The sequence below is a fragment of the Lithobates pipiens genome, unplaced genomic scaffold, assembly GCF_037356315.1.
Source record: "Lithobates pipiens isolate NorthernLeopardFrog02 unplaced genomic scaffold, aLitPip1_a1.2 Scaffold_18, whole genome shotgun sequence".
Taxonomy (NCBI): domain Eukaryota; kingdom Metazoa; phylum Chordata; class Amphibia; order Anura; family Ranidae; genus Lithobates; species Lithobates pipiens.
Genome location: NW_027507758.1, coordinates 131797085 through 132776701, shown reverse-complemented (window position 1 = coordinate 132776701; position 979617 = coordinate 131797085). Strand labels below are relative to the sequence as shown.

The 979617-nt window shown below is 42.5% G+C and overlaps 6 protein-coding genes, 1 long non-coding RNA gene, 1 other non-coding gene and 1 pseudogene across 9 annotated transcripts; 2 read left to right on the top strand and 7 right to left on the bottom strand.

Annotated features, from left to right (window-relative positions):
* Positions 1-6109: 6109 nt before the first annotated feature.
* KIF26B (kinesin family member 26B) lies at positions 6110-530265 on the bottom strand. The gene is made up of 15 exons (XM_077486139.1): positions 529685-530265; positions 513379-513780; positions 315969-316505; positions 268016-268179; positions 187352-187535; positions 106986-107192; positions 84548-84641; positions 80458-80720; positions 74339-74522; positions 67800-67959; positions 46063-46225; positions 41983-45328; positions 18114-18316; positions 7956-8106; positions 6110-7038 (listed from the first exon to the last, which is right to left on the bottom strand). The coding sequence occupies exons 1-15, from the start codon at positions 529745-529747 to the stop codon at positions 6890-6892; spliced, it is 6270 nt and encodes a 2089-aa protein (XP_077342265.1). The 5' UTR covers positions 529748-530265; the 3' UTR covers positions 6110-6889.
* Positions 530266-565517: 35252 nt separating this feature from the next.
* DRC8 (dynein regulatory complex subunit 8) lies at positions 565518-590459 on the bottom strand. The gene is made up of 7 exons (XM_077486137.1): positions 590387-590459; positions 579662-579746; positions 575307-575379; positions 572088-572167; positions 566379-566421; positions 565858-565924; positions 565518-565757 (listed from the first exon to the last, which is right to left on the bottom strand). Exons 1-7 carry the CDS (start codon positions 590409-590411, stop codon positions 565645-565647), a joined length of 486 nt encoding a protein of 161 aa, XP_077342263.1. The 5' UTR covers positions 590412-590459; the 3' UTR covers positions 565518-565644.
* Positions 590460-689017: 98558 nt separating this feature from the next.
* Positions 689018-704788, top strand: HNRNPU (heterogeneous nuclear ribonucleoprotein U). The gene is made up of 14 exons (XM_077486136.1): positions 689018-689711; positions 693621-693717; positions 693808-693881; positions 695828-695967; positions 696045-696144; positions 696751-696863; positions 697475-697738; positions 697821-697940; positions 700036-700158; positions 700758-700926; positions 702040-702315; positions 702435-702625; positions 702738-702812; positions 703110-704788. The coding sequence occupies exons 1-14, from the start codon at positions 689165-689167 to the stop codon at positions 703161-703163; spliced, it is 2343 nt and encodes a 780-aa protein (XP_077342262.1). The 5' UTR covers positions 689018-689164; the 3' UTR covers positions 703164-704788.
* A 31555-nt stretch (positions 704789-736343) lies between these two features.
* COX20 (cytochrome c oxidase assembly factor COX20) lies at positions 736344-753072 on the bottom strand. Its single transcript, XM_077486135.1, has 4 exons — positions 752915-753072; positions 751157-751271; positions 740151-740214; positions 736344-736837 (listed from the first exon to the last, which is right to left on the bottom strand). Exons 1-4 carry the CDS (start codon positions 752948-752950, stop codon positions 736696-736698), a joined length of 357 nt encoding a protein of 118 aa, XP_077342261.1. The 5' UTR covers positions 752951-753072; the 3' UTR covers positions 736344-736695.
* Positions 753073-773366: 20294 nt separating this feature from the next.
* DESI2 (desumoylating isopeptidase 2) lies at positions 773367-794525 on the bottom strand. Its single transcript, XM_077486134.1, has 5 exons — positions 794198-794525; positions 787368-787440; positions 780415-780508; positions 777421-777562; positions 773367-774019 (listed from the first exon to the last, which is right to left on the bottom strand). The coding sequence occupies exons 1-5, from the start codon at positions 794234-794236 to the stop codon at positions 773789-773791; spliced, it is 579 nt and encodes a 192-aa protein (XP_077342260.1). The 5' UTR covers positions 794237-794525; the 3' UTR covers positions 773367-773788.
* A 2655-nt stretch (positions 794526-797180) lies between these two features.
* LOC143990682 (U6 spliceosomal RNA) lies at positions 797181-797287 on the bottom strand. The gene has a single exon (XR_013277404.1). It is a non-coding gene; the product is annotated as a U6 spliceosomal RNA (small nuclear RNA).
* Positions 797288-802060: 4773 nt separating this feature from the next.
* Positions 802061-827626, top strand: LOC143990082 (uncharacterized). Its single transcript, XR_013277141.1, has 3 exons — positions 802061-802163; positions 802269-802427; positions 827521-827626. It is a non-coding gene; the product is annotated as an uncharacterized LOC143990082 (long non-coding RNA).
* A 35781-nt stretch (positions 827627-863407) lies between these two features.
* Positions 863408-901020, bottom strand: TTLL2 (tubulin tyrosine ligase like 2). Of its 2 annotated transcripts, XM_077486132.1 has the most exons (4): positions 900933-901020; positions 884253-884359; positions 881295-881392; positions 863408-865290 (listed from the first exon to the last, which is right to left on the bottom strand). In XM_077486132.1, exon 4 carries the CDS (start codon positions 865256-865258, stop codon positions 863549-863551), a length of 1710 nt encoding a protein of 569 aa, XP_077342258.1. In that variant the 5' UTR covers positions 865259-865290; positions 881295-881392; positions 884253-884359; positions 900933-901020; the 3' UTR covers positions 863408-863548. The 2 variants fall into 2 exon arrangements, with proteins under 2 accessions (XP_077342258.1, XP_077342259.1); XM_077486133.1 differs by lacking the exon at positions 884253-884359 and having other exon boundaries at positions 900933-900985.
* Positions 901021-945130: 44110 nt separating this feature from the next.
* LOC143986688 (inner centromere protein A-like) lies at positions 945131-962695 on the bottom strand (annotated as a pseudogene).
* Positions 962696-979617: the final 16922 nt, after the last annotated feature.

The window sequence follows — 979617 nt, the reverse complement described above, 5'->3', positions numbered from 1 at the left end:
GTGCGCAACATTGTCAGGAAGTTTACAGCCCATGGCACTGTAGCTAATCTTCCTGGATGTGAAAGAAAAAAGAAAAATTGATCAAAGAATGCAAAGAAGGATTGTTCGAAAGGTGGATAAAGAACCTCAATCAACTTCTAAACAAATTCAAGCTGACCTTCAGGCACAGGGTACACAGGGTGTCCGCTTGCACTATACGTTGCCATCTGAATAAAAAGAGATCCTATGGTAGAAGACCCAGGAGGAGCTCACTGCTGACACAGAAACATAAAAAAACTGATTGGAGTTTGCCAAAACATATCTGAGGAAGCCAAAAACCTTTTGGAGAAATGTGCTGTGGACAGACAAAACAAAATTACATCTTTTGGTGAAACTCATCATTCTGCTGTTTTCAGAAAAAGAAATGAGGCCTTCAAAGAAAAGAATACAGTCCCTACAGTCAAACATGTGGAGGTCCACTGATGTTTTGGGGTTGCTTTGCTGCTCCAGGCACTGGATGTCTTGACCGTGTGCATGGCATTATAAAAATCTGAAGACTACCAAAGAATTATAGGGTGCTAGGTAGGGCCCAGTGTCAGAAAGTTGGGTCTGAGGTCATGGGTCTTACAGCAGGACAATGACCTAAAGCACACGTCAAAAAGCACACAAAAATGGTTTAAGACAAAGCACTGGAGAGTGTAAAACTGGAGGGCATTAAGTCCAGATCTAAATCCCATAGAGCACCTGTGGAAAGATCCCAAAACAGCAGTTGGAACCTTTCCCATCTGAGAGACCTGGAGCAGTTGGCAAAAGAAGAGTGGTCCAAAATTCCAGTAGAGGGGTATAAAAATCTCAGGGAGGGTTACAGGAAGCAATTGATTTCAGTTAGATTTTCCAAGGGTTGTGCTTCCAAATATTAAAGTGAGGGTGCTAGTAATTTTGTCCAATCAATTTTTGGAGTTTTGCATGGAATGTGTCAGATTTGGCTTTTTGTTTCTCCACTTTTTTGTGTCCTACCAATAAAAACAAAAGAAATAAACAGGAGAATGCCGAAACTTTTGTAATTGCAACAATTTTCTGTCTGAAGTGGGCCATTATCTGACAGAAAAGCAGGGGTGCCAATATTTTTGGCCCTCACTGTAGTAAATGTTTTAGCTAAAAAAGTATACCGTTTATACTGTTAACCAATCTGTAAAAGTGTAATTCTAGAATACAGTTTATCATTATGGGCACTATACATAAAAATCCTAAATTAAGCTCAAAATGTAATCATGATAAAAAAAAAAAAAAAAAAAAAATTAAATAACTAATCTCCTAAAAAATATTAAACCTCAGACTATCATTCAACATGCAGTACATGCATTGTTCTGAAAAAAAGGTTATTTATTTAATCTAACCATTACGTTTTTTTATTTTTTTTTTACTCCGTTATATACAGAAGGCCATGAAAGCAGTGTGCACAATGAAATATCAAAATGATAAGGAAGGTAATGTTAAAAAAAAACATATAAGGCATATGTGAGCTGATATTCCTTCCTCCTATGGGAAGAACCAAAGTTTCTTTCACTTTATCTGATGCTATTTCAGAAGGACAGCAGTTTTGCACCTACTGCGTCACACATCTCATGGCCAATGGCCATTTTGCATGTGTGCAGATGTGGGTGTGAGAGGCATACCATGTCATTCACATATGTGTATTGGAAGCAACCCCATATTTTAAAATAGGAACGTTTAAATGCAGGGACCAATATCATTTCCAAAATCATTTTTTTTTTAAGACCAGAACTTCAACAGAAAAAAAATTGCTGTTATCCGGCCATCTTAATTCTAAGGGCATGTCATGGCTGGTTGGACAGATTAAAACAAGATATAAGGAAAATAAAACAGCAACAAAAAAGATCATGAACTGTATCAAAGAGAGATCATGGTGGAAAGATCAGCAGCGTGTAATTCTTTAATACCATTATGTGATGAAACTGGATTATTCTATAAAAATCTAACCAGCACACACCCTTACCACCAAAAGCAATTTTTATAAATGAGAAGCTTTTGTGCAGAGAAGAGGCCAAGTTACTCTTTTGATCTATGTCAACACATCTGAAAGGCAAGAGGCCAGACTTCTGATGTCTTTCTGATAAATTCTAATAAGAGCGAGAGAGAGATCTACAAATCTCTATATTTAAAAATAAAAAATATTGGAATAGCAATCTTGTACTTTACATTAAATATGAACTCAAAATATGAACCCACAGAAAATGCATTATACTAAATAACATAAAGCCCTTTACCTTTCAGAAGAAATAATAAACAGATTAATAGCTTCATATTTGAGGCCTGGTCCAATAAAAACAATGGATTAGCTGTTTGGGTTATTTTAAAAGGGGCGGGAATAAAAAAGAAAAAAGCATTCATACTCACCTAGATGAATAGAAGAATTGATACGATGCTGCAGCTGTCCCCCCCCCCCTTCCCGCTGGCTCTACACTGAGAACTGAGCGATCAAACACAGCTGAACGCTCAGTTCTCCAGTCCGCTCTGAGAAAAGAGTGGTGACTGTTAGTCACCGCTCAGTGCTCTGCCTTTCCAGCACTCACTGAAGAGCCATACTGTAGAGGGGGCGGGAGCAGTTGGCTCAGGCTCTCAGTGGCAAGCTGAGAGACTGAGCCAGCTGCCAGTAACACATCTGGATGGATCCCAACAATATTGTCGGGATCCCTGCAGAGCCTGGAACGTCTCTCTGTCGCCAGCCAACAGTGGACTTTAGCCCACTGTCGGCTGAATCTGGGTCACAGGAGTGCAGAACTAAGTGTGACCCAAAGGAGAAGTATGGCCAAACAGGAGAGGTATGACCAAAAGAACGTTGGCCATACTTCTCCTTATATATATATATATATATATATATATTTCACAATGAATCCATGCATTACTAATGCCCACAGGATTAAAGTTAAATTTCCCCAAAAATGCTTTGTCACAATTTAGCTCTTGGTTTGTAGCATGGCATCTACCTCTGAGCAAGATTACTACCATATGATTATTAAGTGGGTGATAACAGCAAAGGTTGGCCCTAATAAGGCGTATATGTCATCATTCAACCAAGAGAAATCTGCTACCATGGCGGTAACTCCTGGAAAGCTTTATATGCATATGTCTTTGAACAATGCTATATGAAAGAAACAGCACCAGCATGTTCACTTTCTACAGATAACTATTGTAGCAACAAGAAGTCCAAGTGAACTGGATTATTGAGGGTGATGGGTTTAGCTGAAGAAACATTCAGAATCTGGGAACATTTTTACCATAATGTGGGCTTTGGCTGATCACATGTTTTAAAATAAAAGGGACTCTTACATTGCACTAGCTTGATATTTAAGCAATACTAAAAATGGATGTTGGCTATTTTGATCAAGCAGTAGCTTTCTAAACCCACAATAATGTTGAAGCAGCACTCCACCATTTTTTTTATTTACTTTTGGCAGAATGCCTAAACACTTCTTAGATAACAAAATAACCAGCATCCCAAAAAAATAGGTAAAAGGAACAAAGCCTAAGTCCAGGAGCATCAATTATGAACATGAAAAACTTGACAATCTAGATTTCTTTTTTTGAAATGTTAGAAGCAGCTGAGAGTCTAAAAGCTAGACTGTGCTGGTTAGAAAGATATGAAATTCTCCATCTTAAAAGAATTCTTGATTTTGACAGAAACCAGCAGTGTTCAGGATAGAGTCAACACTGGATAACGTACTTACTTAAGCTCTACTTCATGTAAGCTATGTGAGCAGAAAATGGAAAGCTTTTTGATCTTGGACGTGGGCCGGTGCTTTCATTAAGAAAGATTCACAGTAAAAGTGAAAGCAGAGATCCAGTTTCTAGTTGCAGATGATAAATAGTGTTTGAAATCAAGCATATATGAATTGTAAGTATACATTAACTTCAGATAGATGAGTAAAGTATCAGTAAAGCCTTTCTCTTCTATATACAGTGTTCATATACATGTACCAATTGCAAAATTGTGGGGGCCAAACAATATTGTGCTGAAAGCATCGATTAAAAGTACAATTACAAAGAACTACAGTAATGTTCTGCAGTATATTTGCTTATATATTGGAAGTGACTACAAGCAAAAGTTTCACAGTTCACAAAAAGTTTAAGGTAACTGAATTAAAACAATAACAGTATTAAAACACTTGCAGTACAGTGGTTTATGAGCTTATGTAAAGCAGTTATATAGTATGAAATATTGTGTTTGAGGATGTTCTGTACTAGTAAGAGCCTACCCAGGTTTCTTAATCACAAATAGTGCTGCTGAACTGAGCTCTTTTCTGTTTTAGAAAAATAGACGTGTGATGCCAGAAAAAGGCCTGGTAGTGCATCAAGCTTGCCCTTCTATCTAGCATTTGGGGGTGTGCTGCTTTTAGATTTATGCCAAACATGTTTAAGTTATTTTTAAATATTTTGTTAATCTATTGAGAATAATGAGAATAATGTAGCTATGATATAATGAAACTGTAAATAGTACTCCAATTTTGACTTTATTTAGTAAAGAATGTTAGCTCTTAAAAGCACTAACCCATACCAATCAATTAGAATTAGAACTAACAGTCCATCATGTGATCATTCTGATTGGTCACACTAAGCCCTTGTACACACGATCGGAGATTCCGACGGAATGTGTCCGATCGGAGCGTTTTGTCGGATATTCCGACTGTGTGTGGTATGCATCGGACTGTTTCCGTCTGAATATCAGTCGGACCAAATTTTACAACTTGCCGGAAATATTTTCAGACAAAATGCTCCGATCGGACATACTCCGATCATGTGTAGAGAATTCCGACCGGACAAAGTGCCACGCATGCTCAGATCAAATTCCTACATCAAAGCTATTGGCTACTAGCCTGAACGTAGTCCCATCGTAACGAAATTACGTCATCACGTTCTGAAAGATTGGATTTTCTGACGACTTTGTCCGACCGTGTGTATGCAACAGTTTCGGACAAGATCCGTCGGACAAAATCCGACGGACAAAATCTGACGGATTTGGTTGTCGGAATCTCCGACCGTGTGTACAAGGGCTAAGAATTAACACTCTGTGTTCAACAAGATTCTGCTATACTGGTAGCAGTGATTAGCAGTCATGATAGGTTTTACTGTAAAGGAAACATATAGTGGTTTGTACATATGTATTTATTTTAGGTAGATATCAAATATTTCAACTTAGTCATAGAAGCGGCTGCTCCCTCATCTGACATTACAGTCCAAAATTTCAATCAGACAAACCAGCCTAAAAAGGTGCCAGTTTTTGCTGTGCTGTCTTGTTTGTTAAAGCGTAGAGCTCTGAGAATCCTTTATTACTTATTAAACATGTATTAAAAACTCATCAACTTTGAACAATTCAAATGAAATAAAATAATTACAGTTTCCCTTTAAAGTCCAGCCTACTCAAAAATCTGAAGTTGCATGGTGAAAATAGTGCATATGGCTTTCTCAACAGGGTGGCCAGATATTGTGCAGACTTAGACAGGTCCCTGATTTCCCATGACTTCTTGGCTTAATATCAGCTGGCTGCAAAGCTCAGAGGTTGTAGGCTTTCCAGATTTTCTCCAAATGTTATTATACTCCTATAGTTGCATAAGAAGCAGTATATTACTGCATAGAATATGGTCTCTGGATAAGAATGAAACTATTTCCTACAGAGAACCTCTTCTAAAAGGTAAATTACATGACTTCCCTCAGATGGTAACACCACCGTCACCTCTCACTAATGCTGAGAAAGTAACCAGAATAGAATAATATAAAATATGTATAAAGCAGAAATGAATACATTTGAGATATTATGCATGCATGCACTATTTTGGACTTACAATTTCAAAGTGTTTGCGTTAAAAAATACTTTAAATTTGCTTTAGGTGTGTCACTGTGTATGTTATGGCAACACAATTCTGCCAGCCAATTTTTCATATTTTTTTAATTCAAAATGTTTTTTCTTAGTTTCACAATGCATATTTATCCTTTTTATTTACATTATGCTATAATCATTATTATTGTGCCCTGAATTTTAGAAGATTTAAATTCTGCAACTAGATGCCTAATACAGTTATTTATAAATGAATAAAGAAAAACAAGACTGATAAACTTTTCTTTTCTTTAATACTGTATAGAGCTGTGCCCATCATACATTTAATACTGTATACCTAAACATGCATATACAAGCTGTATATCATCTGTAACTGTGACACAAATCTTTACCAGGTATTGACCATGTGAATCCTTTGCACTGAGAGTCCACATGTTTAACAGACAGTTCACGCGTAGTCATAAGCTATACTGATCAGAAAACATTGCAACAAACACAAGTACTTAAAACAGCAAGTCAGAGTTCAGATAATACACAATGGGGAGAACAAGCTGCAAATACACCTAAAAAATGTGTTTTTCAGATTTTTTTTTCTTTTCTGTGACTAGCACCATCTGTACACAAGAAAATATGAACATAAATGTTTGGATATTAAAGATTTAAAAGGCACTTAGTCTCACTGGATTCTTCTCCTTTGTACAGTACTTCTGAAGGTCCTTCTTTCTTCATACTTCACTGCTCAGAGGAAAAGTTTAGTTCTGCTACCAGTCCTTATATACAAAAATTAACCTCTAAAGTTTCTCAAAGTGCTCTCTTCAATGTTCTACTTGTCCTTAACTTTTTATTAAAAAAAAAAAAAAACATTTGCGAATGTGCTCAGCCTCAACAAAAACTCCTTCTTGACCCCTCTTTACACATTCTCCGTCAAATTTCAACATGACATTGTCCACCGTCTTGTATTCCAAAGTCTTTGGGTGTTTTGGAAGGGTGAAAATAATTATGGGAAAAGTTTCTTTAATTGCATTTATTTTTTAACTTCAGTTCTACCATCCAGTTTTACCGGCGTCTTGAAGTAATATCAAAACAGGTGATCATCATGAGATGAGCCTTGCAGAAGTTGACTCTGTTTTCCAAACGTTCTGTCACACATTCCAGTGCCTCTAAATATTCTATGGAGTCCACTTCATAGGTTTGTTCCAAATCAACTGAACAAAAGAAAGTGTGAGTTAAAAAAACATCAAACATGTTCTTGATTTGTTTACTTCTAAAAATATATTTTATAGAGGAAACTTATTCTTGATCAATCATTGAAAAAAAGACCACAAAAGGTCCAAGGCAAGAAAGGCTATCAGGCCAGAGGTATCAGCAATCTGAGAATTCTGTACACAAAACTGTACTGATTTACCCACATGTAGGTATCTGCATCTAAAAATACATTTTTAGTCCTCCTCAGTATATGTCAATCTGAATGATGAAGGCTAAAAAGATATTTATTTCTATTTTACCACCAGTGTGACCCAAGGGTGCATTACATAATTTGTATCCATAGGCAAAACTTTTTTTATTTTTTTATAAAGAAGAAAAAATTAATAAAACCCCTGTTATTTGTTATCTGTATTGACACTGGGGGGATTCACACTCTGTATTTGTGGTCTGGTGGCCATTGTTGGCTAGAAAGTGAGTTAGAAAATCCAAACTGTTACTAGTGTAAGAGGGGAGGTGACATCTTCCCAACTAAAAAAATCTGTTCTACAGCCTGATTATCTCATCAACTGAATGAACCATTGGCTTTTGATCCCATATGCCTCACGCAAAGTAAATATTTTTACCTACACTTCACCACTGCAACAGCAATATATTACAAAAAATGTAAATGCAAATATTTGTTTTGAATTATGAGAAATACAGCCTATAGTTATAAACGAGTGCTATTAAGTACTTAACGCTTCCCTAAAAATCTGGAAGCTTTGCCTTGTTTTGTTCTTAATTGATTTACCTGGAGGCACTCTTTGAGCTTCTAATGCCAATCATGTTGTTTTCATGTGCTCCATAAATATCTCTATCTATCCATACTGCGAGTCATAGTTAATGAAATAATTGTATAAAAATAAAATGTTCTTACATTCACTGAGCCATTTATTTGGATCCAGCATCAGGTATTGTTTTGTGGTCTCCAGTTCCTTCATAAGCCACTCGTATTTGGCCTTGACCTCTGCGATTCTCTGCTGGCGGTGTTCTAAGATCTTCAGCTTTGAACTAAATCTTGCAACCATCTAACAGGAAAAAAAAAACATTGCTCTTAAAAATTAAAATGTTGCCCTTACCAAAAAAGCCTTTACTTGGAAGTTTATTAGGGGACACAGGATGATTCGGAGACAACTGTGTTTTACTGCCAAATACAGGAGTATTTTGACACTGGGGAACAAAAAAGTGACCAGGCTGGTATAACTCCTTCCATTCCTAGCATGTTTCCGTTTTCTAACAAGCAATGCTGAGACCAAAACATAAACACAGAGGTTTAGGGCCTGTCTCTCAATAAACTTTCAAGAAAGGGATTTTACAGCGAGTACAAAAATCCAAAATTCTTTCTTATTGTTTAAGAACAGGTTTCAAAGACAAATGGAACATTTGAAAATGTCCACCTGAGGGGTGGGTAACACAACAAAAAATTGTTAACAGCTACAACTACAATAAGAAAAAACTGGGGACTGCCTGTAGCTTAAACATCTGCCTGAGGGACCCAAAGCTGATATCACATAAGGTCTGAACAACCACTTTGTCTTCTCTTCATACGTTCTTCAGGTTTTACAAAGTGGCAACCTTGCAAAGCTGGGAACAATTGCCTGAAGCAGAGAAGTTCCAGAAGAACTCACAGATCAAGTAAGGTGTTCTTTGAAAGAAAAGAGTGTAACCTGATCCTTAAGACAACAGGCTTGAAAGATGGTTTTTCTGAACCACCAAAAATGGTGAAATGAAAAGCTGGTTCTCCTTTAGCATCAGTCTTTCAAATGGAAGCAGTAGCTGCAAGGTAAACACACACACAGCTCAAACAAGGCAATGAAGTTGAATCCCCTTCTGATGTCCCAAGGCCACACAGAGGGACAGAAATACAAAGTCCTGGCTGAGGTGAAAGGCCAAGACCACCCTGGGAAAGAAGTAGACTCTAGGACTGAATACCACTTTGTCCTTGTGTAAGATGAGAAAACATTCTTTACAGGACAAAGCCAACGTTTCAGACACATACTTTACAGAAGTGATTGTGTCAAGGAATGAAACCTTGTGAGTGATCATGGAAAGGGGAATATACCTGATAGGTTCAAAGAGTGGTTTCTAAAGTCCCGAGAAGCAAATTCAAATCACACAGGGACTCAGGTAGGCACACAGAGGGAGCAACTTGAAAAACACCCTGTAGGTCTTAATCAAAGATTGGGAGGCTAGCAGTCTCTGGAACAAGACTGCAAGCACTGCAATCTGACTCTTGATATTACTCAGGGCCAACTGTTGATTCCGGTCTGTTTGTACCATGGAGTACCATGGAGTATTTTCTGGGATGAAAGGTTATTAACTCACACTAGGCAAATATGCCTTTCCTGTATGACGGTAAACTTTGTAGGAAGTAGACTTCATGGCTTTTAATATTGTGGGAATCGCCAAGTTAGACAGGCCCCCTGTTCCTCAGGATTTGGGTTTGAACAGCCATGCTATTAAAGAAAATGACCATGGCGCAGGATGGTAAACTGGTCCTAGGATGCATTCAGTCTGGAAAAGCCCATGAGGAATCTGCCAGGAGTCTGATCAAGTGCAATTACCACATCCATTTGGGCCAGTCTGGAGCAATAAGATTCACTGGAATGCCCTCCATTTTCATCTTATGGAGCAGATGAGGAAAGCGCTTCACAAGGGAAAAGGCATAGATCAAATTGTACTGAACCATTGGAACCACCAGCGAACCCACTGCTTTCACCAGAGGATCTCTGCACCTGGAGACAAACCTTTACAGTTTGATGCTGAATCTGGAGCCCAGGATGTCCATGTCTGGCTTTCCCTACCTCTTACACAGGTTCAAGTGCTATCAGTGGAAGTAGTCTGCCTGACAATTTTTCAATGCCTGGAATGGGAATGGAGGACAAGGCTGCCCAGGACAAAAAGTTGCTGCAAGTTCTGCCCTGGACAAAAAGTTTTCTATTTTTCTTGCTGTGTCAAGACTTCTGGTTCCCCCCTAATGGTTGATAGACACCACTGCTGTGGTACTGTCCAACTGGATTCTGCTAAGACCCTCCTTTTGATATGTCCAAGATAACAAAGACAACCAAACTGCTTAAAACTCCAGAATCTTGATTGGGATTTGGGATTCCTTAAGCCTAAGTTAAGTTGCACCAATACAGTGTCTAGAACTTCTCCCCAGCCTATCAAGCTGGTGTCCATTTGATGAACTTCCAAGAGATCAGAAGGAAGAATTTCCCCAACGCAAGAGCTGGCTTACTGAGCCAGCAGGCCTGGTCAATGGTGTCAGGTGAATTAGATTGTCCAAAGGCTGAACCAATTTGTCCCTCAATGAAAGGATGTTAAGATGCAGGGGCTTAGAGTGAAACCGGGCCAGGGACTGCCTCAAAAGAAGCTACTACCAACACAAGCACAGGGGCAAGAACTTTGCTGACTAGGTGGGGTGCGGATAACAAAATGAATGGCAGGGTCACTAATTTGCTGGAAAACAGGGGCATGCAAGTTTACTTCCTTAAGTTTTACAGAGGCCATAATGTCTCCTTGATGGAGTATGGCTATGCCAAACCAACTGAATTGCAAGCAGAATTTGTAGGACCAAATGATGGCCTTGACATCCAAGATGGGATTGATTATTTTGGTTTTGGAACTGTGAAAATGGTGGATAAAACCCCTGAAATCTTTCTGATAACCCTTTGCTAAAGAAGAACCACTAGAAAAACACTCCAGCATCTCAAATGCTGTCTGTCCAAGTGGGGGCATTCCTTCATGTCGAAGTGATGTCTGCAGATTTGGGGAATTCAGGGGCCCAGGGCTTGGGGTGAAACTAGGCTCTGGGCTTGGCCTGGGGGTTGGGGTGGGCTGTTCTGAAGCCCAACATTTCAATCAAGGAGTTCCCCAGATCTTTACTGACAGGAGATTTATACAGGAAACACAAAGGGAGACATCCACTAGCCCATTTACACAGCAACGCAAGGCTGTTTGTATGAACTCTTAAATACTCTACAAATAGAAGATCAGTGTGGAGGAAAGCTGGATCTCTTCTGATGATTTTAATTCATTCTCTTAAAGCATGATAGACTAACTCATGGGCATAGAAGATAGCAGTGCAGGGCCTTACAGGGAGAATACAATTTTGGAGAGAGTGTAATTGTTAAATACTGGCACATCCTCTACAGGAATTTTCAATGCTTTATTAGGATGGGCTACTCAGGGATAACTTTTTGGAACAGCTCATTTCTTGATAAAGGTCTCCTATTGGTATTGGACTACAAATGTTAGGGTGGTGTAAACAGCTTTTCAGGAGTTTCTTAGTCAGTCACCTAAGAATAGCACATGCACAGGAAAGGTTTTAGTAGCCTATGGGTTTCTAGACTGGTAGCAGCACTAGAGAAAGCTACACGCTGCTCTTCCATTGTTAATTTTGTACACACTGCATTAATAAGAGTCAACTTTTTAGACTCTTCATCAGATAGACCCTACACATCTGAAGGCTCCGAAGCTGCTAAGGCTGCAGGCAGGTAAGATAATGATTCTGTAGAACAGGGGTCTCAAACTCAAATTGGCAGATGGCCACATGATAAGTTTTCATATCCCATGGGGGCCGCATGCAAACTTTAAAAACTTCAAAAACAATAAAAACTATACCAGCAATAATATACTATACTATAACCAGCACTGGTGTCAGCAGACACATTATTAAACCCAGCACTGATGTCAGAAAACACATTAATAAACCCAGCATTACCCCCACACTCCATAAATACCCCCCACACTGCATAAATACCCTCCCCACTCCATAAATACCCCCCACACTGCATAAATACCCCCCACACTGCATAAATACCCTCCACACTGCATAAATACCCCCCACACTGCATAAATACCCTCCACACTGCATAAATACCCCCATAAATACCCCCACACTCCATAAATACCCCCCACAAATACCCCCACACTCTATAAATACCCCCACACACACAAATTTCTACCCCAGTCATCCCACTAAGGACTTGCCTCAGTGTGATGGCTCCCTCACCTCTCCTCAAGTCAGCTCCTAGTTTCAACATGGGGCACCCAGCAAAGGACACAATCTCCGGCCCTGAGGTGGTAGCAGGACCCTACATCCAGAGCTTTGATCGATCTCCAGTGCCTAGGTGGGTGGGGCAATGGGCGGATCCTTCCTCCGCCCCTTCCTCCACTCTGTTCTCTCTCTGGGCTGCAGCAGCATGCAGCAGAGGAGGACACAGGAGGCGGAGATGGAGACAAAGCTCTTCGACGCCTCCCCCTCTGCGGTGCAATGCCGTCCAGGATCGGCCCTGCCTGTGGGCCATTTATAACCGGGTCGGTACTTTGAGAACACTGCTGTAGAGTAAGGTATGCTTATGACCTTAGCTATCAGAGTCAGTAAAAAGTTGCCTTTTGGTAAAATTCTCCTGGGTTAAAAACTAAGGAGGGACCACACTTGAGGGAGATAAGGAGGACTCAAAGGAATGCAAGGACTCAAACATGGGACAATGTTCAAGCCTTTCAGTGTTTGGTTCTTAAAGGAGAATGCAAACTAAAAAGATAACCAAGGGTTTAAATAGGGGCTTCAGATGAAAAACACTGTGGTATGAGTACAAAAAACATCAATTGAAGCATAAAAGCACATAGAAACATTACAGCTGGCTATTGAGCCAAAATGATAGAGAATACTGCAGGCCAATGTGGAACTATTAGTGGATCATTTGTTGGAGGGACCCAAAACAATGGCACTGCTCCTATAGTGTTTGAGATTGGACATGTTGCACCTCAAACCTGGACAAGCCTCTTACAAGATAAAACTCTAAGGACTAATAAACTGACTTCTGGAAGCAGAAGAAGCTCAAATGGCCACAAGGCGGCAGCAAGGACTAACCAAAAGTGAGACCGCATGTCTCTTGTGACAAAGAGCAGTTGTAGGAAGATGCTACCTAATGCTTAATGGTGGTAAAAAGCTCAGTGTATGACTGACATTCCTCCTAGAGATGCAGCACCTAATTCCTTCATTTTTTAACCCCTTCTGAAGAAACCAACAGTAAAAAGGAATAATAATTGTGCCCAATAGTCCTAATAAACAACTGTATCTCCAGTGGAGGTCTGGAAAGTGCCGCAAGCTTAATCCAGAGCCTGAAGGTCCCTTTCAAGTTAGGCCCTGCAATAGTCCATTCTAGTGGGGTCTGGGTATAGCCTTCAAAGCTATTGTTGAGTATGCACTGATCTGGGTATCTGCAAAAAGAGACCAGCTCAAGCTACATGTAGCTGAAGTCTTGATTGAAGAAAGCAATAATCTTGAAAAAAGAAAAAAAGGCCTAGTAAAATGTTAAACTTTTCTCAGTAGAGGAAGAAATTCAAAAATAATAATACATTATTTTCCTAGTATTCTATGGTGATGCCATCCAGCAATTCACTACAGCATACTGCATAAGCCGTGGGCAAGCCTGTAAGGTGTGCAACTGATACAACACAAATCCTCAGTAAAGAAAAAACATTCATCCTCCTAGGACACTAGCAAAACACTGCACTGTTGGGGGTGGTTATACCAGGCTGGTCACTGTTTTTTGTTTGTCCAAATCCTCCTATAGGTGGCAGTATAACCCAATTGTCTCCCTTGTCCCTAAATGAACAAGAAAGTATATTATGGAAAATATACAGGTATACAATAAGTACCCTCATTTCCACAAAGAAGAGACACTTTAACAATGTACCCAACATAATCATATTAAAAATTCTAGACTAGAGAGGAATATAGAAGTTAAAACATATATAAAGGAAGATACATCATTTATCACTTTTGTTTATCGTAAAAGCATTCTAGTGTATGGATGCAACACTATATATCTTGCCTAGGGTACATAGGCAACAAATAGCCATCTAGTGAAAACTTAACCTTTTGTTAATAATTGCCCTAGCAATGTTGCAAGAAATTAAATAATATGTAATCCCAACATTTCAGATCTCTGATATGTGACTGCTGTACCATGAACTTGTATGAGGAACTATAAACTATGCTGTTCTCTTTGTATTGCTTCCTTTATGAGAAATACCCTGTGTCCCTGCCAGTCTCTCTACTTTCCTATTAAAAACTGACTACACTAGGCATAAGAGCAAAGTGTGTGCTGGAAACTCAGCGTACTCTCCTCCAATGATCAGACTTCTGCTTACACGCCCCCACTGCACAGCTATTCAATGGGAAGATCAGTGTACTGCTGCTTCTACCCCACCTGTACTCTAAACTCCTTATGCAGTTGAGACCATAAGGTATGTGATCACTTTTAAAAAAGAGGAAAAGGGTATTTATCATTTTTTTTATATGTATACACAAATGTTTTGCCTTTCATTTCTATTTCAACCACTTGCTTACTGGGCACTTAAACACCCTTCCTGCCCAGACCAATTTTCAGCTTTCGGTGCTCTCACACTTTGAATGACAATTACTCAGTCATGCAACACTGTACCCAAATGAATTTTTTGTCCTTTTTTCCCCACAAATAGAGCTTTCTTTTGGTGGTATTTGATCACCTCTGGGGTTTTTATTTTTTGTGCTATAAATGAAAAAAGACCGAAAATTTTGAAAACAAAAACGCATATTTCTTTGTTTCTGTGACAGAATTATGCAAATTATGAATTTTTCTTCAGAAATTTTGGCCACAATTTATACTGCTACATATCTTTGGTAAAAATAACCCAAATTAGTGGATATTATTTGGTCTTTGTGAAAGTTAGAGAGTCTACAAGCTGTGGTGCGAATCGCACAAAATCGATCACATCTGATGTACTGGTGGTCTATCTCGCTTCTTGTGACCCGAACAAGTCAGGAAAGTACAAATACCCCCCAAATGACCCCTTTTTGGAAAGTAGACATTCCAAGGTATTTAGTAAGAGGCATGGTGAGCTTTTTGATGTTATCATTTTTTTCCCACAATTCTTTGCAAAATTAAGATTTTTCATTTTTTTTTCTCCACAAAATTGTCATTGTAATAGGTTATTTCTCTCACATGGCATGTGTATACCACAAATGACACCCCCCAAAAAATTCTGCTACTCTTCCTGAGTATTACAATACCACATGTGTGGGCCTTTTTCACAGCCTGGCCACATAGAGAGGCCCAACATGCAGGGAGCGCCATCACGTGTTCTAGGAGCATAAATTACACATCTAACTTGTTGACTATTTATTACACTTTTGAAGCACCAGGACAATGACACGTGACACTGATGACAGATGGCACTGATACGTGGCAATGATGACACTTATACGTGGCACTGATGACAGATGGCACTAATATGTGGCACTGATGACAGATGGCACTAATACGTGGCACTGATGACACGTGGCACTTATACGTGGCACTGATGACACATGGCACTAATACGTGGCACTGAAGACACGTGGCACTAATACGTGCCACCGATGACAGATGGCACTAATACATGGCACCGATGACACGTGACACTGATGACAGATGGCACTGATAAGTGGCATTGATGACACGGGACACTGACAACAGATGGCACGTGACACTAATGACAAATGGCACTGATACGTGGCACTGATGACAGATGGCACTAATACGTGGCACTGATGACCGATGGCACTATGTGGCACTGATGACACGTGGCACTGATGACAGATGGCACTAATATGTGGCACTGATGACAGATGGCACTAATACGTGGCACTGATGACACGTGGCACTTATACGTGGCACTGATGACACATGGCACTAATACGTGGCACTGAAGACACGTGGCACTAATACGTGCCACCGATGACAGATGGCACTAATACATGGCACCGATGACACGTGACACTGATGACAGATGGCACTGATAAGTGGCATTGATGACACGGGACACTGACAACAGATGGCACGTGACACTAATGACAAATGGCACTGATACGTGGCACTGATGACAGATGGCACTAATACGTGGCACTGATGACCGATGGCACTATGTGGCACTGATGACACGTGGCACTGATGACAGATGGCACTTATATGTGGCACTGATGACAGATGGCACTGGGGACAAATGACACTGGGGGCAGGTGGCACTGGGGGAAGGTGGCACTGGGGTGGATGGCACTGGGGGCAGGTAGCACTGGGGGCAGGTAGCACTGGGATGAATGGCACTGGGGTGGATGGCACTAGGGTGGATGGCACTGGGGGAGGATGGCACTGCTGGGGGAGGATGGCACTTTTTTTTTTTTACTTTTTTTTTTTATCAACTCAAATCAGAACGGCTGCCGCTGCAGCCGTTCATCTCTCCCCTTTCACACTCTGTCTGTGTGAGGAGGGAGAGCGGCGCTGAGAGATGATCTCATATGTTTACATATGAGATCATCTCCCATTGGACACGCCGATCACGCTGTAAACGGCCGCTGTGATTGGCCGTTTACAGCGATCTGTGTTTGCCTGCCCCCGGGGGACACGGGCGAACACAGAACTTCCGCGATGCGCGCCCGCGGCGGCGCGCATTGCGGAAGTAAACATTAGGACATCCAGGGACGGCCTCCCGGACGAAAGCGCCCGCTCTACGGCCGTCATTCGGGTATAGGGCGGGCGCGAGGTGGTTAAACTGAATGGGTTGTTATGCAGAGTGAGGGTTTACATCAACTTTAATCTAATGCTACTAGGCATTTGAAAATATTACATTTACTTTAGCCTTAGCCCACAAATATGCATCAAATTTTCCATAACTTCATAGCAAGAGACCCATCACTTTATAGCAAGAGACTCAATGCCAAAATTATTGAAAATGGAGCAATAATTACTTGATGAAAATATTGTTATTAAATGAATAAAACATAATTTAACCCCTTTTCATGCCTGAGAGATTTGAAGTACCTTTCCAGAAGCTTGTTGACGTTGAAAAACAAATAAACATGTTGTGCCCAGTCACATCTAAGCAATGTGATGTTGCTTAACGCTCAGAAAAAGTAGAGGTGCTGCTTTGGGGAGTGATCACATTTTTTGCCCCAATATACCTTGCACGTAACACACATTTTCACTTTCATAGTAAGCAGCTTTCTATTTGCTAAAATGCTTCATCCTAAAATGCATGATCACGTGTAAATTCAGGCTTACAGCCCAGCCCTTTAAAAGTTAACTGAACTCAAAACTGTGAAGATTTGCTAATACAGCCACCACATCTAAGGACTTCAGTATATTACATTTTTATGTTTGTTTTTAGATACGCAAAGTTGTATGTTTTTAGTTCTCAAGCAAAGGGGGCTTGAATAAACAGAAGTTCACTAATAACATAAAGTCACATGTTTCTCCTATTTCTGCTGGCATTCTCATTACTGGTAAATCGTAAGACTATACTCACCCTGGACATCACTATATTAAATAATTATCCGCAAAGTTCTGGCACAGAATAGCACCAACAAAAATTATTTACTTTTAGAGCAAATATTGTATTTTTACACATACCAGTGTATTTCTGACAAGAAAGCACTTGTAGCCTAATGACATACTACAAGCAGACGGTGGTGAAATTGTTTTTGTTATTTAGTCACTGTTACTAGTGTTTCATTGCAACTCATTCTTGTATGACAAAACAGTAACTGCTGCATAGAAGAATAATATTGCTGGAAAATTCCCATTATGGATAGTACAACTATCAGTAGTTGTACAACAATATTGACTGTCAGCTTTATCTCTCTAGAGGCTTCCCCTTTTTTTTTGCATTATGAAATGTATTTAGGTAGTATTTAGGGAGGGAACTGTTAATCTAACACATAACTATGTTCTTGGGCGTGCAATATTCCATTCTGGAAGTGTTACATGTACAGTAGTTCCAGCCTGGAACCATTCTTGCCGTTTAGTAGCATTCCTACTGATAGGAAAATCTATTACATGTAAACTGATGTTAAGGATGTTGTAGATTTGAAAGTTGGGGATTTCACCAAAAGATATTTCAAATGGTATACTGAAGGAATGGGAGCATAAACATACCCTGATATGTATGTATCACCACCCAAGATATACATTTCCCCAGGTGCTTCTTTAATTGAACAAAAACAATTTACCTTGCAGTCTTCACCACGACGCCGCTGGAGCCTCTCTACATCATCTATTTCGTACACCTTTATTTCAAATGGTTCTCCCAGGCTCCGCTGACCATTACATAACGGACCATCTACCCAGCGCACTCCAGGGCTGTTGGCTGGTTTTCTAACCGGAGAGGTGGCATCAAGTGATAATGCTGGAATAAGTCGACGCCTCTGAGATCCTATTACAGAGGAAAATAATCCATTAATATTTTTTCAATGGATTGCTTGCATCATCTGCAGACATTTTCACTAAAACTAATAACCTAGTAAAAAGGTTTTATATTTAGATTGAGAGCATGGCAGCAAAGTGGTTAGCACTGGCAGCAGAATGGTTGAAGGACAACAAAATCCAAGAACAAAAACTGAATATATTGCTGCCTACCAGTCCTTGTGGTGGCTGCATTCACTTTCTTTTTCAGGCGAAGAATATTTTTGCTAGAAATGCAGTATTCTTGTCACTTCCTGTGAGCTGAACTAGTAGTGTTATTTTCCTTTTGTGAACTAATCATTTCTCTATCCCCATAACACAGTTGAATACTGTCTGCTATACTTTATTTGCACTGACAGTTAATTTTTCTATGACAAGCTTTCAGAGGTCTACCCCTTCTTCTGGGTCCAAGTAGAAGGCGATCATTAAGCTTCACCTTTTTTTAATAAGCTCAGTGAAGATTCACTTTACTAAGTGAACAGTCTCATAACTCTAGATGAAGTGTCATTTTGCAATCCTTTAATATATATATATATATATATATATATATATATATATATATATATAAACAAAAAAAACAGAGAACAAAACTAAATACATTGTACTGCCCCTACACAAAATTGTGGACACATTCTGGCATACAGGCTGGTGTAAAAAGGCCTTTAGTAAATCAACCCCACTGCATGCTCAAGCTGCATGTAAATTTACAACAGCCCTCAAAATTTTCACTTGCCTGTCCGCATTAGGCTGAGGTTGAGTGTCGAGCTGCATTGGAGGGGGGGTGGGCATGGATGGCAGGTAGGGTAGCATGGGAGTGGATTCTCCTCCAAGCTTCCGCCCCTGTCACTCTCTTAGCAGGGCCTGGCATACAGCGGGAGTCGGCAAAGAACTAGATGAGGTGGTGGCCGGGAGGGGGGTTTGGCGGGAGCTGCCAAGTTTACTTTTCTTATTAACAATCTGGTTATTGGTTGCTCTGACCACCTAGCAATCAATAGCCAGCTTGTTAATAGGAAAAGTTAACTTTTGGCAGCTTCCACTCCCCTGTCCAGTGCTGTGATCTGCTGTAAGTCTCTCTGCATCCTAAATCAGTGAAAATTACAATCATTTAATTTATTTTAATGCTATATTTAATATAGCATTAAAATATTTATTTAACAAGGCAGTAATGATGTGTACAGTGCCTATATAGCCAATTATACTTTATCCTTATTTTATCACAGTCAGATCAATGAAATATGTTAATATTGTTAAAGTTGTTTTTGCTAATATTTATTTTTGTAAGTTAATTCTTCATAAAATATTTAATAGTGTAATTTCTTGAGATCATATACAAGGGCATGTATAGGGGCGGGGCAGGGTAGAGGTTGGGTGGGGCAACTGGTGGTAAGTAACTCTTAAGGCCTGGCTAGTAGCTCAGGACTTGAAATTGTGAGCCCTGTTTACAATGTACAGTGCCTTGCGAAAGTATTCGGCCCCCTTGAACTTTTCAACCTTGTCACATTTCAGGCTTCAAACATAAAGATATAAAAATTTTATTTTTTGTGAAGAATCACCAACAAGTGGGACACAATTGTGAAGTGGAATGAAATCTATTGGATTTTTGAAACTTTTTTAACTAATAAAAAAATGAAAAGTAGGGCGTGCAAAATTATTCGGCCCCCTTGCGTTAATACTTTGTAGAGCCACCTTTTGCTGCGATTACAGCTGCAAGTCGCTTGGGGTATGTCTCTATCAGTTTTGCACATCGAGAGACTGAAATTCTTGCCCATTCTTCCTTGCAAAACAGCTCGAGGTTGGATGGAGAGCGTTTGTGAACAGCAGTTTTCAGCTCTTTCCACAGATTCTGGATTGGATTCAGGTCTGGACTTTGACTTGGCCATTCTAACACCTGGATACGTTTATTTGTGAACCATTCCTTTGTAGATTTTGCTGTATGTTTGGGATCATTGTCTTGTTGGAAGATAAATCTCCGTCCCAGTTTCAGATTTGCAGACTCCAACAGGTTTTCATCCAGAATGGTCCTGTATTTGGTTGCATCCATCTTCCCCTCAATTTTAACCATCTTCCCTGTCCCTACTGAAGAAAAGCAGGCCCAAACCATGATGCTGCTACCACCATGTTTGACAGTGGGGATGGTGTGTTGAGGGTGATGAGCTGTGTTGCTTTTACGCCAAACATATCGTTTTGCATTGTGGGCAAAAAGTTCGATTTTGGTTTCATCTGGCCAGAGCACCTTCTTCCACATGTTTGGTGTGTCTCCCAGGTGGCTTGTGGCAAACTTTAGACGAGACTTTTTATGGATATCTTTGAGAAATGGCTTTCTTCTTGCCACTCTTCCATAAAGGCCAGATTTGTGCAGTGTACAACTGATTGTTGTCCTATGGACAGACTCTCCCACCTCAGCTGTAGTTCTCTGCAGTTCATCCACAGTGATCATTGGCCTCTTGGCTGCATCTCTGATCAGTCTTCTCCTTGTCTGAGCTGAAAGTTTAAAGGGACGGCCAGGTCTTGGTAGATTTGCAGTGGTCTGATACTCCTTCCATTTCAAAATGATCGCTTGCACAGTGCTCCTTGGGATGTTTAACGCTTGGGAAATCTTTTTGTATCCAAATCTGGCTTTAAACTTCTCCACAACAGTATTACGGACCTGCCTGATGTGTTCCTTGGTCTTCATGATGCTCTCTGCGCTTTCAACAGAACCCTGAGACTATCACAGAGCAGGTGCATTTATACAGAAACTTGATTACACACAGGTGGATTCTATTTATCACCATCAGTCATTTAGGACAACATTGGATCATTCAGAGATCCTCGCTGAACTTCTGGAGTGAGTTTGCTGCACTGAAAGTAAAGGGGCCAAATAATTTTGCACACACCACTTTTCAGTTTTTTATTTGCTAAAAAAGTTTAACTTATCCAATAGATTTCGTTCCACTTCACAATTGTGTCCCACTTGTTGGTGATTCTTCACAAAAAAATTTAAATTTTATATCCTTATGTTTGAAGCCTGAAATGTGGCAAAAGGTTGAGAAGTTCAAGGGGCCGAATACTTTCGCAAGGCACTGTATGTTTTTATTTAAAAGTCATCAGCTACAAACACTGTAGCTGCTGACTTTTAATAATGATACGTACCTGTTCAGGGAGCCCACAATGTCAGCCCCCCCAAGGTCAGTCCATCCATCGGATTGGGTGCAGGAATGGCCATTGTAACAAAGGGAAACCGGCAGTGGAGCCTTCTGGATTCCCAGAAGATTTCTACTGCACATGCGTGAGTCGCGTGTCGCTTTCTCTATGGCTCCGTCACACACACTGGTCCCAGAAGGCAGCGGGGGAGAAGGAGGAGGGCTCGCTGCAGAAAAAGACATGACATACTGCACCGTGGCCAGGCTAGGACGGAAGTAAACTATGTACTTCTAAAACGTTTAGAAAGAAAAAAATATATAGATATCCAAAAACGAGGCGTGGAGGGGTGGTCTTTAGTTTAAGACCACCGTTAGTTTAAGACCACCTTGTAAAAGTGGGTGGAACTCCACTTTAAGAAAGACATGGATTGAGTACTATCAAATGATTTCTTCTCAAAACCCACCAACACAATTTAAATGTAGGTCACATATCTCATATCAATGCAAATAGCTTCCATTAATTTAATGCTCATTACATTAAATTTAAATTTTTACTTATTAAAGTCAGAATGCTTTTCTTTCACTTCTGCAGGAACATTGCAATCTGCAGGCTATAGTACAATCAATATTACACTTATTTATTTACAAATGAACAACTATTTCATTCATTGCATTTTAAATTGGATCAATCAATGGTAATGAACCAATTAAGCTTGTATTATTAGTTTACTTTATTGCCTTTGTAAGTTTACTTATGGCAGAGCTTGCATGCTATGTTTGCTAAACTAGTCTAAACTCTTGTAACAGAATATCCTATGCTAGATATTGACATACATTTAAATATATATATACTTTATGCTATTCTTATGTTCTTTAAAATACTGGTTGGGCATTAAATAAACTGTGCAGAAAAATACTAACCATATTTCTGAGCCCAAGCGCTCAACAAAGCAAGAAGTGACAAGACCTAGCACAAGGAAACAAGAGCTCCCCACTTCTTGTGGTTTTACTAAGTGGGAAGACGCTTAAAGTATATTTTTATGACACTGTGACTGACATGATCAGCATTACTTAGCTGAAAGATTGAATCAGTTCCCTATTTGTAAATTCCTTTTGGATTCTTCTCATCACTCCCTGATGTTTGTGGTTTACATGACAAACAATTGATAAGCTTAGCTAGAGAGACACAGGTAACAAGGAAACAGTGTTTGGTATAATGCCACATAACAAGACAGAACTTGTCTCCTCGCAGAGAAGAAACATGAGCCACCACTGACTGTTACACGTGGGGGGCCAATATAAATTACTGGCTGCGTTTTAAAGTGCTTGAAAAGTGATATTATTCAAACGGATGCAGTGCCAACTGAACACATGCAGAGCCATAAAATAGGATGGCAACAGTGACAGTGAGAAAAATGTTTACCTCAATAGAGTAAACTGGACAATGCATGGCTCACAGAGGACTAACATTTATGAATTTGATTACTAGAATACAATAACTACAGGAGTCATTTCTGAGAATATTACAGGCTACAAGGATGTTCCACAACCACAGGAAAGCGTATAACTTCTAATTTCTACTGTATAGCACTGGGTGCATTATCCCTTATAACAGTCATCAACTCTGTCCTCAGGGCCCACTAACATGCCAGGTTTTATGTATTACCTTAGGGAGATGCAGACTAGAATACTGTAATCACTGAGCAGCAAATTATTTCACCTGTGATGTATTTCAGTTATCTTTTAAACCTGGCCTGTTAGTGGGCCCTGTGGACAGGGTTGTTGACCACTGCCTTATACTACACCTTTAAAGCCAAACTTGAGAAATACAGCTAAATACACATGATGGAGCCGGATGTGATGTACTTTACTCTTAAAAGGAAGGTACCTTCAGCTGGAACTGAGGGTGTTATACCTGCTGACAACCCAGGACGACACAGAACCCTTCAGAAATGATTTATGTCGGCCATGCAGTAGATAAAACACACTCAAGTGTGAAAATATCTCCTTTGGTACAGAGGCCATCAAACTAAAGAGATCCACATGTCAATGCATAGTCTCTAGGGGGGAGGAAGTGCACATCTAACTCAAAATGACTCAACATGAGATCCCTTGGTGAGGGAACCAGACTGAGGCCCTGGGTATGACAACACCTTAGCAAGTGGGGTCCCTCTGGGATGATGGTAAAAAAGACCACACAACGCATCTGAGGACAATGATGAGTTATGCCAGGGACCTCCTGGTTCATAGAAACCATCTGAATGTCTTGCCCTGAGCACAGGCCTGCAGCAATAAAGGCTGAGGCTGAAAAAGGCTGAGAGCCAATAAGAGAAGTGGAAGTGATGTTAGAAGTCCTACAGACCCCTAATAGAGAAGATGGAATGTAGAGTCTAAATACACATAGGTATAGACATTTTTAGAGCAGAACAGCCAACTGGTGACCGATACAGTTCATCCAGAAAGTATTCATGGGACTTCACTTTTTCCACATTTTGTTATGTTACAGCCTTATTCCAAAATGGATTAAATTCATTATTTTCCTCAAAATTCTACAAAAAATACCCCATAATGACAATGTGAAAGAAGTTTGTTTGAAATCTTTGCAAATTTATTAAAAACTAAAAAACTAAAAAATCACACCCCTCACATTTTTGTAAATATTTTATTTGATCTTTTCATGTGACAACACTGAAGAAATTACACTTTGCTACAATGTAAAGTAGTGCGTGTACAGCTTTTATAACAGTGTCAATTTGCTGTCCCCTCAAAATAACTCAACACAGAGCTATTAATGTCTAAATCACTGGCAACAAAAGTATACCTAAGTGAAAATGTCTAAATTGGGTCCAAAGTGTCAATATTTTGTGTGGCCACCATTATATTCCAGCACTGCCTTAACACTCTTGGGGATAGAGTTTACCGGAGCTTCACAGGTTGCCACTGGAGTCCTCTTCCACTCCTCCATGACGACATCACGGAGCTGATGGATGTTAGAGACCTTGGGCTCCTCCATCTTCCGCTTGAGGATGCCCCACAGATGCTCAATAGGGTTTAGGTCTGGAGACATGCTTTACCCTCAGCTTCTTTATCAAGGCAGTGGTTGTCACTCATGCAGCCCCAGTCCATGACACTCCCAATACCAGGCTTGAATGTAGGCAAGACTCACTTGTCTTTGTACATCTCACCTGGTTGCTGACACACACGCTTGACACCATCGGAACCAGATACGTCTATCTTGGTCTCATCAGACCAAAGGACATGGTTCCAGTAATCCATGTCCTTAGTCTTCTTGTCTTCAGAAAACTGTTTGTGGGATTTCTTGTGCATCATCTTTATAAGAGGCTTCCTTCTGGGATGACAGCCATGCAGACCAATTTGATGCAGTTTGCGCCATATGGTCTGTGCACTGACAGGTTGACCCTCCACCCCTTCAATCTCTGAAGCAATGCTGGCAACACTCATATGTCTATTTCCCAAAGACAACCTCTGGATATGACGCTGAGCATGTGCACTCAACTTCTTTGGTCGATCATGGCGAAGCCTGTTCTGAGAGGATGTCCTGTTAAACCGCTGTATGGTCTTGGTCACCGTGCGGCAACTCAGTTTCAGGGTCTAGGCAATCTTCTTATAGCCTAGGTCATCTTTATGTAGAGCAACGATTATTTTTTTCAGATCCTCAGAGAGTTCTTTGCCATGAAATGCCATGTTGAACTTCCAGTGACCAGTATGAGAGAGTGAGAGCAATAACACCAAATGTAACACACCATCTCCCCATCCACACATTAGACCTTGTAACACTAATGCCGCGTACACACGACTGGACTTTTTGACGGACTTGGTCCAGCGGACAATCCGACGGACTTTGTAGCTGAGGTCCGCCGGACTTTCAGGAACGGATTTGGCCACACACGATCACTCCAAAAGTCAGACGGATTTGAACGCGATGACGTAGAATAAGGAAGTTCATAGCCAGTAGCCAATAGCTGCCCTAGCATCGGTTTTAGTCCATCGTACTAGCACACAGACGAACGGATTGTCCGCTAAAAGCAGAGTCTGGCGGACAAATTTGAAGCCAGTCTTATTTCTAGGTCCGCCGGACTTTTTAGAAGAAAAAGTCAGTTGGAGCCCACACACAATCAAATTGTCAGACGGACTCTGGTCTGCCAGACCAAGTCCGCTGTACAGTCTGATCGTGTGTACGCGGCATAACGAGTCACATGTCACCGGGGAGGGAAAATGGCTAATTGGGCCCAATTTGGACATTTTCACTTAGGGGTGTACTCACTTTTGTTGCTAGTGGTTTAGACATTAATGGATTTTTTTGTGTTATTTTGAGGGGAGAGAAAATTTACACTGTTATACAAGCTGTACACTCACTACTTTACATTGTAGCAAAGTGTAATTTCTTCAGTATTGTCACGTGAAAATATATAATAAAATATTTACAAACGTGAGGGGTGTACTCACTTTTGTGAGATACTGTAAGTATTCACAGCCTTTGCCATGATGCCTAAAATTGAGCTCAGTTGCATCCAATATCCACTGATCATCCTTGAGATGTTTCTACAACTTGATAGTCGACATTTGGTAAATTGAGTTGATTGGACATAATTTGGAAAGGCACACACCTGTCTAAATAAGGTCCCAAAGTTAACAGTGCTTGCCTGAGCACAAACCAAGCCATGAAGTCCAAGGAATTGTCTGTAGACCTCCGAGACAACATTGTATCAAGGCACAGATCTGGGAAAGGGTACAGAAAATTGTTTGTGACATTGAAGGTTCCAATGAGCACAGTGGACTCCATCATCCGTAAATAGAAGTAGTTTGGAACCATCAAACCACCCAGCCAAACTGAGCGATGGGGGGAGAAGGGCCTTAGTCAGGGAGGTGACCAAGAACTTGTTGGTCACTCTGTCAGAGATGCAGCATAGAGTAGGGGAAGGTTATAACCCTTGTCAGATTTTTTTTTTGCCAGCTGTGTTCTATTGCAGAGATTTCCCTTCACATCAAGTCCCATAGCCAAACAGAAAGTGAGAGGAAATCACTGCATATAAAGGGAATTCCTTGGGGACCCCCGGGTCGTCAGAACTAGTGTCCCCATTGGAAGATTTCCCCTCTATTACTTTTCTGCGGACAACCGAAAATGTGGGTTTTTCTTTTACTTTCACTTTCAATGAGAATGGTAAACATGGTAATTAGAGAGGTGGAATCTCCTTAATGGGGGTACAGACAGCAATGAAAACTGACAGGTATTTTAATCCTTCTCCATTCTATCCAAAACCCCCCAAAAAATGTTGCCTTTAGTTAAACTTTAAGTATGCTGGCTACAACTAAGTCGCAAATATGCTGAAAGTATGCGGAAAATCTGTATCTGGATGTATTCTAATACCCGAATACAGCTTACAAAATAAGTAAAAAACATTTTTCAGTTTTCTGAAGGGAGTATACTGATATCAGATTGGTGTCTATTGGTTAGTGAGCATGGCAACATTTTATTGATTCTTGCAAGCCTGTAAGTTTAATAAGTAACTTTAGATGAAGTTAAGCCTGGATAGGACACTGACAAAAAGCCCATCATCTTTCATTATGTGCATCAGCTCAGTAAAGCTTGCGCAGGATAAGCTGTCATCACATCCATCAGTCCCATGTAGACACTTAACACTGCTATGCAAAACATAAATGAACAGAAGAAGAGTGCAGGAAACGTGAGAGCATTCCAAGCACAGGCTCAAACATAAAGAAACAATTAGATCTTTCAATAGCTGTGTCATCCTGCCGCTAGCACACTGTCAACTTATGTGGGATAAAGGAAACAGCTCATGGGGAAGACCAGAGTGATCTTATGGATAATGAAAATGTCCTATTCCTTCTCTTAAATTGATTGGATGATCTTTTCCAAACCAAAGATTGATGATCATCTTCTGCAATAAAATAAAATCCCCTGTGGATGTTGTTATGGTAGGTCAAGCATGCACATTCTACACATCTGCACTCGGGCTGACCTCGCCCGTTTTATTGAAATGGCTCTATCAATAAGTGTAGAGCATCAGCATTTCATTTATTTCACCAATTCAATTACGGGAGCTGTTAATGACAGATATAAGCATTCACACAAGAGATGCGCCTAAAGTTTGACCTTAAATCCAGAGCGTAGACATGTGGTCAGTCAGATTTTTATCAGACTAATATATTCTAGAGTGATGTCACTGAGCTCCTTTACTTTACATGACAGTTACACAAAAACACAGAAAAATTTGAAGATGGTATACATACTGTATATGGCTGGGGTTTACACCAAAATAAGGGTGGTAATACATATACAATGTAGATTTGGATAAAATATTATATCATTTTCATAGGTTACCTCTAGGATGCATGTGTCAGTTAGTAAATATACTGCTTAAATTATCTGATATATACTTACGTTTCCAGTTAGCCTATTACTTAAAATTCTGCCCGCATGCACATTTCCAACCACTGCAGGTATCAGCACTTCTCTGTGTGTTTAATACCTGCTCCCCCACCATGTGCTGTATTTTTGTAATTACATAGGAGGCGGTGGAAGGAACTACAGCACATGGCAGGAGGAGTATAATGAGTATTATTATTTGAATATATCAAATACAGTTATTATCACATACAGTTATCAAAATAAAATGTGTTTTTCACAAAAGTGGTCCTTTATATGTCAGTTGATATATCAGACAGTATACACAATTCCAAGAGCATTATTAGCATTTTTACCATATAGAGTCAATCTGGCTAGGACTCCACAGGCAGTTTTTTTTTTATCTTAGAGACTGAAAAAGTCTGGTGCAGAAATCAATCTCTGCAGGAGACTGTTGAACCATTGCTAGGACATTTTCATGAGATTAATCTCATAGGGTACAGCTGAATGGGAAAAAAAATCGCCCAAGAATCTCCTAAATGAAAGATCATTCTGTGATTAATCTCCCACTCCTATTCCAGTCTGTGGAGGAGCAGGGATAAGATTAATCATTAATAGTTTCGGCTATGCAAATAAATTGTGACACTATGTAATAGTGGGAGATTAAGGCTCCATGCACACTGGAGCTGATAAACTGCAGTTTATTGGAGTTTGGGCGTTTTTTGTAAAAGCCCATAAACTCCACTCTATGTTAGGCTATGTGTCCATGCACACATGGACGTTTTTCAGCTTTAATGAGCAGTGGAGTTTATGGGCTTTTTTTCTGAACGCCAGAAATTCGCGTTCAAAGTGCAGTTTTTCATCGCCAAAAAACGACAAACGCTGATAAACGCTCATAAACGCTTATAAACGCTCATAAACGTGCGTTAATTAGTGTTCGGCATTCTATTTTTTCAATGCATTGTGGGAGTTTGGAATGTACTGTGGGATTTTTGGAGTGTCCTCTGTGTATTTTTATTGAAAACGCCCATAAACGCTCACGCTAATAAACGCTCCTAAACGCTCATAAACGCTAGTACAAAACGCTGTTAAAAGCAAGTTTTTCAACCAGCGTTTTCTGCCAGCAATCTGGCGTCCAGAAAAAGCTTTTTTGAGCTTCAGTGTGCATGAAGCCTAATAGCTGAATCGTGCTCCTAAAAATAATGTAACAGCTAATATTAAATGTAATGTGACACAAACAAAAAGATCAATCCCATGATATTTAAGTAATAAAATTAAGATACCAATGATCACCTATATAGCACTGGCTTCAAGCTAGTGATGGGGCAAATCATATCGGCCTGATTTGCCCCATCACTATGGAGCATTTAGGCTCAGTTTCGCAGTGGAGCAGATGCATGTTTTGACATTCCTGCCAAATGAAGACAAGGTCAACAATTTCAGATCATGTCTTAGCCCTTGTACACACGGTCGGAGATTCCGACAACCAAATCTGCCGGAGTAATTCCGACGGATTAATTCCGGAAGAGGTCTGGAAGTGATGTTGCATACACACGGTCGAACTAAGTTGTCGGAAAATCCAATTGTACATAACGTGATGATGTTATTTCGTTACGATGGGACTACGTTCAGGCTAGTAGCCAATAGCTTTGGTCTAGGAATTTGATCTGAGCATGTGTGGCACTTTGTCCGTCAGAGTAGGCTACACATGATCGGAGTATGTCCGATAGGAGCATTTTGTTGGAAAATTTTACCGGCAAGTTGGAAAACTTGGTCTGTCGGATACTCCGACAGAAACAGTCTGATGCAGCCCACACACAGTCGGAATATCCGACAAAACGGTCCGATAAGAAAAAATTCCGACGGAATCTCTGACCGTGTGAACAAGGGCTCAGACTATATACTAGCTTTTATATATCTGCCTCATTGTTTCTATGCTTGCAGATGTTCTAATATTGTTAGTGATGCAGCCCATCATAGTGCTAGTTTATTACAAATGTTTCACTGGGTTACAAACAGAGCAGGAGCACTTAAAGCTGTCTACGCACATTTGGGGGCCTGCTCTTCATACATCTTGTCAACTTGATTTTATTTAAAGTGACAAAATCATAACTCTGGAACTTGCAGATGTCTGAAAGTATCACAGGGGGTCTTAGCTCAGCTGTGGCACTTAATACAACTCATTATGTGTGTTAAAAAAGGACTAATTTTCAGCCGCTTACAAACCACTATTATCAGTGATATTATCATTGATTTGTGCTTGTGCGTGATTGAATGATTGTCAGCACAATTTTAACTCATTCCTTAAGACATGTAAAAAAAAAATAAAACACTTAATTATATCATCATAAAGCGATCATAAAGTGATTTTTCACTTAACGTAGTGAATAATGAAACTGTGCTTCACTTTCATCATCCAATTATTTGAGCAAAAACGCAAGTTACTTGCATAGAGTTAGGTGTTCTTTGCACAGTGAATTTTCACTTGGCTTTGCCTTATTGACTAAGCTATGTGAACATTCGTCTTGTGAAGTGAAAATTTACATCCCAAAATGAACTTGCTCTACTCTTTGGCATATCACCTGTCCCTGAGGTTTAGCAACAGGTAATTTAACATACAATTCAACAAGTATGGCACAATTACAACAGCACTGATTTAGACAAAAATACTGTGTGGGGCAAAACCAAACATGAGCAAGCTGGGGGATCATGTGCAAAACCATAGCATTTAAAAGAGAAAGGCTTGAAATTCAATGAAAAAAAGTAAAAATTCAAAAGTAATAAAAAGGTTTTCATGGGTTAGTTCCTGTCAGAAAAACAAATTGGTCCAGATGATAGAAAAATCAAATATATTTTTAATGCTAGAAACCCTATTGAAGTGTGTCATTTTCTAGAGTTAATACAATACCGGTGCTAAAGTTATTCCAGACATGAGTGTGAGTGAGCCTGTATGACAATTCAAAAGACAGTCCCATGGGGGGGTCATTGAACAGCATGAATGTAATGAACTAAAGAGTTGGCCTAATTGTGCTGTGATTTATTTTGATCCAGCTGAACCAACCCACATTATTGTTAATGTAATCCTTGTGGATTTAGGTGGCATCTTAGTTCAGAAACAATATGCTGGGGATTATTACAGACCTATTTAATATGCAAGTAGGGCACTTACTCATGCAGGTAGATAATACTCCCAGAGTAAAAAAAAGGAGCTTTAGCACACATATTTACGCACATTATAGAGTTGAGTTTACAATGAAGACAGACACAATCCAGGAGGAGGAGGTGATATACTCTCCTTATTCTAAATCACCTGCCAAAATTGGGAAGTGGGTTCCTCTTCATTTCCCATTAATAATATACCAACATGAGCCTGCAATTCAATTTTCAAGATTATGCTTATGCTCCAAATCACATCAAAAGTGCCCATGGGAACATATGTGTTTCAAACTGTCCAACATCTTCAATCACTTTAAAAGTATCAATGGGAGCATCCATCCACAATACCACCTGGGCAGCAAATGTCAGTGGTTGTGGATTACTTTTCACAGTGTGAGGTAGTGAGTTTCACAAGACCAGTGTTTCTCAACTCCAGTTCTCAAGGCGCCCCAACAGGTCATGTTTTCAGGCTTTCCTTTATTTTGCACAGGTAATTTGATCAGTTTCACTGCTTTAGTAATTACCACAGCTGTTTCATCTGAGGGAAATCCTGAAAACATGATGTGTTGGGGCGCCTTGAGGACTGGAGTTCAGAAACACTGTGCTAGACAACGTCTTATGCACCGATAGGGCTAGGTCCTGCAGAAACTTTTTGCGGTCATAAGCCTAGGATGAAGTTTCCAGGCATTGTAGGCCACCCTTCTAATGCTACAGTTGATAAGGGCAGGAAGTTTCATGGCAAGCAATCTGCAGGTCAAAAACACTCCTGTAAGCCTAGTGTCCTCCAACAAGAAAATAAATTATCGTTCCAAAGGGACCATTCTTTCAACCTATCTCTTTCCTATGAACTGGAACGATACACTGTGCAAGAGAAGTAAGGTACCAAAGTTGTTTTGGATGACCCAAAGTAATACACAATAATTTAGAACTATAATCTTTCTGAAACCGATGCACCAATAACTACATCAGAACCAACAAGAACCATGTATGCAGCTGATCAAGTCACCAGAATACCTTAAAGGATTTTTTATTGATAAGAGTTTTATTTTTGACATGTTATTTGTTTCTGTGTATGATTAGTATAATAGGAATCTATATTAATATTATTCACATTCACTGTCAAGGCACCTTTGATTTAAGGAAGTAAAGAATTGGAGAATTTTATTTGGTTAGCAATATGTAAAACATATTTTCTGATATTTACACTAAACAGCATTAACTGCTAGTTGTCCTGCAGAATGCCCTGGTATCCTGTGAACCTGGTCCATTCTGTAATAGAAATCCCAGATTCTATAGTTAGCCCTGGCCCTTCCATCTCTTGTGCTTTACTATTAACTATAGAGACTTCAGCTACTTTCACACTGGGCATGCTGGCGGTAAAGCAGCGCTATATTTAGCGGTGCTTTACCGTTGTTTTAGCGACGCTTTTCGGCCGATAGCGGGGCAGTTTTAACCCCCGCTAGTGGCCGAAAGAGGGTTAAAACCGCCCGCAAAACGCCGATGCAGTGGCGCTTTGCAGGCGGATTTGGAGCGCTGCCCCATTGTTTTCAATGGGAAGGGGCACATTAGGAGTGGTAAATACACCGCTCCTACAGTGCTCCAAAGATGCGGCTTGCAGAACATTTTTCAGCGTCCTGCAAGCGCACCGCTCCAGTGTAAAAGCCCTCGGGCTTTCACACTGGAGAGACAGCAGCGGCTGTTTGAGGGTGCTTTGCAGGCGCTATTTTTAGCACTCTAGCGCCTGCAAAGCGCCTCAGTGTGAAAGGAGCCTTCCTTTCACAAAAGTTGGCCACTGTTTCCATTACAGAGCTACACAGGAACTGTACAAAAAAATGGGTTGTGTCGGTAAGTACCAGTTTACATTTGTGTTAGTGGCTATGAATTTACATTGAACATTAAAAGAATCCTTGAAATTCAGTGTGCATTTCTCGACTGCCTCCAAGCTGGGAATATTGCTGAACTATGCTTATCACATCTGACAGAAGCTGTTTCTGGACACAATACCCATAAATAAACTGGACAAGGTTTCATGACCTGAAATGAGCATATCTTTACTGACATATTCTTTGGAGCCCTATGAATTGTGGGTCTTAGGATACAAGACTCAGGGGTGCTGAACATCAATAACAATGATGTGATCCTTTCATACAGCTTGCCCTTTTTATGATTAGCTGTAATGAAAGAAATCCAATTTTTAAAAGCATAGGTTATGGGAGTTGTCTCCTTTAACCCCTGATCATCATACTGCCACGGGGCATCATTCTCATAGCTGAACTATCCTCTGCAATCACCTGATATGGGAACTAAATTACTTTGAAATAAAAGATAAGATAAGAGTTCTTCATATGATATAACAGGCCCCTTGTGGCTGCTAATATTGGAAACACGCTACAAAAAAAAGACAAAAAGAACTATATTGTTTCTGCTAGCTGCAACTGACTGATGTATTTCCTATCATAGTAATTAAAAGCAAACATAAAGGCTACACTACCACAAGCTATTTATAAGGCAACTCCAAACTAATCTAGGAAGCCAACAAAGTGATAGGAATGTTCTCTGAAACTAGATTTGTCTTGAAGTTCCCAAACCTCCCTGGGAATCTTTGGGGTTGATTTAATATAGGTAAATATGCTGTTCACTTTGCAAGGGATTTGTCACATTTCAAGGGAATTTCCCTTGGGTCGGTGAATAAGGTGGCTCTGCTGACTTTAATCATCCAATCATGTGCAAGGAAAATGCTGTTTTTTTTTGCTAGCACATAATTGGGTATTCCTTGCGCAGTGAATTTGTAATACTCTTATTAGGTTAAGGAAAAAATCCTCTGCAAAGTGAACACTCCTTATTATTATTATTAATATTATTTACCTTTAGTAAATCAACACTATTGACCTCAGTGAGCTGTTTTCATTCCCCTCTTTGCTAGGTGGAGGCGCATCTGTATGGAAATCTTGAGGTCAAATGGTCCTGGAATCTCTCCATTATTGTAAAGCCCTGAACATTAAGCAGAGCTATACTTACTTTTTATACTGTATAAAATATCACTGTAACAAAATTGCTAAACTAACCTAAAACAATTTTTATGGATTTTCTAACTTAGAATGTATATCGTGCCAAAATGTTCTTTTCTAGCTTTAGAGAAGGGAAGGATTTGAACTACTGTCAGTTTTTAACTTCTAATTGGCTCAGTTAAAGAGATTTATCCTCACTTTTTTATCCTGCTGATGTCTTACTAGACAGGGACACAGAAATAAAAACCTGGCATGGATTATGCTCCCCTCCCCCTACTCTATTAAAGAAAATAATTTTCGAAACTTCGGATAGCATTGGAAAACTGAAGGGGTTTAAGCCTTTCATACTCTAACGAAAACTAAGAAAAAGGTATTGGCTTGATATACAGCCTAAGCAATCTTTGGTAAGTGAATCAAAACAGGTGTACAGATGGGTAATCTATCCTTGCTGAAACAATGCTACATCAGCCACTGTAGCTAAGCTCCACATAGGCTCGAAAACTAGATGAAAATCTGATACATGAACATATACCTCCGAATGAAAGGGTCCTTTACCCAAGAGGTTAAAGTGTTGTTGAAAAGTCAAGCATGACTTATGTTTCTGAATAAAAGTTGTATCAAAGTGTCTCCGTCAGTGCTCAAATTTGCACAATAATAATGGGTCACTCATACCATAGTTGGGCTACATAAGACTACCTGTGCTTAACACTATACATTTTTCAGTAGGCTTTTAGAATATAGTATTCCAGAAACATATTCTGGACAAAGTGACAGTTATCTGCTTGAGGCCTTGCCAAGGACATATTCGTTTATTAGACATCTCACCTACCATTCAGAGGAGGGAAGTTTCTCCTCTTTTCTGCATGTCAATCATGAAACCTTTAGCCTTGTCATGTGATTTGTGTTGTCACCTATTGAGCTACAGGGCCATCAGAAAACAACAGGAAATTCCCTATGCAGCCAAGCTTGATGTATGAACTGCAGGACACTCACTCAGTTTTTGTCTCTCTCTTTCTATCAGACACTGGGTCACGCTTACTCCAAAACACAAACTCCACTTGTATACGGCTGTCTCTGATTCACAAGGATTTATCGGTCTCTCTCTCTCTGACACATAGATGACCACTATTACAACACGTCTCGCTCACATACGGCACTGTTACTGAATAGTTAAGAACAGTTTAAAGCATGCCCTAGACATGGAGAGGCTCCAAGGCCTACAGTATAAGGACTTGCTCAATAGTAAAAAACAAAATGTAGTGCCTGCTCTTTGGCAAATCATGAATTAATAATAAGGGAAGTAAATTCATCTCTGGCTTTGTGATAATCAAAATGACAACTCCATACAAGAAAAATATAAAAATGCATGCAGACAGTATAAGTAATACTGAAATATCCTCAATATTGACTTCATGGTACATAATCTAAAATACGGTAATTCATGTTTTGGGTTCCCCTCCATAGGTTAAGAACCTCTAAGGCAGATAATAATCAGAAGAACCTTTTGCAACCAATGAATCTACTATAGAGATTCTCTGTTGCAATCCCCAGAAATGTAATGGCCTTAAGCTATACTGATTTCCACAGAAGGAAAGCCTTTCTGTGCTATTGCCTTTCATATTTTAAATGAAAAATGACCTACAAATTTTTAAATCATAATGTGTGCAGAGTACAGTATCCCTTCAGCCAGCATAATCAATTTTATTGCCTAATTACCGTTCCAAGGCTACTTTCTCATACCCCCTTTTCTTGTACGATATTGATTACTAATATAGCATACAGCTCCAATTTTATGGTTGCCATCTGGTGTTCTAATCAATTTCTCTACTGGTGATGTCAGCAACAGTGCTCATGGGTGTGATACACTACCATGCCTGTCCTCTTGCACATAATAATAAACTAAGCAGGTATTTTATGAAACCACTGTGCCCTGACAAATATATATATGTATGCATTTTCATTACATTAAGCATTTTAAATGACCATAGACCATAGCCACTTTTTAAGCGACCAGTTAGCAGATCATTACATTATTTCCTATTTCCAAGATAACAACCATACCAGCTTCTTCAAAAATAACAGCAAAATTCAGCAAAATTAACTTTACTTAAGCTACATCAGTGTAAGATTCTCATTGATTGCTACAGGTACTATATTTTGCACTGTGTTCCCTATGCTGCATTGAATAAGCCTAATTAACACTAACATCCTACAAGCTTAGCATAGGTTGTGTGCCATTTTGCTGTACTTATCTCTACATTGGCAATAAAGAACAGTGAGGATCAAATGGAAGTTTCCATCTGGTGTCCAAGGCTAACTGTTCTGCCTAATTATATACTGCCTAATTATCATCAAAGTGTTTTGAAACTAAGGCATCATTTGAACAGCATGCATCAATTGATCATTAGATGTCAATTTACAACCCTCTCGCTGCCAGACCAAATCATGCATTTTCTGAAATGAGTCTACTTATAGAATTAAATTGTATATTCATGATTTTGTACATCCCAACTATGCTTGCAAAGTTTTATGGAAAGCCATACTTGTAATTAAAATGTTATATTAACATGTTATAATAAACTCCAAGCAATTTTCCCTTTTTTGAGGAAGCGTTAGAACCTTTTCACAGGCTTTTACTGCACTCATTGTTTTTGTTTGAATACATGTCTCATTGGTATAAAGTAAGAGGGACAGGAATAATGGAATGTCTCACCAATAGGGACAGAAATGGTAACAAAACACATTATGTAGTACAGTGGGGAAAGGTTAGAACCTTGGTCTGTTTTTATTGCTGCATGGACCTCCAGGTTTCCGGAGACCCCTATTCACATTCTTTTTTTTTTCTAGTGTCATAGGTGGTTACTGAGGGGAATCTCCCCAAGATCAATAAAAACCTGATTCCCATCCTTATTCTATTCAAAATTATTTTTAAAATCCTGGCTTTAAATAGGAAAGAAAAGCCTGTGTTAAATGTTTACCAAAATATAAATCTAGCTTTAATTGTGTAAACTTAAATAATCAATATCTTACAAACTATTATTATTTCTTCAGTTTAGGAACTGAATTCCAGGTATGCTGAATTGCAGCTTGGACCAATGTAAGCATGCATGTACCATACCTGGCTGATCCCTTTTGAAGCTGGAAATCACTGAAGCACTATTACGACAGTGATAGCCGCTAGCCTCCAGGTCCCGTGCTGAGCATATGACATCACCACCCCACTTTGTAAAATCAGAGAATGCTTTGCATTCACTGAAAAAATGCAAAGTGTTCTCTGAATGGTGTCCATGCCAAGGGAGCAACCTTCTGTTTTTACAAAACAGAAGGCCAGCCCCCCAGCATGGGGACTGGAAGCTAGCAGCGATTAGTGTAGTAGCATTAGAATCTCCTGCTGACAGCAGTGTGTCGGGGCAGAGATGGGTTAATGGTTAGTAGGACCCAGTGGCTACCGGCACTCTAACAATCAGCTGTTACATTTAGCAGTGGTAATAATACCACTGCTAAATGTTTAATTTCACACTGCAGCTGGAGGTTCGTATGGCTGAACACCCATTTATTTGACTGTTTGCAAAGTGTTCTCCTTGGACAGTACAAAGTGAATAAATCTCCATCATATTATTTCCCCTGCTGGTCAAAGGTTCATAGCCTATTGTTTTAAGCTATTTTCTCTATTGTGAATAAGCAATTTTTCTCTTCTACACTGCTGAAAATTAGGCGAGACAACTTAACCACTTGCAGCAAAATCACATATCTGTACATCATTCTGCTTCCATTGGCTCTACTGGGGTGATGCCTGCAGCGGTACTTTTTTTTTAGAGCCAACAGTCGGCTTTCTTGTAATAACAATGGATGTGGCCAAGCAGCTGCTCGAATTGTTATCACAAGCAGCGGGAGGTGACACCCCCCCACCACATTCTACCGTTTCATCCAGGCTCTCCCATCCCACTGGGAGGCTCTAGTAACCAGCCATCTACCAGCTGGCCGGAGATCAAAACAAAGCCGGAATTGAATCTAGTAACCCAGAAACGGCAGTATTCAAAACAGCCAAACTTGGCGTTTTGGATGCTTTTAAGGGCAAAGGAGGGATTTGGGGTTTTATAGACCCCAGATCCCTAAAAAAAAAATGACCTGACACGTGACTATTGCTGTCACAAGGGATGTTTACATTCTTTGTTACAGTAATAAAAGTATTCAAAAAATAAAAATTAAAGAGACAGTGTAAAAATATAAAAAAGTGTTTAGGGATGGGGGGGGCAGTTAGAGGGGAGTTGGTTACCTTACTACTGGGAATGCATAAAGATAAAAAAACTTTCAGAAATATGGATAATTAATGTAACCTTGTTCTACTGTTGTATCTGATGTCCAGGAGGTGGAGACAAGGGCTCTGGCTGGGACGTTCAACTACAAAAATGGCAAGTCCTCATAAAGTAAAAGCTGGCAACTCGGAGTGCTCTTGCAAAGTAAATCCTTTACTGGCTACACGTGTAAAAACACAATACAGTAGAAACAAATGCATTTCGGCTATGCCGCCTTCCTCATAGCATACCTGTATGCTATGAAGAAGATTGCATAGCCAAAATGCACTAGCATCTACTGTATTGTAGTTTTATACATGTAGCCAATAATTGGATTTTTCCTACAGCTTACCTGTAAAATACTTTTCTTGGAATACATCATGGGACACAGAGCAGCCATAATAATTACTATGTGGGTTATACACCACCTATAGGTGAATGGACACTGGCAGATTAATCAAACAGGAAGTCCTCCCGCATATAACCCCTCCTACACAGGAAGTACCTCAGTTTTGTAGCAAAGCAATGAATATCTCAAAAAAGAGGGGAGGGACCTCTGTGTCCCAGGATGTACTTTAAGAAAAGAGTTTTCAGGTAAGCTGTAGGAAAATTCCAATTTTCTTTATCGTACATCCTGGGACACAGAGCGGCCCTAATTACTATGTGAGATGTCCTAAAGCAATACCCCTGAGGGGAGGGAGACACACAGATCACAGAAACTGCCACCTGAGAAGGACTTATTCTGCCACCTGTAATATACTGTGGCCAAAGCAGTATCCTCCGTAGCTTTGATATCCATTTGGTAAAATGTTGTGAATGTATTTACCAAAGACTATGTAGTGGGCTTAAAAAAACTGAGCCACTGACCCCTGATGGCGGATGGCCTAAGATGCCCCCACACACCTGGTAGTGACTGATCTCTGCAAAAAGGGGTGTGGACCTTGCCCTTTCAAGCCACAGGCTTGAATAATTAACTGGCAGATCCAATGAAAAAAAATGGTTAACTTGGATGCCTCCTGCCCTTCCTGGGCCCTGCTGGCAGGACAATCCAGGATTCCTGACCTGTACTGACAATTCCAGTAAATCCTGACCGCCTAAACTACCTCCAGAGTATGCAGCGATCTTCTACATCACTGCCCATTGGTAGATGTGGACACTGCCAGCTCACTGAACCTGAGAGCGGTGCACCTGCCTCCCCCGGCTGCCTCTCTTTTCTGGAACCATTTAACTGGTACAACATAGTAACTATATTAGCCAAACTAATGCACAGTCCTCCAAGAAAGCAGCCTAAAACAAGGTTGGTTAAACGTTATGTAACCCCTTAGGTATGTAAGTATGCAGGTATCCAGGTATGCCGTTATGTAGGTACCTAGGTATGCTTGCAAACATGCAGATATACAAGTATTCTTGCCATTCATGCATTTATGTATGCAGTTCAAGGCAAATAAGCACATATATATGTATCCCAAGGCAAATAAGCACATATGTATGTAATCCTAGGCAAATAAGCACATATGTATACAGTTTAATGTAAATAAGCACATACAGTATCTCACAAAAGTGAGTACACCCTCACATTTTTGTAAATATTTTATTATATCTATTCATGTGACAACACTTACGAAATTAAACTTTGCTACAATGTAAAGTAGTGAATGTACAGCTTGTATGACAGTGTAAATTTGCTGTCCCCTCAAAATAACTCAACACACAGCCATTAATGTCTAAACTGCTGGCAACAAAAGTGAGTACAAGTGAAAATGTCCAAAGTGGGCCCAAAGTGTCAATATTTTGTGTGGCCACCATTATTTTCCAGCACTGCCTTAACCCTCTTGGGCATGGAGTTCACCAGAGATTCACAATTTGCCACTGGAGTACTCTTACACTCCTCCAAATCCTCACGGACTTGGTGGATGTTAGAGACCTTGCGCTCCTTCACCTTCATATATGGAAGCCCCACAGATGCTCAATAGGGTTTAGGTCTGGAGACGTGCTTGGCCAGTCCATCAGCTTCTTTAGCAGGGTAGGTGGTCGTCTTTGAGATGTGTTTGGGGTGGTTATCATATTGGAATACTGCCCTGTGGTCCAGTCTCTGAAGGGAGGGGGATCATGCTCTGCTTCAGTATGTCACTGTACATGTTGGCATTCATGGTTCCCTTAATGAACTGTAGCTCCCAAGTGTCAGCAGCACTCATGCAGCCCCAGGCAATGACACTCTCACCACCATGCTTGACTGTAGGCAAGACACAATTGTCTTTGTACTCCTCACCTGGTTGCTGGCCCACACACACTTGACACCATCTGAACCAAATACGTTTATATAGGTCTCATTAGACCACAGGACATGGTTCCAATAATCCATGTCCTTAGTCTGCTTGTCTTCCGCAAACTGTTTGCAGGCTTTCTTGTGCATCATCTTTAGAAGATGCTTCCTTCTGGGATGACAGCTACGCAGACCAATTTGATGCAGTGTGTGGCGTATGGCCTGAGCACTGACAGGCTGACCCTCCACCTCTTCAACCTCTGCAGCAATGCTGGCAGCACTTATATGTCTATTTCCCAAAGACAACCTCTGGATATGAAGCTGAGAAATCAACTTCTTTGGTCGACCATGACAAGGCCTGTTCTGAGTGGAACCTGTCCTGTTAAACTGCTGTATGGTCTTGGCCACCATTCTGCAGCTCAGTTTCAGAGTCTTGGAACTCTTTTTATAGCAATCTTTATGTAGAGCAACATTTTTTTTTTCAGATCCTCAGAGAGTTCTTTGTCATGAGGTGCCATGTTGAACTTCCAGTGACCAGTATGAGAGAGTAAGAGCGATAACACCAAATTTAACACACCTGCTCCCCATTCACACCTGAGACCTTTAACACTAACGAGTCACATGACACCAGGGAGGGAAAATGGTTGATTGGGTGAATGTGGACATTTTTACTTAGGGGTGCACTCACTTTTGTTGCCAACAAGTTAGACATTAATTGCTATGTGTTGAGTTATTTTGAGGGGGCAGCAAATTTACTGTTATACAAGCTATACACTCACTACTAGTGTAATTTCTTCAGTGTTGTCACATGAAAAGATATAATAAAATATTTACAAAAATGTGAGGGGTGTATTAACTTTGTGAGATACTGTAAGTATACAGTTTAATGTAAATAAGCACATATGTATACAGTTTATTGCAACTAAGCACATATGTATGCAGTTCAAACTAAGCATATATAAGTCCATGATTCTTAATATAACCCTCAAGACCTCCAAAGGCACATGTATCACATCAGTGACCACCACCTTACAGACACTGGCAAAAAAACTGAGGTACTTTCTGTGTAGGAGGGGTCATACAGGGGAGGGCTTCCTGCTTGATTAATCTGCCAGTGTACATTCACCTCTAGGTGGCGTATAAACCATATAGTAATTATTATGGCTGCTCTCTGTCCCACGATGTACAATAACGGAAAAGGGATTTACTTTGTCAAGCACTCTTAGTTGCCAGCCTTTACTTAATTAAGAAAAAATTCTCAGACTTTAGAACCACTTCTGAACCACGTAAGATAAGAAAACCATGCGAAGCAACGCATCAGCATCTGTCAAAAAACCCATGAAATTAGCAGTTTCCATTAACCAATGAGTCATTTTTTTTTTAGACTAGCAAATTAATAACATACCTGTATTAGACCGTTTTTTTGAGGACTTAAGACTCCGGCACCTTCCACTGACAGAACTACTGTTTTCACTCATGGAGTCTTGTGCAGAGGAACCACTTCCTGTGGCTTCACTGTCCCTCATCATGCTCTCATAACCACTGCTGCCTCCACTGTGGTAAAACAGGGCTGTTTTGCCCATTGCAGGTGGCAACTCCCCACTAAGAACACTGCTGTTATCACTTCCATGACCACTGCTGCAACGGTGGGGTTTTCGTGGGGGAGTGATTTTACTGTATGGGGAGGGCAGTGTGTGTACAGTGGGCTTCTCTGCATGGTGAGTTACACGTTCATCTGAGTCTGAATTTCCACGTGAATGCACACTTCGACCACCTGTGCTTCCCTGGAGTAGCTCTGAGATCCTGCCATTAACAGCTCTTAAAGGCAGCTTGGAAACAAGCCCAGAGCCTCTGTTTCTGCTAAGAGATTGTGTAGACCAAGACATATTTTTACCATTTGGAGGTAGGCTTGAACTTCTTCCAACAGACTGAGGAAGTGACTTGGTTGAGAAGCTGAGTGTTTTGGTTGCAGATGCTGAAAGGCTACGAGCTTTAGGACTAGCAAGTAGTAGTTTACTTACTGCTGATATTTTTGAAGGGCTACATTTAGGTGAAGTACCAGCAGACTGTGGGGTGTTAGTTGGAGATGACATCACATTTCGATTTAAACTTCTCCCAGATCTTGGCAATGTGCTGTCTTTACTAAAGACCATTCTGGAACTGACTGATGAAAGACTTCCAGCTCTTTCTAAAGATAGACATTCATAATGACTTCCACTGGATGTCCCTAATGAGTTTGCCCTACTAGCCAACTGCTCAAGTTTGGCACTAAATAACTTGCTACTACTGTTGCTTCTGGTGTCCATGCTAAATCCAGACAATTTTCCACTAAGTTCATCTGGAAGACTAGGAAGGGAAGAGAGAGATTGTTTTGAAGGGCTGCTTGCAGCGTGCTGGGGACTTGCTCTATTCCGATGATCTAGGCTTGACTTCCTCACTGGAGGCAGGGGTGGAATTCCTTTGGGACGAGTGAGAACACAATGTTTTGGAGATGCAACTCTTCTTTCTAAAGTAGATCTGGATGTTTGTAGTGAAGGGACAGAATTGATCTCTGCATCTTGTTCCTCCAGCTTATACAATCTTTCTAAACCTCTAGGGAGGCTACCGGTCAGTGAATAGTCAGTTACATGGGTGAGACTTTGTGTGGAAAATGTCATTTCACATCCATCTACAATTCTTCTAAGGTTCTCAGAGATTGGTGAGAGAATTGCTTCTCCACTGCTGCTGCTTAATCTGTCTTGGGCATTTTGTGTTTTATGCACATCATGGTCAGTTACACAATTAGCAACTTCAGGCATTTGTCCTCCATCTGTTGAATTAATGTTTTCTCCCTTGATACCATCTTCACGTTTTAGCCATGGATCATCAAATACAGCTTTCACTTTACAATCAACATCATTGTTTTTTACAGAGTATGCAGACTTGTCAGGTAGATTTAATCTTTGCAGGGATTCATTAGTCTCTTGAGTTTTAAAGGGACTCACTGCAATGCAGGGGTAAACAGTGATGTTTGTTTTCATTGGATCATAGTTTTCACAGCTACCAAGAGTTGAAGTGTTTGATATAGTAACTGTGGTTTTCCCTACTGCAGAAATTTTGCAGCCCTTTATAGGGGATACATTATTCTGAACGGTTTCTGCCATTTCAGACTGAATGAGCACATTGTCCACTCCTGGCTTCTGTCTGTTTGAACACATCACACTGATATTCTGTAAAGCGCTTGTAAATTCTGAAATAGGAGGGTCAGCCATTGCTTCTCCATGGCCATAACATGCTTGAGCAATAAAACTGTGGCATGATTGTTCTCCATCACTACCTGTGCTCATTTCACTCAACCAGGAACTTATGGAAGACCGTCTGCTACTCCCTTCCTGACATTTCTCATCTGTTCCAGACTTAGGAAGGGGTAAGAATTGTGTGATGCTGACCTCAGAAACTGGTGCAGAATTAGAATAGCATTCTAGGTCCTCACTTATGCTACTTATAATACTTACAGGTCTTGACCCAGAAGCTAAAGCCTGCACTGAACAATCACTGTTAAAACTGATTATACTTGTAGGGCGGCCATTGTTCAGGACTCCACTAATTGTTAATTCTTCAACTAACGTGAAAACCAACTCATCCTCTCCATTCAGCTCTAGAGGTTGTTGCACGGTGACCATGGTTGTACTGATGACTTCCTTTTTGGAATCTTCAGAACCATATGTCTGTTGATCTTCAAGTGCACACTCTGCAGAAAAGCTACTTGAATTAGACAGAGATCTCTTCATGATTTGTGGACTCATTCCTACAGGAGGAGTTCGAATTTCTGGTTGTGGGAGAGATTCTAAAAGTGATCCTGCATCTTTATTTATAGGTGGTGCTGAAGTTGGTAAGACACCCTTCTGTGTATAAACTTTACACCTTTGGGAAGGAGAGTTGGGCGGCTTGTATTCTGAAGTCTTAGCTAAACTGGCTATTCCTAGTCTCGGTGATCCCATTGATCTTGGTTTTCCTTCTACAAATCCACAACTGTTGAGGCTTTCCCTGCTTCCTTGCAAACTGGAATTCTGAACCATCTGGGATGATCCAGAGTGCAGTGCACAGCTACCCGTAACACTCCTAGGAGATAATGGTGTAGATGTGTCAGTGACATGCCCGGCGGGAACGGGTGAGTGGTTTCTTTGCGTTTTGTATGCTGTTCCAGTATTATTTTCTCTCACCTCCTTGTCAGACTGTATACTTTCACACATGCTTTCTTCAATATTTTCATCTATTAGGTTTTTTGGTTGAGCCACTGGACACAAACCTTTGGCTGTTTGCTCTCCACTATACTGTGCAGGAACTTCTTCAAAAGGGAAACTATTTATTTCCTCACTACCATCTATACAGTCCAATCTTTCCTGCAGTTCTGCAAAAGTATTGCACTTTAAACAATCCCTTTCTGGTTTGCTAGGAGCTACTTCATGTACTTCCTCTACCTTTGCCTCATTCTTTGTCTTCTGCAAAACTGGAACTATTGGAACAAAGTCAGGTGGTCCCTCATTATCAGTGAGCTCTTTGTCAGATAAAGCTGTTCCATTGGGACCAACATAAATAACTGTATCACATGACTGTTCACTGCTTGAAGAGTAATCTGGGTCACTGGATAAACTAAGCAGGGGGAAATCAGGATCAACTACATTTCTTGAATGGAACGGTCTCAACTGAGTTGGCCTGCGCATTCGGCCTTCTTCACAGGAACTCTCTCCTCCAGATGAACTTGAAGTATACTGTAAAATAGGGATTCCACATACATGACAATTATATTACCTGAAAACATGCTAATATTCATATTTATAAACATCCGTATTGCTACATTGGTAAACAGGTATTTAACTGCTTTTAATAGCTCATCATTTTATGGAACTAGACCTTTAAAAAGTTATCTATAACATAATCTACTAATATTGCACTCATTAGAACCTGTAAAAATGTATCTATACATGCGTATACACTTGAGAGAGTTCAAGTATGAATATCTGTTCTAAAATAAATGAATTTCTTATAGAAATAAATCTATATATGCGTATACACTTGAGAAAGTTCAAGTATGAATATCTGTTCTAAAATAAATAATTTCACATAGAAATGTATCATCAATGTCACAATTCTGGGTCACTTAAACATGCTTTTAGTGCTTCTAGTAAAAGTTAATGCAGATGTGTCCTAGATCATGAAGTCATGGGGCTGAAAATGGAAGGAGCTGTTTTAAGTTAGCTGTGTGATATCTGCAACTGTTGACAAATATTTCAAATATTTTACAATCTATTGTGCACAGCAAGAATATAACCTAGCCTAATTCTAAGTCTATAGTCCTTCAATCTACCTTACACATGATAACAAATGACGCCAATCTCATGCAAACCAAAACCTTGACTGTCTACCCAATCTGTTACATTAATGAACACTTCCTCACACATATTTATCTTAATAGTGGCCACTGATTTATCTCACAAGTCCTTACCTTGGTTTTCTTTTTCTTCATTCTTAGCACTCGGGAAGCAATCTGGATAGTGGACAGCGTCTCAGCGTAGTTTCCTGCAGCAGCTGAAATGTGAGCTATCATTGTTGTGCGGCAGTTCATGTTCCCCAGGGACTCCCGAAGAAGCATTGTGAGCTTGCTCTCTCTACAGAAACAAAATGAATTAAGGCTGCATTAGTGAAACATGTTTCACTTCTACTGTCATGATATGACTTCAGAGCCCTGAAGTTTTTTCCCTTTTCCTAATGGCATGCTAATCAGCTTCATGCTGCAGACGCACATGGCACCCCATCTAAGGGATGAGAAATATAAAGGACAGGTCAATTACGTTTTTTTTTTTTTTTTTTTAATAAAATGGAATCAATGCCTGACCATATGACTTGATACTGTATTTTATCGCTGTAAAAAAAAAAACTACTAGCAACTCAACTCTTAGTGTAATTTATTGCTGGCAGCTTTGCTTTATAAAGCAGCCAATATTTTATGTTATGCCACACAATTTTTTCATTTTATTAATGTACATTACTGATATCTGTATGCCCTGCCATTATCAACACTTCAGATCCTTTTTTTTCACCTTGCATTAGAAAACTAACAGTTGGAGACTGATTGTGTGCTGTAGGTAACATACATTTCTTATCTTTTTATAGATCAGTCTTTTTTCTTAAAGTGATTGTATTTTTTTTAATATACCAAACATGCTTAGAGTTGCACAGAGTGGCCTTGATCCTTCTATTCTGAGGTCCCTGCTGGCACTCCCGGCTATTCCTCTTCTCAATGGTAGCACACCCGTGGGCTTCCTGCTTCCTATGGTGGCACACCTGTGTGGTTGACCCTGAGTTGTGTTGCCTGGGTCCATAGACACAGATGCCTCTCACTGCCTCAGCAAAGCCTATGAGTGTGGGGAGAACCACTACAGATGGGCACAGCGCTAAATTGAGTGAGGACTCAGGTAAGTATAAGGGGGGTGAGGAGGCGATACAGGTACTTGAACATTTTTTTACGTTAATGTATGGAAATGCATTAGGACAAAAAAGTTTAGGCTTTAGAACCACTTTAAATACTGTACATAGCAAAGGAATGAGTAAAATAACAAAAATAAATGAGTCTTTTAAGTAAGATGTGTTTAAGGCATTCACTTTATGTGCTATAATTACTTAATACCCAATTACACGGCAACATAAAGTAGCACATGAGCTCATTTGGGGTCTCAGTTCAAAGTCTGTCTATGTTGCACTGAAATGCACAGTGAACAGTTTGGTCAAAATATTTGGGACCCATTCACACTTTGCATAAGCACATTCACACTAAAGTAGTATTAAACCATAATCATTTTAGCTTAACACATTAAGCACAGTAAAAAAACCTTTTCCAGTATACTATTTGTTAAAATTCTTACCCCCCTCCAGTTTACACCTTTCAATGCTACTGGCTCCTTTGCTCTCAGTTCTGCTTCCCTGAACTTCTAGTCTTCACATGAAAGTTTTTACAGTACACAGTGCAGTCTCCATCCAGTTTGTTGACTTGGAGAAGGGGGTGGGGTAAAGTAGGCAGGAGCAAAGGAGTACCTTGGCATCCTAGGCTAAGGGGTTGTGTGTTTCTATTGATGCATACAGTGTAGGGAGACACAACTCTAGTCCCTGCATGCAAATGTGGCTCCATAGGATGGTACAAGAGAAAAGGAGCCATCTAAAAAAGGAAACCTGGGGCAGCAGTTTACTATAATCTGTTCAAATGTGAAATGAAGATGCTGCAACAGGAACATTCTTGCCTGCTTTTATACTGTAGGTGCAAAGTGTATTACTGAACTGTACCACAGCCCAGCCTATTTCTGTTTTACATGGGGAGCAATGCAGTTCATCAAGGCAAAATGAGCTGCTTATTTCTGATTGTCTCCTCTTCCTTATGCAATTTACCCACACCACAAAGAAGTAAGATGTTGTCTACTGAAATTCTTCATGTATCTGGATGAAATAAAAGGATGTGTTTAAACCAAGAATGCAGGATCTTTATTTGGATACCAAAATTTACCTGCCTGGTGTGTATTAAGAAAAATTATTTTTGAGCACCTAGATTTTATTAGACAATAGGAAGTGGAGCAGGCACAAATAGGGAGAATTGTATTTTATTTTTTAATACGAGCCACCTAATGTTCTGACTCAATATAAGGTGTATATGCTTTTTAAAATAAGTTAAATATCTAAGGCTGGATTCACAGCAGGGGCCTGATGCATCCCCATTCACCATTTCAGCCCAAATTTTTTGGCTGAATTCGGACCTGAAACTGACCAAAAGATGCACAGAACTCCTGTCCAAATTAGCACCTGAGCCACAGCGGAGATATGTGAACTGGCTCCATTGAGATCTGGTCAAAATCTCCTGCTATTGCGAACTGGATGCGGGGAAGCCACATCCAATTCGCAATAGTGTGAACCCAGCTTGATACTTAAAATCTGGTACAAATTTTTAGAATTTTAGAAATAGACCCAAAGCATAATAGTTCCACCTCTGTGCTTGACTGTAGGGATAGTGTTCTTAGGGACATAGTCAGCAATTTTCTTCCTCCAAACACGGCGAGTAGAGTTAATGCCAAAGAGCTGAATTTTGCTCTCTTCCGACCACAGCACTTTCTCCCAGTCCTTCTCTGAATCAGTTAGATGTTCATTGGCAAACATCAGATGGGCCTGTACATGTACCTTCTTGTTCCGTGTTTGGAGGAAGAAAAAAAATCCTGACTATGACCCTAAGAACGCCATCCCTACAGTCAAGCATGGAGGTAAAAACTGTTTGCTTTGGGGCTGATTCTCTGCTAAGGGTACAAGCCGCATTGCGGATTGTGCATTGTCGCATTGAGGGGCCAAAGGACTGGATCATGTATTGTAAAATCTTGGATGAGAACCTTCATCTGTCAGACAGAACATGGGTCATAGATGGGTCTTCCAGCATGACAATGACTCAAAACATTACATTGAGGTCATGGAGTGGCCTAGCCAGTCTCCAGACCTTTATCTTACAGAAAATGTATGAGCTGAAACTTTGCGTTACCAAGCAACAGCCAAGAAACCTTAAGGATTTAGATACCGATCTGTAAAGAAGAATGGACAAAAATCCCTCAGCAGATTGTGGGTGCTATGCAGGGCTCTTGCAGGCTCTGTGTGTAAGCTGTTTGGCCATACAGCCAAGCCAAGCAGCTACACAATAACAGGAAACATCAATGAATTACCACAGAGCTCAGCAGCGGCGTGGTAGTACATTGAGAACTACAAGCCGACAGCTGCAAAGGCTGCCAGACCTTGTAGCTTTTAATTCATAGAACTGTGAATCAGTGACACATTCTTTGAAGATTCTCACAGAGAGCGGGGGAGAAGATCTGCCTGCCGCCTGTGACATTGGGGGGCCGGAAAAAGGTACAGACGACATTGGATTTGCAACATGCTGCATGTTACACCTTGAATATGGGTGTAACAGGTAACATGTTACAAAAGATGAACTTATCCTTTAAGTGTGGTATATTGGATTTTGGGTTGGCCTTCATATTTATTGCATTCAATTAAAATGGACCTATCAATAAAATGTATATTACACATAAATCAACAGTAAACATTGAGCATTAAAATACCTCTTGCTTGCCATATACAGAATACACTGATCAGCGCTGCAACTATTGGATGAAAGTGCTGATTGGATGCAAGTTTTTCAGCATAAAAATTTTACAGAAGCCTAAAGACTGGCTCCTGCTAAACAGTCAGCGGTACACACAGACCTAAAGTCAGCCATTTCCTGCTGAACCAGACGATTTTCAGTCCATGTATGCCCTTTTTAAGATCACTTGGTTTCTGGATACCAGGCTACCACTTTTCATTGGAGACTTCAGAAAGATTTTCTCTGCCTTGAACAAGACAGGCACTATCTAGAATACTTGCAATAAGATAAGGAAATATTCTGGACAAAACCAGGAAGCAGATCTTGCATGTGAAATAAAGAAATATGGACCCCTCGTATGCATATAATGCATAAATCCAAGTTATATATATCGTATAAACAAGGTTAGTTTATAAATATAATCTGATAACATTATTATGCCTATCCCTTTGACATGTACATCTCTAAAGCCCCATACACACGATCAGAAATTCTGCCAGCAAAAGTCGGATGTGAGCTTTTGGTCAGAAATTCCGACCGTGTGTATGCTCCATTGGACTTTTGCTGGCAGAATTCCAGCTGGGAAAAGATTGAGCTGGTTCTCTATTTTTCGGTCAGAAAAAGTTCAGATCGGAAATTCCGATCGTCTGTACAAATTCGCTAAATTCCTACGCATGCTCGGAAACAATTTGACTCATGCTCGGAAGCGTGGAACTTCATTTTCTTGGCTCGTCACAGTGTTGTACGTCACCGCGTTCTTGACGGTCGAAAGTTCAGAGAGCTTTTGTGTGACCATGTATGCAAGCCAAGCTTGAGCGGAATTCCGTTGAAAAAAACATCCAAGTTTTTTCCGACGGAAAATACGTTTGTGTGTACAGCCATTAAACCTTCTATTTTAAATTAAATCTATTAATCAAACTAACATTCTCAGCTCTTTCAAATGTTTATTCTATGTGCCTTGTAAACTATGACAAGCTCAAATGACCATACTTGTTAACGGAATCTGATGTGCATAAACACGGATTAGGTTTTCAATGCATTAATGACTTTAGAACCAATACTTTTGTATATTCTATAAAAGATACACAAGCATTTAGCCATAATACTAGTTCTGAACAATACTTGTCCCTTTTATCACAAGACAATTCATACTACATTTAAACCCTGCTCTGTTGATAAAAGCTGGTTTATAATGAATATACATTTTCTATTAAATCCACTAGGGAAGTTTTATTAAGAAACCATTAATTACACTTATCAGCATCTCTGTAGCTATTTAGGCACTAAATGCAGCTCGTACTTCTTCCATGTTATCTCTTGCTTTGTTCCTCACAATGAAGAATCTCAAAATTCATTATCACATGGCATTGTTAATTAGATGGCTTCGGAAATGGGCACTTGCACATCAACTCTACAGTAAGAATTATGTATACCTTTTGTACAAGAATGTCTGCTCTCGGTGCTGTTAATATAATAGCATATACTGCACCTGGCAACAATTTTCACATTGTTACTTGTGTTGTATATATGGTGCCGTCATTAGTCAGATAAGAACCATCAGGCCTAATTTTTATAAATCAATATCTTGCTATAGTTTGGACCTGAATAGAAGAGAATTAGCTGTGTCAAAGTGTATTTTAAACCCAAAACAAAAACATAATATATTGCAGCTTTGCAGTCCTTAGATGTGGTGACTGCATTGTTTTGTGTTTTTTTTCAGTATTTTTTTTTTCAGTGGACAGCCTTCCCAGAAGAGTTGAAGCTATTATAGCTGCAAAGGGTGGGCCAACTCAATATTGAACCCTATGGAATAAGACTGGGGTGCCATTAAAGTTAATTTGTGTGTAAAGGCAGGTGCCCCAATACTTTTGGTAATATAGTGTACTTCCTTCCCTAGGGGGACAATGCTCACTAACTTTGCTGCATTCATGGAGGAGCAGTGTTGTCACCCTAGGATATGACTACAGAACACCTCCTACTTTCTCCATAACACAGGGGGAGGTCTCCTGTAGGTTAAAGAAGAGAACTGTGAAAGCTAATAACACTTTCCCAGATTTCAGTTCAGTGCACAGGAAGTAACAAGGTAACAAGATATCTGTCAAAAAGTAAAATAAAAGGAGTTCAAATTAAAAAATGTATCTACAATTTTTTTTTTTTTTTAGTTTGGATTGGGTATAGGATAGTAAAAACCCATCTGGATTTTTTTTCTGCCTTTTTCCCATTGGGGAAATGTTCCTTTATTTGGTATCTCAAGACACAATGAGAAGTGAGAGCAGGGAGAAGAGGAGAAATCCTCCTGGGACACATCACAGGAGATTGCCTGTCCCCTCCGGGAGCGCAGCGCGACTCACGCATGCGCCGTGCATGCCAGGCCGTGAAGCCGAAAGCTGTCACGGCCGGGTGCCCAGAGTGGCAATGGAGGTGCCGGCAGAGAGGAAGGGAGAAGAGCGGTACTCCGTTTGGCCGCATTGCTGGACCGTGGAACAGGTAAGTGTCCGTTTATTAAAAGTCAGCAACTACACTTTTTGTAGCTGCTGACTTAATAAACATAAAAAGCCTGGAACACCCCTTTAAGTCACTAAAGCTATAGAGGATTTTTTTTTTTTTAACTAAACTTAAAATTTATGTTTCAAATTGCTAAATGCTCATGTAATCTATAGGTAAAGGAAAAAGGCTAAAGCTTTCTGGAGAATTCAGCTGCCTTCACAACGTGGGTCATACTTCATTACAGGTTAAGTCACTAAAGCTATAGAGGAGATATAGGAGCTCTGCTTATATTTACTGTCCCTTATAACAAAGACGCAACAATAACATATATACAACATATGTACATAAGAACATGTTATTGCAGATCACTAATTAACATTATACACAATATACAAAGTATGATGTGTTCACAATTAAACTTTTCCAATTAAAAAAACCCTATCCAGGAGACCACACATTTTTTTCAGTAAAAATAGTACATATTTTGCTAGAGGTCACAGAAGACATTCAGACCATTGTACTAAATTATAAGCCAAGAAAAAACAGATGCATTCTAGATTTGCAATGAAATCAGATCAATGTCCACAGGGATTTAAGACACACAGATATTTATTTACTAAAGGCTAATTCACTTTGACACTCAAGTGCATTGCAAGCGCACTTGGAAGTGCAGTTGCTGTAGATCTGATGCAAGGCATGCAAGGAAAATAAAACAATTGCATTTTTGCTTGTACATGATTGGATGATAGAAATCAGCAGAGCTTCCACTCACATCTACAGCGACTGCTTCCAAGTGCACTTGCAGTGCATAGTGAATTTGCCTTTAGTAAATCAACCCCACAGACCTATATTCTCAAAATGTACTTCAATTGAAAAATCATTAAAGCTTTGTTAAATTTTATTTTTAAGCAATAAATGATACAACAGATAAGAAAAAATTTTTTTTTAGGAACATGTTATAGTAAAATCCATTTATTTACGCTAGCATCTGTACAAATGATATTATATACTGGTGTATATCATTTTAATAAATATATTTTTATATAGCGAAAATAAAATTTTCTACACTAATATTGTTGCCAGTTGCCTCAGAAAGGATTCCAATTGGGAAAGCTCTGCCAATTAGCAACAGGTTGCAGGTTCAATGGTTTTTCACTCTCTATCAACCCACTTCCTGCTGGTATGGGCATTTTACATAACCTTTACTACATTTGGTCATGGCTACAAAGCTAGGGGTGATGACTAAAATAATGTACAATGATTTTGTTTAATTTAACCACTTCAGACCCAGGCCAATTCTGACATTTCTCTCCTACATGTAAAATTCCTAATTTTTTTGCTAGAAAATTACATAGAACCCCCAAACATTATATATGTTTTTTTAGCAAAGACCCCAGAGAATACAATGGCAGTCATTGCAACTTTTTATCTCGCACGGTATTTGCGCAGCAATTTTTTGAACGCGTTTTTTTCAGAAAAAAAACAGTTTCATGCTTAAAAAAAAAAAAACAGTAAAGTTAGCCCAATTTTTTTGCATAATGTGAAAGAGGAGGATACGCCGAGTAAATAGATACCCAACATGTCACACTTCAAAATTGCACGCGCTCGTGGAATGGCGCCAAACTTTGGCATTTAAAAATCCCCATAGGCGACATTTTAAATTTTTTTACTGATTACATGTTTTGGGTTACAGAGGAGGTCTAGGGCTAGAATTATTGCTCTCGCTCTAACGTTCGCGGCGATACCTCACATGTGTGGTTTGAACACCGTTTTCATATGTGGGCGGGACTTACGTATGCGTTTCGCTTCTGTGTGCGAGCTCACGGGGACAGGGGCGCTTAAAAATTTTTTTTTTTTATTGTTAATTTTATTTTTATTTGTTTAGTTTTACACTTAAAAAATAAATAAAAAAAACTGATGACTTTTATTCCTATTACAAGGAATGTAAACATCCCTTGTAATAGGAATATGGCACGATCAGACCTATTTACAGTGAAATATGGGGTCAATAAGACCCCATATCTCACCTCTAGGCTGGTATAAAAAAAAAAAAAAAACGATCATGGCTCCCTAGCCAGATCGGCGCCGTTAATTTGAATACCGAGGCCGGGCGTGACGTCATAACATCGCGCCCGGCCTCCGAACGATCATAGAGACTCCGGGGACAATCTAGTCCGCCGGAAATCTCTATGATCACATGCTGGGGCCGGCGGATACTGTGACCGACTCACCGATGGAAACAGTGAGTCGGTAGAAGCACCGGAGGGCAGCGGGAGGGGGGGCGTCCCCTCCCGCCGCCCGTAAGAACGATCAAGCGGCGGAACAGCCGCTATGATCGTTCTTATGGTGTAGGGAATCGCCGGCTGAAAACGGCAATATCTGAATGATGTCTGTGGACTCAGGCATCATTTAGATATAACCAGTGAAACCCCATGACGTCAATAGACGTAGTGCGGGTCTCAAGTGGTTAATAAACAAAAAGAAAATGGCCAATTACTGCTGCCCTGTAGGCACCACGGTTATTTTAATGCTCATTCCCATGTCTGTTGGGGAAGAGGGGAAGGGGCATTACTCCAATAATTTCCCAACAATTTATATTTTAAAGCTAAAAGGCTCAATTCCCAAAGCTATAACACAATATATTCAAATGTGTTTAACCCCTTTAGCTCTCCCTAACACCTGTACACTCCGTATAGACCACAACCATTTTTTTATTTTTGCTATTAACCTGTTTATTAGGCAATAACTTTGTCATTACTTGGCATAAGGTAATACATATACTGTTTTTTAAGAGAAAAAAAAAATATTTTTGTGATAATCTTGTAAAAATGTTTTTTATGCAACCCTTAAGACAAAAAGTAACAAAGCTAACTCAAAGCTAACACTTTTTTTGATCAGTGATAGTTCAAAATAAAGTAGTTTTACTGTAGATAAATAGTACATATTTTATTTTATAATTTGTCCTTTTTAAAAAGACAATACAATTAGGATTTTGGTACAAAGCATTTGCAAGTTATTTACAAATTTAGCATTTAAAAAAAAAAAGTGACATTAATAAAAATTATTGAACAACATAAATGAAAAGGGTTCAAATATCAATGATTAAAGTCAGGGGTAGAGAACCTTTTTGGCTGAGAGAGTCACATATTTTAAAATGTAATTCCGTGAGAGCCATACAATATGTTTAAAACATTTTTTTTTTTTTATCGATTAATCTACTCATTTCAATTATAACTGTAATATCCAAATCATCTCCCCCACTGTAATATCCACATCTCCCCTACGATTGTCTGCTTGCTTACCACTACACAGGCAGGCAGATCCAGGAGCAGTTGAGGTGGGTGATGATGATGTCAGTGCGCCGCTCACCTAGGCTGCCACCGGGTGTACCAAGATGGCCGCAGCTCCGGAGCTAGGCCGAAGCTGCGGCCGTTCCTATGGGCTCAATCCATGGATCGGCACACCACACAATCCGCAGATTGAGAGGTGAGAGCCAGATGCAGCCATCAAAAGAGCCACATCTGGCTCGTGAGCCATAGGTTCCCTACCCCTGATTAAAGTGTTACTAAAAGATTTTTTTTTTTAGTTTTGAATACAGTAGAGAGGGATTAGGACACCTGCCAAATTTTGTTTATGCTGTCTCTACCCATTTCAGGGATATTCACCATCTCTATTTGTCTTGTTCGCCATTATCGATGCATGTGACAATAAAAGAAAATCCCACATTTTAGGCTAAATAGAGGGGAAATCTTTCAATGAGTACACTAGTTCTGGTGAATCTGGTGACACCCCTGGATTTCCTCACTTTGGAAGGATTTACTCTCACTTTCTGTTTTGGTTATGAGACAGGAAGTGAAGGGAAGCCTTCAGAATGTGACGTAGATAACCCTCCCTTACTCTATCCGTAACTAAGGATCAGCTCAGGCATGTTCACAAGTCCACACAACCGCTCCTGCCAGGAAGCTGATACTCTGAAGTGTTGATCACAGACAGTGAGACACTCCCGATCCATGGCTGCACAGATCGGTAATTGTCTCCCTTCCTGTGAATAGCGCTGTGGAGTGTCAGATTCCTGGCAGGCACGAGCATGTGCACTTGCGAACACGCCTGAGCTCATCCTTCTCCAAAATGTAAAAAAAGTTTTAAGAATTAAATAATTAAGGCTAATTCGTGCAAAGGCTACACCTACCAGTAATTTAATCCGCTGTGAATTACAGCAGCAGAAATCTTTTGATTCCTACTACTGCTCTGAGTGGCTAGGCGCGACTGTTGCCCCATTCCCTATAATGACAGGTTACTGACAGCTGTAACTATTTCCGGCTGTCCACACTGACTGTGCTACAATTATCCTGTGTACTTTGATCATTTTTTTAGGGTGTGTGTAGCATATCCAATGTTGAATTCTACAGTTGAATTCTAGTCAAGGCACTGTGCCTGCTGTTATAGAAACCAACATTAAGATGCATTTAAGAACAGAAAAACAGAAAGAGAAAATAGAAAGGAAGGAAAGAAAGGTTAAGTAAGGTAAAGGTAAAGAAGAGCACAGGTGCACAAAACGACATACCTGCATGCGATTCCGTCATTGGCGGCTACCCACCACGGGAGCATGCCCGTGGGTCCTGTGGACTCGATATCCGCCAGTGGCCCACGATTGTGATACGGAGAGGAAGAACGGGGAGATTCCCTGTTTTCCCTAGCAACATGACAGGGATCTACTGCTCCCAGTGATAGGGAGCAGTAATCTCTGTCATGTTCTAGTGAGCCCATCCCTCCTACAGTTAGAACACACTGAGGAAACCCACTTAACCCCTTGATTGCCCCCTAGTGTTTAACCTTCCCTGCCAGTGACATTTACACAATAATCAGTGCATTTTTATAGCACTGATCGCTGTATAAATGCCAATGGTCCCAAAATAGTGTCAAAAGTGTCCGGACTGTCTGCTGCAATGTTGCAGTCACGATAAAAATTGCAGATCGCCGCCATTACTAATAAAAAAAATAATAATAAGAATGACATAAATCTATCCCCTATTTTGTAGACGTGATAACTTTTGTGCAAACCAATCAATCAATCAGAGATGAGCATTTCAATGCACAGAGGTGTACCACGGGTGTAACACGGTCATTCAGGAGTGGATTTGTATGATTAAAGTGGACACTGTAGTACTTGGAAATATTGTTTACAAACAGATTTATTAGTATATGTTTCTGGACCAGTAAAAGTGAGGGTGCTACCTTCAGCTTCATTGCACTTATTGTGATTGACACAGAGAGTATATTGTGGAAACGCTAGTCACAGTAGGAGTGTGGTATTATCACCATTACTATATTTGTGGTCATTTTTGTGGCTGAATTATAATAATTGTAAAAGATTTTGAAATGTATTCATTGACAAACACATTTGTATTTTATTAAATACACATATACTTTTAACTTTTATTGTTTAAAATATGTTTTGTCACGATAGAGCAGCGCTACACCCAATTATTATTATCATTGTTTTATGGATGTGGTAGGTGGTAGCAGTAGCATATAAATTATAGGTCAGGTGTGTTGGTAGCGCAGGAAGTCTTCAAAATACTTTTTCTCCTAAAACCTTTTCTTCTTCATGGGCTATATCTCCTATGTACTATTCAGAACTCACTATTGTATTGGAATGCATTATTTATATTGTCTCATGATTGTATTACTGTATGCACTGTACTTTTGCTGTTCATTTGATGGGCCTTTGTTCAATCTGTATGGCTCTGCAAATGAGAGTTTCTTGAAATAATAAAAAAAGCACACTTAAAAAATAAATAAAAAAATAGGGAAGTGTAAAATGCAACAATCCTGTGCAAGGGGCAGTTATATATGGAATCATTATTAGAATATAGTGACCTGAAATCAGATTAGTTAGCACTAATACTTCTGTCCTGTGTAGTTGACTTGATTGGGTATTTGTAACCTTCAGAGGTTTTTAGAAACAGAGTGTCCCGGCCAGGACAGATGCATAAATAGATGTGACTGTGCCTCATACATTCGCTATCACGCTGAGTGACTCCTGGAGCGGCAGATACATCAAACAACCTCTTTTTTATGGTATGTGCTGAACGCTATAGTTCAAATATATTAATAGTAAAAAGGTCAGGCCTGAGCATGTAGGCTCTTTACATAATAATCTAGAGTGGGTGACTGGGGACAAATAAAAGGCAAATTTATTAAATTTATTCTTTAGTTCTGTGTATACAAAGGAGCATGGGGGAGCTCAAGTCCATAATGGGGATGGTATTGACACAGTCCGAAATGATCTACAATGGCTCAAAAGTGATAGGGTCTAGAAATATTTAGACAGACTAAAGGTTGATAAAGCACCTGGACCAGATGGCATCCACCCACAGATCCTAAAATAATTGAGCTCTGTCATTTCAAAGCCATTGTTTCTAATTTTTAGGGACTCATTAATGACGGGAATGGTACCACTGGATTGGTGTAGGGCCAATGTTGTGCCTATATTTAAAAAGGGAACAAAGTCTTTACCAAGTAACTACAGACCTGTTAGTTTAACTTCTATACTCAGAAAGAGACTGGAGAGTTTAATAAAAGACCACATAGATGAGTTCTTACGGGAAAAAAATATTTTAGGTGAAGACAGAAGTTGTCAAACAAATCTGATTTCCTTTTATGAAGAGGTAAGTAAAACCTTGGACAGAGGGGTGGCTGTGGACGTGGTATACTTGGATTTTGCAAAAGCATTTGACACAGTTCCCCACTCACAGCTAATTTTTTAAGGTAAAGTCTACAGGCTTGAAAATATCAGTTTGTAAATGGATAGAAAACTGGCTAAAAGACAGAATTCACATAATAGTGGTTATGAATGGTCTAAGGTTATCAGTGGTGTACCCCAAGGTTCAGTGTTGGGACACTTACTTTTAAATATCTTTATAAATGATATAGGGTCTGGGATTAAAAGTAACATTTCAGACTTTGCATATGACACCAAACTATGCGGTGGAATAACATCCTTACAGGATATCTCAAATTTACAAGCCAACCTCAATGCACTGTCTAATTGGGCAACTATGTGGCAGATGAGGTTTAATGTTCATAAATGTAAAGTTATGCACTTGGGGCCTAAGAATATGAATGCATCATATATACTAGGGGGAGTACAACTGGGGGAATCTGTAGTGGAGAAGGATCTGGGAGTTTTGGTAGATCATAAGCTCAATAGTAACAATGCCAAGCTACGGTTTCCAAAGCGAGCAGTCCTTTCTTGTATTAAGAGAGCTCTGGACTCGAGAGAGAGATATAATTTTGCCCCTGTACAAATCATTAGTAAGGCCTCATTTGGAAGAGCATGGAGAAGCTCAGCTATGAGAAAAGATTAGAGGAACTGAATTTATTCTCTCTTGAGAAGAGGAGATTAAGGGGGGATATGATCAACATGTACAAATATATAAGGGGTCCATATAGTGAACTTGGTATTGTGTTATTAACTTTATGGTCAACACAGAGGACAAGGGGGCACTCTTTACGCCTAGAGGAAAAGAGATTTCATCTCCAAATACGGAGCTGTGAAAATGTGGAATAGACTCCCTCCAGAGGTGGTTCTGGTCAGCTCAGTGGATTGCTTTAAGAAAGGCCTGGATTATTTCCTAAATGCACATAATATAACTGGGTACTAACATTTATAGGTAAAGTTGATCCAAAAGAACTGTCAATGACAATCAACACTGCGCTAACCCCAAAAATTACACATAAAAAAAGCTGCCAACACAATCACGAGGATATACAGTAGTGAAAAAAATTCCAAATGTTAAATTATAGTGTAGCGCTATATAAAATGAATTTAAACCACTTAGTGATGTGACAATAATATGTAAGTATCAAGATTACATAACATACAAGAGTGCTTGCCCAAACTACCCAACAATTGCATGAATAATAAAAAATAGTGAAAAAATTATAATGAACCCAAAAAAATTAAAATGTGAAAACAGTCCAAAGAATTTGTTATTCAATTCAATTAAGTCCAATCCACACGTGAGAGGGAAAGAGCCATCCACCTTCGTCCTATGAAGACCACATGCAGGCACCCCGTGGCATATCCGTCACCAAATGAGATGTAGGCTTACCAGATAGAATGGATCCAAACGAATATACATTCGAAGGATCAATCAAAACTTCAGAATACTCTCATATAGAGTTGTCCAACGTAAAAAGGCTCTCCTGGAAATTCTCAATCAAATATTCAAACGATGGGAAAATCTTCCACTTTAAACCTCAACGCCCATTATAGAACTCATACAGGAAGAAAATGAGGGCCACAATAGTGTAAATCCGTTTTAAAAAATTTAATAGAATAAGTAATGAACTTACATGGATCCAAATGAATAAAGCGCTTTTATCATAAAAACAGAGCTGCAGTAGGAGTCCCTGAGAATTTCCAGGAGAGCCTTTTTACGTTGGACAACTCTATATGAGAGTATTCTGAAGTTTTGATTGATCCTTCGAATGTATATTCGTTTGGATCCATTCTATCTGGTAAGCCTACATCTCATTTGGTGACGGATATGCCACGGGGTGCCTGCATGTGGTCTTCATAGGACGAAGGTGGATGGCTCTTTCCCTCTCACGTGTGGATTGGACTTAATTGAATTGAATAAAAAATTCTTTGGACTGTTTTCACATTTTAATTTTTTTGGGTTCATTATAATTTTTTCACTATTTTTTATTATTCATGCAATTGTTGGGTAGTTTGGGCAAGCACTCTTGTATGTTATGTAATCTTGATACTTACATATTATTGTCACATCACTAAGTGGTTTAAATTCATTTTATATAGCGCTACACTATAATTTAACATAGGTAAAGTTGATCCAGGGAAAATCCGATTTTTGCCTCTTTGGGGTCAGGAATTAGTTTTTTCCCCCTGCTGTAGCAAATTGGATCATGCTTTGCTGGGGTTTTTCGCCTTCCCTTGGATCAACTCTGTGTATAGGATTGGGTATATGGGATTGTTTGATATTATTTTTTGATTTTTTATGGTTGAACTAGATGGACTTGGGTCTTTTTTCAACCTTACTAACTATGTAACTATGTCTGTTACTGACACTGTTACTGACAACCCAATATATATAACACTTAGTATGCTCGCTTAATTATACCCCTGAGGAAGGAGATACACACATGTGCTCCGAAACGTGTCGGGCGCAAGAATTACTGGTTTACTACTTGTACTAGTTTGTGATGCCAGCACTGTAAATTTGTTCTATTGCATCCTTTTTATGTTTTTTTTTATTTTGTACTTATCATATTGAATAAACATTTTTCAAACTAGATTACTGCAATTTTTCCCAAATTATTTCTGTGCCTTAAAAGTCCACCACAAGGGGATTTTGTTTCTTTTCTTACTCATTATATTTGGATGTTTCTTTAATTACTGCTGCACTGGGGTTGAGTAGCTTCTTAACCTGCTTGAGTAAGTCAATAATCCCTATAGTATTATCAGTAATTTAATTAAATCCACCCACCCACTTATATATATTTTAATGTCACATTATCTGTAGGCTTAATTAATTTGTTTTATTACTCCTTGCTATACAGACCATTTAACTGTTTGATTACATAAGTTTGCTGCAACCGCCGAGCCCTGGACAGCTGTCCATTATCTTGCCAGTTAAAAGCAACTGTGATCTATACATTGTAAGCTCAGATCCTATTGATCTATCCCTTAATTTGTATGCAGTCAATGTTGTTCTGTTGCACTTAAGTATGGCTATACCTCTGTTTATGGCTAAATTCACCATTATGGGACCGCTTGTCCAATTTGTGTCACATCTTTGTATTGTTAAATAATATTGCATGTGTCCCCATAGTTGTGGTTTGCTCCATCTACGCTTGAGTTATGGTGTTTCCAGTCTTTTGCATGAAGGGTGATGGACAGTCAGCTTGTTATACCAGAGTACTTTTTTATCGATGTACATCATTTATTGTAAGATTATGCGCGTAACATGTAGAGCCGAGCTACAGCATGCCCTAACCAACTTACACCAAGCCTGATAGAATACTAAAATCGTCTTACCCAGGATGCTTCTATGATTGTTCAGGACAAAAATTCTATGGTGTAATTGTTGGTGTGACCTTTAGCATTTAGGCAATATTTATATTGCAGTTTTTTAATAATGTTTGTGTGTAGTTTCTATTTCTTTTTTAAATGAACATTTTGTAATAAAGATGTCTAGTTTTTAACGTTATGTATCTCAGTGCGTATAAAGTCCAATATCAAATTGTCTATATAGTATTCCGCCTTCATGGGTTTTTACCTTTCCAACACACCGTGCAAAACGACACTTGAGCATTTAAAAACTAGAATATTCTTTGCTAAAAGAATTAAATGCACACATTTCGGTTGTGTTGAACTGACTTTAATCAGAAAGCTGCGAGTGCATACTAATGAATTCAGACTCTCCTGCAGCCTCTCACAGCATGACACTGATGAAGAAAAATGAGCACTTTTCATATTCTCCCTGTGCGTATTTTTTTCTAATTTTTCAGAAGCTGCTCAGGCTACATTCACAGAGCTGTCATAGGCGACAAATGAAGCTGTTTGTTTTTATTTCTTCTTTAACAAGATAAAACACTGTGTATGTTAAAAAAATAAATAAAAAAAAATGTAAAAACAAAATTGGATTTTTGCAGATCATGATATTAGCTCATGCAATATAAAATCATTTAATGCATATATATGTTATGAATTAATTCATGAAAAACAGATCTGGGAAATAAAATGAAGGACAATAAAAGGAGATCTATTATTTAAAACACAGTAAACTGTAGTGTTGGATGTTTTATAAATATTTCAATTTATGAGATATTGAATCAAGTTGAGGTAAACCCTTTTTAAGGGATTTGATTAATCTGAAATTAATCTGAGTTACTATGAAAGTAAACTAGGACCACGAATGTGCCACAAATATTTAATAAAGTGGAGAAATTACATGTACTTAAAGAAAAAGGGATCAAAAAATGTTGTTTTGAATATTTTCCTGTCTGGAAAACTGAACATAATTTCTGCCTGCTTGTACCACCCCTCTTTGAGGTATGGGAGCTGCGCATTAACTTGATAGAATCTAGTTGGTGTTTATTTTTTTATTTTTTACATCCAGGCTCAAAGCACCTCCTACCTACCACTGAAAGGCACAGAGGTTCTTGCAAGCATTGTACAGGTCTAGAGGTTTGCAGCAACCAGACAGATACAAATACAAACCTCTAAGATGGATTTGTTTCTTTTGGGTAGAGGTATTACTTTGCTATATTTACCATTAAGGTGTATGTACAGTTACTTGTGAAAGTATACACCCCCATTGGTGTATTTCCTGTTTTGTCGCATTACAACCTGAAATGAAAGTGGAGTTCCACCCAAAAATGGAACTTCCACTTTAAGTGTTGGGGATCCCTTGACATGCCACATTTGGCATGTTATTTGCTTTGGGGGGGTGGAGTGGGTACCCTGTTTTTAGAGGCACCCAGCTCCCACTTCCTCTCTAGCACCACGACGCCGGATGGAAGATCACCTTCCCCTTCCCTCCCTGCAGTCTTCTGGGACACATCACAGATCCCAGAAGATTGCCTGACCAATCACAGCGCACAGTGTGGCTCGCACATGCGCAGTGTGCGCCCGGCTGTGAAGTCACGGCCAGGCGCCCACAGTTAGAATGCCAGCACCATGGAGAGGAGGGCGAGAGGAGTGGGGCTTTGTGGGCCCGCATTGCTGGACCATGGAACAGGTGAGTGTCTGATTAGGTCAGCAGCTACACTTTTTGTAACTGCTGACTTTTAAATGGGTGGAACTCCGATTTAAAATGGATTTTAGTTTCTCTGTACCATGTGATGTACACAACATGCCTACAACTTTGAAGGTGCAAAATTTTTTTTATTATGAGAAAACACAATAGTTAAGACAAAAAAAAGCAGATCTTGAGTATTCATCCTTTAGCCATGAAACTCCAAAATAAGATGTTAAACCAGGGCTCGACAAAACCCGGGCGCCAGGTCGCATTTGCGACTAGAATTAGCGAACTGGCGCCTGGGGCAGCCCAGCTGGGGGTATGCTGTCTCCGCGGACCCCCCCGGCGCGATCGCATCGGGCCGTGCCGCCGGTGGCCGGAAATTTAGCCCCCGGCTTTGAGGCCTTCTACGATCCTATGGTTCCTTCTGGAATCTTCCTTCCCTTTACTCAGAACCCCTAAAAATTATATATATATATATATTATTCTAACAACCTAAAGAATAAAATGGTGGTCGTTGCAATACTGTCTGTCACACCGTATTTGCACAGCGGACTTACAAGCGCACTTTTTTGGGGAAAATGTATTTAATAAAAAAATAAAATAAGACAACAGTAAAGTTAGCCCAATTTTTTTTAATATTGTGAAAGATAATGTTGCGTCGAGTAAATCGATACCAAACATGTCATGCTTCAAAATTGCGCCCGCTCATGTAATGGCGACAAACTTTTACCCTTTAAAATCTCCATAGGCGCCGTTTAAAAAATTCTATAGGTTGCACTTTTTAAGTTACAGAGAAGGTCTGGGGCTAGAATTATTGCTCTCACTCTACCGATCGCAGCGATACCTCACATGTGTGATTTGAACACCGCTTTCATATATGCGTTCGCTTCTGCACGCAAGCTTGGCAGGACAGGGCGCGTTTAAAATATTTTTTTTTTATTTTAACTTTTATTTTTATTTTTTTCACTGTTCTTTAAAAAAAAAAAAAAAATGTGTGTCACTTTTATTCCTATTACAAGGAATGTAAAAATCCCTTGTAATAGAAAAAAGCATGACAGGTCCTCTTGTATATGAGATCTAGGGTCAGAGAGACCTCACATCTCATATTTACACTAAAATGCAATTTAAAAAAAATTTGTCATTTGAAAAAAATAAATAAAATGTCCCTCTAAGAGCTATGGGCAATGACTTGGAGACAGGTGAGGGGCTTGGGGCTACCTTCCCCTCACTCGTCTCCATGTCAGGCCAGGGACAGGTCCAGATCTCCATCACGGACCCGGCTCCTAACTTTTTTAGCTGGCTCCTAGATTCCAAGCAAATTTGTCAACCCCTGTGTTAAACCAATTAACTTTAGAAAAACAATAATTAGATCATTACAGAAGGTCCACCTGTGTACAATCAAAATATCACATGATGTCAATATAAATACAATACACCCATTCTGAAAGGCCACTGAGTATGCAACACCACTAAGCAAACATCATGAAGACCAAAAAGTTTTCCAAATGGGTCATACACAAAGTTGTGGTGAAGTATAGATTAGGGTCTTAAAAAGATGTCTCTTTACCTAAAGCCCAACTCCAGCAAAAGTGCTGCGGCAGCACTGCATTTGCTGATTTAGGTCAAGGGGATTTGTGAGACCTCTTTCACACTGGGGTGGGTTTTAGGCGCTTTTGCGCTGGAAATAGCCTCTGCTAAGCGCCTGAAAATTGCACTTGCAGGACGGGAAAAAAAGTCCTGCAAGCAGCATCTTTGGGGAGGGTTGGACACCCCGGTCCATTGGAATGAATGCAGAAGCGCCGCTTAAACAGCGGTAAAATGGAGCTAAAACGAGCATTGCTTTAGCTCTAACGTGGCCATGACACCAGTGTGAAAGGAGTCTTAGAGAAGATTTACTTCCCTGATCTTCTGCTTCGCTGTGCTGCTAGACCAGTCCCCACAGCATCTTCTCCTTTACACGCCACCAGTCTACGGTCCAGATGTCATCAACACTAATGCAAGTTTCATAGCTCCGTGTTGGATGTGATGATGCTCACAGACAGTCCACTATTTGAGTATAAGGGGGGGTCCTCTGCCAGGGGTGCGGAGGATCAGGTAAGTTAAAGTGCTTCTCCTTTCCCCTCAACAAGGTTCAGAGTTGGGCTTTAACTTTGAACATCCCAATGAGCACCATTACATCCATTATGACAAAAGGAAAAAAAGCCCTTTTAATTCAAAAAAAAGTTTTTAATGCAACAAAACAGGAAAAACACCAAGAGATGAACATTTTTGCAAGACACTTTAAACCCTAACAATTATCCTGTAAGTAAACCATAACTTTGACACATTAGGAGAAGGATCCTTGTTTTCAGGAAAAAAAAACCTATTAGCTAAGAGCCAATAGATTTGAAAATCAGTTACCATACATGCTTGAAAGTAAACATCCTTATAGTATTATTAAAGTGGATTTAATTGAAAAAGTAAAAAACTGTGAGCAGAACACACATGCTTTACAAGTCATGTTAGAAAGTATATATCAGTTGCTCAACACGTGGCCCATTGGCTCTTTGTGTGAGTCTACCACCAGTTGCACACCAGAGGGTAGCAGAACAGCGGTGCTGTATTCCAGCACTTGACACTGAAAAAAACTCTACTGTCAGGCAGAATGATCTACTCCTCACAATATAAGTAAAATCCCAATATCAAGAAGCCATGTCGTTACTTATTACTTTTTTCTCTTTTTACATTTGCATAAACAAGCATTATTGTAAAGTCCCAGTCTCAATAGGGAGAGAGAATGGTGTGAGAGTGTGTAACAGGTTAGTAACCCCCAATGCCAGAAGGTTGCATTTCTCTGTCACTGACCAGCAATGTAGAGAGGGGGAGAGGGGGTGTTTAAACAACACTGCTACTGGCATGCAATTTAAGGGTGGGGGGAAGGGTTAAAAAAAACACTGCCACTGAACAGCAACTAGGGGTGTTAAATATCACTGCACTTTGGAGGCGGGGATAACAGCACTACCACTGACCATCAATTGAAGTTGGGGGATTTAAAGCGGAGGTCCACCCTAAAATGGACCTCCGCTCATCGGAATCCCCCCCCCCTCCGGCGCCACAATCGGCACCTTTCAGGGGGGAGGGGGGTGCAGTTACCTGGATAATCCAGGTAACTGCACCCACTTCCGGGCTAGCTCTCTGCGGAACGAGCGTAGGTTACGCCCCCGTTCCGCAAGCGCCCGCCCCCTTCAGCAAGTGCCCCGCTGCCTGCTGGGAAACACACAGCTCCCAGAGGCAGCGGGGACCGTCCGGATTGCGCCGCGCGGCTCGCGCATGCGCAGTAGGGAACCGGGAAATGAAGCCGAAAGGCTCCATTTCCTGATTCCCATACCCAAGATGGCGGCGGGACCCGGCAGCCGAGCGAGCGATCGGCTTCGGGTGCCGACATCGCGGGCGCGCTGGACAGGTAAGTGTCACTATTTAAAAGTCAGCAGCTGCAGTATTTGTAGCTGCTGGCTTTTAAAAAAAAAAAAAAAAAACGCGGAGTCCCGGTGGACTCCCGCTTTAATAGCACTGCAAATGAGCACCAGTGCAAAAGGGGGTGTTGACATTATTGCCACAATGTGGGGGGGGCATTTAATAGTACTGTCACTGACCACTCTAGGTCAAGATAATTTTGGGTGTTATTATAAAGTATGATTTCCATATTTTCAGTTTTTAAAAAAAAAGTAGGTACAATTTGTTTCCTAAGATATATTTTAAAAATTTCAAATATGATTAGGGTCAAGCAATGTTTTTGATATGCAGTATATGTAGAGAAAGGCTGATTAAGTTGCTTACTTGTAAGGTATGTGTTTGCTGCCATTCACCAGTGCTAGAATGACATTGCCAAGAGCAGACAGTGAGAGACACAAGCTTGTGTTTCCATCTCTATTCTTGCTCTGCACCTTCACGCAGCTTCCCAAATCAATAAGATGCAATCGACTCCGGCCTCCTGACACTGCAGAGAGAATGGAAAATTAGTTATGTTTCAAAAACTGTAGATTGGTTTTGCTATGTTTGATAACTGTATTTCCTAAAAGTTTTTCTCTTTTTATACTATTTGACAAATATGCATTTAGATTTAATTTAAGCCTCAAATAATTTCAGTAGAACAATGTATAGCTTACCATATTGCGCAAATTTCAACCTCAGTTTCTCAGGTCAAATTTGTTCCCTCCCATGCCTCACTATTGATCCACAAGTATAAAAGGTAGATTCAATCACTAAAACTGTCTAAAAAGTCATATCAGCAGTTTGATTAACTTAAAATGACATCATGTTACTAGCTTAGGTTGGTAGGTATGAATACATCTAGAAAATTATATTTAGTTTGCTAAATCACTGTATATAATAAAGAATTGCAATTTTTAAACAAAATACTTGTTTTCTACTTTATCCATTCTTTATTGCATCTAAGTTTTTATTTATTACAGCCTCTTGGAAGTCAAATCCAATCTATGTGCATGTACTCCAGTGATATCTGCTAAGTATTTCTCAGAGTGTGTTTTCAGATGGTAACAAAATGAAATCATGTCTGTTTAAGATTTGTTGAAATAACCACTTCTCCAGTCTAGCCTAGATGACAACCCAGGAGATGAGTTGAGAAAAGAGTGTCTGCTTGGAGGAACTACCAGGTATAATTTTAATGAGAGCTTCAGATTATAAACTTTGAAAATAACTTTAGGGCCCTTTCACACGGGCTGTCCGATCAGGTGGACCCTCCAGTCTCATCTATGGAGCAGCAGATGTCAGTGGACACATGTTTGCTAACACCTGCCGCCATTGGAATTCGATCCTGTCCGCCAAAAACATACAGATGGCGGTCCATTTCCATCTGATTTCCCCACAGAGGAGAGCAGGGTGTGTGTCTGAAGTGGACATGGTCCCTTCATCCACCTGCTCAGTAGGGGTCAGCGGAGCGATCCCCTGTTGAGCAAGCAGATTCTGATAAGTGGAGGCACTCGTGTAAAAGGGGCCTTAAAATGACAAAACATAACACTTATATTTTAGGTATTGGGTTTACATACAATATAGCTTGAGAAAAAAGATAGCATAATAAATGTAGAGAATGTTGCTCGTCAAGCGTAATCACAAATATAGGATTGTCACAGAATGAACTGTACACAATTTGCACCATACAAATATCAAAATTGGACCACACACGAGACAATATACATAACCATCTATCTATCCACATACAAATTAGCATCAGCATAATTTCTTACATACGTAATTTGCCCTGAGGGTTAAATATGCCATAAATATTTCTATGTCTTACTGCAGTCTCATTAGATTGTAAAATTTTGAAAAAAATACAAGATATTACCTTGACTGATAATAATAGAGTGTTTTTTAATTACATGGTACACAAAAGATGGAATGGCCATTACATTACACTAGGTTCCTAATAATTCTCAATGAGATATCTGATTGGCTATAAAAAAATCACAATATATCATTACATTTAGCACTCCATATAATTACCCTCATTACTATGGTATTAAATAAGCTTTGCATTGTTAAAATGCCTTGGTGTGGATATACAAGAAACTTTGGTAGTTTAACCACTTTCAGACCGGACCATTTTGCTGGTAAATGACCAGAGGTCTTTTTATACTTTGGCACTGCGCTGCTTTAACTGGTAATTGCGCGGTCATGCAATGTTGTACCCAAACAAAATTTGCGTCCTTTTCTTCCCACAAATAGAGCTTTCTTTTGATGGTATTTGATTGCCTCTGCGATTTTTATTTTTTGCGATATAAACGTAAAAAGACCGCAAATTTTGAAAAAAAATGATATTTTCTACTTTTTGTTATTAGAAAAATCCAATAAACTCAATTTTAGTCATACATTTAAGCCAAAATGTATTCAGCCACATGTCTTTGGTAAAAAAAAAGTCAATAATTGTATATTTATTGGTTTGCGCAAAAGTTGTCACATCTACAAACTAAGGTACGTTTTCTGGAATTTACGCAGCTTTTAGTTTACGACTGCCTATCTCATTTCTTGAGGTGCTAAAATGGCAGGGCAGTACAAAACCCCCCCAAATGACCCCATTTTGGAAAGTAGACCCCCTAAGGAAATTGATAAGAGGCATGTTGAGCCCATTGAATATTTTTTTTTTTTTTTACACAAAGTTGTCACTAAATGATATATTGCTCACACATGCTATGGGCATATGTGAAATGACACCCCAAAATAAATTCTGCTGCTTCTCTTGAGTACGGGGATACCACATATGTGGGACTTTTTGGGAGCCTAGCCGCGTACGGGGCCCCGAAAACCAAGCACCGCCTTCAGGCTTTCTAAGGGCGTAAATTTTTGAGTTCACTTCTCACTACCTATTACAGTTTTGAAGGCCATAAAATGCCAAGATGGCACAAAACCCCCACAAATGACCCCATTTTAGAAAGTAGACACCCCAAGCTATTTGCTGAGAGGCATGTTGAGTTCATGGAATATTTTATATTTTGCCACAAGTTGCGGGAAAATTACAAACTTTTTTTTTTTTTTTTTTTTTCAAAGTTGTCACTAAATGATATATTGCTCATGCATGCCATGGGCATATGTGAAATGACACCCCAAAATAAATTCTGCTGCTTCTCCTGAGTACGGAGATACCACATATGTGGGACTTTTTGGGAGCCTAGCCGCGTACGGGGCCCCGAAAACCAAGCACCGCCTTCAGGCTTTCTAAGGGCGTAAATTTTTGAGTTCACTTCTCACTACCTATTACAGTTTTGAAGGCCATAAAATGCCAAGATGGCACAAAACCCCCACAAATGACCCCATTTTAGAAAGTAGACACCCCAAGCTATTTGCTGAGAGGCATGTTGAGTCCATGGAATATTTTATATTTTGCCACAAGTTGCGGGAAAATTACAAACTTTTTTTTTTTTTTTTCACAAAGTTGTCACTAAATGATATATTGCTCACGCATGCCATGGGCATATGTGAAATGACACCCCAAAATAAATTCTGCTGCTTCTCCTGAGTACGGGGATACCACATATGTGGGACTTTTTGGGAGCCTAGCCGCGTACGGGGCCCCGAAAACCAAGCACCGCCTTCAGGCTTTCTAAGGGCGTTACAGTTTTGAAGGCCATAAAATGCCAAGATGGCACAAACCCCCCCCAAATGACCCCATTTTGGAAAGTAGACACCCCTAAATTTAGGGGTACACTAGTGAGACTAGGTAATAAATGGCGGGTGCCCTGAAACTATAAAAAAATAACTAACCAACCAGCGTCACCTGTAACAGTTATATGGTGATCACTGGTGAAAGGGTTAACTAGGGGGCAATCAGGGGGCTTTATGCGGTAGTATATGGGGGTCCCTGGTGCTATAAAAAGCTGCGGCGAACCTAAATACCTACCTGCCTAACTAGCGTCACCTGTGACACTAATACAGCGATCAGAAAAACGATCGCTTATTAGGCTGGGTTCACACTGGAGCGATGCGGGAACGCCACGAATGCTCGGCGGGTTCCCGCATCGCATGCCTCCCGGTGGCAGTTCACACTGCCCTATGCGAACTGCTGGGAGTGTCAGTGAAATGTTAATGACACCCCCAGATCAGTTCGCATATCGCAGTGCGATCTGCAAACTTGGATCGCATGGTGTGAACACCCATGCGATCCGATTCTGCTGCGGACCAAAAAAAGGGTCCCGTGCGAGTTTGCGGCGGGTGCGGCGGGTGCGACACGAATTCAGCCATACTATCTGTATAGCTGAACTCGAATCGCACAGAGATCGGATGTGATTTGCACTGCAGTGCGGTGCGAATCACATCCGTTCTCATAAACCGCTGCAATGTGAACCCAGCCTTAGTGACACTGGCGACGGGGGGTGATCACGGGGTTAAACCTTTATTGGGGGGGTTAGGGGGGTACCTTAGAACTAAAGGGGGCTAACCCTAACTGCCCTAACAGTTATTAGTCACAAATGACACCCGCCGGGTGATCAGGGGGTTAAACCTTTATTAGGTAATAAATGGCGGGTGCCCTGAAACTATAAAAAAATAACTAACCAACCAGCGTCACCTGTAACAGTTATATGGTGATCACAGGTGAAAGGGTTAACTAGGGGGCAATCAGGGGGCTTTATGCGGTAGTATATGGGGGTCCCTGGCGCTATAAAAAGCTGCGGCGAACCTAAATACCTACCTGCCTAACTAGCGTCACCTGTGACACTAATACGGCGATCAGAAAAATGATCGCTTATTAGGCTGGGTTCACACTGGAGCGATGCGGAAACGCCGCAAATCCGCGGCGGGTTCCCGCATCGCATGCCTCCCGGCGGCAGTTCACACTGCCCTATGCGAACTGCTGGGAGTGTCAGTGAAATGTTACTGACACCCCCAGATCAGTTCGCATATCGCAGTGCGATCTGCAAACTCGGATCGCATGGTGTGAACACCCATGCGATCCGATTCTGCTGCGGGCCAAAAAAAGGGTCCCGTGCGAATTTGCGGCGGGTGTGGCGGGTGCGGCGAATGGCTGAACTCGAATCGCACAGAGATCGGATGTGATTTGCACTGCAGTGCGGTGCGAATCACATTCGTTCTCATAAACCGCTGCAATGTGAACCCAGCCTTAGTGACACTGGCGACGGGGGGTGATCACGGGGTTAAACCTTTATTGGGGGGGTTAGGGGGGTACATTAGAACTAAAGGGGGCTAACCCTAACTGCCCTAACAGTTATTACAGTCACAAATTACACCAATGCAAAAAAAAAAAAAAAAAAAATGACATTGGTGTCACTGTGACTGGGGGGCAGGGGTAATTGGGGGGGTGATCGGGGGGGGGGTGTGAGTGTGCCTGGCATGTTCTACTGTGTGTGTAGAGTGTTGGTGCAACTCACCGATCCGCTCTCCTCCGTGTCGGAACGAAAAATACCGACACGGAGGAGAGAATACATCACTTCCTCTCCTGTGTTTACATTACAGGAGAGGAAGTGATGTCACGGGGGATTCCTATTCGTCGGGAGCGATCGCGAGGGGGTGGCCATGAATGAATGGCCGCCCCCTCGTCCCGGATCGCTCCCGGACGAAAACCGACCGCCGCAGGCACCGGGCGGGGGCCCGATCGGGCCCCCGACCCGCGGGAGGCAAGGGACGTACATGTACGCCAATATGCCTGCCCGTGCCATGCTGTCGACGTACATCGTCGTGCGGCGGTCGGCAACTGGTTAATAAGTCCAAAATCAACTAAGTCCACTTATGCTGTTGTTGAGCTTTCAGCAGCAAAGGCAAATAAACAAAACAATATATGTAACAAAGAATTAAATGAAAATATATTCTCATTGGTAAGGAAAGCAAATCTCAGCATTTCTCATTTGAATACAATTAATCCTATATTTTTTCCATCAACTTCATTCTTGCTTCTTTCAGTAAACCACATTATTTATGCTAATGTTTGACTTCTGTCACTTAAAAAAAGACTCTGTTTTCCTATCGTACATAAATTGTCTGAAATGACCCAATCAGCTTCTAACTGAAGCTAGTTCAATTAAACTTTGGCAAAAAACAAACATAAAAAAAACCCTGAAAGCTGATTGGTTTCTATGCAGAGTTGCACAAGATTTTGCACACTACAGTTTTAGTAAATCAACCCTATAGTGTTGTATATCTGGGCACAGCTATGTGTTAAATTAGTGATAATTAAATATTGAAATAAGTAATTATTGTGAAAACAGCATTTAATTGAAAAGGATGTTGCAGAAAAAATGCTAATGACATAAAATAAAATAGATCTAATGCACACCACATTTGTATGGTAAAGGAGAATGAGGCTTAGGTCCATGTGATCACTAAACGCCAAAGACTCATTAGTATATAAAGCCAAGCAAGAAAACATTTTTAAAAACACTAAAATAAAATAAAAATATTAAAAAAGGGGCAGACTTGATGGACCACTAGGTATTTTCTGTTGTCACTCTTCTATGTCTCCACGTATATGTTTCTATGTTTACTATTATGCTTCCGCACTCTTGTTTCAGAACAAGCAGTATGGATGACTCTGACCATAGACAATAGACCCTGAATTGAAAGCAACAGCAGGCAAATGACCACATTCAGAAACTTGATCAGACCACAGGTATATAAAGTCCAGTATGTACAGCAATATACTACACCTTTGACTTATTTTGCAATGGATTTTTCACAGCTGCTATTTAGGAAAGGTGTCGTTTTTTTTTTACCTAGATATGTATGTATCATTACCAGTAATAATATAAAACTGTAATTACATAGGGTTATGACAACAAAGCCAAACATATCAGATGGATATCAGGTGAAAATTAGTTCTTATAAAATAGTAGAGATAGACTTCTACTTACTGCCTCCTTTTCCACTCTTTTCCATCCGATACTGATAAATGTGCAATGTAAATAGCATATGAGAATTTCTGTGGTCATCTTCATCACAGTCCCGTTGGCTACTTTTGCGTGAGGCAATGGCTGCGTCCAGGAAAAAGGCAGCTTTCTCAGCTGTGGGGGCCCTCAACTCACTCTGGTTCTGCAGCTGAAAATGTAAAAATTTAATTTTTATAGTATACGACAATTACATTAATGTAGGAGATAGAGGCACCACATCTTTTATATGCACCAGCACATATGTCAGAGAACCCTTAGTTAATGGCTCACGTATGATGTTCTCATCTACAGTGGTTAAAGTAGTTCTAAGGGCAGAAGGTTTTCTCTGCATTAAGGTAAAAAAAAACACTTTTGTGTGCTCCCCCCACCAGCTCCAATTATACTTACCTAATATTTAAAATAGGATTGTGGAGGGAGGGTGAATAAGATTATAATGGGGAAGACAGATCAGGCAGGGGACAGTGATAAGAAGGTTCCCATGCTACAAATAACCATTGGAAATGGTACAATTTGTACTAAAATAAAACAAAAATATGCAAAATACATGTGCAAAATGTAACAATGAATTAAAGTGTTTTTTTTCACCAATGCAAGAAGTCTGACAAGCAAAATAGGTGAGTTAGAAGCTTTGGTGCACAAAGTGAGTGTGAAAGAGGACCAAGTTGATGGGAAGTGTGATGACGATGAGGAATTATGGGTGGAACTGTTCATGGGTGTGCGTACTACAAATGTCATCATTGGAGTTTGTTATAGACCTTCCAGTGTTAATGAGGAGGTGGAGACTCTGCTCCTTATAGAGATATAAAGGGCTGAAAGGGCTGGGACAGTGTTAATAATGAGGGATTTTAACAACCTGGAAATTGAATAGAGTAATGGCACTGCTGGAACAGTTAAAGGTCAGAAATATAGTAACCTATTACAAGACAGGTTTATGGTCCAGTTCATAGAGGTCTCAGTTAGGAATGATGCTCTGCTGGGCCTGGTAATCTCAAACCATGCAGAGCTTATTACTAATGCTCCTATAAAAGAATATCTGGGTAGCAGTGACCATAACATGATTTCATTTAATGTTATCGGTAAACAACAAACACTTACTGGAAAGATAAAAACACCTAACTTTAAGAGAGCAACATTTCCAAGGATGAGGGCTACTCTCCAAGTGTTAGACTGGGAGGGAATAATGACATTGATGGATACAGGGAATTCTTCAAAAAGACTGTGTGTGAACACACTGCAAAGTAAATTCCTATGGGCAATAAGTTTAAAAGGCTCATGCCAAAGTTGAAAAAGCTATAAATAATAATAAGAGCTGTTAAAAAATATAAAAATAAAAGGAACACTATCATCTTTTAAATGTTACAAGAAATACAACAGAATATGTAAAAAGGAAATCAAACGAGCGACAGATTGCAAAGGACAGTAGGACAAACCCCCAAAAAATCTTCACATATATTAATAGTAAAAAGGTCAGTTCTGAGCATGTAAGCCTTTTACAAAATAATCCAGAGTGGGTGACTGGGGACAAAGAGAAGAAACATTTTTTAAATACCTTCTGCAGCTCTGTGTATACAAAGGAGCATGAGGGAGTTCATGTCCATAATGGGGATGGTATTGACACAGCCCCAAATGATCCACAATGGCTCAAAATTGATATGGACCAGATGGCATACACCCACGGATCCTAAAATAATTGAGCTCAAACATTTCAAAGCTATTGTTTCCATTTTTAGGGACTCTTTAATCACTAAGATAGTATCACGGGATTCGCATAAGACCGATGTGGTGCCTATTTTTAAAAAGGGATCAAAGCCTTTACCAAGTAACTATAGACCTGTTAGTTTAACTTTTATAGTTGGGAAGATACTGGAGAGTTTAATAAATATATAATAAAAGACCACATAGATGAGTTCTTATTGGAAAAAAAATTAAGCAACAGACAGCATGGATTAATGAAAGACAGAAGTTGCAAGACAAATCTGATTTTTTTTGGAGGAGTTACCGTAAGTAAAACCTGATGTCTCCAACTTACAGGCCAACCTCAATGCATTGTTTAATTGGGCAACTATGTGGTAAAAGAGGTTTAATATTGATAAATGTAAATGTATGCACTTAGGAGCTAAGAATATGCATGCATCATACATACTAGGGGGAGTACAGCTGCGGGAGAAGGATTTGGTGTTCTAGTACCCTGTTTCCCCGAAAATAAGACCTAGCGTGATTGTCGGTGATGGCTGCAATATAAGCCCTACCCCCCAAACAAGCCCTAGTTAAAGTCTTTGTAGGTCTTATTTTCAGGGTAGGGCTTATTTTCAGGGAAACAGGGTAGGGCTTATTTGGGGGGTAGGGCTTATATTGCAGCCATCACCGACAATCACGCTAGGTCTTATTTTCGGGGAAACAGGGTATATCATACACTTAGTAATGTCATGCAATGACAAGTTGCAGTTTCCGAGCATAATCCTTTCTTGTATTAAGAGAGGTATGGACTCAAGAGAGAGAGAGAGATAATTTTGCCCCTGTACAAATCATTAGTAATAACTCATCTGAAATATGCAGTTCAGTTTTGGGCACAGTTCTCAAAAAAAGATATTGGGGAACTGGAAAAAGTGCAGAGAAGAGCAACTAAACTTATAAGAGGCATGGAGGAACTAAGCTATGAGGAAGGATTAGAGGAATTGAATTTATCCTCTCTTGAGAAGAGGTGATTGAGGGGGATATGATCAACATGTAATGTATAAATACATAATTGGTCCAAATAGTGAAATTTGTGTTGAGTTATTCACTTTAAGGTCATCACAGAGCACAAGGGAGTACACTTTACATTTAGAGGAAAAGAGATTTAATCTTCAAATACTGAGGGGCAGTAAGAGCTGTGAAAATGTGCAATAGACTCCCTCAAGAGCTGGTTCTCTCCAGCTCAGTGGATTGCTTTACAGAAGACCTGGATTCTTTCCCAAATGTACATAATATAACTGGATATTAATATTTATGGGTAAAGTTGATTCAGAGAACATACTATTGCCTCTTGGGGGGTCAGAAACTATTTTTTTCCCCTGCTGGAGTAAACTGGATCATGCTTGGCTGTTTTTCTTGCCTTCCTCTGGATCAACTGTGGGTATAGGATTGTAAATTTTTTCCCTTTTATTGGTTAAACTAGATGGATGTCTGTTTTTTTTTAACCAGACTAACTATGTAACAATGTAACTGTACCTGAACCTGATTTCAATCAAGTGCTGTGCCTGAGTGTCTCTTTTTGCTCTCTCCCTCCTCAAAAGGCAGATCAATAATGCCGGGAGCCATGGGCTCCTGCTGCTGTCAATCAAATCCTGTGTCAAAGGAGCAGGGGTTGGGGCCGAGCCACGCTGTCTTTGTCCATGGGATCTATGTCTATATGTCTATGGTTGGGATCAAGCCTGCAGTATTGCCACCATAAGATGCCGCTTCCTATGGTGGCAATACTGCAGGCTAGGTAACTCTAGAAGAGGAAGATTGGGGCTACTTTGTGCAAAACCATTGCACAGAGCAGGTAAGTATAATATATATATATATATATATATCAATTTTTTTTTTAACACTTCCCTACTTGCCCATTGTCATATGATGTCCGCAGATAGGATCTCCCATCCTGGGCGGGCGTCATATGATGTCCTCGGCTTCCTGGCAGTATAGGGGGTGCACACATGCCCCACATCACCGAGGAGCCAATGCGCATGCCTGGTGGCCCCCCGATGTCCGATGGACACTCGCAATCACTCGTTACAGAGCAGGACCATGGATCTGTGTGTGGAAACACACAGATCCACGTCCTGTCAGAAGAGAGGAGAGACAGATCGTGTGTTCCTAGTATATAGGAACACCGATTAGTCTCCTCCGCTAGTCAGTCCCCTCCCCCTACAATTAGAATCACTACCTAGGTAAAACGTTTAACCGCTTGATCGCCCCCTAATGTTAACTCCTTCCCTGCCAGTGACATTTATACAGTAAGCAGTGCATTTATATAGCACTGATCGCTGTATAAATGTGAATGGTCCAAAAATAGTGTCAAAAGTGTCCAATATGTCCGCCACAATGTCAAAGTCACGATAAAAATTGCAGATCACCGCCATTACTAGTAAAAAAAATAATAATAATAAAAATGCCATAAGTCTATCCCCTATTTTGTAGGCGCTATAACTTTTGCGCAAACCAATTAATATACGCCTATTGCGATTTTTCTTTTACCAAAAATATGTAGAAGACTACACATCTTTCCTTTTCATTTTTCTTCTCTCAATTCCTTCTTTCTACCCCTTTTATATATTCTTCTTTAGCAGATCTTCCCTACCTATTTACTTCCAAATCTTTCCTTTGGAAAAGAAAATTATCCTACATAACTTTATCACCAAATCATTATTCTAGTCAATCAATATTTTTTTTATTAAAGGATCTCTAAATCCAAGAGTAAAAATGAATATACTGCAGCTTAAAAGTCCTTAGATGTAGTGGCTGCATGTAATTGCTTTTTTTAGGTTAAGAACATTTTCAGCAAAAAATACCTTTTGATCTTGCCAAAAATTCAATGTCCTTGTGACTTTTTGTGAACTGAATTGAATGTTATCTTTATTCTGTAAACTTCTAAGCTCCCCACTACCCAATGTACTGGAGTGGAACAAAGGCAGACATTTTTAGAGTCCAGACTAGTGACACCCATGGTGCAATCCATAGACACAGTGGAGTGAGTGAGTGTAGCTACCCAGGGAAATGCAAAGTGTTATTTGCAGAATTACCAGGTTAAAAAGCCTGACAAACAACAAATGCCTCATATCCAAGGTTTGGTAAGCTGCAATATATTACATTTTAGATTTTAGGTTTAGATACCTTTAAGTATAGGGACTGATTACTCACTGATGCCAGTAGCATCTATCATGTCTTTACTTAACATTTATAGACTTTGTTTTTGAAATATACACTGCTGTGACTTTTATTTTTTTTCTTGCTTGACTTTATGCAGTCACAGACACCTAAGTCCACCTTCCTTCACCATAAAAATGCTGTGCTAAATGTCATGCATGAAGGCTAGTTTTGCTATAGTTCACAAGACATCACCCTCTTGACATTGGTTACAATAAAAAGGCCATTGCATTTTAAGTAAAACTCACACAATGGCTTCCTCTGTTATTGGCCAGCATTAGGTCTATTTTTTATTGCCCTCAGCATTTTTTTCTGCAACATCTTTTTGAAGTTCAAACAAGGGTGGTTTGCCCATAAGTCCCTGTAGGATATTGTGCATGATTCTGACTCTCTTAATTGCTTACTATTATTAAATGATTTAACACAATTATAATTCAACATATTAAAAAATATATAATTAATTTCCATGACAGGTGATCTCTCAATAGATATGAAACCCCAGATAATTGATAATGTAGCAGAAAAACTCAAATCAAAATGAACTGTGCTATATTTTACAATGTGCTGCATTAGACAATTCTTTGTGCTAGACTACTTTTACAGTTCCAATTTCATACTTGAAGACAACAGCATTATTATCCGAGTGAATAATACAACACCATAAAGTAGGTCCTATTCATTCTGTGGCATACAGAATTTCAGACAACACATTAATTTATTGCTCTGTATGTTCAATATTTAGCTATTTGCATGTATGATCTTCAAATTCAAGAATTAAATTAGAGACAAACAAATGCGTCCTGTCCACAAAGTATAATAAGAAAAATGTATGCAGGGAAGTGGGGGGGCAATGCTTAAAAGTTCTTTTACTATGTAGCCTTTTCTTTTAAGTTAGCTAATAAAGGGTGTCATGTAAACTTCAAACTTTCTGCAGTGGCTTACACAGTACAAGACACTACTACTACTATGCACCCTGAAGAGGTATAACTTTTTGACTCCCAGTTTTCATGACATGTCTGTAAATGAGATTCCTTATCAACCCAAGTAACCTCTTCCTTTGCTACTGCCAGAACACTTTATCTAGTCAAAGAAAGGTATACATGGTCACCCTGCAGTGAAGGTGGTGATGGATGATGTGTACAGCTAGAAATCCGGTTGGTATAAGTATGTTATTAAGGGAAGGTGCTGCTTACCTGCATTCCACATATTGGGTCCTCACACAGGTAGACCCCTGGTGACTGACCATCTTGTAGACTTCCTGTAGCCACTTCTGACAGCAGGTCCCTCAGGTTTTCTTCCTTTCCCCACACTTCCACAGCTGATACTCTGACTGAGAACCGAGCTCCAGTCTTTTCTTTCCGTTCATTAATCAGCTTAAAGAGCCAGGAAATAGCGCAAGGGATGATGCCAAGATTCTGCATGGAATCATCTTTGCCAATCATAGTATATGACTTCCCTTCAAAGAACCAGGTACAAACAGAAAACCATATGAGTGTGAGAGCATCAGTTTACACAACTTACATTATTATTGAAAATTAAAACCATTTTTAAAATGCACAAAGATGGCATCATTCTAAAGCTACCATTCTTATCCTTTCACAATACGTTTTATTGAAAAAGAATAAAACAAAAATAAGAACAGTACATAATATAGTAGGTTACAGAAAATGTAAAGAACACTATAGATTGAAGAGTGGTCGCTATTCAATTAGACTTAAGTATGGGCGAAACACAGTGATACATATAATATTTCAAGAGAATTACCATAGCATCAAATGATAACATCTGTGGGCGAAATGTGGTAGTTAGGTCAGTTTGGTTTCCAGATACATAAATGACCAAAGAATATTTATTCATTTTAGTTTCAGAGTCTGTTATATAACTTGGGTGGTCAGGAATAAACCGATAATAATAAGGGGTTCCAAAGGCTTTTAACCTTCCGTAATTGGAGGTGATTGGGAGTTTAGGACTCTAAAGGGTTCTGAGGAGATGAAGTTGAGCCAAGGTTTCCACCTCCTGTGGAACTGTGCAATGTTTTCTCTTTTAATTGCGATAGTTTCTTCCATTTCATAGATGTAGCTGATTTTTGTCAGCCAATCTCTGATAGATGGAATGTTGCGAGAGTTCCAATGGAGGGGAACCAGGCTTTTCACTGCGTTTAGCAGATGTCTGATGAGAGTACCATGCTTATCCTATGGCTGCACAACCTAGGGTGTCACTGATCCAGAACATGTATGCCGTTTAAGACTTCTGACTTCATTAAAGTGGTTGTTAATCCACTGTAAAGACTTTATATAATCCTCCTTGTCTCCTAAGGATAGGTGCTGCTGTGTCTGTGTTTTATTTAAAAAAATGACAATTATACCTAATTTCAGAGCGCCTATCAGCATTCATGTGACCCGCTGGATCTCTCCTCTCCCCATCTAACAGATGTAGTGGGCAGGGATGAGATTCCCCCGCTGACGACAGCCAGGAGGGGAGGAGGAGGGAGGTCGAGTCACGTGGAGAGTCGATTGGCACCCTAAAATGAGGTATAATCATCCTTTTTTTTAATAAAACACAGACAAAGGAGCACCTATCCTTAGGAGACAAGGAGGATTATATAAAGTATGAAATGTTATTTCAGCAGCAGGAGGGTTCGCGTCATGACACAGGAGCCAACAAGCAGGGAGGGGGGAGAGGAGGACAGGAGAGCTGTGGATGATGGAGGCATGTAAACTGACCACAGTGCCAGAGCTCAGCAGCCATAATACACCGTAGTCCGCTTACAAAGGGGAGGGCAGAAACTGGCAGGATCAACAGGGTATTTCAGGTGTTACAGGGGGCCAAATTTCACAGCATAAGCACTGTGCTATATAAAATGCTTTAAGGGAACAGGATCCAATGTCTTTTTAGGTTAACAAACACTTTAACTGCACCTATTCAGGGACTATGTAGTTAAGCCATAGGATAAGTATCTCAACCAGGGATGAATCAAATACAAACAAATTTTTACAAAAGTCAAAGGTTAGCCTACACTGATATTGGCTCCATTGTACACGAATGTCTGTGGATGAGGCATAAGTCTGTAAACTTCATAAATATTATATATATATATATATATATATATATATATATATATATATATATATATATAGTAAATTATAAGTCATTTTACTTTTCACTGGCACTTTTTCTTTTATACTAAGAATTTATCATTGAGCTTGCATATGATCAAAATTGTGTGCACATGAACACATTTTGCTAGTTGAAACAAACTTCAAAAGAATATAATAAAACAACAAAAAACAAATAAAAAGCAATGTTAAAACAGGATTTCACACCGGCACAACATCCAAGTATTCATTTGACTTTTAATCAATTATAGCTGAATGTGTTATTATAGGAACTCTATGAACACATCAAACCTTTGAAAGCAAGACGTTGTATTTTGGAATCAGGTTTTTCAAGTGAAGTAAACATAATTGAACTTTTGCAGTAGGGTATCCTAACAGTAGCAAGCACCAATCTTTATAACTATTAAACGCTAATTAATGTTTATTTAATGAATAACAATTATTTAATGTTTCCCCCCTCCATGTTTCTTTATGCTACATTTATCAATGAGAAGACATGAAAAAGCTAAAGAGAGAAGGGGGAGGGAATGTTTTTTTTAAAGCTGCAAGTTTATATTCACAGTTCCTTAAATTTGCAACTACTATATGTTTTAGACATGTCTTTTAATGGTATGTTTGTAGAAAAATAAAAATTATCGTATTTTTAGATCAATGGATCTGTGATTCATGGGTACCTCAATAGTAGGCTAATGCAAACATGTTTTTCCCCTTCCCTCTTTTGTTGTCTTCCTGCCCTCTCATTGATATACATCTAGGATGTGGTACATTAATAAATTATACCCCACACCAATGAATATTTATTATACTGATTAATTTGTCTTGCATGTAGAAAAGTACTTTAACATAGGGTGACACTATGAAAGTACAAATAATAAAGTGCCATCGTCCCGAAAATAGTTTAACTGAACATTGAAATACTACACAGAATGGACTTTGTAGGCACCCAAGTAAAAGATCTACAAAATATTAGTAGTATTTTCTTATTTTATTAAAAAATGGATATATAAAAAAACTGAGGTACAGTTATTACAATAACATGTAAAATAGAATAAATGATTAGTATACCCTGTAAATATAGAGAATGACATCACATAATAACTAATGTAGCCACACTCATGACAATGAGCCAGATAGGTTCTTCAAACACTGCCTGATGTAAATATCCAATAAGTTGTGTGTCCAAATCTAGAACCAGGTACATCAATTTTTTTTCAGAAGCTCGACATGTTACGCGTGGATTACGCTTCCTCGGGAGCAGCAATTTTCATAATGATAAGAGGCTAATAACGCACAGTAAGTGCCACGCAGCCTGAGCAATTGCACAGGATTTTCAGCATGAAAGTAGGCAGTAACATAACCTCAAAGAACAAAGAAAGCTGGACTTCAAAAAAGCTTTCGTAGTAAAAATATCCATCAGGATAGGTAGTTTGTCCTGTCAATATATTATAGGCAGGCAGGGAAAAATAAAAGACCCATCCAGAGGTGAAGTGCCTTATCAACAGATATCAGCTTCCCAGCACAGCATTAAGCCATAGTAGTCCGGGTGAAATTGGCAACTGCCGGTTTAAAAAACGAAAATTTTTTAGTCCGCATTGGCGTCTCATACAGTGCAGTTGCCGATTTCACCTGGACTACTATGGCTTAATGCCATGATGTAATGCTGATATCTGTTGAAAAGGCACTTCACCTCTGGATGGGTCTTTTATTTTTCCCTGGCTGCCTATAATATAAATTGCTGCTCCTGAGGAAGCGTAATCCACGCGTAACACGTCGAGCTTTTTAAAAAAATTTGATATACCCGGATCTAGATTTGGACACACAACTTATTGGATATTTACCTCAGGCAGTGTTCTAAGAACCTATCTGGCTCATTGTCATGAGTGTGGTTACATTAGTTATTATATGATGTCATTCTCTATATGTACAGGGTATACTAATAATTAATTCTATTTTACATGTTATTGTAATAACTGTACCTCAGTTTTTTTATATATCCATTTTTTAATAAAATAAGAAAATACTACTAATATTTTTCTAGATCTTTTACTTGGGTGCCTACAAAGTCCATTCCGTGTAGTATTTCAATCTTCAATGTTACTGATTATTGCTCATCTGTAAAGGAACATATTTAAATTATGCTTAAAGATACAATGTAATCAACACTAACCAAGCTTTGAATGACCAAAACAGAACACACATCCATCGGCTCCATTCACTACAGACTGGATGACTTCAGCCACTGTTCCGGCACACACCTCAGCCTGCATTAAGACAAGTTTAATAAAGACATGTAAGCAGAAGAATTGCATATTACCCTAAAAATGTCAGAATTTCTCATTTTTATCTCATACTTCTCCTTCATGAGTATTCAAAATGTTTAAATTACTTTACATGTGTCATTATATATTCCCATAGCAGTTAGAATTAAAATGCCCTATTCTTCAACCACACAAATTCTGGAGTGCTGACATTGTGGCTCATTATTTAACTTTAACGCTGTTCAGTTTTCAGACCAATTTGCAAGTTTTTTCTTTATCTTGACACAGAAAGTCTTTCCTTGGACAATTTTTAATAAGCGTGCAGTATGCATCCGGTTTTAGGATGTTAAGCAAGCTGACCCTTGACTTCATTAGTAGTGAATACATTGAGTTTTATTCATATACATTAACACTAGGTGAACAGTGATTTTCCCTCTGAAATCTCATACATAACCTCAATAAGGGTTCACTCTCTATAAATACTAGACACAGGCACTAATACATACCATGAGTAGACAACCAGTAAGAACAAAATTTGGCATTGTAAAGATCCTTTGCTAAGCGTTTTCTTATTTTGTGTAACAAGATAAAACTATTATATACTGTATGTAACTTCAAATTTCCATGAGCAAATGTGGAATCATTGTGGAAAATGGCATAACAATTAGAATTTTTAGCTACAATACCATTGCAAAGTCTGTGAAATTCGCTCTGTCTAATTGAATTCTGTCCCAACTACCAAAATTTACTAAGTTAATACGGAGCTTCAGATATATATTTTTTTCTCTTTTGGATAGGATAGGGAAGGTTTAGAACCTCTGTCAGATTTTTACTGATATCTATATCCCTGATGGGAGAATATTACTTAGCAGTGGAAACTTAATAGAGACTCAAATCCTTCACAGCCAAAACTTTCATTGGGGTTTCACTTTACCTGTCTAAAGTAGTTTGCTATATTTTTTATTTTTTGTGCAAGCTTACAGTGAGGGGAAAAAGTATTTGATCCCCTGCTGATTTTGTATGTTTGCCTACTGACAAAGAAATGATTAGGCTATAATGTAAATGGTAGTTTTATTTTAACACTGAGAGACAGAATGACAACAAAAATATCCAGAAAAACACATTTCAAAAAAGTTATAAATTGATTTACATTTTAATGAGTGAAACAAGTATTTGATTAACTATCAATCAGCAAGATTTCTGGCTCCCAGGTGTCTTCTATACAGGTAACAAACTGAGAATAGGAGCACTCTCTTAAAGGGATCAGATTCCAATCTCTCTGCCATGGTCAAGACCAAAGAGCTGTCCAAGGATGTCAGGGACAAGATTGTAGACCTGCACAAGGCTGGAATTGGCTACAAGACCATCGCCAAGCAGCTTGGTGAAAGGTTGACAACAGTTGGTGCGATTATTCGCAAATTGAAGAAACACCAAATTACCGTCAATCTCCTTCGGTCTGGGGCTCCATGCAAGATCTCACCTTGTGGAGCTTCAATGATCAATAAGGAATCAGCTCAGAATTACACAGGAGAATCGTGTCAATGATCTCAAGGCAGCTGGGACCATAGTCACCAAGAAAACAATTGTCAAAACACTACTGCATGAAGGACTGAAATCCTGCAGTGCCCGCAAGGTCCCCCTGCTCAAGAAAGCACTTGTACAGGTCCGTCTAAAGTTTTTTTTTTATATTCTTTATTTTATTATTTAATACAGTTATACAAATGTCTATCCTTTAAAACAATACATCTTAAACAGTTGTATTTAATATTACATTTGACATAACTTTCCTTTCCCCCTCACCCTCCCCCCCTTGTCCCAAAAAAAAATAAAAAAAATCACATCTACCCCACCCCTTCTCTCACACCCCTCCCTCTCTGTCCACGTTACCCTCTAGCATTGAAAAATATCTCTCCATTTTCAAAAATGCAAGCCATTGTTGCCATAACCTTTGGTGTTTTTCCCTTGTTTCTTCTATCGTGTGTATCGACTCTTCTATGACTCTTATCCGCTCAACCCTCCTAACCCACTCTTTTATTGTCGGAACCTGCTGGGTTTTCCAGTGATGCGGGATCAGAGCCTCAGCTGCATTTAATAAATATGGGGTTAATGTTCATTTATATTGTACGGCCCCTTTCTCTGAGTCGTGGAACAAGCATACCCATGGGTGTTTTTCAATCCTTTCCCCTGTTATCAAAAATATTATTTCTATTATTTTATCCCAAAAGGGTATTATTTTAGGGCATTCCCACCACAGAAGTTTGAAAGTCCCCAGTGCCGTGCAACCCCTCCAGGAGGTAGGCGATGGCATCTTCTCTAATCCTCTGTAACCTTTGAGAGGTCATATACCACCTAGCTAATAGGACATTTTGATCGTTTGTACATCTTTTGGTAGCGAGTGGGTCATTCTAATTATTTTATTCCTATGATCATCATTTCTTAGTGGGCCTATCTCCCGTTCCCATTTTTCAAGGTAGGCAGGGTACTCATAATCTGCCTCCTGCCTTAATATTTTGTATATTTTTGATATTCTTCTCTCTAGGCTTTGCGGTGACTTCAACAATTTCTCTAGTGGTCTAAGATGTGTCATGCCTCGTAGGGGCTGTGACAAACCTTGTGCAAAGTGTAACATTTGAATATGTCTCCATCTATCTAGTGGTTTGTGCCCTCATCCCTGTGGAATTTGCCTGTAAGTGCATATACTATTCCCTTTCATCACATCGTGTAGTGTTATTTCCTCCCTATTTGCCCACCTACTAAAATACAGACGCTCCTCCTTCCCTGGTGGAAAATAATTTGTATCTAAAAGTGACATTAATGGGGAATTATAATTCCATTTGTGTCTCTTATTTATTTTATCCCAAATTTTTAATGTGTTCATTGTTAAAGTGCTCTTGCTTACTCCTAGATCTCGAAACTGAGATGGTATCCATATCATCTTACCCAAGTCCGTCCTGCTCAACATAATTTCTAACTCTGCCCAACTCTTCTCTTTCTTATTATGGAGCCAATCAATTAGTCTAGAGATCACTATTGCTTCATAGTATTTTGTAAATTCTGGCAATGCTACTCCTCCTCTAGCTTTGTCTTTCACCAGAATGCTATAAGAGATGCGAGGGCTTTTGAGAGCCCAAATAAACTTCACCACCATAGACTTTAATTTACTAAAATAGCTCTGAGGGAGGGGGACTGGTACCATTTGAAATGTATAAATTGCCATAGGCAATATGAACATTTTAATTGCGTTTATCTTACCCATCCATGTGAGTGCTTTATACCGCATGCTATTCAGATGATCTTTAATTTTATTAACCTCCCTGGCGGTAATCCCGAGTCTGGCTCGGGTTGGGATTTTACTAACAGGAGCGGTAACCCCGAGCCAGACTTGGGATCGCATCGCTGGATGCAGGGAGGATACAGGGAGTTACTTACCTTGTCCCCTGGATCCAGCGATGTCCTCCGCGCTGTGTGATCGAGCTGTCCTCCGCTCGATTCACAGTGCCGAATGCCGTCAAGCTCCGTTCCCTGCGACATTACGGCGCATGGGAGCGGAGAACGGCGGCAAATTCAAAAAAGTAAAAAGACACAAAACACACACAGCACTGTAATCTTACAGATTACAGTACTGTATTAAAAAATACACACCCCCTTTGTCCCTAGTGGTCTGTGCAGTGCCCTGCATGCACTTTTATATTATAAATACTGTTTTTTCTGCCTGAAATTTGGAGATTGTCCATAGCAACCAAAACGTGTCCCTTTTTCAGTGTTTTAGGATTTGATTACATTATTGAATAATTTTTATTATTATTTATTATATTATAAACTTTATCATACCCGGGATGTCTGCTAGACTCTGGTTTGAACAGATTTAAGAGAGTTATTCCTACGAATTACAGGACTACAATATAAAACGCCAAATTTCCATGCAAAATAATTGTACCGCTTTCAGCACCTAAAACCAGACTGTATCATAGCGCCAGGGAGGTTAAGGAGGGGTATATAGTTAGCTTTGTATAAATTGGTCGTTTGGGCTGTCAATTTTATGCCCAAATAACTCAATTCTCTTTTACACCCCTTAAACGGGAGATGGGCTGAGATTGCTCTCTGCTCTGCTTCTGGCAAATTCAGGTTCAAAATCTCTGACTTAGACATATTTGTTTTCAAATTAGATAATCGCCCATACTGCTCTAATTCTCTAAGAAATGATGGAATGGTTGTTCTAGGATTGGATATATATAATAATAAGTCATCCGCAAATGTGGACGCTTTATATTCTCTACCTCCATCCTGAATACCCTGAAGGCCCGCCTGAAGTTTGCTAATGAACATCTGAATGATTCAGAAGAGAACTGGGTGAAAGTGTTGTGGTCAGATGAGAACAAAATCGAGCTCTTTGGCATAAACTCAACTTAATGTGTTTATAGGAGGGGGAATGCTGCCTATGACCCCAAGAACACCACTCCCCAGCATCAAACATGGAGGTGGAAACATTATGCTTTGGGGGTGTTTTTCTGCTAAGGGGACAGGACAACTTCACCGCATCAAAGAGACGATAGACAGGGCCATGTACTGCCTAATCTCTAATCTCAGCCAGGGCATTGAAAAAGGGTTGTGGATGGGTATTCTAGCATGACAATGACCCAAAACACACGGCCAAGGCAACAAATTATGGCTCAAGAAGAAGCACATTACAGAATACAGAACACTTTATTAATCCCAAAGGGAAATTGTTACATTGCCCTAGCAGACCTTAATCCCATATAAAATATGTGGAGGGAGCTAAAGGTTCGAGTTACCAAACGTCAGCACCAAAACCTTGATGACTTGGAGAGGATCTACAAAGAGGAGTGCAACAAAATCCCTCGAGATGTGTGCAAACCTGGTGGCTAACTACAAGAAACGTCTGACCTCTGTAATTGCCAACAAGGGTTTTGCCACCAAGTACTAATCCATGTTTTGTGAAGGGGTCAAATACTTTGTTACTCATTAACTAGTTGCCAACCAGCCGCCGCAGTTGTACTGTGGCAGGTTGGCACGGCTGCGCGAATCACCGCCATTGTTTGTCAGCCACTTTAGGAAGCTATAGGGGGCGTGCGCCCGCAGCTCCTCTGTGCGTGGCCGCGATGTCTGCCGGCCACCCGTGATTGCTCTTCAGAGATCCAGAATGGGGATCTGTCAATGTAAACAGACAGATCCCCATTCTGACAGGGGTGTAGAGAGAGATATGATGTTCCTAGTGATCAGGAACAGCGATCTCTCTCGTCTTCTAGTCCACTGCCCTAGGAAAATGCCATAAATCTATCCCCTGTTTTGTAGATGCTATAACTTTCCTGCAAATCAATCAATATACGCTTATTGCGATTTTGTTACCAAAAATACGTAGAAGAATAAATATTCAAAATTGATGAAAGTAAAAAAATATAGTTTTTTTTTTCAAAATTGATGCAGTTTTTTTGTTTATAGGGCAAAATATCAAAACCACAGAGGTGGTCAAATACCACCAAAAGAAAGCTCTATTTGTGAGAAAAAAAGGACCTAAATTATGTTTGGGTACAACGTCGCACGACCGTGCAATTGTCAGTTAAAGCAAAGCAGTACCGTTTTTCAAAAAACGGCCTGGTCATTAAGGGGGCAAATCCTTTCGGTCCTTAAGTGGTTAAAATGCAAATCACTTTATAACTTTTTTGAAATGCGTTTTTCTGGATATTTTTGTTGTTGTTCTGTCTCTCACTGTTAAAATAAACCTACCATTAAAATGATAAACTGATAATTTCTTTGTCAGTGGGCAAACGTACAAAATCAGCAGGGGATCAAATAAATGTTTCCCTTGCTGTAACTAGTACACTTTATTACGCATTCATTTTTGTAACAGTACTGTAGTTTATAGAAAACAACATGTTTCCTACTGAGTATCAATAAGAGGTATGGTGGAACAAACATTGTTCATCGGTTAACTGATATAACAGGAAAATTCAACCCATTAGGCATCAGTAATCATCAATGTCATGTCGTTTATTTATGAGGTGAAAGTAGTGAACACTGGTGCTATCGCAACCTAGCAGTCAAGGTGTGAGAGAGGTTATTGATAATGATCCTGGTTTGTAAAAGAGAGCGAATGGTTCAATTTCTTATGCATTCAATTATGGAATTGAATGCTGTATGGAATGTGAAATCCTTTCTATGAACATCAATCTATCCATTCTTCGTACTTACGAACCAATGTATATATCTATTTGAAAAAGGGTTGGGAAAGCACATTGGGCTTTATTTACTAAAGCTGGCGAATACAAAATTAGGCTTACTTTTGCATAGAAACCAAGCAAAACCATCTAAAAATATTGACGCTTTACCGCCGATGGCTCTGATGCCCCAGTGTGAAAGGGGTCTTAGATTTAGGTCTAGGTATTTCATTCCTCAAGGTTTAGGGCTTTTAATAAAGGCATAAGAAGATATTGGGGTTCATTTACTAAAAAAAAATAGGCCAGTGGTTCTTAACTTTTTTGATTCATGGACCCCTTTAAGAATCTAATGAAAGCTAGGGACCCCTCCCCAGAAATTTTCACATAAACATAACTTTGCATGTAGTGGATATATGTACTTTATTTTATTGAACGTTTGAATAAAGTAAACAGTCTTAACAAAAAAAAACTGATTCCTTGTCATGCAAAAAATAATAGCCACTGATTACAAAAATATAATATAATTATCTTGTGCAAATGAAACAAAATGATTTTCATTCCGCTCAAATCTACTACTACGACTAGAAAATGTGAAATAGCATTTGCTATTATGTAGTGGCACATGATTGTGCAGAGAACAATGATACAAATTTAAATCGTAAACATGGGCCAACAAGTCGAGACGATTAACGGTTAGTGCTATAAGTAGTGGAAGGGTGCGTTTTCTTTGATTTCTTTTAATGGAAAACCATTGATTGGGACAAGGGAGGGGGGGGCTGTATAGGAAATGTAGATGTTATTTTTAATCTGACCCTCACGGATACCCTGAAACCCATCCATGCACCTCTTAGGGGTCCATGAACCCTATGTTAAGAACCCCTGAAATAGGCTGTTCACTTTGCAAGGAAATTTGCACTCTCCAAAGGAAAATACCCTAAGTTTAGTGAATGAGGTGAAGCTCTGCTGACTTCCATTATGTTTTTATTTACTTGCACATGATTGGGTATGCTTTGTAAAGCGAACTTTCCCCACAATCACTAAGCTAAGGAAAAATGCCTGTACAAAGATCAAATTTCCTTGCAAACTGTACAGCCTATTTTCCTTTAGTAAATCAACCCCATTAGCTTTATGTCCATGAGGAGTGCAGGCAACTGAAAGAGGTGGAACAGGAGAGGAACTGAATTCACATCTCATATTTCTGATGCATTAGAAACCAAACTGATTGTTGTTTAATCTCTCAATCAACATTAAATCGTTTTAATCCTCATGCTGCTAGCCTTAGTAAATAGATACTGTAGGAAGGTATATTATATTTACTTGTTTTCAAACGATTTTACATTTATTTAGTTGCTTCCTGGTTTCTGGTCCAGACCAAAATTATGTCAAATGTCCCAGGAGTTATCATGGGCACTTTTTCTTTCATTTGGAGGAGGCAAGCAGGAGATTCTCAGTTAAGCAAATCTCCCTGCCTGCATGCTTGATCTGGGGGGGGGGGGAAGGATTCCAGGAAGCAAATGCTAAATGAGTTATCTTCCCTTACCCCAGATAGCCGCTGCTAGAAATGCAGAGGGAATTTTTCAAAGTGATTTCTCAACACAAAAAAGCATGGATACATGAAGGGATGGAAGAGTTTGCTTTAAATATTAAAAGTAAATCAATAAGTGTTTTAAGTTTGTGGTGCATAGAAACAGTTGAGTTCCGCTTTAAAGCAGGTGCTGATCTCTATAGTCTCCTGCTGTTTCCATCTTGCGGCTAACGTGCCATCATCCACAGCACCTTCCCAGTCAAACGGATGTTCTCTTCCAGTGGCTCCTACAGCCTGATCGTAGAGACCAATGCCTCGACCCTGCCGAGCTTTGCGCAAGGTTTCCACCAGGATACATGATTTTACAATTTCACCAAATGTGAGTGCCCCCTTTCATTCATCTCTCGCTTCAATACGTTTTAGACTAATTGCACTTAGATGGTGGTGCTTCCCACTACTCTTTGTATACACAGATCCTAAGGTTTCCAATCCTTTCTTCGGACAGCTGCAGCCTGAATCTTATGCTGAGTACACACAGTCGGATTTTCCGACGGAAAATGTTCGATGGGAGCTTTTTGTCGGAAATTCCAACCGTGTGTAGGCTCCATTCGAAATTTTCCATCGGAATTTCCGACACACAAAATTTGAGATCTGGATCTCAAATTTTCCAAGAAAAAAAAATCAGTTGTCGGAAATTCCGATTGTGTGTACACAATTCTGACGCACAAAGTTCCACGCATGCTCTGAATCAAGCAGAAAAGCTGCACTGGCTATTGAACTTCAATTTTCTTGGCTCGTCGTACGTCACCGCATTCTTGACGTTTGGAATTTACGACAACATTGTGTGACCATGTGTATGCAAGACAAGTTTGAGCCAACATCCGTCGGAAAAAATCCCACGGATTTTGTTGTCGGAATGTGCGATCGTGTGTACGCGGCATTAGTGTTTTTATGATACTGTCTACCAACACATTGTTGTTGCGTTTAAATTTTTCCCCCCCAATAAATAAGCCCCCCCACTCTACTCCGCGCCATAATTTATTTGTTTTTTTGCCTGTTATTTAAGTTCACTTAAAAACAATAGTTTCTACCTTCATTTTAAATGGGCTTATTTGATAAGGTGATGGAATGGTCAATGCAAATACAGGAACCCAAGAAAGCCAATTAGATAATTTCACTGAAGTCAAACTATTTGGTATAAATTACTGCACTTTGCATACAGCAAAAACACTTTTCAAACCCTTTTAGGCTAGCCAAACATACATAGATTTCTTTCATTCAGCCAAACAAGAGAAATCAAATACAGGCCTTACACAAAGCGAATTCCGAACGATCAATCAACTGATAAAAGGAAGAGGTGATTGCGTAAATATGCAAGTGTACTATCATTTGGGTTCCAGATTCGCACTTCCAAACACTTTTTTTATGCCAGTATAGGAAGTGACGCAATGTAGTGTGACCTTGCACACACCCTTACTGTACAAAATCTGTACGCAATGTTTCCCAACAGAGCATTCTTTCCTCACAGCGCACAACTCATGCGAAGAAAAATGCTAAACAGCATGGGTGGAGGAATCTCCCCTGCAGACTACTGTATTCAGATAGTCTGTACCTGCAACCCTCTGAATACCCAAACAGTGACTGTATCTGATTGGATGCAATCTTTATTTGGATGACAATTTTCTACTGGGCTCCTTTGATTTTTAGGTTGATGTTTAGCAAGTAAAGTTAGTGCAGACAGGGAAACCCACAACTCAAATTTTGGCTAATTTGGCATGAATTGTCTGAAATGTAAACTACGTATTGCGAGCTTTAGATACAATTAATGAGATACTTCATAACCATTCTTAAAATAAATAATCTTAGGTTACTGAAAAGTATGTTACAACTGTATGTTCTGCAAAACTGCAGTTTGCTATTGCTGGGTTAACTAGTTTTCTAGTAAAGCCGCCAAGCACATAATAAAATGTGTTTTCCAATTTCTCAGTGCTCTATAAACATTTTAACTTGTGATAACAAAATGATCAATTTCAAATTTCGAAAGAGTCATGCCTTACTTGAAGAATCAATGAATTCATAACTCTGAGAAAGAAGTATGTAATAACATAGTGAGTACATCTTAAATTAAATTACTGATGATATGCCTTGGAACAGAAAATACATCAATGTAGAAGAATGTAAACCAAGGATTCTGATTTTACTCAGAGGGATTCCTAGTTCCAAGCTAACAAAAGACTTATATTTGGCGTGTAAAAATCTAGTTATAGTTTATCAGTAAACTAAGTGAGAAAATCATAAATGTTTTTATTTTTTCCCACAAGGTCACCATAAGTAAAAAGATGCAGTGATTGTATGATGGAAGATTTGCTTTGTTCTGCCTGGAAAAAATATCAATACATCCAGAGTGTATGTTCATATGGGAGTTGGAATCTATTTTACCAAAGGCTGTTGATAAGTTACAATCTCTGGCATCATGGGAAGGATGCTATTGCCAGAGGAAGCTGAACAGTGAAGAGGGACTGAAATGTTAATGCATGTTAACACTGAAGGCAAAACTTCCCTGTACTGTGTTTGCGTGGATTAGACTTTGGGCTTTAATAAAATTCAATTACAGCTGGCTGTATGTGCGCAGAGCTCTCCAGTGTGCCACGTTGGCAGAATGAACTTATATAGCATTCAACAAATGGTAGTAGGTTGCACCCTGTCATTAGGAGACCTTTATTTATGCATGTTATTCATGCAGAAACCAGATAAAAATACAATATGACAAAGGGCATTCCATGTATTTTTTTTTCCAATAATATAAACCACCTAAATGAAGGTTTGTTCAGTAAAAACTACCTTTGTCAATTATCTTATGTCTTGCGACCACTTTGCCATCAAAGCACACCAATACTTCCTGCGACAAAGTTATTTACCGTTATTTGAAAGGTGGTACACAAATCATATGAAATGTACAGAGAATCAAGCAACTATTCAGACCTTCATTTTAAAGTGGTTCTAAAGCCTCAAGGTCTTTTTTACCTTAATGCATTCTATACAATCCAGCGACATGCATGAGAGCAGCGGCTTTCGCCACTGTCTCCCTCCTCATTGGGCAGATTGATAGCAGCGAGGGCCATTGAGGAGGATTGGGGCTGCTTTGTGCAATTCTATTGCACAGAGCAGGGGTCTCCAAACTTTCTAAACAAAGGGCCAATTTACTGTTCTTCCTGCTTTAGGGCAGGCGGATTGTGGCAAGCAAGGGTAGAAAATGCCCTAGTGTCAGTGGGAGTAAACTATGCCCTATCCTTGGTTTTAGTGGGAGGAATAGTGCCTCACTGCAGGTATGAGTGGGAGGAATAATGCCCCAATGATGGTATCAATGGGAGGAATGGTGTTAGTTGGAGGAAAAAGTGTCCCGAGGGCTGGATTAAGGCAAGCACAGGGCCCCCAGGCCACAGTTTGGAGACCACTGGCACAGAGCAGGTAAGTATAGACATGCTTGTTATTAAAAAAAAAAATCTTTACAACCACTTTAAAGTGATTGTAAACAATCACCTTGAAGAAAAAAACATTCAGTTTAAAAAAAAAAATCTAAATACATTTTTTCTCTTTTTTATAAGTGATCACATGTTCTCAGCTGCCTAGGGGTTGGAGGGAGGAGAAGCAGCAGCACAAAGGGCTTTCCAGTGAATGGCTGTGCAGCGGAAGACGCGTGGGGGGGGGGGGGGGGGTGTCAGGAAAAGTCTGATCATTGGTTGGAGGAGGGTATACTGAGTTTCCAGCACAGCAAGATAACTGACCACAGTGTGTTCACCTGCTTAGCGTGGTCAGTATTAAATAGGAAAGCAATACAAAGAGAACAGGATACTTTCTCATACAAGTAGCAAGTAGCAGGCACATATCAGGAATAAGTGTTGGGGTAACAAACGCTTTAAGGATTTGAATGTAGTAAAGCGAAATATGATATGTGTAATATGTTATCAAATAAGCTTGAAAATGCAAAATTGCTATGTCGTACAGTGCAACACTATGATCATCACAAAGCTGCATCATCAGAGGAATACAACTATTCCATCACAGCTTTGTACGGCTTAAGCTGTAAATTGGTAATAGACTGTGTGAAAATATGAAGATGGTAAATCATATCTAGCAATAAGAAATAATGAAAAAGCCATCTGCAACTCACCAATTCACTATTGTAATCTGAATTCACTGTGTTTGGGCAAAGATGCACAAATATTACGCTATATCTAACAGATAAACTAGTATTAATACATTAGTTATTTTCTCTTCTTCCAGTTTTTCCTCCACGTTTAATTTTTTTTTAAATATTCAACATATGCATTATAGCTAACAGATATCTCCTCAATGGCATTTATTTGCCATGTTATTATCAAAAGGGCTACATATGTTTTTTTTTACCTTTATTTGTGTAACAATCTAAAGATGAAGAATTACAATGAATGATAAGTAACAGGTGTGAACAGGACCTTAGGTCCTCACTGTTAACCACTTCTGGACCAGCCCCCGCAGTGCTACTGCGGCCGGTTGGCTAGGCTGGGCAAATCAACGTTACCTTACGTCGCTTCACGTTTTGGCTACTAGGGGCAAGCACACTCACGATGTGATGACCGTTGGGCACCCTCGTGACACCTTGGACACCTCATGACAGAGTGAGAATCAGGATCTGTGTGTGTAAACACACAAATCCCAGTTTTCTCAGGGGAGAAGAGACAGATCGTGTGTTCATACTTTGTATGGACACCGGTCTATCTCTCCTCCTAGTCTCACCCCCCACAGTTAGAACACAGTGAGGGAACACAGTTAACCCCCTCGATCGCCCCCTAGTGTTAACCTCCTCCCTGCCAGTGACATTTATACAGCAATCAGTGCATTTTTATAGCACTGATCGCTGTATAATTGTCAATGGTCCCAAAAAATGTGTTAAAAGTGTCCAATTTGTCCGCCGCAATATTGCAGTCCCGATAAAAATCACAGTTCAGTGCTATTACTAGTAAAAAAAAAAATAATAATAAAAATGCCATAAATCTATCCCCTATTTTGTAGACGCTATAACTTTTGCGCAAACCAATCAATATACACTTATTGCGATTTTATTTACCAAAAATATGTAGAAGGATACATATCATCCTAAACTGAGAAAGAAAACTTGTTTTTGTTTTTTTTAAATTTGGGATATTTATTATAGCAAAAAATAAAAGATATTGGGGGTTATTTACTAAAGGAAAATCCACTTTGCACTGCAAGTGCACTTGGAAGTGCAGTCGCTCTAAATCTAAGGGGTAGATCAGAAACAAAGGGAGGCTCTGCTGATTTTATCATCCAAACATGTGGAAGCTAAAATGCTGTTTTTTTATTTTCCTTGCATGTCCCCCTCGGATCTACAGCGACTTTTCTTCCAAGTGCACTTGCAGTTCAAAGTGGATTTGCCTTTTGCAAATAACCCCCATTGTGTTTTTTCAAAATTGTCGCTCTTCTTTTGTTTATAGCGCAAAAAATAATAATCAAAGAGGTGATCAAATACCACCAAAAGAAAGCTATATTTGTGGGGAAAAAGGATGTAAATTTTGTTTGGGTACAGCGTCGCATGACCATGCAATTGTCAGTTAAAGCGACGCAGTGCCGTATCGCAAAAAATGGCCTGGTCATTGAGCAGCCAACTCTTCTGGGGGTGAAGTTGTTTTTTGTTTAATAAATGTTTATTAAAGATAAACAACAAACATATACTGTTAAATCCACATACAGCACCCAGTCCCATACACCAGGGGACAGGATCAGTGATTAGCATCAGAGCATCGGGGGTGAAGTTGTTAATGTATTTTACATTAATTAAACAGTTGTATTAAACAGTTGTTATACATGGTTAAAAAAGAAAAACACATACTCAAATTAATTCCGAACCCAGGAAGTCTGATCATATTAGTGTATTTTTGATTTTTTTACTCTTGGACACTTGCAGGGATATCTTCTATTTCTTTTCTATATATCAAAACCTCCCTGATGTGATAAAAGGCAAAAGAAACTAAACACAGTAGACTTTTTAAAACATTATTAGCATGCAAAATGCATGTAATGAAAAAAATCGCTGGTACAGTTACAAGCACTTTTAGATTCTGTATTTCACGAATATACTTGCATGTGTGCATATTCACTTTTTTGCACAGCTGTATAGTGTATTTCATACCTCGCATAAGCCTGTATTATAGTGGGGTTAAAAACACACGCTGCCCATCCGTCTTGGTGGTACTGCTTTTTGTTCAATGCCCTTAAAAGGAAATTCTGAATAGAAAAGCACCACCAAAGGGAGGAAAGCAACCAGCAGAGGGAGAATTTGGTTCAATGCTCCTCTTCACATATGTTTGCTGAAGTGAAAAAAGAAAAAAAATCTGCAGCGTCTGCATTTTCCCCCCCAGACTTGCGTTCATGATACAATCAACACAGAGGCACATCAATGACACTTTCTGCACATGGAATGCTGAGGTTGCTCCATTACAATTCATGAATTTCTCCCAGAGATAATCAGCTCCATTACTAGACAGCTTTGGTGGCAGCAAATTTTATCTAGCTGCGGTATGGCACTGCATACTAGAAGCTCATATTTATATATATATAAATATTAATTTATATATATTTATATATATATATATATATATATATATATATATATATATATATATATATATATATATATATATATATATATATATATATATATATATATAAAATGTATGGACTTTTCTTGTGTTTAAAGGTATGAATTTAAATTTCAAAAAAATTAACTGTAATTTAAAATGCAGGAAGAAAACAGCAGCTTTGAATTCGTATCAGCTTAGCAGAAAATACAGGTAACCACTGTACTGATTTTGCATTAACAGCCAACAGAAACCTGGCATGACAGGGGCAGTTGTAAAGATTTAGATACCTCCAATTAAAGAGATTTTATAAATTACTTTATGGCAGCCCATTTGTTGAAACTAGAGGTGCACCAAATGGAAATTTTGGTTCCCGAAACCAAAAATCCAGGAAGCACTTTCTACCGACAATGACAGTTGTTAAAAAAATATATATTTTTATATACAATTGTATTATTTTCAACTTTTTAATTAATATCATGAATTTAAATTAATATTAATTTATTGTCGGCCATTATCGGCACATTTAGTGCAAGAAAAGCTCAATAAAAATGCATCACTTTAAATTCTATGTATGTCTTCACACTGGTCCCTTGTGCTTCCGCTGTGGTGTAAAAAATCTTGATTGCTGCATTTTTTTCAGTAAAAAAAACAACCGAAAACGAATTGAAAACGCGGCAAGAATGCATCGCTAACACACTTGTTTTACGTTTTTGATGTGGTTTTTGAGTCACATGACCAATGAAAATCCCCATAATCACAGTAAAATCATGGTAAAATCATGACAAAATGGAGTCAGATTTTTGCAGCCATTATCGGCACCTTTTTCTCTATTGGCAAAATGCTGAAAACACAATTTTTTCCTGATGTGTTTCAGATGCCGAAATTTCAGTGCATCTAGTTGAAACACTGCCTCTTTAGTGCTGGGAACTGGAAGTATTTGATTGGCCTAAATGAGTGTCTGTTTCTCCCACAAAATGCAATGGTTTCTTCTGCATGCTCGTACACCCTGTACATCTTCCCCCCTTAGAAAAAAAAAGCTTGAAAACCTCTACAAGGTAATACAACTATTAAACACCCCGATAAAGGGGGAAATGTTGATTTGATTGATAACTCTGAATATAAGTATGTGAATTTTAGACAATAGAGTGTGATTCCCACCAAATTTATCAAAGTATTTTATTAATTGGTAGATAAAGTATATGAAGGCAGAGTCATATCTAAAGATGTGCATGGCTTTATTTGCAGTAAATATCTGAAGGTCCCCACCTTCTATAGCTTACCCAAAATACACAAAAATCCATTCTGCCACTGGGACAACTGATTCTTTCCGGCAATGGTAACATAATGGAAAACTTGAGCAGAGTTTAAAATGCCTATTTACAACCACTGTGCTATCATTGACATATTTTGTGCTATCATTGACATATTTCTATTAAATTTTTGCATATTATAGATGAATTAAGCATTCCGGATAATTCCTTTCTTGTTACAATTGACTGGAGGCCCTGTACAGCTCCATCCCTCACAGTCAGGGGTTGGATCTGTACAGAGGTTTTTCTCACAGAGACCCACACAAGATTGGTCCTTCAATTAATTAATTCTGGGTGGATTGGAATACATCCTGAATCACAATTGTTTCATGCTTAATGGTTCCCACTACTTCGTAGTGATAGGAACATGTTGTGCCACATCCTATGCCACCTTGTACCTGGGGGAGTGGGAACGCGACTTCCTCTCTTCGTCAAATACATGTGCCACATAGGCGTAGCACAGGTATATTGATGATGTCTTCATAGTCTGGGAGGGGCCTGAGACTACTCTTTTAGAATGTCTCCAAAAAATTTACAACAAATTTAACATACCGTATATACTTGAGTATAAGCCGAGATTTTCAGCCCCTTTTTTTAGGCTGAAAGTGCCCCCCTCGGCTTATTACTCGAGTCACCGCCGTCTGCCTACCCGATCAGCGTGTCGTGCAGACAGACGGCGGCCATTCCACTATTCAAAAGCCGCGCCTCCCTGTCTGTGATAGGCGGAACACTCAATTTCCCAGCAGTCAGTGGTCCGCCTATCACGGACATCCGCTCATCCTCATACTACGGACGAGGATGAGAGGATGTCCGTGATAGGCGGAACACTGACTGCTGGGAAATTGAGTGTTCTCTATCACAGACGGAGGCGCGGCTTTTGAACAGTGGAATGGCCGCCGTCTGTCACAGACGAGGAGGAGAGGTGCGGCGATCCTGGCATGGCCGCCGTATGTTTTTTGGCACACAGAGGCTGCAGAAGGACAAATAGGCTGCAGATTGGCACACGGAGGCATGCACAGGACACAGGTAGGCTGCAATGGACACAGGGATGGTCACAGGGATGGACACAGGGATAGACACAGGGATGGACACAGGGATGGACACAGTGATGGACACAGGGATGGACACAGGGAGGTATACAGCTGCAGATGGGCATTGTTGACCCTCTTTTCCACTCTTTTAAGCTGTAACAGTAGCTGCTGCATGTCTCACCCTCGGCTTATACACGAGTCAATAAGTTTTCCCATTTTTTTTGTGGTAAATTAGGGCCTTGGCTTATATTCGGATCGACCTATACTCAAGTATATATGGTAATTTATGATCAGGAATGTATTATTTTCTTGGATGTACAGATCAAGTGAGACCCCAACCGTAAACTCGCTAGCACATTGTTCCACAAAAATATGTCCAAAAATAGCATCTTACATGCGTCTATCTTTCACCCCGTACCACTCAAAATTCCATACCGTACAGCCAGCATCTCGGGTTGTGTAAAAATTGCTCCAATTAAATTCTGTTTAAAGAAGAAGCCAATAAGTTGCAAATAAGACTTTTGAACAGGGGCTACAGTAAAACCTGCCATACGGAAGGCATTCAATAGGGCAGTTCAAGAATTACGCCAGGATTTTTTGCTTTATAAATGAAAACCTGTAGGACAAGCAAACAAGAAAACCAACTCGAGTCGTTCCACAGTACTTGAACCAACATGCACAAATACTACAAATTTTAAACAAACATTGATCTATATTAATTGGTGAACCTATAGTGAAAGTTCTACGTCCTCTATAACTTTCAAAAGAGCCACGGAAGGACAAATTGGTCCAGAGTGAATTAAAAAAAGAAGTAGAAAGGAATCATTGTCCCATTACGGGGACCTACTCGTGTGGACGATGCTCACATCCCCTGATAGACCAATGAAAAACCTTTACTCCCTAATGGAGAACAATGTATATCCAAATATTCTGTTAATTGTCAAACCAAAGTAATTGTATATTTCCTATCTTGTTAATGTGGGGCATTTTACGTGGGAAAAAATAAAGAAGAGTTCTGGCGACGTATGTATAAATGTATATAGCATGCAGACAGGGAACGGTTATCTTCTGATAGGGAGCCTTGCAAAAGTATTCACCCCCCGACTTTTGTAATCTGTAACCTATTTTGTTACATTACAGCCTTTAGTTAAATTTTTTTTAATCTGAATTATATGTGATGGATCAGAACACAATAGTGTAAGTTACTGAAGTAAAATTTGAAAAATACATATGTAAAACTATTTTTCATAAATAAAAAAACGATAATTGGCATGTGCGTATGTATTCACCCCCTTTGTCAGGGAAGCCCATGAAAAGGTCTGATACAACCAATTAACATCAGAAGTCACATAATTAGTGAAATGATGTCTACCTGTGTGCAATCTAAGTCTCACATGATCTGTAACATATACATACCCTTTTGAAAGGCCCTAGAGGCTGCAACACCTAAGAGGCACCACTAACCAAACACTGCCATGAAGACTAAGGAACTAGCCAAACAAGTAAGGGACAATGATGTTGAGTACAAGTCAGAGTTAGGTTATAAAAAAACATCCAAATCTTTGATGATCCCTAGGAGCAACATCAAATCCATAACCAAATGGAAAGAACATGGCACAACAGCAAACCTGCCAAGAGACGGCCGCACACCAAAACTCACGGACCATGTTAATTCCAGGTTGTGAGGCAACAAAACATGAAAAATGCCAAGGGGGTGAATACTTTTGTAAGGCACCGTACATTTGCTGCCCTTGAATGACTGCATATCCTAAAGTGGTGGGTTGGGAGAACAAAATTTTCCTCCAATGGGAGCAAAAATAGATTTTTAGGCTACAGATCACTGTTTACTGGGTTTAACTAATCTATCTTGTTTGGCCCATTTCTAAAAGGGTTTTTGTCCCAGGGACAATCAACTAATATGAAATATTGTCATTTTGCATCGGTCCCTGATGATGCTGCGGAAATGGATGTGTGTTTTTTGTTATTGGAATACAGGTTTAAATATTTTCCGAATTGTGATTATTTTTGTTGTGCACAGTCATACTGTTGTCATTGTTTAAAAAAAAAAGTGCCATTTCAATATATACTATGTTTTTATTTCATAATTATTTTGTTTTTGCAGGCCTTCTCTCTTGGTTGTCTGTCCCCTCGGGCGGTGGTGACAACTTTTTTTTTGGGCTTCCGAGGATGGCAAGAGGAAAGTGGGTTTGGGTTCCCCCTTTTTCATGTCTCTCCAGCATGGTTTTGGGCTTGCATGCCCACTTCTGATCATTGGCGGGCACTTTGCTGTGCTGGGCCACTGCTGTGCTGTGGTTCTGTGCACCTGCGATTTCATCGTGCTGCATAGGTGGCGGCAGTGGCCAGAGGTTTCCCCCCCTGGAAGCCGAGGGGGCCATGTGGAGGACACCATCAGGCACACTTGCTTGCTGGTGTGATGGCAGTGTGCTATGAAACACACAATTGCAAGGGCTTCATTGTGGGTCTGACTGGCCCAAATGTTGTAACTTTCTGGAGATAGACATGTGATTTATGTTAGCACTTCATTTTGTGTGCTTTATCCATTATTTTTGTGTCTAGGTCCATGGGGATCTGTTTGGCTCCATAGAAGGAATCACGGTTCCACTCAGTGTATATATCTACCTTTTAAATGATTACCCTTGAGGTTTATTGCTGCAGGTGTGCGCTCCTAGTCCTCTCCCACAGCACACATCCATGTGGCCTCTTGTAATACCCAAGAAACTTGTCCTGCTGGCCCTGTAGCCAGAATTATTGGGGTGAACCCCTGGATTTTTTTTAAGTTGCTTTGGTTAAGGTTCACTTCCCCTGTGTTATAAAGTAACTATATGGTAAACACAAAATGTTTATTAAAGCTTTGTACTGAATGTGATCTAATTGCTGTAATATTAATATCATGTGTCTTTAAATTTAGATGAACTTGTCCCCGATAAAGATTGTGATTCATCTAATATGAAATGCATTGGGGTTTTTCTGGCAGGATTACCATTAGGAATTTCATTGTAAATAGTCAATACCTGCTTCATTTAGGTTATCAACTTTTTTTTGTCATATTTGGGATATAATGACACCAGAGCTCAAATTTTAAACAATATGTTGGTTTTAATTTCTGTAATAATAAAATGTTCATAACATTTTTGATACCCTCTGCATTTGCTTGCTTTATTTCTTGCTGCTTGCCCTTGGAGGGATTTATTTAATTGCTTTGTGTGTTTACTGGTGCAAACAAAACCTCCTTCTTCTCTATCTCTATGTGGCTTTTCTTTTTCCGTGGCTAAGTGGTTAACACTCCTGCCTGGAAGCACTATGGTCATTTGTTTGAATCCCAACCACAGCACAACCTGCCTGGAATTTGCATGGTCACCCTGTACCTGTGTGGGTTTCCTCCCACACTCCAAAGACATGCTGGTAGATTACTTACCCCCTGTCTAAATTGGGCCTAATATATGTATAAATGTGAGTTGGGGACCCTAAACTATAAGCTCCTTGAGAGCAGGGACTGATGTGAATGTACAATATATATATATATATAAATATATATATTATATATATATATATATATATATATATATATATATATATATATATATATATATATATATATATATATATATGTATGTATATAAAATCAAAAGCAGTGTGCAAATTGATGGTGTTGCATAAGTACCAACAATAAATTAAACATTTGCTTTAAAGTATGCTATTCAGTGCAAGGGTCTGAATAGGCCCTAAAAAGCAACTGTCACAAGAGAGACATACCATTTGTGCCCCTTTCGTGCTACTACTTTGAAATATGAAGATGAATTGCTCTATTATACCTCCAGCTGCAGAAGTCATTAAAGTCTTGTTTTAAAGTTGTACTGCTTGTTAAGAACATTAAAACAAAACTTGAATGTTCATTGTCTAACCACAGGGTTACTTTAGGTGCCATATCACATTAGCAACTTTGTTGCATAGATTTGTAGAAGCTATAGATCTCCTTGCTTGTAGTAAACTGCACTGGATAGCATCAATGACTCCTGAAGTTGGCAATTCTATAGCTACCTTCAAACACTGGAAAGGATACTGTATAATTCTTTATGACAAAGCTGCAGCAAGGCTATATCAATGACTGCAGTTTATTTTTTTCCTAACACCTATAGTGATGTTGAACCTTCTGTAGTGACTACAAATTGCTGATTCAAAAAAGTTTGTGTGCACCTAGTTTTACAGCAGTAAAATAACTAAGAATATTTGCTATGAACGCTTTTAACATTTTTCAGGTAGTTTGCACACAGGCTGGTATACTAATAGCAAAAGGACTATGAATATACAGTACTACAGATACAAGTCCTATCCAACCTAAAAGGACAACTTGTATGCCCACTGGCATTAGGCAGGCACTTCAAGGGATTCCAAAAAAAGTTTAAGGCTTCACTAACCTACACTGGCAGCTCCTAAACTTGAGTTTAGGAGCTTTTGGCTTTTTTTTGCCAAAGCTCCTAAACTCAACTCCATAAAAGCCTATATGTCCATGTACACACAGGCTTTTAGCAGAGTTTAGGAGCTGCCGTGTTTAGGTGACATTTAGGTGACACTCTTGAATGTGGAAGAATCACGATTAGGGCAGGAACATTTTGACCACTGGAAGTGGGAAAATGTAGGCCATTGTACATGAAGCCTAACTCTGACTTAATCTGGGAGCTCCCAAGCACTTTGTTCTGCATTGATGGGTTTTAGTGAAAAGGAGACATGACATGAAAAAAGAGAATATAAAACAAACTGGTGGATAGGGCAGGATTGTTTTTTATTTTTTAATTCTAACTATTTTTTTAAAGCTAATGTTTGTATTTTTTGAAGCTAATGGGATCTCTTTAGATCCTGAATCACTGGGCAGGTGGTAACATACTGGTAAAATAGGCTGAAGATAAAAATACCTTCTTTTTTGAGAAACAAGTGATGTGGACAACTCTGAAGTGCCTTAACTAGTTGGCTAGTATTTTGAAAGGAAACCTGGTGTTTCAGGCTTACATCCTCTAGGAAGCGGGGCTGCACATTTCTTAACTGTTAAGAACAAGGTCAGAATACAGCAAGGCACAGCAGGATATAAGTTATTTGCCACAAACCTTGAAAAAAGCTAGTTTTTCTCAGCTCTATTTATCAAACTCAAAAAGATAATATATATATATAATACTGTACATACAAAATATACAAAATGAAACACCTATCAGTCAAATCAATGCAAAAGCTAAACATATTCCAAAGTATTTTGTTCAACCTAACACACTGACATATGTATGTTTTATTTCTCCCGGGGAATTGTTTGAATTAGACTTATTAAAAAATATGAGTGCATATTTTTTACTTTTGATGGGCATTAAATTTACATGACAGCGCAATTTCTATTTAAGGAAGTACAAAAGAACCAATTGTAAACTAGGACATACAAATCTGCAAAGCAAATTTCTAAAAATGTCCTATAAGTAGCAACAGCATTGTAGCCACATTAGAGTGCACAGGTCGTAGAGTGTGCTGGATAGAAGTTAGAGAAACAACCACAATTTCCTACACGCACTGCCAATGTCTGTGAAGGATGCATTCACAATCAATATTGAAAACAGACATTTTACTTTATATTGACATTCAAAGCATAATATGCATTTTGCTTACCTGTGAAGCATCTTGAGGGAATACGGCATCAAAAGCGAACATTTTAGGTGGTATCTGAGTTCCTCTCTTTTGGAATGCATTCTGTGCTCCACATGACAATGGGTCATACAATGTAATCTGTTTCTTCCTTGGGTCAGCTTTTAGGAAAGAACTGGACTCTGTTGACTCTCCCACAAGAGTGGAACAAATACGCACCATAACCTTTACCTGTGTAAAGATAAAAACAATTATGTTTTTTGATACTAATCACTTTACATAATAATAGCTGAGTTTGATGTGTTCCAACCATACGCATACAAATTAAAAGATTAAATTGATTACCTTTAAAAAAAAGACACATGCAAAATATTCTATAAATACTATGCTTGTGTCAAAGTTTACCTAATACATAGTTTGCAAGTATACAAGACATAAGCCTGTTTTTATGTATATACGATGTAAAACTTTAGACGCAGATTTTAAATATCTTTTATTGCTGATAAATTGACATATACAGCCGATGTAAAGAGCATCTAGGATGTGCATTGTATTCTAGCTCATACTCTTCTACAGTGAGATTGCTTTTCCTTCAGGATGAATAGGTAACAGGAAGCTTCTGTACAGTACTCCATTGGCTAGAAAGATGACTGAAGCATCCATTCAGCCAACCAGGGGCCTCAGCAACTTTACCAGCTTGCCAGCTGATCTAGGATATACTTAGCACGGAGAAGGGAATCTATTTGGATTTGACTATTTAAATATATAGTCAGTTTTGAAATGACCTAATAATTCCTTGGTCTTTGATTTCACAGGTTTGCACACCCATGTACGTTAATGGTTCGCAACCCTTTTTCCTATGTATATACACTTGGAGGCAGCCATATTTGCTTATTACATACTTAAGTTCTGCTTTCCAATTTGCTGTGCTACACAATAGTTCTGAAAATATGTACAGTACATCCGCACACTCCTTATCTCCCAACAGGAGGCAAGACGTATAAGAAAAAACGCATTGGTTCTTGCACGGCTATGTTCAATCTCCAAGGTCTTGAATAAACAGCCTTTATGCTATAACATTATCAACCCTTAATGAACATCTCCCATGATAATGATAAACAGTGGTTACCAAGCCAGTGCTCAACCCCAGTTGTGATTCTGCATTAAACAAACTAACATTCCAGTCCTGTGACTTTTCTAAATTCTTTCTGCCAGTGCATTATTATTATATAGGAGCCTCAGGCAAGTATTGAAGATTTTAAATTACTTAAGGAAAAAATTATAACTACTTAAAGTGTCAATAGCAAGTACATAAATGCTTGAACCTACAATAGGTCAAACTGAAAAAAAGAAAATCAAACAAGGAGGTACGTATAATACATTATACAGTATAGTTGTTTCGTATTGTACAGTATATTTTAAATTGTCCATATCTAATAATTAAGCCAATGAAAACAATTATATCTGTCTTATCTTATAAGGAATATGACAGGTATAACTTTAGCAGTCAGTCAAGAAACAATCTTGACTATTATATGTAGCACACTCTACATAGGTAGATGCTAGATTCTTTTTTTGTGAGTATAGGCAAATTTAAGCAGGCCTACCTGGAAGCTAGGCTTGTTTATTTTGGTTTGTGTGGGCTGGGAGTGGCTCAGAGTTATCAGCTGGTCACTCACAGACAGCCTCACTGAGATCTCCCTTTTTCTTCTAGAGGATTCTAGAAAGAGAGGAGGAGAGGAGAGGTGGAGCTGCCTGGGGTGTATTAAGGAACGCTGACCATTTTCCAACCTGGATTGGCAGGGGGCAGGCCTCCTTAAATACCCAGTCATCCCAGCTGGGGACGAGTTGATGGGTGAAAGAACTGAGGACGGAGTACTAGGTTGTCGAAGCCTTTGAGCAAGCTGCCCAGTCTGGGGGGAAGTGACCTGGGGCTGGATGCAGGAAGGAGCCTGGGGCTGGATGCAGGACGGAGCCCTCCAGGAAATCGTGGAGGCTCTGAACAGGAGGCACAGAAGGAGCAAGTAAGGACAGCAGGAACTAGTACTGCTGAGCAAGTCTTCGGGAGGGAACCACCGATTGCAGCCAGGAGGGCTGGTGAGTGACATGTGCAGTCAGGACTGGGGAGGCATGACTAAGAGGACTAGGAGCATGCAGTCAGAGATGGGTGAAAAGCCAGTAGTGTGGACTGCAATGTCATGGGCAGTGAAGTCGGGCAGCATCAGCCAGGAGGGCTGGCAGGGCCTGAAGAGGACTCACTGGGAGCAGTAGTCCACCTATAGGACACCTAGCACAAAATACTTTCTATTTTCTGCTACACCATAGGGGTCCGAGGTCTCTGCCTGCAAAGGGCAAGTTACTTGGGCCTGGCTGAGTCAGTGTCGTGCCTAACCACTTGCTAGCTGTTCCTGCAAGCAAGAGATGTTCAGGAGGAGATTGGAAAAGTGTTGTGTACATAGTTGTCCCAATGGATTGATATACAATCCTCTAATTGATATACAATCCATCTAATCGATTAATATGCAAATAGCTGGGCATCTCATAATCCCCTTACCCTATCCAAGTTAGATTCCCTAATAAAAATAACAAAAAACAAGCACATGGACTGTTTTCTGCCCGAGAGTGACTGAGGAGTGAACGCCGGGCTGGGCAGGGTGACAGGGGGGCAACATCACTTAGAAGCCCCTACGGGGGTTCCGCTACATTTATATTCAACAGTTCTAGATAAAATTTGATAGGTTGCATACTTTGCTGATCTTCAATGTCATTGCACTGTTACTGTTAGTATTATAGTAAACCTATCATAAATTTGAACAATTCAAAATGACCATATGGGGGAAATATAAAAACAGATGGATCCTTCAGTGAAAATCAACAATTGTATTTTTCTTCAATGTATTATGTCCACAACATACACTTTGACTTTGTGAAAAGAAGAACTGAGGGCCTGACCCATTCATTTTTTTTTTAACACCATCCCTTTCTTTGCATTCAACTGTCAGGTGGAAACCCTGGCTGATAGCTGAATATGCCTGACTGGGATGAGTCATTGGTTGTTAGGATGCCAGCGGGTGCTGACTCCCTAACAACATGGAGCCCTGAGCAGAAAGCTGTTACTAGTGGTAGCAATACAGCTGGTAAATGTTTCACTTAACACTTCTGCAGCAAATTTGCTCAGCCAAACATCCATTTGTTCGGCATCTGCATAAACTGTACACAATGCTGAAAAGACCCTCATTTTAGTTCCCTTTGTGGTAGAATGTTCCTAGCCTATAGTGTTAGGTTATTTTGCTCTACTGGTGAATGATCTTTTTTTTTTTTTTTTTTTGTAAAATCTTTTTTATTGAGTTTTTCAATAGCATAGAAAATTGCCCACACCTGGGCCAACAGTACCCACGCAGGGGCAAACTCTCCACTACGGCTACAACCGCAGCAGGGCATAACAGGTAACACAACATGATCGGTCTGCCTCTGAGGCAACAACAGGCCTCAACCAGGCAGACCGATAAAAAAACAAAACTAAACGTATCTAAGCCCCCATGGAGGGGAGGGTTAACAGCAGGAGAATCCGTGCTCAAAAGCAAAAGTACACGATGTCAAAGCATAGACGTACAAGTAATACCTGGGTCAGTCTATTACCATATCAGGACCTTAATGGTGGTCTAAGGGACTGGTGAATGATCTTTAACTCTTATGATCATATGTTCTTATGGATATTTTTCTCTTGGGATAAAAAGTTAGGGCATGATACATTCAACTGTCAAAAGGTAACAAAACAGAAATTGACATTACACATATATTACAAACATTACAGGTATTATTTGTTACGTTTGTGCGAATGAGATGTTTCAGGGCATGTAGCCAACACTAGGGACCTAATTTTAAAGTTACTGAGCACCAGCAACTTAGACAGAGATAACCTGTGAGGCAGATACACTATACGGCCAAAAAACGTAGGGTACCTGACCATTACACCTATTATATGGCGAAAGGTATGGTAAAGGTATGAAAACCTTGTAGCAACAGTTCACAAAAGACCAATTTCTGCTCCAGCATGAGTGAGCCCCTGTGCAGAAAGACAGGTAAATACCTGGTTTGCTGAGTTGGGTGCGTAGGGACCCAAGTGATCTGCACAGAGGTCCCACAAATTGTGTGTGTGAGGTCAACTCCATATTAGTGTAGCTATATTTAAATATAAATTATACAAGCACACAAAAGTGGGAACATACTGTGTTTCCCTGAAAATAAGACCTACCTCGAAAAATCGGACCTAGCATTGTTTTCCTGGAGCGCTGCAATATAAGCCCTGCCCCAAAAATAAGCCCTAGTTTAAAATGCTTGTAAAATCCTATAGTTCACTCTATTACAGTACTATATAATGTACAATGTGTGTGTTTCTGTAATATAATCGTGGGGAAGAGAGCTCCAGCGGGTCACAGAAGCACAGAGCGGCACTATAACAAAGGTATTTGGCACAATTATATTACAGAAACACACACATTGTACATTATGGTAAATTATAGGATTTTACAAGCATTTTAACTCACTTCAGACAGGGGATTCCTGACAAGCAGGGAAAGAGAGGGGAGAGAAGACAGCACATTACATAGTAAGACCTACCAAGAAAATAAGCCCTACTGTGTCTTTTGTTGCCAAAATTAATATAAGACCCGGGCTTATTTTTTGGGGAACAAAAGTATTTCTAAAACCATATTTTCAGTATTTCAAAGATAAATGGTGGTGGATGAAAATTTTAAGCTTAGGCTCCATGCACACTGGAGCTCATAAACTGCAGTTTATTGGAGTTTGGGCGTTTTTTTTTAAAAGCCCATAAACTCCACTCTGTGTTAGCCTATGTGTCCATGCACACGTGGATGTTTTTTAGCTTTAATGAGCAGTGGAGTTTATGGGCTTTTTTCTGAATGCCAGAAATTTGCTGTTTTTCACCGCCAAAAAACGTCAATAAACGCCCATAAACGCTCATAAACACGCGTTAATTAGTGTTCAGCGTTCTATTTTTTCAATGCATTGTGGGAGTTTGGAATGCACTGTGGGATTTTTGGAGTGTCCTCTGTGTATTTTTATTAAAAACACCCATAAACTCTAATGCTCTTAAACGCTCACACGCTCAACGTACAAAACGCTGTTAAAAGCAGGTTTTTCAACCAGCGTTTTCTGCCAGCAATCTGGCATCCAGAAAAAGCTTTTTTGAGCTTCAGTGTGCATGGAGCCTAATCTTATCTTCTATAGGTTACAATCACACAAGGCATGGACAGCATACAACTACAGAAGATGATGTCTTAGCATAATTTTACTTGAGGAAACTGCATGGCCAGGCATTCCAGTAGACAACTATACTGGCTTCCAGGCCTGAATACTGCTGCTGAGTGGGCTTTGTAGATTATACAAGTGCTGACTAGCAAGTCCAGAGGCGTGCAAGAGATAATAATTTGCTCCCCGTGATGATATATTCTTGGAAGCAGCTAAATGAATTTATCATAGAGTAATCATTCAATGCAAGCATGATGAAAACAAATAAATTGGATTGCAGTGACTAAGTCATTATCAGGAAGCAGTGGATAGAAACAAACAGGCTTGTAGAATGGAGAAAGTGAAGAGCATTCACGGAAAACCATAAGATGTAATCTCTGTTTGTATTAGGAATTGCATAGATGGCAACACTCAAAATCCCAGATTTATATGTGCAGCGATCTGGACATCTGCCATGGTTCAGTGCTTGCAATAAATCAGCATTGTAGGTAAACCTCAAGCTGTCTAAATAAAAAAGATGGCAGAAAGATGGTAGAAATACATACTTAAATCTGTGCCCTTGAACTCCATATTATTCTGAATAAATCCCTTTTTTTTTAACTGATCTCTTTTAGTTTATGTCAGTGGTCTCCAAACTGTTGCCCGGGGGCCAGATGCAGCCCTTTGCGTGCCACTGATACAAGGCACTATTCCTCCCACTGACACCAACAATAGGGCACCATTCCTCTCACTGACACCAGCAATGCGGCACTATTGTTCTCACTGATGCCAAAGATGGGGCATTATTCCTTACCCTGATACCAACAACGGGTCACTATTTCTCCCACTGGTTCCAAATATGAGGCATTGTTTACTCCCAGGGCATTTTCTGCTCACACTGGCTACCGCAAAGTCTGAAGGACAGTAAACTGGCCCTATGTTTGGAAAGTTTGGAGACCCCTGGTCTATGTGAACATCAAAATCTTAATATAGAAATGCTCTTTACATGTTTCATGTAAATGATCAAACTACCCTACTCAGCTCTTCTTTTACAGGTCCACTAAAGGTGTCACTTTTTTTGGCATCATGAAATGTAGTGGTCTATTTATTAAAAAAATATTTAAAAAAATGCGTGTGTATTTAGATCTGCGTACCCACTCCTCAATGCGAGTCAAATTTTGACATGTGGCTGTGTAACCGCTCCATCTGCATCCACTTCTATAGGCTACTCAGGGCACATGCAGGCACAATAACAAACATGGTCTGCACTCAGAACAGGTATCAACACCCGTCTGAATGAAGTCCAGTTCTTTTCCATCACAAAATGTCCTTGAACTTTTGAGTTCTAAAGCTGGCTAATATATTGTATCAAGTTGGATTTTGCTGCGTTGATTCGTTTTTGCCTAGTTATTAAAATAAATTGTGGAGTCACTGTCTGAGAGACTTCTGAATGAATAAAGTATCGTGAGTTTTACTAACTCCCCCTTTTGTGGCAAGAAAAATCATGCTTGACCTTACTTTAATTACAACGGTCCAAGAAAAAGATTTGTGCTGTTCTGAAGAGAGATTGAAGGTGTCTTTGCACAGAGTGCTAACACCCACGAAAAGTTCCTTTATAATGAGAGACCTTATGTTTTGATTGGTAGGTAAATAATACTGTATGTGCATATATATATATATTATCTACATCTCTCTCTCTCTATATATATACATATATATATATATACATATATATATATATATATATATATATATATATATATATATATATATATCTCCCTATCTATATATATATATATATATATATATATATATATATATATATATACATATACATATATATATATATATATATACATATACATACACACACACACACACACTCAGCTATAACTTTATGACCAGCCACCTAATATTAACCTCATGCCGACCAACGCACGTTGTTGTACGTCACCACAATGATGTCTGCCAGGGGCCCAAGATTGTGTCACGGAGCGGCAGAACAGCAGATGCCTATGTAAACAAGGCAATCTGCCTAGTGACATGACAGAGATTTACTGCTCCCTGTCATCAGGAGCAGTGATCACTGTCATGTCAGTGGTAGCCTAGCCCCCCCACAATTAGAATCACTCCCTAGGACACACTTAACACCTTGATACTATAACTTTTGCGCAAACGAATCCATAACACTTACTGCGATTTTTTTTACCAAAAATATGTAGAAAAACACATATCGGCCTAAACTGAGAAAGAAATCTGTTTTTTTTATATATTTGTTGGGGATATTTATTATAGCAAAAAGTAAGAAATATTGCTTTTTTTTCAAAATTGTCGCTCTTTTTTTGTTTATAGCGCAAAAAATAAAAAACACAGAGGTGATCAAATACCACCATAAGAAAGCTCTATTTGTGGGAAAAATAGGATGTCAATTGTGAGTTAAAGCGACGCAGTGCCGTATCGCAAAAAGTTCTCTGGTTAGGAAGGGGGTAAATCCTTCCCAGGCTGAAGTGGTTAAGTAGGTCAGTAGGTCCTCCTTTTGCTGCCAAATCATCCCATTTTGCTGTCAAACCAGCCCTGACCTGTTGAGGCATGGACATCACTAGACCTCTGACCGCTGGGGTATCTAGCACTAAACCATCAGCAGCAGATCCTTTAAGTCATGTAAATTGTGAAGTGGGGCCTTTGTGAATCAGACTTTTTTTTTCCCCAGCACATCCCAGAAATGCTCGACTGGATTAAGATCTAGAGAATTTAAAGGCCAAGCCAACACCTTCAGGTAGGTAGCATGTGTCCCTCAAACCATTCTTGAACCATTTTTGCAGTGTAACAGGGCACATTATCTTGCAGAAAGAGACCACGCCATTAGGGAATGCTGTTTCCATAAAGTTGTGTACTTAATTAGGTAGGCAGCATGTGTCATAATAACATTCCCATTAATGGCAGGACTATAGGTTTTGCAGCAGAACATTGCCCAAAGCATCACACTGCATCCACCAGTTTGCCTTCTTCCCATAGTGCATCCTGGTTCCATCTCTTCCGCAGGTAAGCTACGTACACGCAACCAGACATGTAATATGTGATTTTCAGACCAGGCCATTTTATTCCATTACTCTCTAGTCCAGTTCTGATGCTCATGTGTCTATTGTAGGTGCCTTTGGCTGTGGACATGGGTCAGTATAGACACTCTAAATGGTTTATATAGAACAAACTGCAATGCCCATGTTTACTTGCTGCCTAATATATCCCACCGACTTTCAGATGCAATTGTATCCAGCCTTTATTCCAGTGACCCAAGATGGGGAGTGTGCTGAAAAAAAATCATTTTCTTAGTAATATAAAAGTACATAAACAGTATAGCTTCTCCATTTTCATGCAGTATATTAGAGTCTGCCATATCTAAATGTGTCAGGTTGATTGCACATTAACAAGTTAATTGAGGAAAAAAAAAAATATTTAGCATAGACACCGTGAACTGTATTGCTTGCAGATTTTTCATATCTTTACCTTTATTAATGTTTTTACTCACACCTTCTGTTGCATGTCACACTTCTTTTTGTCTGGATGTTTAAGTTGAAGCCTTTTATCGTTTAATGAACAATGGTATAGTAAGCGCTTTACAAAGAAAACAGCCATTTAAATTATCTCGTATCCCCCTAAAGCTGAACTACAGGCATATACAGTATAATAGACACAAAAAGTCAGGTAGATTTTTTGATTTTTAGTCAGACAGGTAGTTTTTGAATACATTTAGTGTAAATACCAGACTGTGTCTTGGTATCTGGCTCTTGCAGTTCCTGTATAGCAAAGCTCACACTGGGAGTGGGAGAAAAAACACAGTGAAGCGCGTGCTCGTGCGCTAACAAGAGGCATGCTGACAGAAGAATAAAGCAGAGTGACAGAGAAATAAGTTCATCAGTCTGCTGCTTCTCCTTTCATTGTCCATTTACAGGCTGGGGGAGAAACAAGACCTGTAAGTATCTGTTTCAGCCAAGGAAGCTGCCATCTTTGCCTCTGTTTAATCTACAATTGCCATGGTGCTGCACATGTGACCAGTTATGCCACCATCTATTGGATGGTTTGACAGTTTGGTCGAGAGCACAACCAATGGGAGTGTTACATTTTCGGCATGTGCCGAAAATGAAACAGTTTTATGGATGGGTTTACGTCCGCTTTAACTGCAGCACAAAAAAAACAGTTGTCCTCTTCTGCAAGGCTGGGCAGACAGAAATACAAAGCATTTGGCAGGACAACAGCTCCCATATATGTATTTCAGATGTATATTTAGTTATGTGCCTGGGGTTTAAATTTAGGGACCTCACCATCTGATGCCTTTGGGTCAATAAAATTTGAAATCAAACTAATAGTGGACTGTGAACCTCCCCGACCACCTTCTCTTCCTTTCCCTCTCCTCTCCCTTTCTTTATTCTCCACTACTTACCATATTCTTCAAATCTATTTTCCTCCTCTGCTTTTCAGCTTATGGTTCATTACATTTTTTCATTTTATGTTCCTTTGAAATAAGGAACACATCCAATAACAATCTTATGTTATTTTGAAATGTTTCTGTTATAAGGCCGATAAACCTCCCCTGCATTTATATATTTGAATGATGTGCACTCTAATAACTGCTGTAACATATCAAGGTATTTTTTTTTTCTGGATACCTATTGAAGTGCATTACTCAAAGTTCTATGTTTGCACTTGAAATAAATAAAAAGATTGAACACAAAAAAATGGCAAGTAACTTATTGATTTATACCTCTCAAAAACATGCACATGCCAAATGTAATTCACTACGAGCACGTAAAACAAATTTGCCCTGCAGTCCCTTGGAGTGAAAGAATGTTCATAATCATCTGATTATTGTAATTTTCATAAAAATCAGGTAACTTCTCAGTGCTGTCAGGCTTATGAGATGTGTATCATGTGGTAGGGTTTAAGATAGAAAAACAGTGATTATTCGTGGAAAGGCTGCACTTTGCAAAATCAAAATTAGGTAAGAGCCCCATGTGATTTCCAAGCCACTGTTTGCAGACGACTGTTAATTATTTTGTGGGAGATTTACTAAATCTGGAGCACTCAGAATCTGGTACAGCTGTGCACGGTAGCCAATCAGGTTCTAACTTCAGCTTGCTTTTTTATCATTAAGCTTTGACAATAGAACCTGGAAGCTGATTGGTTTCTGTGCAGAGTTGCACCAGATTTTGCACTCTTCAATTTTAGTAAATCCCCCCCTTTATGTCCATCGGATGTAAGTAAGACAACAAGAAACAGTTAAAGCAGAGCTCCACCACCCAAAAGGGGAAATTCCATTTTGCCTCCAAACCCCCCCCCCCCCCACCATATTTGTCACCTTTCCGCGGGGAGGGTGGTACCTGCTTCCACTTCTGGCTGATCTCGCTGCGGTGAACTTGGCCAGAAGTTTGCCCCCCCCTCCTCCTTCCCCTGCCGCCGGACCATTCAAAAAGTGCAGCACGCTTTACACATGTGCAGTAGGGAATTGGCTGTGAAGCTGCAAGGCCTTCATTGAGATGGCGGCGGCAACACCCGAGAGCCCATTGAAAAATTGGCTGGGGTGACGACAGCACTGGATTCGTGGACAGGTAAGTAAGTGTCCTAATATTAAAAGTCAGTAGCTACAGTATTTGTAGCAACTGACTTAATTTTTTCTGAAGGAGCCTGGAGCTCCGCTTTAATAAGAAAAGTGTTATTGATATTTATTAACGCAATGGTACTGACAGATTCCGGATGCACTATATAAACTATTATTATGTGAAAATCCCTATTATTATGTGAATAAATCTTTCATAGATTAAATCCATGAAAGACTCTGCTGCCAGAAACATTGCATATACATAAGCTCCCTGTATCAAGGTATCACTCAATGTATGATTCATATTGGCCTTGTAAAAATGCATTAACTGGTCACTTCTAAGTATTTCTCACTCCTTTTTTTACTGTCACAAACATTTACATGGCACATATTAAACCAGCTGTTTGCTGCTTGGAAATGATTGTATAGCTGCACATTTTAATATCTGGTTTTGCAGCACATATTCATTCATGCGTGACTTAACCAATGCCAGGAATTTACAGCCCCAGAGCATCCGCTTCAAATGGTTTTTAAAGAGAACATTATAAAGATCAAACACAATTTACGGGTTTAACATAGTTACATCGCTTTATGAAACATGACAGCAGCAACTCAACAATGTTCTAATTAGTCATGTCAAGAATATTTCATTCTACCTTAAAGGCATAGGTTCATTCACAAATCTCACTTAAACCCTTGACATAAACATTGTGCATATGAATAATCACTCTCCACAAGCATACTGCAGGATGAACAGAAGCTGTATGGTACTGGCAAAAGAGACATCTAGATCACTACAGTCAATTCCATCAGTCTTGATGGTCAGTGGGTTTGAAGGAAAATTCTCTTTACTACTACTGTTTACTTTGCAAGGATAGTTGCAATTCTTCCCAGGGCTTAGTGAATGTGTTGACATTTAACTTTGAAAAAATATCCAATCATGTGCAAGGAAAAAAAAAGAATTTTGATTGGATGGTGGTCTGCCGTGCTTTACTTCATTTACTAAGCCCTAGGGAAAATTCCCTTGCAAGGTGCAACTGCACTTGCAAAGTGATCAGTCTATTTACTTTTATTAAATCAGCTGCAGTAAGGCAGGACATAGACAGGTAATTTTTTTCAGCCAGTGGGCTGTTTGAACTAAAATTAACAGATTTCCCCATCCACACAAGTGAGGTGAGGTGGATGGAAGAATCCTCCTCAATGGGCTATTGTATTTTGATATTGGGGAGTACACTGCTGTCAAAATACACTGATCAGTGCAGCACTCAACTGGCTGCACTTGCTGATCAAATTAAAAATTTCCAACACCCTTGTTTGACAGAAGTCGCCAGAATTTCCCACTGAACTTCTGTTAAGCGGGAAACAGCCATCGATGGACCGAAATGTAGCTAGTCCCTGCTGAACCGGACAAATTTCAATACATCTATGGCCAGCTTAAGTAATATAGAATAGCAAATACATATTTCAGGATTCTAAACCTTAGAATAACTATAATTCATTGTGTATATGAAAATCAGTTTAGATATCTAATTTAAAAAATCGTATGTTACTTTACAATAGCTATGATGTGGCTTTTGGTAGTTACTTTGATGTGGGACCAGGGCACAATTTACCTGAAACAGACCCTTTGCCGGTAACTCCTTGCTCAGCCTCAATGGGACAGCTAACCTCACCTGTCCATTGCCAAGACCTGTCCATTCTTCCAAAAATATTTTGTACCTCTTGACTCAGAATGCCCTAACTCCACTCAAAGTTGAATGCTGTTTATATACAAAGCCATTCCCAAACCCAACCTGCCTATTTAACTTCTAGATACTACTCTCTTCCCGCACATAGAGCCAACAAGCCAGCTAAATATTACAAATGCCCTGTGTCACTCACTGTGGACTTTTCATTCCTTAACATACTCTAACAAAGGAATCTACCTTTCCCCTGGAGACCATAATTAAACTGAACTTTGCATAAATGTAAAGCAACACCTAATCTCAGCTTGGGATGCATTTATAGACCCTGGGCATCCCCCACCATTCCACTAGTGATGGACGAACTTCCGACGGGACGTTTCGCGAAAGCGAAATGCGAACGGACCCAAACGTTCGCGAAACCGAACGTTCGCCGCGGGCCCCATTGACTTCAATGGGAGGCGAACTTTGCAAACCTTCATGTCGAATTTGCGGCCACGTGGTAATTATTAGGGGGTAAAACGTAGTCCCACCATCTGGACAATGACATAATACATGTATGAGGTGAATTTGGGATCGATAACTACAAGCATTTTTATTTTATTTGGGAAATTGTTCTAACAATTCAGGACTATGGAGCTAATGAAGGCAATGGAGGAGAGGGAAGGTCAGGGACCAGGGTAGGCAAAGAAGAGGGTGCAGGAGATGATCACCAGCAGCGTGACATACCGGAATGACACATGCACCGTGATAGAGGCATCTGACAGCAGCACCGTAATACAGAGCACTGACAGCAGCACCGTGACATACAGCGCTGACAGCAGCACCGTGACATACAGCGCTGACAGCAGCACCGTGACATACAGCGCTGACAGCAGCACCGTGACATACAGCGCTGACAGCAGCACCGTGACATACAGCGCTGACAGCAGCACCGTGACATACAGCGCTGACAGCAGCACCGTGACATACAGCGCTGACAGCAGCACCGTGACATACAGCGCTGACAGCAGCACCGTGACATACAGCGCTGACAGCAGCACCGTGACATACAGCGCTGACAGCAGCACCGTGACATACAGCACTGACAGCAGCACCGTAAGCAGCCCCAGGAGGAAGTCAGCACAGCACAGGGATGGTGTGATCCCCTCATAATAAGAACCCCCAGGAGGAAGTCAGCACAGCACAGGGATAGTGTGATCCCTTCATAATAAGAACCCCCAGGAGGAAGTCAGCACAGCACAGGGATATCATAAGCAGCCCCAGTAGAAATATGACACCGCTCAACCTCTTCAAAGAGGAGGGTAGGGGCATATAGTACGGTGTGCTTTTTTGGGTCAAGGAAGTGAGCCAAATGAATTAAGAAGGTCTGTGTGCTTGATTAAAAAAATAGTTTATAGACATATACATGGTCTACTGGTCACATGTGTTGAATTCCTCCGAGATCCATGCCTCATTCATTTTTAGAAATGTGAGGTAGTTAACACTGTCGTGAGCTAGGCGAGTACGCTTATCGGTCACAATCCCCCCTGCTGCGCTGAACGTCCTTTCGGACAGGACACTGGATGAGGGGCAAGCCAACAGTTCGATTGCAAATTGGGCAAGCTCTGGCCAGAGGTCAAGCCTGCCCACCCAGTAGTCTAGGGGTTCATCACTCCTCAGAGCGTCCACATCGGCCGTTAACCCAATGTAGTCGGACACCTGACGGTCTAGGCGTTCCCTGATGCTGGATCCGGATGACACCTGTCGATGGGTCGGCTGAAAGAATGACCTCATATCCGAAGTCACCAACACATCTTCAAACCGGCCTCTTCTTGCAGGCGCTGTTGGATTGGTACCCGCAAATCCTTCTCTGGGAGTGGGAATTGCTCCTCTGCCAGCGCACGCAAAAGCAGAATGCAGCATTTCTCGAAGCAAGGCCTGGAAGTGCTGCATTCTGACAGCCCTCTGCGACGGCGGTAACATTTCCGCCATTTTGTGTTTGTACCGGGGGTCTAAGTACGTTGCCACCCAGTACTGGTCCTTGACCCTCATGCTTTTTATACGGGGGTCCCTATTAAAACACTGGAGCATGAAGGCCCCCATTTGCACTAAAGTGGAAGCGGTGTGGTGGCCTGGCTCCTGCTCATCATCCAGGATAATGTCGTCCTCTTCATTCTCCTCTCCCCATCCTCGCACAACAGGGATCCCAGAAAGGTTTAAAGCATGCTCTTCTTGCTCCTGCTCATCCGCCCCGGCACCATCCTCCTCTGACTCCTCATCAGACTCCTGTTGTTGACTTGTCTCAGATAGAGTAGCCCCCCCTGGGAATTCATCCAGCATTGCGACTTCCTCATCTTCCCGCTCCTGCTCCTCCACAGCCTGATCAATGACACGACGCAATGCACGCTCCAGAAAGAAGGCATAAGGTACCATGTCACTGATGGCGCCATGGCTGCGACTGACCAGTTTGGTGATCTCCTCAAATGGCCGCAGAAGTCTGCATGTGTCGCGCATGAGCAGCCACTGGCGCGGTGAAAAAAAACCCAGCTCCCCAGAACCGTTTCTTTCGCAGAGTTCATACAGGTAGACGTTAACTGCACGTTTCTGCTGGAGCAGCCTATCAAGCATATAGAAGGTTGAGTTCCATCGCGTCGGGCAATCGCAAATAAGACGTCTGACCGGCAGATGGTGTCGCCGCTGAATGTCAGCAAGGCGAGCCATGGCCGTGTAAGATCTTCTGAAATGGGCCGAGATTTTCCTTGCCTGCCGCAAGATGTCCTGGACCCCAGGGTATTTGACAAGGAATCGCTGCACGACCAAGTTTAAGACGTGTGCCATGCACGGCACGTGCGTGATTTTGCCCTGTTTCAATGCGCTAAGCAGATTGGCACCGTTGTCACACACCACTTTACCAACTGTCAAATTGAGCGGTGTTAGCCACTCATCTGCCTGTGAACGCAAAGCTGAAAGGAGTGCCGGGCCAGTGTGGCTCTTTGCTTCCAGGCACAACAGACGCAGCACGGCATGGCAACGTCTCACCTGGCATGTGGAATAGGTTCTGGGGAGCTTGGGCGGTGCAGCGGAAGAGACGCTAGCAGCGGAAAAGGAGGAGGCAGCTGAGGAGGAGAGGGAGGAGGATGGAGTAGGAGGAGGAGAAGAAGAGTCAGGCCTGCATGCAATCCGTGGCGGTAAAACCAAATCTACACGGGTGCCACGGGTTACATGCTTGACGGCCGTCAGAAGGTTCACCCAGTGGGCAGTAAAACTGATATACCTTCCCTGCCCGTGTTTGCTAGACCACGTGTCTGTGGTCAGATGTATCTTGGCACCGACACTGTGTGCCAGAGATACATTCACTTGCCGCTGAACATGGCCATATAGCTCTGGGATGCCCTTCTCTGAGAAATACTTCCTTCCTGGGACCTTCCATTGTGGTGTTCCAATGGCCACAAATTTGCGAAAGGCCTCCGAGTCCACCAGTTTATATGGCAGTAGTTGGCGGGCTATGAGTTCTGACAAGCCAGCCGCCAACCGTTGGGCAAGAGGGTTATCCGGCGTCATCATTTTTTTACGCTCAAACATTAGGCCCACGGAAGCCTGCCTTTTTGCAGAAAAATGTGAGCTTGGCGTGATGGAAGGTGGAGTGGAGGACAATTGTGAGGAGAGAGGAGAAGGAGAAGTAGAAGACGAGGCTGGACGGTGAGAGCCTGCAGTGTGGCTTTGTGTGTTCCGTTGCTCCCACTGGGCTCGGTGATGGCTGCTCATGTGCCTTCTTAAGGCGGTCGTCCCTAGGTGAGTATTGGGCTTACCGCGACTAACGCGTTGACTGCAAAGATTGCAGATGGCAACGCTATTGTCAGCAGCGGACACGTTAAAAAAAGCCCACACTGCGGAGCCATGTGCCGGTGTCCTGGGAGCGCCAGATGTGACCGTACATGGTCGATGACTCGCTCCTGATACATTTGCAGTCTGCTTTGTCCCTGCTGTGCAATGTAAGTCATTGCTGCTTCTCCTCCCTATCTGCTGGTCCATATCTCCCTCTGAACTCCCCTCCTCTTCCTCTCTTGTGGGCACCCACGTGACATCACTAGACACGTCATCATCAACGTCACCTTCCCCACCGCTATAAGTAGAGATCTCGGAGTAGGCAGCAACACCGGGGACCAACCTCCTCCTTGGGCTGATCTGGGTACTGTCGTCAGACTGCTGAGTAGCGCTTGTTGCTACCTCCTCTTCCTGATCCAATACCAAGAGTGGCTGCGCATCAGAAATGTCCTCTTGATATGGATCGGAAAATAATTCCAGTGACTCAAGCGGAAGGTATGTGGTGGTGGTGGTGGTGGTCGTGTTGTTGGTGGTAGTGTCTTTGGGGGTGCACATAGCAGAGAGTGAAGAAGAGGGTGCAGATCGAGAGGATGAGGAGGGTGCAGAAGAGTAAGGCTGAGCGAGCCACTCAACCAAGTCTGGTGCATCCTTTAAAGTAATTGAACGCACCTTCTGCAACTTCCCACTTTGGCTCAAGCCTGTTGCTCCTGCCCTACCCCTACCACCCCTGCGGAAGGGCCTGCCTCTTCCTCTGCCTGTCATTTTTTAAATGACCCTGTGACAAAACTCTTAGTCCCTATACCGATGAAGGACTGCTGCAGTATAGGGCAGCAGTCAGCAGTGGTGCACGTCAACCCTATCTATTGTGGACCGATAGCGGTCCTTACAGAACAGCAGACTGTACCGCACTCAAGCCTATGTACCGTAGCACCCTATACCAAGTTACCAGTCCTTATAAGAACTTTTGTGGACCAAGCAGGTTGTGTATTAGTGTTTAGCAGACTGTACGTCAGTCCCTATACCGCTGAAGGACTGCTGCAGTATAGGTGAGCGGTCAGCAGTGGTGCACGTCAACCCTATCTATTGTGGACCTATAGCGGTCCTTACAGAACAGCAGACTGTACCGCACTCAAGCCTATGTACCGTAGCACCCTATACCAAGTTACCAGTCCTTATAAGAACTTTTGTGGAACAAGCAGGTTGTGTGTTAGTGATTAGCAGACTGTACGTCAGTCCCTATACCGCTGAAGGACTGCTGCAGTATAGGGCAGCGGTCAGCAGTGGTGCACGTCAACCCTATCTATTGTGGACCTATAGCGGTCCTTACAGAACAGCAGACTGTACCGCACTCAAGCCTATGTACCGTAGCACCCTATACCAAGTTACCAGTCCTTATAAGAACTTTTGTGGACCAAGCAGGTTGTGTATTAGTGTTTAGCAGACTGTACGTCAGTCCCTATACCGCTGAAGGACTGCTGCAGTATAGGGCAGCGGTCAGCAGTGGTGCACGTCAACCCTATCTATTGTGGACCGATAGCGGTCCTTACAGAACAGCAGACTGTACCGCACTCAAGCCTATGTACCGTAGCACCCTATACCAAGTTACCAGTCCTTATAAGAACTTTTGTGGACCAAGCAGGTTGTGTATTAGTGTTTAGCAGACTGTACGTCAGTCCCTATACCGCTGAAGGACTGCTGCAGTATAGGGCAGCGGTCAGCAGTGGTGCACGTCAACCCTATCTATTGTGGACCGATAGCGGTCCTTACAGAACAGCAGACTGTACCGCACTCAAGCCTATGTACCGTAGCACCCTATACCAAGTTACCAGTCCTTATAAGAACTTTTGTGGAACAAGCAGGTTGTGTGTTAGTGATTAGCAGACTGTACGTCAGTCCCTATACCGCTGAAGGACTGCTGCAGTATAGGGCAGCGGTCAGCAGTGGTGCACGTCAACCCTATCTATTGTGGACCGATAGCGGTCCTTACAGAACAGCAGACTGTACCGCACTCAAGCCTATGTACCGTAGCACCCTATACCAAGTTACCAGTCCTTATAAGAACTTTTGTGGAACAAGTGAGTTGTGAATGTTTAGCAGACTGCAGCAGAAGGGCAGCAGTCAAGTATAATATCCTTTCTATATTTGGAAGAAAGAATATTATACATGTACAAGCCTATTACTGTACCACTGATACCAGTCCTGAAAAGAACCTTTGTGGAACTAATAATAACAGCAAGTCTTTAAAATTACCCTCACTGCCTGACAACACTGCTTCCTTCCTGTCCCTATACAAATTGGCAAAAAAAGAGAACGATTAGTGGTTACTGGAACAGCTCTTTTGTGGACCTTGATAGTAACAGCTAATGATGATGATGATGATGATGATGATGAAAGACTAATCTGGCTGTCCCTGTAGCATACACCGTCCTTTCCCTTTCTCTAAACTAACAAAAGACACTCAGGCTGCTGCAAGAATCAGCAGCACAGCAAACCTATCAACACCTAACACCTATACCAGTCCTGAAAAGAACTTTTGTGTACCAAATAGCTAGTGGTTTATCTCTCCCTACTCCACACAGGAACCTGTCCCTATCGTAACAGAAGAAAGAATGTAAAATGGCCACCGGATCGGGTGTATTTATAGGTTAGGGGGAATGTCCAAGTGTCCATGTGCTGTCATGTCTCAATTGGCTGTCCTGTATCACATGATAAACGTGTCACCAAAGGTTAAAGTTCTTGTATACATTAAACACGTAAGTCCGCCGCGGCGAACGACGGAAAAAGGCGTTCGAACGTGCGGACCGCGAATGTCGGAAATTCGCCGCGAAACGACCGCCGGGCGAAACGTTCGTCCATCACTACATTCCACTATCCAATAGAGTGTCTCAAAAGCAGAGTGTGCCAAGCTCTGAGATCAGAATCTGCTGAAAAAGGCCTTTACAGGGGCTTCTAGGCTGCGCAAAAGATTTTTTTTTTAATTCAATAGAGGCTATACAATGCATAATTCCTACTATTAGGTGTTACTGTCCATTAGGAAATAACATTTTATGACAGATGTTCTTCAAGCTACCACTGTTTGTTTACAGGCATAGCTTTCCAAAACGTATTTCTCCCTCCAATGAATAATAGGCCCATTGGATGGGTCTATATCAATTGTGGGATACCTTACAATTGCTAGAACCCATCTATTTATAATATAGCATTTACGGACTCCATATATTTGTTAACTAAGACACAGCCTGTCTAAGGTTACTGCATTTTGCAAGTGGAACTTTACCCATAACAACTTGATAAAAAAAAAATAATGTTCTTTAGTAAGGAACATACATTTCAAATGAATAGTTATGCTACCAAAATAAGTGTGTGCTGTAAATTGCCTCCAGCATTGTTCCTGTTTCTTTTTGCTGGAGGCCGCCATTTTTCTGAAGCCCAGGCCTCTAGTGGCTCTGATTTTCAGCACAAAGAATAAAAAGCAACTGAACATGTGCAGTGCAGGATGAGACAGTGTACTACTGGATTTTAAACAGTATAAACACTTATTTTTAATGTTTTTACATCAAAACTATAAGCTGTTAAGCTATACCTGCAAAAGGGGCCAGCATGAAGTGATCTAGCAGGACTTATTTTTCTAAATAGTGTTCCACTTCAAAGTATAATGAAAGAAAGAGCTAAAAAAAAATCAACAACACAATATTGTCCTGTTGAGAATTGTGGTATTTTTAAAGAGCTGCAATTCATACAAACACGCCTCAGTGCATCATCTGTTTGGAAGAGGTCAGAGAGATTCTACTACATGAAACTCTATCATTTTATTTTCACTGTAATTAAACCATACACACAGATTTATGTATCAATTGTCTGCCTAGCCACATAAAATTTGCCTTTTATGCCTCCTGTGTATCATTATTCTTTGACTCCAAGGCTACACATTTGTCTAATCCTGTGTAATTAATAGGCTTTAGGTTGATACCACTAACAGATTTTCAAGTCCACTCCAGCATCAGTTAAAGCTTCAGCAGTAATCAGTCTAAGAAAAGAAAAGAAATCGTGTTTCTGGGTCCAGTCTCCATAATGCCAAAAACTAACAGACAGGAAAAAAACAACAAATCCAGGCATTATATTCTGTATTGGGTATGTCAAATTGCCTCAAACCCCCTAAGAATTTTTGCCAATAGTGCATATATACGTGCATATCTTTCCTGCACGTTGTTGATGTTGATGCCTCTCTCCACAAACATGCACAGGCCTCTACTCGTTAGTAATATGGGGGTTACATTTTTTGTTCAACTTACAATTCCGAAAAGCTACTTATATCTTGGCCAGTAACACAGGCTGCTTCATATTGTTTCTGAAGTAGCCAGGGCTACTAGTAACAGCAGTTGGTCAAAAGTAGACTTCTCAACCAAAAAAGCTTGAGATACATCTTTGCAGATATAAGGTCAGTTCCTGGGAGTGCAGCCTCTCCTTCACTTCTTGCACGTGCAGGACATCAGTGACTACTGGAAATATGAGTACTGTGGATATAAACAGTATCAGTTATTAAAAGGCTAACTCCAGGCATGAATGCCTTACCAGGTTTAGCGCAGTCAACATGCCTTAGCCTGATCTATAAACCCCCATTAAGTATGCGCTCTTTATGGTGTTAAAACTGGTCTTCTTAGATGTCAGGCTTAGTACAGCTGCTGCTGTATTTCTGGGACACTCGGATGTAAGTACTGCAGATTTTGGCCACGCCCCCTTCTTCTCCTGGCTAATCACAAAATGAAAACTGAGGCTGTTTATTTTGTGAATAGAAAGTAGTATGTACTAGTGAGGTCCCTATAACCCTCAGTGTTTCTAATTGGACTCTGCTTGATTGTATATATCGTAATGTCTACAACAGCCTCTTTCAACCAGGGTGTCTTTGGGTTTTTTCAGGGATGCCTTGATAAAAATGCCTTAAAAAATTGCCCAAAAATTGTATACAAGCCAGCAGGTGGATCAAGCCTGCCTTTTAGTTATACAAAGCCACAGGTTTTCATTGTGCACCATTGCAACCTTCTAGCCGCCGTCATCCTAAAAACCAATGATGTCATCGGTTGATAAGGAGGATGTTGGGCATGCGCTATATAAAGATGCGATGCGATGCAACTCAACACAACTCAACCTGCACAGCATCCTTGTTTGGCTTTCCCCCATCCCTTTCCGTCAGCACTGGGGTCACATTAGCTTAGTGAGGGAGAGAAACTGTTTAAGAAGAGAAGCGCTGGAGTACTAGTCAGTACCAGTGTGCAAAGGTATGTTTGCTTTGGTAGAATACATCGCCTCTAATTTTGGATGTCCTACATGTGTGGATGTTGATGTTTTATGTAAAACTATTCGTTTTGTTTTTTACATATTAGAATAAGGAGCCTTGAGATGCGCATAATTTTAAAGGGTGCATTCACTACAAAAAGTTTGAGAACAATCTACCCCATACAGTATTTTATTATTTTTATTTATTACTGGTATTTATATAGTGTCAACAATTTACACAGCACTTAACATATATATATATTTAATATATATAAATATATATATAATTTATTTAAGGTCCCCATCTCACATGTATACATACTAAGGCCAATTTAGACAGCAGCCAATAAAACTGTCAGCATATTTTTGGAGTCTGGGAAGAAACTGGAGAAAAGCAATTAAAATACAGTGAAGATATGCAAACTACATGCAGGTAATGCTGAGTTTGGAATTCAGAGTGGAAGGAGTGCTAACCACTAAGCCACTTAGCTGCTCCTAACTAAAAAGTAACAGTGTCAGCTGGTAGTGAGCAATTACAATTATTAATTGACTGTAGCACAGAATAACAGTGAGCAGGACACATGCTGGGCATTATATAGCGACCTGCTATCTGTTCAGACCTGCAATCACAGCCCTTGGCAGAGGAAAGTCTTCCAGCATCACTGTCTCTAAGATTTCTTGTGACTGAATGCTGTAAGTCACAAAGGAAACTGATGCTGGAAGATGCGCAAGTCATGTATTTTAACAGCACCCACCATTCACTTTGCCTAACAACTGCTGCACAAGCCCATAGCAATCTATAGTGAAAGACTTGGTTGGTTGTGTCTGCCCTCCAGGTCAAAGTTTTCCATTCCTCCCCTGGCAGTACTTATGGGGCAGATATTTTTATATAGTCACTATACAGTATCATACTTATTTAAGCTATTGCTTACTATTGCATGTCTGCAAATTAGTTTTTAACAAGCTACAAGCTTCACACAGATCAATTATGCAGAGCCTGAGTTTTTATCCGGTCCAATCTGCAAAGTCCTGTTTTGATGTTTCAAGCTCACAATATGTTCTTACTAAGAGTAACTGTTAATTCCTGCCTTTCCTCCTAAAAAAAATCAAGAAAAGGATGACAAATGAATGATTGTCTTGTGCAATATAATAATAGCTTTGGGAGATAGCTCACTTCAGGTTACATTTTCAATTCTGAAGGGAATTATTGGAATGCTCCAGTAAGTCATATTTCCAAACCGAGAAATGTGGAAACCTACTGTGAAGACTAAATAAGCTCTCTCGTGATAGAAGTAATCAAAGTTTTCTCAAGAAAAGTGATTTACTGATGACAGTACAGATAGACAGGTCTGATGATCTTCCTCAAGGTTTCTGATCACCTGCTGTCATTAATTTTTGACTGCTTCATATCTCAAGGCGGTATAAGAAGTTGCCAATCTCCTTGGAATCAAGCAATATGTGGACATTCGCGTCTTAAAGTGGAAGTCCAGTCATATCCTAACTATATTTAAACCTGCTCCCATTTCTAAGCCTCATCACATGATCGGCTCCCAGTTCCAGCTTCGGTGTAGAGAAGGGACAGCTGACAATGGATGCCCCATAGACGTCACCACATAGGCTTTGCAGCAGGTGTCAATGAATTGTCCTCTTCACTGAAGTTGGAGAGAACATGTGACCATACTGGTGCACCATTAGAATAGGTAAGTATAGACAACTTTCCTTTACAATGTAGTTAGAATAGGCTTAGCATGGGGGTGGGAGAAGGTTTAAAAATAGTTAGGATTTAAATGGACTTCTACCTTGTACACAGGGTCGTTTACAGTCATTTCTAGGCAGTTCAGTTCAGAGGCATTTTTGTAACGCAAAAAAAAATGCATTCATAAGCTGAGTTTACAGGTATTTCAAGCGCCAAATGCGTCTAAACGTGGTAACCTACATTTAGCCGCGTTTTGTTTAGAGGCTTGTCTCATTGTTGGCTATTTGTAAAAAAAAAAAATTTAAACGCTTCTAAAAGAAAATGCGGCTAAACGCAGCATGTAAACACGGCACAGCGGATGTTTTAAATGTCGGTTACTATCTGTCAAATTAAATCGTGCAGGAGATGTTGTAAAAACGTTCCATGTACATGAAGCCTTATATTTTTAACTGTTTGGAAGTTTGAATAACAAAATATTGGGTTACAAGGAGCACATGATAATATCTGAAAACCATATAGAAAATGCAATCCTCACATTAGGGATTCGGACCCATGCTAAGCACCTCATAAACAGAAGGAGTAAAGTAGTAAACTAAGCCAAATAGCTCAGCCTACACCTGCATGGTCAAAATAATTGCTTTCCAGCTCAGGAACCTTTTTTTGCCAAAAAATTCAGCCATAGCCACTTCTGCATTATTTTACTCTCTCTAGTGGGCACCCCTGTCAGAAAAATAATTTGGGCAGCTGTGGGAACACTGCCCCATAAATGGCAAGTAAACAATCTGTTGCATCTGACACCTATGAAAACCTAAGAAGTATGTGCAGAGGCAGAACATAATGGCAGTGGCCTGTACATGGCAGTAGAAGAGGAAAGCAAAAACCCAATATAAATTAGTTTAATGTACTGCTTGTCAAACTTTAGGTCAATATGATTAAGTTATAACATCTTATTCTTTATCCTCGGGGGATGTTATCTAGAGTCTGCTGCACAGAATTTACATTTGCAAACTGCACTTTCCACTCAACCCTGCTGAACAGAAAAGTAGATTCTATGTTCAGAGCACAGCATGTGAAAAGTTACCACTATCAATGAACCCTGAAAGGCAGAGCTGAAATGTTACAATGACTAATGTAAAAATAGCTAAAGCTGCAGACAGAAGAAAGCTTTTCAATGCATAAAGCAGAAATAAAAAATAAAAATAAAAATCAGGAGGGGAAAAGTAGGCAAGTTGAAGTCGTGTCCTCAGATGCATTTATCAAAAAGAAAAACATATAATCCAAACACATAAAATAATGACACATTTTCCAGGCTATAGTAATACATCAAAGTTTTTTAAGGCTCAGTAGACATAAAAGAAAATGATAGCATGGCCTACTGAGACACAAATATTTGGCAGTAAAAAGCTAAAAAATACAATAATACCTTTGAAAATGTTGTGATATTATTTAAAGATCTATATAGACTTGAAAATCTCTAAAGTTGTGTAGCACCCTGATGGTTAGGCAGGGTTGCTAGTAAATTCATTTGCCAGCTATAGGTGCCTTGGCCAATTGATAGGAGATCAATTGATTCCACTCTAATTCTGGAATTTCTCTCTTCTGTCATTAGATGTCCGGGTATCTGATGACATTAGATAAGACAAGGGCATTGCAAGGACAGATTAGGAATAGATGGGGTATCTCAGCTAATGGGTAGGGATCTTTTTGGTTCCCTTGGCCTGCTGGGAAAGCCTATTTATTTGGGTGAGGTCAGGTGATCAGGGTTCTGTACCACCTGGATGGCTGTCTGAGTGGACGTGTGTTGTGCTGCCCTGGCTGCTAGGCCAGAGCTTGAGGCTTATCCCAGGGACATCTGGCTGCTGGCTGTCTGGGGGTCTATCCAGAAGCAAGAGAGCAGCTTAGTTTTGGGACTGCGGCTTACAGTCCAACCATAAGTGACGGTTCTGCTGGATGGTTCTGTCATGGTCAGAGGTAGAGGGGAAGCTGTTATCACTAAGGGACAAACCACCTTATTACCAGGGACGACAGTGAGTGGCTGAAGCAAGAACCGGAGCAGTATTCTCAGCAACCAGGGATGGTGAAGAATTGGGAAACTTCAGCTAGTGTCAAGCCAGGGACCCAGCCAGTGGATCTGACGCTTGCAGAGCAGCCTTCTGTGCCAAAGCCAGGGACCGAGTAGGCCAGTAGGGTGACGCTTGAGGAGTATCTGAGTGCCAAGTTAGGGACCCAGAAGGGAAGCGGGGATGACGCTTGAGGGAGATACTCAGTGAAAAGGTTGGAAGAGCTCAGGAGATCCAGTGGCAGTAGATCAGCAAGTCAGAAGAGACTGGGAGCTCAGTGGAGTGTTAGAAACTGTTATAAGACTGTTGCCATAGAAGACAGCAATCCTACATATGCAGATGTGGTATCCTGCTGGGTACCTTTCCCTGCATGGCCGTCTACCTACAGAAGTCTCCTAGTCCGCTAATTACCATTGCAACTATTTAAGGGTGTCCTGGCCCTAAACCCTATCTCCTACAGTTCTGTTCAAAAGAAAATAAATCTCTTTACGTTCAAGAAGTGTCTGGCGCTCATGAATCTACCTTGCATTAAACCCACCATGCCTTGTAACCCACTCTACACAGAAGGAGGTCAGCTATCCCTAACTGTGGAGGTTCTCATTAGACCAAAGGGGACCTGGGACCTTGCTACAGTTGTAAATACTATTGATCCTGCATCACAATTTTATTTTAACATTTAAAAGTTCACCTTTACAGAAAAATCTGTAAGGTGAACTTACACAGGACCCCCCCCCCCACCACCCCACCCCCAGTCCGGCTGACCTGCAGTGTGGCGATCTACCATTCTAAGCCCCGGTATAGTTGCCTCAGGGGTCCGGGGCTTAAAAATCCCCTCAGCATTCACTATTCTTCTTCCCCGCTGAGAGGACGAGCTCCGCAGTTTCTGATTGGTCGGTCGCTGCCCATGTTATTATTAGGGCACTTATCTATCCAGGCATCCAGCGGGTGCTGGCATTGCCATCTTGGCTAAGGGAAACCAGTAGTAAAGCCTACTGCGAATGCACAAATCACTGTGCGATTTGTGAATGGGTCGGCTGTGGGGGGAGGCCAAATTTCTGGCTCACTTTGCGGCGGCAAACTGACCCGGAAAGGGGAGTGGGTACTTATCAAAATCAGGTACCTGCTCCCCCCCAAACGGTGTCAAATGAGGCAGTGGAGGGGGAGTGAGAAGGCAGACAAGAGGAGGATTTCCCTTTTGGGTGGAACTCCGCTTTAATCTATATCTAATGCAGTTCTTCTGTGTGGGTTATTTTTTTTTTTTTTATCTTTATTTAAGCAAGTGAGAAAAACATAACAGTGCATCAATAGGTACAGATGACTCAGAAAGACTGCAGGTATCCTTACATAGGGCGATTATAAAGAACCAATTGTCTCCTCCAGGGCAAAAGTCCTAGAAGGGTACAATATCACTGTAACATGTACAAATGTAGACCCATCTAGTAACTAGAGGTCGACCGATATGGGTTTTTCTCTGGCCGATGCCGATGCCGATATTTAGAAATCATGGCGGCCGATAGCCGATATATGATGCCGATTTTTTTGGGCCGATATGTTAGGCCGATTTTATTTTATTTATTTATTTATTTTTAATCCCCCTTGATCTAACACACCTTTCCCACTGGGGCGTTTTAAGGCGCTTTTGGGCTAAAAATAGCGCCTGTAAAGTGCCTGTAAAATGGCTCCCCTGCAGTCTGTGTGAAAGACAGAGTGCTTTCACACTGAGGCGATGCGCTGGCAGGATCTTAAAAAAAAGTCCTGCAAGCAGCACGTTTGGAGTGGTGTATACCGCTCATCCACCACTCCTGCCCATTGATATGAATGGGCACCACTGCCGAAGCGCATGCAATGCGATTTGGCAGCGGTGCTTCATGGGCGCATTTAACCTCTTCCTTGGCCGCTAGCTGGGTTATATGTGCCCCACTAGCAGCCAAATAGCACCGCTAAAATGATGGTAAAGAGACGCTAAAACTTGCGTTTTACCATCAACGCCTGCCCGCTCCAGTGTGAAAGCGGCCTTCATACGTGATACAGAAAATTTCTTACACTTAAACATTTATTAAACAAAACAAACCTCCAATCAGTTTACTTGTATGTATGATTTAGATAAAAAAAAAAATATATATATATATATTAAATAAAAACAGGTAGTCAAAACTTTTGGACAAAAAAAAATGGGCTAACTTTACTGTTTTTATTTTATTTTTATTTTTTAAATGGTGTATTTTTTTCCCAAAAAAATGCATTTGAAAGACCTCTGTGCAAATGCCGTGTGACATAAAATATTGCAACAACCGCTATTTTATTCCCTAGGATCTCTGCTAAAAAAATATATATCATTTTTGGGGGGGGTCTAAGTGATTTTCTGGCAGAAAATACAGGATTTTTTACTTGTAAGCAACAAGTGTCAGAAAAGATTTAGTCTTTAAATGGTTAAACTGAGAACTTCTACACACTGAGATGACTTCATTCATTCAGAAGTGTAAACATTGTATCTTTCTGTTCTTTTCTTGGCAGCCTGCCCAGAGTGGAGTAAAGGGTTGCTATGACGACTCAGTCAACTTAGACTGACTTCTATACAGAAGTCATTTCAAAGTCCCGCTGTAGTTCTAAATCGGCTTTTTATCAGCACAAATCGGCCGATGCCGATTATTTAAAAAACGGCAAATATATCGGCCGGCCGATATATCGGTCGACCTCTACTAGTAACTATGTTCACTAAAGACCCAGATCAGGGCCCAGCACTGGGTCCATCAGAGTCTGAAAAAAACAGAAGCTAAAAAATAGAAGCGAGAACCAGAGAATAGGAAAAAGTGGAAAGAGGGCTAGAATGTGAGAGAAAGAAAGAAAGAAAGAAAGAAAGAAAGAAAGAAAGAAAAAGAAAAGCAGGGCCAGAAATTGTAACCAGAGTACCCCCCTCCTAATCCTCCTAATTCTGGGTTTTATACCTCTGCTATTTGCTCAACAGGCTGCTAGATTATCTTCACTGAGTTTGTCATTGTTAAAACTGTTGTGACAGTTACAGCTTCTTGTTTGGCATTCCCTTTTTCTGTCTCTGGTCTAGCCTAAGTTTTACTTGTGTTCTTTCGGGTTGCCCTATCTCTTGTACCCTGTTGCTCTTGGTTATGTCCTGCCATACAGGATCCCATACCATCCTCAGAAGCTCTGGTAAGGACCAGGTCTGGTCTTCTGTTTCACTTCTATTTTACCTCTGTAACTGTATCTACACGTTTACAACTTTCCAAACCTAGTAACTGCAAGCAGTGGGGTCTGGCGGATCATCACACACTTTGCTTGCATTTCAGCTTTTAATCATGCTGTACAACAAATATTCACATTGCTAAATGTGCATAACGCACAAAGTACAGCACTACGACTATAACTCTTAAGTCTCCTAATTAAAAGCATGCAGAACTGCAGTAAAACAGAAATGGAAGAAAAACGACACAGGAAAATGATATTTTTACCGTTGTTTTTTTTAGTTGGGAAACGAGTACTATCCAAGGCATAAGACTGAAGCCAAACTGCATGGACAAAGATCTCATTCAAGAATATGTAATTCAGAATATTTCTGGGCTTCTGTTTAAAAGCCTTCCATATACATATCCTATACCAATCAACAACCTTCAATCAATACTGCCAGACACTTGCAAAGTATATGCCCCATAAACTTTCATTTTTACAAACCCTATTTGATAAAACTTAAGCCTATATAGACCACAGAGAGAGGGATATCACTTTCCTAGACTGTCTGTCTATCTAATAAGTAAAGTTCATACAAACAACCTTTCACTTTGAGCCAACATTCTTATGAAAGAGGCAGTTATGTTACTGTGACCATTTCATTTGACATAAATAATGACTGGAGTGAGCGGTTCTCTTCTGGTTACAGAGCAGAGGTTCAAGTTAGGAAAACCTTTCTGCTTTCCTTCAGAGGCCATGTACTAGACAAGCCAATGCTATGTGAAATACCACTGCATTTATTGCAATTAAAACTCGGAAGGTTTCAAAAACATTTTTAAAATTCCTTTTGTAATCTTAAGATATACAAGAACATTTGTGCAGTCAATTTCTGAGTTCTAATAGACATTTGGTAATGAGTTCTTCCATGAGGCAAGGAAAAGTTCTGGCCAGCCGCACTCCGGAATATAGCCTTTATTATGGAGAATAAAAAATACAAGCCACAGCAGAGAATGGGACAAATGAACTGACGCATTTCACACTTAACAGTGCTTATTAATAGCTTGAGTTCTTCCATCTTTAGAATGAAATATCAATTTGTCATATACTCAATGTATGTTATGTATGTATGCTGCCATCCACTATCTTTGTCCAAAGATAAAAGATTTGTATGCCTCGAGGAATACACGTTTGATCAACACAGAGTAAATATATCTAAAATTGGTCATAAATACTTAAACAGTGGGGTTATACTGATGAAATCCATGAAAGAACCATGTCAATATGAGTAGCAAAAACATTTTTTTTTAAATTATAAGTTTCAAGAGCAGTTAGGGTTATCCTGGAAGCACCACAGAAAACAATTTATCCCCCTGGGACCTTTAATGCAGCATAAGATTTAACATACATGTATTAGTAACAAAAAGAAAAATATACTTTATTATAAAACAAAACAAAAAATTGGAGATGCAATCTCAGTTTCTATTCAAAAGAATTTAACTTCAATCTTCATGCATATACAAGACTGCACAGTTTCAGACAGGAACTCTGTCCTTCATCAAGTTGCATGTGCACTTTATTATATATACAATTTCCGATTTTCCTTTGGGATTAATAAAGTATTCTGTATTCTCTCTCTCTCTCTCTCTCTCTCTCTCTCTCTCTCTCTCTCTATATATATATATATATATATACATATATATACACACACACACATATACAGTGGTGTGAAAAAGTGTTTGCCCCCTTCCTCATTTCCTGTTCCTTTGCATGTTTGTCACACTTAAGTGTTTCGGAACATCAAACCAATTTAAACAATAGTCAAGGACAACACAAGTAAACACAAAATGCAATTTGTAAATGAAGGTGTTTATTATTAAAGGTGAAAAAAAATCAAAACCATCATGGCCCTGTGTGAAAAAGTGATTGCCCCCTAAACCTAATAACTGGTTGGGCCACCCTTAGCAGCAACAACTGCAACCAAGCGTTTGCGATAACGTGCAATGAGGCTTTTACAGCGTCCTGGTGGAATTTTGGCCCACTCATCTTTGCAGAATTTTCCTAATTCAGTTACATTAGAGGGTTTTCGAGCATGGACGGCCTTTTTAAGGTCATACCACAACATCTCAATAGGATTCAGGTCAGGACTTTGGCTAGGCCACTCCAAAGTCTTCATTTTGTTTTTCTTCAGCCATTCAGTGGTGGACTTGCTGGTGTGTTTAGGATCATTGTCCTGCTGCAGAACCCAAATTCGTTTCAGCTTGAGTACACGAACAGATGGTCGGACATTCTCCTTCAGGATCTCTTGGTAGACAGCAGAATTCATAGTTTCTTTTATCATGGCAAGTCTTCCAGGTCCTGAAGCAGCAAAACAGCCCCAGACCATCACACTACCACCACCATATTTTACTTTTGGTATAATGTTCTTTTTATGAAATGCAGTGTTCCTTCTACGCCAGATATACTTGGACACACACCTTCCAAAGAGTTCCACTTTTGTCTCATCGGTCCACAGAATGTTGTCCCAAAAGTCTTGGGGATCATCAAGATGTGTTGTGGAGAAATTGAGACGAGCTTTGATGTTCTTTTTGCTCAGCAGTGGTTTTCTCCTTGGAACTCTGCCATGCAGGCCATTTTTGCCCAGTCTTTTCCTGATGGTGGAGGTATGAACGCTGACCTTAACTGAGGCAAGTGAGGCCTGCAGTTCCTTGGACGTTGTTGTGGGGTCTTTTGTGACCTCTTGGATGAGTCGTCGCTGCGCTCTTGGGGTAATTTTGGGCGGCCGGCCACTCCTGGGAAGGTTCACCACTGTTCCATGTCTTCGCCATTTGTGGATTATGGCTCTCACTGTGGTTCGCTGGATTCCCAAAGCTTTGGAAATGGCTTTATAACCCTTTCCAGACTGATAGATCTCAATTACTTTCTTTCTCAATTGTTCCTGAATTTCTTTGGGTCTCGGCATGATGTGTAGCTTTTAAGGATCTTCTGGTGGACCTTACTGTGTCAAGCAGCTCCTATTTAAGTGATGCCTTGATTGTGAACAGGTGTGGCAATAATCAGGCCTGGGTGTGGCTAGAGAAATTGAACTCAGGTGTGGACAACCACAGTTATAGTATGTTTTAACAAGGGGGGCAATCACTTTTTCACACAGGGCCATGATGGTTTTGATTTTTTTTCACCTTTAATAATAAACACCTTCATTTACAAATTGCATTTTGTGTTTACTTGTGTTGTCCTTGACTATTGTTTAAATTGGTTTGATGTTCCGAAACACTTAAGTGTGACAAACATGCAAAGGAACAGGAAATGAGGAAGGGGGCAAACACTTTTTCACACCACTGTATATATACATATATATATATATATATATATATATATATATATATATATATTTGTATTATTTCTTCAAATAATGCGAATTTAGGAGCATGGGGGATAACATGATTTTTGTCAGAGCTGTTATATGTTTTAAGCATGCGCATGGTGGTTTTTAGAAATGATGTATAATAAAGTATATTTTTCTTTTTGAAACTAATACATTTGTGGTTAATCTCAAAGGGGTTGTAAACCCTTACCATTTTCCACCTTAATGAATTCTATGCATTAAAGTGAAAAACCTCCTGTGCTGCAGCAGACCCCCTTATACTTACCTGAGCCCCGTAATTCCCTTGATGGGAACTAACACACCAGCTCCAGCCGATGTCTCGTGCCCTAATTGGATAGATTGATAGCAGCGCAGCCATTGGCTTCCTCCGCTGTCAATCAAATCCAATGATGCGGGTGCTGGGGGTGGAGCCGAGTCCTGCTGTCTGTGTCTACGGACGCAGCAGCAGGACACATGAGTGGACCCCATCAGAGAGGATCAGGGCCACTCTGTGCAAAACCAACTGCACAGTGGAGGTAAGTATACCATGCTTGCTATTTTTATTTTTTTTAAACCGAACATTTACAACCACTTTAAGCTGCATTAAATGTTCCAAGGGAATAAATTGTTTTCTGTGGTGATGCTAAAGTGTTTTTAACCTTAGCAAAACACTCACTGCCCCCCCCCCCCTCTTGTATGCAGCCATAACATACTGTGTATTTTTTTTTTTTTAATCGATGCCTCTAAATACCTTTTATCAGAGATCTTCGGGCCTGTCATGTGACTCCTGGCCAAGCTATTCCTCTGATCCAGGGCTACAGCGGGAGGGGCGAGGTCTCCCTCTGACATCAGGCAGGGGGGATCACGTGACCACTGTGCTGGCCACTCAGCCCCTCTCACTGTAGCCCTGGATTGGAGGAGGAGGGTCACGTGGCTGGCCTGAAGATATGTGAAAAAGCTATTTAGAGGCTTTGTTTTAGAAAAACACTTACACTGCTTGTTTTGGCTGCATACAAGAGAAGGGACACTTACACTGCTTGCTTTGGCTGCATACAAGAGAAGGGCCAGCAGTGAATGTTTTAAGCGTTTCTACTAATAGTGGCAGGAGAGGGGGGGGGGGGAGACAGGCCCATGGAGCTGACAGGCCCGGTGTCAGGGCTCAGCAGCCATGATAAACCGTGGTCAGATTACAGAGGGGAGGGCAGAACCAGGCTGGATCAGCCTGGTTTTTTACTGCATCCAGAGGGGCAGGTTAGACAGCACAAACACTGAGCTGTTTAACCTGCTATAAGGTCTAAGGCTTTTAAGGGCTCTTTTAAAAAAAAAATTTTATGGTTACAAACACGAAGCAGGGATGAGCAGCCAATACTCTAACATTTCCTTAGGATGATTCTGGAATACCACTTTAAAACACATCAGGCTCCATTCACAAATTAAGAAGAATACAATAAGGATTCTTATTTTCAAAAAGCAATAGTTATTTTCAGCCAATGAGATTGGAAAATGACAGTCACATTGTTAAAATGAAGATCTTTATCCTTGCGTTAAAGCTTTGTGAATTGAGCCTATGGTGTAAATGTTGCTCTTTCAATTATGCAGTTAGATGAAGCTACATATTGCTAAACTGTAGATATATTTTCTAATCTGATAAATCCAATGATTTGCATTTCATAATTATTATCTACACAAGATATATACACTAGACATTTGTTTTCAAATCTCATTAATTTATAATAATTATGTAACAAATTTGCATAGTGGCATATTAGAAAAGCTTATTAAAGGTGCTGCTATAGATAAGTCAAAACTGATTTCTTGCCAGAAATATGTTTCATTGTTCTAAACAAAGGCACCTAATAAATTTGTATTTACAATTATTTATGCTTTATGCACAAGGGAAAATGAAGACACTAAATGCCAAGTAACATGCAAATTTAATGGGCTATAAAAAGCTTTGTTCCTAATTTTAAGTCGGCAAGGTTTTTAAGGTTCAGCTTGTGAAATATAATTATTTGCACCCCACAATCAACCTGATTGACAGACTATATCATTATGCTGATGATATATTGTCTTGGGAATGGGAATATACATTAAAATATATGAATTTTACATGAGTAAAGCATGCACATTATCAGTACCTAAAACATAAAAAAATGCCACAATCTATACTATTCTTAGTGCATTATTGTAATATTTTATTATTATTTTATGTTCCTACTAATATATATATTTCCTGGCCCTACTTCATATCAGCACACAATGTTAACGCCTCCTCTGGGGCCCAAAGGACCACCTCTTCCTAGCTAAATAAAAGACAGCCCTTCTCCCACTGAAGTGTTCTTTTTTTTTTTTTTGGTCATGCTCCAGGCCACCTGTTGATTGCAGTTGGTAAGTACTTTGGTTGCTGTACTTTGGTTTGGTACCGCACTGCCCCTCCATGTTCAGCCTCTCATGGAGTTGGAAGACCCTGAATGTTGGAAGGTACACCCTCCTGAAAATGGGTGCCATTTGTGACGGGCCACGGTCAATGTTGCTTAGATAATATGAATATTCTACAGGTGTGGTATTAGTAAGCTCTGCAATGTCACCATTGGCCTCTCCTTTGGGGCTTTTCCTGTCTTGTATAGGCAGCACTTGTCACAGAGGACAGGGAGACGGGGCGGCACGGGGTAGTGCCCACCAGTCTCCAAGCAGCAGCATAAACAGAGGATCTGGTTTCTCTACTTCTCTCTGCAGTCCTGCCAGTTTTCTCTTGAGGTAAAGGCTTGTTGCTGTTTGCTCTCCTTCTGTGCTCCCGGGGGTTAGACAGTCTGACTGGTTTTGTCTCAGATTCTCTGTCTCCTTTCTGCTTCTGAAAGGGCTGCCTGGGGTCACCTGCTGCTGCTTCAAGAGTAAGTGGTTCAAAGCAGATGGTCCTTAAAGGGACAGTGTATCGTGGAGTAGTATTTCATGCCTGAATAAGTAAAGCGGTTTTTCAAAATTGCTATATTTCCAAAATGGAAATCTGCATATGAAGAGTCATAGAGACAGCATTTATTATATTAGTTATTTTAGTGAGGGATTGCATTGTCCCAATTGGGACATTTTACAGTGGCCATTCCAATGTTGCCTTGGGCCAGGTGTCACTCAGGAGCTCTTCAATTTGCCTTCCTCAGTCAATGGGATGGGCCATCTATGTATCAATGGGTCTTTGCGTCTGCACAAATTACTAAGAGCTGTAGCTTGGACATACTAGTGTGCCTCCTTTGGGGCGTGTCTCTCAGCCCAAGAGATGGAATAATTCTGACATCGGATGCCAGTCTTTCTCCAGTCAGGGGAGACAGGTGCAAGGCCGTTGGATCCTGGTGGAATGTAGAAGCACACACACACACCATCAAGCAATCTTGCCTCTTTTCAGGGCAAGGTAAAGAATGCTATCTGCAAGCTTTAGAGCCGGTTCACACAGGGGCGACTCAGATCCGACTAATCGCCTCAGGTCGGACAACATTTAAAAATCAATGTAAGTGAATGAGAGCCGTCTTAATGCACGCTACTGAAGTCGCTCTGACTTCAGAAAAGGTTCCTGTACTACTTCAATCCGACTTGTAGGCGACTGGTACCCATTGATTTAAATGGAGGTCGTCTACAAGTCGGATCTCCGTCTATACGGAGGCGACTCTGACAGAATTATCAGCTCTGAAGAGGGAACTCCACACCAAATTTATGAAAAAAAATTGGCGTGGGTTCCCCCTCCGAGAGCATACCAGGCCCTTAGGTCTGGTATGGATTCTAAGTGGAACCCCCTATGCCGAAAAAACGGCGTGGGGTCCCCCCCCAGATCCATATCAGACCCTTATCCGAGCACGCTACCCGGCCGGCCAGGAAAGGGGGTGGGGACGAGCGAGCGCCCCCCCCTCCTGAGCCGTACCAGGCCGCGTGCCCTCAACATGGGGGGTGCCTTGGGGAAGGGGGGCCGCGCGCCCCCCCACCCCAAAGCACCTTGTCCCCATGTTGATGAGGACAAGGGCCTCTTCCCGACAACCCTGGCCGTTGGTTGTCGGGGTCTGCAGCGGGAGGCTTATCGGAATCCGGGAGCCCCCTTTATTTAGGCCCCCCACCCTATGTGAATGAGTATGGGGTACAAAATGCAAGTTCACCCAATGTAGAAAGAACTTCAAAGTGGGTACATCTGTTAAGGATGTCTTTAAATTACTAACCCAAAAAACACACTCTCTGAGCATGCCCAGACCAACACAAATGCATTTCACACACCAAAAGCCACAGCAAAAAAACAAAGTCCCTGAGCATGCCCAGAACAACCCAAATGCAGCTAAAACAAAATAAGCCACCTCCTGTCCAAAATGAAACACATCATCCAGCATGCTACAAAATTACAGATGGGACAAACAACCGGGGGGGGGGGGGGGGGGCAAATAAAGAGCCTAACATGGGAAAAAGTTATACAAATACCATTGCAGTATATGGGAACTGATTTGTTAATTTTGCTAGTCCTCACTTGGCTGGCTTATATTCTAGTTATTGGCCTTAAAATGGGTAGGGGGGCCCAGGTCAGGGGTATGATGACGTCAATTTGTGACGAAACGATCGTCGGGTAGATACGTCTACATCTCGTGCTATTTTTATCTACTTGATTTTATATTTTTGCTAGCATTTTTCTTCGTTCAATTTTATGCGACTCGATCGAGTCATTTGTAGCCTTCAACGTCTATCTGGTTGAAAAATAAAGTTCACGTGTTTTAGACTTTATCACACGATTGGGCGTTTTTTTCCTTTTTCATCCATTTGGTGATACGCCAACTTGAAATTTTCGAACTGACCGGAACGGACGACGATCAAGGAACATCCGAAGGTGTGGGTCAGTTTTCACCTTCCTACCCCCAAAGGTGATTCGAATCATCCATTTACACGAGGAGTGTCGGAGGAACGATCTTGTCCGATCCTAATCGTTTGGGAGTTCGTATCTGCGCACACTAATGGTTGCTCTGGTAAGCATTTACTACTTACTTAAATTGTACAGCGAAAGAATTTACGTGGTCAAGCACCTACACCAGTGATACCTGGGACCAACTTTAAAGTCTTATTCACTTACGTTTCACTTAATGAACTTTTATCTTCACATATATGGGGCCTTGTAAATCACTTCACTCATCCAAGGCATGGGACTTGTTTTGATTTGTTTTTCAATCTTGTTGTTTATTTTTTTCACTTAATTATAAGTTTGTGCTTCATAGCAATAAGCTGTAGTTTAAACAACTATTTGCCTTTTTTAAAAAGGAATTTTTTGATCTTTTTGGTTTAATAACCAATTTTAATTTATTGCTTCTTTGTTTATTGCACAATATGCACATTTATATTTTTTACTATTGATGTTTTACTTTTTGGAAACATTACCTTTGAAGTTTTTTTTCCTGATCTATTGCTTCACTGTATTCAGTCACGTGTTATATCTATACACATTAAGCGCTGCACTGTTTTTCATATATTAATAAATAAAAGTTTTTATCTTTATAATAATGATCTCCAAGGCTTAATTCTAAAGTTGTATGCAGTTTCCGGGAAAACTAGAGGCAGTCCCTGCAAGCATTCACAGAGTCACTGAGTACACAGCAGGAAGGCTTCAGTTCCTTACACGTGGACAAGTTGCTACCAGTGTACATGCAAAGGTCAAAAGATGTGAGGAAAGTGGACAATCTTTTCATTTTGCCATCATATTCTTGAGTCACCTTCTATTGGTTTACCAGGGTGACTAAATTGCCATGCAGGAATTAGGTCTTTATGCTCTGGAACAGATGCAAGCTCCTTCAAACTGAGGGGTGGTAGCCTTTGGGGCAGTTATGCCAGGAATTCTGTGGAAGATATATGTGAGACAGCTAGCCCTTCATTCGACTTTACCAACTAGGCATGCAGTCAGCAAGTTCTACAAAGTTTGAGATGAGACATATAAATTATTTTTGTCTTTTGACAGCTTTTCTTTGATTGCCAATGCTTCTTTTCATGTGTTCTCTCCCGCCCATTTATTCTGGTAGTTATAGCTCATTGCGTGCTGACGTGAGGTAGGGCCAGGGATATGGAAAATTGTTATCAAATACCGTAATTTTTCTTTCCTGGCCTATCCTAACATCAGCACAGGACTCCCTCCCTAGTGGCCTGTCGCAGGCTATGTTATTGAACACTTCAGTAGAGGAGGGGTTGTCTTTTATTTATCTAGGAAGAGGTGGTCCTGTGGGCTTCAGAGGAGGCATTAACCCACTGTGTGCAGATGTGAGGATAGGCCAGGAAAGGAAAATTATGGAAAGTAGTTAATAAAAATTTTCCATAAAATAGTATCTATTGAGTAAATATTCAATATTTATGGAATGCCAGCTGCCAAAGGGTGTACCTATATTTGTTTTTCCCCAGTGCTCACTCCTGGTGGTGAAGAAAAGAAGACAAACTGTTAATAAAAAAGAATGCACCCTCAAGTCCTGGAAACACACGCTTGTTGTGCTGATAAACTTTGCATAACTGTAGCAATTTTCAAACCTGCTCTGGATCATTCAAAAACATGACCAAGATCCACCTCTACCACAACTGTTTTTTTCCATAAAAGTTGATCAGAGCAGCAACTGCAGCCCCAGGGTTTGGTTAAATCTAGGAGATCAGGATGGAGGTCAGAAACAGATTTTATGGTCATTAGCCTCTGGTACAAGGAATATGAAAAAATAATCCTTAAAACCAATACTCCATATACAGTATGTGCTGTTAAATAAGGGTTTCTGACTATAATTTCCCATGTTGCATGATGATAAGGACTCTCTAATATCTGATGCCGAAAGAGTTTAACATAGAACTATGGTAAAGCTATAACATCACACATGTGATGCAAGCTGCCCATCCAAGTAATAATGGGCTCTCATTTTTTAAAGATCTTCCTCGGACACTTTCTAAATACCCGTTGACCTGCCAGGAGGGAAATAATGGAAACGCCCCGCTAAGTCTCTCTCATTTTCCAACACTGTCCAACAGGGATGCAGGAGAAATTCAGCTTCCAGCTGTATTTACCATTAAAACAAAGGTTTAAGACATTTAATAGGACAATTTGGATTGAAAATGCCTATTTATCACTTTTAGAGAAAACTAACTACAGGGTTTAGATGGACTTTAAAAGGCTAAATGCATATTAGAACAGACAGCTGCTGGAGCTGGAGCTGCCTGTTCCCAATTGCAATAGAGGGGATGTGGGGAAGGGAAGCTCCAGGATGCATTACAGTGTAAATAGGACACACAGAAAACAACTGTTTTTGTGTGTACTTGGGGTGACAAGCATTTTACAATGCAGTAAAACACCTGTCACCGCAATATTATTGTTATTATACCAGATTTATATAGCGACAACAGTTTGCACAGCGCTTTATAATGTGAGGGCAGACAGCACAGTTACAATACAATTAAAAATAGGAGGAATCAAACGGCTCTGTTCATTAGAGCTTACAATCTAAAAGATTTGTGAATTCACCCTAATGAGCGGAATAGCCAAATACACACTCTCAAGCAAACTATTTGCCTGCTCATTTGCTTTGCTGTGAGCTGTGACATTCCAAACTCTCTGACTGCAGCATTTGCTGACATTGGTGTTGCAGCTCTGATTTTCACCAGTTCTTCTCTAAGTGAGCCTCAGTGCAAATGGCATTAAAAATAGAGTAGTATGCCAAAATGTACAAGCACTAAATTACTCTTCATTGCCAGATTTAGTTTCATTTCATTCATATTTAAAATGATGCTAATGGTAAATAAATGAAATAAAACATCTTTGTTTACAAATAGCAAACATCTAAAACACTAATCAAAACCATCAATCCCCACTGCCAAAATGGGTGCAAAACAATTATATAGAAAAATATCCTTTTTTTCTTGTTTTACACAGGCAAACATGATTTTTCCAGCAACCTTTAACAAACAGCGCCTGATCAATAATGCAGACTTCACCACTGGAGAATAAAAAGGCCTGTCTTACATGTTATGTCTGGGGAAAATGTCAAAATCATTTATCAAGAGCCTAGATGGATATCCTGCAGCTATCTTTTGCTGAAAATATAAAACTTCATTCTGTCCTGCCCAGGGACCGGACAACTCCAACTGAGAAAATCTCCCATCATTGTTCATTTACCCTCCAGCACCAAGTTACACAATCTCAGAGTAAGTAATGCGATACGATAAATGCCTATTATTTTACCAACCATTTCTTTGCCTTTGCTCAGTTTTCAGTCAAAGTCACTAAAAGGCTGGTTATTATACGGTATACTTTCTTGACCACCTAATGGGGGTCTCAGACTTACTGGGGTTGATTTACTAAAGGCAAACTTTGGCTGTTCACTTTGCAAGGGTATTTTCACTTTGTAAGGAAATTTCCCTTAGGCTAGTTTCACATTATTGCTTTTCAGGAACACGCTCACAATCGTGTGTGTTCCTGCCATATTAGGGAAATGTGCTGCTGTATAGCAAAGGCGCAGGGGTGTCATTCTTAATGGCACCACACACATTGGCAAAATGACTGCATTTTCACAAGCGAAACAGCATGGTGCCACAGCACCATGTAATTTTGCGCATCGTGATTTTCTATTACAATATATTTTTATTGTAGAAAATAAGGTAACATGACAACTGGTTACCCAAGCAGGGGGAACAATGCACAGTACATAGCATAAAGACATGGGCTGAGACACATAAAACCAGGTGATTATGAAGAGTACAAAATGTCCACTGTGTGACCTAACGGGGTGAGCTGAAGGTCCATGTAGATTGCCTAAGCCTGGGGCCTAGAGAGAAAGCCCATGTTTCAAGTGCAAAACAACTAGAACCCCAAGCAGGGAGAGATGACATTCAAAGATAACAGTAAATCCATTTATGTTGCAACAACAAAAATGGTGGTTTTGAGGCACAAGCCACGCAATAGCAGATGCGACTTAAGTCCAAGGATTTAGAGACCCGCAGTGGATAGGAAGTAGTGTGGGCAAACGTGAGCCCAAAGTCAGTTGTGAACAGAGGAGTGAAAGATAATAGAAGAGAAACAGAGAGGAGTAGAAGAAAGAAAAGGAAAAAAATATATACGATTAAAATAACGGGGGTGGACAAGGGGAAAGAGAGGGAGAGCGTTGGAGGTGAAGTCTTGCAGGCTAAGCTAATGATATAAAAATAATTATGAAAGGTCCTGAGCATAAGACCACCAGGGTGACCAGACTTTAAGGAATTTGGTGTGAGAATCACGTAAGATGCTTGACATTTTCGTGCATTGTGATTTTCAAAAAGGGTCTGAGACTTCTTTCTTCGCATTTCTGCAGGTAGACCAGCCTACTGAAATGAATGGGCTGCCCTACAAACAGGAAACAGCCTGGAATGAAGTGAACAAAGCTGAGTGAATGTAGTGAAAATTCACATTGCAAAGAATACACAATCACATGCAAGGAAAATGAAAAAAAATAATTATTATTATGATTATGGGAATCAGCAGAGCTTCACCTTCTTTACTATGCATAGGTACAATTCCCTTGCAATGTGAACAGCCCATTGCCTTCAGTACATTAACCTCACTGTGCCAAAACTGATGGATCTAGAGACTATTTTGTGAAAAAAATTATAATATAAAAACAGAGCATTAAATGTGCAATAATGTAAAGATTTTTAAATATTTTAAGGCAGTGCATGGTACCTTCTTTAGAAATACTGCAGAAAGCACAAACAGTACCATGCAAAAAAATTAGCATGCTGTCTGTATGTGTTAAAGTGGTTGTAAACCTATAGCTTGTACTTGTACCTATAGGTACTGTAAATATCTCCTAAGCATGCACCATTTAGAAGATATTTACCATATATTGAGCCGATGATGTTATCAGCGCATGCGCTCGGAAAGGAACAGCCACCCGGGCCGCTCCTTCAGACTCCTGTGCCTGCCACCATGCATACATGAAAGCGGTGTCATCGTGGCACTGGCCAGTCACACAGCTGGAGTCTACGGACCCGGAAGGAAGATGGGCGAAGAGGGAAGTGGCCTCCAGCGATGAGATCGCATTGCTGGTGTGCTTCGTTTTCAGGTAAGTTTCACATAAAGTGCCAGTATGCGATGCATATTAGCACATTATGCCTTTACCTTGCAGGTCTAAAAAATAAAAATAAAAAAGAACCCAGCGGTTTACCACAGCTTTAATATGAGACCGTAAGCAGGTACTTAAAGTAATTGTAAAGTAAATTTAAAAAAATGTGGAATTGCACACAGCGGCCCCAATCCTCCTCTTCTTGGGTCCCCAGCTCCTGGCTCCTCCTCTTCTTGGTGTGCCACCATATGAAGCTGCTAAATATTGTGGCACACCTATCATGAGCCAGGTTGCCTGTGTCCATAGATAGATACATTTCCTGTTATGCGAACAACAGTTTCACCAGACAGGAAGCGAGAGAAAATCTGTAACAGGGCCACAGAAAAAATAAAAAATTGATAGCGGTTCTAGTTTTACACACAAAAAATAAAAAATATTTCCCTCTGTGTTGTATCCAGGGTCATGCCACCAATGAGGGCAATCAAGGTGGCTAAAAAAATCGTTGGAAAACAGCGCTGTCCAAAAATTGCTCAAATAATCAAAAACCTGTGCCAGTGAGGCAAGATTTAAAATAATAATAATAATACAAATAATAATAATAAATAAATTCTTGCCGCAACACAATGTGAGATACCCACAATATACAGAAATCCCAAAAATAAAGCTGCGCTAGAACTTATAAAATACCAGGATAATTCTGTGACAAAATATATCCTGTTTTTAAATACTGAAAAATGTATGTGACTATAAATGGTGCAAAAATTACTCAAAATTAAAACACGTAAAGTCCAAAAAAGGAGGAAGAGAGACACAATGAGATGAATTTCAGTCCATTAAAGTGACTCTATAAAACACCCTTCAGATATATAGCAGGTGCGCCCAGAGAGAGAGGTTCGTCCACCACCAGATTCAGTAAGGCTTACCAGCTGACAAGATCTCTTTTTAGGGAGATCATACAAGCTTGCAAACAAAACAATCGCTCCTGGTCCCTTTAATAGGCTCTGCTGGCGTCTCCAACTCCTGTACCCCTTTCTCAGAGCGTCTCACGTTCCACCATAATAATTTAGTGAGAAAAAAGAGAAAGGCTCCCATAGCGTAACTCCATATAAAATTTTAATCCGAACGTAATAAAATAAAGTAACAAACTCACAGATTTCCAGCTGAATACAAGCGTGTGTATAATCACGAGCCGGCCGGCTCTCTCCTATTTACACTGCCCGCCCTTCCTGGTCAACGTCAGCACGGCGCTCACCCTACGTCGTTTCGTCAAAAATGACTTCTTCCTGGGGTACCCAATCAAGGTGGCTGCCTCAGGCAGCACTCATGGAGACATGGTGGAGGGTGGCACTGAGGACTGAGTGTCTATACAACAGAAGGTTTTGTGTGGGAAAAAAAAGAAGAAAAAAAAAGCTTTGGAGGGCATCTGCCCTTGGCACATCCCTGGTTGTATCTTTCCTCCTCACTTTCTGTCAGGTAAAACATTATCACCAGGACAGGAAGTGAGAGGAAATCTCAAAAACAGACCCTAGACAGCAGTAAAACACAGACAAAAAGTTTAAGGTAGACACCCAGTTTAATGAATTTCACCAGCCGCAGTCTAAGCCCTTGAATGAATGAATAAATGAATGAATGAAATACTTGTATAGCACACAATGGAAACTGAATCGCCTCTAGAAGATTCCGTCGGAATGTGTCCGATCGGAGCGTTTTGTCGGATATTCCGACTGTGTGTGGTCTGCATCGGACTGTTTCCGTCGGAATATCCGTCGGACCACCTTTTCCAACTTACCAGAATTATTTTCCGTCAAAATGCTCCGATCGGACATACTCCGATCATGTGTAGAGAATTCCGATCGGACAAAGTGCCACGCATGCTCAGATCAAATTCCTACACCAAAGCTATTGTCTACTAGCGTGAACATAGTCCCGTCGTAACGAAATAACGTCATCACGTCGGATTTTCCGACAACTTTGTCCGACCGTGTGTATACAACAGTTTCGGACAAAATCCGTCAGACAAAATCCGACGGATTCGGTTGTCGGAATCTCCGACCGTGTGTACAAGGGCTTACTATTCAATCTTGCAGAGTTTTGTTCATACATTTTTAAATATAAGTGTCACCTGCAGTAAAGCTGATGCAATGTTAGCTTTATATATCTAACATAGATCATTAAAATCTGTCATGAACAGCACAATGCAGAATGTAGAAAATCTAACAAATACCTCCTATACAATGTGTTATTGTGCTCCCAATCAGTGCTATCAGTACAATTGCTGTACAAAAACTTCTGACTCTGAACTGCGTGTTTTATTCACAGTCATTCAGAAGAGTTCAGGTATAAGAGGAAGATTCACCGATGCCACATGAGCATGCTGCGTGCTATTTGGTGTATTAAAACTCTCTTCAATCTGAAAAATCAGTAGCCAAATTTCACAGACTCCAGGAAAACACATTACATTCTAACATAAAAGGACCTGAAATGTCTGCTCAGGCTTCAGAGGGGGTGCAAGTCCTTGTTGTCCCTTGCTGGGAGGGTTGGCTTGGAAGGGAACTCATCACAGCTCCTACCATTGCTTAGTATATCTCCATGTGGCTGCAGCCCAACAGTAAAATCATCTGCATATTGTTATTTAAGGTACTTATATAACACTGTTGATTTACACAGTGCTTTACACATACATTGTACATTCACATCGGTCTCTACCCTCCGGGAGATTACAATCTAAGGTCCCTAACTCACATTCATATACTAGGTCAAATTTAGACAGAAGCCAATTAACCTACCAGCATGTGTTTGGTGTCTGGGAGGAGGTCTGGGTACCCAGGAGAAGCCCATGCAGGCACAGGGAGAACATGCAAACTCCAGGTGGGTAGTGATGTGGTTGGGATTTGAACCAGTGACCCTTTTTACTGCTAGGCAAGAGTGCTGCCCCCTACACCACTGAGCCACCCAATATATGCAGTAAAGCATGCTTGTTATACTTACTTTGGAACCTAGGGGGTTAATCCTCCACAAAAAGGCTGTTTGATCCTGTCTCCTCTGATCCTCCCCTTCTTACACAGTCCTCAAGCCATCTCCTGATAAGACAGAACTTTCGGAGTCACTCTGCACATGCTCAGTTTGGTGTGAGTTGCTAGAGAGTTTTGTTTTTTTCTCTTGGGAGGGTGCGTGTGATCGGCACATGGCCAATCAGCACTATCCAGACAAGAGGGTCAGGGGTCCTGCAGCCTAATAGGACAGTCAGAGGAGAATAAAAAAACTCCTCATACAAGCTTTAACCAGACACTGATAGAAGTTACAAGACTGCTATATACTGCTGATAAGAAAGGGTATTAAGCAGTCTATATTTACTAAAATAATTCCATTCCCATGTTCTGTGTACTGTGGGAGACCAGATATAATGAATGCAGGGTCCTGGGTTTAGTTTCAATCCAGAACTACAGGTATTCTTCTGTACTTGCAGAAAATGTACTTAGTTTTAATTAAGAAAATGCAATTAAAAAAAACTTAGTCAGTCACAACATCTAAGGACCTTCTTAGGTTTAGATATACTTCAAATTGTATAAATAAATGTATCTCCATCATATTATGACATTTTATATACCAGCCTATCCAGGCTGAAGCAAATCTGTTTCAGGCAGGTGGTGGGGTGGAGGGGTTGGGGGCATTGGGAGGCTGAGCTGCAGTTTTAAAAAACGGCACTGCTTGTCAAACTTGCCCATTGAGCTCAATGTGGCCACTCCTCAACTGTGTGCATTGCATGTGACTGTGGCATGGTACAGTATAGGGCTAAATCAAACAGGGAGGAAGTGATATAACACCCCCTCATTGCCTGTGTCAAATGCCCTGTGAAAAGCAATCCAAAGATGGATCACTCTTCAGAGGGCGCCACACTCCACTGCAAGTGTGATAGAGTATATACAGTTTATTAGTTCTATCTTCTATTACAAACAAAAGCCTTGCATCTCCATGTTTTAGGCCATAGATGTGTGAAGCCCATCACAGTAGGGTGTGCACCCCAAAGCTCAAACACACATGCCTTTTTCTGCAGCCTCAGCTGCACTGGACAGTGGATGGAAGGGAAGTGCCCTGTGCTGAGTGGCTTCCTGTTCATTCACAAACTGAAGCATAGTAAACACAGTTATGCTTCAGTTATGATTGAACACAGTGAGTGAGTGTGTTCACTATGTTTATTTTAAAAAAGGAAGGAACCAGTAAATTACATATTGATTAGCACTTTGCCCCACTCTCCATCCTAAAAAAAATCCCTCGCAGCAGCCGGGGGAGAGGAGGGAAGCCAGCAGCACTTCGGTTGGGGGTGGGCACACACCTATGTTTTAGGCTTTATTTCTATGGGTGCAGGGGGCCCCGTACAATGTGAATGAGGTGTTTGTTTACGTGTGAACAGCCACCTGGAGCTACATGCAGGCAGCCTATGTTAATGAATGATGGGCCAGTGGATGTACAGACACAACAGAGATTGGCAGACATGTAGGTTGTGGTGAACGCACACTGTTTGCATTCAGGGTCATGCACCTCTCCCTGCATACCTGTCAATCTCAGATGGGTGGGTGTGTCCATAGAGGCGCTGCTTCTCCATTCACTAACATAGAACTCTGTTTAACACAATTCATCTGCAACATAAAATGTGCAAATCTGAACATGGCCAAAACAAAGAAGGTGGCAAATGAATGACAATTAGCAGTTTTATTTTATATTACTGAACAAAAGTCAGCTGTGCACTTGAAATACTGTTTGTTGCTTTTTCAACTCTCTTATTCTGAAAATTTTAATTTAAGCCGTGCCGTTTTCTAAAAAAACAAAGGTTTAATTCACAAAAGCGTAATACTTGCGCTATTTTCATTGAAGCTCATTAATTCCTTTATTTTATTTTTTTTTACATTCAAAAATTGATTTTGCAATTCACTAAAGGCATCACCGCACAAATCAATTTACCACTCATGCATTTGTTTATTGATTTTTGAGATACTGTCTATGAGGTATTGACCAGAAGAGCTTCAGGCTGGTGATAACTAAGTTTAAATGAGGTGACTATTGAGGAATGCAAGAAATGGAGCCGTGGGACGGAGTGATAAAATAATAGATCTTATAGGGGCTCTGTGATTGAAATAATAATTAGAAAGAAAAACATCTTGCAAATGAAGATACCTTATACTAACCCCTATCGCTTGCTGTGGCTCCATCCATTGTAAATCTGAAGACAGATTTTTGTCTTCAGAAAAAAACATATAATATGGGGTCAAACCTTAAAGCCTCGTACACACGGTTCGATTGTTGTATGGCCGAGCATCTGATTTTTGTCAAAAGAGTGTGTGCAGGATTTTATCTAGCATAATAACTATAAGCAAATTGTCGTGTGACAAACACGAACGTAGTGACGTACTACCAGAGTATAAAGAGGAAGTTAATTTCTCAAGCTCCACCCTTTGGGCCCCTTCTGCTAATTTCATGTTAGTAGAAGTTTGGTGAGCGTTGATTCGCACTTTTTTTGTTATTTTTATGGCAAATAACATCTTTAACCACCTGCCATTCGCGCTATAGCCGTAAGATATGGTTTTGGTAAATCTGAAGAGAAAAATCAGCAGAAAATCTAATAGTGTGTATGTGGCCTAAGGCTTGGTTCACACCTGTGTGTTTGCATTCTGTGTGTAGGGCAGCCCTACCCACAGAAACGTGGGGAAAGAAGTCCTCAACTCTTTATTTACAATCGCTCCACACTGAAATGCATGATGCTTTGGCATAGTTTGGTGCAAGCAAAAATGCTCTGTGTTTGCCAGATTTAGGAACCAATGGCACTCCTGCACGTCTGATAAAGAGCAGTGGCTCTACCTGCAGGTCAGAAACGCGTGAGATTTTGTGTGTTCTCAACCTGGTGCAGAATCTGTAGGCCGAAGGTGACGACAGGTCACCATATATCAGGATTGGAAATACTGCAACTTGGGATCTGCTGGGTAAAAACTGGGCCCCTAGATGCTTGCTGGGCCCTTGCAGATAATCCATACCTGCTGAATGCTTGTACTTGGTATACAACTCAAAAGAAGAAAGAAAGAAAGAAAATGAAGTATGGCAGCCAGGAAACTAGCATTTTCAGAAGCAGGACCCTGCCATGTATGTTGTAAATTTTTAATCTTGACTTTTAATTAGAAAACGAGCTCTGTTTACATTTCCATAAGCTTAGTATGCACTTTTGCTTCATTCTGTTCCTGCACAGTTTCAAATAGATGACAATATCCTACTGTTACATGTCCATCAAGTCCAACTTCAAAGAAAACGTTCGGGGTAAAAAGTTGAAAACTTGGAAAAGCAGAGGTGGAAAAACTGGAAATGTGTAGGCAGAGCTGAATAGAGATGTTATATTATATAAACTATACACAGTGCAAAAGATTGTGAAGTTAATAGCATCCAGTTAACCTTTTCCCACTACCTTAATGATGAAGTATGTGTTTAATGGCTAACGAACAAGAAGAACTATTGTTCACAGATTTAACTAGAACACTGTTCCACTGCAAGGATTGGAAAAAGCTGAGAGCTCTCAAAGAGGCCTTTAGGTCTGTGGCTTTGTAAGCAATTTGCCACACTTGTCATCCTTTGTGGATAAAAGCCATTCCCTGAGGAAATTGTTCTAGCAAAATTAGCTGCTGTCCAGGCCAGCAAGCTCATCTTGTCTCAATCAAGGAGGCATAAAGAGGAAAGACAAGCCATGCATGTCTTTCTGTTGGACGATTAGCCTTTTCTCAACGCAGATGCTGGCTTCAGTTGTCAATATGGCATAGAATCTACTATTTATTTACAAAGGATTTTCTGTGCAGCTGTTAAGCACCTATAAAGGGCAAATGTCGAGAGGCATGGTCCTAGATTATTTAGGTAATCTCCAGCTACCCATTAAAATTATTATCTTCTGATTACAGCAACCTAATAAATCATTATTTTCTTTAGGATATTGCACTTTGTATACAGTCATTGGGGTTGATTTGCGAAATTTGGTGCAGCTCAGCATAGAAACCAATCAGTTTGCAGGGTTTTTTTTGTCAAAGTTTAATTCAACAAGCTGAAGTTAGAAGCCGATTGACTACCATGCGCAGCTGCACCAGATTTCGCACAGATTTTGTTAAATCAACCTCATTGTCTTTTGCAATGTCTTATTAAAATATATCTAAAGGCAAAAGGTTTGGATAGTATGGTAAACGGTTAGGGGTTGATTTGCTTAAGGCAAATAGACTGTGCACTTTGCCAAGTGCAGTCGCATTCTGCAAGAGCAGTTGCTCTAGAGCTCAGTGAATGAGCAGAAGCTCTGCTTACTTCCATCATCCAATCATGAGCAAATAAAATTGTTGTTTTTTAAATTTTCCTTGCACGTTATTGGGCATTCTTTGCAAAGTGAAGCTTTACCTCATTTACTAAGCTCTGGAGCAACTGTACGTTTGCATGTGTAGATTGTATTTGCCTTTAGTAAATTAACCCCTTAGAGTCTCCACTACGTTTTTGTCATATGTGCTCCCATTGGGAGATCCTTCCCTCTATTAGTCCTGGTATTCATTATTACTAAGACTAAAAATAAGAGGAAACAATACATTTTAGAACTGTCATGAGAGCGATAGATGAGAAGATATCTTCCAATGGGGACCAATGTCTAAGCCCTTGTACACACGGTCGGACATTCCGACGGAAAATGTCCGATCGGACTGTGTTGTCGGATAATCCGACTGTGTGTGGGCTCCATTGGACTGTTTCCATCGGAATATCCGACGGTCAAAGTTTTAGAGCTGGGCTATAAAACTTTCCGACAACATGATCCGATCGGACTTTGTCCGATTGTGTGTAGAGAATTCCGATCGGACAAAGTGCCACGCATGCTCAGATCAAATTCCTAGACCAAAGCTATTGGCTACTAGCCTGAACGTAGTCCCGTCGTAACGAAATAACGTCATCATGTTCCAAAAGATCGGATTTTCCGACAACTTTGTCCAACCGTGTGTATGCAACACCGGTTTCGAACAAAATCTGTTGGACAAAATCCAACGGATTTTTTTGTCGGATTGTCTGACCGTGTGTACAAGGGCTAATGGGGACCAATGGCGACAACTATCTAAGGTGGCAACTCCCCTCCTTTTGGGTAGATTTTCTCTTACTTCCTGTAGCATCTTCAACACAGGAAGTAAAGGGAACTTCCCCAGCAGAACAGAGCCAGTAATAAAATAACTTGATTGGGTTTTACCATTTCCCTGTTCTATCTAAAGCTGAAAAAGTGTTGGCTATCTATGCACTTTGCCTATATACTGTATGTTGCAACATTCTTTTGCGATATTTGTTGCCACAAAATGATTTCACCATACCAATTTCAATTGGTGCCTAAATGATTAGAGAAAAAGAGCACGAAAAACATTTTTCTAATTGCAAACATTTATTGAGAGGTAGAGGGTAGTCATGGAGGTTGCCATTGAGGCCTTAAGCCCACCGCTATGATAGACAGACTTAAGAGCCGAGTTTAGTACCAGGAGAGGCCAAAGCTTTGCCTTTTAGAAAAGCTCAAGACTTTCATCATGTACGGAAGGTTTGGGGGGCTGCTGCAGGTATGTGTAGACACCTCTGGGTTCATTTGCATTTTATACCTGCAGCAGTTTAACCTCGGGTAACACAGTCTATTAAAATCACAATTTACATCTTAGGTTTTAATGGCTACTGGTTGGTTTCCCCCACTCCAATGCTGAGGTTCCTCTACTTTCTTAGAGGAGGCCATAACTATTGAATCACAGTTTGTCTCCCCAGTTATTTATATAGTCTACATTACAAAGAATCAAACAGAGAAACATGACAACACTGTATTGCGTTGCAATGGGAGCAGCAGTGAAATGCAACATTTTAAAGTTGGTGGGAAAAGTATGAGGGCTGCCACTGCTGACCTCCTAATGAAAAATGTCAGTTGCCTGACTTTTGTGTTGACCTGCTCACTTTAATACTTGTTAAATCATTGGTTCAGAAGAAATGTGCAGAACAGGCATGTCAAAGAAAAGTCAGCAGTCAGAGAAAGTATAAAACTAAGTAGGCCTGTATAAGAGAACTGCCAACAAGCATATTTAGAAGGATGGGTCAAAAATAGCAGCTGTCCTATTTTTCCATTTAAAAGAGGACCAAAACCCCTTTTTGGCCTGATGGCCGTTGTAAATCTTAGGTTCAGAATCCCCCCAATTGAGCTATTATATTCTGACAGTGGGAAGGCTTCACCCGCTGTCAGCTATAACTGGCAGTACTGATTAAGTGAAAATGTTCCAACAGGCTGATTATACAGAAATTGATTGACAGATCAACTTCTGTACAATCAGCCTGCTTATAGATGGATAGAAATTTGGCTTATCCCTGCTGAACCTGCCAAATTTTGATTCATCCATGGCTGGCTTTATTCTACAATGTAGGTGTATTCTGAAGCAAATCTGCCAATATTGCCTCTAGGATTTTGTACTTTTCAGTTCCGTGTTCCTTAATAACCTTGTCTTGTACAGGCTGCCACTTTAATTCAACCCTGCAGGATGTGCCATAGTTGGTCTAAATAACACATTGTGGCACTTAGTACAAAGGTGATGGATTGAACTAATATCACTGTCAATGAAAAGTGAAAATGGTTTACTTGTGAGTTTTTTTCCTTAACAAAGAAAGAAAGAGCTGTGATGTTTTATTATTGTAGAGCAACTTACGAAGAAAAATGGTCATGGTTAACGGGCCACTTGCTCAGTCTATTGTCCCAATAATCTTAAATGCTATCTGTGATACGGCTGTGAAGCAATATTAATAGTCTGCCTATCTCAGTGCTGTGAAGGCTTCTGCTTGTATTTCTGAACAAATCTTCTCGGCTTGTCCCTGGGAGACAATAGTTGCTGACTGTGCCTTCAGGAAAAGGACATTCGATTAATCATTGGTTCGTGGTTATTACCCTAGACATTGGACAAGGGCAGCCACATCCATCTTTTGGACCATATGAACATTGGATATTCCATCCCCTTCATACTGAAAAACATTAGTGTCTCTTGCTCTAAAACAAGAGTTTGAGCTATTCGCCAGTGTGTTGACTTAAATTTCTAGCTACAGCCTCTACAGTACACAAATGTGCCATATATGATAACATGCTACAAGTATTGCATGCTCTGGTTGTGACAATAACACTAATGGTAAAGAAAAACTGGAAAAAGATATGGCATAAATAATTTTTCATGAAACTGGCCACTCACCCGTCATATTTTACAAAAGCTTTATTAGACTTTGAATTGCACCACTGAGTTAATTGTTCAGTATTAGGGTCACCAACCCTTTTTAAAGACAGATGTACAAATGCTATGGCTGAAGTAACACTAAATAGTGTGGGGTCATAATCTGAATATGTCCTATTTAACCTCCCACAATTTACTTGATGATTAAATATTTAAATTGATAAATTCCCACTTGCACTCTTCTGCAACACTAATAGGATCAAACTCAAACTCACCGTTGAAGAATGAAAAATCCCTTTGATTTTGGGGGACATGGCTCACAAAATTGTAGCCTATAACACATTTACTTGAATATATAACCGCCTCACTAAACATTACCTCTAGTGCCCTGGTGCCCAACCTGCGGCCCATTGGTATATGGTGTGTGGCCCTCATACTCCAGTAGTCTGTAGTGGGAACACTGATTAGAAAAATAGCTTTGATTGCTACTAGCCTCATGTAACATGTTCCTAGTTTTGTATTGCTTTCTGCAGCATATCACCATTTAGAAATATTGCATTTCCACAATATTTCTTTTCCTCTATTGGGTCTGCAGTTTCTGACAGTCCTCTCAAGCATTACATATATTGAACATTATATGGATCCCTTTGGTGATGTCAAGGGCCGCATTTGAGACCCCCTTTAGCTGATGAATTGACGCTTCTTTATCATGTTATTCATGTTCGGAATTTCCCCAAAACAGTTACCGTAAACACAAACCTAAACCCTTCCTTAAGTTAAATTGGACTTGAACTCAAAAAAAGAAAACATTTGCTAGGTGTTATAGGGAACATCAAAAAATATTATTTCTACCTAAACAGTATCCTGAAAAAAGTTTTATCTTGAATTCCTCTTGAACAATATCAGTGCACTTCATGATATGTAAGGGGTTCTAGCCCCTCCTGTGCCTAAAGCCTCATAGCTGTATATCGGCACTGTAAGTTCTAAGAAACTGTGTCTCTCTCTTACTCTAGTCTGAAGAGATATGGGTTGAGATTTGGTGATATCATGTTTGTGCTGCCCACTGTTCTTGCCGGAGTCTCTGACATGAGAAAGCAAAACCTTGCCTCTATCAAGATGGTTGCCCAAACAGAGACACAGTGCTGAACAGAGCTTTGTAAGTCATTTATGGGGAAATATCAGCTATAGGCAGACCACTCACAATATTGGTGACTAGTCCATGTCCTCTGCCCGCCATTTGTTGGCCACAGCTTCTAGATTTCAGTTCCTTTTTAAAACTAGCCAATAATTTCAAAATACAGGACAACAGCCATTTTAATGCACAAAGAACATCTTTATCTACTCCTGCCTAGTGAATGAGGTGGAAATCTGCTGACTTCCATCACTTAATACAGTGCAAGCAAAAATGCATTTTCAAAAAAAAAATGTCCATGCAAATGAATGGGTATTCTTTTCAAAGAAAAATTTCACCGCGGTCGCTAAACTCTGGGGAAAACTTCCCCAGCAAAGTGAATGGCCTATTTGCCATTAGTTACCCCAGAGGGTTATACTTGTGTTACATATTCAGGAAACTTCCCATGTTATTTATATTATAATTACAGGCATACCCCACTTTTAAATACACAATGGGGTTTATATGCAGAAGTGAGTCTGATTTTGCCATTTCCAGCTTTAGTAAATAAACCCCATTGTGTACTTAAAAGTGGGGTATGCCTGTATTGTCTACAGGCTATCTGACAGGGATGCCTTTTTCTCTATTTTGTATATAATCAGAGACTAAAAAAAAACAAAAACAACATAAGCAAAAACTGTGACACACACATGACACCTCTCTTAAGGTTGCTGAATCCATAATCATAAGCACATCCCTTCCCCCTGCCGTTTGGCAATATTTGTGTCTATTGTAATCAGGGTCCTTAAAGTGGAAGTAAACCCATCCATTTAACCATTTCAAATAAAAGTTAAATTTTCAGCACGTGTCGGGAATGTAACCCTCCCATTAGTTGTGCTCTCAACCAGACTGTCAAACCATCCAATGGTTAGTGTCATAACTGATCACATGTGCAGTATCATGGCAGTTGTAGATTAAACAGAGGTCAAGATGGCAGCTTTGTTGGCTGAAAACAATAGGGGGGTTTACTTCCACTTTAATATTATACAGTGGGATGAAGGGACATGCCTTATCTCCCCACTACAAAACAAAGTCTCAACTCTCCAACCCCAAAAGGTGTTGAAGACATCATCTTCGTACAACTCTTGCAGATGTATATCCCACCCTCTAAGATGTGCAACCCCCTTAAAGTTCAAGTAAACTCTAACAATGAATTTCTCTTATTTGCTCCATTTTGTCCTGCTAACTATACCACCTAAAGTGTTTCGTTGTATCCATTCAATAAGTGCACAAAATACCTGGTGGATTTTTCCAGATATTTCCCTTTTTTGTGAGCTAATAACTTCCTGTGCTCTTTACCTGTGCACAAGGAGGGGTTATGATGGGGTGGGGGTTAGGAGAGGTCTGTTTTCTTTTAATCACAAATGAATTAGGCAGATCTGACTAAAAATACAGTGTTGTCATGTTAACCTCTTCCAGGCAACGGCATGCATATATGCAGCCTCTTGGTGGGTGGGCTTTAATGCTAAGAGCCCACATAAATGCGGCCCTATGTAAACCCTTTTCTGTGCTGAGATACCAGAGGGGACTGGAAAGCTCCCAATGTAATCACAGTGGTTACATGACCTGAATACCTGCCTCCGCCTCCTAGCATTTGGAAGCTCTTAAAGAGTGGCAGCGGGAAGAGGTTAAAGACAAAGCCAGGGACATGCTATAATTCTGGCACATCAACAGTTCTGTACTTGCAGTATGTTTAAAGTGGAATTCCTGCCTAACACTATTCATAGAAAAAGGCCCCTTTTTGGAAAAAAAAAAAAAAAAGAAAAAGGCCCCTCCTCCCTCCTGCTATCTATCGTGCCTATCATATGTAAAAAAGATCTGTTTGCTTACCTTTGTTCAGCCCACTCTAAATCAGGCTGTGTGATTCTGCAGCCCCGACTCCCCTTTGTCAGGGGAGCTCTGCACAGCAGCTGGGAATTCCGGGAGCATTGACATCACCAATATATTGGTTGTCACTCCCTTCTCTCCCCTGTAGCAGCCAATCACTGACACTGGGGAGATGGAGCTGCAGGATCATGTGATTGGATCAGAGCAGATGGAAAAGGGCAAATATACAGATATTTTTTACACAGGGTAGGCAGGTCAGGTAGCAGGAGGGGGAGGTATAGAGGAAATTGTCTAAGAATAGTTTGTGTTAAGAACGAATTCTACTTTTAAGGAATAAAACATACATAATATACATAAATAAATATAATAAAATAAATAAATATAATATATAAATAAATAATAGATATAAGGAAATAAGTCCATTAGGTGGCAGGCATCTTATTGGACAAAACCCAGCACCCTCAGTACACAGAACATGGAAATGCAATTATTTTACTAAATATAAACTGCTAAATACCTCTAATTAGCAGTATATAGCAGTCTTGTGACTTCTATCAGTGTCTAATTAAAGCGTGTGGGAGGAGTTTTCATTCTACCCTGACTGTCCTATGAGGCTGCAGGACCCCTGACCCTCTGTCTGGACAGTGCTGATCTCATGCACTGTCCCAAGAACAAAAAAAACTCTCAAGCAACACACCAAACTGAGCATGTACAGAGTGACTCCAAAGGCTTAAATCTTAAGTCTTATCAGGAGATGGATTGGGGACAGTGGAAGAAGAGTAGGATCAGAGAAGACAAGATCAAACAGCCTTTTTACACAATTTGGAGGATTAACTACTTACATTGTACAGTGTGTATAACAAGCATGCTTTACTGCATATACAGACATCAAAAGACTTGATTAAAAAAGACCTACAAATGTTTTGTCAGGTAAGGCAGCTATGTATGTATTCCAACTCTGTATTTAGCTGGAGCGCAGCTTTATCTACAGCGGAGAAAACTGGTGTCACTGACCTGGCAATATTTTGGCAGGTAAGAAAGTTCAACAGTAGGTATTAAAACTGTCTGTTTAGGTGTTTGCCCGGAGTTCAGCTTTAAGTGGATTCAGACTGAAAATATAAAGTTAATGCATACATATGCAGCTTAATGAAAAGACAGACTGGAATGTAAAGGTCTGGAGACATGATTCATATTCCTGGCAGCTGGATGAAGCCAGCCATAAATTGTGTGTTGTATCATCTCACACTAGTAGGTTGACATAAGCAGCATAATTAACTTGTTTTCTCTTATTGTGCAGACTGATTCACCCCTTTTCTATGTGGAAGCAAATCATTACGGCACATTCTGAAACCACTCTGATCTAAAGAACAAGTAACAATTTGCTCATGCATTTTTTCAGTGCTAGTACTATAATTAAATGAAATGTCAACTTTTTTACCTTCATATCTGCAGTTCGGTGATAAGGTATTTTTATGAAGATATATATATATTTTTTAAGCCATTAAATAACTGTCTCACTATATGCGTTGAAAAGCCAGCATTTTCATGATAAGTCAACCTATCTCTTATTCCAAAAGGAAATCTGTCAGTGAAATACAGAGGCTGGCAATAGTGAACTACTCTGGCCATAAAAAGGCTTGAATTTTGAGTCAGACGAAATTTGGACCTTAGGTGACCCTATCGTCACCAACAAACTTTGGTCTTTTGAAGCCAGATGGAAAACTTCTGTCCAAACCATGGCTGCATCCAATCAAATGCAACTGTTTGGTCCCATTCACATTTGAGCGTTTTGTTGCTTGAAGCTCCAAAATGCTCATCATCCAAAATCTCATGTATTGCAATGTTGACTGTTCACATATCACTCAGAGGCCTGTAGATCAATGACTGAAGCTACAAAAAGCTACACGTGAGCTATTGTATTTTGAGGCACATTTGGGTGTTATTGGCATATTTATTTGTATTCCCCAAAGAGGAGGGAAAGGTCAGAGGAGGAGGCTCCCCATATTTGAATACAAATAGTCTGTATGATCTTTATCCCAGATAGATCTAAGGATTACTAGGCCTCAGAGGCCTCTAGATCAAAGACTGAAGCTACAAAAAGCTACACATGAGCTACTGTACTTTCAAGGCACATTTGGGTGTTTTTGGCCTCATAGACTTCAATGTAAACACCTGAAAACATTGAGCACAAAGCGTTTTTTCGGGGGGTTTCGGGCATATTTCAGGAAATTTTATTTAAATTCGTTTGCAAATGCAATACATCACAATGAAGACCAAGACAACATTCATAAATTGAGCAAGTAAAAAATAGAGGATAAAACATATTTAAATCTCATACATAACACTACATACAAAGGTGCATATTGTAGATCCTTACCATATCAACCATATATATCATATTTATATTTATTCCCCAAAGAGGAGGGAAAAGTCAGAGAAGCGGAGGCTCCCCATATTTGGATACAAATAGTCTGTATGATCTTTATCCCAGATAGATCTAAAGATTACTAGGCCTCTCTACCTATTCCTTATTTCTCACATCCTTATTCTGACACCCACACATTTTAGGAGTTTTGAGACTATAAGAACTGGTCTCCTCCCAATAGGGCTGTCCATGAGCTAAAACAAAAACACCTGAAGCTTGAATACGCATATAAAACACTTGTACTACTAAAATGTTCATATACACATGAAACAAATACTCAAAAACTCTCCAAAATAAAAGCGCCTAAAATTCGCTCTGCTCAGGTGTGAATGCCGCCTTCAGGTATTATGACAGCCATGGATGTTGCACCTGTCAAACTACAATATCTGGCAGGGAAAATTGCTCCATCCACATAGTTTAGCATGGATAGGGGAACCTAATGATCAATCTTGTTTTTCCAGTGGGGCTGAATGAGACAAATCTTAACATGTATGGCCAGTCTTAGTTGCATACCTGTTATGCCTACCCTCTGATTTCAGTATTTCTTGAGTCACTGACCCAGGCAAAGCATGCAGACAGTGCAGTCAGAACTGTGATGACAGTATACATATTTATTTCTCGATAGGTTTTCTTTAAAGTTATTTTAGCAGTCTTGATGAGATTGACGAGGACTAACAGAAGGGCTGAAATACTGATGTTTTTTGGAGTTAATGTTCTCTTCAGTGATAAACACATTTATCAAGGCTTAAAGAATAACTCCACTTTTGTTGATAAAAAAACATTCCCCTCTGGGTGATCAATGTACATTGCAGGGATATATCAGGAACCATTAACCAGAAACAGAAAGTGCAGTTAAAATCACATCTTTAATGAAATGGCAAAAATTACACAGTTCAGGAGTGTAGTCAAGAACAGAAGCCAGGGTTTGGAAGCCAGAGTGGGTAATCAGACAAACCGGGTCAGGAAACCAGAAGTCAGTGTAGTGAGGAGCCAACAATCAGGCACTGGAATCCAAGGGAATTCAGCCAAGCCAAGTCATACACAGTAACACAAGAAGGAATGCACCTAGAGATCATAGACCACACAAGGGCAAGGAGGAAATTAGCTAAGCTGTTTAATTAGCAAAAAAGGGCTGGCTGTAGGCTGGACTACTGAGGCAGCTTAATGGTAACTAGGTGAGTCACTGTGGTAACAATGAGTGGCTGGTAATTAACTGACGGCTGAGCAGCTTCTGTGCACTGAAAGAGAAGAGCTGCTCATTAGGTAGCAGGAGCCAGTCCTGACAGGATATTAACAAACTTTGTTGCAGAGTCAAACCTTTTTTATTATGAAGAAATAGCTTATTTGTTTGTCAGTGTCCATGTGTAAAGTGAAAATAAATGGGAGTGACTTTATCATTATTGATCAGCTGCTGCACTTGCAGTGCTCTAATGAGGAAAGTGGTAGGCTCTGAATCCCGTGATTTGACTTTGGGAGTATATCACCAAAAATGCATTTTTTGTTGCAGGGGATGCCCAAAATGAGATGTGTATCTTTATGAGACTTCTGGCAAAATCAGTAAGCCAATCGTACAAGCAGGAAATTTAATTTCTGGGGGACCTTCTATACACCATCTCTGTACAGAACACCTCAAGGTTGCCATATTCCATTGAATTTTACAAAACATTATAGTGCTGCAAATTGAAAAGGAAAGGTCATTTTAAATAACATTATAATACAATATGGCTTGTCTTGCGATTGTACACACTATTTGTTTTTATTATTCGCAATATTTTACCCATGAGAGTAGAGTTACCCTTTAAATTCTCACACACAATCCTTATTGAAAGGGAGGGCACCTCACAAGGTTGCTGCCAGATTACCTTCTTAAGCTTGGGCTTTGTAGCATGTGGATGCTTCCTGCATTACCAATCACATTCAATCATTTTTACATCAGGATTTCTGTATGTGAAAGGCAGGTAGACCTTAAATTGATGTGATGAGGGAACATTACTTTTACATCACAAGCAGGATTTCTCAGACAGATGAACAACAAAAGGGAGTAAGGTGGACAGGTGAATTATGGCTATTCATGGATGAAAAGCACCAAGAAGATTGTGCGGTGCTGCCTGTATATATCTCAAGAATTCATTTTATTATGTCAATGGAATATATCCTAAATGCTGCGTACACACAACCAGACTTTGACGGACTTGGTCCGGCAGACAATCCAACGGACTTTGCAACTGAGGCCCACTGGACTTTTAAACAACGCGATCACTCCAAAAGCCCAACGGATTTGAATGTGATGAAGTAGAATAAGGAAGTTCGTAGCCAATAGCTGCCCTAGCGTCGGTTTTAGTCCATTGGACTAGCACACAGACGACTGGATTTTTAGACCGGACTCGAGTCCAGCGGACAGATTTGAAGATAGTTTTATTTCTAGGTTAACCGGATTTTTAGACCAGACTCGAGTCCAGGGGACAGATTTAAAGCAAGTTTTATTTCTAGGTTCGCCGGACTTTTGGGAAGAAAAAGTCCGCTGGAGCGCACACACGATCGAATTGTCCGACGGATTCCAGTCCACCAGACCAAGTCCGTCTAAAAGTCCGGTCGTGTGTATGCGGCATACGTTTTCCTTAATAGAGACATTTTTTGTTCTCTAAGTTTTATCTATATGTGATTTACAGTATAATTTGGAGTATCTGGACACTGCAATGAAGCACTTACTTTATGCTGTAATTAATTTGGCTTTCTATTACAATATATGAAGTCATCTGTAACCTTGTGGTCATACCAAAAGAATTATAATTCCACTGGCATACACTTAAATTGCACTACTCATATACTAGAATGCTGTCACATGTATACTTTAGGCTGGCCAGCAGGTGTCATTATTGCTTGACCCTATAGAGAGAATACTGATTGCAGAAAATTGGTAATAATGAATACGGATAGTAAGAGTCAATGCCTACAGCAGTACTAAAGGCTTTTTAATCAGCAATACTTTGCTCTTGACCAATTTAGCACCGAGCAATAATTGCGATCATTCATTATTTCTCAAAATGCTCATAAACATATTTTAAAGCGGTTTTTAGGCACACTGCTTCCCCAAACTTTTGATCAACCTTTGACAATATACATAGAGAACCTCATTGTAAGTCCTCACAACACCCTAATCAGGACTTCACTGGGAAACAAGTTACAGTTTAAGCGAAGTATACTTCCTAGGGTCTGTCCTCTTCTAAAGCTTTGCTCATTGCATTAATAAAGGCAAAATACACAACAAAGTTTACTAAAATGATTGCAATGTATATACAGTAGGTCTCCCAGTGGAAATTCTATTTTTCTCAACCAAAGTCACACTGTTGCAATTCAGTTTATTCAGTATTGTGATTATGTCCCAATCCCCCCTCCCCCCGCATGGTTTATGTGTGTTTTAGATGCGATTAATTAAAATAAGTCCTTCATGTTGTATCTTTTATGCATTTCATCCCAAACGTATTATTTTGCACCTAACACACAAGTAAAACATCCTTAAAAATCAACACACCAAAAAGTAAACTGCTACTTATCAAGAACCCTCTGCACAGGCAAGGGGTCTGCATACCATTATAGAAATGTGTAGATTATATAAAACATTAAATCATTGGTTATATATTGCTGGGTTCTTGTAAATTAAAAATCTACTTGCACCTCTCCTTATCTTAATAATTATGTGAACAGCAAAAATACAACTAATTTCAGCCTTAATATTAAAATAAAAGCACGTACCTAGCAGTTGATCTCATTTACTGTGGTAGCACAGGCCTTCCTTAGAAGGTGATTACATTATTAGTGTAAATTAGCTTGTTCATGGATCAGAGAATAATGATCATGAAGCGAGGAGCTGTAAGCAGTACGCCTAATTTGAAAGATACAACTGAATGAGTGCAGCGTTTGGCATATAAGTAATAAGGAAAATGAATATGAGAAGGTTTCGCCATAGAATGATGGCTTGAATTGTAGTGTATGGACAAATGATATTGCAGTCAACATTTTGTCATAGCTTAGCAACCAAAGCCGTGCTAAATGTAATTGATTTGCAACACATTTAAAAGCTTTCTAAGCTGACATTTTACATCTTTGGTTTTAAATATTTCAGACAATAACTCTATGTAATTCATTTAAAGCATGGCAATAAGGATATTGCATGGTCCTTTTAAAGACAAAAGCTGGCTTACACGATACAGCAGGTGATACACTAATAAAATGAACCATAGACATACAGTATATAACATGAATGCCCTGTACACACAGTCGAACTTTCTGACGGAAAATGTGCGATTGGATCTTGTTGTCGGAAAATCCGATGGTGTGTGGGCTCCATCTGACTTTTTCCATCGGAATTTCCAAAAAAACAAAGTTTGAGAGCAGGATCTAAAATTTTCCAACAACAAAATCTGATCATTTAAATTCCGATTGTGTGTAGACAATTCCGATGGACAAAGTGCCACGCATGCTCAGAATAAATTACAAGACAAGAGCTATTGGCTACTGCCCTCTTTATAGTCCTGTCATACGTGTTGTACGTCACCGCGTTCTGAACGACCAATTTTTCCGACAACTTTGTGCGACCGTGTGTATGCAAGAAAAGTTTGGGCCAAAATCCGTCTTAAAAAACCCCACGGATTTTGTCGTTGGAATGTCCAACCATGTGTACATGGCATTAAAGAAAAGGAAAGGGTGGTGTTGCTTGTGTAATGCTTCAGCCTGCACTCAAAATATTAATCAGTAATTAAAGTGTATATTAGCTGGTAGTAATCTTGAATGTATTGGCTTGCTGGCCTGATTAAGTGTTGGCAGCATTATATAGAGCAGGTGACTTACTTTCTTTAAGATGTTACTATTTTTGGAATTTACTTTTTTGTTTGTAAAAATAAATAAATCTAATCAATTGTTATTGTCATACTTGTGGTATCTTGGGCTAATATTATCCATTTTCATAGGCGAGCGCAGCCTATTGTATTATGATGTGCACCCCAAAGCTCAGACACACATGTATATATATATACAGTGGTGCATGTTTGTCACACTTAAGTGTTTGGGAACATCAAACCAATTTAAACAATAGTCAAGGACAACACAAGTAAACACAAAATGCAATTTGTAAATGAAGGTGTTTATTATTAAAAGGTGAAAAAAAATCCAAACCATCATGGCCCTGTGTGAAAAAGTGATTGCCCCCTAAACCTAATAACTGGTTGGGCCACCCTTAGCAGCAACAACTGCAACCAAGCGTTTGCGATAACGTGCAATGAGGCTTTTACAGCGTCCTGGAGGAATTTTGGCCCACTCATCTTTGCAGAATTGTCCTAATTCAGTTACATTAGAGGGTTTTCGAGCATGAACGGCCTTTTTAAGGTCATACTACAACATCTCAATAGGATTCAGGTCAGGACTTTGGCTAGGCCACTCCAAAGTCTTCATTTTGTTTTTCTTCAGCCATTCGGTGGTGGACTTGCTGGTGTGTTTAGGATCATTGTCCTGCTGCAGAACCCAAGTTCGTTTCAGCTTGAGTACACGAACAGATGGTCGGACATTCTCCTTCAGGATCTCTTGGTAGACAGCAGAATTCATAGTTCCTTTTATCACGGCAAGTCTTCCAGGTCCTGAAGCAGCAAAACAGCCCCAGACCATCACACTACCACCACCATATTTTACTGTTGGTATAATGTTCTTTTTATGAAATGCAGTGTTCCTTCTACGCCAGATATACTTGGACACACACCTTCCAAAGAGTTCCACTTTTGTCTCATCGGTCCACAGAATGTTGTCCCAAAAGTCTTGGGGATCATCAAGATGTGTTGTGGAGAAATTGAGACGAGCTTTGATGTTCTTTTTGCTCAGCAGTGATTTTCTCCTTGGAACTCTGCCATGCAGGCCATTTTTGCCCAGTCTTTTCCTGATGGTGGAGGCATGAACGCTGACCTTAACTGAGGCAAGTGAGGCCTGCAGTTCCTTGGACGTTGTTGTGGGATCTTTTGTGACCTCTTGGATGAGTCGTCGCTGCGCTCTTGGGGTAATTTTGGGCGGCCGGCCACTCCTGGGAAGGTTCACCACTGTTCCATGTCTTCGCCATTTGTGGATAATGGCTCTCACTGTGGTTCGCTGGATTCCCAAAGCTTTGGAAATGGCTTTATAACCCTTTCCAGACTGATAGACCTCAATTACTTTCTTTCTCAATTGTTCCTGAATTTCTTTGGGTCTCGGCATGATGTGTAGCTTTTAAGGATCTTCTGGTGGACCTTACTGTGTCAAGCAGCTCCTATTTAAGTGATGCCTTGATTGTGAACAGGTGTGGCAATAATCAGGCCTGGGTGTGGCTAGAGAAATTAAACTCAGGTGTGGACAACCACAGTTATAGTATGTTTTAATAAGGGGGGCAATCACTTTTTCACACAGGGCCATGATGGTTTGGATTTTTTTTCACCTTTAATAATAAACACCTTCATTTACAAATTGCATTTTGTGTTTACTTGTGTTGTCCGTGACTATTGTTTAAATTGGTTTGATGTTCCGAAACACTTAAGTGTGACAAACATGCAAAGGAACAGGAAATGAGGAAGGGGGCAAACACTTTTTCACACCACTGTATATATATACATACAGTATGTACACACTTACATATACACACTCTTATACTCTATAAACGTGAGCAAACATTTTAGAATGTATTAAAACATGGACGGTGTCAGAAGGACTAAGGACGGTGTTAGTAGGACTGAGAACGGTGTCAATAGCGCAGTGAACGGTGTCAGTAGGACTGAGGATGGTGTCAGTAGGGCAGTGAACAATGTCAGTAGGGCAGTGGATGGTGTCAGTAGATCAGTGGATGGTGTCAGTAGAGCAGTGGATGGTGTCAGTAGGGCAGTGGATGGTGGCAGTAGAGACGTGGATGTGTCAGTCACACCGCATGGGGCAATAAGCAGTAGCTGGTGTCAGTAGGGCAGTGGATGGTGTCAGTAGAGCAGTAAAGGTTGTCAGTAGAGCAGTGGATGGTGTCAGTAGAAACATGTACATGTCAGTCAGTGGAGCAGTAGACGTGTCACAGGGGCCCAGGCAGCAGGGGCAATCTGCACCTCACGGGCAATAAGGGTGTGTGCATACCTATGTGCATGTGCCTATTGATTTTGTCAGTATGACATACAATTGGCGGTTATGTGTATCTATTTACTATTTTTGTTTTTGATCAACATTTTTGTGGTGCTTATTAGCATCTGGAGGATACTGAACTATTTTTATATATATGGGATTCATATCATCTATGCTTGATACACTACCATCTGAGTCCTTGGGAGATCTTCTTTTACAATTTTTGAGATATTTGACTTGTGTTCATAATGTGGACTGTATTTTATTATTTACAATCCTTATTTTAGATATTAGTCTAGTGTGGGTTTATAGTTACCTGTCATGCCTATTCCACCAGTGATTTTCTAGGGGAACAGTCTGGTCCCGATGCCCTGGGCCAACACCTGGCATTTGTTTATGTACAGTGGATATAAAAAGTCTACACACCCCTGTTAAAATGTCAGGTTTCTGTGATGTAAAAAAATGAGAGAAAGATAAATCATTTCAGAACTTTTTCCACCTTTAATGTGATCTATAAACTGTACAACTCAGCCGAAAAACAGACTGAATTATTTTAGGTGGAGGGAAGTAAAAATAAAAAAATAAAATAATGTTGTTGCATAAGTGTGCACACCCTCTTATAACTGGGGATGTAGCTGTGTTCAGAGTTAAGCGATCACATTCAAAATCATGTTAAATAGGAGTCAGTACACACCTTCCATCATTTACAGTGCCTCTGATTAATCCCAAATAAAGTTCAGTTGTTCTAGTAGGTCTTTCCTGATATTTTCTGAGTCGCATCCTGCAGAAAAAGCCATGGCCCGCAGAGGGCTTCCAAAGCATCAGAGGGATCTCATTGTTAAAAGGTATCAGTCAGGAGAAGGTACAAAAGAATTTCCAAGGCATTAGATATACCATGGAACACAGTGAAGTCAGTCATCAAGTGGAGAAAATATGGCACAACAGTGACATTACCAAGAACTGGATGTACCCCCAAAATTGATGAAAAGACGAGAAGAAAACTGGTCTGCGAGGCTACCAAGAGGCCTTCAGCAACAATAGAGGAGCTGCAGGAATATATGGCAAGTACTGGCTGTGGGGTACTTGTGACAACAATCTCCCATATTCTTCATATGTCTGGGCTATGGGGTAGAGTGGCAAGATGGAAACATTTTCTTACGAAGAAAAACATCCAAGCCTGGCTAAATTGTTCAAAAACACATCTGAAATCTCCCAAAAGCATGTGGGAAAATGTGTTATGGTGTGATGTAACCAAGGTTGAACTTTTTGGCCATAATTCCAAAAGATATGATTGGCCCAAAAACAACACTGCACATCACCAACAGAACACCATACCCACAGTGAAGCATTGTGGTGGCAGCATCATGCACTGTGGCTGTATTTCTTCAGCTGGAACAGGGACCTTAGTCAAGTTAGAGGGATTTATTAACAGTTCCAAATACCAGAACATGAAGAGAAACTTCATCTTTCAGCATGATAACGATCCAAAACATACATCCAAATTAACAACAATCACCAGAAGAAGATTAAAGTTTTGGAATGGCCCAGCCAGAGCCCAGACCTGAATCCGACTGAAAATCTGTGGGCTGATCGGAAAGAGGGCTGTGCACAGGAGATGCCTTTGCAATCTGACAGATTTGGAGTGTTTTTGCAAAAAAAGAAGAGTGGGCAAATATTTTCAAGTCAATATATGCCATGCTGATAGATTCCTACCCAAAAGACCGAGTGTTGTAATAAAATTAAAAGGTACTTCAACAAAGTATTTGTTTAAGGGTGTGCACACTTATGCAACAATATTATTTTATTTTTTTATTTTTACTTCCCTCCACCTAAAAGATTACAGTTTGTTGTTCAATTGAGTTGTACAGTTTATAGGTCAGATTAAAGTTGGAAAAAGTTCTGAAATTAATTTTTTTTTATCTTTGTCTCATTTTGTTACATTACAGAAACCTATTTTTAACATTTTAACAGGGGTGTGTAGACTTTTTATATCCACTGTATAACCACATGGTTTCTTTTGTGAATCTCTGTGAGTATGTGGATTTCCATTGTTATGTATTGCTCGTGTCTTTGTTTGGGGAAATGAGATAAAGTTTATTTGATATGTATATTATTCTTGCAACATTTTTACTGTTATGATATGTTATTTTGAAGGCACCCTACTCCTGAAGACGCTATACACGAAACATGTTAAGAGTGGCTCTACTCACAATGGATTGATTCTGTATGGTTCACATTTGGGTTCTTAGGTCTTGGACCAATATATATGTGCTGATGTTAACACATCGTTTTTGTGGATCGGCTCTAGGAGGGTGTTATATAAACGCCAATTAGATTGTTTTTATGATGATTTTAATTACTGATTATATACACTGATAAAATTCTGTAGTTTTATGTAAACTTTGAAGTTTGTGAACTTCCCATTGAGAGCAATACACCTATGTTCTTTGCCCTATTTTTTGGGATGTGGTGTTCATATCCATGGGTCATCCTCCACTACGTTTGTGCTAATCAATTGTTGTGCTTTATCTATCCATTCATCCATTTGGCATTTGAAAAACTGCTGGATCAATCTGCCAAAAATAGTGGGCTGACTGATCATTTGAATTCACTGATATGAATGAACATTAAAAATGACATTTGACAATAAATGTTACCTTGTCCCCTGAGAACAAAGCATCTAGCCAAGTTCCTAATTTAAAAGTGGATTCATTATTAATGAGATCTGATTGGCTCTGGATGTTATCAGTAAAGGACCACCTTGTGACATATTGAAAGGAGTCTTCTATTAACTTACAATTGACTAGTCAAGGACCAAACACAGCTGTGTAATTGTTTTCTTTGAAAACAGAGGGTTACAAATTGCTAGCATTGCATATTTATGTATATAAACAATCTCAAAAATTCTTAGAACAGTAGACAAGAACTATTGCAATCTGTTAGCTCACCTATGCAGACTATAAAATAATTTCAAGCTGAATTCCAAGCAGATATAAGAGACGCAAATTAATGCAGCTCCGCATCTACTGCGCTATACAAATCCTATATAATAATACAATATAATAATAATTAAAATTATGAAATAAACAAAAGAAAAAATGTTTTCTTAAAAAAAGACAAAAAGAGACAAGGATTTCTGAGGTATATATATATGTTTTTTCAACCAATCAATGAATTTACAGAGATCAACATTAAGTTTTTGTCTAAAATGCATGCATCTTTTTTTTTCTCACAATAAAATATTAAAATCCTGTATTTCTTCCAATTCTGTTTTTATTTTCAATTATTATAAAGCATTACACATAATTAAGCAATCTCATACATAAGAATATATATTACTTACATATATAATAATCACATTTATAATTTTATTTCCTCTTCCCTCCCTCCCTCCCTCCCTCCAAAGAAAAAAAAAAAAAAAAAAAAAAAAGGGAGGAAAAGGGGAAGAATATATATCTGATTTCTCCCCCTCCTCCACTTCTCACTCCTCTCTCCTCCACAAGTCCCTCCCTCCCCCCTCTTCCCTCCTAATTCCTCAGTCCTTTACCAATTTCCTATGCTGACTCCAGGGAGTCCAGACCAAGAGACACCTTTCATATGTATCTAATTCTTGAGCTAAGAGTATCTCCATTCTCTCTATGTTATCCATTTCTAAAGCCCATTCGTTTATCGTAGGGGATTGGGAAGATCGCCAATGTCGCGGTATCACAGTTCTTGCCGCCATCAACCAGTATCCCAGAAGATTCTTTTTAACGTTTTTATATGTTCTTGGTAACATAGAAAGAAGGGTGACTTGTGGTGTATTTGGAATTACCTCCCCAGTGATTGTTGTATATAATTGCATAAGCTTTTCCCAAAATCTGAAAATTAGGGGGCATTCCCACCAGATGTGGAGCAATGTACCCTTGTCTCTATGGCACCGCCAACATATATCTGATTTTTCTGGGTATATACGATGGAGTGTCACTGGGCTCCAATACCATCTTGAGAGCAATTTATAATTCGTCTCTTGTGCTTTAATCGACGGTGATAAACAGTGAGTAAAACTAAATGCCTTCTCCCATTCCCCAAACGCAATCTGAGCGTTGATCTCATTAACCCATTTGTTTATATATTCTGGGGGCTCCGGGTGATTTTTAATAATAAACATCTTATACAGTATTGATATAACATGCTTTGGTTTCTGATCTTGTGTCAAGAGAGTTTCAAGTTCTGTTAAATCTCTACCCAGAGACTTATTTGAATGAATTGTATACCAAAATGATCGCAACTGCCAAAACTCCAGCATTTGCATAGGTGATGGTTGCTGTGTAGAGAATAGATTTAATAAAGACGGAATTGTCCCCTGGCTTAGAATATTGCTCAATCTATAATGGGATTCTCTATTCCATATAAGAAAACTTGTCCTATTTAATGCCGGTGGAAAAAAAGGGTTGCCAAATAAAGGTGTCATAGGTCCTTCATAGGAGGAAAGTTCCAATTTTATAGCTGTTTTTCCCCATATATTCAACACATGGGATGTGAGGGAGGGCATAGACTCTTTCAACTCTTGATTTAAATTGCTATCAGACAGATCTAACCATGGTAACGCCTTTAAATCCAGTTGATTTAACCCTTGTTCTATTTTTACCCATTGTTTGGTTTCCGAGCAATAAAACCAGTCCACCAGTCTAGTCAAAACAGCCGAAACATAATAATAATATAGATCAGGTGCACCCGCGCCTCCTTTCGTTTTAGGTAATGATAATAATTTCTTTTGTAATCTTGTTTTTTTATGTCCCCAAATAAATTTTGTAAAAGCCGATTGCAGAGTGGAGAAAAATGATCGAGGGACACTAATTGGGATAGTTTGAAAAAAATACAGGAACCGCGGTATTATATCCATTTTCAGTATATTAATCCTCCCAAACCATGAATATTGCTTAACATCATATTTTTTTAGATCTTGTAGGGTACGTTGCAGAAGAGGAACATAGTTCATTGAATATAAATACTTTGAGTCCGGGGTGATTTTAACACCTAAATATTTTACAGCTACAGAGCAAATCCTAAACATAAAATTGGCTCTCAACCTTGCAACCTGTTCGGGTACGAGCGACACGTTGAGAATTTCTGATTTTCATACATTTACTTTAAAATTGCTCAATTTTCCAAACCGCTGGAATTCAGCTAACACAGAGGGAATTGCAATGTGTGGATTAGTGATATAAAGTAGTAAATCATCAGCAAACAAAGCCATTTTTATTTCCCTCTGTTTTATCTGTACACCAGAAATAGAGGGGTTCCGTCTAATAGCCGTCGCTAAATATTCCATTACTATAACATAAAGTAAAGGGGATAACGGGCATCCCTGGCGGGTACCATTTTGTATATTAAAACTTGTTGTCAATGAACCATTAATTTTTATTCTGGCTGCCGGTTTAGTATAAAGTGCCATGATCTTATGCAATATATTCGATCCCAATCCAATTTGCATTAAAGAGTGTTTAAGAAAGGGCCATCCCACCCGATCAAATGCCTTTTCTGCATCGACTGAAAGAAGGCATACTGGAATTTTGGCCCTTTGTGCATAGTTCATCAACAAAAAAGTTTTGATCGTGTTATCGCTTGCTTCTCTATTCCGAACGAATCCTACCTGGTCCGTATGTATTAAGCTTGGGAGGAGTGGTTGAAGACGGAGTGCAATCAGTTTAGCATATATCTTTAAATCTATCCCAATCAATGATATAGGTCGATAACTAGAGCAAAGTGTTAAATCCTTTTCTGGTTTGGGGATCAAAGTAATATGAGATTCCAGGGTCTGTATTGGAAATTGGTTCATAGAAGAAATAGAATTAAACACTTGAAGCATAAACGGGGCTATATGCTCTTTAAACGTCTTATAGAATTTTGATGTAAACCCGTCGGGACCTGGGCTCTTATTTGTTGGAGTATTAGCAATTACTTCTAATAGTTCCTCGAGCGAAAATGGAGAATCCAAAGATTCCCTAGTAACACTATCTATTGTCGGAATAGTGTTTTCCCGCACATATTCCCCAATAATATCGTCTCCAGCTCCCTTATCCTCCAATAATGATGATGGAGTTAGATTATAGAGGCCTGAGAAATATTCCCTAAAGGTTTGTTGGAGCTCACGTGGATCCGATGTCAGTTCTCCTGATGATTTTTTTATACTTGGTATAAAAGTCTGTGATTGACGTGGGTGTAACATATCAGCCAACATTTTCCCACACTTATTCTCAAATCTATATCTTCCCACTACCCGTCTTTGTCGGTATGAGCTCTGAGATGATTTGAATAGTTGTAACAAAGATATCCTTGTGGAGAAAATATCGGCTGATATATCTGGAGAATGATGGGCTTTATGTCGAGTTTCCAAAGAATGAAGTTTTAATAACGTATTTTCGATAATTTTAGATTTTTCTTTTTTAAGACGAGAACCATGTTGAATAAATACCCCTCGTATTACTGCCTTTAAGGCCTCCCATTTCAAGGGTAAAGCAGTTTCATCCTGTTCATGGTCGGAGATAAAATTATCAATCGCCTCTGCAATTGCTTTATAACAGTTTTGATCTTGCATAAGTGTATCATTCAAACGCCACAACCAATTAGTACCCTGAATCTGGGGGGGTGCTATTGTTAAAAATACTGGTGAATGGTCGGACCAAATGAATGAACCGATATCTATAGACGGGTTCCATTCCAATATCTTAGGACCAGTTAAAAAAAAATCTATTCTGCTATATGTTTTATGTGCTAAAGAAAAATATGTGTAGTTACGATCTTTAGGGTTAAGGGTCCGCCAGAGATCCATCAACCTATGTTCGTATAGTTTGTTTTTAAGTGCCCTCAGACGAGCATGTGAAATATTTGATCGTTGAGCTGACGTGTCTAGAGAAGGGTCCAAAGCTAGGTTAAAATCTCCTCCCACAATAACCGTACCTTCTGCAAAGTCTGCTAAGAGGCCAAGATAACTCACAATTGTCTTAGTTTGATCATAATTTGGAATATAAAAGTTTGCAATTGTGAAGATTTTATCCCACAATCTAATTTTAAGAAACAGATATCTTCCATCTAAATCAGCTCTATATTCCAAATTCTGAACTGGTAGGTGCTTATGCAAAGCAATAGAGACCCCTCTTGATTTTGAGCTCGACATAGTGCTATGGAACCATTGCGAGTAGTGTTTACGAGAACACACTGGAATATTATCACAAAATCCTGTATTTCTTATATCTTTTCTTTTCCATAGACTATTGCATTTCCATAAGTCTCTACCCATAATTGCTTTTGCTCTATGTGAATATACATATGCTGATCTTGTTGTAACAATACAGGGTAGCTGGCAACTAGACCCATTCTGCAGGAAAAAAAAATCTGCTTCTTCAAGCAGGAAAGGAAATGTCAATCTAAGATATATACAAATTAAAGCAAGAATAAATCATAGTTCATTACTGAATACCTAAATTTGGTGTATCAGCTTATTTAAATCCCTGAGCTCAAACTGCGAGCAGGAAAAGCTGCACAAGGACCCAGTCAGTTGTGCTGCAGTGCCAATGTGCTAGCATGGGATTTGCTGGTAGAAGGAGAGAACAGAGTGACAGAGAGATATACTAATTAGTGTGCTGCTTCTCCTTTCACTGTCTAGTCAAAGACTGGGGAAGGGACACACTGTGTGTGTGTGTGTGTGTGTGTGTTCATGTATTATTTAACTGCAGCAATGAAAATTCCGGTCTTTTGCTCTGCGGGGGATGGCTGTTCAGTGAAGACAATCCATGTACTTCTCAGAACTAGATAGATAGGAAAACAAATCTCTTGGTGCATAAAACAGCTCCCTTACATGTATTTCATCTGTGTTACCTGATTGCATATCGGCAGTCCCTACCAGCATGCCTCTCACATAGCTGTCTCTGTCAACATGTGTAGCCAGTTGTGGGCCACAATAAACTATAAGGTTTTACCGCCCCTTAAAGCACAAATGTAAACAAGCCCTTACTGTCCTGAGCATCCTATAAGAGTGCTTTTACACTTATGTGCTGAGGTTTACAGTGTACCTGCAGCTTTCCTGCAGGTTCGCTGTGCTGAGCCATAGACTGAGCCACAGACTGAGCCATAGACTTCTATTACATCTTGCGGATTTGGTGCACTTTCTGAGAGCGCACCAAAACTCCTGCATTCAGGAGTTTGGTGCTTTTTCAGAAAGTGCAGCAAACTTGCAGGATATAATAGAAGTCAATGGCTCAGAGCAGCTAATCTGCAGGAGAACTGCACTGCACCCACAAGTCATTGTGTAGGCAGCCTATTAACCTCTTTTTTTAAAGTGCTAATATGCGCATTGCAAAAGTGCAGTGTATGTTATGCACTCTGTGCACTGGGATGGCCGGTGGGTAACCCACTGATCACTATCTGGGCTTGCAGAACCTCCATCCCAAAGCATGGTCATGCACTTCCCTGGTTTGAGGTTGCAGGCCACATCAGAAGGCTCTGCAGGCCACATGTGGCCCACGGGCCCACGGGCTATGGGTTGAGCACCCCTGCCTTTGAGAGAGAGCACCTATGTCTGGGACTGGGGAATCCCTGGGGCAGCGCAGCACAGCCCATATCACAACACCTGCACTACTGCCACAGGGAGACTGGAGCTTCCCACCATTGATCATCTGAGGCTTTCGGGTAGAGACTGCTTGTGCATCAAGAGGTCACAGCAGCACCATGGGGACTAGTGAGAGGGCTAATCATCCCCTAGTGGGATATTGACCCAATGCTGATACTGCTAGCAGAGAATGAGTTACTGAGCTACTGAGAGCGATATACCAAATGTACTCAATCCATACTGTACTGGGTATCACACTTATTCCAAACCTAGACTGCACCTATATCAACCTTACACTGCAATATACCAAACCTTTCGGCATTTCCTTTGATATAGCACTACTATTGAGAATTCAGTATTACCTTCAGTGAATTCTTGTGATATTGTATGTTTGTACGCTCAACCTGATATGTCAGAGGTACTGAGGTTCTTGAGGAGATCAAGGCAAAGAACAGAGGACCCATCCTATCAAGGGGCACCTTGGTGGTAGTGTTACACGCACATTACAGCCAATAGAATGCAAGCGTTCCTTTTATAATTACTGACGCTTTTAATCTGATGGACTGATGTGAGGTCATGCAAATTTTAAATGAAAAAAAAAATGGAATTAAGACCCAATGCCATCTGAAAAATCACAGACACTGCAGTCTCTATGATAAGCCTCAAAACTGAATTTGGTGTATTACAATCTAATTACTCTGATTCGTGGATAACTACAATAAAAATGAACAAAAGAGTCATGCAATCTGACATTTTCTATGAGAAATATACAAATGTAGCTGTCTGTGTATGGTAGGAAAGGTGCGTATGGAATGGTTGTATTCTATTGTAAGGTACAATGTCTGAGCTCTGCCATCTTTAATTTCCTTTTACCTGTGCCATCTTTAAAGAAGTCCATACGAAATGTCAGATTTATAATCAGCAGAAATAGAAGGACAAGTTAAAGTGGCCCTAATCCCTGGTATAAAAAGAAAAGATTATATTCAAGTATGTAATCTATTGCTCTCGGCCCCCTCCAAATTCCTTTTTTTTGCTGATATGATCTGACGTCCTGTTAGAGGGTGGCTAAGTTCGTTCTCCATGGTCTCACTGTATGTAGAAATGTAGCTACCCACTCTTGCCCTCTCTCAAAATAGACTAGGGACTATGGGATGTCTAGTATACTTAGAGCAGTACACATAACTGCAGTTGCTACTCGTTCCAAACAAATGGACGTGGGGGGGTTGGGTGAGGAGAGGTTCAAGAGCTTACAGAGGGTGTTACAAGAAGGTAAGAAAACACAGTAAGATGAAATGTCATGGATGTGTATGGACTATTTTGTGAAGAATAAGGGTATCATTCAGTGCCACCTTAAAATCGTAGTAAAGTCTTTTGGAAAAAGGTAAAAAATGTGCCCCCTCCTCCCAAGTTTAAAACATGATATATTGGTATACACCACATTCTAGTGCAGACTTACCCGCAAACGGAGCCCTCCAATGCTGCACTGTCATGGTTCCCTTTGGTCCCTGATGCTTTCATCTTCACCCTTCATCTTCCTTCTGGGTTCTGTATCTTGGGCTTTTTGAATACCCAGGCCACAGTGATGTCACTCCCATGCATGCCAACGGAGCAACATTGTTGCAGCACACAGATCGGGCTGTATATGTGGTCTGAGCTGCCATTGCTCAAATCATGACATTTATGGCCAAAGAGACCCCTAGGGTCTCTTCTGTTATAAAAAATCTTGCCTGTCAAGTTTTTTTTTTTTTACATTTTGAGTTTACTACCCAGAAAAGTTCAATTCTGGAGTTTAAACACGCAGAACAAGGGCATAAGGACTAGCGATGGTTGCATACAACATACTCTCACCAAAGCGGAATTACCTATTAAATATGTAATCACTTACCCTATCATTAGCTGCAATTATGCATTTTTATACATACCATAATGAGCTATAATTATTGAATCCTCAGACCATGAAAAAAGCTTAACACTGTTAACCCAAGTACTTCAATGTACTGCATATGCCCACTCATGACTAATATTTTAATTAAATACCCCCCAACTTCTTATATTCTTCACTGATTCTCAAGGTGAGACCTATTTCTGTAGCTCCCAGTTCCTCCCCCTGCTATAGCCAAAAGTCAAAATTAGTAAGCCAAAGCATGTTGAATGGATACACTAAGCCACTGGGTGACCCTTACCTTTAAGGTTGGATTCACACTATTGTGAATTGGATGTGGACTTCCCCGCATTCAATTTGCATGTCAGGAGATTGTGACCGGCTCTCTATGGAGAATTCCATAGAATTAAAACCCAGTTTAACTTTACAATAAAGAAATCAGCTGACAACAAGCATCCCATGATGTCCAGAGTGTTGAATATCACCATTCTGCTTTAATGTTTGCAAATCTATACCTACTGCATCTCTGGTGCCTTTGTTTAAAAATGATGAAATCTTCTCTGGTTTTAGTAATTCCTGCTCCAATTTCGAAAATCAGGTTAATAATAACACCATATTTTGGGAGCTAACAAAGTTCAGTTGATTTTTGCTAAGCTATTTTAAGCAATGGCATTTCCCTTCCTATGTGTATGCAAAATGATGGCATATCAGGAGATTAGTAAAATGTTCTGCTTGCTCCAGTTTTGGGGATTAACTAGGTTAAGGAACAGTAAGCCTATGTGAGGGAATGGGGAGTTTAAATAAAGGGTTACAGTAAAAATTCAAGTGTTACTAAACCCAGGAACCTGCATTCACTATATCTGGTCTCCCACAGTACACAGAACATGGAAATGCAATTATTTTAGCAAATATAAACTGCTAAATACCTTTCCTCATCAGCAGTATATAGCAGTCTTTTGACTTCTATTAATGTCCAGCCAAGCATTCGTTAAAGTTTGTAGGTGGAGTTTTCATTCTCCTCTGTCTGTCCTATGAGGCTGCAAAACCCCTGACCCTCTGTCTGGACAATGCTGATTGGCCCTATGCTGATCACATGCACCCTCCCAAGAAAAAAAAACTCTCTAGCAATACACTCCAAACTGAGCATGTGCAGAGTGCCCCCAAGGCTCTGTTCGATCAGGAGATGGATTGGGGACTTTGGCAGAAGGGGGGATCAGAGAAGACAGCATCAAACAGCCTTTTTAGAAAATGTGCAGGATTACCCCTTAGGTTCCACAGTGAGTATAACAAGCATGTTTTACTACATATACAGACTGATTTTACTGTTGTGGGTTTAGTAACACTTTAAGGTTAATGGTAAACCATTTGTTTGTGTTATGATTCGGTTAAGCACTAGGGGTTAATATTCTGTGTTAGTTTAGCATTATGTGTAAGGTTAGTTGTTAAAGGTTCATTTGAGAGGTATGTTGAGTGTTAAGGTTTGAGGGAAAAGGTTAAGTGCTAGGATGATGATAAGCATACATGGTAGCTGGGGTGCTTGTTGTGATCAGAGTTGATTCTGAGGGTTGAAAGCCCTACATCCAGTTGTGCCAGGTTCCCATTGCTGATCATGAAAGTACAAGATAATGTGTGCAGTTTTTGGTTGTGATCAATAACCCTTGAATATGCATGTGTCTGTAAATGTATGTCTCAGTTCATTTGTATATGCCCCCTCCTTGCTCATTTAAAATGATGGCGGGTTATATACTTCTCTTCTAACCTCTCTGCCCTGAGAAAGACTAATAACATAGTAACCTGTAATTTAGCCCCTATAGCTGTTTCATTCCATCACTCAGCTAGTGTCGTGGCATCCCCTAGCAAATGTTATGCATGGCAGGGCAATGCTGGCTGAATTAAGGTTTGAGATAATTGGCTAGAATCCTCTAGTGGGAATCAGCTGCACCTGAGCCTGTGCCTTTGTCAGGCTCCCTAGAAATCAATTGAGTGCGGCATAGAAAACCATTTTCAATATCTTGATGATCTGAAGCCATAAAAAAAGAATGCAGCCATGAAATAAGAATACAAAGGATATAGCAATAAAACAAAAAGGAGAGTGTTGGAATACAGCTGTGTTGTTTAATCAATATTGTGCAGCGGGCCATTAGTCACTGTGAGAATATTTTTTATGGTGATGCATTAAGCTTGTCTGTTAAAACCTTAAATTGAGAAATCCGTCTTACTAACAATCCTAAAATGGAGAAAAAAAATCACATGCCGTGTTAACCCACCACTGCTCTGTAATGTGGATGAAGACCAAAAATGTGAAAAAAAATTGCAGACAATAGAAATAGAACATAGGAGTCCAAATACAAGTTCTCTATGGTTCTTGATCAGCAATGTTTCTTAATAAAAATGGCTATCCTGAGTGCACTGATAATTACACCGATTGTGTCTATGGGCTTATTCACAAAACCATTTATGATTGTACACTGCCCAGATCAGTGTATTTCTGTGGTGGGTATGGCCAGGTGCTTACATTCAGCTGCAGCCACTCAACCTGTACAAACCAATGCCAGGCTGACAAGCTCTTCAGCTATCCTCATGTAATCAAATATAGTTACCTACATAGTTAGAGCGATTACCTTTGGTTGAGGACAGATGAGTGACTCTGGATGCAAACAGTCTATGTACAAAGTAGCTCATCTGTCCCTAACCACATGTAACTGCTAATTTTGCGATTGCATGTGAACAGCCGCAGGCAGCAAAAGGGTACTTATTAGGGAAACTGTTAAGCAAGAAGTTTTTGGAAAAGGATAATTTAAACAGAGACTTGTCCCTTAAAGGTGCTCACAGCTTGGTTTTGGTCAAAATTAGATTGAATAAAGGCCAGGAAATAAGCAACAAAGCATTCCCTGGGACTCAGAAGTCTTTGTTCGCACAAAATGAAGAAGGTCTTCCATGCGAACTTGCGGAAGGTATATTTTCTCACTCACTCGAATTAAAGCCAGTGACTGAGAAGCAAAACTCTGGTTTGACCATATTGTGAGTATGCAGCCTAACTTTGGTCTCCAATCTTCAGAAAGGATATGTTTGAACTGGAGAGAGTCCAGAGAAGGGCAACAAAAGTTAATAAGGGGGCTGGAGGACCCCAGTTATGAGGAATGACTACAAACGTTAAACTCATTCTCCCTGGAGAAGAGGCACTTAAGAGGGGATATTATCACAATACAAAAATCCTTGAATGGTGACTCTAGCATTAGGAGGAAACTATTTAACCCAAGATCTCTAAAGAAAATGTGGTGCGAAACCGATCAATCTTAAACAAGAGATTCTTTAATGTTAGAGTGGTAAGGATGTGGAACTTCCTTCCATAGTTGATCATGTCAGCAGGGAGTGTAGATTAATCCAAAAAAACATTTAGATGTGTTTCCTACTGAAAACAATTTACTATGAAGTCTATCTCAAAGTGCAGCTAATCCGCAGAAAAGCCACAGGTGCACTTCACTGCACCCACGGTGCGGGTAAACCTCAGTGCATCAATCATCAATGTCGAAGCAGCCTTAGGCCCCAGTCACACCATCAGACTGGGTCCGCCTGTCTGTTTTTTAGGCGTACCCAATCGGACCCTCCATTCACCTCTATAGAGCGGCAGATGTAAATGGACTTGTCTACCACCAATATGATCTGCTAAAAAAAAACAGAAGGGGATTCATCCCTTTCCATCTGGGCAGATCAGATCAAAGGGCCCATAGAGTAGAGCAGGCTGTGTCTATGTCTGCTCTGCATAGTTGACACTGACCTGTTATCCACCCACTCCACTGATTGTGGCCCACGATCAGTTACCAAGCCGCTTAAATAACCTTCGCTCTACAAAAGGTTGGGCACCCCTGTTGTAGAAAAAAGTGGCATGTAGTTCCGTGAACATGTTGCGCACTCAGATATGGTGGGTAAAAATATGTCAGCCAGAAGGCATGTTGCAAATGCATCCCTATCCCCATACACAAAGTCCAGATGGCCAAAAAAACACCAATTTTAAATTCTAATAAAATCATCTATAGTGCAGAAGACATTAGTGGCACAGGATTATCACAGTGTTGTATAAGTACCAATTCTTGTGCCAAAGTATCCAATTGTTTGCTAATCACTGCGGTTTCTTCAGAGAAGAAGAGGTCCATCTCCTAAGGACACTGGCAAAAACCTGGGGTCTCATGGAGTGGATGGGGTTATATGAGCTGCCCCAGCAAAGTTTTTGCCAGTGTCCAATCACCTCAAGGTAGTACATATAACCCATGGTCAATGAAAATGAAGTCCTGTGTCCTGTATCAATGGACTAAAATAATTTTCATTTCCCATTACTTTATGTGCTGTGATAATGGTCACAAACACTTTTAGCCATCAACATATCAATAAATCAGGCTTTCTGTTTTTTTTTAATCAGGCAGATGGATATCTATCAGATTTTTCAACAAAGGCACATAATAAAATTTTAAACACCTAACATGTCAACATCCAAACCAAACACTTGTACACAGCGGATGACAACAAACGAGATAGCACAGTGGAGCTGATTATTGAAGAAAGTACAAAAAGCTACAAAACCCTCTAATGATACATTATTGCGTGTTCAAAATGAACACAGGTTCGCCATTAGGTCTTTGTGTTCCTTTAGTAATCAACCCCAGCAACTGAATACTCTGAAAAATAATGGAATTCCTTAACTACATCTTCCTTTCTAGCTGCTTAATTTGCTTTTTTAAATGTAATATCAAGAAGTCAGAATAAAATAATGTCCCCTTAAATCATCCATACATTAAAAAATACATCATAAACTTATAACGCAATCACTATTTGTACAAGAAACTTTCCAACATTTGACCCACTTTTTTAAAACAGCCCATAGGCAGCGATTCTATTCTTATACTGCATTGTTGTTAATTCTACACAACTTTCCCAGTAGCAGAAAGCATAATATTACTCTATTTATTTTATACTACATATAGTAATTTCAGTATTTCTTAACGCCCTCCTATTTTTCATTTTCAGATTGTATTCTTCTCCCTTTTTAAAGCAACAAAAAAGGCAGAGCTTCAAAATGACATAGTAAGTAAATACATGGGGTGCAATATAGTATTATAATGTTCCAGAACACAGCAATTTCAGATTTTACAATTCATACTACAGCTGCAAAATGTAAAAGAGTTTCTTCGTACCTTCCCTAATCCAGGAGTGTCTTTTACTTTGTTGACTGCCCTTAGCAGACATGGCGGTGCAGGTGGAGGACAAGTCTGAAGAATGCCGCAGAAGTTGGTTGAGAAAAGTGGAGGTTCGGACACTAATGAAGGAGTTGTCCTTTGCTTCTTCTTTTTGGAGGACAGATTTAATTTCTGAGCCGCCCTGTAAGAATCCAGATTAGATGTTACAAATGAAACGCGAACAGCATCCCTTAAAATATTTATATTTGTAGCCATAATATCAATATGAACTGAAAATATATTATGAGTTATATGGTTAACAAACAACTGTTTATATCTGAAATACCATTGAGCAAACCAACCTATTATCCAACCTATTAATGTCATTGGTTATGTTATTTGTTTCCCTCTAAGTCACATGTGTCAAACACAAGGCCCACGGGCTGAATGTGGCCCGCCAGGACTTTTCATGTGGCCCTAGTACTCACAGCTTTTTTTCAGCCAGAGCGGTGTCGAACTACGTTCCACAACCTCTGACTCACGCCTTCCCCTCTCACCACCATCACTTATAAACACAGAAGTCTTCTGTTTTTACAAGAACATCTCTCCTCTTAGCAGCTCTCACAGATCCCTAAACTCTGCACTCTGTACATAGGGCACCCCTGAAACTGCACTCCCTATTTAGTGCACCCCTGAACCCTGCACTTGGTACATAGCGCACCCCTGAATTTTTAAGCCCTTGTACACACGGTCGGACATTCCGACGGAAAATGTCCGATCGTACCGTGTTGTTGGATAATCCGACCGTGTGTGGGCTTTTCCGACAACATGATCCAATCGGACTTCGTCCGATTGTTTGTAGAGAATTCCAATCGGACAAAGTGCCACGCATGCTCAGATCCTATTCCTAGACCAAAAAAATTGGCTACTAGCCTGAACGTAGTCCCGTCGTAACTAAAAAACGTCATCACGTTACGAACAATCGGATTTTCCGACAACTTTGTCCAACCGTGTGTATGCAACACCAGTTTCGGAGAAAAATCAGTCTGAAAAAATCAGACGGATTTTGTTGTCGGAATGTCCGACCGTGTGTACAAGGGCTAATATACCCTTAAACTACGTAGATGGCTCTTTACTGTAAGAGTGGCAAGGATGTGGAATTCCCTTCCACAGGAGGTGGTCTCAGTGGGGAGCATCGATGGTTTCAAAAAAATATTAGATAAGCACCTGAACGACTGCAACATACAGGGATATATAATGTAATACTGACATATAATCACACATATAGGTTGGACTTGATGGGCTTGTGTCTTTTTTCAACCTCACCTACTATGTAACTATGTAAACCTGTAATTCAATTAAAGCAGAACTACAAGCATAAACTGTAGATATAAATGAAACCTTTTTTAACCAGTTAGGTTTTGCTGCAACTCACAGCTCTTATAATATAACACTGGGGGCTTGCTAAAAGGATAACCTTAGTAGCTTGTTGCTTCTCCTTCACTGTCCAATCACAGGTTTAAATGATCCCTTTGTAAAAAGTACTGCCTAACTACAGGAAAGTAAAGTGAGCTCAATGACCTGTATATGAAGCATGACAGGGTGCCTCAATCACAAGCCTGGCTGAATTCAAAATCGTGGTAGGTTACACAGTTCACACACACACACACACACACACACATACACACACACACACACACACACACACACACACACACACACACAGCTTTTTTCTGAGAAGTTAGCAGATTGTTTAGTCTCTTACTTCACCTAACCTATTATTAACATATTCACTATATTACCAAAAGTATTGGGATGCCTACCTTTACACGCACATGAAGTTTAATGGCATCTCAGTATTAGTGTGTAGGGTTTCATATTGAGTTGGCCCACCCTTTGCAGCTATAACAGCTTCAACTCTTCTGGGAAGGCTGTCCACAAAGTTTAGGAGTTTGTCTATGGGAATGTTTGACCATTCTTCCAGAAGCCCATTTGTGAGGTCAGGCACTGATGTGGACAAGAAGGCCTGGCTCGCAGTCTTCACTCTAATTCATCCCAAAGGTTTTCTATCAGGTTGAGGTCAGGACTCTGTACAGGCCAGTCAAGGTACCCCACTCCAAAACTCACTCGTCCATGTCTTTATGGACCTTGATAGAACACCTTCAGGATAAATTGGAGCGGAGACTGTAAGCCAGGCCTTCTTATCCACATCAGTGACTGACCTCACAAATGCTCTTCTGGAAGAATGGTCAAACATTCCCATAGACACACTCCTAAACCTTGTGGACATCCTTCCTAGAAGAGTTGAAGTTATTATAGCTGCAAAGGGTGGGCCAACTCAATATTGAACCCTACAGACTAATGCCTCGTACACACGTTCCGATTATCGGACCACAAAAGTCGCTTTCGGACAGATCGTGCGATAATCTGATCGTTAGTACGCAGCTTTCGACAGCCGATCGCGACAGTCCGTCCAACCAAATCCGAAGGGACAAACAGGAAAACTTTGGTCGGATGACAGCCCGTCGTACGACAATCGTATAGCCAGTACAGTATACGTCCGATAAATGTCATTCGACAAACACCACGCATGATCGGAAACACGAAAATTGTTACGAAAATTTAGCAAACCTAAAAGTTTAAACCCCCGGAAGTCAGCACAGGGATGGTGGGAACCCTATGGGGAATTTCTATGCTTACAAATTTTATATGAAATACGAAATTTCGTTAACGAATTTCACAATTTCGAATCCAAATTAACAGAATTTTGACTGGTGTTTTGTTCACCAGAGAAAGTCAGCACAGCACAGCACAGGGATGGTGGGAACCCCTCATAATGGGCACAGCGGGTGTACACTCAGACCCGGGAACTCAGCAAATTCATCATAATGAACTTTCATTATTTTTACGAAACGTTAACGAAACGAAAGGTTAAAAACCCAGGAAGTCAGCACAGCACAGGGATGGTGGGAACCCCTCATAATGATAAATTTATCATAACAAACTTTTGTTATTTTAACGAAAATTTTACGAATCTAACGAAAATTCGTATTTCGTACGAATACGAATTGAATTTCATACACGAATTACAAAATACGATTTTTTTTTTATACGAAACTAAATGAAAAAAGTTTTTTGATGGCGCCCATGTCTACTTTCAATACATTGTGGTTGATTATCCTGTGCTCAGAATAAGGTAATGTGAACTGCAGTGTTATTTCAATTCAACTCCATATAAAAGCAAAGAAAATAAAATAAGTTGGCTATTTTAACGCAGAACCCATACACATTTGGTGATTTTAAGCAATGGTTAACCTGTGTTATAAAATATATATATGTAATATACCGGAATCTACGAATCAACCTGTACAACCCATAACAAGTGTTCCACTGTTGTATGCTAGCCCGCTTCATGTTTTATCCATTTAAAGACCCTGTGAAAGAAATATCACCCATTTAACCTTTGCACATGGAAGCTTACTGTTCAGATTAAATATAAATGGAGCACAGTATTCATACTTATTTAATAAAGCAGCACAAGATGCCAGGATAACGTAGCAACCCATAGAACCAATTAGAAATAATCTTTTTAACAGTAGAATTGTTATTGATTTTGTAGATGCAACATGTTGCAGTACATTATAAGGATATACAACAGACCGACCAAGGTCTAAAAAAACAAACCAAAGTTACAAAGTGAAAATAGAATCAGTTTCTATACATTCTATGTTTTACCTTCCTAAACTGCAGTTGTTGCTCACTCCAAACCCCCAACCTCCTTTCCTGCAAGCTAATCCAAAGCAAACTTTAGTTTTGGTTGGATTTGCTCAACATTCCAACCCACAAAGGCTACAGGAGAGGTACTAATTGCTGCCTAGACTAGCATCTGTAGATCAGGAGTAGATAACATTTAGAATTTAGTGGGACATAATTGGGAAATAAGTGTGTTTGTATAGCGGTAGGGACACAGTAATTAACCCTTTCATGACTAAGCCTATTTCTGACATTTGTTGCTTGCAAGTTAAAATCCGTACTTTTTAATAGAAAATTACTTAGAACCCCCAAACATTTTATATATATATATATATATATATATATATATATATTAGCAGAGGCCCTAGAGAATAAAAAGACGGTTGTTGCAATATTTTATGTCCCACTGTATTTGCGCAGCGGTCTTTCAAATGCAATTTTTTAGGAAAAAAATACGCTTTCATGTATTAAAAAAATCTAAACAGTAAAGTTAGCCCAATTTTTTTATAATGTGAAAGATAATGTTACGCCAAGTAAATAGATACCCAACACGTCATGCTCTGAAATTGCTCACACTCGTGGAATGGTGACAAGCTACGGCACCTAAAAATCTCCATAGACGGCGATTTAAAAAAAAAAACGGTTACCAGGTTAGAGCTACAGAGGAGGTCTTGTGCTAGAATGATTGCTCTTGCTCTGACGATCGTGGTAATATTATTATTATTATACAGGATTTATATAGCGCCAACAGTTTGTGCAGCGCTTTACAACATGAGGGCAGGCAGTACACTTACAATACAAATCAATACAGGAGGGACTAGAGGGCCCTGCTCGTTAGAGATTACAATCTAGAAGGGGGGGTCAAGTTGAAACAAAAAGGTAATAACTGTGGGGGATGAGCTGATGGAGAAAATGAAAATACAGTTGTTAGGTGTGGGTAGGATAGGCTTCTCTGAAGAGAAGGGTTTTCAGGGATCGTCTAAAAGCTAATAAAGTAGGAGATAGGCGGACAGATTGGTGTAGGGCATGATTTGAACACTGTTTACATATGCGGGTGCGACTTATGTGTGCGTTTTCTTTGCTGTGCGTGCTCGCGGGGACGAGGGTGCTTTAAAATTTATTTTATTTTATTTTTTTCTTATTTATTTTATTTATTTTTAGTTTTTTTACATTGTCACTTTACTGGCAGCATAAGTCTAATTCCCAAAGACAACCTCTGCATATAAGACGCTGAGCACGTGCACTTTTTGGTCGACCATGGCGAGGCCTGTTCTGAGTGGAACCTGTACTGTTAAACCGCTGTATGGTCTTGGCCACTGTCCTGCAGCTCAGTTTCAGGGTCTTGGCAATCTTCTTATAGCCTAGACCATGTTTATGTAGAGCAACAATTCTTTTTTTCAGATCCTCAGAGAGTTCTTTGCCATGAGGTGCCATGTTGAACTTCCAGTGACCAGTATGAGAGAGTGAGAGCGATAACACCAAATTTAACACCCCTGGTCCCCATTCACACTTGAGACCTTGTTACACTAATGAATAACATGACACGGGAAGGAAAATGGATAATTGGGCCAACTTTGGACATTTTGACTTAGGGGTGTACTCACTTTTGTTGCCAGTGGTTTAGACATTAATGGCTTTGTGTTGAGTTATTTTGAGGGGACAGCAAATGTACACTGATATACAAGCTGTACACTCACTACTTTACATTGTAGCAAAGTGTCATTTCTTCAGTGTTGTCACATAAAAGATATACCATATTTATCGGCGTATAGCACGCACCTTTCCCCCTAAAAACAGAGGATAAACAGTGCCTCAGGCCAGACACCTCACCTCTCCTGATGCTGGGACAGCGCTGCCTGCATAGTCTAAAGTTGAGAAAAAAATCACTGTGTACTGTGCATGGGGAGGGGGGCTGTGTACTAGATGGGGGCTGTATACTGGATGGGGGGCTGTGTAAATTGCAAGGGGAGGGCTGTGTACTGTGCAGGGGGGCTGTGTACTAGATGGGGGCTGTATACTGGATGGGGGGCTGTGTACTGGATGGGGCGGTGTACCGTGCAGGGGGAGGGGGCTGTGTACTGGATGGGGGGCTGTGTACTGGGGAGGGGGGCTGTGTACTGGATGGGGGGCTGTGTACTGGATACAGGGCTGTGTACTGGGGAGGGGGCTGTGTACATTGCAGGGGGAGTGGGCTGTGTACTGGATGGGGGGCTGTGTACTGGGCAGGGGGTCTGTATACTGGATGGGGGGTGTGTACTGTGCAGGGGGAGAGGGGCTGTGTAATGGATGGGGTGATGTGTACTGTGCAGGGGGAGGGGGACTGTGCACTTTAAAGGGGGAAAACATTTTTTCCTTAAACTTCCCTCTTAAAATAGGTGTACGTGTTATACGCCTATAAATACGGTAATAAAATATTTACAAAAATGTTAGGGGAGTACTCACTTTTGTGAGATACTGTATATATCTATATATATAGTTTTATACATATATCACCCTTTTGAACATGATAGATTCTCCCTTTTGCAACTGAAACCTCCCCCCTCCTTGGATTTCTACCTGGTTTTCCTCCCTATCCGTTTACCTTATTCATCCCTCTAATCCATGGCCTTCATTTACCTTCATTTAAGTTTAAGGCCCTCTTGCCTTCAAGTTAAGGTGAATCATTTTCAATACAAATGTGTCTTGCTCCTTCTTTTTTGTATTAGTGTTATACAGTATATGTTATATGGAACCTTTAAGCCCTTGTACACACGGTCGGACATTCTGACGGAAAATGTCTGATCGGACCGTGTTGTCAGATAATCCGACCGTGTGTGGGCTCCATCGGACTGTTTCCGCCGGAATATCCCACCGGCAAAGTTTTAGAGCTGGGCTATAAAATTTTCCGACAACATGGTCCGATCGGACTTTGTCCAATCGTTAGTAGAGAATTCCGATCGGATAAAGTGCCACGCATGCTCAGATCAAATTACAAGACTAAAGCTATTGGCTACTAGCCTGAACGTAGTCCTGTCGTAACGAAATAACGCCATCACGTTCTGAACGATCGTATTTTCCGACAACTTTGTCCGGCTGTGTATATGCAACACCAGTTTCGGACAAAATCCGTAGGACAAAATCCAACGGATTTTATTGTCGGAATGTCCGACCATGTGTACAAGGGCTTACACTAACTGCTGTCTTTATTATTCCATGTACCTTGAAAATTCTTTAAATAAAGAGTTATTGACCTAAAAAATAAAACGTAATTGTGCACCCAAAGGAGCCACTACATGTCATTATGGGTGAGTAGGCCTTCTATGCAATCGTTCATATTTAAAATTATTTATAGCTTGATCTACTACAGAGCCATATTTAAATGTGACACCAAATTAATAAGGTTGGTACCGGTGTCATGGACAGCAAATCACTGCCAACTGTAAAAATAAACTCTTACAAAAGGCACATTGCAATACTCTCACAGGATCTTTATGATTTTAATAAATTCCAAAGTTTAACAACGTATACAGTATGTCATACAAATAATTACTGAACAAATTAACTTAAAATGCTTAAGTGAAAAGCATTTCGATCATTAGGATATTATAGGACAAAGGCAGCCACATATGTTTCTAGATAAGTTTAATCAAATCTGAGTCAAGCATTTGCCAATTACATCCCAGGTTGCCTAGCTACAAACTCAGCAACAGTAAGCAAACAGCTTTGTATTGTTCATAAAAGCCAAAAACTATCTGTCAAGAGACAAAGAAAGTAACATGTACCTGGATTTAAAATACTGTTATGCAGTGCTGTAAATTCCCAGGAGAAAGTCTCGGAAAGTTTTGACACACTGAAAAATGTCTTCCTGGAGACAGCATTGCCACTTGCATGAAAAGCCAGACTCTAAAATGTTGTTATGCATATTTTATAAAGTTATGAAATTTAATTTGCACTTCGGAAACAATGGGACCAAATAATTACATATGCTTAAAGCACAATGACATAAAGCACAGTTGTATAACAGATCATTGTGGTCTTTCGCCAAGATGCTAATTTACAGCATGCAGTGGCAGTATTTCAGGACATGTAAGGATAAATGTGCTCTTGAGTATGCAATAATTCACACATGCAATTCTTTGCAAGGCTTTTTTTCTTGTTAAAATACATTCATAGAAAACAACATACAGTAGCTATAAAACACTGTATATAACAGGAAGTGCCTGAACTAGTTGCTTTATGGCAGGATCACCAGGTATTATTTTAATAACGGGTCAATCCTCTACATTGTATAAGGCTGTGTGAACCTGTCTCTCTGATCCTCCTCTTCTTTAACTGACTCCAACCCATCTACTGGTAGAACACAGAATTAGGAATCAGGCTGCATGTGCTCAGTTTGGTGTGTTTGCTAGAGGGTTTTTTTTTTTTTCTTGGGAGAGTGCATGTGATCAGCACAGGGCCAATCAGCACTGTCCAGATAGAGGATCAGGGGAGAATGAAAACTCCTCTTACAAGCTTTAAGCAGATACGGATAGAAGTCACAAGACTGCTCTAACTGCTGATGAAAAAAGTATTTAGCAGTTTATATTTACTAAAACTATTGCATTTCCATGTTCTGTGTACTGTGGGAGGCCAGATATAGTGAACGCAGGGTCCTGGATTTAGTAAAACTTTAAGAAAACCCCCATTATGTTATTTTCAGATGATCCTTCACCAACATACATAAGTAACTCTGAAAAAGGACAAAATACAGCATTTATTACCACTGTCACTTGAGGGCTTATCATGCAGTTGCAAGAAAAATCTTTGAAAGCTCAAAGGAGACCACCTAAGTGAGTGGCTGTGCACAGTTTGGTACAAAACAACTGAAATCTGCCCAGCCTGTTTTAAAATTGTATTACATTCGGTTTCTAATTATTCAGATTTCTGCACCTTGATATCCAATGCGTAACTCCGTTAGTGGGTATAAATCACTTTAGCACTTTCCGTCTGATGGTCATATGGCTCTTAATTCTACTGAAGATTTTGGTGGTCCTTCATTTGGTCCATTACGTATTTTACAATATAGCTCAGTTCATAGTTTATGCCAAAACACTTTCAGTCTTGTGTATGAAAACTCCAAACTAGATAGGAGAGGACAATTGCTTGGCAGGAGGGATTCCCCTGTCAACACTGTATTTATGGGGGAATCGTGGTTGCAGGAAAGAAATTTACACCGTCTATGGCCTGCCTAATACCACGATCTGACTTTCCGTCAACAAAACTGTGGATTTTTGTTCAAAGGTTGTTGGCTCAAACTTGTCTTGCATACACACGGTCAAACAAATGTTGCCCAACAATTACGAGAGTGGGAACGCAGTGACGTACAAGACGTAGGACGAGCCGAGAAAAAGGAAGTTCAATAGCTAGTGCGACTTCTTCTGCTTATTTCTGAGCATTTGTGAACTTTTGTGCGCCGGACTTGTGTACACGCAATCGGACTTTCCGACAACAACATTTTGTTGGTGGAAAATTTGAGAACCTGCTAGCAAACATTTGTTGGCGGAAAGTCCGACAGCAAATGTTCGATGGAGCACACACACAGTCGGACTTTCCGACAACAAGCTCACATCCAACATTTCTCGTCGGAAAATCCGACCGTGTGTACTTGGCATTAGAGTGCTAAAGTGTAGTTTGTGCTAAATTCCATCCTTTCCCTCTAAGCTATGCCTATAGGCATAAAAGATTTTTCCTGTTCAAAATTTTTGTTGAGGGTTAACACAGGGTACAGAAGTTGAACATTATCTGCAATAATAACAAGAGCTAGTAAGAATTATCATACAAGAGGGTACAAATGACAAATCCGTAAAAGCAGGCTTGGTGGAACAGTGTACACCATTCCCGAGAGCTGGAGGCTTGGTGCAGAGTGTTGTGTTGCACCCCCAGACACCCCATCGGGGGAACAAACTGTGCGGCATAAATTATTTTTTAAAGTTATTTTAGGCATACGTGAAATCCACTGTTTACTCCATATAATATGTATTAAATGCATGTATTTATAAAAGGGATGATTAAGATTTTTACTTCCTTACTGAGCAAAGGATCACTAAACAGGTCACACCCATAAAATCTAAAATAGATTTATAAAATACATTTACTCTAAGAATCTGATCAGCCTATACAGGAATTATCTTCTAACACAAACTAAGCAAATCCAAAAGTACAAATTTCTCCTTTCGTCTAGGATAACCATTCTGGTAACAACATAACATTAATTCTCCCAGGAATACATGAGACTATTTGACATTACTGTAGCATTGCTAATAAAAATACATACTGTACAGTTTAAGCCCTTTTAAACATGCCTCTAAAACTGAACACAACATAATAGTCAAGATCACATTTTAGTTGTTAAATTCTAAACTCTAAAGAAGCGTTTTCACTCATAAGGATTATTATAAGGAATGTACTTACATGATGACTAATCCATCTTTGCCAAATGTGAAGTTAGTTCTGTCCTTCATATTTCACAAGATGCTTTTCAGTCTCTTTAAAATGAACGGTCTGGTATGTTTTTGTCAAGAGGAAAAAGAAGAACAATCCACATAACATTGCAAATTTCCAGGGTGATTCAGGAATATTGTCTTTTGTAGGATTCTGCATCTCTACCATGATGCAGTTTCCACATCAAATAAGCTCCTAAAGCTATTAATTCCCAATACGAGATGCTTAGAAAACTGAGCTATAAGTCTAAATTAATGTGAGCAGTTGGGGTGGTGACAGAGCAAAAAGCATCAAGCTTTCACATCTCTTCAGCAGCCTGAGAACCTGAAAGTGAAATAGTCTAAGTGGAAAATACAAGCCGAAGCAATTAATACATCCCATATTCTCCCTATAGTCTGTCTAATTTGCTAGGTTTATTTTTCTACTGGTACTGTCCAAAAAGATTCTAGTAGGTTTGCATGGCACCTTGCCAGCAGCAGTATAAATATTGTGTTTAGATAAGTGCTAGGCATATGCTGCCTGAGGCTTGAACCACCAAGATTGCCTAACTTGACTGGCTACTCACATCTCCTGATCAATTGCCCTCTAAAGCAAACAAAATAACTCTAGAATGGTCATCAATTGTCTGATACCACCAAATTATGATGACCTAGTACAAGGACTGAGCCATGTAGGGCTCCCCTAGAGGTGATAAAACACACTTCTATTTCATTATAGGTGCACCACTTTAATCTGTTAGTCAAGTGGGAAGATACTGTAAAGATGGTCACTGGCAAATAGCTCACTATACTTGTTCAGTCACTTGCCTGTCTGTGGACATATTCCAGTAGTACACAATGCTGTAATATATAACTATACAAATGCCGACCTCTGGTGATCATTTTCTATGGTTTGACTCTAGATCCGTGGTCTGCAAACTGCGGTCCAGGGGCCAAATGTGGCCCTTTGCCTGCCTTTACCTGGCCCATGGGGCAACATGCCATCTATAGATACCAGTGATGGGGCACCATTCCTTCCACAGGCACCAGTGATAAGGTACTATTTCTCCCACAGACACCAATGATGGCACTATTTATAACTTGAATACCAACAGTGGGGCACCATTGTTTCCAATGATACCAACAATAGGGCACTATTCCTTTCACTAAAACCAATGATGGGGCACTGTTTGCTCTCACCAACGCCACAGCATTTTCTAATCCCACTGGCCACAGTCTGGCCCCTCTAAAGCCTCAAGGACAGTAAACTCGACCTTTGTTCAGAAAGTTTGGAGATCCCTGCTCTTGATCAATGAGATCTCATCTATTATGCAAAACTGGATCTCATTGATTGCTTGGATTGTCCAAGCTAAATTAATCTTTCAGCTAAAAAGGAAGAAGATATATGTTGCTGTTCCATGATTAGCTTCCAAATATATTGTACCTCCCCTCCACTCTGTGCTATAATCAACTTACACTCTGTTTATCCCTGGTCTACAACTTTTTGTGTTCTGCCTCCTCAATCTGCCTTTCTGCTGTACATGTTCAGCCACCATTCTGAATCCTCTTTCTTCCCCATGGTTCATGATTGGCTAATGCATTGCCTATTACACCCACCTGCTCCACAATCAGTTTACAGTCTGTCTCCTCTCCTGATAAGTTTAATGACCAAACGCGACCAAATAATGTGTATCCAGTTAAGAATGATTTGATTGGGTAGTAAAACATATTAGTGAGAGTCCCACAAACATTCAGCCTAAATGAACCCTTTCAAGACAAGCACACATTTGAATTTGAAGAGTGTGAAGAGCATGGACATATCATTCCTTTATGCTATGCCTTGTACTTGATTTTTCTGTATTGTTAAAGAGAACCTATCCCAAAAACAATAATTGTATCATAAAAGACACCACAAGGTAGATACAACTACCATGGCCCTATTACTCTTGTTTGTGCACTGGGTCTCCCACAAAAATTCTGACTTACGGAAAGCAATGGACTAGCATACATCAAAACATTCAATTTTTAATGCTAATTTACTCAAGTGACAAGAGGGTGTGTATATAAAGCAAAGTGGCCTAATAATACATGAACAATACTGTACAAATGAAATAAGTATACACATCAGATGTAGCATAAAGCAAAGAGACACGCATAAATACAAAGTATTAAGCAGTAATACATCAGATAACAGCACAGAGAGAGTGAGAAGCAAAGTCTCCAAAATAGGGATGTTTTGGGGTGCAGGATCCCTTCTTTAGCAAAAACCTATGCAAGGAAGGGTCTTGCACCCCAAAACATTCTTGTTTTTGAGACATAACCTCCCCTCATCCCTCACCCTGTTATATGGGATAATATTGCTTATGTATGATGTGGCTACTTTGCTATATTTATACATGTTTTTGTCCTTTCAGTATATTAGCATTAAAAAAAACTGTATGTATTGATGGTGTGTTAGAACATTGCTTTCTATTTATACAGTTGTGCTCATAAGTTTAAATACCCTGGCAGAATTTATGATTTATTGGCCATTTTTCAGAGAATATGAATAATAACACAAAAACTTTTCTTTCACTGATGGTTAGTGTTCGGCTGAAGCCATTTATTATCAATCAACTGTGTTTATTCTTTTTAAATCATAATCACAACAGAAACTACCCAAATGACCCTGATCAAAAGTTTACATACCCTGGAGAGTTTGGCCTAATAACATGCACACAAGTTGACACAAAGGGGTTTGAATGGCTATTAAAGATAACCATCCTCACCTGTGATCTGTTTGCTTGTAATTAGTGTGTGTATAAAAGGTCAATGAGTTTATGACAAAGGATCTGCGGGAAAAGGTAGTTGAACTGTATAAAACAGGAAAGAGATATAAAAAGATATTCAAGGAATTGAGAATGCCAATCAGCAGTGTTCAAACTCTAATCAAGAAGTGGACAATGAGGGGTATCAATCATATTCTCAGAAAAATGGCCAAGAAATCATAAATTCTGCCAGGGTATGTAAACGTATGAGCATAACTGTATGTATCTTGGAGTAATAAAGAGAACTCCTTTACTGGATATTCAACACACATCTCTTCCTATGTTTCTTATATATAATATATACAGTATATAGGTGTGCAACTGTTGCATTCATTTATTGTAACAAATTCAGACTTTCCACCAAATCAGAGTTCAGACACACCCCAATCTCTCAACGTAAAACAGACACTTGACTAAAGGTTACTTAAAGTGATATTAAGGACTATTTTTTTTGTATTATTAAAATAAAAAATTGGTTATACTTACCTGCTCCTTGCACCTCCTCTTCTGAAGTCCCCTGCCAGCGTTGTCTGCGCCTTCTTCCTGTGGGTGACCCTATAGCAAGCTGTGTGTTATGGGAGCAACTGTGCTCCTGAACTGGGTTGTGTGCATCCATAGACACACACAGTGTGGCTCAGCCTTGGCTCCTACTACCTCCTCACAGGGTTTTACTGACAGCAGCAGGAGCCTATGGCTCCCACTGCTACCTGTGTCTCCTGGCAGTGAAGGGAGAAGAGGTGTATCTGGAACAGCGCTGGATCGCTGACAGGATACAGGTAAGTGTTTCTGGGGGGGGGGGGGCTTTTTAAAAAAATAAGCATAGTACATTAGATTACTATCATTGTTACAAAGCTTGTTTTTAAAAGCAACACCGTTTTTGAACACGTATGGAAAATGCTGCTCTATTAAATGGAGGACCTACAACAGAAAGTCATTTCAAAGTGTTTGCTACTGACATGAACCTGAGTGAAAATGATGCATCTGTATCTACAGTGGTAATAAATCATTTCTATGTGAGGCCAAACAGATTGTATTGAAAATTTTCTGCAGCTTCTGTTTGCATCAAGAACAAACATATAAATGTCACATCATTTGACATACAAAGACAGTGAAAAAGTCTTCTACTGCAGATTTTTTAGTAAGCCAAATGGGTCATTTTGAGGTCAGAACCAAAAGCTCCTGAATAATAGCATGGCATGACTCAGTATCTTAATCCTGGAAGCAGACTAGAAAATTCTACTTAAAGCTTGGCTGATATAGCTGATGTCATTAGCAATACCAAAAAAACATCCTCTTGCACCTAAATCAGAGAATTCAAAGTGTGCCCTTCATTGTCCTTAAAGGGGAAGAAGGAGCAGTTAAGCCTCATCAGGGGCAAATAGGTAGAACATAGAGATCAGGCTTGGTTTTCCAATCAATAAGTTGGAACTATTGGCATTTGCAGTGTGTTTCCTCTATCTCCTCCATACATGAAAAGATGCATGAGGCCACCAATAACTTTAATGTCAAAGATTCACAGCCAAGATACCGAAGGTCAGTATGCCAGCGCATACAGTAGCAAAATGGCACAAAAAAGACAGCTACTAACAGCCATACAGTACAGATTATCCACATGATTCAATAGGTAAGATCAAACCAGTGTGATGTCATAATAATGGGAACATAATAATGAGAACTAAGGTCGTTTTTAACTCTGCAGTCTTCTCTTGCAAAAGTGATCATTATATTCTTGAAGTTTTTATAGATTCACTAAAGTAAAGTTTCTGCTAGAACAAAAGCACCTTTGCAATTTTATATATATATATATATATATATATATATATATATATATATATATATAATATAATATCTTTTTTTTTGGGGGGGGGGGGGTTTGTTGGAAAAGAAATGTGATTTGCACTTAAGCACTAACAAAATTACATAGTATCTATGGATACATACATACATCAGCCATAACATTATGACTACCCACCATATGGTATTGGCTCCACTACACTTCTGAAGGTATGCTGTGGTATCGGGCACCAAGCCACAAGTAGCAGATTGTTTAAGACCTGTAATTTGCGAGATGGGACCTCCATGAATTGGACTTGGTTTTCCAGCACATTCTACAGATTCTCGTTTGGATTTATTATCGGGAGAATTTGGAAGTCACGTCAACACCTTGAACACATTACTTATTTCAAATCATTCTTGAATTCATCAAACCAGGCCACCATCTTCCTGTGCTCTGTGGTCCATTTCATGTTCATGTGCCCATTGCAGGTGCTAATGGCTGTGGGCATGGGTTAGTATGGGCACCCTGACTGGTCTGTGGCTAAGCAGCCCCATACACAGCAAACTGTGATGCACTGTCTGTTGCAACACCTAACTTTACCTTTTTCAGCAAACTTATGATACAGTAGCTCTTTACTGAATCGGACAACATCGCATCGATGAGCCTTGCCTGCCCATGACCATGTCTCTGGTTCCCTGGATTTCCTTCCTTAGACCACTTTTGGTAGGTCCTGGCCAATGCAGACCAGAAACATTCCACAAGCGCTGCTGTTTTGGAGATGCTCTGGCCTAGTAATCTAGCCCAGCCTTTTTCAAGCAGGGTACCCAGGCACCCTTGGGTGCCTTCTGGGTTTTTCAGGGATGCCTTGACAAAATGCCTAACAATTGCTTCAAACTATCCAAAAAGTATGTACAAGCCTGTGGGTAGAGTGAAGACCAGCCACCAGTGTCCTAACAACCATTGATGTCACTGGTTGGTGAAGGAGGACATGCAGATACATCTGCACAGAATCTTTGTTTGACCCTCATCTGTCCCTCTCTGACAGTTCTGGGGTCACGTTAGCTGTGTGGGGGAGAGAAAACGAGGAGGAAGAAATGCGGAACTACTAGTCAGTGCCAGTGTACATAAGTATATTTGCTTTAAAATCATAAATCACCTCTAATGTTTTGTGTCTTAAGTGTGTGGATGCTGCTCCAATACAATATGTAATATTTGTTTAGTTTTAAAAATTTTTAGAAAGGGGGTGCTTTAAAATTGTACATCATTTTAAAGGGTGCCTCGCCTCTAAAAAGGTTGAGAAACACTGATCTGGCCATTACAATTTGGCCTTTGTTGAAGTCTCTTAACCTCCCTGGCGGTATGATTCATTCTGGTTTTAGGTGCTGAAAGCGGTACAATTATTTTGCATGGAAATTTGGCGTTTTATATTGTAGTCCTGTAATTCTTAGGAATAACTCTCTTAAATCTTTTCAAACCAGAGTCTAGCAGACATCCTGGGTATGATAAAGTTTATAATATACCGTATTTTTCGGACTATAAGGCGCACGTAAAAGCCTAAATTTTCTCACAAAATCAACCGTGCGCCTTATAATCCGGTGCGCCTTATATATGACCTGTTGACATCGCTGGAGTTCTTTGGTTAATGCACCCGGAATGATGGCAAGCACCGAATTCGTTTTCTTCACTTGGGCTTTAACAGTATCTGTCAGATGGGCGCGCATGGAGTCACAGATCAATAGGGATGGAGATTCGTGGAAAAAGCCACCCGGTCTCTTACCGTAAACCGACGTACCGTAAACCTCTCTCAGGTTGTTCTACTGCGTGACTGATAGCGATGAGTTTGAAATCCGCTTCGTAAGCATGTCTCTTAACAGGAGCCATTTTTGGGGCAGCGGGTATACCGTAGAAAATGAACGAATGAATGCGCACACCTCCTGACTAAGATGGCCGTAATGCCCAATCCAAGCAGTGCAGCTTCGTGGGCATTACGCCCATCTTAGTCAGGAGGTGTGCGCATTCATTCGTTCATTTTCTATGGTATACCCGCTGCCCCAAAAATGGCTCCTGTTAAGAGACATGCTTATGATGCGGATTTCAAACTGAAGGCTATCAGTCATGCAGTAGAGCATGGAAATAGAGTAGCTGCGAGAGAATTCAACATTAATGAATCAATGGTACGGAAGTGGAGGAAGCAAGAAGATGCCCTGCGCCAGGTAAAGAAGACCAAACTGAGTTTCCGAGGAAACAAAGCAAGATGGCCACAGTTGGAGGACAAAATTGAACAGTGGGTTATTGAACAGAGAACCGCAGGTAGAAGTGTCTCTACTGTCTCTATTCGACTCAAAGCAACAGCGATCGCACGCGACATGGAGATCAACGACTTTCGAGGAGGTCCCTCTTGGTGCTTCCGTTTCATGAAAAGGCGGAATCTCTCTATCCGCACAAGAACCACTATGTCACAGCAACTGCCAAAGGATTACGAAGAAAAGCTGGCCATTTTCCATACCTACTGCAAGAACAAGATCAATGAACAGAAAATCCGACCAGAGCACATCACCAACATGGACGAGGTCCCCCTTACCTTTGATATCCCTGTAAACCGTACTGTCGAGAGAACAGGGACCAGTACGGTATCTATACGCACTACAGGAAACGAGAAGTCATCCTTCACTGTAGTTCTCGGTTGCCAGGCTAATGGCCAGAAACTACCACCCATGGTAATTTTCAAGAGGAAGACTCTGCCAAAAGAAAAGTTTCCGGTTGGCATCATCATCAAGGCTAACCCGAAGGGCTGGATGGACGAGGAGAAGATGAGTGAGTGGCTGAGAGAGGTTTACGTCAAGAGACCGGGTGGCTTTTTCCACGAATCTCCATCCCTATTGGTCTGTGACTCCATGCGCGCCCATCTGACAGATACTGTCAAAGCCCAAGTGAAGAAAACTAATTCGGTGCTTGCCATCATTCCGGGTGGATTAACCAAAGAACTGCAGCCACTAGATATAGGTGTCAACAGGTCATTTAAAGTTAAATTGCGAGCTGCGTGGGAGCATTGGATGACAGAAGGCGAACACACATTCACCAACACAGGGAGGCAACGCCGGGCGAGTTACGCCACTATCTGCCAGTGGATCGTGGATGCCTGGGCGAAGGTATCAGTCACCAGTGTAATCCGAGCTTTCAAGAAGTCCGGAATTATCACTGAACAGCTAAGTACCGGTACCGATGACAGCAACGAGACTGACTCGGATACTGATGAGAATGATGAGAGGGATACGGGCGTGCTTGATGCCGAAATTGCCCAATTGTTAAACTCAGACACTGAAGATGAAGAATTTGATGGATTTGCGGGAGAAGAATAAAGTGAAAAAGTGAGTGTCTGGTTTTGTACGGTATTCACCGGTAACTGAACAGTGTTAAGAGTTATTGAAGAATAAAGTGAAAAAGTGAGTGTCTGGTTTTGTATTTAATTGAACAGTGTTAAGAGTTATTGTTATAGACCATTTTATGGTTATTGCTAAAGAGTTGAATAAAATTTGACTTACAGTACCGCATCCGAGTTGTGTTTCATTAAATGCGCCTTATAATCCAGTGCGCCTTATAGTCCGATGCGCCTTATATATGGAAATATCCATTATATCAGCCGGTCGTTGCTAGTGCGCCTTATAATCCGGTGCGCCTTATCGTCCGAAAAATACGGTAATAAATAATAATAAAAATTATTCAATAATGTAATCAAATCCAAAAACACAGAAATTTGCTCATTTGCAGAATTGTCGCTGTCATTAGATTTAGTGTTTGATGACGAATTTCCCCACAAATCGCTATCGCTCAATTCTGCAAGTGATTCTAATTTATTATCGCTGTTTTCTAGTTGGTCTAAAATCACTTTTGACATAAAGGGACACTTTTTGGTTGCTATGGACAATCTCCAAATTCCAGGCAGAAAAAACAGTATTTATAATATAAAAGTGCATGCAGGGCACTGCACAGACCACTAGGGACAAAGGGGGTGTGTCATTTTTTTATACAGTACTGTAATCTGTAATATTAAGATTACAGTGCTGTGTGTGTTTTGTGTATTTTAACTTTTTTGAATTTGGCGCCGATCTCCGCTCCCGTGCGTCGTAACGGAGGGAACGGAGCTCGGCGGCATTTCGGGCACTGTGTGAATCGAGCGGAGGACTCGATCATACAGCACGGAGGACATCGCTGGATCCAGGGGACAAGGTAAGTAACCTCTCCCTGTATCCAGCGATGCGATCCTGAGTCTGGCTCGGGGGTTAACACTTATGATAGTAAAATACTAACCCGAGCCAGACTCGGGATCACCGCCAGGGAGGTTAAATCCTTGCCCATTTTTTTCTGCTTTAACACTTCAACAATTTTAGGGACAACGTGTTTACTTGCTGCCTAATTATTATACACTATTTTTTGTAAAATGTAATGTAATTAATTTTGCTGTGAAATTCATTATCATCTAAATTCTAAAATCTTTCCAAAAAGATTATGTAGTATTTTTCAGCATGCAATTACGGAATATGAATAAATAAGAACCAGAACTACAGGTGCCTATAGTTGTGAGTTACGAATTAAATGAAACACAAGGAGTGAAAAACATTGTTTCGTGTATCTTGATTTGGCTATAATAACATATTTTGCAGCTGTATATTTATATACCACATGCAATTGCTAAGCATCAGCGTTGAGCAAGGTTATAAACAGAGATGTATAATGCAAAGTCATAAGGTACACATATGGCACTTCTGAACCATTACTTTTTATACACAGTAACGTCTTTAAATTGTGATGTCACTGGACAAAAATGTTTTACGTCTTCAAAAAGTAAATATTATATAAACATTGCTTTGTATAGTTGGAAGGCTTTTAATTGATATGTCATGGGCATGCTGCTTCTCTTGTATAACCAGGAACCTTTTAAGACATCAAATGAGCTGACTCACTTCTATTATTATCCAATGATGAGAATATGGCCTGCTCTACCCCGTTGGCAGTTTATATGAATACATTTAAAATAAACAGCAAGTCATCTAAGGAGGTGTAAAATACATATGCCAAGTGTTGTATTCAGTAAGTTAGTATTGGCAATACGTCTTTAGATTGGATTGAACATTATGGCCTATGAACTGAAAAAAGACTGCAAACCCCCTTACATTAATGTATGGCATTAGTCATTCAGGGTTCACATGCTGCACCTTTTCATGACGGTACAAGGTTTAACAGGATTTCAAGGGTAGATTCTCCCATAAAAAATTAATCACCTTTCAAGGATAACTTCTCACATATTAATAAATTATGTCTTAAGTGTATTGCTTATAACGCATTATCCTTGTAGTTATATTACTTTCATGATTTCTGTCAATGGCATCTACTGGGAATATTAGAATGTCAAATAAAATCTTGTTTATAAAGGAAAAGCCAGTATAATTGTTGCAGAACATTAAAATGCAGGTCAGACAGTAACAGCAGGACTCGTGTTTGGCAGTTGTTTCTCATTTCCACGTTCATTCACAAAAGGGCACAGGGACATTTACTAGGTAATATGATCATTATTCATCTCAGTATAATAATACCTTGTTGTGGCTTTACATATATATATATATATATATATATATATTTCCTTTCCTGACCGGCTGGGCTGCGTGCTTGGATAAGGGTCTGATATGGACCTTGGGGGGGACCCCCACGGCGTTTTTTCGGCGTAGGGCTTCCCCTTTAAGTCCATACCAGGTGACGGGGCCAGCGAGGTGTCAATCTCGCCACCTTCGGCGGCGACATTGACTTTCTTCGTTAGTCCCATCTACCTGGGGCCGCGTTCAAAATGAACGGACTTTCCTCTGAGTGCGGGCAAGTCCGTTCATTTCAAAAGTCCTGCAGACTAGCGCACAGACGGCCGGCAGACAAATTTGAGTCAAAACTTTTCTAAGCCTGCCGGACTTTTGGGGAAAAAAAAATCAGCTGGAGCCCACACACGCCAGATAGTCCGATCGTGTGTACGCGGCATAACAGGTTTTCCTCTAAGATTGCTCTCCATTCATCTTCCCATCAACTCTGACCAGCTTCCCTGTCCCTGCTGAAGAAAAGCATTCCCACAATATGATTCTGCCACCACCATGTTTCATGGTGGGGATGGTGTGTTCAGGGTAATGCGCAGTGTTAGTTTTCCATCACACATTTTGGTCTCATCTGACTAGAGCACCTTCTTCCACATGTCTGCTGTACCCTCCACATGGCTTCTCACAAACTGCTTTCTTTCAACAATGGCTTTCTTCCATAAAGGCCAGATTTGTGGAGTGCACGACTAATAGTTGTCCTGTGGACAGATTCTCCCACCTGAGCTGTGGATCTCTGCAGCTAGGTGTAGATTGAAAATAAAGAGGTCCAAGAACAGAACCTTAGGGGACCCTGACGGGGAAGGGAAGATGAGTGGAGGAAATAAAATTGTAAGTGACTCTGAAGGTATAATATAATATGGATGATATAAAAAGGAGTCATCTAAAGCCGCGTACACACGGGCGGACTGTCTGGCCAACTAAGTCCGTCAGACAATCCGACGGACAGTCCGTCCTACTTTCGAATGAACGGACTTGACCACACACGATGAACAAACAGTCCGTTGAAAGCTTGAGCGATGACGTGTACAGCACGTACGACGGGACTAGAAATAGGACGTCCAATACACAGCAATGCAACCTTCCGCCGTGTAAATCCTTTCTGAGCATGCGCCATACTTAGTCCGTCCAACTAGCCTACTCACAAGCGGACTGTCCGCTGAAACCAAAGTTGGACGGACAATATTACGGAAATTCCGAAATACTTAGTCTGCCAGACTGCACGCTGAAAAAGTCCGCTGAAGCCCACACACGAGCGGACTGTCCGCTGAAATGTGTTTCGGCGGACTAAGTTGGACAGACAGTCCGCCCGTGTGTACGCGGCTTTAGTTGGCAAATCTGGTCATAATTTATTGTACTTTATGTTTCCAATCACATCTCCCATGCTTCACAAAACTTTACCCACATTTGGGTTTCTGGTAACCGACTTTTAAAAGATGATTCCAATAATTCTGCAAATTTTACTTTATTGCTTCTGTTTAAAAATAAAATCTTTTGCGTAATATCTTAAAGGACTCATTTGATACAGATCATACAGCAGCTTTATTCAGTACACTGTGTTCTATAATGGTATGTATATTTGTACTTGCATTTCTGCCAACTGTTAAGGCTTTAAGAGTGTGGACAAATAGAGGATCCCTCTGTCGGGCTAAAGGTAATTACCAATTAAACAGATATTACATGTATGAGGTAGAAGAAAAAAAGGCCACAGCTATCTCGATTCTGACAGACGACATGATCGCCATGCGATACTAAAAATGGAGGTACAGTGTACTTAGGCTTTTTCTACACATACAGCTGTCAGAGCTTGGTTAAGTCAAGGATCAGCCAACCCAGAAAACTCCATAAATGTGCTCTCGGACTCTGCAGTAAATGAGGGATCTTCAATGCAGAATAGCAGAACATAAGACTATTGATAGAATGCAGAAGTTGTCTTCTAGAAGGGATTTATTTCTCTCAAAGAAACCAGACATTCCATACTTCTAAGATACTAGCAGAAAAAATGGAGCATGATAGGAGTGGGAGGGGTTATATCTGGATGATTAACAGCTTTGTTTGCTAGTGTTCAATCTTTTGGGTTATAGGGTTTTATACCGTGTACACACGGTTGGATTTTCCAAGGAGAAATGTTCGATGTGAGCTTGTTGTTGGAAAGTCTGCTCGATCGAACATTTGCTGTCGGAATTTCCACCAACAAATGTTTGATAGCAGGTTCTCTAATTTTCCACCAACAAAACTTGTTGTCGGAAAGCCTGATCATGTGTACACAAGTCCTTCGCACAAAAGTTCACGCATGCTCTGAATCAAGCAGAAGGAGATGCACTGGCTATTGAACTTCCTTTTTCTCGGCTCGTCGTACGTGTTGTACGTCACCGCGTTCTCACGCTCGGAAATTTTTGGCCAACATTTGTGCGACCGCGTGTATGCAAGACAAGTTCGAGCCAACATCCTTCGATCAAAAATCCACGGTTTTGTTGTCGGAAAATCTGATCGTATGTATGCGGCATAAGTGTGTTTACCAGAGGGCTCTCTGTTATTAAGTGACCTATAGATGATGATTTTTTGGATCATTCTTCTAAGAAATAATGCTGATCCTTCCAGTTTCTACCTTCCCCCTGTACTTTGACCATGATATATCAGGAGCCCTGACACCACTGTCAATGTACGTGCCTCCGTCATACGCTGCTATCTGCAGCTCTCCTGTCTCTCTCTGTTCTCCTCCTCCCCTCCCTGCCTGTCATCTCTCACTATCGCTGATCTGTTCCTCTCCCCATGGCTTCAAAATTAACTGATCTATATATCATCCCCTCTGTCAGATAAAAAGCTGAATCCTAGTGCCTGTGCTTTATAAAGAAAAAGCCGATTTCTACCTGTTTTAACAGTGTTTTCCAATGCTCACGTGACTTCAGGCTCTCTGCCTCTCTCCTCCCCGCCTCCCTGGCTGACGTCAGCAGAGGAATCTCGACCTCGCCCACTGGAGATATCAGACGGGGAGAGCTGAGAGCCTGGAGTCATATGATCGCTGGAAGACACTGTTAAAACAGCTAGAATTTTTATTTTTTATAAAGCACAGGAACTAGGATGCAGCTTTTTATCTGACAGAGGGGATGACATAAATATGAGATAGTGGCTTAACAACCACTTTTAAGTTACTATAAATAAAGGTTCTTTCTATAGAACAAGCAACTGATCATCTTATTATTGGCCAAGCCGAGCAAGTCCTCAGCAGTATTGTAAAAGACCTGAACAGAAAGGGTTTGCCTGGTGTTTCTGGAAAAATTCGGGAAAGATCCTGGTCTCCGTGTGCTAGGATTATTACCTGTTAAGAAAGGGCGGTTAGGTGCAGGGCCTCCTCCCTAGACAATTCGAGGACCACAGCTGGGATATTCAAAAGGTGTCTGTGAGAAATGAGGCTTACAGTTGGGTTACTACCTGCTTAGGGACCTTCCAGCTTGGCAAATCTGACCCAAGGTATGCAGTTAACTCTATTAATAGAATTAATCGTTCCTAAATGTGAATGGGCTATTTATTTTATGGTCCTTTTATAAAGGGTTGAAAAGAAATAGTGACATTGCTCCAAGCAACCAGCAAGTTACATTCCTTGCTCCACTTAAAAAAAAAAAACTGAATGTCTGAACACAGATCCACTTTTCTTTGTTTTGTTTTACCAAAGTCAAATCAGGTCTTTTGTTTTGTGGTCCGCAAGTCACATTCAGTGCTGTTTATATATGACTTCCCTTGGAATTCCAACATTTCCCATTGTGCAAGTATTACTAATTTGTCCATAAACTACATTTATGGATTCCATCTTACATCTGTTTATCTTTTGGTGTCTGTGGGGTAAGAAAGAACATATTTGGTGGCATCACATGACTCATTAACCAGCAGTCCATAAATCTGTACACGAGACATAGGGGAATGGTAATTTTGCTACACATAAAAGGTGTTTAGACTCTTCTGTCTGCAGTGAAAATGATAGTGTCTGGAAAGGCTGTGTTTGTCTGTGTTACTGGATGTGCAGATACTTGGTGAATCCAAGCAGTGTCTGAATCACTTATTATAAAAGGTCTGTATTAAAATATAACCGGTGCTCAACATGTAAATTGGGGAGCACACAAGGTAAATTAACCAGAAAATCCATCTCAAATACACATAGCTGTGTGTTTTGAACCCAAAAATACAACAATAATTAATACAAGTAAGCACAGTGGCTTAGAAATGAGCACTTCTGGCTGACAGTACTAAGGACCTCAGTTTTCAATTTCAACCACAACATTACCTGCAATGAGATAGCACGTTCTCCCTGTGCTTGTACAAGTTTTCTCCCACACTCCAAAGACATGCTCATTGGTAAATTGGCCCTAGTATTTGTATAAATTAATGTGAGTTAGCGACTTTAGATTCTAAGTTCCTTGAAAGCAGGCTGCATTGGGTGGGTGTTCAAAATTAAAACAGGTTCACAGGCCTGACCAATACATACATATATATATATATATATATATATATATATATATATATATATATATATATATATATATATATATATATATATACGTTGCGGGTTGCAATAGTTTACTGGGATTATGGCTGAAGACATCAGCCATAACCCCAATATCATTTTTTTGCAGCCAGCACCCCCCACCCCGGCACCCTCCTTACCATTTCCGCTGGTTCGCCTGAGAAACGATCCAACGGTGCAGACGGCCTTGGACGACCGGAGCAACAACATGACGTCACTTTCAGTCCAGGCTGAAAGTAAAGAACTTTTTTTAAAGCAAAAGATACATTTTTTTATATTTTGCTTTTAAAGGTAAAGAAGAGATTTGGGGTCTTTTTGACCCCCAATCCCACCATAATACAGACCTGTCATTCTTATTTCTATTAAACAGGATGTTTACATTACTTGTAATAGGAATAAACGTGATAAAAAAAAATATATGTAAAGCGCCCTCATCCCTCTGTGCTCACGTTCAGAAGGGAACACATACGTAAGTCGCGCATGCATATGTAAACGGTGTCCGGGGGTTCTAAGTAATTTTCTAGCAAAAAATACTGATTTAAACCAGAACAAGCCCGGTCTTCAAGTGGTTAAAACAAAGTACATATATCCCCTTTGCCCTGACCTAAACGAACCCATTCTACCACTCCACAGATGCATACTGTGTGGCCTCCAGTGACAGTTCATATCCTGCCCACTCCTGTGCATTACAGCCCTATAGACATCTATGGGTCTGTGTCCCGACGTCGGAGTAGTGGAGGTGCTACTGCAAAGGTTACTTTTTCTCCAGCCCAGAGTTCTGCTTTTAAGAAACATTTATTGTGACAATACAAAGGCTGCCAGTGCTGACCTCTACTTCTGTCTTACTAAGCCAAAGGTTTAATACTTACCCAGTAACTGATCTGAAACACATATGTAAATTAGCAGTTCTGACTTGATTTTGGCTTTCTAATTGTCATGCTTGTTTTGAGTCAGTGCCTGAAAAACTACTGAAGCCAGAGACAGCCAAGCAATGCCACCCTTCCCATTTTTCTGTAAGTACTGGTTTCCTTTAAGTAGTTCATGTAGACATATACCGTATTTTTCGCTCCATAAGATGCACTTTTTCCCACCAAAAAATGGGGGGGAAATGTCTGTGCGTCTTATGGAGCGAATGCTGACCAGGCCTCTCCCGCATCGCTGCCGCCATGTTACAATACCGGCCGTCTCCTGGGAGCGACGGGTGATCTCCCAGCTGGGCTTGGTCAGGCTGCATTTCATGGGCACTTGTAAATATTTTAGTACACCATTTGGTTCAGAATATTTTTTTTTCTTGTTTTCCTCTTCTAAAACATATGTGCGACTTATGGAGTGAAAAATACGGTAGGTTTATGTGGCTTACATAGCAGCTGCATGATGTAAACAAACATTAGTTACATTTAAATAATATCTCAACCCAAAAACACAGAGGACACTGCAACTTACCAGTTCTTAAATTCTGTGTCTGCATTTATTTAATTTTACTGCAAATAACATCCAGTTTGCTCACTATATTTATAAAGGGTACAATGGTTGTCACACAGGACAGACTTCACATATGTCTTCCTTTATTTATATTCATTAAATTGGAGAAGGGAAGATTAGTAGTTTACAGAAGAAAGGTAACAGTTTAGCTGTATTTCTGGCAAGATCAACAGACATTTTCTGTACTTGCTGAAAATGTTTTAGCCCAAAAAATTTAAATGAATGCAGCCAACTCATCTAAGGACTGGTAAGTTGCAATATTACATTTTTTACCTGATAAAGAAGAGGGATGGAAGGGCACGCTGACTTGCTGCCCAGTTTCAAATGTGACAGAAAGGCTTCAGCTTTGCCTCCTCCCAAGCCACACCCTTCATCTTCGCCTCCTTCCAAGCCCCATCATTTTAATGCATTTCAGCCGCTCACAGGCTTAATTGAAGACCTCTACGATTAAGCCCACAAGCAGATGAAATATGTTATAGGGCCGTGGGTTAGGAGGAGGCAAAGCTGAGGCCTTTCTATCACATTTAAAACTGGACAGGTATTCAGTGTGCACTTCCATCCTTCTTCTTCAGTTGACGATCGGGTGAGAGGGGTCCTTGGGGAGCTGCACCCAGTGGGGTGTGAATCGTCAGGTTGGAGCGGTGCTCTGTGTTTTTTCGGGTCTCAGTGAATGTTACATTTTTTTGTTTTTGTATAGCCTTTAAAATGCTACTATATGCAAAGTAAAAAAGACTGTTTTTCTGAGACCCCCCCCCCCCCCCCCCCAAAAAAAAACACAAATTTGCTATTCATCAATCTGTCCAGTAGATGCTTATTCGGCAAAAGGCCAAGTTGTCCTGCAGAAGTGGCAATAAGGCTCAAGTGCATGGGTGCATGCTTCTTTACAGCTTAAACACGCTGGCGTATTTTGGTGCCCAGGAGCCCCTAGTGCTCTACATAGATGCCCACAGACAGGAATCGATGTAGGAAGCTGTACGCAAGAATGCACTGCTTTACTTCTTATGAGGGCACTCGTGCAGGCTCCCTCCAGAGCCACCCTGTCTGTGTCTATTGACACAGCCAGGACAGCCCCTGCTCCCTCGTCACAGGCTTTGATTGACAGCAATGAAAGCCAATGGCTCCTGCTGCTATGAATTTTCCCAGAGAGTAAGGACAGAGCCAGGTGAGCCTCTGCTCTCATGCACAGCTCTGGATCGGGGATGGGTTTAGGCAAGTATAAGGGGTCCCTTTGAAGATGTCCTTTGATGATGAAATGCATCAGGCGGAGCTTCGTGCTGATGGCACAGCATGCTTACAACCAGGAATCTCTGCAGGTTTGTGACATTTCTACTTGCGCATGTGTATTTTAGTACTGTGAGTGTACAGTATCTCTATCTACAAAATAAATAAGGTATCAGTTTTTAAATTCACTATGGAGAGGCATATTCTTTCTTTCTTTCTTTCTTCACATGTTTACCCATATCTTGAGTCTTTAGTGGTACATTCAGTGATGATCAGGGAGACTTGGAGTCGTAGAGTGACAGCCTTGGAGTGACCATACATGCGGTACATGACTTCTCTTAAGAAAGGGGGTTGTGTCATGTCCATTTGGTAAGTTGGCCCTTTATCACACACTTGGTGATGGTGACTGTTGGTGCTGAATTAATTTAAAGCAGCACTTTAACAACTTAATGCTTTTCAGAGAATGCATTAAGGTGAAAAACCTTTAGGGTTTACAACTCTTTTAAGATATAAAATAAATACTTTAGGCTTTGGAACCTCTTTAAATTCCATTTAAAACTACATATCCATCAAAGACTACCTTGTCCACAGGAAAACAACATGGCTGACAATTTTTTCTACAGAAAAACAGAGCCGTCATCCTACTACAAGAAGTAGGAAAATAATGGATCAACTGTCAGGACCAACAGGTAAAAAATTATGTTGCAGGGGGTACTCGACAAAAACTGCTTTGTTAATTATAGTGACAGACTGGATAACATTTGCTATTTTTTGATTTTTACACTTTAAATTAAAATGTGTCTAAGAAAAGCAAATACATCTAAATTATTGCGATAGAAACATAGACATCTGGAGAAAAAGAAAAAAGATGATCTCGGAACAAGACAAAGTAGTTTAATACACTCTCTTGCCTTTCTTATCTATTGCACCCAATCATGCAGTAAACTTATTAGTACACTTTTGCCAAGAAAGTTATTTATTATTACATAATTCACCCAACACAGAACAAACAAATTTGCAATCTTCTGGAAATGGCACTGAGAACAGTAGAAAACGTACACTTTTCTATTTCATGCTTATTAATAATAGACATCGCAGTGCAGACAATTTATCAGTTGGGAAAGATTCATCTTGGCTGTCTACAGCTTCTAAGAACTGATTTACGAAAAGGAAATGCACAAGAGCAGGGAGAAATTGCTATGAAGATTATTGGCACACTTCTCTTGTGGGTTTGCATGAGCTTGTAGACGTTTGTGCACCCAGCAATCATGAACCCTTAACAACTGATTTAGTAAAGCGCACACTCTTGCTCAATGCATATATACTGAAGTTTTTTAAATTTTTTGGGTGTGTTTTTTTTTTTGTGTCTTCTCTGCAGATCTATCGCATAAAGGAATGGGTCTGTTAAAACTGTACTTTAAAAAATAAAGCACAAAAAATAAAATGGGTTGATAGGCATCAGGATTCCTACTAATGTATGAAAGGTTTATGAACATCCAAATGTCGGTAGGAGGTGTAAAGCTGGTTATGCTGACCATGAGCACTGCAAAAAAAACAAAAAAACGGATCATACTATTGTCACATAATAAGGCCTTCAAGGATTAGCCATTGTGACCCTGTAAGGTCTGTGATAGGAATGGTACAGGGTGCCTTGGTCTGTGGAGTCCAGGAGCAGTACATATAGCCTGCAGCAAACTCAGATGACCCAACTGTCCTCCCTGCAGTGGGATCTCAGACTTACCTACCTCAACCGCTTGTATTTTCGAACATTACCTATTACAGTGCGTATAGTATGTCCTATGAAGACAGTAGGAATCCTAAAACTCAACTCTAAGAACTTTTGTATACAAATGTTGCTGTGGATTTGAAAAAGCCAAGGTCTATTTGAGCTATGGAGGAATCATACATACCTAAGTGGGTTTTTCAAACCCTTTATTTCTGCACTGCATGCTCTTTTACATGTTTTTAGTGTACAACATATGGAATGGATAATTTACTTTGTATATACATGGGAAGTTGGTTGCAATCTTTATAGAAATTCAGAAGTGTGAACTATACTGAGATGTGGATACCTTTTGAAGATACTTGGAATGACTTGGAATGAAAAATCCTTCTTAGCGCTCCTGTTTATGAGGGGCTGGGGACTTGTGCTTGCCATAATCCTGTCTGTACTGTGCTGCCAGATTTAATTATCACTTGTAAACTAGATGAGTAGGGCTGTCTGTCCTAACAAAGGAATTAAAAGATTTCCAGGCCTAGCTGGTCCATTGTATGCTAATGCACTTTAAAAAAAATATTCTCATCTATATATTGCTATTTATTCAAAGCAAACAAACAAAAGCTGCCTCTAGTGTCATGTGTATAATCCTGCTCAAAACAAGCAGCTAAAAAGGTAAGAAATATTTTTTTTAATTATTTTGAGGTTTTCTGTCTAAATGGGAACAAATAGCAAACATATGGGAGAGGGGTTCTAAATTATGACTGCAATAGTGGAAATACACTTAAATTTGATTCTTCATTTTCTACTGCTCACAGCTCTTTGTCGACCTTCCAATAATTGTATGTATTCTGTCAGTACTTACACTGACATGGGGATGTGTTCTTATATGCAGAACACACTCCATGGTGCCCCAGAAGGTTTGTGGAGTAATGAACGCCAAGAATGGACTTTAACCTTTATGGTCCTTTAGGCTGCATTCCCACCTGAGTATTTCAAAGTTGCGCGGTTTTACCACGTTTTACTGTGATTTTGTCATGTTTTTGTTCAGGTCACCAATGTAAAAGGCAGAAAAACACCAGTAATCTCCCCAAAAAAAGAAGCTCATGTTCTTTTTTGAGCTTAGGGCATTTTTTAGGCGTTTTGTTTCAGGTGAAAAAACCTTCAGATGTGAACAGGTGCCATTGAAATGAATGGGATTTTGCTTGTTGGGCGTTTTTCAGGCGTATTATGAGCTGAAAACACTCAGGTGTGAATGCAGCCTTAATGATCTTATTCCGAACAATAGCGCATTCGCCTCGTTTGCGTCTTGTGTTTGTCCTATCTTATCCTCTGCCATTACTGAGAGTTAACTTTTCCATAGTACAAATTCTTATAACATGCCTCTTCCCAGTTGCTTTGTGCCTTTGAATCTAACAACTTATATTCGGCAAATCTAAATATTCTAAGTAGAATTAAAAATGAGCCTCAAAGTTGTTTGCCAGATGTTTCAGTAATACCCCCAGTGGGCAAATTGTCTTTTAAACACAAAGCACATGCTGAGCAAGGTGATAAAAGTCATTTTTATTCTTGTCTCTTCATCTCACATCCAGGTCAGTGATTTTCAATGAGGCTTTCTAAACACAGCAACAGATGGATATGATGTTGTTCACTAGTGCTGAACACGCAGAGGCGGTGTTGACATTACATCCAACAATTTGAAGTATAGGATTTTTTTTTATAAAGTGCTATACTATAAGTCAGAAAGACTTGCCATTGGTTTTGTAAGCTATTACACTGCCTGTTTGTGGTTTCCTGCTCAAAATAAATGACAGAACATGTTGATTTGGTATTTCACATCCTGTGTATTGTTGCACCTAGGCGTAAGAGCTATGTAAAAGCTTTTAATAAGTGCAAAACTTTAGGAAAATGTTGGGCAATGGCAAGATATTTTCACAAAAGTGCACAGAAAAACTGTTTTGTTTGCTATCAATCATTTTCCCATTCAGGCCTTTGCAGAGAATTAAAGCGGTATTAAACCCAAAAACAAAAAATTGAATATACTGCCGAATACCAATCCTTAGACATGGTGGCTGCATTCATTTTCCTTTTAACTTTATTTCACCTGGTGATCGAGCCATTAACACACTTTCTGTCTTATGCCTTGTACACACGATTGGAATTCTTGTCGGAAAAAGCTCTGATGGTTTTCCTGTCGGAATTCCGACGGAACTTCACTCAAACTGTCTTGCCTACACACGATCAAACCAAATTCTGACGGTCAATAACACCGCAACATACAACAAGTTCGACGGCACTATAAAAGGGAAGTTTAATGCTCAAACTCCATCTAAAGTCGGTCAGAAATGCCGACAGAAAAGGACATACACATGGTCAGAAAATCCGATGAAAAGCTCCAATTGGACTGATTCCATAGGAAATTCCGCCCATGTGTACGTGACTTTAGGGTATCTGCATGATGGATAAAGAAGTAAAAGAGGAAACCTCGCAGGTGTGGAAGGGGAAACCAATTTGTTATTTTTTCGATCAGCCTGCTAGCTGATTGAAAAATATGATCCATTTATAGCCAGCCTTACTGATCAGATCAAGGTGAAAAAAGCCCCCCCGCCCCCCAAAAAAATGAATGCAGGCATTGCATCTAAGAATTGGTAAGCTATAATTTAATAATTATTATTATTTATTTATTTTTATTCTGCTTTAAGTCTAAATTATAGTACCGAGAAGCCATGATTGTTTTATGGATCAATTAATGGCAATGACTTGTGGCTATAAAAATCTTAGATTTTCAACTCATAAGACCACACCATATTCAGCATTTTTGTGTTTTACTGAATTGTTGGTAATTATTGTTTATTTTACATGAAATATCAATATAAATTTAAATATTAGTGATCATGTTGAAAATGTATATTTAAAATTTTAGAGGAGAGGCAAAACGTAAAAAGTGTTGATGTTTTACTAAAAGTGTAGACTTAAATATCCACCAAATAAAACAAGGCAAAATTTAAAAAAATTATCCATTTATATATAGCCACCAAATAAAACAAGGCAATAGCATATGATATGAATGTACAGCATATATTTAAAGTGCTGCGTAAATTGACGGTGCTATATAAGTACCTGAAATAAATAAATATATTCAAAAAATCAGACTACAGAATGCAAAAACTTTCATGAAAAACTGGCTGAACTGTTGTATATATTAAAATTTTATGCAAGGTTTTTATGAAAAAGCATCAATATTTAGAATGCTGCATTGTGCCATTTTGGAACAAAAAAATATTTCCTAAATATTATTTAGGAAAAACACTATTATGTCTTTTAACTTAAAGTGGAGGTCTGCCCACTGCTGAAAAAATAAATTTATTAAATCGGACAATTACCTGTTCTGGAGTCCAACAATGTTGGCACCATCAGCTGTCGGGTGCATGCCGCCTCCATTGCGAGTAAAGGAACCCGGCAGTGAAGCCTTACGGCTTTACGACGGGAACCCTACTGCGCATGCGCGAAGCTCCGCTCCTCTCTCCTACTGGCCCGGCTTTAACTGGCTCATCATAAAGTCTAAAAAGGAATCTTTTATAGCTGGCTGAAGGCCACTTTCAGTTCTCTGTAAACAATAATTATCTATGAACTATTACCTTATAGAGAGCCACAGTATGCATCCCCATAATTTCTTACATTTATTGATGTTTGCATTCAAGTTCCCAGCCCCAACCAAGTGCTTTTATTATGAAGAATCTGTCAGAATACACATCAAGGAAAATAAAAGAGCTTGAATTCAGTCTGTATATTGTCCAAAACTATTACAGAGCAACAGATTTAGCAGCTGTATAAGGTATTAATGGAATAAAATTATAAAAGCCCACAAAATTAGTTAAAATATAAACAGCTGCTGAACACTCAAGGCAAATTTACAAAAAAAAAATCCAGGCAATAATATAAGGTATGGTGAGGTTTTAGAGATAAACATAAAGAAAACAATTTGGAAGGATGTCTGAAAATAATTTAATACACATTTACATAAATTATATGCTCACATATATGACTTATGTTTTTATTAGGCCTCGTACACACAGACGTTTTTACAGCGGCGTTTTTGATCTTTGTTTGCAGCTTAAAAATGCCACTCCATGTTATTTAATGGACTCATACACACCATGATGTTTTTGAGCTGTAACAGGCATTGGCGTTACACCCCTTGAGACGTTGTTGCCCCATCATGGGGCGTGGCCTCCAAATTGCATCATTGGGTGGCCCCCCCAATGCCAATATAACGGCGGACCCAGCATTACCCCGGGAGATCACTTCAAGTCAACATCAGAAGAAGAGCAGTAGGAGAAGACCCAGCAAAAGAGCGAGAAGACAATGGAGAAGACCCGGTAAAAGTGTGAGAAGACAGCGGAGAGAGAAGACAGAGCAGAGAGGAGAAGAACCGGCAGAGGGAGCAGACAGCGCAGAGAGGAGAAGAACCGGAGAGGGGAGAAGGACCGGCAGAGGGAGAAGATGTCGCCAGAAGAGGGAGAAGAGCTGGAGCTGCCATAATAAAATACTTTAAAAACCTGCATAGTGTTTTTACTTTTTACACTTTTTTTTTAAATGGGGAGAGGTATGATGTACCCCATACTCATTCATCTAGGGTGGGCGGCCGGGATCTGGGGCCCTTGTTAAAGGGGGGCTTCCAGATTCCAATAAGCCCCTGCCTGCAGACCGAGACAACCAATAGCAAGGGTTGTCGGGAAGAGGCCCTTGCCCTCATCAACATGGGGACAGGGGCTTTGGGGTGGGGGGTACAAAGCACCCACCTCCCCATGTTGAGGGCATGTGGCCTGGTATAGTCCAGGAGGGGGGCACTCGCTCGCCCTCCCCTTTCCTGACCTACTGGGCTGTGTGCTCAGATAAGGGTTTGGTATGGCTTGGGGGTTCCCCTTAAGATCAATACCAGACCAAAGGGAACCTCACGCAAACTTTTTTTTACATTTTGGTGGGGTTCCCCTTCAAGATTCTAAGCACACAAGTCGCACCACAAGTCGGATCATCTTGATCCGACTTCTGGTGTGACTTCTATTCAAATCAATGGGCTCCCATAGGGAACCACTGATTTTGAATAGAGGCAGAGAAACGCGTCTGAAAGTTAGCGCAGCTTAACGCGCATTGATGCTAATGCAAAACGCGGATAAAATCAAATTTTTAATGCCATTTTTTTTTGCCACGGGGTACTAGCTTTACAGCTCATTTTTTAAAATGCTTGTGTGTATGAGGCCTTACAGTTGTGCTCAAAAGTTTCCATGCCCTGTCATAAATCATGAAATTTTGGCATTGATATTGACAATATGTCATGCCAAAAAACTGTCTTTTATTTAAGGATAGTGATCATATGAAGCTATTTATTATCACATAGCTGTTTGGCTCCTTTTTAAACCATAATGATAACAGATATCACCCAAATGACCATAATCAAAAGTTTACATATCCTGGAATGTTTAGCCTGTACAGACACACAATGTGATACAGACACAGGTTAAAATGGCAATTAAAGTTTAATTTCCCACATATGTGGCTATATAAATTGCAAATAGTGTCTGTGTATAAACAGTCAATGAGTTTTTTATCTCTCATGTGGATGCACTGAGCAGGATAGATACTGAGCTATGGGGAGTAGAAAAAAAGACCTGAGTAACAAGTTAATGGAAATTTATAAACATGGGAAAAGATATACAAAGATATCCAAAGCCTTGAAAATGTCAGTAAGTACTGTTCAATCACTTATTAAGAAATGTAACATTTAAGGGCCGGTTCACACAGCGAGGCGCGGTGAGGCGTCTCCGACTTACCTCGCCGCGACCTGCGGGGAGCTCAGCGGCGACTTGCAGAGGACTTCTGTATAGAAGTCAATGCAAGTCGCCCCCGAAGTCGCCCCGAAGTAGTACAGGAACCTTTTTTCTGAGTCGGAGCGACTCGAGTCGCTCCTCTCAGAACGGTTCCATAGTACTGAATGGGGGCGACTTGCGGGAGCGAGGCGAGGCGAGCCGTGTCGCCTCGCCTCGCCTCGCTGTGTGAACCGGCCCTTAGGGAACTCTTGACATCAAGGTCAGGTAGACCAAGGAAGTTTGCAGCAATAACTGCCAGAGGAATTATTCAGGATACAAAGAAAAACCCACAGGTAACCTCAGGAGAAATAGAGGATGCTCTGGAAAAAGAAGGCGTGGTTGTTTTTAAGGAGCACAAAACAATGATACTTGAACAGAAATGAGCCACATGGGCAAGCTGCTAGAAAGGAGCCTTTACTGTGTCAATGCCAGTATTGTGCTCCTTAAAAACAACCATGCTGTCTTTTTACAAGCAGCTTGTATTTCTCCTGAGGTTACTTGTGGGTTTTTCTTTGTATCCTGAACAATTCTTCAGGCAGTTGTGGCTGAAACTTTCTTGGTATACCTGACCCTGGCTTGGTATCAAGAGATCCCCAAAATTTCCACTTGTTAAGAAGTGATTGAACAGTACTGACTGGCATTTTCAAGGCTTTGGATATTTTTTTTATATCCTCCTTGTTAACTTGTTATGCAGGCCTTTTGACAGTTTTTTTCTTCTGCTCTCCATGGCTCAGTATCTATCCTGCTCATTGCATCCACGTGAGAGCTAACAAAGTCATTGACTTTTTATACACAGACACTAGTTGCAATTTAAAAAGCCACATATGTGGGAAATTAACCTTTAATTGCCATTTTAACCTGTGTGTCACCTTGTGTGTCTGTACCAAAGCCAAACATTCCAGGGTATGTAAACGTTTGATCAGGGCCATTTGGGTGATTTCTGTTAACATTATGATTTAAAAAAAGAGTCCAAACAATAAATGTGATAATAAATGACTTCATATGATCACTCTCCTTAAACAAAAGACAGTTTTTTGGCATGATCAGCCATATTGTCAATATCAATGCCAAAATGTCACAATTTCTGAAAGAGTATGCAAACGTTTGAGCACAACTGTATGTGACTATATATTATGGTAAAGATAACTACATTTATAAACAGTTTTCTAAAATGTAGCCAAACCTTTATGTACAAATCAATTTACTAACAAAGAAATGTCGGTTTGTATGTATCTACAGTTTGAAACTCAACACAGGATATTATACATGACAGAATACCAAGTCCTTCGTTTTGCCAAGGCTGGGGCTAGAGCTACTGCTTTTGCAAGAAGAACTTTTTCCTTGGAGTTCAACAGAAATAAAGGAGGACAAAAGGTGACTCAGATGAGTAGTATCCACCCAAAACGTGGGGATTATTCCTTCAACAAATATGTAATCTTTTTATAGCTCTCATCTCTTGGACATTTGCAACACTAAATGAATTGTAAACACATTCTGAACTAGCATATTGTAGGCCAAGGAGCAATATTACGGCTGTTCTGTGAGCATAGCTATGCCATCAATAGTGTGTTTTGAGAAGCAATAGCCATCTCATTGGTCAGTGATGATCGCACAAAGAAGTAAGAGCAGACAGAGGCACACCATGGCTTCGCAAACCTAGTTCATGAACATGTTGTACATACATCTAATTTGTTTTCATAAGCCATTTATGGAAGGAACATGGAACGTAAAACTTCCCAGTCAGCAAGTCTGCACAATGTTCTAATCCACATTTGTATGTGAAGAAGGATTGAGAGATAAGCGCAAAACTGATAACGAGTGTCACAGAAATGATAACACACAAGGACACAGAAAGCAGACAGGCATGGCGTCTGATTTCTTTAAGTGCTGATTAAGTGTAAATCCGGCAGCAAACTACATATGACTTCATGTATTGGACGAGCCAGAGGAACCTATGCCAGAATGGCTGGTAACTGGGAAGAATGTAATCACGCATTTATAACATAGCAGTTACGTGAAAGATAGTTACAATAACAAAAAACAAATATATACATACTGTAATACTGTGGCAGTTTTTTTCATTACTGTGCAAAACAAAAAATTAGGGCTAAGTGATTAGCAATTTCACCTGACAGTACTAGGGTTGTTGGATCGAATCCCAACCATGGTATTACTAGTATGGAGTTTCATGTTCTCCCTGTGCCTGCTTGGCTTTCCCCCCACACTCCAAAGACATGCTGGTAGGTTAATTCGTTCCTGTCTAAATTGGCCTTAGTATTTTTATGTAATAATGTGAGTTAGGGACTTTAGATTGTAAGCTTCTTGAGGGTAGAGACTGATATGAATGTACAATCTGCATAAATTGTCAGCATAAAAAAAAATACCAGTAATAAGTAAATAAGGTAACCAAACTAATCTACATTTGGAGTGGTTTGTGTCCTTCTGATTCTAGCATGTCACAGTTGTCATCTTTAGGGGCGGATTGACACAGGCTGACTTCCACTGACTGCCAATAATCTTATGAGGTCCTCACATTTGTAAATAAGCAGCCTTCTTTGCCTCAAAAACAAAGACAACGTTGCCAAAAGGATATATTTTCTGGTCTAGGCATTTGTATCAAGAGAGATAAAAACTTCAATAAATTGAGACTATATCATATCTAATTTTAATAATTATACATAGTTTCATTCATATTATATATTTCACTAATTTCAATTTCACAAACACTGTAATAGTATCAAAACACTAGTGTTCAATAATAAAATCAAACACAAGATGTCCTTGCGGGACATAACACAACTGAATTACATAACAGAAGGGGTTAACAAGTTAGTCTTGCAAAACCCATCCAATGGGATGAACTCCCTGGTGGTTTGCTCTGAACCCTATGGCGAAGAGGGGGAGGAGAGCAGCTTGTTATGACCATCCTATTTAAGCGACTGGAACACAAGGGAACCTCCTGCTTTTGATAATGTTGCACAGTGAAGATGAAACGCATCGAGCTTGAATCCCTAATATGTCACTTCCAGCATGGACAATAGAATACATGCTGATCTGCAGACAGCGTTATCCTGTCCTAGCAAATAGCCACACGAGGGATGATTATTTGAATCACTTTTCACAGCATTTTAACAAGGACAAATTTAATAGTAAGATGCCAATGTTCAATAAAAGTTTTAAGAATCTTACACGATCGAGTCATCTTTTCATATCTTACATGCCTGCACACCCTAGTCCATGAATGTCACAGTAGGAGGCAAGATATCCCAGCGGGATTACCCAGTGGATATTGTGGTGGGATAGGTCCCCCCCCAAGAGATCTAAAAGCACAGTTGACTCCTCTTTACCATAAGGTAGAGGAGTCCAACCTATGCGCTCAGTGCGGAACCATATAGCCTCACACGAGTAGAGGAGTCCAACCTATCTGGTGAGTGCAGCACCATATAGCCTCACAAGAGTAGAGGAGTCCAACCGATCCGGTGAGTGCGAAACCATATAGCCTCACACGAGTAGAGGAGTCCAACCTATCCGGTGAGTGCGGAACTATATAGCCTCACAAGCGAAGGATTAAAAGTCACAGTTGAAGCACGGAGCACAATAACATTTTAACAATTTAATTTGCACAAGCATAATCACGTGTCACTTTATAATTGCATTTAACAGTCACTATTTTTATTAGTTATAAGTCACTATTTACTAATTTATTAATTTAATCATCAATCGATTTATTAGTCACATGTTAACAGGATTAGAGGTCGACCGATATATCGGCCGGCCGATATTTGCCGTTTTTTAAATAATCGGCATCGGCCGATTGTGTTGATAAAAAGCCGATTCTACAGCGGGACTTTGAAATGACTTCTGTAAGAAGTCAGTGTGAGTTGCCTGAGTCGTCATAGCAACACTTTCCTCCTCTCTGGGCAGACTGCCAAGAAAAGAACTAAATGATACAATGTTTACACTTCTGAATGAATGAAGTCATCTCTGTGTGTAGAAGTTCTCAGTTTAACTATTTAAAGACTAAATCTTTTCTGACACTTGTTGCTTACAAGTAAAAATCCTGTATTTTCTGCCAGAAAATCACTTAGACCCCCCAAAAATTATATATATTTTTTTAGCAGAGATCCTAGGGAATAAAATAGCGGTTGTTGCAATATTTTATGTCACACGGCATTTGCACAGAGGTCTTTCAAATGCATTTTTTTGGGAAAAAAATACACCATTTAAAAAATAAAAATAAAATAAAAACAGTAAAGTTAGCCCATTTTTTTTTTTGTCCAAAAGTTTTGACTACCCGTTTTTATTTAATATATAGGTTTTTTTTTTTTTTTTTAATCTAGATCATACATACAAGTAAACTGATTGGAGGTTTGTTTTGTTTAATAAATGTTTAAAGCGGGAGTCCGCCGGGACTCCGCGTTTTTTTTTTTTTTTTTTTTTAAAAGCCAGCAGCTACAAATACTGCAGCTGCTGACTTTTAAAATAGTGACACTTACCTGTCCAGCGCGCCCGCGATGTCGGCACCCGAAGCCGATCTCTAGATCGACACTCGAGTGCTGCCGCCGCCGCCATCCTGGGTATGGGAATCAGGAAATGGAGCCTTTCGGCTTAATTTCCCGGTTCCCTACTGTGCATGCGCGAGCCGCTCTGCGCAATGAGGACCGTCCCCGCTGCCTCTGGGATCTGTGTGTTTCCCAGCAGGCAGCGGGGCACTTGCGGAAGGGGGCGGGCACTTGCGGAAAGGGGCGTAATGTACGCCCCTTTCCGCAGAGAGCTAGCCCAGGAGTGGGTGCAGTTACCTGGATTATCCAGGTAACTGCACCCCCCTCCCCCCTGAAAGGTGCCAATTGTGGCGCCGGAGGGGGGGAGGAATCCGATAAGTGTAAGAAATTTTCTGTATCACTTATGAAGGCTGCTTTCACACTGGAGCGGGCAGACGTTGATGGTAAAACGCAAGTTTTAGCGGCTCTTTACCATCATTTTAGCGGTGCTATTTGGCTGCTAGTGGGGCACATATAACCCAGCTAGCGGCCAAGGAAGAGGTTAAATGCGCCCATGAAGCACCGCTGCCAAATCGCATTGCATGCGCTTCGGCAGTGGTGCCCATTCATATCAATGGGCAGGAGTGGTGGAGGAGCGGTATACACCACTCCAAACGTGCTGCTTGCAGGACTTTTTTTTTTAAGATCCTGCCAGCGCATCGTCTCAGTGTGAAAGCACTCTGTCTTTCACACAGACTGCAGGGGAGCCATTTTGCAGGCACTTTACAGGCGCTATTTTTAGCCCAAAAGCGCCTTAAAAAACGCCCCAGTGGGAAAGGTGTGTTAGATCAAGGGGGATTAAAAATAAATAAATAAAATAAAATCGGCCTAACATATGGGCCCAAAAAAATCGGCATCATATATCGGCTATCGGCCGCCATGATTTCTAAATATCGGCATCGGCATCGGCCAGAGAAAAACCCATATCGGTCGACCTATAAACAGGATCATATGTTTAATATCTATGTAATATTTATTTGAAAAGGTTCACAAATAATTATTTGTCCAGGCACAGACACAGAGTAATCACATATGGATTAATTGAATTTAATTATTTATAGGGTGGGGTAAGTGCTATTTAGCCAATTTTATCAAAATTGAGACTATAGTCTTCAAAAAAAGCAATGCTGGCATGTAGGCTTTTAAGGAAGAAGAGACAATTGGCCTGATTTACTAATGCTGGGTTCACACCGCTGCGGCAGCGAGAACCGGATGTGATTCGCACCGCACTGCAGTGCAAATCACATCCGATCTCTGTGCGATGCGAGTTCAGCCATACAGATAGTATGGCTGAATTCGCATCGCACCCGCCGCAAACTCGCACGGGACCCTTTTTTTGGTCCGCAGCAGAATCGGATCGCATGGGTGTTCACACCATGCGATCCGATTCCTGTCCGAGTTTGCAGATCGCACTGCGATATGCAAACTGATCTGGGGGTGTCATTAACATTTCACTGACACTCCCAGTAGTCTGCATAGGGCAGTGTGAACTGCCGGCGGGAGGCATGCGATGCGGGAAAACGCTGCGGATTTGCGGCGTTCCCGCATCGCTCCAGTGTGAACCCAGCCTAAAGGAGTTTGAATCTTCACTTAAAAATTATGCGAATATTCAGTTCAATTATCCAATCACGTGAAAAATATTTGCACACAATTGGGTATTTAAGTTAGCAGGAATTTGCTTTTCACATGACAATGAAAATGAATATGCACACAGCAGTTTGAGTGAAGAACTCCTTTACAAAATCAGCTTCAGCTGTGTCTATTCTTCGGTGAAAGCAATCAACTGAAGAAGCAACGCTACAAAATACTACTTTTTTTATAAAAAAAAATTCTCCCTTGGCTTTATACTATGAAACGGTGGACAGATATAAATAGGTACAATATGCACAATCACTTTGCAGCTATTCAACATTAATTAGGAGGAAAGAAACACCACAACAGCGGTGAAGTGTTTGTTGACCAGTCAAAGCCGTTCAATGGCCAGAATCAACTCTCAGCTTTGCAACCCTCATGGATTGGGGAAATCTTTAATTCAAACATAAAGCAACAGGAAGGACTCACCAGCCTAAGAAGGGTGCACCAGCTTAATCCACTATATCAAACAGCGTTTATTGATAAACATATATAAAAAGACCCACAAAGGCTGTATATACATAGGGATGTAGTAAATCCTATGACAGTGTCTCCAGGTACCAGGGTATCCAGATCCTGGAGGTGCCAGGAGAAACTGCCATAGGATTTACTACATGCTTGTGTATATACAGCCCTTGTGAGTATTTTTATAATTTTTTATCAGAAGAACGGTGTTTGAGGTAATGCACTAGGCTAGTGTGCCCTTCGGTTTTTAAGCATTTGCAAAGAACTAATTTAATAATTTACTGAGTACAGTATGAGGCTTCTTAATGTTTTAGTCCTTGCCTGTGTTCTTGTTTAAGCTGGTACCATGACCGCTACTCAAGGTTTCCTGGTTCAGGGTGGCTGCTTTTTCTTGAAGTGTCCTGTGGAGCCCCCTTGCATGCAGAGACTAGAGTTGTGTCTCCCTGTATTGTGTGCATCAACAGAAACACACAACCCTTACAGCCTAGGATGGCAAGACATTCTCTTGTTCCTTCCTCCTTCTCTCCCCTCCCTTCTCCAAAATAATTGACTGACTCCAGACTGCACTGTCCACTGTTAACTCCTTCCTGTAAAGACTGGGGAAGCTTAGGGAAGCAGCACTGAAAAAAGCAGGAGTTATCATCACTGAAAGTTAAAAACTGCAAATGCTGAGGTAAGAATTTTAACAGATAGTTTTTTAGGTAATGTTTATTTGATTGTGCTCAATGTGTTGTGAGTTTAATCATACTTTAAAGTCCAAATTAACTTTTAGTTTATATCAGTTAAATAATTTTTAGGTACATTAAAACAGAAAGTCTTCAAAGTTGTCTTTACAAAACACAGCTGGAATAGAAAGGCCTGCCCCCTCTCAGCATGCGGCAGATAAGGCCCTACTTCTCTCTGTATGGAAACAGTAGCGTCTCTGCAAAGGTCTCAAATGCCACCCTGCTGTGCCAAAGTTAAAGCTCACCAATCAGCAGGGAGACCACTACTTCCGCACAGACCAATGGTCCTTCTTTTCAGGATGCTGACAGGGGACAGGCTTTTCCAGTCATGCTGTGGGTGCTTTCTAAAGAATAAAAACTTTGAATAGAATTTGTTTTGGTACACCTGGACTGTATTTATTATGTTTATTGGCATTTAACACTCACTTTTCTCCCCTAAAAATAGGAGGAAAATCGTGTGTGCATGTTATAAGCCGATATAGGGCTGTCTCGGAGGGGAAGGAGGGAACAAGCGCCGCCGAAATACAGAGCTGCAATCTCCTGTGTACTCAGCTCAGTTCACAGTCACGCCCAGTCCTGCTCCCTGGACGGCTCGACGGCTCCTAGCATTGACGTCCCGGCATTGGACCGAAGTTATGTCCATCAAAGGAGCTGAGCCAAGGGGAGGGACTGGGCGTGACTTCGAGCCGAACTGATTACACAAGAGATCCGGCAATGACAAGGCTGCAGATGGGCACAGATTAGCCTGCAAGTATGGACAAGGCTGTAAGATGGGCACTGATTAGGCTGTAATGATGGGCAAGGCTGCAGATGGGTACTGATTGGGCCTCAATGATGGGCAAGGCTGCAGAGGGGTACTAATTAGGCTGCAATGATGGGCATATGGGCACTGATTAGGCTGTAATGATAGGCAAGGCTGCAGATGGGCACTGATTAGGCTGCAATGATGGGCATATGGGCACTGAGTAGGCTGTAATGATGGGCAAGGCTGCAGATGGGCACTGATTAGGCTGCAATGACAGGCAAGGCTGTAATGATGGGCAAAGCTGCAGATGGGCACTGATCAGGTTGCAATAATGGGCACGGCTGTAGATGGGCACTAATTAGGCTGCAATGATGGGCAAGGCTGCAGATGAGCACTGATTAGGCTGCAATGTTGGGAAAGGCTTCAGATGGACACTGATCAGGCTGCAATGATGGACAAGGTTGCAGATAGGCACTGATCAGGCTACAATGATGGGAAAGGCTGAAAATGGGCACTGATTAGGCTGTAATAATGGGCAAGGCTGCAATGATGGGCACTGATCAGACTGCAGTGATCGGCAATGGTGAGGCTGCAGATGGGCAATGGCAAGGCTGCAGATGGGCACTGATCAGGCTACAAGGATGGGTAATGGTGAGGCTGCATATGGGCACTGATAAAGCTGCATTGATGGGCACTGGCCCTTATTTTGCTTCAAAATTCTTTATTTAAAATGTACGTTTTTTTCCAGAAACGTCCCTCTTAAAATTAAGGTGCGCGTTATATGCCTGTATGTGTTATACGCCGATAAATATGGTAGTTAATTTAACGCAGTTAAAACCAGAGACCTGCATTCACTCTATCTGGTCTCCCACACACAGAACATGGAAATGCAATTTTAGTAACTATAAACTTCTAAATACCTTTTCTCATCAGCAGTATGTGTATATAAACTGGAAAATAATTTCAAGTGTTCTTGAGAAAGGCTGAACTACAATATATTACATTTTTGGTTTTGAGTTTGTTAAAGCTTTAGGCTTTATACTAAAGACGAAAATGTTTTAATTAATGTAGTTTCAGTAAGATTAATGGAAAACAATTGACAACCACTTTATATAATATGTTTGTATACATAGAAGGGTTTTAAAGGGGTTGTAAACCTTCATGTCTTTTCACCTTAATGCATCCTATGCATTAAGGTAAAAAAACACCTGGCAGTGAAGGCCTCCCCCCGTTTTACTTACCTGAGCCTTAGAACTTGAACCGGTGGGGACACGCTGTCTCTCTGCTCAGGGTTCTCGGCAATGATTGGATAGACTGATAGCAGCACAGCCATTGGCTCCCGCTGCTATCAATCAAATCCAATGACACGGGTGCAGGGGGCGGGGCTAAGTCATACATTCAGCGGCTATGGCACCGAATGCTGGACTCGAGAGCGCGCTTGCAAGGTAACCCCCTCTGGAAAGCACTTCTCCTAGGGGGTTATCTGATGCAGGGAGGAGCCCCGAGAGCTGCAGGGGACCCCAGTAGAGGATGTTCAGGGCTGCTCTGTGCAAAACAAGCTGCACAGTGGAGGTAAGTATGATATGTTTGTTATTTTATTTTATTTTTTAAATGAATCCTTACAATCACTTTAAATTCCAGTATGTATCTGTTCACAATTGTCTTGTAACTATTCAAAAGGACATTGTTGACAATAATCCATTAGTATCCTAGCAGGAACTTTTGCCAAACTATCAGTTATTACTACACAGATAAATCTGCAGCAATTTACGCTCAAAGACCATAAAATATTTTGACCTCTACTTTCTGGCTACTGTACAATGGATTGGGCCTAAACACAAGCATCCTCTGCAGCCAACTGGTAAAGTGATTTAGTGCTTTCAATAGGTTTTCATCCATTTACATTTCAAGGATATTTCATTTCTGAAAAGTGCTCCAGAACAACTCTGATCTCTATCAGCATTAATGGTCTCTCTCTGCTTCAGTTTTTGATGGAAATGTAGGGCCCCATGTTGCAAATTCAGTGTGCAGAGTGTAAACAGACCGATAACACTGAGGATCATTTATCAGTTTTACAGCACAGCAAGGCAAAGCACACAAGATATGGTGATACATTAGAGTGTCAATAAACCTAAATGTTTATTTTTTTGTGCTTTATAATATAAAATCATGTCCTCTACTTGTCTGCTGGAGCTTTCATGGATGCATATTTCCATTTATTATGAATACCTGGCTGACCCTGCTGTTTCAATGGACCTCTCTCTCTTCAGTGCCGACCCAATAGCAGCTTCTCTGTTTGCCACTCACCATGCACATGCTCCACCATTTGCCTTTAGCTACCTGTCCACATGATAATAAGCTGACCTTGATTGTGGGGTTGAACTGGGAGGATTGAAGGAACCTTTCTTTACACCAGCTTTTTTCAACAAGGGTGCCCAGGCACCCTGGGGAGCCTTGAGGTTTCTTCAGGGGTGCCTTGGCAAAATGCCTAAAAATTGCCCAAAAATTTTATGGATGAAACCTTCCTTACAAAAAGCCACAGGATTTCATTGTGCAATTTTACGACTTTCTAGCTGCCAGTGTTATAACGACCAATGGCATCATCAATTAATAAGGTGGATGTCAGTCACCTGCATAGCAACCTTGTTTGATCGTCCCCTGCTCTCTCCATCAGCATTGGGGTCACGGGAGGGAGAAGGGAAACATTGGAATACTAGTCAGTAACAGGTTTGCAAAAGTGTATTTGCTTTGGAAGAATAAATCACCTCTAGTGTTGGGTGTCCTATCTGTGTGGATGTTGTTGCATTATGTAAAACTATTAGAATGGTTTCTACATTTTAGAATGAAATGCCTTGAGAATTTCTGTAATTCTTAAAGGGTGCCTTGAGATTGTCCATAATTCTTAACCACTTACAGACCAGACCATTTTGCTGGTCAAAGACCAGACCACTCATTGCGATTCGGCACTGCGTCGCTTTAACTGACAATTGCGCGGTCGTGCGACGTGGCTCCCAAACAAAATTGACGTCCTTTTTTTCCCACAAATAGAGCTTTCTTTTAGTGGTATTTGATCACCCCTGCGGTTTTTATTTTTTGCGCTATAAACAAAAATAGAGCGACAATTTTGAAAAAAACACATTTTTTTTACTTTTTGTTATAATAAATATCCCCCAAAAATATATAAAAAAAACATTTTTTTCCCTCAGTTTAGGCCGATACATATTCTTCTACATATTTTTGGTAAACAAATCGCAATAAGCGATTATTGATTGGTTTAGCGTTTACAAAATAGGGATAGTTTTATGGCATTTTTATTAATAATTTTTTATTATTTTTTTTTTACTAGTAATGGCAGCGATCAGCGATTTTTATTGTGACTGCGACATTGTGGTGGACACATCGGACATTTTTGACACATTTTTGGGACCATCGTCATTTATACAGTAATCACTGCTATATAAATGCAGTGATTCCTGTGTAAATGACACTGGCAGTGAAGGGGTTAACCAGTGGGTGGCAGTGTAGGGGTTAAGTGTTCCTAGGGGTGTGTTACTAACTGTGGGGGGGTTGGGCTTTCATTTAGTGAACACTGATCTCTGCTCCAATCACATGGAGCAGAGATCAGCGCCACTAGTTGCTAGGCAGAATAGAGAAATGCTGTTTACACGGCATTTCCTCAATTCAGCCATCCCGTGAGACGATCGCGGGTCCCGACCGGCACGTGAGAGCCAGTCATATAACTGTAAACTTAATGTTTTTAATAACACTTTGATGGGACTCCTTTTCTATAAGACTGTAGCTTGATTGCAAATTGCTCTTTCTCCCGCTAAAAAGTAGTTATTGAGCAAGCATTCCGCGCCTATAACCGTGACAGTCATTTCCCTCAGTCTACCATCGTTGGAGGTAAATTCCCGTACATGTATTTGCTCAAATGATATCTAAACATATACAAAAATGTATAGTTTAGAATTCTGGCAGTTTCCAGCTCTGCAGTGAAGGCTATAGCCTACTCTTTTTAATAAAGTCGCTCAATAAAATCTTAGCTGTGCTTAAACTTGCTCCCATCCCCATTCTAAGCTTATTTTAATTACTCTGTAAAGGAAAGTTGGCACCGGGAGCACATCATGTTACCGGACTGGAGCACCCTCAGTATAGACAATTATAGTAATTTTTACTGTATAGCAGGAATATGCAATTAGCGGACCTCCAGCTGTTGCAGAACTACAAGTCCCATGAGGCATAGCAAGACCCTGACAGTCACAAGAATGACAGCCAGAGGTAGAGGCATGATGGGTCTTGTAGTTTTGCAACAGCTGGAGGTCTGCTAAATGCATATCCCTGCTCTACAGGATAGTTCGAATAGGCTTAGAATGGGGGAAGGAGCAGGTTTAAATATGGTTAGCATTTGACTGGACTTCCACTTTAGGTGAAGCAAAACATAGCCTATTTAGCCTATTTAGCCATAAATGTTACATAAATGTTAAATTGGACAATATGTACAACCATTGGCGGCTAACTAATGTCCCGTACACACAGTCGGATTTTCCGATCGAAAATGTTTGATTGGAGCTTTTTGTTAGAAATTCTGACCGTGTGTAGGCTCCATCGGACATTTTCCATCGGAATTTCCGTCACACAAAAATTGAGATCTGGATCTCAAATTTTCTGACAACAAATTCCGATCGTGTGTACACAATTCCGACACACAGAGTTCCACGCATGCTTGGAATCAAGCAGAAGATCCGCACTGACTATTGAACTTCATTTTTCTCGGCTCGTCTTTTGTGTGGTACATCATTGCGTTCTTGACGTTCCCAATTTCCGACCAACTTTGTGTGACCATGTGTATGCAAGACAAGTTTGAGCCAACATCCATCTGAAAAATTCCATGGATTTTGTTGTCGGAATGTCGATCAATGTCCAATCGTGTGTACAGGGCATAAGGCTTGTTTCTCCTACAACTAAACGCAGGAATGCTTTTAACATTCACAGCTTAGTAATATAAGTGCTTGTTGTGTTAAAATCATAGACTGGTTAAAGGCCTTGAAACTTTAAAAGCCCCTATGTCTGAAAAAAAGAAAAGAAAAAACTAACCTCTTATGCTATCTGCAGCTAAGAATTTAACCCCTACAAAAATGCTGGTGATTACATTCCTCATAACATAACATTATCAGTATTGAAGTATATCCAAAGCCAAAAGTTATTGTTAATCTTGGATGGATTATGAAAGCGATAAATCCCTGCCAAGCTTTTATTACCTCTATGTCTTAGGCTAGGGAGACACACCCTTTGTATTTGTTCTAGTGACTATTCTCACCAGGGGTAAAATTGGGGAAATAAAAAGACAGACATCTAACAGGGACCCTTGTTGTAACTGTCTTAGCCGCCATTTACATGCCATTTTGGAACTTTTTTTTTTTTGCACTTTCGTATTCGTGTTTGAGCATTTTTGTTTTAGCCAATAGAAAGCTAGCTACAATGGAAATGCACGACTCTGCCCCAAAGAAGCTCCTGTACTTTCTATAGAGACAAGGTTTAAGCAACGCGATGCTCAGGTATGAACGGACATCAGTGAATATAATAAGAATCTTTATGTTGAGCACTGAAGCTCTTTGAGAAACATCCAAAGCAGAAAATTTAGCCTTTATTTGGCTATATCATGTACACAGGATCAATGCTATGTAATGCAATGTTTGCGGTTGAGCTTGGGTAGCTTCTGCTTGTATTTGCCTTGGGAGATGTGCTTCAAATCACTCAACTGTAAATAGGGTCTTGGGGAGGGTCTCCCTCAGTTTTGGAAGATTTAATTTCACTTTCTAATGTACGGTGCCTTGAAAAAGTATTCTTACCCCTTGAAAGTTTCCACATTTTTCCTGTTACAACCAAAAACATAAATGTATTTTATTGGAATTTTATGAGACCAACACAAAGTGGCACATAATTGTGAAGTGGAAGGCAAATGATAAATGGTTTTCAAACTATTTTACAAATAAATATCTGAAAAGCGTGGCATGCATTTGTATTACTGTAGTTGAGTATTACTCAACTTCAAACCTACCAGGACATGGGTGTCCACCTAAACTGACAGGCCGGTCAAGGAGAACACTAATCAGAGAAGCAGTCAAGAGGCCCATGGTAACTCTGGAGGAGCTGCAGAGATCCACAGATCAGGTGGGAGAATCTGTCCACAGGACAACTATTAGTCCTGCACTCCACAAATCTGGCTTTTATGGAAGAGTGGTCATAAAAGGAGCTATTGTTGAAAGAAAGCCATGAGAAGTCCCACTTGAAGTTTGTGAGAAGCCTTGTGGGGACACAGCAAACGTGTGGAAGCCGCTGTGGTCAGATGAGAACAAAATTTAACTTTTTAGCTCAAAAGCAAAACGCTGTGTGTAGCGAAAAACTAACAATGCACATCACCCTGAACACACCATCTCCACCATCAAACATGGTGGAGGCAGCATCATGTTGTGGGGATGCTTTTCTCAGGGACAGGGAAGCTGGTCAGAATTGATGGGAAGATGGATGGAGCCAATTTCAGGGCAAGCGTGTTAGAATGACCCAGTTAAAGTCCAGACCTGTGGCAAGATTTGAAAATTGCTGTTGACAGACACTCTCCATCCAATCTGACAGAGCTTGAGCTATTTTGCAAAGAAGAATGGGCAAAAATGTTACTCTTTAGATGTGCAAAGCAGATAGAAACATACCCAAAAAGACTTGCAGCTGTAATTGCAGCGAAGGGTGGTTCTACAAAGTATCAACTCAGGGGGGCTGAATACAAATGCACACTTTTCACATATTTATTTGTAAAAAAAAATTGAAAACCATTTCTAATTTTCTTTCATTACACAATTATGTACCACTTTGTTTTGGTCTATCAGATAAAATCCCAATAAAATACATTTATGTTTTTGGTTGTAACATGGTTACATTTTGGTAGAAAAATTTGGAAAATTTCAAGGGGTGTGAATACTTTTTCAAGGCACTGTATCTATGGAACACAAAGTGAAGGAATTCACCCCAGTGGCACAGAACCAGTCAAAAAAGAAATGACAGGGGTTTCAAGCCTACTCTATCCAAACGTTTTTATATACTTTACTTTAAATATAGTCAGTGCTTATTGCATTTTTTATCTCTTCTCTAGCTGTACAATATTTTTTCAGTTTGAAATATGACAAACAAATGCTACTTTTCCAAAAAGGCAAAAATAAATAAAAAATCAAGTTGAATAAGATGTCTTACAGAAATTGAGATAGTCCGTTTCCTAAGCAATGGTTTGAAAAGTTCATTCAAATTCCCCTGTCAGTAAATTGAAAATATTAACTGGAATGTAATGTTCTTGGGAAATAAACTCATGGAACCTAGATTAAATAATTCACCTGAGCAGACTCCGCTGGAGGTGACTAATAACTATACAGGCTAAGGGTGGAAAGAAGCACAATGCATGAACATCATTAGTGGAAGCAGCACTGTCAGCCCCTTAGGGGTTCCTGCTTTCACTGAACAGAGAATGGTAAGAATGTAAAGGCGGAGAGGAGCTGCAGATAATGAACCAAAAAGGACAAGACCTGTCAGTGTACCAGACAACAAAACCTCCAAGGTATTTTGGAATATAGTTTCCTTGTCTTACATGACTTTTAGAATGCAAAATGGATATTAGTTACAATGAGCAGAAGACTGATGTCATCACAATTGACACGGCAAGTGTTGCCTAATCATAAACAATTAGTCATGTTCATTTGTAATGTTGTTTGATCAGGGCTACAAAAGATGGCACGCTGTGTCACTAACTATTAGATACCACTGTCCTGCACAATGAAGCAGGTAGAGGGAAGTCCTTGTTGGAAGTAATTTTTTTTTAATTGGTCTAAATCAGGGATATGCAATTAGCGGACCTCCAGCTGTTGCAAAACTACAAGTCCCATCATGCCTCTGTCTCTGGGTGTCATGCTTGTGGCTGTCGGAGTCTTGCTATGCCTCATGGGACTTGTAGTTCTGCAACAGCTGGAGGTCCACTAATTGCATATCCCTGGTCTAAATGATCCCGTAATCCTGTAATGGTTCCTGTAATGGTGTAATCCTGTAATGCTAAATATGATGGAATATGATGGAATATGATGGAATATGATGGAAACATATGTACTAAGGCCTTAAATATGCAGTAAATTTTTGGTCTACACGAATCAAATCAAGATTGACAGTAGATGACTGTAGATGTAGAAACGAATTGCAACATATCTTTTCCATGGAAACTGCTAGCTGACCAAGGGCAGTCATGATGGTCCCCTAATATTCAGCACTGTTTAATGCCATCGCTGTATGCATATAATTGTAAATGGCTGGGACTCCTTGTGATTACTTACCGGTAATTATAAAAGCAAAGTCAATCTAGAAATCTGCAGTCATAGGTGATTTTAGCCATAATTTTATTCTTCAGAACTATAATGCCCCGTACACACGAGCGGATTTTCGGTCTGAAAAAACATGGATGATTTTTCCGAAGGAATTCCGCTCAAGCTTGGCTTGCATTCACATGGTCATACAAAAGTTCTCGACCGTCATGAATGCAGTGACGGACAACACTACGACGAGCTGAGAAAATGAAGTTCAAAGCTTCCGAACATGCGTTGAATTGTTTCCGAGCATGCGTAGGAATATTGCGCGTTGGAATTTGTACAGACGATCGGAATTTCCGATCCGAACTTTTTCCGACCGAAAAATAGAGAACCTGCTCTCAATCTTTTGCTGGCTGGAATTCTGCCAGCAAAAGTACGATGGAGCATACACATGGTCGGAATTTCTGACCAAAAGCTAACATCCAACTTTTGCTGGCAGCATTTCTGATCGTGTGTATGGAGCTTAACACAAAGAATTTTAAAACGTAATAAAACTTTGTGTATTGTGTGTTTAATATTTCAGATGTGCTGGAAATATGAAAGTATTTGTGTCATTTGCAATGTGACTTGCTTGAATTGAAAATATTTTACTATAGTGTCCGGTATTTTTTTCTGCTGCTGAGCACCTGGAATAATTGGCTATTATATTATCCATCACCATCTATACAGCAACTGAACCTCGACTGTAAATTTTACAAGTCATACTGTACCTAAGAAACATGTTCATTCCAGGTACAAGCCTGTTAAAGACCCCAGCAAATAAAAGCTCATTTATAGGGGATATAATGTGCATAGGTGTGCACCCCAAAGCACAAACACATATGCCTTTCTCTGCAGCTTCAACTGCACAGGACAGGGAATAAATGGGAAGTGCTCTGTCCTGAACAGTTTCTTGTTCATTCACAAAGCGTAATAAACACAGTTTACTGAAGTGACCCTCACAGCAGCCTGGGGGAGGGGGGAGGGAAGCCAGCAGCAGTGCGGGCGGGGGCAATTACGGGGGGAAGTCGGGGCAGTAGGGGGGAATCGGCACTGCACATAGTAATGGGTGTGCCAAGGCACACTTGGCACACTCCCTGTGCATGATAATGTGGTTGACAAAGAAATTATAGGATAGAAGACTTGATTCTAGGAACTGAATAACTTTGAAAACCGGGCATAAATGATGGCTGTAGCTGATAGAAACTATACCAAAATTGGGATGTGTGCCACTAGACACAAGCATCCTTACGTTAGGTGATACGTTGTGGGAATTAGGGTATTGCACGAACAGCTTGTGTTAAAATAGCCACACTCTAGTGTCAGTTACCAATAAAATGCACCACGATTCAGACTGCAGAATAGGTATATCTGCATTTATGGGCTTGGGAGCCACTTAGTAAAGGTAAGAGTTAACTGGCAGAAAGAGACTGCTTTGATATGTTATTACAGACAATGACAATACCTGTAAAAATTTGAGATTGTCCATTTGAAAGTTTAGCCCCTTTATCAGTTGTGTGTGAAGGCCTCCTATTAAAAGTGTCAATGTGCAGCATACCACATAACAGTCACTGTTTTGGTTACAATTCGTGGTTAGATCAAAAGAAGAGTTTCTTGGTACTATTTATTCCCATTAATATGTGTCTTCAAAAAGTTCCAGAAATGTTCAGGATAAGTGTAGGATAAGTATCAGAACAAGCAAATAAACTGTAATAAACTTAAAATGCTATTGATATAGATTTAGAGGTAATAGAAATGGATTAGCTAGGGGTGATGTTATTTATATAAAGGAAACAGAATGAACCTTTATGCCATGTTTTTTTCCGACGGATGTTGGCTCAAACTTGTCTTGCATACACACGGTCACACAAAGTTGGTCGGAAATACCGAACGTCAAGAACGTACAACAAGTACGATGAGCGGAGAAAAATTAAGTTCAATAGCCAGTGCTGCTCTTCTGCTTGATTCCAAGCATGTGTGGCACTTTGTGCATCAGAATTGTGTACACACAGGATTGGTATTTGCGCAAACGGATTGTGTCAGAAAATTTTAGAACCAGATCTCAAATTTTGTGCGATGGAAATTCCGATGGAGCCTACACACGGTCTGAATTTCCGACAAATGGCTCCTATCGAGCATTTTCCAGTGGAAAATCCGACCGTGTGTACAAGGCATTAGAATACTGTAAGTAGTGTTATCCTTAGAATATTGTTTCAGGCAGGCAGGAAAATGCCCCCAAAAAATGCAATGTAATATCTTTCAAAATATTGTTCAAATATTTCTGAAATCTATCATTTATACTCTACAATTTAAGAGCACAAAAACATAAAACGATTTCTAAATTTTCCAAATTAAAAACATAAGACAAGGTTGTTAAGGGGTTATTCCTGCGCCTAATCAAAAAAGGAACAACGATCTAATTATTGTACCGCTGCATACACTGGAAATGGGGTACTTGAACCCCTTTTACAGGATGAAAAAATATATGGAAAGTAGTGTTGCGCAGTACTGGATAGGTAGATGTTAACCTGAAAATGTGGTAGATTATGTCCGCATCACAGTAATAGACAGAATAGATGTGCTGTCACCCAGACTGAAAAGGGTGATATATAGGAGGCCAGAATTGGCAAAATGACATAAAAGATGATGCTAAAGTGTGAATAAATCTGTGTGAGTATCCTCTAAATCACAATGTGAATATCATAATACATAAATAATCAACAAAATAAAATAGTGATTCTTGATGCGATTAACAGAAAATCGCATAAACAGTGCCAGTGCTGAACAGTGAATAAAACTATAAAAATGTCTACTACACCATAAAATAAAACCAATATACATAAAGAAAAGTCGCTAAAAAACAGGATTATGTAAAAAGAACTTAATAGTGACTAAGAAATCGCATAAAGTGCCAGTGCCAAGAATTATTGTAGATAAATACGTATAAATATCTTTATACCATATGCTAAATCGTGTAGGTGCGGTGAACATGTATAAACGGGCGACATAAAACAAAGAAATAAGAGCGTGTAAAAACCACACAGAGATAAGATCTCTTAAAAAAATTAAATCAAATAAAATCGCAATCAATGTGCACGGTGATTTAAAACTATATCAACCAAAAAATAATTAAAGGGGTTGCGCAATCACATATATCAGGTTAGTGTCCATTCAAGATGTGCAACAACTGGTGGCGATTATATCCAAAATCGCATGCAACAGAAACGCATATGGTGCTGGTATTTGATTTTTTTGTGCACTATAAGATCACGGTGCAAACGGTGATTGTATTGGTGATGGTGACTATATCCCACGTGGTCCTGTGCGCTCAGGGTATGGATGTCCCCTTACCTTACAGCTGTAAGGTAACAGCGTTTGACATATATATCCTCGGGGTTCCTGGTAATCCTTATCCCTCGAGGTCCTATTCTTGTTGCCCCAAAGACCTGACGTCTCCTGCCTATTGCGCCGTGTTGATCTCCTCAAATGGACGCTCAGCGATACTCAGCATGGGGGGGGGGGGTTGTTAGGTTGCCTCAGCAGTAGATTTATGTGAGGATTAAGCAGATAAGGAAGAGGGGAGCCCCATAGTGTAGTAAGTTTGAACAAAGTTTGAATTTTATTTGAATATACTGAATACAATACTCACAAACATATAGAGCTTTCTTGCAAGGTATAAACGAGCCTCGAGCTCGATTACGTCACTTCCGGTAGCGTCCCGACGCGTGTTCGTCACGGTCACGTGACTTCATCAGGGGATCCCCCATCCCCTGATGAAGTCACGTGACCGTGACGAACACGCGTCGGGACGCTACCGGAAGTGACGTAATCGAGCTCGAGGCTCGTTTATACCTTGCAAGAAAGCTCTATATGTTTGTGAGTATTGTATTCAGTATATTCAAATAAAATTCAAACTTTGTTCAAACTTACTACACTATGGGGCTCCCCTCTTCCTTATCTGCTTAATCCTCACATAAATCTACTGCTGAGGCAACCTAACAACCCCCCCCCCCCATGCTGAGTATCGCTGAGCGTCCATTTGAGGAGATCAACACGGCGCAATAGGCAGGAGACGTCAGGTCTTTGGGGCAACAAGAATAGGACCTCGAGGGATAAGGATTACCAGGAACCCCCGAGGATATATATGTCAAACGCTGTTACCTTACAGCTGTAAGGTAAGGGGACATCCATACCCTGAGCGCACAGGACCACGTGGGATATAGTCACCATCACCAATACAATCACCGTTTGCACCGTGATCTTATAGTGCACAAAAAAATCAAATACCAGCACCATATGCGTTTCTGTTGCATGCGATTTTGGATATAATCGCCACCAGTTGTTGCACATCTTGAATGGACACTAACCTGATATATGTGATTGCGCAACCCCTTTAATTATTTTTTGGTTGATATAGTTTTAAATCACCGTGCACATTGATTGCGATTTTATTTGATTTAATTTTTTTAAGAGATCTTATCTCTGTGTGGTTTTTACACGCTCTTATTTCTTTGTTTTATGTCGCCCGTTTATACATGTTCACCGCACCTACACGATTTAGCATATGGTATAAAGATATTTATACGTATTTATCTACAATAATTCTTGGCACTGGCACTTTATGCGATTTCTTAGTCACTATTAAGTTCTTTTTACATAATCCTGTTTTTTAGCGACTTTTCTTTATGTATATTGGTTTTATTTTATGGTGTAGTAGACATTTTTATAGTTTTATTCACTGTTCAGCACTGGCACTGTTTATGCGATTTTCTGTTAATCGCATCAAGAATCACTATTTTATTTTGTTGATTATTTATGTATTATGATATTCACATTGTGATTTAGAGGATACTCACACAGATTTATTCACACTTTAGCATCATCTTTTATGTCATTTTGCCAATTCTGGCCTCCTATATATCACCCTTTTCAGTCTGGGTGACAGCACATCTATTCTGTCTATTACTGTGATGCGGACATAATCTACCACATTTTCAGGTTAACATCTACCTATCCAGTACTGCGCAACACTACTTTCCATAAAAGACAAGGTTGTTGAGTTAATATGTACCAAATATATTCAGCCACAGAACTAAATGCAATTTTTGTAAAACTGTGAGAAACTATGATACTCAATACCATAAGGGAATTTTACTGTTCAACTTAATGTTTATATTGTTAAATGGTAATATTTATTTTGACCCATACTTGTCCACTGATATGTTATATAATATTAAGGACTGACCATGCAATTGACAAGAATGTTATAAATGGGTTCTAGGACATCAACTCAGTATCCCTTGACGAAGCAGTAAAGCAAAATTTGTGGGGAGGACAGTATTTTTATGGCAGAGTTTTATTGCAAGAAAATAAATTATAGCGGTGAAGTCCTGTCTATGAGGTTTACTATTTTCTATCCCATTTAATTTCTGTTCTGCTAGTGTGTCACATTGTGCAGAATAAGGAAATTATGAGAAAACAGAACTAGAGATAATAGTCTGCTGTGGGTTTTTGTTGCATTTTATTTCTGTTGATATCACCTATAGTTTTATAAAAGCCATCACAGTACTTTGCATTAATGAGAAGAGTTTAGAAGTATATTTAAAGCAGAGCTCCACCCAAAAGGGGAAGCTCCACTTCTCTGCCTCCTCCTCCCTCTGGTGTCCTATTTGGCACTTTTTGGTGGGGAGGAGGGATTGTGAACCTGGTTTTGACAGGTACCCGCTCCCACTCCCAAGTGATCTCGCCATGGCGAGATCACCTGGAAGTTCAGCCTCCCTCCTCCTTTCCCCGCCACTGGGCCATTCACAAAACACAGCACGATTTGTGCATGCACAATAGGGAAAAAGCCGTGAATCCGCAAGGCTTCACTGCCGGTTTCCCGTACAGGCAATGGCGGCGGCAGCACCCGAGAGCCGATGGAAACATCGGCTGGGGTGCCAACATCACTGGACTCCAGGACAGGTAAGTGTCCTAATATTAAAAGTCAGCAGCTACAGTATTTGTAGCTGCTGACTTTTATTTTTTTCTAAAGGAGCCTGGAGCTCCTCTTTATAGAGTAACTCCACTTTCATGGGGAAAAAAATAGAAAATAAAGAAGAAATATTATAGCGCATATAATTGCGACACCAATCATATTGTAATTGAATGATATTAAAAATTACCTTATACGTTGGCAGAATTGCATGGCTGGGCAAAGTAACATACCCGTACGTTACTTTGAATTTCCCACCGTGCATGCGCGAGCCACTGGCAGCATGCACCTGCCGCGAGCTCCGTGACCATGCCCGCGGGACCCGATCACCACTGGGATACCCGCAATCGTGTCACAGAGCTGAAGAATGGGAGATGCCGATATAAACATCATCTCCCTGTTCTGCCTAGTGACAGGACACTGATCTCTTGCTCCCTGTCATTGGGAGCAGCGATCAGTGTTGTGTCACACACAGCCCATCCCCCCAGACAGTTAGAAACACTCCCCCAGGACACACTTAACCTCTCCCTGCCCCTAGTGGTTAACCCCTTCACTGCCAGTGACATTTTTACACTAATCAATGCAATTTTATAGCATTGATCGCTGTATTAATGCCAATGGTCCCATAAATGTGTCAAAATTGTCCGATGTGTCCGCAATAATGTCGCAGTCACGATAAAAAACGCTGATCACCGCCATTACTAGTAAAAAAAAAAATTATTAATAAAAATGCCATAAAACTATCCCCTAGTTTGGAGACGATATAACTTTTGCGCAAACCAATCAATAAACGCTTATTGCGATTTTTTTTACCAAAAATATGTAGAAGAATATGTCTTTTTTATATATTTTTGAGGGATATTTATTATAGCAAAAAGTAAAAAAGAATGCGCTTTTTTCAAAATTGTTGCTATTTTTGGTCTATAGTGCAAAAAATAAAAACAGCAGAGGTGATCAAATACCACCAAAAGAAAGCTCTATTTGTGGGAAAAAAGACGTCAGTTTTGTTTGGGAGCCACGTCACATGACCGCGCAATTGTCACTTAAAGCTCCGCAGTGCAGAATCGCAAAAAGTGCTCTGGTCAGGAAGGGGGTAAATCCTTCTAGGGCTGAAGTGGTTAAATAAAGAATGACTTTAAAGAATATTTTATACAATAATTAATTATACTACAGAGCCATACAGAAACCTTATGATGTTTTTTTCAAGTCTTTAATCTTATGTAACATACTAAAATCCGCCCTGTTAGTGAAAGAGATTAATGGGAAAGTGACATGAATCACATTACATACAAAATAAGCTACCATGGACAACATATTAAGTGGAAACAGATCCTTTCCTTGGGTTGGCGCCACAACTTGTTGAAGATTTTGTTTTGGCATGTTGAATATATGGCTTTGTGGATACGCCCAGCCATACATCCCTTTCTATTGCCAAATTTATATATATATATATATATATATATATATATATATATATATATATATATATATATATATATATATATATTATTATTATTATTTTTTGTTTGTTTTGCTTTTTTGTTTGTTTGTTCGTTTGTTTTTTTATACATATACAAAATGGTACAAAGCATAGAGTAGCACAGAGAATTGGACCCTTCTTGGAACATTTATTTAGTCATACATATGTGAAGGTGATCTAGAGAAAATCAAGTGCCCAATGCAAGAAAAGCAACTTTTCTTAACAGCAATTGTGTAGTAACATTCCAGGAATAAACCAAGCTGATATCTCCCCAAAGAAGCTAGGTCAATGGGTTACATCAGAGATGGTGTCTGATATTGTCTTCCTACTCAAACAGGTTATCTGGAGGTGTGATAATGAATGAGACATTGGAACCTAACTACTAGGCTGGTAAGTGGTGTGAGAGTAAAGAAGGTCAGGAGGTTTTAAGAGGAATAAGAAAAAGGAGAAAAGGTGAGGAGATGAAAAAAGGAGATGAGAGGTGAAAGTTTTGAAAAACATGTGGGGTTGGTGGGAAAGGGATGGGGGAGGAGAATTGGGGGGGCACAGATATGTGAGACAAAGCATTGCTGGCTCAAGTTAGGTAGTCCTGGTGAAGATATATACAAGTTCTCCAGTGAAGAGCCTTATTTTGATATTGATGAAAAAACAAGTTGTACAAAATGATTTGCCTGTTTGATTAGATGCCACCATAAGATTCCCTGTGGTTTTTATGTAATTTACTTGATTTACCGGAGACTAATTGGCAGAGGGTTCGTCTATTTCCAGTAAAGTGGAATGCATGGTTTTGCTGCATTTAGTAGGTGTATGAGAAGAGGTTTGTTATTGCATTTTAGTGGTAGTGGTGTAAGGCACTGGTTCTCAACCCATGGTACCAAGGGCAGGGGGTATGCCGCCCAGAGCTGAGTCAGAATCCTCGCTCTCACTCCTGCTGCGGCTCCCTCTTCTCAAATACACAAGCACGCTGCCCGGCGAGTGACAGTCTGAGCACGCCGCTTTCTGGGCCGCTCAGTTCCCTTGGTTGGGGGGGGGGGGGGGTCGCTTTGGGGGCGGGGGATACAGGCTGGATGACACCATTCCGAGGGCGGCAGCCCATGTTCTGGCATATTCAGTCCAGCCATCGGATACTGTCCGTCCCGTACTGCGAAGGCACAGCGCTTGCGCAGTACGGAGCAGAAGGATCTTCAGAAAATCTCAGAAGATGAACGGCGCCTGCGCCGTGAGTGGAGGTGCTAGCCCCACCATCCAAGTGGACATAGGGCTGACGATATTAGAGGGCCCCTCGTGGGCAAGCTTCGCTTGCCACACTTCGGGCACAGCCTCGCTGCGCTTGGCTCTTTTATATTCTAACTCTATGTCCACTTGGATGGCGGGGCTAGAACCTGGACTCACTGCGCAGGCACCGTTCATCTTCGGCTATTTTCGGAATCTGTGTGTGCTGTGTACTGCACATGCGCAGTACACAGCGGACACTATCCGATGGGGGACACAATATAATAGGACACCGGAGGGTCATGGAGGCAGGGCTCTTGAGCCGGATTGTACCGGTGCCATGATATCGCATTGAGTGAGACTTCTCATTCTCACTGCTGCTGCCTCCTTTAACATTACACAAGCCCACCGTGGCCACCTGGAGAGTAGCAGTCTCAGCAAGCAGCTCTCCGGGTGGTTGTACACTGAATCCTCTGATCGCCGCCCAGGTGCATGGGGGTCTGCACTGAAGGAGAAGGGGATTTCCTGAGGGGAGCTCTGCAATGGAGAGGGGGGATTTCCTGAGGGGGATCTGCACTGATGGAAGGGGGTTATCCTGAGGGGGGGTCTGCACTGATGGAGGGGGGTTATGCTGAGGGGGGTCTGCACTGATGGAGGGGATTATCCTGAGGGAGTCTCGGTTTGTACTGATGGAGGCGGTTATCCTGATGGGGGGGTCGGTCTGTACTGATGCAGGGGGGTCTGCACTGATGGAGTGGGGTGGTTTATCCCAAAGAGGGGTCTGTACTGATGGAGGGGTTATTGTCCTGAGGGGAGGTCTGCACTCATAGAGGGGGGGTCTGCACTGATGGAGTGGAGTGGTTTATCCTGGGGGGCCTGTACTGATGGAAGGTGGTGGTTTATCCTGAGGGGGGTCTGTACTGATGCAGGGGGGATCTGCACTGTGTGGGTATCTCCCGCTGTGTCACAGAAATTGGGTCTGAAATGCCCAGTCGGCCCCTGTAACAAAGTCCCGCCTCCTAGACCTGCTCTAGTGATAGACGGAACACTGATCCAATGCCGGAAAATTGAATCAGTGTGACGTGTACCACAGAAGCCGGGATGTTACAGTGGGCAGTTCAAATTCAAGCTCTGTGACACAGCGGGAGATCGTGATCCAGGCACTGATGAGGCTGCATTTGGTGGGCACTGCACTAATGAGGCTGCATTTGGTGGGCACTGCACTGATAAGGCTGCATTTGGTGGGCACTGCACTGATGAGGCTGCATTTGATGGGCACTGCACTGGTAGATTGCATTTGGTGGGCACTGCACTGGTAGGTTGCATTTGGTGGGCACTGCACTGATGAGGCTGCATTTGGTGGGCACTGCATTGATGAAGCTGCATTTGGTGGACACTGGACTGATAAGGTTGCATTTGGTGGGCATTGCATTGGTGAGGCTGCATTTGGTGGACACTGCACTGATAAGGTTGCATGCGGTGGGCACTGCATTGATGAGGCTGCATTTGGTGGACACTGCACTGGTAGGCTGCATTTTGTGGGCACTGCACTGGTAGGCTTCATTTGGTGGGCACTGCACTGGTAGGCTTCATGTGCATGCAAGTATCTACATGCATGTGTGTTCATTTTGGATTATGTGCGTGTGTCTGCCAGTGGGTTAAATCGGAATTCTGGTTGTGTTTGTGTGTCTGTCAGTGTGTTAATTTAGGATTAAGTGTGTGTGTGTGTCTGCAAGTGTGTTAATTTGCTATTATATGTGTATCTCTGGGTGTGTTAATGTGGGGTTATTGTGTGTCTGCCAGTGTGTTAATTTGGGATTATATGTGTATCTCTGGGTGTGTTAATTTGGGATTTTGCGGGTATTTGTGTGTCTGCAAGTGTGTTAGTTTGGGATTGTGTGGATGTCAATGTGTTAATTTGGGATTGTATGTGTGGGTGTCATGGGTGTCATTGTGTTCATTTGTGATTGTGTGTGTTTATATATCAGTATATACTAGTATATGAGTGTGTATCTATCATTGCAGCATGCACACATACAATGATTTTGCAGATGAACAAAAACCATCACAAACATACAGAAATCATCACAAACCCATACAGCAATCATCACAAACACATACTGGCATTACACACACACACAGAAACCATGACACCCAACAGAAATGACTTTCTCGAGACAGGGGTACTTAAGAAATTCTCTAGACCTGCAAACGTAAAACACCGCAAAAGCTTGAGAAACACTGGTGTTAGGATAAAGGAGGGAGGAAGCAGGGATGTTGCTTAGCTGAATGTCTGTTAACATAAAGGAAATTCCCCCAATTTCCTTTAAGCTCTGTAAAATCAGGCATCCCCAGTGTAGCATGGTCCCCTCATGTTGTTGATATCTTCAGCAAAGGGGTGAGCACTGCAGGAACATTTTATGTAACATTTCTAGGGCCTTGTACTAGTAGAAATTGAATTTAAAGTCAGTCTCTTGTATTTAACTAGAAATGGAGGTTTACAAATTACTTTTTTGCCCTTGTATTATTACTCTCATTGGTTAGTGATGGCAAAGGCTTCCTAAGAAAGCACCTTCGGCAAAGTAGTATTTACAATCTACTTTTCTGCTCTTCTTCGTTTTGTTTATTGGAAGATAAATACTTACCTGCTCTGTGCAGTGGATTTGCACAGGGCAGCACCGACCCTCCTCTTCTCGGGTCCGTCTTCGGTGCTCCTGGCTATCTCCCTCCTGTCGAGTGCCCCCACAGCAAGCAGCTAGCTATAGGGACACCCAAGCTGAGCCACAGCTCCCTGTGTCCATTCAGACATAGAGCAGTGGCCTGGCCCCGCCCCCTTTCTCTACTTCATTGGCTGACTGTATTTGATTGACCACAGCGGGGGGCCAATGGCGCCTCACTGGTGTCTCAGCCAAGTCCCAGGCAGCCAAGACACTCCTGCAACATCGCTAGATCTAGATGGGGCTCAGGTAAGTATTAGGGGGGCTGAGAGGGGCTGCTGCACACAGAAGGCTATTTATCTTAATGCATAGAATGCAATCACTTTAGGATGATTCACTAGGCTAGTTATACCCAGCAACAGCATTCCCTTCAAGTTGCACTGTGAATCCAGAAACATTAGCTGCTGGAGAGGAGTTATGAGGTAGTCAGAAGATCTGCCGTCTCCATTTCATGGTTTTCCATAGGATAAGCTATATTGTGCTAAAAATAAGCCAAGTAACTGCGATTGCCAACTCTTACATAGCAACACAATCAATAGGTCTCAGCCTGCTGCTGCTAAGTCTAACTCCCCCTATTAAAAGACAAGTACTATATATTACATACAGTTTGCCAAGGTAAAAAAGGCACGTCAATCTAGTTCAACCAAACAAAAAAAAAAAAAAAAAAAGATTTTGCATCCTCAGCACACTAAACCTGCTGTTGATCCAGAGAAAGGCAGAAAACTGTTTATATAGCATGGTTCAATTTTCTCTAACAAAAAAAAATCCTTACTGATTCCCAAAGGCAGTTGAAGTTTTTTTTTAATTAATTTTTTTTTTTTAATAACGTCATATGCCCCAGTAAATCATCATTAAAATAATATTCAAATGCAGGCAGATCGGCACGAGTTGAAAGGTATCCTATTATTCCCTAAGCGATCTGCAGGCCCATGGTCTTCACAGAAGACAGTACCGCTAGCTGTCATGGTTACAGATGATCTAGATGGGGCATGAAGAGCGTGTGAGGTTTATTTGTTTTGCCGTTTTCCATTGACGAGAAGGACAGATTCAACTTTGTTTTATTAAACAGAAATAATGTTTTACATGTTTCCGAGCTTTCCTTCGAGAAGCCAGATACAAGGATTTGAGAATACTGTATTCTCCTACAAAAGTTAAGCTTTTCATGAAAATAATTCAAATGAGGATTCTAAATCTAAACGAGGAAAAATTTGTTGCATTTCAGATTTCTTGTGTTCAAAGTATCTTTCTTTTCCAAAACCCCAAAGCCACAGAAACGACATGTTTTAAGCTCAGTTTACAGAACAGCACCACAATGGCAGTAAAGGAAAAAAAATGCAGGCAGACATGAAAAGTATCGGTGCTCTCTGATCATTTGGGGAATGCCTAAATGTCAGGTCCCTTGTCAAAGCAGATAAAAGAAATCCTGGCATATGCATAGTTAAATTGTTCGAAATTGTTAGATTGTTGGCTATTTGAGGATATTTTTTGTTAGTTTATTTGAAACTGCTTACTGTTGTTTTCTATTATTTCTAAATGAAATAGCGGCCGAAATGCGCCACAAATCTGATGGTAAAACGCTGCTAAAAATAGTGTGAAAGGGGTCTCAAGATAGGAGAGAGATGTCTTTTTTCTTCAAGACTTAGCTGTGTGTGTGATCTGATCTCCTTGCTATTCAGGTCTATTTCGGCACACCAGATCATGTATGGGGGGGGGCGGATTTACTAAAACTGGAGAGTGCGAAATCTGGTGCAGCTTCCAGGGTTTTATTATCAAAGCTTAATTCTACAGGCTGAAGTAATACGCCGATTGATCATGCTCAGCTGCACAGGATTCTGAGTGCTCCAGTTTTAGTAAGTCTCCCCCATAATGTATATATACAGTAATATATACTGTACATATATTGCCCACACTCCTTTTTTATTACCACCACTGTGAGCATGTGTAGCATTAAAATGTTACTAAATCCACAACAGCAAAAATCAGTCTGTATATGCAGTAAAGAATGCTTGCTATACTCACTGTGGAACCTAAGGGTTTAATCCTCGGCATTGTGTAAAAAGGCTGTTTGATCCTGGCTTCTCTGATCCTCCCCTCCTTCCACTGTCCCCTGATAATTTCCTGATAACACAACAGTCTATGGAGTCCAGCTGCACATGCTCAGTTTGGTGTGTATTGCTAGCGAGTTTTTCTTTTTTTGGGAGAGCGCAGATCAGCACAGGGCCAATCAGCACAGAGGGTCAGGGGTCTTGAAGTCTCACAGGACAGTCAGAAAACTCCTCCTACAAGCTTTAACCAGTGATTGGCTGAACACTGATAGAAGTCACAAGACTGCTCTAACTGCAGATGATAAAAGGTATTTAGCAGTGTATATTTATATTAAAATAATTGCATTTCCAAGTTCTGTGTACTTTGGGGGACCAGATATAGTAAATGCAGGGTACTGGGTTTAGTAACACTTTAAATCACTTCTCCTGGAGAGAAGCATCAAAGAGAGTTGGTTATACAAGCTGGGGAAATTTGCAGCAGAGGTTTAGCATCAAGGTGGTTGGACATTCTATGTACAGTAGGTAATGAGTTGGGTACAGGCATACCCCACTTTTAAGTACACAATGGGGTTTATTTACTAAAGCTGATTTTGCACTTTCCAGCTTTAGTAAATAAACCCCATTGCGTACTTAAAAGTGGGGTATGCCTGTACCCACCTCATTACCTCTTATCCCGTGTGCTGGAGAAGTTGTCAGAAGTTATTGTGCTGATAACAGGGGAACTGAGCAGGAGAAAGACAATGGACGCAGAGCTTTTGAGAGAGATAAGTAAACACTACAGATATACAGGCATACCCCACTTTTAAGTACACAATGGGGTTTATTTACTAAAGCTGGAAAGTGCAAAATCAGGCTCACTTCTGCATAGAAACTAATGAGCTTCCAGGTTTTATTACCAAAGCTTAATTGAACAAGCTGGGGTTAGAAGCTCATTGGTTTCTTTGCAGAAGTGAGCCTGATTTTGCACTTTCCAGCTTTAGTAAATAAACCCCATTGTGTACTTAAAAGTGGGGTATGTCGATGTCAGTGGAAGTTATAGTGTTAGTGATATTACATCTGGAGCAGCAAGTAAGGAATCAAAGCTCAAGGAACCTGGGTCATATCCTACATTAAGTTCCAGATGTACCATGTTACACCATTGATCCTGAGCTCACCTCATGGAGAGGTGTGGCATGAGCAAAGTGGGATGATAGGGAGAAGCGAATGCCTCCAGACATTCTGTCACGATCACTTTACTCTGGTATCATGATTTTTAGTTAATAACAAGCTTACTATGATTAAATCCATGCATGTTTAAAAGCTGTTCGTTTTTACAACTACATCTGCAGAGAAACTGTTCTATGCCAGAGGCCAGAGGCCAGAACAGAAGCAACATGTTCACAGGTGTCCGGAAATCACTTTAAATGCTATTTATGGGGTGGGCTGCATTTTTTACACACGGAAACTATTTATAGTGTTCTTCAAGATGCCAATTCTTTTCCAGCTCCTTTGGCCTTATTCAACAGAAAAAAAATCACTGTTTAAGTGATAAGAGCTGCTGACAGGTACAATATACATTGCCTGTAAATACCTGCAGTAGCTTTTAGTCCTCTAGGCCCAGCAGGCCTTAAAGTGGAAGTTTAGGCAAAAACTAACTTTAATTCTGCTGTCTGCCGCATCCTAATGCCGCATACACACGATCGGAATTCCGGGCAGAAAAAGACCGATGTGAGCTTTTCATCGGAAAAAGCGACCGTGTGTATGCTCCATCGGAATTTAGCTGTCCGAATTTCCGCCAGCCAAAAATTGATAGCATGTTCTCAATTTTCCCAACGGAAAAACTTTCTATCGGTAATTTCGATCGTTTCTATCGGCAATTCCGACACGCCAAAAATCATGCATGCTCAGATTCAACTACGAGACAGAAGCTATTGGCTACTGGCTATTGAACTTCCTTTTTCTAGTCATGTCATACGTGTTGTACGTCACCGCGTTATAAATGATCGGAATTTGATGTGACCGTGTGTAGGCAAGACAGCTTGAGCCGAATTCTGTCGGAATTCCGTCGGGAAAACCATCAGAGCTTTTTGTGTCGAGAATTCCGATCATGTGTAAGCGGCATTAGACTAATCTATCTAGCCCTGTAAAGCAAAAATCCCTGTACTTACCTGTTTTGCCGCTAATCCAGCCTGGTCTCCAGTGGCGGATGCTGTGTGCAAGAGAGAACTGACAACGGCTGAGAAATGAATAGCGTTACCATGGGGCTTCTATTGTCAGTTGCCTCTCCTGCACACAGCTACACAGTGAAGCTGACAGCTGTGTGGGATCGGACTGGATTGGCTGCAGAACAGGTAATACAGCGATTTTTGCTTTACAGGGCTAGATAGATTAGTCTTAGAATATAGCATAGAGTAGAATAAGCCACATATCTGGTAAGGAAAAAAAGCTAAGCCGCTCCAGGTGAGAATAATCTTTCTCTCCAACCTTCCGGTGCAAGTCCAGTCCGCGATCTGCTGGATGAGAAGTCAATGGAACAAGAAAAGGTTGGCCGCACTTGTAGGTGTGAAGCAATGGTAATGACTTTATTGAGATAAAAATCCATCAAAACGACTTCATATGGCATCATATACATCAATGCAGACCTGGCAGAGGTTAACGCGTTTCACAAATCAGAATTTGCTGATTTGTGAAACTGAACAGGACATTTAAATCGTGCTACTTCACTTGAAGTAGCACGATTTCAAAGTAGTAGTACTACTTCAGGTGCTACTTGAAAGACAAGGCAGAGGACTGGTCAATTCCCAGTACAGTTATGCAAGTTTCTTCATACCTCTAGCTTAGTTGCTCACACAGTGTATGCCCAGACTCCATCCCTCTGCTGAATGAGGAAACAAGATTTGTAACAAGATGTGCACTTTCTAAACAGTGTAGAAAGCTGACGACAGCAGATATACATGTAAAAAACTTATGTAGGAGGATTTGTTTCATCTCTGTGTATCATCTGAGGCTGTTCACTTCACTGGGTATATGTGGGGGTTTACATCCACTTTAACTATTTTCAGGATAAATTTAGTTTTAATTTCTGTCTCTCAACATCACAATTATACAGAGGACAAAGACAATCCAACTGTTCTAATGGTTAATGCAAAATGACAACCAACTATCTACAGGAACAATGTATGCCAGTGTCCTCCTTTCTCCAGAGTACTAAACACTTATCCATCTACCAGATGCTCCAACGGGATAGATAAAAGAAGAAAAATTAGTGCAGCGAAAGGAGAAATACTGCTTTATTCTGCACAGATGTAATGTGACCACACAGTAGATAGATAGGGGAAGGAGCAGTCAGAATGAAGACCCTTGAACTCACAGGCCAAGAAACAGCTGCATCATTTCTTCCCACTATGGCTACTCCAAAGTCTAATCCTTCTGATATTTAACATGTGCCTATATATCTAGGCAAATAAATCATGCATCATATGGAGTCTAGGCAAACCTACTGAATACTCCAATTTATTGATGTTGGCCTCTCTTCAGATACAGGGGGCAGATGACAACCTATGTGGAATGAAGTTACTATGTTCAAAAATAACCCAGCGCACCACTGCATACTTTTCAAAAATTTTCACCATGGCCATGTGGTAATACAGCACATGCACACACAAAATACAATCCAGCCCATTATACAAACATACACAGTAATACAAGCTAGAATATTATACAAAAGCAATAAAACCCCCACACTGCTGTAGTCTTCAGTTGATGGGTTCTCTTTCCTGCTGCACACAAAGGGGGAGAAGGAAAGCTCACACAACACACCGTGTACTGTGATCCCAACAGGTTCTCATTGACAGACATAATGGCCAATCGAAAGCTAGGGGATGTTTACATGCTAGCCAAACAACTTGCTGAAATTCCTCTGGGGCTTATGTGCATTTTAGGCTTCATGTACACCAGGCGTTTTTACAACCTTTCCTGAACAATTTAACTTGACAGATAGTAACCCACGTTTAAAGTGTCCATTTTGCCACATTTACATGCCTCTTTTAGCGAGTTTGCGTTTAGAAGTGTTTTTTTTTTTAAATGGCCAAAAGCAAAAAATGCCTATAAAGGAAACGAGGCTACACGCGGGTTACCACGTTTAGCCGCGTTTGGTGCCTGAACCGTCAGGAACTTCGTTTTTTTCTTTCGAAAAAAAAACGCTGTTAAACGCAACTGCTTAAAAATGGCAATAAACGACTGTGTACATGGTCCCATAGGATAACATTGAATGAGTTCAGAAGCAGTTGAAAAAAGCATCCAACTGCCCCTGAATGTACGTTTAGCAGCGTCCCGTGTACATGAGGCCTAAAGAAGTGTCTGTTAAGCCTTGGTTCACACTGATGCAGTTCTGATATGTTCCAGAACACACGGATTGCATGACAAGTGAAATAACATGAGTTTCGGTGGAGGCCGTTCACATAAAAAGTGGATATAAAAAGTCTACACACCCCTGTTAAAATGTCAGGTTTCTGTAATGTCAAAAAATTAGACAAAGATAAATCATTTCAGAACGTTATCCACCTTTAATGTGACCTATAAACTGTACAACTCAATCGAAAAGCAAACTGAAATCTTTTAAGGTGGGAAGTAAAAATAAAAAAATTTAATAATGTTGTTGCATAAGTGTGCACACCCTCTTATAACTGGGGCTGTAGCTGTGTTCAGAATAAGACCCCTTTCACACCAGCGGCATTTTTCAGGTGCTTTAGCACTATAAATAGCGCCTTTAAAGCGCCTGAAAAAAGCCTCAGCTGCAATCACAGTGTGAAACCCAGAGTGCTTTCCACACTGCGGCGTTGCGCTGGCAGGAAGTCAAAAAAAGTCCTGCAAGCAGCTTCTTTGCAGCGCTGTAGAAGCGATGAATACACTGCTCCTAAAGCGCCCCTGCACACTGAAATCAATGGGCAGCGCCTCTGAACCTCTGGCAAAGCAGCGCTGCAAAAAACGACAGTAAAGTGCCGCTAAAAATAACAGCACTTTACCGACGACGCCTGGGCGCTGGCAGTGTGAAAGTGCCCTTAAGCAATCACATTCACACTCATGTTAAATAGGAGTCAGTACACACCTGCCATTATTTAACCACTTGCTGACCGCCGCATGTACATTTGCGTTGCCGCAAATTGGCGTACCTATACGTCCATTTGAATTTGCTGCCGTGCCGGTGCGCGCCCCTGCTGCATGCTCCGTGATCGTGCCAGTGGGTCCCGTAGACTCGATGTCCGTCGGGTGCCCGTGATCATTTCACGGAGATGCAGAACAGGGAGATGCTTATGTAAACAAGACATTCCCTGTTCTGCCTTGGGACAGGACAGAGATCTACTGCTCCCTGTCATTGGGAGCAGTGATCGCTGTCATGTCACTTGTAGCCCAGCCCCATCACAGTTAAAATCACTCCCTAGGACACCCTTAACCCCTTCATTGCCCCCTAGTGGTTAACCCCTTCCCTGCCAGTGTCATTTGCACAGTAAGCAGTGCATTTTTATCACTGATCCCTGCATAAATGACAATGGTCCCAAAATAGTGTGAAAGGTGTCTGCTCTGTGTGCCATAATGTCACAGTCATGATAAAAATCGTAGATCGCCACCATTACTAAAAAAAAAATAATAATAAAAATGCCATAAAACTATCCCCTATTTTGTAGACGCTATAACGTTTGCGCAAACCAATCAATATAGGGTTATTGTGATTTTTTTTTTACCAAAAATATGTAGAAGAATACATATTGGCCTAAACTGAGGAAAAAATCTGTTTTTTTTTTATATATTGTTAGGGGATATTTATTATAGCAAAAAGTAGAAAATATTTTTTTTTTTTTTTCAAAATTGTCACTATTTTTTTGTTTATAGCACAGAGGTGATCAAATACCACCAAAAGAAAGCTCTATTTTGTGGAAAAAAAGGACATTAATTTTATTTGGATACAACGCCACACAACCGCGCAATTGTCAGTTAAAATGATGCAGTGTCGAATCGCAAAAAATGGCCCGGTCTTTCAGCAGCCACATCTTCCGGGGCTGAAGTGTTTAAAGTGCCTCTGATTTACACCAAATAAAGGTAAGCTTTTCTAGTAAGTTTTTTTGTTACATTTTCTTAGTTGCATCCTACAGAAAAAGATATGGTCCGCAGAGAGCTTCCAAAGCATCAGAGGGATCTCATTGTTAAAAGGTATCAGCCAGGAGAAGGGTACAAAAGAATTTCCAAGGCATTAGATATACCATGGAACACAGTGAAGACAGTCATCATCAAGTGGAGAAAATATGGCACAACAATGACATTACCAAGAACTGGACGTAACTCCAAAATTAATGAAAAGATGAGAAGAAAACTGGTCAGGGAGGCTGTCAAGAGGCCTACAGCAACATTAAAGGAACTGCAGGAATATCTGGCAAGTACTGGCTGTGTGGTACATATGACAACAATCTCCGATATTCTCCATATGTCTGGGCTATGGGGGTTGAGTGGCAAGACGGAAACCTTTTCTTACGAAGAAAAACATCCAAGCCCGGCTAAATTATGCAAAAAACATATCTGAAGTCTCCTAAAAGCATGTGGGAAAATGTGTTTTGGTCTGTTGAAACCAACTTTTTGAACTTTTTGGCCAGAATTTCAAAAGACATGTTTGGCACAAAAACAACACTGCACATCACCAATAGAACACCATACCCACAGTGAAGCATGGTGGTGTCTGTATTTGGAGCTGTATTTCTTTGGAGCTGTATTTCTTCAGCTGGAACAGTCAAAGTAGAGGGAATAATGAACAGTTCCAAATACCAGTCAATATTGGCACAATACCTTCAGGCTTCTGCTAGAAAGCTGAACACGAAGAGGAGCTTTCAGCTTGACAAAGACCCAAAGCATACATCCAAATCAACAAAAGAATGGCTTCACCAGAAGAAGATTAAAGTTTTGGAATGGTCCAGCCAGAGCCCAGACCTGAATCCCATTGAAAATCTGTGGGGTGATCTGAAGAGGGCTGTGCACAGGAGATGCCCTCGTAATCTGACAGATTTGGATGTTTTTTCAAAGAAGAGTGGGCAAATATTGACAAGTCAATACGTGTCATGCTGATAGACTCGTACCCAAAAAGACTGAGAGCTGTATTAAAATCAAAAGGTGCTTCAACAAAGTATTAGTTTAAGGGTATTTTTTTGTTTTTACTTCCCTCCACCTAAAATATTTCAGTTTCTGTTCAGTTTGTTGTACAGTTTATAGCTCACATTAAAGGTGGAAAAAGTTCTGAAATTATTTATTTGTGTCTCATTTTTTTACATCACAAAAGCCTGACATTTTACCAGGAGTGCGTAGACTTTTATATCCATTGTATGCAGTGTGAATCCAATGCGATTTTAAAAAGGGTCCTGTGCGAGTTTAGTGCAGTGTGATGCGATTTGTAGCTCCATAGACTTGAATGGTAACTGTATGCAGATCACCTCCTGTCCTTAGGTAACATAATTCCCGTACATTTTCTACAAGTGTTTGCTTTGTTTCTCACCTCCTATCCCTGGGAGAGAGAAAAATTGCAGCTGTATCCAAATCGCATCAAAACCAGAAAGGAATCGCATCTGAACCACATCAACTCATACTGTAGCTGATTCTTGAAATCGCACAGCAAAACGTATTTAACTCTCACTTCATCAGTGTAAACCTAAGCTAAAGTTACACAGCAGGAGGCCCAGAGCATCTAACCTGGGTGTCAGTACCCAGTAATGCCACTGCTATTTACTACTCACCATTCATAAGCACCATAGCAAAAGATTGTACCATTCCCTCTAGACAAGGAGTTCAGTTGATGGAAATTTGTACCTAATCGGTTGATTTACTGAGTTGCACTGCTGCTGTACTTGGTCATTTATTGTTCATTCTAACAACGCAGCAGGACAGATTTATCAACTTTGCCGCAAAGCACTGATACATTTTATGACACAGAGTTACTATAAAATCTCAGCTTCATTCATAAATTTCCCCCTCTGCTGCTCAACGGAGCTCTGTGCCAATAAAAAACCTCTGACCACCTCTTAGGCAAGTACAATTATAAATCGCTGCCCCAGCTACAAAGGGAGTGATTCCATAGGGTCAAACAGGCAGACTACTGACTACTTTGTCATTTTGACAAATCGCCAGCAACAGGATCACTAACAGCAGAGTCACCCATCTGACTTCAGCCTAAGTGCCAGTTCACACCAGCTCGCTCTGTGAGATCGCATGTGATTCGCACCACACTGCAGTGCAAATCATGCGCAATGTCTGTGCGGTGCGATTTCAGCCATACAGATAGTATGGCTGATATCGCATCGTTTTTGGACCAAACTCAAACTGGATCCTTTTTTGGTCCGCACCAGAATCGGATCGCATGGGTTTTCACACCCATGCGATCTGATTCATGTCCAAACTGTCAGTTTGCAGTGCGGTATGCAAGCTGAAATGGGGGTGTCATTAAGAATGTAGTGACACTCCTGGCAGTTCACATATGGCAATGTGAACTGCTATGCAAGTCGGGTTTGATGCGGGAACCTGCAGTGGATTTGCAGGGTTCCCGAATTGCACACGTGTGACCTTAGGCTGGATTCACACCTATGCATTTTTAGTGCTTTTTGCATTTTGCAGATTTTCACTACAGAATGTGTTCCATAGGAAACCATGTTAAATGGAGTGTAGTAGAAATCTGCAAAATGCAAAAAGCACTAAAAATGCATAGGTGTGAATCCAGCCTATTGACAGCACTAGTTCAGACTTTTCCCAATTTATTTACACCTAGTGATTCTGCCATTAAGGCCTGATTCACGCCTATGCATTTTTAGACCTTTTTTTTTTTTGCAGATTTGTACTACAGTCCATTTAACATGGTTTCCTATGGAGCACGTTCTGTAGTGCAAATCTTCAAAATGCAAAAAGCGCTAAAAATGCATAGGTGTGAATCCAGCCTAAGGGCCGGTTCACACTGCGAGCCGCGGCGAGGCGTCTCCGACTTCCTCGCCGCGACTTGCAGGGGGGGTCAGCGGCGACTTGCAGAGGACTTCTGCATAGAAGTCAATGCAAGTCGCCCCCGAAGTCGCCCCGAAGTAGTACAGGAACCTTTTTTCTGAGTCGGAGCGACTCGAGTCGCTCCTCTCAGAACGGTTCCATAGCACTGTATGGGGGCGACTTGCGGGAGCGAGTTGAGGCGAGCCGTGTCGCCTCGCGCCGCAGTGTGAACCGGCCCTAACACTTACTTTCCTAGGTTAACAAAAGTCACTCACTGTACTAAATCAATGGAAAAGCAATAATGTAATATAGGCAAAGAGCACAAACAATTATCAGCAAACAGGATCCATGGGTATTTTTTGAATGTTTACAAATAACCTCATAAAAACACTTTCAAACTTTCAACAAATTTGACTGCAAGGCCTCGTTCACACCATGGTGCAGAGACGTCAGTTTTTCTGCATGCGTTCTGCAAGGGCACCAAAAAAAAAAAAAAGTTTTCTATGTGCCCTGTTCATACCGCAACATGCTGATTTTTTTCTGTGCAGGAATCTGCAAACCGACATGACAACAACATGTTGTAAACATCCCTTGTAAGGCCTCTTTCACACGGGGCGGATCAGTAATGATCCGCCCCGTGAAGATCCGCTCGCTCAGCGGGGATCGCTCCGTTGTCCCCGCTGAGCTTGCTGCGGACAGGGCGGTCTCCGCACACTGTGCGGGGACCGCCCTGTCAGCTCTCCGCTCTCCTCTATGGGGATCGGACGAGCACGGACCGTATGTCCGTGTTCGTCCGATCCGCTCTGCAGACGGATAGAAAAATAGGATTTTCCTCCGTCTGCAGAATCGGACTGTTGCGGAGGCGGACGAAATCGGGTGTCTGCGGATGCTCATCCGCAGACACCCGCTATCCCATAGGGATGAATGGATGTCCGTATTTCATCCGCAAACAGATGAATGAAATACGGACATACCATCAGCATGTGTGAAAGGGGCCTAATAGAAAAAAAGCATGACAGGACTTCTTAAATATGAGATCTGAGGTCAAAAAGACCTCAGATCTCATATTTACACTAAAATGCAATAAAAAAAATAAAAAATAAAAAAATTGTAATTAAAAAATGGCCCTTTAAGAGCTATGGGCGGAAGTGACGTTTTGACGTAGCTTCTGCCCTGCAATGGTATGGAGACGGGTGGGGGCCATCTTCCCTTCACTTGTCTCCATACCCAATAAGGGAGAAGATCCGATTGCCTCCGCCACTGCTGACAGCTCCGGTAAGCGGCGGAGGGCACCAGAGAGTGGCAGGAGAGCCCCTCTTCTGCTGCCGATAGAAGAGATCTTGCAGCGAATCCATCACAGAGACCACTATTATTGGAAGGTGGACCACCGGCCGAAGAAGAGGATACCGGGGTTATGGCAGCTAGCTGCTGCTGCCATAACAATGATATTCTACTTAAAAGTTAGGTTGTATATTAGTGCGTGCAGAAGTCCATAAGTTAAATAGCTCTTGGTAATATATCTATATCCACAATAAACAATGCTGCATATTCAGGTGAACAGTCTGTGATAGGAGGGCATTTACATATAGAATGTCACATCTTGGAAGGGACTGAGTATATGGTTTTTACCAAAATTACAACATTTTTGCACGCAGGTTTCCTAACTCAAAGCAGCTGGGGTTCTTAATCACATCTGGAATTTCAAGGTCAAAGTATAACTACGAGGGTCCACACGCTCCCCATGAGACGTAAGTGAGTGAGTTTTTTTGGAAAATTACAAGCCTGCAAATCTCTTCTCCCCGGGGTACAGATCTGCTGCACTGTTGTCAGCAAGGAATTACAGTATCCTGAATCTGGAGCTATTTAATTCACTGGCGATAGTGCAGGCAGTGAAGAAGTGTTTTGTCCTTCCATGACTTCAGTATTCTGCTTTGGATCCTTGTCTCCTTTGCATAACCTTGCTCTACAATGACTCAATAAATTGAAATCTTTCTTAATTATAATTAGGAAAAACACTGCTGATTTGTAACGGCCTTGCCTTTAAACATAATGTTTCTTTCTCTAAACGCTGTTGTTATACAGTGATCCTGTCCCTCCTGACCAAAATAATTATTTTCATTTAAAAATTGGATACAATTTCTGTTTGCCTCGGCGAGCGTTACTATGCTAAATCCCACCGGAGTCTTCCATTTCAGATGGAACCATTTCTGCATCTTAAACATGCTCATCATTGTCCATTTCCTTGGCAACAACTTAGGTAAGATTACTGCAATTTTAACATTCAGTCTAAATACTAGTTGTTCACACAAAGACAGAAGGAAACAGTGTGGCATACATTTATTATAATAGTTCAAATATAGTAGCCAACATGCCAGCTGAGATTTATTATTAACAGCAACAACAGCTTCAAATATAAAAGAACACAATAAAAAAAGGTGATTATAAATACAAATAATAGACGTTGCCAGTATAAGGGCTTTTTTACATCAGAACACAGTGTGGGATACCTGCCTTCTGTGTGTTTCCTGCACCGCGTTCAAAACGCGCTGGATGTGCAATCTGCTGCGGGTGTCAATATATTTCTAAATTACAAAACAGTGTAGCACTAAATGTGCCAAGACGGAGGATCACCATTGATATGGTGAACCACTGAGAAAAGTGTGTGAAAATACTATAACAAAAAATGATAGTGTTCAAAAACCTTTTATGCCGCGTACACACGACTGCGCTTTCCGGAAGACTAGGTCTGACGGAATCAGTCCATCGGACAATCGTGTGTAGGCTAATCCGATCGTTTTTCATCTTAAAAATCCGACGGACCTAGAAATAGAACATGTTTCAAATCTGTCCGATGGACTCAATTCCTATCGGGAAAACCATTCGTCTGTATGCTGGTCCGATGTACCAAATACGACGCAAGGGAAGCTATTGGCTACTGGCTATTGAACTTCCTTTTTTAGTCCCATCTTACGTCATCACGTTCAAAACGAACAGACTTAGTCGGTTCGTGTGTGGCCAAGTCTGTTAGTTCGGAAGGTCTGTTGGAACTCTGCCGAAAGTCCGTCGGGAAGACTGTCGTCCAAAATCCGGTTGTGTGTACGCGGCATAAAAGGTAAAAACCACAATGAGGTGTGTGATACCTAAAACATAATAAAGTACAAACACTAAATACAAAGAAATGGAAGTAAACTTCATGAAAAGTGTCCAATCACAAACTGTGATAAAATCTTCCATGGTAAGTGATGAAACAAGTGTAAACGAAAAAGTTTTTCAACTGTGTGGCATATGCAAAGCAAGATGGATATTCATCTGGTAGAGGGTTGTGGTTAAATACTTCTTACAGGACAAGGTGGACTCACCTGTCGTATGACAGTGGGTCAATCGTGCTTATGCCGCGTACACACGGTCGGAGAATCCGTCGGAATGCGTCTTATCGGACCGTGTCGTCAGATAATCCGACTGTGTGTGGTATGCATCGGACTGATTCTGTCCGAATCTCCGTCGGAGCCAATTTTCCAACATGTTGGAAATATTTCCCGACCAACTGGGCCGGTCGGACGTAATCTGATCATGTGTAGAGAATTTTGATCGGACCAAGTGCCACGCATGCTCAGATCAAATTCCTACATCAAAGCTATTGGCTACTAGCCTGAATCTAGTCCCATTGTAACGAAATTACGTCATCACGTTCTGAAAGATCGGATTTTTCGACAACTTAGTCCGACCGTGTGTATGCAACAGTTTCGGACACAATCCGTCAGACTAAATCTGATGGACAAAATCAGACGGATTTGGTTGTGGAAATCTCCGACTGTGTGTACAGGGGCTTAGACTGGCCGAAAGCCAGAAGCTCATTGGTGACACCGGATTGGAGATGGACATAGCCTGTAGAAGTAGATATTGGATCAACCCGCAAGTATGGATCCAGGTATAAAGACCCAATCTCCAGGGCTTAGTTTGTGTCTTCAAGGTAGGTAAAGACTCTGGTCTGGGATCACTAATGTCTCATCTGCACGGTGCTGGCTGCAGTGTTTGGACTTTATGTTTTAGGTATCACACACCTCATTGTGTTTTTTACCTTTAAGAGGTTTTTGAACACTATCATTTTGTGTTATAGTATTTTCACACACTTTTCTGCCTGGTTCCCGTGGTGATCCTCCTTCTTGGCACATTTAGCGCCACACTTTTTTTTTTATTTATCTATTTGGACTTTGTTTGTTTTAGTGTGAACAGATTTTTTATTCATTTAATTTATTCACTTAGTGGTTTAGAGCAGCAATTTCCATAACCTCACATCAATATATCAACATCCCAAAAGTAGATCACAAACACAGTTTGCTTTTACTGAATAGTTTGGTACCGCAGTACCATGCAAATTAGTTCAGCCACTTTTGAGAAGTAGTGCATGCAATCTTTTTTCTGTGATCCAGTGCGATTTCAGTCCATTCAAATGAATGGGCTGAAAAATCTCAGCTTGTTGCACAAGAATGGAGGCCGCCTTCCTGTGGGATTCAATCGGCCCTAAGGGCCAGTTCACACCATAGAAACGCAGTCCGGGTGCTTTTCTGCATGTGTATTTTTGAGTGTTTTTGATGCAGTCCAATTTTCCATCTCTTTTTTCTTAAAGTGGATGTAAACCCTCTCCTATAGCCAGTGAATTGAACAGCCTTAGATGATACACAGAGATGAAAAAAATCTCCTTACATAAGTTTTGTATATGCATATCTGCTGTCTTTAGCTTTCTATATTCTTTAGAATTCTAACGTTGTGTTACAATTTTAACTTCATCCTTCAGCAGTGGGTGGGGAGTCTTGGCATACACTGTGGGACAGCTGATTGGAGGAAAGGCACACCCCCCCCCCTCCACATAGGCAGAGGAATGAAGGAACGTGCAGAGCTGTGCTGTGACAAGACAAGCTCTCTGCTAATCTATTCATAGCACCCACCCCGACACACATTTCTGGCTGATTTTATCTCAGTTGTCAGACATTCTCATGCTGATAACAGAGGAAAGAAACAGTAGAAAGAAACGGGACTTAGGGCTTTGGGGAAAGATAAGTAAACACTACAGATATATGGGCCTAGGTCAAATTTCATGAATAGGGTTTACATCCACTTTAACCTGAGATAAAAATATGTGTGTTCCAATGCGTTTAGGTGCGTTTTTGATTCTTTTTACCATGTTCCAGTACAGTCCAGTCCCATCAAAACGCAGCATGTTCTACTTTTTTATTCTGAAACTGGAATGAATTGGAAATGACCACACTGGTGTAAACTATGCTATTGAAAACCATATAACCTTCTATCCATGTGTTTTTGATGCAGAACAAAAATGCACTGGACTGCATGTGGTGTGAACTGGCCCTGTAGTCCTGAAAATAATTACCATAATCCAAAGCAAAGCTCCCCTCAAAGCTCATCGAGGAAGACGAACTTGTGCCTCGTTGAAATATCAAAATAAATTTCATCATAGAGTGTTCATAAGTGGCACCTCATCTTTTGGATTATACTGATCTTACGCATTGCTGAGCACTTGGGCCCATTTTTCTGTCAGATATGTGTGCAGTGGCAACTACAGGAATTTACACAGTATATATATATTATACATTAATAAATGATGTGCCGAAAATATCCCACAGACAAACAAGACACTGATTTTTTTTATTACACGATACTACCATACTGTATACTACAGCTCCTCACTGTCCAGTATGCAATAAAAACTGTACAAGCCCAAAAATGCCATATCTGCACACCAAGATCTCCAGCATAGTAAAACCCTATTGTTTCGGACATGTATAAAATGAAGTCCCACCTGGGACCTCTGAGGTCTCAAGATGGGTTTCGCTTTGTATATATCTTCTGGTACAATAAATATTTAATATGTTGTAGAGTTTGGTGTTCAGCCTTTTTTGCTTGTGGAATTTTTTTTGGAGCTAGCACAAGCATCTTCTCAGTGTGAGCACCTGACATCCGGGACAAATGAGCCAATGGAAAGTGTTTTTGCCTTCATGGCATACAATAAAAACTGGTTTTGCGATAGCAAGAGGATAGTGTACATAAATCAGCTCTGCTGTGCCAATACTATAGGAAGATTCCTCACAATATCATTGCTGTTTAAGGATTAAAAGGCCAACTTTTTCAACCTCCTAAAAAGTAAAGCTCTCCGTTCGCCTCCACCAACGTTCAGAGGGCCAACTCAGGATGTGTAGAACGAATGTAGAGTAAGGTTATCTGCAACTTATTACTTCGTTTATAGACTTCATATACACTACACTTGAGTTTAGGAGCTTTTGGTGTTTTTTCTGCCAAAGCTCTTAAACTCAACTCCATAAAAGCCTAGGTGCTGCGTTTAGGGGAGGTTCAACCTCCCTTAACCTTCCTCTACTGAATGTGGAAGAATCTAGTTCAGGATAGGAACATTTTGACCGCTGGCCACAAATAGCGGCAAAACCATGGCACGGTTTTGCAGTGTTTTGCGTTTTCCCGTGGCCGGCGGCCAAAGTAGGCTATGTGTATATGAAGCTTTACAGGTTAAGTTTAAACAAAAGTAACAACAAAGTTAATAGCGAATGTTACCTGGCAAAGAAAGATGCAGCCACTGATGTTGTGGATGATTCGCTTGCCACATATGTTGTGTTTGATGCAGGGAAGCTGTATATGGAAGGTTTATCAGCATTGTAGCGGTTTAGTGCTGCCTCTGTTAGTCCCTCACGGGCATTCTCAGTCATCAGCTGGGAGATCTATGAGAAGAAACACAGGCATATTACAATCCTCTACTACAGTGACTACTCCAGTGATTTCAAGCTTCAACGTTGATTGGCCAGGTAAGGCACGTGCAAACTTACAATGGTCCAAGCAGAACCAGTGTTAAGGCCCATACACACTATCGGACTTTTTGACAACTAACATGCAAATTAGCTGTTCTGGAGTAACATCCAACCACGTGTACGCTCCATCGGACAAACTTTTTTGCTTTTTCATCTGACTTTTTTTGGCTGTGCAAAAACGGACAAACTTTTTGACAACATTAGTCCGATCGTGTGTACACAAAACCATCGGACTTTTGTACAAAGTACAAACACGCATGCTCAGAACCAATGCAAAATCAGACAACAATACAGAAGTATGGAGCTGGAGTAACTGAACATCCTCTTTTGAAGTGTCGTCAGTACGTTGAAATGTCACTACGTTCGTGTTTGTTGCCTAAAAAGTCCCATCGCGTGTATGCAATACAAACTTACGGCCAACGCCCTTTGTACAAAAGTCCACGGGAAAGTTTGTACAAATCCGATCGTGTGTATGAGGCTTAACTATGCAAAATAGTCCATACCTAGAATTCAGATTTAACCAACTGAGAACCAGCCTGTAAAAGCCCTTCATCACCAAGCAATTTTTACGTTTTCAGTGCTGTGATAGTTTTGCTTAATTATGCCACACTGTAGCCAAATTAAATTTAGATAATTTTTCAAAACAGAGCTTTCTTTTATTGGTGTTTAATCACCATTGTGTTTTTACTATGTAGAGCACAAAATACTATAATTTTGAAAAAATTACTTACTTTCTGTTACAAATCAGATCAAATACAAATGCCAGGACAGTATGAAAACTCTCTAAAAATAGAGAACGTAGACACCTCAAGTAATCACATTTTTTCCTCAACTTTTTGGAATTGAAAAAGCATGCTGGCATTGAGATATTAGTAATGGTGCACTAGATACAGCACATTGTAAAATGTACAGGTCAGATACTGCAGCGGGCGGAGGTGGCGTGGTTACGGTACAGGTAACATACACTGGAGGAATGGAGATGAACGGATTAATGTGTAGATGTGCAGGATAAGGGAGGTGAACGTTTAACACACAGATCACATACTGAAACAGGATGGAGATCAGATGTACAGTCGAGGAGGGAGGGAAATGAAAGGGTTAAAAAAAATCCCCATTCATAATCCCTTATCACAAATCTGCTGCGGTCTGTGATTTAAAATAGACAATCAATTCATTCATTAGTTCTCACTTCCTCCATTGTGGGAGGAGGAGCATACTCTCCAATGTAAACAGTACTGCTGTTTACATTTGTGATGGCTTTGATTGGTCAAGACAGCAATTACAAGGTACAAAGTCGCTCAGATCCACTCTATACATTGTGTCTGTGATCAGAGCCAATCCGATAACAGCTCAGATCAACGCCATTAATGGGAGCACTGGCCACCCAATGGTGATTTCTGAAGGGCCATTTATTAACTGTATTGCAGAAATAGATGTCCAACACTCTACCAATCGTTAGCACGGGGTGGTAGTGAAATATGGTTAAAGAATAATAATTTGAATTCTCATGAGATAATTGGAAAAAAATGTGTCATGTGATTCAATTATCTCATGAAATGTTCCTTAGTGATCTGAGTTCACACTGTATGATTTTCCCCAAACTCAAATCACTGTCACTGTCCTGCACCTACAAATTTTTTCATCACTATATGTAAAAACGCTCAGTGATTTGACCCTACTAACCTTTATAAAATGTTCCAAAAATGAATTTTTTTCTACCAAAATTCTACTTGTGGCATGGACAGCTTTACTTAAAGCCCATCTTCAGGATAAAGCGGCACTGTAAATAGGTGAAAGGCAGAGAGGGGAGCGGGGAGGACAGAGGAGACAGACACAGAAGAGCAGGTTGCGGATGACGAAGTCACGCAAACAGACCACGGTGTCAGGGTTCAGCAGCCATGATTATCGTGGTCTGTTTGCAGAGGGGAGAGTATAGCCAGGTATTTCAGGTGTAACAGGGGACCAAATTACACAGCACAAGCACTGTGTTTTATAACATGCTTTAAAGGAGCAGAATCTGTGAATTTCTTTTTTTTTGGGTTAACAAACGCTTTAACACATATAAGTTTAACAGAAGCAGAAAATATCAATGGACTTGATGGAACACACAAGATCAATATTTTTCAGGTCAGCCTAGCATGAGCAGGATGTGCAACATCAAAGCAGATATCTGATCAGATACCCAGACTTGGACTGCTTTGTTTGTGGAAATCTCACACTTTTCTATTGAGGGAAAAATATATTTGTTTTTTGTCTATCAACCTGCGTGCAGTCAAATCATTCGATGAAGTGTAATCATTGGACAGAACGCCTCTTCCAAACACTGAATCCTATGCAAAGAATTATTAAGCCTTATGAGATGCACCCTATCAAATTACTTCTATTGACAGTTGCAGCGTTTAGTGATTAAAATGTAATTATCTTCAGACCTACCGGAATGATTGGTATGGTTATGTGTACAGTAAGACTTACCTTGTTATAATATGATTATCTGCTTTCAGCTTTATTGGCAGTCAGTACAATGTGTTCCTTTCCTATAGTAATACAGCTAGGGACTAAACCTTTTAAACCTTTTTAGATGAGAAGGTAAAATGCATCAGTGTGAAAGAAGATGAGTTGTGAAACAATAATGACTTCATTATTAGAGTCATTGCCCTGCTCCTCTCCTCCTGAGATTATAACCTCGGCTGCCTGATCCTGCTGGCATTTCAATACATAGCCGATGTGTAGCACACATTCCCTCCTGTAGGATGTCAAGGCTTACCTGTCACAAGTGCACAGCTATAAATTGCAGCGTTCTAATATACCCGACACTTGAATTTTTCATCAGTGTGGACTTGTTCAGTAAAAAAAAAAAAATACAGCTATTATTTTAGCACAGTTTATCCAACACATTAGTTAAAGCTCAGCTAGAGTAAAGGAGTTATATTTTAGTCTAGCATTAAATAGATAAGAATAATAGCCTTTCTTTAGTTTAAAAGCTAAACTCCAGGTAGCTATGAGACAAAATTCGATGCAGCTCTGTAAAAATAACATCATCATTTTTTATTTTTTTTTATGCAACTAGTGTAAGCAGGGCCGGACTGGGAATAAAAACCAGCCCTGGAAAAAATGTCATACCATCCCCACAGCATTATTATACCAGCCCAACAGCATAACGTCATTATTTTCTTGTTCATGAAAGGGAAAACCATACATTTTAAAGCACATTTTATGAAGAATGTATTATATATAGATATGAAATCACATAGGGCTTATATATATATATATATATATGCAAATTCCAGTTAAAAGCGGTCAATCATTAAGGGGGACCTCAGAAACTCAGAACGTGGGGGGGGGGGGGGGACCACCTTCCGCAGAAAGAATACACTAAGGTAAGGGGGGGTGGGTTACTAATATAAGGGGGAACCCTTTATATCAGTGCCCCTTACATTATCATATTTACTCCCCCTTTCAACAGTGCCCCCCCCCCCCGACTGGCCTGGCGGCGCTGTCACTGACCTCCTCTCAGGTGCACTGTGCAGGGCTCAGTCAGTTGGCTCCAGCACAGTGGCTCTGGTTTTATCCTGTAGTCTCCTCTCCACAGTCCACACAAGTCTGACTTCTCTCAAGACCCCCATCCCAGTAGCGCTCCCACTCTTGGCTCCTCTCCAGACTCCCTCAGAGACTGAAGACATGATACAGGAGATGGTCAAAGACTAAAGACTTGATGCAAGAGCTCAATGCAGCCTCACCAGTGCCCATCATATGCAGCCTCACTGTGCCCACCAATGCAGCCTCACTGTGCCCACCAATGCAGCCTCACTGTGCCCACCAAATGCAGCTTTACTCTGCCCGTGAATTCAGTCTCACTGTGCCCACAAATGCAGCCTCACCGTGCCCACCATTGCAGCCTCACTATGCTCACCATTGCAGCCTCACTGTGCACATCAATGCAGCCTCACTGTGCACATAAATGCAGCCTCACTGTGCTCATCAAATGCAGCTTTACTGTGCCGTGAATGCAGTCTCACTGTGCCCATGAATGCAGCCTCACTGTGCCCATCATTGCAGCCCCTCCTGTGACCCATGTCCCAGTCTGCAGTCCCTGTCTGTGGGAAGGTGTGTTGTTAATGCTCAGTACGGTACCTTGCATGCCAGCAGGATATACATGACGGCCAGCAGCAGGCAGGGTCTGTTCTCATTTTGGATGGGGACAGTGCTCCTTCAAGAGGATCTGTTTGCTGTGAGATGGAGTGGTCTCTAGCCACCTGCACCTTCAGCCATCTTCATTTTGCGGCCCCAGTCAGCCTGTCCTCTGGTCCTGGGGAAGTGGAGAGTACTGGGTGGGAGCTGGAGATAAGGGGGAGCAGAGAGTACTGGCAGGGTTGGAGAACACATGGGTAGGGGCAAAGAGCAGAGGGGAGTGGAGATCACAGGGGTGGGGAGTGGATAGCACTGGGGGGAACTTGAGAGCACTGGGGGGGCCAAAAAGAACAGTGGTGGAGAGCACGGTAGGCTGAGGGCACTGGGGGGGGGCTAAGAGTATGGGGTGGCGAAGAGCACTGGGGGGCAGAAAAACAGGGGTGGAGAGCATGGGGGCTGGAGAGTACTGGGGGGGAACAAAGAGCAGGGGGAGAGCTTGAGAGCACCAGTGGGGACCAGAAAGAACAGGGGTGGAAAGAACGGGAGATTGGAGAGCACTATGGGGGGTGGAGAGCACTGGCAGAGTTGGAGAACACATGGGTGGGGCAAAATGCAGGAGGGAGTGGAAAGTACAGGGGTGGGGAGTAGAGAGTGCTGGGGGAGTCAAAAAGAACAGGAGTGGAGAGCACGGGGAGGTAGAGAGTACTGGGGGGGCTGGAGAGCGATGGGTGGAGCTTAAGAGCACCAGGGGGCCAGAAAGAACAGGGGTGATGAGAATGGGAGGCGAGAGCACTGGGGGGGAGTGGAGAGCACTGGGGGGGCAAAGAATAGGGGGGAGAGCACTGGGGGGGGAAACAGGGGGGGAGCAATGGGGGGAGTGGAGAGCACTGGGGGGGAGAACAGGGGGAAGAGCACTGAGGGGAGTGGAGAGAACTGGGGGGGAAGAACGGGGGGAGAGCACTGGGGGATTGGAGAGCATGAGGGGAAAGAACAGGGGGGAGAGCACTGGGGGATTGGAGAGCACCGGGGGGGCAAAGAACCGGGGGGAGAGCACGGGGGGAGAACAGGGGGGAGAGCACTGGGGGAGTGGAGAGCACTGGGGGGGGAAGAACAGGGGGGAGCACTGTGGGGAGTGGAGAGCACTGGGGGGGATAACGGAGGGGAGAGCACTGGGGGGAGTGAAGAGCATGGGAGGAAAGAACGGGGGGAGAGCACTGGTGGGAGTGGGGAGAACAGGGGGGAGAGCAATGTGGGGAACACTGGGGGGAGAGGAGAGCATGGGGGAAAGAACGGGGGGAGCACTGGGGGGAGTGGAGAGCACTGGGGGGGAAGAACGGGGGGGAGAGCACTAGGGGGGAGAACGGGGGGAGAGCACTGGGCAGAGTGCAGAGCACTAGGGGGAGAAAGAACGGGGGAGAGCACGGGGGGGGTGGAGAGCACTGGGATGGTGGCTAGAGAAGGATGGGGAGAGTTGGAGAGCGGGGGGGCAGAAAGAACAGGGGTAGAGAGAATTGTGGGGGGGGGGGGGCAGAAGAGTGTAGTGGGGGAGGAGAGCATGGGGGGGCAGGGAGCACAAGGTGAACTGGGGGGGCAGTAAAATACGTTGGATAAGAGAATCGGCAGGGGGCTGCATATAGAGTAAATTAGCTTTCTATATTCCTCCATGCAGCCGCAGAATGCTTGATTCTCTTCCTCTCACTCCTGCAAGCATTCAGCGGCTGCATGGAGGAAGGAGGAATATAGAAGGCTCATTTCCTCTATATGCCGATCCTCCTATCCAGGCACTGTGGCAGGTGATACTCATCAGGGCCCATCAGAGCAGCCTCATCAGGGCCCATCAGTGCAGCCTCATCAGGGCCCATCAGTGCAGCCTTATCAGTGCTCATCAGTGCAGCCTCAGCAGGGCCCATCAGTGAAGCCTCATTATCGTACATAGAGGTCGACCGATATGGGTTTTTCTCTGGCCGATGCCGATGCCGATATTTAGAAATCATGGCGGCCGATAGCCGATATATGATGCCGATTTTTTTGGGCCGATATGTTAGGCCGATTTTATTTTACTTATTTATTTTTAATCCCCCTTGATCTAACACACCTTTCCCACTGGGGCGTTTTTTAAGGCGCTTTTGGGCTAAAAATAGCGCCTGTAAAGTGCCTGCAAAATGGCTCCCCTGCAGTCTGTGTGAAAGACAGAGTGCTTTCACACTGAGGCGATGCGCTGGCAGGATCTTAAAAAAAAAGTCCTGCAAGCAGCACGTTTGGAGTGGTGTATACCGCTCCTCCACCACTCCTGCCCATTGATATGAATGGGCACCACTGCCGAAGCGCATGCAATGCGATTTGGCAGCGGTGCTTCATGGGCGCATTTAACCTCTTCCTTGGCCGCTATCTGGGTTATATGTGCCCCACTAGCAGCCAAATAGCACCGCTAAAATGATGGTAAAGAGCCGCTAAAACTTGCGTTTTACCATCAACGTCTGCCCGCTCCAGTGTGAAAGCAGTCTTCATAAGTGATACAGAAAATTTCTTACACTTAAACATTTATTAAACAAAACAAACCTCCAATCAGTTTACTTGTATGTATGATCTAGATAAAAAAAAAAAAAAACCTATATATTAAATAAAAACGGGTAGTCAAAACTTTTGGACAAAAAAATAAAAAAATGGGCTAACTTTACTGTTTTTATTTTATTTTTATTTTTTAAATGGTGTATTTTTTTCCCAAAAAAATGCATTTGAAAGACCTCTGTGCAAATGCCGTGTGACATAAAATATTGCAACAACCGCTATTTTATTCCCTAGGATCTCTGCTAAAAAAATATATATAATTTTTGGGGGGTCTAAGTGATTTTCTGGCAGAAAATACAGGATTTTTACTTGTAAGCAACAAGTGTCAGAAAAGATTTAGTCTTTAAATGGTTAAACTGAGAACTTCTACACACAGAGATGAGTTCATTCATTCAAGTGTAAACATTGTATCATTTTGTTCTTTTCTTGGCAGTCTGCCCAGAGAGGAGGAAAGGGTTGCTATGACGACTCAGGCAACTCACACTGACTTCTTACAGAAGTCATTTCAAAGTCCCGCTGTAGAATCGGCTTTTTATCAGCACAATCGGCCGATGCCGATTATTTAAAAAACGGCAAATATCGGCCGATATATCGGCCGGCCGATATATCGGTCGACCTCTAATCGTACATCAGGGAAGAAGAAAAATTACTTAATTCCAAAATTAAAAAAAAAAAAAAAAACCCAGTGGAGATTAAATACCACCAAAAGAAAGGTCTATCTGTCTCAAAAAAAGATAAAAATGTCCTATACATACAGTGCTGCCTGACCAATTGTAATTCAAAGTGCGACAGCACTGAAAGCTGAAAATTGGCCTGGGCAGGAAGGGGGTGAAAGTGGCCAGTAGGCAAGTGGTTAAATAGAAAGAAAAGCTAAGTTTTGGAGTGCAGCTTATACTTACTTTTGACTGAGAGTGGAGAAGCACCTGGGTCTTCCATGTGGATTAAAAGGAGCAAGTCTGGAGCGGAGCCATTCATTTTGGTTGTCCCTTGTGCTACTCTTTACTGGTTTAGCAAAAATGTTCCTCTTCTGATGACCTCCCCACCAGGGGGCTTAATAGAACTGAGCGAGCAGAGACAGGCAAATGCACTATGTCTGGAGTTAGGCGTAAAGTATTGTGATCGTTGCTCCTAACTTTATTCCTCAGCATGTTTCAAGTATAAAAAGAGAAGTTTAGTTGACCGTGTCAAATGGTCCCTTTCATGACACCGGTTGCATGAATTACAGCCACCAAGGTTTTTTTTTTTAAGCACCTGATTAGAGCCAGAGGCTCTAATAGGCTTCAAAATAGGGTGGGCTCGGGTTGCAGGGTATGTGCTCCAATCCCACCCAGGTGTGTTACACAGTGAATGGATATCCTCAATCTGGCCAGAAGCGGGTGTGAGACCCGTTTTCTGATTGACACATTACAAAAGCGCAAAATTAACCAGTTCCCGACCGGTGCACGACGATGTACGTCGGCAGAATGTCACAGGCAGGCAAACTGGCGTACAGGTACGTCCAGTTGAAATTGCCGCCCGTTCCGGTCCGGACCCCCGTGAGTCTGGTCACAGGATACCTGCGATTGTCTCACGGGGAGGCTGAACGGGGACATGCCGATGTAAACAGCTCCATGTGATTGGAGCAGAGATCAGTGTTCACTAACACACAGCCCAGCCCCCAACAGTTAGTAACACGCCCCTAGGACACACTTAACCCCTACACTGCCACCCCCTGGTTAACCCAGTCACTGCCAGTGTCATTTACACAGGAACCAGTGCATTTGTATAGCACTGATTGCTGTATAAATGACAATGGTCCCAATTATGTGTCAAAAATGTCCGCCGTGTCCGCCATAATGTCGCAGTCACAATAAAAATCGCTGATCGCCGCCATTACTAGTAAAAAATAAATTATTAATAAAAATGCCATAAAACTATCCCCTATTTTGTAAACGCTATAAATTTTGCGCAAACCAATCAATAATCGCTTATTGCGATTTTTTTTACCAAAAATATGTAGAAGAATACGTATCGGCCTAAACTGAGGAAAAAATGTTTTTTTAATATATATTTTTGGGGGATATTTATTATAGTAAAAAGTAAAAAATAATGTGTTTTTTTCAAAATTGTCGCTCTTTTTTTTGATTATAGTGCAAAAAAAAACAAAAAACACAGGAGTGATCAAAGTGGTCTGGTCTTAAGCAAGCAAAATGGTCCGGTCTGAAAGTGGTTAAAAAAACAAAATCAATTTATTTCATTTGTAAATGCCTTTTCAATGCTTTGTACCATTGCTGACAGCTGAAGTGTAAACAAAACAATTGCGGTAGGTATCGGTAATTGGTGTCGGCGAGTACTAAAAAAAAAGTATCCGTACTTGTACTCATTGTAAAAATAATGGTATCGGCGCATCCCACTAAAGTTCATGTTAACAAAAAATAATTGACATCCCCCCCTATAATATCTTGAGGAGGTGGAAAATGAATAGATAACACCCAGATTATAAGAATTAACAGAATATAAGAGAATATTATTTTAAATAAACAAATATTGGGCACTAACAAACCAATGTAAATGTTTCTGTGCTAAAACAAGAAGAAAAATTAAAACAAAAAAATAATAATACTAATATTGTGGTCTCGGGGGGGGGGGGGGGGGGTCAGCAGGCAATTTTCAGGCACACTTTCTTATCTTTTTAATTCTCAGCTTTACAATTGTGATTCCCATCTTATAATTTCTTTTTTCTTTATCATCAATTTACACGGCTCTTTCCGCCATCCCTGTTTTTCCATTCCTCACTTCCCTCCTGGGAGGCAGCAGAAGAGACTGAACAAGTCGGAGTTTGGTTCCTCTAATATCACTAGCATTGATCTTACAGGTCAGTGACCTTTTTCTAGCGTTGTCTCATGTTGTGGAAAGAGAAGCCACTGGACTGTGTCAGCATGTGGGCCATGTAAAGGGCACTAATGATCCAGAAAACAATCTGCCTTCAAGGCACAGTGAAACATGAATCTCTTCAGTTGATACCCACACGCCAAAGTGTCAGACTTACCCTCTTATCAGAGCATATTGACAGAGGTGCGCCATCGCATTACACAAACACACACACACACCGGCACCACTAGCATGTCCTTGTTGGCTTCATCCTGAATTATTTGGCTGGCCAAAATTACATAGAAATTCCAAATTAAATGACTGAATACATTACAATTTTACATTACATCCCTGCAGCTCAAATGTAATAACATGTTGTAGCTATTAAAACTAAAAGGTAGATTTAAAGATCTCTCATAATACACAGAGACTGATATTTTTTTATGTTCTCGGTGGCCCAGATGACCATTGTAAAGGCTTGGAAACAACTCTCTGGGTGTTATTTACAAAAGGAAAAAAAAAAAGCACCGCAAGTGCACTGATGTGAAGTCGCTCTAAATGTAAGGGGTAGATCTGAAATAAGGGGAAGCTCTGCTGATTTTATCATCCAATCATGTGCAAGCTAAAATCCGTTTTTCTATTTTCCTTGCATGTCCCCCTCGGATCTACAGCGACTTTACTTCCAAGTGCATTTGCAGTGCAAATTGGATTTTCCTTTTGCAAATAACCCCCTCTGTGTCTCTTGTGCCAGCAAAGCGGAAAATATCCTGGATCATGATCCAGGACAAGATTGTTAAGCCCCATGTACAGGTTTAGAAATTCTGCCAGGAAAAGTTGGATGTGAGCTCGACCGTGTGTATGCTCCATCAGACTTTTGCTGGCAGAAATCCCGCCAGCAAAAGATTGAGAGCAAGTTCTCTATTTTTCGGTCAGAAAAAGATCCGTGACCTAGCAACAGGGTGCGGCCGCGATCGCCGCACTGTGCGCCCCCACAAAAGTGGCCGCTCCGGGACGCCATCATATGACGTCATCCCAGAACGAGAGCCGCACCGTCCCGCCGTCAAATGAAGGTCATGGCCTACCTGAGTACTGTTGCTGGCCATGTCCATACCTTTATGACTACAGTGTACCCATCTGATGGCTACTTCCAGCAGGATATTGCACAAAGCTCAAATCCTCTCTGGTTTCTTGAACATGACAATGAGTTCACTGTACTCCAATGGCCTTCACAATCACCAGATAGCAATGTGAATGTGCAATGTACAGGGATAGGGACAATTGTATACACTCACTCAGGGTGAACTGGATGGACTGGTGTCTTTATTCAACCTTAGTAACTATGTAACTAAGCAATCCAATAAAGCACCTTCGGTATCTGGTGGAATGGAAGATTTGCATCATGAATGTGCAGCCGACAAATCTGCAGCAACTGCGTGATGCTGTTATGTCAATATGGACCAAAAGCCCATGTGACAGAGTGACAACACAGCAAGAGTACAATTAGAGAACAGGGAGTGTTGTAAGCTTATAACAGGAAGAGCCTGAAGAAGGACCTTCATGACAGTATGTTCTGGTATTATTTAAAGCGGGGTTCCACTGCTTCCAACGTTTTTTTTTTTTTTGGGACATGTAAAAACAAATTAGCGTTTAAATATGTTACTTACATGTTCTGGTTTTTGCTCTTTGCAGATTGCTTTTTCTCAATAAAAGACTGCTTTATAAAAAAGATCTACAACATTTTCATCTTCACCTTTACACAAAATACAGGAACTATCGCACTCGATCCCGCTGACCTGGAGTCCGGCGACCACCCGTTCTGACACATCGGACAGCCAGTGTAAGTTCACCTTACAGATTTTTCTGTAAAGGTGAACTTAGCCTTTAATGAAACATTTAAAAATAAAGAAAATTATTTTTTAAAAGACAGTAACATGTTTTAGCCTATATGAGATTTAAGTGAATAGGCTTACATATACTGTTAGTATGTAAAGTACATAACAATATTAAACAATCTTAAATTAATTATCGCATAATATTATAAATGTAGAATACATTTGTCAAATGACAAAATTTACCAGTAATAATGAGAGCTGTGTAAAAGCTGAAGTAGGGAGTATTGTTAATGCTACAGCCATATCAGATGTAGAACTTCCCTATTCATGGATGCCAATGACATCATGTAAATTAGTTGCCTATATTAAACCGCTATGACAGTACACAGAAAATGACCTTTCAGAGCCAGCTACGATTCTCTAATGCCTTTTGGAGCACTGCTAGGAGGAAACTAACAAGCACACTAAGCATGCTCTGAACCAGATAATATTTCATTACTGCTCAGGAATATCTATATCTTCCCAGATGTTGGCTTCTTTACATAGATGTGCAGTATTTCTTCACAAATATCAAATCTCCAGACCTTGGCAGTAAAGACACTTCTTGATAAAAAAAAACGAATGATTTTGGGTTAGTTTTTCTTTTTAACCACTTCAGCCCCAGAAGGATTTGCCCCCATTTTTTGATATGACACTGCATCGCTTTAACTAACAATTGCGTGCTCATGCGATGCCGTAACCAAACAAAATTAACGTCCTTTTTTTCCCACAAATAGAGATTTCTTTTGGTGGTATTTGATCCCCTCTGCGTTTTTTATTTTTTGTGCTATAAACAAAGAGCGGCAATTTTGAAAAAAAAATTACTTTTTTTTTTACTTTTTGCTATAATACATATCCAAAAAAATATATAAATAAAAAACTAATTTATTCATCAGTTTAGGCCAATATATATTCTTCCACATATTTCTGGTAAAAAAAATCTCAATAGGTGTATATTGATTGGATTGTGCAAAAGTTATCTTGTCTGCCATCTATGGGATGGATTTAGGACTTTTATTTTTTTTGTTTTTACTAGTAATGGTGGCGATTAGCGTGAACGTGTGTGAGTACTTGGCGCACTCTTGCCTATTTGAACTGGATTTAAACTGGATTAAACTTGTATTTCCGGCTCCGGAACTTCCGGTCCTTCACACTCTCTGAGACAAACTGGTGGGTATATAAACATCCGGGTGACATGATAGCCCCTCCCTCACTGATGAAGTCCCATAACATGTACGGGGGAGGCGCTATCTTGCAGACATCACCCGCAGTCATCTCTGGCACATGCTGCCTTACACTGCCGTTTTTATTGATCGCTGTTTCAGCGTCTTTTATGTAACGGCTATCAGAATTTTTATATTGTGGATCATTTCATTAAATGGACTTCGGAGAACACTTAGATTATTTTTATTTCCATTTTATATTGGATCCGGGATCATCTGGTTCCATTGGTTACACTCACCAACTGCCTTCATCCCATCTGTGGATACAAGCTTATATGACCTTCTGTTAGCTCAGAGGTCCACCGTATCTGGTAAGAGTTTGGATTTATTGGTGGAGGATTAATCATCCAGAATACTTTCAATGGATCTGAATAGTGTCTTTCCTCACAAGGTGTCCCTGCCTTCCATTGTTGAAGAACTTTATTATTATCATTAATATTGTTCCTTTCATACATGTTTATGGACTTATACACTGTGCTGCACTAATTTAAATTTTTATATTTAAACTGGCTTCATAGTCCAGAAGATTGCTGAGTGGTCGTCAGTTTCTACCATCTGTGACCTGATCCTGTGCTTGTTACTGTATATACCCAGCCTCTTTGACTCTGCTTGTTCCTGGTTCCTGATACCTGATTGCTGACCTGGCTTGTGACCCGACTCTGCCTTCTGCCTACTTTTCTGTTACCTTCTCTGCTCACTTGATACTGACCCTGGCCTGCCCTGACTCCTCTCTGGATTCATTTCTGTACCTCCGCCGCTTGGTTGTTACCGACTTCTGCCTGCCTGAACACCTGGGACACTGCATTCATCTGCTCTCCAGTTTGGATGCTGTCTGCTGTCCTGCACCTACTGCTGTGTATCTGCATCTGCCAGTCCACCAGTCTGCCTGCTGTTCTCTCCAGGATCTCCTACTAGGCACCCATACCACTCCGTGCCCTGTTATATCCTGTCACCACCTTCAGGAAAAACAGGACAGGAGGTGTAAGCGAAAGCCCTCCCATCAGCTCGGCCTCAACTAGGTACGTGACACTGTGATTGTGTACATTACAGGCCACCCCTCGGACCCCTGTCCAGAGCACTGTGTGCGTTACAGGCCTCCTCTTACCTCCAGTATCCAGAGCACTGTGCTTTATAGGCCTTCCCTGAGACCACCATCCAACACTGTGCAGCATTATAGGCCTCCTCAGACCACGGTCCAGAGCACTGTGCAGCATTACAGGGCTCCTCAGACCACCGTCCAGAGCACTGTGCATTATAGGCCTCCTCAGACCACTAACCAGAGCACGGTGCATTACAGGCCTCCTCAGACCACCGTCCAGAGCACTGTGCATTACAGGCCTCCTCAGACCACCCAGATCAACTAAATCTGTATCTGTGAGTTTGTTCAAACCTTAATACCATATATAATAACATATTAGAATTTTTTACTCCAGGAGTATATAAGAAGTTTGAAAATTCTAGAGAAATAACGCATTACTAACGCATTACAATTTAACTAAACCCATTAGATTTTAGTTCATTAAAATGATTTTAGCCAACTAAAATGTACTGCAGATTTAGTTGACTAAATACAACTAAAGCGGCGTCTGTGTTTAGAAGCATTTAAAAAAAATGAAAAGTGCCTGTAAACGAAACGCGGCTAAAAGCGAGTTACCACGTTTAGCCACGTTTAGAAGTGTTTAGCGCTTGAAATGCCTCTAAACTCAGCTTCTGAACCCATTTTTTTTTTTTGCACTCCAAAAAAAGACTCTAAACTCAACTGCCTAGAAACGACTGTAAGCGACCCTGTGTACATATACTGATAAGATAACATAGAGGAGAGTTCAGGAGCAGTTAAAGAAAATGCCCAACTGCTCCTAAACGTCCGTTTACAAGCAACAGTGTACATAAGGCCTAAAACTAAATCGAAATTTGCTGCCAAAATAAACACTGCCTGGAGGAAGGGCATAGGTCTGGCAGAATCACCAGGTATTTTTGAAAATAAGAAACAAGTTTAGCAGGTGCAGTTTTTTACATTTATGGATTTATTTGTAGGTATATAAGGGATATCAATTTTAAGCATAGCTGTACTTGAAAAAAAAAAAAATACAACTGGCCAAACCCGTCATGGTTTGATGGCTCTCCCATACCAAGTCTTGATTTTCAAGCCTCGTCATCTGTGGCTTTTGTCAATAAATGGATTTAGAGCATGAAATATACTGTATATTATATTTCTGACATGACTCATTTTTACTGTTTTGTTCTTCCAGGTTGAAACACAAGTGCATTTTAATTATGTAAAAAGCAACAAATGTAATTATGAACTGTTTGCACAGCTGTACCACAGGACTTGATCGTGGTTACTTTTATGTTATCATTTTTATATTGTTATCTAGCATTTATGCAAAAGGATTTTTAAAACCTTGTATGTTTTTGAAAAAAGGATCTTGATTTGCAATGTTTATTTAATTCCCTCAAAAAAATATCCAGACCACTCCAGTTAAGGTTTTCTATAATATGTCATTTTGGTGTGAACTACCATCCATCTCTTCTGAAAAGCCAGACTCACCATATCCTGTTCCCGCCAGGTCAGGATTACAAATAAAATAGGAAAAGGACACAGCATGGCCAGCTATGTGCTGCAGTTACCTCTGCTACTTAAATAAATAAAATAAAAAACACTGGATAAAAATGCTGCTAATGGCATTATTTGTGGCAGCTTCTAGTATTTTAGTAGCATTTAGATGCTTTTAGGAGCATTAGCATTTTATTATGCCGTGTACACACGATCAGAATTCCGGCCAGAAAAAGACAGATGAGAGCTTTTGATCGGAAAATGCGACCGCGTGTATGCTCCACTGGAATTTAGCTGTCCGAATTTCCACCAGCCAAAAATTGATAACATGTTCTCAATTTTCCCAACGGAAAAACGTTCTATCGGAAATTCCAATCGTGTGTATGCAATTCCGGCACGCCAAAATTCACGCATGCTCAGATTCAACTACGAGACGGAAGCTATTGGCTACTGGCTATTGAACTTCCTTTTTCTAGTCCCATCCTATGTGTTGTACATCACCGCGCTCTAAACGATCGGAATTTGATGTGACCGTGTGTAGGCAAGACAGCTTGAGCGGAATTCCGTTGAGAAAACCATCAGAGCTTTTTCCGGCGAGAATTCCGATCATGTGTACGCGGCATAAGCGTTTTTGCAGTACATGAAAAAACAAAAAGCAGTTAAGCTTTAGCAGTGTAGCATTTAGCATTTTTTTTCTGCTGGAAAAAAGGCTTCAAAGAACTCTACAAAAACTTTTTTTTTCTGCTCCTTTGATGATCCCTAGAAGCACCCTCAAATCTATCATAACCAAATGGAAAGAACATGGCACAACAGCAAACCTACCAAGAGATGGCCACACACCAAAACTCATGGACCGGGCAAGGAGGGCATTAATCAGAGAGGCAGCACAGAGACCTAAGGTAACCCTGGAGGAGCTGCTGAGTTCCACAGCAGAGACTGGAGTATCTGTACATAGGACGACAATAAGCCGTACGCTACATAGAGTTGGGCTTTATGGCTTAGTGGCCAGAAGTAAGCCATTACTTTCAGCAAAAAACAAAATGGCACATTTTTGAGTTTGTGAAAAGGCATGTGGGAGACTCCCAAAATGTAAGGTGGAAGGTGCTCTGGTCTGATGAGTCTAAAATTGAACTTTTTGGCCATCAAAGAAAACGCTATGTCTGGCGCAAACCCAACACATCACATCAGCCAAAGAACACCATCCCCACAGTGAAACATGGTGGTGGCAGCATCATGCTGAGGGGATGTTTTTCAGCAGGCAGGACTGGAAAACTGGTCAGACTTGAGGGAAAGATGGATGGTGCTAAATACAGTGATATTCTTGAGCAAAGCCTGTACCACTCTGTGTGTGATTTGAGGCTAGGACGGAGGTTCACCTTCCAGCAGGACAATGACTCCAAACACACTACTAAAGCAACACTTGAGTGGTTTAAGAGGGGACATGTAAATTTGTTGGAATGGACTAGTAAAGGCCCAGACCTCAATCCAATATAAAATCTGTGGTCAGACTTAAAGATTTCTGTTCACAAGCGCAAACCATCCAACTTGAAGGAGCTGGAGCAGTTTTGCAAGGAGGAATGGGCAAAACTCCCAGTGGTAAGATTTGGCAAGCTCACAGAGCAGTAATGGCGAACCTTGGCACCCCAGATGTTTTAAAACTACATTTCCCGTGATGCTCAACCACACTGAAGGGTGCATGAGCATCATGGGAAATGTAGTTCCAAAACATCTGAGGTGCCAATGTTCGCCATCACTGTCATAGAGACTTATCCAAAGCAACTTGGGGCTGTGCTAGCTGCAAAAGGTGTTCTTTGCTTCACAATAAAAAAAAACATCTTCAAAGTTGTGGCATGTTCTGTAAATTAAATGATGCAAATCCTGAAACAATCTATGTTAATTCCAGGTTGTGAGACAACAAAACACGACAAATGCCAAGGAAGGTGAATACTTTTGCAAAGCCGCTGTATATATATATATATACACACACATACACATTACTGCATAGTGTATGATTGTTTACAACAGCCTATACATCAGTAATAGTAAAATACTTAAATAATAGATGTTCTTCATGCAGGCGGTTTCCTTCTTCAGTCACCTCAAACTGTATCAGTCAGTCAAGGATGGCAGTATAAAAACAAAAATGCATTTTTCAGGGATGGAATGTGCTTATGACTGCATTCTCATTCCCATGTTTAAACTGGTTCCTAATCACAATGTGGTTAGGCATGAAGAAACGCAACCACCCATAATATCAACATCTTATCACACCTGTGAGAATAACTGAAACCATTTATAATACTATCTGCAAGACTGAAAGATACAGTAACAGTACCTGAATACTGGCATGGTGGCAGCCAGAAATGTAGTTATTAAAAAAAACACCGGAAACCAACAACCAAGCACTGTGTACACACTAGATGAGGACACAGAGACACAAATATAGAGACACACTTATTTTCAGACAAATAAATCGATAAAGTTGCGCTATGGACAGATTTTATAACTATTATAAACCAAAAAAGGGGAGAAAAACTCCTAGACAAATCTTGAAAGGTTAAAGCTGCCTTTGCCTAGATCCTCCCCCTTGTTTAAAGGAGGGGGCGAAGAGTTTTAGAAAATTAAGCTGTGGCGCTAAAACCTATTTCTGTGTGTACAGATACGTGTTTAAAATTATTAGAAAAACCGTACGTGTTTAGAAAAAATTCCTAGACCAAAGCTATTGGCTACTAGCCTGAACGTAGTCCCGTCGTAACGAAATAACGTCATCACGTTCAGAACGATCGGATTTTCCGACAACTTTGTCCAATCGTGTGTATGCAACACCGGTTTCCGACAAAATCCGTCTGACAAAATCCAACGGATTTTGTTGTCGGAATGTCTGACCGTGTGTATAAGGGCTTAGGCCGCGTACACACGGGCGGATTGTCTGTCCAACTTAGTCCGCTGAACCGTGTTTCAGCGGACAATCCGCTCGTGTGTGGGCTTCAGCGGACTTTTTCAGCGGACAGTCTGGCGGACTAAGTCTTTTGGAATTTCCGTAATACAGTCCGTCTAAACTTGGTTTTGTCCGTCCAAACTTGGTTTCAGCGGACAGTCCGCTCGTGTGTAGGCAAGTTGGACGGACTAAGTATGGCGCATGCTCAGAAAGGATTTACACGGCCGAAGGTTGCATTGCAGTGTATTGGACGTCGTTTTTCTAGTCCCGTCGTACGTGCTGTACACGTCATCGCGCAAGCTTTCAGCGGACTGTCTGTTCATCGTGTGTGGTCAAGTCCGTTCATTCAAAATTTGGACGGACTGTCTGTCGGATTGTCTGACGAACTTAGTTGGCCAGACAATCCGCCCGTGTGTACGCGGCCTTAGACCATTTTAACTTGCTCTGATCCTCCCCTGAAGAAGGAATTTTTTTTATAGTTCCAAAACATGTTGGAAATCTCCTGGTGAACTCCCCCTCCGGTTTGGCTCTCAACCCCATCAGACCTACCTTGGGTTCCAGAATATGAGCTAGAGGGTATTGGATCTATCACTGTATTGTCATTGTTTTGGTGATTGTAATCACCATTTTAGTACGTTTGAATAAAATTCTTGGATTTTACTCTAATTTACTCTCATTACCTGGTTGTTAACTGCTCTGAAAGTCCCGCTGGGGCTCTATTCTTTGTTTCAAACAAAATCATCAATGGCCAACTTTAGACATCATAACCAGGTTCTGACCATTTCAATTTCTCCACTGCATTCAAAACGATGGAAATTGGGATTGCAAATCAACAGAATAGCAGCTTGCTGGTAAGGTCATATCTGTTCTCTCCTCCCTGTTCTATTCCTGTATTTGCCAGGACAAAAATTTAATTTGCTATAGAGTTGAGAACGATTACCCTCTTTTTCTGCACTGTTGATAATGGTTGTACCAGGAAGAAAGTAAGAGAAATACCCTGTACACATGGTCGGACATTCCGACCACAAAATCCGTCAGACGGATTTTGTCCGAGACTGGTGTTGCATACACATGGTCGGACAAAATCAGATCGTTCGGAACGTGGTGACGTTCGTTGCGTACGACGGGACTACGTAGAAGCTAGTAGGCAATAGCTTTGGTCTTGTAATTTGATCTGAGCATGAGTGGCACTTTGTCTTTGTCTGTCGTAATTCTCTACAAACGATCGGAAAAAGTCCAATCGGATTTTTTTGTCTGAAAATTTTAGATCCTGCTATCAAATTCGTGTCCAATAGAGCCCACGCATGATCGGATTTTCCGACAATATAATCCGTTCTGACCTTTTCCGTCTGAATTTCTGACCGTGTGTACAGGGCATAAGTCTGAAACAGAGACACAGACATATAAAAATCTGATGGGGTTTTAGCCTTCCTCTACTCTACTAACAATAATATTTTTCTTACTGTCCGTGTTGCTTTTGGAGAATTTCTACTCATTTTCTGTAGAGTAAAATGTAAGCAGCATAGGAAGTCAGCGTAGATCTTTGTAATGAAACCTCAATTTGGGGTAAAAACCTTTTCCCACTCTATTCATGAGGAAATAGGCTCCTCGGGGGTAACAGCACAGATGGATGAATCCATCCTACTGGGCTATTACTTAGCAATCTTGACTGATTCTCCTAACTTGGTGGGTGGCCGGCCATACACAGTTCGAATCTCGGCCGGTTCAGCAGGAACCAGCCAAGATTCGTACCGTTATTGGGCAGGCTGAATGTACCAAGTAGATCGATCGATCAACTTGAGTACAACCAGTCTGTCGGATTTGCTTGCGATTATTGAAAACAGCTGCTATTGCCACTGGCGATAATCACGGTCTTCTCCTAGGGGAGTTTACTTCCCTCGTCTGCCCCTGCCCCCCGGCGTGAGCAGACAATTGCTTGGCAGGAGGGATTCCCCTGTCAGCACTATCTGTGTTGATGGGAGAATTGTGCAAATTGCTTTCCTGCAACTCACAGAAAATTGCTCCGTGTATGGCCTGCCAAAGTCAAGTAGCTGAAAATATAGGTGCCGATAGAAAGATAAAGCAGAATGACATAGAGGTAAAGCCCATCATTGTGCTGCTTCTCCTTTCAATGTCCAGTCATAAACTGGGGCAGCGCAGAGGAATCAAGTTGAATGATGCTGGCCCTTAGACTGAGGACATCTAGTGGCAGAAGAATGTACTGCAGGGCAAAACTGGATTGACACTGAATTTGGAGCAAATGCTGGTTTTGTTATTTTAGCTTTTTGATGTGCTTTTCATTTTTATCTTGTTATTTTAGGCTGGAGTTCTATTTTATTGAGACAAATTGAGGCACAAGTATGAAAACAACAGCTATTAATAAATATAAAAGTTTTGCAAGTTTAATTCAGACTGTTTTATCACATTCTGCAGAGGTTTACTCTTTGCGTTCTTTTATCTCACCTCCAGACAGGGATGTATTTCCTAAAACCTTGTTACAAGAGCCCTGTCTATGCAGAACATCACATCACTGGACTGTTGTGAGCCGACAGCACCGACACATAACTTGCCTATCAGATCTCATTTATCATTCAGTGTGCCCCCATTCTCCTTTCTCTGGTCTAGATTACTCTGAGAGAGTTATACTGATGTGATCCATTTTTTATCCATATTAGTTTCAGAGCACATCCCTACAGGTTCCTGAACAATCTAATGGTAGGCTATGTGTTATCCATGCCAATTATGTCTTGTAGTGTAGCGGCGAAGAGAAGCTAGTCAATGCTAATGTTCTGACAAATGCGTGATGCGTTCCTGCGTTTCTTCTTGGGCTAAAGTCATATTCCTTTTAAAGCCACCCGCACTGTGCTAAGTGCTGCAGGGACCGAATCTGAGTTTCAATACACTGGATTCCCCGAAGGAGCTCCCAGATAAATGGTGTTTTCAAGTACAGCATAAATATTCATATTAGGGAAAGAGAATGTAATAAAGAAAATTGCCTTACTACATGTCTAATTAAAATTCTACCTCTGCATTTTCTATTATTTTAACTTGTGCTTGTTAACTCATCTACGGCACTTCAATTTTACAGAAAATATAGCATTGTGGGACATGAAAATTTCAAATATATGCACCTAGATGCATGCACTGAATGCCATTCATTTAGAAATAATCGCAACAATTTATTTGCATTGATTGGACTCTCCATAATAAGAAAGCAAAAGGTTTAACGTTAAAGATTTCAGTATTGCTCTGTAAATGCCATGTTATATACCCAGGAAGAACATGATGCCGTTCATTTAAAAAACGTTTTTTATACTTGTACCATTTTAACCACTTGCTTACTGGGCGCTTATACCACCTTCCTGCCCAGGCCAATTTTCAACTTTCAGCGCTGTCACTCTTTGAATGACAATTGCTCGGTCATGCAACACTGCACTGAAATTTTTATCATTTTATTCACACATTTAGAGCTTTCTTTTGGTAGTATTTATTCACCACAGGGTTTTAAATTTTTTGCTAAACAAAAAAAGACAGAAAATTTTTAATTTTTTTTTTTTTTTTCATATTTTGTTATAACATTTTGCAAACAGGTGATTTTTCTCCTTCACTGATGTGCGCTGATGGGGTGGCACTGATGGGCACTGATAGGCTGCACTGATGGGCACTGATGAGGCAGCACTGATGGGCACAGATAGATTGCACTGATGGGCACTTATGAGGCAGCACTGATAAGTGGCACTGATGGGCACAGATAGGTTGCACTGATGGGCACTGACGAGGCTGAACGGATGAGTAGCACTGATACGTTGCACTGATAGGAGGCATGGATAGGTGGCACGGATAGGCAGCACTGATGAGTACTGATAGGTGGCACTGATGGTCACTATTAGGCTGCACTGATGCGCAGATAGGTGGCAATGATGCCATTTTAGTTTTAGTCGTATTATAGTCTTTTGACTAAAATATCATTTTACTTTTAGTCAGATTTTAGTTGTCTGAACTGATAGGCACTAATACGTGGCACTGATAGGCGGCACGAAGAGGTGCCACTGATAGGCAGCACTGATGGGCACTATTAGGCTGCACTGATGGGCACTGGTAGGTGGCACTGATGGGCACTATTGGGTGGCACTGGTGGGCACTGATAGGTGGCACTGGTGGGCACTGATATGGGGCACTGGTGGGCGCTGATAAATGGCACTGATTAGTAGCACCTGCAGGCGCTAAGGGGACCAATGTCCCTCTAATCCCTCTAAAAGAAGCTGCGGCTTTTGTTTCTTTCACACTGAAGAAAAGAAAAAAATAATAACAGGCATCTGTTTATTTAATGTAATCAGCAGTGTTAATTTTGACATTAAATTTCAATTTAGTTTTATTCATAGTATTTCAACTAAATTGCCTTTTTCATTTTAGTCATATTTTAGTCTTTTGACTAAAATGCCATTTTAGTTTTAGCCGTATTTTAGTCACCTGAGTTGTTTTAGTTGTAGTCGTATTTTAGACGACAAAAGTCTCTTGTGCCTTTTAGTCGACTAACATCTAATGGGTTTAGTTAAATTTGAATGCATTATTATTTTAGAACTGCCAAACATTATATACTCCTGGAGTAAAAATCTAATAACATGTTATTATTTATGGTATTAAGTTTGAACCTGCACTACAGACACAGATTTAGCCTTAGTCATAGTCTTTTGACTAAAATGCCATTTCAGTTTTAGTCATATTGAAGTCTTTTGACTAAAATTTCATTTTAGTTTTAGTTGGATTTTAGTCGTCTGAATTGTTTTAGTTTTAGTCATATTTTAGTCGACTAAAATAGTATTCATTTAGTCGGCGAAAATATTTTAGTAGACAAAATTAACACTGGTGATCAGCTGTCATTGGCTGACAGCTGATCACGTGGTAAAGGGCCTGCTGTGATTGTCCCTTTAACCGATCTATGATCAGCCGAGACTCACGGACTCGCCAATCACAGAGCACGCCGCCCGCGCACCCCAGGAGGCACACGGGAATCGCAAGAACATCCATGTACAGCCTCCCAGCAATTTAAGCCCGCCCTGTAGCTGTCTTTCGGCTATAGTGCGGGCGGCAAGTGGTTAAAGAAAGAACCTGGAAATGCACCTGATCTTGTATATATATATATATATATATATATATATATATATATATATAATTTGCTATACATATTTTTTTGTAAATGCAGAGATCTGCTCAGTGCTGTATTTGCACATAAACAAACCAGAAACCACAACTTCTACCAAGGTTAAGCAAGAAGACAGTTTCTGCACCCCCAGCTCTGTTGCAAAGTCTTTCCCTACTATTGGAGCTCCAAACCTTGGGGCATTCAGTGCACCATCTAGTGGCTGAAAAAGAGAAACATCACCCAGCTAATTTCCATAGGTGGGAAGTGATGCAAGTTTTTTATATAAATTGTCAAGACTCAAAACGATGACATGCAGAGAAGGAAATGGAGCCAAGCGTGGAATGATAGGTTTTTGAATTCTTGCATTCATGTTGCAATTTTGTGACAATTTTAGACTCCTCAACTTTGGTTGAAAAAACAAGCTGTGGAATACTCCACTACACATTAAAATATATGATCCCTCCAACGACAGGATGCATTGTATATGGTCAGCCTTAGGCTGCTTTCACACTGGGATGTTGGAGGTGTCGGCGGTAAAGCGATGCTATTTTTAGCGGCGGTGTACCGCCGCTAGCGGAGAAGTGAGAGGAGTGGCTCTTTTTCTGCCGGTGATTCCCTGCACAAAAAAATAATCATATCAGCTTCTTCTACCAATCAGCAAGCTGGAGAATGAATGGACCAGCGGTGACCAGTCACCTCAATGACCTTCGAGGCCGGACGCGACATTATGACATCACGTTCGCCCTCAGCAGATGTATACACTGCCGTTTCTTCAGCTGGGAAGCCGAGATCATTTTTTTTTTTTTTTGATCTCATTCTTTTCAACCTAGAGGCGAGATCTGGGGACTTAAAGGGATAGTTCACGTTTCCAAAAAAAAAAATGCCTCTGCAGGTAAGGGATGTTTGTAGATTAAAACAAACTGTGCAGCTCTGACTAAAGATGAATAATACCCTTGCTATAGGTGTAGGCTAGTTAGACACCTTATGAAGCCTGACTGGAATACTCCCAGGGCGTTGCTAAGTAGTCTCAGGGCATTGCTAAGTGAGGCCTAGTCGTCACTGCCCACCTTCACCATCACAGGAGTGAGCTCTTTCTCTCATTCAAACCCCCTCACATAGTCTTTCATTCCCCTGATGCAGTAGCTCTGAGCTCAGCACTTAGCAACATCCTGGGAGTATTTTGGTCAGGCTTTATGAGGTATGTAAATTGCCTACACCTATAGCAAGTGCATTATTCAACTTTAGTCAGAGCTGCACAGTTTGTTTTTATCTTCAGATGCCCTTATCTGCATAGGCAGTTTTGTGGTAGACCCCAGATTTCCCTGTATAGAGGACCTGTCATGCCCTATTCCTATTACAAGGGATATTACACAAGTAAATGCCCAAAAACAGGGTCAAAGATTTTTCCCAATGTCCACCAGTCTCTCACCAATTGAAACCAAAAATCCAATTATATGAATGAGAGTCCATATTATGTTAAGATCCGTATGATTATAAATATAAAAACTGCCGTCCAGTAAAACAAAGGAAAGCGTTTAAAACCAGAAGCTCCATATCCAGGGCTGCCATCAGTGAAGGGCAGAAACCATGTTCCAAAGTCTGTAAAAAAAAGCAAAGGAAGAGGCGCCTTTGGGTGTAGCGATAACATACACTTTATTTATAAAAACGTATTTAATACAGGCAACTCACATTTTGGATGTGATGTATGAGCATTCAGTCACTTTAAAAGCTGAGCATGGATGTGGTCATCTGATAGTCCGTCAATCTGAGGCGCTGTAGCCGCTAGCGGCCACGAAGTGGCACAGACGCCGGCCGTGGAGTGCAATTCAAAGCAGAATGAAGTCTGGAGCGCAGGCGGAGAGAGGGGACATCATGAGGTGGGCAAAATCTCCATTTGGTATTTAAAAATCTCCGCTTGAATTTTTTTTTTAACTGTTTAGAGCTACAGGGGAGTTCTTGGGCTAGAATTATTGCTCTGGCTCCAATGAGGTGGGCGCGACCAGTTTCGTGAGCGTACAGGCTGAGATCGTTTGACAGCCGTGCTCCTTCATCAAGCCTCCTTCTTCAAGCGGCTGTCAAACGATCTCAGCCTGTACACTCACGAAACCAGTCGTGCCCACCTCATTGGAGCCAGAGCAATAATTCTAGCCCAAGAACTCCTCTGCAACTCTGAACAGTTAAAAAAAAATTCAAGCGGAGATTTTTAAGTACCAAATGGAGATTTTTAAGTACCAAAGTTTGGCATCATTCCACGAGTGTGCGCAATTTTAAAGTGCAACATATTAGGTATCCATTTACTCGGCGTAACATCATCTTTCACATTATGCAAAAAACTGGGCTAACTTTAGTGTTTTTTTTTTTTTTTCTAAATGACAAAAAAAAAAAGGCGTTTGAAAAAGTGCTTTGCAAATACTGACATAAATAAGTTGAAACGATCACCATTTTATCCCCTACGGTCTCTACTAAAAAAACATATAATGTTTGGGGGTTCTGAGTAATTTTCTAGCAAACAAAAATATGAATTTTACATGCAGGAGAGAAGTGTCAGAAGTGGCTTGGGAGGCAAGTGGTTAAATGAGAATCATTTTAAAAAAATACTACGTTACATTCAATAATCATATTCCTCTGCTCTCTATGCTGCCATCAAATCAATTATTTATCCAGACTGAATTGAAATCAATAAATCAACTGTCAAACTTCAGCACATCTAACTTCACACGAACACTTCCATTCAGTCATTCATCTAAGTGTCTAGTCCAGTACAATTGTTTTGTAAGAATGCAAATGAGGTAATGTCTACCTAACATTTACCAGCCTATGATGGAGTGCAGTATAAAGCTGATTTTATGGATCTAAGACACTATAATTAACCTAAAATTAAGTTACTTTAGGCCATCCTGTAAAAAAACTTAACCACCTAGTCACTGTGTTCAAGGTACCTCACCTCTAATTTGACAATTCATTGTCTTTAAGCCCTTGTACACACGGTCGGAGATTCCGACGGAATGTGTCCTATCGGACCGTTTTGTCGGATAATCCGGCTGTGTGTGGTCTCCATCGGACTGTTTCCGTCGGAGTATCCGACGGACCAAGTTTTCCAACTTGTCCGTAAAATTTTCCGACAAAATGCTCAGATCGGACATACTCCGATCATGTGTAGCCTACTCCGACGGACAAAGTGCCACGCATGCTCAGATCAAATTCCTAGACCAAAGCTATTGGCTACTAGCCTGAACGTAGTCCCGTCGTAACGAAATAACGTCATCACGTTATGTACAATCGGATTTTCTGACAACTTTGTCCGACCGTGTGTATGCAACAGTTTCGGACAAAATCCATCGCACAAAATCCGTCGGACAAAATCCAACGGATTTGGTTGTCAGAATGTCCGACCGTGTGTACAAGGGCTAAGACCAAGCTTTTTCTGGCACTTTTTATTAACAAGTTTAAATCAGTATTCTTTGCTTGAAAATTACTTGTAACCCCCAAACATTATACATTTTTTTTAACAGAGACACTAGGGAATAAAATGGCGGTCGTTGCAATTTTTTATATCACATAATTTGCGTATTTGCGCAGTGGTTTTGCAAATGCAATTTTCTTGGAAAAAATAAACTTTAATAAATAATTAAAAAAAAACACAATATTTACCAAAATATTTTTGGGAAAATGTGAAAGATGATGTTATGGCAAGTAAATAGATCCCCAACTTGTCACACTTTAAAATTGCGCACACTCGTGGAATAGCGACAAACTACAGTAGCTAAAAATCACCATAGGCGACACTTTGAACGCCTTTACCTGTTTAGAGCTACAGAGGAGGTCTACTGCTGGAATTATTGCTCTCACTCGGTGATACCTCACATGCATGGTGTGAATACCGCTTACATAGGAATGCACAACTTACGTTTGTTTCTGCGCATGTGCACGGAGGGATGGGGGCATTTTACATTTTTTTCTTTTTCTTCTTATTTATTAGACTTTTTTTTGTCACTGTAAACATCCCTTGTAAAAGAAATAGGGATGATAGTTCCTCTTTATGGAGAGATCTGAGGTAAAAAAATCAAATCTCCTTTACCTTTAAAAACAAAAGATCAAAACAAATATTTTGAGATTTTGCTTTAAAAAAAAAAAAATTAATTATTTTCAGCCTGGGCCGGAAGTGACATCATGACGTCGCTCTGGTCCTCCAAGGCCATAGAGGGAATCAAAGAGAATCTACTCTTTCATCACCTCTGGGACTAGCCGGCTGGACAGTTGGATTGTTTCTTGGGTGAGCCAGCCGAAATGGTAAGCCTGAGAAACCCTGGCGAGAGGCAGGAGGGGAAGCCGCTCAGAACTCTTTCATGAGAAAGCCAGCCGCTGGCTGTAAAAAAACAATACTAGGGTTATAGCTGATATCTTTAGCCCTAATGCCGGCGGTAAACCACTTCAAAGCCACAACATATATATATATATATATATATATATATATATATATATATATATATATATATATGTCTTGCGGTCCCGAAGTCAATCATTTTTAAACACATGTATACACTTGCATTACATTACCGCGATATCACGTGAAGGGTCCTCCTGGGTCAGAGCCAAGGGTACAGGTACAGAAAGCTGCCAATAGCTGAAGATCTAGAAGCACTCCAGGTATAGGATATCAAGAGTGAGAGGTATGAACAGGATACAAAAGAGTGAAAGTAAGTTGAACACTACAACAGGCCACTAGACTATTGATGGAATAGTCCTTTTAAAGGCGTATACAGCAATCAAGAGGAGTGCCCATAGCTACAAGCATGTGTACAGCTCACCTAAATAGGTAAAAAGGACAGAGTCTGCTCATACCAGGGCACATGGAATGGCGCAAACACATAAGCAGAAATAGGCAGGCAGCAGGATCAGGAAGGACAAATGGAACAGCAGAAGATGGAGCAGAAACATCAAGAGAGTTGAACACAGGTAGGTTCCTGACATTCACATAGGTCAACACATGGTAAGGGTCTACATGCTCCCGAAGATGTGTAGACAGCACCTTGTTGGATATGGCGTGATGTCCTGATATTATACCTGACCGGATTCATTTCAGATTTGTAGTAAATACACAAGAAAAGGAGTTCCTTTCAGAAGGCATACTTTTTGATGGCTATGATGTACTGTATGTAAATAACATACACACAAAAGACACCCTACCTCGCAGATTATTCTAATGTTAGCTTACAGGCAACAGAAATAGCAGCAATTCAAGGAGATTATATATATTAAAGCAAATCATGCAGAGAACACTTTCAGGTTTTCGGGTATCTTATCTATGTTTTGTCCTGATGGCTGGGAGGATATTGTTCAGATAAATAACTTGGCCCTGAAACATTTCTAACTTTTCTAAGATATTGAAAAACCATTTATTCTGCAACAAAAATTCTGCAAATAAAGTCTTCGCCTTGTAAGCTTTAGAGAGTACTATGATTCTCACAATTCCCAGTCAATCAATCACTTTAGGAATTCAGCAGACAACAAACTGATTTATTCGGAAAACATTATTCTAAAATGTGAATTAATCATTCAACATGAGGTTCACTTCTAACAGACTCCAAGAATGTGGGATGGCAATTTAACCATTCCTAGATGCTTCCTGAAATTCGTTAGTTAAACGAAAATAAAAAGGTGCTCTTAAACAACACTAGCTGAGTAAACTGAAGCAACTGTAACTACTGTACATAGACTGCTGAATAACATACAGTGCCTTGGAAAATAATTCACACCCCTTGACAATTTTCACATTTTGTCATTTACAAGCAAAAACATAAATTTATTTTATTGGGATTTTATGTGATAGACCAACACTAAGTGGCACATAATTGTGAAGTGGAAGGAAAATGATAAATGGTTTTAATTTTTTTTTACAAATAAATATCTGAACAGTGTGGCCTGTATTTGTATTCAGCCCCCCTGAGTCAATACTTTGTTGCATTTACAGCTGCAAGTCTTTTGGGGGATGTCTCTACCAGATTTGCACATTTCGAGAGTGAAATTTTTGCCCATTCTTCTTTGCAAAATAGCTTAGGCTCTGTCAGATTGGATGGAGAGTGTCTGTGAAAAGCAATTTTCAAATCTTGCCACAGATTCTCAATTGGATTTAGGTCTGAAGTTTGAATGGGTCATGCTAACATATGAATATGCTTTGATCTAAACCATTCAATTGTAGCTCTGGCTTTATATTTAGGGTCATTGTCCTGCTGGAAGGTGAACCTTAGCCCCAGTCTCAAGTCTTTTGCAGACTCTAACAGGTTTTCTCCCAAGATTGCCCTGTATTTGGCTCCATCCATCTTCCCATCAAGTCTTACCAGCTTCCCTGTCCTTGCTTGAGAAAAGCATCCCCACAACATGGTGCTACCACCACCATGTTTCATGATGGGGATGGTGTGTTCAGGGTGATGTGCAGTGTTGGTTTTCCACCACACATAGCGTTTTGCTTTTAGGCCAAAAAGTTCAATTTTGGTCTCATCTGACTGGTGTACCTTCTTCCACATGTTTTCTGTGCCCCCCCACATGGCTTCTTGAAAACTGTAAATGGGACTTCTTATGGCTTTCTTTCAACAATGGCTTTCTTCTTCCCACTCTTCCATAAAGGCCAAATTTGTGGAGAGCACGACTAATAGTTGTCATGTGGACAGATTCTCCCACCTGACCTGTGGATATCTGCAGCTCCAAAGTTACCATGGGCCTCTTGTCTACTTCTCTGATTACTTCTCTCCTTGCCTGGTCTGTCAGTTTAGGTTTTCAGATGATGGATTAAACAGTGCTCTGTGAGATGTTAAAAGCTTGGAATATTTTTTTTATAACCTAACCCTGCTTTAAACTTTACAACTTTATCCCTGACCTGTCTGGTGTGTTCCTTGGCCTTTATGATGCTGTTTGTTCACTAAGGTTCTCTAACAAACCTCTGAGGGCTTCACAAAACAGCTGTATTTATACTGAGATTAAATTACACACAGGTAACTAATTAGGTGATTTCTGAAGGCAATTGGTTCCACTAGATTTTAAGCAAGGTGTAGCAGAGTAAAGTGGGCTGAATTCAAATGCACACTACACTTTTCAGATATTTACTTGTAAAAAAAATTTTGAACGCGATTGATCATTTTCCTTCCACTTCACAATTATGTGACACTTTGTGTTGGTCTATAACCTAAGATCCCAATAAAATACATTTACGTTTTTGGTTGTAACATGACAAAATGTGGAAAATTTCAAGGGATATGAATCATTTTTCAAGGCACTGTATCTAATGTTAACAAACTCTAGGTATATAAAACACATTAATGTAACACTATAGTTAAAAAATCATTAAATATACTTTGTGTCCTTCAAGCTGCTTGATTGTTTTTATAAGCGGTGGAAGGGGACACCCCCCTCCCGCAACCTTCCAGTGCTTCTACCGGCTCGCCCGTGCCATCGGTGAGCTGGAGAAGGAATCCACTGGTGTTGGAAGTTCACCATAGAGAATACAGCGGGCCAGATGGTGTCTGGCAGTTTTTTTGACCTTCGGAGACCAGGCCTGACGTTATGATGTCACGTCCAGCCTCAGCAGTTGTAAACATTTTAATAAATTAGTCTTTTGGGATTTTACACTATCTGTCGTTTCCTGCATTTGCATGGTAAATTTGGTCGAGGGGAGATAGGAGCCTGGTCTGATTATCCAGTGAAAATTCTTAATTTGTTCTGAGAACACATCTCCAGCTGATGACCCCTGCAAATATTATTACATCAAGCCTGTTTGACCCACTGTAAAAAAGGGTCCAGGCTCTCTAGTAAGAGTCTAAATTGCTTGAGGTGGCGGTATATGCACGAGGTGGAGGGTCTTCTTGATTCATATGCAATTTCACGAATTTATGTTTTTTGCGGTTTTCTACAATTGGACTATTTTCTGTGAACATGTTATGAGCAATTTTATGTCTAGCGCAACACTGTCGTTGCCTTGGCTGGGAGGCCGAGATCGTTTGTTGCTTGTTTGTTTTTTTTGTTTTTATGTTAGGCTTTCCATCCTAGAGGTGAGATCTGGGGACTTATAGACCCCAGGTCTCACTGTAAAGAGGACCTGTCATGCCCTATTCCTATTACAAGGGATGTTTACATAAAATTTAAAGGGATGCATAAACTATTATTAACATTATAATTAAAAGTAAAATATAATACAATTATATATATATATATATATATATATATATATATATATATATATATTTTTTTTTTTTTTTTTACTGTTCATTTCGGTTTTCAGCCAAGTGCATCCTTAATTTTCGGTTTCGGTCCAGATTTTTCATTTTCGGTGCACCACTATTGTACATGGAATTCCTGGAAGCTACTATGAAGAATGATTTAGGAAGGTATACCAGCTGTATTTAAAAACTACATTTCATTAAATACGTAACCTATTTTTATATCTTCCAGGATTCAGACTTCACATAAGGTATCTGCTCATAAGCAGGTCATTTGGTTTGAGTGAGACAAGCCCTTTCATAATCTTAGTGGGAGATTTATAATCATGTTTTCAGGCACTTAATCTGTAGTAAATGGATGTAGGCTCTCTTTATCTTGGATACGAGTGACTTTTTATAAATTAAGAAAATGTTCCTTATATCATTTTGCTAAAAGAATAAGTCTACAGCATATTACACACTAATCCAAAGGTCTGCATGCTTCAAAAACCCTTGACCCTCTTATTCAGGTTTAGTCAGCCATTAATCCTTGATGCAGAGCCTATGTGCACTAGATCCCTCACTTATTTGATGATTATCTAGCATTAGATTAAAAAAGAAGTGTTGCGAAGCACATAAGTAACACATTGACTAGTAATATTAGTAATATTAGGTAGTAATACTAGTAATATTAGGTAAAGATGAATTTTAATACACATTTAGGTAAAACTCTTTGGTAATTAAACAACAACTAAAATGAATCATCAATGTAATCAATAAATGCATGAATAGCGCTACCCCAACAGGAATCACTTGGTAGATTGTTTTTTTTGCTCTTTTGTCTTAACCCCGAAAACAACCTAGGCCCTACTGACACACCAGGTTAAGCAAATGGATACTGCACTGCGACTGGGAGCACAAATATGGATGCAGCACCTTGAAAAAGTATTCATATCCCTTGACATTTTACACAATGTGTAATGTTACAATAAAAAGCGTAAATTTATTTTATTGGGATTTTATGTGATAGACCAACACAAAGTGGCACATAATTGTGAAGTAGAAAGAAAATGAGAAATGGTTATCAACAAATAAATATCTGAAAGGTGTGGCGTGCATCTGTATTCAGCCACCTTTACGCTAATACCTCTAACTAAAATCTAGTGGAATCAATTGCCTTCAGAATTCACCTAATTAGTAAATAGAGTCCACCAGTGTGTATATAATCTCAGTATAAATACAGCTGTTCTGTGAAGCCCTCAAAGGTTTGTTAGATAACCTTAGTGAACAAACAGCAGCATTAAGGCCAAGGAACACACCAGACAGGTCAGGAGAAGTATAAAGCAGGGTTAGGTTATAAAAAATATCACAAGCTTTGAACATCTCACAGAGTACTGTTCAATCCATTATCTGAAAATGGAAAGAGTATGGCACAACTAAACCTACCAAGTGCAAAGAGAGCATTAATCAGAGAAGCAGCCAAGAGGCCCATGGTAACTCTGGAGGAGCTGTAGAGATCCACAGCTCAGGTGGGAGATTCTGTCCACAAGACAACTATTAGTCCTGCATTCCACAAATCTGGCCTTTATAGAAGAGTGGCAAGAAGAAAGACATTGTTGAAAGAAAGCCTTAAGAAATCCAGTTTGCAGTTTGCAAAAAGCCATATGGGGGACACGGCAAACATGTGGAAGAAAGTGCTCTGGTCAGATTAGACCAAATTGAACTTTTTGGCCTAAAGGCAAAACGCTATGTATGGCGAAAAGCTAACTGCACATCACCCTGAACACACCATTTCCACCATGAAAAATGGTGGTGGCAGCATCATGTTGTGGGGATGCTTTTCTTCAGCAGGGACAGGGAAACTGGTCAGAGTTAATGGGAAGATGGATGGAGCCAAATACAGGGCAAACTTAAAAGAAAAGCTGTTAGAGTCTGCAAAAGACTTGAGACTGGGGCAGAGGTTCACCATAAAGCAGGACAACAACATTAAACATACAGCCAGAGATACAATGGAATGGTTTAGATCAAAGCATATGCATGTATTAGAATGACCCAGTTAAAGTCCAGACCCAAATCCAATTGAGAATCTGTGGCAAGACTTGAAAATTGATGTTCACAGATGCTCTCTATCTAATCTGACAGAGCTTGAGCTATTTTGCAAAGAAGTATGGCCAAAAATGTCACTCTCTAGATGTGTAAAGCTGGTAGAAACATACTTAAAAAGATTTGCAGCTGTAGTTGCAGCAAAAGGGGGTTCTATAAAGTATTGATTCAGTGGGGCTGAATACAAATGCAGACCAAATTGTTCAGATATTTATTGGTAAAACATTTTGAAAACCATGTATCATTTTCCATCCACTATACAATTATGTGCCACTTTGTGTTGGTCTATCACATAAAATCCCAATAAAATACATTTACGATTTTGGTTGTAACATGACAAAATGTGGAAAATTTGATGGGGTATGAATACTTTTTCAAGGCACTGTACCCTGCACACAATTAAGGTTCAGTATCAAAAAGCAAACATCAGACTGGTTAGTGGTAAATGAACCCAATATATCCTCACACGTTGCAGTAAATAGCAGTATGAACATAAATGAGTAAGTAAAGAATTAGGTCAATCACTGTTCACTTGACAATATGTTCATTGGGATATATAGCAGCAGAAAATGGAATTCTATGCAGGTACATAAGAGTAAACCTGGTACGCCACAAAATCAACAATAAGTAAAGGCAATGGAAAACAGTAATGCATCAATGATAATCAGTACTGCGATAATTCCTCTGTAAACAGTAGGCTATAAAATTACCCAAAAAGGCAAAGTTCTTGTGAAGCAGCTATCAAAGTGAGCAGTCTTTAGCCTTAGCTCTTCAGCCAGCTAGCGTTGGGACCCAGTCATTATGGTGGTGCACATGAGTACAGGCCCAGTAAAGTCTGTAAACAATGCATTAATGCAGTAAATAATGCTGCTAGTTAGATGGCCAGTCCCTATGTGCTCAGTTTCTGCTATCAGCAACAGGTTAATGGTAGCAGTGTCCTCTCACCAGTCCTAGCGATACAGCAACAGGGGTCTCATTGTGCAGATGTCAGATCACTTATGGATCTGCCTAAAGTTACTCCTGTGGTCAGCATATGGCTGCAGGCTTGTGGCAGGTTGATGTACACACAAGAGCAGCAATGTGCACACCTCGGTCTCCTCACAGCAAAAAGAGAGTCCCTCAGTATTCAGCCTGTGAAAAATACTGCTCTCTCTCTCTGTTTATGTCCGGCTTCCATTGGGATTTGTAGCTCAATCGTCCATTAACTTCCATAGTCAATTTTCTTTCCCAGACTTCATATCTCATGATTTAATGCTGCCAACCATCAAGTCTTTTGAGCTCCTTCTGCTTGCCAGTTACCCCTGGTGGATAAAGGTGAGGTAGTGTTAACCCATTCAGCTATAGTCCAGAGAGACTGCAGCACAATGTCCTATATTGCTCTCTGTCTCTAGCCAAGCCCCTGGCTACACATGTTTAAATCTAAAGCTAGTTTAAATATCTGAATTTGTCTTTATATTAGTCTGCTGTAATCTCTGTCATAGTAGAACCATGAATAAAAGAGGGAGGGTCAACAGTGTGAAATAATTAGGGTCTAGCGCATTGCATAACCATTTAACACTGGAAGCTTTAATGGCATGATTTTATACTAAAAACCAGATATTAAAAATCAGATCATTCCTGTTTTTTTGTTCATGCTAAGGACTGATTCAACATTTCACATTTCAATATGCATATATTTTTTAACTTTTTTTCCTTAAAAAGAAGGTACCAAGTGTATTAAAATACAGCATAAATGACAAAAAAGGAATGGTATGCTGCTTCCAAAATCACACAGGATAAATGCTACTTCCATAACTGCATGGGATAAATCTATTACATTTTTATGGTAGAGCCACTCCTGAAAAAAATGGCTTTCATGGCTCCAAAGCAACAGACTATATGCATATTTCTGAACCTAGTTTCACAGCAACAATATACATATGTGTCATATGTGTTGGATTTTTTTGCACAGAAATGTCACTTTGAATTGCAGGTTTTGTACAGGATTGTGTTTATTATATTTTATTTTTGTTTGAACATAACAATATGCATTATATATAAGCCGTTAGGAAGTTTACACAGTAGGATTTTTTGTGGATTTTTGTGAATATATAAATATATTATTTTCTGCACTTTTAGTCACTTTTTGCACTAAATGCACCCGTGACACACACCCTTCAAGTATTTAGAGGTTGTAGGTCACCTCTTAATAAGAGCAGCGCCATACCTATCCCCTCCTTTTCACATTTCTTCTAGATTTCCCTTAGGGTGAATTTATTGATAAAGGCTGCAGCTCCTCATTTTTCATGTTCACCATAAGCGCGGGGGTCAATTTTTTTTGTCACAAAAAGAAATTTATATATACAGTATAGTTGCAGAGAGAGATGAATTAATTAAAAGAAAGTTGCACAGTGCAAACTTCCAGTGGAAGTAAATTTGGATTTAATAGATGAACACAGTTATTGCAGTTTTCGTGCACTTGGTTCTCATCCGATTTGATGCTTCCAGATGAGGGTTCTTTGAAGTAATTTCAATCCAGTATATGTCCTGTAGTAGGTTAAAATTGATTCCACACTCATGTGGTCTATAAAAGACCTTTATTTTTGGCTAGGTCAAATCTTAAAGTACAGACGCAAAGTTCCCATGGCCACCAACAGCCATTTTTCATACAACCGTAACACTTCCTTTGGGCACATTTGTACTGATATGTGAAGTACTTTTAAGGAATGAATAGCAGGATTAAGTGGTACCCTGTCACAAAGTTAAAGTATTAGATTTATTATCGACTGTGAAAAATGATAAGATGCTCAGCTAACAGTATTAAGCACTACGCAGAGATGAGTTGGCCTGCTGCTAGTCTGCAATAAATCTGGGAAAATCTGCACTTTGCTGTCGCTGCTAATATGCTTGATGTTTCCTGCATTACTTTCTCCACTGCCTCTACAATTTGTATTACAGAACATTGTTTTTTAGTGTCACTTTTACTGTAACACCTCTTTCTAAAATGACACAACTTTTTTTTAATAGCTGGCTGCAACCCAAAATGGCAAAAAATACATTTTTAAAGTGTATGTATCCCTCACAGTTTGTTTTTCCTTTCTTTTTGCTATCTGTGCCCTGTTTCCCCTTCCCTTCCTAATGGAACAGGAAGTGAAGAGAAATCTTCACAAAGGGATGGGCGGCTCCCTCTTATACAGTTGTCTCTGGAACAGAGGTGTTTCTATTGGAAGATTTATCCTCATTTCTTGTTCTGGCTACAACTCTAAAATTGTGGGTTTGCCCAAAGTTTCTGTTTCAGTGACTGTGGTCTTTTACGACTATATTAAATAATGATGGTGTGTCTTTGTAGTGGTGACACAGACAGCAATAAAAAACAAAGTAAAACTAAAGGCATAACTTTTTTTTTAACTTTTGGATAAGATGGTTTAGAATACATTTTAATTGCTATTTGCCCCCCCCCCCCCCCCGTTAGGGAGATTCACCCTCCCAAATGTTGGGTTATCCCCAGAAAAGTAATAGATGGTAAGATTGTCAATGGGGACACTGGTTCTGGTGATCTGTGAGACCCCAAGGGGTTCCCTTAATTAATTAATGAATTGGCAGGAATTTTCTCTTGCTTCTTGTTTTGGCTATGGGACAGGAAGTCAAGGGAAATCTCTGCAATGGGACACAGATGACTAAAAATAAAATGACAGGAGTTATAACCCTCCCTATGTCCAAAATATAATAAAAAGTTTGCCCACAGTTCTACTTTAACAGCAGGTCTAACTCTTCTCTAATCTAATGTTGGCTATACACTAGTTGAATTATCAGAACAATTGATGGCTTGATGACTTTCATTTGAAAGTTTAAAAGATTTTTTTTGGAGTGGATGGGCTTTCCCAAACAAAAACCATATTCACTGTTAGAAAATAGTTTGTGCAAGAAAAAAATTTCCATCCTGATTTGTAGAACTTTATTTGTCACTGTGGTTGAAAACAAATGTTGTTTTGAACCCATCAACAATTAGGAAGTCGATGACCGTTCCTAAAGTAAGCATTTTCTAATGAAATTCTACTAGTCTATGACCAGCTTAAAGTGTAAGTTCACATTTACAGAAAATCGGTGAGGTGGCCTTACACTGGACCCCCTCCAACCCCTGCCCCCCATCTTCCTGATCTGGGGATTTGAAATGCTCCTAGTTTTCTCTCCTCTCCTTGCAGCGCTGACAGGATGGGCTAGAATGCCTCTTGTCTGTACATGCTAAGAGGTACGGATAGGGATTAAGCCGAACAAGCAGAAAATTGAACCCTTAACATCTTCCCCCTTGATACTTAACTCCTAAAGTATGCCCTCGACACTTCACTCCTTTTCCCATCCCCAACAACTAACCTTTAAGCAAAACTATAAACTATTGCCTATTCTGCACTTCATCCCGCAATGGGTTCCTCTGCGTCAATAACCGGCAATTCCACACCAAGTGCATTTGGCTTTTTGCCACCACAATTAACTGAATCAAAAAAAGACTAGATATCAAAATACAAAGTAGAGGTTTTCTACCGACATACTGTAGATATGAATCCTAGCTCTTGCTGATTATGTGAGTGATTGCCATGGGTTACATCTCCAGCTTATTTATTACACAAACAAATCTAATTATATTGTATATAGATATAAGATGATTATATACTGGCTATCACATAATATAATAAATAAATATATTCATGCTAAAGTATCGATTCATTTAAAAACTTGAGCCCACGCGAATCCTGGGTACAGTGACAGATGCTTCAGGAATCCTGACCAGCGAGGAGACAAATTGCCTATCTTTTGGTCTTGTCCATAGCTGACTGGCTTCTGGTCCAGGCTTTTTGATCTGTTGCATACCTTATTTTATTTGGTGAATCATAAGGATGCCAAATTGGTTCTACTACATTGCCCTATGCTAGGCTGCTTTACATACCAACAAAAATAAGCATCCTACCTATTTCTGTCTACTAAATGGACCATTGCTCAGGCCTGGAAGATACCATTGGTTTTGTTTCAGGGAGTAAAACATTGCATGACTGTTTTAATGGGTAATGAAAAAATGTCCAGTATTTAAAGGACTCCAATTGCAAATTTCTTAACATTTGTAAACCTTGGAATAACTACTCCCCACCTTCTCTACATCCGTCCAGTTAAAGTTGATTACAATGTGATGCCTATGGGGGCCTCAGATTTGTGCCCCCCCCCCCCCCAACTCTACCCCCCGTCTCCTTGCTCTTCCCTCTTGTCCTTTAGTTCTGGTCCTTTTTCAATTCAGCATGTTATACGCCGGGATCTCCGTCCCTGGGGAATTTACTGGATTACGAACACCCTAATGTTGCCCCAGGAGCCTGAACAGTTAGCTGTATATGATTTATTGCATGTTTACTATTGATACTCTGTTTGACTAATATTCTGTGTAATTGTGTTGTCCCCCTGTGTGGGTGAACTTGAACCCATTATCCCTTGAAAATCAAATAATAACTATTGCACAGAATGTAAAAACTTGGCCACAATGGTGTTTTTGAGATGTGCATTGCTTTAGAAAAACATATACTGTATGGTCCTGGCTGACCAAGTCAACACCACATCCCAAGAAAGACAATGAGACTATCAACTTAAAAAAATAGAAAATAGACTATAAAGTTAAGCTGAACACAAAGCAGCACAATCAGTACTGACAAAAATGAATTCTCGAAGAACAGAAGAGCACCCAGCCAGTAACTGCTCTGTCAGTACAGCCGGGATGAATTTCTGCAGTGTCAGGTTTAATTCACCCTGAGCGGCTCAGACGATATATGGAGAGACAAGTAAAGTCGGGACAGTCAGGGAGCTCTCAAAGCAAATTTTTTAGTCTTCATATTTTAAGAACATGTTTTATGACTGCGCTCCCTGCTGTGCTCACAGATAAACATAGCAATAATTCATTATTTATGGGCAAATGTAAATGGCAGATTACTTCATCAATTTAACCATCCCCAGCCAGATGTCTTGAATAGATCAGAATAGTCTTCTAGACTGGGTTTAATTTAAAATTAGACATAGTATCCCATAAGTTAAATATACTACTTTTCAAACTATTAATTGCACTACAGAATGCCAAGGTCCTCAACCATCCTTTGGAATCAATGTATGCAGTGGGAGAGAGTAAATTAAGTAGATATTGGTACATTAAGTAAAATACCTCTGTCTAAACCAAATTCTTTGTCTGTCACAACATGTCATTAACAAATAAATTATCTCTGCATTTGGATAGTGTTATTATATGCAGTCAGGGAACTGGAACATATTAAAACATACTATGGTGATTAGTCTACTACAAATAAACTTTAACTTAGTAGCCCCATACTAAAGTGTACTAGTCCATATCAAGAAATTTATTTCTGCATGCAGTGTAAAGACACAAAGACCAAATATCCAAATCCTTTCTGTGAGAGCTCAACGTCAATTATTAGAGCTTTAAGCCACTAGCTTACTTCTTTTTAAGGGATTTGTTTTGCCCAATTTTATTAAAATAAAATATAAAACCTCAGAAAAAAACAAAATCAATGTGTTTCCTTTGCAGGGGTTTAGGAGGGAACAATGGATCGTCAGCCTCTTGGCTTACATATATATCACCACAACTCTGGCCTTACTCAGCCATTGTCTGTCTTCTACAGACTGTCCTCTCACAAACTCTTGGTACATACAGTTAGCAGCCCCTTGATTCTCTGGTTCTCATGTCTCTCCTTGGTGCAGCCCTCCTAACTCCTTGGCAGAGACCTCTGGGGTGGAGCCCTTGACCATAGTCATGATTCTCCTAAAAGCCCAGAACATACCTGCCCAATTTGTGTGCTCGAGATCCTAAATCCAGGGCCCAGGATTGGAGATTGCATCCCTCCCAAATCTCTATAAAATCTCCGGACTCCAGGGATTTACCAACTGATGAGGAAACTGAAAAGCCATTTTCCTCTCAATGGCACAAGCACCCTGGCGCTCCATCAACCTGTCTGGATAAAAATCCCGAGTAATAATCTCTTTTTCTTTTTTTCTCTTTTTCTCTATTTTGTGACTCAAAGTAAAAAAATTTTAAAAAGGAAAACATTGCTTTGTGTTGTAACAATGCACAAGGTTGAGTCATGGGTTTTTATGGGTTGAGGAAGCTACATAACACACATATCCACCACAGATCGTTCTGCAGAGGGCCACCCCAAGTGTAAACTAGTCCTTAAAGTGTTGTCTATGGACAATTTTGGGTACTATATTTTTTCCCCATTTCACTGGCGAGAGCAATTAGAAAAAATTAACATACAAACTCCCATTCATTTTGTAGCCTCAGTGTGATGCTGCAGCTGTCCCCTGCCAGCTCTAAGACTGAGAACTGGGCAATCACACAACCACCGATATCTTCAGTTCTTGGTCTGCGCTGAGCAGAGAGTAATGGCTCAAGGAAGGAAGGGTGACCCCTGAATGCCGTACATCCATGGTGTCATATAGAGATGAGTGAAGTGGCAAGTGGATCCCCATTTCTAATCTCGGGGGGGGGGGCAAAATGCATTGGGGGTGTGGCCTGATCAGAGTCCAGGCTGAGGTTGCCATGTCACTCATCTCTGTAGCTCACCATGGATGTGTGGCATTCAAGGGTAACCCTTCTTTCCTTGAGCCATTGCAAGAGGCAGGATGGGCTCCATCCCTTGCCAGCACTCTGAGCAGCAGTTGCAGATGCCCTGGTTTGCATACCCCACTTCACTAAACCTGAGTGCCACACTAACCATTTACAGGTCACAGAGAGTAATGCCTGTCAGTCACTGACATCCTGTGCCTCCGATAGACCCTCCCCTGCAGTTACCACTCTCTGTTCTGCCCTTCCAGCATTCACTGGAGTTCCAAGTATGAGAGGAAACAGGAGCAGCTGGCTCAGACTTTCAGTGGTGCACTGACAGGCTGAGTCAGCTGCCGATCTGGCACCTGGGTGGATCCTGAAATTATTGCCGGGATTCTTCCAGAACCTGAAACAGCTCTATGATGTCAGCCGACAGTGGACTTTAGCCCACTGTAAGCTGATTCTCGGTTACAGGAGCACTCCTGTGACTCACAAGAGAAGCATTGCTAAAAATGCTTTGATACTTCTCTTTTAAGGCTTGACATGTTGGTATTTATTTACTAGATGCAATCCTATCTTTTATATTTTTTCAAAAAAACTGGTATTATATTGTGTTTGTGTGCACAAAAACTAGTTTTACTGCATTTTTCAGAAAATATGCATTTTTATAAACAGTTGTGGAAAAATCATGCGACAAAAAAGTTGCAACTGTCACTATTTTATTTATCTCACTGCTTTAAGAAAATATATAATTGTTTAGGAGGTTACAGTAGTTTTCTAGCAAAAAAATGCAGATTTAAAGAGGTTGTAAAGTTAAAAATGTTTTAAGCTATTACCACTCTCTGTTACATACTGATTTCTAATAATTATATGATTTCCTCCAAAAATATTTTATCACCTATTGAATTTGTATGTAATAATCCTGCTGTCCTCCAGGGATTCTTTCCTCTACTTCCGGGTTTGCGGTGTGCGTGCATTAAAGCAAGGTCACGGCAACCACGGAACTACATTTCCAATTATGCTTAGCGGCATTGCGCATGCGCAGTGCCATTTTTTCTATATTTCATCTAATGAAAACGAGCAACGTTTTCTCCTTTAAACACCCCCCAAATTAGGGTGCGGAGTCAAGGCGGGGAAGTGAAGATTAGTGCAAGTTACAAATAAGGCACAGGAGGCGGCGCTGCAGCGTCATAGACATGCCCAATAACCACCAGCCCCTGTGTCTCTGTGATACGTAGAGAGCATCTCCACACAGGGGCGAGCACGATAACTCATCACCAAGCAAAACGGCTCGACTGACGGTGACAAGCTCCATGAAAACAAATAGGAAGTGAGGATTTCAAACAAGGATTAGTGACATTTAGAAGAGAAATCTAAGGAACAGGTAAGTGAACTAGTACTGCATTAGCTTGAAGGAAGCTAGTTAGCAAATAAAAAATGTACCGTATTTATCGACGTATAACACACACTTTTTCCCCTTAAAATCAGGGGAAAATCGTGGGTACGTGTTATACGCCGATCCTCCACCAAAGGCAGCCGAAAGATGACGAGAACGGCCGAAGGCGGCCGGGAACTACCGAGCGCCGCCGAAATACACAGGACATCCGGCTCTGTATCTCGGCGGCGACATTTAAAAAAAAAAAAAAAGCTGCAACTAAAACTGACAAGGCTGCAATTGACACTGACAAGGGTACAACGATGGACAAGGCTGCATGACAAAGCAGCAATGATGGACAAAGCTGCATGACAAAGCTTCAAATGACACTGACAAGGGTGCAATGATGGACAAGGCTGCAGATGGACACTGATAAGGCTGTACTGATGGGCAATTAAATGTACGGTAAGTTTTTTTTTCCTTAAACTTCCCTTCTAAAAGTTTATTTCCTTAAAATTCCCTCCTAAACTTGGGGTGCGTGTTATACACCTGCGCGTGTTATACGCCGATAAATACGGTACTTTTACAACCCCTTTAACATTTAACAATATGTGAAAAATTGCCCCAGTAAGTGTTTAAAAATCAGCTGAGCATTGTAAATGGTAACCATTTAGTGCTCAAATGGAGTTACTTGTAATAAACTTTCAGATTCTGCACACAAAGAATTCTGAATGATATTACTGCATTCATTGATCGGCCCTGGGTTTGATGGTAGAGGCAAGCAGATCAGTATATGCCTCATGATCTAGAATTCACTCTTCAAAAGTGTATATTGCCATCTAAAGAAACAATTATGATTTTATAATTATGTGACAGCAAGATTCAACTATGAGCTCCAGTTAGCACTGAATTATAATAATTTTCACACATTTTACCTTAATAGAACTATATAGAGGAAATTAAGCACTTTAGCCATTCTAAATAAAGCATGACACTAAATATAATGATACAATTTTGTCAACACCCTAGAGCTTCAAAATCCCTATAATTAACTTTCTTTGCACTTAGTCATGTGATTTGGTCATTTACACAATTAGGCTTCCTTAACCTAACAAAAGCAAGTCTTAAACCTCTATCCCAACCAGACTGTGTCCCAAGGGAAAAATATTAAGGTAATTATTTTTTTTTCATAAAGCATGAGAAAAATGTCACAAGGGATCAAATCAGACTATAGTAATTAGAAAGTGAAATATAACAAAAAAAGTGTTACATTTTATATGAGCTCCATTTGCTCTTTTAGGTCCCTTTCGGAGTTTGGATAAAGCAGGGATCATAAATGTGAGAAGTAATTAGCTAATTTACTGTGATACGAAAACTTGACTGATTTCTTGCTCGGGATGAGGTCAGCTGATGCCTTATGACTTAGGAAAAACTGTATATGCAATTTCACGCAGCTAATGTCCCAAGAAAAAATTGAATTATTTAGAAGATATTCTTTTTAAACATGAATAGTTTGGGTTCCCTGTAATTCCTTCTTTAACCCTTTCAATCCAGAGGGTGCCTACGCCTTATATGCTCAGGACAAGTAAATTACCTTGACAATACTCTGCTTTGCATACATAAATCATTTTTTATTTTTTATGGACAAGAATGTTTTTTTTTTTGTAAACTGTTATAGTAAAAACTAAGCTTTGTGTTTTTTTTTATTATACACTGATGATTGCACAAATATGTAAAAAAAATAAAAAAAATAAAAAAAAGGCCTACTTTTTTATTTTTTATTAATTTGCTGTTATTTTTTAATGCTGTAATTGTATCTGTTTTATGTGCAAGCTGAATGCTTTTATTTTTATAATGAAACCTCCAACCAGCATGTGATCACTATGCCATAGCTAACATGGTGATCATGTGATCACTATCACAACTCTGATCGTCAGTGGGGACCCGGAATGTTTAATAACTGTTGACAGCCATCACAATATGTGAACAAGTGCCTCTCAAAAAGAGGACCTTTATAAACATATCCCCGGCAGGCAGCAGGCAGAGATTCACCACTTTGTCAAATAGTATATTAAGCAACTGTGTAACATATATTTGGAGTTGCCCAAATTTGTGTGCAAATTTGAGTAGTGTGGGATAGCTTGCTTTCCACAGTGATGGATGTAGTGATACTGATATACAAGAGGATCTCCCAATAAGGAGATATACCATGTGTTCATGGCCATGCTGCACTGTATCTTGCTTTTGACTATCAATGTAAATATTTGTAAAGCTAGCCATAGTCAGGTAGCTTTACCTCCATTTAAACAAGCAAGGTGGCTGTAAAAAGGCCCTATTTTATGACAGCGATACTTGTCTCAGTCAGAGTACACTAATCAGGGGCTGTAGCCACTGATGGACAAAAGTCTTCCCTAGAAAGTCCCCTTTGAAAGTAATTGATGAAACGATTAGGGACAGCCACACACTGATCAAAATTTGGGCAGTCTCTGCTGAACCAGCTGAATCCATCTATGGCCAAGTGTTTTTCGGGCAAACCAGGCAGAAAACATAACCATATACTTGTCTGCCCCTGCAACAGCAGCACAACTTGGTCTTACAGTAGTTAAATGCTCCTTCCTTCTGGGGCCCACTAAATGAGCAGCGGCACCATGATAAGGACCTCTTCTTACTCCATTCTTCTATCAGCATGCTCTCTGTCAACACATGGGCACTGCAGCAGAGCCTAATTGGCTCCAAGCACTGGCCCCACCTCTCCTAGTCTGAATGATACTACAAAAGGAATCATAGGAGTCTAATATTAAGGCTCCATGCAAACTGGGCTTAAAAAAATGCCAGTTCCCTTGGCAGAAATAAAACGCTCATATAAAATGTTTTTGTACATAGTTTAGATGAGTTTAGGAGAGTTTAGCATTTTTCCGGAAGAACGTTCCACTTAGAAAAGCAAACCAGAAGGGTTTTTTTTCTTGCTTCTAAATGCTGAGCTCAAAATATGCCAGTAAACGTCCTAATGTGCATAGACACATAGGGGGTGATTTACTAAAGGCAAATCCACTTTGCACTACAAGTGCACTTGGAAGTGCAGTCGCTGTAGATCCGAGGGGGACATGCAAGGAAAATAAAAAACAGCATTTTAGCTTGCACATGATTGGATGATAAAATCAGCAGAGCTTCCCCTCATTTCAGATCTACCCCTCAGATTTAAAGCGACTGCACTTCCAAGTGCACTTGTAGTGCAAAGTGGATTTGCCTTTCGGAAATAACCCCCATGGAATAACATCAGCTGCGTCTACAGGCAAAACACAAAACTCCTGTAAAAGCAGCAATTTTTAAGCCAGTGTGCATGGAGCCTCAAACAGATTCAGGTACTTACACAACTGGTATTTCAAAATAAATAGAATTATTTTTACTTGAATGCATTTGCAATCATTTTTGGTTTCAAATGCCTGGAAATTGCTCTCATTTTCATGAGTAAAAGGGAACAATCCTTCAATGACCACACTATTGGAGCAAAGCAGCACAATCCACTTTAAATATCATAGCATATTAGCCCTTGTACACATGATCGGAGATTCCGACGGAATGTGTCCTATTGGACCGTTTTGTCGGATAATCCGACTGTGTGTGGTATGCATCGGACTGTTTCCGTCGGAATATCCGTCGGACCCAATTTACCAACTTGTTGGAAATATTTTCCGACAAACTGGTCCGATCAGACATACTCCGATCATGTGTAGAGAATTTTGATCAGACAAAGTGCCACGCATGCTCAGATCAAATTCCTACATCAAAGCTATTGGCTACTAGCGTGAACGTAGTCCCGTCGTAACGAAATAACGTCATCACGTTCTGAACGATCGGATTTTCCGACAACTTGGTCCGACCGTGTGTATGCAACAGTTTCGGACACAATCCGTCGGACAAAATCCGTCGGACAAAATCCAACGGATTTGGTTGGCAGAATGTCCGACCGTGTGTACAAGGGCTAAGGCTCATACGGGTCACATAATTTATGAAAATCTGAATGGCAATAAACTTGCATGAGTACATGATCATGCTTATTCAACAGATTAAAGAATTATGCGTAGTAACCCATAGCAACCAATTAGTATTTCTTCCTCACTGGTCTGAAAACTGAAACCTGCTATTGATTACTGCAACTTGCCCAACCCTTAATGAGACAGGATTTTTAGAAAACATGCAAAGCAATCATTGTTTTTTTCTTTTACCCACTTCCTTTGAGTGTTCGTTTTCTTATTATACCATTTTTTTTATATCATATTCGTTTTCTGTCTCTAAAATGTTTTTTAGTTTTAACAACTATACAGAAATAAAAACTGTGGGTGGGATCTTCATCCATTATGCTGTTTTTTTGGCTATTTTTTTAGGTTGATGGAACAAGAGTCATAGGTTGGCTTCTACTTCTAAAGCCCTAAAGAAAACATTTTCAAAATGAATATGGTACGTTTTACAGATTTAGACACAAAGCACTGGCAATAAAGAAATCTTACAAAGATACACAATGACTCGTCTAGAAGATGGAAAGGGTTAACTTTGAGGGCACTCAACCATTTCTGACAGGTCTCAGCTGACTGGAGAACACACATATCATAACTGGGGGATGACCACACCAGGAGACATTCAGTCTAGCCAGTATCATTGGTGATTGAGAAAAAATGGTGGATAAATCTCAAGGATAGGAACGAAAGCCATGGGGCTTTAAATAAAAGCATAAGTCACTCAATTGTTGTTTTCTATGCATTTGTGATGTTTTGTGTAACTTTCGATGTTTGAAGGAATCAGGATTATGGGAGGTAATGTAGCAACTATTACAAAAACAGAGAAATGCCTGGCTGCTATCCCCATAAGAACATAATAGACATTCTTTGTAGAACTCCAGTCATAATACATCCTTGACAATTGTACCATGTGTCATTAAACTGTAAAAGGACAGTGACTTTTTTGTGAGATGATTGGTCATGTACCATGATTTAATTCTGATGCACTGTAAGGGACAAGTATTCACAGAGAGGCCAGCCATTTAACTGATGTTCTGCTAATTGGCAACTTTAACCAGGCGTTGGCAAGAAAGTTTAAAGGTATTTTTTTCCAGTAAAAAGACCATTATAGAAAATGTGCCATAGAAGAAAGAAAAATCATGTAATGTGTAACATAAAAGCATAAAATAATACCTACTTGGTAAGGGTAGAGGGTCACACCATTGGCTCTTGACAAAGACCAAGAACCATCAAGATACTGATGAGCTTGAATGGCTACTGAATTTAAGATGTTGCCGTTGTTTGGGCTTGTGGCCATCTGAAGAGTGGCTTTGGCTTGATGTGAAGGAGACCCATTCTTTTTATCTTGGCCATTGGCAAGCCCAAGGCTATTAGGTTTTCCGCTGTGTTTGCTAGCCACAAATCCGGGGTAACTGGGTGCGTTATAAGGGTTTGGCATGTAAACCCAGTCTCTCGGCTGATGGCTCCCCACTTGTCTTGGGCCCACAAGGGCTGGAATATTAGAATGTCCTGAAGGAGATCCAGGTGAAGCTGCATCATATTGTTCAACATTAGTAGACTGTTCTAGGGTTGTCACCATCTGGATAGCTTCCTGTTTCAGCTGGTTTAGGTGCGTGGCACATATATCACAACGGTTGTCTCTCTCATTCCAGGACTTTCGGATGGTGTTTGGTACTTGCAACTTGTCGTGTATGCCCGATGTGATAGATGGGTCCTGAAAATGTAATAAAGGCATATATAAGCAAACACGTACATAAACTCATAAAACTACGAGATAAAATGCCAAGATAAAAGAAATGGTCCTTGGTCAGTTCTGATTAGAGAAATAATACATTTTACTTGATCAAAGGATTTGCCTATATGAATATTATCTTACATACACCTTTATGCTTGACCTAACTCTATTTGTTCTAATGTTAGCAAAGCAAATGACATTTTATTGGCATTTCAGAGAACATATTCATTATGTTAGCTCCCTTCTTAGTCCAAGGTTTCCAAGGTTTTAAGTATACTGCATGCCAGGGTTATTATGATTCTGAAAAGTAGAGATGATAACAAAACCCTAGAAACTTGTATTGTCAGCAATTCTGAAATACTCTGATCCATTCCATATTAAAGCAGTATGTTCCTTATAGTTCCTAAGGCTATGCCAATGCATTTCATCACTCTCTAGTTCAAATCTTGAGGCATATTTATTATGGAACACACTTCCGTCTCTGTGACGTGCATAATAAACGCACAGGATGCACGTTATCTTAAGCAAGCTTGCTGAAGAAACATTGAGGTAAAGGAAAGGAAATACATTTTTTTGATTTATGTCTTATTTATGTAAAAATGATTATAGTACACAAAAATCTACTTTCATTCTCAGTGTTATAATTATTTAATTACAAACACAAAACTTAAAGCGGTATTAAACCCAAAGCCAAAAATATGTTGCGGCTTATCAATCCTTCGATGTGGTGGCTGTATTAGTTTTGTTTTTAGGCTTTTTCCTTCTGTTTTCACCTGGTAGTCTGGCCGGTAACATAATACCTGTTTACTCTGGCGGAAGCAGCAGCCGAGACACCTTTGGACAGCAGCATTGGTAATCGGTGGAGAGGGTAGTCTCTAGCACTAGCAGATTTAGACATACTAATGCCTTGTACACACGGTCGGACATTCCAACCACAAAATCCGTCTGATTTTTTCAGACGGATTTTGTCCAAAACTGGTGTTGCATACACACAGTCGGACAAAGTTGTCGGAAAATCAGATCGTTCGGAACGTGGTGACATTCGTTGAGTACGACGGGACTACTTTGGTCTAGTAATTTGATCTGGGCATGCATGGCACTTTGTCCGTCGGAATTCTCTACAAACGATCGGAAAAAGCCCGATCTGATTTTTTTGTCGGAAAATTTTAGATCCTGCTCTCACATTTCTTCCGTTGGAATTTCCGACGGAAAAAGTCCAATAGAGCCCACACACGATCAGATTTTCCAACAATATAATCCAATCGGACCTTTTCCGTCGGAAATTTCCAACCGTGTTTACAGGGCATAACAAATTAAAGCTGAGCTCCAGCTAACACATTTCAAGCAGTTACAGCAACAGTTTCTTTTTTTTTTTTTCCTTTTGGGATAAAGGTTTTATATAAATAAATAAAAGCTGACTATTGTAAGCACCCCTGTTAACTGTAAATGGTTTGTCTTAACCTTGTAACTGCTACATCTGCAAGACATCTTGGTCTTTTGAAAAACGACAAGCCTACTGACAGGATCACCAGGTAAAAATAAAGGAAAACGCCTAAAAAAAGAAAACAAATGCAGCCGTCACATCTTAGAAATGGTAAGTTTCAGCATAATAAATGTTTTCTTTTGGGCTTAATACCACTTTAGATCATGGATTAATATTTATCATTATAGTTTCTAGATGTGTGTGGTATGATATACAGTATATTTGAAAAATATTCAGACGGCTTTCACACCAAGCTGCCCATAGCATCGGCGGTAAAACGCCGCTATTTTTAGCGGTGCTTTACCATTGGATTTGCAGCATATTTCAGCTGCTAGCGGGGCGCTTTTACCCCGGCTAGCGGCCAAGAAAGAGTTAAAACCACCCGCAATACGCTGCAATAGCGACGTTTTGCCAGCGGTATTGCAGCGCTGCCCCATTGATTTCAATGGGGAGCAGCGGTGGAGGAGCGGTAAACACACCGCTCCTTCACCGCTCCAAAGAAGCTGCTGGCAGGACTTTTCCTGATGTCCTGCCAGCGCCCTCGGGCTTACACACTGGTAGCCAATGGAGCAGCAGTTTAAGGGTGGATTGAAGGCGCTATTTTAAAACGCTATAGTGCCTGCAAAACGGCCTCGATGTGAAAGGGGTCTCAGTTTAATTGGCATTTACTTGAATAAGGTTTTTTTTTTTTGCCATATAAATTATATGTCCATAAAGGGCAATTCAATTCAATGATAGCCAAGGATCTGGTAGTATTTCATTGAAGATGCATTATTCCATATGACAGGAAAGGATATAAACTGATATTGAGAACCTAACATGGACGAGGATAAGAAGGATAAGGCTGTTGAATTGTCCATTGTATACATGTAGCCATAGTTTGTCAAGGGAGCAGAAGTCACCAAGTCAGGTTTTGTCAATCACCGCTAATCCCAGAAAGACAGATTGACACCATTCCCATGGATGTCCCATTTCCTAGATGTTAAATAGAACTCATTATAGTCCTATATCAGTTTATTTTCTGATTTCAGATAAGCAAAATGATTTTTTATTAGGTCTTTAACAATCTACTATGTATGAATCAATATGGCATAAATAGGAAATAGTGCAATTCCATTGTGGCTCCAGCCATTCATAAATGTATTCTATTCAGGCACCTAAATCTAGTGTAGCTAAAAATATTTACACACTATCAAGAGGGCTAAAAACACATAATGTGCGTAATTAAAGCTTAAAAGAAGTAATAAAGTAATATTTACAAATCCACAACACAAAGGAGATATGATCCATCCTGAACTTTCAAAGATGCTTTCAGCCTATGAAAAGGCAAAACTCTTTTTTTTTTCCATTTGGATAGAGCGGGGAGATAATAGACCCTCTGTCAAATTTGTATTGTAGTGTCCCTACTGGGGAGATTCACCCATCTATTCTTGTTCCTGGTGGCTACTGTCACAAAACTGAAAATGAGAGGAAATCCAGAATTTTAGAAATGGGATTGAAGCAAGAGGCTTGGGTGAATCATCTAACAGGGACACATTTCTGGTGACAACTGTCTTGCAGGGTAATTCCCTGTAGGACAGGAAGTAAGAGGAAATCTCCCCCACAGGACATACAAAAAAACAAACAATCAAACAGATATTAAAACCCTCCTCAACTCTATCCAAAACTAAAAGTTTTAGCAATACCCTTTAAGCCAGGGATATGCAATTAAAGGACCTCCAGCTGTTGCAGAACTACAAGTCCCATCATGCCTCTGCCTTTGGGTGTCATGCTTGTGGCTGTCAGAGTTTTGCTATGCCTCATGGGAATTGTAGTTCTGCAACAGCTGGAGGTCTGCTAATTGCATATCCCTGCTTCACGCACTTGCCATCTGCCCCATAGCAGTTTTAATGCTACAGGGCGGTAGCCGTGTGGCAGATTATATATATATATATATATATATATATATATATATATATATACCGTATATACTCGAGTATAAGCCGAGATTTTCAGCCTCTTTTTTGAGGCTGAAAGTGCCCCCTCGGCTTATACTCGAGTCACCGCTGTCTGACTGCTCGATCAGCGTATCGAGCAGACAGACGGCGGACATTAAAATTCAAAAGCCGCGCCTCCTTCTCCGCCTCCGCCTGTGATAGGCGGAACACTGAATTTCCCAGCAGTCAGTGTTCCGCCTATCACGGACATCCGCTCATTCTCATACTACGGACGAGTATGAGAGGATGTCCGTGATAGGCGGAACACAGGCTGCTGGGAAATTGAGTGTTCCGCCTATCACAGGCGGAGGCGGAATTTTGAATTGTAGAATGGCCGCCGAGAAGAGCGGCGATCCATCGGCACGGCACGGGACGGAGGAGGCACGGGACGGAGGAGGCACGGGACGGAGGAGGCACGGCACGGGACGGAGGAGGCACGGGACGGAGGAGGCACGGCACGGGACGGAGGAGGCTCGGGACGACGGTGGCTCGGGACGGAGGCTTGGGACACAGGTAGGCTGGACACACACACAAGGCTGCACGGACACACACACACACACACACACACACACACACACACACACACACACACACACACACACAGGGATGGATGGATGGATGGATACACACACACACACACACACACACAGGGATGGATGGATGGATGGATACACACACACACACACACACACAGGGATGGATGAATACACACACACACACACACACACACACACACAGGGATGGATGGATGGATGGATACACACACAGGGATGGATGGACGGACACACACACAGGGATGGATGGATGGATGGACACACACACAGGGATGGATGGACGGACACACACACAGGGATGGACGGACACACAGGGATGGACATCCATGTCTCACCCTCGGCTTATACACGAGTCAATAAGTTTTCCAGTTTTTTGGGGGTAAATTGGGGGCCTCGGCTTATATTCGGGTCGGCCTATACTCGAGTATATACGGTATATATATATATATAAAATTCCGGACATTCGCCTACGGGGGTGCACACTCAAAGTCCTCTTGCACCCGCCAATCGTTGGCAATACACAGAGAACTGAGATAGACAAGATGTAAACAAGGCACATCTCAGTTCTGACAGGGGGGAAGGAATTGATTCTGTGTTCCTGAAAAGCAGGGACTAGAATCCATTACTTACCCTAGTAAAAGCAGCACAAATTTAACACACAGTTAACCCCTTGATCACCCTAGATGTTAACCTCTTCTCAGCCAGTGTCATTAGTACAATGACAGTGCATATTTTTAGCACTGATCACTGTATAAGTATCACTGGTTCCTGCAAAGTGTCAAATGTGTCAGAATGTCCGTTGCAATATTGCAGACCCGCTATAAGTCGCTGATCACCATCATTACTAGTATAAATTAAAAACAAACAAGTGAATAAAAACTCCATGGATATATCCCATAATTTGTAGGTGCTATAACGTACATGTAAACCAATCAATATGTGCTTATTGGGATTTTTTTTACCAAAAACATGTATCAGAATACATATTGGCCTAAATTTATGAAGAAATGTGATTCTGTAAATATTTTATTGGATATGTTTTTGTTTTGTTTTTTGTAGAAAGTGAATTTTTATTTTTTTCAAAATTGTTGTTTTTTGTGTTAATAGCACACAAAAAAACTCAGTGCTGATCAAATGCCATCAAAAGAAAGCTCTATTTGTGGGGAAAAAATGAAATCAATTTTATTTGGGTACAATGTCACACGACCAATTTTCAGTTAAAGTAGTGCAGTGCTGTATTGAAAAAAAGGCCCCGGTCAAGAAGGTGGGTAAATCTTATGGAGGTCAAGTGGTTAAATAAGCCAGCCTATTTTGTGTCAGGGGTTAATGGACAAGCATTCTCCAATAAATAACTCCAAACCCCTTATTTTTGCAACTAGTAAGGAACAAGACAAACACTTGATAATCACTGGACACAACACAGCGGGCTATAAGTGGCCTACTAACACTAATAAACAAGCTTATGCTAACTTTAGTTTCCAATCGGGACGTCAGTTTAATAAATGCTGACAGGCAAAAGAAGGTTTCACTCAGCCCCTTGACTTGTGTGGTCTGCAGAGCTCTAAGATTACACAGCACTATAAATATATCCCAAGCAACACCAAAAACAACAAGAGGAATAAGCACAAGAGCATTGTTTTTACACTGTAGTCGCTAACCCTAGCAATGTCCTCGGACTGCTAAAACAAGGTGCCATGCTTACAGATGAGCACAAAACACTTCTACATCATCTTTTCTGAATAAAACCTGTTACTGTAAAATCAGACAAGTGGTTAGTTTTAAAGGCAGCACAATAAACAAGTTAGATTGTACCATTGTGGGTCCCTAAATGTAGTAAATAAAGGTCTGCTCTAAAGGATATACTTGGTAATGAATTGTTTCCCATCTATATTTAGTTTCTTATAGAGCTGCACGATTCTGGCCAAAATGAGAATCCCAATTTTTTTGCTTAGCATATTCTTGCAGCGTAAAATCTTTCACATTATACAAAAAATAGGCTAACTTTAATGTTTTTTTTTTAATTAATTAAAGCGTAATCTTTTCACAAAAAATTGCATTTGAATGACTGCTGCGCAAATACAGTGTGACATAAAATATTGCAACAACCACCATTTTATTCTCTAGGGCAGTGGTGGCGAACCTTGGCTCCCCAGATGTTTTGGAACTACATTTCCCATGATGCTCAAGTACACTGCAGAGTGCATGATCATCATAGGAAATGTAGTGCCAAATCATCTGGGGTGCCAAGGTTTGCCATCACTGCTCTCGGGTCTCTACTAAAAAAAAATATATATATATATATAAGGTTTGGGGGTTCTAAGTAATTTTCTAGCAAAAAAAATGATTTTAACTTGAAACAAACAAATGTCAGAAAAAGATTTAGGCCCCTTTCACACTAACGTCCCGTTCAGGCCCGCCTGTCAGTTTTTCAGGCGGACCTGAACGGGTGCTCCATAGAGCTCTATGGAGCGTCGGATGTCAGCGGTGACATGTCCGCTGACATCCGACCCGCTCCGATCCGAAAAAGTGTGACGGAGGAAAAAGCTATTTTTCCATCCGTCTGCGGATCGGATCGGATGACGACGGGCACTGCGGTCCGTCGTCATCCGATCTCCCATAGGGGAGAGCGGCGCTGTGACAGGTCCGTCCCTGCACAGTGTGCGGAGACAGACCTGTCATCTCCCTGCTCAGCGGGGATCGGCGGAGTGATCCCCGCTGAGCAAACGGACATCCACGGGGCGGATCAGAACTGATCCGCCCCGTGTGAAAGGACCCAAAGTGTTTAAGTGGTTAAACTTCCCTCATTTGGTACCGATTCACACTATTGTGATGCGAGAACCCTGCGAATCAAGTGCGGGTTCCCGCATAGCACCCGGAATGCACGGCAGTTCACACTGCCGTATGCGAACTGCTGGGGAGTGTCATTATATGTTAACGATACCCCCATTTCAGCTCGCATATTGCACTGTGAACTGACAGTTCGGACATGAATCGGATCGCATATGTGTGAACATACATGCGATCCAATTCTGGTCCGAACTAAAAAAAGGGTCCTGTGCGTGTTTGCACCGAATGCGGTGCAATATCAGCCATACTATCTGTATGGCTGACATCGCACCCGCACAGACATCACATGTAATATGAATAGCAGTGCGCTGCGCATTTCATGCAATGTCTGCCATCACAATAGTGTGAACCGGCCCTTACACACGAAAGTGTATTCCTTTGCTCTATAGGACAAACCATTACAATGTTTATACTTAAGTTCCACTACTAAAGAATGTTGTGATTCTTGGCAGACTGCATCATTTATTTTTTCCTTTCTTTTGGCTGGTGGCTTTAGCAGAGCAGAGAGAATTCTCTGCATAGAAAGAATCAGGAAATACTTTGTCAAGATCGCAAGGGGGGAAAAATTGCGATAGCGATTCTTAACGATTAATCGTGCAGCTCTAGTTTCTTACACAGTTATATAGTTAGCACGGTTGAAAAAGGACACAAGTCCAACCAGTTCAACCAATAGAAAGGGAAAAAAAATACAATCCTATACCCACAGTTGATCCAGAGGAAGGCAAAAAAACAATACAGCATTTTGAGTAGGAACCAACCAAGATTCGAACCATGTACGGGCAGGCTTTTACGTGCTATTATCGCTAGTGGCAGGTATACCTGCGTGCCATATTCCTTGTCTTCTCCAGGTGGGGGCGGCTTCCCCTGCCTCCCTCTCGGGACAATACAATGGCTCAGCGGGAAGGATTCCCATGTCAACACTATGTTGCAGAAAACAAATTTGCTCGGTGTATGGGCTGCATAAGTTAGGACCCTGTTAAAGCGGACCTTTTCCCCAATCGGCCAAAGTAAATAAAGGCACTGATAGAAATGTTATAAAATTTTATAAAATGGCAATGTAAAAAAAAAAATGTAAATAGATTGGGGAAGGTTTCTTCACTGTTCTGTCCCCAGCAGTGATTTAGTAAGTGGCAGAGGATCTTTTTATCTTTATGTCCTGGAATTCATTGCCGGATTCCCTTAATGACGTAGAGGAAGATCCCATGCCTGCACACTAAGGGCTCTACCAAGGAAAAAAATGGCTTTCCTCGGGTCTTGCATTTTACAGACAGGATCTCCCTGGAAAGCACTGGTGATGAAGCCTTCCAAGGAGGAAAACCAATAATTGGTCCACAATAAAAGGTTAGTATTCAAATAAATCTTTTCTTTTAGAAACCGATTTGAAAACATCATGCTGAGTTGCATGCTGCAGGGATTTAGTTTTTTTGTGGGGAAGGTCCATTTCAAGGCAAACAACTTGACTAATTTCTTTATTAACGAGGCTAAAAAACAATGAGAAGAGATCAGCTGCTTGTAGAAAAAAACAGCAATCACAGCCGTCATTCTCAATACCTTTACTACATTATGAACTGAAATAGCCCTCTTTCACAAAAAATAAAATAAATGCGAGACTGGCAATGTCTGGAGCACTTGTTTAAGGATAAAAGATGGTTCCCAATACATAGATGCTGTAATACTAAAGTCTTTAAGAATGATTTTGGCCAGAAAGGACAAAACGATCCTTAATAAGAGCCGCCAGACCCCCGCCGCCACAGCTAAAGGAGTTTAGGCCCCCCCATCTGCTTATCAGCATGTGGTGTTTGGGGAAGACCGAGTTGAGACATCACATTACACTTGCCTTATCTTTGTCTGGAGCAGGCTACTGAGGAGGAGCCGCTTGTAACAAGTTCCTGACAAGTCTTTTGTTACAACATATGCTGCTTTTTGGAGGAAGATAACCACATCTCCTTTTCCATGTTAATCTTTGTTATTAAAAAGGGGGTTATGGTAGACAAAGAAATGTTTGTGTTGCCAAGTGCTGGACATGTAATAAGCGATGGGCAAAATGTATCAGCGTGGTCTGTCTGCTGGAGTTGAAGTTAAATAAAATATGGAAAAATAAAAGTTACAAGAGGTATGAGTAATACACAAAGTGAGCCATTTACATTTAAACTAGTAAAACTGTGTAAAAAAATATAGTACTTGTTGCTGCTTGTAAAGTTTTCAATTTGGAAAGGATGAATTTAATTTAGATTAGACACACATTTCAATTATCCTATTAAGACGATGTTTATAGCATTTTTAGAATGAGATATTCTGCCTGTTCAAAGCATTTTTAACCCTAAAAAAAGAAGAAGAAAAAAAGATCCTGTTTCTTTAATGCATGTTAAACAGCACAGTGCTTGTGCTGTGTAATTTGTCCCATTGTATGATGTAAAATACCTGGTTGATCCTGCCTGTTCCTGTGTCCCACTGTGTGTGCTGACCACGGTGATCATGGCTGCTGATCCAAGATACCGTGGTCAGTTTACGTGCCTCTGTCATCCTGCTGCTCTCTGCTCTCCCTCTCCCCGCCTGACAGTTCAGAAGCCTGTATGTGAAAGCGATCTCCTCCTCACCCCTCCCCTTCTGCTGCTCTTCCCTGTGGCTTAAAAATACTATTTATAAATAACTGCCATCCCCTCTGTTTTATCAAGATCTAAAGTACTGTGTGTCAGTTGTTTTTTTTTAATTCTAATCCTAAATACCTTCTTATTCTGTTTGAACTTAAACTGCCATGGTGCTGCACATGTGATCAGTTAGGGCACCAGCCATTTGATGGTTTGACAGTTTGGTTGAGGACACAATCAAATCAAACTGTTTTTTGAAACTGGTAAATTGATGGGTTTAGTTCCACTTTACAATTTACAGCTGGGGCTGTGGGCTTCAGCAAAAGGATAGGTAGCCTCCAGCAAGAAGAAACAAGAACACTGCTGGAGGCAATTTATAACACACTCATTTTGGTAGCATATTTATTCATGTAGAATGTATGTTCCTTGCTAAAGAACATTATAAGTTGTTATGGGTAAAGTTCCACTTTAACTTAGCTTGGTGAGTAAGACAAGCTATGTTTTTTTACATTGCAAATGATTAACTAATCATATGCAAGAGACCATAAAAAAAAAATCACGATTTTTCAATTGCACGGAATATCAGACAATTGAAGTAAACCTGGTTTCAGCTAACATAATAAGGGGTGTTACCACAGCACTATGGTGTAAACAGGTCCTAGATTTTTACTTGGTCCTGTCTATTTTTCATCCATGAATATTAAAGTGAAACGAAAAGCACTGCAGGTCCCAGCAGAAACTGCTTTAATGTGCAAGCATACCTAAACAATATGGCACACTTACCTACTTGATGGATATCTACTACTCATCATTGACAGGTCCATGGTCCCCCTTGTCACTCCGTCTTCACTGCCTTTTTTATGGTTCTGGAATTTGCTCTCTTGGCCACTGAGCAGCCACTGGCAAAGTTACCAGGCTACATTCTAGGCATAGTAAAGTTGCCGGTAGTGGGCTGGGAATGTATACTGTACTGTGCGTGAGCTATAGACAGTGTACACAAAGAAAACATTTGCAGGCACCTGTGAAGCAGTTTGTTTGGCAGGGGAGACTTATGATGTATCTGCTACCAAGACAACTGTCAGTTAAAACATTTTTTTAAGTTAAGTTACACTTTAAAATAAACCTTTCCAGAGATAGATATGTGGACTGCTATTGCTGACCTCCTTCTGAAATCGCTAGCTGCCTGGCTGTCACGTTGTCCATCTGGCTACGACACTTTCTGAGTCACTAAAATTGAAAAAATATGCAGACCTCAAAAGACAAAGAAATATAACATTGGTGTTCTTGTTAAGAGGAAAGCATCAGCGGCCTTCATGATTCTTTTTAGGAAAGGTTTTAACTTGTGAATGACATTTATATAGCAAAAAAAAACAAAGCCAACACAGAATTTCCAGCCTCCTGGCAGCACAGTGGCTAAGTGGTTAGCACTTCCACATAGCAGCATTAGGGTCGTTGGTTGAAATCCCAACCATGACACTACCTGCCTGGAGTTTTCATGTTCTCCCTGTGCCTGTGTGGGTTTCCTCCCACAATCCAAAGACATGTTGGCAGGTTAAATGGCTCCTGTCTAAATTGGCCCTAGTATGTGTATGTGTAACTCACGAGTGTGAGTTAGGGACCTTAGATGATAAGCTCCTTGAGGTCAGGAACTGATATGAATATACAATATATATGTAAAGCACTGCATAAATTGACAGTGCTATATAAGTAATGCCCCATACACACAGTCGGACATTCCAACCACAAAATCCGACGGATTTTGGGTGAAACTAGTCTTGCATACACACGGTCGCACAAAGTTGTTGGAAAATCCAATCGTTTGGAATGAGGTGGCGTTTGTAATGTATGACGGGACTACGTAGAGGCCAGTAGCCAATAACTTTCATCTCCAAATATTTTCTGAGCATGCATGGCACTTTGTGCGTCGGAATTCTCTACACACGATTGGAAAAAGTCTGATCAGATTTTGTTGTTGAAAAATTTTAAATCCAGCTCTCAAACTTTTTCCGTCTGAAATTCCGACAGAAAAAGTCTGATAGAGCCCACAAACAATCGGATTTTCCAACAACATAATCCAATCTGACTTTTTCCGTGAAAGTTCTGAACGGGTGTATGGGGCATTACTGTAATAAATAACTGTCCCCCTTGTCTGTTCAAGCTTCTAAAGACAAGACTTGCCCCAGTCCTAGCAGAACTGTCAGTATCTCACAGTCAGTCCCCAAACAAACACCTAGAGAAATGTGACCACTTGTCAATACTTCTCAATTAACCCTCTGTACACTGCTAAAAAATTCTGCGTAAATAGCTTGCATTTATATGTTCTTTTAACAACCACAAAGGAAGTGTCAGCAAGTAAATGTGGAAAGTCAGTTAATAGGATAAGAGATTTTTTGAGGTTACAGCCTCATCGGCCATACTGTTTCCTGTAGAAACAAATGACTTGTATAGGAATGGTGGTAAAATTGACAGCTCTATGTCAATGACACAAAATAATAGTTGTTTGACCTTTGAATTCTTGAAAGACAGACACGCTCTCAGTGCCACTGCAAAACAATTTGCTCCAGGTGCTCTAATTGACATACCAGATTAAAATTTATGTATCCAAACTTTAACAGTTAATCGTCTTGGTGTTTCCAATAGACTGTGTTTATACCAATGTTTGTTATGAGATTACCATGGTGAACAGACAAACTCAAGGATACATAGCATTCAATCTTAGTTATCTTGTCAAATCACTGCCCTCAGTCTAATATTCAGTCCTTTGTAAAGTGCTTATCCAGCAAAAAAAAAAAAATTGTTTTGGATAGAGCAGGGAAGGATTGGAACTCCTGTTGAGATTCCATTTGGAAGATCCATCTTTACTTACAATAATGGTGACAATGGTTTCACCAGACAAGTAAAATTTCCAACAGGCACAAAGGCAGAATAAAACCTCGTGTCTCAAAGTTCCCCTATTCTATTCTATAAAAATTGCTTTCTGTGTTCTAATAGTGTCAATCTCCTGTTTGTTACAGGAGACAATAGCGACATGGAGGTTAGGAGGAACCAATAGGTGTTGTGGGGGGACCAAGAAGATCAACACCCTCAGAAGTGTGGGTTTCCCAGTGGACATTTTCCATGAAAAATGTTATGTGCATTGATGTGTTGGGGTACTTTTCAGTTTACCATCCTTCAGATTTTAGGGGGTCTGGATTGGGGCTAGTGGGAGTAGAAAATGTCCCAGTGGGAGTAAACTATGCCTTAGGCTTGGTGAGCAGTGGGAGTAAATTAAATATATAAAGCATGTGGTCAGCAGAGGAAGAATAGTGCCCCATCATTGGTATCAGTGGGGGGAATACTTCCCTATCATTGGTATCAGTGGGAGAAATAGTGCTCCATCATTGGTATCAGTGGGAGGAATAGTGCTCCATCATTGGTATCAGTGGGATGAATAGTGTCCCATCATTGGTATCAGTGGAAGGAATACTGCGCCATCATTTATATCAGTGGGAGGAATACTGCCTCATCATTGGTATCAGTGGGAAGAACAGTGCTCCATCATTGGTATCAGTGGGAGGAATAGTGCTCCATCATTGGTATCAGTGGGTGGAATAGTGCTCCATCATTGGTATCAGAGGGAGGAATAGTGTCCCATCATTGGTATCAGTGGGAGGAATAGTGCCCCATCATTGGTATCAGTGGGAGGAATACTGCACCATCATTTATATCAGTGGGGGGAATACTGCCTCATCATTGGTATCAGTGGGAGGAACAGTGCTTCATCACTGGAATCAGTGAGAGGAATAGTGCTCTATCATTTATATCAGTGGGAGGAATAGTGTTCCATCATTAGTATAGGTGGGAGGAATATTGCTTCATCATTGGTATCAGTGGGAGGGATAGTGCCCCATCATTTACATTAGTGTGAGGAATAGTGCTCTATCGTTGGTATCAGTGGGAGGAATAATGCTCCATAATTGGTATCAGTGAGAGCAATAGTGCTCCATCAATGGTATCAGTGGGAGGAACAGTTCCCCATCGTTTACATCAGTGTGAGGAATAGTCCTCCATCATTGATATCAGTGGGAGGAAAACTGCCCCATCATTGGTATTAGTGAGAGGGATAGTGCTCCATAATTTGAGGCGTGCAGCAGTGTCAAAAAAAAATATTCTGGAAGTGCACTCCCAACACATTCATTTGACCAGGCTGCCTTAACATGATGCACATCACTGCACAAAAAAATGCATTAACACAATATACAAGGTTACCAAGGTCAGAATGGGCCCTGACATACATGCAATTAAGAACTTCATACTTTCCTAAGTCCTGGTTGTTCCGGGTCACTGCCAAAAATCTTGAAATCAGTGGGTCAACATGAGAGTCAATCAGGCAGCAAAAATGGGTAAAATAATTGTAACCCTAGGAGTGCGCAGCCTACTGCATTAGGTTGTGCACCCCAAAGCTCCAACACACATGCGTGCAGTATACACACACACTCAAATGGCAGAGCCGGTACAGTGGAAGAGAAGTATGGTAGACTTCATTAATGGCATCACTGGTCAGAGGGAGATATTTTTCATCTCCTCCTCGTCACCAAGAGTGATAATGCTAATGCATCTGGGGTGATTAGGGTGTGCCCAGGCACACACCCTGCACATGCCTATGAATGTCCTGTATGTTTCTCTTGCTGTTTACATCTGATTGCGGGATACCTTAATTCAGCATGAGCTACCAGAATACTACGCCCCAAAATGTAATCTTTCACATATACATAATCCTGCTGTAGAAATAATGTATATTTTTCCAAATTATATTTTTAACTAATCTATTTTCAATTTTTAAATGTCACAAGAAACTTTACCCAAGTTATTATTATTATTATCATAATACAGGATTTATATAGCGCCGACAGTTTACGCAGTGCTTTACAACATGAGGGCAAAAAATGAGCAAGCCTCTTAGCAACTGGGATGGCATATGTGAATAATGCCTGTAATGTACAATATATATGGTATGTCAGGAGTCCTGTCACTTTTTTAGATATGAGTCTGTACTGACCAGCAATTTTCTGTCATACTAGTGTGAACCAGCTGCTCATGGCTACATACGTATTTGCCATGCCACCTTTGGCTTATACTAATCACCAATGTCACATTGACTGACAGACATAAAACTTACCTAGTTTAAAAATGGAAACTTAACATATTTGGTGTGTACTTAGAAAACATGTAAAATCCAAGAAGCTACATTATTTACCCAATTGAAAGCAGTCCTGTCGGAGTTTGGCTAAACCCTTCATGATGGACCAGCTAATAAATCAGAAGTCCTAACTTGATTTGGTTCCTAGGGTTCCTCCAGAGGTTGCTAGGGGTTCTATGAACATTGAGCAGTTTCTGCCCCCATAATAAAGTGACTACTGACACCAATGATCTTTTAGAAATATGTGGAGGGGGCATTCCTCCCACTAAATACCAGTTTACCACTCCTCCCACCAAGCATCAGTGGAATGAGGCTGTTCTGCACTGACCACCATTGTAAAGGAGCATGTCAGGTGGCACTTTTCTGTTGACTTCCAATGTAGACAGGCATTTCTATAATGATCACAGTGTAAGGAAATACTAAAATTTTTACTGTCCGCATTTCCTCTGAGGCAAATATTATTATATGGAAAAATAAAATTAAAAAAATACTGCGCTTTGTATCTGGAAATAAAATAGCAGCAACAAAAATTGTGAGCTATAACACAAATAATACCCGTCGGGGCGAGGATACACCTACTTGTCAATGCAAATTTTTATCTGTACCTTTTTTCTGCAGTTCTTTTATTTCATGCACGATTGGCTACCTGACTTAAGTGCATTACTTTCTGATAAAACACTTTCAGGAAGATTTTTACACTATTGGAGCGCCTTGCTTATATTTTTTTAGTTATCGCTGGGCTATCTGGATAATGGAAAATCAGTGCAAGAGGAATGGATTGCGAGACTTGCGCCATCTGCATTTCATCTCCCATTAATACAGCTGAGATATCCTAAAGGCTTTACGACCTTCCATAATAGAGGATCCATCACTTGTGGTAAGAGCACATCTTGACCTTAATGTTGGTGACGTCACAAGGTGGAGGATTTCAATTCAGTTTGATGTTTGTTCATCAGAATATTTGGTGTCTTCACTCAGCTTGTGTTGGTGAATGGGACTTTAAGAGCACCTTTTGGACTTTCTTTATCATTAAGCGCAACTTTTTATAGTTTAAAAAAAATATTATTATATAATTGTCATACACAGCAGTCCTGGGTACCAAATATGCTAAGTAAGCATGTTCCTTAAGCCGAATGTCGGCCGCCATCGGCCGGTTCACTAAAAACTGTCTGACATTCGGCCCGTGTGTATGGCAGCCATTCAGCCAGCTTCTGTCCAATTCTCATGACCAAAAAAGGTATTTGATCCAGGCCATACACCGGGAAATACAAACAAGCAAAACAGGGCAGACACATGGGGGCTCAATCAAGAACAATGCAGGTATCACTGGCTCTATCACAAGCAAGGGACAGAGCGTTTGGCTTGCTTATAACAGGTGACTGACCATATCAATCACCTTGCAGGTGGACACAGACAGGGAGTATGCAATAGTCAAAACCCAGATGCTGGAATGAGGAGCAGGAGCACTTAAGTGATCCTGACACTTAGTCACTGTCTTCTCCCAGCAGGGGGTGGGTTGCGGCAGGGAAGTGAGAAGTACAACAGTGATTCATGCTAGTGGCTTTAGCAGCCACTAGCGTTAAAACCCAACATGCTGTTTGTACCGAAGTTGATCAATTCATCAACTTGGTACAGTCAGCCTGCCCAAACAATTTTTGACTGGGCCGAACCAGCAGAGATTTGAACCGTGTATGGCTGGCCTAAGTGTGGATGAAGAAATCTCAATTGTATTCATGCAGCCATGTTTACAATTTTGCAGGTCTGTCCATGGGTCTAATTACAGCCAATTCAACAGGAGTTAGCCAAAATTGGAGCCATTTATGGCTAGTCTAAACAAACAGTCTTTTACTCCTTTAGTAAATCAACACCTATGTCTATACAAAATGTTTTACCCATGAAGTCATTACTGCTGTTACAATTGATGTCCTTTCTAAATGGCAATCAAATGTCAGCTTGTTTTAATATGTAAGTATAATATTATCATTAATGGTTGAGAACAAAATTTTGACAGTATGTATATTAATATATGGAAATACTTTTTGCAGAGAGGTGTATTTCTTTGTGATCTCTCCAGCCTGTCATATTTCTCAGCTACTCAAGCTTTTTATGCAGTATATTTGAAAGACTAGCTAATGCTCCCACGGACCACATTTTGGCTAAACAATAATGTTAAATAAATTATCCAGATGATAAATGTTTAAAGTTCACTCAATTACTTTCAATGAATGCCCTTGTAAAGCCATCCATCACTTGTAAATCAAAGATATAATTCATAAACAGTGTACTAGCGTTGGCAAGAGGCCCGCACATTCTATTTTTGGCTTTACATTTTCATGGGAGACTGTTTCAGCCAAATTTGGAATTAAATTATAATACAATGCATCCATTAGCTGAACTTTGTGGCATAGACTTTTTTATGGTTTGACTTCTTTATATTCTTAAATACATGTAAAACGCCTACACAGCATTTACAGAGGAAAACGAGACCTATCCGAGATCACATGATGCTTTCAGGGCCATTAAATACAAAAGTTCTATAATAAAGCGCAAAACTTCATGTTCAACATATATGTATACAGTATATTCTATATTCACTGAATTGGCTAGCTTTTGTTCACACATTCTATTAACTTGCGAGTCCTGTGCTAGTTTGGATTTTCCCAGCACAGAGATGCACAGGTGTTGCATGCATCCCCATGCCAGCAGTCCCATAGAGGTCTATTGGGACACACGGCAGCCCGGACACAGCCACTGTGTCCCAATGTGACACCTGTGCAGGTGCACAGCCCCAATGCACCCAGAATAAGTTCGGGGACACATACCTGCATCCACACAGATGTCATATTGGAACATAAAGGGCTGTTTCCATACAGCTGTGTGTCCCATAAGCCCTTGTACACACGGACGGATATTCCGATGGACAATGTCCGATAGGACCGTGTTTGTCGGATAATCCGACAGTGTGTGGGCTCCATCGGACTGTTTCCATCGGAGTATCCGATGGACCAAGTTTTCCAACTTGTCTATAAAATTTTCTGACAACATGCTCCGATCGGACTTTGTCCAATCACGTGTAGAGAATTCCAATCGGACAAAGTGCCACGCATGCTCAGATCAAATTCCTAGACCAAAGCTATTGGCTACTAGCCTGAACGTAGTCCCGTCGTAACGAAATAACGTCATCACGTTAAGTACGATCGGATTTTCTGACAACTTTGTCCGACTGTGTGTATGCTACAGTTTCGGACAAAAATCCGACGGATTTGGTTGTCGAAATGTCCGACCGTGTGTACAAGGGCTAAGACATCTATGAGACTGTTGCTGTATTCTCTCCCTTTGGTAGCAGACTTACCTGCTTACTATCAACATGATAGGCTGTCTTATGTTTGGCCTCAAAAGACAACGCATTTCTGTTTTCAGCACTGAGCCCAAGCAAAAAAGAAGATTGCATTTACTGACTGGCACGCTGAGCCAACACTACACTGAGGAGGTAAGAATGCAAATAACTACCACAGCTGTCTCTGTAAAGCTTGCCATACACACAGGTTTATTTTGTTCAGTCTGCAGGCTGAACGAAAGAAATCTATCAGATTCCTCTATCTATGCTTAACAGTGTGGATGGACAAATCTCCCATCAGCTAATGCATTCTGACAGCACCCGCATGCTGTCAGAATATCAGAATAATGCTTGCATCTGATTGGATGCAAGTGCTGTTTGGCGCACAATATTCCACCCAGGCTTCATCAAAACCGATTGAACAATTGACTATTACAACACTCCAAATTATATAGCACTGACCTGCTCTCTTTCCTTAAATCACTAATAAAACAAGCGAAATATTGTATTTATATGCCTATATAACTAATACTCTATATACTTTACTTTACAGTACTTTACTCTAATGTAAAATAAAGTGTAGTGCTGTGACTGTCAGTGAATGAATATTAAAACAATAAAATTGAATATAATGTACAAAAACAATGACACACAAATATGTCAAATATATGCATAATAATCATAGAAGGAGTCCATAAAAAAGTTCAAATGCATACAAAAAATCAGCTATGCAAGCCGAATGTGTAGGAAAGTGAATGCCACTGGGTAGTGAATCAGAAAATAAGTTCAATGAAGAACCAAATAGAGACAAGATATGCTGAATGATCCACACTGGGAAAAGAACTGATGAGATGCAATCCAATTCTGAAACAGATGGAAAACCACAACAGCAATAAGATCACCTGGGACAGTGTGTCCTCCCCCTGGGGTAAGAGGTAAACACTCTTACTGGAGACTGTGGCCTCACCTGCCAGCGGCAGTGAGTCAATCGAGCTGAAGGAAGCGGGAACTGGAACTCCGATGTTGGTCACTGGGAATCCTGGCAATGTGCACAAACGCTCTTATCCGATGAGGACAAGGGGATCATAAGAAGAAAGAACGCCTCCATATGGTGTAGGTCAAACATATGGATTTATTTAAAAAAGTACAAACATCGAAAGATGTGTACATAAAATCTGTGATCACAGCTAGGCAAGCAGAACTGACGCGTTTCATCCCACTGGATAAAATCAATCCTCTATAACGTGTCCATGCTTTATAATACTCTCTTATTAGTGCATAATAAACACCATAAAATGCTATTGTGCTGTGCAAAAAAAATCAAGTTCTATGAAAGTCTTCACCAAAGTGTTCAGTGATCCACCACTGTCACGCCAGAAAACTCATCAACTTCACATGACCACCCACTACAGGTAAGTCATGTAAAGCTTGTAATCATCAAGAAATCCACAAAGGTACTGGAGGTTCCACCAAGTTTATCACCAATGGGGAATCCCCCTTCCACAACAGCTTTGGAATATCCACCACTCCTCTCACAGGAAAAAAAATACAGGAGTTGAAAGAGGTATATGGGAAACAAGGAGGATTGCCGTAGTGTAAAATCTTAAAAAAATGTATTAAAATAACAAATTAGTGAATCTTACTTACCATTCAATGGTGCAATTGACATGCTAAAAATTCACATGCTAAAATCTCTCGGTAATTGTATAAAATGAATTCCAGCAGTACAACCGCATTCCCTCTTGCATGTCACTCCTAATGATTGCCTCCTCTCGGTCTTGGGTGTACAAACTCGCCACTTCCTGGTGTATGTTGCGTTATGACGTCACTTCCCTAGGCTTCATCATAACCTGACAGTGATGCAAAAAAGACTCCACTTGCCCTTATCTATAGCTGGCTATCGCAGTAAGAAGCATTGGAAGGCTAACAACAGGTATAAACAAGGCCAAGGATAAGGTGTTCAGTGTGCCCCTGTACCTTTAAGAAGGGGGTGGCTCCCTCAGTCCACCTGCTCTCACCTATCCATCAGAATGCATGTGCCTCCACTGTGGGGACACTTATAAATTAGTGTAAGGCCCTAAGGCCTTTCACACATGCGGACAGTATGTCCGTATTTCATCCATCCGTTTGCGGATGAAATACCGACATACATGCATTCCTATGGGATAGCGGGTGTCTGCGGATAAACATCCGCAGACACCCGCTATTGTCCGATTCTGCAGATGGAGGAAAATCCTATTTTTCTATCCGTCTGCAGAGCGGATCGGATGAGCAAGGACAGACGGTCCGTGTTCATCTGATCCCCCATAGAGGAGAGCGGAGAGCTGACAGGGCGGTCCCTGCACAGTGTGCCCGGACCCCCCTGTTATCCGCCGGCTCAGTGTGGACAATGGAGCGATCCCCGCTGAGCAAGCGGATGATCACAGGGCGGATCATTACTGATCCGTCCCGTGTGAAAGGGGCCTTAGGTACCACAGATACCAGGGTGCTGTGGCGAGGCTCTGTGGCTTATAGATGCATTTGTGTGCAGACTAAACCCCTGCTTTTAACGCATACTGTTAGACAGGTATACTTGGTTGTCTGCTGGCTGGTCAGTAAGCTAAGCTTGTTTTTTTCCCTTGGATTTATCCTTGGCTTTGTTTATTCATCAAAGCCTGATTGAACTACTGACTGTTGTCAAGCCAAAGCGCCCCCCCCCCCCTTTTTTTTCCCACCTTCAGCAGGGATTGGCCCACATGTAATCGTAAATGTATGACAACCTTAACAAAAGGCTCTGACAGGTTCTCTTAATGTATAGCAAGAATTAATGAAAAAAAAGCATAGCTCAAACTTTCCTTCCATTACCAAAATGTATGGATTTTCTAAGATATTCTCATGTTGTAATATAGTGATATGAGTGTTTTGCAATAAAATGCTGTACAAGCTTTCCCTGCTCTTGGAAGCCTAAACTTTTCTAATTGGCTGGTGTCTCTAAATATGTATGTAGTATTTAGACAGCACGGCAAACACTATCAATGGAAATTGGAAGGAGCCATTGACAAATAGCATATTGCTAGCACAGAATTTCAGTATGCCAGCCCTATAAATCTGAATGAAGATCCAGCATGCACAAGGCAGTGTAAACAGCACAAGCCTTTTCTGGCATGAAGATAAGGTAAGCAATCCTTTGTGTTTAATAGGTGAAGTAAATGTGTATTTCACACACTGGGGCATCAGCCAAAAGGATTTACCTCTAAGTTCTGTAAAATCTCCACCACCCTACACAAAGCGTAATGCAGTGATTTGAATTCGACTTTACACTACGAATTAGCTAAGCTGTGTTGTACGAGTCATGCGGAAGATATGGAGATGGAATTCAGTGGAAAGCTCTGGCAAGACACTTTGGCTGCGGCAAACTGTGAAAGAGCATTATCTGACAATGTGTTGTGAGCTGATATCTAAATGATGAGGAAGGGAGCACAACTATCTAAACACACATAAACAGCTCAGCGGGACAACACTTCCAGCTCGGAAAGTAACAATTCATTTTCTTTACCTGCAACTCTACGCAAGAAAATATAGAGTACCTTAAGATTATAGAATAAATTCAAAAACTGCAGAAATGATGACTGATACATACTAAGGAATGTATGTCCCACCTATCCAATATTCAGAGATATGCAATTTTTAGATTTAAAGCAGACTGCGCACTAAAAGGAAAGGTCCACTTATTTTTTTCGACCTTCCCCAATGCCAAAACACTGCAACAAAATAAAAAGCTGTAGTCATAAAAGTTATAACATATATTTAGCTTTGGCCCACAGCACCTAGAGGAGGGTGGCATCACGCTCCTTATGGCAAATTCCCAGGGTAAACTGAGTGGTCGTAAGCCTCGTATACACTACTAGATTTTCTTTTCAATAAAAAACTGACCGCTCGGGTTGGAGCCACTGTATTAACAATCCAATGTTAGTACAGCAATCTCCCCTGCTGTACTATTGTGTTCTGACAGGGGGACTGCCCCCCTGCAGAAAACTCGGGTCAGCGCTCTCAGCCATTGGCCAAAAGCACTGACCGGGACCTGGTCGGCAGATCTTTTTCGGTCATGACCCTTTGACGGAAACCGATGCCGCACAACATTCAGCCCATGTGTACCAGGCTTACATCTCATAGCGACAAGCTCCTGCGTCATGAGTGTCCTCACGCAGGATTTGGACTACTTAACAACTTTGCAAAGTAATACCTTGGTCATATAATGTCATTAATTTATTTATTACATGTACTTATATAGTGCCGACAATTTATGCAGTGCTTTACATATATTTTGTACATTCACATCAGTCCCTGCCCTAAAGGAGCTTACAATCCAAGGTTCTTAACTCACATTCATACATACACATTTAGACAGGAGCCAATTAACTTACCAATTATTACATTGTCTGTAAAAAAAAAAAAAAAGGAATAATATACAGTGGTGTGAAAAAGTGTTTGCCCCCTTCCTCATTTCCTGTTCCTTTGCATGTTTGTCACACTTAAGTGTTTCGGAACATCAAACCAATTTAAACAATAGTCAAGGACAACACAAGTAAACACAAAATGCAATTTGTAAATGAAGGTGTTTATTATTAAAGGGGGAAAAAAATCCAAACCATCATGGCCCTGTGTGAAAAAGTGATTGCCCCCCTTGTTAAAACATACTATAACTGTGGTTGTCCACACCTGAGTTCAATTTCTCTAGCCACACCCAGGCCTGATTATTGCCACACCTGTTCACGATCAAGGCATCACTTAAATAGGAGCTGCTTGACACAGTAAGGTCCACCAGAAGATCCTTAAAAGCTACACATCATGCCGAGACCCAAAGAAATTCAGGAACAATTGAGAAAGAGAAAGTAATTGAGATCTATCAGTCTGGAAAGGGTTATAAAGCCATTTCCAAAGCTTTGGGAATCCAGCGAACCACAGTGAGATCCATTATCCACAAATGGCGAAGACATGGAACAGTGGGGAACCTTCCCAGGAGTGGCCGGCTGCCCAAAATTACCCCAAGAGCGCAGCGACGACTCATCCAAGAGGTCACAAAAGACCCCACAACAACGTCCAAGGAACTGCAGGCCTCACTTGCCTCAGTTAAGGTCAGCGTTCATGCCTCCACCATCAGGAAAAGACTGGGCAAAAATGGCCTGCATGGCAGAGTTCCAAGGAGAAAACCACTGCTGAGCAAAAAGAACATCAAAGTTCGTCTCAATTTCTCCACAACACATCTTGATGATCCCCAAGACTTTTGGGACAACATTCTGTGGACCGATGAGACAAAAGTGGAACTCTTTGGAAGGTGTGTGTCCAAGTATATCTGGCGTAGAAGGAACACTGCATTTCATAAAAAGAACATTATACCAACAGTAAAATATGGTGGTGGTAGTGTGATGGTCTGGGGCTGTTTTGCTGCTTCAGGACCTGGAAGACTTGCCGTGATAAAAGGAACTATGAATTCTGCTGTCTACCAAGAGATCCTGAAGGAGAATGTCCGACCATCTGTTCGTGTACTCAAGCTGAAACGAACTTGGGTTCTGCAGCAGGACAATGATCCTAAACACACCAGCAAGTCCACCACCGAATGGCTGAAGAAAAACTAAATGAAGACTTTGGAGTGGCCTAGCCAAAGTCCTGACCTGAATCCTATTGAGATGTTGTGGTATGACCTTAAAAAGGCCGTTCATGCTCGAAAACCCTCTAATGTAACTGAATTAGGACAATTCTGCAAAGATGAGTGGGCCAAAATTCCTCCAGGACGCTGTAAAAGCCTCATTGCACGTTATCGCAAACGTTTGGTTGCAGTTGTTGCTGTTAAGGGTGGCCCAACCAGTTATTAGGTTTAGGGGGCAATCACTTTTTCACACAGGGCCATGATGGTTTGGATTTTTTTTCACCTTTAATAATAAACACCTTCATTTACAAATTGCATTTTGTGTTTACTTGTGTTGTCCTTGACTATTGTTTAAATTGGTTTGATGTTCCGAAACACTTAAGTGTGACAAACATGCAAAGGAACAGGAAATGAGGAAGGGGGCAAACACTTTTTCACACCACTGTATGCAAAAAAGTATTTTTTTTCACTTGGCTAAAGGAACCCTGTGCTCAAGGATATGTAGGGTTTGTTCACATACGTACATACTGTGCATGCGCGAGAACGGACAAGCTGGTCGCTCAGCTGCACCTAATCCTGAAAGATAGTGCTTGTGGGCTTCACATGTCCACAAGCAATATGGAAATTGTCAAGAACGAGCAATATAACATATCTTCCTCTATTAAATCGGCAATCGAACGGCGAGAAACGTGAGTGCTATAAATACGATTTTTAAACAAAAGATATTCATCCAAAAAAAAAAAAGAATTTAACAGGTGGAACTCCGCTTTAACAGACACCTCAGGCTGCAAAATCTCTGCACTTGAGTTTACAGGTCCATCCATCCTCTGCTGGTTATCATGAGGGTTTCATATTTCTCAGTGGAATTTCTTTTTACGGTAACCTTGCTAGAATAAAACGAAGGAGGAAAGGAAGTTTTATTAGTGGAGTTCCTAAGATATATGACAAGAGTACTGAAAACCAATACCCGCTTGCAACCGAAATGTTGTGTTTGGTCATACAAATGTTCGATTCAATGTTGATACTGTCTTATTTTCTTATCAAATGGCTTGTAAACTGTGGCCACAGCAGCAAATGTTTTAGTTTAGAGTTTCAGAACAAAACTAAAAACAGAAAAAACAGAAAAACAAAAAAATATCTAGTTTTTAAAGGGGATTCATGTAACTGGAAATACAAGGCCGACATTTTCCTATGAGCTTTGTTTATACTAATATTTATTTTTATACAAGACAAAACTCATAAAAGCAAAATTCATCCTAGGTTACTATAGTAGCTCCTACTTTTTGCTGCTCTTTATTTATTTTAATTAATGTTTTTAATATATACAAATGCACAATGGTTATTAAGCAACAGTAATACAGCAGTACAACAGACCAATAAAGATCCGAGCAGGGGTGATAAATTACAATACTTTGTAATTTAATATAATGTATAAATCCTATATAATTACCTTATACAATTAAATAATATATCATATATGCAATTCACAGAAGTGATTATAGATTAAAAACAAAACAGTCCCACAATTCTAAATTCATAAAGTAAATAAAAAGAATACATATGCATACATAAGCACCACAAATGTGTCATTTTGCTGAGTGATTTATCAATGTATAAATTAATTAATAATAATCAATAAAAAAAATCATATAAAAGTCCACCGTTATTGTGTATTATGCACAATATAGATGCTTTAATCTAGATGCTTGTGCAGAAGAATGTGCACCAAATGTTAGGCTCAATTCCCACTAAAGCCGACATCTCAGCGTGACTTCGCCACGACTTGCATACGACTTCTTTAACAGAAGTCAATGCAAGTCGTGCCAAAGTTAGAGCAAAAGCAGTGCAGGGTCCTTTTTTTAAGTCAGAGCAACTCAAGTCACTCCTTTTAGAAAGGTTCCCTAGCACTTATAGGGTGCGACTTGTGATGCGACATAGCCTCTAAAAAGTCGGAGCGTACAGTGTGAACTAGGCCTTAATGTTGCCTCTTACCCAACAGAAAGAGTCACATAATGGTAAGGTCATGCATAGCCTTCCCAGATCACTGGGTCATAACACTACAGCAATCCTCCAAGAACACATGGGACAGGTCTCACTCCACAGTAATAGAGCCTTCGCAATCAGCAGGGGATATAAGAGATAAAAACTCTCATAGCGTAGTTTGCCAACCACTCTAATATTTTATTATCTAAGAAAAAATATTAGTCACAAAGGAGGTGTACTCTATAATCCAGTGCACCAGATAGATATCGCCTGTTTAAAATCCAATGCTTATGCCCCCATAAGCATGGACATCCATGGGACAGATATGTTAAGATGGCCGCTCGCCGACATTCGGGCATGATGACGTCACATGGTTACATCTACTGACGAGTTTCGTCACATGGTGCAGTCACTTCCTCATAGGGAATTTCAGCATTCCTGTGCGATTCACATACAATTGATAGGGCCCTTAGTTTGCACTGATACAACAACGTAGTACCCAACTTTGTGTGGAAGTAGCCCTTTTGAATAATTACCCTTCTTGGAGGACATTTCAATCTATCTTTTAGGCCTCATGCACACAGGATTGTTTTTTTTTTCTCCCCAGGATGCCTTTGCTCCTGGCAGGAAAGCCACATTTTGTAAATGTCTTTAGGCACTTTTAGGCGCATTAATCGTATCAAGCGTCTGGGCGTTTATTCATTCCATTGGTCTAAATCGCATCAAGCGTCTGGGCGTTTATTCATTCCATTGGCCAGAGTATTCATTTTCACATTCACATGCAGTTCTGTGCAGTACGATTTCAGCCCCATCCATTTTGAATGAGCTGAAATTGCACTGCACCACAAAAAAAGTAGAGCCTGTACTACACTGTGAAACGTACAGCAACTGCATTGCATGGTACTTTTGTACCATGAGATCCAGTGTGGGCAAACTGCATTTGCAACCTGCGTTTGGTGTTTTCACTGACCCTCGCAAGGGCAGTGCGATCGGAATGCGGTGTGGGAAGCCATACAGGAACGCACCTTTCCTGCACTGTATTCTAGTGTGAACAGGCCCTAAGCCCTTGTACACACGGTCGGACATTCCGACAACAAAATCCGTCGGATTTTGTCCGACGGATTTTGTCCAATACTGGTGTTGCATACACACGGTCAGACAAAGTTGTCGGAAAATCCGATCGTTCGTAACGTGATGACGTTATTTTGTTACGACGGGACTAGCTTTGGTCTAGGAATTTGATCTGAGCATGCGTGGCACTTTGTCCGATCGGAATTCCCTACAAACGATCGGACAAAGTCCGATCGGATAATGTTGTCGGAAAATTTTATAGCCCAACTCTAAAACTTTGTCGGTCGGATATTCCGACGAAAACAGTCCGATGGAGCCCACACACGGTCAGATTATCTGACAACACGGTCCGATCGGACATTTTCCGTCGGAATGTCCGACCGTGTGTACAAGGGCTAACAGTGAACTGCTGCATGTCTTAGCTCTATACTCTTGAACACATTTCCTTTAATCAGTTACAGATATAAAATGTTTCCATTCAGGCAGCATTGCGGCCTTCTTAGGGGAGCTGCTCTCTGAGAAAATGTAATATTATCTTAATTAATGCTTTTATGAGGTGCCTGAAGCATACATATATACCAATCATTAAAGCAATAATACAGCAGTAATACCAGTACAATATGCTATTATCCTGTAAGCATGAGCACAAGTCAGCAGTAACCAATGCATCTATGTTTCCTTTACTCAATGGCCTATTATCCATGAGACTTTTTAAAAGTTTAATAACTCCAGCAGTTAACTCTGGCTTTAATTAGTATAGATCAAAAGCAATGTGTGCTCTTCTGGAACACAATTACAGATGCTTGGGGACTTGTAAGCATTCCAAAACAGTGTGTCTGCTTTTTTATTTTTTTATTTCACAGATAGTAATCCAAAGACCTTACAAATTAAAATGTACAAACCAGTCCTGACAGTTCCAACAGTGGCATTGTATATAATTTTATATAAGTTCTTTATTTAGAGAGAACATCAGTACAAATCACAGTACCAGTGCATGGTAAATCCAGTGCAGGTACATTGGCCAAAGGATTGGTAGAGGATATTGTGCACCTATGAGTGTGTTCAGACAACAAGCCATAACCAACACGTCCATCAATGTGAAATCTATTTCTTAGGAATGTCTCACATCAATGTTACCAAGCTATGACGCGTTTCGAGCCATGTTGTATAATCTTAGCTACCAACAGATACCCGTATATGGTGCCAAATACTCTACAGAGTGCCCTGAGCAATAATGAGGGGAGGCTCAAACTGACTTCCACTTGGAATTTAGAAATTGGGGACCCAAGGTTTTGCTGCTCCCTAGCCTCTGCAAGGTATTTGTCAGCATACGTAATATAAGCATTGCAATCTGTGACGTAATATAAGCTGTGCGATTTAATCACATAATATAACCTGTGCGTTCTGTGTGCACCAATTCTTGGCTCAGCGCCATTTTCTCGATCATCCATGTACTCCCTTGATCTGGTGCTTGCAGACTTTTTTCTGTTTCCCCGCCTGAAGAGCATAGCGAAAGGCACACGTTTCGCAGACATGGCGGCAATCCAACAATGTGTGCCACCTGCGATCGATTCCTAAAGAGGCCTTTGCTGACAGTTTCCAGACACTTTATGAACGTGGTCAAAAGTGTGTTTTGAAAGATGGCGATTATTTTGAAGGCCAATAAAGGTAACTTGTGTCTTTTGTTTTGTTTGTTTTCTGATACCATTCACCAAACTTTTTAGACACACCTCGTAAATGATCTAAACCTATAGCAAGTCATTATTCAACTGTATTCAGAGCTGCACAGTTTGTTTTTATCTACAGTCATTCTTAACCTGCATAGGCTTTTGGTACAGATGAACTAACCCTTTAAAGCAGGGGTCTCCAAACTTTCTAAACAAAGGGCCTCTTTACTGTCCTTCAGACTTCAGGAGGGCCAGATCGTGGCCAGCGGGAGTGTTTGTCATCAGTAGGAGCAAACACACATTTGGGTTAGAGGAATAGTACCCCATCATTGGTGTCATAAGGAGGAATAGTGCCCTATTATTAGTGTCAGTGGTAGAAATGGTGCTCCATTGTTGGCGTTAGATGGCAAAATAGTGTCTCGTATCAGTGGGAGGATTAGTGTCCCAAGGTCTGGATAAAGGCAAGTAAAGGGCCACATCCGGCCCTCGGACCGCAGTTTGGAGACTCCTGCTTTAAAGAATAACTCTACTGTTTTGCTACCTAAACCCCTCCTTTACCCTCCCATTACTATTTGTATACCCTTGTTCACCCCTAGGATGGAGTGGTGGCACGCTTGTCCTCCTCCAAGTTGCCATCCTCTCTATAAAGAAAATATAGGCATGTGCAGTACCATGAGGCATTTTCAGCTTTGAGAACAACAGTGCCTCTACCCAGATATAAATGCATTTAAGCCCCTGTACACACGGTCGGACATTCCGACAACAAAATCCGTCAGATTTTTACCAACGGATTTTGTCCGAAACTGGTGTTGCATACACAGAGTCAGACAAAGTTGTCGGAAAATCCGATCACTCAGAACGTGATGACGTTCGTTAGTTACGACGGGACTACGTTGTCGCTAGTAGCCAATAGCTTTGGTCTCGTAATTTGATCTGAGCATGCGTGGCACTTTGTCCGATCGGAATTCTCTACAAACGATTGGAAAAAGTCCGATTGGATTTTGTTGTTGGAAAATTTGAGGTCCTGCTCTCAAATTTTTCTCAAAAAAGTCCAATAGGGCCCACACACAATCGGCTTTTCCGACAATATAATCCGATGGGACCTTTTCCATTGGAATTTCTGACCGTGTGTACGGGGGCTAAGTGTTTGTGCATGCCTGTACCTTCTTGCTTTAGAAACCTGCTCCTGTATTCACTGATTATAAATAAAACCCCTGTGTTTTCAAGCTTTCACAGTTTTTTTATATATGAAATTTTTTGGAAAATTGGAAGGAGGTAGGTTTGCATTAGGTAACTTGGTAACTTTTTTTCTTTAAGCAAAGCAATCCAGGCAACTGTTTTAATAAAGTATTCATCTAGCATGGTGACACCTAAGGTCAAATCCAACATATCATAAATAGATTTTTTTTTTTTTTTTTTTTTTACTTATTTTCAAAATTCCTTTATAACATTGACTTATGGCTGCCTTTTCTCCTGAGATAAAGCGCATCTTTCCAGCAGGATCATGACATTTCTGACCTCAGAAGAAATGACACCTGGTAAGAGTGTTTAAAATTCAGCAGAGCAATAAACTGAACATATGCTTGGCCAGTTGACAATGTGATGACTATCAGAAAAACGCTTACGAACAATATGGTCTGTAATTAGAAATCGGCATATCGTTTTGTTTTTTTGCTGAGAACTAGACATTTTTAATTGTGTTTTTTTTTTTTACAACATTAAGACAAAACAGTAAAATTGAATCCATGCCACCTATTCAAATAATCAGGTCAAGTTTTTGATCTAGCAAGCAATAAAGTAAAGGATGACTATGTCTGATACCTTCCAAGCAAAGATGAGCATGTTGGCTGCTCTTAAAGTATTTAAAAGGTTCCCTTTTAAAGTCTGTTTACTAATATAGTAGAATTAATTAAAATTGTGTTCATTATTTCACGTTCAATTGCTCCAGTGTGAAAAACGTTTTTTTTTTTTTTTTCAAATAACCTTTTAAATTGTGTGTATAGTCAATTTTTTTTCAAGTTTTTGATTTATTAAGAAAATGGTAAAAAATCCTATTCATTTATTTTTTTTGCTGGCTTCATCCAGTTGTTTTTTTTTTCTTTTCTTTGTGTCATAGAAATGTAACAGGAAATATCTACAAAGTGAAGGGAATTCACTTCTTAGACAGTTGTCAGCAAAACAGGTGTCCCCATTGGAAGATTTACCCTTACCCCTTGTTCTGGTGACAATTATGGATTTCTCATCACTTTGTGTTTCAATAAAAAAAGGTCATCAGGACAAATAGAGGAGGGATAAATTCCCTTGGCATAGATATACAGGCAGCTTTAAAAAAAAAACAGACATAGCGATATTTTAAGGTGTTATTATATATGTGATAATCCTTATAAATTAATGTTTACATATAAATTACCTAAAGGCATGAAGGAAATATAACCTGCGTGCTGAAAAAAATAATATGATTACTATAGAAATGTTTTTGGTGAGTTATTTAAATAAATAATAAGCGACATAGTAAAGAAAATGCTGCATGTGTCTTTTGAGTCTTAAAGGGGTTGTAAAGTTAATTATTATTTTTTTTTTAAATAACAAACATGTTATACTTACCTCCACTGTGCAGCTCGTTTTGCACAGAGTGGCCCCGAACCTGGCCTTCTGGGGTCCCTCGGCGGCTGTCTCGGCTTCCCCCCACAAGAACTTCTCACGTTCATGCGAGCTCCCTCGCATAGTGAGAAGCACTTGCGGGCGCTCTCCCGTGATAATACAGGCAGCGGCTATAGCCGCTCGCTGTAACTCTCGGCCCCGTCCCCAGCGCGCCGCGTCATTGGATGTGATTGACAGCAGCACGAGCCAATGGCTGCGCTGCTTTCAATCCATCCACTTTAGCCAATCAGCTGAGCGGCGAAGAGGATGTCGGAGGCAAGGGTGGGACTTTCGAGGGGTCAGGTAAGTAAAACGGGGGGCCTGGGGGAGCCGGCACTGTCAGATGTTTTTTCACCTTACTGCATAGAATGCACTAAGGTGAAAAAATATTTACCTTTACAACCCCTTTAAGTGTTTGGCATTGTTACAGGATTTATGTGCTGAAATAGGCACACTTTGCAGTATATAAAAACACTAATGGCGCGTACAGACGACCGGACTTTCCGGCAGACTAGGTCCGACGGAATCAGTCCGTCGGAAATTCCAATCGTGTGTGGGCTAATCCGATCATTTTTCATTAAAAAAATCCTGCGGACCTAGAAATAGAACATGTTTCAAATCTGTTCGACGGACTCAATTTCTATCGGGAAAACCATTTGTCTGTATGCTGGTCCGACAGACCAAATACGACGCTATTGGCTACTGGCTATTGAACTTCCTTTTTTTAGTCCTGTCTTACGTCATCACGTTCAAAATGAACTGACTTTCGAACTTAGTCCGTTCGTGTGTGGGCACGTTCGTTCGGAAGTCCGTCGGAACTCCACCGAAAGTCAGTCGGGAAGACCGTCGGACCTTTTCTGCCGGAAAGTCCGGCATAAAGCTCCATTCACACATAGGCATTTTGAATCGAGGGCGGCATCACTGATTCTGCTCACAAATTTCAAAACGCGCTGATAAAATGTCAAATCGCACATCAGCGTGTTCAGATGGCACCTAAGTGCGATTCTGCCATCATTATTGTGCAACTAATCACTCTGCAATCGCGTGTCGCCCAAAACTGCCCAAAAGTGCAGCATAATCTGTCGCGAGACAATCACTGCAGAATCACACCGGGTGTTTAGGTTTTATTGAAATGAATGCCACCTAAACACGCTGATGTGCAATTTGATATTTTAACAGCGTGTTTTGAAATCGTGGACAATCGTCCGCCTGTTTTTTAACATTTATGTGTGAACGGAGCCTTAGTGCCCGTTCACACCACAAAAACATCCTCCAGATGCGCTTACGTGAGTTTTTAATGCATCCTGGTGCATTTTTGATACGTTTATGGTTGCATTCTAGATGCTTATTTTTATTTTTTCCTGTTTTTTTGCACTGTCCTCAAATCATGTGTATTTATTGATGCATTTTTGATGCTTTCCATTATAGTTCTGTGCAGGTAAAAAGCAGCATGTTGTACTTTTTTCCCTGGAATTGAACATACTGGAACTGGAGTGATCTATGCCATTGGAACCCATATAACCTACTTTCCATGAGTTTTAGATGCGAAAAAATAAAAGCACTGCATTGCATGCAGTGTGAATGGGCCCTTAAGGTTTTTGAAATGTTCATTTAAATATTCTTGTATGCCTTTCATAAGTTTGGCCTAATGTTTAATACTTTGTTTATACTTTTATGTTACAAATCAATGCTTCATACAGGGCACACTTGTTATAATGATGTCACAGAACTTTTTAAACTAGAGCACAGTAACAACATAACATTTTCTTTTCAGGTAGCCTTTCTCTTATTTAAAGTCTGTATGGAGCAATATAGAGCAGGGAAAGGGTGGATGGGAAACTGACTCATTCGGCTGTAAAGTAATCTGAGCTGTAACTATTGGGCTCTGTAAACCCCAGCTTTTTTAGCAAAGAGTTAAAGTTTAGTTGGTTAAACATAAAAAGAAGCAAAGAGCTTAACCTACTTCCTAGAATTATTATTATTATTATTATTATTATTATTATTATGAATAAAAAAATTATAATATTAATAAAATAATCATATGTAACATGATATTTCCTGACCAAAAAAAATCTGAACACATTTTTTTTTATATAGGGATAACTATAATAATTTTTTTTGTTATAATTATAATAAATAAACTAAAAAAAAATACATTCACTTTAATATCATTCTAGCCAAAGTGGGTGCTTTGGATGAACTGAGGCTAATTGCGCTTACAAGAGTACTTGATGAGAAAATACTCATTAGTTAAATCATATTATTATGTTTTTCTTGCGTAACACTATAATTAGATATTTAATATTAAACATCATATTTAAATATTTATTTCCGTGCTTAGAAATATTTTTAATAATAGCTGTGCTCATTGTTATTCAGTTATAAATCTATAGAATATATTTTTTTCTCTGTTTAAGCCAACATAAAAGTACATGGATAATATCCAAGGGATATTTTAGAGATAGGTAAATGTGAATTAATACATAAAATGTCTAAGAAGGGAAGAAAATGTAGTACTAGAGAAATGCTAGATGCCTCTAAAGACATTTCTAAATGTGTTGTGCAGTGTGCAGCAGTGCAGAATTCCAGCAGCATGCAGAGCTATGCTGGTATATAATTGCTAGGGATGCTCACACTCCCAGCAGAAAGCACTGGTGATGGATGATAAATTACTTGTTCACAGGCTGCAAATTTGTCATCTTGACAGCGAAGTCTGCTTAGAGGTCACAGCCATCTCCCCGAGCCCTGAAACTCAGCAGTAAAAAAATGCAGCCGCTACAGCAAACTTCAACTTCACCGTGACACTCTGTCCATATGCTTAACATAGGCTTTGTATATTTAATTGCTTCATCATATCGCGCTGACTCGGAGAACTAATGATGCTAAAAATGAAAGCATCATAGCATTATTTAGATATTTCTATTTAAATGTTCTTTTGCTGATTTTATTTCTTGACAGGAACAACAAACAAGAAAATTAATATTTAAGTAAGACAATTAGGACACTAAGGGGTCTATTTATCCCACACCCACCTAACTGTCCCTGAGCCACCCCATCAAATCATTCTCTGCAGCTATTACCTTTTGTACCACCACCCCCTCCCTTTAGAATGTAAGCTCTACGAGCAGGGCCCTCATGTACCTTTTGTATTGTACTGTAATTGTGTTGTCCCCCTATACATTGTAAATCGCTGTGTAAACTGTTGGCGTTTTGTAAATCGTAAATAATAATAATAATTTATAAAAAAGTGCTTTGCGAATGTCATAGCATACACGTAAAAGTCACAAAAAATTTCCGTAACGCTTGTAATATATGTCAAATGACTGTTTCTATTTGGTGCCTCTTACCATGCATATGTAACCTTCCCTAACATTTGATTTTAAGAGAACAAAGCCTTGAGAACATTTGGCCAGAAGAGTTCAACAAAAATTGCCTAGCACCATAAACTGGGAACATTCGAGGAAAACCTCTGTGCTGTGTACAACTATAGCCCCATACACACTATCAGTTTGTCTGCTGAGTTTTTCCTTCAGATTTACCAAAACCATATAATATGAGGTCAAACCTTAGGAGTTTCAATGTGTATGCAATCAGGCAGGCCCTTATACTACATGGTTTTGGCAAACCTGAAGGAAAAACTCAGCAGACAAACTGATAGTGTGTATGGGGCTTTAGAGGTTCTTGTGCTAGGGAATTGCTGCAGGTTTACCTGTTTTTTTAAGGAGATTCACTGAATGGTAGAACTAAAGCGGGCCATAGACTGTTCGATTCTCGGTCGGTTCAGCAAGAAGTCGATAAGATTTAAACCATGTATGGGCAGGCTGATTGTACCCAAGTTGACCAGCATGTCAAATTTTTAATGCAATTATTGCCAGTGGCTATAGCCGCTAGCAATAATCACTGTGTGTTCTCCCAGCAGAGATGACTCTCCCCACTTGCCCGCCAGGAGAACATGAAAGCTCTGCGGGAGCTCTGCTGGAGGGATTCCCCCATCAACACTCACCAGTGGATGCAGGAAAGAAAATTGCATCATCTATGGCCAACTTAATTGTTGTTTGGGCACAAGCTACATTGGAAAGTGTAACATTTAGCAGCTGTATGACTACCACTTTTAATTATTACTGCTCACAGCTCCTGGTTGTTAGGGAGCAACACCAACCAGTGTCCTAACAACCAGTGACTCCTCAAAGTCCACAACATTCAGATGTGAGCTATTTTTTTTATATATATATACTTGCCTTTTTTGTCCACTTTCTGGTTCCTCTGAAGGCACTAGTGATATTGCCTTCCCAGGGGGCATCCATGCAGCTGGAGCTATGTCACTAGTGCCTTCAGAGGAACCAGAAAGTGGACAAAAAAGGCAAGTATATATAAAAAAAAACTAGCTCACATCTGAATGTTGTGGACTTTGAGACTAGCAGCTTCATGGATATTCCATACCTAAGATATGAGATTTCGCAGTATTCCAATACTACGCATGCGTGAGCTACTATACAGATGAAAGCCTTCTCTCTGCATAAGCCAGAGATCTAAATACATCTATGAATTTAAAATCTATATATGGATACGTTTAAAATGTTTTCCTACTGAATATAAAACTGGATTAAATAGAGGTATTTTATATATGCCAGAAGGTCGATATTAAGCAAAATTAACAGGTGAAATGTAGTCTTCAAGCAGAAACCATAGGGTGTTTACCTAAGGCGTTGAAAAATTAAGAGAGAAAATGAATACCAATAATAATCAAAATTGACATCTGTTTGAGATCACTGACCTTCCTTTCTGAACGTTTACAGGGATATTTAATCATTCTAGAAATTCTAGGAGTTGCAATCAGGAAGCCTTCTTAGTTCAGGCATTTCCCATGAAATCACTTGTTGGCAGATTTCTCTCCTGCTGCTTGGCTATTTTAGACTGGCAGGCAAACCAGCTAAAATTACATTCTCACACGTTGGCCTTGCTGTTCCACTTACAACAGAAAGCTTGTTGAGAAAATTTGCACTTTAAAAGTCACCTAGACTTAAAATATCCTGGGGTTGATTTACTAAAATTGGAGAGTGCAAAAACCGGTGCAGATCTACATAAAAACCAGCTTCCAGATATTTTTGTCAAAGCTTAACTGAACAAGGTGAAGTTAGAAGCTGATTGGCTAACATGCACAGCTGCACCAGATTTTGCACTCTCCAGTTTTAGCAAATCAGTCCCATTGTATGATAGTTTTTATATGCAATAAATTGTTGCATGCTTAAATAAGGGTAAAAAATGTAGGCTCTCATTAAGACCTATGCAACCATATCGCTATAGAAAAATGACTAAGTCAAGCCTTATCTGTACAATAACCCTTCTGGGAGTGTGACTGTTTTGGGTCAGTTCTCACTGATTCCCCCTGCTAACCATGTTATTAATGTACCCTTTAATGGGTGGAGGTCAGCAGGCACAACCAGTGAGAGCTGTCAAGAACCCTGGAGATTGATACTCTCAGAAGTCCCTATGGACATCAGCATAAGATTTCTTAGGTCTGGAGTGACACTCTGCATTGCAGCAGGATTCACACCATTCTCTAATGCCCTGTACACACAAGTGAAATTTCCGTCGGAAAAATATTGGATGGTTTTTCAAACGGAATTCCGCTCAAGCTTGTCTTGTATACACACAATCACACAAAAGTTCTCTGAACTTTCGACTGTCAAGAACCCAGTGACGTTCAACATTACGACAAGCCGAGAAAATTAAGTTCAATGCTTCAGAGCATGCGTTGAAATGTTTCCGAGCATGTGTAGGAATTTTGCGTGTCGGAATTGGTACAGACGATCGGAATTTCCGATCTAAACTTATTCCAGCCGAAAAATTGAGAACCTGCTCTCAATCTTTTGCTGGTGGGAATTCCGCCAACAAAAGTCCGATGGAGTATACACACGGTCGGAATTTCTGACCAAAAGCTCACATCCAACTTTTGCTGGCGGAATTTCCGATCGTGTGTACGGGGCATTACAGTTATGGCTCAGCTCAGTGACTTTTGTACAGAGAAAGGGATGCTTTAGGCTAAATTATTATTATTATTATTCAGGATTTATATAGCGCCAACAATTTATGCAGTTCTTTACCATATAAAAGGAGATAATACAGTTACAATGCAATAAAGTACAAGAGGATTAAGAGGGCCCTGCTCAGAAGAGCTTACAATCTAATAGGGTGGGGCAGGTGGTACAAAAGGTTATAACTGTGGGGAATGAGCTGATGGAAGTGGTAGGAGATTCGTTGGAGACATGATAGGCTTCCCTGAAGAGATGAGTTTTCAGGGGTCGCCTGAAGGTAGCAAGAGTAGGGGATAGCCGGACCAGTGGAGGTAGCGAGTTCCAGAGGATGGGAGAGGCTCTGGAGAAATCCTGGACAAGCATGGGAGGAGGAGACGAGAGAGTTTGAGAGTAGGAGGTCTTGAGAAGAGCGAAGGGGACGATTTGGGTGATATTTGGAGACAAGATTGGTGATGTAGCTCGGGGCAGAGTTGTGAATGGCTTTGTATGTTGTGGTTAGTATTTTGAATTTAATTCGCTGGGTGATTGGAAGCCAGTGTAGGGATTGGAGGAGAGGGTTGGCAGACACTGAGCAGTTGGTAAGGTGTATAAGTCTGGCAGCAGCATTCATGATAGACTGAAGAGGGGATAGCCTATGGAGAGGAAGGCCAATGATAAGGGAGTTGCAATAGTCAAGGCGAGAGATAACAGAGAGAGATAAATCTAATTAAAGTGGTTGTAAACCCTTATATACTGTATACCCAGTGAAATGAACAGACTCAGATGATACACAGAGATTAAACAAATCCTCCTACATAGGTTTTACTTGTTTATCTGCAGTCTCTCTTCCTTTCAAAAGTGCAGATTTTGTTAAAAATCTTTCTTCCTCTGTCAGAAGCACAGAGGAGGAGGCGACGAGACTGTAGTTACACTGTGTGAGAGCTGACTGGAGGAAAGCCCCCCTCCACAAAGCAGAAGAACTGGGTTGTGAATAGACAAGCTCCGTTCTGAGCTCCCCCCCGACATAAATGTATCTTGTGTTGTTTAAACTACTCAGAAGTGACTCATGCTGATAACAGAGGAATCAAGCACCAGAGAGAGACGACACCCAGAGCTTTGGAGAGAGATAAGTAAACACTGCAGATATTTGTGCTTTGCTCAGACTCCATGCCTGAGTTTTACAACCACTTTAACCATACATATGGTACCAAATCAGTACTTTAGATTGTACTTTAGAAGTTAGATTTCCCTAAAGCCCATGATTATTCTTCTTGACAATTCACAGAAAAAGTCACAGTGAATGGCTAATTATAAATGGAAGTGCTATCATGCAATCTATCTGTAGAATTCAAGGAATATTATGTGCCTTCGCAGCTCGTCTTTAAGGCATATGTCTGCAGGTTATATCCTCATGAACACAGCAGAAGCCTTTGAACCACGTTGTGTTTGTAACTGGTGAGCAATACCTAAACTGGCTTTTCAATGTGAGCAACACTTTTACACTAGCTCAAAGATAAAAAGGCATGTAAAAGTTCAAAGAAGCATTAAAATAGGGTTTTACCTACACTTCCCTCACTAAATAGCTACTGAACCACCCAGAAATTTAGCAGTTACAAGGACCTACACACGGTTGTGTCCTATTATTTTATGATGACTATATCCCAGAATAGCTGAATTCTTATAGCTAACAAGCCATTAGTTAGCAGCCATTAAAAGTCATTAGTTAGCAGTCATTAAAAAAACAAAAACATATTTAAATTGGTAGCTGTACTTTCAGGTCTTTTTAAATCCACATATAATGTATAGAGTAATAAACGTTATCAGGATTGTAACTTTTTTTTTCTGAAAATTATTTTTAGACATTTTTTAATAAAAATTACATACACAAAATACCACAGGCAGGTCCATAAAAATAAATAAAAAAGAAGATACAAAAAACACATATAGAAAAGAGAGGGAAAAACAGTACAGCTTGCCTGTGGCCAGTACAGCACCCTTTGCCTCATACAAGTATACAGGCTCATCATACCCCCACACAGCCCCCAAGCATGTACTCACAGATTATAGGATCAATTACAATTCTATTCCCTGAGGAGTCTGCAGTGTATGGTTATTAAAGATTGGAGATCAGTCAAGGCAATGACCAGACACATACCATTCCCTCAATCTGAGACCGTGCAAGGAGAGTCAACCCATCAACCCCATACCTTCTTAAATGTATGGTACTCCTCTATTAATATAAGTAGCTTTATAGAGTATCGTAATTCTATTAACCAATACCTTCCAAGATTCAATAGTGGGGGCAGTAGTTTTCTTCCACAAGAGGATTATTTGCTTTCTAGCATAGTACAGCAGGAGAGTAAGCAAGGTGCGTATGGCTCTAGTGGAAGCTAGCTCCTCAACTAAGCCCAACAGACAGGGTTTCACCGAGGGACTAAAGGAGATTGTTGTAACCAACTCAATATATTGAAGTACTTGGGACCAATAGATTTTGATAGCATGACAATCCCAGAAAATATGCATAAAATCTGCTCCGGCAGCAGTACAGCGCCATCAAGATGAGGGGACCGAGCCAAAGATCTTTCTCAACCCAATGTGTCAATTAACTACGATGCAGGAACTTATCATGGATAAGGTGGTCTCTAGCTGATATTAGGCGAGTGAGCGGAGCTTCCCATACCTCCTCCAAATTTTCCTCATCCAGATCCGGTACATCTGTCACCCACTTGGCCCTGCAAGCACTAAGTAGTTTGGTGATATTTATACAGAACTGACAGAGGTTTAACCAGGTCCTTATCTCTCAGCAGGGTCTATAAACCCAGAGGGGAGATTGACACTGTAGTACATCCAAACTGTGAATGATAGGCATGCTGTAGCTGTATGAACCTGAAAAACTGCGTATTTGGCAAATTGAAGGGATTTAAACTCATCAAATGTTCTCAGTTTACCACTAGGTGTAATACCTACAAGTTTCTTAATTCCATATCTAGCCCAAACTATTGGCTCTTCAAACCCAAAAAAGTATGACAAGTTGGGGTTTTTCCACAACGGAGTATGGTGTGATGGAGAATGCAATGCCATAAGTCACTTTCCAGGCTCGCTACACTGAATGCATAGAGATGGTTATACTACGGGGAGATCTATTACCTCTATGGACCAAATGATTTTACTCCTCTATTGCTGCTTCGAGGGCAACAGCTGCATCATCATAAGGACTAGTCAGCCATCTATGTGCAAAAACCAACTGATCACACATGGCTGGGAAATATGGTTATGTGATGACTTTACCTTATACCATAATGGATCCTCAACTAACCACCGTAATGCAACTTTAAAAAGTCCACTGTGTACCAAGCTTTCTAGCCGGAAATCTGACTGCTGTAAAACTGGAAAACGCTCAGAGCTGAGTGATTCTGGGGCTTCCTTCTCAGCCAGATGATAAGGAAAGAGAGAGACTGAGTCACTATAAAGCCCTTTGCTGTACCGATATTTGGAAAGTACAGAACGGTGACCTGTGTTCTGAAAGGCTGAACCACTGCCAGGATACAGTCCATACTGTGCAAAGGACCAGAGTCGCCCCAGGCAACCCATAGTGATCAGACATTTAACCAGAGACACTACTGCTGTTATGTGTCATTGGGTCTGATGAGAGGACATAGTGGCCATGACCTGGCTACCACTAGGGAGACTGAGCCCTTTAGGAACTGACCATACAGCCATCTAGTAGCCTTATCACTGCTTGCAGGCTTGACCGGGACCATTCTCATGTGCACCAATGGTACCATTGTGCCCCAACGCTAGCCAGTTGAAGGAGTTAGGACTAAAGACTGCCACTTTACAGCTGTTACACAGAGACCTTTACCCATTGCTTAATTTAAGAGGTACCTTAATTTAAGAGGGGGCATTGCACTAGAACCTAGGCATTTTTTAGAGTGCACTCTATACCAGTTATAGTATACTTATTCACACCGCAGTTAATATTTATGCACACTGTTTATTGCTGACCTTGCTGATCAATGGGTAATTTCCAGTCCAGTGGAAGTTACCTTGCCATTCTGTGTGCTCAAACCACCATTTCTTTTAACCAATATCAAAACATTGAATTAATTTACCACTAAACGGTCTTGTGTCTATTTCCTGGTACTAATTCATAGGTAAAGGTATCTATACTCGTGGTTGTGTAAGTGTTTGCAGTAACTCCCATTCAACCAAGTGTGTCAGAGGGTTTGAGGCTGTTCTCAGAGTCAAGGCACAGAACAGAAAACCCAAATTACTTCAGGAGTAGAGCTACACAAATATCAGGCTTGCATAGATATGTGGAAACTGCAACTAGCTACATATGAGCTTGGCCTCTACAACTATCTAAGGACAGCAGCTGAAAGGAAAATCCTTGCAAAAAATGTATACAGTTACAAGCTAGACAAGCATATGTTGCTGCAGACAGTAAACAGACAGTAATGGCCAGGAGAGAAAATGTCACCAGATTATCACCCATTGAGCTGATCCTCTGTAAACACAATTTGACAGTCATGTTTGCAGCAGAGGAAATTGTGGAGAAACTATAGAAATGAGCAAGACGTGGTATTTAAACTATGTGCTCAGTATTGCTAACTGTAATGTATTTGGATATTAAAAAATTTTTGTGTGTGTATATATATATATATATATATATATATATATATATATATATATATATTTTTTTTTTTTTTTTTTTTTTTTTTTTTTTAAAGCCAGCACTCATGGGGCTTGGAAGGTTTCAAGGTTTCAACAAGATGCAAGTTCATATTCTCATCTTCCTGAGGATTTTTGTTTTCATTTTGGGTAAGGTAGGAAAGGGTTAAAACCCCTAGCTTTTTTGCTGTGAGTATATACAGTGCATCTGAAAAGTATTCACAGCACTTCACTTTTTCCACATTTTGTTATGTTACAGCGTTTCTCCAAAAGGGATTACATTCATTAATTTCCTCACAATTCTACAAACAATAACCCATAATGACAACTTGAAAGAAATTTGTTTGAAAACTTTGCAAATTTCTTAAAAATAAAAAAACAAAAAAAAATCACATGTACCTAAGTATTCACAGCCTTTGCCATGACACTGAAAATTAAGCTCAGGTGCTTCCACCCATCATCCTTGAGATTTTGGTAAAACTTGATTGGAGTCCACCAGTGGTAAATTTAGTTGATTGGGCATGGTTTGGAAAAGCACACACCTGTCTGTACCTGTATATAAGGTCCCACAGTTAACAGTGCATATGAGAGCACAAACCAAGCCATGAAGTCCAAGGAATTGTCTGCAGACCTCCAAGACAGGATTGTTTTGAGGTACAGATCTAGGAAAGAGTACAGAAAAATGTCTGCAGCATTGAAGGTCCCAATGAGCACAGCGGCTTCCTTCATCCGTAAATTGAAGAAGTTTGGAACCACTGGGACTCTTCCTAGAGCAGGCCGCCTGGCCAAACTGAGTGATCGGGGGAGAAGGGCCTTAGCCAAAAAGGTGATCAAAAACCAGATGGTCACTCTGACAGAGCTTTCCAAAGAACAACCATCTCTGCAGCACTCCACCAATCAGGCCTGTATAGTAGAGTGGCCAGACGGAAGCCACTCCTCAGTAAAAGGCACATGACAGCCGCCTGGAGGACTCTGACATGAGGAAATAAGAAACAAAATGCTCTGGTCTGATGAAACAAAAATTTACCTCTTTGGCTTGAATGGCAAGTGTCATGTCTGGAGGAAACCAGGCACCGCTCATCACCTGGCCAATACCATCCCTACAGTGAAGCGAGGTGGTGGCAGCATCATGCGGTGGAGATGTTTTTCCACAGCAGAAACTGGGAGACTGGTCAGGATCGAGGGAAAGATGACTGCAGCAATGTTCATAGACATCCTTGATGAAAACCTCCTCCAGAGTGCTCTGGACCTCAGACTGCGGCGAAGGTTCATCTTCCAACCGGACAATGATCTTAAGCACACAGCCAAGATAACAAAGGAGTGGCTTCAGGACAACTCTGTAAATGTCCTTCAGTGGCCCAGCCAAAGCCAAGACTTGAACCCGATTGAACATCTATGGAGAGATCTGAAAATGGCTGTGCATCGGCGCTCCCCATCCAACCTGATGGAGCTTGAGAGGTCCTGTAAAGAAGAATAGGAGAAACTGCCCAAAAACAGGTGTGCCAAGCTTGGAGCATCATACTCAAAAAAAGTTGAGGCTGTAAAGGTGCTTCAACAAAGTATTGAGCAAAGGCTGTGAATACTTACGTACATGGGTTTATTTTTTGTTTTTTTAAATAAATTTGCAAAGATTTCAAACAAACTTCTTTCATATTGCCATTATGGGGTATTGTTTGTAAAATTTTGAAGAAAATAATGAATTGAATCAATTTTGAATAATGCTGTAACATAACAAAATGTGGAAAAAGTGAAGTGCTGTGAATACTTTCCGGATGCACCCCACTCCACTATATATATATTTTGCATGCCTAGACTAAATTAAGTTTTGGTTACAGCTGCCCAGTGTTCAATTTTCGAAGCAACAATCCAACGTTTTTCCTGCTGGATTGTTAGAATACAGAAATACAGCAGAAACGATATGTGACAGTTGCACACTGCAGATCTTCTTAACATGAAGCAGCAATCACGATTTGATTTTACGTCCATTTTTTAACACAAAACATAAATCGATACAACCTTCGCCATACATACCAGGGCCTTTGCCTCAATTAACTGTTTATGAGGTGGGAAAGACTTGTGCAGACGCATTTTTGCATCTGTGTGTGAGAGTTGCTGCATTGTTAGAGAGAAGTTTTGGCACAAGGAATCAAAGGCCCTTTCAGTAGGACAAAAACTTCTGGGTTTTCATTTTCAGTTGATTGTGGGTCACGCTGCCCCTGAAGTGGTTAATATGTTACAGTGATACACAGTGGAACCAGTTTGGCCAGAGTGTCCCCACGACCTTGGCTTGGAATCGACAGCCAACTACAATATCTTATTATTTCGCACCTTCTTTGAAGGGAACAGAGGCGAATTGGGCATGCAAGTTGCCGCTCTTATATTCATAAGAAACAACCAAACAGAGGAAGCTGTTCTTCGGCATACGTGTCTGACCTTGGCTTTCTTTTGCCAGCTACAAAGAAAGGCTCATTATGTCCCACCTTCTTTACAGAGCATCCAGCCAACAATAACATGTCAGTCACTGTCGCAAATTTTGTGCAGTTCTCAGCTACTTCATTGTTTTGCTGAGGTTAGGGAGTCACTTTGATTGGTTGCCTTTTATCCCCTGATCTTCAAGACATTAACCGAATAAAACAAAAACCCCAACAAAAAGATAAATTGATATGATCAAGGCAATAGGACAGGTTTACTATTGCAGTTGGCTAAGGAAAATGAAAGCATGAACAGAACATACATCATTGATCTTTCACTGTATAACATAAAATATAGGCCACGCAAACCTTCGGAATTTCTATAGGCTTAAAAAATGGTTGTAAACCCCTTCATATACCTAGTGAATTAACTGGCCTCTTAAGCCGCGTACACACGGGAGGACTGTCTGGCCAACTTAGTCCGTCGAAACACATTTCAGCGGACAGTCCGCTCGTGTGTGGGCTTCAGCGGACTTTTTCAGCGTGCAGTCTGGCGGACTAAGTATTACGGAATTTCCGTAATACTGTCCGTCATACTTTGGTTTCAGCGGACAATCCGCTCGTCAGTAGGCTAGTTCAACGGACTAAGTATGGCGCATGCTCAGAAAGGATTTACACGGCGAAAGGTTGCATTGCTGTGTATTGGACTTCCTATTTCTAGTCCCGTCGTACGTGCTGTACACGTCATCGCGCAAGCTTTCGACGGACTGTTTGTGCATCCGTGTGTGGTCAAGTCCGTTCATTCGAAAGTATGACGGACTGTCCGTCGGATTGTCTGACGGACTAAGTTGGCCAGACAGTCCGCCCATCTGTACGCGGCTTAAGATTAAATAAATCCTCCTACCTAAAGGGGTTGTAAAGTTAAATGTTTTTTCGCCTTAATGCATTCTATGCATTAAGGTGAACAAAACATCTCACAGTGCCGGTGCCCCCAGCCCCCCCCCCCCCCCGTTTTACTTACCTAACCCCTCGAAAGTCCCGCGCTCGCCCCAAACGTCCTCTTCGCCACTCAGCCTGCCCGCTGATTGGCTAGAGTGGATGGATTGAAAGCAGCGCAGCCATTGGCTCGCGCGGGGGGCGGGGCCGTGTGATACAGCAAGAGGCTATAGCACAGGAGCGCGCCCGCAGGTGCTTCTCACCATACGAGGGAGCTCGCATGGACATGAGAAGTACCTGCGGGAGGAAGCAGAGACAGCCGCCGAGGGACCCCAGAAGAGCAGGTTCGGGGCCACTCTGTGCAAAAAGAGCTGCACAGTGGAGGTATGTATAACGTTTGTTATTTAAAAAAAATAAAAAAAATACCTTTACAATCCCTTTAAGTTCTATCTGTCTTTCTGTAGCCCTCTGTTCTCTATATTCATTCAAAGTGTTGAATTTATAAAGCTTGTCTGAGAGCTCAAAAACAGGGAGAAGAGAGCTGAAATTACATTCTGCTGAGGGTGTCAATCTGCTGGTGATCCCTCCCCTGTCACCATTTTTCTCATGGTGTCAGGAAAACTTGTCAGAAGTGATTCATGCTGATAGCAGAAGAATGAAGCAGCAGACAGAAATGATGTTAAGCCCTTATGCACGCGGTCGGACATTTCGACCACAAAATCAATCAGATTTTTTCCGACTGATTTTGTCCGAAACTGGTGTTGCATACACACGGTCGGACAAAGTTGTCGGAAAATCCGATTGTTCGGAACGTGATGACGTTCATTCATTATGATGGGACTACGTTCAGGCTAGTAGCCAATAGCTTTGGTCTCGTAATTTGATCTGAGCATGCGTGGCACTTTGTCCCATCCGAATTCTCTACAAACGATCGGACAAAGTCCGATCGGATCATGCTGTCGGAAAATGTTATATCCAGCTCTCAAACTTTGTTGGTCGGATATTCCGACGGAAAAAGTCAGATGAAGCCCACACACGGTCGGATTATCCGACAATGCGTCCGATCGGACATTTTCCGTCGGAATTTCCGACCGATTTTTCTCCTTCACTGATGTGCGTTGATGAGGTGGCACTGATGGGCACTAATAGGCTCCACTGATGAGGTGGCACTTATGAGCACTGATGAGGCGGCACTAATGGGCACTGATTAGGTGGCACTGATGAGAAGGCACTAATATTGTGCACTTATGGGCACTGATGAGCACTGATAGGCTGCACTGATGAGTGGCACTGGTGGGCATTGATAGGTGGCACTGGTGGGCACTGATAGACGGCATGGATAAGTGGCACTGATGGGCGGCACTAATGGGCACTGAAGAGCATTAATAGGTGGCACTGATGGGCTTTACTGATGGGCATCACTGATAGGTGGCACTGAAAGCCAGCACTGACTGGCATCACTAATGGGCACTGATTTCTGGCTGTGGTGGGCACTGATTGTTGGCACTGGCGGGCATTGATTGCTGCCATTGGTTGGCACTGGTTGCTGGCACTGGTGGCTCTCTAATGTAATCAGTGCACTGATCATCAGCGCCCTGATTACATCTCTCACTGTTCCCTGTGAGGAAATGCCACTGATCGGCTCTCTTCGTCGCACACTGTCAGTGTGAATGAGGCGAGGAATGATGATTACCGGCATTTCCTTGTTTACATGTGACCGGCTGTGATTGGACATTGGCCAATCACATGATTAATTTCCTATTTTCCTTAATTTCCTAGACAAAGATGATGGTTTTGTGCCAGCCAGCAGCCTCCTGAGACATACCATACATATCATACCATACATCCTAGGAGACTTCAGGACAGTCTCCTCCAGTCAGTACATCTCGCGCATGCACAATTGGGGGGGGGGGGGGGGGGGACTGATCAGGAAGTCGCTTTCTGCACTCAAAACGAAGATAGTGGCATGGGACAGAAGATAGCGCACATATTTTTATGATTAGGTTTACATATACAGAATACAGGGGTTGGATAAAAATATGGAACATGATACATTATTTGCAGGTGTGAACGTGATGACATGTGACATTTTGAAAACGGAAGTGATGTAACATTCCTTTGCTTCTCCTGTTTGATGCGCCACCTAGCTAACAGATGGGAAGCATCAATTTCTTCACTCACTGTATGCGCTGCCAATAATACAGAGTCATGTCCGAGCTTACTGAGTTTCAAAGAGGGCAACTTGTTGGTGCCCACATAGCTGGTGCCCCTGTGACTGAAGTTGCCAATTTACAGTATCAAAGAATATGACGGCATATACAGTTTCTGAGAAGCTTAAGCACAGTCAACATGGTCAACCGAACGAAAGAGACACAAAACATGCACAGGATTGTGACAAAATAAGAAAACGACTGCTGCATAAGTTACTGCAGAGCTCAATCTCAGTCTTCCAAAGCCCATGTCCAAAAAAAAACCCCAATAAGTAAAACATTCACGGACGAGCTGCAATTGCCAAACCACTAGTGACCAATATTAATGCTCAGTAGAGGAGAGAGTGGTGCAACACACCCATAAATACTATCGATCAATGGAAGACTGTAATATGGTCTCATGAATTGATCTTTACACTGTTCCCAACCACTGGACATGTTTACATGTGGTGAACTAAGCAGAAAGATCTGTTTCAAGTCTATCTGCACCACTGGCACCAGTTTCCACGTCAGAGTGAAATAGAAACTAGTGTAGGTCTGACGCTAATTAACAGAGGGAATGTGGAAGTTTTCCATATAGAAGACTGCTGCAGATTCCCTCCAGGTGTGATCTGATGTATGGGATGTGAGCTGTCAGCACACAGCTCAAATCACTCTTTCTGCTCATGCAGGGATTACACTACACAAGCAGAACCTGCAAGGGAGCTGAGATGGGCAGAAAGATCGGAGCATGCAGCTCCAGCTCTCATGTTCTCTGTGTTGCCTGTCACAGACACACCAGAACAGAGAGCTGATTGTTCCTAACTAGGCTGGGCATTTATTATACAATTTTCCTTTAGGTTTACCAAAACCATATAATACAAGGTCAAACCTAAACACTTTCAATTTGTATGCAATAAGGCAGCCCTTAGCACTACATAGTTGAAGGTACATCTAAAGGAAATTGAATAACTAAATTGTCTTAAGTATAGCCAGCCTTAGGCACCCCATTTGATAATTCGGAGCAGCATCTGCTCCATTTTTTATGTTTAGAAAAGTAGGGCAATCTGGTACTTGCCCTACTCTTTGCTAATTTCCCCCCTTATTTGAAATTTCTATATAAAGATGATTTCAAAATTAGCATCAGATGTCTGCAAGCCTCACTAAATCTTAAGCCCCGTACACACGAGAGGACTTATGTCCGACAGACTTCCGAAGGAGTTCCGTCGGAGTTCTGCCGGAGTTCCGACAGAGTTCTGACGGACTTTTCGGCTGAGCGGACTTGGCCACACACAATCACACTAAACTCCGACGGATTCGAACGTGATGACGTACGACTGGATTCGAATAAGGAAGTTCATAGCCAGTAGCCAATAGCTGCCCTAGCGTTGGTTTTAGTCCGTCGGAATAGCATACACACGAGCGAATTTTTCGAAGGGACCGGGTCCGGCGGAGTTCCTTCGGAAAAATTTGAAGCATGTTCCATATTCTAAAGTCCTTCGGACTTTGGCGAGTCAAAAGTCCGTTGCAGCCCACATACGATCGAATAGTCTGACGGAATCAGTCCGTCGGACTTTGGATGTTGAAAAGTCCGCTCGTGTGTACGGGGCTTCAGACAACCTTTTACACTTGAGAAATACAGGTGAATATATTAATCTTTTTTCACCTTTGGCTTCCATGCAATGACTCACAAAGTCAAGTTGCAGGAAATGACACACTTTTATAATAGAGTTGAATCATAACTGTTGCAGCTCACACAAATGTAATTTTTACACTTCTAGAAATATAAAAGTGTTATATGAATAAAGCTGTCCACCCATATAGTGAAATAATGAAAGCTGTTCACCCATATAGGTAAAATAATGATAATAGTAATAGTATTTAAACCCAACAAGGCATACACAAACCAAAACTGGACTTAAAGTGAAGATGTGACTACGCTATGAACATTCTGAGCTTTGGAATAAGCTCTCTGTGACCATTTTAGCTGTAGGCACTGTGGATCGATTCATCCTCTAAATTCACATAAGCACACACTTTCGTTGGGCTGCGCTGGGCAACCTTACCCAGCAAATGAATGAGTCCTCGAAGGCTGGAAGGGTAGTAGGGTTAAACTACCAAGAGAGCAACTCAAAGGACCTAAGTGCTTCTGCTGACAAATCTGAAGATGAATTGCTCCACCTGTAGATACGGTGTTCAGAGAGTGTTTGTTTTAAAGCTTATGGTCTTGTTAGGAATATGTAAATAGCTGAATGTCCATATTTTAGCCACAGGTTCATTTTAAAGGCGTTGTAAAGGCAGAAGGTTTTTTATCCTAATGCATTCTATGCATTAGGATAAAAATCTTCTGTGTGTAGCAGCCCCCCCTGCACCCCCTAATTACCTACTGAGCCCCTTCTCTCTCCAGCGATGTCCACCATCCCTTCAGCCACCCAGGACAAACCTCCTGATTGGCTGAGACAGAACAGCAGTGCCATTGGCTCCCGCGGCTGTCAATCAAAGTTAGTCAGCCAATCAGGGGAGAAAGGGGGCTGGGCCAAGCTGGGGCTCCATGTCTGAATAGATACACAGAGCTCTGACTCGGCTTGGGTGCCACTTGTAGCAAGCTGCTGGCTTAGGTGCACTCAAAGGAGGGAGGGGCTAGGAGCAGCAAAGAGGGACCCGAGGCAAAGAGGATACAGGCTGCTCTGTGCAAAACCAACTGCACAGAGGAGGTAAGTATAACATGCTTGTTATTTTTTTTAAAAAGGGCCTTTACAATCACTTTAAGCCTGATATCCAGCAAATTTACTTAACAGTTTTGGATGTTCTTAGAGGCTAGGCCGGAAAACAGACACATACAAGTAAACAGTGATCCTTTTACAACTTCCCTGCATGCCAAAAACACAGGTGCACCTCACATAATATACCAAAATGAATGCCACTGTAAAGACACCATTGGGGAAGATTTACTAAAACTGGAGCACTCGGAATCTGGTGCAGCTTCTAACTTTAGCTTTTTCAATTAAGTGTTGACAATAAAACCTGGAAGATGATTGGTTTCTGTGCTCAGCTGCACCAGATTTAGCATGCTCCAATTTTAGTAAAACACCCTCCATTGTAACCAATGGTGATGACATCTTTAGGAGTCTGTACACAATCGGTTACAGTATATAAAGATGTCATTCAAACGCTATGTTTACCATAGTTCACAACCGAGAACAGCTGGTGTAACGTCCTGTTATAAAAGGGAGTGTTCAGACATTAAAGGAGCAGTTTGGAGTTAAAACATACAAACATACATATTCACCTTAATGCTGCAACACCGGCGTGATGCTGCAGCTGTCCCAAGTTGGCTAAAAGACAAAGAACTGAGCGATCACATTGATTGCTCACCTCTTGGTCTTCAAGGATTGGAGAACAGTGACTGTCGGTCACCGCTCTGCCCCTCCAGCACTCACTGTAGCAAGGGGCTGGGGAGATAGCAGGTGCAGCTGGCTTCGGCTCTCAGTTGTGGGCTGAGAGACGTGGCCAGTTGTCAATCAGGTAGCTGGTTGAATCTTGACAATATGGTTGGAATCCTTCCAGAGCCTGGAATGGCTCTGTGATGTCAGCTGACAGCAGATGAAAGCCAGTTATCAGCTGTTTTAGGGTCGCAGAAGAGCGAAAGAAAGTGCACTCATGTGATCCACAAGAGTATGGCAAAAAGCTTTAGCTATAATAATATTTTTTAATAAGCAACAGCCCCCTTCACGTCTTTGAGTTTATTTGCATCCTATTTATTATGAAGCTTTGTTATTATTCTACTGTATTGGAGAGGAATAATATGATTATTCATATAAATTGATCAAACTTCTTAATCCGCAGGCATCATACATTCTTGTACAGAAGAGAAATGTGTTTTTGATGCCTCGCTCATGCATACTGAAGCAAAGCAGGTGCTCCATCTTGTGACAAATCATAACATGCACAAGGGAATGCATTGTCCCTTTCTTGTGCACTGAAGCTTTTAAGCTTTAGGGATCAAAGAATACATCAGTGGGAAATTCTTGCAGAGAAATTACAAGCTAAGCAAAATTAGGACTTACATGCAAACCTAGGCAACATAATAACACCAAATGTATCTCAGCAAACATCTAATTAGATAACATTGGCATTAAAAAAATCACATTCTTGTTAACCTCAAAAAAAAGTTGTACACTGTCCTTTATATCGACTTTTCCCAAAATGATTCACCTTTCCTGTAGCTAAAAGGATCATCCAGAATCATTTATAATAAGTATACCTACCAATTAAACAAATATGCATATATGACATATGCATCAAAAGACCATATAATTACAAGGGTTCCAATTATTGAGTTAGGCTCTGTTCGGTGCACATGCATTTTTGCGTGCTTTTGTGTGGCACGCAGGCAAGCAGTCACTTCCAGCGCTATGAGGTCTTCTGTAGTGTAGAACAGCGAGGACATCGGTAATTCCAAAAACTGAGCGGATGCTGCCTTCCTCAGACGGGGTAATCACATTGATACCAAACAAAATAGAATGGGAGGTGCACATACCTAGTGCAATAACAAAAGACATTCAATCAATGATAAGATCAATAAAAAATGGATACTCACAAAGTGGCAACTAATAATAAGCCATAAAAACACACAATGGTGAACAGTGTAGACACACACATGTGCTGTATTCACATCATGGGGTAGACAGATGATTCATTTCGGGGCGCACCCCCTTCCTTAGAGGTAAGCTACCACTACTGGTGGTTTAGCCATGAGGAAGTGGATGCGCCCCCGAAATGAGTCAACTGTATACCCCAAGATGTGCATACGGCACATGTGTGTACACACTGCTCAGCATTGTGTGTTTTTTTTTTTGGCTTACTATTACTCACCTTGTGAGTATCCATTTTTTTATTGATCTTATCATTGATTAAATGTCTTTTTGGTAATGCACTAGGTGTGGCTTTCATTCTATCTTGCTTTTGTGTAGCACGTTAAAGGCTGTCTTTTCATTTAAATTGCACAAAAGAAGTGCATCACCCTTTTTTCAATTGTACCGCACCAAAACACATATATTTGGGGTGTTGGGGAGCCATTAAGAATTAATAGCACCGCTGTACGCCTATAAAAAGGATTTGTGTTGTTTGGGCGTTGTGGGAACATGCGTGATTCTGTGTACGTTCCCGCAACACACAAATGTGAATCTAGCCTTAGCGTCCTTTTATTTGCTTTTCTTCAGCAATAGCTTACCATCATTTAGGGTGATATAACTATTGTTCAAAGTAACCTATCTAGGAACAAGGAGTAACATTTTCTTGGTATTTGTAACCTTTCCCAGAATGCATTTTACAGTCATTATTGCCTCCAAAAAGTGACATTCAATGCAGTGCAATATATCTTGCTATGACATTTCCAACATAAAGAATGGTGTTCTAGAGCTGAAAGTGTGGCAGTAACTACAATATACATTGGAACTAAGTTCAGGACTAAATTAAGCTCTTTCTTCTTTTTACATTATACACACCTTGCAATATATAAAATAAAATATAAATGAATGTTTTATTAGCATGTGAGGGCCAGCTCTATTATGTATGATATATACTATAGGTTATACAGCTATTCTACAGTATATACAGTATATAGCTGGCCATACACTGTGCGAAATTCATCCAGTTCCTGATGAACCAGACAAAATTTGTTTCCTGGGAGGCATTGTTTGCCCCTTCCTGTCCAATATCGTTTGATTGAAAAAATCAAAGGAGCCAGGCAGAACATTACCAGCCGATCAACAGCTTCATCAGATTCAGCCACTGTTCAGGTATTCTGAGGGCCACTGGTGTCAGCTGTCAGAATAAAATAGCCCGGCGGGGAGTATTTTTTCATCTGTGCAATTAGTGTGGATGGAGGTATCTGAAAGTTTTCTTGTTCAGCCTGCAGGTATATGCAGGTATATGGCCAGTTTAGGTCTATGTCTCCAAACTGTGGCCTATGGGCTGAATGTGGCCCTTTTCTTACCTTTATCTGGCCCTTGGGGCACTGTTCTTCTCACTGACATGAGACACTATTTCTCCCACTGACACCATGGATGAGGCACTATTCCTTACACTGACACCAACAGTGAAGCACAATTCCTCCCACCGACACCACTGATGGGGTACTAGTCATTTCACTGACACCACTGATAAGGCACCATTCCTTCCACTGACATCAACTATGGGGAACCATTCTTCTCACTGACACCAATGATGGGGCACTATTCCGTCTTCTGACACTGACAGTAGAGCTTTATTCATTCCATTGATATAAACGATTGAGCACTATTCTTCCTACTGACACCAACATTTGGGGCCTAATACCAATGATAGGGCTCCATTCCTCCACCAACTGGGCAGAGGCTCTTTTTAATTTTTTAATCCCACTGACCACCAAACCCGAGATATTGTCTATTTTCACTGATGCTGAGGCTTTTTCTATTCCCACTGGCCGAGTCCAGCCCCCCTAATGTCTGAAGGACAGTAAACTAACCCTGTTTAAAAATTTTGGAGCCCCCTGGTCTATATCAAAAACCCCTCACAATATTGTTCATTACAGAGACAATTAAATGCAATAAAGTGCAATTGAATTATTCACACATGAAAGGGTTTTCTTTAAGAATTTTTTTTTTTATTCAATATCCTAAGAAAATAAACCAAAAGATTCTAGATACCATTGCATTGGTGTAATCATATCCCTTTAATGGTAATACAACTGCCTTGGTTGCAGAGCTTGTACAAGGCAGCTAGAAGAAGCAATAAGCCAAAACTGCATTGGCCAAGCTCTTCCATTCCTATACATACTGTACACTGTAACTCTCGATGCAATTACAATGACGTAATTAGTATTAATGCTGTCAGCTCGCTTTCCAATACAGCTACAGGAATTATTACATTATCCACCACCAGATCACGGGCACTCGGGGACCTTATCTATGTACAAGAGGTCACATCTCTTGGGAGACATTTCACATGCTTGTTCTTTAATGAAAGTTGTAAAATGCAGGATATAAATCAACAAGGCTTACAAAAACCGCCAAGGAAGCAGCAGGATTCTGTTACCCGGGGCAACAACAGTTGCAGAGATTTCCTACTAGCCCTGAAGGAAGATGAATAAAATATAAACAGATGCAATAATTTGATTTTTATTGACACATTCGCAGCCGAATGGCAGCAGCAGAGTAATATACATTTCTCCGTGCTGGTGTCTTAAAACACCTAATTAATACCAAAGGCACAGAAGCCTAATTAGTTTCACAAACAGCAGAATTCATTCTGTAGAATCTCAGCATATTTAACAGCAGCTGACAACAACACATAAACCAACCCGTACATATATGGCAATTACTGTATTTTTTTCTACATACATGATACAATGTTATAATTAGTTCTATTTTTTTTTTTTTTATCAAAATGTTTTTATTTTTATTTGTTGTTGCATAAAGTGACTATACAATTGCACATAGTGTTCAGGTGTTCAAAACTTTTGACACATTCTATGCCTTAAGATAAAAAAAAACCTTCTGTGTACAGCAGCCCCCCTTTTCCCCCCCTGATATTTACCAGAGCCCCATCTCTTAGGTGTCCCCACAGCAAGCTGCTTGCTGTGGGGGACTCAACAGGAGGGAGGGGCCAGGAGCACAAAAGAGGAACCCGAGAAGAGAAGGCTTGGGGGTGCTCTGTGCAAATCCACTGCAACAGAGCAGGTAAGTATAACATGTTTGTTATTTTTATAGAAAAAATTAGACTTTAGTATCACTTTATTTAACCTCCCTGGTGGTGATCCCGAGTCTGGCTCGGGTTGGGATTTCAGTACTATAAGCGGTAACCCCGAGCCAGACTCGGGATCGCATCGCTGGATACAGGGAGAAGTTACTTACCTTGTCCCCTGGATCCAGCGATGTCCTCCTCGCTGTGTGAGCGAGCCGTCCTCCACTCGATTCACACAGTGCCCGAGTGCCGCAGAGTTCTGCTCCCTGCGACGGTGCGGCGCACGGGAGCGGAGATCGGCGCCAAATTCAAAAAAGTAAAAACACACAAAACACACACAGTACTGTAATCTTACAGATTACAGTACTGTATAAAAAATGACACACCCCCTTTGTCCCTAGTGGTCTGTCCAGTGCCCTGCATGCACTTTATATTATAAATACTGTTTTTTCTGCATGGAATTTGGAGATTGTCCATAGCAACCAAAAACTGTCCCTTTATGTCAAAAGTGATTTTAGACCAACTAGAAAACAGTGATAATAAATTATAATCACTTGCAGAATTGAGCGATAGCGATTTGTGGGGAAATTCGTCATCAAACACTAAATCTAATGACAGTGACAATTCTGCAAATGAGCAAATTTCAGTGTTTTTGGATTTGATTACATTATTGAATAATTTTTATTATTATTTATTATCATTATTTATTATATTATAAACTTTATCATACCCGGGATGTCTGCTAGACTCTGGTTTGAACAGATTTAAGAGAATTATTCCTAAGAATTGCAGGCCTACAATATAAAACGGCAAATTTCCATGCAAAATAATTGTACCACTTTCAGCACCTAAAATCAGAAGTAATCATACCGCCAGGGAGGTTAAGCAATATTTCCCATGTACCTGTATAAGTAAACAATTTTTTAAAACAGTCTTAAACTTGATGAATATGCATAAAGAAAATATGTACAAAATAACTATGAATTACCCCTAGGTTCCTTTCACATGAATTTGTCTGTTGATCTCCACAGAGTGAGCAGGTCCGTGTGCAGAATGGAAGTGACAGAGCTGCTCTGCTCTATGGGTGTTCCGGTGTAAACGGACTCCACTGTCCATTTACACCCAACTGCCCTCAGATCCGATCCACCTAGACAAAGGGGGATGAATCCCTTCCTTTTTTTTTTTTTTTTTTTTTTTAAAGGAACGGATCGGGTTGGAAGTAGGTGGGTGTAAATGGACACAATTCCGTTTATGACCAGCTGGTCCATAGGCTTGAATGGAGGGTCTAATCAGGTCCGCCTGAAAAACTGACAGTGGACCTGATTGGACACTTCACGTGAAAGGGGCTTTAGAGAAAATATGCCCTGCCGTACTTTTTGCTATATATGTTGCCATTTACAGGCCCATAGAATTTAATGATGTGATACAAGATTGTATCTGTCATACATTTAAAAACAATATATAAGGGAAGTACAAACTACATGTTTGATTTCAGTAACAAAGACAACAACATCATTATTTGAACAGCAATCCAACAAATGCAGTTTGGAGCACCCTTTGTGATAATACTACACGCTAACAAGGGCTAGAGTTGGTATCAAAATCATTATAGGGAACAATGAAATTGTCAATTCATAACAATAATTAACAATTTTTTAACGTAACTAACTCTAAGTTTATGTCATAACAGTACTAAAATTGTGTATTAAAAGGAATGAAGAAAGGGGAATAGATGTGTCTGGGATGACCATGAAGAAGAACATCAGAAGCTAGTAGTACTAAAAGGAAAAAAGTGACTGATTTACAAATCATGATAGTGAATGGGGAAGGAGGGTATTGATGCTATAAGAGGAAAGAATACTTCAGTAAAAAAATTAAGAGACGGGGATAGATAATTTACAAATTTCACTAATGCAGATCCTCTCTCTCTAAAACTGTGATTTGCATGCCGCTGTACAGAGAATTACAGGAGGCCGGGATCAAGGCGATTTCAGGTTCTTATACACATTCAACTAACATTTAATGATTCTTTTAATAATTAAATTACTGCTTTAAATTGATGTTTTTAAATTTGCCTGGAGTTGTATTCTTATCCTATAAATCTAGAGCTGTGAAATGAAAAAAAAACACAAAATGAAGCTCAAAACACAAACTATACCAGCTTTTGTATATTACGAACTACAAAAGCTACATAAAAATGCTCGAGGCTCTCTTAAAGCATAAACAGGATGACACTAAATAGAGTCCCTTTAATTAACTAACTCTGTAATGTACAATGCACTTTAGCATGAAGACAAATATCATTTAAAAATACTTGTGGTTGGAGGCAATGGTTTCATTATTTTCTACATGTACCATGTGTGTGGTCGGATGAATCAGATACAACAAACATACTATACAGTATTGGCATCATCAGAAGTGAGCTACATGAATACTGGCGTGAATAATGTGCCATTATAACACATGTATGAATTTATCAAAATGATATATATATATATATATATATATATATATATATTTATCAATATGATATATATATATATATAGCACAAGTAATCAAAAAGCTAAATTTATCTATAAATATTTTTTTCTTTTTCGAAAATTTGTATTCAATTTTCAAGTACGAGTACAATACTTTTGAGGTACAAAGAATTAATGTTTTCAGAGGTTATACTGACACATGTAAGATGCATAGGGGTTTATTTACTAAAACCGGAGAGTGCAAAATCTGGTGCAGGTTTGCATAGAAACCAATCAGCTTCCATTTTTTTTTGTCAAAATTAATTGAACAAGCTGATGTTAGAAACTGATTGGCTACCATGCACAGTTGCACCACATTTTGCACTCTCCAGTTTTAGTAAATCAATCCCATAGTATAATTGTAATCTCCAGAAAAAAAAATCTTTCTTGTCTGTAAAACTAAAAAAAATCTCTCATGAGGAGATCCAATACCTCAGTTGTGGAGGATCAGGACCACACTGCATTGTTTATTGTATTGTTTCCACCCAAAGCAGAAGACTGATATGACCAATAAGGTCCACTGTGCAGTGGCATACCAAGTGGGGGCCGGGGCCAACTGCCCCGGGTGACACACATTGGGGGGAATGTCAGGCACTGCGGGGTTGGGTGTGGCTGCCTCCTCCACTCGTCCTACAGACTCCTCCCCTCAGGCTGACCCCCTCCGGCAGCTAAAGAAGAAAGAGGAGGAGAGACCACACACCACAGCAGCCCAGGAATTCTGATATGCTGTAAGTGACTGAGCAATGCACACTGTCCCTACATGCAGATCTAATCTCTCTCTATATACCACCCTAACCTGGCTCTATATATCACCTTAACCTGGCTCTATTTATCACCCTAACCTGGCTCTATATACCACCCTGACCTGACACTATATACCATCCTGACCTGGCTCTATATATCACCGTAACCTGGCACTATATACTGCCCTGACCTGGCTCTATATACCACCCTGACCTGGCACTATATACCACCCTGACCTGGCACTATATACCACCCTGACCTGGCTATAGATCTCATCCTAATCTGCCATTTTATACCACCCTGACCTGGCTCTATATATCACCCTGACCTGGCACTATATACCACCCTGACCTGGCACTATATACCACCCTGACCTGGCTCTATATATCACCCTAACCTGCCACTGTATACAACTCTGACCTGGCTCTATATATCACTCTAACCTGCCACTATATACCACCCTAACCTGGCACTATGTACCACCCTGACAGCACTATATACCACCCTAACCTGGCACTATGTACCACCCTGACAGCACTATATACCACCCTGACCTGGCACTACATACCACCCTAACCTGTCTCTAAATATCACCCTAACCTAGCTCTATATATCACCCTAACCTGTCTCTAAAGCACCCTGACCTGGCACTATATATCACCCTAACCTGGCGCTATATACCACCCTGACCTGACACTATATATCACTCTGACCTGGCACTATATACCACCCTAACCTGGCACCACCCTGACCTGGCTTTATATATCAACCTAACCTGTCTCTATATTTCACACATAAGTCAACAATCTCCTGCTACTCCCAAGAAAAGAACTACAAGCTATTATCCAGGTGGTACAGGGATCCTGCTACTTTGCACAGGATTTTCCCGTCTACCCCGGCCACCTGTTGGCGCTGTGAAGCTTCAGTCGGAACTTACATGCATGTCTGGTGGGACTGTGAGAGGATCCGCCCCTTCTGGACACAGGTTTTTGAATGTTACAATCTCTTGGCTGATACCCCGGTTCCTATCTCTCCAAAAATTGCATTACTCTCTATTCTGCCAGGGTCTATTAAATCACAGAGACAAAGGTTGCTCCGTTTCTTTATGTCCTCCGCTAGGCAGCTGATACCTGCCTATTGGAAGACGACGACCACCCCCCCATTGTCACGGTGGGTATCGATTATGAATGACACCATGAGAATGGAGGAGATGTTGGCACTGGACAATGACACTTACACCAAATTTGTTTCTCAGTGGTCAATCTGGCTCCGCTTCTCTTCTTCTGACACTTTAATGAACCAAATCCTAAACGCATGAGGACGCTGTGGGCTCTCCCTTACCCTACCCCCCCTACCCAAATTCCTTCCCCCCTCCCCCCTTCCTCCCCCTTTTTTCTTCCTCTTCTTCTGCTATTTAGCTTTCCCCTACACTGCCTTGCTCCTCTTTACTTTGCTCCTTTCTCTCCTCTCTTCCTTTCTGTTCTTTCTTTTTTTTATGATCTTGTCTAAAAACTGCATCATGTAGTAACCCATGGGTGCTTCTCCCTACTGTGACCTTAGGGATCGGAGCACAGGCCGTCTTTTCTACTCTCCAAGCCTGCTGTCAGGGACCGGCTGTGGCCGTTTGTCGTTAGCCGGTCTCCTGTAATTGTACCTCAGTTACTGTTTCTGTCTGCATATGCCTCATGATGGTTACTGTTTATTGTTTTTTTTTATTTGACATGTCTTAATAAAAATATTTTCAACACTAACCTGTCTCTATATACCACCTTGACCTGTCTCTATATACCACTTTAACCTGGCACTATATACCACTCTGACCTAACACTATACACCATCCTAACCTGGCATGATATACCACCCTAACCTGGTACTATATCATACTATATCACGTAACCTGCCAGTATACTACTCTAACGTCACCTGACGTTGACATGTGGGCCCCTGCCCACCTGCCGAGGGGTGCCAGATATAGTATCCGCTTCGGTGGCAAATGCTCTAGGTATGCCCCTGCCACTGTAGAACTGATTTATAGCACTGAATGATAGATAGATAGATAGATAGATAGATAGATAGATAGATAGATAGATAGATAGATAGATAGATAGATAATGGTACAAACAAAAGAGGAGGCAAAAGCGAATAGGAAGAAGAAAAAGGAAAGAGGGGATGAAAAAAGAAGTGGAAAGAGGAAATATATTCATGAAGGTGGTTTGTAGTGAGGCTTAACCCTCATTTATCTTATGCTTCATCTAAAAATAATTTTTACCAGGGGTCCCAGAACTGTATGGTCTTTATTTTATTGTTCCTTGTGTGACAGGGGGTTTTTATTTATCGTTAGCCAGGAGAGTTTACGATGGACTATTTCAAATGGGATTGATGAGGACTTCCAGGATCATGCATTAGCTATTTTGGCAGCTGTAAATATGAAAAGCAATCAGCTTTCTAGTGTAGCCAGGTGCCTCCTCAATTGGTTGTTTTAGTACTGTGCTTAATGGAGATTTCCCATGGTTAATTTGAGTTATATATTTTAAACCAAAATCTTTTTGCTTTTGGGCATGTGCCTTTTGTTGACAGGAAGCATTTCCGGAAGGCTCCTGGAACAAAGGAAGCTAATGGCATTGGAACCCTCTACCACTTCAATAATACTTTAATAATTAGCTTCAATATTTAAAGTATTTATGTATGATTTTCATGTAGAAAGAGCTAATTTGTGGCAAATAAGTCAAACTTTTTTTCCAGAACCCTTTCCTATCTATCCTTATATGGTAACTTTTTTAGAGGTTGAAGTATAGTGTAATCTCCAAGATGTGTCCAGGAATTCTACAGCGATTTTTACATGGATTTTTACATGGATGTCACCGATATTACATCTACCTGGTGTCCTGGTGTCCAAGAGATTTGAGGATGTAAGCTGTTTTGTTATAATGATACAATTCAGTATTCGGCATCTGGAATTTATCCTGTAAAACGGAGCTTGACAGAATTCTATGTGCATTACACATAGGTTATACACACGAGACCTTTATTAGTCCACCAAGCAAAATTTTTGGTATTGAGACCTGGAATAAAGGCAGGATTGGGTGGAGATAGGTGCTAATGGACTATGTGCAAATTTCAATTAATGAGTCTGAGAGAAAATAATAAAGATGGACATATAAGATTAAGATGTTTACAGGTTTCGGGTAACATGAAAATTATTAAATTATAGTTCAAGGTGGGTGTGATTTTTGGGAGCAAAATAATTGTGTTGAGATAATTTTGTAAAGTATTTTAATAAGTCAGGCATTCCCAACCCTCCTTATTTTTGGAAGAATAGAAAGTCTATTTGCTCTGGGTCTGTTGTTCCCACTTTTAAATGAAAACGAGGAGATCGGATTTTAGAAGTCCTAGGGTTGGTTTGGCATTTAAACTGGAAGATCATTTTTAGATTTTGAAGTGTACGGTTGTCTAGAAATATATTGAGAGCCTAAGATTTTATATTTTATTTTTAGGCATGAGAGAGACAAGAATTGATATAGGATTTTGCGTAAGCTGGGGATGGTAGTGATTGGGGAAAAATATTAATGTAAGGATATGTTCCTGTCTGTCACAACCAATCCCTCTAATATCTGGGTTCTCTCTAATCATGATCGCTAGGGGTTCTAAAGCTAAAATAAATAAAATTGGGGAAAGCAGCATTTTTGATGTGTTCCTCTATGTACACTGAATCTCTGTGATCTTTAACTGTTAAGTGACAGAATCGCAGAGGGAGCTCAATATAAGGTTTTTAAGATAGAAAGAAATTTTGGTCCAAATCCTAGTTTTTGCGAAGAATAAAACAGGTAATCCCAGGAAATGTATAGGAAGGTCTTTTGAAGATCTAATAAGAGTAATATGCTCCGTCTAACCTCTCCTTCATCTCAATTTGAATGTATAGCTAAAATAAGGTTTAGTACTTTTCTTGTCTGATCTGATGATCTGAAGCTTGGCGGTTTGGGACAAATCCCATCTTATCGAGATGGATATACCGAGGTAAGAGAGAGTTTTTCTTTTAGCCAGTACTTTCATCATAATTTTTCATTTGTTAATGATACGGGATGATAGTTTGTACAATGTCTGTGGTCTTTCCCTAGTTTTGGAATTACATGGATAAATACCATGTTTTCTTGTGAGGGTAGGCTATGGCCATTTATATTACTATTAAAAAGGCAGCAAAGATGAGGAGCTATAAACTACGTATATTTGTTATAATAATGTCTGAAAAAAACATCGGGTCCAGGAGCTTTTGAAGATTACAAGTGTTTTATGGCCACTTTTATCATTTGTAAAATCATCTTCCATTATAGGTCCATGTGTACTGTTGGAAAGTGGAAAGCTGTTCTTTAATTATTTTCTTAAATTCTATACTTTCTGGTAAGCTCTGGATCATCACCCAAGCCGGCTCTCTCAACCACCCTTCTGCATTGAGATTGTAATATTGATATCATTATATATATTTTTTGGCATGTTATTCCAGTTTCTTGGGCAGCTGCTGAGGATAATGTCACACATCACTCCCTCTTCCCACCAGCATGGCCGAGCCGGACATAATTATGGTGCATGCACAGAGCAGTATTCTCTGGGCCATAGGTGCAGCTAGAACCTTCAGAGCCCCAGTGGACGAAACCATGAAGAGCCCCCTGACCACTGGGGACCTTTCCATCAGTCCCAGGACCCTTTCCTTCCGAAACCCAGGCCCCTTCCCGTTAATCCCAGAGTCCTTTACTCCTGTCACTGGGCCCTTTATCAGCCTGGTTCATCTAACGAAACATAAACTCCCATGAAAGTCAAACCACATTCATTCTAATCAAATCACAGCAACAAAAAAAAGGTTTCTGCACAATGTTTTTGTGACTTTAGGAAGATTTGAATGTCATAGACTTCACTGTTAAATCACAAAAGTCGCAAGTAAATTGCAAGCAATGTGGAGCCTTATGTACAGAAGCACCAGCCCCCCCCCCCCATCGTGGAGAAATGCTAGGGCCCAGTGGCAAGTGGGACCTTTGCGACCCTGGTAGTTCTGCCACTGCTCAGGGCTTATGAATAACTAAAGAAGAAGTGCAGCTTTTGGATGCTGACAATGCTAAGGGAATCAGCTATTTAAATAACAGCTGAATATTGTCATCAGTCCAGCAATGATAATTATCAAAGAAATGGCAGGATCACCAGGTAACATCTTTGCAACCACAGACCAGAAAAGTAAACTTTTAGGACTATGCATATTTTTTTGGAACATTACGTACAGTTTTTTTTTTTTTTCAATGTTGCTTGGAGTGATACTTTGATAATAGATTTGTAACGCTGTATTAATAACTTGTTCTAAAAAGAACTCTAGTCAGGACACAAAATTACCAATAAACTTAAAGTATACATTTAACCAGAATGCTTGCCTCATAAAAGTGGAGGCTGAACTAGCAAGAGTCCTTGCCTCTATCCTTTTGTCTGTGGATTCCTTCTTTGGATTGGCAAATTGGCTCTGAGTAATGTTACACACAGGTTGTAATAAATGGTTTTCAATGATTTATTGGACAAGTTAGCCAGATAACGCCAACCCATAATTCATACAGCTGCCTTACATCAATCGCATCTTGGTCCTCAGAGTGCTGCTCCATATCTCTGCATACCTTATTGGCTAAGATGCTTGCATCTTAAGAGGATGTTGTCCATTGTTTCTGAGAATTATCAGTAGTCCCACCACTGTTCATTCTCCAATATATGTCCAGTTCAACACACTCAATCTCACAACAATTGTAACATCTGAAGTAGCTGACCGAGGCTCTCCATATCCAGCTGGAATCTGGCCCACTGCCTTTCCAACTTGATCTCTTTAAAGGAATCAGTTTTTCTCTATTAATTGCCCACTATAAAAGGTTCCCATGACCCTCATTACATACATATTGGTATTACAATCTAGATCTCTTCTGTCGTAATTCAAAGCATTAAAGGCTAAGGCCACATTTAAAATATACTATGCAGTCAAGGGGCCCCATTGTGTTAAAAAAACCACGGTGCAGCTTTGAAATATTGTGTTTATTTTATCCGCTTCCTGCCAGTTGACATATGACGACCTCCTATTTGTGCTCCTCTCATTGTTATGGGAAAGAGAGGGAGGTGTTATATAGTTCGAACACACTCCCTTTCCTAGGGTGACAATGCTGTTCAGTACGGCTGTCAGCTTAAGACAAAAAATGCTTTAGTCCCGGTTCACATCGGTGCGTTCTGCGATATCGCATGTGATTCGCACCGCACTGCAAATCACATGTGATGTCTGTGCTATGCGATTTCAGCCATACAGATAGTATGGCTGAATTCGCATTACATTCGGACAAAACTCACACAGGAGCCTTTTTTTGGTCCGCACCAGAATCGGACTGCATAGGTGTTCACACTCATGTGATCCGAATCATGTCCAAACTGTCCGTTCGCAGTGCGATATGCGAGCTGAAATGGGGTTGTCATTAACATTGTATTGTCATTAACACTCCCAGCAGTTCGCATATGGCAGTGTGAACTGCCTTGCGAGTTAGGTGCGATGTGGGAACCTGCTGTGGATTCGCAGTGTTCCTGCATTGCACCTATGTGAACCGGCCCTTAAAGTGGTTGTAAACACATCCAAAAAAAAACAAAAACTGCAAGACAAAGGCATAATGAGCTAGTATGCATTGCATACTAGCTCATTCTGAAATACTTACCTTGGATTGAAGCTGGTGCAGCGGTCCTCGTACACCACTGTGGCCGGCGACATGTCTCTGGAATGTGACTTCCGGGTTTGCGGGCTCTGGCGCTGGGATTGGCCGGAGCCATGATGACTTCACCGGTCAAGGCACATCAGCTGAAGCAAAGGCATGAACAAGCCATTTCTTCAGTGCGCATGTGCCGATGACGTCGACACATACTGATACATTGGATATCTCCTAAGCCGTACAGGTTTAGGAAATATCCATGGTACCTCCAGGTAAGCCGTATTATAGGTTTACCTGTCGTGAAAAGTTGTTTGTAAGGGTTTATAACCACTTTAAGATCAAATGGCCTGAATATGCATTTTCTTTTAATAAAATATGACGGAAATCAAGATTGCATTTACAAAAAAAAAAAATTGTAATTTGCTAGTATGAAAAGAATTTCATGATTGACTTTTAATTTGTTCCCTTCAAAATGCTTTTTTAAAGAAACGGCTAAATGTAAACTTGTATTCCGTAACAAAATCTGTATTATGTTTTTTTTTTTACAATGCAGCTAAAATCTTCTAAACATCGCGCAGCATCAGCGAAAACAGCCGAAGTGGTTACGTCAAAAGAAATAATACTAACAAGATTTCATGCAGAGGATTAAATAACAAACTGCCTTGCTTCTTAGCACAGTCAATTTGTTTCAAATGCTCAGATAAAATTCTATATTCTCTGCATTCTCCTTCAGTAAACAGAATGATTTACTGCAGCAGCGGCTGAGGGCACAGTGTAACAAGTGGATTCCCTGAGCAGTAAATATCTTACACTTGGGCCAAGGCAAATAATCACAGAGGTTATATGCAGTTCATCGTTTTTATGAATTTGTTTAGGAAAAAAAATATATTTTAAATAATGTTCATTACTAAATAAGTAAAAATTTTTGGGAATTTATCAAAATGTGTGATAGTCTCAACTGAGGCATATTTTCATGGTAGCTAACATAGGCAAGTAGGTAATTTTCATATTGTGTTGTTTTGGGTGTAATTTAAAGCTTAAAGTGATTGTAAACCCTTACAAACCACTTTGACCTACAGGTAAGCCTTAGGCCGCGTACACACGGGCGGACTGTATGGCGTACTTAGTCCGTCATACAATCCGACGGACAGTCCGTCATACTTTCGACTGAACGGACTTGACCACACACGGATGCACAAACAGTCCGTCGAAAGCTTGCGCGATGACGTGTACAGCACATACGACGGGACTAGAAATAGGAAGTCCAATACACAGCAAAGCACCCTTCCGCCGTGTAAATCCTTTCTGAGCATGCGCCATTCTTAGTCCGTCGAACTAGCCTACTGACGAGCGGATTGTCCGCTGAAACCAAAGTACGACGGACAGAATTTCGAAAAATCCGAAATACTTAGTACGCCAGACTGCACGCTGAAAAAGTCCGCTGAAGCCCACACACGAGCGGACTGTCCGCTGAAATGTGTTTCGACGGACTAAGTACGCCATACAGTCCGCCCGTGTGTACGCGGCATTAATCTAGGCTTAAGGCTTACCTGTAGGTCCAAGAAATATCTCCTATACGGTTTAGGAGATATTTACAAAATAGGCGCACTGGGCAGGCCGCAGATCGCGGCGATATGCCGCGAGTGTCGGCTCCCGTGCGCATGCTCGGGAGTGATGTCATCGCTGCTCCGGCGAATCACAGCGCCGGAGCAGCGAGACCCGGAAGTCACTCAGGGATCCATGGCAGCGGCAGACATGAAGACAGAGGACCGCTTCGGGGGCTTCTTTCTCAGGTAAGTTATTCATAATGAGCTAGTATGCTATGCATACTAGCTCATTATGCCTTTGCCTTGCAGGTTGCTTTTTTTTTTTCCCCGCCCATGGGTTTACAACCACTTTAAGTTTAGTTTTACTTAATTAATTAATGAGAAGTGACGCTTGTTCTGGTGGGTGCTGTGTTTGTTGAAATCTTTCGGTGATCTTTCGGTACTTTCGGTGATCTGTTCAGGGAATCCACTTGTTACATTGTGTCCTCGCTGCCACCATTGTTGGTGCTTCCATCTTCACCCAGTCTTCCCTCCGGGTTTGCGGGCTCCAGCTGTTTGAGCGGCCGGGCCGCGTTGATGTCACTCCCACATCATCAGTGGGCTTTTGCACTGTGCTCTGGATTGGCGGCACATTCAGTGTTCTGTCAATTTAGAGCGCAGTGCACCAGTGACATAACTGGCTGCTTCAAATACGACTATCTCCTAAACACCGTAGGTTTAGGAGATATTCACTAAACCTACAGCTAAGGCAGGCCATACACGGTTCGAGTCTTGGAACCATGTATGGGCAGGCTAAATGTACCGAGTTGATTGATCAACTTGGATACAACCAGCATGCAGGGTTTTACCTGTGACTATCACTAGTGGCTGCTATAGCCGCTAGCAATGATCATGGTCTTCTAATGGTCTTCTAATGGTGAGGACTGCAGGCCATTTTCCTTCTCCTGTCTTGATCGGGGAATCAAGACAATTTCTTTTCTGCAACCCGTGGTTGCAGGAAAGTAATTCGATCTGGATACAGTCGGCCTAAGCCTTAATATAGGCTTACTTGTAGGTACAAGTTTAAAAAAAACAGCATTTATTACCACTTTAAATGTAAGTACTGTCCCTGGTGCTGATTAACAAAAATTAAAATCACTAAACTTCAGCTTTAGATGGTTCATTAGCAGTTCTTGAAAATAATCTTGGCAAGATTGCATTGGACTGAATTGACATGGATGATCTGCAACCTTAACTGGAAGACAGACACAGTTCTATTAATAAATATAATGTACTTTGCTTAAAGTGACCTTGTCACAAAACTGAAAAGGAGTAGAACAGTTCCCCTGTAAAAAAGGAGATATTATACTGACTACTCCGAGTCCCAAGCCACTGATCTTAACTTCAAGAAATGAAGTGCCTGCAGAATTCTCTTCATGCGACACTTCCGAGTGTGTCAAATACCTGGTCCCTAGCTAAGCTCTGTGGATCCTTCTGCCAGCCACTATATCACTGCAGGTAACAGTAGAGACCAGTACTGGTGCGAGGATTTTTGACACCCAAGGCGAAACCTAATTTTGTTGAGGACTCCTTCCCTAACTCCACCACCTTTTCCCTGCCCATGTAAACCCCACCTATTTAATGAAGTGTCCATCAAATGCAGCCTCGCCAGTGCCCATTAATGCAGTCTACCAGTGCCCATCAATGAATGTTGGTTGGTTCCATTAATTCGGGAGTTGGGACACAGACACAGTCCTCCGTCATTGCTGCGCCTCTGACACTATGCGCCTCTGACACATCAGCCTGCTGATGCTGAAGACTTAGTTGCTTGCTGCAGAGAGACGAGAGTAGGAAAACCAGTGGTCGGGTGCCCTAGGCAGCAGGGCACCCTAGGCGGCTGCCTAGTTTGCCTAGCGGTAGCACCAGCCCTCGTGCTACCGCTACCTTTCTACAAATGCAGTCCTGTGTGTCATCTCACAAAGAAATATGACCATGTCCAATCACCTGGTCAAACAGAGTCATAGAGACTGAAAGCAAGAGTGCCCATCCCCAGTACCACATGCATCATGTCACGTGTGGACCTCAGCACCCATAAAAGTGCTAGAAAATAGCAAGTAGGTACCTCGTCTGAAAGAAAAAGATGAGCGAAGATAAACAAAAAAAAAGTGGGGGATAAAGTAAACATAGAGTTACTGTGGGTAGAATCCACAAGGAGGGTGGTAGGCCCCAGCAGTGGTATGGAAAGGAAGAGAGGGGAGACCCAGTTCTCCTAAGTTCAGTAAATTGTAAATACTATTAGACATAGGTCAGGCTTAATCGGGATGTACAGTGGATATAAACAGTCTTAGTTTGAGGGTGTGCACACTTATGCAACCATATTCTTTTATTTTTTATTTTTACTTCCCTTCGCCTAAAAGATTTCAGTTTGTTTTTCAATTGAGCTGTGCAGTTTATAGGTCACATTAACCACTTCAACCCCGGAAGATTTGGCTGCTCAATGACCAGGCTATTTTTTTACGATACGGCACTGAGTCGCTTTAACTGACAATTGCGCGGTTGTGCGACGTTGTACCCAAAAAAAAATGTACGTCCTTTTTTCCCACAAATAGAGCTTTCTTTTGGTGGTAATTGATAATCTCTGCGGATTTTATTTTTTTGCGCTATAAACAAAAAAAGAGCGCCAATTTTGCCAAAAACACAATATTTTGTACTTTTTGCTATAATAAATATCCCCAATTTTTTTTATAAAAAGCTATTTTTTTCGTTAGTTTATGCCGATATGTATTCTCCTACATATTTTTGGTAATAAAAATTCTAATAAGCGTATATTGATTGGTTTGCGCAAAACTTATAGCATCTACAAAACAGGGGAAATATTTATGACATTTTTATTTATTTATTTATTTATTTTACTAGTAATGGCAGTGATTACTGTGTAAATGTCACTGGCAGGGAAGGGGTTAACAGTAGGAGCAAGTTAATTGCGTGTCCTAGGGAATGGTTATAACTGTGGGGGGATGGGACTGACTGAGTGAGCAGACCAATAGTTGTTCATACTTAGTATGAACAACAGATCGCTCTCCTCACCCCTGACAGCACAGAGATCTGTCTGTTTACATTGACAGATCTCCGTTCTGTCTCTGTGTGGAGCGATCGCGGGTGCCCTACGGTCTTCGCGCCCCCTAGTGCTCAAAAGGCGAACCAACGTAAGATAACGTAGTTTCGCCCAGGGGAGCCAACCTGCTGCGGTACAACTGCGGTGGCTAGTCGGGAAGGGGTTAAAGGTGGAAAAAATTCTAAAATGATTTATCTTTGTCTCATTTTTTTACATCACAGAAGCCTGACATTTTAACAGGGGTGTGTAGACTTTATATCCACTGTAGAAGCAGAGGGGTTCACAATAGTACAAACATTTCTCCCCCAAGTCCCTCTCTGCTGCAATCAGGTCCTCCATCTCATTGACTTCTCTGGCTTTTGCTAACCAGACGGCAAGCAAGGGTGCTTGAATGTGTTTTCAGAAAATTGGGATACAATTTTTTGCTGCAATCATCAGGAATGGAACAAAAGAGCGTCTACAGATCTTACTTCAGTTTTTATGATGGTGTACCAGAAAGAAGACTGGGTTCCCAAGGAATCTTGTAGTCTGTAAATTTACGATTCCTCCTGTATTGAATTGTATTGTAACTGTACTGTCTCCCTGTACTGTCTGGCACTATATAAATCCTGTATAATAATAATAATAATTTCTGGGTTATGTGGCGTACCTCTGACCAAAAATCTAGAGGCTTTCTACACATCCAGAAAGTATGAAGCTTGTCTCCCACCGCCTCCTTGCATTTCCAACACGTCTCACGTCTGTGCACTGTGAAAACATCTTGTGAATCCAACTGGAAGTATAGTACCATCTAGTCAAGATTTTGAATCCTGACTCCTGGTATATGGATGTAAGTGAAGAGGAGTATTCTCTCAATCTGATTATTAGAGAGGGTGACGCGGGTGTCCCTCTCCCAAAAAAACGCATTATTTTTACTTGTTGCTATAATAAATATCCCCCAATTGTTTTCCTAAGTTTAGGACCGATATGTATCCTTCTACATATTTTTGGTAAAAAAAATTGCAATAAGCGTATATTGATTGGTTTGCGCAAAAGATATAGCGTCTACAAAATAGGGTATAGTTCTATGGCATTTTTATTATTCTTTTTTTATTATTAGCAATGGCAGCGATCTGCGATTTTTATTGAGATTGCGACATTATGGCAGACACATTGGACATACAGCGATCAGTGCTATAAAAATGGCACTGGCAGTGAAGGGGTTAACCACTAGGGGGTGATGAAGGGGTTAAGTGTATCCTAGGAAGTGATTCTAACTGTGGGGGGGATGGGCTTCAAGTAACATGACAGTGATCACAGCTCTCGATGACAGAGAGCAGTGATCCCAGTCATGACACAAGCCAGAACGGGGAAATGCCTTGTTTACATAGGCATGTCCCCCGTTCTGAGGCTCCGTGACACGATCGCTGGGAGACCGGCGGACATCGAGTCTGCTGGCCCCGCGGGCACTGTCACGCTGTACGCACGCACCTGCTATCCCCGGCTCTTTAAGGAGACGTACAGGTACGCCCATTTGTTCACCGCTGCCATTGAGCCGACGTATATCGGCGTGCGGCAGTCGGCAACTGGTTAATATATGAGATTAAAAGGCTGGCAGGCTGCCAAGTCAGGTCTGGAAGGAGAGAAAAGACTGAGCCAAGCCACAAAAATTAAAGTGTTTCTGCTGTAAAATTTGAGGATTATTTACACCACAGTGTCTGTAACCACAGACGTCAGTAAAGGCTTTTTCATTTAAAACTGCTTTTCTACTGTTTATCTACCGTAAGTATACTTGCCAATTAGACACTATGGAGTTGATTTTACTAAAGGCAAATAGACTGCACTTTGCAAAGTGCAGTTGCGCTCTGCAAGTGCAGATGCTCCCAAGCTTAGTAAATGAGCAGAAGCTCTGCTGACTTCCATCATCCAATCATGTGCAAGCAAAAATGCTGTTTTGTTTCATTTTCCTTGCACGTGAATGGGTACTCCTTGCAAAGTGAAGCTTTACCTCATTTACTTAGCTCTGGAGCAACTGCATTTGCAAAGTGCACAGTCTATTTACCTTAGTAAATCAACCCCAAAGTTTCACTTTACAAAGAATACCCAATCACATGCAAGCAAAAAAAATAAAAAAATGAATTTTTTGCTTGCACATGATTGGATGATGGAAGTCATCAGAGTTTCTGCTCATTTGCTAAGCTCTGGCACAATTTCATTTGCAGAGTGCAACTGCACTTTGCAAAGTGCACAGTCTATTTGCCTTTAGTGAATCAATTCCACAAGCTGCTTCAAGGCTCTCTATGGTAAAACCCTCACAGGAAGAGGTGAAGTCATATCACCAGACTGCTACTCATACTATAGCTAAAAGGATAGAAGCTTAAAGTGGCGGGCCACCCTAAAATATAAAAAAGCATTAATATTCTTTAAAAGCATTTTTTTTAAAAAATTTTAAAAAAAATGAACGTACCAGAAACCCCTGTTTCTAGGCAGTTTTCCTAATCTGCCTCTTCCTATTCCGCGGCGCTTCCTCCTCTTCGGTGAGCAGCCCTGTTGCATTCTGGGACATGTGTGTGTCCCAGAACACAACGGGGCCATTCACAAAGCGTCACATGACTCACACATGCAAAGTAAGAAACTGGCAGTGAAGCTACAAGGCTCCACTGCCTGTTTCCCTTCGTTAAGATGGCGGCACCAACAGCCGATCCGATGGATGGATCAGCCTCAGCGGGACCGACATCGCAGGCTTGCTGGACAGGTAAGTGTCCTTATTAAAAGTCAGCAGCTACAGTGTTTGTAGCTGCTGACTTAAAAAAAAAAAAAAAACGCACCCGGAACGCCCCTTTAAGGTAAACATTCCATGGGGCTTGAGTTGGGTCTCTTTCTACACTAGCAGCCTCAAAGTCAACACAGGGAACTAACCAGACCCTAAAACAACTTTTCACCCAATTACTGCGTCTCTCTCAGCCTTGTTGATCAAAAACTTCCCTGACACATATTTTAAGGACACCTATTTTATTTTTTATAACACAGTCAAAATCGTGCTGCCAGATTGTTGCACATATTTTCCAAAAAATTAATTGCATCGTGCAAATAGGTAGCATTGCAGATTCAAAATCTGTTTTTTTTTTTTGCTCTCTTTGAAAGTCTCTATAAACAACATCAGTTGCAGATACACATGGACATATGCTAGTTTGTTCCAAGTGCTCAATAAAAATGCTGGGGTGAGGGACTGAACTAAACATGGGCATATGCTTTGTTCTAATACTTTGCTTCCCTTGTAAATTACTGCAAACTCAGCTGTAAACTTCCATTACATTTATATTAATAAATGTATGCTTTGAATAAAAAGAACATATCAAAGCATTAGATCATACAAAAAATAAATAGAGGATTAAATTATTGTCAGGGGTAGACATTCCGGCGTTTTGACCCTTTGGCAACGGAAACATCTGTGAATAATTACAGCACGTTTGTTTTTTCTTCTCTCGTCATACGGCACTGCACGCCTTGTCACCCTCTGAACCAAACTAGGTTTGGCCCATTAAGAGGAGAGGCAAGGGAGAGGAAATTGTGATGTGTTCAACCATAGCTGCACAATCAATACTTGAAAAAGTGAAAAAAGAAATGAGAGTACTCAATCACAGCAAAAAGGTTTGCAATGTGCCATCAGACAACATAAGCGGACTTCAATCACTCGATCAATAGAAAGGCTCGGAGCTGTGAAGAGAGATGACAGTTCTCCTCTCCGCAAATTTTGTAAATAAGGGAAATTGGTTTAGTTCTGGTTTTCAGGGATTTACCTCTTTGCTGCCATTCACGTATGTGTATGGCAGCGAATAATTGTGACTAGTCATGAATAATAGTCAAAAGAGTCTAGTAATAACCCATGGATGATAAATATTGTAGAGTAAGTCCAAAAAAAAAAAAAGACAGCTGTCCATAAAGTTCAACCAAGAAAACATAGTCCAGAAAGAGTGTACTTGCCATTTGCTGCTGCTGCGCACTCAGGTCCTCCCCTTCCCACCCAGGGGAAGGGCAGGGAGTGGTTGAGTCCAAGCACCTATTCTCTGAGAAATAAAGCCCCAATAAAAGAAATGTAGCAAGTCGGTCAGGTCAGCATTTCAGCAGCCAAGTAGCTTTTTTCAGACAGAGATTTCAGCAATGGCTACTGCAATGCTTTTTTTTTTTCATGACATATTTCCTTTAATATTCATGAAATAACTGCCAAGCTTTGATGATCATCTATGCTGACCCAAGGGCTATAGTTTGCATGAAATATTCACAAAGGAAGACTCCTATATTAAAACATAAAGGACACTTTTATTATAGGCTTTATATAACTTTTGTGATTTATTGCTGAACTCTGGGCACAAAAACTTTCATTTCAATTTAAATATCTGCAAAGGATTCAGGTAAGAATAATCATATTTAGATTATATTTACATATCCTGGAGTTCCGGAGGGCTGATTCACACAAGTGCGTTTTCTTGCTTGTTTTCCACACCACAGGTGAAGGCCCTGTCCTTGCAAGAGTGTTTGGGTTCCAGTGAATTGTTAAGGCCCCTTTCACACTGGGGTGGTGCGGTGCGTCGGCGGTAAAGCACCGCTATTTTTACCGTCGTTTTTTTTGCGGCGGTATGCAGCCACTAGTGGGGTGGTTTTAACCTCCGCTATTAGCCAAAAAAGGGTTAAAACCACCCGCAAAGCGTTGCTGCAGCGGCGCTTTGCTGGCGGTATAGCCGCCCTGCCCCATTGATTTCAATGGGTAGGAGCAGTTTAGGAGCGGTGAATACACCACTTCTTTACTGCTCGATGCGGCTAGCAGGACTTTTTTCACCAGCGCATCACTCCAGTGTGAAAGCCCTCCGGCTTTCACACTGGAGTGAAAGGGGCCGTTTTTTTCAGGCGCTACACAGGCACTATTTTTAGTGCTGTAGCACCTGAAAACCGCCTCGGTCTGAAAGGGGCCTAAAGATTCCACACATGTCCGAGCAAAATACCCAACTTTGATAGATGCACAAAAGGTATTTAGGAAGAGCAAACCTCAGATGGGCTGCAAGCAACATTTTATGTGATATTTATATACGGGTTTTAATAGCCGAACCTCACAGCATGCACAAATGCAAATAAATATCCAAGATAATGTTATGCACATTACAATCTCATTACAAAAAAACAACCAGAAAATGATTTAATGACAAGCATTTGCAAGAAATCTGTTTTGTAAATTTTGACAGTGAAAGATAAGAGAAGGATTTATCTTATATGCGAGAGTATAATTGAACAAAGGCATAAAACAAAATTTGTACACAATAATACTATGAATGACAGATCATACTGTGCAGACACCGACATTGCCAACTTAAACAGTCTTCAAAGGTAGACGAAGGCATGAAATGTTAGTAACAATATAAAACAAAAGAATTTACAATATTGAGTTTCTGCGTCAGTCTTTAGGTAAATTTAGGTCTTAACCCTTTCATGACTAAGCCTATTTTTGGAATTTGGTGTTTACAAGTTAAAATCCATATTTTTTGCTAGAAAATTACTTGGAACCCCCAAACATTATATATATTTTTTTAGCAGAGGCTCTAGAGAATAAAACGGCGATTGTTGCAATATTTTATGTCACACGGTATTTGCGCAGTGGTGTTTTAAACGCAACTTTTTGGGAAAAGGGACACTTTCATGAATAAAAAAAAAACAAAACAGTAAAATTAGCCCAATTTTTTTGCGAAATGTGAAAGATAATGTTACGCCGAGTAAATAGATACCAAACATGTCACACTTTATAATTGCGCGCACTTGTAGATTGACGACAAAGTACGGTACCTAAAAATCTCAATAGGCGACGCTTTAAAAAAAATTTACGGTTACCAGGTTAGCGTTACAGAGGAGGTCTACTGCTAGAATTATTGCTCTCGCTCTGACGATCGCGGCGATACCTCACATGTGTGATTTGAACACCGTTTACATACGCGGGCGCGACTTCCGTATGCGTTTTCTTTGCTTCGCGAGCTCGCGGGGACGGCGGGCGCTTTGAAAAAAATTTTTTATTTTTTTTATTTTTTTTATTTATTTTTTAATGACTAAATTGTTTAAAAAAAAAAAAAAAAAATTTGATCACTTTTATTGCTGTCACAAGGAATGTAAACATGCCTTGTGACAGTAATAGGTAGTGACAGGTACTCTTTATGGAGGGATCGGGGGTCTAAAAGACCCCCCACCCCTCCTTTACACTTCAATGTATTCAGATCGCCGAAAACGGCGATTCTGAATACCGGATATTTTTTTAAAACCGGCGCCATTGGCAGCCGAGTAAACGGGAAGTGACGTCATGACGTCGCTTCCGTGTTTACGATGAGGAGACTGGAACGAAGCCGATTACGGCTTCGTTCCAGTTCCTCCCCAGCAGCCAGAGCCGACGGATCTCTAATCGGTGCTCCCGATCGAGCGGGAGCACCGGTAACAGCGGCGAGAGGCGGCGGGAGGGGGGGACGTCCCCTCCCGCTCCTCCGGCATAACAGCCGAGCGGCTTTTAGCCGCATCGGTTGTTATGCCTGGATAGCCAATCGCCTGCTGTAAAAAACGGTACCGGGATGATGCCTGCAGGTGCGGGCATCATCCCGGTATAACCCCCGGAAGCCGAGTACGCAGATGTGCGTACGCTCGGCGGGAAAGGGTTAACCTGGCCATACATGGACCAAAATTCAAAAGCAGGGCTTGGCCAAATTTCGATCCATGTATGTGCAGGCTGGTTGTACACAAGTCAATCTATTTCACAAAATGAAATATACACTGATAAAATTCTACCTTCGTTCTTTTCAGTACAAGTGCCATATCTATTCTTATCAGTTTAATATCCTGCCAGCACCAGGCCAAGTGATAACATGAGCACATTATCTATGAGCAGCCAAGAATAAATAGAAGTACTCACTTATCTATAGCTAGAAGAAATCTGGTATGTATGGTGAGGTCTACTGTAGAGAAGTAATAAATGGTTCAAAGTAAAAGGGTTTATGGTTAACCTTACAAACAGACTGGAGTGTACTTTTCAGATGACCATCTCAAAGGACAAGAAACGTAGCGGAGGAACATCATCTCCTTAATTATTCCCTTAGGTTCACAAACATGAAACACTTTAAAGTGTATGTAAAGGCAGAGTACATGTTAGCTGTATTTAAAAAAATATAAAAAAAACAAACAAACAAGACTTTAATATCACTTTAATTCAATTCTTTTATTGAAGAGCAATTCTAGGCAATAAGTCAGGCATGTCCAAAGTCCGGCCCGCGGGCCAATAGCGGCCCGCGGTCTGGTTTTGAACGGCCCGCCTGGTTGTTTAAACACATATATCTTTTGTGGCCCCCGGCGATCTCCCAGCGCCGGGGCCACAAAAGATATATAGTCCGGCTGCCTCGGAGGGAGGAGGCGGGACGAGTGCTGTGCACACAGGAGGAGAATTTCCTGTTTACACGGCAGCTGTAATAGGAAGTCCCGTCTCTGCCATTGGATGACTGTGCTGTCCATCAAAGGAGGCGGGACTTTCTCTTAAAGAGGCCGTTGTGTAAACAGGAGATTCTCCTGTAAGATGTCTTTGGCACTCGTCCTGCCCTCCATGGCTGCACTGGTGGTAATGGTAGCTGCATTCCTGGCAATGGTGAGTGAATTCCTAGCAATAGTGGCTGCATTCCTGGCAATGGTGGGTGAAATTCCTGGCAATGGTGGGTGAAATTCCTGGCAATGGTGGCAGCATTCCCGGCAATGGTGGCAGCATTCCCGGCAATGGTGAGTGAATTTCTGGCATTGGTGGGTGCATTCCTGGCAATGGTGGGTGCATTCCTGGCAATGGTGCCTGCATTCCTGGCAATGGTGGCTGCATTCCCAGCAATGGTGAGTGAATTCCCTGGCAATGGTGAGTGAATTCCCTGGCAATGGTGGTTGCATTCCCGGCAATGGTGGCAGCATTCCCGGAAATGGTGAGTGAATTCCCTGGCAATGGTGGGTGAATTCCCTGGCAATGGTGGGTGAATTCCCTGGCAATAGTGGGTGCATCCCTGGCAATGGTGGGCGCTGCATTCCTAGCAATGGTGAGTGAATTCCTAGCAATGGTGAGTGAATTCCTAGCAATGGTGAGTGAATTCCTAGCAATGGTGAGTGAATTCCTAGCAATGGTGGCTGCATTCCTGGCAATGGTGGGTGAAATTCCTGGCAATGGTGGGTGAAATTCCTGGCAATGGTGGCTGCATTCCTGGCAATGGTGGCTGCATTCCCGGCAATGGTGGCTGCATTCCCGGCAATGGTGGCAGCATTCCCGGCAATGGTGAGTGAATTCCTGGCATTGGTGGGTGAATCCCTGGCAATGGTGGGTGAATCCCTGGCAATGGTGAGTGAAATTCCTGGCAATGGTGGGTGAAATTCCTGGCAATGGTGAGTGAATCCCTGGTAATGGTGAGTGAATCCCTGGTAATGGTGGCTGCATTCCCGGCAATGGTGAGTGAATTCCCGGCAATGGTGAGTGAATTCCCGGCAATGGTGAGTGAATTCCCTGGCAATGGTGGGTGAATTCCCTGGCAATGGTGGGTGAATTCCCTGGCAATGGTGGGTGAATTCCCTGGCAATGGTGGGTGCATCCCTGGCAATGGTGGGCGCTGCATTCCTAGCAATGGTGAGCGCTGCATTCCTAGCAATTGTGGGTCTGCAGATAGACACTGACCCTTGTTTTGCTTCACAGTTCTTTATTTAAAATTTTAAGGTTTTTTTTCCTGAAGCTTCCCTCTTAAAGTGAAGGTGCGTGTTATACGTCAATAAATATGGTGTATCCAAATAATACACTTGAGTTCATCTATTCACCACACACAGCCACAAAGGCAAGAGAATTCTTGTTGGGCCATGTATTAGTGCTTGGATGGACACGCTTAGACCGAATTTTAATGGTTCAAAGAATGTCAGGCAAAATGGTCGGCCCTCGCACATGTTCAGTTCATCAAATCTGGCCCTCTTTGAAAAAAGTTTGGACATCCCTGCAATAAGTGAAATTAATGAGTGAAGCCAGCCATAAATGAATTGAAATTCAGCTGGTTCAGCAGGGACCAGTCAAATTTAAATTCTTCTATAGCCGATCGTGTTCAAGAGCAGTTGAACTAACATGCGTGAAGTTAAAGCACTGTACTATGTTACATGGTATTGCACAGAAATGCAGGTGTGCTGCCTTTGGCTGGCCATACACGGTGCAAATTTCTTTCCGGCAGCCCGTAGTTTCAGGAAAGAAATTTGCTTAATTCCCCCATCAACACAGACAGTGTTTTCACCTGCCGAATAATTGTATTCTCCCCACCGGGAAAAGACAGCGATTATTGCTAGCATCTATACCAGCCGCTAGTGATAATTGCAAGTAAAATTTGGCAGGCTGGATTGTATCCAAGTTGATCGGTTGATGAACTTGGTACATTCAGCCTGCCCATATGAGGTTCAGATTCGAACCATGTATGGCCTGCCTCAATGCGCTGGGTAGGGTTGCCACCTCATCCCTTTAAACCCGAACACATATTAATTTAGTCACTAAGTGAGTTTAATTACCACCTTAACCACTTTCAGACCGGACCATTTTGCTGGTAAATGACCAGAGGTCTTTTTACACTTTGGCACTGCGCTGCTTTAACTGGTAATTGCGCGGTCATGCAATGTTGTACCCAAACAAAATTTGCGTCCTTTTCTTCCCACAAATAGAGCTTTCTTTTGATGGTATTTGATTGCCTCTGCGATTTTTATTTTTTGCGATATAAACGTAAAAAGACCGCAAATTTTGAAAAAAAATGATATTTTCTACTTTTTGTTATTAGAAAAATCCAATAAACTCAATTTTAGTCATACATTTAGGCCAAAATGTATTCAGCCACATGTCTTTGGTAAAAAAAAAGTCAATAATTGTATATTTATTGGTTTGCGCAAAAGTTGTCACATCTACAAACTAAGGTACGTTTTCTGGAATTTACGCAGCTTTTAGTTTACGACTGCCTATCTCATTTCTTGAGGTGCTAAAATGGCAGGGCAGTACAAAACCCCCCCAAATGACCCCATTTTGGAAAGTAGACCCCCTAAGGAAATTGATAAGAGGCATGTTGAGCCCATTGAATATTTTATTTTTTTGCCTCAAGCGATTGAATAATGACAAAAAAAAAAATTTTTTTTTTTTTTTACACAAAGTTGTCACTAAATGATATATTGCTCACACATGCTATGGGCGTATGTGAAATGACACCCCAAAATAAATTCTGCTGCTTCTCCTGAGTACGGGGATACCACATATGTGGGACTTTTTGGGAGCCTAGCCGCATACGGGGCCCCGAAAACCAAGCACCGCCTTCAGGCTTTCTAAGGGCGTAAATTTTTGAGTTCACTTCTCACTACCTATTACAGTTTTGAAGGCCATAAAATGCCAAGATGGCACAAAACCCCCACAAATGACCCCATTTTAGAAAGTAGACACCTCAAGCTATTTGCTGAGAGGCATGTTGAGTTCATGGAATATTTTATATTTTGCCACAAGTTGCGGGAAAATTACAAACTTTTTTTTTTTTTTTTTTTTTTTCACAAAGTTGTCACTAAATGATATATTGCTCACACATGCCATGGGCATATGTGAAATGACACCCCAAAATAAATTCTGCTGCTTCTCCTGAGTACGGGGATACCACATATGTGGGACTTTTTGGGAGCCTAGCCGCGTACGGGGCCCCGAAAACCAAGCACCGCCTTCAGGCTTTCTAAGGGCGTAAATATTTGACTTCACTCCTCACTACCTATTACAGTTTTGAAGGCCATAAAATGCCAAGATGGCACAAAACCCCCACAAATGACCCCATTTTAGAAAGTAGACACCCCAAGCTATTTGCTGAGAGGCATGTTGAGTCCATGGAATATTTTATATTTTGCCACAAGTTGCGGGAAAATTACAAACTTTTTTTTTTTTTTTTTTTTTTTTCACAAAGTTGTCACTAAATGATATATTGCTCACGCATGCCATGGGCATATGTGAAATGACACCCCAAAATAAAAATGAGAGTAAAAGTATTCTCGCGCCTACCAATGTGTCCTAAAACTAGTGGGGTTGCAGCAAAACACCGGCAGGGGTATACACCCTCCCCAGATTAAGTAATAATGGTTAAGAAATGGTGTTGCGCTCCGACTACATAAATCTAATTAAATTAACATGTACTCAAATGACAACCAAAACAGTAATAAACTAAAGTGTGGAACTGTATGTTTAAATAAACTCAGAAAATGTGCATAAATATTAAAGTGCAATACACCAGGTCACATTGTGCGCTTGACAACAAACTTGATATGAGAAATCCTCTATAGATAACAGTGAGATAATATTAAGTATATATCCGAATATATAGATGATGTGACAAAAAAAAAAAAAAAAAAAAAAAAAAAAAAACACAACCTGAGTGTCGTTATAAAAGTGCAAAACAGATCAAAGAATGCACAAAATACTAATAATCCATGTGTAGTGTGTCACGTGTCTGAACAAAATACTAATAGTCCATAAGCAGTGAAATGTATGTTTGAGCAAAAATTCCAAAAACAAAAATAAGGTGAACTATAGTTATATAGAGAGCATATCCATTTAATGATAAAATGCGTCCATTTGGTGATCAACAAAGCAGTATCCTGCGTGCTCCAAAGGCAGGGGGTGGATTCCACCAGTGCTCCTATCCGTATAATATCCTCACACTAGGTGCAGTAATTACCTTACCTTACTGCTGTAAGGTAAACAGCATTTCCAAAGTGACGCTTGTTGTCCAATGTAGGTTCAGTAGGTGATGTAATCCTGGACTCTCATTCACCGTGGGCACGTTGTAACATGCAGAGAAAGCAAGGGGAACACTCCAATAGTGAAGTACGTATTCACAATTTATTGGGTATAAAACGAAGGTAAGGTACTCACATTTAAAACAATAATAAAAGCACAACTTAAACGAACGCGTGTCACGTTCGCGCTTCCGGACGTCACTTCCGGTGTCCTTACTGGCCAATTGTGTTCCTACGCGTATCGTCAAATGACTTCATCAGGGAATAACAACTGGGGTAAGGGCGAACGTATAAATAGTGTCAGTAATTAGCAGCCATTTTTGTGAAGTCCATTGTGGCCCCATCTACGGCCATTTTCTCGTGGGCTAATATATATAGAGTAATGGTCAACGGACGTGACAGTGACAGGAAATATGCAAGCCTCACTTGCGATCATTTTGTGGGGGTATTTTTTATTGTAGATTATCATTAACTGTTATAGCCCGCTGGGAAATACCCAGGAAACATTATTCTTATTGGCGCAGCCCCGAAGGTAATAACAGAGCAACCCTTCTCATTAGCGTACCTGCGCAATAACGTTCGTTTCTAAAATGACATCTCGCATAAAACAGCAAAGAGGAAAAGTATAGGCAATACTGGGCGAATATATTAAAATTGAAAGTGATTAAATAAAAACAAAAAAGCTACACTAGTAAAACCATAGTCATAAAATTATTATGTGTAAGAGATATCGGTAATTATATAAAATCTTAAGGTGTGTGGTATAGCATGGCCAATAATTGGGAATCAGCTATTGGCGATATAAATTATCAACAGGTCCATTTAAAAAGCAGTGATGTCTAGGAGGGAGACAGTGATCTAAAACACACTTACGACTATTTACTAGATCACTAGCAGTGTATAAACTGAGTGATATGGGAAAAAGTTAAAAGTTATAGCTAAAATTGTGTATATATGAGATCAACAATATATTGGACTAGGATGTAAGAATTCCATGATAACGGCCATCATAGATGGTCCTAACGGGAGTCATAATCGATCTCCAAGAGTAACACTGAAAACATAAACTGATTAAAAAAAGGGGGGAATAGAATATATATAAAAATAGAATAGAATAAGATAGAATATGTAAAAATATCAGAATCACTCTGATATGAGCGTTGTAGTTTAATATGAGCGGTAGTCATAATCGATCTCCAAGAGTAACACTAAAAACAGAGACTGATTAAAAAAAAAGGGGAATAGAATATATATAAAAATAGAATAGGATAAGATAAAATATATCAAAATATCAGAATCACTCTCAATTTAGGAGAGGACACCGGAAAAGAGATCCAAAATTCACATAATAGTAATTTTGAAAACATCCTAACAAAAGAAGCTTATAAATAATGTAGTCAAAAATCACTGATAAAACAATTAAGGTCAAAATCAATATTGAGTCCCTGGGGCGCAAAAGTGTCTAAAGTGAAAATCCATCTAGACTCTGCCTGACTTAGTGTTCTGACCTTATGGCTCCCTCTCCAATGTCTTTTGTAGGGTTCGATACCCCAAAACATAAGCTGGGTAGGGTCCTTGTTATGGTGTGTGCAAAAGTGCCTGGAAACGCTGTGCTTGTCGAAGCCATTAATGATGTTTTTAACATGCTCTTTTATTCGTACCCTTAAAGGTCTTTTGGTGCGGCCTACGTATTGCAAGCCACAACTGCATTGCAACACGTACACCGCTCCCTCGGTATTACAGCATACGAAATCTTTTATTTCGTACGTGTTCCCAGTGCTTGTAGACGTAAAATTAAATTTCTTTTCAGCTGGGCGTTTTGTTTTTAAGCATGAAAAGCACCTTTTACATGGGAAGAACCCTTTACCAGTGAAGAAAGTCAGGCCTGTGGGTGGGGGGTCGGGGACGTTCTTGACTATCTTGTCCCTTAAAGTCTTTGCCTTTTTGTACACAAATTTCGGGTATTCAGGCAACAATTCCTGTAAGTGTACATCTAAGCGTAGGATGTGCCAGTGTTTTCTGATAATCTTTTCAAATTTCTTGTGTTGAGCGTTGTAGTTTAATATGAGCGGTATCCCATCCATCCCTCGTGCCGGGGTGGTTTTATCTCTAATTAGAGTGGTTCGATCCATATTTTCGACTTCTGTAATTTTCTTTCTAATGTCTTCATTGTCATATCCCTTATTTATGAACCTCTGGCCTATCTTTTCAGCCTGCAGGCGGTAGTCCTTAGTGTTTGTACAGTTTCTGCGTAATCTTATCAGTTGACCCTTAGGAATATTACACAGCCAGTTGGTATGATGGCAGCTACCTCTTGGCAAGTAACTATTCCTATCGACATTTTTGAAATGGGTCTTTGTATATAATTTGTTATTATTTTGTGTCACTTCTAGATCTAGGAAAGATATTGATCCGGTACTCACTTCCCAGGATAGTTTAATGTTTCTGTTATTAATATTTAGTCCTTCCAAGAATCTAACTAGGCTGGTTGTTTCGCCTCTCCAGAGTATCAGAATATCGTCTATATACCTTTTATATATAGCCAGTTCTCTGGGTCTGTTGGTATATACCGCTTCATCTTCCCATTGGGCCATGAATAAACATGCCACACTGGGAGCAAATTTGGCTCCCATCGCCACTCCAGTTCTTTGATGGAAGTACTCACGGTTATGCCAAAAATAACTGTTTTTAAGGCAAAAGTCCAGACATTTGACCAAATATTTACGCTGGGAGCACGACAACGTGCTGTACTTTCTTAGGCCCCATTTTACAGCCTCACAGGCTTGATAGTGTTGGATCACCGTGTACAATGAAGAGACATCAACTGATGCCATAGTCCAGGGTCCTTCCTCTTCAGGTAGTTCTTCTAATATTTGCAATACCTGCTTCGTGTCTCTCAGATAGGCTTCGGTTTTTGTGACCACCGGTTGTAAGAATTTATCTATGTATTCCCCCATTCTAGAGGTGAGGGAGTCAATCCCATTCACTATGGGCCTAAACGGGGGATCAATTTTATCCTTGTGTATTTTTGGTAAGGCGTAAATAATCGGAGTCCTGCATGCCTCTGGAATCAGGTATTTGGCTTCTTTTTTGCTCAGGATATCCTTTTTCAGCCCAAGGTGAACTACCTGTTCAAGTTCTTTCCTACATTTAAACATGGGATTTTTGGTTAGTTTTGTATATGTAGTGTTATCTCCTAGTAGCTTCTTCATATTATCGCAGTACTGTACTTTTGAGAGGATGACAATTCCTCCGCCCTTGTCGGCGGGTCGGATAACGATATCTTTCCGCTTTGATAGTTTCTTAATCCCGTTTTTCATAAACTTTGGATCCTCACGCTTCTTGATTCTTAGGTCCTTGAGATCTTGTAGCACTACCTTTTTGAATACTTCAACATGTTTATTGTTGGAAACCGTTGGGTTGAACACCGATCTATTCCTTAATTCACTATGTGTCACATCCTGATCCGCTACCTGGATGCGTTTTTTGATGGGATTGCTCGCTAGATATTTTTTAATGTTTAATGTCCTAACATATTTTTGTACTCCTAGATACGTCTCAAATTTGTCCATATTCTTAGTGGGAGCGTATTTTAGCCCTTTATCGAGTACACCTATTTCCTCTTGAGATAAGGGCTGCCCACTCAGGTTGAAGATCCCCTCCCCTTTCAGTCTCTTCTTTGTCTGTAATCTTTTTCCGGCCCTCTTTCCTCTCTTCTTGGTGGACTTCTCCTTATGTCCCTGGTATCGTTTGGACGTCTCTGTGGGTGAGTCTCCATACCTCTCCCTAAAAAAGGCCTATTTTGATAGGCGTCCTGATAGTAATTATGGCTTCTCCCGTCTCTATTCTCCTCATAATGGTCCCTTAATGGGGCATAGTGATTATACGTCGGTACCGAATATTGGTCATGAGAGTAGGTATGGCCCTGAGGTGGGCCCCAACTGTCTCTATGGCCATTTCCATAGTTCTGTGGTGGGCTCCTTCCTCGTTGTCCATATGCTCCTTGCGGTGGGCCTCTGTTATCTCTTTGGTCATAGCCCGGTCTGTTGTAGTTATTATTTTGTCCCCTCCTATTAGAATTGTTATTGTTTTTCCAGTATGGTTTTTTACCTCCATTTTGTGGGGTCTGGTTGGGGTGAGGTGGTCTCCTATCACTCCTCTGTGGAGTCGAATAATTATAGTCATTTCGGCTCTCTTCTTGTCTCGGATATCTAGATACCTCCATTTTGTTTATATATTGTTGATCATTTTGTTGTGGTCCCTCTAGCCTGTTTACTTGTAACATGTTCTTCTCAGGCGTGGAAAATGTAGAAATAGGATCAGAGATCCCTCCTTGTCTTTGCCATTTAAAAACATCTTCATTTTTAAAATCATTAATATCTCTAATATATTTCTTACTTTTCCTTGCTTGCACTTCCCTGTCTTTCTTCACAAGGTCTTTATTTAGTTGTGTCATCATAGTTGTGAGTTCCAACTTATCCTTATGTGTCTCCAGTTCTCCCTTTATTTCTCCTATCGTTTGATCTATTCTATTTAGTTTTCTTTGCTTCCTTTTGATTAGGAAGTCCAGTAATTCCAACCCTTTCCCATTAAAAAAGGCGAACCATTCATCAATCGATTCTTGGTCCGTAAGACCGTCATTTGGTGTGACGTCCCATCTTAGACGTCTAGGGACTATCTTGTCCTTTTGGTATTGCTCGAAGGTGGTTATATCCCACCAAAGGCTCACCTTCTTCTCCATGTTATGGGCTAACCTGCGTATTAGGCTCTCCAGGCCACCACTTTTAGTGCCATTCGGGTCTGAGCTATTAAAAACCTGCTCTAAGTTGATTTTCCTTTTTTCCATAAAGGAAAAGACTTCCATTGTGGCAGCAAGAATGAATGGGTATTTAAATCAGAAATGAGAGTAAAAGTATTCTCGCGCCTACCAATGTGTCCTAAAACTAGTGGGGTTGCAGCAAAACACCGGCAGGGGTATACACCCTCCCCAGATTAAGTAATAATGGTTAAGAAATGGTGTTGCGCTCCGACTACATAAATCTAATTAAATTAACATGTACTCAAATGACAACCAAAACAGTAATAAACTAAAGTGTGGAACTGTATGTTTAAATAAACTCAGAAAATGTGCATAAATATTAAAGTGCAATACACCAGGTCACATTGTGCGCTTGACAACAAACTTGATATGAGAAATCCTCTATAGATAACAGTGAGATAATATTAAGTATATATCCGAATATATAGATGATGTGACAAAAAAAAAAAAAAAAAAAAAAAAAAAAAACACAACCTGAGTGTCGTTATAAAAGTGCAAAACAGATCAAAGAATGCACAAAATACTAATAATCCATGTGTAGTGTGTCACGTGTCTGAACAAAATACTAATAGTCCATAAGCAGTGAAATGTATGTTTGAGCAAAAATTCCAAAAACAAAAATAAGGTGAACTATAGTTATATAGAGAGCATATCCATTTAATGATAAAATGCGTCCATTTGGTGATCAACAAAGCAGTATCCTGCGTGCTCCAAAGGCAGGGGGTGGATTCCACCAGTGCTCCTATCCGTATAATATCCTCACACTAGGTGCAGTAATTACCTTACCTTACTGCTGTAAGGTAAACAGCATTTCCAAAGTGACGCTTGTTGTCCAATGTAGGTTCAGTAGGTGATGTAATCCTGGACTCTCATTCACCGTGGGCACGTTGTAACATGCAGAGAAAGCAAGGGGAACACTCCAATAGTGAAGTACGTATTCACAATTTATTGGGTATAAAACGAAGGTAAGGTACTCACATTTAAAACAATAATAAAAGCACAACTTAAACGAACGCGTGTCACGTTCGCGCTTCCGGACGTCACTTCCGGTGTCCTTACTGGCCAATTGTGTTCCTACGCGTATCGTCAAATGACTTCATCAGGGAATAACAACTGGGGTAAGGGCGAACGTATAAATAGTGTCAGTAATTAGCAGCCATTTTTGTGAAGTCCATTGTGGCCCCATCTACGGCCATTTTCTCGTGGGCTAATATATATAGAGTAATGGTCAACGGACGTGACAGTGACAGGAAATATGCAAGCCTCACTTGCGATCATTTTGTGGGGGTATTTTTTATTGTAGATTATCATTAACTGTTATAGCCCGCTGGGAAATACCCAGGAAACATTATTCTTATTGGCGCAGCCCCGAAGGTAATAACAGAGCAACCCTTCTCATTAGCGTACCTGCGCAATAACGTTCGTTTCTAAAATGACATCTCGCATAAAACAGCAAAGAGGAAAAGTATAGGCAATACTGGGCGAATATATTAAAATTGAAAGTGATTAAATAAAAACAAAAAAGCTACACTAGTAAAACCATAGTCATAAAATTATTATGTGTAAGAGATATCGGTAATTATATAAAATCTTAAGGTGTGTGGTATAGCATGGCCAATAATTGGGAATCAGCTATTGGCGATATAAATTATCAACAGGTCCATTTAAAAAGCAGTGATGTCTAGGAGGGAGACAGTGATCTAAAACACACTTACGACTATTTACTAGATCACTAGCAGTGTATAAACTGAGTGATATGGGAAAAAGTTAAAAGTTATAGCTAAAATTGTGTATATATGAGATCAACAATATATTGGACTAGGATGTAAGAATTCCATGATAACGGCCATCATAGATGGTCCTAACGGGAGTCATAATCGATCTCCAAGAGTAACACTGAAAACATAAACTGATTAAAAAAAGGGGGGAATAGAATATATATAAAAATAGAATAGAATAAGATAGAATATGTAAAAATATCAGAATCACTCTGATATGAGCGTTGTAGTTTAATATGAGCGGTAGTCATAATCGATCTCCAAGAGTAACACTAAAAACAGAGACTGATTAAAAAAAAAAGGGGAATAGAATATATATAAAAATAGAATAGGATAAGATAAAATATATCAAAATATCAGAATCACTCTCAATTTAGGAGAGGACACCGGAAAAGAGATCCAAAATTCACATAATAGTAATTTTGAAAACATCCTAACAAAAGAAGCTTATAAATAATGTAGTCAAAAATCACTGATAAAACAATTAAGGTCAAAATCAATATTGAGTCCCTGGGGCGCAAAAGTGTCTAAAGTGAAAATCCATCTAGACTCTGCCTGACTTAGTGTTCTGACCTTATGGCTCCCTCTCCAATGTCTTTTGTAGGGTTCGATACCCCAAAACATAAGCTGGGTAGGGTCCTTGTTATGGTGTGTGCAAAAGTGCCTGGAAACGCTGTGCTTGTCGAAGCCATTAATGATGTTTTTAACATGCTCTTTTATTCGTACCCTTAAAGGTCTTTTGGTGCGGCCTACGTATTGCAAGCCACAACTGCATTGCAACACGTACACCGCTCCCTCGGTATTACAGCATACGAAATCTTTTATTTCGTACGTGTTCCCAGTGCTTGTAGACGTAAAATTAAATTTCTTTTCAGCTGGGCGTTTTGTTTTTAAGCATGAAAAGCACCTTTTACATGGGAAGAACCCTTTACCAGTGAAGAAAGTCAGGCCTGTGGGTGGGGGGTCGGGGACGTTCTTGACTATCTTGTCCCTTAAAGTCTTTGCCTTTTTGTACACAAATTTCGGGTATTCAGGCAACAATTCCTGTAAGTGTACATCTAAGCGTAGGATGTGCCAGTGTTTTCTGATAATCTTTTCAAATTTCTTGTGTTGAGCGTTGTAGTTTAATATGAGCGGTATCCCATCCATCCCTCGTGCCGGGGTGGTTTTATCTCTAATTAGAGTGGTTCGATCCATATTTTCGACTTCTGTAATTTTCTTTCTAATGTCTTCATTGTCATATCCCTTATTTATGAACCTCTGGCCTATCTTTTCAGCCTGCAGGCGGTAGTCCTTAGTGTTTGTACAGTTTCTGCGTAATCTTATCAGTTGACCCTTAGGAATATTACACAGCCAGTTGGTATGATGGCAGCTACCTCTTGGCAAGTAACTATTCCTATCGACATTTTTGAAATGGGTCTTTGTATATAATTTGTTATTATTTTGTGTCACTTCTAGATCTAGGAAAGATATTGATCCGGTACTCACTTCCCAGGATAGTTTAATGTTTCTGTTATTAATATTTAGTCCTTCCAAGAATCTAACTAGGCTGGTTGTTTCGCCTCTCCAGAGTATCAGAATATCGTCTATATACCTTTTATATATAGCCAGTTCTCTGGGTCTGTTGGTATATACCGCTTCATCTTCCCATTGGGCCATGAATAAACATGCCACACTGGGAGCAAATTTGGCTCCCATCGCCACTCCAGTTCTTTGATGGAAGTACTCACGGTTATGCCAAAAATAACTGTTTTTAAGGCAAAAGTCCAGACATTTGACCAAATATTTACGCTGGGAGCACGACAACGTGCTGTACTTTCTTAGGCCCCATTTTACAGCCTCACAGGCTTGATAGTGTTGGATCACCGTGTACAATGAAGAGACATCAACTGATGCCATAGTCCAGGGTCCTTCCTCTTCAGGTAGTTCTTCTAATATTTGCAATACCTGCTTCGTGTCTCTCAGATAGGCTTCGGTTTTTGTGACCACCGGTTGTAAGAATTTATCTATGTATTCCCCCATTCTAGAGGTGAGGGAGTCAATCCCATTCACTATGGGCCTAAACGGGGGATCAATTTTATCCTTGTGTATTTTTGGTAAGGCGTAAATAATCGGAGTCCTGCATGCCTCTGGAATCAGGTATTTGGCTTCTTTTTTGCTCAGGATATCCTTTTTCAGCCCAAGGTGAACTACCTGTTCAAGTTCTTTCCTACATTTAAACATGGGATTTTTGGTTAGTTTTGTATATGTAGTGTTATCTCCTAGTAGCTTCTTCATATTATCGCAGTACTGTACTTTTGAGAGGATGACAATTCCTCCGCCCTTGTCGGCGGGTCGGATAACGATATCTTTCCGCTTTGATAGTTTCTTAATCCCGTTTTTCATAAACTTTGGATCCTCACGCTTCTTGATTCTTAGGTCCTTGAGATCTTGTAGCACTACCTTTTCTCATCAAGAAGCAAGAAGCGTGAGGATCCAAAGTTTATGAAAAACGGGATTAAGAAACTATCAAAGCGGAAAGATATCGTTATCCGACCCGCCGACAAGGGCGGAGGAATTGTCATCCTCTCAAAAGTACAGTACTGCGATAATATGAAGAAGCTACTAGGAGATAACACTACATATACAAAACTAACCAAAAATCCCATGTTTAAATGTAGGAAAGAACTTGAACAGGTAGTTCACCTTGGGCTGAAAAAGGATATCCTGAGCAAAAAAGAAGCCAAATACCTGATTCCAGAGGCATGCAGGACTCCGATTATTTACGCCTTACCAAAAATACACAAGGATAAAATTGATCCCCCGTTTAGGCCCATAGTGAATGGGATTGACTCCCTCACCTCTAGAATGGGGGAATACATAGATAAATTCTTACAACCGGTGGTCACAAAAACCGAAGCCTATCTGAGAGACACGAAGCAGGTATTGCAAATATTAGAAGAACTACCTGAAGAGGAAGGACCCTGGACTATGGCATCAGTTGATGTCTCTTCATTGTACACGGTGATCCAACACTATCAAGCCTGTGAGGCTGTAAAATGGGGCCTAAGAAAGTACAGCACGTTGTCGTGCTCCCAGCGTAAATATTTGGTCAAATGTCTGGACTTTTGCCTTAAAAACAGTTATTTTTGGCATAACCGTGAGTACTTCCATCAAAGAACTGGAGTGGCGATGGGAGCCAAATTTGCTCCCAGTGTGGCATGTTTATTCATGGCCCAATGGGAAGATGAAGCGGTATATACCAACAGACCCAGAGAACTGGCTATATATAAAAGGTATATAGACGATATTCTGATACTCTGGAGAGGCGAAACAACCAGCCTAGTTAGATTCTTGGAAGGACTAAATATTAATAACAGAAACATTAAACTATCCTGGGAAGTGAGTACCGGATCAATATCTTTCCTAGATCTAGAAGTGACACAAAATAATAACAAATTATATACAAAGACCCATTTCAAAAATGTCGATAGGAATAGTTACTTGCCAAGAGGTAGCTGCCATCATACCAACTGGCTGTGTAATATTCCTAAGGGTCAACTGATAAGATTACGCAGAAACTGTACAAACACTAAGGACTACCGCCTGCAGGCTGAAAAGATAGGCCAGAGGTTCATAAATAAGGGATATGACAATGAAGACATTAGAAAGAAAATTACAGAAGTCGAAAATATGGATCGAACCACTCTAATTAGAGATAAAACCACCCCGGCACGAGGGATGGATGGGATACCGCTCATATTAAACTACAACGCTCAACACAAGAAATTTGAAAAGATTATCAGAAAACACTGGCACATCCTACGCTTAGATGTACACTTACAGGAATTGTTGCCTGAATACCCGAAATTTGTGTACAAAAAGGCAAAGACTTTAAGGGACAAGATAGTCAAGAACGTCCCCGACCCCCCACCCACAGGCCTGACTTTCTTCACTGGTAAAGGGTTCTTCCCATGTAAAAGGTGCTTTTCATGCTTAAAAACAAAACGCCCAGCTGAAAAGAAATTTAATTTTACGTCTACAAGCACTGGGAACACGTACGAAATAAAAGATTTCGTATGCTGTAATACCGAGGGAGCGGTGTACGTGTTGCAATGCAGTTGTGGCTTGCAATACGTAGGCCGCACCAAAAGACCTTTAAGGGTACGAATAAAAGAGCATGTTAAAAACATCATTAATGGCTTCGACAAGCACAGCGTTTCCAGGCACTTTTGCACACACCATAACAAGGACCCTACCCAGCTTATGTTTTGGGGTATCGAACCCTACAAAAGACATTGGAGAGGGAGCCATAAGGTCAGAACACTAAGTCAGGCAGAGTCTAGATGGATTTTCACTTTAGACACTTTTGCGCCCCAGGGACTCAATATTGATTTTGACCTTAATTGTTTTATCAGTGATTTTTGACTACATTATTTATAAGCTTCTTTTGTTAGGATGTTTTCAAAATTACTATTATGTGAATTTTGGATCTCTTTTCCGGTGTCCTCTCCTAAATTGAGAGTGATTCTGATATTTTGATATATTTTATCTTATCCTATTCTATTTTTATATATATTCTATTCCCCTTTTTTTTTTAATCAGTCTCTGTTTTTAGTGTTACTCTTGGAGATCGATTATGACTACCGCTCATATTAAACTACAACGCTCATATCAGAGTGATTCTGATATTTTTACATATTCTATCTTATTCTATTCTATTTTTATATATATTCTATTCCCCCCTTTTTTTAATCAGTTTATGTTTTCAGTGTTACTCTTGGAGATCGATTATGACTCCCGTTAGGACCATCTATGATGGCCGTTATCATGGAATTCTTACATCCTAGTCCAATATATTGTTGATCTCATATATACACAATTTTAGCTATAACTTTTAACTTTTTCCCATATCACTCAGTTTATACACTGCTAGTGATCTAGTAAATAGTCGTAAGTGTGTTTTAGATCACTGTCTCCCTCCTAGACATCACTGCTTTTTAAATGGACCTGTTGATAATTTATATCGCCAATAGCTGATTCCCAATTATTGGCCATGCTATACCACACACCTTAAGATTTTATATAATTACCGATATCTCTTACACATAATAATTTTATGACTATGGTTTTACTAGTGTAGCTTTTTTGTTTTTATTTAATCACTTTCAATTTTAATATATTCGCCCAGTATTGCCTATACTTTTCCTCTTTGCTGTTTTATGCGAGATGTCATTTTAGAAACGAACGTTATTGCGCAGGTACGCTAATGAGAAGGGTTGCTCTGTTATTACCTTCGGGGCTGCGCCAATAAGAATAATGTTTCCTGGGTATTTCCCAGCGGGCTATAACAGTTAATGATAATCTACAATAAAAAATACCCCCACAAAATGATCGCAAGTGAGGCTTGCATATTTCCTGTCACTGTCACGTCCGTTGACCATTACTCTATATATATTAGCCCACGAGAAAATGGCCGTAGATGGGGCCACAATGGACTTCACAAAAATGGCTGCTAATTACTGACACTATTTATACGTTCGCCCTTACCCCAGTTGTTATTCCCTGATGAAGTCATTTGACGATACGCGTAGGAACACAATTGGCCAGTAAGGACACCGGAAGTGACGTCCGGAAGCGCGAACGTGACACGCGTTCGTTTAAGTTGTGCTTTTATTATTGTTTTAAATGTGAGTACCTTACCTTCGTTTTATACCCAATAAATTGTGAATACGTACTTCACTATTGGAGTGTTCCCCTTGCTTTCTCTGCATGTTACAACGTGCCCACGGTGAATGAGAGTCCAGGATTACATCACCTACTGAACCTACATTGGACAACAAGCGTCACTTTGGAAATGCTGTTTACCTTACAGCAGTAAGGTAAGGTAATTACTGCACCTAGTGTGAGGATATTATACGGATAGGAGCACTGGTGGAATCCACCCCCTGCCTTTGGAGCACGCAGGATACTGCTTTGTTGATCACCAAATGGACGCATTTTATCATTAAATGGATATGCTCTCTATATAACTATAGTTCACCTTATTTTTGTTTTTGGAATTTTTGCTCAAACATACATTTCACTGCTTATGGACTATTAGTATTTTGTTCAGACACGTGACACACTACACATGGATTATTAGTATTTTGTGCATTCTTTGATCTGTTTTGCACTTTTATAACGACACTCAGGTTGTGTTTTTTTTTTTTTTTTTTTTTTTTTTTTGTCACATCATCTATATATTCGGATATATACTTAATATTATCTCACTGTTATCTATAGAGGATTTCTCATATCAAGTTTGTTGTCAAGCGCACAATGTGACCTGGTGTATTGCACTTTAATATTTATGCACATTTTCTGAGTTTATTTAAACATACAGTTCCACACTTTAGTTTATTACTGTTTTGGTTGTCATTTGAGTACATGTTAATTTAATTAGATTTATGTAGTCGGAGCGCAACACCATTTCTTAACCATTATTACTTAATCTGGGGAGGGTGTATACCCCTGCCGGTGTTTTGCTGCAACCCCACTAGTTTTAGGACACATTGGTAGGCGCGAGAATACTTTTACTCTCATTTCTGATTTAAATACCCATTCATTCTTGCTGCCACAATGGAAGTCTTTTCCTTTATGGAAAAAAGGAAAATCAACTTAGAGCAGGTTTTTAATAGCTCAGACCCGAATGGCACTAAAAGTGGTGGCCTGGAGAGCCTAATACGCAGGTTAGCCCATAACATGGAGAAGAAGGTGAGCCTTTGGTGGGATATAACCACCTTCGAGCAATACCAAAAGGACAAGATAGTCCCTAGACGTCTAAGATGGGACGTCACACCAAATGACAGTCTTACGGACCAAGAATCGATTGATGAATGGTTCGCCTTTTTTAATGGGAAAGGGTTGGAATTACTGGACTTCCTAATCAAAAGGAAGCAAAGAAAACTAAATAGAATAGATCAAACGATAGGAGAAATAAAGGGAGAACTGGAGACACATAAGGATAAGTTGGAACTCACAACTATGATGACACAACTAAATAAAGACCTTGTGAAGAAAGACAGGGAAGTGCAAGCAAGGAAAAGTAAGAAATATATTAGAGATATTAATGATTTTAAAAATGAAGATGTTTTTAAATGGCAAAGACAAGGAGGGATCTCTGATCCTATTTCTACATTTTCCACGCCTGAGAAGAACATGTTACAAGTAAACAGGCTAGAGGGACCACAACAAAATGATCAACAATATATAAACAAAATGGAGGTATCTAGATATCCGAGACAAGAAGAGAGCCGAAATGACTATAATTATTCGACTCCACAGAGGAGTGATAGGAGACCACCTCACCCCAACCAGACCCCACAAAATGGAGGTAAAAAACCATACTGGAAAAACAATAACAATTCTAATAGGAGGGGACAAAATAATAACTACAACAGACCGGGCTATGACCAAAGAGATAACAGAGGCCCACCGCAAGGAGCATATGGACAACGAGGAAGGAGCCCACCACAGAACTATGGAAATGGCCATAGAGACAGTTGGGGCCCACCTCAGGGCCATACCTACTCTCATGACCAATATTCGGTACCGACGTATAATCACTATGCCCCATTAAGGGACCATTATGAGGAGAATAGAGACGGGAGAAGCCATAATTACTATCAGGACGCCTATCAAAATAGGCCTTTTTTAGGGAGAGGTATGGAGACTCACCCACAGAGACGTCCAAACGATACCAGGGACATAAGGAGAAGTCCACCAAGAAGAGAGGAAAGAGGGCCGGAAAAAGATTACAGACAAAGAAGAGACTGAAAGGGGAGGGGATCTTCAACCTGAGTGGGCAGCCCTTATCTCAAGAGGAAATAGGTGTACTCGATAAAGGGCTAAAATACGCTCCCACTAAGAATATGGACAAATTTGAGACGTATCTAGGAGTACAAAAATATGTTAGGACATTAAACATTAAAAAATATCTAGCGAGCAATCCCATCAAAAAACGCATCCAGGTAGCGGATCAGGATGTGACACATAGTGAATTAAGGAATAGATCGGTGTTCAACCCAACGGTTTCCAACAATAAACATGTTGAAGTATTCAAAAAGGTAGTGCTACAAGATCTCAAGGACCTAAGAATCAAGAAGCGTGAGGATCCAAAGTTTATGAAAAACGGGATTAAGAAACTATCAAAGCGGAAAGATATCGTTATCCGACCCGCCGACAAGGGCGGAGGAATTGTCATCCTCTCAAAAGTACAGTACTGCGATAATATGAAGAAGCTACTAGGAGATAACACTACATATACAAAACTAACCAAAAATCCCATGTTTAAATGTAGGAAAGAACTTGAACAGGTAGTTCACCTTGGGCTGAAAAAGGATATCCTGAGCAAAAAAGAAGCCAAATACCTGATTCCAGAGGCATGCAGGACTCCGATTATTTACGCCTTACCAAAAATACACAAGGATAAAATTGATCCCCCGTTTAGGCCCATAGTGAATGGGATTGACTCCCTCACCTCTAGAATGGGGGAATACATAGATAAATTCTTACAACCGGTGGTCACAAAAACCGAAGCCTATCTGAGAGACACGAAGCAGGTATTGCAAATATTAGAAGAACTACCTGAAGAGGAAGGACCCTGGACTATGGCATCAGTTGATGTCTCTTCATTGTACACGGTGATCCAACACTATCAAGCCTGTGAGGCTGTAAAATGGGGCCTAAGAAAGTACAGCACGTTGTCGTGCTCCCAGCGTAAATATTTGGTCAAATGTCTGGACTTTTGCCTTAAAAACAGTTATTTTTGGCATAACCGTGAGTACTTCCATCAAAGAACTGGAGTGGCGATGGGAGCCAAATTTGCTCCCAGTGTGGCATGTTTATTCATGGCCCAATGGGAAGATGAAGCGGTATATACCAACAGACCCAGAGAACTGGCTATATATAAAAGGTATATAGACGATATTCTGATACTCTGGAGAGGCGAAACAACCAGCCTAGTTAGATTCTTGGAAGGACTAAATATTAATAACAGAAACATTAAACTATCCTGGGAAGTGAGTACCGGATCAATATCTTTCCTAGATCTAGAAGTGACACAAAATAATAACAAATTATATACAAAGACCCATTTCAAAAATGTCGATAGGAATAGTTACTTGCCAAGAGGTAGCTGCCATCATACCAACTGGCTGTGTAATATTCCTAAGGGTCAACTGATAAGATTACGCAGAAACTGTACAAACACTAAGGACTACCGCCTGCAGGCTGAAAAGATAGGCCAGAGGTTCATAAATAAGGGATATGACAATGAAGACATTAGAAAGAAAATTACAGAAGTCGAAAATATGGATCGAACCACTCTAATTAGAGATAAAACCACCCCGGCACGAGGGATGGATGGGATACCGCTCATATTAAACTACAACGCTCAACACAAGAAATTTGAAAAGATTATCAGAAAACACTGGCACATCCTACGCTTAGATGTACACTTACAGGAATTGTTGCCTGAATACCCGAAATTTGTGTACAAAAAGGCAAAGACTTTAAGGGACAAGATAGTCAAGAACGTCCCCGACCCCCCACCCACAGGCCTGACTTTCTTCACTGGTAAAGGGTTCTTCCCATGTAAAAGGTGCTTTTCATGCTTAAAAACAAAACGCCCAGCTGAAAAGAAATTTAATTTTACGTCTACAAGCACTGGGAACACGTACGAAATAAAAGATTTCGTATGCTGTAATACCGAGGGAGCGGTGTACGTGTTGCAATGCAGTTGTGGCTTGCAATACGTAGGCCGCACCAAAAGACCTTTAAGGGTACGAATAAAAGAGCATGTTAAAAACATCATTAATGGCTTCGACAAGCACAGCGTTTCCAGGCACTTTTGCACACACCATAACAAGGACCCTACCCAGCTTATGTTTTGGGGTATCGAACCCTACAAAAGACATTGGAGAGGGAGCCATAAGGTCAGAACACTAAGTCAGGCAGAGTCTAGATGGATTTTCACTTTAGACACTTTTGCGCCCCAGGGACTCAATATTGATTTTGACCTTAATTGTTTTATCAGTGATTTTTGACTACATTATTTATAAGCTTCTTTTGTTAGGATGTTTTCAAAATTACTATTATGTGAATTTTGGATCTCTTTTCCGGTGTCCTCTCCTAAATTGAGAGTGATTCTGATATTTTGATATATTTTATCTTATCCTATTCTATTTTTATATATATTCTATTCCCCTTTTTTTTTAATCAGTCTCTGTTTTTAGTGTTACTCTTGGAGATCGATTATGACTACCGCTCATATTAAACTACAACGCTCATATCAGAGTGATTCTGATATTTTTACATATTCTATCTTATTCTATTCTATTTTTATATATATTCTATTCCCCCCTTTTTTTAATCAGTTTATGTTTTCAGTGTTACTCTTGGAGATCGATTATGACTCCCGTTAGGACCATCTATGATGGCCGTTATCATGGAATTCTTACATCCTAGTCCAATATATTGTTGATCTCATATATACACAATTTTAGCTATAACTTTTAACTTTTTCCCATATCACTCAGTTTATACACTGCTAGTGATCTAGTAAATAGTCGTAAGTGTGTTTTAGATCACTGTCTCCCTCCTAGACATCACTGCTTTTTAAATGGACCTGTTGATAATTTATATCGCCAATAGCTGATTCCCAATTATTGGCCATGCTATACCACACACCTTAAGATTTTATATAATTACCGATATCTCTTACACATAATAATTTTATGACTATGGTTTTACTAGTGTAGCTTTTTTGTTTTTATTTAATCACTTTCAATTTTAATATATTCGCCCAGTATTGCCTATACTTTTCCTCTTTGCTGTTTTATGCGAGATGTCATTTTAGAAACGAACGTTATTGCGCAGGTACGCTAATGAGAAGGGTTGCTCTGTTATTACCTTCGGGGCTGCGCCAATAAGAATAATGTTTCCTGGGTATTTCCCAGCGGGCTATAACAGTTAATGATAATCTACAATAAAAAATACCCCCACAAAATGATCGCAAGTGAGGCTTGCATATTTCCTGTCACTGTCACGTCCGTTGACCATTACTCTATATATATTAGCCCACGAGAAAATGGCCGTAGATGGGGCCACAATGGACTTCACAAAAATGGCTGCTAATTACTGACACTATTTATACGTTCGCCCTTACCCCAGTTGTTATTCCCTGATGAAGTCATTTGACGATACGCGTAGGAACACAATTGGCCAGTAAGGACACCGGAAGTGACGTCCGGAAGCGCGAACGTGACACGCGTTCGTTTAAGTTGTGCTTTTATTATTGTTTTAAATGTGAGTACCTTACCTTCGTTTTATACCCAATAAATTGTGAATACGTACTTCACTATTGGAGTGTTCCCCTTGCTTTCTCTGCATGTTACAACGTGCCCACGGTGAATGAGAGTCCAGGATTACATCACCTACTGAACCTACATTGGACAACAAGCGTCACTTTGGAAATGCTGTTTACCTTACAGCAGTAAGGTAAGGTAATTACTGCACCTAGTGTGAGGATATTATACGGATAGGAGCACTGGTGGAATCCACCCCCTGCCTTTGGAGCACGCAGGATACTGCTTTGTTGATCACCAAATGGACGCATTTTATCATTAAATGGATATGCTCTCTATATAACTATAGTTCACCTTATTTTTGTTTTTGGAATTTTTGCTCAAACATACATTTCACTGCTTATGGACTATTAGTATTTTGTTCAGACACGTGACACACTACACATGGATTATTAGTATTTTGTGCATTCTTTGATCTGTTTTGCACTTTTATAACGACACTCAGGTTGTGTTTTTTTTTTTTTTTTTTTTTTTTTTTTTTTTGTCACATCATCTATATATTCGGATATATACTTAATATTATCTCACTGTTATCTATAGAGGATTTCTCATATCAAGTTTGTTGTCAAGCGCACAATGTGACCTGGTGTATTGCACTTTAATATTTATGCACATTTTCTGAGTTTATTTAAACATACAGTTCCACACTTTAGTTTATTACTGTTTTGGTTGTCATTTGAGTACATGTTAATTTAATTAGATTTATGTAGTCGGAGCGCGACACCCCAAAATAAATTCTGCTGCTTCTCCTGAGTACGGGGATACCACATATGTGGGACTTTTTGGGAGCCTAGCCGCGTACGGGGCCCCGAAAACCAAGCACCGCCTTCAGGCTTTCTAAGGGCGTTACAGTTTTGAAGGCCATAAAATGCCAAGATGGCACAAACCCCCCCCAAATGACCCCATTTTGGAAAGTAGACACCCCTAAATTTAGGGGTACACTAGTGAGACTAGGTAATAAATGGCGGGTGCCCTGAAACTATAAAAAAATAACTAACCAACCAGCGTCACCTGTAACAGTTATATGGTGATCACTGGTGAAAGGGTTAACTAGGGGGCAATCAGGGGGCTTTATGCGGTAGTATATGGGGGTCCCTGGCGCTATAAAAAGCTGCGGCGAACCTAAATACCTACCTGCCTAACTAGCGTCACCTGTGACACTAATACAGCGATCAGAAAAACGATCGCTTATTAGGCTGGGTTCACACTGGAGCGATGCGGGAACGCCACGAATGCGCGGCGGGTTCCCGCATCGCATGCCTCCCGGCGGCAGTTCACACTGCCCTATGCGAACTGCTGGGAGTGTCAGTGAAATGTTACTGACACCCCCAGATCAGTTCGCATATCGCAGTGCGATCTGCAAACTCGGATCGCATGGTGTGAACACCCATGCGATCCGATTCTGCTGCGGGCCAAAAAAAGGGTCCCGTGCGAATTTGCGGCGGGTGCGGCGGGTGTGGCGAATGGCTGAACTCGAATCGCACAGAGATCGGATGTGATTTGCACTGCAGTGCGGTGCGAATCACATCCGTTCTCAAACCGCTGCAATCTGAACCCAGCCTTAGTGACACTGGCGACGGGGGGTGATCACGGGGTTAAACCTTTATTGGGGGGGTTAGGGGGGTACCTTAGAACTAAAGGGGGCTAACCCTAACTGTCCTAACAGTTATTAGTCACAAATGACACCCGCCGGGTGATCAGGGGGTTAAACCTTTATTAGGTAATAAATGGCGGGTGCCCTGAAACTATAAAAAAATAACTAACCAACCAGCGTCACCTGTAACAGTTATATGGTGATCACTGGTGAAAGGGTTAACTAGGGGGCAATCAGGGGGCTTTATGCGGTAGTATATGGGGGTCCCTGGCGCTATAAAAAGCTGCGGCGAACCTAAATACCTACCTGCCTAACTAGGGTCACCTGTGACACTAATACGGCGATCAGAAAAATGATCGCTTATTAGGCTGGGTTCACACTGGAGCGATGCGGAAACGCCGCGAATCCGCGGCGGGTTCCCGCATCGCATGCCTCCCGGCGGCAGTTCACACTGCCCTATGCGAACTGCTGGGAGTGTCAGTGAAATGTTACTGACACCCCCAGATCAGTTCGCATATCGCAGTGCGATCTGCAAACTCGGATCGCATGGTGTGAACACCCATGCGATCCGATTCTGCTGCGGGCCAAAAAAAGGGTCCCGTGCGAATTTGCGGCGGGTGCGGCGGGTGTGGCGGGTGCGGCGGGTGCGGCGAATGGCTGAACTCGAATCGCACAGAGATCGGATGTGATTTGCACTGCAGTGCGGTGCGAATCACATTCGTTCTCATAAACCGCTGCAATGTGAACCCAGCCTTAGTGACACTGGCGACGGGGGGTGATCACGGGGTTAAACCTTTATTGGGGGGGTTAGGGGGGTACATTAGAACTAAAGGGGGCTAACTCTAACTGCCCTAACAGTTATTACAGTCACAAATGACACCAATGCAAAAAAAAAAAAAAAAAAAATGACATTGGTGTCACTGTGACTGGGGGGCAGGGGTAATTGGGGGGGTGATCGGGGGGTAAAGGGGGGGTGTGAGTGTGCCTGGCATGTTCTACTGTGTGTGTAGAGTGTTGGTGCAACTCACCGATCCGCTCTCCTCCGTGTCGGAACGGAAAATACCGACACGGAGGAGAGAATACATCACTTCCTCTCCTGTGTTTACATTACAGGAGAGGAAGTGATGTCACGGGGGATTTCCATTCGTCGAGAGCGATCGCGAGGGGGTGGCCATGAATGAATGGCCGCCCCCTCATCCCGGATCGCTCTCGAAGAAATGCCGACCGCCGCAGGCACCGGGGGGGGGCCCGATCGGGCCCCCCACCCGCGGGCAGGCAGGGACTTATATATACGCCCATATGCCTGCCCGTGCCATTCTGCCGACGTATATCGTCGTGCGGCGGTCGGCAAGTGGTTAATCAGCCACAGAACCTGTGTAATTAATATATGTTTGGGTTTAAAGGGATGAGGTGGCAACCCTAGGTTGTGGTATTGTATGCATTGTCAAAATGCAAAAAGGGGAAGGGGCCCTTAAATGCCAATCTCAAAGCTGCTTATACTTATATACTTACCTTACTTCTGTTCCATGGTGCTCTGACCACCTGCGGAAAAAAACCTGCATAGTCTCCAAATCACCATTTGGAGCTCATCAAGAGCTAAGGACTCTCCGTCCTTTCCCATATGTGACAGTGCTTGATAACTAATTGCACCAATGCTGTAATAAGGGGTGAAGGTGAGTAAATCACATGCCCCCCTTACCCAGACATACCAGTTATTTCACTTTACTTCTCATGTAATGGGAACAGCGAGGTAGCAAATTAGAGGTAAGTACAAACATCTGATTGTTGGCTAGAAGACACTTTTTAGGACTGGCATTTTTGTTTTACATGTGGTTTCTATATATGAGTAGCAGCAAGGAAAGTGTTCTACCACCAGAAGCTGCAAGTGCCAAAATCATCAAATAACCAAATGGGCCTACACACTACAGAAACCACTCGATATTTTGAAGTACTGGGCAGCTAGGCAATGCCCCTTATGTGCATCTCAAGATGAGAGATTTCAAGTTTTGAGTGGCATATTTCCTCAACCCTGAAATCCTCTGGACCGTAACATCACTTTTTTGTATGAAGAGGCTTTCCTTTAAAACGGAAACGTTCAAATGTATTTGCACCCTCAATAAATCAATGCAGGATTTTCACGGCATTATGTACACGCTACAGCCTGTCTATCCAAATGTAATAATGGCCATTCAGGATATGGACAGCGGGACCCAGTACTAAGGAAAAAGAGGCGCATTATTTTAATTAAGATTATTAAAGTGATTGTAAAGCTTCTATTATTTTTTGATTAAAATAAAAAACATGTCACACTTACCTGCTCTGTGTAATAGTTTTGCACAGAGCAGCCCTGATCCTCTTCTTCTGAGGTCCTTCATTGGCATTCTTGGCTCCTCCTGCTCAGCAAGTGCCCCCACAGAAAGCAGCTTTCTATAGGGGCACTTATGCTTGCTTGTTTCCGAACCCTGCTGCCTGCGTCTATAGACACAGACAGCGGGGCTCGGGCCGGTCCCACACATTGATTGACAGCAGCAGGAAACAATGGCTCCAGCTACTATCCAACTGCTCAGTGAGGAGGTAGAGAGCTGAGAAAGCCACAGCCAAACCTTTACAGTGCTGGATCAAGATCAGGCTCAGGTAACTATAAGGTGGGTGAGTGTGGATCCTCTGCAACAGAAGGTGTTTACCTTAGATTGTAAAGTCTCGTTTTTTTTTTCCATAAAAATAACAAACATGTTATACTTACCTGCTCTGTTGCAGTGTATTTGCACAGATCAGCTCTAATCCTCTCTTCTGTGCTCCTGGTCCCTCCCTCTTATTGAGTGCCCCCACAGCAAGCAGCTTGCTATGGGGCACCCAAGCTGAGCTGCAGCTCCTTATGTCCATTCAGACACAGAGCTGCGGTTAAGCCCTGCCCCCTCTCTCTCCTGATTGGCTAACTGATAGCAGCGGGAGCCAATGGTGCCGCTTTGTCTCAGCCAATCAGGAGGAACTGAGACACTTGTGGACATTGCTGGACAGAGATACTCAGGTAAGTATGAGGGGCCTGAGGCACACAGAAGGCTTTTTATCTTAATAGATAGAATGCATTAAAGTGGTGTTCCAGCCAAATTTTTTTTTTTTAAAGTCAGCATCTGCAAACATTGTAGCTGCTGACTTTTAATAAGGACACTTACCTGTCCAGGGAGTCCGCGATGTCGACCCCCCGAGGCCAATCTGTCCATCAGATCGGGTGCAGGCACTGCCATTCCACCTAAGGGAAACCGGCAGTAGAGCCTTGCGGCTTCACTGACGGTTTCTGACTGCCTTGCACATGAGTCCCGCGGTTCTTTGTGAATGACCCGCTTGTCTTCTGGGACACACACATGTCTCAGAAGACAATGAGGGGCTCGCCGCAGAAGAGGAGGTGACTTCCTCGGCCACGGCCTGGTTGAATCGGAAGTACTCTTAGACCCCTTTCATACTGCCAGTGTTTTTTAGGCTCTACAGCGCTAAAAATAGCGCCTTTATAGCGCCTGAAAAAAGCAGCTCAATTCACTACAGTGTGAAAGCCCGAGGGCTTTCACACTAGAGCGGTGCGCTGGCAGGGCATCAGAAAAAGTCCTGCAAGCATCTTCTTTGGAGCGGCGAAGGAGCGGTGAACTCATCGCTCCTCCACCGCTGCTCCCCATTTAAATCAATGGAGCAGCGCCACTCTGGCAGCGTTTTGCAAGCAGATTTAACCCTTTTTCGGCTGCTAACGGGGGGGGGGAGTTAACACCGCCCCGATAGTGGCCAAATAGCCCTGCTAAAACGACAGTAAAATGGAGCTAAGAATAGCGCCGCTTTAGCGCAGATGCCCTAGGCAGCGCAGTGTGAAAGGGCTCTTAGTTCTTCCAAAAAAGGTAAGTTAGAAAGAAAAAAAAATATTTAAATATCCAAAAACAAGGGGTGGAGAGGCGATCTTTTGTTTAAGACCACCTCTCAAAATTGAGTGGAACTCCGCTTTAAGATAGAAAACCTTCTGACTTTACAACCCCTATAAAGCATAAAAACAGAATTATGGTAGAGTGATGTGGGAGTGCCATCATCCTGATATTAAGAGTAAAAGGGATACCCTCCAGAAAGAAAAGGGGGGCTATGTTGGGCACAACAGACCCAATGCAAAAAAAGGAATTACGGTTAAAAAAAATAAAAATAAAGCCTTTGCAACCACTTTAATCTAAACCTAGAGACATACTTTACATAAGATGAGTGCAATATATAATACTTATTCAGACTGGAAATAGGAATGTCCTAACGAAATTTAACATGTTATTACGTTGAATAGAAAAATAAAGAATTTTGTATGTCTATCCAATAAAGATTTATTTTTTTTTGCCTCTAGAGCCCGTGTGCCTTGGTTGCTTTTATTTATTTTTTTGCCTCTAGAGCCCGTGTGCCTTGGTTGCTTTTATTTATTTATTTTTTTGCCTCTAGTGCCCATGTGCCTTGGTTGCTTTTACTTCATTTTTTTTTGCTTCTAGAGCCCGTGTGCCTTGGTTGCTTTTATTTTATCTTTTTTTTGCCTCTAGAGCCCGTGTGCCTTGGTTGTTTCTATTTTATTTATTTTTTGCCTCTAGAGCCCATGTGCCTTGGTTGTTTCTAGTTTATTTATTTTTTTGCCTCTAGAGCCCGTGTGCCTAGGTTGCTTTTATTTATTTTTTGCCTCTAGAGTCCGTGTGCCTAGGTTGCTTTTATTTTATTTATTTTTTTGCCTCTAGAGCCCGTGTGCCTTGGTTGCTTTTATTTTATTTATTTTTTTGCCTCTAGAGCCTGTGTGCCTTGGTTGCTTTTATTTTTAATTTTTTTTATGTGTATAAATGGAATTCTTTTCCAATGTTTCAGCAATTAGTATATGTATTTATTTGCAGCAATAGCTGGAGGAGATATGGGAGTGTCAGTAGGAGGGAAGAGAGTAAAACTGTAATTACACCTGTATCACATCGTCAAACCTTCTACAGTGAGCTGCAAAGACAGCAGATTACAGAAAGTGTCATCTGTTGAATAAAAAATGAAAGTATAACTGCACATAATGCATATGTATAGCCCAAAGTTGTTGTTTTTTATTTATTTATTTTTTATCTTGGATAGAGTGAAGACGGGTTGAAACTAGTGATGCATCGAAATTTCGGCTGCCAAAAAAAATGTTTTGCCTTTAGTTATACTTTATTTAAAAAGTCGAATATAATACAATTATTTATAAAAATATATATATTTTTAAAGGGGTTGTAAAGTCAGAAGGTTTTTTTATCTTAATGCATTATATGCATTAAGATAAAAAAAAAAAACTGTGTGCAGCAGTCCCGCTCAGCCCTCCTAATACTTTCCAGAGCCCCATCTCTGTCCAGCAATGTCTCCTAATGTCTCAGCTGTCCGAGACTCTCCCTCCTGATTGGTTGAGACACAGCAGCTGTGCCATTGGCTCCTGCTGCTGTCAATCAATGTCAGTCAGTCAATCAGGAGAGAGAGGGGGCAGGGCCAGGATGGGCCGCAGCTCCGTGTCTGAATGGATACAGGGAGCTGTAACTCGGCTCGGGTGCCCCCATAGCAAGCTGCTTGCTGTGGAGGCTCTCAACAGGAGGGAGGGGCCAGGAGTGCAGAAGAGGCACTCGAGAAGAGGAGGATCCGGGCTGCTCTGTGCAAATCCACTGCAACAGAGCAGGTAAGTATGACATGTTTTTAATTTTTTTCGAAAAAAAAAATAGACTTTACAATTGCCACCAATGTCGGTATCAGCCAAGTGCATCCTTAATTTTCAGTTTTGGTGCACCACTAGTTGAAATCTCTGCTATAATATTTTTATGCTGTCCTTGTACCTTTGGGGTAATCTATCTGTACTTACTGTCTCAGAGGAAGTTAGAAGAAATCTCCCCAAGTGAGCAGATAGTTGTCAGTTGTCACTCTGCCCACTGTAAAATGTTGTACAGTGGAACCTCGGATTGCAAGTAACGCGGTTACGAGCGTTTTGCAATACGAGCTATTTGAAAAAAAAATCCTTTGTGAGCTTTGTCTTGCGAGACGAGCAGGATTCAAGCTGCTGGGGTGGGCACCCATTTGGCCAGAGGTTCAGGGGCACCAGTGATGCTCGGAGACGCTCGGAGACACTCAGTTCTCGAGTTTTCTGAGTGTTTCTGAGTGTCTCTGAGCGTCTCCAAGTGGTCTCCGGCGCCCCTGCACCTCTGGCCACATGCGCTACTGCATAGACAAGCAGTGGCTGTGGAATGGATTATCTGAGCTTCCATTATTTCCTATGGGGAAACTCGCTTAGATACACGAGTGCTTTGGAATCCAAGCATTCTTCTGGAAGGAATTATGGTATTACTCTATTTCCCTTCCTTTCTGGTCACAATGTTCACCAACACAAAAAGAAGGAGGAATCTACATAGCGGTGGCACAGATGGCAATACATTTAACAGAGGGTCTAACCATTCCATACTCTTTACAAAATTAAAAAAATATATATATTTTGCCTAAAGATACACTTTAAACATAATTATGCAGTGGTCTTTTACATAAACAGGCTGATCCTGACACCACTAGAGGATCGTGTTTGCAGATCGGGAACCTGCTCTGCATTCTTGATGATGAGCAATCTTTCTCCCGGGAGCAGGTTTTTCAAAAGATGTACTCAGAGGGCTGCAGGCAGTATTATTGGAAATAGGACATCTCTTCAATAGAGGTAACAACACATCAGACAAGTACAAATGTATCATTTTTAATTATAGCTATACTTTAAAGTGTATTTCCACTTTTCCGTCAAATCTCAGAAAACGCCACTATATGTTTGTTATGTGTTCTCGTTCACACAAAATGCCTTAAAAATATATATATTACTTACCTTTTAGATGTTTCTAAGGTGAAGATGTCATGGCGGATGCTAAGGAGATAGGTCTCATTAACCTCCCTGGCGGTACGATTATTTCAGATTTTAGATGATGAAAACGGTACAATTATTTTGCATGGAAATTTGGCGTTTTATATTGTAGTCCTGTAATTCTTAGGAATAACTCACTTAAATCTGTCCAAACCAGAGTCTAGTAGACATCCCGGGTATGATAAAGTTTGAAAAATGAATCATAAATTATAATATAATAAATAACTATAAATAATTATAACAAATAATAATATAATAATAATGAATGAATGAAATACTTGTATAGCGCACAAAACATAATAAAAAATATTCAATAATGTAATCAAATCAAAAACAGAAATTTGCTCAGTTGCAGAATTGTCACTGTCATTACTTTCAGTGTTTGATGACGAATTTCCCCACACATCATTATCAATTCTGCAAGTGATTCTAATTTATTATCGCTGTTTTCTAGCTGGTCTAAAACCACTTTTGATGTAAAGGGACAGTTTTTATTTGCTATGAACAATCTCCAGTTTCCAGGCAGAAAGAACAGCATTTATAATATAAAACTACATGCAGGGCACTGGACAAACCACTAGGGACAAAAGGCATGTGAAATAATTACATACAGCAATGTAATCTGTAAGATTACAGTATACTGTATGTATTGTGTGTTTCACTTTTTGAATTTGGCGCCGCTCTCCGTCCTTGTGCGTCGCAACACTCACAGGGAACGGAGCTCGGCTCTGCGATGAATCGATGCGGAGGACGAGCCGCTCACACTGAAGGGAGACATTGCAGGATCCAGGGGACAAGGTAAGTAAGCTCTTCCTGGATCCTGCGATGCGATCCCAAGTTTGGCTCGGGGTTACCGCTTTTGGTTCTGAAATTCCACCCCGAGCCCGACTCGGGAATACCGCCAGGGAGGTTAACAATGCAGGAGGGCAGTTTTAAAAATGTTACCCTTTGCTAGTTTACAGCTGATAATGAAGAACTGTGACATCAGTAAAAACAGGGTTAATTCACTATATCTGGTCTCCCACCATACACAGTACATGGAAAAGCAATTATTTTAGTAAATATAAACTGCTAAATTCTTTTTCTCATCAGCAGTATATAGCAGACTTGTGACTTCTATCAGTGACTGGTTAAAGCTTGTGGGAGGAGTTTACATTCTCCTCTGACTGTCCTATGAGGCTGCAGGGCCCCTGACCCTCTGGCTGGACAATGCTGATTGGCCCTGCACACTTCCAAGAGGAAAGAGAAACTCTGTAGCAATACACACCAAACTAAGCATGTGCACAGTGACTCCAAAAGTTCTGTGCTATCAGGAGATGGATTGGGGATAGTGGAAGAAGGGGAGGATCAGAGAAGACAGGATCAAACAACCTTCTTACATAATGGGGAGGATTAACCCCTTAGGTTCCACAGTGAGTATAACAAGCATGCTTTACTGCATATACAGACTGATTTTACTGTTGTGGATTTAGTAACACTTTAAGTTAAATATTACTCCACAGCCCCTCCTTAAACATTTCAAAGTAGGGAGCTCAAGAAGGATATTTAGGCAGGTAAGAGGTACTTAAAAGAGTAACCAGCAATTAAAAAAAAAATTGTGGGTGGGTTATGGTATGTTAATGGGAATATGTAACAAGTATAAAGTAGATGTTATCCCAATTTGCAAATTGAAAATACACTTTAACCACTGGCTGACTGCTCATGTATGAGTACAAAGGCAAAGCGGCTCTCCTGTGCCAGAACGCTTACCTAGGACGTGGCACTCTCAGGTCGGGGGCATGGGCGTGTGTTGCCCCAGCATGATGCTTTTTCTGTGATTAGTCAAGCCGATCAGCGGGTGCCAGCCAATGCATGTCCTCCAGCACCCACTAATCCGTGAGGAGAAAGACAGAACAGAGCTATGTAAACAAGGCAGAGCTTTGTCCTGTCACCAGCAATGTGTTGAATTTCCCCTAGAGCTGCACAATTAAACGTTAAAAAATCGTGCTCTCGATTCAACCCCTCTGACGATCTCTATTGCAGAGTTTGCCGATTCTTTCATATAACAAATGGAGAGACTTATCTGCTCACTCAGCTGTCAAAAGAAAACATCCGGGTAGTCTGCCAAGTTTTTAAAATGAAACATTGTAACTAACTCTTTCTTCTTAGACCCCTTTCACACTGGGTCATATTGCAGGCGCTATTGCGCTAAAAATAGCACCTGCAAACTGACCTGAAACAGCCGCTGCTGTCTCTTCAATGTGAAAGCCCCAAGATCCCTAATTTAGATCAAAGCATACTCATGTGTTAATGGCCCAGTCAAAGTCCAGACCTAAATCCAATTGAAAATCAGTGGCAAGACTCGAAAATTGCTGTTCACAGATGCTCTCCATCCAGTCGGACAGAGCTTGCGTTATTTTGCAAAAAGAAGAATGGGTAAAAATGTCAGGCCGCGTACACACGCGGGGACTGTTCGCCCAACTTTGTCCGTCAAACAGTTTCGGCAAACAGTCCGCTCAAAATTAGCATGGACGGACATGGCCACACACGACGGACGAACAGTTTGCTGAAACCGTGCGCGATGACGTGAACGGCACGTACGACGGGACGAAAAATACGACGTCCTATACACTGCATTATAACTTTCGGCGTGAAAATCCTTTCTGAGCATGCGTGCAACTTTGTTTGACGAACAAGCCTACACACGCGGGGACTGTCCGCTGAAACAAGGTTTCAGCGGACAGTTTTTCGGAATTTCCGAAAAACCTTGTTCAGCGGACTGTTCGCTGAAACTGTCCGCTGAAAGCCCACACACGAGCCCACATACATACACACCAAGTTTCAGCGGACAGTTTCAGCGAACAGTCCCCGCGTGTGTACGCGGCCTCACTCTCTAGATGTGCAAAGCTGGTAGAGACATCCCCAAAAAGACTTGCAGTTGTAATTGCAGCGAAAGGTGGTTCTAACAAAGTATTGACTCAGGGGGGCTGAATACAAATGTACGCCGCACTTTTCACATATTTATTTGTAAAAAATGTTAAAAAACTATTTAGCATTTTGCTTCCATTTCACAATTGTGTGCCACTTTGAGTTGGTCTATCACAGGGATATGCAATAAGCAGACCTCCAGCTGTTGCAAAACTACAAGTCCCATCATGCCTCTGCCTCTGGGTGTCATGCTTGTGGCTGTCAGGGTCTTGCTATGCCTTATGGGACTTGTAGTTCTGCATCAGCTGGAGGTTCACTAATTGCATATCCCTGGTCTATCACATAAAATCCCAATAAAATACATTTACGTATTGGGCTGTAACATGGGGTATGAATACTTTTTCAAGGCACTGTATGTGAGCAAACGTGACACGTAGTCCAAATGAAAGCTAAACTATTAGCTATGTTACTTCTTTGATCCAAGCAGTGTTTTTTCTATATTATTATTTAATAATTTTTATTGTTATTATAAAACATATATTGGGATATTTCGGATTTTTAAATTACAGACCAAACAAATCACCCGACTAGATGATGTAGTTAATACTAATTTAAAAAAGGTAATTAAGCTGAAAAAATGAACGCACACGCACGTGCTTCATTTCAGTGTTAGCAGACAAAAAGCTTTGCAGCTTCCCACATAATTAATCCAATCAGCTGCACATAGTAATTTGCGAGCCTTCTTCAGACAGAATGATATGTGCTGGGAATCAGTGTTCAATGAACTTAAATAGAAGGTCAATCTCCCCCTCGTCTCAATGTTTAAAATTACCAGATTTCTTTTACAAGGTTAACTGGAGATACATAGGGGGGGGGGGGGAAATATATAGCCTCATGCATGCAATTATTTTCCCGTATCTCTCCATCTGCAATCTGTGTAACTTTTAATAGCTTCCCAAACCCATTTCTGGAATTCATAGTCTGGGCGGCACCATGGTAATACAGAAGAGCAGCAAGTGGCTTGCATTGCTTTCTTTAGAGGTGTGAACGTAACTTAGGAAACTTGAGCGTAGCTAATAAAACCATGAAATGACCACAGAGGAATTGTTAGACAGCTTAGAGGAACTCACAATAGGCCCGTAGCCATTTTATATCAATGTTGGCTCTGGGCAAAAATACAAAGTACTTTACCATTACGGTGAAAGCTACAGCGCTATGGTATACACATTAAGAAGAGGTTGTAAGCTTTATAATTAGTAAAAGCCTGACGTTTTGTACTGTCGAAATTTATAGTGGTCTAACTATGGATTCCACCTCTATGCTTTCCAATAACGGTTAACCACTTCAGCCCCGGACCATTTTGCTGGTCAAAGACCAGACCACTTTTTGCGATTCGGCACTGCGTCGCTTTAACTGACCATTGCGCGGTCGTGTGACGTGGCTCCAAAAACAAAATTGGCGTCCTTTTTTTCCCACAAATAGAGCTTTCTTTTGGTGGTATTTGATCACCCCTGCGGTTTTTATTTTTTGCGCTATAAACAAAAATAGACACATTAAAAAAAACACATTATTTTTTACTTTTTTTTATAATAAATATCCCCAAAAATATATATATATATAAAAAAAATTTCCCTCAGTTTAGGCCAATACGTATTCTTCTAATAAGCGATTATTGATTGGTTTACGCAAAAGTTATAGCGTTTACAAAATAGGAGATAGTTTTATGGCATTTTTATTAATAATATTTTTTTTTTACTAGTAATGGCGGTGATCAGCGATTTTTATTGTGACTGCGACATTATGGCGGACACATCGGACATTTTTGACACATTTTTGGGACCATTGTCAGTTATACAGCAATCAGTGCTATATAAATGCAGTGATTCCTGTGTAAATGACACTGGCAGTGAAAGGGTTAACCAGTGGGTGGCAGTGTAGGGGTTAAGTGTTCCTAGGTGTGTGTTACTAACTGTGGGGGGCTGGGCTTTCATTTAGTGAACACTGATCTCTGCTCCAATCACATGGAGCAGAGATCAGCATCACTAGTTGCTAGGCAGAACAGGGAAATGCTGTTTACCGCGGGACCCGCGACCGGACTCACGGGGGTCCCGACCGGCACGTGAGCGCGGCACCGGCGGCGCGCTCGCGATGGCAGGGCTGCATTAAAGATTGGACGTACCTGTACGTATGCCTGCCTGTGTCATTCTGCCGACGTACATGGGTGTGCGCCGGTCGGGAACCCGGTTAAATAAAAGCATGTTAAATGCTCATATACCAAACCTCTTAACACTTTGAGATCGGAATGAGGAACACCTACTTTCAAACATATGTAGGCATAGGAAACGCCCACTGACACATCCCTTTAAAGCAGAATTAACCAAAAAAAGGTTAATTAAATGCACAAGGACTTTTTCTTACCGTTATTATTCTTTTATATTGGCTTTTAAAATTTACAATGCAGCAATTTAGAAAAAGGTTTAGCCCTGGGAAACACATTTTGAAAGATAAATAGTGCATTTTATATACATCTATATAGATCAGACCAAAATGAGGGACAAATGAGGAGGAATGAGGGACAGAGGGACATTGCTCCAAATCAGGGACAGCCCCTCGAAATCAGGGACAGTTGGGAGCTATGATATACTTACCTATCAGCTAATAAGGGTTCCTTCTAGTGTCCAATTGGCACATTAATCAGTGCAAAGAGAGAAAACACTGCGCTACTATTTAACAAAGGTGATAGAGCAGCTAACACTCAAGCAAACAAAGCTAAACTAAATGATACAAGATTAGTGTAGATCTAAACATTATGTACACAAGTGTAAATACAAGTGTGGTACAGCACATAAAACAGCACTGCACAATGTGATAAAATTGACATAAAAGTGCAAAACAATATATGAAAAAGGTGGACAAATTGAAGGACTTGGTTCACATTGAAAAAATTAACTCCAGTGTGTCCTATATTGGAAATAGTCCACATAAGCCCAAATGTGTAGGTGAATGTCCCTGTAGGATAATGCCAAACACAAAGAGAAATCTGGGAAAAGCGATGCCAACAATGGAGGCTAGGACTAGTTGTCTGAAGTCACATTAACATTGACCAATCAAGAAAAAAGGTGGGTACTCTTACTGGTATAGTTGGACACACATGTCATACGACAGTGGGTCATAAAGGCTTGCAATCACGATCTAATGCCGTGTGGGAGCAGTGGTTAGATGGATCCTTACAGAAGGTCCTCTACTCTGTATCCGCAAGCTCCAAGGACTAAATACTCTAAGATGGCCGTATCTGGGACCAGTTCACTTGTTGTTCTCCAATGCTCAGGTTGAGATATAAAAAAGGAGCAGAGGGACCCCAAATGGTGCAGGTCAAAAAACACTCATAGGTTTATTGCAATATGTCATAAATAAAATGACACCAAAAAATATCCATAAAAAGTGATCACGAACAATGGTAAAACAATAGTAAAAGCAATGTGGGGTACAAGAAAGCTGCCTGACGCACTTTTTCGACTCTAGAGGTCTTCAACAGGGGCTTGACAATTGGGCCTGTTGAAGACCTCTATAGTTGAAACGTGCGCTGGGCAGCTTTCTTGTACCCCACATTGCTTTTACTATTGTTTTACCATTGTTCGTGATCACTTTTTAGGGATATTTTTTGGTGTGTCATTTTATTTATTATTATTGTCATTTTACATATTGCAATAAACATATGAGTGTTTTTTTGACCTGCACCATTTGGAGCCCCTCTGTTCCTTTTTTATATCTCAACCTGAGCATTGGAGGATAACAAGTGAACTGGTCCCAGATACGGCCATCTTGGAGTATTTACTCCTTGGAGCTCACGGATACAGAGTCAAGGAGCTTCTGTAAGGATCCATCTAACCACTGCTCCCACACGGCATTAGATCGTGATTGCAAGCCTTTATGACCCACTGTCGTATGACATGTGTGTCCAACTATACCGGTAAGAGTACCCACCTTTTTTCTTGACTGGTCAATGTTGATGTGACTTCAGACAACTAGTCCTAGCCTTCATTGTTGGGATCGCTTTTCCCAGATTTCTCTTTGTGTTTGGCATTATCCTACAGGAACATTCACCTGCAGATTTGGGCTTATGCAGACTATTTCCAATATAGGAATAATTTTTTCAATGTGAACCAAGTCCTTCACTTTGTCCACTTTTTTCATATATTGTTTTGCACTTTTATGTAAATTTTATCACATTGTGCAGTGCTGTTTTATGTGCTGTATCACACATTAATCAGTGCGTCTGCCACACTCAGAACCCTCGCCCAGCCTCAGCAGAAAGCTGTGAACGATCAGGCCCAGCGCACCAGTCAGACCTGGAGGGAGCTAACATTTCACAGTGGTGGACTTTAAGGTTTTGTACTTTATTATTGTTCTACTCATTTAAATTGCCAATTAAACCTGCTAAATACTGCCAGGTCATTGGCAAACCAGGGAGCAAAGGTGGGTTTATAACATAAACAACTATTTTAATTCAATTATATATATAAAATTGGATTCCTTTCATTGTTATTTTAGAGAAGCTCATTATGCAAAGTTCCACAGTGCAAATTCACAGCATCAAGATAATGCTACAAAACTAAATGTATGTATGCATAGGAGGTAGAGATCTTAGACTGTAAGCTCCTGGAGGGCAGGGGCAGATGTGAATGTGCAATATAATTAAAATGTTGTAACTATATAAATTCCTAAAATAAACAAATCCAGGCTTGTTATGGTGCAGGCCCAAAAGAATCCCAGTACTGGCTCATTTAATAACTTGCCAACCGTGCTATAGCCACATGACAGCTGCAGCATGGCCAGCTAGTTCTGGTGAGGTCATCATATGATGGCCTCCTGCTTCTCACACGTCCCCTGGGGCATGCATCTAGAAGAGTCCGTGATCCGTGGGACCCAGCGCATCAGGGATCGGGGTAAAGGGCCAATCATAGAGGCCCTTTACCATGTGATCACTATGTCCAATGATGGAGCGATCACTTTTCAAACAATCTGGGGTCATGCCTGGATTTGCTCTCTCCTCTCCTCACACCAATACAGTGTGTGAGGAGAGGAGAGAGACATTGCAGCAGTGTGAGTTTACACATTGATTCTGTGTGCCCTACAGTGCCCATCAGTGCTACTACAGTGCCACTACATTAGCCATCAGTGCCACTATTGTACCCATAAGTGTCCTACAATTCCACTACTGTGCCATCAGTGCCACTACAGTGCCCATCAGTGCCACTACAGTGCCCATGTGTGCCCTACGGTGCCACTACAGTGCTCATCAGTGCCCTACGGTGTCACTACAGCACTCATTAGTGCCACTACACTGCTCAACAGAAAGTACTCACAAAAGGTGTCTCTCTGGGGTCCTTGCGCCTCTACCAACAATTACTACCCTTCCTGTATTGCTGTGGCCTCGTATTCTAACATGTTCCTGTATACTGACTTTATACAGAATTTCCAAGACTTTCCCAGTGCTACAGTTTGTATCCTTGTCCAGTATCCTTGCTTATCTTTTTCATGTCAGTATATAGTTTTACTTTCAACAGCATTTTCTTTATTGTGGTATTTGATGGCTGTCATGTGTTTAACATCTGTGTTAAGCATACACCTGTGCAAGGAGCAGTGTTTGCCACTGGCCTTGTTGGCACCACCCAGCTCCACAGCTTCAATCAATTATTGGCAAAGGAGTCAGGTGGAAAATTGTCCTCCAAAGCCACTAATTACATATGGTCCGCACTGCTGGTGTTGGAGCAGTACCTCTGATAAGGCACCTGGAAACCATGTACAAAGACAATGCTCAGCAAAACTCAACACTAAACCCAGGTCCTTGCATTCACTATATATGGTTTCCCACAGTACACAGAAAATGGAAATTATTTTAGTAAATATAAACTTCTACATTCTACTCTGTCCTATGAGGATGCAGGACCCCTGACCCTCTGTCTGGACAGTGTTGATTGGCCCTCTGCTGATCGCATGCTCCCAATGAAATAAATAAACTCTCTAATACACACCAAACTGAGCATGTGCTGAGTGACTCCAAAGGTTTTGTCTTATCACAAGATGGATTGGGGGGCTGTGAAAGAAGGGGAGGATCAGAGAAGCCAGGCCCAAAACAGCCTTTTTACACAATGCCGAGCGTTAACCCCTTAGGTTCCACAGTGAGTACAACAAGCATGATTTACTGCATATATAGGCTGATTTTACTGCTGTGGGTTTAGTAACACTTTAAGCCAGAGACACATGGATCAAAATTCAGTTGGTCCAACAGAAACCGTCCAAATTTCGATCAATGTATGGGCTGGCTGGTTGTACACAATTCAATCTATCAATCGACTTGGGTACAACCAGCCTGTCGGGTTTTTCCCAAATAATCAGTGATGCCAGCAACACTGATCATTGTATTCTGATGGTGGGGAAGGTTCCCTACTGTCAAATTACAATATCACAGTGGGATGGATCCCCCATCACATTGAGTGTGTAGATGGAGGGGAATCTGATCTAAATGTATTTTTTTATTTTTTTCAATTTGCTGATTGAACACAAAACTTGTCAATGTATGGGCTGCCCTAGATGTTTCTCTTGGAGCTGCAGAAGTGGCTATGGTAGGCAATCTCACAGTTATATTGACATGAAAAGACCCTAAAAAAAAAACCTTTGGAGTGTGAGCTTCAGGCAGACGCTTCTTATCTTTTCCTTTTAAGAATTCAAGGCTACTGTGCTTCCAAAAGCCCTCTCATTATCACACTCCAAAGGCCTTCCTTTGTAAGCAAGTCTCTCACCTCACAGCCATTCATATAATTACTGACTTCCTATCAGATGCTTGAGATGCACTATATTATCGCCTGGTAACAACATGAAAGCCTGTCCTGCAGACACACTCACACACTCAAATGTATTTCCCATTCTTATTTCTTTGCCTTTGTGGGATATATAGGGGAAACACTTGTAGGCAGAAGTCTAGAAGATGGTATTGTTCAGGTAATGTGCGTAGATTCAATTATGTTTCTCATAATCTGAAATAGACATTCTGCCCATTATTATTCCTGCTCAGAGATATTGATTAACATTCTCATCCTGATTAGTCCTGAATTCATTCAAATTTGTTAATAGAAAAATCATGCAAAGCAGTGATCACAAACTACCAATATAATATATCAGGGCGGACTGCAAATGGTTTGGGGGCAAACACAATCAACTAGCCCAGAGAGATGGGCAACTCTGGCAATCCAGCTGCTTTGAAACTACATGTCCCATGAGGCATTTCAAGACTCTGACAGCTACAGGCATGACTCCTGGAGGCATGATAGGATTTGTAGTTTCACCACCACTGGGGTAAAAAGATTGGTCCCCCATGAACTAGCCCTGTCATGGTTAGGACATAGTTCTTTGGACTTCATAATGTACATCATGCAAAGTGTGCCATAGTGCCTCGTTGACTGCTTGGCATAGTGAGAATTAACTGGGTGGGAATGGTGAGAGGTGTGTATTCCTAAAGGACATAGCTTAGTCAACATTCGCTTTTGACATTCATAGAAGCATAGAAATATGACGCCTGAAAAGGATTAAGTAGTCCATCGAGTCTGCCCATTTTGTTTTGTTTTTTTGTTTTGTTTTTTAGTTCTTGATTTATTTTTTCGTAAACTTTTTTGTTTGAGTATAGATCTATGTTTGTCCCAAGCATGTTTGAAGCCATTTACTGTTGACTGTCTTGTTACCTTTGCTGGAAGTTTATTACAAGCATCAACTATCCTTTCAGTGAAATAATACTTTCTAAAATTTGTTTTGAACTTTCCTTCACTTAGTTTGAGCTCATGTCCCCATGTTCTTGATTTTGGTTTCATATGGAAAAAACTGATCTCCTGAACCTTATTTACCACCTTGATGTATTTAAAGGGGTTGTAAAGGTTCATTTTTTATTTTCTACATAGGTTCCTTTAAGCTAGTGCATTGTTGGTTCACCTACCTTTTCCTTCGATTTTCCTTCTAAATTTTTTTTTTCTTTGCATGAATATCTCACTTCCTTTTTCCCCTCAGTAAACTTCACACCATCATCCGAGCGGTGGTTAGTCAGCCAGAACAGCTTACTGAACAGCTTACTGAGGAGGAACAGGAAGTGAGAAATTCAGACAAAGAAAACAAAGATAAAAAAACATTTAGAAGGGAAATCGAAGGAAAAGATAAGTGAACCAACAATGCACTAGCTTAAAGGAACCTATTTAGAAAATAAAAAATTAACCTTTACAAGGTTTCAATCATGTCTCCCCTTACCCTTCTTTCCTCCAGACTGTACATATAAATTTCCTTAAAGAGGAAGTAAACCCTGATGAGTTGACTTCCTCTTTGATTCCCTGCAAAGGTAAAGCATAATGGACTACTATGCATCGCATACTTGCTCATTATGTGTCACTTACCTGACATAGCAGCCAGCGAAGTCACCGCTGTCCCCCTGTATATGGAGCCTCCATCTTCTTGGTGGGTCTCGCTGCTCCGGCGCTGTCATTCAATGGAGCCACGATGACATCACTCCTGCGCATGTGCACGGGAGCCGCCACTGGCGGCACATCGCTGTTAACAGCGGCGTGCTAAGTGCGCCTGCGCGCCACCTTCTACGGTGCATGCGTCGTAGGCAGCGGTGCCTGTCTTTTGGCAAATATCTCATAAACCGTGTAGGTTTAGGAGATATTTCTTGGACCTACAAGTAAGCCTTAATCTAGGCTTACCTGTATGTCAAAGTGGTTTGTAAGTGTTTACAACCACTTTAAGTCGCTCTCGATATGTTTTATCCCCCAGACCTTTCACCATTTTTGTTTCCCGTCTCTGGACTTGTTCTATCTTATCAATATTCTTGTGTAAGTCATGTCTCCAGAACTGGACACAGTATAGTATGTATATGAGGTTTCATTAAAGATCTATATAAGGGAATCAGAACCTTCTTCTTACTGATGGCGATCAGTCACATGACTCTCAAGAGTGCCAATGTCAGTTGGTGCTAAGAGACTTTCCTCTGTCGGTTACCTATATCATTCCCAGCATGGAACAGTGACAGTAGATCCCCCTTATTAAAAATGTCCAAATGGAGCAGTATCTCCATGCGGGGCTATCTTGTCAAACAGCAACTTACCAGTTATCATTGTCATTTTTACGTCTGGGGTATGATGACTTGGTACACAGTATTTATCAATCACAATTTTTTTTGGGCTGATGAAAAGAGTCAACTGAGAAGGAAAATTGTCATAGTCTCATAATTTTGTTGGCCAGGTTAGGACCAGCAAAACAATAAAATTGTTATGTGTTAAAGAGATGATCTTGGCACTAGGGTGATGCTGTGGACATCAAATGTTTCCTAGCCTACAGGTTCCAGCCATGAAAATCTGGCCTTAATTCTGGCACATAACGTAACAGCCAGCGGCTCACCTAAAACGAGGCAACATAAACATTTGATCTCAGATGGATCCCATTTATTGAGGAAGAGCGGAGGGAAATTTAATTTGCACACCTTTCCTTCAGATCCAAAGAATTCCTCTTGTCATTTGCTATGGCATTAAAATAAAAAATAAACACATCTAAGGATTGGTAAACTGCAATCATTTCCTTTTTGTTTTTCAGTTTTTTGATGGTGGTGCTGTTTATAGGTTAATATGGTTTCTCTGTGTATTTTAAAATGATATTTGATCTGTTTGTTACACCACCCAAAATCTACCATGTCGAAACAAGCACGCTTTTTGATAGCTGTAATAAAAGTCAAGATTTTCTATCAGCATTTTTTGTTTATTTTAGAACTTGTCATCCTTTGACATCTATAGGAACATGGACGCTTGATATCACCAGTATCGGGAACCAAACCCATGTACAAAGGATCCTCTCTAGCAAGTGCTATTGTTAAGGAGATTATTCTTTCCTTGGTAATCTATCACAATAGATATAAGGAAGTCAAGCAATAATTATTTGGGTAAACATTCTTTTTGGCTGCAACTTAAAAAGTTAATCAAAGCCTGGAAAGAGGTAAAATTAAAGGAAATCGTTCTATCAGCGGCGGCACATCTACTGCTGGTCCTGCAGGAACAAGCTGCTTTAAAGAACTCGGCATGAAAAGAAAACCACTTCCACACTTCCTATCTTCAAAGTGCTTTGCTCTTATTGAATATTGTTACCTGGGCATGTGTTTTTCCTTTTCAACTTTAATGTGGTCAGGTGACTGACAGCGCTCAACTTCAACCTACTCATGTGTTGACTGACAAAGCCCAGACTTGTACCTCACTCTGTGTTACCAAGAAAAATATAGTCCATTATTTATAAGGTTCACGTTAAATTATGTAGACTATTAAAATTGACTGCTTTCGAGAGTCACTGCTTTTCAGTTTGTAACCTGCCACAGACGGGGGAATACAATAATGCCATTACTGCAATATTCTGTCATGCTATTCTGTTAAGCTGACAACAGCATTTTTGCTGGTGATTTCTAAATATGCTGAAATACTGTCTGTGTCTAATGAATCCCATCCTATAAACAGCCTGTTGTGTGTGATTTTTAGAGCTGAGCATCTGGCAGGTATGCATACCCACCAATTAATCCAGTTATCAATTAATTCAAGCTAAACTCAAAGAAATTCAAAATTACCCTTACAGTGGGGTTCCCCCTACACCAAAGGGCAGTGCTGGGACATGGTCATCCAGCGCCCAGGGCAAAGATGCCAAGCTGTGCCCCCTTTTCCCTTAGGGTTGGGGTCAGAGTACCCCCTACCCTTGCAATAAACCATTGCGCCAGGGGCAGCCTCCCCTCCTGCCCACCCCTTGTCCCTGCCCTGCCAAAGGGGTTAAATGCTTGTTTTTGTCCAGGGGAGTAATAAAGTGATATTAAAGCCAAATCTATCACTGCTTTAAAATAAAATAAAAATATGGATATACTTACCTGCTCTGTGTAATGATATTGCACAAAGTGTTCCTGTTACCTCCTCTTCTGGAGTCCTCTGCTGATGCCGCGTGCTGTAGGGGCACCCGTGCGGGCTTGGTCCCGAGCCAGGCTGTGTGCGTCCATAGACACACACACAGAATGGCTTAGCCACGCTGCCTCTTTACAAGATTTGACTGACAGCAGCAGGAGCCATTGGCAATGTATTCTATGAAAGCAAAAAGAGGGAGCAGCAGTGCTGCAGCCACGGACAAGATTTGACTGACAGCAGCGGGAGCCATTGGCAGTGTATTCTATGAAAGCAAAAAGAGGGAGCAGTGGTGCTGCAGCCACGGACAATGCTGGATCGTGAGAGGAGACAGGTAAGTGTTTGGGGGGGGAGGGGGGAGTGCAAAAAAAGTAATGGAACGGATTTTACCCTAATGCAGGGAATGCATTCATGTACTTACCTTATCCCTCACTACTCTGGCAGCCTATGTTTCAGCTACTGTTTTTACGTACCAGGTTGTGGACGGACAGATGACATCATCAGCGGCTGCTGCTTCTTCTTTATTCAATCACAGCCCAGGGTGATTTCTAGACCAGGCTGTATTTCTTGGTTGCTATCACAATATGCCCTCTCAGTCTTTTGAGCTAAATGATCTGGAAGACTAAGGGTATTATGTAGTGAAATGAAGATCTGTGGTGCACAGCTCAAGACTAAAGGTAAGCACTGGCCTCTTGCTATTAAATAATATCACATGCAATGTCACATTACAGCTTTGGGTGTTCTTAAACAAGAACTCCAGGTATGGATATTTAATACATAGTTACATTGAGAGCCCATTCACACAGGGGCAACACGACTTGTAGGCGACTTGATCAGGCTACTTGGACACGACTTGACAGCGGCGACTTGGGACGACTTCAAAACGACTTGTGATGACTTCAAGCGCGACTTGGGACGACTTACAAGTCGCCCCAGGCCAGGCGACTTTTGCCGCGGCCAAGCAGAGAATGAGCTCAAGGGGAAACTCCACGGCAAATTTCTGAAAAAAAATTGGCGTGGGTTCCCCCTCCGAGAGCATACCAGGCCCTTAGGTCTGGTATGGATTCCAAGGGGAACCCCCTACGCCGAAAAAACGGCGTGGGGGTCCCCCCCAGACCCTTATCCGAGCACGCTACCCGGCCGGCCAGGAAAGGGGGTGGGGACGAGCGGGCGGCCCCCCCCCTCCTGAGCCGTACCAGGCCGCGTGCCCTCAACATGGGGGGGTGCCTTGGGGGAGGGGGGGCGTGCGGCCCCCCCACCCCAAAGCACCTTGTCCCCATGTTGATGAGGACAAGGGCCTCTTCCCGACAACCCTGGCCGTTGGTTGTCGGGGTCTGCGGGCGGGGGGCTTATCGGAATCCGGGAGCCCCCTTTAATAAGGGGGCCCCCGGATACCGGCCCCCCACCCTATGTGAATGAGTATGGGGTACAATGTACCCCTACCCATTCACCTGTGAAATAAAGTACAATAAAACACACAACACAGAGAAAAAGTATTTTATTGCACAGCCGGGGGTCTTCCGTCTTCGGGGGTCTTCTCGCCGGACTCCTCCGCTATGTGTGTGTAGCTCTTTTGCCAGCGGAGGAGTCCGGCTTTCTTCCTCCCCGCCGCCGGCCTCTTCTCCCGACTTCGGGGGTCTTGTCCCCCTCTTCGGTTCTTCTGCCGGGCCACCGCGCCTGGTCCGGTGGCCCGGTCTTCTGTCGCCGTCTTCCGTTCTTCTGTCGCCGCCTTCGGTTCTTCTGCCGGGCCACCGCGCCTTCTTATAGCTCTTTTACAGGCGGTGGCCCGGTCTTCCGTCGCCGCCGCCGCCGCCGCCTTCCGTTCTTCTCCTTCTTCTTCTCCTGGAGATGTTGACTCGACGAGCTCTCCGGCCACAATGCCAGGGACGCGCTCCGCTGCCTCTTATATAGGGACAATGGGGCGGTGTCACATGGGTTGATGTCACATGGGTTGGTCACATGGGTTGATGTCACATGGTAAGGGGGCGGGGTCACCATGTGACATCAACCCATGTGACCAACCCATGTGACATCAACCCATGTGACACCGCCCCATTGTCCCTATATAAGAGGCAGCGGAGCGCGTCCCTGGCATTGTGGCCGGAGAGCTCGTCGAGTCAACATCTCCAGGAGAAGAAGAAGGAGAAGAACGGAAGGCGGCGGCGGCGGCGGCGGCGGCGACGGAAGACCGGGCCACCGCCTGTAAAAGAGCTATAAGAAGGCGCGGTGGCCCGGCAGAAGAACCGAAGGCGGCGACAGAAGAACGGAAGACGGCGACAGAAGACCGGGCCACCGGACCAGGCGCGGTGGCCCGGCAGAAGAACCGAAGAGGGGGACAAGACCCCCGAAGTCGGGAGAAGAGGCCGGCGGCGGGGAGGAAGAAAGCCGGACTCCTCCGCTGGCAAAAGAGCTACACACACATAGCGGAGGAGTCCGGCGAGAAGACCCCCGAAGACGGAAGACCCCCGGCTGTGCAATAAAATACTTTTTCTCTGTGTTGTGTGTTTTATTGTACTTTATTTCACAGGTGAATGGGTAGGGGTACATTGTACCCCATACTCATTCACATAGGGTGGGGGGCCGGTATCCGGGGGCCCCCTTATTAAAGGGGGCTCCCGGATTCCGATAAGCCCCCCGCCCGCAGACCCCGACAACCAACGGCCAGGGTTGTCGGGAAGAGGCCCTTGTCCTCATCAACATGGGGACAAGGTGCTTTGGGGTGGGGGGGGCCGCACGCCCCCCCTCCCCCAAGGCAACCCCCCATGTTGAGGGCACGCGGCCTGGTACGGCTCAGGAGGGGGGGGCCGCCCGCTCGTCCCCACCCCCTTTCCTGGCCGGCCGGGTAGCGTGCTCGGATAAGGGTCTGGTGTGGATCTGGGGGGGACCCCCACGCCGTTTTTTCGGCGTAGGGGGTTCCCCTTGGAATCCATACCAGACCTAAGGGCCTGGTATGCTCTCGGAGGGGGAACCCACGCCAATTTTTTTTCAGAAATTTGCCGTGGAGTTCCCTCTTGAGAGCTGATAATTCTGTCAAAGTCGCCTCCGTATAGACGGAGATCCGACTTGGAGGCGACCTCCATTGAAATCAATGGGTACCGGTCGCCTACAAGTCGGATAGAAGTAGTACAGGAACCTTTTTTGAAGTCGGAGCGACTTCAGTAGCGTGCATTAACACGGCTCTCATTCACTTACATTGCTTTTTAAATGTTGTCCGACCTGAGGCGACCTGAGGCGACTAGGGGCGACCTGAAGTCGGATCAGGAGTTGCCCCTGTGTGAATGGGCTCTGAACCAGCTTGGACAAATGTAACTATGTATTAGAGCTGCGCGATTCTGGCCAAAATGAGAATCACAATTTTTTTTGCTTAGAATAAAGATCACGATTCTTTCACGATTCTTGCGGTGTAAAATCTTTTCTCATTATACAAAAAAATTTGGGCTAACTTTGCTGTTTTTTTTTTTTTATTATTCATTAACCACTTACAGACCGGACCACTTTTTGCGATTCGGCACTGCGTTGCTTTAACTGACAATTGCGCGGTCGTGCAACGTGGCTCCCAAACAAAATTGACGTTCTTTTTTCCCACAAATAGAGCTATGTTTTGGTGGTATTTGATCACCCCTGCGATTTTTTGCGCTATAAACAAAAATAGAGCGACAATTTTGAAAAAAACACATTATTTTTTACTTTTTGTTATAAAAAATATCCCCCAAAAATATATAAAAAAACATTTTTTTTCCCTCAGTTTAGGCCGATACTTCTTCTTCTATATATTTTTGGTAAAAAAAAATCACAATAAGTGATTATTGATTGGTTTGTGCAAACGTTATAGCGTTTACAAAATAGGGATAGTTTTATGGCATTTTTATTAATAATTTTTTATTATTTTTTTTTTTACTAGTAATGGCGGTGATCAGCGATTTTTATTGTGACTGCGAGATTATGGCGGACACATTGGACATTTTTGACACATTTTTGGGACCATTGTCTATATAAATGCAGTGATTCCTGTGTAAATGACACTGGCAGTGAAGGGGTTAACCAGTGGGTGGCAGTGTAGGGGTTAAGTGTTCCTAGGGGTGTGTTACTAACTGTGGGGGGTTGGGCTTTCATTTAGTGAACACTGATCTCTGCTCCAATCACATGGAGCAGAGATCAGCGTCACTAGTTGCTAGGCAGAATGGAGAAATGCTGTTTACAACGGCATTTCTCCATTCAGCCGTCCCGTGAGACGATCGCGGGTATGCCCATGGCGATCGAGTCCGCGGGACCCGCAACCGGACTCACGGGGGTCCCGACCGGCACGCATGGCAGGGTGGCATTGTAGATTGGACGTACCTGTACGCCAATATGCCTGCCCGTGCCATTCTGCCGACGTACATCGGCGTGCGCTGGTCGAGAACAAGTTAAAGTAATTTTTTTGAAAAAAATTGAATTTGAAAGACCACTGTGCCAATACAGTGTGACATAAAATATTGCAACTACCACCATTTTATTCTCTAGGGTCTCTACTAAAAAAAGTATATTTAATGTTTGGGGGTTCTAAGTAATTTCTAGCAATTTCTAGCAAAAAAAAATATTTTAACTTGAAAACAACTGTCAGAAAAAGGTTTAATGTTTAAGTGGTTAAACGTTCCTAATTTACATACAGAAGTCTATTCCTTTGATGTAAAAGAAAAATTAATACAATGTTTAGAATTAACATTCCACTGACAGAATGTTTTAAAATTGCCCAGACTTTGACTTTTGATGGCAGAGATCAGAGAGAAAATTCTCTGCATACCTAAGATTGGGAAGATCGGGAAACCCTTTTGTCAAGATTGCAATGGGGAAAAAAATCGCGATAGCGATTCTTGACGATTAATCGTGCAGCTCTACTATGTATATACCATACCTGTCTGGTGCCCCTGGAATCTGGAAATGACTGAAGTAGACACTGCTACTCTAGTGATCTGCCCTTGCTCCCAGGTCACACCAAGTGCCTGCCCTGCCGCATTCTGAACACAAGAAGTTGGCCACTCTGCACTGGCACCATTCACAGAATGCTTAGAATTTTCGGAATGAATGCAAAGCATTCTCTGATAGGATGAGTGGAGAGAGTGATGTCACAACCCCACCTCATCCAATTAAGAACGATTTGCATCTATTCTTAAAATGCAATGCACCCATGCTAAGCAGCCAAACTCCTATGTTCACCATGTAGGAGACCAGCTGCTCAGCTCTGTACCCAGAAGTAAGTGGAGATCATTGGAGTAGCTGATGTCTACTTTAGTAAGTTCCAGCTTCCAAAGGCATTGGCCAGGGGTGTTATATACATAATTACATTGGTCCCGACTGTAGTCACTACTACAATCTAATGTTAGACAGCGATCTCCCCTGCTGTTCTATTGTGTTCCGACCAATGCCGCCCAACATTTGGCCTGTGTGTACTAGACTTCAGTGCCAGAAAAAAAGATGCTGATAAGGAATTCGACTGGTCTTAATCTGTATACTTGTTCAAGATCAGTGTCTAAGCATAATAACGCAAAAGGGTCAGCATGATAGCCAGGAAATTAGAATTTTTTTGGAAGAAGTTAGCACTGGCATATTTCTCTGATGAAAAGTTTCCTTTTAAGCTGGACACTTCTCATTCTTATTTATCAGATTCACAAAAATTCCAATGGACTGGACGAGTGGTTGAATGGACTGGTTAAGATCTTTATATTACATAACTGTCAGTAATTTTTGTTGGTCTGTCAGATCAAAATCTGATTGTGATTGGTAAGTTTAGATCCAAATGTAGTGTTACCTATCAAATTGTAGCTATTGGTTTCTTAGTCGATATCAGTTAAACCACAGTATGTATCCACTGCAGTCAGAGGAAATATTAGGATAAAAGTTCTATGTTTTGTTGCTTTTTTGATACAAAATTGATTATCGATCCTTATCCCAGTCTATCACAGCAAACGATCAAAACTTGATATATGTTCACTGCTAAACTTTCTGTCCCAGTTTCCCCTCTAGTTCTTCTGGAAGTTGATTTTGGCATAACATACCATGGTAGACAGCCAAAAGTAAGTGTTAAAATCACTCTAATTAACAGGTCTGTGTTGGCGGTAGGCCAGCATTTTGCTGTTCTAACATCACAGAGGTATTTGCCAGTAAAGGTTATCCAAGCTGACAACTACTACTTGCCAGGATCGTGAAACTGCTTAGGTGAAAAAGAAAAATCAAAGTGTTTTGTTTATGATCCATTTTTATCCTAACATTCACATTGCCCCAAAGTTTCATTGGCACAGTCATATGGATTTGAGAAATTCAAGGCTTTGACAATGTTTTCAATTTACTTAGGAGTCTATTTGTAAAGAAAAAAAATGCAGAGCTATTCATCCTGCAAAACTGCATTCCCACTTATTCTAAATAAAAGAGGGCAAAAACAAATGTTATTCAGCTATTGTCTCTCCAGGTCTAATGTTATTTATTCATAAAGAATACAGCGAATAAGGACAATACCACATTATGGCCACTAGGTAGAGCTGACGATCATAGTAGTACTTACTGTACAAGAATCTCTTTCTAAGTTGTCGCTCACAAGCAGTCTGTGCCCTTCTCCATTCTCTATGTGTCAGATGGGTGCCCAAGCACAGCAGTCTGCTTGCTCTCCACTGAACACCAATGGCATCTTGCTCTGAATGCCTTATCCTCTGACAGCACACAAAGACACTCCCGTCGGAAGCCATGCCACCTGCGCGTTTTACCCACCACAGAGTTTAATCGTAGTGAAGATCTAGTGGCCACAATGCAGCATTTTTATGATTCACTTTATTCTTTATGAATGAATATTTGAATATTTAATAAAAATTGAAAGAGGATCAATCGGTGCCCAATTGTATTCCAAAGCTATTTAGAAAAATTTTGCCTGAAAATGGACTTTAATGACTCTAAACTCAAGAACAAATATGTAATATGTCCTCCTCAACCACCTAAGCCCCGGACCATTTGGCTGCCCAAAGACCAGAGCACTTTTTGCGATTCGGCACTGCGTCGCTTTAACTGACAATTGCGCGGTCGTGCAACGTGGTTCCCAAACAAAATTGACGTCCTTCTTTCCCCACAAATAGAGCTTTCTTTTTTTTTGATCATCTCTGCAGTTTTTATTTTTTGCGCTATAAACAAAAAAAGAGCGACAATTTTGAAAAAAAAACAATATTTTTTACTTTTTACTATAATAAATAACCCCAAAAAATATATTAAAAAAATGTTTTTTCCTTTAGGCCGATATGTATTCTTCTACATATTTTTGGTAAAATAAAATCACAATAAGCATCTATTGATTGGTTTGCGCAAAAGTTATAGCATCTACAAAATAGGGGATAGTTTTATGGCATTTTTATTAATAATTATTTTTTTTTACTGGTAATGGCGGTGATCAGAGATTTTTATTGTGACTGCGACATTATGGCAGACAGATTTTTGGCGCTATTTTGGGACCATTCACATTTACCGTATATACTCGAGTATAGGCCGACCCGAATATAAGCCGAGGCCCCCAATTTACCCCCAAAAAACTGGAAAACTTATTGACTCGTGTATAAGCCGAGGGTGAGACATGGCTGTCCATCCCTGTGTGTCCGTCCATCCCTGTGTGTGTGTCCGTCCATCCATCCCTGTGTGTGTGTCCATCCATCCATCCATCCCTGTGTGTGTGTCCGTCCATCCATCCCTGTGTGTGTATCCATCCATCCATCCATCCCTGTGTGTGTGTGTGTGTGTGTGTGTATTCATCCATCCATCCATCCCTGTGTGTGTGTGTGTGTGTGTGTATCCATCCATCCATCCATCCCTGTGTGTGTGTGTGTGTGTGTGTGTGTGTGTGTGTGTGTGTGTGTGTGTGTGTGTGTGTGTGTCCGTGCAGCCTTGTGTGTGTGTCCAGCCTACCTGTGTCCCAAGCCTCCGTCCCGAGCCGCCGTCGTCCCGAGCCTCCTCCGTCCCGTGCCTCCTCTGTCCCGTGCCTCCTCCGTCCCGTGCCTCCTCCGTCCCGTGTCGTGCCGATGGATCGCCGCTCCAGGATCGCCGCTCTTCTCGGCGGCCATTCTACAATTCAAAAGCCGCGCCTCCGCCTCCGCCTGTGATAGGCGGAACACTCAATTTCCCAGCAGCCTGTGTTCCGCCTATCACGGACATCCTCTCATACTCGTCCGTAGTATGAGAATGAGCGGATGTCCGTGATAGGCGGAACACTGACTGCTGGGAAATTCAGTGTTCCGCCTATCACAGGCGGAGGCGGAGAAGGAGGCGCGGCTTTTGAATTTTAATGTCCGCCGTCTGTCTGCTCGATACGCTGATCGAGCAGTCAGACAGCGGTGACTCGAGTATAAGCCGAGGGGGCACTTTCAGCCTCAAAAAAGAGGCTGAAAATCTCGGCTTATACTCGAGTATATACGGTATACATCGATCAGTGCAATTAAAAATGCAACCAGGACGGGGCACTGCAGGGATTAAGTGTGTCCTAGGGATGTGTTCTAACTGTAGGGGGGATGGACTATATGTGACACAACACTGATCACCGCTCTTGATCACAGGGAGCGGTGATCAGTGTCACTACGCAGAACAGGGAAATGCTTGTTTACATCAGCATTTCCCCGTTCTTCCTCTCCGTGAGACGATCGTGGGTATCCCCGCGGACATCGAGTCTGTGGGAACCGGGATCACACTCATGGAGCTTGCGGCAGAGTGCGGCGGCGTGCGACCATATGGTGGCAAATTTAAAGGGACGTAACTGTATGCCCATTTGCCTGTCCGTGCCACTCTGCCCCGTAAATGTTCGTGCAGCGGTCAGCAACCATTTTCCTGTTCTGCGTAACCACTTCTGCTCCAGAAGATTTTACCCCCTTCATTACCAAGTAATTTTTTGCTATTTAGCACTGCACTACTAATTGAGTGGTCATGCAATGCTGTACTCAAAATCTGATATCATTTTTTTCACACCAATAGTGGTTTCTTTTTGGTGGTATTTAATTACCACTGGATTTTCTTTTATTATTATTATATTAGGGAAAAAAGACAATATTTTTTACTTTCTGCTATAAAACCTGGCGATCCTGTAGCTAGCACAATTCCTGTCCTAGGATGACAATGCTGACTCGCCATACTGTATTTATAGAGAACCAGAATTGTCACTCTAGGACAGGAAATAGGTTAGGACTACAGGACAACTTTCCTCTTCTCCAAAAGACGGAAGGGTGTTCTGTAGTTCACAAAAAAGAACCAGGAACAATGCTAACTGATAACCATCAGTACAAGAGGTTACCAGCGCACAAGATTTTTGGCAGGATCAACACTTTTTTTTCCCTCCTTATTAAACAGATAAAACAAAACATTTATAGTTGTACATTTAACAGAACAAATAAGAGCAGCTCATTGTTAGGGTTTCCATCCACCTTAACTCTACCCAAAAGTCAATTTTTCTTATCCCAGTCAGTCAATTTACATTGGGCCTGTTTCAACACAACTATTCACATGGGTGGATAAAGAAAAAGAAAACACATCAAGCCAGTTCTCTATCATGTACTGAGCAAGCAGCGTGCTGTAAATCATGTATGCACACATTAGTTCTATACTACAGGACGTCTGTACATGTCAGCGGCTTAATAGTGTTGCTGCCTCTGAGAACATATTTGTTCTGTCAGTGCTCCAGATCGAGGGGGTCAGGCTGCTTCCCTGATTAGCTGTGAGTCTTCTGGAGTTAATCTCCCCCGGAGAGCTCACCTCGGTGACAGGCGCTGCCAATAGAAAGCCAATTGAGTACTTAGCCTATATGTATTGGCTCTGATTCAACCCATTTATTTCACTTTATGATTTCCTTCTCCAGCAAAGCACAGAGCTTTTGTGCGACTAGAAGGTATTGCTTGTGCCTCCAAGATCTCTCTTAGAAATCAGATTACAGAAGTCCAAAAAAATAGTGTCTGCAATCAATAACGCTGCAATATAGAGAATCGCTTGTCTTTTCCTATTGATTGCAATCTCCAAGAGGCACATGGGTTTTTCAGGTACGCAATCTCCCGAGACCAAAAGTATGGATGAGCAATAACAAACTTGAAAATAATAGCATCAGAACTTCCGGCTGAACTAAAACCCATCCCTGGGAAAAACTCTGTACTCGTCAGAACCAACAAACACGGTGCAAAATCGCAACAGTAATGGATCACATGACAAGAACCTGCATGACTTATATTTTATATGCATGCAAAGTAAGGAATGAATAAGTGTAAAACATAAAATCAACAAAAAAAACAACGCTGCAATATACCATGTGATGTATAAACACAGTGCAAAAGATATATATAAAAAAAGTTGCGCTGATGTCTCTGTATACATCAAAAAGGGGTGACAATCCCTCACATAAAAATAAATATTTAAAAAAGAGCATAGAAAAAAAAGAAAAAGAAAAAATGAATTAGAATAGTTTCACGGAAGTCCGAAATGATTTAGTCCAATGGCGTGATCAATAAAAAATGACAAGTGCTGCACAAATCCTATAGCAGTGATGGCGAACCTTGGCACCCCAGACGTTTTGGAACTACATTTCCCATGATGCTCATGCACTCTGCAGTGTAGTTGAGCATCATGGGAAATGTAGTTCCAAAACATCTGGGGTGCCAAGGTTCGCCATCACTGTCCTATAGTATGGTGAGCTAGGGTCTGAAGACCTCCACCAAGTGGTCACACGAAGGCTTACCAGAGAGAACTGACCATCCACTACAGATAGGTCTATTGGGCATAAGATACAGTGGTGTGAAAAAGTGTTTGCCCCCTTCCTCATTTCCTGTTCCTTTGCATGTTTGTCACACTTAAGTGTTTCGGAACATCAAACCAATTTAAACAATAGTCAAGGACAACACAAGTAAACACAAAATGCAATTTGTAAATGAAGGTGTTTATTATTAAAGGTGAAAAAAAATCCAAACCATCATGGCCCTGTGTGAAAAAGTGAATGCCCCCTAAACCTAATAACTGGTTGGGCCACCCTTAGCAGCAACAACTGCAACCAAGCGTTTGCGATAATGTGCAATGAGGCTTTTACAGCGTCCTGGAGGAATTTTGGCCCACTTATCTTTGCAGAATTGTCCTAATTCAGTTACATTAGAGGGTTTACGAGCATGAACGGCCTTTTTAAGGTCATACCACAACATCTCAATAGGATTCAGGTCAGGACTTTGGCTAGGCCACTCCAAAGTCTTCATTTTGTTTTTCTTCAGCCATTCGGTGGTGGACTTGCTGGTGTGTTTAGGATCATTGTCCTGCTGCAGAACCCAGGTTCGTTTCAGCTTGAGTACACGAACAGATGGTCGGACATTCTCCTTCAGGATCTCTTGGTAGACAGCAGAATTCATAGTTCCTTTTATCACAGGAAGTCTTCCAGGTCCTGAAGCAGCAAAACAGCCCCAGACCATCACACTACCACCACCATATTTTACTGTTGGTATAATGTTCTTTTTATGAAATGCAGTGTTCCTTCTACGCCAGATATACTTGGACACACACCTTCCAAAGAGTTCCACTTTTGTCTCATCGGTCCACAGAATGTTGTCCCAAAAGTCTTGGGGATCATCAAGATGTGTTGTGGAGAAATTGAGACGAGCTTTGATGTTCTTTTTGCTCAGCAGTGGTTTTCTCCTTGGAACTCTGCCATGCAGGCCATTTTTGCCCAGTCTTTTCCTGATGGTGGAGGCATGAACGCTGACCTTAACTGAGGCAAGTGAGGCCTGCAGTTCCTTGGACGTTGTTATGGGGTCTTTTGTGACCTCTTGGATGAGTCGTCGCTGCGCTCTTGGGGTAATTTTGGGCGGCCAGCCACTCCTGGGAAGGTTCACCACTGTTCCATGTCTTCGCCATTTGTGGATAATGGCTCTCACTGTGGTTCACTGGATTCCCAAAGCTTTGGAAATGGCTTTATAACCCTTTCCAGACTGATAGATCTCAATTACTTTCTTTCTCAATTGTTCCTGAATTTCTTTGGGTCTCGGCATGATGTGTAGCTTTTAAGGATCTTCTGGTGGACCTTACTGTGTCAAGCAGCTCCTATTTAAGTGATGCCTTGATTGTGAACAGGTGTGGCAATAATCAGGCCTGGGTGTGGCTAGAGAAATTGAACTCAGGTGTGGACAACCACAGTTATAGTATGTTTTAACAAGGGGGGCAATCACTTTTTCACACAGGGCCATGATGGTTTGGATTTTTTTTCACCTTTAATAATAAACACCTTAATTTACAAATTGCATTTTGTGTTTACTTGTGTTGTCCTTGACTATTGTTTAAATTGGTTTGATGTTCCGAAACACTTTAGTGTGACAAACATGCAAAGGAACAGGAAATGAGGAAGGGGGCAAACACTTTTTCACACCACTGTATGACAATCTCCTCTGTCTCTCAATGGATAGCAGGGTAGGCGGTTTGTAGTATGCTCTGGTACAAGGATCCTCAGTATATCATTACATTGGAAATATGAACAGAAAACCCTCATAGTGTAATCTGCATGAAGGTAATTAATAAGATAAAAAACATTGCACTTACATGTCCTCCAATGAAAAAAGAGCTTTCAACAGTATAAAACTCTGACATAAAACAGAATTTGCTTCCCACACGCTTCTGGCATCAAAGTAGTGATGTCGGGGCAGATGACGTCAGATATGACAAAACGTACTGGGCAGAACCTGCTGTGAAATCACTATGTCGATGCCGGAAGCGTGTGAGAATCAAATTCTGTTTTAACTGTTGGAAGTTTATACTGTTGAAAGCTCTTTTTTTATTGGAGGACATATGTTGGATCATGCTCTGCTGGGGTTTTTTGCCTTCCTCTGCCTTCCTCTGGATCAACTGTTGGTATAGCATTGGGTATATGGGCTGGTATGATATTTATATATATATATATATATATATATATATATATTTTTTTTTTTTTTTTTTTGGTTGAACTGGATGGACTTGTGTCTTTTTTCAACCTAACTATGTATACTTTATATACACGTAGAAAAATATCCTATACATACTGTGAAATATGTTTTATATGGAATGTCAATCATTTTCCTGCAGAGCCACAAGGAATTGTACTGGGCCAATCATCTGCAGACAGGGCATTCCCCGCCCTGCAGTCGCACATATACAAGAGACATTTTATAATTGCTGCTGGGAGCGGGAAATGCATCAGGTGGGTTTGGACTAGGACCTCAACCTTAATGGTAGGGCAAACTTCTGGGACCTGTGAAGTGTCCCAGAAGATTGCAGGGAGGGAGGGGAGAAGAGAACTTCCACTCAAATCGCCTAGGCGGCCCGATCGGAGGTGGGAGTGGGTACCTGTCAAAACTAGGTACCTGCTCCTCCCCTCCTTTGCCATGCCAAATGTGGCATAGGAGGGGGGAAGAATGCTTAAAGTGGAACTTCCCCTTTTAGGTGGAGCTCCACTTTAAATAAATGGGCTAACTTGATGCAACATATGTAATGCCTGGCAACATTTGATTCCTAGTCTGAACAAGCCCTAAATGATAATAAGAAAATTCATTTTGGTAACGTAGGAACAAAAAGTTCAATTTGAAATCCTCACTCTCCTCTTTCTTCTCTGTGCAGCTTTTTAAGAAAGGATCAGAGCGATGTTCTGCTCTGCAATTTTCCTCATCAGAGCCCTGCAGGTGCAGCAGCTGGTTGATAAAGATTCACTCTACACATGGACACAGACAAACAGCTATTTCTTCAGAATAACAAAAGGTAGGAATCTGCAACAAAGTTTGTTAAAATCTCTGCAATGTACATAGATCACCCAGAGGGGATTTTTTTTCTCAAAAAAGTGGAGTTACTGTTTAAAGTGATTGTAAAGTAATTTTTAATTTTTTTTAAAATAACAAACATGTTATACTTACCTGCCCTGTGCAGTGGATTTGCACAGAGCAGCCTAGATTTTCCTCTTCTATGCTCCTGGCCTCTCCCTCCTGTTGAATGCACCTGAGCCCAGCTGCAGCTCCATGTATCCGTTCAGAGACAGAGCTGTGGTTCAGCCCCACCCCCTATCTCTCCTGATTGGCTAAGCTGACTTTGTCTCAGCCAATCAGGAGGGAGAGTCCCAGACAGCCGAAAGACTTGTGGACATCGGATATAGCTGGGGCTCAGGTAAGTATTAGGGGGGCTGCCATACACACAGAAGGCTTTTTAGCTTAAAGGAGTTGTAAAGGCAGAAGGTTTTTTATCTTAATGTATTCTATGCATTAAGATAAAAACCCTTTTGTTTGTAGCAACCATCCCAGAACCCCCTAATACTTACCTGAGCCTCATCTCTCTCTAGCGATGTCTACGAATGTCTAAGCCGTCCGGGACACTCCTACTGATTGGCTGAGACACAGCAGCGGCGCCATTGGCTCCCGCGGCTGTCAATCAAAGTCAGTCAGCCAAACAAGGGGGAGAGGGGGCGGGGGCGGGCCGACTCAGGACTCTGTGTTTGGATGCACACACGGAGCTGTGACTCGGCTCCAGTGCCCCCCATAGGAAGCTGCTTGCTATGGGGGCACTCAATTGGAGGGAGGGGTCAGGAGTAGTAAAGAGGGACCTGAGAAGAGGAGGACCTGGGCTGCCCTGTGCAAAACCAACTACACAGAGGAGGTAAGTATAATATGTTTAGTATTTAAAAAAAAATAGACTTTACCATCACTTTAATGCATAGAATGCATTAGGATAAAAAACGTTACAAACCCTTTAAGTTCTGCTGGTGGCTAAATAACTACTTAACCGCTTGCCGACCATCCACCATCATTTTACTGCCGAACCGTCGTAGCTATACGTCGGCGCAGCAGGTGCACGCCCACTGCACAGCGGGGGTGCCAATGCTCATGGCTGACAGTTGCGACGACCACTGGCCACGAGCGATCGTGGGCACGAGAAGGACGAGTGTGTGTAAACACACAAATCCCTGTTCTGTTCTGAGAGGCATGACAGATCGTGACTGCCTAATAGCTAGGAACAACGATCCGTCACTGCCTCTAGGTCAGTCCCCTCCCCCTACAGTTAGAAACACAAACAGGGAACACGGTTAACCCCTTGATCACCCCTAGTGTTAAACCCTTCCCTGCCAGTGACATTTTTACAGTAATCAGTGCATTTTGATAGCACCGAGCGCTGTATAAATGCCAATGGTCCCAAAAATGTGTCAAAAGTGTCCGATGTGTCCGCCATAATGTCGCAGTCCCAATATAAAAAAGCAGATTGCTGTCATTAAAAGTAAAAAAATATAATAATAATAAAAATGCCATAAAACTATCCCCTATATTGTAGACGCTATAACTTTTGCGTAAACAAATCAATATACACTTATTGAGATTTTTTTTACCAAAAATATGTAGAAGAATATATATCGGCCTAAACTGAGGGAAAAAACATTTCTATATATATATATTTGGGGGATATTTATTATAGCAAAAAGTAAAAAAAAAATTGTTTTTTTTTAGGGCTGTGGAAATTAAAGATGAATTTCTCGATTAATCGATTCATTTTTTTGATCGATCTAAATTCTTTTGATCGGTACTCACCTCTCCTCCGGCTTCCGTGTCTTCAGGGAGTTCCGTCGGAGATCCTCCCCCCTTCCCCATGTGTCTCCATTTGCTAGCGAAGGGAAGGGGGGAAGAGTCCAGTGACGTTGAAGTTCTGATTGAACGTAGCGCGTACGGGGGAGGAGCTACAAATGACATCACCCGCTGCTTCCCTACGGAACTGACACGATTGTCGGCTTTACATGCTGTGCTTTTATCATCTTTATGTGAGTAGTTTGTGTTTGAACACAAAAATTAAATCTTATACTTAAGCAGTGAGCACTTAGATCTTTTCTTCCTACCCATGACCTGGCGTCCTTGCTGAGATCTAAGGAGACGTGAGAGAAGTTTATGCTCCGTGTTAACCCTTTTGATACCCACTTGCATGAACACCTGTTTGCACAAGGGTCCATGCCATAAGGTGAGAGTGATTAGTTAGACCGGATGTGGAGGGATTGTCACGCTACTGTGAAAAAAAAATTACTTACGTCAGTGCTAGTTTGAATTTAAAACATATTTTTGTGAACTGTGAAGTTAAGTCATGGATTGTGGAAGCGAACTAGTGTTGGGTGATTGTATATAGTAGTTAGATCTGTATGTGCGTTATAATTAATCAAAATTAGTCGATTCATCAATTTAAAAAATCGATTAATTGAACATTTTAATCAGTAACGCCCCTAGTTTTTTTCAAAATTGTCACTCTTTTTTTGTTTATAGTGCAAAAAATAAAAACCGCAGAAGCAGTCAAATAACACCAAAAGAAAGCTCTATATGTGGGAGAAAAAAAAAAGTCAATTTTGTTTGGGTACAACGGCCGCGTAATTGTCAGTTAAAGCAACGCAATGCCGAATCGCAAAAAATGGCCTGGTCGTTCAGCAGCCAAATCTGAGGCTGAAGTGGATAATATGCCCAAAACAGCTATTCATATTTCCTCTATGCCAAGCTCCAAATTGCTAAGCTGGCAACTCTACACATCGGGCATGATCATGTTTCAGCTGAAAAACGCAGAATAGAAAGGTTTCAGAAAAACGTACACTGAGATCATCTTTCAATACATATATTCTTATCAACGCATTGATTGCTGAAGTGCCTCTCACAACCAGTATAAATCGGAAGATATCAGTGTCGGTGGAAATGATAGTGAATTTGCCAGCTATAACAGGGGATTCTGGGAAACAATCTCACATGCTGTAAAATACCGCAAATGCTTTTCCTCCAGTCTCATTTATCATTGTCCTCCCCTGAAAAGGCTGCACAAGCCACTCATTTCCAGCTCCTCTCCAGCTAACCGTCATAATAAACTCCATTTCAGACCACTACAGAGCTGGAAACGCATTTCTTTTACTGTTTCTACTCCTAGAAGCACTCTGACACCCAGTGTGTGTAAATGAATATAAATGAATGTGTAGGCAACATGCTTTATTAACCAATTGTCATCAAACGAATGGAAGATCGTGACGCTTTTTTTACGGTCAGAAAGAAGGTCAATACATTTTCATAAACTGTTTAGAATTTGAAAGCTGATTTAAAAGATGTTTTTATTACCTATTCAAATGTATAGCATTTGCCTACCTAGCTTTGTCTAGTTTCCCATTGGATATGCTTTGCCACATTATATGCAGTGATGGATCTGTTTTTATGTATTTTACTTATTTCTTACAGGTACTTAGCACTGTCAATTTACACAGCGCTTTACACACATATATTAAACATTCACATCAGTCCCTGCCCTCAAGGAGCTTACAATCTAGGGCCCCTAACTCATGTTTACAGTACATATACTAGGGCCAACTTGAGGTTATGAGAAAGTGCTAGCCACAGTGTGAAACGCGTCAACTTTTACTGTACCACGCACGTCTGTGATGTCTTTTGCATGAAGGCTCAGGAAAAGTGAATTGTTGCGGTGAATTCTGAATTTCTTTTGATTGTACATATACTAGGCCCAATTTATACATGTCAGGTCACCTTGAGGCGAGGTGACAGATGCACACCGTAGGGATCAGGAGTGCACCGCAAGGTTGTGGACCCTACGGCTGACTGCTGCGGACGGGAGACAGGTACCACCGGGGTTAGAGCGTAAGATTCCCTGAGGTGCGGAGTCTAAGGCCGCGTACACACGCGCGGACTGTTCGCCCAACTTTGTCCGTCCAACAGTTTCGGCAAACAGTCCTCTCAAACTTAGCATGGACGGACATGCCCACACACAACGAACGAACAGTTTGCTGAAACCGTGCGCGATGACGTGAACGGCACGTACGACGGGACGAAAAATACGACGTCCTATACACTGCATTATAGCTTTCGGCGTGAAAATCCTTTCTGAGCATGCGCGCAACTTTGTTTGACGAACAAGCCTACACACGGGCGGACTGTTCGCTCAAACAAGGTTTCAGCGGACAGTTTTTCGGAATTTCCGAAAAACCTTGTCCGTCCAACTGTCCGCTGAAACTGTCCGCTGAAAGCCCACACACGAGCGGACTGTCCGCCCAAACACTGTTCAGCGGACAAAGTTGGGCAAACAGTCCGCCCGTGTGTACGCGGCCTAAGAGCCAGCAGGTGTTCACCAGAGCCTCGAGTGGTGAGGATGGACTTGGCTGCAACTGGCTCCAGGTCGCGACCCCCAGGGTCCCCCAGCTCACACCCACAGTAGGCAACAGGATAGGGATGGTGAGGGACAAAGCCAAGGTCGGGGCCACAAGCAGACGGGGAAAAGTCAGGGACACGCCAAAGGGTCAGGATCACAGGCAAACAGGGATAGTCAAAGACACGCCAAAGTCAGTAACGGAACAACAGAAGAGCACACGGCAGGTAACAGGAAGCCAAACACACAAAGAAATACACAATGGTTGATCAGCACTGTTGGCTAGCAGTGCACAGGTTAATATAAGGTTCCCTGATAGGGCCTGGGGTGGAGCCATGCTTAGAGGAGAGGTTATAAAAACCACCAGGTGGAAGTGGCTGGCCTCTTAGCCTGAACACATGAGGGGAGGTAAGCAAACAGGAAGATCACTGCATAACCATGACAATACAGCAGCCAGGTAACCTACCAGCCTTTCTTTGGAGTGTGGGAGGAAACCGGAGTATCCAAAGGAAACCCACGAAGGTACAGGGAGAACATGCAAACTCCAGGTAGGTAATACCGTAGTTTTTTGAACTTAGATTTTGATTTCCTTCTTAAACCAGAACTATATTCACCTTCAGGACTTTTTTTTTTCTCAGAAAATAGGTGCAGGTATCCCCTCCCCTAAGTAACACTTTATCTCCGCCCCCTACCCACCTCTGAGCACTGTTCCTTTTCTCTGCCTCCTACCCACCTCCCAGTACCACCCCCATCAGAGAATACAGAACCAAGTATCATTCTGTGGACAGCTAAGTAACTTGTAGGGAATTTGATAATGATAACAAAAGAGGCAGTAAAAATGTATTCCCTGCAGCCAGCAACAATAGTCTCCCCCCCAGCAACAATAGTTCCCCCCAGCAACAATAGACCCTCCCCAACAAAAATAGATTTACCACCAGCAACAACAGATCCTCGCCTGCAGCCAACATCAATGGACTCTCCAGCAGTTAAAGCGGTTGTATAGTCTATTTTTTTTACTTTTACCTGCAGGTAAGCCTACAATAAGGCTTACCTGTAGGTAAAAAAAAAAAATCTCCTAAACCTGCACGGTTTAGGAGATATTCCCCGTGCAATGAGCCGCTGACTGCAGCGACGCATGCGCACAGGGGATTCTCGGCTGAAAGCCCGGCAGATGCCGGACCTTGCCGGAAAGAAGTCTCCCGCACACACGCACGGGAGTGACGACATTGCAGCTCCAGCCACTCACAGTGCTGGAGCCACGATACCCAGAAGACACGCCGAGGCAACATGTCATCTCCCTCGGCGTGGACCAGGTGAGGTACAGACGCCTCGTTCTAAGGTGAGTATTTCATAATGAGCTAGTATGCGGTGCACACTAGCTCATTATGCCTTTTGTCTTACAGGGATATAAAAAAAAGTGTCAGCGGGTATACAACCGCTTTAAAACAATAGAGCCACACCCCCCAATAGCAGATCCCCCCAGCAACACCAAACCCCCCCAATGAGAATAGATAGCCCAGCAGCCAGCATCAATAGACCTTCCAGTACAGCCAAGCACCCCTTGCCAACACCATTCAAAGCTGGAGGTGCCAGAACTACGTTCTCCCAAGTTCCTGCTGAAAAAAAGCCTTGGTCACCTTGGTTCCATCAGTGCGACACCCTGGAGCTGCCCGTTGGCTGCTGACATGTTTGACTGGATAGTTTCTAGATATCGAGCGCCAGTCACTTTCATTGACTGGACAGGGGAGAAGTCACTCTCACGCATGCGCAGGAGTTCCATCGGCTTCGCTGGTTTTCTTACAGTGAACTGCGCATGCGCAACTCACTGTACAGGGGTGAACAGGCAGGTAGATCATTTTAATGCAGAAGAGACAATGAATGTGTCTTCTGCATTAAAAATCCCCACTTTAAAGTAGGTTTAGAGTTAGTAAAGTTTTGCCTTAACTTTCACTTTTAAGTTTAGGTTTTAGCAGGGGGAGGAAAGTAGTTATTGGATAGCTATCTAGAGTTTAGTTGCACTTTAAGATGCATATTTATAAAGTATTGCATGTGAAACTGACAAAACATTAAGGCTCGGTTCACACAGGGGGCGATGCGAGGCGACACGACTTGCCGCGCCGCGACCTGCCGCGACCTCAGCGGCGACTTGCAAATGACTTCTGTATAGAAGTCAATGCAAGTCGCCCCGAGGTCGCCCAAAAGTAGTACAGGAACCTTTTTTCTAAGTCGGAGCGACTCGAGACGCTCCTCTTAGAACGGTTCCGTAGTACAGAACGGGGGCGACTTGTCAGGTCGCGGCACGGCAAGTCGTGTTGCCTCGTGTCGCCCCCTGTGTGAACCGAGCCTTAGGCTGGGTTCACACTGCTGCGGGGGGAGATCCGGATGTGATTCGCACCGCAAATCACATCCGATCTCCGTAGCGATGCGAGTCCAGCCATACAGATAGTATGGCTGAATTCGCATCGCTCCCGCAGCAAACTCGCACGGGACCCTTTTTTTGGTCCGCAACAGAATCGGATCGCATGGGGGTTCACACCATGCGATCCGATTCCTGTGCGAGTCGGCAGATCGCACTGCGATATGCGGACGGATCTGGGGGTGTCATTAACATATCATTGACACTCCCAGCCGTCCGCATAGGGCAGTGTGAACTGCCGGCGGGAGTAATGCGATGCGGGAAAACGCAGCGGATTCGCGGCGTTCCCGCATCGCAGCGGTGTGAACCCGGCCTTAGTGACAGTTCATCTTTCTGGTGCAAGTGTTTTAAATTACAGTGATTGATTCATCAGCAATGAATATTTGATAAATGTGTCGTTAATTGCTTTATGAATATGCTGCTAAATGTTTGTCTAATGGCCACACCTGGAGATGTTTTGGTTAAGCACATGTGAATAATTGTGCCCACTCATTCTTGTTGCCAAAGCTGATCTCACGTGATTAAAAACAGCAAGCCAATCAGTCAAGCCAATTTTAATGTTATTGATAGAATGATGTAAATAATTCTATCAATGTGTGTAATTGTTTAAAAAAAAAATTTGTGTGTGTGTATATATATGTATAAGGGTTGGTTTACTAAAGACAAATAGACTGTGCACTTTTCAAAGCGCAGTTGCACTCCGCAAGTACAGTTGCTCCAGAGATTAGTAAATGAGCAGAAGCTCTGCTGATTTCCATCATCCAATCATGTGCAAGCAAAAATGCATCTGTTTTTAGTTTCCTTGCAGGTGATTGGGTAAACCTTGCAAAGTGAAGCTTTACCTTATTTACTAAGCTCTGGCGCAACTGCACTTTGCAAACTGCACAGTCTATTTGCCTTTAGAAAAATCAACCCCATAATATCACCCAAGATTCACATGTTTTCTATTTTCTAATTGAATCTAATGTAAAGAAATGTGAATCTCGGGCAAAAACATTGATAAAACAGACCTCAATTAGTAGGCAAAATCATTGAAAACCTTGCACTGCTTGTATTTATTGTATGTTATCTCAACTGTTGTTTTACAAGAATACTACGGAAAATGGGGTCATTCATTATAGAGATCCTTCTACTGGTTAAAGGATCACTAAAGATATATATATATATATATATATATATATATATATTTAAATAACAAACATGTTATACTTACCTCCACTGTGCAGCTCGTTTTGCACAGCGTGGCCCTGAACCTGGTCTTCTGGGGTCCCCGACCGGCTGTCTCGGCTTCCCCCTGCAAGGACTCAACACCTTCATGCGAGCTCCCTCACATGGTGTGGAATGCTTGTGGGCACGCTCCCGTGATATAGCCAGCGGCCATAGCCGATCACTGTATCACTCGGCCCCACCCCCCGGCGCGCCGCATCATTGGATGTGATTGACAGTAGTAAAAGCCAATGGCTGCGCTGCTTTCAATCCATCCACTGTAACCAATCAATGGCCAGGCTGAGCAGTGAAGAGGAAGTCAGGGGCGAGCGCGGGACTTTCGAGGGGTCAGGTAAGTAAAACGGGGGGCTGCGGGGGGGCAGTATTGTCAGATGTTTTTTCACCTTAATGCATAGAATGCATTAAGGTGAAAAAACACGTACCTTTACAACCCCTTTAATCTTCAAATCTTTAAAGCCCCATTCTGGGCAATATATGATCTCCTGCCCACCCTCCTTTAAAGCGGTTCTCCACCCTAAAGGGGAAGTTACGCTAATCTGATCCCTCCCCCCCCTCCGGTGCCACAATCGGCACCTTTCAGGGGGGAGGGGGGTGCAGTTACCTGGATAATCCAGGTATCTGCACCCACTTCCGGGACAGACCGCCGCAGACCCCCGCAGATGCCCCTCCCCGTTGTGTTCTGGGAAACATACAGTTCCCAGGACACAGCGGGGACCAGAAGAGACGCGCAGCACGACTCGCGCATGCGCAGTAGGGAACCGGGCAGTGAAGCCGAAACGCTTCACTTCCTGATTCCCTGACAGAGGATGGCGGCAGGGGCAGCAGAGAGACGAGCGAGACGAGCTGCAATATTAGTAGCTGCTGGCTTTTAATATTTTTTTTTTAGGTGCAGAACCGCTTTAACCCAGCCTATAATGCTTTTAGTTGTTCTTATCTGATGTACACACTAATTCTGGAAACATACTTCAACCGGTGTATGGTGCTTCTGCGCCATGTGATCCAGGGTGTTTGGGACCTGCATTTGGGGTGTCGTGAACTGAACATTGACACCCGCTGTAGATCTCAACTGCAGTGCGTTTTGAACATAGTGTAGGAAACACACATAGAACGCGAGATTGCCACACCGTGTTCTGATTAAATGAAGCCTTACAGGCTCACAAGCTAAGCAAACACAAATCTACTTCTGGATTAATCCACAAGTGGAAAAAAAGATTTTTTTTAAAGTAAAATAAAGTGTACATTTTCTTGAAGTCGATACTTGTGTATAAGCAGACTAGGAACTGATTATTATTATTATTATTAGTGGTCAATAACTCCTAGACGGATGACAGGTCTAATATTGGATTAACCTTCAAATTGGCTTCCTCTCAAGCAGTCATTCTGAACCAGGGTCTTGTGGAACCCTAGAGTTCCTCCAGAGGTTTCTAGGAGTTTCTTGAACTGTAGCTGATTGACTTCCCATTTAATGATGTTTACTAAGGTCTGGGGTCAGTGGCACTTGCCAGAACCATCTACATGAACACAAAAATCAGTTTAAAGTGATTACAAAGTCTTGTTTTTTTATTGCAATAAAAATAGCAAACGTTATACTTACCTGCTCTGTCGCAGTGGGTTTGCACAGAGCAGCCCAGATCCTCCTCTTCTCGGGTCCCTTTTCTGTGCTCCTAGCCCTTCCCTCCTGTTGAGTGCCCCCACAGCAAGAAGCTTGCTATGGGGGCACCAAAGCCGAGTTACAGCTCCCTGTGTCCATTCAGACATGGAGCTGAAGGCCCTGCCCCTTCTCTCTCCTGATTGGCTGACTGACTTTGATTGGCAGCAGCAAGAGCCAATGGTACCACTGCTGTGTCTCAGACAATCAGGAGGGAGAGTCCCGGACAGCTAAGACACTCGTGGGCATCACTGGACGGAGATGGGGCTCAGGTAAGTATTAGGGGTGGCGAGGGGGGCTGCTGCACACGAAGGCTTTTTATCTTAATGCATAAAATGCATTAAGATAAAAAACATTTTGACTTTACAACTCCTTTAACTGTCTGTAAGGGTGGCATTTTGACCACTACCATAAGGGGGGCATTCTTCCCACTAGTCATGAATGTAGGAGGCATTTTTCCCACTGATCACCAATAAACAGATTTTTGCTGAGACCGGAATTTTTTTTCAAGGGTTTCTCTGGGGAAAATGGTTGAGAACAGCTATGAAGCTAACAGGTACATGACATTTTCTCCCAAAAAATCTAGTTTCAAACTCATTATTGTGTTATATATATGGGTTTTAGAAAGGTTTTATTAAGTAAATAATTTTTACAGCGGTATAAATAATGAGAAGTGCGAGTTTCTGGTGAATGGTTATAATAGCTCGCTTGTCTGCTGCGCTCGGCTGCCACCCTTGCCCCCGGCCAAATTTCTCCTCTAATACAAATCACAACATAAATATATCTGCTGTTGTGTGAATGGGCCTTTCTGAGAGACCAGGTATGGGAACATGCCTGCAAACATTAAATTTAAAGCGAGAGAGCCCCAAAACCCTCCAGGGCTCCTTTTTTAATCAGAGAAACATAGCTCACACAGGAAGAACTTATATGGCCCGTATTAACTAAGTAGTTATGTTAGTTCATTTACTGCCCTTCCTGCAGAAAGTGCCCATAAAGGCATCTATTATAGCTTCCCAGCTGACAAGCATTCAGCTACCTTCAGCTTGCCCAGACAGCGAGCTGTCCCTTTTATTGCCGAATGCCTTTTTAATTGCATGTCCCTCTTTATGAGCTGCCTTGACCTACAATAAAAGCTTTCTACAGTAAAGCATAATGCCTGAAACTGGAGACACCAAATGACTAACAGCGTTCAGCGCTCAACCACTGTTTATGTTTTCCTTTGGGGTTTTTTGTCTACAACGAGGCAAAGACCAAGTGTACATGCCCATAAATCTGAACAATACAAACAGGCATATTTATGTTTAATTAAGCCTTTGTCGGTCTGGCGGTGACTTTAGGTTCAGGTGATAGCGGGAATTCTGGCATGTAGGACAGGAGTAATTATGAGACAATTAACTTTTTTTTTCCTGCTATTAAAGCACTAAAATAACTAAAATACATACATCAATAAATAAAAATGTTAGGCATAGCATTATACCGCATGTATTTATTTATTTAAAATTAATTAATTTGCTGCAACCACAGTTATGTTGGGACCAAATGCACGCAGTTACGTGCTTACTATTCAGTACCTGTGGTTTCAAAAGGAATGTACAAGGCCCATACTGTCTATGGGGCAATTAAACGACAGCAGATGTTTTTTTCATTACCACTCTTGGGGATAAAAGGTTGTTGACGGGTAGAAAGTCTGAGCCAACAGTCTACTCTTCATCAAAATAAAAGCAATGTCATGCAGGTAAAATAAATACAAACAAGCAGGCTGATATACAGATTATTGTGCTGGCTGTACGTGTGGGCTGAGTGAGAGAAAACTATTAAGCCTCGTACACACTACTAGCTTTTTTTCATTCAACCCCCCCAAAAAAAAAAACCTGACAGTTGTGCTAACCATCAGATGTTAGTACAGCGATCTTCCCTACCCAGGGATGCCCCCTCACCCCTGCCATTGGCTGAGTGGGAGCCGGTCGGCAGACCTTTTCCGGTCATGACCCCTCGACAGGACCGGCTGCCATACACGCCAGAATGGTTGGTGGAATATTTGCTGAAGCCTATTACAATCAAGCAGTAGCAGCCCCCATGCATTGCTTGAATACCCTAAACCAGGGGTAGGCAACCTCAGCCCTACAGCTGTGGTGAAACTACAAGTCTCCTCATGCCGCCACTTCTAGGAGTCATGCCTGTGATTGTTAGGGTCTTGCGATGTCTCATGGGATTTGTAGTTTCAAAACAGCTGGAAGGCCGAGGTTGCCTACCCCTGCCCTAAACACTAATAGGATGCAGTAATCGTTCCGCTGACAATTTTACACCCAGCTCCGTCAAGTTTTCAACTGAAGTTTAGGAGCATTTTGTTGGAAAATTTTACCGGCAAGTTGGAAAAATTGGTTCGTTGGATATTCTGACGAAACAGTCCGATGCAGACCACACACAGTCGGAATATCCGACAAAACGGTCCGATAGGAAACATTCCGATGGAATCTCCGACCGTGTGTACAAGGGCTTAAAGTAACTACTGTATATATCCATTGATTTCATACACAATCCCTTGTCCTGTTATTCATGGTTTTTCTTCCCTGCAAAGAAAAAGGCATAATGTTCTAGTATGCATCATACTCCGGCTGTGTGACTGGCCCGGAGCTACATGACGCCACTCCTGCGCATACGCACGGGAGCCCCCAGTCACTGCTCATGCTTCTGAAGAAATGGCACGGGCGGCCGTTCCTTCAGAGCGCATGCACCGCATACAGTAAATATCTCCTAAATGGCGCACATTTAGGAAATATTTACAATACCTATAGGCAAGCCTTATTCCAGGCTTGCCTATAGGTACAAATATAGGTACAAATAATCCAGGGAGGTTTACAACCTCTTTAAACCTTGTTCACATGATAAGAATATTGGACAAATGATCGTCCGTTATTTGTTTTTGCATGTTAGTCTCGTATCGATTCACGTTTCTTTACCAATAGGTTACTAAAGTTATGAAAATTCTCATGCAACAAAATACAACTTGGGAAGTGATGTAATGTATTGTAATGTATTCTTTCATTTCTGAGCATGCGTGATCTTGGTCACACAATTCACAATTTTTTTTTTTTTACAAATTCCATACAAATTATATGAAAATTGTTGGTTCTGTTATTGTACGAGAAAAATTCTGTGCTTGTCCCTCCAATAATTTTGCATGAACTGTGGTGATCGGCTCTCGATTGCTGTGTATTAATGATCAGATTATCAGACGATCATTCCGAAAACTGCATTTTTCACATCGTGTGTACTAGGCATCATGCACTGAGCAATTATTTAGAATTATTATTATTATTATTATTATTATTATTATTATTATTATTAATTATTTAGAATGTATGGCTCACATCGTCACGAAGGCATGTTCTTACCTACATGTACAAATAAAATAAAATGGGCCGTGTCTTTGTATTGCAGGATCAATTTCCTAAAATATTCAAAGTGACGTACAAAAAACACACAATCCAAACAAGTGAAAAGTTACAAGCCTCTAGCTTTCCCTTCTTGCAGTAAAATGACAATAAACTGAGATATAAACATTACACGGCCAGGTGTCTATAAGGACATTTTCCAGAAAGGAATCGTAAACATTTGCAATACTGCCTAGCCTGTTCAAAGGCATTCATTCCAAGACACACCAAACAATAACAGCTTCAATCTCGTCTTTCACTACCAAGTTCTCCTAAGCGTAACACCTGCAAGAGCTAAACATCTGGGGCTCCGAGCTTACCGTTCCAGCAAGTGTGAAGAGAAGACGTTGTAGATGTCATCCGGTGGAGTTTTATTACACCCTCATGACCTATTCTAACTTTAGGTGGTAAAGGAGGGCAAGGTTAAATTTGCAAATATCTCAGCAAGCCAAGACTCTTCACTGGATGCTTAGCCAAAGTGTCTGTATACCCCTGTGACATTCTCCATAAATGCTTACTTGGACAGTTTCTCTGTTTATCTAAGTAGCATCCTTTGAATTACACGGATAATGTGGGACTTCCTCAAGTGTAAATTGCAAAGGCCAGATGAACACGGCTGTACAGCATGCAGAGCCTGCATAATGACTCTTCCGGGACCCACAGCTAACCCAAACTCCCATTGAGGTGAATTAGAAGATGCTTCTGTACATGGTGTGACAGTGCTAGGTGGTCACCACTGTGTATATCAGGGGTGCCCAACCAGTGGCCTGGGGGCCACATGTGGCCCGTGGAGCCCTCTGATGTGGCCCGCGACCTCCTGCTCTGGGATGGCTGGTTGGCAAGCCCGGATCACAATCCGTCATCCTAGAGCCTCACTGTTGTGAATGAAGCCGGCGATGGAGAAAGCAATCGGCTGTGGAGCAGAGCCACATAAGCCGATGCTTCCTGTAAAGTGCTGGCTCCTGTCACAGGCGGAGTGATACCAAATATGACCATATCTGTTCTGCAGTGGGTACTGGGCTGCTTTTAAATTGATCTGCAGGTGCACCACCTACCTCAAAGGGCCCATAGAGTAGAGTGGGTTGAATCTGTGTCTGCTCTCTATATGCAGAGTGGACACAGACCTGTCATCCACCCGCTCCACTCATTGTGGCCCACGACTGGTTACCAAGTCACTTAAGTGGCCCTCACTCTTCGAAAGCTTGGGTATCCCTGGTGTAAATAAACCTAAAAAGCACACAGGGTTCTCCCAAATTCAGGGGCTCAGGACTGTTCATGCTGAGCAGAGAAAAGTTGGTTTTACAGCTTTCTCTAGGTTTTTAGTATTCCAGGATTGGGTTCCAGAGTCCAGAGACTTCAAAGTGTCTTGGGAGGGTCAAAAAACTCTAAGCCTGGGTCTCACCGGCAGGTGTGTGTGCACAACCCTTATAATCTAAGGCCTGACAGCAGTTCGGGTCTCCACCCTCCCCAGGAGTCTGTTAGGCTGCAAGGGAGCAGCCGGAATTTTGCATGTCTGCACAGTATAGACGAAGTCTGTGGCAGAACAGACAGGAGGTCCCCACCCAGGCCAGGGAGTGGGCCAGGTCAGCAGGAAGCTGAGTGTGCAGAAAGACCTGCGAGGGGTGTAGTGGTTACTTGTAAACACAGGGGGTGTTGGAAGGCAGTCTAAAGGACAATGGTAGAGGCCTAAGCTAAAGGCCTGAGCAGCAGCCCTGCTGAAGCAAGCCAGGAATTGAACATTGACTATGTATTCCAGGTGTTTCTAAACTGTTCCAATCTGTCATGTTCTCGTGATAGCGTTTTTTACAAATCCCTAATAGAATCTAGTTCAATTGCCCATTCTGCTAAAAATGGGATGGTTCTTGATTTCCAGTGGAGGGGAATCACTGCTCTCGCTGCTGAGATAAAATGACAAAGGATATCTCTCTTAATTGTTTTATGGAGGTTGATATTATAGATCGTAATGCTACCTTTGGTGATTTGGGAATTTGTATCGTCGTAATTTTACGATACATATCATATGTTGAGTTTTTATTGCTGTTGTGTCCCTGTAGTTGCAGCCTCTTATGTTGTCCTAGTGACTACTGTAAAAAATGAATAAACTATTGCCCTGGCTAGACCCTAACCATCGTCTAACACGGCACATAAAAGGGCCAGGAGAGTAGTAGGGAACACCAGGTGAAGTGGATACAACTCCTCTCAGGTTAGATCTTCGAGATCCTAATGCACATATATAAAACAAACACAAGAGGGTGCATCATACTCAACAGCAGCTTTTTCTATGGTTTGATAAAGGGGTGCCCCTGTTGCCCTGAAACATGTAGCGACACCCACTCCACTTCCTGTCACCATCACCCAGCCAAAAAAGGTGCTGTCTGGAGCTGCAGCCATCTTGCTACACCCAGAAGCCAGTGTTGTCCTCAATGTGCGCTGACAGTCAATACCGTCAGCGCACATTAATACCCAATGCTACCTCTGTAGTTCTGGCTCCTGTGAACTCAAAAGGAGGCGTCGGGAGTAATACAGAGAGCGGGAAGTGTAGAAGGAGGAGACTTCCAATGACAGCACTGATCACAGACTGAGGGAACACGAAGCTCAAGCACAGGGCTGGATAAGGAGGTGAGATCCAATGATGCATCTGTGAAAGGTAGCAGTATAATGCAGAATGTGGAGGATGGGGGGCAGAGAGCTGGAGCATTGTGTTTAAGGTAGCCGTTTGATCCAGGGGTAGGGGGGCAGAGAGCCGGAGCATTGTGTTTAGGTTGCTGTATAATCCAGGGGTGGGGGGGCAGAGAGCCAGAGCATTGTGCTTAGGTTGCCATATGATCCAGGGGTAAGGGGGTAGAGAGCCGGAGCATTGTGTTTAGGTTGCCGTGTGATCCAGGGATAGGGGGGCAGAGAGCCGGAGCATTGTGTTTAGGTTGCCGTGTGATCCAGGGGTAGGGGGGCAGAGAACCATAGCATTGTGTTTAGGTTGCCGTGTGATCCAGGGATAGGGGGCAGAGAATCGGAGCATTGTGTTTAGGTTGCCGTGTGATCCAGGGATAGGGGGGCAGAGAGCCGAAGCACTGTGTTTAGGTTGCAGTGTGATCCAGGGGTAGGGGGGCAGAGAGTCAGCGCATCGTGTGTGTATAAGGCATGTCAAATTCATATTCGTGTTCAGCAGGATTCAAAATTGTGAGTTTAGTGGTCTGTGAGCTCCAAAATCTAGTCTAGGACACTGACACAAGTTTTCCCTTTAGGCTCAGTTCACATCTATGCAATTTGTGATTGTCTACAGTGCATTCTGCCTTTATACACACATGCTTTTACAGCGATTTTGCCAAGATTTGCGGTTTGCAGTTTCTTTATGCTTTTTTGGCCAATTTGTTGTTGTGAAGAATGCAGATTAGAAAACCCAAAACAAAACTCACTGCAAAATTGCACTCCATGCTTTTCTGCAGCTTCTCCACTGAAGTCTATGGAACCAAAAAAGCAAAAGAAGGACCATTTTGCATTTAAAAAAAGTCCCTGACCTTTTCCAGTCGCTGAAAAAAGCATAGATGTGAACGTCTCCCATAGGAAACCATGTTAAATAGACTATAGTGCCTTTCTTCAAAAAGCACCAAAAAACGCATAGGTATGAACCAAGCCTTTGCTATACCTTAAAAGTTACCATTTCCTTCTGAGTTCATACAAATGCATTCTCATTGCAGTATTTTAGGCCCCTTTCACACTTGTATGGCCTGAAAGTCACGCAACTTTGACGTGACTTGAAGCAATGATTAGTGTAATCTTGAGGTCTATGGACCTCAAATCGCATCAAAGTCGGACCAAAGTAGTGCAGGGACTACTTTGAAGCCGCTGTGACTTGAAGTCGCACAGATATGAACAGTACTCATTGGAGAGCATGGGGTACGACTTGTAGTCCCAAGTCGCACAAATGTGAAAGGGGCCATAATGTGCTTTCCAATAAGTTGTGATACGCGTTCTTGTGCTTTTTCACTACATAACAATGCTCATTATAACACATGGAATGATGCGGGCATGTCATGCACTTCCATTGATTTCAATTAGTCCCTTGACATGTGTTGACATGTGCAGATCTGCATTATGAAAGCATAGGTGTGAACCCAGCCTATAAAAATGTGTCGGAAAGAACGATTTATGTCTAGCAACCAACCATTTTCTACCCTTCACTGTGAAATATATCATAACTACATGAGAAAGAGATGCTGTCTGCTTGGTTTCAAGCTTGAATAGGTCAAGATGAAGCACACAAATGGTAAATGTATATTCTAACATAGCTACAAATGTCCATGTAAAGTCATCATGGCATCTTAATGCTTTAAAGGAACAAGTCTTTTATCATTTTACTAAGGGTGGCTTGATACATTCCCTCCCCATCTGAAGTGATGGTGAAGGTCAAATCTGACAAAGACAAAGGTTCTATCCAAAATGTTGTGTTTTCCTGGGAAATTTGATTCCTTGAAACACTGAAATGCCCTGCAAGCATTGATTTCCCTACATCCGCACTGTTGTCCCCAAAACCAAAGACAGGAATATTATGATTTATTATCTTCAACATGTACCCTCTCATCTGCATGCAATGCCAATGGCAGTTGAAATGGAGATGATAAATTGCTTAGCTAGGAAGAAACAGAATTCCTGTGCAAACATCTTTCATGATCCTATCTGCACACAAAAAAATAAAATAACAAAGAACTATAGATTATAGCCCATTGGTTTACAGTAGCTAGTAAGGCAACGTGGTCTATGTCCCCTACATGTGGGCAAGAGGTAACACAGCATACCTTCCAATCAAAACTGTGACAACAAAACCTTATCTTTTGTCTAGCAGTTTTTGATGTCGGCGTACAAAGAAACTACACTATATTACCAAAAGTATTGGGACGCCTGCCTTTATATGCACATGGACTTTAATGGCAGCCCAATCTTAGTCTGTAGGGTTCAATATTGAGTTGGTCAACCCTTTGCAGCTTTAACAGCTTCAACTCTTCAGGGAAGGCTGTCCACAAGGTTTAGGAGTGTGTCTATGGGAATGTTTGACTATTCTTCCAGAAGTACATTTGTGAGGTCAGGCACGCGAAGGCCTGCCTTGCAGTCTCTGCACCAATTCATCCCAAAGGTGTTCTATTGGGTTGAGGTCAGGACTCCGGGAAGCCAGTCAAGTTTCTCCATCCTAAACTCACCCATCCATGTCTTTATGGACTTTGCTTTGTGCACTGGTCCAAATCATTTGGTGGAGGGGGGATTATGGTGTGGGGTTGTTTTTCAGGGGTTGGGCTTGGTCCCTTAGTTCCAGTGAAGGGAACTCTTAAGGCGTCAGCATATCAAGACATTTTGGACAATTTCATCCTCCCAACTTTGCAGGAACAGTTTGGGGATGGCCCCTTCCTGTACCAACATGGCTTTGCACCAGTGCACACAAGTCACACAAGTAAAAATTGGCCTGGGCAGGAAAGGAGGTAAAAGTGCCTGGTATTGAAGTGGTTAAATACATTAACAAATTGAAGTAAAATCCAGCTAATGCTTTTTAAGCGGTTACAGCAACAGTTTTGTTCTTTTCGGGATATTGGTTTTACATAAACAAATAAATTCTGATCATTGAAAGCACCCCAGTCAGTGGTAAATGGTTTGTCTTAACCCTCTGATTTCTATATCTGCAAGATAGTGTGTTCTGTTGAAAAACAACAGACTTACTGGTTGGATCACCAGGTGAAAATAAAAAGAAGAAAGCCTAAAAAAGAGAACTAATGCAGCCATCACATCTAAGAATTGGTAAACTGTAAAATAAATAATTGCTTTTTGGTTTAATACAGCTTTAGGCATAGACTCGTCCTGCCCTTCTAATACCATTCAATAGAGATCTGTGTGTTTATTCTGTAGGGGATTACAATGTATTCAGATAAAGGTGAACTTTCTGACACTACATCAGCAAGGCTGGTTAGTATTAGCTGCTGAAATAATGATTTCACTATTTGTTCACTATTTGTATAGAATTGCTCTTTCGAGTAAGAGCATAATAATGAACCTTATAAATGAATTTCTTTTATTTGCTACCTATTGGTCTTTTCAGTAAGTGCAAAAAATATCTATTGATCATTTTAGAAATCCGGGGTTCTACCCATCCCGGAGAACACAATGATTACTGCTAGCGGCTTTAGCCGCTGGCTGTACTTGCATATATAAAATCAGACAGGCTGGTTGTACCCATAGATGGAATGAATCGCGGCCGATCCCTGCTGAACTGGCTGAATTTCGATCCATGTATGGCCAGCTTAGGGGCCTGATAGAACTATGTGCACTTCTGCATTTCATCAACAACTGTATTCTATGTTCCCTGTTCAAAGTGCAACACTACCTTAAAGTGGTGGTAAACCCTTACAAACCACTTTGACCTACAGGTAAGCCTAGATAAAGGCTTACCTGTAGGTCCAAGAAATATCTCCTAAGCCTACACGGTTTAGGAGATATTTACTAAAAGACAGTGACAGCTGTCTACGGAGCATGCGCCGTAGACAGCTGCGCGCAGGCGCACTGTCACCGTTAGCGGCATGCCGCTGCTAACGGCGATATGCTGTTAGTGCCGGCCTACATGCGTATGCGTGGGAGTGACGTCATCGCTGCTCCGCCGCTGTGAGTAGCCGGAGCAGCGATACCAGGAAGAAGATGGACGCTCCGGACTACAGGGGACAGCGGTGACATCGATGGCTCCTGTGTCAGGTAAGTGACACATAATGGGCTACTATGCGATGCATAGTAGCCCATTATGCTTTACCTTTGCAGGGAGGCAAAGAGGAAGTAAACCCATTAGGGTTTACTTCCTCTTTCAGGAGCGTTGCAGCACACACACAAGCTGCAATTTTCCACAGCGCACCAGGCTCACCTGAAGTCACCGTCTAGCTTTGCAGTGCATCAGAATAAATCATCATTTGACATTTCAATAAAGGAAAGAAATAAAAACAGTAAACTTTGCTTACAATACAAACCCACATTGGGCCTCCTATGGAGCATTGCATAGCAGTAAAAATCGATGCTGCCACCACCAGAGTAACACAGCAACTTACTTGTTTTTGGTGTCACAGATACACCAGTTGGGTTACATCCTCACTCACCATTAACATACAGCAGCAAAGGTCACCACGCAATGCCCAGTGAAACAGCTGAAGGTCCGGTCCAGGGGGTATCTTACTGACCCATGCTCTCCCAACTGCGGCTGTGCACATATATTGAGATCACGTGTTGAGTTTATCGTCATTGATCATGATCCGCGTTATTCGTGGCCTAGAAGTGACGACATCATGCACGACTAACTGCGCCCCAGTCGACAGTCTGCTACATCTTTCATCGGTATTATATATGCTGTTATCTTCTGTAACAATTTTGAGTCACCTTACGGGATCTGTGATCCACGGACGACCACTCTCCTCCCTTGGATGTCCAGTTGCTTTTGTCAGTTTGACCTTTATAACTTAGAGCCCTTTCACACTGACAGTGCGGGGGCGTCGGCAGTAAAGCGTTGCTAGTTTTAGCGGCGCTTTACCGTTGTTTTAGAGGCTCTTTTCGGCAGGTGCTACCCATTGATTTTAATGGGCTGGGGCGCTTTAGGAGCGGGGTATACCCCGCTCCTAAAGCACCTCAAAGAAGCTGCTTGCAGGACTTTTTTTTACGTCCTGCCAGCGCAGCACCCCAGTGTGAAACCCATTGGGATTGCAGATCAGGCATTTTTCAGGAGCATTTTTCAGGAGCATTTCAGGCACTTTACAGGCGCTATTTTTAGTGCTAAAGAACCTGAAAAACGCCTCCAGTGTGAAAGCGGTCTAATGCTCCGGCAAATATGCCATTGACAGGGGTGGTTTGAGGACAGAGGACTAGAGGACTGAGGTTACCCCGTGGCCTGTCTGGAACTGCTTCCATTTATCTTCCATATGTGACCAGTGCTGGAGGAGACATTATATCTTGTGTGACCTTCCATAATAGGAGGTCCATGCCCTGTGGTAAGAGTACATGCTTAAAATTGGTGGTGGTGAACTCACATGGTGGAGGGATTCTACCTTGATTTTGGAACGCAAGATTTTCTTTCACTTATTATCACTCATTCGGGATTCATTGTTTATGAATGGACTTTGACACTTGGCCTTTTTTTTTTTTTATTGATTTATAGCACAACATATTTATGTACATATTATTTATTGTGAAAAATATCTCACGTTTGTGGTGCAACTTTCAATTTGATTGTGGTATATCACGAGCGCAATATTCTATGGTTGTTTGTTAGTAAAAATCAAAAATCAACAAAAAAAAAAAAAAAAAGGTTTTAGCTTGACATACACTTTAATATGCACTATGTATGTTCAGGAAAAATATAGAGAAAATATAGAATTAGGTCAGCAAAAAATTGAGAGAACTAAATGGGCCATGAATTGTTACTGACTGAAAAAGCTTCCATTTGAGATTTTCATCTCCAAAATCATTACAGTAAATAAATACCAAAATCACAGCCCGAAGAACTTAATATTTCAAATATAAAAGTCATTTAACATCTTTGTTATCTGACACAATATAAATCAATGTAAACTTCTTATCGATTGTTCTATAAAAACTATCTCCATTTCAAGATGTAATTATTATAGAAATGCAGAGCGCAGAAAAGAGGTCTAAAATGATGTGGTGTCCAGATTAATGAAGTCCTCTATTATGTCGGACTCTGATGTTATTATTGATAAAATGTACTACAGCAAAACCTTGGATTGCGAGTATCTTGGTCTGTGAGTGTTTTACAAGACAAGCAAAAATATTTTTTATAAATTTTGACTTGATAAACGAGCGATGTCTTGAAATACGAGTAGTGTCATGTCACAACTGAGTATAAAAGAGAAAAGAGGCGCCTCTAACTGTAGCACATGGTTGATGATTAAAAGTGGCACATCTAAGTATGCAGGCATCCAGGGAAAAGCTGCCCACATACTGTAGACCGTCCTCCGCACCGCCGGCTCTCACCGCTGTCAGTCCAGGAAGACTACCCTGCAGTAGAGCAATCTGAAAGAGAGGCTTGACACGCTTGTGGAGCGCAGAGTGGAAGGGATGACGTAGATGGCGGCGTGGAGGACGGTCTATGTGGACAGCTTTACCCCGGACACCTGCATACTTAGATGTGCCTGATCAACCATGTGAATTGCTAAATGTTGTAACCTTCATTAAATATAACCATATTGCTACACTTAGAGGAGCCTCTCTTCTCTTTTATACTCTGTAGCTCCTGCTGGATTTTTCTTCTAATCCCCTTGTGCAGGCTTCCATTTTAAATGGACATTTTATGGTTATCACAACCTATCACATTGCTATAATTTTTTGATATGGACTATAAACTGAAAGACTTATGAATAAATGGTTGTGGAACGAATCATCTGAGTTTCCATTATTTCTTATTGGGAAATTTGCTTTGACTGATGAGTGCTTTGGATTACAAGCACATTTCCAGAACGAATATTGCTCGCAATCCAAGGTTTTACTGTATTTTATGGTATTTTTGGGTTCATTACCATTTTAATTAAAGGAGGCAGTCTATTCACTGGGTGTTCAAATCCAGTTTCAGAAATGAACCATTTCAGTGTAGGAATTTTATTATCCTATTGGTGCCTCTCTGGGATCAGGAAGGAATTTTTTCCCCTGCTGTAGTAAATTGGATCCTGCTTTTCTGGGGGGGGGGGGGGGGGTTGCCTTCCTCTGGATCAACTGTGGGTATAGGATTGGGTATATGAGATTGTATGATATTTTTTATTTTATTTATTTCTTTTTTTATGGTTGAACTAGATGGACTTGTGTCTTTTTTCAACCTATGTATTTATATGGAAGTGTACAAAATTCATACTACATTTTAATTCCTATTTGATGAATCCACAAAGATAGCATTCTGTTTGCATTGTATTTCCACAGGGAAAATAATTGCTTTAAGGTGAATATATTAATTTTTTCACCCAAACGAAAATAAACATGCATTGCAACATATAAACTAAATCAAGTGGCTGTATGGATTGTATTAAAATTTCCTGCTACAAATCAGACATTATTTCACATCTCAGAATCAACTACCCTTGACCACCATGCTGGATAACTTCACTGGTTCCATTTTACAATATGCATTTGCTACCTCCAGCCACAGAGCCATTCAATCTCCACACCACAACCAAGCTTAGAGGGGGAGTTCAGGTGAGCAGAATTCATCTGAATAGAAGAAATGTTTCAAATGAAATAAAGGAATCTAACTACTGTTACTAGCTAGACATTATGACTACTTTTTGCTGATCAGACCTATTAGCAGACCCTATAAAGTAGAACGGACATAGTATCACTTTCTGCACTTTAATACTACATTTACAGTAGGTCATAGTTAAGTTAGTTGAAAGAAAAAACCCAATGCTAACTGCACAAAATACTCAACTAAAGTCATATGATGAGCCAAGTCCCGAGGCTTCCATTTTCATCCCCGCAGAGGACAAGAATCCTTCATTTGGTTTCCACATCACTGCCTGGGTGAGGAGGAAACTTGCATTTGACTGTCCAGTGGTGGAGTCAGGATCCAGTAGACAGCAGGGACATGATAACATTATAAACAAGCGACTGGTCAGCTGCAGCCCTGGCTCCACTAGTTTTTTATGGTTCCACTAGACTGTAGAAGTGATGTCGGCAAGAAACGCAGATAGCGGAGTCAAGTGGGTATGAAACGGCTCTAAAGGTTCTTTATTGTTTTAATTACTTCTGAATAGGTAAGATTAATATAGTGCCAACAGTTTGTGCAGCGCTTTACAACATGGTAAGAGAGTGGTTGTGGGTAGGGATGAGAGGGGAGTGGTGGGGAGGGATGGCGGGGGTTTAGGGAGGGATATGAGGGAGGTTGTAGGGAGGGATGAGAGGAGGCTGTGGGGAAGAATGAGAGGGGAGTGGTAGGGAGGGATGAACAGGGGGTTATAGTAAGGGATAAGAGGTATTTTTTAGGGGAGGATGAGAGGGAGGTTGTAGAAAGAATGAGAAGAAAAGGGTTGTAGGGAGAGATGAGAGGGGAGTGGTAGGGAGGAACGAGAGGGGGGGTTATAGGGAGGGATAGGAGGGAGGTTGTAGGGAGGGATGAGAGATGGAGTTGTAGGGAGGGATGAGAAAGAAGGGGTTTTCTTGAGAGGGCTGGGGAGGGGGGTTGTAAGGAGAAATAAGAGGGAGGTTGTAGGGAAGGATAAGAGGGGGTTGTAGGAAAGGATAAGAGTGGGTTGTAGGAAAGGATAAGAGTAGGTTGTAGGGAAGGTTAAGAATGGGTTGTAGGGAAGGATGAGGAGGTTGTATGAAGGGATAATAGGCTGGAGTTGTTAAAAGGGAAGAGAAGGAAGAGGTTGTAGAGAGACATGAGAGGAGAGTTGCAGGGAAGGATGAAAGGGGTGGAGAGGGAAGAACGAGAGAGGGGTTGTAGGGAAAGATAAGAGGGGGGTTGTTGGGTGGCATGAGAGGGAGGGGTTTTAGGGAGGGATGCGAGAGAGGTTGTAGGGAGGGAATGTAGGGAGGAATGAGGTGGGGGTTTGTAGGGAGGGATGGGCAGGAGGAGTTGTAGGGAGAGGTGGTAAGTAGGGAAGAGAGGAGGGCTGTAAGGATTGATGAGAGGAGGGTTTTAGAGGGGGGTGAGAGAGGGGTTGTAGGGAGGGGCGAGAAGGAGGTTGTAGGGAGGGATATGAGGGAAGTTTCAGGGAAGGGTGAGAGAAGGATTGTAGGGAAGGATGAGAGGGCGGTTGTAGGGAGGGATAAGAGGGGAGTTGTAGGGAGAGGGAAAGGTTTGTCTTAAGATAGGTGTAAATTGTAAAACAACCAATTCAGTTTAAAATTAAATTGAAAAGCAAAACATTTGTGTATAAATATACAAAAAAAATTATAAATTCATTTTTTGCTTTTTTAGACGTGATCACATTCCCTCTGTTCTCAGCTGCATAAGAACTTCACTCTCCCAGGAGAAGCAGCCGCACACTGATCTCAGTGGAACTCTATGTCAGATCTACCTTGCTCCAGAGACTTTTACATGACTAAATAACTTGAGTGAAATATGTGCTTTTATTCTACCATAAAGGCATACCCCACTTTTAAGTACACAATGGAGTTTATTTACTAAAGCTGGAAAAAATCAGGCTCACTTCTGCATAGAAACCAATGAGCTTCCAGGTTTTATTACCAAAGCTTAATTGAACAAGCTGGGGTTAGAAGCTCATTGGTTTCTTTGCAGAATTGAGCCTGATTTTGCACTTTCCAGCTTTAGTAAATAAACCCCATTGTGTACTTAAAAGTGGGGTATGCCTGTACTTTTATTGTGGCCTGGTTTTGCTTTATATTGTAGGGCTGTACTCACATCTTTGTGTTTCTGGTGAGGCATATTTTTTAGATGACTCTTAGATGCTGTACAGTATAGTATATGCATTACTATTCATCCCTAAGGAGGGTGCTTTTTATTGGAAACCAATGGTGAAGAAACAAACTGAACTAAAATGCACACATGTAGTTAGGGGTTTATACTATGTTTCGAATTGCTATTGCAAGACGTAGAAAAAGAATAGATCAAAGGTTACAGATATTTTTACCACATTATTAAATTCAGCTTTTTTGGAATCTGAAAGAAATGTACACAATATTAACAATAATTGAAGCAAAACAGTATTATAATTTCACCTAGGCATGGAAATAATTCATAAAGTACAAAGTAATCACTTTAATATCTATGTTAAGGGACCGAGATGCACATTGCAAAGATTTACTATTGCTTTTAGCTACCAACCAAATGAAAAGCGCATTTTCAATTACAGCACCAGCCTGGGTGATATATATTTCTGCCTATTCCTAGAGCGAGGTCATGGTGCGTGACTAGAGTTTATGAGGTCATAAACCTCTCTGTATGCAAAATGCCATCATCATCGTCTGAAACAGCTATAGACAGTTAAATACATTCGATAAAAATAGTATATCAGTGTATCGAGATATATATATATATATATATATATATATATATATATATATATATATATATATATATATATATATATATATATATTATTTAAATACATTAAATAAAAATAATATATCAGGTATATATATATATATATATAATATATTATTTAAATACATTAAATAAAAATAATATATCAGGTATATATATATATATATATATATATATATATATATATATATATATATACATATATATATATATATATATATATATATATATATATAAAAAAAAAATGCCATCATCATCGTCTGAAACAGCTATAGACAGTTAAATACATTTGATAAAAATAGTATATCAGTGTATCGATATATAGATATATGATTAAGTCCTATGACGAAACATGTCGGGGGCGTGGCTATCTGGCAACTATCTTTGATACACTGAGCACTGCAACCGAGGCGGAAGGAGGTGTCTAACACGAGGAACAGAACTGGGAGATTGTGGCGCTGTGTTTAAACTGTGAGCTCCTCTGTGAGGTACCTAACAGCAGAAGGACGGGTGAGAGACAGTATCTGTGCTACTAATCTAACCAGTATCCACTGGGACCACCAATGCCTTGGAGTAGAGTGCGCTGTTGCTGAGGATTGTAGTGATTTTGAAGTGCTTTCGTTCAAGTTGTGTCCATGTGAGTGCATTGAGCGGATTTTAATTTTGGAATTAAAGATTTTTTACAGTGTTGCACTATGGGAGGTCTCTGTTTTTCTTTCTGAGGTGCTTTGAGGGGTAGCTCTATTGAAGCCTTAAAGGAGAATATACATTGAGTGCTGAATATCTGCCGTCATCGTTTGAGAGATCTAACGCCCATCTAGCTTCGCACGAGAGTGCTGGGCGCCGCAGCTGGTGAGTGCTCCAACGATGGACACTGATGGTGTGTGTGGTGAAGGCTTTACCATTACTATATGGACACTGATAAAATTTGCACATGAAAAGGATTTGATTTTTCAGATTTTTTCCTATGGACTATTGTTTTTGTTTTAAAGGATATAAACACTTGCATTGTATTATTATTTTGGGATTATCACATTGAGTCTGTTATTCACAAATATATATTTTATTATATCTGGTTCTAGATATGTTTTCGTGAGAAACACAAATTATTGTTTGAGGGGTAACTTTAATGTGATTATTTTTTACACTAGTTTAGCGCTACAAGGTGATATTTTATGGTTATTTGGATGGGCATATATATTATTTAAATACATTAAATAAAAAGAATATATCGAGTGATATATATATATATATATATATATATATATATATATATATATATATATATATATATATATATATAACCAATATATTATTCTTATTTATAATATATATATATATATATATATATATTTATTTATTTATAAAACTATATATTATATATATATATATAGATAGATATACATATATATATATATATATATATATATATATATATACACATACATATATATATATATATACATACATATATATATATATATATATATATATATATATATATATATACATACATATATATATATATATATACATACATATATATATATATATATATATATATATATATATATATATATATATATATATATATATATATGTGTGTGTGTGTAAAAATGTATGACAATATGTATATGTATATGTGTATATATATAATATATAGTTTTATAAACACATATATATATATATATATATAATATTATATGTGTGTGTGTGTGTGTAAAAATGTATGACAATATGTATATGTATATCTATATATATAATATATAGTTTTATAAACACATATGTATATATATATATATATATATATATATATATATATATATATATATATATATATAATATTATATGTGTGTGTGTGTGTAAAAATGTATGACAATATAAATTCTTTGCAGGAAAGCTACATTTTACTTTGCAAATATTAATAACAATCTTAAAATTAGTAACAATTAAAAATAAACATTAACACATATCCTCAAGAATAAATCATGGCAAAACACACAAATACTGTTACGAAAGATAAGTAAATTATACTTATATCTGTTTATGCAAACAGGTTCAGCATGAATCACCTAAAGCTATTTAATGCAGTCATTGGTCAATAATGAAGATATTTAGAAATACATTTACCGTTGAGTTGTCAAGTACAGAAAGATTGTTATCAGACACAAAGGAACCACCGATATTGTCACAGCAACCAATGACCCCGCCAACGTAGGAGCAAAGGTATACATAGGAGGAAATGCAAACCTGCCTTGAAGGCCTCCACCGACATGAGCTGACTTTGGATTTATTCAAGAACTTGTGGTGGGATCATTTCACCACTTCCCTCTATTTCTTTTACAGTAAAACAAGGAATCCTTTATACTTTAGTTTTGTTCTATTTTCCATTTATTTGCAAAGTCAACTTTTCAAAATAAACCAATTCCTGTGCTGCCCACAGCAATCCATCATCTCCCAGCAGTCATTTTTTAATGCAGGTCACAAAGTAAAAGTTTAATCTGCTCATATTTTATCTTCCACGGTTGCTTCTCTACCCAATCTGTCCCTCCCCGTGCCGACCTACCAACATGCTAATAACATTTCCATTGGGGATGATTTCATAAAGGCAAATAGCCTGTCCACATTACAAGTACAGTTGCTATATAGCTTAGTAAATGAAGGGAAGCTCTGCTGACTTCCATCATCCAATTATGTGCAAACATAATTTTGTTTTGTTTTTTTCCTTGCATGTGATTGGGTATTCTTTATAATGTGAAGCGTTAGCTTATTTACTAAGCTCCAGAGCAGCTGCACTTGCAAAGTTCACGTGATCCTGCAGCTGCATTTCATACAGGGTATGCAGAAGAGAGGCACCGAAATTTTGGAAACATATTGGCAAAATGTTCATTCTGTGCGCCTCTAGTATGGTGGGAGGAGGAAGAAAGGAAATGTTTTTAAGAATAGTTATTGTTGGGCTTTATTACGGCATCACCTAAAGTTGATAATCCATCTTGAGGCGGGGACAGGGATTGTGTGGGCTCTCCTGTGTCACAGCCCCTCACTGTCAGTAAAAACAAATTTAGTGTTATGCCCCATACACATGATCGGACTTTCCGACAACAAAACCGTGGATTTTTCTCTTCAGCCAAAGTCCAGAAATTATACAGCTTGTCTGAGCTTCAGAAGGTGGGGGGCAGGGAGCAAAATTTCAACTCTGAAGATCTGATCTTAAAGAGGAACTGCAGTCTGTTCACATAGTTTGTAATAAAAACATCTTTGCCATTATGAAGCTTCCCTCCAACCACTTTGCATATTATTTTACATATACTGCGATTCTGTACTTGCCAAATATGCTGCAGAAATCTCCCTCCACTGAGACTGGCTGCATCCATTTTAACTGTGGGCAGCCGAAGCTGCTGCCTGTTCACTTCCTGGATTTACACAGACACACAGAGGCACACCTCCAGCTCTGACTCACGCCCCCCCTGCTGGCAAACTCTCACCAGAGTTAGAGAGAGAGAGAGAGATGTGCATGATGTCATAAGTCTAAAAAAAATATATTTTACTATCCAAAGTTAAAACAACAAGGGCAGAAGATTTAATAGATAGAAAGATGAAAACATAACTGAAGATTGGAGGGAAAGGACAAATCCCCTACACACAGCACACAGGAACAGAGCTGGGGCTGTCAGTCACAGGCTGTGCACTGGAGCTCCCTCCTCTGTCACCTTTTTACCTCTTGATTTCAGGAAAACTTGTCACAAATGACTCCTGCAGAGAGCAGAGGAATGAGGCAGCAGATAGAAATTACACTAAGTGCTCTGGATTAAGACAAATACACACTATAGTGGGATATGCCTTGCTCATATTTCATGTCAGGGGTTTAAAATCACTGTAACATGGGCACACAGATGATCCAAGCGTGTATGTTAAAGTCCATAGAGGAGGGAGGGGGGGGGGGACAAGCAAAGAACCCTACATGACCCTAAGGAAATAAAACGTGACTGGCTGAAAAAAAAATTTAACTGCTAGTTCCCCCAAAAGTAGTCAGCTGGTGATTTCTGTTACTCACTGACATGATGATTTCCTCCAAAGCAACCAACATCAAAGCATTAAAGGAGAAGTAAAGGCAAAGCTCGTTTGGCCCTACTTTTCCTGTGGGTCCGACCACAAAATCCATCTGATTTTTTCCGACGGATTTTAACCGAAACTTGTGTTGCATACACACGGTCGCACAAAGTTGTCGGAAAATCCGATCGTTCTGAACGCGGTGATGTAGAACATGTACGACGGGACTATAAACGGGCCAGTAGCCAATAGCTTTCGTCTCTTCGTTTTTTCTGAGCATGCGTGGCACTTTGTCCATCGGAATTGTCTACACACGATCGGAATTTATGCGATCAGATTTTGTTGTTGAAAAATTTTAGATCCTGCTCTCAAACTTTGTGCGTCGGAAAATCAGACGGAAAAAGTCAGATGGAGCCCACACATGGTCGAATTTTCCGACAACACGATGATCCGATCACACATTTTCCGTCGGAAAATCCGACTGTGTGTATGGGGCATAAGAGCCAGCGGGTGAGTATAAATGTTTATTTTTGTTTCATTCCCGTACTCTTTTAAATATTTCATGAATTTGGGTCTCACAACAGTAGCTGTTCATTTTGCTATCTTGTTCAGCTCCATCTGTTGCCCAGCAAAGGCTTGTAGGTAAGTTATGCAGAATATCCGATATGTTGACCTGTGGTGCTGCTTTAACAGTTTCTATGAAGCATCTAATCCTCCCAAATGCTGACAAATTACTGCTCCGGGCCATTTAAAATCACATTTCTAATACAGTAATCCTATCTGTATTACAATGAGTCGGGGAGAAATGATTAGGCGCTGGAAATGTTTGCACAGTGTATCAAGGCTCAGCACTTGCTGGCCAGTGTTATTCACAAAAGTCTGGGTGGAAATAAATGCACCAGCATTGTTATTTCTATTCTAGAGCTTACACACTTACTCTCTTGGCCGCTGCTATTTGGGTGATGTTATTCCACAACGCTGTGTGTACAGCCTAATGAAAAACAATAATGTGATCCTCCGTTCTAGAATATCAGCTCCTGCAGGTGTCGGGAGAAACTATACAGAACTAATCTAGGTAAACACAGTCTAGCAAAATAAGATATTGCTATTAAAATGTAACAAAAGAAATCAAATTTCCTTATTGTGCATTTTCCCGCCTATCATGCAAAAATAAAGGGAGTGGGGAAAAGAAAAAACACTGATCTTAATGCGATTCAGTTCACTTTGTGCGCTATACAAATTATTCATTCATTCATCAAAGGCCATCGTTTGCTTTGTGTATTTTAAGAAGCAAAATCGAACAGTTTGTATGCAATGCAATAATGATAATGTATCTGGTTTTAAATTAGGATTATATATTTATAACTCATATAGACACCCACGCTGATAGAGGTATATACAAAACGTAAAAGAAAAATGCAAGCCGTGCAATTTTACTTTGTTGTAATATATGATTAATCTTTTATAGCTGGGACATTTTTTTTTCCAAGGTTGGAGAAGCTCTTATCTTGCAAGGTTCAGGCGACACCAGTATATACATTTTAACTGGAGGCTGGTTTGGGTACCTAGGATGGCTTTATGGAGGCCTGTCTCTGGTTTCACCTCTATGTATACTTAAACTGTAATTTGCAACTACTTGTGTATCAAATTGCCCTCCTGACTGCAACATATATAGGTACACTAATGCTGCGTACACACGATTGGACTTTCCAGCAGACTTGGTCCGACGGACCGGAATCCGTCAGACAATTAGATTGTGTGTGGGCTCCAGCGGACTTTTTTTTCCCCCAAAAGTCAGACGGACTTAGAAATAAAACATGTTTCAAATCTATCCCCAAGTCCAACCGACTAAAAATCGGGAAAACCGTTTGTCTGTGTGTTAGTCTGATGGACCAAATACGACGCAAGGGCAGCTATTGGCTATTGAACTTCCTTGTTTAGTCCCGTTTACGTCATCACTTTCAAAACGAACGCACTTAGTCCAGTCGTGTGTGGCCAAGTCCGTTTGTTCAGAAAGTCCGTCGGACCTCTGCCAAAAGTCCGCCAGGAAGACAGTCGGACCTAATCCATCGAAAAGTCCGGTCGTGTGTACGCGGCATTACAGGTTGAACTAGGGCTGCAACTAATGATTATTTTCATAATCAATTAGTTGGCCGATTATTGTTTCGATTAATCGATTAATCGGATAATAACCTTAAAAAAATTGCGGTGTATAATTTAGTTAATATGTAAAGTTTAAAAAGGCAATTTCTTCATAAATATCTCTATGCAGTGGTAAATATAAATAGCCAGCTATATTAAGGAGCAAAAAAAATAAAAGGCAATTTCATCTTAACCACTTCAGCCCCAGAAGAATTTACCCCCTTCCTGACCAGAGCACTTTTTGCGATTCGGCACTGCGTCGTTTTAACTGACAATTGCGACATGGCTCCCAAACAAAATTGACGTCCTTTTTTCCCCCACAAATAGAGCTTTCTGTTGGTGCTATTTTATCACCTCTGCGGTTTTTATTTTTTGCACTATAAACAAAAGAAAAGCGACAATTTTGAAAAAAACACATTATTTTTTACTTTTTGCTATAATAAATATCCCCAAAAATTTTTTTTTTTCCCTCAGTTTAGGCCGCTACGTATTCTACATATTTTTGATTAAAAAAATTGCAATAAGCATTTATTGATTGGTTTGCGCAAAAGTTATAGCATCTACAAAATAGGGGATAGTTTTATGGCATTTTTATTGATAATTTTTTTTTTTTACTAGTGATGGCGGCGATCAGTGATTTTTATCGTGACTGCGACATTATGGCGGACACAATGGACAATTTTGACACATTTTTGGGATCACTGGCATTAATACAGCAATCAATGCTAAAAAATTGCATTGATTACTGTTAAAATGTCACTGGCAGTGAAGGGGTTAACCACTAGGTGGCGCTGTAGGGGTTAAGTGGGTTCTAGGGAGTGATTCTAACTGTGGGGGGGAGGCGCTGTGTGACATGTCACTGATCAGCGCTCCCGATTACAAGGAGAGCTGATCAGTGACAGTGTCACTAGGCAGAACGGGGGGTGCTTGTTTACATTAGCATCACCCCTTCTTCCTCCCCGTGAGACGATCACGGTTATCCCTGTGGATATCGGGTCCGCGGGACCAGCGATCGCGGTTATGAAGCTCCCGGCGGGCGCACGTGCACACGAGCCACCTCTGAAAGGGCAGCGTACAGGTACGGTAATCTGCCAGTACGTGCCCTTCTGCCGCAGTATATCTGCACGAGGCGGTCGGAAAGCGGTTAAATATCTCTATGCAGTGGTAAATATGAATAACCATCAATATGGTTAGGGAGCAAAATCTCTAATCTACTCTGAGAACAGTGGACCCTTTTTTTGCAACAATGTTATATTGGTCAGGCTGCGCACTGACACCTTCGCAGCCATTGTGCGATTTGCTGGGTACTCAGTGTGCGCCTGTACCTTTAAGAAGGGTTGGGCTCCCTTCAGTCTACCTGCCCTCAACCTACTCATCAGAATGCATGTGCCTCCACTGTGGAGTCACTCATCAGTCAGTGATAGGAACTACAGATACCAGGGTGCCTTGACGTGGCCTGTAGCTTATGCATGTATTTGCAAATGTGTGCAGACTAAACCCCTGTTTTTAATGCATACTGTGAGGTTGATTCGGTTGTCTGCGGGCCGGTTGGTAAGTAAGCTTGGAATTTTTCCTTGGATTTATCCTTGGCCTTATTTATATGTATTTACCCTCCAGCGCTGCTTATTGTTATGGCCAATCATAGGTGGGGGTAGTGGACCCCTTTTTTTCAGAAGAGATATACTGTATATACTATTAGGGGTTGAATCTGGTAAATATCATCAGACTCAGAGATCAAATTTTATATTTAAAAGAAAATAAAAAAATAAAGACTGTTTAGCCGATTTTCAGACAAAACTATAATATATTATATATGAAAGACTCCCCCGTCATAAGCAGGTCAATGCTGGTAAAAGTTTACTTTAAGACCCCTTTCACACTGAGGCGGTTTTCATGCATTTTAGCGCTAGAAATAGCCTCTAAATAGAGCCTGAAAACTGCCTCCCATTAATTTCAGTGTGTCTTTTCACACTGTGGGGGTGCGTTTTACCTGTTTGCTAAATTTTTTAACAAACTATAAAAAAAGTTTTTGTTTTGTTTTTCAAAATTTTCAGTCTTTATTCCTTTATTTAGCAAAAAATAGAAAAACCCAGAGGTACTTAAATAGAACCAAACGAAAGCTCTATTTGTTTAAAAAAAAAAAGATAAAAAATTTTGTTTGGGTACAGTGTTGCGTGACCGCGCAATTGTCATTCATAATGTGACAGCGGTGAAAGCTGAAAATTGGCCTGGGCAGGAAGGGGGTAAATGTGCCCAGTAGGCAAGTGGTTAAAAAAACACACACACCGTAGCTAATAACTGTTTAAGCTTAAGGGGATACAATTATTGTTGCTGCATATAGCAGTGGAATAACGGTGGGTTTGAGATTGGCTCTCACATTAACAGGCAGGGAGGGAGGGAGAGAGGAGGAAAGGGGAAAAAACCCAGAGCAGACAGCGGGATGACGGAGACAGGTAAACTGGCCACGGTATCATGGCTCAGCAGCCATGATTACAGTGGTCAGCACACACAGGCAGGATTAACCAGGTATATTATAACATAGAAAGGGACAAATTACATGGCACAAGCACTGTGCTATAGATAATGCCTTAATGGAACAAGATCTTTGTTTTTTTTGTAGGGTTACAACCACTTTATACCCCTTTCACACTGGGGCGTTTTTCAGGCGTTTTTCAGGCGTTTTAGCGTTAAAAAAAGCGCCTGTAAAGCGCTTGAAAGAAGCCTCATCTGCAATCCCAATGTGAAAACCTGAGTGCCTTCACACTGAGACCCCTTTCACACTGGGGCATTTTTCAGGCACTTTATCTTAAAAAATTTGCACCTATAAAGCACCTGAAAGAAGCCGCAACTGCATTCCCAGTGTGAAAGCCCGAGTGCTTTCACACTGAGGCGCTGTGCTGGCAGGGAGTCAAAAAAAGTCCTGCAAGCAGCTTCTTTGCAGCGCTTTTGGAGCGGTGAATACACCACTCCTAAAGCGCCCCTTCCCATTGAAATCAATGGGAAGCGCCTGCAAAACGCCTGAAAAGCGCCTGCAAAGTGCTTTTGGCAGCGTCGCTTTGTGGGCACTTTTAACCCTTTATTTGGACACTAGCAGGGGTTAAAAGTGCCCCACTAACGCTTGAAAAACGCTGGTAAAGCGCCGCTACTTTAAGCGGCGCTTTACGAGCGTTTTTTGGGCACTGGCAGTGTGAAAGGGCTCTTAAAGCACTCAGGCTTTCACATTGGGACTGCAGATGAGGCTTCTTTCAAGCGCTTTACAGATGCTTTTTTTTAACGCTAAAGCACCTGAAAAACGCATGAAAAACGCCCCAGTGTGAAAGGGGTCTTAGTGTACACTATCGGTTCTCAGTTCCTCCCTCCTCCTATCATTTACTATCAGCCTGTAAACAGTTAACCTAGCCTGACCATCATATCTGCAGAAGAACACCACTGAACATGAACTGTAGTCTTTGAAGCAGCATTGTAAACATTACCCTTTGATAAGATTTGGGTCTGTACAGGGAAACATTTGCTCTGACAACAATTCACCACTCAATACCTACACAGTTGCTATGTACCTGTAAGGTGCCTCTACCAACATGATTGCATGTAAGATAATAGTGAGCTGGTTCACTGGAAAAACATTCTTTGTAAGTCTTGGATGCAATAAACCAGATCTGATTAATGGCTTTTTTTATTTATTTTTTTACTGCCACTAAACCTCCCTCCATGTTAGCCCATGTGTCCATGCACATGAACTGTCAGAGGCATTTGGAGGCATAAGCATTTACGGGCAGTTGAAAAAAAAACGTCCAGGAGCTGTAAAAAACGAAAAACGCTCAAAAACGCTCCTAAACGTCCCTAAACGCTGTAACAACCTGTTAGCCACGTTTGCCGTTTTTAGGTGTTTTTATGTTATAGGGAGTGTTTTTACTGGAAAAAGGCCAAAAAAAAACAGCTAAAGCCAAAAAACGCAAAAAACGCCCATAAACGCTATACAAAAACACAGCTAACACGCCTTTTTTAACGCTGCTTTTTCCAGGCAGCAGGCGTTTTTTAAACATTCTGTGGGCATGAGGCATTTAGCTTCGTACACACGATGAGAACTATACGTGATCTTGCTCTTCTGATTTTTTTTTCAGATGAATATTCTACTAAATAAATGAAAATCATGTTTTTTTTGTCTTGGTATTGTATGAGAAAAATGTATGTGTTGGTCCCTTCGGATAATTTCGGGTGAACTATCATGATCGGCTCTTGAAACCTGTGTATTAACGATCAGCCTATCCTACGATCGATTCGAAAGTGGTATTTTTTGTTCAATGCAAGAGAAGCTTGAATGTTCTCTAATGCTGCGTACACACGATCAAACAATCGGGTGGAAAAGTCCGGCAAACTCAAGTCCGCCGGACAATCCCCCCGTGTGTAGCCTCCGGCGATCTTTTTTGACCCGAAAGTACGGCGGACTTAGAAAGTAGTTTTGCACTCCAATCTTCCCGCCGGACTTGCATTTTGGCGGATAATCCGGCCGTGCGTATGCCAGTCCGCCGTACTTTTGAAATGAGCAGACTTTTCCCGCCCGGAGTAAAGTCCTCTCATTTTGAGCACGTCTCCAGGTAGGCGGGGCCCGCGAAGGATGCGTCGCTGGCCCCGTCACCTGGTATGGATTTAAAGGGGAACCCCAACGCCGAAAAAAATCGGCGTGGGGGTCCCCCCCAGGTCCACATCAGACCCTTGTCCGAGCACGCTACCCGGCCGGCCAGGAAAGGGGGGGACGAGCGAGCGGCCCCCCTCCTGAGCCGTACCAGGCCGCATGCCCTCAACATGGGGGGTGCCTTGGGGAAGGGGGGCCGCGCGGCCCCCCCACCCCAAAGCACCTTGTCCCCATGGCCTCTTCCCGACAACTCTGGCCGTTGGATGTCGGGGTCTGCGGGCGGGGGGCTTATCGGAATCCGGGAGCCCCCTTTAATAAGGATACCGGCCCCCCACCCTATGTGAATGAGTATGGGGTACAATGTACCCCTACCCATTCACCTGTAAAATAAAGTAAAAAAAAACACAACACACAAGATAAAATAGTTTATTGCACAGCTCCGGGGGTCTTCTGTCTTCGGGGGTCTTCTCACCGGACTCCTCCGCTATCTTCTGCTAGCTCTTTTACTAGTGGTGGAGCCCGGCTTTCTTCCTCGCCGCTGCCCTCTTCTTCTGACTTCGGGGGTCTTGTCCCCCTCTTCGGTTCTTCTGCCGGGCCACCGCGCCTTCTTCTAGCTCTTTTACAGGCGGTGGCCCGGTCTTCTGTCGCCGCTGTCGTCGCCGCCTTCTGTTCTTCTCTTCTTCTCTTCAGATGTTGCCTCGTCGCATCCTCCGCTCACAATGGCACGGACGCGACGTGCGGCGACTTATATAGGGACATCGCCGGATGATGTCCCCGCCTATTATGATGTCACAGTCCCAGCATCCTCTGGGACTGTGACACCATAATGGGCGGGGACATCATCCGGTGATGTCCCTATATAATTCGCCGCACGTCGCGTCCGTGCGGACTCTCAAAATGAGCGTACTTTCCTCCACGTGTGTTGGCGAGTCCGTTCATTTCAAAATTACGGCGGATAGTCCGGCGGACTTAGTACGCCGTATTAGTCCGCAGAAAAAGTGCCGTGTGTGGGCAAGTAGCCCGTTCGGAAAGTCCGGCGGACAGTCTGGCGGGAAGTCCGCCGGACTAAGTCTGCCGGATAGTCGGCTACGTGTGTACGCGGCATTAATGTATTTTTCACAGTCTCCTTATACAGCTTCTAAAAATTGACTTCATATTTTGTTACTTTCGAATTCCTATGTCGTGTTCTATATGCGATGCTGCCTTTGCCTTGTTAGATATGCTAACACACACACATATATATATATATATATATATATATATCTATATATATATATATATATTTCAAAAAAAGCTTGGTCAGCTCATATATATATATATATATTATATATTATATATATATATAAATATATATATATATATATATATATATATTAGATATATATATATATATATATATATATATATATATATATATATATATATATATATATTTGTTTATTTAAAAAGCTTGCTAAAAATCTTGTTACCATAACGACCAATCAGTTATGCTAACGTAGTTGCAAACCTGAACAACACAAATGACAGGCGGAAGCTCAATACTTGCTATAGGCAACGAGACATTTTACCTTGGATAGAATGCACTGCTTAATTACCTGTCAAGCGTGCGTGAGCTCAAAGAAAATTACAATACTATCACAATCTGCCAATTAAAATTTGAGAAGAAAGAGTACAGAGTATAATTATATTGGGGGAAAAAAATGCCGGAGTCATTTAATATATAGTTACAAATGCGGAGTAGCACTTTAACATTCCATCATTTGTTTTAATAATCTTGTGCATGTACAGATCATGAAACGATTTCGGGGGAGGGGGGGGGCACACTTCTGAAGAGCTCTCACAGCTGGTTATTTTTTTTTTGTTCTTCATGTCTCTTCATAGACAGGCTTCTTTGTAGAAGTACAAAAATAAAAATAGACATGGAAAGCCTGAACCGGTGCTATTTATTCACGCCGCCGCGCTGCGCACTTTTCTCGCACAGTAGTCTGCGGCAGTTGATCTGTGGGTGTCTTATCCTGGTTTTCAGGATATTGCCTGTTGTAAATCCCAGGCGGCAAGATGCAATATAATTGCCAGTCACTTCACCCCCTCCGCGTTCCCACTGCACAGCACTACGGCTGATATCGTGGAGTCTATTATTGCTGTGGATTACCCACGTGATGTGTGGTGCGGCACACAAGGTGAGATAAGGAATGCGTTATTAAAGGCCAGTGCATAAATCCCCCCCACCCCCACCCCCTCAGAAAAAAAAAAAATTCCCACAAAATTCATAATATATATTTTTTGAATAAAAAAAAAAGGGGGATCTTATTCTTAACCACTTCAGCCCCGGAAGGTTTTACCCCCTGCCTGACCAGAGCACTTTTTTGCAGTTTGGCACTGCATCACTTTTACGGACAATTGCGCGGCCGTGCGACGTGCGATGTGGCTCCCAAACAAAATTCATGTCCTTTTTTCCCCACAAATAGAGCTTTCTTTTGGTGGTATTTGATCACCTCTGCAGTTTTTATTTTTTGCGCTATAAACAAAAAAAGAGCCACAATTTTGAAAAAAACGCATTATTTTTTTACTTTTTGCTATAATAAATATCCCCAAAAAAGATATGAAAAAACATTTTTTTTTCCTCAGTTTAGGCCGATACATATTCCTCTATATATTTTTGGTAAAAAAAATTGCAAGCGTTTATTGATTGGTTTGCGCAAAAGTTATAGCGTCTACAGAATAGTGGATCGTTTTATGGCATTTTTATTGATAATTTTTTTCTTTTACTAGTAATGGCGGCGATCAGCGATTTTTATTGTGACTGCAACATTATGGCGGACACATCGGACACTTTTGGAACGATTTTCAGACCATTCACATTTATACAGCGATCAGTGCAAATAAAAATGCATTGATTACTGTGTAAATGTGACTGGCAGTGAAGCGGTTAAGGTGGCACTGTAGGGGTTAAGTGTGTCCTAGGGAGTGTTTCTAACTGTGGGGGGGGAGGGACTGTGTGTGACACGTCACTGATAACCTCTCCCGAATACAGGGAGCTGTGATCAATGACAGTGACACTAGGAAGAATGGGGAGATGCTTGTTAGCATCTCCCTGTTCTTCCTCGCCTTGAGACGATCGCGGGTATCCCCACGGACATCGAGTTCGTGGGACCCGCCATCACGGTCACGGAGCTCCCGGTGGGCGCCCGCAAGCCGCCTCTTAAAGGGCAAAGTACGGGTACACTAATCTGCCTGTACGTGCCCTTTTGACGCAGTATATCTGCATGAGGCGGTCGGGAAGCGGTTAAAGTATATCTAAAGCTAACATTTTTTTCTATTTTACAGCAGGGAATGTTTTAAAACCTACGTTTTTTTGTTTTCATCTGTCATTAGGGAAATTTCCCCTCATTTCCTGTCTTGTACACTCAACAGGAAGATGAGATGATAGCTTTCCAATGTAAGGAAATCACACGAAAACAAATGTCTTCATAGGAATATTTCTGCTTCATTTCTTTTCTGGATTTACCCTCAAACATGACAAGTATGCATCGGGAACATAGGTCTCATGTACACTGCTGCTGGTAAACGGATGTTTAGGAGCAGTTGGGCATTTTTTTCAACTGCTCCTGAACTCTCCTCTATGTTATCTTATCAGTACATGTACACAGGGTCGTTTATAGTCATTTCTAGGCAGTTGTGTTTAGAGGCTTTTTTTAGAACCCAAAAAAATGCATTCAGAAGCTGTGTTTAGAGGCATTTCAAACGCCAAACGTGGCTAAACGCATCTAAACGCGGCTAAACGTGGCAACTCGCGTTTAGCCGCGTTTCATTTACAGGCATTATTTATTTTTGTCTATTTTTTAAAATAAGCCCTTCTAGACCCAAACACGGCTAAACATGACTAAACGTGGCATGTAAACGCGGCTAAACGGCCGTTCTTAGATGCTGGTTTCTAGCTGTCAAGTTAAATCTTTCAGGAGAGTTTGAACAACGTCCCGTGTACATGAAGTTTACTGAAACCCGCATCGGCAAGTGGTTTACATCAACCACATATATGCAGTCGTGCGCCGTTAAGGCCTACCCGCAAATATGTGTGTAGCCGGCGTCAAGAGGCTAAACAATGCCAGCACAAGCCTCAATGTTTATTCACAGCCTAATACAGTGCCTTCAAATAGTATTCAAACCCCTTGAAATTTTCCACATTTTGTTACAACCAAAAACGTAAATGTATTTTATTGTGATTTTATGTGATAGACCAACACAAAGTGGCACATAATTGTGAAGTAGAAGGAAAATGATAAATGGTTTTATAAATTTTTTACAAATAAATATGTGAAAAGTGTGGAGTGCATTTGTATGCAGCCCCCTTTACTCTAATACCCCTAACTAAAATCTAGTGGAACCAATTGCCTTCAGAAGTCGCCTAATTAGTAGAGTTCTGCTGTATGTAATTTAACCTCAGTATAAATACAGCTGTTCTGTGAAGCTCTCAGAGTTTTGTTAGAGAACCTTAGTGAAGAAACAGCATCATGAAGGCCAAGAAACACACCAGACAGGTCAAGGATCTCATGTTGCAGAGAAGTTTAAAGCAGAGTCAGGTTATATAAAAAATATTGCAAGCTTTGAACATCTTACGGGGCACTGTTCAATCCATCACCCAAAAATGGAAAGAGTATGGCACAACTGCAAACCTACCAAGACATGGCTGTCCACCTAAAATGACAGGCCAGGCAAGGAAAGAATTAATCCAAGAAGTAGCCAAGAGGCCCATGGAAACTCTTGAGGAGCTGCAGAGATCCACAGCTCAGGTGGGAGAATCTGTCCACAGGATAGCTATTAGTTGTGCACTCCACAAATCTGGGCTTTATGGAAGAGTGGCAATAAGAAAGCCATTGTTGAAAGAAAGCCATAAAAAGTCCAGTTTGCACTTTGCGAGAAGCCATGTGGGGAACACAGAAAACATGTGGAAGAAGGTGCTCTGGTCAGATGAGACCAAAATGTAACTTTTTGGCCTAAAAGCAAAACGCTATGTGTGGCAGAAAACTAACACTGTACATCACCCCGAACACACCATCCCCACTGTGAAACATGGTGGTGGCAACATCATGTTGTCGGGATACTTTTCTTCAGCAGGGACAGAGAAGCAGGTCAGAGTTGGTGTGAAGATGGATGGAGCCAAATACAGGGAAATCTTAGGCCGCGTACACACGGGCGGATTGTCTGCCCAACTAAGTTCGTCAGACAATCCGACAGACAGTCCGTCCAAATTTTGAATGAACGGACTTGACCACACACGATGAACAGACAGTCCGCTGAAAACTTGCGCGATGACGTGTACAGCACGTACGACGGGACTAGAAATACGACGTCCAATACACTGCAATGCAACCTTCGGCCGTGTAAATCCTTTCTGAGCATGCGCCATACTTAGTCCGTCCAACTTGCCTACACACGAGCGGACCGTCCGCTGAAACCAAGTTTGGACGGACAAAACCAAGTTTCAGCGGACAAAATTACAGAAATTCCGAAAGACAAAGTCCGTCAGACTGTCCGCTGAAAAAGTCAGCTGAAGCCCACACACGAGCGGATTGTCCGCTGAAACACGGTTCAGCGGACTAAGTTGGGCAGACAATCCGCCCGTGTGTACGCGGCCTTAGAAGAAAACCTGTTAGAGTCTGCAAAAGACTTGAGTCTGCAAAATTTATTTAGTAAAGGTGCCTCAATATATTTTTGTTTTAAAGTGTTACTTAACCCACAACAGTAAAAGCATTCTGTATATGACGTAAAGCATGCTTGTTATACACACTGTGGAATCTAAGGGGTTAATCCTCTGCATTGTGTAAAAAGGCTGTTTGATGATGTATGCACTGATCCTCCCCTTCTTTCACTGTCTCCAAAACATGTTCAGATAAGAAGGAGTTACTGGAGTCAGGCTGCACATGCTCAGTTTTGTGTGTATTGCTAGATAGTTTTTTTCTTGGGAGGATGCATGGGATCAGCACAGGGCTAATCAGCATTGTCCAGATAGAGGGTCAGGGGTCCTGCATTCTGATAGGACAACCAGTACAGTATGAAAAACTCCTCATAAGCTGTAACCAGACACTGATAGAAGTCACAAGAGTGCTATATACTGCTGATGAGAAAAGGTATTTAGCCATTAAAATGTTCTAAAATAATTGCATTTTCCTGTTCTGTGTACTGTGGGAGATCAGATATAATGACTGCAGGGTCCTGGGTTTAGTAACACTTTAAGTCTAATTTATCATGGACATATTCAATTAAGTTTATTTTGATAAATTCCAAAAGTTTGTGACACGCATCTGTTTGGAATGATGTAGAACCCCCTATTACATACATTGTTATAAGTAAAAGGTCAAATATAAAATAGTTAAACCCGAGCAGGTCGGGAGTCGAGTCTAAAACTGTTGAAAAATGTGATGAACTGTGACACATCATGCATGATGTTACAGTGTATAGTACATTACATGGTACAAATCAGCAAACACGGTCTGGTATAGTTGTATCTTTTAATTGCTTATGTGTTGCATTCCTCAGATGTAGTCAGCCAGAGAATGATTCACAAAAGTTCATATTGTTACATCAAATCACAGACAAGTTACAAAAAAAAAAAAAACATGACTTTCTGTAGACTGCAGTGACCTGTCAGTTGTAAATCAAGAAAAGAAGAGGTAAAATCTGGAACAGCTCCAGAAAAAAAGAACAAAGGAAAAAAAATCTTTACTTGTCTATTTATTACTGCAGTGCACATAAAAGACTAGCTCTAGCCAAAAATGTATTTTGTATTGGACTAGATAGGAACAGATTAAGGCCAGCCATGCACGGTTTGACTCTGGACAGGAGGAACCGGCCAAGATTCGAATCATCGATCGATCAACTTGGGTACAAGCAGCCTGATGGATTTGCTTGCGATTATCGCTAGCGGCTGCTATAGCTGCTAGCGATAATCACTGTCTTTTCCCAGCAGGGATGGCTTCCCCCACCCAACACGATTGGTGCCAGGTGAATACACCTGGCTTAACTAATGAGTATTCTCCATATAATGAAATGCCAGTTCTTTGCTGATTGACACTTGAAAAAAATGTATGACAAAAATAATGAAATGTACAGTATACAGTACATGTACCATACGTATACTGCACCTCAGGGCTTTATTTATTTTATTATTTCAGTTACTTATATAGCACCATCAATTTACGCAGCACTTTACATATACATTGTACATTCACATCAGTCCCTACCCTCAAGGAGCTTACAATCTAAGGTCCCTAACTCACATTCATATATACTAGGGCCAATTTAGACAGGATCCAATTAACCTACCAGCATGTCTTTTGGAGTGTGGGAGGAAACTGGAGTACCCGGAGGAAACCCACGCAGGCACAGGGAGAACATGCAAACTCCAGGCAGGTAGTGTCATAGTTGGATGGTAGTGACATGTTCCCGAAGGTGAACTTATCCTTTAACCCTTTTCGCTGCCAGAGCCGTTTTTGCATTTTTTCTTCACACACGCTTAAGAAATAATTTTAAGCCTGAAGATTACATAAAACCCACCAAAACATGATATATACCGTATATACTCGAGTATAAGCCGAGATTTTCAGCCCCTTTTTTTAGGCTGAAAGTGCCCCCCTCGGCTTATACTCGAGTCACCGCCGTCTGTCTACCCGATCAGCGTGTCGTGCAGACAGACGGCGGCCATTCCACTATTCAAAAGCCGCGCCTCCCTGTCTGTGATAGGCGGAACACTCAATTTCCCAGCAGTCAGTGGTCCGCCTATCACGGACATCCGCTCATCCTCATACTACGGACGAGGATGAGAGGATGTCCGTGATAGGCGGAACACAGACTGCTGGGAAATTGAGTGTTCCGCCTATCACAGACGGAGGCGCGGCTTTTGAACAGTGGAATGGCCGCCGTCTGTCACAGACGAGAAGAGGTGCGGCGATCCTGGCATGGCCGCCGTATGTGCAGAAGGACACAGGTAGGCTGGACACACAGGGCGGCTGGACACACAGGGCGGCTGGACACACAGGGATGGACGGACACACAGGGATGGACGGACACACAGGGATGGACGGACACACAGGGATGGACGGACACACAGGGATGGACAGGCATGTCTCACCCTCGGCTTATACACGAGTCAATACGTTTTCCCATTTTTTTTGTGGTAAATTGGGGGCCTCGGCTTATATTCGGATCGACCTATACTCGAGTATATACGGTATACAGAAATCAGACAAACCAGAGAATAAAATAGTGGTAGTTCCAATTTTGTATGTCACAAAATATTACTGCAAAGGTCTATTATCGGAAACACAACATTTCAGTAAAAAACACAAGGTTCATTTAGGAGGGCACAAAACTCAATAAATCACCCAATTTTTTGGGTAAAATACAAAAGAATATAAAAGAATATAAAAAAATAGACACCCGACATGTTAAACCTTAAATTTTCATGTGCCAGTAAAATGGCGACAAACTTCAGTACCCTACATTTTCCATAGGTGAAGCTTTAAAAGCCCCCTATAAGTGATCAGTTTAGCGATACGAAGGAGGAACGATATGTAACATGTATCACAATCAACGTTTAAAGGTGTAGGTGCCCGACGCGTGCGTACGTGTGTGCGTATATGTGAGGGTGGGGGATTTTATGTGCTTGGCTGTGACTTTAATTTATTTTTATTTTTTTATTAATTCATTTTCTTTAACCTCCCTGGCGGTATGATTCAGTCTGGAATTAGGTGCTGAAAGCGGTACAATTATTTTGCACGGAAATCTGGCTTTTATTTTGTAGTCCTGTAATTCTTAGGAATAACGCTCTTAAATCTGTTCAAACCAGAGTCTAGCAGACATCCCGGGTATGATAAAGTTTATAATATAATAAAGAATAATAAAAATTATTCAATAATGTAATAAAATCCTAAAACACTGAAAAATTGACACTTTTTGGTTGCTATGGACAATCTCCAAATTCCAGGCAGTAAAAAACAGTATTTATAACATAAAAGTGCATGCAGGGCACTGCACAGACCACTAGGGACAAAGGGGGTGTGTATTTTTTAATACAGCACTGTAATCTGTAAGATTACAGTGCTGTGTGTGTTTAGTGTGTTTTTACTTTTTTGAATTTGCCGCCGTTCCCCGCTCCCATGCGCCGTAACGTCGCAGGGAACGGAGCTCGGCGGCATTCGGCACTGTGAATCGAGCGGAGGACAGCTCGATCGCACAGCGCGGCGGACATCGCTGGATCCAGGGGACAAGGTGAGTAACGCTCCCTGTGTCCTCCCCTGCATCGAGCGAAGCCATCCCGAGTCTGGCTCGGGGTTACCGCTCCTATCAGTATATTCCTACCCCGAGCCAGACTCGGGATTACCGCTAGGGGGGTTAATCACAAAAGTCCCCTGTGTGATGATTTGTTTTGGTGACAGGTTCTCTTTAATGAAACATTCAGGGTATAAAAGATCCTGCATGTCTTTCTCCCCTGTGCTCCTCTGAATGTAATGAAATGCACATCGCACTGCATTAACATTATTTCCCAACCTTGACGGCCGGGGAAACTGTCAACGAGGACCGAGAAGTGACGTCACGCACATCACTTCCGGGTCAGCAACAAGAAAGGGAGGAGAGCGGACATGTGTTCACTCTCTCCTCCCTCCTCTCTACCCCACGGCATCCGCTATGCCAGTCCTGGGCCTGCAGATGTGCAAACGGTGCCCAGGATACATAGCATGGGGCGCGTGCGGGAGGACATGTTACTGGGGGGGGGGGTGGAAGCATTCGGCCAGCAGCTCAGGTGCCAGGACGCAATTTCTTCTCACCATGGTGACCTGGCACCTCTGATATGTCAAGCCTATGCTAAAAAAAACAAAACAAAAAAAAAGACAACCCAAAGCTAACGATGGTCATGCCTAGATGCCTACAAATGGTTATATGTATCTTCTTGAGGACCCCAGGAGCCCTGAAATCCAGGGCAACTACCAACCACTGAGTGAAAGCTTTTGTTGTCTCCATCCCTTGTTAGTTTTAAGAATGTTTGTTCAATTTTCTAATTGCTATTGGGGTCTTCAACCACAGTGACAAGAACATTCCAAGGAGCAGGACGTACGTGGAGGTTTTCATTTGAGAAAGTCCATTCGTTAGAGGAGCTTAAATTGGTTGTAAACCCTTACAGACCACTTTGACCTACAAGTAAGCCTAGATTAAGGCTTACCTGTAGGTGCAAGAAATAACGAGCAGGGCCCTCTTATCCTTCCTGTATTGATTTGTATTGTAAGTGTACTGTCTGCCCTCATATTGTAAAGCGCTGCGCAAACTGTTGGCGCTATATAAATCCTGAATAATAATAATAACAATATCTCCTAAACCTACACAGTTTAGGAGATATTTGCAAAAGACAGGCGCACTGAGATGCGCAGGCGCACTGAGAGTGACGGCCAATCACAGCGCCAGAGCCATGATACCCGGAAGGAAGATGGACGCTTTGTGGAAGAGGGGACAGCGGTGACATCACTGGCTCCTGTGTCAGGTAAGTGACACATAATGGGCTACTATGCGACGCATTGTAGCCCATTATGCTTTACCTTTGCAGGGAAACAAAGAGGAAGTAAAACCCATCAGGGTTTACTTCCTCTTTAATTGGATGAGTAAATTGTATTTATGCTCCTATTATGTTTTGGCTATTATATGAGAAGCCACTTTAATACGAGCGGTGCAAGATTTGTTTGGTGTTTCTTTTTTGTTTTGTGTCTTTTTTTTATACAATTTGATCATTTTTGATATTTAGTAATTTAGTTGATATAGTTTTTGTTTGTATGTATAACTATAAAAATCAAAATTATTTGATCAAAAAAAAAAGAGAGAGAAAGTCCATTCATCCCAAAATCAATTATTTAAAGCAAATAACATTTTCAAGTACCTTCTACCGCAATTTGTCAAGCCTTCAAATGTACTGAAAATTTTTGTCCAAATTTCTTATGAAAATTGTCACTCTAAATTCTGCTAGTGTGAAAGATTTTGTTCCTTTCCAGATATATATGCAGAAAAAAAAAAAAAATCAAACGCGACATTTGTATTTTTTAAATAAATATATTCATTTGAAATCGTTGTTTTTGTTGTACATGAAGACGGAATCTATGCATTTCAAAAGCTTTCAATAATAAAAAGAATTTGTCTTTAAAAAAAAGGGAGTTAGTCATTTTTTTACATTATCGTTTGAAGTTCTCCACCATCAAGCTAAGCTTATATTTAAACCAGATAAACGCGGTGTATTTATTTACTGCGCTATCAGATGATGTGACAGCGCTTATAGCACAGCACATTACACATACATTTTATTTCCTGGCAGTTTCCCTTTAAATGGATTTTGGCATAAAGATTGTAACCATAGAAACGTCACACACCACTGATTAACCCATTAACTGCAAGGACTTTCCCCATGCTGAGCTGTTCCTTTCTGTTTTTAGACTTTTAATAAGTAATGGCATCATGTTCAATGAGACACATCTAACTGGGGATTCAGCCACAGAAAGTATGCTAGGAATGGTTATATAGTGTTACATGCTAATAGACCAAACATCATAAGAATTTTCTTATTTACTACGTGCATTTAAATAAAATAAAAAAATAAATTTAGCTTAGAACTACACTGTAAGCACGTTGGGGTTCATTCATAAAGCCTCATGCACGCGGCAGAAAAAAAAAACGTTTTTAACCACCCCCAGTCCGCGCTTTTTCTGCCACTTTTGGTTTACGTGTAACAATCAGTATTTTTTGCTAGAATATTAATTTAAAAAAACCCCAAACATTTATATATAGTTTAAAGCAGAGGTCCTAGAGAAATAATTGGTGGGTTTTGCGATTTTTTTATGTCACACGGTATTTGCACAGTGGTTCTTCAAATGCTCATTTTTTTTTTAATGAAAAAATATACCTTTTTTGAATTATAATACAAAAAAACACAATACATAACCCAATAAATAAATGTTATGCCAAGTAATCAGAGACCAAACATGTCACGCTTTAAAATCGTGCACGCCCATGCGACAAACTACGTCAATTTTACTATCAAGGTGACAATTTATAAGCCTTTACAGGTTATCACTTTAGATTTACAGAGGAGGTCTTGTGCTAGAATTACTGGCAAACATCGAATGTTCGCAGTGATACCTCAGATTTGTGGAACGATCTCTGTTTGCGTGTGTGAGGGACTGATGCGTGTTCGCCTTTACACGTGAGCACAGGAGGACGGGGGCACTTAAAAAAAAAAATGTATTGTTATTTTTTTTTTTTTTTTCATTTTTACACTGTTGCCTTAAGAAAAAATGTTATCACTTTTATTGCTGTCACAATTATTATTCTTATTATTATTTAAGGTACTTATATAGCGCCGTCAATTTACGCAGCACTTTACATATACATTGTACATTCACATCAGTCCCTGGCCTCAAGGGGCTTACAATCTAAGGCCCCTAACTCACATTCATATACTAGGGCCAATTTAGACAGAAGCCAATTAACCTACTAGCATGTCTCTGGAGTTGAATGTAAGCATCCTTGTGACAGCAACAGACATGTGACAGGTACTCTTTATGGAGAGATCTGGGGTCTATAAGACCCCAATTTACTCCTCTGCACTTAAAAATCATTCAAAACATTCAAAACACCAATGTCTGTGCTTTTGAATGCTTTAGATTTTAAAAAAATGGCACAGACTGTTTCAGAGTAACCTGGAAAAGTGATGCCATATCATCGCTTCCGGTTTACTACAGGCATACTCCATTTTTAAGTACACAATGGGATTTATTTACTAAAGCTGGAAAGTGCAAAATCAGGCTCACTTCTGCATAGAAACCAATGAGCTTCTAGCCCCAGCTTGCTCAATTAAAGATTTTGATTCCTTGCAAAGGTAAAGCATAATGGACTACTATGCATCGCATAGTAGTCCATAATGTGTCACTTACCTGACACAGGAGCCAGCGAAGTCACCGCTGTCCCCTGTAGTTCCGAGCGTCCAACTTCTTGGTGGGTCTCGCTGCTCCGGCATGCGCATGGGAGCCGACACTCGCGGCATATCGCTGCGATCTGCTGCTTACCCAGTGCGCCTGCGCGCCGCTGTCTACGGGTAAATATCTCCTAAACCGTATAGGTTTAGGAGATATTTCTTGGACCTACAGATAAGCCTTAATCTAGGCTTACCTGTAGGTTAAAGTGGTTTGTAAGGGTTTACAACCACTTTAAGCTTTGGTATTGAAACCTGGAAATTTATTGATCTCTAGGCAGAAGTGAGCCTGATTCTGCACTTTCCAGCTTTAGTAAATAAACCCCATTGGGTACTTAAAAGTGGGGTATGCCTGTATTACAAACAGCCGATCAAAGCCGATCCCGACTATGCTTGGCTATCCAGTCATCCAGTAGCCAGAGTGAGCCACGGAAGGTAACGGGAGGGGCGGGGGTCATCCCCTCCAACTGCGTGTAATAGCAATTGAGCAGCTAGTTAGTTGCTCTAATTGCTATTACAAGAAAGCCAACCGCTGGCTTAAAAAAACTATACCAGGGATGAGGCCTCATCCTGTTACAACCTTTGAATGTCCAGTGATGTATAGGTAGTGGTTAAAGACATCTGGCATTTTTTATGCTTCTAAAAGAAGCTCTAGGTTATTTAATGTGAATACGCAAGCGTATTTTAGAGCAACATTTAGGGTGTAAAAAGAATGCCCCAAACCTGCCTTCAAAGAGGGGCTTCTTAGCATAATCACGCATCTGCGCTTAAATTTATTCCAGTGTCTAAAATAAATGAATATTCTAGCCAATAAAATGAGTTTATCCTCATATGTTTCCGAACACCATACACATGTAAATGCACAAAAGCGCACTTACAAACGTGACATTGGAGGCGTTTTTTTCTGCCATCTTCTGGCAGCATTTATGCTAATGCACATGTAGCCTAGGTATTAAGCAAAAAAGAAGTGTCACTGACCTGATTAGGAAAATCTTCTAATATCTTACTGGCATACTAAGCTTTGGCGAGCTATAAATAAAATACCGGTACTTTCAAAGGTATTTACGGTACTTAACAAAATGCAATTAGGTACAAAACTTGTACATTTCAACCAATCAGCAAAAAGCTTTCTTCTCTCTGGTGTATGCTGAACGATACAGGCAAGTAGCAGGTGTGTCATTAGGGGTTAGCATATTTTTTTGATTAATCCATATTAAAAAATTAGCCCTGATAATCCTTTAATTATTTCTGAAAGGGGGATGAGTTTTGATAAGAAAAATGAATTCAATATCATCAAATTCAGGGCCGGAGTACGACAGAAATTGTAGCGTATACGTCATCAAGGAAAGGCCTGACCAGCTCTTTATATAGGACCAGGCAAAACAGAATATTGTATTGTGATTTTTGGTACAATGGTCCACACTGATGAACTTGCCCTCTTTTAATTTCAAGATGTATTTTTCTTTGGGTTTTCTGCACTTCCAATATTTCTGCTCAATAACTAAATTAACTTTATTGATCAGCACGTTTTATTTCACTTTTTTACACTTTTTTACATCCCTTTTTAAAGACCAAGTATAATTGAATTCACCCAGATGGTGGTGGATTGACATACTGGCCACACTATATGTAAGATTAGCCATACACATATAGGTCTAATAGATTTCTCCATCCATCGTGGATGGAGGAATCTCTCCTTCTGGTAAGCAAGACTGTCAGAATACCCAAACAGTGGCTGCCCATGACAATTTCCCATCCAGCTACTTCAGTTTTTAGAGCGAAGTTTATTGAGCCTGATGGTGTCAAGGCCAGGCACATCTTGAGTTTCCTGCATTTTCTAGCTGTGCATGACAGGCTTAAAGTGACACTAAAGGTTCTTTTTTTTAAATAACAAACATATCATACTTACCTCCACTTTGCACAGAGTGGCCCCGAATCTGCTTTTCTGGGGTCCCTCGGCTCCTCCCCGCATCAGATAACCCCTCCGGAGAAGCGCTCTCCTGGAGGTTACCTTGCGGACACGCTCCTGGGTACGCTCCCGAGTCCACAGATGCCAAATGCAGGACTCGGCCCCGCCCTCCGGCTACCCTGTCATTGGATTTGATTGACAGCAGCAGGAGCCAGTGGCTGTGCTGCTATCAATCTATCCAATCAACAGCAGAGAACCCCCTAGCAGAGAGACAGCGTGTCCCCATAGGACAAGTTTGAGGGTTCAGGTAAGTAAAACGAGGGGGGGGGGATGGGGGCTGGTCACTGACAGGTGTTTTTCACCTTAATGCATAGGATGCATTAAGGTGAAAAAACATGAACCTTTACAACCCCCTTTAAGGGCCATATTTATTACTATATTTCTTCTATTTTCTAATGAAAATGTGTCTGTTTGGTCACAGAGGGGAGAGAATAACCGCTTGCCAACCTCCTCCCGTAGGAGTACCGTGGCAGAGCGTCTCTCCTGCACCAGATCACGTACCTAGTACGTGATCCAGCACTTCCAGGCAGGAAGACATTAGACACAGCACAAGCCGGCCAGCGGGTGCTGGCCACCAGATGTCTGCTGGGACCTGCTGATGGGCAAGGAGAGACACAGAACAGAGCTCTGACTATGTAAACAGGACAGAGCTTTGTTCTGTCACCAGGGATGTGGTGGATTTTGTTTACCTACAAAGCAGGTAATAAAATCCATCACATCCCTTAGTGAAAACAGCACACCTAGTACACAAAAACTTGTGATTGTGCTTGCAGTGCTATTATTTCTTAATGCCATGCTAGTGGGTAGTGGTCACGCGTTTTCCATGCAAAAACAGGCACAAACATGCTTGGCTTAGTGGCTAAAACTGGTACTTTTTGGTGAATTTGTAATTTGAAAGGCAGCCCATTCAAGTCATGGGCCATTGTGTTAAAACACGTGACGTCGCTCAGATGTGAATGCAGCCTTAGGCCGGCCATAGACTGTTCGAATCTCAGCCAGTTCCTGATTGGAGCCGCGTGCGGGCGCGGTGAATGTACCAAGTTGATCGATCGAACAACTTGGGTACAGCCAGCCTTCCGGATCTCGCTGTGATTATTACTAGCGGCTGCTACAGTTGCTAGCAGTATTCAGTGTATTTTCCTGGCAGGGATGGCTTCCCGCGCCGAGAGCAAACAATTGCTCTGAGGCCGGGTTCACATATGTTAGGCCACGGGTTCCTTCCTGGGGTCCGGTGCTTATCTGTTCACCTGTTCAGGTGCAATTCAAAAACAAATTTTTGGCTGAATTCGCACCTGAACAGGACCCTTCTGCAATCAGGACCGCAGCTGCCCTGGACCTGTGTGAACCGGCTCCATTGAGAGCCAGTCACACTCGCCTATCATGCAAATTGGATGTGGCGAAATCCACATCCAATTTGCATATATGTGAACCCAGCCTGAAGAAAGGATTCCCCTGTCAGCACTGTCTGTGTTGATGGGGGAATCAAAGAAAAACAAATTTGCATCATCTATGGTCTGCCTTATGCCGCGTACACACAATCGGAATTCCGGCCAGAAAAAGACCGATGAGAGCTTTTCATCGGAAAATGTGACCATGTGTATGCTCCATCGGAATTTAGCTGTCCGAATTTCCGCCAGCCAAAAATTGATAGCATGTTCTCAAATTTCCCGACGGAAAAACTTTCTATCGGTAATTCCGATCGTGTGCATGCAACACGCCAAAACTCACGCATGCTCAGATTCAACTACGAGACAGAAGCTATTGGCTACTGGCTATTGAACTTCCTTTTTCTAGTCACGTCGTACGTGTTGTACGTCACCGCGTTATAAATGATCGCAATTTGATGTGACTGTGTGTAGGCAAGACAGCTTGAGACGAATTCCATCGGAATTCCGTCAGGAAAACCATCAGAGCTTTTTCCTAAGATATTAAATAGTTTGAATCATCAGAATGACAATGTGAGAACAAATGACAGTATTTTATATTCTGCGTTTGTTTACTCAACTTTAGGATGATCAGTTGTTGTCTTTGATTATTTGTTCTCTAACAATAGCTGATATTTTAGGACTGCAGTTGTCCAGCACTCAAAACGGTCACTTCTATAGATAATCTTTGCTGAAAATGACCGCATACACAGAATGCTTTGCCAGAAAGTGAGAAACTCATTTCAACTGTCATGTCACATTTTCATCAGACAGCAGCCGTCATTGTACTGTTGTTTTATGTTTGTGGAATCTTCATTGAATTATACAAAAAAAAAATCACTGTGTATTGCCAATCATTGACTACCTACAAACAGAACATTGTATCGCAAGTGAACATGTGATGAGAATTTTGCCCATTCTCAACTGAATAAAATGAAAAAATAGCATGTGTTAGTACATACATTTTTTTTTATAGAAAGTAGGGATGCACCGATACCATTATTTTTAAAAGTACGAGTGCTGATACTATTTTTTTAGTACTCGCCAATTACCAATACCTAGCGCAACTGTTTTGTTTTCACTTCAGCTGTAAGCATTGAAAAGTTATTTACAAATGAAATATATAGATAATTTTTTTAATTTTGCGCTTTTTCAACGTGAAATGTGTAAATATAAATTAATATATATGTGTAAAAATATTCACTAACAAAGTAAACAAAAAAAAGTTTTACTTGTTTATCGTTTATAAAATAGAAAAAAAAAAAAGCAGGAAAATAATTAAAGCGGTTTTGTACTCAAAATTGCAACTTAATGTTATTTAAATCCCTTTGGACCATATATGCTAAAATGACCATTAAAAAAAAAAAATTATGCAGTAATTACCTTTTAGTAGTAATTATTATAATGTCTTCCGGGCTTTCCTCCCGTGGGAGTAAGCGTGTTTATCGCCTTTCCCCGGCTTCGCAAAGACCCCTGGGAGCTTTGTTAGATTCTTCCCAAGAATCCGTGGGGGACGCCATCATGCCGAAATCTCGTGAGATTCCGGCGACGCCGCCCGTTGTGATGGCAACCCAAAATTCTACGGCGCTGCTCACTGATATCACTGAGCATACGGGGGATCGAGCAGTGAATGCTGGGAGCACAGCATTCACCGCATCCAGGAAATCATTGCTTGTGGGCTTCAAATGCCCACAATAAAAATGGAAACTGCCGGGAGGAATTTTTATAAGTTTACCTCACGGACGAAATCGGCAAGCAACGGATATGAAAGCTGCAAGAAGTGAGCGATAGCATAATACTTTAAACGTATAGCAATGAGACACAAAAAAAGAAAATTATAGGTCAGCGGAATCCCGCTTTAAATGGAGGAGAATAGGGAGTTAATTAAGGCTGATTAGAGTCAATTAAGGGTTTATAAGGGGTTAAACAGAGGAACATTTGTTCATCCCTTTGATCTGCAGATGAAGAAACAGAAAGATTCAAAAATAAACAAAGTTTCTTTTTATTTTAGTGTTTCAGGCTGAGCAATGTTGTTAATAAACATTGTCGGCTGCTTTTTTTTTGACAGCTCCAATTACCGGACTTCTTTAACACTTCAGCTGTCGACAGGGGAGACCCGCTGACAGCTCAAAGAACCGAGCCGGGGAGTATCGGTTTTAGGTATCAGTGCATTTGCACGAGTACCGATACTTGTACAAATACTTGGTATCGGTGCAACCCTAATAGAAAATGCTACATTTTTGGGTGCAATAAGGAGAGGTACTTTTATTGCCTCCTACATAGTACATTGTTTTTAAAGCACTTGAACTGAATTCAGTAATGTGAACTGGGGTAATTGAAAGACATTTATTTCACTGTCCATAGGCAATGTTCTTCACCAGCAGTTTCAGTAAAGCTGGGCATACATGTTTTTTTTTATTTAACCAGCGGGTTGAAAGAAAAAAAACTGACAGATCCCCACATCAACACAATGATGTATGATCTCTCTTGCTGAGCCATTGTATTCTGATAGGAGGACTCCAACTTGTCACCAAAATACACTGTTCAGCACTTGCAGCCATTGGCTACAAGCGCTGATCGAATGCTGGTAAGATCATTTAACAGAAGCCGATTGTGTACAGCAGAATACGTATACCAAAATCGGCTGGTTCAGCACATGTGTACTGGGCTTAAAGTGATTTTAAAGGCATGTTTTTTTGTTTTTTTGTTTTTAACAAACATGTTATACTCACCTTCCTCCAGGCCCCTCCCTCCTGCTGAGTGCCCCCCAGAGCAAGCAGCTTGCCCTGGGGGCACCTGAGCAGGCTTGCTTCCAAGCGCTGCTCTGCATGTCCATTCATATAGAGCCGTGGCTTAACCCGTCCCCTTTCTCTCCCCATTGGCTCACTGGCTGTGATTGACAGCAGCCGGAGCCAATGGCTTCTGCTGCTGCCTCAGCCAATGAGCAGTGAGAGTCCCCAGAGAGCCGAGGCTGTGTGCACACCACTGGATTGCGATGGGGCTCAGGTAGGTATGGGGGGGGGGGGGGGGGCTGCTGCACAGAGAAGGTTTTTGAGCATTTCCAATCACCTTAAGATGTACACCATTTTAAATGCACACCATATTAAAGCATACACAGAGAACACAGCTTAACTCAAAACAAGCAAGAAAAGTAACTAAAGTTGAGCTTGCCATACGTGCTGAATAACAGAAAATTATGCAGAACCAGAAAAAATCAGTTGATTCCCTCATCCACACTAATCAACATGGATGAAGGGATCTCCAGTGTCGGTTGCTTTATTCAAGTGGCTACCCAAACGTTGATCGCATTTAATATAATGCAATTACTGTTCGGCTGATAATTTTCCACCCAGCTTGGTTTTTCTTGAACAACATGCAGGGTTGAATTTTGGAGGCTGGAATTTTGGCTGATTTAACAGGAATTTCAGCCACGTATGACCAGCTTTAGGCACTAGTTTTCTAAATTGTCTTGTCAAATTTTCTCTTCTTGCCCACCATTTTATCTATGTACTGCTATCATAGACATAACTTGGCCATCTCATCAAGATGCAACTGGCTGCCTTCATTTAATGTCTAAAGCCAATCTAAAGGTTTGTTCTAATCAATCATAAAAAAAATCTGCATATAAGAATTTTTTTTTTTCAAAATTCTCTAAATTTTGCGAAAATAAAACAGCTTTCCATTAATCCTACACAGTCTTACCTAACTATCTTCATAGCTGTTGAAACACACCGCTCGATTACTTCTGCCTTACTTCCTGGTCAGACTTTAGGTCACAACACAGGAAGAAGTTGACCAGCTGAGGGTAGATGATGCAGGGTGTGTGCTAATGAGATCAGCTGGTCCACCCCTTCCTGTGTCATGACCTAAAGCAGGGATCCTCAAACTACGGCCCTCCAGCTGTTGCGGAACTACACATCCCATGAGGCAGTGTAAAACTCTGACATTCACAGACATGACTAGACATGATGGGAATTGTAGTTCTGGAACAACTGGAGGGCCATAGTTTGAAGACCCCTGACCTAAAGTCTGACCAGGAAGTAAGGCAGAAGTAATCGAGCAGTGGTTTAAATAGCTATGAAGACAGTGAGGTAAGCCTGTGTAAAATTAAGGAAAACTGTTTTATTTTTGCAAAAGAAGTACATTAATGCTATATTGGTACATAGGGGAGCTGGAGTTGAGAAAAAAAAGGTGAACAAAGGTGAACTTAGCCTTTAACAAATATATAAATGTGTTAAAGTACATCACCTAATTTTTTATTTCTTCATTATTTATAGAATATCTATATTTTACCATTTATTATGTAAATGAAAGAGAGCGGTGACCAGTGACAGTGTCACTAGGCAGAATGGGGAAATGCTTGTTTACATTAGCATTTCCCCATTCTTAAACTCCGTGAGACGATCACGGGTATCCCCGTGCACATCGAGTCACCAGGACCCGTGATGGCGCTCACGAAGCTCCCGGTGCATGCCTGCAACCCGCTTCTTAAAGGGCAACGTACAGGTATGTCATTCTGCCTGTATGTGCCCTTCAGCCGCAGTATATCTGCGTGAGGTGATCGGGAAGCGGTTAAAGTGGATTTTCTTTGTATCTGAGCACAAGAAACTGAAAACTCCCTAGGACACATTTAACCCCTACAACGCCACCTAGTGGTTAACACCTTCACTGCCAGTCACATTTACACAGTAATCAATGCATTTTTAATTGCGCTGATTGCTGTATAAATGTGAAAAGTCCCAAAATCGTGCCAAAAGTGTCCAATCTGTCCACCATAATGTCGCAGTCATGATAAAAATCGCTGATTGCTGCCATTACTAATAAAAAAAAAATAATAAAAATGCCATAAAACTATCTCCTATTTTGTAAACGCTATAACTTAATCAATAAACGCTTATTGCCTTTTTGTTTTTACCAGAAATATGTAGAAGAATATGTATCGGCCTATACTGAGGATAAAAAAATGTTTGCGATATTTTTGGGGGATATTTATTATAGCAAAAAGTTAAAAATAATGTTTTTTTTCAAAATTGTTGCACAAAAAATAAAAAATGCAAAGTGATCAAATACCACTAAAAGAAATCGCAATTTATGGGGGAAAAAAGGACGTAAATTTTGTTTGGGAGGCACGTCGCACGACCGTGCAATTGTCAGTTAAAGCGATGCAGTGCGGAATCGCAAAAAAACACTCTGGTCTTTGGCCAGCCAAATGGTCCGAGACTTAAGTGGTTAAGGTTTAGATTTACAAAATAGGCTATTCATGGCATAGCAGTAAATCAGCTGGGGGTAGAGCTAAAAAAAAATAGCTGTGAGTGCAGCATCTGCTGGTTATAAGTAATACATATGATATGTTCAACAATATTTCATATTTCACACACAAACACAAGACATTTTAAAGTTCTAAACTTTATAAAGAAAAGATACAAAAGAAAAAAACTTTACATTTCCTCTAAGCAATCTAAAATAATCAAAGCTGGGCTTCATGTGACAGAGGAATGGTAAATTAGGTTTCAGCGAGATATCAAAGATCAAACCTGTTAGCCTTAATTCATGCATGGAGACATCAAGACTGCGGTTGGGATTTTCATCTTGCACAATTATTGCATTCACCAAATGATCTGAAAACACCACCTGCCCACAGTAAGGTTTCCCTAACAACCAATGTTCAAGTCATTTAGCATCACCACTTCATATCCCTGCTTTAATGAAAACGGTCACTTTTACCATTTGCTTACTAACAAATGACAGTGGAAATGTCAGCTCGGAGGTGTCATATTGGAGGCATAATACACGCTTTAAACACATGTTGCAAATATTCTAGATTATAGTGATCCAGCGAGCGGTAACCTTTTCCGCTTTCTTCAGGATGTACATTACTGTAGCGCAATTTATTGTGTATTCTTATTTTACTGTAAATTACCATTTAATAATACCAACACCAAACCCTCTCCGGTCTGCTTTTTAAATATTAATATTTCAATCTATGTAAAACAGGGCTTCTGATTTTCAAGATTTGTAAAGTGGACCTTTTTGGCAAATGACAGGTTTGTATGAATACACTCCTGCCATGCCACAATATACAGCAGCAGTATCATTTTTTTTTTAAACCTATACCTTTTATTATTCAAAAATATTCCTTGATCCATAGGAAAAAGAAATTGCCTGGGCTGAAAATCAACTGAGCAGCCATTGTTGTTGTCGGGGGCTGTAGTCACCCGAATACAATGGCAGGGGAGATTCCTCCATCTGTGTTTAGTGCAAATGAGGCAATCAAATGATTTATTTTGTTCATCCCTGCCGGGGCTAGCTTAAAGCGGTTGTATAGTCCATTTTTTTACTTTAATCTACAGGTAAGCCTATAATAAGGCTTACCTGTAGGTAAAAAGATATTCCCCTCGCAATGAGCCGCTGACTTCAGCGGCACATGCGCACAGGGGATTCTCGGCTGAAAGTCCGACAGATGCCAGACCTTGCCGGGAAGATAACTCCCGCATGCATGGAGTGACGACATCGCGGCTCCGGCCACTCACAGCGCCGGAGTCGCAATACCCAGAAGACATGCCGAGGGAACATGACAGCTCCCTCGGCGTGGACCGAGTGAGATGCCGGCGCCTCGTTCTAAGGTAAGTATTTCATAATGAGCTAGTATGCTGTGCACACTAGCTCATTATGCCTTTTTCCTTGCACTTCCGCTTTAAGGCTGGATTCACACCTATGTATTTTTAGTGCTTTTTGCATTTTGCAGATTTGCACTGCAGTCCATTTAACATGGTTTCCTATGGAACACTTTTTGTAGTGCAAATCTGCAAAATGCAAAAAGCACTAAAACCGCATAGGTGTGAATCCAGCCTAAAAGCTGTATTAAACCCAAAGACAAAAATCGAATATATTTCAGCTTATCAAGCATTAGATGTGGTGGCTGCATTCGTTTTCATTTTTAGGCTTTTTGCTTCCTCTGTTTTCGCCTGGTGATCTGGAGAGTAACACATCTCCTGTATTAGCGTGCCTCCACTTTGGATGAAGGAGCCACAGAGACGCCATGGACAGCAGCAATGTCAGTCTAGGACAGTGATGGCGAACCTTGGCACCCCAGATGTTTTGGAACTACATTTCCCATGTTGCTCAAATAGACAGCAGAGTGCATGAGCATCATGGGTAATGTAGTTACAAAACATCTGAGGTGCCAAGATGCACTAGAACATTAAAGGAGTAAAGTATTAAGGTTTTTCACCATAATGCATTCTATGCATTAAAGTGAAAAACCTTCTGTGCTCTAGCTGCCCCCCCCCCTTTTTTTCTTACTTGAACCCATTCGTTCCAGTGATGAGCATGAGCCCAGTGGCTCCAGCTGCTGTCTCTGTCCTCATTGGATAGATTGATAGCAGTGGGAGCCATTGGCTATCGCTGCTGTCAATTAAATCCAGTGACACGAGAGCGGGGGGGGGCCAGGGCCGAGTCCTGCTGTCTGTGTCAACAAGCGGTTTTCCATGGGGGTACCCAATGAAGAGGAGGGGCCAGGACTGCTACCGCGGTACCTCAGAAGAGGAGGATCAAGGCTACTCTGTGAAAAACCCTTGCACGGAGTTGCTTTCGGATTTAATACCACTTTAAGAGCTTGCATGGCAAGCTTAGAAGCTACTGTGGTGACCTGCATTTTTCAGCACTGGACCAACGCAGGAAATGGCCATGGCCATTCACATTACAACTTTGGTGTGAAGTGATTGGCTATCACGCACAGCTGCACCAGACTCTGTTTTAGTAAATCAGGGTCACAACTATAACACCTATTTACTAAGCAATTTGCGCTCATTCAGTTTCTAACTTGGGTCCCTGAGTTTTAACATTTATCTGGGACCCGTCTATTTATGACTGTCTGGAGGCCCCAAAGGATGCAAGGGATACATTTTTAAAAACTGCAAAAGAACCTGAAACAAAAATGGAATAGCTGCTTGTAGTAGCCTTATTTTACCTTCCTGGAACGTATGAAACCTAATTGGTTACTTTGGGCAACCCCTTCAGTTCTCTTCCCATTTTCTTTTCTCTGGTTGTCATTCATCATTTATTAAACCACATTAGACATCAATATTTTCACCTATATCCATGATCTTACCTTACTGGAATGGGGTCCTGGCAGCAGCAGTTTAAGGGCCTGCCTCTTCAACTCTACTAAACGTGCGTTGCAATTCTCACACCATACGCCTCTGTCAGACCCGGGAGATGATCCTCCACCACTACCAGAGCCAGGAGATCCTGTGCCAAATCCAGGAGATCCACCTAGTGATCCAGGAGAGCTGTTTCCAATTCCAGGGGATGCAGATCCAGGTGACCCTGAGAAGGAGCCGGGGGAGGAGGTTCCAGAGCCAGGGGAAGGAGTACCAGATGAACCCGGTATGGATCCTGCACCTTCGGGAGTAGGCCTGCTACCAGCTCGAGACTCCTCGTAGGCTTTTCTATACCAGCTCTCCGGAGAGAAAGGTGCAGATGATTTTGTGGGGGAGCATACCTCATTGACCTATAAATAAAAAATAAAGGGTATTAGAACTGTTCCATAACTTTCTTATGTGACTACTTACTTGTAGATTGAATGTTCTCTTCTGTACGTAATTTATAAACAGTATACTGCAAGATGAAGAAACATTGGGCTTGATTTACTACAACTGGAGAATGAAAATTTTGTCCAGCTCTGCATAAAAACCAATCAGATTCCAGGTTTTTTGTCAAAGCTTAACTGAACAAGCTGAAGTTAGAAGCTGATTGGCTACCATGCACAGCTGCACCAGATTTTGCACGCTCAAGTTTTAGTAAATCAACCCCACTTGGTCTGTATGATTTGCTATGATAATTATAGCGGACCTTGCACCAAAAAGGTAAAAAAACAAAAAAAAATTAAAAACAAACAAAAAAAAACACACATTAGAAAATAAGTGAAAAATATGTTTAACTTGCACACCCACTACACCTAGGCAAGGGTGACGTCACAAGCCTTCCAACAAGATCTGGGAAATCTTAGGATCTCAATTCTTGTACTACTACGCTTATGTTAGATTTAGGATCCCAAGTTTTCCCACGATCCCGTAAATGCAGGTATGGGCTGGGGTACAAAGTAAGTATATTTTTCTCTTAATGTGACATTTTTTTTATTATTTGATTTCATGTTTTTACACTAATCACACACAGAATACTGGGGACAAGCCAACCTTATGGATAAGCATAACTTGCATTTGAAGGTCCACTTTAAAGGGTAACTCCCCTTTTGTGGGGGGAAAAAAAGTAGCAAATAAAAAAAAAAATGAATATAGCGTATACAATTGCGACACAAGTCATATTGTAATTGAATGTTATTAAAAATTACCTTTCCCTTTTTCAATCTGCAGCTCTGTCATTTTCTGTAAATTGCAATATGGCTACCTGGAGGTTTTCTGTACACAGACTGTGTATAGAACGCCCCCAGATATGTAATTTCCTGCTTGTGTGATTGGCTTACTGATTTTCCCAGACGTCTTCACTAAGGCCCCATTCACGCGGGCTGTCCGATCAGGTCTGCCTGTCAGTTTTTCAGATTGGACACTCCATTCACCCCTATGGAGCGGCGTATGTCAGCGGTGACATATTCACTGACATCTGCCGCTATCCGATCTGATCCTGTCCGCCAAATCCAGATGGATGGTGACCCTATTTTCCATCCTTCTGGCGGATTGGATATGATCAGGTGAAAACAGACAGGCGGACCATTTTCACCAAATTTCCCCATGGGGAGAGCAGGACTGGGTCTATCTTCGCTCTGCACAGTAAGCGGAGTCGGACCTGTCATCCACCTGCTTAACGGGGATTAGTGGAGCAATCCCCCGCTGAGCAAGCAGAGGCGTCTGTGTGAAAGGGGCCTAAGATGCAAGTAAATTTTTGAGCATCCCCTGCAACAAAAATGTAATTTTTGATGAGATACGTTCAAAGGGAAATCACATCTAAAGGGATGGAGACCCTGCAGCTTGCCTCATTAGTGCCCCGCAGGTGCAGCAGCTTACTGATTATTACAAAACCCCATACTGATTCACTGTCCACAAACAGCTATTCTTTCAGAATTACAAAAGGTAGGAATCTGCTAATCTTGTTAAAATCCTTGCAATGTACATAGATCACCCAGAGGGAAATGTTTTTTTTCTCAACAAAAGTGGAGTTACTCTTTAAGGACTTGATTATTTATTAAAATAGAAAAAAACAGGAAAATAGCAGAATTATTGTTTAACCACTTGGGATCCGCGCTATTGCCGAATGACGGCATTAGCGCGGACCTAGATTGCCGGGACTACGTCTATTGACGTCGTCCCGGTTACGAGCGGCCTGCGCGCCCCCTGAGGGGCGCGCGGCGCGCTCTGTGATCGGCGAGTCCGTGAGACTCGCCTGATCACCGATCCATGTAAGGGGTCGATCCCGACCCCTTATCACGTGATCAGCTGTCAGCCAATGACAGCTGATCATGTGATAAAACGGAGCCGGTAATCGGCTAGTATTCCTCCTCGCGCTGACAGCGCGAGGAGAAAAAAAAAAAGCCGATCGCCGGCGGCCGTGTTCGGGACATCAGTCCCGATCACGGCCAGCAATTCAAGCGGACACCTGCCCCCTGCCAGTGCCCACCTGCCACCCGCAGTGCCATCCTGAAATAAAGTAAGTGCCCCCCTGTCAGTGCCACCCAGCAGTGCCCATAGTGCCCACAGTGCCACCCAGCAGTGCCCACAGTGCCACCCAGCAGTGCCCACAGTGCCACCCACAGTGCCACGCAGCAGTGCCACCCACAGTGCCACCCAAAATCTGCCTCAAAGGTGCTGCACCCCAGTGCCGCCCATCAGTGCCCAGCAGTGCCGCCCATCAGTGCCCAGCAGTGCCACCCATCAGTGCCCAGCAGTGCCACCTATCAGAGCCACCTATCAGTGCCCATCAGTCCCATCTATCTGTGGTACCTATCAGTGCCCATCCGTGCCACCCATCCGTGCCACTTATCCGTGCCACCCATCCGTGCCATCTTATCTGTGCCCATCTTTGCCCATCAGTGCCGCCTTATCTGTGCCCATCGGTGCCGCCTTAACTATGCCTATCAGTGCCCACCAGTGCAGCCAATCAGTGCCCACCAATGCAGCCCATCAGTGCCCACCAATGCAGCCCATCAGTGCCCACCAATGCAGCCCATCAGTGCCCACCAATGCAGCCTATCAGTGCCGCCTAATCAGCGCACTTCAATGAAGGAGAAAAATGACCCGTTTGCAAAATTTTATAACAAACTATTAAAACATGATTTTTTTTTTTTTTTTGCATCTTTTTTTGTTTGTTTAGCAAAAAATAAAACTCCGAGCTGTAACTAAATACCACCAAAAGAAAGCTCTATTTGTGGGAAAAAAATGATAAAAATTTCATTTGGGTACAGTGTTGTATGACCGCGTAATTGTCACTCAAAGTGCATCAGCGCTGAAAGCTGAAAATTGGTCTGGGACTGAGGGGGGTTTAAGTGCCCAGTAAGCAAGTGGTTAACCATCTGACATCCGCGCTATGGCCGAATGATGGCCACAGCGTGGATTTGAATTCCCGGGAGGCCATCATATGACGGCCTCCCCTGTGCACGCTCCCTGTGCGTGCCCTGCAGGGCACGCACTGTGATCACCGAGTCACTGAGACTCGGGTGATCACCGATCCTAGTAAGGAGCCAGTCCCGGCCCCTTGCCATGTGATCAGCTGTCAGCCAATGACAGCTGATCACATGATCAAAACAAAAGCTCGGTGATCGTTTTTTTTTTTCTCCTCACGCTGACAGAGGACTAGAAAAAAAAAAGCTGATGACCGGCTCAGCTTAAAGGGACATCGGTCCCGAAATGGAAGAAGCATATATGCCTCATAATTTATACCTGAAAGTGCCCACAAGTGCCACCTATCTATGCCCACCAGTGGTGACAATCAGTGCCACATAGAAGTGCTGCCTATCAGTGTAACCGATCAATGCCCATCACTGCCACCCATCAGTGCCCATCACTGACACCTATCAGTGCCCATCACTGACACCTATCAGTGCCCATCACTGCCGCCTCATCAGCGTACATCAATGATGGACAAAAATTACCCTTTTTAACATTTTATAACAAAATTAAAAAAAAAACATATATTTTTTTTAATTTCGGTCTTTTTAGATTTTGTTAACAAAAAAAAAAAATTGCACAGGTGATGAATTAGCACCAAAATAAAGCTCTATTTGGGGAGAAAAAAGGATAAAAATTTAATCTAGGTACAGTGTTGTATGACCGCGCAATTGTCATTCAAAGTGCATCAGCCCTGAAAGCTGAAAATTGGTCTGGATAGGAGGGGGGTTTAAGTGCCCAGTAAGCAGGTGGTTAATATTTACAAAAAATGAAAAGGAAAACCTGACTGGCTGCTTTTGGCATTTCCGCTTTTTCCTCTGTTCCAGTTTTAATAAATCCACTCCAAAAAGTGTCATTTTATTTTACATTATTTTACATATTTATATTTAAATGCATAATTCATTTATAATTGAACACACACCTACCTAATCTCTATACAACAATTTCATCAGAGCTGGGTTTTGTAAGCATTATACTTGCACATCATAATTACCCTGTGCCTGCATCTGAATGTAATAGCTGTCATAGACTTACATCTCAGTATCTTTTCAAAGTAATCTTATGTCACAACTCCATCATTGTAGATATTCATAACAAATACCACATTACTAATAAAATACTACATCTCCATCATGCATGTAATATATATATATATTTACACAAACTCTCAGTTTCCAATAATTAAACAGCTGTAAATCGGTCCCCACCATTACGAAGACAAAAAAAAAAGACTGCTTTGATACATTTTTTTTCTTTAACCAATGAAATGTTTGTCTCTATGATAAAAAAAGATTAATGAAAATGTTTGTTTCTGACTAAAGTGGTTCCAAACGGTTACCTATACCTAATGAACTCTGACTAGTCTCAGGTGATTAAACATATCCTCCTATATAAGTTGTACCTGTGTAACTACAGCCATCTTCCCCCTACATCCATTCAAAGTGCAGAATACACACAGGATCGCTCCGCTCTGAAAAGCAGGGGGTGGAGAACTGAAGTTACATAAGTGAGGAGAACTCTAATGCCACATACACACGATCGGAATTATGGTCGGAAAAAGGTCTGATGGTTTTCCCAACGGAATTCTGCTCAAGCTGTCTTGCCTACACACGGTCACACCAAATTCCAATCCAAATTTCGAACGCGGTGACGTACAACACGTATGACGGGAGTAGAAAAATGGCTTCTGTCTCGTAGTTGAATCTGAGCATTCGTGAGTTTTTGCGCGTTGGAATAGCATACACACGATCGGAATTTCCGACAGAAAGTTTTTCCGTCTGGAAAATTGAGAACATGCTCAGAAACACGCCAGACACTGCACACCGTCTTACAAAAATGGAAAAGACTATGTACCCCTTTAATTAGGCTAAAGAGATGAGCTGATCTAACGTTAGTAACATTATTATGTTATCCTTGGGAGGCAGATACCAGTATGACAGAGATATGGTTGGCAATGGAGATTTTAACTGGGGATCAAAAAACAAGATGCACTTAGTATGCAAACATTGGGGTTGATTTACTAAAACCTGGCGCAGCTCTACATAGAAACCAATCAAGCTTTTAACTTAAGCTTGTTGAATTAAAGTGTTACCAAACCCACAATAATAAAATCTGTCTGTATATGCAGTAAAGCATGCTTGTTATACTGTGGAACCTAATGGGTTAATCCTCTGCATGGTGTAAAAAGGCTGTTTGATCCTGTATGCACACTATCCTCCCCTTCTTGCACTGTCTCCAAAACATGTCCGGATAAGACAGAAATACTGGAGTCAGGCTGCACATGCTCAGTTTGGTGTGTATTGCTAGAGAGTTTGTATTTTTCTTGGCAGAGTGCATGTGATCAGCACAGGGCCAATCAGAGGTTCAGGGGTCCTACATCTTGATTGATCAGCCAGTGCAGTATGAAAACTCCTCCTACAAAGTTTACCCAGACACTGATAGAAGTCACAAGACTCTTCTTCTGTGTGCTATAAGAGACCTGATATAGTGAATGCAGAGTTCTGGGTTTATTAACACTTCAAGCTTTGACAAAAAAAATAAATAATGGAAGCTGATTGGTCTCTAAGCAGAGCTGCACCCGATTTTGCACTCTCCAATTTTGGTAAATCAACCCCATTGTCAGCCGTCTTGTGAAGTCTCCTCAGCCTATTGACATTATACTGTTGGGACATGAAAGGCAGCTAGTTTTGTAAAGATTATGATTTGCAAACTCCTGCGTAAAATGCAATTTCTAAGGAAAATCCACAAACGATGCCATCATTGCCAGGCCTCTTTCCGTGACCTCAGGCTGTAACAACATTCGGCTTCAAACAAACTGCCAGCAATGAGCACTGTGTCCTTTCATTTGATCTCCAAGCTACGAACAGCAGCAAATGGCTTCTACTGGTTTACAAACAAAATCAGCTTCGCAAACAGACCTGAATGCACGGAGGAAACCACTAGAGTTTAAGTGAGCTAGTAATAGTAAATTACCTGTGCATGATTAAAGCTTCACTTCTAGAGCTCTGACACAAGAGTGTCTCATGAAAGAGTGCCTGAAAATAGACAGGGTCTGAAGTCATAATGGCACATCAATCCTGTTAAGTCGGCAGTGACAGATACGGACGCAATAGGCAACCCTGTAATGCTGTATAATTTTAGACAACCTATTGTAATCCATGGCACAGTTCACCACCTACCATGACTTAACCATTAAAGCGAGCCTTGGTGATAATGCAAGATCTGTTTGTCTAAGGAGAACCTACCCTCTAAATCGTATGTCAAACACAAGGTTTGCGGGCCAAACCTTGCCCTCCAGGCCATATCATGTGGCCCTTGCACCTCTCCTGCAGCTGCGGCAATCCCATCATTTCTGCCCCCACCTTGACTCAGCAGTCGGCAGCAGAGAGGACAGAACTCCTCTGCCAGATCCTGTGCTTCTCTGTGCAGCCACATAGAGGCTTGTTTCTGCCCCCCTTCCCTATCTCAGTAGTCGGCAGCAGAGAAAACAGAACTCCTTTTACAGGTTCTGAGCCTCTCTGTGCAGCTGCAGCACCCCCTCATCACCGCCTTCCCTGGTCTCAGCATTTCAGGACTCCAGCCCTCCTCTGGTCCTACTCCAGACCCTACACTTTTTTCTTCCCTGCTCCACCCCCAGTTTCTTCCCTGCAGCAGCACAAGGTAAGGGGGGTGCACTGTGATGTAAGGGAGGGAGAGGGACTCTTGATTCCTGATGGTGGGGGCTCTTGACATCTGATGCAAGGGGGTAGGGTGCTCTGGACATCTACTCTTACAGTTAGAACCGGCCCTTTGAGGGCAACCATAATGCTCATTGTTCATGTATCCCACAATGAAATTGAGTTTGACACCCCGGCTCTAAATAAAGAACATACCATGAGAAAGAAAGTCCCACTCATATGTCCCAATTAATGGTTCTCCAGCTGGTTTAATTAACTGCTGCCATGTGCTGGTCCTCAAGAGATCACATCCAGCTCAACAATGAATCCATATAATTGATGCTGGTCTGTACACTGTTAATGTCCACCACTGTGAAAAAATACCACCGAATGGCTTCAAGCTTGATCTTCCACCCTTAGAGAACACCAATACGAGGGGTGTTCTCTACGGATGGAAGATCAAGCTGAAGCCATTCAGTGGTATTTTGTCACTGTGGTGCACATTAATAGTGTCAGGACCAGGGTCACTTATATGAACCCCACGAGAAAGCCATGAATAAAAAAAATTCAAAATGGATCACTGTCAATATACCCAAGCAGTGCCTGCATCTTATTGAATGCAGTCACTAATCAACCATCCATTTTTCACCGGGTTCCCATGATTTTCAGGTCACCCACTGCTCAAACAGTGTGGAAAGTGTGTATACTTGTCAAGCCAACTGTTTGGGCAGCTTGACTCATTTCCACAACCAATTGAAAGTGTTACCCCTCCACCATGTATCCCAGGCCCAGCTGCACATCTGCGGGACCAGGATGACAATGGTGGGTGTCATTGGGTAGAGTGGAGGGAGATTAGTAAACATCTGCTTGTTGATTGGACGACTGTTGAAAGAGCATTTGGTAAATTCCAAGTTCGGAGCTGTCATTTCCCTGTCTGTGCTTGATTAGAGGAGTATAGGGGAGACATCAGAGCTCCAATAGACCACCAAAGTTTTACTAAAAAAAACCTGCCACTCCGTATATGCTAATACATAGGGTACCTGGGTAATACATAGACTAAATACATGGCTAATTGGCTAATACATAGGGTAAAGTTCAGTAAAAAAATGTTTGCCAAATTAAAGTAACACATAATCACAAAATAAAATACCTGAAAAAAATATTAAAGCCCCCCACCACTACATACTGTACATACAAATATGAATGTAAAAATGTGCACCTACTTACGACGATGACTGCGCTACACATATTAGATATACCCACTCACGCCAGAGAAAAAACAATAATTCTACAGCCATTATACACAATTATCTCCAAACCAATAACTTTTAAAGATTTTAACTCATCACCTATGAACAATTTAGGTTACCGAAGTTTGTCACCATTTCATGGACGCGCACAATTTTAAGGCTGTTTGGTATCTATTTGCTCGTTGCAACCTCATCTTTTATATTTTAGCAAGCAGTTGTGTAATATATTGTGTTTGAGTGTACTAAAATTAACTTTCGTTTTATGTTTTTTTTTAATGGAAATATGGGTTTGATAAACCATTGCGCTAATATCATGTGATTTATATTCATCAATTTTGTGTTTTCGCTGAACATGTTTTATTTGTTTCGGCTGGTCATCTCTAATGGCGTGTACACACGGCTGGACTTTGACAGCAAAGGTCCGAAGGAATGAATCCGACGGACAATTCGACCATGTGTGGGCTTCATCTGACCTTTTCTGTCGAAAAATCAGACGGACTTTAGATTTAGAACATGTTTCAGATCTTTCCGCCATCCTCGAGTACGGTCGAAAAATCTGTTCGTCTGTACGCTAGTCCGACGGACGAAAACCGACGCTGGGGCAGCTATTGGCTACTGGCTATGAAATTACTTATTCTAGTCCGGTCGTACGTCATCTCGGTCAAATCCATCGGACTTTGGTGTGATTGTGTGTGGCCAAGTCCGTTCGTTCAGAAAGTCCTTCGGACCTAGTCTGCTGGAAAGTCTGGTCGTGTGTACATGGCATAAGTGTGAATCCTGAAGAAGCAAACTTTGCAAAAGTCGTTGATTCAGCTTTAACACCAAGTCTGTAACACTTGCAAGTTGGACATTATCTATCTCTTGCCTTTTATTTGGACCTATATTGGGTCCCCCCCCCCTCTTTTTCTCCTCTCCCCCCTTTTCTTTCCCTTCCCTCCCTTTCCCACCTCCCCTCCCCCCTTTTCTTTTACCACCTCCCTCCACCTTTTTCCCCCCTCCTTAATCCCTCCTTCCTTTTGCCTTTCGCCCACTATATGCCAGTACACTTACATATGTATATTTTATTTGATTACTGTGGAAGATACATTCACCCACTTGCATACATCCCCCATATTTGCCATGGGGGAATGTTTTTGGTGCCTTGGCTGCTGGCCTTGTGTATAGGCCAATGGGTAAGAGGTAGTACACCCATTTCTTCCCCATTTACCGATTGTATTCATTATTAAGCATTTGTTCTTTGTACCTTTGACCCTTATGTATAATTTAATTTTATTCTAGACATTATCCTCCTGATGAAGCAATAGCATTCTGCGAAACATGTAGAGGACCATATGTCCCATGAGAAGCTACTATACCTTCTGTCTCCATTTTTGAAGCACATTAAGTATCAGTAATACATATGACACCCTTGTATTTTTTTTTTATATTGTCTTGTTATGAACATTGAACATGATCTTCTCATTTATGTCTGGATAACCTGTTTTTTATCCTTATGTATAAAACTAAAATTTTTACTCAAATATGTATTTTGTCCTATTGGTACCGAGATGGTCCATTCTCTTGCTTCTTGGAGACTAGTTTGGGGAAGTGTCTCCACCCCCAATTTCTTGCCTTTCTAATGCCTTGTACACGGACATTCCGACAACAAAATCCGTCAGATTTTTTCCGATGGATTTTGGCCTAAACTTGTCTTGCATACAAAATTGTCGGAAAAAAACGATTGTTCAGAACACGGTGACGTAGAACACGTACGTAGGGACTATAAACGGGCCAGTAGCCAATAGCTTTTGTCTTGTAATTTATTCAGAGCATGTGTGGCAGTTTTATCCGTTAGAATTGTCTACACACAATCGGAATTTAAAGGATCAGATTTTTTTTTTTTTTCTGAAAATTTTAGATCCTGCTCTCAAACTTTGTGTGTCGGAAATTCGAATGGAAAAAGTCCGATGGAGCCCACGCGCGATTGGATTTTCCGGCAACAAGATCCGATCGGAAAGTCCAACCGTGTATACAGGGCATAAGAAGTACAGGTATATATGCTATACATATAAAACATCCATCACTACTAGCTTGCTATCATTATTCTGGAGCTTGGCACAGCCCTCCTTCCTAAATCATTTGACATCCTTCAATCTCTCCAATAAAAAAAAAAAGAAAGCACGCCACCAAGCTTTCAATACCCAATACGCATTTGTCTCTCCTGCTTGGCTCCTGCTCTGTCCTTGCAGAACACTGCCAGCTAGGCTGTTTATATATCTGTCTATACAAAGAACATACAGTATAGAGAACACGCCACATACACCACTACACCCGCTCTGTCATCCAGTTGAGCAAAGCATGAAAAATAGCTATTCCTCTGTTATTATTACACCAATAAATCACATTACAGGTAATTTATTAGGACTTGGCTGATAAACGTACTTGTCGAAGATATATCTAATCTGATTTTGTAAAAGTCTATAGCAAAGCCGAGCCTAACAATACTCTGTAATACGGTGCTTGAGGTTTCTGTGAACGTTATCGGGCATCGGTGTATCGATGATTATTCAGATGGTCTACATGTAATTCAAAGCGGCATGTACTGTAGTTATAATGACATCAGACCAAGAATGTGAATGTTGCTCGGCAACTGCTACCATGGCAAACAAAAGTTAGTTTTAGTTTTTTTTTTTCCCTATTTATAGATGTTTTCTTATTTTATATATTTATATATTATAGGTACTTATATATTGCTGTCAATTTACAGGGTGCTTTACATACATATATACATGTATATATACATTTACATCTTTTTATTGTTACTATTTCCATTTTATATGCAATATTGATAATAATACTGTGACGTTACGCAATTCTGTTTATTAAAAGATAAAAAGTTAAAATAATATGGTGCTGTCAGTTTACAGGGTGCTTTACATACGTATATACATGTATATATACATTCACATCTTTTTATTGTTACTATTTCCATTTTATAGGAAAAATTGATAATAATACTGTGACTGTACACAATTCTGTTTATTAAAAGATAAAAAGTTAAAATAATATTTTGCTGTCAGTTTACAGGGAGCTTTAAATATATATATAGATATATATATATATATATATATATCTATATATATACATTCACATCTTTTTATTGTTACTATTTCCATTTTATAAGAAAAATTGATAATAATACTGTGACGTTACGCAATTCTGTTTATTAAAAGATAAAAAGTTAAAACAATATGGTGCTTTGTTTGGATCTATGGACATGCTTACTGTACAAAACCAACCTGGAGCTTTCATTGTTATTAAAAAAAAAGGAACAAAAACGATGTCCTGGCATGAGATTCAACATACAAAAACTTGAAATCGCTGCAATGTATTAATACATTTTTAATTGCATTATTATTTTGTGGACTAAAAGTGAAGAATGTGATTATCACCCCTTTATACGGTGACTTTATAAATAAAAGACTATGCAAGCAATACCTTACACTGCAGCATCATTCCCAGCCCTCTTTCTCTACCGTCATGAACAGCCAACATAAATCTTACTCTGTTCCACATCTACAGTCGCTTGTATGTAGAGATCATGGAGAAATGATACCTTTAATAAGGTATCTATAGCCTGCTCTGTGGCAAAGCAAAGTATTATGTTTTGTGCAGACCCCATGTTCAAACTACATCAGACATTACATGATCGCCTAATGACTTTCTAATGCAACTCATTTAGCTTTCAGTGCATGTAGCAATTCATCTAGATCTGAGATCCTGCAGGAAAAAACAAGAGCTCCTCCTCAATGCAGATCATTTTCCTCAGATATTAAACTGTGGTAATGTTGCTCCATGAACTGTAGCTGAATTCCCTTCAGCAGAAGAGGAGCCTGCTATATGATGCCTGCTGGTGTGTTACTTTGATAGGATGGCACTGGGGAATGTGTACCCGGCTGGCTTTCTCCTGAATCTCCCAGACTCGATTCGTCACGTTAGAGGATGGAGTTTACCGGAGATATTCAGGCTGTCCATCAAGACTGATCTTCTATTCCCCACATAGAAATTTTAGGAAGCTATCACCCTAATCGAATGACCGATTGTCATATGGTGCAGTTATTACTTCATGTAGGCTTTGTTTGGGTACAAAATGAATAATAGGTAAAGAAAACAGCTGCCTATAGAAAAAAAGACCTTCAAGCATAATAAATAGCTCTTTGTCTTTCCTCCAGATGGGAAACGTGCATTTTCGTACTTTTCCTAGACAGTTATTAGATAGAGCAATGCCCAGAAGGCTCTCGGGAAGACATGAATCGATCAATGGACTGACCACCCAAGTTCAGAAGACATGGATCGATCATGGGCTGAACATCCAAGTTCAGAAGACATGGATAAATCAAGGACTAAGCATCCAAGTGCAGACAACATGGATCAATCATGGACTGACCACCCAAGCTCAGAAGACATAGATCAATCATGGAGTGAACATCCAAGTTCAAAAGACAGGGATAAATCATGGACTGAATCCAAGTTCAGATGACATAGATCAATCATGGACTGATCACCCAAGTTCAGAAGACATGGATCGATCATGGACTGACCACCCAAGTTCAAAAGACATAGATCAATAATGGACTGACCACCCAAGTTCAGAAGACATGGATCGTTCACAGACTGAACATCCAAGTTCAGAAGACGTGGATCGATCATGGACTGAACACCCAAGTTCAGAAGACATGAAGACATGGATCAATTGTGGATTTACCACCCAAGTTCAGAAGACATGGATAGATCATGGTATGAACACCCAAGTTCAGAAGACATGAATCAATTGTGGATTTACCACCCAAGTTCAGAAGACATGGATCGATCATCGTCTGAACATCCAAGTTCAGAAGACATGAAGACATGGATCAATTGTGGATTTATCACCCAAGTTCAGAAGACATGGATCGATCATGGTCTGAACATCCAAGTTCAGAAGACAGGGATCAATCATGGACTAAACACCCAAGTTCAGAAGACAAGGATCAATCATGGACTGACCACCCATGTTCAGAAGACATGGATCAATCATGGACTGATCATCCAAGTTCAGAAAACAAAGATCAATCACGGACTGACCACTTAAGTTCAGAAGACATGGATCAATCATAGACTGAACATCCAAGTTCAGAAAACATGGATCGATCAAGGACTGACCACCGAAGTTCAGAAGATGGATCCATCATTAACTAATCGCCGAAGTTCAGAAGACAGGGATCAATCATGGACTGACCACTCAAGTTCAGAAGACATGGATCCATCATGGAGAGACCACCTAAGGTCGGAAGACAGGAACCAATCATGGAGTGACCACCCAAGTTCAGAATTTCAGGAAAGAATCACCAAAGCGTAGAGTGTGACCTTGCACTATGTCAAAATAGAGGATGACTCGAATTACGAGAGTGAAAAAAAAAAGATCTAGTGGTGTGCAGAGTATGACCTCTATATATCATTCATATTTCCTCTTGACGTGGTGATATCTCACACTTTGTGCTGTATAGACAGAGTTATCTCCAGTGCCTGCTCCATACACTGTCACTACACAGACAGTCATTTTTATCCCGGTTATGGACAAGCATGTCTCCTGTTATACATCACATGTCACAGATGACAGCTTATGTGTACTTTAGATCTCAATAGCAATAGGCCAGCAAAGTGTGTGTCACCAAAGGATGAATAGTATGGACTTTCTGGTGAACATATGGGACGTTACAAATATTTGGATGTATTTTGAACAAAGCTCATGATATAAATTGCAGTACATATGCATAGCTGTTTTCTTTTACAGATTTGTTTTGATGTGGATAGTGCACAGTATACAAAAACACAATCAATGCACATGAAAATTCATGTTGTAAAGCACTGTGTAAACTGCCGGCGCTATATAAATCCTGTATAATAATAATAATAATACTAATTACCCCAGGCAGTGAGTCCCTGCCTAGAACACTGGCATTTCCTATTACACACACACACAAAAGCTATAAAATTCAGCATGGTGATCATCTGTAGTCATGTAGATAGGAGGGATATCGAAGTGATGTCAAGGACAATGTGTAGATTCTCCTACAAACATCTTTCCATCTTTATCGCCTTATTACCAATTACCTTATTGCCAATAAGCTGGCAGCTCACCTTGAAAGGATGTCTAGGTCAGCCTTTCTTAACCAGGGTTCCTTGGAAGCCCAGGGCTCCTCTAGAGATTGCCAGGGGTTCCTCCAGCTGTGGCTGGTTGACCTCTCATCTCATGGTGCTAGCTCTGGGGTCAATGCCACTTGGCAGAGCCAGTTTCATGAACCCAATGATCTGTTTAGCTGTCTCAAAGGGTGGCATTCTGACCACCACCACTGTAAGGAGGGCATTTGTCCAACTGACTGTATGGGGACATTCTTCCCACTAGCCACCAATATAAGGGTGGCATTCTTCCCACTTGCCACAAATATAAGGGAGGTATTCTTCCCACTGACCACCACTCTCAGGGGGTCATTCTTCCTGCAGACCATGTCTGTAAGAGGGTCATTTTTTTCTCATAGCCCCCACTATAGGTTGGCATTCTTCCCACTAAACACTATAAAGAAGGAGTTAATTCTTCCCTCTGACCACTATAAGGAGGTAATACTTCCTACTGACTACCACTGTTGGGGGGTCTTCTCACTGACCAAGGGGGGCATTCTTCCTAGAGTTCAAACATGTTAGGAAGACATTCTCGCTGCTGAACATCACTGTAAAGGGTATTCTAACTAGTCAACATCACTGTAAAGGGGGCATTCTTCCTGCTGACCACCACTGAAAGATGGACATTCTTCTATTGTTCCTACTGACCCCCAATGTAAGGGGGAGCATTCTTCCTAGTGACCACCACTGTAAGAGGGACATTTGTCCTAGTGACCACCACTGTAAGAGGGGCATTCTTCCTAGTGACCGCCACTTTAAGGGGGGCATTCTTCCTAGTGACCACCTTTGTAAGAGGGACACTTTTACTAATGACCACCACTGTAAGGGGACATTCTTCCTACTGACCACCTATGTAAGGGGGACATTCTTCCCACTGATCACCAATGTAAGGAGGACATTCTCAATAATCACCAATGTAAGCAGGACATTCTTCCTGGTGATCAGCAATGTAAGGGGGGCATTCTTCCCACTGACCTCCATTGTTGAGGGGGGGGGGGTTTTCTTCCTAGTGATCCCCAATGTAAGGAGGACATTCTCAATAATCAACAATGTAAGGGGCTCATTCTTCCTGATTATCAGCAATGTAAGGGGGACATTCTTCTCACTGACCTCCATTGTTGGGGGGACATTCTTCCCACTGATCATCAATGTAAGGTGGATATTCTTCTAACTGATCACCAATGTAAGGGGGACATTCTTCCCACTGGTCACCAATGTAAGGGGGACATTCTTCTACTGACCTCCATTGTTGGGGGGACATTCTTATAACTGATCACCAATGTAAGGGGGTCATTCTTCCCACTGGTCACCAATGTAATGGGTTCATTCTTCCTGATGATCACCAATGTAAGGGGGACATTCTTCTGACTGACCTGCATTGTTGGGGGGACATTCTTCTAACTGATCACCAATGTAAAGGGGACATTCTTCTAACTGATCACCAATGTAAGGGGAACATTCTTCTGACTGACCTCCATTGTTGGGGGGGACATTCTTCTAACTGATCACCAATGTATTCCCACTGATCACCAATGTAAGGGGGGCATATGTCCAGTGCCCATGAATGAAGCAGTCTTTGTAGGGGTCCCTGTGGGGTGCAGAGGTTGGGAAAGGCTGCTCCAGGTGCTGGGATCCTCTGGACTCCTATCAGGCACTCATCCCCTGGCTCTGATGAGGGTTGTGATTTGACTTACCCCATATTTTCTGCTCCTGGAGGTGACAGCGATCCTGTCCTTATTCCCTGTCACTGAGCTCATGGTGATACATCCAGATGTGCGGAGAGGTAGGGATCAGCCTGGCAGGACTAGAGCTGCTCTCCGATGATCGATCCCTCCTGTGGTCGGCAGATGATTGCGGTGTATAGGAGAACACAAAGCGCACACTTCCAGCGGGCACACATCAATGCTTCATTCACAGGCAGCAGCCTGGTGTGTGTGCGGAGTGTGGGGAGTTGGAGAGAAGCCTGTGCTGGGCTCGGTGTCAGGGAGGAGCCTGGCTGTCCCCTCTATACAGGCACCTCGATGTGTCCGCACAGCCCAGCCGCTCTCCTCTCTGGTGTCGGCAGTGACTTGCTGGGGAAGCTTTCCATCCCCCTCCTCCAGTGTCTGGGCTGGGATGTGCCTTCTCTCTCAGGCGGTGTACAGCACACCTTGACTGACACTTACTGGCGGCCGACTATTTCCTCCTCATGTCTGCTCATTGCCCCATTCTTTCCCGCCTTGTTATGTACATCTGAGAGATGTGCCGCTCATAAAAGAGAAATATTCATGTCTGCTGGAATTGCCGGCTGTTTGATGCATGTTTTATAGGAGGCTGGGTCCTGTATATGAGCTCCGGAGAGAGGCTTGTAATGCACACACTCATTGCCTCATGGAGGAAAGCTATTTACTTCCATATTAAACATGGCTTTGTAGGAGAGACCTCCACCTTTTTACCTTTGTCATCAGTGGAGACCAACAGGTCCATTTCTACTAAAACAATGGGACTAGGTGTTCTATACCAGCCATTTCCAACCTTTATCGGTCGTGGAATCCCAGGACGCCCCATTCTGAATGTAAAACACATAAATGATACCCGTCAATGAGCCCGAGGAGACACACTCAACCGCTTTCATGAAATGAAATTCACATCAGAGTAACACCATAACATCAGAGGTCCGACTATCACATCAGAACCCCCGTCACATCAGAGGTCCAACCATCACATCAGAATGCCCCTCAAATTACAGTCCAATCTTCACACCAGAGCCCCCTTCACCTCAGAGGTACAACCATCACATCAGAATGCCCCTCACATTACAGTCCAATCTTCACACCAGAGCCCCCTTCACTTCAGAGGTACAACCATCACATCAGAATGCCCCTCACATTACAGTCCAATCTTCACACCAGAGCCCCCTTCACTTCAGAGGTACAACCATCACATCAGAATGCCCCTCACATTACAGTCCAATCTTCACACCAGAGCCCCCTTCACTTCAGAGGTACAACCATCACATCAGAATGCCCCTCACATTACAGTCCAATCTTCACACCAGAGCCCCCTTCACTTCAGAGGTCAAACCATCACATCAGAGACCCATTCACCTCAGAGGTCCAACTATCACATCAGAACCCTTGCCACATCAGAGTCCCACCATCACATCAGAGCCCCTTCACTTCAGAGGTCCAACCATCACATCAGAACACCCCTCATATTAGAGTCCAATCTTCACACCAGTGCCCCCTTCACCTCAGAGGTCCAACCATCACATCAGAGCCCCATTCACCTCAGAGGTCCAACTATCACATCAGAACCCTTGCCACATCAGAGTACCACCATCACATCAGAGCCCCCTTCACTTCAGAGGTCCAACCATCACATCAGAACACCCCTCACATTAGAGTCCAATCTTCACACCAGAGCCCCCTTCACCTCAGAGGTCCAACCATCACATCAGAGCCCCATTCACCTCAGAGGTCCAACTATCACATCAGAAACCTTGCCACATCAGAGTCCCACCATCACATCAGAGCCCCCTTCACTTCAGAGGTCCAACCATCATATCAGAACCCCCCTAACATTAGAGTGCCATCTTCACACCAGCGCCCCCTTTAGATCAGAGGTCCAGCAATCACATCAGAGCCCCAGTCACATCATAGTCCCACCATCACATTAGAGGTCCAACCATTACACCAGGTTCCCACCATCACATCAGAGCCCCCTTCACATCAGAGGTCCAACTATCACATCAGACCCCCCCCCCCCCCCACACACACACACACACACACACACACATTCGATTCCCACCATTACATCAGAGATCCAGCCATCACATTAAAGGTCCACCACATCAGTGGTCCAACCATCACATCAGAATCCCACCATCACATCAGAGATCCAGCCATCACATTAAACCATCACATCAGTGGTCCAACCATCACATCAGAATCCCACCATCACATCAGAGATCCAGCCATCACATTAAAGGTCCAACCATCACATCAGAGGTCCAACCATCACATCAGGTTCCCACCATCACATCAGAGCCCCCTTCACATCAGAGGTCCAACTATCACATCAGAACCCCCCCCCCCACACACACACACACACACACACACACACACTCACACACACACTCACACACACATTCACACACCATCACATCAGAGATCCAGCCATCACATTAAAGGTCCAACCATCACATCAGTGATCCAACCATCACATCAGATTCCCACCATCACATCAGAGGTCCAACCATCAAATCAAAGTTTTACCAACCATCACATCAGAGGTCCAACCATCACATCAGAGTCCCACCATTGCATCAGAGCTCCAGTTACATCATAGTCCCACCATCACATCAGAGGTTCATCCATCACATCAGAGCCCCTGTCACAACAGAGGTACAACCATCACATTAACCCCCCTGACGGTATTCCCGAGTCTGGCTCGGGGTGGAATTTTTATACCAAGAGCGGTAACCCCGAGCCAGACTCGGGACTGCATGGCTGGATCCAGGAGGAGGTTTACTTACCTTCTCCCTCGGATCCAGCATTGTCTCCCCGCTGTACGAGCGAGCCGCGTCTCGCTCGATCTATCACGGAGCCGATCTCCGTGCCCTGCGAGCGTTGCGACGCACGGGGACGGAGATCGGCGCCAAATTCAAAAAGTGAAACAGACAGTATACATACAGTATAATGTAATCTTACAGATTACATTGCTGTATGTAAATATTTCACATCCCCTTTGTCCCTAGTGGTCTGCCCAGTGCTCTGCATGCAGTTTTATATAATATAAACTGTTCTTTATGCCTGGAAACTGGAGATTGTCCATAGCAACCAAACTGTCATTTTACATCAAAAATGGTTTTAGACCAGCTAGAAAACAGCGATAATAAATTAGAATCACTCGCAGAATTGAGGGATAGCGATTTGTGTGGAGATCCGTCATCAAATACTGAAAAGTAATGACAGTGACAATTCTGCAACTGAGCAAATTTCAGTGTTTTTGATTTGATTACATTATTGAATATTTTTTATTATTGTTATATTATTATTTGGTACAATTATTTATAGTTATTTATTATATTATAATTTATGATTTCATTTTTCAAACTTTATCATACCCGGAATGTCTGCTAGACTCTGGTTTGGACAGATTTAAGAGAGTTATTCCTAAGAATTACAGGACTACAATATAAAACGCCAAATTTTCATGCAAAATAATTGTACCGCTTTTAGCACCTAAAATCCGAAATAATCGTACCGCCAGGGAGGTTAAAGCCCCCACTTCACATCAGAGTCCCACCATCACACCAGAGCCCCCCTTCACATAAGAGGTCCAACCATCACATCAGAGTCTCAACATCATATCAGAGGTCCAACCATCACCACAGAGTCCCATCATCACATCAGAGGTCCAACCATCACATCAGAATCCCACCATTACATCAGAGGTCCAACCCTCAAATCAAAGTTTCACCATCACATCAGAGGTCCAACCATCAAATCAAAGTTTCACCATCACATCAGAGGTCCAACCATCACATCAGAGTCCCACCATCGCATCAGAGCCCCAGTTACATCATAGTCCCACCATCACATCAGAGGTCCATCTATCACATCAGAGCCCCCGTCACAACAGAGGTACAACCATCACATTAGAGCCCCCACTTAACTTCTAAGTCCCCTTCACATCAGAGTCCCACCATCACATCAGAGCCCCCCTTCACATAAGAGGTCCAACCATGACATCAGAGTCTCAACATCATATCAGAGGTCCAACCATCACCACAGAGTCCCATCATCACATCAGAGGTCCAACCATCACATCAGAGCTCCAACCATAAGATCACAGGTCCAACCATCACCTCAGAGTCCCATCATCATATCAGAGCCCCCGACACACCATATTACATTGAATTTCACAGAAAAATATAGAGGCTACAGGTCGAAAAAGAAAACAAATCTTTAACCACTTGCGGAAATTGTACTGCCCACTTACACCCGCTGTGATTGTAACAATCGATGATTCATGGCCAGGACCTGCTGATTGGCTGTATCCAATCACAGTCCAAAGCCTTGTGTTCACAATCTACACAGAGCTTTCTGTACAGAGGGAACATTCCCTCTGTTTCTTCTCTCTGCAAAGGGAAGTCAAAGCAAAGAGATCTTTAGTAAAAATGAGCACAAGATGTTAACCCCTTCCAAGCCAGCGTCATTAGTACAGTGATGGTGTATAGCATTATCACTCATCACTGTATTAGTGTCACTGATAATGTCAGTGACAGTTAGTTTCCACTCAGTGTCAGTTACTGTCATATTGTCTGCCGCACTATTGCAGTCCCATTATAAGTCGCTGATCACTGCCATTAGTAGTATTAAAAAAAATACAGTATATATCCCACAGTTTATAGACACTATTGGGGAGATTTACTAAAGCTGGAGCACTCAGAATCTGGTGCAGCTGTTCATGGTAGCCAATCAGCTTCTAACTTCAGCCTGTTCAATTAAGCTTTGACAATAAAACTTGGAAGTTGATTGGTTTCTATGCAGAGCAGCACCAGATTTTGCACCAGCCAGTTTTAGTAAATCATCCCCCCAGTCAATATATAATTGGGATTTTTTTTTTCACCAAAGACATGTAGCAGAAAAGATTTCGGTGGATAAGTATTATAGCAGAAAGTGAAAATTATTGTTTTTTTATTTTCAAAATTTTCGATCTATTGTCATTTATATAATAAAAGATTAAAATAACACAGTGGAGATCAAATGGCACCAAAGGAAAGCTCTACTTGCGTTGCATGACCGCGCAATAACCAGTTAAAGCAGCGCAGTGCTAAAAAGCAAAAAATGCTCTGGTCACGAAGGAGGTAAAATCTTCCAGCGCTGAGATGGTTAATAGCATTAAATTACAACATGGCTTGTGCAGTAAGTTTATTTGCAATATTATTAATTTTTATATTTGCTTTTTTTTTTTTTTTCAGGAAAGTGGAGTTATCTTTTAACCACTTCAGCCCCATGAAGAATTTATCCCCTTCCTGACCAGAGCACTTTTGCGATTCAGCACTGAGTCGTTTAACTGACAATTGCACGGTCGTGCGACGTGGCTCCCAAACAAAATCGATGTCCTTTTTTTCCCCACAAATAGAGCTTTCTTTTGGTGGTATTTGATTACCCCTGTGGTTTTTATTTTTGCGCTATAAACAAAAAAATAGCGAAAATTTTGAAAAAAACACATTATTTTTTACATTTTGTTATAATAAATATCCCCCAAAAATATATAAAAAAAAATTTTTTCCCACAGTTTAGGCCAATACGTATTCTTCTACATATTTTTGGTAAAAACAAATCGCAATACACGTTTATTGATTGGTTTGCGCAAAAGTTATAGCGTTTACAAAATAGGGGATAGTTTATGGCATTTTTATTCATTTTATTAATTAATAATTTTTTTTACTAGTAATGGCGGCAATCAGCGATTTGTATCATGACTGCGACATTATGCCAGACACATCGGACCTTTTTGACACATTTTTGGGACCATCGTCATTTATACACAATCAGTGCTATACAAATGCACTGATTCCTGTGTAAATGACACTGGCAGTGAATGGTGTTAACCACTAGGGGGCAGTGTAGGGGTTAAGTGTGCCCTGGGGAGTGTTTCTAACTGTGGGGGGGTGTGGCTACATGGGACACATCACTGATCTCTGCTCCCGATTACAGGGAGCAGAGATCAGTGACACTGTCACTAGGCAGAAGGGGGAGATGCTGTTTACATTGGCATCTCCCCGTTCTTCCTCTCCGTGAGGCGATCGTGGGTACCCCCGCGGGGACCCACAACCCAACTCATGGAGCTTGCCGTGGGCGCGTGCGCCCGCTGGCCGCCTCTTAAAGGACCACGTACAGATACGTTAGTTTGCCTGTACGAGCCCTTCTGCCAACGTATATCGGCGTGAGGCGGTTGGCAAGCAGTTAAGGGATAAAGTGCCAACATTAGTAGTAGATATACTGTACTGATTTACATCCATTATAACATAGATTGCCATTCACCCTAGAAGTGATCTTCTCTGTGGGGGTTTCCTCCACCTCCCTTCCCTGTAGCTGGAGCAGACTAGGTTTGTGTGCAAGAATATGGCGCATTGTTCTCCTAGTGATATGTTAGCTACACATAGCTTTGTTGATCATTATTATGATTGATGAAGGCTATACTGTATGTACATACTGTAGTGATCTCACTGTTTGTATATTATCCACTCGCTGACCGCAAGGCATATGTTGCAGTATGCAAGTGTTTTACCGGGGTTATGGTTGAAGCCATATCAGCCATAACCTTGGTGCTTTTTTTTCAGCCGGGGGCTGGCTTGCTTATGAAAACAGTCTGAGCAGCTCTTCAGCCTCTTCAGCCACTACGCTAGATCGCTTTCAGAAGCAGTTGCTTGCTGCTTGCTTTTGTTTCTCGGGCTTACGTCTTTCACCAGCGCACCTCAGAAACTATCCAACGGTGTGGCCGGCTGGTCACAGAGGTGTACAGAGACCAGATTATCTCTGATTGCCTCTATGGCCTTGGAGGACGGGAGCAACGTCATGAAGTCATTTCCAGTCTAGGGCTAAAGTAAACACCTTTTTCTCTTTTTTTTTACAGCAAAAGATCAAAAATTATTATTTTTTATCTTTTGCTTTTAAAGGTAAAGGAGAGATTTGGGGTCTTTTTTTTTCCCCAGATCTTTCCATAAAGAGGACCTGTCTTTCCTTATTACTATTACAAGGAATGTTTACATTCCTTGTAATAGAAATAAAGTGATTATAAAAAAAAAATAAAGGGACAGTGCAAAAATCAAAAATCAAATAAATAAGAAAAAAAAAGTACAGTGCCCCCATCCCTTCGTGCTCAGATGCAGAAGAAAACTCATACGTATTTTACGCACACATATATAAACGTTGTTAGCACCACACAGGTGAGGTATCGCCGCAAACGTTAGAGTCAGAGCAATAATTCAAGCGCTAGACCTCCTTTGTAACTCTAAACAGGTAACCTGTGAAAAATTTTACAAAAAGAAATTGGGTATATATTGCATTTTTTTTCTCTTTCAATTCATTAAGGTGTATGTTTTTTTTTAAATTGTGAGTGAGCAAGTACCATGTGATATAAAACATTGCAGCGATCACTATTTTATTCCATAGGGTCTTTGCGAAAAAAAAAATATGTATAATGTTTGAGGGTTATAAGTAATTTTCTAGCAAAAATTACTGATTTAAACTTGTAAAAAATAGTGCCAGAAAAGGCCTGGTCATCAAGTGATTATAAATTCATACCCACTGTCCATAGTCTCCTAAAGAAGTGAAAGTAGTTCATTAAATACATCAAGAAAAATCCTGGGTCTACTGAATATTTTGTAAACTTTAAAATCCGTTTTATTGTAAATTTTAGATTGCATACAGTATAATGTAAAGTTAGACCTGGGAAAAGGGTAGCTATGATCCTTAAGTGTTTTCAATAATTGAAGGTGTAGAAACACAAGAACCAGCCTTAGTACAGTGTAATAAAAGCTGAAAAATCGTATATGATTTTCCTCTTTTAAATAGAATTTAAATGTACCTGAAAAGACCCATTGGAAGCAGAACTAAACTCCCCAGTATATTCACCTCCACTTTCCAGCAACACTGTAGTTACATCTCTCAGCGGCTGCTGTCATCAACTCCCAAGGTGCTGGCCTTTTGGCTTTTTTGATCAACTGGTGGGAGAGGATGTCATTCTGCACATCAGCTTTTGCACTCTCCAGTTTTAGTAAATCAACCCCATTGCATGTCTATTCTCCAATAAAAAGCTGCCTGCTTGCAGTTTTCTATGACTTTTTTAAGTCATTTGAGTAAGAAGGTTGGTGGTACATATATAATAATAGCTCATGATATCCATCATTACCCATTTAATATCAATGCACACCACACTTGCTACTGAAGAATTAATACAGCTGGTGGGAGCAAGGACTATGTTCTACAATCCCAGCAAACCTGAGACAGCCTTTCTCAACCTTTTTTCTCAAGAGGAACCCTTGAAGTAATTATCAGATGTCAGGGAACCTTTGCTAAAACTAATTAAATAGGGATCAGTGGGAAAAGCATCCCCCCCCCTTTCAGTGGTCAGATTCCCCCCTTACAAAGCACTAAATAGATTATTGGTGCAATGCCGCTGGCTCGGCCAAGTGGCCTTGGCCTTGGCCCTGGGACTATGCAGGCATCATCATTTTCACCAGCCACAGCTCAAAGAACCCCTAGAAACTTCTGGAGGAACGTTGGTTGAGAATAGTTGACCTAGAAGGGCATTGACAGTGAGATTTATACAGAATGGGATAGCAAAACTTCTCTGCTTCTTCTTCTATCAACAGTGTAACAGTAGCTGCGGCTGCTGCCAAAAAACATGGCACAGTGGACATGACTGCACAGATAAATACATCTATGCACCACAAACCAGCAGGAATGACAGATCCAACGTTGATGAGGCCTAATGATGTCACAGAAGATATTACATGTCATTGGCTAAAACAAAAAATGCATCAAGTATTACAACACATCAAAAACATGCATTGATGTGTGTAAAAATGCATATAAACAAACTACAAAAACTGCAAGAAAAGGATAAACCTGTGCTGCAAGCATCAGGAGGATAAGGGCTTGTTTACACCGCAGTCCCCAAATACAGTGTACAGTTCCACATACATTTGCAATACACGCGAATTGGTGACAGTTCAACTGAATTTGCCACTGGAGATTTCTTTGCCATATTGTGAGATGAACATCGGGAGTCTATTTGTATCAACCTGCTGTATGTGACTCCTATAATGGGGGTTCATATAAATCCGGTGAGTGGACTGTGTGACCAATTGGTGTTGGTGGAGGAAGATCCTAGTCACTTTATTGTTGGATAATGGAATCACATTAGGCTATCGTTTGATGGGAACTAATTGGACTTTATTCACATATATTTCTAATTTTGGCAAAAAGAGAACTGCGCTATTCAAAAATGAAGTGTTAAAAAGGCTGCAACTCAAAGTGATATACAACACCAACAGAACAGTAGAATAAAAGGAGCTGCACTGGTAAAAAATAACAATAAATAAAAAACAGGGGAATAAGTGCATAGACCAAAAGTGTTTAACAAGGAATATCCACACTATCCATTAATAATTAACAAAAAAGTGTATAAGACCTAAAACAGTGTACAACAATATATAAATAATATCAATTCAAACTCAAAAACCACCATTCAACAGTGAAAAAACACAACAAGGTGCTGCAATTAGAAAAACCTGAATATAGGACTTGCATATATGTGAGAAAAAACTTCAATCTGGGTGAATTAATTGATCAAGAGAACAATCGGAAAACAACCTTCCATAAATTAATAAATGGTATAAATAAACCATTCAACCCCTTAACATAATATTTGTGAAAAAATATATATGTATGTAAACAATAAGAAATGTCCACAGTGCATGAAACCAGGTCCTGGTCTCCTTTCCCAGTTGATGCTTTGTAAAGAGAAACGCGTCGGGTGGAGCCAAGGACCAGACATACGGTACAGTCTGCAGAAGCAGCTGTATAAAAGATACTTATATCAACACATCACTTTTTACTATTTTTAAAGAGTTTTTCCTTTTTGTGTGCTACAATTTTTTTTTCGAGTTGCTGTTTTTTATGCACCCCTTTGAATGTTAGCCATGTGTGGGCGTTTTAAATAAAGACACTTTGGACTGTTAAACAATATGGCCCTATATACGTTTTTTTGCCCTATATGGTGGACGGAGGAAGAGATTGGCGCATCTACAGTCATCCAAACAGGGGAACTATTGAGTGCAGTGAGTCGCAAAGCACAGAGCGGGAGAGGGATCGCCGCATACTGGGGAGTGGATAATCCAAGTCGAGGAGTCAAAAGGAAATATCGCCCTGTGTGTAGGGTCCATCCTGATAGAGGGTCCATCCTGATATATGCCCATTTGATCCCTGGATCTGGTAAGCCGCCATTTGGTCACACTATATATATTTGTTTCGGGACCTGATTACCTGAGGAATTGTGTGTGGTGGTTCCAGTGGAAGAAGGAGAGAAAAGAAAAGCTGTTTCCATTGGGTTCACATTGGCTACTTTTTTGCTACTTTAGAAAGTTTCCTTTTTCTCTGATCCTCTGTGTCATATGGACTTGTAACCATAGCCATCGCTGATTCATTTCATTTCAAATTTTTATTTCCATTTTTTATGCATTGTGGACACTTTCATGCACTGTGGACATTTATTATTGTTTACATACGTATATATTTTTTCACAAATATTATGTTAAGGGGTTGAATGGTTTATTTATACCATTTATTAATTTAAGGAAGGTTGTTTTCCGATTGTTCACTTGATCAATTAATTCACTCAGGTTGCGCGATTTTTTTTCTCATAGACCAAAAGTGCAATGTGTATATATACAGGGCTGGACTTACCATTGGGCTTGACTGGGCTCAAGCCCATGGGCCCCACCCAATAGGGGGCCCTGCGGGCCCCGCCGAGATACATAGCCGAGTGTACTCGGATCAGATCTGCTCACAGTCACACCCAGTCCCGCCCTATGATGGACATAACACAGGGACTGGGCTACTCTCAGCTCCGCTCTGGACTGCAAGAGGACCCTTAGCCGCTGAGAGGACCCTTAGCCGCCGAGAGCCGACGAGAGGACCCGAAAGCCACCGAGATACACAGGACTCTGTATCTCAGCGGCACCATTTTTAAACTTCAATACTGCAATGACAAGGCTGCAAATGACAAGGCAGCAAATGACACTGGGGCAAGGCTGCAAATGACAAGGCTACACTGACAAGGCTGCAATGACACTGGACAAGGCTGCAGATGGATGGGCAAGGTTGCAGATAGACACTGATAAGGCTGCATTGATGAGCATTTAAATGTAAGTTTTTTCCTTAAACTTCCCTCCTAAACATTTTTTTCCTTAAAATTCCCTCCTAAACTTGGGGTGCGTGTTATACGCCGGCACGTGTTATACGCCAATAAATACGGTAATGTATAGAAGGTAGGGGCCCCCACCATATATACGTGTATGTCATACAGAAAGTGCCATAATGTTAATGAACACTATGAATCCAAACATAAATGGATTACAAAAAGTCAATAGTGCAGGTAAAAAAGGTAAATGAGCCCAGAACAGTCAACAGTGCTGGTAATGAAGGTTAATTGAGCCCAGAACAATCAGTAGCAATAATATTCAGCACGATGATAATGCTGCGACACCCCGTGATGAATCTTCATGAGGCAGAAAGCAATGTGAATCCACCAACTGAAGGAATGCAGACTTACCAGATTTCCAACTAAAAAGGCTTGTCACCCACTCGGGGGTAGCACAGGACTCCCGGTGCTGCAAGCGGGCCTGCGGCTGAGAGCGATCCACAGGCCCGGCACCTCCCAAAGCTCAAACCCAGACAATCAAAAAATTCCTATGTTGGTATCAGCTAACACACTGAATGAATAATGGTGAGACACGGTCCAGTGAGAATAAACAAAGTTGAGGGTGGATGATCTCATCAAATGCATGTAATCAGTGGTTGGTTAATGATTTGACAGCTGTCCAAAAACAGTCCTCTGGCGCTAGCTGTCACCTGGAAGTTCATGTGCAGCTCAGGATCTCCATTTAGGTGGACATGGCAAGGTCCCTCTTTAGCAAAGAGGAGGAGCTGCTCATTTGCCAGGTACATTTAGGATATGTCACTGCACTATTGACTTTTTGTAATCCATTTATGTTTGAATTCATAGCATTCATTAAAGTGGTTGTAAACCCTTACAAACCACTTTGACCTACAGGTAAGCCTAGATTAAGGCTTACCTGTAGGTCCAAGAAATATCTCCTAAACCTATACGGTTTAGGAGATATTTGCCCGAAGACAAGCACCGCTGTCTACGGCGCATGCGCCGTAGACAGCGGTGCGCAGGCGCACTAAGCGTGGCATCGTCAATGACGAAGATGCCGCGTGATGCCGCGCGTCTCGGCTCCTGTGCGCATGCGCGGGAGTGACGTCATCGCAGCTTCGCCGAATGACAGCGGCGGAGCTGTAAAACCCCATCGAGAAGATGGATGCGCCGGACTACAGGGGACAGCTGGCTCCTGTGTCAGGTAAGTGACACATAATGGACTACTATGCGATGCATAGTAGTCCATTATGCTTTGCCTTTGCAGGGAATGAAAAAGGAAGTAAACTCATCAGGGTTTACTTCCTCTTTAACATTATGGCACTTTCTGTATGACATACACATATATATGCACATTGCACTTTTGGTCTATGCACTTATTCCCCTAATGTTTTTTATTTATCGTTATTTTTTTTACCAGCGCAGCTCCTTTTATTCTACATTTCTAATTTTGGACATTGCACCATAAGTTTATAAGAGTTTATTGGTAAACATTGGTAGCCATTGTGCGATCAATGAGCGATTGGCACATACAGTATGTATATAATTTGCACTGTCACTTTATGGTAGCAACCTGGTTGCAATATATTTTACATTTATTTGAATCCTGTATTCCTTTATTTATTATGTTATATATTTAGGTATTGAGTAGGGTGCGTGGTTCACTACTATTTTCTATTGCACATAAGTTTATATACTTAACAACGAGCAGCTCCTACTATTATCATACAAACACACATTTGCGCACATTTGCGCAGGTAAGGGAATATATATTTTGAGAAAAAGCACAATATTTTGTACTGTTTGCTATAATAAATATCCCTAATTTGTTTTAAAAAAGCTCAATTTTTCCTCAGTTTAGGCCGATATGTATTCTACATATTTTTGGTAATAAAAATCGCAATAAGCATATATTAAATGGTTTGCGCAAAAGTTATAGCGTCTACAAAATAGGGGAAAGATTTATGTCATTTTTATTATTATTATTTTTTTTACTAGTAATGGCACTGATCAGCGATTTTTATTGGGACTGCAACATTATGGCAGACAGATCGGACACTTTTGACACATTTTTGGGACCATTGGCATTTATACAGCGATCAGTGCTATAAAAATGCACTGATTACTGTGTAAGTGTCACTGGCAGGGAAGGGGTTAACAGTAGGGGGTGATCAAGGGGTTAACTGTGTTACCTAGGGAGTGATTCTAACTGTGGTGAGATGGGACCGCCTGAGTGAGGAGAGCGATCCTTATTCATACTTAGTATGAACAACAGATCGCTCTCCTCACCCCTGACAGCACAGAGGTCTGTCTGTTTACATTGACAGAACTCTGTTCTGTCTCTGTGTGGAGCAATCGTGGGTACCCGGCGGGCATCGCGACGAGCATCGGCTCCGTCGTCGTGCCGCAGGCGCGTGCCCCCTAGTCAAAAGGCGAACCGACATACAGCTACATCGGTACACCCAGGGGAGCAAACCTGCCGCAGTATAACTGCAGAAGCTGGTCGGGAAGGGGCTAAGCTGTTTGTAGTTTTTTTTCAGAGTTAGAGTGAGAGTAAGGCCGCGTACACACGGGCGGACTGTTCGCCCAACTTTACGGAAATTCCGTAAGACTTTGTTCGTCAAACAGTCCGCTAAAACTGTCCGCTGAAGCCCGCACACGAGCGGACTGTCCGCTGAAACACTGTTCAGCGGACAGTCCGCTCGTGTGCGGGCTTCAGCGGACAGTTTTAGCGGACTGTTTGACGAACAAAGTCTTACGGAATTTCCGTAAAACTGTTCGCTGAAACTTGGTTTCAGCGGACAGTCCGCCCGTGTGTGGGCCAGTCCACTGTACTTTCGAAATGAGCGGACTGTTCCCGCCGCGCGGCCCCCCCTTCCCCAAGGCACCCCCCATGTTGAGGGCACGCGGCCTGGTACGGCTCAGGAGGGGGGGCGCGCTCGCTCGCCCCCCTTTCCTGGCCGGCCGGGTAGCGTGCTCGGACAAGGGTCTGTTGTGGACTTTGGGGGAACCCCACGCCGATTTTTTTCGGCGTTGGAGTTCCCCTTTAAGTCCATTCCAGGCGGCGGAGCCCGCAACGTCTCCGTCGCGGGCCCCGCCTACCTTGACACGCGCTCGAAATGAGCGGACTGTCCTCCTCTTGTGTGGGCGAGTCCGTTCATTTCAAAAGTTGCGCGGACTTAGTACGACGAACTTAGTCCGCTCAAAAAGTGCCGTGTGTGGGCAAGTTCGTTCATTCAAAAGTTTGAGCGGACTGTTTGACGAACTTAGTTTCGGCAGACAGTCCGCCCGTGTGTACGCGGCCTTAGAGTTAGAGTTTTTAAGCAAAATTATACTCCCACTAAGCTTATGGCTCAAAAATGCTGATAAACTAAGAATAAGGCTCCATGCACACTGGAGCTCAAAAAAGCTGTTTCTGGATGCCAGATTACTGGCAGAAAATTCTGGTTGAAAAACGTTATTTCATCAGTGTTTTGCATTGCTGTTAATGCACGTTCAGCAGTGCTAGCTTTTAGCAGCATTTCTCTGCCTCTATTCAAAATCAATGGTTCCCTATGGGAGCCCATCGATTTGAATAGAAGTCGCAACAGAAGTCGGATTATCATGATCCGACTTGCGGTCCGACGTGTGTACCGAGGGATATGATGGGGCAGTGACATCATACGGGGCGGGGTCACCGGATGACATCACCCGGTTACCACGCCACATGCCAATATAAGTCGTTGCCCACCGTGTACCCGGCATTACAGTGGGAGAGAGCGTCGTGTCAACATTGGAAGAAGAGAAGATGGAAGAAGGCAACCAGGCCATCGTTAGCAAAAGAGTGGGCAGAAGATAGCGGAGGAGTCTGGCAGAAGATACGTGGAGAAGAGGCCAGAGAGCACGAAGAAGAAGGAAGAGACCCCCAAAGTCACAAGAGATCCCCGGAGCTGCCAAATAAAATACTTAAAAAATCTGTGTAGTGTGTTTTATTTTTGACACGTTTCAAGGAGACAATGTACCCCATACTCATTTACATAGGGTGGGGGGCCGGGATCTGGGGGCCCCCTTATTAAAGGGGCTCCCAGATTTTGATGAGCCCCCCACCCGCAGACCCAGACAACCAATGGCCAGGGTTGTCGGGAAGAGGCCCTTGTCCTCATCGACATGGGGACAAGGTGCTTTGGGGTGGGGGGGTGCAGAACTCGTCCCCACCCCCTTTCCTGACCAGCCGGGCTGCGTGCTCGGATAAGGGTCTGGTATGGATTTTGGGGGGCCCATGCCGTTTTTTCAGCGTAGGGGGCTCCCCTTAAAATCCATACCAGACCTTATGGTCTTTTTTCAGCGTTTTTCAGCTTTTATCAGAGTTAGAGCATTTCTACAGCTGAAAAACTCATGTTAAAATCCACTAATTCTATGTTACATAGTTATAGATGACGTTGAAAAAGAACACAAGTCCATCAAGTCCAACCTATGTGTGTGATTATATGTCAGTATTACATTGTATATCCTTGTATGTTGTGGTCGTTCTGGTGCTTATCTAATAGTTTTTTTAAACGATCGATGCTCCCCACTGAAACCACTGCCTGTGGAAGGGAATTCCACATCCTTGCTGCTCTTACAGTAAAGAATCCTCTACGTAGTTTAAGGTTAAAGCTATTTTGTTCTAATTTTAATGAATGACCACGTGTCTTGTTAAACTGCCTTCTGCAAAAAAGTTTTATCCCTATTGTGGGGTCACCAGAATGGTATTTGTAAATTAAAATCATATTCCCCTCTCAAGCGTCTCTTCTCCAGAGAGAATAAGTTCAGTACTCACAATCTTTCCTCATATCTATTATCTTCCAGACCCTTTATTAACTTTGTTGCCCTTCTTTGTACTCACTCCATTTCCAGAACATCCTTCCTGAGGACTGGTGCCCAGAACTGGACAGCACACTCTAGGTGCGGCCGGACCAGAGTCTTGTAGAGTGGGAGAATTATCGTTTTATCTCTGGAGTTGATCCCCTTTTTAATGCATGCCAATATTCTGTTTGCTTTGTTAACAGCAGCTTGGCATTGCATGCCATCTACTAGGACCCCCAGGTACTTTTCCATCCTAGATTCCCCCAGAGGTTCTCCCCCTAGTGTATAGATTGCATTCATATTTGCATTCATATTTTTGCCACCCAAATGCATTATTTTAATTTTTTCTACATTAAACCTCATTTGCCATATAGTTGCCCATCCTATTAATTTGTTAAGATCTGTTTGCAAGGTTTCCACCTCCTGCAGAGAAGTTATTGCCCTGCTCAGCTTAGTATTGTCTGCAAATACAGAGATTGATCTGTTTACCCCATCCTCCAGGTTGTTTATGAACAAAATAAATAGGATTGGTCCCAGCATAGAACCCTGGGGGACCCCACTACCCACCCCTGACCATTCCGAGCACTTCCCATTTATCACCACCCTCTGAACTCACCCTTGTAGCCAGTTTTCAATCCATGTACTCACCCTACGGTCCCTGCCAACGGACCTTATTTTGTACAGTAAATGTTTATGGGGAACTGTGTCAAATACTTTTGCAAAATCCAGATATACCACGTCTACAGGCCTTCCTTTATCTAGATGGCAACTCACCTCCTCATAGAAGTTTAATAGATTGGTTTGGCAAGAATGATTCTTCATGAATCCATGCTGATTACTGCCAATGATACTGTTCTCATTACTAAAATCTTGTATATAGTCCCTTATCATCCCCTCCAAGAGCTTGCATACTATTGATGTTAGGCTAACTGGTCTATAATTCCCAGGGATGTATTTTGGGCCCTTTTTAAATATTGGTGCTACATTGGCTTTTCTCCAATCAGCTGGTACCATTCCAGTCAGTAGACTGTCAGTAAAAATCAGGAACAATGGTTTGGCAATTACTTGACTGAGTTCCCTAAGTACCCTCAGATGCAAGCCATCTGGTCCCGGTGATTTAGTAATGTTAAGTTTCTCAAGTCTAATTTTAATTCTGCCCTCTGTTAACCATGGAGGTGCTTCCTGTGATGTGTCATCAGGATAAACAGTGCAGTTTTGGTTACTGAAGCCCCCTGATCTCGCTCATGAAGGCTGAGGAGAATAATAAATTCCATACTTTCGCCATCTCCCCTTCCTTTGTAACCAGATGTCCTTCCTCATTCTTTATGGGGCTAATATGGTCTGTCCTCCCTTTTTTACTGTTTACAGACTTAAAGAATTTCTTGGGATTTTTTTTGCTCTCCTCCGCTATGTGTCTTTCGTGTTCTATCTTAGCCACCCTAATTACACCCTTACATTTATTGTTGCATTCTTTGTAAAGTCTGAATGCTCATGATAATCCCTCAACCTTGTATTTTTTGAAGACCTTCTCCTTTGCTTTTATATGCATTTTTACATTGGAGTTAAGCCATTTAAGACTTTTGTTCGCTCTTTTAAATTTATTACACAATGGGATGCATTGGCTAATGCCCTTATTTAATATACTCTTAAAGCCAACCCATCTCACCTCTGTGTTCTTTGTTCCTAAGATTTTATCCCAGGTCATGCTTTCTAGCAAGGTTCGTAGATTAGGAAAGTTGGCTCTTTTGAAATTCAGTGTCTTTGTATTTCCCTTATGTTTCCTATTTATACTGAAGCCAATTGACCTGTGATTGCTGCTTCCTAAATTTCCCTGACCACATCCGGGATCAGGTCTGTATTGTTGGTAATAAAATGATCCATTAATGCTTTATTTGTAGTTGGTGCGTCTACCATCTGAACCAAGAAATTGTCCTGCAAGAATTTTAGGAACTGCCGAGCCTTAGACAAATGCGTGGTTTCCTCCACCCAGTCTATGTCTGTATAATTAAAATCCACCATTATGATAACACTTCCCATCCTTGCTGCTAATCCAGCTTGTGATAGGAGATCCGTACCCTCTCCTCCCTCAGGTTAGGGGGCCTATAGCATACTCCCAGTATTATTTTCCCCTTAGATTCATCCCTTTGGAGCTCTACCCATAAGGATTCCACCTCCTCCCTAGCTCCCTCAGTGATGACATCTCTCACATTCACTTGTATATTATTCTTGATATATAGGCATTTTTACCCTGTCTATCCCTGCGATAAAGGGTATACCCTTGAATGGTTGCCAGCCAATCATGAGAGCTGTTTAACCAGGTCTCTGAAATTCCCACAAAATCCTCTTCGTACAACAGTATCTATAGTTCACCCATCTTGTCCACCAGGCTCCTGGCATTGGTGAACATACCGCGTAGTTTAGACCAGTCACATACTATCCTCTTATTGGGTGTTCCCGAGATTGCAACTAGGACTTGTTATTATACTTACCTTGGGTTTATGTGTTTTAGTCAACCTACCACTAATGCCCCCAATACTACCCTCTGAAATAGTGAAAGACTACCCTCTGAAAACCTGCGTTGACTATCTCTAACTCTGGGCCCTTCCCCCCATCACCTAGTTTAAAAACCCCACTAACTTTTTAGCCATCTTTACTCCCAGCTGATCTGCACCCTCCTGATTTAGGGGCAGTCCGTCTCTTCTATAGTACTGGTGTTCGACTGAGAAGTAGGCCCAGTTCTCCATTAACCCAAACCCCTCCTTACTACACCAGCTCCTCAGCCACTTGTTTACTTCCCTTTTCTCCCTCAGCCTGTTTAGTGTGGCTCTATGTACCAGTAGTATTCCTGAGAATACTACTTTGGAGGTCCTTTTCCTCAATTTAGCTCCCAAGTCCCTAAAATTGTTCTTTAGAGCACTCCATCTGCCTCTGACTTTGTGATTGGTGCCAACGTGCACCATGACAGCTGGGTCTTCTCCAGCCCCTCCCAGTAATCTATCCACTAGATCCGTGATGTGCTGAACCCGAACGCCCGGTAGACAACATACAGTTTGACGCTTCAGGTCTTTGTTACAGATTGTCCTCTCTGTCCTTCTAAGAATTGAGTCCCCTACCACCAGAATCTGTCTATCCTTTCCATTCGCTTCCCCCCCCCCCCACTCTCACTGGAGGAGTTCTTCCCTCAGCAGCTAGGAGAGTCCCTCAGCTCCAGTAGTGCTGGTCCCTGACTGGTTTCACCAATATCACTCAATGGAGCGTACTTATTGGGATGCTCCAGCCCTGGATCGGCCTCCCTGGCACTTCCCCCTCCACCCTTCCTGACTGTCACCCATTTACTCTTTCCTAGTGCCTGCACCTCTTTGTCTTCACCCACCTCTGTGCTGGTTCCTTCCGGCACCTGCCGTGTACATTCATGGCTCTCCTTTAGTATAGAGGGTCTTCTCAGTGCTACAGTTGCTTCCCCAGATTCAGAACCTGGGCTTCCAGGGAAACAAAGTGCTTACATTTTGCACAGCAGTATTTGCCTTTGATCGGATGATCTATGAAAGCATACATGCTGCAAGATGTACACCGAGTCACATCTCCACACCCACTGGGCATCGTACCAATTTAATGAGGATTGGGGATAATACCCTGTCCAAATTACCTAACAACTAGCTTCCTGACACTGATACTCAACAAGACAATACACAGGTACTCAACAAGACAAGTGTTATTTTTTTCAGCCAGAAAACGCCCCTGCCAAAAAATGCTGATAACAGCCTTTGTGTGCATGGACACATAGGATAACATGCTGGGGAGTTTACTGACTGCAGAAAATGTCTGAAGCCAAAAACAGCTGCTTTTAAAACAGTGTGCATGAGGCCTCTGGAGTTTTTTTCTGCAGCCAGTAATCTCCCCAGCATGTTATCCTAAGGGATTGATTTACTAAAACTGAAGAGTTCAAAATCTGGTGCAGCTGTGCATGGTATCCAGTCAGCTTCTAACTTACGCTTGTTCAATTAGGCTTTGACAACAAAAAAAAAAAAAATGGAAGCTGATTGGTTTTTATGCAGAGCTTCACCAGATTTTGCAATCTTGAATACCTGCAGTGGTCAAGGAGCAGTGAAGTGCCAGTTTACTAAGGCCCCTTTCACACATGCGGACAGTATGTCCGTATTTCATCCATCCGTTTGCGGATGAAATACGGACATGCATGCATCCCTATGGGACAGCGGGTGTCTGCGGATGAACATCCGCAGACACCCGCTATTGTCCGCCTCTGCAACAGTCCGATTCTGCAGACGGAGGAAAATCCTATTTTTCTATCCGTCTGCAGAGCGGATCGGATGAACACGGACAGTCGGTCCGTGCTCATCCGATCCCCATAGAGGAGAGCGGAGAGCTGACAGGGCGGTCCCTGCACAGTGTGCGGAGACCGCCCTGTCCGCCGCCGGCTCAGCGGGGACAACGGAGCGATCCCCGCTGAGCGAGCGGATCATCACGGGGCGGATCATTACTGAATGGAATGGATACTGAGTGGATGTGTATGGATTATATTTAAAAAATTAGGATGTTGTTGTTTAGTGCTGCTTTAACCACTTCAGCCCCGGAACATTTTGCTGGCCAAAGACCAGACCACTTTTTGCGATTCGGCACTGCGTTGCTTTAACTGACAATTGCACGGTCATGTGACGTGGTTCCCAAACAAAATTGACGTCCTTTTTTTCCCCCAAATAGAGCTTTCTTTTGGTGGTATTTGATCACCTCTGCGGTTATTTTTTGCGCAATAAACAAAAATAGAGCGACAATTTTGAAAAAAACGCATTATTTTTTACTTTTTGTTATAATAAATATCCCCCAAAAATATATAAAAAAATTTTTTTTTCCCTCAGTTTAGGCTGATACGTATTCTTCTACATATTTTTGGTAAAAAAAATCGCAATAAGCGACTATTGATTGGTTTGCGCAAATTATAGCATTTACAAAATAGGGGATAGTTTTATGGCATTTTTATTAATAATGTTTTTTTTACTAGTAATGGCTGCAATCAGCGATTTTTATTGTGACTGCGACATTATGGCAGACACATCAGACACTTTTGACACATTTTTGGGACCATTGTCATTTATACAGCAATCACTGCTATACAAATGCAGTGATTCCTGTGTAAATGATACTGGCAGTGAAGGGGTTAACCAGTGGGTGGCAGTGTAGGGGTTAAGTGTTCCTTGGGGTGTGTTACTAACTGTTGGGGGCTGGGCTTTCATTTAGTGAACACTGATCCAATCACATGGAGTAGAGATCAGCATCACTTGTTGCTAGGCAGAATGGGGAGATGCTGTTTACAAAGGCATCTTTCCGTTCAGCCGCCCCGCGAACCGCGACCGGACTCATGGGGGTCCCGACCAGCACTACATTTGCTATACAAATGCAGTGATTCCTGTGTAAATGACACTGGCAGTGAAGGGGTTAACCAGTGGTTGGCAGTGTAGGGGTTAAGTGTTCCTTGGGGTGTGTTACTAACTGTTAGGGGCTGGGCTTTCATTTAGTGAACACTGATCTCTGCTCCAATCACATGGAGCAGAGATCAGCGTCACTTGTTGCTAGGCAGAACGGGGAGATGCTGTTTACAAAGGCATCTCTCCGTTCAGCCGCCCCGCGACCCGCGACCGGACTCATGGGGGTCCCGACCAGCACTACATTTGCTATACAAATGCAGTGATTCCTGTGTAAATGACACTGGCAGTGAAGGGGTTAACCAGTGGTTGGCAGTGTAGGGGTTAAGTGTTCCTTGGGGTGTGTTACTAACTGTTGGGAGCTGGGCTTTCATTTAGTGAACACTGATCTCTGCTCCAATCGAATGGAGCAGAGATCAGCGTCACTTGTTGCTAGGCAGAATGGGGAGATGCTGTTTACAATGGCATCTCTCCGTTCAGCCGCCCCGCGACCCGTGACCGGACTCATGGGGGTCCCGACCAGCACTGCATTTGCTATACAAATGCAGTGATTCCTGTGTAAATGACACTGGCAGTGAAGGGGTTAACCAGTGGTTGGCAGTGTAGGGGTTAAGTGTTCCTTGGGGTGTGTTACTAACTGTTGGGGGCTGGGCTTTCATTTAGTGAACACTGATCTCTGCTCCAATCACATGGAGCAGAGATCAGCGTCACTTGTTGCTAGGCAGAATGGGGAGATGCTGTTTACAATGGCATCTCTCCGTTCAGCCTCCCCGCGACCGGACTCACGGGGGTCCCAACCAGCACGCTCACGATGGCAGGGTGGCATTAAAGATTGGACGTACCTGTACGTCAATATGCCTGCCCATACCATTCTGCCAACGTACATCGGCGTGCGCTGGTTGGGAACTGGTTAATAATAGTAATTACAGGCAAAATCAATATTTTGCTTTTTAACCACTTGCCAACAGGCTCACACCGATATATGATGGCAAAGGGTACGCAAAACCACGTACCCATATGTCACTCCATCATCAGCGGCTAGGGGGCACACACGCCTGCTGCGGGAGGTCCCGCAAACTCGATGTCTGCCGGTGGCTCACGATCATGGCACGGAGAGAGGCAGAATGGGGAGATGCCTATGAAAACAAGGCATTTCCCTGTTCTGCCTAGCAACATGACAGGGATCTACTGCTCCAAGTGATCGGGAGCAGTGATCTTTGTCATGTTCTAGTGAGCCCACCCCCCCTACAATTAGAACACGCTGAGGGAACACATTTAACCCCCTTCCCTTCCAGTGACATTTACACAGTAATCAGTGCATTTTTATAGCTTTGATCGCTATATAAATGTCAATGGTCCCAAAATAGTGTCAAATGGGTCCGATCTGTCCGCCGCAATGTCGCAGTTATGATAAAAATCGCAGATCACCGCCATTACTAATAAAAAAATAATAATAAAAATTCCATAAATCTATCCCCTATTTTGTAGACGTGATAACTTTTGCGCAAACCAATCAATATACGCTTATTTCGATTTTTTTTTACCAAATTTATGTAGAAGAATATATATCAGCCTAAACTGAGGAAGAAATTAGTTTTTTTACATTTTTTGGGGATATTTATTATAGCAAAAAGTAAAAAAAAAACTTTTCCCATAAGGTTACGTGATGCAGCATCAGTTGATGTACTTTCCAATAATTAGGAACGATCACTGAGCTAAGCAGACTAGGATGGATTCCTCAATCTGTAAAATTCTAAGTGTAACAGGCGGGAGCTCCGCTTCATAGAGTACATGCAATAAAGAGAATATATAGTGCTCTGCAAGGACTATTGTTTATTTAAAAGTATAGAATAAAACGTACAAATGCGACACTGACACCCAGTGTCTGCTATGTAAGCATTCAAATGAAAAACCACATGAATCAGCAATGGCTGCTGGTGACATCACGTGATTCCCTTCCATACACGTTTCGTCCCAAGGGGCTTCTACGAATTGTGGGACTGAATTCCCTTTGTATCATGTTTTAAGATGACTTCTACTAATGATACTTAAGTTTATATGATATGGTTGATTGACACAAATCTAGCTGTGGGCGATAGCTATTGAGCAGACTCAAAGAGGTAGTGGTGCGCTGTACGATGGTGGAATATGCCTATCGGCAAGGGCAATATACTGAATCCACAGTTAGGAGGTGCAGAATAAAGTTTAGGATAAACTAATATAAATAAAAACACAATAAAAATATGAGCCTGTGTGGCATATTAAATAATAATACTTATTAGTGCTAATATAAAGTTTAGAGCATCAATAAATACCGGAAGTGACGTAGACCGAGCCTGCAGCTCGTTTGTACATTGCCTGTATACACTCTGTGTTTGTGAGTATTCTTATATATTTTAAATAAATAAATCTGACTGTTGAAACATCTTACACTATGGAGTATCCTTCCTCCATGTCTGTTTAAACCCACATACACGCTATACCATTGAGGAACCCTTACTGCAATACCCCAGAGAAATCCCTTAAAGGGACCACACCATTTGTCAGGACCTGGGAACTCCACACTAAAGGGAAACTCCGCCAAAGGATCCTAAAGATCTTTATATACGCTGTTACCTTACAGCGGTGAGGTAAGGGGACACCCATCATCAGTATACACGGAACCACGAAGGATATATCCCCCATCACCAGCACCATTGCCCTCTCCATCACAATATTCCCGCATTGTTCACAAATTATTATGTTGAAGGAGTCACACCCCGTGCGATTATAGGAATAATCGCAGCACTTTGCACCTGAAACGGACATTTGTTTAATACACCAGTATTGTTTGTCACAATATTCCTGTATATATTTGAAGGTTTGCCTATGTGCATCACACCAGAGCACTTGCACTTTATGCGATTTTTGTTATCGCAACACGCTGCACTTTGGAATTGATATTGTTTATTTTTACACCGTTTTTTATAGTATTGTATTTATTGATGCTCTAAACTTTATATTAGCACTAATAAGTATTATTATTTAATATGCCACACAGGCTCATATTTTTATTGTGTTTTTATTTATATTAGTTTATCCTAAACTTTATTCTGCACCTCCTAACTGTGGATTCAGTATATTGCCCTTGCCGATAGGCATATTCCACCATCATACAGCGCACCACTACCTCTTTTACTTACTATTCCTCTGGGTTCAGATATTTCCCTCCCAGTGTGTGCAGCAGTACACTATCTACTTTTACCCTGACTTGGCGCAGGAATAATTCTCTTTACTATTGAGCAGACTCATTGCCTCACATAACTATTTGATGTCATTTTTTTATATGTTGTTCCAAATAAAAACATTTTCATCCCTAAAACACTGTTGCCATACCATACTGACAGAAGGTAACACCAGTAGTTGAACCTTGTAGCTTTGTGTGTTACATCCCAACCTCTTGCCTGTTCATTAGTCTATGAGTGAACATCACCCCTTTGTAATGTCCTCTCTAAGCTCCTCGTCCCCATATGTCTGCTTCAACACCTCTTCACTAGACCCTCAATACTGTACTTGAAACATTTGACAGTATTGTTTAATGCAGTAGAGCCTGATTGTCTAACAATTGTTCTTCTACTTTGATTTCTCGTACACAGGAAATTAGTTGAATGGAATTTAATATGAACAAATTAAGGTACTTATTCTAGCAGTACTTAAAGTAACTCTTCCCACCCAAAATACCATGTAAAGTTGCTGCTTGAAGAAAGAACAGGTATCCTCGGGTACCTGCATGAAGGTTTAAAACCTAGGTATTACTTAAAGTGGAAGTAAAGGCCGCTTGGTGATTTTTACCTACAGGTAAACCTATAATAAGGCTTACCTGTAGGTAAAATGAATATCTCCAAAGAGATATTCACCCTGGATGCAGCCAGTTATGGCACCAGCGCATGCTCTCTGAAAGTCTGGCATACCTTGCCGGACCTTCAGAACTTCATGCCGGAACTGTGGGCTCCCATGCGCAGGAGTGACATCATCATGGCTCCGGCCAATCACATAGCCGGAACATGCGAACCCGGAAGAAAGACCAGGGAAGGATGTCAGCCCTCTCAGTGGTGACAGTGCACCGCTGGAAGGCTTCGTTCAAGGGTAAGTATTTCATAATGTGCTAGTATGCAATACAGTTGCCTTACAGGATTTTTTTTTTTTTTTTTAAACTGCTTTAAAAACGGCAGCAAGGTACTCTGGACCAATGAGTCAAAATTTGAATTTTTTGCCTGTAGCAGGAGGCAGTTTGTTTGGGAAGGGCTGGAGAGCAGTAAAGAGTGTCTGTGCAAAAAAGAAGAAAGGCTGGTGCCATGAAAGTCAGCTAAAACATGGTTTTATTATTGCATGTGAACACATGCAATAATAAAACAATGTTTTAGCCGACTTTCATGGCACCATCCTTTCTCCTTTTTTGCATGGACTATATGGAGGTTTACAGAGACTTCACAGGCTGAGTGCTGTGTTCTCAAGGCTCACCAGGCATTGCACAAGAGGTAGTAGCTCGGATGCACCTTTTCCAGTAATGAGTGTCTGCAAGCAACAGTGAAGAATGGTGGAGGTTCCTTGCAAGTTTGGGGCTGCATTTCTAAAAATGGAGTTGGAGAATTGGTCAGGGTCAAAGGTGTCTTCAATACTGAGAAATTTAGGCAGATACTTATCCATCATGCCATACCATCAGGCCAATTTGGTGCAGTGTGTCGCGTATGGCTTGAGCACTGACAAGCTAACCCCCACCCCTTCAATCTCTGCAGCAATGCTGGAAGCACTCATACATTGAGAGCACATGCACTCAACTTCTTTGGTCGTCCATGGCGAGGCCTGTTCTGAGTGGAAACTGTCCTGTTAAATCGCTTTATGGTCTTGGCCACCATGCTGCAGCTCAGTTTCAGGGTCTTGGCAATCTTCTTATAGCCTAGGCCAGTGATGGCGAACCTTGGCACCCCAGATGTTTTGGAACTACATTTCCCATGATGCTTAACTACACTGCAGAGTGCATGAGCATCATGGGAAATGTAGTTCCAAAACATCTGGGGTGCCAAGGTTCGCCATCACTGGCCTAGGCCATCTTTATGTAGAACAACAATTCTTTTTTTCAGATCCTCAGAGAGTTCTTTGCCATGAGGTGCCATGTTGAACTTCCAGTGACCAGTATGAGTGAGAGAGAGCGATAACACCAAATTTAACACACCTGCTCCCCATTCACACTTGAGACCTTGTAACACTAACAAGCCATATGACACCGGGAAGGGAAAATTGCCCAATTTGGACTCACTTTTGTACTCACTTTTGTTGCCAGTGGTTTAGATATTAATGGCTGTGTGTTGAGTTACTTTGAGGGGACAGACCATTTACACTGTTATACAAGCTGTACACTCACTACTTTACATTGTAGCAGTGTCAATTCTGCAGTGTTGTCACATGAAAAGATAAAATTAAATATTTACAAAAATGCGAGGGGTGTACTCACTTTTGTGAGATTATATATATATATATATATATATATATATATATATATATATATATATATTGCACACTCAGTGTCAGAACAAGGGAGGGGGGGGGGCTGAAGGAGCATCTGCGCCTAAATTCATTTTGACTAATTTAAACCTATTTTACTTTAAAATGTTTTAAATATTTTCTTATCTTGAAAGGACACTGACTCATGCATAATAAACCAGAGAAGATGGTTGCATGGTTTTTCTTCTTCACCCTGGGCTCTGTATGATCTTGTCCACACAGTGCAATGGTGTTTGACAAATCATAGCAATGTCTTTCAGGAGATTATGAATTACAGACGAAGAAGACTAATTGAACTGTGGATGCTATTGATTATTGCTAAGATCAAGTTCAACCCTTCTTTCTTCCGGGCTCCCAAGGGTCTCTGTGCTATTTTCTGGGGCTCCACTGACATTTTGCATTGGTGTTTACAACAGAATGGCCTATTGCAAAGGTCATATCCTATAATCTAGGTACAGGATGCCATTTAGGGGCCCTCTGCAATAATCCAGGGCACCCAGACCTACATCGTTAAACCTAAGAAATATGGTATATCACTAGCTTTGTGTTTTTATTGACGCAGATTATATGCAGATGTCCAAATATTTTGATGCAATTATATAAGTGATGAAGAACAATGCACAACCCAAGAATATTTCCAGCCTTTTCCAACAAATAGTAATATTACAAAATCACATTAGCGATTCCATTCTTACCCTTCTCTGAATTGCAAACGCAGCCAGCTCATTTCAACCAGCTATAAACATTGTGCTGTTCCAGGATATCTCATTTTAGAAAAAGAATATTTTACAGGCAGACCTCCAGCCTGTCCCCAGCTTGTGTGGTCTCTGCAAACTGCTTTTACATAGGAAGTACTACTTTTTGTAATAGTTTAATATTTGATTATCTGCCAGTCTGTTAGCTTTGGTGGGGGGAGGTCATATACAAACCAGTGACGGATGGCTTTCTTTGAATCAGTTATGACTCTCATCCAAGCTTCAATGTCTTTTTATTTAGTGTATTATTGCCAGTGATCCTTTAGCCATAGTATATAATCTCAGCAGCAATGTCTATTGGAACAAATGGAAAAAAATGTTAGTCACAAACTGTATATTCCTTTTCTTTTAGACTATTAAATTATTTAAAAAAAAAACACATTTTCCTCTTTTGTCTTTGTCTTTAGCAATTTTTTTTGCTGTGCCAAGCTGGTGTTCAGCAAATTTTCTTCTGAATATATATTTATGTGTTGGATAAACATTACACAGATAGTGAAATGGCAGCGACACACTCAGCATTCCCCTTACAGCATCAGCAGCAAGAAGGGAAATTCACAATTTTCTGAGCATCAGAACACTCTCCAGGGAATGAACATATGTGGCCTTCCAGCAGCAACGGGTTGCATTCCGTAACAGTATAGTCCTTCTTTATGGTGAACATGGTAGCCCAGCACCACCTAGTGCATAATAAATGGCATCACGACCATATTTTATTCATTTTTCATAAAGCAAAGAAAAAAAATCAAAACATTCATATGTGTGTCTTGACAATTCTTTTGCACCTTAGGACAAAACTATTGTTTTTTTTTTCTAGTATTATAAGTTACAAACTTAAGTACCAAACGAAATGCTGCTGATCTTCAACAGCAGAACAGCTCATTTTAGATTGTAACATGCATCTGTCTTTTACTATAAAAATGCAAGTAATGTAATTATTAAAAAAACAAAAAACAAAAAAAAAACACAAATTTAAAATCTGTGCAACACAATGCATGCTTTAGATCTGGAGTAAAAATTTTGCACTAATATAGCTAAAGTAGATTAAAAAAAAATACTCAAAGCAAACCTTCACTGTAAGCATAAACATTGTCCCATTGTCCTTTCTCTGCCATATTAATAAAAAAGAAAACTTATTTATTTTTTTGTTTTCAGCTTCATCCTGCCCCCTTGTCCCCATTTTTGCCTTGTGACATCAGTCCTGCTCCTGGAGCATCTTGTTATATGTACATGAAATAATCTAGGAGACATTTGCTGAGGCTTCGCACAGCACTAGAGGGAGGACCTGACACCGTGTCATCAGGTGGGTAGCTGAAAGAGCCAATAAAAGATTTACAGCTCCCTATAATGTAGAAGAGAAGATGATGGCACAGGACCTGGTGTGTGGTAGCGGATTTTGGGAGTCCAAAAGAACAACGATCAATTTGCTGGGTGTGTGAATTTGTTAATGTATATATCCTTTCTTTTATTTATGTAATTATTTACACAAAAACATACGTATATCAACAAAAGTCCATATACAGTTGTGCTCAAAAGTTTGCATACCCTGGCAGAAATTGTGAAATTGTGTCATTAATATTGAATATATGACTGATCATGCCAAAAAACTGTTTATTTAAGGATAGCAATCACGTGAAGCCATTTATAATCACATCGTTTTTTGGATCCTTTTAAAATCATAATGATAACAGAAGTCACCCACATGGCCCTGATAAAAAAGTTTACATACCCTGGAATGTTTGGTCTTGGTACAGACACAGAAGGTGGCACACACAGGTTGAAATGGCAATTAAAGGTTCATTCCCCACATTTGTGGATTTTTAACCGCTTCCCGACTGCCTCACGTCGATATACGTTGGCAGAAGGGCACGTACAGGCAAAATCACGTACCTGTACCTTGCCCTTTAAGAGGCGGCGGGGGCACTTGCATGCCCGCAGGAAGCTCCGCGACTCGGGCCTCGGATACCCACGATCGCCTCACGGAGAGGAAGAACGGGGAGATGCTATAGTAAACAAGCATCTCCCCGTTCTGCCTAGCAACAAGTGACGCTGATCTCTGCTCCCTGTGATTGCAGCAGAGATCAGTGATGTGTACAACAGCCACGCCCCCCCACAGTTAGCAACACACCCCTAGGACAAACTTAACCCCTACACTGCCACCTCCTGGTTAATCCCTTTACTGCCAGTGTCATTTACACAGGAATCAGTGCATTTGTATAGCACTGATTGCTGTATAAATGACAATGGTCACAATAAAAATCGCTGATCGCCGCCATTTAAAAAAAAATGAATAAAAATGCCATAAAACGATCCCCTAATTCGGAAACGCTATAACTTTTGCGCAAACCAATCAATAATCGCTTATTGCGATTTTTTTTTACCAAACATATGTAGAAGAATATGTATCGGCCTAAACTGAGGAAAAAAAAGAGTTTTTTATATATGTTTTTGGGGAATATTTATTATAGCAAAAAGTAAAAAAGTAATGCGTTTTTTTCATAAATTGACGCTTTTTTTTGTTTATAGCGCAAAAAATAAATACCACAAGGGTGATCAATTACCACCAAAAAAAACCTCTTTTTGTGGGAAAAAAAGGACAGCAATTTTGTTTGGGAGCCACATCGCATGACCGCGCAATTGTCAGTTAAAGCGACGCAGTGCCAAATCGCAAAAAGTGCTCTGGTCAGGAAGGGGGGAAATTCTTCCGGGGCTGAAGTGGTTAAATCACAATTAGCGTCTGTGTATAAATAGTCAATGAGTTTGTTAGCTCTCACATGGATGCACTAAGCAGACTAGACACTGAGACATAAGGAGGTAGAAAAGAACAGTCAAAAGACCTGCGTAACAAGGTAATGGAACTGTACAAAGATGGAAAAGGATATAAGCCTTGAATATGCCAGTCAGTACTGTTCAATCACTTAATAAGAAGTGGAAAATGTGTCGATCTCTTCATACCAAGCCAAGATAAAGTAGATCAACAAAGATTTCAGCCACAACTTCCACAGGAACTGTTCGGAATGCAAATAAAAACCCACAGGTAACTTCAGGTAACCTCAGGAGAAATACAGGCTGCTCTGGAAAAAGATGGTGTCATTGCTTTTAAGGAGCACAATACGATGATACTTGAACAAAAAAGAGCTGCATGGTCAAGTTGCCATAAAGAAACCTTTACTGTACACGTTCCACAAAAAAGCCTGGTTACAATATGCCCAATAACCCCTTGACATGCCTCATTGACTTTTTTGCGGCATTGGCTCAGTAAAGGCTTCCTTCTGGCAGCTCAACCATGCAGCTCTTTTTTGTTCAAGTATCATTATATTGTGCTCCTTAACCACTTCAGCCCCGGAAGATTTTTCCCCCTTAATGACCAGAGCATTTTTTGCGATACGGCACTGCGTCACTTTATCTGAAAATTGCATGGTCATGCGACGTTATACCCAAACAAAATTGACGTTCTTTTTTCCCCCACAAATAGAGCTTTCTTTTGGTGGTATTTTATCACCCCCACGGTTTTTATTTTTTGCGCTATAAACAAAAAAAAGACGAACAATTTTGGAAAAAAAAAACAATTTGTTTTATCTTATTATCTATTCTTATCTATTCTTCTCTATTCTTTATCTTATATCTTATTCTTATCTTTATCTTTTTTATCTTATATCTTTTTGTTATAATAAATATCCCAAAAAAATATAAAAAAACTAATTTCTTCCTCACTTTAGGCTGATATATATTCTACTAAATATTTTTGGTAAAAAAACAAAACAAAAAAAAAACGCAATAAGCGTGATTGGTTTGCGCAAAAGTTATAGTGTCTACAAAATAGGGGATAGATTTATGGCATTTTTATTTTTTATTTTTACAACTAATTGGGGTGATCTGTGATTTTTATTGGGACTGCGACATTGTGAAAGACAGATCGGACACTTTGGACACTATTTTGGGACCATTGAAATTTATACAGCGAACAGAGCTAAAAATAGCCACTGATTACTGTATAAATGTCACTGGCAGGGAAGGGGTTAAACACTAGGGGGCAATCAAGGGGTTAACTGTGCTCCCTCAGTGTGTTCTAACTGTAGGGGGGATGGGCTACCTAGGACATGACAGATATCATTGCTCCCGATGACAAGGAACAGTAGATCCCTGTCATTTCACTAGGCAGAACAGGGAAATGCCTTGTTTACATAGGCAGTTCCCTGTTCTGCCTCTCCTCGATCGCAGCCACAGGCGGACATCGAATCAGCAGGACCCGCAGGCACGCTCCCATGGCGCACGCTTGCTATGCGACTATGACGGAGGGTCGTACGGGTACATCCTTTTGCCCACCCATGCCATTGTGCCGGACGTACAGTACATCGTCGTGTGCTGGCCGGAAAACAACCACTCCATCTATTTGGAGAGCAGCATGTATTTCTCCTCCTTTTCTTTATAGCCTGAGTAATTCTTCTGCCAGTTGTGGCTGCAATCTTTCTTTGTCTACCTGACCTTGGCTTGGTATCAAAAGAGCCCCTAATTTTACACTTCTTAATAAAATTAGGGGCTCTTTCCATCTTTGTAAAGTTTCATTACCTTGTTACGCAGGTCATTGACTGTTCTTTTCTACCTTCTCATGGCTCAGTGTCTAGCCTGCTTAGTGCATCCATGTAAGAGCTAACAAGCTCATTGACTATTTATACACAGACACTAATTTTGATTTAAAAATTCACTCAGGCGCAGTAGGGAACCGGGAAATGAAGCCGAAAGGCTCCACTTCCTGATTCCCATACCCAAGATGGTGGCGGCAGCACCTGAGAGACGATCGAGAGATCGGCTTCGGGTTCTGACATCGCGGGCGCGCTGGGCGGGTAAGTGTCATTATTTTAAAAGTCAGCAGCTGCAGTATTTGTAGCTGCTGGCTTTAAAAAAAAAAAACGGCGGACTCCCGCTTTAAAAAGGATCCAAAAAACAATGCGATAATAAATGGCTTCATGTGATTGCTATCCTTAAAAAGTGATTGTAAGAGTTCATTATTTTTTTTTTTAAATAACAAACATATCATAGTTACCTCCACTGTGCAGCTCGTTTTGCACAGAGTGGCCTCGTACCTCGTCTTCTGGAGTCCCTCGGCAGATCTTGCGGGTCCTCCCCACATCAGATAACCCCCTAGGAGAAGTGCTCTCCAGAGGGGGTTACCTTGTGGGCGGCGCTCCCAAGTCCAGCATTCAGCGTCCATAGCCGCCAAATGTATAAAACGGCCCGTCATTGGATTTGCTTGACAGCAGTGGGAGCCAATGGCTGCACTGCTATCAATCTATCCAATCAAGAACCGAGAACCCTGGGCAGAGAGACAGTGCATCCCCGCCGGGTCAAGTTCCAGGGCACAGGTAAGAAAAATTGGGGAGGGGTTGGGAGGCCGATTACTACCAGGTGTTTTTTCACCTTAATGCAGAGTATGGTGAAAAAACATGGAGGGTTTACAAACCCTTTAAATAAAAGACAGTTTTTTGGCATGATTAGTAATTTTCAAGATTAATGCCAAAATGTCACAATTTCTGCCAGGGTATGCAAACTTTTGAGAACAGCTGTATAAGCAAGTGTCCATCAAATCCACATGTGTAGGTTAAAATAAAAAATAAAACATGATAAAACATGATTGATAAAATACTTGGTGATGGAAAACGAAAAAGCCCAGCAGTTCTCATTTGTTTTCACTGTGGAGGATACAATAACTAGTATCTTCTTTAACCCTAAATGCCTGGAGGAGTACATTATAGAGAGGAGGATTATGAGTCCCAGCAAGCCCAGGATGTTTGCAACCTAAAGCACAACTCACTTCTAACATTTATTGGTTGGGGTCATCGATACTTGGCGAGTGTGGGACCATATGAGGGAGCACATTTGATGATTAAAATTTTGAAGAGTGGAAGAACTCTTATGTATTTCATCCAGTCTTTTTTCAAGTATTTCTAGTTTTTAAAATTTTAACCTACACAAGTTGATTTGATGAACACTTGGTTATATAAGGACTTTTGTTGATATATATTTTTGTGTATGAGCTGGATTTGGGTAGTAAGCAGCGCTGTGTATACAGTATACTCATGTTAGCCCTTGTACATACAATCAGAGAATCCGTCGGAATGTGTCCTATCGGACCGTGTTGTCGGATAATCCGACTGTGTGTGGTATGCATCGGACTGATTCCGTCGGAATATCCGTCGGACCCAATTTTCCAACTTGTTGGAAATATTTTCCGACCAACTGGTCGATCGGACATACTCTGATCATGTGTAGAATTTTGATCGGACCAAGTGCCACGCATGCTCAGATCAAATTCCTACATCAAAGCTATTGGCTACTAGCCTGAACGTAGTCCCATCGTAACGAAATTACATCATCACGTTCTGAATGATCGGATTTTTCGACAATTTAGTCCGACCGTGTGTATGCAACAGTTTTGGACTAGATCCGACGGACAGAATACGACTGACAAAATCTGACGGATTTGGTTGTCGAAATGTCCGACCGTGGGTACAAGGGCTAAGAGTTCTAAGCTTAGTCAAAATGTGATCCAAGGTCATCAAGAAGGGATTCCAAACAAGCTAGCAGGGCAGGAGACATACACACATTTCACAACATGGCAATGTGCAGCGATTGTCCGACCTGCTCCCTGGCCACTGTTCCCCAAGGATCCTGTTTCTGGGGATCTCCCGCCTTAACCCCGGTTGGGACCACCTATGCGTGGCCACCGCTCTATTCCATACCCTGGTACTGACCATAATTCATGGGCTGATTTGTAGGTAACATTGCTAGTGCTCCCTTTCCCTTCTCCCTCAACTCTTTCTCTATTATTTTTTTTTTCTATGGGGAATAGTGGATCCCTATAGACTAAACAATAATTTATCTATTCATTTTTAGTTCATTCATGCATTCAACCCCTGACAATTGGCAAGAGGCCGGGAAACGCGTTGAGTGTTCATTTATGGATGCCAAATACAAGTTTGCCCTAATAACTGTATATTACAACCTGTATCGATTTAATATATCAAGTTGAACATGTATGAATTATTTGTATATATTTGATCACAAATCATGTTCTCTAATCAATCATTCCTTATTAAATCTATTATTATTATATATTGACTCTTAATGATTACATTTTGTATCATAAACATTTCATTGCTATCAGTTTTATTTTTTATTTTTATTATTAACATCTACTATGATGTACCCCTAAGGTATTGCAACATTCAACTCATTTATATTTATTCTATATATCAATATACACACCAACATGCCTCATGTAACGTCCCAACCCCACTTCTTTTGTTCTCTCTTAGCCCTTGTACACACGGTCGGACATTCCGACAACCAAATCCGTCGGATTTTGTCAAACGGATTTTGTCCGAAACTGTTGCATACACACAGTCAGACAAAGTTGTCAGAAAATCCGATCGTACTTAACGTGATGACGTTATTTAGTTAGGGCGGGACTACGTTCAGGCTAGTAGCCAATAGCTTTGGTCTAGGAATTTGATCTGAGCATGCGTGGCACTTTGTCCGATCGGAATTCTCTAAACATGATCGGACAAAGTCCGATTGGATCATGTTGTCGGAAAATTTTATAGCCCAGCTGGAAAACTTGGTCCGTCGGATACACTGGCGGAAACAGTCCAATGGAGCCCACACACTGTCGGATTATCTGACAACACGGTCCTATCGGACATTGTCCATCGGAATGTCCGACCGTGTGTACAAGGGCTAAGATGAAAATTCCCCTCACTTTGAAAGATTGGGTCTCTGAGACAAGAAGTCAAGGGAAATTTCCTCAATTGGTATACAGACAGAAAAAAAGTAGTCTGACAGGGTTGTAATCATCCTCTGCTGTAGCCAAAGTTTTTCCTATACATTAGGTATGCTCTTACATATATCAGCTTATTTCTATCTCTCCCTCTCCCAGTTTTGCTGGTCCCTACTGCATTCCCATGGTCTGCTATGGCCTTACCAGTACCTTTGTAAATAAAATTATGAATAAATGAAAATGAAACGAACACATGTTAAAATGAAATGATATAAAACTTTAATGCAGCCTTGAAATCAATACTTTACTTATTAATACGATACTTTTAAATGATCAACATGGCTATAGGTTTATCACGGTATGCAACACATGTCCTTGAGATACTAATAATCTACCACCATCATTGACACATAGTCCTTGTAAGGAACAATATTCTTGTCTGGGTCAACTGCAGCAGAGATCATTTCCTCCATCTCTTCTTGTGTAAAAGGTTCACCTGCAGTACAGACAATATACAGACAATATAACCTGCTGCTTAATTGTTTACAATATGAAAAGTGCAAATTCAATAGGCTTGAGCTTGACGCATACATTACCTTCCTCTGTCATGTATTTAATTAACTCTTCTTTAGTGAGGAATCTCTTTTTCTTCTCATCTAAAACCTAAAGAAGAAAACATAGTTTTGAAATGGTCTTGTGAGCAAGACTGGCCATACACCTATAGATTATCTGCAGATTTTCTATAGTCAAATGGAAAAAGTGGAACAGATTCCTCCATCTATGCTGAAATGTGTGGATGGAAGAATCTCCCACTGGCCCAAGCTTCCATACCTTGCTAGTCGGCCCTGCTGGCTCTCACAATACCTGAACATTCTGATTGGGTGCAAGCATTGTTTAGGTTGAGAGCCAGCAGGACCGACTAGCAAGATACTGAAGCTTGGCCCAGTGGGAGATTCCTCCATCCACACAGTTTAGCATACATGGAGAAATCTGTTGCACTTTTTCCATCTAACCATAGAAAATCTGCAGATAATCTATAGGTGTTTGGTCAGCTTTAGTCTGACTCATGGCCAACTAACCCTAAAAAAGTAGGACTAAGACAGACAGAATGGCAAACCTCAAATGCTCGTTGAAGGACATCTTCTGCAATTGGCCGATACCTATAGTAAATTTAATAAAAAGAGTAAGAGAATGTTCCAATAAAAATGAATAAAATATGTGTAAAAAAACAAAACAATTTTTTTTGCTATGCACTATTATTAGATTACAGTGAAAAATAATCTGTCTGTTCTCCAGGAACACAGAAAAGGTCATAGGGGTCCTATGAGGATGAGCAATACCATGTGACTCCAGGGTGAAGAAATACAGTGGCAAAAAAAAAGTATGTTAACCCCTTGGAAGTAACTAGTTTTCTGCACTTTGACATAAAATGTGATCTGATCCTCATCCAAGTCACAACAATGATAACACACAAACAATTCTAATTTCTTGTGCCTTTTTTTGAACACACTGATTAACCTCCCTGGCGGTCTGATTATGTCGGTATTTTTGAATGCCAAAGTGGAACATGTTTTGCATTAAAATTTGTTGTTTTATATTGTAGGCCTGTAATTCTTTGGAATAACTCACTTACATCTGTCTAAACAAGAGAGTCTAGTAGACTGGGTATGATAAAGTTTGAAACACAAAATCCTAAATTATAATATAATAAATAATTATAAAAAATAATAATAAATTTTATTCAATAATGTAAGCAAACCAAAAACACTGAAATTTGTCCATACAAGGGCGCAATATTACTAGTCACTGTAATACTAGACACTGCATATTAGGTTAGTAAACATCCCGGGTATGAAAAATTTTGAAACATGGGACTGCACAAAGTCTGATGTCACAATCAGGACAATGGAACCTGGTTTCCTTTCTGATTTTCTTTCCACTGTCATCTCACTTTGAGCAACAAACTACGCACAGCCTTGTAGGTGCAGACTTTTTCTCGGTTGGTGGGATGTAGTCCATGAAGTGACGACCTTCTGGGTGGAAAACACCAACAGCACGATGTCCAGCTTTATTCACAGGCATTGCTGGTGTTTGGTGGTTCACAAAGATATGTTCGGCAACTTTCCAAATTAAGTCAGAATGAATCACAATCTTGTCACTTTTTTGAGCAGAATGTAGGCATTCCACAAGCATTGCACAAGAAGATGCCTGAAGATCTTCTTGTAGTTCTTCTTTTGCCGTTTCCTCATTGCTGGGTAGAATGTCATTGCTTGGTTGACTCTGTTGCCAACTCCCATGGTGTTATTGTAGTCTATCACTACTTGTGGCTTCATGATTTCTTTCCCATCTTTCTTGCGTACCATAACAGTGGAGGTATTATGAACTGTACTCATTAGGCACACATCTTTCTTGTTACGCCATTGCAGTGCCATCATTTTGCCTTTATGCCAAGCAACCATTTCTCCAGTCTTCAGTTTCTTATTGCCAAACATTGGTGGCATGTCATGCCGGTTAGCCCTAATGGTTTCATAGGCATCTGTTTTGTTTTGCAGAAGACGTATAAAAGTTGACGGTTGTTACGCAATAGCCCTGATTTAGCAATGGCTCAATGAGTGAAAGAACAGAAGATGTTGCCATTCCATAGTTGCTTTATTTTGGATTGAATTTTGTTCCTTTTCCAATGTATATGACTGAATTCCAAATGTATCCAGTTGATGATTCGCATAAGATGTATAATTTTACACAAATCATGCTCTCTTTGATGCAATGTATTGTACCCAGCTGAGCCTTCTCTTGTAGGCCATTAGACTTTCATCTATGCTGATATCTCTTTCTGGGGCATAGCGCAGTTGGAAATAATTTAGAATAATTTGAGTTACTTCCCAAATTTTCTTTAGTTTTGGTGCAGGATGAGTAATTTCATCAAATTCTTCGTTGTTTTCGAGGTGTAAATATTTCATGATTAGGGAAAATCTGTACTCTGACATGACTGTGCCAAAGAATGGAGTGGCAAGTAATTTATTAGTTATCCAATACCACTTCTGCAGGGGTTTCCCCACCAATCCCTGAGGTATTATTAGGTCCAGAAATTTCCAAATGTCACTTTTGGTCACTGGTTCCCACTTTCTGCTTCTTGGAAACTTCTGATGCATAGTAGCTAATTGTTGCTCTTTTTACCGGTTTGTCTCAGTAACTATTTTTTCAATAACCTCATCGGTCAGAAATAATTGTAAGTATGCCAAGGGGCTGTCGTGTTCAACGTCTACTTTCATACCAGATGCTCCAGTAAATGGGAATCTTGGAGGCACTGCCTGATCCGTACCACAGTCAATAGAGCACCAAGTCGCAGAATCATCATTGTCATCACTTTCAATGTCTGATGACGAATTTCCCGACTAATCACTATCGCTCAATTCTGCAAGTGATTCTAATTCACTATAGCCATTTCTATCTGCTCTAAAACTGCTTTTGACCTAAAGGGATGCTTTTTGGATGCCATAGACGTTCTCAAGTTTCCAGGCAGAAAGAACAGTAAAAGTGCAAGTCCGGCACTGCACAAAGCACTAGGGACAAAACTGAAGTGAAATGGTTTGATACAGTAACGTAATCCTAACAGATTACAATGTATTGTGTGTATGTTATGTTTTGCACTTTTTTGAATTTCCCACCTGGCTCCGCACCCTTCGTCGTGGCGCTTGCAGAGAAGGGAATGGATTCATCAACTGAAGGACACAGCGGGAGGACATCGGGAGATCGTAGGGACATTTATTTTCTGTATGTGTTTGTTTTCCTTTCTATGAGGTCAAGGTCTGGGCTTTGACTGGGCCAATCCAAAAAGGTGCATTTTCTTTTTCTAAAGCCAGTGTGTGGTGGATTTACTTTGATGGAAAAGAAAACTCGCCGCTCCAGGTGAGATAAGGAAGCCTAATGATCCAGTAGGTGCTCGCCTCGGCTTGCCTCTGCACACAATGAAATTAGAAGAAATGGCTGCACTTGACTGTAGATCGAAAGCCTCTATTTGGACATCCCAAAAATTACAGGCATCAGAATGCTGGGTAGGCGCTTTTCGCACACTTCACCTGCACTTAGTCATTATGTAAGGTGAAGTGTGCGAAATGCGTCTACCCAGAATTCTGATGCCTGTAATTTTTGCAATGTTCAAATAAAGAGGATTTTGATCTACAGTGGTGTGCGGCCATTTCTTCGGATTTACTTTGATGCTTAGGGTCATTTCAGCAGGCATCACCCAACTTCTGCTAAGCTTCATGATGTTCTCTCCACCATAATTCACCATTGGTAAGATTGCCAGTTCCAGCGATGTCTTCAAACCTTTAGCTGTTACTTGCGGGTTCTTCATTACATCTTTGAAGATTCTGTGACGTTGGAATCATCTTAGTTGGGTGCCATCTTCTAGGAAGAGCAGCCACAGTACTAAATGGTCTCCATTTATAGACAATTCATCTGACGGATGCCTAACTTTGAGATTGCTTTGTATCCCTTTCCAGTCTTATGCAGATCAACTACTTTTGATTGTATGTCTTCAGAGAGCTCCATTTTGTGAGGCATGGTTCACATCAGCTGATGCTTCTTATGAACAGCTATCTTAAAACGTTTGAGTGTCTTTTATCATTCAAAGTAGCTCTAAACCACACTAATTAATTTCATCAACTGGACTCCAGGAGTACAAACTACTGGCCCCAATTAGCTTTCATTGAAGTAATTAGTCTATGGGTGCACTTATTTTTTCCTCCAGCACTGTGAATGTTTAACCACTTGCCGACCAGCCGCCATCATTATACTGTGACAGGTTGGCACGGCTGCCCAAATTGCTGTAGGTGTATGTCGGATGCTTTAAGAGCGTTAGGGGGCACGCGTGTGCCCATGGTGTGACGCCGGAGCCGCTGTGCGTGGCCGCGATGTCCGCCGGCCACCTGCAATCGCCCCACAGAAAGCCAGAATGGGGATCAGTGTATGTATATACAGATCCCCATTCTGATAGGGGAGTAGAGAGAGATCTGCTGTTCCTAGTGATCAGAAACAGCGATCTCTCTCCTCCTCCAGTCAGTAAACTCCCCCCCCCCCACAGTTAGAAACACCTCCCTAGGGAACACTTAACCCCTTGATCACCCCACCCCCTAGTGTTAAACCCTTCCCTGCGAGTGGCATTTATACATTATTCAGTGGCTATTTTTTTAGCTCTGATCGCTGTATAAATGTTACTGGTCCCAAAAAAGCGTCAAAAGTGTTCGATCTGTCCGCCGCAATCATGCTAAAAATTTCAGATCACCACCATTACTAGTAATAAATAAATAATAAATAATAAAAATGCCATAAATCTACCCCTATTTTGTAGACACTTTAACTTTTGCGCAAACCAATCAATATATGCTTTTTGCCTAATTGCATATTGGCCTAAACTGATGAAGACATTTTTTTAAAAAATTTGGGGGATATTATAGTAAAAAAGTAAAAGAATATAACTTATTTTTTTTAATTGATACTCTTTTCTTGTTTATAGCGCACAAAATAAAAACCACAGAGGTGATCAAATACCACCAAAAGAAAGCTCTATTTGTGGGGAAAAAAAAGACATCAATTTTGTTTGGGTACAACGTCGCACGACCATGCAATTGACAGTTAAAGCGACGCAGTGCCGTATCACAAAAAATGGCCTGGTCATTAAGCGGGCAAATCCTTCTGGTCCTTAAGTGGTTAATAGGTGTGTTTGATAAAGAGGAGAGAATTGTTTGTGTGTTATCAGCTTGAGAACATTCTGTCTATTGTTGTTACTTAGATGAGGATCAGATCACATTTTATGGCAAATTGCTGCAGAAAACCATACTTTCTCTTTTCTGCCACTGCACACCGAAACCTGGAGGTGTATGGCCTTCTGCGTCTGTGTGCATGAGCCCCTAAGTGACAAAGAAGATAGGTATTACTTTCCTCTGCTACCATCAAAGCTGTTGATCTCTGCTGTATTGTATACAAACTGCTTCCTGAAGAATCTTTCGAATCCGACACTTCTGGGAGTGTTAGATTCCTGTTCTCCTGCTGTGCACAGTGGTTCAATCTGCTGGCCACTAAGGCCAGCTATAGATAGTTTGAATCTCGATTTGAATCATGTGTGGGCACTCTGAATGTACCAAGTTGATTGATTGATCAACATGGGTATAACCAGCCTGCCGCATTCACTTGCGATTATCGATAGCGATACCCTGCACCAAGAGCAGACAATTGCTCAGCAGGAGGGGTTCCCCTGTCAGCACTGGCTGTGTTGATGGGGGAAACGTGCAAATTTATTTCCTGCAACCTGTGGTTGCAGGAAAGTAATTCGCACCGTCTATGGCCTGCCTAAGTAACTACTGCCCAGGCCACTTTATTACACATAGAACCATAAAACGGTGGTCTCTTATCTGCCTACAGTTCAGTGAGAAAATGTGAAACTATTAGCTATCCACTTTCATATATCTACATAATATGACATTTAAAGCCTATTGGAAGGTAAGATAGCAGGACAAAAATAGAGTGTAAAAGAAAGAGAGCTTGCGCTTTGTTCTACGTAGAATTTAGTACAAAGTTAGCATCTAAATAAGAGTACCAGTAAACAGTCCCCAAAACTCACACAGTGACAACCCCTCTACTCTCCATAGTTATGTCCCTAACACTGTCACATGTGCCCTCACACAGTCACCCAAACATCCATTTAAAGGAAATGAGCACAAATGTCTTCTAAAATGGCTGTGTTTTTGTACAAGTATTGACTATTTACTGCCCTCCTATAACAAAAAAGAAAAATAACCTAAAACATAGTATAAGCATCTTCTACCTTCTTTCCAATAATACTTTTGTCATCATTGGTAAGAACTTCTCAAAGCGAATGAAACCTGTAGGCTCTTCTTCCTCTACCTAGGTGATAAAGGGGTAACAAAAGACAATGATAAGAAAAACACAAAATCTATAACAAGGATCTCTTATTGACTAAAGTTGTATGGTGGTAATAACTATTTTAAGCAAATCTATGGTTAACCCAAACAATAAAACTAGGACATGCAAGCAAGGCTGGAGAGCAGTACAAAAATTAGTGTCTGCAGGCAAAAGTGAAGTATGGTGGAAGTTTCTTGCAAGTTTGGGGCTGAATTTCTGCAAATGGGGATGGAGATTCGTTCAGGATCAATGGTGTCCTCAACGCTGAGAAAAACAGATACTTACCCACCATCCCATACCATCAGGAAGGCGTGTGATTGGCTCCAAATTTATTCTGCAGTAGGACAATGACCCCAAACATGCAGCCAATGTCATTAGGAACTATCTTCAGTGTAAAGAAAAACAAAGAGCCCTGGAAATGATATTTTGGCTCCTATAAAGCCAAAGAGACAGAGGGGTTTAAGGCATCCACAGATCTGTATTTAGTTCTCTAAGATGTTTGGAACAACCCACCTGCCGAGGGTGGTCACATCAAATATATTGATTTTATTTGGATTTCTCTTCTGTTTATTTACTTTCCATTTTGTTAATTGATAAAAAATAAATTATTAAAACTTCTATTTCTGAAAGTATTCTTGATATACAGCATTTTGAACACCTGCCGAAAACTCTTGCACAGCGCTGTATGTGCACGCCACATGCACTTTATAACTGCTAACAGGTTTTATTGTTTAACAAAACGGAAAAAATGTTATTATCCAGCACTAATCTAGAATGATAACACCAAGTAGGATCTAAACATATGTTGTAGCTAAATAAAATGTGTTAGTGCCTGTACCTATTTTTCTACCTTTTTTAAAACACATAAGTGAAATTCCATTATTTGCTATGTAGCTGTTGTATATCTAAGCTTTGCGGTTCAGAATCCAGAATCGATCAGAAACGATCAGAATCCATTCACACATATACATTTGATTTACAATGCATGCTACGTAGGTGTAAATGGGCCCTTGGAGTAGATGCACACAGGCAGCATTTAGATCAGCTGGCAAGAATCTGATTCTGAGTCAGCATCTGCACTTTTCTCTGCATGTAGTCTGAAAATGTTATTACAGCTTCTGACCACTAGATGGTAATACATGACTATAATATACTGTTTAACTATACTAATGCTTACAAAAGTAGAGTCAGTATATTGTAATTATCATCATTATACGCACAGTATATACTATATTATATTATCATCCTATATATAGAAGATTTATATAGCGCCAAGAGTTTGCACATCACTTTATAACATCAAGGTAGACAGTATAGTTACAATAAAATTCAATACAGTAGGAACCGGAAGGCCCTAATCCATTAGAGAGTATGTCAATGCAAAAAAAAAAAACACATCCATTCAGTACATCTCTGCAATATATGTACATTTCCCTATGTTTTATTAATTTAAAGCTGAACTCCAGGAATCAGCCAAAATCTACTTTGCAGAGGGGCTGCAGGGATTAAACACTAATTTAGTCTAGGGGTGCTGGGATACCTACCTTATTCCTAGCTCCAACAGGCTCCCTTCATCTATGTGAACATTGCCCTGCTGCCCGTTTAAGGTGCTTTGGGTGGTTGCATGCTTTTGTCCTCCATAAAAAGCAGGGTTAATGACCCTGCGCTGTACATGATGAGGCCAAGGTACTGCTCACAACCTAGCCGAGCCGGGGTCTCCAAACTGCGGCCCTTTTGCTTGCTTTTATCTGGCCCTTGGGGCAATATTCCGCTCACTGACACCAATGACGGACTCTATTCCTCCCACTGACACCAATGAAGGGGCACTATTCATCCCACTGACACAAATGATGGGGCAATATTCCTCCCACTGACACCAATGATGAGGCAATATTCCTCCCACTAACACCAATGACGGGGCACTATTCCTCCCACTGACACCAACAAAAGGGCACTATTTCTTCCACCGACATCAATGACGGACACTATTCCTCCCACTGACACCAATGAAAGGGCACTATTCCTCCCACTGACACCAATGAAGGGTCACTATTCCTCCTACTGACAACAATGACGGGGCACAATTCTTCCCACTGACACCAATGATGGGGCACTATTCCTCCCACTGACACCAATGAAAGAGCACCATTTCTTCCACCGACATCAATGACAGGGCACTATTCCTCCCACTGACACCAATAATGGGGCACAATTCCTCCTACTGACACCAATGAAGGGGCACTATTTCTCCAAATGACAGCAATGATGGGGCACTATTCCTCCCACTGACACCAATGAAGGGCCACTATTCATCCCACTGACACAAATGATGGGGGTAATATTCCTCCCACTGTGTGTGTGGGCTCTGTTCACGATTCTGTGTTGTGGGAACGTGAGTGTTTCCTACAATATGTGACATCGCCTGCTACTTGTGTTGGTGCAATGCAGTGCTATTCAATCTGAACGGCACCCCACCGCACCTTTCCAGCACGCCATTTTGAATGGGCTGCTCAATAAAACACAGGTTAATGTGCAACAAAAAAAAGATTAACCTACTTTAATACAATGCAGCTCAGCGGTTAGGTCAGGGTGAGGTTAAATGTTATAGGAAGGCTAAATCTGGGTTAGATTAAGGCAGGACATACATGGTGCAAATTTCTTTCCTGCAACCACGGGTTGCAGGAAAGAAATTTGCAAGATTTCCCCCATTAACAGAGTGCTGACAGGGGAATTTCTCCTGCCAAGCCATTGTTTGCATTGTCTGAGTGGGGGCAGGCAGGGGGAAGATGTCCCACAAGGAGAAGACAGCGATTATCGCTAGCTCTATAGCAACTTCTAGCAATAATTGCAAGAGAATCCGGCAGGCTGGTTGTACCCAAGTTAATCAAACCAATCAACTTGGTACATTCAGCCTGCCCCTTAATGGTTCGAATCTCAGCCAGTACCTGCTGAACCAGCCGAGATTCAAACTGTGTATGGCCGGCCTAAGGTTTAACATAATCTAGATTTTTTTAGGCTGGATTTTGGCACTAAACCTCTACACCAACTACCTGATTCCTGGCTCTTGCACCAATAATAATAATAATAATAATATTTTGACATCACATCAAAAATCTCTTACCTCTGCAAGCATATCATGAAGTTCTCCTTCTGTTGGGCAACATCCTAATGATCTTATGATTGTTCCAATTTCTCTGTAAATAGCAGTAATGTGTGAATGTAACCATCCAAACGATAGAATCAGACATACTTAGTATTTTGCTTTGGAAAGAGCAGGGAAGGGTTAGAAGCTCTGTTTGTTTGTTTTTTGCTGTCTGCACCCCCAGTATTAGGGGGGTTTCTCCTCGCTTCCCCTCAGCACAGAAAGCGACACGAAATCTCAGAGGAAGTCTGAGGACAAGTAAGGTCTTGCTCATAAGGTTGATAGTGTGATATACTATATAAAGTGTGTAAATAAAATTTTAAAAATCCCAAATTTGTACTCTGGTAAGTGCCACTAACCATTTTGTACTATACTAATGGTTCAAGTTATTTATTGTTATAATTTTTTTCTGTTTTTTTATGTACATAATGTTGCTACACATACAGTAGTTTGTATATCTTTACAGCACTTTCTGTCGAATAGTACGGTAATTATGTCATAATTCTTGTACTTTTTTAGAAAACCCAGACATAGGATTTTATTTGTAAGGGCACTTTCACACTGGGGCATTGAGGCCTTCGCCAGTAAAGTGGCGCTATTTTTAGCGGCGCTTTACAGTCATTTAGCGGAGCTTTTCGGCTGCTAGCGGGATGCTTTTAACCCCCGAAAAAGGGTTAAAAGTGCTAGCAAAGCGCCAGCGAAGTAGCGCCACTTTTCTGGTGCTTTGCTGGCGCTTTGGCCGCGCTGCCCATTGATTTCAAAGGGCAGGGGCGTTTTAGTAGCGGTGTATACACCGCTCCTAAAGCGCCTCAGAAGCTGCTTGCAGAACTTTTTTTGACGTCCTGCCAGCGCACTCCTCTGCCAGCGCATTGGAGTGACAGGAGAGGCGGTTAACAGGCGTATAGCACCTGTAAAGCGCCTCAGTGTGAAAGGCGTCTAAAGTATAAAATTATGGCCCCTTTCACACTGAGGAGCTTCTAGTAAAAGTGCTTTTGAAGAGTTTTTCAGGCGCTTTTGAAGAGCTTTCAATTCATTTCAAAGGAGAGGGGCCTTTTTTTCACTGCCCTTCCAGCGCAATTCCCCAGTGTGAAAGCATTCATTGATTTTAATGGAAATAGGTTTTTGTGAGCTTTTCAGGTCCTTTTTTTTTTTAGCAACAAAGTGCCTCAGTGTGAAAGGGGTCTTAGTATGACCATAAGGTGACAGCAAACTGGAAGAGAAAGAGGTGGTAATTTGCAGAGCAGTGGTTCAAAACCACCAATCCCCAGCATGATAGCTTCCTGTCAGCAGCTATAAATACTGCAGCTACTGACTATTAAAATAAAGACACTTACCTGTCCAGGGTGCCTGCAATGTCCTCACCAGAAGCCGACCTGTCCCTCGGCTCCCTTGTGGAGGCACCGGCATTTTTAGTGAGGGAATCAGAAAGTGAAGCTTTGTTGATTCACAGCTTGGTTCCCTACTGCTCATGCGTGAGTCGCACTGCGCATCCTGACTGGTCCCTGCTGTCTTCTGGGACCTGTGTGTCTCCCAGAAGACAGTGGGTGGGGGACGATCAGTGCTATAAAAATGCAGATTGCAGTATATATGACCCTGGCAGGGAAGGGGTTAACACTAATGGTGATCAAGGGGCTAAATGTGTTCCCTGGGAGGTGTTTCTAACTGTGGGGGAGGGGGACTGATTGATAGTACAGAGAAATTGCTGTTCCTAATCACTAGGAACAGACTATCACACTGTACTCTCCTGACAGAACGGGGATCTGTTTATTTACATTGACAGATCCCCGTTCTGGCTCTCTGCGGAGCCCCCCTGCCATGCAGCGGGTGCATGCGTGCCTGCTAAAGCTGTTAAAGGGACCATCGTACAGCAATGGTGTTTCGCGGGAACAAGCCGACCTGCTGCAGTATAATGTTGGCGGCTGGTTGGCAAGTTGTTAATAAAGCCAGTACTTTTATGCTACACTTAGAAGGCACTGTTTCTCTTTTAATTGTTTGACATACTATACCTCTACAATCCACTACTTATTACACTGTATCCCCTGACACTATTTACACTTTATAATATGCCACTTGAGTTACACTGCATCTTCCAGCACTTATTACGCTATATTATCTAACACTTATTACACTAAGAAAAGGGGCCAACTTATGATCTTGCACACAGTCCCACTACTTTCAGAAGATGTTCTGGTTCTGCCTGCTGTTGGCGGTAAAGAATTTTGACAAGCCTTGTGTGAACAAAGTGTGCCAACAATGTGGCCACAAGTGTGTGTGTGTATGTGTGTGTGTGTGTGAGTCCGTAAGGACTGGAGAGCAGTGACAGCACTCCAGTGCCACTTCATATGAACATGGTGGTAGCCTGCTTGGACCTTGGCTTCTTGTGTACAAGGACTGTAGTGTGTAATATATAATGGCAGTAGAACCTTTTTAGCCATGACCCCTATACAGCACCATGAACCCACATTCACATATTTGCCAGCATGCTGATAGTTTTAGGGCTGGTTCACACTAGCAGATGCGTTAGAACACAGCCACTGGTGTGCAGTAGGATGAAAGCAGTGCCAATGTGCTTTTTGTTTTTTAAAACAAACTTTATTGAAATGTTCCACAGTGACCTTTCTTTGAGCTCTATTAGCCAAAGTGTGGTACAAGGCAGTGGAATGCATTGGGCTGTGGTGGGCTGAAAAAAAGCAGTGCATACAGTACTTATTTTAAGCGCACACCATCACTATACAGTGGTGTGAACCAGCTAGGTAGAAAACAAGGCTTTTTTGCCTTGCCTTGAGGTGGAACTGCGCTGGAATAGTGTCAGGGCTGGCTTAGCCCTTCTTTCTCTGGGCTGGCCGCTCAGCTCTCGGCTAATTGCCAGCTCTCTTCTCTCTCCACAGTTACCAGCTGTTCCCGATGATGCTCGTCTGACCTGCCTACTTAAAGCCTTCCAGCTCACTTCACCTTTGCCTTCGCGTTGGTCACATCACAAGGAATCATCTCCTGCGGTTTGTTTCAAGACTGGCTTGCTGACATCCCTCCTGGCTCCTTATCCTGCTTACAGTTGCTCTACTTGGATCCCTGACTTCAGGCCTGGCTGATTACCCGATCTGGTTATTGAACTTTGGACTGGCTGACTACCCGATCTGGTTACTGGACTCTGGCTATGCTTGACTTTTATAGTTTCAGTAGAAACGGTTGATGGTAGGTTAAATTGGTCCATTTGGTTAAAAGATTTTGAAATTGAGTGAATTACATAGTTGGTGAGGTTGAAAAAAGACACAGGTCCATCAAGTCCAACCTGTGTGTGTTTTTATGTTAATAGTATTGTACACCCTTGTGGTTGTTTAGGTGCCCATCTAATAGTTTTTTGAAATTATCAATGCTCCCCGCTGAAACCACTGCTTATGGAAGAGAATTCCACATTCTTACCACTCTTACAGTAATGAACCCTCTACACAGTTTAAGGTTAAAGTGTTTCTCTTATAATTTTAGTGAATGGCCACATGTCTTTTTATATTACCTTGTGCGGAAAAGTTTTCTCCCTATTGTGGGGTCACCAGTACAGTATTTGCACACTGAATCATATCCCCTATCAAGCGTCTCTTCTCCAGAGAGAATAAGTTCAATGCTTGCAGTCTTTCCCCATAGCTGAGATCTTCTAGTCCCTGGACCCTCTCCAGTTCCAGCACATCCCTCCTGAGGACTAGTTCCCAGAACTGGACGGCATACTCTAGAGAGAGAGAGAGTGACTTGTATAGCGCTACCTATGCGAACTGAATCGCCTCAGGGCGCTTTCTTGCCATCTGCGGCTTTGTGTGGTCCTTTACCCTCTAGGTGCGACCAGACCAGAGACTTGTAGAGTGGGAGAATTATCGTTTTATCATGTGTATGTCTATTGCATGTGTATGTCTAGTATTAGGGTAACTCAATATTAGAAACACAATTTAAAAATGTAATTATATTTTAGGCCCGGGTTACACTGGTGTGACATGCGCTCCAAACTTTGGTCACACCCTATTAAATGCAATGGAACCATTCTAACAGGAGCCACTTGAGTCGCTCCAACTTATAAAAAGGTTCCGGCACTACTTCTGGTGCAACTTCAGCATGACTTGCATTAACTTCTGTTAAATAGGGTCAAAGTCACGATGGGATGTCGACTTCAAAGTTGCGGCAGTGTGAACTGGGCCTTAGGATCCATGTCACTTGTAGTAGTAGCACTAGTTATACATTTATTAATTTTCATCTTACTGTATGAAAACACTCAGGTGATTTTTGCGTTTTTTAATTTAATTTTAATTTGGTGCATATACATGGTCATTCCAAAATTTTAGCCATCTTACCGGACATCTACAGTTTTGTTGTTTTCATGGTCAAACACTTCAAATGATTCAGTGATCTTTTTCTGCAGATCTGTCACAAGTGCTTCTGTAATAGAATAATAGAGAAGAGATATTTAATAAAATAGCAACAGCTTAGTTTTGCGATTGCCAGTTTTTGTGATATTTGAATTCTCATAATAAGGGATCACCATACAATGGGTAGTCTGTTCTAACAGCACATTCAATTAAAATTTTAATAGTATAGCATGCAGCGTTACTGACTCCAACAGCAGGATTTAGTAAAACTATATTACTTAGATTCTCAAAATCCTTTGCAATGTAACTTCCATTTGCCTGCTTTGGTTAAGAAAAAAAAAAAACTGTTTACATAGCTCAACAGCTCAAACTCTTCAATCTGTATTAAAATGTATTAACATTTCCACTTGCAGTGCCACATGAGGAGGTGGTGAGCAGACACAGCTCCTGCCGCACTCTTCACATAAATGACTAATAAAGCCTGCTGCAGCTTCGCGAGACCCCACTCTATTCCCGCTACCTTTTGTGACCCCATGGATCGCTTTGTGGAGCGATCGTACTCCCGAGCGGTGTCCTCCATAATACAACCCCGGGGAATGGTAGCGTGGCAGCCGCTCCCTGTGCAACTGAGACACTCTCCCACGATATCAGGAGCAACTGCCTCTCCTGCAGGTATAGCACAGGCAGTAAGTAGTCACTCTCCTTGGCCCTTCTCTGACTGCACAGGCTCAGAGAATCTCACACATGGAGGAACGGATCTCCTCGCTGGAGGATGAATCCATTGCCAACTCCGCTGTGCTAGCACGCATATCTGCTTCTAACAGGGACACGTTGGATAAACTAGATGATTTGGAAAATCGCTCAAGAAGGAACAATCTGCACCTAATCGGGCTGCACCAGAATCAGTTTTCAATACACAGCTCACGAATCTCTGAGCAACTGAGGCTTTGCATTCCCTGCACCGCATTCCCTGCGATGAGCACATCAAATATGCTCATCGCTTTGGTCAGTATACAGAAAATCGCACCAAACCTCGCCATGTCATTGTCAGATGTCTCAACTATGGTGACAAAAATGCGATTATGCAGAAATTTAGCCATTCACATTCTCTCTCCGTTGATGGCACAAACCCGCTGCTCTTCACAGACTATTCAATGGAAGTAATAAAACAGGAAGGCATTCTCTCCAGTTTGCTCGACACTATACAATAATCAAGTTAAATTCTCCCTAGCCTATCTGACAGTCCTACATATCCAATCACACACAGGGAAACATCTTAGTTTTACCTCCCCAGAACATGCAGGACAGTACATCAATGCCTCTGGCACAGAAATGGAACACATCAACTCTGCTGAGAGCTCTTCTTCAACATCTGCTAATACTTCCTCCACGCCACCTAAACAACAACGCATTCCAACTAAGCCTCCTTACAAGTGTAGCTGCTTTACCCACCATGAAGTCCACTCCGGAAAGGACCTCTGGGACTTTCCATCACTGGAATCACATAGGAGGTGGGTAGTATCACTCCCCTTCTCTCTTCCCCCTTTGAACTCCCTGTTGCATTTTATAGGCTAAACCGTTGCCCTATTCATGTATGGTTGCTAGTTAAGCGTTTATTTCACCACCGATGCACATGGCTATTCATGTCTAAGGTTACCTTTAAGATTAACGCAGTTAGCCAACTCCTTGCTCTCTCTATAGGTTCATTCAAGAGCCTATCCCTTCACCCAGCTTAGAACAGGTCCCCCCTGCCCCCTACCACTCTCTTGACCCCTCCTCTCTATTCCTTACCCACACCCACCCTCCCCCCCTCCCTGAGGCTCACACTTCTCCCCTAGGAGAGGAGCAAGCAACCAGTTGGTAGGTGGAGACTTCAATTCTGTTATGTCCATATAGGCAGACTGCACAAGAGATCTAACCCGCAAGCCTCAAAATTTACTTACCTAACTTCTGACTCTACCCTTTTAGCACAGTCCATCATTTCTATTCATTTTGTAGACTTGTGGGGGCTTTACGCTCGGCGTACAAACAACTAACACTTAATCGCACCCCCCGATAACATACAAATGTAGCTACAAGCTAAACGTAATTTTGACCTATGGGCAGAGCTGCAAGAAGTGACTAAAACATCCTACTCTACTTTACATTTTCACAGGTTTGGTAACAAGGCGGGCAAACTATTGGCTAAGCAATGCTCAGGGCCAAGGCGACCCACCCATATCTCTGTCTTAAACGCGGCTGGCTCCCTGGTTACCTCACCTGTGGAAATTAGTAAATTACTTGCAGACTACTATACAACTTTATATTCCGCAGATTCGACTGACCAAACAACTGCAAAAAGCTTTACTGGCTAAGACCCATTTACTTAAACTTCAATGTGCCCACTTGGAGGCGCTCAATGCTCCCATCTCCGTTGAAGACATCCAGCTGACTATTAAGTCTCTGGCATCTGCCAAAGCCCCAGGCCCAGATGGCTACATGGCTGATTTTTTTAAATTAGCAAACCCTTTCACCCTGAAGCATGTTTTTGCTGCCATGGGGGATAATGGCCTCCATCTCCCTACGGGAACACAGGCACACATTAAACTGATCTCCAAAAAAGGAAAGGACCCCTTACACCCAGGCTCTTACCAACCAATCTCCCTAATCAATGTGGACGTTAAAGTTCTCTCCAAAATAATTGCTTCCCGTCTAGCTCCTTTACTCCGCTCTTTTCTACACCCAGCCCAATCTAGCTTTGTTCCAGGGTGATCCATCACCCTAAACATTCATAGGATACTGATGGTGTTGGTATATGCAAAATCACACCCTGATCAGGATGTCGCTATCATATCACTTGATGTCAAAAAAGCTTTTCGACAACATCCGCTTGTCCTGGTTGGTGTGAGTTATGGATGATTTGGGTTTTTTCGGGTGGTGATGAGTACTGTTCTGCTTTTAGTTAATATTGAGATTTGCACAGTACAATAACATAAAGCTTAAAGGGGTTATAAAGGTTTGCGTTTTTTCACCTTAAAGCATCCTATGCATTAAGGTGAAAAAACATCCAACAATACTGGCCCCCCCAGCCCCCCCTCCCCGTTTTACTTACCTGAGCCCATTCACCTGCTGCGCTCGCCCCTGATCTCCTCTTCACCGCTCAGCCTGGCCGTTGATTGGCTAGAGTGGATGGATTGAAAGCAGCGCAGCCATTGGCTCGCGCTGCTGTCAATCACATCCAATGACGCGGTGATACAGTGAGCGCATTTGTGGGGATAATCAGTTTATATACTTGCAGTATTTACTATGAGCCCAAGCTGCGTGTGTCTAAGCATGCACAGACTACATCACCCATATGCTGAATTTACTAACAAGCATTTTGAATGTCGAGATTGCTCCATTGTCCAAGTGTACACTGGCTATGCTGTGGCAGGTCTACAGTAAATTAAAAACTGTTAACATTTTTAAATGTCCAAACTGCTATCTTTTCCAGGAGATTAACATACAAAATGAAATTCTTAGGCCAGGCCATACATGGGTCGAATTCCGATAGAATTTTCTTTCAAAAATCCTATCTAAGAATTATCGTTCGAATTGCACACCATTAGTGAGCCGCAGCAACGCCCGGTTTTTGTGCGGCCATTGAAGTTGAGTGGTCGGCCATGTTGGAATTTTTTTTAAAAATGAATGATTTTCTAATTAATGATGGGAGAATCGTGTGAGAAATATAGTCGAAAAGGAAATGTTCATAAGCACAAGAATAGAAAATTCCAGAAAGAAAAAAAGATTCCTGACCATGAAAATTATTTTCTGTAGCAACACGAGCTGAAATTGAAGGCTTTGTTAGTCAAATTTTGAAATCAATGGTTGCATCATTAGATCACAAAATGCACAAAATTTCTGATTCTTGAAAGAAAATTTGTTCGGAATTCGACCCATGTATGGTCTGTACTAGTAAACTATACACTTGTGAGTATGTGCAGAAGTCATATACCAACTGGCATACGAGATTACATATGTTGGGGCTTGGAATAGAGGTTCAAGTAATAAATACATGTACATGCACCATCTTTTGGCACCAACTATATACGGGTCATTTTCAGATAAAATGTCACAAGCATGCACTTTATAAGAACGGACAGCATTATTTGGAATGGGGAGAAAGGCAAGTATTAGAAATAGCAGACTGTACTAAGGTGGGTGGTGGGCAGTTAAATACAGTACAAGTTCATCATATGTAAACTTGTGCTTTAAACTGACATTCTCACCAAAAATAGGCTCAATTCATAAAGCTATAACAAGCGTTATTTGTCATATAAAAATTATTTTTCCTTTACTATAGTCTCTGGTCATGTACATATAAAAGTAACCAATACAGTTTTTTTTATAACAAAATAAAAACAATTTTTCCTGAGTTTTTTTTTTTTATTCGCTTTTTCATTTATCAGGATACTGGCTATGAAAACAAAGGCCTCTCATGTATGGCTAACTTTATGTATTAGCAAAGCATTTTAGCACACAGGGGTTGCTTAGCATCTGGCCTTTGTCCTTTTATTTACACACTTCTTTCTCTGACTATGTATGGGTGTTCCAGTACAAAATAATTGACGCATATCAAAAGACAAATTGCAATCAATGTTGTCAAGGCAAACCATAAACAGTTACGTTGTTGCTAATGTTAAATTTCTTAAAATATTCTTCTAATTTGCAAATTAGGTAGTGAATGGCAAAAAAGACAAAATAGGACTGAGTTTTTTTTTAATCCTGTACAGGGGTTGGCTTCATCACACTGGCACAGAGGCCTGTACAGTGTGAATAAGGCGTTTGTTTACATGTGTGAAGCCGCCTGACTGAACACGTTGAATTGGTTTACTGTGAACAGCTGCTCCAGATTCTGTCTGCTAATTTTTTTTTTATATATAAAATTCCTCCTGATGTTTATGTTCCCCCACACACTCGTCCCTGCAGGATTTTTTTTTGGGGGTTGGGGGGGGGGGGGGGGGGTATATGCTATAAGATTGTAAAAGACCTGGGACACTTTTGGTGGCCTGAAAGAGAGTAGTAATGTGGCGCATAGCTCGCCGCAGCAAACAGTGCGCGTGGCTGAATTGTGAGTATTCTGCACGGAATGCCAGGGTCACATAAGTCCTGGGGAGAGGGTTAGTGTTAGCAGGGGGATGGGGAGAGTTGGATATTTGCTGGGGGGGCAGTGGCGGCTGGTGCTCAAAACTTTTCTGGGGGCGCAAACAAACTGAAAAATTCTGGAAAAAAAAACATCAATTGCAGCCTCACTGTGCCCTATAAAATGCAGCCACTGTGCCCATCATATGCAGTCTCTGTGCCAATCATACAGCCACCGTGCCCATCATATGCAGCCTCTGTGCCCATCATACAGCCACTGTGCCCACCATATGCAGCCTTTGTGCCAATCATACAGCCTCTGTGCCCATCATATGCAGCCTGTGCCCATTTGTGCTGGGACAAGAGGGCCAGTGCAAGGGGGAGGGGTGGGGGGGTAGCATATGTGCTGGAGGGGTCCTTTGGGAAGGAAGGGAGATAGTGCTAGGAGGGGTTGTCAGATTTCAAATCCAATCCACACTTCTAGCATATCTTCTCCTTGTCAAAGCACCTCCCCCCCCCCCAGCACATATCCTACTAACCCCTCGATCACTCCACATATTTTCTACCTTGTCCTCCTTTCCAGCCGCTCTTTCCCCCTCCCTCCTGCATCTACAGAGCATAATAAAAACTTTCTACAGACCTGATATCAGTGTGTCCCTGCTCCCCCCTCCTCCTTATGTGTGTACAGAATGGAGAAGGAGGAGGGGAGGAGCTTTGATACACTGACACTTTGCTCTGCTAAACCAAGCTGCTGTCAGGGAGAGGGGAGACATGTCACTCTCGGTGCAATCCGTGTGAATGTCCGTGTGATGTGTCCGGGGCAGGAGAAAACCGTACAGGTGGCAACTCTATGTGCAACTTACCAAGATTGTACACGTGCTGCTGCAAAAAAAAAAAAACCTTTCTTTAAGAATTTGTTGCTGCCACAGCGATAAATTCTTAAAGTGGCGAAAGTAAGAACGACCTGAATTTGCTGCACGTGTCAGTAATGTTACTAACACTGGTGCAAATGCTTGCCTGAATTAGGTTCAGGTAGTTCCTAAGGGAACTACTCCCAAAAATCTGTTGGGGCCAGTTTGAATTCCCCTGACTGATTTTCTTCCACAAGATAAATTTCAGGCAGTGCACCATAGTGTTCTTTTCACAAAAGGCTGTGAGAGGCAGGTAAGTATATTTTACTGCAGAGCACACATCTTCAATATGGGGCCTGCCTTCTGGTAAAAAAAAATTTGAGGTGGGCATGACGAAACACGTTGAGGTCATGGGGCATGCCTCCTGATGCTTCCCCCTGCAGCAGGCTGGAGTGCATGCCAGATAAGACACGCTTTAATTACCTATCAGCTCCATCCATCCAATGCCTGCCAGCTTACCAATGCAGCTGCCTGCACAGACCGCAGCCCAGAAGACCTTTACATACTGTCTGACAGGGCTGTACACATGCGGCAAACATAATGCTTTGGTTCCTGAGCATAGTATTTTTTTACATCAAATAGGGTTTTATTGAAAAAATTTAAAAACACAACATGAATATATACAGTACCGGCGTACACCCAATCATTTTACAAATTGGCCTCCCGTCATCAATCCATTGATACACAGTAGAACTTGCAGATTGCATCACCTAATGATGTACTCCATAAAGATAATGAGGCAACACATATCAGGAAATAAAAACATCAGGCACCATTAAAAATTACAGCCTCCTTTCTTCCAACAGTCTGTTGCCAGGGAATGGGATCGCTAGGGTCCCTTTCCACCCCCTTTCCTCCTTTATAATAGAAGACGATCCAAGATCAGATCAACTGTCGCTAATCCAGGGACAGTCCACCAGCTTGCCGAAATCTTATCAAATTTCATCATACTCCCTCTATGCTGGTAGATATATTTCTCTAATCTGATAGTATCCCCCATTTGGTTTAACCATTCCCCACTTCTAGGGGGTTCCTCCGCCTTCCAGTGCCTCAAAATAAACTTCCTGGCCTGGAATAGAGCCCTGGATATCACTATCCTGGCGGGCTCCTCCTCGGGGACATTGTCTATAATACTCAGTAAGCACAATTTGGGGTATGCCTTCAGCTGAACCTGAAATACACGGTTGATTATATCCAGTACCTCCTTCCAATAAATATGCAATTTGGGACACCTCCACAACATGTGGATCAGATCCCAGTGATCCCTCTTGCATCTAGTACAGGAAGGGTCATCCCTCACCCCCATTCTCACCAACCTAGCTGGTGTGTAGTGTGCACAGAGAAGAATATACAATTGGCACAATCTTTGAGCCACGATTAGGGAACATAAGGGAACTGCTGCAAGTGCCTCCTCCCATTGGTCTTCCTCAAAGGGGCCTATGTCTCTTTCCCACTTGGATATGATCCCTGTAGTATTGTCAGGAAGGAACTTGGTGAGGAGCATGGAATAGCTGCCTGATATGTACCCTTTATATATGGTTACTTCCTTCATGTAATTAAAGATGGGAGTGTGATTCTGTATCCACGTGTCACTATTCGATTGGGCCCTCACCGCATGTTGGAGCTGGCAATAGTAAAACTGCATGGGGGCAGGTACTGTAGATTAAATACCACCTGTAGAGCAGGAAAGGAACGTAATTTACCATCTTTAAATATTTGTGTCAGATGTATAATACCATATTTCTGCCATCTCATGCCATATTGCAATTTTTCCAGTTCCAAGTAGCGCCTGTTTCCCCAAATAGGGCTGTACCTAGTGAAACCTTCCACCTGTTGTAGTGCTCCTTTATACCATACTTTCTGCATCAAATTGTAAGTTTGGATTTAGCAAACCTTAGTGCCTCCAGGCCCTCCGCCACCTCACCCACCGTTGCTATCTGAAGTAGGTGTACTACCGGGTCGACCAAGTTAAGCACTGGAGTCTTCAAAGGGCCCAGCACTCTCGCTATATGTCAGAGTTGTGAGGTCACATAATACAACCATGGATTTGGGAGAGCAAGCCCTTCTGCCTCCTTCAGGCATTGTAGCTGTTCGAGTTTTAATAAAAAAAATTATATCATTTATAATAATATATTATTATAATATATATTATACATTTTTAAAAAATTACTAAAATTTTTAATTAATAATTCTAAATTATTTTAGGGGAACTACCATGGGGGAATTGTGGAGTATGTTTAGAAGTTGTGGCATTAGGATCATTTTGATCAAGTTTATCCTACCCACCGGGGACATTTTTAATTTTGACCACACCTTCACCTGATCTCTGCATCGATTCAGTAGAGGGGATGGATTTAATCTGATATAGTCCAGAGGATTGGGTGTAACCTGAACTCCCAGGTATCTAAATTCCCTGGACACAGGGGTGTCTAATAGAGTCGATTCCTGTGAATCAGGTGTATTGTCCAATCGCATAAGAGATGACTTGGTCCAATTGATCACTAAGCCCGAATAGTGGCCAAAGGTCCGAATCACCTCCATAGCTTCCTGCAGTGACGTATTAGCGTCGCCCAGAAGGAGCATGGTGTCATCTGCATACATCATACATTTTTCTTGTAGCTCTCCATACTGAAAACCTCTGATAGTGTCGTTGGCTCGGATACATGCAACCAACGGCTCTATGGCCAGGGCAAACAGTAAGGGTGATAGGGGGCATCCCTGTCTGGTGCCCCTAAATAGATGGAACTATTGAGACACCCTCCGAGACTCCCTGACGGCTGCTTTCAGTGAGCTATACAATAATTGGACCCATTCTATAAAATTTGTTCCAAACCCAAAACTTGTACATTAAGGCCCACAAATATGACCATTCGATGCTATCAAAGGCCTTATGGGCGTCGAGTGATAGCAATGCCCTGTTTCCCATGTTATCGGCGATAGATTGTAAATTAACAAACAGTCGGCGTAGGTTGATAGCTGTAGATTCTCGAGGCATGAACCCTGCCTGATCTGAGTGAATTATGGACAAGATAGCTTTGTTCATTCTTAAGGCTAAAAAAGTAAAAGCTGACCATTGTAAGCACCCCTGTCACTGGTAAATGGGTTGTCTCATCCCTGTAAACTGATATATCTAAAGAGGTTGTTCTTAAAACAAAAAACAAAAAAAAATCACTGGCAGGATCACTAGATGAAAATAGAAGAAAGTCTAAAAAATAAAAATAATGAATCCATTGCATCTAAAAATTGATAAAGCTGCAATATAACAAATATTTGCTTTTGGGTTTAATACTGCTTTAAAAAAGGCATTAAATAAATGTACCTGACATTTGTAAATCATTTAAAAAAAACAACTAAGAGCAATAATAACATGCTGTAGCCTGGCAGCTGCAGCTTAACCAACAAAAGCCAATAATAATAATAAACAAAAATGCTATAATACCATACAGCAACCTGAAAGCTGCATTTTATTTAACACTAATGTTAAAAAATGCTGCACGCTTACAGTCTATAGCCTCTTTCACACTGGGCGGGAGCGGCGTCAGTGGTAAAATGGTAATATTTTTAGCGTTGTTTTAGTGGCGCTATTCGGTTGCTAGCGGGGTGGTTTTAACCCCTGCTAGCGGCTGAAAAAGGGTTAAAACCACCCGCAAAGCACCGATGCAGCAGCCCTATGCCAGCAGTATAGCCGCGCTGCCCCATTGATTTCAATGGGCAGGAGCGGTGAAGGAGCATTGTATACACATCTCCTTCACCGCTCCAAAGATGCTGCTAGCAGGACTTTTTTGGCATCCTGCCAGCGGACTGCTCCAGTGTGAAAGCCCTCGGCCCTATCCAGGCTCCACGTCTTCGTGACCGCGGGATTCGGGATTCGCCAGATCCCTGGACTGTGACCCCGGCCCAGCCTCTCAGCGAGCCGTCCCCTCCACAGCCCAGTGAGCGAGGAGGGAGAAGTGTAGAGAGCTGTGACTGACCATCTACAGCGATCTGCTCACGGAGCTCTGAAAACCGAGCGATCGGTGGCATCCGATCGCTTGGTTCTCAGTGCGGAGGCGCCGGGGGACAGATGCAAAAAACCTTTACTTCTCTTTTAATAATAGGGCTTGTGCACACGTGTGTAAAGAAAGCTGCACTTTGATCAGTACAGTGTCCATATTGTACAGATCTGAGTGAAATTTTCCATCGACCGTTGCACACAGCTATGTAAGCACAGCTAAGATCTGTAAACCTGTGCTGTGTTCAGACTTGTAAAAACGAAATAGAAAAATATGCGTCCAAGAAAATTTACATGCATAAATATAAATCCTGGCTTTAAAACAAGGCTAGAAGGAACAAAATAGGAACTTTACACATATAAACATACAGACATTTAAGCATGTGCATGTGTAAAAAACGCATGCACTTTTACACACATTTCCCAGCATGCACCTGATGAGTATATTTCATTCCGCCTGCCTACAGGAGCCCACATGACAGCAACTTGGAAAAAAAAACAGAACTCCAAGCTGCTTTCAGAACTTACTTCTACACCAAGTAAGTCAACCAGCAAAGTACAGGTTAAAAAAAATGAACTCCACCTCTCTTTTCTTCTTCTCTTTAAATTTGCAAACTCTCATTCAATGCTAATTTCAGTTCAATCACTTTACATGTGATTTTCTGGTTTATGTATACGTTTCTTTTTTTAAATTCTAGTTTCACTTACCAGCAGCCTCTCTCTCTTCAGCCATAGCTGTTGCCTTCGGTTACCATGGGAACACCACCTTTCAATAGGGGGCGGGTCGCATTCTGCCATCTTTAATTAGGGAAGTCTGCCCTGAATGTGTCTGGTGGTAGAGGGGAGAAAAGCATTCACGCATCCACCCAGTAGGTGGCGGTATATGCACCTAAAATCTATCGCCATAAAGCATTACAGGAAGAACAGGTTCTGCTTGTGCTTGTATCATGTTGTGGAGGTTTTGGCTGCATTTCCTGCAAGTCTCAGCCTCTTGCTTCCCCGAGCAGTCACAGAAACAGCATGTGGGCAGATGCAGGACTTTCCTTGTTCTTCCTTGTTTGATTTACTAAAACCGGTAGAGAGCAAAATCTGGTGCAGCTGTGCATGGTGGCCAATCAGCTTCTAACTTCAGCTTGTTCAGCTAAGCACCAGTTCACATCGGTGCGATTTCACAGGTAACATTGCATGTCAAATCGCAGCCTATTGCCAGCAATAGGAACGTCCCAAATTGGTGTGATGCTGACTTTGCGGCGCCTTGCCGATTTCCAAAAGTACTTTTGCCAACTCCGGTGGCGATTTGCATAGACTTCCTTGCATGAACCCACACAGATGTCCTTCAGGTCGCCCCCAAAGTCGGACAGAAATGCAGCTTTGAAAGTGCGAACAAGGGCTAAAACCTGGAAGCTGGTTTTTGTTCCCACAAATAGAGCTTTATTTTGGTGGTATTTGATCACCTCTGGGATTTTTATTTCCTGCTAAACAAATGAAAAATAGACCGAAAATTTAGAAAAATAAAAAAACCTTTTTTGTTTCTGTTACAAAACTTTGTAAATAAGTTTTCTCCTTCACTGGTGGGCACTGCTAAGGCAGCACTGATGGGCACCGATGGGCACTAATATGCAGCACTGATGGGGCAATGATGGGCAGCACTGATGAGAACTGATAGGCGGCACCGATATGCAGCACTGATGGGTACACATAGGTGGCACTGAAAGGTGGCATGGATGGGCACTGATGGGCGTCACAGATGAGCACTGATGTACTCTAATGGATGGTACTGATGGATGCCAGTGCCAAACAATAATGCCTGCCAATCAGTGATGCCCATTGTGAGCATTTAATGGCATCCCTGGTGGCCATGGGTGGTATAGCTGTTGGTGACTAGTGGTGGGCATCCCTGGTGGTCCAGTGTGGGCATCCTCGAGAGGGATGGGCTGATAATTAACCAGCACAGATCCCCCTGTCAGACGAGCAGCCGATCGTCTCTCCTCTACTCGCGTCTTACAGAAAAGCTCTTCTTGTTTACATCGTGATGGCTGACCACATGGTCAGAGACTCTTTACCTAGATTGTAGTTACGGTATGTTAGAGTGACACACCACCACAACAATCATCGTGATGTGTTCCCCGGGAAGGCGCACAGTGGCTTGTTATCCTGAAAGACATCATATGACGTCCGGTTAGGATAACATAACCACTTTGCCAACGTAATTTTGTTATATGGCAGGTTGGGGGTTAATAAGGCTGTACTGATAAGGCTGCACTGATGAGCTCTATTGGGGACGGATGAGGCAACACTGATGGGCACTAGAGCTGCACGATTCTGGCTAAAATGAGAATCACGATTTTTTTGCTTAGAAGATAGATCACGATTCTCTCATGATTCTTGCGGCGTATCATCTTTCACATTAAAACCAAAAAAAAATTTTACTGTTTCGTTTTTTTTAAATGTTTGAGGGTCCCAAGTAATTTTCTAGCAAAAAATATTGATTTTAACTTAAGAAAGAAGTGTCAGAAAAAGATTTAGAATTTAAGTGGTTAAACTTCCTGCATTTCCATGGTTGAAAGCTTGGCAGACTGCCCAGATTATTTGTTTACACAAGACGTTCTATCCCTTTGATCTAAGTAGTAAGTGTTACTTACAATGTTTCAAGTTCTAAACTTGGCGGGATGTTTTCTTTTGACAGCTGGGTGAGCAGATAATCTCTCCATTTTGTTTATATAAAAGAATTGCCTACTCTTAGCGGGAGAGATCGTCGGGGGGGGGGGGGGGGGGGTGAATCGAGATCGTGTTTTTTTTTAACGATTAATCGTGTAGTTCTAATGGGCACTGATAACCTGTACTGACGAGGAGGCACTGACGAGGAGGCACTGACGAGGTGGCACTGATAAGCTGCATTCATGGAGCTGCACAAATAATCAGTGCCCTGATTTTCAGTGTAAATGTTGTATTCACTGTGCTCTGTCAGATCGGCTCTCCTTTCCTCACAGCCTGTCTCTGAGGAAAGGAGAGACGATAACATTCAAGGTTGTTTACATGTGACCGGCTGTGATTGGACACGGTGGATCACATGGTAAAGGGCCACTGTGATTTGCCCTTTACCCAGATCTGTGACCTACTGTGTCCCTTTGGCTCACACATTCCGATGCATAGGAATTGGAAATGCATTCTTGGGAGGACATGCAGGGGCGTCCTTCCAGAACTGGAGAAATGCGCTGTAGCCGTATTTATTGGCTATAGTGCATTGATCAATTTTCTAGTAAACAAAAATCACTAAAGTTCATTGTAGCACGCGCAAATACAATGGGATTGCTTTATTAAAGGTAAATGGACTGTGCATTGTGCAAATGCAGTAGCTCTGCTGACTTCCATCATCCAATCAGGTGCAAGCAAAAATGCTTTTTTTTTAAAATATTTACCTTGCATGTGATTGGATATTTCTTTGTACAGCTTTACCTCAGTGTGACGCTTTACCTCATACACTAAGCTCTGGAGCAACTACACTTGCAAAGTGCACAGTCTATTTGCCTTTAGTAAATCAACCTCAATATATTACACTTTTTGTGTGTGTTTAAAATATAAGATGAGGTTGCAACAAGTAAATTGATAACCAACCTGCCAAGCCTTAACATTGTGCATACCCATGCAACAGCGACAAACTTTGGTACCCCAAATTGTCCATAGACATCACCTGAGTCATCTTAGTCAAAAGTCCAAGAGAGGGCGTTTTCACTCCTACATACTGTGGGACAATGGAGAAAAATGTAGACATCCTCTAACAGTGTGCAGAGAATGCAGATCACAGCTGCAAAAAGAAACAAAAGAATATGGAGATTTGGAGGCTGAAAGCAATAGAAGGCATACCTCCCAATCTTTTGAGATGGGAACGAGGGACATCTACCAGAAAAAGTATGTAGACATAGAACACGCCCCCTTAAAGGAGAATTATACAAAAAAAAATCATTAGTGAAAAAACCCTCAAGTGCTTTTTTTTTTACCAATACTATTCCTTTATACTGGTTTTTGAAATTTACAAATGCAGCAATTTAGAAATTGGAACAATGGTTTAGCACTGAAAACACTTTTTGAAATATAAGGCTGTTTTCACACTGGGGCATCGGCGGTAAAGCAGCGCACACAGTGTTTTTGCAGAGGTTTTTGGCCACTACCAGGGTGCTTTAATCCCCTGCTAGCGGCCAAAAAAAAGAGTTAAAACGACCCGCAAAGTGCCGCTGCAGCGGTGCTTTGCTGGTGATTCGGTGGCGCTACCCATTCGTTTCAAGCAGTGTACACAACGCTATAAAGATGTTGCTTGCAGGAGTTTTTTTTAACATCCTGCCAGTGCATCGCCTCAGTGTGAAAGCACTCAGGCTTTCACACTGAGACTGCAGGGGAGCCATTTTACAGGTGCTATTTTTAGCCCAAAAGCGCCTGAAAAAGGCCTTAGTGTGAAAGGGGTCTAAAAAGTGCATTTTGTATACAACTATGCAGGGCTTTTTTTTATCGGAGAGTAGGTGCAGGAACTCCCCCCGTCTGAGTCACCCCTTGTCTCTGCCCCCTACCCACCTCTGACCACTGTCCCTTGATTCCACCCCCTACCCACCTACCAGTACTGCCCCTTTTAGAGAATACAGAACCAAGATCCCCACACAATAGACTCCCCCAGCAACAATGGATTCAACCCCAACAGCAATAGATTCCCTGCAGCAACAGTGAACTGCCCACAACAAAATATCACACCCAGTAACAAAATATCCACCCAAGCAACATTAACCCCTCCCCTCCCCCCAGCAGCAACAACAGATCTCCAAGCAGCCAGCATCAATAGATCCTCCAGCAGCCAGTAAAAATAGACCTCTCCCTCAACAGTAGATCCCTTCCAGCAACATAAGCCCCCCCCCCAGCAACAATAGATTCCCCATCAGCAACAATAGACCCTCACACAAAATCAGATCCCCACCAGTGACAATAGATTCCCCCAGCAGCCAACATCAATAGACCCTCCAGCATACCCCACACCCTATGCCACTGATGGCGAACCTTGGCACCCCAGATGTTTTAAAACTACATTTCCCATGATGCTCCACTACACTGCAGTGTGCATGAGCCTCATGGGAAATGTAATTCCAAAACATCTGGGGTGCCAAGGTTCGCCATCACTGCCCTATGCTATTACATACATTCAGTGCTGGAGGTGCCAGAACTGCGTTCCCCCATGTTCCCGCTGAAAAAAAATCCCTGCAACTAGGTAGATCAGACCAAAATGAGGGACAAATAAGGGGCAAAGAGGGACAGTCCTTTGTTTTAAATCAGGGACAGTCCCTTGAAATCAGGGACAGTTGGGAGCTATGTAGAAGGTACTTTGAGTTGCAGGGCAACTGTCAGTTTTTATTGCTGTCTGTGCCCCTGTTAAGTAAATTCACCCTCTCTATTTGTCCTGTTTATTATTAACACTGAAAGTAAAAGTAAAAGAAAATCCCAAACTTTGTCCAGAGAACAGAAATAGAGGGGAAAATCTTCCAATGGGGACACTAGTTCTAGTGACCTGGGGGTCCCCCAAGAGATTCCCCTAATTTTCTGGGATTTCTTCTCATTTCCTGTTTTGGCTATGGAACAGGAAGTTAAGGAAAATCTCCCCAATGGGACAAAGATGACAAAAATAAACCTTACAGGGGCTATAAACCTATCTTACTCTATCCAAAAAAAAAAGCTTTGCCTATAATTCTACTTTAGGATTACATACTTAGATTTTTTTCAAACCAGAATTTAGGGTCACTTTAATATCAGAATCATTCTAGCTGTGGCCACGCTTTTACCAGAAAATGGATTACATAGACTTTCTGCTATGTCATTACACTTATGTTTATCCTGACTTTGAGCCCATTCAGACATCTCTGCAATGCGTTTTCTCGTGAGAGGTAATGCATGTTGCTATAAGGGCTGCCCTATTTTGAATGAAATTCCAATACACCACAACGAAGCAGCATTTTATTCAGTGCAGCACACCGCAACACGCAGATTTTTCACATCTGTGTATTTCAGTTCTCTGAAATGTGTGTGGTTAATGACTCTTACTCTGAATGGTCTAAGGTTATCAGTGGTGTACCCCAAGGTTCAGTGTTGGGACCCTTACTTTTTAACATCTTTATAAATGATATTGGGTCTGGGATCAAAAGTAATATTTCTATCTTTGCAGATGACACCAAGATATGCAGTGGAATAACGTCTTTACAGGATGTCTCCAATTTACAAGCCGACCTCAATGCTCTGTCTAATTGGGCGACTATGTGGCAGATGAGGTTTAATGTTGATAAATGTAAAGTTATGCACTTGGGGCCTAAGAATATGCATGCATCATACATGCTAGGGGGAGTACAACTGGGGGAATCCATAGTGGAGAAGGATCTGGGGGTTTTGGTAGACCATAAGCTCAATAACAACATGCAATGCCAAGCTGCTGTTTGCAAAGCGAGCAAAGTCCTTTCTTGTATTAAGAGAGGTATGGACTCCAGAGAAAGAGATATAATTTTGCCCCTGTTCAAATCATTAGTAAGACCTCACCTGGAATATGCCGTTCAGTTTTGGGCACCAGTTCTCAAAAAGGATATCGGGGAACTGGAGAAAGTGCAGAGAAGGGCAACCAAACTGATAAGAGGCATGGAGGATCTCAGCTATGAGGAGAGATTAGAGGAACTAAATTTATTCACTCTTGAGAAGAGGAGATTAAGGGGGGATATGATCAACATGTTCAAATACATTAGGGGTCCATATAGTGAACTTGGTGTTGAGTTGTTCTCTGTACGGTCAACCCAGAGGACACGGGGGCACTCTTTACATCTAGAGGAAAAGAGATTTCATCTTCAAGTACGGAAAGGTTTCTTCACAGTTAGAGCTGTGAAAATGTGGAATAGACTCCCGCCAGAGGTGGTTCTGGCCAGTTCAGTAGATTGCTTTAAGAAAGGCTTGGATACTTTCCTGATGGTACATAATATAACTAGGTACTAACATAGGTAAAGTTGATCCAGGGAAAATCCGATCGCCTATTGGGGGATCAGGAAGGAATTTTTTTCCCCTGCTGTAGCAAATTGGAGCATGCTCTGCTGGGTTTTTTTTTCGCCTTCCTCTGGATCAATTGTGGGCATAAAATTGGGTATCTGGATTGTACGATTATTTTTTATTTTATTTATTTGTTTTTAAGGTTGAACTGGATGGACTTGTGTCTTTTTTCAACCTGACTAACTATGTAACTATGTAACTATGTAACTATGTGTGCGTGTCTGCTGGTAGGGTCCTTTGGGGTTGCCATTCAAACTGGTGCACGTGGTATCAATTGTTATCACAATGCACAGGTTTGAATAGAGGGTTCATTCACACCAAGGAGATTAATTTAACACATCTATGTTGTGTCATGATTTAATATGTATTGTATTAAGGTAGCCCATTCATTTGAATGTACTGCCCATTGCACCACAACAAACCAAAAATTGCAGCATTTTCCCCAACGCAATGCACAGTAGGGAGTTATCTCATGTCCAGCACTTCATGATGGATGGCAACTCAATGCATCAACACTCACAACTTTTACCATTGTAAGGAGTGCTATCACAACGTAGTGGTGTGAATGCCCAGTAAAGCACTAGTCACACCTATTTGTTGTGGGTGTAACCTACTGAAAAAATAGTGGGGTCGTTTAGAAAGCCTGAATCAAGCTAGTTATACTCCAGTAGAATTACATATGAAAAACTTTACTTTTGGAACGTTTGTTCATTTTTTTTAATGGTCAGTGGCATCAAATCTATGTTTGTTTTGGACCTTAGTGACAAGGAAATTTGAAAGAGCAGCATGGAAAATTGACTTGAAAGGACGAAATTTTAACTGTGAATGTGGTTTTCGTTTGGGAAAAATCACACACATTGTAATGAACATGTGCTAAGCACAAAATAAACCAGTTTAACTACTTGCCTTCTGGGCACTTTCACCTTCTTCCTGCCCAGGACAATTTTCAGTTTTGAGCGATGTCGCATTTTGAATGACAATTGTACAGTCATACAACACTGTACCCAAACAAAAATTTTATAATTTTTTGGAGACAAATAGAGCTTTCTTTTTGGTGATATTTAATTTATTTTTCTCCTTCACTGATGTGCGCTGATGAGGCTGCACTGATGGGCACTGATGAGGTGGCACTGATTGGTAGAGATGAGGCTGCACTGATATGTGGCACTGATGTTGTGCTGATAGGCGGCACTAATAAACATCACTGATGGGCACAGGTTGGCAGAACTTGTGGGCACTGTTGGGGCTGCACTGATAATCAGGATACCGATAATCAGTACCCTGATTATCAGTGTAGATCTCCCTTGTGTGGATTTGCCAGTTATCAACTCTCCTCACACGCTGTAAGCGTAAGGAGAGGACTGCCAATAACCAGCAAATCCTGTTCACACTGTGATCAACTGTGATCTGACACAGCTGGTCACATGCTAAAGAGCCTCTGTGATTGGCTCTATATCCCAATCTGTGATCAGTTGTGCCCGAAGGACACGGCAATCATAGATCTATGTCCATGGGTGCCACGGGGGGTGCGCAGGAAGCGTGATCACAGGATGATGTCCATAGATGCCCTCCAGGCAATGTGAGCCCTCGTCTTTTGGCTATGGCGTGGGTGGAGGGTGGTTAATACATCTGGGATTCCATTCAAGTAGCACATCTGGAGGAATTTTTAGGGGCTTCGAACAAAATTTTTGGTTCAGTGATGGCAAGATCAAATTCTCTCGCAATTGATTTTTCTCTGAACATTAGAACAAAGATCTAACCATGTATGTATAGCCATTGTAAAGCTTTAACTTCATATATTATACTAGTAAACTTGTGATCAGTCACAAATGGTATTATGGGGAACCCTGTCTTTACCCATTAACTAATAGTTCAATGGTATATTTAATAGACCAAAAGGTAGTAAATAAAGGAAGTTCAATGTCAGAGCTCCACAGCAGAGACTAGAGTATCTGTACATAGGACAACAATAAGCCGTACGCTCCATAGAGTTGGGCTTTATGGCTTAGTGGCCAGAAGAAAGCCATTACTTTCAGCAAAAAACAAAATGGCTCATTTGAGTTTGCGAAAGGGCATGTGGGAGACTCCCAAAATGAATGGAGGAAAGTGCTCTGGTCTGATGAGACTAAAATTGAACTTTTTGGCCATCAAAGAAAATGCTATGTCTGGCTCAAACCCAACACATCACATCAGCCAAAGAACACCATCCCCACAGTGAAACATGGTGGTGGCAGCATCATGCTGAGGGGATGTCTTTCAGCAGTTGGCACTGGGAAACTGGTCAGAGTTGAGGGAAAGATGGATGGTGCTAAATACGGGGATATTCTTGAGCAAAACCTGTACTACTCTATGTGTGATTTGAGGCTAGGATGGAGGTTCACCAGCAGGACAATGGCCCAGACACACTGCTAAAGCAGCACTTGAGTGGTTTAAGGGAAAACATGTAAATGTGTTGGAATGGCCTAGTCAAAGCCCAGACCTCAATCCAATAGAAAATCTGTGGTCAACCTTAAAGATTGCTGTTCACCAGCGCAAAACCATCCAACTTGAAGGAGCTGGAGCAGTTTTGCAAGGCGGAATGGGCAAAAATCCCAGTGGTAAGATGTGACAAGCTCATAGAGACTTATCCAAAGCGACTTGGAGCTGTGATAGCCGCAAAAGGTGGCTCTACAAAGTATTGACTTTAGGGGGGTGAATAGTTATGTACATTGACTTTTTCAGTTTTTTTTGTATTTGTTGTTAAAAAAAAAAATCTTTAAAGTTGTGGGCATGTTGTGGGCATGTTTTGTAAATTAAATGTTGCAAATTCTCAAACAATCCATGTTCATTCCAGGTTGTGAAGCAACAAAACAAAAAATTCCAAGGGAAGTGAATACTTTTGCAAGGCACTGTACACTGCTAGTCCCTGCCAGCTCCCAAATGCCTGAAAGAGACTGGCAGCTAAAGTTCCACTTTACCTGCAGGTTTCTGCTTCATATAAGACAAAACCAAAGAAAGATTCAGCTCAACTCACCAGACTGCTTACCAACTGAACTAACCTGTCCAACAGAATGCGCTTAAAACAGGGTTTAAGTTAGCACACATTTGCAAATGCATGCGTAACCCGCAAAGCCCCTTCAAAGCACCCTGTATTACTTGCAGTCCTAACCCTTGTAAACTTATGAGTCTCCACAGGGGCATACTTGCCAAGAGTCCTGATTTTCCTGGGACAATCCTGATTTTGGACCCTCGTCCCAATCAGAGCTAGTCCTGGAGACACAGATGTAAAGGAGGGCTCTGCTGCATAACACAGATGTAAAGGAGGGCTCTGCTGCGCTGGGGACACGGGTGTAAAGGAGGGCTCTGCTGCATAACACAGATGTAAAGGAGGGCTCTGCTACACTGGGGACACAGATGTAAAGGAGGGCTCTGTTGCACTGGGGACACGGATGTAAAGGAGGGCTCTGTTGCACTTGGGCCTCGGATGTAAAGGAGGGCTCTGTTGCACTTGGGCCTCGGATGTAAAGGAGGGCTCTGTTGCACTTGGGCCTCGGATGTAAAGGAGGGCTCTGCTGCGCTGGGGACACGAATGTAAAGGAGGGCTCTGTTGCACTGGGGACACGGATGTAAAGGAGGGCTCTGTTGCACTTGGGCCTCAGATGTAAAGGAGGACTCTGCTGCGCTGGGGACACGAATGTAAAGGAGGACTCTGCTGCACAACACAGATGTAAAAGAGGGCTCTGCTGCATTGGGGACAGGGATATAAAGGAGGACTCTGCTGCACTGGGGACACGGATGTAAAGGAGGGGTCTGTTGCACTGGGGACACAGATGTAAAGGAGGGCTCTGCTGCACTGGGGACACAGATGTAAAGGAGGGCTCTGCTGCACTGGGGACACAGATGTAAAGGAGGGCTCTGCTGCACTGGCGACACAGATGTAAAGGAGGGCTCTGCTGCACTGGCGACACAGATGTAAAGGAGGGCTCTGCTGCACAACACAGATGTAAAGGAGGGCTCTGCTGCACAACACAGATGTAAAGGAGGGCTCTGCTGCACTGGGAACACAGATGTAAAGGAAGGCTCTGTACTGGGGACATGGATGTAAAGGAGGACTCTGCTGCACTGGGGACGCGGATGTCAAGGAGGGCTCTGCTGCACTGGGGACGTGGATGTAAAAGAGGGCACTGCTGCACAACACAGATGTAAAGGAGGGCTCTGCTGCACTGGGGACACAGATATAAAGGAGGATTTTGCTTCACAAGACAGATGTAAAGAAGGGCTCTGCTGCACTGGGTACACTAATGTAAAGGAGGGTTCTGCTGCACAACACAGATGTAAAGAAGGGCACTGCTGCACTAGGTACACTAATGTAAAGGAGGGTTCTGCTGCACAACACAGATGTAAAGGAGGGCCCTGCTGCACTGGGGACACAGATGTAACGGAGGGCTCTGCTACACTGGGTACACAGATGTAAAGGAGGGCTCTGTTGCACTTAGGCCTCGGATGTAAAGGAGGGCTCTGTTGCACTTGGGCCTCGGATGTAAAGGAGGGCTCTGTTGCACTTGGGCCTTGGATGTAAAGGAGGGCTCTGTTGCACTTGGGCCTCAGATGTAAAGGAGGGCTCTGCTGCGCTGGGGACACGAATGTAAAGGAGGGCTCTGTTGCACTGGGGACACGGATGTAAAGGAGGGCTCTGTTGCAATTGGGCCTCAGATGTAAGGGAGGGTTCTGCTGCGCTGGGGACACGAATGTAAAGGAGGACTCTGCTGCACAACACAGATGTAAAAGAGGGCTCTGCTGCATTGGGGACAGGGATGTAAAGGAGGACTCTGCTGCACTGGGGACATGGATGTAAAGGAGGGGTCTGTTGCACTGGGGACACAGATGTAAAGGAGGGCTCTGCTGCACTAGGGACACAGATCTAAAGGAGGGCTCTGCTGCACTGGGGACACAGATGTAAAGGAGGGCTCTGCTGCACTGGGGACACCGATGTAAAGGAGGGCTCTGCTGCACTGGCGACACAGATGTAAAGGAGGGCTCTGCTGCACAACACAGATGTAAAGGAGGGCTCTGCTGCACTGGGAACATGGATTTAAAGGAAGGCTCTGCTGTACTGGGGACATGGATGTAAGGGAGGGCTCTGCTGCACTGGGGACGCGGATGTAAAGGAGGGCACTGTTGCACAACACAGATGTAAAGGAGGGCTCTGCTGCACTGGGGACACAGATGTAAAGGAGGGCTCTGCTGCACTGGGGATGCGGATATAAAGGAGGGACTCCACTGCCTGGGGACACCTGGAGGGCTCTGCTTCACAACACAGATGTAAAGAAGGGCTCTGCTGCACTGAGTACACTAATGTAAAGGAGGGCTCTGCTTCACAACACAGATGTAAAGAAGGGCACTGCTGCACTGGGTACACTAATGTAAAGGAGGGTTCTGCTGCACAACACAGATGTAAAGGAGGGCCCTGCTGCACTGGGGACACAGATGTAAAGGAGGGCTCTGCTGCACTGGGGACACCTGATATAAGGAGGGGCACCACTGCTGGGGACACCAGATGTATGAAGGGGCTCCCCTGCTGGGGACACCAGATGTAAGAAGGGGCTCCGCTGCTGGGGACACCAGATGTAAGAAGGGGCTCTGCTGCTGGGGACACCAGATGTAAGAAGGGGCTCTGCTGCTGGGGACACATGATGTAAAGGAAGGCTCTGCTGCACTGGGGACATGGATGTAAAGGAAGGCTCTGCTGCACTGGGGACACGGATGTAAAGGAGGGCTCTGCTGCACAACACAGATGTAAAGGAGGGCTCTGCTGCACTGGGGACACCTATGTAAAGGAGGGCACTGCTGCACTGGGGACATGGATGTAAATGTAGCGGATGACATTTTTGACAAAATGTCATACGCATGTAAATTTCGTTTTTGCCTTTTTGTAGGGGTTCTGAGGGTTAATTACGTAGGTTGGCCTTGACATCAGTCTGGCTGGGCTGTGTTGGAAGTCCTGCCTGGTCATGTGGACAGTGAGGTGCACATGACAGGCCAGAACCAGGCCTGGTTGGCGTTTTGAGTATCAACCTTCTCAGAACCAATCAGTGGGAGTGCCGAGCCTGCTGGGGAGTCTGGGAAGGGGTACTTAAGATGTGTGGGTCACGTGTTTATAGAAGAGGAGTTTGTGAGATCCGTGTGGTCTGTTCTGGTTTCAGGACTGGGGTAGCCCCGTGAGGGGTCCCGGCCACGGGGTGTTCGACATCCCGCAACATGTTCCTGTTAGAGGCCCCTAATAGACCCGTCTGGTCTGGGGTAGGGATCCGTCTGTTCCAGAGTCTCGGACCCTGCTGGTCCGAGGCGCAGTAACTGAGGGAGGATTCAAGGTGTCCGGGTGTGCTCTCGGATTGGAGAGGCACCACAGCTCCTGGAAGTGACCGGGGGAGAACTCTTCGGAGGAGGAGGGCCAGCAAGTGGCATCCTGGGAAGTGCCTGGTTACTGAGTTGGGAAGGACATTGACAAATTCACGATTTTCCAGTACCATTGAGGAGACAGAGAACGTTCCAGGTACCGAGGAAAAGGTTCCTGTTCAACCTTAGTTACAACTTGTACTTGTTCATAGGATTGTTTCAAATTTTGAGTCAACGTGCTGATTGCCATAATCTCTGGCTAGAGATCTGTTCAGCCTTGAAGTACCCAGCTGCGAGTGGCTACTCTCTGGATGGAATTAGAGACTTTGCTAGTCCTGCAGTTCAAGGTGCCTGAGTTCTTCACCCGTACCCTCTGTTCCCATGAGAGACTGTATTGTTGGATGTTAATACTGCAAAATAAAACCTTTCAAATGGACTTTATTTGTGTCAGTGTTCAAGTCGTTGGGTATCAACCCTGGGAACCCCTAGACGTGGAAGAGCAGGCCAAGAGGAGGTAACTGGTAAGCCCAATAAGTCAAGGCTGCCCTGCAAGGGGTATGGCCGCTACATGTGGGGGCTCACAGTCTGGAATTTACTGTTACCTCACAGGGCCTTAGAACAGAGGGTGAAGAATGTTTTTGAACTGCGCCAAAAAGATCAGCGCCATTTTGAAGAGACTTTCACTGAGGGGCGTAAGCATGGGAGGAGCCTGTATCAAAAGCCCACAAAAATACACAGGAGCCAGTGCCCAGTGGGAGGAGTCTAGGCTGATCTTTTCCCCACACGAGGCACCGCGTGAGTGTGTGTTGCGGAAGGAAGGAGTGAGTCTGTTTTCTTGGAGCTTTGAGGAAAGTCTGAAAATGTGCCAGTGCCTGGACCCAGGATGCCTACAGTGAGAGGTCTGTGGAATGTGCAGATGCCTGGGACGGTGATTATGGATACGGGAATTTGGTTGTTGCCACAGGGGAGGTTCGTCCTGTGCAACATAGGGGAAGTTGAGGCCCTCGGGATGTTGTGTGGAAGATGTGATGGTCTGGTTGCCAATCCCCAACCGTTCTCAAGATGCGCGAAGTGTGGGAAGTGGAGCAGCCTATTGTTCCACCACGGCCTTTCGCTACAATTGGGCCACGGGTGTCGCCACAGAAGAGTCTGTCGGATTTGCCCCAGTGCCGTCTTTCAGGGGTCAGACTACTACGAGTGATCCCGCCCCTTCCGAAGCCCGGGAAACCTTTGCAGAGGTTGCGGATTGTGACTCCGTGGAAGAAGGCCGCCGTCTCAGCATGGGCCGTCCAGGCGGAGGAGCAGAGCAAGAAACCCCACCACCGCAGAGGCAGGCCTGCCTCCTGCACCCCGAGGCCAGATATCTGGGGGAAGGTGTTCCGGTGTAAGCCACGGGATACTACATGTGTCACTACAGAGAATTATGTGCCTGCCGGAGACTCCTCGCCTGATTCGCCAATAGAGACCGGTTCTGATGAGGGGGATGATTGGTACTTTGAGCCGAGGTTACCTTGAGTAAATGTTTTAGACTTTTAAATCTTTTGTGTTAGAATTGGACTGTTGCCGGTGCATGGACACTGCCTGAGGATGACGGGCTATTAAGTTCCTGAGACTTTATATAAGAGGGCGGCAACAGAGTGTGGACTTGATTTCCCCCTCTCATACTGGGTGAAGTTGTGGACATTGTAGAGGAAGTGACATGAGGAAAGTGTACAAGGCTAGTTATAATATGTCACTGGTTGCTAAGGAAGCTGCGGGTGCAAACACCCACTGTGTACATCTTGATGAGAGTCTGGGTGTAATTTCAAAAGTCTTTTTAAATCTGCAGCTTTCATCACAACATCTGGTAATCCTGCTGAACCTGCCGAGATTCGAACTGTCTATGGCTAGCCTAATGCTGGAGTGAGTGCGTGTAGACAAGAAGTTCCTGAAAGAAGCAGCAGGAGATAAGCAGCTCTGGGATGCATAAAAAAAATGGGAAAAAAAAGGTAAAAGAAATATATATTTAAAAAAATGCCAGCTGTTTATGATGCACGCTGCTTTAGCAAACTAAATGGAGTGCAGGTAGGGTTTAGATCTACTTGTTTCTATTTGTCCTATTGAATAAGCCTGCAGGTATTACGTTGTTCACGGTCTCCAGCATTTAAAGAATCATTTACTGAGTTAGTTTTAGAAACACTATAGGCAAATGAATGCTAGTGGTAATTACAGTATATACTTTTTTTTTTTTTATAGAAGCCTGCCCTTTTTAATATCTGCATGTAGCACGACCCCCTAAGAGGCTACTTGAATTTGCCTGCTCATCTGCACTGCCATGACCTGATGAACATTCCAACTCACCTGACACTCTGGGTTCAGACATCTTTGCACCACTTCTAAGCAATAAGTCAGACAACTCTGTGCATTTATATTCTGATAATGTTTACTAGGACAGTTCAAAGAAGATATTGTTACAAAGAGGAGGTAATAGATCTGCTGAGTTTTAGGAAACAGCGCCAACTCAGCAAAGGAATTCCTCCCAATAACACAAGTCAAGATATTTTTAGGTAAAGTATATATTATATACACATATACAGTGGTACTGCTTGCACGTGAAAGGATAAACAAGGCTAAATGGTTATACCGACTCCCTTCTAATAGCAGAAACCTCGCCCAGCCTATAAACCTTAAATACTAATGAGAGATCAGACTTAATGACAATGGTATAAGGGCCCTTGTAGCAATAATGACAGCAATGTTGCAGATCTGATGGTCTTTACCAGCATGTAGGAGCTCGTCCGGTTTATCCAATAATATGTAATAGCAAGCAATAAGCTTTCTTGAAATGGTAAAGACTAAAGGTGTCTATGCACAGTGTTCACGTGTCAGAAACCATGAACCAGACCGAGACAGAAGTACAATTAATTCACACTTGTTTATTAATAAAAAATAAAAAGGTAAATAGAGTAAGCGTAGTCAAAGCATAGCCAGAGTCCAGTAACCGAATCGAGTAGTCAGCCAGGCCAGATTTCAATAACCAGATCGGGTAATCAGCCAGGCCAGAAGTCAGGGATCCAAGTGGAGGAACAGCAAGCAGGATAAGGAGCCAGAAGGGATGTCAGCAAACCAGTCTTTAACCACTTGCTTACTGGGCACTTAAACACCCTTCCTGCCCAGACCAATTTTTAGCTTTCGGTGCTCTCACACTTTGAATGACAATTACTCAGTCATGCAACACTGTACCCAAATGAATTTTTTGTCCTTTTTTTCCCACAAATAGAGCTTTCTTTTGGTGGTATTTGATCACCTCTGAGGTTTTTATTTTTTGCGCTATAAATGAAAAAAGACCGAAAATTTTGAAAAAAAACGCATATTTCTTTGTTTCTGTGACAGAATTATGCAAATTATTAATTTTTCTTCATAAATTTTGGCCACAATTTATACTGCTACATATCTTTGGTAAAAATAACCCAAATTAGTGGATATTATTTGGTCTTTGTGAAAGTTAGAGAGTCTACAAGCTGTGGTGCGAATCGCACAAAATTGATCACTTCTGATGTACTGGTGGCCGATCTTGCTTCTTGTGACCCGAACAAGTCAGGAAAGTACAAATACCCCCCAAATGACCCCTTTTTGGAAAGTAGACATTCCAAGGTATTTAGTAAGAGGCATGGTGAGCTTTTTGATGTTGTCATTTTTTTCCCACAATTCTTTGCAAAATTAAGATTTTTCTTTTTTTTTTTTCTCCACAAAATTGTCATTGTAATAGGTTATTTCTCTCACATGGCATGTGTATACCACAAATGACACCCCCAAAAAAATTCTGCTACTCCTCCTGAGTATTACAATACCACATGTGTGGGACTTTTTCACAGCCTGGCCACATAGAGAGGCCCAACATGCAGGGAGCGCCATTATGTGTTCTAGGAACATAAATTACACATCTAACTTGTTGACTATTTATTACGCTTTTGAAGCACCAGGACAATGACACGTGACACTGATGACAGATGGCACTGATACGTGGCAATGATGACACTTATACGTGGCACTGATGACACGTGGCACTGATGACACTAATATGTGGCACTGATGACAGATGGCACTAATATGTGGCACTGATGACACGTGGCACTTATACGTGGCACTGATGACACGTGGCACTAATACGTGACACTGAAGACACGTGTCACTAATACGTGGCACCGATGACAGATGGCACTAATATGTGGCACTAATACGTGCCACCGATGACAGATGGCACTAATACATGGCACCGATGACGCGTGACACTGATGACAGATGGCACTGATAAGTGGCATTGATGACACGTGACACTGACAACAGATGGCACGTGACACTGGCAGGTGGCACTGATGACAAATGGCACTGATACGTGGCACTGATGACAGATGGCACTAATACGTGGCACTGATGACAGATGGCACTATGTGGCACTGATGACACGTGGCACTGATGACAGATGGCACTTATACGTGGCACTGATGACAGATGGCACTGGGGGAAGGTGGCACTGGGGGCAGGTGGCACTGGGGGCAAATGGCATTGGGGGAAGGTAGCACTGGGGGCAGGTAGCACTGGGATGGATTGCACTGGGGTGGATGGCACTGGGGCGGATGGCACAGGGGCGGATGGCACAGGGGCGGATGGCACAGGGGCGGATGGCACAGGGGCAGATGGCACAGGGGCAGATGGCACTGCTGGGGAGGATGGCACTGCTGGGGGAGAATGACACTTTTTACTTTACTTTTTTTACTTTTTTTTTTTCTTCAGCTCAAGGCAGAACGGCTGCCGCTGCAGCCGTTCATCTCTCCCCTCTCACACTGTCTGTGTGAGGAGGGAGAGCGGCGCTGAGAGATGATCTCATATGTTTACATATGAGATCTTCTCCCATTGGATACTCTGATCACGCTGTAAACGGCCGCTGTGATTGGCCGTTTACAGCGATCTGTGTTTGCCTGTCCCCGGGGGACACGGCGAACACAGAACTTCCGCGATGCGCGCCCGCGGCGGCGCGCATTGCGGAAGTAAACATTAGGACGTCCAGGGACGGCCTCCCGGACGAACGCGCCTGCTCTACGGCCGTCATTCGGCTATAGGGCGTGCGCGAGGTGGTTAAACAGGAACATGGGAGATGGTTTCTTGTGATGTGACCAAGGTAAAGGCGGAGATGAAGTGAGCTGGACAGCTTTAAGTAGGCAGGTCAGACGAGCAGGATCAGCTGGGTAACTGTGAAGAGAGATGAGAGCTGGCAATTAGCCGTCAGCTGAGCAGCCAGCCCAGAGAAGGAAGGGCTAAGCCAGCCCTGACATCAAGATAAAGTATTCCCAAGGTAAAAAGATATGTGCAAATGACAGCAAAGATCCCTGGGATGTGTAGTCCAGGTACAAGGTCCTGCAAAGCAATTATCAGTCTGTAGAAATACTCATCATACAATCCCTTTAGCTTGGCTCACGAATATGATGTCAATTGATAACACTGAGCACTAGACATGCAATGCATACATATACCCGAGAAACACTGTACTTTATAATTGTAGTCCACATTGCTACATACAGATTACAGAAGGTGGTGTCTGCTGCTGACCATGGATGTGAAATCTTTGATTACAAATCAGCAAGATCGGGAGATGATCATCTTATGACTACAGCCAGTTTTACATCTATTATGCAGAGCTTGCACTGTTTTGTGCTATTAGGAAATTATGTAGATTACACTATGAACAGGAACACTGAATTTGCACATGTATAGTTTGGATGCCACCTGATGTTTGTGGTGGGTGTGTATGGTACTTTACATTTTAACACACCCAGCTGCTTATGTAACATACTGATCTTTCCTGCTTATATAACAAAGATCCACCATGCAAATGTAATTACATTTCCACTAATCACGTTAGGCACTGTAGACGTTTTTTATTTTTATTTGTTTTCACACTTTTTTATGTATATATCTAATAAGAACATATGCATATAAGACCTGTCTACAATGAATAAAAATAAAATCAGTTCCAGGCCCCGTTCACATCGGTGTGATTTGACATTTCAAATCGCATGCCAAATCGCAGCCTATTGCCGGCAACAACACTGACCCAATTGGTGCGACGCCGACTTTGCAGCACCGCGCTGATTTCCGAAAGTAGTCCCTGCACTACATTTGGCAACTTCGGGGGCAATTTGAATAGACCAATTTAAATAGACATCTGTGCATGAACCTGCTCAGATGTCTTTCAAATTGCCCCCCCCCCCCCCCGAACTTGCACTGAAATGTGGGTTTGAAATCGTGCGAGTTCAGTTGAACTCGCACGATTTCAAACTCGCATTCAGTGTGAACGTACCCTCAGAGACCTAACCAGCTGATATCTTTGATCCTTATACAGATTTTAAATTCTAATTGTCTACTAGGCTTTTTTTTACACTATTAATTGTGCTGTGTAAATTGTTGTCACTATTAATAAACTTGTAATAAAAAAGCAATAAAAAATAATTATGTAGATTAGGAATTTCAGACTGATTCCCATGTTACAATCCAATAAGAAAAAATAAATAAATAATAAAATGTTATATATACACAGTATCTCACAAAAGTGAGTACACCCCTCACATTTTTGTAAATATTTTAATATTATCTTTTTATATGACAACACTGAAGAAATTACACATTGCTACAATGTAAAGTAGTGAGTGTACAGCTTGTATAACAGTGTAAATTTGCTGTCCCCTCAAAATAACTCAGGCCGCGTACACACGCGGGGACTGTTCGCTCAACTTTGTTCGTCAAACAGTTTCAGCGGACAGTCCGCTCAAAATTAGCATGGACGGACTTGCCCACACACGACTAACGAACAGTCCGCTGAAACCGTGCGCGATGACGTGAACGGCACGTACGACAGGACTAGAAAACGACGTCCTATACACTGCAATGCAACCTTCGGCGTGTAAATTCTTTCTGAGCATGCGCGAGACTTAGTTTGACGAACAAGCCTACACACGGGCGGACTGTCCGCTCAAACCAAGTTTCAGCGGACAGTTTTTCGGAATTTCCGAAAAACTTTGTTCGTCAGACTGTCCGCCGAAACTGTCCGCTGAAGCCCACACACGAGCGGACTGTCCGCCGAAACACTGTTCAGCGGACAAAGTTGAGCGAACAGTCCCCGCGTGTGTACGCGGCCTCATAGCACAGCCATTAATGTCTAAACCGCTGGCAACAAAACTGAGTACACCCCTAAGTGAAAATGTCCAAATTGAGCCCAACTAGCCATTTTCCCTCCCCAGTGTCATGTGATTTGTTAGTTTTACAAGATCTCAGGTGTGAATGGGGACCAGGTGTGTTATATTTGGTGTTATCGCTCCTACTCTCTCATATTGGTCACTGGAAGTTCAACATGGCACCTCATGGCAAAGAACTCTCTGAGGATCTGAAAAAAAAAGTTTGCTCTAAATAAAGATGGCCTAGGCTATAAGAAGATTGCTAAGACTCTGAAACTGAGCTGCAGCACGGTGGCCAAGATCATACAACGGTTTAACAGGACAGGTTCCACTCAGCACAGGCCTTGCCATGGTCGACGAAATAAGTTGAGTGCACATGCTCGGTTGAAGTGGTGGGGGGGGTCAGCTTATCAGTGCTCAGACCATATGCTGCACACTGCATCAAATTGGTCTGCATGGCTGTTGTCCCAGAAGGAAGCCTCTTCTAAGGATGATGCACAAGAAAGCCTGCAAACAGTTTGCTGAAGACAAGCAGAGTAAGGACATGGATTACTGGAACCATATCCTGTGGTCTGATGAGACCAAGATAAACTTATTTGGTTCAGATGGTGTCAATCATGTGTGGCGGCAACAAGGTGAGGAGTACAAAGACAAGTGTGTCTTCCACAGAAGTCAAATCCTATATTATAACGAATACAGCAAGTAGATATCTATGCTCAGTTCACATCATTGATTCCAGTAGCCATATTGGATGACATCTTTAGGATCATAAAAGAAGGAAGTTATAATAGTACCACCAGCAGAACTGCGTGGGTGATGTCTAACAACGGTGTCCTTAACTATACCATGGGCTATGCCCGCTCACCACTCTAGAACTTAGATGGATTTGGCAATGATGCAGATGATGAGAAGACTCCAGCCGGAAATCACTCTCTCTGTATCTTGGCTCTTGATAATGGCGTCCGCCGCACCATGCTGCAACCCACGGGAATCTGAATTACAGGCACATCTGGATGACCTGGAACACCCTCCGGTCCACTGCACCGAAGAAGCAATGCTGTCCGCAGAGATCCCTCTGGGTATAGCTCCTCTGTGTAGTTCACGAATCACCAGCAACTCACACAGACCTCCTGCTGGTAGAGTCAAAATGGCATCCAGAGAGGCTGATCTAGGCCACGCCAGCCCCTTTTATATCCTTTCCCAGCAGTCTGTTCTGTTCACTCAGCATTCTGTTCCTTGTAGTTCAGATCAGTTCTGCTGGCACAGTCACTTCAGCATTCTGATGCTTTGCTCTACATCCTCACACATTTTCTATTGCGCCGAAAAATGATCCTGCAGTCCCAGAAAATAGCGGCCAATTAAGACTTCAACTCTCAGAAACTGGACGCCAATGCAAATGGAAAGCAGTGCAATTCCCGGAAAACATGCCCGTCAGATCACATGCAGTATGTGGGAATAAGGGAAGTCAATGGGGCTCGAACCTGCAAAATCCAAAGTTTATACTGAAGGCTTATATGCAAGTTCTTTGCCATAAAAAGTGTATAGGTCCTGCCCCAGGGGACATGTATCAATTGGAAAAAATGTTTTTAAAACGCATGTTTTTTCAGGAGCAGTATTTTTAATAATGCTTAAAGTGAAACAATAAATATGAAAAATGATTTTAAATATCGTGCCTGGGGGGTTTCTATAGTATACCTGTAAAGTAGCGCAGCTTTCCCGCATTTATTAGAGTACCACAGCAAAATTAAATTTCTAAAGGAAAAAATGTTATTAAAAATTGCTTGTGGCTGTAATGAATTGCCGGTTCCTGGCAATATAGAATAAAAATCAAAGAAAATAACGACATAGGTTCCCCCCACAAGTCCATACCAGGTCCTTCAAGTCTGGTATGGATATTAAGGGGAACTCCATGGCAAAAAAAAAAATGGTGTAGCCCCCCCCCCCCCAAAACCCATACCAGACCTTTATCCAAGCAAGCAGCCTGGCAGGTCAGGAAAGGGAGGGGACAAGCGAGCGCCCCCCAATACATACCAGGCCACATGCCCTCAACATGGGGAGGGTGCTTGGGGGTCCCCCCAAGCACCTTGTCCCCATGTTGCCCCCTTGTGACATCGCTGACCCATCATGCCCGGGCGGTGACGTCACAAAGGGGCGGGGTCTCAGAGTGACGTTATCCACCCCATCACAGCATCGGAGCAGGTTTGTTTTTTGAATGTTCAGCGGTAGCAGCAGAGGAGAAAGACCAGAGGATGGGCCGGGGTCTCCTGCTGACGTCATCTGACAGCCAAGACCCATAGTTATTTCTAAAGGATAAAAAATGTCTTTTAAAATTACTTGCGGCCCTTTGGGTCTTGTATGAATATTCAAAATAAAAAGTTGCGTGGGGGTCCCCCCAAAAATCCATACCAGGCCTTTCAGGTCTGGTATGGATATTAAGGGGAACCCTGTGCCAAAATTTGTAAAAAAAAAATGGTGTGGGGGGCAAGGGCCTCATCCCCACAACCACCGGTCAAGGTCTGCAAGTGGGGGAGGGCTTATTGAAATCTGGAAGCCTCCTTTAAAAAGGGGGGCCCTAGATCCCAGCTCCCTCCTATGTGAATGGGTATCGGATACATTGTACTCCTACCCATTCCCCAAAAATGAAGCAGTGAAATGTGACAAAAACAGCATGTTTTTGACAAATTCTTTATTGTAAAATAGCTCTGAGTGGTCCTCTCCTGGTGCTGTCTCTACTTCCGTCATCTTCTGTCGCCACCACCTACGTGAAAATAATAACCACAAAACACATCAAAAAGTCGCATCACAAACGCAACAGTTGCGTTTCTGGTGTAGTTCCATTGAAATCTATTACCCACAAATCTCATGAAAAAAGGCTGACCAATTCCAAAAATGCACTGCCCGCAAAATGCATAGATGTGAACTAGTACCATAGGAAACCATGTTAAATGGACTGTAGAGTGTTTCTGCAAACTGCAAAACACACTAAAAAATGCATAGGTGTGGGCCTAGGGTCAGGGCCAGTTCACACTAGAGCGATGCAGGAACACTGCAAATCCAGTGCGGGTTCCCACATCGCATACAACTCGCAGGCAGTTCACATTGCCATATGCGAACTGCAGGGAGTGTCAGTAGAAAGCTAATGACCCCCAAATCAGTTTGCATATCGCAGAGCGAATTGCAAATTCAGACAACAACCATGGAATCCAATTCTGCTGCGGACCAAAAAAAAGGGTCCTGTACGTGTTTGGTGCGAATGCTATGCAAATTTAACCATACAATCTGTATGGCCGAGTTTGTATCACACAGACATCGCATGCGATTTGCAGTGCAGGGCAAATCACATCCGATGTCGGACAGCACAGCAGTGTGAACCTAAGGCCCCTTTCACACTTGTGTGACTTGTCCTGCGACTCCTGCGTCCATAGACCTCAAGATTACACTGGCATTACTTCAAATCACATCAAATTTGTGGCGAAAAGCACTGCCAAATTGTGGGACTTTCAGACCGCACACATGTGAAAGGGGCCTTATGGACCTCAAGTTGTATGGAGAGTCGGCCAAGTGTGAAAGGAACCTAGTGAGATTCGTTGATAACACCTTTGAATTAGGCCCCATTTGCACTTGTGCGACCAATGCCTGTGTAATCTTGCAGTATATGGACCTCAAGTCACATCAAATTCAAACCAAAGAGGTGCAGGGACTACCTTAAAGTTGTAACTTGAAGTAGCACAGATATGAATGGTTATCATTGAGAATCATGGGGTACAACTTGTCATGCAACTCGGAGGTCCAAATTTGCTGGAAAAGTTGCCCAACTGTGAAACAAGTTATATATATTTTAATAGAAATATTATATTTTTATTTGCATAGTCCTTACTGATTAACATCAGCAGAACAAATGCAGGAAGTGATGTGTGCACATGGGCCAGAAGCAAATGTGTGGTGATGCCAAACAAATCAATGACACCAATTATAACTACCACATCCACCGCCACACTGAATAAGCACAAGTACATATCTTACACTTACCCGGCAAATGAACAGCACCTCCTCTTTGGTAAAGAGGGACCTCACCATGTCCACCTAGGTGGAGATCCTAGACACAAAGAAGGGAAAAGGGACAAAGGGGGGCAGCAATGGGACTTTATATGAAACAAGACATTGAGGGTCAATTAAATCAGTCAATAAAATAATATTTTATTGGCGATGCACGGGGAGATACTACAATGAGTTAACAATACGTCAATGTTATATACATAAATATATACAGAAAATTATATAATAAAAAATAAAATAAAATAAATAAAAATTATATATGATAGTAACATAGTCAATTCATATTATATAAACATTAATGTATATACTTCATATTATAGTAACATAATTACACATAATTAGTAGCAAATCAATAGTATATCCCAAAGTGCATATACAGTAGAAACCAATAAAATGAATTGATGATTTAAATAAAGAAATCAAACCCATGGGGGAATCTTGGTTATTGGGGCAAAACATCCACTGGTAAAAAGCTTGACACGTTTCGTGGACTGTTTCCACTCATCAGGAGGTGAGTATAGGTGGAGATCCTGACCAGCACAGGAACTTCCGTGTAATTACAATGACTCATTTCCGGGTCAGAAGGTGAAACCATGCTCCTTTGATGGCAGCTGGGAATATGTGATCTCAACCATGATTAGAATTTTTTATTTTTTTTTTATTTGCAGATAGGCGAATCTGTATTTCTACATATGATATTTGAAGGTAAACTTAAGGGAGTTTGATAAGAAATAGTGTCACTGAGATAGCAGAAGCTGAATTACAAAGGCCCAGTTTGAGCCCTGGTTCACACCGACAGCGGGAGGAAATCGTGCAAGTTTAGCTGAACGCACACAATTTCATTCCCATATGTGAGGCTGGATACACACCTATGCAGTTTTAGTGCTTTTTTCATTTTGCAGATTTGTACTACAGTCCATTTAACATAGGTTCCTATGGAACACGTTCTGTAGTGCAAATCTGCAAAATGCAAAAAGCACTAAAAATGCATAGGTGTGAATCCAGCTTCAAGGAGAACAGTTTGCATTTTTTCTCTATGGAACATATCTATAACATGGCAAATGTATTGAAAAAGCACCTGAACACCTCAAAAGTGTGCATGCAGAAAAACATCTTCAACTCAGAAATTGTGGTGAACTGGCTTGCTGAAAATGTATACTGTGCCAGGTTTTTGCCTGTGGACTAGCAACAGCTCTGTGATGTTTAAAGCTTTAAGAAATTACCTTAATTCAAGTGGAACCTGGCTGCTGATGTTTAGCCGAGGCCTCAATAAACCTAGTTCTAGGCAGGGTCGGATTAACATAGGGGCTATTGGAGCTGCAGCTCCAGGCCCCTTTCTCAAGATAGGCCCATTTGCCCAAAAAAAAAAAAAGATTGACTTCGAGGATTGTAGCTCGGCGATCAGGAGTCACAGAGACCCCAAATTTGGAGGGTATTTAGCTAAAGACCAACCCCAGCACTGGTTAAAATATGGCGCTGCTATCATCTATGGTTTCGGAGATACAGGGCTCCTTGCGCCGCCTGTCAGAAGCTACATACAGAGCGGCCAGTTTAAATACATGCTGGAACATTCTGCAGCAGACTGAGGGGATGAATTCACAGTGCTTATAATAATTATTTGTATATTACTTATGATAATTAACCCCTTGCCACCCAGGCCCATTCTGAGACTTCTCTCCTACATGTAAAAGTCATCATTTTTTTATGCTAGAAAATTACTCAAGCATTATATATTGTTTTAGCAGAAACCCTATGGAATAAAATGGTGGTCTTTGCAACTTTTTATGTTGCATGATATTTGCGCAGCAATTTTTCAGACTTTTTTTTGGAAAGAAACAGTTTCATTCATAAAAAACACTAAAGTTAGCATGATTTTTTGTTGTGTACTAAGCGATGTTTTACATTTTTTTTACAGGTTACATGTTCAGAGTTACAGAGGAGGTCTAGTGCTAGAATTATTGCTCTCGCTCTAACGATTGTGGCGTATGTAACCTGTGTGTATCTGGCTCTGATACTAACTAACCAGTGCCTACCCAGGGATTGACTAGTATCTCTCCTCAGCCTGTCCCCACACACCCTCTCACCTGCTGACCTGTGAATGGGGCAATAACTCCCGTAGTGTTATTGTGTTCTGCCAGTGAATACAATGATTAGTGCTGCTAACTATAGCTGGCAGCACTGATTGTTTTGGGGAAAACCTGACAGGCTGGTTGTACTCAAGTCGGTTAATAGGTTGACTTGTGTAAAACCAGCTAGCCCATACATAGATCGACTATGGCTGGTTTCTGCTTAATTGGGGTAATTTCAATCCATGTATGGCCCGCTTAACCACTACGCAGTCCCTAAACATCCTTCAACAAACCTTTAAATTTTTCCTTCCCAAATTACTTCATCCTCCTCTCCTATACATAGTGCCCACTGTCATACTCTCCACACTTCTCTCCTATACATAGTGCCCACTGTCATACTCTCCACACTTCTATACATAGTGCCCACTGTCATACTCTCCACACTTCTCTCCTATACATAGTGCTCATTGTCATACTCTCCACACTTCTCTCCTATACATAGTGCCCACTGTCATACTCTCCACACTTCTATACATAGTGCCCACTGTCATACTCTCCACACTTCTCTCCTATACATAGTGCTCATTGTCATACTCTCCACACTTCTCTCCTATACATAACGCCCGCTGTCATATCCTACACACTCCTCTCCTGTACATACTACTCAATGTCATACCCTCCACACTTCTCTCCTATACATAACACCTGTTGTCATATCCTACACACTCCTCTCCTGTACATGGTGCCCACTGTCATACACTTCTCTCCTGTACATAGTGCCCACTGTCGTACCCTCCACACTCCTCTCCTATACATAGTGCCCACCATCATACCCTCCACACTCCTCTCCTGTACATACTACTCACTGTCATACCCTCCACACTCCTTTCCTATACATAGTGCCCACTGTCATACCTCCAACACTTCTCTCCTATACATAGTGCCCACTGTCATACCCTCCACACTCATCTCCTGTACATACTACTCACTGTCATGCCCTCCATACTCCTCTCCTATACATAGTTCCCACCGTCATACCCTCCCTCCACACTCCTCTCCTGTAATAACTGCTTACTGCCCTACTCTCCACACTTTTCTCCTGTACATATTACTCACTGTCATACCCTCCACACTCTTCTCTTATACATAGTGCCCAATGTCATACCCTCTACACTCCTCTGCTGTACATACTGCCCACTGTCATACTCTTCACACTCCTCTCCTGTACATAGTTCCTTCTGCCATACCCTCTGCACTCCTCTCATGTACATAGTGCCCACTGTTAGACCCCCCACATTACTCTCCCTCGCCTGCACATACTTCCCACTTTTATACCATCCATACTCCTCTCCTATGCCTCTTACCCACAAAAACTGTTCTTTAAAATTATACTGAATATCCTCAATGTTACCAGCTCTAGAATGGGCACTTTTGTCAGTTCAACTAAAGGAAATCTCACAGTCCTCATATTTGATCTGCCCCATTATTCGTACTTATTTAATTTTGTAATTACTATTGTGATGTATAGAGGAACATAGGGGATGTCAGCTACTCTAAATATAGCACTTGTAAAAAAAGCGTCCCTGAAATTATTTTTTAAATGTTGACAACTATGCACTTAGGCACTGCCCAAGGGCCATAGGGTCAGTAGGGGGTCCCATGAGAGGCTCCTGTGATATTAAAGCGGTAGTAAACTTTTCTAACATTACTACTTTTTAGAGACCCTGGGGTAGCTTATGCCATAATGTACAAGTATGCACAGCATATTAGCACATTGGGGTACACTTAAATTGTCAGACTGAGAACCTCTTACAAGAGGACAGACCAGTCCTATACTGCATGAAATAGACTGTGGACTTACTCAGCCCAACAATCAGTTGACCTACCGTGCTGACCCGTCACCTGGTAAATACTCTCTCAATAACCTAATCAGTACCAAGTTAATTTATGACTGTTGACTATTCATGTTCTTGTTCCCACTACAAGTGAAAAACAAAAAAGGAACGACTGGAGTATTGCGTATCAGCATTACCTACAGCAAATGTTTTTTTTTTTTTTTTTTTTTTTTTTTTTATTTATAACTGGAAAAGAAGACCAACCAGGCCACAACAAGTATACAGATAAAATAACCACCATACAGGCACAGTCCAGAACAATGCAATAAAAGAAAGAATAAATCCCAGAATAAAACGTCAACATAAGTATGCCCTGGTACCTATATTCTACGACCAGTAGCCATGGCTCAACGGGGCCTCCCCCCGTTTTTTCAGATGTGTAGAAAACAGTAAGAGCTTGTGTAAAGCCCTGGAGTGCTAAGGGAAGCCAGAATAGAAAAAGAGTAGGAAAGGGGGAGAATAGGGGGAAGAGGGGATGGGGAGGGGGAACTCACGAACATGGGTGTCCTGTTTCCGCTCGGAGAAGGCAGTGCATCCCTACGGTTTATCCTGCTACTAGTAGCCTCATGATTTGGGTCCTATGGGCTCTCTAAGAGCCTGCCCCTCTTGTGAGTATTTAAACATATTCCAGAGCTGCCATGTTTTGGAGTACAACTCTTGTCTATGTTGACTCGTCAGGATCAGGTCTTCCATCTTATTAATATCTTCCACTTTCCTAATCCAGATATCTAGAGTTGGCGGAAGCTGAAACTTCCAAGAAAGGGGGATACAAGCCTTTGCTGCATCCACCAAATGCCGAACCAAGGATTTTTTGTAGGAACGTGTGGGTATATTAGTTGCGTGCAGTAAGAAAAATGCCGGGTCATTGGGGATTATGTGATCAGTGAACTTCTGTGTGATTCGGCGCACCTCCCCCCAGAAATGCTGAAGTCTGGGGCAGGACCAGAAGATATGTAACAGCGTACCTCTTTCCTCCCGGCAGCGCCAGCATACATCTGCCACCGCCGGGAAGAACTTGTTCAGCACCTCCGGGGTTCTGTACCAGCACGTGAGGAGTTTGTAATTCGTCTCCTGTATCTTGGTACAGATAGACGATTTGTGTGTAAACGTGACAATTTTCTGTTTCTGATGATTAGTGAAATTGCAGTTCAAGTCCCTCTCCCATTTGGAAAGGCTAGGAAGTTGGTATTCTGCCGGTGGCTCAGTCAGTATCGCGTATGTCAAGGACAGGGTATGAGCCACTGTCCCCGACTCAGAACATAGTTCCTCCATAGTCGCACAGGGTGGATTCCCGGCGCTCGGTGGCATCAGGGTGTCTAAAAAATGGCGCAATTGAGCCGCTCTCAAGAAATCTAGGCAGTAATGGCCAGTCGAGTCAGTCAGTTCCGTGGTCGTTCTCCACCTGCCCGCAATGCTAAAATGTGAGGCCGTGGAAATCCCAGATTCCCTCACGGAATGCTATGTCACTCGCGCCCGGAGAGAAGCGGGGGCCATCCAAAATTGGGCGGAGTGGCGAATTTTAAGGGAACACGGGGGCCTGGGATGCCAGCTGTCAACATATCCTAACAGTGGTGCCTATAAACGGATGGCGTTTAATGGCCAGCGGCACCTCCATCGTAGCACCATGGAACAACCCGCAGAAGGATTTCACTCTGGGCTTGCTCTATTTGCGTCCACAGTTTAACCTTTTCATGTCGGCACCAATCAACGAGCCTGCCGAGGTGTATCGCCTTGTAATAGACGTGGACATCCGGCATTGCCAGACCCCCGTGTTGTTTTGGAAGTGATAGTATCTTTCTATGTAGTCTGGGTTTTTTCCCAGCCCAAAGGAATGAGATAAATGCAGAGCGTATTTGTGTGAAATAGGACATCAGAATCTGTATCGGGAGAGCTTGAAGTAGATAGAGAAATTTCGGGAGTATCATCATTTTAAGAATGTTACAGCGGCCAAACCAAGAGTGTAGACCGCTGTTCCATTGGTTCAGCAGGGCTCGGATTTTGTGAAGTAGGGGCAGAAAGTTAAGCTGGAAGAGCTGGTTTAGTTTTGAGGGGATATAGGTACCCAGGTATTTCAGGGCCACAGCTGTCCACCTCAAATTAAAACGAGTTTGTAAATTCGCCAGCTGTGGCACAGGTATACCTATGCCCATGGCCTCTGATTTGTTAAAATTTATACGGAGGTTGGAGAGATTGCCGTAAGTTTCGAATTCACGCAGTAAATTAGGGAGTGAGAGGGATGGGCTGGCCAATGTAAACATCAAATCATCTGCGTATGCAGAGGCTTTGTACTGTGTTCCCGCAATTCCGATCCCGACAATGTCTGGGTTGTTCCTAATATGACATAGAAACGGTTCCAGGGTCAGAGCAAACAGCAGGGGGGAGAGTGGGCACCCCTGCCTGGTCCCATTGGTGATCGCAAATGAGTCCGATAGAATGCCGTTCGCTCTGACCCTGGCTGTCGGGTTGGAGTATACCGCGGAGATCCAATGCAACATCCTGCCACCCAGCCCTATATACTCCAGTGTGGAGAGCATAAATTGCCAGCTCTCTCGGTCGAACGCTTTTTCAGCGTCCGTCCCGAGGAGCACGCACGGAATGCATTTATCGTTTGCCACATGAAGCAAGTTCAGGACCTTAATAGTATTGTCCCTTGCTTCTCTGGTCGGAACAAAGCCGACTTGATGCAAGTGAATCAGATATGGCAAATGTTGTTGGAGTCTAATAGCTAAAATTTTTGTAAATAGTTTCAAGTCCGTATTCAGTAAGGAGATGGAACGGTAGCTCCCACACTGCGACGGATCTTTACCGTCTTTCGGTATTACAGATATCTGGGCCTGTACCGTGGAATCATGAAAGCGTGAGCCCGTTCTCAGGACATTGAAGAGGTTAACCATATGGGTACCTAGAGAAGGGAGGAGGGTCTTATAATATGCGGTAGTGAGTCCGTCCGGGCCAGGTGCCTTACCCGTTTTGGTAGCGTCTAGTGCCGACTGAAGTTCCGGTAATGTGATTGGTACTTCTAGTAATTCTATAACTTCTGCTGGTAGGGTTGGCATTAGTGAGGCAGCTATGTATCGAGAGGTAACGGGGGCGTGTTTAGGTTATACAGTGAGTCATAGAATGTTCTGAATTCCTGCGAGATTTTTTGGGGCAGGGAGGTTTTCTGACCCCTTGCAGAGGTTAAATATGGTTTATAGGAAGCTAACTTTTGTTCTTTTAGGGTCCGAGCTAGGATTTTCCCGCATTTATCGCCCGATTCATACATTTTTTTCCGCCAGATTTGAATCATTGCCTTAGCCTTAAAATGAAGTAGGTCGGTGACCTGTCTGCGAGCGGTGTCAAGTTCCGCACCTAATTGCGTAGTGGGTGCGTGTTTGTGGCGCAATTCAAGAGTTTGCACTTTATGTAGCAACGTCTCCAGTTGTGCCGTCCTTTGCTTGTGTATTCTAGAGCCATGTTTGATAAGTACGCCGCGGATCACGGCCTTATGCGCCTCCCATACCACCCCGGGGTCGCTTTCGGTATTCGAGTTAGCCTGAAAGTAGTAGCCGATTTCCCTAGTCACGTCCGCGAGGATCTCTGGATCTTGAAGTAGACTGTCATTTAGTCGCCAGGGCGGTCTCTGTGTTTTATGTATATCCGTTACGGCATATCTTAGGGTGATCGGGGCGTGGTCCGACCAAGTAATCGTCCCTATCGTGGTGTCTTTTACCGCATGTAAATGTCTATGGGGAATTAAAAAGTAATCTATGCGCGAGTACGTCTGATGCGGACCGGAATAAAACGTATAGTCCCTCTCCGCGGGATGAAGAAGACGCCAAGCTGTGCTGCATGCAAGGATGTCGAAATTCGTTTGCACATTTCTCGGGAGGTAGAAGAGAGACCTGTAGAGGTATCCTCCGCAGGTGTAAGGGGTACACTCAGATCTCCTCCCACAATAAGCTGACCTTCCGCGTACCATGTGAGGTGTGCTAGTCTACCTTTTAGGAAGGTATCCTGACGGTCGTTTGGGGTGTAAATGTTCGCCAAAGTCATCACCGCCTCGCCTACCTTCCCCTTCAAAAACAAAAACCGCCCCTCCTTATCAGATTGTATGTCTATGTACGTCCATGGTACTTTAGCCGATATCAAGATAGAAACACCTCTGGACTTAGCCTCAGTATACATGGAGTGGTAGACCGCAGGATAGAATCTATTCTTGAGTAGTGGCAGGGAGTTAGCTCTAAAATGGGTCTCCTGCAGAAATACAATGTCCGCCTTCATACGTTTCATATCATGGAGTAACATACGTCTCTTCTTCGGGATGTTTAGTCCCTTCGCGTTTAGTGAGACCACAATGAGTTCAGCCATGTTCGTGAGTTCGGGGGGGGGATAGGGTAGATCTAAACTAAAAGGGGGGGAGAGTGTAGAAAGAAAAGGAGAGTCAGCAGGTAGGCCTTTTAGTCGGCTCGAAAAAGAGTAGCGAGAAAAAGAATTAGGGCCGAAGAGTGACTAACGGTGCTAAATATAGCTAAAGCGCTCCCCAGTGGATCACCGGGAATCGAGCGTGGTCCTAAGTGGGGTAGTGATTGGACAGGGCCGAGGAGTGAGTCCCCCGATCCCACCCACCACCCCCGGCAATCAGATATGTGATAGTGTTTCATAGCGGCAGTCGTATCTAAGTGTCCATCGAACCTAAAACAGAACGTGTAACATTACAAAGGCTTCTAGGAGAGAACAAAAACATTGATGAGGCAAATCGTATCTCAAACTAGAAAAGATTAGACCCTTAAGCAGTAAGAAAAACAAAAAAGTAAACAGGTCTAAACAAATGTTGATCTTGCACTTTACCCCCAGCCCCAAACCCCGACAATGTATTCAAACAGTGTTCCATCCCCTCCCTCATGTCCTCACCGGAATGATAGCCCCCCATGCAACATGGCGGCTCCCCAGCCCCTCAGGGGCTCCGTAGGTACTCCCAAAGATGATACTTCCCCCAGGTACCAATACACCTCCCCTCCACCCCTCCCCAAGGAACAAACAAGACCTGCCAGCCCTCTACCACCAGTGTCCAGCGGCCAGTCAAAGTTGCAATGGTTTAATCGTAGGGCTTGTAGCAGTACTGTCCCATGCGGGCAAGCTGTTATGAGACTCCATCGCTTGATCAAAACACCCCGCCCCAAATCTTCTGCGGTCGAGGGGAGAGTGTAAGCCAGCCGGCTGAGTGTCAAAAATTATCCGTGAATGCTTGGGCATCCCCCACGGACCGTCACCCCCCCGGTCCCCTGCAGCAACAGGCGACATATCCCGCCACCCTCCAAACCATCAATGGCCCATGCCGCATGCAGGGACAGGTCAGGGCCGAGAGGAATCCCCCGGTGCCCCAGGAAGACCCCAGGTTCCTCGGGGACTCCGCCACTCCCTCCGCCCGTGTACCCTCATGGTGTCAACCAAGGCGGCCCGCAGGGGTGCAGCAGATAGTAGTGCCCCTCCGCCCCCTCAGCCAAACATTCCTCAGTGTCCTGAAGGTGCCAAAATTGTCCCCGTCTGCCGAGCAGGTGCCTTCCCGGACTGGGTTAAGTCAGAAAAACCTGGCCAAAACAATAACGGAAAAAACAATAAAAAGAAACAAAAGAATGGGGGGGTTCCCCGGGGCAGGGGAGGGGGGGAAACGTTCCCTCTTACTCCTTCCCGGGTAGGTGTCATCTGGCTGGGGGGGGGAACGATTAACAGGTAGCGGTGAGGAAACTAGTTTGGGGGATCAGAGTTAGGTCAGGGATCAGGTGCCGTTTGTGGGAGATCTACTCACGGAGTTGTGGATCTTCCCTTGGGGCCAACCGTGGTCTCCTCCTGATTCGCTGAAGTCTAGGTTGCAGCGGGCCCCAGTATGTAGAGAGCCCTGTTCTGCCTGCCGGGTGTGGGAGTATTTGAAGCCAGTCAGGAACGGGGATCTGGTCCACGTCAAGGAACCGGAATAGGCCGGGCAGGTCCGCCGGTGACTGCAGGGTGTATATGTTCCCTTCCTTCCGAAAAATGACGGCTAGGGGGTATCCCCAGCGGTAGGTACAGCCCTTCGCCTTTGCCAAGTCTAATACGGGTCGAAGCAGGGCCCTGCGTCGCAGCGTTGCCCTGGATAGATCAGGGAGGATGGTGACGGGCGCTCCATCCAAATCCATCTGCCCTTGTTCCCACGCCCTTCTCAGGATTTCATCTTTCTGCGGGTAGCGTAGTAATTTGCAAAGCACGTCCCGCGGATGATCCGGGTCAACGTTTCTGGGTCCCAGGGTCCGATGTATCCGTTCAATTTCCACGACACCGGTAGGGTCTTCTAACAGGTTGCGGAAGATCTCCAGCACAGCGGCCTCCATGGCTTCCCCTTCTAAAGATTCGGGCAGACCCCGGAGTCGCAAGTTGTTCCTGCGACTCCGGTCTTCAACATCCTCCAGGTGGAGCTGGAGGGCAATAGCGGTGTCTCGGTGGTGGTCCCGGGCTCTCTCTAATTCTGACACCCGGTGTTCTAATGTAGAAAAAGAGGCTTCCCCCACAGTCACCCTCTCCTTCAAAGCTGACACGTCCTCTCTCACCTCCTGAATATCCCTGCGGTGTGTTTCCTCCAATCGGAGGATGAGGGCCTCGATGTCCGTTCTAGTGGGGAGGGCCTGTATCAAAGTCCTGAGGTCCTGCTCAGCTCGGTCAGGCTCCCGGGAGCTCCCTGATGCCTCCATGGGCGCTGATGTTGGCGGCTGGACGTCTGAGGCTTGGTGTGGGGTCGCCGCGGTAACCCGGTTCGGGCAGTGTTCAGTCCGCTGAATCGGTTTTGCGGGGGCTCCGTTTGGCGTACCTCGTGGTGCCGCCGAGTCCGCGCCTGCTGAGCGCCTCTGTGCTGGGGTAAAACCGTGTCGGTGAATCGCCCCGGAGGAAGCACTGGCTCGTTCTCCCTTAGCGGCGGCTCTTGTCCTGCAGCCTTTGGATGGTTGCATGCCGGATTCAATGGCGGATTACCGTGGGAGGAAAGCCGGGGCCGTGAGCTCACAAAGAATGCAGCCTTACTCCGCCATGTCCAGGCCACGCCCCTCCTAACAGCAAATGTTTATCCTCTCTGTTCATTTTCATTTTTTTTCATTCTTTTACTGTATATCAAGCTGTAATACCCTGTCTCCTATAAATAAAAATTGTTTAAAAAAATAAAAATTGTCAGACTGAGCCCTCCAGTGCTGTGCTGTGATCAATCCGGTGGGGCCCGGGCACTTCCATCTTCACCTGGTCTTCCTTCTGGGTTCTGTGCCTTCGATCACTTGCCTTGGCCAGGCTGCGTTGATGTCATTCCCACACATGCTCATGTGCATCCTCTTTCTCTCATACCTCCCTTTCTCTCTCATCCTCCCTCCCTTACCCCTCACACCTCTTTCATCCCCTTTCTCTCTCTCTCATCCTCCCCCTCTCTCTTTAATTGAATTTGTTATAACAAAAAATAGTTTTCTTTTTTATTTATTTATTGTTTATAAAAGGCCCCACCAAAATCCTCAGCACCAGGCCCGTGATGTTCTTAATCTGGCCCTGGTTCTAGGGCTGGCACATTCAGTCATGACCATGAAAGCTTTGTGGTTTTGCCACTGGAGGGTGCATGATGCTTTCACACAAGCCCTTTGTAACATTCTCCATAATAGGAGGTTGTTGTTTGGCAAAGTGCTGGACAAAGCGAGTGACAGAAGAAATGTCCAGAATGTGGTCACAGTCTAACAAGAGGAAGCACCTATCTTTTTGCTCAAATTGGTCGATCTTCAGAAGGCCAAATCTAATTGGCCAGGCTGAAATTTACCAGATCACGATGCAGGGGCCTCAAAGTTTCTGTGTACATGGAATTCAATCCAGAGCAGGCTGGTAGACATTTGGAAAGTCTTTTGAAGGTGGGCCCATCTAGTGTCTTCCAGTGGGAGCCAGGATAGTCTGCTTTTTGGAGGGTTTGGGTGACAAACATCAAAGACAGCTGGGAGTACAATTACCAAATCCTTTCATTCATGACCAATAGATCTTAAGAAAGAATCACTGCAAGATTACATATAAGATTTATACTGAAACAAGTCCATAGTGTTGGTGCCACTAAAAGAACAAATCTGGGTGTTTCTAGTACCCAAGGCTTCAGTAGCTTTCCCTACTGTCTGGGTTTGAAGAAATTGAATGGGTACATACACAACAAAAGGTTCAAGATTGAGTCCGTTCAAACAGTCATGGCGATAGCTCAGCATGAGGACCAGTTGTCAATCAACCTGCCGGGCGTATACTTCCATATACCAATCAGTGTGTAACACCAGACACATCTGAGATTTGCAGTGACTGGCTGTCACTTCCAGTTTAGGTGTCTGCCTTTTTTTAAATTTGACACGGTACCAAGAAGCTTTTTGAACAATTTGAAGGCAGTAGTGGCAGTAATTCGTCTTTAAGGGTAAGGCCCTGCCATTACTTGGACAATGTTTTGATTGTCACAGGTGTAAACCAGGAGCTGGCAAAGCATCAGAACCTTGTCCTAGAAATCCTTTTCCAAGTTGTCAACTAGTGAGCAAACAGGAAAAGCAGTTAACCCCTTCTTAAGCTATGAAGGATCTTGGAGTAGTTTTTCATACCCAAATATGTCAAGAGGTTTTCCAAAATGGCAAATGAAAATCTACGTATGAAGAGTCATGGCGACAGCATTCATGTCAGCGAGGGATTGCATTTTCCCCATTGGGACATTTTACAGCAGCCATTCCAGTGCTGCCTTGGGCCAGTTGCCACATAGGGAGGCTTTTCAATTTGCCTTCTTATGTCAATATAATGGGCTGCCTATGGATCAGAAAGTCTTTGCGTCTGCACAAATTAGCAAGAACTGGCATTTTTGACACCAGTGTACCTCTTTTGTGGTGTGCCTCTCAGCCCAGGAGATGGAATAATTCTGACGTCGGATGCCAGTCTGCTTCCAGTCTGAAGAGACAAATGTAAGGCAAGTGTAGCCTAATGGAATGCAGATGCTCTGACTGACTGAGGCATTTTTTTTTTCTCTAGCACTGCAAGCCTTTCAGGCTCATTCTCCAAGGGGCCTGAAAAGTTGATGATTGACAACAAGACAACAGTAGCTTATAGTGATGGACGAACTTCCGACGGGACGTTTCGCGAAGCGGCCGATAGTTCGCGAACCGGAACGTTCGCGGCGGGCCCATTGACTTCAATGGGAGGCGAACTTTGCAAACCTACAGGTCAAAATAATTAATAGCTGTGCAAACATAGTCCCACCACATGGCCAATGACATAACACATGTATGAGGTGAATCTGGGATCGACAACTACAAGCATTCTTTTTTTATATGGGAAATTGTTGTGACAATTCAGGACTGTGGAGCGCATGAAGGCAATGGAGGAGAGGGAAGGTCAGGGTAGGCAAAAAAGAGGGTGCAGGAGATGATCACCAGCAGCGTGACATACAGCAATGACACCTGCACCATAATAGAGTCATCTGACACCAGCACCATGATAGAGAGCACTGACATCAGCAGCGTGACATAAAGCACTCACACCAGCACCGTGATATACAGCACTGACAGCAGCACCGTGATAGAGAGCACTGACATCAGCAGCGTGACATACAGCAATGACACCTGCACTGTGATAGAGTCATCTGACACCAGCACCGTGATAGAGAGCACTGACATCAGCAGCGTGACATAAAGCACTAACACCAGCACCGTGATATACAGCACTGACAGCAGCACCGTGATAGAGAGCACTGACATCAGCAGCGTGACATACAGCAATGACACCTGCACCGTGATAGAGTCATCTGACACCAGCACCGTGATAGAGAGAACTGACATCAGCAGCGTGACATAAAGCACTCACACCAGCACCGTGATATACAACACTGACAGCAGCATCGTGATAGAGAGCACTGACATCAGAAGCGTGACATACAGCAATGACACCTGCACCGTGATAGAGTCATCTGACACCAGCACCGTGATAGAGAGCACTGACATCAGCAGCGTGACATAAAGCACTAACACCAGCACCGTGATATACAGCACTGACAGCAGCACCGTGATAGAGAGTACTGACATCAGCACCGTGATATACAGCACTGACACCTGCACCGTAAGCAGCCCCAGGAGGATGTCAGCATAGCACAGGGATGGTGGGAGCCCCTCATAATAAGCAGCCCCAGGCGGAAGTCAGCACAGCACAGGGATGGTGGGAGCCCCTCATAATGAGCATAGCACAGGGATGGTGGGAGCCCCTCATAATATGCACAGCAGAGGTACAGCCTCAGGAGGAAGTCAGCACAGCACAGGGATAGTGGGAGCCCCTCATAATGAGCATAGCACAGGGATGATGGGAGCCCCTCATAATATGCACAGCAGAGGTACAGCCCCAGGAGGAAGTCAGCACAGCACAGGGATGGTGGGAGCCCCTCATAATGAGCATAGCACAGGGATGGTGGGAGCCCCTCATAATATGCACAGCAGAGGTACAGCCCCAGGATTAAGTCACCACAGCACAGGGATGGTGGGAGCCCCTCATAATAAGCAGCCCCAGGAGGAAGTCAGCACAGCACAGGGATGGTGGGAGCCCCTCATAATAAGCAGCCCCAGTAGAAATATGACACCCCTTAACCTCTTCAAACAGGAGGGTACGGGCATATAGTACGGTGTGCTTTTTTTGGACAAGGAATTGAGCCAAATGAAGAAAGGAGGTCTGTGTGCTCGATTAAAAAATCGTTTATAGACATATACATGGTCTACTGGTCACATGTGTTGAATTCCTCCGAGATCCATGCCTCATTCATTTTTAGAAATGTGAGGTAGTTAACACTGTCGTGAGCTAGGCGAGTACGCTTATCGGTCACGATCCCCCCTGCTGCGCTGAACGTCCTTTCGGACAGGACACTGGATGAGGGGCAAGCCAACAGTTCGATTGCAAATTGGGCAAGCTCTGGCCAGAGGTCAAGCCTGCCCACCCAGTAGTCCAGGGGTTCATCACTCCTCAGAGCGTCCACATCGGCCGTTAACCCAATGTAGTCGGACACCTGACGGTCTAGGCGTTCCCTGATGCTGGATCCGGATGACACCTGTCGATGGGTCGGCTAAAAGAATGACCTCATATCCGAAGTCACCAACACATCTTCAAACCGGCCTCTTCTTACATGCTTGACGGCCGTCAGAAGGTTCACCCAGTGGGCAGTAAAAGTGATATACCTTCCCTGCCCTTGTTTGCTAGACCACGTGTCTGTGGTCAGATATATCTTGGCACCGACACTGTGTGCCAGAGATACATTCACTTGCCGCTGAACATGGCCATATAGCTCTGGGATGCCCTTCTCTGAGAAATACTTCCTTCCTGGGACCTTCCATTGTGGTGTTCCAATGGCCACAAATTTTCGAAAGGCCTCTGAGTCCACCAGTTTATATGGCAGTAGCTGGCGGGCTATCAGTTCTGACAAGCCAGCCGTCAACCGTTGGGCAAGAGGGTTATCCGGCTTCATCATTTTTTTACGCTCGAACATTAGGCCCACGGAAGCCTGCCTTTTGCAGAAAAACGTGAGCTTGGCGTGATGGAAGGTGGAGTAGAGGACAATTGTGAGGAGAGAGGAGAAGGAGAAGTAGAAGACGAGGCTGGACGGTGAGAGCCTGGAGTGTGGCTTTGTGTGTTCCGTTGCTCCCACTGGGCTCGGTGATGGCTGCTCATGTGCCTTCTTAAGGCGGTCGTCCCTAGGTGAGTGTTGGGCTTACCGCGACTAATGCGTTGACTGCAAAGATTGCAGATGGCAACGCTATTGTCAGCAGCGGACACGTTAAAAAAAGCCCACACTGTGGAGCCATGTGTCGGTGTCCTGGGAGCGCCAGATGTGACCGTACATGGTCGATGACTCGCTCCTGATACATTTGCCTCCTGTGCAATCTAAGCTCCGCCTGCTTCTCCTCCCTATCTGCTGGTCCATATCTCCCTCTGAACTCCCCTCCTCTTCCTCTCTTGTGGGCACCCACGTGACATCACTAGACACGTCATCATCGACGTCACCTTCCCCACCGCTATAAGTAGAGATCTCGGAGTAGGCAGCAACACCGGGGACCAACCTCCTCCTTGGGCTGATCTGGGTACTGTCGTCAGACTGCTGAGTAGCGGTTGTTGCTACCTCCTCTTCCTGATCCAATACCAAGAGTGGCTGCGCATCAGAAATGTCTTGATATGGATCGGAAAATAATTCCTGTGACTCAAGCGGAAGGTATGTGGTGGTGGTGGTGTTGTTGGTGGTAGTGTCTTTGGGGGTGCACATAGCAGAGAGTGAATAAGAGGGTGCAGATCGAGAGGATGAGGAGGGTGCAGAAGAGTAAGGCTGAGTGAGCCACTCAACCAAGTCTGGTGCGTCCTTTAAAGTAATTGAACGCACCTTCTGCAATTTCCCACTTTGGCTCAAGCCTGTTGCTCCTGCCCTACCCCTACCACCCCTGCGGAAGGGCCTGCCTCTTCCCCTGCCTGTCATTTTTTAAATGACCCTGTGACAAAACTCTCAGTCCCTATACTGATGAAGGACTGCTGCAGTATAGGGCAGCGGTCAGCAGTAGTGCACCTCAACCCTATGTATTGTGGACCTATACCAGTCCTTACAGAATAGCAGACTGTACCTCACTCAACCCTATGTATTGTAGCACCCTACACCAGGTTACCAGTCCTTATAAGGACCTTTGTGGAACAAGTAGGTTGTGTGTGACTGATTAGCAGACTGTACGTCAGTCCCTATACTGATGAAGGACTGCTGCAGTATAGGGCAGCGGTCAGCAGTAGTGCACCTCTACCCTATGTATTGTGGACCTATACCAGTCCTTACGGAATAGCAAACTGTACCTCACTCAACCCTATGTACTATAGCACCCTACACCAGGTTACCAGTCCTTATAAGGACCTTTGTGGAACAAGTAGGTTGTGTGTGACTGATTAGCAGACTGTACGTCAGTCCCTATACCGATGAAGGACTGCTGCAGTATAGGGCAGCGGTCAGCAGTAGTGCACCTCAACCCTATGTATTGTGGACCTATACCAGTCCTTATAGAATAGCAGACTGTACCTCACTCAACCCTATGTACTATAGCACCCTACACCAGGTTACCAGTCCTTATAAGGACCTTTGTGGAACAAGTAGGTTGTGTGTGACTGATTAGCAGACTGTACGTCAGTCCCTATACCGATGAAGGACTGCTGCAGTATAGGGCAGCGGTCAGCAGTAGTGCACCTCAACCCTATGTATTGTGGACCTATACCAGTCCATATAGAATAGCAGACTGTACCTCACTCAACCCTATGTACTATAGCACCCTACCCCGGGTTACCAGTCCTTATAAGGACCTTTGTGGAACAAGTAGGTTGTGTGTGACTAATTAGCAGACTGTACGTCAGTCCCTATACCGATGAAGGACTGCTGCAGTATAGGGCAGCGGTCAGCAGTAGTGCACCTCAACCATATGTATTGTGGACCTATACCAGTCCTTATAGAATAGCAGACTGTACCTCACTGAACACTATGTACTGTAGCACCCTAGACCAAGTTACCAGTCCTTATAAGGACCTTTGTGGAACAAGTAGGTTGTGTGTGACTGATCAGCAGACTGTACGTCAGTCCCTATACCGATGAAGGACTGCTGCAGTATAGGGCAGCGGTCAGCAGTAGTGCACCTCAACCCTATGTATTGTGGACCTATACCAGTCCTTATAGAATAGCAGACTGTACCTCACTCAACCCTATGTACTATAACACCCTACACCAAGTTACCAGTCCTTGGTTTTTCCTGTCTGGAGGTGAAGAGGGAAGGAGAGGACACTGGCGTGGCCTGTTGCTTGTTCGCCGCTTCTCCGCTCCCTGTTGTTTCTCCGCTTTGGTGGGCGGGTTCCAGCCGGCGCTTGTGTGTTCCACTTGTGTGTCCTGTGTCGGGCTGGAGATGAGGAGGGGACGAGGGGAGGACGAGGAAGGAGGAGCCCTATGACGTCTGTTGTCAGCTGAGCGGCCGGCCAGTCGATTCCAGAGCCATCGATCAGGCAGGCAGCCGAAAGGCCGAGTGCCCAAACAGCTGAGCGGCTGAGCATTCAGACAGCTGAGTGGCCGAGTATTCAAAGAGCCGAGCGGCCGAGTATTCAAACGGCCAAGCGGCTGAAATCAGCTACCTGGAGGTGGGGAAGGAAAATGGAGTGACGATGAACAGCTGAATACTATCACTGGCAGAGAAACTGAGTAGCAGAGTGTTTGAATGGCTGAGCTGGTCCTCTCCCTTAGGCTACACAGTTTTGTTGCTCTTGTTTGAACTTGGAAGCTGGTAAGCAGGTGCGGAGACTTGTATTATATATATATTTTTTTTTTTATTCTGCATTTTCCTTACTGTACTTTGCAATTTTTCACATAAACTGGGAACAGTGCAATTTTGGAAGGACTACAGTGTATTTGGCCCAAAATGAACTCCTGCACTATGTTGTAGCTATCCAGGGTATAGATTAATATAACCCTGATTGTATTTTATTTGTATTTCTTCATAGACATTTCGTACATTGCACTTTAGTGCTACGGATATTTATTTTGTGCTTTTAAAATGCTGCCATTGGTACCATTATTACGTCTGAGTTATTCAGTTAAACAGCTGATGAATTATACCAGTTTTTTGGCTCCACCATGTATTGCGGTGATTAAACAGCTGGGACTACTCCGCCACCCACGTTATATCCATAGAAGCTCTCGGCGAAAGTTTGTTTGTTCACAGACTAATCATACCATCCCGACTCTTTGGTCAGCAATACGAACTGTTACTTCACGCATGCGTCAGCGGAGCGCTGGTGATCATCAGTTATGTGGTTTAAACATTTCTATGGCAACATCGCTTGCTGAGTTGAAGGAGAAACGTGGGGTGGATTTTAGTCTGTTGTGACCGGTGCGAAGATGTGTTGCGTTTTCAAGTAGCAAAATTGAACTTTTAAATGCACAATCTATTACAAACAAATCGTGTTTTATTCATGATCATATTCTGGATAAATGTTTGGATTTTATGTTCATTACAGAGACTTGGCATCAGCCAAATATTTTTTCTTCTTTAAACGAGAGCTGTCCTAAAGGGTATAGTTATCTTGAAATAGCCCATAGCACAGGGCGAGGTGGGGGTCTGCTAGTTATCTACCGCAGCCATTTGGAGCTATCTTTGCAATCAGTACCAGATTTAGTGTCATTTGAATGTCTTGCTTTTAAATGTAAAATTCCTTTCCCTGTGTTGTTCATTCTTGTTTATAGGCCACCGAAATGTAGTTCATCATTTACTGCTGAGTTGTCAAATCTTTTAACAACCTTTTGTATATCAAATGTAAATGTTATTATTTTAGGAGATTTAAATATTCATGTTGATACCCCTTCGTGCCATTCCGCAGCTGAATTTCTTCAGCTGCTGGATTGTTTTAATTCAAAACAACTCGTTGATGTCCCCACACATACTAGGGGGCATACCTTGGATCTGGTCATTACGAATTTTGCTCCTTTGACTAATTTGCAGGTGTATGACCTAGGTGTGTCAGACCATATGGCTATTTCAATGGATTTGACATCATCATCCAGTTGTTATAAGCCCAAGCGGGACATTTGTTTTAGAAACTTAAAAAATATAAATCCTGAACTTTTGGCAACGGATTTCAGCATCTATCTACACAATTTTGCTCTGTTGATGATGCAGTGGCTTATTATAATAGCCAGCTTAGCAGTCTGTTGGACTTTTATGCCCCACTTAAAACGAGAGCTGTTACTTTTACTCACTCAGCCCCGTGGTATACAGATGAGCTTCGTAAGATGAAGGCAGTGGGGCGGGTTCTTGAACGGCGTTTTCGAGCCTCTGGCCTCACTATCTATAAACAAATTTACCGGGAGCATCAACATCTATATGCGAAGTCCCTTAAGGAGGCTAGGTCGCAGTTCTATTCTAAAGTTATACGAAATAGTTCAGGAAATTCTAAGCAGCTCTTTTCAACTATAAATCAACTGCTTAAGCCAAATTCGCCATCGACTACTGCTATTTCGGAAGAGCGGTGTAATGAATTCATGGATTTTTTTTAGATCCAAGATTGATCATATCCGTTCCTCTCTGTCTGGTCCTTTGGCTCAAACTGTCCATTTAAACTGTTTTGTGCCCCGACAAATGGATCATTTACCAGAGGTGTCGTTGGAAGAGGTACAGGGTATTGTTAAGCGAATGAAGCCCACAACCTGTTCCTTGGATCCTTTTCCAACTCCACTGGTAAAAACTTATTTTTCAGTTTTAAGTCCATTGATTACTGCTGTTGTTAATTACTCTTTTCGAACTGGCCATGTTCCTTCCATTTTAAAAAGTGCTGTTATTAGACCACTGCTTAGAAAATCCACTTTTGATCCGGAAGTCCTTTCTAATTATAGGCCCATTTCTAATCTTCCCTTTTTATCTAAGGTACTTGAGAAAGCAGTTGCAAGTCATCTTCAGGATCATCTGAAGCATAACAGCCTTTTTGAAAAATTTCAATCAGGCTTTCGTTTTGCTCATAGTATGGAGACCGCTCTTGTTCGGGTTACAAATGATCTTCTTATGTCATCTGATGCCGGTTCTCCGTCTTTACTTATTATGTTGGATTTGTCAGCTGCGTTCGACACTGTCGATCATGGTATTCTTTTAGATAGTCTTCGTTATAATGTTGGACTAAAAAATGTAGCCTTCAGTTGGTTCGAGTCATATCTTACAGATAGGATTGAACAAACTACATTGGGTCATTTTAAATCTAAACCGCATGTGGTTACCTGCGGAGTTCCCCAAGGGTCAGTGCTTGGCCCGATTTTATTTATTCTATATCTTACTCCCTTGGGCCATATTATAAATCGTTATAATATTTCTTTCCATTGTTATGCTGACGATACACAGCTTTATGTAAAAGCTGCAGCTGAAACTCCTTCAGTGCAGTCACCCCTTTCAGTCCTTACCGCCTGTCTGGAGGAGATAAAGAAGTGGATGGAACAACATTTCTTGCAACTAAATAGCTCCAAAACTGAGTTTATTATGATTGGAACATCTCACCAGATTAAATCATCGCTGATAACAAGTATTGCCTTTTCAGGCTCTAAAATTCCAGTTTCGTCTGTTGTCACTAATCTTGGTGTAAAAATGGATTCCCAACTCACTTTTGAAGCTCATATAAATCAAGTATGCAAGACTTCTTTCTACCACCTTCGTAATATCTCTAAACTTCGTCCTATTCTTTCTTTTTCCGATGCTGAAAGGTTGATTCATGCCTTTTTTCCTCCAGGCTGGATTATTGCAACGCACTTCTCATTGGGATTCCGAGAAAGAGCATGCAGAGGTTGCAATACGTTCAAAACTCTGCAGCGAGGATCCTAATGAGAGTGCGGAAGCATGAGCATATCACTCCAATTTTAAAATCTCTTCATTGGCTGCCAGTCTCTACAAGGATTGAGTATAAGGTCTCTCTTCTTGTCCATCAATGCATACATGGACAAGCTCCACCTTATCTTAAGGAACTTCTTAGATTGCAAAATCTACCATGTTCCCTTCGCTCAACTAATTTGAATTGTTTAGAGATTCCAAAAACTAGGTTGAAAACCATGGGAGATAGGGCCTTTTGTGCTGCTGCCCCACGTCTGTGGAATGCTTTGCCTGATAGTTTGAGGGTTTCTCAGTCTACTGAAAATTTTAAAAAGGGGTTGAAGACTTTTCTTTATAGCAAATGTTTTGTAAATTAAGCGGTTTGTTTGTTTTTATTGTAATTATGTAGCACTTTGAGGTCTTTTGATGGAAAGTGCATTATAAATAAAATGTATTATTATTATTATAAGGACCTTTGTGGAACAAGTAGGTTGTGTGTGACTGATTAGCAGACTGTACGTCAGTCCCTATACTGATGAAGGACTGCTGCAGTATAGGGCAGCGGTCAGCAGTAGTGCACCTCAACCCTATGTATTGTGGACCTTTACCAGTCCTTATAGAATAGCAGACTGTACCTCACTCAACCCTATGTACTATAGCACCCTACACCAGGTTACCAGTCCTTATAAGGACCTTTGTGGAACAAGTAGGTTGTGACTGATTAGCAGACTGCAGCAGAAGGGCAGCAGTCAAGTATAATATTCTTTCTATATTTGGAAGAAAGAATATTATACGTGTACAAGCCTATTACCATACCACTGATACCAGTCCTGAAAAGAACCTTTGTGGACCTAATATTGTAACAGCTACTGATTAAACTGACCCTCACTGCCTCACACACAGCTTCCTGCCTGTCCCTATATAAACTGACAAAACAGAGGCTACTGGAACAATAACTTGAATAGCACTTTTGTGGACCTGATAGTAACAGCTAATGACTAAACTGACTGTCCCTGCAGCACACACTGTCCTGTCCCTTTCTCTAAACTGACAAAAGACACTCAGGCTGCTGCAACAATCAGTAGCACAGCAGTGCCTCAAACCTATATCCTGAACTACACCTAACACCTATACCAGTCCTTAAAAGAACTTTTGTGTACCAAATAGCTAGCGATTTGGGTCACTGCAATCTCTCCCTGCTCTACACAGCAACCTCTCCCTATAGTGACAGAAGAAAGAATGTAAAATGGCTGCCGGATCGGTGGATTTATAAGTTAGGGGGAATGTCCAAGTGTCCATGTGCTGTAATGCCTCAATTGGCTGTCCTGTACCCCATGATGGATGTGTCATCATAGGTCAAAGTTCTTTTACACAGAAAACACGGAAGTCCGCCGGGCGAACGGCGGCAATAGTCCGCCGATCGGGCGGACCGCGAACAGTCGAAATTCGCCGCGAAACGACCGCCGGGCGAACCGTTCGGCCATCACTAGTAGCTTACATTTCCCACCAAGGGGGCATCAAGTGTCTTTTTCCTGTTACTTTTCAAAACATAAACTTTTCGCTGGATGGAGAGACGCTTACGGGCAGTTAAACATCAAAGACAGTTACTGGGAAAGGGAAAGCAGGATCCACTAACGGATCAGTTAGGCAAATTATTTTCCAACAATAAGTACCCCGAGTAGCATTGGCTCTATGGTACATTCCAGCGATAGTTCTCATAAAGAGTCCTCTGAACACACAGATTCCGGTATTTATAACAGTGTACAAAGGTGAATTCACAGTGCTATAGGTTTGTTTTCCTCCGGTGTCCTTGATTGTGAAGATTTGGACAGAACACATTTATGCCATACAGGTGCTTTCCACATGCCAAAGAGGCCTTGGCTGTCATTCAGCACCACCAATCCTGTTTCTTGTCAAACAAGATCTTTTATGCCAACATTAACCCCAATCCAGTGAGACTCTTATTAGCCTGGCTATTGAATCAACTGGACTAGAGGTGCAGGGACGCTTGTCCGAGGTGGTTCAGACCTTGGCAAAGACTACAAGACCATGAACGCTACATATGAGGATATGAAGGATGTTTGTTCTGCTAACGCAGAAAAGTTTTCTCTCCTGTGTCCCCAGCTCTAGAGATTTTTACAATCACACGCTTGAGGTTGGTCTGGATACAACTCCATTGAATAAATGCTTCATGCAGGTCGTAATCCATATATGACCACTAAGGAAATTCTTGCTCCCTTCATGGGACCTAGGCTTGGTTCTGAAAGCGCACATACAGGCATCCTTTGCTCCAATAGCTTAATTTCCATTTCGGTGGTAAAACTAGTTCCTCTGACAGCAGTTGCTTCAGACAGAAGGATGTTGGAAGTTGCAGCACTTTTCTGCAAAGATCCCTTTTGTGTCTTTTTTTTTATTTTTATTTTTTTAGTGATACTATGTCCATCTCCAAGTGGTATCCAGTTTCCAGGAAAACCTGGGGCAGTCCTTCCAAGCATTCACATGGAGTTACTGATTATACAGCAGGAAGACTTCAGGTCCTTACACAAGTTGCTAACAGTGTACATGCAAAGACATGAGGAAAGTGGACAATCCTTTTCATTTCACCATCAGGTTCTTGAGTCATCTTCTATTGGTTCACCAGGGTGATTCGATTGACATGCAGGAAGTGGACCTTTCTGCTCAGGAACAGGGACAAGCTCCTTCGAACTGAGAGGTGGCAGCCTTTGGGGCAGTTATGCCAAGATGTCAGTGAAGACTATATGAGAGATGGTTAGCCCTTCATTCAACTTTACAAGCTAGGCATGCAGTCGGCAAGTTCTGCAAAGTTTGGGACGAGACATAAATTATTTTTTTCTTTGGCAGCTTTTCTGCGATTGTCAATGTTTCTGTTCATGTGTTCTCTCCCACCCATTTATTCAGCTAGTTAAATCCCATTGTGTACTGACAAGGTATGGCCAGGAATACGGAAATTTATCAAATGCTTACTGTAATTTTCCTTTTCTGGCCTATCCTCACGTCAGCACAGGACTCCCTCCCAAGTGGCCTATCACAGGCTAGATTATCGAACACGTCAGCGGTGGAGGGGCTGTCTTTTATTCAGGTAGGAAAACGTGGTCATGTGGGCACCAGATGAGGTGTTAACACATTGTGTGCTGACGTGAGGATAGGCCAGTAAAGGAAAATTATGGTAAGTATTTGATAACAATTTTCTCTAGCCAGGGTCAGCTTTTATGCCTATAATCTAGAAATTTTCTGTGTTAATGTGGGGTTGGTTCCCTCTAGTGTTTGCTGGACTCTATGGGCGTCCTTTACTATAGCGCTGCAGCACTAATTAGCGCTAAAACAGTATTCACTATAGCGCTGGTAAAAAAAAATCCTCCCGAAATCGAATTTACTATAGTTCTCTGAAACTAAATGGCGCCCAAACCCTGAGCCCCTGTACACACGGTCGGAGATTTCCACAACCAAATCCGTCGGATTTTGCCCGTCGGATTTTGTCCGTCGGATCTTGTCCGAAACTGTTGCATACACACGGTCGAACAAAGTTGGCGAAAAATCCGATCTTTCAGAACGTGATGACGTAATTTCGTTACGATGGGACTACATTCAGGGCTAGTAGCCAATAGCTTTGATTTAGGAATTTGATCTGAGCATGCGTGGCACTTGGTCCGATCAAAATTCTCTACACATGATCGGAGTATGTCCGATCGGCTCAGTTGGTCGGGGAATATTTCCAACATATTGAAAAATTGGGTCCGACGGATATTCCGACGGAATCAGTCCGATGCATACCACACACAGTCGGATTATCCGACGACACGGTCCCATAGGACACATTCCGACGGATTCTCCGACCATGTGTACAAGGGCTTACTCTGCTAAAATCTGGAGAATTGCACATGGAAATAATGTTTCTAGCAGGGATCCTCAAACTACGGCCCTCCAGCTGTTGCGGAACTACGCATCCCATGAGGCATTGTAAAACTCTGACATTCAGACATGACTAGGCATGATGGGAGTTGTAGTTTCTGAACAACTGGAGGGCCATAGTTTGAAGACCCCTGGTTTACAGCATGATATAATTGCCTAAATAGTACTGAATTATGCGCTATATTCTTTAAAGATAATCTGCGTTTAAACTGTGTGGAAAACTGTGTGAAAAAGTGATTTCAACACTGAAATATCTTTAAAAGTCTGAAAAGAGATAAATTTCCAGTTTTTGTACAACTAGGTGCCAACACAACTGAGCATGCTCAGACCTGCATATAGCTCTCATTTTAGCTTCAATGTCTTTTTTACAGGGCACTATAGTAAATACCAGAATGAGCACTGTTTGAGCCCTTGTACACACGGTCGGACATTCTGATAGAAAATGTCTGATCGGATCGTGTTGTCGGATAATCCGACCACGTGTGGGCTCCATCGGACTGTTTCCGTCTGAATATCCGACAAAGTTTTAGAGCTGGGCTATAAAGTTTTCCGACAACATGATCCGATTGGACTTTGTCCGATCGTTTGTAGAGAATTCTGATCGGACAAAGTGCCACGCATGCACAGATCAAATTCCTAGACCAAAGCTATTGGCTACTAGCCTGAACGTAGTCCCGTCGTAACTAAATAACGTCATCACGTTACGAACAATCGGATTTTCCGACAACTTTGTCCGACCATGTTTATGCAACACCAGTTTCGGACAAAATCCGACGGATTTTGTTGTCGAAATGTGTGTGTACAAGGGCTTAAAGGGGTTGTAAAGGTAGATGTTTTTTCACCTTAATGCATTCTATGCATTTAGGTGAAAAAACATCTGGCAGAGCCGGCGCCCCCAGCCCCCCCCCCCCCCGTTTTACTTACCTCACCCCTCGAAAATCCCGCCACCGCTGTTCCTCTTCACCACTCAGCCTGGCCACTGATTGGCTGGAGTGGATGGATGGAAAGCAGCGCAGCCATTGGCTCGCGCTGCTGTCAATCACATCCACTGACGTGGAGCGCCGGGGGCGGAGCCGTGTGATACAGTGAGCGGCTATAGCCGCCGGCTGTATCACGGGAGCGCGCCTGCAGGTGCTTCTCACCATGTGAGGGAGCTTGCATGAACGTGAGAAGTACCTGCGGGAGGAAGCAGAGACAGCCGCCGAGGGACCCCAGAAAAGCAGGTTCGGGGCCACTCTGTGCAAAACGAGCTGCACAGTGGGGGTAAGTATAACATGTTTGTTATTTAAAAAAAAAAAATTATCTTTACAATCCCTTTAAAGAGCATTTTTTGGGACTGAAAATCTGAGCTATTATAGTCCAATGCAAGTTTTAGCCATTTGTTCTAATGGTAGAATTGTAACATGTTGAGATGAAATGTATCTTTCTCTAAAATACATTTTCCTTTGCAATACTGTTGCTTCTACTTAATATATTGTTTTCTAAGAATGATAGAATCTATTTTTCTCTGTCACTTTCACTAGTTACTCTCCATCTCACAACAATCTTTACCCAAACTGACACAGGTGTCGTTACAAAGCACAAACAATACCATTGCTGATGCAAATTTAAAATAAGTCACAATTTTTGGTGCTCTTATTTCCAAATAATCATAATTTGAGCCCAAAAAATGTGACGCGTGAAATAACATCAGAAATCAAAATGTAATTCCCCAAAATTTGAGGGTAATATCACTATTCTACCAGCAAATATCACAGAACAAATCAAGAAGAATAACACTTGAGTAATGTAATTTCATCACCTGTATGCCCAAAGAAATGCAGTATTTATGTGTAGGAGGCTTTTACGTGGCAGCTTTGTGGCTTAGAGGTTAGAACTCCTGCTTAGCATCCCTGAGCGTCTGGGTTCGATTCCTAAACATGCCACTTCATGTAGAGAAGTTGTCTCATCTCCCATATCCTAAAGCTATGTTGAAATGTAGTATTTATGTGTAGGAGGGTTCCACCACCATTGTAAATCTTGCCAGATACACTATCTAGCCAAAAGTATTGGGACACCTGCACACACATAAGCTTTAACCAGCTAATGACCGAATTGCTCGATAACTGGGAGGACGTACATTGACATCCTCCCAGAATCGCGCGCATCTGGGAATATCCGTGACCACCGGAGGACCCGGCGCATCACGGATAATGCCCATTTACCACGTGATTGCTCCGCCTGGTTCCTCTCTCCCCTCTCTGTACAGTGTGAGCAGAGAGGGGAGAGATCGTGTGCAGCAGAATAACTGTGGGCTGGATCTGTAGTGCCCACAGCACTGATCTGTGCCCATTGCAGCCTCATCCAGTCATCCATCCCTAATCAGCAATGCTCAGTCATCCCATCCATGCCACTAGAGTGCCTAAAGTTTAAAGGTAGTCAAACATGTGGTATCCAATGCAAGTTGGACTGCTGTACTCAGGAGGAGTTGCAAGCTGTACTCAGGAGGAGTAGGAGAATCCATTTTGGGGGTCAATCTTTGGTAGGTACATGCTATGTGTTAGAAATACTGTATAAATGGACAAGTTTGTGTAGAAGAAGAAGAAAAATGCGTTTTTATTTTCTTTACACCTTTTCCAAAAACTTGTAGAACAAAAATGACTCATTATGCCTCATAGATTATACATTGGGTTGTTTTTACCCAAAATGGGGTCATTTTTGGGGCGTTTCCATTTTCCTGGTGCTCCAGGGCCTTCAAAAGTATAAGAGGTTGAAAATATATGTGTAATTTATGCTCCAAGAACACCTGATGGTGCTCCTTGCATGTTGGGCCTCTGTATGTGGCCACGCTGTGTAAGGCTCGATTCACATCTATGCATGTTGCTTTTGAGTGTTTCTGCAGTGCTTTTTGCGGTGCTTCCCACATTTTTGGACACACGTTTTTGCAGTGTTTTTGCCACGTTTTGCGTTTATATTTTTTTTACAGTGTGTTTGCTTAGCAACCATCTATATACAGTGTATAAAAAAACTGAGAAAAAAAAATGCAAAATGCAAATCGCGGAAGTCCCCGACCCTTTCCAAAAACGCAGAGGCACAAACATGCATTGATGTGAACATGTTCCATAGGAACCCATGTTAAAAAATTTCCCTACATTTCTGCAAAATGCAAAATGCATCAAAAAACTCATTAGTGTGAATCAAGCCTAAGTTGACTGTACTGGAACTCACAGCACCGGCATGATGTAGGCCATTGGGATCCATGGTAAACACTGTTCATGCATTTTTGACTCTAATAAAAGCACATTGGACTGCATGCAGTGTGAACCAGCCTTAAGTACATTTTTTCAAACCATGGGATTCCTAAAGGTATTAGGCTGGATTCACACCTATGCATTTTTACTGCTTTTTGCATTTTGCAGATTTGCACTACAGAACGTGTTCCATAGAAAACCATGGTAAATGGGCAGTAGTGCAAATCTGCAAAATGCAAAAAGCACTAAAACTGCATAGGTGCGAATGCAGCCTAAAAGGCAAAGACACTTGCGCACTTGATGCTGGCAGGCTCCATCCACTCCTGGAAGTGCTTTGCTTAACCACATCAATACTGGGCACTTTCGCCCTCTTCCTTCCCAGACCAATTTTCAGCTTTCAGCACTCTCACACTTTCAGTAAGAATTGCGCGGTCATGCTACGCTGTAACCAAATTAAATTTTTATCATTTTGTTCTCACAAATAGAGTTTTATTTTGGTGGTATTTATTCACGACTCTGTTTTTTTATTTTTTGCGATATAAACAAAAAAAGAGTGGAAATTTGGAAAAAAAAACTATATTTTCTTTATTCTATTTTAAAAGAAATCCAATAAAATCTAATTTTGTCATAAATTTAAGCCAAAATTTATTCTGCTACATGTTTTTGGTAAAAAAAAAAACCCGTTAAGTGTATAATAATTGGTTTGTGTGATCGCGGACACATGTAGGCAAATGATCATGTACAGATGTGTGCAGGTGATCACGGACATATGTGTGCAAACGATCATTGGAAACATGTGATTTTAGTGTTATATATGTGGGGGACATATGTTTTGGGGATCATTACTGTGTGGGGACATGTGTGTTTACTTGTGTTCACTGTGTATTTTACATTGTGGGGACATGTGTGTTTTACACTGTGGGGACACTAGATTGTTGATCAGTGAGTAAAAAGCTGTAAAAAAACAGCTCATACTCACTGATCACCAGCTGTCTGCAGAGATCCGCTCTCCTCTCCTCACCGAAAACTTCAGTGTGAGGAAAGGAGAACCAATCGCCTAACAACGGGCTATTTGTTTACATCACATGAGGGCCCGTGATTGGACAGATCTCTGCAGCCACGCATCGGGACAATGTCTCATTGCCTGTGGTTAGCACAGCGCAGTGCCAATTTCCTGACGGGCTCTGCATGTGGGCTGTACCACACACGCTGGAGCTCATCCTTAATGGGCACCGTGGTTGAACAGAAGTTAATCTACAGATCAAGTTCTGTACAACCAGCCTGTCAGGTAAATGTGGGACCTCTGCTGTCAGAATACACCGATCAGTGGCTGCAGCAATTAATCGACAAAAGTTTTCCAGCTTGTTTGATCGATGTAAGTTGATCTAACAATCAACTTCTGTTGAATGGGGACAGCCACACATTTTGGCCTGTCCTTGCTGAACCCAATTTCTATCCTTCTATGGTCAGCCTAAAGAAGAACTGCAGGTATTATACAACAGACTGTGAGCAGGCAGGCTATTTTTGCAGAAGAGACATGCAATATTTATTTTTCAATAAAATACACCTACCTTCCTGCTTGCAGTCTCCTGCGACATGTAAACTGAGCTGCGCATGCACAGCTCAGCTTATATTGCCGTAACAGTCCCTGTGGGCCGGGATGACTGACTCCTACATATTCTCATCCCACACAGGTCAGTGTAGATGCATGCAGGTCAGCACCCAGGAAGAAGATGCCAGCACCGCAGAGGGACCCTCATGGACTTCTGACTGTTAGCGAGTTAAGTATACCTTTATTTCTGCTTTAAGTGTAAAGCTGGCCATACACTGATACATTTTTTTTCTTTCAGAAAAAAAGAATTCCTTTATCCATGCTATACAGCGTGGAGGGCCAAATCTGCAGTGCTGGCTATTGTATGTAATGCTCAAATAGTGGCTACATCTTACTGAATGCAGCAGCTGTTCGGCTGACAATTTTCTGGCCAAACTTCCATTTTTGAATCGAAGGATGTTGTGCGGGAGGGTGCTGACAATGCCAAAATTGGCTCAGTGTATGGCCAGCTTGATGCTTTCAGATACAGTCCCTTGAAAAAGTATTAATACCTTTGACGTACTCTAATGTTGTTTTAGATTTTTTTATAAATTTGTTGTTTTCCTTCTATAACAATAGTTATTAAAGTGAAACTTTGTTATATGCCACACAAGATACCCATCTGTTTATAGGAACACACATTTTCAGTGTATCCGTAATTGACTACTTCTCATATGCATGTTCCATTATTGTTGCTTCAAATATTTGTAAGAAACCCTTTTTTTAAAAGAAAAATAAATGTTTCACATTTTGTCATGCTACAACTAAAAATGAAAATGTATTTTATAGGGATTTTATGTGATAGACAACACAAAGTGGCACATAATTGTGAAGTGGAAGGGAAATTATAAATGTTTTTTAAATAAATATTTGAAAAGTGTGGTATGCATTTGTATTTAGCCTCCTTTACTCTGATATACCTAACTAAAATCTAGTTGAGGCCTAAGGTAACTCTGGAGGAGCTGCAGAGATCCACAGCTTAGGTGGGATAATCTGTCCAAAGGACAACTATTAGTCATGCACTCCACAAATCTGGCCTTTATTGAAGAGTGGCAAGAAGAAAGCCATTGTTGAAAGAAAGTCATAAGAAGTCCTGTTTGCAGTTTGTGAGAAGCCATGTGGAGGACACAGCACACATGAAGGTGCTCTGCTCAGATGAGACCAAAATTAAACTTTTTGGCCTTAAAGCAAAATGCTATGTGTGGCAGAAAACTAACACTGTACATCCCCCTGAAGACACCTTCCCTACCGTGAAACATGGTGGTGGACACATCATGTTGTGGGGATGCTTTTCTTCAGCAGGGACAGGGAAGCTAGTCAGAGTTGATGGGAAGATGGATAGAGCCAAATATAGGGCAATCTTTGAAAAAAAACTGTTATGCCCCATACACACTATCAGATTTTCTGCAGATTTTTTCCTTCAGGTTTACCAAAACCATGTAGTGCAAGGGCCTGCCTGATTGCATACAAATTGAAACTCCTAAGGTTTGACCTCATATTATATGGTTTTGGTAAATATGAAGGAAAAACTCAGCAGAAAAACTGATAGTGTGTATGGGGCTTTAGAGTCTGCAAAAGACTTGAGACTGGGGCGGAGGTTCACCTTCCAGCAGGACAACGACCCTACACAAACAGCCAAAGCTACAATGGAATGGTTTAGATTAAAGAATATTCATGTGTTAGAATGGCCCAGTCGAAGACCAGATCTAAATCCCATTGAGATGGCAAGACTTGAAGGCTACGTTCACATATGCTGTGTGAACTCAGCTGAAAATTGCTGTTCACAGACACTCTCCATCCAATCTGACAGAGCTTGAGCTATTTTGCAAAGAAGAATGTGCAAACGTTTCTCTTGCCAGATGTGCAAAGCTGGTAGAGACATACCCAAAAATGCTTGCCGCTATAATTGCAGTGAAAGGTGGTTCTACGAAGTACTGGGGGGGGGGCTGAATATAAATGCACGCCACACTTTTCAGATATTTATTTGTAAAAAAAAATTGGAAACCATTTATCATTTTCCTTCCACCTCATAATTATGTGCAACTTTGTGTTGATCTATCACATAAAATCCCAATAAAATGCATTTAAGTTTTTGGTTGTAACATGACAAAATGTGAAAAGTTTTAAGGAGTATGAATTTTTTTTCATGACACTGTGTATATTGCTTCTCACAGAGATCACAGTAGTCCTAAGCCCTTGTACACACGGTCGGAGATTCCGACAACCAAATCGGATTTTGTCCGAAACTGTTGTATACACACGGTTGGACAAAGTTGTCGGAAAATCCGATTGTACATAACGTGATGACGTTATTTCGTTGCGACAGGACTACATTCAGGCTAGTAGCCAATAGCTTTGGTCTAGGAATTTGATCTGAGCATGCGTGGCACTTTGTCCGTCGGAGTAGGCTACACATGATCGGAGTATATCCGATCGGAGCATTTTGTCAGAAAATTTTACCGGCAAGTTGGAAAAGTTGGTCCGTCGGATATTCCGACGGAAACAGTCCGATGCAGACCACACACAGTCGGAATATCCGACAAAACGGTCCGATAGGAAAGATTCCGACGGAATCTCCGACCGTGTGTACAAGGGCTTAGACAATACTTTCATCTACGTTTCTCTCCAGAAAGTCAGAACCATCTTTCTGGACTGAGATAACATAGTTATGTTAAGGCTCCATCGTATTTTGCAGAGGTCCCTGCAAAGGCACACGGAAAACAATTGTTATCTATGTGCCCTGTTCGCTTTAGAATGCAGATGACAGGTGTGGAATATATGTGGAAATCTGCAGCAATTCTTATTTTTTCTGCACCATACTTCAGCTCTCTCACTGTGTTTCTATGCACTGCAGCTCTTCTGCGGTGCATAGAAACAAATGAAATGGCACTTTTTTAAAAGTTAGGAAAAATAAAAAAAGATTAACAATGTCTTGCATTTTTACAATGCATTGTTTATTTTTCTTAACTGTATTTAAATGCCACAATGGACTCATTCATACTACATGCACAGTAAGGCCTCGTTCACACCTTCAAATTGGCTAAGCGTGTTTACATGTGAGAAACCCAGCAGGGATCTCTTGTGATTAGCTGTAGGAGGCAGAACCATTGAAAGTGGGAAAATAGAGGTTGTTGACTCCCACAGCTAATCGTGGCATGTCATTGCTATGCAAGGATCATCTGCGAGTGATTGGCCTTGGACACAGACTGCATAGCTTTAAGGCTCGTACACACGATCAGATTTTCCGATGAACGTTTGTCCGTTTTTTGTTGCATGCTAGTCTCATATTGAAAGTGAAGAAGTTACTCCCCATACGAAAATTCTCATATGACAAAATTCAACTGCAGAAGTGACGTAATGTGTTGAATAGTTTTGTATGTATTCTTTTTTGTTTATGAGCATACGTAGTCTTGCTCTTATGATTTTATACCATATTAATTAAACGAAAATTAGACGTGGTGTTCACATACGATTAAAATTTTACAGTCTACACATCCAGCTGTTGTCGAACGAAAAATCTGAATTTGGGGTGAAAGCACAATAATAACGATCAAGATATCAGCAGATCGTTCACCAGACTAAATTTTCGTTACAATTTTCGTATCATGTACACGAACCTTTAATTTGCATATTGTTCCAGTGCATGTACATATACAGCAGCCTCTGCCAGTACAGTGGATCAAAGAATGCCATCTGAATTATTTGATTATTAGCCCTGCAAGTCCATATACAGAAAAATAAAAAATTACATTGTTGCTTGCCTTGTGCAGTGTGCAACACACAGAAGGAACTAAGCATTAATCTCCGGGGGGCTGGGGGAAATGCTGAGCTCATCTCCTCCTGAGTCTTGCAGGTTGCACACATTGGGCAGATAAATATTTGCCTTCTTGACTTGGAATTCATGAGTTCCAACATGGCTCTTTCCTTACAGGCTGCCGCACCTTCCAAATGGTTGTATCCAGTGCAGAAACACCTTAGGTACGCCTATTCACCTCTTCATATTGTGGTAACATAAGGAAAAATGCATTACCATATTGCACAGAGGAATGGCATCTAAAGGCACAGTATAGAAGGTGCCCTGCGACCCACATTGCAGCACACCACAATGCACCCACCATTTACTGTGCTGAGATAATAGAAAAGTGCAGGTCCAGCTTTTATTTAATTGGATGGGCAGCCTTAACACAATGCACATTAGCACTTAAAACACTACACTTTAATGTGCATGCAGACACATACCTCAATGCCAGTGCTTTGCCAACATTCTAGAGGTGCGAAGGGGCCCTTAGTAAATTGGTTCAACTAATTTTTATCCGATACCAAAAAAAAATTTTTGTCTGCACAGCTTTCAAAGATAAAACAACATTTATATGTTTCGGACTTTAAATTTAGTACCATATTGCAATCCAAGTCTAATAATTAAACTGGTTAGCCACTGGCATCTGAAACATTTTGCATTTTGTGACATGTTGCTGTGTGCTTTATGGCAAGTTGTTTGTTGGCTGCCTTTATGCCCTAAGGATAGTGTGTAAAAGGATATGCACTCCCTCCATTTGCCCATCTGTCTCCACCACTTGTTTCTCCACCCTAGCTCTGTTCCATCTGTCACTGTAAAGTGACCTTCTTACCCCAGAATCTCCTACAGGGGAAAATACAAACGTGCTTGGTGGTTTTTATATATATATATATATATATATATATATATATATATATATATATATATATATACATTTTTACTATAAATCATCACAAAATGTCTTTTGTTTTAATATACTATAATAGAGCTAATGACGATCCTTGCTTCTCGTTACATCTATATAAGTTATACAGTATGCTATAATTTGCTTATAGTAGCTTACAGAAAAGAATATACAATGGAATATGTTTATGCATAACTGCTAATTGACTTGAAATGCACTTATAACAAATTATGCCATTTTAAAGGGTGAGAAGGATATGCACACGGACATGAAAAACACAGATTTCAGAGGCGTCTGGCATGTTTCTCTTTAAGGCTGGGTTCACACATGTGCGGTGCGACTTGCAGCTCCCTTTTCACAGATAATTGACAAAGCAGTTCAGCGTTTCACATCAGTTTTTGATCAGGATCAGGTCAGGATTGCATCAGTATCAGATCAGGTTTACATCAGGATTTTATCGTGTTCACAATGGAATGCATCTGCGAATCAGATGCGTTCCCATCGAAGGTAACGTGCTTGTGATTTGCACCGCAATGCCCAGAAAACGCATGCAAAGGTGTGAATCCAGCCTTAGCGTCTGAACACAGCATGTTAGCTAATGTGCCCATGCACATGAAGATGATTAAATTAGCATTTGCATGCTATGCTCAGGGGGAGTAAAAAGAAAAAAAAAATAACCCAAACAAAACATGTTTGCATTTTTTACACATAAATCTAGAATAAATTGATATTATAGCCAATTATTTTACCCAAATACGCTTCAAAACGCCATACACCTGTAAACATGCATAAACGAGAATAATTACGCTTCAAAACTAGCATTTTTTTAAAGCTTTATTTTTCTGCTTCCGGCAGAAAGATTCAGCGTACATAGGAGTATTTTATTAAGCCCTTGTATATGAGGCCTTAGAAAAACATTAAACATTTTAAATAATTGCTGATAAAAAGCTGGAACAATTAAATATTTCAAATGTTTATTTGCAGTATTTTCCCTTTCCATCATTTTTCTATCCTCTTGCAATGTGCATTTGAACTTGCACGGGATCTCAGCCCTTCCAGGAAGAATCAATTTCCTAGCACAGCCACAGTTCCCCCTCCCTCCTGCTCAGGGTTGCCAACCGTCAGTAAATTTACGGACAATTAGTAAAAAAATATGTGATTTTTACAACTGTGTATAAATATCAGGGGCTGATAAATTTGCCATGCTGTGTTGACTTTTTAAGTATAAACCAGGCAAAATACTTGCTATGGGTATTGTCTGTGTTTTCATATTATGTTTATACTGGTTAAGTATCGATTGTTTTAGATTTTAATAGGAGTTCTGTAATTTTTCAGGTTGTTAGTACAAAATGTGCTCTATCAGTAATTTTTTAATGTTTTGTTAGCATAAAAAGCTGTGAGAGTTTGGCAACACTGCTTCTGCCATGTTATAGCCTCTCCTCTATTGGTAGTGTGTTATTACTATCTGTGCTTGCCCAGCTCCTCTGCCCCCCCACACTTAAACTTTATCGTAACTACTGGGGAAGGTTGACGTCATATCCAAAATGGTGGCACCCAGCAACAGTCTCAGGAATTTTAAACATCTACACAAGGAAGAGTTTACAGGTCAATAAGATGCGTAACATATAATAAATGCATAAATAATTCTGCGGGAAAACTGTTGCTGAAATAAATGGGTTGGTGACTTCTCTATAAAGTGGAACTTCATCTGAAAAGGGAAGTTTAGCTTTATCTCTCTCTCCCCCCCCCCCCCCCCCCCCCACACTTTGGGAGTTTTTTCTCTTCTGGGAATTTGGAAGGTATCCAATGCCACTGGGATCACCTAGGCCAGTGATGGCGAACCTTGGCACCCCAGATGTTTTGGAACTACATTTCCCATGATGCTCTGGCACTCTGCAGTGTACTGGAGCATCATGGGAAATGTAGTTCCAAAACATCTGGGGTGCCAAGGTTCGCCATCACTGACCTAGGCCAAGGGTAGGCAACCTTTGAGAGGCAGAGATCTACCTGAACAACATGAAAGAGATCAAAGATCAGTGGGGTTTAGCTCCCTTATTTTTTTAAAGAAATTAACTAGAAAAGCCTAACTAGTAAGGAAATTAGAAAAATATAATAAAAACAAATATCACAAAAAATATAAATTTATAACTACCTTAAAAGTTGACAGTGTCAGTCAGTAGAGCAGTGGAAGGTGTGTAGACAGTGTCAATAGGCCAGAGGATGGTGTCAGTAGAGCAGTGGATGGTGTCAGTAGGAAAGTGGATAGTATCATGCCGCGTACACACGACCGGACTTTCCAGCAGAAAAGATCAGACGGAATCATTTCATCGGATATTCCGATCGTGTGTGGGCTTCATCTGACGAAAAATTCTGACGAACCTAGAAATAGAACATGTTTTAAATCTTTCCTACGGAATCAATTCCTATCCGGAAAAACAGTTCGTCTGTATGCTATTCTGACGGACCCAAAACGAAGCAAGGGCAGCTATTGTCTACAGGCTATTGAACTTCCTTTTTCTAGTCTCGTCGTACGTGTTGTACGTCACCGCGTTCTAAATGAAAATATTTTTACACTATTATTATTTTATTTGTTTACAATTTTTTTATGAGCCCCTTCAAGGGACTTTGGTGAAATATCAAGGGTCTAAACCAGGGGTCTCAAACTGGTGGCCCTCCAGGTGTGAAACTACAAGTCCCATCATGCCTCTGCCTGTGGGAGTCATGCTTGTAACTGTCAGCCTTGCAATGCCTCATGGGACTTGTAGTTTCGCAACAGCTGGAGGGCCGCCAGTTTGAGACCCCAGGTCTAAACAGTCCCTAATGTATCAGTTTTGAGACAAAGAAAGAGACTGAGGACAGAGATTCCCCAGTCCCTTTCTATGCAGTTTCAGCTGCACTGGACAGTGAATGAAAGTGCTCTGTGCTGAGCGGCTTTCTGTTCATTCATAAACCGAAGCATAGCAAATAATTTACTATGCTTCAGCATGAATGGATGCCGTAAGTGATTGGTTTCGATCATTCACTGTGTTTTTTTGGAAAAGGAAGGGGCTGGTAAATTACATATTTATTTGCCCCTTCCCTGCTCTCTATCCTGATCATCCCCTGTAACAGCTGGCAGGAAAGGAAGCTGTCAGGACTGTGGAGGGGGAGGGGGTGGGGGGGGACACAGGGAGCACACAAGGGCACAGGGCAGTGGAAAGGGAAGAGACAGGGACAAGAGGGGTGGCGGGGGTTGGCATTTACTGGCACCGATCTCCTTTTCTCCTGTAGCGACTAAATGCCAGCGGGAGGGAGAGGAGAAGAGGCAGATTTCAGCAGCTGCATGAGGAAAGGGGATAAATGCCTCCCCACCAGTCCAAGTTCAGGGCCCCGACCAACCCCCACCCCCTTCCTTACCAGAACCTCTTGGAACATGTCAGAGGTCCCAGGTGGCTGCAGTTCCATTCACAAAGTGCATGCACAGTAGGGAGCCAGCTGTGAAGACACAAAGAATCATAGCCAGCTTCCCACAGCAAATATGGTGGCGCTGGGACCCAAACACTGGTGAAGAACCAGCACAGGTGAGGACAGCTCTGGATCTCTGGACAGGTAAGCGTCTTTTTAATAAAAGTCAGCAACTGCAAAGAGAAGCACTGTCATAATAGTGGAAGCAAACATAATATCTCTCAGACAGACCTCTGTCCGTGGTTTAGGGCGCAAGGAACAGTGCACTCTGTCTAAATGCCAATCTAATTGTAGTACATTTGGGGCCAGCAGAGCAAACAGACACAGTAGATACAGTATCTCACAAAAGTTAGTACACCCCTCACATTATTGTAAATATTTTATTCTATCTTTTCATATGACAACACTGAAGAAATTACACTTTGCTACAATGTAAAATAGTGAGTGTACAGCTTGTATAACAGTGTAAATGTGCTGTCCCCTCAAAATATCTCAACACACAGACATTAATGTCTAAACCGCAGGCAACAAAAGTGAGTACACCCCTAAGTGAAAATGTCCAAATTGGGCTCAATTAGCCATTTTCCCTTCCTGGTTTCATGTGACTCATTAGTGTTACAAGGTCTCAGGTGTGAATGGGGAGCAGGTGTGTTAAATTTGGTGTTATCACACTTTGGCGGCGTGCCAAATCGACACACCCTCTTACCTCCACCTCAACCCTGGTCACATCATTTTTATTCACCCCCAATATCCCAGACAGTTTGACTTCGCAAATGTCCCACTTCTGGATGGAAAGGTCCCTATTTCGCTATGGTCCATTGGTGGACCCTAAAACTAGAACCCTAAGATCCGTCAGAGACCTACAAGACACCTTTAACAGCTTCCCGACCAGCACGCGCCGATGTACGTCGGCAGAATGGCACAGGCAGGCATACTGACGTACAGGTACGTCCAATATCTAATGCCACCCTGCCATCGAGAGCGCACCGACGGCGGCGTGCTCGCGTGCTGGTCGGGATCCCCTGTGAGTCTGGTCGCAGGTCCCCCGGATTCGATCATCACGGGCATACCCGTGATCGTCTCACGGGGCGGCTGAACGAGGAAATGCCGTTGTAAACAGCATTTCCCCGTTCTGCCTAGCAACTAGTGACGCTGATCTCTGCTCCATGTGATTGGACCAGAGATCAGTGTTCGCTAAATGAAAGCCCAGCCCCCAACAGTTAGTAACACACCCCTAGGAACACTTAACCCCTACACTGCCACCCCCTGGTTAACCCCTTCACTGTCAGTGCCATTTACACAGGAATCACTGCATTTATATAGCAGTGATTACTGTATAAATGACAATGGTCCCAAAAATGTGTCAAAAATGTCCGATGCGTGCGCCATAATGTCGCAGTCACAATAAAAATCGCTGATCACCGCCATTACTAGTAAAAATAAAGTTATTAATAAAAATGCCATAAAACGATCCCCTATATTGTAAACGCTATAACTTTTGCGCAAACCAATCAATCGCTTATTGCGATTTTTTATTTTTTTTTACCAAAAATATTTAGAAGAATACGTATCGGCCTAAACTGAGGGAAAAAAATTTTTTAGATATATTTTTGGGGGATATTTATTATAACAAAAAGTCAAAAATAATGCATTTTTTTCAAAATTGTAGCTCTATTTGTGGGAAAAAAAGGATGTCAATGCCAGTTGTGTTACTGCATTAAAGTGTCAACTCTACAGACCCTGGAAGGCTGTAAGACGGTCTCACCTAGACTGAATTTAGTTACCGACCAACTATATTTGTTGAATTTGAGCCAGAAATACTTGTTTCGCAGCAAAATGTATTTCCCTGTACCCTGTGTTGGAACTTGTGTTCTTTTGAAAAATCTATAAAATTGTTAGTTTTTAAAAAATTTGGTGTTATTGCTCTCACTCTCTCATACTGGTCACTGGAAGTTCAACATGGCACCACATGGCAAAGAACTCTCCGAGGATCTGAAAAAAAGAAATGTTGCTCTACATAAAGATAGTCTAGGCCAGTGATGGTTAACCTTGGCACTCCAGATGTTTCAGAACTACATTTCCCATGATGCTCAGCTACACTACAGAGTGCCTCTGCATCATGGGAAATGTAGTTCTAAAACATCTGGGGTGTCAAGGTTCGCCATCACTGGTCTAGGCTATAAGAAGATTGGCAAGACCCTGAAACTGAGCTGCAGAACTGTGACCCAGACCATACAGTGATTTAACAGGACAGGTTCCACTCAGAACAGGCCTCACCATGCTTGACCAAAGAAGTTGAGTGCACGTGCACTCAATTGGTCTGCATGGCTGTCGTCCCAGAAGGAAGCCTCTTCTAAAGATGATGCACAAGAAAGCCTGCAAAGACAAACTAAGGACATGGATTACTGGAACCATGTTCTGTGGTCTGATGAGACCAAGATAAATGTATTTGGTTCAGATGATGTCAAGCGTGTGTGGCGCCAACCAGGTGAGCAGTACAAAGACAAGTGTGTCTTGTTTGGGGGCTTCAATCTAAGGTAAGTATTTCATAATGAGCTAGTATGTGGTGCATACTAGCTCATTATGCCTTTGCCTTACAGGGTTTTTTTTTTCTTTTTTTTTTAGATGTGCGGGTATACAACCGCTTTAATCGCAAAATAATTAATTTACAAAGGAAGCAAGGGTTTAATACTGAATGTAGCTTTCAAATCACATCTTTCTATTTTGAGGTTAATGTGCAATTATATTTTGTGCCAGAAAATCCAAGACTTGGTTGCTAAGCAACTGTCAAAAGTACAGATGAAATATATTTGCATATATTTTTGAAAGCATAAATAAATAATCACCGGAAAAGGGTTGTACAACAATAATTATATTACTGTCAAACCATTTTTATGATTTGTAAAAGAACCAGTCTTTATTATTTTTAGCTTTTATTTTTTAACCACTACAATACAGGGCACTTTCGCCCCCTTCCTTCCCAGCCCAATTTTCAGCTTTCAGCGCTCTAGCGCTTTCAGTGACAATTGCGCGGTCATGCTACACTGTACCCAAATGAAATTGTTATCATTTTGTTCGCACAAATAGAGCTTTATTTTGGTGTTATTTATTCACGACTCCGTTTTTTTTTTTTGCGATATAAGTGCAAAAATAGCGGAAATTTGGAAAAAAAACAATATTTTCTTTTTTCTATTTGAAAAGAAATCCAATAAAATCAAATTTTGTCATAAATTTAAGCCAAAATGTATTCTGCTACATGTTTTTGGTAAAAAAAATTCCGTTAAGTGTATAATAATTGGTTTGTGTGATCACGGACATATGTACGCAAATGATCATGTACATATGTGTGCAGGTGATCACGTACATATGTGTGCAGATAATCATTGGGACATGTGAGTTTAGTGGGACATATGTGGGGGACATGTTTTTATTATTAGGGACATGTGTTTTTATTATTTGGGGACATGTATGTTTTGGGGACATGTGTGTTTTGGGGACATATGTGGGGACTGTGTTTGTACTGTGTGGTGTGTTGTGTGTTGACACTACACTGATGATCAGTGAGTAAAAAGCTGTAAAAAGCAGCCCATACTCACTGATCATCAGCCGGCTGCAGCGTTCTGCTCTCCTCTCCTCAGCGGTGACTTCCGTGTGAGGAGAGGAGAGCCGATTGCCTAGCAACCGGCTGTTTGTTTACATCACATGACGGCCGTGATTGGACACGGCCGTCATGTGATCAGGAGGGCCAATCACAGAGCCCTCCTGCCGATCTGAGATGTGCCGTGTCCGGGTGACACGAGCACATCGGGATCGCGCCGCTGCGCGAGCGCGCGCGCGCGATCCCGCTACTCCTGAAGGACGTTCCTGAACGGCCTGTCAGGAATAGACGGCTCCCACCCGGCCGTATATATGCATTGGCCGGGTGGGAAGTGGTTAAAGGATGCAGTGGGTGTGTGTGTTTTTTAACAGTTTAGTTTTAAAACTTTGAGGCCTCCTTCACATGGCCATTTAGCTGCATACACTGGTCGCCAGTCCCAAGAATCAACAGATTCTTTCAGCTAGTATGACAGGTGCATGTGAGTAGCGGCAGCCACTCAGCTTGTACAAAGTATTGATAGGCTGACCGCAGCCATCGCCGTTCACATAGTCAGGTCCACAAATATTGGGACATTGACACAGTTCTAATCTTTTTCACTTTATACACCACCACAATGGATTTGAAATAAAACAATGTGCTTTAACTGCAGACTTTCAGCTTTAATTTGAGGGTATTTACATTCAAATCAGGTGAACAGTGTAGGGATAACAACAGTTTGTATATGTACCTCCCACTTTTTAAGGGACCAAATGTAATGGGACAGATTAACAATCATTCATCAAACTTTCACTTTTTATAACTTGGTTGCAAATCCTTTGCAGTCAATTACAGCCTTTAGTCTGGAACGCATAAACATCACCAGACGCTGACTTTCATCCCTGGTGATGCTCTGCCAGGCCTCTACTGCAACTGTCTTCAGTTCCTGCTTGTCCTTGGGGCATTTTCCCTTCAGTTTTGTCTTCAGCAAGTGAAATGCATGCTCAATCGGATTCAGGTCAGGTGATTGATTTGGCCATTGCATAACATTCCACTTCTTTCCCTTAAAAATCTCTTTGGTTGCTTTCACAGTATGCTTCGGGTCATTGTCCATCTGCATCGTGAAGTGACATCCAATGAGTTCTGAAGCATTTTGCTAAATATGGGCAGATAATATTGCCCGAAACACTTCAGAATTCATCCTGCTGCTTTTGCCAGCAGTCACATCATCAAATACAAGAGAACCAGTTCCATTGGCAGCCATACATTCCCACTCCATGACACTACCACCACCATGCTTCACTGATGAGGTGTTATGCTTTGGATCATGAGCAGGTCCTTTCCTTCTCCATACTCTTCTCTTCCCATCACTCTGGTACAAGCTGATCTTGGTCTTTTCTGTCCATAGGATGTTGTTCCAGAACTGTGAAGGCTTTTTTAGATGTTTGGCAAACTTTTATCTGGCCTTCCTGTTTTTGAGGCTCATCAATGACAGCGAACCCTCTGTATTCATTCTGGTGAAGTCTTCTCTTGATTTTTGACTTTGACACACATACACCTACCTCCTGGAGAGTGTTCTTGACCTGGCCAACTGCTGTGAAGGGTGTTTTCTTCACCAGGGAAAGAATTCTTTGGTCATCCACCACAGTTGTTTTCTGTGGTCTTCTGGGTCTTTTGGTGTTGCTAAGCTCACCGCTGCATTCTTTTTTTTAGGGATGTTCCAAACAGTTGATTTTGCCACACCTAATGTTTTTGCTATCTCTCTGGGTTTGTTTTGTTTTTTTCAGTCTAATGATGGCTTGCTTCACTGATAGTGACAGCCCTTTGGAGGTCATATTGAGAGTTGACAGCAACAGATTCCAAATGCAAATAGCACACTTGAAATGAACTTTGGACCTTTTATCTGCTCCTTGTAAATGGGATAATGAGGGAATAACACACACCTGGTCATGGAACAGCTGAGCAGCCAATTGTCCCATTACTTTTGGTCCCTTTAAAAGTGGGAGGCACATATACAAACTGTTGTAATTCCTACACCGTTCACCTGATTTGGATGTAAATACCCTCAAATTAAAGTCTGCAGTTAAAGCACATCTTGTTTGTTTCATTTCAAATCCATTGTGGTGGTGTATAGAGCCAAAAAGCTTAGAATTGTGTCGATGTCCCAATATTTATGGACCTTACTGTATAACCGCAGTAACGGCTTAGTGTGCGGCTACATGCTAACAGTGATGGCTGCTGTCAGCCTATCAATACTGCACACTTCTACAGGCTGAGCGGCCACTATTTGCATATACCTGTCATTCCGGCTGCAAGAATCCACTGATTCCTTATTCTGGAATCTGGTGTATGCGACTAAATGACTGTGTGAAGAAGGCCTTGGGGTCCTTTCACATGGAAAGCATTCGTGAACAGATCCTCTGCTGAATCAGAGCAGAACAGAATGGAAGTCACTTTTGTGACATCCATATCCAGTCAGGTTTTTTCTCCAGTCTACAAACCGGAGCATATGAACCCATAATTAAAGGAAAAGAGTTATAGGGGAGGGAGGTCTATACGTGGAACACTATAACCACGAACCGACCATACATCCCCCAGTAAAATGAAGGACTGTTTTGATACCCAAAGATTATAGCAAAAATAGTTAAAATGATTTTTATTAAACACAATTTAAAGAAAATATATATAAACAACGTTAAAAACTTTGATTGATACACGGTATGATTATAACGTATACATGTAAATTACGGCAGTATTTAGTATCCGATTCGGTCTTTATTCAACTAGTTTCGTGACTTTTCTGTCGCTTCTTCAGGAGACCTTGATATTGTCTAAAATTAAACATACCATGTCAATATTTTGTATCCAAATTAATATTAATACAATTTAAAACATATAGTGTATTACTGTTCAAAGAAAATTGGAGAGTGAGTAGCTCACCACTATGGAAAAACCATATTGCAGAAAAATCTTGGAGCCAGGGCGGTCCCTGCCTACCAGGCTTGACCACCCTTGGGGCGGACACGGGAGATAATAAGAGCCAGCTAAAAAATAGAGAAAAAGGTATTTTGCCAAATAAATAGATAGATAAATAGATAGAGAGCCCATTTTGTCACTGGACATAAGTCCATTATTGCTGATATATGAATACACAGCAGTGACATTAGTGTCCCCAACATTTAATCTCAACATCTACGTACCAATGTATTTAGCAATTTTCAGGCAATACAGTGAGGATGGCCGTGCACAAAATCCATAGGGGTAGAGACGGAATGTAAGTGGTTATATACAGAGAGAAATCCTGTCATCCATCTAATTCAGGATAGGTTTTGTTCTAAACACCTGAATGTTGATCCTGGCAAAAACATAAACCATATCAAGCACTGCCAAGTAAAGGCAAAAAGTGAGGCAGATCAAATTGTGTAAAGGTAGCCAGGAGGTATAGTTACCAAGGTATAGGATTTTGCCTCATTCCCAGTCATCTAGTTCAATCAAGAAACCGTTCTAGCAGGGGATTTGCTAGCCATCCATTACGCCGCTCTAGAAGGACGCCATAATGGCGCCCTTTTAACCTCCAACCCGGCGGCGTCAGAACATCGGCACAAAGCGCCGAGCTATGATGTCGCCCGGTCCGCCGCTCCATGTGCGCATGCGCCACGACGTGGCAACGCGCCCAAGCTTCGGGTCACCGTGGAAACCACCACGTGACTCACTGCTAGCAGACCGGGCCCCTCCCTTTTACGGGAGCGGTCCAGGTCCGCTGGAGAGGCGCGTGCCCGCCCCTAGGAGTTTCCTCCTATGCTCCACAGTCCGCATAGGGATTCCACAGTGTGTAGCCGCTGCACTCACCATTACATAAGAAAGCATGGTCAAGGAATAAGTAAAGAAAAAGCATCATAAACAATAAAACATTTAGACACATACAAAGTGGCATTTGTTTGTTATCTCACCATATTCTTAGACATGTCTGAAAGGAGATATACAGACAATTTAGGAATAGATTAAATTATAGCAACATGGTTATATCATTAAAGAGCTATTAATCCAAATATTGGAAGAGTAAATAGTACCATTAAAAAGTCGCAACAAAATCAATGCAGCTGAGAGATCGATTTGCACAGTCCATTTCTACCAGCAAGAGTGAAAGAAGAAAGAAGGAAAAGAAAAAGGAAAAAAGGCGAAAATAAAAAGGAAAAATTGAAAGAGATAGGGGAGGAAGGAGGGGGGAGGGGGGGGGGAAGAACCGTAAAAGAATATAAATGAGGGAATAGGAACCCATGCAAGGTTATTCTCACTTAAGGAAGTATTTGTATGTTTTAGTTTCATTTAACCCAGGGGGTATTAGAGCGTCTAATCGTTCTATCCAATAAGTTTCCCATCTCAGAGTAGGCAAAATGCACTGTGTTTGGGGTGTCATTAACTTATTATTGACACCCGCTGCAGATTGTTTTTAATGTGGTGTGAATCCCACAGGAGCTCACAGTGCATTCCCATGTGATAATGGTGTGAACTGGCCCTTAATGTTTTCTAATGTTTTTTAGTTTCTACAGTGTTGATATTACTATTTTGCTGTAGTGCACTCCCTAAGGAGCCACAAGTAAACAGGGACCCCCCAACTTGCCCAGCCAGGCACACCGAATCTTCACAGGTACTCCAGAGTCAGAGAACAGTCCGTGTTTTTGTTTTTTTTCAGGGATTATAACTTGGATAGCGATGGGAGATTATGGGATGCCTATTTGACTTCAACAACAACTTCAGGGACAACGTTTCCTATAGTGCTTTGAAAAAGTAAAAAAGTATTCATACTCCTTGAAAGTTTCCATATTTTGTCATGTTACAACCAAAAATGTAAATGTATTTTATTGGGATTGTATCTGATAGACCAACACAAAGTGGCACATAATTGTGAAGTGGAAGAAAAATGATAAATGGTTTTCAAATATTTTTACAAATAAATATGTGAAAAGTGTGGCGTGCATTTGTATAAAGCCCCCCTGAGTCAATACTTTGTAGAACCACCTTTCCTAACAATTACAGCTGAAAGTCTTTTTGGGTTTATCTCTACCAGCTTTGCACGTCTAGAGAGTGAAATTTTTGCTCATTCTTCTTTGCAAAATAGCTCAAGCTCTGTCAGATTGGATGGAGAGCTTCTGTGAACAGCAATTTTCAAGTCTTGCCACAGATTCTCAATTGGATTTAGGTCTGGACTTTGACTGGGAATTCTAAGCCCTTGTACACACGGTCAGAGATTCCGACGGAATGTGTCCGAAATTTGGTAAAATTTTCCGACAAAATGCTCCGATCGGACATACTCCGATCATGTGTAGAGAATTCCGATCGAACAAAGTGCCACGCATGCTCAGATCAAATTCCTACACCAAAGCTATTGGCTACTAGCGTGAATGTAGTCCCGTCGTAACGTAATCACGTCGGATTTTCCGACAACTTTGTCCGACCGTGTGTATGCAACAGTTTCAGGCAAAATCCGTCGGACAAAATACGATGGACAAAATCCGACGGATTTGGTTGTTGGAATCTCCGACCATGTGTACAAGGGCTAACACATGAATATGCTTTGATCTAAACCATTTCATTGAAGCTCTGGCTGTTTAGGGTCATTGTACTGCTGGAAGGTGAACCTCCGCCCCAGTCTCAAGTCTTTTGCAGACTATAGCAGGTTTTCTTCTAAGATTGCCCTGTATTTGGCTCAATCCATCTTCCTATGAACTCTGACCAGCTTCCCTGACCCTGCTAAAGAAGAGCATCCCCACAACAATGTGATGCCACCACCATGTTTCATGGTGGAGATGGTGTGTTCAGGGTGATGTGCGGTGTTAGTTTTCCGCCAAACATAGCGGGGGTGATTTACGAAAGCCATGCGCCATCCATAGAGTCGCATGGCAAAGCGCAAGCACATTTCCATATTTACGAAACAGAGCGCGAATCCCCCATTTACTATAGCGATCTCACTGCACGGGAGAATGCAATCTGTGCACCACTATGGACATGGCGCACTGCATCTCCAATTCAATATTGGCGGTGCCAATAGTATGCGGTGATGTGAGGAAGTTTAGTAACAACTGCCCAAGTAACAAATATGCCCAAATTAGAATGAGAAAGTAACTTTTTCAAAGAAAGCCTGCTGTGCCTGCAAGTACGTTTAGAACTGCGTGAGATCAATGTAAGAAGTGCGTATGTGCAAGCGGCTCTTGTGCTCGTTCACATGCGTTTGTTCACTGCGCGGCCAAAATCTTAGTAAATGTTAAGCAATGTACATGCAATTGCACGGGCTGAACGGGTGCACCTCTAAACGTGAGAATTTTTTTTACGCTGGTTCATCTTTTTGTATTTTTTAAAGGAAATTTGCAGACAGGTCATGTTAGCATGTTATGTTGCCAACATGCACCTTGTAAAAATTATGTAAAAAGACTCTCGCTCCTGTAGCTTCTCCTAAAAGGGCATTTAACCTTCCCCCTAATCCCTTGGATTTCCATGGGCTAACTTTTGCTTTTAAAGGGAAACTCCACACTCCACTCCATTCTCTAAATGCTGTGTGCTGCCTTCACCAATCCAAACCACATCCTTTCTTTATAGCACATCACGGGACACAGGGCCATAGTAGTTACTATGTGGGTTATATAGGCCACCTTTAGGTGATGGACACTGGCATACCCTAAGACAGCAAGTTCACTCCTTATATAACCCCTCCCATTACTGGGAGTAACTCAGTGTTTTTTCGCCAGTGTCTAAGGTGTTGGTCACGAGTAAAGACGTACTGTGCTGAGCTCTGCTGGAGAGACCTTTGCTGGGGCAAGCCGTGCAACCGGATGCATTCAAAGTGTCTTTTCCAGGCCGAATTGAATGGTACCCGGGCCTCGTTTCTGAAGAAACGAGGTTCTGCCTGTAACGCTTCTCTTTTTAGAGAGCTGGATCCCGGGATCCAGTGTTTGGTTTTTTCAGCCATATTTTCCTGGCGGGGTGCTTTACAGGCCAGGGAGTATGGATCCCCTGATAACAAGGGGTCCTGGTTCCTGAAGGTTTTTTAACGGAGCCCACCATAAGTGGTGAAGATTCAGTCTGTTTGGTTTACCACAGAGCCCTGCAGCCGGATAAGGTAAGGGAGATTCTTAAAGTGGTTGTATGCTCAATTTTTTAACTTTTACCTACAGGAAAGCCTATAATAAGGCTTACCTGTAGGTAAAAAAAATATCTCCTAAACCTGTACGGTTTAGGAGATATTCCCCTCGGTATGCGCCGCTGACTGCAGCGGCGCATGCGCACAAGGGGGTTCTCGCCGTGAAAATCCGGCAGCGGACTGAAATCTCCCACGCGCATGCGCGGGAGTGACGATATCGCGGCTCCGGCCACTCACAGCGCCGAAACCGCGATACCCGGAAGAAACGCCGAGGGAGCATGTCAGCTCCCTCGGCGTGGATCGGGCCAGATATCGGGGACTCGTTCTAAGGTAAGTATTTCATAATGAGCTAGTATGTGGTGCATACTAGCTCATTATGCCTTTTGTTTTGCAGGTTTAAAAAAAAAAATAATAATTTGCGGGTTTACTACCGCTTTAAGGAATTTTTCTAATTCTTGTGGGTTTTCTCCTTTAAGTAAATGTTATTATGCCTAAAGTTGCCACCAGGGGCTGTTAAGAGCACGTACCTGTTCCATGCTTGTCAGTCTTGCTCAGTGTCACAAGCTTCACACTTCCTCCGAGTCCAAGCTCCAGGTAGGATGTGGGAAGGGAGATTTTTCTCTTTTCAGGAATGTCCACCCACAGCTTCTTTCCAGGCTAGAGGCCATGGGTCAGTCAGGGATATGTCGCTCTGCTCCTGCTGCCATTACGGTGGCTCTCCATCCACCTGCCCTTCTCTCACCTGTGCCCCAGCCCTCCCTCCACGAGCGTTCCAGTCAGATTGGAGCCCCCTCGCGTGGGTAAACGGTCAGTTTTGAAAAAACATGAGGGGGCGGAAGGGGTGGAGCGGAAGAGAGGGGGCGGGGCATCAGCACGGGTCGGCCTGGGTCAACGTCCACAGTGCGGGCTATGCATAGCTATAAAGGTGCACTTTTTGCAGGTGCGCACAGCTAAATGAGGGACACAGAGCAGATGGATAGAATGTGTGAGGGTGACACAGGCATATGGCACATTTACTTAGCATCAGACTGAGCCTTGATAGCAGCGGCAGTTGCTGCACAAATACCCCAAAAAATAGGGGCTCAATGGGATCTCCCTCAGGCTCTGAGGACCCCCCCTCTGCAACTCCATCTCCCCTGAAAGACCTAGGGAGGCTGGTCAGAGTGAGCAGTCGGGGTTAGGGGCTGCAACTACTTCTGCCATTTCAGCCCTTGTATATATTACTCAGGAGGTTTTTTTCCTCAGCCATGAGTGGATTGGGGGAAAGATTAGTGGCCTTAACCCCATCTTTACAAAGTGGAAGAAAACGCATTAGGTCCCCTTCTACCACCCTGGGCCCTCAAACAGAGGAACTCTGGGGACTGGGAAGAGACTGATGACTCCTCTTCTGAGGAATCAAGTGGGGAAAGACCCTCTTCAGCTTCACAGGGGGAGAAAATGTTGGTGCATTCTATTACTGAAATGGTCCGCTCCACATTTAAGTTACCGTATATACTCGAGTATAGGCCGACCCGAATATAAGCCGAGGCCCCCAATTTACCCCCAAAAAACTGGAAAACTTATTGACTCGTGTATAAGCCGAGGGTGAGACATGGCTGTCCATCCCTGTGTGTCCGTCCATCCCTGTGTGTGTGTCCGTCCATCCATCCCTGTGTGTGTGTCCGTCCATCCATCCCTGTGTGTGTGTCCATCCATCCATCCCTGTGTGTGTGTCCGTCCATCCATCCCTGTGTGTGTGTATCCATCCATCCATCCATCCCTGTGTGTGTGTGTGTGTGTGTGTGTGTGTGTATTCATCCATCCATCCATCCCTGTGTGTGTGTGTGTGTGTGTGTGTATCCATCCATCCATGTGTGTGTGTGTGTGTGTGTGTGTGTGTGTGTGTGTGTATTCATCCATCCATCCATCCCTGTGTGTGTGTGTGTGTGTGTGTGTATCCATCCATGTGTGTGTGTGTGTGTGTGTGTGTGTGTGTGTGTGTGTGTGTGTGTGTGTGTGTGTGTGTGTGTGTCCGTGCAGCCTTGTGTGTGTGTCCAGCCTACCTGTGTCCCAAGCCTCCGTCCCGAGCCGCCGTCGTCCCGAGCCTCCTCTGTCCCGTGCCTCCTCTGTCCCGTGCCTCCTCTGTCCCGTGCCTCCTCTGTCCCGTGCCTCCTCCGTCCCGTGTCGTGCCGATGGATCGCCGCTCTTCTCGGCGGCCATTCTACAATTCAAAAGCCGCGCCTCCTTCTCCGCCTCCGCCTGTGATAGGCGGAACACTCAATTTCCCAGCAGCCTGTGTTCCGCCTATCACGGACATCCTCTCATACTCGTCCGTAGTATGAGAATGAACGGATGTCCGTGATAGGCGGAACACTGACTGCTGGGAAATTCAGTGTTCCGCCTATCACAGGCGGAGGCGGAGAAGGAGGCGCGGCTTTTGAATTTTAATGTCCGCCGTCTGTCTGCTCGATACGCTGATCGAGCAGTCAGACAGCGGTGACTCGAGTATAAGCCGAGGGGGCACTTTCAGCCTCAAAAAAGAGGCTGAAAATCTCGGCTTATACTCGAGTATATACGGTAACCGTAACTGAGTTGGTTGAAAAGCCCACTTCTTCTTTGAGTTCACGGCAGCCTCCTCAAGCTGTGCATACTTTTCCTGTTCACTGTTTGCTAGAAAAGCAGATAAACATTTTTTCCCTCCTAAAAAGTTTTCAACACTTTATCCTATGGAGGAAAAATTTACAAAGATATGGGGTATACCAGCAATTGACGCTGCTATATCCTCTGTAAATAAAAGTTTGACTTATCCTGTTGACAACGCCCAAATGCTTAGGGATCCAACAAATAAAAAGTTGGAATTCCTGTTAAAAAACACTTTTTCCTTGGCAGGTTAAGTAGCTAAACCTGCAGTGGCATCAATCGGGTATCAATCCTATCAATCCTTGAGAGACCACTTGAAATAGGTGCTCAAGGTTTTCCCTGAACAGCAGGCACAGGAGTTAGCCGAGCTGCCAGCGGCTTTGTGTTTTGCAGTTGATGCAATCAGAGATTCTATCCTTCAGACCTCTCGCCTTATGTTCGAGTTGGTACATATGCATAGAAATTTATGGTTGAAAAATTGATCAGCCGGAGCGCCATTGCAAAAAGCTCCTGGCTGGTTTTCCTTTTCGCGGCCTAAGGATGTTTGGGGATGGTTTGGACAATTATACCCAAAAGATTTCAAGTGGGAAAAGTACCCTTTTACCAGTTAAGAAAAGGAGTAAAAGTCCCTCATTTAAATGGGCTCTTTCTCCAGTGCCAGGGGTATCAGCCTCCAGGAAGTCGCAACAGCCTCCACCATCAGGTTTAAGAGGTAAAACTCAGAGTCAACCCTAGGGAAGTCCAAAAAAAGTCCTGGGGGAAGGAACCTAGAAGACAGAACGCTAAAGCCTCTTTATGAAGGGGCGCCCCCGCTCGAGTGGGGGGGAAGACTGTTATGCCCTGTACACACAGTCTGACTTTCCGATGACAAAATCCGTCTGATTTTTTCTGACGGATTTTGGCCCCAAATTGTCTAGCATACACACGATCGCACAAAGTTTTCGGAAAATCCGATAGTTCTGAACGCGATGACGTAGAACAAGTATGACGGGACTATAAACGGACCAGTAGTCAATAGCTTTCGTCTCGTAATTTATTCTGAGCATGCAAGGCACTTTGTTAGTTGGAATTGTCTACACACAATTGGAATTTAAACTATCAGATTTTGTTGTTGGAAAATTTAAGATCCATCTCTCAAACTTTGTGTGTCGGAAATTCCGATGGAAAAAGTCAGATGGAGCCCACACGATTGGAATTTCTGACAACACGATCCAATTGCATATTTTCCGTCTGAAAATCTGACCGTGTGTACAGGGCATTACAGTACTCAAAGGTCTGGCAGGAAGATTTTCAGGACAAGATGGGTGGTCTCCACAATAATTCTAGGTTACAAATTAGAGTTCTGAGAATTCCTGTCTCCTTGTTTCCTCAGATCAAATATTTCCAAAGACCCAGAGAAAAAGAAGACTCTCCTTTAAGCATTGGAGTGACTTTTGTCTCAAAAAGTAATCATGGTGGTTCCCATGGAAGAGCAGGGGTTGGGGTTTTATTCAAACCTTTTCACCAAAACCAAATGGATATGTCAGACCCATTCTAGATTTCAAAGATCTAAACTGGTTCCAAAAATGTTATCTTTTTGCATGGAATCAATCTGATCAGTAGTCTCCATCCTACAAGGAGGAGAACATCTTGCATCAATTGACATCAAGGATGCATACCTGCATGTACCTATTTTTCCTGCTCATCACAAATATCTGAGTTTCGAAGTGGGAAAACTTAATTTTAAGTTTGTAGCTCTACCTTTCGGTCTAGCTACTGCACCTCGGGTGTTTACAAAGGTCCTGGCCCCTCCTCTGGTCAGGGCCCAGGGTATAACGATTATAGCTTACCTAGATGACCTTCTCTTAATCGACCAGTCGGTAGCCCACTTAGACCAAAGCTTGGTCACCACAAGCAACTACCTGGAATACCTAGGTTGGGTCCTCAACCTAGAGAAGTCTTCTTTAAAACCAGTAAGAAGACTAGAGTACTTGGGTCTGGTTATAGATACAACTCAGAAGAGTGAGTTTTTACCCCAGGCAAAAATCAGCGCCATAAAGGAGCTGGTTCAAGTAGTCAGGGTGAAGAAGGGTCCTTCTATTCGCCTTTGTATGAGGTTGTTGGGAAAGATGGTGGCTTCATTTGAAGTGGTTCCCTATGCTCAGTTTCATTTGAGACTGCTCCAAAACAGTATCCTGTCTGCCTGGAACAAGAAAGTCCAGTCACTAGATTTTCCAATGTGTTTATCGCCAATAGTGTGTCAGAGCTTCAGTTGGTGGTTGATAACCGAGAATCTGCGGAAAGGGAAATCCTTCTTACCAGTTACCTGGAAAGTGGTAAGAGATGCCAGCCTTTCTGGTTGGGGGGCAGTTCTGGAAGAGATGACTGTCCAAGGTAAATGATCCAGAATTGAGAGGACCTTACTCATCAACATTCTAAAGATTCGGGCAGCGTACCTAGCCCTAAAGGCCTGGACATTCAGGATCCAATCCGACAATGCCACAGCAGTGGCTTAAATCAAGCACCAAAGAGGCACCAGAAGTCGTGCAGCTCAGGGAGAGGTAAACCAGATCCTATCCTGGGCAGAAAAGCATGGGCCGTGCATATCGGCAATCTTCATTCCAGGGGTAGAGAACTGGCAGGCAGACTACTTAAGTCACCAGCAGTTGTTCCCAGGGGAATGGTCTTGTCACCCCGACATCGTCCTGGCTATATGCCCAAGATGATGGATCCTGGATGTAGATCTGTTTGCATCCAGGTCCAACAACAAGACTGACAACTTTGTGTCAAAAACAAGGGATCCACTTACATGCGGGGAAGATGCGTTGGTGACCCCGTGGGATCAGTTCTCGCTGATTCATTCATTCCCTCCTATTCTGCTGCTACCACGGCTTCTGCGCAGGATCAAGCAGGAAAAGAAGTCGGTGCTTCTGGTAGCCCCAGCATGGCCCAGAAGATCTTGGTATGCAGAAATAGTAAAGATGGCGGTAGGGCCACCATGGTCCCTACCACCATGTCCAGACCTGCTATCACAGGGACCAGTGTTTCATCCTACCTTAAAAACGCTAAATTTAACGATTTGGCTATGGAAACCCACATTCTGAAGAATTGCAGGCTTTTAGGCTCAGCGATATCTACCTTGATTCATCCAAGGAATCCAGCTTCCAGAGTCATTTATTATAGAGTCTGGAAGGCATATGTTTCCTGGTGTAGATCCAGGGGTTGGCATCCCAGAAAGTATGTCATAGGTTCTCTTCTGCAAATGGGGTTAGAGATGAAGCTGGCCTTGAGTACTATCAAGGGCCAGGTCTCAGCCTTATCGGTATTGCTTCAACGTCCGCTTGCTTCGCATTCTTTGGTCCAAAGCTTTATACAGGGGGTAACTACTGATAGAATGCTCCGACATCGTGGCTCCAACCATAACCCACCTCATAAACCGATCATTCCACGAAGGGATTGTTCCCAGCATCCTCAAACAAGGCATCGTCAAACCTCTACTCAAGAAACCAAACCTGGACCCTCAGGATCCAAACAACTGTAGGCCGATTACAAGCCTCAACACCATTTCTAAGATCATGGAGAAAGCTGTAGTACATCAGCTACAACTTCACCTGGATACTCACAAACTCCTGGACCCGCTGCAATCAGGCTTCCGCCCGGGTCATGGAACAGAAACAGCTCTCCTCAAGATTTGGGATGACGTCCTCGAAGCAGCAGATGACGGAGAGCCGTGTCTCCTCGTACTGCTAGACTTAAGTGCAGCGTTTGATACAGTAGATCACAATACTCTACTCGTCCACCTCACAGAAGTAGCCGGAGTCCAAGACATAGATCTCCATTGGTTCGCGTCTTTCCTAGGAAATCGGTCACAGACAGTGAAACTAGGAAAATTCCTCTCCGAAACTCGGGCAGTCACCTGCGGAGTCCCTCAAGGCTCTCCGTTGTCACCCGTTCTCTTCAACATTTACATTCGCCCACTCCTTCAAATCATCAGATGCTAAGATCTCTGCTTCCACTCTTACGCTGACGACACGCAACTTTATTTCCGGATCAATGGAAAAAAAGATCACCAACAACAACTTGAAAACTGCCTCAAATCAATAGAGGACTGGATGACCACCAACTCCCTCCAGCTGAACCAATCAAAGACAGAGCTTCTTATCTTACACCCAAATCATAAGCCCGCAACCAAAACCTCCTGGTCTCCACCAACCGTCTTTGGGCAGACTATCTCCCCAAAGACCAAAGCCAAGAGTCTCGGGGTTATTTTAGACGCACAAATGTCAATGGATGCGCAAATAGGATCTGTAGTCAGTCGATCTCACCATCTGCTGCGCATGCTTCGCAGACTCATCCCTTTTATCCCAAAGAATGACAAAGCAGTGGTAGTTGGAACAATCATTAATTCACGACTGGACTACGCAAACTCGCTTTACATAGGATTACCACAATATCAACTTGCGCGATTACAACTGATCCAAAACACGGCGGCAAGGCTGATAACAGGAAAAAAACCCTGGGAATCCATTTCTCCTTCACTGAGGAGCTTACATTGGCTAACCGTAAAAAATCGGATCACGTTCAAGACCCTTTGCCTCACCCACAAATGCGTGCATAGAGAAGCTCCGCAATACCTAATGGAGAAAATAAATCATTACACACCAAACCGCAGTCTTCGATCAGCCAACAAAAACCTCCTCCTCGTGCCCAAAGCCCGCTATAAATCCAAGGGTGATCGGAGATTCGCTGTCCAAGGGCCTCGGCTATGGAATGCTCTACCAATCAACATCCGCCTGGAAGAAAATCACCTGGCTTTTAGGAAAAAACTCAAGACCTTCCTCTTTTAGCAGATGATCAAAGCTCGCCACAGCGCCTAGAGGCGATTCAGTTTGCATTGTGCGCTATATAAGTATTTCATTCATTCATTCAACACAGCTTAATCACCGGTTAGAGCAACCCTGAACCATTGGGACTTGAATTTAGTTCTGTCAGCATTACAGAAACTGCCTTTTGAGCCGATACAACATATTTCCTTGGTCAATTTGACAAGGAAGCTAGTTTTTCTGGTAGCCATTTCCTCTGCAAGAAGGGTATCAGAATTGGCAGCTCTTTCTTGTAAAGAACCATATTTAATCATTCACAAGGATAGAGTAGTATTGCATCCTCATCCTAGCTTTTTACCAAAGGTGGTTTCAGGTTTTTATCTAAACCAAGATATTGTTCTGCCTTCATTTTTTTCCAGAACCCTGTTCTACGGAAGAAAAATCACTACATTCTCTGGATGTAGTGAGAGCGGTCAAAATCTATTGGGAGGCAACTGCTCAGGTTTGGAAAACGGATGTTTTGTTTGTGTTGCCTGAAGGTCCTAGAAAAGGACAGGCAGCGTCGGAATATACTATTGCTAAGTGGATTCAGCAAGTAATTATTCAAGCTTATGGTTTGAATAGGAAAGTTCCACCTTATCAAATCAAAGCGCACTCCACCAGGGCTGTTAGTGCTTCATGGGCAGTGCATCACGAGTCCTCCATGGCTCAAATCTGCAAGGATGCAACTCGGTCTTCAGTCCATACATTCACCAGATTATATCAGGTCAATATCAAAGACAGAAACAGAACATTCCATAGCTCAATTCACCAACCAGTCTACCAACTGACCAAACTGACCAAATTAACCTGTCCAACAGTTTGCGTTAAAAACGGGTTTATTTAGCACGCATTTGCAAATGCATGCATAAGCTGCAAGGCCTCTTCACGGCACCCTGTGTATGCTTGCAGTCCTAACACTACTGAAAGTGTCTCCACAGTGAAAGCACATGCATTAAATGGATAGATGATTTGTTTGTGACATGAGGATATCGCCTTTGGGCGCAGTATAGGTCCTGAGGTCTGATTGTACCCAACTTTTGTTTGTGTCTCCCGCCCCTCAAATAGCATTTCTCTAGGACATCCCACATAGTAACTACTATGGCTCTGTGTCCCGTGATGTACGATAAAGAAAATAGGATTTTTATAACAGCTTACTTGTCAAATCATTTTCTTGGATGATTTTCTTACATCACAGGACACATAAGTTTCTCCCCTCTTTTTATACACGTATATTGCTTTGCTACACAAACTGAGGTAATCCCGGTATGGGAGAGGTTCTATAGGGAGTGAAATCCTGTGTTAGGGTGTGCCAGTGGCCATCACCTAAAGGTGGCCTATATAACCCACATAGTAACTACTATGGCTCTGTGTCCCGTGATGTACTAAAAGAAAAAGATTTTACAGGTAAGATGTTATAAAAATCCTATTTTTTCAGAGCATACAACAGGGCCAGCTAGGAAAGGGGCGAGAACAGTTAATCGCCCAACCCCCTCCTGAACCATACAAGGCCGCATTCAACATAGCTGGCTGCCTTTGGGGCATGTTGGGCTCAGCCCAATACCAACCACAAAGCACCTTGTACCCACTAGTTTAAAAGGGGCTTTCCCCATTCCGTAAAGCCCCCAGTCTGCAGCCCCCCATAACCCCAGCCTAGGGTTGTGTGGAAGAGGCCCTTGTCCTCCTGAATATGGGAACAAGGTGGTTGACTTTTGGGGTGCCTGAGCCCTTCCTGCCCCCAAGCATCCAACCCCCTTTCATGGGCTGACGTGTGTTTGGCTAGGGATTTGTTAGTGTGTGGGAGGGGCACACTATTTTTTGGGGATGCATGCTAGAGATGCACCAATTTACAGGCAGAGTAAGCCCCCCTAAGTTGCTAGCTTTTAAGCAATTTTTCATTTTTAAAGGCAATTCTCCTTGTTTTTCGTTTTTGGGGTTGTCCAAATTGATGACATTGATATATGTCCCTCAGGGTGGGACCTGGGCCAATAACTAGAATATAAGCCAGCCAAGTGGGGACTAGCAAAATTAACAAGTCAGTTCTCATAGACTGCAACGGTATTTGTTGTATAACTTTTGCCCATTTTAGGCTCTTTGTTTGTCCCATCTGTAATTTTGTAGCATGCTGGATGATGTGCTTAATTTTGGACAGGGGGTGACTTATTTTGTGCCATTTGGGTTGTTCCGGACATGCTCAAACAGGTGAGTGCTTGACACCCCAGCTTCAGGTAATCTATGTATGCCCGCATATTTCTAAATACATGTTTTTTAACCAATTTTTAGGTGATGTGCTGGTTGTGGAACAGGAAGCTGAACCTTTCACTAGGGCCAGCACCCAAAGGCTCATCCACGACATCATGATGTGGAATGGCAAAACCGACATTATTCTAAATAAACTGAATGTTATGGAACAACAAATGAAGAACATGATAGATGTGTTGAGGAGAATATAAATGTATTGCAAATCACATCCATTTTCCCATTTGTTGGACTCAACAAATAGTTTTTTTTTCACATTTTAAAAGCCAAATTTTGAAGATGCACACGGCATGTCAACATGTGCTATCTGCCATCAGGGAATCTCAATATATGCGTTTTTGTGGGTGCAACCCCTTCCTCATAACTCTAGTAGGTAAGAGGAAGGGGTTGCACCCCCAAAACACCTCCATTGATCCCCCATGATGGGAGATAGCACATGTTGACATTACCCATTTGGACTCTCAATTTGTGTGCATCTTCAAAATGTGGCTTTTACAGGGGTGACATCACCCCATCTGATGAAGGCAATATCAAGACATTTTTGACACTATAATGTGTGATATTGCCTTCCGTTTTTATATGTTGAACTTTAAGTTCCAGAGTTGTATGTTATGTTTTAAATCATGCGTGTTTGTAAAAAAATAAAAATATTGAGAAAAAAAACTAATATTTTTATTAAAAAAATTCTAAACGTACATGTGAATGTGCATAGAGTATAAATTTTGAGAAACAACAATGTGTGGCTTCTTCTTTCAATGCTCAATACCAGTTTTGTAAGTAATTTTGTGTTTACAGTGACAATGGGGCTTACAGTGCCTTGCGAAAGTATTCGCCCCCCTTGAACTTTTCAACCTTTGCCACATTTCAGGCTTCAAACATAAAGATATAAAATTTAATTTTTTTGTGAAGAATCACCAACAAGTGGGACACAATTGTGAAGTGGAACGAAATCTATTGGATAATTTAAACTTTTTTAGCAAATAAAAAACTGAAAAGTGGTGCGTGCAAAATTATTCGGCCCCTTTACTTTCAGTGCAGCAAACTCACTCCAGAAGTTCAGCGAGGATCTCTGAATGATCCAATGTTGTCCTAAATGACTGATGGAGATAAAAAGAATCCACCTGTGTGTAATCAAGTCTCTGTATAAATGCACCTGCTCTGTGATAGTCTCAGGGTTCTGTTGAAAGCGCAGAGAGCATCATGAAGACCAAGGAACACACCAGGCAGGTCCGTAATACTGTTGTGGAGAAGTTTAAAGCCGGATTTGGATACAAAAAGATTTCCCAAGCTTTAAACATCCCAAGGAGCACTGTGCAAGCGATCATTTTGAAATGGAAGGAGTATCAGACCACTGCAAATCTACCAAGACCTGGCCGTCCCTCTAAACTTTCAGCTCAGACAAGGAGAAGACTGATCAGAGATGCAGCCAAGAGGCCCATGATCACTCTGGATGAACTGCAGAGAACTACAGCTGAGGTGGGAGAGTCTGTCCATAGGACAACAATGAGTCGTACACTGCACAAATCTGGCCTTTATGGAAGAGTGGCAAGAAGAAAGCCATTTCTCAAAGATATCCATAAAAAGTCTCGTCTAAAGTTTGCCACAAGCCACCTGGGAGACACACCAAACATGTGGAAGAAGGTGCTCTGGTCAGATGAAACCAAAATCAAACTTTTTGCCCACAATGCAAAACGATATGTTTGGCGTAAAAGCAACACAGCTCATCACCCTCAACACACCATCCCCACTGTCAAACATGGTGGTGGCAGCATCATGGTTTGGGCCTGCTTTTCTTCAGCAGGGACAGGGAAGATGGTTAAAATTGAGGGGAAGATGGATGCAGCCAAATACAGGACCATTCTGGAGGAAAACCTGCTGGAGTCTGCAAAAGACCTGAAACTGGGACGGAGATTTATCTTCCAACAAGACAATGATCCCAAACATACAGCAAAATCTACAAAGGAATGGTTCACAAATAAACGTATCCAGGTGTTAGAATGGCCAAGTCAAAGTCCAGACCTGAATCCAATCGAGAATCTGTGGAAAGAGCTGAAAACTGCTGTTCACAAACGCTCTCCATCCAACCTCACTGAGTTCAAGCTGTTTTGCAAGGAAGAATGGGCAAGAATTTCAGTCTCTCGATGTGAAAAACTGATAGAGACATAGCCCAAGCGACTTGCAGCTGTAATCGCAGCAAAAGGTGGCTCTACAAAGTATTAACGCAAGGGGGCCGAATAATTTTGCACACTCCACTTTTCATTTTTTTATTAGTTAAAAAAGTTTCAAAAATCCAATAGATTTCGTTCCACTTCACAATTGTGTCCCACTTGTTGGTGATTCTTCACAAAAAATAAAAATTTTATATCTTTATGTTTGAAGCCTGAAATGTGGCAAAAGGTTGAAAAGTTCAAGGGGGCCGAATACTTTCGCAAGGCACTGTATTTACTTAAGGAAAATCCACTTGGCATTAAAAGTGCACTAGGATAACCTAGGACACGGCCAAAAAGTAAAGCAAGCAATAAAGAAATTTCAAGATTTTATATGATAATTTTTTATTAATACCGTACAATAATTAACATATTTCTTCCTAACTTCACAGGTGCTTTGGGGGGCCAAGCCAGTATGGCCAGTATCCAGGCTCTTCGGGGGAATTCTCTGTAATAAGTCCGGCCTCAGGCCCAACTGAGGCTATAAAATTCTGTGAATTTCTTCTTAAATAATTGTGTAGTATGCGGCAGCATAGGATGATATGGGTGGTTTTGTAGTCTACCATATGGATTGCTGTCAGAAACAGGTGGAACCGGCTGGCCATTATCCCAAAGGTATTCTCAATGACTTTTCTCGCTCTGGCCAGCCGGTAGTTAAAAACGCTCCTCTACGGAGTGAGGGTCCTTTGGAGAATGGCCTCATCAGGTGCTCACCCAGACCGAAGGCTTCATCTGCAATAAAGACGAAGGGGAGTCCTTCCACGCTATCCGCATCAGGTGGCAATGCCAGGCCACCAGTCTGGAGACGCTAGTAAAACTGCGTCTGGGCGAAGACTTCTCCATCCGACATCCGGCCATTCTCCCCCATGTCCACATAGAGGAACTCATAGCGTGCAGACACCACCGCCATTAACACTACACTATTAAACTCCTTATAGTTATAATAGTAAGACCCCAAATGGGGTTGTGGCACAATGTGGACATGCTTCCCATCTACAGCCCCTCCACAGTTGGGAAAGTCCCAACTGTCAGCAAAATTGGAGGCTAGTCTGCCATTCCTGTGGCGTTGAAGGAAACTGTGGAGTCAAACAAGAAGAAAAATATAAGTGCTTTTGTACATAACATTGCAAGCAGATTACACAAAAAACATTCTTGTACAACATCAGTATAACATTTATTTTAAGGAGTATTTACACCCCTTTCACACCAGGGCGTTTTGCAGGCGCTATAGCGTTATAAATAGCGCCTGCAATCCGCCCTAAAGAAGCTGCACCATTGTGTGTAGTGTGAAAGCCCCAGGGCTTTCACACTACAGCGATGCGCTGGCAGGATGTCAGAAAAAAGTCCTGCCAGCAGCTTCTTTGGAGCGGTGAAGCAGCGGTGTGTTTACTGCTCTCCACCGCTGCTCCCCATTGAAATCAATGGGGCAGCGCTTTAATACCGCCAGCAAAACGCCGCTATTGCGGCGTATTGCTGGCGGTATTAACCCTTTTGCGGCCGCTAGCGGGGGGTAAAAACGCCCCGCTAGCGGCCGAAATGCGCCGCAAATCCGGCGGTAAAACGCAGCTAAAAATAGCGACGTTTTACCGCCGATGCAATGGCCGGTGTGGTGTGAAAGAGGCCCACTTATCAGATTCCTCACCCCCTCTGATGGCCCATTGATAAAATTGTATGAGGTGGGTTTGAGGTGACTTTGGGAGCCAAAAAAGTCCGGCGGACTAAGAAAGTAGTTTTGCACATCAATCTGTCCGCCGGACTCGCATTTCGGCGGACAATATGGCCGTGTGTGTGCGAGTCCGGCAAACAATACGGCTGTGTGTGTGCTAGTCCGCCGTACTTTTTAAATGAACGGACTTTTCCCACCTGGAGAAGGAGGCGGCGACAGAAGACCGGGCCACCGCTTGTAAAAGAGCTAGAAGAAGGCAGCTACTGTTTATGTAATGAGATTTATCCACGAGATGTAACCGTTTATATGTGCCTGTAAAATATATATATATATATTTTTTTGGACAAACAAATCAATAAATATATTTAAAAAAACAAAACAGTACTCTAGTATTTTACTCTGTACACCCCAAATTATTAAGTATCTTGGACTTTGGGTTTTATTTACTAAAGGCAAATCCACTTTGCACTACACATGCACTTGGAAGTGCAGTTGCTTGAGATCCGAGGGGGACATGCAAGGAAAATATAAAAAAAGCATCTTTGCTTCTATATGATTGGATGATAAAATCACCAGTGCTTCCTCTCAGATTTACAGCAAGTACACTTGTATTGCAGAGTGGATTTTCCTTTAATAAACCCCAAAATTCAGAATAATTTGGGGTGTACACTACAAAGTGCTAGAGTGCAATTTGCCTAATGGGGACACTAGTTAGATTGACTTGTCTGTCCCCAAGGAAAGACATTGGTAAGGTTTTAACTTTACTTCCTGTTTGTCTATGTGACAGGAAGTGAAGCCAATTTTCAAAAAAAGGGACACAAAGCCCAACCTAAAAAAGACAAGCAGGGGTTCTAACACTCATTTGGTTTCGCTCAAATGCCTACAATTAGAATAGGATTGTCTTAAGCTAGATTTTAGCTCAGTGCTCTAAGGCTTAATTCACATTTATGCATGTTGCTTTTGAGCGTTTCTGCAGTGCTTTTTGCGGTGCTTGCCGTGTTTTTGGACATGAGTTTTTACCACGATGTTTCCGCGATTTGCTTTTTTACATTGTATATAGCTGGTTGCTAAGGAGAGGGTCGGGAAGCCGGCTGCCGCGTCCTTAGCAACCAATGAGTCATCAGCTGTCAGCTGACTTCCCGCTAAATGTAAAATAAAAAATGCCAGCAAAAAAAGATAAAAAAAATTTAGAGAAAGAAAATGGCGTGGGGTCCCCCCCAGTTCTATACCAGGCCCTTGGGTCTAGTATGGTTTTCGGCGGGGACTCCCATGCCAAAATTTTTAAAAAAATGGCGTGGGGGTCCCCCCAAAATCCATACCAGACCCTTTTCCGAACATGCAGCCCAGCAGGTCAGGAAAGGGAGGGGATGAGCGAGCACCCCCCTCCTGAACCATACCAGGCCGCATGCCCTCAACATAGGGGGATGGTGCTTTGGGGCAGGAGGGGCTCTGTGCCCCCCACCCAAAAGCACCTTGCCCCATGTTACGATGTACCCCAAACTCATTCACATGGGGGGCCGGATCTGGGGGTTCACTTGTTAAAGGGGGCTTCCAGATTCTGATAAGCCCCCCGCCCGCAGACCCCGACAACCACTGGGCAAGGGTTGTCGGGAAGAGGTCCTTGTTCCTATCAATAGGACATGCGGCCTGGAATGGTATGGTTCGCTCGTCCCCTCCCTTTCCTGACCTGGCGGGTTTGCCTGCTCGGATAAGGGTCTGGTATGGATTTTGGGGGGGCCCCCACGCCATTTTTTTAAAAAAAATTGGCGTGGGGGGTCCCCTTCGAATCCATACTAGACCCAAGGGCCTGTATGGACCTGGAGGGGGACCCCACGCCATTTTTTTCCTTGATTTATTTTTTTAGCAGGCATTTTTTTTTACATTCAGCGGGAAGTCAGCTGACAGCTGATGACTCATCGGTTTCTAAGGACACGGCAGCTGGCTTCCCGGCCCTCTCTTTAGCAACCAGCTATATACAGTGTAAAAAAAAAAAATGCAAATCGTGGCAAAATTTCTGTAAAAATACGGTACTTGCATTTTGGATGCGGGTCCATTGAATTCTATTACATGCAAAATGCGGCATTTTGCAGGAAAAAAAGTCCCTGACGCTTTCCAAAAACGCACTAGAGGCACTAAAATGCATTGATGTGAACATGTTCCATAGGAACCCATGTTAAACAATTTCCCTGCATTTCTGCAAAATGCATCAAAAAAACACATTAGTGTGAATCAAGCCTAAATCAGTGGTTTTTAACCCTGTCCTCATGTACCCCCAACAGGCCATGTTTGCAGATTTTCCTTCATCTTGCACGGGTGCTTTAAATCAGAGTCACTTGCTTGGTATTTTAGACAGCCATTTTAGCTAAGATAAATTCCCAAAACATGTCCTGTCGGGGGTACTTGAGGGCTGAGGCTGAGAACCACTGCAAATTTTCAATGGAAAATGTAATACTTACCTCTTCGTAATTTTCCTTTCCTGGTGCCTATCCATGGCAACATATGCACAATCCATGCATATGCTACCAGGAAAGTAGCTTTTAGGCTTGATTCACACCTATGCATTTTTAGTGCGTTTTGCAGATTTGTACTACAGAACGTGTTCCATAGGAAACCATGTTAAATGGAATGTAGTGCAAATCTGCAAAATGAAGAAAGCATTAAAAAAATGCATAGGTGTGAATCAAACCTTTTTTGGTTTTGCCATGCCCATTAGCCTAGTTAAGCTGCAGCTGGGAAATCTGTTGCATGAAAATTATTTGGTGTGGGGGGGGGGGGGGTGTAAAATGCATTACTTGGATTGAGCATGCATCTGCAAAGCAAATTAACAAAACACATAAAACATAAAAATTGGCTACAAATTTTATTGGTCAACAAAACAGGACTCGGAAAAGAGCAAGGAAAGCAAAAAACAAATGTATGTTAACTTGAGACACTGACAGAATATGGTTTTGAGGTCTGACCATTTTGCAGAGGAAATTAACAGGAGTTAAAAGTAGGGATGCACTGATATCATTTTTTTTTAATGAGTACAAGTTCCGATACTTTTTTTTTTTTTTTTTTTAATAGTACTCGCCGATACCAATTACCGATACCTACTGCAACTGTTTTGTTTTAACTTCAGCTGTCAGCAATGGTACAAAGCATTGAAAAGTTATTTACAAATGAAATAAATCGATTTTTTTTTTTATTTAGCGCTTTTCAAAGTGAAATGTGTAAATATGTTAATATATGTGTGTAAAAATATTTACTAATGTAAACAAAAAAAAAAGTTTTAATTGTTTATAAAAGACGTTAACAAAAGAAAAAAAGCAGGAAAATAATAATTAAATGGAGGAGTATAGGGAGTTAATTAAGGCTGATTAGAGTAAATTAAGGGATATTAAGGGGTTAAACAGAGGAACATTTGTTCATCCCTTTCTTCTGCAGATGAAGAAACCGAAAGATACAAAGAGAAACAACGTTTCTTTTTATTTTATTGTTTCAGGGCTGAGCAATGTTGTTAATAAACATTGCCGGCTGCTTTTTTTTTTGACAGCTCCAATTACCGGACTTCTTTAACACTGGGGAAACCCACTGACAGTTCAAAGAGCTGAGCCTGAAAAGTACCAGTTACTTACCGGTAACTGTCTTTCTGGGAAATCTTCCAGGACGGCACACCTGAGAGATGAGAGGCTCCTCCCTACAGGAAACACAATCAATCGACAGCTGTTTTAAGTCCCCACCCTTCCCCTTGATCCTCAGTTTGTAGAGAAGTAACTCCTGAACCAGGTTCACAAGGGAAATCATTCCTCATAGGTACTCACCTTCTAGTGTTCTAGAATTTTCCCTCCTCCAACGGGCGGGAAGTAGGCCTGCCGTCCTGGAAGATTTCCCAGAAAGACAGTTACCGGTAAGTAACTGGTACTTTTCTCAAGTCATCTTCCAGGACGGCACACCTGAGAGGATAAACAAGTACCTCAGGCCTACCTTAGGGTGGGGCCACTGCAAAACCCTCTTGGCGAACCTTGGCTCTGCAGTGAGCTTTACCTCCACTCCATACGCTCATATGCTTGATGAAGGCATCTTAGCTGGATCATGCGGCTGATCTGCAGGTCTGCTCCACAGATGTTCCTGCCTTTTCCGCTTCAGATGCAGTATCTAGGTGAAATGGGCTCTTAAAAATGGAATCAGAAAACATGTTAAACTTGTAGGTTAGCAATGTTGCCTATCTCACACATCTAACAACCATGGCCTATTATGCCTGTAGGTGCTACTTAGAACCACTAAAAAGATAAATAAGAGACCTGTGTAAGACAAGGACACTACATTAATCAATAAGAGGGCCTGTCTTAACACTATCCTGTTGAGGGAAATAAAACTGCTTCCCTTTTATCTTTATGTCAGCAAAAGACTAAAGGGAAGCCTACTTAAGGGAAACAGATTAACAGAAGCTTGAACCCTGGGTTTAAGGCACGCCCAATCTATGTCCTTACTTACGCCTGAGAGCCTTCTTCAGGAGATTAAAGTCCCTAGCAGGAGTAGACTACCCATATTGCTATGTCTAGTTTTGCTAAAAGGGCAAAATGAAGGCCATGCACCGAGCCGAAACCTATTTGATCGGGTATACATCTTTATACTTCATCCTCAGGCCCTAATACTCCTCTGAACAGAACTCTCCAAGTTCTTACTAAACAGGGCGATTCATTATCCCCTTCCTCCAGTGTCCCATAACCCTACAGGGCTTCAACCCTAGGAAATGGTTCTGGCATCCCTGAATGCAAGTGGTCAAGGTTTTCTGACATGTGGCATCTGCAGCCCGAACTCCTGGCCCCTCCATGGAAAAGGCTGAAATACAAAAAGGTGATACATGTATTATTAATATCACAAATAAAATGATCATAGATTGTGGGCACGGCACAATAGATTTAGACAGAAAGGACACAAGCATAGACAACAATGTTGTGTGCCTGAGTGTGAGTAGCTAAACCAATATATCAAATATGGGAAGAGACCCAAATCTGAACCTCAACGTAGACGTAGACAAACAGTCCTCATAGTCTGGTTTTCTGATGTGCTGCCAAGATGTAAAAACATTAAGACTCAAGCAAACCCTAAGTGCTGCGTATTTCTTTAGTGCAGCTAGCTAGGTCATAACTGATATATAAATACGGAAAGGACAGGAACCCCCTTTACTGTTGTGCTTTACCTATGTACAGCAAAACAAGGCTATAAAGACAGAAAGTCCCAAACTTCTATGTTGTGTATTTCTGACAAACCACCACAGTTATAAGATTAATATGAACACCAACTCCCGTGTTGTGCATTTCTGCTATGCCACAGGGAAAAATATGGAACACAAGACAATCCTTTCTGTCATGCACTTCTGTAGTGTAGTTCAGATAGAACCAACACTGAGAAAGGACACAAGCAACCTGCAGCATTGTGTTTTTCTGAAACAGAAAGCACCAACAAGCTTCAATCTTGAGTATTTCTGCTGTGCAACAACATAAAAGCAGACACTGAGGAAAAAGACAGACAGCCTTTACAGCTGCAATCTTTCTGGTCCGCTGCAAAATAAAACAATAACGCCATGATGAGTATTCCTGCTGTGTAGCGAAACCTCAATCAGAAGGGACAGATAAGTTTAGGGTTCCCACACCCGTGCGACCCAACCTGCGACTTGGGACTGCAAGACGCATGAGAAGTCATATACTATGGCTTCCAATGGGTACCATTTGTGTCTGTGCGACACCAGCAGTCCCCGATTCCTGGATCCACAGACCTCAAGATTACACAGGTCTCAGGGAAAAAAACAAATAGCAATTTTCAGGTCGAACAAGTAAGGGGTCCCCAATGCTGTGACTTCCTGGAGGATTGCAGCCAACAAACCCCTGCTGTATATCCCTAAGATGCAGAAAGGTAGATCCATGAGAAACACTGCTTAGCCTGATATACAAACGATTAGGCAGTAAATATAGGACATACAGGACACAAACATTCAATCTTTGTGCATGTCTGATGTGTAGCAATATACCAATACTGAGCAGAGAGGCCACCATCCTCAATGTGTCTCTCAGCTGAGCAGCAAAAACAAAATCAGAAAAAGACAAGCAACCTTCACTGCTGTGTTCTTTCTGATATGCAGCCAATAAGGCAGTATATGCAAGACATAAAAGGACAGACAACCTTCAATCTTGTATATGTCTGATGTGCAACAATATAACAATTCTGAATAGAGATAGCACATCCATATTGAAGCGATTTGGCCTTGCGACTCAACATGTCAAATCGCATGGCTAAAATCAGCACAACACCACTTTGTGGTGCTACATGGATTACCAAAGGCAGTATATGTACTACACCTGGCAGGGGTTCAATTTGTATTTCTGCTATGTAGCCCAACAAATTCGAACCATCAATTTTCACTGCTGCCTTTCTGATAAGGCAGTAATACAGGACACAAAAACCTCACAGACCTTAATGCTGTACAAATCTGATGTGCAACAATAAAACACTATGAATAGAGATAGCACATCCATATTGAAATGATTTGTCATGCGACTCAACATGTCAAATCGCATGTTTAAACTCGGCAGCCATTGCTGTTAATAGCACTGTCTGAATCAGCACAACGCCACGCAGATCAGGACCATCAGACTTCACTGCTGCCTTTCTGATAAGTAACCAACAAGGCAGTAAAACAGGACACAAAGCCCCACAGACAGACCTCAATCTTGTGTATGTCTGATGTGCAGCAATATAACCATTATGAGCAGAGATGTCACCAGACTCAATGATGTGCATTTCTGCTGTGCAGCACAAAACCAGAAAGTACAGACCACCTTCACTGTTGTATTTTTCTGATCTGTAGCCAAACAAAGCAGTACCTTTAGTATATAAAGGACAGCAAACAAGCTTCAGTGCAGTGCATTTCTGATGTACAGCAATATAGTCCTTATGAGCAGAGATGTCACAAATCTCAATGTGTATTTCTGCTGTGCCACAAAAACATCCCAGCAAGGACAAACCTTCACTACTGAGGTCTACTGGTGTGCAGCCAATGAGGAGTCATGGCCTATCCCTTTATGAAATAACCAACAGGCAATTTATTTCATAGGCATAGCCTGGGCTGTAGATACCAAACCTTCACCACCAGAGAAGGAACAGATCCTAAAATGGTTGGACACCCTACTATTAGTAGTAGTTGTTGTTGTCCTACCTTACCTCCATAGACTGAGCAAACGCTAGCCAGCACATATCCAGGTGGTGCTGATTAGCAACTAAAGTCTCAATGAGCCCAGCCCTAGAGACCGATTTAAGACCTCTCTATAAGAGGTGGTTACCAGTTTAGCCTGGGAGGTAAATAGCTATTTGCAGGCTTCAAACAATCAATTATGTAGCTCTTGCATAGGTTTGCACAGAAAATCCTCAATTAAAAGGATGTAGGGAGCGATCTATGGTGAATCGCCTTTAGATCTGCCACTGAGTGGATTGTAGCCCAAACCAATAAAAAAAAGTTTCTTCTTACCTCCTACACTATAATATAAACACAGTGTAAAGGTGGAGTGGGAGGTTGGAGCTTATGAAAGTTAACTATAGCAGGCAACCCCCAAAAGGAGGATCTGTGACAAGGGAACCCCTACTGTGCCATACAGTAGCTTGGTCTCTGCCCATCCTTGAATGTTAGGTCAGCTTTTAAACATTGTGAAGCAACTTCAGATTCCTAGCAGCTGAGCTAATAGGGCCGGTAACCTAGTGCACCTGCTGACCAGGGGAGCTGCTGAATCCACCAACCACTGCCCAATTAATAACTTGTTCAGTGGTATACCTGGCCTGTAAGTAACTTTGTATCTACCAAGTCCCCTCTGTATGCTATATTCATCCCTACTAATGTACCACACCTGGGCATGTAGGGAGAGGCTGGCAACCTACTGCTGCGATAACCACAGTGTCTCTGCTGTAAGAGGGAGCTGTGGCTGGTGGTTTTAGCAGTGGCGTCTGCGCTATTTGTATCCCGACCCCAAGTTCTGCACTGCACCAGTCAGTATATACACGGGGAAGGGGGAGCAATGGCCTACCTACCTCTTTCTCATCTGAGGTGGTTTAGGCACACTCGTTCCTCTGCACCACCTGTCCACTATACAGCTTCTCTGATGTAAGAGGGAGTTGCAGCTGGTGTTTTTAGCAGAAGCTTAAGGGCTATTTGAATCCAGACCCCAGGTGAGATCTCAAATCCCCAGAAACCCTCTGGCTGGAATCGGGATTTTGCAGCTAATTTCCCACGGCAAAAGGAAAGTAAAGTACTCACCGTTGTCTTCCTCTTTTTGCCACAGCCAGCGGGCTTGCTTTTCCATCCTTATGGTCCACACGCAAGGAGGATAGCCGCCAAAGTGCTCCCCCCCCCCCCCAACTGCTGTCCCCATAGGGAGGTGCTAGGTTAGGCTGTGTCCTGCACTGTACCAGTCAGTCAGTCTATATACATGGGGGGGGGGGCAATGCCTTCCATTCCTAATTCCCATCTTCATATCTGAGGTGGTTAAGGCAGACATCCACCGTAGTAAACTGGTGCCTCCTCGCTCTAGAGAAAGGAGGATGTGGGCGCCTGCTCCTACTGACTCTCAGCCTTCCCTCCTGGGTAAGAACGCCGCTGCCATTTTCCCGAAGTTTGAAAATGACGCGGGTGCTTGTTGCCACGCCCTCTCCGGCAGCCCACGCGAGCTACCGGGGACCCAGGAGTCGGGGACAAGATCCCCCTGGAAAGAACCGATGGCCAGCACCCCCGTCTGAACAGCCACCTGTACAGGTAAGGAGGGGGAGACAGGATAATGGCCCCTGAAGTTCTGGGTACACCACTGTACCCAGGGTCCTTCAGCTCTCAGGGGGGCTCTTCCAATTTCTGCTGCCCGCCCTGAGGAAAAGATAGGGGAACCCCCCAGGAAGGACAAGAATTTCCTACCAGACCCAGAGGCTTCCCAGGCTTGTGGTCCGGCTCCCAGGGGGAGACCACCAGCCCCAGGCTTCGGGTAATTTGGAAAAAAACAAACAGTTTCGCTGTGTAGGGAGAAACACAATCAAAAACTGAGGATCAAGGGGAAGGGTGGGGACTTAAAACAGCTGTCGATTGATTGTGTTTCCTGTAGGGAGGAGCCTCTCATCTCTCAGGTGTGCCGTCCTGGAAGATGACTTGAGAAAGTTTCAGTTTCAGGTATCGGTGCATTTGCATAAGTACCAATACTTGTGCAAATACTCGGTATCGGCACCGATACTAGTATTGGTGCAACCCTAGTTAAAAGGACTGTGTCCACAAATGGACAGTCTCTTCGGGATTTAAACATTTAGTAGTCACATCTTGAGCAAAATAATGCAGCAGAGACAATTAAATCACAGTAAAATTAACAACTTTGCAGTCCCAAGTCGCAGGACAAGTTGTAGATGTGTGAAAGGGGCCTAAAGAGGAAGTAAACTTCCTCTGCAGATGGATAAGCCTATAATAAGGATTAACTATAGGTAGTGAAAATATCTCCTAAATGTGTACCGTTTAGGAGATATTTAAATTGCATGCAGCCAGTGACATCACTAGCAAATGTTTTCTGAAGGGACAGCCATGGGTGCCGTTCCTTCCGAGCCCTGTGCCGTGAACGGCAAGAGTGACAAAATCACGGCTCCGGCCAATCACAGCGTTGGACCCTGTGAACCAAGAAGTAACTCCAGGGAAAATGTCTGCTGCCTCAGTGGTGTGCGGGCGCCGCTGGGGCAGCTTCATGCTAAGATAAGTATTTCATATTTAGCTAGTATGCGATGCCTATTAGATTACTATGCTTTTGTCTTACGGGGGGGGGTTCAGACTTTACAACCTCTTCAAAGACCAGGCCTTTTTCTGACACTTGTTGCTTACAAGTTAAAGCGGAGTTCCACCCAAAAATGGAACTTCCGCTTTAAGCACTCCTCGCCCCCTTACATGTCACATTTGGCATGTAATTTTTTTTTGGGGGGGGGGGGTGGGGGCTTCGTTAGAAGGGGGACTGCCTGTCCCACTTCCTCCTTCCGCCCAGGGACCACCAAGGTGACTCCTCCTTTCACTTTAGGCGGCCCCTCCCTCTAGGCGATCTCCTGGGACACGTGAGAGGTCCCAGGAGATCGGCTGTCCACTCTGGGAGCGCAGCGTGACTCCCCCATGCACCGTGCATGCCCGGCCGTGAAGCCGAAAGCTGCCGGGTGCCCAGAGTGGCAATGGAGACGCCGGCGGAGAGGAGCAACGCTCCGTTCGGCCACATTGCTGCACCGTGGAACAGGTAAGTGTCAGTTTATTAAAAGTCAGTAACTACACTTTTTGTAGCTGCTGACTTTTAATAAACATAAAAAGCCGGGAACTCTGGTTAAATGGGTTGTAAAAGCTTGTGTTTTTTCACCTTAATGTATCGTATGCATTAAGGTGAAAAAACACCTTGCAGTCACCCCCCGTTTTACTTACCTGAGCCCCAAATTTCTGTTGGTGCGTCCCACCATCCCTCTCTCCACGAGTTCCAGGCTCTTGATTGGATAGACAGCCATTGGCTCCTGCTGTCAATCAAATCGAATGAGGCAGGCGCTGGGGCCAAGTCATGCATTCGGCCTCTATGGACACGGAATGCTGGACTCGGGAGCGTGCCTGCAAGGTAACCCCCGCGGGAGATCGCTTCTCCCAGAGGGTTATCTAATGCGGGGAGGAGTTGCCGAGGGACCCCAGAAATGGATGTTTGGGCCACTCTGTGCAAAACGAGCTGCACCGTGGAGGTAAGTATGATATGTTTGTTATTTAAAAAAAAAAATCCTTTAGTATCACTTTAAAATCTGTATTTTTTTTATAGAAATGTACTTAGAACCCCCAAACATTATATATATATTTTTAGCAAAGGCCCTAGAGAATAAAATAGAGATTGTTGCAATATTTTATGTCACACCGTATTTGTGCGGCCATCTTTCAAATGCATTTTTTTGGGGAAAAATTCAATTAATAAAAAAAATAAAATAAAATGAAGCATAACGTTTGGGCAAATTTTTTTGTATAATGTGAACGATGATGTTGTGTTGTGAGAATCGTGAGCTTAATTCTAATTAAAGAAATTCTAATTTTAGTGAGAATCTTGCAGCTCTCTGAGTGCTGACCATTAGGGATGAGCTCAGGCGTGTTCACATGGAACACGTACAGAGCCCGCCAGGAAGTCGCAGCGCTAATCACAGGCAGTGAGACATTGCCTGATCTCTGCAGCCGCACATCGGACAATGTCTCACTGCCTGTGTGTTCAGGCCTAGCTGGGAACACACATCAGGGTGGCCTCACTGCAAGTCAATGGAGCCACCCTATAGGTGGAAATCACAGAGAGCGAACTGTCTGAGCACCACCATGCTGTAAGCACTGCATAGAGACCAGACACACTTATTGCTTATCCTAAAACTTGGAATCTATAATCACATCTGTCCCTCAGGTAGAATGTTCCAGATTTTTCCTGCTCTCCACACCACAAAACATTCTCTCCATAGACGCTAAAGCAGACTAGACTCCTCCCACTGCATTGTCAGGAAAAATCTGCTCATACCGTAATTACGGCCGCAGTAATGGGATAGCGCCCCTCGTGTTCTAGCCGCTGCGGTGAATACGGTAGTGGGGGGCGGTACGGCAGGCGCAGAGCCCACTCTTGATTTAGGAGCGGCTGTATGTGACGATTGATTGCCGCCCCTCCCACCCAACGTCACCAGCTCCCCTGAGCGTGGCTGCGGGGCTATTAAATAATACTCCGTGTAATATAACGTTGCTGTATAGAGAAGGTGTGTAGTGTGTGTATAAGGCGGCTCTATGGGAGGGGGGAGTCCGCCTTTCTTCTGCATGCCTGAAGGAAGGAAAATGCGGGCTGACTATAGGGTGAGGCTGGCTCTCCAGGGCGCATGCGCCAATAAGCGGGTAGAACATCAGAAAGCACCTATAATCCAGAGCTCCCGCTAAGCCCCTCCCCGTTCAGGGGGCGGAGCCGGTACATCTATAGTCTCCCGATATAAGCCCCTCCCCGTGCAGGGTAGAACCTTGCCGAGCCCAATAGTCTTCATCTTATGTTGAGCCCCTCCTCGTGCAGAGGGCGGAGTCGATAGAACCTTGGAGATCTCGGCAGTGTAGAGCTCATTCTCTGCTTTCCTCCCCCAGAGGGCATCGCGCTCCGTCCTTGTTTGCGCCGCCATTTTGTAGGAGCAGCGCAGACAGAACGTCGCCGCACTCGGTTTTCCCTCAGAAATCCTTCTCCGCCCCGGCAACATGAGCTCCCCCGTGAACGTGAAGAAGCTCAAGGTGTCCGAGCTGAAGGAAGAGCTGAAGAAGAGGCGGCTGAGCGATAAGGGGCTAAAGGCCGACCTGATGGAGAGGCTGCAGGCCGCCTTGGATGACGAGAACGAGGCCGGCGGAGGGGTGGTCGGCGGGGCGAAGGATGAAGCCGGCGATACCGCGGAAGGAGCGGACACGGAGGCCGGCACCGGGGAGGAGGAAGAAGAGGAGGACGAGGAAGGCATGGAGGTAGGCGGAGAGGATGGCGGCGGCGATGAGGAGGAGGATGCGGAGGAGGCCGCTGCCGTCGCTCTGGATGACGAGAATGGAGACGACCAGGGCTTCCAGGAGGGCGAGGAGGAGGATGAGGATGAAGGCATCCCTGTGGGCCAGGAGGAAGAGGAGGATGATGAAGAGGGCTCCAGTGAGAACGACCCCTCCAAAGATCAAAGTAAACAGGACGAGGAGAGCGTCCCCAGCGGGCCCCGGCCTCTCATGGCCATCAAGGTGGACGAGGCGGGAGCGGCAGGCAGAGGCGGCGGTAAGTGGGTGTGATTGGGCTACTTCCGTACAGTGATTTGGCCTTCCGTACAATCAGTGCAGGGGTAGTCTAGGCAGCCTTCCGTACAGAAGGCTCGGGGTAGTGTTGTGTGGTGAAGGACTTCCTATCTAGTTAGTGGCTTCGGGGATAGCGGCCAGCTTTTCCGTGCAGCGCGCTAGTGGGCCGCAGGTCACGTACTCCTCGAGGCAGTATTGTGTCGGCGGGATTCGGAGTCGGTGACGTCACTTCCGGTTGGGAGGAGCCTGCAGCTTGTTGGCGGCGCATTGCTGTGATGAGCCGCCTGGCATGCTCCGCACCTGCTGCCCCCTTTTTTCTTTAGGACAGAGGAGGCCATTATAGTTTTATCTGCTCATTGTTTAGCTGTTTGGGGCGGGGATCTGCGGCAGCTCCATTTTGGGATAGCTCATGTAATCCCCCTCAGGGTTATGTTGCTTTGTGATGGCCACATGTAGCGATTGTGATCATTCTAGTTGCAGAGAATGACGGCTTATATGATCCATTTATTTTTTAAGAAACCAAAACTGCTGTCCTTCAAGTAAAGTGTGATGAGCTTCTGCTCAGTTTCAGTACCTCATGTTGTAAAGTGCCGTGCAAACTGTTGGCACTTTATAATACTAGTATGTGGATAGACGATGGCAAAGTTTTTCTTTAAGTTCGAACAAACCCGTGCATGTGTTGGACCATAACTTTCAGACGTTTTTTTCCAGTTGATGTTTTCTACTTCATCCTATTTTTTTTTTTTTCATGGTGAATTTCTTGTGATCGCTCGTACTTGGATCACAAATCAATACTTGTGTGGCTTTCTTTGGAATAGGAAATCATTCTAATGGTATTTTGGCTATAGGCCCATTTCACAACCGATATACACTGATTATCACTGTTTTATGCTGAGTGGAGATTTAAAATTTGTTCTACTTTTAGTGTGTGTGTATATATGTATGTATATATATATGTATATGTGTATATATATATATATATATATATATATATATATATATATACACACAATTTTTCATTTTGGTAAAAACAGAACAATTTTTCAAAACGCTTTTTGCTAAATTGTGGGTATCACATTTGAGTTGCAGTTCCAATTCAGACACAATTTTTTATTATTTTTTTAGTTTATTCAGCACATATTCCTTTTTCCACTATTTAATTTAGACAGCATTTCATCTGAAATCACGCAATTTCAAAGTCATATGTTGGTGAAATCCCTAACAGTAGCTCAGGAACTCGATGTGTCACTGCAAAGATGGTTTTGCACAGGTTTGAACAATGTGATTGCTGGTAATAGGGTTCAATGTCAAATCGCATGACAAGTCGCTTCAATGTAAACAAAGGCTAAGATCCCTTTCACACCATAGCGTGGGCGGTAAAATGCTGCTATTTTTAGCGGTGTTTTACCGCCAGATTTGCGACGCATTTCGGCCGCTAGCGGGGTGCTTTTACCCCACGCTAGTGGTTGGGAAAGGGTTAAAACCGCCGGCAAGATGTTGCAATAGCAGCGTTTTGCCGGCGGTATTACAGCGTTGCCCCATTGCTTTCAATGTGGAGGAGCGGTAAACACACTGCTCCAAAGAAGCTGCTGGAAGGACTTTTCCCTGATGTCCTACCAGCGCACCGCTGTAGTGTGAAAGCCTACAGACAATGGTGCAGCTTTTTTAGGGGGCGGATTGCAGGCGCTATTTCTAACGCTATAGCGCCTGCAAAACGCCCTGGTGTGAAAGGGGCCTAAGAGGTTTATGGTATACTTTGAGTGATTATTATTATTATTTTTTTTCTATTTGGGCACCTTGGTGTGACACTTTAGCGTAGCCCTCCCTTGAAAAAGCGAGATCTGAGCATTGGTCTTCCCACAGTGAAAATATGTATATGTTCTAGCTATAGCCCGGTCTCCCTCTCTCCTAACTGACTGTGATAGAAGTTGAGCCAATTGGGATGGCTAGTTTTGGAGGGCTGAGACACTTGTGGACACCGCTGGATAGGGATTGGACTCGGTTAAAGAGGAAGTATACTCTCCCACTCTGATGCATCTTTTCATTTGGTCCATTATAATAAGTAATGATCAAACTATAGCCACTGTAATCCAGCCAAAATCGCATATTACTTACTGTTTAAAGAAACTTTAAAAAACTTGTTTCCATGGGTTAGGCAGCGCCATCTTAAGTATTGTTTTGAGTCCACCGTGGAGTGTATTTCCGCCCTTACATTGAGCACTTCCTGTACTGTTAACTAAGCCTCCTTCTCAATCCAACATTTCTAGGACAACCCTGCTTCCCTGTTCATAGTTGACTTGTTTATTTCATAGTATTTACTTGTGCTGATTTACCTAGTGTTTGCCTGTATGAGTCCTATCAGCTTTAGCTGATAAGACTGCAGTACTGCTGTCCCATTCCCTGCTTTACACTGTATGTGAGGTCACATGATCACTTGGTGTGTAGAAGTAAGTTCTGAGTGATTAGCAGCCTGCTGGGAGTTCAGTGCTGTGCCATAGGAAGTCCTGATAACAGATGGATTAGACAGTGTGCTGTAAATCAGGGGAGATCTAGGCATGCTCAGTGATGTCATTCTAAAGAACAAAAGGGATTACAACAATACTAAGCAATTAAGGAGATATCTACACGCAGTGTTAGGGTTTTTATGCTAATTCACATGGGACAAAGTTGTAGGGGAGGGTTTACAACCACTTTAATTACGAGGGAGGGGCTGCTACACACATAAGGCTTTATCTTAATGCATATAGAATAATGTAAGATAAAAAACTGACTTTACAACCCCTGTAAAAGAGAATTATGGGGCATTTATTCTCCCCCCCCCCCCATTCATACTTGGGTGGATGCAGCATGGGTCCGATGCTGCATCTGTTGCCCAGCGCCTCTACACTGAGAAGCGAGCGATCAAACACTGCCAATCACTCAGTTTTCAGAGCTCCAGGCTGTCGCAGCTATCTGCTCCTCTCCCTCCATGCTCATTGGAGTGCAAAGCTGTGGAGGGGGCGACCAGCTTTGTCTCTCAGCGGCTTGCTGAGACGGGAGTCAGTCCAGGCACCTGGCGGATCCAGACATTATTGTTGCGGTGCCTGGCTTGACTGATGTCCATGTCGTGAGCAGACTTCAGTCAGCTCTCTGCTGAAAACAGGTCACAGGAGTGCAAAACTTCTGTGACCCATGAAAAAAGCCCAGCCAAATGAGCTTTGGCTTCTCCTTTTAAAGAGGTGAGTTTACTTCCTCTTTTGATTCCCTGCAAAAGTAAAGCATAATGCACTACTGTGCGATGCATAGTAGTCCATTATGTGTCACTTACCTGACACAGGAGCCAGCAAAGTCACCGCTGTCCCCTGTAGTCCGGGGCATCCATCTTCTCGGTGGGTCTCCTGCTCCACCGCTGTCATTCGGCGAAGCCGCAATGTCACTCCTGCGCATGCGCACGGGAGCCTCCCCTCGCGGCATATCGCCGTTGACAGCGGCACGCTCTGTGTGCCGCTGTCTATGGCACATGCACCATAGACAGCGGTGCCTGTCTTTCGGCAAATATCTCCTAAACCGTATAGGTTTAGGAGATATTTCTTGGACCTACAGGTGAGCCTTAATCTAGGCTTACCTGTAGGTCAAAGTTGGTTGTAAGGGTTTACAACCACTTTAATGAAGCTTGGCAAATGCCCTGGGTGTGCTGACCTTCTATTTGTGTTAAAGGGGCCCAGTAGGATCCCAGCTCATTAGTACCTTCATTCAGCAGATCCCCATGCTCAGTAGTACCCCCAGCTCTGCTGATCGCTCTCGCCAATCCCTGCTTGCCTTCCGAGATAGTGCTGTAATGACTATGCTTTGTATAAACATTAAATGCTAGCAGTCATGTTTAACAAGTACCTTTTTTCTTTCTTTACTTTAGAAGGCAAGGAAAAGGATAAGAAAAGAGGAGTGAAAAGGCCACGTGAGGATCATGGGCGTGGTTATTTTGAGTACATTGAAGAAAACAAATACAGCAGGTTAGTACAATTTTTTTTTTTTTTTTTTTCTCCCCATGTTCATGTGTCATTTGGCTTCTAATATTTATAATCAATATTCTCTATCTATAGGTCCAAATCACCGCAGCCACCGGTCGATGAGGAAGATGAAAAGGTGGATGACACAAATGTTCTTCTTGACACATGTAAGTAGAATTTTTATTTTTAATACTTTCTGCATATTGTCAATTTTCAGATTACCGCCTGCAATTTATGTAGCCAAAGTGATGTACTCACTGCTTGCTTATGGCAGGGGTTGACAAATTTGCTTGGAATCTAGGAGCCAGGTCCGTGACGGCGATCCGGACCTGTCCCTGGCCTGACATGGAGACGAGTGAGGGGAAGATAGCGCCCCCAGCCCCCCACCTGTCTCCAAGTCATTGCCCATAGCTCTTAGGGGGACATTTTATTTGTTTTGTTTTTTTCAAATGACGATTTTTTTTAAAAATTGCATTTTAGTGTAAATATGAGGTGTGAGGTCTCTCTGACCCCAGATCTCATATATAAGAGGACCTGTCATGCTTTTTTCTATTACAAGGGATTTTTACATTCCTTGTAATAGGAATAAAAGTGACACACATTTTTTTTTTTTTTTTTTTTTCAATGAACAGTGAAAAAAATAAAAGTTAAAATAAGAAAAAAAAATGTATTTTATTTTTTTAAATGCGCCCTGTCCCGCCAAGCTTGCGTGCAGAAGCGAACGCATATATGAAAGCGATGTTAAAACCACACATGTGAGGTATCGCTGCGATTGGTAGAGTAAGAGCAATAATTCTAGCCCTAGACCTCTGTAACTCAAAGTGCAACCTGTAGAATTTTTTAAACGTCGCCTATGTAGATTTTAAAAGGTAAGTTTGTCGCCATTCTATGAGCGGGCGCAATTTTGAAGCATGACATGTTGGGTATCGATTTACTCGACGTAACATTATCTTTCACAATATAAAAAAAAATTGGGCTAACTTTACTGTTTTTTTTTTTTTTTTTTTTTTTTAATTAAATAAATTATTTCCCCCCCCCCAAAAAGTGCGCTTGTAAGTCCGCTGTGCAAATATGGAGACAGGATACCCCCAGCTGTGCTGCGCCAGGTCGCTAATTCTAGTCGTAAATGCGACCTGGCGCCCGGGTTTTGTCGAGCCCTGGCTTATGGGTATCGAATGAGCCCCCCAATTTGTACACATCAGGAGCTTTGGCGGTAAGGTAGCCCTACACGTAGCTAACCACAAGTTGCAGGAAAGAAATTTGCTCCCCCCCCCCCCCCTCAAAATCAACAGTGTTGCTGTAGGAATCCCTCCTGGGCCATTGTTGTCTTGCGTGGGGGCGGACAGGAAGAAAACTTGTCAATCGCAAGAGACTCCAGCAGGCAGGTTGTACCCAATTTGATCGACTTTGTACGTTCAGCCTGCCCATTAACGATTAGAACCGCATATGGCTGGCTTAGGTCCTGCCCAATGATTCACAGCTGAGACCTGTTGATCAGAAGCAAAGCGTGGATGAGAAGCTTTGAGATCTGTTTGTAAAAGCCGCACACGTTTAACCCTGTGATTGCTCTAGATGTTAACCCCTTCCCAGCCAGTGTCAACTGTATAGTATTACTGATCACTGTATTGATGTCAGATTGTCTGCCACTGTCACAGTCCTGCTACAAGTTGCTGATCATGCGATTAGTATGTATATAAAAAAAAAAAAATTCCCGTGCCTATGTAACATAGTTTTGTAGGCACTATAACTTTCACACAAACCAATCAATATATATGCTTATGATTTATTGCCCATGTAGTGGAATACATTTTGTTTGAAATTTGGGCATGGTTTTTATAGCAGAAAGCGCAATTTTATGAACTTTTCTGTCTTTTCGTTACAAAAAACCTGAGTGGTGATTAAATACCACCAAACGAGCCCTGTGTGTGGGGGGATACAAATTATGTGTATAGCGTTGCAAGACTGCGCATTTACCAGTTAATCACACAGTGAGCTCTAGCAAGGGGGTCAAATCTTCAGGCGCTGACGTGGATAAACATTGTTTACTCTGTGAAGGGTGAAAAAGGTAAAATCAACTTTAAATGTTTTCTCACAAGTTCTGTTTTCTCTTTAGATAACTGTGACCTACATTTCAAAATTTCCCGGGATCGCTTAAGTGCCTCTTCCCTCACTATGGAGAGTTTTGCTTTTTTGTGGGCTGGTGGCAGGGCTACGTATGGTGTTTCTAAGGGCAAAGTGTGCTTTGAAATGAAGGTAAGTAGCAAGTTGATCGGAATTTAAGTCTTCCTTTATTTTTACCTCAAGTGACTATATTTTGCTGCTTTCCCCAGCTTACAGAAAAGATTCCAGTGAAGCATTTGTATGCTAAAGACCTTGAAGTTCATGAAGTGCGTGTTGGTTGGTCCCTGAGTTCATGTGGATCTATATTGGGTAGGTTATTGCTGTGTGTAACACTTGAGTGTGACTTTGATAAGTCTTTCCTAATCTTTAAATAAATACTGGCAAACACAAGTTTCTTCCTATATCTTAGAAGGTAATCTAATGTAATGTGAGGGTGTACATACACTAATATGCAACCAAACTCAAGGAGCATATTGGGTCTGCTAAAAGATTCCATTTAGCTTCTTTGTTTTAATTATTGCCCTCATTCCAGTTTAGGCTTGTGCCATGACTGCTCCCCCAGGTTTCCATGCAGCATCCAATGGGGCAGCCACCCTTGCACCTTGCTGTGTCAGTAGTAAACGGCCAAGGCACTACCCTGCTTCACAAAATGTTCTGTTGCTGCAAAAGGGTTGGGAACATTAAACACAACAGGGCCATATATATATATATATATATATATATATATATATATATATATATATATATATATATATATATATATATATATATATATATATATATATATATATATATATATATATATATATATATATTTTTTTTTTTTTTTTCATATCAGCCCAAACATGGATGTAAGCTTGCTTGTGTTTAAAAAATATAAGTAAAAAAAATTCACAAACTTTATTTAACTTGTAGGTGAAGAAGAACACTCTTATGGCTATTCCTTGAAAGGATCCAAATGTTCCAACAGTGAAGCAGAAGACTATGGCGAGACGTACGATGAGAATGATGTAATCACTTGTTTGGCTGTAAGTTCTTCATCAATTGTCATGTGTTTGTTTTTTGCAGTAGCATATGCATCATATTGCAGTTACGAATCTTGGGGTATCTGGGAATGAATAACTTGACATAAGCGGCTAGAGATTGGAAGGGCTTATTTTAATCATCTATTTGCATCAGTTTAAACCCGCATCTGTTTTTTGACACAGATAAAGGCCCTTTTATTTTTTTTTGTGCTGTAAAAAAATAAATGAACGGATAAAAAAACGTATGTGGACTAGCGGTCCATTTTTGCATTGGTAGTGGATGTAAAAACTGAGCAGCTGATGGTCTGCATTCGTGAAAGGGGCCTTATGTCCTAGGATTTCTATGGCAAGGCCATATTTCACAGGTCAAATTTTTCCAGTTTGACAGAAAATCTTGTCTTATGTAATGTAAAAAAATCCACTAACAAGCAGTGACTTCTAATAGTCCTGGGATGTCCTAGTTGAAAAAATGAGATCCTTAACCGATACTTTCCTGCACTGCCTACATATTGACAACCAACAAGGGGATACTGAAGAACAATCTAGAGGTGATTACAGATGGCTTGCATAGTGTGAATAGACTTGGTAATAAGCCATTTTCCTTATTTTTGCAGAATTTTGATGGTGAAGAGTTGGAGCTGTCTTATGCAAAAAATGGAAAGGATCTGGGAGTGGCGTTTAAAGTCAACAAAGAAGCTCTTGCAGATAAGAATCTCTTCCCTCATGTCCTGTGTCACAATTGTGCTGTAGAATTCAACTTTGGCCAGCAGGCTGAGCCTTTCTTCCCAGCCCCTGAAGGATATACATTTATTCAGAATGTTGCATTGGAAGACCGTGAGAGAGGACCCCTGGGACCTGAACAGAAAAAAGATTGCGAGGTGAGAATTTGAACTTTTCTGTTTTAGCACATTGCACTGCATAATGTCAGCTACATAATGATTAACGGATGTCTCGTCTTAGGTAATCATGATGATTGGTTTGCCTGGAGCTGGAAAAACATCATGGGTAACTAAACATACAACAGAAAATCCTGGAAAGTATAATGTCCTTGGAACAAATAACATCATGGAGAAAATGATGGTAAGAAAATTTCAGATGTTGGTATCCGCTGTCAACATTTTTGAGTAGGGATTCAAAGCTGTTCTCTCCTAGTTTCCTTTTTGTGCTTTTTGCCAACATTCTGTGGCACTACTGTACAAGTTAACGGTCATTTGAAAGACTGGCTGCTAGTTTTATTGTGAAGGGGCAAGCAAGGCCAGTTCACACCACAAATGCAGTCAGGATGTGTTTGAGATACTTTTCTGCATGTGATGCGTTCCAGTGCGTTTTTGGTGCAGTTTAGTTTTTTTTTTTTTTCCCTCAACTTTAGGGACCTGTTCCGATGTGCTTTTGATGTTTTACAGAGGTGCAGGAAAAATGTTTGTTTTTTTTTTTTTTTTTTTTTTTTTTTTTTTTGAAAACCATATAACCTACTTGCCATGCGTTTTTGATGCACGAGAAAAACACTCACTAGACTGCATGTGGTGTGAACTGCCCTTAAAGTAGAAATGTCTGGAGAATCTTAGTGGACCTAAATTTGAAACGTTAAAATAGTGAAAAGATCTTTATTGCAGAAGAGACGCTAAATCTCTTCTGCAGTAAGACATACTTAGTCTTCTAATGTACACACAGCTGCCCATACATAAAATTTGGCTCAGTCTGTACTGGAATGAGATTCTGTGTGCGTGGCATGGGATGTCGCCCCACTGCTGGCCAGTCAAGGAGCTGAAAACACAATGCCCTGGGGAGAAGCAGCTATCCAGAGTTGTATTGTTTCATCACTAGACATTGGAAGGGAATGTTTTATGCAGTGTGTTTTAAAATGGTACGAAGCCCAATGATTTTCCAAATACACCTGAGTGATACTGTTGCCAATGTACTTGCAGTAACTGCAGATCAGAGGCTAAGATGGCAGCTTCCTTGGCTGCATAGGTGGATTTAGTTCTTGGAATTAAAGGTTGTATGTAGTGGCATGCTTAACCACTTTCAGACCGGACCAATTTGCTGGTCAAAGACCAGACCACTTTTTGCGATTCGGCACTGCGTCACTTTAACTGACAATTGCGCGGTCGTGCGACGTGGCTCCCAAACAAAATTAACGTCCTTTTTTTCCCACAAATAGAGCTTTCTTTTGGTGGTATTTGATCACCCCTGCGGTTTTTATTTTTTGCGCTATAAACAAAAATAGAGCGATAATTTTGAAAAAAAACGCATTATTTTTTACTTTTTGTAATAATAAATATCCCCCAAAAATATATAAAAAAAACATTTTTTCCCTCAGTTTAGGCCGATACGTATTCTTCTACATATTTTTGGTAAAAAAAACCGCAATAAGCGATTATTGATTGGTTTGCGCAAAAGTTATAGCGTTTACAAAATAGGGATAGTTTTATAGCATTTTTATTAACTTTTTATTATATTTTTTTTTTTTTTTTACTAGTAATGGCGGCGATCTGCGATTTTTTTTATTGTGACTGCGACATTGTCGGGGACCCATCGGACATTTTTGACACATTTTTGGGACCATTGTCATTTATACAGTAATCACTGCTATATAAATGCAGTGATTCCTGTGTAAATGACACTGGCAGTGAAAGGGTTAACCAGTGGGTGGCAGTGTAGGGGTTAAGTGTTCCTAGGGGTGTGTTACTAACTGTGGGGGGGTTGGGCTTTCATTTAGTGTACACTGATCTCTGCTCCAATCACATGGAGCAGAGATCAGCGTCACTAGTTGCTAGGCAGAATGGAAAAATGTTGTTTATACAGCATTTCCTCCATTCGGCCGCTCCGTGAGACGATCGCGGGGATGCCCGCGGCGATCGGGTCCCGCGACCGGACTCACGGGGGTCCCGACCAGCGCGGGAGCGCGCCGCCGGCGGCGCGCTCCCGATGGCACGGCGGCAACAAATATTGGACGTACATGTACGCCAATATGCCTGCCCGTGCCATTCTGTCGACGTACATCGTCGTGCGCTGGTCGGGAAGTGGTTAAAGAGTAAAAATTCACAACACAAATTTAGCAAATTACCTGTTCAGGTAGTTCAAGTCTAGCTTTTTGTACAGATGCTTTAAATGCCATGCTCTTTGGAACTATTTTGTGGAAAATGTACATCTCAATGGCTATCTTTTGCTGTAGGTTGGTAATAAAAAGACAACTGACCCTTCCAAGCTAAATGCTTTGCTTCAGAGAGCTCCACAATGCCTTAGCAAATTCATTGAGATTGCAGCTCGTAAGAAGAGAAACTACATTCTAGATCAAGTAAGTCTTTCCTATAATTTTATACAAATGTTAAATTGCATTCATATATTTGGTTCTTCCTCTGCTGTAATGAGACGTTTCAGTAATTTTTCACTGCTACTGGGGGTAGAGGCTTTACTTCTGTAACATTTACAGTGGTATATTTCAAAGCAGTGGATTGACTATTGCTGTAAGCTAGATTAGAAGGAAATATCCCCTCCTTAGCTGGAGGTAAATAAAAATGTGTTAAGTTTAAACAAACAAGTTCTCAACCCTCTCCCCCCCCCCCCCCCCCCCTCCCTTCTGGTGGGGAAGTAATGGCAAAAGTCGTGTAAAGAAGTTAAATATCTGCGTACACCTCACAGGAACCACAATTCATGCCATTTTTGTGTATCTGTATTAAAGGAGCAAACCTCAACCATCTAGACCTTTTTAAACCCTAGAGAAATAGAGGGGTAAGAAGGGAAGGTGAGGGGTGTTTAAGCAGTTCTATCCATGCAGATCAGTTTGTGTCATATTTGGGTGGGCAGCCTCTGATCTTTAAGTCGACACACTTCCTCAGATGGGGACACTCCTATGTTTGCACAGTAAACTTAAACTTTTTTTTTTTTCCCCGATAGACCAATGTGTCCGTGGCCGCTCAGAGGAGGAAAATGTGCCTGTTTGCAGGCTTTCAACGTAAAGCTGTTGTTGTGTGCCCAAGTGATGAGGTGTATAAAGAGAGGACACAGAAAAAGGCTGAAGTGGAAGGAAAAGACCTTCCAGAGCATGCTTTACTTAAAATGAAAGGTAAGTCCAAACTAAACCACACCTGGCAGGGAAATTTATGGCACAAGTGTATTGCATTTTACCCTGATTTAAAGTAAATCTGTAATGAAGGCTGTCGTGGTCATCCTCTTATGAGAGAGTTTGAGACACAAGCAGAATAGATATACAGTTTACTTTTAAACCATTCTTTGATTTTTCTTATCTGCATGTTCTGCAGTCAAGGATTCGGGATGTATTTTTTGCCACTGAGTCATGAAAACTTTTTTTGCATTCTTGGAAGCGCCATATTTTCTTTAATACATTAAACTTCTTCGGCCTAGGCAGGATTTAGAATTTTGAAATCGGTGGTGGGACAAGGTCATGTAGAGCTCAGGGCGGACATGCCAGATCAGGGACCCCCAAAATAGAGCAGTATTGGCAAGAAAAAAATGCTAATCTGCATGTTTGGCTGAAATCTCCTCCTAATTTCTCCCCTTTCTAGCACAAATCCTCTACCTCCCCAAAGTCCCCTCCTAGAACAGTTCTCGCCTTGTGGTGCCCCCGAACTTCACATTATACCACAGTGCCCTGGGCAGCCGTGCCTCCTGGCCCACCTTTTGTCGCAGCCCTGGTTGATGTGCAAGGTGGTTGCAACCACTCCAAGTAACTAGCCTCTGGGTGATGCAGGGAAAAGGACAGAGCCTTCTACACGTTGTCTATCTACAACCATTTGTCCTGTATAGTCTTTAACACACAACTTGTAAAATGCTGACACTCTATCCAGCAGCACAAAGCATGGAACATGGATCTCAACTCCCACTTCACAGCCAAGAGCTCTGAGCGCTGATTGTTGGGAAAGAACATGCTACATAGAACAAGCACTTCTGTGGTTATCAATCACAGGCTGTGTGCTGGAGCTCCCCTCCCTCCTCACCTTTTCAATCTGTTGGGGGGAGGGGAGCTTTCATATAACATTCCTGCTGGTAACAGAAGAACCAGGCAGCAGAGAAATCCCACTCAAAACTTTGGCTACAGACAAATGCTCAATATACAATAGGAATGTCATTTGAGGTTTTCAACCCCTTCAAACAAAGATCAAATAGCATCAACATCTATCTTGTGTTACAAGTTGAGCATTTTTATTTTCTTTTGTAGGAAATCTTACCCTGCCAGAAGCTAGTGAGTGCTTTGACGAAATAACTTATGTGGAACTGCAAAAAGAAGAAGCTGAGAAACTTGTAGAGCTGTACAAAGAAGAAAGCAAGAAAGCTCTTCCTCCTGAAAAGAAGCAAAATGTTGGCTCTAAGAAAGTAAACAAGAACAAAAATAACAAGTCTAGAGGCGGTATGCCACATGGACATGGTGGACACAGAGGTCGTGGAGGCGGTGGTGGAGGATACAATATGCGTGGTGGAAACTTCCGTGGTGGAGGTATGTAACAATGCCTGACTTCTAAAAGTGACACATGTATTTTACATGCTTTTTCATGGTGACTGGTCAGAGCCAAATTTAAGATGGTGAACCTACCCTTTTTTTTCCCCTAATTTTAGCCCCAATGAACCGTGGATTCAACAGGAGGGGGGGTAACATGCCACAGCGTGGAGGAGGAGGAGCAGTTGGATACCCATATCCTCGTGCACCTGTCTATCACAACCGAGGAGGTGGTTATGGTAACCGTGGAAACTTTGGTCGTGGTGGTGGAGGTGGCGCTGGAATGCCCAACCGTGGAAACTACAACCAGGTAACTTTCTAAAGAAATATGGCATTTTCTTAACCAGTGTTTGGCTTTTTTTTTTTTTTTTTTTTTTTTAGAATTTCAATATAACTGAATCTTTTCCTTCTTAAATCTACAGAATTTTAGAGGAAGGGGAGGCAATCGTGGTTTCAAAAACCATTCTCAGGGGTACAACCAGTGGCAGCAACCGGGTGTAAGTATCATCTATGTAGGTGCAGGCATCACTCATTAGGAATGGTCTTCAGTTTACTGGAACTAATAACAGTGAGGCATCCAACATAAAACTTTTAGTTTCTTGTCATCCACATATTGTAGCATAATCAAGTCTTGATACTGGATTTCTTGGTATGTCACTTTTATTGGGCTCCTAGTTTTAATTTTTGGGATGACATTTTATTAAAATGTTACACATGACCTAAGCAATTCTTGTTGGCGTCTAAGCTTACAAGCTTGTTAACATGTTAATATTTACCCCTTTTTCTAATTGCAGCAATACTGGGGTCAAAAGCCATGGAGCCAGCAGTACCACCAAGGATATTATTGAATACCCAAATAAAAATGAACTGATACATATTTCTCTTCAAAACCTTCACAAGAAGTCGACTGTTTTCTTTAGGTTAACTTTTTTAAAACAAAACAAAACAAAAAAAAAAACATTCCACAAGAGGAAGTGCCTGCGGGTTCTTTATTGGTTTTGTTAAACATTTTGTTTTTAGTTGCGTTTTTTTTTTTTTTTGTACAATTTTTTTTTTTTATTTTTTTTTTTTAAATTGCAGTTTTTAAAGTAATAAGAACCTTAGCATTGTGCACGATAAAGAATGTCAGTATTTCAGGGTTCTCCATTTATTTTTTTCCTCTGTAATGGTTTTTTGTTTTTAATTTCTAAATTCTATGAAGTAGAGATCGCTTTGTACTTGGTGTCATTATTTTAGGAATAGAATCCCTTAACTGTAACTGTGCATGGAAAGGAAGTCAGGATTTTCTGTTAAGTTTGTGGCTCAGTTTTGTAGTGGTCCTTAGATATTCAGTCATTCTTTAACTTTCATCTTGCTAGTTTAGGGAGCAAACATCCTGGCTTGTTAGATCTTGGAAGGCTGTAAGGGGAATGCACTAAAATAGCTTTCTGAGGAAGTGAGGTTGGTGTTAGATATTTAATGTTTTACTTTACCTCTGGAAACCGCAGAGACTTCAACTTGTGAAGGTTTGATTATTTTCTCCATTTGTTAAAACACTTCGATTCTACAAAGAATAGGCTTGATATGCCTGTTTCTTATTAAACTAAACTTGTTGTAAATCTAGCTGTCTGATGGGATCTGTATGAAGTTAGCTGTGTTTGTATCTCCCACTTACCCGTCCCTTGCAATTTTTTTATTTGCATAGTGTGCTTGTAGTTGCACCATCATTGTAAACTAAATATATTGTGAGTACATTTATTAGATAGCATTTCTTTCTTAAAATGTCAGTTCTTTATATTTTGCCTGCTAACCTCTAAAGAGGGTGAGCTGGAAAACATAGCATTTTATTTGCAATAAACAAATGAATTTACACTGTCGTGTTTTTGGGATTGTCAAAAACATTAAACATAATCCCGTCCCCATACAACTGCCACGTTATTCTTCATTTTATGCATAGACTCGATTGCAATTAAAGAGATCAATGGATTGTGCTGATGTCCACACTCTTTCCACTCTAAAGTAGTGGATTGGGATCCTGTCCACTTACAGCAGCCTGGCCTTGGTCCGTATGCACATCTCAAAGGCCATGGCGTGGCACTCGCCTCAGATATACACCTGCTGCTTTATTTTGCTACCCAAGACTTGTTCAAGGCAGTTCAGCGGTGTCCCAACCCTGCGATGAGAAGCATGGTATAAAGTATCCCGTTACATGGAGGGAATGCCACCTATATCTCAGCTGAATGGTACAAAATGCTTTGGAGCACCTGACGTTCTGTGGCTTAATGCCCTTGAGGTAAAGTTTGACAAGCAGTCTCCCGTCTTTTAACTATGGATGGGAGCAACTCATGAACTGACTTTCTAAATAAAAAAAAGTACTTGCTTGATTATTTAACTAACAAGTCTCTGGTAAGTTGTACATCTCCGTGAATCCCTTTTTATAAGAAGGGATCTTCCCTCCCCTTATCTAGTCTGAAATAAAGTACTCTTAATTTCACTGGTGCCTTACTTTAATTTTGTGTGACTGTCTCTGGAAAATGGCTGTTAGGGAATTTATCCATTAAGTTGATTACATTCAACTGTAAGCTTTTTATTTTATTTTTAAACTGTTCCTTGCGTGTCTGGCTCATTTGAAGAGGGGCTAGTTCTGCCGGTGCTAATAAAGGTTTTTATAGCTGTAGGTAAACAAACTGTCGGCAATAACTCATCAATGAACATAAACAGAATGAGCCTAAAGGATGGTACTCTAAACCATTGTCAGGTGTGGGTTTGATGGAAGTGGTGCTGTTAAGGAGAAAGTTGTCATCAGTTTAGAAGTGTTCCAGCTTTAGCACCCTCTGGTGTTAATAGCTTTCATAAACACAGAATAGCTTTAATTCACAAAGGGTATTCACGTCAAGTTGTCCTTTTAAGCATATTGGCAATTTTTATTTCAGCAATATTGGCCAATTGGCACTAGTGTGCCTTTTTTATAAGTGTTAATTTGGTTCTGCTTTTGACAAATCTGAACCTGTTTGGCTGCTATGTATGTTTAGTGGAGGAACAGTTGGTAGAAAAACACACTTCTTGTGGCTGCATACTCTGTCATCTACTGGAATCTGTCCTCATTTGCAGTTACTGTGGTACAAAGTATCAGGTGTATCTTGGTGTCATTGTACATTCGCTTTGAGTGTCAAATGGGAATTGACTTATTAAAGTGTATATGTAAATATTATCTCTATTTGTTTTTCAGACTTCCTTTTGCATGATATCACTTAAAAATGTGAGTAAAATGTGAGCTCACCGTTTCCAAACATATTAAAATATTTTAAGCCATTTAAACTTCATCTCGGTTTTTTTTTTTTTTTTCTTTTTCTGCTTCAGTAAAGTGGAGGGTTATTAGCTTGGCACAATTTTCATACCAGTTTTTTCTATTAATGTAAAAAATTTGTCTAAACTGAAATGACTTCTTGCAATTGGGCATAAAGCAATTTCATGGTTAAGCATACATTCTAAGCAATGTAAACTCTGATATATGGTCATACTGGGAAACATGCAGTCATTGTATTTTGTGTGCCATCTTAAATTAGAATCTAAATTTTAACGGGTGCATTTGGATGAGTCACCCATTTTGCACGATCTTTAAGAAATGTTTTCAGTAAAAACATTTCCAGCAAATGCCTTTTCTGGAAGGATACATTGCATGTAAACGGTACCAATAAGAGTACTGAGTGATCCTGACATTCATGTTTCGCTCAGGGGTTGTGTAAAATCATAGGCAGTGCTAGAGTTTTTTACATGCTACAATAATTTAGCATAGTAAAGGATTTAGAATTACTTTAAATAAATGTGCTGCTCTATATCAGTTTTGCTTACTTGTAGGATGCATCATCTTGAACAAATAGTGATGTACAAGGTTTTAGCAATGTAACTAAAAATAGATGCAGCTGTGCCACTCGCTCATTAGGTGAGACGGGTAGGCAGGGTCCTGGCAGTTTACTTTACATAAACATGCCAACTACTGTAACCACTTTACCCAAATTCTGCTTGGATAATGCTGTCAGTGTAACTCTTGCTGTAACATTGAGGCCTGTCTGGAGTGGTTGAGGCATAACTGCTCTCTCCACACATCATCCTCTATTACACTTTTGTAGTGCTGTCCATATTTGTAGTTGCCAGCCGCTTTATGCCGCTTATTGGAACTCTGCATTAGGCTTGTTTTTACACTGGATGTGATAATGCAACGCTTTGTATTAAGTTGTACACTAGATGGGATACTGAAGTATGTGCTTTTATAATCTATGCTTGCAATGTAGCTTATGCTCACAATCTTATGCATTTGATAGCCTGCACGCTGCAGTTCATCTATGGCAGTTTACATCTTGCACAGAAATTTTATGGTTTTATTTTTCCTTTATGGGGGAAAAGTCGGGGTATTCCTTTCTTTAGTGTTAATAATCTTTACCAGGTAATGTGATAAGACATTGGAAACTAATTTCCAAGGCATACCTGCAGGCTTTGCTTGGCCTCTCCCCAGCCTGTCTGCAAAGCATGCAGTGGGTGAACCTACCATTGGGTTTGAGCGCATTTTTGCGGCCTAATGCAGCAGTGGCAGATGCATGTTTTTGAAGCATAGCTTGCATTCTGTGCTGATGCACATCCAACAGGAAGTGTTGGGAGGAGAGTTTTATTCCCTCTAGAATTTTTGGGGTAAAGCCAGTTTACAGGACATAGTTGGGTGTATAGTTGCTGAAATCAAAGTACTGAGTTTTGTTTGTAACACTTTAAGAAAATGTGTGTAACATTCTTTATAATTTTTTATTTTTCAGTAGCTTGACTGACTCCATTGCTGGCAAGTTTATTGGTAAGTAGCACTGTGGTAAGTATATTCTGGAAGCCAACCTTGGCAAGTCTCCCAACCCATAGGCCAACATCTGGGTATTCAGTATGCCTATTGATCCTGAGACATCATGGTTTTTTCATCTCTGAAAAGTGTAGGCAGAAACCTAATGACTTTGTAAATTCCATGTGTAGAAGCACTGAGAAAAGCTGATTATGTGTGGAAGGAGAGGGTACTCCAGAAAAGAACTGAATGTATAGCTTAAGACGTTATGTTGAAATAACGTAACCCCCCCCCCCCCCCCCCTGCTAGTGCAGCGAGGTAAGACAAAACATTTAAACTGTTGTATCCGGAAGCAAAGTATAAGACTTAACTTCCTTGCCATGAGTCAATGCTGTGCTCCCTTTGTGTACCTTCCAAGCCTATGTAATGTTGACTTTATTACACCACTGATATGGCATGCTGCCCACCCTCCACTCATATTTAAGTGTTAATCCTGCAATGCGTTTCTTATAGCTCTTTGCATTGCAAATCTGTCTGCATTATATAAAACATTGTTGGAAGCTGGTATCGTGTACATTTATTAAAAGGGGGGGGGGGGGGGGGTAGAGGAACACGGTGGTACTATGCTGTTAGTAAAGCATATTGAGAAATTGAATGATACATTTGGACAGCAATTGATGAATGAGGAGTGACATTTTATTTTTAACAAAGTATGTTGTCATTAACAGTCAGGTGTTGGGGTTGTAGCCTCCTGTCTTTTTGGTCAGGTGCCAGGGAGCGTATAGGCAGAATTAGAATAAATTGGGAGGTGATGCTATTGTAATCTACAAACTGCCCCAATGGTTGTCAAACCTGAATGATTTACAAAAGTGGAGAGAAGAGTAGAGTGAAAAACGGTCAGTTTACACAATGTTGTTTTTTTTTTTTTTTCCCACTATGCATTTAGCAGTTTGCCTGGAGTGGAATTAAACCCCTCCTATCCTTCAGACCAGGACAGAACTGCACAGCCTCTATTTAGACCTGCAGTAGCTGTGGTGCTGCACATGTAATTGGCAAGGTCACCAGCCATTTAAAGGCTTGAAAGGTCAGTTCAAAGCTGACATAAGCACACTGGCAAATGTGGAAGTTCTCAAAGGAGACATGCATTGAATGTAACTATTTTGGGAAACCATTGCATTGGTTACTTTTTTTTTTTTTTTTTTTCCCCCACTCAAATGTGCAGTTAACATAGCAGTTTTTGTAATTGCATAATTTTTACTACTATAAACAAAATGCCTGACCCACCACCATGAATCGCAACAGTATGAAGCCTTAATGAGTAAAGCAGTATTGTGTGGTTGTCTTGCTGCTGTGTAGAAAAGTGCACATGAGCCCTGTGGAAAGCCGTTGGTTCCTGCCAGAGCCTGACTTTAATAACCGCATCCAAGGTTTTACACCTCCTGCAGTTTACTAATCTTTTAAGTGCAGTAATTGACCCTTATTTTGCTGCCGGAGCTGCTTCAATTCGAAATAAAATTGATGTTGACAATGGACGGTTTTATTTTTTTTTTTTTTTTTTTTTTTTTTTCTTCTCTCGGATCAGATCCTGTGGGTGGTATAACCTTAAATTGCTTGCACAGCTATGGAAGTTTAAAAGAAAGTAGCAGCTGTCCATAGGACTGAGTGCAGTCATCTTGCACTGTTTAACCTCTTAAGCCCCGGACCATTTTGCTGGCCAAAGAACAGAGCATTTTTTGCAATTCGGCACTGCAACGCTTTAACTGATAATTGCGCGGTCGTGCGATGTGGGCCCCCCAAAATATTTATTTTGGTGGCCTTTGATCACCCATGCAGTTTTAACTTTTTGCATTATAACCAGAGTGACAATTTTGAAGGGAAACTTTTTTTTTTTTACTTTGCTATATCCCCAAAAATTTAACTTTATTTTCATTGTGACTGCAACATTATGACTGACACATCGGCCATTTTTGGGACCACTGTCATTTTATACAGCAATCAGTGCTATACTAATGCACTGATTCCTGTGTAAATGACACTGGCAGTGAAGGGGTTAACCACTAGGTGACAGTGTAGGGGTTAAGTATGTCCTGGGGAGTGATTGTTTGACACATAACTGATCTCTGCTCCCGATCACAGGGAGCAGAGATCAGTGACATGGTCACTAGAACGGGGAGATGCTTGTTTACATTAGCATCTCCCTGTTCCCTTCTGCAGGACCCACAACCCGACTCATGAAGCGGCGCGCATGCGATGGCACGGTGGCAAATTTAAAGGAATGTACAGGTACGCTCATTTGCCCAGCTGTATCATTCTGCCGACGTACATCGGCACGTGCCAGTCGTGAACCGGTTAAGGGAGATGCACTGACAAAGCTCCTTGGGTGCATGTTCTAATCCAGTGTTTGTGAGGGCTAGAATAGGTTTTTAAAGCTGTTGACCCTCCCCCCCCCCCCCTTCAGCAGTAAACCATGCAGTGAGTTTGTTTTAAGCGTCTGTATTGTGAATAAAGGTGCTTTCCTGCTTTGTGACCTTGATATAATTGTTTGCTGGCAGTAAATGGATGAGCGTGAAAAACCATAAGACGTTCAGAAGACCCGTTCCCTTTACTCATGGGATATATTGAGTTGTAACAGCTCAACTGGGCAATCAGCCTTTATTTTTTGCTGGTTGTCTCTTGTAAAAGCAATCCTAGCGGTTAATTGGCTGCTGGTTTATTACAAGCAGCAGGGTGTTGCTTCCAGCTTCTATGGCCTTACCAGGCTCTTCTGTCCTACCGGGAGTCTCAATCGACCAGTTGGTGCTCCCGCAGGCTGGTCAAAGACCATATCCGTCTTGTTTGGCTCTGATATGGTTTACCTGGATGTAAACTGCGCCATTTAAAAAAAAATCATAAGCATTCAATCGCACCGATCTTGGTGTGATCAAATGCTTTTAAGGGCAGGAGGGATCGCCATTCCATCTAGCAGAGTCCCAACTAAGGTACTACCTGCCTGTGTGGCTTCCCCCCACACACCAAAGCAAGCTGGTAGTTTTATTGGCTCTTGTCTAAATTGGCCCTAGTATATGTATGAATGTGAATTGGGGACACTTTGATTGTAAACTCCTTGAGGGCAGGGCCTGATGTGACTGTACAATGTGTGTAAAGCGCTAAATAAGCACCTGTAATTGGGTATCTGTCACATGCCTATTGTCACCAGTAAAGTTCACATTCCATGTGACAGCAATAAGTGATTAAGCAACACGAACAAATTTTAACGTGCCCTAGTCATCTGTTTCCTCCCCCATGCTCGTGCGCACAGATGAGCACACGTTGCTCACGCACGCAAATGGGGTTCGTCTTACGCATGTATTGCCTCAAAAGGCTGCACAAATTCTGTGTAAAATAAACAAACCCTACCAATTCCCTAGGTGGGCCTCTGCTTCCCCCCCCCCCCCCCCATCAATAGGGGGTCCTAAGAATTTCTATCCAATACTGGTTGTTCCATGTAAATGTAAAAAAAAAGGCTTAGACTTAACCACTTGACCTCAAAGATTTACAGACTCCTTTTTTATGACCAGGACATTTTGTTTGCAATAGAGCAAACTGTTGCTTTAACTGACCATTACACGGTAATGCAATGCTGCACCCAATTAAAATTGTCATCTTTCATGAGTGCTTTTGGTGGTATGTCTTTGGTTTTGAAAACTGGCCTTTGTTTAAAGCGCAATGGGGGGGTTTACTTCTACAAAACATCCTGTAAAATCTTCAAAAATTTTGGGCAAATTGTATTTGCTTCATAATATTGGTTATAAAAAGGCAATAAGCTTGTATTGATTGGTGCGCTAGAGCTGCACGATATTAAAGAACCCAGATCGTGATTCGCTCAACCCGTGCCCCCCGCCGGGACTGCAAAAATCGCATGACAAATCATTCTCCATGATTTTGAATGACTACCATTCACACACACACTTGCGACACATATCGACACACTTGCGGCATATCGCCATGATCTGCGGCCTGCACGCCGCTGTCTTCGGGTAAATATCTCCTAAATTGTATAGGTTTAGGAGATATTTCTTGGACCTACAGGTAAGCCTTAATCTAGGCTTACCTGTAGGTCAAAGTGGTTTGTAAGGGTTTACAACCACTTTAAAATCCACACCGAAGGGCCTGGTATGCTCATGAAGGGGGAACCCATGCCGGGTTTTTCTTTACCAAATTAGTGGGAACTCCATGCCAATTTTTTATTTTTATTTTTTTAATCAGTCGCATCCCTGCTTATTGAAATTGTACTTCAAGTCGTATTACTGTCTTGACAAATTTGTGGCAAAATCGTGTGACTTTGTGGTAGCACAAGTGTGAAAGGGGCTTCTCAACTTTATCCCTGACCTGTCCGTTCCTTGGCCTTCATGATACTGTTCGTTCACTAAGGCTCTCTCTCAAACCTCGGGTTTCACAGAACAGCTATATTTTTATACTGTAATTAAATTACACGCAGGTGGACTATTTACTAATTGGGTGACTTCTAAAGACCATTGGTTCCACTAGATTTTAGTTGGGCATATCAGAGTAAAGGGGGTTGAATACAAATGCATGCTCGGATCTTTGTAAAATACTTTTTCATTTTTGGTTGTAACTTGACAATTTTCTTGCTGTATTAATGACACTGGCTGCGAAGGGGTTTAAACATCTAGGGCACTCAAAGGGTTAAGTTATGCCTAACCAGTGTTTACTATGTGTGCTGCTTTTACTAAGGGAAGTGATGGCTTTGCTTGCTTAGTAGGGACACAAAATCCATTACTACTTCCTGGCAGAAAGGAGCTCTGCCTTGTTTTGATCAGCAAGTGTCGGATGTCTATTGGCCGGCACCTGCTGAACAGCTTGTGCTGTGTCAAATCACAGCACAGGCGTGGCGCACGCTTTCCCCCACCCGAAAGTGTCAAATCATGTACTAGATATGTGATGTGATGCGGCGAAGGAGAGCTGCTATATATCATGGGTATGCGGTCGGCAAACTGTTAAAGTGAATAGTATCTGCTGTAAACATGCTCTGTATTTTAAAGTTACCAGCAGAACTGAGCATGTGTCAGGACAAAAAAAGCTTGTCGCATGTGCAGTGTTTTTAAGCGGAGCTTTAGAAATATGAGAACAGCCCTTGTAATGGGGTTCCCATACACCAAAAATTTAATGCTCGAGGTACCAGGAAAGGGGGTACTAAGCTGTGGGTAGGACGTCAGCAATAGTCTTCCAATGTGGAGCTGGTGGTTCTGCATTGTACTTGATGACCTCACAGAGATGACTGATGGCCAGAACATCTTGGAGTAGGATTCCAGGCTAGGAGGCAACTGTGGGTGCAAGGGAAAAGGTAAATGTTTTTTACTGGTACCCTTGGCAACAATTAAAATGTAACCCTTAGTGTAGGGGGGGCTCCAGTGCAAGGATTTATTTCCCCTGGAATTCAGATTTTAAGGAACTTCAGGTGAATGAACAAAGACTTTCTAGTGGAATCAATTTGGGCAACAAAGTGGTTTGATCACATCTACATGCTCTGAAACTATGACACCCCCCCCCCCCCCCATGTCTGCTTAAAGTGGTTGTAACCATAAAATTAAAACGTGTTCCTGTGTCTGTCGTTTTTTTTTTTTTTTATCCCTTTCCATGTGGTATGTTTGGCTGATCCTGCCTGTTCAGTGTTCCCCCCTCTCTAAACTGACCATACTAACCGTGGCTGCTGATCCATGATGGCATGGTCAGTTTACGTCCCTCCATCACACTGCTGTCTTCAACGTTACTGCATCTCCCTCTCCTTCTGACACATTCCCTCCTGAAACGAAAGCAGAGGAATGAGAGTCCCTCCCCACTTGGGGGGGATCCCTGTGCTCGGAAGTAAGACCCACGAAATACGTGACTAAACACTATTGTGAGAAGGTATTTGGAGATTATATTGCTGAGAAAATGCACTCCATTACTATTTCCCCAAAAGGAACCTATTTTTAGGTGTACCTGTTATCTGCGCTATGCTAGCACATAGGGGGCCTATCAGCTTGGGCTAGAAATGTTTAAGGTAAAGAGTTGTAAAGTGTACATGAAGGCAGGGGGCTTTTCCTTTAAAAACGCATACATAGGCTGTACTTGTGTACAAAAACACTGCCACACAATTGGGTTTTGCTTTTGCACACTGGAGTGAAAGCAATAGTTGCAAATCTCCCACTCCCTAAGCTCTGAAATACTAATACAGCTTAAAGGTGCCTTTCTATTGTAAGACTTTTGGCCCCAGTACTTTCATAATATCCTTTGGAAAAGCATGCTCCCTATTGATGCCAGGAGGCGGACTTTGTATCACATCCGAACAGGCAAGGAGGACTAGGTTTCCCATGATGGAAATTCAGGAAATAAGCAGCGTTAGAGCTGCACAATTAAGAATCATGATTCTACTACCCCACTTCCCGCTTCTATGTAACAAGTGAAGAGTTCTCTGCTCACTTGACAGCTGAAAAATCGTCAGCCTGCCAAATTTATCAACATCTGAGATGAGCCTTTTCAAAGGGATGAACTCGTGTGTAAATGGGGTCAGTTTAACCACTTGACTAATGGCCCATACACATGATCTGAAAATTGGACAACAGATTGTCCGACTTTTTTCACTTAATAGTTGCAAGTAGAAATTGAATAGGTTACTAAAGTCACATTCTCGTATGACAGGGAAAAAATGGTGTCATGTTTTATGCATTTGTATTGTATTTTCGGACAACAACTTTACTGACTAAACAAATCATACGATCTGGTATTGGTACAAGGAAAATAGTTTTTTGTCCCATCGAATATCGGATGAATTGTAGTACAGAGCTTTCGAGAGCTGATTATCGTACGATTGCGTCTGATTTTTGGTTCGTGTGTAAGGCCCATAAGGCTGCATTCAAACCTGAGCATTTCAAAGTTGCGTGCACTTTTACCATGATTTTGTTCAGGTCACCAATATAAGACAAAACGCCTGTCGGGCATTTTGCTTAGGGTGACAAAACGCTCAGATATGAACAGATGCCATTGAAATTAATGGGATCTTGCTCTTTGGGTGTTTTTATGAGCTCAGGTGTGAATGCATCCTTAACCTTTTCTTTTGTTGAAATCTGTATTTTTTGCTAGAAAATTACTTGGAAACCGCAAACATATATTTAGCAGAGACCCTAGAGAATAAAATGACAGTTGTTGCAATATCTTGTCACACTAATTTTGTGCAGCGGTCTTTCAAACACAATTTGGGGGGGGGGGAGGGGGGGAATACACTATACAGTGGGGGGAAAAAAAGCCAACTTTACAGTTTAGAGTGGTTTTATTTTTATTCAAGTTGCACCAAATCGTGATATTTTATTTTAAGCAAAAAATCGTGATTCTCATTTTAGCCAGAATCGTGCAGCTCTAGGCAGTGTGTGCGGTGAACTGGAGGGTGGAGTTGACACTGAAGGCTGTATCTGCTATCCAGTGGGAGAAATCTCAGACTTAATTTGGTCCGCTGCAGTGAGCAGGCATATAATTACGTGTCTGCTCACTATATAGAACTACAGTGTGGTGGCCAGGGGGGGGGGAAATAAACTGCATAGCCACCATGCTTACAAAATGGATGTCAGGTATTCAAGCTGTGATTCAAATGTACCACGGATTTCTAAGGTTACACAGTGGTACAATATACTGCTAGTTTCTCCCGCCAAAGAATGACTGGCACCAATACTGCTAGCTAACTTTGGGCAGAAAACTTTTTTTTTTTTTTTCCCCTGTGGTGTGCAGTTGAGGCGTCACATTTTGCCAAAAGTAGTATTTGCAGCTGACACCATTATATTATACAAGGGGTCTGCTTTGAGAAATGTTTTGAGTAATCTTCTTCAGGCCTGAAAATTTGCATTTTAAGGTGGTAATGAACCCAAAACTGTATTGCAGCTTGTGAATCCATTGGCTGCATTAGTATTTGTTGCCTTTTTTTTTTATCACCTGTTCTGGCCAGTAACGCACCTACTGTTTGCATGCTGGAGCACCCCTGTAGGTAAATGGGTCTGTCAAGGTGGTGTGTGGTGGTTTTTTTTTTTTTCTCTCAATCTGAAAGACAGCGTGTACTGTTAAATAAGACTTGCGGATAAGATCACCAGCTGAAAAGAGCCTAAAGGAAACTAAGGCAAGCCAATACATCTAAGAATTGGTAAGTTGCAATCTAATGCTTGCTTTTTGGGTTTAATACTGCTTTAACATGCATGCAAAAAAGGCTCTGGCAACAAAGGGATTGGATAAATTAAATTTTGTCCCAACGGGGTTTAACCAGTTCCATATCGCAGGCTGTCATATGAAATCCTGGACTTTCAGTGGTGATATCCAATGCCTGCAGCTACAGGCATGATTCAGATCCCGTCCCCTGCTGCCCTCTGGTGTGCTTCTCTCTACTCGCCCATGCGAACCGGAGAAGCAAACTTCCACCAGCGGATTCCTATAGAGATTTCTGAGGGACAGATCACCCAGCAGCCTCTGAGGCCTGGGCACAAGGTTTTGACAGCACATCTTGACCGGCAGAAGTAAACCATGCCGGGGACTGTCGGAGCAGGGTGTGTGTTTTTTTTTTTTTGTTTGTTTTGTTTTTGGAAAAGTGCAAATTAAAACTTTAAAGCGTCCCTGCGTGCTCACACAAGCAAACGCACAAGTAGGTCATGTCCGCATATGTAAACTACGTTCAAACGCGTGAAATATCACCGCGAATGTTGGCATGCGAGCAATAAGTCTAGCCCAAGACCTCTAACACTAAACGTGTAACAGGCTACACAATTTTTTTTTTTTTTTTAACATATGAAGATTTTTAAGTACTGAAGTTTAGCGCCATTACACGACTATGTGATTTTAAAGCGTGACATGTTGGGTTTATATTTACTCAGCGTAACATCTGACACGTTATACAGAAAAATTGGACTAACTTTCCTAAATGAAAACTTGTCAAGTTTTTCCCCAAAAAAGCGTTTGAAAAATTGCTCAGCAAATACTGTACATAACAATCAGTTACTTTCACTTGTGAAGACGGGTTTTTCTGTGTGAGATATCTATAATTATAAGGCCATCATTCGTAGTTAAAAAGCCTTTACAGTGCCTATGGACAGTTTTTAGGTACCATGTTTAAATGGGACGTGTCAGTGCAAAAACTGAGATGGCTTGGATAGAGAAGTGGTCAATGTGATGCAAAGCCTTGGACCAGTAGGGAGGTAAACTGAAATTTTGCAGATCATTTCAGCTGCCTATATCTCTTGTACTGCGGATTGCTTTGACATGCAATTCATTCTAAAATTAACCTTGCACATTTTTATCACACCTTTTTTCTAGGTTTCAGGTTTTCAAGTTTACTTAAAAATCCAGGGCATGTGTTTACATTCATTACCTCAGTGTTGGGTGTGGAACTGAAGCAACGCTCAGTCTCTTGCCAGTTTCTCCCTATGCTATCCTTTTTACTATTGACAGTCAAATGCAAATGTCACTGTATGAAAATGAAAGCACTGAATTTATATTTTTTTTTTTTTCTTTAGAGAAATTTTGAAGGGTGTGGGAATTTGGAAGTATTTACCCTTACAAAAATGTACTTTAACATTTGGTGCATTTCCTCCTTGTATGTTTTTCCAACTACTTAAAGCAGCCTTTCCGGTTTCTACAGATTCTGTATAATAGAACTTGCGTGTTTTTTTATTTTTATTTATTTTTTTGGTCCCAGCAATATTTTAAGGATTGGGATTAAGGTTAACTTTAGTTGAGGGCATTTGCTATAGGGAATTTTCATGGCTGTTAAGACTGAATCTGCTAGGTATGAAGAACCACATAGAGGCAAATTTGATGCACACAATGCATTTGCTATGTAAGATTCCAAAGAAAATATTTCATGGTTCTTTACAAAATGTTTTAAATGTAAAGTTCTGCTTCAAAGGGGGATATGTTAGTAGAATTGGGTAGTGATTGATTCCTAGTGGCTCTTTGCAGATTACTTGGGCCCTGGTGTGCAAGGTTTCTATATACTAAAGTTCATGAAATGATCTGTAATCCCTCGAGGAATATTTACAGAACCTGGGTTGATATGACTAATGCCCAATCTTGAAAATAAAGTGCATGTGTACCTGTAGTCTCTGTAGGAAGTGGATAATGCACACTCTTGTTTCATAGTTGTACTATGGAAAATGTTACTGGTTAAAATAAGATGTTTGCTCTAATTTTGGATGCTTTAAAATTTTAGCAGGCCTATCCTGCTAATCAGCACTTAAACAAACCATTTTAAAAAAAGGCACTTGTAAACCTGATTCCATGAAGTGCAAGGGTTGGTTAAATTTGGTGCTTTATATTTTCAATGACTGTTCTGGTGTACCTAAAATCCTGAGCTGAAAGATGTAGGCTGCCATTCAGAACTTGTACCACAATGTGTAATTGGTCAAAATAGAAATGAGGAGCAGCATGATGGCAAGGGACCGTGTATTTGATGGAGTTGTCAGTGGCAGCTTGCATTATTCAGTATAATTTTTCCTTTTTAAGATGTTTCCAACCGGTTTATGGTTTCATAACCTGCTATGGGACACTTTCTTTTCTCAACAGCCAAAGCTACTCTTATATTCTGTAGGCTGAAAAGTTATTTTTAAAGTGGCTATGGTATAAATGTGCCTTAAACCCCATTTGCCTCTAGTTTCCCCGTTCACAAGATTTGCTGTGACAAGTCAAAAACCATTTCTGACTAATGGAAATTTTTGTTTGCTTAAATATTTTAACAGGTTTGTAAGTTAATTGATACAGACTGTTATTTGGAAAGTATATTTAAAGCCAATGGTAAATCTGCTCTCAGGATTGTTTATGTGTCAAGGAGACTTCCTTTCATTTCCTGCCCCATAAACTTAACAAAAAGGTGAGGATCTTTTCACAATGAAAGATGTCCTCAAACCCTCCACCACACACCTTTCCCGTTTTGGCTACTCAAAAATTGGCATCAACTTGCTTTTATTACTGGTTATCTTCCTGGCATGCAGCAATAAAAAACATCAATGTATATGAATGGATGCCAAAGCACAAAATAGAAGCCCTGTTATATAGTTACAGTCCATCCAATTCAACCAACAGAAAGTGCTATGACTGATATGGATTACTATGTCAGTTAGTTCAAAATGAGTTTTGCAAAAGATTAGAATTCTAAGGCCGCGTACACACGGGCGGATTGTCTGCCCAACTAAGTTCGTCAGACAATCCGACAGTCCGTCCAACATTTGAATGAACGGACTTGACCACACACGATGAACAGACAGTCTGCTGAAAGCTTGCACGATGACGTGTACAGCACGTACGACGGGACTAGAAAAACGATGTCCAATACACTGCAATGCAACCTTCAGCCGTGTAAATCCTTTCTGAGCATGCGCCATACTTCGCTCGTGTGTAGGCAAGTTGGACGGACTGACTGTCCGCTGAAACCAAGTTTGGACGGACAAAATTCCGGAAATTCCGAAAGACTTAGTCTGTCAGACTGTCCGCTGAAAAAGTCCGCTGAAGCCCACACACAAGCGGATTGTCCGCTGAAACAAGTTGGGCAGACAATCCGCCCGTGTGTACGCGGCCTAATTGATACAAAAACAAAATGGTCAGCCCTTGCCAAACTGGCAGAGTAGTAACAAATCAATGAGCCTCTTCACAATCCTATCTAGCATTTTGCAGTGTCTTTCCCTCTTGTAGGATTTTGATTGCAGCACTCTACCTCTATCAACCACAGTGGAAATGTACTATCGCACTGCTTTTTCAACTATGCAGCTCCAAGATGTAAACCAAAAAAGGGTCCCCTTAATAGTACACATCTATCTATATACACCCATAGACAATCAATTTGATTGTAGTTTCTTTTGAGTCATTACATTTTTGTATTTCTAGCCATCTGTACCCCTAATCGATGCTCTGTACTTGCAGAACTTTGTAAATGAGCACCACAAACTGAAAGGAAAAAAAAATCAGTTTTTATTGAAAGATTGTAGTTCAATACAAAAACACATTTGCATGTGTTTCACAAAATGGGCTTCGAACTATTGCTTGTGCATAATGGTAAATGAACAAATCTTTGAGAGCCATTCCAAAGGATTTTATGTTGGTCCAAAAAACATGATGCCCTCCGAATGTTAACACCAAGATCCTTCAGTAATATACATGTGGAAGCTCCAATACAGTGTTTTTAGTTTCACTTTAAAAAGCTAGCTGTGTTGATGAGAACTTTTCAGGTCAGACCTTATTGGAACAAGTGTGCTGTGAAGACTACAAGCGGTTCTGCAACCTCCAAAAATTAGCACAAAATGTGGTTTGGTAAATTGTGGGGAAAAAAAAAAATATATATATATATATATATATATATATATATATATATAAATTTTTTTTTTTTTTTTTAAATTCCACTTTTCTTGTATGCAATAGGCCCTTTTGTTTGCAGAACATGCAGTAGGCATAATAGTCGTATTCTAGATTGTCATGTGTTGTGGATAATGCTATAGTCCATGACCCTTTGAGACGTCTCATCAGGAAAATACAATGTGCTGCTAGTGTAATTTACTCTTGTAGTGATGATGCTCAAGCAGCAAGAATAAAGGTTTTCTCTAAATCGTGATCATGTCTCCTAACACATTTTGTTAGAGCCGCACAGTGGTGGAAAAAAAACTTCCTTACTGAAAGATATGCAAGTGTGCTTTGATATTCATGCTTGAATTACATTAATCGGTTACTATATTTTACTCTTGCGTGTCAAAATAAACATTTTCAACAAAAAAACTTTGCTTACTGTCTTTTCTTCTTCAGGATTCTAAACTTAGATGATTGAAATGCAGTTTAACATTACTTGAAGTGAAGCTTATAGGCAAAATAAAGACTTGTGATGTTTGTTACCTCTTCCCAAAACAATTGCCAGTAGATGCTTTCTTTTTAAGGGCTTGTTGAGCTACAGATTTGTGCCCCTCCCCCAACTATCCACCTAACTGGTCATGCAGCTTCTCAGTTGCATCATTGCCCTATTAACTTTGCATGCAGCCCTATGCGCAATGCACATGGCACAAAGGTGTGGCCTTTTGTAGTTTAAGCAGAGATGATTTGTTGCCCCATGGCAGTCTATCAACTGCCATATGAAAAGGGTTTTTCTGCAGTGTTTTATCCCAATCCCTGTAACGCCCTATACACTATTTTCTGCAGGTTTTTGTCTTCAGATTTACCAAAACAATTTGCAAAATGGAGTACAGGAGAATACACTGTTGCTTTGAATACCTGAAAGTATAATCACCATTGTAAAAACAGTGCAGCCAAGGGTAAAGTTCATTGCTGGCTTATGCAGTTTACAGCCCCTGACAGCAGACACAGTTATCGTATAGTTAAGAGGTAGTAGTAGTATCTAGTCTGTACAAGGACTCAATGAGGGGAGAGCAATAAAAAAAAAAGTAATGAGATGAGAAAAGCTTAGTCGAGGGGAGAAGTGGGATAGGAGATGGAATGATAGGAAAACCGCCCGCCCCGGGGGGGGGGGGGCAGACACCGTCTGCAGGACATCCATCCCATGCACCGATGCTCTCCGTGGGGTGAGAATTGTGGATCATGAAGTGGAAGTCTCCAGCAGGACCCAAGGCTCCCATATTCTGTTATGTTTATCAAGGGTGTCGTTTATGGAGGCTGTCAGGTACTCCATTCTTTTAACATCGCTGATCCTGGTGTGCAGCTTAAATGGAGGAGGTTCCTTCTGTTTCCACTTTAGGGCCACCAAACACCGTGCTGCAGTTAGCACGTGATAAGTTTCTTTGACAGTTTAGAGAATGAGACAGGTGCTAAGCCCAGAAGGAAGATTTTCGGGTCCAGGGGCACCGAAGATGGATCGAAGCGGCGAGTGCACCATCCGCCAGTAAGGGGCTAGTAGAGGGCAGGTCCAGTAGATACGAAATAGCGTTCCCCTATCCTTATAGCAACGCCAGCATCGAGAGTTGGCCGAGGGATATATGGAGTGGAGCAGGTCAGGGGTCTGATACCAATAGAATAAAATCTTTATATATTCTCTTTATAAAACGTACATATGGAGCTCCTAGAGGCCTGCGACCATATGAGCTGCCATGTGCTTGGGGGTTTAGCTTCGCCCAGGGCCTGCTCCCACTTACCCATGTAGGCATGTTGTGGCCCGACTGGCGATGTGTTCATGATCAGAAGCTAAGTGCGGGACATCATACCTTTCGGGGATGAGCCCTGACACGGTTTTTCAAATTCGGTTAGAGGGGAGAATTGAAGGTTTGCTACCAGGGATTGTGCATAATGCCGTAGTTGCAGATCACTAAAAGGCTTTTCTGGGTATATTAAAGGTGTTTTGCAGGTCCTGGAAGGAGTTTAAAAATCTAGTTCTGGGGTCTATCAGGTGACCATAGTGGAATAGGCCTTTTTCCATCCAGAAGTGGGAGATCTGCAAAGTCAGGCTATCTGGGATATTGGGTGTAAACAAGAATGAGGTCACTGGAGAGGAGGTAGTGGTAGCGGGTATGTCAATTTCATGCGCCACCATAGCGTACGTAGAAGCGCCATTGGTCCTAATAGCTGCACACTTCCAGCTGCTACATCAGAGCTCCACAGCATGGAGTTCGGATGGACGGGGGCTAACCAGTTTTGGTTAAAGTGGAAGTAAACCCATCGATTTAAACAAAAAAAGCATGCCGGGAATGCCAACTGCACATCGGCTGTGCTCTCAGCCAAACTATCAAACCATCCAATGGCTGGTGTCATAACGAATCACATGTGCAGCACCATAGCAGTTGAAGATTAAACAGGCAAAGATGTCAGCTTCCTTGGCTGAAAACAATAGGGCAGTTTACTTCCACTTTAAAGGCACAGAGGGTGCACCAAGAGGCCACAGGGTGCAACTGGGCAGCCAAATAATACTTTGCTATATTAGGGAACGTGAGGCCGCCCTTATTGTGGGGGGTGTACAAAACCAATCTATTGATCCGGTGCCTCTTCCAGTTCCATAAGAAAATTTAGGAGATCGCCCTGCAGTCTCTTGAAGTGAGGTTGGGACGGGTAGCATCTCAAAAGGTATAGAAGTTTGGGTAAAATGGTCATCTTTAATGTTGCGAGGCGACCAAAAAGTGATAACTTCAGACACTTCCACTTGGCCAGGGAGGCTCTGATGGATACATAGAGTTGGGGAAAATTGGCCTTCTAGAGAGAATTGTAGGTAGGTGTTAAGTGGACCCCGAGGTACTTTAGAGAGGATGTCTTCTACATATAATGAAACGTTCGTGAGAGGACTGATGGTGTTTGGTGGGGTATATTAAGGGGGAGGGCTTCTGTTTTAGAGCTATTGATTTTGTAGCCTGATAAGACTCTGTACCTGTCTAGTTCTACGTGTAGGATCGGGAGAGAGATTTGGGGTTGCGTGAGAGTGAGGAGGACATCATCTGCAAATATGGACATTTTTAAAATCTCTTAATACGGACTGGGATCCCGTGAATGTTTGGGTTCTTTCTGATATGGGCTGCTAGGGGTTTGATACATAGGGCGTATAGAAGAGGGGAGAGCGGGCAGCCTTGCCGGGTCCCATTGGAGATCTGGAAGGTAGCGGAAGTGGCAAATTGGGTGCGGACACTGCCCGAGGGGGATGAATACAGGTGAGTGATTGCTCTGAGGAAGGGTCCCTCAATACCTGCCTGATGGTGAGTTGCGAACAGGAAGGGCCAACTCCCCCTTTTTTATTTTTGGTGATGCCCAGATGGGTTGTGACCATGGCTGTGGCATTTCTCTACTTTAGTAGAATAAAAAGGGCACCCTGTGTATGGAATGGATTACTTGCCGTGTGTGGTCTTGGCAGCGGCAACATCTGCCATTTGCCTGGATATATGGAGATGTCCAAGTAAGCATCCTCATGGTTTTCCCTGCATTGTGTACCAAGATGGCATCTGTTGCACTTCCGGTGACGCACTCCACCAGAACTGGAAGTGGGGTGTCACATTTCTGGATGCTTGTGTCTTAAATAGGCTCAGCGTGGATGCAATGCAGGAGATTTGCTGCTTTGGGAAACAGTCTGCCAGATGCAGGGCAGACTAGTTTAGCAGCACAGCGGCGGTCAGCAGACTATCTCACTAACCAGTTTAGTATCCTCTCTGAAGTCAGAAGTAAGTGCCTCTCCAGAACCTGTTGTTAGAGCTGCTACAGTTGGGGGGGGGGGGGGGGGGTCTATATATTTTTTTATTATTATGGAGTTACCTGTATACTTTTTACTATTCATGTTCTGTTTCCTCAGTTAAGGAATTGATAGCTTCTATGAAAGTGGTTGCCTCTTTTCAGCCCTTTAATGACAGATTAGCAGGGCTAGGTCCTCCCACTTCAAAATCTGTTACTATGGCTCAGGAACATTCAGTCTGATACTAAAAGACAAAGATCTAGAGTTTACAGGATGTTTCTGACCTGAAAGAGGGTGAGAATGTAATATCTGCATCTGATGAGGAATCTGTGTCAGGTTGAAGATACTGGTGGCTTAACTAGGTTTTTTTTTTTTTTTTTTTTTTAAGAGATTGACAAACTATTAAAGGCAATATATACTTCTGAACAGATCAACATGCATCAGCAAGCCCAGTCTGTTCAGGATAAGATGTACAGGGACGTAGAGCTAGGTCTTTTCCAGTTCATCGCTCACTCAAGGACATTATCCTTTCTCAATGAAAAGAACCTGAAAGTAGGTTGTTCCAGTCTAGAGGAAATAAGAGGTTTCCCTTTTCAGTCCGATTTTGAGGAGGTGTTTTTTTCAAATGTCCTAGGTTAAATGCCCCTATGCCACAAGTATCTAAATATCTCTCGTTTGCGGATTCTGGAGTCCTTAAGGATCAAATGGATAGGAAGGCTGACTCTTTATTATGTAAGGCCTGGGATGCCTCTGCAGTTTCTTTAGGGCCAACTATAGCATCCACTTGTGTTGCTAGGAATTTGGATGTGTGGGTTCAATGTCTGGATGACCACTTCTCCGAAACCCCCATAAAGGAGGTCAGGGAATCCCCCCCCCCCCATATTGCCAAATCGGTTACATTTTTGGATGATGCAGCAGCAGATTCAGTGAGATCTGTGGCCAGGACATCCGTCCTCATTAATTCAGCTAGATTGGCCATCTGGCTAAAATCTTGGGAGGGAGATCTTACCTTCAAGAATAAACTTTGCGGCATATCCTTTGAGGGTAAGCTCGTATTCGGTTTTTCCTTAGAGGAAGTCCTAGCTCATTCTTCCAAGAAGAGGAAGTGGTTTCCATCGTCTCAAAGGAATAAGCTCCAGAATAAGAGGCCTTTTTGTGGCTTCCTAAACCAGGAACCCTATTGACGGGCCGCCACTGGCCTGGAGGTATCCTTGGTTAAGATTGGTGTTCTTGAAATACTTAACATAAGGATCTGTCTTTAACACTGGACCAATCTCCTTTTTTGGTCATTTTGTGAGGGTCCAGTCAGATATCATCATGGCAGTGGCGTGGGTCAGTCACCAAGGCAGAAAGAAGAGTCCTGCAGTGGCACTGAAAGTCTTCTAAAACTTTTTTATTTATTTTTTTATTTCCCTTTTTAAAATCCTTTTCTTTTCTTACATCGGGGACACAGAGCCATAGTATTTACTGGGCTATAGGGCCACTGATAGGTGATGGACACTGGCATGCCCTAAGGCACCCTATATAACCCCTTCCACTACTGGGATTCCTTCGTTTTTTCACCAGTATCTAAGGTGATGGTCACGAGTAAAGATGTGCTGTGCTGAGCTCCACTGGAATCTTCCCTGCTGGGGCTAGCGATGTTGACCAGATCTGTTCTGATGTCCTTTCATGGGTTAAATGGATGGTACCCAGGCCTCGTGTCTGAAGAAACTAGGTTTTTGCTTGCGAACGCTTCTCTTTAGAGAGATGGACCCTGGGATCCAGTACTTTTTGGTAGTAAGGCCATAAAGATTTTACTGGCAGGGTGCTGTCGCAGGTCCAGGATTGTGGGTAACCTGAAGTCCCCCTGTTCCTGAAGGTTTCCTAAAGGTCTCTGAGCCCACCGTGAAGATTGGGTTTTTATCTCAGCTAACCCGCTGCGAGGAAAAGGTAAGGGAGATTTTCTCAAGAATTTTTCCTATGTATAATGCTGTCATTCATGTGTCACCACTGGGGGCTGTATTGAGCACTCACCAACCTGATGCTGGAAACGGCACAGAAGCCTTTCATTTTCTCCTCTCTGGCCATGACAGATCCTCCGGTAAGAAAGGGGGGGTCTGGTTCTCCTGCACCCCCAATATTTGATCCTTTTCCCCTTTCGGCGGATTAATAGAAAAGCAGTTACCTTAAAAAAAAAAAAAAAGACAGAACGTGTGGCTGCTCAGCAGGGGATTTTACCCCCCCCCCGTAATGTCTGCTGTTTTTACAGGACGTCCGAGCCGGCGCTCCTGCGGGAAAACACTTTCCTTTGAAGGGGTGGCAGCGCCACAGTTAAAACACAAGCAACTACTCCACTCACATTTAGGAATGCAATATCCCTGGTGCATACAGGTGATTAACTTGAAAATACAGATCCATCCCCGGTGTCACAAAATCCTCTGCAAATCCTCGGCCCTGCTGCCATCATGGGTAATCGTGTACTTCCTACAAACGATACAATATCAAAAGCCCCGCCTTCCATGAGCTATGAAAACTGCTTTGTTGATGTGTTCAACAGAATGGGGGAAAAGATGTGGATAATTTGGAAATTACAAAATATAAAGACCCGATGTCTAAGGGAATTTGTAAAATAGAGGACCAGAGAGACGTACTCATTCAACCAGGGGGAGCGGGAGGGGGGTCGTGGTAATGTCCAAAAAGCACTGCAAGGATGAAATTAATAGATTATTGGAGGATAGGACTAAATATGACATCTTAAGGGAGAATCCTACTAAGGAGGCTCAGTACCTAGTACCAACCATTTGTAGAATCCCTATCATTTATTCCACCCCTAAGATACATAAGATTTTAGAGACGTATTGGCACGTATGGGGCTATCTGCAACCCTTAATCAAACAAACTAGGGCCTATCTTAGAGACACTGAGCATTTACTGCAACAGTAATAAAGACTGGAGGTATCATCAGATAGTGTATTGTTGACCACTGATGTGGGGTCGCTATATACTATAATCAATCATGATGCCCAACAGGCAGTGAAGAGGGCATTGGATCATGATAACCCCCTCTGTGGCAGAGGAGATTCTTGATGCGGTGTATGGACTATTGCTTAAACCATAACTATTTTTGGTATTGAGACAAATATTACCAGCAGGCCAGAGGTAATGCCATGGGGGCACGTTTCGCTCCTAGCGTGGCAAACCTATTCATGGACATGTGGGAGAGTGATCAGATTTTCCAATGAAGCTCTAGCCTAGAGGCATTCCAACAAAGTCTCAATGCAAATAACAAAGTTACTGAGCTGACTTCGTATGTCAGCCCACAAAAAAATTTATTTCTTGGACTTGGAAATAGAAAACCAGGAAAATTCACTTATCAGTACTCATTTCAAGTCTATGGACAGGAATGGGTATATACCAAAGAATAGTTGTCACCACCGACCATGGTTGGATGATATACCTAGAGGGCAATTGTTCTGTTTAAGAAAAAATTGTACTGATGTAAATACATTTAGGGATCAAGCCAATGTGATTGGTAATAGGTTTATAGCAAAAGTTTATAGTCAAGAGGAGCTACAAGAACAAATCCAACATGTAGCCGTGCTAGATAGGGCACCCATCATTCAGGATAATATTAAAATAACCAGAATAATGATCTATCTAGAGCCATTATACTTGATTACAATAGGCAGAATAAGAAAGTAGAGAGTATTATATGCAAGCATTGGCCAATTCTTTTGAAGGATATGGAATCATAAAAAGTATTACCATCGAGACCCCAGTTCAAATAGATCCCATATCTCTCCAAAAACCTGTCACCCCCCCTATTCCTATTACAAGGGATGTTTACATTCCTTGTAATAGGAATAAAAGAGATCAAATTATTATTAATTTTTTTTTAAAGAGAAAGTGTTAAAGTAAAATAAACAATAAAAATTTAAAGCGCCCATCTCTGTGTGCTCGAGTACAGAAGCAAACGCACACGCAAGTCCTGCCCCCATATACCAAAATGGCCGCAGTGGACCACAGGAAGATGGCCACGAGTTTAGTATGTTTTCTAATTGGTTTAGGAGTACTATAAATATTAGTGTGATGAACACAGGAGTGTACCCTATGATAAAGTTGGATGTGAGCGAAAAAAACACGACAGGGTGGGGCTTGTGACTTCATTGCATCGTTTGTAGGAAGTACACGATCACCCATGAGGGCAGCAGGGTTTGCAGACGATTTTGTGACTCCAGGGACGGATCTGTATATTGTCAAGTTTATCACCTGTATGCACCAGGAATAGTGCATTCCTAAATGCGAGTGGAATAGTTGCTTGTGTTTAAAAAAAAAAAGTATTACACTATGCTAGTTCCTTTTTTTACCCTTATGTTGCCATCCTATATGAAAGATCACGCTTGCAGGAGTTCCCCATTGGGAGCTTAAAGATCATGGATTGAGACTCCAAAGGGGAAGGTGCTACTTGGTCCTATTGGGTGGAGAGTCCACGTGGTGTTAAGTCACTCATTTGTTATCATTCACCATTTATTGTGTGTGGACAGCATTGGTTCACAGATGACATCACTGGACTAATGAACTTTGCTTGATAGACAGATATATCTATCATGTGTTATAAGTTTTGTAACCACTAGAGGTCCCTGGTTGCACATACCACTTTCAAATATATTTTTGGTGTCATATTAGCAGCACAGTGGTGTAGTGGTTAACACTCTCCCCTAACACTACCTGCCTGTGTGGGTTTCTTCTGGGTACTCCGGTTTTCTCCCACACTCCAAAGACATGCTGGTAGGTTAATTGGCTTCTGTCCAAAATTGGCCCTAGTATATGAATGGGGACCTTGGATTGTGGGCTCCTTGAGGGTAGGGACTGATGTGAGTGTGCAATGTACAGGGATAGGCACAATTGTAGACACTCTCTCAGGATGGACTGGTGTCTTTATTCAACCTTACTAACTATATGCACTACACCCGCTAGGGGTCACTATTTTATTCATTTTGCATTTACATCACATAGTATTCTTTTGTAAAAGAGGGATCGTTTCGCATATTTCTCTTATTCACCGACCGACACAGCTCCTCTTTTAGCCATTGGGGTTGTATACCTTACCTCTAGGAGAATACTAGGCAAAGTTGTAATACAACACTCAGAACTCTGTTTCGCCCATGGGGGCGGTCCCTTGGGTATCAACCCTCCTGCCTGCTAGCAGAACTCAGTTTTATTTTGCCTAGTGAAGGAGAAAGACCTAGGAACCCTGCGGGCCCATAGGTCCATGTTTTTTTTAGGCAGAAGCTTGGCTTTTTGCGCAAGATGAATGATCCTGTGATCTTCTATCAACAGCCGGCTGGGTGACAGGCTGGTTCACTTATCCTTGTAGGCTCCCCATCCCGGCCACTGAACGTGTGCAGGTCGCAGCTACGGCTCGGCAGGCCACGACATACCTCAGCTCCAGAGGTGATCGTGAGCTTTTATGCTCCGGGGCATACATATGGCTAGGCTACTGATGTCTGCGTGTCAAAAGTGTAGTGTAAGCGCTCTACTTATATATACCTTAAGGTGATACAAAATGGTATGTGCTCATGTGTATCAAAATATATAGAAATACCCCAAAGAAACGGGGGTGGTGCTACGTGGCAACAAAACTTGAAAGTACATATGAAGTGACTTCCAAATATGTGTGTGAACAAAAAAAACAAAAATTATTGTATAAAAACTGTATGAATAATTGTCCCAGTGGTGAGACAACCGATAATCACAGTGATAAAGTCCATATATGTATATATAGTCCAAAATAAGCGTGCAAGATGTCAATCCGGATGTGTTATGATGACAACCAAAATTCTGTGATATTGTGATCGAGGAAAATAATATTTCACCCTGTGACGATCCCACCACCTTATAGGGCACGAGCTTACCAGATCTATATGACCCTAGTAGACATACGCCTCAGGGGTCAATCAAAGCTTGTGGTCTCAGCCAGTATAATGGACGTATCAATCATGGCATTTACGATCCCAACAAACGACTAGATGTAGTCACAGTTCTTCATGTGTAAATCCGACAACAACTCAGGCATGGAAGATGAAGAAATAAAGCCAACATGGCATAATAACGTTTTTTTTAAAAAACTCTTTAATAAGAAAATATTGCTAAAACTCACATTTCCAAGATGGGTAATACAGCATGTCAGAGAGAAAAAGGTGGCAGTAGCTAAGTCCTCCCGACGCGTTTCGACCCACCGGTCATCATCTGGAGTTTTTTTTAAAAAACGTTATTATGCCATGTTGGCTTTATTTCTTCATCTTCCATGCCTGAGTTGTTGTCGGATTTACACATGAAGAACTGTGACTACATCTAGTCGTTTGTTGGGATCGTAAATGCCATGATTGATACGTCCATTATACTGGCTGAGACCACAAGCTTTGATTGACCCCTGAGGCGTATGTCTACTAGGGTCATATAGATCTGGTAAGCTCGTGCCCTATAAGGTGGTGGGATCGTCACAGGGTGAAATATTATTTTCCTCGATCACAATATCACAGAATTTTGGTTGTCATCATAACACATCCGGATTGACATCTTGCACGCTTATTTTGGACTATATATACATATATGGACTTTATCACTGTGATTATCTATCTGTGGTTATCGGTTGTCTCACCACTGGGACAATTATTCATACAGTTTTTATACAATAATTTTTGGTTTTTTTGTTCACACACATATTTGGAAGTCACTTCATATGTACTTTCAAGTTTTGTTGCCACGTAGCACCACCCCCGTTTCTTTGGGGTATTTCTATATATTTTGATACACATGAGCACATACCATTTTGTATCACCTTAAGGTATATATAAGTAGAGCGCTTACACTACACTTTTGACATGTCTTTTAGCTAAAAGGGTCCCTAATTTTAGCGTGTCAGCAGCTGGTCGCTTATATTTTCTTATTGTTTTTCATTTTTTATTTTTCCTTTTCATTTTTTCACTTTTTTTTCCATTTGCGCAATATTGTTGTTGTATATCTCTTTACTGATGTCTGCGTCACAGTATGCCGAGGCCAGTAGCTACCCTGTACTGATCAGGAGTAGATCTACAATGGAATGTCTCCCAGCTCTTGAGGACCGGTAAGTACAGCTCTCCCTGTTCTGATGGGGCTGAGTATTTCCTGGGAGGTCGATTCCTGGGAGGTCACCTCCCTATCTTCTCTCCCCTGTCCCTATCTTCCCTCTTTCCCCCCTTGGGGGGGGGATTGCTGCATGTGGCTGCTCAGCAGTGTGTGCGTGTCCCTATATAGGGGCTCTCATTTGACATGGGGGGGCTGGCTGAATGGCGGTGGTCATTGGACCTCTATGGTATGCCCCTGGAAGGTGCCTGTGAGAGTCTGCTGGGAATGGTGCAGCGCTGTGGCTTTGCAGGTTTTTTTTTTTATATCTACCTCATGGCGATGTTTGGTGGCCATTTTAGGTGTGGGCAGAGCAGGCTGACTGTCTGGGGTTCAGCGGCCATTTTCTATGTGATTCCTATTCAAGGCACTGGCAGCTATTTTCTGGAAGCCTGAACATATTTCAGTGTTCCCTGACAGCAGCATGGCTCGTGCTCTCTCATAGCCTTTTTCCCTGTGTTTCCGGTCTGTGTACTGGACGCTGAGGGGGCAATTTATGGAAGCCTGAGCATTTTTTTTTTCTGATTGTTTTAGCGATCGTTCCAGCGGTTATCACCAACTCAGTTTTTGGTTTCCTCTGCACCTGGGTGCACTCAGGGACTACATGCACCACTTGTGAACAGCGCAGAACTCCCCAGGGGGGTGAGTCCGGCAGGAATGAGCCCCTCAGTCAGCGGCAGCAGGGAGGGTGGGACTGTCACTGTACTAAGTCCCCTTCAGGTGGCAGACAGGATAGGGTCAGCATGGCTCAAACTAGTGTTTCTTCCCCCAAAGTCCAGGCAATGGGAACCGGGTCACCTGCAGACTGTGCAGTGCCCATGGACACCCTGATGGCAGTCCTCAACTCGTTCATTGCTAGATGGAGGCTGAGCGTGGGAAGATGGGTGCAATAAGGTGGCCCCCTGTTCCCCCCCGTCCTCTAGGGAGAGCTCTGGCACAGACTCGGCCCCTGATGAGGCTGGTGACCCCTGCTCTGCCTTATCAGATGACGCTGACCAGGACTGGACAGTAAGTATGAGTCCAGGTCCGGGCGCAAAAAAGCGCTTGTTGGAGCACTTATCACAGCTGTGCATGATACCCTGAAGATTCAGGAGCCAGCAGGTCCCCCCCGGTGAGGTACCGGTCCCACAAGCCAGCATGTTCACCTATGGTGTTCCTGTATCTGACTTATTTGACAAATTCACCTACAGGAAATGGGGTCGCACGGAATGGACCTTTTTGGTCCCCAGACACGGCGGTGCGTTACCCCTTTGAGGAATGCCTTCTCACAAAGTGGTTGGCTCCTCCGGTCGTGGACCCTCCAGTATCCAGGTTAAATGAGTAACCAGGATCCCGGTAGTGGGAACTCCTGCATTTAAGGATCCTGCGGACAGCAAGGCCGAGGCAGTGGCTCGTTCCTTGTTTACGGTTGTGGGGTCCGCTGTGCGACCAGTACTGGCATCCGCACTTGTGTCGCAGACACAGTCTGAGTGAGCAAAACTTTTGCACCGTGAATTGGGAGAGCGGCAGGCTTTTCCTATCTGCGTGAAACTGGCAGACCAACTAGTGCAAGGCCTAATAGTATGTTTGATGTGGCCCTGGATACCTCCCTCTGGTTCTAGGGCTTCAGTGTCAGCTGTGGTGCTGAGGCACCTGATTGGCTGAAATGCTGGTCTGTTGACCAGGCATCTAAAAAAGCCCTGACGGATTTTCCCTTCCTCGGCAAACGGCTCTTGGGAGCCTCTTTGGATGGCATTAATAAGCATGCCACCGGTGGTAACAGTGTATTACTTCCACAGGCCATGAAGGCTAAGGAGCCACGCTGTAGGCAAGGACCCTCTTGTTTCTGTTGACACTAATGGCTTTTCCGTCCGCCTGGAGCTTCGGTATAACGTCCCCAGCCCGACAGGATGACCACGGACGGACAAAAGCGTCCCTGGAACCGCAAGCCTGCGAGTATAAGGCTACTGCATGAAGGTTTGTCCCCACCCATGTCTCGGGGGGGGGGGGGGGGGGGGTCTCCTTCGGGAATTTGCAGCCCGGTGGTCCCCTCGGTTTTTGACCAATGGACCTGCGACCCGATTTCCTCAGGCTAAAAGATAGAGGTGCTCTCTTGGTCGCCAAACAGATTCTCCCCTTTCAGCATACCCATATCCCCGGCTCGCCGGAGGCCCTCGTGGGGGCAGTAAGGGACCTGCTGAGTAGCAGGGTGGTTGTACCGGTTCCGGAAGGAAGGGGTACATCCACTCTTGGACCCAAAAGCCCTCTATCTCTTTGTTAAGGTGTAGAGGTTTAGAATGGAATCAGTCGCCCAGTAGTTGCTGCACTCTATTAAGGGTACTCCCTGGCGCCCTTAAACATCCAGGATGCGTACCTGCACATACCCATATGTCTGTGGCAGCAGAAGTTTCTGCGATCTGCAGTCGGGGACGCCCACTACCAGTTTGTGGTTCTCCCTTTGGTCTGACATCAGCCCCCTGAGTCTTTACCAAGGTTTTGGCTCCGGTTTTGACGTTGCTACGGCAACGTGGGATCGCAATTGTAAGATATCTAGACGATCTCCTCCTGAGAGCATCTTCCGCCTCAGAGGTAGAGGAGGATGTAGCAATCACTATGCAGACTCTGCAAGAATTTGAGTGGCTGTTGAACCTAAAGAACTCGGTAATTGTACCGACTCAGTGTTTGGAGTACTTAGGCTTGCTACTAGACCCCATGGCAGCGAGAGTTTTCTCCCTTCAGACAAGCTGCAGACTTTCAGATCTGCAGTAAGACTGATGATGTACCGCAGGTGGTCATCGCTTCGCTTTTGCATGCCAGTCCTGGGGCTCATGGTGGCCTCCTTTTTGAGGCTGTATCGTTTGCCCAGTTCTATACCAGAGTCTTGCAGTAGGACATCTTGTCTAAATGGGACAAATCTAAGTTGTCCCTGGATCGTCATATTCGGGTGAACCAATCAGTCAGAGAATCACTGATCTGGTGGCTGAGGTCCCCAGTGATTCAGGCCGGAAAGTCGTTCCTACCTCTAAAGTGGACAGTGGTCACAACGGACACCAGTCCTTTTGGCTGGGGTGGAATAATGGGGGTTAAGTCGGCTCAGGGCCTCTGGTCGACGAAAGAATCCGAGTCGCCAATCAATTTGCTCGAACTGAGAGCTATCAGGCCGTACCTCTCCACATGGTCAATGAGAACAGGCAAGCTGACGAAAAACTATGAATAAATATTTTTGTTGATGAAATTAACACTGCTGTTAATTTTCCACGTTGTGTCATGTTACAACCAAAAGTATAAATGCATTTTATAGACCAACACAAAGTGGCAGGAAAATGATAAATGGTTTTCACATTTTTTTATTTATTTTATTTTTTACAAATAAATATCTGAAAAGTGTGGCATGCATTTGTATTCAGCCCCTTTTACTCAGATACCCATAACTAAAAACTAGTGGAACCAATTGCCTTCAGAAGTCACCCAATTAGTAAATAGAGTGTACCTGTGTGTAATTTTATCTCAGTATAAATACAGCTGTGAAGCCCTCAGTGGTTTGTTAGAGAGCCTTAGTGAACAAACAGCATCATGAAAGCCAAGGAACACACCAGACAGGTCAGGAATAAAGTTTAAAGTAGGGTTAGGTTATAAAAAAAAAAAAAAAAAAATCCCAAGCTTTGAACGTTTTACGGAGCACTGTTCAATCATCTGAAAATGGAAAGCACATGGTACAACTGCAAACCTACCAAGACCTGGCTGTCCACCTAAACTGACAGGCCGGGCAAAGAGAGCGTTAATCAGAGAAGCAGCCAAGAGGCCCATGATAACTCTGGAGGAGCTGCAGAGATCCACAGCTCAGGTGGGAGAATCTGTCCATAGGACAGCTATTGGGCTGCTTTCACACTGGGGCGGGCATTGATGGTAAAACGCCGCTAGTTTTAGCGGCACTATTCGGCTTCTAAAAGGCCCCCCCCCCCCACTAGTGGCCTAATAAAGGGTTAAATGTGCCCATGTAGCTCTGCTGCCGAAGTGTTTTGCAGGCACTTCGGCAGTTGTGCCCATTCATTTCAATGGGCAGGAACAGTGTATACACCGCTCCTTCACTGCCCCCCCAGATGCTACTTGCAGGACTTTTAACCACTTCTGGACCGCCCACCATCGTTATACGTCGGTACTTTGAAGGAGGATAGCGTTATGGCAGCAGCTAGCTGCCATAACCCTGGTATCCTCGTCTTCAGCAGGTGGTCTGGTTTAAGATAAAAGTGGTCTCTGCAGCGGATTTGCCGCAAGATAACTTTTAAAAAAAATCGGTGGCAGGAGAGGCCCCCGCTAAGCGGTGGAGGGGATCGGTCTGGTCCTTCCTGTGGCCCGACATGGAGACGAGTGAGGGGAAGATGGGGAAGTCTTTTTGATCCCAGATCTCATATTTAAGAGGTCCTTGCATGCTTTTTTTTCTATTACAAGGGATGTTTTATTCCTATTACAAGGGATGTAAAGTGACATTTTTATTTTTTTTAAAAACTGTAAAAATTAAAAAACCAAAAAAGGTAAAATAAAGAAAATATATATTTTTTTAAACGCGCCCCATCCCGACGAGCTTGCATGCAGAAGCGAACACATACTTGACTAGCGCCTGCATATGAAGCCAGTGTTCAAAGCACATGTGTGATATCGCTGCAATCAGTAGAGTGAGATAAAGAATTCTAACCCTAGACCTCCTCTGTAACTTTAAACATGCAACCTTTATAATTTTTTAAACATCGCCTATGGAGATTTTTAAGGGTAAATGTTTGTCGCCATTCCACAAGCAGGCGCAATTTTGAAGCGTGACATGTTGGGTATCAATTTATTAGGTGTAACATTCTTTCGCAATATAAAAAAAATTGGGCTGACTTTACTGTTGTCTTATTTTTTTTTTTAAAGTATTTTTTCCGGAAAAAAAAAAAGTGCGCTTGTAAGACCGCTGTACAAATACAGTGTGGCAGAAAGTATTGCAACGACCGTCATTTTATTCTCTAGGGTGTCAGAAAAATGTATAATGTTTGGGGGTTCCAAGTAATTTTCTACCAAAAAAAAAACTGTTTAACTTTTAAACAACAAATCTCAGGGGGCTCAGTCCTTAAGTGGTTAACGTCCTGCCAGCGCAGCGCCCGAGTGTGAAAGCACTTGGGCTTTCAGACTGGGACTGCAGGGGAGGCATTTTACAGGCGCTATTTTTAGCCCAAAAGCGCCTAAAAAACACCTCAGTGTGAAAGGGGGTCTTAGTCGTGCACTCCACAAATCTGGCTTTTATAAAATGGTGGCAATAAGAAAGCCATTGTTGAAAGAAAGCAATAAGAAGACCTTTGCAGTTTGCAAGAAGCCATGTAAACTTGTGTAGGAATGCACTCTGGTCAGATGAGACCAAAATTTAACTTTTTGGCCTAAAAACAAAATGCTATGTGTGGCGGAAAACTAACACCGCACATCACCCTGAACACACCTTTTCTTCAGCAGGGACAGGGAAGCTGGTCAGAGTTGATGGGAAGATGGATGGAGCATAATACAGGACAATCTTAGAAGGAGACCTGCTAGGGTCTGCAAAAGATTTGTCCTGCTGGAAGGTGAACCTCCGCCCCAGTCTCAACAACCCTAAACATACAGAGCTACAATGGAATGGTTTAGATCAAAGCATATTCATGTGTTAGAATGGCCTAGTCAAAGTCCAGACGTAAATCCAATTAAGAATCTGTGGCAAGACTTGAAAATTGCTGTTCACAGATGCTCTCCATCCAATCTGACAGAGCTTCAGCTATTTTGCAAAAAATGGGGAAAAAAATGTCACTAGATGTGTAGAGCTGGTAGAGACATATATAAAATATATATAAATCATTTTCATTCCATTTCACAATTATTTGGCACTTTGTATTGGTCTATCACATAACATTCCAATAAAATACATTCATGTTTTTGGATGTAACATGACAAAAATGCAGAAAATTTCAAGGGACTGTATAAGACAAGCAATTTATTTATTGGAGCAACATTTTGCCAGTTCATAAAAACATTCTAACTGTAAATAGTTTTAAAATTAAAATATCCTTTAGGCATGCCTATGCAAGCACCTGCATAAACAAACCTCTGTTTGGTAGAGAATAAAAAAGACAAGTATCAGCTTTTCTTATGAAACTTTTAAAAGAACATACAGTATATATTAGACACATCTGATGCAATAAACAAATCAAATAATCTTGTAATGCAAACAATTGTTTTTGCAAGTCCACAACAGCTGTCTTGGGAGCAACATATTTATTAAACGTCTATACATTTTCTTGGCAGTTCATGGCTGCGATTACCGGTCTGAATCACTTTTTTGTCTGTCCCTGAGACTTGGATCCATAATGCTACCTTCATACATGACCTGCTTTTTAATGCCATCTTGTACCATTCTTTGCCGTATCCTTAATTTTGCATAGTTGTATCTACAGTACACCCTAAAATGAGAAAACAAGTGTATAAGTAAAGTAGGTGCAATCACATAAATACTGCAAATGCATTTTGAAGGGCTTGTGTCAACAACTTTTGCTTCCAAACGGGTTTTGCATTTCAATACAAGTCTAGGGGGATTCAAAACCCACTTAAAGTGGAAGTAAACTCCCCTATAGTTTTCAGCCAAGGAAGCTGCCATCTTTGCCTCTGTTTAATCTTCAACTGCTATGGTACTGCACATGTGATTCGTTATGACACCAGCCATTGGATGGTTTGATAGTTTGGCTGAGAGCACAGCCAATGTGCAGTTAGCATTCCCGGGATGCCTTTTTTTTTAAACTGTTTAAATCGATGGGTTTACTTCCACTTTAAAAGCAGGTCAAACACACTTGTCAATGATTTCTGAAAGACCTTAGAAGTGCCTTAAACCACTTGCCTACCAGGCACTTTCATCCCCTTCATGCCCAGGCCAATTTTCAGTACTGTTGTACTTTGAAAGACAATTTCGCGCTCATGCTACACTGTACCTAAACAAAATGTTTATCTTTTTTTGAGACAGAGCTTTCTTTTGGTGGTGTTTAATTGCCACTGGGTTTTTATTTTTTGCTAAACAAACAAAAATAAGACCAAAAATTAAGAAAGGAAAAAATAAAATAAAAAAATGTTTCTGTTATAAAATTGTGTAAATAAGTAATTTTTCTCCTTCACTGATGAGGAGGCACTGATGTCAGCCATGGGAACCGAGCTGCGTCGCACTTCCGGCAGTGGGGCGAATGCCAGCTGTTAACCATCACTCACACATGCTGTGGTTCCAGGTATAATAGGCACCACAGGTGGGTCTATTTTCATGCTTGGGACAAGTAAAGGCTCAATTCACCTGAAACAATACACGCAATAGGGTAAAAAATCCCTCTAAAAACAATCCATATGCAGATTTAAACGTCCATTACGTTTTTGGCGTATAATACCATAGACATTGGCTAATTTCTTTCCAGGGGTTTCCACAAGCAGGGCTGCCACCAAGGAGGAACCGAAACTAGGTTTCCAGATACTATGATGCAAACACAAAGAGGGCACCTCTGGGTGCTCGTGTCTCGCTTGCAGCAGCGGCTCAAGCCTCGTTCTTTTTCGACATACATTGTGTCCACTGTGACTGGCAGTTTTACATCTAAACAGTGGACACAAAGGGAAGAGCGGCCAGGCAGACTGCAAACTAGATGGAGGTGATGACCGATCGAAATGTTTTGGATGGATTATAATGCTTTAAATCGCTCATGGAAAATGTGAGTCTGTTTTTATTAGCTTTAAAATGAAATTGCACTTTTAAACAAATCTGCACCCAGAGGCGCCCCTCTCTTTGTGTTTGCATCTATTTTCATTCTTTTCCATCAATAAATTACCCAAAATGGTTTTACACAATGAGGTCATTCTGTGTTATCCTTCCCTCTGAGCAATTACCGGGAGGAACAACAAGTGGAGGTGGTGTTTTCAAGCGACAGTGACCAGCAAGGGGAATGCTCCACGAAGCGCAATAGACCGTACTAACGATAGGTGATCATCATTATGTGATGAGTGTAAATCCATCTGAGGCACCATGAGCATGAGTGGAACAGAGCACTACGGCATTATTTAAAAAGCACTGTATTACTTAAAAGGATCATGGGACTGTATCAATACATTGCTGGAGTTTAGTTATTGTTGGTTTCTGTGAGATTTTGGTACCAGTTTTTTTGTTTGAATTTTGTCACAGGTATATTGTGATTTTAGTAGGAAACACATTTATTTTTATTTCACCAGTAAGCCACTAAAACATTTTCTGAAAGTTTTAAATAAAAGGATTCAGGATCAGACTGTGTTCAACAGACACAGGGCAGCATCTGAATCTTTTGATCAATCAATCTTTGAATCTTATAGATTTTTAGCATTTTCTGTGTGATCCTGTAGAAGATGGGGAATAAAAACAATATCCGCTGTCCTGTTTTGGCCCGATTTACCTTACATCAAGGCTCCCTCTATTCTTTTGGACAGGCCTCTCTTGTGAGCAACAGCAAAACTCAGCACAATTAAGCTGGACCTAGATGGATTGAATCTCGGCTGGTTCAGCAGTGAACTTTCCGGGATTCGATCCATCTTCTGGTAAGCTGGTTGTACCCAAATTGATCCATCAATCGACTTGGGTACAACCAGCCAGTCTGGTTTTTTTTTTTTACATGCTATAGCCGCAAGCAGTAATCATTGTGTTCTGCTTTGGGGGTAAACCACTAATAACCTTAGACCATTCATTATTATGTTCTTAATACAGTCCGTTCACTCCGGTGCGATTTGACAGATCAAAGTCGCATGACAAGTCACCTCATTTCTGGCTATGGAACCGTTCATATCAGTGTGACTCTGAAATGCACCGATTTTGAAAAGGATCCTGCACTATTTTTGGCCATTTCATGTGTGACTTGCATTGACATCTGTGCATGAAATCGTACTGACCGGCATTTTTTTAAATCACGCTGAAGCGCAATTTTAAAGCATCGTCCGGTGTGAACTGGGTGTTTAAGCCGTTTTTTCTATCTATTTACAAAATACATTTTCTAAGCCTGTAGACTTTAATTTACACATTAGCCGCATGTGGGGATGCTTTGGCAAAATCCAAGTATACCATGTTCACAGCCACACCTTTATCTAATTTTTGCTTATCTCTTCATAATTCAGAACTTGCTTTAGATCAATGACGTTTAGCCTCAAACTTATTAGCCTTTAGTGGGTTTCTGAGGCTTGGCAATGCCTGGCAAAAAATAATTGTAGCACATTGGGTCTGACATCAAAAGGCATAGTAGTGATGTCTCCGATCTACTTGGTAGCATTGTTAAACGGGATCCAGTTCAGAGGACCTCCTCTAATTAGCAGTGGCTTGGAGTAGGTTTGTAAAACAAAACAGGAAAAAAAAAGAAACACACAGGTTTTCCCAGTTGCTGCATCCAATCCAATCCTACCATGCAATTCATGCTAAATAAAAAATAAACACGAAACTGATTTAATTTTGCTAGTATTTTGTTTTTTAGTATATATAGTAAAGGTTCCTCAGTGATTTGATTTGAGCTGAAGTGACATTTACCCTAACACCCGCCCCCCCCCCCCCACCCCCCATTTATATGGGTCTTTACTGAAATAAATGCTGTGACAAGTAATTTGTCTTAATATGAAGTATCTTTTTAATATACATGTTTTTCTTGGTTCAGTCGTATAATTCTTCAGAAACCTGCACTTTGTGCCCTAAAGGTATTGGTTCTTCTGTCTCTCAAACATTTAAAGGAGTAATCTTACCAGACACCAAGAGTGGTAAGAGCAAATCCTCCAACAGCCAGATCACAGGAGCGCCTCACTCTGCCTGTAAGAAGGGAGAATAAACGGTAAGGTTTGGAGCCTTCAAAACTTCTGGAATCCTCTAGTGGTCAAGTAGAAACCCTGCGGTTCATTTACTAAAACTGGAGAGTGCAAAATCTGGTGCAGCTGTGCATGGTAGCCAATCGGCTTCTAACTTCAGCTTGTTCAATTAAGCTTTGGCAAAAAACAAAACTGGAAGCCGATTGGTTTCTATGCAGAGCTGCACCAGATTTTGAACTCTCCATTTTTAGTAAATCAACCCCAAAGTGTTGCTTGACAGCCATCAATCGTATTCAGACTTTAAAGGGGTTGTAAAGGTAAATATTTTTTCACCTTAACGCATTCTATGCATTAAGGTGAAAAAAAAAATCTCACAGTGCCGACACCCCCAGCACCCCCGTTTTACTTACCTGACCCCTCGAAAGTCCCGCGCTCGCCCCCGGCGTACTCTTCGCCGCTCAGCCTGGCCACTGATTGGCTGGAGTGGATGGAGCCATTGGCTCGCACTACTGGCAATCACATCCAATGATGCGGCACGCCAGGGGCGGGGCCGAGTGATACAGCGAACGGCTATAGCCGCTGGCAGTATCACGGAAGCACGCCTGCAAGTGCTTCTCACCATGCGAGGGAGCTCGCATGAACGTGAGAAGTACTTGCAGGAGGAAGCGAAGACAGCCGCCGAGGGACCCCAGAAGAGCAGGTTTGGGGCCACTCTGCAAAACAAGCTGCACAGCGGAGGCAAGTATAACATATTTGTTATTTAAAAAAAAAAATAAATGAGTTTATAACCCCTTTAACTTTCCATGTTAACCTTTAATTTATTATTATACAGGATTTAAACACCAACAGTGCAGTGCTATACAAAATAAAAGGGAGTCAGTACAGTAACAAAACAAATTGAAGACAAGTTGGTTAGGATATCCTTACAATCTAAAAGCCGTGGTTTCCAAACATTGACCCAGTTTGGAAACCACTTTGTATTCTTTTATGTGGATCTTGGGGCACTATTTTAATCCACTAATGCCCACAATGGGACACAAGTCCCTTAATTGATAGCAACCATGGGGCTGAATTCCTCACAATGACACCAATGACGGAGCACAGTTCCTCCCAATGACACCAAAGTTAGAACACTAATCCTTCAACAACCAGAAAAAAAAAAACAGAAAAAGTATGCTCATATACAGAGACACCCTCCCCCTAAATGTGGGCTGCACCCCCTCGCTATTCTCATTGAGATCGGGCTCGCAGGTCCAATTTTTCTTGTTTTAAAAGAGCACATTCCCTCACGATTACAACAAAAATTGGGGCACAATTCCTCCCAATGACACCAACGAGGGGGAGCTATTCCTCCCACTGACACCAACGATGGGACATAGTTTATTCCCACTAATGCCAAGACCTTTTCTATTCCCAATGGCCACAGTCCAGCCCCCTTAAAGTGATTGTAAACCCTTACAGACCACTTTTTGCTACAGGTAAGCCTATAATAAGGCTTACCTGTAGTTACCCAGGATATCTCCTAAACCTGCATGGTTTAGGAGATATCCCCTGTATTTGCATGTGATGTCATCGGCACATGCACACTGAAGCAATGGCATGTACATGTTACCAGCGGCTCCTGCCATTCACAGCGCCGGAGCCACGATACCCAGAAGTAACCCCTGGGAGTGATGTCGCTGGCCGGTGCTGTGTATGGGCACCACAGCGAGGGCTTCAATCTCAGTTGAGTATTACATAATAATATAGTATGCTATGCATACTAGCTTATTATGCCTTTGTCTTTCAGGTGTTAGTTGTTTTTTTTTTCCCAAAGTGGGACTTTAAAGTGGTTGTAAACCCTTTACAACCACTTTAAACTACAGGCAAGCCTATAATTAGGCTTAGACCACTTTCACACTGAGGCGCTTTTCAGGTGCTTTCACGCTAAAAACAGCATCTAAAAAGCTCACGAAAACGTATTTCCATTCAAATCAATGAATGCCTTCACATTGGGGCAGTGTGCTGACAGGGCGGTGCAAAACACCCCTCTCCATTGAAATGAATGGAAAGCTCTTCAAAAGCGCCTGAAAAGCTCTTCAAAAGCGCTCAGTGTTTTTACTGGCAGTTTAGAAGCGCCTCAGTGTGAAAGTGGCCTTACCTGTAGCTGCACTGGATATCTCCTAAACCTGCATGGTTTAGGAGATATCCCTGTATTTGCATGTGTTGATGTCATGTGGCACATGCGTACTTAAGCCAACTGACGCAATGGTACGTACGTGCCGTTGCTTCAGTTGTACTGTGTAGTTCCCAGCGGCTCCGGTTTTGTGACGTAATCGCGGCTCCAGCCAATCACAGCGCCAGAGTCCCGATACCCAGAAGTAACCTCCAGGATAGACATCGTCGGCTGCGGGGGCTTAGTTCTCGGGTAAGTAATTCATAATGCGCTAGTATGCTATGTATACTAGCTCATTATGCCTTTATCTTGCAGGGTGTTTTTTTTTTCCCCATTAGGGTTTACAACCACTTTAAGTCTGAAGGAGAGTAAACTGGCCATTTGTTTAGAAAGTTTGGAGACCACTGATCGAAAGTACTGGTACCTGTAAAAAAAAAAAATAATAGGATTTTTCGTACTCACCGTAAAATCCTTTTCTCTGTAATTCACCGACTGACATGGCTCCTCTCTTTAGACCATTGGGTTGTTACGCCACCTTTAGGAGAGGACTAGGCATAACTAGTTCCGCCCAAGGGGCGGTCCCTTAGGCAACAACCCCTCAGCCTGCCATGCAGCTTCAGTACATCAACAAGCATTATAACGTAAAGAAAAATAGGAGGGGCAGGTGCTGTGTCAGTCGGGGAATTACAGAGAAAAGGATTTTTACGGCGAGTACAAAAAATCCTATTTTCTCTTATATTCACCGACTGACACAGCTCCTCTCTGTAGACCATTGGGATGTCCCCAAGCAGTGTCAAAACGAAGGGTGGGAAAACAGCATAAAACTTCATCCACCATGGCATGTGGGACTAGTACAAAACTTTACCCACAAAAAAACGACAGTGTGTGGGAATAACCAAACTTTTTTACCCACAAAAAAAAGGGTGCTCCTCAGAGAGGCACTACCCTCAAACTGCACCAGAACTGCCGTAACAAATGCAACAGTGCATTCACTTAAAAGTACCGTGTTTTTACCCCGAAAAAAAAATTTGCAATTGCAATTATACAGCCACAACAGGCATCAGCCGATGCACTGACATCTACCTTGTAGAATTTAGTAAAAGTGTGAACAGACGACCAAGTCACCGCTTTACACACTTGAGCGACAGACGCTATAATTCGGAAGCCCCAAGACGTTCCGATTGCCCTCATGGAGTGGGCCGTGACCGGAAAGGGGGGCACCTGTCCCTTCAAGGTGTAGGCTTGTACTACAATCTGCCTGATCCACCTGGAAATAGTGGTCGAGGAGACCGCCATTCCTTTTTTCAGACCAGCCACTGAAACAAACAGGGAGTCCGACTTCCGAAATGGAGCCGTGACAGACAAATACACCCTCAGAGCCTGAAGGGCCACCTCCTTAGGATGTGTCGGCTTAGGACACAGAGATGGTAGCACAATGTCTTCATTGATGTGGAACGCCGAAACCACCTTTAGCAGAGAAGAAGGTTGCGTACGCACCACCACCTTATCCCTGTGGATAATCAGATAGGGCAACCTGCAAGACAAGGCCGCCAGTTCCGAAAACCTCCTGGCCGATGTAATGGCTACTAGAAAGACCACTTTCTGGGAAAGAGTCAATGGAGTAATCTCTCTGAGATTTTCAAATGGCGGTTTATGAAGCGCCGATAACAACAGGTTCAGATCCCACGGGGGTAACGTGGACACAGCGGAGGAACTACATGTCTCTAGGGAGTGAGATGCCAGGGGTCACTGAAAAAAAAAAGACAGCCAAAGATGATATTTGTCCTTTAATGGTGCTTAACCTCCCTGGCGGTATGTTTATTTCAGATTTTAGGTGCTGAAAGCGGTACCATTATTTTGCATGGAAATGTGGCGTTTTATATTGTAGGCCTGTAATTCTTAGAAATGATTCACTTAAATCCGTCCAAACAAGAGTCTAATAGACATCCCGGGTATGAGAAAATTTGAAATATAAAATTATAAAATGAAATGTGCCCAGTTGCAGAATTGTCGCTGTCATTACTTTTAGTGTTTGATGACGAATTTCCCCACTAATTACTATCGCTCAATTCTGCAAGTGATTCTAATTTATTATCGCCATTTTCTAGCTGGTTTAAAGGCATTTTTGATTGCTATGGACAATCTCCAGTTTCCTGGCATAAAGAATAGTATTTATAATATAAAACTGCATGCAGGACACTGGACAAACCACTAGGGTCAAAAGGGATGTGTAATTATTTGATGCAGTACTGTAATCTGTAAGATTACAGTATACTGTATCTATACTGTGTATTTTACTTTTTGAATTTGGCACCGAACTCCGTCCCCATGTGTCGCAACACTCGCAGGGAATGGAGCTCGGCACTGTGACAGATCGAGCGAGACACGGCGGCTCGCTGATCACAGCGGAGAGAGATCTCTGAATCCAGGGGACAAGGCAAGTAAACCCCTACATGGATCCTGTGATGGGAATACCGCTTATGGTACTGAAATCTCACCCCGAGCCGGACTCAGGAATACGGCCAGGGAGGCTACATCCAATCTCTGGTCTACTCCTTGCTGTAGAAACAGCAGGATCCTGGATATAGAAAAGGAGCGCGGACGCCATCCTTTCTCCTCACACAGAGATGTATGCCTTCCAGGTACGATGGTATATCTTCCAAGAAGAAGATTTCCGTGCTCTTAGCATAGTTGGGATCACCAAGTCCGAAAGACCCCGGTTCCTCAACACCTGGCTCTCAATAGCCATGCCGTTAAAACCAGCGATGGTAAAGCAGGGTGGAGAATCGGACCTTGAGGCAGAAGGTCTTCTCGTAACGGCAGTCACCAAGGGGCATCTGCCACCAGGTGCACTAGGCCTGCATACCAGGGACGCTGGGGCAATCAGTATTACTAGAATCCCCTCGGCCTCCACTCTGCGGAGCAGACGTGGTAACAGTTTCAGTGGAGGGAAGGCATAGATCAGCTGGTACTTATCCCACAGAGCCACCAGCGCATCTGCTCAAGGATCTCTTGTCCTGAACACGAATCTTGGCACCTTCCGATTGAGACTGGAGGCCAGAAGATCCACATCTGGTGTGCCCCATCACAGGCACAGTAGCCTGAACACCTCTGGATGCAATACCCATTCTCCTGGGTCCAGCATCTGGCGACTTAGATAATCCGCCTGCCAGTTCTCCACTCCCAGGATGTAAATGGCCAACAGGCCCGGAACATGTCGCTCTGCCCACTGAAGGATGTGAGCGACCTCCCGTGCAGCGGCCGAGCTTCTTGTTTCTCCTTGGTGATTGACGTATGCCATCGCCATGGCCTTGTCTGACTGGATTCTGATCGGACACCTTCTCAGTCTTATCGACTATGTGGAGAGGCAGGGGTTGACAAATTTGCTTGGAATCTAGGAGCCAGCTAAAAAAGTTAGGAGCCAGGTCCGTGACGGCGATCTGGACCTGTCCCTGGCCTGACATGGAGACGAGTGAGGGGAAGATAGTGCTGCCCCCCACCTGTCTCCAAGTCATTGCCCATAGCTATTAGAGGGACATTTTTAAATTGCATTTTAGTGTAAATATGAGATGTGACCTGTCATGCTTTTTTCTATTACAAGGGATTTTTACATTCCTTGTATTAGGAATAAAAGTGACACACATTTTTTTTTTTTTTTTTTTAAAGAACAGTGAAAAAAATAAAAATAAAAGTTAAAATAAGAAAAAAAAATTGTTTTAAATGCGCCCTGTCTTGCCAAGCTTGCGTGCAGAAGCGAACGCATATATGAAAGCGGTGTTCAAACCACACATGTGAGGTATCGCTGCGATCGGTAGAGTAAGAGCAATAATTCTAGCCCCAGACCTCCTCTGTAACTCAAAATGTGCAACCTATAGAATTTTTTAAACGTCGCCTATGGAGATTTTAAAGGGTAAAAGTTTGTCGCCATTCCATGAGCGGGCGCAATTTTGAAGCGTGACATGTTGGGTATCGATTTACTCGGCGTAACATTATCTTTCACAATATGAAAAAAAAAATTGGGCTAACTTTACTGTTGTCTTTTTTTTTTTTATTAAATAAAAAATTTTTCCCCCAAAAAAGTGCGCTTGTAAGTCCGCTGTGCAAATATGGTGTGACAGACAGTATTGCAATGACCACCATTTTACTCTCTAGGGTGTTAGAATAAATAATAAAAAAAATATATATATATTAATATAATATAATATAATATAATATAATATAATATAATATATATATTTTTTTTTTTTTTGGTTTTGTTTAGGGGTTCTAAGTAAAGGGATGGAGAAAGACTGGCCCATTAGCATTGTTGGTTGTAATTCCAACGGCCACCACAAGAGGGCGCCAGATTCCAGAAGGAACCATAGGATCACAGAAGGCCTCAAAGCCGGGGGCTCAATTACCGGCCGCCTGCGGCGCGGCCCGACGCGATCGCGCGGGGGGGGGGGGGGTCCACGGAGACGGGATACCCCCAGCTATGCTGCCCCAGGCGCAAGGTCGCTGATTCTAGTCGCCAATGCGACCTGGCGACCGGGTTTTGTCGAGCACTGTGGAGAGGCATAGCCTGATCCCTCTCAGTTCGAGCAGACTGATCGGCAACTTGGATTCCTCCACCGACCAGAGGCCCTGGGTTGACTGAACTCCCATTACTCCACCCCAGCCGGATAGGCTGGTGTCTGTTGTGATCACTGTCCACTTCAGAGGTAGAAACAACTTTCCAGACCAAAGTGATGGGGACCTCAGCCACCAGATCAGGGAATCCCTGACTAACTGGCTCACCTGAATCTGCCGATCCAGGGACAACTGAGATTTGTCCCATTTTGTCAAAATCTCCTTCTTAAGGACTCTGGTGTGAAACTGGGCATATGGTACTGCCTCGAAGAAGACCACCATGAGTCCCAGGACTCGCATGCAGAAGCGTAGCGACGACCACCTGCGGTTCATCAACAGTTTTACCACGGCTCTGAAAGTCTGCAGCTTGTCTGGAGGGAGAAACACTCTTGCTTCCATGGAGTCCAGCAGCCAGCCTAGGTACTCCAAACACTGAGTCAGTACAATCACCGACTTTAAGGTTCAACAGCCACCCAAATTCCTGCAGGGTCTGCATGGTGATCGCCACATTCTCCTCTAACTCTGAGGCGGTAGACGCTCTCAGGAGGAGATTGTCTAGGTATCCCACGATCGCAATACCGCGTTTCCACCGCAGTGGCAAAACGGGAGCCAATACCTTGGTAAAGACTCAGGGGGCTGATGCCAAACCAGAGGGGATAGCCACAAACTGGTAGTGGGCTTCTCCAACTGCAAATCGCAGAAACTTCTGATGCCGAAGGCATGTGCAGGTACGCATCCTAGATGTCTAAGGACGCCAGGGAGTCCCCTTAATGGAGTGCAGCGACTACTGAGTGAACTGATTCCATTCTGAACCTCTGTACTTTCACAAAGTAATTGAGGGCCTTCAGGTCCAAGATTGGACGTACTCCTTCCTTTTTGGGGACTACATACAGGTTTGAGTATATCCCCTGGAAATGTTCTGATTCCGGAACTGGTACTATCACCCCGTGACTCAGCAGGTCCCTACCGCCCCCAAAAGGGCCTCGTGGAGAGCCGGGAGTACGGGTATGCTGGAGGGGGAAGAATCTGTTTTGTTTAAGAAAGGAACTCTATATTGTAGCCTGAGGAAATCAGATCGCAGACCGATTGGTAGGACAGCCGAGAGGTCCACCGGGCTGCAAACTCCGAAGGCGACCCCCCACTCATGTTGTGGGCGGGGGCAAACCTTCATGCGGTAGCACGTTTGCTCGCAGGCTTGTTTGGCTTGCGGTTCCAGGGACGCTTTGGTCCTTCAGAGGTCGTCCTGTTGGGCTGGGGACGCTTGGTCGAAGCCCCGAGCGGACGAAAAAGCAGTTTGTGAGTGGAGAAAGAGGGCCCTTGCCTACGGCGTGGTTCCTTAGCCTTCCTGGCCGGTGGGAGTGGTGTACTCTTACCACCTGTGGCATTTATAATAATGTCATCCAAGCAAGGGCCGCTTTTTAGCACCTTTGTGCCCACGCACCGCCTCTATCTTGGCAACAAACAAATTGAGGACCGCTGACAAAACGTCCAGAGGCACTGCAGGCGAACCGGATGCAATTTCCTGGATTTCGGGGAAAGAAACACCAGTTTCTGAAGCCATGCTGACCCTACCCTGTCTGCCACCTGTTGGGGACTTAGGACAGTGATGGTCCCACCCTCCTAACTGCTGCTGGCTGAGAGGCTCTTTCCCGCAGGACTCAACACCCTGACTGGTTCTGCGCTATCCAGCTAGTAGTGCCTGTGTCAGCTCCCAAGTGCATAGGAGAACCCACTGCGCTGTCCAGAGCTGCTGCAAATGGTGCCGAAACTGATCAAAAACATTCTCAGGCTTCAAGAAAATGGCCACCGAGCACCCAGTATAAAGGACATAAACACAGGGAAGATGGCCGACGAGCTACAGGCAAACATGCTGCTCCTTGAAACTGACCAAAAACGTGTTCAGGCTTCAACAAAATGGCCACCAAGTGTCCAGTATAAAGGACATAAACACAGGGAAGATGGCCCCCGAGCTACAGGAAAGCATGCTGCTCCTTGCCCCACCAAAGATGGCCGCAGAACACTGTATACCATGTTGAACAGTGAAACAAACAGGCTAGAATGGTGGTGAATAGCGCTACAGCGATCGACAGGTACAGCCTTCAGACACCCCCAGGGAGAGATCCACACACATCCAGGGCACAGTCAGCCAGCGCAGTAGCCCCAGATGAGAGCCCCCCCCGAGAGCCCCTGCAAATGACAAACACCGCTCAGCAGCCTCATGCAGCATCCCCATGGGATGAGAGAAGAGAAGGAGGTGAGGGACCCCCGAATCAACCTCCCAGGGAATGCCCAACGAAGCAGGGAGAGCTGTACTTACCAGTCCTGCAGAGCTGGGAGACATTCCAACACAGACCCACTCTCCGATCAGTACGGAGTGGCTGCTGGCCCGGCACACTGTGACACAGACATCAGTGGCCTGGTCACGTGTGCCCTGAAGCATTAAAGCTCACCGACCACCTCTGGAGCTGAGGTACGTTATGGCCGACCCAGAACGGAACTCTGGTCTGCATACGCTCGCTGGCCAGGCTGGGGAGACTACAAGGATGTATCCAGCCTGTCACCCAACCGGCTATTGATAGATCACAGGATCTTTAATCTTGTGCAAAAAGCAAAGCTTCTGCAGAAAAAACATGGACCGATGGGCTCGCAGGGTTCCTAGGTCCTTCTCCTTCACTAGGCAAAATAAAACTGAAGCAGCATGGCAGGATGAGGGGGAACTAGAAGTTCTGAGTTTTTTCATTACATGTTAACATGTTATGCCTAGTCCTCTCCTAAAGGTGGCGTAACAACTCAATGGTCTAAAGAGAGGAGCCGTGTCAGTCAGTGAAAAAGAGAAAAATGACTGACAATTCAGAACACAGGTTGATATTACATGCATACTTATACACGTGTAAGTGGGCAATTCAATGTGTATACTAAAGAGGGGTTGCCAATAATTGTGAAATCTAAAAATATATGGAAAAATGTATGCTATATGTACACAGTAAAGATATTCAAATTCAATGAGGCTTTCAGTGACCAAACAAAAGCACAACACTGGAGGCCAAGTCATAAAATATCAAGATGAAACCCGGTAGAATTATAATTTAGAGTCCACAGACTTTGCCACCTGTGTCAGGGAGATCTTCCTTCACTTATTGTCCTTTACACACACACACACAAAACAGGAGAAGAAATCTCTCAAAATTAGGGAAATGTCCCTTAGGGTCCTTTCACACGGGGCGGATCAGTTCTGATCCGCCCCGTGGATGTCCGTTTGCTCAGCGGGGATCACTCCGCCGATCCCCGCTGAGCAGGGAGATGACAGGTCTGTCTCCGCACACTGTGCAGGGACGGACCTGTCACAGCGCCGCTCTCCCCTATGGGAGATCGGATGACGACGGACCGCAGTGCCCTAAAAATAGCTTTTTCCTCCGTCACACTTTTTCGGATCGGAGCGGGTCGGATGTCAGCGGACATGTCACCGCTGACATCCGACGCTCCATAGAGCTCTATGGAGCACCCGTTCAGGTCCGCCTGAAAAACTGACAGGCGGGCCTGAACGGGACGTTAGTGTGAAAGGGGCCTTAGTGGTCGCCAGAAAAAGCATCCCCATTAGAAGACTGATCTATGCAGGGAGATCTTGCTGTTAAAAGCGGTGTTCCACCCAAAAATGGAACTTGAGCAATTCAGAATCCCCCCCCCCCCATTGTGACATTTGGCACCTTTCAGCAGGGGGGAGGAGATACCTGTATAATCCAGGTATTTGCTCCCACTTCCGGGCATAGATATCCACAGATATCAATGCTATATCCGGCTCCTCCTCTGTCTCCTCCTCCTCTCTCCCCCGCTGTCTTCTGGGAGACACACAGGTCCCAGAAGACAGCAAAGACCAGTGGAAATGCGCAGTAGAGAATCAAGCTGTGAAGTCACAAGGCTTCACTTCCTGATTCCCTTACCAAAGATGGTGGTGCCTCCACCAGAGAGCCAAGGGACAGATCGGCTTCAGGTGTCGACATCGCAGGCGCCCTGGACAGGTAAGTGTCCATATTTTAAAAGTCAGCAGCTGCAATTTTGGCAGAACTTTGCATTAAGTCTCCAAGACACTCAAGAATCCAGTGTCTTAAATGGAATTTTTAGATGGATGGACCCTTTAAAAATATAATGCAAACATGTACACATAAACAGAAATACTGTCACTTACTCGTTGCAAGAAAATTTCCAACTCCAACCACCAACGATCCAACTGAACCATACAATAACGACTCACGTGCACATGGCGTCTTTTGCACATCAAGGATCCACAACAACTTGAATGACTACATGGAAAAATACAACAGATGATAATTTAATTATTCCTCAGCCACCTGCACTGCTCTATGCACACTACAAATCCCACAGTCCCCAATTTGTCTCAGGAGTGAGAAAAAGAGAGTGGCTTTGTTCTTACATACAGGGGGGGCCACGGAGACGAGCTCAGGCAGGTTGGGGCATGAGTCTGAAACTACCTGAGCTATTCTGCCATGAAGGTTTACAATCAATCATAGGTGACAGATAAATTCCTCACAATCCTCACCCCACGGCTATATGCAAGCAAGGGGCTTGTATACATGCAGTGGGGAATGCCTCTGCAAGCTATGATTGGCTGTCAGCTTAGACGGGTTGTAGCTTGTAGTTCATTCACACACACAGAGCTGTGTGAATGAATGATGCAGCCCTGTACATACACGCTCATTTTCAAAAAGTGGACAGCTAGTACAGGGAACTTCTCCCTATACTGCTGTCACTGGGTGGTGGGGGCTGCTTTGCGCATTCAACAAAGCCTTACTTCCTCTTTGGAGGTCCTCCACCAGTACTCTACACCCTCAGCAAGTCAGGCAGCTGGGCTGCGTGTGTCCATAGAGACACACAGGGCTGGTAAGCCACGCCTCCCCCATTCCCTCCTCACAGGTGTGTACTGACAGCAGCAGAGGCCAATGGTGTCTCCTGCGGCACCTTGAAGAGAGAGCAGTGGTATTGGATTAGTGACAGGTAAGTGTTTATAGAGCTAGAATAGGTTGCCGGGAGATTTTTTTTTTTTTTTTACATTTGAACAGCCTTGCATGTTTAGGAATCATTAGTTCAGAGAGGCAGCCATGTGGCACAAGCCAACAGCAACATGTAGAGGAAAGCACAGCCCAAGCAGGTAGTTGTGATCATCTCCAGGGCCTACACCGTGCTGCTTGCTACACCCGCCTCTCCTCATACACAGCACCCACCTCTCCTACATGGCGCCCGCCTCTTCTCACACACAGCACAAACAGCACCCCCCTCTCCTCATACACAGCGCCCGCCTCTCCTCACACACAGCACCCCCCTCTCCTCATACACAGCGCCCATCGCTCCTCATACACAGCGCCCACCTCTCCCACCACTCCTCATACACAGCGCCCACAGCACCCACCTCTCCTCGTGCACAGCACATACACCGCCCACTTCTCCTTGTAGACAGCGCCCACAGCTCCTCATACACAGCGCCCACAGCACCCACCGCTCCTCATACACAGCACCCACCACTGCTCATACACAGTGCCCGCTGCACCCACCTCGCCTCATACACAGTGCCCACCTCTCCTCGTACACAGCACAAATAGCACCCACCACTCCTCATACACAGCGCCCACCTCTCACATACAGTGCACACCTCTCCTCGTAGACAGCACCCACCACCCCTCATACACAGCACCCACTTCTCCCAATACACATCACATACAGCACCCACCTCTCCTCATACACAGCGCCCACAGCCCCCACCAGACATTGGCGACCTATGACTGCCCTGGGGGTGATGACTGCCCTGTGCAACTCCAAGGCTGGCATGCTATGAGCACACTATATGGGACATATCCACACACATGCACGGAGGTTTTGCTATTCATATCCCTCAAACCACAAACGTGAAAAATCAGAACTTCACTCCTACTTTCTCTTTGGCCGCTTCATCTGCTTCGTCCGCCATGTTGGTTGGCAACACTCCTCCGACCTTCACTGAGTCCGCCCGCCACACACCATAGAGACGAATAGAAGGCTGGAGCGTCTAAAGGCAATGCTTTGTGGGAAGCGATGTGAATGGCTGGCTGACCGGAGCGCATCCCATCCCGTTATCGGACTCAGAATTACAAATCCTAGAACAGATCCCCGTGTATTTCAGCTGGAGGGAGAGGAGGAGCTGGCAGTGCCGCAGGGACACAGCTTTGCGTTTGTTTACAAGCCAGTGCTACCCCCAACATAAGTTAGGATGGCAGCAGAGAAAGGAGTGAGGGGAATAGGGAGGCGATCAGTCACTTCTACTCCGATCCACTGAAGGTAGAGAAGGATTTCTGAGCTGCTCACTTGTTATCTATTCACGACTCAAAGCCAGTGTGTCAGAATAACAGGCAGGGAACTGCAATATTTAGAAGGTGTCTACAATGGCCTTAGGTTGGTCTGATATGTACAACTGCTACCCAGTGCTTTCATTTCTACATAAACCATAGTGGGTTTTAGAGGCTGCAGCTGCCATTTACCAAACGTCCTTGTACTCAGATGAAACTCTCCATGATGGTATTAATCAGTGTATGTAATCTGTGCCCATCAGGTCCACTTTGTAAAAGTCCCACACAGTCCGCCTGCAGTGACATCAGATTTGCCAGTCTTCCCCCAACCTCCAGAAAGAGGCAAAGAATGGAGACCATTGAGGAGGAACTCCAGCAGCTTATAAAGACTTCCTAATTAAATCCTAACATTAATGGAAAAAAAAAACATCGTAAAAAACTAAAGTTGCACAAAAGAAAGGACCACATCGCATGCAGTATTTAAGTATTTTCACAAATACTGCATGCGACACTGAAAATGTAAATTCACTATTACTTTATGTGGTATTTACAGCCTAAAGCAAAAACACTCAGTGGTTGTGGGAATCTGAAGGTGGTGGGGGGCAGTTTAAAAAAAAAAAAAAAAACACGTTCACCAGTGTAGATCCATTGTCAAGCAAAAAGCTCGCCACCACTACCACCAACGACCTGAAAAGAGAAAAAACAAACAAAAAAAGACTGTTTCTGACATCTGCCAGCTTGTCTGTGATGTCACAAGGGGGTGGCACTGCCCCTTAGTTATACAAGAGCTGTCAGACAATGGGAGCTTTCATCGGAAGAAGAGCGTTTTTTTTTTTTTTTTCCCCCCAGGTCAGAGGGCATCGCAAATGACGATTTATCTACACGGGGGGGGGGGGGGGGGGCATTTTTATTTATTTTTTTCATTCACATGGGGATTCCAATAAGCCCCCGCCTACAAATCCCCATAACCACTGGCCAGGGTTGTCTGGAAGAGGCCCTGCACCCAATCAACATAGAGACAGGGTGCTAAGGGGAGAGGTGAGGCATGTGGCATGGTATAGGAGGCAGGGGCACTCACTCGTTTCCTCCCTTTCATGACCTGCATGCTCGGATAAGGGTCTGGTATTGATTTTGGGGGAACCCCATGCCATTTTTTTCAAATTTGAGTGGGGGGTTCCCCTCAAAGTCCATATCAGAACAGAAGGGCCTGGTAAGGATGTGGGGGGGGGGGGCACTTTTTCTTAATTTTTCATTGCCTTTACATTCAACTGTCAGTGGGGTTTGTATGTTACTTAACCACTTGGCGCCCACACTATGTCTATTGACGTCATGGGTTTTCAGTGGTTATATCTAAATGATGCCTGAGGCCACAGACATCATTCAGATATTGCCGTTTTCAGCCGGCGATTCCCTGCACCATAAGAATGATCATAGCGGCTGTTCCGTCGCTTGATCATTCTTACGGGCGGCGGGAGGGGACGCCCCTCTCCCGCCGCCCTGCGGTGCTTCTACCGACTCACCATTTCCAGCGGTGAGTTGGTCACAGGATCCGCCGGCCCCAGCAAGTTACCACAGAGATTTCCGGCGGACTAGATCATCCCCGGAGTCTCTATGATCATTCGGAGGCCGGGCGTATTCAAATTAACGGCACCGATCTGGCTAGAGGTGAGATATGGGGTCTTATTGACCCCCATATCTCACTGTAAATATGTCCAATCATGCCATATTCCTATTACAAGGGATGTTTACAAGTCCAAGTCAAATTTTTTTTTTTTTTTTTTTTTTAAGTGTAAAACTAAAAAAATTAACAATAAAAAAAATTAAAGCCCCTGTGAGCTCGCACACAGAAGCGAACGCATACATAAGTCCCGCCCACATATGAAAACGGTGTTCAAACCATACATGCGAGGTATCGCCGCGAACGTTAGAGCGAGAGCAATAATTCTAGCCCTAGACCTCCTCTGTAACCCAAAATATGTAACCAGTAAAAAAATTTAAAGCGTCGCCCATGGGGATTTTTAAATACCAAAGTTTGGCAATTTTGAAGCGTGACATGTTGGGAATCTATTTACTCGGCGTATCCTCCTCTTTCACATTATGCAAAAATATGGGGCTAACGTTACTGTTTTTTTTTTTTAAGCATGAAACAGTTTTTTTTCTGAAAAAAACGTGTTCGAAAAATTGCTGCGCAAATACCGTGCAAGATAAAAAGTTGCAACGAGCGCCATTGTATTCTCTAGGGTCTTTGCTAAAAAAAAAAAAAAAAAAGCATATATAATGTTTTGGGGTTCTATGTAATTTTTCTAGCAAAAAAAAATTGGAATTTTACATGTAGGAGAGAAATGTCAGAATTGGCCTGGATGCGAAGTGGTTAAAGAGGAACTGCAGTCTGCTCACAATTTTTTTTTATAAAAACCAGCTTTGCTTCCCTCAACCACTTTGCAGCTTGTTTTATATATACTGGGATTCTGTACTTGCCAAATATCCATGAAGTTCTCAGTAAAATGAATAAAAGCAGTCAAATGCCACCAAGTGTCCAAATAAGTGGTTCTATAGATGCAATACAGGGTGATCATGTGCCAACCTACACCAACACTCCTAGCAGCTCACCTTAACCACTTCAGCCCCAGAAGAATTTACGCCCTTCCTGACCAGAGCACTTTTTTGCAATTAGGCACTGCATCGCTTTAACTGACAAGTGCGACGTGGCTCCCAAACAAAATTGACGCTCTTTTTTCCCCCACAAATAGGAGCTTTCTTTTAGTGTTTTGATCACCTCTGCTGTTTTTATTTTTTGCGCTATAAACAAAAAAAAATAAAAATTAGCGACAATTTTGAAAAAAAAAAAAAAAAAGCATTATTTTTTTACTTTTTGCTGTAATAAATATCCCCAATATATTATATATTTTTTCCCTCAGTTTAGGCAGATACATATTCTTCTAGATTTTTTATTTTTATTTTTTTTACCAAAAATATCGCAATAATCGCCTGGTTTGCGCAAAAGTACAAAATAGGGGATAGTTTTATGGCATTTTATTGATAATTTTTTTTTTTACTAGTAATGGCGGCGATCAGTGATTTTTATCGTAATTGCGACTTTATTGCGAACACTTTTGGCGTGATTTTGGGACCACATTTATACATCAATTAGTGCGATTAAAAACGCATTACTGTGTAAATGTGACTGGCAGTGAAGGAGTTAACCACTAGGTGGCGCTGTTGAGGTTAAGTGTGTCCTATGGAGCAATTCTAACTGTGGGGGGGTGGGGCTGTGTGTGACACATTACTGATCACCGCTCCAGATTAGTGCTTGTTCGCATCATCATCTCCCCTTTCTTCCTGACCATGAGACGATCACTGGTATCCCCACGGACAGAGTCGCGGGACCCGCGATCACGGAGTTCCCGGCAGGCGCACTGTTAATCTGTCTGTAAGTGCCCTTCTGCCGCAGTATATCTGCGTGAGGTGGTCAGGAAGCGGTTAAAGAATGGGCCCCTGAGTAAAAACAGACAGGTTAAACGGCCAGTTCCCTTACAAGGGAGAGACAATCACCTCTCCACCGGCTTTCGGGTCTTCAGAGAGTTCCATCAGAGATCTGGTGACTCCTCCCTCCTTCCCCAAGTGCCTCCGTCTGCTAACGAAGGGAAGGGGGGAGGAGTCCAGTGACATTGAAGTTCTGATTGAACATAATGCGTACGGGGGAGCTATGCATGACGACACCCGCTGCTGCCCTACGGAACTAACACGATTATCGGCTTTACATGCTGTGTTGTTATCTTTATGTGAGTAGTTTGTGTTTGAACACAAAAAATAAATCTTATATTTAAGCGGTCAGCACTTAGATCTTTTCTTCCTACCCATAACCTGACATCCTTGCTGAGATCTAAGGAGACGTGAGAGAGTTTATGGTCCGTGTTAACCCTTTTGATACCCGCTTGCATGACCACCTGTTTGCACAGGTGAGAGTGCCATAAGGTGAGTGATTAGTTAGAGCAGAGGTGGAGGTATCGTCACGCTACTGTGGAAATAAAAAAAAAATTACTTACATCAGTGCTACAGTTTGAATTTAAAAATGTATTTGTAAGAAGTTAAGTCATGGATTGTGGAAACTAACTAGTGTCGGGTGACTGTATATAGTGTATACCACATTTACCACTGACTAATGCAGAGTTGCAATGCAAGGAGCTCAGCTAAAAGTAGTTGGATCTGTAGGTGCGTTAATCTAAAAAACGATTAATCAAAAAACAAAAATTTTAATCAATAACAGCCCTAGTATGCACACTAGTGGTTGCAGCATCCCCTGTGCTCCGATCATAGGCTCCGGTTTGTACATGTAATATAAGTAACACAATATAGTGCTCTCCATACAATAAAACATTTAAAAAAAGTGAACACACACCAGACCTCCAGCTCTGCAGCTTTCATTGGCCCTCTTATGACTCATCCCCCCCTCTCTTCCTGGCAAACTCTCACAAGAGCTGTGCATGATGCAATAACCCTAAAGCTAATGACCAGACAAGAACAGGTAGTGGGCTGTATAAGGTATTTACTGGCAGAATAAAAAAAAAAAAAAAAATGTTTTACTATCCAAAGTTAAAACAAGGGCAGAAGATTTAATAGATGGAAAGTTGAAAGAAAAAAAAAAAAAAAAAAAAAAAAAGAAGACCACCGGTCCACCTTAAAAACCATTACAGTTACTGGCCGTTAAGGATGCCGGTGGCCACCCACTTCTTAGCAACCAGCTATTAAAGAGCCTGTGTTTAGGATGCTGCTACCTTGCAGGCCTTCACCACTACAATACTGTATGACTTCATAAAATAACGTATGTGTTATTTTAGTAGCGTTTAGTGAATGGCAACCTTTCTAAAAAATGCTGTGCAGTAAGATACCGCTTTGTGAATGGAGCCCTGGGTTTTGAATACTCCCCCCATTCCCAGCTGAAAAGTCCTGGCCCTTTTGGTAGCTGACTGCTGTGCTCTTTGTGTAAGAACAGCAGTCTATGGAGTGTGTTGAGACATTGGCTGCTGTGTTGCCCCTACAGCAAGTTGCATACACTTTGCTCAATGCAGCACTAACTGCAGAGCTCTGTGGTCCAGATCTAACCAGTTCCAATGCTTACATGCGCATTGTATGCGATGCTGACTGAACAAGGGGCAGCATGGGTACTGTGACCAGTCTGTGGCTTTGCAGCCCTATACACAACAAACTGCATTGCCCATTTTTTCTGTTTTCAAACACGTTTAATTGCTGCCTAATAAATCCCACCCATTTTCATGCGCCATTGTAATGAGATAATCAGCGTTATTCACTTTAGCCGTCAGTCATTTTAACATTATTGCCGATTGGTGTACATGTACACCAAATATATTCAACAATATGATAGACAAATAGCTTTGCATCTTGGACACTAAAGCTAAAACTATTTTAGCAAAAAAAAAAGCAAACAAAGCATTGGTGAGTTTCATAAATTTTATTTAACCAAGACACCATTTCTTATTTAAAAAAATACAGTTTTATTTTCTCTTCAGGTGGAAAAAAAGAGCCAGTAAAGGCAGTATCTGCACCATATTATCAGAAAAGGTATTTGTTATATTGAAAGAAAACAAAACGGGTTAACTGTGTAAAACAAAAGAAATCTCAAACAAAGTCAACATAATACAGCAATAACATTGGAAAACAGTTTTCTTATGGCCGTAAGGGACTTTCCTCTTTGAATTAGCAGACCTCTACTCCATACTTTGTACAACAATGGCCAAAAAGCAGCATCCAGACATCTTCCAATTGCGGTTCATATCTTACACTAGCAATTCGTAACCAATTTATGCACCTAATGTGGTTTTAAGGAAATTGGATTGTGGTTTGATTGTTCATGCTTTTAACAGTAGCAGATACATTTTGGATCTTGATTTTACATATTTTATTGAATTTTAATCAATACAAAAAGATAGAAAATCACAGGCATAGTATACAAAAGTGGCAAAACTGAATAATAAATAGGTAGAGGTCACAATACCAAAAGCTCACAATCTTTCTTAAAAGCAAAACAAATATAACCGTCAGTTTTTTTGTAATTGAACTTTCAGCCTATGTATTGCCTGCTTTCAGTCTAGTACACACGGGAGGAATGTTGGGAGACAATCGGGCGGTTAAAAAGAAAACAAAAATAAGAATCCCCACATACACACGTCCGACACTTGATCCATGTAAGTCGGTCTGTCCAACATAAGTCAGGCAAACAGGCATGCTGGAAAAGCAGCAGGCCAACCAACTCCTGATCAATGCTCTCAGCCAATGGCAGAGAGCGCTGATCGGAGGGTTCTGGTCTGGGCCATCCCCCTGTCCGAACACAATAGCTCAGTGGAGGAGATCGCTATCCTAACTTTACATAGTTAGTATAGTGGCTCTGACCAGAGCGGACAGGTTTTTCTTTTTGTTCAACCCGCTGGAAACAAACTAATAGTGTGTACCAGGCTATAGGAGCATTCAAGAAAAGCTGGAGCAAGCAAGAGGGGCCACAATGCTACCATAAGTAAAAGGTGAAGTGATCTGCTTTTCAAAGAAGAAAACCTCTTTACTTACCATGTGTCAGTTGAACATAAACATAATGAATCTTGCAGCTTTGAGGAGGCCCAATAACCATACCAGTAAAGTCAAAAAAAAGTTTGCAAAGCATATCTAATGTATAACAAAATAAGGATTTGTTGTAAACATTGCTGTATGCAGAATTACAGCCAAACAATTCATCAGGCTAACTGTATAGGTGCATGCAGTCTAGTAAGTCAGTTTCTTTGTAAAGTTTGAATAAATCACAAAAATATCTATAAGCCTCTCTCACTATATCGTATTGAAACCATGTGAAAAACAGTTAAATAAAATGAAAAAAAATTCCATGATTATGAAAAGGAGTTACAACTATATATATATATATATATATATATATATATATATATATATATATATATATATATATATATATATATATATATATATATATAAAAAAAAAGAAAAAAAAAAAAAAGACTTCTGTAAAAGTTTAGCAATCCCGCTGCAGCTTAAGCTACATCAAATGCTAATAACGGCAGAGCATTTCTGGTTACAAGGTTCTGTTCTACATACATAGATGCCACTGAAGAATGAATTGCTTACAGAGACAGCCTGAATATGGATTGCTGTAACCTGCATGCCGCCCACGATTGTTTACACTGTAAAGATCCCTTTTACATAAGAATAATACTGCACCCAATTTTAGTTTTGGAGGGATGTAAAGATACTGTGGATGAACAACTGATACAAGAGATTGTCTGTACAGCAAATAAAACCTCCAAACATATATTGCACCATTTTAATAAGAAATTTGCAGCCAGTCAGTCCTCAGACAACATGAAATCACAAAAGCAATGTTCTATTAGAAGGAAAAAAAATGTATAGCTTTCACGTTAAAGAAAGTACATATTCGCAACAAAGATAAAAATAAGATTATCCACATTTGCTTGCCACTTCATAAGAAAAGAAATACAGTCAACTACAAAAAGAAAAAAAAAAAAAAAGTCATTAACTCAAAAGATAGGAGGCTGTCAGTGGTTCTTTTACACTGATCAAGTTTGAGTTATAAAAAAATTTAAATAAAAAAAAATCCCTTTAAATCTTATGGAACTCTTTTTTAGTTGTGTTTTTAAAAGTCCTGCTTGCTGTATTTTTGGTGCATGTTAAAAAAAATAACCCACCAAAAACACTCCTCCCCATTGCTCTGAATAGGAAATGCAACAAAACAGGAGTCAAAAATGCACTGTCACATGGCCATGACTCACAGGTGCATGCTGGGATTCAGGCAACTCGAAAACGCATCAAAAGGGCATGTGTGTTTTTGATGCATTTTTTTTTTCAATGGAGCAGTGTGAAAGCAGCCTTAGTGTACATTTTTTGTTGCAGTATACAGTACTTTCCTAAAAGGACAAGTCCAGGTTCAAATAGTATACTGTGATTGTAATGTGTGTAAATGGCATACAACAGAGTTTCTTGCCTTTCTTGTGTGTGTACTGTGTGGTGATTGCCTACATATGACCGGTAACAAGCAGCCCCCACGTTGTGCATCAAACTTACATAACATATGCTGGTGCTTTAGTTCCCTGCCCCTGTGCGGAATTCACATTTGTGAGGTACACAAAAGGAGTAATACAATAAATTATAGTAGGCACTCAAAGGGCTTCCCAAGTAGAACAAGGACAATATTCATGCTTTACTGGACAGACATTTTGGTGAATCACAGACCAGCTTCCTCAAGGTCTTGCAACCTTTTTGTCCTATTTGTTCTTCTAGGAAAGCCCTTTGCATGCCTATTATACCTCTTAAGTTAAAAATTCAAGTTCATCTGAACTTCCTTTCGGGCTGTAATGCACAAATCTGTTAGTCACATATTGCTGGATAAACATGGGAGGAACCCCAAGATTTACAATATTTGTACAGTTACAAAATCACATCTGCAAATTTCTCCAACCACACAGCTGCCATCGGACTCAAAAAAAGCTACAGAAAACAAGCAGCATATTTGGATATGGTAAACCCTATAGATGCGTTTGCGTTTATAATGGTTACCTATTTGATAGAGTACATTTTTAAAGGCACAAAACTGGAGTTTTCCTTTAAAAGACAGCCGGTAAATAATGCAGACAGATTCGATTTCCCTTAAAAAAAAAAAAAAAAAAAAAAGAAGAAGAAGAAAACGTACACACACAAGCCCTGTCAAACACCTTCAAAAGTAGTCCACACTACTGACTGTTGATGAGGGAATTTTCTAGCAACACTACTGTCTATGGCCGGCTTAACTGTCCTTAAAACTCTCCCTTCCCCCCCATCCTAACACCTATGTAACACTAACCTGTGTAAGAAAGATGTATATAAACACACACCTGCCTGTTTTCCGGCTGCTTGGGTCCAGGCATGTGACCCCCCCCCCCCCCAACAAATCATTCTCTGCCGCTATTACCTTTTGTACCACCACCCCCTCCCTTTAGAATGTAGGCTCCATGAGCAGGGCCCTCCTGTAACTTTTGTACTTTAATTGTGTTGTCTCCCCCCCCCCCCCCCATACAATGCAACGCACTGCGTAAACTGTTGGTGCTATATAAATCGTGTATAATAATTAGCCAGTGACAGGTGTGGGAGAGAGTAGAACACATGTCATTAATGGCTAGTAGAGCCTGGAGTGAGGACATCACCCATAGATTTCAATGGTCAATCCGTTGTTAATGCTACCACCTCTCCCCTGCAGCTGCACTGGCTGACACAGGGGATCTGGATCATTTGACTGTACCAGCCTGAAAACAGTTAAAGAGGGATTCCACCTAAAAAAAAAAAAAAAATTTTAAAAGCCAGCAGCTATAAATACTACAGCTGCTGACTTTTAATAAATGGACACTCACCTGTCCTGGGTTCCAGCGATGCCAGCAGCCGAGGCCGATCGATCGCTCGGCTGCTGCCTTCACCATTCTAGATGAGGGAATCAGGAAGTGAAGCGAATCGGCTTCACTTCCCGGCTCCCTACTGCGCATGTGCGAGTCGCGCAGCGCAATAGGAATTCTCCGCGCTGTCACTGGGACCCGTGTGTGTCCCAGCAAACAGGACAGGAAATGACAGACTCCCATGGGAGTCTATGCCCGGAAGTGGGTGTAAATACCTGTCTTTGACAGGTATCTCCACCCCCCTCCCCCCTGTAAGGTGCCAATTGTGACACCGGAGGGGGGGGGGAGGGTTCCGATCAGACCACTTTAGGGTGGAACCCCGCTTTAAGTATATACATTTTTCTTACACAGATTACTTAACATAAGTGTTAAGAGGGGTGAGAGGCAGCAGTTTAAGGACTAATTAGGTGTAATACTGAATTCTACTTAAGGACAAAGGGCAGTAGTGGACATCATCCCTTCCCAGAAACTGACATTTTGCATACGAAAACAGCACTTTCCAGTAAACAGTGTACCACAACCACCAAGTACATTAAATACACAAAATTAAAAAGCTAAAAAGAAAAAAAATTGAATATTAAAAAACGCATAGTGCATGGGATTGTGCTTGAAAAGATTTTTCAAAAGTCATAAATAGATGCTACATATCTTTTGTCAAAAATAAATAAGAATATTACCAGTCACAAAGCCAATATACATGTAGAAAACCTAAAAGTTTAAAATAATCTTGTAAGGGGACCTAGTTTTTCATTAACTCTTATATAGTTATAACCAATTCCTCAGTAAGCTATTTGCCAATAAAGGAATAGAAAACTAAAGATTTATGCAAATGTGAAGAAAGGAGCCACAGCACCCTCTTATGGGTTCCACAGAAAAGCTATGCATTGCAAAGAACATGTTCCATGTGCCAGTGCTATGCTTCGATCGAGAAGATCTGTTGACATGAAGGGCAACCCGCAGCTTTTCTGTGGAACCCATGAAAGGTTGCTATGGTCCCTTCCTTCACATTTACATACATCCTATTCCCCTATACACAAAGACATGTTCCTTGTGCCAGTGCTTTGCCTCAATCAAGGCGCTAAGTTGTAATGCGGAATGGGATCTGTTAAAAAAGGTGAATAGAAAGCATGGAGAAATACACACCATAGACAAACAGAAACCAGCATTTCCTTCCATCTTCCATTTGGTGTTTGGATCTCAAACAAAAAACACACCAAACACATTTATGCCGCTTCTTACCTGGATGTCTCACCACCTTTAATTGCAGCGGCATTAATACTTTTATATGCAACAGAAAAGTTGAGGGTTAAATCTGCTAATTTGCCTGTCTATACTCCGCAAGTAAAGGCATTAAAAAAAAAAAAAAAAAAAAAAAAAAGTGCACTTTTACTTCAAACTTGCTTGGATCCAAAACTTATGCAAGGCTGGCTGAACACAGAATATCTTAAAGCGGTTTGTAAACCGCTGCACTACCACCCCTTACCCACAAGACAAAAAAGGCATAATGTGCTAGTATGCGACGCATGCGCACGGGAGCCACTGGTCACGGCACGGGTGACCGTTCCTTCAGAGCACATGTGCCAGCGATGTCACTGGCTGCATATACAGTAAATATCTGGTAAACTGTGCATGTTTAGCAGATATTTACACTACCTCGGTTCTCTCCTCTGCCCAGCTGACCGCTGCAACGGGCAGGGCCGAGCACTCCCGATGACGTCGGCCAGGGAGGAGGTGGAAGAGGAGTGAGAGTCGAGGAGTCATGGGAGGTGCCTGGAGCCGCTGTTATAGGTACAGATCAACAGCTATATATACACACAACGCTGACAAAAGGGACACATTGTTATGTTAGACAGAATGGGAGGCTTTTATAATTATTAGAGCAGCGGGATGGGAGGGGGCAGGCACTGACACTAGCAGGAAAGGAGGAGGGGGGGGGACAGGAGGACAGAGGCATGTAAACTGACCACGGTCTCAGGGCATAGCTAGGCAGGATCAGGGTTTTTTTTTTTTTTTTTTTTTTTAGGTGATAGAAGGGGCGAAATTACACAGCACAAGCACTAGGTTAACAAAAACTTTGAGTAGCTGAACAGCACTATACAGAAAAGTGGGAGCCATGATCAAATATCAGAGTTTAACATACTTTCTTTCCTGATAATTAAAAGGGCCCATCTTGAACTGTAAACTGTTCAACAAGACATACTTATTACTGTGTTGCAAGCTACAAATTGGGGTGACTGGATGACATGCATTTTTCCTTTTTGGTTCTCCTGAATTGTGTGCGTGTAAAATAAAATCTGAGAAATTATGTAATAGAAATTCATCAAGGCTGATACTGTGTTAACGCTCAAAAGCGGGAAATTAGACTTTTCTTAACTATATGCAAGATCTGCGAAGGTAGAGAGTAATTTTCATGGATCCTGTCCCCCAGCAGCTGTAAATACACAAGAAAGCACATCTGCCGCTGGAGGGCTTTTATCAAAACTAAGCACAATCAGATAGCAGGCACATTGTGGTTTCTGGCTGTATGTTTGGTAATCTTCAACTAGCTTTTGGTGGTCCTGAGGAGCGTTTTTTTATCCTGAATCAATTTTATATATGGGGCATTGACTTCTGACCTGCAATTCAAGGCCATGCTGGGAATAGGGCAGTAGATTGACATACACTGGTCTATGGAATAAGGGTGCAGAGATATCAAAGAACCAGACTAAAATCCAGGAGCACTGTATAGTATGGACATGAGATCAAGAAGCACCAAAACACACTGAAAACTATACCTGCAGCAATATCTTTGGGTCATATGAACACCTTGACACAATGCCCCTGCTTTACTTAAAGGGGTTGTAAAGGTTAGTTTTTTATTTTCTACATAGGTTCCTCTAAGCTAGTGCATTGTTGGTTCACTTACCTTTTCCTTCAATTTCCCTTCTAAATGTTTTTTTTCCTTTGTCTGAATATCTCACTTCCTGTTTCTCCTCAGTAAAACTTCTCACCATCATCCGAGCGGTGGTTAGTCAGCCAGAACAGCTTACTGAGGAGGAACAGGAAGTGAGAAATTCAGACAAAGAAAAAAACATTTAGAAGGGAAATCGAAGGAAAGGGTAAGTGAACCAAAAATGCACTAGCTTAAAGGAACCTATTTAGAAAATAAAAAACGAACCTTTACAACCCCTTTAAAGCATAGTGCCACCCACTTTTGAGAGGTGGTCTTAAAAAAAAAAAAAAAAAAAATACTATTTTTTGAATACTGAAATACACACACCCCCCCCCCAAATAGTACCGTTTTCATAAGTACTTCCGATTCAGCCGGGCCACAGCCCAGGACATCACGTCCTCTATGGCGACCACCCCCATTGTCTTCTGGGACCTGTGTGTCCCAGAAGACAAACTGGGCATTCACAAAGCGCCTCGTGCACGCACAGTCGGAAACTGGCAGTGAGGCCGCAAGGCTCCACTGCCGGCTTCAGTTAATTGGAAGGGCGAAGACACCTGCACCCGATGGACGGATTGGCCTGGGGGGCCCCCCCCTAACATCGCAGGCTCCCTGGACAGGCAAGTGTCCTTGTTAAAAGTCAACAGCTACAGTGTTTGTAGTTGCAGACCTAAATACATTTTCGGCTGGACCACCACTTTAAAGAACAGAGCATGCTTGCTTTCAAATTCTTATCCTAGTCAGTCAATGCTGTGAATTTCTCTTTGAAAAAAAGAGGACCAAATCAAGTGCAAGGAAAAACAAACCCAACAACAACATGACTGAAGTCAGTACAACTTCACCTTATTTACATAGCCTAGTGAAGACGTGAAGCTGTACAGACTTCAAATCACATGGAAAAAAAAAAAAAAAACCCACACACAATTTTACATAATTGGGTATACTTTGCTATGAATTTTCACTTTATTTACCGAGATAAAATTTCCTTTGCAAAGTGAACAGTCACTTTGAAAGGAACATATGCTTTAGTAAATCAACCCCATTTTTTTTTTTAACAAACTTTGACAGTGATAATAGCCTTTAACAGATGGCAGGTAAAGTGTAAAGCCAGTCATACATGGATCAAAGTTTGGCCAGTACAGAAGTCAATCTACTGATGGACTTCTGTACAAGCAGCTTTTTAGCCCTTTCCTGAATGATCAGTGACGCAAGCTATAGCTGGTGGCACCAATTGTATTCTGATGGCAGGGAAGTCACTACCAGAGCACAATACCACAATGGTGAGGAATTCCCCTATCCACACTGAATGGATGGGAGAATTGAGACACCCCACCCCAAATAACCCTGCTGGTTGGGAAAGAAAAAAAAAAAAAAAAAAAAAAAAAAAAAAAAAATAAAAGAGAAGAGAAGGATGATGAATTGCTTGGGCTGCCTAATAAAGATTGGATCAGATGCATCATGTGTCCTATCAATACATTCATCTAAAGGCTGATTTATATCTGTCCAATTGCATCTCAAATATACAATCACCCTAGCTTACTTTCGTAACACAGCTTAAATTAAATAGAACTACTTGCAACAATTGTGTTTTCATTTTACTGTAGTGTAGACCTAATTATAGATGCTTCTCACTGTGCACACATTTACCCGTGAATACTCTGCACAAATAGAAGAGCCCTAAAGCCGTCAAAACCAAATCGGTTCCTCAATTTATGCTGCAACAAATGTCCAATAGATGAGGTTATACTGGTGAGCTACAAACATCCAATTACACAGAAAATGAAAAAAGCTGCAATTTCTCAAAAACTTTAAATATTAGCGCCCTCACCAAGTTTTACAAAGTCCAGAAACTTAATAGCCATGTACAAAAATGTTGACCCCCATAAAAAAGCTACATATTTTCGATGTAGAGATGCCCAGTTCAAAAGGTCAATACAAAGAATTTTGAGTGGTCTTTATCAGTACCAGAATGGAAAGGGAAGTTTAAAATAGAATAAAAAATAAAAATAAAACACATTGGACCAAATGGCCCTAAGAGATCGGTTTGTGGTTCATATTCTTGATATATGAAAGTAGAAAGCCTCAAACTATACATATAATACAGATTACAGCCAAACAAGCAGCAGCCCTGTATATGTCACTTAATGATGTAGTAAGTGAAGGAATGGCTTTCCATAGCCGTTATGGAAAGCCATCACATACTAAATCATTAACCAACATATGCAGGGCTGCTATTTGTATGGCTATAAAATTTGTAACGCATGTTGTTTTGTGAAAGACATTAGGCTTTCTACATGTATCAATAATATGCATCAAATCTGGTTCTTTTAGGGCCATTTGGTCCAATAGGTTTTAAAACATGGATTCTTATTTAGAGGACGGCAGCAGATCAAGAATATTGACTCCATACACATGTTTAATATATGTTCCAAGTCACTGCAAGGTACATTCCTTCCCCCCCCCCCCAAAAAAATATATTATAGTAAGGATTTGCCACAGGGTAGGAACCTATGCCAAGAAAACCTTTAGAGCTAAACATGGATATTAAGAAAAATCTGCCTTGCATCTGGAGAAACAACATGAGGCAATCATTGTCCTATTCAGCAGATTATAAACCAGTTTAAAAAGATACTTTATATCAATGGGCACTGTGAGAACTCAAGCACCCCTGGGCTGACCCATCATAGCAAAAGAAGAGATTGCCTGTGGTGATTTTTCCTGCTCATGGTCTATCAAAATAACCATAATAACCAAGGGTGTCTGTTCAGTATAAAATGATGCATGCTTGGTCATTGCAAACCTGCAAGCTTACGCCACAACTCAAATAATGTTTTACTTGTTGTATCGTCTGGCGGCCATCTAACGGCAATTTAAAGCAGAAATGGAAGCCACATTTATACATGCTTTTGATTGCAAAAATACGAGAACAAAAATATTTGCAAAATAATCATGGCGGCTGATCCACGATACGGTGATCAGTTTACGTGCCTCTGTCATCCCACTGTGTTAAGAGTCTCTCTCCCTGTCAGTTCCTTTTGTGTGAGTCAATCTCCACCCCGTCCCACCTTTCGCGTGGGGACAATTACTGGTATTGCCTGTGTTATAAGCTAAACACCAGTGTCCGTTTTTAAATTGTGCAGCCAAATACCTTTTTTCACAACGCCGCTGTGCAGTCACATGACCTCTTAGCTGAGGGGAATCTCAGCCCCTCCAAGCTGTAGTTCCTTAGATCGGGTAAGGAGAGAGGCGAGATGTCACATGATCAGAGTCACTCTGAAATTAAAAAAATAAATAAAACCCACACAAACAGACACACTATAGCTTGCTATAACACAGGGCATGTCAATTGTGCTCACTGACTTTATAAACACTTTAATGATTGCACAGATGTTTTTAACATCGTAGAGTTCTGCTTTAACCACTTCCATACTGAGCCTGTTCTGGCACTCCTCTCCATGTAAAAATCATCTTTTTGCTAGAAAATTACTTTTATTTATTGTGAAAAAAAAACAGTAAAGTTAGCCCAATAATTTTGTAGAATGTGAATGATGATGTTAGGCCGAGTAAACAGATACCCAGTATATCACGTTTTAAAATTGCGCACACTCATTGAATGGCGCCAAACTTCAGTACTTAAAAATTTCCATAGGCGGCGCTTTAATTTTATTTTATTTTTTATTTTTTTTACAGGTTACCAGTTTAGGAGTGATAGGTGGTCTAGTGCTAAAAAAAAAAAAAAAAAAAAAAAAAAAAAAAAAAAAAAAAAATTGTTGCTCTCGTGCTTACGCATACGGCGATACCTCACGTGTGGTTTGAACGCCGTTTATATAAATATATATGTGGGCAGGACTTGCGTGTGCGTTCGCTTCTGTGTGTGAGCTACTTGGGGGAGGGGCGCTTAACATTTTTCTTCTTTGTATTGCTTATTTATTTTTTTTTTTTTTTTTTTACGCTTTCTTTTTTTTTTGGATCACTTATACACCATTTTTATTAGAAGGGATGGTTACATTCCTTGCAATAGGAATAAGACAGGTCCGACCCTTTATGGAGAGATGTGGGGGTCAATAAGACCCCACATCTCTCCTCCAGGCTGGAAAGCATGAGAAAAAAAAAAAAAATCTCACGATCCCATGCTTTCCAGCCCCGATTGCGGCTTTGTTTACAAATCGCAGCCCGGATGTGACATCATAGCATCGTGCCTGGGCCTTGGGCGGTCATAGAGATGACTGGTGACCATCTGGTCACTGGAAATCTCTATGATCATCTGGCGGCAGCCGATTCTTTCTCTGGGTCCACAGTAGCACAGGAGAGCCCGGAGAAGCACTGGAGGGCAGCGGGAGGGGAATAGGGTGGGGGATGTCCCCTTCCATCACCTGCAAGACCGATCCAGCGGTTGAACTGCCACTATGATCATTCTTACAGTGTGCAGAATCACAGTCTGAAAAAGGATATCTGAAGGATGCCTGTAGCTGCAGGCATCCTTCAGATATTCCCACTGAAAAGTCAAGGATGTGATAGGACGTCCTTTGGCTGGAAGTGGTTAAAGTAGCATTAAAAGGTTGTGTTTTTTTTTTTTTTGCTTTAATAGCTTATCCACCAATAAATCAATCCTCTAAAACATTTTCTTTAATCGTAGATGAGAACACTTACAAATAGATGTGGTCACCAAAGCAGGCTCCAGATTTTGGAGAAGCAGAGCTTCTCCAAATTTTTGGTCAGGAAGCACATACCGAGTAGGTCACATGATCACCCCCTTTGGTCCTACACATCCCATCATGACTCGTCCTAGACCTGCCCGCAGTCATTCTACCACATTGGAGGAGAAACAGACAGGGCTGCCTGTGTGTGCACGCACAGAGAATGTGCATGTGGCTGTAGTCCCAGCCAGAAGCACACATGCAATGGCGACTCCTTAGGACCCAGCAAGGAATCCACCCTAACCTTGGAAAGCAGAGACAGCACTGAGGGGACCATCTGAGGCAAGAGAAAAGCAGTATATGATGCAATTACTGATATCAGCAGTAGACACAGCAGAAAAAATAAAAAAATGACTTTAGTATCGCTTTAAATCTAGCTTCATACATGTGCTTCCATTACCCAACTCTGAATAAATGCTAGCTGGGGGGGGGGGGGGACGGACACGCGCAACAAGCACATAAGAAAAACACTTCCATTAGATGGTACTAATCTCACTATTCCACGATATGTAACAAAGATGAAACACTTAATTCCATCACACAAAGCACCCCCAATTTCATATATAAAAGTGTCAGTAACCTTCATTCACTACACAAAGCAGCTATAGACAAAGAAATTATAGGTCATATCATGGTTACAGCTCCTGGCTGTGGTAGTGAAGAGGGACTAGACATTTCATGAATGCGCTAAAGATTTGTTTGCTGTAAGCTCTGCCTCCTTCAACATAGCAACGTCACCTCCTGGTTCAGTGACATAGCGGATGCAAACAGCTAGAAGCTTATACATTTTCGTTCCTAGAGGTTCAACACTATACATAACTCACATTAGTGAATGTTGCTTTTCTCAGCTTATTGTGTTACAAAATCGGTGTTAATTTTTTAAATACAAATCTGCATTAAATATGTCCATAAGCAGTATGCTTCTTAAAAAAAACAAAAAAAACAAAGACCCACAAAAACATACATATGCTACTTGGTGGAGACAGTATAAGCTTTCTGCTGTACCCTTGGCAATTTGGAAGGTTTGTGGAAATAGCCAATTGAAACCCCTGCTGTGCTACACAATATTGATCAATTTACAAACCCACTTTAGTCAGCTTTAAAATTGTCAACAATTTCCAAATGACTAGCCAGCAGTTGGCGAGCCTTTCATGCATCATTTTGAAGTGTTCTCCCCCTTCAGGGTTCGTATCTTAACACACAAAGAGGAAGGTAGCATGTGTATCTTACTACAGGCTCCTAAATGCTCTTTGAGGCCTGGTTCACACGTATGCATTTTTTTTGTGCATTTTCCGTTTTGCAGAAACACTACAGTCCATTTAACACGGTTCCCCATGGGTCATGTTCACATCTGCATTTTATGGAAAGGGCCAGGGACTTTTCTGGTTTTTGGTTCCATAGACTTCAATAGATCAAAAAACACAAAATGCACCTGGAATATGCAAACTGCATAGGTGTGAACCAGGCCTGAATTGTGTGGCTCAGTACAAATGGAGTGCTAGCTCTCAACTTTTCACTGTGGAGGGCAGTCATATTTCAGACTGGGTTAATGTTGCTGGCTTTCTTCTCCGAGTGGTAAATGTGAGGATTTAATCCGATTACTCTCCACATTTTTATGTAGTATTTATATCATATTATGAGGGGGGGGGGGTCAGTCTTATTTGTTCTATGTAGTATTTTAATAATTACAGTATTAAATTTAGTTTTATGTGGAATAATTGCGGTTATTGATAATTTTATTGTTGTGCCTTATTGTGATTTGTGTGTTTTTGTTGAATGTGACTGTATCATACCAATTTCCCTTTGGGATTAATCAAGTATTCCGAATTTGTCCAGCCCAAAAGGAACCCATGCAGTCTAGTAAGCATTAAACACAAAGCCACAAAGTCCAGCAATCATAAGCCGTGTGCATGTCAAAACTGCCCTTGGCCCCAGGACTGGGGATACTGGATTTGAAAATCTACAGTACTTTTACAGCTATGCCTTGTAACATTACACAGGTTTAGTTTCATTATATAATTATAAACCTAAAACTGCACAGATCTGTGACTGAAAAATACTTAAAGAAAAAAAAAAAAAAAAAAAAAAAGCCAAGATATTGACTAGAACTGGCAGTTAATTTTGCATACAAACCAGCCAACGTAGTGCTTAATTTACTAGTAAATCATGGATTTTTTTTTGATTTTTTTTTTTTTTTAAGAAAAAAAAAAACCATATGTCATGACTGCCCTATTAGAGCTGAAAATTGACGGAAACAAAAACGCTATTAAAAATGTATATACACAAGCCCTAGCTGTAAAACTTCATGCAAAATCCCTGATTTAGTAGAAAATGAACAGTACTTGTTGGTAGGAGTTACTGAACAACTATTGTCAAATGTAGTTGTAGCAATAAACGTACATAAAACATACAAATATTTTCTAGTAAAAAAAAAAAAAAAAAAAAAAAAAGGGGGGGGGGGGGGGAAGAACAACCTACAGCCCAGCACCCTATTTTTACCCATCAAGACTACTGATCCCTCACTCCCACAAAACATCTGCTTCTACAGAAGATGTACCACAACTGCAAAAAAAAAAAAAAAAAAAAAAGAAAAAAAAAAAAAATAAACAAACAAACACACACAGTCTTATGGGTTACCCTACAAACACGTCAAGACACTGGATAAAGCCAAGAGGATTGTCAAGCAACTTCATCCAGGTGTATTTGGTTTAAAACACATAAATTTGATTTTGTCAGTGTGACGGGTCCTATAGTGTTATTTTGCAAAGGATCAAGACAGTAGTGGTCAGAAAAATAACACTGTAAACTATCAAAGCACAATTTGATGATGAGCTTCACCAAACAGGTGACCACTTGCAACCAATTAAAAAAAAAAAAAAAAAAAAAAAAAAGGAAGAACGCTGCACTAGTATGAAAGTTGGCAGGATACTCCAAAAAAGCACTGAGGATACAGGTACAATTGGACTGCACAGTCGAGTTAATGGACTGAACTTTTTCTTCATTTGGGTCAAGAGTGCAATATTCCAAAGTTCTTTTTAGCTGACGGTAAAATTATAAGAGTTGTTGGAAAAAAAAAAATACAGAGAGGTAATCTCAATATTAAAAAATTAAATAAAAATAGGGGGCGGGTTGGGAAGTAGAAATGTACACAAGACATGTTTAAAAAGTTTTGTAGAATGGTGAATAGTTGGACGAAAACAATAGTGTCATTGCATTATGTTCTGTAACAAAAGTACAAATATCCTGAGCTGAAATACTTCAAAAGAAAGTAGACTCCTGTGCCCCAATGTAGATTTCCTGCCCACTGAAAGACAGAAGAGTGTCAGTTGCTGGAGATCATTAGAATTACTGACTTTGAAAACAATTGCATTTCATTGCAGTTCTCCCATAAGTGTTTTCCTATAACTTAGTGTGGCGTCCAGGTCGGGGCATTATATTTGTAGAAGCAGAGGCCGAGGCAGCTGCATCTTCTGCTTCTTCCAGCTCTTCCTGCAGCTCCTGGCTGACACTAGACTGGAGGGCAGCAGGAGTCAACCATTCCTTAGGTAGACAGCTTTGTAGAAAAGGTACACAGGAACTAAAGTATGCCAATCGGTTAACCCAACGGGGTATCTCCTTGCCACAGAGGATCTAAGTGACAAATATAAAAAGTGATTAGAATAGGAAGAGAACAATGGATGAACCAGGCCAGTACTGCAAAGGAAAAAGGCCCTCTTTTGCCAATAACTGGCAAGCCACACATGTATTTATGTTTCACAGTAGTATTAAAACCAGACATTTTAAGCAGTCATGATTTTATTTATTTATTTATTTATTTTAAATAAGAGCAGCTACTACCAGCCGTTTTGGTATTGCATTTATTAGCCATAAAAAATAGTTTTACTTTGTGAAGCCTAGTACACACGGGCCGAATGACGGACAACTTCAGGCGTTTCAAAAAAAAAAAAGCCAACATTTGGCCCGTGTATGGTAGCCAGTACAGCTGGCTGCTGTTGGATGAGCATGCTGAAAAACCAGCAGCCGACCAGCTCCCAATCAGCGATTTCAGCCATTGGCGTGTTCTGGTGGGGGGCCGTCCCCCTGTCATAACACAATGGTTTGGCTTTATCAGCTTGTTAGAAAAGTGGCTCCGATCTGAGCGGTCATTTTTTTTACGTTCAACCTAACAAAGATTTTTGCATTACATAGGTGCCTGCAATTTAAAGACTTGGTCCATCTTTGTGATCATGTTTCGCATTGCACCCTAAATGTGAGTGTAACATGAAACATGGGGGCCGATTTACTAAAAGGCAAATCCACTTTGCACTAAAAGTGCAGTCACTTTAGATCTGAGGGGAAGCTCTGCTGATTTTATCATTCAATCATGTACAAGCAAAAATGCTGTTTTTTATTTCCCCCCCTCAGATATACAGCGAGTGCACTTGTAGTGCAAGGTGGATTTACCTTTAGTAAATAAACCCCATAGCCACAGTCCTCAACCGCTGCCCGCAATGTACCTGTAGTGTAGGGTGCTTCTGCCTGAAACATTTTGTTTTGAACTTGGTATGGCTTTCCGTGGTTCTGCCCACACAGCCGTGTCATCCATTCAAAGAGATCTATGAACGTAAATACTAAAGTTCCATCTGGCATCACTGCATGTGAGGCCAACTGATTACATTCTTCAGCCCCATAACTGTTGGGCTGTGCAAACCTGATGTTGTAAGAAGAATATGCAGAAAGTTTCATTGCACCGCAATACACTGGTCGCAGTTGCAATTGTCTGCAGGCCTAAAAAAAAAAATAAAATAAATAAAAAAAAAAAAAAAAAAAAAAAAAAAAAAAAAAAAGGTGAACTATACCTTCAAGGTGTTCAAAAGATTCACTGTAATGTATCCTGGGCGAGATGCCATAATTTGCAAAAAAAGTGTAAATATATTGTAAAGCGATTACAGATTGAAATAAGCACTGGAGCATTATAAAACTGGAATGAGCTTAACCTACCTCTCATGAGTGTAGAACCAAGAAATATGCTCGGCCAGTATTTCTTGCGTTTGCTAGGCTCCTGGTCTGATTTTTTAACAATATTATAGGAAACCTGTCATTTAATCTTACCTCTCCCTGTACCCTTACCAAAATAAGAAAAAAAAAAAAAAAAATAATCACAATGTATACCAATAACCAGGATTTTTCTACACATGGCCTTGCAGCAGTCTGCATCATTCTGGGTTTGCACCCAATAGAGACAAAAAGGGGAGGGAGGAAGAGAACGAGATTGCTCATGCATACCAGTACAGGAGCCATTCCCCCCCCCCCCTCTTTCTTCTTGGGTTGGTTTGGAGCATCTATCAGCGTCTTAGTGGTTATTAGCAAAACAGGTAGCCTTTCAAATAAACTTATTTAAGTAGACAACTAGGTGCAGAAAGTGGGCCTATTCTTTAACCACTTCAATCCCCGGCCATAGTAAAAATGTCGTCCTCTAGTTTGTGGGGGGATATCTGAATGATGCTACAGGCATCAATCTTTCCGGCCAGCGATTCTGTGCACGATAAGAATAATCATAGCGGCAGTTCCACCGCTTGATTTGTTTTTATAGGTAACGGGAGGCCGCCACCATCCGGTGCGTCTCCGGGCTCTCCAGTGCCATCGGGGCCCGGAGAAGGAATCGCCAGCCACCAGATGACAAGCGGTGAGATTTCCGGTGACCAGATGGTCACCAGTCATCTCTATGACCACATCTCTCCATAAAGAGGACCTGTCACATAGAATCCTATTACAAGGGATGTTTACATTGAGTTGAGTCTGAGCTAGTTAGCTCGCCCCCCTTTTTTGTGTGTGCATTTTTTGTTTACTAGTTCTCTTTTTAGGAGATCTTTGTCACCAGATCTCCAGGTTGAGGTCTGGAGGAACGTTTATTTTCTCATCCTAAAAGGAAAGCCAAGGAATAATAAAAGATATTAAGCAGCAATTATAATGTATTATAGATTAATAGCTGATGCAAATATTATATTTTATGGAATACAATGAGGTTATAGAACCCTATAAGATTTGTTAATGAATTTTTAGGGTGGTGTATTACTACTACTGCAGTACTTTATGTGTATTAATCCTTATTTTTGTCCATAAATTTAATGTGTCACTGGTTTATCTGTTACATCTGTTTTTGGAGGTTGGTTTCTATCTATTTTTCATTTTAAAATGGGCTCATTTCCCCTTTTGTTATTATGTAGATGTTCTGTTTATAAATGGAAAACCTTCTGAATAAAGAAGTATACTTAAAAAACAAAAAACCCACAATCCAGAGAACACTATTAGATTCCTCTTTTTGCCTTCTATATACCCAATATCTGTTTGGGCAGTGTGTGCCAAGAATGTTGACAACCTGGTTCCTGCAACAGTCTAGAGAGACAAAAAGCACTGGTTTCAACTCACAACTCTAGGTAAAAGCAGGTGGTGAGCCTTCAATCATTACACGTGGTGGATGCATGCATGGCACAACAGTTTATCGAGTTGTAGAAAATAATTCTTAACGTTTTTCACAGTTTATTCATGTATTAAACACTTCGCACATTTGATTTTTTTATGTGAGTGTTTAACTTTTGAGTAATAATCAAACAGAGGGCATAAATTGTTTTTTTGTCTTCTATATACCCAATATTTGTATGAGTGGCATGTAGCGTGAAGCAGTTTTGAGAACTCCCAGCCACAGTCCAGAGGGTGATGCAAAGCACTTTTTTACCTCATTTCTTAAGGAGGTCAAAGTAGGAGGTGAGCATTCAATCATTACATGTGGTGGATGCAAATAGGTCAGTGTCTTATAAGCTGAAGGAGAAAAGTTTTCACGTTTTTCATAGTGGCGATTGCCAATACTGTCTGTTGATTGATTTTATTTGGACTCTGCACCATTGTATTAGTAACCAGTGTTGTTGCTACAATACAACACACTGGTTCACAACCTCCAGCACGTGGTGCTTCTTTCTGCACACTTAGAAACTAATCAATGCCAAAACATAAAATGTGGTATATAACATTTCTAAATAAATAGGATACATTACCTCTGACAGAGCTGAGGAGAAGTGGTTGCAATTTTTGTGCATAAGATGATAGGCATTTCCTTTAAACTCCTTTCCAAGTTCTTCGACTATTTTTTCGATGTCATTCTCTGTGAAATCTGTGCTTCCTAAAGCGATTGCTTCCCTTTAAAAAAGGGAAAATAAACATAAAAGTTATAAATGCACGGGGTTTTGTAAAGACCCGCAGAGGACACTATGTAGTGGATGAAGATATGTGGCTTGGTTGATAAATATATAGACAGCAATGCCTTTTAAACAGATTTTCTTTGATTTTTTTCTTATACATAAAATATACGACAGACACTGCAAAACAATAGGACTGTTAGTAAACTTTGTTATAGAAAGTATTAAAACTGAAACACATCCTGCATTATGGTTGCTTAAATAAAATAAAACCAAAAATAAAGCCTAACTGGGCAAGTGCTAACTAAAACATGGCAGTCTTTAATCTGCGAGAAGTAGGGATAAGCTTAAGGTTTGGTCCAAACACAAGTTTGCACTGGACCTTGGCTGTTCAGGTATTTGAAAAAAGCCTGAAAATGTACCCTTTTAGAAGGAGCCAAACGTCATGTATAATATCTGCATTTCTATTGCCATCTCTGCTCCTTACGTTCGGGACACTGGCACAGGTACTGTTGTGTCCTTCAACCAGTGACTTCAAAAAGTAGTGGGGGGGCATGCGCTTCCCCTATAATTCATAGGAGGTCCTTCAGGTCTTGTATGAATTTTAATGGGGGTCCTCTGTCCTCAAAAAACAGTGTTTACCACTTGTCTATCAAGGTACGGTTATAAACAGCATGGTAGACACTGGGTTAAAGCAAGGTTTTACAGACAGACAAGATCTTTCAGACAAAAAAGTGAGCCGAGCGGCTCTCGCTTTGATGGGGCTCTAAAAGTGCACATACTCCCCCACCACAATTGTGTAAAAAGGTTGGTTGATCTGGTCTCCTGTGATCATCTACTTCTTCCACTGTCTCCAAAAAATAACCTAATATTTACAGAGCCAGGGGACAGGCTGTACATGCTCAGTTTGGTGTGTTTTTTTTCTTGGGAGAGTGGCATGTGATCAGCACAGAGCCAATCAGCACTGTCCAGACAAAGGGTCAGGGGTCCTGCATTCTCACTGGACAATCGTGGGAGAATGAAAACTCCTCCTGCAAACTTTAAAACAGACACTCAAAAGTAACAAGACTGTTCTAACTGCCGATGAGAAAAAGGTATTTAGCAGTTTATATTAAAAAGATTGCTTTTCCATGTTCTGTGGGAGACCAGATATAGTGAATGTAGGGTCCTGGGTTTAGTAAAACTAAGTCTTTGAAGAGTGAGAAAGCCTGGGGTGCCAGGAGACCCTTCATCTAAAGCCCAAAAGTGGGCCTGTGCAGCAAGGTGCTGTAATTAAGACAGAGTGAGCCAAGAGAACCAGGAAGCAGGGTCTGGGGGACCCAGTGCTAAGAGCAGTAGTGCTGCTGACAAGACAGACAAGTGGATTAGCATTGTGGGTTGACGGTTTTTATGTGCAAAGCAGGCACCACTGTGTGGGCAACTGTTGTGTTGGACTTTTCTTCTTGTTTAATAAAAGCAGACCTGAAAACCTTTAACCACTGTTTGAACTGGAATGACTCATTAAAAATGCTCACTACCACGGAGCTTAACATGCCTTATATCACAGAACATAGAACTGATGTAACTTGCCAAAAAGCTCCAGTGTTGTCTCATCTGTCCAAAGGACATTCTCCCCAGAAGCATCATGACTTGGCAATATGCATTTGAACAAATTCCAGTCTGGCTTTTTAAAAGTTTTTTCCCTTTCAAAAGTGGAGTCCTCCTAGGTCAGGGATATGCAATTAGCGGACCTGCAGCTGTTGCAGAACTACAAGTCCCATGATGCATAGCAAGACTGACAGCCACAAGCATGACACCCAGAGGCAGAGCATGATGGGACTTGTAGTTTTGCAACAGCTGGAGGTCCGCTAATTACATGTCTCTGTCCTAGGTCGAAAACCAACAGTCGATGCAATCAGGCACATATCTGACCTGGAAGATTAGCTTGGAAATTTGAAAGTTTTCCTTTGTTCTTTGTCTACCATTTTCACTCTCCTATTCGATCTGGGGTTGATTTTCCTCTTGCACTCAAAGAGGTTGAATTCTTAATATTTGCAACCATAGGTCAAGCTGTTTGGAGATGGCCTTGAGGACTTAACATTTGACATGTGGTTCTACAATTTTCTATCTGATCTCTTCAGACAACTCTCCTTTTCTTCCTCTGGTTAATGTTCCGTGTAGCGTACACAATAATACTAATCAGTGTGAATGCATATCTCCATTTACGTAGGCCAATTACAAAAACTGCAAGTCTGAAATATCACTAGGATTCGATTATTCCAACAAATCAGTCCAGGCCATTTCCCAACTATCTTTGTACAAGCAATAATTTAATCACTTTTCACACTTTTTTTGCTCTGCTCTGAAATTAGGGCACGTGGGTATACAAGAGACAACTGCCTTTAAGTTGATCACTTTTCACGTTCTAAGAAAAAAACAAAAACGTGTCCACATATAAATTAATGCCAGATAACACATCCATCCAGTAGAAAATAAGGTTTCTTATTTACTGACATGATGGGGATCTGAATGATAATCTTCTCTAGCAATGTTAAATCAAGCACTGGGGTTGTGGCAAGCATTTTCACGTAGTCTTTGTAGTACGGCCTTACAGCACAACAAGAATAAAAGGAAAACCATGCATGGGTAGGTAGAACAGTTATGATTACTTTTTCAGGTGCGTTATTTAGCTTGGTCCTGATGTACTTCCCTGTGCTTTATTTTGTGTATACCTACTTAGTTTAAATGCAGGCAGTCAGTTTGATTTTAGGAGAATAGTCAATCACATTTTGTAACTGCATTACTATAATGCCCGATTGCTTCATAACAGCAGTTAAAAACAGATAAATTTGACAGGCAAAACATTTAACTTACTTGAATTTAAAGGTGTCTCCCAACTCTGTGGAATCCCCAGGAGTGATCTCAAAAACACCAGAGAATGGATATGGGTGACCTCCATACGCAAATTCTGATAGTAGAAAAAAATATATATATATATAAAAGCGAGAGAGTGTGTGTGTGTGTGTGTGTGTGTGTAACCCAACAGTGGAGGTCCCCCATTACTGTAGCTCTTAAATGACTGGACTAGGGTGCCATCTGTAGAACAATACTTTAGATCAGCGATTTGACATTTTACCACACATGTGCCCAATACTATGACAATTTACCAATCAAGAAAAAAAAAAAAAAAAAAAAAAAAGAAGAAAAAAACAGGTAATCAGTCAGACCTTCTCCTTAAGGCTCGATTCACATCTATGCATGTTGCTTTTGAGCGTTTTTGCGGTGCTTGGACACGCGTTGTTACCGCGTTGAGTTTTTTTCTCTTTTACACCGTGGTTGCTTAGCAAACAGCTATATACAATGAAAAAGAAGAAAAAAAATCTGGCAAAAACACGGCACTTGCGTTTTTGATGCAGGGCCATTGACTTCTATTACATGCAAAAAGTCCCCGACTCTTTTCAAAAACGCAGAGGCACAAAAATGCATTGATGTGAACATGTTCCATAGGAACCCATGTTAAAAAGTACCAGTTACTTACCGGTAACTGTCTTTCTGGGAAATCTTCCAGGACGGCACACCTGAGAGATGAGAGGCTCCTCCCTACAGGAAACACAATCAATCGACAGCTGTTTTAAGTCCCCACCCTTCCCCTTGATCCTCAGTTTGTAGAGAAGTAACTCCTGAACCAGGTTCACAAGGGAAATCATTCCTCATAGGTACTCACCTTCTAGTGTTCTAGAATTTTCCCTCCTCCAACGGGCGGGAAGTAGGCCTGCCGTCCTGGAAGATTTCCCAGAAAGACAGTTACCGGTAAGTAACTGGTACTTTTCTCAAGTCATCTTCCAGGACGGCACACCTGAGAGGATAAACAAGTACCTCAGGCCTACCTTAGGGTGGGGCCACTGCAAAACCCTCTTGGCGAACCTTGGCTCTGCAGTGAGCTTTACCTCCATTCCATACGCTCATATGCTTGATGAAGGCATCTTAGCTGGATCATGCGGCTGATCTGCAGGTCTGCTCCACAGATGTTCCTGCCTTTTCCGCTTCAGATGCAGTATCTAGGTGAAATGGGCTCTTAAAAATGGAATCAGAAAACATGTTAAACTTGTAGGTTAGCAATGTTGCCTATCTCACACATCTAACAACCATGGCCTATTATGCCTGTAGGTGCTACTTAGAACCACTAAAAAGATAAATAAGAGACCTGTGTAAGACAAGGACACTACATTAATCAATAAGAGGGCCTGTCTTAACACTATCCTGTTGAGGGAAATAAAACTGCTTCCTTTTTATCTTTATGTCAGCAAAAGACTAAAGGGAAGCCTACTTAAGGGAAATAGATTAACAGAAGCTTGAACCCTGGGTTTAAGGCACGCCCAATCTATGTCCTTACTTACGCCTGAGAGCCTTCTTCAGGAGATTAAAGTCCCTAGCAGGAGTAGACTACCCATATTGCTATGTCTAGTTTTGCTAAAAGGGCAAAATGAAGGCCATGCACCGAGCCGAAACCTATTCGATCGGGTATACATCTTTATACTTCATCCTTAGGCCCTAATACTCCTCTGAACAGAACTCTCCAAGTTCTTACTAAACAGGGCGATTCATTATCCCCTTCCTCCAGTGTCCCATAACCCTACAGGGCTTCAACCCTAGGAAATGGTTCTGGCATCCCTGAATGCAAGTGATCAAGGTTTTCTGACATGTGAAAGCTGCAGCCCGAACTCCTGGCCCCTCCATGGAAAAGAAGGCTGAAATACAAAAAGGTGATACATGCATTATTAATATCACAAATAAAATGATCATAGATTGTGGGCACGGCACAATAGATTTAGACAGAAAGGACACAAGCATAGACAACAATGTTGTGTGCCTGAGTGTGACTAGCTAAACCAATATATCAAATATGGGAAGAGACCCAAATCTGAACCTCAACGTAGACAAACAGTCCTCATAGTCTGGTTTTCTGATGTGCTGCCAAGACGTAAAAACATTAAGACTCAAGCAAACACTAAATGCTGCGTATTTCTTTAGTGCAGCTAGCTAGGTCATAACTGATATATAAATACGGAAAGGACAGGAACCCCCTTTACTGTTGTGCTTTACCTATGTACAGCAAAACAAGGCTATAAAGACAGAAAGACCCAAACTTCTATGTTGTGTATTTCTGACAAACCACCACAGTTATAAGATTAATATGAACACCAACTCCCGTGTTGTGCATTTTTGCTATGCCACAGGGAAAAATATGGAACACAAGACAATCCTTTCTGTCATGCACTTCTGTAGTGTAGTTCAGATAGAACCAACACTGAGAAAGGACACAAGCAACCTGCAGCATTGTGTTTTTCTGAAACAGAAAGCACCAACAAGCTTCAATCTTGAGTATTTCTGCTGTGCAACAACATAAAAGCAGACACTGAGGAAAAAGACAGACAGCCTTTACAGCTGCAATCTTTCTGGTCTGCTGCAAAATAAAACAAAAACGCCATGATGAGTATTCCTGCTGTGTAGCAAAACCTCAATCAGAAGGGACAGATAAGTTTAGGGTTCCCACACCCGTGCGACCCAACCTGCGACTTGGGACTGCAAGACGCATGAGAAGTCATATACTATGGCTTCCAATGGGTACCATTTGTGTCTGTGCGACACCAGCAGTCCCTGATTCCTGGATCCACAGACCTCAAGATTACACAGGTCGCAGGGAGAAAAAAAAAAAAACAAATAGCAATTTTCAGGTCGAATAAGTAAGGGGTCCCCAATGCTGTGACTCCCTGGAGGATTGCAGCCAACAAACCCCTGCTGTGTATCCCCAAGATGCAGAAAGGTAGATCCATGAGAAACACTGCTTAGCCTGATATACAAACGATAAGGCAGTAAATATAGGACATACAGGACACAAACATTCAATCTTTGTGTATGTCTGATGTGTAGTAATATACCAATACTGAGCAGAGAGGCCACCATCCTCAATGTGTCTCTCAGCTGAGCAGCAAAAACAAAATCAGAAAAAGACAAGCAATCTTCACTGCTGTGTCCTTTCTGATAGGCAGCCAATAAGGCAGTATATGCAAGACATAAAAGGACAGACAACCTTCAATCTTGTATATGTCTGATGTGCAACAATATAACAATTCTGAATAGAGATAGCACATCCATATTGAAGCGATTTGGCCTTGCGACTCAACATGTCAAATCGCATGGCTAAAATCAGCACAACACCACTTTGTGGTGCTACATGGATTACCAAAGGCAGTATATGTACTACACCTGGCAGGGGTTCAATTTGTATTTCTACTAAGTAGCCCAACAAATTCGAACCATCAATTTTCACTGCTGCCTTTCTGATAAGGCAGTAATACAGGACACAAAACCTCACAGACCTTAATGCTGTATAAATCTGATGTGCAACAATAAAACACTATGAATAGAGATAGCACATCCATATTGAAATGATTTGTCATGCGACTCAACATGTCAAATCGCATGTTTAAACTCGGTAGCCATTGCTGTTAATAGCACTGTCTGAATCAGCACAGCGCCACGCAAATCAGGACCATCAGACTTCACTGCTGCCTTTCTGATAAGTAACCAACAAGGCAGTAAAACAGGACACAAAGCCCCACAGACAGACCTCAATCTTGTGTATGTCTGATGTGCAGCAATATAACCATTATGAGCAGAGATGTCACCAGACTCAATGATGTGCATTTCTGCTGTGCAACACAAAACCAGAAAGTACAGACCACCTTCACTGTTGTATTCTTCTGATCTGTAGCCAAACAAAGCAGTACCTTTAGTATATAAAGGACAGCAAACAAGCTTCAGTGCAGTGCATTTCTGATGTACAGCAATATAGTCCTTATTAAGCAGAGATGTCACAAATCTCAATGTGTATTTCTGCTGTGCCACAAAAACATCCCAGCAAGCACAAACCTTCACTACTGAGGTCTACTGGTGTGCAGCCAATGAGGAGTCATGGTCTATCCCTTTATGAAATAACCAACAGGCAATTTATTTCATAGGCATAGCCTGGGCTGTAGATACTAAACCTTCACCACCAGAGAAGGAACAGATCCTAAAATGGTTGGACACCCTACTATTAGTAGTAGTTGTTGTCCTACCTTACCTCCATAGACTGAGCAAACGCTAGCCAGCACATATCCAGGTGGTGCTGATTAGCAACTAAAGTCTCAATGAGCTCAGCCCTAGAGACCAATTTAAGACCTCTCTAGAAGAGGTGGTTACCAGTTTAGCCTGGGAGGTAAATAGCTATTTGCAGGCTTCAAACAATCAATTATGTAGCTCTTGCATAGGTTTGCACAGAAAATCCTCAATTAAAAGGATGTAGGGAGCGATCTATGGTGAATCGCCTTTAGATCTGCCACTGAGTGGATTGTAGCCCAAACCAATAAAAAAAGTTTCTTCTTACCTCCTACACTATAATATAAACACAGTGTAAAGGTGGAGTGGGAGGTTGGAGCTTATGAAAGTTAACTATAGCAGGCAACCCCCAAAAGGAGGATCTGTGACAAGGGAACCCCTACTGTGCCACACAGTAGCTTGGTCTCTGCCCATCCTTGAATGTTAGGTCAGCTTTTAAACATTGTGAAGCAACTTCAGATTCCTAGCAGCTGGGCTAATAGGGCCGTTAACCTAGTGCACCTGCTGACCAGGGGAGCTTCTGAATCCACCAACCACTGCCCAATTAATAACCTGTTCAGTGGTATACCTGGCCTGTAAGTAACTTTGTATCTACCAGGTCCCCTCTGTACGCTATATTCATCCCTACTAAATGTACCACAACTGGGCATGTAGGGAGAGGCTGGCAACCTACTGCTGCGATAACCACAGTGTCTCTGCTGTAAGAGGGAGCTGTGGCTGGTGGTTTTAGCAGTGGCGTCTGCGCTATTTGTATCCCGACCCCAGGTTCTGCACTGCACCAGTCAGTATATACACGGGGAAGGGGGAGCAATGGCCTACCTACCTCTTTCTCATCTGAGGTGGTTTAGGCACACTCGTTCCTCTGCACCACCTGTCCACCATACAGCTTCTCTGATGTAAGAGGGGCTGCAGCTGGTGTTTTTAGCAGAAGCTTAAGGGCTATTTGAATCCAGACCCCAGGTGAGATCTCAAATGCCCAGGAACCCTCTGGCTGGAATTGGGGATTTTGCAGCTAATTTCCCACGGCAAAAGGAAAGTAAAGTACTCACCGTTGTCGTCTTCCTCTTTTTGCCACAGCCAGCGGGCTTGCTTTTCCATCCTTATGGTCCACACGCAAGGAGGATAGCCGCCAAAGTGCTCCCCCCCCCCCCCCCCAACTGCTGTCCCCATAGGGAGGTGCTAGGTTAGGCTGTGTCCTGCACTGTACCAGTCAGTCAGTCTATATACATGGGGGGGGGCAATGCCTTCCATTCCTCATTCCCATCTTCATATCTGAGGTGGTTAAGGCAGACATACACCGTAGTAAACTGGTGCCTCCTCGCTCTAGAGAAAGGAGGATGTGGGCGCCTGCTCCTACTGACTCTCAGCCTTCCCTCCTGGGTAAGAACGCCGCTGCCATTTTCCCGAAGTTTGAAAATGACGCGGGTGCTTGTTGCCACGCCCTCTCCGGCAGCCCACGCGAGCTACCGGGGACCCAGGAGTCGGGGACAAGATCCCCCTGGAAAGAACCGATGGCCAGCACCCCCGTCTGAACAGCCACCTGTACAGGTAAGGAGGGGGAGACAGGATAATGGCCCCTGAAGTTCTGGGTACACCACTGTACCCAGGGTCCTCCAGCTCTCAGGGGGGCTCTTCCAATTTCTGCTGCCCGCCCTGAGGAAAAGATAGGGGAACCCCCCAGGAAGGACAAGAATATCCTACCAGACCCAGAGGCTTCCCAGGCTTGTGGTCCGGCTCCCAGGGGGAGACCACCAGCCCCAGGCTTCGGGTCATTTGGAAAAAAACAAACAGTTTCGCTGTGTAGGGAGAAACACAATCAAAAACTGAGGATCAAGGGGAAGGGTGGGGACTTAAAACAGCTGTCGATTGATTGTGTTTCCTGTAGGGAGGAGCCTCTCATCTCTCAGGTGTGCCGTCCTGGAAGATGACTTGAGAAAAATTTCTGCACTTCCTCTGATTCCCTGCAAAGGTAAAGCATAATGGACTACTATGCATCGCATAGTAGCCCATTATATGTCACTTACCTGACACAGGAGCCAGCAAAGTCACCGCTGTCCCCTGTAGTCCGGAGCATCCATCTTCTCGGGGGGTCTCGCTGCTCTGCCGCTGTCATTCAACGAAGCCACGATGACGTCACTCCCGCACGGGAGCCGCCACTCGCGGCATATCGCCGTTGACAGCGGTTCGCCTGCGCGCCCGCTGTATACAGCACATGGGCCGTAGACAGCGGTGCCTGTGTTTTAGTAAGTATCTCCTAAACCATGTAGGTTTAGGAGAGATTTATTGGACCTACAGGTAAGCCTTAATCTAGGCTTACCTGTAGGCCAAAGTGGTTTGTAAGGGTTTACAACCACTTTAAGGTCAATAGATAACCATTCAAGGCAAGGCCATGCTGGAATATACAGCTGTGGAAGGGCTGTATAGGTGCATGTATGTAGACTGGTATATCCATTTACCTACATTAAAATGGCAGTTCCTTGCTTGTACCAAACAATCGTGTGTCAGATTTGACTTTCCCCGGGGAGGACCATGTATGTGCTGTATCCAGCTTATAAACAACCCAAACCAATATTTACCTACAAATAATACAAAGGAAGGGCAGACAGTAGCTGGCCTCATCAATTACCCCTTACCCAAAGTAATGTAAGAAGGGAAATAAACCATACCTCTACCATACACCTGAATACCAGAGTGGAAGACACCAATTCCTAAGGATGATGTGTATTCATTGATCCAGTACTAAAAGAAAAAAAAAAAAAAAAAAAAAAAAAAAAAAGGAAGAAGAGGATATAAACACAAGACCAGGCTGAGTTCACATATTACACAGGAGATATAGATATATCCAACAGTTTGTGCATGGTAATGTGGCATTATTCAAACTTAGAAACTCACCTGAACAAAACATTACATTTAAGTAAAATGATCACACTGTAGTTTTATGTAACAGGAAAAAAATAAATTTGATCCCCTGCTGATTTTGATTTGCCCACTGAAAGAAATGATCAGTCTATAATTTTAGGTTTATTTTCAACAGTGAGAGACAGAACAAAAAAAATAAAAATCCAGCATTTCAAAAAAATTGTAAATTGATTTGCATTTTAACGAGTGAAATAAGTATTTAATCCCCTATAAACAAGATTTCGGGCTCCCGTCTTAAAGGGTTTACTCCTAATCTCAGCTGGTTACCGGTATAAAAAAAAAAAAAAAAAAAAAGACAACAGTCCACAGAAGCAATTGGTCAGATTCCAATATCTCCACCATGGCCAAGACCAAGAGCTGTCCAAGGATGTCGGGGATAAGATTGTAGACCTACACAAGGCTGGAATGGGCTACAAAGAACATCGGCCAAGCAGCTTGGTGAAAGGGTGACAACAGTTGGTGCGATTTTACACAAATGGAAGAAACACAAAATAACTGTCAATCTCCCTCAGTCTGGGGCTCTATGCAAGATTTCAACTCGTGCAGTTTGAATGATCATAAAAATCCCTTGTAATAGAAAAAAAAAAAAAAAAAAACGCATGACAGGACCTCTTAAATATGAGATCCGGAGTCAAAAAGGCCTCAGATCTCATATTTACACTAAAATGTAATTAAAAAAAAATAAAAGTAATCTCTCTTTAAGAGCTATGGGCAGAAGTGATGTTTTGACATCACTTCCGCCCTGCAAAGGTATGGAGACGGGTGGGGCCATCGTCCCCTCACTTGTCTCCATACCAAGCCAGGTAGAGGACCCAATCGTCTCCAGCTACTAATGGCCCTGGTAAGTGGCAGAGGGCACCAGAGAGCGACGGGAGGGGCCCTCTCCTGCCGCCGATAAACGTGATCTTGAGGTGAATCCGCCGCAGAGACCACTTTTATCTGAAACTAGACTGCTCACCGAAGAAGAGGATACTGGGGTTATGGTAGCTAGCTGCCATAACAATGATATCCCTCTTCAAAATGCCGACATAACAGCGTGAACCGGTCTGGAAGGGGTTAAGTCACTAGTAAGGCTGTGTGGGTGTCTTTTTCCCTCCGGTTCTTCGCCAGATGCCAGATGCTAGCTCCCGCAGTCGCGTGAGCTACGCTCTCTGTTCTTTAATAGACATAGGTGGTGAGGGCATCTAGTGATGTCATCTACGGGCCCTTGTGAGATCACAAGGGGTGGGGTCACCATATGACATCACTGGGTGGCCACGCCCCATATCTATAAAAGAACTGGCAAAAAGTGGAGCTTGCACAACTGCGAGAGCTAGGGTTGGGAGAAGAACCGGCAGTGGAAGACATAAGCGCAGTGAGAAGAAAATTGGAGGGAGAAGAGATGCTCGAGCTGCTTTAATAAAAGGACTTGGTCAAAAACCTCAGGAGCTGGCTTTATTTCTTTTCGGGTAAATGGGTAGGGGTACAGATTTCAATAAGCCCCCCACCCACAAAAGTCCCACATCAGCATGGGGACAAGGTGCTTTGGGGTGGGGCAGAGCTGGACCTATTTGTGTCGGACCAGTTAAGGGAACCATTGATTTATAAACATCATGCAGCATTGTACCAGTGTAAACCCGGCCTTAGCCTAAGACAGGGGTGCCCAACCTTTTGAAGAGCAAGGGCCACTTAAGCAACTTGGTAACCAGTCGCGGGCCACAATCAGCGGAGTGGGCGGATGACAGATCCGTGTCCACTCCACATAGCCCACTCTACTTTATGGGCCCTCCAATCTGCCCATATGGAAGGGAACAGATCCCGTTATGTTTTTTTTTTTTTCTCCTTTTTAGCGGATTGGATTGAAGGTATGCAGGTGTAAATGGACACAAGTCTGTTTACATTTGCCGCTCCATAGAGGTGAATGAAGGGTCGGATCGATCGTGTTAAAGGGGCCTAAGGCTGCTTTCACACTGATGTGCTGTGATCTACCCAGAGCAGTGCACCTCTGGCTTTTCTGTGGGTTAGCTGCACTTTGCCATAGAATTCTATTATATCCTGCAGGTGTTGAGCACTTTCTGGAAGCGCATTAAACCCGTAGATAATAACAGAGGTCTATGGCTCAGTGAAGTTTGAAAGCAGCCTGGTAACCACTGCAGAACAGATATGCCTATATAGACACACTGTGATTATAGTATTAAACATACCTTTAATAACAGTCTTCAATTTGGGTATCGCCAGCTGTTGCTGTTCCAGGCAGAGTGCATTTGGTATCACTCCGCCTGTGACAGGAGGTGGCGCTACACAGGAAGCATCGTCTTATGTGGCTCTGCTATGCAACCGATTGCTTCCTCTACCGCCGGCTTCATTCACAACACTGATGCTCTGGGATGCTGTGTCGGGAACCCGTGATCTGGGCTTGCCAACCAGTCATCCCAGAGCAGGAGGTCGGGGGCCACATCAGAGGGCTCTGCAGGTCACATGTGGCCCCGGGCCACTGGTTGGGCACCCCTGGCCTAAAACCATCAGCATACAAAGATTTTGAGCAGTGGCATGCAGGAGACTAAGAAGCAAGTCTGCAGTGGCACAAGGCTTCATAAATAAAACACACAAGTCTTGACAGCAACTTGGATAGAAAATCAACATGCCACTCATTATCAAAACCATAAAAAGGTAGGCTAGGCATTACAGCTCCAGCGTTACCTTGATCCTTGCACGGACAGGATGCTCACCTGTACTGAAAATTGCTTATGCCGATTTCACTGCATAATGTGAGCTATCAGAATGTGCATTAGAAGCTGCAGCAAGTCAGCTAGACCCACCTCATTTCCTGACTTGAGGACATCCAGCATCATTTAACTCTAATATTCTCTCAAACCGCCCCCCCAAGCCTGGCTGTCCATAGCCCACCATAGTGCATAGTAGCGCATTATGCTTTACCTTTGCAGGGAGACAAAGAAGAAGTAAGCCCATCAGGGTTTACTTCCTCTTTAAACATGTAACTTGACAAGGGAAACAACTGCAGCCTATAAGACTGTTCATTGGCTGGATGACATCACTCCTGTGCATGAGATCATCATTCTGGCACACAGAGACCAGCTAGATGCTGCAAGCTTCACATCACAGTCCCCCCCCTCCATTTACATTACAGTGCAATCTTTTACATCACAGCCTCCCTTTACAACAGTGGTGCTCAATCTCCCCAGCACCAGGGACCGGCCGCTTGGAAGTCAACTCCTGTTGCGGGGTATGAGGGGGTTGGGTTTCAGCCTGAGTCTTACCAATGCTATGAGGTCCTGTCCTCAGCCTGGTCCCCCCCTCCTTTGACCACAGAGAGGTAAGTGAGTAGTGATGTTATAAGGGGAGTGTGCACCCTGTAGTGGTCGGAGGGTGGCAGTGCAGGTTGTGCCAGTTTGCTCTGTCCATCACTGGTCCATGGCCGGAGGTTGAGGACCCCTATTTGCATTAGCCCCCCCCCCCTTTGCATCACAGTCCCCAATTGTTACATTGCAGTCCCACCCCCCTATCATCACAGTCCCTCATCTTAACTTAGCAGCACCTGCCCCTTTAAAATTACAATCCCCTTCACATAAAAGATTCAATCTCTTATAATAGAGTCCCCCTTTACATTATAGCACACTTTTAAATTACAGGCCTCCCTTTGCATCACAGTGCACCCCTTCAAATTCCTCCTACCCCCCCCTCCATGTAGCAGCCAGCCTTTACATTTCAGTCCTCCCTTTACACTGCAGCACCCCAATTACATATCAGTGCCCCTTTTCCAAAGCATTCCACATTTTACATAGCCCATCTACCATTACATTAGAATGATCATCCCTCCCCTTCCAGTCCTACCTTTCAAAGGGGGAGAGGTCTGGATGAAGGGTGGGAGCTTCCAAACTTCTCCTGTTACTAGGGGTGACTGGTTGCCAAGACCGCCCTTGGGGAATAGCAACAAACTTAACTTGAAAAGCTGGGCAGCTCCCACCCTCCATCCAGACCAATCTCTCCTTCTGCCCTCTGTGAAGAGGACAGCAGCGGCAGAAGAGAGGACACACCGACAACTAAATGGGTGGCGGTCCAGACAGCAATGTCACTTGGTCCGGGTACAAACCAGGGTTCACAATTTAGTGATGCCTGGTTTAGAACAAAGAAGAAAAGGGTGACCGGCAGGATCTACTAGTCACTGCAGATGCTTTTACTAAATAATTTTACATATTTTGACCAAGGACATGATTCTAAAGTCGAAGTGTTTTTTTTTACCTTAATTCATTCATTGTAAAAGGTAATTAATATTTAATTAAAACAACAAGCATGTTATACATACCTGCTCTATACAATGGTTTGGAGGACCTAAACCTCTTCTTGGGTCCACCACAGCGCTCTTGGCTCCTCCTCTTCTCAGTGTGCCACCATAGGAAGCCACTTCTTATGGGGGCACATCAGCAGGCTCAATCCTATGCTGGGCTAAGTGGATCTATTGACACACAGCACAGCTGAGTCAAACCCCCTGCTCACAGGATTTAACGCAAAGCAGCATGAGCAAATGAGTCCTGCTCCTGCCTCTGTGAGCAGAGAGAGAGGAGAGAGCCAATGCAGATGGGGACGGTGCTGGATTGAGATAAGACTCATGTATGTATGTAGGGAGGTGAGGGGGCGATACAAACACTGGGAAATTTTTTACTTTAATGCAGGGAATGCATTAAAAAAGAAAAGTAAAAGGAATAATTTGTTTTGCAGGTTTATACTTACCTAGGTGGATGCACAATGATCCGCTGCTGCATCTGTCCCCCGGCGCCTCTACACTGAGAGCCGAGCATTCAAACAACACCGATGGCTCGGTTCTCACAGTTCCCTGAGCAGAAAGCTGCTGACTAGCAATCAGCAGCTCTCTGTTCTGCTCCTCCTCGCTCATTGGGGCGCTGAGCTGTGGAGGGGCAGGAAGTAGCAGTCTCAGGCTCTCAGCGGCTGGCTGAGAAGGGTGTCATTCCAGGCACCTAGCGGATCTAGACTTCCATTGTCAGGATGACACAGTGCCTGGACTGATATCTGTCACCTCAGCAGTGAGCGGACTTCAGCCTGTCCTCTGCTGAAAACAGGTCAAAGGAATACAAATAAAAATTGCACCCATAGGAGAAACCCAGCCAAAACGAGCTTTGGCTGGACTTCCCCTTTAAAAAAAGGTAAAAATGTCCAGGCTTTAGAACCACTGTAAGGTGTAAAAAAATAAATAAAAAAAACACAAAACACACACCATAGTCCGCTACTTGTTCTACCCACCCTCATCCCTAAACACTTATCACAAAGAGATTTCTTTTGGTATTTGATCACCACTGCATTTTTTTTTTTGCACTATAAAACAACAAAAACCGACCATTTTGCAAATAAAATTTTACTTTCTGCTATACAACATATCCAAAAAAGGAAAAGTCAAATTTCCTCATCAACTTAGGCCAATATGTATTTGGCTACATATTTTTGGTAAAAAATGTCCCAATTTGCGTATATTGATTGGTCTGTGCAAAAGCTATAGCATCTATAAACCATGTTTTTTTTTTTTAAATCATTTCTTTTTTAATTAATAATGGCGACGATCGGTGACTTATATCAGGACTGTGATATTGCAGTGGACGTTCTGACACTTTTTGGGAACCAGCGACACTAATAAAGTGATCAGTGCTAAAAATTATGCACTGTACTAATGACACTGGCTGGGAAGGGGTTACACATCAGGTGCAATCAAAAGCTACATAATGTGAGGTGCAATTTATTCCCTGCTTTGCAGGGACACAAACTCCATCCCTTCCCCCCCTGTCAGAAAAGCGATCTGCCTAGTTTACATAGAAAGATCGCAGTTCTGTCTCTTTTCCTGACAATCAGCAGGTCTGGCTGACAGATTACCTGGCACCCGCCGATCAGCTTCAGCTGTGTAATGACAGCAGCCGGCGGTGTGTATGCCTATACGTGCCCCCTACCCAGAAATGTTGGAGCATTATATATATATATATATATATATATATATACACACACACACACACACACACACACACACACACACGCCAGATCCGGTGCATAGCTGCTGCTCTATAGCAGAAAAACTGCTATAGTACAGTCCAGGGGCAGTTAAGTCGCAATTAAATCAGCAGTGCAAATCACACGGATGTGCAGCTTTGAAATGGCACTGAAGTAGCGAGATTTCAAAGCAGCACCGGTGTACACGTGTGTGTGTGTGTGTGTGTGTGTGTGTGTGTGTGTGTGTGTGTGTGTGTGTACACACACACACACACACACACACACATTTAACAAATCACAATAGCAAGTCTTGACAGCTTGGATAAAAATAAATAAAATAAAAAAGGGGGAGGTCAACAACAGCACATGGCTCCTTGGCAAAACATTAAAAATGAAGGCATTAGAAGCAGCAATGAGGAAGAGGTAAAGTGCTTCCAGAGAAGTGAATGTCCCCAGAGGGGAAAAGCTTCCCATATAAGGAAATCCCAGGAAGAAAGTAGACAGGACAATAGGCGTGCAGACACACTGTATACACACAGGACAGGAAGGTGCAGCAGAGGTGGGGGATGTGCCGCTCCAATACACTCACCATGTCATATACATTAAGGATGACAGGCTGGTTGGCCATCTCACCGCCTGAAGCAGACGTCTTCCTGTGCCTCGTCCCGGGGATGCGGTGCCGTGCCTGCCGGTCACAGCTGTTCTCTTATTAGTAAAGGGCGGCAGACTGGGTGTCCGGTCATGTCAGGGCGATGGAGGGCCGGGCTGTGTATATAGAGGAGCTCACACTGGACTAGAACACAATATTAGGAGAGGCCTTGTGAAGATAATTAGAAGCCACATCCTCTCCCCGGCTTCCACTCAGCCTCCCGTTATAGTAACATGACTGGGATTAAACAAGGACTACGTCAGGCTACTTCCGGTCCAGCTAGTCACGTGACCATCGCCCTGGGCAGATCGGAAGCGTGCGAGGTAAACGTATGCGCGCATGCGCACTGTAGATGTGGGATACAGAGTGGGAGAGTGGAATACTCGTGTAGGAAACGGTTTAAATGCTGTAGTTCCTGAAGTATAGACCAGTAACATATATTTATACGCAGGGCTTGTAAGCTTTTGCATGCTCTTAGATTATTTTATTTTTTTAAAGAAGTACTAAAGTTGATCAGAGGGATGTTTCACATTAACACATAATGCTCTTTATAACACATGCCTGTTGGCAGTAGGGTTGCCACCTGTCCGGGATTCACCCGGACAGTTCGGGTTTTGAATCATGTGTTCGGGTTTCAGTTCACCTGAAACCCGGACACAATATTCAGACAGGAATGTGGCTCAGAACAGGGCCCCATAGGAGGGTGAGGGGGCACTATGCACGCCACATTACTATTCTCTTTGGAGCACCCAAAGGTGTCCCGGATCTGTTACAATCCTATAGTGTATGCTAAAAAATATATATTTTTGCTGTGCGTCGCTAAAGTGTTCGGGTTTGGCTTGAAGAAAAAGTGGCAACCCTAGTTGGCAGAGGTCAAGTCCTGGGGAAAAAAGTGTGGGAACTCCCACCCAAGATCCACTTGCCCACCAAAAAAAATAAAAAATGATATGCTCATATGCAGGAACGCTTCAAAAGTGGTATTTTTCATCCAATTTTCGTATTGTGTGTATGAAGCTTAACTGTTAGTACATAAAAAAAAAAAAAAACAATCCTCAATAAACATAAATACGGTAATTCTCTGAATAATCATCTTTCATTCAGTTGTGCTTCCATGCAAATGTGAACATCATCTGATCTTTATTGGGGAATTTTATTTTGTATATAGAGTGTTTATGTGGTGAGTTTACACTTTTCATTGAACAGAGTTTGGATAACACAGGGTTAAACAGAAAGGTCATAAATTAAAGCGGAGGTCCACCCTAAAGTGGACCTTCCGCTCATTGGAACCCGCCCCCCTCCGGCGCCACAATTGGCACCTTTCAAGGGGGAGGGGGGTGCAGGTACCCGTACAGTACAGGTATCTGCACCCACTTCCGGCGTAGATTCTGCAGAAGGTACGCCCCTTTCCGCAGAATCTACGCCCCTTTCCGAAGGTCCCCCGCTGCCTGCTGGGAAACACACGGATCCCAGAGACAGCGGGGACCATCCTTATTGCGCAGCGCGACTCGCGCATGCGCAGTAGGGAACCGGGAAATGAAGCTGAAAGGCTCCACTTCCTGATTCCCATACCCAAGATGGCGGCGGCAGCACCCGAGAGACGATCGAGAGATCGGCTTCGGGTGCCGACATCGCGGGCGCGCTGGGCGGGTAAGTGTCATTATTTTAAAAGTCAGCAGCTGCAGTATTTGTAGCTGCTGGTTTTTAAAAAAAAAGAAAAACGGCGCATTCCCGCTTTAACTGCACATTATCAGGACAGAATCCTTGGGGAGATAGTGATTAGGAGATGTATGTTAGCTTGGGGGAGCTGCAAACTCTGCAAGGTTCCAACACACACTCGCTGCTATTCCAACCCTTCACATACTTCTCTCCTGGCATTAAACTTTGCCAGGTATTGCGCTCAGCTTACCACCCCAAAATGATGTTCCTCCCTCAGCTCACCTCTCTCCCTGCATGTCCTGTGAGCAGAATAGCTGTGCTCCTCCTCTGGGTTCTCTCATCATATGGCACTGAAGATATAGAGGAGGGGGGATTCAGCGGGACACACAGAGCAAGTATGCAGAAGACTGGAGGGGGGAGATGAGGAGACAGAAAATCAGGAGGGGCCGACGGGGAGGAGCGCATCATGAGAGGTCTGACTAAATACAATCTCTTAGCAGCAGGGACCTGATCTACCCGTCAGCTAGCTGTGATTGACAGGTAGATCGAAGCGGAAGCTGTCATGGGGCCCCCTACTGGCAATGCCTGAATGGTCAGTCCACCCCTGGTGTGCGGCACTTACTATTGCGAGCTGTGTCCGTGGCTGCTGGTGTAGCACCTGCCACACAGCTCGCATACTTCAAAGTCTTGCAGGACATGGCTGCTAAAGGGAACTGAGTTCCTGTTGTGGAAAAAGTACAGGAACTCTGTTCCCATAACACAACCAATACCCTGAGATATACTGCAGAGGAGTAAGGCAAATACTTAAAGAGAAAGTAAACCCTGATGAGTTTACTTCCTCCTTCATTCCCTGCAAAGGCAAAGCATAATGGACTACTATGCATCGCATAGTAGTCCATTATGTGTCACTTACCTGACACAGGAGCCAGCGATGTCACCGCTGTCCCCTGTAGTCCGGCGCATCCATCTTCTCGGTGGGGTCTCGCTGCTCCGCTGCTGTCATTCGGCGAAGCCGCGATGACGTCACTTTCGCGCATGTGCACAGGAGCCGACACACGCGGCATCTTCGTCGTTGATGGTGCCGCGCTCAGTGCGCCTGCGCGCCGATGTCTACAGCGCATGCGCCGTAGACAGCGGTGCCTGTCTTTTTCAGCAAATATCTCCTAAACCGTGTAGGTTTAGGAGATATTTCTTGGACCTACAGGTAAGCCTTAATCTAGGCTTACCTGTAGGTCAAAGTGTGTTGTAAGGGTTTACAACCACTTTAAAAAATATAGAACGCTTCACAAATTTGCGTGTAATCCTTGCGCAGAGGCCATGCTAATCTTCTCTGTATCGTTCTAATTTTAGTATATGTCCTGCCGAAGCGAGGACACTTTGTTTTTATACTATATCGAATTATCACAAAATGAAACCATATAACATATATATATATATATATATATATATATATATATATATATATATATATATATATATATATATATATGTACAGGCATACCCCACTTTTACACAATGGAGTTTAATTACTAAAGCAGGAAAGTGCAAACTCAGGCTCACTTCTGCATAGAAACCAGTGAGCTTCCAGGTTTTATTACCAAAGCTTAATTGAACAAGCTGGGGTTAGAAGCTCATTGGTTTCTTTGCAGAAGTGAGCCTGATTTTGCACTTTCCAGCTTTAGTAAATAAACCCCATTGTGTAGTTAAAAGTGGGGTATGCCTGTGTGTATATATATATACACACACACACACACACACACACACACACACAGCATCAAGGCGGCTCTCCTGAGCTGGATCACGCGCGTACGTACCCAGCACTTCTGGGTAGAGGGCATGCGTGTGTGCCACTGGCAACCTGGCTCAGCTGTGATTAGACACAGATGCTGATCAACTAAGCACACATTTAACCCTTTGATCACCCTAGATGTTAAACCCCTTCCCAGCCCGTGTCATTAGCATAACTCCCAACTTTTTGAGATGGGAACAAGGAGCACCTATTAGCAAAAGTATGTAGGCACAGGATACACACCCCTGCCACACCCCCTTACCGTATAGTAAAATGACAGTGGCGGGGTGGCACTCTCGTTCTGGGATGACGTCATATGACAGCGCCCCAGAACCGCCACTCTCGCGTGCAAAAGGACATGATACCCCCTGATCTCGGTAAAGAGCCAATGACACGACTCTTTACCCATGTGATCGGCCGTGTCCAATCACAGACAGTAACATGCAAACAAGAAAGTGCCATTTATTGGCTCACTTTGACAGAGTGCAGGGAGGAGAGCCGATCAGCGGCATCTCTTTGCAGGGGAGACCTGTACAGGTAATCAGGGCATTGATTACAGTACAGCCCCAATAGTGCCCATTAGTGACATCTATCAGTACCCATTAGTGTTGCCTTTCTGTGCCTGCTCATCAGTAGTGCCCACCAGCGCTGCCTATTAGTGACGCATATCAGTGCAGCTTATCAGTGCCACCTCATCAGTGCCCATTAGTGCAGCCTATCAGTGCCACCTCATCAGCTCACATCAATGAAGGAGAACAATTGCTTATTTACAAAATTTACTGACAGAAACAAACAAAAACTATTTTTTTTCAAAATTTTCAGTCTTTTTTATTTTTTCTAGCAAAAATAAAAATCCCAGCAGTGATAAAATACCACCAAAAGAAATCTCTATTTGTGTGAAAAAAATTCTAAACATTTCATATGGGTACAGTGTTGCATGACAGCGCAATTGTTGTTCAACGTGTGACAGTGCTGAAAGCTGAAAATTGGCCTAGGCAGGAAGGGGGAGAAAGTTCCCAGTAGGCAAGTGGTTAACCACTTAAGCCCAGGAAGGATTTGCCCCCTTTATAAACAGGCTATTTTTTGCGTTACGGCACTGCGTTGCTTTAACTGACAATTGCGCAGTCATGAGACGCTGTACCCAAACAAAATTTACGTCCATGTTGATGGGGACAAGAGCCTCGTCCCAACAACCCTGCTCACATGCTCACTCTATGCTGCACTTTTGTATATGGGATTTATGAGGGGGTGACTGGAGTGCTTTCGTTTTTTTCTACATTATTTCTATTTATTTTGTATAATACTTTTTTTATTGAAATATTTTTTACATTACTGTATTCACATTAATTGGGTGGCTAACAAGCCCCCTAGTACTCTTTATAGAGACATTGGGGGTCTATTAAACATGGGGGGGGGCAGAAGGTTGCCCTCTGGGAGCCCTATAAAAATGATCAGGCTGCTTTAGAGCTGCTTGGTCATTTTTATCAGAAAGCCTTTCGCCGGCTCTTAAAACTGCTGTCAAGCTCACAGCTGCAGCAGCAGTTGTATGCTTGATTTAACCACTTGTTTACCATGGCATTTAGAAACCTGCTTTGGTAGACAAGTGGTTAAACATGGAGTGCTGTTCAGTGCGGCACATTGGTGTGAATGGAAACAATATGACATAAGACAAATAGCCTTGCCTTACGTGTTGGGACTGTGTTGGGCAATGCTGCCCAGTGCAGCCTAATGCATATGGTGTAAATGGGCCCCAGTTGTCACTGTGATGGAGATGTCCCTATTAATGATTTCTTCTCTATTCCTGTCTTAGTTACAGCTCAAAACTGCTATTAGAGTGATTGTGTTTACCTAAACATCTCAGATTCTTGTGCATTATTTTAATTGCATAGCACTGGACTTCTATTATTTGTATTTAGCCCCCATACATGGGGCTCTGGGATTTAGCTGTGGGTGGAGGGTAACGATGTCCTGACCAGCCCCGCAGTCGGCACCCTGTCAAACACTGAGGGGCTGACAGCTGCTGCGGCTGGACGGTGCACTGTATGATTGTGTAGGGCAGTATGCACCCAGGTGTGAATGCTTGTAATGCATATTTATTGCTTCTGGGCATTCATCCCTGGGTGCATACTGCCCCAAACATTTATAAAGCTAAAGCCTAGTACACACGGGCCGAATGTCAGCTGGCATCGGCCAGTTCAATAGAAAACGGGCCGACTTTCGGCCTATTTGTATGGCAGCCGAAGGCTCATGACCGAAAGAGATCTGCCGACTGGCTCCCGATCAGCACTCTCAGCCAATGGCTGAGAGCATTGACCGGAGTGTTCTGGTGGGGGGGCTTCCTTGTCAGAACGCAATAGCACAGCAACTAACATTGTTTAGTACAGTGGCTCTGATTTGAGCTGGGTTGAATAAAAAAACTAGTGCTGTGTACTAGGCTTAAGGGTTCCATCCAACTGCAGCAGCTGTCAGACTCACATAGAGTTTGACAGGCTGCTGGTAGCAGGGATAGACGGGACACATCCATGCCCTCCACCCACAGATAAATGCCAGAGCCCCATTCCTCGGGGGCTAAAAACCCAGTGTGCATGGGGTCTGATTGCTTCAGTTAGTGTTATTAAAACAATTGTAGCAACTTCATATGGTTCACAGCAGATGACATATATGTCCCCAGGCTGTGGTAATACAACAGCCTGCGTCTTCTGTCAGACCAGACTGAACCTAGGCCATCACTTTCTTGTCTTCCTTGCAGCCTTCCCTGCAGCCTTCCCTGCAGCCTTCCTTGCAGCCTTCCTTGGAGGCTGTGGCTCTGGAGGTGGACTTGTGGCAGAAGGAAGAGGAAGAGGATGGGCAAGCATACATAAGTGCATGTTATCACTTATTTGGCCACTCAACCCCTTCTGAATGGCCTCAAAAACAGATCTCTCACACCTGAGGCGTTGGCCCTCCTCCATTTGCTGCAATTTAGAAGCTACATAGCAGCCATAGGCCTCTTCAGCGTTGAGGGGGCTTTTCAGGACCACATTAGCATTCTTAATGAGGCCCAGTGCTGCCTCCTTCACGTTAATCCCCTTCCTGGTCCTTTTTGTTGGAAGGCAGAGGGGAGGCACCTGGGATTGGGTGAGGCTACAGGGCCCTGCCACCTCCTGGCTGCCACTTACTCCCGCCTCCTCCTGTCTGCCACATTCCAGAGCCTCGTTCTGGCTGAGGTCTTCCTGTGTATGAAAAAGGGGCATACTTTTAGTTTTTGGTTCATCAATCACACCCAAATTTCAGCTCATGACTGTTGCAAATTGAATGTTAATTAATAGAAAAGACTATCATTCTGACCCCAGCATTTTTCATTCTTGTCACACTCATTTTTGGCCCCTACCGTCAATTGATATGTCAAACACTTTTTGTTAAATCATTAATTTGTTAGCACGAATAAAACCAATCATTTTCGGACAATAAATATGTTAAAAAATACTATACATGGCTCCAGCTGGGCTCCTCAACTTCTTCCTGGATGGAAGGCCCAGGTTGGTCCTCGGAAGCCTCAGCTGGGGTTGAGGGAAGGGTGGATGGAAGTGTAGAACCTGATTCCCTGGCTTCCATCTGGTCTTCCAGAAACCACATCCTGCTGTAGTACCACAGACTGGGTACATACACATCTTCTGCTGCAGCTCCTGATCTCATGGAAGCCTGGACCTTATTAAGCTCCTTCCTATTTGTGCTTCTCAAGTTACCAATTTTCCTATCCACAAACTTGATATCTGTGTTGGGGACCTGCATCTTCACATATTCCAGCAGTATTTCCAGCGATGCCTTCCTAGCTGGTTTATTTAAATATAAGGGGTTTTTAACCTCCCACAAATTTTTCATATCCCTGTATTTGTCTATGAAGTGGCCCATGAATTTAGGGTTTTTGAATTGTTTTTATATTTGCTGTAAGACAAAACATAAGACAAAAACACTAAACTGGGAGAGGAACATGGCGGAGACACAGCAGGTGGTCACTACTACTAGTAGTAACGAGGAGGAAGGCCCGGAGGCCGAAACGTCTCAATCCAGGAGGAGGTTTAAGGCCTCCAATATGTCCCTTGAAGAGATGGTGGAGATGGTCCACATATTGAAGAGGGCCAACTATGATGGCAAAAATGTACCGTACCCAAACCCCAATCTGCGAAATGTAAAAATCATGACGAAAGTGCTGAAGAGTCTGCAACAGAAATTTGGGATACGACAATCCAAGGAGCAATTAAGGAAACGCTGGTCTGCCCAAACAGACAATTGTACCCCACTTTCAAGCAATGTTTCACATTCATATTTCTGTCCACAAATATCTGTGTGCTAAGTATACCTGTTTGTTTCATTCTTATAGGGGAGAAAAGACTCGGGACGTCGGAGGACAACATGAACCCCCCACCTCCTCAAGAATGGGAACAGACGACACCACAATCTGAGGATGTGGAGGAAGGAGAGGTGGGAAAAAGTGCTTGAATTTTTCACCACAATAGGACACCACAGATTCAGGTAATAGATGTATGTCTGCATATTTTTAATACATGGTGTGTATTTTTATTTCAGGTGATGTTCAGGTTGTGGTACCAAAATCGAGTCATTTCACTAGTGACAGTGCACAACGGCTTATCCAGGAAATCATGTCTTGTAATCATGATTTGGACCTTATCAAAGAAAAAACCAAGGGGATTAAACAAAGACTGAAGAACATGATTGATGTACTAGGTAGGGAGACTCTAAATCCTAAAAAGATTCCTGGATTTTTTTTGTTTTTGTTTTTTTATACAAATTTTATATAAAGTTTTAATACAGTTTAAAAGCCACATTTGCAAGATGCACACAGTGTGTCAACATGTGCCATCAGGGGATTTCAATTTACGCGTTTTGTGGGTGCAACCCCTTCCTCCCAGCTCTAGTAGGTGAGAGGAAGTGGTTGCAACCCCAAAACACGTCCATTGATCCCCCATGATGGGAGATAGCATATGTTGAAATTAGGTATGGGATCAGAAAGGAAATCTCCATTTTGACTCACAATTTGTGTGCATCTTCTAAATTTGGCTTTTACAGGGGTGACTTCCCCCCCCATCTGATGAAGGCAAGATCAAAACCTTTTTCACACTATAAAATGTCTGATATTGCCTTCTTTTTTTGCAATGTTGAACTTTGTAAGTTCCAGAGTTGTGTATGTTATGTTTGGAAACATGGCTGTTTCTGTATTTTTTCAAAAATGTCAAGGTAAAAAAAAAAATAGTTTTTTTTTACTGCCAAATGTTTTATAAAACGCACATGTGAATGTGCATGGAGTAAAAGGCTTTCTACTCAACAATGTGTAGCTTCTTCTTCAATGCTCAATAACCAAATAAATACCACCAAAAGAAAGCTCTATTTGTGGGAAAAAAATGATAAAAATTGAATTTGGTGTACGGTGTTGTATGACCGCACAATTGTCATTCAAAAGTGCATCAGCGCTGAAAGCTGAAAATTGGTCTGGGCAGGAGGGGGGTTTAATTGCCCAGTAAGCAAGTGGTTAAAAAATATTTACAAATTAGCTGGCATAGCAATGGCCCCCCTACTTGTAAAATATTCCACATATTTTTCACGCACTTCGTGGGTGCTTTAGGGGGGCAATCCAGAACGGACAGCTTCAAGGGCCATCCGTGTTGGTTCACGAAGTCCAGCCTCAGGCCCAACTGAGGCTATATAATTTGTAGCATTTATTTTAAGAAGTTGTGCAGGATGCAGCAGCATAAAACAATGTGGTTCAGTTTGTACTCCGCCAGGTTGATTGCTGTTAGAAATAGGCAGAAACGGCTGGCCGTTATCCCAAAGGTATTCTCCACGATTCTTCGGGCTCTGGCTAGCCGGTAATAAAAAACCATCTTCTCCGGGATGTGGGTCCTCTGGGGGAATGGCCTCATCACGTGATTCGCCAGACCAAATGCTTCATCTACAATAAAAATAAACAGAAGTCCTTCGACGTTGTCTTCCGCAGGTGGCAATCCCAAGCCACCGCTCTGGAGACGTCCGTCGAACTCGCTCTGGTCAAAGATTTGTTGTGCTTTTTAAGGACATTTTCCCACACAATATTTATTAAGTAATTTTTAACCACTTGAGACCCGCAATACGTCTATTGACGTCATGGGGTTTCGCTGGTTATATCTAAATGATGCCTGAGTCCACAGACATCATTCAGATATTGCCGTTTTCAGCCGGTGATTCCCTACACCATAAGAACGATCATATCGGCTGTTCCGCCGCTTGATCGTTCTTACGGGCGGCGGGAGGGGCGCCCCCCCTCCCGCCGCCCTCCGGTGCTTCTACCGACTCACCGTTTCCATCGGTGAGTCGGTCACAGTATCCGCCGGCCCCAGCATGTGACCATAGAGATTTCCGGCGGACTAGATTGTCCCCGGAGTCTCTATGATCGTTCGGAGGCCGGGCGCGATGTTATGACGTCACGCCCGGCCTCGGTATTCAAATTAACGGCGCCGATCTGGCTAGGAAGCCATGATCGTTTTTTTGGTGAGATATGGGGTCTTATTGACCCCATATTTCACTGTAAATAGGTCCGATCGTGCCATATTCCTATTACAAGGGATGTTTACATTCCTTGTAATAGGAATAAAAGTCATCAATTTTTTTATTTTTTTTTTAAGTGTAAAACTAAAAAAATAAAAATAAAATTAACAATAAAAAAAAAAAAAAAAAATTTTTTAAGCGCCCCTGTCCCCGTGAGCTCGCACACAGAAGCGAACGCATACGTAAGTCCCGCCCACATATGAAAACGGTGTTCAAACCACACATGTGAGGTATCGACGCGAACGTTAGAGCGAGAGCAATAATTCTAGCCCTAGACCTCCTCTGTAACCCAAAACATGTAACCAGTAAAATTTTTTAAAGCGTCGCCTATGGGGATTTTTAAATACCAAAGTTTGGCGCCATTCCACGAGCGCGTGCAATTTTGAAGCGTGACATGTTGGGTATCTATTTACTCGGCGTATCCTCCTCTTTCACATTATGCAAAACAATTGGGCTAACTTTACTGTTTTTTTTTTTTAAGCATGAAACTGTTTTTTTTCTGAAAAAAAATGCGTTCGAAAAATTGCTGCGCAAATACCGTGCGAGATAAAAAGTTGCAATGACCGCCATTGTATTCTCTAGGGTCTTTGCTAAAAAAAACATTTATAATGTTTGGGGGTTCTATGTAATTTTCTAGCAAAAAAATTAGGAATTTTACATGTAGGAGAGAAATGTCAGAATTGGCCTGGGTCTGAAGTGGTTAACGAAGATATTTTTAAGTTACATAATCAATCTATATGACACAGTCTATACATGTGAAACGTATTCACGGGGACAAGTGATCATACAAAATAGTTACATTTATTGGTTGATAAAAGACAAATATTTACATGAAATTAAAATATTGATTGCGTCACATGAACACCTTGACAATTAATGGAAACACCCACAAAATGGGATTGTCGTACTTTGGACTTAATCATCACCATTATCACTTCTCGGTAGAATCAATAACCTTTTGATAATTGACAATTAAACAGAATGTCTGTATTTCACACATCCAACCATTACTATACTGCAGGTAAGTAAGTGGTTAACAATGTGAAATAAATTAGACGTTTGTTTGTCAATAAAATTGGTAACTATGCAAAAAGAGAAATTTATAATGAAAAATAGAATTTAGAGAAAAATCGAAAAGGCGGTTATTGATTCGGGAGAAAGATTTTCAATAATAGAATATTCAAAAAAATCTATTTTTAAGAGAACATAGAAGAGATGATAAACATATATTTACACATTCCAAATATGGCTATTAGTGTGGATTGTTGGTTACCAGGAATTTTAAGATGGCTCCCGTGGCTTTCAACATAGATTCTCTTACAGAGGAATTACTTTGTGTGACCTCCGAGTTCCAAGGAGCAGGGATCTTCGTGAATGTAAAAATATGTATTCATGCATGGTGCATGAGTATCAGTTTGTCTGGGAGTCTTCCAGTGTCCCTTCTCGGGGGGGGGGGGGTCCCCTAAGCTCCCCCTGAGCTCCCTCCTCTTCTCTAATGGTATCCTTCTTGTCTCCTAAATACCCTCTCACACAATAAGATTATAAAACTTGTAATATGTTCAGCCCAAAAAGTATATGTCCCTTTCCTATTGGCAGGCAGACTTAATGATCACCTTTCCCAGTAGTCTAAATGTTTTTAAGGTAATTGCACCTTCAACCACATAGGTGTCTCACATGTGTTTTGTGGTATATCTCTATAAGTGATATATTTAATTTTATATTGTGTATTTTGTTTGTACCTTCTTGAAAATAATCTCTCAAACTGGGAATTCTACTAACCACATACTAACAAATACGCTTAGCATAATTATTGATTAATCACTTGCATAAAATGGTGATATATATGCATATCATTGTATATCTGTAAAAATTTAGTCCATTTGAAAAGGACACAGGTTAGATATATATCAAACAATATCACATACAATTATTATTTATATGGATACATGTATAATTCGGGTACCCAATCAATATTTGTTTATCTAAACATAGGTTAAATTCTTATACAGTTATAATCACGATTATATGTTTTTCATAATGCTAATTCGTTGCTAAAACACTTCTATTTATAATCACACATTCATATATAATTTCTTTATGACAAAGTTCTTTAGATCATTAGATACTAACATTATAATATCTATTTTGTGACCTACAAATATCACATATAGTTTGAATTACTTGAAGTACGTTTGAAATATGTCTGACTTGCATATCCCTCTCCCACCATGTTTTGAGATGAACTTTCAGCAGTCCAATAAATGTTTAGATGGGTTGGCTTTGTCCTTCAAGTCTCTACAATTTCACACAATAGGTTTTGTTGATCTCTCACTTTCTGAGACAATGGGATATTTGTTCTGGTTATTCAGGTTTAATGACTGTTAGTCACAGGTACATCCTAAGTATGGCCCAAACCTTGCCATATATATTTGCACGGCCTTCCTTGTCCATTTAAGGAGATAGATAAGAGTTTTTCTGGTGTCTGTGATAAAACATCCTTTTGTTCAGGTAACATCTTGTCTCAATACAGGCTTGTAAAACTTACAAGAATAACTAATCCCCTGAACATTTGGAAAAACATGTGAGATCCTGTATTTTGCTTTAAAGTTCTCCAAGAGGGTCACAGTTTAATAATATCAACATTATAGTTTATCCACTTTTTTTTTTTAGGCCTACTGAAATCTCTCATCTCTGCCAGTGAATATTAAATGTATTTCTTCATGAATTCACAACAGACTCCACCATCCGACATCCGGCCATTCTTCCACACATCCACATAGAGAAACTCGTATGTCGCCGACACCACTGCCATCAACACGATACTATGAAACCCTTTATAGTTAAAATAGTATGAACCCGAATGGGGTGGTGGGACGATGTGGATGTTTCCCATCTATTGCCCCTCTGAGTTGGGAAAGTCCCAACGATGGGCAAAGTGAGATGCCACAGTCTGCCATTCCTGTGGAGTTGAAGGAAACTGTGGATTCCAAACAGAATTTTTTTTTTAATTTTGCACATAAACATTGTAAGCAGATTAGACACAAACATTCTTGGCCAACATCAGTATAACATTGATTTTAATGCGTATTTAAAGACAAAAAAATAAGGTCCATTTATCAGATTCCTCACCCCCTCTGATGGCCCATTGTCCAAATTTTGGGAGGGGGGGGTTCTAAATGAGTTTGTGAGCCCAAAATAATCCTCTGACACTCATGACGCATGAATTTAAGGACAACAATAACATTTGTACACATTATAGGGGGTGTTTAGGGTAAAGCAGTACAATTGAGCTGATAAAATACATTGTTTAAGTGACTAGGCTAGGTGTGTATGGGCCCAGAATAGCATGCTGGGGAGGTTGGTGAAGGCAAATATGCATGTAGGCCAAAAAAGGAGCATTAAAAGATTCAAGCATGCATGAGGACAAAGGGGACATTCGCAGCATATTACAATCAGGGTAATTATGGAATGATGAAAGAAATACAAAACATTAGCACACATTAAATACATATAATGTGATGTTAAAGGATAAAACTTACCCTAATATAGTCCTTCTGCAGGACCTGAAGAATAGCAGAATAGGTCTTTGGAATAATGATCCCCAAAGCCTGGGGGGAGATGCCTGTAGAGAACTTGACGTCCTGTAGTCTTCTCCCCTTTCACCAAGTACCGCATGGGAGTGATGGCTTGCCACATGCAGGTGTCCTGCCTGCTAATATAAGGGGTGAGCAAAGCCAACAAACCGTGAAAAATGGGGTCCGTCATCTGGAGAAAATTCCTGAAATCATCAGGGTTATTCTCCTAGATCTGACGTAGCAGAGGCATATGAGAGAATTGGTCATGCTGGAGTAACCAATTCTTGGTTCATGAACTCCTCCCCACCCTGATCATGGACTGGCTTGGGTCAAAGTAGGAACCCCAACACCAAGCCCCCACACAGCACGAACTCTACGACAAGTACGTAACCGCAACATGGCTTCAAAATGGTCGGCTGGTCAGAACTAACTAACCAAATGCACTGAAGAACAGCAAGGCCTGTGAAGAGCAAGCTGAAAATCAGAAACGAGTGGACAAGAAAGCACTGAAAAACAGATATGAACTGACTACACGCACTGAAAACCAGATAGAAACTCACAAGCACAAACTGAACAGCGTAAAACGATCGGGATAAGCACAAGTCTGAAAAGTGTGAATTGTCTCTCACCAAACTTCTACTAACACGAGATTAGCAGAAAGAGCCCAAAGGGTGGCACACTGGGTATTGAACTTCCTTTTTCTAGTCCCGTCGTACGTGTTGTACATCACCACGTTCTTGACGGTTGGAATTTAGTGTGACTGTGTGTATGCAAGACAGCTTGAGCGAAAGCCCGTCGGAAAAACAATCAGAGCTTTTTCTGACCAAAATTCAGATCGTGTGTAGGATCACTTTCAGGCTTTCATAGAGGCATACATTTTGTATCTGATTTCCTGACTACCTATCACATTTCCTGAGGCCCTGGAGTGCCAGGACAGGAGAATAATTAAAAAAAATGTGATTGTAAGCTCTAACAGAGCCCTCTGATGTATTGAATTGTATTTTAACTGTACTCTCCGCCCTCACTTTGTAAAGAGCTGCACAAACTATTGGCGCTATATAATATTAATCCTGTATAATAGTTATAATAACCACATTTTGCAAAGTGAACCCTCCAACATATTAAATTAGAAACATAATTAGTCTTTTGAAGGTCACAATTGTTTTCCACAGGTTTTTGGAAAATGAAAAAAGAAAATGAAAATGTATTTCTTTTCCACACAGCTGTCAATTGGACCCCTTTCACACTGGGGCTGCAGCCACGTCAGTGTTAAAGCGCCGCTTATCAGCCACTAGTGGGGGCACTTTTAACCCCAAAGAAGGCGTGTTGCAGCTTTTCTGCACTGCCCATTCATTTCAATGGGTAGGGTGTTTTGGGAGCTCTGTATACAGCGCTCCCAAACCATCCCAAAGATGCTGCTTGCAGGACTTTTCCTGACATCCTGCAAGTGCACCACCTAGCATGAAAAGACACACTGAAATGAATGGGAGGCAGTTTTCAGGTGCTATTTAGAGGCTATTTCTAGCACTAAAATGCCTGAAAACCGCCTCAGTGTGAAAGGGGTCTTAAAAGGATACACAGTATGGGACTACTTAGAATAACACCTCAAAACACATTTTGCTATCCTCCTGAATATGTGGATACCACATATTTGAGACCTTTATTTTTAGCAGCCTAGTTGCATACAGAGGCTCAAAATCCAAGAAGCACCTGCAGGCTTTCTAGGTACATAAATTAGGCATCCCATTTCCTGACTACCTATCACATGTCTGGAGGTCCTGGTGCACCAAGACAGTAGAAACACCCACAAAATTACAACATTTTAAAAAAAGCAGACACCCCAAAGTATTTTTTTAGGAGGCATAGTGAGTCTTTTAAAGATGTCATTTTATTGCTACAGGTTTTTGAAAAATTAGGAAAACATATAAAATTTAATTTTTTTCCACAAAGTTGTCAATGTAATAAGATATTTCTCACATGCAGCATGTACTTACCTAGATTTTGTGCATATATATATTCTTGCACCAATACCAAAAACAACTGATAAAACATGGAAATGTTGAAACATAAAATAACAAAATAATGCAAACGGTTACGAATAAAGTCAAGATGACAAAAATTTACATTTGATTTTAAATGCACAGCATAACTAGAGAATATAAATTAATATTTAAAAACAATACCAACAAAAATAGAAATTCACCATACTGATTAAGATGTAATGTATATGATACAAGGTATGATTACACATGCATTAAAAAAAAAAGATCATGCATATTTAGAAAAAAAAAAAACAGAAAATTCAAAAAAAAAAAACAAACGCTATCTATCTGCAAACCACTAGATGGCAGTGATAAAATGTTTTTTTTTTTAGAGACAAGTTTTTTATAGACAAGCTTGTTATAAAGACAAAAACACATACAAGAATAATAAATTCATGGATTTCCTCAAAGGCAAACCAAAATGCTCATAAAGGTTGTTAATATATAATTTACACGAAAAACACATAGCAGTGAAAATGGAAAACCTATTTATGTATTGTCTTTTGCCTACATATATAAAACATATATATAACTTGATGTTTAATACATATAACCCTTAAAATGTAAAATATGTAATCATTTCTAATATCTCACTGAAAAGGAAAGGAGGAGAATGTGTCTGTTGGGCACATATATTTCTTTGTCTCCAGAACCTCCAAGGACCCAATGCGCTTTTACAGGCTGCATAGATGTTATATATGCCAGTGCTTCCACTGAGCTCAATTTAGGCCCCATTCACACCTAAGCATAGCGTTTTCAGGCAGAAAATCACGTTTTTACCAGCGTTTTTTACCGCGATTTTGTGCAGGGCAAAAGGTCACCAATGTAAAAGAAGAAAGATGCCCAAATCTGCCCGATTCGAGTGACAAAAAAGGGTCCAGAACTTGTTTGAGCTTCAGGCATTCGGCTTCAGGAGACTTGGAGTGGAAATGTGAACCATCTCCATTGAGAATAATAGATTTTTTCCCCTCCAGCGTTTTGTAGCTTCAGGCTTCAAGCTGCAAAATGCTCAGGTGTGAATGGGGCCTAAAGCCGCGTACACACGTAGCCGTCTGTCCGACGTACTTAGTCTGGCGGACGTCCGCCAGACTGTCCGTCGGAATTTCCGAACGGGCTACTTGCCCACACACGGCACTTTTTCAGCGGACTAATACGGCGTACTAAGTCCGCCGTACTATCCGCCGTACTTTCGAAATGAACGGACTCGCCCACACACCCGGCCGGCCAGGAAAGGGGGGCGAGCGAGCACCCCCCCCCTCCTGAGCCATACCAGGCCATGGCCCCCCCACCCCAAAGCACCTTGTCCCCATGTTGATGAGGACAAGGCCCTCTTCCCGACAACCCTGGCCGTTGGTTGTCGTGGTCTGCGGGCGGGGGGCTTATCGGAATCCGGGAGCCCCCTTTAATAAGGGGGCCCCCGGATACCGGCCCCCCACCCTATGTGAATGAGTATGGGGTACAATGTACCCCTACCCATTCACCTGTACCCATTCACCTGTAAAATAAAGTACAAAAAAAAACACAACACACGAGATAAAATACTTTATTGCACAGCTCCGGGGGTCTTCCGCTATCTTCTTGTAGCTCTTTTGCTAGCGGAGGAGTCCGGCTTTCTTCCTCGCCGCCGGCCTCTTCTCCCGACTTCGGGGGTCTTGTCCCCCTCTTCGGTTCTTCTGCCGTGCCACCGCGCCTTCTTATAGCTCTTTTACAGGCGGTGGCCCGGTCTTCTGTCGCCGCCGCCGCCTTCCGTTCTTCTTCTTCCCAAATTCGAACGAACTTTAGAACCCCATTGAAGTCTATGGGACTCGAACGTTCGAAATGAAAAGTGCTAATTTTAACGGCTAATATGCAAGATACTGTCCTAAAAAGGGTTTGGGGACCTGGCTCCTGCCCCAGGGGACATGGGTCAATGCCTAAAATGTTTTTAAAAATGGCCGTTTTGGTGGGAGCACTGATTTTAATGACGATTAAAGTGAAAAAAAAAGTGAAATATTCCTTTAAATATGGTGCCTGGGGGGTGTCTGTAGTATGCCTGTGAAGTGCCACGTGTCTCCTGTGTTTAGAACAGTCCCTGCACAAAATGACATTAAACGGAAATAACACCATTTAAAACTGCTTGCGGTTTTAATGTTATATCTGGTTCCTGCAATATGGTTGAAAATCATTGAGAAAAATGGCATGGGTAGCCCTCCCTGCCCATTACCAGCCCCTTTAGGTCTTGTACGCATATTAAGGGGAACCCCGTACCCATATTAAAAAAAGGAAATGCGTGTGGCCCCCAGGCCCTATATACTCAGAACAGCAGTATACAGGCGGTGCAAACAAGACAGGGACTGTGTAGGTTTGTTGTGTTAAGTTGAATCTGTTTGTAATTTTCAACTGGTACATTTTTAAAGTGTAGCTCCAGTCAAAAAAACTATTTTTAAGCTTTTTGGAAAACATAGGGAAGGGTTATCACCCCTGTATAATTTGTTTTGTCGTCCATCTTTTTTCATCTCACTTGCTGTTGTCTCCTTCCGTTTGCAAGTAGGAGATGTTTGTAAATTGGATGTTTGAAAGTAGGGGCCTGCCCTATATGCTCTGCAGAAATGGCGGAACAAGGTGTTGGTTTTGCCACAACATTGTAAGCCCTCAAAGTGACTCTTGGTGGGCGCTGGAGCGCCCTGCTGTGAACGATTATATCAAGAATTGTAATTACATGCCATTGTTGAACAGTGGTAGAAAAATTGACCTTTGGTGGTTGTGGTGCTGGTGCCACAACACTATAAGTCCTCACCATTACTCTGGGTGGGCACAGGAAGGGGCCCTCCTGTGAAATATTATATCAAGAATTGTAATTACATGTCCCTGTTAAACAGGGGCAGAAAAATTGGGCCTTAGGCACTGGTGCTGGTGCCACCACACTGCAACCTCTCCCATATACTCTAGTTTTATTGCAGGAATTAGCCCTGCTGCAAAGCATTGCATCAAAAATTGTACTTAAACGCCCCTGTTAAACAGGGGCAGAAAAATTGGGCCTTAGGCACTGGTGCTGGTGCCACCACACTGCAACCTCTGCCATATACTCTAGTTTTATTGCAGGAATTAGCCCTGCTGCAAAGCATTGCATCAAAAATTGTAATTAAACGCCCCTGTTAAACAGGGGCAGAAAAATTGGGCCTTAGGCACTGGTGCTGGTGCCACCACACTGCAACCTCTGCCATATACTCTAGTTTTATTGCAGGAATTAGCCCTGCTGCAAAGCATTGCATCAAAAATTGTAATTAAACGCCCCTGTTAAACAGGGGCAGAAAAATTGGGCCTTAGGCACTGGTGCTGGTGCCACCACACTGCAACCTCTGCCATATACTCTAGTTTTATTGCAGGAATTAGCCCTGCTGCAAAGCATTGCATCAAAAATTGTAATTAAACGCCCCTGTTAAACAGGGGCAGAAAAATTGGGCCTTAGGCACTGGTGCTGGTGCCACCACACTGCAATCTCTGCCATATACTCTAGTTTTATTGCAGGAATTAGCCCTGCAGCAAAGCATTGCATCAAAAATTGTAATTAAACGCCCCTGTTAAACAGGGGCAGAAAAATTGGGCCTTAGGCACTGGTGCTGGTGCCACCACACTGCAACCTCTCCCATATACTCTTGTTTGATTGCAGGAATTAGCCCTGCTGCAAAGCATTGCATCAAAAATTGTACTTAAACGCCCCTGTTAAACAGGGGCAGAAAAATTGGGCCTTAGGCATCACCCAGAACCAGAAATCTTCTTCCAACATATCAGCGGAGGAGGAAGAGGATAGACAATCAACATAACAGGACAGTCACTCAGCATCAGCATAGGCAGTCTTGAAGGGATGTGATATTTCAAAAAAAATTATTCTGTTACATCAGCTTCAGGTGCTTGGTAGCTGTGGGTGATCCAAGACTGATTCATCTTGATGAAGGTCAGTCGATCAACTGATTCGGTGGACACCCTGTGATCGGTAACAAAGCCACCAGCAGCACTGAAGGTGCGTTCCGAAAGAACGCTGGATGCAGGACAGGCCAGTAACTCAATTGCATACTGTGCAAGCTCTGGCCAGTGATCCATCCTCAAGACCCAGTAAGCCAGAGGATTTTCGGTGGGAAAGGTGTCCAAGTCTGACCTTTCCCCTAGGTATTCCTGCACCATGTAAATCAGACGCTGGCGATGGGTGCTGGAACCGATCATACCTTGGGGCTGCGGACTAAAAAATTGTCTGAAAGCATCAGTCAGACGGCCACCTTCTCCACCGCTCCTTCTGACCGATGCCTCAGCAACACGTTGTCCAGGACCAGGAGTTTGTAACCTCCCAGTCTCTGGGAACGCGTTGCACAGACCTTTCTGCAAGGCCTCCCGGAGATGTCTCATCCTCTGCTCCCTCTGCGATGGCAAGATAAGGTCGGCAACCTTACCCTTGTACCGTGGATCAAGGAGAGTGGCCAGCCAGTAATGGTCCCTCTCCTTGATCCTAAGAATACAAGGATCCTTCCGCAGGCTTTGCAGGATCAGGGAGGCCATGCAGCGTAGGTTAGCTGAGGCATTCGGTCCGGAGTCCTCTGGGTCACTAAGGACAACATGATCCGCAGCTACCTCCTCCCAGCCACGTACAAGTCCACGTGTTTCTTGGGACTGTAAATCATCCCTACAAGACTGCTGCTGCTGCTGCTGATGCTGATGCTGAGTGCCAGCCTCCACCTCCATGCTGACACAATCATCCTCCTCCTCCTCTTCCTCCTCCTCATCCTCTTCCTGTGTGATGGGTGGCACAGCAGGAACACTGTCTGGATAAAGGGGGCCTTGAGAGGCAAGGAAGTCCTCCTCTTCCTGCCTCTGTTCTGCCTCAAGTGCCCTGTCCATTATTCCACGCAGCGTATGCTCCAAGAGGTGGACAAGAGGTACAGTGTCACTGATGCATGCACTGTCATTGCTCACCATCCTTGTGGCCTCCTCAAACGGTGACAGGACAGTGCATGCATCCCTGATCATGCCCCACTGGCGTGGTGAGAAAAAACCAAGCTCCCCTGACCCTGTCCTGGTGCCGTAGTCGCACAGGTACTCATTGATGGTCCTCTGCTGCGTGTGCAGCCGCTGCAGCATGGCCAATGTTGAGTTCCATCTGGTGGGCATGTCACATATAAGGCGGTTCTTGGGCAGGTTCAACTCCTTTTGGAGCTCAGCCAGCCGAGCACAGGCATTAAATGATCGGCTGAAATGCACACAGACTTTCCTGGCCTGCTTCAGGACATCCTGTAAGCCGGGGTACCTGCCCAAGAACCGCTGCAACACCAGGTTAAGGACGTGAGCTACATGGGTCAGTTGTCCCTGTCGGAGGGCGGAGAGGAGGTTGGTGCCATTGTTGCAAACCACCATTCCTGGCTTAAGCTGGCGTGGCGTCAACCACCTCTCGGCCTGCCCCTGCAGAGCTGACAAAACATCCGCCCCAGTGTGGCTCCTGTCCCCCAAACAAACCAGCGCAAGCACGGCATGGCATCGTTTTGCCTGCGTACTTGCGTAGCCCTGGAACGCCTACGGAGCACCGCTGGTTCTGAGGACAGAACACTGGAAGAGGCCATGGAGGAAGAAGAAGAGGAGGGGGTGGAGGAGAGAGGTGTGTCACAACCAATAGTAGCATTTTGGAGGCATGGTGGCGGAACAACCTCCAACACTACTGCACCTTGTCCTGCAACCTTCCCAGCTGCCAGAAGAGTGACCCAATGGGCCGTGAAAGACAGGTAACGTCCCTGTCCATGCCTGCTGGACCATGGGTCAGCGGTAATATGCACCTTACCTCTGACCGTTCTGTCCAGCGAGGCAAGGACATTGCCTTCCACATGCCGGTAGAGAGCCGGAATCGCCTTCCGTGAGAAAAAGTGGCGTTTGGGGACCTGCCACTGAGGAACCGCACATTGTACAAACTCACAGAAGGGGGCCGAGTCTACCAACTGAAAAGGCAGCAGTTGAAGTGCTAGCAATTTAGCCAAGCTAGCATTCAACCGCTGGGCATGTGGATGGCTGGGAGGGAACTTCTTTCGCCGGTCCAGCAGCTGGGGCAGGGACATTTGCCTGCTATAATCGGACGTGGGTGACGTGCAGAGTTCCCGGAAGCACTTGGCTGTGACACACCTAATTCTACACCTTCATTCCTCTCAGAGCAGGTTTCAGAGAGGACTGAAGGTCTAGTGGGGTTGGAGATGCCAGCTGATGAGGAGCAAGGAGAGGTCCGCTTTGTTCTTTGGTGTGGGTCTTTGAGGTACGCTTGCCAACGAGCTGCATGGCAGGTCAACATATGTCTGGTCAAGCATGTGGTGCCCAAGCGGCTGATGTTTTGGCCACGTGAGATACGCTTGAGACATATGTTGCAAATAGCAGCGGTGCGATCTGATGCACTCGTCTCAAAAAAGACCCACACCAAAGAACTTTTAGAATAACGCGCAGAGGCAGCGCTCTGAACAGGCGGAGCTCTGCGGTGTGATTCAGTCGGTGTGCTGCCCCTAAGCTGGCCCCCGGAGGGCATCCTGCCTCGTTGGACATGTGCCTCCTCCTCCTCCTCTCTCCTTCCAGGCACCCATGTGGAGTCAGTGCCCTCATCATCACCTCCCTCTTCATCGCTGTAGCAAACCTGGCAGTATGCTGCAGCTTGTGGAACATGACTGCCAGATTGCTGTCCTTCTTGAGCATCCCCTCTCTCTGCGCTCACGCTACTGCCTTCCTCTAGCTGAGTGTCATCATCAGAGCCCACAAAACACTGGGCATCCTCCTGGAGCATGTACCCAACACTGTGCTCAAAGAGTTCAGGAGACTCCTCAGGAGGACGTGGTGGGTCTAGGGAAGGAGTCACTGATGATGACATTGAGAGGAGGGAAGACGATGCGTTGGCAGCTGCTTTGCTAGTACCCTGAGACTGGGTGAGAGAGGATGAGGAGGATGAGGAGGGCTTGGTCATCCACTCTACCAAGTCTTTAAACACAAATCTACGAGGTAAATGGATAAATCAATTCACCCGTAGAGACAACAGCGCATAATACTCAATAGATAAAAAGAAATTATATGTGATTTGTGCTAGTGCAAACTGTTGTTCTACGGAAAAACATGTATATCTTCCCAAATGTAGTCATACAAAATAAGTATTGTCCATGATCACTGTCCATATATCTAGATTATACTGAGTAATCAAGATGGTTTCAGGGAAAAAAAAAAAAAAAAACTGAAACGGGGTGACATGAGGTGACCCCCCCTTAGTGGGTTTTCTAGTGGTTTTATTGATTTAATACCTTTTAAAACAGCTGCTTAAATTCCACAGCTCCCAGGTAGAAAGCATATTTTTTGATGCTGAGCGCCTTTTATTTGCGTGGTTAACGGGCGGAGGTTATCCTAAGCAAAGGTGCACATTTGTTCACTCTACCAAGTCGTTGGCATGTTGCGGTTCAACATGTCCAGCTGCCGAAAAGAAGGACAAGCGTGTCCCATGGCCACGTGCTGATGACAATGCACCGCATCCACGACCAGCACTGTTGTCTCTAGACACAGAGCCTGCTTGCCCTCTTTTATCGGCTCGCGCCTGTCTGCCTCTCCTTGCTGGCCTTCCAGACATGGTAATGGCCTGAAGGGAGTTGGGTAAAAAAGCAGTTGGGTAGTGTATATTGTGCTAGAGGCACACAACACCCACTAACTCCTGCAGATGCCTTTATTATAGAACACCAGAGATAAAGGGGTATATACAGATGTATACTGTGCTGTGCTGGAGGCACACACAACTTCCAATAACTCCTGCAGATGGCAAGTGGGCTCAAATAGAGAACAGCTATGTTGGTGGATATAGCGGTATGTACTGGGTACAGAGCACGCAGACAGCACGCACTATCTCCTAACACTACTGACTGCAAGCTCTATTATAAAAGATAGATCACTATATAGATGAGGTGAATATAGCGGTGTATACTGCGGTCAGGGCACGCAGACAACAACCACTACACAACAGCAAGATTGAAAATCGTCCGAAAACGATCGGTGTGTACTGTGTTGAAGGTACACAGAACACCCACTAACTCCTGCAGATGCCTTTATTATAGAACACCAGAGATAAAGGGGTATATACAGATGTATACTGTGCTGTGCTGGAGGCACACACAACTTCCAATAACTCCTGCAGATGGCAAGTGGGCTCAAATAGAGAACAGCTATGTAGGTGGATATAGCGGTATGTACTGGGTACAGAGCACGCAGACAGCACGCACTATCTCCTAACACTACTGACTGCAAGCTCTATTATAAAAGATAGATCACTATATAGATGAGGTGAATATAGCGGTGTATACTGCGGTCAGGGCACGCAGACAACAACCACTACACAACAGCAAGATTGAAAATCGTCCGAAAACGATCGGTGTGTACTGTGTTGAAGGTACACAGAACATCCACTAACTCCTGCAGATGCCTTTATTATAGAACACCAGAGATAAAGGGGTATATACAGATGTATACTGTGCTGTGCTGGAGGCACACACAACTTCCAATAACTCCTGCAGATGGCAAGTGGGCTCAAATAGAGAACAGCTATGTAGGTGGATATAGCGGTATGTACTGGGTACAGAGCACGCAGACAGCACGCACTATCTCCTAACACTACTGACTGCAAGCTCTATTATAAAAGATAGATCACTAGCTATATAGGTGAGGTGAATATAGCGGTGTATACTGCGGTTAGGGCACGCAGACAATAGCCACTACACAACAGCAAGATCGAAAATCGGCCGAAAACGATCGGTGTGTACTGTGTTGAAGGTACACAGAACACCCACGGCTTCAGACGCCAACACACTACACAAGGCCGCCGCGCTGGCGGCCTTATATAGTGTGGGGCGTGCACTACACAGCCTGAGCTATGATTGGCCACAGGCATCCTGCCTGTGGCCAATCATGGCTCTCCTCGCTGCTGGCGCTGCGATTGGCCAAGCATGCGGGGTCACAGTGCATGCTTGGCCAATCATAAGCCAGCAATGCACTGCGCCATCGCAGTGCATTGTGGGCCGTGAGCGCCACACGAATTTGGCGCGAACGGACCAAAATGTTCGGACTTCGCCGAACGGACGAACAGCCGATGTTCGAGTCGAACGTATGTTCGACTCGAACACGAAGCTCATCCCTATTCAGCAGTAAACAGTCCCGCTACATGAAGGTTGCTGCAAAGCAGAGCGAGATCATGTACTGTACAAAGTAACTCAGTTTGGATGCCCAGGGGACCCAGCTACAATTTTCATCCTGCTACAGTAAAGGTATTTTTACACATGCAGCAAGGGCTACTGTGCCTCTGCAAAACGATCCATGCTTTGATAAATTTTTAAAGCCATTTGACAGACATAAGGAGGCAAATGTTGCCTCCTTACAACCTGTTTTAACTCCATAAATACTGCACCACTTTGCCACAACCGTGTGCAATGCTTGCATGTGCAGGGGACTACAGCATGGTCCCACGCAAATGGGTTATGTTCAATGGGTGGTAGTGCAAACCGATCATGACAGGGTTTAAGTCTAGCTACAGCATGTGTACACTCCCGTCCACTGCCTTTGCAGCTTAAGGCTCAACTGCATGTTTTTACTGCGGCCCAACTGCAACTGTAAATACACCTTGAACAAGGGAAATAGCAGAATGGTTAAAGCTGTGCACCTTCTTGTCACTTCACAAGGTAGGATGCAGTTATAGGCAGTTTATGTGACGGGGCAGACCATGCTAGGACTGACAATGCAAATGGGTGGCTTCTCTTTGCCTTTTCCAATTGTTATCAATGCTTAAAGGGGCAAAATTACTACTTTGCTGCAGAACCTTTTCTGAGCCCAGGTTCACATGGAGGGGCGGGTTTGAAATCATGCGAGTTCAGATGAACTTGCACGATTTAAAATCGGCAATGCAGTCCAACTTCAGGGGCGATTTGACAGACATCTGTGCGGGTTCATGCACAGATGTCTATACAAATCACCCCCCCCCCCCAAAAGCCGCCAAACGTAGCACAGGAGCACTGTGTTTTTAATTTTGTTTTTTGATAAATAAAAACGTTTCTGTTAAAAAAAAAAGTAGTACAGGAACTACTATATATATATATATATATATATATATATATATATATGTATACAGTATATATATATATATATATATATATATATATATATATTGTGACAGAGCGAGGCTCTGTCCCTATGAAATTAGAGGTAAAGGAGACACAGAGTTTGCATATCTGCGGACTGCAGGACTACAGAGTGTAGAGTTTAAATGGAGAAAACTGCTCTGTCAGTTTTCTCCAGGTTTTGCTAGCTCCAGATTGGATTCTGTAGTTTGGAGATCCCTGAGAGTTATGGGTGGGACGGGATCTCCAACCCTGTGTCCGGGTCTTGAGGCTAGCGAGCAGGGTGTGTGCCCAGCTGCACACAGCCCATATAACGAGGGGATTTGTGTAGGACGGTGGTGTGTGAGCAGCTTGCTGCTTGAAGCTGTGCATGTCCAAAGCTGTGTGAAGGACTTGAAGCTGTGTGCGTCCAAGGAGCCGTGTGCTGTGTGTCGAAGGGTTGGAAGCTGTGTGCGTCCAAGCAGTTTGTTGGACGGGGCAAGTACCTATAGCAGCAGTACTGCTGAAGAGTAGCCAGGTGGGCTAGCATTTTCGTTCTGATTTTGCTGTATTTAATTTAAGCTTGGACCCCTGCGTGGGATTACTGGATGGACTAATATTTTGTTTTCTTCTAATAAACGTGGGCTACCAGGCCCTTAACCATACACGCCTGACTGATGTGGACTAAAAAATGCATCTACCAATTGAGCTAATCACCCCAATGTCACAAGTGGTGGAGAATGCAGGCATGTAGACGGTGGAATCCGGGTCCTTGCTCCATGGTGAGTCGCATCAGGAACTACTGCTAGCTGTGTGTGGCAGCCAGGCGAACAGCATTGCGTATACGTTTATTTGATGGACTGTGTTGCATGCGGGTTGTGTACCTGTGAAGGAAGAATCAAACATCAGATTTTTTTTTTTTCTTTCTCTGCTGAGAACTGTTACAAGCTGCTGTGTGCATGTGATTGCAAGGATGGGACGATCAAAGCAAAAAAAAGGAAGCAATCCTTGCTAAAGCCAGGGAGCGGCTATTGTGGCTAGAGGGTATTTCACCACATGCCCCAGCCACACCAGAGAATTTGTCTGACATCGCTGTGATCTGGGGTAAATTGATCATGTCACCCCGAGTTAAAGGAGAAGTAAAAGAGGATGTTGTTCCTGGCAGCCTGAGCCCAAAGGTGCCACAGCATGACGCAAGGAGGCCTCTGCGCTGCATTAGTTGTAGTGAGTGGGGACATGCTGTTGCCCATTGCCCCTTGTCACAGGAATGTTTGTGGAATAACCAAGCTGGATGGGAGGTTGATGAATTCTGGAGCTCATCTACTAATGATTGTGATCAGCTGTGTCCTCAGAAGTGGTATCCAATGGCAACGAGTGAGAGCCAGTCATGGAGGAGATGCCAAGAAGTGAGCTCAGCATGGCCTGAGAAGATGTCTCCACCTTGTAGGACCAGTAAAAAGGGGCCAGTGACATGTGAGACAGTGAATGAATGGATCAAGCGGAATCGCAAAGAGTCGGGTGCACTGCAAGGGGCTGAGATCTTGGCCTCTGACTATGTGCAACCCATGCTGCCTACAGAGGAGGTGGGAGACTTCCTTGTAAGATTTGAAAAAGTTGCTGTAAAGAGAAAATGGCCTAGGGACCGGTGGCCAAAACTGCTGCAAACCTTATTGCGGATAGAGTTCCGGTCGGTTTACCATTTGATGGATGGGGACCAGGATGACTACAGCAAGTTTAAAGAGGAAATCCTTCTTAGAGGAGAGTTCCATCGTATCACGGGCCGCCAGCAATGCTCCAGGACGGGAGAAGTGTCGCCGGAAGACCTAGGTTTTGGAAATCCAGAGAAACGTAAAGTTTTCTGTCATGGCCGCTTAGGCAAAGGGGTCAGTCCCGAAAGGAGAGTACATCAGCCTGAATCCTGCATGAGTTATAGCCAACCAGCTTTGGAGCGCAAGTCTGCAGTTACCCCTATCAACAAGGATCTTGTGTTACCTACAGGGGGCGTCAGTGGGTTCAGAAAGGCTGCAGTTTTGCTCCATGGCCACATGGGGGAGTCAGCCTATAGAGACACCACACCAGTGAGACAACGCACTCAAGTGAAGGCTATGACATAAGCTGCAGGAACTGGTAAGACTGTTTCAGTTTATGATGCTGAACCCAGTGAAGTGGGAGTATGTCCAGTGGGGAGATCCGCAGTACAAATGGACATAGACTTTCTGCATTGTGCTACCCAGAGCAGTGGGGAGGCGCAGCGTAAAGCCCAACTAGACGCAGGGCTAAAGACTGAAAAGGACATGGGGACTCTGCATATGCCTGCTATGATCCAGCAGATGGCTGGGAAAATTGAGCTAGGGGTGACCAAAACAGTGCTGGTACCATGTTCCCTAGTGACAGCTGCTGCAGGGTTGCCCAGGGAAACTTCCAAGGAGCTTGCAGTGTTGGAGCAGAGAGTTTCCCAGGTCAGCTATGGAGCTGCCCAAATAGGCAAAAGTGCCCCTTTACAGAGAGCGGGTGCTGTGAAGAGTTGCTCAGAGGTTATGGTGGCTCATAGACAACCCACAAAAGCAGTAGCTATGTCAACACATAATGAGAATATTGATGGTCATGCTGACAATAGTGTTGGCCAATGTGATGTGATTGGTGATTATAATGCTGAAAAATGTGTTTCCTGTTATGTTACGACTGAGCCACACAGTGAGAGAGTGTGGGCGCAGCCCCACAACCCTACGTGTAGCCCAGTAGGCAAGGGGTTAATTCAGCCTGCAAAAGTTGAGGGTACAAAGCTGAATGTGTCTGTAGTGTCACCAGAAAAAGGTGTTCAAAATGGTGTGCTGCACCAAGCTTTAGGTGAAGCATCACCCCAATGCAACGTTGATAAAAGTGTGGTGTTACAAAATGATGTATATAGAAGTGAGGAATGTGCAGTTAAAGCTAATGAATCCCAGGTTTCTGTGCGGCTTTCTACAGCAGGTGATGCAACGCTGTGGAACACCCATGGTGGAACCACAATGGACTGGGACAGCTGGGCCAAACAATTGCTAGCCATGCTGGGTAAGGCTAACTTAAGTAACAAGGGTGTGGACACAACTGCTATGCCAGACAGGGGGATCGCAGAGCTGCTGGTGGTTGAGGGCGTCCTGGTCCCTGCAAAGGTTGCTGCCCTCCCCTCTGAAGAAACAGTTCAGGGCACTGGCATCGCAGATGTGTTGTCCACAGCTCCACAGCTAAATGATATTGAGTATCAAAGTGATAGTGTGACTTGTAATGACCTGCAGAGGCTCACCAACACTGGTGCAGAATGGATAAGTGTGAGACATGTGTCTGACAGCTCTCCAGGGGAACAACAGGCCGTGATGATGAGTACCTCCAAGGAGGATGAGGTCTCTTCAAATGTCTCACCCTCTCAACCTGCAGTCGCTGAGCCCCTCCATGTCTTGGACAGGGTAGAAGACCCTAGAAAGTTCTGGTGTTTAGACATGGGATGTTTAGAGATGACCGAAACCTTACTGGAAATGCTAGAGTTGGTAAAAATGAACTCGCTGTATACTTGGGTATCTCCACCGCAGTTGGACCAGGTGGTGCTGCGTAGCACCAATGGGTGGAGCCAGGTGGTACAGGCAGTGCTGGGAAACCATGACCAACAGTGGAATTGGTGGGACCAATGGTTAACCATTTGGCACAGGATCTCCAGATTCTCTGTGAGCGTACTTCTAGTTATTGATTGGTATGGAAGGCACGCGAGAGAACTGCTTGAGATATCAGAGGTCTCTCCGTCTGGGGCGGTGACTAGAAAAATCTCTGCTGGTGTGGTCCGAGGTGCGGCGGAGCAGTGGTCAGTAGAGGGCGCAGATACTGCCTTACCCGCTAGGCCTCATGAGAAGGAAGGGCCCAGAATGGACTCAGCAGTAGCAGAGATGCTTTCTGTCACTGGCCCAGGGGTACAAGTTAAGGTGCCCGGAGACACTATGGGAGAAAGTGTTAATGTTGGTTGCCGTAACAATGTAATGTGTACACCTGGAAAAAATGGTTTATGCTTGGGTCAGGGTAGTTTGTTAGAACAGGTACCCATGGAGTGTTTGACAATGGGTGAGGTGGAGCTGTGCTATGGTCCCGTCGGACGTAGTCCCTCCTCAGGTCTTCTAACAAACACTGAATTGGAAAGCACTGATGATATGGAAAGCTGTGATCTGTTAAGAGTTCGTTCTGTAAACAATGATTTGGTTGCAGTGGGTACCAAGAAAAACTGTTTTGAACCTGAAATACCGATGGTGAAGGGTAAAATGGGTATTTGTAAGTTGAAAGGAGGGCTCAAGGAAGGCAGAGTTCCCCCAAGAAAAGTGAATAGGCCCAGGGACCCCAAAAGAAGAGGAAGGCTGAGTATAGGACAATATAGGAACCTGTTAAGATCCAGGGGGGAATGTTCCTGGAAGCGCACCCGGAAAAAGGGTTGGGCCTACGTGGCTGACAGCCAGCACAGAGGTGTCCCAACCATCATGATGGGTGCTGGTGTTCCTCCCTCCGGATCGAAACAAAGGGGGGGGGATATGTGACAGAGCGAGGCTCTGTCCCTATGAAATTAGAGGTAAAGGAGACACAGAGTTTGCATATCTGCGGACTGCAGGACTACAGAGTGTAGAGTTTAAATGGAGAAAACTGCTCTGTCAGTTTTCTCCAGGTTTTGCTAGCTCCAGATGGGATTCTGTAGTTTGGAGATCCCTGAGAGTTATGGGTGGGACGGGATCTCCAACCCTGTGTCCGGGTCTTGAGGCTAGCGAGCAGGGTGTGTGCCCAGCTGCACACAGCCCATATAACGAGGGGATTTGTGTAGGACGGTGGTGTGTGAGCAGCTTGCTGCTTGAAGCTGTGCATGTCCAAAGCTGTGTGAAGGACTTAAAGCTGTGTGCGTCCAAGGAGCCGTGTGCTGTGTGTCGAAGGGTTGGAAGCTGTGTGCGTCCAAGCAGTTTGTTGGACGGGGCAAGTACCTATAGCAGCAGTACTGCTGAAGAGTAGCCAGGTGGGCTAGCATTTTCGTTCTGATTTTGCTGTATTTAATTTAAGCTTGGACCCCTGCGTGGGATTACTGGATGGACTAATATTTTGTTTTCTTCTAATAAACGTGGGCTACCAGGCCCTTAACCATACACGCCTGACTGATGTGGACTAAAAAATGCATCTACCAATTGAGCTAATCACCCCAATGTCACAATATATATATATATATATATATATATATATATATATATATATATATATATATATGCAGTGGGGACGGAAAGTATTCAGACCCCCTTAAATTTTTCACTCTTTGTTATATTGCAGCCATTTGATAACATCATTTAAAGCGGAGTTCCACCCAAAAATGTAACTTCAGCTTTAAGCACTCCTCGCCCCCTTACATGCCACATTTGGCATGTCATTTTTTTGGGGGGGGGGGAGACTTCCTGTCCCACTTCCTCCTTCCGCCCAGGAACTGCCAAGGCGACTCCTCCTTTCGTCTTAGGCGGCCCCTCCATCTAGGCGATCTCCTGGGACACGCAACAGGTCCCAGGAGATCCCGTATCCACTCAGGGAGTGCAGCATGACTCGCGCATGCACTGTGCGTGCTTGGACATGAAGCCGAAAGCTGTCACGGCCGGGTGCCCAGAGTGGCAATGGAGGAGGGGGAGAGGAGCGACACCCCGTTCGGCCACATCGCTGGACCGTGGAACAGGTAAGTGTCTGTTTATTAAAAGTCAGCAACTACACTTTTTGTAGCTGCTGACTTTTAATAAGCCTGGAACTCAACTTTAAGTTAATTTTTTTTTTCTTCATTAATGTACACACAGCACCCCATATTAACGGAAAAACACAGAATTGTTGACATTTTTGCAGATTTATTAAAAAAGAAAAACTGAAATATCACATAGTCCTAAGTATTCAGACCCTATGCTCAGTATTTAGTAGAAGCACCCTTTTGATCTAATACAGCCATGAGTCTTTTTGGGAAAGATGCAACAAGTTTTTTCACACCTGGATTTGGGGATCCTCTGCCATTCCTCCTTGCAGATCCTCTTCAGTTCTGTCAGGTTGGATGGTAAACGTTGGTGGGCAGCCATTTTTAGGTCTCTCCAGAGATGCTCAATTGGGATTAAGTCAGGGCTCTGGCTGGGTCATTCAAGAACAGTCACGGATTTGTTGTGAAGCCACTCCTTCGTTATTTTAGCTGTGTGCTTAGGGTCATTGTCTTGTTGGAAGGTAAACCTTTGGGCCAGTCTGAGGTCTTGAGCACTCTGGAGAAGGTTTTCGTCCAGGATATCCCTGTACTTGGCCGCATTCATCTGTTTTTAGCAAACTCCATGCGGGCTTTCATGTGTCTTGCACTGAGGAGAGGCTTCCGTCAGGCCACTCTGCCATAAAGCCCCGACTGGTGGAGGGCTGCAGTGATGGTTGACTTTCTGCAACTTTCTCCTCCCATCTCCCGACTGCATCACTGGAGCTCAGCCACAGTGATCTTTGGGTTCTTCTTTACCTCTCTCACCAAGGCTCTTCTCCCCCGATAGCTCAGTTTGGCCTTACGGCCAGCTCTAGGAAGGGTTCTGGTCGTCCAAAACATCTTCCATTTAAGGATTATGGAGGTCGCTGTACTCCCAGGAACCTTAAGTGCAGCAGAATTTTTTTTTGTAAGATTGGCCAGATCTGTGCCTTGCGACAATTCTGTCTCCGAGCTCTTCAGGCAGTTCCTTTGACCTCATGATTCTCAATTGACATGCACTGTGAGCTGTAAGGTCTTATATAGACAGGTGTGTGACTTTCCTAATCAAGTCCAATCAGTATAATCAAACACAGCTGGACTCAAATGAAGGTGTAGAACCATCTCAAGGATGAGCAGAAGAAATGGACAGTACCTGAGTTAAATATGAGTATCACAGCAAAGGGTCTGAATACTTAGGACCATGTGATATTTCAGTTTTTCTTTTTTAATAAATCTGCAAAAATGTCAACAATTCTGTGTTTTTCTGTCAATATGGGGTGCTCTGTGTACATTAATGAGGAAAAAAATGAAATTAAACGATTTTAGCAAGTGGTTGCAATATAACAAAGAGTGAAAAATTTAAGGAGGTCTGAATACTTTCCGTCCCCACTGTGTATATATATATATATATATATATATATATATATATATATATATACAGGTGCATATAGCAGTTTGGGTGTGAGTTGGGTGTGAGTTGATTCAAAACTGGTGTCTCTCCACTGGCCCGGCAGCCCTTGCCATTAACCACTCTCCAACAAGTTTATCACAAGCTGAAGTCTTTTCTACATCTCTTTATGATTCCACATCTCCACATCTCTTTATGATTTATATCCTTTTATGATTTGGTTTTGGACTCTTCCTGCACTTCCAACCATTCCAGAAAGGGGTAGATATATTAATATTATGGATTTTTTTTGTTTTATGTGAAACTGAATTTTGAATACTTTTCTTAGTCATGCATATAATTACATGATTATAATTTTATATATATTGTTACAGCTCATTTATGCTGAGATCTCTGGTCCTGATGAAGTGAGGTTCCCCCGCGAAATACATTGATCATCACAAATTGATCTCAAGACCACATATACAGAAAACTTTGGACTGTTAACCTGTACAATTGTTTTTATACAATTTGTAATGGATATGTCCGAATAAAGTGTTAATATTTTAAACTGTATTGTTTTTGTCTATTAAATTCCTGGAGGTATAATTAACCACTTCCCACCCGGCCTATAGCAAAATGATGGCCGGGAAGTGGTTCAGTTATCCTGACTTGGTGACATACGACGTCTAGTAGGATAACAACCCGCGGGGGCGTGCAGCACAGCGATCGGTGGTGAGGTGTGTCAGTCTACAGACAAACACCCTAAAATTGCATTAAAGATGTTGCTGTTATAAGACCATGCAAACAGTACAAAAGATTACAGCGCACACATGCAAAAATGCCATTTAAATCCTGCAATCCAGCACAAAATATGGGGATTTGATCACACCATATGGGCATATAGTGCTTAAGCCCACTACTACGTCAAAGTACTTACTCCTCCTGTCAGGGGGGGTGTGTACTGATAACCAGCACATTGATTATCAGTGCAGCCAGGGCTGTCTTTAAGGCAGGGCAAAAGGGGCAGCTGCCCTGGGCCCTGGCATTGTTGTGGGGCCCAAAGCAGCTGCCTCATACTTGCCAACTATCCCAGTTTACATTCCCTTGTCCCTTGAGGTTTTAGTCCTGTGCTGTGTCCTGATATCTCAGTGTAAAGTGCTGCTACTAACGCTGCCCAGCTCTGACCTATTGTTGTGTACAGACAACTCACCTGTAGACCCTGTGTTTACATGTAAATAACCAGCATTCATATGTAAATAGCAGTGACATGCATATGTAAATAGCTGAGGCCAACGTCATTGATATGTAAATAAGGCAGTATTCATATGTATATCATGCCCCCTGCAGTGAGGAGATGATGTGCTGTAACCTACAGCAACCAGCGAGCAGTAATACTGTACAGTAATCTCTAGCAGCCAATCAACAAGCAGAAATCATGTGCTGTAACCTTTAGCAACTAATCAGTGAACCTTAAGGAGTGCTATAACCTCTAGCAACCAGTCAGTAAGCAGTAATGATATTCTGTAACCTCTGGCAACCAATTGAAATCGCTGCCTGATCTGATACAGGAAACTGATTTTAAGTCTAGCTGCTATTTATTGTATGTCTCAGAGAAGGTGGAGAGTGAAATTGCATGGGGGGAGGGGGGCCCTAAGAAAATTTTTGCCCAGGGCCCAATCAATATTAAAGACGGCCCTGAGTGCAGCCCCCATCAGAGGGGCCCACCACAATGCCAAAGTGTGCCCATCGGCTGCCAGTCAGTGCCCACACAAATCGCCAATCAGTGCCCATCACAGATGCCCATCAGTAATGCCTGTCAGTACCTCCTCATCATTGCTGCCTATTAGTGCCACCTATCAGTGCTACATATCAGTGTAGCCTATCGGTGCCCATCAGTGCTGCCTATTAGTGCCTATCAATTCTACATATTAGTGCCTCCTCATCAGTGTCTATTAGTGCAGCCTCATGAGTGCCTGTCACTGAAGGAGAAAACTAAATTTTATAACAGAAACAAAGAAAAACTTTTATTTTTTCAAAAATGTTGTTCTTTTTTTTAGTTTGTTTAGCAAAAAAAAAAACAGTGGTAATCAAATACCCCCAATAAAAAGCTCTATTTGTGGGAAGAAAATGAAAAAAATTTAGTTTGGGTACAGTGTTGTATGACTGCACAATTGTCATTCAAAGTGTGACAGCGCTGAAAGCTGAAAATTGTCCTGGGCAGGAAGGGGGAAAATTGCCCTGTATTGAAGTGGGTAAAGTCCCAGTCTGTGATATTGGTTTCCATTTTTTTCAATGGCACACATGCAAATCAGTGCAACTTAACCACTTCAATACAGGGCACTTTCACCCCCTTCCTTCCCAGCCCAATTTTCAGCTTTCAGCGCTCTAGCGCTTTCAGTGACAATTGCGCGGTCAAGCTACACTGTACCCAAATGAAATTGTTATCATTTTGTTCGCACAAATAGAGCTTTATTTTGGTGGTATTTATTCACGACTCCGTTTTTTTTTTTTGCGATATAAGCGCAAAAAAAGCGGAAATTTGGGAAAAAAACAATATTTTCTTTTTTCTATTTGAAAAGAAATCCAATAAAATCAAATTTTGTCATAAATTTAAGCCAAAATGTATTCTGCTACATGTTTTTGGTAAAAAAAATTCCGTTAAGTGTATAATAATTGGTTTGTGTGATCACGGACATATGTACGCAAATGATCATGTACATATGTGTGCAGGTGATCACGTACATATGTGTGCAGATAATCATTGGGACATGTGATTTTAGTGGGACATATGTGGGGGACATGTTTTTATTATTAGGGACATGTGTTTTTATTATTTGGGGACATGTATGTTTTGGGGACATGTGTGTTTTGGGGACATATGTGGGGACTGTGTTTGTACTGTGTGGTGTGTTGTGTGTTTACACTACACTGATGATCAGTGAGTAAAAAGCTGTAAAAAGCAGCTCATACTCACTGATCATCAGCCGGCTGCAGCGTTCTGCTCTCCTCTCCTCAGCGGGGACTTCCGTGTGAGGAGAGGAGAGCCGATTGCCTAGCAACCGGCTGTTTGTTTACATCACATGACGGCCGTGATTGGACACGGCCGTCATGTGATCAGGAGGGCCAATCACAGAGCCCTCCTGCCGATCTGAGATGTGCCGTGTCCGGGTGACACGAGCATATCGGGATCGCGCCGCTGCGCGGGCGCGCGCGATCCCGCTACTCCTGAAGGACGTTCCTGAACGTCCTATCAGGATTAGACGGCTCCCACCCGGCCGTATATATGCATTGGCCGGGTGGGAAGTGGTTAAAGTCACAGTGACTTTGAAAAGGTGCCTGCACTACTTTAGTGTGACATTTGATACTACTTTAATCCATAGACTGTAAAATCAGATCAAGAGACACGCAAATGTGAATAGAAACTGACAATATATCGGAAGGCACATAGATTTAACCACTTCAATACCGGGCACTTAAACACCTTCCTGCCTAGACCAATTTTCAGCTTTCAGCGCTGTCGCACTTTGAATGACAACTGCGCGGTCATGCTACACTGTACCCAAATTAAATTTTTATCATTTTTTTTCCCACAAATAGAGCTTTCTTTTGGTGGTATTTGATCACCTATACGGTTTTTATTTTTTGCTAAACAAATAAAAAAATACCAAAAATTTAGAAAAAAAAATGGGGTTTTTTTATTTTGGTTTCAAAACTTTGTAAATAAGCAAGTTTTCTCCTTCACTGATGGGCACTGATGGGGGTTACACTTATGGGCACTGATAAGGCGGCACTGATGGGCACCGATGAGGTGGCATCAATGAAGTGGCACTAATGAGGTGGCATTGATGGACACTGATATGTGGCACTTATAGGCGGCACTGATAGGCGGCACTGATGGGCACTGATAGGCAGCACTGATGGGCGACACGGATGGTAGCACAAAATGGCACTGATAGCTGGCACGGATGGGCATGGATAGGCGGTACAGATGGGCATGGATAGGCGGCACAGATGGGCATGGATAGGCGGCACAGATGGGCATGGATAGGCGGCACGGATGGGCACTGATAGGCGGCACAGATGGGCACTGATAGGCGGCATTGTATTGTTTTATACTGTACTAATGGATGCCAATCAGTGCTAAACAATAATGCATGCCAATCAGTGATGCCCATTGTGGGCACTGATTGGCATCCATTGTGGGCACTGATTGGCATCCATTGTGGGCACTGACTGGCATCCCTGGTGGTCTAGGGTGGCATACCTGGTGCTGGCTATCCCTGGTGGTCTGGTGGCTTCCCTGGTGGTCCAGTGTGGGCATCCTCGGGGGGGCTGTGCTGATAATCGATCAGCACAGATCCCCCCCCCTGTCAGAGGAGCAGCCGATCGGCTCTCCCCTACTCGCGTCTGACAGACGCGAGTGAGGAAAAGCTGATCACCGGCTCTTCCTATTTACACTGTGATCAGCCGTGATTGGACATGGCTGATCACGTGGTAAAGAGCCTCCATCGGAGACTCTTTACCGAGATCGTAGTTGCAGGGTGTCAGACTGACACACCGCAACAACGATTGCCGCGATGCGCGCCCCCGGGGGCGCACAGCAGCTCAAAATCCTGATTAAGTCATATGACGTCCAGTCAGGATTTTGAAACCACTATGACGCCGTGCTTTTGTTATAGGGCGGGCGGCAAGTGGTTAATAAGTGCGTTAGAACATACACATATAGAATAAAATAAGGGTCCAGGTGAAGACAGAACTATTGGTCATTCAGGGGAAGAATGACCTTACAGTAGCCAAATATAGGTGTCCTGTAGCAAAAAGAAAAACAAATCAACCTTTAGGTGGTATAGTGGTCAAAGAGTCTACCCATGGACTCCAGATCTTATGACATTTTTTAGGACAACCTCTAGCTTCAAAAGTCACTTTCTACAGGGGAATTGCCTTATTGACTAGATTAATCCATTGAGCTATTGTGGGTGAGGGGTTGTGATTTCCATTGCATCAATATAAATTTTTTTGCGTAGAAAAGTACCAAGCGTAAGAAAAGTTTAGTGCGTTTAGGGAGACTATCATCATCTATATAACCAAATAGACAAGATATAGGATTACAAATATTAGGCGATTGGGTAAGCGAGCAAATAAAAACAGTGGATGCCTGCAGACCAAAAGGCACATGGTGTCTCATTTTCTAGAATAGTATTGTGAAATATTAGTAACTGTAAACCTTGGTAATAACATATCTGTTAACCCATAAATAAATAATTCATTACAATTAATTTCTGTTGTGTAGTGCACTCTTTCTATAATTAATGAGGCTTTAAATATAAAGAGATGAAAAGGTGAATGTAAATGGCACGAGTGAAATTAAGCCTGCACTTTTTGGCTTTTGTTAATCTATGAGGTGGCTAATTAATTTGGGGTATGACTGTATACCTTCTCCATGAACAAATTAAATTGTGTGTGTAGCATATACTGTATGCGTATACAGTGCCTTGAAAAAGTATTTATAGCTCTTGAAATTTTTTGCAATCAAAAACATAAATGTATATTATTGGGATTTTATGTGATAGCCCTTGTACACATGGTCGGACATTCCGACAACCAAATCCGTCCGATAAATTCAGACGGATTTAGTCCGGAAGTGGTGTTGCATACATGCGGTTGGACTAAGTTGTCAGAATTTCCGGTTGGCAAGAACGCGGTGATGTAAGCCGCGTACTTCGGCACTAGAAAAGGGAAGTTCAGCACCACGTCCGGCACCCTTTGGGCTCCTTCTGCTGATCTCGTGTTTATCGCGAGATAAGTAGATAGTAGAAGTTTGGTTAGAGATGATTTGCGCTTTTCAGATTTGTGTTTCAGTTAGTTACTACTCTTCAGTTTGTGCTTGTCGGTGCGTATCTGCGCGTGTAGTCAGTTAGCATTTGTTGCTCATTGTGGACTATATCTTGGTATAGTATGCTTTGATTTTCATTGCTTATTATCTGCTCCTTTCTGGTTTTCAGGTCGTTCTTTCAGGCATTGCTGTTTATCGGTGCTTTCTGTTGTCCATTCTGACCAGCCGACTGTTTTCAAGCCATGTTTTGTGTACGCACTCGTCGTAGAGTTTGTGCTGTGCAGGGGCTTGGTGTTGGGCTTTTAGCTTTGACACAAGCCCGGTCCATGAACAGGGCGAGGAGGAGTTCGTGGACCAAGAATTGGTTGCACCAGCGTGACCAGTTCTCGCACATGCCTTTGCTTCATGAGATCCGGGAGAATAATCCTAATGATTTCAAGAATTATCTCCGGATGACGGACCCCGTTTTTCACCGTCTGCTGGCCTTGCTGTCCCCTTATATCAGCAGGCAGGATACCTGCATGCGGCAAGCCATCACTCAGGAGCAGAGGCTCATCGCCAGGTTGCGCTACTTGGCGACAGGGAGAAGTATTCAGGACCTGAAGTTCTCCACAGGCATCTCCCCCCAGGCTCTGGGAATCATTATTCCAGAGACCTGTTCTGCCATCATTCAGGTCCTGCAGAAGGACTATATGAAGGTAAGTTTTCTCCCTTAACATCACATTCTATGTATTTAATGTTTGCTAATGTCTTGTATTTCTTTCCTCATTCCCTAATTACCATGATTGCAATATGCTCTAATTAATATGCTGTGCCCCTTTGTCCTCATGCATGCTGGAAGCTTTTCAAGTTCTTTTTTTGTCCTTCATGCATATTTGCCTTCACTAACTTCCCCAGCATGCTCTTCTGGAGCCATAAACCTATAGTCACTTAGCAATGTATTTTGTCAGCTCCATAGTATTGCTTTCCCCTAAAATGTGTACAAATGTTATGTGTGTGCTTAAATTCATCCAGAGTGCCCAAATTTTTTTTTTGGTTGGGCCAAACTCATTAGGAACCCCCCAACTGCTAGGTCAGCTGATAGCAATCCTCTATCTGCTGACTTTGCCAAACCCAATACACACTATACCTACCTTTTTTCTGGTCAGATTTATGGACGAATTCACCAAAGCATATAGTGCAAGGGCCTGCCTCAATACTTTCAAATGCTACAGTTTAAAGTTTTTTTTCTCCAATTATTATCTTGATAGGTAATAGCAGAATGTCAAAATGTGCTTCCATTTGTTCCTTTTTTTTTGTATTATGACACTTGTTACCTGTCCGGTGGGCTGCCAATAGTGTAAGTAAGGAGGGGCTGGCCAAAGTATCACACATTATTTATGCATTCAGCTCTCAATGAAGTGGAGAGGGTTACCTGTCCAAAACACCCCCCCCTCATTTTTTGCAATGGCCCATCAGATGGGGGGGGGGGCGGTGAGGGGGTGGTGAATCTGATAAGGGGACCTTATACTTTAGGCTTTAAATACTAATTTCCCAAAATGTTATACTGATATTGTCCAAAAAAGTTTGTGTCTAATCTGCTTGCAATGTTGATGTGCAAAATTACAAATTTTTTTTCTTGGTTCACTCCACAGTTTCCTTCAACGCCACAGGAATGGCAGACTTTGCCAGCCGTTGGGACTTTCCCAATTGTGGAGGTGCAATTGATGGGAAACACATCCGCATCGTCCCACCCCCAACTCGGGGTCCTACTTTTATAATTACAAGGGGTTTAATAGTATTGTGATGTTGGAGGTGGTGTCAGCGACCTATGACTTCCTGTATGTGGGCGTGAGGCAAAATGGCCGGATGTCGGATGGTGGAGTGTTCACATGGATGGAATTCTACTGGCGTCTCCAGAGTGGCAGTCTGGGCTTGCCACCTCCAGAGGAGAATCTCGAAGGACTGCCGTTCATTTTCGTCGCGGATGAGGCGTTTGCTCTGGCAAACCATCTGATGCAGCCTTTCCCGATGAGGACCCTCACCCTGGATGAGAGGATCTTTAATTTCCGGCTGGCTAGAGCCAGAAGTGTCGTGAAGAACACTTTCGGGATAATGGCTAGCTGGTTCCGCCTATTTATGACACCAATCCACAATATAATGTGCGGAATATAAACTAAATCACATTGGGCTTGCCTGCTGCTTTCTGCACAATTTTTTGAAAAAACATTCATCAAACTATGTGGCCTCAGTTGGCCCTGATGCAGACTTGCCAGAAAATGTGAACCTCACGGCCCTTGAAGCTGCTCGTCCTTGGTTTTGGGGAAATTTAAACATCACTCTGGCTGTTATTTACTAAAGGCAAATACACTATGCACTACAAGTGCACTGCAAAAGTGCACCTGAAACTGCACTTGGAGTGCAAAGTGGATTTGCCTTTAGTAAATAACACCCATTGCCACAGAAAACAACAACTTTACTCCAAATACTGCTTTTGCACATTGAAAAAGGAAGCCACACATTGTTGATAATTTAACTTTTTACTCAAATCACATTCACATGTGCGTTTAGAAAATGGTTTTATAACAAACCAACATATTTTGTGTATAGAAAACATTATTTTGGGTAACATTTTTATAACTTGGTGTTTTTGTGTTAACAGGCATGTATCAAAGCATAACATAGAGAACAGAGGAACTGTCAGGAAAGGTTTCACCCGCTGATGATACTGTCTGACACTTGGCGTGCAGTACTGTGGTCCACCAGCAGGTGTCTCCTGGCAGTCTGGAACTGCCTGGGGAGCCTTCCCCTGTTGATAGTATCATATGATCCTTGGGCCGCAGTACTGGTGTCCACCAGCGGGTGGTTCCTGGCAGTGTGGGGCCGACATCATCTCCTGCAATTAGGTGTCATCTGAGTAATTGCAGGAGGTGTGTATAAGTACCCGGCAGACACACTGATGCCTGGCTTGGTATCTTCCTTGCGCTCTGAACCTGTGAACCTGTTCGTTTCCTGAACCATGCACTCTGAGCCTTGTACCTGATCCGTCCCTCCTGTGGCCCATCCATCCTCTCCTTGTCCTGTTTATCTTCCATCCCCAGCTGCTGAACCCCCGTTGTCGACCCTGACCTGGCCCTGTTTATGATTCCGGTATTCCCCTTTACTTGTATATATTAGTCTGTTACTATTTGTGGGTTTCTGTTGGTGATTGTTTGGTTGCACATTGTAGTATATTGGAGGCGGTTGTGTTTATTCGCTTATCTTAATAAATTATATATTTTCACCTTATCTGCATTTGTTCCTCTGTTGCTGTCCACACAGCTCTGGTCACACCAGATACGTACCTTACAAAGTTCAACTTTGAAAAGTGAAGACAATATCAGACATGAGTATGTACAAACTGTGCTGATATTGCCTTCATCAGATGGGGTGTCACCCCTGGAAAAGCCAAATTTGGAAGATGCACACAAATTGAGAATCAAAGTGTCCAGTTTCCTCCTGATCCAATGCCTAATGTCAACATGTGCTATCTCCCATCATGGGGTATCAGTGTACATGTTTTGGGGGTGCAACCCCTTCATCTCAGCCACTTTAGTAGCAAGGAAGGGGTTGCACCCACAAAACACGTACATTGATCCCCCATGATGGGAGATAGTACATGTTGACACACTGTGTGCATCTTCCAAATTTGGCTTTTTTAAAAACATAAAAGTGTTTTTGTAAATTTAAAAACTATGCTAGCTAGTTTGGGGTGTTTCAGACTCTCCCCAAAACATCAATGATGTTCTTCATTTTTTGGTGAACATCATTGATGTTTTTCTGTATATTCTCTAAATCGCGATTGCACCCCATTATCTCCCCAATGAGGATCTGGGCACTTTCACTGGTAAAATGCGATTCTTCTTCCACAACATCCACATCACCTAAAAAGAAACCAAAAAAACACACCATGTATTATAAATATGCAGGCATACATTGATTAGCTTACCTGAAGCTGTGGTCTCCGACACTCACCTGTCGTGGTGCCAATTTCGCCAATCTCTCCTTCCTCCTCCTCCTCTGCTTCTGGTGTTGGTATTTCCCCTTCTTTGGGAGGTGTGGGGTCCCTGGTGTCCTTAGACGTCCCTAGTCTTCTCTCCCCTATGAGAATGTAAAAAAGGAATACTTAACGCTTAGATATTTGAGGGCAGAAATAGGAATATGAAACATTGTTTGGAAGTGTCGTACAATTGTGTTTTTTGGCAGAGTTCAAAGGTGAAAACATTATTTTTGACACTTTCTAAAGTTGGAATACTTACCTGTTTGTGTGAGCAAATGCAGTCAAGTGCAACTTGGCAAAACATTGTTTTTATAGTGGGCTAACAAACGATGTTTATTACGAACGATTGAACCCATGAACATGAAAGTGGCCATTTTAAACTGTACAACATTAAATCAAAGCACATGGAGCAGTATGCAAGCAATAATAATAATATGAACACACGACAACTACTTACTTTTTTGAAGAACTTGCTTGATCCTTCTGTACTGATCATGCTCCCTCAGTTTCAAGTCAGACCAGCGTTTCCTTGGTTGATCCTTGGATCGTCATACCCCAAAATTCTTCTGAAGACTCTTCACAACTTTAGTCATGATCTTGGCCTTTCTGACATTTGGGTTTGGGTAAGGTTCATACTTCCCATCATAGTCGTTCCTCTTCAATATGTCCACCATCTCCAACATCTCTCCAAAAGACATATTTGAGGCCTTAAATCTTCTCCTCCGGGACCGGGACGTTTCAGGCTCCGGGCTTTCCTCGTCCTCCTCCTCGTTAGTAGAATTCTGATCATGTCCCTGCTGTGTCTCCGCCATGTGCTCTCCCCACTGTGCCAAAAGAGAAGGGGCGGGGAATAGACTAGAAAGAACGTCAGGGGCGGGCGGAGTTTCACGCATGCGCACTGTATATAAAACGCAACATGCATGTGTCGTACGTATGATCTGTGAGCAGAGGGAGAAGCTGATGCGCCGATCGTTCAAACGAAGGTACAATTTTAACTTCGTACATCACTAGCCTATACTGCTTCTAGATTGAGGCCTGTATTGGGACAAGATTAGGAGAGTTTAGCCTGACATTAGTGTTTGTCTTGTTTTGTATCTTGCAGATAATATGGATGGGTTTAACGACCACAGCTTTCTCCCCCTGTTCATCGACAAGTACAGGGAGCTTCCCTGTCTGTGGCAAGCTACACATCCCCACTACAGCAACAAATTAAAGAGGCAGGCAGCGATGGAGAAACTGCTGGAGTTTGTGAAGCCGGTGGTCCCCAGGGCAGACATCACCTATTTAAGAACGAAAATTGGTGGCCTCAGGAGTACATATCTGAGGGAGCGCAAGAAGGTGCTGGAGTCCATGAAAACTGGAGCAGCAACAGATGAAGTTTATGTCCCCAGGCTGTGGTACTATGAGAGGATGCAGTTTCTGTCAGACTAGGCTGAGGTCAGGGAATCCCTCTCTACTCTTCATTCCATGCTTGCTTCTACGCTTCATTCCACCCCTGCTGAGTCTTCCGACGCCCAACCTGGGCCTTCCAGACAGGAAGAACTGGAGGAGCCCAGCTTGAGCCAAGTATAGTATTCTACATAATTTTGGAGTAAAAATGAATAATGTTAACTTGATTTTTGCTCACTAATTGCTGATTTAAGAAAGTGTTTCACATATCAATAGACAGTAGTGGCCAAAACATTTGGGCCAAGAATGAAAAATGCTGAGCTCAGAATGATAGTCTTTTCTATTTGTTAACAATTTGCAACAGTCAAGAGCTGAAAATTGTGTGTGTTTGATGAACCAAAAACTAAAACTATGTCTCTTTTTCATACACAGGAAGACCTCAGCCAGGAGGAGGGTGTGGAATGCAGCAGCCAGGAGGTGGCTGCGGAACGTGGCAGCCAGGAGGAGGCAGGGATAAGTGGCAGACAAGAGGTAGGCAGGCCTAGGAGCCTGATTCAATCCCAGGTCCCTCCCCTCCGCCTTCCACTCAAAAGGGCCAGAAAGGGGGGGAATCTGGAGGAGTCGACTCTGAAGCTAATTGGGGAGGCTTCACCGGCCCTCAGAGCCACCCCCACATATCAAGAGGCCTTTGCCGCCTTGGCTGCCTGCAAACTCCAGCAAATGGAGGTGGGGCAACACCTCATGTGTGAGGAGCTCATTATCCACACACTGTATAAGGGGTTGTTGGGCTAAATCACACAAACAACACACTTGTGTGATTTGGACCATGCTCCTCCTCCTCCTTCTGCCACAGCCACAGCCTGGAAGGAAGCGTGGAAGGAAGACCAGAGAGTGATGGCCTGGGTTCAGTCTGGTCTGACAGAAGATGCATGCTCTTGTAAGGCCAAAGCCTGGGGACATAGATGTCATCTGCTGCTGTTCTGGATTTCTTGGACTTCAGGACCAGACTGTTCTCCCTCAAATATGTACTTCTCAGGCCACCAATTTTTGCATTTAAATAGTTGCCCTGGGGGCCAAAGGCTTCGCTAATCTCCCCAGTTTCTCCAGCGCTGCCTCCCTCTTTATTTGTTTCTGACACCTAAATAAAGTTTTTTTTGGGTTCAAGAAATACTTGCCTATGTGTTTTACTTAAAAAAGGACAGTTTATTTGTGAGTAGGCAGGTACATTTCAAAAATTCAAAGTCAAATTAATAACAAGGGGAACCAACACCAAACAACCTTCTAGAGATTAAAAAAGAAAACAATACAATTAAAAGATAATAATGGTGTTGTGGTAAGTTGACACACAAAACACACCAAAAAAATTCCGAATATGAGCAAACTGTCAAAAAAGGAGATCTTGATTAAAAAAACCAACCACAAAATTTAAAACCAAAAAAAAAAAAAAAAAAAGATTGGGGAGATGTGACGAATTAAAATATTGTATTCATGAAATAAGGAAAAAGAATAAAGAAATACGTTTTGGAGAAGTGTGTGTGAATATGACCAGCAAAACAACTTAATTTTTGTAGCATTCTAAAGAAAAAGAGAATGCGCTGCATTTAAGAATTTTTAACATTGCAGCGTGACGAATGTGCTACATCGATTACGAACGGTAATTTTACCTAAACGAGCGCTTCCGTCTCACAATTTATTCTGAGCATGCGAGGCACCCTGTCTGTCAGACTAGGCTACACACGATCGGAACTGATGCGCATCGGATCATATTGTCGGAAAGTTTTATAGCCAGCTCTCAAACTTTGTCGGTCGGATATTCCGACGAAAACAGTCCGATGGAGCCCACACACGGTCGGATTATCTGACAACACGGTCCGATCGGACATTTTCCGTCGGAATATCACAAGGGCTAAGAGGTAGTCAAGAAATAATATGTGTAATTTATGCTCCAAGAACGCCTGATGGCGCTCCCTGCATGTTGGGCCTCTGTATGTGGCCACGCTGTGTAAAAGTCTGACACATGTGGTATTGCCATACTCAGGAGGAATAGTAGAATGTGTTTTGGGGTGTAATTTGTGTTATGCATATGCTGTGTGTGAGAAATAACCTGCTAATATAACATTTTTGATTTTTCAAAGAATTGTGGGAAAAAATTACAACTTCAAAAAACTCACCATACCACTTACGAAATACCTTGGAATGTTTACATTCCAAAAGGTCATTTGTGGGGTATTTTTACTTTTATGGCTTGTTAGGGTCTCAAGAAATGAGATAGGCCACCAGTACTTCAGGTGTGATACATTTTCAGAGACTGGCACCATACCTTGTGTACTCGTACTTGTATAACTTTCATAAAGACCAAATACCAATTTAGGTTATTTTCATAAAGACCACACCAATTTGCTTTATGTTTACCAAAGATATGTAGCAGTATAAATTTTGCCCAAAATATATGAAGAAAAATTACTAATTTGCAAAATTTTATAACAGAAATGAAGAAAAATGCATTTTTCACAGATTTTTTGGTCTTTTTTTTATAGCGTAAAAAATAAAAAAACTAGCGGTGATTAAATACCACCAAAAGAAAGCTCTATTTGTATGAAAAAAAGGACAAAAATTTTATGTAGGTACAGTGTTGCATGACTGAGTAATTGTCATTCAAAATGTGAGAGCACCGAAAGCTGAAAATTGGTCTGGTTAGGAAGGAGGTTTAAGTGCCCCGTGGGTAAGAGGTTAACCACTTCAGCCCCAATAGATTTGACTGCTCAATGACCAGGCCATTTTTTGCAATATGGCACTACATTGCTTTAACTGACAATTGCGTGGTGGTGCAACATTGTACCCAAACAAAATTTACGTTCTTTTTTTCCTCGCAAATAGAGCTTTCTTTTGGTGGTATTTGATCATCTCTGCGGTTTTTATTTTTTGCTCTATAAACAAAAAAAGACTGACAATTTTGAAAATATTTTGTACTTTTTACTATATTAAATATCCCCCAATTTTTTTTAAAAAAAGCTAATTTTTTCCTCAGTTTGGACCAATATGTATTCTTCTATATATTTTTCGTAATAAAAAGCGTATATTGAATGGTTTGCGCAAAAGTTATAGCATGTACAAAATAGGGGATAGATTTATGGCATTTTTATTTTTTTACTAGTAATGGCAGTGATCTGTGCACCCCGTAGTGGTCAAAAGGCGAAGCAACGTACAGTTATGTCGGTTCGCCCAGGGGAGCCAACCTGCCAGAGAACTGTGGCAGCTGGTCGGGAAGGGGTTAAAGTTTTCTGCACAAGATTTGGACAAACCTGTGAAATACTGGGAGAATATAGTTTGGTCAAATGAGACCGAAATGTAACTCTTTGGATGCCATGGATACACATCATGTTTGGAGGTCAAATGGCACTGTACATCCCCCCAAAAACACCCCCCCATACCAACAGTGACATTTGGAGGTGGGAACATCATGGTGTGGGGCTGTTTTTCAGCATACGGTACTGGCAAACTTCATGTCATGTGATGGCTGAATGGAAAGAACTAAAGATCAGAGTTCATAGAAGAGGCCCATGGAACCTTTGGGATTTGAAGACTATGTGAAGAATAACTTGATTATCCCTAGATACTATGCATTAAACTAACCACCCCCCCCCCCCTGTTCTATACTGAATATAAGCCACATTCATGCGACAGACATCTTTTGAATTCACTATCTGTTTCATGTGTTTTATTGTGTGTCTCCCGGGGATCACGGTGGTCTGCTGAAGTTAACCTGGGTGGTCGTCCAGAACCAGAATTCCTTTCATTTGCCAAAGTACTAGCTAGTAGGATGAAAGTGGTAATGAATGACCTGCTTAGGTGGGACTTTAAAGGCCACAAACACTGACATGCGTGAATTTTTTTTTTTTATTATTACATAAAAAAGGATAATTCCAGATCAAACAAATGATCAAGCATTAAAAGACGTCTAGCATCAAATATAGTATGCATGTAGCCAATATAACAAAACAGAAAAAAACAAAATACAACAATACAAGTGTGATGACACTAATACTCTCCAGTGGATGGTAATTCCTGGTACTCAACGCGTTTCCAGTTTAACACCTTCCTCACGAGTAGAGAGTAGAAATAGGTGCGATCAACAACAGTTTAATTCAAGCAAAGTGATTCCATATCAAAAACATGAGGCAACTGTCAGGATGAGGGTGTAGGTAAATGCCAGCCTAGGATCAGTATGAGTTTGAAACAAAGGGTTCCCAGATCTGTTTAACCTCCTGAGATCCGCGCTATAGTCAAATGACGGCTACAGCGCGGATCTACATTGCCGGGACTACGTCTATTGACGTTGTCCCTTTTCCTGGCTCCCCGCGCGCTCCCGGGAGCGCGCATTGGGGAAAATCTGTGTTGGTCGTGTCCCCTGGACACAGCCAATCACAGATCGCTGTAAACGGCCAATCACAGCGGCCATTTACAGCGCGATCGCTGCCTCCAATGGGAGATGATCTCAAATGTAAACATCTGAGATCATCTCTCATTGCCGAATCTGTCTCCTCACACAGAGACAGCTTGTGAGGATAGAGATTCTGTGAGTTATATTAACAGTGCCCAGTACTGATTCTAGTGCCATCTGTGCCCGCCAGTGCCCATCTGTACCCTGCCAGTGCCCATCTGTACCCCGCCAGTGCCCATCTGTGCCCTCTGTGCATCATCTGTGCACCGTCAGTGCCCGCCAGTGCCCATATGTGCACCGCCAGTGCCCGCCAGTGACAATCGGTGCCCATCTGTACCAATCGGTGCCCATCTGTACCATCTGTGCCGCCTCAGCAGTGCCCATCTGTGCCCATCTGCCGCCAAATCAGTGCACATCTGTGCCAACTCATCAGTGCCCATTTGTGCTGTCTCAACAGTGCCCATCTGTGCCACCTCAACAGCGCCCATCTGTGCCACCTCAACAGTGCACATCTGAACAAATAGTGCACATCTGTGCTGACTCATCAGTGCACATCTGTGCCACCTCATCAGTGCCCATCTGTGCCACCTCATCAGTGCCCATCTGTGCCACCTCTGTGCTGCTTCATCAGTACACATCTGTGCCGCCTCATCCATGCACATCTGTGTGATCAGTGCCCATCTGTGCTACCTCATCAGTACACATCTGTGCCATCAATCAGTGCACATCAGTACCACCTCATCAGTGCAAGCTTAGCACACACCTGTGCAGTCTCATCAACACCAGCAACCAACTATGTCTAAAAGAGTCTTTTCCGCCGAGGAGGCGTACCAAATTCTTTCCATGGCCGACGAGAGCAACGGGGAGCTCTCTTCTTCAGATTCTCTTTCAAATTCGGATTCTGAAGCTGACATAAATTATGAGCCAGTCCTCAGTAGTGAAACACTGACTGAATCCGAGGAGGAAGATATCCGGCCTATCAAACGAAGGCGTTCTAGTGAGGCAGTGCCGTCCACCAGCACCGAAGTGCCATCCACCAGCACCGCAGTGCCTTGGCAAGAAAGGCCAAGTACCAGTGGGGTGTCATCTCAGCCCCAAAGGGTTAGGACCCATGCCGGCCTTCCCTATGCCCTTCAGAACCCCTTGTGGCTTCCTCCTAATTCAGGAGAGGCCAATGTTCCCCCTTTCACTGCCCAGCCAGGAGTCCAGGTGGACACAGAGAATTTTACGCCAATAAATTTTTTTAATTTAATTTTTATGGAGGATATGTTGGTGTCAATTGTGGCCCAGTGCAACCTGTATGCACAACAATTTATTTTGCAAAATCCGACATCTTATTATGCCCATCCCTACGAATGGAGAGACCTAACAGTAGAGGAGTTCAAGGTTTTTTTAGGCCTCACATTTAACATGGGACTCAACAAAAAAAATCAATTGCGTACCTATTGGTCAAACCACCCCCTCCACCACACACCGCTCTTCTCCGCGGTAATGCCCAGAACCAGGTATCTGATGATCATGAGGTTCCTACATTTCAGTGACAATACCCAGTGCCTTCCACGAAATGACCCAAATTACGACATGCTTTAAAAAATTTGTCCAATACTTAATTATTTTTCAGAAACATTCCCCAAATTGTTTACCCCAGACCAACACATATGTGTGGATGAGTCCCTTATTAAATTTAGCGGCAGGCTTAAAATGAAGCAATTTATCCCCAGCAAAAGGGTCCGCTATGGGGTGAAGGTCTACAAATTATGCGACCGAGCCACAGGGTACACATATTCATTCATAGTGTATGAAGGGAAGGACACCCAGCTGCAGCCCCCTAATTGTCCGGACTACTTGGCATCCAGCGGGAAAGTTGTTTGGGACCTCATATACCCCCTACTGGATAAAGGCTACCACCTGTATGTAGACAACTTCTACACATCTCTGCCCCTGTTCCACAACTTTCACCGGAAGAAGATGCCAGCATGTGGCACTGTAAAAAGGAATTGGAAGGGCTTTCCTCAAAGTCTTGTGAATAAGAAGCTGCGAAAAGGAGAAACCGCAAGTCTGCGAAACAGGGAGATTCTGGCAGTGAAGTGGAGGGACAGAAGGGATGTATATATGTTGTCTTCTATCCACAATGATATGTTTGTGGAAATCCCCAGAAGGAATGGCCCTGTAAAAAACCCAAAATGCATTTATGAATATAATTTGTTCATGGGGGAATCGACCAAATGATGGAACCATACCTTGCCACAAGACGGACATACCATTGGTACAAAAAAGTAGCAATTTATTTTTTTCAATTGGCCATTTACAATTCCTATGTCATTTACCGCAACTCCACCCAAAACCCCAAACGCTTCTTTGGCTACCAGGAGGAAGTTTTCACTGCCCTTATTTTCCCGAACGGCCCACCAGAAAATATCCGATCAGATGTTGTTAGTCGACTCTCCGAGCGCCACTTTCCCGATAAAATCCCTCCCAAACCAACAGGCCAAAGACGTCAAAAAAGATGTAAGGTGTGTACCAGAGCAGGAGTCAGAAGAGACACATCTTTTTATTGTGCACAATGTCCTTCCCAACCAGGCCTCTGCATAGGTGACTGTTTTCGCCGTTACCATACTTCAATAAATCTTTAGTGAAGTATGGTAAACATAATCCTCAGTTTCTGCCTTCATACACCTTCACACCCCTTATGCCACTGCCTGCTCTGTAACTGACCCTGGCTTGTTATTTGACCACTCTTATGCCTGCCGATTCTGTACATACCTCTGCCTGATCTGGAACTGACCCTGGACTGTTATTCGACCATGCTTCTGCCTAACGATTCTGTACATACCTCTGCCTGATCTGGAACTGACCCTGGACTGTTATTCGACCATGCTTCTGCCTAACGATTCAGTACATACCTCTGCTTGATCTGGAACTGACCTTGGACTGTTTGACCACGATATTTGCCTGCCTCTTGGACTGATCTTGTATTCTGCAACTGGACTAGTGGGATTCAACACGGGGTCTCACATATGTGAGGGGCTCCAGTATAGTTTTTCTGGATGAAGAAAACAATTTTCTTTGTTTTCTTATTCCTAGATTAGGGTCTGGAGACTCGGAGGCTTCAAAGAGATTTGGGTGGGAGAAGCCTCTACCCCTATCCCCATTCTGTCCTGAACGAGGCTCTACTTCTGTCTGCTGCCTGTAGGACTTACTGCCGTCATGCCGCACTGACCACACCACATGGACCTGCCTACTACCAGGACCAATATTTTTGGCACTGCTGACAATATCTCTGCACTGACCCTGGACTGTATATGGACAGTATCCCTGCCTGCTGCCTGAAAAATTGTGTTAGCTGTTGCTGACCAAGTCCCTGCCTGCTGCCTGGACCAGTAATATCATCCTGTGGACAACTGTGCTTCTAAAACCACAGGTAATCTTTTCTTTACCCTTTGCTCAGCATAATGTATTTGGGGGTGTAATTCTTGGTATGTGCAAGCTATGTGTCCCTGGAACGCCCGACGGTGTTCCTTGCATGTTGCGCCTCTGTATGTGGCCAGGCTGTGTAAACGTCTCACACATGTGGTATTGCCATACTCAGGAGGAGTAGTAGAATGTATTTTGGGGTGTTATTTTTGCTATGTAAATGCTATGTGTTGGAAATATCTTATAAACGGACAACTTTGTGTAAAAAAAAATGAGTTTTCATTTTTTTCCCACATTTTCCGAAAACTTCTGGAAAAAAATGAACCATTCAAAAGACTCATTATGCCTCATAGATTATACGTTGGGGTGTTAGCTTTCCAAAATGGGGTCATTTTCTGGATGTTTCCATTGTCCTGGTGTTCCAGGGCCTTCAAAACTGTAATAGGTGATTGAGAAATGAAATGTGTAATTTATGCTCCTAGAATGCCTGAAGGTGCTACTTCAATGTTAGGCCTCTGTATGTGGTCAGGCTGTGTAAAAGTCTCACACATGTGGTATCGTTATACTCAGGAGGAGTAGGAGAATGTATTTTGGGGTGTTATTTTTGCTATGTAAATGCTATGTGTTGGAAATATCTTATAAACGGACAACTTTGTGTAAAAAAAAAATGCGTTTTCATTTTTTTCCACATTTTCCAAAAACGTCTGGAAAAAAATGAACCATTCAAAAGACTAATTATGCCTCATAGATTATACGTTGGGGTGTTAGCTTTCCAAAATGGGGTCATTTTCTGGATGTTTCCATTGTCCGGGTGCTCCAGGGCCTTCAAAACTGTAATAGGTGATTGAGAAATGAAATGTGTAATTTATGCTCCTAGAATGCCTGAAGGTGCTACTTCAATTTTAGGCCTCTGTATGTGGTCAGGCTGTGTAAAAGTCTCACACATGTGGTATCGTTATACTCAGGAGGAGTAGGAGGATGTATTTTGGGGTGTTATTTGTGGTATGCACATTCCGTGTAGGAAAAATAAGCTATTACAATGACAATTTTGTGAAAATAAATAAATAAATAAAATCTTAATTTTGCAAAGAATTGTGGGAAAAAATGACAACTTCAAGTAACTCACCATGCCTCTTACTAAATACATTGGAATGTCTACTTTCCAAAAAGGGGTCATTTGGGGGGCATTTGTACTTTCCTGGCTTGTTAGGGTCTCAAGAATTGAGATAGGCCTTAGTACATCAGATGTGATCTTTTTTTTATGATTTGCACCATAGCTTGTAGACTCTATAAATTTCACACAGATCACATAATATGCAATAATTTGGGTTATTTTTACCAAAGATGTGTAGTAGAATAAATTGTGGCCAAAATTTATGAAGAAAAATTGCTAATTTGCAAAATTTTATCACAGAAACGAAGAAAAATTCATTTTTTTTCAAAATTTTCGGTCTTTTTTCATTTATAGCGCAGAAAATAAAAAACCGAGAGGTGATCAAATACCACCAAAAGAAAGCTTGATTGGTATGAAGAAAAGGACAAAAAAATAATTTGGTTACAGTGTTGCATGAGTAATTGTCATTCAAAGTGTGAGAGCACTGAAAGCTGAAAATTGGTCTGGACAGGAGGGGGGTTTAAGTGCCCAGTAAGCAAGTGGTTAATAGCAGGTAAGCAGCAGTGACTGAATTCCAGTGGTTGCATCCGGACGATGTGTGCTCTGCCTGGATCAAGGCAGGAGCTAGCCGGAGCCATAAATAAAGCTCCAAAGTACGTGAATCACACCAAGACGGTCCCTGTTTTCATGTGTGCACCATGTATCCTATGATTGTATCAGTCTGAATGGCATCTCCCCTTTCTCTGCTCTTGCCTTGATCCATTTTTTTTTATTATTGAACTCGATGAACAACATCCCTTGTGATAGCATGGGCCATGACAGTTCCTCTTAATGGAGAGATCTGGGGTCTACTACAGTCAGTACTGTGGGCTTATCAGGGTGTTTTTGGTGTCTCCCAGGGTTCTTAAGTTCTCAACTATGCAGATTGAGGAGCGCTCTTCACTTGTATCCAAATGAAAAAAAATTCTTATCTAAGTTCAAATCCGATAGTAATATAAAAACGTGGTAGGAGTAATGACAGGTCCTTATTGTGACTGAGAGAAAGCTTCCACCAAAGTTCACCACATATGGCTTGGGATTTCCCTTTGGGGATGCACTCACCAGAACACCTGTAATAATAGGCCTTCAAAAGTAATCAATCCTTTATTGGTTTCTCTATATTACTATCGGATTTGAAGTTAGATAAGATTTTTTTTTTTCATTTGGATACAAGTGAAGAGGACTGCTACAATATATGAAGTGGTCTTTGTTTAGTATCAATTTTTATATTGTTTTTTACAGATGCATTATGTTTTAAAGCAGCCGCTTTGATATTGATTTTTACTATCCACATTATTTAAAGTAAATATATTTATCCATATGAATTGATCCAGAGGCACAGAGCAGTGTTCAGTAGGGCGCATTGGGGACACCATATTTATTGATATGCAGATTGAGGGTCTGTGTGTCTCATTAGGGAAAAACAGGCCATTCTCTAGGGTTAGTAAATCCTGGTATGGTTTCTGGAGCCTGGAAGCTTTGTAAAGTATTGGGCATGATAAAGCTTCCAACCCTGGGTTCATGTTTACTGGCAAAAAGCATCCTGATTGTGCACAGTCTTTAGTATGGGGACTGACTGTAATCCAGGGCTCCACTCTTTCATTAAGATCGTTGTGCTGCCATGGAGCAGCATCTAAATAGACAAACAAGGTCTGTGCTCCTGCCTGCACTCACCAGGCTGACACCAGAAGTTACAGTTGTTACAGAAAAAGCATGTACACAAAATTGTATTTTGGACTGAGAGACTGTTCTATTAGGTGGAGAACTAGCGCAGCCTGAGTTGGACTGCTTAATAGCCAGGAGGCTGTATTTTGCTTTTGTTTGCTGGATGAAGCTGAACGCATGCTTGGAAGTCCCACAGAAAATAAGCCTTCGTTTTAAATAGTAGGGAAAGAAAGCCTTGAAACGTACTCCAGTGACTAGACTGAAGTTCATGTAAATTGCTACCATTGAGCTCAGCATCCACAATTGTGAGGGATTCCATCTAGAATGGAAAATTACCTGGGGGTCCTAGTAGATGATAGGCTCAGCAATGGCATGCAATGCCAAGCTACTAACAAAGCAAATAGAATATTGGCATGCATTAAAAAGGGGATCAACTCCGGAGATAAAACGATAATTCTCCCACTTTACATGACTCTGGTTTGGCTGCACCTAGAGTATGCTGTCCAGGTCTGGGCACCAGTCCTCAGCAAAGATGTACTGGAAATGAAGCGAGTACAAAGAAGGGCAACAAAGCTAATAAAGGGGCTGGAGCATGTTAGTTATGAAGAAAAAGTTGCGAGCACTGAACTTATTCTGTCTGGAGAAGAGACACTTGAGAGGGGATATGATTTACATTTACAAATACCATACTGGTGACCCACAATAGGGATAAAACTTTTTTGTGAAAGGGAGTTTAACAAGACACGTGGCCACTCATTAAAATTAGAGGAAAGGAGGTTTAACCTTAAACTACGTAGAGAGTTCTTTACTGAAAGAGCAGCAAGGATGTGGAATTCCCTTCCACAGGCAGTGGTATCAGCGGGAGCATTGATAGTTTCAAAAAACTATTAGATAAGCACCTGAACAACCACAACATACAGGGATATACAATGTAATACTAACATATAATCAGACACATAGATTGGACTTGATGGACTTGTGTCTTTCTTCAACCTCACCTACTATGTAACTATGTAACAGAAGTAGAATCTTTTTTGATCTTCACTGGAAAACATGAGTTGTGCTGTAATGAACTCTTGATCCTATGCTAAAAGGGGCTACTGATGTAGCACTACCTAGAAGAAGCCACTAGGTAAGATGGGTATAGAAAGAAGGTAGTCCTTCAGATGTTTCTTTTGCCGGCTATGCCTTTGGACCATTTAAGAAGCGTTGCTGCACTTAACAAGAGTCCTGAGTTACCTGTATGCAGTTAAGAATTTCTATAAGGGTAGTATAATCTTTTCTTGGAGAAAACATAGATATGGGATAAGTACCAGGTAAAGGGCAAAGTTGGTAGGAGTGCAGTATAGGTCTGGGATGAATGCAGTATGAGCTGGGTGTATTTAGTGTCTTACTCTCAGCAACTCAGTACCTGCTAGCAGTGTAATATATATAGCTCTCTCATCAGTGCCCAGGATACAGCTGTGGCTTCCACAGGGGAAGGAGCCCACTCAGTCTCTCCCCGAAGCCTCTGGAAAATAGTGTTAAAAGCAGATGGTGCATGGCTGCTTCAGCCACTCTGGGTTTAGGATCCAGGTGCCGTCAGTGCGGCTGACTATTCATTTCAACCGGTGTGTTTAACTTAGAATAGCAGGATCAGTTTCTCCTCTTTAACTGAGGTCCTTACTCCTCAGGACCTCAGGGTGCAAAAAGTCCAACATTTTCCCAGGCTGAACAGTAAAGCTCCTTCCCTCCCTTCGCTTGAATCCCTTCGACTTATGAGACTTGTAGTCTTTCAAGCCTTTTGCAAGGGCAGCAGCCCCTGGTTAGAACTATTTCCTAGCGTGCATTGCTCCAGCTCCAGTAACCCCCCTTCCCTTAATCTACTCCTATAGGAACAGAAGTTGCAGCTACAGCATCCATGTTGATTGCTTCTGTCTCGTTGTCTTTGTGTCTTGTCTGAAAAACAGACAGATCCCGGACAAGCCCCCACATGTAGCACTACACCCGAATGAGCCAATGGTTAAGGAGGAGTTTTGGACTGAGAAACTGCATTCAAATAGGCTGAGTGCAGGTGTAGCCCAGGATGAGTTGTTAATAGCTAAGAGGCTGTATTTTGCTTTTGTTTGTTATATGAGGCTGTATGGGGGTCCTACAGTAAGGACTCTTTCGTTTTGGGCAAAAAAATCCCTGAAATGTACTCCGGTGGCTGGACTGATGTTCATGTAAAGTGCTACCACTGTGCTGAACTCCCCAACCCCATATATAAACACACACAAAATACATGCCATTTATTTAAAAAAAAGATTAATGAAAAAATTTAATCTGTCAGGATGTATGTATTTGTTATGCACATAGAAAGAAGTATGATGTAAGAATTGATATTGCAAGAGTTTAAGGAGACTAGAGGGTTAATCATTAAAGAGGCAGATAAAGGAGTGCAGTGGTGGCAATGACCAAAGAACAATACAAGTTAGAAGCTATCAGACAGCTTAGTGATTGTGACACATACCACCCCCTCTCCCTTGATCCCACGACTGCTTTTCAACATTTACAAATGGGCAAAGAGATGGGAGTTTATCTGTCAAAACTGCTGAATTTCTTTTTGTGGATAAACCTGTGGTGCCGGTTTTCCATCACCTCCCCAAGATCCATAAATCTGATGAACCAGTTCAGGGTCTCCCGATCGTAGCTGGGATCAGTTCTTTGTCAGAACTTTTGAGTGAATGGGTTGAACGGCACCTGCAGTCCCTTGTGCTCATATTGTCTGGGTATATTAGAGACTTTCGCACTGTACTACATCACATTTATTCAGTTAGATGAACATCTACACACGTGGACCGCATTGGATGTGAGGGCACTTTATTCTTCTATAAAGCGCTGGACTGCAGGCCATTAAAAATTTACCTTCAGCACTATAGTGCTTATTCTAGAGAGCTGCAGGAGTTTATTTTATTAAGTGTTGAATTTCTTTAACACATAATTATTTTTTGTTTGACGGAGTCAGCTATGTTCAGCACTGTGGGACTTCAATGGGTGCCAATTTTTCCCCGTCCATGGTTACATGGGTTGGTGGGAGGAAAGTATTTTGTTCTCCCCTGACAATCCCTTTGCCAAACATATTGTTTGGTACGGTCGTTATATTGATGACCTGTTGATGGTGTGGAATGGGGACACTTCTGGACTTCAAAACTTTAAGAAATTTCTGAATGACAATCATTTAAGCCTACAATTCTCTATGGAATATGACAAGTTGAGCATTAATTTCCTTGATGTCTTCTTGCAGGGAGATCCGATAACCAGTATATACATGTCTGTTTTGCCCTTCTTGGCAGACACTAATTGATTTATTTTTGTTATTTTTTATTGCACATGTTTATATATTATTTTATCAATGTATATGCAAAGCTTAGTAACATATACCTGAATCCACGCTGCAGCTGTTAAAGCTGACTCAGTGCCGGTTCACACAGGGGTGACGCGACTTGCAATGCGACTCACAGACACGACCTGCACGCGACTTCAGCAGCGACTTGCAAAATGACTTCTGTATAGAAGTCAATGCAAGTCGCCTGAAGTCGCCCCAAAAATAGTACAGGAACCTTTTTCTAAGTCGGAGCGACTTGAGTCGCTCCTACTAGAACAGTTCCATAGTACGGAATGGAGCGCGATTTGTTAGGAGGCTAAGCCGCCTGACAAGTCGCTCCTGTGTGAACCGGCACTAAGGCTGAAACGAGTCAACTGGTTTTATTTGCGTTTGTACACTATGATTTTTCAATAAAAAAGACAATTTTTAAGAGCAACAACTGGCTTATCTTAATGGATTGATAATTGTACATTGGAAGGATTTTAACAAACTTTGTAGCAGGTTCCTACCAGTTTCTATTTTTAGGAAATAGCTGCTTTTTACCATGTCCTTTGGATACGAATGAATGAGAGGGTTTGGTTCATTAAAATCAGTTTGTGCATACCTCCCAACTTTCTGAGATGGAAGTGAGGGGCAAAAGCATGTAAGCATAGGACACACCCCTGCCACGTCCCCCTTAAATGAAAATTGTCGAAAAAAATTATTAATTAATCCCACAAGTGCTTTTTTACCACTACTTTTCCTTTACACTGGCTTTGGACTTTACAAATGCAGCAGTTTAGAAATTGGATGAAAGGTTTAGCACTGGGAAACACTTTTTGATTGATAAGTAGTGCATTGTATATGCAACTATATAGATCAGACCAAAATTCAAGGAGGAATGAGGGACAGAGGGACTTTTGTCCTAATTCGGGACAGTTGGATCTATGGTTTGTGTACTCGCAGTGTTATAATAAGAAACCCTGCGTAATCTACATCCCCTAGGACCCCTTTCACACTGAGCCGCCACAGCGGTAAAGTGCCACTATTTTTAGCACCGCTTTACCATCGTTTTAGCGGCCATATTTGGCCGCTAACGGGGCGATTTTAACCCCCCGCTAGCAGCCGAAAAGGGGTTAAATTTATTTCAATGGGGAGCAGTGGTGGAGGAGCGGTGAGTTCACTGCTCCAAAAGAAGCTGCTGACAGGACTTTTTTTGACACCCTGCCAGCGCACCGCTCCAGTGTGAAAGCCCACACTGGAGTGAATGGAGCAGTTGTTTTAGGGCGTTTTGCAGGTGCTATTTTTATCGCTATAGCAGATTAATTAATTCTTGGGGAGTATCTCACCAAAACTGAAATTGCTGGCCCCTTTTTTCTCATATCTTTTTAACACTCTTTCTCCCTGTGACATACTATATGCTCTTACCATGGTCATATCAAAGCTAGGCAAATACATTATGGCCTGTGCAAATTATAGACCTATTTGAACTGATGTTCAATAGTGTATAGTGTGTGCTATAAGAAGTGAGTGTAGGAAAAAGCATTTTCTGGCCCAGGGCTAATCTGAATCATTGAATCTGGGTCAGGGTTATTAGAAGCCAGGGCTGGATGACTCATCCTTACAGCTCTCTGGTGCCTCCCCTGATATCTGGAAAGTTGGAAAACATTGTAGAACTAGTGGGTGGAGCTGCCTTGAATATTGATGGTCTCTCAGCCAATCCCCAGGAGTGGGCCAGGAATGGAACTGGAATAACCCATAAATAGACATGGGCCAGGCCAGCAAGGGGGTCAGGTGGAAGATGGAGAAGCAGTGCTGAGGAGAGGCTCTCGTGGCCCTTGAGGGACCCCTGTCGGGGAGGGGTTTTACCTTGGGCTGGGAGCTCAGGAAAGCTAGCCTGGAAGGATCCCACCACAGGAGGCAGTTGGAGGGATTCAGGCCAGAGAGGCAGCTGGAAGGAGCAAACAGAGACAGTGAGTAGATCAGCACGGTGCAGTGACAAGACAAGGGGAGAGACTGTCAGCTGTAACAGTGCTCACTTGAAGACTGCAGTGTGGGAAATCTCTATGTGTGTGTGTGTGTGTGTCAGTCAGGCAGGGCTGGTGCAGAGAGTCAGTCAGAAGGACTGGGAGGAAGTGGGACAGGCGCGGCTGGTGTCAGCATGGTGGGCTAGCATTCTGCAGGTAAGTGGAACTGGGATCAGTGGCCACAGGGAGGCAGAAGGAAAGATGTTATACTGTTCACTCTATTTGTGCTACTTTTGTCAAGGGGCTGAGAGTTCCTGCCTGTAATGAGCCTTTGCTGAACTACTGATATACTGCTAGTTCCACCAGGAGTAAGCAGCAGGTGCTGCATAAAGAAACCAAGTTTGTGCACTAGGAAGGAAGAAGAATATCTGTGTAAATAGGGAGGAAGTTGTCCCTTTGTTCTGTGTTTGAACATTTTCAAGTTGGGCATAATTCCCCTATCCTATCCAAGTTATCATCCCCTAAAAAAACATCAAAACAAGCCAAGGGCTGATTTTCTGTGTTGGAGTGAATGAAGGAAATGTTAAGTGACTGGCTGTACAGCAGTGGGGGCCTGGATATCAGTGTGTATACAGGGGTAGTGCTACACTAAGATGTCAAAATCTTTGCCAAAATTCTTGAGATTTGTCTCAAGCCACTCATTCCTTGTATCATTTATCTAAATCGAATTGGATTTATACCATCACGTGAGGCTAGAGATAATACGAATAGAACCCTGAATCTGGTTGTCCATGCAAAATTGAAGGCCATTTCTTTGCTTCTACTTTCCATAAACGCAGAAAAGGCCGTTGACCTGGTGGATTGGGAGTTTCTCGATTTGACTTCTAGGCCACATAGGCATTCCACACCACATGCTAATGGGCTTAGCTCTTTACTCCTCATCCACAGAAGCCATTAGGTTCCTTCTGCCACACTCTCCATTGCCAATGGCATCCAGCAAGGCTGTTCTCTCTCCCCGATTATTTTTATCTTAGCCCTGAAGCCATTCCCCATACACATCAGATCACATCCAGGCATGCAGGGATAGAAGATTGGAAAAATTGTTCTTTATCACAAATCCCCTTATCTCACTCACTTGGAAACCTTCAACTGACTTTTCAACTACAAAATCAACTTGCAGAAGTCAGAGGCCCTAAATGTAGGACTAGTGGAACGCTTGAAACCTCATTTCCCATTTCAATGGGCACAGTCTGTTATTGCCCAACTAGGTATGCAAATCCTCCCTTTCCTCTGCACCCTTTGGAAAGACTTTAATATGTGGGATAACATCAGGATTACCTGGTTCAGCAGCTGCACTGTGTTAAATATGAATACCTTACCCAAACCAATTACTACAAACCTTACCAGTCCATACTCTCCAACACTTACTGGCGACTATTCAATCAGAATTTATTACATTTATATGGACAGGGGACTCAATCTCATTTAAATCTCAAAGGATATTTTGTTACTACCCAAACTTAAAGGAGGGATAAGGTTTCCAGACCTGGTACCATACCACCACCCATCTAACACATATAATCAGATGGTGTTGCCATAGAGAAACCAAGCTATGGGTCTCCTTAGAACACATATGTCAAACACAAGGTCCACGGCCCTAATGCCTCCCTCCAGGCTTTGCCATTTGGACCTCACACCAGGTTTGGAGCCGCATTGTGCTGAAACTCTATTCCGCCATCTCTGGCACTCACCCTCTGCTCCAGCTCTCTACTGTCAATTGTCAAGCCTTCTGTGTTTACAAGGGAACACTTTGCTCTCAGGAACTAACAGATCCCTGCAAGCACTTATGGCAGGGCATGGTAGGGACAAAGCTCCAGAATCTGAGGAAGAGAAGGATCTCCCTGCAAGGCGAGGCAGAGTGGCCTACTTAGGGTGTTACTAGAGCCTGGTAAGGTAAGAGAGGAAGATTCAAGGAGGCACAGTGCACCCCAAAACCCTGCACTCTGTACACAGCACACCCCTGAACTCTGCACCCTGTGCATAACGCACGCCTGAACTCTGCACTCTGTACGTAGAGCACCTCAGATACAACTGGCCCTTTGAGGGAAACCATAATGCTGATGCAGCCCATAATAAAATTCAGTTTGACGCCCCTGACTTGGAACATAGCTGCTCACCCCTCCTTGCAGATGAACCCTAGATGGGAGACAACGTTCATCCCCCACTCAGAAACCATCCATTTTATTGGACCAACCCTGAGAACATTTGCTAGCATTTCACTAAAATAGAAGACCATGGTGTACCCTTCCCCCCATGTTCTCTATAGCTGACCACCCTAAATTCACACCAAGTCAGAATGACAAAAGTTTTCAAATCTTGGATACAACAAGGTAAGTTCTAAGCAAATAACTTTTTTTCTGGAACAGGCTGGCCATTCACCGATACATCCATCTTAGACCCAGAGATTCTTGATCTTGGCTTCTGGATACATATGTAACTCTCACATTTCATAAGCTCCCTGCCGAATCCTAAGGCCTTCGGCAGACCTTTGTTCAGCTTAAAGAAAATGTGCACCCAACGAAAGGGTACACTATCAGATGAACTATTAGAGAACAGATGGAACAACAGTTCACCTCCTTAATGCGGCAAAAGCTTGCATCCCCTGTAACTCAAAGCAACCTAGACCCTTGTCTTTAGATCAATGGTTTTCTGTGGTTAACATTATGTTAATAACTTGACTGCAACCCCCAAAGACAAGACAAAAACCTTTACCAAAACTTGTTGTTTTTACATACAATACAATTTCTCTGCAGATTACACAAATGCCGTCCATAATGTCAACTGAACTCTCCAAACACAGAATCCCACCATATCCCCTTCCCCCTACCCCTAAACCTAACTTCCATTGTTATCTGTCCACCAACCCACTCCACTTTTGTCTCTTCTTCTTTAAATAAAAACATTTCTTAACCACTTCAATACAGGGCATTTATGCACCCTTCCTGCCCAGACCAATTTTTAGCTTTCAGCGCTTTTACATTTTGAATGCAGATTACTCAGTCATGCAACACTGTACCCAAACAAAATTGTTATAATTTTTTTTCATACAAATAGAGCTTTTTTTGGTGGTATTAAATCACCACTGGGTTTTTTATTTTTTGTGACATAAGTGAAAAAAAGAGCGAAAATGTTAAAAACACTATTGTTTCTATGATAACAGTTTGCAAATAAGTCATTTTTGTTCGTAAATTTGGGTCAAAATTTGTACTGCTACATCTCTTTGGTAAAAATAACCCAAATTAGTGGATATTATTTAGTCTCTGTGAAAGTTATAGAGTCTACAAGCTATGGTAAAAAATCATTGAAAATTAATCACACCTGATGCACTGACAGCCTATTTCATTTCTTGAGGCCCTGAAATGTCAGGAAAGTACAAATACCCCCCAAATTACCCCTTTTTGAAAACTAGATAGTCAAATGTATTTAGTAAGAGGCATGGTGAGTTTTTTAAAGCTGTAATTTTTTCCCACAATTCTTGGGAAAATTAAGATTTTTTTTCCACCAAATTTTTATAATAACAAGTTATTTCTCAAACACAGCATATGCATACTTCCAATTACACCCCAAAATACATTCTACTACTCCTCCCAAGTATGGCGATACCACATGTGTGAGACTTTTACACAGCCTGGCCACACAGAGAGGTCCAACATGCAGGGAGCACCATCAGGGGTTCTCGGAGCATAAATTACATCTCTAATTTCCTAACGACCTATTACATTTGTGAAGGCCCTGGAGCACCAGGACAGTAGAATTACCCACAAAATGACCCCATTTTGAAAAGCAAACACCCCAACATCTACTCTGTGAGGCTTAATGAGTCTTTTGAACAGTTCATTTTTTCTGCAAGTCAGGCGTTCTAGGAGCATAAATTACACATCTCATTTCATTCCTACCTATCACACTTTTGAAGGTCCTTGAGCACCAGGACTGTGGAATTACCCACAAAATGACCCCATTTTGGAAAGAAAACACCCCAACGTATATATATAAGGCATGGGCTGAAGATAGGTACTCGGGTACTCTGAAGGGCTAGAGACAGGTACTCAGTTACTCTGATGGCCTGGTGACAGGTACTCAGGTACTCTGATGGCCTGGTGTCAGGTACTCTGATGGCCTGGTGACAGGTACTTGGGTACTCTGATGGGTGGTGACAGGTACTCAGATGGGCTGTGGCAGGTACTCAGATGGGCTGTGACAGGTACTCAGATGAACTGTAAAAGATACTCAGGTACTCTGATGAGCTACAGATAGGTACTCGGATGGGCTGGTGACTGGTAATTGGGTACTCTGAATGGTGGTGACAGGTACTCAGATGGGCTGTGACAGGTACTCAGATGAACTGTAATGGGCTGTGACAGGTGCTCAGGTACTCGTGTACTCATATGAACTGTGACAGGTACTCAGGTATTCGGGTACTCAGATGGACTGTGACAGGTACTCAGATGGACTGACAGGTACTCGGGTACTTGGATGGACTGTGACAGGTACTCAGTTGGACTGTGGCAGGTACTCAGATGGACTGTGACAGGTATTCAGGTACTCAGATGGACTGTGACAGGTACTCAGATGAACTGTGTCAGGTACTCGGGTACTCAGATGAACTGTGTCAGGTACTCGGGTACTCAGATGGTCTGTGACAGGTACTCAGATATACTGTGACAGGTACTCGGGTACTCAGGTGAACTATGACAGGTACTTGGGTACTCAGATGAACTGTGACAGGTACTCGGGTACTCAAATGAACTGTGACAGGTACTCGGGTACTCAGATGGACTGTGAAGGGTACTCAGGAACTCAGATGGGCTGTGACAGGTACTCAGGTACTCGGGTACTCAGATGGGCTGTGACAGGTACTCAGATAAACTGCGACAGGTACTTTGATGGCTGGTGACAAGCACTTTGATGGGTGGGGACAGGTACTTTGATGGGTGGCGACAGGTACTTTGATGGGCTGTGGCAGGTACTCAGATGGGCTGTGACAGGTACTCAGATGAACTGTAAAAGATACTCAGGTACTCTGATGAGCTACAGATAGGTACTCGGATGGGCTGGTGACTGGTAATTGGGTACTCTGAATGGTGGTGACAGGTACTCAGATGGGCTGTGACAGGTACTCAGATGAACTGTAATGGGCTGTGACAGGTGCTCAGGTACTCGTGTACTCATATGAACTGTGACAGGTACTCAGGTATTCGGGTACTCAGATGGACTGTGACAGGTACTCAGATGGACTGACAGGTACTCGGGTACTTGGATGGACTGTGACAGGTACTCAGTTGGACTGTGGCAGGTACTCAGATGGACTGTGACAGGTATTCAGGTACTCAGATGGACTGTGACAGGTACTCAGATGAACTGTGTCAGGTACTCGGGTACTCAGATGAACTGTGTCAGGTACTCGGGTACTCAGATGGTCTGTGACAGGTACTCAGATATACTGTGACAGGTACTCGGGTACTCAGGTGAACTATGACAGGTACTTGGGTACTCAGATGAACTGTGACAGGTACTCGGGTACTCAAATGAACTGTGACAGGTACTCGGGTACTCAGATGGACTGTGAAGGGTACTCAGGAACTCAGATGGGCTGTGACAGGTACTCAGGTACTCGGGTACTCAGATGGGCTGTGACAGGTACTCAGATAAACTGCGATAGGTACTTTGATGGCTGGTGACAAGCACTTTGATGGGTGGGGACAGGTACTTTGATGGGTGGCGACAGGTACTTTGATGGGTGGGTTGGGCTGTGTCAGGGTGACAAACCTCATCCCCAATCGCCACTCTACGCGCGCCGTGCATGTGGGCAGTACATGTGACTGGCTGTGATTGAACACAGCCGGTCACGTGGTAAAGAGCCATTTTTTTTATTGCCTCTGTACATGGATCTGGGATGGGCTGTGTCCAAGGAACACACCTCATCCCTGATCGTCGTGGGAGCGGTGAGAAGCCGAGGACGTTATATGACACTCGCCCAGGATGGGAGATCCCATCTGTGGACGTCATATGACTATTGCCGGTATTGAAGTGGTTAAACACCAGGTTGAGAAGAGAATTAACTTGTAGCTACAGTAAAATGTATCACTGCATAACAAATCTGGACTGTATAAAGTAGGCCATACATTTTGCAATTTTCTTTCCTTCTGTTATCAGGACTTCCTACGGCACAACACTAAACTCTGCTAATCACTCAGAGCTTCCTCCTACACACCATGTGACCATGTGACATGACATACAGTCTAAACTTGGCCATTACTGCAGTCTTATCAGCTGAAGCTGATAAGACTAACAAAGGTAAACATTAGACATCGGCACAAGTAAATACTATGAAATAAACAAGTAAGCTATGAACAGGGAAGCAGGGTTGCCAGAGAAACGTTGAATTGAGAAGGAGGCTTGGTTAACAGTACAGGAAGTGCTCAATGTAAGGGCGGAAATACACTCCACTGTGGACTCAGAAAACAATACTTAAGATGGCGCTGCCTAACCCCTGGAAACAAGTTTTTTAAAGTTTCTTTAAACAGTAAGTACCGTATTTATCGGCATATAACACGCACTTTTTTCCCCTTAAAATCAGGGGAAAATCATGGGTGCGTGTTATACGCCGATCCCCCCGCCGACCTTTCGATCTGCGCTGTCTGTGGAGCGCCGCCGACATTTACTGAGCTGAGCCGAGTGTACTGTGTACGGTGCCCAGTCCCGCCTCCTAGCCTTTACGTCCCGCCATTGGCTCGGTGTTGTGTCCATCACAGGAGCCAGGACAAGGGGCGGGACGGGGGCGTTACTGCGAGCAGAGCCGAGTAGCCGAGTACCCTCGGCTCGGCTCGGTCTATGTCGGCGGTGGGAGGAGCCAAAGACCTCGATGACGGCGGCGGGAGGAGCCGAAGGTCTCGACGGCAGCGGCGGAAGGAGCCGAAGATCTCGGCGGCGGAAGGAGCCGAAGATCTCGGCGGTGGTAAATTTAAAACTAACCATGCTGCAATTTTGGGAAAGGCTGCAGGGGGACAGTGCAAGGCTGCAGGGGGACAGTGCAAGGCTGCAGGGGGACAGTGTAGGGCTGCAGGAGAACAGTGTAGGGCTGCAGGGGAACAGTGTAGGGCTGCAGGGGGACAGTGTAGGGCTGCAGGGGGACAGCGGAAGGCTGCAGGAGAACAGTGTAGGGCTGCAGGGGGACAGTGGAAGGCTACATTGATGGGCATTTAAAATGTAAGGTTTTTTCCTTAAACTTGCCTCCTAAAAGTTTTTTTTCTTAAACTTCCCTCCTAAACTTGGGGTGCGTGTTATACGCCGGCGCGTGTTATACGCCGATAAATACGGTAATATGCGATTTGGGCTGGATTACAATGGCTATAGTCTGATAATGACTTATTATAATGGACTAAATGAAAAGAAACATCAGAGTGGGAGAGTTTACTTCCTCTTTAACCACAGGTTGAAGGAAAAAAAATTACTTGATTCCCCATCAACACAGTCAGTGTACATGGGGGAATCCCTCCTGCTGCGCTATTATATTCTGACATCGGGAGGTTTCTCACCCATAAGAATACAGTGATAACTGCTGGCAGCTATAGTGATTGGTGATTGAGGCTACATGTATTTGCAGGGGGTACACTCCAGTCATTCTTTCACTAAGGGATTGATCTCAGCAACATTCCTGAAGTCAATGAGGCTAGCAGTTCAATTGAGTGTGGCATTGATTAAATAAACAAGGTTTTATTTTTTTACAGTTACTGAACCCAATAAAAAAAGCTTGTGGAGAAAATTTAAATTAAAGCTGAAGTTTAGTATTTTTTTGATGGGATGCAGCAGAGCACACAATACACATTAGTTATGTGCAATGGGGTGTATCTCATTACCCGTAGGTGACTGCTTTTTCCTAAGGTCATCCTTGAAGTTTCTCCCTTACGTCAAATTATATATAGGTGGTACAGCTGCAGCGTTAATCGAGTTCTCCCACAAAGACACAGTGGGGGGTGAATTATTTTTTGAAATAGTATAGTAAATAAGATATTGATAACTTAGTCTAGCGAGGCCTTTGGGCATCTTCCTGAATGCCTAATAACGCTTACTACAAGAGAGTGAGAGACAGCTGGATTCAAATGTTGATAAGGTCAAAAACATCTGTCCAGAACAGTGCCACCCCAGGGCTACTCCAGAATATGTGAAAGTATGTGCCAATATTTATCTGACATTGTGAACAATTAGGGGACCTCGGTGAGTAGATTCTGTGCATTCTCTGGGAGTATAATACACCCTATGTAGAAAATTTGTTTGAATCAGCTTATCACTAGAGGAAATAACCAGTGTGGCGCTATCCTCAAAACAGCCCTCCCAGTCCTCTGTGTCTATGTCGGAATGTCAGTCCACTGCTCCCATAGTTTCACTGTTGCACTGACCAGGGTAATATAGAGGGAAGAGAGGGGCTTGGTCAGCGATTCCTGAGGGAGAAGGTGTTCCATGGGATCCATCCCAAGGCTGGGAGGGCACGGAAATTCAGACCAAATGGCAGTTGGAGGTTGCAGAAATACATTCATCCAGGCTAACCAAATTTAGAGGAGAGATCCCAAAAGGATAACAAGGCGCCAGCAGACATAATGTCCCAGAGAGCCTTTATCCTGAACTGAGCCCAGACCTTTGAATCAGGCAACAATCTAAAGCATGGTAAAGGAGGACTACCCCACAATGGATGATACAGAGACCAATGATAAGGTTTCAGAAAACATTTCCTAGTCCAAATAGGGCGAATGCTGAAAACATAAGTGAATTTGGGCAGGAAAATTATTTTAAGGATATTAATGCGACCCAGCAAATTCAGCGGAAGAGTGGCCCAGGAGGAGCAATTGTCTCTTAGCTGTAACAACAGGGGTTGTAGATTCAAATTATAAAAACTTGCTGGATCCCATTTAATCTGGATACCCCAATTTTTAACTAATCGACCCACTTCAACGAAGTAGGGGCCGCCGCTTTCCATGTCTGTGGATCAAGAGGGAAAAGAAGAGAATTTGACCAGTTGATTTGGATGCCGAAAACCGACTGTGTTTTTAATGACACAAAACATGAGTAAATGTGCATTTATTACAGGAATGTCCTAAATATGTATTTTTTGGTTTATTTCGCTTGGGCATTCACTTTACATTTTCAGGGTGTTAGGCCACTTATATCTCCGTCAAATTTCTCTGTGTCAGTTTGCTTATTTCCTGAATTATACTCTTGACATTGGTTCCAGTTTTTGAAGCAAGAAGAGAAGTTTTGTTAAAAGGAAAAATAAGAAGGAAACCACCAACATGGGAAGGAGGCATTTCATCTATTTCTGATATGTAGTATAAAGGAAATAGAGGATATTTCATAGATTTCCATTGTGCAGTCCTTGGTGTATGATTTGTTTCAGAGTTTGTTCTTAAAGCGATGAACGCTGATGGGACTTTTGATGCTGCTTGTCTTGGAGAGATATTCATTCTTTCTCGTAACCTTGACGTCAAGGTCTTTCGAGGACACGTGATTGCTTTTCCACTTGTTACCATTTCCTTGTTTGGATCATCCTTAGGTTCTGTAGAAGACTTTTCCTCTGAGTTACAGTTGCAGCAATCCCCAAAGTTGTCCCTAGTTAGTGATTTTGTTTCTTCACTATTGTCATATACAGATTTACAAGATGAAGAGCTGTTGGGCTGATCACAGTTTTCTTTAAAGTGACTATTTCTCACTGGGTTGCACTTTTTACACTCTTTAGAACTGTGTAAGCTTGTATTGCTTTTATGCAAAGTTTGTAGTCTAGGAGAATGTAAAACTGGAGATGATATTTTGACCCTTTTGCTGTCATATCTTTGTATGTCAGATGACTTGTAGTTGAGAAGATCAATAATGTCATTAATTAGTGTTTTCTTTACTTTTATATCATTAGGGCAATCTAAAGACAGTGCAGGACTGTAGTTTACTTCTAAAAGCCATGGCTTTAGAGTATCATCTATAAGGATATCAAATCCAAAAAGTTCAAAGCAGTTAGGGTATTGTGGCACAGATGGAGCAAACGCTAGAAGGGTCATTGTCACAATATTATGTATTCTTTGCCAAAGTAATACATCATCCACTTCAACACTACGAAGATATGACCTAAACTGCCCAAGTGTCCATTTACAACCACTCCCTACCCTTTCCTTATCTGACAAGTATGAGGTGCTGTACTTATTAATGCTGGTGTTTGTTAGGTGGGCAAATATGTTATCAAGTGAACTGAGACTGAACTTTTCTGTTGCAAATCTGACCAAACCTTCCTGGTATACATATATGGTCAATGGAGAGAAACAGGTCACACAAACATAAATCCTTAAGTCAAATTTGTAGCCAGAGATTAGCAGAGGATTTGTGATATATTTCTGTACAATTACAGTACAGTCATATGTTAAGTCCTTGATGTCTTGAAAAACAAATATCCCTCTACCCCTAGACATGTCAGTAGGTTTGCAGATCCAATAGCTTGCCTTTTTAGTATGTCTTTCTTTTGAATATTCAGCTAAGAACTTTGTGTAGTCATTGGGTAAAATAAAGGCAATAGGGCTGAACTCATAATAGGAAGACCCATATATTCCTTTCATACGTTTTAAATGTCTTGCCAGACAATCCTTCTTTATCATTTGTGCTGTCCCTGGATGATGATTAAGCCGTTGCCATGGTTTTATGTTATTATGATCAGAAGTACGGAATGCTGAAGTTCTCCAGTGTAAGTTCCACTCTGCTTCACCTTGCTGCTCTTCATCAAATTCATCCCAGCCACGTTCTAGCAACACTTCACGCACAACTTTGGGAGCACTCTCATGGAGACGAAATATCAGAGTTTCCGATATGTTGTTATCTTCATCTTCATTTGCCATGGTACAAAAGAAGCATGCATAACCTTTGTTAACTGCAAAAGAATACAGACATATTTTTAAATGATGTCATGTACTAAGTTAAAAAAAAAATTATCAACAATAAATAATAGGTATAAAAAATTGTCTTCGTGAGGCTTTGAACAGTGAAATTGTAAGAATAATGAATAGTCACATCTGCTTTCCATACCACTAAGCATCCTGGTAAAGTAAGAACACTGTATATATATGAGGTGTGTCTATTAAATAACGAGACAAAAATCCCACCTAGTAAACAAAGCAGTCAGAAACGGTTATAGCTGCATGCATGGTGACCTTGAACATGTTTTTTTTTTTTTTTTATAATTGTAATTTTTATTAATTTTTAAAGCAAAAACAAAAACAATACACGAGAACATTAGAAAAATCAGTAAATATAGAGAGATATAGATCAAGATGTAAGGCATGAGTTACAACAGACAGAGAAAAATGTCCACAAACGCAGGCACAAGGGTGAACTGCGTATCCATATCTCGTACAATAAATAACAAACAGTCAATGTAAAGCAAACAAACTATTCTGAGCATCAAGAGGCCGGAGGCCAAAAAGAGGCAAAAAGAAAAAACAAATGAGTATTCACATGGTCAGCATAGTATGTCCCTGGGAGGGGAGGGGGACAGGACAGGGTAGGGAAGGGGGGGGGGGACGGAAGCCATCAACAAAGGGCCCCGGTCGGTAGCTGCAGTCAGATGGACGTACCGGCAGGGGGGGCCCCATATGCTGATCGATCCCAGGGTTCCCACACTTTATCAAACTGGGTGATCAAATCATGCACCGAGGCTGTCAAATACTCCATTCTCCGAATTTCAGACACCAGTTGGAGTAACCTAGGCCAGGGGGGAGTTGCATTGGACAACCAGCACAATGGGACAAGCCTCTTAGCAGCAAGTAAAATGTAGGAAACCAGTCGATTGGTGTTTTTAGGTATACCTGGTATAGGGAGACCCAGCAAGCAATATAGGGGATCAATCGGGAGGGAAACCCCCGTCACCTCCACCACCAAAGACCCCACCGCTATCCAGAAAGGCCGTATCAAAGGGCATGTCCAGAAGATATGGAACAATGACCCAATGTCAAGGCCACATCGCCAACAAGATGGCGAGACTGAGGAATCGTATTTGTGGATGACATCGGGGGTCTTATACCAAAACATAAGGATTTTTATTGCTGTTTCCCTTTGCGTAACACACTTAGAGGATTTGAAAGTAGAGGACCAAATCCTATCCCACGTCTGCAGGGAGATAGGCTTGTCCAACAACTGAGACCATCTACTCATATACAGATGCGTAAATTCAGTTAGAGGGGTCGACTCATGGAGGATGCGGTGAATAGAGGAAATTAAATTAGGTTGATGTGGGCCTTGAGCGCAAAGATGCTCAAAAGCTGTGGGAGTGTCAAGGATTAAGGTCGGAGATTTAGAGTTAAAGAAGTGTCTCACCTGTAGGTAGAAGTAAAACGAATGTTTGGGAATGTCATATTTTTCTCGCAAGGTCTCAAAGGCGTGAAGTCTACGGGAGACAGGGTGTACCAGGTTTCTAAGTTGGAAAAGAGGGGGATCTAGCCACGGGGAAATCCTACCCATGGACAGTCCATCAGGGATGTTAGGATTAAATAAGACATTCGTGAGGGGGGGGCAGGCCGAAGAGAGGGAGTATTTTTTGTTACACTTTTGCCACAAGTCCAAGGTAAATTACATTGGGGCCGTACATTGACGTCTGAGGGTGGAGAGTAGTGGGGATGGTGCGCCCCAGATCAAGGAGCATGGGTGAACCGGATACAGGACCCCCTTTTCAATAGTAGCCCACCGACTCGTGGCATTAAGAGAGGACCAGGTAGCAATGATTCGTAAATGGGTAGCTTGATAATATTTCACAATATCCGGAGCACCCAACCCCCCCCGACCCACGGGCGCAAACACCACAGAGCTGGCAAAGCGATGAGACCTATCAGCCCAAATAAATTTAAGGAAACGTCGTCGGAGAAGTTTAAGCTGAGGGGACGGAACGGCCACTGGCAGCGTCTCAAAGTGATAGAGCAGTCTGGGCAAGACTGACATTTTAAGGACGTTGACCCTGCCTAGCAGGGATATAGGGTATTTAGACCAGGTCAGTAGTGAATTATTTATATCCTGAAACAGGGCAGGAAAGTTCGCACGGAACAGGTGGGAATAAGAAGGGGTCAGAAAAACCCCCAGGTACTTGAGTGAATCACTGCACCATCTGTAGGGATAAGATTCTTTTAGTCTAGAAAGTTGTGTGGTAGGGATGTGTATGGGGAGGGCCTCAGTCTTAGAGGTGTTAACCTTGTACCCAGAAATACCCCCAAAGGATGTTAGTAGCTTGTGCAATGAGGGGAGGGATATCAGGGGATTGGTAATAGTTAGCAGGACGTCGTCAGCAAAAAGTGATAATTTGTACTCTCCCTGTCGCATCACCACCCCACGAATATCTGGATGAGAGCGTACAGCCTCGGCCAGGGGTTCCAGACATAAAATAAATATTAGCGGAGATAGAGGACACCCCTGCCGAGTACCATTCAACAGGGGGAAGCGAGGCGACAGAAAGGACGACATCTGTACCTGGGCAGTGACCGTTGAGTATAAAGCTTCCAATGCCCTTAAAAAAGGGCCCCGAAACCCATAAACCCTGAGCGTGGCGAACATATAAGGCCAGCTGAGCCTATCAAAGGCCTTTTGGGCGTCTAAGCTAAGTAGGAGTGCTGGTGTGTTGGTCCTATCCAAAAGATCGACCAGGTTGATCGTGCGGCGGGTGTTGTCACCTGCGTGTCTGCCAGGCACAAACCCCACCTGATCTCTGTGAATAAGTTTGGGGGCAAGAACCGATAGCCGGGAGGCAAGAATTTTAGTAAATATTTTGTAGTCAGAATTCAGAAGGGCTATGGGCCTATAATTATCTGGGATGGAGGGATCCTTACCCGGTTTGGGGATCACTGAGATGAAGGAATGCGAGAAATGTGGATGGGGATGGGTCCCCTGTAGTAAAGTATCAAATAGAGTGAGCATGTGAGGTCCTAAAATGTCTAGATAGGTTTTATAGTAGAAATAGGGGAGTCCATCAGGACCAGGTGACTTATGCGATGGAAGATCCCGCACTACGTTAGAAAGTTCCTCTGCCGATACCGCCTTATTAAGGTTCTCTAGATCGCTCGACGAGAGTTTGGGGAGTTTAAGATTAGAGAAGAAGGCTCTAAATTTCTCTTGAGTAAAGTGAAAATGGTTTTCCGGGGAAAGACAGTTGTAGAGTTTATGGTAAAATTTACCGAAAATGTTTGAAATTTCACGAGGGCAATAGGTCCTAGATCCGTCAGGTCGGGAAAGAAACTCAGGGAAAGAATTGAATGCACGTGGGCGTAATTTGTTGACTAGCATTGTATGAGGTTTATTGGAAAATTCGTAGAATTTCTGCCTCATCCAAAGCAGCGATTTGGCCGCCCGGTTGAGTTGTGCTGTTTTAATCTGTTCCCTAAGGAGAGTGACCCTCCGGAGTCTTTCCACCGTGGGGGCGGCCAGGAGCTTCCGTTCAGCCGTGAGAAGAGCAGAGGTTAGTGATCGGATAAGTGCGGACCTATCCCTCTTCAATCTAGAGCTCTCTGCAATACAAGCGCCTCTGAAGACGGCCTTATGGGCCTCCCACAGGGTGGAAAAATCCGGGACCGACCCAGTGTTCAGTTGGAAAAACTCCGTGAGACTCTTCGCAAGGACCGAGCGGGAGCTTTCAGAATGTAGGAGGTGGCTGTTAAGCCTCCAATGACAGGATCTAGGATGAGCCTGAGTGAGCAAGAGGTTTAGGGTAATGGGGGCATGGTCGGACCAGGTAATCGGTAACACCTCAGAGTCGACCACGTGAGGGATGAGAGGGGCGGAAATAAGAAAGTGATCGAGCCGCGAGTACATTTTATGGGCTGGAGAATAAAAGGTGAATTGCTGAGCTGTGGGATGCTTGATCCTCCATGAGTCGAAGAGCCGATGGGACCTGATGAGCTGACGGAAAGAGGTGGCTTGGGAAGCCAACTTCCTGGAGGGTGTGGATGAGAACAGAGTTTTCCTATCCCTGGAGGGAGACATGACCATGTTAAAATCCCCCCCAACTATCATGAAAGGCTGGGATGGGCAATGAGGGGAGTCAAGCAAGGTACTAAGGAAGTCAAGCTGCCCAACATTAGGGGCATACAGGTTGACAAGGGTTAGGGAGGTGTTCAAGTGCTGACATTCTAAAACTAGATACCTGCCATGGGGATCTGCATGGGACTTTGTAACCTTAATAGAGCACGTCTTCTTAATCAAAATTGCAACCCCTGCCCTGCCTGTGGGGTCAGAGGCCAGGAAGGAGGTAGGGAAATGTTTGGAGGCAAACTTAAGGGAGCCATCCGCTCTAAAATGGGTTTCTTGCAGCATAATCACGTCCGCGCCGGAAGACCTGAATTCCTTCAGGGCCAACCAGCGCTTACGTATGGAACCTAGGCCTTTAACATTATAGGACAGAATTTTTAAAGCCATAAGGATGCGTTATTAAGATAAGCAATGGTAAGTACCTGAGAGTAGTGGCACAGCCTATAGTAAACAACATTATAGTAAACAACATTATACTGGGGCATCATTGAAGAAAATGCGACTTTGGCGTCAGATATACCCCGGCAAAGAGAAAAAAATAGGAGCGCCCAAAGCCAGGATAGCCTGAGGCCCAACCAACCTTTGTAGTGCATAGGAGAGTAATGAAACTGAGCTCTACAAGTGGACACAGTAGAACATAAAACATTAATAAAATACAGTAACAAAAACAACAAAAAATAAACAACAAAAATAAAAAGAAAAAAAGCAGAAAAAAAGAAAAAAACATTAGCATGACCTGAGGGCGTCATGTGCCTCAGGGGACCTAGGGAGTCAACCCAGGTCAAGAGGGTCATGGCCGGACGAGCACCAGGGGTGGTCGGACTGAAAAAATGGAAGGGCCATCAACTCTCCGTATGAATTCGTAGATGAACAAATAGCATTAACAACCTATAGTTCTCGTAGAAAAAACAAAAACAAAAAACAAACGGAGCCCCATGGGGTGGGGAAAAAAGTCCCAGCTTGATGAGTCAAGGCAAAGGACAAACAGATTAATGCCGCAGCAACAGGAACTTCTCCCTTCCCATACACAGGAGGAAGGGAGAAATGGGAGGGTGAAAGTAGCAAATAAACTGAATCACAAGAGAAGTGTCGAGAGGGATCATGGAGGTTGCTTGGAGAACCGTGGGCGCTGAGGTGTAGAGAGGTGCCTCCTGGTCTTGCTTCGCACGGGCGTCCAGATGCGGCTTGGAGTGTTGGGTAACGGACGAATCTGGACTTCAGCGGGATGTATGTCCTCCTCAGGGAGGGGAGGAAGACGAAGGTTCTTCAAGAAAGTTTCGCTTTCCGGAAGGTCCCGTAAGACGTGCTGAGTTCCATTTTTTGACACCATCAAGCGAAAGGGAAACCCCCAAAAGTATGGGACCTTGTGGTGTTGCAGGTGGGAGGTGATCGGCCGGAGGTTCCTGCGTTTAGCCAGAGTGATGGGAGAAAGATCACTGAAGATTTGCAGTTTCACCCCTTGGTATGTTATTTGAGGTTTATTGCGTGTGGAGCGGATCAGTGCCTCCTTGCTTTCAAAGAAGTGAAACCGGACAACAACGTCCCTAGGTCTGGCTCCAGCAGGAGGTTTGGGGGCCAGGGACCGATGTGCTCTGTCAAGGCGCCAGTCTATGTCCACGACCGTGGGGGCCAGGGCGTTAAAAAGGCCCAGGAGGTAAGAACGTAGATCAGAGTCACCCACAGTCTCCGGGATACCCCTAAAGCGTAAGTTCTGGCGTCTCTCTCTATTCTCCAGGTCCTCCTGTTGCAGCTGTAGTTGGGAGACAGAGAGGCGGAGGTTGTGATTGTCTTCTTCAACGGCTTGGACATAGCTAACCATCTCGTCAAACTTATTTTCAAGTGTGTCTGTACGCTCACCCAGCTGGTTGATCTCCTTTCTCAGTTCCACCGCAAGCTTATTTACCTCGGCCGAGACATTTGTCGTGATCTGTTGAAGTAATAGGTGGAGCTTGGCGTCCAATTTGGCATCCAAGATAGCAGGGGTAAGAACCCCCTGCGCTAAGGGGGGACCCGGTTCAGGGGCCTGGAGAGCATTAGCCGAAGAGGAGCCAGAGCCCTCAGTCCCAAGAGTTGAATCCAGAATGGCAAAGGGATCCGGCGGAGAATGAGAGGGCGCAAGTTGAGATCTGGTGACAAAACGATCCATAATAGGCCCTGTCTGTTGTTGTTCAGGGATGTGCTTGTAATGTTCCTGCTGCTGACCGATTTTTCCCATGGGGTGCTTTGGTACTGTAGAGATAAGAAGAGCTTACCCCCGGATCTATTAGTAGCTAGCGTTGTTTAGCGGGGGTCGTGGAGAGTAGATGGGCCCCCTAACTCATTTAGGAGCCACGGAGGTTAAAGTTGATCGTGGTCATATTAATTACTGGCGACAGGTACAGTCAATGTCAGGAGGGTTATTTTGTTTTAACCCCTTCACCTTGTGGATCTGTGGCAATGGGAGCTGTGAAAACCTGGGTGTAGCAGGGTGTAGCAAGATGGCCACCAGGAACCAGTTTAGGCCGAAGCCAGGGTCTCACCTGGAGGGTGTTGCCAGGGATGATTGTTGCCTGGTGCAATGATAAAAGGATAGCAATGAAGGAACCAGTCCTCATAAGCCCCCAGGGGTGGCCTAGCAAGGGATCCTCCTGACGGTGTGGGGAGGGAGGGGAGACAGAATTGGAGGGGGACAGGCAGGTGTAAGTTCAAGTATCCCCACAGGGGACTCACCAGGCCGGAGGGGTGCAGGGCAGATGATCCCAGGAGCCTCCTGTGTGCAGCGGTGCAGCGGTGCGGTGGCCGAGTATGTCTCCTCCGGGATGCCTGGTTCCGCCGCCAGGCAGCCCCGCAGGAAAGTCCGGGGATTATGGAGGCCTAGTAGGCCGCAAGATGGCGCCCGGCGCGGTGGCCTTCAGCGGCCAGAACGGATTAAATCCTGCGGTCCCCGAGCCAGAAATGGCTAACAAAAGTACCCTGGCCTGTGGAGAAGCTTCCGAGGAGTAAAACAAAGCGGTTTCTTGGCACTTAGGGCGTTCTGGAGCGGAGGATGGCACCAGATTAACAGAGGCCTGGCGGAGCTCTGCTGAAAAGCGTCCGTCCTCGGTCCCGGCCGGCCACGCCCCCCCCAAAAGCCTTTTATCGACCTTGAACATGTTTGATTCTGAAGCAGCAACACTCTATGACGTTCAGTTGATTGTGAGTCGCCATTTAGTTTGGTTGTGTTTTCTATAGTGTTCCAAAAAAATGCTAAGTTTAAAAGCTGAACAACTATTCATTTTGAAATTTTTAGTAAAATTGTACAAAACACCAACAGAATGTTTTCAAATGCTTACTACAGCTTATGGGAATTACAGCCTGTCTCATGCGCTCATGTCTGAGTGGCACAAAAGATTCAGCAAGGGACGTTAGAATGAATTCAAAAAATTAAATCAGTGCTTAAAGGGACATGTTTTGAGTCAGTTGATGCTGTAAAGAAGAAAATGGCGGATGTGTTGAAAACAGCTGACAGAAATTGATTTTCTCCATGCCTTCGACCAGTGGAAAACAAGACTGCAGCAATGTATTAGTGCAAATAGGGAATATATCGAAGGGGATAAGCATTAACTGCTTAAGGACCGCTCCGCTGCAGTGGTACTGCGGCAGATTGGCTCCCCTGCGCAAACCACCATCATTGTACACCAGCTCACGCAGGCACAGTTGCAGGCAGGTGCACATCGCCGGAAGCACTCTCTTGCGCCCACTGCATACTGCTGGAGCATGCCCATGGTTTGGATGGGCTCAATGTCTGCCAGCGGCCTGCGATCACCATTCTGCCTAGTGACCTGACAGAGATCTACTGTTCCCAGTGATCAGTTACAGTGATCTCTGTCATGTCTCTGGCAGCCCACCCTTACAGTTAGAACAAGCTGAGGGAACACACTTAACCCCTTGCTCGCCCCCTAGTGTTAAACCCTTCCCTGCCAGTGTCTTTTTTACATTGATTAGTGCATTTTTATAGCACTGATCAATGTAATAATGTCTCTGGTCCCCAAAAAGTGTCATTTGGGGTCAGATATGTCCACCACAATGTCACAGTCCCACTAAAAATCACAGATCGCTGCCATAACCAGTAGAAACTAAAAAAAAAAGAAAAGTCCCTAAATCTATACCGTAAACCTATTGCAATTTTTTTTTCAAAATTGTCGCTCTTTGTTTGTTTATAGCGCAAAAAATTAAAACCGCAGAGGTGATCAAATACCACCAAAAGAAAGCTCTATTTGTTGAAAACAAAGGATGCCAATTTTGTCTGGGTACCGCGTCAGAAGACACCGCAATTGTCAGTGAAAGCAATGCAGTGTCGTATCGCAAAAATGGCCTGGTCATTAAAGGGGCAAATCCTTCCAGTCCTTAAGAGATTAAATTTGTAATACATATAAATAAAGGTAAGTTATTTAATTAGTATCGTTATTTAATAGACACGCTTCATATATATATATATATATATATATATATATATATATATACACACAAACAAACACATATACACACACTATATATATACAGTATATACCAGTGATATGCAATTAGCGGACCTCCAGCGGACCTCCAGCTGTTGCAGAACTACAAGTCCCATGAGGCATAGGCAAGACTGACAGCCACAAGCATGACACTCAGAGGCAGAGGCATGATGGGACTTGTATTTTAGCAACAGCTGGAGGTCCGCTAATTGCATATCCCTGGTATATACAGTATCTCACAAAAGTGAGTACACCCCTCACATTTTTGTAAATATTTTATTATATCTTTCATGTGACAACACTGAAGAAATGACACTTTGCTACAATGTAAAGTAGTGAATGTACAGCTTGTATAACAGTGTAAATTTGCTGTCCCCTTAAAATAACTCAACACAGCCATTAATGTCTAAACCACTGACAACAAAAGGGAGTACACCTCTAAGTGAAAATGTCCAAGGGGTGTTCATATGACCGTTCTGTTGCTCTGTAACCTGGGCAATTGCAGAGACAAAATCTCGCCCAGCATTGCATGCCAGCACAACCCATGGAGGCGGTCAGAAGGAAAGAACTGTCTCCTGCTGTGCTAGAAATATCCCTTTGCAATTCCATATTCATCACTGCATTTACATAAGGGGAAATTAATCTTCAAAATTGACAACACTAGCACTAATAACGTAGCTTCTTTTTTTAATAAAAAACACTGTTTATTGCATGAGATTTCAATGTACAGGGTGCAATAATTTACAGCGTAAGAGGAAATGTACAGAAGTATACATTTCCCAATGCAAAACAGTTTACCAACATGTCATTAAACAAAGAGACCAGAACAAACTCTGTCTCCTTTGTATGGTTAAAATTTAATCGGAAGTTAGACTGATATCCAAAAGGGATAAGGTAGCACCTCCATAGACAGATCACAAAGCAATATGAGATCATGAGCCATTGCCAGTTATAGTATGAGTTGAGTTGCACCAGACATCCCAGACCTTGTAATATTTACAAGGACACCCTTTATGTCATATGATTTGATCGACAGCATTAATCCACTGAGAGATCAAGGGGGAGAGGCTTGCATGAAGGCAGGTGTGGGCCACTTTCTTCATTGCAGGTGGCACTCAACCACATTGCAGATGGGGAGGAAGTCAAGTGGAACATTGTTCCTCTATGGCAGTGGTTCTCAACCCTGTCTTTAAGTGCCCCCAACAGGCCATGTTTGCAGGTTTTCTTTTATCTTGCATAGGTGCTTTAAATCAGAGTCAATGGCTTAGTATTTTGGACAGCTATTTTATCTAAGAGAAAACATGGCCTGTTGGGGGTACTTGAGGACAGAGTTGAGAACCACTGCTTTATGGCAGTGTTTCTCAACCTTTTTTCAGTCAAAACACCCTTCAAAATCTCACAAAATCTCGAGGCACCACAAAAAAAATAAACTAAAAACTAAAATAGTTTTGCATAATGTAGCAACATCCACATGCATAGGACACCTAACATTAGCAGTGATTTATTATTCCACAGCAAATACACCTTTGCACACTGGTACTGATTTGTATTCCAAAGTTTCTCCCTAGGTTCCTCTCCCTCATTCAGCTAATGTGACCTCAGAAAGGAGAGGGGCAGGGGAGAGGTCCTTCTTATTAACCAATGACATATGTGTAACTGGCAACTAGAAGGTTGTAATGGTGCACAATGAAAATTTGTAGCTTTGCGTAATTAATAGGAAGCCTTGATCCTCCCGTTGGCTTGTATACAGTTTTTGGGCAATTTCTAGGTATTTTGCCAAGGGACCCCTGAAGACACCTGAAGGCACCTCTATGGTTTCCTGGGTCACTGGGGCATGCTGGGCACCCATGTAACTCTGGTGGCCATCTTAGATGTGGCAAAGTCTATTTAAGACCCTGGCTCCTGGGTTTCGTACACATTCAGGGACAGTATTAGCTGTAGAGAAAGGTTCTAGACAAGGAGGGATTTGCCATTCTCCTGGAAACCTCCCCACTTGGGTTTGGATTTGCCAGGCCACTGACACCTGCTTCACTACACACTGTTGTTTTCTGTGAGTGTTTCCCATTTGGGCCTCCTTGTTGAGAACTGTTGTACTGTGACTTCATTACAAGTTTTTCAACTGCATCTGGACTGAGTGTTTGTTACTGCTGCTGTACCACCCTGCACCTGCACACATGCATCCATTTATGTTCAATCTGCTTCTGTGCCAAGAATAAGGTTTCTTTCAAAATATTCTAACATATCTGAGCCAGAGCTCTTTGTCAAGTAATCCTAACAAACATAATTCCAGGGTGAATGGGATGGAAGTAGAAAGAAGATTGCATAGCAAGTCTGTAACCTGTTTCCAGTAATTAGCTAAGACTGGACAGGTCCACATTATATGATTAAACTCAGCTTCTAGTTGAGAACATCGTAGACAATTTGTGGTAGAGGTACGATAGATAGAGATATGATTGGTGAATGATGTAAAGTTTAATTAGTTTGTTGTTTACTGGGGGGACACTCTCAAATACGAGTGGCCTCCTCCCAATCCTCGTCTGTCATGTCTGGACATATACACCACCAACCAAGTTTTGCTGGCAATGGTGAAGCACATATTTTAACAATCAACAAATGAGAGTAAATTATAGAAATGAACCCCTTGACCCTGTGATCTGAGCACCCTGATCAGGAAATAATTAAAAAATCTAGGGCTTTGAGACCATAAAGCAGGCCAAAACTGCAGGTATCTATGCAAGGATTTATGGGACAGCTGATATTGCCTGTGTAGTTGATCAAAGGAGTGGATATTTCTATTGTGATTTAAAAATGTGAAATCGGTGAGAGTATGCAGCTAGGTGAGGGCAGGGTTTTTCCAAAGACGGAATTCTAGAGGTATGTCTCAAATAGAAAGCAAACATTTTTACTTTTCCACACCAATCTAGCCAGCGTTAGGATAAGCAATTCAACGAGGGAGCCTCTAGGCCTACAATCGTAGCTCCTTTCCCCTTTAGACCCACAAAAACGCTTCCGGGATGTGTTTTGGCTTACAGTTGACACCACAAAAACTCATTCTGGGTGCATGCATGCACATTCTGATGTATTTTTTTTTTTTTTGCAAAATCGTTTTTGAGTTTTTCATTAGCATACAAAATTGCCCACACAGGGGCCAAACATTGCCCACATAGGGCCAGATTCTCTGATGGGGCAACAGACCACAACAGGGCACATCATACAACATAGACAAACTACCACTGATGCAGAAACAGATCGCAACAGGGCAGACCATACAACATAAACAACCTTACTTATCTATACCCCAATGTGGGGAGAGGTTTAGTTCAGGAGGATCTGTGCTCAATATTATAATGACAGGATAATTTGACATGAGAGTAATTGGGTCAATATACTAACTAACTATAAACATAATGTTAATCTAGGAGTTGGTTACTATATCAGTTGCTGTGGTATTATCGTCCAGCCAACAGGTCCATACTTTTTCAATTTTTGCCCGATTAGGTGGCTTTATAAAGGGGTAAACTGGCATTCATTTTTCCAGAATCTGACAGAGGAGAGAGATTGTTTCCAGTTCCTTGTGATGGCCTTACGTGCATAATACAATAACGTGTATTTTTCTAGCTTTGAGCATTGACATCTGTTCCACCAGTCCCAGCAGACAATGTTTAGGATCATAAGGAACACTAGCCTTAGTGAGCTTAGTGATCACTTGGAGTACTTCTTTCCAATAATGTACTATTGCTGGGCAAGTCCAGAAAATGTGAAAGAAGTCCCATGGCTGGTAGGAGCAGGGCCAACACACTGGAGAATACACCAGCGACATCTGGTGCAGCCTGTGGGTTGTGTAGTGAGCTCTGTGTACAATTTTGTATTGGACCAGTTTGTCCCTGGCTGAGATCAGAGGAGAGAATGGAAAATCCCAAATCTCCCTCCAGTCATCCGCATCCAGCTCTGGTATATCTCCCACCAATTTCCTGCGGAGGGAGGACAGCTCGGGATGGCAGCAACCAGCAGGGACCCGTAGATCTGAGACATGGGTTTCTCCAAGTCTTTCACCCGAAGGGTGGATTCGAGTTCCGAATATTCCAATATAATTGGTTGGCCTAAGAACTGACCTGTAGGCACGAGCGACCTGAAGATACCTGTAATGGGCCCGTGCAGGTACATTAAATTTGGTACGCAATACACGAAAGGGAGTGAGCTTTCCATTGGTGATAACGTGCTCAAGGGTCAGTATTTTGTATTTGGCCCAGGCCTGTGGATCTGGGATGGTATTGAACTGTGATAGGTTAGGGTTCAGCCACAGGGGGGTGTGAGGAGACCAGGAGTTCGGCTGGGGTGCCCTCAGCACCTCACCCACCCTCCACACCCGCATAGTGGTGCTCATAGAAGGGGTGAGGCAGTGAGGTGTTTTTGGCCCCCTGAATAGCAACCCCTTCAGAGCCTCCAAAGACTTCACTATAGCCGCCTCCAGCACCGTCGCAGAATTGGTCAGGTCTGGCTGCAACCACCAATGGGCGGTTACAAACCGAGTGATTCTGATGCATTTTTAATGAGCTGCAGTGCGTTTTGTCCCCTCTTGTTTTTTCTTTTTTTTAAAGTTTTCAAGTATGCGCAAGAGAAAAACTTCAAACTCCTTTCCAGATGCTACTGGGACCTTTACTCCATGCATAAGATATTAACATCAGTAATGGCTACCTATTGGCAGTGTGGCTCGGCTCTTGGGCTCAATGGCATCACAGTAACAGAACCTGCTAAGTTTTTTTTTTTTGTCAGCTGCCAGACAATTAATTCCCTTTGTTTTGGAAAACAGCTGTTACCCCTCCTTTATCCTTATGGGTTTCTACTGTAAACGATATGATGCATATGGTAGAGATGATGGCTTTAGATAATGATACATTTGAGAAATATAACGTTTTATGGTTCATCTGGCTCGACTTCTCCACCTCAAATACACAGAAACGCATGTTATCACCCAATGACCAGTCCAGCACCACACCCTGATCATCTCTCTACAACTTGGTCCAAAATGTTTGCTCAAGTCCCCATCCTCTTCTTCTCCTCCTTACTCTTTTTTCATGCCTTTCTTCATCTCCTCCTTTATTCTCTAGCGCTTACTCTTTTTGCCTTTTTGGTTTTTATTATACGTTCATGTTTTCCTATGCCTGATTTATCTTTCCTTTAAGTAGAACTATAGGCAAAACTTTTTTTTTCATTTTGGATAGAGTAAGGCAAGTTTATAACCCCTGCCAGATTTTTTTTCACCATCTGTGCCCCATTGGAGAGATTTCCCTTCACTTCCTGTCTCATAGCCAAACAGAAAGTGCAAGGAAATCCCTGTAAATCAAGGGAATTCCTTGGGGACCCCCAGCTCACAAGAACTAGAGTACCCATTGGAAGATTTCCCCTCTATTACTTTTCTAGGGACAACCCAAAATTTGAGTAATTTCTTTTAGGGCCCTTTCACACGTGCGGACCATTCACATTCGTCTGTCAGTTTTTTCAGGGGGATCTGAACGGACGCGCCGTACATCTCTATGGAGCGACAGGTGTCAGCGGTGTCAACTCCGCTGACATCCGATCCGCTACGCTAAATTCAGATGGATAGAAACCCTATTTTCCATCCGTCTGGCGGATCGGATGAAAACGGACAGGCAGTCCGTTTTCATCCGATCCCCCCTTAGAGGACAGCGGAGACCTGACATCTGCACAGTGTGCGGAGACAGACTTGTCATCCGCTGGCTCAGCGGGGATCAACAGATCGATCCCTGCTGAGCAAGTGGATGTCTGAAAACGGATCCGCACGTGTGAAAGGGGACTAACTTTCACTTTCAATGATAGTGTTAAACAGGACAAATAGAGAGGATGAATCTCCTGGGGGCACAGACAGAAATAAAACCTGACAGGGGTTCTAATCCCTCTCCAAAAAAAAAAAAAGTTTTGCCTTTGGTTATGCTTTAAGGGTATGTTACAAATTATACTGTTACATTTGTCATCATTATACAGCTTGTATTGTTGGCTAAGAGGGTAATCCTCTGCTGTTATATCATTGACATGTATAATAAAAATATATTTGTCTCTAAAATGTTTTCTTTTTTTGCTGTAATGCATTCTGGTGCTTTTGATGTTTTTAGATGTGTTCCAGTGCGTTTTTGATGCACTTTGCTGCATTCCAGTATGGTTCAGTGCAGAAAAAAGTAGCATGTTTTAACTTTTTTGACTGCACTGGAACACACTGCACTAGTGTGAATTATGCCATTGGAACCCAGATAACCTCTTGTCCATGCATTTTTGATGCAGAAAAAAAGCACTGGACTGCATATGGTGTGAACCGGCCCTTAGCCCTGGTTCACACCAGTGCAGCTTTGAAATCACGCATTTTCAGCAATTTCAAAGCTTTCAGATCAGTGCGATTTGCACCTCCGAATCACCTCCGGATCCATTGTGGCAAGTCGCAATGAAATTGAAAAAAAGTAGTGCAGGAACCTTTTTTCAAAGTTGCTCACATCGATTTAAATCATTCCATTGCCGGCAATGGGGTGCGACTTGTCATTCAATTTGGAACTGTCAAATCGCATGACGAATTCCACTGGTGTGAATGAGGGCTAAGACTGGATTTACACCTATGCATTTTTAATGCATTTTGCAGATTTGCACTACAGAACGTGTTCCATAGGAAACCATTTTAAATGGACTGTAGTGCAAATCTGCAAAATGCAAAAAGCGCCAAAAATGCATAGGTGTGAATCCAGCCTTACTGTGTATGAAGATCATAGACTTGGCAGGCTGCCAGCCCTCTAATGTTAAAAAAAAAATACCAGCTGCTTCTAAACAGTTAACTGATTGAGAAACAAAGTCATCCTCTTTTGTGATATTTCTGATGAATTACTCCACAGTACATTTAGCTAGATAGATCAGTGATGGCTTGCTTTGTATTTTGTTAAAAATATGTAAAATATATAAAAATAATAATAAGTCCATCACAAGTGCACTTTACTAATATGTAGAAGTGTCCGTAAAGATATCCAGAGAGAGTCAGATTGGGAGAACATAAACTAATTTAATATTGGATGTCTAGATCTAGCAAAACAAATGGTTACACAGATTTATTTAGTAAATAGGTTACACGCTTACACCAAGTTCTGTCCTTTGTTCCATTTAACTTTGTGCTTTTTATTGTTGTTGAGCTTCCATAAGCAAATAATATACTCCTAGCGATGAATAAGTGCTGTATGTTTACTTTCCAGTATAAATGATGCTGTGTAAATACTGGTAGTTAGCGCAAATAGTAAGAATAATTACAAATGTTCGTAAGAAACTTTCTTTGCTACGTACTAGTACCATGACAGCTGCTGTAGAAAGTAAACATATCACTGTCATTTAAAAAGCAGCATCTTACCTAGTCATGGTGAACTACGTCAGAGTACGGTGATCTTCATTGTTTCCTAAACAGGAAAGTTGAGTGCATTCCTGAAAACCCAGGTTATCAAGGTGAAGCTGCAAACAGAGAAAGCAAACAGCATCAGACAATCAGACATAATGACTATTTGACCTTCTGAAGATTTACCCCCTCTTCATGACATTCTTTGAGATACGGCACTACGTTAGTTTAACTGACAATTGTGTGGTCATGCAACAAAAAATCTAAATAAATATATATATATATATATATATATATATATATATATATATATATATAAAATTTATTTTTCCCACAAACTGTGCTTTCTTTTGATGGTATTTGATCACCTCTGTTTTTTTATTTTTTGCATTATAAAAAACTAGGGCTGGGAAAATGAAAGATTAATTCCTCAATTAATCGTTCATTTTTTTTGATTGATCAAAATTCATTTGATGGGTACTCACCTCTCCGCCGGCTTCCGGGTCTTCAGGGAGTTCTGTCGGAGATCCGGTGACATCACGGACATCAATGTCACCGGACTCCTCCCCCCTTCCCCAAATGCCTCCATCTGCAAACGAAAGGAAGAGGGGAGGAGTCCGGTGATGTTGATGTCCGTGACGTCCCCGGGCATTGATGGTAAATATGGAAGTGGTTAACTGGGATCATTCAGTGAGCTAAGTGTAGGCAAATTTGATAATTGTTGTAAAAAAAACAAAAAAACAAAATGTAAACACTCTGGTATGTCTGCATGACTGGCAAGTGATGCCTACTTGCCTACTATAAAGTGAATGACAGTCAATATACTAGATACGTTTTATAATTAAAGTTAAACTAACTTTCTAAGTTTTTTCTTAAAGTTTAATAAAAAAAAAAATACTTACGTCAGTGCTACAGTTTGAATTTAAAACGTATTTGTGTGAACTGTGAAGTTAAGCCATGGATTGTGGAAACGAACTAGTGTCGGGTGATTGTATATAGTGTATACCACATTTACCACCGGCTAATACAGAGATGCAATGCAAGGAGATCAGCTAAAAGTAGTTGGATCTGTAGGTGCGTTATAATTAATCAAAATTATTTAATTAAAACAAAAAATCGATTAATCAAACACAAAATTTTAAATCAGTAACAGCCCTATAAAAAACAAAAACATGACAACTTTCTGCTATAAAACATATCCAATAACAAAATGGGAAAAAATATAATTTCTTAATCAATTTAGATCAATATGTATTCTGCTACATATTTTTGGTAAAAAAAAACAATAAGTGTATATTGATTAGTTTGCAAAAATGTTATAGCGTCTACAAACTATAGGACATTTTTTTTTCTTTTTTTTTTCACTAGTAATGGCAGCAACCAGCAACTTATAGCAGGACTGCCATATTTCAGCAGACATTCTGACACTTTTTGGAAATCAGTTACACTGATAGCGCGATCAATGCTAAAAATATGCACTGTCACTGTACTAATGAGACTGGCTGGGAAGGGGTTAACATCGGGGGCGATCAAAGAGTTAACTGTGTGCCTAACCAGTGTTTATGTGAACAGTGGGAGGTGCTTTTACTAGGGGAATAGATGGAATCTAGACCCCTTTCACACTAAAGGCAGTTTTCAGGCGTTTTAGCACTAAAAATAGTAAAGTGCCTGAAAACTGCCTCCCATGCCACCCCAATGTGAAAACCCAAGTGCTTTCACACTCGGGTGGTACGCTTGTGGAACGGGAAAAAAGTACTGCAAGGAGCACCTTTTGGGATGGTTTTGGCGCTCCTAAATCACCCCTGTCCATTGGAATGAATGGGGGTTAAAAGCAGCCGAAAGCACAGCTAATGAGCGGCGCTTTACCGTCAATGCGGCCGCGGCAGCAGTGTGAAAGCCTTATTCCCTACTTTGCACTGACACAATCTCCATCCCTTCCTCCCTGTCAGAACTGAGATCTGCCTTGTTTACATAGGCAGATCTCAGTTATGTATCTCTCCCTGAAGATTGGCAGGTGCCGGCGGATATCCAGTGCACCCTACCTGGAAGTGCCGGATCACGTGTATATACGTGATCAGGCCCACAATTGCCGCACTGTAGCAGTAAAACTGCTGTAGGGCAGATGGCAAGGGGTTAAAGAAAATATACATCATAATACAAAGTTATATCAAGTTTTAGAAAGCAGTCTGGATGCGTTCCAGATGCTTTTCTGCATGCACGTGTTTGATGCGTTTTTGGTGCGTTTTTGATGTAGTCCAGTGCATTTAATCCCCCTCTTCTTTCTTAACCTTAAATAAGGACATGCGCGTTCCAGTGCATTTTTGATGCATTTTACAGCGTTCCAGTGCAGGAAAAATGTTCTACTCTTTTTATGGAACTAGAACGCACTGGAACTGCAAGCAAAGGTGTGAACTACGCCATTGAAAACTTTATAACCTACCTTTCATGCATTTTGATGCAGAAAAAAAACACACTGGACTGCATGGGTTGTGAACTGGCCCTTAATTTCAATCTTTTTTTTATTAAGAATTCTTAAAAGAAGGGTACAACATACAATAACATAAAGAGGTTAATCGTGTACATAGTGAAGGTATGTACGGGTACTAACCTTCCCGCAGGAGGCATAAACATGCTAAAAAAAGTAAACAAATCTGAGCAATTTATAATTAGGAAGGTGATAACATGGAAGAATCAACAAAGACCTAAAAAGGTAAATTGTGCACACCTATCTACAGAGAGGAAAAGGAGGGGATAAGAGAAAAGGATGATGAATATATCAAGTTTTAAATGGGAGGTATTGTGTATTTTAACTGAGCATATATCTTTAGTTTATATTGCAGGTTAAATCACAGTGGTTACCTTACAGTGGAACACTGGGTAGTGCTGAAATTTTTTTTTATTTGCCCCCAACCCAGCTAATAAACAATTTAATACCGTTTTTTTCTAGGTGATGAAATATGGCAGAGTATTACTTACCTAATTACATGGAGTCCTGCAGCAGCCAACCATTTTCTGTCCAGTGCACTAATGTGGGAGGGCACCCCTACATCATTGCGTACATTGTAGCGTGCTAGGTGCTGGTCCTGCATTGTAAATGATAATGTCAGCAAGAGGAGTGGCACAAAGAAATTAGCAAGAAGAGTGACTTCAAAGTACACTGAATTAAAGGGTAAAGACACGTTCGTGAAAAAAAAAATAGCAAAAAAAAAAAAAAAAAAAAAAAATATATATATATATATATATATATATATATATATATATATATATATATATATATATATATATATATATATAGCATATACAATTCATAAAGTAATTGAATGTTATTAAAAGATTCCTTTCTTTTTAAATCTGCAGCTCTGTAATTTTCTGTAAAATGCAATATGGCAGCCTGGAGGTGATCTGTACACAGAATGTGTACAGAATGCCCCCAGATATGTAATTTCCTGCTTGTGTGATTGGCTCACTAATTTTCCCAGAAGTCTGCACTAAGATACAAGTCAGATTTCAGGCATCCCCTGCAACAAGTGTAATTTTTGGTGAGATACTACCAATAGGAAATCACATCTAAGGCCCCTTTCACACTTGTACGACTTGTCCTACAACTTGGGACTGCAAAGTCTCATGACAAGTTGTTCCCCATGATTTCCAATGACAACCATTCATATTATATTAGTACAACTTCAAGTCGTGCGACTTCAAAGTAGTCCCTGCACTGCTTTGGTCGGGCTTTGATCCTTCTTCAGCCCATTAAATATCACTGAAGTCAGATCAAAGTTGGATCGCTGTCTTAACTGATACGACTTTGGCATGCGACTTGTGCTCTGATGACCTTGAAGGGGAAATCCACGCCAAATAAAAAAAGGGGGGGTACGGGTTCCCCCTCCAAGAGCATAACAGGCCCTTCAGTCTGGTATGGATTTTAATGGGAATCCCCATGCCCAACAAAACTGCGTGGGGGTCCCCCTGAAAATTCATACCAGACCCTTATCCAAGCACACAGCCCGGCAGGTCAGGAAAGGGGATGGGTACGAGCGAGTGGGGCATGATAGGGCGGTGACGTCATAAGGGGTGGGGTCTCCATATGACGTCACCTGGTGACCCAACCCCATGCCAATATAAGTAGTGGCACCCTGCGCACCCAGCATTAGAGCGGGAGAGAGCATTGAGTCAATGGAAGAACAACAGAGGGAGAAGACAGCAGAAAGGACCCCGCAAAAAGAGCAAGAACATAGCGGAGAAGACCCAGCAGAGGCAGAAGACAGCAGACAGAGGGAGATGAACCAGCCATGGCAGGAGATGTCAGTGGAGGAGGCAGAAGAGCCGGATGGGGGAGAAGAGATCAGAAGAGGCGCCGGAGCTGCCTTAATAAATTACTTTACAAACGTGTAGTGTGTTTTATTTTTGATACTTTTTTAGGTGAATGGGTAGGGGTACAATGTACACAATACTCATTCACCTAGGGCGGGGGGACCGGAATCTGGGGGCCCCCTTGTTAAAGGGGGCTTCCAGATTCCGATAAGCTCCCCGCTTGCAGACCCCGACAACCAACAGCCAGGGTTGTCGGGAAGAGGCCCTTGTCCTCATCAACATGGGGACAAGGTGCTTTGAGGTGGGGGGCGCAAGGCCCCCCTGCCCCAAATCATCCACCACCCTATGTTGAGGGCATGCGGTCTGGTATGGTTCAGAGGGGTGCTCGCTCGTCCCCATCCCCTTTTTTGACCTGCCGGGCTGCGTGCTCGGATAAGGGTCTGGTATGGATTTTGGGGGACTCCACGCTGTTTTTTTGGAGTGGGGGTTCCCCTTAAAATCCATATCAGACCGAAGGGCCTGGTATGCTCTTGGAGGGGGAACTCATGCCATTTTTTTTTTCAAATTTGGCGTGGAGTTCCCCCTAAAGATTCATACCAGACACAAAGTGCTTGCATTGTCGGGGATCAAACCATGGTCCCCGTTCATTGAAGTTGGACGCATTTCAGACTTCAAGTCGCAGGGCAAAGTCGGATCCACAGTTGTATGACTGTCGTGTCGTACCAGTGTGAAAGGGGCCTAAAAGACCTAGATACACTTGCACAAAGTTTTTGAGGGAACTCCGCAGGTAGGTTGTTCCAAATATCTTGGAGAACTAACTACAAGTCTTCTGTGGATGTGGGGTGTCTCAGATCCTTCTGTCTCTTCATGTAATCCAAGACAGATTCAATGATGTTGAGATCAGGGCTCTGTACAAAGTGTGCAAGGATAAAAATTGATGCTGGTTTAAAGCCAAAGAGTAGTCACGTCAAATATTGATTTGATTTACGGTAGATTCTGTTCACTCACTTTGCATTTTGTAAATTTATAAAAAATAAACAATTATATTATATTTTTGAAAGCATTTTTACTTTACAGCATTTCGTCATACCTGCCTACAATTTTTACACAGTATTGTATTTCATCTGTGTATCAGATTTTTACCTCGCTTTTATTGTTAAATTGTCTTGAGTGTGCTCTAGATCGCAGGCAGTTAAGTCTTTAAATTCAACTGCACGGTACTGTGTCACTAACAGCTCAGTACAGTCAAAGAGAAAGCAATCTAATAGGTTAACAGCTTGTAAGTATGTGTTATTTAAAAGTGATTGCAGAGCAGTATTGTAATACAATAGTGCCCAAAACGCTTTTCATGTAACTTTTACCTAGTATGGAAGGTGTTAAACTAGAATGGCTAATTTAAGCTGTCTGCTTGTGAAGAACCTTTGCCAAGACTGTGACAAATGCTGAAAGTGTTCTTCCAGGGCCATAAGATAAGGATTTGCAAACAATGAATTAAAGGATCAGTCCACTCAAAAGTAATATCATAGCTACAAGTATAGCCTGATGGGCTGTGCCAGACTTTGGGTTCTTATATGTCCAGTATACGCTAACCGTAAACTTCTGTACGCTATTACTGATGAAATACCAGGAAGAAAGGGGACTCCTCGTAATGACCACAGACCCAGGAGCACAAGCGGATACAGTATAGAACAAAAGTGAGTACACCACTCACATTTTTGTAAATATTTTATCTTTTCATGTGACAACACTGAAGAAATTACACTTTTCTACGATGTAAAGTAGTGAGTGTACAGCTTGTATAACAGTGTCAATTATCTGTCCCCTTAAAATAACTCAACACACAGCCATTAATGTCTAAACCGTTTGCAACAAAAGTGAGTACACCCCTAAGTGAAAATGTCCAAATTGGGCCAAAGTGTCAATATTTTGTGTGGCCACCATTATTTTCCAGCACTCCCTTAACCCTCTTGGAGTTCACCAGAGCTTCACAGGTTGCCAATGGAGTCCTCTTCCACTCCTCCATGACGACATCATGGAGCTGGTGGATGTTAGAGACCTTGCCTCATCCACCTTCCGTTTGAGGATGCCCCACAGATGCTCAATAGGGTTTAGGTCTGGAGACATGCTTGGCCAGTCCATCACCTTTACCCTCAGCTTCTTTAGCAAGGCAGTGGTCATCTTGGAGGTGTGTGTTTTTGGTCGTTATCATATTGGAATACTGCCCTGCGGCCCATTCTCCGAAGGGAGGGGATCATGCTCTGCTTTAGTATGTCACAATATGTTTGCATTCATGGTTCCCTCAATGAACTGTAGCTCCCCCTCTCCGACAGCACTCATGCAGCCCCAGACCATGACAGTCCCACCACCAAGCTTGACTACTTGACCCTCTAGGGGGCATCACTGGAATAGACACTGCTCTGGCAGCATGCTATTATGGCTACTGTTGAAGTTTACAGTGTGCTTTTGGAGGAGAAATCCCCCTTTGTTCGTTCCAACACATAACCTGACATATATGTCAGAAACCACCTTAAATCCCTATATACACTGTTTTGTGTCGTCTTCTTGAATATCCTGCCATGCCCCCCCCCCCCCCCTCAGCTTCTTTAGCAAGGCAGTGGTTTCTTAGAGGTGTGTTTGGGGTCGTTATCATGTTGGAATACTTCTCTGCGGCCCAGTCTCCAAAGGGAGGGAGATCATGCTCTGCTTCAGTATTTTACAGTACATGTTGGCATTCATGGTTCCCTCAATGAACTGTAGCTCCTTAGTGCTGGCATCACTCATGCAGCCCAAGGTCATGACACTCCCTCCACCATGCTTGACTGTAGGCAAGACACACTTGTCTTTGTACTCCTCACCTGGTTGCTGCCACACACGCTTGACACCATCTGAACCAAATACATTTATCTTGGTTTCATCAGACCACAAGACATTGTTCCAGTAATCCATGTCCTTAGTCTGCTTATCTTCAGAAAACTGTTTGCGGGCTTTCTTGTACATCATATTTAGAAGAGGCTTCCTTCTGGGGGTACAGTGATGGGGCAGATGAGCAGGGGGTTCAGTGTTGGGCCAGATGAGAAGGGGGTTACAGTGGTGGGACAGATGAGAAGGGGGTTTAGTGGTGGGACAGATGAGAAGGGGGGTAGAACAGTGGGGCAGATGTAGAGGTGTATTGGTGGGACAGGTGAGCAGGGAATTACAGTGGTAGGGCAGGAGAGCAGGGGGTACAGAGGTGAGACATATGTGCAGGAGCTACATAGGTGGTGCTGACTAGAAAGTGGGTTACAATGGTGTGGCAGATGAGCAGATGGGTTCAGTATTAGGACAGATGAGAAGGTGACTCAGTAGTGAGACAGAAGAGCACAGGGATACTGTGGTGGAGAAGATGTGCAGGGAGGTACAGTGGTGGGGCAGATAAGAAAAGGGGTAAATTGATGGGGCAGATTAGCAGGGGGCGTTACAGTTGTGGGACAGAAGAACAAGGGGGTACAGTGGTGGGGCAGATGTGTAGGAGGTACAGTGGTGGGAGCGAGGAGAAGGGGGTTCAGCGGTGGGACAGAAAAGCATGGGGGTACAGTGATGGGGAAGATGAGCAGGGGGTTACAGTGGTGGAAAAGATGAGCAGGAGGGGTTCAGTGTTGGGGCAGATGAGAAGGGGGTTCAGCAGTGGGTCAGAGCCATTATTGGAGAATGTAATGATGACTGTGGCCAATTATGGCTCATTGCTCATAGACCCACCCCACACTATAAAAGCATTCTTCCCAGGGCAGCCATTTGCAGTGTGATGTTGGAGTGGAAATACTGTAGATGGAAGAGGGCTCTGTTCATTGCTACTAGTGAGTTTGTTTTAGTGTGCTATTGTGATTCTATTTTGAGTGTAGTGTGACTATAGTGAAAGTGCAGCGTGAGTGTAGCGCGACCTTCCTTTTTTACTTTAGTGTCGGTTTAGTGTGTCAGGGCAGGTTTCCTGCAGAATATTGAAGTGTGTCAGTGTAGCGTGTCAGGGCACTTTTAATGCAGTAAATTGAATTGCGTTAGTGCACCTTTATTGCAGTATATTGAAGTGCGTCACTGCACTTTTACTGCAATATATTGAAGTGCATTAGTGCACTTTTACTGCAGTATATTGAAGTGTATCATGGAACCTTTACAGCAGGGGTGTCCAAACTACGGCCCTCCAGTTGTTCAGGAACTACAATCCCCATCATGCCTAGTCATGTCTTTGAATGTCAGAGTTTTACAATGCCTCATGGGATGTGTAGTTCTGCAACAGCTGGAGGGCCGTAGTTTGGACACCCCTGCTTTACAGCAATATATTGAAGTGTGTTAGTGCACTTTTACTGCAATATATTGAAGTGCGTTTGTACACTTTTACTGCAGTATACTGAAGTGCATTATTGAATTTTTACTGCAGGATATTGAAGTGTGTTAGTGCATTTTTACTGCAGTATATTGAAATGCATTATTGAATTTTTACTGCAGGATATTGAAGTGCATTAGTGCACTTTTACTGAATTATACTGAAGTGCGTCAAGCACTTTTACTGCAATATATTGAAGTGCATTAGTGCACTTTTACTGCAGTATATTGAAGTGCATCAGGGCACTTTTATTGAAATATTTTGAAGTGTGTTAGTGCACTTTTACTGCAATATATTAAAGTGCGTTAGTGCACTTTTACTGCAGTATATTGAAGTGCATTAAGCCTGCACCCCATGCACACAGGACACCAGGATATACTTTCACCTAACTACCCTTTTTCCTCTCTCCCCTTGTCATGTGAGATATCATATGGCCAGAAAGGGGAAGAAAAAGCAGCATTCTCCTGTGGTTATATTGTTATCTGTGAGTACAAGGAGGAAAGGGTGGGGCAACTATGCCTTAAACCTCCCTGTCCTCTTCAGACCCCTTTAGCCTCCTCCCTGTCTTAGGCTAGGTTCACATTTGTGCACAGCCTTTTTGCAAGTGTGCAATGGTGCCATTAACTCTGCGCATATGTAATCCTCCATACAGCTGCCTTTGCAGGCCCCACTGCAAGTGTAAACCAGAGTTTAGGGTTTGTTCATATGGGTTGAGGGAGGTCAAAGCCAGCAGCTGAGCAATATTTTTGCTGCCCTCCAAACACTGACCTGAACAAGGAGATGCAGCTGCTCTGTACACATGCCAATGCCACAATGATCTGCTTTGCAGCCACGGCAAAAATCAAATGGAATGGAGCAACACTGCAACTGTGTGCAATGCCCGTGGCTGCAATGCAGTGGGTCAGTGAGTTAAAACAAACAGCAAGGAGGTAGCATTCCCTCCTCATCGTTTAGCAAACACGTTCTGAAAAGTGATCTGCCATGTAGATTTGGGCCGAACACCCCCTGGTTCGGTTCACACCAGAGTTCTCAAACATCACAAAAATTCAGAACCAAATCCCACTGAAGTCTATGTGACCCGAATTAGAAAAACCAAAAGTCCCCATTTTGAAGGCTTAAAGCGGTTCTTCACCCTCAAGGGGAAGTTCCGCTAATCTGATCCCTCCCCCCCTCTGGTGCCACAATCGGCACCTTTCAGGGGGGAGGGGGGTGCAGTTACCTGGATAATCCAGGTATCTGCACCCACTTCCGGGCAGACCCCCGCAGACGCCCCCCCCCCCCCCCGTTGTGTTCTGGGAAACACACCGTTCCCAGGACACAGCGGGGGATCTGAAGAGATGCGCAGCGCGACTCGCGCATGCGCAGTAGGGAACCGGGCAGTGAAGCCGCCATGCTTCACTTCCCGATTCCCTGACAGAGGATGGCGGCGGTGGCAGCAGCGAGACGAGCGATCGCTAGTCATCTGCCGCCAACATCGCTGGACCCTGGGACAGGTAAGTGTGATTTTATTAAAAGTCAGCAGCTGCAATATTAGTAGCTGCTGGCTTTTAATATTTTTTTTTTTAGGTGCAGAACCACTTTAAGCCCCATACACACTATCAGTTTTTCTGCTGAGTTTTTCCTTCAGGTTTACCAAAACCATGCAGTAGAAGGGCCTGCCTAATTGCATACACATTGAAACTCCTAAGGTTTGACCTCATATTATATGGTTTTGGTAAATCTGAAGGAAAAACTCAGCAGAAAAACTGATAGTGTGTATGGGGCTTTATATGCACGTTATTGGCCATAAAAAGGGTATGAGACCCGGATACTGCCCTGGTGGACATGAATCAATGCAATAAAACATTTGTTAAAAAGATTGTTTTTACAGGAGCAGTGATTTTTAATGATGAAACAATAAAAATTCCTTTAAATATAGTGTCTGGGGTGTCCCCTTAGTCTGCCTGTTAAGTGGCACATATGTACCGGGTATAGACTCTGCTACAGCAAAACTGACATTTATAAAGAAAAAAAAATTACATTTAAATTGCCGGCAATGCAAAAATGCCACTTGCTTACTGGGCACTTAAACCCCCCTCAGTCCCAGACCAATTTTCAGCTTTCAGCGCTGATGCACTTTGAATGACAATTGCGCGGGCATACAACACTGTACCCAAATGAAATTTTTATCATTTTTTTCCCACAAATAGAGCTTTCTTTTGGTGGTATTTAGTTACAGCTGGGAGTTTTATTTTTTGCTAAACAAACAAAAAAAGATGCAAAAAAAAAAAAAAAAAAAATCATGTTTTAATAGTTCGTTCTAAAATTTTGCAAACGGGTCATTTTTCTCCTTCATTGAAGTGCGCTGATTAGGCGGCACTGATAGGCTGCATTGGTGGGCACTGATGGGCTGCATTGGTGGGCACTGATAGGCTGCACTGGTGGGCACTGATAGGCATAGTTAAGGTGGCACTAATAGGCACAGATAAGGCGGCACCGATGGGCACAGATAAGGCGGCACTGATGGGCAAAGATGGGCACAGATAAGATGGCACGGATGGGCGGCACGGATGGGTGGCACGGATGGGCACTGATAGGTACCACTGATAGATGGGACTGATGGGCACTGATAGGTGGCACTGATGGGCACTGATAGGTGGCACTGATAGGTGGCTCTGATAGGTGGCACTGCTGGGCACTGATGGGCGGCACTGCTGGGCACGGATGGGCGGCACTGCTGGGCACTGATGGGCGGCACTGGGGTGAAGCACCTTTGAGGCAGATTGTGGGCACTGTGGGTGGCACTGTGGGTGGCACTGCTGGGTGGCACTGTGGGCACTGCTGGGTGGCACTGGGCACTGCTGGGTGGCACTATGGGCACTGCTGGGTGGCACTGACGGGGGGCACTTACTTTTATTCAGAATGGCACTGCGGGGGGCAGGTGGGCACTGGCAGGAGGCAGATGGTCGCTTGAATTGCTGGCCGTGATCGGGACTGATGTCCTGATCACTGCCGCCGGCGATGGGCTTTTTTTTTTCTCCTCGCGCTGTCAGCGCGAGGAGGAATACTAGCCGATTGCCGGCTCCGTTCTATCACCTGATCAGCTGTCATTGGCTGACAGCTGATCACGTGATAAGGGGTCGGGATCGACCCCTTGCACGGATCGGTGATCTCATAGACTCGCCGATCACAGAGCGCGCCGCGCGCGCCCCTCAGGGGGCGCGCAGGCCGCTCGTGCACGGGACGACGTCAATAGACGTAGTCCCGGAAAAGTAGGTCCGCGCTAATGCCGTCATTTGGCAATAGCGCGGATCCCAAGTGGTTAAAAAATGGCGTGGATGACCCCCCCCAAATCCATTCCAGGCCCTTCGAGTCTGGTATGGATTTTAAGGGGAACTCCACACCAACATTTAAAAAACAGCATGGAGTCTGACCCGAAATCCATACAAGACCCTTATCTGAGCATGCAGCCTGGCAGGTCAGGAAAGGGGGGGGGGGCGTGGGGTGCTTTGAGGACACCCCAAAGCATCTTGTTCCCATGTTGATGGGAACAAGGGCCTCTTCCCGACAACCCTGGGTTGTGGTTATGAGGGTCTGTGGGCAGGGGGCTTATTGGAATCTGGAAGCCCCCGTTAACAAGGGGGCTCCCAGATCCCAGCCATCTCTCTATGTGAATGAGTATGGGATACATTGTACCCCTACCCATTCAAAAAAAAGTGTCCACAAAAAAAAGACATGAGGAAGTTTTTGATAATTCCTTTATTATCCAGTTCCCGACCAGCGCACGCCGATGTACATCGGCAGAATGGCACGGGCAGGCATATTGGCGTACAGGTACGTCCAATCTTTAATGCCGCCCTGCCATCGCGCTGGCGGTGCGCTCGCGTGCTGGTCGGGACCCCCGTGAGTCCGGTCACAGGTCCTGCGGACTCGATCGCCTCAGGCATACCCGCATCTCCCAGTTCTGCCTAGCAACAAGTGACGCTGATCTCTGCTCCATGTGATTGGAGCAGAGATCAGTGTTCACTAAATGAAAGCCCAGCCCCCCACAGTTAGTAACACACCCCTAGGAACACTTAACCCCTACACTGCCACCCACTGGTTAACCCTTTCACTGCCAGTGTCATTTACACAGGAATCACTGCATTTGTATAGCAGTGAGTGTATAAATGACAATGGTCCCAAAAATGTGTCAAAAATGTCCGATGTGTCCGCCATAATGTCGCAGTCACAAAAAAAAAATCGCTGATCGCCGCCATTACTGGTAAAAAAAAATTATTAATAAAAATGCCATAAAACTATCCCCTATTTTGTAAACGCTATAACTTTTGCGCAAACCAATCAACAATCGCTTATTGTGATTTTTTTTACCAAAAATATGTAGAAGAATACGTATCGGCCTAAACTGAGGGATAAAAAATTTTTTTTATATATTTTTGGGGGATATTTATTATAACAAAAAGTAGAAAATAATGCGTTTTTTTTCAAAATTGTCGCTCTATTTTTGTTTATAGCGCAAAAAATAAAAGATGATCAAATACCACCAAAAGAAAGCTCTATTTGTGGGAAAAAAAAGGACGTCAACTTTGTTTGGGAGCCACGTCGCATGACCGCGCAATTATCAGTTAAAGCGATGCAGTGCCGAATCGCAAAAAGTGGTCTGGTCATGTACACTTTTTTATTTTATTTACCTTTATTGCTATCACAGGGACTAACTAGCATAGGCAGATGGCAGGTCCTCTTTATGGAGACATCAGGGGTCTATTATACCCCTAATGTCTCCCCTGCAGCTAACCAAACACAGATTGTGCTTGATTAGTTGCTTACACAGTTACAGTAGCCAGGGAATGACAGTTCTGATCCTGGAAGTGATGTAATGCTTCTCAATTACAGGTTTCTTCATTGCAGAAGAGATTGGGGTACGTATGTTCACTGATCTCCCCCTGCTTGGCATCTTGAGGAGGTTTACTGTGGAGGTATGGGAGAGCCCGGGAACCATGGTGGTGGGTGGAGGTGGTCAGCACCAGTGGGGGGAAGCGGGAGGGCGCCTGCTCGGTACTGTAAAAGTGATTGGGTGGCTCTGCAGTAGCAGCCATGAGCTTATTTAACCGCTTCCCACCCGCCCTATGGCCGAATGACGGCCTTAGAGCGGGCGGCTTCCTTCGCCTGGCCGTCCCTGGACGGCCTGGTGTTTACTTCCGCAATGCGCGCCGCCGCGGGCGCGCATCGCGGAAGTTCTCGGAAGTTCTGTGTTTGCCGTGTCCCCCGGGGACAGGCAAACACAGATCGCTGTAAACGGCCAATCACAGCGGCCGTTTACAGCGTGATCGGCGTGTCCAATGGGAGATGATCTCATATGTAAACATATGAGATCATCTCTCAGCGCCGCTCTCCCTCCTCACACAGACAGCGTGTGAGAGGGGAGAGAAGAACGGCTGCAGCAGCCGTCAGTGTACAGAAGAAAAAAAAAAAAAGTGTAAAAAAAAAAGTTTAAAAAAAAGTGCCATCCTCCCCCAGAGCCATCCTCCCCCAGTGCCATCCCCCCCCAGTGCCATGCCCCCCCCCCAGTGCCATCCTGCCTCAGTGCCATCCGCCCCAGTGCCATCCTGCCCCAGTGCCATCCGCCCCAGTGCCATCCACCGCAGTGCAATCCACCCCACCCCAGTGCCACCTGCCCGCAGTGCTATCTGTCCCCAGTGCCACCTGTTGTCAGTGCCATTTGTCCCCAGTGCCATCTGTCATCAGTGCCACGTATAAGTGGCATCTGTCATCAGTGCCACGTGTTATTAGTGCCACATAGTGCCATCTGTCATCAGTGCCACATATTAGTGCCATCTGTCATCAGTGCCACGTATCAGTGCCATTTGTCATCAGTGCCACCTGTCAGTGTCGCGTGCCATCTGTTGTCAGTGTCACGTGTCATCAATGCCACTTATCAGTGCCATCTGTCATCAGTGTCACGTGTCATTGGTGCCACGTATTAGTGCCATCTGTCACCGGTGGCAGGTATTAGAGCCACGTATTAGTGCCACGTGTCATCAGTGCCATGTATTAGTGCCACGTGTCATCAGTGCCACGTATTAGTGCCACGTGTCATCAGTGCCACGTATTAGTGCCACGTGTCATCAGTGCCACATATTAGTGTCATCTGTCATCAGTGCCACATATTAGTGCCATCTGTCATCAGTGCCACGTGTCATCAGTGCCACATATAAGTGTCATCATTGTCACGTATCAGTGCCATCTGTCATCAGTGTCACGTGTCATTGTCCTGGTATTTCAAAAGTGTAATAAGTAGTCAACAAGTTAGATGTGTAATTTATGCTTCTAGAACACGTGATGGCGCTCCCTGCATGTTGGGCCTCTCTATGTGGCCAGGCTGTGAAAAAGTCCCACACATGTGGTATTGTAATACTCAGGAGGAGTAGCAGAATTTTTTGGGGGGGGTGTCATTTGTGGTATACACATGCCACGTGAGAGAAATAACCTATTACAATGACAATTTTGTGGAGAAAAATAAAAAAAATGAAAAATCTTCATTTTGCAAAGAATTGTGGGAAAAAAATGACAACATCAAAAAGCTCACCATGCCTCTTACTAAATACCTTGGAATGTCTACTTTCCAAAAAGGGGTCATTTGGGGGGTATTTGTACTTTCCTGACTTGTTCGGGTCACAAGAAGCGAGATAGGCCACCAGTACATCAGATGTGATCAATTTTGTGCGATTCGCACCACAGCTTGTAGACTCTCTAACTTTCACAAAGACCAAATAATATCCACTAATTTGGGTTATTTTTACCAAAGATATGTAGCAGTATAAATTGTGGCCAAAATTTATGAAGAAAAATAAATAATTAGCATAATTCTGTCACAGAAACAAAGAAATATGCGTTTTTTTTCAAAATTTTCGGTCTTTTTTCATTTATAGCGCAAAAAATAAAAACCCCAGAGGTGATCAAATACCACCAAAAGAAAGCTCTATTTGTGGGAAAAAAAGGACACAAAATTCATTTGGGTACAGTGTTGCATGACTGAGTAATTGTCATTCAAAGTGTGAGAGCACCGAAAGCTGAAAATTGGTCTGGTCAGGAAGGGTGTTTAAGTGCCCAGTAAGCAAGTGGTTAATAGTCCAGGACATTTATAAACATACCTTGGTAGGCAGCTGCTGGGCTGAACAAGTGATATCTTTTATTCAAGTAGTTTTCTATTTATTTTTATCACATATAAAAAAAACACAGAAAACTAAAACAGTCAGTCCAGATCATACCTATACTTTTACATAAACTCCATTAGAAAACAGATCATTAGACTGACAGTTACAGGTGAAACGTCCTGCATGTTAACACAAATCACTATAAAAAAAAAAAACTACTGGAGGAGAAGTGGAAAAGGAAATAGAAAACATAGATCACCAAGCCTGTAAACTAGGTATGAGCTTGATGTTCAAGTCGAACGTAAGTTTGACAGAAACATCGGGTGTTCGCCTGTTCACCAAAGAGAATATTATGGGGAGTTCGCAGCAAATTCGAGCACCGCAGAATGCCCCATAATGCACCGTAGGATTGCAATTTATTGATGTCTGAACTGTGTCTGAACTGTGGAATCAGATGAAATGGGTCTGAACAACCATGCGATCTGATTCCAGTGGGGACCAAAAAAAAGGGTCCTGCACCATTTTGGTGCGAATGTAATGCAATTTCAGCCATACAAACAGTATGGCTGAATTCACATCGGACAGACATCGTATGTGATGTGCACAGGAATTGTGAATCATATGTTATGTCTGCAATCGCATTCGTGGGAACTAGACGTGCATTTGTTTTTGTCCGAATGCATTTTCGTCCGAATTTTGGGTATTTTTGTTTTGGAAACGAATGTGCAGAATCCGAAAAACAAAAGATCGGACATAAACAAATGCTTTATTTTCATTGTGACAACAGTTCGATATAGATAGGAGCTTCGACATAACGCTGACAATAACAATCTGTGTCCATAGAACCTGTGGTCGAATTTGCCTAACCTTAGCTCTGTTAGTCCAAGATTATTCTACATAGAGAGAAAAGATTCGACATAGAGAGAAAATATTTGACATTATAGAGGCAATAGCAGAAAAGGTCAAATGTTCCTAACCTACAGTAAGGGCCGGTTCACACAGGGGGCGATGCGAGGCGACACCGACTTGCCTCGCCGCGACCTGCCGCGACCTCAGCGGCGACTTGCAAATGACTTCTGTATAGAAGTCAATGCAAGTCGCCCCGAGGTCGCCCAAAAGTAGTACAGGAACCTTTTTTCTGAGTCGGAGCGACTCGAGTCGCTCCTCTCAGAACGGTTCCATTGTACAGAACGGGGGCGACTTGTCAGATCGCGGCACGGCAAGTCGTGTCGCCTCGTGTCGCCCCCCTGTGTGAACCGGCCCTAACTCTATTCGTCCAAGATTATTTGACATAGAGAGGAAAGATTCGTCATGAAGATTCAAAGAAACAATTGCTGCGAGTGGATATTTAAGGTCAAATGCTCCGCCCATAGGCTATAGAAGAATTCTAATGTTGGTTGACTGATTAATAAATATAATTATTACTAGTGTAATACAACATTAGAATTCTACTATAGCTTGCAGACGGAACATTCGACCGGAAACATACAATTGCAGCGTCGTACAGTTTAGTTGCTCTGTCGAATCTTCCGCCTACAAGCTATTCCGTTGAATCTTCTTAGAGCATTCGACAGACACCATAAACCTTCAATGACAGATTCGACCTTAATTATTTCTGATTTTCTGACGAATGCATTATTTTAACGAAACAAAATAAATAAAAACAAATATTGGGAGTAACTAAATAAATGTATTTTTCGGACGAAAACGAAATTCCGAAACAAAATATTTCAGTATGCACATGTTTAGTGGGAACCCAGCCTAAGGCTACTATTTTTAGCTTTGTTTTCTTCTGCAGCCAGTAAACTCCCCAGCATGTTATCCTATGTGTCCATGCACACATAGGCTGTTATCAGCGTTTTTTGGCAGGGGTGTTTTCTGGCTGGAAAACCCCCCAGAGCTAATGGGTTTTGAGAGGAGTTTTCCAGCTGTAAAAACGCTCTAACTGATAAAAGCTTAAAAGCACAGAAAAATGTGTCTATTAAAGAGTTACTAAACCCAGGATCCTGCATTCACTATATTTGGTCTCCACAGTACACAGAGCATAGAAATGCAATAGTTTTAGTAAATATAAACGTCTAAATAAATTTTCTCATCAGCAGTTAGAGCAGTCTTGTGACTTCTATCAGTGTCCAGCCAAGTTTTCTGACTGTACTATGAGACTGCAGGACCCCTGATCCTCTGTCTGGATAGTACTGATTGGCCCTGTGCTGATCACATGCACCCACCCAAGAAAAAAAATAATCTCTCTAGCAATACACAATAAACTGAGCATGTGCAGCCTGACTCCATAGACTCGGTGTTATCATGAAATTATTAGAGGATAGTGGAAGAAGGGAAGAATAAGTGAAGCTAGGCTCAAACAGCCTTTTTACACAATGCGGAGGATTAACCCCTTAGGTTCCACCGTGAGTATAACAAGCATATACTGCTTTAGTCTATATATGCTTTACTGCATATACAGACTGATTTTACTGTAGTGGGATTAGTGACACTTCAAGTCAGGGGTGCCCAACCTTTTTAGGAGTGAGGGCTACTTAAGCAACTTGGTAACCAGTCGCGGGCCACAATGAGCGGAGTGGGTGGATGACAGGTCACGGCTACTCTATAGGCCCTCCCATCTAATCCACCCAGATAGAAGGGGGCGAATTCCCTTCTATTTTTTTATCATATTTTTAGGACCGGATTGGAGGCAAGCGGGAGTAAACAGACAAAAGTCTGTTTACATCTGCCGCTCTGGAGAGGTGAATTGAGGGTCCAATTGGGTAGGACTGATCATGTGAAAAGGGTCTAAACTGCTTTCACACTGATGTGCTGTGGTTTACCCACACCATGGGTGCAGGGTAGTGCACCTGTGTCTATCCTGTGGGTTAACTGAACTTTGCCATAGACTCTGCCTGTGGCAAAAGCCAGCGGTGTACAGGAAGCATCGGCCTATGGGACTCTGCTTTGCAGCCACTTTCTTCCTCTACCACCAGCTTCATTCACAACACTGATGCTGTGGTATTGCGGTTCGGCAACTTGCGATCTGGGCTTGCTAACCCACCATTCCAGAGCAGGAGGTCGCGGGCCACATCATAGGGCTCCGCAGACCACATGTGCCCCCCCTGGGCCAGTGGTTAGCCACACCTGCTTTAAGTGTTTAACAGCATTTTAGAGCCACAAGCTTTTGTGGGACTATCGTTTTGAGAGATTGTAGAGTCATAGAGAGTGTACAGTCAAACTGTAATGCCTATGGTGAGCCTGAAGCTGAACATACATGGTTAGTTTTTTTCATTTGGCCAGGGGGCTGAATGATTAAAAAAAAATAAAAAAAAATAACAGATTCCGTCATTCGCACAAACAGGGATGACAGGAGAATCCCCCTCCATCTGGACATTGTATTCTGACAATAGAATAAATGGTGGCTGCAGCATAGGCGTGCACAGGGGGTGTGCCGGATGTGCCTGGGCACACTCTAATCACCCCGTGTGGTGCAGATTCCCCCTGCTGATATTTCACCAAAGCACTTCAAATTGTAAAAAACAATTAAAAAAAAACTAAAAATAAAAAACTAAATGAGATAACTAATAACGTCCACTGCCCTACTTACACCATCCGTGTTTTAATACATTTGGGGTCCACACCCTAATGCAATAGGCTGTGTACACCTTTGAGCTGCAGCAATAGAAAAAAGAGGGGGAGCCCACACATTGGATGGAATTCTGCTGGTCCCTATGTTGCTGATGAAATATTAACACTCAAAAACAAATATATTTTACAAAAACTAAATTAAAAGTTTGTAATCAACTACAGCATAAACAGTATACACCAAGAATACATTTTTAAGAATTAAAAAAAAAATTGGAGAATCACCTTGATTATTCTTCTTTCAGTGGCTCTTGTCCCTTGTCACAGCACCGGTGGATCAGCTGTGTGTGAGCAACAATTCTTTAAATTCTCCCTGACACCCTGTGCAGTACCGCCCTCCTGCGAAACTTCAGAAAGGTTGCTATGAGACAGTGTCACAGACACCGCAAATGACAAAGGGCTTTTCAAGTGAAAGAAACTGTTCAAGAGGAAAGAGATTAGGAGTGCAACAAATGATTGGAATGGGACTAGTTAATGGGCTTTTATTGCCTTTTAGGCTTACCATACATGATTCATTTTTTTTTGTTCAACCAGTGGGTTTGTCCCTCCCGCTGTGCTATTGTATTTTGCCAGCGGGGAGCCTTTCCCATCCGTAGAATACAATGATCAGTGCTGCCGGCTATAGACTGGAAAAAGACAGCTGCTGTGACATCCAAATATTAACTACTTCCTGCCCACCCACAGTAGTTATACTGTAGGTGGCAGCTGCAGGCCAGGCGGTGTACCTTTCTAGCCTGTGTTCTGCCGAAAACTTCAACTCGCCAAAATCTCCAACCACGTCACTTCCGGTGACTATCCAGCAGCAATAATTGGAGATTTCCACAAGTTGGCTATTTTCACAGAACACCGGCAAGCGTATACAGCGTATACAGTTTGGTACACGATATAATGAGTGGACATTGTTAGTCAGCCCACTAGTAACCAACAACACGGTCGCCGCCAAGGTGGTGACAACTTTTTTCCTCCTTACCCGGTGTTCTGTCCAAACAGCCAAGTACCCCCAACAGGCCAAGTTTATGGAATTTCTCTTAGATAAAATAGCTGTCCAAAATATCAAATTAAATCTGATTTAAAGCACCTGTGCAAGATAAAGGAAAAACTGAAAACATGGCCTGTTGGGGGTATTTGACAACAGGGCTGAGAACCACAGCCGTAGTGTATACGCTGCCGATGTTGTGCCATATAGTGTCCGGCCATCATATAGCGTCCGCCCCGTACTGCGCATGCGCAGTACAGAGCAGACGAAGCTTCGGAAAATCTCAGAAGTTGAACGGCGCCTGCGCCGTAAGTGGAGGTGGTAGCCCCACCATCCAAGCGGACATAGGGTTGTGAATATTAGAGGGCCCCTCGCGGCCTCGCTTCGCTCAGCCTCGCTGCGCTCGGCTCTTTTATATTCCTACTCTATGTCCACTTGGATAGTGGGGATAGAACCTGGACTCACGGAGCAGGCGCCGTTCATCCTCAGCAATTTTCAGAATCTGTGTTGCTGTGTACTGCGCATGCGCAGTACACAGCGGACACTATCGCATGGGGGACCTTATATGACAAGACACCGGTATTTTGTGAAAAAGCCACCTCTTTAAAATCTTCAACTCTTGCTGCTGGAGAGTCACGTAGTTGGATATTTTGACGAGTTGGAGTTTTCAGCAGAACACAGGGTTAGGGGCGTGCATGTGCGTGCCTACTGCCGACCCACAGAACCAGTTTGGCAGCCGATTTCTGCCAATGATTTGGGCTGCAGTCAGCTGATTGGCTGTTGTCAAGTCACACACAGACTTCACAGTGAACATCGATCTGGCTGTTTCTTCTCCCAGCAAAGCAGGAAGAAAAAATAGCCAGATTAAAAAGTAAAAGCAGCACACATTACATACTGAAAATAAATAGTAAGGTCTCAAATGGAGATAATCAAATAATTTAAGTAAGGGGTACAATCATCCTGTTATGACAATAAACAGAAACACAGTACACACTGTTAGGCAAACAGTTAACCCCTCTATTGCCCCAGATGTTAACCCCTTCCCAGCCAGTGTCATTAGTACATTGCCAGTGAACAATATTATCACGGATCAAGGTTTTATGTGCAGCTCGTCCCAGCCCCCACTAAATACTTACCTGAGCCTTATCTCGATCCAGCACTGTGCCTAAGAGCAGTGACATTGCTTTCTCTCTCTCCCTTCTCCACGGACTCAGCGGTGGGGGGGGGGGGGGGTACCATGGGTGTGTGTGACCTTAAAAGCTGTGACACATTCACTGTCACACGTCCTGTGAGTAGGCACTGTTGTGTCCAGGGCCATTTTTAAGGCAGGGCAAAAGGGGCAGCTGCCCTGGACCCTGTCATTGTTGTGGGGCCCAAAGCAGCTGCCTCATGCTTGCCAACTATCCCAGTTTAAATTTCATTGTCTCTTGCTGTGTCCTGATATCTCAGTGTGAAGTGCTGCTACTAATGCTGCCCAGCTCTGCCCTATTGTTGTGTACAGATGACTCACCGGCAGACCCTGCATTTACATGTAAATAACCAGCATTCATATGTAAATAGCAGCAGCTTTCATATGTAAATAGCTGCATAGATATGTAAATAAAGGCGGCATCCATATGTATAGCATGGCCCCTGGAGTGAGGAGATGATGTGCTGTAACTTCTATAAACAAATCAGTGAGCAGTATTACTGTACAGTAATCTCAACAAGCAGAAATCATGTGCTGTAACCTCTAGCAACTAACCAGTGAGCTGTAATGAGTTCTGTAACCTCTAGCAACCGGTCAGTGAGCGGTAATGATACACTGTAACCTCTGGCAACCAATTGCAATAGCTGCCTGATCTGATTCAGTAAACTGATTTTGAATCTAGCTGCTATTTATTGTATGTCTCGGAGCAGGTGGAGAGCAAAAATGCATGGGGGGGGGGGGGCAAGAAAAGTTTTGCTCAGGGTCCAATCAATATTAAGGACGGCCCCGGTTGTGTCACAGAAGTCGTAGAGCTTGCTCTCTGAACTACACAGGTGCTGAGAGGAGGAGTTCCAGGAGGCAGAGTCAGTACAGGAATCATTGCCTGCAGACAGCAACATACCGTGATATTTGTATTCCTTTGACATTTACAGTGGTTGTAAAGGCTTCAGGATTTTTACCTTAATGCATTCTCTGCATTAGGGTAAAAAACCTTTTATGTGCAACTCCCAGCCCCCCTAAATACTTACCCCAGGCTGATCTCGATCCAGTGCTGTGCCCGAGAGCAGCCATGCTGCTGTCTATCTTCCGCCTCACTGGCTTCATTGAGAGCAGTGGGAGCCATTGGCTCCTGCTGCTTTCATTCAATTCCATTGATGAGGGAGGGCACAAGAAGAAGAGGAGGATCGAGCTGCTCTGTTCAAAACCATTGTATAGAACAGGTAAGGTATGTTTGTTTTTTAAGAAAAAAAAATCCCTTTAGGCCCCTTTCACATGGTGCTGTCTGTTTTAATGGACTCTGCTTGGTTAGCAGGGATCGCTCTGTTGGTCCCCCTTGAGCCGGCGGATGACAGGTCCGTCTCCGCTCACTGTGGAGGGATGGACCTGTCAGAGCTCCACTCTCCTCTATGGGGGTTTGGATGAAAATAGACCACCTGTCCGTTTTCATCCGATCCGCCAGACGGATGGAAAATAGGGTTTCCATTAGTCTAGATTCAGCGGATCAGAGCGGACATCCGTCGCTCCATAGACCTGCATGATGTGTCCGTTCAGGTCCGCCTGAACAAAGGGGTACAAGAAAATTGTACATTGTTCCTGGCTTTTTATTAAGTAGAAATTCAATGTTGTTGAAGGATCCCGCTTAACAAAAAGTACTACCGTTATGGAGGACCCTTCACTATGTATGGATCTGTCTCCCTGGTTCCAGCTATTAATTAGTCTACATTAAATAGTTCCTGGGAGAAGCAAAAAGGACACAAAGAGAGAGTTCACAGAGTTCTAATGTTTCTCATCTAAACCAAGTGGTAGGTATGGTATAGCATGTCAGTTAATCCTGGTTCACACCAGTGCGATTTGTAATGCATTTTGACAAGTCTCAGCGACTTTAAAAAAGGTTCCTGCACTACTTTTTTTGTGATTTCATGGCGACTTGCATTGACTCCTGTTAAATGAATTTGCAAGCTGCTTTGAAATCAGGGGTCCTAATCGCACTGATCTGCAGCTTTGAAATTGCGCTAAAGTATCGCAATTTTAAAGCCACACTGGTGTGAACCAGGGCTAAAAGGATTGAAAGGGTTTTAGTCTCCATTCACACCGGTGTGATTTGTCAGTTCCAAATCGCATGACAAGTTGCACCCTATTGTCGGCAATGGAACCGTTCAAATTGGTGCCTCAACGATTTGCGGTGCATGATGTGGTACAGATGTCAGCACGATTTTAAAGTAGCATTCAATGTGAAGGGGGACTCAGAGTTGAAAGTTAGAGGCAAAAAAAGGGTGGGTTGGAATGGCTAGGGTTGGGTCTTCAACGCCTTATTTTTGGGGTTAACAACTACTTAGTCAAATCAACAGCGTCCAATCAAAATCAGATGGAACACCAGTCACTGCTTCACTTGTGCACCGTGACCAGTCATATATCAGCCCCTAATTTTTGTATGCAGGCAGCCGGTATTGGAAGGACCTGCTGGGTCCAGTGGCAGCCCCTACTGCAGGGTGCATGGGCGCCAACCCCCCTATCCATGCGACTGGCCCCCTAATCTAGGCACAGGGTGCTGAACACATGGATTCCAATCAGGGTTTTTTTTTTTTTTTAAAGCACCTGATTAGAGCTCTAATAGTCTTCAAAAAAGGGTGGGCTTGGAGCGCGGAGCACTGCGTCCCAAGCCCACCCAGTGGTAATAACGAATGAATATTCTTGTCACACCCATTTTTTACAATTGGCCGAAAGGAGAAGCGCTCCAATATGCCTAGGAGGAGCAGGGAGGAGACACATGGCAGAGGCTGCCCGCCCAGAGGGAGGCGCTGCCCGCGCCATAAATGGGGAAAGTGGAAAGTGGGGGGGTTGCGTGTGACCTGACTGGGAGGGGGTAGAGGCTGTGGTTGCACTGTTTGCAGCCCCCTCCAAAAAAATGTACCACCATCCACCACTGGCTGGCTCCCACCTACAGCTCTACTCTCTATTCGAGCTATGTATACTTGCAAGGCAATATCTAAGTCTGTACATGCTTTTGATGCACACAGAGTTTTTTTTTTTTTTTATCCTTTGTGCCTATAGAGGAATATATTTAAAGGAAAATGTTTGTGCCTGGAGACAGTTCAGCTTTAAGATGAAACTCCACTCCGCTCCTGAGGCAAACCTAATTATGTTTGCCTATTATTTGGAAGGTTGGGTTTTTATGGGGGTCAGCATAGTGCACAGGAGTGGTGGGCAGTCAAGCAAGTTGTAAAACTGACATAATGGGGGTTATTTACTAAAGGAAAATCCACTTTGCACTGCAAGTGCACTTGGAAGCAAAGTCACTGTAGATCCGAGGGGGACATGCAAGGAAAATAAAAAACAGCATTCTGGCTTGCACATGTTTGGATGATAAAATCTGCAGAGATTCACCTCATTTCAGATTTACCCCTTAGATTTAGAGTGACTGCACTTCCAATTGCATTTGCAGTGCAAAGTGGAGTTGCCTTTCGTAAATAACCTCCAATGAGATGTAAATCAGGCTGCCTCTGCTTCAGCAAATTCTATGCAATAGGTTTACAATGCATCCCCTATACCTAGGGTGACCAGACATCCCCGGTTTCCGGGAACAGTCCCCGGATTGAGAACACTGTCCCTGGACCAAGGCTGTCCCTGGTTTTGTCCCCAGATTGGATTTGAACAGGGACTGGGGCAATTTCAAAGACAGTCAGTGCAAAATAAAAATAAAAAAATCTGAATTACACACCTCCGCTCCGCCACTCCTACTAGCTTAGGGGAGTGCATTTTTTTGCCATTATCTGTGCCCCTTTCTGATGATCATCTGCTGGTCGGAGCAGAGGGAATATTTCTTCAGTTTTGGGCGCATGCCCATCCAGCTCTGCTTGCATGTTCTTCTGCCTTGGCTCAAGTCCTGGCTTGCCTGCTTATCTCCTTTCCTTCCCTGGCAGAGTGATCTTCCTCTGCTCCCCACCCAGTAGTAGCCGGGGCCTGGAGAGTAAGACTTGACACGCTGTGAGGCAGGCGGCGATGGGCAGAGAGTCGCTGATTGGTGACATTACCAGTAAATTTTTTTTTTAAAAAACCCCGGATTTCATTTTAAATATCTGGTCACCTTACCTATACCTGTAATCCTGGGCAGCCAGTTGTGATAGATTTCAAAATTCTGCAATGGATTTATCACTGAAGATGATCCAAATTTTCACTCTAAACAGAGGCAAAATGAAAGGATAAGTTCACTTTTGGGAATATGTTATATGTTCCACTCGTTTTTAGGGTGAAAAGTGTAAAATGTTCCCACTCCTGCAGCCACCGCTCACTCCTCTGCTTTTAGTTGCAGCACGCGAGGGATTTTCTTCTCCAGCTTGCTGTCACTATTTAAAGAAAAAATGCGGCTTTGCGGGGCTCTGCCTGACCAGCTATGTCATTCATTCACAGAGTTCCTGTGAATGGCAAACTACAAGTACTGATACCCTTTGTGGCTGTCAGCTTGTAGATTTAATGAACTACCATGGCACTGTTGGCCGCTCTGGTAGCTCATTATCTCTTCCTATCAGTGTGTATCTACCTGCCCGTACGAGGTAGTCCTGCATGGCACCTGTGATCTGCTGATCACTGGTGCAATGCTTTACATGCTCCAAGTAAAAAAAATTTATAAATTCCCATTTTTTTACCTGCAAAATTATGTGCATTTATATATTTTTTGATAAAAAGTGAACTTATCCTTTCAGAAATGGTCAGGAGCAGGATTTATTCGGTCACTTTGTGATTTAGAGACGCTGAGGAAGAAATGTATGACTCAAGCTGTGTTGTTATAATAAATCTGTCACATGGACTAACTTGCTGCTTTAGTACACCGGACAATTCGATCGTGTGTGGGCTCCAGTGGACTTTTTCATCGTAAAAGTCTGGCAGACTTAGAAAGTAGTTTTGACTCAAAATTTGTCCGCTGGACTTGGCTTTCAGCGGTCATTCCGTTCGTCAGTGTGCTAGTCCGGTGGACTAAGAATGACGCATGCTCTGAAGCAAGTACAAGAAGGAAGCTATTGGCTACTTCCTTTTTCTAGTCCCGTTGTATGTGCTGTACGTCATCGCGTTTGAAATCGCCGGACTTTCGGAGTGTCCGTGTGTGGCCAAGTCCGGCGGATTGTTTGCCGGATTGTTTGCCAGACCAAGTCCACCAGACAATTCGATTGTGTGTACGCGGCATTAGAATTCTTTGACAGGTGCATTTTACCTGGAGTTAACCTCTTTCTGACCTGTATTTATATAGCTTCAAGTGGGTTTTGCATAGCTATAGACTTGTATCAGAATGTAAATCCTGCTTGAAAGAAGGCCCATTGACACAGGTCCTTATACTCACCTTTCCTGCACTACCCAAGAGTTTTCTTAGACCCTTTTCATACTGAGGCGGTTTCAGGTGCTTTCGCGCTAGAAATGGCCTTTGCTAAGTGCATGAAAACCGACTGCCATTCATTGCAATGTGTCTTTTCACACTGAGGCGGTGCACTTGCAGTACGTTATGAAAAGTCCTGCAAGCAGCATCTTTGATGCGGGTTGGGAGCGATGTATTTAGCGCTCCCAAAACACCCTGCTCATTGCAATAAATGGGCAGTACTTCCAAAGTGCGTGTTTTTGCCCTTTTTTTGGGGGTTAAAAACCACCCCGCTAGCGGTCAAAAAGCTTCGCTTTATCGCTAATGGCTGGGCGGCTCAGTGTGAAATTGGCCTTAAGTCATACACACTATCAGATTTCTGCTGATGTTTTTCCTTCAGATTTACCAAAACCTTAGGAGTTTCAATTTATATGCAATCAGGCAGGCCCTTGCACTACATGATTTTGGTAAATCTGAAGACAAAAATCAGCAGAAAATCTGATAGTGTGTAGAGTATGTGGTTTTAGAGCTGCTTTGAAATACCTGGTGCTTACAGGTATAGGGGGGACCTTTATCCATGATGCAGTGCTCTGGCCTAAGCAGCCAATCAACACCACCTGACATAAACTTACATGGAGTTTGCAGTGAAGTACAGTGTGGGTGGGCGGGGTGTGGGTTTTGAAGCACAACTCCAGTCAAAAACAAGATAAACATTAATATTTTATTGGAGATACATTTTAAAAATACAACTTTTGTTGCGGTATTTAATTTCAATCTGGAGCTCACCCCGGCAGTACTTCTTTTCTGTCAAGAGATGCCCTCAATCCGACATCCAGCATGATTTAAACCAATTTCTTTGAGCCCAGGCTTTTCTGGACCTACCCCAGCCTGTGACTGGACAGTAAAAGCAGAAGCAGCAGAATGATGTAATTTTGCTTTCTCATATCAGCATGCTCCTTATCATCATGTTGGCTTTTTCCATCACTTAGCCTTGTATGAACATAGAGACAGAGTCGCTTTAATGTGCCACAGCATATTTATATATATATATATATATATATATATATATATATATATATATATATATATATATATATATATATATTAACACTTTTGTTGGATGTTCATTGTATTTTGGTGCCAAAGGGTTAATGTTTGCTGATTTTCCTCCGCATGTATCACTTCCTGTTGAGAAGTAATAAATGCACAAGAAGGGGGGCCTTGTGGTTTTCTGGGAGTCGGAAGTCAGACCAAACTCCTGGAGATTAAGTTTCTGTACCCAGAGTAGGGTGACCTTGTGCAGGATCCCGATATGGGTTGTGTTACAACAAAAAATACGAGCACCACAGTCACAGCACTTTAAAAAGGCACAGAGGATAATGTTAGGTTGTTCTTCTTCATGCTGCCTTATGGTATGTTCTTTTGGAAACAACTACAGATCTTATGTACAAGCATCTTTATTCAGCAAAATAAGTTCTGATTAAACAACATCCAGTCTGATTTATTTGTGAAGAGAGTGTACTCCTTAAAGCGGAGTCGCACCCAAAAATGAAACTTCCGCTTTTCAGAATCCCACATTTGGCACCTTTCCGGGGGGGAGCAGATACCTGTATAATCCAGGCATTTGCTCCCACTTCCGGGTATAGATAGTCGCGGATATCTATGCTATATCCGGCACCTTCCCACCCCCCCCCGCTGTCTTCTTGGGAGACACACAGGTCCCAGAAGACAGTCGGGACCAGTGGAATCGTGCATGCGCAGTAGGGAACCAGGCTTCCCTTACTGAAGGTGGCGGTGCCTCCACCCGAGAGCCGAGGGACAGATCGGCTTTGGGTGCCGACATTGTGGGCGCCCTGGACAGGTAAGTATCCATATTTTAAAAGTCAGCAGCTGCAGAATTTGTAGCTGTTGACTTAAAAAAAAATAAAAAAATGTTGGCGGAACTCCGCTTTAAGTGAATGTGAACTGGAGAAAATTGTCTAAAGCTTCAATTCAACCCTCTGGGTGGTAAAGAGTGTAAAAATAACGAGAAGGAGGTGCAGCCAGTTTGGGAGAGGGAGCCGTGGTGGCTGGTGAGAGTGTATATAGCAGGGCCGTCTTTACGGCAGGGCAAAGGGAGCAGCTGCCCTGGGTCCTATCATTGTTGTGGGGCCCAAAGCAGCAGTCTCATACTTGCCAACTATCCCAGTTTAAATTCCCTTGTCCCTTGAAGTTTTAGCCCTGTGCTGTGTCTCGATATCTCAGTGTGAAGTTCTGTTACTAATGCCAGGTAAAGATGGCTCACCTGCACTCTATGTTTACATGTAAATAACCTGCATTGATATGTACATAGCAGCAGCATTAATATGTAAATATCCACGGATCGGCAGCATTGATATGTAAACAGAGGCATCATTCATATGTATATCATCCTCCCTGAGGTCATATCCACCATCACTTCTGCTAAATGCTGCCCACTGGGGAGATAAAGGGGCATGCTTGAAAGTCCTGCCTACAACTGTGGTCATTAAGCCTAACATCAGCCTGTTCTGCAAAGGTAAGCTAATTGGAGGTGTAACCCTTTTTCAAAATACATGGTGTCACAGCACCCTGAATTTTGGTGCATGTGAATACGCACATCTCAGCAGATGTGTGTGGGTGTCATTAACAATTAATGCCACTGGTGAGTATCTGCTGAAGGACAGCACATTTCTGTGGTGTCAAGAAAGCAATTTTGCATGCGTTCCCGACACACACAAATGTGAACGCAGGCTAAATGTCTCAGTTACATTGGTGGTCAGTGTATTGGTGTACAATTCTTTCATTCACACTATTGGCTAGTGTGAAGGTCCCCCTTACATTGGTGGTCAGTGAAAATCCCTCCTTACAGTGTAAATCGTCTCATTACATTGTGGCTTGGTGCACAATCCTTTCATATACACTAGTGGCCAGTGTATAGGTCCCCCTTACACTGGTAGTCAGTGTAAATTCTTCATTACATTGGTGGTCAGTGTAAATCCCTCTAACATTGGTGGTTGGTGTAGAAGTGTCACCTTACATCGGTGGTCAGTACAAATCTCCTCGAAAATGGTTGTCAGTATAAATTCCCCCTTACATGAAGGTCATTGGATATTCCCCCTTACACTGGTGGTTGGTGTAAATGTTCCTATTATATTGGTGTCAGTGTAGAAATCCCTCTTTATATTGGTGGGTGGCATAAAATCACCCATTACATGGTGGTCAGTGCAAATTCCCACTCACATTGGTGGCCAGTGTAAATCTCACCTGACATTGATGGTCAGTGTAGAATCACCCACTATATACTTGCCAAAGATTTTCAGCTTTGCTCTATGTGATTCTGAATTTGCCACAGTGTACTGTCTCCTAACTAATCCCATCACCCCACCATTGCCACTGATCCCATCAATCCCTCAGCATTGCCACTGATCACCCACTTCCCCAGCATTGCCACTGATTTCAGGAGTACTAGGATCTCCTCACCTCCCCAGTCCATTGTGTGCAAGCAGTGAGGAGATGATGTGCTGTAACCTTTAGCAATCAATCAGTGAGCAGTAATGATGTGCACTAACCTCTTGCAACCAATCATTGAGTGGTAAGGATATGCAGCAACCAATCAGTGAGCAGTAATAATGTGCAGTAACATCTAGCAACCAATTAATGAGTGGTAAGGATGTCCAGTAACCTATAGCAACCAATTAGTGAGCAGTATTGATGTACAGTAATCTCTAGCAACCAATCAGCAAGCAGAAGTCATGTGCTGTAACCTCTATCAAATATTCAGTGAGCCATAATGTGTGCTGTAACCTCTAGAAGCCAGTAAGTGAGCGGTAATGATACACTGTAAGCTCTGGCAACCAATAGCATTAGATGCCTGGTCTGATTAAGTAAACAGATTTTGAGTCTAGTTGGTATTTATTGTATGTCTCAGAGCAGGGGCCCAAGAAAATGTTTGTCCAGAGTCCAATCAATATTAAAGACGGCCCTGGTCTATAAGTAGGGTGGTTGGACACATGGGGCACCACTCCAAGCATTTGGGTCCATATTTTAGGGCCCGCTGTGGAATGGAACCAGTCCTAGGGACCTGGTCTGGAACCATGTTGGCGAGGCCTTGTGGAGTATGTGCAGTGGCTTCCCTTCTAGCCTTCAGCACAAATTAAAAACAAGGGTTTGTCAGGACGTTACATGAAGCCTTCAGGTTGAAGTTAGAAAAATTAAAGTGTGCAATGAGCTGTTGGAGGGAATCAGTGCCCAACTCTGTTCCCCTATAAATGACTCTGTAGTCAGTGCCAGGACAGGTGTGACAAGCAGTGAAAGGATGTTCTCCTTCTGATGTAGGGCCCGGTGAAACAATATGTCCTCCATGATGGGAGCTAAACCCACATGAGAGTCTGTCTGATTGAGCTCACAATACATCCAAAGAAAACACTGAAAACACTGATTCACAAGATAATAATATTTTTTAAATTGAGCTCCACCAGTCAGGATTTATCAGATTAGAAAAAGCAGAAGGTCATTATGTGTATACCATTTGGTCACCTGTTTTTCCTTTGAACTTCTTTTGATTGCAGTGCAGAGAGTCGATCAATTTGAATGATTGGAACATGTGGCTTTAAAATAAGAATTGTCTAAGGATAGTCTTTGTTGCCATCTAGTGGAAGTTTATGAACAGAGTTAGATATACTGAATACCCACATGAACATATTCATTTTTTTAAGTATAGAGTGTGAACCACCGGGGGAACCGAATAGTTCTCACCTAAATTTGTTGCCACATCACAAATATATATATTGTAGAAAGGCCCTAAAATAGGGACAAGAGTACCCCCCGGTACACTGGGACTTTATAGGCATACAGAAAAAGAAAGATATTTTAAAACATAATTTATTTAGAAAGACATAGTTTTGCGTCATCCTGTGCTAGTCTACCTATCTGAATGAAAAATATGGATTTTCCCTCTACTTGTGTTTTCAACCCGTGTTTTATTATTAAGTTTAATTTATCAACTATTCCTGTGCAAACTACCCCATTTTCCTGCATCTTATATCCTTTTTTACTCCTTAAACCCTCCCCCCTTATACCATTCTAGGTTACCCCTATATATATATTCCCCCCCAAAAAAGGGGAAGGGGGGGAAGGATTTCCTCTTTCACTTCCTCCTTATCTGATCCCCCTTTTCTTCCACCCAGGTTATCACGCTTGCTGGAGAATCAAAAAATAAAGTCTCTCCCAATGCTACTACGCAGAGTCGTGCCCGGTACAACAGAGCATATGTAACATCCAGTTTCTGAAGTCTACGATTAGTTTCTATGAATTCCGCTCTGCGCTTCTGTAAATCGAGTGAGAAATCAGAATAAAATGACATTTTAGCTCCCTTATATATAATAATGCTTCCCATCTCTCTAGCTTTGCGAAGTAGGGCTGCTTTGTCTTTATAGTTCAGGAATTTCAATAACATAGATCTGGGATGTCCTCCCTGGAGCGGGGTTCCAAGCGGGATTCTGTGTGCTCTTTCTATTGCAAATTGTTACGAAAAAGTTTCTCTACCAAACACCTCAATAAACCATTTTTCCAGAAATACGATTGGATCAGAACCTTCCCATTTTTCCGGGAGACCTACCACCCTCACATTGTCCCTGCGGAGTCTATTTTCCTTTTAATTCAATTTTCTTCAAATTTACCCATTTGTACTTTTAACTCTTTAACCTCATGATTTAGTGGGTACATCCCACCTTCATTCTGACTGATTCTCCCCTCGGCTGCTGTTATTCTATCAACCGTCTTCTGAAGTTCGTGTCGCATCATAGCTATTTCCTCTTTAATACCTTTTGTTTGGTCACATAATTCAACCAGCAACTGTTTACAAATGTTAACTGCCCCAACACCTCCTTTAACGTTGGTCCCAGGGGGACCTGCAGGGTTTTTTTTTCGGGTCTTCCAGCTACCCCAACGTTCTTATTAGTCACACCGCTGTTCCCGCTGTAGTTACCTGCCCTTGACTCTTTCTGTCCATTGGTATTTTTATTTGAGCCCCCTGGCCCCCCTTAGTTGGTGTGTGATCAGGGGTATGAGCATACCTTTCCAACTTTGCCGCCACTGCTGAAGCCCCAGATACTGCAGTGGGCTGGGACCCCTTCTCCTTGTCTTTAGCCGATCTCAGTGATTGAGTCCCAACATACCCCGCTGGTATCCCCACCTTTGGGGAGGAAGAAGAAAAAAAAGGGGGGGGGGGTGTATTTCTCCCCCCCTTTTTTTTTCCTTCTTCCCCTGGTACCTCTCAGGGAGTATTACCCTCTTATGTTCATGGAAATCTCCTTATCTGTTTTCCTTGTTATTGACTGCTTAAGATATGCAGACTAGAGTTTTGAATATTGGGTCATGGAATGTTCGAGGGATGGGTACACCTGTCAAAAGAGCAGCAGTGTTTGATGCCCTCGAAAAATGTGATGTGCAGCTGATCTGCCTACAGGAGACGCATTTAACTGAAGAAACCAAGTTACAAAATCGAAATAAGAAATACCAATATCAATTCCACTCAGTCGACACCTCCTATTCAAGGGGTGTGGCTGTGCTGGAAAGGAAAGAAGTTGCGTTTACTTGTCAGCAGATCAGCATAGATAAAGAGGGGCAATATATTTTTTTTACAATGTGTAATAGAGAACTGGGAGTATGTTTTTGCAAACATATATATTCCTCCTCCATTTAAGTTAGAAGTTCTGTACTGCCTATTGGAATTTATAGTGGATAAATCTGGGATCCCAGTTATAGTAGTGGGGGACTTTAACGAGGTCATTAATAAAAATCAGGATAGGTTTCCATCAGGAACCTATATGCGGAAGGGAGACGAGAGTTGGCTGTCTCAGTTTTTGCAGGAAGGGGGGCTGTTTGATATGTGGAGGGTGCGGAATCTGAGTGCGCTACAATATTCATGTTTTTCAAGCTCCTATTCCTCGCTCTCAAGAATATATCTGGCTTTGGGGAATGAGGAAGCAAATAGAGTAGTGAGGGATATAGTATATCAACCTAGGGGGGGGTCTGACCACTCTCTTTTGATAGTATCAGTAAATTTAGAGGGGAAAAAAAACTCCCAGAGTATGGAAGATGAACCCAGTATGGTTTGAGATAATTGGTGAACCGGATGAGGTGCTACTTAAGCTAGAAGAGTTTATAGAGTTTAATAAAGGACACTGCAGTAAGAGGAGTGATTTGGGACGCACTGAAGGCCTATCTCAGGGGCAGTGGCGGCTGGTGAAGTTTTAGGATGGGGGGGCGCAAGACCCCGCCCATCCATGGTTGGCCCCTCCCACTTCTCATAAGCCACACCCAGAATTTGTAGAATGATATTGGCGTGTATCCAGAATTTCATTGTCCTGCAAATACAGTAGCTGTGTACATAGACATACTGTACTAACATTATCTATGTATCCAGAAATACAGGGTTATGTACAGGCATACCTGTGTGAACATTGCAGTCTGTGCCCCCAGATAAGGATCGCAGACATCAGACTGAAGTGAAATGCGTTATTCATGTCGGTGCGCACAGCCTGACCTCCTCACACTCCGTAGTTCCTCTCCCAGAAGACTCGGCACACACACCACTTTCCAAGTCATTTAATTATTTAGCGCGACACACAGCCAAACAAACCAGCGGCTTCAGCTGACCAAACATTTCCAAGTATAAGAGAGCGAATCTTCATTACAAAGAGGAAGCAACTCAACAATGCCAAAGAAATCAAGATATACTTTTCTGGAGAAAACAAAAACAAACAAAAAAACAATCAAAAGCTATCATAAAGCAAGAGGACATCCAGCATCATCTAGCTCTTTTCTCCCCAGCCTGACTTTACCTTGCCCGCCCCTGTCATTCATTGAAATTCATTTTTTTCCTATCATGGATTCTCAGCATCACATGCAGGCGTTACCATAAGGTGGTCTGCATGTCTGAATGCCCATCTAGAACATTCAGTGCCACACACTGACATCCACCCATGAAGGCTCTTTTAGATCTGTAGAACTCCTCCCAAGAGTGAGCCCACCAATTGCATCAGCGCTGAGGGCTTTTGAGTGAAGTACGAATGTGAAAAGGCAGGGCACTGCCCCCCCCCCAGCCATGATCAGCCAGCATTGCATAGAAAGCACAGAGACCCAGTGATCACATTACCAGGTCTAAAATAAAAGCATTAAAATGAAAATGTAAAAGGTTTGATTTAAAAAAAAAAAAAAGATTTTATTTTGGTTTGGAATGGCAGCCCACTGCAGGGAAATAAAGGTTCTGGTTATGGGCCACCTAGACTTTCTGGGCTCAGGTGCCTCCGCTGCGCCCTGTATAGCCTCACCCTAGCTTGCAGGCAATGAGAGTGAGATTATGTAATTACAGAAACAAATTCCCAGGAATAGAAGGAATCCATCCCTCCAATGCAAATATGACAGGTAAACTGGGTACACCCAGCGACAAGGGGGGGACAGGAAATGAAAGATCGATGAATAATCGCCTTGGGGTGATAAAGGATTTCAGGTGCCAATGAGTCACAACCGGGAGAACCGGAAAATCTCAGAAAACCAAAAAGGAGGAAAAAATAAATAAAAATGTAGATTGCAGATTATATTGATTTTTCTGCCATTGGATCACATTTTTGTACCAATTTTTGCTGTATGTATGCAAATATGATTGACGCTATCCAGACTCTTGCTGGAGACATGGCTGTAGTAGCAGATTATTATAATACAGGATTTATATAGCACTGACAGTTTACGCAGTGCTTTACAACATGAGAGCAGACAGTACAATCCCAATTGTCAGCTCCCTGCAAGTTAGGAGGGCAGAGGATATATATATATATCTATATATATATATATATATATATATAGATATAGATAGAGATATATATCTATATATAAAAAATTTAAATTAAAAAATATAATATAATAAAAAAAATTATTATATATATATATATATATATATATATATATATATATATATATATATATATATATATATATATATATATATATTTTTTTTTTATTTATTTAAAAATATATTTTTTTTAATTGTAAATATACATAAAATATATAGGGAAAGCGCATCCCAGACAGATCTTATTTAGAAAATAAAAGCCACTCCTTTCATCTGACATGTGCCAACAATATTCAGACTGATGTAAGAGGCCGCTTGCCTAGGATGCAATTATTTTATCAGGACAAGGATGCATACAAATAAGCGCTGCCTCTTTAAAGAGTATTGTATGTTTGCAGATTAAAGGCAACATGGAACATTTCTTGAGAAAAGGTTTTTGTGGCCGATAGTAATGCAATTTGAACACGAACACACACACACACACACACACACACGTCTGTGTGTGATATATATATATATATATATATATATATATATATATATATATATATATATATATATATATATATATGTTTGGGGGTTCAAAGTAATTTTCTAGCAAAAATTGGTTTTTGACTTGTAAGCAGCAAGTGTCAGAAAAAGGTTTGGTCTTCACACACATTATATTTACACAGTACAAACTCTGTACAATGTCATGATCCATAACATCTATAGCACAACGCATACACAAAATAGAAATTAAATCCCTTATGCGGAAATTTTCACAGGAACAAAATGCAGTAATTAACAGTCTGGACCTATTTGCAAATGAACTTGGTTTCCATCTACTGGCACAAAATGGCTAGTTGGCCTTTAAATGTAGCCTACATATACAGGTATTTATGTATTGTGCTATGATGTTGTTTTCTGTATTTCAGAGTACAGATGTCTACCCCTGACCAATTTTTCTCTGCTTTGGAGGCTGACACTTCTCAGCTCTGTACTTGGGTAGGAGAACTCTTCCTGGAGCTGCACAATGGGACTTACACAACACAGGCACAGGCATACCATTACTGCATGTTATTTTATATATCAAACGTTATGTTGTACACACACACACACACACACCTTACCTGACTGTGTGCTCTCCGCAGCCGCTCCTCTCCTCTTACTTCCTGTTTCCTCTCTCAGGTGAGATGGGAGAGAGAAGACAGGAAGTGACATCTGACTCAACTCAGATGTCAATCAAACTGCCCGCCCGGCCGTAGTAACACATACTACAGCGCCGGGCGGAAGCTACTCAGCGCTTCAGAAAGCGCCCTGAGGCGGGCTAAACGCCCGCAAATGAAGCGCCACGCCTGCAATCTCATGATTGCATTGGCGTGGCGTTTCCCGGCGTACACTGTGACCACCGCTCGAGCACTTCCTTAAAGAACTTTTTTTTTTTTTTAAAGGGGCAGTTTTAAAACTTTTTTTTTTTTTTTACATTTTTTTTTTTTTTTTTTTTTTTTGTGACCACACAGGGGGGGCGGCGCCCGGGCGCCCCCTATGGACGGGCCGCCACTGCTCAGGGGTATTCTTATCCAACAAGTAGCAAAAATTAAGAAGACATCAAAAGAATGGGAGAATAGAGTTAAAAGGGAGGTAATGGAAGCAGAAGGAGAATACATGGAAAATCCCACCCCAGAGAAACAAAATATATGGTTAGAAAAACAACAGGAATATAAAGCAGTGATTATCAGGAAAATAGAGAATAAGAGACTATTTCAAAAACAAATTGCTTATGGGGAGGGGGAAAGAGTTGGGATGATGCTGGCACATTTGGTAAGTACCAATTCCTCGCCGTTCACCGTCCCCGCAATCAGGACAGAGAAAGGAGAAATTACATCACAGGGTTCAGTGATTATAGATACTTTCAGAGTATATTATGAGAAACTGTACAGATCGCAGGGGGCGGTGGGAGACAAGGAAATGGATACATTTTTTAGAAATATCAAAATACCATCCCTCACTGAAGAGGAGAAAGGGATAATGGAGGCTCCATTAACATTAGAGGAAATTCAATCTGCGGTGGTACAAATGGCCAATCATAAATCTCCAGGACCCAATGGTCTGCCAGTGGAAACCTATAAATATGATGGGAAAATATTGCTCCCAGAGCTTCTTAAAGTATTAAATTGGGCAAAAGAGAAAGGGAGGCTGCCCAAATCAATGACTGAAACAACGATAATTGTTCTGCATAAGGAGGGGAAGGATCCATTGGAAACTAAATCCTATCAACCCATTTCTCTTCTTTGTTCTGACGCTAAAATAGTAGCTAAAGTGTTAGCAGCCAGATTGAATAAAATTATTACCAGACTTGTACATCCTGATCAAACGGGATTTATCCCTGGTAGATCCACTAGCATGAATATCAGGAGATTATACCTTAATCTACAGTTACCAACCAACAAAAAATGTAGGCAAAAGAGCAGTTATGGCTTTAGATGTGGGTAAAGTCTTTGATAGTTTAGAATGGGGATACATCTGGCGAGCATTGGGTGAATTTGGTTTTGGCCCTATGTTTATTGATTGGGTAAAGACCTTATATAATGGCCCTAGTGCCCGAGTTAGGGTTAATAATGAGTACTCAGATAAGATTCTATTAGAGAGGGGGACAAGGCAGGGGTGTCCATTGTCACCCCTGATCTTTGCTCTCGCTATGGAACCATTAGCCATAGCAATAATATCAAATATTAATATGGAAAGTTTCCAGAGAAGGATGGGGGTGGAGAAAATCACATTGTATGCAGATGATGTCCTCCTCTTTCTGGGGGACACAGAGCAGTCCCTCAGACAGGGGTTGAACATCTTGGCCGAATTTGGTAGTTTCTCAGGATTGGTCATAAATTGGGAAAAATCAGCCCTGATGCCGGTAGATCTATTAGGGAACCAAAGCTTGTTAGCAACCCCGCAGATGGAGGTGGTTGAACAAATAAAATATTTAGGGATACATATTAAAAGAGATCCTAAGAAGTATATCAGTGATAATATAGTCCCACTGATAGGCAAATTTAAAAGTAAAATCGAAATATGGAAGAGACTCCCACTATCAGTTGCAGGGAGAAGCAACTTGATCAAAATGCTGTGGATGCCTCAGCTGCTGTATCTGCTGCATAACTCCCCGATATAGGTAGATAAAAAATGGTTTAAGAAAATTGAAGAATTATTCAGAGAACTTATATGGAGAGGAGGGGTGCCAAGGATTAGCTTAAAGACCCTACAGCTACCAACTAGGAAAGGAGGGATGGCAGTGCCGCATCCAAGGAGCTACTTTTTATCAGCTCAACTGCAGCATCTGGGGATAAGTAAGGATGGGGAAGGAGGAATAAATGAGGTATTAATGACAGCAGGTACACCCCACAAGACAATAGTAGAAGCACTGGAGGCAAACTCATTTACCCATAGAATACCTATGATAAAATTAGCCTTAAAAGTGTGGAAGGCAGTAAAGGCAGTAAAGGGGTTAGGAGGTGTGACTAAATATACCCCTCTATGGAACAATCTGAATTTGCCAGAATTGGAACTGATAGGAAGATATAGAGCCTGGGAGATAAAGGGGATTGATAAGGTGGCCCAGTTATATGAAGGAAATATATTAAAAACATTTAATGCATTGAGAGTAGAATTTGATATACCAAAACATTCATTTTATAAATACTTACAAATTAGACATGCCTTAGATAAACAAGTTGACAAACAAGGACCAGATTGGAACAATTCCCCTCTCTATGGTAGATTAAATTCCCAAGAAAAGGCAGGAGGATTTATAGCAGAAATCTACCCATATATATGTGAAGGGAATATAGAAAGCCCGGAAAGGCTTAAATGTAGAGGGAAATGGGAGGAGGAACTTGGGATATTTTCGGATGAGCAATGGATGAGGATATTGGAGGGAGGACATTTGATCTCAATCTCGCCTGCGCAGAAGGTCTCACACCTGATGCTGTTGCATAGATCATATTATACGTCGAAATGACTGTTTAGTTTTGGGTGGAGAGCGGATGATAGGTGCCCAAGATGTCAGGACACTGGGGACCTGGCCCACATGTTCTGAAGGTGTCCCAAACTGTTCCGCTATTGGTCAGAGATCTTTGATTTTCTGAAAGAAACCTTCAGAGTGGGAGTTAAGGGGGACCCCAGATTATGTGTGCTGGGTCTGGTTGAGGGACTAGGAGGCTCATCTTATACAATGAAAGCAGTATTGAGGTGTATGTTCCAGGCAAGAAAGCTTATAGCACAGAGGTGGCAGGCAGAGAAACCCCCCTCGGTAGTAGACTGGGTGAATTTAATTACAGAAACAGTATGGAAGGAAAAGGTAGCATATATAAGGAGAGGAAATTTTAATGAATTTGAAAAAATGTGGAACCATGGCTGGACAGGATGGGATACCCAGTGTAGGAATGTAGGAAGTCCTATAAAAAGGGAAGATGGAAGTAGTAGATAGGGGAGAACGAATTTGAGAAGGGGAGGTGAGAGGGAAGGTAAGAGGGATAAGTAGTTGAGAAAGAGAGGAGTCTGATTAAAGGAAGAAAGGAGAACCAGAAATAAGATTTTTTTTTTTTTTTTTTGATTTTTTTTTTGAGGAAGGGGGAGAGAGGGGAAGAGGAAAGAAGGAGAGAAAGTAACGAGATGAAAGAAGGATTACTGTTAAATCTGAGAAAGAGCGGCTGAATGCTTACTACCATCATATGCTGTGCTCTAGTTTTTACTTTAATGAAATACTGATGAAATTTTGTATAAAGGTTATATTTTTGAAGAAAATGAATAAAGACTATTTTAAAAGGAGAAAGACATCGTTTTTTTATAAAATAACACATGTGAGATAATACCAAACATGTGCATCAATGTTAATATATAAAATATATATTCACGAATAGACATTGCACACTTCAATACATATAATTTTCATCCTTTTGGCCTAACATGTTTCGGGAAATTCATTCCCTTCTTCAGAAAGGAAAGTGGATTATGGGACTTTAAATGAGGCATGGATATGTGTTTGAAATGGTCTAGGATACCTAAAATTTTATTGTCACTGTCCCTGCAGGGAAAATCTGTATACCTATAGAAAGTTGCTAATCAATCCAATAAATTAAATACAAATACTAAATAGTAGGTATATATAATGTATCATAATATATAATACACGGGTCATACAAAAAGAAGCATAATTAATTATAGTAATAATCATAAGGTGCGGACAGACAGTTGTACTGAGTGTCTGCAGGAGCCTGACCCTGCACCCGTGATCTACTGACCGCATTTTCAATGCTGAGCAAGCTCCATTGTAAAATATAATAATAAATGCACTTAATAATAATAAATAAATAATTGTATTATTTATTAAATACTATTAATTTGTAATAGTAAATACAATAAATATTGAATGAACTTAGCCTTTATGCCTTGCAGAGAACACCTTGTATCCATTGAAAAACATACATGATGTTTGCTGAATGTCAGAGGTACAGGGTTGAGCTTCATGTTCAAGTCGAACATACGTTCGACTCGAACATCGGCTGTTCGCACGTTTGGCGAATACGAACGTTATGGGCCATTCGCGCCAAATTCGTGTGGCGCTCACGGCCCACAATGCACTGCGCCATTGCAGTGCATTGCTGGCTCATGATTGGAGAAGCACTATGACCCTGCATGCTTGGCCAATCACAGCGCCGGCAGCGAGGAGAGCCATGATTGGCCACGGGCAGGATGCCTGTGGCCAATCATAGCTCAGGCTGTGTAGTACACGCCCCACACTATATGAGGCCGCCAGCGCGGCGACCTTGTGTAGTGTGTTGGCGTCTGTAGGAGTTAGTGGGTGTTCTCTGTGTACCTTCAACACAGTATAAACCGTTCGTTATCGGTCGATTTTGCGTTCTTGCTCTTCTGTAATTGAGCTTTTAGCAATCTGCAGGAGTTTGTGGGTGTTGTCTGCATGCCCTGACCGCAGTATACACCATTATATCCACCTATATAGCTAGCTATATTGCTCTTCTGTAATAGAGCTTGCAGTCAGTTGTAAGAGATTGTGCGTGTTGTCTGCGTGCCCTGGCCGCACTATACACCATTATATCCACCTATATAGCTAGCTATATTGCTCTTCTGTAATAGAGCTTGCAGTCAGTTGTAGATTGTGCGTGTTGTCTGCGTGCCCTGACCGCACTATACACCATTATATCCACCTATATAGCTAGCTATATTGCTCTTCTGTAATAGAGCTTGCAGTCAGTTGTAGGAGATTGTGCGTGTTGTCTGCGTTCCCTGACCGCACTATACAGCATTATATCCACCTATATAGCTAGCTATATTGCTCTTCTGTAATAGAGCTTGCAGTCAGTTGTAGGAGATTGTGCGTGTTGGCTGCATGCCCTGACCGTACTATAAACCATTATATCCACCTATATAGCTAGCTATATTGCTCTTCTGTAATAGAGCTTGCAGTCAGTTGTAGGAGATTGTGCGTGCCGTCTGCGTGCCCTGACCGCACTATACACCATTATATCCACCTATATAGCTAGCTATATTGCTCTTCTGTAATAGAGCTTGCAGTCAGTTGTAGGAGACTGTTGTAGGAGCCATCTGCAGGAGTTAGTTGGTGTTGTGTGCCTCCAGCACAGCACAGTATACACCAGTATCTACCCTTTAATTCCTGTTCTATAATAAAGGCATCTGCAGGAGTTAGTGGGTGTTGTGTGCCTCCAGCACAATATACACTACCCAATTACTGGTTTTCCCATCTCCCTTCAGGCCATTACCATGTCTGGAAGGCCAACAAGGAGAGGCAGACAGGCATGGGCCAATAAAAGAGGGCAAGCAGGCTCTGTGTCTAGAGACAACAGTGCTGGTCGTGGACGCGGTGCATCGTCATCATCAGCACGTGGCCACGGGACGCGCTTGTCCTTCTTTTCGGCAGCTGGACGTGTTGAGCCGCATCATCCTCCTCATCCTCTCTCACCCAGGCTCAGGGTACTAGCAAAGCAGCTGCCAACGCATCGTCTTCCCTCGTCTCAATGTCATCATCAGTGACTCCTTATCTAGACCCACCATGTCCTCCTGAGGAGTCCCCTGAACTCTTTGAGCACAGTGTTGGGTACATGCTCCAGGAGGATGCCCAGTGTTTTGTAGGCTCTGATGATGATACTCAGCTAGAGGAAGGCAGTAGCGTAAGCGCAGAGAGAGGGGATGCTCAAGGACAGCAATCTGTCAGTCATGTTCCACAAGCTGCAGCATACTGCCAGGTTTGCTCCAGCGATGAAGAGGGACGGGATGATGAGGGCACTGACTCCACGTGGGTGCCTGGTAGGAGAGAGGAGGAGGAGGCACATGTCCAATGAGGCAGGATGCCCTCCGGGGGCCAGCACACCGACTGAATCACACCGCAGAGCTCCGTCTGTGCAGGGCGCTGCCTCTGCGCGTTATTCTAAAAGTTCTTTGGTGTGGGCCTTTTTTGAGACGAGTGCATCAGATCGCACCGCTGCCATTTGCAACATATGTCTCAAGCGTATCTCGCGTGGCCAAAACATCAGCCGCTTGGGCACCACATGCTTGACCAGACATATGTTGACCTGCCATGCAGCTCGTTGGCAAGCGTACCTCAAAGACCCACACCAAAGAACAAAGTGGACCTCTCCTTGTTCCTCATCAGCTGGGATCTCCAACCCCACTAGACCTTCAGTCCTCTCTGAAACCTGCTCTGAGAGGAATGAAGGTGTAGAATTAGGTGTGTCACAGCCAAGTGCTTCCGGGCACTCTGCTAGCAGTACACCCATGTCCGATTATAGCAGGCAAATTTCTCTGCCCCAGCTGCTGGACCGTCGAAAGAAGTTCACTCCCAGCCATCCACATGCCCAGCAGTTGAATGCTAGCTTGGCTAAATTGCTAGCACTTCAACTGCTGCCTTTTCAGTTGGTAGACTTGGCCCCCTTCCGTGAGTTTGTATAATGTTCCTTAGTGGCAGGTCCCCAAATCACGGAAGGCGATTCCGGCTCTCTTCCGGCATGTGGAAGGCAATGTCCTTGCCTCGCTGGACAGGGCGGTCAGCGGTAAGGTGCCTATTACCGCTGACTCATGGTCCAGCAGGCATGGATAGGGACGTTACCTGTCTTTTACGGTCCATTGGGTCACTCTTCTGGCAGCTGGGAAGGATGCAGGACAAGGTGCTGTAGTGTTGGAGGTTGTTCCGCCACCACGCCTCCAAAATACTACTACTGGTTGTGACACACCTCTCTCCTCCACCCCCTCCTCTTCTTCTTCCTCCATGGCCTCTTCCAGTGCTCTGTCCTCAGAACCAGCGGTGCTCCGTAGGCGTTCAAGGGGCTACACAAGTACGCAGGCAAAACAATGCCATGCCGTGCTTGCGCTGGTTTGTTTGGGGGACAGGAGCCACACTGGGGCAGATATTTTGTCAGCTCTGCAGGGGCAGGCCGAGAGGTGGTTGACACCATGCCAGCTTAAGCCAGGATTGGTGGTTTGCGATAATGGCACCAACCTCCTCTCCGCCCTTAGACAGGGACAACTGACCCATGTGCCCTGTGTGGCTCACGTCCTTAACCTGGTGGTGCAGCGGTTCTTGGGCAGGTACCCGGGCTTACAGGATGTCCTGAAGCAGGCCAGGAAAGTCTGTGTGCATTTCCGCCGATCATTTAATGCCTGTGCTCGGCTGGCTGGCTGAGCTCCAAAAGGAGTTGAACCTGCCAAGAACCGCCTTATATGTGACATGCCCAGCAGGTGGAACTCAATGTTGGCCATGCTGCAGCGGCTGCACATGCAGCAGAGGACCATCACTGAGTACCTGTGCGACTATGGCACCAGGACAGGGTCAGGGGAGCTCAGTTTTTTCTCACCATGCCATTGGGGCATGATCAGGGATGCTTGCACTGTCCTGTCACCGTTTGAGGAGGCCACGAGGATGGTGAGCAGTGACAGTGCATGCATCAGTGACACTGTACCTCTTGAATGAATGAATGAATGAAATACTTATATAGCGCACAATGCGAACTGAATCGCCTCTAGGCGCTGTGGCGAGCTTTGATCATCTGCTAAAAGAGGAAGGTCTTGAGTTTTTTCCTAAAAGCCAGGTGATTTTCTTCCAGGCGGATGTTGATTGGTAGAGCATTCCATAGCCGAGGCCCTTGGACAGCGAATCTCCGATCCCCCTTGGATTTATACCGGGCTTTGGGCACGAGGAGGAGGTTTTTGTTGGCTGATCGAAGACTGCGGTTTGGTGTGTAATGATTTATTTTCTCCATTAGGTATTGCGGAGCTTCTCTATGCACGCATTTGTGGGTGAGGCAAAGGGTCTTGAACATGATCCGATTTTTTACGGTTAGCCAATGTAAGCTCCTCAGTGAAGGAAAAATGGATTCCCAGGGTTTTTTTCCTGTTATCAGCCTTGCCGCCGTGTTTTGGATCAGTTGTAATCGCGCAAGTTGATATTGTGGTAATCCTATGTAAAGCGAGTTTGCGTAGTCCAGTCGTGAATTAATGATTGTTCCAACTACCACTGCTTTGTCATTCTTTGGGATAAAAGGGATGAGTCTGCGAAGCATGCGCAGCAGATGGTGAGATCCACTGACTACAGATCCTATTTGCGCATCCATTGACATTTGTGCGTCTAAAATAACCCCGAGACTCTTCGCTTTGGTCTTTGGGGAGATAGTCTGCCCAAAGACGGTTGGTGGAGACCAGGAGGTTTTGGTTGTGGGCTTATGATTTGGGTGTAAGATAAGAAGCTCTGTCTTTGATTGGTTCAGCTGGAGGGAGTTGGTGGTCATCCAGTCCTCTATTGATTTGAGGCAGTTTTCAAGTTGTTGTTGGTGATCTTTTTTTCCATTGATCCGGAAATAAAGTTGCGTGTCGTCAGCGTAAGAGTGGAAGCAGAGATCTGAGCATCTGATGATTTGAAGGAGTGGGCGAATGTAAATGTTGAAGAGAACGGGTGACAACGGAGAGCCTTGAGGGACTCCGCAGGTGACTGCCCGAGATTCGGAGAGGAATTTTCCTAGTTTCACTGTCTGTGACCGATTTCCTAGGAAGGACGCGAACCAATGGAGATCTATGTCTTGGACTCCGGCTACTTCTGTGAGGCGGACGAGTAGAGTATTGTGATCTACTGTATCAAACGCTGCACTTAGGTCTAGCAGTACGAGGAGACACGGCTCTCCGTCATCTGCTGCTTCGAGGGCGTCATCCCAAATCTTGAGGAGAGCTGTTTCTGTTCCATGACCCGGGCGGAAGCCTGATTGCAGCGGGTCCAGGAGTTTGTGAGTATCCAGGTGAAGTTGTAGCTGATGTACTACAGCTTTCTCCATGATCTTAGAAATGGTGTTGAGGCTTGTAATCGGCCTACGGTTGTTTGGATCCTGAGGGTCCAGGTTTGGTTTCTTGAGTAGAGGTTTGACGATGCCTAGTTTGAGGATGCTGGGAACAATCCCTTTGTGGAATGATCGGTTTATGAGGTGGGTTATGGTTGGAGCCACGATGTCGGAGCATTCTTTCAGTAGTTTTGTGGGGATGATGTCAATAGGTGAGGTACTGTCACGCAGTTTATTAATGATGTTTTTTGCGGTGTCTATGGTAATTGGGGATAGTGAAAATTTTGGCGGTTGCGGTATGTTGGTGCGGACATCCTCTTTATGTTTTTGCTGGCTGAGGTTGGATGTTTTCTTCTGACAAATTGTTTCCCTGATGGTTTTGACTTTATCGATGAAAAAATCCGACAGTTTGTCACAGTAATCCTGGGATTCGCTTTCTGGGGGTTCTAGGCACACCGGATTCATTGATTGATTAACCAGTTTAAACAGTTCCCGTGGTTGGTTTGCGGCCGTTGAGATTGTATATGAAAAGTGGTCCTTTTTGGCTTTGAAGATTGCTTTCCGATAATTCTCTGTCAGACCTTTGTAGTTAAATAGGTTTTCCTCGGTGGGATTTCTTCTCCATGTTCTTTCCGCTCTTCTGCGTTCTTGCTTTAGTACGGAGAGGGAGCTATTATACCATCCAGCATTTTTCTTCCTGATGAGAGCCCTGCGTTTTGGTGCTACCGAGTCTGCTGATTGCAGTAATGCCTTGTTCAGGGAGTTGAGTGTTTCCTCCGTAGAGTGGTTTAAAGTTATTGTAGATATTTTTTTGGACAGAGTGGTTTTGAAGGCTTCGGAGTACAGTTTTTTATGCGATCTGGTCCAGTGCGTTGTTACAGGTTTCCGTTTTGCGTTGGTGATGTTGGTAGTGATTTTGAATTTGATGGCGTGGTGATCCGTCCATGGCAGAGTTATGTTGTCGAGAATGTTGACGTCGATGTTCTGTTTGAAAATGAGGTCCAGGGTGTGTCCTGACCCATGCGTGGGAGTCTTTATCAGTTGCTGTAGACCCAGTTCTTCTAGTTGATTGATGCAGGCAGTCGCGATGGGGTCTTTAGGCTCGTTTGCCCAAAGGTTGAAATCTCCGAGTGCCAGGAAATTTTTGAATTTTAGGGTGTGCATTGCAAAGGATTCCGTGAGGGGTGAAAGAAGATTGGACTTTGGTCCCGGTGGTCTGTAGCACAGTAGAATATGAGTGGTGTCATGGTGTGTTGGTTGAAAATGTAGCGTCAGGGTTTCCATAAAAGACACTGGGTTCTGAGATGATGGTTTAGTGCCCACCTCTTGGAGCATACGTTGCGTGGAATAATGGAAAGGGCAATTGAGGCAGAACAGAGGCAGGAAGAGGAGGACTTCCTTGCCTCTCAAAGCCCCCTTTATCCACAGTGTTCCTGCTGTGCCACCCATCACACAGGAAGAGGATGAGGAGGAGGATGATGATTGTGTCAGCATGGAGGTGGAGGCTGGCACTCAGCATCAGCAGCAGTCTTGTAGGGATGATTTACAGTCCCAAGAAACCCATGGACTTGTACGTGGCTGGGAGGAGGTAGCTGCGGATCATGTTGTCCTTAGTGACCCAGAGGACTCCGGACCGAATGCCTCAGCTAACCTACGCTGCATGGCCTCCCTGATCCTGCAAAGCCTGCGGAAGGATCCTCGTATTCTTCGGATCAAGGAGAGGGACCATTACTGGCTGGCCACTCTCCTTGATCCACGGTACAAGGGTAAGGTTGCCGACCTTATCTTGCCATCGCAGAGGGAGCAGAGGACGAGACATCTCCGGGAGGCCTTGCAGAAAGGTCTGTGCAACGCGTTCCCAGAGACTGGGAGGTTACAAACTCCTGGTCCTGGACAACGTGTTGCTGAGGCATCGGTCAGAAGGAGCGGTGGAGAAAGTGGCCGTCTGACCGATGCGTTCAGACAATTTTTTAGTCCGCAGCCCCAAGGTATGATCGGTTCCAGCAACCATCGCCAGTGTCTGATTTACATGGTGCAGGAATACCTAGGGGCAAGGTCAGACTTGGACACCTTTTGCACCGAAAATCCTCTGGCTTACTGGGTCTTGAGGATGGATCAATGGCCAGAGCTTGCACAGTATGCAATTGAGCTACTGGCCTGTCCTGCATCCAGCGTTCTTTTGGAACACACCTTTAGTGCTGCTGGTGGCTTTGTTACCGATCACAGGGTGCGCCTGTCCAACGACTCGGTTGATCGACTGACCTTCATAAAGATGAATCAGTCTTGGATCACCCACAGCTACCAAGCACCTGAAGCTGATGTAACCGAATATTTTTTTTTTATAAATATCACATCCCTTCAAGACTGCCTATGCTGATGTTGAGTGATTGTTCTTTTATGTTGATTGTCTATCCTCTTCCTCCTCCGCTGATATGTTTTAAGAACATTTTTGGTTCTGGGTGATGCCACCAGCCCAATTTTTCAGCCCCTGTTTAACAGGGGCATTTAATTACAATTTTTGATGCAATGCTTTGCAGCCGGGCTCATTCCTGCACTACAACTAAAGTATATGGGAGAGGTTGCAGGGTCGTGGCACCAGCACCAGTGCCTAAGGCCCAATTTTTCAGCCCCTGTTTAACAGGGGCATGTAATTACAATTCTTGATATAATATTTCACAGCAGGGCCCATTCCTGTGCCCACCGAGAGTAACGATGAGGACTTATAGTGTTGTGGCACCAGCACCACCACCAAAGGCCCAATTTTTCTACCACTGTTCAACAATGGCATGTAATTACAATTCTTGATATAATCAAGAGTCACTTTGAGGGCTTACAATGTTGTGGCAACACCAACACCTTGTTCCGCCATTTCTGCAGAGCATATAGGGCAGGCCCCTACTTTCAAACATCCAACTTACAAACGTCTCCTACTTGCAAACGGAAGGAGACAACAGGAAGTGAGATGAAAAAAGACGGACGGCAAAACAAATTATACAGGGGTGATAACCCTTCCCTATGTTTTCCAAAAAGTTTAAAAATAGATTTTTTGACTGGAGCTACACTTTAAAAATGTACCAGTTCAAAATTACAAACAGATTCCATTTAACACAACAAATCTACACAGTCCCTGTCTTGTTTGCACCGCCTGTATACTGCTGTTCTGAGTATATAGGGCCTGGGGGCCCCACGTCTTTCCTTTTTTTAATATGGGTACGGGGTTCCCCTTAATATCCGTACAAGACCCAAAGGGGCTGGTAATGGGCAGGGGGGCTACCCATGCCATTTTTCTCAATTATTTTCATCCATATTGCCGGAACCAGATATTACATTAACCACTTGCTTACTGGGCACTTAAATCCCCCTCAGTCCCAGACCAATTTTCAGCTTTCAGCGCTGATGCACTTTGAATGACAATTGCGCGGGCATACAACACTGTACCCAAATGAAATTTTTATCATTTTTTTCCCACAAATAGAGCTTTCTTTTGGTGGTATTAAGTTACAGCTGGGAGTTTTATTTTTTGCTAAACAAACAAAAAAAATGCAAAAAAAATAAAAAAATAAATCATGTTTTAATAGTTTGTTCTAAAATGTTGCAAACGGGTCATTTTTCTCCTTCATTGAAGTGCGCTGATTAGGCGGCACTGATAGGCTGCATTGGTGGGCACTGATGGGCTGCATTGGTGGGCACTGATAGGCTGCACTGGTGGGCACTGATAGGCATAGTTAAGGCAGCACTAATAGGCACAGATAAGGCGGCACTGATGGGCACAGATAAGGCGGCACTGATGGGCAAAGATGGGCACAGATAAGATGGCACGGATGGGCGGCACGGATGGCTGGCACGGATGGGCACTGATAGGTACCACTGATAGATGGGACTGATGGGCACTGATAGGTGGCACTGATAGGTGGCTCTGATAGGCGGCACTGCTGGGCACTGATGGGCGGCACTGCTGGGCACGGATGGGCGGCACTGCTGGGCACTGATGGGCGGCACTGGGGTGAAGCACCTTTGAGGCAGATTGTGGGCACTGTGGGTGGCACTGTGGGTGGCACTGCTGGGTGGCACTGTGGACACTGCTGGGTGGCACTGTGGGCACTGCTGGGTGGCACTGTGGGCACTGCTGGGTGGCACTATGGGCACTGCTGGGTGGCACTGACGGGGGGCACTTACTTTTATTCAGGATGGCACTGCGGGGGGCAGGTGGGCACTGGCAGGAGGCAGATGGTCGCTTGAATTGCTGGCCGTGATCGGGACTGATGTCCCGATCACGGCCGCGGGCGATCGGCTTTTTTTTTTCTCCTCGCGCTGTCAGTGCGAGGAGGAATACTAGCCGATTACCGGCTCCGTTCTATCACCTGATCAGCTGTCATTGGCTGACAGCTGATCACGTGATAAGGGGTCGGGATCGACCCCTTGCACGGATCGGTGATCAGGCGAGTCTCATGGACTCGCCGATCGCAGAGCGCGCCGCGCGTGCCCCTCAGGGGGCACGCAGGCCGCTCGTGCACGGGACGACGTCAATAGACGTAGTCCCGGAAAAGTAGGTCCGCGCTAATGCCGTCATTTGGCAATAGCGCGGATCCCAAGTGGTTAAAAATGCAAGCAGTTTGAAATGACTTTTTTTCCGTTAAATGTCATTTTGTGCAGGGACTGTTCTAAACATGGGAAACACATGGCACTTCACAGGCATACTATAGACACCCCCTCGGCACGATATTTAAAGGAATATTTCACTTTTTTTTCACTTTAATCGTCATTAAAATCAGTGCTCCCGCCAAAACGGCCATTTTTAAAAACATTTTAGGCATTGACCCATGTCCCCTGGGGCAGGAGCCAGGTCCCCAAACCCTTTTTAGGACAGTATCTCGCATATTAGCCAATAAAATTAGCACTTTTTATTTTGAACGTTCGAGTCCCATAGACTTCAATGGGGTTCTAAAGTTCGTCCGAATTTTCGGTCCGTTCGAAAGTTCTGTTGCGAACTAAACCGGGGGGTGTTCGGCTCATCTCTAGCAGGCAGCAAGTCTTTCCAGCAGAACATGGAACAGAACTTTGCTGACAGTATGTAACACAGACTACATCAATGAATTTCAGCATCCCCAGTGCCACTTCAAAACATAATTTACTTTCCAAATGAAAAAATTTAAGATAAAGCAAAAGAGAACATTTTTAATTTCGTCTTTGTTAGTAATTCTAATAAACCACAACTAATAATCAAACTCTCTTATCCAGGATAATGTTAACTGCTTGACAAATTGTTCAAAAGCATACAATGCTTTTGAACTATTTGACAATAGGCAATTTGATGTTCATTTATGCCAAGGGTGTATGCTTTTAAAAAATACCAGACTTATACCACGTTCAAGGCCAATTTGAAGGTGTTGCCGAGAAAATTAGTGGGTGTCACTTTTCTAAATAGTTGGTGCAACTGATGTGGGCAAGGTGGCTGTACTTGAATGATACAATACAATAATAGCATGTTTCTATATAGAGCCTAAGAACTAAGACCTCTTGAACACAGCCAGAAAAAATGCCGCTTTTAAAGACTTTTCTTGTTTTCTCATATCTCTGAGCACAGCTCCATTTCAGCCAATGCGTTGGCAGGTGCAGTCTGTACGCCCCACTGTAGGTGGCACTCGTTCAAAGCAGCAATGCAGAAGGGGAAGGAAGTTGTAAGGAACTTGGTTCCTCGATGATTTTCTGTCCAATTGAACTCTGGTTTCCCTTGTGACCTTCACAGCCATCTTGGGTCAGGGCAGAGTATATGTAAGACACTGGCTCCCAGATTTGGCGCGCGGTTTGCGAGTGGTTAGTGTAAGGACAGGTTCCCTACCTGTCAGGGAGAGTGTTCAGAGGTAGAGAAAGGTTCTGGAGGAGTGGGGACAGTACACCTTCCTCGGTTTTAGCAAGACTCCTATTTAGATGTTGACCACCCAGGCCGCATTCCCACTCCTTGTTGCAGAAGCTGTCGGCATCATTTCAAGCTAACGCTCAGCTGCTACAGTTTCTTAAGTGGTTCCAGTCGGCTGTGCCTGCCCACCAGGCCTAATTGTGCATTGTTGGGACTTTCTGGATACATTATTCTCATTCACCTCTTCCTATTTGTGATCACTGCCTGTCAACACACCACGCTGCACCCTGCTCACAAATGTCTCTATTCACATTGTGGTGTTTACATTCATATTTTAGAGTAGTGTTCAGGGGCATAAAGAAATACCCCAAATGCATAGCTCCCAACGGTCCCTGATTTCGAAGAGACTGTCCCTGATTTCAAACAATGTCCCTCTGTCCCTCATTCCTCCTCATTTGTCCCTCATTTTGGTCTGTATAGGTGTATATTTTATCTATCAAAAAGTGTTTTCCAGCACTAAACCTTATATCTTATTTCTAAATTGCTGCATTTGTAAATTCCAAAAGCCAATATAAAGGAATAGTAGTGGTAAAAAAAAAGCACTTGTGAGTTTAACCAATCTTGTTTTTTTGTACAATTCTCCTGTAAGGGGGTGTGGCAAAGGGTGTGTCCTATGCCTACATACTTTTGCTGATAGGTGTCCCTCATTCCCATCTTAAAAAGTTGGGAGGTATGCAAATGTGCATTCAGATAGAAGCTTGCTGGCATAATTTAGGCACATATGAACATAAACGCACTTTAACCTCTTGCCGCCCACACTATAGCCAGAAGACTGCTACAGCACTGGTCTAAATTGCCAGGAGGGCGTCCATGTGCATGAGCTGCCCCCTGAGGGGCGCTCACGGCTTGCTCTGTGATCAGCGAGTCACGGCCCCTTACCATCTGATCAGCTGCCAGCCAATGACAGCTGATCACGTGATGTAAACAGAGCCTGTAATCTGCTTTTTTTTTTTTTATCACACTAACAGCGTGAGGAGGAATGAAAAAGCAAATTGCTGCCTGGAGTAAATAGGACATCGGTCCCGCACACACTCCAGACCCACTGCTGCTAAGTGCCCACCAGTGCCACCTATCAGTGCAGCCTATCATTGCCCATCAGTGTAGCCTATCAGTGCTCATCAATGAAGGAGAAAAAAATCCTTTTTTATAACAATCTATGAAAACTGTTTTTTTTTTCAAAATTCTGTCTTTTTTTGTTTGTTTAGCAAAAAATGAAAACCCCAGTGGTGGGTAAATACCACCAAAAGAAAGCTCTATTTGTGTGAAAAAATATATAAAAATTTCATATGAGTACAGTGTAGCATGACACCACAATTGTCATTCAAAGACTGACAGCACTGAAAGCTGAAAATTGGCCTGAGCAGGAAGGGGGTATAAGTGCCCAGTAAGCAAGTGGTTAACACACGTGTATACGCATTTCAGTGACTAGAATAATTGAATATTTTGGCCAGTAGAATAGGTTTACACCAATGCCATATACTTGTAAACATGCATAAACGGGTGTGCCTGATTTTTCTGGCAGCTCCTAGCAGAAAGAACCTGTGTAGATATGAATATTTTACTATACTTATGTGCATGAAGAATAAGACACACAACAATTACAAGTCAAAAAACAAAGATTTCAAAAATGTATTTTAATGAATAGTGTGTAAATACAGATTTTAAGGCTAAGTTCACATTTTAAATAAAACTTACCATGCAGGGCCATGGTAGGTTAAAAAAACAATGTGTGGCTGCCATATTTGTAGACCATGAGCAGAGTCCAAAAGCCTGGCCAAAAAAACTCCCATTGTTACAATATGGAGTATCTGACTGCCCGTTTAAATAATAGGCTCTCTCGATTCAATAGGATTTGGTGTATTTGGAATCTTTTGTTATCACAGCCTTAAAATGCCTAGTTAAGGTGTTTTGGTTGGTGTGGGGGTTATTAGGGGTGCCCGGTAGGGTGTATGTTACCATTATCCTTTCTTCTTTTCCTTCTTGACCCATTTCTTTTTGTGACACACTTAGGGCAGCTATTTTCACTTTTCTATAAGGTGGCAATTTTTTTCTGTCCACTTTCCACCACATTATACCCATCATAGCTCGATAGTTCATTTGTTTTTTCTCTTTGCAAATAAAATGGTCTTCATTGTTGTATCACTGTTTTATGATTGATGTATATTTTATGTGGCTTGTTTTTTTTATTTAGCTCATGCTCAGTCTATTGTATTATTTTCTCAATACATATACTGCCTTAATCCTTCTTTCTGGAATGTTGTATAATGTTACCGTATGTCATGTCAATATTTTGTGATTGTTTTTGTTGGGGGTTTTTTTTTGTCTATCTTATGACAAAGTTTGAATAAAAAAGAAAGTTAAAAAAAAAACCTTCCATTGTAAGCGATCATTCTCATCCTCCAGCATCACAAGAGAAGCTGCCTCCCTCATTCAAAACCAATCGATCTATCAATCAATCAATACACAGATCACAGCTAGAATAGCCAGGGTGAACAAACTTAAATCTGACAATATTGAGAATTGTCCGAGACGTAATAACATTCGAATTGTGGGGCTACCGGAGAAAATGGAGGGTAGAGACCCCACAGAGTTTGTCGAAGAAAGGCTCCTCGAGGTATTTGGAAAGGAGGTGCTCACCCCGCTGTACTCAGTCGAACGACCACACAGAGTACCACCCAGGCCCCTTCTACCGGGTCATCCGCCATTCACCATGATAGCCAGGCTGCTCAACTACAAAGATAAAGAAATTGTGCTCCGCCAGGCAAGGGAACGGCACAATGTACAATTAAATGGAGCCCGCATATAATTCTGTCCCGACTACTCCTCAGAAATACAGAAATGCAGAGCCAGATTCAATGATGTAAAGAAAAGGCTACAACGGCTCTGAGCCACCTACGCCATGCTGTTCCTGGCAAAACCGGATCATGGCGGGAGGTCAGTCACACTTCTTTGAGTCAGCTGCTGAAGCGTTCTCGTGGCTAGATACCAACAAACACATCCTTCGCCAGGCCAGCAGAGGGGCAGTGGCGGGAGAATCTGTTTACACAAAATAAAGTTTTAATACGTTTGGCTGGGAAGCCATGACCTACAGATACACAAGTGCTGAGAGCAAGTGAGTTTACTGCATACAGTTAAGAGACTTACTATTGTTACCTACTCACCAGTTCCATCCAAGCAGAACTTGGAGTTTCCTGAGTGGCTTACAAGTTGAGTTGCTGAAGGCAACCCTATGTTCTTTCTCCTTTTTTTCACACAAATTTTTTCTTTTTTTATCTGCAATCCCCACCCTTCTACCTACTGGCTTGTGGAGTTACCCCTTGCAGGTCTAGGGCTTTACCGAACTTCACATTGAAAAGGGGGTGCTTTTAAATGTAACTGTCATGATCCCGGCTCAAGGAGAGCATACATGCAGGCACGAGGGACTGCGACGTGAATGAATCCCATCACCAAACCTGTACGTGTTACCGTGGGTACAGCACGTGTTTTTTTTGCTTTTGTGGTACTTGGAGTACCAAGACTATGCACACCCAAGGGAGCCGAGGGCGCATGAGAGGCCTTACCCTACATCGTCTTCTCAAATGTACCATGGTATCCACTATTCTTAAAAAGTATTCCCCTGCTATATATGCTCTTCAGGAGACCCATCTTGTACCGGAGACCATATCGTGCATGAACTTTTCCTGGGTGGGATGGGTGTACCATTCTACTCATACCTCCTATTCCATAGGGGTGAGTGTAATGGTGCATCGCTCTGTGGATTTTCAAATGCTGGATAAATTGATGAGGGGAGGTATGTGATTTTACAGTGTAGAATTTATCAGTTGAAGTGTATACTTGCTACCTTATATGTACCACCCCCTTTCAACTCAGAGGTATTAAGGGCACTGCTGATGTACCAGCTAGGTAACCCTGATGTACCCCTTATCATAGTGGGGGACCTAAACTGCTATATGGATCCAGTTTCAGACAAACATCCACCTCCCGTGACTTCCCGCACAATTGGCCGAATGGCACTGCGGAAATCAACAGAGTAGGATGGACAGACCCGTGGCAAAGCCGTAACCCACAGCAGAAGCAGTTCTCCTGTTTTTCTAAAACACATCGCTCCCTATCAAGGATTGACCTTTGTTTATCTACAACCCATGTGGCACACTTACTGGAGGATATCAGGTATCTGGTGAGAGGAGTGTCAGACCATTTACCCCTGCTGGTCTCCCTAATTGCTAAACCTGCCAGGGCTCTGCCTAGGGAGCCGTGGAAACCCAATGCATTCAGGCTAAATGTATTCCCCTCCCATGAATGGATAGTAGCTGAAATCTCTGGGTTCTGGCAGTGCCATGAGGATCACCCTGATCTGAGTTTAACCTGGGAAACATTTAACCACTTCAGCCCTGGAAGGATTTACCCTCTTCCTGACCAGAGCACTTTTTACAATTTGGCACTGCGTCGCTTTAACTGCTAATTGTGTGGTCATGCAATGCTGTACCCAAACTAATTGTGTCATTTTTCCCATAAATAGAGCTTTCTTTTGATTGTATTTAATTTCCTCTGTGATTTTTTATTTTTTGCGATATAAACGGAAAAGACCGAAAATTTTGAAAAAAAAATTATATCTTCCACTTTTTGTTATAAAAAAAATCCAATAAACTCAATTTTAGTCATACATTTAGGCCAAAATGTATTCAGCCACATGTCTTTGGTAAAAAATGGCAATAAGCATATATTTATTGGTTTGTGCAAAAGTTAGAGCGTCTACAAACTAGGGTATATTTTCTGGAATTTACACAGCTTTTAGTTTAAGACTGCCTATTTCATTTCTTGAGGTGATAAAATGGCAGGGCAGTACAACCCTCCCCCAAATGACCCCATTTTGGAAAGTAGACACATCAAGGAAATTACTGAGAGGCATATTGAGCCCATTGAATATTGCATTTTTTTGTCCCAAGTGATTGAATAATGACAAAAAATAAAATGTACAAAAAGTTGTCACTAAATGATATATTGCTCACACATGCCATAGTTATATGTGGAATTGCACCCCAAAATATATTCTGCTACTTCTCCTGAGTACGGGGATACCATGTGTGGGACTATTTGGGAGCCAAGCCGCATACGGGGCCCCGAAACCCAAGCACCGCCTTCAGGATTTCTAAAAGCGTAAATTTTTGATTTCACTCCTCACTACCTATCAGTTTTGAAGGCCATAAAATGCCAAGATGGCACAACCCCCCCCCCCCCCCCCAATGACCCCATTTTAGAAAGTAGACACCCCAAGCTATTTGCTGAGAGGCATGTTGAGTCCATGGAATATTTGATATTTTGCTAATGACAAACTTTTATTTATTTATTTATTTTTACACAAAGTTGGCACTAAATTATATATTGTTCAAACATGCCATGGGCATAAATGGAATTACCACCCAAAATACATTCTGCTGCTTCTCCTGAGTATGGGGATACCACATGTGTGGGACTTTTTGGGAGTCTAGCCGCCTATGGGGGCCCCCGAAAACCATGTACCCCCTTCAGGATTTCTAAGGGCGTACATTTTTGATTTCACTTCTCACTACCTATCAGAGTTTTGAAGGCCATAAAATGCTAAGATGGCACAAACCACCCCAAATTACCCAATTTTGGAAAGTAGACACCCCAAGCTGTTTGCTGAGAGGCATGCTGAGTCCATGGAATATTTTATATTTTGCCACAAGTTGCGGGAAAATTACAAACTTTTTTTTTGTTGCACAAAGTTGTCACTAAATGATATATTGCTCACACATGCCATGGGCATACAGTGGTGTGAAAAAGTGTTTGCCGCCTTCCTCATTTCCTGTTCCTTTGCATGTTTGTCACACTTAAGTGTTTCGGAACATCAAACCAATTTAAACAATAGTCAAGGACAACACAAGTAAACACAAAATGCAATTTGTAAATGAAGGTGTTTATTATTAAAGGTGAAAAAAATCCAAACCATCATGGCCCTGTGTGAAAAAGTGATTGCCCCCTAAACCTAATAACTGGTTGGGCCACCCTTAGCAGCAACAACTGCAACCAAGCGTTTGCGATAACGTGCAATGAGGCTTTTACAGCGTCCTGGAGGAATTTTGGCCCACTCATCTTTGCAGAATTGTCCTAATTCAGTTACATTAGAGGGTTTACGAGCATGAACGGCCTTTTTAAGGTCATACCACAACATCTCAATAGGATTCAGGTCAGGACTTTGGCTAGGCCATTCCAAAGTCTTCATTTTGTTTTTCTTCAGCCATTCGGTGGTGGACTTGCTGGTGTGTTTAGGATCATTGTCCTGCTGCAGAACCCAAGTTTGTTTCAGCTTGAGTTCACGAACAGGTGGTCGGACATTCTCCTTCAGGATCTCTTGGTAGACAGCAGAATTCATAGTTCCTTTTATCAAGGCAAGTCTTCCAGGTCCTGAAGCAGCAAAACAGCCCCAAACCATCACACTACCACCACCATATTTTACTGTTGGTATAATGTTCTTTTTATGAAATGCAGTGTTCCTTCTACGCCAGATATACTTGGACACACACCTTCCAAAGAGTTCCACTTTTGTCTCATCGGTCCACAGAATGTTGTCCCAAAAGTCTTGGGGATCATCAAGATGTGTTGTGGAGAAATTGAGACGAGCTTTGATGTTCTTTTTGCTCAGCAGTGGTTTTCTCCTTGGAACTCTGCCATGCAGGCCATTTTTGCCCAGTCTTTTCCTGATGGTGGAGGCATGAACGCTGACCTTAACTGAGGCAAGTGAGGCCTGCAGTTCCTTGGACGTTGTTGTGGGGTCTTTTGTGACCTCTTGGATGAGTCGTCGCTACGCTCTTGGGGTAATTTTGGGCGGCCGGCCACTCCTGGGAAGGTTCACCACTGTTCCATGTCTTCGCCATTTGTGGATAATGGCTCTCACTGTGGTTCGCTGGATTCCCAAAGCTTTGGAAATGGCTTTATAACCCTTTCCAGACTGATAGATCTCAATTACTTTCTTTCTCAATTGTTCCTGAATTTCTTTGGGTCTCGGCATGATGTGTAGCTTTTAAGGATCTTCTGGTGGACCTTACTGTGTCAAGCAGCTCCTATTTAAGTGATGCCTTGATTGTGAACAGGTGTGGCAATAATCAGGCCTGGGTGTGGCTAGAGAAATTGAACTCAGGTGTGGACAACCACAGTTATAGTATGTTTTAACAAGGGGGGCAATCACTTTTTCACACAGGGCCATGATGGTTTGGATTTTTTTTCACCTTTAATAATAAACACCTTCATTTAAAAATTGCATTTTGTGTTTACTTGTGTTGTCCTTGACTATTGTTTAAATTGGTTTGATGTTCCGAAACACTTAAGTGTGACAAACATGCAAAGGAACAGCAAATGAGGAAGGGGGCAAACACTTTTTCACACCACTGTATATAGAATTGCACCCCAAAATACATTCTGCTGCTTCTCCTGAGTACAGGGATACAACATGTGTGGGAGTTTTTGGGAGCCTAGCCGTATATGGGGCCCCTAAAACCAAGCACAGTTTTGCCTGCGATATCCCCTATGATAGCAATAGGTAGTGACAGGTAAAAAAAAAAAAAGGGTCTATTAGACCCTCGATATCTCCTCTGCCCTCAAAGCATCTGACTACACCAAGATTGGTGTGATAAAATGCTTTCCCAATTTCTCAATGGCGCTGTTTACATCCAGCAAAATCGAAGTCATGACAGGCTCTCTCCCCCAGCCTAAGACGGGAATCTACAAGCCGCTGGGGAAAGCCCCAGCGATTAGATCGCACGGTGCCACATGCTCCCATCTGATGATTAAACAAGTGATTAAAAAGTGGAATGTTTGTGTAATAATTGTCCACGTACAAGTGGTACCCCTTTCCAAACAAGGGTGACACCAAGTCCCACACAATCTTGCCAGCGCTTCTTATGTAGTCAGGGCAGTTTGTCGGCTCTACGTGACTATCTTTGCCCTCGTAAACTACATGTATAGCCTGTGGCCCTGTCATAGAGCTTATATATCTTCACCCGGTATCTCGCACGCTTGTTGGGAAGATACTGTTTGAATGACAAGTGGCCAGAAAACGTAATCAGGGACTCAACGCAGACAACTTGACGGAGAGTAAACAAGTCTGCAAAAAGTTGGTTGAATTGGTTTATGAGGGGGCGAATTTTGTAGAGACAATCGTATCCAGGGTCTCCACGAGGAAGACAGAGTTCATTGTTGTTGAAATACATGAACCGCACAATCTGCTCGTATCGTGCCCTGGTCATGGAGGCAGAGAACATGGGCATGTGGTGAATTGGGTCAGGTCTATAGAGATCTTCAGTGAAAAACAGCATATAAAAATCAATAGACGTAAAATCAACTGTTTCCACCTGAATGCCAGGTTGGCCAGTGAATGGGGGAAGTACAGGTGCTGCAGACGTGGTAGGTTCCCAATTAGGATTGACGAATGCAGCAGGAAGGGCACTATGCGCACGACAGGCCTGTGTTTGTCTTCCTCTTGGTGGCAGCGGGACACTACTTGTGCTTGCTACCTCACCAGCTTGAACTGCACTTATGGGAATCGCCACATCACCACATGATACTGCAGTGCTGCTTTGACTATGACCAGGGTGTACTAGGCCGTTGGTGCTTGCCAGTTCACCAGAAGGATGAGCAGCACTAGTACTTCTCTGCTCCATATGAGGGGCCTGCGGTTCTTGCAACTCAATGACAGAAGAAGAAGATCAGGGTCTGGTACGCCGGACCTTGGCAGTGACCACAACTCCGTTATCAGACTCACAGGTAAAAATTCTCCTAGGCTGTCAGCGACTGTATCAAAACGCTACCAAAAAAACTGTTAGCGATCGCAGGGATCAGGCCTAATTCTGCGAAAGCTGCAATTATGTGTTTAGTGTTTTGTAAGTGACAGTGATCGATCGATACTGCACTTGGGTGGGCTGGGCTGGGCTGGGCGGAGGGGCAAAACGCAGGTGCTAGCAGGTATCTGGGCTGATCCCGCTAACACTGCATTTTTGGGAACCCTAAACTGCTGGGGATGCTAGTATAGATCTGCTCAGATCAGATATTGATCTGTTCAGATACTATACCACTAAGGGAGGTGAATTCTGCATGCGTGGGTGTTAGCGGTACTGGCACTAACATGACACTGCCTGGGGCGACGCTAACCCTATCTGATCCTAAAACCTAACTTATATCACCTGCCGGGCGATCAGGGGGTTAAACTTTTATTAGGTAAAAAACGGCGGGTGCCCTGACACTATAAAAAACAAACTAACTAACCAGCTTCACCCGTAACAGTTATGCGGTGATCACTGGTGAAAGGGTTAACTAGGGGCAATCAGGGGGTTAAAACCTTTACTAGGCAGTATATGGGGGTACCTGATGCTATAAAAAGCTGATGATGAACCTAAATACTTACCTGTCTAACTAGCGTCACCTGTGACACTAATACAGCGATCCGGATAGGTTATCATGTAAAGCAGACTCCATTCCAGAGTGGCAGAGGTAGTTTCTGTCCCAGCAAGAAAGATCTCCCACACATGTGAATAGGTTCTCAGCATCAAAGGTTGACTTGTGACCATCAGGGAAGTCTGGAAAATCTCTACTTACCTTTCCTCGCTGCAGGGTTATCTGAGATTAGGGCTGAAACAACCAATCGATTAATCTACAACTAATCGATTACGAAATTAATCGATTACCATTTTCATAATCGATTAATCGGCCAGTAACAAAATGGGGTTAAAGTTAATGAGTCTGATGATATTTACCAGATTGTCCCTTTAATAGTATATCTCTCCTCTAATAGTATATGCAGTATATATCCTCTAATAGTATATACCAGGGCTTGACAAATTTGCTTGGAATCTAGGAGCCAGCTAAAAAAGTTAGGAGCCAGGTCGGTAACGGCGATCCGGACCTGTCCCTGGCCTGACATGGAGATGAGTGAGGGGAAGATAGCGCTCCCCCCCCCCACCTGGCGCCCTCCAAGTCATTGCCCATAGCTCTTAGAGGGACATTTTATTTTTATTTTTTTCAAATGACAACATTTTTTGTGCACGGAGACAGGATACCCCAGCTGTGCTGCCCCAGGCGCCAGGTCGCTAATTCTAGTCGCAAATGCGACCTGGTGCCCAGGGTTTGTCGAGCCCTGGTATATACAGTATATCTCCTCTAATAATATATACTGTATATCTTTCCTCTAATAGTATATACACTATATCTCTCCTCTAATAGTATACACAGTACATTTTTCCTGTAATAGTATATACTGTACATCTTTCCTCTAATAGTATACACAGTACATTTCTCCTGTAATAGTATACACAGTACATCTCTCCTGTAATAGTACATACAGTGCATCTCTCCTCTAATAGTATATACAGTACATCTCTCCTCTAATAGTATATACAGTACATCTCTCCTCTAATGGTATATACAGTATATCTCCTCTATAATGGTATATGCAGTACATCTCCTCTAATAGTATATAGCCTATAATAGTATATACATGACACTCGTATAATAGATGGGCTACTATCCCCCATATTGTAAACATCTATACATATATATATATACATATCTTAAACACTGCTACGTCCCCATACTCCCCCCAGAAAAGGAGACCACACCAAAATTGGAGTAAATAATTGGCCGTAGCAGCCAATAAACTTTCTTTTATTAAATATTCAAATAAATTAACATCAATAAACATAACTGTATAAAAACTGTAATAAAACTGTAGTACCCGTTAACTCCACCCGTTGGTCTTTGCAGGAAAAACCCACCACTCTAAACACCATCTCCAATCCGGCACTGCGGTACCTTAAAAACTAAAATAGGCCTCCAGCTGACCTGCTGGCTCGGAGACACAAACCACTGACCGCAGTGCACCCGGTAACCACCTTCCAGCTAAAACCACCGCTAGCTGGACCACCACCCACGGGCCCCATATCACCAATGAGTCCCGCCCTCTTCCATAACTGGGGTTTAACCTCCACCCGCAAAGACCAACACCACGCCGCTGCCACGACATCCTGGTATCTGAAATGCAAAGCAGAAACATTAATAACCACAACAAAACCCCCCAAAGATTAGGGAGGGAGGGTGGGAAGTTCTCTCCTCGTGGCCAGACTGATCCTGTGTGTGAAGCCACTCCCCCCTCTGGATGCCTGCTCCTCCGCCCCCTCCCCACATGACCAGAGCCTTGTTTAATTAACCCCCTATTCCCTCTGTCATGCCGCCCTGCGCTTATTGTTTCTCTTGCTGTGCTCCGGGCTCTCTTGACACTCGTATAATAGATGGGCTACTATCCCCCATATTGTAAACATCTATACATATATATATATACATATCTTAAACACTGCTACGTCCCCATACTCCCCCCAGAAAAGGAGACCACACCAAAATTGGAGTAAATAATTGGCCGTAGCAGCCAATAAACTTTCTTTTATTAAATATTCAAATAAATTAACATCAATAAACATAACTGTATAAAAACTGTAATAAAACTGTAGTACCCGTTAACTCCACCCGTTGGTCTTTGCAGGAAAAACCCACCACTCTAAACACCATCTCCAATCCGGCACTGCGGTACCTTAAAAACTAAAATAGGCCTCCAGCTGACCTGCTGGCTCGGAGACACAAACCACTGACCGCAGTGCACCCGGTAACCACCTTCCAGCTAAAACCACCGCTAGCTGGACCACCACCCACGGGCCCCATATCACCAATGAGTCCCGCCCTCTTCCATAACTGGGGTTTAACCTCCACCCGCAAAGACCAACACCACGCCACAGCACACCAGGGGAAAACCTTACCCTTGTGTGCCCCGCCAAACCCTCAAGGCTCTCTGAATCCCATCCTGCAACCCCAGGGCCCACAAGTCGATCCCAACATCATTAAGGTGCACCCCATCCCACCTCAGGAACCGCCACGTGTCCTCCTCCAGGTCCAAGTGGCGAACAGCCAATCCCCCATTCCTAACCACGAAGCCACTGACCTCCTTGTTGACCTTCTTTCTAGCCCTATTGATCTTGTCGACAGACCTGGCAAACCTCCATGAGGTCCTAGCCACCATGTCTGACCACACGATGACCATATGCGGGTAGGCCAACCGAAGCTGCCAAAAATCAAACTTGATATCCCGCACCAGGTCCAACATAGACTTAAGGCCTAAGTCATTGCCCCCGACGTGTAGGACCAACACGTCAGGAGGCCTGCTCAGACGTGCAAGCTTGTGCACCTCCGCAACCGTCCTCCCCCACAGCATACCCGGCACCCCAAACCACCTGATACAGGCATCCTGTCTGGAAAAGCCGAGCTGCCTCCCCTCGGGTCGAACATCTCCTCTCCTAGCCCCCCAATACACGTAGGAATGGCCTACAATCCAGACCAGGCCCTGAGCTCCACCTGTAAGAAAAACAAAACAACCCCCATCACCGTCTGTACTGCCCAAAAACCATGACACTAACCGAACCGTAATGCCCCCCCCAGTCCCCCTCGGTTAAACACCCAGCAGATGGGGGCGAACATACGATCGGAACCTCCTCGACTCCCACCTCCCAATCCGTTTGACAGCCGCCTCGTCCAACCCCCACCTAACCGCTTCCGTCGCAGCCCCTATACGAAACGAATGGGAAGAAAATTGCTGATCACCCAGCCCCAATGCCGCCAAACACTTCTTAAACACCGCCCCGAATTGAAACCTAGAGAGCGATGACCCATCCTGATGCACCAGCAACGACCCCCCCACCGCCGGCCGCAACGCCAAAAACCCCCTCACCAGTTCCACTGGGCACAGGGGAGAACCTTGTAATGCAAAAATTTGCACCTTCTTGCCCCTGCCCCGCTGATCTGTTTTTGACCGCCACAACCATATCGACAGCCTGTCCGTCCCGCACACCAAATCCGCCACCCCCAACCCCCCATGTTGTCGCTTCGAAGGGCTCACCAACTCACTTATCCTGAACGCCCCAAAAAATGCTAAGGCGAAAGCTGCGCGGAACAAAACCACCTCATAAACCGATGAACAGGTGACCTCCACCTGTGTCAACAACCTGCCCAGCAGCGCAAAAGACACCGGCCGTCTCTTGTCCCTGCTCGGCTTGGCGCGCCGGTAACCCCTCACTGCCTGCTTAACCCAGAAATCCTTAGTCAGATCCGGCCAGCCCTGAAATTTAAACCAAAACGCCAAACCAGCCAACTTCTTGTCCAGCCCTGACACTGACACCCCCCCTTCCATCTGCCTCGAAACAAAATACAAAACCAGCAGCCGCCGATCTCGTGCCTCCTGCTCATCCTCCACCTCCCGGACCACAGCCAACCATTCCCCCCACACCCTAAGGTATGCTGACCACGTGGCTTCGCTCACCGACCTTCTGATCCAACCGGAGAGTCGTCCAAAGCAATCTTCCACAGCCACTCGGGACAAGGGACCCCGCACAGCTCCGCCCCCGGTGCCAACTCCCGGAATCGGTCCCACTGAAAGCGAGACAACGCATCAGCAATGACGTTCTCTACACCCGGGAGATGAACAGCATAAACGAACACGTTCAACTGCAGGCACCGCAAGACGAGGTGCCTGAGTAACCGGACCACGGGGGGCGACGTCGCCGTCACCTTGTTAATCACCTGGACCACCCCCAAATTATCACCATGAAAACGAACCTTCAGATTTCGAAACGCATCCCCCCACAACTCCACCGCCAGCACCACCGGAAACAGTTCCAGCAATACCAGGTTCTTCACAAACCCTGCCTCCTTCCAAGAGTCCGGCCACGGTCCAGCGCTCCACTTACCCTGAAAGAAGGCCCCAAAACCCGCCCCCCCTGCCGCGTCCGTGTACAATTCAAGATCAAAATTGCTTACCGGACCCGACATCCACAGCGCCCTGCCGTTGAAATTAGCCAGGAACGCGTGCCAGCACTCCAAGTCCTCCCTGTGAACCTTCCCCAAGCGCACGTAGTGCTTAGGCGACTTCACCCCCGCGGTACTAGCCGACAGCCGTCGGCAAAACACCCTCCCCATCGGCAAAATGCGACACGCAAAATTCAACTTGCCCAGCAGCGATTGCAAAGGCCGGAGCTGAACTTTCCGCAAACCAATGATCCCGCGAACTTCTTCCTTCAGCGCCATCAACTTATCTTCCGGCAGTCGACACTCCATCCTGTCCGAATCTAGCACTATGCCCAAAAAACTCAACACAGTCGCCGGCCCCTCGGTCTTTTCCGGTGCCAGCGGGACGCCAAACTTCTCCGCCACATGCTCCAACGTCGCCAAAAGGACCGCACACACCTCCGATGCAGGCGGGCCCACGCAGAGAAAGTCGTCCAAGTAGTGTATGATCGAATTCACTCCCGCGACGTCTCGCACCACCCATTCAAGAAACGAACTAAAACGCTCGAACAGGGCGCAGGACACCGAGCAACCCATGGGCAAGCATCGATCCACGTAGTACTCCTCCTGCCAGCGACAACCTAACAGGCGAAAACTGTCCGGATGAACTGGGAGCAACCGGAACGCCGACTCCACATCCGCCTTAGCCATCCGCGCTCCCTGTCCGTACTTGCGTACCCAAAACACCGCAGCATCAAAAGACGTGTAGGAGACTGCACAAACTTCCGGGTCAATCGCATCATTCACCGAACCCCCTTTGGGAAACGACAAATGATGTATTAACCGAAACTTGTTGGGTTCCTTCTTTGGCACCACACCCAAAGGCGATATTACCAAGTCCGGAATTGGCACCCCCGAGAAGGGACCTCCCATGCGACCCAACGCCACCTCCTTGCGCAGTTTCTCCGTCACCACGTCCGCATGCTGCAGAGCAGATCGCAAATTGCGAGCGACTGGGGGAGCGGTGACCAGTGTGGATGGAATACGAAAACCCTCTGAAAACCCCCGGGCCAGCACCTGGGCCGCCTCCCTATCGGGATACCTATCTAGGAAGGGCCGCATCTTTTCCACTCTCACCGGCGTGTTCCCCCTTTCCAACCGCATCTCCGGGCCGACCTTTTCCTTGCTTAAAACAGCGGGACAGGGGGTGTCCGCCGCCACAGCCAGAACATTCGTGCTTGTACTTGCACGACCCCCCAAATTTGCAGGCTCCCTCATTGAACTGCCAACACAACCCCTTTTTTCTCGCGGCCGATAGTCCGGGGCTGGCGGACCCACCGGCCCCCCCTGGAAAAAACTGACTCGCCGGTCTCGCCGAAGTCATCAGACGCATCCAAAGACTGATGTCCTTGTGGTCCCACCGCAAGGACGGGCGTATCGCCCTACGCTGCCGGAATTGTTCATCATACCGCAGCCATGCCGTTCCCCCGTAGACTCGATATGCCTCTCCCACGGCGTCCAGGTAGCAGAATAATGCCGAGCAGTGTTCCGGGTTCTTCTCCCCAATCACGCTTGCCATGATCGCGAAGGCCTGCAACCAGTTTGCAAACGTCCTGGGAATGAGCCTATAACGCCTCTTCTCCTCATCCTCCTTCTTGCTGTCCTCCGGCCTAACCCTGTCCAAATTAAACTTTTCTAATGGCAAGAGCGCGAAGATCTCCACGTATTCCCCTTTCCAGATCTTCTCGCGCACCTCAGGCTTTAAATGAGCTCCGAGGGGCCCCTCGAAGCACACGTATACCTCGCACTTCGCCGCATCAGCTAATCTAACCAAATCCTGTTTTTTCGCCACTTCCGCAGCGGTCTCCCCCGAAGACTTAATCGCCTCTGCCCTGTCTGACCCCCCCACCCCCTCCGCGACGGGTACCGCCGGCCCCGCCACGGGCGCCGCCACTGGCTCCAACGCACGCACAGCCTCCGGTGCCCCCTCCCCCCTGCCCCCCCCTGGGGCCACCCAAGCAGCTGCCGGAGCCGCAACGCCCCCCCCACCGGGCTCAAACCTGCCCACCAATTCTTTCAAACTGGCGAGAAACCCCCGGAACCCGGAATCTGCCCCGGCTGCCTCGCTCGTTAGCGACACCGGAGGGGAAGGCACGGTCGCCGCCGACCGCCCCGCTGTCCCACGCCCCACACCCTCCACCCCCCCGCCCCCCACCCCCGACAAACAATCCCGTGAAAAAAGCAAAGCAGTCTTACCGTGATGCCTGGAGGGGGTCCCACCAGCCGAAGGTCCCGGCCCGACAGCCACCGTCTGTCCCTGCAGCACTTCCTCGTCCGACTGCGACAGCTCCCCTTCCGAGCGTGCGGCAACCATCTCGTCCTCTCCCGCCGAAGGCCCACCAGCAGATACTTCGCTAGCTGCCGGGGATCCGCGGTTCGCCATCTTCCTTTGCAGCGCGCCAGATCCGCTTGTGGACTTCCGCAAGGCCTTCTTTGGCCCAGCCCATGCCTGCTCGCTGCGCCGCCCACGGCCACCGCCAGCTGCCGCCTGCATGGCACCTCTGTCCATCACATCCGCAGCCCGCCCCCCATCAAAGTCCTGGAGCGCCCCGTCTGCCGCCTGCCGTCTCTCCAAGCCAGGGCGCCTGCCATCCGACCTCATCCATCCATTCCCGGGCTTCCACCCTCCAGCCCCAGTCTCAGTGTCCTCCGCATCCAGTCCTCCCCGGCCACCACGTCCAGGCCCCGCCCCCGCCGACTCCCGGCCAGAAGCCAGGGCCTCCATCCTCCTTCCAGTCCCCCTGCTGGGCCCAGCCACTGCCGCAGACGGGCCAGCGCCGTCCCCCCCAAGCCTGCCAACAGTCCTCCGTGGGTGTGCGCCCCCCCCCCCGCCCGCGGGCACCGCCGCGCGCTTCGCTGGCGGCCCCGAGCAGGCCCTTCCACGCCGCTCCGTACCACCGTCAATAGGGGAAGAAGGGGGGTCAGGGGAGAAGCGAGCCGGCGGCCTGGAACGCCGCGCTCGCACCGCTCGAGCACCCACCGGTTCAGCCGCCGGAGTACCGCCTCCCAGCGCCGCAGTCAAACGCTCCTCCAGCCATCCAGGTCCCCTGGATGCCGCTTCTGCCTTCAGCCGGGCGAACAGAGCCTCCACACCTGCCATGCTGCAAGTTCTCTCCTCGTGGCCAGACTGATCCTGTGTGTGAAGCCACTCCCCCCTCTGGATGCCTGCTCCTCCGCCCCCTCCCCACATGACCAGAGCCTTGTTTAATTAACCCCCTATTCCCTCTGTCATGCCGCCCTGCGCTTATTGTTTCTCTTGCTGTGCTCCGGGCTCTCTGTATATCTCTTCTAATAGTATTTACAGTATATCTCTTATAATGGTATATACAGTATATTTCTCCTCTAATGGTATATGCAGTATATACCCCCTCTAATATATACAGCATATCTCTTCTATCTGTTATTCTCAGAGTGGATTCGATATTTTGCTCCAAAACCATATAGTTGGTTATTTATATTTACGAATGCATATAGAAATATTTAAGAATAAATTGCCTTTTTTTAAAACTTTACATATTAACTAAATTATATACCATACTTTTTTTTAAGGTTATTAACCGATTAATTGAAACAATAATCGATCAACGAATCGATTATGAAAATAATCGTTCGTTGCAGCCCTGAGATAAACCTAATCTTCACCCTTCACGATGGGCTCCGAAACCTTCAGGAACAGGGGAACCTAGAGGTTACTCACGTTCCCGGACCTGCAACAGCACCCTGCCAGTAAAACTTTATGGCCCTACTACCAAAAAGTACTGGATCCCAGGGTCCAGCTCTCTAAAAAGAGAAGCATTCGCAAGCAAAACCTTGTTTCTTCGGACACGAGGCCCGGGTACCATTCCTTTGGCCCATGAAGGGACACTCTGAACGGATCCAGTCAGCATGGCTAGTCCCAGCAAGGAAGCTTCCAGTGGAGCTCAACACAGCACATCTTTACTCGTGACCAACACCTTAGACACTGGCGAAAAAACTGAGGACTCCCAGTAGTGGAGAAGCGTGACATGTTGGGTATCAATTTACTCGGCGTACCATTATCTTTCACAATATAAAAAAAAAAAAAAATCGGGCTAATTTTACTGTTGTCTTATTTTTTTATTAAAAAAAGTGAATTTTTTCCAAAAAAAGTGCGCTTGTAAGACCGCTGTGCAAATACGGTGTGAAAAAAAGTATTTCAATGATCACCATTTTATTCTCTAGGGTGTTAGGGGGTTCTAAGTAATTTTCTAGCAAAAAAAACTGTTTTAAACATGTAAACACCAAATCTGAAAAAGAGGCCTGGTCCTTAAGTGGTTAAAAATGAATGCTGATAACTGGGAAGTGTGCTTACGTCTTGATCAGCCATGTATGGACACAGCTGATCATGTGGTAAAGGGACACTGTGATTGACGATCACAGAGCACGCTGGGTGAGCACCGCAGTGGGCACAGATCTTGAGGTCATCAACAGAAGCCCTCCTAGAACTAAACGACAGCACTGTAGCCGTCATTCTGCTACAGCGCAGTCAGCAAGTGGTTAGAGGTTATAGTGTCAGAGATTAGCTATTTTCATTCCAATTCCTATGGAGATCAACTGGCAAGAATGTCACCAAGATTTAAAAAGTTAAAGCGGAGGTCGACCCTAAAGTGGACCTTCCGCTCATTGGAATCCTCCCCCCTCCGGCACCACAATTGGCACCTTTCAGGGGGAGGGGGGTGCAGATACCTGTACAGTACCGGTATCTGCACCCACTTCCGGCGTAGATTCTGCAGAAGGTACGCCCCTTTCCGAAAGTCCCTCGCTGCCTGCTGGGAAACACACGGATCCCAGAGACAGCGGGGACCATCCTTATTGCGCAGCGCGACTCGCGCATGCGCAGTAGGGAACCGGGAAATTAACCCGAAAGGCTCCACTTACTGATTCCCATACCCAAGATGGCAGCGGCAGCACCCGAGAGACGATCGAGAGACCGGCTTCGGGTGACGACATCGCGGGCACGCTGGGTGGGTAAGTGTCACTATTTTAAAAGTCAGCAGCTGCAGTATTTGTAGCTGCTGGCTTTTAAAAAAAAAAAAAAAAAACGGCGGACTCCCGCTTTAATAGTAATCCTACCACCATCTGATGTGGATGACTGTCGCGTCGGCATCCTTTGTGGCTCAGAGTCTGGTGGGTTGCTAATAGGAATCATTTTACAAGTGTGCAACCGAAGAGAAGGCCTGGGACTCTCAGCAGAAGGAGCCTAAAGAATAGACAAATTTGTTATAGACAATTTATAGGGATACACAATAGAAAGTTATTCTACTTTAGACTAAGTCTTGTCATCAATTATGTACAGTGCCTTAAAAAAGGTATTCAAACCGCTTGAAATTTTAATTTAAAGCTGTGATGTTCCCGGCGCTGTGATCAAACAGGCGGCGGAGGCGGCTCTCCTCTCTTCCCTTCACAGGCTGGCTGCAATATGGGGCACTCTGGCTGCAATATGGGGCACACTGGCTGCAATGGCGGACACCTCCTGTACCACCTCCTCTGTCTCTGACCATCTCCTGTACCACGTCTTCTGTCTCTGACCATCTCCTGTACCATGTCCCCAGTCTCTGACCACCTCCTGTACCATGTCCCCAGTCTCTGACCACCTCCTGTACCATGTCCCCAGTCTCTGACCACCTCCTGTACCATGTCCCCAGTCTCTGACCACCTCCTGTACCATGTCCCCAGTCTCTGACCATCTCCTGTACCATGCCCCCAGTCTCTGACCATCTCCTGTACCATGTCTCCAGTCTCCGACCATCTCCTGTACCATGTCTCCAGTCTCTGACCATCTCCTGTACCATGTCCCCAGTCTCTGACCATCTCCTGTACCATGTCCCCAGTCTCTGACCATCTCCTGTACCATGTCCCCAGTCTCTGACCATCTCCTGTACCATGTCCCCTGTCTCTGACCATCTCCTGTACCATGTCCCCTGTCTCTGACCATCTCCTGTACCATGTCCCCTGTCTCTGACCATCTCCTGTACCATGTCCCCTGTACCATGTCTCCAGTCTCTGACTATCTTCTGTATAAAAATATTTTTTTTAATATGTTTTGATATCGGTTTCGGCACCAAAAAACCCATTCGGTGCACCCCTAGTTGTAACATAACAAAATGTGGAAAATTTCAAGGGTATGAATACTTTTTCAAGGCACTGTATACACCAATAGCTGCCAACTTTTCATTCTAGAACCACCTAATTGCATTTCTGCAACCCACTCATCTTGACCTCTGCTTCACATGCAGTACAGTCTGCAGGATTAACAGCAGCCTGATTAAGTTCTAAAGGGGCACAGAATGAGTAGACAAAAACACCACATATTACTACAAATAATCAATTCTAGTTAAAAGGACAAACATAAGCAATTTGTTTCTTATCTCCTCAGCAGGTTCTGCAGCTTTGACCCTGCAGATTTAACAAACAAATTAAAGTCTGAAAAATCTAGCACCAGTCATTATACCACCTAGGATTTCCATTCATTTTTAAACACAACCATTATATACAAGACTAGTTGCAAGTACAATTCTTAACATGGTCACACAACCAATGAAGTCACCCAGAAGAGCAGTGGATTCAAGTACAACTGGTGATAAGTATATAATAAAGAGAAAAACAATAGCTAAGGCACTAGTCTAATAAAATTGTAACTTTTTTTTTAAAACAACCCATATCCAAACTTACACTAAGGTACTGAGGAAGCAGCTCCTTAGACAGGGTGATCACTAACTAGGACACGGTATCGAAGATAACTGAGCTGAATGGAGGTGAGCAGGGCTTGCCACTCACCATGCCACTATTGGCATCTTTGTGAGCTCCCTCTGTCTCTGCGCTGCAAGCCAGAACCACAGTGAGTACTGGGTGAGAATATGTTGGGGGCTTTGAAAAAGGGGCAAAGCCCCGAAACGCATATGCCCTTTGGAGTTCTGGCTTGTAGCACAGAGATAAGAAGGGAGCTCACACGGAATGCCGACAGAGGCATGGTGACCCGGTTCGCCTCCATTCAGCTCGGTGATCTTCGATGACTAGGAAAGCAGCAAGCCACACCTCATTTGTGGATGGAGGAATCTTACTTATTTCAATCAGCCCACTGGCTCGTTGAAATATATAACATAAGAAAACTTTACACAACTAAGAAAACTGTCAACTATTAAAACTAATCTCACAATCATTCTCACCTAACTTGAACAGTGACCTCTTCATCCACTATTTTAACTGAGCTCTGGTCTGCAAAAAAGGTAACACATTAAAGCAGAATTAAAATGGAACTTTAATGAAAAAATTAAGTCCTAGATGACTTCAGGCTGGTCCCTTTTGCATGCGTAGCTATATAAAAACAAACATTAAAAATAAGTGTCTTTACTGGTTAAAATGCAGTACTAACCATCTCACCCTGCTCTGCACATGCTCAATTTCTCCCCATTTTCAGGCACGAGTTTGTAAAGGCCGATCTGACAGCCTTAAAAACCATCCTATCCTTTACAGCCAAGGAAGCTGCTTCTATTTGATCAGCAACTGCCATTGTGCTGCACATGTGATCAACTATGGCACCAGCCATTTGATGATTTGACAGTTTGGTTGAAGACACAGGGAAATGTGATAGCAATCCTGGCATTCCAGGAATGTAACTTTTTTTTTAAACCATTCAGTTGAAAGATTAATTATGCTCTATGATATACTGTCTTTCAGGCACTCTGGGCTTCAGCAAAATTGCAACCTATGGTAAAAAGAATCAATCCTGGAGGCAATTTACAGCATACACCAATTTTGTTAGCATAATTAAAGGGGTTGTAAAGGTAATTTTTTTATTTTCTACATAGGTTCCTATAAGCTAGTGCATTGTTGGTTCACTTATCTTTTCCTTCGATTTCCCTTCTAAATGTTTTTTTTCTTTGTTTTCTTTGTCTAAATTTCTCACTTCCTGTTTCACCCCAGTAAGCTGTTCAGTTAGCTGTTCTGGCTGACTAACCACCAGCTCGGATGATGGTGAGAAGTTTACTGAGGAGAAACAGGAAGTGAGATATTCAGACAAAGAAAAAAAACATTTAGAAGGGAAATCAAAGGAAAAGGTAAGTGAACCAACAATGCCCTAGCTTAAAGGAACCTATGTAGAAAATAAAAAATTTACCTTTACAACCCCTTTAATAAAGCAGAAAGTATGTTCCTGGCTAAACAACATCCCCCCCGCCATCAAGTGGTTATGGGTAAAGTTCCACTTTAAAGTAGTTTTAAAAGCTCAAGGATTTTAACCTTCATGCATGAAGAAGAAACAAACCTTGTGTGTGCACGCAGAGGCCCACCCCCAAATACTCACCCAAGCTCCCTCTCGATCCAGCAATGTGCTTGAGAGCTGAGCTTCTCCCGGTTCTCTCAGTGGCTGAGACAGCAGCGGGAGCGCTACTGTCAATCATAGCCAGCAAGGCAATGAGGAAAGAGTAGGGGGCAGGGCTGATCAGTGACTCTGTGCGTCTCATGGATGCATAGAGCAGGGCTTGGGAGCTAGGACATACCAGTGCCCCCAGAACAAGCAGCTTGCTATTGGGAGCACTAAATAATGGGGAGAAGCAAGAGGGGGGGGCTAAAAAGAGAAGGATCAGGGCAGAACTGTTGTTTTCAGCAGCAGTCCCAAGATTAGGTGGAGTGCCTTTAATATTCCAAACAGCAAACAAAAAAAATATATATATATATATATAATATAATAAGCTACTTCATATTCTCTTAGGACACAACAAAGTGCCTCTGCAACATTTCACGTCTTTTCATATAGCAATTGAGACTGGTAACAGTGAGGTGAGATCAGACCACACCCCTATAGTTCTGTTAAAATGTGCACAGTGGTTGTAGGGTGGAGGAAAAAGTTTTGAGTCAGAGTTGAAGCCACAGCTTCGGAAATAATGTACCATGTTTAGAAAACAAGGAACACGCTACATGTAAATTCAAAAAACCTGTGGCGATTTCTCTATGTAATAAAGATTTGGAGTCCTTCATGCTCCAATCACTCAAGCATTTTCTCTTTTTGTCAAGAGCAAAGTGAGCACAACAAGATGATGTTGGTGCCAGCCCAATCTTGGGTGCATTATAAATTATCAATACAACATAGTTGGAAAGATAAGTGGGGTTTCATTACCTCGCTATTGGGGGGGGGGGCAAAGAGGAGTACTTACAACTCTTGTAGCTGGAAGTGGAATTCTCTGTAGCTCTCTTCTTCGTCATTGAGTAATGAATGGATTGCCCAACAGCTTCTCGAATCATGCATTCATGCTTCTTGTCTAAGGAGAACTGGTTAGCTAAGGAAGGCTGAAAGCTGACCGACTTGCGACCCACAATGCTTGTGACGCACTGAGCGTCCGTCTGACTTAGAGCCTGTAGGTCAGGGATATGCAATTAGTGGACCTCCAGCTGTTGCAAAACTACAATTCCCATCATGCCTCTGCCTCTGGGTGTCATGCTTGTGGCTGTCAGAGTCTTGCTATGCCTCATGGGAGTTGTAGTTCTGCAACAGCTGGAGGTCCACTAATTGCATATCCCTGCTGTAGGTGTTGTGCTGTGACTTGACAATTCTAATGACAGTGTTTTAGCGGCTTCTTCAACACGCTGGGGCATTTCACTTGTCAAATCTATAATTTCTTTATAAGCAAACTTAGGCGTGGAGCTGTCTGCAATCTTTAACTTAGCTGTGTGTGGCCATTTTCTTCAGGGGTGATAGGATTGAGGGGTTGTGTGATGGTCACTGAAGGTGGAGACTCTGGCACAGTTGGGACAAGTTTCTGGATTCTCTTTTTTCACTGAGCCCCAGGGCAATCATCTCTTCACAGTGCTGTTCTGCACTACGGCGTTCTTCAACATGGATCTTCACCTGCAGGATGCAATCATTGGATGCATTAATGAAAAATAAAGATCTATATAAAAACCGCGCTATTCAGCACCAGGAGAGGCTTAAACCAAATCAAATAAAAAGCTCTGTATGAATATAACGTACCTGCATGTAAAAACACTACATAGGCTGCTGCCCCCCGGACAAAAGGAAACCCCTTAGTAGGGTTCCTTTTAAAGAGTGAAAGTATTAGAATATTAACGGGTTAGTTGGCGCTACCTAGAAAACAGGTCTCCATTACAAAAGGGTCTTATGGAGAATAAATGAATGGAGAGGCAGGACACGGTCTTTACAAAAAGCCCAGTATTCCCTCTCAACCTACTTCTAATGACACTGTATATTGGCAAACCCAGAATCACATAAAGAGCCAGGACACCATGAAAAGCCCCAGCTCCGCCCAAAGAAAGGTTTAAATCAAACAATAAATGTAATAAATCTGTGGGCCACCATAGAAAAAAGGTCCCAAAACATAAATTGCTAATGACGGGGATTACTAATCAAACCCATTATAAATTAATACTACAAAACAGCAGAAATATCAGGAACTAATGATGTTAGAACAAGCCAGGATACTTCCCTAAAGAATATATATTCAAACACACATTCTCAAGTATGTTAAAAATACAGGCCAAAAGACCACATGTACCAGACTACATGTACAACCTGATGTGATTAAAGATCAAATCGCCTGAGATGCGACAAAATACATTCAGTGACAGGCCTATTAGCAACAGTAATGAAGAACCCTTTATCAGTATAAAGTGAAAAAGATATATATATATATATTTAAAGTACCGTGCACTAGTGAACAACCTGGGGTCACATAGGTGTACCCACCAGTGTGTAATGCCAAAAAATATATATATATATATATATATATATATACACCTCAAACAATATTAATATTAGATCAGTGTATAGTGGAAACCAAAAAGAAAATTATATGTGTAGGTCAAATAACTGAAAGTGTGAACGTTTCACACCCCAGAACCCAAACGGTTAAAAATAAAATTGTGTGTGTATTAGTGCATACAAAAAATAAAAATACAGTAATACAAAACCTTTTTGCGATAAAAGCTAAAAAACATGTGCGAAGTGCAATATCACCTAAAGTGAAAATAGTGAAATAAAAATGAAAAATGAGAAATTAAAAATAAAAATAAAAATAAAATCTGAGAATAAGTTACAAAAAATATATATATATAAAACATATGCAAAATGGGAAATATATATATATGAAAATAAGTCCCAAAAAAATATAAGTTCAATGGTATTAGTCCAAGGGATCCTAAAAAAATCCTTAACGTGACTTTTGTGCTTCCTATTCAGTCTTCACTGTGACTTCTGTGCTCCCCCACCAGGAATCCTACTCACCAGAAGTAGATACCCCTACAGGGGTTATGCGCCTTAAGAATCAATCTCCAGATATCCCGTTCTTAATTTAGTGATAGATGCCCGAGCCTGTATCAACTTGGAATCCACAAGTCCTCATGAGAAAAAAATGGAAGCCTCCATAGTGTAATCCGTATAAAAATGGTTTATTGGCACAATAAATAAAAATATATATAAGAAGCAAAAACAGCACAGCAAAAAATCAAAAATCAAAAATAAAAATAAACAACCAAAAAATAAAAGATGTTCAAAATGGCCACAATTCTCATAAAGTGGGCTATATTGTAGAACCACAGTTAATCAGGGGGTTAGTATGATAATCTCCCCTAAAAAGTTCCGGATTAACCCCAGAAACTACCATAGACCATATGTAGTATCATTAAGAACACAAACGGAAAAGTGGAAACACTAGTTCATAAAACCAGGACAAACCTCCCTATAGAGGTGGTAGATCACGGCTGTGTTCCCCCTGGGATAGGGCCCTTTCCGTAGTGTTCAAGAGCAAAAAGAAATCCTTCCTTCGGGGACCGTGTGATAGATACGCGGTTTGCGTTCCACCTGCGTACCAGAACACCAACGGCAACCCGGAAGTGACGTAACGGCGTGGTTCCGTCGGACGCGTTTCGTCATAGATGTCCTGTTGGATTCCAAGTTGATACAGGCTCGGGTATCTATCACTAAATTAAGAACGGGATATCTGGAGATTGATTCTTAAGGCGCATAACCCCTGTAGGGGTATCTACTTCTGGTGAGTAGGATTCCTGGTGGGGGAGCACAGAAGTCACAGTGAAGACTGAATAGGAAGCACAAAAGTCACGTTAAGGATTTTTTTAGGATCCCTTGGACTAATACCATTGAACTTATATTTTTTTGGGACTTATTTTCATATATATATATTTCCCATTTTGCATATGTTTTATATATATATATTTTTTGTAACTTATTCTCAGATTTTATTTTTATTTTTATTTTTAATTTCTCATTTTTCATTTTTATTTCACTATTTTCACTTTAGGTGATATTGCACTTCGCACATGTTTTTTAGCTTTTATCGCAAAAAGGTTTTGTATTACTGTATTTTTATTTTTTGTATGCACTAATACACACACAATTTTATTTTTAACCGTTTGGGTTCTGGGGTGTGAAACGTTCACACTTTCAGTTATTTGACCTACACATATAATTTTCTTTTTGGTTTCCACTATACACTGATCTAATATTAATATTGTTTGAGGTGTATATATATATATATATATATATATATATTTTTTTTTTTTTTGGCATTACACACTGGTGGGTACACCTATGTGACCCCAGGTTGTTCACTAGTGCACGGTACTTTAAATATATATATATATATCTTTTTCACTTTATACTGATAAAGGGTTCTTCATTACTGTTGCTAATAGGCCTGTCACTGAATGTATTTTGTCGCATCTCAGGCGATTTGATCTTTAATCACATCAGGTTGTACATGTAGTCTGGTACATGTGGTCTTTTGGCCTGTATTTTTAACATACTTGAGAATGTGTGTTTGAATATATATTCTTTAGGGAAGTATCCTGGCTTGTTCTAACATCATTAGTTCCTGATATTTCTGCTGTTTTGTAGTATTAATTTATAATGGGTTTGATTAGTAATCCCCGTCATTAGCAATTTATGTTTTGGGACCTTTTTTCTATGGTGGCCCACAGATTTATTACATTTATTGTTTGATTTAAACCTTTCTTTGGGCGGAGCTAGGGCTTTTCATGGTGTCCTGGCTCTTTATGTGATTCTGGGTTTGCCAATATACAGTGTCATTAGAAGTAGGTTGAGAGGGAATACTGGGCTTTTTGTAAAGACCGTGTCCTGCCTCTCCATTCATTTATTCTCCATAAGACCCTTTTGTAATGGAGACCTGTTTTCTAGGTAGCGCCAACTAACCCGTTAATATTCTAATACTTTCACATTGGATGCATTAGCAAGATCTTGCAGTGGTTTCTCCAATACTGGCATGTCTGCTGTGCTGGCTTGTTTCCATGCCTGGGTCATTCTCTTGGGCTGGTCAGCATGTTCCTGAATAGATTCATTAAGTGGTTTATTAATTTGTTTGGTGGAGAGCCTGCGCATAGATGAGCTCCAGCTGGCACTGCTTAGTCTCCTGGATATCCTGCAAAAAACAACCATTGCTTTAAGTTGTGCATGCGATACAAATATTAAGTTATAATAAAACATTTTAGCACATGTGCGATTTCTTAAAAAAAAATGCAATAAGCACATCTTCAACTACGGGAGATGGTTCCTCAGTGCTTTGTTCTACCAATGCTCATCCCAGGTCAGCAAGCACTTTTACCATTTTGTCAAAATAAATTAAGACATTACGCCACCCATCATTTGCACAGAAAAACTTTGGGAAACCAGCAGTGGAGGCTTTTTCTTCCCAAGCCAAAAGCCAAAGCCCTGCAGTAAAGTAATTCTAAAAAGGTTGCGATAAAAAAATAAATAAAAAAAAGCAGGGAGCAGATATCTGTCAAATTCAGGAATTTGCTCCCACTTCCGGGCATAGATCGCTGCACTTTCTGCTGCAAACTACGCTATGTGCTGCACTCAGCCCCCCCCCCCCCCCCCATTTGTGTTCTGGGAGACAGAGGTCCCAGAAGACAGCAGGGACCATTTATCATGCACAACGCGACTCGAGCATGCGCAGTAGGGAGCCAGGAGTGAAACAGAACGTCTTCACTTCCTGGTTCCCTTACTAGGAATGGCTGTGGCAGCACCTGGGAGTTGAACCGAATATTGGCTTTGTGTGCATACATCGCAGGTTCCCTGGACAGATAAGTGTCCATATATTAAAAGACAGCAGCTTCAGTATTTATAGCTGCCAACTTAATTTTTTTTCCCTAGGTGGAACTCCGCTTTAAGCATGGAACAGAGCATCTCTATAAAATGGAGCCTCACTAAGACACTATTTTCTGTGCTGGGTATAGGAGCTTTAAAGTGAATTTACCGGGTGACCACATTTTTAGTGTCAAACTAAAGAAACCCAGTGATAATTGTACAAGCTTGTAAACCCTTACCTACGCTAAAGAACTAAATTCTTGCTGCTGCAAGGGAGACTGAACATCACCTTCACTAATCAAAGTATGCCAAGGCACCCCAGACCTTGCCTCTTCTTGCAACACAACTACATCACATGAATGTGTCAATAATGCTCGCATGACTGAAGATTTAAGTGAGCAAGTGGCACACACTGCTTAGTCATAAGGTACTTTTTTTCTGCTCCTGGGCCACCCTCCGATTCCAGGCCCCCACCTTACATAAGTTCTTGAGTTTTGTCTGTAGTGATTGATGAGCTCCGTCCACCTCAGATATAATCTCCCTGCTGTTCAAAGATCCAATATAAGCACCTTGACTATAAAGGCTTCCACATGTAGACTGGCAAGACCGGGCTTATTATTAGCACCAGGCTGTAGGTATAGCCTGGGAGTTAGGCACTTCCAAGGCTCTAAGAAAATTAGTTGAAGTGAAATCTAAGTGCCATCTCCACAAGGTGCCCGCATATGTGTCAGTATTATTAGTTTGAAGACCTAAAGTGTTCACAATATCATTGTAACACACAGCTGTGGTGGCACTTTTGAGCTGGTTATAAGTAGCACAGTGAGGGAAAGATAAACAGAAAGAGCTGTGCATAAATGATCCAATAGTATCATCACTGCTGCAGCAGTTTCCTGCACCCACTCGGATCCCTATTTAAATCTGGCACAATAGAGATTCTTTTCTTTCTGTGTCTCTTCCGAGACGGTGTCTTTGGCATCAGTTGTGGCTCATCAGTGAAGTCACTGTTGGCAAAGTAGACAGCTGGAATTATTATGCAGACAATAAAGCCACTGATTGCAGCAACCTGCACAAATCAGGAAAATAGAGACACAAAAATCACGTTTATTGAACGGACATGTGGAAAAGGGACGGGACTGTTGCTGTACAGAAGAGAAGTGAGTTTTGCAGGACATTTCCATCAGTGCTTGAATTACAATGAAGATGTAGACAACTTGGCCATAATAAAAACATTTGCAGCTTGAGAGGTTATGTGATAAGTTGCTGATCCTGCTATACTCACTTGCTGAACATCTTCCTGGCTGCCTCCTCTATCTCCATCAGACATACCATGTGCTTGCTGTCCAGATGCCACACAAAATCTTCTGTTTTGCCGGTACATACTGGCAGAAGACGTCACACAACTGCGCAATTGTAACTTATCGTAACGCAGAGCCGTATCGCTAAAAATGGCCTGGTCATGAAGGGGGTAAATCTCCTGGGGCTGTAGAGGTTAATCTTGGTTTCATGTTCTGTTCTATGACTGAGGATCATTTTTAATGACATTCTTGTAATGATAAGGTATAGATCTACATGGATGGGAGAAGCTTTATTTAGGGTTGCCATCTTTTCTTCAAGCCAAACCCGAACACTTTAGCGGCACAGGGCACATTTGTTTTCGTAGTATACACAATAGGATTATAAAAGACCTGGGACACCTTTGGGTGCCCCAAGGAGAGTGGTAATGCAGCTCGCTGTGGCAAACAGATTTTTGTGTGACTACAGTGGAACCTTGGTTAACGAGTAACGTGTTCGGAGCCATTTGGAAATGCTCTGAATCACTCAGAAATAGTCGGAAACACTCAGTTCCTGAGTGTTTCTGAGCCTTTCCAAGGCTTTCCGAGTTCAGCCGACTTGTTCCCGAGTATATCCGACACCCCCCACCTCTGGCCACATGCGGTATTGCATGCAATAAAAGTCAATGTGGAACGAATTATCTTCATTTCCATTGACTTCTATGGGGAAACTCGCTTTGATATGCAAGTGCTTTGGAATACAAGCATTCTCCTGGAGTGGGTTATGCTTGTAATCCAAGGTTTCTAAGTTACTTGGGGAGCCACAGCCCAGTCTAAATAATGTGTCCGGGTTTCAGGCAGACTGAAACCCGGACACAAGATTCCAAACCCGAACTGTCCGGGTGAATCCTGGACAGGTGGCAACCCTAGCTTTATTCTGGAGAAAGACAGACAGTGCAGAGCATAGAATTGTCTCTTATCACACAGAACAATCTAGTAGTGTGACCTCCATGTGTTATAGTGAGACCTGAGCGGGGGGGGGGGGCTGTGTGAGGAGCAGAGAGGGAAGGTCTGTGGTAAGTTGTCCCCACTCCCTCCTTCTACGTACCCACTGAGAAACATCTTCTTTGTCCAGTCATGTGACAAGGGCATAGAATGAGTGAGAACGGGCACAGCCTTCCCTCACTGCACAGGGGCGCTCTCTATTGCCACCTGCAGGCTGGAGGGACAAGAAAGCCGAATTCTCTCTCCAGCTATCTGTCTTCTGTCAGTACATCGGGGCTGAGCGGTGTCACAGCCCGCGCATGCCCTGTTCGGCGGGGGGGCGGGTTTACTCTGATTGGCGGAGGGGCAGGGGACGCACTTACGCTGATTGGCGGAGGGGACAGGCGGATAACGATCATACCAGGCACGCGCCAGCTGACCAGCGCCATTTTGTTCTGTGGTTTGAAGGCGTCTTATCAGCTCTGGTCACAGAAGAGGAACAGCGCCATACATTTTTTGGAGATTACAGGCACAGCTTTTTCATCGGAGATATAGTAAGTGTCATTAGCAGTGATGTCACCTTAGTAGTGAGATCGGGTCCAGTGTCGGGATGTGTGGGGGGGGGCGAGGACAATAGAGAAGGGGAGCGGTTTGAACTGTAATGATCTATCAGTGTTTTCTCTCCTCCTTTCTGATCCTGAGGATTCACGCTCAGCATCAGAGCTGCCATTAGAGATCACAGGGGCCCCGAACACCCCACTGACAGAGGCCCCCAACACCCCACCTGATAGGGCCCGAACACCCCACCTGACAGGGGCCCCCAACACCCTACTGAGAGGGGACACCAACATCCCACCTGACAGGGGCCCCCAACACCCTACTGACAGGGGGCACCTCCATCTCACCTGACAGGGGCCCCCAACACCCCGCCGACAGTTGCCCCGCACACCCTGCCGACAGGGGTCCCCGGACACCCCGCCGACAGGGGCCCCAACACACCACCTGATAGGGGCCCGAAAACCCCACCTGACAGGGGCCCCCAACACCCTACTGACAGGGGACACCAACATCCCACCCGACAGGGGCCCCCAACACCCCGCCGACAGTTGCCCGGCACACCCCGCCGACAGGGTCCCCGGAACACCCCGCCGACAGGGGCCCTGAACACACCGCCGACAGGGGCCCCCAACACCCCACCTGACAGGGGCTCCGAACATCCTACCCGACAGGGGCCCCGAGCACCTGACCCCACTGACAGGGGCCCCAAATACCCCACCTGACAGGGGCCCAGAACACCCTACTGACAGGGGCCCCCGAACACCCCGCCGTCAGGGGCCCCCGAACGCCCCACCGACAGGGACCCCGAACACCCCGCCGACAGGGTCCCCCAAACGCCCCACCGACAGGGGCCCCCGAACGCCCCGACAGGGGCCCCCGAACACCCCACCAACAGGGGCCCCCAAACGCCCCGCCGACAGGGGCCCCATACACCCCGCCAACAGGGGTCCCCGAACACCCCGCCGACAGGGGCCCCCCAAACGCCCCCCCCGACAGGGGCCACCGAACGCCCCGTCGACAGGGGCCCCAAACACCCCACCGACAGGAGCTCCCAAACGCCCCGCCAACAGGGGCCCCCGAACACCCCGCCAACAGGGGCCCCGAACACCCCACCCGATAGGGGCCTCGAACACCCCTCCCAACAGGGGCCCCCTCCTCCTCCTCCCAGTTCTAATCTTTCCCCCAAATTGCTATAGAAAAGGGATGGCATCCTCCATGCAGTCTTTGTGTAGCCCCCCCCCCTCCCATGCCTGCTGTCTGCAGAGATCTGCCTGGGCTGCATCCAAGCAATGTGTACAGTGCTGCCTGTGAGACAGAATATCACATTACACATTGCCCATGCAGCCCCCTCTACATATGGCCGGCAGCAGCCTAGGCAGCTAGGGGTATCAGTGCACCATGCACACGGGTGGCTGGAGGTGGAGGTGGAGGGTGACTAGCAGAGCTCTATGCTCGACTATCCCACTGGCTGCTCTTTAGTTGTGCATTCCCCGCATGACCTGTGTCCTCGGCTGGCTCCTCAGAGTACCCCTCTCCTGCTCCATGCCTCGCCGCTCAGTCCGATGTCTGTTCTCCCCAGCCAGAGTTTCCCTCCCCCCCCCCTCCGAGTCCGGCCCACACTACACTGCATACTTCTCCCGGGTAAACAAACTTTAAGCACACAGATGCAGTGCAGCCCTATGAGAGCCAGTGTTCTGCCGTATAGTGTTCGGCCATCAAATAGTGTCCACTCCGTACTGCGATGAAGCTTCTGAAAATCTCCGAAGCTGAACGGCGCCTGCGCCGTGAGTGGAGGTGGTAGCCCCACCATCCAAGCGGACATAGGGTTGGGAATTTTAGAGGGCCCCTCGCCTTCGCTCGCCACGCTTCGGGCTCGGCCTCGCTGCGCTTGGCTCTTTTTTATTCCTACTCTATGTCCACTTGGATAGTGGGGCTAGAACCTGGACTCACGGCGCAGGCGCCGTTCATCCTCGGCAATTTTCGGAATCTGTGTTGCTGTGTACTGCGCATGCGCAGTACGCAGTGGACACTATCCGATGGAGGACGTTATTTGACAAGACACCGGCTCCCCGGGGACACTGTAGGCTTGTCTGCCAGCCCCCCTCCTCCCCGTCATACACAGATGACGAAAGGTCTTTCTGGGAGAAATGCTGATCGTCCCGTCCAGCACACTGGATGGAGCCCAGGCCAACATGGATGAGTGCGCGGCCTGCAACTTGATCATGGTGAGTGAGAGGACCCCATCCCCCACACACCATTACTTACCCCCTCCATCTCCCCCTGGGGACAGGGGCCCCTTCTCACGTGGGGACAGGGGCCCCTTCTCACGTGGGGACAGGGCCCCCCATCTCCCCTGGGGACAGGGACCCCTTCTCACCTGGGGGCAGTAACTTCATCTGCCCTGGAGAAAAGGACCTCATCTCTTCTGGGGACGGGGACCCAATCCTGCCTAGGAACAGTCCCCCAATGGGGCACCTAAAAATTAAAAAAAACTACTGATGCCAGTGGTGGAACTACAGGGCTTACAAAGGTCATACCTGTGACCACGCCCCGGAAGTTCCACCGCTGGACTCGGAGGGAAGGACCCTGGCTGGGGTTCAGGGGGGCCCTTCATGTTTTTTTGCATCAGGCCCTGAAGGTTCTAGTTACGCCACTGTCCAGGAACCTGTGTCATCACAACAATGGAAGTTGGGATCCACCAGGTCCCTGGACCAACACCCAGATCAGCCTCTCAGTGAGCCGCTGAGAGGCTGAGCCAAACACTCCACCCCCTTCACAGCCCAGCGCTCCAGAGAGTGAGGAGGGGGCAGAGCAGAGAGCAATGACTGACAGTCTGCAGCTCTCTGCTCACGGAGCTGTCAGAACCAAGGGATCGACAGTTTTCGATCGCTCAGTTTTCCATGTAGAGGGGCCGGGGGACAGATACAGCATCCACCTAGGTAAGTATGATACTGGGAAAAACTCGCAGCATATGGGACAAGAGAAGTGGTACTGTGCAGGGTCCACACAAACAGAATAAGAACAGATACTGAGAATTATGCCCAGCATACCCAGCCATTAAAGTTGTTGTAAACCCTTACAACCAACTTTGACCTACAGGTAAGCCTAGATTAAGGCTTACCTGTAGGTCCAAGAAATATCTGCTAAACCTACACGGTTTAGGAGATATTTGCCGAAAGACAGGCACAAAAAAAAAATAATAATAATTTCTAAGGATTTTCAAAATAATTTTCCCGAGAAAATTTCTTCTAAAAAACTTTTCCTCCAGAAAAACCTCCTCTTTCTTAACAAACTTTTATATTCTTCTAACTCATATATTAGCATACAAAAAACCTTTTTTAAATAATGTTACATAATTTTTATGAATCTTCATGAGTCTTTCTTTAGTACTAATTAAATAACAGGATGTTATTAATATGTACCCCACTTTTTTTTATATATGTATGAATTTTTTTATATATATATATATGAATTTTTATATATATATATGAATTTTTTATATGTGTATATATATTTTTTATACATATATTTATTTATTGTATTTTTTATTGCTATTTTTATTTCACTTATTTATTTAACATATCTTTTCTCTTCTGTCCGAGTTTACCTGGGAGTTACCTATTCAATCTTCCCCAGGCAGAAGCAATTATACATATTCCTCCCTGAATAGAATTTCGGCTCAAAACAAAAATAACATAATGGGGAAATGATAAGGGATGCCATTTAAATTGGGTATGGTTTTCAAAGGTATATAGGTAGGCTGCAGTGCTCCGAGGCTAATTTAATCTGTCTCTCCTAAGGGCGTTATAGACGGCGGGGAAGTAACCGTGCTTATCCTTAGCAGAGTAAGGGCATCCCACACCCAAAATGGCGCTGTCAGTTTAGCGCAGGCGTAGTGGAGCACTGCACCCTATTTAGGTAGTAAGGTGCACCAATATGGCCGCTCCAGAGGACGTCAGAGTGACGAAACGCGTAGGGCGTGGCCACGTTGTGTGCACTCGTTTGAACGGATAGAGACGAACGGCTGAGTTTTTTCCATACGCATATGCTTTTAATGTTAAATGTGAGTAGTTTTTTAATATTAATAAACGAACGATCTGGTTAAGAATGTATTACACTATGGATATGTCTTTCCTCATATATAATTAACATTGGAGACCATACGGACGGAATAGCGAAGCTTCACCCAGTGCACCAGCAGCAGCCAGAGAGCAGCACAGTGGCTTACATTGTGAAGGTCCATCCAGCCCCATAAGGGGCATTAACTCTGGTGAGAGCATTTACATACTATAGCACTGAGTGGCGCACCGGGGATGAAGTTTTCACCCAGTGCACCAGCAGCAGCCAGAGAGCAGCACAGTGGCTTACATTGTGAAGGTCCATCCAGCCCCATAAGGGGCATTAACTCTGGTGAGAGCATTTACATACTATAGCACTGAGTGGCGCACCGGGGATGAAGTTTTCTAATTGAAGACCCGCACTGTTTGCACGAGTGAATGAAATATTCCCTATTGACTTTACGCATCAATTACAGCAATAATCTGAGGAGGCAGTATCATTAAGCCAAACATTAATTTTGGACTTATATTGGACATAGATGCGTCTTCATGCGATTATTGGTTGAACATATTTCTGATCCCTGGCTGTTCTGATCCCTAGTCGCTTTTTTGCACTTATTTTGCACATGTTTGCACAGTTTGTTCTGAACTAGCACATTGTTGGATACAAACAACATTTTCACCATTTTGTATATCTAAATGAATGTTTATATATTTTTGGTATTCACTCATAGCAGGCTGACACGTATAAGATAACTTAATATCTATTTTGGATATAATTATGATGGAACACGAATGTTGATTCAATATTGATCACACATATATTTTTTCAATTAGGATATAAAATTGTTTTAGGAAATCTTTGCACGCTGTTGCCAATAGCTTTTTCTTTTTATAAAAAAACACCAGGTTTTGGTGATAGGTTAATTTATCACATCACTGATAGGGTTTAGCGCCATAACCTTTTTATTTTACACTTTTCATTTCCCTCTCCTCCCCACTAAGGAAGTGAGGGTTTCAGGCACAGGCAGCTCTAACCCAGTATATTTTCTTTTCTTCCTTCACTTTTTGTTTTTTATATTTCTATCACATTGGAGATCTTGCTTTGTTTTTGGTTTCTCCATAGTGCGACTTTATTTATTTATTTAACCAGCTGGATTGGTCTGCGGTACTCCCAATAGCATCCAGTCCGGGTTTCAAATCATGAAAAAATAAATAAAAGAAAAGGACCTCCACATAGTGCATGAATCCAAGTGAAAAAAGATTTTTGTTTTATTTAAAAAATAAATAAAAATGTACAATCACCAATCATGATGGGTACATAAAGTGATCACATAAAAAATGGCGTGGTAACAAGAGCACAATAGGCCAGCAACCTGAAAGAAGATGGACTATTTTCTGAAATATGTCGGGTTGCTAGCCTATTGTGCTCTCGTTACCACACCATTTTTTATGTGATCACTTTATGTACCCAGCATGATTGGTGATTGTACATTTTTATTTATTTTAAAAAAATCTTTTTTCACTTGGATTCATGTGGATGCCCTTTTTTCTTTTATTGTTTTTTCATGATTCCCATGTAGGGATGTCTACCTGTCGGGATTTTTGGTGCCATTCTCCCACCGGTTGCTGCTGGAGATGTGGTCGAGGTTCACCATCACACCATCATTTCCCAGTTAAGATCCACCGGAGTGGATGGCTTAAAGGCTCATTTAACCCACTGCTATACGGCATGTGTGCCCACCACCTGTGGTAAGTAAGGATGAGCTCAGGCGTGTTTGCATGCTCCACGTGCAGAGCCCGCCAGGAAGTCGCCGCAGCGCTGCGCTAATCACAGGCAGTGAGACATTGTCCCGATGTGCGGCTGCAGAGATCGGGCAGTGTCTCACTGCCTGTGATTAGCGCTGCACCGACTTCCTGGCGGGCTCTGCACGTGGAGCATGCCAACACGCCTGCTGCTAGTCACTAGTTTAACACCCATCCCAAGAGGTGGCTCCGGGGATTGCAACCGATATCTTTTACTTTCATCCCTGGGGGTGACTCCTGAGATCTTAACTAAAAGATTTCTTTTCACAGCGCTGCATTTTATATAGTAGATAATGGCTGGAAAAAGAATATACTAAAGACAATTACCAATGAAAAGGAGACCCTTCACCCTGATGTGGCATTGAGCTTGCGGGTGGAGGCTCCAAGGCAAACAAAAACCAAAAAGGAGTCCCTTCACTCTGACGTGGCCTTGAGCTCACGGGTGGAGGCTCCAGGCTACTACTACCGAAAAGGAGTCCCTTCACCCCGACGCGGCCTCTAGATCGCGGGTGGAGGCTCCAAGACGAAAAACAACCAAAAAGGAGTCCTTTCACCCCGATGCGGCCTCTAGATCGCGGGTGGAGGCTCCAGGCTACTACTACTGAAAAGGAGTCCCTGCACCCCGACGCGGCCTCTAGATCGCGGGTGGAGGCGCCAAGACGAATAACAACGGAAAGGAGTCCCTTCACTCTGATGTGGCCTTGAGCTTGCGGGTGGAGGCTCCAGGCTTCTACTACCAAAAAGGAGTTCCTGCACCCCGACGCAGCCTCTAGATCGCGGGTGGAGGCTCCAAGACGAATAACAACCAAAAGGAGTCCCTTCACTCTGACGTGGCCTTGAGCTCGCAGGTGGAGGTTCCAGGCTTCTACTACGGAAAAGGAGTCCCTTCACCCCGACGCGGCATCTAGATCGTGGGTGGAGGCTCCAAGGCAAATAACAACCGAAAAGGAGTCCCTTCACTCTGACGTGGACTTCAGCTCGCCGGTGGTGTCTCCAAGGCAAATAACAACCGAAAAGGAGTCCCTTCACTGTGACGTGGCCATGAGCTCGCGGGTGGAGGCTCCAAGGCAAGTAACAACCGAAAAGGAGTCCCTTCAATCTGACGTGGCCTTGAGCTCGCGGGTGGAGGCTCCAGGCTACTACTACCGAAAAGGAGTCCCTTCACCCCGATGTGGCCTTGAGCTCGCGGGTGGAGGCTCCAAGGCAAGTAACAACCGAAAAGAAGTCTCTTCACTTTGACGTGTCCTTGAGCTCGCGGGTGGAGGCTTCAGACTACTACTACCGAAAAGGAGTCCCTTCACCCCAACACGGCCTCTAGATCGCGGGTGGAGACTCCAAGACGAATAACAACCGAAAAGGAGTCCTTTCACCCCGATGCGGCCTCTAGATCGCGGGTGGAGGCTCCAGGCTACTACTACCGAAAAGGAGTCCCTTCACCCCGACGCGGCCTCTAGATCACGGGTGGAGGCTCCAAAGTGAATAACAATCGAAAAGGAGTCCCTTCACTCTGACGTGGCCTTGAGCTCGCGCATGGAGGCTCCAGGCTACTACTACCGAAAAGGAGTCCCTTCACCCCGATGCTGCCTCTAGATCGCGGGTGGAGGCTCCAAGATGAATAACAACCGAAAAGGAGTCCCTTCACTCTGACGTGGCCTTGAGCTCGTGGGTGGAGTCTCCAAGGCAAATAACAACCGAAAAGGAGTCCCTTCACTGTGACGTGGCCATGAGCTCGTGGGTGGAGTCTCCAAGGCAAATAACAACCGAAAAGGAGTCCCTTCACTGTGACGTGGCCATGAGCTCGTGGGTGGAGGCTCCAAGGCATATAACAACCGAAAAGGAGTCCCTTCACTGTGACGTGGCCTTGAGCTCGCGGGTGGAGGCTCCAGGCTACTACTACCGAAAAGGAGTCCCTTCACCCCGACACGGCCTCTAGATCATGGGTGGACACTCCTAGACAAATAACCGAAAGGGAGCCATTTCACCCCGACGCGGCCTCTAGATCGCAGGTGGAGGCTCCAAGGCAAATAACAACCAAAAAGGAGTCCCTTCACTCTGACGTGGCCTTCAGCTCGCGGGTGGAGGCTCCAGGCTACTACTACCGAAAAGTAGTCCCTTCACCCCGACACGGCCTCTAGATCGTGGGTGGAGGCTCCAAGACGAATAACAACCGAAAAGGAGTCCTTTCACCCCGATGCAGCCTCTAGATTGCGAGTGGAGACTCCAGGCTACTACTACCGAAAAGGAGTCCCTTCACCCCGACACGGCCTTTAGATCGCGGGTGGAGGCTCCAAAATGAATAACAATCGAAAAGGAGTCCCTTCACTCTGACGTGGCCTTGAGCTCGCGGGTGGAGGCTCCAGGCTACTACTACCGAAAAAGAGTCCCTTCACCCGGATGCTGCCTCTAGATCGTGGGTGGAGGCTCCAAGATGAATAACAACTGAACAGGAGTCCTTTCACCCCGATGCGGCCTCTAAATCGCAGGTGGAGGCTCCAGGCTACTACTACTGAAAAGGAGTCCCTTCACCCCTACTTGGCCTCTAGATCGCGGGTGTAGGCTTCAGGATGAATAACAACCGAAAAGGAGTCCCTTCACTCTGTCGTGGCCTTGAGCTCGTGGGTGCAGTCTCCAAGGCAAATAACAACCGAAAAGGGGTCCCTTCACTGTGACGTGGCCTGGAGCTCGCGGATGGAGGCTCCAGGCTACTACTACCGAAAAGGAGTCCCTTCACCCCAACGCGGCCTCTAGATCGCGGGGGGAGACTCCAAGACGAATAACAACAGAAAAGGAGTCCTTTCACCCCAATGCGGCCTCTAGATCGCGGGTGGAGGCTCCAAGGGAGTCCTTTCACCCCGACGCAGCTTCTAGATCGCGGGCGGAGGCTCCAGGACAAATAAAAACCAAACAGGAGTCCATTCACTCTGACGTGGCCTCGAGCTCGCGGTTGGAGACTCCAAGACAAATGACAACCGAAAGGAAGTCCATTCACCCCGATGCGGCCTCTAGATCGCGGGTGGATGCTCCAAGGCAAATAACAACCGAAAGGGAGTCCTTTCACCCCAACGCAGCCTCTAGATCGCGGGTGGAGGCTCCAGGCTACTACTACCAAAAAGGAGTCCCTTAACCCCGACGCGGACTCTAGATCGTGGGTGGAGGCTCCAAGATGAATAAGAACCGAAAAGGAGTCCTTTCACCCCGATGCGGCCTCTAAATCGCGGGTGGAGGCTCCAGTCTACTACTACCGAAAAGGAGTCCCTTCACCCCAACGCGGACTCTAGATCGTGGGTAGAGGCTCCAAGACGAATAACAACCGAAAAGGAGTCCCTTCACTCTGACGTGGCCTTCAGCTCGCCGGTGGAGGCCCCAGGCTACGACTACCGAAAAGGAGTCCTTTCACCCTGATGCAGCCACTAGATCGCGGGTGGTGACTCCAGGCTACTACTACCGAAAAGGAGTACCTTCTCCCCGACGCGGCCTTGAGCTCGCGGGTGGAGGCTCCAAGGCAAATAACAACCGAAAAGGAGTCTCTTCACTTTGACGTGTCCTTGAGCTCGCGTGTGAAGGGTCCAGGCTACTACTACCGAAAAGGAGTCCCTTCACCCCGATGCTGCCTCTAGATCGCGGGTGGAGGCTCCAAGATGAATAACAACTGAACAGGAGTCCTTTCACCCTGATGCGGCCTCTAAATCGTGGGTGGAGGCTCCAGGCTACTACTACCGAAAAGGAGTCCCTTCACCCCGACGTGGCCTCTAGATCGCGGGTGGAGGCTCCAAGATGAATAACAACCGAAAAGGAGTCCCTTCACTCTGACGTGGCCTTGAGCTCGTGGGTGGAGTCTCCAAGGCAAATAACAACCGAAAAGGAGTCCCTTCACTGTGACGTGGCCATGAGCTCGCGGGTGGAGGCTCCAAGGCAAATAACAACCGAAAAGGAGTCCCTTCACTCTGACGTGGCCTTGAGCTCGCGGGTGGAGGCTCCAAGGCAAATAATCGAAAAGGAGTCTCTTCACTTTGACGTGTCCTTGAGCTCGCGGGTGGAGGCTTCAGACTACTACTACCGAAAAGGAGTCCCTTCACCCCAACGTGGCCTCTAGATCGCAGGTGGAGGCTCCAAGGTGAATAACAACTGAACAGGAGTCCTTTCACCCCGATGCGGCCTCTAAATCGCGGGTGGAGACTCCAGGCTACTACTACTGAAAAGGAGTCCCTTCACCCTGACGCGGCCTCTAGATCGCGGATGGAGGCTCCAAGATGAATAACAACCGAAAAGGAGTCCCTTCACTCTGACGTGGCCTTCAGCTCGTGGGTGGAGTCTCCAAGGCAAATAACAACCGAAAAGGAGTCCCTTCACTGTGACGTGGTCATGAGCTCGCGGGTGGAGGCTCCAAGGCAAATAACAACCGAAAAGGAGTCCCTTCACTCTGACGTGGCCTTGAGCTCGCGGGTGGAGGCTCTAGGCTACTACTACCGAAAAGGAGTCCCTTCACCCCGATGTGGCCTTGAGCTTGCGGGTGGAGGCTCCAAGGCAAATAACAACCGAAAAGGAGTCTCTTCACTTTGACGTGTCCTTGAGCTCGCGGGTGGAGGCTTCAGACTACTACTACCGAAAAGGAGTCCCTTCACCCCAACGCGGCCTCTAGATTGCAGGTGGAGACTCCAAGACGAATAACAACCGAAAAGGAGTCCCTTCACTCTGACGTGGCCTTGAGCTCGCGTGTGAAGGGTCCAGGCTACTACTACCGAAAAGGAGTCCCTTCACCCCGATGCTGCCTCTAGATCGCGGGTGGAGGCTCCAAGATGAATAACAACTGAACAGGAGTCCTTTCACCCCGATGCGGCCTCTAAATCGCGGATGGAGGCTCCAAGATGAATAACAACTGAACAGGAGTCCTTTCATCCCGATGCTGCCTCTAGATCGCGGATGGAGGCTCCAAGGCAAATAACAGAAAGGGAGTCCTTTCACCCCGACGCAGCCTCTAGATCGCGGGTGGAGGCTCCAGGCTGCTACTACGGAAAAGGAGTCCCTTAACCCCGACGCGGACTCTAGATCGTGGGTGGAGGCTCCAAGATGAATAAGAACCGAAAAGAAGTCCTTTCACCCCGACGCAGCCTCTAGATCGCGGGTGGAGCCTCCAGTCTACTACTACCGAAAAAAAGTCCCTTCACCCCAATGCGGACTCTAGATCGCGGGTGGAGGCTCCAAGACGAATAACAACCGAAAAGGAGTCCTTTCACCCCGACGCAGCTTCTAGATCTCGGGTGGAGGCTCCAGGCTACTACTACTGAAAAGGAGTCCCTTCACCCCGACACGGCCTCTAGATCATGGGTGGAGGCTCCAAGACGAATAACAACCGAAAAGGAGTCCCTTCACTCTAACGTGGCCTTCAGCTCGCCGGTAGAGGCCCCAGGCTACGACTACCGAAAAGGAGTCCTTTCACCCTGATGCAGCCACTAGATCGCGGGTGGTGACTCCAGGCTACTACTGCCGAAAAGGAGTACCTTCACCCCGACGCGGCCTTGAGCTCGCGGGTGGAGGCTCCAAGGCAAATAACAACCGAAAAGGAGTCTCTTCACTTTGACGTGTCCTTGAGCTCGTGGGTGGAGGCTTCAGACTACTACTACCGAAAAGGAGTCCCTTCACCCCAACGCGGCCTCTAGATCGCGGTTGGAGACTCCAAGACGAATAACAACCGAAAAGGAGTCCCTTCACTCTGACGTGGCCTTGAGCTCGCGCGTGAAGGGTCCAGGCTACTACTACCGAAAAGGAGTACCTTCACCCCAACGCAGCCTTGAGCTCGCGGGTGGAGGCTCCAAGGCAAATAACAACCGAAAAGGAGTCTCTTCACTTTGACGTGTCCTTGAGCTCGCGGGTGGAGGCTTCAGACTACTACTACTGAAAAGGAGTCCCTTCACCCCAACGCGGCCTCTAGATCACGGGTGGAGACTCCAAGACGAATAACAACCGAAAAGGAGTCCCTTCACCCCAACGCGGCCTCTAGATCGCGGATGGAGGCTCCAAGGCAAATAACAGAAAGGGAGTCCTTTCACCCCGACGCAGCCTCTAGATCGCGGGTGGAGGCTCCAGGCTGCTACTACGGAAAAGGAGTCCCTTAACCCCGACGCGGACTCTAGATCGTGGGTGGAGGCTCCAAGATGAATAAGAACCGAAAAGAAGTCCTTTCACCCCGACGCAGCCTCTAGATCGCGGGTGGAGCCTCCAGTCTACTACTACCGAAAAAAAGTCCCTTCACCCCAACGCGGACTCTAGATCGCGGATGGAGGCTCCAAGACGAATAACAACCGAAAAGGAGTCCTTTCACCCCGACGCAGCTTCTAGATCTCGGGTGGAGGCTCCAGGCTACTACTACTGAAAAGGAGTCCCTTCACCCGACACGGCCTCTAGATCGTGGGTGGAGGCTCCAAGACGAATAACAACCAAAAAGGAGTCCCTTCACTCTAACGTGGCCTTCAGCTCGCCGGTAGAGGCCCCAGGCTACGACTACCGAAAAGGAGTCCTTTCACCCTGATGCAGCCACTAGATCGCGGGTGGTGACTCCAGGCTACTATTGCCGAAAAGGAGTACCTTCACCCCGACGCGACCTTGAGCTCGCGGGTGGAGGCTCCAAGGCAAATAACAACCGAAAAGGAGTCTCTTCACTTTGACGTCTCCTTGAGCTCGTGGGTGGAGGCTTCAGACTACTACTACCGAAAAGGAGTCCCTTCACCCCAACGCGGCCTCTAGATCGCGGGTGGAGACTCCAAAACGAATAACAACCGAAAAGGAGTCCCTTCACTCTGACGTGGCCTTGAGCTCGCGCGTGAAGGGTCCAGGCTACTACTACCGAAAAGGAGTACCTTCACCCCGACGCAGCCTTGAGCTCGCGGGTGGAGGCTCCAAGGCAAATAACAACCGAAAAGGAGTCTCTTCACTTTGACGTGTCCTTGAGCTCGCGGGTGAAAGCTTCAGACTACTACTACTGAAAAGGAGTCCCTTCACCCCAACGCGGCCTCTAGATCGCGGGTGGAGACTCCAAGACGAATAACAACCGAAAAGGAGTCCCTTCACCCCAACGCGGCCTCTAGATCGCGGGTGGAGACTCCAAGACGAATAACAACCGAAAAGGAGTCCTTTCACCCCGATGCGGCCTCTAGATCCCGGGTGGAGGCTCCAAGGCAAATAACCGAAAGGGAGTCCTTTCACCCCGACGCGGCCACTAGATCGTGGGTGGAGACTCCTAGACAAATAACCGAAAGGGAGTCCTTTCACCCCGACGCAGCTTCTAGATCGCGGGTGGAGGCTCCAGGACAAATAACCGAAAAGGAGTCCATTCACTCTGACGTGGCCTCGAGCTCGCGGTTGTAGGCTCCAAGACAAATGACAACCGAAAGGAAGGCCATTAACCCCGATGCGGCCTCTAGGTCATGGGTGGAGACTCCAAGACAAATAAAAACCGAAAGGGAGTCTTTTCACCCCGACGCAGCCTCTAGATTGCGGGTTGATGCTCCAAGGCAAATAACAAGCGAAAGGGAGTCCTTTCACCCCGACGCAGCCTCTAGATCGCGGGTGGAGGCTCCAGGCTACTACTACCGAAAAGGAGTCCCTTAACCCCGATGCGGACTCTAGATCGTGGGTGGAGGCTCCAAGATGAATAAGAACCGAAAAGGAGTCCTTTCACCCCGATGCGGCCTCTAGATCGCGGGTGGAGGCTTCAGACTACTACTACCGAAAAGGAGTCCCTTCACCCCAACGCGGCCTCTAGATCGCGGGTGGAGACTCAAAGACGAACAACAACCAAAAAGGAGTCCCTTCACTCTGACGTGGCCTTGAGCTCGCGCGTGAAGGGTCCAGGCTACTACCACCGAAAAGGAGTCCCTTCACCCCAATGCTGCCTCTAGATCGCGGGTGGAGGCTCCAAGATGAATAACAACTGAACAGGAGTCCTTTCACCCCGATGCGGCCTCTAAATCGCGGGTGGAGGCTCCAGGCTACTAATACCGAAAAGGAGTCCCTTGATCCCGACGCGGCCTCTAGATCGCGGGTGGAGGCTCCAAGAGGAATAACAACCGAAAAGGAGTCCCTTCACTCTGACGTGGCCTTGAGCTCGTGGGTGGAGTCTCCAAGGCAAATAACAACCGAAAAGGAGTCCCTTCACTGTGACGTGGCCATGAGCTCGAGGGTGGAGGCTCCAAGGCAAATAACAACCGAAAAGGAGTCCCTTCACTCTGACGTGCCCTTGAGCTCGCGGGTGGAGGCTCCAGGCTACTACTACCGAAAAGGAGTCCCTTCACCTCGATGTGGCCTTGAGCTCGCGGGTGGAGGCTCCAAGGCAAATAACCGAAAAGGAGTCTCTTCACTTTGACGTGTCCTTGAGCTCGCGGGTGGAGGCTTCAGACTACTACTACCGAAAAGTAGTCCCTTCACCCCAACGCGGCCTCTAGATCGCAGGTGAAGGCTCCAAGGTGAATAACAACTGAACAGGAGTCCTTTCACCCCGATGCGGCCTCTAAATCGCGGGTGGAGACTCCAGGCTACTACTACTGAAAAGGAGTCCCTTCACCCCGACGCAGCCTCTAGATCGTGGATGGAGGCTCCAAGATGAATAACAACCGAAAAGGAGTCCATTCACCCCGATGCGGCCTCTAGATCATGGGTAGAGACTCCAAGACAAATAACCGAAAGGGAGTCCTTTCACCCCGACGCAGCTTCTAGATCGCGGGTGGAGGCTCCAGGCTACTACTACTGAAAAGGAGTCCCTTCCCCCCGACACGGCCTCTAGATTGTGGGTGGAGGCTCCAAGACGAATAACAACCAAAAAGGATTCCCTTCACTCCGACGTGGCCTTCAGCTCGCTGGTGGAGGCTCCAGGCTACGACTACCGAAAAGGAGTCCTTTCACCCTGATGCAGCCACTAGATCGCGGGTGGTGACTCCAGGCTACTACTACCGAAAAGGAGTACCTTCACTCCGACGCGGCCTTGAGCTCGCGGTTGGAGGCTCCAAGGCAAATAACCGAAAAGGAGTCTCTTCACTTTGACGTGTCCTTGAGCTCGCGGGTGGAGGCTTCAGACTACTACTACCGAAAAGGAGTCCCTTCACCCCAACGCGGCCTCTAGATCGCGGGTGGAGACTCCAAGACGAATAACAACCGAAAAGGAGTCCCTTCACTCTGACGTGGCCTTGAGCTCGCGCGTGAAGGGTCCAGGCTACTACTACCGAAAAGGAGTACCTTCACCCCGACGCAGCCTTGAGCTCGCGGGTGGAGGCTCCAAGGCAAATAACAACCGAAAAGGAGTCTCTTCACTTTGACGTGTCCTTGAGCTCGCGGGTGAAAGCTTCAGACTACTACTACTGAAAAGGAGTCCCTTCACCCCAACGCGGCCTCTAGATCGCGGGTGGAGACTCCAAGACGAATAACAACCGAAAAGGAGTCCCTTCACCCCAACGCGGCCTCTAGATCGCGGGTGGAGACTCCAAGACGAATAACAACCGAAAAGGAGTCCTTTCACCCCGATGCGGCCTCTAGATCCCGGGTGGAGGCTCCAAGGCAAATAACCGAAAGGGAGTCCTTTCACCCCGACGCGGCCACTAGATCGTGGGTGGAGACTCCTAGACAAATAACCGAAAGGGAGTCCTTTCAC

Coding starts and splice junctions, on each gene's coding strand:
- DRC8 (XM_077486137.1), bottom strand. CDS start 590,411: ATGGCTGAAGAGAGAGAGGCTGCTG. Junction 579,747..590,386: donor TGAAGAGAGAGAGGCTGCTG/GTAAGTGAAACT, acceptor ATTCTATTACAG/AAGCACTTGTGACAGATCTG. Junction 565,925..566,378: donor TCCTTCAACGAGCATTTGAG/GTTTGCCATTCT, acceptor TTTCTTCTTTAG/GTTTTAGATGAGAAGAAAAA.
- HNRNPU (XM_077486136.1), top strand. CDS start 689,165: ATGAGCTCCCCCGTGAACGTGAAGAAGCTCAAGGTGTCCGAGCTGAAG. Junction 693,718..693,807: donor GAAGAAAACAAATACAGCAG/GTTAGTACAATT, acceptor CTCTATCTATAG/GTCCAAATCACCGCAGCCAC. Junction 695,968..696,044: donor AAGTGTGCTTTGAAATGAAG/GTAAGTAGCAAG, acceptor TGCTTTCCCCAG/CTTACAGAAAAGATTCCAGT.
- COX20 (XM_077486135.1), bottom strand. CDS start 752,950: ATGGCGGACGAAGCAGATGAAGCGGCCAAAGAGAAA. Junction 740,215..751,156: donor TGGAAATTTTCTTGCAACGA/GTAAGTGACAGT, acceptor CCCTTCTTACAG/GCAGAGTGAGGCGCTCCTGT. Junction 736,838..740,150: donor CTTACCACTCTTGGTGTCTG/GTAAGATTACTC, acceptor TTCTCATTTTAG/GGTGTACTGTAGATACAACT.
- KIF26B (XM_077486139.1), bottom strand. CDS start 529,747: ATGAGCTCAGTGACAGGGAATAAGGACAGGATCGCTGTCACCTCCAGG. Junction 268,180..315,968: donor TGACCCTCTACCCTTACCAA/GTAGGTATTATT, acceptor TTCTTCTCATAG/ATCTCCCAGCTGATGACTGA. Junction 7,039..7,955: donor AAATAAATGGCTCAGTGAAT/GTAAGAACATTT, acceptor TCTTTTGTTCAG/TTGATTTGGAACAAACCTAT.
- TTLL2 (XM_077486132.1), bottom strand. CDS start 865,258: ATGGCAAATGAAGATGAAGATAACAACATATCGGAAACTCTGATATTT.
- DESI2 (XM_077486134.1), bottom strand. CDS start 794,236: ATGGCCAACCAGCCTGTCATCCTTAATGTATATGACATG. Junction 787,441..794,197: donor TCCTTAATGTATATGACATG/GTGAGTGTATTG, acceptor TTTTTCTTTTAG/TACTGGATCAATGAATACAC. Junction 777,563..780,414: donor GGAGACACCTTTAAATTCAA/GTAAGTTAAATG, acceptor CCTTTTTTAAAG/GGAAGCAATCGCTTTAGGAA.